This window comes from Ammospiza caudacuta, chromosome 7 (genome assembly GCF_027887145.1).
Source record: "Ammospiza caudacuta isolate bAmmCau1 chromosome 7, bAmmCau1.pri, whole genome shotgun sequence".
Lineage (NCBI taxonomy): Eukaryota > Metazoa > Chordata > Aves > Passeriformes > Passerellidae > Ammospiza > Ammospiza caudacuta.
In genome coordinates this window covers 289645-1247427 of record NC_080599.1, presented here as the reverse complement: position 1 = coordinate 1247427, position 957783 = coordinate 289645, and the positions used below count along the sequence as shown (strand labels likewise).

Here is a 957783-nt window from a genome sequence, read left to right as displayed (position 1 = left end):
GGCCTTTTTGGGGGCTCCTTCAATGGGGGAAACCCTCCTGTAGCAGTTCTGTGCCAGGTAAAAGGAGATGCATAAGACTTTTTCAGTCTTCAGCTTCTTGTTTATTGTTATCAAAAGTTTTGCATGCTGTGCACACCAGGCTCAGCACGCTGGAAATGCGCTCCAAAACGTACAGTTTCAAGGTCTTTAAAGTTGTCCCATCCAATTAACTTTTAAAATGTACGTCATTTCTACTCATCTACCAATAACTCATCCCTTGACTGTCCACATAACCTCTGCACTGTGCTTTCCTTGACCAATCACCCTGTGTCACCAACACTGCAGAAAATGGAGTATGTCAAGAAGACAGGGACAACATCCCAATTCCTCCATCTTGCTTCCTGTCTACACTGTCTACTAAAAATCCCAAAACCTAAATTTCTCACCCAAGTGACATGCCATACTACCCTCTAATCTATTTTGCACTTTGGAAAATTCTAATCTGTCTCAAAGTCCCGGAAGTCCTCTCCAGGGGTAAAGGTTAAAGGCAGTGTTTCTCTGGGGGTCAGGATCCCTCACAGCAGACAGAGAAGTATACCCTGTACCCTGAATATCCATGCATTTAACCTAAAAACCTTTAACTTAAAGATTTTAAATTACCCAAAAATCTTCTAGGTAAATAGGATTAGAAGGAGAAGAAATAGAGAATGACAGAAAGAAGATCCATAGAAAGACACAAACATAAGTACCCACTGCTTGGGTTCCAGCATCACCAAAAGACGGACCCCAGGAGAAAGTAGGATCCAGACACTGGGCTGGCCTCCTGCTCCAGCTTTAAACCCCCTGGGCCTTCATGGGCCCACCCCTAGGTTGGGACTGCCAGTTGTTTGTCCCATCAGAGGCAGGGTAGCACCAGCTTCTAGTGTGTGATTGATTGACAGCTCAGCCAATCAGAGCTGGGTTAGCACTGCCCCTGCTGTGTGATTGACAACTCTGCCAGGGCAGGGCTGGGGGCAGGGCTCTGTCCCACCACAAACTAAGGCCTGACCTGCCCTGGCTCCACACGGGCATTCCGAGCATCCCAAGATGTCTCAGGACATCAATCTCATCCAGCCTCTGAGAGCGACCATGGTGACACAACAAAACCTCATGTAACCAGGGGTCATTTGTGACAATGCAGATCTAAGGAAACTATGGTGAGACTGTGGAATCCAGGAATCATGGAATCAAGGAGACCATTGTGCAAATCATGCACCCTCTGGAAGCAAGGATCAATGATCAAACTGGTGTGATTGTGATTGATTTAAAATAGAAACAAGGAGCCATTGTTTCACAGCGGAGCTGCATGGGGCCAATGGACCCTTGTGACTCTGTTGGGGCTCATGAAACCAAGAAGCCAATGTGACATTGCCAGACCTCATGGAATCAAGGAGACCATTTTGACAGACTTAGGACCCATGAAGTCAATGGAACATGGAACAGGTCTGCCTGGATGGACTTGGGGTCCATCTGGAACAGGTCTGCCTTGGACTCCTGGGGGCTGTCTGACAGGTCCCACTGAATTTGACATTGAGGGCCACTTCCCATCTGACCGTGAAACACTGGGGCTCTGTGCTTTTATTCCTATGGGAAAGAACTGTCTTTCTTCTCTAGGCACCCATGGCTGAAATTAGGATTCCACCTCTAAAATTCCCTATATCCAAGGGTTTCTCCCAAGCAAAATCTGCCAATGCAGACAAGTCTGGCTAGACTTGGCCTCTGGTGACTGCCTCTCATCTACCCCTGCACCACTGGGGCTCACTTGTTTCATTCTTATGGAGACCATTGCAACACTGTGGAGCACTGTGGAACCAATGGGCCATGGTGACACTGCAGGCCCTTGTGGAACCTGCTACACTGTAGGAACTTGTGGAACCAAGGGGAACATTGTGACCCTCCAGGGTACCATGGATCCAAGGGGCCACTGTGGTGCCTTGTGGGACAAAGAACATCTTTCTATTCTCGTGCAACCAAGAACATCTTTGTGGCTCTGTTGGGCCGCATGGTCCTAAGGGGCCAGTGTGAAGCAGCAGGGCTTTGTGGAACCAAGAGACAATTGTAGCATTTCAGGGCCTTGTGGAGTCAAGGGGCCATTGTGATCCTGCAGGGCACCATGGATCCAAGGGACCATTGTGACACTGTGGGGCCTTGTTGAACCCAGGACATCATTGTGGCTCTGTTGGGCCTCATGGTCCCAAGGGGCCAGTGCAAATCAGTGGCGTGGAAGTTAGCCTGGCTGTAACTCAGAGTCAGCCAGACTTTAGGAGAAAGAATTGGGCATGAGTTTCAAGCCCTGGGAATCATTTGTTTAACTTAGGGTGAGCTTGAGAGTTCCCCCATAAACCTTTAGTTTTGTTATGCTAAGTTGTCCAAGTTCTACTCCCCTTTTGGTTTATTGGTTACTTGTTTCTTCTATATGGTTATTTGTGGGATCTCAGCACCTCAGGACGGAGGTGCAGAGTGGCCGAGACCACCCTTGGGGGGCTCGGGAGTCCTGGAATGTTGCCAGAAGTGTCTGGTGGCTGGACTTTGATCCTACACAGGAGACGACACCTGTATGAGGATGGGAGGATTTCACTGGGTGAATGGTGAAGGGATAAGTTAATTAGAGTGTAAGACACAGGGTTTAGGATTTCTGTACAGGGGGGTCTAAAGAAGTAAGATGGAGGAATTGGGGCGTGTCCTGTTCTTCTTCTTCTTCTTCTTGGCCTCCATCTTCTGTGGTGATGTTGGCACTTTGGGATTGGTTATTACTAAAAGTGCACTGGTTAATAAGGGTAAAAGGTATTGGGGAAAAAGTATAAATATTGTATACGTAACTTCGAGTATAAAGATAGGTGACCGCCCCGGGGGCACTCAGTGTGCCCATGGCTGACATGCTGTGCAGACCTCTGTCGGGCCGAGAGAAAATCTTTTAGATAAACAACTAATAAATACTGAAGATAAAGAAAAAACCTGAAGCCTCTTCTCGTCCTTTGAAGCGCGAGCTCTTCAAGGCCATCCCCGAGCCTTTCCAAGGCCATAAATCAGCCGGTAGAAATCCGGCAGTTATTGTTCTAGTTTTCTAGTCCCAAGTGTCTATGTTGTTGCTTTCCCTTTGTCTCAGGTCTTAGGATCCTGCCCTTCGTAGTGTTCTCGACATCTCCATGTTTATTGTTTTTCACCCTGTTATTAAAGTTCTTTTTGGGCAACTCCATTGAGCCCTCTCCTTCTCATTTTTGCCAACTTTACCCTGAAGTCAGGGAACCAGAGAGGTTTGTTGCAGCCACCCTAATTGTGACAATTGGCACCCAAACAGGGACCATGACATTCAGGGCTCCCTGTGTCAGTCATGTCAGCTGGGGTTAGCTAATGGATAGGACAATGCTCCCCGGGATTTTGGATTTTGCTGCGCCTGGTGGATTCATCGTTGCTTTGAGGGACCTTGCCCAGGATCGGCAGGGACAGCGACAGTTTCACCTGCGTAAGATTGCAGGTGGGTTTAGGGAAATGGAAGACATTTATTGCCCATTTTGCCACTGTGTTTTTACAAAATAAACCCACATCCCATAACTGAATTAGGAAGTTCCGGTGGCTCTTCCCTGTGAGGCAGAGAAAGAAAAATGGGCAGCCAGATGTTCAAAGTAGAAAGGAGCATATATGGATGCTTTAATTCTCACTGATCATGACATAACATTTTCAAAGAACGAATTAAAATCAACCATGAGGTGGATCATTAAAAATTTTCCAGACACCTCTGCTGACAAAATCCATACCACTGAATTTTGGGACTCAGTGAGAGTTAAATTGTACAACCTTTTGATCAAATGGACCCCATTGCACCCTGCATGCTCCCCATTTTCTACACCATCCTTGAGATGCTTCACCAGCAAGCAGTGTGTTGAAAATTCAATCCATTGGTCACTCCTAACTCAGGACCTACCCTCAGACCTGCCTTTCTCAGACCTTCCATGATGGTCCAAGATGACAATGGCCATGCTGTCTTGGAGGATCATGCCCTGGAGACCCAAGATGGAAGGAGCTTGAATGTGGCTCAGGAGCCCGACCATCCTCCCTCCATCTTGGCTCCTCCACTTCCTGCTACCACAACCTTCTCTTCCACCCTGAACGAACCTCCAGACTCCACCCCCACAACTGCAGGTCATGCCTCCACTGTCAATCATTCCACCTCTACTCTGGGCCATGCCTCCAGAACTCCACTCCAGAAGTCTGCCCTCCTAAATCAAAACCCTTCCTCCCCAACACCTGACAAAAGGGCACTGCCCTTTGCCTCACCCTCTGGCAACTATATAACCTCCATGGTCAAAGATACTAAGCCCAACTGTAACACGATTTCTAACCCAAATGTTTCTGCTCCAAGTTATTCTTCCTCCCTTGCAGACAGTTTGGACTCCTCACAGCTGCCTCATCCCTCAACTCCAGAAGATCCCTGGGAAAAGAAGACTGGCAAATAGTCTCCAAATTCCTCATCACCCCTGTATGTTATGAAAGAAGGGGTCAGAAACCCAGATAACAGCCACTGGTTTACGGGGAAATTAAGGAGCTGTGTAGGGCAGCTAAAGACCATGGGAAGGACTTACCTTGCATTATTGGCCTAATGAGGGCCATGTTTACAGCACATGTCTTAACCCTGCATGAGTTAAAATATATTATGACCATGTTGTCACCTACAGAATATACCGTGTGGGAAGGGGGATGGAAGTGTTTACTAAACCAATTAATAGCAGACTATGCTAATAATGAGGCAAGGGCAGAACTGACCATCAACCATCTAGCTGGAGAAGGACAACACAGCCTGCCAGATGATTAAGCAGCAGGTATCTCCAGAGAAGTATTGGGTGATATCAAAAGAGATGGCTTTGAAAACTTTAATCCAGGTATTGGATGGTAGCACCCCCAATTTGGACTACCCTGGGTGGCTGCAGCTAAAGCTTTAGGACAATTAGAGCATCTTGGGTGCCTCTTAAGTAAGCAAACCAATGCTACCTCCCTCACACTGAGTGGCCTGCTCTCAGACATAGAGACCATCAGACATGCCACTTGGCAGAACAGCAACAGAGTTTTTACTCTGGGCACATGGACATGGCAGTGTAGACTCTGAGGGATGTGTTGCATGAACCTCTTCATCCACAGCAAGTCAATCCACAACAGCATTCAGGTACTGAAGGAAAGGTTCAAGAAGCTTCAAGTGGAAAACAAAGACTGGTTCAATAAACTCCTCCAATCCAAGGGAATAAAGGGTTGGATGATGTATAATGAAAACAGGACTATTAATTCTCTTAGTGGTTGTTGTTGTATTGTTAATTGTCCCATGTTTGTTTGGATGCTTTTAGAAAGTTTGACAAAAGTCTTTCAGTGGCATCATCGTTGTAAAACATAAAGGAGAAAGATACCATACACAGCACCTCATGGATTCCTTGGAGGAGAGAACTGGAGGCCAGGATGGCACAAAAACCTCTCAGAGACTCAGTGTGGGAAGGAAAATGCTTAAAAGTATCTAAAAGTATTCTAAAATCAATAAAATACCTTAAAAACCATGAGTATCTCAAAACCTTAATGAGCCCCACTGAGTGTCAGTACAAAGCTCTCAAGGGACTTGTTAAGGAAGATAATTGGGGCCATGATTGCAAAAACCTCGCACAGAATCTGTATCAGAAGGGAAACACCAAGTACCTTGAAATAACTGAAGTACCTTGAAGCATTAATGAGCCCCACTGAATGTTGTTTCTGACAAAGCCTCTCCAGGGATTAATTAAAGCAGATAATTGGAGGCCATGATTGCAATAAACCTCTCAGTGACTCCAAGGCAAAAGCCAAACTCAAAGTCCTTTGGAAAACCTGCAGTCCCTGGGAGCATTAAGGAGCCCCCAGGGCCATTCCTCAGCAACGCTCCTAGGGGACTCCTTCCAGCAGATCCTTGAGGCCACTGGGATGTGGGCTAGGGGGGGATGCTGAGGGCAGGACAAGGGGCTGACACTGCTCAGCCTGGCTGGGGCTGTGCCAGGAGGCCCCAGGGCCTCAGGACAAGGTGTCTCCTCACAGCCCTTGGTGGCACAGACCCTGCTGCTGTGCCCCAGGGCACCAAGACTTGGCTTCTCTTTGTCCCCACCTGTCATCACTGCCTGCAGTTCTTGGCTCTGGCTGAGGCCTGGGGATACTTTCTCAGTCGTGAACCTCAGTGGGACTCATTAAAAGTCCAAGAAACTTTGGAGTTGGATTCTTACTTGGAGTTCTGGAGAAGTTTCTCCAGCTCCCTCTCAGGGACTGATGTTCAGGGCCTGAGCACAAAGCCCCAGAGGCTCATTAAAGTCCTTGTGCTGTGTCTCTGCTGCTGAGCTGAGCCTGGCACAGAGGCAGCTCCTGGTAACCAAGAAGAGCTTCAAAAGCACATTTCTCTTGATGAGCAGCTCTTCTGCCTGCCCAGCAGGGCTGAGGCACTGCGTGCAGCCAGCCCGGGCACAACACAGAGGCACAGAGACCTTCAATCAGTCAGGGCTGGGAAGGTGCTGAGAAGTGCCTGGGGCACAATCACTGCCAGCCCTGGGCACAGGAACCTCTGGCTGCAGGACAATGCAGCTGCAGCTCCTGGAGTGATCTCCTGAAGCTGGAACATCCCCATGCCTACAGACACTGTGAGTACATTCTCTGATTGTTCCTTGTGCAGAGCAGCCAGGGGTTCCCAGGGCTGTCCTGCAGAGCAGGTTCCTGCAGCCCAGGGCGGTGTGCTGGGGCAGGGACTCTGCTGCCTGCCAGGGTGTTTGGATCCATCCTAATGAACAGATGACCTGATTGTTCGTAGGAATGATCTCAGAGTGCAAAACCAACATGGTACAAGGGGGTTTGCAGTGATAATCAAATCAAATGCAGTTTTATTGAAATAACCACAGCAAAAACACAAAAGAGGGATTAAGGGAGAGAAAAAGGTAGAGAGAGAGAGAGACAGAGAGAGAGGGGATATAGCTACCAACGCAGAGATGAAGTCCTTTGGTCCAGTCCAGCCGAGGGTCCGCCTGCTATGCTGGGGAGGTCTCAAAGTCTCTAGCTAACTCAGAGATTTTTATTACTGAAAATTGTGAGGGGCGGGGGGCAACAGACACAATAGGGAACAGATGTAACAGGTAATCTATGTTCTCAGCAGTAAATGAGAGCCATTGTTTTCTTGCTCCAGTGGTCACAATCTGCAGGCAAACATCTCGCTTTGGTCAGCTTTCCTCCCCCACACACCTCCCCTGGGCTGGGGGTTTCAGTCCCAGTCCTTGGAAGGAGCAGAGGGGCCTTTCAGGAGTTTCATGTCTCAGTCCTTAGTGGAGAAGCTTCTCACATCTCCGTCTGTCTGTCACAGTGATTGTAAAACAGGTGAGGGTCTTCTGTGGGAGACCACCTGAAACTCAGGAGAAGTCCAGCCAGGATGAGAGGTGGGACAGCTTCCAGAGCTGCTATTGTTGCAAACGGGGCCTGGTGCCCTCTTCTTAGCATACAGCAAACACACTTATGAAAACAATGGCTCGACACTGAGCTTTCAGGTCTCAGGGCCCGTGGCGTGTGACTTTTCTCCTTCAGAGCCAGATATAGACGGGGAGGTTTTCTCTTCAGTGGTCTCCCAAGGATGATCGTGAGGCAGATGAGGGAAAATTAGGACAGACTCTCACACAGGGACAGCTCTCAGCCAGCCCTGGCAGCTGCTCCCAGTGCTGGGGAACAAGATCTGGGTGGGAGGAGACAGCTGGTAAAGCTTGGAAGTGTTCTCCTTGTGTGGAGAGGATTCTGCATTGTTCAGGACTGCTCCCAGCCTAGCACTTAGCTGCAGAACATTTCCAAGTAGATTATACAGGGAGCACAGGAAGGCAGGGGTTGCATAAAAGGGAAAATCCTGCTTTATTAATCTATTGCTCTGGGTTGCCAGGATGGGAAACTGCAGATATATTTTCATTTCTCAGTTGAGGTGGGCAAAAAAAAAGTGGTATCTAAGATCTGGATAAACCAGGCAGTGACATAAATCAGCACAGGGCCCATCACAGGCAGCATCAGTGTCACTTTTCCAGCCTCCTCAGGGTTGCTCTGACATTGCCATCAGAGCCTGCAGAGCCAGAGCTGCCCCTGGGCAGCGCCAGACCTGGGAGGGGTCTGCAGGGCAGAGCTGAGCCCCCAGGGCTGGGCTGGACTCTGGCAGCACTGGCAGGGCCCAGCCCTGGGCACAGGGAAGTAGCTGCTAGCAGGGACAGCTCCAGGCAGCAGAGCCCTGGGCAGGCAGTGGGGGAAAAGTACCCCCAAGCTGTGCTGGGATATTTTAAGTCCTCTCCAAACCCAATTATTCCATGACCCTCTCCCACTCGCCCCTTGGGACCATGCAGCCCAATAGAGCCACAGTGTTGTCCTTGGTTCCACGAGGCCCCACAGTGTCACAATGGTCCCTTGGATCCATGAGGCCCTGAAGTGTCACCATGGTCCCTTGGTTCATGATGTCCTGAAGTGTCAGTTCCACAGAAAGGATAGCACAGAGCCGCATTGTTTCAGGGCCTGATGAACGGCAGTTACCAGAGGCCAAGGCCAGCCAGATCTGTCAGTTCTGGCCGCTTTCATCTGGGAGCAATGGAATAAATATCTTGGATACCGTATCTTGGATATACAGAATTTTGGGGGCATAATCCTGATTTTTAACCATGAGCACCTGGATAAGAAGGCCAGTTCTTTTCCATAGGAAGGAAATCACAGGCCCCAATGTTTCCAGGGCAGATTAGAGGCAACAACCAGAGGCCAAAGTGAGTCAGACCTGTCCGTCCTGGCAGCTTTTGTTGGGAGAAACCCTTGCATATAGGGAATTTTGGAGAAGTAACAATTTTGGCCATGATTGCCTGGGCTGGAGAGATGGCTCTTTTCTATCTGAAGGAAATCTCAGACCCCCACTGTTTCAGGGGCACATGAGAAGCAACCCTCAACATGCCAAGGTCATTTGAGCCAGTCAGGCCAAGCCAACAGGACCTGTTAACTGTTCTCTTGGGTCCATGAGGCCCAGCAGTGTCACAATGGTTGTGTCATGGCCCCTTGTTTCCATGGGTCCCCGTAGTAACACAATGGCCCCTTGCTTCTACGAGGTCTTGCAGTGTCAAAATGGTTTCTTTGTTTCCATGGAACTGCACAATGACACAATGGCCCTCTTGCTTCCATGAGGCTGCAGAGTGTCACAATGGCCCCTTGGTTCTTTTGGGGTCCTCAGGATCCCAGTGGCCCCTTGGCTGCAGGAGGCCCAGCTGTGTCACCCTGACCCCTTGCTTCCATTGGGCCCTGTAGCATCACTAATGTCTCCCTTTTCTTCCATGAGACCTCACTGTGCCACAGTGGTCTCCTTGCTACCGCAGTATCACAATGGACCCTTGGTTAAATGCTGCCCTGCAGTGTCAAAATGGTGTCCTTGGTTCCACAAGGTCCTGCAGAGTCCCTTGGTTCAATGAGGCCTTGAAGTGTCACAATGGTCTCCAGTATTCCATGAGGCCTTGCAATGTCACAATGAACCTTTGGTTCCATGAGTCCTACACTGTTCCATGAATCCTTTGTTCCATGGGGCCCTATAGTATTACAATTTTCTCCTTGGTTCCAGGGTGTCACACAGTGCCACAATTGTTCTTTGGCCCAACAGGGGTGCATAGTGTCACAATGGGCTCCTTGGTTCCATGGGGACGCAAAGTGCCACAATGGCACCTTGGTTTCACAAGGCCTCAAAGTGTGAAAATGGCCTCCATGGTTTCACAAGGCTGTGCTGTTTCACAATGGACCCTCAACTCCAGGATGTCCGGTAGTGTCACTACAGTCTTCTTGGTTCTGCACTTTAAGAAAGACCCCTTGGTCCCTTGGAGCCCCACAGTGTCACTATTGTGCCCTTGGTTCCATGAGGCCCTGCAGTGCCACAATGGTCTTTTGGTTCCACGAGACCCCATGTATCACAATGGCCTCCTTGGTTCCATGATGCCCTGTAGCATAGTAATGGCCTCCTTGGTTCCATGATACCCTGTAGCATAGCAATAGTCTCCTTGGTTCCATGATGTGAGACAGAGTAAAGATCCATTCTGAATTAGGTGAAGTGTCTAAGAAAGGTGAAAAGTCTGTGAGGCCAAAGCTGAAGGAAAAGCCGCATTCCAGAGACAGCAAGGAGACAGAGAGAGAAAAACAGAAAAGACCACAAGGTCGATTTGCCCCCGACTTAGAAATTCCTTTGATAAAGAAGAACTGGTGCTAAATGTCACGCGGAATGAATATGTATGAACTTATTGTGAAACTGTATGCATATGCATTTGGAAGGGGGATAAAAGAAGACCCGAGGTCTTCAGAGGTATGCATGCCTTGTTGGGGGACTTGCGTCTGGCGCGCATCGTAATAAAAGCATACCGGGCTTTACAACTTTTACAAAGTTGTGAGGTTTCTTCTTTTCTCCGCAAAACAGATGTCCTGTAGTATAGTAATGGCCTCCTTGGTTCCACAGTGTCACAATGGCCCCTTTGTTCCATGGAGCCCGATGGTGTCACTGTGGTCCCCTTGATTTCATGAGGCCCTGCAGAGTCACAATGGCCCCTTGGTTACAATGGGTTCCAAAGGCTCATAACGGTCACCGTGATTCCATGAGGCCCTGCAATATCCCAATGGTTCCAAGGGGGCCCACAGTGTCACAAGGCTGCCTTAGTTCAACCAGGGCCTGCAGTGCTGTAGTGGTCCCTTGGTTCCATGAGGCAAAGTAGAATCAGAATGGCCCCTTGGTTCCATGGAGCACCACAGTGTCACCATGGTCCCCTTGGTTCCATGGAGCACCACAGTGTCACCATGGTCCAATTGGTTCCACAGGGCACCACAGTGTAAAAATGGACCTTTGGTTCCATGAAGTTCCACGGCATCACAATAGACTTTGGTTCCATGAAGTTCCACAGTGTCTCAATGGCCCCTTGGCTCCATGTGGCGCCTCTGTGTCACAGTGGCAGGTGGTTCCATGAGGCCCAACAGTGTCAAAATGGTCTCCTTGGTTCTTTGAAACCCTACAGAGCCACAATGGACCCTTGGTTCCATGAGCTTTTGCATTGTCAAGAATGGTCTGAGTTTCACAGTGTCACCATGGATCCTTTGTTCCACAATGGACTTCTGGTTCCAGGAGCTTTCGCACTGTCAACAATTGTCTGAGCACTGCAGTGTCACCATGGATCCTTTGTTTCATGAGATTCCACAGCATGACATGATTATCTTGATTCCAGAAGGTTGTGCAGTGTCCCAATGGACCATTGGTTCCATGCAGCCCCACACTGTCACAATGACCCCATGGTTCCATGAGCTTCCATACTGTCAGCAGTGGTCTCCTGGGTTCCATGAGGCCTTGCTCTGATACAATGGACTTTTGGTTCCATGGGGTTCCACTGCATCACAATGGACCCTTTGCTCCATGAGGTTCCAAGTGTCACAACTGGGTCCTTGGTTCTGTGAGCCTCTGCTGTCACCAAATGTCCAAAATATCAGAATAAGACTCCTTAATATTAATTTGGTGTTTAAGAGATCAGCATTTATTCAGACCTGAGGTCCAGGTGGGTGATAATTCCTTATGTGAACACATGATTCTACCAGTGTATCGCTTATATACAGTCACTCTGTGTATATTACAATTTACGCATTTCCATAAAACCCACCTCAAGTTCCCAGATTCAGTCCTTGCTTTTTCTATTACTGCATTCTTGAGCCAGATGTTGTAGAAGTCCATCCGAAAATCCTTCATTTTTTGCCTCACAATTGCCATGAGAAAAGACTACCGAAGGGTTAAAACTGCTGAGCCGGTTGGGAAAGAAAGTCTCCTGCTTATCTAGTGTGTTCACAAGTGATGTTTGTAGAACACGCCATGCTGTACTCGAAGGGGGCATGCTGCCCTTTTCTGGACAATTGAACTGGACTTTCTTCCAAACTCCTGAACTGGCTGGACTGAGCTCTGGGGTGGCTCCCCCCTGCTCCATGAGAAGACCCCTCTTGCCTGACTTCAACCACCGTGACGGACCAACAGAGATGCGAATCCCCTCATCAAGGAACCAAGAACCCCTCTGGCACCCCTTTGGCACCCCCATGGCACACCCATGGCACCCCCCTGGCAACCTCCTTCCAGAGACTGGCACTGTACTCCCTCCCAACTCAGGGAGGGGGAAAAACCTAACATACCTGTGAGCATTTGGCCATGAAAACAATGGAACTGTCTCACCCCCTCCTCCTGCTCCTATTCTTCTCCCCTCCATGGAAACCTAATTTCAGTCACCCTTCCCCCAACCAAGAACAGCGTATATATTGGGGTTCAGTTCGACTGTCCTTTGAGTACTCCCCAAGACGTGTACCAGCGAGTTTCAGCAGCGGGACCCCGAAGACATCACGTTTTGGTAGCTATACCCCATTCCCTGACCTTCTTTCCTCCCTTTTTTCCTTGTCTTACCCTTCTCTTCCCCGGATCCCTTAACCAAATGCATATTTAGCTGTGGTTATAATCAATAAAATTGCATCTTGTTGATTTGTTACTGCAAAACCCCTGTGCCTTTGTTGGTTATTTTTGCACCCAAAAATCATTCGTCACCCGTTCATTTCGGGTGGACCTTCACAGATGTCTTCTTCTTTTTTTCCAACCATTCCTGCTGGGAAAGCAGCCCCTGCATGCCTTGTTCCTGTGCTAAAAGTTCACAGGCACAGTAAAAATTGAATTAACCCTTTTGGTATCAAGGCCAAGGCTTTGTGTGGGCAGGCAGAAGCAGGCAGGAGGCAGAGCTGTCAGCAAAGGAAGGGCCCAGCCAGGTGGGGCAGCCAGGGGATGCCGACAGCCTGTAGGGACAGAGGCACAGGGCAGGGACACCGTAGGACAGCCTGGGCTGCAAGGGGCACAGGGATGGGCAGCAGCTGCAAGACAGCCCTGCCAGAGCCAACTTGGGCAGCACTTTGGCCATGGCTGCTGGCTCTGGGGCCATGAGGGGACAAGTGACCCTTGCAGGGCTGGGGCCTCATTGCCTCCTTGTCCCTGCTCAGCAGCCTGGCAGGGGCCGCCCCATGCTCCTGCCCTTGCCATTGCACATCCCCACATGCCAGTGCCCATCCCGGGAAGAGCCCTGAGCAAGGAGGGAGGGACGGGATCTGCTGGGGCTCAGGCACTGGCCTTTTGCATTCCTGAAACACATCCAGGTGTGCTCAGCACCAGAGACACCTTTGCCTTGCTTATCCCCAGCTGTGATCACTGCCTCCAGTGTTCTTCTCTAACTGGAACCTGGGGACACTTTCTCAGTTGTGTCTCTGACAGGGATCTTTTCAAATTCCAAGAGACTTCAATGTTCCAATATAACTGAGTTCTTGAGGGTTTTGTGACATAACTGAGGGAGTTGTGACATCACAGAGCAGACTCTGTCATCATAGAGTGTGGCTCTGTGGCATCAGAGAGTGGGTTGTGACATCACCAGGTGGCTGTGTAACATCATAGTGTAGGCTGTGACATCACAGAAAAGACTGTGACCTCACAGGGTCACTTTGTGACATCACAGTCTCTTATGACATCACAGCACTGCTGTATGACATTACAGGGTAACAGAGTTAGCTCTCTGATATCACAGGAGCTCTGTGACATTACAGGTGGTGTATGACAGCACAGGGGCAGTGTGACATCACAGACAATGCTGTGTGGCATCACAAGGGGGCTGTGAGTGGTCACTGAGGAGGTCAATCCTCCCTGCCCCTCCTCACAGTTTACCCCAAGGAAGTCCAACCCTGTTCATGCACAGTGGGGTCCCCTGTGCCCCCAGATCCCACCACCAGTGTCACAATGATCCCTACATTCCATGGAAACACACACCTCTATTCCACATGTGGAATGCCAGCTGTGTGGCTCCAAGGAGTGTAGGGATCATTGTGACACTGAGAGGTCCCATCAAACCAAGGTCCATTGTGACACCGCAGGGCGTCCTGGAATTGTGGAGACCATTGTGACACCTTGGGGTATGATGGAACCAAGGGGCCATTGGGACACTGCGAGACCCCTTGGAGCCAAAGGTCCATTGTGACATTGCAGGGCTCGTGGAATAGAGGAGTCAAGTGACATTGTGGGGCCTGGGGAACCACAGAGAGCATTGTGACACTGCAAGGCCTCATGGAATCATTGGGACCATTGTGACACTGCTGAACCCCATGGAATGGGGTGCCCCTTGGTGCCAAGGTCCTCAAGATCTCAGTTGTCTCTTCTGCTAATGAAACACTGGGGCACCATGCTTTCCTTCCTATAGAAAAAGAACTCTCCTTCACCTCCAAGCATCCATGGCCAGAACTGGGATTTCACCTTCAAATTTCCTCATATCCAGAGATTGCTCCCATAGGAATATTGCCAGGACAAGTCTGGCTGCAAATGATTTCACAAGGGTCACCTCTCATCTGTCCCTAAAACATTGGGAAAGGCTGCATGCTTTCCTTCCTATGGGAAAGAACTGTCCTGCTTCTCCAGGCACTCATGGTCAAGACTGTGCTCTCACCTCCAAAATTCTTTATGTCCAAAGACTGCTCCCAGCCAAAATCTCCCATTCCTGACAAGTCTGGCTGGCCTAAGCCTAGGTAGGCTCTCAAAAAACTGGAGCTCTGCGCTTTCCTTCCTATGGAAAAGAACTGTCCTTCTCAGCCAACTGTCCATGGCCAGAATTGGGATTTCATCTCTAACATTGCCTTACTGTGAGAGACTGGAGGAGATTGTTGACTCAAAACATTTAATGTGTGGGGGATGAAGGGGCAGGTCCGACCCTGCCCTGCACTGGAACCCCAATGCCCCCAAAGCCTCTATCCCACCCCAGCAGTGTCTGCCAGTCCCTGGCACAGCCCAGGCAATGCTCCAAAGCCACCTCTGCAGCCCCCAGCCCAGCTCCTGAGGGACCAAATGAGCCCAAGTCCCACCTGGGGGAAGGGCCCAGGAAGACCAAGGAGTATTTAAGGCTGACCACAAGACAAGCACACATCTTGACCCTATCTCCTCTTGGAATTTCCATCTGAACACTGCTGGAATCCAGGAGTTGGTAGCTCTGTGTGTGCTTCTCTAAAACACATTTTTCTCTCTTTCTGTGTCTTCTTCTTCTATTTCTGTTCCCTTGGAAATTTTAAGTAACTTAAGATTGAAGTGGCTTAGAGTTTGTGAAGCTGAGCGGGCCAAGTCAATGCTTTGAAAAATGGTTTTTTGTTGATCGAATGTCCTACTAAACCTTTTGCCCGTTTTCCTGATTTTCTAAAGTTGCCAGTAAAGGCTGATTTTTTGTTTTGAGCTTCTGACAATCTCTTGTTGGTAATTTCTCCAGCACATCCAACTCAGAGTACACAAACAATTGTAATTCCTTTTAAATATCTAATTGAGATAATTGTTTGGGGTATGGGAGTCAGAGTTTGTGTGTCCTGCTTGGCACAGCCCAGGCAGGGCTTTCCCAGCCACATTCCACACTCCATTTTCCAGCTGGAGCCCTTGGTGCCTCTGAGTTGTGCTGCCCCAGTCCCAGGGAGGCTGTCCTTGTCTGCCCATTCCCCCACGGTCTCTGGGCAGGGATGGCCTCAGTGGGGGCTGCTGACATCCTCAGCAACTTGGAGGCTGCTGCTGAATTTTCCTTCTCCAGAGGCTTGTTCAGCCTTCAGCTCTTCAGTGCAGGAATTCAGTGTCCCAGGGCTCATTAACATTCAGAACATCTTAACAAGCCAAGCCCCTGGGAATAATTTGATTTCAATTTTCAAATCCTTTGTGGTTAAGTAGATCTCAGTAAAGTATTCAAAGTGAATACATGACATTTAAAAAGACAGTGAAAAGAGATTTTTTAGATCCTTTAGTTTCAGTTTAGTTTTGTTTTCCTGATAATTTTTTGAGATCTGCAATCTCCAATTGACACTGAATCCAAGTACCTCCTCATGCAGTTTGAATAGATATGAAAATCAAGACACTTTATGGCTGACAATCAATCACACTCTGCCCCTACCCCCACCCCACCATTTCCCCCATCCAAGCTCTGGCACTCAGAGCAGCCTTGTGCAAATTTCAGCTCCCTCCAGCCCAGGCTGCATCTGCAGCTTGCAGCTCCTTGGCTCCAACTCCCACCTGCTTTCCTTAGAGAAGGAGCTGCCCGAAACACAGAGGGATGTTCATTTCTTGTCAGCCAACAAAGCCAAGGCAAGTCACAGCTCCATCAAATGCAGAAGTCATTCCTCTGCTGGATATTAAATCCACCTTGCACAGCAGACAGAGCAATGGAAAACACCTTCTGTGCCCAGCACAGATCCCAAGGTCCCCCAAACCCTCCCTGCCCCGATTGTGCCCAGATTTGCTCTTTGCACACATGAGTCACAGGCTGAAGTCAGGAGCTCCCTCCATGCCCAGAGGGAGGAAAAGAGAGAAAGTGGATGAAGAGCTCTCCTGCACAGAGCCAAGGTCCGAGTGCAGCCCCTGCAGTGGGAATCACAACTCATCAGGTTTGTGTCCTTTGGGCTCAGGAACTGGTGATACTGAGAGGCACAGAAAGGTTTCTTGCCAACAAAAACAAGAAGAATATTTGAAGAGTTTAACAATGATAACAGATCATCCCTCAGATCTCTGTGATGTCCCTGCAGAAGCTGACATGTCTCCTATCTGCAAGGTATTTCCAAACAGGAACAGTTCTAGACAAAGATATAAGAAAATGCAATTCTGTGATAGACATAAACACAATTAAGATGTTGAATAATGTAGAATTTATTTTAACATCAGAAAGATTGGACAACTTCCTGGAGCTCAAAGCATGAAAGCAGTAACTTGAGAGGAACTTGAATGACCAGAGAGCATCTGGAGGAGGAAATCTGGGACCAATGGAAAGGACATAGATCCAGCTAGTCAAGTGAAGAGATGTCCTTAGATATGGCCATTCAAACAGGAGAGCAGGAAACAGCTAATGGAAAAGGGAGAGGAAATAATAGACTGAATATTGGTGGCGCAAGTAGATGGGAAGATCAGTATTTCTTCTCCTCCCATCACTACACTTTGATAAAATCCCCATTCCTGGTGGGAAAACATTGCCATTTCTGAAAAGTACTCAAATGATACAGATAATTAAGATTTGCTGGTATATTATGAAACTAACAGGTATTAAAACCTGTGGCCTTTTCCAGGCAGACATCAGTTGAGTGCCCATGAACAGGCAGTGCCACTTGGCGCTGAGGTGCCCAGCTGGGATTGGATTTCTCAGAGAGCACCTGAGGGAGAGCAGAGCACCTTGCAAGCCGCAGGTCCCTCACAGCCCCGCAGGGCTCCTGTCCCATCAACGTCTGCTCTGCTCCAGTCTGAAACAGGGCCCAGCCGGGATCATCAGAGAACTGAGGTGTGTGCTGGAATTCAATGCCCTCCCCATTCCACAGCAGCCCTGCATTTCCCCCCTGCAGCCTTGGTCTCCAGCACAGCCATGGAGGCTCTTTGGGCTCTGGACTGTTGCTGCAGCCCCCAAGGGCAGCTGAGCTCTGCCTTTGGCACAGTCAGGCCTGGCCAGCGTAGGCCATGTTCAGCAATTCCTTGTGTCTGCCTGGCCTTGCTGTCAGCCCCAGCAGCAGCTGCATGGCCTCTTTGTGGCCCTGTGCTGGCCCAGCCATGGTGGCCCAGCCCCTGTGCAGGCCCAGCCCAGGCCAGGAGCATTGCAGCTGGGAACGGCCCGTGAGCCGTAGTGCCCACAGCAGCCTTGGTGCTCTGTGCTCCATGGCCTCCCTCCTGGGCAGCCTCTGCCAGCTCCTGCAGAGCCCATGGCACTGTGGGGCTGCACAGACAGCCCTACCCCGGGCTCTGCTGGCCTCTGGGCCAGAAGAGAGACTGGCCAGGGCTGGCCATGGCCGGGAACAGGCCCTGAGCCCCACAGGAGGATGGAGCTGGGCCACAGCCAAACTCAGCCCAGGCCAAAGGTGGGCTCAGCAGCCAGGGCTGTCAATGCATGGGCACAGAGGCTGGCACTGACAAATGTCCTGGACCCCCTTCCTGCCCTGTCCATGCCACAAAGGGCACAGAACAGCCTCCTCTCTGGGGCACTTGCCTGTTTGCAATGCCTTGCATAGGCACTGGCCCTGCCCCACAAGGCCTGGCCTGAGTCCTGCCCCTGCACGCTCAGCCAGGCTGAGATCACAGAATCACAGAATCACAGAAGTTCAAGACTGGAAGAGACCTATAAGATCATCAAGTCCAGTCGATGTTCTAACTGTTCAACTAGATCATGGCAGCAAGTGCCACATCCAGTCTTTTTTTGAATTCTTCAAGGGATGATGACTCCACCACCTCACTGGGTAAATGATTCCAGTATCTGACCACTCTTACTGTGAAATATTTCCTTCTTAATTCTAACTTACATCTCACTTGACGCAACTTGAGACTGTCCTCTTGTTCTATCTGTTATCGCCCAGAGAAAGAGACCGACCCCCAGCTCACCACAGCTACCCTTCAGGAAATTGTAGAGAGCGATGAGGTCGCCCCTTAGTCTCCTTTTCTCCAGGCTGAACAACCCCAGCTCCCTCAGTCGCTCTTCGTATGGCTTGTGTTCTAAGCCCCTTATTAGTCTCGTTGCCCTCCTCTGGACACGCTCAAGTAACTCGATGTCCCTCCTAAAGTGAGGGGCCCAGAACTGGATACAATACTCCAAGTGAGGCCTCACCAGTGCCGAGTACAGGGGAAGAATGACCTCTCTGCTCCTCCTGGCCACTCCATTTCTGATACTGGCCAGGATGGCATTGGCCCTCTTGGCTACCTGGGCACACTGCTGGCTCACTGATGGACACTGATGGTTTCTGGGCCAGGCTCTTGGAGCCCAGCCCAGCTCCCTGCAAGCTCTTCCAGCTGCCCTGAGCTCTGGGCAGCACCAAGGGCCTCTCCCCAGCCCAGCCCAGCCAGCTCTGTCCCCACAGCTCTGCTCAGGCCAGGCTGCTCTGGCCACTGGCCCCACAGCCTCAGCCCCTGGCAAGGGCACAGCAGCAGCAGCAGCTGCCAAAAGACTCAGCCCCAGCCATGGGGGAAGGTGCTTGGCCAAGGCCAAGTGAGGCTCCATGGCTGCCCTGCTCTGCTCTGCCTGAGGTGCTGAGAGCTCTGCAGCCCCTGCTGCCATCCCACCTGCTCAGGGCAGCACAAGAGCCATGGACTTGGGGCCCTCAAGAGCTGCTACTGCTCCAGGCCCTGGGTCAATGCCAAAGCTGGGGCAGCCACAAAGCTGTGCCCATTTCTGTTAATTTCTGCTCTGATGGGGATAGATCCTAAGCCACCTGGAGGCGGATGATGAATTTTACTGCTCCAGAGGCCTCTTCTTTCTTGAGCTTTTCAGTTCAGGAATTCAGTTAGAAAAGTTCATAAATATTTGTTCAGAATACCCAAACAAGACAAGTCTCTGGGAATCATTCAAGTTTTTTATTCATCTGTGGTTAATTAGCCACATTGCAGAAGTGTATTCAAAATGAATATACTATATTGCAAACAATGAAGAGAGAACTGGTTTGTCTTGTTCAGTTGTCTTTTCCAGTTTAGGTTAATATCAGCAATGTCCAATTTATATTGACCCCCAACACCTTCTAATGCATTTTGAACAGATATGAAAATCAAAACTCCTCATCGCTGACAATCAATCACACTTTGTCCCTACCCCCTCCCCAACACTTCCATCATGCAACCCTTCTATCCATTGTCTCCCACCAGGCCCCCCGGTGAAGAGCCTGGCTCTGTGTTCTCCATCACCGCCTCGCTGGCACTGCCAGGCTGGGATGAGGAGCCCCTCAGCCTTCCCTGCTCTGGGCTGGACCAGCCCAGCTCCCTCAGCCTCTGCTCACAGCCCAAGGGCTCCAGCCCCACCTTGGAGGCCCTTCCCAGACCCTGTTCCAGCTGCCAGACATCTTTCCAGCCCTGGGGAACTCAACCTAGGCCACAGTGACCTGGATAATCCCCGTCCTTTATTTCCTGGTCACACAGCCCTGGCCCTTTGTCCCCTGTCAGGCTCTGGGGTGGATCCTGTGGAACATCCTTTGGTGGAGGCTGTGGCTGCAGGTGGGCCAGGGGGATCCCAGGGGACAGGGACCCTGCTGGGCATGAACAGCATTGGACTTGTTGGGAGAAACTGTGAGGGGGAGCTGGGGCAGAGTGACCAACCCAGTGACCTGACACAGCCCTGCTGGGATGTCACACAGCCCCTCTGTGATGTCACTGCCAAATTGTGAGGTCACAACCCATTCTCTAATGTCACACAGCTGATGTCTGATGTCATAGTCTGCTCTGTGATGTCAGATCTCTGCCCTGTGATGTCAGAGGTCTACCTGTGATGTCACAGCTGGCTCTGTGATGCTAACATAGACTGTCTGTGATGTCATCCCTTTTCAATGACCTCACCTAACCCACTCTGTGATGTCATAGCCCACTCTGTGACCTCATGTTACCAGATGATCAATTGTCTACACCAGGTGAGCTGACACCTGGAGCTTGTTCTCCAGAATCCCAGGCCTATGGAAACCACACAGTGCCCACTGTGTGAGAAGGGGAACTGGAAGTTCACCAGCCTCAGTGTCCTGCCAGCTCAACCAGGCCCACTGGAACACTGGGGTCCATGACCACCAGGGATCACCAGAGACCCCCAGGACAGAAGAGAGCATTCAAAAGGGGAGGGGAAAAATATTAATGATTTTGGGGAAATGATTATCATATGTGTGTTTAGTCCAGGACAATCAATGCATATGTGTGCAAAATACAGAATATAAACAGAAACTTTCCTGCACTCAGCATGCACGGCTTTGGGAGGAGCTATCCCCCGTGCATCCAGCTGAATAAAGAATGCTGCTTCTTAATGCTACACTGGGGTTAAGGAGTTTTCTATTTTACTGAGTTTTTGGTAACACTCCCACTGCCAAGTAAAGCTCTGTCTGCTGCTGTTCACAAACAGAGAAGGGCTGGTGGCAGGTGTGGGGCTTGGAGGCTGCCTGGGGCACAGTGACCATGAAATAACCAAGTTTTCCATGTTCTGTGAAAGACGGAGGGGCAGCAACAAAATATCTACATTGGAATTAGGAAGGGCAGACTTTGGCCTGTTTAGGATGCTGATTTGGGGAGCACCAAATCAGGTACTGATTGTTTCAAGGGAAACAGGCCTTAAAAAAAAAGGAGTCCAGGAAGAATGGACACATTTCAAGAAAGTAATCTTAAGGGGGAAGGAGCAGCCTCTCCCAGTGTGGCAAAAGATGAGCTATTGAGGAAAATGACTGGCCTGGCTGCTCATAAATCTTTTGTAGGGACTCAAGGAAAAGAAGAGGATGCATCAACTTTGGACAGAAGGTCAGGCAAGTAAGGAAGTATTTAAGAATGTTGTTAGGTCATGCAAAAGGAAAGTCAAGAGGAGAAAGCTAAAATTGAGCTTAGCCTGACCACTTCTGTGAAAAATAATAGAAAATATTTCTACAAATAAAATTATAGCAAAACATGAGATAAGAATCTCTACTCTTCATTGGATGTGGTGGAGAATATAGAAACTAAAGATAAGGAAAAGGCTGAGCTGCTTAACAAAATCTTTGTCACAATTTTCCATATTAGGACAGGTTGCCCTCAGTACAGGTGTTCTCCCCCAGGGGCTGATGTCATTTGTGCTCCCTCAAGTTCATGTCCCCACAGCAACAGCATGGGGGTGCTCCCCCTGCTCTGTGCAATGCAAACAGCGGCTCCTGAGGCAGTACTGCCGTGTCTGTGCCTGCAAGGATGGGGCACCTGTGTGAGCTGGGGGAGAGGCCAGGGCTGCAGAGGGGGATGTTGTTGGCAGCTCCATCAGGACACTCAGGGACGCTGCCCTGGGCTGTGCAGCGCACTGGGGATGGATCAGCCCCTGCTCTGCTGCTCCTTCCCATCTGCCCCAGGGCCCTTGCAGAGCCCCAGCCATGCTGTTTGCCCCCAGCCTGCTCACAGCCAGCCTGGGGCTGCTCACGGGGGTTTTCTGTGCTGAGCATTGGGCTGGGCGTGTTCTTGAGAGAGCCTGGGCAAGGAGCCTGGAGCCCCCAGGCCCTGGCCTGAGGTGTCAACACTGCCCCAGCAGTGCCCATGGCCTGTCCCTGCTGCAGCCTCGGCACTGCCACTGCCAGGTCTGTGCCCGGCCCCGAGAGCACTCAGACCCTGCAGCAACACCAGGGCCACCAGGGCAGCGGGGCAGGGCCACGGCAGCAGCACTGGCAACACCAAGTGCTGCTGCTGCTGCTGGGCACAGTTGCTGGGTCAACACTAATCTGGCCCCAGCTCTGCACACAGACATTGCTTCTGCAGCTCCAGAGAAGGCAACAAAAGGGCATCTCTGCAGAAAACATTTAAAGTCACCAAGAGCACAGCTCCTCATCAACAAAGTCTGTGGCCACAGTGAAGTTTGAGAGAAACAAAATGAGAAATAGCACAAACATTGACCTTGCTTTGTTGTAAGTAATAAAAAACTAAAACAAAAGAAAGAGAAGAATAAATAAGCTACCAAACCCAAGTAGTATCAAGGATGACTTTTATTACAAGTGACTTGCAGAAACTGGCCAGAAGTTTAATGTTTCCTAAAATTTCCAGTCATCATCCTCCAAACTGCAGCCTTGAGCTCCTGGTTCCTCAGGCTGTAGATGAGGGGGTTCAGGGCTGGAGGCACCACCGAGTACAGAACTGTCACTGCCACATCCAGGGATGGGGAGGAGATGGACGGGGGCATCAGGTAGGCAAACATTACAGTGCTGATGAACAGGGATACCACAGCCAGGTGAGGGAGGCAGGTGGAAAAGGCTTTGAGCCGTCCCTGCTCAGAGGGGATCCTTCGCACAGCCCTGAAGATCTGAATGTAGGAGAAAACAATGAACACAAAACAACCAAATGCAGAACATATGGACAACAAAATAAGTACAAATTCTTTGAGGTTGGAGTGTGAGCAGGAGAGCTTGAGGATCTGTGGTACCTCACAGAAGAACTGTCCCAGGGTATTGCCAAGGCACAGGGGCAGGGAAAATGTATTGGCTGTATGCAGCAGAGAATTGAGGAAGCCACTGGCCCAGGCAGCTGCTGCCATGTGGGCACAAGCTCTGCTGCCCAGGAGGGTCCTGTAGTGCAGAGGTTTGCAGATGGACACGTAGCGGTCATAGCACATGACGGTCAGGAGGAAAAACTCTGCTGAGATGAAGAACAGAAAGAAAAAGAGCTGAGCAGCACATCCTGTGTAGGAGATGTTCGTGGTGTCCCAAAGGGAATTGTGCATGGCTTTGGGGACAGTGGTGCAGATGGAGCCCAGGTCGCTGAGGGCCAGGTTGAGCAGGAAGAAGAACATGGGCGTGTGCAGGTGGTGGCTGCAGGCTACAGCGCTGATGATGAGGCCGTTGCCCAGAAGGGCAGCCAGGGAGATGCCCAGCAAGAGGCAGAAGTGCAGGAGCTGCAGCTGCCGTGTGTCTGCCAATGCCAGCAGGAGGAAGTGGCTGATGGAGCTGCTGTTGGACATTTGCTGTGTATTGGCAAGAGGACCTGTGAAAAAAGTAATCATGGAATAGTTGGGTTTGGAGAGGACTTTAAATATCCCACCACAGCCTAGGGGCACTTTCCCCCCACTCCCTGCCAAGCGTTTTGCTGCCTGGAGCTGTCCCTGCCAGCAGCTGCTTCCCTGTGCCCAGGGCTGGGCCCTACCAGTGCTGCCAGAGCCCAGCCCAGACCTGGGGGCTCAGCTCTGCCCTGCAGACCCCTCCCAGGTCTGGCGCTGCCCAGGGGCAGCTCTGGCTCTGCAGGCTCTGATGGCAATGTCAGAGCAACCCTGCGAAGGTTGGAAAAGCGACACTGATTCTGCCTCTAAGGGGCCCTGTGCTGATTTGTGTCAGTGCCTGGTTTAGTAACATCTCAGAGAATTTTTTTTTATTGTTCTCAGCCTGAAATGAGAGATAAATACCTGTGTGCAGGTTCCATCCTAGCAACACAGGGCAGTAGAATAAAAAAGCAGGTTATCCCCTTTTATGCAGGCCCTGCCCTGCTGTGCTCCCTGTATAATCTACTTTCTGCAGTAAAATGCCATGCTGGGAGCACTCCTGAACAATACAGCATCCTCACCACACAATGAGAACACTTTCTGCAGGGTACCCCTGGCTGATCTGAACATTAGAGAATCAGAGAATATACTCACAGGGTCTGTAGATATTGGCTTGTTCCAGCTTTAGGAGATGGCTCCAGGAGCTGCAGCTGCATTGTCCTGCAGCCAGAGGTTCCTGTGCCCAGGGCTGGCAGTGATTGTGCCCCAGGCACTTCTCAGCACCTTCCCAGCCCTGACTGATTGAAGGTCTCTGTGCCTCTGTGTTGTGCCCGGGCTGGCTGCACGCAGTGCCTCAGCCCTGCTGGGCAGGCAGAAGAGCTGCTCATCAAGAGAAATGTGCTTTTGAAGCTCTTCTTGGTTACCAGGAGCTGCCTCTGTGCCAGGCTCAGCTCAGCAGCAGAGACACAGCACAAGGACTTTAATGAGCCTCTGGGGCTTTGTGCTCAGGCCCTGAACATCAGTCCCTGAGAGGGAGCTGAAGAAACTTCTCCAGAACTCCAAGTAAGAATCCAACTCCAAAGTTTCTTGGACTTTTAATGAGTCCCACTGAGGTTCACGACTGAGAAAGTATCCCCAGGCCTCAGCCAGAGCCAAGAACTGCAGGCAGTGATGACAGGTGGGGACAAAGAGAAGCCAAGTCTTGGTGCCCTGGGGCACAGCAGCAGGGTCTGTGCCACCAAGGGCTGTGAGGAGACACCTTGTCCTGAGGCCCTGGGGCCTCCTGGCACAGCCCCAGCCAGGCTGAGCAGTGTCAGCCCCTTGTCCTGCCCTCAGCATCCCTCCCTAGCCCACATCCCAGTGGCCTCAAGGATCTGCTGGAAGGAGTCCCCTAGGAGCGTTGCTGAGGAATGGCCCTGGGGACTCCTTAATGCTCCCAGGGACTGCAGGTTTTCCAAAGGACTTTGAGTTTGGCTTTTGCCTTGGAGTCACTGAGAGGTTTATTGCAATCATGGCCTCCAATTATCTGCTTTAATTAATCCCTGGAGAGGCTTTGTCAGAAACAACATTCAGTGGGGCTCATTAATGCTTCAAGGTACTTCAGTTATTTCAAGGTACTTGGTGTTTCCCTTCTGATACAGATTCTGTGCGAGGTTTTTGCAATCATGGCCCCAATTATCTTCCTTAACAAGTCCCTTGAGAGCTTTGTACTGACACTCAGTGGGGCTCATTAAGGTTTTGAGATACTCATGGTTTTTAAGGTATTTTATTGATTTTAGAATACTTTTAGATACTTTTAAGCATTTTCCTTCCCACACTGAGTCTCTGAGAGGTTTTTGTGCCATCCTGGCCTCCAGTTCTCTCCTCCAAGGAATCCATGAGGTGCTGTGTATGGTATCTTTCTCCTTTATGTTTTACAACGATGATGCCACTGAAAGACTTTTGTCAAACTTTCTAAAAGCATCCAAACAAACATGGGACAATTAACAATACAACAACAACCACTAAGAGAATTAATAGTCCTGTTTTCATTATACATCATCCAACCCTTTATTCCCTTGGATTGGAGGAGTTTATTGAACCAGTCTTTGTTTTCCACTTGAAGCTTCTTGAACCTTTCCTTCAGTACCTGAATGCTGTTGTGGATTGACTTGCTGTGGATGAAGAGGTTCATGCAACACATCCCTCAGAGTCTACACTGCCATGTCCATGTGCCCAGAGTAAAAACTCTGTTGCTGTTCTGCCAAGTGGCATGTCTGATGGTCTCTATGTCTGAGAGCAGGCCACTCAGTGTGAGGGAGGTAGCATTGGTTTGCTTACTTAAGAGGCACCCAAGATGCTCTAATTGTCCTAAAGCTTTAGCTGCAGCCACCCAGGGTAGTCCAAATTGGGGGTGCTACCATCCAATACCTGGATTAAAGTTTTCAAAGCCATCTCTTTTGATATCACCCAATACTTCTCTGGAGATACCTGCTGCTTAATCATCTGGCAGGCTGTGTTGTCCTTCTCCAGCTAGATGGTTGATGGTCAGTTCTGCCCTTGCCTCATTATTAGCATAGTCTGCTATTAATTGGTTTAGTAAACACTTCCATCCCCCTTCCCACACGGTATATTCTGTAGGTGACAACATGGTCATAATATATTTTAACTCATGCAGGGTTAAGACATGTGCTGTAAACATGGCCCTCATTAGGCCAATAATGCAAGGTAAGTCCTTCCCATGGTCTTTAGCTGCCCTACACAGCTCCTTAATTTCCCCGTAAACCAGTGGCTGTTATCTGGGTTTCTGACCCCTTCTTTCATAACATACAGGGGTGATGAGGAATTTGGAGACTATTTGCCAGTCTTCTTTTCCCAGGGATCTTCTGGAGTTGAGGGATGAGGCAGCTGTGAGGAGTCCAAACTGTCTGCAAGGGAGGAAGAATAACTTGGAGCAGAAACATTTGGGTTAGAAATCGTGTTACAGTTGGGCTTAGTATCTTTGACCATGGAGGTTATATAGTTGCCAGAGGGTGAGGCAAAGGGCAGTGCCCTTTTGTCAGGTGTTGGGGAGGAAGGGTTTTGATTTAGGAGGGCAGACTTCTGGAGTGGAGTTCTGGAGGCATGGCCCAGAGTAGAGGTGGAATGATTGACAGTGGAGGCATGACCTGCAGTTGTGGGGGTGGAGTCTGGAGGTTCGTTCAGGGTGGAAGAGAAGGTTGTGGTAGCAGGAAGTGGAGGAGCCAAGATGGAGGGAGGATGGTCGGGCTCCTGAGCCACATTCAAGCTCCTTCCATCTTGGGTCTCCAGGGCATGATCCTCCAAGACAGCATGGCCATTGTCATCTTGGACCATCATGGAAGGTCTGAGAAAGGCAGGTCTGAGGGTAGGTCCTGAGTTAGGAGTGACCAATGGATTGAATTTTCAACACACTGCTTGCTGGTGAAGCATCTCAAGGATGGTGTAGAAAATGGGGAGCATGCAGGGTGCAATGGGGTCCATTTGATCAAAAGGTTGTACAATTTAACTCTCACTGAGTCCCAAAATTCAGTGGTATGGATTTTGTCAGCAGAGGTGTCTGGAAAATTTTTAATGATCCACCTCATGGTTGATTTTAATTCGTTCTTTGAAAATGTTATGTCATGATCAGTGAGAATTAAAGCATCCATATATGCTCCTTTCTACTTTGAACATCTGGCTGCCCATTTTTCTTTCTCTGCCTCACAGGGAAGAGCCACCGGAACTTCCTAATTCAGTTATGGGATGTGGGTTTATTTTGTAAAAACACAGTGGCAAAATGGGCAATAAATGTCTTCCATTTCCCTAAACCCACCTGCAATCTTACGCAGGTGAAACTGTCGCTGTCCCTGCCGATCCTGGGCAAGGTCCCTCAAAGCAACGATGAATCCACCAGGCGCAGCAAAATCCAAAATCCCGGGGAGCATTGTCCTATCCATTAGCTAACCCCAGCTGACATGACTGACACAGGGAGCCCTGAATGTCATGGTCCCTGTTTGGGTGCCAATTGTCACAATTAGGGTGGCTGCAACAAACCTCTCTGGTTCCCTGACTTCAGGGTAAAGTTGGCAAAAATGAGAAGGAGAGGGCTCAATGGAGTTGCCCAAAAAGAACTTTAATAACAGGGTGAAAAACAATAAACATGGAGATGTCGAGAACACTACGAAGGGCAGGATCCTAAGACCTGAGACAAAGGGAAAGCAACAACATAGACACTTGGGACTAGAAAACTAGAACAATAACTGCCGGATTTCTACCGGCTGATTTATGGCCTTGGAAAGGCTCGGGGATGGCCTTGAAGAGCTCGCGCTTCAAAGGACGAGAAGAGGCTTCAGGTTTTTTCTTTATCTTCAGTATTTATTAGTTGTTTATCTAAAAGATTTTCTCTCGGCCCGACAGAGGTCTGCACAGCATGTCAGCCATGGGCACACTGAGTGCCCCCGGGGCGGTCACCTATCTTTATACTCGAAGTTACGTATACAATATTTATACTTTTTCCCCAATACCTTTTACCCTTATTAACCAGTGCACTTTTAGTAATAACCAATCCCAAAGTGCCAACATCACCACAGAAGATGGAGGCCAAGAAGAAGAAGAAGAAGAACAGGACACGCCCCAATTCCTCCATCTTACTTCTTTAGACCCCCCTGTACAGAAATCCTAAACCCTGTGTCTTACACTCTAATTAACTTATCCCTTCACCATTCACCCAGTGAAATCCTCCCATCCTCATACAGGTGTCGTCTCCTGTGTAGGATCAAAGTCCAGCCACCAGACACTTCTGGCAACATTCCAGGACTCCCGAGCCCCCCAAGGGTGGTCTCGGCCACTCTGCACCTCCGTCCTGAGGTGCTGAGATCCCACAAATAACCATATAGAAGAAACAAGTAACCAATAAACCAAAAGGGGAGTAGAACTTGGACAACTTAGCATAACAAAACTAAAGGTTTATGGGGGAACTCTCAAGCTCACCCTAAGTTAAACAAATGATTCCCAGGGCTTGAAACTCATGCCCAATTCTTTCTCCTAAAGTCTGGCTGACTCTGAGTTACAGCCAGGCTAACTTCCACGCCACTGATTTGCACTGGCCCCTTGGGACCATGAGGCCCAACAGAGCCACAATGATGTCCTGGGTTCAACAAGGCCCCACAGTGTCACAATGGTCCCTTGGATCCATGGTGCCCTGCAGGATCACAATGGCCCCTTGACTCCACAAGGCCCTGAAATGCTACAATTGTCTCTTGGTTCCACAAAGCCCTGCTGCTTCACACTGGCCCCTTAGGACCATGCGGCCCAACAGAGCCACAAAGATGTTCTTGGTTGCACGAGAATAGAAAGATGTTCTTTGTCCCACAAGGCACCACAGTGGCCCCTTGGATCCATGGTACCCTGGAGGGTCACAATGTTCCCCTTGGTTCCACAAGTTCCTACAGTGTAGCAGGTTCCACAAGGGCCTGCAGTGTCACCATGGCCCATTGGTTCCACAGTGCTCCACAGTGTTGCAATGGTCTCCATAAGAATGAAACAAGTGAGCCCCAGTGGTGCAGGGGTAGATGAGAGGCAGTCACCAGAGGCCAAGTCTAGCCAGACTTGTCTGCATTGGCAGATTTTGCTTGGGAGAAACCCTTGGATATAGGGAATTTTAGAGGTGGAATCCTAATTTCAGCCATGGGTGCCTAGAGAAGAAAGACAGTTCTTTCCCATAGGAATAAAAGCACAGAGCCCCAGTGTTTCACGGTCAGATGGGAAGTGGCCCTCAATGTCAAATTCAGTGGGACCTGTCAGACAGCCCCCAGGAGTCCAAGGCAGACCTGTTCCAGATGGACCCCAAGTCCATCCAGGCAGACCTGTTCCATGTTCCATTGACTTCATGGGTCCTAAGTCTGTCAAAATGGTCTCCTTGATTCCATGAGGTCTGGCAATGTCACATTGGCTTCTTGGTTTCATGAGCCCCAACAGAGTCACAAGGGTCCATTGGCCCCATGCAGCTCCGCTGTGAAACAATGGCTCCTTGTTTCTATTTTAAATCAATCACAATCACACCAGTTTGATCATTGATCCTTGCTTCCAGAGGGTGCATGATTTGCACAATGGTCTCCTTGATTCCATGATTCCTGGATTCCACAGTCTCACCATAGTTTCCTTAGATCTGCATTGTCACAAATGACCCCTGGTTACATGAGGTTTTGTTGTGTCACCATGGTCGCTCTCAGAGGCTGGATGAGATTGATGTCCTGAGACATCTTGGGATGCTCGGAATGCCCGTGTGGAGCCAGGGCAGGTCAGGCCTTAGTTTGTGGTGGGACAGAGCCCTGCCCCCAGCCCTGCCCTGGCAGAGTTGTCAATCACACAGCAGGGGCAGTGCTAACCCAGCTCTGATTGGCTGAGCTGTCAATCAATCACACACTAGAAGCTGGTGCTACCCTGCCTCTGATGGGACAAACAACTGGCAGTCCCAACCTAGGGGTGGGCCCATGAAGGCCCAGGGGGTTTAAAGCTGGAGCAGGAGGCCAGCCCAGTGTCTGGATCCTACTTTCTCCTGGGGTCCGTCTTTTGGTGATGCTGGAACCCAAGCAGTGGGTACTTATGTTTGTGTCTTTCTATGGATCTTCTTTCTGTCATTCTCTATTTCTTCTCCTTCTAATCCTATTTACCTAGAAGATTTTTGGGTAATTTAAAATCTTTAAGTTAAAGGTTTTTAGGTTAAATGCATGGATATTCAGGGTACAGGGTATACTTCTCTGTCTGCTGTGAGGGATCCTGACCCCCAGAGAAACACTGCCTTTAACCTTTACCCCTGGAGAGGACTTCCGGGACTTTGAGACAGATTAGAATTTTCCAAAGTGCAAAATAGATTAGAGGGTAGTATGGCATGTCACTTGGGTGAGAAATTTAGGTTTTGGGATTTTTAGTAGACAGTGTAGACAGGAAGCAAGATGGAGGAATTGGGATGTTGTCCCTGTCTTCTTGACATACTCCATTTTCTGCAGTGTTGGTGACACAGGGTGATTGGTCAAGGAAAGCACAGTGCAGAGGTTATGTGGACAGTCAAGGGATGAGTTATTGGTAGATGAGTAGAAATGACGTACATTTTAAAAGTTAATTGGATGGGACAACTTTAAAGACCTTGAAACTGTACGTTTTGGAGCGCATTTCCAGCGTGCTGAGCCTGGTGTGCACAGCATGCAAAACTTTTGATAACAATAAACAAGAAGCTGAAGACTGAAAAAGTCTTATGCATCTCCTTTTACCTGGCACAGAACTGCTACAGGAGGGTTTCCCCCATTGAAGGAGCCCCCAAAAAGGCCCAATGTAAACAAACATCAATAACTGGTGTCCCAACAATGTTTGAAATAAGTTGGCTCTTTTCCATAAAGTTGTTTACTGAAGGGTGTTGTCTTACTTGGCAGATCATGGGAAATGTGTTTATTAAATGACCAATAAGGTCCACCTGTAGCAAACCAAGATATAAAGGAAGAGGTTTAAAAAGCAGGTGGCTTCCAGCCCTTAGACTTCGGATCTGAGTTTGTGTCATCTGTGCCTCAACAGTGACATTTGGGGATCTATGGGGGGTAATGGGGATATTTTCTGCACCATGTGACTCATGAGGAGCTTCTCTAACAAACTTTGCCTGAAGCTCCCACTGTGCCCATGTCAGGAATCCCTGTGAGTGTCTGGGACATGCCGGCTCTTTGGCAGCCTGGGGACTCCTGGAATGTCACCATGGAGTCCCTGTGAGTTCCTCTGACAGACCGGTGTCTTTGCAGCCCAAGGTCCCCTGGGATGTCACCATGGAATGGCTGTGACTGCCTCTGACCACGGAACTCATTACCATTCCCAGAAAGCCCTGGGAGGTATTCATGGAGCCCCAGACTCTGCCTGTGACTCTTGAACAGCCTGGAGACTCTTGGAAAGTCCCCCTGGAAGCCCTCTGAGGGCCTGTGACAAATCTGATCCTTAGCAGGCAACCATGATCAGGCCCCTGTTTTTATGGTCAGTTTCCATGGCAACCATCACCAGTCCCCGGTTGCTATGGTCAGTTTCCATGGCAACCATCACCAGCCCCCTGTTGCTATGCTCATTCCTTTGGCAGCTCCATGGAGACCCCATGCCAGGGGTGGTTGCCATGGACACCAGCTCAGGCCTGCAGCCAGAGCCCATTGCCATGGCAACCATTGGCAGTCCCATCTTCAAGCTCATGGAATCCCAGAACCACAGAATTGGCTGAGCTGGGTTGGACCCATCAGGATCCTTCAGTCCAACTGCTGGCCCTGCAAAGGACACCCCAACAATGCCAGCCTGGGCCTGGCAGCGCTGTCCAAACGCTGCTGGAGCTCAGAGAGCCCTGGAGCTGGGACCCTTCCCTGGGGAGCCTGGGAAGGGCTCCAGCAGCCTCTGGCCAAAAACCTTTTCCTGACATCCAACCTGAGCCTGCCCCGACTCAGCTGCAGCCGTTCCCTCCCCTCCTGTCCCTGGGCACCAGAGGGAAGAGGTTCCCACAGCCCCAGCCAGGGACCCGCTCCCAAGGCTGTTGCCATGGCCACCAGGGCTGGGACCAGCTGGGATGCTCAGTTTCCACGGGCCAGGGTTCAGGAATGGGATTCCCCAATTTCCTGCTCCTGCTAAAACCGCGCTGCACTCCTACCTCACATGGAAAGCACAAAAGGCAAAGATCCTGGGCTGGGATAAGAACAATTTATTGGGAACACCACCGAGATAAGAAATATACAGAACAGAAACAATATTGATTACAGAAGGGATAAATAAAACTGTTTACAGGGAAAACTAAACACAACTCACTGGGTCTCCCTGGCCACAATTTCCCCCTGCCTGGAAAGGACACTTCTCTCCTCAGGGAAAGAGACATAAATAGTCCATTTCATGCCCATGGCAATGACCTGAGGTGGGAGTGAATGTAAAGACACGGCAATGGCCAGACTCTCGTGTTCTTCAATCCCACATCATGTCAAGGGCAGGGGCAGGACGAGGGACTGGTGTCTTCCCAGCATGGATTACAGGGAAAATGGATCACCAGGGCTCTTCCCCATGTGGGCCCTCTAATGGGGGATGAAGCTGAAATGGTGCATGAAGCTGTTCCTCCATTTGTGGCATTTGCCAGGCTTCCCTTACTGGTGGCTCCGTTGGTGTCTGGTCAAGTGAGACCTGCGGGTGGAACTTCTCTCACACTGGGGACACTCGTAGGGCCACTCCCCAGTGTAGATGCGCTGGTGCCTGATGAGGTGGGAGCTGCGGTTGAAGCCCTTACCACAGTCAAGGCAGAGGAAGGGCCTCACGTCCGTGTGAATTTGCTGATGGCAGAGGAGATGGGAGCTGCTCTGAAACCTCTTTTGGCACATGGGACACTTGTAGGGCCTCTCCCTAGTGTGGATGCGTTAGTGGGTAACAAGGGTGGATCTGTAGCTGAAGCCCTTCCCACATTCCCCACACTCATAGGGCCATTCCCCAGTGTGGATCATCTGGTGGCTGATCAGGTGGTTGCTCTGCCTGAAGCTCTTCCCACACTCCAAGCACTTGTAGGGCTTCTCCCCATCGTAAAGCTGCCCATGAGCCACCAGCTCGGAGGTCTGGCTGAAGCTCTGTCCACCTTCCTGGCACAGGGTGGGTCTTTGCTCCTCAGAGCACACTGGGCTGGCTTTGCAGCCCCTCCTCCTGTGGGATCTCTGTGACTTTTCCTCCCCATTGGATTCCTGTGCCCTGGAGTCTCTCAAAACGGCCTCTTCCACGAGGTTCTGCCATGGAGATTTTTACAACCTGGTCTCCGTCCTCAGCTCCTTGTCTGGGGGAGAAAAGACAAGGAGAAGATGGGATTTGCCTCCGTGCCACAGGGAAGGGGAAGGAGATCCCCCCAGTGCATCCCCGGCAGGACGGTGTTGGCACCGGGGTTGTCCAGCAGCCGGGGACCATGCTGGTCTGGGAGATGGAGCAGGAGAGAGGGGGAAAGGGACACTGGCTTCCTCCTCACCTGCCTGGGTGTCCTGGGGCATCTTCCTTTTTCTCACAGCTTCCTCTTTCATCCATTAAACTTTTGGGAATGGAAAATCCTATTCTGGGAGGAAAACAAGGGATAAGTACACTGAGTTTTGCACTGGTTTGAAGGCAAACCTGGGGAAGAGTCTAAGCCAGAATTACAATTTAATAAGAAAATGAAGATCAAGGCAATGATACAGAAACATTGCCTTAAACTGACAGAGTCAGGATATAACCTGACACCCTGTAGGTAAGGGTGGTGGCTTCAGTCCTATTAAATTGTGGCTGCAGTCCTGTTGGAGTGATGAATCTGATTCTGTCAAAGCAGTGATCCTGTAGAAGGTTCTGGTCTTCCCCTGAAGGTCCAGCGGTGGTTATAGAGATCTTGTCCTCTGGGAATCCAGTAGGCAAGCTGCTCCTGGTTTTGCAAGCCTCAGCTTATATCCAGGTAGGAATGCTTGGATCCTCCCCCTGGGTGGAGCATCCCACAATGGGATAATGGAATTTTATCAGTCCTGCAGTGACACTCAATGGCCCATTAGCAGAGAAGATATCTCCCCTGGAGGGCGTTATCAGGGGTGAGTCATGGAAGAGATAAAGAACCCTGCCCCACCTGTTTATAACAGTTGATGAAGATGGGGATTGAAAACATGCATTTGGTTACATCTTGCATGGCAACCTGAAACAGTGGGGTAATCCCTGCTCAGGGGCGTGAACACCACCCCCCTTACCCAAACTGGCTCAGGTGTAAAACCCCCACCCTGGGAAGGGCACACACAGGGGACAACATCACACTTGCCCTGCTCCAGGGGAGATCTCTGTCCCTGTCACTCCCTTGACATGCCCCGCTTTCCTCTTTCTTTAACTCTCTCTACCTCACATTTACTGTTCAATAAAATCCATTTTGGATTTGGTCTCATTAGCACCTTAATTGGGGCAGAAGCATCTCTCTAGTAATTTTCTTAACCAGATTGAGACATTATTTTGGCACAGTGACTTCAGGGCACTGTTCTCTGACCCCAAGTGCCTTTGACAACAGCATGGTTGCCTCCTCTGAGGAGGTTGTGGTTCTTTCTGGAAGAACTCTTGGAACTTGGACGCAGCTTCCTTGTTTTCCTCCCAAAACAGAATTTCCCATCCCCAAACCTTTGCAAGATGGAAAAGGAGGCTGTGAGGAACAGGAAGGATCCCCAGGACACCCGGGCAGTTGAGGAGGAAGTCAGTGCCCCTTTCCCCCTTTCTCCTGCTCCATCTCCCAGACCAGCATGGCCCCCAGCTACAGGACAATCCTGCTGCCAATACCATCCTACCGGGGATGCACTGGGGGGATCTCCTTCCGCTTCCCTCTGGCACGGAGGCAAATCCCATCCTCTCCTTGTCTCTCCTCCCCCAAACAAGAAGCTGAGGATTGGGACCAGGGAGGACAAATCCCCACAGCAGAACCTGGAGGAAGAGGCCGTTATGAGTGACTCCAAAGCACAGGAATCCAACGGGGAGGAAAATCCCCACAGATTCCATAGGAAGAGGGGCTGCAAACCCAGTCTGGGGTGCTCTGAGGAGGAAAGACCCTCCCTGAGCCAGGAAGGTGGACAGAGCTCAAGCCAGAGCTCAGAGCTGGTGGTCCATGAGCAGCTTCATGATGGAGAGAAGCGCTAGAAGTGCTTGGAGTGTGGGAAGGGCTTCAGGCAGAGGAGCACCCTGATCCACCACCAGATAATCCACACCGGGGAATGGCCCTATGAGTGTGGGGTGTGTGGAAAGGGCTTCAGCTACAGGTCAGAACTCATCAGGCACCAACGCATCCATACTGGGGAGAGGCCCTATGAGTGTCCCCAGTGTCAGAAGAGGTTTCGGACCAGCTCCAATCTTCTCCAGCACCAGCACACAGACCAGAGGCCTTTCCGCTGCCCTGAGTGTGGGAAGGGCTTCAAGAAAAACTCCAACCTCATCAGGCACCGGCGCACCCACACTGGGGAGAGGCCCTACATGTGCCCAACCTGTGGGAAGAGGTTTCAGACCAGCTCCAATCTCCTAAGCATCCCCCCTAGCCCACATCCCAGTGGCCTCAAGGATCTGCTGGAAGGAGTCCCTGGGAAGCCTTGCTCAGGAATGGCCCTAGGGCCTCCTTCATGCTCCCTGCAGGGACTGCAGGTTTTTCAAAGGGCTTTGGGTTTGGCTTTTGCCTTGGAGTCTCTGAGAAGTTTCTGCAATCGTGGCCTCCAATTATCTGCTGTAATTAGTCCATTGAGATTCTTTGTCAATTACAACATAGAGTGAGGGTTAATTATTAATACTTCAGGGTACTTCAGTTTTATGAAGGTACTTGGTGTTTCCCTTTTTATACAGACTCTGTGAAAGGTTTGTGCAATCATGGCCCCAATTATCTGCTTCAATGAGTCCCTGGAGAGCTTTGTTCTGACACTCAGTGGGGCTCATAAAGGTTTTGAGATACTCAAGAATTTTTAATGTACTTTATGGATTTAAGAATGTTTTTAGGTACTTTTAAGGTTTTTCCTTTCCACACTGAGTCTCTGAGAGTTTTTTGTGCCATCCTGACCTCTGATTCCCTCCTCCAGGGAGTCCATGAGGATCCTGTGTGGGGTATCTTCCCCCCTTTTTTTTACAACAAAGATGGAACTGAAAGAATTTTTTAAGATATTCTAGAAGGATCAAATTAAACATGGGACAATTAACAGTACAACAACCAGTAGGAGATTTAATAGTCCTGTTTTAGCTAGACATCATCCCACCTTTTAGTCCCTTGGATTGGAAGAGTTTATTGACCCAGTCTTTGTTTTCCACTTGAAGCTTCTTGAACGCTTCCTTCAGTACCTGAATCTCTGTTCTCGGCCTGTTGTCTCTGCCTGGTAAGGCTTAGGATGGCCTTGAAGCAACCCGACGCTCCAAGGGACGAAAGCAGTCTTCAGATTTTTTGGTCTTCAATATTGTTTATTAATTCTTATCTACAAAGTTGTCTCCCGGCCCGACAGAGGTCCGCACAGCAAGACAACCGTGGGCACACTGACCTCCCTCTGGGTGGTCGTCTATTTTTATACTAAAAACTACGTATAAGATATTTACCTTTACCTTCCAATACCTTTTACCCTTATTGACAAGTGCAGATTTAGTGTGAACCAATCCCAAAGTGCCACCATCACCATCAAAGATGGATGACAAGAAGGAGAAGAAGAAGGACAGGACACGCCCTAATTCCTCCATCTTGTCTCCTAAGACCCCCCTGTACCAAGACTCCAAAACCTGTGTTTTCATCCTGTAATTAATCAATCCCTTCTCCACTTATCCCCAAGTGATCCTCTCGTCCTCACACAGGTGTCACATCCCGTGCAGGGTCAAAGTCTAACCACCAAGCACTTCTGGCAACATTCCAGAGTTTCCGAGCCCCCCAAGGGTTGTCTCGGCAACTCTGGACATCAGGAGTAATGTGCTGAGTTCCCACATCTCCCCCTTCTGTTTGCACTAAAAGCACTTCTTTCGCTACCTGACTCATGACACACCTTATACATAAAAAGATGCATGGGATAACAAGCATGAGGACTAAGAGCACTATCAAGACATATAATGCTATCTTTAAAATTCCTCTCCACACGGGAGAAAGATCAAAAATTCCTGCCAGATCATCAATCCAAGATCCTGTGATCTCGCCAAGTTTATTTATGCTATCTTTTATTCTCTGAATACTTTCATGAATTGACCTTGAGTGGTCTGAGAGATTCATGCAGCACATCCCCTCAAATTCTTCACACCCATGTCCATGAGCAAGCAACAGATAATCGATCGCCGCTCTGTTTTGAAGAGTTGCCTGTCTCACACTACTGATGTCTTTCAACATGTCACTCAGAGCGACAGACACGGATTGAGGATGTTTGCTCAACCAGCCACCCATGTGGTCCAGTTGAGTCAAGGCCATCCCCGATGCTGTTTGAGGTGAGAAGATTGCTGTAGCAATTCTCTTTGCCTTGTCCCAAGTATATACTTCGTCGTCCCAATCTGCCCCATAATATTTTAATGATTTTTTTCTTTGTATTTTTTCTCTCTTAGCAATTTCAAATCTGGCGACAACATTGAAATTTTCCTGTCGACGGAAGGAGACCCAGACATCAATTTGATCATCACAGGCCCAATTTTATTGATCAGTACGGCGGGTTAAATACAGTTCATAATGAGCTTCATACATATTGCAAAAGTTGAGCTCAGGATTGGTCAGTTACATATCAGCACCTACGCCTACTTCTGCATTCCTATGGTTCTACTTTTGATACTTTTCACATATTCTCAGGATATATTCAGGACTAATCTCTACTCCTTCTCCTCATGTTGCAGCAAGGTCACTGCTGACCTTTCCTTTTAGCTTGCTGACTGCTGGCTTTTCTCCTTCAGCTTAACCAGCGGCATTATTTCAGCGTGGCCTTTCTCAGCTAACCAATTATTAATAATACTCTCCACATTTCCCCCGTTTTCTTCTTGCGCAAGGAGATTAGTTTGCCATGTTTTTGCTATTGTACGGCTGACCATGTTTTGAATACAGTTAAAGATACAAGGCAAAATAAGCAAAAATAGTAAGATCACACCCAGTAGGCCTATAGCATAGATCACAAGGTTCCTCAGCCACGGTCCAAGTCCTAAGCCTTTAAGCCATTCGTCAATTCCTAAACCGTCTTCTTCCTTAAATTTGTGAAGTCCCTGTTGCAATTCATTTATCTTAGTGTGAATGGACACCGAATGATCAGACAGATTCATGCAACACATTCCCTCGAACTCTTCACATCCATGCCCTTGTGCTAAGAGCAAAAAATCTACAGCAGCTCTTCTGCAAAACAGCATGGTTAACACTTTGCACATCTGCAGTTAACATGTCTAGAATTTGTGATGTCTTGTTCAGCTCATCCCTTGCCCAGCATCCTAATTGTTTTGCTAAATTCATAGCTTTATTGGCAGATCCTCCTGGCAAGATAGTTGAAACCACCACCTGTTTGAATGTGCCCCAAAACCGTGGATCTCCTATCTTGCTGCAGTCCAAGTCATGTATGCTACGTTTTTTCCTGTTTGAATTTTGACTCAGCTGCATTAGCAAGGACACATTAGGGTGAAACAGTGACAATTTTCCCAAAAAACAGGGTCCACCCTGTGGTTTAGCTGGTATACTGTCTCCACGCCCTGTCTCCACAAATCAAAAATATTCCTGTGGGTAATTTCATTGGTGCCGTGATATTTGTGCTGTTACATTGACTGTAATGCTGTGGAGAGAATTCACTCACATTCAGGGATGAATCTAGGGTGGCCCATGTTTCTTTAGGTTGGTTTAAATTCTGAGCACCCGAAAGTCTGAAGCTAAACCATCCACCAGCTGTAGTGTTAGATACGCTGGCATTTGTACTTCCAAAAAGATCCATTTCCTCAGGAGGAGAATGCAAAGAGGTGTTAAGTGATTGGATTAGTAAGCATTGACGATAGCCATCACTCTGACCTGCAGTATACCCTTGTTGCACTGGCAATGTGATGTTTGACATGTTAGACATACATAAAGTTTGGTTGTTTATCAGACTACAAAATTCTCCAGGAGACCACACCGGAAGTCCCACCAGGCATGTTCGAAATAGGTTAGTGACTCCTCCAAGACTAAGACAAAGTGATGATTGGTTAGTTTGATTAGCAAGTGTCACCCATAAATTTTCCCTTGGTTGACTAAAGTGTGTTATTCCTACTGCTTCACTTGCTACAGCATTGAGCAGTATAACAAGAACAAACCTCATTTTTCTTTTTGTTTGCTTTGCTTCTCCCTTTCTTTCCTTCTGCTTGTTTTGTTTTTCCTTTCTTCGCTGTCTTTTCCCTGGTTTGCTAGATTGTCTATTGTAAGCCTGAGTCAATTTTTGAATATACTGATCTAATTCTAAATCAGCATCCTTGCTCACAGGTATAGCATGAGGTAAGTTTGAAGGCAAATCAGCTTTACAGCGAGCTGCTATGATGCGTGAGGCTTTAGTAATTTCAAATATTCTAAGGTTTTCCTGCAACTTCCACCTAAGATATGCTATAATCACTTGTTCTGCACTCTCAAAGAGCTGTAATCCTGTCCGTCCTGGCAGGCCAGTACTTTGTTCAAGAGCTCTAACCCAGAAATAATTTTGAATCCACCTTCCAGAACAAGGGTTACACCATAAATAATCTACTGACCTCTGTGAATACCAATAAACCTGATTACAATCTGCACAATGCAAAGCTACCCATGCATAGCATTTATCATTATCCCTTTTGCAAACATAACAAGGAAGTGAATATAAGTAAGGACCAGTATAAAAGTCTGGTTCTTCAACCCAAAGCAACCAATTCAATGGTGGTGATCGCAAAGCCTCTTCAGCTTTTTTACTATATGAGGCTAACAGCTCAAGGTCTTTCTTTAACACAAGGCGTATCTTATTTCGTAATCGTAGTTCTTGTTCGTTATCCTCCTCAACAACTATATCTTCCCGAGGGTCCCACAACTGTAAAAGTGTTCTAATCATAGAAAATTAATTAGCAATCACTGATACCCTTATTCAAATGAGATTGTTCCCTTTTTGCCTTCTTTTTCTTATCTGTCTTTAATCTTGCTGCTCCTGATTTCACTGGTCCTGCCACTTGCAAACTCAATTTTTGCAACTTGTCAATGCAGCAATCTAATGCTCTATCAGGATCCCCTTTGAAGGGTCCTACAATTGAATGCTGTGTTAAAGGCACTAGTTTCCTACACCTTATAGAAACTATATGTGATTTACTTTGAACCTTAATTCTATTCACAATATGTTGTACTTCCCATCGATAATAAGCAAGAATTTTCTGTTCAGGAGACTCATAAAGATTTAAAGCTATATATGCGTTTTGCCCTGTTTGTCTCCTTAATTCATCTTGCCAGCTTTTGCCCCACATGTGCTCGTGTTCACAAGTATGACACCACAAATCCCACAATAGTGATTGTTCTATCCAAAAAGTTCTTTCACAACCCCCACAACGCAGAGCTATCCAGGCAGCACAATGTGGATTGTGACAGTCAAGGCAATGTAATTTCGCTGGATTTGTTAAGCGAAAAGTTGATAATGAGTCAATAAAACCAATCAACTCCTGGGCCGTCCGATAGTGACATGTCAGTGCTCTGTCCACCGCTTCCGAGTACCCCTTCAATTGTAACAGTAGCGGTCGTAGGACTAGAAGCAGTTTCTTCCCCAGTCGCTCCCTGTCCTCCTCCGTAAGGCGATCCACCAGAGGCTGCATCAAAAACAGGTTTAGTCCACTTAGCAGGCACCCACAAAGGTCCTGTAGGTGAGGAAACACAAAGATACCCCGACCCCAATATAATACTTTTGCAGGTTTTTCCCATAATCCTGTACTTGGGTTCTTATACTTAACCCAGACCTCTGTTTCCTTAGTATTTTCCTGACCTGACCTCGGATGATGTTTCATTGCAGGGGGGGTATCATCTTCCCCAAAAATGCATAAATGGTTAATCACATACAAAACCTTAGCCAAACATGCTTGTGGATCTGCCAAATCTTGATGTTTTTCAATATACTGCTTAAGGGTACCGTTTGCTCTTTCCACTATTGCCTGTCCAGTAAGAGAGTGTGGAATACCTGTCACGTGCTTAACAGACCACTGATTCAAAAATTTCCGAACCCTAGCACTTACATAAGCTGGACCATTATCGGTTTTAATACTCTTTGGAACTCCCATAACAGCGAAACAACTTAACAGGTGTCTGATAACATGTATAGCTTTCTCTCCTGCCTGAGCCATAGCCCATATGTAATGACTATATGTATCTATGGTGACGTGCACATGCTTGACTTTACCAAATCTTGCTATGTGTGTAACATCCATTTGCCATTTCTCATTTATTTCTAAACCTCGAGGATTAACCCCGATGCCTAGACCTATCCCATCATTATGATAACTACATGTTGGACATGCTCTGACAATGGCCTTGGCTTCTGACAAACTCAGCTCAAAGTGTTTTGCTAAACCTCTTGCATTTTGATGATATCTACTATGTGCTTCTCTGGCCAATGCGTGCTTGTCAATAGGACAAGAATTATCAATGGGTAGGGTAACCAATTTATCTGCACGTTCATTCCCTTCTCCTAAACCTTCAGACCATTTATGACTCCTAATATGAATCACAGAATAATGTTATGGTTTGGGCCTGGCAAAGCCAGAGCCCCCATGAGTACACCTTCTCCCCGGTGTCTGCTGTGAGATGTGACCAGGAATAAGCAAAGCAGGTTCCAAACTTAAACATAAAGAAAATTTTATTAACTAAGCTACACACAAACAATTACTAAACTACACACAAAAGAGGAAAGAAAGAGAAAAAAAAAACACGAGGAAAATTAAAACCTCACAAAAAAACACTCTCCCCCTCCTTCCCCCCCTAAATTCCCAATACAATACATCCTCCAAAATCACCAATTCTAGGTCCAACACCACCCTTTAGATTGCTCAAACTTTCAACTCCTCAAGAGGAGAGGGAGTCCTTCCATGTGTCATGGTGGCCTCTTCCGTCCTTGTTCCGGTGCTCTCACCACCGAACAGGGATCAGGGCTGCTTCCAGGGTTGTCTTTTTTTAAGGATGCTTTGTCCAGTTCCAGAAAAACACAGTATCTCACCTTCTCCCCTTTGGGACATCCGTCCCCCCCATATTTTATATACCCCCTGCGGCCGAGGGGTACCCACACTGAATCTTCTCTGGCACTGGGACATTTCTCCCCCTGGACTCAGTCTCTGTATCTCACGGAAACATAGCTCTGTCCATGGCTACACAAAAGAGTCCAGCATAAAATGCCACTCCATCTTCTCCCTTCTTTCAACATCTCTCACTCTCTCTCTCTCTGGTCCAGACCCCCATCACTGGTTCATTTCCTTCGTCCTCCACTCTTATCACACGTCTAGGAAGAGTTAATGTTCTGTAGGGTTTTCATTGTCCAAAAGGGGTTAAAAACTCCTCCAGGCGGCCGGACTCCTGGCTGCACCCCCCCGATCTCCTCAGCTGGGCTGCCTGCTGCCAGCACATATTTACTGAATTTCAAGGTAACGACACAGGCTGCACTCTCTCTCTCTCTCTTTCTGTCTCGGGGGGGGGGGGGGGGGAAGGCTGTCCGATGTCTCTTGGGGCTCTTCCTCCACCCTTCCATCATCCAAGGCCTCCTTACTCCCATCTCTGTCCAGGCCCAGGCCTACCGCATGGCTGCCCCTCCCCCGCCCAGTGGCAGAGGCTGAACGGGGGAGAGCTCCGACCTCCGTCCCTCGAAGTCCCAAGAGAGCCTCCCAGGGCCGAAGCTCTGCTTTTAACCCGTGGGTGTTCTCGGAGGTGTGTCCTAAAACCCACTGGCTACCCCAGGTGCCAATATCAAAATCCAAGCACCCATTGGTTTGACCAGAACATCCCAGAATTCCCCCTTCTTTCTGGTCAAACCACCACAAATATGCTGCATTTCTCTCTCGTAAAGCCTTCCTTAACTGTATCAGTAACTCATACAATCTTTTATTATTCACTTCCTTAATTGCTGCTTCCTCTATTCGTTTGGCTACTCCTGCAACATACATAGAGTCTGTGACCACATTTAAAGGCTCCTGTAAGTTGGACACCGCCCATACTACTGCTAACAATTCCAAGGTTTGTAAGCTATCTGCAGGGTCTGCTGTGAGGAGTTGATGCTTCCATTGTCCCTTTTCTTGCCAGGTAACAGCAGCACGCCTTGATTTCTTTCCTGCATCCGTAAAAGCTGTAATAGCTCCTTCTATGGGGCGTTCTTCTCTCAAAGGTCGAGTGATCCAGTTCCATTCTGTCATCCATTGCAAAACTCTAGGCACTAATTTACTAGTCTCTACTTTAGCAGGTGACATCAATAATGCTTCTTGTAAATTCTTTGAATTAATCAAGTACCAGTCCAAGGTTTCCTTTTCCATAGGCAATCTAATAGTAGCAGGTTCTCTACCATCCACTTCAAGAATTCTGAGACGCCCCTTTTTGATTAATGCAGCCAATTGTTCAATTTTTGAAGATATTGTTTTCTTATGCTGTAGTGGTGGTGATAACCATTCCAACACCCGTATCTTCCCCGTTTTCTTTTGCAACTGAGAGAGAGCACCAAGCAAGTGGCAAGGGCTATTCCAGATAGTAAGGTCAATGGGGTGGTCGAGTTGTCGACGAGACACATACCCTTGCTGTACACAGTTACTAATTTGCTACAAGGCAAGATGATGCTCCTTTGTCAGGTGTACAGGAGTAGTAGGGTCCACACCTTTTAACAAAGGCCGTAGGGCTTCTAGTAAATGATTTGGTATTCCCACAATGGGCTTCAGCCACTGTAAGTCTCCCAGCAACTTCTGTGCATCATGTAGAGTTTTAATGTCCAATTGTAATTCCAATTTTTGTGGTATTACTATTTGATCCATCAGAGTCCATCCCAAATATTTCCAGGGCTTTGTAGTCTGAATTTTCTCTGCAGCAATAACAAGTGAATATGCAGCAAGAGTATTTTTAATGGTTTCAATCTGTAAAGAGGAGAATGGCTGTTGCTGTGCAAACAAAATATTGTCCATGTAATGATATATTACAGTTGCTGGCCATTTGCGACGTAGTGGCTGTAATGCAGCATCAACATAAAGCTGACATAAAGTGGGAGAGTTGCGCATGCCCTGTGGAAGAGACATCCATTCAAATCTTTTATCCGGTTCTCCACGATTTATTGCTAGTAAAGTGAAAGCAAATCTCTTCATGTCATCAGGATGTAGGCCAATAGTGAAAAAACAGTCCTTTAGGTCAATAATTAAAAGTGGCCAGTGTTCTGGGATCATAGCTGGATTTGGAAGACCAGGCTGTAAGGCTCCCATTGGTTCCATTTGGTCATTCACAGCCCTCAAATCATGTATCAAACGATATTTCCCTGATTTCTTTTTGATTACAAAAATAGGTGTATTCCAAGGGCTTCTGGATAGTCGTAGGTGCCCTTTTGTATATTGTTCCTGTACCAATTCATGGCATAAGACTCTCCCCTTTTAATGGCCATTGCTTAACCATCACCGGTGTATCCGTTTTCCAGGTGAGTGGAATGGGGGAAGTCCAAGCAATGGCAATTACCCCAAAGGGTGCTGATTAGTTAACACCACTCCAAATTGCGTTAAAATGTCCCTTCCAATTAAGCAAGAAACTGTAGGAGGCAGTTGAACAATTGAAAACACAGCAGATATTTGTTGATTCTCAATGCACACAGACAAAGACGGCGATCTGCTTGCCAACGTAAATCCTCCCACTCCTGTGAGCATGTTTGATGAAGGAAATAGAGCCCAATGTTGTGGCCACGCTTCTGGAGAAATGATGCTGGTATCTGCTCCTGTATCCAATAATCCATAAAGGGTTATGCTTTGATGCCCATAAGTAATTTCAACCTTTTGCTTTGGTCTATTTTGTAAATCCACAGTTAAAAGTGTAACACCAGTAGAGCCAAAACCTTTTTCATCCCGTGTTTGTCCAGTAAATGATTGTATTCCTGATGTCATTTGTGACAGTGGTACCAATTGTGCAATGCGTTGTCCTTTTGTAATTTTAATCGGAGGATAAAGGGTGTAAGCCATGATTTGTATTTCCCCTGTAAAGTCTGCATCGATAACACCAGGCAAAACAAATAATCCCAACATAGTTGTAGAAGAACGTCCCAGCAATAATGCTCCACATGTTTGTCCATTTAATATAAGAGGGCCCTTTACTCCAGTGGGTATTCTCTCAGGCCGGTTTGTCAATAGTGTGACGTCTACTGCTGCTGATAAGTCCAAGCCGAGGCTCCCTGTTGTTGCGGGTTGCAGACAGGAGGTGGCAGCGATGTCACAGCAGCTGCTGGTGTCTCCGATGTCACGGCGGCAACATGTGTCTGAGTGCGCGGCCCCCGAGATGCGCGCTCCGCGGATGGTTTCCTGACCGGCGCCTACAAGCCGTAGTGTTGTGGGAGCTGGATCGGCAGTGTTGACACCACATGCCAGTCGCTCGGCACGTTCGGCGTGTGTGTCCTTCGTTGCCGCATCGGTAACACTTAAGGAATGGCTTCGAACCTCCTTGCGTGGAGCCGCTTCGGAGAGGAGCAAGAGCAGCTAACACCTGATTTTGAGTGGATTCTTCTTGCTTTTGTAACCCTAATCCTAATTCCTTTAAGGCTTCTACTATAAATGCCTGTGAAGCTGTTGGCATTAATGCCATTCGTTCTAATGCCTCCTCAATAGTCCAATTTGCCCCTAAAGTAGCTAACACTCTCTGGGTTGCTGGATTGCTATTTTGTAAGCACACTGCTTCAATAGCTCCCCCTTCATGTAGTCTGCGACACCAGCCCGATCTATGGCAGTAGCTGCTCTATCAATAAAATTTCCAAATGATTCTTCCCTTCCTTGCTTAATACCCATATAAGCCGGTAACCCTCCTGGCTCTTTAACCATATCTATTGCAGCACGCACTAACCTCATAGCCTCTCTAAGTTTATCTGCTCCCGATATCATCTGTGCCTCTGTACGCAAATATGCCCCTAAGCCCATCAGCTCCTCTACTGTTACTCCATGTAATGGGTCTCCCTGGGCTCGTTGTACAGCAACCGATTCATTCACCAACGCTTGCCAATGGGCGTTAAACAATAACTGCTGATGCTGAGTAAATATCAATTGAACTATTCCTCTTAAATCATTAGGACATAAAACCTGAGTATTAAAAATATAATCTTGCATTTGCCTAACAGGTTCACTTTTTACTCCAAACTGACTAACCGTAGAACGTAACTGAGTTAACAACTTCCAATCTAAGGGAGTATATTCTGCTATATTATGTGTAAGGTTCCCCTGTGCATCATACTGTGGTGTGTATGTGACTGGACATGCAAGACTAGAAGCTATTTCCACCGCTTCACCATCCCCCATTTGCATTACTTCTTTCGCCAAAGCAGCCCAAGCTTCCGTCCTCTGTTTAGCCATCTCCCCCCATGGATCACGGTGTGCCCCTGGGATGGGATCTGACTCTTTAAGGGTGCTATGCTGCTGGCGCTTCGGTGCAGACACCGAGTTTATGCACGGGGAAGGCAGTGAAGCAGAGGCTGGCTCGTGCGGGGGAAGCAGGGGAAGCGGCCCCCCCGCTGGAGTTGACAGTGAAACCGGAGCCGGCTCGAGCGGAGCCGGCCTGCGGGGGGCAATCAGCCCCCACGCTGGAGCCGGCTCGGGCGGGGGAATGGGCCCCCCCCCCCCGCCGAAGCTGTAACCGGAGCCGGCTCGCTGAGGGGAAGCGGTGGAGGCAAAGATGGTGGCAGAGGCGAAGCTGGCTTGCTCCCACCCCCATCATCCGACCCGCCTGAAGCTGGTGGCGGAGGCAAAGCTGGTTTGCTCTTACCCCCACCGTCCGACCCGCCTGAAGCTGGTGGCGGAGGCAAAGCTGGTTTGCTCTTACCCCCACCATCCGACTCGCCCTCCCCCTCTGACAGGAAAGGTGCAGACGGTTCCACTGCGCCTATAGGAAAATCCTCCACACCACTTTGATGGGGACCCTTAGGCATAAGTATCTTAGTTATAGAAGGTGCCAGGGGATCATCCTCACGACCATACCCTATATTCCTCTTATGAGCTTCTGTTGCCCTTTCTGCTGCCTTTCTCTCAGAAACCTGCTGAAGTAACGTGTTATACACCACCCGCCATAACTTCCCGAATTTCTTTGCTGACTTATCATCGTCTAACACTGTATCCCACAATATTTCCCCAAACTTCTTCCACTCTGCTAGCTCATGAACTGTATGAGGATTAGAAAAGATACCCTTAGCATGGCCATAAGCTAATAACCCTGGTAACTCCTTTTTTAAATCTATCCCTTTTATCCCACGCCGCTCTAAATAGGCGGTAAATAAAACATATGCCACTTGCCTATCCATACCTATTAATCAGCGCGCGCTGTTGCAGCTCTCCAGGCTCCTGCGACACGTATTGGCTTGATTCACCGTTGTGAACCTTAAGGGTGCTTCAAATTCTGGCACCGTCCCGGCTGCAAGGACCCAAACCCAACTTCCTCGATCGTGGCGTAATCCCTTTTTCTTTTAATCCGAGAAAAAGGACAGAGATTCGGTTATGCCCGCATTCTCCACCATTTGTCGACGGAAGGAGACCCAGACATTTGTTTGATCATCACAGGCCCAATTTTATTGATCAGTACAGCGGGTTAAATACAGTTAATAATGAGCTTCATACATATTGCAAAAGTTGAGCTCAGGATTGGTCAGTTACATATCAGCACCTACGCCTACTTCTGCATTCCTATGGTTCTACTTTTGATACTTTTCACATATTCTCAGGATATATTCAGGACTAATCTCTCCTCCCTCTCCTCATGTTGCAGCAAAGTCACTGCTGACCTTTCCTTTTAGCTTGCTGACTGCTGGCTTTTCTCCTTCAGCTTAACCAGCGGCATTATTTCAGCGTGGCCTTTCTCAGCTAACCAATTATTAATAATACTCTCCACATTTTCCCAATGCTGCATGGACCTCCCCTGGCATTGGCAGGAATGCCGTGCCAAATTCTGTCCCCACAAATTAAAAACAATCCCCGCAGCAATTGCACTGGAACTTGGATTGATCCTTTGGCAGTTTTCTTTATGTATTTACACCAAGCTGATGCATTTTTATAGAATTCATGATTGGGAGTTACATCAATAGTTTTGTTTGTCATTGTGACATTCGGAGTTTCAAATTGCATGCAAAGTTCCATTGTCATGGACCCAAAAATCTCCAATTCCTGAGGTTCTGTAGAAGCCACAGGAAGAAGATGTGTCCAAGCACATCACTAATTCACAGGATCTTTAATGACCTGGGAGATCTCAACTGCGGAGTGCCCTGGAATTGGCCATTCGTCCACTGGCAATCCAACCATACATGCCAAAAATGGTCTCCCTGGCCTCGAATGTGTCAGACAAATACTATCCAAATTTGCTGCCTGAGCTAACACCTCCCACACATTTTGTTTTGGTTGATCGACCAGTAAACTTACCCCATTGCTTATAGCAATGAATGAAAGAATGATGCACATGAGCATTGTGAAGCTCATGACTTCACTCTTGTGCAAAACCACTGTCATGTTTTCACTCAAGACCCCAAAGGAAAAAAACCCCAAAGTCTTTGGTTCTTTTTATTTCTCTTCTGAGTCATCGTCTGCAGCTTGAGCCTCGACTTCTGTCTGAGTACTCGTCGCTTTGTTTCTCGGATCAGCGTTCTCCTGTTCTCGCGTTCGAAATGGCTTTACGTGTCGCATTGACACCCACTTCAGACCTCGATCTGTGGAAACACAAGCGAAACCCTTGCCCCAAGTGATTAGTTTGAAAGGACCCTCTATTTGTCCTGTCTCTGGGTTTCTGATCAAAACTAAAGGATTTTCCCTCAGCTTTGCCTGTGTGCTGTTTAAAAAATGCCTCACGATTGGCGGATTGAGTTCTGAGGATGAACTATTTAGGAAATTCAACACATACAGTGCCTTATTTAATTTCATGTGAGGTGTCGCCTCTGGCTCACCCCTTCTTTGTCTGTCCAGAAGGGATTTCAGGGTGTGATGTGTTCTTTCAATGATTGCTTGACCTGTGGGTGAATGTGGAATACCAAATGTATGATTGACACCCCACCTTTTCAGGAATTTTTCAAGCACCCTGCCTGTATATGTTGGACCATTATCTGTTTTTATCTCCTGAGGCACACCTAATGATGCGAATGCTTGCAGAAAATGGAAACAAGCATATTCTGCTGTTTCCCCTGCATGTGCTGAAGCAAAGACCACACCTGAGAATGTATCTACAGAAACATGAACATTTTTGAGCCTCCCAAATGATGGGTACTTTGTGACATCAGCTTGCCACAATTGAAGACTTTGCAGTCCCCGTGGATTGACTGCTCCTGTAGAAGAAGATGGCTGCACAAGCTGACAACCTGGACAAGCACTAATGATTTCCCTCACCTGACTCTTTTTGAGGTGAAAGCATTCCATCAGTGCCTGTGCATTCTGAAAGAACACGTGACTCCATCTTGCCTGCTCAAAAATGTCCTGAAGTGTTTGCGAAATGGGCATTGCCAACCTGTCTGCCCGAACATTCCCTTCCGCTAAAAACCCCGGAAGTGTTGTGTGTGCTTTAATGTGCGTGATAAAATATTCTATTTCCCTGCTTTCTAGCAACGTTTTCAAGCTTGCCAGATATGAGTATAAAACCTCATTACTGACTTCTTTCAAGAGCGAACCTTCCAATCATTTGACCACACCCACAACATATGCAGAATCTGTGACCAGATTGAGAGGTTGTTTGAACAACTGAAATGCTCGGACAATGGCTGCCAGCTCCACAATTTGTGGAGAGCCCTGAATCGTCTTTACATCTGAATCTCGATCACCTGTCGTTGAGTTCATCCACGTGATCACCATCTTGTGCGTCTTCCCTGATCCATCAGTGAACACTGTGATCCCGTCCAAAGGTTCTTCACTTATTCTTGGTTTCACTCTGTAGCATATTTGTTGTTGCAGTACCCTGTGCTGTATAAAATTGATCGTGCAAGTTCCTGGAAAAGCTAACAACGCGATTAACAAGTCTTTTGATTGTTGCATCGCCCAATTAAAATAGTCCTTTTTCAGAGGTAATCTGATGATTGAGAATTCCCATCCTGCCATTGTCAGCAACCTTGTTCTCCCCTTTATGATGGTTGGTGCTGCCATCTCTAAATCCATGAGGATTGTTTTTGGAGGCCTGTATGGTAGAAAAACCCACTCTATGATTATTAGGGAGTCTTTTTGCGATTCATCCCATTGGAAGACCAAACCATGGAACTGTGTTTTCTTCCCCAGCACTGCCAACTGAAAAGGCAACATTGGAACAAATCAATGTGCCTGCCTTTTCTGTATAGCATCTGTGACTTTCTCCAATTCTTTCTTCGCTTCTTGCGTGAGTGTCCTGGGAGATCGAATGTCTGTGTCTCCTCTCAAGAGATCAAGCAATGCTGGAATGTTGCTCTTTGTGATTTCCAAAATCGGCCTCATCCAGTTGATCTCTCCCAAAAGCTGTTGTAAATCATGTAAATTGCTGATCTTTTTGCTGACCTCCATCTTCTGAGGTTTTATTGTTTTCTCTGAGATCTTCCACCCTAGATATTTCCAAGGTGTGACCTCTTGAATTTTTGAAATGCTGATTTCCAGACCCGCCTTTTGCACTTCTGCGATCACACAGTCACGAGCTTCTTGCAGCTCCTGTTGTTTTTGTGCAGCAATGAGCAAATCATCCATGTAATGAATGATCTTCACCTTCAGAAATTTCTTCCGCGCGGGTGCCAAAGCTCGTGCCACATACCATTGACAGATTGTCGGAGAATTCTTCATACCTTGAGGCAGAATCACCCAATGGTACCACTGCAGAGGTGTTTCCTTGTTGATACTTTGAACTGAAAAGACAAATCTCGGAGCATCATCTGGATGGAGCGGAATACTGAAGAAACAATCCTTGAGGTCAATGACCACAAGCGGTCAATTTATGGGAATCATTGAGACAGATGGAAGTCCCAGCTGAAGCTGTCCCATGTCTTCCATGACTTCATTGAACCTCCTGAGATCATGCAACAGCCTCCATTTGCCTGATAGCTTCTTCTTGATGATGAACACTGGAGAGTTCCAAGGGCTGTCTGTTGGCTTGATATGTCCCTTCTGCAATTGTTCTTGGACCAGGTTTTTCAATGCACTCAACTTTTTCTGCTCAAGGGGCCACTGATCCACCCAAATTGGATCATCTGTTCTCCATGTCAACTTCAATGTGGTGAGTGCCGCAGTGACCCCTACTAAAAATCCACCACGATCTTCGCACCCCATTGTGCCAAAAGGTCCCATCCTCAGACTGTGATCGGCTTTTGGACAACAAAAGGATGAATGATCGCTGTCTTGTCTCCTGGTCCCGTGACAACGATGGAATTCTCGCTCTGCAGACACAGAGAAAGTCCCCCTATGCCTACGAGAGAACCCAAGGGCGCGACCAAACTCCAATTGAGTGGCCAAAAGATGTACGATATTACTGTGACATCTGCCCCTGTGTCGAGCATGCCTCTGATTGCTATTGTTCTCTCTCCACATGTCAATTGACAAGTGAGTGTGGGTCGATCTCGACCTATGTGCTTCACCCATGTAATATGTATTTCAACTTGCTCCTTCAAAGGAAGACCTTCTTCATCGAAGATTGACATGACTTCTCCAATGGCATGTGGCGGCACGGCGAAAGCTCTCGCAACCAGTGTTCTCCAGCACAGTCAATGGTGGACGAAGCGCTCTTGATAGAACCATCAATTCCATATTCTTGTCTGCAGAAACAACTCTAGGATAAACGATGAGTCCGAGGATGCTGCATTTGTCTTGTCCCACTATCAAGAAATTCTGGTTTTTGTATGAATCTCCGTGGATACCTGTTGGTATCTCTGCATGATTTTCGTCCAGGAAGCATACTAATTTCAAGGCTGCCAATTCGCACCCTTCTCCTAGTGGAAGGAGGTCTGGGTTGCTGTGAAATTGGCTGAGGGCTTTGCTGAGGGCGTCTGCTTGTCGATCACTGATGATTGTCCTGTCTGCTATTGTGTCACTGCCATCACTTGTGTCTGCACGCACTGGCGATTTACGGGTGCACTCCTTCCTCCGTTTCCCGGATACGGTAAAGGATTTCCTTCCACGTCTGTCTGAGAATACCATTCTTTCACAGAGTGTCTTCCTCTTCCACACCGTGCACAAATTGGCTTTTCCGATTTTTGTGCTGGTGTATGTGTCTGTGAGAATCATTGACACAAGGCTCCGAATATCATATGGTGTAAGGTCGTACATGGTGAATGTCCCCCTTAATAGTTGTTGGAAATATTGTGAACTCAGCCCAAAAGTTTGAGCAGCCTTCTCTAAATCTTTGATTGTTTCATGACCCATCGTTTCCCATCTCGGATTTTGTCCCTGGGCATCGTACATCACTGGCATTGTCAAATCTCCTGAACCCGGAAATAAATCCTTGTCCTTTGTTAATGCTTTTCTGATGCACTTCCAGTTCATCATCTTCACTGGCTGTTGAAATTTCTCCTCTGGAAACTCCATCCGTATCTGCATGAACAGTGGAGTCGTGGATGTCATTGGTGATTTTTTGTTCCACATTCTTTGCCTTGAGGTTTTCGGCCTTGCTCTCAAATCCGAAAAAGGAACTTGAGGTTCTTGTTGATATGTCTTTTTGACTGTGTCAAAAGAATGCAAGAAACTTTTTGCTGCTTCTGCTGCCGACAGTATCCACACCGGAACACCTTCCGATGCTGTGATCCATATGATGTCCTCTCCTTGTTGCTGTGCTTCATCTAAAATTTCTTAATTTTTGTGAAATTCCGAAGTCGAAGGATAATCCGTTTGCTGCATTGTCATTGTTTTCTTAGATGCACTTTTCTTTTTATTTGTTGTTGGAAAAAATCGCTGCATTGTTGCACTCTCACCATGAGATGGCGCTGTGGCCCACACAACAGATCCGGCATGTCATGCATTTTGGTCATCCCCCCACGAGGTGGCGCTGCCATCAGACTGGGCCTTGATGACTGCACGAACTCGACTGTTTCTTTTACGGCAGACTGCCGCGTTCGCGATTTTGTTTGAGACCGAGTCTGCATGGCTTTTAATTGAGCTGACAATGGAGCTTGAATACCTGAACGTCTCCCTTGGAGGGAAGAGGCTTGGGCCCCAAGAGTTAGGACTGAAGGCACCAGCACCGGAGAGGGGGTGGAGCCCCGGGATGTGGAACCCCGAGCACACCCCCTCCTCACCCGAGAAGTCACAGGGATCGGACCCGCCTCCGACCCCGCTCTACTTTCCGTGCACGCATGCCTAAGGGAATGCCTCCTGTCTCCCCCAAACTGACGTCACTGTCTCTGTCCCATTCTGCCTCTGAAGTCTCCTCCCTACGATCTGTCCCTGACTCTCTCTCCTCCTCCTCCGATGCAGTATCCATGCCTCCCACCAGTGCGCGCAGCCCACCCCCGCCTGTGCCCCTGCCCGTGCAGTGATTCAGGCGACTCCGCGTCCCGACTTCCGGGTTTGATGTCACAACCATGCGTCCCCTGCGTCTCCCTACAGTAGCCGGCTGGAGCTCTGTAACCACCCCTATCTCACTGCCCGTGTCTGACACTGCCGAGTTGGTCTGAGACCCCTCCCCAGAGGTCCCGAGAGCCTCGCCCTTCATCCGTGTTTTTGGCACTGTGCCGGTTGAGGCAGCTGACACTCCCAGCGCTGCACTTGCAAGACCCGCACCAGAATTTGTGTCTCCATTGCCTCCGTGCCCGTGTCCCCCCTGCCAGCCTGCACTGTCACTGCCGCGACGCCGTGCTCGCCGCAAGAAAGCACTTTCCCCCACCCCTCATTTCCCCCTTGGACCCCTCCTTCCAAATCCACTGCTTTTCCTGTCCCATCTCCCCCTGGCCCCTGCGAGCTGGAAGGGCGTGCCCCCTAAGGAGCGACCCGCTTCCTCGATCTCACTGGGAGAAAACCTCAACTCTTCTGGGATTGGGATGGTGTCGTCTGTGCCTCAGTTGGAGCCTGAAGCCCCTGCACTCTCTGGGGTTTCAGGGCGTTTTAGAGATCTCTTGGGTTTTTGGGGTGGTGGGACTGGAGGCAATGACATTGCTTCCTGCTCCCTTTCCTCGAGTGCTTTTTCCCCTGGGCCAATTGGGATCAGAGCCAATCTCCATTTAGAGCCTTGCTCTCCTCCCTCCACCACTGAGGGACCTGCAACTAGTTGTTGCCTCGCCAATCTTTTTGACTGCACTGAGGTTGCTTCTAACATAATTCTTGCCCGAGACAGCAATTTCAAGGCCGTCTCATCCTTTTTTGTAGCTAAGAGATAAAGATGTCTATTAATTTCTTGCCAAAACCCCACTGCAAACAAAAGATGCATCTCTGAAAACGGGTTATTAAGTCTCACCCACAAAAAAAAGGTCTTTAAGCTTTTTGTTTGGGATCCCTACTGTATGTGTGTCTGCCACACCTTGTAAGGTGGACAAAACCCCTATCTGTTCCTGGGAGAGTGTGCCCCCCCATGTTCTTAATTTTGACCTTCTCACTGAATTTGTGTCATCAGAGCAGTCCAAAGGCTCCCGATCTCCATCCAGCAGGTCACAGGAGATGGATTCAGGGGCGCCTTTCTGATTCCGATCCAGGCTGTTCTGCTACGAACCTTCTTCGGCAGAAGCTGAGTGTGATGGTCTTGTCAGTGGCTGCTGCTTCTTCAGACTCTCCCGGCTGATTTATGGCTGCTTTCCCAAGGAGTTATCAGTGCTCTCCCTGGAACACGTCCAACTCGGGAGCTGCCCGCTCAGCTTTTCAGGGCTTCACTTTTTCCCCCCCTTGGTGGGAGAGCCCACCCAGGGAATGCCAAATCACCGGTCCAGCTTTTTGTCTCTGCATGGTCATGCATAGGATGGCCTTGGGACAGCCCACGCTTCAAAGGATAAGTCTGGACTCTTCCGATTTTCAGTCTTTGGTATTGTTTATAATTTCCTATCTACAAAATTTTCTTACAGCCTGACAGAGGTCTGACCAGCAAGGCAGCCAAGGGGACTCTGACCTCCCACTGGGCAGTCGTCTATTTTTATACTAAAAACTACGTACATCATATTTACCTTTATTTCCCAATACCTTTCACCTATATTAGAAAGTGCACCTTCACCAAGAACCAATCCCAAAGTGCCAACATCACCACAGAAAATGGATGACAAGAAGAAGAAAGAAGAAGGACAAGACATGCTATGATTCCTCCATCTTGTCTCCATAATGTCCCTGTACCATAATCTTAAAATCTACATTTCCACCCTGTGAATACTTAATTCTTACACCATTTATCCCCAAGCGATTCTCTTGTCCTCAGAAAGGTGGCACATCCCGTGCAGGGTCAAAACCCAACCACCAAGTGCTCCTGGCAACATTCCAGGATTTCCAAACCCCCCCCAAGGGTTTTCTAGGTAACTCTGGACATCCAGAGTGATGTGCTGAGTTTCCAGACCCCAGGGCTCATTAACACGCAGAACACCTTAAGAAGACAAGCCTCTGGAGGTAATTTGATTTGTGTTCAAATCTTTCGTGGTTAATTTGAAAGATTTCAGTAGTGTGTTCAAACTGAATGCATTATACTTAAAAAGACAATGAGAAAACAATTTTTAGGGCCTCTTTAGGATTTTTTCCTGTTCATAAATCGATATGTGCAATCTCCAATTTTCACTGAATCCAAGTACCTCCTCATGCAGTTGGAATAGATATGAAAATCAAGACCCTTCATGGCTGACAATCAATCAGACTCTGTCCCTACCCACACCTCACCATTTCCCCCATCCAAGCCCTGGCACTCAGAGCAGCCTTGTGCAAGTTTCAGCTCCCTCCAGCCCAGGCTGCACCTGCAGCTTTCAGCTCCTTGGATCCAACTCCCACCTGCTTTCCTTGGAAAAGGAGCTGCCCGAGACACAGAGGGATGTTCATTTCTTGTCAGCCAACAAAGCCAAGGCAAGGCACAGCTCCATCAAATGCAAAAGTCATTTCTCTGCTGGTATTAAATCCACTTTCCATAGCAGACAGTCTCAGAGCAATGGAAAACACCTTCTGAGCCCAGCACAGATCCCAAGGTCCCCCAAACCCTCCGTGCCCTAATTCTGCCCAGATTTGCTTTTTGCACTCACAAGTCACTCACTGAAGTCAGGAGCTCCCTCCATGCCCAGGGGGAGGAAAAGTCGAAAAGGAGATGAAGAGCTCTCCTGTGCAGGGCCAAGGTCCAAATGCAGCCCCTGCAGTGGGAATCACAACTCATCATGTTTGTGTCCTTTGGGCTCAGGCACTGGTGACACTCAGAGACACAGAAAGGTTTCTTGCCCACAAACACAAGTTGAACATTTAAATAGTTTAATAACCATCACAGGTCTTCTCTCAGCTTTCTGGGATGTCCCAGCAGCATGTGACATGTCCCATATCCCCCAGATATTTCCATACAGGAATAGTTTTAAATAAGGCCAAAAGAAAAAAAAAATTCTGTGATAAATATAATTGAGGTGATTATTTATATATTTATTTGAACTTCTGAAATATTGGTCAACTTCTTGCATCTCAAAGCATTAAACAAGTCAATTGAGAGGTTGTCATGGTTTGACACTGGCACAATGCCAGTGCCCCCATGAAACTACCCTCTCCCTGGTCTCTGCTGTGAGATGTGACCAGGAATAAGCAAAGCAGGCTCCCACTTAGAAATAAAGAAAACTTTATTATCTAAACTACAGCTATAAGTAAAAAGAAACACACAGGGAAAATGAAAGCCTTACAAATACATTTCCTGCTTCCCCCACCAAATTTCCAATAAGTCTATCCTCCAAATCACTGACTCTTGGTCCATCACTGTGGAGAGTTTTGTTAACAGTTGGTTAGCTGAGAAAGGCCATGCTGACATAATGCTGCTGGTTAAGCTTGAAAGGGAAGTCAGCAGTCAGTGACCAATGACAGGCAAGGACATGATGCCCTTGCTGCAACATGAGGATAGGGAAGAGAGATTCTTGCTGAAAATATGCAGAAAGTATCAAAAGAATAACCACAAAGATGCAGAAGTAGGCGTAGTTGCTGATATGTAACTAACCAATCCTGAGCTCAGCTTTTGCAATATGTATGAAGCTTATTATGAACTGTATTTAACCCGCTGTATCGATCAATAAATCGGACCTACGATGAACCAACTGGTGTCTGGGTCTCATTTCATCGAAAAATGGTGACCCCGAACGTTTGCCCTCTTGGATTAAAAGAAAAAGGGGGGAACGTGCGACGGTCGAGGAAGTTGGGTTTGGGTCCTTGCAGCCGGGACGGTGCCGGAATTTGAAGCACCCTCGAGGTTCACAACGGTGAATCGAGCCAATACGTGCTGCCGGAAGCCTGGAGAGCTGCAACAGTGAGCACTGACGAATAGGTATGGAAAGGCAAGCAGCATATGATCTTTTCACCGCGTATTTAGAACGGCGAGGAGTAAAGGGGATAGATTTAAAAAAGCAATTACTAAGGTTACTGGCTTACGGCCATGCTAAAGGCATTTTCTCTAACCCATATACAGTTCATGAGCTAGCAGAGTGGAAGAAGTTTGGGGATATCCTGTGGGATACAGTGTTAGACGATGATAAGTCAGCAAAGAAATTAGGCAAGTTATGGGAGGTGGTGTATAACACGTTGCTTCACCATGTCTCTGAGAGAAAGGCAGCAGAAAGGGCGACAGAAGCTCATAAGAGGAATATAGGGTATGGTTGTGAAGATGATCCCCTGGCACCTTCTGTAACTAAGATACTTATGCCTAAGAGTCCCCAGCAAAGTGGTGTGGAGGATTTTCCTATAGACACAGTTGAACCGTCTGCACCCTTCCTGTTAGGAGGGGAGGGTGAGTTGGATGGTGGAGGTAAGAGCAAGCCAGCTTTGCCTCCGCCACCAGCTTCAGGCGGGTTGGATGGTGGGGGTGGGAGCAAGCCAGCTTCGCCTTCGCCGCCAGCTTTGCTTCCGCTGCTTCCCCCGAGCGAGCCGGCTCCGGCGGGGGGGCCGCTTCCCCCGCGCGAGCCAGCTCCGGTTCCACTGCCCCTCCCGCCGGAAAGTTCGGTGTCTGTACCGAAGTGCCAGCAGCATAGCACCCTTAAAGAGTCAGACCCTATCCCAGGGGCACACAGTGACCTATGGGGGGAGATGGCTAAACAGAGGAGGGAAGCTTGGGCTGCTTTGGCAAAAGAAGTAAAGCAAATGGGGGATGGCGAGGCGCTGGAAGTAGCTTCTAGTCTTGCATTTTCGGTCACATACACACAACAGTATGATGCACAGGGGAACCTTACACATAATATAGCGGAATATACTCCCTTAGATTGGAAGTTGTTAGCTCAGTTACGTTCTACGGTTAGTCAGTTTGGAGTAAAAAGTGAACCTGTTAGGCAAATGCTAGATTACCTTTTTAATACTCAGGTTTTATGCCCAAATACTTTAAGAGGAATAGTGTGTTTAATATTCACTCAGAAGTTATTGTTTAATGCACATTGGCAAGCTATGGTTAATGAGTCGGTTGCTGTACAACGAGCTCAGGGAGACCCATTACATGGAGTAACAGTAGAGGAGCTGATGGGCTTAGGGGCATATTTGCGTACAGAGGCACAGATGATATCGGGAGCAGATAAGCTTAGAGAGTCTATGCGATTAGTGCGTGTTGCAATAGACATGGTTAAAGAGCCAGGAGGGTTACCAGATTTTATGGGTATTAAACAAAGTAGAGAAGAATCATTTGGAAGTTTTATCGATAGGGCAGCTGCTGCCATAGATCAGGCTGGTGTTGCGGACTATATGAAAGAGGCGCTATTAAAGCAGTGTGCTTACAAAATAGCAATCCAGCAACACAAAGAGTGTTAGCTACTTTAGGGGCAAATTGGACTATTGAGGAGGCATTAGAGCGAATGGCATTAATGCCAACAGCTTCACAGGCATTTATTGCAGAAGGTATAAAGGAATTAGGATTAGGGTTACAAAAGCAAGCAGAGTCTACTCAGAATCAGGTGTTAGCTGTTCTTGCTCCTCTCCAAAGCGGCTCACTGGTAGTCACGCAAGGAGGCTCGAGACCATTCATCAGGTGTTACCGATGCGGCAATGAGGACATACGCGCCGAGCATGTCGAGCAACTGGTATATGGTGTCAAAGCTGCCGATCCAGCTCCCACAATTCTACGGCTTGTAAGTGCTGGTTGGGAAACGTTCGGAGGAGCGCGAATGGGGGCTGCACTCAGACACAAGTGGCCGCCGTGACATCGGAGACACCAGCTGCTGCCGTAACATCACTGCCACCTCCTGTCTGCAACCAGCAACAGCAGGGAGCCTCGGTTTGGACTTAGCAGCAGCAGTAGACGTCACACTAATGACGAACCAGCCGGAGAGGATACCAACTGGAGTAAAGGGTCCTCTTAAATTAAATGGACAAAAATGTGGAGCATTGTTACTAGGACGTTCCTCAACAACCATGCTGGGATTATTTGTATTGACTGGTGTTATTGATGCCGACTATACAGGGGAAATACAAATCATGGTTTACACCCTTTATCCCCCGATTAAAATAACAAAAGGACAACGCATCACACAATTGATAAAGCTATCACAAATGACATCGGGTATACCATCATTTACTGGGCAAACACGGAATGAGAAGGATTTTGGCTCTACTGGTGTTACACTTCTGACTGTGGATTTACAAAATAGACCAAAACAAAAAGTTGAGATTACCCATTGGCCCCTATTCCCATCATCAAACATGCTCACAAGAGTAGGAGGATTTACATTAGCCAGCAGATCGTCACCTTTGTCGGTGTGCATTGATAATCAACAAGTATCTGCTGTGTTTTCAATTGTTCAATTGCCTCCTACAGTTTCTTGTTTAATTGGAAGGGAGATTTTAACACAATTGGGAGTGGTGTTAACTAACCATCACCCTTTGGGGTAATTGCCATTGCTTGGACTTCCCCCATTCCACTCACCTGGAAAATGGATACACCGGTGAGGGTTAAGCAATGGCCATTAAAAGGGGAGAGTCTTATGCACGTCCATGAATTGGTAAAGGAACAATACACACAGGGACACCTACGACTATCCACGAGCCCTTGGAATACACCTATTTTTGTAATCAAGAAGAAATCAGGGAAATACCGTTTGTTACATGATTTACGAGCTGTAAATGACCAGATGGAACCAATGGGGGCCTTACAGCCTGGTCTTCCAAATCCAGCTATGATCCCAGAACACTGGCCACTTTTAATTATTGACCTAAAGGACTGTTTTTTCACTATTGGGCTGCATCCTGATGACATGAAGAGATTTGCTTTTACTTTACCGGCAATAAATCTGGGAGAACCAGACAAAAGATTTGAATGCACGACATTACCACAGGGCATGCACAATTCTCCAACGTTGTGTCAGCTTTATGTTGATGCTGCATTACAGCCACTACATTGCAAGTGGCCAGCAACTATAATATATCATTACATGGACGATATTTTGTTTGCACAGCAACAACCATTTTCCTCTTTGCAGATTGACAGCATTAGAGATACTCTTGCTGCATATTCACTTGTTATTGCTACAGAGAAAACTCAGACCACAAAGCCATGGAAATATTTGGGATGGACTTTAATGGATCAAATAGTAATACCTCAAAAATTGGAATTACAATTAGACATTAAGACCCTGCATGATGCACAGAAGTTGCTGGGAGACTTACAGTGGTTAAAGCCCATTGTGGGAATACCAAATCATTTGTAAGACACCCTACGGCCTTTGTTAAAGGGCGTTGACCCCACTACTACTCCTGTATACTTGACAAAGGAGCACCATCTTGCCTTGCAGCAAATTAGTAACTGTGTACAACAAGGGTATGTTTCTCGTTGACAACTCGACTACCCCATTGACCTTACTATCTGGAATAGCCCTTGCCACTTGCTTGGTGCTCTCTCTCAACCACAAAAGAAAATGGGGGAGATACAGGTTTTGGAATGGTTGTCACCACCACTACAGCATAAGAAAACAATATTTTCAAAAATCGAACAATTGGCTGCGTTAATCAAAAAGGGGCGTCTCAGAATTATTGAAGTGGATGGTTGAGAACCCGCTACCATTAGATTGCCTATGGAAAAAGAAACCCTGGACTGGTACTTGATTAATTCAAAGGATTTACAGGAAGCATTATTGACATCGTCTGCTAAAGTAGAGACCAGCAAATTAGTGCCCAGAGTTTGTCAATGGATGACAGAATGGAACTGGATACTCAGGCAGGTGAGGAGGAAGTCAGTTCCTATTTCCCCCTCTCTCCTGCTCCATCTCCCAGCCCAGCACAGCCCCCGGCTGCAGGACAACTCTGCTGCCAGCTCTGTCCTGCCAGAGATGTACTGGAGGGATCTCCTTCCCCTTCCCTCTGGCATGGAGACAAATCCCATCCTCTCCTTGTCCTTCCTTCCCCAGGGAAGGAACTGAGGATGGAGACCAGGGAGGAAAAATCTGCATGGCAGAACCTCGTGAAAGAGGCCGTTTTGAGTGATTCTAGCGCACAGGAATCCAACAGGGAAGAAAAACCTCAGGAATCCCCCATGAGGAGGGGCTCCAAACCCAGCCCAGGGTGCTCTGAGGAAGAAAGAGCCACCCTGAGCCAGGAAGGTGGGCAGAGCTTCAGCCAGAGTTCAGAGCTGGTGGTCCATAAAAAGCTTCATGATGGGGAGAAGCCCCACAAGTGCTTGCAGTGTGGGAAGAACTTTAGGTGGAGCTCCCACCTGATCAGCCGCCAGATGATCCACACTGGGGAATGGCCCTACGAGTGTGGGGAGTGTGGGAAGGGCTTCAGCTACAGATCCAACCTTGTGACCCACCAACGTCTCCACACTGGAGAGAGGCCCTACGAGTGTCCCCAGTGTCAGAAGAGGTTTCAGAGCAGCTCCAATCTCCTCCAGCACCAGCGGATTCACACCGAGGAGAGGCCCTTCCTCTGCCCTGAGTGTGGGAAGGGCTTCAAGCACAACTCCAACCTCATCAAGCACCGGCGCATCCACACTGGGGAGAGGCCCTACGAGTGCGCCACATGTGGGAAGAGGTTTCAGACAAGCTCCCATCTCCTCCTGCATGAGCGGATTCAGACAGATGAGAGGCCCTTCCACTGCCCCGACTGTGGGAAGGGCTTCAAGCACAACTCCACCCTCATCACCCACCGACGCATCCACACAGGGGAGAGGCCCTACGAGTGTCCCCAGTGTGAGAAAAGCTTCACCAGTAGCTCTCACTTGACCAGACACCAATGGAGCCACCAGTAAGGGAAGCCCTGAAAATGCCAAAAATGCAGGAACAGCTCCATGCACCACTCCAGCTTCATCCCCCATTTGTAAGGTTTTCTGTGTTGCTGTTCTGGTGGCCTGGAAAGGCCCAGGGAAGGCCTTGGAGAGCCGACGCTTCAAAGGACGAGGAGAGACTTCTGATCTTGTCTCGGTCTTGGTGTTTATTAGTTGTTTATCTAAAAGATTTTCTTTCAGCCCGACAGAGGTCTGCACAGCAAGTCAGCCATGGGCACACTCCCCAAGCCCCCGGGTGGTCACTTATCTTTATACCCTAAGTTACGTGTACAATATTTATCATTTTTCTCCAATACCTTCTACCCTTATTAACCGGTGCACTTTTAGTAATGACCAATCCCAAAGTGCCACCACCATCACAGAAGATGGAGGCCAAGAAGAAGAAGAAGAAGGACAGGACACGCCCCAATTCCTCCACCTTACTTCTTTAGACCCCCCTGTACCAAAATCCTAAACCCCGTGTTTTACACTTTAACTAACTTATCCCTTCACCATTCACCCAGTGAATTCCTCCCAGTCCTCATACAGGTCTCATCTCCTGTGTAGGATCAAAATCCTGCCACCAGACACTTCTGGCAACATTCCAGGATTCCCGAGCTCCCCAAGGGTGGTCTCGGCCTCTCTGCACCTCCATCCTGAGGTGCTGAGATCCCACACCCATTAGAGGGCCCACATTGGGAAGAACCCTGGTGATCTAGTTTCCCTGTGGTCTATGCTGGAAAGACACCTGTCCCTTTTCCTGCCCTTGCCAAAGACATGATGCGGGACGGAAGAACATGAAGGTCTGGCCGTGGCCGTGTCATTACAGTCACTCGCACCTCAGAACATTGCCAGGGGCAGGAAAGGGACTCTCTCTCTCTCCCTGAGGAGACGGGTGAAATTTCCAGACATGGGAAATTGTGGCCAGGAAGAGCCTGTTGTTGATGTATTAGTTTTCCCAGTAAACTGTTTCATTTATCCCTTCTGTTATCAATATCATTTTTGTTTCTGTTTGTTCCTTATCTCATTATTGTTCCCAATAAATTGTTCTTATCCCAGCCTGGGACCTTTGCCTTTTGTGCTTTCCATGGGAGGCGGGAGGGCAGCGAGGGCAGCGTGGTTTTAGCGGGGGCAGGAAATTGGGGAATCCCATTCCTGAACCCCGGCGCCTGTAAACCGAGAATCCCAGCTGGTGCCAGCCCTGGTGGCCATGGCAGCAGCCTTCAGAGTGGGTCCCTGGCTGGGGCTGTGGGAACCTCTTCCCTCTGGTGCCCAGGGACAGGAGTGGAGGGAATGGCTGCAGCTGAGTCAGGGCAGGCTCAGGTTGGATGTCAGGAAAAGGTTTTTGGCCAGAGGCTGCTGGGGCCCTGCCCAGGCTCCCCAGGGAAGGGTCCCAGCTCCAGGGCTCTCTGAGCTCCAGCAGCGTTTGGACAGCGCTGCCAGGCCAAGGCTGGCATTGTTGGGGTGTCCTGTGCAGGGCCAGCAGTTGGACTGGAGGATCCTGATGGGTCCCTCCCTGCTCAGCCAACTCTGTGGTTCTGGGATCCCATGAGCCTGGGGATGGGGCGGCCAATGGTTGCCATGGCAACAAGCTCTGGCTGCAGGCCTGAGCTGGTGTCCATGGCAACCACCCCTGACATGGGGTCTCCATGGAGCTGCCAAATGACTGACCATAGCAACAGGGGGCTGGTGATGGTTGCCATGGAAATTGACCATAGCAACAGGACCCTGGTAATGGTTGCCTGCTAAGGATCAGATTTGTCACAGGCCCTCAGAGGGGTTCCTTGGGGACTTTCCAAGAGTCTCCAGGCTGTTCCAGAGCTGGAATGTCACAGGCACAGACAGGGGCTCCATGGAGACCTCCCAGGACTTTCTGGGGATGGTAAAGAGCCTTGTGGTCAGAGGCAGTCTCAGCCATTCCATGGTGACATCCCAGGAGACCATGGGCTGCAAAGGCACCAATCTGTCACAGGCACTCATGGGGGCTCCACGGTGACATCCCAGGAGTCCCCAGGCTGCCAAAGACCCAGGATGTCCCAGACACTCACAGGGTTCCTGTCATGGGCAGATATATTTATATAAATATGTATTCTCTATTATGGTAATGATTAGACAAAACTGCCTTAATCAGAAATATTTATGCCAGGATGTAAGAGACGTAAAATATATTATACAGAGCACTAGGAAATTATTTCAAAGCAACTGTATTAAGCAAAACCTGTAATTAAGCAGAGATTGATGTCAGTCCCGCAGACCAATGACCATGGGCAATTCCCTTTGGCTCAGCCTGGAGCAGTGACCTTGAGGGTGTCCCCACTGCTGGGAGGAATCCCCACACCCCTCAAGAAGGGAAATGTCAGGAGATGCTGCCATTAAAATTTGGGACAGGGCTTTTCTCGTCTGAGGTGCTGCCCTGTCAGTCAGGGGTGCCCAGGCTGGGCCAGCTCAGCAGCTCTGCAGAAGCTCTCAGTGGTGTCACTTGGTTGTTCCTCTCTCTGGGGATTTTTCCAGCTCTGCCACAGCTTCAGCTCCCTCTGAGGATGTTGAACTTTGGGATGGAGGAGTCAGGCTGGTTTCAGCATTATTCACCCCCAAAGCAGTGTGAACCCCCCCCCTTCATTTCCCACTGGGGGCTTTGCAAACAGGGCCTTGCTGAAGTTGTTGGAGCCCATTGCAGGCAGACCCTCCTGCTCCAGCAGGAACTGCCTTTCCTGTGCCATCAGCAGGGCAGGGCCCGCTGCAGGAAAAGCCCCAGGCCAGCCCCAGCACAGGCAAGGGCTCGGGCACAAGGGCAGAGTGCCATGCTGGGAGCTGTGCCAGGGAGAGCCTGAGGCACCAAAGGCACCTTGGCAGCAGCAGCTGCTTGCAGGCCATGGCCAGAAGCCTCCCTTGGCAGCCCGGCCTGGTGGCCACCACTGCAGAGCTGCTGCCTCAGGGCTCATTCCTGGCTGGGCTCTGAAAAGCCACTTCTGCTCCAGGAGCCTGACTGGGAAGCCATTGGCCCCAGCACCTTGGGGACAAGATATTAATGACAAAACTCTTCATGCCAGCAGAGCCAAGGCAGGGGCAGAGGAAAGGGCAGAGCCAGGCCCAGGGCACAGGGCTGCCATGGTGATGGCTGTGAGGTCACTGCCCCTGCAGCAGCCTGGCTGCCCTCAGCAGACATTCTGGCCAGAAGCGTTGTGAGGGCACCCAGCACATCAGAGAACCCACACTACAGGAATTCTGTCCTTGGGAATGAATGGGTTTCATTGGGTCAGGCTGCACAAAGCTCCCAATCTTGGGCAATGCCTGGGATGTGGCATCCAATTCTCTGGAAAAAAAGCTGCAATTTTGTAACACTCTCATAAGTGTAAAATGTTTCCTCCTTCTAACAAATGTAAATCCACCCTCCTTCTGTTTAGAGGTATTGACCTTTCTTCTGTCACTGCAAGATTTAGCAAAAAATAACTTTGACCACTATTTTTCTATTTTCACAGACCTTGGAGAGGAACTAAAAATCTCCCAAGATGGGGTTTGGAGGCATCATCACAAAACCAGCAGGGCAAGTCTGATGGATCTGGGCTCTGATGTGGAGATTGAGGACAGAACAGGAGTAGCTTGGGAGGGATTGGAGGGTGGTTTCTGAGGGGCTGGAGCTTTTCTTCATAGAGGATATAACCATGAGAAGGAAATAATGGCACAAGTACAGCTGGGGAGGCCCAGACTGGCACCAGGAGAAAGGAATTTCCCTGCCAGGGCAGGGCTGTGGTGCAGCACGTCCCCAGCAGGAGCCTGGAGCAGCCCAAGGCTTTGTGTGGGCAGGCAGAGGCAGGCAGGAGGCAGAGCTGTCAGCAAAGGAAGGGCCCAGCCAGATGGGGCAGCCGGGGGATGCCGACAGCCTGTAGGGACAGAGGCGCAGGGCAGGGACACCGTGGGACAGCCTGGGCTGCACAGGGCACAGGGATGGGCAGCAGCTGCAAGACAGCCCTGCCAGAGCCAACATGGGCAGCACTTTGGCCATGGCTGCTGGCCCTGGGCCTGAGGCCACGAAGGGACAAGTGACCCTTGCAGGCCTGGGGCCTCATTGCCTCCTCATCCCTGCTCAGCAGCCTGGCAGGGGCCACCCCATGCTCCTGTCCCTGGCATTGCACATGCCCACATGCCAGTGCCCATCCCGGGAAGAGCCCTGAGCAAGGAGGGAGGGACAGGATCTTCCTGGCCAGAGGCTGGGGCTCAGGCCTTGGCCCTTTGCATTCTTGAAAAACATCCAGCTTTGCTCAGCACCAGAGACACCTTTGCCTTTCTTGTCCCCACTGGTCATCACTGCCTCCAGTGTTCTGCTCTACCTGGAACCTGGGGACACTTTCTCAGTTGTGTTGCACAGATGGAGCTATTTAAAGTATGAGAAACTTCAGTGTTTCAATCTCTTTTTGAGTTCTTGAGAAATTTTTGAGCCCTCTCTGAGGGACTGGGCCTGATGCAAAGAGCACCAAAGATCCCGAGGGTCATAAAGTCCTTGTACTGTGTCTGTGCTGCTGAGCTGGGCCAGGCTCCTAGCACAGAGGCAGCTCCTGGCAAGGGCAGCGCTGCAGAGAGACAGCTCTGGCCAGGAGCAACTCCTGTGCACAGAGCTGCCTGTGACATCATACGGTAGGGTGTGTGGCCATTGAGCAGATCCTGCCATCATAGAGGGTGGCTCTGTGACTTCAGAGAGTGGGTTGTGACATCACCAATTGGCTGTGTAAATTCATAGAGCAGGCTGTGATGTCACAGAACAGACAATGACATCACAGGATGGTTTTGTGACATCACATTCAGCTGCATGACATTCCAGGGTTATATCCCAGAGTTAGATCTGTGACATCATAGGAGGCAGTGTGACATCACAGGGACTGTGTGACATTACAGGGGCTGTGTGACATCACAAGGGCAGAATGACATCACAGGGGCTACATGAGGTTACTGGGGAGGTCACTCTGCCCCAGCCCCCCCCACAGCTCCCCCCAGAGCAGTCCAACCCTTCTCATGCACAGCAGGGTCCCCTGTCCCCCCAGGTCCCCCCAGCCCCGCAGCCTCCCCCAGAGGATGTTCCATGAGATCGACCCCAGAGCCTGACACGGGGACGGGGGACAGGGGCCCTGGCGGTGGCACAGGGGGACAGGGACCCCCCGGCAGCGTCCCCGTGTCCCCCAGGGCCAGAGCCTGGGCCAGGGGTCCTTCACTCTGTACAAGTGAGGGCTTGAGAGCACTGAAAAATCCCCTGGCAAGGGATCAGCAAAAACCAGATTTAATATTAAGTGACAGCACCACAGAATTCCTCAGCAAGAACCACTCTGCTCCTGACTGGATACTTCAGGCACACCAAGGAAACAAAGCAACAACAAAACCAAACAAATTCCAGGCAATCAATCCAGAAATCATCAGAGAACTCTCCTTGTCCGTGTGTGACACAAGGACAGTGAGGGCAAGGATGAAAGGAATACGGCCTAAAAGCCTAACAGAGCTCAAATTTCACAGGACTTAACCTACACCTTTACCTTTACTGACACTTTCAACTTCACAATTTAGCAAAAGAACAGAGCTTAACAGTATTTAACCTTACTTAAAACTTTTGATTTAGCAATTTAAAAGAGGAATAACGCAACAATATTTAACTTGGCTAATAAATTAAACTTAACAACTTAGCAAAACAACTCTTAGCATCATTTAACTTAGCTTAGACCTTGTGATTTAACCTCACTTACAGGCCTGACTGATTCAGCTATCCAAGGGGCATTCCAACCCCTCAGAGAGCAGCATTTCTGCCACATTTCCCAAGCACAGGCCTTCCTGTGTCCACACAGACACAAACAGTCAGTGCAAGGCACCTGTGAGAAATTCCCCTGAGGTCAGGAAATGCTCCCTGTGGATGCTTTGGCATCTCCCCAGCAAAGGGCAAAGGATTGAGCCTGGAGGAGTGGGGGGATCGGCCCAGGCTCTGTTGTTTTTGGGTATCCCTGAGTGCAGCAAATGGGAGAGTTCCCGGCTGGGAGAGGCCCGACTGAGAGGGAGTCGCTGGCCCAGGAGAGCTCCAAGGGCTCCTTTTGGAGCGCTGTTTGCAGGGCCCCAAGAGAGGGGCTGCAGTCCCAGCAATGGTTCATCCTGGCCACACTTGACACCGACACCTTTCTTTGGCAGTGTGAGAACAGGGATGTTGTGCCACTGAGGGAACCAAAACAGTTCCCAGAGCTGCTCCTACAGAAACCAGGAGCTGGTTGGGCAGCAGCAGTGCCTGGAGCAGACAGTGTTTGTGATGAGCTGCAGAGGAGCTGAGCCCAGGGGCTGTTGGCCAAGGCCGAGGCCCAAGGAGCATTTCTCAGCTGGCAGGGCAGCCTGAGAAGGGGAGGGGGGAATGCAGCAGCACAGGGCCCATGGAACCAAGGGACCATTGTGACACTGTGGGGCCCTGTGAGACCAAGGGACCATTGTGACACTGTGGGGCATCATGGAATCATGGAGAGCACTGTGACATTGCTGGGCCTCATGGAACCAAGGGGACTGTACTGATGCCGTGTGACCTCATGGAATGTAGGGATTGCTGTGACACTGTGAGGCCCCATGAAACCAAGGGTCCATTGTGACACTGTGGGGCCACATGGAACTGTGGAGACCATTGTGACACTGGGGTATCATGGAACCAAGGGGCCATTGTGACACTGTGAGACCCCATGGAGCCAGATATCCATTGTGACTTTGCAAGGCCTCATGGAATCATGAAGAAACCACTAAGACACTTCACAGCCTCATGGACCCAAGAGGCCATTGTGACACTGAGTGGACTCATGGGATCATGGAGACCTTTGTGACACTATGAGGCCCCATGGAATAAGCAAAGCATTGTGACACTGTGAGGCCTCATGAAACCAGTGGGACCATTGTGACCCTGGAGGTCCCCACAGAACCAAGAGGACCACGGTGATACTGTGGGGCCTGGTGAAACCAAGAGGCCTTTGTGACACTGCAGGCCTGCATGGACCATAGGTCCATTGTGATATTGCAGGGCCTCGTGTCATCACTGTTCCATTGTGACACTGGAGAGCCAAAGGAGACCATTGTGACACTGCAGGGCTGCATGGAACCAAAAGTCCATTGTGATACAGAGGGGCCTCTTGTCATCAATGGTTCATTGTGACACTGTGGAGCCAAAGGAGACCATTGTGACACTGCAAACGCCCAGGATCCAAAGGTCCATTGTGAAATTGCAGGACTCATGGAATAGAGGAGTCACATTACATTGTGGGACCTATGGAACCATGGAGACCATTGTGACACTGCAAGGGCACATGGAATCAGTGGGACTATTGTGACACTGCAAGGCCTTCTGGAACCTAGGGGCCATTGTGACATTGTGGGACTCCAATGAACTAAGGGTCCATTGGATCCAACTGCAGATCTTCCTGTAATCAACAAGTCCTTGTGACACTATGCGACACCATAAAACCAAGGGAACAAAGAACACATCTGTCTGGTTTGGCCTCCCAGGAGCCACATGACTGGTCCAACTGACCTTGACATATTTAGGGTCTCATCTGCTATTGAAACAATGGGGCTCCATGCTTTCCTTCCTATGGAAAAGATCTGTTCTTCTCCTCCAGGCATGCTTGGCCAGAATTGGAGTTTCACCTCCAAATTTCCTTATATCCAGGGATTGTTCCCATAGGAATATTGCCAGGACAAGTCTGGCTGGCAATGGTCTCACAAGGGTCACCTCCCATCTGACCCCAAAACACTTGTCAAGGCTCTGTGCTTTCCTTCCTATGGGAAAGAACTGTCCTGTTTCTCAAGATGCCCATGGCTGAGATTGGGTTTCCACCTCCAAAATTGCCTATATCCAAAGACTGGTCCCAGAAAAAATCTGCCATTACTGACAAATCTGGCTGGCCTTGGCCCAGTGAGTCTCTCACCCACCTTCCAAACACTCGGACTCTGTGCTTTCCTTCCTATCTAGGCCAGGTGCCCATGGCCAGAATGGGATTTCACCTCCAGAATTGCCTGTTGTGACAGACTGGAGAAGATTGTTGGATCAAAACATGTTGTGTGTGGGGTAGGAAGGGGCAGGTCAAGCACTGCCCTGCCCTGTGACCCCAATCCCCCCAGAGCCTCTATCCCAGCCCAGCAGTGTCTGCTAGTCCCTGGCACAGCACAGGTAATGCTCCACAGCCACCTCTGCAGCCCCCAGCCCAGCTCCTGAGGGACCAAATGAACCCAAGTCCCACCTGGGGGAAGGGCCCAGGAAGACCAAGGGGTATTGAAGGCTGACCACAAGGAAAGCACACGTCTTGACCCTACCTCCTCTTAGAATTTCTGTTTATTTTAACACCATTGGAACCCAGGAGTTGGTAGCTCTGTGTATGCTTCTCTGTATCTGTTTTGTCTTTCTCTCTTTCTGTGTCTTCTTCTAATTTCGTTCTCTTGTAAATTTTAATTGACATAAACAAGAACAGGATTACAATTTGTGGAATTGGATGAGCCAAGGTATTGCTTTGAGAAGTGTTTCTGTTGATTCTTTGTCATATTGAACATTTTGCAAAAATTTTCTTGATTTTCCAGATTAACAGTAAAGGCTGGTTTATTGTTTTGAGTTCCTGAGAATCTCTTGTTGGTATTTCTCTAGTGCGTCCAACTCAGAGTACACAAACAACAGTAATTCCTTTTAAATATCTCCTTGAGAGAGTTGTTTGGGGGATGGCAGTCAGGGCTTGTGTGTCCTGCTTGGCACAGCCCAGGCAGGGCTTCCCCAGCCACATTCCACACTCCCATTTCCCAGCTGGAGCCGCTGGTGCCTCTGAGTTGTGCTGCCCCAGCCCCAGGGACGCTCTCCTTGTCTGCCCATTCCCCCACGGTCTCTGGGCAGGGATGGCCTCAGTGGGGGCTGCTGACATCCTCAGCACCTTGGAGGCTGCTGCTGAATTTTCCTGCTGCAGAGGCTTGTTCAGCCTTCAGCTCTTCAGTGCAGGAATTCAGTGTCCCTGGGCTCATTAACATTCAAAACACCTTAACAAGCCAAGCCTCTGGGAATATTTTGATTAAAGTTACAAAATATTTTGTAGTTAAGTAGCTTTTAGTCATGTATTCAAAGTGAATACATAATATTTGAAAAGACAGAGAGAAAATATTTTTTTAGGTCAAGTTTAGTTTAGTTTCCTGTTGATTTATTGATATGTGCAGTCTCCAATTGACACTGAATCCAAGAACCTCCTCATGTAATTTGAATAGATATGAAAATCAAGACCCTTTATCACTGACAATCAATCAGGCTCAGTCCCTGTCCCCAGCCCACCATTTCCCCCATCCAAGCCCTGGCACTCAGAGCAGCCTTGTACAAATCTGAGCTCCCTCCAGCCCGGGCTGCACCTGCAGCTTTCAGCTCCTTGGCTCCAACTGCCACCTGCTTTCCTTGGAGAAGGAGCTGCCCGAGACACAGAGGGATGTTCATTTCTTGTCAGCCAACAAAGCCAAGGGAAGGCACAGCTCCATCAAATGCAAAAGCCATTCCTCTGCTGGATATTAAATCTACTTTCCACAGCAGACAGTCTCAGAGCAAAGGAAAACACCTTCTGTGCCCAGCATAGATGCCAAGGTCCCCCAAAAACTTCCTGCCCCAATTCTTACCCGAATTGCTCTTTGCACACACGAGTCACAGGCTGAAGTCAGGACCTCCCTCCATGCCCAGAGGGAGAAAAGAGAGAAAGGGGATGAAGAGGTCTCCGGTGCAGAGCCAAGGTCCAAGTGCCCCTGCAGTGGGAGCCACAACTCATCATGTTTGTGTCCTTTGGGCTCAGGGCCTGGTGGCACTCAGAGACACAGAAAGGTTTCTTGCCAACAAACTCAAGTTAAACATTTGAACAGTTTAAAATCCATAACAGCTCTTCCCTCAGCTCTCTGGGATGTCCCAGCAGCATCTGACATGTCCCCCGTCTGCACTGCTCCAGTCTGAAACAATGCCCAGCATGGTGCCGGCATCATCAAAGAGCTGAGGTGTGTGCTGGAATTAAATGCCGTCCCTACCCTGCAGCAGCCCTGCATTTCCCTCCTGCAGCCTTGGTCTCCAGCACAGCCATGGAGGCTCTTTGGGCTCGGGACTGTTCCTGCAGCCCCCAAGGACAGCTGAGCTCTGCCTTTGGCACAGTCAGGCCTGGCCAGTGCAGGCCATGCACAGCAATTGCTTCTGTGTGCCTGGCCTTGCTGTCAGCCCCAGCAGTGGCTGCGTGGCTCCTTTGTGGCCCTGTGCTGGCCCAGCCATGGTGGCCCAGCCCCTGTGCAGGCCCAGCCCAGGACAGGAGCATTGCGGCTGGGAACGGCCCCTGTGCTGTGGTGCCCAGAGCAGCCTTGGGGCTCTGTGCCCCATGGCCTCCCTGCTGGGCAGCCTCTGCCAGCTCCTGCAGAGCCCGTGGCACCTGTGGGGCTGCACAGACAGCCCTGCCCCGGGCTCTGCTGGCCTCTGGGCCAGCAGAGAGGCAGCCAGGGCTGGCCTTGGCTGGAAACAGACCCTGAGCCCCGCAGGAGGATGGAGCTGGGCCACAGCCAAATTCAGCCCAGGCCAAAGCTGGGCTCAGCAGCCAGGGCTGCTAAGGCCTGGGCACAGAGGCTGGCACTGACAAATGTCCTGGGCCCCCTCCCTGCTCTGTCCATGCCACCAAGGGCACAGAGCAGCCTCCTCTCTGGAGCACTTGCCTGTTTGCAATGCCTTGCACAGGCGCTGGCACAAGGCCTGTCCTGCCCCACAAGGCCTGTCCTGAGTCCTGCCATTGCACGCTCAGCCAGGCTGAGATGGACACTGGAGGGTTTCTGGGTCATGCTCTCTGAGCCCAGCCCAGCTCCCTGCAAGCTCTGCCAGCTGCCCTGAGCTCTGGGCAGCACCAAGGGTCTCACTCCAGCCCAGCCCAGCCGGCTCTAGCCCCACAGCTCTGCTCAGGCCAGGCTGCTCTGGGCACTGCCCCACAGCCTCAGACCCTGGCAAGGGCACAGCAGCAGCTGCAGCTGCCACAGGACTCAGTCCCAGCCATGGGGGAAGGTGCTTGGCCAAGGCCAAGTGAGGCTCCCTGGCTGCCCTGCTCCCCTCTGGCTGAGGTACTGAGAGTTCTGCAGCCCCTGCTGCCATCCCATCTGCCCAGGGCAGCACAAGAGCCCTGGCCTTGGGGCCCTCAAGAGCTGCTCCTGCTCCAGGCGCAGGGCCCATGCCAGAGCTGGGGCAGCCACAAAGCTGTGCCCATTTCTGTTCATTGCTGCTCGGATGGGGATGGATCCTCAGCCACTTGGAGTTTGGTAATGAATTTTCTTACTCTAGAGGCCTCTTCTCTCTAGAGATGTTCTGTTCAGGAATTCAATAGGAAAAGCTCATAAACATTTGTTCAAATCTCCCAAAAAAGAAAATTCTCTGAAAATAAGGCAAGATATTTATTCTTCTATTAATTAGACAGATTACAAAAGTGTATTCAAAGTGAATATACTATACTGAAAACAATGCAGAGAGAACTGTTTTGTCCTGTTTTCTTTTCCTGTTTATTGGTTGGTATCAGCAATCCACAGTTGATATTGGCCCCCAGTTCCTTCTAATGCAGTCTGACTAGATATGAAAATCAAGACCCTTCATGGCTGCCAATCAATAACACTTTGTCCCTACCCCCTCCCCACCATTCCCCTCATCCAACCCCTGGCGCTCCTATGGATCAGGAATAGTGTTGCCAGCAGGAGCAGGGCAGTGATTCTTCCCCTGTGCTCGGCTGTGGTTTGGTAGCACCTTCAGTCCTGTGTCCAGTTCTGGGCCCTCCAATTTAGGAAGTACATGGAGGGGCTGGAGCGTGTCCAGAGAAGGTCAACAAGACTTTGGAGGGGTCTGGAACACAAGTCCTGTGAGGAGTGGCTGAGGGAGCTGGAGTTATTTATCCTGGAGAAGAGGAGGCTCAAGGGAGACCACGCAGTGCCAGGGAACAGGTTGGACTTGATGATCTCCAAGGTCTTTTCCAACCTTGCTGATTCTGGGATTCTCTGAAGACACCCTTGGAGCAGTTGCAGGATGAACCCTGGGCCTCCTCTACAGAAGCTCCAGCAGCCCAGGTCCCTCAGCTTCTCCTGCCAGCCCCAAAGCCCATCCTGTCAGTCCTGCAGAGCCTCTGCAGCACCTCCTCATAGCCCAGAACAGGGAGCCCCAGAGCCAGACACAGCAGCCCAGATGTGCCCCCCTGGCCTGGGGTGCCTCTTGCAAGGGAGCAGCACCAGGCACTGCAGGAGCCTGCAGACAATTCCTGCAGCACTTGTAGGATGATCCTTCTCCCCAAGGGATGTTCCCATGGTGCCAAGTCAGGAACTGCAATGGGGAGTGGGGCCAGAGAGCAAAGGGCAAAAAGGGATGGGCTGTTTGCAGGGCAGGGAACAGGGATCGGCAAGAGGAAGAAATTTATAGCAGGAAAAAGCATAGAAAGCAAAGATGAAGCCAAGGAAATGCTCAGGGCGGTTTGGGGGTGGCTGCCAGACAGCCCTGGCTCTGAGCAAAAGTGTCTGCAGTGGGACAGGAAACTCCCAGCTGATGGGAACAAACTTTCTGGCTGAGTGCAGAGGCCAGGACAAAGCTGAGTGGTTTCCCTGGTGTCCCCCAGCCCTTGCTGGCCCCAGGGGCTGATGGCATTTATGCTCCCTCAGGTTCATGTCCCCACAGCAACAGCATGGGAGTGCTCCCGCCTGCTGTTTGCAATGCAAACAGGGGCTGCTGAGCCAGTGCTGCTGTGTCTGTGTCTGCAAGGATGGGGCACCTGTGTGAGCTGGGGGAGAGGCCAGGGCTGCAGAGGGGGGATGTTGTTGGCAGCTCCATGAGGACGCTCTGGGATGCTGCCCTGGACTGTCCAGTGCACTGGGGATGGATCAGCCCCTGCTCTGTTGCTCCTTCCCATATGCCCCAGGGCCCTTGCAGAGCCCCAGCCATGCTGTTTGCCCCCAGCCTGCCCATGGCCAGCCTGGGGCTGCTCACGGGGGTTTTCTGTGCTGAGCATTGGCCTGGCCGTGTTCTTGAGAAAGCCTGGGCAAGGAGCCTGGAGCCCCCAGGGCCTGGCCTGAGGCATCAGGGCTGCCCCAGCAGTGCCCATGGCCTGTCCATGCTGCAGCCCCGGCACTGCCACCCCCAGGGCTGTGCCCAGCCCCGAGAGCACTCAGGACCTGCAGCAACACCAGGGCCACCAGGGCAGTGGGGCAGGGCCACGGCAGCAGCACTGGTAACACCAAGTGCTGCTGCTGCTGCTGGGCACAGCTGCTGTGCCAGCACTGCTCTGCCCCCAGCTCTGCACACAGACATTGCTACTGTGGCTCTAGAGAAGGCAACCAAAGGGCATCTCTGCAGAAAACTCTGCTGGGAGATCTATTAGTTTCTTTGAAGCCATGGACAGCACAGCCCCTCACTGACACAGTCTGTGGTCACAGGGTAGGTGGAGGGAAACAAAATGAGGAATGGCACAAACAATGACCTTTCACTGTGGACAATAAGAAGGGCTTCACAGCTAGCTTGCAAGCAAAGCAGTGTAATAGAAGAAGTAACAATTGATTATTTTAGAGTTTATCCATAGCAAGGAAGAAAACAAGGTGGTCAGCATGGGAACAGATTAGTAAAGGTACATGAAAAATTTTTAAAGCTAGAATATGTGCATAATTAAAAGTATATACAGACCTTATAAATTTTCTGTAAAATTTCTGCCCATTATATTGATGCTAATAACTTTGCAATAATTAATGTAATAAGTAATTTTGATATAATTAATGATTTAAGATCACGTTTTTTATAAAGTATGTAAGCTGGGGAACATGCAAAATAAACACTTTTTCTTCTTTGACCCTAATGACGTGTGTAGGTCACATCCAGCCTAACAGTATCAGACAAAATTATTAAAGTAAAAGAAGGAAAAAGAACCTCCAGAATGGAACAAGAAGTATTAAAGATAAATTTTATTACAAGAGTAAGAAGAAGTTGAAGTATATGGTCAGCAGTTTAATGTTTCTGAAACCGTCCAGTCATCAGACTCCACACTGCCGCCTTGAGCTCCTGGTTCCTCAGGCTGTAGATGAGGGGGTTCAGGGCAGGAGGCACCACTGAGTACAGAACTGACAGGATCAGATCCAGGGATGGGGAAGAGATCGAAGCGGGTTTCAGGTAGGCAAACACTGCAGTGCTGAGGAACAGGGAGAGCACAGCCAGGTGAGGGAGGCAGGTGAAAAAGGCTTTGTGCCGTCCCTGCTCAGAGGGGATCCTCAGCACAGCCCTGAAGATCTGCACATAGGAGAAAACAATGAACACAAAACAACCAAAACCGAAACAGGCACTGACAGCAAGGAGCCCAAATTCCCTGAGGTAGGATTTAGCACAGGTGAGCTTGAGGATCTGTGGGATTTCACAGAAAAACTGGCCCAGGGCATTGCCTTTGCAAAGGGGAAGGGAAAGTGTATTAGCTGTGTGCAGAAGTGAATAGAGAAAAGCACTGGCCCAGGCAGCTGCTGCCATGTGGGCACAAGCTCTGCTGCCCAGCAGGGTCTCATAGTGCAGGGGTTTGCAGATGGACACATAGCGGTCATAGCACATGATGGTCAGGAGAAAATACTCTGCTGCGATGAACAAGAAATTCAGAAAGAGCTGAGCAGCACATCCAGTGTAGGAGATGTTCCTGGTGTCCCAGAGGGAATTGTGCATGGCTTTGGGGACAGTGGTGCAGATGGAGCCCAGGTCGCTGAGGGCCAGGTTGAGCAGGAAGAAGAACATGGGCGTGTGTAGGTGGTGGCCGCAGGCTACGGCACTGATGATGAGGCCATTGCCCAGGAGGGCAGCCAGGGAGATGCCCAGCAAGAGGCAGAAGTGCAGGAGCTGCAGCTGCCGCGTGTCTGCCAATGCCAGCAGAAGGAAGTGGCTGATGGAGCTGCTGTTAGACATTTGCTGTGTATTGGCAAGAGGACCTGTGAAAAAAGTAATCATGGAATAGTTGGGTTTGGAGAGGACTTTAAATATCCCACCACAGCCCAGGGGCACTTTCCCCCCACTGCCTGCCCAGGGCTCTGCTGTCTGGAGCTGTCCCTGCCAGCAGTTGCTTCCCTGTGCCCAGGGATGGGCCCTGCAAGTCCTGCCAGAGCCCAGCCCAGCCCTGGGGGCTCAGCTCTGTCCTGCAGATCCCTCCCAGCTCTGGCACTGACCAGGGGCAGCTCTGGCTCTGCAGGCTCTGATGGCGACGTCAGAGCAACCCTGAGGAGCCTGGAAAAGTGACACTGATTTTGCCTGGGAGGGGCCCTGTGCTGAGTTCTGTCACTGCCTGGTCTCCTAAGATTTGAGGAAAAAAAAAATTCTCACCCTGATCTGGGAGATAAATATTGATGTGCAATTTCCCATCCTGGCAACCCAGAGCAGTGGATTGAAAAAGCAGGATTTTCCCTTTTATGCAGTCCCTGCCTTGCTGTGCTTCCTGTATAATCTACTTTGAAATGTTCTGCAGTTAAATGCCGTGCTGGGAGCAGTCCTGAACAATGCAGCATCCTCCCTTCACAAGGAGAACACTTCCAAGCCTTACCAGCTGTCTCCTCCCACTCAGATCTTGTCCCCCAGTGTTGGCAGTAGCTGCCAGGGCTGGCTGAGAGCTGTCCCTGGAAGGCAGCAGAGTCCCTGCCCCAACACAGCGCCCTGGGCTGCAGGACCCTGCTCTGCAGGACAGCCCTGGGCACCCCTGGCTGCTCTGCACAAGAGATAATCAAAGAATGTACTCACAGGGTCTGTAGGCATTGGGATGTTCCAGCTTCAGGAGATCACTCCAGGAGCTGCAGCTGCATTGTCCAGCAGCCAGAGGTTCCTGTGCCAAGGGCTGGCAGTTATTCTGCCCCAGGAACTTCTCAGCACCTTCCCAGCCCTGACTGATTGAAGCTCTCTGTGCCTCTGTGCTGTGCCCGGGGTGGCTGCAGGCAGTGCCCCAGCCCTGCTGGGCTGGCAGAAGAGCTGCTCATCAGGAGAAATGTGCTTTTGAAGCTCTTCTTGGTTACCAGGAGTTGCCTCTGTGCCAGGAGCCCAGCCTAGCTCAGCAGCACAGACACAGCACAAGGACTGTAATGAGCCTCTGGGGCTTTGTGCTCAGGCCCTGAACATCAGTCCCTGAGAGGGAGCTGAAGAAACCTCTCCAGAACTCCAACTCAGAATCCAACTCCAAACTTTCTTGGACTTTTAATGGGTCCCACTGAGGAACACAACTGAGAAAGTGTCCCCAGGCCCCAGGCAGAGCAGAGAACTGGAGGCAGTGATGACAGGTGGGGGCAAAGAGAAGCCAATCTTGGTGCCCTGGGGCACAGCAGCAGGGTCTGTGCCACCAAGGGCTGTGAGGAGACACCTTGTCCTGAGGTACTGAGGCCTCCGAGCACAGCCCCAGCCAAGCTGGGCACTGTCAGCCTCTTGTCCTGCCCTCAGCATCCCCCCCTAGCCCACATCCCGGTGACCTCAAGGATCTGCTGGAAGGAGTCCCTGGGGAGCCTTGGTTGGGAATGGCCCTGGGGGCTCCTTAATGCTCCCTGCAGAGACTACAGGTTTTTCAAAGGACTTTGGGCTTTGCTTTTTCCTTGGAGTTTCTGAGAGGTTTGTGCAATCATGGCCTCCAATTATCTGCTTTAATTAGTCCATTGAGATTCTTCGTCAGTAGCAACATTTAGTGGCTCATTAATGCTTCAAGCTACTTCAGTAATTTTAAGGTATTTGGTGTTTCCCTTTTGATACAGACTCTGTGAGTGGTTTGTGCAATCATGGCCCCAATTATCTGCTTTAATGAGTCCCTTAAGAGCTTTGTACTGACACTCAGTGGGGCTCATTAATGCTTTGAGATACTCTAGTTTTTCAGGGTACTTTGGATTTTTCTTTCCACACTGAGTATTTTTTTCCAACCTGGTTTCAAATTCTCTCCTCCAAGTAGCCCATGAGGAGCCTGTGTTTGGGATGGACCTCAGTGTGACCCATTCATTCCTTGAAACACGTTGCGGCTTTTCTTCTGACTTTGACTCATGGAAAGGTTTGTGCAATCTCCTCTCAGGCCTTGAGGTTCCAAGGCTCAGCTCCAAATGCACACAGTGAGGCTCATTAGGATCAGGCAACTCCTGATAAACCATGGCTCTACCTTCATTTCCCTCTGCTCTACTGCTCTTCTCTAGGAAGCTTTCCATTTACAGTTGTGGAGAAATCTTTCAATAAGCATTGAAGAAATAAGTAATCCTGTTTTAAAGAGTGTACTTTATTACTGTTCTCTTTATAGAAGAGGTGATTGCAGTGTTCTGTGATTGATATTGATGTTGTACCACTCCCAAGGAAGTCTGGCCAGGTCAGAGAAGTTTCACCTTGAGAGCTGACCCAGTGTGGACAACCTTGCCCCACATTCCCCAACCTAATGTGAGAAACAATTTTCTCTTTCAAATATTTAAATGCTTTTTTAAGATCTTATCAAAATACAACAGAAGACTGAATAAAGAAAAGGATATAGTACTGGGAGCAATGGATTCTGTCACTGCGTGCTCATCTACAAAATGGATGTTCTGTCTTTTATACCCCTAGCCCCTCCCAAAGTCTTGTCAATCAACTCCTTCTTCACTGTCCAGTGGTGGAGATCACTGTCTTACAGTTTGATTGGAGGTCAGGGCTGCCAGAGTAACAAGCCAACCCCCCCATAGTCCCTGACTACTGACGCCATCCTGCGATAACAATGCAAGGGAGAGGGGAAGGATAACTATACATCCACAAAACTTCTCTTAACATATATTTGATATTCACACCTTAATTGAGATAGTCAGCCATAGGACTACTCATCTATAACAAGCCCCCCTTTTCTTTTTCTATAAGTCTTTTTTCTCAATTAGGTAAAAAATTTTATCTCACTTTTGAATGACTCATACCAGCATCTGTTGATGTGGGTAAGGACAGTGGGAACAGAACAAAATAATCTGAGTTTTTCCTTAGACACACTCATTTTGAATGCACGAAAGGGCATCACAAAGGTCCAGTAGGGCTTTGACTCCCAGCTACCGTGCCTATGGAGTTGCTACCCCTAGTCAGTGTATCTTAGGAGTGAGTACAGAGGCCAGCTCATTCCTGCCCTCCCGTCCCTGTTTAATTAAAAGACAACTGAGGAATGATAGAGGTCTGGTATGGCCTTTTGTCCCTACCTTACCATGCCTATGGGGTTGCTACCCGCAGCAGCGCTATGGAGCCTTCTTGGTAGCAAACAAAGGGGCCAACCTGGTCTTGCCCTCCTCCTTTGTCTTATTTTCTTAAAGAAGCTGTCCCATTACCTTTTTCATTTCCTTGTGTACTTCTCCTCAACAGATGCTGGTAATTCTCACCCATGAAAACAGGAAGACAGTTCTTGAGCTGGAGGGTGGAAGCTTGACTCTACTTTTTGAGTGTCTTGGTGTTTTTCTGCTTTTCTTTCAGTCTCTGCTTGAGAGTCAGTCTTGTTTCACCCAGCCTGGATATTATAGTCCACTCTTTGGGTTCTTCTACTGGGCCTTTGACTCTGTTGGCATGAGTCCATCCCCACTCTGCAGTTCGCACAGCTGATTCGGTGGTGAGCAGTACCTGAAAGGGACCTTCCCACTTAGGAGTTAGAGGCTGATCTCTCCATGACTTAATCATCATCCAATTCTTGGGAATAATATTATGGATTCTGAAATCCAGGGTGGTAGTTTGAGGAATTGTCCCTTTATATCTTAGCCCTTCTAAGGTTTCTACTATAAACATAACTTATTTCTTGGCATCGGCTTCCCCTTCCTCATAGGTGGCAACCTTCTGGGGTGAGGTCAGGAAGGGTAACCCAAACATCATTTCATAGGGTGACACCCCCAGATCTGACTGGGGTTGGGTTTAATTCTTAATAAGGCCAAAGAGACACATTTTATCCATGACATTTGGATTTCAGTCATTAGCTTAACTAGAGCTGTTTTAAGAGTTTAATTCATTCTCTCAACCTGACTGGAACTCTGTGGATGTCATGGAGTATGTAATTCCCATTTCACTCCCAGGGCCTGAACAACTTTCTGCAATATCTTCGATGTGAAATGAGTTCCCCAGTCTGAATCAATCCTGTTTGCCATCCCATATCAGGGAATGATTGATTCTAGAAGTGTTTTACTCACAACATTGGCATTGGCTTTTACAGTGGGTACCACCTCTACCCAATGAATCACGTGATCTACTATCACTGGCAAAAACTTCCACCATTGTACCTGGGGAAGCTCGGTAAAGCCTACTTGGATGTTTTGGAAGGGCCCTAATGCTAGTTGTCACCCTCCTCTGGGTGTTTTCCTCATGATTTTCTTATTCACTTGTTAACTTATCACACACTGTTCAGTTATTTGCTTAGCTATTCTGAAAATTCCTATGCAACCCAATCCCTCAGAAATTGATCACTTAGCACTTGTGTACCCCAGTGTTTTGTTCTATGTATGCCTTCCAGCATTTTCTTGGCAAGGGGCTTGCCTGAACATTTGCCTCCCATCTGTTAATATCCATTTCCATTTGTTGTCTTTCTTGGCTCCTATTTTAAGGAGTTCTTCCTCTTCTATCCCACTGAACACGGGGACTTTTTGCATTTCGCTCATAGGTGTTAATACCATCATTAGTTTTCTGTCTCTGATTCAATTGCATTTTTACCTTCTAAATTGCTAAATTGTTCCCTTGCACCTCCTGAGTTGCCCCTTTTTTATGTCCTTTAACATATACCACTGCTTCTTACTCTGGTAATTGTAAGGTTTCTAACTCTTCTAAGACAATTTTTTTGTGAATCAGTCCCTTTCCCTTTGAAATTAATAGCACCCTCTCTTCCCTAATTTTTCCAAAAGTATGCTCTATTCCAAAAGCGTATTTTGAGTCCTGTATATATTGTTCCCCTTTTCCATGCTAATCTTTCCAGAGCTCCTTTTAGGGCATACAACTCACACCTTGAGCTGACCAGTTGGAAGGTAACTTTCCCTTTTCTACGGCTACCAACCCTTCATGCACTATAACGTACCCCATACCCTGTGCTCCTTTATTACCCGTGAAGATCCATCAATGTACAATTGTTTTCCACCTTGGAGTCATTGATCTGTTAGGTCTTCTCTCCCTTTAGTTTCATAGTTTATAACCTCTAGGCAATTATATATTAGTTCCTCATCTGGTTCTCCATCCCAAAACTGGGCAGGGTTGAGTTGGTTACTCACAATCAGCCCTAAACCATTATCTCTTAAGATGGCTTCATACTTTAGCATTCAGGAATCAGTGAGCCATTTCTCAGCCTTTTGGCTCCGGATACTCCTTACTGAGTTTGGGATATATATCTTCAGGTTTCCCCCAAAAGGTTAATGTTTTGCTTTCTGCTATGAGTAAGGCAGTCGCTGCCACAGCTTGAATGCAGGTGGACCACCCCCGGCTGACAGGGTCTATCAGTTTTGATAAACAGGCCACTGGTTTCCCGGATCCTCCCCAGTCCTGGGCTAACACTCCATGTGCTACCCCTCTTTCTACATCTACAAACAGATAGAAGGGTTTGACTAAGGCAGGAAGACTCCGTTCCGGTGCATTGACTAATTTTTCCTTTAAATCTTCAAACTTTTGTTCATCGTCTTTTACTCACCTAATCTCTTCCTCAACTAACTTTTCATACAAGAATGGGATGGCTTTCGTGTATCCTTCAATCCATAGCCTACAATATCCCAACAGGCCTAAAAACCTTCTGACTGACCCTCTTAGTTTTTGGTGGTGGGAGTGAGACTATCCCCGTAATTCTCTCAGGGTTCAGCCTCCAGCTCCCTTGACAAATCACATGTCCAAGGAATTTTACTTCCCACTCTACAAATTTGAGTTTCCCTTTTGATACCTGAAGTCCTTGGCCCCCCAGAAAATTTAACAACACTATGGTAGATTCCCAAACTTCTTTTTCTTCCCATCCTGAGAGAAGTAAATAATTTACACATTGGATGAGCTTTGTCTCAGGTTTAATGGAGAAGAGCTGTATTACTTCTCCTCTTAGGGTTTGACCAAAGAGGTTTGGGGGTTCAGAAAACCCTTAGGATAACCCGATCCACCAAAGTTGTTACATCCTCCCAGAATCAGGGTCTTCCCATTCAAAGGTAAATATATCCCTACTTTCCTCTGGCAGTAGGCACACCCAAAAAGCATCTTTTAGGTCTGTCATGCTAAACCACTGGTGTGCTGGGGGGATATTACTCAGTAGTGTAGAGGGGTTAGGCACTACTGGGTATGGATTCACTGTTCTTTTGTTCACTTCTCTTAATCTTGGACAAGCCTGTAAGTCCCATCTGACTTCTTTACTGGTAATATGGGTGTATTGTGGGGGGACATACATGGTTCTAAGGTCCCCTCCTCAAGTAGGTCCTGGATCAGTGGCTGCAGTCCTCATCTCTCCTCCAGGGAGAGTGGATACTGTGGTACCCGAACTGGATTGTTCTCATTAACTACTTTCATTACTATAGGTTTCATGTGTAATTTATCTCACTTTTTTGTTTTTGCCCACATCATCTCATTAATTTTCTCCCCATTTTCTTCCCTTACTTGGAGAAGCTTAACTACCATTTTCCCTTTCTCTGGGAGCACTCCAATGTCAAACTGCACCTGTAAATCCTGTCCTAATAAATTTCACCCTGCTTCTGGAACTAATAGAACGTCTCCAATTCCTATTTTATTTGTTCCTTCAAATGTTATTTACATTATAACTGAGGCTTTGAAATCTTCCCCTTGTCAAGGTTTGAAAAGACAAGTGTCAGCTAATGAAGGCAGGAGCTGCCCCTGAAATGGAAAATATTATACCCCCTCCCTCCGGATTGTTATCATTTTGAAATTAAGGGGCCTCTCAGGCACAGATGTGGGAGCAGGAATAACAGTTCTTTATTGAAGAAAAAAAAATAAATAAACAATGCAGTAATACAAAATAATGCTGACAGAGTTGGAAAACAACCTGAAACCCTAGGGGTTTGGGTGTTGCATGCAGTGCAATGAAAATAGTGGCTGCATTCTTCCTGCAGTCTTCCTGCAGACAGGTTCTGTTGGAGCAGTGTTCCTGTAGAAGGGTGTAGGTTTCCTCTGAATATTCAGGGGTGGTGTAGATAGGCCTGGTCTACCTCTGGGAATCCAGTGGAAAAGGCTGCTGCTCCCCTGGGAATCCAGTGGAAAAGGCAGCTGCTCCTGTAGGAATCCAGTGGAAAAGGCTGCTGCTCCTCTGAGAATCCAGTGGAAGGGGCAGCTGTTCCCCTGGGAATCCCATGGAAAGGCTGTTCTGGCATCCCAAAATCTCAGAAGATATCCAGTTAGGAATGCTTGGTTCCTCCCTCTGGGGCAGAGCATCTCACAGTGGGATGATTATATTAGTCTTGCAATGATATTTAATAGCCCATTAACAGCAGATGTCTCCCCGGAGGGAGGGCTGGTTTGTGGAAGAGATAAAGAAAAACTGCCCAATTAACAGAAGATAACTGCCACACCTCTAACAGAAAGGAATAGAACACACACATTACCTTGCAGTCTAGGACATTATCCATGCCTTATTCTATTTCCATCTGCATCACAATGAAACCTTACACACAGTTCTCACTTAAGACTAGGTTTCCCTGTGGTACACAACGGCTTTCTCCATCTTTCTGCATTACCCACCAAGTATAACCAGGTCCTTGAGCAAAAACAATCCCACGGATGGGTTTGTCTTTGCCTGTGGTGGGAATAATCCAAACAGTCTTTCCTAAAATTCCTTTCATGTGTACCACAGGGACTTTGTCTCCATCCACTGTGTGCAGGGGTTCAGACTGGACAGGACCAGCTTGATTGATTGACCCTTGGGTGTTGACCATCCAGGTGGCTTATGCTAAGTTCACTTCCCAATTTCTAAAAGTTCCCTCGCCAAGTGCCTTCAGGGTAGTCCTAAGTAGTCCATTGCATTGTTCAACTTTCCCAACATCTGGTGCACAGTAGGGGATATGGTACACCCACTCAATGCCATGTTCCCTGGCCCAGGTGTTGATAAGGCTGTTCTTGAAATGGGCCCTGTTGTCTGACTCGATCCTCTCAGGGGTAACATGTCTCCACAGGACTTGCTTTTCCTGGCCCAGGATGGTGTTCTGGGCAGTGGAATGAGGCACAGGGTAGGTCTCCAACCATCCAGTGGTGGCTTCCAGTATGGTCAGCATGTAGCGCTTGCCCTGGTGTGTCTGGGGCAGTGTGATAGTCAATCTGCCAGGCCTCCCCATACTTGTACTTGGACCATTGCCCACCATACCACAGGGGCTTCTCTCGCTTGGCCTGCTTGATGTCAGCACATGTCTCAGAGTCATGGATAACCTGAGAAATACTGTCCACGGTTAGATCCACCCCTCGGTCTCGTGCCCACTTATAGGTGGCATCCCTGCCCTGATGGCCTGAGGCATCATGGGCCCATTGAGCTAGGAATAACTCTCCCTTATGTTCCCAATCTAGATCTATCTTGGACACCCCTATCTTTACAATCTGGTCTACCTGTTCGTTGTTTCAGTGTTCCTCATTAGCCCGACTCTTAGGGACATGATCATCCACATGGCAGACTTTCACAGGTAGCTTCTCCAACTGAATGGCAATGTCTTCCATTCACCAGCAGCCCAGACTGGCTTTCCTCTACACTGCCAGTTGGTCTTTTTCCACATTTCCAGCCAGCCTCACAGAGCATTGGCTACCATCCACAAATCAGTATAAAAGTAGAGCTTTGGCCACTTCTCTCTTTCAGCAATGTCCAGGGTCAGCTGAACAGCTTTGAGTTCAGCAAATTGACTTGATCCACCTTCTCCTTTGGTAGCTTGTGCAACCTGCTGTGTGGGGCTCCATACGGCTGCTTTCCACTTCTGGTTCATCCCTACAATGTGACAGGAACCATCAGTTAAAAAAGCGTAGCATGTTTCTTCTGCTGGTAGATGGTTGTAAGGAGGTGCTTCTTCAGCCTGTGCTCTTGTTCCTCTTCATCAGTGAGACCAAAGTTTTCCCCTTCTGGCCAGTTTGTAATTATCTCTAAAATCCCAAGGTGATTCAGGTTTCCAATACAGGCAAACTGTGTGATCAGAGCAATCCACTTGCTCCATGTAGCATCGATGGTGTGGTGGGTAGTGGGAAGCTTTCCTTTAAAAATCCACCCCAGCACTGCTAAGTCAGTGTGCCAAAAGGAGTTGTGCTTCCATGCCAATCACCTCCGAAGCGGCTTTAACTCCTTCATAGGCAGCCAAAATTTCCTTCTCTGTGGGAGTGTATTTGGCTTCAGATGCTCTGTAGCTTCAACTCCAAAATCCTAGTGGTCAGCCTTGAGTCTCCCCAGGCAGCTTCTGTCAAAGGCTCCAGGACAAGCCATTGTTCCCAGCTGCAGACTAGAGCACATTCTTCACCTCTAGTCCTGTCCTGACAGGGCCAAGGGCAACCGCGTGAGCGATCTCCTGCTTAGTCTTGGTGAAGGCTTGGTGATGCTTAGGGCACCAGTGGAAAGTGTTCTTTTTGTGGGTGACCAGGTGGCTCACAAGATGGCTCACCATCTGGCTGTACTTGGAGATATGCATTCTCCAAAAGCCTATGGCGCCTTGGAAAGCTTGTGTCTCCTTCTTGCTGGATGGTGGAAACATAACTGTGATTTTGTTGATGACCTCAGGGGGAATCTGACACCGTCCATCTTGCCACTTTGCTCCCAGGAACTGGATCTCTTGGGCAGGTCCCTTGACTTTGCCCTTCTTGATGGCACAACCGGCTTCTAGCAGAATCTGAATAATCCTCTCTCCTTTCTCAAACGCTTCCATTGCCATGTTCCCCCACACAATGATGTCATCGATGTACAGCAGGTGTTCTGGAGCCTCATCCTTCTCCAGTGCACTCTGGATCAGTCCATGGCAGATGGGGGGGCTGTGCTTCCACCCCTGGGGCAGTCGGTTCCAGCTGTACTGCACGCTGCTCCAGGTGAAAGCAAACTGAGGCCTGCATTCTGCTGCCAGAAGAATGGAGAAAGATGTGTTAGCAATGTCAACAGTGGTGTACCACTTTGCTACCTTGGACTCCAGCTCGTACTGGAGTTCCAGCATGTCTGGCCCAGTGGCGCTCAGTGGTGGAGTCACTTCATTCAATGCACGATAGTCCACTGTCAATCTCCATTCTCTGTCAGACTTGTGCACAGGCGAGATGGGACTGTTGAAGGGTGAGTGGGTTTTGCTGACCACCCCTTGGCTCTCCAGCTCACGGATCATTTTGTGCATGGGGATCACAGTATCTTGATTCATCCGATACTACCAGCAGTGCACTGTAGAGGTGGCAATCGGCACTTGTTGCTCTTCCATCTTCAGGAGACCTACTGCATATGGGCTTTCTGATAGTCCAGGCAAAGTGTTCAACTGCTTGATGTTTTCTGCCTCCACAGCAGCTAGGTCAAAAACCCATCTGAGTCCCATTGTGTTCTTGTAATAGCCATTCCGGAGGAAATCTATGCCCAGATACACGGGGCCTCTGGCCTGTCACAATAGGATGTTTCTTCCACTCTTTTCCAGTCAGGCTCACCTTGGCTTCCAACAGGGTCAATTACTGTGATCCCCCTGTCACCCTGGCAATGGAAACAGGTTCGGCCCCCACATGTCCTGATGGCATTAGGGTACACTGTGCACCAGTATCAACTAAAGCATTGTACTTTTGTTGTTCTGACGTGCCTGATCAACACCGTCCAGAAAATCCAGTTTTCCCATGCCTCTCCCTGGCTAGAAGCACGGCCCCTCTAACCCTGGGCATACATGGTAAAGGTACCTTCCAGGGCATCTGACAGATCATACTCAGCACCTTGGTCATGGGAGGATGAGGCTACCTTCACTTTACTGGAGTTCCCTTGGTTAGTGTTTCTCTCCTTGAGTTGACGCACCCGTGCTGCCAGGACAGAAGTGGGTTTTCCATCCCACCTTCCCATGTCTTCCCCACGGTCACACAGAACAAAACACAGGTCAGCCCGTGGGGTGTACCCTCTCTGTGCAGCTGGGGAACGTTGGGCTCTGACTCTGGGGCCTGTGACTTGCACTGGTGCAATGAGGGTACTGTTCCTCCTCACCTCCTCCCTCATCTCCCTCATCTCCTCTCTGAGTTCTTGGCCCACGGCACAAAGACATGAGCCTGCATTGGGCCATTGATCACACTCTCATAATTCCTAAGCTTGTTGGCCACAGAACCCAATGTCTCTCGGTTGGTGACGGCATTAATCATTGCAATAAAGGTGGTGTATTGAGATGGCCCCAGATTTGCCAGGCTCCACAACATTTGCCCTGTGCACCTGACTTTTTCAGGGTCATTATCATGCTGTCCATCCCTCCCAAAGAGTCCCTCCAATACTGCCACTTCTCTCAGCTGTTGGATCACTTCCTCAAGAGTCTTCCAGCTCATTCTATGGTGGTGGTTCTCCATTCTTTCCCTGTGAACAAACCTCTCCCTGACACTTGTTAAAAGCCACTCCCAGAGGGAAAGGGACCCTGGCTCCCTTACAAAAATCTGATTGATACCTGAGTCCTTGGTCAAGGGTCCCAGATTCCTTGCCTTACCACCATCCAATTGGACGCCTGTACCCATAAGATCCCAGACCCGGAGTAACCAGGTTGTATAAGCCTCACGTCCCCATTGTACAATGTCTTTGTGAAGATTACAGAGACTTTCGTACATCAGGGACTCAGTGATGATCACAACCTCTGGTTCCTCTGTGGGTTTTGAGGGCCCTCCCCTATCTGCTTTCATCTTAAATCTCCTTGTTTCCACAGGGGCAACTGCTGCTGGCTGTGTCTGCCTTTGCAATTCAGCTGGAACCTGGACAGTTGTAACATCTGTGGGTTGTACCACTGCATTATTAGACTCTCCCTCTTCAAGGCGGAGGGAGGGCTTCTCACCAGCTGGGGAAGTGTATTCCTTCAGCATCTGGCCCATCTCATGTATCTCCTTCACCGAACCCCCCCACCCAATCTGGGTGGTTTGTATCTGAGGTGGGCTGTGGGGCAGGGTCAGGCTCTAGGGCAGCAGCATCCCTAGACTCTGGTGGTGTGTTAGGTTCTGGGATAGGTGTCAGGGTAGTTATCCAGGTTAATCTTCCCTTCTCTCTAAATGCTAAATAGAACAGGCCTATCAGCAACACCGGCCACTGTATGATATCTTTAGTATTTAGAGTGGATCTGAACCCTTCAAAAACTGGTGGGGTGGACCCAAAGAGATGGTTAAAGGGTTGGGAGAAGATTTTTCCTGGTGTCATTTCTTTGCAGCAGGTGCCATTATTAAAGTAACCCTAAAAACATACAGTTAGTTTTGTGCGATAGCTGTGAATCCATGTGCCTGCTTTCCGAGGAAGTTAAAAATCCATGAATCCCTCACCTTATTCACCCATAAAACAAGCCGGATAACAGACACAGTAGCCTTGGTTAGAGGACTCATGTTTAGACAAGGGCTTATATATAGGAGAAATACAGCCACGATCACGTGCCACTCAAACCAGGGCAAGCTGGACCACATGGTGTTGCTTAATGAGGTTTCTATAGCAGCACACACACAAAAAATCAGATTACTCGAGAACTGTTATTCCCTTTTGGTTTCTGTGCCCTCGAGGCCCACATTGGGCGCCAAAATCTGTCTTGGTTTGGAAAGCCAGGAGTCTGCTAAGGAAGGCAGGCGCCTTCCCTGAAATGGAGAATGTAAACCCTCCCCATGTCCCCGAATTGCAACAAATTTTAAATTAAGGGGGCTCTCAGGCAAAAATATGGAAGCAGGAAAAAACAGTTCTTTAAAGGGATAAGAAAAAAAAATAAACTATAGAATAAAAAATGCAGTACATTGGAACAACACTGACAGAGTCAGAACCCAACCTGACACCCTGTGGGGTGTTGGTAGCAGTCCAATTGGAAATGTGGCTGCAGTCCTCCTGAAGTATCAGGTGTGGTTCTCTTGGAGCGAGAGGAATCTGTAGAGAAGGATGTATTCTGCCTCTGAAGATCCAGTAGAAGAAGGGACAGCTGCTGTTCCTCTGGGGAATCCAGTGGAGAAAGCCGTGCTGGTGTCTCAAAATCTTCTGGATTATATCTGGGTGGAAATGCTTGGCTCCTCCCTCTGGGTGGAGCATCTCATAATGGGATGTTATAGTTCTTATTAGTCATGCAGTGACATTCAATAGCTGTTATCAGCAATGTCCCCTCCTGAGGGACGTGTGAATGTGTTCACTCAAAGAGAGAGATAAAGCAAACTGCCCACTTGACCAAAGGTAATCTGCCGTACAGATGGTAATGGAAAACAACTTGCATTGCAATCTTCAACAGCCATGCTGTGCCTCTTAGTGACCAACCTGCCCTCCCCAAGTGCCCCAACCACCAAGGCCATTAGAAAGGGAGAGGAAAGACGACTATGGGAGACAGATGACAATAACATCACTACACATCTTAACATACACATAATATCTATCTCCACATTGTGAGACGAACTGTGACATTACTCATCTGTAACACCGTGCAATAGTGGACCCTTGTTCCTACTAGACCTGGCACCTGTGTCCCATGAGGCCCCACTTGGTCACAGCAGAGCCTTGTCTTAACAACTGACCCTTGTTTCCTTGAGATTCCATTTGTGAAAAAAACATTCACTCTCCTGTGAAAATGTACAAAGTTTAATAAAAGCTTAATTGGAGACCAGGACCATGGAGCAAAGGTTATTACAGCCCGGTGCATCTTGGCACTCAGCCAGGAGCACCCTGTTACCTCCTGGGATCCCCCTGAAATACCTTTCCCCTTACATCAACCTGTTGCATATTCATAGACCCTCATGCATATTCATAAACTACTTTACATATTCCAGGAAAGATTTTACATGGCCCTTCCTTGGGTCTGCCTTTTCAGAGCATGTGTGTTTCTTGGCTGTGGTTTTGGCTCCTTCTCTTTATCACCTCCAGTTTTTGGGCCTTGGTTCACTCTGCCTTCAGACGGTGAGTACTGATAGTTGGCAGATCTGTACAGGTGTCCTCATCTTGTGTGCATTGGATGTTATCCCATCCAAGCAGGCAGTTTAACACAAGCAGCTATTCCACTAAGCTTAATTAACAACAGAAATAAGAACGATATCTTTACAACAAAGCTACTTTAACATCACACATATAAAATTCATTTTAATATTTGCAAAAAGGCAATATTATTATATTTATCTATAACAGGGTGAAGGAGCCCTGGCACAGGCTCTGGCCCTGGGGGACACAGGGACGCTGCCGGGGGGTCCTTGTCCCCCTGTGCCACCCCCAGGGCCCCAGCCCCCCGGCCCCGTGTCAGGCTCTGGGGTCGATCTCGTGGAACATCCTCTGGGGGAGGCTGCGGGGCTGGGGGTGGGGGGACCCGGGGGAACAGGGGACCCCATTGTGCACGAGCAGGGTTGGACTGCTCTGGGGGGAAACTGTGAGGGGGACCGGGGCAGAGCGACCTCCCCAGGGACCTCACACAGCCCCCGTGATGTCGCTCAGCCCTGTGATATCACATAGCCTCTGTGATGTCACACAGCTCCTGTATTGTCACACTGCCCCTGTGATGTCACACTGCCACCTGTGATGTCACACAGCCCCCGTGATGTCACACTGCCCCTGTGATGTCCCACTGCCACCTGTGATGTCACACAGCCCCTGTGATGCAACACTGCCCCTGTGATGTCACACAGCTGCTCTGTGATGTCACACTTCCATCTGCAATGTCACACAGCCCCTGTGATGTCACACAACCACCTGTGATGTCACACAGGCCCTGTGATGTCACACTGCCTCCTGTGATTTCACAAAGTCCCTGTGATGTCACACTGCCCCTGTGATGTCAAAATGCCCCTCTGTTTTCACACAGACCCCTATGGTGTCACACTGCCCCTGTGATGTCACGCAACCACTCTGGTATGTAACGCCGCGTCCATATGATGTCATTCAGCTGCTGTGTGATGTGACAGTCACGCTATGAAGTCACAGCCTTCTCTGTGACATCACACAGCTGCTCTATGATATCATAATCTACGTCACAACCCACACTGTGATATCACAGGGCCACCATCTATGATGTCACAGCTAGCTCTGTGATGTCACACCCCACTCCGGGCTCTTACACAGCCCACTCTGTGCTGTCACACAGCCCCTTGCTGACATCCCACCTGCTCTGTGCCTCTGTGACACAGCCCCAGAGGTGCTGCTGTGACACAGTCCCCTCGGGGACATCCCACAGCCCCTGCCAGTGCTGAGCCCCTGTGAGCTCTGTCTGTGCCCTGCTGGTGTCCCTGAGGGGCCCTGGCAGTGCCCCAGCCCTGCTGGGCTGTGCACAGGAGCTGCTCCTGGCCAGAGCTGTCTCTCTGCAGCACTGCCCTTGCCAAGAGCTGCCTCTGGGCCAGGAGCTCAGCAGCACAGACACAGCACAGGGATTTTAATGACCCTCTGGGGCTTTGGTGCTCTTTGCATCAGACCCAGTCCCTCAGAGAGGGCTCAAGAAACTTCTCGAGAACTCAAAGTGAGATTGAAATACTGAAGTTTATTTAAAGAGATCCCTGTGAGGGACAGAACTGACAAAGTGTTCCCAGGTTCCAGGCAGAGCAGAACACTGGAGATAGTGATGATAGCTGGGGACAAACAAGGCAAAGGTGTCTCTGATGCTGAGCAAAGCTGGATGTGTTGAGGAATGCTGAGGGCCAAGGCCTGAGACCCAGCCCCTGGCCAGGCAGATCCTGTCCCTCCCTCCTTGCTCAGGGCTCTTCCCAGGATGGGCACTGGCATGTGGGGATGTGCAATGCCAAGGGCAGGAGCGTGGGGCGGCCCCTGCCAGGCTGCTGAGCAGGGACAAGGTGGCAATGAGGCCCCAGCCCTGCAAGGGTCACTTGTCCCCTCGTGGCCTCAGGCCCAGGGCCAGCAGCCATGGCCAAAGTTCTGCCCAAGTTGGCTGCCCTGCCAGGGAAATTCCTTTCTCCTGGTGCCCAGGCTGGGCCTCCCCAGCTGCCCTTGGTGCCATTGTTTCCTTCTCATGCTTATATCCTCCAGGAAGAAAAGCTCCAGCCTCTCTGAAACCACCCTTCAGCCCCTGCCAGGCTACGCCTTTTCTATCCTCAGTCTCCACACCACTGAGCCCAGAGCCTGCAGCCTCTCCCTGCTGGTGATGTCATAAGGCCTCCAAACCCCATCTTGGGAGATGTTTGGGTCCTCTCCAAGGTCTGTGAAAATGGGGAAATAGATGTCAAAGGTATTTTCAGGCAAATCTTGCAGGGGCAGAACAAGGGTCAGTATCTCTAATGTGAATGAGGCTGGATTTTCATTTCTTAGAAGGAAGAAATAATTTACAATGATGAGAGTGGAACAAAACTGCAACTGTTTTTCCAGAGAAGTGGATGCCCCATCCAAGGAATTGTCCAGGAGCAGGAGTTTTGTGCAACCTGACATAGGGAAACGCTTTCCCTCCCCAAGGATGGAATTCCTGTTGTGTGGGTTCTCTAATGAGCTGGGTAACCTCACAAGGCTTCTGGCCAGAATGTCATCTGAGGGCAGCCAGGCTGCTGCAGCAATTCAGAGGCATCTCCCTAATAATTTTAATAATCAGATGATAACAACCCACTGAAACTTGAACAGAACTTGTTCATCTTTAAGCAGTTTAAGCAATCATTTTAGGAAAAAAATGTATAGACTAGTACATTTAGAAAATGTCACATTTCTTCAGTGCAAAAAAAAAGCACAATCAGTAGAGCATATATTGTTCATCCACTCAGCTGGGCACACCACTGAACTGCTGCACCGGAAGACGGGCACTATCCTGTCCTGTATTTCCCTTTGGCATTCTCTCTCAGAGTGCAGATGAGACAAAACCAAAAATCTCAACTTTAGTCAATCTTTACCTTCAAAGGGAATTCAAGAATCTTCTGCAGTGGCCAATGCTCTGCACGTTGATGAACTCTTTGCAGAGGCCAATGCTCTGCGGGTGTAGGAATTCTCTGCGCACGCCAATGCTCCGCGAACAATTCCCTTGGCGAATCGCCCACTGAAGCCGCCTGCAGGAGCCCAGGCTGCGCACACCCAGCCAGGGCCGCGTTCTCGGGCAGCTGAGGCCGCGCCGCTGTCACAGACGCCGCCGCTGCGTTCGCGGTTCCCAGGCACCCGCGGCCCCCAGCAGTCGCCGCCGTTTCCCGGATCCTGCCCCTCCCGGACCCGGACGCCCCCAGGATGCTGCCAGGGCTCGGGGGCTTTGTCTGCCTTGGCTGGGGCTCGGCCTCCCCTGCGGGACAAGGTGAGGGGGTGTCCCCGGGGGTCGTGTCCTCCCCGGGGGCGTGTGTGAGTCCCCCATGTCTCCCCCAAGCCGGAGCCACCCCCTTTTCTCTGCTCAGAGCTCCTGAGCCAGCTCCTGCTGCCCCCTGGCAGGGGCTTTGGGGAGCCCCCCCGGGACCCCCTTGAATGCCCATTCCTGGGCACTGGGACCCCCGCATCTCCTTCCCCAGCTGCAGGACCCCCTGCACCCCCTTATCCTGCCCCGACACCCCCTGCAGCCCCTTTCCCGGGTATCCTCCTCGGCCAGCCCCTGGTTCCCCCGTTTCCATGAGCCCGGGGACCCCCACACCCCATTCCCGGCCAGCCCGGAGCACCTCACCCCAGGCCTCCCTTTGCCCGGTGACCGGTGACGTCACTGCAGACTCGGGCCGCCATTGGCGAAAGGCAAAGAGCGGCGCCAATGGCGGGGCCGGAGGCGGCTCAGGGGGCGGGGCCGCAGCAGAGCAGCGCAATGGCTCCAGCGCTGGGGCTGGGGGCGCTCCTGGGGCCCAGGGGACTGCGAGAGCTAAGGGGGACCCCCGGCACTGGGACTCTGTGATCGCCCGTTCCGGAGCACCAAGGGGCCCCCGCACCCCCATTCCCGGGCATGGGTTCCACCCTGCGCCCCCTTATCCGGCACCAACAACCCCCACACCCCCTTCCCGGCCATCCCGCCTCTCCCAGCCCCCAGAGCCCCCTTTTCCTTCACCCAGAGACCCCCTGGACCCCTATTCCTCCCTTTGGGAATGTGGAGCAGCGGGATGGGGGTTCCCCTCCCCGCCTCACCATGCCGTGCTTCCCAGAGCCGGAATCCAGCGGGAATCTCATCCTGGTGCTCCCTGTGTCTGTCAGCGCTGCCATCGGCGTTGTTCTCCTCATCGGATTCGGCATCTGGAGGCTCCAATCCGGTTCCCCCCAAACCCATCCGGGGGGTCGCCCTATTCTTCCCCCCTCCCAAGACTCCTGGGAGTCCCCCATGTCCCACCCAACCCCACCAAACTCCTCCTGGGTCCCCCATAAGCCGCACATGGGGATTCCTGGGAGTTCCCCTGTGTTCCCCCATTCCCAGGACTTTGGGGGATCCCCCCTGACCTGTCCGTGACCCCCCAGATTTCTTCCACTGCCCCACTGTGATGGTGGGGCTGGGGGCTTAGTGCTGGTGCCCCCCAGCCTGCAGCAGATCCAGCGCTGAGGGGAGTTCGGGGCTCCCTCAGCATTGGGTTCCCCTGGGGGTTGGGGTGAACCCCCGGGCGCCCAGGATCCCCCTGAACACGCTGACGCTGCCTGTGCTCAGTGAGGGGGCTCATTCCCAGCACAGGGTCCCAGCTCTGTCACCAGCATTGCCTAGGTACCCCCAAAAACCTCCCGGGAACCCCAAATCCCATGGAACACCCCCAAATCATCCCCGGGCTCTGCAAAAGCTCTCCAAGACCGCAAAACCCCATACAGATCCCCCAAACCCTCCCGGGACATAAAAATTCCTACACGACAGCCCAACACCCCTCCAGATCCCCTGAGAAGGTTCATACCTGGCATGGGATCCCCATCTCTGTTGCCAGCATGTACCCCAAAACATCCTTGGGTTCTCTCTCGCATTGCCTTATCCCTCGCTTTGGGACCCCTGAAAACCCCCCTTGGGAGCCCCCAAAAATCCACCATGACCCCACAAAATTCCCGGTATGCACAAAACCCTCCTGGGAACCCCTCACAATAGTTTATACCCAGCACAGAGTCACCATCACCATCACCCAGGTACCCCCAAACCCTCCCAGGACCCCCAATATCCCCTGGGACCCCCAATATTCCCAGGATCTCCAACTCCCCCTCCCAGGCTCCAGGGTCTGGAATCAACGGGAGTGGTGGTGCCGTTTTAAGGGAACTTACAATGGGACCCAACTATAGTGGGGGCCCTTAAAGTGGCGATGGTAGAGAGAACCCCAAAAATCACCCTGGGAGGCAAAAGATCCCCTACAGGGGCTTGGAGTGGGGGCCCCATAAAAATGTCACTTAAAGCCTTCATGATCCCCCCTTGAAAGGGGCTTGTGTGGCTGCAGGCCCACAAACACCCTAAAATGGGAAGGGAAAGAGACCCTTGGAGTGGTGGGACCCCCCCAAAAAAATCCTCAAAAGAGAAAACTTTCACTTCAAAGGGGCCTGAAGACCCTTAAAGGGCCTCGAGATGGGACAAGATCCCCTCCTTTTCTGGGGCCTCTCCCAGCCAGGAACTCTCCCGTTCCCTGCCCTCGGGGCAGCCCCTGAGTCTGTCCAAACACGGGAACTTCGCCGTGCTGAGCCCAGATCCAGAGTCCTGACTCCTGCACAGGGCACAGCAAATCCCCCGCTTGCTGCTGTGCGTTGTCCCTGCTGAGGCTCAGACACTGCCGGGCCACCTTCCCTGCCTGCAGGATTCATGCCCAACCCAAGCACTGCACTGATGGCTCCAGCATTGATTTCCAACAAAACCAGGGCAAGGCAAACTGGGTGTAGCTCATGGAATATTACAGTGGCTAAAACTCGCTAAGGCATCCATCTGAGAGGTGAGATGCATTTGGAATTCATGGCATGAAGAAGCAGTGCAACATGGAAAAGGGGAGCATAGAAATAGATAGAGGAAAACATCTTGGATTTTTCCTTTCCATTTTCATTTCACTTCTGGAAAGCTGTTTCACTTCCCCAGGAATCTTCTCGCTAGTCCTGTCTGCCCTTTTCAAGAACCTTTCCTGGAGAACAAGGTGCAGCTTTTGCCCCCAGCTTCAGCTTCTCTTGGCTTTCCACACCATGAGTGCAGCACGACTTCTGCAGCAAAGCAGGACAAATGTTTGGATTCCTTGACAACTTGTCCTTTCTTTTCCTTGTGGCCTAGGCAGTTGTGCCATTGCTGAGTTTTTCGTTGTGCCTGTTCTAACCCAAGAAAACAGGAGGATTTGCTGGGGACTTGCTGGGGAATACAAGCCTGACCGAATGCAGAGAAAGAATCTCTGGGACACTCTGGGAGCTCCCTGGGCTGGGCTCAGGTTCCCACTGGGACTCTGCAGAAGGCTGGGCTCCAACTGGGATAAGCAGCAGCTGGAAATACCTCTGGGCATCTCCATTTTCTGCTGCTCTGAGGAAGCAATGAGGGCAGTCAGGTTCTGTATTTTCATTCTCCTGGTAGATTTTTTCATTTGATTGGCCACTCCAGAGGCATTTTCTATAATAGTTTCTGTAGGTTGATTCTATTTCAACAGCACCAGTAGCAGGTCTGTGTTTGAGTGCTGCAAATGTGGTCTGTGAGGCTTTCATTCCCCTTGACTTAGTGCTTAAGGACTTGTGAGCATTTCAACCTCTGCTAACCATGTCTGTGAGAGAAACCCTGAGTTCACCATCACAAAAGCACAGTGGGTAGCAGTGATTGAAAGAGGCAAGTGCAGTTGTACTGATAAAATTGAGGTGGCAAGCAGAAGAGGGCCAAGAGCAGTCGTGATCTCCAATTGCCAAGGCAGAGGCACCAGCAGCCTCCTGCTGTCAGCTCAGGGTGAGTAGAAGAGCGTTGAAAACAGCGCTGAAACCCAACCCTTTCTTCCTCTGAGGGCTGGCTCAGGGCAGCACAGGCGTGCGGGGCACGGAGGTTCAGGGACATCACACCATAACCAATATGATCCAGTGAAGCCAAATTTATTATCCCTAAAAAGACTATATTTATAATAAATCTCTACTGTCCACGCATCTCTAGCTAACACATGGTTGGTTAATCCTAGCTGTTCATGCCTCTAAATTAAAATGCGGATTGGATCATCTAATATTTCATGTGTCTTCCAGTGGTCTTCTGGCTCACCCATGGCTCACTTTTTTCTTACTTTCCCAAGCTTGCTGACAAACTTGCTGAGTCCTGATGACTATTCTTCTTTTATCTCTTTCAAGGATATACCGACCCCATGTCTGAATATGTCCCTTATCCATTGTTTGTGAACATGACCATTGTCCATTATTACAAGCAGACTGGATTGTGCATTGGCTGAATATGTCCATTGTCTAGCAAGAATTCCTCAATCTGCAAAAAACTCTCAACAGTTCCCCGGTTTTGTTTTTGAACAAGCCAGACTGATTTAAAAGCTTGGTCAATTATTTTCTGCACACGTAGTAAGCAAGGCTCTATAAGCAGAATTGGAAAAAGAATACAAAGTATCATAATGCCAAAGCATACAAAGTCCTTGAGCCAGCCTGTTATTCCCCAGGATTTTAGCCACTCATCAAAAGAATTCGAAACAACTGTCAGCTTTTTCATATTCTCCTTAAGCAATGACATTTTCTTGTGAATAGATTCAGAGTGGTCAGAGAGATTCATGCAACACATCCCTTCAAAATCTTCACACCCATCTCCTTGTGCTAGCAACAAAAGATCTATAGCAGCCCTATCCTGTAACACAGCGTGGTGTATGCTACCTACATTAGTGGTGAGCTCATTCAGTATTGCAGATGTAATGTTAATTTGTTTTCCTGTCCAACAAGCCAATTACTTTAATTATGTAAGGGCCTGTGTTGAAGCTACTCCTGGTGTAAAAAGTGATGCCAGGATAACCGAAGGCCTATTCCACAATTCTATGTTATCCTTACAGTCTGAGCCTAATAGGTGCACACTACGTTTTGGATGTTGGAATTTGTGCCTGATGTCAAGCATCTACTGAATGCTAGCGACAAACAGTGTCAATTTCCTAAAATAGCACGGTCCTCCTAATGCTTTCTGAGGAATTGCAGGCCAAGCTCTATCTCCACAAATGAGGAAAACTCCAGGAGGTAACATCCTTGCTGATTTTTGTTTTAGGGATACAGACCATGCCCAATTGGCACAGTATGCCGTGGTATTGTAATACCATGAAGAAACAGGAGATATCCAAGTGCTATCATCTCTGGGTTTTCCTGACTTCTCCCTAATCAGCTCTTTACCCTTGTAGTACTCAAAGAACAAACAATAATTTCCTGGCACTGATTCCAAAATGTCCAATTCCTGTGGTTCCTGACTTGTAGTATTTAAACCTTGAGCGATTGTAAATGCCTACGCTCCTAAAGGATTTCTAGGCATTTTTGTTTCTCACACCAATTTTATGTGATCATCCTATTTTGATTAGAGCACCAATCTGATCAGGCCTTACGTAAGTTGCCATAAATTTGAGCTCTGGTCCAATTTCCAAATTCTTCCATTGAGTCTAAGGGAATTCCGATTAAACTGGTGCAAAATGGATCCGAAGGTGTAGCTAGCGATAAGCAGAAAGACTAGCCCTGTTCTGTTAGACCGTGTAAACCACATGTTAGCTCTCTGCTGTGTATTGTATACTCGCTGCGTTTCTGTAATCACTACAATAAACAACATTGTCAATATTTGCCAGACTGCTGCCATTGTTGCCTTGTCGTCGATCATGCCTGCACTTTGCCCAAATTGCTTTAGCCTGTTCCCATTCAAAATCCCTAAAGTGATGTCTTTGTGGTATTGCTATTCCTAGTCCACATTCAGTAGCTATTTTCTTGCTCTCTAGTACAATTTGGTTCACTAGAGCACTTAAAGCAAGGTTAAACTGCACCCACAGTAACAATCTTTGCTCATATACTTCTATCAAAGATACATCCTGGAGAAAACTCTGATATCCTCCTGAGGTATGCCCTAAAAATTTAGCTAATGCTACTCTTGGGGTAATAGTGTTAAGTATGTGAAAGCAGTTATTGCATATTAGGTTAATAGGCCTAAATTTTTGCTTTTTCCCCTCAAACCACTGCTAAATTATGTTCTTGATGAACTTGTCACCAAGTTTTTAAGTTACACTTTATACAGTGAACCTTAAGCCACAGCTTACATGCATAACCATGCAGATAACAAGCATTTTTATCTGATTTACAACTTGTGTTGAAATTGAAGGGAAAAGAAGTCTGTGTATATCTAACCCATGTGCATTTAGCCTATGGGGAGTTGCTAGTACTCCCTTGGCATACTCCAGAAAACTTGGTAGATACTGTGACCACTATTCAGCTGTCAGGTGTTGAAGAATCAGATTGAGGGCTGTCTGGAATCGGTGCTTTCGCAGATTCTCCGCCTCTAGGCCACAACATGGGTTGGTGACGGTGGTTTCAGATAGGGCTTCACCCACTTGGCTGGAATCCAACGAATGCCTTTTTCTGTAAGTAAGCAGATATAACCTCTTCCTATTAATTTGGCTGTAGCTGGTCCTTGCCACACCCCTGTTTCTGGACTTTTGAACATGACCTGAATACCGTCAGGCAATGCCTCACTTGGATTACGTGTGAGGGCATGATGCACAAGAATAGGCGGATCTTCCCTATCTCCTCTTGTTCTAAGGTAATTAAGCACAAAAATGGCTTTAGCTGTTTTTTCCTCAGGGGATAACTCTGCAGTTCCCCCTTTTTGTTTTTGCAGCATGCCCTTGAACATCTGAAGGGCACACTCAATAATTGCCTGACCAGTAGGATTGTGAAGAATCCCAGTGTCATGATGAATACCCCATAAATTACAGAAACATTGAAATCTTAATGAACAGTAAACAGGACAATTGTCAACCTTAATTGCTAAGGGGATACCTCATATGACAAAGCAATTGTACAAATGTTTCTCAACATGACGTGCTGTCTCACCTGTTAAGGGAGTAGCCCCTATAACACAAGAATAGGTATCAATGCAAACATATACAAACCTTTTCTGACCAAATTCTGCTACATGAGTTACATCCATTTGCCATAATTGCAAGGGTTGAGTACCCCTAGGGTTAACACCAGTGCCTAAACAAATGCCATCTCGTTGACAGGACAGGATCGCACAATACCAGAAGCATCAGTAAGGGGAATACCAAATTGTCTAACTAACATTTTTGGAGATTGATGAAGAAATTCATGAGACGTTTTAGCTTGCTGAAATTTATCAGAGTTTGGCATTGGCAAGACAGTGGCTACCAACCGATCAGCTCGAGCGTTACCTTCAGACAGACCAGGGAGAGCTTGGTGACTATGAACATGAGTGATAAAGTATTCCTGCTGTCGTTGATTTAGGTTTTTAAGCAATCGGCTTAAAAGGGAATACAAATACTAATTACTCACCTCCTTAAGTCCGCTCTTTCAAGGCATTGGACACAGCCAACTGCATAAAGCGAATCAGAACCAATGGTAATGGCCTCATTATTCCAATTTTCAAAAGCCCAAATTACAACTTTCAATTCTAATGTCTGCAACGTATCTTTTACCTCTCTAAAAATGACATGCCTCTTCCACACTTTGTCTTGCTGCCAAGTGCAGGCAGCCTTTTTTGACCTTTTACCTTCATCTGTAAATACTGTCTGCCCAGACACTGGACAGTCAGATCTCCAGGGTCTGTCCTCAAGACACTAATGCTCCAATAAAGATAACACCTGGTGCCATAGATAAGTATTGCGAACTTTGCCATCATATCCAGCCAAAGCTATCTGTAAAGAAACAGAATGCCTAATTCCCCATTCAAGATACCAATCAGCCAATGGTACTACAATTGCATATGGCTCATGTCCCCAGATTTCCAATATTCTCCCTCTGCCCTTCATAATCAAATGAGCAAAATGTTTCAGTCCAGTGGTAATCATTCTTGATTGTTTTACAGGTAAAAATACCCATTCCAAAATAACTGAAGGATTAGCCCAAGTTTTAACCCATTGACAAATCAAGGTGAAAGGATGCTCGGCATAATTGTCACCCTCCTTTCTCTGATTGATGATCATCAATCGAACTGGAACATCCTTGATCAGATGCCATGTAGCAATCTTTGTGGCAATGTGATCCAAGGCCTGCTGTTGTTTTTTATCCAGGGTCCAACGTTCATCTGCCCAACATGAAGTACCTAGTATTAATGGCTCAAGTTCTTTGTTAGTTATCCCACAAATAGTTCTAATCCACTGAATATCCCCCACTGATTTCTGGACATCATGTACAGTTTCAATCTCAGTGGTAATGGTGAGTTTCTGTGGTTTCACTATAGACTGATCAATCTGCCACCCAAAACATTTCCAAGGAGCACAAGATTGCACCTTATCAGGAGCGATTTTTAAACCCCTTTCCTCTAGCAAAACTGTCATGGTTTTTAGAGCAGTTACAGAGTCTACTTGTTTTCCAGCTAGTAATATATCACCCAGTTAGTGACAGATGATATATTCAGGGAATTGCTGCCAAACAGGTTCTAATGCCCAAGTGACAGAAGTTTGGCACATCATAGGGGAGTTTTTTATGCCTTGGGGCAAACAAATCCATTCATACCTTTTGTAGGGTTCTGCCTTATTGATAGATGGAACAGAAAAGGCAAAATGACTCGTGTCATGTGGATGCAAGGGAATGGTGAAAAAACAATCTTTGAGACCAATGATCAATAGATTCCGTGACTCAGATATCATAGTAGGAGATGGAAGACCAGGTTGCAAGGCACCATACTTAGCATAACTGCATTAACAGCACATAAGTCATGTAGCAACCTCCATTTCCCACTCTTTTTCGGGATGGCAAAAATTGGAGTGTTCCAAGGGCTAGTGGATGGCTTTATGTGCCCTTCCTCAAACTGTTCTCGCACTAATTGTTGGATTATGGGCAGCTTTTCCTTTGACAGTGGCCGCTGATCAATCCACACAGGTGTAATCAGTGGTCCTGCTAATTTTGGGGATCGGCTGCCCCCCAGTGGCCGCTGCTAAAAAGGCTGTGTGACAATGGCAGCTTTTAACTGGCTGAACAGATCCCTGCCAAGCAAACCTAGTAAAGTACCAGGAGTTTGCATGCCATGAGCCCTTGTAGATACATTCACTCCATCTGGGAAAGGAAAAGTAATTACTTCCCTGCTCATCTGAGTTTCCTGAGTCTCTCCAATCCCTGCAATGCCTAGAGTAGGATCGACCAATGCCCAATGTTTTGGCCATATAGTGTTTGAAATGATGGTTACATCTGCTCCAGTGTCAATTATGAGTTTCTCAGTAATAGAATCACCATTAGGAAGTGTCCTGGTTACCTGTTCATCTGGTTTACCCCTTGTGATGTCCATGGCCCAATATACTTCTGGTTAACCTGTGGAACCAAAGCTTCCTGTTCCCCGTTCCTTGTAGCCTGTACAGAGGACACAAGACTCCAAAGGAACAAGCTGAGCAATTTGTGATCCATTAGGGATAGATACAGGAGGGAAAAATGTTTGAACCATAATTTTAACTACCCCTTGATGATCTGCATCAATAACCCCAGGAAGTACATCCAATCCCTTTTTACTGGCAGATGATCTCCCTAACAGAAAAGCACTAAACCCATTCTCCAAGGGTCGTTTTACATTGGTATTTATCAGGTGCACAGCAGAGTCTGTAATGGTCACATCTACTGCGGTTTCCACGTCCACTCTGGCGCTTCCAGAAGTTGACGATCTGAGTGAGTAAAGTCGTCCTCCTCCTCCTCTGTGGGAGGCTGAGCTATCCAGGCAGCTCTCCGTACTTGTCTCGTGACGCCTGGAGAGAAGGCGATCCGAGACCCGTTTCCCTGGAACTGACATTCTTTAGTATTGTGGGTATCTTTTTTGCAGATAGAACAAAATTTTTTTCTTCTTTATTTTTCTCATAGTTGCAGAGTGACACTGACTCCTAACATGTCGGATTTTACCACATCCAAAGCACTTAATGTTCTTTCCTTTGGCTCTCTTTTGCAGTTTAGAAAGCAATGGTTTTACTGCATCCTGTACTGCAGCATCTACATAGGCTGCTTTCTCTCTCTCTGTAGTTCTAGCCATAAGTTCCAGCATTTCAGTAACATCAGCTCCCTTCTTTAATGTTCCCAAAATCTGCCGAGTTTTATCACTAGCATTGTCAAAAGCAACCATATTAAACAATTTTACTTTTGTGTCTGAATCCAAATCAGAATGATCATAGATAGTTGCATGCAGTCTGTCTGCAAATTTACCAAAGTCCTCATTCATTCCTTGGTGAATCTGTGTAATAGACTTAGTATGTAACCCATCTGGAAGTGCAAGGATAGCATTATATGCTAGTTGTTGGCTCATCTGCAGGACTTGATTAATGCTCCTATGCTGGGCAGTGGCAGTAGCCCAGGGCCCTTTGCCAAGTATAACTGTTGTGCTGTTAAACTATACAGAGGATCACCCTGCACTCTAGGTCTTGCTGCTTCTTGAGCACACTTTTCCTCCCAGCTTTTATGAAACATCACCTGCTGATGGGGTGGCATTATAAGTCTTATTAAGGTATGCATATCAGCTGGAATTAATGTGTTAGATGTAAAAATATAGTGCAGAAGTGACTGTGCAAGTTGGGATTTCAAACCAAATTGGAAAATTGTAACTCTTAACCTTTCTAAAATCTTCCAATCAAAAGGTTCCCAAACTCTACTTGCAGCATTAGTTACTACAGGAAAAGCCTCTACATCATTTGAGAGAAAAGTCCCTTCTACAGTAGCTTCTGTAATAACTCCCTTCCACTTTCTTTTCTGAGCTGCTTCTATTTCAGGGTCACATTCCAACTCTAATTCCACATTTTTTACAGCATGAGAAGGAGGGTTTCGTTTAACTGGCTCAAATGCTGGCTCAGAGACAAACTGAGAGGGTGGTAACCACTTTCCTGGTTGTCTGTCTGAACCTACTATCATTGGCAAGTCCATTTTCTCAAAAGAATAGTCTCTTTTGGGGACAACTGAATCCTTTTGTTGAGTTACTAATTTTTGCAAATTGTCCACTAAAGATTTTAAATCTTCTTCGATAGTAGTATTATTCATAATAACATCTCCTTCCTTATCATTTTCACATACAGCATATTTAGTTTCTAAGTTACTGTTATCAACAGCTTCTTCACTCCGAGTACAACTCTCCTTTTGTCTGCAGGCTAACCCCCCTGAAGATGCAGCAGCTTCCTCATTCTCACTCTGAGCTGGAGGAGCAGTTGGTGTAACACTCGATTCTGAGCTGAGGGGTTGTGGGCTGCATGAGGGAATATCTAAGGTGGTAGAAAATAGTTGCTGAACTGAAGTTACTGGAAATGCCTGAGGCTGTTCTGATTCAGAGGCAATGGCAGCACAAGCCACAGCAGCAGCTTTCCTCTCTGCCTTTAAGGCTTGCAACACCTCTATGATAATTTTCCACAAGGTAGCATATTTAGATGCCTCTTTTACCTCACTCCCGCCAGATGCAATACTGTCCCACAACATCTGCCCCACAGCTTCCCATGTCGAAATCTCAAAAGCAACCTGTACTCCTGCTATGAGATTATGGTCCCAAGCCCAGTGCAATAGTCCCTTCAAATTGGAAGCATCATACTTTTGTTCTCTCTTAGAGAGGATATGTTGGAGGAGTTTCTGAACACCTTTCCTTTCATGTTCAGACCCCATCTCCTCCCCGGCCGCTCACCTTGATCAGGGTGAGATTCAAGTCCTCTATGATTGGAGCTCCAGCAACCTTTCCCTCTCCCTGGGGCAGTGAGGATACTTTCAACCAGCTTCTCCGCTCCTCGAGGTTGGCTCCAATCCTCTGCAAAGCAGCCAAATTGCCGACCTTGAGTCCCTTCAGTGCTATGACATTAGGCCTGCCCACGTTCTCACCAGAAATGCGAGGTGTGGAGGTTTAGGGACATCACACCATAACCAATATGATCCAGTGAAGCCAAACTTATTATCCCTAAAAAGACTATATTTATAATAAATCTCTAGTGTCCACATGTCTCTAGCTAATACATGATTGGTTAATCCTAGCTGTTCACGCATCTAAATTAGAATGCTAATTGGATCACCTAATTTTTCACACGTCTTGCTGTGGTCATCTGACCCAACCATGGCTCACTTTTTTCTTACTTTCCCAAGCTTGCTGACAAACTTACTGAGTCCTGATGACTCTTCTTTTTGTATCTTTTTCAAGGATATACCGACCCCATTTCTGAATATGTCCATTATTCATTGTTTGTGAACGTGACCATTGTTCATTAGTACAAGCAGGCTGGATTGTGCATTGGCTGAATATGGCCATTGTCTAGCAAGAATTCCTCAATCTGCAAAAACTCTCAACAGTCCCCCATACCCAGTCTTATGCTGCACATGGAGCCACTACCCACAAGTGCCCGGCTGCGTCCATCTGGCCAATGGCTCGTGTCCACAACAGCCCACTCTGCCAAGGCAGGGCTCTGAGGGTGCAGGTCAGGCTGTCAAGTAGGACCATGACACAGTGGGTGCACGGTGGGACTGTGGGGAGGGCCTGGGCACAGCAAGGGCTGCAAATGCTCAAGGCCAGGGGCTTCTCCATGCAGCTTCCAGTGGGCTCAGCTGCTGAAGGGCCGCTGGGTGTGGCCCTTTGTGACACAGGGCCCTTGATGATGCAGGACATGGTGGTGCCCAGAGACCATTGTGACATCAGAGAACCCCACCATGACTTAGGGTGTATATAAGGGGCGCAGAGCCCTGGGGTGCCCAGTCCCGTGACAGCTACTCTCTTAGAAGGAAGCAGCTCCCAGGATCTGTCCGTGCTACAGGAGCTCCGAGATGGAAGAGAGCAAGAGAAAGCTCAACTCCTTCCAGTCACCCAGCCCCCTGCCCAGCTGGGGGCAAGACCAGGCCCTCAGCGGGCACTTGGTGGGGGCAGTGGATGCCTCAGCCTGGCCACGGTCAGACACTGAGGAGGAGGAGGAAGAGAAGAAACTTGACAGAGATAACAAGTGGGGAGATGTTGGGGCCCGAGAGCTTGGCCTGAGGGAAGAGGCCACAAGCTGTGAATTCTCCCAGTCAGTGCCAGCAATAGCAGCCAAGGAAGCGTCCCCACGCAGAGCAAGGAGTGCCCATGAGTTGCAGCAGTGGAAGGCGGCTGTGGGGGTGCTGTGGGGAGATGGGGCACAGCAACAGCCCTACCAGGGGCAGCAAAGGGCAACAGTCCAGGACCTGCCCCCAATGGAAAAGGAGGTGACTGAGCCAAAGCTGAGCCAGCGAGGGGAAGGAAGTGTGAACAGCCGGGAGAAGCAGGCACATTCTCCTGCCCCCAGGGAGGAGGTGCCATCAGCAGGGACACAGAGCCCAGTCCCTGCTCCAGACAGCCCCTGCTGCCTGGACAGCCCCTCACCCAGCCCACTGGGAGCCCAACCTCCCAGGGAGCAGCTGGAAGAGGCAGAGCAGGGCTCAGTGCTGGCAGAGAAGGAGAGTGAGGAGGGCACCTCAACTGGCAATGATGAAGACTAGGAATCCTACACCCAGACTGAGCTTTGCCAAGAGTGCCAAGGTGAGGCAGAGCCAGAGCTGTCCCAAGGAGAGTTCAGCAGCTCCCAAGACCTCTACAGCTGAGAAAACAGCAGTGAACCAGAGCTCAGAGAACTCCGAGAGGATTCCACAGCAGAAGACAACAGCAGCACAGACCTGCCACAGAGACTGCTGTGAAGGTAACAGCACCTTCAGCTTCAGGCCCACTCCCTTGTTGTGGGAGGAGGAAGAGGAGGATGACTGGGCTGAAGTCAACCTCTTGGAGCTGTCTGAAGGAGAAGGTAGGGTCCAAAGGCTGGCAGATCTTGCGGCAGATGGGCTGCCACTGTCTGTCCCCACAGTCACTGCTAAGGCCAGCCCTAAACAGCACGCGTGGGACACGATTGGTGCCAGAGAGCTCAGCAGGGAATCCCAGAGTCATTGAGGTGGGAAGAGACCCTGACGCTCACCCAGTGCCACCGGCACCCTTGCAGCACCATCATCACTGCAAAACCACGTCCCCAATGGCCACCTGGAAGCAAAGGACCATTGGGAAACTGTGGGGCCTCATGGAATCCAGGGAACATGGAACAGCTCTGGCTGGCTTGGCCTCCCAGGGGCCACGTGACAGCTCTGGCTGATCTTGGGAAGTCAAGGGCTGCCTCCATGCTTTCCTTGCCTTGGAAAAGAACTGTCTCACTTTTCAGATGCCCATTGCCAAAACTGGTACTCTCCCTAAAAGATTTCCTCTATGCAAGGGTATCTTGTAAAACAAAACCTGCCAGCCCTGGCTGGCCTTGGCCTCTGGTGGTCACTTCTTATCTGTCCCTGAAACAGAGGGGCTCTGTTCCTTCATTCCTATGGAAAAGAACCAGCCTTCTTGTCCAGGAACCATGGCCAAAATTAGAATTTGGCCTCCCAAATTCCATATATCCAAGGATTGCTCCCACACAAAAGTAACCAGGACAGTCAGTTCAGGCTGGCCCTGTCCTCTGGTGATTTTCTTAGACAATGAGCTAAATGTTTTCATTTGGAAACACCTTGGAGAGGGCCCAGAGATGTCCCAAGGAGGGGTTTGGAGGCCTTGGGCACATGAGCACTGTATAGGGACAAAGGAGCTCTGTGCTCAGTGGGGTGGAGACTGAGGACAGTGGAGCAGAGCCATGAGAGTGTTTAAAGGGAGATTTCATTTAAAGGGAGATTTCAGGGATGGTGGATCCTTTTGACATAGTGGAAAACAGCCAGAGAAAGAAAGAAAGAATTAATGCCAAGGGCAACTGGGGAGGCCCAGACTGGCACCAGGAGAAAGGAATTTCCCTGCCAGGGCAGGGCTGTGGTGCAGCACGTCCCCAGAAAGAGGCTTGAGCAGCCCCAGGCTCTGTGTGGGCAGGCAAGGGCAGGCAGGAGGCAGAGCTGTCAGCAAAGGAAGGGCCCAGCCAGGTGGAGCAGCCGGGGGATGCCGACGGCCTGCAGGGACAGAGGCGCAGGGCAGGGACACCGTGGGACAGCCTGGGCTGCACAGGGCACAGGGATGGGCAGCAGCTGCAAGACAGCCCTGCCAGAGCCAACTTGGGAAGCACTTTGGCCATGGCTGCTGGGCCTGGGCCTGAGGCAGGAGCAGGAGACAAGTGACCCTTGCAGGGCTAGGGCCTCATTGCCTCCTTGTCCCTGCTCAGCAGCCTGGCAGGGGCCACCCCATGCTCCTGCCCTTGGCATTGCACATCCCCACATGCCAGTGCCCATCCCGGGAAGAGCCCTGAGCAAGGAGGGAGGGACAGGATCTTCCTGGCCAGGGGCTGGGGCTCAGGCCTTGGCCCTTTGCATTCCTCAAACACATCCAGCTTTGCTCAGCACCAGAGACACCTTGGCCTTGCTTGTCCCCAGCTGTCAGCACTGCCTCCAGTGTTCTGCTCAGACTGGAACCTGGGGACATTTTCCCAGTCGTGTCTCTCAGTGGGACCCATAAAAACTTCAAGAAAATTTGGAGTCTAAATTTAATTTTGTGTTCTTGAAAAGTTTTTTCAAAACACTCTCAAGGACTGAGTCTGATGTAAACAACAGCAAAGCCCTGAGAGGGTCATTAAAGTTTTCCTAGTCCAGTTATGGAGAAAGATTTCAAAGAGCAGTAATATTAGTAACAAGTAGTAACATTCCTATTTTAAAGGGTGTCTTTTATTAAATTTCTGTTAAGAGCAGAGGTGATTGCAGCATTCTGTGATTGATATTGACCCAGGGTCTCTCCTCAGCAGCTCTGGCCTGCTCACAGAAGCTGTGCCTGGAGCTCTGACCCAGTGTGGACAACCTTGCTCCACATTGCCCAGCCCCATCCTGTCTGTCCTCACTGCCCTGGGCCCTGCTGTGCTTGCAGAGCTGGCTGCACCCAGCCTAAGTGGGGTTTTCCCTTTTTGTACTTTCTGCAGCAATCTCAAACTGCTGAGTTTCCCCAGTGCAAACAGACCCAGTGCTCAGGTGTGTGCCAGCCCCAGGTGCCACCAAAGGCACTGCAGAGCTGCCCTGGGCCAGCTGTGAGGGTGATCATCAGCCCAAGCTGCACTGGGCCCTGCAAGGGGCTGTGGCCATGGGCACTGCACTGACCCCACTGCTGGGTTTGGCTGCCACGGCCACCATGAGAAATGAAACTGTCCTTGGAAACACTGGGGAGGACTGGGACATACTGGGGAACACTGGGAACGCTGTGGGAGACACTGGGACATACTGAGAGTGACACTGGGGCAAACTGGGACATACTGGAGACACTGGGGCCATTGCGGAGAAGACTGGGGACACTGGGGCATCCTGTGGATGACTCTGGAGGGAACTGGGAGGGACTGGGAATAAACTCAGGGTTATTGGGAGGGATGGGGCTGTACTGGGAGGCACTGGAGGAGCACTGGGATTGTACTGGCCTTTACTTGGGATGAACTGAGCTGTACTGACGTTGTATTGGCCTGTACTGGGGTTGTACTGGTCTGTACTCGGGATGAACTGGGCTGTAGTGGGAGGGACTGGAGAGGTTGAATGGTCTGTTCCCGCCTCCACCATATCCCATTTGCCAAGACTCCCACCCGTCATCACTCTAAGCCAATCAGCGCCAGAGATCGGAGACTCGGGGACGGTGCCTACGGTAGCCACAACTCCCGTCATGCCCCGCGGCCCAATTGAGCCCCATTGGAGCCGGGACTACAACGCCCGTCGTGCCCCGCGCTCCACAGAACATCGAGGATCCGCCTCCCCTTTGTCCCTTAAGTACTCCCCAGACCCTCCAGTATCCCTCAGTGCCCCCTCAGCGCCCATTCGGGACTCCCCAAAAGCGTCCCCGGATCCCCTGAGTGCTCCCGACCCCACAGATGCCCGGTACAGCCACTTTTGGGAATTCATCTCCTCTCCTCCCCCGTGGCCCTAGAGCCCCTCAGAACACAGTCCTGCGCCTAAAACTCCTGCCGTGCCCGCACCCTAAAGAGCCTTGTTAGAGGTCCTCGAACTCCCCGCAAGTTCTCTCCAACCGCCTACTTTCCCCCGAGGATCTCAAGTTGCGGCTCGGACGCAGGAGTCTCCCCGAAGAGCCTTCCCGGACTCCCAAACAAAGCGTTGGAGCCACTTCCAGGACTATGGCTTCCATCATGCTCTGCGGCGCATGTCCAGCCCTGTTCCAGCCGGGACTTCATCTCCCGTCATGCCCCGCGCCCCACTGAGAGCCATTGTAGCTGCGTCTCGAACTCCCGTGATGCTCCGCGGCCCCGTTAAACCGTATTAGACCCGCGCCTAAAACTCCCATCAACCCTCGCGCCCCAGAGATCCCAGTCAGAGCCCCCCAAGGGCCCGCCCGGACCTCGAAGGGCCCCAAATTCCCCTCCCTGACCTCCAAGGGCCACCCTGGGCCCCCAAGTGCTGCCCCAGACCCCAAACTGTCCCTCAGAATCCCTGAGTGCCCCTCCAAGTGCCCACCCGGCTCCTGCAAGTGTCCCCCAGACCCTCAAGTTCTCTCTGAATTCCCTCCCAGACCCTGAACTGCCCCAAATGATCCCCAGAAATGTCTCCATGGACCCCAAAGTGGCCTTTTTTACCCTGTCTGTTAAAATGATAAAAAAGATGACAAAAGGATTTAAAATGGGACTAATAAGCATAAAGGAGAAATCAAGAGCCGCACTGGACAGTGAATTAATGAAGGGAATCGTGTTTCTTAGAATTAATGACCAATACACTTTTTGCTTGCTAAAATGGTATGGGTTTTTTAATATAAACATTTAAATTTGGTAATACAAATATAGAATAATAATACTCTAAATAAGAAAAATAATTATAATTTTATTAATGCAGTTAATTTTCTTTTAAGGGGAGATGAATAATTATTTTTATGCTTTGCGATGTCAGTCTGTAAGAGACGGTCCAAAGATCCCTCATCTGCCTTACAGCCGCTGTCAAGGACGGAGATTAAAGCCCTCCCCAAGGACTGAGACTGAGACCCTTCAAATTCTAACCCAGGGGTGCTGGCCTGACTGGAGCTGGATGTCTGCCATGGGAAGCAGGAGGTTTCCCATAGGAACCAGTCCAGAAACAACGGGCCCCGCTCACTGCTGGCACCGCTTTGTGCTGCTCAGAACTGGACTGTCTGTACCTGTTCCCAATGGATTTATTCTCCACTGTTCCCTCCATGTGCCGTCCTGCTCCCCTCCCGGCAGTAGATTATAAAAGAGCCCTGAGTTAACCAAAGGCTTTGAGACTCTCCCCGATGTGACCAGACGGATCTATTGGCCGGAGCACGAGGATTTCATCTCTCTGTTGGCAGCTATTCCCCCCCTCCTTTTCTCTGTCTCTATCCTTTATCCCCATTCTAATCCTTGTGCTGCATCTGCTGTGGGCACTCAATAAAAGGTGCATTTGTTTTGGTTAATACTGAAAGTCCCTTGCTATATGTCTTTGCACCCTGAGATCAGTGAAACAAACCATCGTGACCCCCCTTGCACCAGGGGATGGTGACGCGGCCTGATGGGGTTGCTGCCCACAGCGTGTGAACGTGATCTTCTTGGTGGGGACTGCACTGGTTCATCTGTTCTTGCTTTCTGGTCTCCCTATCGCAGAATTACCTTTGCCATCTGCTTTTCTTATATTGTGGTTCTCTGTAGTTCCTTCAATAGTCAGCCCTTCTTAAGTTCACTCTTGGAATAGGGGATTATCACCTCCCCATCATAGCGAGTGCATTTGAATGCACTTGAATGCATTTTGCCTGCATTCAAAATATGGTCCCTGTTTTTGACTTACTGTGGAATCTCTGTTTGTATTTTCTACCTCTGTAGAGGCTGGGACTGAAGGTACTTGAAATGATATTTGGCATTCAGATTCAGGTGGTTTTTGTTTCTTATCAGTGACACAGCCTTACCACCATAAGTTCTGCAGCCTTTTATCTAAGGCACAAAATGGCTCCCTACCTCTTGTAACAAGGCCTGAATGGTACCAAGGAGACCATGGTGATACTGGGGATCCAAGGAGAGCGTGGTGACACCATGGACACTCATGGAACCATGGGCATTGTGACACAGCAGGGCTTCATGGAACCAAGGAGTCAATTGTGAACCTGAAGACCTTCAGGGAACCAAGAGTCTCTTGTGACACAGGGGGTACTCATGAAACCATGGAGACCATTTAGAAACTTTAAGGCCAGATGGAACCAAAGGGTCATTCATGCACTTCTGAGCCTTGGAACCAAAGGGACCACAGTGACACAGTGGGGCTCTGCGGAACCAAAGGGCCGTGGTGACATTGTGGAGTGTCATTGAACCAACTGCCCATTGGGACAGTACAGGGCCTGATGGAAGCAAGGGGCCATTGTCACACTCTGGGGCCTCTTGGGATCCACGGCACTTGGGATACCATGGAAATTATGGCAGCTGTGGCACCATGAAACCAAGGAGACCATTGTGACCCTACAGGACCCATGGAACTAAGGATTCATGGAACAGTGCAGGACACATGGAACCGAGGGGCCATTGTGAAGCTGTAGAACCAAAAGAGCCCATTGTGACACTGTGGGCCCCCAGGGATCCAAAGGTCCATTTTGACATTGCAGGGCCTCATGGAATCCTGGAGACCACTGTGAAACTTTGGGGCCTTGTTGAATTAAGTGGCCCTGCAGGGCCTGATGGAACCAATGAGACCCCATAGAACCAAGGGTCCATTGTGACCCTGTGGTACCAAGGTGTCGTGGGTTGACCCAGGCCAAATGCCAGGCATCCATGTGGGCTGCTCACTCATTCCCCTCTGCAGCTGGACAAAGAGAATTTAATAAAGGGTTCATGGGTTGAGATAAGGACTGGGTGAGATCACTCATCAAATACTGTCCTGGGAAATACAGGCTTACCTTAGAGATGTGAAATTCATTTATTACTAAGTCATAGTAGGAAAAGGGGAAATAAAATAAGCCCCTCACCTCCCTCCTTCCAGCTCTGCCTCCTACCCCAGCAGTGCAGGGAGACAGGGAATCGGGGTTATGGTCAGTTCATCACCCATGGCTTCTGCCCCTGCTCAGGGAGAGGAGTGGTTCCCCTGCTGCACCGTGGGTCCCTCCCAAGGGAGACAGTTCTGCAGGAGCTTCTCCCATGTGAGTCCATTTCAGGGGCAGCAGGCCTCTGCAAACTGCTGCAGTGTGAGTCCATGCCAGGGACAACAGTCCTTCCCAAACTGCTGCAGCATGGGTCACTCTTCCAGGGGGTGCATTCCTCCAGGGACAGGCTGCTCCAGCCTGGGAGCAGGGCCCCTCTCTCCATGGCTCTGCTGCAGGGTGCCTGGGTCTGCAGTGCCTGGAGCACCTCCTGCCCCTCCTTCTGCACCGACCTTGATGTCTGCAGATTGTTCTTCTCACATGTTCTCCCTCTGCTCTCCTCTGACTGGAGTTAAAACTGCGCCACAATCTCTATTTTGATTTCCTTTTCAATCTGTTATCACAGAGGCATTGCCACCATTTGTAACTGGCCCAGCCTTTGCCAGCAGCAGGTCCATCTTTGAAGCCACCAGGAACTGGCTGTGCCAGACACGGTGGAAGCTTCCAGCAGCTTCTCACAGGAGCCATCCTGTGAAATAGAAAGCTGTGTTTTGTGTCAGGTACATACAGGTAACGTGTGTATTTGTGATTGTAATATGTGTGGAAACCGACCATGGGGCAGTTATAAAGACGAATTCTAATAATTACTGAGGAAAGTAAAGCATGGAAGAAGGTCTTTGAACCTATCCTTTGTTCGTAATTAACCTCTAAAAGTCTTAAGTTGATTTAGGAGCATTTGAATTAAAGCTTTAAGGATGTTGCTTTCTGACAGGAACTTTCTGCTTGTAGCTAAGCCTTAAAGAATTTTGCAATAATAACCTTTTGAAGTATAATTTTAGAATATTGCTTGTAGTAAGGATCTTTGAAACTATACCTTTAGAATAAATAAAAGGAAACACGCTTATCTCACACCTTAACAAAACAGTGAAAAGCAGCCTGAGAAAGGAATATGAACATCAACTCAAGGATTTATAGTTTCGACCAAGCAAAGCTGGACATCACTGTTAGGAGGTTTATAGTCCTTGCAATCAAAAGGTGGACACACATCTGGAGAGCTGGACCTCACCAGATGGGAGACTTCTTCCTTTTTTCGGAAACCAAACCACCACCATCTGGGGATACTCCTTTCTGGGATAGATCCTGAGAAAAACTAAATCAAGTAGTGTATAGAATTATAATGTAAAAATTGGGAATAGAAACTGCTGTTGAGTAAAAATTTGGAATAGAAACTGCTGAGAAAGCTGATGAGTACCCCTATAAATACCCGTAAGCCTCAACTATCGGTTTGCAGTTGGAGGGAAAACCTCCCTCACTGTACCCAGTGCTGTATTGCTCATACTTTACCATTTTAATTAATAAATATATTGCTGCTTGAATATTGGCCCAGTCAAGCTTCTCATTTATAACACAGTGCTCAGTGGATGCTTGAGGGGTCTTTGTACCTCATTCCCTGGGAATGCTTGGGAGGGGCTGGAGGGGTTGTCCCTGTCCCTGTTATCCCAGGCCATTCCCCAGGGGGTGTCCATCATTCTCACCCCAGGGAATGCCTGGGGGTTCTCCCTACCTCTCACCCTTTGCCAGGGGGTGCTGGGGGCAGTCTCTGTTCCTCTCAGCCCAGGGGATGATCGGGGGTCTCTGTCCCCTCACCCTGGGGGATGCTCGGGGGGTCTCCATCCCTCTGGCCTCAGGCAATGCCTGTGCAGGGCTGGGGACCAGGGGCTCTGTGTCCCTCTCACCGCTGAGGGTGCTCGGGGCTGGGGGGGCGCTCCCACCTTCTCACACCTGAGTGAAGGTGCAAATGAGACCATGGGAATGCAACCTGTCGATCTGCTCGAACTTGGATTGTACTGCACAAGAAATGGAAAGGAGTGAGGGAGAGAAAGAAATCAGAAATGTTCTCAGAGAGAAAGAAATAGGAAAAGGCTCCAGATGGACTCTGCAGCTCCCGGGGACACCCGCAGGGCGCAGCTCCTTTCACAATTCCAGCCAATCAGAAGAGACGCTAACCAAATTCCAGCCAATCGGTGCCTTTCTCGCCGATGACTCACCCGTTGCCAGGCGGCCCCGCAGAGCCCGGCGGCCCCGGAGCGGAATTTGGGGCTCGGGCCGGGGGGACGGATCCGCCCCGGGGGTCCCCGAGCCCCTGCCCAGCCCTGGGGCCGATCGGGGGCTCCCCCACCCAGCAGCCGGTGCTGCGGGGCCGCGGGGCAGAGCGGTGGGAAAGGGGGTCCGGGCTGGGAGCGGAGGAAATGCGGGAGGAAGAGGAGGGAGAGGAGGAGCAGGAGCGGGAGAATCGCGGCGCTCGCAGCGCCCGCACGCCGAGCCGGCAGCACCCCCTGCCCCGGGAGCATCGCCCCCAGCCCCGAGCCGCAGGGGAGGGCGGAGGCCGAGCTCGCCCCGGCTCCAGCCAGGGGTCTCCGGGAGGATTTTTTGGTGGGTGTTCGGAGCCGGCAGATCCCGGACTCGAGCCCCGGATATCTCCGGGCTCCCTAAGAGGAGCTTTTTCGGGGGGAGAGGAGCCGCGATCGCCCCTCGGAAGGGTCCCGGGGGTCCACGTGGGGATGGCCCGGTACCGACAGGGCGGGACATTGGTTTTGGGGATCCCCGTGAGAGCCGGGGCTGTGGAACGGGGGACCCCCGGGGCGGAGAGAGGGGAAGGGGCGATACCGGAGCTGGGGGAGCCCCGGCAGCCCGGAGATGAGGCGGGGACGGGACCCCCTGACCCTGACAGGGGTGTCCTGGGGTGACTTCATGATGCTCGTACCCCATGGGTCTGTTTAGCCCAGAAATGAGTTCTGCACCTTTAAGGCCGGTTTTTAGAGAGGAGGGGAGGAGGAAGAAGCTGCAGTTTGTTTTCAGAAACTGCACTCACTCCTCCACATTCCAGCTCCTGGACTGTTGGGATGCCTTAAGGAGCTGGGACAGAGGCCACATGGAGTTAAGAGGAATAAAGTTGATTTTTATTGAAATGCCTTCAAAGGCCACACCCTGGAAGCATTGGAGCCACAGCTGTGGCTCTGCCTGGATGGCTCCAAGATGGGAGCAGAAGAGGGCTTGGTCATGAGATCTCACATTTAAACAAGTTTTAGTCCATTTGTATATAGAAGTTAACTGCTCAATTAATAGTTTCAAATTATGAGGTTACATCTTCCTTGCTTGAATGCCTGCCCTCCTCTTTTCACGTTGTTTATGCTTTGGGCCTGAAGTTTGAAGAGATTGTCCTTGAGTCTCCAGCTAGAACAGGATTGTTTTGTCTTCACCACTCTGTGAAAAGATCCCAGTAACACTTAATATAAAGCTAAAAGCTGCACATCCAAACAGAACAGAAAAATTTAAAACCTAAGGTATCGGTTGTCTGCAGACAGACAGACAGCAGGACAGAGCTCTCCTTTGCTTTTAGTTTTAGCTCGCTGAGGCAGAGAAGTTCCCCCAACTGTGGTTTTTCTTTTTCTTTGGAGCTGTTTAAACCTGCTCTGGACTGAACACCCAGAACACCACCAGCACCTCACACCTGTGGCCCACCTGGCCGGGCCTGGGCCCAGGCAGTTCCAGTGCTGGAGGGGCTGATAACAGACTGATAAGAGACTCAGACTGAGGGAGCTGAGCTACAGCCCACAGAGGGACTTTCTGAGTTTGTCATCAATTTTGGAGCGGCAAGAGGTTTTATTTTTTAATATTGTTAAATTTTTGTGCTGGTGAATGCTTTGACTGTAAAATAAACAGTTTTTCCCCCTTTTCTCCATGGAAATATTTTCTAGACCCGGTTGGGGGAGGGGCCGCTTGAATCTGCTTTCTAGAGGAAAATCTTTTGGAGATTTTCTCCCAAATTTGCCCTAAACCAGGACAGGGTGGTGGGAAGAGGGGAGAGCCCCAAGTGACTGGACTGGGGTGAGGCTGAAGAGGGGACCCCAAAACCCCCCAGCATCCCTAAGCAGGACCCTGGAGAGGGGGAATCCCCAGTGCTCATGGGATCTCCAGCAGCCCTGAGATGGGGGACCACCAGAACCCCAGAGACTGGAAATGGGACATTCCTGGTGGCTTTTTTTTATTCACTCTTGATTTTTGAAGGTTTTTATGGACACCAGATGACTTCTAGTGATGGACTTGGGTGGGGGGAATTCCCAGCCCAAGGCATTCACACCTTGTTTTTCCCCAAACCAGGATTTCCCATTCCCAAACCTTGGCAATATGGAGGAGGAGAAGGCTTGGAGGAAGGGGAAGATACCCCAGGACACCCAGGCAGGTGAGGAGGAAGTCAGTGCCCCTCTCCCGCTCTCTCCTGCTCCATCTCCCAGCCCAGCACAGCCCCTGGCTGCAGGACAACCCTGCTGCCAACACCGTCCTGCCGGGGATGCACTGGGGGGATCTCCTTCCCCTTCCCTCTGGCACGGAGGCAAATCCCATCCTCTCCTTGTCCTTCCTCCCCCAGGGAAGGAGCTGAGGATGGAGACCAGGGAGGAAAAATCCCCACAGCAGAACCTCGTGGAAGAGGCCATTTTGAGTAACTCCACAGTGCAGGAACCCAATGGGGAGGAAAAGCCCTGCAATCCCGCACAAGGATGGGCTGCAAACCCAGCCAAGGGTGCTCTGAGGAGGAAAGACCCACCCTGAGCCAGGAAGGTGAACAGAGCTTCAGCCAGAGCTCAGAGCTGGTGGCCCATGAGCAGCTTCAAGATGGGGAGAAGCCCCAGAAGTGCTTGGAGTGTGGGAAGAGCTTCAGGAAAAGATTCAACCTGATCTGCCACCAGAGGACCCACACTGGGGAATGGGCCTATGAGTGTGAGGAGTGTGGGAATGGCTTCAGCTGCAGCTCCACCCTCGTCACCCACCAACGCATCCACACTGGGAAGAGGCCCTGTGAGTGTCCCCAGTGTCAGAAGAGGTTTCGGATCAGCTCCAATCTCCTCCGCCACCAGCAGATTCACACAGAGCAGAGGCCCTTCCTCTGTCCTGAGTGCAGGAAGGGTTTCAAGTGCAACTCCAACCTTGTTAGGCACCGGTGCATCCACACTGGGGAGAGGCTCTACGAGTGTCCCCAATGTGGGAAGAAGTTTCAGACCAGCTCCAATCTCCTCCTGCACCAGCGCATTCACACACAGGAGAGGCCCTTCTGCTGCCCTGACTGTGGGAAGGGCTTTAAGCACAACTTTACCCTCATCAGCCACCGGCACATCCACACTGGGGAGAGGCCCTACAGTGCATCCAATGTTGGAAGAGCTTCTCAGACCACTCGTTCTTTACCCGACACCAACGGAGGCACAGGCAAGGGCAGCCCTGTGAGTGCCCCAGCTGCAGGAGAAGCTTCATGCTCTGCTCCAGCCTCATCCCCCATGGGAGGACCCACATTGGTCAGAGCCCTGGCCATCTACTTTCCCTGTGATCCATGTTGGGAAGACACTGGGCTGGTTATTCTTTTGTTTTGGCCCTAATTTTCTTTGGATTCATCTTCATCCCTTTAAAACAGAGAAAATTGGGGTAAAAATCAATAAATTCATCAAAGGCATGAATCCTCACTTTTTACTTGTGTTTCAGGGCAATCTGGGATTTCGGGAAATAATTGGGATAATTTGGGGGTTTTGGGGGTATTTGGTTTAGTTTTCTCCCTCTCTTGGCACTCAAAGAGACAAGAGGGTTCGATGTGTCAGCTCAATAGCACTGAAACTACTCACTCCCACCCCAAAATTCCTTGATTCCACAGCCCCTTGGTGTGGAATGGGGTTGGAAGGGGATTGGGCGAAGTGTGATGCAAATCAGGAGGGGTGAGATGGGTACTGGGTGGTGCAGGATGGGTGGGATGGGGTTTGGGAGGTGGGAAATTGGGGAAGTACAGCTTGGGAGGGGGGGTCATGATATCCAGAAGGGGTGGCATGGGTTGGGGTTGGGGCTGGAGAGGTGGGCTGGGGTCAGGAATGAGACAGCCAAAGTTTGGGGATGATGAAGGGAGGAAGAGCCCTTTACTGAGTGAGCTTTTGAATAATCCACATTTCTGAAGAGATTTTGAGGTAGCTCACATTTCTGAGGCAGTTTTGGGGCACTCCCCAGCTCTTAGGGGTTTCCTGAGAGCAGCTCCATGGAGCCCCATTGCCAGGGGTGGTTGCCTTGGGCACGAGCTCACAGCTGTATCCAGAGTCTGTTGCCTTGGTGCTGGAGAGCAGAGAAATGATGAACAGCCCCAGACATCTCCAGTGTGTGTTTGGGGGCAGGGAGAGTTCTGCATAGCTGGGGTGGTCACTGCCCCACCCCAGCCACTGCAGCCTCTGGTGCAGCCCCAAAGTGGCTGCCAAGCCCCTGGCACCCCGAAAACCCCACCTGAGCGAGGGACCAGAGCAGGTCAGGCTGTGACACGGGTGTGACACTGACACGTCCCATGGCCCCAGAGCTCACAGCAGCTGAGACCCAAGACTGACTGTGGATCTCTCTCTCCCTCTCTCTCTTCTCCTGACTTACTCTTCTCAAAATCTGGTTAACTTGCAATTGGACAGGTTAGAGTTTGCTAAGTCAGTGCTTTATGAAGTGATTTACTGTAATTTCATGTTGCTTCAGATTTCCCAAGTACCTCATTCTCTGAAGTTTGCAACTAAAAGTTTGTTCTCCACCCTCCTGAGCAGTTTGTTGTTTTCTCCCCCTGGCCATCTGTCCTGCAGGCTGTGCCCCTGTGCGTGCTGCTCCTCTGCCCTGGCCAGCTGCACTCGCCCATCTTGCTGTGCCCCAGCATTTCTCACCCAGCGTTTCTGTGCCCTCCCTGGGCTCCCTGCATCCAGCGCTGCCGGCTCCTGGCACACAGAGCCAGGGCAGGAGCCCACCCTGCCAAGGGGCTCTGGGGCAGGGCGGGGGCTGCGATGGCTTCTGAGCTCAGCAGCTGCTCCTGGCATGGTTCCATGGGGACCGAGCACAGCAACGCTGCTGAGCATTGTCCCTGCTGAGGATCACACACTGCCAGGGCACATTCCCTGCCTGCAGGATTGCTGAGCATTGTCCCTGCTGAGGGTCACACACTGCCGGGGCACATTCCCTGCCTGCAGGATTGCTGAGCATTGTCCCTGCTGAGGGTCACACACTGCCGGGGCACATTGCCTGCCTGCAGGATTGCTGAGCATTGTCCCTGCTGAGGGTCACACACTGCCGGGGCACATTCCCTGCCTGCAGGATTGCTGAGCATTGTCCCTGCTGAGGGTCACACACTGCGGGGGCACATTTCCTGGCTGCAGGATTCGGGCCCGACCCAAGCACTGCACTGATGGCTCCAGCGTTGCTTTCCAACAAAAACAGAGGAAGGCAAACTGTGTGCAGCTCATGGTATTTTAGAGTGTCTAAAACTCACTAAGTCATTGATCTTAAAGGTGAGATGCATTTGGAATTCATGGCATGGAGAAGAAGTGCAAGATGGAAAAGGGGAGCATAGAAATAAATAGAGGAAAACATTTCAGATTATTTGTTTCTATTTTCATTTCACTTCTGGAAAGCTGGTTCAGTTTTCCAGGAATCTTCTCTGTAATCCTGTCTGCTCTTTTCAAAAACCTTTCCTGGAGAACAAGGTTGAGCTCCTGTCACAAGGTGTGCCACCACCTGCAGCTTCTCATGGCTTTCCACACTGTGTGCAGCAGGACTCTTGCAGCAAAGCAGGACAAATGTTTGGAGAACTTGACAACTTGTCCTTTCTTTTCCTGGTGGACTGGGGAGCTGTGCCATTGGTGAGGTTTTCATTGTGGCTGTTCCAACCTTGAAAAACAGGAGGTGGTACCAGGACTTGTTGGGGAATGCAACCCTGACTGAATTCAGAAAAAGAATCTCCAGAAGCTGCAACCAGAAGTGGAAAGTTGTGTGATAATCATTCACACATCTCCATAGACACCTGGAAAGTGATCTAGAACATGAAAATTGGTTGTCAGAGGCAGTTTGTTTCTGTTTTCAGTTTAGATGATTGTACATCTCTTGTGCCGGTATAAATCAAGAGCACAATTAGTTCACGATAAGCAACAGAACAAGCTGCATCTCCCAGAGTAGTAGACTGAAACGATCTGGGAAGGAGAAATACAGGGAATGACTTGGTGGACTTTGTCTGTAAGAAGGGTAATTTCTTCTAAGAGTTTCTAAATTATTTCCTATGCTTTTCTCCTTCTTAATATGGCCATTTCCCTCCCAGATTCCTGATGAAATGAGAAGCCTGACCTTGTGGAAGAGCATGAAAAATGCCCTCTTCCTCTGCAGGGACAGTCAGGGTGGAACAGGAAGCAGTTTTGAAATAATTGTGTGATAGATGAGTAATGCGATGGTTGAGTCTCACAATTAAAAGGCAGATATTATGGATATCCTAAGACAAGTTTCATAGTTTTATAGTTATGTTTTACGCCCCCCTTGTTTTGTTGTTTCCTGGTAGTTGGGGTATTTGGGAGGGTTGGCTTGTTACTATGGCAACACCTGACCTCCAATCAAGATGTAAGGAAGTGACCTCCACCACTGGACAGCAAAGAAGGAGTTGATTAACAAGATTTTGAGACAGGCTAAAGGGTTAAAAGGCGAAACATCCATTGTGTGGATGAGCACATGGTGGGAAAAAATCCTTTGCTCCCTGTGCCATAATATTTTCCGTGTTCAGTCTTCTGTTGTTCTTTTTGATAAAGTTTTAATAATCCTTTTAAATTTTTGGAAGTGAGCATAATTTCTTACAAATGGAGACTCGTCTGCGAAATAAACCTTGTGTCCTTAGGAGTTTTCAAAAGGGGCGCCCCCTTCCACAGATTGGGCGGAGTCTATTGGACTCTCCCAGTTCCACCAATGGTTGCAGGTTGGAAGCCCAAAGACACCAGAAGACTGGATAAAGAAAAGAGGGGAAGAGGGGTGATCACATCCACATAACTATTTTTGGCCAGATTGTGACTCCATAATTCCAGTATATGAAAGTGAGCTTCACATTAGTAATATACTGGATCCATCCTGGTCTCTTGAAGCGTCAGGATATTGGACGTTAGAAAGGAAAAAGGAACAGTGGGATGCATGGAGGGGGAGGAAAGCGGGGATCCCATAGACAAGGACCCCATGGCTGGTGGGACATGTAGGATTGAAGGGTTTGTGGGGACTTGGGAGCAGGGTTCACCCATCAGGGAAACTGTGTTTGTGCCGGGGACCCACAGCGGGATTCCCATCCACCAAACACCAAGGAAACCGGTGAGCTCCACATGGCACGGCAGCTCGAGCAGTACTCAGAGCGGGGGCAGCCTCTGGTGCGCAGCCAGTGCTGTAATTTCCAGGGCCAGACGAAGCCGGGCTGGAAACCGGGTGACCACTGAGGGGTTTGCTGCAGGGAGTCACCCAGGAGCCAGTGCAGCAGTTTGTGTACTGCCAAGTCAAGGGGTCAGGGTAGTCCGGCCACCAAGCTAAGTCACGTCAGGGCAGAGCTGCCAAACCGAGGGGGTCAGGCTGGGCCGGCTGCTGAGCTGAGCCAGATAGGGGCAGGCAGAGCTGCTGAGGCTGAGCCGAGTCAGGCCAGGGGCAGGACCGCAGCCATTGAGCCGAACTGGGGCGGGTGGAGCCTGCAAGTTGAATTGGAGTGAGCGGAGCTACCGAAGCCAAACCAAGTTAGGTTTGAAGCAGGATGGAAGCCACTGCATCGAATCAATAATGGATAATTATACATGGTGGAGTTGCCGAAGCCGAGCTATGTTGGGCCAGGGGTGGGACTGCAGCTGCTGAGGGGAATTGGGCCAGGGGCAGGCCACAGCTCAGCTGAGCCAGGTGGGACAGGGAGCAGAGTGCGACCATGGGACCACAGCATTGAACCTTGGAGGAGATGAAGGGCAGGGACAAATCCGGTAATACGGAAGCCCTGGATTGTAAGAATTTTTTCTTTTTTTACTTGTCAAAAGAGAAGTACAGTTTTTTGTTTTTTTCTCTCTTCCCTTTCCTTCTCTTTCCTCCTTCCCTTGTTTCTTTTTTTCCCACTCCCCCTTTCCTTTTCCCTTCTGAGAGAGGCAGGCTCTGTCTGGAGGGCCTGTGGTTGGAAAGGTGGGCTCTGTCAGAGGAGGGCCTGTGATCGGCCAGTCAGGATGGGACTGTGGGTAAATAGGGAATCCCTAAGGGGAGAGGTTAGAAATTGAAGAGCTACCAATAGTTATACCCCCAGATGGCCCACTGGGAAGGAAACTACCCTGGTGGAAATATGACCCAAATGCCAGAGAAAAGGATGAACTCAAAATGAGTCACTAGTGCATGGTAGAATGGACCAGAAGGGAAATTAGGAGCAATCATGTATACTGGCCAAGGTATGGGTCAGATGAAGGATGGATGTGTCAGGCATTAAACATCCATGTAAGAACTAAGAAACCATTCAATCAGGAAGAGACTGACTATGCTGCCTGCTGGCGGAGGGAGAGTTCACCCTCAAAGGTGAGCATGTTTAAGCTATCAGAAAATAAAGAATGGGACCCATTAGAACACTTACCCCCTCCACCTCCAATAGCCTCAGATGCACCTCCCCTACCCCCTGATGGGCCTAGCCAGAACATCAGGAGCAGAGTAGAACAAAGACAGGAAAGCAGATCAGGGGATGGGAACCAAGCCAGTGGGATTATATCCCCTGAGGGAAATACCCCTGTGTGGGGTACAGGGAGGAATTAGATTTGTAACCATGCCTCTCAGTTCTTCTGATGTGAGAATGTTCAAGAAATAATTGAAAGGATTACTAGAGGACCTCACTGGATTAGTGGAACAGTTAGACCAGTTTCTGGGGCCCAATATTTATACATGGGAAGAGATGCAATCAATCATGACCATGCTCGTAAAGCTTTTGATGAGCAGCAAAGGAAGGAAGAAACCCCAAAAGAGTGGCTAGAAAGACTGAGAAGGAATATGAGGCAATATTCAGGGGTTGACCCTGATACAGTGGTCACACAGGTCTAACTAAAGATAAATTTTGTCACTCAAGCCTTGCCAGATATATGGAGAAAGTTAGAAAAGTTAGATGGTTGGCAAGAAAGCAGGTTAGAGGATCTGTTAAGGGAAGCACAGAAAGTCTATGTGAAGAGGGACTAAGAGAAGATCAAGACAAAAACCAAGGTAGTGGTAACTGCCATTAGGGAAGGAAACCAGCATTTAAAGAACAACCCAGGTAAGGGAGGAGGATTCCAAGTGCAGGAAGATAGATGGAGGGGAGATTCAGCTCCTTGGGACAGGGCATAAAAAGGAGAGTTTGGGAAACAGGGGAAACTATGACCAGTTTGCCTTTACTGTAAAGAGAGTGGGCATATCAGAAAGAATTGCCCCCAGACGGAAAAGGAGCTGAGGATGTATGAGACTGAGCAAAAAGGAGAAATGGAAGACTAGGGGTGTCAGGGGCTCTACCTCCTGGGTACCATCAGGAGCCCTTGATAACTTTAAAAATAGATCCCCAGGAGGTAGAATTTGAATTCTTAGTAGACACAGGGGCTGAAAGAACTTGTGTTTGTAGAATCCCAAAGGGGTGCAAAAAGGGTCAAGATACTGTGCAAGTAGAAGGTGCTAAAGGAGGGTTCAAAGCCTCAGTTATAATGCAAATAAAGTTTGAAGGAACAAAAAAAATAGGAATTGGGGATGTTCTATTAGTTCCAGAAGCAGGATGTGATCTAATAAGGTGAGATTTACAAGTGCAGCTAAGCATTTTAATACTCCCAGAGGAAGGAAAAATGGTAGTTAAACTTCTCCAATAAGGGAAGAGGATGAGGGCAAAATTCATGAGATCTTGTGGGCAAAACCAAAAAGATGAGGCAAATTGAACGTGAAACCTACAGTAATAAAATTAATTGATGACAGCTATCCAATCTGTGTATGACAATACCCACTCTCCCTGGAAGGGAGATGAAGACTGCAGCCACTGATCCAGGATCTACTTGAGGATGAGACCTTAGAACCATGTATGTCCCCCCATAATACACCCATATTACCAGTAAAGAAGTCAGATGGGACTTACAGGCTTGTTCAAGATTTGAGAGAAGTGAACAACAAAACAGTGAATCGATACCCAGTAGTGCCTAACCCCTCTACACTACTGAGTAATATCCCCCCAGCACACCAGTGGTTTAGTGTCATAGACCTAAAAGATGCTTTTTCGGCAGGTCTACTGGCAAAGAAAAGCAGGGATATATTTGCTTTTGAATGGGAGGACCCTGATTCTGGGAGTAAGAAACAGTTTTGGTGGACTAGGTTACCCCAAGTGTTTTCCAAATCTCCAAACCTCTTCGGTCAAGCCCTAGGAGAAGTAACACAATTCTTCTCCATCAAACCTGAGATAAAGCTCATCCAATATGTAAATTATTTCCTTTTCACAGGACAGGAAGAAAAAGAAGTTTGGGAATTCACCATAGTGTTGTTAAATTTTCTGAAGGACCAAGGACTTTGGATATCAAAAGGGAAACTCAAATTTGTAGAGAGGGAAGTAAAATTCCCTAGGACATGTGATTTGTCAAGGGAGCTGGTGGCTGAACCCTGAGAGAATTACGGGGTTAGTCTCACTCCCACTGCCAAAAACAAAGAGAGAAGTCAGAAGGTTTCTAGGCTTGTTGGGATATTGTAGGCTATGGATTGAAGGATGCACACAGGCCATCCAGTTCTTGTATGAAAAGTTAGTGGAAGAAGAGATTAGGTGGGGAAAAGATGACGAACAAAAGTTTGAAGCTTTAAAGCAAAACATTGTTAGTTCACCAGCACTGAGTCTTCCTGCCTTCTATCTGTTTGTGGATATGGAAAAAGGGGTAGCACATGGAGTATTAGCCCAGGACTGGGGAGGATCCAGGAAACCAGAGGCCTATTTATCAAAATTATAGACCCTGTCAGCCGGAGATGGCCAACCTGCATTCAGGCTGTGGCAGTTACTGCCATACTCGTAGCAGAAAGCAAAAAATTAACCTTTTGGGGGGAAATTGAAGATATATATCGCAAAATCAGTAAGGAGTATCCTGAGCCAAAAGGCTGAGAAATGGCTCACTGATTCCCGAAGGCTAAAGTATGAAGACATCTTAATAGATAATGGTTTAGAGCTAATCATGAGTAACCAACTCAACTCTGCCCAGTTTTTGGATGGAGAAACAGATGAGAAACTAAAACATAATTGCCTAGAGGCTATAAACTATCAAACTAGAGTAAGAGAGGACATAACAGATCAAACACTACAAGGTGGAAAATGATTGTACCTCGATGGATCTTCATGGGTAATAAAGGGGCACAGAGTATTGGGGTACGCTATAGTGCATGAAGGGTTAGAGGCCGTAGAAAAGAGAAAGTCACCTTCCAACTGGTGAGCACAAGTGTGTGAGCTGTGTGCCCTAAAATGAAGTCTGGAAACACTATCATGGAAAAGGGGAACAATATATACAGGACTCAAAATACACTTTTGGAATAGTGCATAAGTTTGGAAAAATTTGGGAAGAGAGGGGGCTATTAAATTCAAAAGGAAAGGGACTGATTCACGAAAATTTTGTCTTAGAAGAGTTAGAAACCTTACAATTGCCAGAAGAAGTAGCAGTGGTCTATGTTCAAGGGCATCAAAAAGAGGCAACTCAGGAGGAACGAGGGAACAATTTAGCTGATTTTGAAGCTAAAAATGCAACTGAATCAGAGACAGATAAACTAATAATGGTATTAACACCCATAAAAGAAATGCAAAAAGTCCCCATATTCAGTGGGACTGAAGAGGAAGAACTCATTGAAATAGGAGTCAAGAAAGAAAACAAAGGGAAGTGGAGATGAGCAGGTGGGAGACAAATATTGAATAAACCCCTTGCCAGGAAAATGTTAGAAGGCATACGTGGAACAACACATTGGGGTACACAAGTACTAGGTGATCAATTTCTAAGGGATTTGGGCTGCATAGGAATTTTCAGAATAGCTAAGCAAGTAACTGAATGGTGTGTGATATGTCAAAAAGTGAATAAGAAAATGGTGAGAAAAACACCCAGGGGAGGGTGAGAACTAGCCTTAAGGCCCTTCCAAAACATCCAAGCTGACTTTACCGAGCTTCCCCAGGTACAATGGTGGAAGTTTTTGCCAGCGATAGTAGATCACGTGACTCGTTGGGCAGAGGTGGTACCCACTGTGAAAGCCAATGCCAGTGTTGTGAGTAAAACACTTCTAGAATCAATCATTCCCCAATATGGGAGGGCAAACAGGATTGATTCAGACCGGGAAACTCATATCACATTGAAGATATTGCAGAAAGTTGTTCAGGCCCTGGGAATAAAATGGGAATTACACACTCCATGGTATCCACAGAGTTCTGGTTGGTAGAGAGAATGAATCAAATTCTTAAAAGAGCTCCAGTTAAGCTAATGATTGAAACCCAAATGTCATGGATAAAATGTCTCCCTTTGGCTTTATTAAGAATTAGAACCCAATCCCAGTCAGATCTGGGGGTGTCACCCTATGAAATGATGTTTGGGTTACCCTTCCTGACCTCACCCCAGAAGGTTGTCACCTATGAGGAAGGGGAAGCCAATGCCAAGAAATAAGTTATGTCCATAGCACAAACCTTAGAAGGGCTAAGGCATAAAGGGGCAATTCCTCAAACTACCACCCTGGATTTCAAAATCCATAATATTGATCCTGGGAATTGGGTGATGAATAAGTCATGGGAGATCAGCCTCTAACTCCTCAGTGGGAAGGTCCCTTTCAGGTACTGCTCACCACCGAATTGGCTGTGTGAACTGCAGAGCGGGGATGGACTCATGCCAACAGAGTCAAAGGCCCAGTACAAGAACCCAAAGAGTGGACTATAACACCCAAGCTGGGTGAAACAAGACTGACTCTCAAGCAGAGACTGAAAGACAAGCAGGAAAACACCAAGACAACCAAAAAGTAGAGTCAAGCTTCCACCAACCAGCTAGAGAACTGTCTTCCTGTTTTAGTGGGTTAGAATTACCAGCATCTGTTGAGGAGAAGTACACAAGGGACTGTAAAAGGGGCAGCATCCTTAAGAAGTAAGACAAGGAATAGAGGGCAAGATTGGGTTGGCCCCTTTGTTCACTACCAAGAAGGCTCCATAGCCCTGCTGTGGGTAGAAACCCTGTTGGCATGGTAAGGTGGGGACAAAAGGTCATACCACACCTTTATCTTTGCTCAGTTGTCTTTTAATTCAACAGGGACTGGAGGGCAGGACTGAATTGGCCTCTATGCTCATCCCTAACACACACTGATTATGGGTAGCGGCCACATAGGCACGGTAGGTGGGAGTCAAAGCCATACTGGACCTCTGTGATGCCCTTTTGTCTGTTCCGAATAAGTGTGTCTAAGGAAAATCTGAGATTTTTTCTGCTGTTGCCACTGTCCTTGCCCACATCAACAGATGCTGGTATGACTCATTCAAGAGACAGAGAAAGTTTTACACTTAATTGTTCGAGCAAAATTACTTATAGAAAAAGAAAAGGGGGGTTTGTTATAGATGAGTAATTCTATGGTTGACTCTCACAGTTAAGGAGTGAATATTAAATATATGTTAAGAGAAGTTTTCTAGATGTATAGTTATCTTTCTCATCCCCCTTGAATTGTTATCACAGGATAGCCTCTGTAGTCGGGGCATTTGAGAGGGTTGGCTTGTTACTATGGCAGCACCTGACCTCCAATCAAGGTGTAAGACAGTGATCTCCACCACTGGACAGTGAAGAAGGAGTTGATTGACAAGACTTTGGGAGGGGCAAGAGGTATAAAAGACAGAACATCCATTTTGTAGATAAGCACATGGTGACAGAATCTTTTGCTCCCGGCACTGTGTTATTTTCTTTATTAAATCTTCTGTTGTATTTTGAAAAGTTCTTAATAATTTAAATTTTTGAAAATGAAAATGGTTTCTCACATGAGGTTGGGAAATGTGAGGCAAGGTTGTCCACACTAGGTGAGCTCCAAGGTACAACTTCACTGACCTGGCCAGACCTCCTTAGGAGCACCCCTACATCAATATAAATCACTTAATGCTCCAATCAGCCCTTCTCCAAAGAGAACAGTAATAAAATACACTCTTTAAAATAGGATTACATATTACTTAAAAGCTCTTTGAAATATTTCTCCACAACTGTAAAAGGAAATCTGCCTGATGAACTGCATAAGAGCAGAGGGAAATCAAGGCAGAACCATGGTTTGTCAGGACTTGCTTGATCCTAATGAGCCCTGTGCTGCATTTGGAGCTGAGCACTTGAACCTCAGGGCCTGAGAGGAGATTGCACAAACCTTTCCAGGAGTCAAAGTCAGAAGAAAACACCAAAGTGTCTCAAAGCATGAATTTCACTGAGGTCCATCGCCAACACAGGCTCCTCATGGATTCCTTGGAGGAGAGAATTGAAGGCCAGAATTGGAATAAACACCTCTCAGATATTCAGAGTGCAACGGAAAATCCAAAGTACCTTAAAAACCTTGAGTATCTGAAAGAATTAATGAGCCCAACTGAGTGTCAGTACAGAGCTCTCAGGGAACTGATTAAAGCAGATAACTGGGGCCATGATTGCACAAATCTCTTGCAGTCTGTATCCAAAAGGCAACAACAAATACCTTAAAATAGCTAAAGTACCTTGAAGAATAAATGGCCCACTGGGTGTCATTACTGATAAAGACCCTCCAGGGACTAATTAAAGGAGATATTGGAGGCAGGGACTGCACAATCTTTTTCATAGAGTCTGTATCAAAAGGGAAACACCAAGTAGCTTAAATAACTGAAGTACCCTGAAGTATTAAGGAGCCCCACTGAGTGTTGTTACTGACAAAGCCTCTCCAGGGACTAATTAAAGCAGATAATTGGAGGCCATCATTGCACAAACGTCTCAGAGACTCCAAGGCAAAAGCCAAACCCAAAGTCCTTTGAAAAACCTGCAGTCCCTGCGAGCATGAAGGAGCCCCCAGGGCCATTCCTGAGCAAAGCTCGCCAGGGACTCCTTCCAGCACATCCTTGAGGCCACTGGGATGTGGGCTAGGGGGGATGCTGAGGGCAGGACAAGGGGCTGACAGCACCCAGCCTGGCTGAGGCTGTGCCAGGACGCTCCAGGGCCTCCAGACAAGGTGTCTCCTCACAGCCCTTGGTGGCACAGACCCTGCTGCTGTGCCCCAGGGCACCAAGACTTGGCTTCTCTTTGTCCCCACCTGTCATCACTGCCTCCTGTTCTCTGCTCTGCCTGGGACCTGGGGACACTTTCTCAGTTATGTCCCTCAGTGGGACCCATTAAAAGTCCAAGAAACTTTGGAGTTGGATTCTAACTTGCAGTTCTGGAGAAGTTTCTTCAGCTCCGTCTCAGGGACTGATGTTCAGGGCCTGAGCACAAAGCCCCAGAGGCTCATTAAAGTCCTTGTGCTGTGTCTGTGCTGCTGAGCTGGGCTGGGCTCCTGGCACAGAGGCAGCTTCTGGTAACCAAGAAGAGCTTCAAAAGCACATTTCTCTTGATGAGCAGCTTTACTCCCAGACCAGCAGGGCTGGGGCACTGCCTGCAGCCACTCTGAGGCACAGCACAGAGGCACAAAGAGCTTCAGTCAGTGAGGATTGGGAAGGGGCTGAGAAGTGCCTGGGGCACAATCACTGCCAGCCCTGGGCACAGGAATCTCTGGCTGCAGGACAATGCAGCTCCAGCTCCTGGAGTGATCTCCTACAGCTGGAACATCCCCATGCCTACAGACCCTGTGAGTACATTCTCTGATTGTCTGTTGTGCAGAGCAGCCAGGGGTGCCCAGGGCTGTCCTGCAGAGCAGGGTCCTGCAGCCCAGGGCGCTGTGCTGGGGAAGGGACTCTGCTGCCTGCCAGGGACAGCTCTCAGTCAACCCTGGCAGCTATTCCCAGCACTGGGGGACAAGATCTGGGTGGGAGGAGACAGCTGGTAAGGCTTGGAAGTGTTCTCCTTCTGAGGGGAGGATGCTGCATTGTTCAGGACGGCTCTCAGCATGGCATTTAACTGCAGAACATTTCCAAGTAGATTATACAGGGAGCACAGCAAGGCAGGGGCTGCAGGAAAGGGGAAGTACTGCTTTTTTAATTTGTTGTTGTGGGTTACCTGAATGGGAAATTGACCGTAGATATTCATTTCAGTTCAGCTTGAGGGAAATAAAAAAAAAATTATTTCTGATCTAAACAAATCAGGCAGTGACAGAAATCAGCACAGCACCCCTCCCAGGCAGAATCATTGTCGCTTTTACAGCCTCCACAGGGTTGCTCTGACTTTGCCATCAGAGCCTGCAGAGCCAGAACTGCCCGTAGGCAATGCCAGAGCTGGGAGGGGTCTGCAGGGCAGAGCTAAACCCCCAGGGCTGGGCTGGTCTCTGGCTGCACTGGCAGGGCCCTGCCCTGGGCACAAAGAAGCAGCTGCTGGCAGGGACAGCTCCAGGCAGCAGAACCCTGGGCAGGCAGAGGGGGGAAAGTGCCCCCAGGCTGTGGTGGGATATTTAAAGTGATCTCAAACAAAAATATTTCATGATTAATTTCTTTACAGATCACCATGTGAAGGCACAGCAAATGTCCAACAGCAGCTCCATCAGCCACTTCCTCCTGCTGGCATTGGCAGACACGTGGCAGCTGCAGCTCCTGCACTTCTGCCTCTTGCTGGGCATCTCCCTGGCTGCCCTCCTGGGCGACGGCCTCATCATCAGCACCGTAGCCTGTGGCCACCACCTGCACACGCCCATGTTCTTCTTCCTGCTCAACCTGGCCCTCAGCGACCTGGGCTCCATCTGCACCACTGTCCCCAAAGCCATGCACAATTCCCTCTGGGACACCAGCACCATCTCCTACACAGGATGTGCTGCACAGCTCTTTTTCTTTGTGTTCTTCATTGGAGCAGAGTTTTCCCTCCTGACCATCATGTGCTACGACCGCTACGTGTCCATCTGCAAACCCCTGCACTACGGGACCCTCCTGGGCAGCAGAGCTTGTGCCCACATGGCAGCAGCTGCCTGGGCCTGTGGCTTTCTCAATGCTCTGCTGCACACAGCCAATACATTTTCCCTGCCCCTGTGCCATGGCAATACCCTGGACCAGTTCTTCTGTGAAGTTCCCCAGATCCTCAAGCTCTCCTGCTCACTATCTTACCTCAGGGAACTTGGGCTAATTGCTGTTAGTGTCAGTTTATCATGTGGCTGCTTTGTGTACATTGTTTTCTCTTATGTGCAGATCTTCAGGGCCGTGCTGAGGATCCCCTCTGAGCAGGGACGGCACAAAGCTTTTTCCACCTGCCTCCCTCACCTGGCTGTGGTCTCCCTGTTTGTCACCACTGCCTTTTTTGCCTACCTGAAGCCTCCCTCCATCTCTTCCCCATCCCTGGATCTGGCCCTGTCAGTTCTGTACTCGGTGGTTCCTCCAGTACTTAACCCCTTTATCTACAGCCTGAGGAACCAGGAGCTCAAGGCTGCAGTGTGGGGACTGATGACTGGATGGTTTCACAAACATTAAACTTCTGGCCAATTTGTGCAACTCACTTGTAATAAAAGCCATCTTTGATACTCCTTGTTGGTTTAATTTTGGAGGTTTTTTACTGTTTTATTTTTTCATATTGTCCGCAGAGAAATGTCACTTTTTGTGCTATTTCTCATTTTCTTTCTCTCCACCTTCCCTGTGGCCACAGACTGTGTCAATGAAGAGCTATTCCCTTGTAGGGTCTAAAGGAAGTATAGGATCTCCCAGCAGAGTTTTCTGCAGAAATGCCTTTTGTTGCCTTCTCTGGAGCTGCAGCAGCAATGTCTGTGTGCAGAGCTGGGGGCAGATCAGTGCTGGCACAGCAGCTGTGCCCAGCAGCAGCAGCACTTGGTGTTGCCAGTGCTGCTGCCATGGCCCTGCCCCGCTGCCCTCCTGGCCCTGGTGTTGCTGTAGGGCCTGAGTGCTCTCGAGGCCGGGCACAGCCCTGGGGGTGGCAGTGCCGGGGCTGCAGCAGGGACAGGCCATGGGCACTGCTGGGGCAGCTCTGAAGCCTCAGGCCAGGGCCTGGGGGCTCCAGGCCCCTTTCCCAGGCTCTCCCAAGAACACAGCCAGGCCAATGCTCAGCACAGAAAAGCCCTGTGAGCAGCCCCAGGCTGGCCGTGGGCAGGCTGGGGGCAAACAGCAGGGCTGGGGCTCTGCAAGGGCCCTGGGACATACGGGAAGGAGCAGCCGAGCAGGGGCTGATCCATCCCCAGTGCGCTGGACAGCCCAGGGCAGCGTCCCAGAGCGTCCTGATGGAGCTGCCAACAACATCCCCCCTCTGTAGCCCTGGCCTCTCCCCCATCTCACACAGGTGCCCCATTCTTGCAGGCACAGACACAGCAGCTGTGGCTCAGGAGCCCCTGTTTGCATTGCACAGAGCAGGCAGGAGCACCCTCATGCTGTTGGTGTGGGGACATGAACCTGAGGGAGCACAAATGCCATCAGCCCCTGGGACCAGCAAGGGCTTAGGGACACCAGGGAAACCACTCAGCTTTGTCCTGGTCTTTGCAGTCAGCCAGAAAGTTAGTTCCCATCAGCTGGGAGTTTCCTGTTCCACTGCAGATGCTGTTGCTCCGATCCAGGGCTACCCTGGCAGCCACTCTTAAACTGCCCTGAGCATTTCCTTTGCTTCAGCTTTGCTTTCTTTACTCTTCCCTTTTACAAATTTCTTCCAGTTTCCCATCCCTCTTCCCTCCCCTGCAAACAGGCCATCCCTGGTTGCCCTTTCCTCTCTGGCCCCACTCCCCATTGCAGTTCCTGACTTGCCCCATGGGAACATCCCTTGGGCAGCAGGATCATCCTACAAGTGCTGCATGAATTGTCTGCAGGCTCCTGCAGTGCCTGGTGCTGCTCCCTTGCCAGAGGCACTCCAGGCCAGGGGAGCACATCTGGGCTGCTGTGTCTGGCTCTGGGGGCTCCCTGTTCTGGGCAATGAGGAGTAGCTGTAGAGGCTCTGCAGGACTGACAGGATGGGCTTTGGGGCTGGCAGGAGAAGCTGAGGGACCTGGGCTGCTGGAGCTTCTGAAGAGGATGCCCAGGGCTCATTGTGCAATTGCTCCAAGGGTGGTTTCAGAGAATCTGAGAATCAACAAGATTGGAAAAGACCTTGGAGGTCATCAAGTCCAACCTGTGCCCTGACACTGCCTTTTCTCCCCTGAGTCTTCTTTTCTCCAGGCTACACAACCTCACGTCTCCTACCTGCTCCAAACAGGACTTGTGCTCCAGACTGCTCACCAGCCTTGTCGCCCATCTCTGGACATTCTCCAGCCCCTCCATGTCCTTCCTAAACTGGGGGACCCAGAACTGGACACAGCATTTAAGGAGCTGCCCAACCAGTGCCCAGCACAGGGGAAGAATCCCTGCCCTGCTCCTGCTGGCCACACCATTCCTGATCCAGGCCAGGAGCCATTGGCCTTCTTGCCCACCTGGGCACACTGCTGGCTCATGCCCAGCCTGCTGTCCATCAGTCCCTGCAGGTCCCTTTCTGCCTGGCTGCTCTCCAGCCACTCTGTCCCCAGCCTGTAGCACTGCAGGGGTTGTTGTGGCCAAAGTGCTGTGCCCGGCACTTGGACTTGTTAAACCTCACCTTGTTGGATTTGGGCCCTGGATCCAGCCTGTCCAGGGACCTGTGCAGAGCCCTCCTACCCTCCAGCAGATCAACACTCCCAGACAACTTGGTGTCACCACATTTCCATGAGGCCCCAGAGTGACCCAATGATCTCCATGATTCCATGAGGCCTCCCAGTGTCACAATGTCCCTTTGGTTCCATGGGACACCTTGGTGTCACAAAGTCCCTTGGATCCTTGGGCCATGCAGTGTCACAATGGCACCATGGTCCCCCAAGACCCTGCAGTGTCACAACGGATCCTTCGTTCCATGAGGTCTGGCAGTGCAGCAATGCTCTCCTTGGTTCCACAGTGTCACAATGGCCTCTTGGTCCCAAGGGTCACCACAGTGTCCAACATTTTTTCTTCATTCCACGAGTCCCTGAGGAGCAGCAATGGCCCCTTGGTTCCATGGGGCCCTGCAGTGTCACAATGGCCCCATCATGACACCAGGTCCTGGTCTGTCACAATGCTCTGCATGGTCCCACAAGGCCCTGCAGGGTCACAGTGGCCTCTTGGTTCCCTGAGGCCTCAGAGTGCCACCATGAATTCCTTGGTGCTGCAGTGTCACAATGGAGCTCTGGTGATACAAGATCCTGCACTGTCACCAGGGACCTTTGGTTCCATGAGGCACCACAGTGTCACAATTACTCCCTCGGTTCCCAGAGTCCTTGCAATGGAGTAATGGCCCCTTGGTTCCATTGTCCTGAGGCTCTTCCTGGAGTCTCCTTGGTTCCACAGTGTCACAATGGCCCCTTGGTTCCACAAGGCCCTGCAGTGTCACAGTGGCCTCTGTGGTTCCACCAGGACCCAGACTGTCACAATGGACTCCTTGCTTCCATTCAGCCCCAGAGTGTCACAATGGCCCCTTGGCTCTGTGCTGCCATGTCGTACACAGTGTCACCATGGTCCTCTTTGTGCCACCAGGCCCCACAGGGTCACATTGGCCCCTTGCTTCCCCAGGGCACTGCAGTGTCACAATCATCAGAGAATCAACCAGGCTGCAAAAGTCCTTGGAGAGCATCAAGTCCAATCTGGGACCCAACACCACCTTGTCACCCAGACCAGACCATGGCACTGAGTGCCACATCCAGTTTTTCCTTAAACACTTCCAGGGATGCTGACTCACACATCTCTCTGGACAGCCCATTCCAGTGCCCAATCACCCCTTGTGAGGAGAATATTTCCTAATGTCCAGCCTAAATGTCCCCTCGTGCAGCTTATGGCTGTGTCTTCTTGTCCTCTCACTGTTCCCTGGGAAAAAAGCCTGACCCCCACCTGGCTGCACCCTCCTTTCAGGGAGTTGTATAGAGCGATGAGGTCTCTCCTGAGCCTCCCCTTCTCCAGGATAAACAACCCCAGCTCCCTCAGCTGCTCCTCACATCACTTGTGCTCAAGACCCCTCACCAGCCTTGTTGCCCTTCTCTGGAAACACTCCAGCCACTCCATGTCCTTCCTAAATTGAGGGCCCAGAACTGGACACAGCACACGAGCTGCTGCCGAACCAGTGCTGAGCACAGGGGAAGAATCACTGTCCTGCTCCTGCTGGCCACACCATTCCTGATCCATAGGAGGGCCAGGGGTTGGATGAGGGAAATGGTGGGGAGGGAGTGGGGACAAAGTATTATTGATTGTCAGCCATAAAGGGTCTTGATCTTCATATCTGTTCAGACTGCATTAGAAAGTACTGGGGGTCAATATCAATTGGACCGTGCTGATAGAAATCTATGAACAGGAAAGAATAATTGTTAAAACAATTTCTTCTGCTTTTTTTATTTTTTTCAGTATAGCAGATTCACTTTGAATACACTTTTGAAATTTGTCTAATTAACCACAGAAGAATTTGAAACTTCAATTATTACCAAGGGCTTTTCTTGTTTGAGTGTTTTGAACTATTGTTTATGAGCGTTTTTCAGTGAATTCCTGAACTGAACAGCTGAAGAAAGAAGAGGCCTCTAGAGGAGTAAAATTCATCAGCAAACTCCAAGTGGCTGAGGATCCATCCCCATCAGAGCAGCAATGAACAGAAATGGGCACAGCTTTGTGGCTACCCCAGCTTTGGGATGGGCCCTGGGCCTGGAGCAGGAGCAGTTCTTGAAGCGCCCCAAGGTAGGGGCTCTTGTACTGCCCTGGGCAGATGGGATGGCAGCAGGGGCTGCAGAGCTCTCAGCACCTCAGTCTGAGGGGAGCAGGGCAGCCAGGGAGCCTCCTTTGGCCTTGGCCAAGCACCTTCCCCCATGGCTGGGGCTGAGTCCTGTGGCAGCTGCAGCTGCTGCTGTGCCCTTGCCAGGGGCTGAGGCCGTGGGGCAGTGGCCAGATCAGCCTGGCCTGAGCAGAGCTGTGGGGCCAGAGCTGGCTGGGCTGGGCCGGGCAGAGGTCCCTGGTGCTGCCCAGAGTTCAGGGCAGCTGGCAGAGCTTGCAGGGAGCTGGGCTGGGCTCCAAGAGCCTGGCCCAGAAACCATCAGTGTCCATCTCAGCCTGGCTGAGCGTGCAGGGGCAGGACTCAGGCCAGGCCTTGTGGGGCAGGGCCAGCGCCTGTGCAAGGCATTGCAAACAGGCAAGTGGCCCAGAGAGGAGGCTGCTCTGTGCCCTTGGTGGTACGGACAGAGCAGGGAGGGGGCCCAGGACATTTGTCACTGTCAGCCTCTGTGCCCAGCCCTTGGCAGCCCTGGCTGCTGAGCCCAGCTTTGGCCTGGGCTGAGTTTGGCTGTGGCCCAGCTCCACCCTCCTGCGGGGCTCAGGGCCTGTTCCCGGCCATTGCCAGCCCTGGCCAGACTCTCTGCTGGCCCAGAGGCCGGCAGAGCCCAGGGCAGGGCTGTCTGTGCAGCCCCAAAGGTGCCACAGGCCCTGCAGGAGCTGGCAGAGGCTGCCCAGCAGGGAGGCCATGGAGCACAGAGCCCCAAGGCTGCTGTGGGCACCATGGCTCAGGAGCCGTTCCCAGCCGCAATGCTCCTGGCCTGGGCTGGGCCTGCACAGGGGCTGGGCCACCATGGCTGGGCCAGCACAGGACCACAAAGGGGCCACGCAGCCGCTGCCGGGGCTGACAGCAAGGCCAGGCACACAGAAGCAATTGCTGAGCATGGCCTGCGCTGGCCAGGCCTGACTGTGCCAAAGGCAGAGTTCAGCTGCCCTTGGGGGCTGCAGCAACAGTCCAGAGCCCAAAGAGCCGCCATGGCTGTGCTGGAGACCAAGGCTGCAGGAGGGAAATGCAAGGCTGCTGAGGGATGGTGAGGGCATTGAATTCCAGCACACACCTCAACTCTCTGATGATCCCAGCACCATGCTGGGCCCAGTTTCAGACTGGAACAGAGCAGATGTTGATGGGACAGCAGCCCTGTGGAGCTGTCAGGGACCTTCAGCTTCCAAGGTACTCTGCTTTTCTTTAGGTGCTCTTGAAGAGATCCAATCCCAGCTGGGCACCTCAGGGCACAAGTGGCACTGTCTGTTCTTGGGCACACAACTTATGTCTGCCTGGAAAGGGGCACAGGTTTTAATACCTGTTTAAATAATATTATACAAGCAAATCTTTATTATCTGGATCATTTGAGTACTTTTAAGAAATGACAAAATTTTCCCATTAGGAACGGGGATTTCCTGGAAGCATCCTAATGGCAGAATAAGAAGAAATATTGATCTTCTCATCTACTTGCGTCACCAATATTCAGTTTATTATTTAATCTCACTCTTCCATCAGGTGTTTCCTGCTCTCCTGTTTTAATGACCATTTCTAAGAACATCTTTTCATTTAGAGCAGCTGGATCTTTGTATTTCCTGCTGCTCCCAGATTTGCTTCTCTAGGTCCTTTCTGCTCATTCAAGTACCTCTGACATGGTTTGAGAGGAAGTAGGTTTTCTGGGATATGCTGTGGTCACACCAATGGGGTTCAGACTTGAATATTGGCACCTGGTGTGGCCACTGGGGACATTGGATACGCCTCTGAGAACACAGGGGTTGAAAAGCAGAGCACTTCACTGGGAAGCTCTCTTGGATTTCCGGTGGGAAAAGAGTGCGAATCTCTCCCCCCGTCCCAGCTACCGGCTGGGCAGGGGGAGGGTAAAGCCATGCAGCCCTAAGGTAGGCTGGGCCTTGGACAGATATGGGAGGTAGGCCTGGCCCAAGGGTGGAAGAGAGAGAAGCACCTGGAGGTATTGGGAAGCCCCCCCTGAGAGAGTCAGTGCCTGGGGCTGTTACCTTGAAATTTGATATCATGTGTTGGCGGCACAGCCTGACCTGCGGGGTGGGGGGGGGGGGGGGGTTGCAGCAAGAGGGTGTCTGGCCACTTGTGGGAGTTTTAACCCCTTTATAGATAATGAAAGCTTTATAGAATATTAACCTTTCCTAGAAGAGAGATAGAGTGGAAGATGAAGAAGGAAATGGGCAAGTGTGATGAAGGTCTGGACCAGTGAGAGATGTTGGAAGAACAGAGAAGAATCTTAGGTTGGAAGAGATGATGGAGTGGCTTGCTGGACTCTTCTTGTATAGCCATGGACAGAACCATGTTCCTTGTGACACAGAGACTGCATCCAGGGGGAGGCAATGGTTCCGAACCAAGAGGGTTCAGTGTTGGTACCCCTCGGCCTGAGGGGGTGAAATTCGGGGGGGACAGGTGTCCCAAAGTTGAGACTGTGCTCTTCTTGGACTGGGACAAAGCATCCTTAAATGACGACCCTAGAAGCATCTCTGGTTCATGTTCAGTGGGGAGAGCACTGGACATGAAAGGAAGAGGTCACTATGGCCCAAGAAGGACTCCTCTCTTCTTGACGAATTGAGAATTGATTATCTACAGGGTGGTGATGGACCAAGAGTTGGTGATTTGGAGGATAGACTTATTGGAAATTTGGTGGGGGGAGGAGGAAATGTATTTCTAAGGTTTTCATTTTCCTGTGTGCTTCTTTTTACTTATAGTTGTAGTTTAGTTAATAAATTTTTCTTTATTTCTAAGTGGGAGCCTGCTTTGCTTATTCCTGGTCACATCTCACAGCAGAAACCAGGGAGAGGGTATTTTCATGGGGGCACTGGCATTGTGCCAGTGTCAAACCATGACAACGTCCCAATTGACTGGTTTAATGCTTTGAGGTGCAAGAAGTTGACCAATGTTTCTGAAGTTCAAATAAATATATAAATAATCACCTCCATTATGTTTATATTTATCACAGAATTGTCTTTTCTTTTGGCCGTATTTAAAACTGTTCCTGTATGGAAATCCCTGGGGGCTATGGGACATGTCGCATGCTGCTGGGACATCCCAGAAAGCTGAGAGAAGAGCTGTGATGGTTATTAAACTGCTCAAATGTTCAACTTGTGTTTGTTGGCAAGAAACCTTTCTGTGCCTCTGAGTGTCACCTGGCCCTGAGCCCAAAGGACACAAACCTGATGAGTTGTGATTCCCACTGAAGGGACTGCACTTGGACCTTGGCTCTGCACAGGAGAGCTCTTCATCCCCTTTCTCTTTTCCTCCCTCTGGGCATGGAGGGAGCTCCTGACTTCACCGTGTGACTCGTGTGTGCAAAGAGCAAATCTGGGCAGAACTGGGGCAGGGAGGGTTTGGGGGGACCTTGGGATCTGTGCTGAGTTCAGAAGGTGTTTTCCTTTGTTCTGAGATGTCTGCTGTGCAAAGTGGGTTAAAAATCTAGCAGAGGAATTACTTTTGCATTTGATGGAGTTGTGACTTGCCTTGGCTATGTTGGCTGACAAGAAATGAAAATCCCTCTGTGTCTCGGGCAGCTCCTTCTCCAAGGAAAGCAGGTGGGAGCTGGAGCCAAGGAGCTGAAAGCTGCAGGTGCAGCCTGGGCTGGAGGGAGCTCAGATTTGCACAAGGCTGCTCTGAGTGCCAGGGCTTGGATGGGGGAAATGGTGGGGTGGGGGTAGGGACAGAGTGTGATGGATTGTCAGCCATGAAGAGTCTTGATTTTTATATCTATTCAAACTGTATGACAAGGTACTTGGATTCACTGTCAGTTGGAGATTGCACATATCAATAATTAACATGATAACAAACCTAAACAGGACCTAAACAATCTTTTCTCACTGTCTTTCTAAATAGAATATATTCACTTTGAATACCCTACTGAGATCTACTTAAAACTAAGAATTTGAAAATTAAAATCAAAATATTCCCAGGGGCTTGGGTTCTTAAGGTGTTCTGAATGTTAATGAGCCCTGGGACACTGAATTCCTGAACTGAAGAGCTGAAGGCTGAACAAGCCTCTGGAGCAGGAAAATTCAGCAGCAGCCTCCAAGTTGCTGAGGATGTCAGCAGCCCCCACTGAGGCCATCCCTGCCCAGAGACCGTGGGGGAATGGGCAGACAAGGAGAGAGTCCCTGGGGCTGGGGCAGCACAACTCAGAGGCAGCAGTGGCTCCAGCTGGGAAATGGAGTGTGGAATGTGGCTGGGAAAGCCCTGCCTGGGCTGTGCCAAGCAGGACAGACAAGCCCTGACTCCCATCCACTAAAAAACAACACTTTCAATGAGATATTTAAAAGAAATTACAATTGTTTGTGTACTCTGAGATGGACTCACTAGAGAAATACCAACAAGAGATTCTCAGGAGCTCAAAACAACAAATCAGCCTTTACTGGCAACTTTAGAAAATCAGACATGCTTTGCCAAAAGATTTATTATAACACTGTAGTGGTTTATGGTTTGTTAATTTAAGATTTTTCTAATCTTGAGATTTCTTAATTAATGTGTTGATGAGTGTGGTGGGTTTTAGTTTCAGTTAATAATTTATGGATTTACTTTTATTACTTTTTAAAACTCTTCAATTTCAAACTATGGCAGATATTTAATCAACAAAAAACACTTCTCAAAAACATTGACTTGGCCCATTCAACTTCACACTCTAAGCCTGGTTAACCTAATGTTAATCAAAATTTGCAGGAGCACAGAAACAGAAGAAGACATAGAAAGAGAAAGACCAAAAAGATACAGAGAAGCACACAGACAGCTACCACCTCCTGGATTCCAGCACTGTTCAGATGGAAATTCCAAGAGGAGGTAGGGTCAAGATGTGTGCTTGCCTTGTGGTCAGCCTTCAATACCCCTTGGTCTTGCTGGACCCTTCCCCCAGGTGGGCCTTGGGCTCATTTGGTCCCTCAGGAGCTGGGCTGGGGGCTGCAGAGGTGGCTGTGGAGACTTGCCTGTGCTGTGCCAGGGACTGGCAGCCACTGCTGGGCTGGGATAGAGGCTCTGGGGGAATTGGGGTTCCAGGGCAGGGCTGGGCTGGGGTTCCAGGGCAGGGCAAGGCTGCACCTGCCCCTTCCTCCCCCACACACTAAAAGTTTCAAGTCAAAGATCTTCTCCAGTCTGCCACAGTAAGGCAATGTTGGACGTGAAATCCCAATTCTGGCCATGGGCACCTGGCCAAGAAGGACAGCTCTTTCCCACAGGAAGGAAAGCACATAATCTTGCCAAGTGTTTTGGGAACAGATGAGAGGTGACCCTCATGAAACCACTGCCAGCCAAACTTGTCCTGGCAATATTCCTATGGGAACAATCCCTGGATATAAGGAAATTTGGAAGTGAAACTCCAATTCTGGCCATACGTGCCTGGAGCAGAATGTCACATCTTTTCCATAGGAAGGAAAGTACGGAGCACCACTGTTTCAGTAGTGGATGAGACCCTCAACATGCCAAGGTCAGCCTGACTAGTCAGGTGGCTCTTGGGAGGTCAAACCAGCCAGACCTGTACTGTATTCCTTTTTTTTTATGGGGCCCTGAAGTGTCACAATGGTGCCTTGGTTCTGTGGGGCTCCACACTGCCACAATGGCTCCTCGATTCCAAGAAGATCTGAAATGTCACAATGGACCCCTTGTTCGATGGGATCCCACAGTGTCACAGTGGCTCTCAGGTTTCACAATGGTCCCACTGATTCCACGAGGCCTTGCAGTGTCACAATGGTCTCCATGGTTCCCCAGGCCCCACAATGTCACAGGACTCCTCTGTTCCATGAGCCCTGCAATGTCACAATGGACCTTTAGACCCTGGAGGTTTGCAGTGTCACAATGGTCTCATTTTGGCTCAACAGTCTCACAATGGTCCATTGATGACAGGAGGCCCTGCAATGTCACAATAGACCTTTGGCTCCATGCAGCCCTGCAGTGTCACAATGGCCTCTTGGTTTCACCAGGCCCCATAGTATCAAAATAGTCCTCTTGGTTCTGTGGTGACCCCCAGGGTCACAATGGTCTCACTGGTTCCATGAGGCCTCACAGTTTTCACAATGCTTTGCTTATTCCATGGATCCTCATAGTGTCACAATGATCTCCATGTTTCCATGAGTCCCCTCAGTGTAACAATGATCTTCTTGGCTCCATGTTGACCCACAGTGTCACAATGGCCCTTTGGTTCCATGAGGCTGTGAAGTGTCACAATGGCCTCTCCATGATTACATAGGGACTTGCAATGTCACAATGGACCTTGGGCTCCATGGGGTCTTGCGGTATCACAATGATCCCTACATTCCATGGAGCCACACAGAGTCAGAACGATCCCCTTGGTTCCATGAGGCCCAGCAATGTCACAGTGTTCTCCATGATTCCATGAGGCCCCACAGTGTCACAATGGTCCCTTGGTCTCACAGGGCCCCACAGTGTCACAATGGTCCCTTGGTTCCATGGGCCCTGTGCTGCTGCATTCCCCCCTCCCCTGCTCAGGCTGCCCTGCCAGCTGAGAAATGCTCCTTGGGCCTCAGCCTTGGCCAACAGCCCCTGGGCTCAGCTCCTCTGCAGCTCATCACAAACACTGTCTGCTCCAGACACTGCTGCTGCCCAACCAGCTCCTGGTTCCTTTAGGAGCAGCCCTGGGAACTGTTTTTGCTCCCTCAGTGGTACAACATCCCTGTTCACACAATGCCAAAGAAAGCTGCCGATGCCAAGTGCGGCCAGGATGAACCATTGCTGGGACTGAAGCCCCTCTCTTGGGGCCCTGTAAACAGCACTCCAAAAGGAGCCCTTGGAGCTCTCCTGGGCCAGCCACTCCCTCTGAGTGGGGCCTCTCCCAGCCGGGAACTCTCCCGTTTGCTGCACTCGGGGATCCCGAACAACAACGGAGCCTGGGCCGATCCCCCCACTCCTCCAGGCTCAACCCTTTGCCCTTTGCTGGGGAGATGCCAATAGATCCACAGTGAGCATTTTCTGCCCTCAGGGGAATTTCTTACAAGTGCCTTGCACTGACTCTTTGTGTCTGTGTGCACACAGCAGTGCCTGTGCTGGGGAAATGTGGCAGAAATGCTGCTCTCTGAGGGCTTGGAGTGCCTTGGATAGCTGAGTCAGTCAGGCCTGTAAGTAAGGTTACATCATGACAAATAAGTTAAATGGTATTAAGAGGGTTTTATTTCAAAGTTTACTATGCTATAAGCTAAGTTGAATATTGTTTATTGTTATTCCACTATTAAATCCTTAAGTCATTGGTTGTAAGTGAGGTTAAATACTGTTAAGTGCTGTTCTTTTCCTAAATTTTGAAGTTGAAGGTATCAGTTAAGGTTAAGGTATCAGTGAAGTCCTGTTAAGTTTGACCTCTGTCAAGCTTTTATTTCTTTATTCATTTTATCCTTGCCCTCGCTGTCCTTGTGTCTCACACACACTGGGAGAGTTCTCAGCTCATTTCTGGTTTGATTGCCTGGATTCTGTTTGGTTTTGTTGCTGCTTTGTTTCTTTGGTGTGCCTGAAGTGTCCACTCAGGAGCAGAGTGACTCTTGCCAAGGAACTTTGTGCTGCTGCACCTTAATATTAAATCTGGTTTTTTCTGCTCCCTTGCTGGGGATATTTTCAGCGCTCTCAAGGCCTCGTTGGTAGCAGGATGAAGGAGCCCTGGCCCAGGCCCTGGCCCTGGGGACACGGGGACGCTGCCGGAGGGTCCCTGTCCCCCTGTGCCACCCCCAGGGCCCCGGCCCCCCGTCCCCGTGTCAGGCTCTGGGGTTGATCTCGTGGAACATCCTCTGGGGGAGGCTGCGGGGCCGGGGGCAGGGGGACCTGGGGGGACAGGGGACCCCGCTGTGCACGAGCAGGGTTGGACTGCTCTGGGGGGAGCTGTGAGGGGGGCTGGGGCAGAGTGACCTCCCCAGGGACCTCACACAGCCCCTGTGATCTCACACAGCTAAATATGAGATGTCATCCTATGATGTGCTACATCTGCTTTGTGATGTCACAGACGTCTCTGTGATGTCACAACCTGCTCTATGATGTTACACAGCCACCCAGTGATGTCACAACCCACTCTCTGATGTCACAGAGCCACCCTTGATGATGGCAGAGTCTGCTCTATTGCCTCACACTATGATGTCACAGACAGCTTTGTGATGTGACAAACCCCTCAGTGATGTCACGAGACCTTTTCTGTGATGTCATACTGGCACTCTTTAATGTCACATCACATACTTTGAACCTCACAGCAAGCTCTATGATGTCATCCAGCCATGCCATGGTGCCACAGCCTGCTCTGTGATGTCACAGAATCCCCTCTATGATGCTGTAGCTGCTCAGTGACTTCCACAACAAACTCTCTAATGTCATAGACCAATCTGTTGACTTCAAAATTGCTTCCTAGAGCACTATATTCTAATAATTGATAAAGATCCTGAACTGTGGAGTAAATAACTCAGGTGAAAATCTTTCTGTCCGATCATGATCAGAATCAATCAGAGCTGTATTTATATAAATATATCTGGTATTCCGTCATTAATCCTGTGGGACAAATTGGGTTAAAGTTCAATTCCACCTGTCCAAACTTTGACACCTAAACCTTTGATAAATTCTTGGGCTGGGATTGGATCCAACTGTTCCCAGTCTCCTCTCTTAGAAGAAATTTTAGTCTAGGAGCCCTGCAGGGGTTTGAGGATCCATGGTGCCTGTTGGGTACACTTTCTCCACCTCAAGTCTCAGCAGGAGTTTCTCCAATAAAGAAATAAAACTTTTGCCTGAAGCTCCCACTCTGCCCATGACAGGAACCCCTGTGAGTGTCTGGGACATCCCGGCTCTTTGGCAGCCTGGGGACTCCTGGGATGTCACCGTGGAGCCCCCGTGAGTGCCTGTGACAGATCGGTGCCTTTGCAGCCCAAGGTCACCTGGGATGTCACCATTGGATGCCTGTGACTGCCTCTGACCACAGGGCTCTTTAACATCTCCAGAAAGCCCTGGGAGGTCTCCATGGAGCCCCTGTCTCTGCCTGTGACATTCCAGCTCTGGAACAGCCTGGAGACTCTTGAAAGTCCCTATGGAACCCCTCTGAGGGCCTGTGACAAATCTGATCCTTAGCAGGCAACCATCAGCAGCCCCCTGTTGCTATGGTCAGTTTCCATGGCAACCATCACCAGCCCCCTGTTGTTATGGTCAGTTTCATGGCAACCATCACCAGTCCCCTGTTGCTATGGTCAGTCCCTTGGCAGCTCCATGGAGACCCCATGATGGGGTGGTTGCCATGGACACCAGCTGAGGCCTGCAGCCAGAGATCGTTACCATGGCAACCATTGGCAGCCCCATCCCCAGGCTCATGGGATCCCAGAACCACAGAATTGGCTGAGCTGGGAGGGACCCATCAGGATCCTCCAGTCCAACTGCTGGCCCTGCACAGGACACCCCAACAATGCCAGCCTGGGCCTGGCAGCGCTGTCCAAACGCTGCTGGAGCTCAGAGAGCCCTGGAGCTGGGACCCTTCCCTGGGGAGCCTGGGCAGGGCCCAGCAGCCTCTGGCCAAAAACCTTTTCCTGACATCCAACCTGAGCCTGCCCCGACTCAGCTGCAGCCGTTCCCTCCACTCCTGTCCCTGGGCACCAGAGGGGAGAGGTTCCCACAGCCCCAGCCAGGGACCCGCTTCCAAGGCTGTTGCCATGGCCACCAGGGCTGGGACCAGCTGGGATGCTGGTTTCCATGGGCCGGAGTTCAGGAATGGGATTCCCCAATTTTCTGCTCTTGCTAAAACTGTGCTGTCCTCGCTGCCCTCCCGCCTCCCCTGGTAAGCGCAAAAGGCAAAGATCCCAGGCTGGGATAAGAAAAATTTATTGGGAACAACAATGAGATAAGGAACGAATGGAACAGAAACAATATTGATAACAGAGTGTATAAATAAAACTGTTTACAGGGAAAACTAAAACACAACTTACTGGGTCTGCCTTGCCACGTATTTCCTCCTGCCTGGAAAGCACACCCTTCTCCTCAGGGACAGAGTGAGAGAGAGAGAGTTTCCCTTTCCTGCACCTGGAAATTCTCTGAGGTGGGAGTGAATGTAATGACACAGCCATGGCAAGACCCTCATGTTTTTCCATGCCACTGGTAGGGGCAGGGAAAGGGACAGGTGTCTTCCTAGCATGGATCAGAAGGAAAAATGGATCACCAGGGCTCTTCCCAACATGGATCCTCCAACTATGGATGAAGTTGGGGCAGTGCACAAAAGTCCTCCTGCATTGGGGCATTGGCAGAGCTTCCCTTACAGGTGCCTCCATTGGTGTCTGGTTAAGACAGAGATCTGGGTGAAGCTTTTCCCACTCTGGGGACACTCATAGGGCCTCTCCCTCTCCCCAGTGTGGATGCGCCAGTGCCTGATGAGGTTGGAGTTGTGCTTGAAGCCCTTCCCGCACTCAGGGCAGTGCAAGGGCCTCTCATCCGTGTGAATCTGCTTATGCCAGACGAGACTGGAGCTGCTCTGAAACCTCTTCTGACACTGGGGACACTCGTAGGGCCTCTCCCCCATGTAGATGCATTGGTGTATGACAAGGGCAGAGCTGGAGCTGAAGCTCTTCACACATTCCCCACACTCATAGGGCCATTCCCCAGCGTGGATCCTCTGGCTGATCAGGGTGCTGCTCTGCCTGAAGCTCTTCCCACACTCCAAGTACTTGTGGGGCTTCTGCCCATCATGAAGCTGCCCATGGACTACCAGCTCCGAGTTCTGGCTGAAGCTCTGTCCACCTTCCTGGCTCAGGGTGGGTCTTTTCTCCTCAGAGAACCCTGGGTTGGGTTTGGAGCCCCTCCTCCTCATGGGGGATCTCCAGGGCTTTTCCTCCCCATTGGATTCTTTTCCCATGGAGCCACTCAAACCGGCCTCTTCCATGAGGTTGTGCTGTGGGGATTTGATGTCCCTGATCTTGATCCTCAGCTCCTTTTCTGGTAGAGGAAGGACAAGCACAGGATGGGATTTCCCTCCGTGCAAGAGGGAAGGGGAAGGAGATGCCCCCAGTGCATCCCCGGCACGATGGCATTGGCAGCGGGGTTGTCCTGCAGCGAGGGGATTTTCTGGGCTGGGAGATGGAGCAGGAGAGAGGGGGAAAGGGGCACTGACTTCCTCCTCACATGCCTGGGTGTCCTGAGGCATTCACATCTTCCTTGAGGTGTCTTCCGTCATCTGGCCAAGTTTTAGGAATGGGATATTCCTAAAACAAGGAAGGAAAACAAGGGTTGAGCACAATGAGCTTTGTACTGATTTAAAAACAAACCTGGGGAAGAGTCTAAGCTAGAATTCCAATTCAGTAACAAAATAAGGATCAAGGAAATGATACAGAAACACTGCCTTAAACTGACAGAGTCAGGATATAACCTGACACCCTGTTGTTCAGGGTGGTGGCAGCAGTCCCAGTAAATGGTGGCTGCAGTCCTGTTGGAGAGATGAACACAATTCTGTCGAAGCAGTGATCCTGTAGAAGGGTCTGGTCTTCCTCTGGATGTCCAGTGGTGGCTAGGGAGTTCTTGTCCTCTGGGAATTCAGTAGGCAAACTGCTCCTGGTGTAGCAAAGTGTCAGCTTATATCCAGGTAGGAATGCTTGGATCCTCCCCCTGGGCGGAGCATCCCACAATGGGAGGATAGAATTTTATCAGTTCTGTGGTGACACTCAATGGCCCATTCACAGGAGATATCTTCCCTGGAGGGCATTATGAGGGCTGAGCCATGGAAGAGATAAAGAACACTGCCCCAGCTGTTTATAGCAGTTGATGAAGATGGGGATTGAAAACATGCATTTGGTTACATCTTGCATGGCAACCTGAAACAGTGGGGTAATCCCTGCTCAGGGGGTGAACACCACCCCCCCTTACCCAAACTGGCTCAGCTGTAAAACCCCCACCCCGAAAAGGCCACACACACAGGGGATAATGTCACACTTGGCCCCCTCCAGGGGAAGTCTGTTTCACAGGCTGGGGGACTTTGCCAAATGTTAGAATAATTTTTCTCTTTGTCCCTGTCACCTTTGTGACAGCTACACATAGCTTCCCCTTTCTTTTCATAATCCTTATTGGGCCTATTTTCCATTTTTCTTTTTTTAGAATGTGCCAGCAGCTGAGCTGGAGCTGTGCAGGATCAAAGGAATTTGGATTTGCCACAAAATAGCTTCGATTGTAAGTTGATAAAATTTTGGGATTTATTTGCTTTTCCATCACAAGTGACTTGTTGGAAGAGTAAATTCAAGGCATTTATCTAGGGTCAATTTTGATTTCTGACAAGGAACAACATTACTTCTTCTGGTGCCCAGAGTATGCTTGTGAAGCCTCTGTTCCTCTTGCCCTGGGAGATGCTTGGGGGGGTTGTCCCTGTCCCTGTCACCCCACACCATTCCCCAGGGGGTCTCCATCATTCTCACCCCAGAGAATGCCTGGAGGGTCTCCCTCCCTCTCATACCCTGTGCCAGGGGGTACTCAGGGCAGTCTCTGTCCCTCTCAGCCCAGGGGATGCTCGGGGGTCTCTGTCCCCTCACCCTGGGGGATGCTCAGGGGGTCTCCATCCCTCTGGCCTCAGGCAATGCCTGTGCAGGGCTGGGGACCAGGGGCTCTGTGTCCCTCTCACCACTGAGGGTGCTCGGGGCTGGGGGGGCTCTCCGACCTTCTCACACCTGAGGGAGGCCGGGGGGGTCTCTGTCCCTCTCAGCCCTGGTGTGACCCCACCCAAAAGTCATTGGGGTCAGAGGGACAGAGACACCCCCAAACCCCCAGAAGGGCTGAACCTGGGATTTGGTTTGGGGCTTAGGGTTTAGGAAGGGGCTGGAATTGGCGCTGGGCTTGGAGTTGGGGCTGAGATTTGGATTAGCGCTGGGATCGGGGTTAAGGCTAGACATGGGATTAACTATTGGGCTGGGGCTGGAATTGGGTCTAGGGCTAGACAAGTCTGGCACTGGGATGAGATTAAATACAGAACTGTGAGTGTGTCTAAACGTGGAGTGAGATTGAGACCAAGATCACTGTCAGGTTTGGGATTGAGCTCACCCAGAGTGGGACAGAGGGGATGTTACGGTGGGAAGGTTTGGGGAAAATCCTGGTTTGGGGAAAAACAAGGTGTGAATGCCTTGGGTTGGGGATTCCTCCAACCCACGTCCATTTCTAGAAGTCACCTGATGTCCCAAAATCAAGAGTAATTAAAAAAAACCCACCAGGAGTTTCCCATTTCCAGTTTCATCCCTCTTGGGTTATTGTTGGTCCCCCATCTCAAGGCTGGTGGGGATCCCATGGGTCCTAGGGATCCCCCCTCTCCAGGGTCCTGCTTTTGGATTCTGGGAGGTTCTGGGGTCCCAAGGTCCCCCTCTCCAGCCTCCCCTCAATCCAGCCACTTGGGGTTCCCCCTTCTTTCTACCACCTTGTCCTGGATTAGCGCAAATTTGGTCAAAACCCTCCAAAAGGAGTTTCGTCTAGAATGCTGATTCAGCAGCCCCACCCTCAGCCAGTTTGGGAAAATATTGCCTTAGAGGAAAGTGGCAAAAAAAGTTACTTTACAGGCAAAGCATTTACCAGCACAAAAATTGAACAATATTAAGCAATAAAACCTCTTGCTGCTCCAAAATAGGTGACAAACTCCGAAAGTTCCTCCTTGGGTTGTAGCTCCCCGCACTCAGCGTCTTATCAGTGTCTTATCAGTGTCTTATCAGTGTCTTATCAGTCTCTCCAGCACTGGAAATGCTGGCCCAGGCTCAGCCAAGTGGGCCACAGGTGCGAGCTGCCGGTGGTGTTCTGGCTGTTCAGTGCAGAGCAGATTTAAACAGCTCCAAAGAAAAAGAAAAACCACAGTCCAGGGAACTTCTCTGCTTCAGCGAGCAAAAACTAACTAAAAGCAAAGGACAGCTCTGTCCTGCTGTCTGTCCATCCAGCAGCTGGAATGTAGAGGAATGTAGTGTATGAAAACAAACTGCTGCTTCTTCCTCCTCCCCTCCTCTCTAAAAACCGGCCTTAAAGGTGCAGAACTCATTTCTGGGCTAAACAGACCGATGGGGGTACGAGCATCATGAAGTCACCCCAGGACACGCCCCTGTCAGGGTCAGGGGTCCCGTCCCCGCCTCATCTCCGGGCTGCCGGGGGTCCCCCAGCTCCGGTATCGCCCCTTCCCCTCTCTCCGCCCCGGGGGTCCCCCGTTCCACAGCCCCGGCTCTCACGGGGATCCCCAAAACCAATGTCCCGCCCCGTCGGTACCGGGCCATCCCCACGTGGACCCCTGGGACCCTTCCGAGGGGCGATCGCGGCTCCTCTGCCCCCGAAAAAGCTCCTCTTAGGGAGCCCGGAGATACCCGGGGCTCGAGTCAGGGATCTGCTGGCTCCGAACACTCTCCAAAAAATCCTCCTGGAGACCCCTGGCTGGAGCCGGGGCGAGCTCGGCCTCCGCCCTCACCTGCAGCTCGGGGCTGGGGGCGATGCTCCCGGGGCAGGGGGTGCTGCAGGCTCGGCGTGCGGGCACTGCGAGCGCCGCGATTCTCCCGTTCCTGCTCCTCCTCTCCCTCCTCTTCCTCCCGCATTTCCTCCGCTGCCAGCCCGGACCCCCCTTTCCTACCGCTCTGCCCCGCGGCCCCGCAGCACCGGCTGCTGGGTGGGGGAGCCCCCGATCGGCCCCAGGGCTGGGCAGGGGCTCGGGGACCCCCCCGGGGCGGATCCGTCCCCCCGGCCCGAGCCCCAAATTCCGCTCCGGGGCCGCCGGGCTCTGCGGGTCCGCCTGGCAACGGGTGAGTCATCGGCGAGAAAAGCTCTGGTTGGCTGGAAATTGTTTACTGCGTCCTCTGATTGGCTGGAATTGTAAAAGGCGCTACGCCCTGCGGGTGTTGCTGGGAGCTGCGGAGTCCGGGCGGGAGCCTTTTCCTGTTTATTTCTGTTCTCTGAGACCTCTTTCCTATTTCTTTCTCTCTTTGAGACCTCTTCCCTCTTTCTTTCTCTCCCTTTCTCCTCCCCATTTCTTGTTCCGTTCAGTCCACGCTCAATAATCGTCGGTTGCTGTCCCACGCTCTCATTCGCTCCTTCAGTGCGGCAGAGGCGTCTCTCCCTCGCGGGGTCTTAATCCATGGACAGGGTCCCTTCCCACCCCAGTCCCTGGAAAATGTCCATCAATGCCACCTTTGCTGTGTGGTCTGGGGGCCCACAGAGCTGCTGGATCTTCTCCCCTTGGGAGAGAAGTTCCTTGGGAGGCACGGCAGGAGCAGCAGGGAGCCTCGGGAATGCCCCTCTGGGATCCACGGCACACACTGCCAGGGTCTGGAATTCCAGTTCTCAGCTATGAAAAGATGTTCCTGCCCTTGAGGGCAAAGCTGTCAAGAAGGAGCCAAAAGCCAAGTGGAACAAGATCTTACAGTGGCATTTCACTGCAAGCCTTCATAACTTCCCCCATGGTTGTTGTAGCTCCTGAATTGGGAATTCAATCCGGGCACGGTCTTTGGTGTGAGCATCCCTGGGTCAAGGGAGACACTGAGAGAGAAACAGAGCAGACAAAGAGAGGCAGGAGAGAAAAGAGGGCACAAACACAGTCAGCTGAGAAGTTGGCACTCTGAAAACAGACCAGAACTGACTGAAAAGGAATATAACAGAAAGGAATAATTTTGCACCTTTTATTTACTATCAAAATACAATTTCTTCCCCTTCTCACAAACATCTTGCCAGTGTCATTCAGCAGGGCTGTCAGAAAGTCCATCATTCTGGGTGGATGTTCCAGGCTGCAGCCACAAGGAAACAGGGAATGGGGATTTTCCTGCTCCTGGGGAGTTTGACATCCTCATCTGAGGAGAGGAGGAGGCACCAAAAGAAAAGGGCAGCTGGGCTTCACCCTTCCACAGGAAAAACGGGGCGGGGGAATCTCTCATCCTGTCTGCTGCTGTTCCCACAGGGATGTGAGGGCTGATCCCAGAGCCCTAAGGGTCACAGTCAGGGCTGCCCTCAGGGAATGCTTGCCTGGTACTGAGGGGCAGCGTGGGAGCACCTGGATCTTGGGGCACCCAGCTGCCCCCCATGTTTGGAGGTGCCTGAGGAGGGCTGGGACAACGCCAGGGACATCCTGCAGTGACATCCCCCCTGTCCTACCCTGGGTGAGCTCAGTCCCAAACCTGACCCAGATCCTGGTCTCATTCTCACTCCATGTTTAGACACACTCACAGTTCTGTATTTTATCTCATCCCAGTACCAGACTTGTCTAGCCCTAGACCCAAATCCAACCCCAGCCCTAAAGCCAATCCCATGTCCAGCCTTAACCCCGATCCCAGCGCTAATCCAAATCTCAGCCCCAACTCCAAGCCCAGCCCCAATTCCAGCCCCTTCCTAAATCCTCAGCCCCAAACCAAATCCCAGGTTCAGCCCTTCTGGGGGTTTGAGGGTGTCTCTGTCCCTCTGACCCCGATGATGTTTGGGTGGGGTCACACCAGGGCTGAGAGGGACAGAGACCCCCCCGACCTCCACAGGTGTGAGAAGGTTGGAGAGCCCCCCCAGCCCCGAGCACCCTCAGTGGTGAGAGGGACACAGAGCCCCTGGTCCCCAGCCCTGCACAGGCATTGCCTGAGGCCAGAGGGATGGAGACCCCCCGAGCATCCCCAGGGTGAGGGGACAGAGACCCCCGAGCATCCCCTGGGCTGAGAGGGACAGAGACTGCCCTGAGTACCCCCTGGCACAGGGGTGAGAGGGAGGGAGACCCTCCAGGCATTCTCTGGGGTGAGAATGATGGAGACCCCCTGGGGAATGGCCTGGGGTGACAGGGACAGGGACAAGCCCCCCAAACCCCTGCCAAGCATCCCCCAGGGCGAGAGGCACAGAGACCCCTCAAGCATCTCCTGGGCACTGGACAAAATAATTTGGCAGAAATCAAACTTGACTCTGCATAAATCACTTTGATGAATATTTGATTTTCCCACAAGTCAGATGTGATGAAAATGCAAACATATCCCAAACATTAATAAACTGACAGTACAAGCAATTTTGTGACAATTCCAAGTTCCACTGGTTCCTGCACAGCTCCAGCTCAGCTGCTGGCACATTCTGATAAAAGTGTAAATTCAGCCCAAGACAGATATCATTAAAAGGAAAGTAAACTCTTTGTAGCTGTCACAAAGGCGACAGGGATGAAGAGAAAAATGATTCTCACATTTTGCAAAGCACTCAAGCCTGGGAATTCAGGAGTTATTTGGGAATTTAGCTACTTGAGCTGAGCTTCTTGTAGGACTTTTAGCAGCCTTGTGTTCCTCACCATGGGGTGAATGAACCTTGTCAGTCTTGCTGGTATCATTTGCTCCCTTTCCTCCTGTGATTTTAAAAAACATTTCAAGGAAGGATGTCACAGACATTTTTTCATAAAATCCTCTCTTTTAGGATTTGTCCTTTCTGGAAAGCTGGGGCCCCAGAAGAAAAATGCAAACAATAATTATCTGCTGATGTGGAATGTAACAGGAGCATGTGTGATTGGTCTTCTGTGAGTGTTTGGATTTGCTGACCACTCATGGGAGAGTTGGTCCTTGCTTTCTGCTGGACTCAGAACTTTGTTATTCATTCTCTTCTTTCTATTCTTAGCTTACCAAGCCTCTGCAACTTTTCTCTTTATTCCTTTTAGTATAGTTATAATGTATTATATATCATATATCAATAAATCCAGCCTCCTGATCATGAACCAAGATTCTCGTCCACTTCTCTCACCCTGAAGACCTTCATCAGGTCGCTGTAATAGAAGGACAACAAAATATTTTCTTTACACTCCAGGCCCACAAAGGCGATTTACCTCATCGGTTCTCCCATAAGTCACTCAGAGGAAGCTGCAGCCCAGTTTCAAAGAGTTCCTCCAGAGAGAACCACAACCTCCTCAGAGGAGGGAACCATGCTGTTGTCAAAGGCACTTGGGGTCAGAGAACAGTGCCTAAACTCACTGTGCCAAAATAATTTCAGTCTGGTGAGTCTGGTTAAGAAAAGTGTTAGAGAGATTCCTCTGCCCCAATTAAGGTGATAATGAGACCAAACCCAAAATGAATTTTATTGAACAGTAAATGGGATAGAAAAGGGGGGACAGGAAAAAGAGCCCTCCCCTGGGGCAGGGTAAGTGTGACATTGTCTCGTGTGTGTGGCCTTCCTAGAGTGGGGGTTTTACAGCTGAGCCAGTTTGGGTAAGGGGGGTGGTGTTCACCCCCTGAGCAGGGATTACCCCACTGTTTCAGGTTGCCATGCAAGATGTAACCAACTGCATGTTTTCAATCCCCATCTTCATCAACTGCTATAAACAGCTGGGGCAGTGTTCTTTATCTCTTCCATGACTCACCCCTGATAATGCCCTCCAGGGGAGATATCTCCTGTGAATGGGCCATTGAGTGTCACTGCAGAACTGATAAAATTCCATCCTCCCATTGTGGGATGCTCCGCCCAGGGGGAGGATCCAAGCATTCCTACCTGGATATAAGCTGACACTTTGCTACACCAGCAGCACCTTGCCTACTGGATTCCCAGAGGACGAGAACTCCCTAGCAACCACTGGACATCCAGAGGAAGACCAGACCTTTCTACAGGATCACTGCTTCTAGAGAATCGTGTTCATCTCTCCAACAGGACTGCACCACCATCTACTGGGACTGCTGCCACCACCCTGACCAACAGGGTGTCAGGTTATATCCTGACTCTGTCAGTTTAAGGCAGTGTTTCTGTATCATTGCCTTGATCTTAGTTTTCTTTTAAATTGTAATTCTGGTTTAGACCCTCCCCAGGTTTGCCTTCAAACCAGTACAAAAGACAATGTGCGCACCCTTTGTTTTCTTCCCAGAACAGGATTTCCCATTCCCAAACCTTGATTGGATGGAGAAGGAGGCTGTGGGGAAGAGGAAGGATCCCCGGGACACCCAGATAGGTGAGGAGGAAGTCAGTTCCTATTTCCCCCTCTCTCCTGCTCTATCTCCCAGCCCAGCACAGCCCCTGGCTGCAGGACAACCCTGCTACCAACGCCATCCTGCCGGGGATGCACTGGGGGAATCTCCTTCCCCTTCCCTCTGGCATGGAGACAAATCCCATCCTGTCCTTGTCCTTCCTTCCCCAGGGAAGGAACTGAGGATGGAGACCAGGGAGGAAAAATCTGCATGGCAGAACCTCGTGAAAGAGGCCATTTTGAGTGATTCTAGCGCACAGGAATCCAACAGGGAAGAAAAACCTCAGACATCCCCCATGAGGAGGGGCTCCAATCCCAGCCCAGGGTGCTCTGAAGAAGAAAGAGCCACCCTGAGCCAGGAAGGTGGGCAGACCTTCAGCCAGAGTTCAGAGCTGGTGGTCCATGAGCAGCTTCATGATGGGGAGAAGCCCCACAAGTGCTTGCAGTGTGGGAAGAGTTTTAGGCGGAGCTGCCACCTGATCAGCCACCAGATGATCCACACCGGGGAATGGCCCTACAAGTGTGGGGAGTGTGGGAAGGGCTTCAGCTACAGGTCCAACCTTGTGACCCACCAACGCATCCACACTGGAGAGAGGCCCTACGAGTGTCCCCAGTGTCAGAAGAGGTTTCAGACCAGCTCCAGTCTGCTCCAGCACCAGCGGATTCACACGGAGGAGAGGCCCTTCCTCTGCCCTGAGTGAGGGAAGGGCTTCAAGCACAACTCCGACCTCATCAAGCACCGGCGCATCCACACAGGGGAGAGGCCCCACCAGTGCACCACATGTGGGAAGAGGTTTCAGACCAGTTCCAGTCTCCTCCAGCACCAGCGGATTCACACAGATGAGAGGCCCTTCCACTGCCCTGAGTGCGGGAAGGGCTTCAAGCACAACTTCACCCTCACCATCCACCGGCGCATCCACACAGGGGAGAGGCCCTACGAGTGTCCCCAGTGTGGGAAGAACTTCACCACCAGCTCTCACTTGACCAGACACCAACGGAGCCACCAGTAAGGGATCCCTACAAATGCCACAAATGCAGGAACAGCTTCATCCACCACTCCAGCTTCATCCCCCATGGGAGAACCCACATTGGGAAGAGCCCTGGTGATCCATGTTCCCCATGATCCATGCTGGGAAGACACCAGTCCCTTTCCCTGCCCTTACCAGTGTCATGATGTGGGATTGAAAAACATGAGGGTCTTACCATGGCTCTGTCATTACATTCACTCCCACCTCAGAGAATTTCCAGGTGCAGGAAAGGGACACTCTCTCTCTCTCTCCTTGAGAAGAAGTGTGTCCTTTCCAAACAGGGGAAATTGTGGCCAGGAATACCCAGTGAGTTGTGTTTTAGTTTTCCCAGTGAACTGTTTCATTTATCCCTTCTGTTATCAATATTGTTTCAGTTCTGTTTGTCCCTTATCTTGTTCCTGTTCCTAATAAATTGTTCTTATCCCAGCCCGGGATCTTTGCCTTTGTGCTTTCCATGGGAGGCAGGAGGGCAGTGAGGGCAGCGCGGTTTTAGCGGGGAAAGAAAATTGGGGAATCCCATTCCTGCACCCCGGCCCAAGGAAACTGAGCATCCCAGCTGGTCCCAGAGTGGAGGAATTTCTTGTCTCAAGACATGCCTGGTGGCCATGGCAACAGCCTTGGAAGCGGGTCCCTGGCTGGGCCTTAGGGAACCTCTTCCCTCTGGTGCCCAGGGACAGGAGTGGAGGGAACGGCTGCAGCTGAGTCGGGGCAGGCTCAGGTTGGATGTCAGGAAAAGGTTTTTGCCCAGAGGCTGCTGGGGCCCTGCCCAGGCTCCCCAGGGAAGGGTCCCAGCTCCAGGGCTCTCTGAGCTCCAGCAGCGTTTGGACAGCGCTGCCAGGCCCAGGCTGGCATTGTTGGGGTGTCCTGTGCAGGGCCAGCAGTTGGACTGGAGGATCCTGATGGGTCCCTCCCAGCTCAGCCAATTCTGTGGTTCTGGGATCCCATGAGCCTGGGGATGGGGCTGCCAATGGTTGCCATGGTAACGATCTCTGGCTGCAGGCCTCAGCTGGTGTCCATGGCAACCACCCCATCATGGGGTCTCCATGGAGCTGCCAAGGGACTGACCATAGCAACAGGGGACTGGTGATGGTTGCCATGAAACTGACCATAACAACAGGGGGCTGGTGATGGTTGCCATGGAAACTGACCATAGCAACAGGGGGCTGCTGATGGTTGCCTGCTAAGGATCAGATTTGTCACAGGCCCTCAGAGGGGTTCCATAGGGACTTTCAAGAGTCTCCAGGCTGTTCCAGAGCTGGAATGTCACAGGCAGAGACAGGGGCTCCATGGAGACCTCCCAGGGCTTTCTGGAGATGTTAAAGAGCCCTGTGGTCAGAGGCAGTCACAGGCATCCAATGGTGACATCCCAGGTGACCTTGGGCTGCAAAGGCACCGATCTGTCACAGGCACTCACGGGGGCTCCACGGTGACATCCCAGGAGTCCCCAGGCTGCCAAAGACCCAGGATGTCCCAGACACTCACAGGGTTCCTGTCATGGGCAGATATATTTATATAAATATGTATTCTCTATTATGGTAATGATTAGACAAAATTGCCTTAATCAGAAATATTTATGCCAGGATGTTAGAGACATAAAATATATTATACAGAGAACTAGGAAATTATTTCAAAGCAACTGTATTAAGCAAAACCCGTAACTAAGCAGAGATTGATGTCACTCCCCCCGACCAATGACCATGGGCAATTCCCTTTGGCTCAGCCTGGAGCAGTGACCTTGAGGGTGTCCCCACCGCTGGGAGGAATCCCCACACCCCTCAAGAAGGGAAATGTCAGGAGATGCTGCCATTAAAATTTGGGACAGGGCTTTTCTCGTCTGAGGTGCTGCTCTGTCAGTCAGATGTGCCCAGGCTGGGCCAGCTCAGCAGCTCTGCAGAAGCTCTCAGTGGTGTCACTTGGTTGTTCCTTTCTCTGGGGATTTTTCCAGCTCTGCCACAGCTTCAGCTCCCTCTGAGGATGTTAAACTTTGGGATGGAGGAGTCAGGCTGGTTTCAGCATTATTCACCCACAAAGCAGTGTGACACCCCTACTTCATTTCCCACTGGGGGCTTTGCAAACAGGGCCTTGTTGGAGTTGTTGGAGCCCATTGCAGGCAGAGCCTCCTGCTGCAGCAGGAACTGCCTTTCCTGTGCCATGAGCACGGCAGGTCCCGCTGCAGGAAAAGCCCCAGGCCAGCCCCAGCACAGGGAAGGGCTTGGGCACAAGGGCAGAGTGCCATGCTGGGAGCTGTGCCAGGGAGAGCCTGAGGCACCAAAGGCACCTTGGCAGCAGCAGCTGCTTGCAGGCCATGGCCAGAAGCCTCCCTTGGCAGCCCAGCCTGGTGGCCACCTCTGCAGAGCTGCTGCCTCAGGGATCATTCCTGGCTGGGCTCTGAAAAGCCACTTCTGCTCCAGGAGCCTGACTGGGAAGCCATTGGCCCCAGCACCTTGGGGACAAGATATTAATGACAAAATTCTTCATGGCAGCAGAGCCAAGGCCGGGGCAGAGGAAAGGGCAGAGCCAGGCCCAGGGGACAGGGGTGCCATGGTGATGGCTGTGAGGTCACTGCCCCTGCAGCAGCCTGGCTGCCCTCAGCAGACATTCTGGCCAGAAGCCTTGTGAGGGCACCCAGCACATCAGAGAACCCACAATGCAGGAATTCTGTCACTGGAGATGAGAGGGTTTCAATGGGCAAGGCTGCACAAAGCTCCTGCTCTTGGACAATTCCTGGGATGGGGAATCCACTTCTCTGGAAAAACGGTTGCCATTTTGTGCCACTCTCATATTTATAAAATATTTCCTCTTTCTAACAAATGTTAATTTGTCCCCATTCAGTTTAAAGATACTGACTTGTTTTCTGTCACTGTAGGATTTACGAGAAAATAACTTAGAATGCTATTTTTCCCTTTTCACAGACCTTGGAGAGGACTCAAAAATCTCCCAAGATGGGATTTGGAGGCCTCATCACAAAACCAGCAGGGAGAGTCTGCGGCCTCTGTGGTCAGTGGTGTAGAGACTGAGGACTGAAAGGGAATAGCCTGGGAGGGATGGATGGGTGGTTTCAGAGAGGCTGGAGCTTTTCTTCATAGTAGGAATAAGCCTGAAGAAGACCTAATAGCACCAAGTGCAGCTTGGGAGGTCCAGACTGAACACCAGCAGAAACGAATTTCCCTGGCAGGGCAGGGCTGGCTGCAGCACGTCCCCAGCAGGAGCCTGGAGCAGCCCAAGGCTCTGTGTGGGCAGGCAGGGGCAGGCAGGAGGCAGAGATGTCAGCAAAGGAAGGGCCCAGCCACGTGGGGCAGCCGGGGGTGCTGAGAGCCTGCAGGGACAGAGGTGCAGGTTTGCTCAGCAGCAGAAACACCTTTCCCTCGCTTGTCCCCAGCTGTCATCACTGCCACCAGTGTTCTGCTCTACCTGGAACCTGGGGACATTTTCTCAGTCCTGTCCCTCAGATGGATCTATTTAAAGTATGAGAAACTTCAGTGTATCACCCTCTTTTTGAGTCCCTGAGAAGGTTTTTTGAGCACACTCCAAGGGACTGAGTCTGATGCAAAGAGCACCAAATCCCCAGAGGCTCATTAAAGTCCCTGTGCTGTGTCTGTGCAGCTGAGCTGGGCCGGGCTCCTGGCCCAGAGGCAGCTCCTGGCAAGGGCAATGCTGCAGAGAGACAGCTCTGGCCAGGAGCAGCTCCTGTGCACAGCCCAGCAGGGCTGGGGCACTGCCAGGGCCCCTGAGGGACACCAGCAGGGCACAGACAGAGCTCACAGGGGCTCAGCACTGGCAGGGGCTGTGTCATGTCCAGAGGGGGCTGTGTCACAGCAGCACCTCTGTGGCTGTGTCACAGAGCCACAGAGCAGCTGGGATGTCAGCAAGGGGCTGTGTGACAGCACAGAGTGGGCTGTGTGAGGTCACAGATTGGGCTGTGACATCACAGAGTTTATTGTGTGAGGTCACTGAGCAGCTACAGCATCATAGAGGGGACTGTGTGACATCACAGAACAGGCTGTGACATCATGGCATGGCTCTATGGCATCATAGAGCAGACTGTGAGGTCAGAGTATGTGCTGTGACCTTACAGAGTGTCAGTATGACATCACAGAGAGGGTTTTGTGACATCACTGAGGGGGTTGTTACATCACAGAGCTGGCTGTGACATCATAGAGTAGGGTGTGAACCATAGAGCAGATCCTGACATCACAGAAGGTGGCCATCAGGGAGTGGGCTGTGACAACACTGGGTAGCTGTGTAACATCATAGAGCAGGCTGTGACATCACAGGAGAGATTGTGAAATCATAGAGTGACTTTCTGACATCACAGAGACTTCTGTGACATCACAGAGCAGCTGTATCACATCATAGCGTGGCGTCTCAGAGTTGGCTCTGGGACACCACAGGGGCAGTGTGACATCACAGGGGCTGTGTGACATCATAGAGGCAGCTGTGTGACATCACAGGGGCTGTGTGAGGGCACTGAGGAGGTCACTCTGCCCCAGCCCCCCTCACAGCTCCCCCCAGAGCAGTCCAACCCTGCTCGTGCACAGCGGGGTCCCCTGTCCCCCCGGGTCCCCCCTCCCCCGGCCCCGCAGCCTCCCCCAGAGGATGTTCCATGAGATCGACCCCAGAGCCTGACACGGGGACAGGGGGCCGGGGCCCTGGGGGTGGCACAGGGGGACAGGGACCCCCCGGCAGCATCCCTGTGTCCCCCAGGGCCAGAGCCTGGGCCAGGGCTCCTTCACCCTGCTGCAAACGAGGCCTTGAGAGCGCTGAAAAAATCCCCAGCAAGGGAGCAGCAAAAACCAGACTGAATATTACGGGACAGCAGCACAAAGTTCCTTGGCAAGAGTCACTCTGCTCCTGACTGGACACTTCAGGCACAACAAGGAAACAAAGCAACAACAAAACCAAACAGAATCCAGGCAATCAAACCAGAAATTAACCGAGAAATATCCCTCTGTGTGTGTGATACAAGTGAGGGTAAGGATAAAAGGAATACGGCCCAAAGGCTTAACAGGCCTCAAACTTAACAGGACTTAAACCTTAAATGTGACCGATACCTTAAACATCAAAGTTTAGCAAAACAACAGCATTTAACACTTTTTAACCGAACTTACAACCTATGACTTAGCAATTTAACAGAGGAATAACACTTAACAATATTTAACTTAACCAATAACTTAAATAAAATGGAACAATTTAGCAAAAGAACAACTCTTAGCAGCATTTAATTTAGCTTAGACCTTGTGACTTAACCTTTCTTGCTGATATCTGGATATCTGACTGACTCAGCTATCCAAGGCACTCAAGCCCCTCAGAGAGCAGCATTTCTGCCACATTTCCCCAGCACAGGCACTCCGGTGTGCACACAGACACAAAGAGTCAGTGCAAGGCACCCGGGAGCAATTCCCCTGAGGGCAGGCAATGCTCACTGCTGATGCTTTGGCATCTCCCCAGCAAAGGACAAAGGGTTGAGTCTGGAGGAGTGGGGGGATCGGCCCAGGCTCCGTCGTTGTTCAGGATCCCTGAGTGCAGCAAACGGGAGAGTTCCCAGCTGGAAGAGGCCCCACTCAGAGGGAGTCGCTGGCCCAGGAGAGCTCCAAGGGCTCCTTTTGGAGCGCTGTTTGCAGGGCCCAAGAGAGGGACTGCAGTCCCAGCAATGGTTCATCCTGGCCACACTTGGCATCAGCAGCTTTCTTTGGCAGTGTGAGAACAGGGATGTTGTGCTACGGAGAGAACAAAACCAGTTCCCAGGGCTGCTGCTAAAGAAACCAAGAGCTGGTTGGGCAGCAGCAGTGCCTGGAGCAGACAGTGTTTGTGATGAGCTGCAGAGGAGCTGAGCCCAGGGGCTGTTGGCCAAGGCTGAGGCCCAGGGAGCATTTCTCAGCTGGCAGGGCTGCCTGAGAAGGGGAGAGGGGAATGCAGCAGCACAGGGCCCATGGAACCAAGGGACAATTGTGACACTGTGGGCCCTGTGAGACCAAGGGACCATTGTGACACTGTGGGGCATTGTGAGGCCAAGGGACCATTGTGACACGGTGGGGCCCTGTGAGACCAAGGGACCATTGTGGCACTGTGGGGCCTCATGGAATCATGGAGAGCACTGTCAAATTGCTGGGCCTCATGGAACCAAGAAGACTGTTCTGATGCTGTGTGACTCCATGGAATGTAGGAGTCATTGTGACACTGAGAGGCCCCATCAAACCAAGGGGCCCTTGTGACATTGCTGGGCCTCATGGAACCCTGGAGACCGTTTTGGCACTTGGGGGTGTCATGGAACCAAGGGGCCATTGTAACACTGTTAGACCCCATGGAGCCAAAGGACCGTTGTGACATTGCAAGGCCTCATGGAACCATGGAGAGACCAATAAGGCACTTCACAACCTCATGGTTCCAAGGGTTCATTGTGACACTGCAGGGCTGCATGGAACCAAAAGATCCAGGGTGACACAGAGGGTCATCAACGGTCCATTGTGACACTGTGGAGCCAAAGGAGACTTTTGTGACACTGCAAACCCCCAGGGTCTAAAGGTCCATTGTGACATTGCAGGGCACATGGAATATAGGAGTCATGTAACATTGTGGGGACTGGGCAACCATGGAGACCATAGTGACATGCAAGGCTCATGGAACCATTGGGACCAAGCTGACACTGCAGGGCCTTCTGGAACATGGGGGCCACTGTGACACTGTGGGACACTGTAGAAACAAGTCACCTTTATGGCACTGTGGGGCATCATGGATCCAAGACACCATTGTGACACTGTGAGGCCCCACAATACCAAGGGAACACGGAGCAGGTCTGCGTGGTTTGGCCTCCCAGGGGCCACGTGACTGATCCAGCTGACCTTGGCATTTTGAGGGCCTCTTCTGCTATTGAAACACTGGGGCTCCGTACTTTCCCTTCTATGGAAAAGAAGTCGTCTTCTCCTCCAGTAACTCATGGCCAGAATTGGGATTTTACCTCCAAACTTCCCTATATCCAGGGATTGTTCCAAAAGGAATATTGCCAGGACATGTCTGGCTGGCAATGGTTTCACAAGGATCACCTCTCTTCTATCCTGAAAAACCCTGGGAAGGCTCCATGCTTTCCTTCCTATAGGAAAGAACTGTCCTGCTTCTCCAGTTGCCCATGGCTGAGATTGGGGTTCCACCTCCAAAATTCCCTATATCCAAAGACTGATCCAAGACAAAATCTGCTATTACTGGCAAGTCTGACTGGCCTGGGCCTAGTGAGGCTCTCACCTGCCTTCCAAATACTGGGGATCTGTGCTTTCCTTCCTGTGGGAAAGTACTGTCCTTCTAGTCCAGGTGCACATGGCCAGAATTGGGATATCCACCTCCAACATTGCCCTACTGTGAGAGACTGGAGGAGATTGTTGTCTTGAATCATTTCATGTTATGGGGAGGAAGGGGCAGGTCCACCCTTGCCCTGCCCTGGAACGCCAGCCCTGCCCTACCCTGGAACCCCAATCCCCCCAGAGCCTCTATCCCAGCCCAGCAGTGTCTGCCAGTCCCTGGCACAGCACAGGCAATGCTCCTCAGCCACCTCTGCAGCCCCATGCCCAGCTCCTGAGGGACAAAATGAGCCCAAGTCCCACCTGGGGGAAGGGCTCAGGGAGACCAAGGGTAATTTGAGGCTGACCACAAGGCAAGCACACATCTTGACCCTACCTGCTCTTGGAATGTCCACCTGAACAGTGCTGGAATCCAGGAGTTGGTAGCTGTGTGTGCTGCTCTGTATCTTTTTTCATTTCTTTCTCTCTTTCTGTGTCATCTTCTCCTTCTTCAAATTACCTCTTCCAGCAAATTTTGATTAACTTAAAATTGGACAGGCTTAGAGTTTGTGAAGTAGAATGGGCCAAGGTAATGCTTTGGGAAGTGTTTTCTGTTCATTGAACATCAATTGAACTTTTGCCACAGTTTCTCTGTATTTCTAAAGTTGCCAGTAAAGGCTGTTTTTTTGTTTTAAGCTCTTGAGAGCTCCTGTTGGTATTTCTCCAGTGCATGCAACTCAGAGTACACAAACAGCTGTAAATCCTTTTAAATGTCTCCTTGAGAGAGTTCTTTGGGAGATGGAAGTCAGAGCTTGTCTGTCCTGCTTGGCACAGCCCAGGCAGGGCTTTCCCAGCCACATTCCACACTCCATTTCCCAGCTGCAGCCGCTGCTGCCTCTGAGTTGTGCTGCCCCAGCCCCAGGGACGCTCTCCTTGTCTGCCCATTCACCCATGGTTGCTGGGAAGGGATGGCCTCAGTGGGGGCTGCTGACATCCTCAGCACCTTGGAGGCTGCTGCTGAATTTTCCTGCTCCAGAGGCTTGTTCAGCCTTCAGTTCTTCAGTGCAGCAATTCAGTGTCCCAGGGCTCATTAACATTGAGAACAACTTGAGAAGCCAAGCCTCTGGGGATAATTTGATTTTAATTTTCAAATCTTTCGTGGTTAGGTAGATCTCAGTAGTGTATTCAAAGTGAATACATGGTATTTAAAAAGACAGCGAGAAGAGATTTTTTTAGATCCTATTTAGTTTTACTTTCCTGTTAATTTATTGATATGTGCAATCTCCAATTGACACTGAATCCAAGTACCTCCTCATGCAGTTGGAATAGATATGAAAATCAAGACCCTTCATGGCTGACAATCAATCAGACTCTGTCCCTACCCCCACCCCACCATTTCCCCCATCCAAGCCCTGGCACTCAGAGCAGCCTTGTGCAAATCTGAGCTCCCTCCAGCCCAGGCTGCACCTGCAGCTTTCAGCTCCTTGGCTCCAACTCCCACCAGCTTCCCTTGGGGAAGGAGCTGCCCAAGACACAGAGGGATGTATATTTATTGTCAGCCAACAAAGGCAAGGGAAGGAACAGCTCCATCAAATGCAAAAGCCATTCCTCTCCATGGCTCTGCCCTGCCCCTGATCCCCACGTCCTATCCAGTTTCCTTCATCCCTGAATTGCCAGGCACTTTCTGGGAAAGGGGAGCTCTGCTCTGAGTATGGAGGGAGGTGCTATGAGTTGTGGTGGGAACCACAACTCATCAGGTTTGTGTCCTTTTGGGGTCAGGAACTGGTGAGACTCGGAGGCAGAGAAAGTTTCTCTTCATGGCCAACAGACCATAGTTGAACAGGACACAATTTAATAACAATTACGCCCTTCCCTGAGCTATGTGCAATGTCCCAGCAGTGTCTGGTGAGTCCACCATTCACAAGTGATTTCCATACTAAAATCACTGTCAGACAAACATGGTTCTGTGATAGATGTAAACACAATTAAGTTCTTGTACCAGGATTCTCATCCTGGAGTGAGGACAGAACAGCTTGAATAATTCCTGACTTGCAAAGCTGTCAGTGGTGGATGGAGAAGGGAGTCAGGCTTCTCTTGGTGGTGAGGAAATGCTGAAACCAACCTGACTCATTTCATCTCCTCCTGTCCTGGCTGATCTCCCCTCTTTCCCCTTCCATCCATTGGTTTTTGTCTCCCCCCAGCCCCCTGTGCAGAGCCTGGCTCTGTGTTTTCCATCAGCTCCTTGCTGGCACTGCCTGGCTGGGATGGGGAGCCCCTCAGCCTTCCCTGCTCTGGGCTGGGCCAGCCCAGCTCCTTCAGCCTCTGCTCACAGCTCTGGACAAAATTGGTACTTCTCCAAAATTCCCTACATGCAAGGGTTTCTCCTGGACAAAAGCTGCAAGGACAGACAGGCTTGGCTCAGTTTGGCCTCTGGTGGTGGCCTCTAATCTGCCCTGGAAACACTGGGGCTCTGTCCTTTCCTTCCTGAGGGAAAGAACTGGCTGCCTCATCCGGATTGTCATGGGCTGAAATTGGCATTCTTCCCCCAAAATCCCGTATATCTGGGATACAGAATATTTATATCTGAGATACAAGATATTTATTCTGTTGCTTCCAGATAAAAGCTGCCAGGACAGACAGATCTGGCTGGCCTTGGCCTCTAGTGGCTGCTGTTTATCAGCTCCTGGAAGACTGGGCCTCCATTCTTTCCTTCCTGTGGAACCATGATGACACTTCAGGGCCTCATGAATCCAAGGAACCATTGTGACACTGTGTGGATTGTGGAACCAAGGACATCTTTGTGGCTCTGTTGGGCTGCATGGTCCCAAGGGGCCAGTGTGAAGCAGCGGGGCTTTTTGGAACCAAGTGGCCATTGCTGCATTTTAGGGCCCTGTGGAGCCAAAGGACCACTGGATCCATGGAGAGCATTGGGGCATTGCAAGGCCCCATGGAACCATGGAGACCATTGTGACACTGTGGGGCCCCACAGAACCAAAGGGCCTCTGGGACCCTGCAGGGCCTCTTGGAAGCACGGGGCCACTGTGACACTGCAGAAGCAGGGAGAACATTATGATACAGCAGAGCACCATGAAACCAAGGGAACATGGAACAGGTCTGGCTAGCTTGGCCACCCAGGGCCCACTTGACAGGCCCAGCTGATCTTGGAATGTTGAAGGCTGCCTCTCATCAGTCCCTAGAGAACTGGAACCCAGTGCTTTCCTTCCTATGGAAAAGAACCATTTGTCCTTCCAGGTGTGCAAAGCCAAAATAGATACTCCCATCGAAAATTCCCTGCATGCAAGGGTTCTCCCAGAAAAAAGCTGCCAGGACAGAGAGCTCTTGCTGGCCTTGGCTTCTGGTGGTCACCTTTCATCTCAAGGAACCCTGAAGAAAGAACTTGAACAGGTTTGACTGCTGGGACATCAATGAGTGTCATGCTCTTAAAAACTCAGATGCTCTTCTGATTATGTGTCTTTTCTTCCTTATTATGTATTATGTGTGAAGTATTATTTTCAGGTAAAAATATTATTCTTATCACTTTACCTGAGTTATCTGAAAAAAAACAGCTCATCTATATATGACTCCAGGGAACCTGTATAAGCAAACACAGTAAAAAATCCAGCAGGAATTATTTGTCCCTGCTCCCATCTATCACATCTCTAGAGCTAGAGGTGCAGCCCCAGCACTTGGCAGGGCTCAGGGGCTCACAAGCTCAACTCCCACACAGAGAACTTGCAGACTCTGGGGTGCTCTTCTTGGCCCCTGCACGCTCAGCCAGGCTGAGATGGACACTGATGGTTTCTGGGCCAGGCTCTCTGAGCCCGGCCCAGCTCCCTGCAAGCTCTGCCAGCTGCCCTGAGCTCTGGGCAGCACCAAGAGCCTCTCCCCAGCCCAGCCCAGCCAGCTCTGGCCCCACAGCTCTGCTCAGGCCAGGCTGCTCTGGGCACTGCCCCACGGCCTCAGCCCCTGGCAAGGGCACAGCAGCAGCTGCAGCTGCCACAGGACTCAGCCCCAGCCATGGGGGAAGGTGCTTGGCCAAGGCCAAAGGAGGCTCCCTGGCTGCCCTGCTCTGCTCTGCCTGAGGTGCTGAGAGCTCTGCAGCCCCTGCTGCCATCCCATCTGCCAAGGGCAGCACAAGAGCCGTGGCCTTGGGGCCCTCAAGTGCTGCTCCTGCTCCAGGCCCAGGGCCCATGCCAAAGCTGTGACAGCCACAAAGCTGAGCCCATTTCTTTTCCTGGCTGCTCTGATGGGGATGGATCCTCAGCCACTTGGAGATTGCTGATGAATTTTACTACTCCGGAGGCCGCTTCTTCCTGGAGCTCCTCAGTTCAGGAATTCAGTGAACAAAGCTCATTTGTTCAAATACCCAAACAGGAAAAACCACTGGGAATAATCTATGTTTTCAATTCTTCTGTGGTTAATTAGACAGATTTCAGAAGAGTATTCAAAGTGAATCTGCTATATTGAAAACAATGCAAGTTTGGTTTTCTTTTCCTGTTTATAGATTGATATCAGAAATATCCAATTGATATTGACCCCCAGACTCTTCTAAAGCAGTCTGAATACACGTGAAAATCAAGACCCTTCATGAGTAACAATCAATAACATTTTGTCCCCACCACCCCCCCACCATTTCCCTCGTACAACCCCTGGCACTCCTATGGATCAGGAATGGTGTGGCCAGCAGGACCAGGGCAGGGATTCTTCCACTGTGCTGGGCACTGCTTGGGCAGCACCTCGAGTGCTGTGTCCAGTTCTGGGCACACCCAATTTAGGAAGGACATGGAGGGGCTGTAGCATGTCCAGAGAAGGGCAACAAGGCTGGGGAGGAGTCTGGAACACAAGTCCTGTGAGGAGTGGCTGAGGGAGCTGGGGTTGTTTATCCTTGAGGAGAGGAGGCTCAGGGGAGACCTCATCGCTCTCTACAGCTCCCTGACAGGAGGGTGCAGCCAGGTGAGACGCAGGCACTTTTCCCAGGGAACAGTGACAGGACAAGAGGACACAGCCTTCAGCTGCACCAGGAGACATTTAGGCTGGACATTAGGAAATATTCTCCACACAATTGACATTGGAATGGGCTGCCCAGGGAGGTGGGTGAGTCACCATCCCTGGAAGTGTTTAAGGAAAGACTGGATGTGGCACACAGTGCCATGGTCTGGGTGACAAGGTGGTATTGGGTCCCAGGTTGGCCTTGATGCTCTCCAAGGTCTTTTGCAGCCTGGCTGATTCTCTGATGATTGTGGCAGTGCAGGGCCCTGGCAAAGCAAGGCGGTGTCAGGGCACAGGTTGGACTTGATGATCTCCATGGCCTGTTCCACCCTTGCTGATTCTGGGATTCTCTGAAACCACCCTTGGAGCAGCTGCATGATGAGCCCTGGGCCTCCTCTTCAGAAGTTCCAGCAGTCCACGTCCCTCAGCTTCTCCTGCCAGCCCCAAAGCCCATCCTGTCAGTCCTGCAGAGCCTCTGCAGCTCTTCCTCACTGCCCAGAACACGGAGCCCCAGAGCCAGACACAGCAGCCCAGATGTGCCCCCCTGCCCTGGGGTGCCTCTGGCAAGGGAGCAGCACCAGGCACTGCAGGAGCCTGCAGACAATTCCTACAGCACTTGCAGGATGATCCTGCTGCCCAAGGGACATTCCCATGGTGCCAAGTCAGGAACTGCAAAGGGGAGTGGGGCCAGAGAGGAAAGGGTAAACAGGGATGGGCTGTTTTCAGGGCAGGGAACAGGGGTGGGCAAGAGGAAGAAGTTTGTATCAGGAAGAGTAAAGAAAGAAAAGGTGAAGCCAAGGAAATGCTCAGGGCAGTTTGGTGCTGGCTGCCAGGCAGCCCTGGCTCTGAGCAACAGCGTCTGCAGTGGGACAGGAAAGTCCCAGCTGATGGGAACAAACTTTCTGGCTGAGTGCAGAGGCCAGGACAAAGCTGAGTGTTTTCCCTGGTGCCTTCCAGCCCTCGCTGGCCCCCAGGGGCTGATGACATTTGTGCTCCCTCAGGTTCATGTCCCCACACCAACAGTATGTGGTGCTCCCCCTGCTCTGTGCAATGCAAACAGGGGCTGCTGAGCCAGTGCTGCCGTGTGTGTGCCTGCAAGGATGGGGCACCTGTGTGAGCTGTGGAGAGGCCAGGGCTGCAGAGGGGGGATGTTGTTGGCAGCTCCATGAGGACGCTCTGGGACCCTGCCCTGGGCTGTGCAGCGCACTGGGGATGGATCAGCCCCTGCTCTGCTGCTCCTTCCCATCTGCCCCAGGGCCCTTGCAGAGCACCAGCTGTGTCTGTCCTCAGCTGCCATGGCAACCCTGGGACAAAGCAGTGCCAGGTCTGTTCCGGGTACAGTTGCAGCGATACTCGTTGGTGCCACCGGGTGCCATGGCAGCAGAAATGGGACCCATTCCTTGGTTTGGTGCCATGGCAACCACTGCCCAGAGCCGTTGTGATGGTTGTGGCCATGGAAATCTGCCCTGGCCCCTTGCTCAGGGCTGGTGTCAGTGCCCAGAGCCAGAGGGGATCCCTTGCTGGGGGCTGTGCCATGGCCACCTGCCCTGTGCCGCGCTGGCCGCTCTGGCACCAGGAACCAGCAGCCACCGGCACTGCCAGGGCCAAAGGCCAGGTCAGCCAGACAGAAAGGGACGGGGCTGGGCACTGTTTCCATGGCAACCGGCAGTGGGGGGACACCTGGGTCACCTGGCCTGGCAGTTGCCATGGAAACCCCCGGCAGGGACTGAGGGCACAGCCCCTGGCACTGAGACACTGGTGGGCCGGGTGCTGAGCACAGGGCTGAGCACGCAGAGATGGTTTTGTTCTTGCTGAGCTGCAGCACAGCCAAGGCCTGTCCTGCCCCTCGTCCAGCCACGCTGGGGAGGGGCTGGGGCTGCGGGGGAGCTGGGCAGGGACACAGCCAGGACAGGGGACCCCAACTGACCCTGGGCATACCCCAGACCAGATGACATCATGCTCAGGGTGTAAAGGGGGAAAACAGGGAGGAAGGGGGGAATTTTGGAGGGAGGGCTTTTGCCTTCTCAGGGAACACTTAGGCAAGAGGGGGCCCTGTTTCACCAGTGGGCAGGGTCACTACCAAAGACACAGACACCAACTTAAGGAATTGTGTCATTTATATCATGCACAGCTGCAAGGATTTACAAAAGGATAAGCTCTGCAAAGCGCATCGCCATTAGCAAAGGATTACAAAAGAAGCTCAGCAGTCCATCATAACCCATCATTACATTTTTATGACCAATCCATTGGTGAAACACTAGAGGTGTTTGTGGCTGACAAACATTCTGGCTGGCTATCAAGGTACACCTTACAGACATCAGCACTGTACATCAGACATCAGTACTTTAGTGACACCATTCTTCATTCTTTTTTCTCAATCTCATTCAAATTAGGAACAAGAATTCTGTTGTCCACGGAGCTGGCACCTTTTTAATTCCAGAATAATGCCCCCAGGCCCTTTGCTGTTCAGCATTACCATGCTGTCTGTGGCTAACAAGGCTTGGGGGGCCCTTTCCCCTCTGGCTGGAAGGGGCTGGGTCCCAGTCCCTGAGGGGCACCCAGGCTCCTGGATGGAATTCCTGTGCCAGTCCCTCAGTGTCAAAGCAGCCTTCACATGGAGCCACGTGGATAAGAGCGTGTTCCAAAGGGGCCCTTGGGCAAACAGGGAGATTTGGTCTGGCAGGATGTGCAAAACAATATCCTGCCAGATCTACTTGTTCTCACACAGAATCCTTGGCTGCAGGGACACATTCCCATTGTTCCTGCCCAGGTTTCAGGACTCAGAGTTGTCTTTCCCAGGAGCTGCTCCTTCAGCTGCCTCGAAAGGGCCTTCTGGCCTCCGGACCCACACTCTGGCTCCATTATTAGGGCTGCTGGATCCAAACCCTTTATCTCCACAAACAGTGGTGACTGGAGGTGGATCTCCTTTTTTCACAATCATTCTTAAAATTGCAAGATCAATAATTGTACTACCCTGTCATGGGGTTGAATAATCCAATCCTGGTCACTATTGTTTAACAGAATTACTGTAATTTCTCCTGGATATTCTGCATCAATTCCTCCTGCCATGACAGGAATACTTTGCAAGGCCAAGCTCCAAGGGAGCAGTTACCAAAGCAAAGTGTCCTGGAGGAATCTGAATTCCTGTTTCAGGATTGATAGCTCTCATTGGCTTTGAATTTCTCCTAATGAATTCCAATGCATGAAGGCCCAGCCCTGCAGCCTCTGGGCTGGCCCTGCCAGGGGCCAGCCCAGCCAGAACAATTTCCCAGGCAGCCCAAGTCTCACTGCCCATGGCTGGATTTGCAAATCGGGGGCAGCTGTGCAGAGCCTGGGGGTTTCTATTTCCCCAGTGGGCCATTGTGAAGGGCATGGAGCATCTGGGAGATGGGTTCTCCATGGACAAAGGTTCCCATCTCCTCATTTTTTCAACTGCTCTTTTAACAACCCCTTCACCCGTTCAACCAATCCTGCAGCTTGTGGATAGTGTGGTACATGAAAAACCCTGCAGGCAAAATCACTGTATTTTTCACAGGAACAGACAAAGCACTCTGCATCACAGTAGCAGCATACCCTGTAAAAATAGCCAATTTCCTCCCTTCCTCCCTTTTTCATTGTATACAACCTCACAAAGTTGACCACTGACATTAGGGTCCTGGCCAATCCTGTTCTGTAGGGTATTTAGTGTTACACCCCTGAGCAGCCAAAGATACCAAAGTAGTACTGTCAGCATTATTTCACATTATAATTATTTTATATGTAGATAGCAATATAGAAATATTTATATATATGTATATATATAAAGGTCTTATTATCCTATAAATATATATATAGTTATTTATTATATTGATATTTCACTTGCACAAGTGCATCTGAGCTCAAGATTAAAACCTTCTTCTGTTGCTCCATGTGGGAGCATTCCAATAATCATTGTTCCTTCTGAAGGTGCTGTTTCCTGTGTACTCTCAACAAATTCATTTTTGTCTGCCCAAAGCCTCAAGGCCTTTTCCTTTTTCATGTGCAATTTTTGGATGCATTTGAAGCCATCCAGGGGTGCAGCTTCTTTTACCCAACTGCCCCACTGCTCCCACAGGGCTCCAACCTCAGCCCACTCAAGATCCAGGGAACTCCAGGGAAGGGCTTCCCAGCTGGGAATTTCTGATGGGACTGATTCCTCACATTTACACTAAACAAGTGACATTTTATTGGGATCTGGCCAGACTGTGACAGTTTTGTTATGCCAGTGGGCAGGGTCAGCACCAAAGACACAGACTCCAACTGAACGAATCAGTGTCATTTCCTGCAGTTGAAAGCAGCAAAGAATCACAAAAGGAGCAGCTCAGCAATGCATCCAACCATCCCCACCAAAGATTGCAGCAGTGATTAAGAAAGATCCAGCAGCATTTACCCTCAGCCTTTACCATCCCCCAGACCCACACAGCAGCTGGGGAAGCTGTCACAGCCAAGGGCTGCAGAGCCACTCCTGGGCACTGGGAATTCCTGCAGGTGCCTCCAGCCCCAGGTGAGGCTCCAACGCCGCTGGGAGAGGGCCCAGCTCTGACAGTGCTGAATGAACAAACTGACAGCACTGCTAGTGTGGCAACATCTGCTTTCATCCTCCTCTTGGGTCCCTCCCAAAGCCTGGCCAGGGCTCAAGGAGGAACCAAGGGAGCTGACTTTGATCCTTCAGCCCCAAACAAGGCCAGATGTCAGATTTCATGGCCTTGTCTGGCTTCTAAATACACAAAGGTCAAGACATGTTTCACTAATGAGTGGCTACATCTATCACAGTGCTAATGGCCATGCACATTTCATCAGGGAGTAGATACAAAGATAACCTTTGCTTGGAAGGTTCATCCAGAGGCCATCTTTGGCTCAGGGCCTGCTGTCCAGGCCTCACTCAGGGCTGGTGTCCAGGCCTTGGCACTTCAGGGACGTGGTTTAGTGCTGGGCTTGGCTCTGCTGGGTGAGTGGCTGCACTGGGTGAGCTCAGAGGGCTTTTCCAACAGAAAGCATTCTGTGATTCCATGATTCTATCTACTGCATTCAGCTGGGGCTATTTTAGCAGCATTCCTTTTCTCCAGAAGTTCCCTCTTGCCCAGCTCCTATGGCCTGAGGCTTCAGCTCCTTCAGCTCCTGGTGCTGAGCTGCTCATGCTGAACGAGACGGCTCGGAGAGAAGAACACAGTCCATGCAATTCCTTCTGGGACACGGAGAGGGGAGGCTGTGCAAACAGGAGCATTGTTTGCTGTGGCCTCCTCTCTGCCCTTCACACCTTTCAGCGCTTTGAACCAGCCAAGAGCTTTCTCCAAGAGTGCAATGGAGCAGCTGTTCCTGCTCCCGGGCCTGGCTCTCTCCAGTCTCTGCCCTTGCCTGCTTCTGTCCCTCTTGCTGTGCCCTCTGTTCCCCCAGGGCTCGCTGGCTGCTGCCCAGGACTGTGGCACTGGCACAGATCCAGTGCTCCAGAGCCTCCTTTCTGTGCCCTTGGAGCTGCCTGGGTACAGCAGCCTTTTCCATCTGGAAGCTCCCCATGGACAGGGAGTGCCCAGCTCCGTTCCTTGCACAGCCTCCAGGAGCCCAGGGCTGCCATCTCCAGTCCCTGCTGGCCCTGGGGGCTCCCAGGTGCCTCAGGCTGCTGTGACACCGCTGCACACAGGAGGGAAGAGGGGCAGGGGCTGTGCTCAAAGTCAGCTCCATCTGCTGCTGCTGCTGCTGTGGGGTCATTTGTGCAGCCCTGGCCCAGAGTCAGGGATCAGATCCTGCCAGTCTCTTCCAGCCCTGGCTGCTCCGAGTTTGGGCCTTGGAGCCTCAGGTGGCCAAAGGCAGCTGCTGCTGGTCCCTCTGTGTGCCCGAGTTCAGCAGTGCTGCTCCATCAGTCTGTGCCCAGCAACGGGGAAAAGCCTCAGCCCTGCAGGGCCAGGAGCTGCCGGGCTCTCCGTGAGCAGCTCAGCCAGCAGGAAGGGAGCTGCTCCACACGGGAACCAGGAGCAAAGGACATTCTTTTTGTAGGACATGTTTTCTATTGAAAGGAAAAAAAAGGAAAAAGTAATCAAAAACTATATAAAATGTGAAAGATAAAAAAAACCCCAAGTGTGCAGTGAAAAATCATCTCTAACTTTGAATTAAGAGGCAACTGATCTTTTGAAAGAGAACTCAGTTATTTATTTTGTAAATGTGCTGATGGCATGCATCCATCTTACTGACCTCAGCAGTCTTTTTAAAAGTTTTTGGGGATTTTTTCCAATATTGTTATTTTAAATTGTGGTCGAGGCAAGAGGAAATTGATTTGTGCCCTTCCAGCTCCAAGCAGGACTGGGAATGGAAACTCTGTCAAAGCCCAAATCCTTTACAAGACGACCTTCCTTCTCAGCCTGGGAATGAGCTGCACATTTCCATTGAAACTTTCAGGGATTTCTTAGAGTCACAAAGTCCCACTGACAGCTTTTTGCTCTGGTGTGGAAGTGCAGAAGGGCAATTCTCCATCCACCAGCTCCAGATTGCACTGCCTCAAGAGCACGGCCCACTCGCCAGCTTTGGCCCACTCATGGCACTTCTAGAGGAGGAAGAAAGTGCAATTGCACAATTCCAGCCAATCAAGAAGGAAGAATGGGACACACAAAACACCCTGTACAGATCCAGGCATTCAGCTGGGACTGTGAAGAGTTTGGGTCCTTGCCAATTGGATGTGTGTCCCCAGCTGCAATCTCTGGGCCTGCAGCAGAGTCTCACTCACCTGCCAAAGCAGAAAGCTCAGCGCTGTGCTCACAACGGGCTCGTCTGATGCAAAGCTGTCAGAGCAATGTGAGGGCAGAGCCAGCCCAGCTGGGCCCAGGGCTGAGCTCCAGCAGAGCCCTGGCAGAGCCCAGAGCAGCCTCAGCACCCGCAGAGCCCGGCTGCAAGGAGAGAAAGCAGAGAGTGCCCGTCAGCTGAGGGCTCCTGTGCCTTTGTGCCAAGGCCTGCGGTGCCCAGGCCATGCTGGCTGTGCCCAGAGCTGTGCCCAGAGCTGCCCATCCCTGCTGCCTTTGGCAGCAGAGCAGGAGGGCAGGACACGTGCCAAGCCTGCAGCCAGCCACGGCACATCCAGCCCTCAGCAGCTGCCCAGAGCCAAAAAGCAGCTGGGCAGCTGACTGAAGAATTCATTCCATCTGCCCCAGCAAAGGGGGAACCTTTGGTGCCCAGCTGTGCCATGCCCAGATCTGGGAGCAACCCCCTGCCTTTAGACTCACCTGCAAACTGGACCTGGAGCCTGGCTTTGAAGTAGGTGCCAGAATCCAAGTCCATCATCTTCAGCTGGCCAGGCCGAGGAAGAGATTATCATCCTTGAGGTTGTCCTTAGTGTCTCCAGCACCAGCCCCATTTGGAACAGCTTCTCCAGGGGCTCCTTGTCCTTCCCTGGGGTCAGATCAGGCTGTCAGGGCTCTGCCTAGGGCCCCAGCCATCCATGAACCATACAAACAAAACCAGGGGGATGGTGGCCACCAGTGCTTGTCACACCGGGTCTCCAGCTCAGCTCCAGCCCAAGAGCTGCATGTTCCCTTCTGCTGACCCCTGCTCAGAGCTACAGGCAGGACAAAACCAGCCTGGTTTGCTTTGCCACTGATTGCCAAGAGATGCGTGGAGCTGGTACCTGCTAGGTCCCTGGATCCAACTGTGCACGTGGATTTCTTCAGTCTTCTAGGGCAGGGAAACACCCTTCACCCAAGGATGACAGAAAAGCTCTTCTAAGGATGGCCTGTCCGAGGGTTGCATGGACAAACACCTCTTAATAACATCTTGGCACTCTGGGGAGAGAAACCAGAAATCACCAGTCAGTTGGAGAAGTTGCCCTCCTGTTCCCATGCCCAGGTCATGCTGGGTGTGACCAGAGCTGGGCCTAAACTTCCCCATGGATGCTCTGTTTGGAGGACAGCAGGAGAGCAGGACATGTGCCTGCTCAGCAGCTGCCAGAGTGGTTTGCCCATGAGCCCGCTGCTGTCTCCCAGCACTGATATTCCCCCCGTGCCCAGAGATGAGGATCCACCTTGAGAGAGCCATCGTGGGAACAAGATCCACCCCCAGATGATCTCCTGGCCCCTCCAGAACGGGTGCTTCCCCATGACCAGGTGGCACAGCAGGAGGCCCAGGGACCAGATCGTGGCTGCCTCGCCGTGGTAGCGTTGGTGCTGGATCCACTCTGGTGGGCTGTAGGACAGGGTTCCTGTGGAACACAGACACAGCTCAGCAGGGGGCTGCTGCTGCTCCCAGAGCCTGGCCCCAGCATCCCTGGGCATGTGGGAGCTGCCCCAGAGGCACACGGGGTGAGCGCTGCCCTCTCGCCAGCACTTGGGACTTGTGCACAAACTTGCAGCTGGAATAGAAGCCACTGGACTGGAAGAGGGCAGCACAATCCCTGGGAAAGCCCAACCATGACACACAAAGGAAAAACCCACCCAGTAGTGGAGAAAACCCACTCTCCTCCCCACCTGCATGGCCCCCCAAAATGTTAATAAGTCAAGGTGAACAAGGAGAGCGGAGCAGTCCAGCCCTTTCTTGCCTGCACACCAAACCATCCGGGGAATGGGGTCAGACCCCCCTCTCTGCTGCCCCCATGGGGGTTTGTGTCAGGCTGGCTGCCCCAGCTCCAGCCCCAGCCGATGGCACAGTGGGTGCTGAAGGCTGTCAGCAGGGCTGGGAGCTGGCCGCCCCCACACCCCACCCAAATCAACTCGGCTCTAGCATCAATCCCATCCCGGCTGCAATAGGGGGAAGCCCCAGTGCTGCACCCAGGCTGGGCCACGACATGCCCAGGAGCACCCCCTGCGAGGCCTCACCTGCAAATTGGGTGTAGGCTGTGTCTTGGAGGAAGGCGCCACAGCCAAAATCGATCAGTTTCAGCTGCCCGCTGGCCAGGTCGAGCAGGACATTCTCGGGCTTGATGTCCCGGTGCAGGACCCCGCAGCTGGTGCAGTGCTGCACGGCCTCCAGCACCTGGCGGAACAGCCCCCGCGACTCCTCCTCCGGCAGGAATCCCCGCTCCGCCAGGAAACCCGAGAGCTCCTGGCACCGCTCCGGACGCTCCAGCACCAGCAGGAAGCTGTCGGGAAGCTCAAGCCACTCCAGGAGCTGAATGACACCGCCACAGCCACCGGACACCTTAGCCAGCAGCACGATCTCCAGGGGTGCGCTGGTGCCGTCGGGCTGCGGGAGGAGCACGACGCCGTCAGTGGGGCCGAGGCCGTGCGGGGCTCTGGGAGCCCTCAGCCAGCCCGGGATGCTCTGCATGCCCCGCTCAACCCACGCCCGCTCTCCCCGCAGGGCTCACGGCGGCTCCCACCGCGCCGGGCCCCGGCTCCTCGTCGCCCGGCACGGCCCGGCTGCTGCCGCTGGCTCCGCTCACTCACCAGCTCGCCCCAGTGCCGGATGCGATCCCTCGGCACGCGTTTGATGGCCACCTGCGAGCGAGGGAGAGCAGTGGGGTGAGCTCGCCGCCCGTCCCGCCGCGCCCCGACCTTCTCCTCCTCCTCCCTCCTCCTCCGCCTGCGTCCGCCGCCGGCCCCGTAGCTCACCGGGGCGCCGTCCGAGAGCCGCGTGGCTGCGAAGACGCTGCCGAAGCCGCCGCGCCCCAGCAGCGATCCCAGCCGGTACCGCTCCTGCAGGGCCTCCTGCGCCTTCCCTGCGGGCGGGACGCGGCTGTCAGCGCTCGGCCCGGGGCCAGCAACGGCCCCCGAGCGCCCCTCACCCGCCCCGGGCCCGGCATCTCCACCCGCCCCGGGCCCCGGCGGCTCGGGGCCGGAGGCCGCACTTCCGAGCGGCGGAGCTCGGGCCGGGGAAGCCGCAGCGGAAGCGGCGGGAGCGGCCGCGCCGCGTGTGTGCTCCGCGGGCCCCGGGAGAAGCTGGGGCCGGGGTCGGGACTGGACCCTGCGTCGGGTCCGGGGCCGGGCTCGGGCCAGGCGGAGCCGAAGGACGGCGATGCCGTCCCCGCACCAGGCACTGATGCCCGCCCAGCAGCGCCACCGCCAGTACGGCCAGAGCCGGGCGGAGGCGAGACCGCGGCGGGACGGCCGGGGCCGGGCTCGGGGCAGCCCCGCCCGGGGCCGGGGGCGGGCCGGGGGCATGGCCCGGCCCGGAAGGGGAGAGGGAGGCGGGGAGAGGAGAGGGACGCCGGGCAAGGGACCCCGAGAGAAGGGTGCCCAACAGCGGGAAAGAGAGAGAAAGAGAAATAAAGAGACAAAGAGAAAGAAAAATAGGGGAAAGCGTGTTTTAAATTATCTGTTTTGCTGCTCTCGCCGCTGCTGCTGCCGCTGCTGCTGCTGCTGCTGCCGCTGCCGCTGCTGCAACTGAAGCACCGGGGCCGTTCGTCCCCGTGTCCGTTCCCCGCTCGCCCCACGAGCCCCACGTTCGAGCCCCGTGCGCCCCGGGGACAGCCCCTCCGTCTGTCCAAACACGGGAACTTTGCAGCCTTGAGCCCAAATGCAGAGCCCTGACTCCTGCACGCTGGCACAGCAATCCCCTCGCTCGCTGCTGTGCATTGTCCTTGCTGAGGGTCAAACACTGTCGGGGCACCTTCCCTTGGGGTAGGATTCCTACCTGACCCAAGCACTGCACTTACATCTCCAGTGTTGCTTTCCTGTAAAAACAGGGGAAGGAAAATGTGTGTGGCTCATGGTATTTTAGAGTGTCTAAAAATCCCTAAGTCAGTGATCCTAGAGGTGAGGTGCATCTGGAATTACTGGGATGCAACATAGAAAAGGGGAACATGGAAATAAATAGAGGAAAACACCTTGGATTGTTTCTTTTATTTCACTTCTGGAAAGCTGTTTCAGTTTTCCAGGAGTCTTCTCCTGTCTGGTCTTCCCAAAAATCTCTCATGGAGAACAATGTTGAGCTTCTGTCACAAGATTTTCCATCAGAAAATTATGCCACTGGTGAAATTTTCATTGTGACTGTTTGTGCTGGCTTAGGGCAAATTTGGGGAGGAAACCTCCAAAAGGGGTCTGTCTAAAAAGCAAGTTCAAGCGGCCCCTCCCCCTACTAGTTCAGGAAAAGACTTCCCTTGAGAAAAGTGAAAAAAATCCCAGTTTTTTTAACGAGTAAAGTATTCACAAGCACGAAAAATGAATAATATTAAATAAAACCTCTGACAGTGGTGAAGAGATGGCAAATTCAGGAAGTCCTTTTTGTGGGTTGTAGTTGACTCACTTCATCTCTTCTAAGTCCCTCTGGTGCTGGAATGCAGCGTCCCAGATGTCGGGGGGCCACAGGTGTGAACTGCTGTTGGTGTTTGTCTGGGTTTTCAGTCCAGAGCAGGTTTAAACAGTTCCAAGAAAAAGGAAAGTCACAGTCCAAAGAAACTTCTCTGCCTAAGCTAGCTAAAACCAAATTGCTAGACCTAGGCTGTGAAGGCACCGGGAAATTTCCAAATCTGGGCACTGGCGGTCCCAGCAAACACCAGAGCTGGATGGTGCTAGAGTCAGAACCTGGAAATTTCCAAAATTTTAGATTTCTGTGCCAGTAAATCACTGGACTTGGGCTGTGCTGGCACCAGGAAATTTCCAAATCTGGGTACTGGGGCAGCAAACACAAGATGTGGGAGGTGCCAGACCCAGTAGCAGGAAGTTGCCAGGTTTTGGATTTCTGTGCCAGCAAATTGCTGTACTTGGGCTGTTCCAGAATAGGGAAATTTTTGGATCAAGGCACTGGCAGTGCCAGCAAACCCCACATTTCAGGAAGGATTGGATCTGGACCCTTCCCTTCCCTTCCCTTCCCTTCCCTTCCCTTCCCTTCCCTTCCCTTCCCTTCCCTTCCCTTCCCTTCCCTTCCCTTCCCTTCCCTTCCCTTCCCTTCCCTTCCCTTCCCTTCCCTTCCCTTCCCTTCCCTTCCCTTCCCTTCCCTTCCCTTCCCTTCCCTTCCCTTCTCTCCCTCAACAAGGTGCCAGAGGGGCTGGACAGCAGTCAGGCAGGAAGGGACCTGCAGGGACTGATGGACAGCAGGCTGGACATGAGCCAGCAGTGTGCCCAGGGGGCCAAGCAGGCCAGTGGCTCCTGGCCTGGATTAGGAATGGTGTGGCCAGCAGGAGCAGGGCAGGGATTGTTCCCCTGTGATCGGCACTGCTTGGGCAGCACCTCAAGTGCTGTTTGCAGTTCTGGTGCCCCCAATTTTGGACATGGAGGAGCTGGAGCGTGTCCAGAGAAGGGCAACAAGGCTGGGGAGGGGTCTGGAGCGCAAGTCCTGTGAGGAGTGGCTGAGGGAGCTGAGGTTGTTTATCCTGGAGAAGAGGAGGCTCAGTGGAGACAAGGCAATGTCAGGGCACAAGTTGGACTTGATGATCTCCATGGCCTGTTCCACCCTTGCTGATTCTGGGATTCTTTGAAAGAACCCTTGGAGCAGTTGCAGGAGGAGCCCTGGGCCTCCTCTTCAGCAGCTCCAGCAGCCCAGGTTCTCCTGGCAGCCCCAAAGCCCATCCTGTCAGTCCTGCAGAGCCTCTGCAGCTCTTCCTCACTGCCCAGAACACGGAGCCCCAGAGCCAGACACAGCAGCCCAGATGTGCCCCCCTGCCCTGGGGTGCCTCTGGCAAGGGAGCAGCACCAGGCACTGCAGGAGCCTGCAGACAATTCCTACAGCACTTGCAGGATGATCCTGCTGCCCAAGGGACATTCCCATGGGGCCAAGTCAGGAACTGCAATGGGGAGTGGGGCCAGAGAGGAAAGGACAAACAGGAATGGGCTGTTTGCAGGGGAGGGAACAGGAGTGGGCAATCAGAAGACATTTGTATCAGGAAGAGTAAAGAAAGCAAAGGTGGAGCCAAGGAAATGCTCAGGACAGTTTGGGGGTGGCTGCCAAGCAGCCCTGGCTCTGACCAACAGCATCTGCAGTGGGACAGGAAACTCCCAGCTGATGGGAACAAACTTTCTGGCTGACTGCAGAGGCCAGGACAAAGCTGAGTGGTTTCCCTGGTGTCCCCCAGCCCTTGCTGGCCCCAGGGGCTGATGGCATTTGTGCTCCCTCAGGTTCATGTCCCCACACCAACAGCATGGGGGTGCTCCCCCTGCTGTGTGCAATGCAAACAGGGGCTGCTGAGCCAGTGCTGCTGTGTCTGTGCCTGCAAGGATGGGGCACCTGTGTGAGCTGGGGGAGAGGCCAGGGCTGCAGAGGGGGGATGTTGTTGGCAGCTCCATCAGGATGCTCTGGGACGCTGCCCTGGGCTGTGCAGCGCACTGGGGATGGATCAGCCCCTGCTCTGCTGCTCCTTCCCATCTCCCCCAGGGCCCTTGCTGTTTGTCCCCAGCCTGCCCACGGCCAGCCTGGGGCTGCTCACGGGGCTTTTCTGTGCTGAGCATTGGCCTGGGTGTGTTCTTGGGAGAGCCTGGGCAAGGAGCCTGGAGCCCCCAGGGCCAGGGCTGAGGCATCAGTGCTGCCCCAGCAGTGCCCATGGCCTGTCCCTGCTGCAGCCCTGGCACTGCCACCCCCAGGGCTGTGCCCAGCCCTGAGAGCACTCAGGCCCTACAGCAACACCAGGGCCACCAGGGCAGCCAAGGGAATCTAGACAGCCCTGACAGCTTTTGTCTGGGAGGTACCATTGGAAAACCGTATAAAGAATTTTGGAGGCGGATTCTCAATTTTGGCCATGGATGGCTGGACTTGAAAGTGTTTTTTTCAATGGGAAGAAAAGAACGGGCCCCCAGTGTTTTGAAGGCACATGAGGGGTGGCCCTCAAGAGGCCAAGGGCAGCCAGAGCTATCTGTCCTGGCAGGTTTCATATGGGAATAATCCTTGGATATATTCAGATTTGAGGAAGGAATCCCAATTTCAGCCTTGAACCCCTGGAGGAGAAGGACAGTTCTTTCCCACAGGAAGGAATGCACAGAACTCCAGGGTTTCAGGGGATGATAAGAAGCAACTCTCAACATGCCAAGGCCAGCAGGACCAGTCAAGCAGCCCCCAGGAGGCCCAGCCACCCAGACCTGTTCCATGTTCCTGGATCCTTGGGGCCCTGCAGCATCAAAATTGCCCCTTGGTTCCATGAGGCCCTGTAGGATCACCACAGATCTTTGTTTCCATGAGGCCCAGTGATATAACAATGGTCTCCTTGGCTCTGCAGTGGCACAATGGCCCCTTGCTTTCCATGAGGCCTTGCAGTGTCCAAATGGTTTCCTTCTTGCCATGGGACTGTACAAGGCCACAATGGCCCCTTGCTTCCATGAGGTCACAGTGTCTCCAAATGGCCCCTTGGTTCTATTGGGTTCCGTGGGATCACAGTGGCCCCTTGGCTCCAGCAGGCCTGGATGTGTTACATTGGCCCCTTGTTTCCATGGGGACCCACAGTGTCCCAATGGCCGCCTGCTCCCATGAGGCCCTGGGATTTCACAATGGTCTCATCGCTTCCACGAGGCCCTGCTGTTCCACAATGGCCCTTGAAGTGTCACAATAGTCCCAGTGGATTCCCCCGCTGGTTCACAATGGCCTCCTTTGTTCTGTAGTGTAACAATGGTATCCTTGGTTCCACCGTCACAATGGCCCTGTGGTCTCATGGAGCCCCCATAGCCCCTTATGGAGCTCCACAGCCCTTTATGGAGCCCCACAGTGTCACTTTAATCCCCTTGAGTCCATGAGGCCCTGCTGTGCTACAAGGACCCCTTGGTTATACAAGGCCCTGCAGTGTCACAATGGCCCCTTGGTTCCAGTGGTCCTGAAGTGTCCTAATGGTCTCCATGGTTCAATGAGGCCCCACAATGTCACAATGGACTTTTGGTTCCATGATCTTTCGTCCTGCCAACAACAGTCTCCTTGGTTCCACAGTGTCACAATGGACCCTTTGCTCCATGAGGTTCATTGGTGTAACATGGACGCCTTGATTCCATGAGGTTGTGTAGTGTCACAATGATCTCCTTGGTTCTGGGGCCCTGCTGTGGCTGCTGTGTAACAATGGACCTGTGGTACCATGAGGTTCCATAGTGTCACCATGGTCCCTTTGGTTCCACAAGGCCTTGCTATGCCACAATGGCCGCTTGGTTCCATGAGGTTCTGTACTGTCAACAATGATCTCCTTGGTTCCGCAGTGTCACAATGGATCCTTGGTTCCATGAGGAGCCTGGCCTCCCACAGCCCCTCACAGCTCCCCATGGCCCCTCATGGCCCCTCACAGCCCCTCATGGCTCCCTCACAGCTCCCCATGGCCCCTCATGGCCCCTCACAGCCCCTCATGGCCCCTCACAGCCCCTCATGGCTCACTCACAGTTCCCCATGGCCCCTCACAGACTCTTACAGAACCTCTCAGCTCCTTGCAGCCCCTCACGGCCCTTCACAGCCCCTCATGACTCCCTCACAGTTCCCCATGGTCCCTCACAGCTCCCCATGGCCCCTCATGGCCCCTCACAGCCTCCCACAGCTCATGGCTCCCTCATAGTTCCCCAAGACCCATTACAGCCCCTCACTGTGGATGCTCTGGAAGAGAGAGAGAGAAACAGCAAGTGTTTCTCACAGCAGCAAGTGAGAATTTTTAGGGTGTTGTAGGGATGTGTTAACTGGTTAAGTATAAACAATCTACAGGTGGTATTCTTCTACTTTGTCTTTCTGTTCTTCTCAAGGACAGTGTAATGTATTTTTGTTAACCAGCCAATCAAATAGAATAAATCATCTCACGCTATAAAATCCACAAGGTTCTCTTGAATAAAACCTTCTTTCACTCTCTCTACAAACTGCCTCCCGCCTGTTCCTGTGTCATTCTCGACTCAAGAGTGACACCTCACAGCCCCTCATGGCCCCTCACAACCCCTCACAGTTCCTCACAGCCCCTCACGGCCCCTCACAACCCCTCACAGTTCCCCATGGCCCCTCATGGTCCCGCACAGCCCCTCACGCCCCCTCACAGCCCCAGACGCGGGGCGCCTCCCAGAGAAGGAGGGGTCGGGCCCTGCTTGTTCTCCCTTCATTTCATTCCCTTCATTACAGCGACAAGTAAAGAAAGGCTGAAATGGAGCCTTTCCCCAGCATTTCCCTCGGGGATAACTGCGGGCTGAAGCTCTGTGCTGGCCCCGGCCCCAGCGCCACCATCCCTGCAGCCGCCAGGCCTTTGCTGTCCCCCCATGTCCATTCCCTGTCCCCGAGTCCCGCCCGGCTCTGGCAGCAGCAGCAGCCACAGCGCAGGGGGCGCCGGCCCGGCCCAGCCAGGGCTCCCGGCCAGGAGCGGCAGCAGCGCCGGCCCCTTCCCGCCTGCTCCTGCCTCGGCTCCCAAGGGCTTTTTCCAGCTCAGTTCTGGAGCACAGCAACTAGCACCCACACACAGCCCTGACTGCTCAGGGCCCGCCTGTGCTGCCCCGAGCCAGCCCTCAGAGGAAGAAAGGATCGGATTCCAGAGCTGTTTACAGCACTGTTTTACTCACCCTGAGGTGGCAGCAGGAGGCTGCTGGTGCCTTTGCCTTGGGAATTGGGGATCATGGCTGCTCTTGGCCCTCTTCTGCTTGCCACCTGAATTTTATCCATGAAACTGCAAGTGCCGCTTTCACTTTACCCACCGTGCTTTCATGACAGTGAAGTCAGTATTTTTGTCGCAGGCATAAAGATCAACAGATACTGGAATGCTCACCAACCCCAAGCTCACAGGAATTAAAGGCTCACAGGCCACATTTGCAGTGGTCAAACACAGCCCTGTTGCTGGCACTGATGAAATAGAATAAGCTGACAGAGGCCATCACAAAAATTGCCTCTGCAGTGTGGAATTAAACTAAAAAATCCACCAGGAGAAACAGAAACCAGAACTTCTTGACTCGCTTCATGGCTCCTTCCCAACAGCAGGAAACAGAGATGCCAAGAGGTGTTTTGCAGTGCTGCTGCCCCCAGTTTACAGCCAGGCTTGTATTCCCTAACAATTCCTGGTACCACCTCCTGTTTTCTTAGCCTGGAACAGTAACAATGAAAACCTCACCAATGGCACAACTCCCCAATCCACCAGCAAAAGAAAGGACAAGTTGTCAAGTTCTCCAAACCTTTGTCCTGCTTTGCTGCAAGAGTCCTGCTGCAGGCACAGTGTGGAAAGCCAAGAGAAGCCGCAGGTGGTGGCACATCTTGTGACAGGAGCTCGACCTCATTCTCCAGGAAATGTTTTTGAAAAGAGCAGACAGGATTACAGAGAAGATTCCTGGGAAACTGAGTCAGCTTTCTAGAAGTGAAATGAAAATGGAAAGAAGTAATGTGAAATGTTTTCCTCAATTTATTTCTGTGCTCCCCTTTTCCATCTTACGCTACTTCTCCATGCCATTAATTCCAAATGCATCTCACCTCTAAGATCAATGACTTAGCAAGTTTTAGACACTCTAAAATACCATGAGCTGCACAGTTTGCATTCCCCTGTTTTTGTTGGAAAGCAACGCTGGAGACACAAGTGCAGTGCTTGGGTCGGGCCCGAATCCTGCAGGCAGGGAATGTGCCCTGACAGTGTGTGACCCTCAGCAGGGACAATGCTCAGCAATCCTGCAGGCAGGGAATGTGCCCCAGCAGTGTGTGACCCTCAGCAGGGACAATGCTCAGCAATGCTGCAGGCAGGGAATGTGCCCCGGCAGTGTGTGACCCTCAGCAGGTACAATGCTCAGCAATCCTGCAGGCAGGGAATGTGCCCCGGCAGTGTGTGACCCTCAGCAGGGACAATGCTCAGCAATCCTGCAGGCAGGGAATGTGCCCCGGCAGTGTGTGACCCTCAGCAGGGACAATGCTCAGCAGCGTTGCTGTGCTCGGTCTCCATGGAACCATGCCAGGAGCAGCTGCTGAGCTCAGAAGCCATCGCAGCCCCCGCCCTGCCCCAGAGCCCCTTGGCAGGGTGGGCTCCTGCCCTGGCTCTGTGTGCCAGGAGCCAGCAGCGCTGGGTGCAGGGAGCCCAGGGAGGGCACAGAAATGCTGGATGAGAAATGCTGGGGCACAGCGAGATGGGCGAGTGCAGCCGGCCAGGGCAGAGGAGCAGCACGCACAGGGGGCACAGCCTGCAGGGCAGATGGCCAGGGGGAGAAAACAACAAACTGCTCAGGAGAGTGGAGAACAAACTTTTAGTTGCAAACTTCAGAGAATGAGGTACTTGGGAAATCTTAAACAGCATTGAATTACAGTAAAGCACTTGACAAAGCACCGACTTCGCAAACTCTAACCCATCCAGCTTCAAGTTATCCAGATTTTGAGAAGAGGAAGTCAGGAGAAGAGAGAGAGGGAGAGAGAGATCGACAGTCAGTCTTGGATCTCAGCTGCTGTGAGCTCCGGGGCCATGGGATGTGTCAGTGTCACACCCGTGTCACAGCCTGACCTGCTCTGGTCCCTCTCTCAGGTGGGGTTTTCAGGGTGCCAGGGGCTTGGCAGCCACTTTGGGGCTGCACCAGAGGCTGCAGTGGCTGGGGTGGGGCAGTGACCACCCCACCTATGCAGAACTCTCCCTGCCCCCAAACACACACTGGAGATGTCTGGGGCTGTTCATCATTTCTCTGCTCTCCAGCACCAAGGCAACGGACTCTGGCTACAGCTCTGAGCTCGAGCCCAAGGCAACCACCCCTGGCAATGGGACTCCATAGAGCCATTCCCAGGAACCCCCAAGAGCTGGGGAGTGCCCCAAAACTGCCTCAGAAACATGAGATACCTCAAAATCTCTTCAGGAATGTGGATTATTCAAAAACTCACTCAGTAATGGGCTCCCCCTCCCTTCATCATCCCCAAACTTTGGCTGTCTCACTCCAGACCCCAGCCCACCTCCCCAATCCCAACCCCAACTCATCCCACCACTCCTGGACATCATGACCCCCCCGGCCCCAAGCTGTACTTCCCCAATTTCCCACCTCCCAAACACCATCCCACCCATTCTGCCCCACCCAATGCCCATGTCACCCCTCCTGATTTGCAACCCACTTCGCCCAATCCCTTTGCAACCCCATTCCACACCAAGCGGCTGTGGAATCAAGGAATTTTGGGTTGGGAGTGAGTAGTTTCAGTGCTATTGAGGTGACAGATAAAACCCTATTGTCTCTTTGAGTGCCAAGAAAGGGAGACAACTAAACCAAACACCTCCAAAACCCCCAAACTCTCCCAATAATTTCCCTGAATCCCAGATTCCTCTGAAGCACATGTAAAAAGTGAGGCTATAGATGCCTTTGATGAATTTATTGATTTTTACCCCAATTTTCTGTGTTTTAAAGGGATGAAGATGAATACAAAGAAAATTAGGGTCAAAACAAAAGAATACCCAGCCATCTTCCCAATGCAGATCACCGGGAATGTGGGTCACCAGGGCTCTGACCAACATGGGTCCTCCCATGGGGGATGAAGCTGGAGCAGAGCATGAAGCTCCTCCTGCAGCTGGGGCACTTGCAGGGCTGCCCTTACGGGTGCCTCCGTTGGTGTCGGGTAAAGAACGAGCGGTCTGAGAAGCTCTTCCCACACTGGGGACACTCGTAGGGCCTCTCCCCGGTGTGGATGCACCGGTGGGTGATGAGGCTGGAGTTGTGCCTGAAGCCCATCCTGCAGTCAGGGCAGCGGAAGGGCCTCTGCTCTTTGTGAATCCGCTCATGTACAAGGAGGTGGGTGCTGGTGTGAAACCTCTTCTGACACTTGGGACACTCGTAGGGCCCCTCCCCAGTGTGGAACCTCTGGTGGACAACCAGGTCAGACCTGTGGCTGAAGCTCATCCCACATTCCAAGCACTCGTAGGGCCGTTCCCCCGTGTGGATCCTCTGGTGGCAGATCAGGTTGAATCTCTTCCTGAAGCTCTTCCCACACTCCAAGCACTCATAGGGCCTCTTGCTGTCATAAAGCTGCTCATGCGCCACCAGCTCTGAGTTCTGGCTGAAGCTCTGTCCACCTTCCTGGCTCAGGGTGGGTCTTTCCTCCTCAGAGCACCATGGGCTGGGTTTGCAGCCCCTCTTCCTGTGGAATCTCTGGGGATTTTCCTCCCTGTTGGATTCCTGCACTGTGAAGCCACCCAAAATGGCCTCTTCCACGAGGTTCTGCTGTGGGGATTTTTCCTCCCTGGTCTCCATCCTGAGCTCCTTCCCTGGGGTAGGAAGGACAAGGAGAGGATGGGATTTGCCTCCGTGCCAGAGGGAAGGGGAAGGAGATCCCCCCAGTGCATCCCCAGCAGGACAGCGTTGGCAGAAGGGCTGTCCTGCAGCCAGGGGCTGTGCTGGGCTGGGAGATGGAGCAGGAGAGAGGGGGAAAGGGGCACTGACTTCCTCCTCACCTGCCTGGCTGTCCTGGGGCATCTTCCTCTTCCTCCAAGCCTTCTCCTCTTCCATCCAGCCAAGGTTTGGGAATGGGAAATCCTGGCATTGGGAAAAACAAGGTGTGAATGCCTTGGGTTGGGGATTCCTCCCGCCCAAGTCTATCTCTAGAAGTCATCTGGTGTCCATAAAAACCTCCAAAAATCAAGAGTGAATAAAAAAAAGCCATCAGGAGTGTCCCATTTCCAGTCTTATCCCTCTGGAGTTCTGGTGGTCCCCTGTCTCAGGGCTGCTGAGGATCCCCCCTCTCCAGGGTCCTGCTTAGGGATGCTGGGGGGTTTTGGGGTTCCCCTCTCCAGCCTCCCTCTGGTCCAGCTACTTGGGGCTCCCCTCTCTTCCCACCACTCTCTCCTGGTTTAGGGCAAATTTGGGAGAAAATCTCCAAAAGATTTTCCTCTAGAAAGCAAATTCAAGTGGCCACTCTCCCAGCCAGATTAGGAAAATATTTTCTCAGAGAAAAGGAGAAAAAACCTGTTTATTTAACAGGCAAAGTATTCACCAGCACAAAAAAAATTACCAATATTAAAATAAAACCTCTTGCCACTCCAAAATAGATGACAAACTCAAAAAGTCCCTCTGTAGGCAGTAGCTCGGCTCCCTCAGTCTGTTATCAGTCTCTTATCAGTCTGTTATCAGCCCCTCCAGCACTGGAAATGCCGCGGCCCAGGCCCGGCCAGGTGGGCCACAGTGGAAGCTGCCAGTGGTGTTCTGGGTGTTCAGTCCAGAGCGGGTTTAAACAGCTCCAAAGAAAAAGAAAAATCACAGTCCAGGGAACTTCTCTGCCTCAGAGAGCTAAAAACGAACTGAAAGCAAAGGAGAGCTCTGTCCTGCTGTCTGTCCATCCACAGACAACTGATACCTTAGGTTTTAAGTTTTTCTGTTCTGTTTTGATGTGCAGCTTTTAGCTTTATATTAAGTGTTACTGGGATCTTTTCTCAGGGTGGTGAAGACAAAACAATCCTGGAGACTCAAGGACAATCTCATCAAACTTCAGGCCCAAAGCATAAACAACATGGAAAGAAGATAGCAGGCAAGCAAGCAAGGAAGATGTAACTTCATAATTTGAAACTATTAATCGAGCAGTTAACTTCTATATACAAATGGACTAAAACTTATAAAAATGTGAGATCTCATGACCAAGCCCTCTTTTGCTCCCATCTTGGAGCCATCCAGGCAGAGCCACAGTTGTGGCTCCTGTGCTGCCAGGGTGTGGCCTTTGAAGGCATTTCAATAAAAATCAACTTTATTCCTCTTAGCTCCATCTAGCCACTGTTCCAGCTCCTTAAGGCACCACAACAGTCCAGGAGCTGGAATGTGCAGGATGAGTGCAGTTTCTGAAAACAAACTGCTGCTTCTCCCTCCTCCCCTTCACTCTCAGAACCAGCCTTAAAGGTGCAGAACTCATTTCTGGGCTAAACAGACCGATGGGGGTACGAGCATCATGAAGTCACCCCAGGACACGCCCCAGTCAGGGTCAGGGGGTCCCGTCCCCGCCTCATCTCCGGGCTGCCGGGGGTCCCCCAGCTCCGGTATCGCCCCTTCCCCTCTCCCCGCCCCGGGGGTCCCCCGTTCCACAGCCCCGGCTCTCACGGGGATCCCCAAAACCAATGTCCCGCCCCGTCGGTACCGGGCCATCCCCACGTGGACCCCCGGGACCCTTCCGAGGGGCGATCGCGGCTCCTCTCCCCCCGAGAAAGCTCCTCTTAGGGAGCCCGGAGATATCCGGGGCTCGAGTCCGGGATCTGCGGGCTCCGAACACTCTCCAGAAAAATTCTCCTGGAGACCCCTGGCTGGAGCCGGGGCGAGCTCGGCCTCCGCCCTCCCCTGCGGCTCGGGGCTGGGGGCGATGCTCCCGGGGAAGGGGGTGCTGCCGGCTCGGCGTGCGGGCGCTGCGAGCGCCGCGATTCTCCCGCTCCTGCTCCTCCTCTCCCTCCTCTTCCTCCCTCATTTCCTCCCCTGCCAGCCCGGACCCCCTTTCCCACCGCTCTGTCCCGCGGCCCCGCAGCCCCGGCTGCTGGGTGGGGGAGCCCCCGATCGGCCCCAGGGCAGGGCAGGGGGCTCGGGGACCCCCCCGGGGCGGATCCGTCCCCCCGGCCCGAGCCCCAAATTCCGCTCCGGGGCCGCCGGGCTCTGCGGGCCCGCCTGGCAACGGGTGAGTCATCGGCGAGAAAGGCTCTGGTTGGCTGAAAATTGTTTAGCGCCTCTTCTGATTGGCTGGAATTATGACAGACGCTGCGCCCTGCGGGTGCCCCTGGGAGCTGCGGAGCCCGGCCCAGAGCCTTTTCCTATTTCTTTCTGTTCTCTGAGACCTCTTTCCTTTTTCTTTCTCCCTCTGAGACCTCTTCCCGATTTCTTTCTCTCCTTCTCTTTTCCCCATTTCCTGTTCAGTTCAATCCAAGTTCGAGCAGATCCGCAGGTTGCGTTCCCATGGTCTCATTCGCTCCTTCCCTGGGACAGAGGCGTCTCTCCCTCGCGAAATCGTAACCCATGGGCAGGGTCCTTTCGCAGCCCAATCCTTCCAGGATTTTGTTGGGGACTCGCTCCCATTTCCTATCTCTCTCTGCTTCCAGCGGGGAAGGTGCTGGAAAATGCCCGGCAAAACCACCTCTGATATGTGCTCTGGGAGCCCACAGAGCTGCTGGACCTTGTCCCCTGGCCCTGCACAGGTCCTTGGGAGGCACGGCAGGAGCAGCACCCTGGGAGCCTCGGGAATGCCCCTCTGGGATCCATGGCACACACTCCCATGTGCTGGAATTCCAGTTCCCAGCCAGGAAAAGATGTTCCTGGCCTGGAAGGCAAAGCTCTCAAGAAGGGACCAAAGGCCAAGTGGAGCAAGATCTTACAGTGACATTTCACTGCCAGCCTTCATAGCTTCACCCATGGCTGCTGTAGCTCGTGGATTGGGAATGAAATCATGTCAGGGTCTTTGGTGGGAGCTGTCCTGGGTCAAGGGAGACACTGAGAGAGAAACAGAGCTGGGAAAGAGAGGCAGGAGAGAAAGGAGGGCACAAACACAATCAGCTGAGAAGGCGGCACTCTGAAAACAAACCAGAACTGATTGAAAATGAATGGGAAAGAAAGTAATAATTTTGCACCTTTTATTTCCTATCAAAATACAATTTCTTCATTTTCTCACAAACCTCCTCCCCATGTCATTCAGCAGGGCTGTCAGAAAGTTCTTTGTTCTCTGTCAATGTTCCAGGCTGCAGGCACAAGCAAACAGGGAATGGGGATTTTCCTGCTCCAGGAGAGTTTGACATCCTCAGCTGAGGAGCGGAGGAGGCACCAGAAGGAAAGGGCAGCTGGGCTTCACCTTCCACAGGAAAGAGAGGGAGGGGAAATCTCCCATCCTGTCTGCAGCTGCTCCCACAGAAATGTGAGGGCTGATCCCAGAGCCCTAAGGGTCACAGTCAGGGCTGCCCTCAGGGAATGCTTGCCTGATATTGAGGGGCAGTGTGGGAGCACCTGGATCTTGGGGCACCCAGCTGCCCCCTGTGTCTGGAGGTGCCTGAGGAGGGCTGGGATGATGCCAGGGACATCCTGCAGTGACATCCCACCTGTCCTGCCCTGGATGAGCTCAGTCCCAAACCTGACCCTGATCCTGGTCTCAATCTCACTCCATGTTTAGACACACTCACAGTTCTGTATTTTATCTCATCCCAGTCCCAGACTCTTTAGACCCAGACCCAATTCCAACCCAAGCCCTAAAGACAATCCCATGTCTAGCCTTAACCCCAATCCCAGCTCTAATCCAAATCTCAGCCCCAACTCCAAGCCCAGCCCCAATTCCAGCCCCTTCCTAAATACTCAGCCCCAAACCAAATCCCAGATTCAACCTTTCTGAGGGTTTGGGGGTGTCTCTGTCCCTCTGACCCCGATCATGTTTGGGTGGGGTCACAGCAGGGCTGAGAGGGACAGAGATGCCCCCGGCCTCTTCAGGTGTGAGAAGGTCGGAGAGCCCCCCCAGCCCCGAGCACCCTCAGCGGTGAGAGGGACACAGAGCCCCTGGTCCCCAGCCCTGCACAGGCATTGCCTGAGGCCAGAGGGGTGGAGACCCCCCCAAGCATCGACCAGGGTGAGGGGACACAGACTGCCCTGAGTACCCCCTGGCACAGGGGTGAGAGGGAGGGAGACCCCCCAGCCATTCCCTGGGGTGAGAATGATGGAGACCCCCTGGGGAATGGCCTGGGGTGACAGGGACAGGGACAACCCTCCCAAGCATCACCCAGGGCGAGAGGCACAGAGACCCCTTGAGCATCCTCTGGGCACTGAACAAAATATACTAATTTCTGGTCAGAAATCAAACTTAACCCTACATAAAATGCCTTGAATTTGCTCTTCTAACAAGAGGCTTTTGATGGAAATGCAAAAAAAACCCAAACTTTAATAAACTGACAAAAAAAGCAATTCTGTGGTAATTCCAAGTTTCATCAGTCCTGCACAGCTCCAGCTCAGCTGCTGGCACATTCTGATAAAAGAAATGTGGAAATTCGGCCAAATTCAGGTTATGAAAAGGAAGGTAAAACTCTGTGTAGGTCTTCACAAAGGAGACAGAGACAAAGAGACAAAGTATTCTTATATTTGGCAAAGCCCCCCAATCTGTGAAAGAGAAAATGTGGCTGGAGAAGTGAGTGACAGGGACAGAGGCCTCCCCTGGGGCAGGGCAAGTGTGACATTGTCCCCTGTGTGTGTGGCCTTCCTAGAGTGGGGGTTTTACACCTGAGCCAGTTTGGGTAAGGGGGGTGGTGTTCACCCCCTGAGCAGGGATTACCCCACTGTTTCAGGTTGCCATGCAAGATGTAACCAAATGCATGTTTTCAATCCCCATCTTCATCAACTGCTATAAAAAGGCAGGGCAGTGTTCTTTATCTCTTGCATGACTCACCCCTGATAACGCCCTCCTGTGAATGGGCCATTGAGTGTCACTGCAGGACTGATAAAATTCCATCATCCCATTCCACAATGGGATGCTCCACCCAGGGGGAGGATCCAAACATTCCTACCTGGATATAAGCTGAGGTTTTCAACACCAGGAGCAGCTTGCCTACTGGATTCCCAGAGGACAAGAGCTCCATAACCACCACTGGACCTTCAGAGGAAGACCAGACCCTTCTACAGGATTACTGCTCTGACAGAATCATGTTCATCACTCCAACAGAACTGCAGTCACCATTTAATGTGACTGCTGCCACCACCCTGACCAACAGGGTGTCAGGTTATATCCTGATTCAGTTTAAGGCAGTGTTTCTGTATCATTGCCTTGATCCTAATTTTCTTCTTAAATTGTAATTCTGGCTTAGACTCTCCCCCAGGATAGTCTTCAAACCAGTAGAAAACTCAATTTGGTCATCCCTTTTTTTCCCCCCAAAACAGAACTTCCCATCCCCAAACTTTCACCAGACGGAGGAGGAGGCTGCGAGGAAGAAGAAGATGCCCCGGGATACTCAGGCAGGTGAGGAGGAAGTCAGTGCCCCTTTCCCCCTCTCTCCTGCTCCATCTCTCAGGCCAGCACGGCCCCAGCTGCAGGACAGCCCTGCTGCCAATCCCATCCTGCCAGGGATGCACTGGAGGGATCTCCTTCCCTTCCCTCTGGCCTGGAGGCAAATCCCATCCTCTCCTTGTCCTTCCTACCCCAGGGAAGGAGCTGAGGATGGAGACCAGGGAGGACAAATCCCCAGGGCAGAACCTCATAGAAGAGGCTGTTTTGAGTGACTCCATGGCACAGGAATCCAACAGGGAGGAAAATTCCAGAGATCCCACAGGAAGAGGGGTTGCAAACCCAGCCCGGGGTGCTCTGAGGAGGAAAGACCCACCCTGTGCCAGGAAGGTGGGCAGAGCTTCTGCCAGAGCTCGGAGCTGGCGGTCCATAAGAAGCTTCATGATGGGGAGAAGCCCTACAAGTGCTTGGAGTGAGGGAAGAGCTTCAGGCAGAGCAGCACCCTGATCCAGCATCGGATGATCCACTCCAGGGAATGGGCCTACGAGTGTTGTGAGTGCCAGAAGAGGTTTCAGACCAGCTCCCATCTCCTCCTGCATGGGCGGATTCACAGAGAGGAGAGGCCCTTCCGCTGCCCTGAGTGTGGGTTGGGCTTCAAGCAAATCTCCCACCTCATCACCCACCAGCGGATCCACAGTGGGGATAGGCCCTTTATGAGTGTCTGGAATGTGGCAAGAGCTTCAGCTGCAGCTCCAGCCTGCTCCACCACCAGGGAATCCACACTGGGGAAAGGCCATACAGATGTGGGGAATGTGGGATGACCTTCATTTGGAGGTCGCAGGTGATCATCCATCAATGCATCCACACTGGGGAGAGGCCCTACAGGTGTCCCGAGTGTCAGAAGAGGCTTCAGACTAGCTCAAATCTCCTCAAGCACCAGTGGATTCACACCGAGGAGAGTCTCTTCCACTCCCCTGACTGCAGGAAGGGCTTCAAGCACCAGTCTCACCTAATTACCCACTGGCGCATCCACACGGGGGAGAGGCCCTACGAGTGTCCGCAGTGTGGGAAGAGCTTCTCCATGAGGTCTCAGCTGACAAAACACCAACGGACGCACGGGTAAGGGAAGCCCTGCGAGTGCCCCAACTGCTGGAAGAGATTCGTGCACCACTCCAGCTCCATCCCCCATGGGAGGATTCACATTGGGCAGAGCCCTGGTGACCCACATTCAGTGATCTGTGCTGGGAGGACACCTGGCTGGTTATCCTTTTGGTTTGGCCCGAATTTCCTCTTCATTTGTCGTTATCACTTAAAAACACCTGTAATAGGACAAAAATGAAGGAAATTGATCAGAGATGTCTAAAGTTCCATCATGTAACAGATACTTGAGCAGGAATTTATGGTTTTGGGACATATTCAGGAAGATTTGTGGGTTCTTGGGAGGTTTCAGGAAGTGTTCTCCATGTCTTTGCAGTCCAAAACTCAATATAGATTGATCTGTCACCTCAAAACCACTCAGTCCCACTGAAAATATCACAATCTTACCCCAAATGGATCAATCCCACCTCAAATATGCTTGTTCCAACATCAAAAAAAATCAGTCCCACATCAAGACTATTTAATTCCAAAGCCTTCAGGGTGAGATGGAGTTGGAAGGAGATTGGCAGAAGAGGCATCCAAATTCTCCAAGTGGAATCAGGATTGTGTGGGGCTGGGTGTTTATTTCATAGTAAATAAACTTTCAGAATTATTGATTTCTGTCCCATGCATTTTCCATCAGTTCTGGTTTGTTTTTCAGAGTGCCACCTTCTCAGCTGATTGTGTTTCTGTCCTCCTTTCTCTCCTGCCTCTCTTTCCCTGCTCTGTTTCTCTCTCAGGGTCTCCCTTGACCCAGGGCAGCACCCACCAAAGACCCTGACATGATTTCATTCCCAATCCACGGGCTACAACAACCATGGGTGAAGTTAGGAAGGCTGGCAGTGAAATGTCACTGTAAGATCTTGCTCCACTTGGCCTTTGGCCCCTTCTTGAGAGCTTTGCCTTCCAGGCCAGGAACATCTTTTCCTGGCTGGGAACTGGAATTCCAGACCCTGGGAGTGTGTACCATGGATCCCAGAGGGGCATTCCCGAGGCTCCCAGGGTGCTGCTCCTGCTATGCCTCCCAAGGACCTGTGCAGGGCCAGGGGACAAGGTCCAGCAGCTCTGTTTTTTCTGCAGTGCCACAAGGGCCCTTGGTTCCATGAGTTTCCCTATTGACAGCAGCAGTTCCTTGGTTCCCATGATGCCCTGCTGTGTCACCATGGATATTTGGTGTCATGAAATTCTTCAGTGTCACAATGGCCTCCCTCCCTCCATGAGCTTCCACAGTATCAAAATGAACTCCTTGGATGGGCAGTGTCACCATGGACCATTGGCTCCATGCAGCCCCGCTGGGTCACCATGGCCCCTTGGTTCCATGGCACCCCAGGGTCACAATTGGCTCCTTGCTTCCAAGTCACCCCCTCAGTGCCAAAATGGTCCCTTCATTCCATGAGGAGCACAAAAGTTTTGTAGAAACATGGAAAAATCCTGCTTAATACACCTGGGAACATCTGCTTGCATTCAAGAGAGATCTTAATGGTGAGGGTGAAACCAGCAGGTTCTATCTGCAATAGAGATCCAGGGAAAGGACAGGGACAGAGAATTCAGCTGCAAGACTCAGAGAATTCTGCTCCCAGAGATCATTTCTGCTCACCCTGTCTCTTGTAGAAAGGTGAGACCATTCAAGGCAGCCTGGATGGAGCAGGTGGTTCCTGAGTGGGGCTTGTTCTTCAGGAAACCCATTCAGGCTTTTCCATTTGTTCTGTTTTGAAAGCAAAACCGGTGAGAGACTCCAAGTCAGAAATAAAATTTATTAGGAAAAGAAAAAAGTAATAAAACAAAATGCATGCAATAAGACAAAAGAGAAACCACTGACAAAGTCAGAATACAACCGGACACCCTGTTGGTCAGGGTGTTGGTAGCAGTCCAATTGGAATGGTGGCTGCAGTCCTCCTAGAGTGGCAGATCTGTTTATGTTGGAATAGTGATCCTGTAGTAGGGTGTAGCCTTCCTCTGAAGATCCAGTGGAAAAGGCAGTTGTTCCTCTGGGAAATCCAGTGAAAAGGCAGCTTGTTCTATCTGAAACCCCAGATAATATCCATGTTGGGATGCTTAGCTCCTCCCCTCTGGGCAGAGCATCTCACAATGGGCTGATATCATTCTATGAGTCATAAGGTGGGTCCATGAAACAGAAATGGCTCCCAAAGGAAGGTCTCTCTGAGTCATGTGGCAAGGCATTGATAGGCCCATTACCAGGAGATAAGGAATAAAACAATGCCCCTCCTGCTTTCAACTGCTCTTGAGGATGGAAATAGAATACATCTTTATATTTTAACCTAGGACATCTATCACCGATGGAAGGGTGGGACGAAATAACTTCATCTTCGGTGTCATTTTCTGCTCTGCTCGGAGTTTCCCGAGGGCTCGTAGTGCTGTTGGCTTCAGGAACAGTTTGGGCAATAGCTGTAGGACTGAGGGCTTGGTGGGAAACGAGAACTGTTGTTATTCTTGTATTTACAGTCTTTTGCTACATGTCCAGTTTTCCTGCAGTTATAACAGTTTCCACTGCCTTTATTACATTCTGTATTGTGGGGAAGCACGTTTACTGCAACCAGCACTTCCATTGTACCCTGGCCTGTGGCCTTGGCTAGGCTGGAGTCACAGTCTGAGACCGCTTGGTGGGCGCAAGCATCAACCATCTGAGCGATGGTCAGCTCAGGGTCAAGGGGGAATGTGTGCAGAACCTTTCTGAAGTCAATACTGGCATTACAGAAAACTAATTTTTTAATAAGATAGTCCCAGACCTTTTGATTGTTTGCCTGTTTTTCCAGTGCTTTCATAAGGTGCTTTAAAAACTTGATATAGCTCCTGTCCAGGCATTGGCAATAGTCAGTCAAGTCAGTGTGGGATGCAGAAGCCTCAGATGTTTGGAGGGAGGTAGACCATGCAGCATCTTTGAGATCTTACAGTATTGACTGGGGGAGGACTTCAGCCTGATATTGCAGTCTAGTACAGTCTCCTTCCCTGGTAATGCGGTCCATCATGAGGTGTTGTTGCCCTTCTTCCTTAACATAGCCTTTTGGTAACTCGTTAAATTTATTTATCCAAACTCCTTTCCACAAAATAAATTTGTCAGGTGACAATATGAATTTCATGCACTGTTTTAAATTTTATAGCACCATTGTGTGGGCAGTAAATGGCACATCCAGCAAATTGTTAAAATAGGGAGAAGCCCTCCCATAATCCTTTGCAGCCTTTACTAAGTCCTTCATTTCTCTGTGGGGAATAGATTCCAATTTAGGTTTTGGCCCCTGCTTATACTGCACAGGTGCCACCTGAATCTTGGATGCCACCTCCCAGTCCCCCTCCTTTGCAGCTTTTCTCCGCATCCTCTGCCAAGAATCCTCCGGCTCATCCTCACTCTCAGATAAGCTATCGCTCTCTTCCTCTGTGGAGGAAGCAGGTCTGCTGGCAGAGGTGCGGGCCTTTCTGCTGATCGGCAATGCCCGGTGTTAAAAGCCTTTGGTAGCCGAAATGGCTTCTTTGCGGTTGGCCCCACATCCAGTTCCGGTGATGTGGGAACTGGAAGAGGCTGGACTGGAGAAGGGGCCTGGAAGTGGAGAGGTGGAGCCCGCACTGGGGAGGAGCTTTCCCATGACAGGGGGGGACCCAACATGGGGGCAAAACTTGACGTCAAGGTGGGACCCATCACAGAGGAAGCACCCAGAGCAAAGGCGGGAAATGGGGATGAGGGCAGGAAAGTATCTAAAATGGCGGTCTCTCTCACAGGAGTATTGCCATCTTGTGATTTATAGGAAGGGCGATTAGGACTAGAGGGTGAAGGAATGTGGGCGAGGGAATATCTCAGGGTAGACTGGCCACTACCACCCTGAGGAGAGGACAGAAAAGGAGGGGAGATGGCAGACAGCAGATGGCTTGTCTGTTCCAAAGGCCAGGCTCCATCTCCCGTCCTGTTCTCAGGGCACGTGGGTTCGGGAACATGGGGGGAGGATTGAATAAACCAGGACAAAGGGTTGGAACCATGAACTTGTAAAATGATCCTATAAATTAAATGAAACAACAGATAAAATTTCCCAACTTTTAAAACCCCTTGTGTTTGTAAAATATAAAGCTTTTTCCCAACAGCATCCACAAATGGTAACTGATAGATAGAAAAAACAGAGATATCAGGAAGCTCCTCAAATAACCATGAACAATGCCTTTTAAACTCCCCTCAAAAAATGAACTCCCCTCTAAATTTAAAACTCTCCAAAACTTAACAAAAACATCCTTTTCAGCTTGGGACTGATTATTTCCCAGAGTTGCCCCCAATGGAAGAGGGAATTCCCACCCACTGGAACAGAAAATCAAAAGCCCAAACCCCTGAGAGCTCTCTGCCACTCAGTCAGTCACTCAGTCTCACAGGCACAATCTTCAGCCAAAGTGGTCCTGTGGGGCTGTCAGTGAAGTTGGTCCCACAGATGTTGAAGGGTGTGGGATCTCAGCACCTCAGGATGGAGGTGCAGAGAGGCCGAGACCACCCTTGGGGGGCTCGGGAATCCTGGAATGTTGCCAGAAGTGTCTGGTGGCAGGGCTTTGATCCTACACAGGAAATGACACCTGTATGAGGACTGGGAGGAATTCACTGGGTGAATGGTGAAGGGATAAGTTAGTTAAAGTGTAAAACACAGGGTTTAGGATTTTGGTACAGGGGGGTCTAAAGAAGTAAGATGGAGGAATTGGGGCGTGTCCTGTTCTTCTTCTTCTTCTTCTTGGCCTCCATCTTCTGTGGTGATGGTGGCACTTTGGGATTGGTTATTACGAGAAGTGCACCGGTTAATAAGGGTAGAAGGTATTGGGGAAAAATTATAAATATTGTACATGTAACTTCCGGTATAAAGATAAGTGACCGCCCCGGGGGCTTGCGGAGTGTGCCCATGGCTGACTTGCTGTGCAGACCTCTGTCGGGCTGAAAGAAAATCTTTTAGATAAACAATTAATAAACACCGAGACCGAGACAAGATCAGGAGTCTCTCCTCGTCCTTTGAAGCGCCGGGCTCTTCAAGGCCATCCCTGGGCCTTTCCAGGCCACCTAGACAGCACAGAAAACTTACAAGTGGCGTCCCTGAGCTATCTCCGGTCATAAAACAGCAAAGAGAAACATGAAATCTACAGAAGGGATTGTGAACTTCTTCTTCAGTGAGATTTGATAAAACTCGAGTCTCATTTCAGTGTTGCGGCTGACCCACAGGGGTACAGCTTCCAGTGGTGTCTGACTGGCAGGATCACCACTGGAGAAACTCACAGGGACCTCAATGAATCAGGTCCCTGTTTGGGTGCCAGGTGTAGTGTTGTGGCACTACTGAGGCTCTTGGAGTGTCCAGCACTCATGAGCCCAAAGCTCACTGCTACCTTAGAAAGCCGAGAGAATAGGCAGGATGGGTCTTCATATGATCTCCTGCAAAGTGGGTTTATTGGTACAGGAACAGGCTACACAGCTGAACAAGGTCCAGGGACGAAGACAGAATGTAGGCTGAGGGAAAAGGGCCTTATATGGGGTAGTGAGGGTGGAGCTGAGGGTCAGGGCACAATGGATATGGGGGAAAATGGTGCAGAGGAGAGGTCAGAGGTCAGGTCAACCAATAGGGAAACAAGGGTGAAGGAACACAGCAAACTAGGGCCAATGGAGGGACAGAGAGAAAAGAGCATTCTAGGGCTAAACAAATGTAGGCAATAGGAGTTGAACTAGGGTAATTAGGCCAATGGGCCAATGGGGTAACATAACGTGACATAGATCATATGTCTGCAAAGATCTATGGGAGAAGAAAGTGTCTCACCCTAACCTGAAAGCCTATTCCTCTTAGCTGGAACCAGTCCTCCATGTCTAGGGGATTGAGACTCTGATGGCAGGGCTCTGGGCCTCCACACATCCTCACAGCTGGCCCAGGGCAGGTCTGGAGTGGTCTTGGTGGCAGCTTGGACTTGGCACACACTTGAGGAGGATGTCTGTTTTCAACAGGGAGCTTAGGAGTTTCAGATTACTACAATAAATAAAGAAAACCCCCTCTTTGCCTGACTGCAGCCAGTTCTCCAAGCTAAGCTGACCCCAGATGAGTGAGGAGAGACGGGATGGGGTTTGGGAATGTGGAGCAAGGCTCTCCATACTGGGTCAGATCTCAAGACACAGCTTCTCAGAGCAGGCCAGACCTCCTTAGGAAAGCCCCTGGGTCTATCAGTCACAGAATGCTGCTATCATTTCTTCTCTAAAGAGAACATACACCCTTAAAACAGGAATGTGGATTTATTAGAAGCTATTTGAAATATTTCTCTGTAACAATAAAAAAGAACTTCCTAGTGAACTGCACTACAGTGGAAGAAATCAAAGCAAAACCATGATTTGTCAGGAGTGCTTGATCATAATGAGCCCCATGGTGCATTAGGAGCTGAGCCCTGGAACCTCAGGGCCTGAGAGGAGATTGCACAAACCTTTCCAGGAGTCAAAGACAGACAAAAACCCCAAAGTTTCTTGAGGCATGAATGGGTCCCTCTGAGGTCCATCCCCAACACAGGCTCCTCATGGACTCCTTGGAGGAGAGAATTGGAGGCCAGGATTGCATGAAATCCTCTAAGAGACTCTGTGCAGAAAGGAAAATCCAAAGTACTTAAAAACCTTGAGTATCTCAAAGTATTAATGAGCACTACTGGGTGTCAGTACAAAGCTCTCAAGGGACTCATTAAAGAAGAAAATTGGGGCCATGATTGCACAAAACTCTCACAGAGTTTGTATCAAAAGGGAAACACCAAGTACCTTAAAAAATCTGAAGTACCCTGAAGTATTAATGAGCCCCACTGAGTTTTGTTACTGACAAAGCCTCTCCAGGGACTAATTACAGCAGATAATTGGAGGCTGTAACTGCACAAACCTCTCAGAGACTCCAAGGCAAAAGCAAAACCCAAAGTCCTTTGAAAAACCTGCACAGAGGCTCCTGGCCCAGAGGCAGCTCCTGGCAAGGGCAGCGCTGCAGAGAGACGGCTCTGCCCAGGGGCAGCTCCTGTGCACAGCCCAGCAGGTCTGGGCACTGCCTGCAGCCACCCCGGGCACAGCACAGGGGCACACAGGGGTTAAACTCAGCCTGGGCTGGGAGCACCGAGCAGAGCTCACCCAGGGCTCACTAGAGCAGAAATCAGCCCAGGTTTGAAACAGTCATTCCCTGGCTGTGGGAAGAGAAGCTGCAGTTCCTGCAGGGATCTCCTGGAGCTGGCATATCCCACGGCTTTTAGGACCTTTCAGGAGGACTCTCAGAGCTGCTCCAGGGCAGGGCTGTGGCCCTAGGGCAGGGCTGGCTTTCCCTGCTGCCCCAGCCCAGGCACAGCCCAAGGCAGCTCCTGTTGCCAGGCTCTGCTGCAGGGCTGAGCAGCCGGGGCTGCAGCCAGGGGTGCCCAGGGCTGTCCTGCAGAGCAGGGTCCTGCAGCCCAGGGCGCTGTGCTGGGGCAGGGACTCTGCTGCCTGCCAGGGACAGCTCTCAGACAGCCCGGGGAGCTGCTCCTGGCACTGGGGAGAAGCTGTGGGGGGAAGGAGCCACCCTGAGCAGGGCAGGGGCTGCTGCTGAGAGGGGCTGGGTGGGGCAGGGCTGCTCCCAGCTCCAGACCAGCCTGGGCACAGCTCCAGAGGACACTTCCCAAAGAAGGTAAGCCTGGGATTGCTGTAAAGATCAGGAGCTTTCCTGAGAGTGTTTCAATTTTCTTCTTGGAGAAGGATGGGAAATTTGGGGTGATGACAAAAAGATTTTTGCTTTTTATACATTTTGAATGTATCCATAGTTCTGTAAATTACTATTATATAGTTATAAAACTATAATCCTTACTCTAGTAAACTCTTAACCAACTCTGTTAAATCACTATTATATACTTATATAACCATAATCCTTAATTACCATTAGTATGTTTCCTAACCTTTCTCTTAGATTTTAGAAAAATAGACATTTTAGACTGTCTAAATATATTCCTGAAATACTGTGTAGTCTTATTATCAGGAAGAGGACCTATAGGAACATTTTTTTGCATGACCAGAATGTGAGCAGTCACAACAAATATTTTTGGCAAAGAAGCCTTTGGACCTAATCCAACAGGTTGTACCAGGGGTGTGTAACTAGGGAAACTGAATCTCCTATTAGATGTTCCTGTTAAATTTTCTTTATTAATCAACCTTAATAAATTGTGTAAATCAGGGCCCGGGTGTGCCCTATCCCCACTGGGACGCCTGGAAGCTTCCAATAAATGTGTGGTTTTTACTTTACTGTTCTAACACTGTTGCAAGTGGGTTTTTTTTCTCTTTGGGTTATGGACAACAGAGTGATGAGAGAAGCAGAACAAGAATTATAATCCCAGATTCACAGAACATTTTGAGTTGAAAGGGACACACTGGATCATCCAAGGAGTGTCTGAACATTTACAGAGACTCCAGAACTGTAACTTTGGGTGGTCAGTCTCTGCTGGGAGCCTCCCAAAGGGCCCTCAGCCACTCCTCAGCCCTGGGCAGCAGCAGCATCACCTCTGCAGGGCCCAGCAGGGCTCTCCTGAGCTGCCCTCGCCCAGCTGCACACAGAGCCTGCCCCAGCCAGGGCCCTGCACACAGGCAGGTTTCTGTAGGGCCCTGGCCAGGGCACACAGGCTGGGATGGGCTCTGTGAGCGCTGGCAGGGACAAGGCTCCTCTCAGGAGGGAATGTCCAGGCCCAGGGAGATGCTCAAGGAAGGAGAGGGGGCTGAAGAGAGCAGTGCTGGGGGCAGGATGAGGGCACTGTTGGTGTGTGGGAGGTGCCGGGCACAGCTGGGCACGGGAACAGTGTCCTGAGTGCCCGGCTGTCTCTGCCCTGCCCTTTCAGGCAGAGCACCACAACATCTTCTCTTGGTTCTGCCCTGCCCTGATATTGTCACTGTTATCTGCTGCTCTCAGGGAGGCTCTGGCATTTGCAGCAGCTGAGTCAGGCACTGCCCTTGGCATTCCTGCCAGGCAGGGGTGTGTCCATGGGAATGGGGTGTCCGAGCTTCCCTGGCACCTGTGGGGCTGAGGGCAAAGCAGTCCTGTGGGATCTCAGCACCTCAGGATGGAGGTGCAGAGAGGCCGAGACCACCCTTGGGGGGCTCGGGAATCCTGGAATGTTGCCAGAAGTGTCTGGTGGCAGGATTTTGATCCTACACAGGAGATGAGACCTGTATGAGGACTGGGAGGAATTCACTGGGTGAATGGTGAAGGGATAAGTTAGTTAAAGTGTAAAACACAGGGTTTAGGATTTCTGTACAGGGGGGTCTAAAGAAGTAAGATGGAGGAATTGGGGCGTGTCCTGTCCTTCTTCTTCTTCTTCTTGGCCTCCATCTTCTGTGGTGGTGGTGGCACTTTGGGATTGGTTATTACTAGAAGTGCACCGGTTAATAAGGGTAGAAGGTATTGGAGTAAAATGATAAATATTGTACACGTAACTTAGGGTATAAAGATAAGTGACCGCCCGGGGGCTTGGGGAGTGTTCCCATGGCTGACTTGCTGTGCAGACCTCTGTCGGGCTGAAAGAAAATCTTTTAGATAAACAACTAATAAACACCAAGACCGAGACAAGATCAGAAGTCTCTCCTCGTCCTTTGAAGCGTCGGCTCTCCAAGGCCATCCCTGGGCCTTTCCAGAACACCTAAAACACCACAGAAAACCTTACACAGTCCATGGGAAAAGGGGAATGAGCTGAGCCCCTCCCTGAGATCCCATCATGGGTACAGCCAGGGATCTCCTTAATGTGCCCTTCCAAGCTCTGAGCTGCCCTCCTGAGTGCAAATCTGTGCCAGAGCCTCTGGGAGTTCCCTGAATGTCCCATGGGGAACTGCAGAGCTGCCAGAGCTGATGAAATGCTGTTGGGTTTGCCAAGGGAGCCGTGAGTGTCCTTGGCACAAAGGGGTGCTGAGACCTTGCCCAGAGACCTTTAGAGATGGTGAGACATTCAGGGATCCCTCTGCTCTGGGCAGGGTCTGGTTTATCCCAGGGTAACCTGGGAGTGTGACTGTGCTTGTATTGCAGCCAAAGGTGCAAAGCCAGAGCAGCTGGGAACCAGCCCATACAGCCCCTCACCTTCCCTCAGCCACAGGGAATCCTTTGCCTCTCCCATCTCTCAGTGGCAAACTCTAAGTGCAGCAGGAATGCTGGGGATTGCTGACCTCAGAGAGCCAGAAATTATGTGTGGGGAGGAAAACAATTCCTAAAAAAATCTGCTATTTGTATCTTATAGGACTGTGAATGCAGATGCTACCAAGCCTGTCTGCTTTAGAAGCGATTCCCCTGTCAAATCTTGAACATCCAGCCTTGTCCCTCTGCCACATGGCCACAAACCCAGGGCAGTGGGGCAGAGATGGCTCTTTGTGAGCCCCCAAGCACAGGCCTGGCTGCTCCTGGAACACTCAGCCAGCACAACTGGAGCTCAGGCAGGGACCTGGGTGAAGGATTTCCCAGAGAAGGAACAAGGGTGGGTGAGTCCCAGTGGGACAGTCTGCGGGGAATGGCCCAGGCTTGGCTCAAAGCAGCCCCTCCTGACTTGTCACTGTCCTTTCTCCATGAACAGGTCCCCAAGTGCAGCCCCAGCTAATGTCCAACAGCAGCTCCATCAGGCACTTCCTCCTGCTGGCATTGGCAGACACACGGCAGCTGCAGCTCCTGCACTTCTGCCTCTTGCTGGGCATCTCCCTGGCTGCCCTCCTGGGCAATGGCCTCATCATCAGCGCCGTAGCCTGCAGCCACCACCTGCACACGCCCATGTTCTTCTTCCTGCTCAACCTGGCCCTCAGCGACCTGGGCTCCATCTGCACCACTGTCCCCAAAGCCATGCACAATTCCCTCTGGGACACCAGGAACATCTCCTACACAGGATGTGCTGCACAGCTCTTTTTCTTTATGTTCTTCATCTCAGCAGAGCTTTTCCTCCTGACCATCATGTCCTATGACCGCTACGTGTCCATCTGCAAACCCCTGCACTACGGGACCCTCCTGGGCAGCAGAGCTTGTGCCCACATGGCAGCAGCTGCCTGGGCCAGTGCCTTGCTCTATTCACTGCTGCACACAGCCAATACATTTTCCCTGCCCCTGTGCCATGGCAATGTCCTGGGCCAGTTCTTCTGTGAAATTCCCCAGATCCTCAAGCTTTCCTGCTACAAATCCTATCTCAGGGAATTTGGGCTCATTGCAGTTAGTGTCTTTTTTGGTTTTGGTTGTTTTGTGTTCATTGTTTTCTCCTATGTGCAGATCTTCAGGGCTGTGCTGAGGATCCCCTTTGAGCAGGGGCGGCACAAAGCCATTTCCACCTGCCTCCCTCACCTGGCTGTGGTCTCTCTGTTCCTCAGCACTGCAGCATTTGCACATCTGAAGCCCCCCTCCATGTCCTCCCCATCCCTGGATCTGGCCCTGTCAGTTCTGTACTCAGTGGTGCCTCCTGCCCTGAACCCCCTCATCTACAGCCTGAGGAACCAGGAGCTCAAGGCTGCAGTGAGGAGACTGATCACTGGATGGTTTCAGGAACATTAAACTGCTGGCGAATTTATGCCAATCACTTGTACTAAAAGACATCTTTCATACTTCTTGTTGCTTTGGTTGTGGTTTGTTCTTTTTTCCTTTGAATTAGTTTTTCATATTGTCCACAAAGAAATGTCACTGTTTGTGCCATTTCTCATTTTGTTTCTCTCCAACTTCCATGTGGCCAGAGACTGTGTTAATGAGGGGCTGCACTCCAGGTGGTTTTAAAGGAGCTAAAGGATCTCCCAGCAAAGTTTTTTCCAGAGATGCCCTTTTGTTGCGTTCCCTGGAGCTGCAGCAGCAATATCTGTGTGCAGAGCAGGGGGCAGATCAGTGCTGGCACAGCAGCTCTGCTCCTGCTGGCCACACCATTCCTGATCCAGGCCAGGAGCCATTGGCCTTCTTTCCCACCTGGGCACACTGCTGGCTCATGTCCAGCCTGCTGTCCATCACTCCCTGCAGGTCCCTTTCTGCCTGGCTGCTCTCCAGCCACTCTGTCCCCAGCCTGTAGTGCTGCAGGGGTTGTTGTGGCCAAAGTGCAGGACTCGACACTTGGACTTTTTAAACCTGACCTTGTTGGATTCATCCCGTGGATCCAGCCTGTCCAGGTCACTGTGCAGAGCCCTCCTATGCTCCCACAGAATCAACACTCAGATCCAGCTTGGTGTCATCTGCAAAGATGTCCTTGGTTTCGTTGGGGCCCCTCAGTGTCACAATGGCCTCCTTGTTACACCAGGCCCTGCACTGTCACACTGGTCTCCTTGGTTCCATGAGACCCTGCTGAGCAACAATGGTCTCCTTGGTTCCATTGGGCCCCAAAATGTGACAGTTGACCCCTCGGTTCTGTGGGGATTCACAGTGTCACCATGTTCTCGTTGGTGCTGCAGTTTCACAGTGGCCCCTTCGTTCCATGGGGCCCCAGAGTGTCACAATGGCCCCATGGTTACATGAGGTCCCACACTGTCACCATGGTCTCTGGGGTTCCACAAGTCACTTCAGCATCACAATGGACTCTTGATTCCATCCCGCAGTGTCAGAACGGCCCCTCGGCTCCTCTGGGCCCTGGAGTCTCCCAATGGTCTCCTTGATTTTGCAGTGCCAAAATGGTGAAACCCCTTGGTTGCATGAGGCCCTGCAGTGTCACAATGGCCTCTGTGGTTCCACGAGGACCCAGAGTGTCACAGTGTACTCCCTGGTTCCATTTGGCCCCACAGCACCACAGTGGACCCCTGGTTCTCTGGGGCTGCATGGTGTCACCATGGTCCTCTTAGTTCCATGAGGCCCTGCAGTGTCACAATGGCCCCAGAGTGTCCCAATCATCACAGAATGACAGAATCAAATAGGCTGGAAAAGACCTTTGGGATCATCAAGTCCAACCAATGCCCTAATACTGCCTTGTCACACAGACCATGCCACTAAGTGCCACTGGAGAGGGACAGTGACTCTGACACCTCCCCCCTGGCCAGCCCATTCCAATGCCCACTCACCCTTTCTGTGAAGAACTTCTTCCTGTTGTCCAGCCTAAACGTCCTCTGGTGCAGCTTAAGGCCATGTCTTCTTGTCCTGCCCTCCAGCAGATTCACACTCACACCCAGCTTGGTGCCATCTGCAATTTGTGAATGGTGGACTTGATCCCCTCAGCCAGATCACCAGTGAAAATATTAAACAGGACTGGGCCCAGCACAGATCCCTGGGGGACACCACCAGTGCCTGGACACCAGCTGGGTGCAGCACCATCCCCACCACTCTCTGGGACCAGCCTCCAGCCAGCTCTTTACCCTGGGAAGGGTGAACATGTCCAAGCCATGGGCTGCAGCTTTTCCAGGGAATTCTGTGGCTCATAGTTTTAAAGGCTTTGAAGTCCAGGCACACAACACCCACAGCCTTTCCTGCATCCACAGGCGGGTCACCTGGTCATAAAAGGAGATCAGGTTGGTCAGGCAGGACCTGCCACCCCTAAATCCGCGCTGGCTGTCTCTGATCCCTCGGCCATCCTGTGGGTGCCCTGGGATGGCACTCAAGGTGATCTGTTCCATAACTTTGCCGGGCACCCAGGTCAGGCTGACAGGCCTGGAGTTCCCCAGCTCCTCCTTCCAGCCCTTCTTGGGGATGGGCTCACATTGGCACCTCCAGTCCTCTGGGCCCTCCCTGCTGAGCCAGCACTGATGGTAAATGATGGATAGCAGCTTGGGGAGCTCATCCACAGCTCCCTCATCCCCCTGGGATGGATCCCATCTGATCCCACACACCTGTGAGCATCTGAGTGTCTCAGCAGGTCAGCAACTGCTTCCTCCTGGATTCCAGGGGCTGTTCTGCTCCCTGTGCCCATCCACCAGCTCAGGAGAACACTACTCCTGAGGGCAACCTGTCCTAATATTGAAATTTGTGGCAAACAAGGTGTTAAGTAGCTCAACCTTGTCTTTATCTTTAGTTACTGTATTTCCTACTGCATCCAATAAATAATAGAGGTTCTGTTTGTCTGGTGTTTTGCTATAATTTTATTTATAGAAACATTTCCTATTATTTTTCACAGAAGTGGCCAGGTTAAGCTCTAGTTGAGCTTTCACCTCCTTCCTTTTCTTTTTGCATAACTTTACAACATTCTTAAACACTTTCTGAGTTGCCTGTTCTTCTCTCCAAAAGTGATGCACCCTCCTTTTACCCCTGAGTTCCCACAAAGGCTCCATGGGCAGCCAGGACAGTAATTTTCCTCACTAGATCATATTTTGCCACACTGGCAGAGGCTCCTCCATCCCCTTAAGATTACTTTCATGAAGTGTGTCCATCCTCCCTGGACCCCCTATTTTTTAAGGGCGGTTTCCCTTTAAAGAATCAGTAACTGAATTGGTACTCCCCAAATCAGCATCCTAAAAAAGCCAAAGTCTGCCCTTCCTAATTCCAGTGTAGAAGTTTTGTTGCTGCCCCTTCTTCTTTCACAGAACATTGAAAACTTGATTATCTCATGGTCACTGTGCCCCAGGCAGCCTCCGAGCCCCACATCTACCATCAGCCCTTCTCTGTTTGTGAACAGCAGGAGTCAGAGCTTTCCTTGGCAGTGGGAATGTTACCAAAATTTTGGTAAAACAAAAAACTCCCTAACCCCAATGTAGCATTAAGAAGCAGCATTTTTTATTCAAGTGGATTTATGGGGGCATGGCTCCTCCCAAAGCTGTGTGTACTGAGAACAGGAAAGTTTCTCTTTATTTTCTTATTTAGCACACATATTCATTGACTATTCTGAACTAAACACAAATATGATAATAATTTTCCAAAAATCATTAACATATTTCCCCCGCTATTTACCCATGAGTTCTTCTGTCCTGGGGTCTCTCTGATGGTCCCTGGTGGTCATGGACCCCAATGTTTCTGTGGGCCTGGCTGAGCTGGCAGGACACTGAGGCTGCTGAACTTCCAGTTCTCCTTCTCACACAATGGGCATTTTGTGGTCTCCATAGGCCTGGAGTTTGGAGAACAAGCTCCAGGTGTGAGCTCACATAGTGGAGACAATTTACCATCTGATAACATGAGGTCACAGAGTGGGTTATGACATCACAGAGTGGGTTATGTGAGGTCATTGAGCATCTATGACATCACAGACTGTCTCTGTGACATCACAGAGCCAGATGTGACATCACAGGGCAGAGATCTGACATCACGGAGAAGATGATGACATCAGAGATTTGGTAGTGACAGTAGAGTCCAGCTCTGTGACATTAGAGAATGGGCTGTGACCTCACAGAGCAGGCTGTGTGACATCCCAACAGGGCTGTGTCAGGTCACTGGGTTGGTGACTCTGCCCCAGCTCCCCCTCACAGTTTCTCCCAGCAAGTCCAATGCTGTTCATGACCAGCAGGGTCCCTGTTCCCCAGGATCCCCCTGGCCCACCTGGAGCCACAGCCTCCACCAAAGGATGTTCCACAGGATCCACCCCAGAGCCTGACAGGGAACAAGGGGCCAGGGCTCTGTGACCAGGACATCAAGGACATGGATTATCCAGGTCACTGTGGCCTGGGTTGGGTTGCCCAGGGCAGGAAAGATGTCTGGCAGCTGGAGCAGGGTCTGGGAAGGGCCTCCAAGGTGGGGCTGGAGCCCCTGGCTGTGAGCAGAGGCTGAGGGAGCTGGGCTGGTCCAGCCTGGAGCAGGGAAGGCTGAGGGGCTCCTCATCCCAGCCTGGCAGTGCCAGCGAGGAGGGGATGGAGAACACAGAGCCAGGCTCTTCACCGGGGGCTGGTGGGAGACAAAAGCCAAAGAGGGGAGATCAGCCAGGACAGGAGGAGATGAAATGAGTCAGGCTGGCTTCAGCATTTCCTCAACACCAAGAGCAGCCTGATACCCTGCTCCATCCACCACTGACAGCTTTGCAAATCAGGATTTGTTGGAGCTGTTCTGTCTTCAGTCCAGGACAAGAATCCTGATACAATACCTTAATTGTGTTTATATCTATCACAGAACCATGTTTGTCAAAAATTAATTTTAGTATTCAAATCAGTTGTGAATATTGGACTCATCAGACACTGCTGGGACATTGCACATGGCTCAGGGAAGATTTAGTAATTGTGTGATTGTTATTTTAATTGCGTAATTTTTATTTAGTTTTATCCTGTTCAACTGTGGTCTGTTGGGTAGGTCCAGTGTGGGCTGGAGGGAGCTCAGATTTGCACAAGGCTGCTCTGAGTGCCAGCCTTGGATGGGGGAAATGGTGGGGTGGGGGTAGGGACAGAGTCTGATTGATTGACAGCCATGAAAGGTTTGATTTTCATGCCCAGTCAAACTGCATGAGGAGGTACTTGGATTCAATGTCAATTGGAGATTGCACGTCAATGAATTACTAGTAAAAAAAAAATAAATATTACAGGACCTAAAAAAAAAATTTCTTGCTGTTTTTTTAAATTCAGGGTATGCACATTGAATTGGCTTCTGAAATCTGACTAATCAACCACAAAAGATTTGAACACTTAAATCAAACTATCCCCAGAGGCTTGGCTTGTTAAGGTGTTCTTAATGTCAATGAGTCCTGGGACACCGAATTCCTGCACTGAAGAGCTGAAGGCTGAACAAGCCTCTGGAGCAGGAAAATTCAGCAGCAGCCTCCAAGGTGCTGAGGATGTCAGCAGCCCCCACTGAGGCCATCCCTGCCCAGAGACCGTGGGGGAATGGGCAGACAAGGAGAGCGTCCCTGGGGCTGGGGCAGCACAACTCAGAGGCACCAGCGGCTCCAGCTGGGAAATGGAGTGTGGAATGTGGCTGGGAAAGCCCTGCCTGGGCTGTACCAGGCAGGACAGACAAGACCTGACCTCCATCCAGTAGAAAACTCTGTCAAGGAGATATTTAAAAGGAGTTACAATTGTTTGTGTATTCTGAGTTGGACTCCCTGGAAAAATACCAACAAGAGATCCTCAGAAGCTCAAAACACAAAATGGCCTTTACTGGTAACTTTAGAAAATCAGAGAAACTTTGGCAAAATATTTAATATGACATTCAATCAACAAAAATCACTTCTCAAAGCATTGACTTGCCCTATTCAACGTCACAAACTCTAAGCTATTTGAATTTTACATTACTCAAATTTGCAAAAGGACCAAAATAGAAGAAAAGGACAGAAAGAGAGAGAGGCAAAAAAGATACAGAGAAGCACACACACAGCTGCCAACTCCTGGATTCCAGCACTGTTCAGATGGAAATTCCAAGAGGAGGCAGGGTCAAGATATGTGCTTGCCTTGGGGTCAGCTTTAACCACCCCTTGGTCTTCCTGGGCCCTTCCCCCAGATGGGACTTGGGGTCACTTGGTCCCTCAGGAGCTGGGCTGGGGGCTGCAGAAGAGGCTGTGGAGCATTGCCTGTGCTGTGCCAGGGACTGGCAGCCACTGCTGGGCTGGGATAGAGGCTCTGGGGGGATTGGGGTTCCAGGGCAGGGCAAGGCTGGACCTGCCCCTTCCTCCCCCGCACACAAAATGTTTTGAGCCAACAATCTCCTTGAGACTGTCACAATAGGGAATGTTGGAGGTGAAACCCCAATTCTGGCCATGGGCACCTGGATGAGGAGGACAGTTCTTTTCCATAGGAAGGAAAGCACAGAGCCCCAGTGTTTGGAGAGCCTCACGGCCTAGGCCAAGGCCTGGCAGACTTTTCAGTAATGGCAGATTTTGTCTGGGACCAGTCTTTGGATATAGAGAATTTTTGAGGTGGAATCCAATTTCAACCATGGGCACCTGGAGAAGCAGGACAGTTCTTTCTCATAGGAAGAAAAACACAGAGCCTAACCCAGGGTTTTGGGGACAGGTGAGCGTGATTCTTGTGAAACCATTGCCAGCCAGACTTGTCCTGGCAATATTCCTATCAGAACAATTTCTGTATATAAGGAAATTTGGAGGCGAAATCCCAGTTCTGGCTATGAGTGCCTGGAGGAGAAGGACAATTCTTTTCCATTGGGAAGGAAAGCACAGAGCCCCAGTGTTTCAGCAGCAGATGAGAAGAAACCCTCAACATGCCAAGGTCATCTGACAAGTCAGGCAGCCAACGAGAGGCCAAACCAGCCAGATCTGTTTCATGTTCCCTTGCTTTTATGAGGCCTTGCAGTATCACCGTGGTCCCCTTGGTTCCATGGGGCCCTGCAGCGTCACAATGGTGCTTTGATTCCATGGAGTCCAGCAGTGTCACAATGGCCCCCAGGTTCAATGGGGTCCCAGAGTGTCACAATGGTCCCAACAATTCCATGAGGCCTTGCAGTGTCACAGTGGTCTCCATTGTTCCACAGGCCCCACAATGTCACGTGACTCCTCTGTTCCATGAGCTCTGCAATATCACAGTGGACCTTTGGACCCTGGGGGTTTGCTGTGTCACAATGGTCTCTTTTGGCTCCACAGCATCACAATGGACCACTGATGACAGGAGGCCCCTTTCTGTCACCCTGGAGCTTTGGTTCCATGCAGCCCAGAAGTGTCACAATGGTCTCCTTTGGCTCCACAGTGTCACAATGGACTACTGATGACACAAGGCCCTGCAATGTCACAATGGTTGGTTCCAACAGCTCTGCAGTGTCACAAAGGCCTCTTGGTTTCACAAGGCCTCACAGCATCACAATGGTCCTCTTGGTTCTGTAGGGACCTCCAGGGTCACAACGGCCTCACTGGTTCCATGGGGCCTCATACTGTCACAATGGTCTCCATGATTCCATGAGGTCCTGCAATGTCACAATGGACCTTTGGCTCCATGGCATCTCACAGTGTCACAAATGGCCCCTTGGTCTCATGACACCCAAAGTTTCACAGTGGTGTCCACGGTTCCATGAAGCTCCGCAGTGTCACAATGGTCCCTTGGTTTGATGGGGCTTCTTAGTGTCACAATGATCCCTACATTCCATGGAGCCACACAGCATCAGTACACTCCCCTTGGTTCCATGAGGCCCAGCAATGTCACAGTGCTCTCCATGATTCCATGAGGCTCCACAGTGTCACAATGGTCCCTTGGTTCCATGGGCCTGTGCTGCTGCATTCGTCCCTCCCTTTTCAGGCCACCCTGCCAGCTGAGAAATGCTCCTTGGGCCTCGGCCTTAGCCAACAGCCCCTGGGCTCAGCTCCTCTGCAGCTCATCACAAACACTGTCTGCTCCAGGCACTGCTGCTGCCCAACCAGCTCCTGGTTCCTGTAGGAGCAGCCCTGGGACCTGTTTGTGTTCCCTCAGTGGCACAACATCCCTGTTCACACAATGCCAAAGAAAGCTGTTGATGCCAAGTGCGGCCAGGATGAACCATTGCTGGGACTGCAGCCCCTCTCTTGGGGCCCTGCACACAGCGCTCCAAAAGGAGCCCTCGGAGCTCTCCTGGGCCAGCGACTGCCTCTGAGTGGGGCCTCTCCCAGGCAGGAACTCTCCCGTTTGCTGCACTCGGGGATCCTGAACAACGACGGAGCCTGGGCCGATCTCCCCACTCCTCCAGGCTCAGCCCTTTGCCCTTTGCTGGGGAGATGCCAAAGCATCCACAGTGAGCATTTCCTGCCCTCAGGGGAATTTCTTACAGGTGCCTTGCACTGACTCTTTGTGTCTGTGTGCACACAGGAGTGCCTGTGCTGGGGAAATGTGGCAGAAATGCTGCTCTCTGAGGGATTTGAGAGCCTTGGATAGCTGAGTCAGTCAGGCCTGTAAGTGAGGTTAAGTCATGAGGCCTAAGCAAAGTTTAATGCTGATAAGAGTTGCTCCTTTGCTAAGCTGTTATGTTTAATAAAAGTTATTGGCTAAGTTAACTACTGTTAAGTGTTATATCACTGTTAAATCATTAAGTCATAGGTTTTAAGTTAGATTAAATACCATTAAGTGCTATTATTTACTGAATTGTGAAGTTGAAGGTATCAGTTAAGGTCAAGGTCTGAGTTCAGTTCTGTTAAGTTTGGGCTCTGTTAAATGTCCTTGTGTCACACACACACACAGGGACAGTTCTTGATTCATTTCTGGTTTGGTTGCCTGGATTTTGTTTGGTTTTGTTGTTGCTTTGTTTCCTTGGTGTGCCTGAAGTGCCCAGTCAGGAGCAGAGTGACTCTTGCCAATGAACTTTGTGCTGCTGTCCCTTAATATTAAATCTGGTTTTGGCTGATCCCTTGCTGGGGATTTTTTCAGTGCTCTGAAGGCCTCGTTGGCAGCAGGGTGAAGGAGCCCTGGCCCAGGCTCTGGCCCTGGGGGACACGGGGACGCTGCCGGGGGGTCCCTGTCCCCCTGTGCCACCCCCAGGGCCCCGTCCCCCCGTCCCCGTGTCAGGCTCTGGGGTCGATCTCGTGGAACATCCTCTGGGGGAGGCTGCGGGGCCGGGGGCGGGGGGACCCAGGGGGACAGGGGACCCCGCTGTGCACGAGCAGGGTTAGACTGCTCTGGGGGGAACTGTGAGGGGGGCCGGGGCAGAGTGACCTACCCAGTGCCCTCACACAGCCCCCGTGATGCCACACAGCTGCCTCTGTGATGTCACACTGCCCATGTGATTTCACACAGATCCCTATGATGTCACACTGCCCATGTGATGTCACAGTGCCCCCGTGATGTCACACAGCCCCTGTGATGTCCCAGAGCCAACTCTGAGACGCCATGCTATGATGTGATACAGCTGCTCTGTGATGTCACAGAAGTCTCTGTGATGTCAGAAAGTCACTCTATGATTTCACAATCTCTACTGTGATGTCACAGCCTGCTCTATGATGTTACACAGACACCCAGTGTTGTCACAGCCCACTCCCTGATGTCACAGAGCCACCTTCTATGATGGCAGGATCTGCTCTATGGCCTCACACCCTACTCTATGATGTCACAGCCAGCTCTGTGATGTAACAACCCCCCTCAGTGATGTCACAAAACCCTCTCTGTGATGGCATACTGACACTCTGTAATGTCACAGCACACACTCTGACCTCACTGCCAGCTCTATGATGTCATGCAGCCACGCCATGATCTCACAGCCTGTTCTGTGATGTCACAAAGTCCCCTCTATGACGCTGTAGCTGCTCAGTGACCTCACAAAACAAATTTTTGTGATGTCACAGCCCAATCTGTGACCTCACACAGCCCACTCTGTGCTGTCACACAGCCCCTGGCTGACATCCCAGCTGCTCTGTGCCTCTGTGACACAGCCACAGAGGAGCTGCTCTGACACAACCCCCCTCTGGGACATGCCACAGCCCCTGGGAGTGCTGAGCCCTTGTGAGCTCTGTCAATGCCCTGCTGGTGTCCCTGAGGGACCCTGGCAGTGCCCCAGCCCTGCTGGGCTGTGCACAGGAGCTGCTCCTGGCCAGAGCTGTCTCTCTGCAGCACTGCCCTTGCCAGGAGCTGCCTCTGGGCCAGGAGCCCGGCCCAGCTCAGCAGCACAGACACAGCACAGGGACTTAATGACCCTCTGGGGCTTTGCTGCTCTTTGCATCAGACCCAGTCCCTCGGAGTGTGCTCAAAAAACCTTCTCAGGGACTCAAAAAGAGGGTGAAACACTGAAGTTTCTCATACTTTAAATAGATCCATCTGAGGGACAGGACTGAGAAAATGTCCCCAGGTTCCAGGTAGAGCAGAACACTGGTGGCAGTGATGACAGGTGGGGACAAGCAAGGGAAAGGTGTCTCTGCTGTTAAGGAAACCTGCACCTCTGTCCCTGCAGGCTGTCGGCATCCCCTGGCTGCCCCACCTGGCTGGGCCCTTCCTTTGCTGACAGCTCTGCCTCCTGCCTGCCTCTGCCTGCCCACACAGAGCCTGGGGCTGCTCCAGGCTCCTGCTGGGGACGTGCTGCACCACAGCCCTGCCCTGGCAGGGAAATTCCCTTCTCCTGGTGTTCAGTCTGGACCTCCCAAGCTGCACTTGGTGCTATTATGTCTTCTTCAGGCTTATTCCTACTATGAAGAAAAGCTCCAGCCTCTCTGAAACCACCCATCCATCCCTCCCAGGCTATTCCCTTTCAGTCCTCAGTCTCTACACCACTGACCACAGAGGCCGCAGACTCTCCCTGCTGGTTTTGTGATGAGGCCTCCAAACCCCATTCTGGGAGATTGTTGAGTCCTCTCCAAGGTCTGTGAAAAGGGAAAAATAGCATTCGAAGTTATTATCTTCTAAATCCTACAGTGACAGAAAACGGGTCAGTATCTTTAAACTGAATGGGGACAAATTAACATTTGTTAGAAGGAGGAAATATTTTACAATTAAGAAAGTGGCAGGAAACTGCAGCTGTTTTTCCAGAGAAGTGGATTCCCCATCTCTGGAATTGTCCAAGAGCAGGAGCTTTGTGCAGCATTGCCCATTGAAACCCTCTCATCTCCAGTGACAGAATTCCTGCATTGTGGGTTCTCTGATGTGCTGGATGCCCTCACAACGCTTCTGGCCAGAATGTCTGCTGAGGGCAGCCAGGCTGCTGCTGGGGCAGTGGCCTCACAGCCATCACCATGGCAGCCCTGTGCCCTGGGCCTGGCTCTGCCCTTTCCTCTGCCCCTGCCTTGGCTCTGCTGCCATGAAGAGTTTTGTCATTAATATCTTGTCCCCAAGGTGCTGGGGCAAATGGCTTCCCAGTCAGGCTCCTGGGGCAGAAGTGGCTTTTCAGAGCCCAGCCAGGAATGAGCCCTGAGGCAGCAGCTCTGCAGTGGTGGCCACCAGGCCGGGCTGCCAAGGGAGGCTTCTGGCCATGGACTGCAAGCAGCTGCTGCTGCCAAGGTGCCTTTGGTGCCTCAGGCTCTCCCTGGCACAGCTCCCAGCACGGCACTCTGCCCTTGTGCCCAAGCCCTTCCCTCTACTGGGGCTGGCCTGGGGCTTTTCCTGCAGCGGGACCTGCCCTGCTGATGGCACAGGAAAGGCAGATCTTGCTGGAGCAGGAGGCTCTGCCTGCAATGGGCTCCAACAACTCTGACAAGGTCCTGTTTGCAAAGCCCCCAGTGGGAAATGAAGGAGGGGTGTCACACTGCTTTGGGGGTGAATAATGCTGAAACCAGCCTGACTCCTCCATCCCAAAGTTCAACATCCTCAGAGGGAGCTGAAGCTGTGGCAGAGCTGGAAAAATCCCCAGTGAAAGGAACAACCAAGTGACACCACTGAGAGCTTCTGCAGCGCTGCTGAGCAGGCCCAGCCTGGGCACATCTGACTGACAGGGCAGCACCTCAGACGAGAAAAGCTCCATCACATATTTTAATGGCAGCATCTCCTGACATTTCCCTTCTTGAGGGGTGTGGGGACACCCTCAAGGTCACTGCTCCAGGCTGAGCCAAAGGGAATTGCCCATGGTCATTGGTCTGGGGGAGTGACATCAATCTCTGCTTAATTACAGGTTTTGCTTAATACAGTTGCTTTGAAATAATTTCCTAGTGCTCTGTATAATATATTTTACATCTCTTACATCCTGGCATAAATATTTCTGATTAAGGCAATTTTGTCTAATCATTACCATAATAGAGAATACATATTTATATAAATATATCTGCCCATGACAGAAACCCCTGTGAGTGTCTGGGACATCCTGGCTCTTTGGCAGCCTGGGGACTCCTGGGATGTCACCGTGGAGCCCCCGTGAGTGCCTGTGACAGATTTGTGCCTTTGCAGCCCAAGGTGCCCTGGGATGTCACCATGGAATGGCTGTGACTGCTTCTGACCACACGGCTCATTACCATCCCCAGAAAGCCCTGGGAGGTCTCCATGGAGCCCCTGTCTCTGCCTGTGACATTCCAGCTCTGGAAGAGCCTAGAGACTCTTGGAAAGTCCCCAAGGAACCCCTCTGAGGGCCTGTGACAAATCTGATCTTAAGCAGGCAACCATCAGAAGCCCCCTGTTGCTATGGTCAGTTTCCATGGCAACCATCACCAGCTCCCTGTTGCTATGGTCAGTTTCATGGCAACCATCACCAGCCCCCTGTTGCTATGCTCAGTCCCTTGGCAGCTCCATGGAGACCCCATGATGGGGTGGTTGCCATGGACACCAGCTGAGGCCTGCAGCCACAGCCCGTTGCCATGGCAACCATTGGCAGCCCCATCCCCAGGCTCATGGGATCCCAGAACCACAGAATTGGCTGAGCTGGGAGGGACCCATCAGGATCCTCCAGTCCAACTGCTGGCCCTGCACAGGACACCCCAACAATGCCAGCCTGAGCCTGGCAGCGCTGTCCAAACGCTGCTGGAGCTCAGAGAGCCCTGGAGCTGGGACCCTTCCCTGGGGAGCCTGGGCAGGGCCCAGCAGCCTCTGGGCAAAAACCTTTTCCTGACATCCAACCGGAGCCTGCGCCAACTCAGCTGCAGCCGTTCCCTCCACTCCTGTCCCTGGGCACCAGAGGGAAGAGGTTCCCAAAGCCCCAGCCAGGGACCCGCTCCAAAGGCTGCTGCCATGGCCACCAGGGCTGGGACCAGCTGGGATGCTCTGTTTCCACGGGCCGGGGTTCAGGAATGGGATTCCCCAATTTCCTGCCCCCGCTAAACCCGTGCTGCCCTCACTGCCCTCCTGCCTCCCCTGGAAAGCACAAAGGCAAAGATCCCGGGCTGGGATAAGAACAATTTATTAGGAACAGGAACAAGATAAGGGACAAACAGAACTGAAAAAATATTGATAACAGAAGGGATAAATGAAACAGTTCACTGGGAAAACTAAAACACAACTCACTGGGTATTCCTGGCCACAATTTCCCCTGTTTGGAAAGGACACACTTCTTCTCAAGGAGAGAGAGAGAGAGTGTCCCTTTCCTGCACCTGGAAATTCTCTGAGGTGGGAGTGAATGTAATGACAGAGCCATGGTAAGACCCTCATGTTTTTCAATCCCACATCATGACACTGGTAAGGGCAGGGAAAGGGACTGGTGTCTTCCCAGCATGGATCATGGGGAACATGGATCACCAGGGCTCTTCCCAATGTGGGTTCTCCCATGGGGGATGAAGCTGGAGTGGTGGATGAAGCTGTTCCTGCATTTGTGGCATTTGCAGGGCTTCCCTTACTGGTGGCTCTGTTGGTGTCTGGTCAAGTGAGAGCTGGTGGTGAAGTTCTTCCCACACTGGGGACACTCGTAGGGCCTCTCCCCTGTGTGGATGCACCGGTGGATGGTGAGGGTGAAGTTGTGCTTGAAGCCCTTCCCGCACTCAGGGCAGTGGAAGGGCCTCTCATCTGTGTGAATCCGCTGGTGCTGGAGGAGACTGGAACTGGTCTGAAACCTCTTCCCACATGTGGCGCACTGGTAGGGCCTCTCCCCTGTGTGGATGCGCCAGTGCTTGATGAGGTCGGAGTTGTGCTTGAAGCCCTTCCCGCACTCAGGGCAGAGGAAGGGCCTCTCCTCAGTGTGAATCCGCTGGTGCTGGAGCAGACTGGAGCTGGTCTGAAACCTCTTCTGACACTGGGGACACTCGTAGGGCCTCTCTCCAGTGTGGATGCGTTGGTGGGTCACAAGGTTGGATCTGTAGCTGAAGCCCTTCCCACACTCCCCACACTTGTAGGGCCATTCCCTGGTGTGGATCATCTGGTGGCTGATCAGGTGGCAGCTCCGCCTAAAACTCTTCCCACACTGCAAGCACTTGTGGGGCTTCTCCCCATCATGAAGCTGCTCATGGACCACCAGCTCTGAACTCTGGCTGAAGGTCTGCCCACCTTCCTGGCTCAGGGTGGCTCTTTCTTCTTCAGAGCACCCTGGGCTGGGATTGGAGCCCCTCCTCATGGGGGATGTCTGAGGTTTTTCTTCCCTGTTGGATTCCTGTGCGCTAGAATCACTCAAAACGGCCTCTTTCACGAGGTTCTGCCATGCAGATTTTTCCTCCCTGGTCTCCATCCTCAGTTCCTTCCCTGGGGAAGGAAGGACAAGGACAGGATGGGATTTGTCTCCATGCCAGAGGGAAGGGGAAGGAGATTCCCCCAGTGCATCCCCGGCAGGATGGCATTGGTAGCAGGGTTGTCCTGCAGCCAGGGGCTGTGCTGGGCTGGGAGATAGAGCAGGAGAGAGGGGGAAATAGGAACTGACTTCCTCCTCACCTATCTGGGTGTCCCGGGGATCCTTCCTCTTCCCCACAGCCTCCTTCTCCATCCAATCAAGGTTTGGGAATGGGAAATCCTGTTCTGGGAAGAAAACAAAGGGTGCGCACATTGTCTTTTGTACTGATTTGAAGGCAAACCTGGGGAGGGTCTAAACCAGAATTACAATTTAAAAGAAAACTAAGATCAAGGCAATGATACAGAAACACTGCCTTAAACTGACAGAGTCAGGATATAACCTGACACCCTGTTGGTCAGGGTGGTGGCAGCAGTCCCAATAGATGGTGGTGCAATCCTGTTGGAGAGATGAACACGATTCTCTAGAAGCAGTGATCCTGTAGAAAGGTCTGGTCTTCCTCTGGATGTCCAGTGGTTGCTAGGGAGTTCTCGTCCTCTGGGAATCCAGTAGGCAAGGTGCTGCTGGTGTAGCAAAGTGTCAGCTTATATCCAGGTAGGAATGCTTGGATCCTCCCCCTGGGTGGAGCATCCCACAATGGGAGCATGGAATTTTATCAGTTCTGCAGTGACACTCAATGGCCCATTCACAGGAGATATCTCCCCTGGAGGGCATTATCAGGGCTGAGTCATGGAAGAGATAAAGAACAGTGCCCCACCTGTTTATAGCAGTTGATGAAGATGGGGATTGAAAACATGCATTTGGTTACATCTTGCATTGCTACCTGAAACAGTGGGGTAATCCCTGCTCAGGGCGTGAACACCACCCCCCTTACCCAAACTGGCTCAGCTGTAAAACCCCCACCCTGGGAAGGGCACACACACGAGACAATGTCACACTTGCCCTGCCCCAGGGGAGGGCTCTTTTTCCTGTCATTCCCTTCCTGTCCTCCTTTTTCTATCCCATTTACTGTTCAATAAAATTCATTTTGGGTTTGGTCTCATTATCACCTTAATTGGGGCAGAGAAATCTAACACGTTTCTTAACCAGACTCACCAGACTGTGAAATTATTTTGGCACAGTGAGTTTAGGCACTGTTCTCTGACCCCAAGTGCCTTTGACAACAGCATGGTTCCCTCCTCTGAGGAGGTTGTGGTTCTCTCTGGACAAACTCTTTGAAACTGGGCTGCAGCTTCCTCTGAGTGACTTATGGGAGAACTGATGAGGTAAATAGCCTTTGTGGGCCTGGAGTGTAAAGAAAATATTTTGTTGTCCTTCTATTACAGCGATCTGATGAAGGTCTTCAGGTTGAGAGAAGTGGACGAGAATCTTGGTTCATGATCAGAAGGCTGGATTTATTGATATATGATATATAATACATTATAACTATACTAAAAGGAATAAAGAGAAAAGTTGCAGATGCTTGCTAAGCTAAGAATAGAAAGAAGAGAATGAATAACAAAGTTCTGTGTCCAGCAGAAAGCAAGGACCAACTCTCACGTGAGTGGTCAGCAAATCCAAACACTCACAGAAGACCAATCACAGATGCTCCTGTTACATTCCACATCAGCAGATAATTATTGTTTGCATTTTTCTTCTGGGGCCTCAGCTTCCCAGAAAGGAAAAATCCTAAAAGAGAGGATTTTATGAAAAAATGTCTGTGACATCCTTCCTTGAAATGTTTTTTAAAATCACAGGAGGAAAGGGAGCAAATGATACCAGCCAGACTGACAAGGTTCATTCACCCCATGGTGAGGAACACAAGGCTGCTAAAAGTCCTACAAGAAGCTCAGCTCAAGTAGCTAAATTCCCAAATAACTCCTGAATTCCCAGGCTCTAGTGCTTTGTGAAATGTGAGAATCATTTTTCTCTTCATCCCTGTCGCCTTTGTGACAGCTACAAAGTTTCCTTTCCTTTTTATGATATCTGTATTGGGCTGAATTTACACTTTTATCAGAATGTGCTAGCAGCTGAGCTGGAGCTGTGCAGGAACCAGTGGAACTTGGAATTGTCACAAAATTGCTTGTACTGTCAGTTTATTAATGTTTGGGATTTGTTTGCATTTTCATCACATCTGACTTGTGGGAAAATCAAATATTCATCAAAGTGATTTATACAGAGTCAAGTTTGATTTCTGCCAAATTATTTTGTCCAGTGCCCAGGGGATGCTCAAGGGGTCTCTGTGCCTCTCACCCTGGGGGATGCTTGGCAGGGGTTTGGGGGGCTTGTCCCTGTCCCTGTCACCCCAGGGCATTCCCCAGGGGGTCTCCATCATTCTCAGCCCAGGAAATGCCTGGAGGGCCTCCCTCCCTTTCACCCCTGTGCCAGGGGATGCTCAGGGCAGTCTCTGTCCCTCTCAGCAAAGGGGATGCTCGGGGGTCTCTGTCCCCTCACCCTGGGGGATGCTCAGGGGTTCTCCATCCCTCTGGCCTCAGGCAATGCCTGTGCAGGGCTGGGGACCAGGGGCTCTGTGTCCCTCTCACTGCTGAGGGTGCTCGGGGCTGGGGGGGCTCTCCCACCTTCTCACACCTGGGGAGGCCGGGGGGTCTCTGTCCCTCTCAGCCCTGGTGTGACCCCACCCAAACATCATCGGGGTCAGAGGGACAGAGACACCCCCAAACCCCCAGAAGGGCTGAACCTGGCATTTGGTTTGGGGCTGAGGATTTAGGAAGGGGCTGGAATTGGGGCTGGGATTGGAGTTGGGGCTGAGATTTGGATTAGAGCTTGGATTGGGGTTAAGGCTGGACATGGGATTGGCTTTATGGCTGGGGTTGGGATTGGGTCTGGGGCTAGACGAGTCTGGCACTGGGATGAGATTAAATACAGAACTGTGAGTGTGTCTAAACATGGAGTGAGATTGAGACCAGGATCAGGGTCAGGTTTGGGACTGAGCTCATCCAGAGCGGGACAGAGGGAATGTCACTGCAGGATGTCCCTGGCATCGTCCCAGCCCTCCGCAGGCACCTCCAAACATGGGGGGCAGCTGAGTGCTCCAAGATCCAGGTGCTCCCACACTGCCCCTCAATACCAGTCAAACATTCCCGAGGACAGCCCTAACTGTGACCCTTGGGGCTCTGGGATCAGCCCTCACATCCCTGTGGGAGCAGCTGCAGACAGGATGGGAGATTTCCGCCCTCCCTAATTCCTGCAGAACAGTGTAGCTCAGCTGCCCTTTTCTTCTGGTGTCGCCTCCTCTCCTCAGCTGAGGATGTCCAACTCACCAGGAGCAGGAAAATCCCCATTCCCTGTTTCCTTGTGGCTGCAGCCTGGAACATCCACTCAGAGTGAAGAACTATCTGACAGCCCTGCTGAAAGACACCAGGAGGAGGTTTGTGACAAAGGGAGGAAAATGTGTTTTGATAGGAAGTCAAGCTACAAAATTATTTCTTTCTGTCCCATTCATCTTCAGTCAGTTCCAGTTCTGTTTTTCTGAGAAGTGCCACCTTCTCAGCTGATTGTGTTTGTGGCCTCCTTTCTCTCCTGCCTTTCTTTGCCTTTTCTGTTTCTCTCTCAGTGTCTCCCTTAACCCAGGGCAGCTATCCCCAAAGACCATATCCTGATTTAATTCCCAATCCAGGAGCTACAACAACCATGGCTGAAGTTATGACGGCTGGCAGTGAAATGTAACGGTGAGAACTTCCTACATTTGTCTCCTTCTTAAGAGCTTTGCCTTCAAGGGCAGGAACATCTTTTCCTGGCTGGGAACTGGAATTCCAGCCCCTGGGAGTGTGTGCCATGGGTCCCAGAGGGGGATTCCCAAGGCTCCCAGGGCGCTGCTCCTGCCGTGCCTCCCAACGAGCTGTTCAGGGCCAGGGGACAAGGTCCAGCCACTCTGGGGGCTCCCAGAGCACACAGCAAAGCTGGCTTTGATTGACATTTTCCAGCACCTTCCCCGCTGGAAGCAGAGAGAGGGAGGAAATGGAAGCGAGTCCCCAACAAAATCCTGGAAGGATTGAGATGGGAAGGGACCGCGCCCATGGGTTACGATTTCGCGAGGGGGAGACGCCTCTGCCACACGGAAGGTGTGAATGAGAGCATGGGAGCGCAACCTGCGGATCTGCTCGAACATGGATTGAACTGAACAAGAAATGGAAAGGAGAAAGAGAGAGAAAGAAATCAGGAAAAGGCTTCGGAGGAGAGAAAGAAACAGGAAAAAGTTCTCAGAGGAAGAGAGACAAATCGGAGAATGGTCTCAGAGAACAGAAAGAAATAGGAAAAGGCTCCCGCCCGGACTCCGCAGCTCCCGGGGACACCCGTAGGGCGCAGCGCCTTTTACAATTCCAGCCAATCAGAGGACGCATTTAACAATTTCCAGCCAACCAGAGCTTTTCTCGCCGATGACTCACCGGTTGCCAGGCGGGCCCGCAGAGCCCGGCGGCCCCGGAGCGGAATTTGGGGCCCGGGCCGGGGGACGGATCCGCCCCGGGGGGGTCCCCGAGCCCCCTGCCCAGCCCTGGGGCCGATCGGGGGCTCCCCCACCCAGCAGCCGGTGCTGCGGGGCCGCGGGGCAGAGCGGTGGGAAAGGGGGGTCCGGGCTGGGAGCGGAGGAAATGCGGGAGGAAGAGGAGGGAGAGGAGGAGCAGGAGCGGGAGAATCGCGGCGCTCGCAGCGCCCGCACGCCGAGCCTGCAGCACCCCCTGCCCCGGGAGCATCGCCCCCAGCCCCGAGCCGCAGGGGAGGGCGGAGGCCGAGCTCGCCCCGGCTCCAGCCAGGGGTCTCCGGGAGGGTTTTTTGGAGAGTGTTCGGAGCCGGCAGATCCCGGACTCGAGCCCCGGATATCTCCGGGCTCCCCAAGAGGAGCTTTCTCGGGGGGAGAGGAGCCGCGATCGCCCCTCGGGAGGGTCCCGGCGGGTCCACGTGGGGATGGCCCGGTACCGACGGGGCGGGACATTGGTTTTGGGGATCCCCGTGAGAGCCGGGGCTGTGGAACGGGGGACCCCCGGGGCGGGGAGAGGGGAAGGGGCGATACCGGAGCTGGGGGACCCCCGGCAGCCCGGAGATGAGGCGGGGACGGGACCCCCTGACCCTGACAGGGGTGTCCTGGGGCGACTTCGTGATGCTCGCACCCCATCCGTTGTTTAGCCCAGAAATGAGTTCTGCACCTTTAAGGCTGGTTATTTTGTTTTGGCTCTAATTTTCTTTGGATTCATCTTCATCCCTTTAAAACAGAGAAAATTGGGGTAAAAATCAATAAATTCATAAAAGGCATCAGAATCCTCACTTTTTACTTGTGTTTCAGGGCAATCTGGGATTCAGGGAAATAATTGGGAGAATTTGGGGGGTTTGGGGGTTTTGGTTTAGTTTTCTCCCTCTCTTGGAACTCAAAGAGACAAGAGGGTTCGATCTGTCAGCTCAATAGCACTGAAACTAATCATTCCCACCCCAAAATTCCTCAATTCCACAGCCCTTTGGTGTGGAATGGGGTTGGAAGGAGATTGGGCAAAGTGGGCTTCAAATCAGGAGGGTTGAAATGGGTATTAGGTGGGGCAGGATGGGTGGAATGGAATTTGGGAGGTGGGAAATGGGGGAAGTACATCTTGGGAGGGGGGTCATGATGTCCAGGAGGGGCGGGATGTGTTGGGGTTGGGACTGAGGAGTGGGCTGGGGTCTGGAATGAGACAGCCAAAGTTTGGGGATGATGAAGGGAGGGCAAGCCCTTTACTGAGTGAGTTTTTGAATAATCCAAATTCCTGAAGAGATTTTTGAGGTATCTCATGTTTCTGAGGCAGTTTTGGGGCACTCCCCAGCTCTTGGGGGTTCCTGGGAATGGCTCCATGGAGCCCCATTGCCAGGGGTGGTTGCCTTGGGCTCGAGCTCAGGGCTGTAGCCAGAGTCTGTTGCCTCGGTGCTGGAGAGCAGAGAAATGATGAACAGCCCCAGACATCTCCAGTGTGTGTTTGGGGCAGGGAGAGTTCTGCATAGGTGGGGTGGTCACTGTCCCATCCCAGCCGCTGCAGCCTCTGGCCCAGCCCCAAATTGGCAGCCAAGCACCCGGCACCCCAAAAACCCCACCTGAGAGAGGGACCTGAGCAGGTCAGGCTGTGACACGGGTGTGACACTGAAACGTCCCACGGCTCCAGAGCTCACAGCAGCTGAGATCCAAGACTGACTGTGGATCTCTGTCTCCCTCTCTCTCTTCTCCTGACTTCCTCTTCTTGAAATCTAGATAACTTGAATTTGGACAGGTTAGAGTTTGCTCAGTGAGTGCTTTTTGAAGTGATTTACTGTGATTCCACGTTGTTTTAGATTTCCCAAGTACCTAATTCTCTTTGCAACTAAGTTTGCAACTAGAAGTTTGTTCTCCACCCTCCTGAGAAGTTTTTTGTTTTCTCCCCTTGGCCATCTGTCCTGCAGGCTGTGCCCCCTGTGCGTGCTGCTCCTCTGCCCTGGCCGGCTGCACTCGCCCATCTCGCTGTGCCCCAGCATTTCTCACCCAGCGTTTCTGTGCCCTCCCCGGGCTCCCTGCACCCAGCGCTGCCGGCTCCTGGCACACGGAGCCAGGGCAGGAGCCCACCCTGCCAAGGGGCTCTGGAGCAGGGCGCGGGCTGCGATGGCTTCTGAGCTCAGCAGCTGCTCCTGGCATGGTTCCATGGAGACCGAGCACAGCAACGCTGCTGAGCATTGTCCCTGCTGAGGGTCTCACACAGCCGGGGCACATTCCCTGCCTGCAGGATTGCTGAGCATTGTCCCTGCTGAGGATCACACACTGCTGGGGCACATTGCCTGCCTGCATGTCACAGACATCTTTTCATTAAAATCCTTTCATTAGGATTTTTCCTGCTGAAGCTGAGAAGTTTCAGCAACAAATGTAAACAATGGTTATCTGCTGCTGTGGAATGCAACAAATGGATCCATGATTGGTCTCCTGTGGATGTTTGGATGTACTGAATACTCACGGCAGAGGTGGCTCTTGCTCTCTGCCGAGACACGGATCTTTGTTATCATTCTTTTCTATTCTTTGCTTAGGAGCTTCTGAGGAAACTTTTCCTTTTCTTTTCTTTTTAGTATAGTTATAATGTAATATATATATATATCATAAAATAATGCATCAAGTCTTCTGATCATGGAGTTAACATTCTCTTCTCTCTCTCATCCTGAAAACCCCTGTGACCACGGTCACGGCTGCAGGATTCGTGCCCGACCCAAGTACTGCACTGATGACTCCAGCATTGCTTTCCAACAAAAACAGGGGAAGGCAAACTGTGTGCAGTTCATGGTATTTTACAGTGTCTAAAACTCGCTAAGTCATTAAACCTTAAAGGTGAGATCCATTTGGAATTAATGAAACGGAGAAGTAGTGCAAGATGGAAAAGGGGAGCATAGAAATAAATTGAGGGAAACATTTCAGATGGTTTCTTTCCATTTTCATTTCATTTCTGGAATGCTGGTTCAGTTTTTCGGTAATCTTCTCCGTAATCCCATCTGTTCTTTTCAAAAATCTTTCCTGGAGAATGAGGTTGAGCTCCCGTTACAAGATGTGCCACCACCTGCAGCTTCTCTTGGCTTTCCGCACTGTGCATGCAGCAGGACTCTTGCAGCAAAGCAGGACAAAGGTTTGGAGAACTTGACATCTTGTCCTTTCTTTTCCTGGTGGACTGGGGAGTTGTGCTGTGGGTAAGGTTTTCATTGTTACTGTTCCAGGCTAAGAAAACAGGAGGTGGTACCAGGAATTGTTAGGGAATACAAACCTGGCTGAATGCAGAGAAAGAATCTCCAGAGCCTGCAGCCACAAGTGGAGAGTTGTGTGATGATCATTCCAACCTGTCAACAGAAATCTTGAAAATTATCTGGAATGGGAAAATGCTCTAACAGAGGGAGTTTGTTTCTGAGTTCAGTGTAGATGATTCCACATCTGGTGCCTTGGTGCATAAATCAAGAGCACAATCAGTTCATGAGAAGCACCAGAACAAGCTGAACCTCCCAGAGCAGCCAACTGAAAGACTCTGAAAAGGAAAACTGCAGAGAATGATTTGGTGAACCTTGCCTGGAAGAAAAGTGATCTTTATCTAATAACTACTAATCCATTCCCTCGTCTTTGTCTTCCTTAACAAGGCCATTTGCATCCCAGATTCTCCATGAAGTGCGAAGCCTGAGCTTGTGGAAGTGCCTGAAAGATGCCCTGTACCTCTGCAGGGACACTCAGGCTGGAACAGGAGCCCAAGCCATGTCTGGGGAAGCCTCCTCCACACTGGAATTTGTGCCGTGCTGGGAGAGGAGGAGGAGGGGGAGAAGGCTGGCGCTGTGTGGCAGGAGCAGGAGGTTTGGGCTGCAGGACATTCCGCCTGTGCCGCTGCCCCGCAATGGGCGGCCGTGCCTGGGGCTCTGGGCCTGGCCCCGCGTGCGCTGAGCTCCCTGGGCTGGGCTCAGGTTCCCGCTGGGACTGGGCAGAGCCTGGGCTCAAACTGGGGGCAGCAGCAGTGCAAAACGCCTCTGGGCATCTGTGTTTCCTGCTGCTGGGAAGGAGCAATGAAGCGAGTCAAGAAGTTCTGGTTTCTGTTTCTCCTGGTGAATTTTTTAATTTAATTCCACACTGTGGAGGCAATTTCTGTGGTGGCCTCTGTCAGTTTTTTCTATTTCAACAGCTTCAGCAACAGGGCTTTGTTTGAACTCTGCAAATGGCCTGTGTGGCTTTAATTCCCCTCGCCTTAGTCCTCAGGGGCTGGTGGGCATTCCAGTATCTGCTGATCTTTATGACTGCCACAATAATACTGACTTCACTGTCATGAAAGCACCATGGATAGCACCAACTGAAAGAGACATTTGCAGTTTTATGGATAAAATTCAAGTGGCAAGCACAAGAGGGCCAAGAGCAACCATGATCCCCAATTCCAAAGGCAAAGGCAGCAGCAGCCTCCTGCTGTAACCTCAGGGTGAGTCAAACAGTGCTGTAAACAGCTCTGGAACCCGATCCTGTCTTCCTCTGAGGGCTGGCTCAGGGCAGCACAGTCAGGCCCTGAGCAGTCAGGGCTGTGTGTGGGTGCTGGTTGCTCTGCTCCAGAACTGAGCTGGAAAAAGCCCTTGGGAGCCGAGGCAGGAGCAGGCGGGAAGGGGCCTGGTCTGCTGCTGCTCCTGGCCGGGAGCCCCGGCTGGGCCGGGCCGGCGCCCCCTGCGCTGCGGCTGCTGCTGCTGCCAGAGCCGGGCGGGACTCGGGGACAGGGAACGGACACGGGGGGACAGCAAAGGCCTGGTGGCTGCAGGGATGGTGGCGCTCGGGCCAGCACCAGTACAGAGCTTCAGCCCGCAGTTAACCCCAAGGGAAACGCTGGGGAAAGGCTCCATTTCAGCTGTTCTGCACTCATGGCTGTGAAATGACTGAAATGAAAGGAGAACAAGCAGGGCCCGACCCCTCCTCCTTTGGGAGGAGCCCCAGGCCTGGGGCTGTGAGGGGCCGTGAGGGGCTGTGAGCGGCTGGGAGGAGATCTGGGATGGGCCATGATGGGCTGTGAGGAGCTGTGGGAGGCTGTCAGGGACTGTGATGGGCCATGATGGAACTGTGAGGTGTCATGAGGGGCCAGGAGGAGTTTTGAGGGGCCATGAAGGGCTGTTGGGGACCTTGAGGGGGAGACGGTCTCTGAGAGGCTGTGGGAGGCCAGGCACGTCATGGAACAAAGGATCCATTATGACACTGTGGAGACAAGGAGAATGTTGTTGGCTGTACAAAAGCTCATGGAACCAAAAGGCCATTGTGACATTCCGGGGCCTCATGGAACCATGGAGACCATTACGACACTTCAGGTCCCAATGGAACCAAGGGGCCGTTGTGATACTGCAGGGCCTCATTTAACTAAGTTGGTCATTGTAACACAGCTGGGCCTCATGGAATCAAGGGGATCGTAGTGGGGCTCTATGAGACCACAGGGACATTCTGACTCTCTGGAACCAAGGAGACCACTGTGACACTGCAAAACTCGGTGGAACCAGGAACTCATGTAACAGTGAGAAGCCCAATGGAATCAAGAGGCCATTCCATACTTCAGGGCTTCATGGAGCCAAGGTGCCCTTGTGACACTCCTGGGCCTCACGGAATCCTGGAGACCATTATGGCACTTTGAGGCCTTCTTGAGTCAAGGTGCTCTGCAGGGCCTTGTGGAACCAAGGAACTCCTTGTGACACTGCAGGGCCTCATAAAAGCAATGAGACTGTTCTGGCACTCTGAGTCCCCATGGCACCAAGGGGCCAGTGTGACACCACAGGGTCTCATAGAACCAAAGCAATTGTGACACTGCAAGATTTCATGGAAGCAAGAGGCCAGTGTGCCACAGCCATGCCTGTTGGAACCAACAGTTCATTGTGATCCTGGGGAGCCCAACAGAACCAAGGGGCCATTGTGGTACTCTGCACAGTGCCCTGGAACCAAGGAAACTATTTTGACACTGCAAGGCCTCATGGAAGCAAGGGGCCATTGTGCCAATGGGGACCCAAAGAGACCATTGTGACATCACTGGACTTGGGGAAACAAAGATCTGTTGTGATACTACGGGGCCTCATGGAACCAAGGGGCAATTGGGATACTGCAGGGCCCCAAGGATCCAAGAACATGGAAAAGTTCTGGTTGGCTTGGCCTGACTGGTCCAGCTGACCTTGGCATGTTGAGGGTTGGTTCTCATCTGACCCTAAAACCCTGAACTTCTGTGCTTTCCTTCCTGTGGGAAAGAACTCTCCCACTCCTCCAGGGGTTCATGGCTGAAATTGGGATTCCACATCCAAATTCAGTTATATCGAAGGATGATTCCTGTATGAAGCCTGCCAGAACAGACAGCTCTGGATGGCTTTGGCATCTTGGCGGCCACCTCTTATCTGCCTTCAAAACACTGGGGGGCTGTGCTTTTTTTTCCATGGAAAAATCATCTTTCAAGTACAGGTGTTCATAGCCAAAATTGGGAATCTGCCTCCAAAATTCCTTATATCCAAGGACAGCTCCCAGACAAAAGCTGCCAGGACTGTCTAGGTTTCCTTGGCTTCCTGAGGGCCAGCTAGCTCTTATCTGCCTTTGAAACTCTGGGGCTCTGTACTTTCCTTCCTATTGAAATGAACTGTCATTCTTCTCCAGGTGCTCATGGACAAAACTGGAATTTGGCCTCCCAAGATCTATCTACCCAAGGACTGCTCCCAGACAAAAGTTGCCAAGACAAACAGGTCTGGCTGGCCTTGGCCTCCTTGGGTCTGCCTCTAATCAGCCTTTGAAACACTGGGGCTCTGCCCTTTCCTTCCTGTGGAGAACTGCCATTCTGTTCCAAGCAATCATGGCTTAAATGGAATTCCACCTCCAAAACTCCACAAATATCCAAGGGTTGTTTTCAGACAAAAGCTGTAAGGAAAGACAGGTCTGGCTGGCCTTGGCCTCTGGTGACTGCCTCTGATCTGCCTTCAAAACCCTGGGGCTCTGTGGGTTCCTTCCTGTAGAAAAGAACAGTGCCTCTTGTCCAGGTGCCCATGGCCTCTAGCACATGAGCACTGTATAGGGCTAAAGGAGCTCTGTGCTCAGTGGGGTGGAAACTGAGGACAGCAGAGGAGAGCCCTGGGAGGGACTGAAGGGTGCTTTCAGAGTTGGTGAATAATTCTGACAAAGTAGAGAACAGCCTGAATAGAAAAAATCAATGCCAAGGGTGGCTGGGGAGGCCCAGATTGGGAACAAGGAGAAAGGAATTTCCCTCCCTGGGCAGGGCTGTGGTGCAGCACATCTGCAGCAGGAGCCTGAAGCAGCCCAATGCTTTGTGTGGAGAGGCAGAGGCAGGCAGGAGGCAGAGCTGGGTGCAAAGAAAGGGCCCAGCCAGGTGGGGCAGCCGGGGGATGCCGCCAGCCTGAAGGGACAGAGGCGCAGGGCAGGGACACCGTGGGACAGCCTGGGCTGCACAGGGCACAGGGATGGGCAGCAGCTGCAAGACAGCCCTGCCAGAGCCAACTTGGGCAACACTTTGGCCATGGCTGCTGGGACTGGGCCTGAGGCCATGAGGGGACAAGTGACCCTTACAGGCCTGGGGCCTCATTGCCTCCTTGTCCCTGCTCAGCAGCCTGGCAGGGGCTGCCCCATGCTCCTGCCCTTGCTATTGCACAGCCCCACATGCCAGTGCCCATCCTGGGACGAGCCCTGAGCAAGGAGGGAGGGACAGGATCTGCCTGGCCAGGGGCTAGGGCTCAGGCCTGGGCCCTTTGCATCCCTAAAACACATCCAGGTGATGTGTGCTCAGCACCAGAGACACCTTTGCCTTGTTTGTCCCCAGCTGTGATCACTGCCTCCAGTGTTCTGCACTAACTGGAACTTGGGGACACTTTCTCAGTCGTGTTCCTCAGTGGGAACCATTAAATCTTCAAGATGTTTAAGAGTTTCAATTTAATTTCGAGTTCTTGAGAAGTTTTTGAGCACTCTCTCAGGGACTGAGTCTGATGTAAACAACACCAAAGTCCCAAGAGGTTCACTAAAGTCCTTGGGCTGTGTCTGTGCTGCTGAGCTTTAAAGGAACAACTCTTCCCAGCACCAGCTCCTCTCCCAGCCCAGCAGGGCTGAGGGCTCTGCCTGCAGGCACTGAGGGGACGGGAGCCAGGCAGAGACAGGCTGAAGGCAATCAGGATTGGGAAGACATTGAGCTGAGACTTCACCTGGGGAAACATTTTCACAGCCCTGTGCATGGTGAGTGTGTGGGTGCAGGGCAATGTCCCCAGTGCTCCTGGAGGGATCTCCTGAAGCCAGCACACCCCACAGCCTGGGGGATGTGTCAGGAGGACTCTCCCAGTTTCTCTGTGGCACAGGAGCAGGAGGAGGAGGATGTGCTGCAGAGCCGGGCTGCCCTGGGCACCATCAGAGGGACAGGGCAGGACGGCTCCTGCTGCCAAGGACGGCTGCAGGGGGTGAAGCTGGGGCTGCAGCCAGGGCTGCCCAGGGCTGTCCTGCAGAGTAGCTCCTGCAGCCCTCAGGGCTCTTGGCCAGCCCAGGGCATGTGCCACCTGCCAGGGGCAGCTCTCAGCCTGCCTGGCAGCTCCCCATGGATGCTGCAGGGAAGAAGTTGGAGGTGGAAGGAGCCACCCCCATCAGGGCAGATTCTTCCTGCTCTGGAGATGGTGCTGTATGGCCCGGGCTGTTCTCAGCTTTCTCCTAAAGGGAAGGGAAAGGGGCTGTCAGCTTTGGCTGTGTCACTGAGACTCCTGCACTGTCACCCTGGGCATCAGCAGATGGGCCTCAGCTCTCCCTCAGAAAGTGCCTCCTCAGCCTCCTCTCCCTATAGACAGCAGCAGCAGCTCCTTGGCTTGCAGCATCCCTGTTTGTCTGGCCTGCCCTTAAGGCCCTGCTGCCAGGGAGATGCCCCTGGGCGGTGCCCTGTGCTGGGAGTGGTCTGCAGGGCAGATCTGAGCCCCCAGAGCTGGGCTGGGCTCTGGCAGCACTGGCAGGGACAAGGCTTGGATAGAGAGAAACAACTCCCAGTAGGCACAAATCGAGGCAGCAGAGAGCCAGACCAACCCTTGGCATCCCTCCCTGTCCAGCTGTGTAGGGAAAGAGAGAAGGGCTTAGATAAATTGACTTTTAAACTGGAGTCTTTAAAAACTCGACTTAATTTTTCAAGCTCAGTTTAAGTTGGATCACCCTGAACTAGAGGGAGGTGGAATCGGCAAAGTGCACCTGTGTGGGGACCAGCAGGTCTGACTGCAATGGGGCAGAGGGAGCCCTGTTTTCCCTGTGGGCTTCCCCAGGGTTCAGGCTGAGAGCAGTGCTTAAGATGAATCAGTAAATCAGGAGCATAAACCCAAGCTCAAGAATAAACATATTGAGTGAAGTTTCCCCACAGGTAGAGAAGTAGTTTTGAGGGAATTCCTAAAATAACCCTATAGGGTTGATTCCAAGAGCTTGGTCTCAGCTTTTCAATGTCTTGTTTCTACAGTCCACAATGCCCAGAGTTAGGAATGTCCAACAGCAGCTCCATCAGGCACTTCCTCCTGCTGGCATTGGCAGACACGCGGCAGCTGCAGCTCCTGCACTTCTGCCTCTTGCTGGGCATCTCCCTGGCTGCCCTCCTGGGCAACAGCCTCATCATCAGCGCTGTAGCCTGCGGCCACCACCTGCACATGCCCATGTTCTTCTTCCTGCTCAACCTGGCCCTCAGTGATCTGGGCATGATCTGCACCACTGTCCCCAAAGCCATGCACAATTCCCTCTGGGACACCAGGAACATCTCCTACACTGGATGTGCTGCTCAGCTCTTTTTCTTTACATTCTTCATTGGAGCAGAGTTTTATCTGCTGACCATCATGTGCTACGACCGCTACGTGTCCATCTGCAAACCCCTGCACTACGGGACCCTCGTGGGCAGCAGAGCTTGTGTCCACATGGCAGCAGCTGCCTGGGCCAGTGCCTTTCTCTATTCTCTGCTGCACACAGCCAATACATTTGCCCTGCCCCTGTGCCGTGGCAATGCCCTGGGCCAGTTCTTCTGTGAAATCCCACAGATCCTGAAGCTTTCCTGCTACAAATCCTACCTCAGGGAACTTGGGCTTCTTGTGCTAAGTGCTCTTCTATTCTTTGCTTGTTTTGTGTTCATTGTTTTCTCCTATGTGCAGACCTTCAGGGCCGTGCTGAGGATCCCCTCTGAGCAGGGACGGCACAAAGCCTTTTCCACCTGCCTCCCCCACCTGGCCGTGGTCTCCTTGTTTCTCAGCACTGGGTTTTTTGCCTACCTGAAGCCCCCCTCCATCTCCTCCCCATCTCTGGATCTAGCCCTGTCACTTCTGTACTCAGTGGTGCCTCCAGCCCTGAACCCACTCATCTACAGCCTGAGGAACCAGGAGCTCAAGGAGGCCCTGAGAAAATTGATTGTACTGTATTTTCAGAAGCATTTCAGAACCATTTTCTGATGCAGAGCCTTCAGAATGTAACTCTTTAGAATCTCATCCTTTTTTCCCCTATGTCTCTGTTTTTATTTTGTAACTTTTTTCTATTGTTGGTATGTTTTTTACAAAATACTGCAGTATTGAACTTAGCATTTCTACATTAATATCTACCTTCTTTTGAAATATGAAGACTTGCAAGAGGCTTTTTCCCTTGAGATTTAAATAAAAACAAGTGCTTGCCCTGACCTGTGTGCCCGTAATTCTTCCTGAGCCCTTCTCTTTCCCTGCAGGGGCAGTGCCTGTGAGCAGGGCTGCAGGGTAGAGACTCCCAGCACAGCAGCACAGCCAGGGATAATGGCTCTGGCTCTTCCCACATCTGCTCTGCCCAACTGCACCCTGTCCTTGCCAGTCCTGCTGTGGCTGTAAGGCCGGAGTGCTCCTGCAGCTTGGTCACTGTCCTGCTGTGTGTCCCTGCTGTGGCCACAGGCTGGGCCAGGCCGTGGGCACTGCTGGGACACAGCTGGGCTCCAGCACAGCAGCCCTAGCAGCAAAGGGCATCTCCTGAGGGCAGGGCAGGGAGGCTTTGCTCCCCTCCAGAGCTGCTGTCAGCAATGTGCCCCAGGAATGCCCTGGCACAGCTGAGCCCAGTGCCTGGGGCAGGGGCGGAGTGTGCAGGGGGGGCTCACAGCAGTGTCCTGGCACAGCCAGAGCTCCTGGTATGGACCTGAGGCAGCAGCAGAGCAGGGCCTGGGCTGTGTCTTTGTTCTGGGGCAGCCTGGGAAGGTGGCCCAGGGAAATTGTCCCACACCAGCCCCTGCAACCACCATTGCCATCACTGGCCTCTCCCCACCTGCAGGAGGTTGTTTGTCCCTGCATGGAGGGACACCAAGTGACCAGGCCAGCAGGCCATGTTTGCTCTGTGCTGAGGAGATCTCAGCAGTGCATCATGTGTGTGTGGGGAGATGAACCCCAGTGAGCACAAACACCATCAGCAGCACCCGGGGCTGGCACAGTTCCAGTGGCACAAACAGGGCCTTGAGGCCACTTCACTCTGAGAGTAACGTCCTCTGGGCAAACACCTGAATCCTTTGCTGGGTTGTGGTTAGGACTGCACAGAGAGAAATATCCCAGGCAGGGAGGCTCCCAGGAAAAAATGCCCAGGGTAGCCATGGAGTGCACAAAGGGACGTTGGATAAAGTGAGGGTCTGAGGGGAGAAATCAGAGCTGCCTCCCTTCTGAACCAGCCCGAGGACCTGACAGGGCTGTGCTGTGTTCTGGGCACTGAGCTGACACTGAGGGAGGTGTAAAAGGCCTTTGGTGTCAGGGCTGTTGAGAAGGCTGGGCAGCGTCACTGTGGGACCTCTCTCAAACCCCTTGGAAAGGCCAGAGCCATCCCAGAGGGTCCTGGGCACTTGGGAAGGGCAGACATGGAACCAGTCTGCAAACAGGGCAGGGAGGGGGACTGGGAGAGTCACAGCCTGGTCAGGCTCAGCAGGGAAGGGGATGTGGCAAATCCTCCTGCAGCCATTCCAGGCACTAGCAGGACAGGGAAGGGACTGCAGAACCCACATGGGAGGGAACAGAAGGGGATGTTGTGTGCCCAGACTTCAGCCAGGCCTGGGACAGGGTCTGCTGTGGCCTCCTCAGAGCCAGACTGGAGAGAGCTGGGCTGAAGGAGTAGAACAGGGGCTGGGTGGGAGTTTGGCTGAACAATGAGGGTCAAATGTCATCCATGGTACAGAGTCCTCTTGGCGGCCATGCCCTGGTGACATCCCTCAGTGACCAGCCCTTGACCACCACTGTGGAATATTTCTGTCATCTCTAAAAGGGCATGAAATGTACTTTCAATTCCTTTGTGGATGCTGCCAAATTGCAGGGAGTCTGTGACTGAACTTGTCTCATTAATGGTGACTGCAAAATGTAATTGGGCAAGCTGACTGAGTTGGGGAAATTTATCTTGCCATCAGGTGCCAAGCAAGCCACAAGGAAGGGCAGAAAATACGTATGCTTCAAAAGAAAGTAATTTCAATAGGGTAAAACCCCAACCCAACGAAAAAATGAAAAACTCAAACCAAATCAAAAAACCCAAAGCAACACCCACCCACAACAACACAAAAACCCCACAAACAAACCAACCACAAAAAGAAAAAGCCACAGAAGAAAAGCAAATCCACAGGAAATCTCCTACTAGCAGAAAATGTTAAACCACCTTGTGGCATGCAAGGATTCTGCATGTGTAGGTGCTGTTTTGAAAGAAAAATGTCTTAAAAAAGAAATTATTCCCTACCTCCCATGTCCCCCCGCTTCTCTCAGTTGATTGCTGATCATGGTGTGACATGGAATGGAACATCACTTGGGTCAGTCCAGCCCAGCTGTCCCATCCCTGTTCCCCAGGAACACTTGCCCACCCCAGGCCCATAGGTTGGGGGGGTTGCAGACACCTCATACTGAGACAAGGACAGGAGAACAGAACAACATTTACTCTTGTCAAGGACAGTAGAACAGAACAGCCTTGGAGGAACTGATTAAGGATGTACCTCTGGCAAACAGAAGTCCCAAGAAATGCAAGCACAATGCAGCTCAGCTCTGCAAGGCTGACAAAACAGAAGTTATGCAAAACAATAATATTGCCCTTACTCAAAAGGGGATCAAGGAACAGCCATCTAAAAACGACTCCAGATGTTGAAGACAAAACTCAAAGAACCATGAAAGGATTTGTGATAAGGGGTGCAACAATGTCAAATAAACACAAAGGAAGTGGGGATAGCTAATGGATACATAATCAGTGTGAGTGATAAAAACTCTGTTCATTTGATGCTTAGTGCACTCGAATGGAGGAAGGATGGCCCAAGTGACCACCATACTGTAATAAAGAATACCTGCTTTCAATTACTCAAAGATGTGTTCAAAAGTTTCTATCCACTGGATTTCAGTATCAGTGGTGTCCTTGATTCCATTATGCCCCACAGTTTCACAATGGCCCCTTGGCTCCATGAGGCCCTGCTGCAGAACAATGGATCCTTGATTCCACTGGGTTCCGTACTGTCGAAATGGCCTCCTTGGTTCTGCACTGCCACAATGCTCTCCTTGGTTCCACCAGGCCTTGCTGTGTCACAGCAGCCCCTTGGTTCCATCAACTACCAGAGTGTCACCCTGGTCTCTTGTCACAATGGACAATCGGTCAGAAGCAGCCCTGCTGTGTCACCATGAATATTTGGTTCCGTTGGGCCCCAGAGTGCCACAAGGGTCCTTTGGTTCCACGAGGTTCCACAGCATCATGATGGTCTCCCTGGATCCGCAGTATCTCCATGGACCATTGGTTCCATGTGACCCTGCTGTGTCACAGTGGTTCCTTGGTTCCATGAAGCCCCACTGCATAACAAGGGAATCTTGCTCGCATGAGGTTCTGTACTGTCACCATGGCCTCCTTGGTCTGGACTGTAACAAGGGACCCTTGGTTCCATGAGGTTCCATAATGTCACAATGGTCTCCTTGGTTCCACAATGTTCCCTGATGTCACAATGGTCTCCTTGGTTCCACAAGGCATTGTTTTGTCACAATAGACCCATTGTTCCATGAGCTTCCACAGTCTCCTCAGATCCACATTGTCACAATGGACAATTGGCTCCATGACCCCTGCTGTGTCACAATAAATCCTCAGTGCCATGAGGTTCTGTGGTGTCACAATGGTCTGCCAGGTTCAACAAGGCCCTGGAATGTCACGATGGCTGCTTAGTTCCAGGACCTTTCACAGCATCAACAATGGTCTCCTTGTTTCTGCAGTGCTATTATGGACCCTGGTTCCATGAGGTCCCTAAATGTCACTGGTCTCCTGGGTTCCATGTGGCCCTGCTGTGTCACCACGGCCCCTTGTTTCCATGAGTTTCTGTACTGTCAGCAATGATTCCTTTGTTCATCGAGGCCCTGCTGTGTCACAATGGACCCTGGGTTCCATGAAGTTCTTCAGTGTCACAATGGCCCCTTGGATCCATGAGATGCCACAGTGTCACCATGATCTCCTTGGATCCACACAGCAATAATGGACCATTGTTTCAGCTGGAATAGCTGCTATTAAAGCCCAGGGTAGGGAAGCAAAAAGGGCATTTGCATGGTATCCACAGATGTTTAATTCAGCTGTGCGGTGAGCTGTTCAGGGTTACAAGGCAGGACTCCTGAGGGGAGTCCAGGTTTCTGTATCTCCAGAGGAAGGGGCTGATCAGTGCCATGGGGGCAGTACAAAGATGGCGCCAATGGGGGAATAGGGAGGGAGTGGCTGAGGGACACAGAACAAGGGGAAGGAGCCAATGGGGTCGAACAGCTTTTGAGGGAAGCTTCTTGTGTCTGCCTAACCCAGGGAATACCTCTCAGGGTCTCCACAGCTGCAGAGTGTCAAAACGGCCCCTTGGTTCTTTTGGCTTCCTCAGGATCCCAGTGGCCCCTTGGCTGCATGAGGCCCAACTGTGTCACACTGGCCCCTTGCTTCCATTGGGCCCCACAGTGTCACAATTGTCCCTCCCCTTAGTTCCGTGAGGCCTTGCAAAGTCACAATGGACCTCTGGTTCCATGAGTCCCACATTGTTCCATGAATTCTTAGTTCCATAGGGACATAACATCCTTAGTTCCTGTAGTGTCACAATGGTCCCTTGGTTCCATGGTGCCACACAGTGCCAAAATTGTCCAACAGGGCCTCATAGTGTCACAATGGACTACCTGGTTCCATCGAGACACAAAGTGCCACAATGGCCCTTTGGTTTCACAAGGCCTCAAGGTGTAGAAATGGCCTCCATGGTTTCCTGCAGCCATGCTGTGTCACAATGGACCTGTTGTTCCATGATGCCTCACAGTGTCACAATGGTCTCCTTGATTCTGCACTTGAAGAATCTCCCCTTGGTCTCATGGAGCCCCACAGTGTCACTATTGTGCCCTTGGTTCAATGAGGCCTTGCTGTTTCACAATGCTCTTTTGGTTCCATGAGGCCCCATGCATCATAATGGTCTCCACGGTTCCATGAGGCATTCCTGTGTCACACTGGCCTCTTGTTTCCATGGGGCTCCCGAGTGTCAAAATGGTCCCTTGCTTCTATGAGGCCTTGAAGAGTCACAGGGGTCTCCTTGGTGCTGCAGTGTCACAATGGATCCTTGGTTCCATGGGGACTCACAATGTCAGAAGGGTCTCCTTGGTTCCATGGGGCCCTGCAGAGCCCCTTGATCCAACAAGGCCTCCAAGTGTCATCAAGGCCTCCAGGATTCCATCGGGTCCCTGAATGTCACAATTGACCTTTGGTTCCATGGGGTCCTGCATTGTTCCATGAATCCTTAGTTCCATGGGGCCCTGGTGTGTCACAATGGACTCCTTGGTTCCATGGTGCCACACAGTGTGACAACTGCCCCTTGGCCTGCCAAGACTCCACAGTGTCACAATGGTTCCTTGCTTCCATGAGGGCTTGTAGTGTCACAATGGTCTCCATGATCCCATAAGGCCTTGCAGTGTGACCACAGACCATTGGTTTCATGGAGCCCCATGGTGTCACTATGGTCCCCTTGGCTCCACAAGGCCCTGAAGTGCCACAATGGCCCTTTGGTTCCACAAGGCCTCCAAGCATAAAAATGGCCTCCATGGTTCCATGAGGCCTTGATGTGTCACAATGGACCTTTGGTTCCATGATGCCCAGAGTGTCACAATGGTATCCTTGGTTCTACAGTGTCAGAATAAACCCTTATTCCCATAGACACCCACAGCATTCACTGCAGTGCCCTTGATTCCATCAGGCCCTGCCATACTCCAATGGCCCCTTGGTTCCAGTGGGTCGAAAGTGTCAGAAGAGTCTCCATTGTTCCATGAGGCCCCACAATGTCACTGTGCTCCCCTTGGTTCCACAGTGTAACAATGGACTCCTGGCTTCATCAGGCTCTTCAGTGCCAATTGTCTCCTTGGATCTGCAGGGTCACAGTGGCCCCTTGGCTCCATGTGGCCACGCTGTGTCACAATGGCTCATGGTTCCATGAGGCCACACAATTTAACAAGGGACCCTTGGTTCCATCAGGCCTTGCTGCATCACAATGGACTTCTGATTCGATGAGCTTTCACACTGCCAGCAGCAGTCTCCTTGGTTCTCTAGTGGTTCTCATGGAACCCTTTGTTCCATGAGGTTCCGCAGTAGAACACACTCACCTTGGTTCCGTGAGGTTCTGCAGTGTCACAATGGACCCATGGTTCCACCAGGCCTTGCTGTGTCACAATGGCCCCTTGGTTCCAAGAGGTTTCTCAGGGTCACAATGGTCTCCTTCAATCCGCAATATCACAATGGTACATTGGGTCAATGTGGCCCCAATGTGCCAAAATAGATTTTGTTTCCTGTCGAAGGAAGGAGACCCAGACATCCGTTGATCATCATAGGCCCAATTTTATTGATCAGTACGGCAGGTTAAGTACAGTTAATAATAAGCTTCATACATATTGCAAAAGTTGAGCTCAGGATTGGTCAGCTTACATATCAGCATCTACGCCTACTTCTGCATTCCTATGGTTCTACTTTTGATACTTTTCACATATTCTCAGGATATATTCAGGAATATCTCTACTCCCTTTCCTCATGTTGCAGCAAGGTCACTGCTGACCTTTCCTTTCAGCTTGCTGACTGCTGGCTTTTCTCTTTCAGCTTAACCAGCGGCATTATTTCAGCGTGGCCTTTCTCAGCTAACCAATTATTAATAAATCTCTCCACATTTCCCCCGTTTTCTTCTTGTGCAAGGAGATTAGTTTGCCATGCTTTTGCTATTGTACGGCTAACCATGTTTTGAATACAGTTAAAGATACAAGGCAAAATAAGCAAAAACAGTAAGATTACACCCAGCAGGCCTATAGCATAGATCACAAGGTTCCTCAGCCACGGTCCAAGTCCTAAGCCTTTAAGCCATTCGTCAATTCCTAAACCGTCTTCTTCCTTAAGTTTGTGAAGTCCCTGTTGCAATTCTTTTATCTTAGTGTGAATGGACACCGAATGATCAGACAGATTCATGCAACACATTCCCTCAAACTCTTCACATCCATGCCCTTGTGCTAAGAGCAAAAAATCTACAGCAGCTCTATTCTGCAAAACAGCATGGTTAACACTTTGCACATCTGCAGTTAACATGTCTAGAATTTGTGATGTCTTGTTCAGCTCATCCCTTGCCCAGCATCCTAATTGTTTTGCTAAATTCATAGCTTTATTGGCAGATCCTCCTGGCAAAATAGTTGAAACCACCACCTGTTTGAATGTGCCCCAAAACCGTGGATCTCCTATCTTGCTGCAGTCTAAATCATGTATGCTACGTTTTTTCCTGTTTGAATTTTGACTCAGCTGCATTAGCAAGGACACATTAGGGTGAAACAGTGACAATTTTCCCAAAAAACAGGGTCCACCCTGTGGTTTAGCTGGTATGCCATTCCACGCCCTGTCTCCACAAATCAAAAATATTCCTGTGGGTAATTTCATTGGTGCTGTGATATTTGTGCTGTTACATTGACTGTAATGCTGTGGAGAGAATTCACTCACATTCAGGGATGAATCTAGGGTGGCCCATGTTTCTTTAGGTTGGTTTAAATTCTGAACACCCAAAAGTCTGAAGCTAAACCATCCACCAGCTGTAGTGTTAGATACGCTGGCATTTGTACTTCCAAAAAGATCTAATTCCTCAGGAGGAGAATGCAAAGAGGTGTTAAGTGATTGGATTAGTAAGCATTGACGATAGCCATCACTCTGACCTGCAGTATACCCTTGTTGTACTGGCAAGGTGATGTTTGACATGTTAGACATACATAAGGTTTGGTTGTTTATCAAACTGCAAAATTCTCCAGGAGACCACACCGGAAGTCCCACCAGGCATGTTCGAAATGGGTTAGTGACTCCTCCAAGACTAAGACAAAGTGATGATTGGTTAGTTTGATTAGCAAGTGTCACCCATAAATTTTCCCTTGGTTGACTAAAGTGTGTTATTCCTACTGCTTCACTTGCTACAGCATTGAGCAGTATAACAAGAATAAACCTCATTTTTCTTTCTGCTTGCTTTGCTTCTCCCTTTCTTCCCTCTGCTTGCGTTGTTTTTCCTTTCTTCGCTGTCTTTTCCCTGGTTTGTTAGATTGTCTATGGTAAGGCTGAGTTAATTTTTGAATATACTGATCTAATTCTAAATCAGCATCCTTGCTCACAAGTATAGCATGAGATAAGTTTGAAGGCAAATCAGCTTTACAGCGAGCTGCTATGATGCGTGAGGCTTTATTAATTTCAAATACTCTAAGGTTTTCCTGCAACTTCCACCTAAGATATGCTATAATCACTTGTTCTGCGCTCTCAAAAAGCTGTAATCCTGTCCGTCCTGGCAGGCCAGTACTTTGTTCAAGAGCTCTAACCCAGAAATAATTTCGAATCCACTTTCCAGAACAAGGTTTACACCATAAATAATCTACTGACCTCTGTGAATACCAATAAACCTGATTACAATCTGCACAATGCAAAGCTACCCATGCATAGCATTTATCATTATCCCTTTTGCAAACGTAACAAGGAAGTGAATATAAGTAAGGACCAGTATGAAATTGTGGTTCTTCAATCCAAAGCAACCAATTCAATGGTGGTGATCGCAAAGCCTCTTCTGCCTTTTTACTGTATGAGGCTAACAGCTCAAGGTCTCTCTTTAACACAAGACGTATCTTATTTCGTAATCGTAGTTCTTGTTCGTTATCCTCCTCAACAACTATATCTTCCCGAGGGTCCCACAACTGTAGAAGTGTTCTAATCATAGAAAATTAATTAGCAATCACTGATACCCTTATTCAAATGAGACCCTTCCCCTTTTGCCTTCTTTTTCTTATCTGTCTTTAATCTTGCTGCTTCTGATCTCACTGGTCCTGCCACTTGCAAACTCAATTTTTGCAACTTGTCAATGCAGCAATCTAATGCTCTATCAGGATCCCCTTGGAAGGGTCCTACAATTGAATGCTGTGTTAAAGGCACTAATTTCCTACACCTTATAGAAACTATACGTGATTTACTTTGAACCTTAATTCTATTCACAATACATTGTAGTTCCCATCGATAATAAGCAAGAATTTTCTGTTCAGGAGACTCATAAAGATTTAAAGCTATATATGCATTTTGCCCTGTTTGTCTCCTTAATTCATCTTGCCAACTTTTACCCCACGTGTGCTCTTGTTCACAAGTATGACACCACAAATCCCACAATAGTGATTGTTCTATCCAAAAAGTTCTTTCACAACCCCCACAACGTAGAGCTATCCAGGCAGCACAATGTGGATTGTAACAGTCAAGGCAATGTAGTTTCGCTGGATTCGTTAAATGAAAAGTTGATAATGAGTCAATAAAACCAATCAGCTCCTGGGCTGTCCGATAGTGACGTGTCAGTGCTCTGTCCAACGCTTCCGAGTACCCCTTCAATTGTAACAGTAGTGGTTGTAGGACTAGAAGCAGTTTCTTCCCTAGTCGCTCCCTGTCCTCCTCCGTAAGGCGATCCACCAGAGGCTGCATCAAAGACAGGTTTAGTCCACTTAGCAGGCACCCACAAAGGCCCTGTAGGTGAGGAAACACAAAGATACCCCCGACCCCAATATAATACTTTTGCAGGTTTTTCCCATAATGCTGTACTTGGGTTCTTATACTTAACCCAGACCTCTGTTTCCTTAGTATTTTCCTGACCTGACCTCAGATGATGTTTCATTGCAGGGGGGGTATCATCTTCCCCAAAAATGCATAAATGGTTAATCACATACAAAACCTTAGCCAAACATGCTTGTGGATCTGCCAAATCTTGATGTTTTTCAATATACTGCTTAAGGGTACCGTTTGCTCTTTCTACTATTGCCTGTCCAGTAGGAGAGTGTGGAATACCTGTCACGTGCTTAACAGACCACTGATTCAAAAATATCCGAACCCTAGCACTTACATAAGCTGGACCATTATCGGTTTTAGTACTCTTTGGAACTCCCATAACAGCGAAACAACTTAACAGGTGTCTGATAACATGTATAGCTTTCTCTCCTGCCTGAGCCGTAGCCCATATGTAATGACTATATGTATCTATGGTGACGTGCACATGCTTGACTTTACCAAATCTGGCTATGTGTGTAACATCCATTTGCCATTTCTCATTTATTTCTAAACCTCGAGGATTAACCCCGATGCCTAGACCTATCCCACCATTATGATAACTACATGTTGGACATGCTCTGACAATGGCCTTGGCTTCTGACAAACTCAGCTCAAAGTGTTTTGCTAAACCTCTTGCATTTTGATGATATCTACTATGTGCTTCTCTGGCCAATGTGTGCTTGTCAATAGGACAAGAATTATCAATGGGTAGGGTAACCAATTTATCTGCACGTTCATTCCCTTCTCCTAAACCTTCAGACCATTTATGACTCCTAATATGAATCACAGAATATGCTGCATTTCTTTCTCGTAAAGCCTTCCTTAACTGTATCAGTAACTCATACAATCGTTTATTATTCACTTCCTTAATTGCTGCTTCCTCTATTCGTTTGGCTACTCCTGCAACATACATAGAGTCTGTGACCACATTTAAAGGCTCCTGTAAGTTGGATATCACCCATACTACTGCTAACAATTCCAAAGTTTGTAAGCTATCTGCAGGGTCTGCTGTGAGGAGTTGATGCTTCCATTGTCCCTTTTCTTGCCAGGTAACAGCAGCACGCCTTGATTTCTTTCCTGCATCTGTAAAAGTTGTAATAGCTCCTTCTATGGGGCGTTCTTCTCTCAAAGGTCGAGTAATCCAGTTCCATTCTGTCATCCATTGCAAAACTCTAGGCACTAATTTACTAGTCTCTACTTTAGCAGGTGACATCAATAATGCTTCTTGTAAATTCTTTGAATTAATCAAGTACCAGTCCAAGGTTTCTTTTTCCATAGGCAATCTAATAGTAGCAGGTTCTCTACCATCCGCTTCAAGAATTCTGAGACGCCCCTTTTTGATTAATGCAGCCAATTGTTCAATTTTTGAAGATATTGTTTTCTTATGCTGTAGTGGTGGTGATAACCATTCCAACACCCGTATCTCCCCCGTTTTCTTCTGCAACTGAGAGAGAGCACCAAGCAAGTGGCAAGGGCTATTCCAGATAGTAAGGTCAATGGGGTGGTCGAGTTGTCGACGAGACACATACCCTTGCTGTACACAGTTACTAATTTGCTGCAAGGCAAGATGATGCTCCTTTGTCAGGTGTACAGGAGTAGTAGGGTCCATGCCTTTTAACAAAGGCCGTAGGGCTTCTAGTAAATGATTTGGTATTCCCACAATAGGCTTCAGCCACTGTAAGTCTCCCAGCAACTTCTGTGCATCATGTAAAGTTTTAATGTCCAATTGTAATTCCAATTTTTGTGGTATTACTATTTGATCCATCAGAGTCCATCCCAAATATTTCCAGGGCTTTGTAGCCTGAATTTTCTCTGTAGCAATAACAAGTGAATATGCAGCAAGAGTATTTTTAATGGTTTCAATCTGTAAAGAGGAGAATGGCTGTTGCTGTGCAAACAAAATATCGTCCATGTAATGATATATTATAGTTGCTGGCCATTTGCGACGTAGTGGCTGTAAAGCAGCATCAACATAAAGCTGACATAAAGTGGGAGAGTTGCGCATGCCCTGCGGAAGAGATGTCCATTCAAATCTTTTATCCAGTTCTCCACGATTTATTGCTGGTAAAGTGAAGGCAAATCTCTTCATGTCATCAGGATGTAGGCCAATAGTGAAAAATCAATCCTTTAGGTCAATAATTAAAAGTGGCCAGTGTTCTGGAATCATAGCTGGATTTGGAAGACCAGGCTGTAAAGCTCCCATTGGTTCCATTTGGTCATTCACAGCCCTCAAATCGTGTATCAAACGATATTTCCCTGATTTCTTTTTGATTACAAAAATAGGTGTATTCCAAGGGCTTGTAGATAGTCGTAGGTGCCCTTTTGTATATTGTTCCTGTACCAATTCATGGGCATGCATAAGACTCTCCCCTTTTAATGGCCATTGCTTAACCACCACCGGTGTATCTGTTTTCCAGGTGAGTGGAATGGGGAAAGTCCAAGCAATGGCAATTACCCCAAAGGGTGTTGATTAGTTAACACCACTCCCAATTGTGTTAAAATGTCCCTTCCAATTAAACAAGAAACTGTAGGAGGCAGTTGAACAATTGAAAACACAGCAGATATTTGTTGATTCTCAATACACACAGACAAAGACGGCGACCTGCTTGCCAGTGTAAATCCTCCCACTCCTGTGAGCATGTTTGATGAGGGAAATAGAGGCCAGTGTTGTGGCCATGCTTCTGGAGAAATGATGCTAGTATCTGCTCCTGTATCCAATAATCCATAAAGGGTAATGCTTTGATGCCCATAAGTAATTTCAACCTTTTGCTTTGGTCTATTTTGTAAATCCACAGTTAAAAGTGTAATACCAGTAGAGCCAAAACCTTTTTCATCCCGTGTTTGTCCAGTAAATGATTGTATTCCTGATGTCATTTGTGACAGTGGTACCAATTGTGCAATGCGTTGTCCTTTTGTAATTTTAATCGGAGGATAAAGGGTGTAAGCCATAATTTGTATTTCCCCAGTAAAGTCTGCATCGATAACACCAGGCAAAACAAATAATCCCAACATAGTTATAGAGGAACGTCCCAGCAATAATGCTCCACATGTTTGTCCATTTAATATAAGAGGGCCCTTTACTCCAGTGGGTATCCTCTCAGGCTGATTCGTCATTAGTGTGACGTCTACTGCTGCTGATAAGTCCAAGCCGAGGCTCCCTGTTGTTGCGGGTTGCAGACAGGAGGTGGCAGCGATGTCACAGCAGCTGCTAGTGTTCCCGATGTCACGGTGGCAACTTGTGTCTGGGCGCGGCCCCCGAGATGCGCGCTCCGCTGATGGTTTCCCGACCGGCGCCTACAAGCCGTAGTGTTGTGGGAGCTGGATCGGCAGCGTTGACACCATACACCAGTCGCTCGGCAGGTTTGGCGTGTGTGTCCCTCATTGCCGCATCGGTAACACTTAAGGAATGGCTTCGAACCTCCTTGCGTGGAGCCATTTCGGAGAGGAGCAAGAGCAGCTAACACCTGATTTTGAGCAGATTCTGCTTGCTTTTGTAACCCTAATCCTAATTCCTTTAAGGCTTCTACTATAAATGCCTGTGAAGCTGTTGGCATTAATGCCATTCGCTCTAATGCTTCCTCAATAGTCCAATTTGCCCCTAAAGTAGCTAACACTCTCTGGGTTGCTGGATTGCTATTTTGCAAGGCACACTACTTCAATAGCGCCCTGCAACACCAGCCCGATCTATAGCAGTAGCTGCTCTATCGATAAAATTTCCAAATGATTCTTCTCTACCTTGTTTAATGCCCATATAAACCGGTAACCCTCCTGGCTCTTTAACCATGTCAATTGCAGCACTCACTAACCACATAGACTCCCTAAGTTTATCTTCTCCCGATATCATCTGTGCCTCTGTACGTAAAAATGCCTCTAAGCCCATCAGCTCCTTTACTGTTACTCCATGTAATGGGTCATGTGCATTAAACAACAACTGCTGATGCTGAGTAAATATCAACCGAACTATTCCTCTTAAATCATTAGGACATAAAACCTGAGTATTAAAAAGATAATCTAGCATTTGCTTAACAGGTTCACTTTTTACTCCAAACTGACTAACCGTAGAACATAGCTGAGTTAACAGCTTCCAATCTAAGGGAGTGTATTCTGCTATATTATGCGTAAGGTTCCCCTGTGCATCATAGTGTGGTGTGTATGTAACTGGGCATGCAAGACTAGAAGCTATTTCCACCGCCTCACCATCCCCCATTTGCATTACTTCTTTCGCCAAAGCAGCCCAAGCTTCCCTCCTCTGTTTAGCCATCTCCCCCCATGGATCACGGTGTGCCCCTGGGATGGGATCTGGCTCTTTAACGGTGCTATGCTGCTGGCGCTTCGGTGCAGGCACCGAGTTTTCGCACGGGGAAGGCAGTGAAGCAGAGGCTGGCTCGCGCGGGGGAAGCAGGGGAAGCAGCCCCCCCGCTGGAGCTGACAGTGAAACCGGAGCCGGCTCAAGCTGAGACGGCCCGCGGGGGGCAATCAGCCCCCCCGCCGGAGCTGTAACCGGAGCCGGCTCAAGCTGAGACGGCCCGCGGGGGGCAATCAGCCCCCCCGCCGAAGCTGTAACCGGAGCCGGCTCATTGAGGGGAAGCGGCGGAGGCAAGGCTGACGGCGGAGGCGAAGCTGGCTTGCTCCCACTCCCACCGTCCGACCCGCCCGAAGCCGGTAGCGGAGGCAAAGCTGGCTTGCTCACACCCCCACCATCTGACCCGCCCGAAGCCGGTAGCGGAGGCAAAGCTGGTTTGCTCTTACCCCCACCATCCGACTCGCCCTCCCCCTCAGACAGGAAAGGTGCAGACGGTTCCACTGCGCCTATAGGAAAATCTTCCACACTACTTTCCTGGGGACCCTTAGGCATAAGTATCTTAGTTACAGAAGGTGCCAGGGGATCATCCTCACGACCATACCCTATATTCCTCCTATGAGCTTCTGTTGCCCTTTCTGCTGCCTTTCTCTCAGAGACCTGCTGCAGTAACGTGTTATACACCACCCACCATAACTTCCCGAATTTCTTTGCTGACTTATCATCGTCCAACACTGTATCCCACAATATTTCCCCAAACTTCTTCCACTCTGCTAGCTCATGAACTGTATGAGGGTTAGAAAAAATACCCTTAGCATGGCCATAGGCTAATAACCCTGGTAACTCCTTTTTTAAATCTATCCCCTTTATCCCACGCCGCTCTAAATAGGCGGTAAATAAATCATATGCCGCTTGCCTATCCATACCTATTAATCAGCGCTGTTGCAGCTCTCCAGGCTCCTGCGGCACGTATTGGCTTAAGTCCACCGTTGTGAACCTTAAGGGTGCTTCAAATTCCGGCACCGTCCCTGCTGCCGGGACCCAAACCCAACTTCCCGACCGTGGCGTAATCCCTTTTTCTTTTAATCCGAGAAAAAGGGTAGAGATTCGGTTATGCCCGCATTCTCCACCATTTGTCGAAGGAAGGAGACCCAGACATCCGTTGATCATCATAGGCCCAATTTTATTGATCAGTACGGCGGGTTAAATACAGTTAATAATAAGCTTCATACATATTGCAAAAGTTGAGCTCAGGATTGGTCAGCTTACATATCAGCATCTACACCTACTTCTACATTCCTATGGTTCTACTTTTGATACTTTTCACATATTCTCAGGATATATTCAGGAATATCTCTACTCCCTTTCCTCATGTTGCAGCAAGGTCACTGCTGACCTTTCCTTTTAGCTTGCTGACTGCTGGCTTTTCTCTTTCAGCTTAACCAGCGGCATTATTTCAGCGTGGCCTTTCTCAGCTAACCAATTATTAATAAATCTCTCCACAGTTTCCATGGGGTTCTGCTGTGCCAGAATGGACCCTTTGTTCTATGAGTTTGAACAGTGTCAAAGCTGACTGCTTGGTTCTGTGAGGAACCACTGTCACCAAATCTCTGAAATATCAGAATAAGGCTCCAAACATTATTTTGGTGTTTAAGAGGGCATCATTTATTCAGGCCTGAGGTCTGGTGAGAGATAATCCTAACCTCACATGGACATGTATTTCTATCAGTGTCTTCCTTAGATACAGTAAGAGTTTACCCATTTCCAAAAAACCCATTCCAAGTTCCCAGATTCACTCCTCGTTTTCTCAGTCCCTGCATCCTTGAGGCAGATGTCTTCTTCTCCTCTTCCAACCAACCTTGCTGGGAAAGCAGCCCCTGCATGCCTTGTTCCTGTGCTGAAAGTTCACAGGCAGGGTAAAAATGGAATGTATAAATAAGTATATTTATGCAGATGTATATATATAAAATATAAAAATGTATAAATAAGTGCATAATGTAAGCAATAAATGGCTTCTGCTAGATCATACTGGTTAGTTGTATGGAAGTCCTGTTTCCCACAATGGGTGCCTAGGAAAGAGGGATGTTTCTTTTTCATAAAAGGAAAGCACTGAGCCAGGAGCAGGAGACAAGTGACCCTTGCAGGGCTGGGGCCTCATTGCCTCCTTGTCCCTGCTCAGCAGCATGGCAGGGGCCGCCCCATGCTCCTGCCCTTGCCATTGCACATCCCCACATGCCAGTGCCCATCCTGGGACGAGCCCTGAGCAAGGAGGGAGGGACAGGATCTGCCTGGCCAGGGGCTGGGGCTCAGGCCTTGGCCCTTTGCATTCCTGAAACACATCCAGGTGTGCTCAGCACCAGAGACACCTTTGCCTTGCTTGTCCCCAGCTGCCATCACTGCCTCCAGTGTTCTGCTCTAACTGGAACCTGGGGACACTTTCCCAGTGGTGTCCCTCAGTGGGACCCATTAAAACTTCAAGAAAATTTGGAGTTTAAATTTAACTTTGTGTTATTGACTCTCAAAAACTGAGTCTGATGTAAACAACAGCAAAGCCCTGAGAGGGTCATTAAAGTTTTCCTAGTCCAGTTATGGAGAAAGATTTCAAAGAGCAGTAATAAAATATACATTCCTGTTTTAAAGTGTGTCTTTGATTAAATTTCTCAGTAGAGCAGAGGTGATTGCAGCATTCTGTGATTGATATTGACCCAGGGTCTCTCCTCAGCAGCTCTGGCCTGCTCACAGAAGCTGTGCCTGGAGCTCTGACCCAGTGTGGACAACCTTGCTCCTCATTGCCCAGCCCCATCCTGTCTGTCCTCACTGCCCTGAGCCCTGCTGTGCTTGCAGAGCTGGCTGCACTCAGCCTAAGAGGGGTTTTCACTTTTTTGGGTTTTTTTGCAGCAATCTGAAACTCCTGAGTTTCCCACTGCAAACAGACACACTGCTCAGGTGTGTGCCAGCCCCAGGTTCCACCAAAGGCACTGCAGAGCTGCCCTGGGCCAGCTGTGAGGGTGGATCATCAGCCCAAGCTGCACTGGGCCCCTGCAAGGGGCTGTGGCCATGGGCACTGCACTGACCCCACTGCTGGGTTTGGCTGCCACGGCCACTGAGAGAAATGAAACTGTGCTTGGAAACACTGGGGAGGACTGGGACATACTGGGGAACACTTGGAATGCTGTGGGAGACACTGGGACCTACTGGGAGTGACACTGGGAGGACTGGGACATACTGAAGACACTGGTGACATTGCGGAGAAAACTGGGGACACTGGGGCATCACGTGGATCACATTGGGAGGAATTTGGAACGACTTGGAATGAACTCAGGTGTATTGGGACCGACAGGGCTGCACTGGGAGGGATTGGAGGGGCACTGGGGTTGAACTGGGTTCTACTTGGAATGAAATGGGCTTTAGTGGGGTTATACTGGTCTGTACTGGGAATGGACTGGACTGTCCCTGGAAGGACTGTAGGAGGATGATTTGGCTGTTCCCGCCTCCACCACATCCCATTTGCCGAGGCTCCCACCCATCACCGTTCGCAGCCAATCATCACTAGGAATCCGGGCCTAGGGGCGGTGCCCAAAAAGGCGCCATATTTTCTCTTTGCATACAACTCCCATCACACCCCGCGGCCCGATTAAGCCCCAGTGGAGCCGGGACTACAGCGCCCGTTATGCCCCGCGCTCCACAGTAGCCCCCACCCCCCAGGATCCGCCCCCATCTGTCCCATCAGTGTTTCCCAGACCCTCCACGATCCCTCATCCTTCAGTGCCCCCTCACCGCCCATTCGGGAGCCCCCGAAAGCGCCCCGGACCCCCTGAGTGCTCCCAACCCCTCAGATGCTCGGTACAGCCACTTGTGGAAATTCATCTCCTCTCATCCCCTGCCGCCCCAGAGCCCCTCAGAACACAGTCCCGCGCCTAAAACTCCTGCCATGACTCGCGCCCTGAAGAGCACGGTTAGAGCTCCCCGAGCTCCCCGCAAGGACTCCCGAATTTTTGAAGTTCCCGTGAGGGTTTCAAGTCGCGGCTCGGACGCAAAAGTGTCCCCCAACAGCCGTCCCGGACCCCCAAGTACCGTGATCGAGCCACTTCCAGGACTTCAGCTCCCATCATGCACCGCGGCGTAACGCTGGTGGTATTCCAGCCGGGACTTCATCTCCCATTATGCCCCGCGCCCTACTGAGAGCCATTGCAGCTGCGCCTAGAACTCCCGTGATGCTCCGCGGCCATATTAAATCGTATGATACCTGCGCATACAACTCCCCTCACCCCCCGCGCCCCAGAGAACCCCGTCAGAGTTCCCCAAGGGCCCGCCCCGACTCCGAAGGGCCCCAAATTCCCCTCCCCTCCCTCCAAGGGCCCCCCTGGACCCCCAAGTGCTGCCCCGCACCCCAAACTGTCCCTCAGAATCCCTGAGTGCCCCTCCAAGTGCCAACCCGGCTCCCCAGAGTGTCCTCCAGACCCTCAAGTACTCTCTTAATTCCCTCTTCAGACCCAAAACTGCCCCAAATGTGCCCCAGAAATGTCTCCAGGGACCCCAAAGTGCCGCCCCTTGACCCTTTTAGAGAAAAAGTTTATAAAAATGGTGCCAAATGGACTACAAATATTATTAGTTACCATAAAGAGGAAGAAATAAATAGCCAATAAAGCTTAATTAATTAATGAACCGTATTGTGTTTACTTTGAACTAATGAGAAATAATTTTTTTTGGTTGCTAAAATAGTATGGATTTTTAAATATAAATATAAAAATTAGGTAGTAAAATATTGAATAATACTATCACAATTAGAATAATATGAATATAATTTTGTTAATTAATTAAATTTTATTTAGAAGGAAAAATGCTTACATTTTTTTCATGTTTTGTGATGTGAGATATGGTGAGGTTTGGGGTGAGGAGCAGCTTGTCCAAACAGGCTCAACCTGCAAGGGGCTCATTCTTCTCCCTGCCCAGACCTCCTAAGGAGACATTCAGCATCAGGATCACCTGAGGTAGTCTTCTGTCCCCTCCTCTCTGAAAGAAAAATAAAAAATATTTCCTTGACTAAAACCAAAAATCCTGATGTGCACTTTGGAATCTCCCTCCTGAAGAGAACTCCAAACCGACTCCAATCCCTGCACAAGCCCTGGAGACCCAAAGACAATGGAAGGGAGACAGAGAGCTCCTGAGGACTTTCTGTATTTTAATCAGCCCCACACTGGATTTGGGCCTGGCTCCAGGAGCCTCAGGCACGCAGAGAAGGATGGAGAAGCTGCTCAAGGAGTCAGCAGCAAAACTCCAAGTGCCTTGGAGCATGGCTGGGCCCAGGGAGGGCAGGGAGTGCCAAAGGCTGCCCAGGGCCTGGTGAGAGCAGATCCTTGAGGGCAGGATTGCCGGGAGCCCAAGGCTCTGGGCAGGGAACTGCAATGCTGAGCAAGGCCTGGCTTGGCTGGGTTTTCTCTCCTTTCAAGAGTCTCTGGGTAGACACTGTTGGTTTCAGGTCCATGGTCCCTTTACCGCTCTTGGCCTGTTCTGGTTAGGGTGACAAAGGCAAAAAGCTCTGGCCATGGTCCTGATGTTGTCTTATGTTTTCTGTGGATAGAGGTGTTATTTTAATTCTTTATTTGCACAGTGTCTTGTTGTTCTAGGGGTTTTTGTTAGGTCATTCTTTTCTGCTAGGTCTTATGGGATTTTCATATTTGGTTATTATGACATAATCCTCTTTATGGTATCGGTGGTTTGCCATCTTAGATGAGAGTGGGAGTGATAGTAAAAGGTTTTAAAATCATAAAATGTGGGGAATTAGAAAGAAGCTAGACTTAGTGGGGCCCTGGAAAAATGTTAAAAATAGACTTTGAAAATGTTAGACTTTGTGTTTACCAGATCATGTGAAATTGCATTTACTTAAGCAATGATATAATTGTTAGATGTGATGATTGTTTAATAATTAAATATAATTATTGTATAATCATAAGAAGAATCATGAGAAACTATGCTAGAAATTTAAGGGGGACCACAAGGAGCCCATGCTTGGCTGAAATCTATGTATACAATAGAACAATATAAGTTTAATAATTAACATGAAAGTTATATAACTATAGAATATAAAAACATGCTCATCCTGAATGCATGTCGGAGACAGATTTGGGTTTGTACCCCTGACACCCAGAGCTCTTCAATAAAAGCACCTGCATTGAATCATTCTTGTGATTATGTGCTTCTGAATACTAACAGGAGCAGTGGGGGTAACACCTGACAGTGAGGGGATTTACATAATTATAAATCCTTTAACTAGCATTGGAACTTGACATAACTATAAAACATTCAACAAACAATCTATGACTAACATTGCAACTTTATATTAACTCCTTTAACAATGAACTTTATATCAACTCCTTTAACAATTGATTCTCTACAATTTCCCCCTCTAATTGTTCAATTGGGCTCAAGCCTGCATCAATTAGCAATTACTTCTTCTTGAAAGTATAATTTTTAATATTGGTTGTAAATTTGCTTGGCATCTTCATGTTCTTGATCATTCACTATCATGATTACTTTTACTTCTTTCTTATTAAGCTCTTTTGGTATCATTGAACTTGCTTGTACAGCAGATGTTACAACTCGGATTATACCGGGGAGCATGCAAGTAGGAGGATTAAACTAGCAATTTTACATAAGGTGAAAAATGCTGGTTTTTTCCACCAGTTTCCTTTTAATGACCAGAAATTGTCCCACCAGCTGGTATCGAATGTAGGGGTCCACTCTTGTGTTCCAAAATAAACTAACTTCCGGATTTCCTTTGAGATATTTCTAATGACTTCACTGCACTCATCTATTTTTAAGCAGCACTCAAGGAGTTAAATTTTCTACATATGCTTCCTTCATGGGCTAGTAAATATTCTACTGCTAGTCTGATTTGATACACTGCAGTTCTAGTCTGGGATAGTTTGTCATTTATGTGGTCTAAAGCTACAGAGGCTCGGTTCGATACCATCTCGAGTACTGCTTGTAATCTTAGAATCTGATTTAACCCGGTATAAAATGGGCTCTGGTGTCTCCAGGACCCATCTTGAGCCCAGGTCGCCAGTCCATAAGTGGAAATTATTTCCTGGGGGGTCCATAGTGTGTTTTTCCGTGTCTGTGTTCCTCCAATTTAAATTAAGTTTTTTTTTCGTCAGCTAGATTTGTTCAAATCATCATATACTGGGACCCCTAGGTTCGATCCAGACTCTTTTGGGAGTAAGGAAAATGATGGTTTAAAAATTTAATAATTAATAGAGCAAGTTCTGCTCCACTCCCTGGGTAATTCAGTGTAAGCCATATTCCCACATACCAAATCAGGTTTTCTGGAGCTTTCTAAGAAGCATCACTGAAATGATGTCATTGGAAATTCCCAGTACTTGGATATTTCTCTCACTCCCCAGAATGGGTTAATTCTTATTATTCCTTTATTTATTCCTTTATTTATTCCTTTTATTCCTTTGTTTATTCCTTTTCCAGTATACTCATGGAATTTCTCTCCTTCTTAGCAGATACACCTGTTTCTTCTTTCCCAATGGATTTTCAGGATTTAATTTATTATTTTAATATAATAGTAATAATAGTAATAATAGTAGTAATAGTAATGATAGTAATAATAATAATAATAATAATCATTATCATTATAATTATCATTATAATTATTATCATTAATATATAATTAATATAATATATATAAATATATTACATAATATTATATTTTATATAATATATTACAATAATATATTATATATAATATATATTATATATTATATATTATATATATCTTATGTTACATATATATAATATATTATATATAATACTATATAGTATTATAGAATATATAATATATAATATATTAATCAATACAATATATAATAGTTGATAATTATTATAATATTAAAATAGTATTTAAATAAATTAGTATTACTAAGTATTTAATAAATAATATTTTATTGAATTAATTATAATATTTATTATTTTATAAATAATGTTTTAATAAATAATAATATTATTATTTCTTATTTAATAAATAATACTTCCAGTATATAAATAATAAATAATACTTCCAGTATTTATTGAGTTCTCTAGGGACCTACCCAACTACTGGATGTTTTATTTTTAAATGTCTCTTACAGGATATTTCTCCTACTGCGGTTTTATAAATTTATACATTTTATACATTTTCCCTTTCCTAGATATTCACTGCTCTTCTCCAATTATTTTAGACTTTACTTCCCACCATTCTTTTCCTCTTTGTCCAATACTTGGTACTTTTTGTCTTGTTTGGGTCCATTTTAAGATTTCCATTGGTTTTAAGCTGATCCCTTCCCAAGGCCAGACTTTGGCCATTTGTGTATTTCCACAGATCCAGCAATTAGTTACATTTAACTCTTTACTGATCTTTTCCACTAAATCTATCAAAAAGTTTTTCCCACAAGATCTTTCTAGGTCTTCTTTCTCAATTTATTGATGTCTTTACTTCTTTCTCTTTTATTAAGTCTGCCGTGCCTTTTTGATTGGAGTTATGTTCAAAGCAAACCAAGCATCTCCTATGGGACACTCCCCAAGCAGTCGTTGCTGGTAAGTGACTATATTTTGTGAAATCCAATAAGTCTTCCCGTGTCCCTTGACAGGTTGCTAACAGAGAGAGGTTGGCACAGTTTAAGTTTAAATTTGTATGTACTTGTATTAAAGATCTGGTTTCTTCCCCTCTGTAAAGGGGGTAGTAACATTTAGCACATGGGCTCTTCTGACTTCCCAGCGTGTTGTTAAACAAGTTAGATCAGTAAGAGCATTCCCAGGAGTCTGGTATGAGGCATTCCCCTAAACTCTACAACTACTGAGCAGCACCCACTGATTGGAGTGGCTGTTTTTAGGGCAGACTGTAGACTCACCCAGCCTTGCCTCCTGGTTATGCTTTTCTCCTACAGAAGAGCTCATTGTTTTTAGTACAGAGTTTTTATTCTCTCAGTGTCAACACATTTTACTTTTCTTTACTAATTTATTTTTGCTCTGATGGATGTTTTATAGGAGATTGCTTTGTACACTAAGATTGGAGTTAACTGGGGTATTTAAACTTTTTCACACAAAACCACGACCTAAAAACTTCGAACTCAATGGTCAGATGACTTTAAGAATTTTCAGTATCCAAAATGAGAGATAAAATACTCACACCACACAAATAACAAGGTATTTACTCTTATGCCTAATCCTACAAAATCATAGTATGATTTTATGCTACTCCTACAAAATCATAATACACCTTATGCCTAATCCTACAAAATCATAATATACACCAAAACAGACAAAGGCTCCAACACAAACTAAAAATTCTTCTTTTTTTAATAAACACTAAGTTATAATACATGCAACAGGAAAGTATCTACTTTTCAAACTCAAAAGCAAAAGATAAATAACATTAACTGCAATTTTTAACAGTTCTTAAGTTTTTGACTATAAACAGTCTCTAATAGTCCTTAGGTCTCCTCTGGAGGGTTACCTTTAGATCGTCTGAGTGATTAGTCATAATCCATTCATTAGAAGACTTAGTAGGGGATGTGGTTGGATTTGACTCTTCAGTGGGAGGTACAGGTCCTTTAATCTGGGTTAGATGTGTCCATCCCTTCTCTTGGGTCGTATGGCTGTCTTGGTGGTGAGTAGGACCTGAAAAGGGCCTTCAAACTTAGAGGTTAAAGGTGCAGAGTTCCATGATTTAACTAACACCCAGTCCCCTGGATTGATGTTATGTCCCTTAGTGTCTAAGGGAGAGGTTTGAAGGACATAGCCCTTTTTCCTAAGATCTTTCAATCTCCTTCTGATGGCCTTTACCTATTTTTGGGTGGCTGTCTCTCCTTCTGGATAAATTCCCATGCTCTACGGGGTTGTCAAGAAGGGGAGTCCAAACATCATTTCATAAGGTGAGACTCTTATACCTGATCAAGGCCTTGTTCTAATTTGTAACAGTGCTAAGGGTAAACATTTAAGCCAATTCATCTGGATTTCTGTAACTAATTTAGTTAACATGTTTTTGTTGGTTTTATTCCTTCTTTCTACTCTTCTGGAGCTCTGGGGATGCCAATGGGCTGCGCAACCTCCATTTCATTCCCAGGGCTTCAACAACTTGTAAGACTTGGGCAGTAAAATGTGGACCTCAGTCAGGATCGACATTATTTATCAACCCATATTGGGGAATGATGTTTTCCAGGATTGCTTTTGTGGCTGCTTGGGCTGTCTCTCTTTTGGTCGGGAACACCTCTACCCAATGGGTAAGGTGATTCACGATCACTAATAAGTGTCTGTATCCCTGAGCAGGGGGCATTTCTGTGAAGTCTACCTGCACACTTTGGAATGGCTGCAAGGCCAACTCTCTTCCCCCAGATCAGATAGTACTCTTCTCATTACTTTCTGATGAATTTGTTGGCAAGGTAAACATCCCTTGGTAACTGCCTTTGCTATGGTACATACTCTCATGCACATATGAGCCCTTGGAAAGTGGTCACATAATCCTTGTATTCCCCAATGGGTCAACTCGTGTAACTCCATCATCACCTTTCGGGCTAGAGCTTAATTTAAAATTTGCCATCCGTCAGGGGTCCACCATTCTCCATTTTCTTTTTGCTGTCCTCTCATCTTTTCTAACTCTCTTAATTCTTTCTTGTCAAAGATCGGTTTTTCCTCTTTTCTTTCCCTACTAGGTATTCCCTCTATCTTAGGAATTTTAACTGGACTTTCCTGTTGCAAGGCTACTTCTTTCACTACTTGATCAGCTAACTGGTTTCCCTTTATTTCAAGGGTGTCCCCTTTTTGATGTCCTTTTATGTGAACTTTGGCTATCTCTATTGGTTTCCTCAGGGACTCTAGCACTAATTTTCTTAGCTCTTAATGTATTGAATTTTTGCCTTTAGAATTTAGGTACCCCCATTCTTCCCATATTTTTCCAAATGTATGGACAATTCTGAATGCGTACCAGGAGTCGGTATAGATTGTTCCTTTATCTTTTTCTAGTAAATCTAGCCCTCTCTTCAGGGCATAGATTTCACAGCACTGGGCAGACCAATTTGAGGGTATCTTTCCTTTTTCCTCAACTTGCATGTTCTGCCCATCTATGATTGCATACCCTGAGACCTGTTTACTGGCTACCATTCATAATGATCCATCTGTAAATAAAATTCTCCCATATGGGAGGGGCCCATCTTCTAAATCTTCTCTCACTTTAGTCTGCATTTCAATAATTTCTAAACAATCATGCTCCAGGTCTGTTAACGGCTTTCCCGTAAGGAAGTGGGCTGGATTTAAACATTTTGAAGGGACTAATTGGAGGCCCTTGGTACTTATTAGGATGACTTCGTACTTCTGTATTTGGGCGTCGGTTAGCCACTGAGGGGCCTTGTGACTTAAAGCATCTTTCACATTGTGTGGGGTATGAACCCGCATCTTCCCCTTTCAGGTTAGTTTCTGTGTGTCTTCTATTAGGTTGGCTGTTGCTGCTATCATTTGCACACAGGCTGGCCACCCTCTGGCTACCGGATCTGGTAACTTGGAGAGATATGCGACCGGCTTCCTGCATCCTCCCCAATCCTGTGTAACGACTCCGCAAGCTCGGAGTCTCGCCTCTTCCATGTTTACAAATGGGTCAAAGACTTTTTAAGGTCTGATAGACTTAGTACAGGGGCAGAGGACATTTTTGTTTTCAGATTCCAAAGCTGTTCCTCATCATTTGAGGTCCAGGTTACAGGCTCTGATTCTGTCAATTTGTCATATGGAAATTTAACACTTTTAGTATAGTGATCAAGCCATAATCTGCAATACCCAAACAAATGTAATACTTTTCTAATATCTCTTTTTGTCTTTGAGGCAGGGATGGACAGAATTCCCAAAATTCTCTTGGGGCTTGACCTTTTATACCCTTGGCCCGTTATATGTCCTAGATATGTTACTTCTTGTTCCACAAATTGCAGTTTCTTTTGTGATACTTTTAGACCTTTTTCCCCTAAGAAATTTAGGAACCGTATGCTAGAACTTCTAACTTTGTCTTGTTCTCCCCCTGACACATGTAAATCATCAACATATTGTAAAATATGTACCTCATTCTCAGGTTTAAACTGTTCTAGGATTTCTTCTAGAGCTTGCCAAAGAGATTGGGGATTCTCTAAACCCCTGGGGAAGATGTGTCCAGCTTAGTTGCTGTTTTCTTTTCTTTTCAATGTCCTCCCATTCAAATGCAAACCAGTTCCGGCACTCTTCAGCCAGGGCACATGCCCAGAAGGTATCCTTTAAATCGATGACAGAGAACCATGCATGCTCCTTAGGTATTTGGCCTAAAAGGATGTATGGGTTTTGTACTACCGGGTGCCTCGCAACCATTCTTTTATTAACTTCTCTTGAATCTTGTGCTAATTGATACCTTCCATCAGCTTTTCTAACCGCTAGTATTAATAACTGGTCAATTACTGGGGCTAGTCCTTTCTTTCCCTCTGAGGAAATTGGATACTGCCTTGCTCGAATGGGGGAGATGTCTTTTTGCATCTCTGCTTTTATTCGTGGCATAGTCAAACAACCAATTTTTCCCTCCCCCACCCACACATTTGGGTTGATTTCATCTATGTGTCCCTTTGTTAAGACCATTATTTGTACTACCATTTTTCCTTCTTTTGGGATTACTCCGGTTCTCAATTTGATTTGTAAATCGTGTCCTAATAAATTACAACCTAACCTGGGTATGTAAATGAACTTACCCCGACACTCTCTTGAATTTCCTCTAATTTCTACATCTTCTATAATCTGGGCCTCAAATGGTTCTCCTTTGGCCCCTTGTACTTTGCAGACCTTTTTACTGACTGTGATTCCTGTTGGTATTTTAGTCACACATGACTTGTCTGCTCCGGTATCAACTAAAACTTCAAATTCATCATTCTGGGGACCAATCTCAATTTACAAAGGGCTCTCCAAATGATTCATTAAATTCCCCAGAGCATACAACTCTTGACAACCCTATTCTGCATACTTCTCATCTCTTCTTAAGATGTTCTCTACAGTTTCCTGCTCCCCGGGTATGGCTTCATCTAACTGAAGTTTCTTACAATTTCCCTTTAGGTGTCCTTTCTCTCCACAGTAATAACAATATTTGTTGCTGGGTAGAGCCCTAGCCCCTTTTGATCCAATAAAACCTTTGTCTCTTCTAAGTGGTTGTACTGGCCCATCCTTGTTGGCTCACACACTTTCTCTAACTATGGCTACCATAATTTTAGCTTTTGTTTTTGTCTTTTTGACTTTTCTTATCAGATATACACTTATGGCTTCTCTAAGCAGTTCATTATATTTTTTTTCCTGCCAGTCCTCTATTCTTTCTACATTTCATGTGGTATCTGGCCAGGATTTAGTTATAAATTTTACCTTGAGAAGGACTTGACCTTCTGGGCTATCTGGGTCAACATTAGAGTAAATCTGGAAGTTTTGCTTTAGCCTATTAAGCCATGTTGCTGGCGTCTCGTCTTTTTCCTGGGTGCCGTCAAACGCTAACCTGGTATTATTCTTTTATCCCTCTGCTCATCAGGGACCTGTAATCTTTCATATTCCTTCTCCCTTCTTCTTGATTAGGGTCTCAGTCAGGCTTCACTAAAGGAATTTTTTGGTCACCTGGGGACTTGGGCTGGTTTTCTCGCTCCCAAATTTTCATTCCTATAATTCTTATTAATTGAGTCTCTTCTGGGGAAAATAGGATGTTGAAGATGGAGTTCAATTCTCCCCATGTATAAATAATAGGGCCTAAAAATGGATCAATTTGATTTACCATACCTACTGGGTCTTCCACTAAATTTCACAATTCTTTCTTAAAGTTTCTAACTTTAGACACAGTCAAGGGAGCATTTACAAATCCAATCTCACTGGCTACCCCACCCATGGGAACTTCTCTGAGGGGGAACAATTTTTCCACTTTAGCCACTTTGGACTGGATGTTGCAATATCATCTGTGGAGGCTGACTGCGTAACTTCACTCTTGGGCATGAGATTCTGAGATGTTGTTTGGCTTCTCATTTGTGGTGGGGGAGGCAGAGCAGGAACTTGCTGGTGAATAAGGGGTGCGTGAGATGGCAGAGGTAAGGGAACACTAGTGAAGGGTAAAGAGAGTAAGGAGAGGGTTGAGGGGAAGGTGGTGGAAGTATAACTGGGTTAGGAGGTGGTAAAGGAATGACAGCTGGGAGAGGAGGAGGAATTGGGTCCACAGCAAGAGGAATTGGAGGATGGATTGAGGTACTGCAAGAGTAGGAGGAGGTAAGTGGTCAAGGGGGCCCCAGTTTTTGTTAGCCTTCCCAGCCTCTTCTTTCTCTTTTGCTTTACTAGCTTGCTTTCCCTCTTTTAATTTATAAACTCTTGTATTTTCCTCCTCTGAGGTGTACTTTAGCCAACAGTTGATGTTCTGTATGTGATGGGCCTTTTGCATGAACTTGGGGCAAAAAAGAAGGTGCATCACCTTTGGACAGAGAGGCAGGTAACTCAGGAAATGTTTAAGGATGTTGTTAGGTCATGCAGAAAGAAAATTAGAAAGGTGAAAGCTTAAGGCTTAACCAGGCCACTTCTGTGAAGGATAACAAAAATGTTTCTATGAATATATTAATGGCAAAAGGAGGTACAAGGACAATCTCCATTCCTTATTGGGGGGATATGTTCAACCAAATATGAGAAAAATGCTGAGGTACTTAACCCCTTCTAAGCCTCAATTTTCAAGAATAAGTGAAGTAGTCCTCAGGACAAGTGTTCTCCTGCACTGGTGGATGGGCACAGGGAGCAGAACAGCCCCCCTGTAATCCAGGAGGAAGCAGCTGGGGACCTGCTGAGCCACTCAGATGCTCACAGGTGTCTCTGGGAGCAGATGGGATCCATCCCAGGGGGATGAGGGAGCTGTGGATGAGTTCCCCAAGCTGCTCTCCATCATTTACCATCAGTGCTGGCTCAGCAGGGAGGTCCCAGAGGACTGGAGGTGCCAATGTGAGCCCATTGCCAAGAAGGGCAGGAAGGAGGAGCTGGGGAACTCCAGGCCTGTCAGCCTGACCAGGGTGCCTGGCAAGGTTATGGAACAGATCACTTTGAGTGCCATCCCAGGGCACCCACAGGATGGCCGAGGGATCAGAGCCAGCCAGCGTAGATTTCAATGTCTGCACTGATGATCTGCATGAGGGGACTGAGTCCAGCATCAAGAAATTTGCAGATGACACCAAGCGGGGTGTGAGTGTGGATCTGCTGGAGGGTAGGAGGGCTCTGCAGAGGGCCCTGGACAGGCTGGATCCAGGGCCCAAATCCAACAGGGTGAGGTTGAACAACACCAAGTGCTGGGTCCTGCATTTTGGCCACAACAACCCCTGCAGCACTACAGGCTGGGGGCAGAGTGGCTGGAGAGCAGCCAGGCAGAAAGGGACCTTCAGGGAGTGATGGACAGCAGGCTGGACATTATCCAGCAGTGTGCCCACGTGGGCAAGAAGGCCAATGGCTCCTGGCCTGGATCAGGAATGGTGTGGCCAGCAGGAGCAGGGCAGGGATTCTTCCCCTGCACTCGGCACTGGTGAGGCCACACCTTGACTGAAGTGTCCCGTTCTGGGCCCCAAATTTAGGAAGGACATGGTATTACTGCACCTGAGTGGGTCGCTGCTGGTGAGAGAGAGACAGGAATCTTGTTTCTAGATCAGAAGGCTGATTTATTGATCTATTATATAGAATACATTATAACTATGCTAAATAGAATATAGAGAGAGGTTTGCAGAGCTGCTAAGCTAGCTAGAAATAGCTAGAAAGAATCTATAACAAAGTTGTGGCCCAAGGACTCAGTCCCTGGCCTTGCACTTTGTGATTGGCCCTTAATTAAAAACAAGAAGCATGAGCCAATCAAGAAACCCCTGTTACATTCCACAGCATCTGATAATAATTGTTTACCTTGTCTTCGGAGGCCTTTGCCCTCCAGAAGACGCAGAAATCCGAAAGAAAGGATTTCTGTGAAGAAATGTCTGCGACAGACATGGAGGGGCTGGAGTGTGTCCAGTGAAGGGCAACAAGGCTGATGAGGGGTCTGGAACACAAGTCCTGTGAGGAGAGGCTGAGGTAGCTGAGGTTGTTTATCCTGGAGAAGAGGAGGCTCAGGGAGACAAGGAGGTGTCAGGGCACAGGTTGGACTTGATGATTTCCAAGGTCTTTTCCAGCCCTGCTGATTCTGTGACTGTCTGGAACCACCCTTGGAGCAGTTGCAGGAGGAGACCTGGGCTTCCTCTTCAGAAGCTCCAGCAGCCCAGGTCCCTCAGCTTCTCCTGCCAGCCCCAAAGCCCATCCTGTCAGTCCTGCAGAGCCTCTGCAGCTCCTCCTCACTGCCCAGAACAGGGAGCCCCAGAGCCAAACACAGCAGCCCAGATGTGCCCCCTCTTGCAATGGAGCAGCACGAGGCACTGCAGGAGCATGCAGACAATTCCTGCAGCACTTGTAGGATGATCCTGCTGCCCAAGGCACGTTCCCATGGTGCCAAGTCAGGAACTGCAATGGGGAGTGGGGCTAGATAGGACAGGGCAAACAGGTGTGGGCTGTTTGCAGGGGATGAGAAAGGGATGGGCAATGGGAAGAAATATGGATCAGGAAAGAGGAAAGAAAGCAAAGGAGGAAGCAAAGGAAATGTTCTGGGCAGTTTGGGAGTGGCTGCCAGGCAGCCCTGTCTCTGAGCAACAGCACCTGCAGTGGGACAGGAAACTCCCAGTTGATGGGAACAAACTTTCTGGCTGACTGCAAAGGCCAGGACAAACCTGAGTGGTTTCCCCACCATCCCCCACGCTTGCTGGACCCAGGGGCTGATGGCATTTGTGCTCCCTCAGGTTCATGTCCCCACACCAACAGCATGGGGGTGCTCCCGCCTGCTGTGTGCAATGCAAACAGGGGCTCCTGAGCCAGTGCTGCCGTGTCTGTGCCTGCAAGGATGGGGCATCTGTGTGAGCTGGGGGAGAGGCCAGGGCTGCAGAGGGGGGATGTTGTTGGCAGCTCCATTAGGACACTCTGGGACGCTGCCCTGGGCTGTCCAGCGCACTGGGAATGGGTCAGCCCCTGCTCTGCTGCTGCTTCCTGTCTGCCCCAGGGCCTTTGCAGAGGCCTAGCCATGCTGTTTGCCCCAGCCTGCCCACGGCCAGCCTGGGGCTGCTCACGGGGCTTTTCTGTGCTGAGCATTGGCCTGGGTGTGTTCTTGAGAGAGCCTGGGCAAAGAGCCTGGAGCCCCAGGCCCTGGCCTGAGGTGTCAGCACTGCCCCAGCAGTGTCCATGGCCTGTCCCTGCTGCAGCCCTGGCACTGCCACACCCAGGGCTGTGCCCGGCCCCGAGAGCACTCAGGCCCTACAGCAACACCAGGGCCACCAGGGCAGCGGGGCAGGGCCACGGCAGCAGCACTGTCAACACCAAGTGCTGCTGCTGCTGGGCACAGCTGCTGGACCAGCCCTGATCTGCCCCAGCTCTGCACACAGACATTGCTGCTGCAGATCCAGAGAAGGAAACAAGAGAGGGTTCTCTGGTGCAAAGTTTTCCTGGAGATGCTTTAGTTTATTTAAAGCCAGTGAGTGCATAGCTCCTCATTGACATAGTCTGAGGCCACAGTAAAGGTGGAGAGAAACACAATTAGAAATGGCAAAAACAATAGCATTTCATTTAGACAATATTAGAAAAAAAAAAATTTAAAATAAAGAAAATAATAAATCAACCACTACACACAACAAGAACAATCAAAGATGACTTTTATTTCAAGTGATTTGCAGAAATTGCCTGGCAATTTAATGTTTCTTAAATTGTCAATCATCCATCTCCACACTGCAGCCTTGTGCTCCTGGTTCCTCAGGCTGTAGATGAGGGGGTTCAGGGCTGGAGGCACCACCGAGTACAGAACTGACACTGCCAGATCCAGGGATGGGAAAGAAGTGGAGAGGGGCTTCAGGTAGGCAAAAAATGAGGTGCTGACAAACAGGGAGACCACAGCCAGGTGAGGGAGGCAGGTGGAAAAGGCTTTGTGCTGTCCCTGCTCTGAGGGGATCCTCAGCACAGCCCTGAAGATTTGCACATAGGAGAAAACAATGAACACAAACAACCAAAAGCTAAAGAGGCAGCAAGCAATGAAATCCGAATATTTCAGAAGGTGGAGTGTGAGCAGGCGAGCTTGAGGATCTGGGGGATATCACAGAGGAACTGGCCCAGGGCATTGCCCTTACACAGGGGCAGGGAAAATGTATTGGCTGTGTGCATGAGAGCATAGAGAAAGCCACTGGCCCAGGCAGCTGCTGCCATGTGGGCACAAGCTCTGCTGCCCAGGAGGGTCCCGTAGTGCAGGGGTTTGCAGATGGACATGTAGCGGTCATAGCACATGATGGTCAGGAGGAAAATTTCTGCTCCCACAAAGAAGAAAACCTGAGCAGCACATCCTGAGAAGGAGATGGTTCTGGTGTCCCAGAGGGAGTTGTGCATGGCTTTGGGGACAGTGGTGCAGGTGGAGCCCAGGTCGCTGAGGGCCAGGTTGAGCAGGAAGAAGAACATGGGCGTGTGCAGGTGGTGGCCGCAGGCTACAGCGCTGATGATGAGGCCGTTGCCCAGGAGGGCAGCCAGGGAGATGCCCAGCAAGAGGCAGAAGTGCAGGAGCTGCAGCTGCCGCGTGTCTGCCAATGCCAGCAGGAGGAAGTGCCTGATGGAGCTGCTGTTGGACATTTTCTGTTTCTGCACATTTCAACGTACAGAAGGAGAAAATAAAGGGACAACTAGGGGGAGATTTCTCACAGAAAAGTCAAAGCCCTTTCTCATAGACCATTTCCTGCCACTGAACACCTCCCCCTTATCTTTCTCTCAGAGATCTTCCTTCACCTTTGCTGCTGGAGCCCTGATTGCTGCTGGCCAATCTTTTGTGAGGAGCTGGACCTTGGCCTGCTGGACATCTGGGAGTCTGCCCTGACCCCCAGTCAGTGCAGGGGAATAGTGAGGGCAGGGACCAGTCCTGGTTTTGGGATGTGGATAGAGATTGTTCCCCTAAGGCAGAGGAGCTGCCTGGATGAAGGGATGGGATTGCACGAGGCAGAACAAGAGATTCTGCTGCACCTGCGGAGAACAGAGTACAGGGAGGCAGGAGGGTTGTCTGAGGCTTAGGGCAGACTGAGGCCAGCTGCTCTATCCCCGTCTCCTGGTCCAGCTGCCCTGGACTGGCACCTTTCTGATATGCACTCCTCTGTTACCCTGGACCGCCAGGAGACGCTGCTGAGAGCAGAGGGATCCCTGGCACACAAAGTGGCTCCTGCCTTCCCCACAGTCAGGAGAGTGGGCTCATTGCCAGCCTCCCAGGCTGCCCTGCCCAGAGCTCCCCGGGTACGGGGAGCTGGGACACCACATTGCTGTTCTCAGCCTGCACAGCAGGAGCCCAAGGGCTGGGCCTGGCCCTGCAGCTGGAGCTGCCATTGCAGAGAGCCTCTCAGCAATGCCAGCAGCACCTGGCAAGGCAAGGAGAGAGAGAGAGCTGGGCCTGAGGAAAAGCCTTTCTCTGGCCAGCCCTGGCCAGCCCCTGCCAGGCAGCAGCAGGGCAGGACAGTGGCCCTCAGGCCCTGGTCAGCAGGGAATGGGCACATGGCCGCAGAGATGCCCTTCATCTCTGGGGCTGCTCTGCCCGCCCAGGAGGGACTGAGCTCCCCGAGCTCCCATACTGAGGGCTGTGCTGGCTGTGAGAGGACACAAGAGCTGTGCTGCTCAAGGCAGTGTCTGCCCTGCAGGGCAGGCCCGGCAGATGCCACATCTGTCCTGCAGCAGGGCTTCCCTCAGCACTGCCTCCCTCCCTCCCTGCCCACGGCTCTGCTGCTGGAACTGTCCCAGCCCCACCTGCTCCTGTGGCCCCAGGCTCCTTCCATGCCAGAGCTGCCAGAGCCCAGCCCAGCCCCTGGGTCAGCCCTACCCTGCAGCTGCTAGGCCCTGCAGGGATTAAAGAACAGCTCCCCCAGCCTGGGCACCATGGAAAGGTGATGCTACATGGATTTGGAGGCTGGGAAGGTGCAGGCACTTGCTGAGGTTCCCAGGAATCCTCACTGTGATGGTTTAGGAGTCTCAGCCCCTGCTGTGCCCTGCACAGCTGAGTTTCTATGGCCACCAAGCTGAGCCAGGGAAAAGTGGGAGCACAAATTCTGGAAAGCAGAGACCCAAGCAGGAAACCCCAGCCCTGAATGAGTTCATGAAAAGTCCCCTCAGAAATGAGCTGGGCATTAGCTGAAGCTCTGAGCAGCCCTGGCTGCAGCCCCAGCTTCACCCCCTGCAGCCATCCCTGGCAGCAGGAGCTGTCCTGCCCTGTCCCTTTGACGGTGCCCAGGGCAGCCCCGCTCTGCAGCACATACTCCCCCAGGTCCCAAACCCCAAATTTAAATCACGTCGGGGTCACCAGATGTGCAGAGCTTTGTGGACAGTTGGTTAGCTGAGAAAGGTCACGTCGACATAATATCAAGTCAATTTCACTGAATTTCCCAAAGTGAGGAGGTTCAAATTTGTGCTTGTGATCATGGACAAATTGACCCATTGGGTGGAAGCTTTCCCCAGTCCATGGGCAATGGCTCAGACAGTGTCCAGGAAATTGCTGGAGGAAATTGTGCCCTGATATGAGGTGGTGAATTACATTGATTAGGACCAAGGAACTCATTTTACGTCAAAAATTACTAAGCAGATGGAAGAAGCACTAGGCATTCGGTGGGAATACCACACTCCGTGGCATCCCCACAGCTCAGGACAAGTGGAAAGGATGGATCAGATCTTGAAAGCGCAGTTGTCTAAATTAATCTTAGAAACTCAGATGTCCTGGCTGAAATGCCTACCTTTAGCCTTGCTTAATATCAGGAAAATGCCTCACTCAGAGATGGGGCTCTCACCCTTCGAGATGCTATATGAAATGCCATATAAGCATGGGATGCCAGTGGGACAACCCAGACTTGAGGACAGCCAGATTCAACCGTATTTGGTTGTGATAAAGAGAAACTTACAGGAACTGAGAAAACAAGGGATAGTATCTCAGAGTGCTCCTCTGGGATTTGCTATCCACAAAATTCAACCGGATGACAGAGTGCTTGTGAAAGTGTGGAAGGAGGTACCCCTCTCTCCTCACTGGGAAGGTCCTTTTCTTGTGCTCCTGACAACAGACACGGCCATTTGGACGGCGGAGAAAAGCTGGACACACGCGTCTAGGGTGAAGAAAGTCGAACACCAGGAGGAAGCGCCCGAGTGGAGAGTCACTTCTTCCCCAGGCGACTTGAAACTTAAACTCCAACATCATTGTAAATGACCGATGGCGAGCGGATAGGTTGTATACTGTCTGACTGTGTATGCTATCCGTTTGTACATTTCAAGCGTGAATATTGTCAGGAGGTGTTTGTAGTACACTGTAGAAGGGGACAGAGGCCGAAGGGGTTGTGCACTCAGTGTCTGAAGAAGGAGCTTGAGCTGACTGACCGAATCCTAACCCTAGCCATAAGTCTAGGAATCATTGAATTAGATTTACAGGAGTGGTTTCAGATTTTTCAGAACAGGGTGCGTGGAAAGCTTAGATCAAAGGCAGAGGTTCTGGATGTGGAGTGCTGGAAATCAATCAAGGTACCGTGCAGCAGAGAATGTGTTCCCCAAAGAATACTCCTGCTGCCATGAAGATGGTCTTCCTCGCCACTGGTGGCACCCCAGGGGGTGGAGGCAAAGGCAGAGGAGTACACCTGGTGGAAATCCTGCTTGGCCTGAGCCTAGCCATGTGCGGGATGCAGAGTCTGCACACTGAGGTCACAATGAGAGGCGGAAACAAGAGCTCCGTATATGAGTGTGGAAGTTGCACTCAGGTGGTCCCAGCTGTAAAGGGAACAAGAAACGCTCAGCATACCAAGCCCTGGAAGATTTTCTCAGGGAACCTGGCAGGTACTGTTGGAAGAATGGCATGAGGGTCAAATTGTGTGAATTGGAAACAGGGATTTGGTGTATTAATCGCGAGGCAGGGCTAAGGAACGGGCAGTTAGATGAGCACAAACACCAGATACAAAAACAAAATGCAGAAATAATGTCCATCTCCATTTGTAACCAATGTAACCGAACGATGTGGGTTGGGAGAAAAATGGAATCGATCTTTGTCCCATATCACCAGGTGAATCCATTATGTTATGACAATGCGAGGCTGGGGATATGCATGATGAACGGGAAAATGTATTGGATGGAAAGAAATGTTAAATTTGATAGGAAATTTACCTTGAACAGAGAACCAATCATATTGGATTTGGCACAAATGAATGATGATAGAATGTGCCTGCAATATGATCAGGTTGTCTGTTTCACGAAAAATGAAGATGGTGAGGATCCTGAGGGAAGAATGAGAGAGATAACTCAGGAATTGAAGCAAAGGGAGTCAGAAATGAGGAGAAAGTGAGTTGAACAGGAGAGATTAAAAACCCTGGGAGAACAGTATGAATTGCTGGAGAAACAATATGCTGATGGGGAACTGCTTTCCCCAGACAGGAACCTGTTCATTGACCTGATGCAAGAAACTGCAATTGAACTGGGATTGTCAAATTGCTGGATTTGTGGGGGGCTGAAGTCAGCAGAAAAATGGCCTTGGAAAGGGGAAGGTTTGGCTCCAGAACAGCTTTTGAAATGAGACAATCCGAGGGTCTCAAAATTGGCACAGAGACCTGAGGGATGGATTTTGGACCAGAGGGTGATTGAAACCATATGCATCAGTCGAGAAGGAAAGGAGTACACCAAAATGGTGGGATGCACCCTGTGTGTGTCTACCCTGATGGTGAACTCAAACACAAAAAGCAAGGTCTGGCAGCCAGAACCCCCTTCGGGGTACTGGAGCCAGAAGAATGAGACAAATTGTGAGTGGAACAAAAGGATAGGACTGTGTTGGGTCAAAAATCCTGGAGTCAACCCTTTTCAATCCTTGGAAAGCCTGAGAAAGTACTGGGGAGACCCAGGGAAAATAAACATTAGATGGAAAGCCCTGGATGGAATTTATTGGATTTGTGGAAAGAAGTCATACAGTGAATTACCCCCTAAGGTGGAAGGGATCATGCACTCTGGGCATGATTCGGCCAGTGTTCTTTACTCTCCCTCAAACAAAAAGTAATCTGCTAGGGGCTCCATTATACGAGACCCTAAGAAGGGAGAGAAGAAACCTGAAAGTGATGATACCAGTGATAAGTGGTAAGCAAGCCTGGGAGAAGGAAGAGTGGCTGGCGGCAAGAATAATTGATTATTATGGACCTGCCACGTGGGCCCAGGATGGAAGCTATGGGTATAGGACTCCAAATTATCTACTGAACTGGCTGATTCGGCTGCAGGCAGTGGTGGAAATTGTTTCGAATCACACCTCTGAGGCCGTGGATTTACTTAGTCAGCAGCACACCCAGGTACGGGCATTTGTGTACCAGAATCAAATAGTTTTAGACTATTTGCTGGCCAAAGAAGGGGGAGTGTGTGGAAAGTTCAACGAATTGGAATGTTGTATTGAAATTGATGATTATGGGGAAACCATAAGAGGTTTGGCGGCTGAGATCAAAAAGGTGGCCCATGTCCCTGTTCAAAAATGGAACTCGATTTTACAATCTTCATGGTGGGACAAATTGTTTGATGGGGCCTGGTGGAACAAAGTGATGTTTTTCGTGCTCTGTTCAGTAGCTGGAATCCTATTCCTGCCTTGTCTAATTCCATGCTTTTTTAGACTGATCCACTCCGTGGTCCAGGGACTGCAGATAGCGATAATTCCTGTGGATCCGGAGGGAGCTTCCGGAGGCAACACATCTAAAATCATGTGATTGGGAGAAAGGAAGTATGCCAGCAATGCTCCTGAAATATTGGCAAAGTTTGACAAACAAGCAAAAGCAAATGAATGTGAATAAAACGGGATAACAGGGTGTTCCACAAGGGGAGTACAGAATAGTGTAAGGGAGCACTCTGTTTGTGAAAGACCCTCAATGGTGGCAGGTAGAAGTAGAAAATGAAAAATTTAGCAATTTGAGAGCATGAATTAAATTGGTGATATAAATGGGGAGGGATTGTAGTATATGATAGAGATAATTCATGCTATTAATGTATAAAATATTGTAAAATCCACACTATGTCTTTTGACCATCCTGGCCAGGAGCAGTGTCTTATTCATATCTAGTTCCTGGACGTTCGCTGAGATAAACATTGGGGTTTTAACGTAAGAATACAAGTTTCCAGGCCAATAATCACCGGCTTCCCTGGGTCACCTGGTCCACCTAAGAGTGATTATAACCTGGACGATTACATCTACCAAGATAATCGACAGCGCCACTCTGATGCATGTGAATGCTGACTTCCCCGGAGTTGACTGACAACATCGAGACACCTGGACTGAGTCTTTGTCTACCTCTGCACATGTAAAGCCATGGTTCTGCATGTGAAGAGACACAAAGAACATTCGGTCATTTCTATACTGTATAAGAACTTGCTGCGCGAAGCATCATTCATGAACAGGGGGAGACTGACATTCGGAGGTCAGATCCGTGTTCACCCAGTGCCGATCTCGGGCTCAACGCCGACCCTTGGCTGAGGTGGTTTCGACGACCAAACTTCGGTCTCACAGACAAATTAATAAATCTTTGCTAAATTTTCTTATAAGTTTGGCTCTCGATTTGATCATTTAAAACAGGATGTAACAGCACAGACTGCTGAAAAGATTCCAACTGGTCTCAGGGCCCAGAGAAAGCCAAAACTGTTTAACTTGGTATTTGGTAGTCCAAGTCTGTATAAAAAATGCTCTAAAATGTCAGCTTTCAAGAAAATGTCCTACATGGAAGTTTCCTGTGCTGGTGAGAGTCTTTTAAACCCAGCCTTCTCCTGACCTCTCTGCTGTTGCAGTTCCATGGACGGAGGCTGTTGTCTCTTACCCCCTGCCATGGGCAGGCTGGTGTTCATCCATCTACAGGACAGCAGGGCCCCATCCCACATCACTGAGACCTGGGAAGGCAAAATCCATTACTCCAAATGTCCCCCCTTGCTCCTTCTTGCCAGACGTTTGACCCTGGCACTGGGGTTTGCTGCTGGTTGCTGCAGGAAAAGGGAAAACCCTGTGGCATTTTGGGGCAGATGGAACCAAGGAAACCCCGGTGACAATGTGGGGCCTGATGGAACCAAGGGTCCTTTGTGACACAGAGGGGCCACATGGAGCCAAATATCCATTGTGACAGTTTGGGATCTCATGGAACCCATTGTTCATTGTGACAATGAGGATCCAAGGAGACCATGGTGTTGCTTGTTGTTTATGCAAAGCTTTTGCATTAATCATGGAATCATGGAGCCCATTGTGACACAGCGAGGACCCATGGAACCAAAGGGCCATGGTGACACTTGGAACTAAGGATACCACTGTTGAGTACAGAACCTCATGGAACCAAAAGGCCATTGTCACAGAGCAAGGCCTCATGGAACCATGGAGTCCAAAGGTCTAGAACATTTTCTGCACAGTTCTGCCTTGGGTAAGGGAAATATTATTGTGGCAGCTTGGTCTTCGCACACACTTGAGGAGTGTGTATGTTTTCAGTGGGGAAACTCAGGAGTTTCAGATTGCTTAAAAAAATAAACAAAGGGAAAACCCCTCTTAGGCTGAGTGCAGCCAGCTCTGCAAGCACAGCAGGGCCCAGGGGAGTGAGGACAGACAGGATGGGGCTGGGCAATGTGGAGCAAGGTTGTCCACACTGGGTCAGAGCTCAAGGCACAGCTTCTGTGAACAGGCCAGAGCTGCTGAGGAGAGACCCTTGTCGCAGACATTTCTCCACAGAAATCCTTTCTTTCACATTTCTGCGTCTTCGGGAGGCCAGAGGCCTCTGAAGACAAGGTAAACAATTATTATCAGCTGCTGTGGAATGCAATAGGATTCACCTTGATTGGCTCATCATCTATGTTTATAATTAAGGGTCAATCACCAGTGCAAGCCAGGGGACTGAGTCCTTGGCCACAACTTTGTTGTGGGTTCTTTTCTATCTATTCTTAGCTTAGCTAGCAGCTCTGCAAACCTCTCTCTATATTCTATTAGTATAACTATAATGTATTATATCATATCTTAATAAATAAGCCTTCTGATCAAGATACAAGATTCACCGTCTCTCTATCACCAGCAGCGCCCACACAGGTCGCTGTAATAGACCCTGGGTCAATATCAATCACAGAATGCTGCAATTGTCTCTGTTCCAAAGAGAGCAGTAATGAAATACACCCTTTAAAATAGGAGTGCATTTTTTTAGAAGTTCTTTGAAATATTTTTCCATAACTGGCGTAGGAAACCTAGAAACCTAGGAGAGCCAAGGACACTGTTGCTGCTTCAGGCCCAAAAAGTGCAAACAGTGAACTGAGGAGAGCATACTGGGAGGATGGGACTTCACAACCTGAAGCTGTAATTGCATAATTAACCGGAATATGGAAATGGACCAAAGCTTATAAAAGTGTGAAAATGTGTGACTCATTGTCCATGTTGGGTGTACCCTCAGCCGGGCTCTTGTACTGCCCCAGGTGTGTCCTTTGAAGGTCTTTTAATAAATCCCTACTTTATTCCTGTAACACTACCCAGCCTCTGCTCTAGGCAGCCTCTCAAGGCACCAAGGCCTGGCTGGCTAGGACACCTGGGGGCCACCTGACAGGTCCAGCTGACCCTGGCATGTCGAGGGCTGCTTCTCATCAGCCCCTGGAGCACTGGGGCTCTGGGCTCTCCTTCCTGTGGACAGAACTGTCCTTCTTCTCCAGGTGTCCATGGCCAAAATCAGGATTTGTCCTCCAGATTTCCATATATGCAAGGATTGTTCCCAGATGAAATCTACCAGAACTGACAGATCTGGCAGGCTTGGCCCCCGGGGGCCACCTCTCATCTGCCTTTGAAACACTGGGACCATGTGCTTTTCTTTCTTATGGGAAAAAGAACCACTTTTCACATCCAGGCACCCATGGCCAAAGTTGGGAATCCACCTCCAGAATTCCCTATATCAGGGATTTCTCCCAGACAGAAACTGCCAGGAGAGTCAGGTCTGGCTGGCCTTGGTTTCTGAAGAGCTGGTTCTCATCTGCCTTTGAAACACTGGAGCTCTGTGCTTTCCATCCTAATGAAAAGAACTCTTCTTCCTGTCCAGGTGCCCACAGCAAAAACTGAGATTCCACCTCCAAAATTCCCGACATCCAAGGATTTCTCCCAGATGAAAGGTGCCAAGAGAGAAAGGTCTGGCTGGCTTGGCCTATGGTGGCCACCTTTCATCTTCTTCCAAAACACTTGGAGTTCATGCTTTTTTTTTCCTATAGAAAAAACCATCCATTTCAAGCAGTGCCCACAGTCGAAACAGGGACTCCACCTCCAAAACTTCGTCCATCCAAGGACTGTTCTCAAGTGAAAGCTGCCAGGACAGACAGGTCTGGCTATCCCTTGGCCTCTTGGGAGCTGCCTCTCACCTGCTTTTGAAACACTGGGGCTTGGTGCTTTCCTTCCAACGGAAAGGAACTGTCATTCTTGTCATGGTGTCCATGGTCAAAACTGAGATTCAGCCCCACAAAATTCTGTATATACAAGGATTCCTCTGTGACAAAAGCTGCCAGGACAAAGAAGTGTGTCTGACCTGTGGCTCAGACAGCCTCTGCTTCTGCCCCTAAAACAATGGTGTTCCATTATTTCCTTCCCATGAAAAAGAATCATCCTTCTTGTCCAGTTGTCCATGTCCAAAGATGGGATCCTACTTCTAAAATTCTGTATATCCAGGGATTTCTCCCAGAAAATGTCTGCCAACACAATCAAGTCTGGCTGGCCTTGGCCTTTGGTGACTGCCTCTCATCTGCCCCTGCAACACTGGGACTCAGTTGCTTGCTTCCTGTGGAGACCATTGTGCCACTGTGGGAATTCATGGAACCAAAGGGCCATTGTGATCCTGTGGGGTACCATGGATCCATGGAGAACATTGTGGAATTGCAAGGCCACATGGAATCATGGAGACCATTGTGAAACTATGGGGCCCCACAGAACCAAAGGGCCACTGCGACCCTGCAGGGCCTCATGGAAGCACGGGGCCATTGTGACACTGCAGAAGCAAGAACATTGTGACACTGCAGGGCCTTGTGGAACCAAGGGAACATGGAACAGGTCTGGCTGGTTTGGCCTCTCAGGGGCCACCTGAAAGGTCCAGCTGATCTTAGAATGTTGAGGGCTGCCTCTTATCAGCTCCTGGATACTGAGGCTCCATGCTTTCCTTCCTATGCAAAGAACTGTCTCTCTTTTCAAACACCTGTGGACAAAATTGGTATTCCCCACTGAAAAATTTCCTGAAGGCAAGGGAAAGGTACCCAGAAAAAAACCTGCCACCTCTGCCTGGCCTTGGCCTCTGGTGTTCACATCTCATCTACCTCAGAAGCAACAGGGCTCTGTGCCTTCCTTCCTATGGAAAAAAAAATGGCCTTGTCCAGGGGCCATGGCAAAAACTGGAATTTGGCTGAAAAAATTCCATCTATCCCAGGATTGCTCCCAGACATAATCCTGCCATTGACAGACACCTCAGCCTGGCCTTGGGCACTTGTGATATATTCTAACACTATGAGCAGAATGTTTTCATCTGAAAGTACCTTGGAGATGGCTCAAAGATCTCCCAGGCTGGGGTTTGCAGGCCTAGAGAAAATAACCGATATATGGAGGCTGATGTGTCTGGTCTGTGTTGTGAAGAGACTGAGAACAGAACAGGAGTGGCCTGGCAGGGCTTAAAAGTGGGAGTCAGAAATGGTGGACCTTTTCTCCATAGTGGGAAAGAGCCAGATAGAGAAATTATACCACAAATGCAGCTGGGGAGGCCCAGACAGAAGACGAAGAGAAAGGAATTTTCCTCCCAGGGCAGGGCTATGGTGCAGAACATCCCCCAGAAGGAGTCTGGGTCATGCCAAAGCTTTGTGTGGGCTGGCAGAGGCAGGCAGGAGGCAGAGCTGTCAGCAAAGGAAGGGCCCAGCCAGGTGGGGCAGCCGGGGGATGCCGACAGCCTGCAGGGACAGAGGCGCAGGGCAGGGACACCGTGGGACACCCTGGGCTGCACAGGGCACAGGGATGGGCAGCAGCTGCAAGACAGCCCTGCCAGAGCCAACTTGGGCAGCACTTTGGCCATGGCTGCTGGCCCTGGGCCTGAGGCAGGAGCAGGAGACAAGTGACCCTTGCAGGCCTGAGGCTTCATTGCCTCCTTGTCCCTGCTCAGCAGCCTGGCAGGGGCCGCCCCATGCTCCTGCCCTTGCCATTGCACATCCCCACATGCCAGTGCCCATCCTGGGAAGAGACCTGAGCAAGGAGGGAGGGACAGGATCTGCCTGGCCAGGGGCTGGGGCTCAGGCCTTGGCCCTTTGCATTCCTGAAACACATCCAGCTTTGCTCAGCACCACAGACACCTTTGCCTTGCTTGTCCCCAGCTGCCATCACTGCCTCCAATGTTCTGCTCTAACTGGAACCTGGGGACACTTTCCCAGTTGTATCCCTCAGTGGAACCCATTAAAATTTCAAGGAACTTTGGAGTCTAAATTTAAGTTTGAGTTCTTGAGAAGTTTTTTGAAGACACTCTCAGGGACTGAGTCTGATGTAAACACCACCAAATCCCCAAGAGGCTCATTAAATTCCTTGTGCTGTGTCTGTGCTGCTGAGATTAAAAGGAACAGCTCTTCCCAGGGCCAGCTCCTCTCCCAGCCCAGCAGGGCTGAGGGCTCTGCCTGCAGGCACTGAGGGGACAGGAGCCAGGCAGAGACAGGTGGAAGGCAATCGGGATTGGGAGGACATTGAGCTGAGACTTCATTTGGGGAAAGATCTTCACAGCCCTGTGCATGGTGAGTGTGTGGGCGCAGGGCCATGTCCCCAGTGCTCCTGGAGGGATCTCCATAAGCCAGCACACCCCACAGCCTGGGGGATGTATCAGGAGGACTCTCCCAGTTTCTCTGTGGCACAGGAGGAGGAGGAGGAGGCTGTGCTGCAGAGCGGGGCTGCCCTGGGCACCATCAGAGGGACAGGGCAGGATGGCTCCTGCTGCCAGGGACAGCTGCAGGGGCTGAGCTGGGGCTGCAGCCAGGGCTGCCCAGGGCTGTCCTGCAGAACAGCTCCTGCAGCCCTCAGGGCTCTTGGCCAGACCAGGGCATGTGCCACCTGCCAGGGGCAGCTCTCAGCCTGCCTGGCAGATCCCCATGGACGCTGCAGGGGAGAAGTCAGAGGTGGAAGGAGCCACCCCCATCAGGGCAGACTCCTCCTGCTCTGGAGATGGTGCTGCATGGTCAGGGCTGCTCTTAGTTTTCTCCTAAAGGGAAGGGAAAGCGGCTGTCAGCTTTGGCTGTGTTACTGAGACTCCTGCACTGTCACCCTGGGCATCAGCAGATGGGCCTCAGCTCTCCCTCAGAAAGTGCCTCCTCAGCCTCCTCTCCCTACAGACAGCAGCAGCAGCACCTTGGCTTGCAGCATCTCTGTTTGTCTGGCCTACCCTTAAGGCCCTGGTGCCAGGGAGATGCCCCTGGGCAGTGCCCTGTGCTGGGAGGGGTCTGCAGGACAGAGCTGAGACACGAGTTCTGGCCTGGGCTTTGCCAGCAAAGGCAGGGACAAGGCTTGGATAGAGAGAAACAGCTCCCAGTAGGCACATCTCGAGGCAGCATAGAGCCACGCCAGCCTTTCGTATCCCATCCTGTCCAGCTGCATTGGGAAAGAGAGAAGGATTTGGAGAAAATTATTTTTAAATTGGAGTGTTCACAAAGTCCAGTTTATTTTTCAAGACATTTTTAAGTGCAGGCACCCTGAAACAGAAAAGTTGTAATATTCAAAGGACTCCTGTATGGGGACTAGCACTCACTGCAGTGGGGCACAGGGAGCCCTTTTTTCCTTGGGTCTCCCAGTTGTTCAGGCTTAGAGCAGTGCTAAAGATGAGGCAGGTACTCAGCAGCAAAAACTCAAAATCAAAACAAATATAGCAAAATTCCCTCACAGGAAGAGAGGTGATTTTGGAGAGATTCCAAATAAAATACATAGGATTGACTCAAATGAATTAGTCACACTTTGTCAATGTCTTCTTTCAACAGTCCACTATGCCTAGAGTCAAGGAATGTCCAACAGCAGCTCCATCAGCCACTTCCTCCTCCTGGCACTGGCAGACACGCGGCAGCTGCAGCTCCTGCACTTCTGCCTCTTGCTGGGCATCTCCCTGGCTGCCCTCCTGGGCAACAGCCTCATCATCTGTGCCGTAGCCTGCGGCCACCACCTGCACACACCCATGTTCTTCTTCCTGCTAAACCTGGCCCTCAGCGACCTGGGCTCCATCTGCACCACTGTCCCCAAAGCCATGCACAATTCCCTCTGGCACACCAGGGACATCTCCTACAAAGGATGTGCTGCCCAGCTCTTTTTCTTTTTGTTCTTCATTTCAGCAGAGTTTTCCCTGCTGACCGTAATGTGCTACGACCGCTATGTGTCCATCTGCAAACCCCTGCACTACGGGACCCTCCTGGGCAGCAGAGCTTGTGCCCACATGGCAGCAGCTGCCTGGGCCAGTGGCTTTCTCTATGCTCTCATGCACACAGCCAATACATTTTCCCTGCCCCTGTGTAAGGGCAATGCCCTGGGCCAGTTCTTCTGTGATATCCCCCAGATCCTCAAGCTTGCCTGCTCACACTCCACCTTCTGAAATATTCGGATTTCATTGCTTGGTGTCTGTTTAAGTTTTGGTTGTTTTGTTTTCATTGTTTTCTCCTATGTACAGATCTTCAGGGCTGTGCTGAGGATCCCCTCAGAGCAGGGACAACACAAAGCCTTTTCCACCTGCCTCCCTCACCTGGCCGTGGTCTCCTTGTTTTTCAGCACTGTCATGTTTGCCTACCTGAAGCCCCCCTCCATCTGCTCCCCATCCCTGGATCTGACCCTGTCAGTTCTGTACTCGGTGGTGCCTCCAGCCCTGAATCCCCTCATCTACAGCCTGAGGAACCAGGAGCTCAAGGCTGCAGTGTGGACACTGATGAGTGGACCATTTAGGAAATATTAAACTGGTTGCCAATTTCTGCATATCTCTTGAAATAAAAGTAATCTTTGATACTTCTTGTTGGATTGGTTATGTTTTTTATTCTGTTTTCATTTTTAAATATTCTCCCTAAAACAAGGCCATTTTTTCTGCATTTTCTTATTTTGTTTCTCCAAACTTCACTGTGGCCTCACACCGTGTCAATGAGGAGCTGGTCTTGTAGTGGCCTTAATGGAATTAAAGGATCTCCCAGCAGAGTTTTCACAGGTGATTCCCTTATGTTGCCTTCTCTGGATCTGCAGCAGCAATGTCTGTGTGCAGAGCTGGGGGCAGATCAGGGCTGACACAGCAGCTGTGCCCAGCAGCAGCAGCAGCACTTGCTGTTGACAGTGCTACTGCCGTGGCCCTGCCCCACTGCCCTGGTGGCCCTGGTGTTGCTGCAGGGCCTGAGTGCTCTTGGGGCTGGGCACAGTCCTGGGTGTGGCAGTGCCGGGGCTGCAGCAGGGACAGGCCATGGGCACTGCTGGGGCAGCACTGACACCTCAGGCCAGGGCCTGGGGGCTCCAGGCTCCTTGCCCAGGCTCTCTCAAGAACTCCCCAGGTCAATGCTCAGCACAGAAAAGCCCCGTGAGCAGCCCCAGGCTGGCTGTGGGCAGGCTGGGGGCAAACAGCATGGCTGGGGCTCTGCAAGGGCCTTGGGACAGACGGGAGGGAGCAGCAGAGCAGGGGCTGATCCATCCCCAGTGCGCTGGACAGCCCAGGGCAGCGTCCCAGAGCGTCCTAATGGAGCTGCCAATAACATCCCCCCTCTGCAGCCCTGGCCTCTCCCCCAGCTCACCCAGGTGCCCCATCCTTGCAGGCACAGACACAGCAGCACTGGCTCAGGAGCCCCTGTTTGCATTGCACAGAGCAGGGGGAGCACCCCCATGCTGTTGGTGTGGGGACATGAACCTGAGGCAGCACAAATGCCATCAGCCCCTGGGCCAGCAAGGGCTGGGGGACACCAGGGAAACCACTCAGCTTTGTCCTGGCTTCTCCAGTCAGTCAGAAAATTTGTTCTTATGAGCCGGGAGTTTCCTGTCCCACTGTAGACGCAATTGCTCAGAGCCAGGGCTGTCTGGCAGCCACCCCCAAACAGCCCCAAGCATTACCTTGGCTTCACCTTTGCTTTTTCTCCTCTTTTCTGATCCAGATTTCTTCCTATTGCCCATCCCTGTTCCCTCCCATGTAAACAGCCCATCCCTGTTTGCCCTTTCCTCACTGGCCCCACTCCCCTTTGCAGTTCCTGACTTGGCACCATGGGAACGTCCCTTGGGGAGCAGGATCATCCTACAAGTGCTGCAGGAATTGTCTGCAGGCTCCTGCAGTGCCTGGTGCTGCTCCCTTGCCAGAGGCACCCCAGGCCAGGGGGGCACATCTGGGCTGCTGTGTCTGGCTCTGGGGCTCCCTGTTCTGGGCAGTGAGGAGGAGCTGCAGAGGCTCTGCAGGACTGAGCGGATGGGCTTTGGGGCTGGCAGGAGAAGCTGAGGGACCTGGGCTGCTGGAGCTCCTGAAGAGGAGGCCCAGGTCTCCTCCTGCAACTGCTCCAAGGGTGGTTCCAGAGAATCCCAGAATCAGCAAGGGTGGAAAATACCTTGGAGACCATCAAGTCCAACCTTTGCCCTGACACTGCCTTGTCTCCCTGAGCCTCCTCTTCTCCAGGATAAACAACCCCAGCTCCCTCAGCCACTCCTCACAGGACTTGTGTTCCAGACCCCTCACCAGCCTTGTTGCCATTCTCTGGACACTCTACAGCCCCTGCATGGCCTTCCTAAATTGAGGGCCGAGAACTGAACACAGCACTTGAGGTGTGGCCTCACCAGTGCCGAGTGCAGGGGAAGAACCACTGCCCTGCTCCTGCAGGCCACAGCATTCCTGATCCAGGCCAGGAGCCATTGGCCTTCTTGCCCACGTGGGCACACTGCTGGCTCATGTCCAGCCTGCTGTCCACCAGTCCCTGCAGGTCCCTTTCTGCCTGGCTGCTGTCCAGCCACTCTGTTCCCAGCCTGTAGCACTGCAGGGGTTGTTGTGGCCAAAGTGCAGGACCCAGCACTTGGTCTTGTTCAACCTCACCTTGTTGGATTTAGGCACTGGATCCAGCCTTTCCAGGTCCCTCTGCAGAGCCCTCCAACCTTTCAGCACATCCACACTAGCCCATAGGTTGATCACCACAGTTCCATGAAGCCCTAGAATATCACGATGTCTTCATGATTGCAGGAGTCCCTAAAGGTTTACAATGGCCTCTTTTGTCAATGGCACTTTTTTGTTGTCACTAGGCCCCTTGGATCCTCTGGTCCCACAGTGACACAATGGAACCCAGATTCCCTGAGGTCTCACAGTGCAGCAGTGCTCTCCTTGGTTCCACAGTGTCACAATGGCCTCTTGGTCCCAAGGGGCACCACGGTGTCAAATATGATTCTTTCATTCCATGAGTCCCTGCAGAGCAACACTGGCCCCTTGGTTCCATGGGGCCCTGCAGTGTCACAATGGCCCCATCATTGCACAAGGTCCTGCAGTGTAGCAATGGCCTCTATGGTCCCACAAGGCCACACAGTGTCATAGTGGTCCCTTTGTTCCATGAGGCCACAGAGTGCCCCAATGGATTCCCTGTAGGTGCAGTCACAATGGACCCCTGCTTACACAAGATCCTGCAGTGCCACGAGGAACCCTTGGTTCCATGGGGCACCAGAGTGTCACAATAGTTCTCTTATAAGCTAGTTTTGCATTAATTGACATTTGGTGAGGAGGGATGAAGCCACCCATAGAAATGATTATTCTGAGAAGAGCTGCTGAGAGCTTCCCCTGTGCCTGAAAGCAGCAATCAGTGACTGGTTTTGAATACTGACACCTTGACACTAGAAAGCTGAACATGCCTCTATGAACCCACATGTTAAAAATGAACAAACTCCAGGAAATGCTCTCTTTTCTTTCCAGCCTGGGAACAGGTAACAAGGCCAGCCTGGTTCCTGTCTCAGCTGGGCCAGGGCAGGTTGGGTCTTTTGCAGGGCTGGGCCCTTTCTCAGGGACCCTGCCCAGCCCTGTCCCAGCGGAGCCAGGCACCAGTAGCTGCCAGGCAGGGGCAGGGGAGGCCATCAGCCCGCAGCATGTTCCAGCTGAGATCTCAGCCATTTCCCCCCAGTGTGGCCCTGCACTAGATCATATGGCTGAGGCCAGAGGCGGCCTTGTAGCCCACACAGAGAGTGGCCCTGTGCCTGGAATTGAACGCAGCAGGGGCCAGAGCCCGGCCATGGGGCTGATCCTGACACAGCCCCCAGGGCAGCCTGAAAAATCCATCACCACGATTGCTTCGGCCGCCACACGGCAGGAATCACATTAGCATCTGCAAGCCCCGGGTGAGATATTGCCTCTTTCAGTGCATAGATAAGGCTTACAGACCTTCAGACCTGCCTCGGGTGAGAGAAAAGGACAGAGAGATGACACGTAGAGAACAAGAGACATGAAGGTCAGTAAGAAAAAGTCAAGTCCCAGATGGGAGGGTTGAGGAGATGCCTCAGTCCTGGGCTGAAATTCTCTTGTAAGGCTATGGAGAAAATATAATTGATATAGCAGACTCTTTTTTCCTTTTAACTCATTAAATGTATGTGGGGATGAAGTGTTCAAATTGTAGATATGAGCAAAGGCATTTCTGCTAAAGCAAGCAGATGTTGAAGTAGCTGCAATCCCATGAGAAGCTTGAAAAGAGAGAGAGAGGAGTGATGAAGACCCTTTGGCCCCAGGAAAAGAAGAAGACCTCCGTTCCCAGAGATGAAGATCAGCTCAGAGACAGATAAAGAAATCTTTTGCTGTTTAACAGGTCATCCTTAAATAATTACCCCATAAGTGAACACAGCCCATAAACACAACTATGGGAAGGCTGTGAAAAGATGAGAGGGACTCACGATTGCAGAGTCCTGGACAGTTTCTGTTCATGGATATTAAAAGCCATGAGAGAACTGTTTTCTTGTGGAGAAGTTTCCATAAAATGACAAGAGGGATACCTCTCCCTAAGTGAACTGAAGAAAGACAATTCTAGACATGATAAATTGACTGAATTGTTTCTGTATGTTGTTAGTGGGAAAGGTTGTAGGGGGGAGGAGAAGTGTTCTAAAACTTTTATTCTGATTCTTACTATTTTTTCTTTTAGTTACTGTTAATAAAGTTTTCTTTATACCCCTTTAAAGTCTTAAGCCTGCTTTGCCTTCCTTCTAATCCTATCTCACAGTGAAAATGAGTAAGTATATTCTAGTGGGGGCACTGGCATTTCACCAGCACTGGACCCCCCACACCATAGTTCCACCAGTCCTTGCAGTGTCACAATGGCCCCTTGGTTCCATGAGGCCCCAGGGTTTCACAAGGCTCTCCTTGGTTCCATAGTGTCACAATGGCCCCTCGGTTCAACAAGGCCCTGCAGTGTCACAGTGGCCTCCAGGGTTCCATGAGCACCCAGAGTGTCACACTGCACTCCTTGCTTCCATTCAGCCCCACAGTGTCACAATGGGGCCTTGGTTCTATGATTCCTTCAGCACATAGTGTCACTGTGATCCTCTTGGTTCCACGAGACCTTGCAGTGTCACAATGTCCCCTTGCTTCCCCTTGCAGTGTCACAATCATCACAGAATCATAGAATTAACCAGGTTGGAAAAGACCTTGGAGATCAGCAACTCCAACCTGTGACCCAACACCACCTTGTCACCCAGACCATGGCACCGAGTGCCGCATCCAGTCATTCCTTAAACACCTCCAGGGACAGTGACTGCACCATCTCCCTGGGCAGTGCATTCCAATGCCCAATCACCCTTTCTGTGAAAAACCTATTCCAAATGTCCAGCCTAAATCTCCCCTGGTGCAGCTTAAGGCTGTGTCCTCTTGTCCTATTACTGTTCCCTGGGAGAAGAGCCCAACCCCCTCTTGGCTGCACCCTCCTGTCAGGGAATTGCAGAGAGTGATGAGGTCTCCCCTGAGCCTCCTCTTCTCCAGGATGAACAATCCCAACTCCCTGAGCCGCTCCTCACAGGACTTGCGTTCCAGACCCGTCACCAGCCTTGTTGCCCTTCTCTGGACACTCTCCAGCCCCTCCATGGCCTTCTTAAATTGGGGGCCCAGAACTGGACACAGCACTTGAGGTGTGGCCTCACCAGTGCCGAGTGCAGGGGAAGAATCCCTGCCCTGCTCCTGCTGGCCACACCATTCCTGATCCAGGCCAGGAGCCATTGGCCTTCTTGCCCACCTGGCTCAGCAGGTCCCCAGCTGCTTCCTTCTGGATTACAGGGGGGCTGTTCTGCTTCCTGTGTCCATCCACCAGCTCAGGAGAACACTTGTCCTGAGGGCAACCTGTCCTAATGTTGAAAACTGGGGCAAAGAAGGTGTTAAGCAGCTCAGCTTTTCCTTATACTTAGTTACTCTACTCATTACTGCATCCAATAAAGAGTAGATGTTCTACTTCTCCATCCTTTTGCTATTCGCTTATTTTTAAATACATTTTTTATTATTTTTTCTCAGAAATGGCCAAGTTAAGATCTAATTGACCTTTCACCACTCTACTTTTTCTTCTGCATGACCTAACAACATCCCTAAACACTTCCTGAGATGCCTGATCTTCTGGCCAATGGTGATGCACCCTCTTTTTTCCCGAGTTCCCACAAAAAGCTCCATGCCCAACCAGGACAATAATTTTCCTCTCTGGTTCAACTTGGGCACAGAGGGACAGGCTGCTCCTTCCCCCTTAAGATTCCTTTCTTGAGATATATCCATCCTTCCTGAACACCTTTGTTTTTAAGTGTGTTTCCCTTAAAAAATCAGTACCTGATTCTGTACTCTCTAAATCTGCATCCTGAATCCAAGGTCTGCCCTGTGTAATTCCAGTGATGTTTTCTTGCTGTCCCTCCTTCTATCACAGAATATCGGAAACTTGATTATTTCATGGCCACTGTGCCCAAGGCAGCCTCCAACCACCACATCTCGCACCAGCCCTTCTCTTTTCGTCAACAGCAGCAGAAAGAGCTTTCCTTGGGAATGGGAGTGATACCAAAAATTTGGCAAAATAATAAAACTCCATAACCCCAATGTAGCATTAAGGAGCAGCATTCTTTATTTGGCTGGATGCACAGGGCGGGATAGCTCCTCCCAAAGTCATGCATGCTGAGTACAGGAAAGTCTCTGTTTATATTCTGTATTTTGCATACATATTCATTGATTGTCCTGGACTAAACACACATATGATAATCATTTCCCCAAAGTCATTAGCATATTTCCCTCCCCTTTACCCATGCAACCTCCTGTCCTGGGGGTCTCTCTGGTGGTCCCTGGTGCTCCTGGACCCCAATGTTCCAGTGGGCCTGGCTGAGCTGGCAGGACACTGAGGCTGGTGAATTTCAGTTCCCTTCTCACACAATGGGCATTGTGTGGTTTCCATAGGCCTGACGTTTTGGAGAACCAGCATTGTGTGTGCTCACCTGGTGTAGACAATTTATCATCTGGTAATATGAGGTCACAGAGTGAGCTATGACATCACAGAGTGAGTTATGTGAGGTCACTGAGCAAATACAGCATCATATACTGTCTCTGTGACATCACAGAGCCAGCTGTGACATCACAGGGCAGAGTTCAGACATCACAGAGCAGACTATGACATCAGAGAGTTGGCTGTGACATTAGAGAAAGGGCTATGACATCACTAAAGGCTTTGTGACATCACTTGTTGTCATTGGGGTTACAACCAATGCCAATAAAGGCTCCAAGCATCAGCCCTTTATTGTTCTTCAGTACAACCTTTTTTATATCCTTCATCTTACACACATTGCACCTGTGTGCCCTCTGTACCCTTTTGTGGCTTGTCAATACACCTCAGCACTCCATGTCTCATTACTTTTAATACTGTTCACCTGTCCTGCACAGTTGTAGCTCCTTAGGAATGAGGCTTAGCCATAGCCCCACTCCCAATTATCAAAAACGGTGTACCCACAGTTCCCCCTTTTTTTTTTCTTTTAAATAAATGCCATGTCTACCATACCTCTACAGGGCCCTTGCAGAAGAAATAGCAAACATGGTACAAGTATCCCTTGTGTAGATTTGTTGTGGTTTGACCGGAAATGGGACATCTGGGATATGTTGTTTTTGCTGTGGTCACCAATGGGTGTTTGGATTTTAAGATGAGCATCTGGTTTGACCAGTGGGGCATTGGATCCGCCTCTTGAGACTACAAACCCAAGGAGTTAAAAGCAGGGCTCTTTTCCTTCAGAGCTCTCTTTGGATTTCCAGCAGGAAGGAGTTGGGTCTCTCCCCCGGCCCAGTTGCTGGCTGGGCTGGGGGAGGGGAAAGCCACGTGGCCCATTTACGGTAGGCCCGGATTCGGTGGAAGGGTGGAGGGGCACCGAGCAACCTGTTTACCCCCCCCCCCCCCCCCTTTTGGAGACGGAGAGAGAATGCAGCCTGTGCTTGAACTGTTACCTTGAAACTTGATATCATGTGCTGGCAGCACGACTGGGAGGAGAAAGGGGGGGCAGCGAGCAGCCCAGCCGCTTGGGAGAGCTTTTAACCCTTGTGGATAATGAGAACTTCACAGAACATTACCTTTCCTAGGAAAGGGATAAGAGTGAAGGATGAAGGAAGAAACAGGCCAGTAAGGGGGTCTGGCAAAGAGAAAGAGAGATGTTGAAGGAATGGAGGAAGATGGAGTGGCAACTTTGCTGGACTCTTTTGTTGTATATCCATCGACTGTTTCCTGGTGATACAGAGGCTGCATTGCAGGGGGAAGCAGGGGCTCGGAGCCAAGAGAGTTCGGTGTTGAGACCCCTCGGCCCCAGGGGGTATAGAAGAAATGGGGGGGACAAAGGTCCCAGAGATGAGAGTGTGCTCTGCTTGGAACGAGACGAGGCATCCTTAGAAAGGTCCACCCTGAAAGCAGGCCTCTGCCTCATCCCATGCCTGGTGGTGAGAGCACCTTGGCATGGAAAGAAGATGTCACAAGATAGCAGAACTCCAGGCGGTGCTAATTGTGGCAAGAAGTCCGTGGCACAAGGAAGGACTCCATCTGCTCTTCATGAGCTGAAGATTTGATTTTCTAAAGGGTGGTGCCAGACTGAGTGTGGATAATTTTGGGAAATGTAAATGTACTGCGGATCTAGTAGGAGGAGGAGGGGGAAGTGTTTCTGTGTAGTTTTCATTTTCCTTGTGGTTTTTTTTTCTCTTTTCCTTTGTAGTTTAGTTTTTGTAGTTTAGTTAATAAAGTTTTTTTTCCTTTTTCCTTAAGCAGGAGCCTGCTTTGCTTATTTCCGGGTACCACCTCACAGCAGATGCTAGGGAGAGGGAATTTTCATGGGGGGGGGGCACTGGCATTGTGCCAGTGTCAAACCATAACAAGTGGTTTGTTTTTCTTAAGTAAGAAGTTGTTTGTTTTGCTTTTTTTTCTTTTGTGTATTTTGTTTGCTGTTAATGAGAAGGTTTTTTCCCTGAAGAAGAAGACGCTGCTGTAGAGAAAGCTTTTAGCTAAACCCAGAAAGTTTAGGAGGAAATCAAATAGTAAAAGTTAATGCAGTATTATCTTTCTTTTATTACTATGCTATTAAGAAGTCCTTTCCAGGTAGTACTGAAGCAACGATCAAAATCACGGAAAGAGAGTGAATTCATGCCAGCAGAATCAAAGGACTTGTGAAGAAACATGAAAAATGGACTATCACATTTAAACTGGGTGATACCAAACTGACTTTCCAATGGGGACTGAGTGGTAATAGTTTGAGAAAACCCAAATGATCCAAGAAATGTACAAAGAATAACACTGAATTTAGAAATAAGATAACGCTTATATCACTGGTTTTGAGCACTGCCTGAATAAAACATCTCCTTAGGGGAGGAATACTTCAGATAGAAAGATCAAGAATGTTTTTGTATTCTGACCTTAGCCTGAGAATTGTACAGGGGAGAAGGGGAATTACCATTTCCATTAGTAAACTTTATTTGATTCATTCCAATACTAGACATGCTAGCTGGGTTATAAGTAAATGCTTATATTGTGATAGTAATTAGTATTGTAGTTCACAAAATTTATGCTCTTATTGCAAAATGTGTTAAAGCAATAACTTTGTTTTGTGGATGGGAATTATTAGTGCCTGTTGAATGAGAGATACCTGAGGAACAGGAAGCGACCACAGTTAAAGGGCATCAAAAACAATTTGCCTAGAAATTAGTTAAGAGAAAGTAACAAGAAAATAGAGGGCAAGACCAAATTGGCCTCTGTATTTCGGCACTGAGAAGATCAAATACACCTGCTGTGGGTTGCAGCCTCACAGGCATGGGAGGTGGGAGTATAAGCCATACTGGCCCTCTGTTATTCCTGTTTCTGGCACTCATTTGTTGTCTTTTCCCTTTCGGGATACCAGCAGGATTGTGTCACAAATGCTACAGAAAGCATCACATAGAAAGAAACCAAAGTTCCTCCTTTATTACACACACCTATGTCAACACCAACTGTTATAACCCATCCAAATTAGGAACCTGTAAGCAAAACAGAGTAAATTATTGGATTACAAGAAATTTAAGAAAAAGTGGTAATAGATTTGGAATTGAATGTCCAAAAGGAGAGAGATGGATTTGTTTTAAATTTAATCTTGAAGATACGGTTCAAGATTTGGTAAAAAAACAAATAATAAAGGAAAAGGTAAAACCAGCACAGCAATCTAACTCTGTATTGACTCCAAATTATCTGTTGAATTGTATTACAAGACTCCAAACAGTTACAGAAATGGTAGCAAATAAGGCTGCCCAAGCATTAGAGCTAATATTAAGCCATATAAGCCAAACAAAAACTGCAGAGTATCAAAATAGGTTGGCTTTGGACTATTTATTGGCCAAAGAAGGGGGTGTTTGTGGAAAGTTCAATATATCAGATTGTTGAAAATTGATGACCACAGAAAAGTCATTCTAGCAAAGGCAAAAGAAATCAAAGAAGAAAAATTTATATGCATATAATAACCCAGGTACCAACCCAAAAATTAGAAAACAATGTTAAATCTAGCTGGTGAGGTAATGTATTAGAAGAAATTAAGATCTTTCATTTTGTGTTACAAATGTTTTTGTATTTCTTCCTTGTGTAATCCCCTGTTTTATTTTGCCAGCATAGGCCAGAAGATACAAATAGATAAGAAATATTGCTCAAGCCAACTGATTTACAAAGAATAAGAGTGGGAGTTGTGAAAAATGCATGTATTTTATGATTGGCTTTTTGCAAATATTAAAATGAATGTTATATGTGTTGTGTTAGAAAGCAATGCTGAATTAATTTTCTTAAGTACTGCGTTAAATATAGTTTTATATTATAAAAATTGTTAAAATAGAAACTATGCTATGTAAGATGCTTTGTTTAAAAGAAAGGACTTGCAGTGAGATAGCAGCTCCAGGACACCTAGATCTTTCAGAGAAAAAGAATTTATTGCTCTCTTATCAGAAGAAATGAACTTCTTCCCGCCTCGAAGGCGCTGTTAGGATTGAAGGAAGAAGCTGACACTGACCAGACAGAATCCTGTGTCTGAATGGAATTTATGCATCATGTATGAGGTGTATGAATATGCAACGGGCTATTGTTTTTAAGGGTTAATCCTTTGTTAACGGGTGTCCTTTTTCGGGCTTGTCCTGCCCAGAAAAAGGTACCTGGATGTCCATAACTCTTTGCTTTCATTATCTCATATTGTCCTAATTCAATTTGTCCAAATTGTTATTACTCTAATTGTGTCACTATTCTTTTTAACCATTTTATTACCATTAAACTTTAAAAAATTTTAAAATCAAGTGATTGGCGTTTTTCACACATGGGCACAACCAGCTACTGCTGAGGCAACCCCAGCTCCCACTGAAGGCTTCCCACCCAAACTGCTGCCTTCAGCTCTGACACACCATCCAGGAATCCAAGAGCAAAGCTGAAATCTGATTAGAGAATCTTGCAAAATCACATCCCAGAACATTTTGTTATAAAATCACAAATGTTAACAGAAGCTGAGAAAGCCAACAACATTAGAAAACAAGCTTCCAACACTGGAACTAGAAGAGCTCAGGCAATGCATTTGATTGGAATGAGCCCTCTCTTTCTGACATGTGAGCAATGCCATGGAATTTCCCAAACCAGGGAAATGGGGAGCCCGGGAAGCAGCAGCTTCACACACAGCAATGACACAGAACAGGGCAGGGCAAGAGGCTGACAGAATTATAACTTCTACTTGCAATGAAGAACTTTTGTTTTGAGTCCTACTATAGCCACTATTTAAAGAGTCAAAAATACTAAAAAATATTATTAGTAATAAAAATAATATCTTAATGTTAATAGCAATAATAGTCACAATAGCAATAAGAAGAATTAATAATGGTAATAAAAACCCTGCCATGCTATACTTGGTTCGCATGGCCAGGTTTTGGTAAGGGGAGCTCTAGGAGCGCCTTCTGTGAGAGGCTGCTGGAAGCAGCTGCTCCTCTGTGTCCCACAGAGTCAATTCCAACCAGCTCGAGGATGGAGCAGCCGCTGGCCAAGGCTGGGCCAGCTGGAAATGGTGGTGACACCTTTGGGGTGAGAGATTTCAGGAAATGGGTGATGGTGTAGGTGTGAGTGTGAGCAGGGAAGAGCAGGGTGAGAACACTGAGAGGAACAACTCTGCACAGCCCAGGGCAGGATGGGCAGCAGGAGGGGCAGGAGCTGCTCCAGGGGCTGGAGCTGATTGCCCTGAGATTCCCTGGGGCAGCCCCTGGGGAGGCAGCTGGGCCCCTGCAGCCCATGGAGGGCCCAGAGAGCAGAGATGCACCTGCAGCACCTGGAGGAGCCCGTGCTGGAGCAGGGGGGGCCTGAGCAGAGGCTGGGAGCCCATGAGAAACCTGTGCTGGAGCAGGGACCAGGCAGGGGCCTGCAAACCCATGGAGAGAGGAGCCCACGCTGGAGCAGGGTCCTTCCATGTGAGCCCATGGGAAAGTGAGCCACGCTGCAGCAGTTTGTGAAGAGCTGAGATGTCCCTGAGATGAGCTCAGGGAGAAGTTCATGGAGAAGTGTCTCCAGCAGGGACCCCATGGTGCAGCAGGGGAACGACTCCTCTCCTTGAGCAGCAGGAGAAACAACAGGAATGAACTGAGCAGAACCCCCATGCCTGTCTGCCTGCACCCACTGGGGGAGGAGGCAGAGCTGGGAAGAAGGGAGGGATGGGCAGAAGGTGTTTGTGAAGCTTTATTTTACTTCTCACTATCCTGCTCTGATTGATAGCAATAAATTCAACTAATGTCTCTAATTTTGAACTAGTTTGCCCATGATGGCATTTGCTGGGTGATCTGTCCCAGTCCTTAACTCAATCCATGAAGACTTCATTCTATTTTCTCTCTCCTCCCCATCTCTCGAGGGGAATGAGAGAGCAGCTTTGGTGGGTGCCTGACATCCATCTCTCCTCCTTGTGGTGTCACAGGCCCATGAGTGTCCCAAGTGTGGGAAGAGCTTCTGCCAGAGCTCAGCCTTGACCCAACACCAATGGAGGCACCACTAAGGGCAGCCCTGTGAGTGCCCTGAGTGCGGGAAGAGCTCCATGCACTGCTCCAGCTCCATCCCCCATGGGACAGTCCACGCTGGATGATCCCCAGTGACCCGAGGTGGGCAGAGCCCCAGTGATCCTTGGTGCTGGTGATCCATTTTGGGAAAACATCTGCCTGGGGGGCTCCAATTCTTCCTGGCTCCCTGTACCCTTGATTGTCTTTTAATTTCTCTTTGGCCTTTCAAAAAGCCCAAAAACTGGGTAAAAATAAAGATGTTGAACTAAGGCAAGGATGGGGACATGGGGGAATCTTGCAGGGGATGTGGGGGATGCTGGGTTTGAGGGAGCTGAGGATTCCTGGGAGGGACTTGAGGGTTGCTCAGGCCTTTGGGCACCCCAGGCCGAGCAGCTCCAGCTGCACTGGGAGACCCCGGTGGAGGTTCTGGGGCAGCTGATCAAGGAGCCCCTGGCCCAGGACTGTCCCCATGTCCCCCCGTCTCAGTTCCCGGTGTCCCCTGTGCAGGATCCCTCTCTCCCTGTTTTCACCCCCCTCTCGCCCACCAGTTCCCATGTCACCCTGCTCTGGGACACATTATGCTCCCATCCCAGTGTGAATTCCACTCCTGGTCTCAATTCCTGTTTCTGTCCCACATTGCCTGTCCTGTTCTTAATGCTGGTCCCAATGCTCCTCTGAGATTTCCATTCCTGTATTCCCTGTCCCGTTCCCATATTCCCATTCCTGGTCCCATTCCAGGTCCCTCTCCCATATTCCTGGTCCTACTCCTGCTCCCTGTCCCCATTCATGTCCTTGTCCCCAGTCCCGTATTTCCTGTCCCTGTATCCATTCCCGATCTCAGTATTGGTCCCAGTCCCGTACTCCCGGTCCCATTCCTGAAGGCCGCCTCTCCCATGTGGCCCTGAGGGCTGCACAGCTCGGGCTGGCTGTGCCACACAAACCGTTCAGCCCTGCTGCTGTCCTTGGCCAGCTGCAGAGAGCGCAAGGCTTTGGGCATTTCTCAGAGGCCCCCAGCTGGCCGGAGCAGCCCCTCCTGCCAGCAGCCGCTGTGCCTCTGAGCCCTCCCTCATGCTGGGGCCATGCAGGGACCATGGGCCTGGAGGAGGCTCCTGTTGTTGAGACAGGAGCCCCTGTCTCTGTGTGTGACGTTCCAGCTCCTGAACAGCCTGGAGACTCTTGGAAAGTCCCCATGGAACCCCTCTGAGGGCCTGTGACAAATCTGATCCTTAGCAGGCAACCATCACCAGGACCAAGTCTCTATGGTCAGTTTCTATGGCAACCATCACCAGGCCCCTGTTGCTATGGTCAGTTTCCATGGCAACATCACCAGGCCCTGTTGCTATGCTCAGTCCCTCGGCAGCTCCATGGAGACCCCATGCCAGGGGTAGTTGCCATGGACACCAGCTCAGGCCTGAAGCCAGAGCCGGTTGCCATGGCAACCATTGGCAGCCCCATCCCCAGGCTCATGGGATCCCAGAACCACAGAATTGGCTGAGCTGGGAGGGACCCATCAGGATCCTCCAGTCCAACTGCTGGCCCTGCACAGGACACCCCAACAATGCCAGCCTGGGCCTGGCAGCGCTGTCCAAACACTGCTGGAGCTCAGAGAGCCCTGGAGCTGGGACCCTTCCCTGGGGAGCCTGGGCAGGGCCCCAGCAGCCTCTGGGCAAAGACCTTTTCCTGACATCCAACCTGAGCCTGCCCCGACTCAGCTGCAGCCGTTCCCTCCACTGCTGTTCCTGGGCACCAGAGGGAAGAGGTTCCCACAGCCCCAGCCAGGGACCTGCTCCCAAGGCTGTTGCCATGGCCACCAGGGCTGGGACCAGTGGGATGTTCAGTTTCCATGGGCCGGGGTTCAGGGATGGGATTCCTCAATTTCCTGCTCTCAATAATACTGTGCTGCCCTCACTGCCCTCCTGCCTCCCATGGAAAGCACAAAAGGCAAAGATCCTGGGCTGGGATAGGAACAATTTATTGGGAACACCAACGAGATAAGGAACAAACGGAACAGAAACAATGTTGATAACAGAAGGGATAAATAAAACTGTTCACAGGGAAAACTATAACACAACTGACTGGATCTGCCTGGCTACGTATTTCCTCCTTCCTGGAAAGGACACCCTTCTCCTCAGGGAGAGAGAGAGAGCCCCTTTCCTGCCCCTGGCAATGTTCTGGCGTGCGAGTGAATGTAATGACAGGGCCATGGCCAGACCCTCATGTTCGTCAATCCCACGTCTTGTCACTGGGAGGGGCAGGACAAGGGACAGGTGTCTTCCCAGCATGGATAACAGGGAAAATGGATCCCCAGGGCTCTTCCCAATATGGGTCTTCCAATGGGGGATAAAGCTGGAACTGGGCATGAAGCCCTTCTGCAGTGAGGGCAGTTGCAGGGCTTCCCTTACTGGTGCTTCCGTTGGTGTGCGGTCAAGTCAGAGCTCTGGGTGAAGCTCTTCCCACACTGGGAACACTGAAACGGCCTCTCCCCAGTGTGGATGTGCCAGTGCCTGATGAGGGTGAAGTTGTGCTTGAAGCCCTTTCCACAGTCAGGACAGCGGAATGTGCCTCTCGCCAGTGTGAATCCGCTCATGCAGGAGGAAATTTGAGCTGGTCTGAAACCTCTTCCCACACAGGGACACTCGTAGGGCCTCTCCCCAGTGTGGATGCGCTTGTGCCTGATGAGGAGGGAGTTGCACTTGAAGCCCTTCCCATACTCAAGGCAGCGGAAGGGCCTCTCCTGTGTGTGAATAGGATGGGGCCTGAGGAGATTGGAGCTGATGTGAAACCTCTTCTGGCACTCGGGACGCTCGTAGGGCCTCTCCCCAGTGTGGATGCGTTGGTGGGTCACAAGGGTGGAGCTGCAGCTGAAGCCCTTCCCACATTCCCCACACTCATAGGCCCATTCCCCCGTGTGGATCATCTGGTGGCTGATCCACGTGCTGCTCTGCCTGAAGCTCTTCCCACACTCCAAGCACTTGTAGCACTTCTCCCCATCATTAAGCTGCTCATGGACCACCAGCTCTGAGCTCTGGCTGAAGCTCTGTCCACCTTCCTGGCTCAGGGAGGGTCTTTCCTCCTCAGAGCATCCTGGGCTGGGTTTGCAGCCCCTGCTCCTGTGGGATCTCTGGGGATTTTCCTCCCCGTTGGATTCCTGTGCCCTGGAGTCACTCATAACGGCCTTTTCTGTGAGGTTCTGCTGTGGGGATTTATCCTCTCTGGTCCAAATCCTCAGCTTCTTGTCTGGGGAAGGAAGGATAAGGAGAGGATAGGATTTGCCTCCGTGCCAGAGAGAAGAAGAAGGAGATCCCCGCAGTGCATCCCCAGAAGGACGGTATTGGCAGCAGGGCTGTCCTGCAGCTGGGGGCCATGCTGGGCTGGGCGATGGAGCAGGAGAGAGGGGGAAAGGAGCACTGACTTCCTCCTCACCATCCTGGGTGTCCAGAGGATCCTTCCTGTTCTCACAGCCTCCTTACCCATCTGGCAAAAGTTTGGGGATGGAAAATCCTGTTTTGGGAGAAGACCAAGGGATGAGCGCATTGAGATTTTACTGGTTTGAAGGCAAACCTGGGGGAGGGTCTAAGCCAGAATTGCAATTCAAAACCAAAATTTAGATCAAGGCAATGGTACAGAAACACTGCCTTAAACTGTCAGAGTCAGGATATAACCTGACACCCTGTCGGTCAGGGTGGTGGCTGCAGTCCCATTAAATGGTGGCTGCAGTCCCGTTGGAGTGATGAACGTGATTCTGTCAAAACAGTGATCCTGCAGAAGGTTCTGGTCTTCCTCTGAAGGTACAGTAGTGGTTATGGGGCTCTTGTCCTCTGGGAATCCAGTAGGCAAGGTGAGCTGCTCCTGCTGTTGAAATCCTCAGCTTATATCCAGGTGGGAATGCTTGATTTCTCCCCCAGGGCGGGGCATCCCACAATGGGATGATGGAATTTTATCAGTCCTGCAGTGACACTCAATGGCCCATTCACAGAAGATATCTCCCCTGGAGGGCGTTATCAGGGGTGAGTCATGGAAGAGATAAAGAACACTGTCCCACCTGTTTATAGCAGCTGATGAAGTTGGGGATTGAAAACATGCATTTGGTTACATCTTACATTGCAGCCTGAAACAGTGGGGTAATCCCTGCTCAGGGGGTGAACACCACCCCCCTTACCCAAACTGGCTCAGCTGTAAAACCCCCACCCTGGGAAGGGCACACACACAGAGGAGGCAATATCACACTTGCCTGCTCCGGGGGAGGTCTCTGTCCCTTGTCACTCCCTTGCTCTCTCATCTTTTCTCTTTCTTTCCATCTCTCTACCTCACATTTACTGTTCAATCAAATCCATTTTGGATTTGCTCTTGTTAGCACCTTAATTGGGGCAGATGCATCTCTCTAACAATTTTCTTCACAATATTGCCATATTATTTTGGCACAGTGAGTTTAGGCACTGTTCTCTGACCCCAAGTGCCTTTGACAACAGCATGGTTCCCTCCACTGAGGAGGTTGTTGTTCTTTCTGGAAGAACTCTTGCAAACTTGGACACAGTCCCTCCTTCCTTCTGGGGAGCTTATGGAGCTTATAAAAGCTTTATTTCTTTATGGGAGAAATGATGAGGAAAATGGCTTTTATGGGTGGCCAGTGCAAAGAAAATAATTTGCTGTCTTTCCTTATAAAATTGTTAAAATCACTGGAGGAAACGGAGCAAATGTTACCAGTGAGACTGACAAGGTTCATTCACCCCATGGTGAGGAACACAAGGCGGCTAAAAGTCCCACAAGAAGCCCAGCTGAAGTAGCTAAATTTCTGAATAAGTCCTGAATTCCCAGGCTTGGGGGCTTTACCAAATGTGACAATCATTTTTCTCCGTGTCTTTGTGACAGCATTACAGAGCTTTCCCTTCCTTTTCATAATCTGTATTGGGCCAAATTTCCACTTTCCTTTTATATGGAACCTGCCAGCAGCTGAGCTGGAGCTGTGCAGGAAGCAATGAATATTGGAATTGCCACATCACTGCTTGGATTGTCAGTTTATTCATGTTTGGGATTTGTTTGCGCTTTCATCACAAGTTACTTGTGGGAAGAGGATATATTCATCAAAGTGATTTATGCAGAGTCAAATTTGATTTCTGCCAAGTTTATTTTGTCCAGTGCCCAGAGGATGCTCAAGGGGTCTCTGTGCCTCTTGTCCTGGGGGATGCTTGGGAGGGGTTTGGGGGTGTTTTTCCTGTCCCTGTCACCCCAGGGCATTCCCCAGGGGGTCTCCATCATTTTCACCCAGGGAATGCTTGGGGGTTCTCCCTCCCTCTCACCCCTCTGCCAGGGGGTGCTCGGGGCAGTCTCTGTCTCTCTCAGCCCAGGGGATGCTCGGGGGTCTCTGTCCCCTCACCCTGGGGGATGCTCGGGGGGTCTCCATCCTTCTGGCCTCAGGCAATGCCTGTGCAGGACTGGGGACCAGGGGCTCTGTGTCCCTCTCACCGCTGAGGGTGCTCGGGGCTGGGGGGGCTCTCCAACCTTCTCACACCTGGGGAGGCCGGGGGGTCTCTGTCCCTCTCAGCCCTGGTGTGACCCCACCCAAAAGTCATTGGGGTCAGAGGGACAGAGACACCCCCAAACCCCCAGAAGGGCTGAACCTGGGATTTGGTTTGGGGCTGAGGATTTAGGAAGGGGCTGGAATTGGGGCTGGGATTGGAGTTGGGGCTGAGATTTGGATTAGCGCTGGGATTGGGGTTAAGCTAGACATGGGATTAGCTTTAGGGCTGGGGTTGGGATTGGGTCTAGGGCTAGACAAGTCTGGCACTGGGATGTGATTAAATACAGAACTGTGAGTGTGTCTAAACATGGAGTGAGATTGAGACCAGGATCAGGGTCAGGTTTGGGACTAAACTCACCCAGAGCGGGACAGAGGGGATGTCACTGCAGGATGTCCCTGCCATCATCCCAGCCCTCCTCAGGCACATCCAAACATGGGGGTCAGCTGGGTGCCCCAAGATCCAGGTGCTCCCATGCTGCCCCTCAATACCAGGTAAGCATTCCCTGAGGGCAGCCCTGACTGTGACCACTGGGGCTCTGGGATCAGCCCTCACATCCCTGTGGAGCAGCAGCAGACAGGATGAGAGATTCCCCCGCCCAGTTTTTCCTGTGGAAGGGTGAAGTCCAGCTGCCCTTTCCTTTTGGTGCCTCCTCCTCTCCTCAGCTGAGGATGTCAAACTCCCCAGGAGCAGGAAAATCCCCATTCCCTCTTTCCTTGTGGCTGCAGCCTGGAACATCCACCCAGAATGAAGGACTTTCTGACAGCCCTGCTGAATGACACTGGCAAGAGGTTTGTGAGAAGGGGAAGAAATTGTATTTTGATAGTAAAAAAAAAGGTGCAAAATTATGCCTTTCTGTTATATTCCTTTTCAGTCAGTTCTGGTCTGTTTGCAGAGTGCCACCTTCTCAGCTGACTGTGTTTGTGCCCTCTTTTCTCTCCTGCCTCTCTTTCCCTGCTCTGATTCTCTCTCAGTGTCTCCCTTGACCCAGGGCAGCTCACACCAAAGACCGTGCCCGGATTTAATTCCCAATTCAGGAGCTACAACAACCATGGGGGAAGTTATGAAGGCTCGCAGTGAAATGCCACTGTAAGATCTTGTTCCACTTGGCTTTTGGCTCCTTCTTGACAGCTTTGCCCTCAAGGGCAGGAACATCTTTTCATAGCTGAGAACTGGAATTCCAGCCCCTGGCAGTGTGTGCCGTGGATCCCAGAGGGGCATTCCCGAGGCTCCCAGGGTGCTGCTCCTGCCGTGCCTCCCAAGGGGAGAAGATCCAGCAGCTCTGTGGGCTCCCAGAGCACACAGCAAAGGTGGCTCTGATGGACATTTTCCAGGGACTGGGGTGGGAAAGGACCCTGTCCATGGATTAAGACCCCGCGAGGGAGAGACGCCTCTGCCGCACTGAAGGAGCGAATGAGAGCGTGGGACAGCAACCGACGATTATTGAGCGTGGACTGAACGGAACAAGAAATAGGGAGGAGAAAGGGAGAGAAAGAAAGCGGGAAGAGGTCTCAAAGAGAGAAAGAAAAAGGAAAGAGGTCTCAGACAACAGAAGGAAATGGGAAAAGGCTCCCGCCCGGACTCCGCAGCTCCCAGGACCACCCGCAGGGCATAGCGCCTTTTACAATTCCAGCCAATCAGAGGACGCGGTAAACAATTTCCAGCCAACCATAGCGTTTCTCTCCGATGACTCACCGGTTGCCAGGCGGCCCCGCAGAGCCCGGCGGCCCCGGAGCGGAATTTGGGGCTCGGGCCGGGGGGACGGATCCGCCCCGGGGGGGTCCCCGAGCCCCTGCCCAGCCCTGGGGCCGATCGGGGGCTCCCCCACCCAGCAGCCGGTGCTGCGGGGCCGCGGGGCAGAGCGGTGGGAAAGGGGGGTCCGGGCTGGCAGCGGAGGAAAAGCGGGAGGAAGTGGAGGGAGAGGAGGAGCGGGAGCGGGAGAATCGCGGCGCTCGCAGCGCCCGCACGCCGAGCCTGCAGCACCCCCTGCCCCGGGAGCATCGCCCCCAGCCCCGAGCCGCAGGGGAGGGCGGAGGCCGAGCTCGCCCCGGCTCCAGCCAGGGGTCTCCAGGAGGATTTTTTGGAGAGCGTTCGGAGCCGGCAGATCCCGGACTCGAGCCCCGGATATCTCCGGGCTCCCTAAGAGGAGCTTTTTCGGGGGGAGAGCAGCCGCGATCGCTCCTCGAGAGGGTCCCGGGGGGTCCACGTGGGGATGGCCCGGTACCGACGGGGCGGGACATTGGTTTTGGGGATCCCCGTGAGAGCCGGGGCTGTGGAACGGGGGACCCCCGGGGCGGGGAGAGGGGAAGGGGCGATACCGGAGCTGGGGGACCCCCGGCAGCCCGGAGATGAGGCGGGGACGGGACCCCCTGACCCTGACAGGGGCGTGTCCTGGGGTGACTTCATGATGCTCGTACCCTCATCGGTCTGTTTAGCTGTTTAGCCCAGAAATGAGTTCTGCACCTTTAAGGCTGGTTCTGAGAGCGAAGAGGACGAGGAAGAAGCAGCAGTTTGTTTTCATACACTGCACTCACTCCTCCACATTCCAGCTGCTGGATGGACAGAGAGCAGGACAGAGCTGTCCTTTGCTTTTAGTTAGTTTTAGCTCACTGAGGCAGAGAAGTTCCCCCAACTGTGGTTTTTCTTTTTCTTTGGAGCTGTTTAAATCTGCTCTGGACTGAACAGTCAGAACACCACCGGCAGCTCCACCTGTGGCCCACCAGGCTGAGCCTGGGCCACAGCATTTCCAGTGCTGGAGGGACTGAAAAGAGACTGATAAGAGACTGATAAGACACTGAGTGCACGGAACTACAACCCAAGGAGGGACTTTGGGAGTTTGTCATCTATTCTGGAGCAGCAGGAGGTTTTATTGCTTAATATTGTTCAATTTTTGTGCTGGTGAATGCTTTGCCTGTAGAATAAAGTTTTTTTCCACTTTTCTCCCCGGAAATGTTTTCCCGGACTGGCTGAGGGTGGGGCTGCTGAATCAGCATTCTAGAGGAAACTCCTTTTGGAGGGTTTCAACCGATTTTGCCCTAAACAAGGACAGGGTGGTGGAAAGAAGGGGGAACCCCAAGTGGCTGGATAGAGGGGAGGCTGGAGAGGGGGACCTTGGGACCCCAGAACCTCCCAGAATCCAAAAGCAGGACCCTGGAGAGGGGAGATCCCCAGGACCGATGGAATCCCCACCAGCCCTGAGATGGGGGACCAACCATAACCCAAGAGGGATGAGACTGGAAATGGGAAACTCCTGGTGGGTTTTATGATTCACTCTTGATTTTTGGACATCAGGTGACTTCTAGAAATGGACATGGGTGGGAGGAATCCCCAACGCAAGGCATTCACAGCTTGTTTTCCCCCAAACAAGGATTTTCCCCAAACCTTCCCACCGTAACATTCTCCCTGTCCCGCTCTGGGTGAGCTCAGTCCCAAACCTGACCCTGATCCTGGTCTCAATCTCACTCCATGTTTAGACACACTCACAGTTCTGTATTTAATCTCATCCCAGTGCCAGTCTCTCTAGCCCCAGACCCAATCCCAACCCCAGCCCTAAAGCCAATCCCATGTCTAGCTTAAGCCCAATCCCAGCGCTAATCCAAATCTCAGCCCCAACTCCAATCCCAGCCCCAATTCCAGCCCCTTCCTAAATCCTCAGCCCCAAACCAAATCCCAGGTTCAGCCCTTCTGGGGGTTTGGGGGTGTCTCTGTCCCTCTGACCCCAATGATGTTTGGGTGGGGTCACACCAGTGCTGAGAGGGACAGAGACCCCCCGGCCTCCCCAGGTGTGAGAAGGTGGGAGAGCCCCCCCAGCCCCGAGCACCCTCAGCGGTGAGAGGGACACAGAACCCCTGGTCCCCAGCCCTGCAGAGGCATTGCCTGAGGCCAGAGGGATGGAGACCCCCCGAGCATCCCCCAGGGTGAGGGGACAGAGACCTCTGAGCATCCCCTGGGCTGAGAGGGACAGAGACTGCCCCGAGCACCCCCTGGCACAGGGTATGAGAGTGAGGGAGACCCTCCAGGCATTCCCTGGATGAAAATGATGGAGACCCCCTGGGGAATGCCCTGGGGTGACAGGGACAGGGACACTCCTGGGGGAATGGTCTGGGGTGACAGGGACAGGGACAAGCCCCCCAAACCCCTGCCAAGCATCCCCCAGGGCGAGAGGCACAGAGACCCCTCGAGCATCCCCTGGGCACAGGAAAAAATAATTTGGCAGAAATCAAACTTGACTCTGCATAAATCACTTTGATGAATATTTGATTTTCCCACAAGTCAGATGTGATGATGTCGTGGGTTGACAGCCTTTATCCCAATATCGTGTGTTGTGTCTGGCAGCTGTGCCTTTTCTCTCTTCCCCCCCCCCCGGCCGTCTTGCTGCGGCGGGGCGGGGAAGAGAGGGGGAAGTGTTTGACCAGGCCTTTTTGCTTTTGGCTTTTGCTGCTTGGCTTGGCTAGCCGCTTTGCTTGCTTGCTTTCTGCTTTTTTGTGCTGTTTTTTTTCCTTTTCTCTTGCTCCCTCTTTCTTACCCTCCCCTGAAGATACTGGACCGGCTCCGGACGTGACCTGAAGACGTCCAGGACACCCGAAGCTTGCAGAGAAGTGCCGCGCCCTCTCAACACACAGTCTGTTTTTTTCTGTTTTCTTTTCTTTTCTTGTGTTGGGGAGTGTTCTTTTGTTACTTGTAAATAAATAGGTTTTGTTTTCCACTTTGCTCCTCCGAGAAATTCCTTCCCGATCCCGGTGTTGGGGGAGGGGTGGTTGGAGGTTTGTTTTGTTTTTGGGGGGCTCCCTTTTGGAGATTTCCCCTAATTTGTCCTAAACCAGGACAATATACTTTTTGGTGCGTTGGCCGGGAAACGAAGGCCAAAAAACAGTGGAAAAAAACCTATAACAATAATATTTTGGTTTTGGCTATTTTGTGGGCATATCGGTGATTCATAATGTCATTTGTAGTGGAAGCTTGCCGGTCGTTCTGGTCCCTAGGGGTTTTTGAAGTTTTAATACTTTTGTGGTCCCTGGGGTTATTTCCTTACCCAAAAATAGCTCTGATGTTGGCCCTAATAAGTAGCTTTTGTAAGCGGGGGGCACTAACCAGAATAGTCATTGTGCTGGTCTTATGTATGATGATGTGTCGGATAAAAATGCTGGACTTTATTTCAGGAATGTATGGACTGTTATTATGGTTGTTTACTCAGTTTGTTTGGGGAGAAGAAGGGGAAGGGGCTTTTCAGCCTTTGTCTTCCTTCTTGTCCTCCAAATTGTTGACATCTCTATTAGAAAATACTGAATTTCCCCTGAGTTTGAAAGAAACCATCTTTCTGGCATTTAATTTATTAAGCCTTTTCTATACTGTCTGGAGTGTGTATAAAATGAAGACTGAGATTTCTAGAGGGGTTAGAGACACTCCTGACTTAGGAGTAAAACAAAGCAGGAAAAATCTTGACTGGAGTGGGAAATGGGAGGACATGGGCCAGACTTTAAAGGAATTTTCTGATCCTATGGACTGGGACTTTCCATCTGATCAAATTCAGAATCCAGTCGAGGTGGCAAAGTATTTGAGGGAGAAGTGCCATGGTAACACTAAGGAAGAAAGGATTACTGCAGTGAGCTGGGCCTTGGCATTTGTTTACCGTACTCTGCTAGATACTGTGGAGCAGCAGATAGCAGAAAGGGAACAGGGTGATAAGTTAGTTACTACCCCAGTGACCCAGGCTGCAGCTAACCTCCCAGGCTCCAGGCTAGCAGCTGCATCAGACAGTAGGCCCCAAACCATGGCTGTTGCAGCTAATACAAGAGGTGGAAAGTGTAAAGGCAAGACCGATCGAAAGGTGGAGGATGATGAGGATGATGATGCAGGAGAAGGACCCTCACCAAAATCAGAGGCCACATCAAGGGGCACAGAATCTGGAGCTAATATTGACTCCTTTTCTCTGAAGAACCTCAGAGGCCTAAGAAAGGATTACAGACGACAACCTGACGAATCTATAATTAGTTGGTTAGTCCGCCTTTGGGATGCTGCAGGGGAGGTTACGATTTTGGATGGTACTGAAGCGAGGCATTTGGGATCCCTGTCACATGATCCTGTCATCGATCAAGGTATGATGAGGGGGGCTAACCCTCACAGCCTCTGGGAACGGGTCCTAAGAAGCGTAGCAGAACGATACCTGTGTACGGATGATCTCTATATGCAGCAGACACGGTGGAAGACCATAGAACAGGGGATCCAACGCCTGAGAGAGATGGCGGTGGCAGAGCTCATTTTCTCAGATGACACAACAACTAGAAATCCGGACCTGGTACCATGCACACCTGTAATGTGGAGGAAACTCGTGCGACTTGGGCCACCTGAATACGCTTCTGCCCTAGCAACAATGAAGCGGGATGATACATATGAGACTGTGCTCGATATGGCAAAGAAGCTTCGAGCGTATGCAGATGCTGTGCATGGCCCAACTCATGCCAGATTTGCAGCAGTGGAAACCCAACTGCAGAAACTAGAGGATAAAATTGAGGAAAATCATAAGAAACTCCGGGAAGAGATTAAGGAGGACCTTATTCAAATCTCAGCTGTACAAATTAGAGGTCCTGGTGTCCAACACTGGCGCTCCTTTGATGGGGAGAGAAGGTACACCCCACGGACTGAGTTATGGGCTTTTCTGCGTGAGTCTGGAGAAGACATGAGGAGATGGGATGGAAAACCCACCGCTGCTTTGGCACAACGGGTGCGTGATTTGAAGAAAAGAGAAAGTATCACCAAAAGGATAGCAGCTCCGGTCGCTCGTAGCCGAGATGTTAAGTATAATGATGACGATGACATGTCCGATCCCCTTGAAGGAACTTCTAAGGCATATGCCCAAGGAAAGAAGGACAATCTGGCTTAGAGGGGCCCTGCCTCCAGCCAGGAAGAGGCACGGGAGAACCGGGTTTTTTGGAAGGTGTGGATCAGATGGCCTGGCACATCAGAGCCACAAGACTATGAAGCGTTGGTTGACACTGGATCACAGTGTACCTTAATGCCATCGGAACACGTGGGGACAGAACCTGTTTCCATTGCTGGAGTGACGGGAGGATCACAACAGTTGACTTTGTTGGAAGCTGAGGTGAGCTTGACTGGGAAGGAATGGCAGGAACACCCGATTGTGACTGGTCCAGAGGCTCCGTGTATTTTGGGCATAGACTTCCTCCGGAATGGCTATTACAAAGATCCTAAGGGATTCAGGTGGGCTTTTGGAATAGCTGCAGTGGAGATAGAGGGTATTAAACAATTGAACGCCTTGTCTGGACTATCAGAGAACCCATCTGCAGTAGGACTCTTGAAGGTAGAGGAGCAGCGAGTGCCAATTGCCACCTCAACAGTGCACCGCAGGCAGTACCGGACGAATCGAGATGCCGTGATCCCCATCCACAAAATGATCCGAGAGCTGGAGAGCCAAGGGGTGGTCAGTAAAACCCACTCACCCTTTAACAGCCCTATCTGGCCTGTGCGAAAATCTGACGGAGAATGGAGACTGACTGTGGACTATCGTGCCTTGAATGAAGTGACTCCACCACTGAGTGCCGCTGTACCGGACATACTGGAACTGCAGTACGAGCTGGAGTCTAAGGCAGCAAAGTGGTATGCGACCATCGATATTGCTAACGCGTTTTTCTCCATCCCTCTGGCAGCAGAATGCAGGCCTCAGTTTGCTTTTACATGGAGGGGAGTGCAGTATACCTGGAACCGACTGCCCCAAGGGTGGAAACACAGTCCTACCATCTGTCATGGACTGATCCAGGCTGCACTAGAAGAGGGTGAGGCTCCAGAACATCTGCAATATATTGATGATATCATTGTTTGGGGGAGCACGGCAATAGAAGTGTTCGAGAAAGGAGAGAAGATAATTCATATTCTCTTGGAAGCTGGATTTGCCATTAAGAAGAGCAAAGTCAAGGGACCTGCCCGAGAAATTCAGTTCTTGGGGGTGAAGTGGCAAGATGGACGGCGTCAGATTCCTGTGGATGTTATTAATAAAATCACTGCCATGTCCCCACCAACTGATAAAAAGGAAACACAAGCTTTCTTAGGCGCTATAGGTTTCTGGAGGATGCACATCCCTGAGTATAGTCAGATTGTGAGACCCCTTTATCTGGTTACCCGCAAGAAGAACGACTTCCATTGGGGCCCTGAGCAGCAGCAAGCTTTTGTCCAAATCAAGCAGGAGATCGCTCATGCTGTAGCCCTTGGTCCAGTCAGGATGGGACCAGATGTGAAGAACGTGCTCTACTCTGCAGCCGGGAGCCATGGTCTGTCCTGGAGCCTTTGGCAGAAGGTACCTGGCGAGACCCGAGGCCGACCATTGGGATTTTGGAGTCGGAGCTACAGGGGGTCTGAAGATAACTATACTCCAACAGAAAAGGAAATCTTGGCCGCCTATGAAGGAGTCCAAGCCGCCTCGGAGGTGATTGGTACAGAGGCACAACTCTTTTTGGCACCCCGACTACCGGTGTTGGGATGGATGTTCAGAGGAAAGGTTCCCTCTACCCACCATGCCACCAGTGCTACTTGGAGTAAGTGGATTGCCCTCATTACGCAGCGCGCTCGAATTGGGAAGTTAAATCGCCCTGGGATCCTGGAAATAATTACAAATTGGCCTGAAGGTGAAAGCTTTAGTGTCGCAGATGAGGAATAAGAGCCAGTGACCCGGGTTGAGGAAGCTCCGCCATACAATCAGTTACCAGTAGAAGAAACACGTTATGCTCTATTCACCGATGGTTCTTGTCGTGTCATAGGGATGAAACGGAGGTGGAAAGCAGCTGTGTGGAGTCCCACTCGACGGGTTGCAGAGGCTACTGAAGGAGAGGGTGAATCCAGTCAATTTGCTGAAATCAAAGCTATTCAACTGGCCCTAGGTATTGCAGAGAGAGAGAGGTGGCCAAGGCTCTATTTGTATACCGATTCCTGGATGGCAGCCAATGCTCTATGGGGATGGCTGAAGAGATGGAAAGAGGCGAACTGGCAGCGAAGAGGAAAACCAATTTGGGCTGCGGAAGAGTGGAAAGATATCGCTACTCGGGTAGAGAAGTTACCAATGAAGATTCGCCATGTAGATGCCCATGTCCCCAGAAGTAGAGCTAATGAAGAGCAGCAAAACAACCAGCAAGTACATCAGGCTGCAAAGATAGGGGAGTTGAAGATAGATCTTGACTGGGAGCATAAGGGAGAGTTATTCCTAGCACGATGGGCCCATGATGCCTCAGGCCACCAGGGTAGAGATGCCACCTATAAGTGTGCACGAGACCGAGGGATGGATCTAACCATGGACAGTATCTCTCAGGTTATTCGTGACTGTGAGATGTGCGCTGCCATCAAGCAGGCCAAGCGGGTGAAGCCCCTCTGGTATGGGGGGCGGTGGTCTAAGTACAAATACGGTGAGGCCTGGCAGATTGATTACATCACACTGCCTCAAACCCGCCAGGGCAAGCGCTATGTACTAACCATGGTAGAAGCCACCACGGGATGGTTGGAAACCTACCCTGTGTCTCATGCCACAGCCCGTAACACTATCTTGGGCCTTGAAAAGCAGGTCCTTTGGAGGCATGGTACTCCCGAGAGAATTGAGTCGGATAATGGAACTAATTTTAAAAACAATCTTATTAATACTTGGGCTAGGGAACATGGCATCGAGTGGATATACCATATCCCCTATCATGCACCAGCTGCAGGGAAAGTGGAAAGGTATAATGGATTGTTAAAAACCACCTTAAAAGCATTGGGTGGGGGGTCTTTAAAAAACTGGGAGCAGCATTTGGCAAAGGCTACCTGGTTAGTTAACACTCGAGGTTCCACCAACCGAGCGGGTCCTGCTCAGTGTGAGCTCCTTAATATAGTAGATGGGCATAAAGCCCCAGTGGCCCACGTCAGAGGTTTGTTGGGAAAGACAGTATGGATCAACCCTGCCTCGAGTACAGACAAACCCATCCGTGGGATTGTCTTTGCTCAAGGACCAGGTTATACATGGTGGATAATGCAGAAAGATGGAACAACACGGTGTGTACCTCAGGGAGACCTGATTGTGGGATGAGATTCATATATGAATGTCATTGTTTGTTGAATGTGAGACAGAAGGAAACTGTAAGTGTCAAAGGTCTGAGCAAGTAAGATGAGAGGAATGCGTAAGTGTCAAAGGTGTGAGTAAGTGAAATGAAAGTTTTTATTGTATATTCACGATATGGGATAAGGGGTGGAGTGTCGTGGGTTGACAGCCTTTATCCCAATATCGTGTGTTGTGTCTGGCAGCTGTGCCTTTTCTCTCTTCCCCCCCCCCCGGCCGTCTTGCTGCGGCGGGGCGGGGAAGAGAGGGGGAAGTGTTTGACCAGGCCTTTTTGCTTTTGGCTTTTGCTGCTTGGCTTGGCTAGCCGCTTTGCTTGCTTGCTTTCTGCTTTTTTGTGCTGTTTTTTTTCCTTTTCTCTTGCTCCCTCTTTCTTACCCTCCCCTGAAGATACTGGACCGGCTCCGGACGTGACCTGAAGACGTCCAGGACACCTGGAGCTTGCAACAGAAGCTTGACGCCCTCAAAACACAGTCTGTTTTCTTTCTTTTCTTGTGTTGGGGAGTGTTCTTTTGTTACTTGTAAATAAATAGGTTTTGTTTTCCACTTTGCTCCTCCGAGAAATTCCTTCCCGAACCCGGTATTGGGGGAGGGGTGGTTGGAGGTTTGTTTTGTTTTGGGGGGCTCCCTTTTGGAGATTTCCCCTAATTTGTCCTAAACCAGGACAACATGGTTCTATGATAGATACAAAAACAATTAGTTATTCTATCAGGATTCTCATCCTAGAGTGGGGGCAAAACAGCTCCAACAATTCCTGATTTGCAAAGCTGTCAATCCTGGATGGACAAAGGAGATCAGGCTGCTTTTGGTGCTGAGGAAATGCTGAAAGCAGCCTGACTCATTTCATCTCCAGCTCTCCTGGCTCATCTCCCCTCTTTTCCTTTCCACCAATTGGCTTTTGTCTCCCCCCAGCCCCCTGTGAAGAGCCTGGCTCTATGTTCTCCATCCCCTCCTCATTGGCACTGCCAGGCTGGGATGAGGAGCCCCTCAGCCTTCCCTGCTCCAGGCTGGACCAGCCCAGCTCCCTCAGCCTCTGCTCACAGCCCAAGGGCTCCAGTCCCATCTTGGAGGCCCTTCCCAGACCCTGCTCCAGCTGCCAGACATCTTTCCTGCCCTGGGCAACCCAACCCAGGCCACAGTGACCTGGATAATCCCTGTCCTTGATGTCCTGGTCACACAGCCCTGGCCCCTTGTCCCCATGTCAGGCTCTGGGGTGGATCCTGTAGAACATCCTTTGGTGGAGGCTGTGGCTCCAGGTGGGCCGGGGGGATCCCCGGGGGACAGGGATCCTGCTGGGCATGAACAGCATTGGAGTTGTTGGGAGAAACTGTTTGCAGTTCTGGGGCCCCAAATTTAGGAAGGACATGGAGGAGCTGGAGCGTGTCCAGAGAAGGGCAACAAGGCTGGGGAGGGGTCTGGAACACAAGTCCTGTGAGGAGCAGCTGAGGGAGCTGGGGTTGTTTATCCTGGAGGAGTCCCGGGGAAGAAGGGGCATTTTCAAGGCACAGGTTAGAATTGATGATCTCCATGGCCTGTTCCACTCTTAGGGATTCTGGGATTCTCTGAAACCACCCTTGGAGCAGTTGCAGGATGAGTCCTGGGCCTCCTCTTCAGCAGCTGCAGCAGCCCAGGTCCCTCAGCTTCTCCTGCCAGCCCTAAAGCCCATCCTGTCAGTCCTGCAGAGCCTCTGCAGCTCCTCCTCACTGCCCAGAACAGGGAGCCCCAGAGGCAGACACAGCAGCCCAGATGTGCCCCCCTGGCCTGGGGTGCCTCTGGCAAGGGAGCAGCACCAGGCACTGCAGGAGCCTGCAGACAATTCCTGCAGCACTTGTAGGATGATCCTGCTGCCCAGGGACGTTCCCATGGTGCCAAGTCAGGAACTGCAATGGGGAGTGGGGCCAGAGGAAAGGGCAAACAGGGATGGGCTGTTTGCAGGGAAAGGAACAGGGGTGGGCAAAAATAAGATATTTGTAGCAGGAAGAGTAAAGGAAACAAAGGTGAAGCCAAGGAAATGCTCAGGGCAGTTTGGGGGTAGCTTCCAGGAAGCCCTGGCTCTGAGCAACAGCGTCTGCATTGGGACAGGAAACTCCCAGCTGATGGGAACAAACTTTCTGGCAGACTGCAGAGGCCAGGACAAAGCTGAGTGGTTTCCCTGGTGTCCCCCGGCCTTTGTGGCCCCAAGGGCTGATGGCATTTGTGCTCCCTCAGGTTCATGTCCCCACACCAACAGCATGGGGGTGCTCCCCCTGCTCTGTGCAATGCAAACAGGGGCTCCTCAGCCAGTGCTCTCCTGTCTGTGCCTGTGAGGATGGGTCACCTGTGTGAGCTGGGGGAGAGGCCAGAGCTGCAGAGGGGGGATGTTGTTGGCAGCTCCATCAGGACACTCTGGGACGCTGCCCTGGGCTGTCCAGCAAATTGGGGATGGATCAGCCCCTGCTCTGCTGCTCCTTCCCATCTCCCCCATGGCCCTTGCACAGCACCAGCCATGCTGTTTTCCCGCAGCCTGCCCACGGCCAGCCTGGGGCTGCTCACGGGGGTTTTCTGTGCTGAGCATTGGCCTGGCCATGTTCTTTAGAGGCCGTGTTCTTTAGAGAGCCTGGGCAAGGAGCCTGGAGCCCCCAGGCCCTGGCCTGAGGCGTCAGCGCTGCCCCAGCAGTGCCCATGGCCTGTCCCTGCTGCATCCCTGGCACTGCCACCCCCAGGGCTGTGCCCAGCCCGGAGAGCAGTCAGGCCCTACAGCAACACCAGGGCCACCCAGGCAGTGGGGCAGGGCCACGGCAGCAGCACTGGGAACACCAAGTGCTGCTGCTGCTGGGCACAGCTGCTGGGCCAGCACTGATCTGCCCCCAGCTCTGCACACAGACATTGCTGCTGCAGCTCCAGAAAAGGCAACAAAAGGGGGATCTCTGCAGAAAACTTTGCTGGGAGATCCTTTAGTTCATTTAAAGCCACCAAGAGTGCAGCCCCTCATTGACACAGTTTGTGTCCACAGGGAAGGTAGAGAGAAACAAAATGAGAAATGGCACAAACAATGACATTTCTTTTTTGGACAATATGAAAAAAGAAAAACAAAGTAAAAGATCCCCAAAATGAAGCCAACAAGAGTATAAAAAATTACTTTTATTGCAAGTGATTTGCAACAGTTAGCCAGCAGTTTAATAGTCCTGAAACCATCCAGTCATCAGTGTCCACACTGCAGCCTTGAGCTCCTGGTTCCTCAGGCTTTAGATGAGAGGCTTCAGGGCTGGAGGCACCACCGAGTACAGAACTGACAGGGCCAGATCCAGGGATGAGGAGGACATGGAAGAGGGCTTCAGGTGAGCAAATGTGAAAGTGCTGATGAGCAGGGAGACCACAGCCAGGTGAGGGAGGCAGGTGGAAAGGCTTTGTGCCGTCCCTGCTAAGAGGGGATCCTCAGAACGGCCCTGAAGATCTGCACATAGGAGAAAATAATGAACACAAAACAAGGAAATACCAAAAAGGCTCTAACTGCAATGAACCCAAGTTCCCTGAGGTTTGAGTGTGAGCAAGAGAACTTAAGGATCTGTGGGATTTCACAGAAGAATTGGCCCAGGGCATTGCCATGGCACAGGGGTAGGGAAAATATATTGGCCGTGTGCAGCAGAGCATGGAGAAAGGCACTGGCCCAGGCAGCTGCTGCCATGTGGGCACAAGCTCTGCTGCCCAGGAGGGTCCCGTAGTGCAGGGGTTTGCAGATGGACACGTAGCGGTCGTAGCACATGATGGTAAGGAGGGAAAGCTCTGCTGAGAGGAAGAACAGAAAGAAAAATAGCTGTGCAGCACATCCTGAGTAGGAGATGGTCCTGGTGTCCCAGAGGGAATTGTGCATGGCTTTGGGGACAGTGGTGCAGATGGAGCCCAGGTCAATGAGGGCCAGGTTGAGCAGGATGAAGAACATGGGCGTGTGTAGGTTGTGGCCGCAGGCTATTGCGCTGATGATGAGGCCGTTGCCCAGGAGGGCAGCCAGGGAGATGCCCAGCAAGAGGCAGAAGTGCAGGAGCTGCAGCTGCCGCGTGTCTGCCAATGCCAGCAGGAGGAAGGGGCTGAGGGAGCTGCTGTTGGACATTTCCTGTGCCTTGGCATGGGGATCTGTAAAAAAGTAATCATGGGATAGTTGGGTTTGGGCAGGACTTTAAATACCCCAGAACAGCTTGGGGGCACTTTCCCCCCACTGCCTGCCCAGGGCTCTGCTGCCTGGAGCTGTCCCTGCCAGCAGCTGCTTCCCTGTGCCCAGGGCTGGGCCCTGCCAGTGCTGCCAGAGCTCAGCCCAGCCCTGGGGGCTCAGATCTGCCCTGCAGACCCCTCCCAGATCAGGCACTGCCCAGGGGCATCTCTGGCTTTGCAGGCTCTGAGGGCAATGACAGAGCAAAGCGACACTGATGCTGCCTGTGAGGGGCCTTATGGTGATATCTGTCACAGCCTGGTTTTTAACATCTGTGACAGATTTTATTTATCTTTCTCAACCTGAACTGAGAGATGAATATCTATGGGGAATTTCCCATCCAGTCAACCCAGAGCAGTAGATTTAAAAAGCAGGATTTTCCCTTTCATGCAGTCCCTGCCTCTCTAAGCACCCTTTATAATCTACGTGGAAATGTTCTGCAGTTAAATGCCATGCTGGGAAGCAGTCCTGAACAATGCAGCATCCTCCCCACACAAGGAGAACACTTCCAAGCCTTACCAGCTGTCTCCTCCCACTCAGATCTTGTCCCCCAGTGCTGGGAGCAGCTGCCAGGGCTGGCTGAGAGCTGTCCCTGGCAGGCAGCAGAGTCCCTGCCCCAGCACAGCGCCCTGGGCTGCAGGACCCTGCACTGCTGGAACGACCGGGGCACCTCTGGTTTCTCTGCTCAAGAGAAAATCAGAGAATGTACTCACAGAGTCTGTAGGCATTGAGATGTTCCAGCTTTAGGAGATGGCTCCAGGAGCTGCAGCTGCATTTTCCTGCAGCCAGAGGTTCCTGTGCCAAGGGCTGGCAGTGATTGTGCCCCAGGCACTTCTCAGCACCTTTCCAGCCCTGACTGATTGAAGCTCTCTGTGCCTCTGTGCTGTGCCCAGGGTGGCTGCAGGCAGTGCCCCAGCCCTGCTGGGCTAGCAGAAGAGCTGCTCATCAATAGAAATATGCTTTTGAAGCTTTGCTTGGTTACCAGGAGATGCCTCTGTGCCAGGCTAAACTCAGCAGAACAGACACAGCACAAGAACTTTCATGAGCCTCTGGGGCTTTGTGCTCAGGCCTTGAACATCAGTCCCTGAGAGGGAGCTGAAGAAACCTCTGCAGAACTCCAAGCCAGAATCCAACTCCAAACTTTCTTGGACCTTTAATGGTCCCACTGAGGGACACGACTGAGAAAGTGTCCCCAGGCCCCAGGCAGAGCAGAGAACTGGAGGCAGTGATGACAGGTGGGGACAAAGAGAAGCCAAGTCTTGGTGCCCTGGGGCACAGCAGCAGGGTCTGTGCCACCAAGGGCTCTGAGGAGACACCTTGTGCTGAGGCTCTGGGGCCTCCTGACAAAGCCCTAGCCAGGCTGGGCACTGTCAGCCCCTTGTCCTGCCCTCAGCACCGACCCCAGCCCACATCCCAGTGGCCTCAAGGATCTGCTGGAATGAGTCCCTGGGAAGCCTTGCTCAGGGGCTTGCTCAGGAAGCCTGGGGGCTCCTGAATGCTCCCTGCAGGGATTGTAGGTTTTTGAAAGCACTTTGGGTTTGGCTTTTGCCTTGGGCTTTCAGAGAGGCTTGTGCAATCCTAGCCTCCAATTATGCACTTTAATTAGTCCCTGGAGAGGCTTTGTCAGTAACAACACTCAGTGGGGCTCATTAATACTTCAGGGTTCTTCAGTTATTTTAAGGTACTTGATTTTTCCCTTTTTATACAGACTCTGTGAGAAGTTTGTACAGTCATGGCCCCGTTATCTGCTTTAATGAGTCCCTTGGGAGCTTTGTACTGACACTCAGTGGGGCTCATTAATGCCTTGAGATACACAAGGTTTTAAAGGTACTCTATGGATTAAAAAATACTTTTAGGTACTTGTATGCATTTTACTTCCCAAACTGAGTCTCTGAGAGGTTTTTGTGCCATTCTGGCCTCCAGTTCTCTCCTTCAAGGAGTCCATGAGGAGCCTGTGTTGGGTATCTTCCCCCTTTCTCTTTTAAAACAAAGATGGAACTGAGAGAGTTTTGTAAGACCTAATAAAAGCAACCAAATAAACATGGGACAATTAACAATACAACAACAACCACTAAGAGATATAATAGTCCTCTTTTAGCTAGACCTCATCCAACCCTTTAGTCCCTTCGATTGGAAGAATTTATTGAACCAGTCTTTGTTTCCCACTTGAAGCTTCTTGAACCCTTCCTTCAGTACCTGAATGCTCTTGTGGATTGACTCACTGTGGCTGGAGAGGTTCATGCAACACATCCCTCAGAGTCTACACAGCCATGCCCATGTGCCCAGAGTAATATTCTATAGCTGTTCTGCACAGTGGCATGTCTGATGGTCTCTATGTCTGAGAGCAGGCCACTCAATGTGAGGGAGGTAGCACTGGTTTGCTTACTTAACAGGCACCCAAGATGGTCTAATTGTCCTAAATCTTTGGCTGCAGCCACCCAAGGTAGTCCAAATTGGGGGTGCTACCATCCGAAACCTGGATTAAAGCTTTCAAAGCCATCTCTTTGATATCATCCAATACTTCTCTGGGGATACCTGCTGCTTGATCATCTGGTAGGCTGTGTTGTTCTTTCTCCAGCTAGATGGTTGATTGTCGATTCTGCCCTTGCCTCATTATTAGCATAGTCTGCTATTAATTGATTTAGTAAACAGTTCCATGCTCCTTCCCATAGGGTATATTCTGCAGGTGACAACAACCTGTTCCTAATATATTTTAAATCATAGGATGTTAAGACATGTGCTGTAAACATGGCACTCATTAGGCCATTAAAACAAGATTAAGTCCTTCCTAGGGTCTTTAGCTGCACTACACAGATCCTTGATTTCCCCTCAAACCAGCGGCTGATACCTGGGATTCTGCCCCTTTATTTCATAACATGCGGGGCAACGAGGAGTTTTGAGACTATTTGCCAGTCTTCTTCCTTAAGTGTTTCTTTCCAAATCCTTTCTTAGGGATCTTCTGTGGTTGAGGGGCAAGGTGGCTCTGGGGAATTGAAACTCTCTTCTGGGCAGGAAGAATAACTTGGAACAGAAACATTTGGATTAGAAATAGTGTGACAGCTGGCCTTAATATACTTGACCATGTGGGTTATATTTTTGCCAGACAGTGAGGCAAAGGGCACTGCATTTTGTCAAGTGTTGGGGAGGAAGGGCCTTGATTTAGGCTTGGTGGACTTTTAGGGTGAAGTTCTGGAGGCATGGCCCAGGGTGAAGATGGAATGATTGACAGTGAGGCATGACTTGCATTTGAGGGATGGAGTCTGGAGGTTTGTTCAGGGTGGAAGAGAAGGTTGTTGGAGCAGGAAGTGGAGGAGCCAAGGTGGAGGAAGGATGGTCGGGCCACATTCAGGTTCCTTCCATCTTGAGTCTCCAGGGTACAATGCTTGAAGAGGACGTGGCAATGGCCATCTCAGAGGATTGTGGAAGGTCCAAAAAAGGCAAGTTTGAGGGGAGGTCCTGAGTTAGGAGTGACCAATGGATTCAGTTTTCGACACACTGCTAGCTACGGAAGGGTCTCAAGGATGGTGTGAAAGATAGGGGGCATGTGGGGTATGATGGGGTCTCTTTGGATCTAAATGTTTTACAATTTAACTCCCACTGGGTCCCAAAATTCGGTAGTATGGATTTCATCACCAGGGGCATCTGGAAAATTTTTAATGATCCACCTCATGATTTTAATTCGTTCTTTGAAAATATTTTGCCATGATCAGCGAGAATAAACTTAAAGCATCCATATAAGCTCCTTTCTACTTTGGACATCTAGTGTCCACCTTAGGGGGAACAGCCACCGAAGACCCCAAATCAATTATGGAACTTGGGTGCATATTGTAAAAACACAGTGGCAAAATGGGCAATAAATGTCTTGCATTTCCCTAAACCCACCTGCAATCCTATGCAGGTGAAACCGTTATCGTTCCCGCCGATCCTGGCCAAGGTCCCTTGAAGCAACGATGAATCTGCTGGGCCTGGCACAATCCAAAATCCCGGGGAGCGCTGGCCTATCCATCAGCTAATCGCAGCTGATGTGATTGACAGGGAGCCCTGAATGTCATGGTCCCTGTTTGGGTGCCAAATGTCACAGTGAGGATTGCTGCGACAAACTTCTTTGGTTGTCCTGACTTCAGGGTGAGGGTGGCGAAAATGAAAGAAGTGGGTTTGATGGTATTGCCCAAAAGGAACTTTAGTAATAGGGAGAGAAACAATAAACATGGAGAAGTCGAGCACAGTACAAGGGGCAGGATCCAAAGACCTGAGAAAAGGGGAAGCAACAACATGTACACCTGGGGGTAGAACACTCTAGAACAATAACCGTATAGGGGAAACAAGTAACCAATAGGGGAGGAGAACTTGGACAAGTTAGCATAGCAACACTAAAGGCTTATGGGGAAACTCTCAAGCTCACCCTAAGTTAAACAAAGGATTCCCAGGGCTTGAAACTCATGCCTAATTCTTTTGGGGTAAAATCTGGCTGACTCTGAGTTACAGCTGGGCTAACTCTCTGATTTGCACTGGCCCCTTGGGTCCATGCGGCCCAACAGAGCCACAATGATGTCCTTGGTTCCACAAGGCTCCACAGTGTCACAATGGTCCTTTGGACCCATGGTGCTCAACAGTGCCACAATGGTTCCTTCATTTCACAAGACTGCCAAGTGTCACATTGGTCTCCATAAGAAATAAAGCATGGAGCCCCCATGTTTCAGCAGCTGACAAACAGCAACAACAAGAGGTCAAGGCAAGCCTGACCTGTCTGTCCTGGCATGTTTGCTTGGAGCAACCCTTGGATATTCAAAATTATGAATGTGGAATCCTAATTTCAGACATATTTGCCTGGAGAAGGATGATTTTTTCCATACAAAGAAAAGCACAGAGCCCTTTCCAGTGTTTGGAAAACAGGTGAGTCCTGGAACTCAGGAAACAAAGACCAGCCAGACCTGTCTGTCCTGGCAGCTTTTGTCTTCCAGCAATCCTTGGATACACAGAAATTTGGAGGTGGAATCCTAATTTTGGCTGTGGATACCTGAAAAAGATGGAAAGTTCTTTTCCATACAAAGGAAAGCCCAGAGCCCCAGTGTTTCAGGGGCAGATGGGAGTGGCCTTCCACATTTCAAGGTCAGCCAGATCTGTCAGGTGACCCCTGGGAGACCAAGGCAGCCACACCTATTTTGTGTTCTCTGTTTCCACAGGGGCCCTGCAGTGTCACAGCAGCTCCTTGCTTCCATGATGCTCCAAGGTGTCATAATGTCCCCTTAGTTACACACGTCCTTAATGGTTACACAAGGATCTTAATGGTCTCCATGGTTCCACAAGTCCCCACAGTGTCCTAATGGTCTTTGGGTTCCATGAAGTCCCTCTGTGTCATCATGGCTCTTGGTTCCATTGGGGCCAGTAGAGCAAAAATGATCCCCTTGGTTCCACAAGTTCCCATAATGTCACAATGGCCCCTTCCATCCATGAGGCCCTGCAGGGTCACAATGGCCCTTTGGTTCCATGGGGCCTCACAGAGTCACAATGGGTCTCCATCATTCCATGGGACCTTGCAATGCCACAATGGTCTCCATGGATCCATGGTGCCCTGCAGGATCACAATGGCCCTTTGGCTCCACGGGGCCCTGAAATGCAGCAATGGCCTCTTGTTTCCACAAAGCCCTGCTGCTTCGTACTGGCCCTTTGGGACCATGGAGCTCAACAGAGCCACAAAGATGTCCTTGGTTCCACGAAGTCCCACAGTGGTCACAGTGGCCCCTTGGATCCATGGTACCCTGCAGGGTACAATTTTCCCCTTGGTTCCACAAGTTCCTACAGTGTAACAGGTTCCACAAGGGCCTGCACTGTCACCATGGCCTACTGGTTCCACAATGCCCTGCAATGTCACAGTGTTTTCCATAGGAAGGAAACAAGTGAGCCCCAGTGGTGCAGGGGCAGATGAAAGGCAGTCACCAGAGGCCAAGCCTAGCCAGATTTGATTGTACGAGGAGATTTTGTCTGGGAGTAACCCTTGGATATAGAGAATTTTAGATGCAGAATCCCAGTTTTAGCCATGGGTGACTAGACAAGAAAAAGAGTTCTTTCCCATAGGAAGGAAAGCACGGAGCCCTAGTGCTTCACAATCAGATGGGAAGTGGCACTTGAAGTATCAAATTCAGCCCCCAGGAGTCCAAACCAGGCATACTTGTTCCATGTTCCACTGATTTCATGGGTCCCCACCCTGACACAGTGTTCTCTGATTCCATGAGGTCTTGCAAGGTCACAATGGCTTCTTGGTTTCATGGGCCCCCACAGAGTCACAAGGGTCCTTTGGCTTCATGTGGACCCTTGTGTCACAATGGCTCCTTTTTTATGTAGGCCCAACTGTTTAAACATTGACCCTTGCTTCTATAGGGCTCCTGAGTTGCACAGTGGTCTCCTTGATTCCATGAGGTTCCATACTCACACCATAGTGTCCTTGGATCTCCATTGTCGCAAGTGACCCATGGCTCCATGAGGTTCCATAGTGTCACCGTGGTCCCTGTCAGAGGCTGGATGAGATCGATGTCCTGAGACACCTTGGGATGCTCAGAATGCCCGTGTGGGGCCATGGCCGGGTCAGGCCTTGGTTTATGGTGGGACAGAGCCCCTGGCCTGGCAGAGCTGTCAATCACACAGCAGGGGGTATCCTGACCCACGTCCGATTGGCCCAGCTCTTAATCAATCACACAGTAGCAGCTGGTGCTACCCTGGCTCTGGTTGGGCAAGCAACTGGCAGTCCCACCCCAGGGACGGCCCGTGAAGGCCCAGGGGATTAAAAGCCAGAGCACGAGGCCAGCCCATGGTCTGGATTCGCCTCCCCCTGGGGTTCTTTTGCTGTTGAGGCTGGAACCAGAGTGGTTGGTACCTATGTGCATGTCTTTCTATAGATCTTCTGTCTTTCTGTTGTTCTTTATTTCTTCTCCTTCTAATGCTACTTACCTGGGACATTTTTTGTGTAACTTAATATCTTAAGGGTTAACAGTTTTCAGGTTAAATGGGCTAAGGCAATGAAATTAATGCTATGATAAGAGGTTTATGTTGAAGTGGGTGTTGTATTAAACCCTTTGCCAAAGTTCCTTGACTGCCTGTATTTTGCCTGTAAAATTTTGTGTCATTTTGACCTCTTAGCCCAGTTGATTGGAGCATGGTGCTGGTATCACTGAGGCTGTGGGTTCAATACCTGTGTGGGCCATTCACTTAAGAGCTGGACTTGATGATCCTTGAGGCTCCCTTCCTACCAAGAATATTGCATCTGCCCATGTTGACAACATCTGCTTGGTGTTTCTCCTGTGCACCAAACACAAGTCAAGGAACCTTTGTTACCCCCAGCATTTCAGTGTTCTGGGGTGTTCCAGCCCTGCAGGCTCACAATGGCCTCTTGTTCCCATGAGGCCCCACAGTGTCACACTGGGTGCCTTGGTTCCATGGGCCCCAACAGTGCCACAATGATCCCCTTGGTTCCACAATCTCCCACAGTGTCCGACTGGTCCCTTGGTTCCATGAGGATCTGGAGTGTCACACAGTTTTATGACATTTTTCCTTGCTGCCCCTCACATGCCCCTGGCCCACAAACAGCCCCGAGCCACCTGTGATGGACAGGCCCTGCTGTCCCAGGCTGGGCTCAGGGCTTGGCCTTTCTGCTTCCCCCAACCAGCCCAGGTCTTGCTCAGCATTGCAGTTCCCTGCTCAGAGTCCTTGGCTCCCTGCAATCCTGGCCTCAAGGATCTGCTCTCCACAGTCCCTGGGGAGCCTTTGTCAGTCCCTGCCCTCAGTAGGGCCCAGTGATGCTCCAAGGGACTTGGAGTTTTGTTGCTGACTCCTTGAGCAGCTTCTTCAGCCTTCTCTCAGTGCTTTAGGGTCCTGGAATAAGGCCCAAACCCACCGTGGGGATCATCAAAATACTGAAACCCTTGGAGGCTCTTTCTCTTCCTTCAATTGTCCTCCAAGTGTCCAGGGCTTGTGCAGCTGGCTGGAGTCAGTTTGGATTTCTTTTAAGGAGGAAGATTTCAAAGTGCACCTCATGACTTTTCTTGTTTACTCCAGGCAATATTTTTTATTTTTCAGTTCAGAGAAGAGCTGATAGAAGCATTCCCCAGGTGATCTTGATGCTGAATGTCTCCTTAGGAGGTCTGGGCATGGAAAAGAATGAGCCCCTTGAGGGCTGACACTGTTTGGACAAGCTGCTCCTCACCCCCAGCCTCATCATGTCTGACATCGCTCACCTGGCACTGACATCCCTGTGCCCTGCAGCAGAACCTTGTCCCCTGAGCTCCGCAGCTCCATGTCCCAGACCATTGCACCATGTCCCACCTGTTCTCCTCAGGGCTCTGCCTGCACACAGGCACAGGGGAAGTTTTCCTGTGTGGAAGGATGGAATGGAAAAGCCTGAGCAGGTTTCCTAAACAAAAAACCCCACGCAGGAACCACCTGCTCAGTCCAGGCTGCCTGGAATGGTGTCACCTTTCTACAAGGGACAGTGTGAGTAGAAATGATCTCTGGGAGCAGAATTCGCTGAGTCTTGCAGCTGAATTCTCTGTCCCTGTCCTTTCCCTGGATCTCTGTTGCAGATGGAAGCTGCTGGTGCCATCCTCACCTTTAACCTCTCTCTTGAATGCAAACAGATGTTCCCAGGTGTGTTCAGCAGGATTTACTCAATGTTTTTACAAAACTTTTGTGTTCCTCATGAACAAAGGGGCCATTTTGGCACTAAGGGGGTGACGTGGAAGCAAGGAGCCAATTGTGACCCTGGGGTGACATGGAACCAAGGGGCCATGGTGATACAGCAGGGCCACGTGGATCCAGTGACACTGTGGATCCAAGGAGTCCATGGAGACACCTCCAGAACCTCATGGAACCAAGGAGTCCATGGTGACCCAGTGAGGCAGCATGGAGGCAATTGTCCATGGTGACACTGCCCATCCAAGGAGTCCATTGTGACACTGGAAGCTCATGGAGCAAGGGAGGCCATTGTGACACTGAAGAACTTCATGGCACCAAATATCCATGGTGACACAGCAGGGCATCATGGAAACCAAGGAACCACTGTTGGCAGTAGGGAAACTCATGGAACCAGGGGCTGTTGTGGCACTGCAGAACCAACAGAGCTACTGGACCTTGTCCCCGGGCCCTGCACAGCTCCTTGGGAGGCATGGCAAGAGCAGCACCCTGGGAGCCTCAGGAATTCCCTTCTGGGATCCATGGCACACACTCCCAGGGGCTGGGATTCCAGTTCCCAGACAGGAAAAGATGTTCCTGTCTCTGAAGGCAAAGCTCCTAAGAAGGAGCCAAAAGCCAAGTGGAGCAAGATCTTAGAGTGACATTTCACTGCCAGCCTTCATAACTTCACCCATGGTTGTTGTAGCTCCTGGATTGGGAATTAAATCAGGGCAAGGTCTTTGGTGGGAGCTTCCCTGGGTCGAGGGAGACACTGAGAGAGAAGCAGATCAAGCAAAGAAAGGCAGGAGAGAAGAAAGGAGGACAAACCAAATCAGCCTAGAAGCTCGCACTCTGAAAAACAGAACTGGAACTGATGGAAAATGAATGGGACAGAAACCAATAGTTCTGAAAGTTTTATTTACTATCAAAATACATCCCACACACGCAGCCCCCCACAATCCCCATCCCACACCATCAAATTTGGATCCCACTTCACCCAGTCTGTATCCAATCCCATCTCACCCTGGAGGCTGTGGAATTGAGTAATTTGAGCATGGGACTGAGTTTTTTTGAGGTCTGAACAAGGCAATTTGTAATGGGATTGAGCCCCTTGAGGGTAAGATTGAGGTGTTTTCAGTGGGACTGAGTCATTTTGAGGTGACAGATCAATCCATCTGTAGTTGGGAGTGCAAAGATATGGAGAACACTTCCTGAAGTCCCCCAAGACTCCACAAATCTTCCAGAATGTGTCCCAAAACCATAAATTCCTGCTCAAGTAACTGTGAACTGATGGAACTTTCAACATCTTTGATAAATTTCTTTGTTTTTAGTCCTTTTTTAGGTGTTTTTAAGTGATAAAGAAAAATCAAGAGGAAATTGGGGCAAAACCAAAAGGATAACCAGCCTTGTGTCCTCCCAGCAGAGATCACTGAATGCAGGTCACCAGGGCTCTGCCCAACATGGATCCTCCTATGGAAGATGGAGCTGGAGCAGGGCACAGAGCTCTTCCTGCAATTGGGGCCTTTGCAGGGCTTCCCTTACTGGTGATTCCATTGGTGTCTGGTCAAGTGAGAGCTCATGGACAAACTCTTTCCACACTGGGGACACTCATAGGACCTCTCCCAAGTGTGGATGTGCCGGTGGGTGGTGAGGTGAGACTTGTGCTTGAAGCCCTTCCTGAAGTCAGGGCAGTGAAAGGGCCTCTCATTGGTGTGAATCTGCTGGTAGAGGAGGAGATTTGAGCTGGTCTGAAACCTCTCCTGACACTTGGGGCACTCATAGGGCCTCTCTCCAGTGTGGATGTGTTGGTGGGTCACAAGGTTGGATCTGTAGCTGAAGCCCTTCCCACACTCCTCACACTTGTAGGGCCATTCACCAGTGTGGATCATCTGGTGGCTGATCAGGTATAAGCTCTTCCTGAAGCTCTTCCCACACTCCAAGCACTTGTAGGGCTTCTCTTCCACAAGGTTCTGCCACGGAGATTTGTCCTCCCTGGTTTCCATCCTCCTTGTCTGGGGGAGGAAGGACAAGGAGAGGATGGGATTTGCCTCCATGCCAGAGGGAAGGGGAAGGAGATCCCCCCAGTGCATCCCCAGAAGGACGGGGTTGGCAGCAGGGTTGTCCTGCAGCCAGGGGCCATGCTGGGCTGGGAAATGGAGCAGGAGAGAGGGGGAAAGGGGCACTGACTTCCTCCTCACCTGCCTGAGTTTCCCAGGGCATTGTGTCAGTTTGAAAAGACAGGCGTCCACTAAGGAAGGCACGAGCCACCCTTGAAATGGAAACTGGAAAAACCTTCTCCTCGGAATTATTATAATTTTGAAATTAAGGTGCTCTCAGGCAAAGATATGAGAATTGGATTAACAGTTCTTAAGTACGAAAATTAAAAATAGAAGTGCAATAGTACAAAAAAACCCACTGGCAGGGTCAAAATATGACCTGACACCCTGTGGGTCAGGGTGTTGGTAGCAGTTCCATTAAAGTGTGGCTTCAGTACTCCTTGATTGACAGATGTGCTTTTGTTTGAGCAGTGATCTTGTAGAAGGGTGTAGTCTTCCTCTGAAGGTCCAGTGGTGGTGTAGATGGGCCTGATCTTCCTCTGGGAATCCAGTGGAGAAGAAAGCTGCTCCTCTAGGAATCCAGTAGGAAAAGAGTCACTGTGGTGTTCGAAATCTCAGATTATATCCAGGAGGAATGCTTGGCTCCTCACTGTGGGTGGAGCTTCTCGCAGTGGGATAATGTAATTTTATCAGTCATGCAATGAGACTCAGTGGCCCATTAACAGAAGATATTGCCCTGGTGGGAGGATTAGTTGTTGAAGATACAATGTAAACTGCCCAATTAACAGATGATAACTGCTCCACAGATAGGAATAGAATACACACACCCAATTCCAACCTAAGGCAGTGGCTCAAGGGTTGGTGTCATGGACAGAATTTTGCATTCTTCGATCACGGGGCAACTTTTATAGCGCCTGGCCTGCTGGAACCAGATGGGCTCCATCTCTCAGTTAAGGATGGAAGCTTTTTAGCTCATGAACTGGCAGAACTTGACAGAACTTTAAACTAGGTTTGAAGGGGGAAGGGGATGCAGCTGGGCTGTCTGGAAGCAGGCACAAGAGTGGTAAGCCTGAGTTAGGAGTGAAATCAGCCCAGCTGGGGTGGATGTATACCAGTGTATGCAGCATGGGTTACAAACAAGAAGAGTTGGGAAGCCATGGTCCAACAGCAGAGCTGTGATGTAATTGCCATCAGGGAAATGTGGTGGGATGACTTACATGGCTGGAGCACTGCACTGGATGGCTACAAGCTCTTCAGGAGAGACAGGAAAGGGAGAAGGGGTGGAAGGGTGGCCCTTTATATTAGAGAGGCTTTGGACACCACAGGTATTGAAACTAACGATGATGAAGCTGAATACCTGTGGGTGACAATTAGAGGGAAGGCCAACAAGGCTGACATCCTACTGGGAGTCTGTTATTGTCCACCCAACCAGGAAGAAGAGCTGGACAACTCATTCTATAAACAGCTAGAGAATGTTTCTGGATCATCAGCCCTTGTTCTTGTAGGCAACTTCAACCTGCTAGACATCTGCTGGGAACTCAATACAGCTGAAAAAAGGCAGTCCAGGAAATTTTTAGAGGGTTTGGAGAACAATTTTTTGTCACAGCTGATGGGTAAGCCCAGCAGGGGAGGGACTGTGTTAGATCTGTTGTTTGCAAGCAGAGATGGTCTGGGGGGAGATGTGGTGGTTGGAGGTCACTTGGGGAACAGTGATAATGAAATTATAGAGCTCCCAAAATTTGTTGAAATCAGGATGAACATCAATAAGACTTTTACATTGGACTTCCCATAGGGCAGACTTTGGTCTATTCAGGACACTTATTCAGAGAGTTCCTTGGGAAGCAGCCCTTAAAAACAAAGGAGTTCAGGAAGGGTGGGCATGCTTCAAAACAGAGATCTTGAGGGCACAGGAACAGACTCTCCCTGTGTGCCAAAAGACGAGTTGATGAGGTAAATGCCCAGCCTGGATGGGTAAGAGGATTTTGGAGGAACTTAAGAATAAAAAGAGGAGGTATCATCTTTGGAAGGAGGGTCAGGTCCCGCAGGTAGTGTTTAAGGGGGCCACTAGAGCATGTAGAAAAAAACAAAATTAAAGAGCTCAGTACTTGAAATTGCTACAGGATGTGTTACTCAGGTATTCTTCTTTCTCTTCTTTATGTCAGCAGAATATTCTCTCCTGACCGTCATGTGCTATGACCGCTACGTGTCCATCTGCAAACCCCTGCACTACGGGACCCTCCTGGGCAGCAGAGCTTTTGCCCACATGGCAGCAGCTGCCTGGGCCAGTGCCTTTCTCAATGCTCTCATGCACACAGCCAATACATTTTCCCTGCCCCTCTGCCATGGCAATGCCCTGGGCCAATTCTTCTGTGAAATTCCCCCGATTCTCAAACTCTCCGGTTTAAATTCCCACCTCAGGGAACTTGGAATTCTTGCTGTCAGTATGTGTTTAGTATTTGGTTGTTTTGTATTCATTGTTTTCTCCAATGTGCAGATCTTCAGGGCTGTGCTGGGGATCCCCTCTGAGCAGGGATGGCACAAAGCCTTTTCCACCTGCCTCCCTCACCCGGCCATACTCTCACTGTTGGTCATTACTGGCATATTTTCCTACTTGAAGCCCCCCTCCATCTCCTCCCCATCTCTGGATCTGGCCCTTTCACTTCTGTACTCAGTGATGCCTCCACCCTGAACCCCCTCATCTACAGCCTGAGGAACCAGGAGCTTAAGGCTGCAGTGAGGACACTGATGACTGGATGGTTTCAGAAACATTAAACTGCTGGCCAATTTCTGCAAATCATTTATAATAAAAGTCATCTTTGATACTTCCTGTTTCTTTGTTTGTGGATTTTTTTTCTTTTGCTTTACTTCTTTCATATTGTCCACAGATAAATGTCATTGTTTGTGCCATTTCTCATTTTGTTTCTCTCCATCTTCCCTGTGGCCACAGACTGTGTCAATGAGGGGCTGTGCTCTCGGTAGCTTTTAAAGGAACTAAAGGATCTCCCAGCAAGGTTTTCTGCAGAGATGCCCTTTTGCTGCCTTCTCTGGAGCTGCAGCTGCAATGTCTGTGTGCAGAGCTGGGGGCAGATCAGGGCTGGCCCAGCAGTTGCCAGTGCTGCTGCCGTGGCCCTGCCCCGCTGCCCTGGTGGCCCTGGTGTTGCTGTAGGGCCTGAGTGCTATTGGGGCCGGGCACAGCCCTGGGGGTGGCAGTGCTGGGGCTGCAGCCGGGACAGGCCAAGAAATATAAATAATTTGTAATATAAGTAATCTGTAATATAAATAATCTTTGATAGCTCTTTTGGATTTGTTCTTTTTTTCCCTGGGTTTTAGTTTTTATTATTGTCCACAAAGTAAAAGCATTGTTTGTGCCATTTCTCATTTTGTTTCTCTACACCTTCCCGTGCCCACAGACTGTGTCAATGAGGGGCTGTGCTCTTGGTGTCTTTAAAGGAGCTAAAGGATCTCCCAGCAAAGTTTTCTGCAGTGATCCTCTTTTGTTTTCTTTTCTGGAGCTGAAGTAGCAATGTCTGTGTGCAGAGCTGGGGGAAGATCAGTGCTGAGTACATCAGCTTTGGTCCTGCTGGCCACACCATTCCTGATCCAGGCCAAGAGCCATTGGTCTTGTTGGCCACCTGGGCAGGCTGGCTGCCTCGTGTCCAGGCTGCTGTCCATCAGTCCCTGCAGGTCCCTTTCTGCCTGGCTGCTGTCCAGCCACTCTGTCCCCAGCCAGAAGCACTGCAGGGGTTGTTGTGGCCAAAGTGCAGGACCCAGCACTTGGACTTGTCAAACCTCACCTCCTTGGATTCATCCCCAGGATTCAGGTTGTCCACGGCCCTGTGCAGAGCCCTCCTACCCTCCAGCAGATCAATACTCATACCCACTGTGGTGTCTTCTGCAAAGATATCCTTGGTTCCAAGGGGGCCCTCAGTGTCACAATGGCCTCTTGGTTACACCAGGCCCTGCACTGTCACACTGGTCTCCTTCATTCCATCGGCCCCAAAATGTGACAATGGACTCCTTGGTTCCAGGGGCTTCACAGTGTCACAATGTTCTCATTGGTGCTGCAGTTTCACAGTGGCCCCTTGGTTCCATGAGGCCCCAGAGTGTCACAATGGCCCCATGGTCAAATGAGGTCCCACACTGTCACAATGGTCCCTGTGTTTCCACAACTCCCCTCAGTGTCACACTGGACTCCTTGTTTCCACAAGGCCACACAGTGTCACAACATTCTTTCAGATTCCTTGAGGCCCCATCGTGTCACAGTGGCCCCTTGGTTCCGTGAGGCCTCACAGTGTCAGAACGGCCCCTTGGATCCACTGGGCCCTGGAGTCTCCCAATGGTCTCCTTGGTTTTGCAGTGGCAAAATGGTGAAACCCCTTGGTTACACAAGGTCTTGCAGTGTCAAATGTCCCCTTGGTTCCATGAGGCCCTGCAGTGTCACAATAGCCCCAGAGTGTCCCAATCATCAGAGAATGACATAATCAAATAGGCTGGAAAAGACCTTTGGGATCATCAAGCCCAACCAATGCCCTCATACTGCCTTGTCACCCAGACCATGCCACTAAGTACCTCTGGAGATGGACAGTGACTCTGCCACCTCCCCCCTGGCCAGCCCATTCCAGTTCCCACTCACCCTTTCTGTGAAGAACTTCCTCCTATTGTCCAGCCTGAACCTCCCCTAGTGCAGCTTAAGGCTGTGTCTTCCTGTGCTGCCCTCCAACAGATCCACACTTACACCCAGCTTGGTGTCATCTGCAATTTGTGAATGGTGGACTCGATCCCCTCACCCAGATCACCAGTGAATATATTAAACAGGACTGGGCCCAACACAGATCCCTGGGGAACAGCACCAGTGCCTGGATACCAGCTGGGTGCAGCACCATCCCCACCACTCTCTGGGCCCAGCCTCCAGCCAGCTCTTAAATCTCCCAGCGAGGAGGGAACCTGCCCAAGCTGTGGGCTGCAGCTTTTCCAGGGAATGCTGTCAGAGACAGAGTCAAAGGCTTTGCTGAATTCCAGGTACACAACATCCACAGCCTTTCCTGCATCCACAGGTGGGTCACCTGGTCATAAAAGGAGACCAGGTTGGTCAGGCAGGACCTGCCATCCCTAAATCCCCTCTGGCTGGCTCTGATCCCTCGGCCATCCTGTGGGCGCCCTGTGATGGCACTCAAGGTGATCTGTTCCATAACCTTGCCGGGCACCCAGGTCAGGCTGACAGGCCTGGAGTTCCCCAGATCCTCCTTCCAGCCCTTCTTGGGGATGGGCGCACACTGGCACCTCCAGTCCTCTGGGACCTCCCTGCTGAGCCAGCACTGATGGTAAATGATGGAGAGCAGCTTGGGGAGCTCATCCACAGCTCTCTCATCCCCCTAGGATGGATCCCATCTGATCCTATACAACTGTGAGTATCTGAGTGGCTCAGCAGGTCAGCAACTGCTTCCTCCTGGATTCCAGGGCCTGTTCTGCTCCCTGTGCCCATCTACAAGCTCAGGAGAACACTTGTCCTGAGGTAAACCTATCCTAATATTGAAAATTGATGCAAACAAGGTGTTAAGTAGCTCAGCCTTTTCCTTATCTTCAGTTACTATATTCTCCACTGCATCCAATAAAGAGTAGAGGTTCTTCTTCTCCATTCTTTTGCTATAATTTTTAAATAAAAACACTTTTTTTTTCTTCACAGAAGCCACTAGATTGAATTCTAATGGAGCTTTAACCTCTCTAATCTTCTTTCTGTATAACCTAACGACATCCTTAAACACTTCCTGAGCTGCTGGTCCTTTTTCTCCCTGAGTTCCCACAAAGGCTCCATGCCCTGCCAGGCCAGTAATTTTCCTCACCTGCTCATCTTTTGCCATACTGGCACAGGCTGCTCTTTCCCTCTTTAGATTACTTTCTTGAAATGTGTCCATCCTTCCTGGACCCCTTTGTTTTTAAGGGATGTTTTCCTTAATAAAAATCAGTGCCTGATTCAGTACTCCCCAAATCTGCATCCTAAATAGGCCAAAGTCTGCCCTTCCTAATTCCTGTGGAGAGATTTATTAATAGTTGGTTAGCTGAAAAAGGCCATACTGACATAATGCCGCTGGTTAAGCTGAAGGAAGAAAGTCAGCAGTCAGCAAGCTGAAAGGAAAGGTCAGCAGTGACCTTGCTGCAACATGAGGAGAGGGAGTAGAGATTATTCCTGAATATATCCTGAGAATATGTGAAAAGTATCAAAAGTAGAACCATAGGAATGCAGAAGTAGGCGTAGGTGCTGATATGTAACTGACCAATCCTGAGCTCAACTTCTGCAATATGTATGAAGCTCATTATTAACTGTATTTAACCCGCCGTACTGATCAATAAAATTGGGCCTGTGATGATCAAATTGATGTCTGGGTCTCCTTCCGTCGACAAATGGTGGAGAATGCGGGCAAAGCTGAATCTCTGCCCTTTTTTCTCGGATTAAAGGAAAAAGGGGATTACGCCATGGTCGAGGAAGTTGGGTTTGGGTCCTTGCAGCCGGGATGGTGCCGGAATTTGAAGCACCCTTGGTGTTCACAATGGTGAATCAAGCCAATACGTGTCCGCCGGAGCCTGGAGAGCTGCAACAGCGCGCGCTGATTAATAGGTATGGATAGGCAAGCAGCATATGATTTGTTCGCCCCGTATTTAGAGAGGCAAGGAATAAAAGGGATAGATTTAAAAAAGGAGTTACCAGGGTTATTAGCCTATGGCCATGCTAAGGGTATCTTTTCTAATCCTCATACAGTTCATGAGCTAGCAGAGTGGAAGAAGTTTGGGGAAATACTGTGGGATACAGTGTTAGACAATGATAAGTCAGCAAAGAAATTAGGAAAGCTATGGCGGGTGGTGTATAACACGTTACTTCAGCAGGTCTCTGAGAGAAAGGCAGCAGAAAGGGCGACAGAAGCTCATAATAGGAATATAGGGTATGGTCGTGAGGATGATCCCCTGGCACCTTCTGTAACTAAAATACTTATGCCTAAGGGTCCTCATCAAAGTGGTGTGGAGGATTTTCCTATAGGTGCAGTGGAACCGTCTGCACCTTTCCTGTCAGAGGGGGAGGGCGAGTCGGATGGTGGGGGTAAGAGCAAACCAGTTTTGCCTCCGCCACCAGCTTCAGGCGGGTTGGATGGTGGGGGTGGGAGCAAGCCAGCTTCGCCTCCGCCGCCTGCTTTGCCTCCGCTGCTTCCCCCCAGTGAGCCGGCTCCGGTTAGAGCTTCAGCGGGGGGGCTGCTTCCCCCACGCGAGCCAGCCTCTGCTTCACTGCCTTCCCCGTGCGAAAACTCGGTGTCTGCACCGAAGCGCCAGCAGCATAGCACCCTTAAAGAGTCAGATCCCATCCCAGGAGCACACCGTGATCCATGGGGGGAGATGGCTAAACAGAGGACGGAAGCTTGGGCTGCTTTGGCGAAAGAAGTAATGCAAATGGGGGATGGTGAGGCGGTGGAAGTAGCTTCTAGTCTTGCATGTCCGGTCACATACACACCACAGTATGATGCACAGGGGAACCTTACGCATAATATAGCAGAATATACTCCCTTAGATTGGAAGCTGTTAACTCAGCTACGTTCTACGGTTAGTCAGTTTGGAGTAAAAAGTGAACCTGTTAGGCAAATGTTAGATTATCTTTTTAATACTCAGGTTTTATGTCCTAATGATTTAAGAGGAATAGTTTGGTTGATATTCACTCAACATCAGCAGTTATTGTTTAACGCATATTGGCAGGCGTTGATAAATGGGTCGGTTGCCTCACAACAAGCCCAGGGAGACCCATGGCATGGAGTGACAGTAGAGGAGCTGATGGGCTTAGGGGCATATTTGCGTAGAGAGGCACAGATGATATCGGGAGCAGATAAACTTAGAGAGGCTATGCGGCTAGTGCGTGCTGCAATAGATATGGTTAAAGAGCCAGGAGGGCTACTGGCTTATATGGGTATTAAACAAGGTAGAGAAGAATCCTTTGGGAATTTTATCGATAGAGCAGCTACTGTTATAGATCGGGCTGGTGTTGCAGGGCACTATTGAAGTAGTGTGCCTTGCAAAATAGCAATCCAGCAACACAAAGAGTGTTAGCTACTTTAGGGGCAAATTGGACTATTGAGGAAGCATTTGAGCGAAAGGCATTAATGCCAAAAGCTTCACAGGCATTTATAGCAGTAGCCTTAAAGGAATTAGGATTAGAGTTACAAAAGCAAGCATTAGGGTTACAAAAGCAAGCAGAGTTTACTCAGAGTCAGGTGTTAGCTGCTCTTGCTCCTCTCCGAAGCGGCTCACTGGCAGTCACGCAAGGAGGCTCGAGACTATTCATCAAGTGTTACCGATGCGGCAATGAGGGACAGACACAAGTTGGCGCCGTGACATCAGAGACACCAGCTGCTGCCATAACATCGCTGCCACGTCCTGTTTGCAACCCGCAACAACAGGGAGCCTCAGCTTGGATTTATCAGCAGCAGTAGACGTCACACTAATGACGAACCGGCCTGAGAAGATACCCACTGGAGTAAGGGGCCCTCTTATATTAAATGGACAAACGTGGAGCATTATTGCTGGGACGTTCCTCTATAACTATGTTGGGATTATTTGTTTTGCCTGGTTTTATCGATGCAGACTTTACAGGGGAAATACAAATTATGGTTTACATCCTTTATCCTCCGATTAAAATTACAAAAGGACAACGCATCGCACAATTGGTACCACTGTCACAAATGACATCGGGAATACAATCATTTACTGGGCAAACACGGGATGAAAAAGGTTTTGGTTCTACTGGTGTTACACTTTTAACTGTGGATTTACAAAATAGACCAAAGCAAAAAGTTGAAATTACTTATGGGCATCAAAGCATTACCCTTTATGGATTATTGGATACAGGAGCAGATACTAGCATCATTTCTCCAGAAGCGTGGCCACAACATTGGCCTCTATTTCCATCATCAAACATGCTGACAGGAGTGGGAGGATTTACATTGGCAAGCAGATCGCCGTCTTTGTCTGTGTGCATTGAGAATCAACAGATATCTGCTGTGTTTTCAATTGTTCAACTGCCTCCTACAGTTTCCTGCTTAATTGGAAGGGACATTTTAACACAATTGGGAGTGGTGTTAACTAATCAGCATCCTTTGGGGTAATTGCCATTGCTTGGACTTTCCCCATTCCACTCACCTGGAAAACGGATACACCGGTGATGGTTAAGCAATGGCCATTAAAAGGGGAGAGTCTTATGCATGCCCATGAATTGGTTCAGGAACAATATACAAAAGGGCATCTACGACTATCCACAAGCCCTTGGAATACACCTATTTTTGTAATTGAAAAGAAATCAGGGAAATATCATCTAATACATGATTTGAGGGCTGTAAATGACCAAATGGAACCAATGGGGGCCTTACAGCCTGGTCTTCCAAATCCAGCTATGATTCCAGAACACTGGCCACTTTTAATTATTGACCTAAAGGATTATTTTTTCACTATTGGCCTGCATCCTGATGATATGAAGAGATTTGCTTTTACTTTACCAGCAATAAATCGTGGAGAACCGGATAAAAGATTTGAATGGACGTCTCTTCCACAGGGCATGCATAACTCCCCCACTTTATGTCAGCTTTATGTTGATGCTGCTTTACAGCCACTACGTCGCAAATGGCCAGCAACTATAATATATCATTACATGGACGAGATTTTGTTTGCACAGCAACAGCCATTCTCCTCTTTACAGATTAACATCATTAAAAATACTCTTGCTGTATATTCACTTGTTATTGCTACAGAGAAAATTCAGACTACAAGGCCCTGGAAATATTTGGGATGGACTCTGACGGATCAAATAGTAATACCACAAAAAATTGGAATTACAATTGGACATTAAAACTCTACACGATGCACAGAAGTTGCTGGGAGACCTACAGTGGCTGAAGCCTATTGTGGGAATACCAAATCATTTATTAGAAACCCTACGGCCTTTGTTAAAAGGCATGGACCATACTACTTCTGTACACCTGACAAAGGAGCATCATCTTGCCTTGCAGCAAATTAGTAACTGTGTACAGCAAGGGTATGTGTCTCGTCGACAAGTCGACCACCCCATTGACCTTACGATCTGGAATAGCCCTTGCCACTTGCTTGGTGCTCTCTCTCAGTTGCAGAAGAAAACGGGGGAGATACGGGTGTTGGAATGGTTATCACCACCACTACAGCATAAGAAAACAATATCTTCAAAAATTGAACAATTGGCTGCATTAATCAAAAAGGGGCATCTCAGAATTCTTGAAGTGGATGGTAGAGAACCTGCTACTATTAGATTGCCTATGGAAAAGGAAACCTTGGACTGGTACTTGATTAATTCGAAGAATTTACAAGAAGCATTATTGATGTCACCTGCTAAAGTAGAGACTAGTAAATTAGTGCCTAGAGTTTTGCAATGGATGACAGAATGGAACTGGATCACTCGACCTTTGAGAGAAGAACGCCCCATAGAAGGAGCTATTACAGCTTTTATGGATGCAGGACAGAAATCAAGGCGTGCTGCTGTTACCTGGCAAGAAAAGGGACAATGGAAGCATCAACTCCTCACAGCAGACCCTACAGATAGCTTACAAACTTTGGAATTGTTAGCAGTAGTATGGGCGGTGTCCAACTTACAGGAGCCTTTAAATGTGGTCACAGACTCTATGTATGTTGCAGGAGTAGCCAAACGAATAGAGGAAGCAGCAATTAAGGAAGTGAATAATAAACGATTGTATGAGTTACTGATACAGTTAAGGAAGGCCTTACGAGAAAGAAATGCAGCATATTCTGTGATTCATATTAGGAGTCATAAGTGGTCTGAAGGTTTAGGAGAAGGGAATGAACGTGCAGATAAATTGGTTACCCTACCCATTAATAATTCTTGTCCTATTGACAAGCTCACATTGGCCAGAGAAGCACATAGTAGATATCATCAAAATGCAAGAGGTTTAGCAAAACACTTTGAGCTGAGTTTGTCAGAAGCCAAGGCCATTGTCAGAGCATGTCCAACATGTAGTTATCATAATGGTGGGATAGGTCTAGGTATCGGGGATAATCCTCGAGGTTTAGAAATAAATGAGAAATGGCAAATGGATGTTACACACATAGCCAGATTTGGTAAAGTCAAGCATGTGCACGTCACCATAGATACATATAGTCATTACATATGGGCTACGGCTCAGGCAGGAGAAAAGGCTATACATGTTATCAGACACCTGTTAAGTTGTTTCGCTGTTATGGGAGTTCCAAAGAGTATCAAAACCGATAATGGTCCAGCTTATGTAAGTGCTAGGGTTTGGAAATTTTTGAATCAGTGGTCTGTTAAGCACGTGACAGGTATTCCACACTCTCCTACTGGACAGGCAATAGTGGAAAGAGCAAACGGTACCCTTAAGCAGTATATTGAAAAACATCAAGATTTGGCAGATCCACAAGCATGTTTGGCTAAGGTTTTGTATGTGATTAACCATTTATGCATTTTTGGGGAAGATGATACCCCTCCTGCAATGAAACATCATCCGAGGTCAGGTCAGGAAAATACTAAGGAAACAGAGGTCTGGGTTAAGTATAAGAACCCAAGTACAGGATTATGGGAAAAACCTGCAAAAGTATTATCTTGGGGTCGGGGGTATCTTTGTGTTTCCTCACCTACAGGGCCTTTGTGGGTGCCTGCTAAGTGGACTAAACCTGTTTTTGATGCAGCCTCCGGTGGATCGCCTTACAGGGGAGGACAGGGAGCGACTGGGGAAGAAACTGCTTCTAGTCCTACAACCACTACTGTTACAATTGAAGGGGTACTCGGAAGCGGTGGACAGAGCACTGACACGTCACTATCGGACGGCCCAGGAGTTGATTGGTTTTATTGACTCATTATCAACTTTTCGCTTAACAAATCCAGCGAAATTACATTGCCTTGACTGTCACAATCCACATTGTGCTGCCTGGATAGCTCTACGTTGTGGGGGTTGTGAAAGAACTTTTTGGATAGAACAATCATTATTATGGGATTTATGGTGTCACACTTGTGAACACGAGCACACGTGGGGTAAAAGCTGGCAAGATGAATTAAGGAGACAAACAGGGCAAAACGCATATATAGCTTTAAATCTTTATGAGTCTCTTGAACAGAAAATTCTTGCTTATTATTGATGGGAGGTACAATGTATTGTGAATAGAATTAAGGTTCAAAGTAAATCACGTATAGTTTCTATAAGGTGTAGGAAATTAGTGCCTTTAGCACAGCATTCAATTGTAGGACCCTTCAAAGGGGATCCTGATAGAGCATTAGATTGCTGCATTGACAAGTTGCAAAAATTGAGTTTGCAAGTGGCAGGACCAGTAAAATCAGGAGCAGTAAGATTGAAGACAGATAAGAAAAAGAAGGCAAAAAGGGAACGGTCTCATTTGAATAAGGGTATCAGTGATTGCTAATTAATTTTCTATGATTAGAACAATTTTACAGTTGTGGGACCCTCGGGAAGATATAGTTGTTGAGGAAGATAACGAACAAGAACTACGGTTACGAAATAAGATACACCTTGTATTAAAGAAAGAGCTTGAACCATTAGCCTCATATAGTAAAAAACCTGAAGAGGCTTTGCGATCACCACCATTGAATTGGTTGCTTTGGATTGAAGAACCAGACTTTTATACTGGTCCTTACTTACATTCACTTCCTTGTTATGTTTGCAAAAGGGATAAAGATAAGTGCTATGCATGGGTAGCTTTGCATTGTGCAGATTGTAATCAGGTTTATTGGTATTCACAGAGGTCATTGGGATATTTATGGTGTGCACCTTGTTTTGGAAGGTGGATTCGAAATTTTATCTGGGTTAGAGCTCTTGAACAAAGTACTGGCCTGCCAGGTTGGACAGGATTACAGCTTTTTGAGAGTGCAGAACAAGTGGTTATAGCATATCTTAGGTGGAAGTTGCAGGAAAACCTTAGAATATTTGAAATTAATAAAGCCTCACGCATCATAGCAGCTCGCTGTAAAGCTGATTTGCCTTCAAACTTATCTCATGCTATACTTGTGAGCAAGGATGCTGATTTAGAATTAGATCAGTATATTCAAAAATTGACTCAGCCTTACAATAGACAATCTAGCAAACCAGGGAAAAGACAGCGAAGAAAGGAAAAACAAAGCAAGCAGAAGGAAAGAAAGGAGAAGCAAAGCAAGCAGAAAGAAAAATGAGGTTTGTTCTTGTTATACTGCCCAATGCTGTAGCAAGTGAAGCAGTAGGAATAACACACTTTAGTCAACCAAGGGAAAATTTATGGGTGACACTTGCTAATCAAACTAACCAATCATGGCTTTGTCTTAGTCTTGGAGGAGTCACTAATCCATTTCGAACATGCCTGGTGGGACTTCCGGTGTGGTCTCCTGGAGAATTTTGCAGTTTGATAAACAACCAAACCTTATGTATGTCTAACATGTCAAACATCACATTGCCAGTGCAACAAGGGTATACTGCAGGTCAGAGTGATGGCTATCGTCAATGCTTACTAATCCAATCACTTAACACCTCTTTGCATTCTCCTCCTGAGGAATTAGATATTTTTGGAAGTTCAAACGCCAGTATATCTAACACTACAGATGGCGGATGGTTTAGCTTCAAATTTTCGGGTGCTCAGAATTTAAACCAACCTAAAGAATCATGGGCCACCCTAGATTCATCCCTGAATGTGAGTGAATTCTCTCCACAGCATTACAGTCAATGTAACAGCACAAATATCACAGCACCAATGAAATTACCCACAGGAATATTTTTGATTTGTGGAGACAGGGCGTGGAATGGTATACCAGCTAAACCTCAGGGTGGACCCAGTTTTTTGGGAAAATTGTCATTGTTTCACCCTAATGTATCCTTGCTAATGCAGCTGAGTCAAAATTCAAACAGGAAAAAACGTAGCATACATGAATTAGACTGCAGCCAGATAGGAGATCCACGGTTTTGGGGCACATTCAAACAGGTGGTGGTTTCAACTATCTTGCCAGGAGGATCTGCCAATAAAGCCATGAATTTAGCAAAACAATTAGGATGCTGGGCAAGGGATGAGCTGAACAAGACATCACAAATTCTAGACATGCTAACTGCAGATGTGCAAAGTGTTAACCATGCTGTTTTGCAAAATAGAGCTGCTATAGATTTTTTGCTCTTAGCACAAGGGCATGGATGTGAAGAGTTCGAGGGAATGTGTTGCATGAATCTGTCTGATCATTCGGTGTCCATTCACACTAAGATAAAAGAATTGCAACAGGGACTTCACAAACTTAAGGAAGAAGACGGTTTAGGAATTGAAGAATGGCTTAGAGGCTTAGGACTTGGACCGTGGCTGAGGAACCTTATGATCTATGCTACAGGACTTCTGGGTGTAATTTTACAGTTTTTGCTTATTTTGCCTTGTATCTTTAACTGTATTCAAAACATGGTAAGCCGTACAATAGCAAAAACATGGCAAACTAATCTCCTTGCTCAAGAAGAAACGGGGGAAATGTGGAGAGATTTATAAATAATTGGTTAGCTGAGAAAGGCCATACTGACATAATGCCGCTGGTCAAGCTGAGAAAGGGAAGTCAGAAGTCAGCAAGCTGAAAGAAAAGGTCAGCAGTGACCTTGCTGCAACATGAGGATAGGGAGTAGCGATTATTCCTGAATATATCCTGAGAATATGTAGAAAGTATCAAAAGTAGAACCACAGGAATGCAGAAGTAGGCGTAGGTGCTGATATGTAACTGACCAATCCTGAGCTCAACTTTTGCAAAATGTATGAAGCTCATTATGAACTGTATTGAACCCGCCGTACTGATCAATAAAATTGGGCCTGTGATGATCAAATTGATGTCTGGGTCTCCTTCCGTCAACAGTTAACTTTGCATTCTAATTGCCCTGCCAAACTCAGCAATGGATGGTGCTCTGGTGCTACTGCCAATGCCTTCCATGAGAAAAATTCATTTCAGGAAGGAGCAACATCATCTGACAGAGACCAAGTGTGCCAGCAGTTGCTCCAGGTGCTCCTGCCATCAGCCCCTGCAGGAAAGAGGCACAGCCCCCAAGGCACGTGGCCTTTGGCTCCTTCTGGCACAGAAGCCCCCCGGGGGCACAGGTCTCTGGGGCAGGAGACAGGCACCAGCGCTGCCAGGGCTCGGGGGGTGGCAGGTCTGCTTGGCCGGGCACTCTGCCACACCTGCTGATGTCAGCGCTCCCCGGGCCCCAGGCCTCAGAGCAGCATTCGTGCCCGGGCCCACACGTTCCTTGTGCGTGTCACACCGGCAGCTTTAGGATGGCCACCAGCCGGGACGACGTCTCCCAAGGAGGCCGTGCCAGCTTCCCTGCAAGGCCCCGTGCCCTTCCCAGAACGGCTGCGTCGGCAGCCCTGGGGGCTCCTTCTGCTGCCCTGAGCCCACAGAGCATGGCAGCGTTTGCTGATGCTCTGAGCCCTTCTTAAAGATCCTGTCGGCCTTGCTTAGACTCCTGGGGCCAGCCATTCCTTCCAAACTGGGCCACTTTGGGTGGGCTGGGCGTGGCCCCAGGGCAGGCGGCAGTGTGTGCAAGGGCCCTTGGTGACACGGTGCCGCACAGTCACTGTGACATGGAACGGGTGTCCAAGGGCCCTCTGTGACACGGGGTGACATAGGAGCTGGAGGTGACAAGAGCACGCCACAGTGCTCAGAGCACGCGACGGGACAGGACGGGACAGAGCGGTGCCGTGAGGAGCCCCCGCACAGCGTGCCCGTTCGCGTCCCACCCGGAGCTTTTCTGAAGCCTTGTTCCTGCAGCTGAGCTCGAGGCCGGACCACAGGACTTGCTGACCCGTGGTCTCCCTGAGGCTTCTCTTCTGCAGGTGCCCTTGAGGCCATATCATAGTCCTTGTCAGGAGTCCCCTGTCCTTGTGGCAGGGGCCCTTGAGACCGAGTGCAGGACTTGCTGTCCTGTAGGCTTCCTGAGGCTTCTTACTTGAAGGTGCCTTCCAGGCACCACTGCAGGACTTGGTGCCTTGGAGCTTTTCCAAGGCAACTCTCCTGCAAATAGCCACAAATCCAGGCAGAGACATGGAGCAGAGACACCCGGCAGTGCCTGAGCTGGCCTGGGTGGAGGAGGAGGAAGAAGGCCCTGGAGCTGCCCCGGCACAGCAGACTGAAGAGGTGGTGCCACTCCAGCCACCGCAGGAGGGTGAGTGGCAGAGCTGGGCCACAGGACTGGTGCCTGCTGCCAGCTTGGACCCCATGCCGTGCCGTGCCGTGCCATGCTATCCCCTGGGGACATGCCCACGGACAGGATGGAAGAAGGGCCGGGCAGACACCCTGCAGTTGCCGTGCTCCATCCCCTGAGGCATCTCGGGGCTCTCTCGGCCTGCGGATCGCAGGGCTGGCCCGTGTTCTCCGGCCTCTCCCGCAGCCCCTCATCTCTGGCTGCGCTCGCTCTTTGCCAGATGCAGCCCTGGAGCGCACACAAGAGCAGGAGTCCAGCCGTGGCCGCTTCCGCAGAACAGCGCAGGTACCTGCAGCCACCCCCACCTGGGCTGGGCCTGCTGTCCATGCTCAGCCCAGCACCGTGTGTGCAGCACTCCATGCAACATCCTCGGCTTCTTGCCCTTCTCCTACAGTTTGTTTGCCACTTCCTCAAGAGAATTGAGGAGGAAGAAACCATCGCCACAGGCATAGGCCTCAGACCATACTCGCCCATCTTCCTAAGCAAGACCAGTGCTGCCCTGCTGTCTATGCTTGTAGAGGAAGATTTTTACACTCCAAAGCAAGTAAGCAGCCTGTGGCCAGGCTTTGATCCTCCCAGCAATTGCTTGGCCTCCCAATCCACGCATGCTGCTTGCTGTGAGTCTTTCAGGCCACATGGCAGTGGGGTGGGAAGGGAAGAACTCCTCTGGGGAAGCTGGGAACATTGCTCCCTCTGGCAGCTTTCCAAGTCTCCCCGTGCCTTCTCCAGGTGCCTGCCATGGTGAGGTTCATCCACCAGTGGCTCGTGGCCAATGATTGTGCTGAGCACAGGCTGGACAAGGCCCTGCTGGATCTCACCGAAGCACAGCCAAATGACGCAGTCATGACGCTCCTGCGTGTGGCCCCGTCCTGTGACAGGTATGGGGCCCACCTGCCCACAGGGCTCAGGCCTCTCCAGCCCATCACCCTGCACAGCCTGCCCCAGGTGTCGGAGCAACAGAGAGTTCCAGGGCCCTCTGGCTGCTCCCTTTCCCAGCCCTGCCATGTCAGCCCCTGAGCCTGCTGCCATGCTCCCTTGCCGCCTCTCAGGGCTCTGTCCCCACAGGGCTGGGCTGCCTGGCTGCTGCTGGCCGGGGGGCAGTGGGCAGAGGCAGAACTGGCAGCCGGCTCAGCTGCCCCGGCAGCTGTGTCTGAGACCCGCCCTGAGACACAGCTCTAACCCCACAGAGCTGCCATGGCCATGTGGAAGACCATCATGGGCTCAGCCAGGACTGCGGAGCTGGCGCAGCTGATCCTCCTGGATGTGCTGGGGAGCTGGCCAGAGTACAGCACCTGCACCTCCGACGGGGACGAAACGGCTGTCTTTGCCCTGGCTGTGAGTTTCTGCAAGTGGCCTTTGCAGGCCCCAAGGCTGCCTCTCCAGCAGCTCTCCATCCTCCTTCCCCCACTGCATCTCCCTGCCTCAGGCGCTGGCCTGAAACCTGGCCCAGGGGCAGCTTCAGGCCCACCAGGCCCCGTGCTCCGCCTGCCAAGGTCTCTCCGGGTCTCTCCCTGCCACGCTCGGGCCCTGCCCCACGCACACCTCGGCACTGAGCGCTGTCTCGGGGGGCTTTGTCCCTTGCAGGCAACTGTGGTGATGTGGAAGATCCTCCAGGTGCCCTGTCTCCCACGGATCTTGAAGGTGTATTTCCCCCGCCTATTTGTGCATCTGCTATTCCAAGTGTTCTTCAGCACTCTGGATATGCCAGAGGAGGTCGACACGTTCTGGAAGCGATGCCAGGAAGAGCACGGCCTTGCCACCAGCCCCAACAGGTGCTCCATCCCACTCCTCCTGTCGCTGCCACGTGGCCTGCCAAGGAGCCAGTGCTGCCAGTGTGACCTGGGCTTTGCTGTGCACACAGGTTTGCTGTGCGCACCCTGAAGTCCCTGCTCTGCCTTCTCCGCTGCGAAGATGTGGTGGTGGCAATGGAGCGCAGGTGTGCCTGGGACACGCTGCTCTCTCTTGACACTCACCACTTTGCCGTGGCTCTGCTTGCCAGGTGAGACCCCCTTCTCCCCACTGCCTCTGACATTGCTGCTCTGTGCCCAGGTGCCCCACAAAGTGTCCATGGTGGCCATGGGTCAGAGGGCCTTGTCACTGAGGGACGGCCAAGCAGACTGGAAAAGGCTGGCACAGGAGGGTGCCCATGAGCAACCAACTCCCAAATGGCCCACGTCCCCTTGCTGGAAGGGTGCTGGGGAAAGATGAGAACTGGGTGAGTCATGCCTGGGAGAGGTTTGCCACACTGCATCAGGGTCTTGTTTCCTTTTTCCGCTCTTCAGAGAAATTCGCCGCTTAGCCATCCACTTTTGTTCCGCAATTGCATTCTACCTGCTCGCCCTGCTCGGCAAAGAGATGCCATACTGGGATTTCCCTGCCCTGGCATTCCTTGTGGAGGTGAGCCTCAAGGCCAGCGCTGCCTGGCTGAGCTGCCTCCCAGCCCTCTGGCCTCTCGCAGCCACAGCTGCCAGGACAGTGCCCGTGCCCTGTGCTGCTGCCTGGGCCCGGCCCTGTGCACTTCTGGGCCCCTGCCGGCTGGCTCCCCTGTCACTGCCCTGTGCCTTTCAGGTCCTCGAGTGCCTGGACTTGAGCGAATGCAGTGACAGCGTTCTGGAGATCCTGGCACAGAACCTGCAGAGCGAGCACATGGCCAGGCGTTACTTGGCACTCCGAGGCCTCGTAGTGCTGGGCAAGAATCCCTTGATGGTGAGAAGGGGGCAGTGGCTGAAGCCGTGCAGGCAGCGTGGGGCTGGGCAACGCAGTCACTTGGCCTTGTCTGGGCTTCGGCCGCTGGGGCAGCTGTTCCCATCTCTCCTGCTTCCCGCTTCAGCTGCCCCAGTGCTTTGGGACAGGCCTTTGGCCTCTGGGCCCTGCGGCAGCAGGGCGGCCTTTCACAAAGTCGTGTTCCGCACAGGCTGAAAAAATGCGGAGCCTGACTGGAAGTCTTGTGGAGCTCCTGGAGGAAAATGACAGCGACATGATCAGGATGAGCATTCTTCTCCTCAGATATTTGCTCCTGGATAATGGTGCTCCAATAGCCACCCCCATCGCCCTGCAGCTGCCTGAGGCGCTCCTGCCACTCTTTGACAGCGTAAGGCTCTGTGCCCACAGCCACAGCCACTGGCTGCTGCACGGACCCTTGCTGCCCCCTGCAGATGCACGCCTGTGCCCTGGGGGGCCTGAAGCAGCTGATGCTCAGGTCTTTTGCCCTTTCCTTTCATCCAGGATGATATCCAGGTGCAGCTGAGCTCCATGGCTCTATTTCAAGAGATGCTGGACTTATTAACAGAAGAGGGAAGAAAGGCCCTCAAGTGCCACGTGCGCCAGAGCCTGCTCCCTCTCTGCTTCCACTGCCATGATGAGAATCAGATTGTTGCTGAGGTGAGCACTTGTGGCCAGCTGCGGTCCCCCTGGCAGGGGCTTGGGCTGCCTCCTGCCCTGGCACCTTGTGGGCTGCAGCCTCCTCCAGCCTGTGCCATTGGGATGCTGCTGTGCCCAGGACTGTGGGGCCATCTGTGCATCTCTGTCCCTCTCCAGGCCTCCCGGGAAACGCTGCATTCCTCAGCCAGATTCCTGAAGAGGAGAGATATAGAACAAATGCTACACATGGATCAGAGCTTTGGGGAGTGCCTGGTAAGAACAGCAGAGACCCTCCAGCCTCAGCATGGCCAAGGTCCCTGAGGGCGGTGCTCAGCGTGCGGGGCTGGCAGCTGTGCCCGCTGCTGCAGCCAGAGGCCGCGCGGGCTCTTCTCCAGGCTCCCGTGGGCCTGAGTCGGGTGCCCATGGAGCCCCGGCCCGGTGGGGCTGCGGGGCGGCACCACGGCTCCCCGGGCAGCAGCCGGCCCTCCGCCCCTCCCCTCGGGAGCCCTTGGCCAGGGGCTGCTGCCCGCGCCTCAGGGCTGTGCGGGCAGGCGAGGCCGGCGATGGGCGCAGGCAGCGCCCGGCCCAGGAGCTGAGCCCGCGCCAACCCTTCTCTCCTGCCGCTCTCTGCAGCTGGCAGAGGACAGGAGCCGAGCGGCCGAGCACCTGCGCCGGGCGCTGCACTACCTGCAGAGCCCACAGGAGTCCCTGCGAGAGGCGGCCGTCAGGTTCATGGGTGAGTCCCGAGCCCGGGCTCCTCCCCGGCCCGGCCCGCCGCAGCTCGGCTGCGGCCCCGCCTGCTGCCCCGGCAGCGCCAGCCGGGCCCGGCGCCGTGGAGCCCCGCCTGGCCTGGGCGTTGCTGCCGCCCTCTGGCAGCCGTGCCCTGGGGCGGCAGCGTGCGGCAAGGGCCCGGGCTGAGCCCTGCCTGGCCAGCAGCCCGTGTGGCCACAGCGCCGGCAGCGCCGCTGGCAGGGAGCTGTGCTGCTGGCGCCGTGACAGGCTCTGTGTTCACAGGCATGGCCGGGCGGCACCTGAGAGGGCAGCAGCAAGAGCTGCAGCTGATCTGCACTGGTGAGTGATTGAGGGCAGCGGACTGACCGTGGGGGCTGGAGGGGGCAGCTGCAAGCCCTGCCCCGGCTGCGGAGGGATCTGCACCCGTGGGCAGAGCACACAGACATACCAGGGCTACGTGTGGCATTCGTGGCCAGCAACTTCAGGCTGTTCCCCTTGCTCCCTGCTCCCTGCGGGCCATGGCAAGAGACGACCGGGATGGCCCTGGCAGGGGGCTCTCCTTGGCTCCCTGCACATGCAGGATCTGACCTTGCCTCTGTTCCTCTCTCTTGCAGCCCTTGAAGAAATGGCATATGACAGCAGTCCTGCAATCAGAAATGCTGCCATTGAATCTTGTTTAGTTGTCCGAGCCATACAGAGAGCTCCCTACTCCCCATGGCGTCAGCTGCGAGATCGCTTCCGCAGTGCATGGAGGAAACGGCCTCGTCTGTGTGGCACTGCCTTGCTGTCCTGCTGGAGCTCTGCAGAGAGATGATCTGGGGCCATTTAAGCCAGCAGGAATTTTCTTTTTCCTCTTTAACTTTTTTGTGTTTGCATTTTCATTGTTGAGTATGTAAATATAAAATACGTTACAATACACAGAGTCCCAGGTTCTTTCTTTTCCTACGCAAGGTCTGTAGGGCAAAAGAGAAGAGGGGGAAAAGGTTGCTTGTACTCAGCCAGCTGCCCAGGCGTGCAGTGTTGCAGGGAAAATGGCCAGAAGCCTTTTGGCCTTTGGTGGTTCTGCTGAAGCGTTTGTGCTGCCCACAGAGCGGCTGGGCAGGGGCTGGAGCTGCGGGGATCCCTGCCAGAGCGGTGCCTGGAGATGGCCACAAGCCCTGTGCTGGACAGGAAGGGCCATCCGTGTCCTCCTGCCCTTCTGCTGCTGGCTGCAGTGCTGAGGGCTCCCAGGTGCCCCTGTATGGGGCTCCTCTGCAGCTGCTCTGGGGCTGCGGCGCTGCTGCCGGGAAGCTTGGCCAGGCTGGTGGAGACCCTGAGGGGCTGAGGCACTGCTAAGCCCTGAGCAATTGGCTGGCAGAGGCCATAGGCAGCCCCCTGGCAGCCGCCTTGATCCCCACAGCCGGCTGCTCTGGCACTTCCAGGTTGGTGGCCGGTTGGAGGGACGCCCTGGAATCAGGTGTGGAACCCTGGTCCTGGCCTTTCAGGGCTGTGAGGCCAGCTGTTGTGGGGCTGGGGGGGTGCCCTCCCTGTGCTCCAGACTGGAGCCCCTCGCCCCTCAGCCTTAGGCATTGAGCTCCACTGCCTGATATCCAAGTCTTGTTCCTCCTGCTGTGGGGGAGGCCGAGCTCTGTGGCTTTAGGCCCCATTGAGCCAGAAGAGCAGCAGCTTTGAGCCCACAGGGGCCACAGAAGGGCCCTCTTGGACCACGGACATTCCTGTCCTGCCCAGGCCAGGGACACATGAGAGTGCAGCGGGCACCTTCAGGGTGCCACGCTGGCTTTGCACTGGGCCACCTCCCTGTGCTGTGCACGGCTGGCTCTTTGCTTTGCTGCTCTCGGCCTTGTGTTGTTGTACTCCTCTGGCTGTCTGCAGCCAGGGACAGCCCTATTAGGAGGGTGAGAGGCCCCATCTCCAACATCTCAAGGGGGAAATGGAGCTCTCCCAGCCCTCAGCCTACGCTGTAAGCAGAGCAGAGCCTTTTCCAAGCCCCGTTGGCTTTCTGCCTGCTTCTGGCCCCTGGCCACCATGACCCACTGCACTCGCTCTGAGTCACCTACAGCATGCCTGGTGCCTCTTGATTTGCTGACCCTGGGATGTGAGGCTCACTGAGGGAAAGGTGGCTGTCCCAATGCTGAGGGCACACGTGGCTCACTGAGCAGACTTGAGGCTTCCCCAGCAGCTTGCAGGTGCCTTATGTGTCATGTTACAGTGCTTGTGCTCCTGCCTCTTCCTGTCCCTCTTCTCACCCTCAGCCAACGTGCACCCTCTGACCTACCTTCAATAAACCCTGTTGCATCAGACACGGTGTCAAGAGCCCTCCTTCGGCTGCCGGTCGAGGGCACGTTACAACCTCCGGGCCTGGGAGCAAGGAGGGCTGGGGGAGCTGGTCTCTCAGACCAGGAGGGAACGGCTCCCGACAGCACCTGCCCATGGACATTCCCCGCACCAAATAAAATCATCTCCAAGTTTAGCTAGTAAGCTAGTAAGGTATAAACCATTAATTGCCTGGAAATCTGGCACTAGTCTCTGAGTTCCGTTAGGTTTCTTTATTGCTGATCTAGCAGTATTAAATTTTGACTGCCATTCTTCCAATAGTCCTGATGTCAGGGATTTAATTGATTGTTGGCTCTATTCCTTTCCTAGCTTCTAATCTTCAAGGGTATTGCTTTCTGACTACTGCCCTAACTCTTGTCTGTAGCTCAATTTTCATAGGGTCTGCTCGTTTTGATTTTCCTGGGCTACCAGTATCCCATACTCTTGGGTACACCTAATTCAATACTTGCTCTAACTAGCTCTTCTTGTTTGTTGGTCTGGTGTCAATTGTCAGTCCTACTGCTAAAACCGCTCACTTGTCTTCAGGTACCTTCCACTGAAGTTTTCTTTTTCTAAACGGAACTGTTGCTTCTAAATTTTCAAGCAAATCCCTGCATAGGACAGATTTGGCTGAGTTTGGTAAAGAAAGAAACTGATGTATTCCCATTTTCTTCTTGATTTTACATCAAAGTGGTTTCAGGAAGAATGCATTTTCTGGCTGCCCTATAGTTGCTCCTATTGCTTGAAGATAGTTTTCATTTTGGGTATCAGTTCTTGATTCAAGAGTGAAAATGTGTCTCCACTATTTCTTAAAATTTCAACTTCTTCATCATTCTTTAGCTGTATTTTAAACAGTGGCCTGCTAGGGTAAGAATTGCCAGTCTCGGTCATTTCTTATCATCTAGAGTGGCTGCAAGAGTTTTGTGTACTTTGTCTGCTTACTCTGGGCACTGGCCCTATTTCCAGTGTCCTGATTTATTACATGATGCACATTAATTTGGCCCCAGCTTGGTCTGTGGCTGCTTTGAACCTCCTCTGCCTCTGCTATTTTCGCCCCTGCCTCTGCTTCAACCACGCCTACATCCGTCCTCTCCCTGGTGCCGATCCAGAGCTGCCACCATGGCTGCAGGGAGCTCTTTTTCTTTTTCCCTCTCTTGACTATCGTACACTTTCTACTTCTGATGTAGTGTCTAAAAGCTTGCGTGACTGCTCAATGTTCTTTGAACACTTCTCAAACTCAGATGGGCTTGGTGCTGTGACCATTTCCCTGGGGTGTTCCAGTTCGTGTTTATTTATCAGTTATCGTAGAATGGTTTGTTTTCATGTACCCCGTATTTTCCCCAAGTTGGTTTACCCCTAGGCTCTGCCCTCCCTCAAAGCTGTCTCCCTCATGCCATTCCCCACTCTTTGTTCCAGCTCCTTCCCTGCCTCCCAAGATAATCCAGCTCTTTATTCCTGAACCTTCCCTGTCACTTTTGCCTTGGACCAACCCCTGACTGCACCACCCCTTTGGAATCCCTCTATTGCTGGAAGCCCCACTGGCGCATGTGACCTACCCTCTCTTCCCATCTGTCCTAATTAGTCCCAAGCAACTGATGGAATCCCCTCGCTCCTCCCCTGCAGATTCCTTATTGCTCAATCGTTTGTATCCACCCCCTGAGTTGTACCCCGATAAAATCCCGTGCACAGAAGTGTTGGCGGCTCTTTGCTGCTGAATCCTTCCCTTGGAATAAGCCTTGGCCTGTGGAACCTCACAATCGAGGAGCCTCCTCCTTCTCTTTGGCCTGCTCTGTGCTGCAGTTAGTGCATCCCGAACCACTGAGCAGTGGCTCACCAGGGTCAGCCGCGGGCAGGACCCAAGCCTTGGCCGTTCCCCGCTCCTGGCGCAGCGCCGCAGTTTTCCCAAGAGCCAGCCCGGGCTCCACTGGGCTGCGTCAATGGGGAACCCGTCCCAGTGCCAGACCGTGCTCTGGGTGAAAAACCTTGATCTGATACGGAAATGAAACTTCTCCTTTGTCCCCGCTCCCTGCCCTTTTCTCCAGTCCTATCACTGGTCCCAACAGTGACGAGAGCTGCAGCTGCCCCTCTGATTCCTCTCAGGAGGATGTTGAAGACCACAATGACGCCCTTTACCCTCCTCCAGGCTGAACAAAGTGGCTTCAGCTGCACCTGGATGGCTTCCCCTCCAGGCCACACTCCATCCTTGCAGTCCTCCTTTGCATTCTGGCTAATGGTTTCATATCTTTTGATATTGTACTGCCCAAAAGTGCGCCCGTCTGCTTCCAGCGCTTCTCTTGGCTGCTGCTTCAGGGTGTGGGCACCATCATCAGAGACACAGAAGAGCTTCTCCTCCCAGAGTTGTCCTTATTCTCCGCACTTCCACGTCTCTGCCTTGATCTTCACTGGGGAACTTGCCACTTTGTGGCCGCTCATTGCTGTGCTCAGCAGGGACACAGTTTTGTTTGGACATGAGCTGCCAGAGCAAGACATGCAGCAACTGAAGCTGAGAATAGCAGAGGCTGGGCAGATGCCGTTTTTTCCAGAATGTGGGAAAGAGGGTGAGAAAAGCACAAGGAAATTTCAGACTGGTAACTTTGCATTCTAATTGCCCTGCCAAACTCAGCAATGGATGGTGCTCTGGTGCTACTGCCAATGCCTTCCATGAGAAAAATTCATTTCAGGAAGGAGCAACATCATCTGACAGAGACCAAGTGTGCCAGCAGTTGCTCCAGGTGCTCCTGCCATCAGCCCCTGCAGGAAAGAGGCACAGCCCCCAAGGCACGTGGCCTTTGGCTCCTTCTGGCACAGAAGCCCCCCGGGGGCACAGGTCTCTGGGGCAGGAGACAGGCACCAGCGCTGCCAGGGCTCGGGGGGTGGCAGGTCTGCTTGGCCGGGCACTCTGCCACACCTGCTGATGTCAGCGCTCCCCGGGCCCCAGGCCTCAGAGCAGCATTCGTGCCCGGGCCCACACGTTCCTTGTGCGTGTCACACCGGCAGCTTTAGGATGGCCACCAGCCGGGACGACGTCTCCCAAGGAGGCCGTGCCAGCTTCCCTGCAAGGCCCCGTGCCCTTCCCAGAACGGCTGCGTCGGCAGCCCTGGGGGCTCCTTCTGCTGCCCTGAGCCCACAGAGCATGGCAGCGTTTGCTGATGCTCTGAGCCCTTCTTAAAGATCCTGTCGGCCTTGCTTAGACTCCTGGGGCCAGCCATTCCTTCCAAACTGGGCCACTTTGGGTGGGCTGGGCGTGGCCCCAGGGCAGGCGGCAGTGTGTGCAAGGGCCCTTGGTGACACGGTGCCGCACAGTCACTGTGACATGGAACGGGTGTCCAAGGGCCCTCTGTGACACGGGGTGACATAGGAGCTGGAGGTGACAAGAGCACGCCACAGTGCTCAGAGCACGCGACGGGACAGGACGGGACAGAGCGGTGCCGTGAGGAGCCCCCGCACAGCGTGCCCGTTCGCGTCCCACCCGGAGCTTTTCTGAAGCCTTGTTCCTGCAGCTGAGCTCGAGGCCGGACCACAGGACTTGCTGACCCGTGGTCTCCCTGAGGCTTCTCTTCTGCAGGTGCCCTTGAGGCCATATCATAGTCCTTGTCAGGAGTCCCCTGTCCTTGTGGCAGGGGCCCTTGAGACCGAGTGCAGGACTTGCTGTCCTGTAGGCTTCCTGAGGCTTCTTACTTGAAGGTGCCTTCCAGGCACCACTGCAGGACTTGGTGCCTTGGAGCTTTTCCAAGGCAACTCTCCTGCAAATAGCCACAAATCCAGGCAGAGACATGGAGCAGAGACACCCGGCAGTGCCTGAGCTGGCCTGGGTGGAGGAGGAGGAAGAAGGCCCTGGAGCTGCCCCGGCACAGCAGACTGAAGAGGTGGTGCCACTCCAGCCACCGCAGGAGGGTGAGTGGCAGAGCTGGGCCACAGGACTGGTGCCTGCTGCCAGCTTGGACCCCATGCCGTGCCGTGCCATGCTATCCCCTGGGGACATGCCCACGGACAGGATGGAAGAAGGGCCGGGCAGACACCCCGCAGTTGCCGTGCTCCATCCCCTGGAGCATCCCGGGGCTCTCTCGGCCTGCGGATCGCAGGGCTGGCCCGTGTTCTCCGGCCTCTCCCGCAGCCCCTCATCTCTGGCTGCGCTCGCTCTTTGCCAGATGCAGCCCTGGAGCGCACACAAGAGCAGGAGTCCAGCCGTGGCCGCTTCCGCAGAACAGCGCAGGTACCTGCAGCCACCCCCACCTGGGCTGGGCCTGCTGTCCATGCTCAGCCCAGCACCGTGTGTGCGGCACTCCATGCAACATCCTCGGCTTCTTGCCCTTCTCCTACAGTTTGTTTGCCACTTCCTCAAGAGAATTGAGGAGGAAGAAACCATCGCCACAGGCGTAGGCCTCAGACCATACTCGCCCATCTTCCTAAGCAAGACCAGTGCTGCCCTGCTGTCTATGCTTGTAGAGGAAGATTTTTACACTCCAAAGCAAGTAAGCAGCCTGTGGCCAGGCTTTGATCCTCCCAGCAATTGCTTGGCCTCCCAATCCACGCATGCTGCTTGCTGTGAGTCTTTCAGGCCACATGGCAGTGGGGTGGGAAGGGAAGAACTCCTCTGGGGAAGCTGGGAACATTGCTCCCTCTGGCAGCTTTCCAAGTCTCCCCGTGCCTTCTCCAGGTGCCTGCCATGGTGAGGTTCATCCACCAGTGGCTCGTGGCCAATGATTCTGCTGAGCACAGGCTGGACAAGACCCTGCTGGATCTCACCGAAGCACAGCCAAATGACGCAGTCATGACGCTCCTGCGTGTGGCCCCGTCCTGTGACAGGTATGGGGCCCACCTGCCCACAGGGCTCAGGCCTCTCCAGCCCATCACCCTGCACAGCCTGCCCCAGGTGTCGGAGCAACAGAGAGTTCCAGGGCCCTCTGGCTGCTCCCTTTCCCAGCCCTGCCATGTCAGCCCCTGAGCCTGCTGCCATGCTCCCTTGCCGCCTCTCAGGGCTCTGTCCCCACAGGGCTGGGCTGCCTGGCTGCTGCTGGCCGGGGGGCAGTGGGCAGAGGCAGAACTGGCAGCCGGCTCAGCTGCCCCCGCTGCTGTGTCTGAGACCACCCCTGAGACACAGCTCTAACCCCACAGAGCTGCCATGGCCATGTGGAAGACCATCATGGGCTCAGCCAGGACTGCGGAGCTGGCGCAGCTGATCCTCCTGGATGTGCTGGGGAGCTGGCCAGAGTACAGCACCTGCACCTCCGACGGGGACGAAACGGCTGTCTTTGCCCTGGCTGTGAGTTTCTGCAAGTGGCCTTTGCAGGCCCCAAGGCTGCCTCTCCAGCAGCTCTCCATCCTCCTTCCCCCACTGCATCTCCCTGCCTCAGGCGCTGGCCTGAAACCTGGCCCAGGGGCAGCTTCAGGCCCACCAGGCCCCGTGCTCCGCCTGCCAAGGTCTCTCCGGGTCTCTCCCTGCCACGCTCGGGCCCTGCCCCACGCACACCTCGGCACTGAGCGCTGTCTCGGGGGGCTTTGTCCCTTGCAGGCAACTGTGGTGATGTGGAAGATCCTCCAGGTGCCCTGTCTCCCACGGATCTTGAAGGTGTATTTCCCCCGCCTATTTGTGCATCTGCTATTCCAAGTGTTCTTCAGCACTCTGGATATGCCAGAGGAGGTCGACACGTTCTGGAAGCGATGCCAGGAAGAGCACGGCCTTGCCACCAGCCCCAACAGGTGCTCCATCCCACTCCTCCTGTCGCTGCCACGTGGCCTGCCAAGGAGCCAGTGCTGCCAGTGTGACCTGGGCTTTGCTGTGCACACAGGTTTGCTGTGCGCACCCTGAAGTCCCTGCTCTGCCTTCTCCGCTGCGAAGATGTGGTGGTGGCAATGGAGCGCAGGTGTGCCTGGGACACGCTGCTCTCTCTTGACACTCACCACTTTGCCGTGGCTCTGCTTGCCAGGTGAGACCCCCTTCTCCCCACTGCCTCTGACATTGCTGCTCTGTGCCCAGGTGCCCCACAAAGTGTCCATGGTGGCCATGGGTCAGAGGGCCTTGTCACTGAGGGACGGCCAAGCAGACTGGAAAAGGCTGGCACAGGAGGGTGCCCATGAGCAACCAACTCCCAAATGGCCCACGTCCCCTTGCTGGAAGGGTGCTGGGGAAAGATGAGAACTGGGTGAGTCATGCCTGGGAGAGGTTTGCCACACTGCATCAGGGTCTTGTTTCCTTTTTCCGCTCTTCAGAGAAATTCGCCGCTTAGCCATCCACTTTTGTTCCGCAATTGCATTCTACCTGCTCGCCCTGCTCGGCAAAGAGATGCCATACTGGGATTTCCCTGCCCTGGCATTCCTTGTGGAGGTGAGCCTCAAGGCCAGCGCTGCCTGGCTGAGCTGCCTCCCAGCCCTCTGGCCTCTCGCAGCCACAGCTGCCAGGACAGTGCCCGTGCCCTGTGCTGCTGCCTGGGCCCGGCCCTGTGCGCTTCTGGGCCCCTGCCGGCTGGCTCCCCTGTCAGTGCCCTGTGCCTTTCAGGTCCTCGAGTGCCTGGACTTGAGCGAATGCAGTGACAGCGTTCTGGAGATCCTGGCACAGAACCTGCAGAGCGAGCACATGGCCAGGCGTTACTTGGCACTCCGAGGCCTCGTAGTGCTGGGCAAGAATCCCTTGATGGTGAGAAGGGGGCAGTGGCTGAAGCCGTGCAGGCAGCGTGGGGCTGGGCAACGCAGTCACTTGGCCTTGTCTGGGCTTCGGCCGCTGGGGCAGCTGTTCCCATCTCTCCTGCTTCCCGCTTCAGCTGCCCCAGTGCTTTGGGACAGGCCTTTGGCCTCTGGGCCCTGCGGCAGCAGGGCGGCCTTTCACAAAGTCGTGTTCCGCACAGGCTGAAAAAATGCGGAGCCTGACTGGAAGTCTTGTGGAGCTCCTGGAGGAAAATGACAGCGACATGATCAGGATGAGCATTCTTCTCCTCAGATATTTGCTCCTGGATAATGGTGCTCCAATAGCCACCCCCATCGCCCTGCAGCTGCCTGAGGCGCTCCTGCCACTCTTTGACAGCGTAAGGCTCTGTGCCCACAGCCACAGCCACTGGCTGCTGCACGGACCCTTGCTGCCCCCTGCAGATGCACGCCTGTGCCCTGGGGGGCCTGAAGCAGCTGATGCTCAGGTCTTTTGCCCTTTCCTTTCATCCAGGATGATATCCAGGTGCAGCTGAGCTCCATGGCTCTATTTCAAGAGATGCTGGACTTATTAACAGAAGAGGGAAGAAAGGCCCTCAAGTGCCACGTGCGCCAGAGCCTGCTCCCTCTCTGCTTCCACTGCCATGATGAGAATCAGATTGTTGCTGAGGTGAGCACTTGTGGCCAGCTGCGGTCCCCCTGGCAGGGGCTTGGGCTGCCTCCTGCCCTGGCACCTTGTGGGCTGCAGCCTCCTCCAGCCTGTGCCATTGGGATGCTGCTGTGCCCAGGACTGTGGGGCCATCTGTGCATCTCTGTCCCTCTCCAGGCCTCCCGGGAAACGCTGCATTCCTCAGCCAGATTCCTGAAGAGGAGAGATATAGAACAAATGCTACACATGGATCAGAGCTTTGGGGAGTGCCTGGTAAGAACAGCAGAGACCCTCCAGCCTCAGCATGGCCAAGGTCCCTGAGGGCGGTGCTCAGCGTGCGGGGCTGGCAGCTGTGCCCGCTGCTGCAGCCAGAGGCCGCGCGGGCTCTTCTCCAGGCTCCCGTGGGCCTGAGTCGGGTGCCCATGGAGCCCCGGCCCGGTGGGGCTGCGGGGCGGCACCACGGCTCCCCGGGCAGCAGCCGGCCCTCCGCCCCTCCCCTCGGGAGCCCTTGGCCAGGGGCTGCTGCCCGCGCCTCAGGGCTGTGCGGGCAGGCGAGGCCGGCGATGGGCGCAGGCAGCGCCCGGCCCAGGAGCTGAGCCCGCGCCAACCCTTCTCTCCTGCCGCTCTCTGCAGCTGGCAGAGGACAGGAGCCGAGCGGCCGAGCACCTGCGCCGGGCGCTGCACTACCTGCAGAGCCCACAGGAGTCCCTGCGAGAGGCGGCCGTCAGGTTCATGGGTGAGTCCCGAGCCCGGGCTCCTCCCCGGCCCGGCCCGCCGCAGCTCGGCTGCGGCCCCGCCTGCTGCCCCGGCAGCGCCAGCCGGGCCCGGCGCCGTGGAGCCCCGCCTGGCCTGGGCGTTGCTGCCGCCCTCTGGCAGCCGTGCCCTGGGGCGGCAGCGTGCGGCAAGGGCCCGGGCTGAGCCCTGCCCGGCCAGCAGCCCGTGTGGCCACAGCGCCGGCAGCGCCGCTGGCAGGGAGCTGTGCTGCTGGCGCCGTGACAGGCTCTGTGTTCACAGGCATGGCCGGGCGGCACCTGAGAGGGCAGCAGCAAGAGCTCCAGCTGATCTGCACTGGTGAGTGATTGAGGGCAGCGGACTGACCGTGGGGGCTGGAGGGGGCAGCTGCAAGCCCTGCCCCGGCTGTGGAGGGATCTGCACCCGTGGGCAGAGCACACAGACATACCAGGGCTACGTGTGGCATTCGTGGCCAGCAACTTCAGGCTGTTCCCCTTGCTCCCTGCTCCCTGCGGGCCATGGCAAGAGACGACCGGGATGGCCCTGGCAGGGGGCTCTCCTTGGCTCCCTGCACATGCAGGATCTGACCTTGCCTCTGTTCCTCTCTCTTGCAGCCCTTGAAGAAATGGCATATGACAGCAGTCCTGCAATCAGAAATGCTGCCATTGAATCTTGTTTAGTTGTCCGAGCCATACAGAGAGCTCCCTACTCCCCATGGCGTCAGCTGCGAGATCGCTTCCGCAGTGCATGGAGGAAACGGCCTCGTCTGTGTGGCACTGCCTTGCTGTCCTGCTGGAGCTCTGCAGAGAGATGATCTGGGGCCATTTAAGCCAGCAGGAATTTTCTTTTTCCTCTTTAACTTTTTTGTGTTTGCATTTTCATTGTTGAGTATGTAAATATAAAATACGTTACAATACACAGAGTCCCAGGTTCTTTCTTTTCCTACGCAAGGTCTGTAGGGCAAAAGAGAAGAGGGGGAAAAGGTTGCTTGTACTCAGCCAGCTGCCCAGGCGTGCAGTGTTGCAGGGAAAATGGCCAGAAGCCTTTTGGCCTTTGGTGGTTCTGCTGAAGCGTTTGTGCTGCCCACAGAGCGGCTGGGCAGGGGCTGGAGCTGCGGGGATCCCTGCCAGAGCGGTGCCTGGAGATGGCCACAAGCCCTGTGCTGGACAGGAAGGGCCATCCGTGTCCTCCTGCCCTTCTGCTGCTGGCTGCAGTGCTGAGGGCTCCCAGGTGCCCCTGTATGGGGCTCCTCTGCAGCTGCTCTGGGGCTGCGGCGCTGCTGCCGGGAAGCTTGGCCAGGCTGGTGGAGACCCTGAGGGGCTGAGGCACTGCTAAGCCCTGAGCAATTGGCTGGCAGAGGCCATAGGCAGCCCCCTGGCAGCCGCCTTGATCCCCACAGCCGGCTGCTCTGGCACTTCCAGGTTGGTGGCCGGTTGGAGGGACGCCCTGGAATCAGGTGTGGAACCCTGGTCCTGGCCTTTCAGGGCTGTGAGGCCAGCTGTTGTGGGGCTGGGGGGGTGCCCTCCCTGTGCTCCAGACTGGAGCCCCTCGCCCCTCAGCCTTAGGCATTGAGCTCCACTGCCTGATATCCAAGTCTTGTTCCTCCTGCTGTGGGGGAGGCCGAGCTCTGTGGCTTTAGGCCCCATTGAGCCAGAAGAGCAGCAGCTTTGAGCCCACAGGGGCCACAGAAGGGCCCTCTTGGACCACGGACATTCCTGTCCTGCCCAGGCCAGGGACACATGAGAGTGCAGCGGGCACCTTCAGGGTGCCACGCTGGCTTTGCACTGGGCCACCTCCCTGTGCTGTGCACGGCTGGCTCTTTGCTTTGCTGCTCTCGGCCTTGTGTTGTTGTACTCCTCTGGCTGTCTGCAGCCAGGGACAGCCCTATTAGGAGGGTGAGAGGCCCCATCTCCAACATCTCAAGGGGGAAATGGAGCTCTCCCAGCCCTCAGCCTACGCTGTAAGCAGAGCAGAGCCTTTTCCAAGCCCCGTTGGCTTTCTGCCTGCTTCTGGCCCCTGGCCACCATGACCCACTGCACTCGCTCTGAGTCACCTACAGCATGCCTGGTGCCTCTTGATTTGCTGACCCTGGGATGTGAGGCTCACTGAGGGAAAGGTGGCTGTCCCAATGCTGAGGGCACACGTGGCTCACTGAGCAGACTTGAGGCTTCCCCAGCAGCTTGCAGGTGCCTTATGTGTCATGTTACAGTGCTTGTGCTCCTGCCTCTTCCTGTCCCTCTTCTCACCCTCAGCCAACGTGCACCCTCTGACCTACCTTCAATAAACCCTGTTGCATCAGACACGGTGTCAAGAGCCCTCCTTCGGCTGCCGGTCGAGGGCACGTTACAACCTCCGGGCCTGGGAGCAAGGAGGGCTGGGGGAGCTGGTCTCTCAGACCAGGAGGGAACGGCTCCCGACAGCACCTGCCCATGGACATTCCCCGCACCAAATAAAATCATCTCCAAGTTTAGCTAGTAAGCTAGTAAGGTATAAACCATTAATTGCCTGGAAATCTGGCACTAGTCTCTGAGTTCCGTTAGGTTTCTTTATTGCTGATCTAGCAGTATTAAATTTTGACTGCCATTCTTCCAATAGTCCTGATGTCAGGGATTTAATTGATTGTTGGCTCTATTCCTTTCCTAGCTTCTAATCTTCAAGGGTATTGCTTTCTGACTACTGCCCTAACTCTTGTCTGTAGCTCAATTTTCATAGGGTCTGCTCGTTTTGATTTTCCTGGGCTACCAGTATCCCATACTCTTGGGTACACCTAATTCAATACTTGCTCTAACTAGCTCTTCTTGTTTGTTGGTCTGGTGTCAATTGTCAGTCCTACTGCTAAAACCGCTCACTTGTCTTCAGGTACCTTCCACTGAAGTTTTCTTTTTCTAAACGGAACTGTTGCTTCTAAATTTTCAAGCAAATCCCTGCATAGGACAGATTTGGCTGAGTTTGGTAAAGAAAGAAACTGATGTATTCCCATTTTCTTCTTGATTTTACATCAAAGTGGTTTCAGGAAGAATGCATTTTCTGGCTGCCCTATAGTTGCTCCTATTGCTTGAAGATAGTTTTCATTTTGGGTATCAGTTCTTGATTCAAGAGTGAAAATGTGTCTCCACTATTTCTTAAAATTTCAACTTCTTCATCATTCTTTAGCTGTATTTTAAACAGTGGCCTGCTAGGGTAAGAATTGCCAGTCTCGGTCATTTCTTATCATCTAGAGTGGCTGCAAGAGTTTTGTGTACTTTGTCTGCTTACTCTGGGCACTGGCCCTATTTCCAGTGTCCTGATTTATTACATGATGCACATTAATTTGGCCCCAGCTTGGTCTGTGGCTGCTTTGAACCTCCTCTGCCTCTGCTATTTTCGCCCCTGCCTCTGCTTCAACCACGCCTACATCCGTCCTCTCCCTGGTGCCGATCCAGAGCTGCCACCATGGCTGCAGGGAGCTCTTTTTCTTTTTCCCTCTCTTGACTATCGTACACTTTCTACTTCTGATGTAGTGTCTAAAAGCTTGCGTGACTGCTCAATGTTCTTTGAACACTTCTCAAACTCAGATGGGCTTGGTGCTGTGACCATTTCCCTGGGGTGTTCCAGTTCGTGTTTATTTATCAGTTATCGTAGAATGGTTTGTTTTCATGTACCCCGTATTTTCCCCAAGTTGGTTTACCCCTAGGCTCTGCCCTCCCTCAAAGCTGTCTCCCTCATGCCATTCCCCACTCTTTGTTCCAGCTCCTTCCCTGCCTCCCAAGATAATCCAGCTCTTTATTCCTGAACCTTCCCTGTCACTTTTGCCTTGGACCAACCCCTGACTGCACCACCCCTTTGGAATCCCTCTATTGCTGGAAGCCCCACTGGCGCATGTGACCTACCCTCTCTTCCCATCTGTCCTAATTAGTCCCAAGCAACTGATGGAATCCCCTCGCTCCTCCCCTGCAGATTCCTTATTGCTCAATCGTTTGTATCCACCCCCTGAGTTGTACCCCGATAAAATCCCGTGCACAGAAGTGTTGGCGGCTCTTTGCTGCTGAATCCTTCCCTTGGAATAAGCCTTGGCCTGTGGAACCTCACAATCGAGGAGCCTCCTCCTTCTCTTTGGCCTGCTCTGTGCTGCAGTTAGTGCATCCCGAACCACTGAGCAGTGGCTCACCAGGGTCAGCCGCGGGCAGGACCCAAGCCTTGGCCGTTCCCCGCTCCTGGCGCAGCGCCGCAGTTTTCCCAAGAGCCAGCCCGGGCTCCACTGGGCTGCGTCAATGGGGAACCCGTCCCAGTGCCAGACCGTGCTCTGGGTGAAAAACCTTGATCTGATACGGAAATGAAACTTCTCCTTTGTCCCCGCTCCCTGCCCTTTTCTCCAGTCCTATCACTGGTCCCAACAGTGACGAGAGCTGCAGCTGCCCCTCTGATTCCTCTCAGGAGGATGTTGAAGACCACAATGACGCCCTTTACCCTCCTCCAGGCTGAACAAAGTGGCTTCAGCTGCACCTGGATGGCTTCCCCTCCAGGCCACACTCCATCCTTGCAGTCCTCCTTTGCATTCTGGCTAATGGTTTCATATCTTTTGATATTGTACTGCCCAAAAGTGCGCCCGTCTGCTTCCAGCGCTTCTCTTGGCTGCTGCTTCAGGGTGTGGGCACCATCATCAGAGACACAGAAGAGCTTCTCCTCCCAGAGTTGTCCTTATTCTCCGCACTTCCACGTCTCTGCCTTGATCTTCACTGGGGAACTTGCCACTTTGTGGCCGCTCATTGCTGTGCTCAGCAGGGACACAGTTTTGTTTGGACATGAGCTGCCAGAGCAAGACATGCAGCAACTGAAGCTGAGAATAGCAGAGGCTGGGCAGATGCCGTTTTTTCCAGAATGTGGGAAAGAGGGTGAGAAAAGCACAAGGAAATTTCAGACTGGTAACTTTGCATTCTAATTGCCCTGCCAAACTCAGCAATGGATGGTGCTCTGGTGCTACTGCCAATGCCTTCCATGAGAAAAATTCATTTCAGGAAGGAGCAACATCATCTGACAGAGACCAAGTGTGCCAGCAGTTGCTCCAGGTGCTCCTGCCATCAGCCCCTGCAGGAAAGAGGCACAGCCCCCAAGGCACGTGGCCTTTGGCTCCTTCTGGCACAGAAGCCCCCCGGGGGCACAGGTCTCTGGGGCAGGAGACAGGCACCAGCGCTGCCAGGGCTCGGGGGGTGGCAGGTCTGCTTGGCCGGGCACTCTGCCACACCTGCTGATGTCAGCGCTCCCCGGGCCCCAGGCCTCAGAGCAGCATTCGTGCCCGGGCCCACACGTTCCTTGTGCGTGTCACACCGGCAGCTTTAGGATGGCCACCAGCCGGGACGACGTCTCCCAAGGAGGCCGTGCCAGCTTCCCTGCAAGGCCCCGTGCCCTTCCCAGAACGGCTGCGTCGGCAACCCTGGGGGCTCCTTCTGCTGCCCTGAGCCCACAGAGCATGGCAGCGTTTGCTGATGCTCTGAGCCCTTCTTAAAGATCCTGTCGGCCTTGCTTAGACTCCTGGGGCCAGCCATTCCTTCCAAACTGGGCCACTTTGGGTGGGCTGGGCGTGGCCCCAGGGCAGGCGGCAGTGTGTGCAAGGGCCCTTGGTGACACGGTGCCGCACAGTCACTGTGACATGGAACGGGTGTCCAAGGGCCCTCTGTGACACGGGGTGACATAGGAGCTGGAGGTGACAAGAGCACGCCACAGTGCTCAGAGCACGCGACGGGACAGGACGGGACAGAGCGGTGCCGTGAGGAGCCCCCGCACAGCGTGCCCGTTCGCGTCCCACCCGGAGCTTTTCTGAAGCCTTGTTCCTGCAGCTGAGCTCGAGGCCGGACCACAGGACTTGCTGACCCGTGGTCTCCCTGAGGCTTCTCTTCTGCAGGTGCCCTTGAGGCCATATCATAGTCCTTGTCAGGAGTCCCCTGTCCTTGTGGCAGGGGCCCTTGAGACCGAGTGCAGGACTTGCTGTCCTGTAGGCTTCCTGAGGCTTCTTACTTGAAGGTGCCTTCCAGGCACCACTGCAGGACTTGGTGCCTTGGAGCTTTTCCAAGGCAACTCTCCTGCAAATAGCCACAAATCCAGGCAGAGACATGGAGCAGAGACACCCGGCAGTGCCTGAGCTGGCCTGGGTGGAGGAGGAGGAAGAAGGCCCTGGAGCTGCCCCGGCACAGCAGACTGAAGAGGTGGTGCCACTCCAGCCACCGCAGGAGGGTGAGTGGCAGAGCTGGGCCACAGGACTGGTGCCTGCTGCCAGCTTGGACCCCATGCCGTGCCGTGCCATGCTATCCCCTGGGGACATGCCCACGGACAGGATGGAAGAAGGGCCGGGCAGACACCCCGCAGTTGCCGTGCTCCATCCCCTGGAGCATCCCGGGGCTCTCTCGGCCTGCGGATCGCAGGGCTGGCCCGTGTTCTCCGGCCTCTCCCGCAGCCCCTCATCTCTGGCTGCGCTCGCTCTTTGCCAGATGCAGCCCTGGAGCGCACACAAGAGCAGGAGTCCAGCCGTGGCCGCTTCCGCAGAACAGCGCAGGTACCTGCAGCCACCCCCACCTGGGCTGGGCCTGCTGTCCATGCTCAGCCCAGCACCGTGTGTGCGGCACTCCATGCAACATCCTCGGCTTCTTGCCCTTCTCCTACAGTTTGTTTGCCACTTCCTCAAGAGAATTGAGGAGGAAGAAACCATCGCCACAGGCGTAGGCCTCAGACCATACTCGCCCATCTTCCTAAGCAAGACCAGTGCTGCCCTGCTGTCTATGCTTGTAGAGGAAGATTTTTACACTCCAAAGCAAGTAAGCAGCCTGTGGCCAGGCTTTGATCCTCCCAGCAATTGCTTGGCCTCCCAATCCACGCATGCTGCTTGCTGTGAGTCTTTCAGGCCACATGGCAGTGGGGTGGGAAGGGAAGAACTCCTCTGGGGAAGCTGGGAACATTGCTCCCTCTGGCAGCTTTCCAAGTCTCCCCGTGCCTTCTCCAGGTGCCTGCCATGGTGAGGTTCATCCACCAGTGGCTCGTGGCCAATGATTCTGCTGAGCACAGGCTGGACAAGACCCTGCTGGATCTCACCGAAGCACAGCCAAATGACGCAGTCATGACGCTCCTGTGTGTGGCCCCGTCCTGTGACAGGTATGGGGCCCACCTGCCCACAGGGCTCAGGCCTCTCCAGCCCATCACCCTGCACAGCCTGCCCCAGGTGTCGGAGCAACAGAGAGTTCCAGGGCCCTCTGGCTGCTCCCTTTCCCAGCCCTGCCATGTCAGCCCCTGAGCCTGCTGCCATGCTCCCTTGCCGCCTCTCAGGGCTCTGTCCCCACAGGGCTGGGCTGCCTGGCTGCTGCTGGCCGGGGGGCAGTGGGCAGAGGCAGAACTGGCAGCCGGCTCAGCTGCCCCCGCTGCTGTGTCTGAGACCACCCCTGAGACACAGCTCTAACCCCACAGAGCTGCCATGGCCATGTGGAAGACCATCATGGGCTCAGCCAGGACTGCGGAGCTGGCGCAGCTGATCCTCCTGGATGTGCTGGGGAGCTGGCCAGAGTACAGCACCTGCACCTCCGACGGGGACGAAACGGCTGTCTTTGCCCTGGCTGTGAGTTTCTGCAAGTGGCCTTTGCAGGCCCCAAGGCTGCCTCTCCAGCAGCTCTCCATCCTCCTTCCCCCACTGCATCTCCCTGCCTCAGGCGCTGGCCTGAAACCTGGCCCAGGGGCAGCTTCAGGCCCACCAGGCCCCGTGCTCCGCCTGCCAAGGTCTCTCCGGGTCTCTCCCTGCCACGCTCGGGCCCTGCCCCACGCACACCTCGGCACTGAGCGCTGTCTCGGGGGGCTTTGTCCCTTGCAGGCAACTGTGGTGATGTGGAAGATCCTCCAGGTGCCCTGTCTCCCACGGATCTTGAAGGTGTATTTCCCCCGCCTATTTGTGCATCTGCTATTCCAAGTGTTCTTCAGCACTCTGGATATGCCAGAGGAGGTCGACACGTTCTGGAAGCGATGCCAGGAAGAGCACGGCCTTGCCACCAGCCCCAACAGGTGCTCCATCCCACTCCTCCTGTCGCTGCCACGTGGCCTGCCAAGGAGCCAGTGCTGCCAGTGTGACCTGGGCTTTGCTGTGCACACAGGTTTGCTGTGCGCACCCTGAAGTCCCTGCTCTGCCTTCTCCGCTGCGAAGATGTGGTGGTGGCAATGGAGCGCAGGTGTGCCTGGGACACGCTGCTCTCTCTTGACACTCACCACTTTGCCGTGGCTCTGCTTGCCAGGTGAGACCCCCTTCTCCCCACTGCCTCTGACATTGCTGCTCTGTGCCCAGGTGCCCCACAAAGTGTCCATGGTGGCCATGGGTCAGAGGGCCTTGTCACTGAGGGACGGCCAAGCAGACTGGAAAAGGCTGGCACAGGAGGGTGCCCATGAGCAACCAACTCCCAAATGGCCCACGTCCCCTTGCTGGAAGGGTGCTGGGGAAAGATGAGAACTGGGTGAGTCATGCCTGGGAGAGGTTTGCCACACTGCATCAGGGTCTTGTTTCCTTTTTCCGCTCTTCAGAGAAATTCGCCGCTTAGCCATCCACTTTTGTTCCGCAATTGCATTCTACCTGCTCGCCCTGCTCGGCAAAGAGATGCCATACTGGGATTTCCCTGCCCTGGCATTCCTTGTGGAGGTGAGCCTCAAGGCCAGCGCTGCCTGGCTGAGCTGCCTCCCAGCCCTCTGGCCTCTCGCAGCCACAGCTGCCAGGACAGTGCCCGTGCCCTGTGCTGCTGCCTGGGCCCGGCCCTGTGCGCTTCTGGGCCCCTGCCGGCTGGCTCCCCTGTCAGTGCCCTGTGCCTTTCAGGTCCTCGAGTGCCTGGACTTGAGCGAATGCAGTGACAGCGTTCTGGAGATCCTGGCACAGAACCTGCAGAGCGAGCACATGGCCAGGCGTTACTTGGCACTCCGAGGCCTCGTAGTGCTGGGCAAGAATCCCTTGATGGTGAGAAGGGGGCAGTGGCTGAAGCCGTGCAGGCAGCGTGGGGCTGGGCAACGCAGTCACTTGGCCTTGTCTGGGCTTCGGCCGCTGGGGCAGCTGTTCCCATCTCTCCTGCTTCCCGCTTCAGCTGCCCCAGTGCTTTGGGACAGGCCTTTGGCCTCTGGGCCCTGCGGCAGCAGGGCGGCCTTTCACAAAGTCGTGTTCCGCACAGGCTGAAAAAATGCGGAGCCTGACTGGAAGTCTTGTGGAGCTCCTGGAGGAAAATGACAGCGACATGATCAGGATGAGCATTCTTCTCCTCAGATATTTGCTCCTGGATAATGGTGCTCCAATAGCCACCCCCATCGCCCTGCAGCTGCCTGAGGCGCTCCTGCCACTCTTTGACAGCGTAAGGCTCTGTGCCCACAGCCACAGCCACTGGCTGCTGCACGGACCCTTGCTGCCCCCTGCAGATGCACGCCTGTGCCCTGGGGGGCCTGAAGCAGCTGATGCTCAGGTCTTTTGCCCTTTCCTTTCATCCAGGATGATATCCAGGTGCAGCTGAGCTCCATGGCTCTATTTCAAGAGATGCTGGACTTATTAACAGAAGAGGGAAGAAAGGCCCTCAAGTGCCACGTGCGCCAGAGCCTGCTCCCTCTCTGCTTCCACTGCCATGATGAGAATCAGATTGTTGCTGAGGTGAGCACTTGTGGCCAGCTGCGGTCCCCCTGGCAGGGGCTTGGGCTGCCTCCTGCCCTGGCACCTTGTGGGCTGCAGCCTCCTCCAGCCTGTGCCATTGGGATGCTGCTGTGCCCAGGACTGTGGGGCCATCTGTGCATCTCTGTCCCTCTCCAGGCCTCCCGGGAAACGCTGCATTCCTCAGCCAGATTCCTGAAGAGGAGAGATATAGAACAAATGCTACACATGGATCAGAGCTTTGGGGAGTGCCTGGTAAGAACAGCAGAGACCCTCCAGCCTCAGCATGGCCAAGGTCCCTGAGGGCGGTGCTCAGCGTGCGGGGCTGGCAGCTGTGCCCGCTGCTGCAGCCAGAGGCCGCGCGGGCTCTTCTCCAGGCTCCCGTGGGCCTGAGTCGGGTGCCCATGGAGCCCCGGCCCGGTGGGGCTGCGGGGCGGCACCACGGCTCCCCGGGCAGCAGCCGGCCCTCCGCCCCTCCCCTCGGGAGCCCTTGGCCAGGGGCTGCTGCCCGCGCCTCAGGGCTGTGCGGGCAGGCGAGGCCGGCGATGGGCGCAGGCAGCGCCCGGCCCAGGAGCTGAGCCCGCGCCAACCCTTCTCTCCTGCCGCTCTCTGCAGCTGGCAGAGGACAGGAGCCGAGCAGCCGAGCACCTGCGCCGGGCGCTGCACTACCTGCAGAGCCCACAGGAGTCCCTGCGAGAGGCGGCCGTCAGGTTCATGGGTGAGTCCCGAGCCCGGGCTCCTCCCCGGCCCGGCCCGCCGCAGCTCGGCTGCGGCCCCGCCTGCTGCCCCGGCAGCGCCAGCCGGGCCCGGCGCCGTGGAGCCCCGCCTGGCCTGGGCGTTGCTGCCGCCCTCTGGCAGCCGTGCCCTGGGGCGGCAGCGTGCGGCAAGGGCCCGGGCTGAGCCCTGCCCGGCCAGCAGCCCGTGTGGCCACAGCGCCGGCAGCGCCGCTGGCAGGGAGCTGTGCTGCTGGCGCCGTGACAGGCTCTGTGTTCACAGGCATGGCCGGGCGGCACCTGAGAGGGCAGCAGCAAGAGCTCCAGCTGATCTGCACTGGTGAGTGATTGAGGGCAGCGGACTGACCGTGGGGGCTGGAGGGGGCAGCTGCAAGCCCTGCCCCGGCTGTGGAGGGATCTGCACCCGTGGGCAGAGCACACAGACATACCAGGGCTACGTGTGGCATTCGTGGCCAGCAACTTCAGGCTGTTCCCCTTGCTCCCTGCTCCCTGCGGGCCATGGCAAGAGACGACCGGGATGGCCCTGGCAGGGGGCTCTCCTTGGCTCCCTGCACATGCAGGATCTGACCTTGCCTCTGTTCCTCTCTCTTGCAGCCCTTGAAGAAATGGCATATGACAGCAGTCCTGCAATCAGAAATGCTGCCATTGAATCTTGTTTAGTTGTCCGAGCCATACAGAGAGCTCCCTACTCCCCATGGCGTCAGCTGCGAGATCGCTTCCGCAGTGCATGGAGGAAACGGCCTCGTCTGTGTGGCACTGCCTTGCTGTCCTGCTGGAGCTCTGCAGAGAGATGATCTGGGGCCATTTAAGCCAGCAGGAATTTTCTTTTTCCTCTTTAACTTTTTTGTGTTTGCATTTTCATTGTTGAGTATGTAAATATAAAATACGTTACAATACACAGAGTCCCAGGTTCTTTCTTTTCCTACGCAAGGTCTGTAGGGCAAAAGAGAAGAGGGGGAAAAGGTTGCTTGTACTCAGCCAGCTGCCCAGGCGTGCAGTGTTGCAGGGAAAATGGCCAGAAGCCTTTTGGCCTTTGGTGGTTCTGCTGAAGCGTTTGTGCTGCCCACAGAGCGGCTGGGCAGGGGCTGGAGCTGCGGGGATCCCTGCCAGAGCGGTGCCTGGAGATGGCCACAAGCCCTGTGCTGGACAGGAAGGGCCATCCGTGTCCTCCTGCCCTTCTGCTGCTGGCTGCAGTGCTGAGGGCTCCCAGGTGCCCCTGTATGGGGCTCCTCTGCAGCTGCTCTGGGGCTGCGGCGCTGCTGCCGGGAAGCTTGGCCAGGCTGGTGGAGACCCTGAGGGGCTGAGGCACTGCTAAGCCCTGAGCAATTGGCTGGCAGAGGCCATAGGCAGCCCCCTGGCAGCCGCCTTGATCCCCACAGCCGGCTGCTCTGGCACTTCCAGGTTGGTGGCCGGTTGGAGGGACGCCCTGGAATCAGACATGGAACCCTGGTCCTGGCCTTTCAGGGCTGTGAGGCCAGCTGTTGTGGGGCTGGGGGGGTGCCCTCCCTGTGCTCCAGACTGGAGCCCCTCGCCCCTCAGCCTTAGGCATTGAGCTCCACTGCCTGATATCCAAGTCTTGTTCCTCCTGCTGTGGGGGAGGCCGAGCTCTGTGGCTTTAGGCCCCATTGAGCCAGAAGAGCAGCAGCTTTGAGCCCACAGGGGCCACAGAAGGGCCCTCTTGGACCACGGACATTCCTGTCCTGCCCAGGCCAGGGACACATGAGAGTGCAGCGGGCACCTTCAGGGTGCCACGCTGGCTTTGCACTGGGCCACCTCCCTGTGCTGTGCACGGCTGGCTCTTTGCTTTGCTGCTCTCGGCCTTGTGTTGTTGTACTCCTCTGGCTGTCTGCAGCCAGGGACAGCCCTATTAGGAGGGTGAGAGGCCCCATCTCCAACATCTCAAGGGGGAAATGGAGCTCTCCCAGCCCTCAGCCTACGCTGTAAGCAGAGCAGAGCCTTTTCCAAGCCCCGTTGGCTTTCTGCCTGCTTCTGGCCCCTGGCCACCATGACCCACTGCACTCGCTCTGAGTCACCTACAGCATGCCTGGTGCCTCTTGATTTGCTGACCCTGGGATGTGAGGCTCACTGAGGGAAAGGTGGCTGTCCCAATGCTGAGGGCACACGTGGCTCACTGAGCAGACTTGAGGCTTCCCCAGCAGCTTGCAGGTGCCTTATGTGTCATGTTACAGTGCTTGTGCTCCTGCCTCTTCCTGTCCCTCTTCTCACCCTCAGCCAACGTGCACCCTCTGACCTACCTTCAATAAACCCTGTTGCATCAGACACGGTGTCAAGAGCCCTCCTTCGGCTGCCGGTCGAGGGCACGTTACAACCTCCGGGCCTGGGAGCAAGGAGGGCTGGGGGAGCTGGTCTCTCAGACCAGGAGGGAACGGCTCCCGACAGCACCTGCCCATGGACATTCCCCGCACCAAATAAAATCATCTCCAAGTTTAGCTAGTAAGCTAGTAAGGTATAAACCATTAATTGCCTGGAAATCTGGCACTAGTCTCTGAGTTCCGTTAGGTTTCTTTATTGCTGATCTAGCAGTATTAAATTTTGACTGCCATTCTTCCAATAGTCCTGATGTCAGGGATTTAATTGATTGTTGGCTCTATTCCTTTCCTAGCTTCTAATCTTCAAGGGTATTGCTTTCTGACTACTGCCCTAACTCTTGTCTGTAGCTCAATTTTCATAGGGTCTGCTCGTTTTGATTTTCCTGGGCTACCAGTATCCCATACTCTTGGGTACACCTAATTCAATACTTGCTCTAACTAGCTCTTCTTGTTTGTTGGTCTGGTGTCAATTGTCAGTCCTACTGCTAAAACCGCTCACTTGTCTTCAGGTACCTTCCACTGAAGTTTTCTTTTTCTAAACGGAACTGTTGCTTCTAAATTTTCAAGCAAATCCCTGCATAGGACAGATTTGGCTGAGTTTGGTAAAGAAAGAAACTGATGTATTCCCATTTTCTTCTTGATTTTACATCAAAGTGGTTTCAGGAAGAATGCATTTTCTGGCTGCCCTATAGTTGCTCCTATTGCTTGAAGATAGTTTTCATTTTGGGTATCAGTTCTTGATTCAAGAGTGAAAATGTGTCTCCACTATTTCTTAAAATTTCAACTTCTTCATCATTCTTTAGCTGTATTTTAAACAGTGGCCTGCTAGGGTAAGAATTGCCAGTCTCGGTCATTTCTTATCATCTAGAGTGGCTGCAAGAGTTTTGTGTACTTTGTCTGCTTACTCTGGGCACTGGCCCTATTTCCAGTGTCCTGATTTATTACATGATGCACATTAATTTGGCCCCAGCTTGGTCTGTGGCTGCTTTGAACCTCCTCTGCCTCTGCTATTTTCGCCCCTGCCTCTGCTTCAACCACGCCTACATCCGTCCTCTCCCTGGTGCCGATCCAGAGCTGCCACCATGGCTGCAGGGAGCTCTTTTTCTTTTTCCCTCTCTTGACTATCGTACACTTTCTACTTCTGATGTAGTGTCTAAAAGCTTGCGTGACTGCTCAATGTTCTTTGAACACTTCTCAAACTCAGATGGGCTTGGTGCTGTGACCATTTCCCTGGGGTGTTCCAGTTCGTGTTTATTTATCAGTTATCGTAGAATGGTTTGTTTTCATGTACCCCGTATTTTCCCCAAGTTGGTTTACCCCTAGGCTCTGCCCTCCCTCAAAGCTGTCTCCCTCATGCCATTCCCCACTCTTTGTTCCAGCTCCTTCCCTGCCTCCCAAGATAATCCAGCTCTTTATTCCTGAACCTTCCCTGTCACTTTTGCCTTGGACCAACCCCTGACTGCACCACCCCTTTGGAATCCCTCTATTGCTGGAAGCCCCACTGGCGCATGTGACCTACCCTCTCTTCCCATCTGTCCTAATTAGTCCCAAGCAACTGATGGAATCCCCTCGCTCCTCCCCTGCAGATTCCTTATTGCTCAATCGTTTGTATCCACCCCCTGAGTTGTACCCCGATAAAATCCCGTGCACAGAAGTGTTGGCGGCTCTTTGCTGCTGAATCCTTCCCTTGGAATAAGCCTTGGCCTGTGGAACCTCACAATCGAGGAGCCTCCTCCTTCTCTTTGGCCTGCTCTGTGCTGCAGTTAGTGCATCCCGAACCACTGAGCAGTGGCTCACCAGGGTCAGCCGCGGGCAGGACCCAAGCCTTGGCCGTTCCCCGCTCCTGGCGCAGCGCCGCAGTTTTCCCAAGAGCCAGCCCGGGCTCCACTGGGCTGCGTCAATGGGGAACCCGTCCCAGTGCCAGACCGTGCTCTGGGTGAAAAACCTTGATCTGATACGGAAATGAAACTTCTCCTTTGTCCCCGCTCCCTGCCCTTTTCTCCAGTCCTATCACTGGTCCCAACAGTGACGAGAGCTGCAGCTGCCCCTCTGATTCCTCTCAGGAGGATGTTGAAGACCACAATGACGCCCTTTACCCTCCTCCAGGCTGAACAAAGTGGCTTCAGCTGCACCTGGATGGCTTCCCCTCCAGGCCACACTCCATCCTTGCAGTCCTCCTTTGCATTCTGGCTAATGGTTTCATATCTTTTGATATTGTACTGCCCAAAAGTGCGCCCGTCTGCTTCCAGCGCTTCTCTTGGCTGCTGCTTCAGGGTGTGGGCACCATCATCAGAGACACAGAAGAGCTTCTCCTCCCAGAGTTGTCCTTATTCTCCGCACTTCCACGTCTCTGCCTTGATCTTCACTGGGGAACTTGCCACTTTGTGGCCGCTCATTGCTGTGCTCAGCAGGGACACAGTTTTGTTTGGACATGAGCTGCCAGAGCAAGACATGCAGCAACTGAAGCTGAGAATAGCAGAGGCTGGGCAGATGCCGTTTTTTCCAGAATGTGGGAAAGAGGGTGAGAAAAGCACAAGGAAATTTCAGACTGGTAACTTTGCATTCTAATTGCCCTGCCAAACTCAGCAATGGATGGTGCTCTGGTGCTACTGCCAATGCCTTCCATGAGAAAAATTCATTTCAGGAAGGAGCAACATCATCTGACAGAGACCAAGTGTGCCAGCAGTTGCTCCAGGTGCTCCTGCCATCAGCCCCTGCAGGAAAGAGGCACAGCCCCCAAGGCACGTGGCCTTTGGCTCCTTCTGGCACAGAAGCCCCCCGGGGGCACAGGTCTCTGGGGCAGGAGACAGGCACCAGCGCTGCCAGGGCTCGGGGGGTGGCAGGTCTGCTTGGCCGGGCACTCTGCCACACCTGCTGATGTCAGCGCTCCCCGGGCCCCAGGCCTCAGAGCAGCATTCGTGCCCGGGCCCACACGTTCCTTGTGCGTGTCACACCGGCAGCTTTAGGATGGCCACCAGCCGGGACGACGTCTCCCAAGGAGGCCGTGCCAGCTTCCCTGCAAGGCCCCGTGCCCTTCCCAGAACGGCTGCGTCGGCAACCCTGGGGGCTCCTTCTGCTGCCCTGAGCCCACAGAGCATGGCAGCGTTTGCTGATGCTCTGAGCCCTTCTTAAAGATCCTGTCGGCCTTGCTTAGACTCCTGGGGCCAGCCATTCCTTCCAAACTGGGCCACTTTGGGTGGGCTGGGCGTGGCCCCAGGGCAGGCGGCAGTGTGTGCAAGGGCCCTTGGTGACACGGTGCCGCACAGTCACTGTGACATGGAACGGGTGTCCAAGGGCCCTCTGTGACACGGGGTGACATAGGAGCTGGAGGTGACAAGAGCACGCCACAGTGCTCAGAGCACGCGACGGGACAGGACGGGACAGAGCGGTGCCGTGAGGAGCCCCCGCACAGCGTGCCCGTTCGCGTCCCACCCGGAGCTTTTCTGAAGCCTTGTTCCTGCAGCTGAGCTCGAGGCCGGACCACAGGACTTGCTGACCCGTGGTCTCCCTGAGGCTTCTCTTCTGCAGGTGCCCTTGAGGCCATATCATAGTCCTTGTCAGGAGTCCCCTGTCCTTGTGGCAGGGGCCCTTGAGACCGAGTGCAGGACTTGCTGTCCTGTAGGCTTCCTGAGGCTTCTTACTTGAAGGTGCCTTCCAGGCACCACTGCAGGACTTGGTGCCTTGGAGCTTTTCCAAGGCAACTCTCCTGCAAATAGCCACAAATCCAGGCAGAGACATGGAGCAGAGACACCCGGCAGTGCCTGAGCTGGCCTGGGTGGAGGAGGAGGAAGAAGGCCCTGGAGCTGCCCCGGCACAGCAGACTGAAGAGGTGGTGCCACTCCAGCCACCGCAGGAGGGTGAGTGGCAGAGCTGGGCCACAGGACTGGTGCCTGCTGCCAGCTTGGACCCCATGCCGTGCCGTGCCATGCTATCCCCTGGGGACATGCCCACGGACAGGATGGAAGAAGGGCCGGGCAGACACCCCGCAGTTGCCGTGCTCCATCCCCTGGAGCATCCCGGGGCTCTCTCGGCCTGCGGATCGCAGGGCTGGCCCGTGTTCTCCGGCCTCTCCCGCAGCCCCTCATCTCTGGCTGCGCTCGCTCTTTGCCAGATGCAGCCCTGGAGCGCACACAAGAGCAGGAGTCCAGCCGTGGCCGCTTCCGCAGAACAGCGCAGGTACCTGCAGCCACCCCCACCTGGGCTGGGCCTGCTGTCCATGCTCAGCCCAGCACCGTGTGTGCGGCACTCCATGCAACATCCTCGGCTTCTTGCCCTTCTCCTACAGTTTGTTTGCCACTTCCTCAAGAGAATTGAGGAGGAAGAAACCATCGCCACAGGCGTAGGCCTCAGACCATACTCGCCCATCTTCCTAAGCAAGACCAGTGCTGCCCTGCTGTCTATGCTTGTAGAGGAAGATTTTTACACTCCAAAGCAAGTAAGCAGCCTGTGGCCAGGCTTTGATCCTCCCAGCAATTGCTTGGCCTCCCAATCCACGCATGCTGCTTGCTGTGAGTCTTTCAGGCCACATGGCAGTGGGGTGGGAAGGGAAGAACTCCTCTGGGGAAGCTGGGAACATTGCTCCCTCTGGCAGCTTTCCAAGTCTCCCCGTGCCTTCTCCAGGTGCCTGCCATGGTGAGGTTCATCCACCAGTGGCTCGTGGCCAATGATTCTGCTGAGCACAGGCTGGACAAGACCCTGCTGGATCTCACCGAAGCACAGCCAAATGACGCAGTCATGACGCTCCTGTGTGTGGCCCCGTCCTGTGACAGGTATGGGGCCCACCTGCCCACAGGGCTCAGGCCTCTCCAGCCCATCACCCTGCACAGCCTGCCCCAGGTGTCGGAGCAACAGAGAGTTCCAGGGCCCTCTGGCTGCTCCCTTTCCCAGCCCTGCCATGTCAGCCCCTGAGCCTGCTGCCATGCTCCCTTGCCGCCTCTCAGGGCTCTGTCCCCACAGGGCTGGGCTGCCTGGCTGCTGCTGGCCGGGGGGCAGTGGGCAGAGGCAGAACTGGCAGCCGGCTCAGCTGCCCCCGCTGCTGTGTCTGAGACCCGCCCTGAGACACAGCTCTAACCCCACAGAGCTGCCATGGCCATGTGGAAGACCATCATGGGCTCAGCCAGGACTGCGGAGCTGGCGCAGCTGATCCTCCTGGATGTGCTGGGGAGCTGGCCAGAGTACAGCACCTGCACCTCCGACGGGGACGAAACGGCTGTCTTTGCCCTGGCTGTGAGTTTCTGCAAGTGGCCTTTGCAGGCCCCAAGGCTGCCTCTCCAGCAGCTCTCCATCCTCCTTCCCCCACTGCATCTCCCTGCCTCAGGCGCTGGCCTGAAACCTGGCCCAGGGGCAGCTTCAGGCCCACCAGGCCCCGTGCTCCGCCTGCCAAGGTCTCTCCGGGTCTCTCCCTGCCACGCTCGGGCCCTGCCCCACGCACACCTCGGCACTGAGCGCTGTCTCGGGGGGCTTTGTCCCTTGCAGGCAACTGTGGTGATGTGGAAGATCCTCCAGGTGCCCTGTCTCCCACGGATCTTGAAGGTGTATTTCCCCCGCCTATTTGTGCATCTGCTATTCCAAGTGTTCTTCAGCACTCTGGATATGCCAGAGGAGGTCGACACGTTCTGGAAGCGATGCCAGGAAGAGCACGGCCTTGCCACCAGCCCCAACAGGTGCTCCATCCCACTCCTCCTGTCGCTGCCACGTGGCCTGCCAAGGAGCCAGTGCTGCCAGTGTGACCTGGGCTTTGCTGTGCACACAGGTTTGCTGTGCGCACCCTGAAGTCCCTGCTCTGCCTTCTCCGCTGCGAAGATGTGGTGGTGGCAATGGAGCGCAGGTGTGCCTGGGACACGCTGCTCTCTCTTGACACTCACCACTTTGCCGTGGCTCTGCTTGCCAGGTGAGACCCCCTTCTCCCCACTGCCTCTGACATTGCTGCTCTGTGCCCAGGTGCCCCACAAAGTGTCCATGGTGGCCATGGGTCAGAGGGCCTTGTCACTGAGGGACGGCCAAGCAGACTGGAAAAGGCTGGCACAGGAGGGTGCCCATGAGCAACCAACTCCCAAATGGCCCACGTCCCCTTGCTGGAAGGGTGCTGGGGAAAGATGAGAACTGGGTGAGTCATGCCTGGGAGAGGTTTGCCACACTGCATCAGGGTCTTGTTTCCTTTTTCCGCTCTTCAGAGAAATTCGCCGCTTAGCCATCCACTTTTGTTCCGCAATTGCATTCTACCTGCTCGCCCTGCTCGGCAAAGAGATGCCATACTGGGATTTCCCTGCCCTGGCATTCCTTGTGGAGGTGAGCCTCAAGGCCAGCGCTGCCTGGCTGAGCTGCCTCCCAGCCCTCTGGCCTCTCGCAGCCACAGCTGCCAGGACAGTGCCCGTGCCCTGTGCTGCTGCCTGGGCCCGGCCCTGTGCGCTTCTGGGCCCCTGCCGGCTGGCTCCCCTGTCAGTGCCCTGTGCCTTTCAGGTCCTCGAGTGCCTGGACTTGAGCGAATGCAGTGACAGCGTTCTGGAGATCCTGGCACAGAACCTGCAGAGCGAGCACATGGCCAGGCGTTACTTGGCACTCCGAGGCCTCGTAGTGCTGGGCAAGAATCCCTTGATGGTGAGAAGGGGGCAGTGGCTGAAGCCGTGCAGGCAGCGTGGGGCTGGGCAACGCAGTCACTTGGCCTTGTCTGGGCTTCGGCCGCTGGGGCAGCTGTTCCCATCTCTCCTGCTTCCCGCTTCAGCTGCCCCAGTGCTTTGGGACAGGCCTTTGGCCTCTGGGCCCTGCGGCAGCAGGGCGGCCTTTCACAAAGTCGTGTTCCGCACAGGCTGAAAAAATGCGGAGCCTGACTGGAAGTCTTGTGGAGCTCCTGGAGGAAAATGACAGCGACATGATCAGGATGAGCATTCTTCTCCTCAGATATTTGCTCCTGGATAATGGTGCTCCAATAGCCACCCCCATCGCCCTGCAGCTGCCTGAGGCGCTCCTGCCACTCTTTGACAGCGTAAGGCTCTGTGCCCACAGCCACAGCCACTGGCTGCTGCACGGACCCTTGCTGCCCCCTGCAGATGCACGCCTGTGCCCTGGGGGGCCTGAAGCAGCTGATGCTCAGGTCTTTTGCCCTTTCCTTTCATCCAGGATGATATCCAGGTGCAGCTGAGCTCCATGGCTCTATTTCAAGAGATGCTGGACTTATTAACAGAAGAGGGAAGAAAGGCCCTCAAGTGCCACGTGCGCCAGAGCCTGCTCCCTCTCTGCTTCCACTGCCATGATGAGAATCAGATTGTTGCTGAGGTGAGCACTTGTGGCCAGCTGCGGTCCCCCTGGCAGGGGCTTGGGCTGCCTCCTGCCCTGGCACCTTGTGGGCTGCAGCCTCCTCCAGCCTGTGCCATTGGGATGCTGCTGTGCCCAGGACTGTGGGGCCATCTGTGCATCTCTGTCCCTCTCCAGGCCTCCCGGGAAACGCTGCATTCCTCAGCCAGATTCCTGAAGAGGAGAGATATAGAACAAATGCTACACATGGATCAGAGCTTTGGGGAGTGCCTGGTAAGAACAGCAGAGACCCTCCAGCCTCAGCATGGCCAAGGTCCCTGAGGGCGGTGCTCAGCGTGCGGGGCTGGCAGCTGTGCCCGCTGCTGCAGCCAGAGGCCGCGCGGGCTCTTCTCCAGGCTCCCGTGGGCCTGAGTCGGGTGCCCATGGAGCCCCGGCCCGGTGGGGCTGCGGGGCGGCACCACGGCTCCCCGGGCAGCAGCCGGCCCTCCGCCCCTCCCCTCGGGAGCCCTTGGCCAGGGGCTGCTGCCCGCGCCTCAGGGCTGTGCGGGCAGGCGAGGCCGGCGATGGGCGCAGGCAGCGCCCGGCCCAGGAGCTGAGCCCGCGCCAACCCTTCTCTCCTGCCGCTCTCTGCAGCTGGCAGAGGACAGGAGCCGAGCAGCCGAGCACCTGCGCCGGGCGCTGCACTACCTGCAGAGCCCACAGGAGTCCCTGCGAGAGGCGGCCGTCAGGTTCATGGGTGAGTCCCGAGCCCGGGCTCCTCCCCGGCCCGGCCCGCCGCAGCTCGGCTGCGGCCCCGCCTGCTGCCCCGGCAGCGCCAGCCGGGCCCGGCGCCGTGGAGCCCCGCCTGGCCTGGGCGTTGCTGCCGCCCTCTGGCAGCCGTGCCCTGGGGCGGCAGCGTGCGGCAAGGGCCCGGGCTGAGCCCTGCCCGGCCAGCAGCCCGTGTGGCCACAGCGCCGGCAGCGCCGCTGGCAGGGAGCTGTGCTGCTGGCGCCGTGACAGGCTCTGTGTTCACAGGCATGGCCGGGCGGCACCTGAGAGGGCAGCAGCAAGAGCTCCAGCTGATCTGCACTGGTGAGTGATTGAGGGCAGCGGACTGACCGTGGGGGCTGGAGGGGGCAGCTGCAAGCCCTGCCCCGGCTGTGGAGGGATCTGCACCCGTGGGCAGAGCACACAGACATACCAGGGCTACGTGTGGCATTCGTGGCCAGCAACTTCAGGCTGTTCCCCTTGCTCCCTGCTCCCTGCGGGCCATGGCAAGAGACGACCGGGATGGCCCTGGCAGGGGGCTCTCCTTGGCTCCCTGCACATGCAGGATCTGACCTTGCCTCTGTTCCTCTCTCTTGCAGCCCTTGAAGAAATGGCATATGACAGCAGTCCTGCAATCAGAAATGCTGCCATTGAATCTTGTTTAGTTGTCCGAGCCATACAGAGAGCTCCCTACTCCCCATGGCGTCAGCTGCGAGATCGCTTCCGCAGTGCATGGAGGAAACGGCCTCGTCTGTGTGGCACTGCCTTGCTGTCCTGCTGGAGCTCTGCAGAGAGATGATCTGGGGCCATTTAAGCCAGCAGGAATTTTCTTTTTCCTCTTTAACTTTTTTGTGTTTGCATTTTCATTGTTGAGTATGTAAATATAAAATACGTTACAATACACAGAGTCCCAGGTTCTTTCTTTTCCTACGCAAGGTCTGTAGGGCAAAAGAGAAGAGGGGGAAAAGGTTGCTTGTACTCAGCCAGCTGCCCAGGCGTGCAGTGTTGCAGGGAAAATGGCCAGAAGCCTTTTGGCCTTTGGTGGTTCTGCTGAAGCGTTTGTGCTGCCCACAGAGCGGCTGGGCAGGGGCTGGAGCTGCGGGGATCCCTGCCAGAGCGGTGCCTGGAGATGGCCACAAGCCCTGTGCTGGACAGGAAGGGCCATCCGTGTCCTCCTGCCCTTCTGCTGCTGGCTGCAGTGCTGAGGGCTCCCAGGTGCCCCTGTATGGGGCTCCTCTGCAGCTGCTCTGGGGCTGCGGCGCTGCTGCCGGGAAGCTTGGCCAGGCTGGTGGAGACCCTGAGGGGCTGAGGCACTGCTAAGCCCTGAGCAATTGGCTGGCAGAGGCCATAGGCAGCCCCCTGGCAGCCGCCTTGATCCCCACAGCCGGCTGCTCTGGCACTTCCAGGTTGGTGGCCGGTTGGAGGGACGCCCTGGAATCAGACATGGAACCCTGGTCCTGGCCTTTCAGGGCTGTGAGGCCAGCTGTTGTGGGGCTGGGGGGGTGCCCTCCCTGTGCTCCAGACTGGAGCCCCTCGCCCCTCAGCCTTAGGCATTGAGCTCCACTGCCTGATATCCAAGTCTTGTTCCTCCTGCTGTGGGGGAGGCCGAGCTCTGTGGCTTTAGGCCCCATTGAGCCAGAAGAGCAGCAGCTTTGAGCCCACAGGGGCCACAGAAGGGCCCTCTTGGACCACGGACATTCCTGTCCTGCCCAGGCCAGGGACACATGAGAGTGCAGCGGGCACCTTCAGGGTGCCACGCTGGCTTTGCACTGGGCCACCTCCCTGTGCTGTGCACGGCTGGCTCTTTGCTTTGCTGCTCTCGGCCTTGTGTTGTTGTACTCCTCTGGCTGTCTGCAGCCAGGGACAGCCCTATTAGGAGGGTGAGAGGCCCCATCTCCAACATCTCAAGGGGGAAATGGAGCTCTCCCAGCCCTCAGCCTACGCTGTAAGCAGAGCAGAGCCTTTTCCAAGCCCCGTTGGCTTTCTGCCTGCTTCTGGCCCCTGGCCACCATGACCCACTGCACTCGCTCTGAGTCACCTACAGCATGCCTGGTGCCTCTTGATTTGCTGACCCTGGGATGTGAGGCTCACTGAGGGAAAGGTGGCTGTCCCAATGCTGAGGGCACACGTGGCTCACTGAGCAGACTTGAGGCTTCCCCAGCAGCTTGCAGGTGCCTTATGTGTCATGTTACAGTGCTTGTGCTCCTGCCTCTTCCTGTCCCTCTTCTCACCCTCAGCCAACGTGCACCCTCTGACCTACCTTCAATAAACCCTGTTGCATCAGACACGGTGTCAAGAGCCCTCCTTCGGCTGCCGGTCGAGGGCACGTTACAACCTCCGGGCCTGGGAGCAAGGAGGGCTGGGGGAGCTGGTCTCTCAGACCAGGAGGGAACGGCTCCCGACAGCACCTGCCCATGGACATTCCCCGCACCAAATAAAATCATCTCCAAGTTTAGCTAGTAAGCTAGTAAGGTATAAACCATTAATTGCCTGGAAATCTGGCACTAGTCTCTGAGTTCCGTTAGGTTTCTTTATTGCTGATCTAGCAGTATTAAATTTTGACTGCCATTCTTCCAATAGTCCTGATGTCAGGGATTTAATTGATTGTTGGCTCTATTCCTTTCCTAGCTTCTAATCTTCAAGGGTATTGCTTTCTGACTACTGCCCTAACTCTTGTCTGTAGCTCAATTTTCATAGGGTCTGCTCGTTTTGATTTTCCTGGGCTACCAGTATCCCATACTCTTGGGTACACCTAATTCAATACTTGCTCTAACTAGCTCTTCTTGTTTGTTGGTCTGGTGTCAATTGTCAGTCCTACTGCTAAAACCGCTCACTTGTCTTCAGGTACCTTCCACTGAAGTTTTCTTTTTCTAAACGGAACTGTTGCTTCTAAATTTTCAAGCAAATCCCTGCATAGGACAGATTTGGCTGAGTTTGGTAAAGAAAGAAACTGATGTATTCCCATTTTCTTCTTGATTTTACATCAAAGTGGTTTCAGGAAGAATGCATTTTCTGGCTGCCCTATAGTTGCTCCTATTGCTTGAAGATAGTTTTCATTTTGGGTATCAGTTCTTGATTCAAGAGTGAAAATGTGTCTCCACTATTTCTTAAAATTTCAACTTCTTCATCATTCTTTAGCTGTATTTTAAACAGTGGCCTGCTAGGGTAAGAATTGCCAGTCTCGGTCATTTCTTATCATCTAGAGTGGCTGCAAGAGTTTTGTGTACTTTGTCTGCTTACTCTGGGCACTGGCCCTATTTCCAGTGTCCTGATTTATTACATGATGCACATTAATTTGGCCCCAGCTTGGTCTGTGGCTGCTTTGAACCTCCTCTGCCTCTGCTATTTTCGCCCCTGCCTCTGCTTCAACCACGCCTACATCCGTCCTCTCCCTGGTGCCGATCCAGAGCTGCCACCATGGCTGCAGGGAGCTCTTTTTCTTTTTCCCTCTCTTGACTATCGTACACTTTCTACTTCTGATGTAGTGTCTAAAAGCTTGCGTGACTGCTCAATGTTCTTTGAACACTTCTCAAACTCAGATGGGCTTGGTGCTGTGACCATTTCCCTGGGGTGTTCCAGTTCGTGTTTATTTATCAGTTATCGTAGAATGGTTTGTTTTCATGTACCCCGTATTTTCCCCAAGTTGGTTTACCCCTAGGCTCTGCCCTCCCTCAAAGCTGTCTCCCTCATGCCATTCCCCACTCTTTGTTCCAGCTCCTTCCCTGCCTCCCAAGATAATCCAGCTCTTTATTCCTGAACCTTCCCTGTCACTTTTGCCTTGGACCAACCCCTGACTGCACCACCCCTTTGGAATCCCTCTATTGCTGGAAGCCCCACTGGCGCATGTGACCTACCCTCTCTTCCCATCTGTCCTAATTAGTCCCAAGCAACTGATGGAATCCCCTCGCTCCTCCCCTGCAGATTCCTTATTGCTCAATCGTTTGTATCCACCCCCTGAGTTGTACCCCGATAAAATCCCGTGCACAGAAGTGTTGGCGGCTCTTTGCTGCTGAATCCTTCCCTTGGAATAAGCCTTGGCCTGTGGAACCTCACAATCGAGGAGCCTCCTCCTTCTCTTTGGCCTGCTCTGTGCTGCAGTTAGTGCATCCCGAACCACTGAGCAGTGGCTCACCAGGGTCAGCCGCGGGCAGGACCCAAGCCTTGGCCGTTCCCCGCTCCTGGCGCAGCGCCGCAGTTTTCCCAAGAGCCAGCCCGGGCTCCACTGGGCTGCGTCAATGGGGAACCCGTCCCAGTGCCAGACCGTGCTCTGGGTGAAAAACCTTGATCTGATACGGAAATGAAACTTCTCCTTTGTCCCCGCTCCCTGCCCTTTTCTCCAGTCCTATCACTGGTCCCAACAGTGACGAGAGCTGCAGCTGCCCCTCTGATTCCTCTCAGGAGGATGTTGAAGACCACAATGACGCCCTTTACCCTCCTCCAGGCTGAACAAAGTGGCTTCAGCTGCACCTGGATGGCTTCCCCTCCAGGCCACACTCCATCCTTGCAGTCCTCCTTTGCATTCTGGCTAATGGTTTCATATCTTTTGATATTGTACTGCCCAAAAGTGCGCCCGTCTGCTTCCAGCGCTTCTCTTGGCTGCTGCTTCAGGGTGTGGGCACCATCATCAGAGACACAGAAGAGCTTCTCCTCCCAGAGTTGTCCTTATTCTCCGCACTTCCACGTCTCTGCCTTGATCTTCACTGGGGAACTTGCCACTTTGTGGCCGCTCATTGCTGTGCTCAGCAGGGACACAGTTTTGTTTGGACATGAGCTGCCAGAGCAAGACATGCAGCAACTGAAGCTGAGAATAGCAGAGGCTGGGCAGATGCCGTTTTTTCCAGAATGTGGGAAAGAGGGTGAGAAAAGCACAAGGAAATTTCAGACTGGTAACTTTGCATTCTAATTGCCCTGCCAAACTCAGCAATGGATGGTGCTCTGGTGCTACTGCCAATGCCTTCCATGAGAAAAATTCATTTCAGGAAGGAGCAACATCATCTGACAGAGACCAAGTGTGCCAGCAGTTGCTCCAGGTGCTCCTGCCATCAGCCCCTGCAGGAAAGAGGCACAGCCCCCAAGGCACGTGGCCTTTGGCTCCTTCTGGCACAGAAGCCCCCCGGGGGCACAGGTCTCTGGGGCAGGAGACAGGCACCAGCGCTGCCAGGGCTCGGGGGGTGGCAGGTCTGCTTGGCCGGGCACTCTGCCACACCTGCTGATGTCAGCGCTCCCCGGGCCCCAGGCCTCAGAGCAGCATTCGTGCCCGGGCCCACACGTTCCTTGTGCGTGTCACACCGGCAGCTTTAGGATGGCCACCAGCCGGGACGACGTCTCCCAAGGAGGCCGTGCCAGCTTCCCTGCAAGGCCCCGTGCCCTTCCCAGAACGGCTGCGTCGGCAGCCCTGGGGGCTCCTTCTGCTGCCCTGAGCCCACAGAGCATGGCAGCGTTTGCTGATGCTCTGAGCCCTTCTTAAAGATCCTGTCGGCCTTGCTTAGACTCCTGGGGCCAGCCATTCCTTCCAAACTGGGCCACTTTGGGTGGGCTGGGCGTGGCCCCAGGGCAGGCGGCAGTGTGTGCAAGGGCCCTTGGTGACACGGTGCCGCACAGTCACTGTGACATGGAACGGGTGTCCAAGGGCCCTCTGTGACACGGGGTGACATAGGAGCTGGAGGTGACAAGAGCACGCCACAGTGCTCAGAGCACGCGACGGGACAGGACGGGACAGAGCGGTGCCGTGAGGAGCCCCCGCACAGCGTGCCCGTTCGCGTCCCACCCGGAGCTTTTCTGAAGCCTTGTTCCTGCAGCTGAGCTCGAGGCCGGACCACAGGACTTGCTGACCCGTGGTCTCCCTGAGGCTTCTCTTCTGCAGGTGCCCTTGAGGCCATATCATAGTCCTTGTCAGGAGTCCCCTGTCCTTGTGGCAGGGGCCCTTGAGACCGAGTGCAGGACTTGCTGTCCTGTAGGCTTCCTGAGGCTTCTTACTTGAAGGTGCCTTCCAGGCACCACTGCAGGACTTGGTGCCTTGGAGCTTTTCCAAGGCAACTCTCCTGCAAATAGCCACAAATCCAGGCAGAGACATGGAGCAGAGACACCCGGCAGTGCCTGAGCTGGCCTGGGTGGAGGAGGAGGAAGAAGGCCCTGGAGCTGCCCCGGCACAGCAGACTGAAGAGGTGGTGCCACTCCAGCCACCGCAGGAGGGTGAGTGGCAGAGCTGGGCCACAGGACTGGTGCCTGCTGCCAGCTTGGACCCCATGCCGTGCCGTGCCATGCTATCCCCTGGGGACATGCCCACGGACAGGATGGAAGAAGGGCCGGGCAGACACCCCGCAGTTGCCGTGCTCCATCCCCTGGAGCATCCCGGGGCTCTCTCGGCCTGCGGATCGCAGGGCTGGCCCGTGTTCTCCGGCCTCTCCCGCAGCCCCTCATCTCTGGCTGCGCTCGCTCTTTGCCAGATGCAGCCCTGGAGCGCACACAAGAGCAGGAGTCCAGCCGTGGCCGCTTCCGCAGAACAGCGCAGGTACCTGCAGCCACCCCCACCTGGGCTGGGCCTGCTGTCCATGCTCAGCCCAGCACCGTGTGTGCGGCACTCCATGCAACATCCTCGGCTTCTTGCCCTTCTCCTACAGTTTGTTTGCCACTTCCTCAAGAGAATTGAGGAGGAAGAAACCATCGCCACAGGCGTAGGCCTCAGACCATACTCGCCCATCTTCCTAAGCAAGACCAGTGCTGCCCTGCTGTCTATGCTTGTAGAGGAAGATTTTTACACTCCAAAGCAAGTAAGCAGCCTGTGGCCAGGCTTTGATCCTCCCAGCAATTGCTTGGCCTCCCAGTCCACGCATGCTGCTTGCTGTGTGTCTTTCAGGCCACATGGCAGTGGGGTGGGAAGGGAAGAACTCCTCTGGGGAAGCTGGGAACATTGCTCCCTCTGGCAGCTTTCCAAGTCTCCCTGTGCCTTCTCCAGGTGCCTGCCATGGTGAGCTACATCCACCAGTGGCTCGTGGCCAATGATTCTGCTGAGCACAGGCTGGACAAGACCCTGCTGGATCTCACCGAAGCACAGCCAAATGACGCAGTCATGACGCTCCTGTGTGTGGCCCCGTCCTGTGACAGGTATGGGGCCCACCTGCCCACAGGGCTCAGGCCTCTCCAGCCCATCACCCTGCACAGCCTGCCCCAGGTGTCGGAGCAACAGAGAGTTCCAGGGCCCTCTGGCTGCTCCCTTTCCCAGCCCTGCCATGTCAGCCCCTGAGCCTGCTGCCATGCTCCCTTGCCGCCTCTCAGGGCTCTGTCCCCACAGGGCTGGGCTGCCTGGCTGCTGCTGGCCGGGGGGCAGTGGGCAGAGGCAGAACTGGCAGCCGGCTCAGCTGCCCCCGCTGCTGTGTCTGAGACCACCCCTGAGACACAGCTCTAACCCCACAGAGCTGCCATGGCCATGTGGAAGACCATCATGGGCTCAGCCAGGACTGCGGAGCTGGCGCAGCTGATCCTCCTGGATGTGCTGGGGAGCTGGCCAGAGTACAGCACCTGCACCTCCGACGGGGACGAAACGGCTGTCTTTGCCCTGGCTGTGAGTTTCTGCAAGTGGCCTTTGCAGGCCCCAAGGCTGCCTCTCCAGAAACTCTCAATCCTCCTTTGCTGCCATTGAATCTTGTTTAGTTCTCCGAGCCATACAGGGAGCTCCCTACTCCCCATGGCGTCAGCTGCGAGATGGATTCCACAGTGCATGGAGGAAACGGCCTCATCTGTGCAGCACTGCTTTGGTTTTCTGCTGGAGCTCCGCAGAGAGATGATGTGAAGACTGTGTCTGCTGGGGCCATTTGGGCAAGCAGGGATTTTCTTTTTGTTCTTGAATATTTTTCTGTTTGTATTTTCGTTTTTGTTTTGTATGGAATATCTTAGAGTAGAATAGAATAGAATATCTTACAATATACGGAGTCCCAGGATCTTTCTTTTCCTGCACAGGGTCTGTAGGGCATAAGAGAAGATGGGGAAAAGGGTGCTTGTTCTCAGCCAGCTGCCCAGGCATGCAGTGTCGCAGGGAAAATGGCCAGAAGCCTTTTGGCCTTTGTTGGTTCTGCTGAAGCCTTTGTGCTGCCCACAGAGCAGCTGGGCAGGGGCTGGAGCTGCAGGGATCCCTGCCAGAGCGGTGCCTGGAGATGGCCACAAGCCCTGTGCCAGCCAGGAAGCGCCATCCGTGTCCTCCTGCCCGTCAGCTGCTGGCTGCAGTGCTGAGGGCTCCCAGGTGCCTCTGGATGGGGCTCCTCTGGAGCTGCTCTGGGGCTGTGGCTCTGCTGCCGGGAAGCTTGGCCAGGCTGTGGCAAAGCCTGAGGGGACAGGGCCATGAAGGGATGAGGGTCTCGGAAGCCCTGACAGGACATGGCAGTGGGAAGGCACAAGGGGGATGTGTGAGGGAGTGGGTGGCTTTAACTTTGGTTTCGGGGAGTGGGTTCGAGACAGAGAGAGTATTCACCCCTATGTTCATGTGGCAAACAGAGAGCGTTCATTCTCAAGCCCTTCCTTCTAAAGGGCCTTTGAAAAACCCTGTCTGGAAACTTTCATTGCTCTGATCTTTATGCCTTGTCAGATTCTGGCCAGTAAGATGCTGCAGCCCTGGGAGAGATGTGACTGGGCGAGGCCCCTGGCAATCAAACCAGGGCTGGTACATTCACACAGCCCGAGCCAGCCTGCACTGTCACACACGGCAACAGAGTGCAAGGCACAGCTCCGGGTGCTCCCCAGGAACCTCAGCTCTGGGAGCACTGTCTGCCCCAAGCTCCAGGGGCTGCAGTGGGAGCCCGGCTGGGCTCTGCCCTGGGGCCATCCTGCAGGGACAGCTGGAAACAGGGAGCATTCCCTTGCCACAAACAGCCAAGCCAGGGCTGCAGGGCAGCTGCTCCAGCCCGGGCTGCACTGTTGTGTGCTGTGCTCTGGGGCTGGGGCTCCCCGCACAGGGAACTGGACTGGTGTGCCAGAGGAGACAGAGAAGCTTCAGCTTCAGCCTAACTGAGGGGGGTGCATGGGCTGGGAAGGGTGGGGAGGCTCAAGGGGATTCACAGAGCTCATCCTGCTGCAAGGATGAGGAAAAGGGAGTGGGAGCTCAGCAGTGAGGAGAGCTGAGGGCTGGAGAGTGGCTCTGAATGACACTAAAATCCCACTGGACCTCTGAGACATTGCTGCTCCTCAGCCAGTGACAGGATGAGTCCCTAAGCCTGGGGCTCAGCCTTCCTTGTGGTGAGGGGCACCAAGGAAGGCAACAGTGTGATGGAGACTGCAATGGACTGGGAACTCACTGAGGGAAAAGAGGGAGCAGTTGGGAAGTAAAAGGAGGGTGGGAGAGAGAACTGTTCAGAGAAGGGCTGAGCTACAGCTTGAGCAAACTGAGAAATGTCATTTGGGGTCATGCCAGATTGATTTCATTTCAGAAGTTACTGAACAAGTTTATTTTTTCAGGGGTGTTATGTTTTCCCTTGGAGGGGCACGCTCTGCAAACTTGAGCTGTGCTGCCAAAATGCTCAAGCAAATGCTGCAGGTCAGACCATTTCTTCTTTGGCTGATTCCAGCCCGGTGCTGAGCTCCAGCAGAGCCCTGGCAGAGCGCAGAGCAGCCTCAGCACCCGCAGAGCCCGGCTGCAAGGAGAGAAAGCAGAAACCGCCTCTCAGCTGAGGGCTCCTGTGCCCTTGTGCCAAGGCCTGCGGTGCCCAGGCCATGCTGGCCGTGCCTAGAGCTCTGCCCAGAGCTGCCCATCCCTGCTGCCTTTGGCAGCAGAGCAGGAGGGCAGCACATGTGCCCAGCCTGCAGCCAGCCAGGGCACATGTGATGGTGGTCAAAGGGGTCTTTGCATGTGGGAAGAGATGAGGATTTGACTCCATATTTCAGAAGGCTTGATTTATTATTTTATTATATATATATTTCATGGTTTGACATTGGCACAAAGCCAGTGCCCCCATGAAAATACACTCTCCCTGGTTTCTGCTGTGAGATGTGACAGGAATAAGCAAAGCAGGCCCCCACTTAGAAATAAAGAAAAGAAAACTTTATTAACGACACTACAAGTAGAAAGAAACACACAGGGAAAATGAAAACCTTCCAGAAACATTTCCTCCTCCCCCCACCAAATTTCCAATACATCCATCCCTCAGATCACCAGCTCTTGGTCCATCACCACCCTTTAGATAATCAATTCTTTGTTCATCAAGAGGACAGGAGTCCTTCCTGTGCCATAGGTTTCCCCAGGAAACACTGTCAAAACCTCATGTTTGGTATGCTGCCAGTTTATATACAGACGCAAACAGGATGGGGCTGCTTTGATCAGCGTCTAGAGCTTTTTATGTTTTCAGCATCAATCTCATTACATGGTTATGACAATGGAAAGATGCGTACAGCTCGCTGACCAGGCAGCAGGCCAAAGAAACTTAATGTTACAACATACCATAAATGCATCTCAGCGAATTACATAGAGCAAAAGCATACCGACAGTAGTTCTATCCAATCATCTTAAACACACGTAGCTTTGGTTAAAACATGAGCAGCCGATTCTCCAACACAATGGCTCGTTTATAAGAGACAACGAATAAAGCTGCATTCATAAGCATAACCTTCTAGATATATACTAAATAAACTTTTTGCAAATTAACAGGCCCATTACACAGCCCTGTTGTCTTCACTACAGCTTATATATCTTTTTTTGCTGCTTTAGCACTTCACAATTCTTGCTGTTTCTGCGGCCTGTCCTTTTTACAACCTTCCTAAAACTCTCTGATTTTTATGGATTCCCACATATGTGTTTCCATGTCACTCGTGGCACCGCCCGGAGAACATCTGCCATCGTGATGGCAGATCCATCTTCCACTCTTCCTTCCATGTCCAGCGCTCTCACCACTGCACATGGACCAGAGCTGCTTCTAGGGTTTTCCTTTTAAGGATGCTTTGTCCCGTTCCAAAAAGAGCACAGTCTCTCACTTTTGGGACACCTGTCCCTCCCAAATTTCACCCCTTGGGCCAAGGTATGTCATCACTTAACCCTCTTGGCTTTGAGCCATTGCCTCCCCCTGGATGCAGTCTCTGTGTCACAGGAAACATGGTTCTGTCCAGGGCTATACAAGAAAAGTCCAGCTAAGCCCACTGCATCATCTCTTCTCACCTAAGATTCTTCCCCGCTCTTCTGACATCTTTCACTTACAGGAACTTTCATCACACTTGCCCATTTCTTCCTCTGTTACATCTGCATCTCTCTTCCAGGAAGGTTACTGTTCTGCAAAGTTTTCATTGTCCAAAATAAGGGTTAAAATCTTGGGCTCAGCCCGCCCAGAACTCCCACAGCGGCTGGACACCTTCTTGCTGCAGCCCTCCTCCCTCCCTTCTCCTTCTCATCCGTGCTGCGGGCACACGTTATCAAGTTTCAAGGTAGCACAGTCACAGACGCAGGCTGGCTCGCTCTCTCTCTCTCTATCTCTCTCTCTCTCCTGGGAGTGGGTGGCTGCCCGATGCCTCTCGGTGCTCTTCCACTCTTCCATCCTTCCATCCTTGGGGCCAGACCTTCCTCACCTGGCTGCATGGCTTCGCTTCCCCCACCCAGATGGCATGGGAGCTCTGACCTTTTTTCCCTGCCAGAACCCAAGAGAGCTTCCCCTGGGAGTTCTCTGCTTTTAACCCCTGTATTCGCAGAGGGGTATCCATGTCCCCAGTGGCCACACCAGGTGCCAATATTCAAATCTGAACACCCATTGGTGTGACCACACCATCCCAAAAAACTCACTTCCTCTCAAACCACGACCACGATGTATGACTTAAAGTTTGTAAAAACTATATTTTAGCATTGATATATGATTCTTCTAATAAGCTGTGTCCACACCCTTGGCTTACAGAAGAGAGAGTTTAGTGGGACCAGAACTTACGTTTCACCTTCTCTTTATCTGTTTACTTTTAGGCCACCCAAGCCTCCAGATAGTACATGAGCTAAAGTCAGAGAATGCTGCCATTTGTTGCTGCTGCAGCAGGAATCTGGATGCTCCTCACTGAGCCGCATGCCTTCACCTGGGTGCTTCCACAGTCAAGCCACAATTTCTTGTCCATGGCCATGGCTGTCAGGCATTTAAAGGCATGTTTTTTTTCAACCTGCTGTCACATAGGGATTCAGTATATCAGAGCATCCAGCTGCTAAAGGATCAAGGAAACGAGATCCAGACGGAAGGCGACAACGACTGGTTCAGTGGACTTTTCAAACACTGGGGGATGAAAGGCTGGCTTTCATCTCTAGTAAAGACTGTTTTGTGGACTTTGTTTATTGTATTCATTGTGTTGGTTATATTATCCTTTTTTTGCTAAATTCCTGCAAACCTCTATGGCAGAAGCCTTCTTTATAGAAAACAAAAAGGAGGGAGTTGTGAAGGCCCAGAAGCCTACCATTGGAACTGTAATACCTCAGGGTAAAGTGATGAAGAGAGGCATGCCTCTGAATGCAATGGTGTCACCCATGGGCATTTGCAGGCTCATGGTGATGCAGCATGTTTTGCTGGTATCACCCAGTTCAATTGCTGTTTTTTCCTTATATGTACTCCCTCTAGAATGTTCTCCTCTCTCTAGTCCCCTATGGGTCCTGGCTTACTGCAATGCTACCCTGCTTTCCCACCCCATCTAAAACCCTGTGTCCCCAGACCCATTTTATCTCCCTCCCTGGACCCTCTTCAGTGAAAACCACAGTGTTTTGAGTTCCACACAAAGATCCCTTTAGAGCCTCATCCACCAGCAGTTTAAGCAAGCGTGCTCCCAGCTCTGGGAGTGCAGGTCACTCACCGAGGTTGGCAGTGGGCAGGCTGCAACACAGGAACTGAGTGCACCAGGGAACCTGGCCTCTAATAAAAGGCATGAATCCCACAGCACACCCAAACCAATGCCTTGCATGTCTCTACTTTTTCCTCCTGCTCTCATCTCTCTTGTCACTTTCCCCATTTTCTCTGAGTGGGTACATGTGGGATCTCAGCACCTCAAGATGGAGGTGCAGAGAGGCCGAGACCACCCTTGGGGGGCTCGGGAGTCCTGGAATGTTGCCAGAAGTGTCTGGTGGCTGGACTTTGATCCTACACAGGAGACGACACCTGTATGAAGATGGGAGGATGTCACTGGGTCAATGGTGAAGGGATAAGTTAATTAGAGTGTAAGACACAGGGTTTAGGATTTCTGTAAAGGGGGGTCTAAAGAAGTAAGATGGAGGAATTGGGGCGTGTCCTGTTCTTCTCCTTCTTCTTCTTGGCCTCCATCTTCTGTGGTGATGTTGGCACTTTGGGATTGGTTATTACTAGAAGTGCACCGGTTAATAAGGGTAAAAGGTATTGGGGAAAAATAATAAATATTGTGTACCTAACTTCGAGTATAAAGATAGGTGACCGCCCCGGGGGCTCGCAGTGTGCCCATGGCTGACATGCTGTGCAGACCTCTGTTGGGCCGAAAGAAAATCTTTTAAATAAACAATTAATAAACACCGAGACCGAGAAAAGATCTGAAGTCTCTTCTCGTCCTTTGAAGGGCGAGCTCTTCAAGGCCATCCCTGGGCCTTTCCAGGCCACCTAAACAGCCGAGAAACTGTCAGGTACATGGCTTGTCTCTCTCCTGTCTGCAGGTTCAGCCACACATGTGACCCTGCAGGAACAGCCTGATCCACAGGGAAGTGGGAAAGGACTCTTGGTCAGGAACTGTTGAGACAGGATAAGGGGGAATGGGATAAAACTGCAAGAGGTGGAAGAGATTTGATGATGGGAAGAAGTTCTTTACTCTCAGGGTGCTTGTCCCTGAAACAGGGACCAGTGCAGCGAGGCTGTGGATGCCCCATCCTCAGCAACATCCAAGGCCAGGTGGGACAGAGGCCACAGCAACCTGGTGTGCTGGGAGGTTGCTCAGCTTGCAACCAGATGAGCTTTAGGGTCCCTTCCAAGCCAAACCATTCAAGGATTTGATCATTCTGCCATCCCAATCTCCCACTGCACAGTTGCCATGAAATTTCAGTTACATCACATCTCCCTGAGGGTTCCAGGTGGAACATCCAGGACCTGGAAAGGAGCAGAGCAGGCACTGCCAAGGGTCAGTTGCCGCTCGCTCTGCGCTCTGCCACTGACTGCTGAGCTGTTGCTGCTGCCTGGGCTTTTCCTGCCGCCTGCTCTGGAGCGCCAATCCCAGCAGGATGTGCACTGCTGTGCCAGTGGAGGTACAGTGCCATGCCTGGCAGGGGGGCACCTGGGATAAGCAGGCTGCAGCCATGTGGGAATGGATGATGTGGGACAGGAAGCCAAAAGGGAGATTGTGCTGCCCCATGCAGACTGACAGAGACACTGTGGAGGAGATAGAAGTGGACATGGAGCTGGAGAGGGAGGAGATGATGGGGGTGGACGAGGAAGATCCTGTTGAGGACATGGAAGTAGAGGAGGAGGACAACATCGAAGGGGGATGGAGGTTGATGAGGAGGATGACATCGAGGAAATGGAAGTGGACGAGAAGGATGAGGAGGAGCCCATGGTCCTTGGATGAAGATGGAGCCCCACAGGTAAGACAGGCAGATGCTTCCCACGCCCTGGCCACACACACTGGGTCCCCTGACGCCAGGCTGGGGCTGGGCTGATGGCCCCACTCAGGGACACGGTGCCCGCAGGGGGCCTGGAGTGTGCTGGCACAAGCACCAGCCCCGGCCTACCCTGCGCTTGCCCGGGGCCACGCCAGCCCTGCCAGCCCCGGCCCAGCCCCTGGGGCCCAGCTGCCAGCCCTGCTGGGCCCAGTGCTGGCAGCTGAATCCAGCTCTGCTGCTTCCTTTCTTCCAGGACTCATGCACATGATGGCACAGATGTGATGACCTTGTAAATACGTTTCAAAGTCTAGAAGTTGCTTGTAAATACGTTCAGTACGTTAGAAGTTTTCTGTAAATACGTTTTGAAGATTGTTATTCCATTGGGTCCCATGTAAATATGTTCTGTACATTATTGTTGTTGTTGTTGTTATAAGGATGGCTTTAATGAAACGTGTTCTGTAAATACTACTTTTTGCCAATCTTTGGCAAATAAATACTGTTTCTTTTTAAAATCTCACTTCTCTTGGCCAGTCTTTTGGGCACAGACAGCATTTGCACACTTGTGGGTTCCTCTTGATCCGGGTTCCCAGGGCTGGAGGTCCCTGGGGGTGCTGGCACAGCCACCCTGGGGCTGGGGGTCCCTGTGCACAGGGGCTCCCACTGACACCACTCCTGGCACCGGGCACTGCTGCTCTTCCTGGCCTGGGGCGCAGCGCTGTCCCCAAGAGCTCAGCTGTCACCAGCACTCACCCAGGGGGCTCTCACAGCACTGGCCCCTGCAGCCATGCCACCAAAGCAGGCAGCAAACCTTCAGCCACCCTTCCTGCTGCAGCCACAGGGAATCCTGGGCCCAGAGCTGGCAGCAGGCCACAGGCATGCAAAATCCACCTGCACGCACAGAAGGCCACCACAGCCTTGGCAACTGGGCCACCTGCACCTGGGCTGTGCAGGGGCTGATCTTTAAGGCTTGTAGCCTCCAAAGGATTCGGCCTCTGCTTCCCAGCCTGCTCTGCACTGCCCTGAGCCCGCTTTGTTCAAGAGACAAAAGCCAAGCCAGGGCATCCTCACCCTGCCCGCATTCCTGCTGCTGGCAGTGGCCACTGGCCCCTGGGCCCCACTCGGGTGACAGCTGCAGGGACAGGGCAGCCTGTGCTGGGCAGGGGCCACGGGGCTTTGGGCCCTGGGGCTGCTGCTGCTGCTGCTGCTGCTGGGGGCCATCGGCCCAACAGGGCCCCGAGCTCAGCCCCTGCCTGGGCAGCTGCCCCCAAAGCCCCACACTCCCTGATCATCCTCATCACACCTGCCAGGGGAAATCCCACAGACTTCAGGAATGAAATTCCCCATTGGAAATAGACCAAGGGTCCAAGGAGAAAGTCAGCACCAGCTGGTGTTTACAGCACACTTACAAAGGTGGCTGCAGGGCAGGTGAGATCTCCAGGGCCTCTGGCAGTGCCTGCTCTGCACGTGAGCCTGTGCAGCTGCTCCCAGTGGGACACAGCACCGGGCTCAGGCCAGCCCTCAGCCCCTCACAGCTGATCCCATGGAGCAGGCTCAGAAAGTAGTTTCAGACCGCTTGCTGCAGATATTTCAAAGGACTAAACATCATTCAAAGAAGCCACCTTGCGCATTTAGTTTTTTGTGTTTTGGCATGAGAAGCCATGAAGGTTCCTCTGAATGAGCACTCAGGGCACTTCCACTGCCATCTCAAAGGGAACACAAAGGACAGGCCTCTGCTTTCACCACTACTGAGCTCCTCACCCAGTAATGAAATCTCAGGAAGTAGTAGTTTTGTGGAGGCCCAGGGGCCTACCACTGGAACTGCAATATCTCAGGGCAAAGATAATGAATTAAAGTGAGACACTCCTCTAAATGCAATGATCTTGCCCAATGGCTTTTGCAGGCTTATGGGGATTCAACAGGGTTTCTTGGTATCATGAACTTCTTTTTTTCCTTATATGTACTCCACCTAGGATGTTCTCACCTCTCTTTTCCCCTGTTGGTCCTGGGTTACTGCATATAAGACCCTTTTATCCCCCATATAAAACCTTGTGTCCCCAGCCCCATTTTGTCTCTGGCCCTGGACCCTCTTCAGCACAATCCACAGTGTTTGGAGTTCCACACAAAGACCCCTCTCTTGCCTCATTCATCAGCAGTTTAAGGAAACCTGCATCCAACTCTGGGAGTGCAGGTCTCTCACAGAGGCTGGATGTGGACATGCCACAACAAGGGGTGCCCAAACAGAGACCTTCTTTCAGAATTCCTTGAAAGCGACTCCAGTGACGATCCAGCTGTGCCACTGTCACCGGAGAGAAGATGCCTCAGGTCAGCCTCCGCCCTGGAATGGGACCTGAGTTTTATCAGGGCTTGCTGAAGGCAGCATTGGCATCCTCCAGCAGCAGGAGGGCCGGCTCAGCTGGTGAAGCCCATGGGACATTTTGAAACACCTGCATCCAGAGCCGCCAGAGCAGTGAGTTGGGGGACAGCCACTTGGAGTGCAGGGTCCTTGGGTGATATTTTAGTCCTGTGGGTGGGCGACCCTTTACATCAGGGGCAGCTATGGGTAACCAATTATCCAAAGCTGAGAGGGGCATATATGTTCAAGTTAGGGAGGTTCTCCATTCAGAGGGGAAGACTTCTACTACGGGAAGTTTGAAGCCTTTTGTTCATTGGCTCTTTAAGGAGTTCCCAGACATTTCTGTTGATTCAGTTTGTCATGGAGCATTTTGGGACTCAGTTAGGGGAAGACTCTGTCTTTTGCAAACTCAGGGGGTGGTAAGATTCACAAAATTTTACCCAGTTTTTCACATGATTTATAGTTTTCTCGAGGGTTCAAAGTTCTAGTAGTACAGGGGTAAGGTTTTGAGATTGCAGCAGATAAATTCCAAAAGACAGCCCCCTGGAAGTACCTCGGCCTAAAAACCACAGAGAGAACCATCACACCCCAAACACTGCAAATCAAGGGCAACTCAAAGACTCTGCAAGAACTCCATCAACGCTGTGGAAGCAGTTTTGGTGTCGTGGCATGGGAAGCCATGAAGATGCCTCTGAATGTGCACTCAGGACACTTCCACTGCCATCCCAAAGGGAACACAAAGGACAGGCCTCTGCTTTCAGCACTGCTGAGCTCCTCACTCAGCAATGGAGTCTCAGGAATAGGCAGGAATTGAGAGCACCCCTAAAGGGCTGCTTTTTCCTCCCAGAAATGCCACCCTGAGCTACCAAAGGTGTCCCCTTGCTGCCAGGCTGGCTCTGATCCACAGTGGAGGTGGAACCCTGAGCCCAGCAGACACTGGTTCCTTCCTCCCTTCTTGCCCAGGTCCTAGCAGAGCACTAAAACTCCACACCAGGAGTGGATTTGGAGGCTACATGGAGAAAGGGGAATTGCTGTTGATCGGGGCAGACAGAATAAAATGCAGCTGCCAAAGGGAAATCAAAACATCGCACAGGGTACAGCCAGGTACCCTGCACATCAAGGCTGTGCTGGTGTGGAAATATTGTATTAAAGGAATTTATGATCACTACTATCTGCCAACAAAAATACACAGAATACATTAAGCTTCAGTTTTAAATGCAGAAAAGATACGAAATTCAGAGTGGTTTTCATCAGTTCACCACAAACACATCTCAATGGCCAGCCCAGCACTGGGGTGAAGGGGAGGCAATATTTTGTTGCAACCTCTTGATGGCATTTCTTCTTCTCCTAATGCAGGAATTCTGCCCAGGACAGTGAGGCTGCAGGTGAGCAGTCACAGAGCTGCTCACAGATGGACGGACAGACCAAAGCTGCTCGCCCTCCCCCCTTATGAGGAGGATTTCTTATTCAGCCTTTCCTTTCTCTCTTACTTTTACCTAAAAAGATACCTGGTTCATGGCACAGCAGGGCAAATGTGCTGCTTTAATAAATAAACCATGAAAAACATCTCTGTTTTCAACAAAAAGATTGACGTTGACACTTAAAAATGTTACGTCTGTTCAAGGAAGGTCTTCTGTTGTATTTAGTTTGGGGTATTTTGAAGTCAAAAGTGTGTTTGAGGGTGGGTTGGCTTGAATAATGTGATTAAAATTGCTGATTTAGAGGAGTAAGCTGGAAATCTTGAATTTTATTCATGTTTCAGTATGTGGCTTCTAGACATTTCCCTTAAAAATAGTTGATTCTCTTTGATTCCTATAATTTTATAGTATTCAACAACTGGGAGCATACACTGGAGCAATACATGTGTAAGCAATTACACAACTTCACATGCTGCTAAAACAGAACCATTCTGTTAATAGCTCTTTCCTGAGAGGAAATAATTTTTTACTTATTGTTTGCATTAAGTTTCATTTAGGAAATGAAACTCAATTAAAAAATACAAAACCAAGTTTTCATTTAAGCCATTTTGTAACATTTTTTCTCCTTGACACCTCAGGCAAATAAAATATGTGTATCCACAGGTAGGCACTGCATAGATGTGTTACTGAATCATCCCTCTTCCCTGAGAGCTGCAAATCCTACAGCTGCAAGACCTCATCCCTTGCTCCTCATAAAGGGAAAGAAGAGTTTCCATTCTAGTTAATTTTCCAGCTCTAAATCAACTACCCAGTGAGTAGAAATAGCTGTGAAATCCCCTCCAAAAACCTGCCAGAAGGGTTCCAGCTGTGGAGGGGGAAGCAGCAAATTCCTGCTTCCACAATTGGTTTGGAACCCTTACCAATTAAAAAATATCCCACTCTTGGGATTTTTTTAACCACAACTAAAATAAACTAAAATCAATTAAAAAAAAGATCACAGAATCACAGAATGACTTGGGTGGAAAGGAACCTTAAAGCTCATCCAGTGCCACCCCCTGCCATGGCAGGGACACCTCCCACTGTCCCAATGTCCAGCCTGGCCTTGGGCACTGCCAGGGATCCAGGGGCAGCCACAGCTGCTCTGGGCACCCTGTGCCACGGCCTGCCCACCCTCACAGGGAAGAATTCCTCCCTAATACCCAATCTGAACCTGCTCTCAGATGGAATAGGTGTTTTTGCATTGCCTTGGGATGATGGATCAGGAGAAAGCCCCAGGGTGTGAGCAGAGCTCCCAGTGCTGCTGCTGGGGACGTGCCACCCACCTGCTCCTCAGTCACTCAGCTGCCTCACAGCCAAAAAGACAGTGTCCAACAGGAAAAGTACTCCCAGAGGATGAAACCCTTGTCACTGCACAAATGACAAGGCCTTCATTGGGAATAAATGTCAAAGCAGAGCGACAGCGTTTATTTTCCAGGCAGGAGACACTGATCCTGCAGCGACACTGCAGGGATGACGTTATTCCTATTCCTGATTTAATCTCTTTATCAGCTGCAGAAGCACCAGGACAGCTCTGACTGACACTGCTGTCCCCACAAGCTGTCCCCACCCCTGGGTGCTGCCTCTGCAGCCCAAAGCACCTGGAGGTCCCTCTGGGCACTGGCACTCCTTCATTTGGATGCACTCTGTCCATAAAGATGCTTAAAGAGACGCCGAGGAAGACTTTAATTTATAGCCCCATTCTTTTAATCTTGGTCAGCCAGATTTTTTCAGACATCTCTTTATATCTCCTTATAATATATTGGCGGGAGCAGCAGTACCAGGCAGCAGCTCCCTCGCAGGGGCTCTGCTGACATTTATAAACCAAAGCGATTTCTCTCGTGTGCTTTATGTTACCAGCTAAACCTGTCCACTTAAATTATTGCCTTGTAACCAAATCACAACTATCTGTTACTCTGCTCTGTGCACGTTTCCCAGGCTCTATACCAATATCAAGCTTTGCAGAGGCTAAAAACAAGATTATAAATTAATAAACAAATGGAAAACAGGACATGCTTCCACCAGGCTCACAACTGAGGGAGGATCAGGCACGTTGTGCACCACATTAGTAAAAGCAGAGGGCTGCTGTGTGGAGTATGCAGCACGCAGTGATAACCAAAGAACCCCATCTCTCTTCTTCTAGAGTAACCAAATGACCAGTTGTGTTCCCTCACTAAAGGAGAAAGGTCTCATCCTGGGCTCCTTTCCAGCACATCATTCCACATTCCACAGGTGGGTTTGTGTTCCAGCACGGGGACAGGGCTGAGCCCCAACTCACTGCACAGCTACAGGCTGGCAAGTTGTACATCACACACTGACCTGCAAACCTCCCACCAAGGTTGTGCAGTAACTCACTGCACTCCTGAGAGTGGCTTCCCATCCCATCCCATCCCATCCCATCCCATTCCATCCCATCCCACCCCATCCCCACCCCTTGGACAAAGCTGACAGCCACTGACTGCCCATCAAGAGGAGCCCAAGAGGGACAGGAGACTCTCCCCCTGCAGCACCACCCTGCCCCCTTGGCACAGGAATGTCCCCTGGGAAGGCTGGAGCAAGCAGAACAAAGGTGATCCAGCTCACTGAGGCAGATTCCTGGCTTGTCCCCAAGTGAGCATCCTTGTTTGCCATTGTAAGAGAATTCAAAAATCTATCAAGGGTTTGAAAACAAGCCCCAGTTATGAGTCAGTAAGTGGCTCTGCAGCTCTCAAAAATTACCTTGGTGTGTGAGCAAGCCTCAGATAACATCTACCTTCCTTTACTCTTTGTTTCTCTCCACGCAGGGAGTGAGGGAAAAGGGACTTTCTTTCTAGTACAGGCAACAAATTGGAATCAATATGTGAATGTTCCAGCAAACCACACCGGCAGTGCCGCAGTACTGAAATAATCACACTGCCAGAGCATCCATAATAAGTTATCTGATGGCACCACACCTTCTCCCTTAATAAAATAATGATTAAAAACCACCAAGAGACAAATCCCAGCAAACAGCAGAGCTCCCCACAGCTGCGTCCCCAGCTCCAGGAGCCACCAGTGCCAGGGCTGGGGACCCGGCTGGGATTGGGGCATCCCGTGCTGGTGGCACATGGGGACACTGTGCCTGACTCCAGCTGTGCCTGGGTGGATGGGATGGCCCACACCAGCGTGCTCAGAGGAAAACAGAGGAGCCAGACTCAGTCTGGGGGCTCAGCTCACACCCTGACCCCAGACTCTGGTTAGAGCTGCTGAGCAACGAAGCAGCAAAGCCTGCCTCCATTTTTCTTTCCTTTCTTTCCTACAAAGGCAAGTCTACCACTCTCCAGATTGTTTGTTACTTCAAAAGAAAACATTTTTACATGCAAAAGGAAGACATGTAAAAGGCACAGGTAAGGATGAGATGGATTACTGATGGGAAGAAGAGGCTCAGAGCCTGAATCTCATTTTATTTCTGTCTGTCCCTTCTTCACTCAGCATTAGTTCACTGTCTGGCATTTACTGCTCCTCCCAAATAAGCGCCACTAGAAAATGTCATTAATATGCTCTGTGTCACCTCCTCCTGAGAGCTAGTGGGGAGGTTTCACAGCACCAGGCCTGGAAGCTCCCCCAGCAGCTGCCCCAGCACTCCCAGCATTCCCCACCTCAGGCAGGGAGGAAGCTCAGACACCTGTGTGCACATCCCAAGTACATACAAACTCCTGTGACAAACTCCTCTTCCTGGGGAAGAAATGCTTTACAAATGCACTCCATGGGCAGCTCCTCCTCCCACGGTACTGCTGGGGAGCCAGAGCTGCCTGCTGAGTGCAGCATCTCCTCAGAGCAGCACCAGCCTGGGCACTGCCTCCCCATTGCTCAGGTAACCAGGGACAGCAGGGGCTCTGCAGGGGATAGGATGCAGGAGGAACCCCTGGGGTGATGCACCATGCCCAGTGCCATGGTGCCACCTCTCCCAGGCACTGCCCAGCTCGGGCTGGAGGAGCTGGGCTGCCTCTGCCTGCAAGCAACCAGTCCTGGTGCTGCCAGCCTGGTTTCATCACTGTTCTGTCTGATCATTGCCCAGAGGGCTGACAAGGACAGAGATGTCCTTCTCTTCCTGGGATTGCAGAGGAAACCCTAAGAGAGGAGTTCTGTTCTTACAGCATGAGCAAACAATTGGCACTGCTGCTTCCTTCTGCCTCCCAGGGCACCCCGATGGAGCAACACAGGGGTTTGGATGGTGGATGCTCCTGCCTATTTCCCAATAAGCATCTCCTTGGAAAAGCTGCTTGGGTAAACATTCAGGGAGAGCAGCCAAGTCCACACACCACACTCACCATGGCCAGTTCAGCCACGAGACGCAGAAGGGCCTTTTGTATGACAAATTCCAGCAAAGGCTTATTCCAGCACGCCAAAGGGGAATCAGAGACAAAAGAGCTGGACATGTGGTGTGCACAGGGTTAATTAGGGGTCAGTGGCCAATGGTCCAAAGGCACTGGGGTGGCACAAATGGCAGGGCAAAGAGCACTGCCCTACAGGGAAGACACAGAGCCAGCCACCAGGGATACCACAACCAATGAGGCAACAGGGAAAGGAGAAACTACCAGAGTTTGGGACCTATGGGGAAAGGAACTGGGGTGGTTCATAGTGTTGTGCAAGGCTCCATGGGGAAATTTTCCCTTTCAGCCTAGGTGGAGACTCTACAGCATATTCTTCCAGGGCAAGGCCCTGGGGATTGCCCTGAGGGATTCAAAGGATTCCACACCCAGACACACAGGGAGCAGGCAGGGCCTGATCCCCCAGCCACAGACCTTGCAGAGGCTCTTCCAGAAAGGCCTGAATGGGATGAATTGTTGAGAGACTAAATGAAGACTTCAAAGCACCTGAATAAAACCAAGGAAGTCTCATGTAAGAACTTCAGTTGGCTAGTTTATCTGACAAACCTTTCTGTGACATTCCAAGCTATGTTAATAAACATCCTGGAAATCAACATGTCAGATGGTGATGTCTAAGTATGACATCTTCTCCAACATCTGATTTTGTTCTGTGCTGCATGGATCAGGGACAGAAGCCATCTGAAATGCTTTCAAGCTTGCCAAGGGTGAATCTGTTCCCTGTTCAACATCCAGCACAGCTGCTGGCAGCAAAGGCATTCCTGAGAAAGCCCCAAAGCCACCCTGTTCTGGTACATCCCAACAGCAGGTGTGCTCCTGCCCAGGCTCCTCACAGGTCCCAAAGCAGCAGCTCTGCTTTCTGCTTGAACCCCACTTGAACAGGGGCAGGGAACGAATTATGGAATGGTTTGGTTGGAAGGGACCTTAAAGATCATCCAGTTCCAGCCCTCCTGCCACAGTGATGCCACCCCAAAAGGGCTGATCCCATTGCAGTTTCTCATTTAGCAAGAGACAAGTGACCCATTGGTGCTTGCTGTGCTGCTGCTCTCCCATGGCTGATGCCACAGAGCTCACTGGTGGACTCAGGGTGTTAAGGGCTGCTCACACCAGGATTACAGGGAGACAACCTCCACAGTAACCCCTGGGAGAACTTTCTTGCACCCAGTGATTTTTAATGCCAACCTTGCTGCAGTAACCACATCTTTAAGCACCATCTATCAGGCCTTCAGCTCAAACACTTGTTTGGCTGAAAAGGGTTTTAGAGCCACTCTTTTGTCACAGTGCTGAGAGGTCTTCTGTGTAATTTGTTCCCCTCAGCAAACAGAATGAAAACATTTTTAAAATGATGCCAGAATCCGATCCCTCCTCCCGTGATTCAATCCACAGCTAGCAGAGAACAAAGCCTCACAAGGAAGGGGCTCTCCACTAAGTAACCCTTGATAAGAGATGTGAAAGCACCATTCCATTTGGACACTGGGCTGGACAGCGCTCACAACTGGCCTTTTTCCCTGAGCCAGGATGTGGAGAGTTTAGTTCAAGCATGGCTTAAAGAAAAAGGCCATGAACGCATACAGTTGAGAGAGCAGTAAAAGGTAGTTGTGAAGCAGTTCCAAAAGCAGTTCCCAGGCTGATTTCTATAAAAAATTAGACTTTCTCAGGCATCACTTTATAAACAATAAGGTTCTCAGACAGTCTTCCCATAATAAGCAAAACACCCTCTCTGGGAAAAGATGGCACCCTGGGAACAGATATGGAAGTTTTGGGAACCTTTCATATCACAGTGGGAACACTGGTTTTGTTTTTAATAAACAATTATAGGCATTGTAAAACAAAAGGAGTGGTTAGAGTTTTCTCTGTTAGCCTATCGTGAACCTGGATTTTGGAATATGCATGAAGTTAATTAGCACTGTTATTTAAAGTGACTGATCGATCAATAAATCGGAGTTTGATGCATTAAAGGATGGTCGTTTCCCCTTCACTTCAATAAATGGTGACACCCGGACGTGATAGCAAACACCACAAGGATTGCGAACACCACGGGGATTGCGAACACCACGGGAAGTGAGGACTGGTTCGGGTTCCAAAGCAGCCGGAACGGCAAATAGGCGCGAAGAAAAAAGCGGAGGAAAACCCGCCGAGACGCGCCGTGCCCTGGGCGACTGTATAGACGGGCCTGGCTGCAAAGTGCGCACTTATATAGGTATGGAAAGGCAAGCCCCATATGAACTTTTTATTACTTTCTTGCAAAAAAGGCAAATTAAGGGAATAGACTTACAGAAAGAATTACCGGGTGTTTTGGCTTATGGTCTGGAAAGGGGAATCTTTGTAGATCCCCACACAGTTCACGAATTGTCGGAATGGCATAAATTTGGTGATATATTATGGCAGGCTACGTTAGACAATGATAAAACTGCTAAAAAGTGGGGTGAATTATGGCGGGTCGTTAATACCGAACTGTTGCAGTTTCAGGCTGAAAAAAGGGCTACCCACCAGGCTACTGCCGCTCATGATCGTAACAAAGAGTACGATGAAGACAGGGAGTTTGATAAGGAGTCGGGAACTCCTCTCGGCCCCGCTACGAGGACGGTTTTATTACCAGCCTCACCACCTCCCTCGGCGAGTCAGGCTGCGAGCCCGACTGCGAGCCAGGTTGCGAGTCAGGCTGTGTGTCAGGCTGCGAGCCAGGCTGCGAGCCAGGCTACAAGCCAGGCTCCACAGAGCGCTGTATTACCTGCTTCGCCGCCTCCCTTAACGAGCCAGCCCCCCTTAACAAGCCAAGCTCTGATGGGTGCTTTATTGCCCGCTTTGCCGCAGGCTACACGGAGCACCTCTGAGTCTCCCGTATCTGCTGTATCGCAGCAGCCGGGGCCACAAACGCATACTCCGTTCCCGAAAAGCAATCAGTCGATCCCTGGGGCGGATGACCTAGCGGCGACGATTGCGAAGGATAGACGAGATGCGTGGGCTGCCCTGGCCAAAGATGCCATGGAAAAGGGAGATCAAGAGCTGATAAGCAAGGCTAGCGAGCTGGCTTGTCCGGTTGTTTTCACTGCTCAGGCCAGGGGGGGCATACAGGCGACAATCACTGCTCTTGACTGGAAAATGTTATCTCAATTGCGAGCTACTGTTAGTCAGTTTGGCTTTAAAAGCGAACCAGCCAAACAAATGCTCGACTATATTTTTGACACCAGCATCCTTCTCGTTAATGATTGTCGTGGCATTGTTAAATTAATCTTTACCCAACATCAACAATTGCTGTTTAATGCTCATTGGCAAGCGCTCATTAGCGAGTGTGTGACAGTACAAAGGCAGCAGGGTGACCCCCTCCATGGCGTCACTGTTAATGAGCTTATGGGTCTGGGACCTTTCTTTCGTACTGAGGCACAAGCCTTAATAGGCCAGGAGAAGTGCCGGGAGGCAATGAGGTTAGTCAGACTCGTGATGGAAAGGGTAAAGGAACCAGAAGGGATACCTGTATATATAGGAATCAAGCAAGGCAGAAAGGAATCATTTGGCTCTTTTATTGATAAGGTTGCTGCAGCAACTGAAAGAGCTGAGGTGCCAAAATATCTTAGGGGGGTATTACTCAAGGAATGTGCTCTCCAAAATTGTAATTCTACTACTAGGAGAGTACTTAACACCCTAGGTACCAATTGGACTATAGAAGAGGCATTAGAGAGGATGGCCCTCTAAGGCCACAGAACAGCAGGCTTTTGTGGTAGATGTGATGAAACAGTCAGGAATAGGCTTGCAAGAGCAGGCAAAATCCTCTCAGAGTCAGGTATTAGCCGCTCTTGCACCTCTCCAAGCATCAGCTGCATTTGCAACACCAAATAATTGGGGCCAAAAATGCCACTCAGACAACCAGACACCAACAGAAGTCATTGCTGCAGCATCGGCACCCTCTCCTGTCTCCAACCCGACACCACAGAGAGCCGCCGCGGGGGGAGTGGGACCGCCGCAGAGGGAATGATCCGCAGCGCGGAGCGGGGGGGGGCCCATCCGCTCCGGCACAAGCGGCGACCAGAGTGCTTTTCCAGCGCCAGAACTTGTTTCTCCGCCCCGCAGCTGGCAAAGACCCTCGGTTTTGGACCTAACAGCCTAATGGATGTGACCCTTTGTCAACAAGGGAGGGGATCCCTGCTGAAATTGAGAAACCAGTGATGGTAAACAAGTGAAGTTAAAGGAACTTTTGTTCTTCCTGGCAGAGACTGTGAAACAGGAATCAGCGTAAATGAATGTGGGAGTCAAATTTCGGCCGATTTGGCTCGGCATTGGTTATGCTGTCAGAATCACCTGCATTGACATAGACTTTAACATCAGAAGCCCGGATGGCTCAGTCGGTGGAACATCAAACTCTAAAATTATATTTTGAAAAATTTAAAAATGTTAAGATGTGTTGGACTGATTGTATGAGTGAGATGTTGTGAGTGTGCTTTTTGATATAGAAATGCTATAGCAAACACGTGAAGAAAGTTATTTTGGCTTAATATTTTGGAATCAGGCCTGTAAGTAAGTTATAGTAAATGCTATATATTATTCCTATGGTAAGTTTATCTGTTGTTAAGTGGTTTAAGTTAAATTATCTATTGAGTGCCGTTAAATGCTAAATACTATTAAGGTTAAGTTTATTAAATTTATTTTCTGTTAAGTTCAAGGTCTGTTAAGTTTAAATTGTATTTGGGTTTAAGTTATGTAGGATTTGAATCCAGTTAAGTTCTGTTGATTTGAAAATAAGTCTGCTAAGTTAAGTATTTTAAGTGCTTCAAGTGCATACTACTTTCTCACCACTCCAAATCAACAAAGGACTGAGAATCACCCAGCTGATGCCATTTGAGCCAAATGACTAAAGGATTACAGACTGTAAAACTGATTTTGAACTTTTCTGGGAAACCCAAGAAAAGGGTGGATGTGAAAATCTCAAGGACCGTCTGGAGAAGAAGCTGCTCCTGATCCTGCGACCACTACTGCTACAACTGAAGGGACACTCGAAAGCAATTGACAGGGCCATAACATGCCGTTGCCAGATGACCAGGGAACTGATTGACATTATTGAATCATTATCATCTTTCCATATAAAAGGACCGGCAAAAGAGAACTGCCTTGAATGTCACAGCCCAAATTGTGCTGCTTGGGTTGCACTGTGTTGTGGGGGTTGTGATAAGACCTTTTGGGTGGATCAGTTGTCACTTTTTCATTTATGGTGTAACACCTGTAATTATAGACATACCTGGGAACATAATTGGGAGTGGGCACTGCAGAATGAAAAAGGGCTAAACACTGCCTCAGCTTTAGATCTTTATGAATCGTATGAGCAGAAAATCTTGGTTTATTATCAGTGGGAGGTACAGTGCATTTTGAAAAGGGTTAAAGCTCAAAGTACATCATATATAGCCTCTGTAAGGTGTAGAAAACTGGTGCCTTTAACACAACATTCTGTTGTAGGGCCTATAAAAGGAGATCCCAATCAGGCATTAGCTAACTGCATTAGAAGGTTGCAAAGGTGTGGTCTTCAAGTACCGGGAACAGTAAGGTTAAAAACTGATAAGAAAAAGAAGGTCAAAGTAAAAACAGAAAAATGAGGTTCATTTTTGTTATATTGCTAGTTGTAGTAGTAGCTGAAGAATTAAGGGTAATACAGTTTAATCAAACTAGAGATAATGTATGGATAACACTTGCTAGACAGATTAACCAATCATCTCTTTGTCTCAGCATTGGAGGAGTTACTAACCCTTTTCGAACATGTTTGGTAGGGCTTCCAGTATGGTCTCCTCAAGAATTCTGCAGTCTTATTAATAATCGTGCCTTATGTATGCGCAATATGGTAAATATTAAGTTGCCTGCACAAAAAGGGTATACTGCCAGTCAGAGTGACGGCTATCACCAATGCCTGTTAATTCAATCACTTAGTACTCCTTTGCATTCCCCACCTGAGGAGTTAGTTCTTTTTGGAAGTGCAAATGCTAGCGTGACCAGCCCTTCCAACGGTGGGTGGTTTAGCTGTGATTACTCTAATTCTCAAAAGATGAATCAACATAAACAGACATGGGCTACTCTGGATTCATCTCTAAGCCCAGACATAGTGTCCAAACAGCTTTATAACCAATGTAAAGGCTCTAGTATCATGACACCTAAGAAATTACCTACAGGGATATTTCTAATTTGCGGAGATAGAGCCTGGAATGGAATACCAGCCCAACCTCAGGGTGGACCTTGTTATTCGGCCAAGTTATCATTATTCCACCCTAATATATCTGTGTTAATGCAACTAAGTCATAAGACAAGCAGGCAAAGGCGCAGCTTACATGATTTAGACTGTAGTCAAATGGTTTCTGCTCTCCTACCATGGGGTGCTGCAAGCAAAGCAATGACTTTAGCAAAGCAAATAGGGTGTTGGACTGTCATGGGTTGACAGCCTTTATCCCAATATCGTGTGTTGTGTCTGGCAGCTGTGCCTTTTCCCTCTTCCCCCCCCCCAGCCGTCTTGCTGCGGCGGGGTGGGGAAGAGAGGAGGGAGTGTTTGACCAGGCCTTTTTTGCTTTTGGCTTTTGGCTGTTTGGCTTGGCTAGCCGCTTGCTTTCTTGCTTTCTGCTTTTTGCACTGTTTCTTTTTTTTCCTTTTCTTTTGTTCCCTCTTTCTTACCCTCCCCTGAAGATACTGGACCGGCTCCGGACCTGACCTGGACGTCCAGGACACCTGGAGCTTGTGAGAGAAGCTCAGCGCCCTTCACAACACAGTCTGTTTTCTTTTCTTCTGTTGGGGAGTGTTCTTTTGCTACTTGTAAATAAATAGGTTTTGTTTTCCACTTTGCTCCTCTGAGAAATTCCTTCCCGAACCCGGTGTTGGGGGAGGGGTGGTTGGAGGTTTGTTTTGTTTTGGGGGGCTCCCTTTTGAAGATTTCCCCTAATTTGTCCTAAACCAGGATATGGTCTAAGGGTGAATTAAATAAGACATCACAGATATTAGATATGTTACCTGCATATGTATAGAATGTTAATCGCGCTGTTTTACAAAATAGAGCTGCCATAGATTTTTTACTACTAGCACAAAGCCATGGGTGTGAAGAGTTTGAAGGGATGTGTTGCATGAATTTATCTGATCATTCTGTATCTATTCATGCTAAGATAAAAGAGCTACAGCTAGGGCTTAACAGCCTTAAGGAAGAAGAAGTATTGGGAATTGATGAGTGGCTTAAAAGTTTAGGATTGGGACCATGGCTAAGAAACCTTGTAATATATGCTATAGGGATATTAGGTGTACTCTTATTGCTTTTATTTATCTTAGCTTGTTTCTGTAGCTGTATTCAAAAAATGGTTAGTAGGATGATAGAGAAAACGTGGCAAACTAACCTCCTTTCTCAAAAAGAAAAAGATGGGGGAAATGTTGGGAGTTTAGTTCAAGCATGGCTTAAAGAAAAAGGCCATGAAGATATACAATTGAGAGAAAAGTAAAAGGTAGTTGCAAAGCAGTTCCCAGCCTGATTTCTATAAACAATTAGACTTTCTCAGGCATCATTTTATAAACAATAAGGTTCTCAGGCAGTCTTCCCATAATAAGCAAAACACCCTGGGAACAGATATGGAAGTTTTGGGAACCTCTCATATCACAGTGGGAACACTGGTTTTGTTTTGTGTAAACAATTATAGGTATTGTAAAACAAAAGGAGTGGTTAGAGTTTTCTCTGTTAGCCTATCGTGAACGTGGATTTTGGAATATGCATGAAGTTCGTTAACACTGTTATTTAAAGTGACTGATCGATCAATAAACCTCAGTTCAATGCATTAAAGGATGGTCGTTCTCCCTTCATCTCAACATGAGACCTAGGGGTGGATCTAACCATGGACAGTATTTCTCAGGTTATCCATGACTGTGAGATGTGTGCTGCCATCAAGCAGGCCAAGCGAGTGAAGCCCCTGTGGTACGGTGGGTGGTGGTGCAAGTAAAAGTATGGGGAGGCCTGGAAGATTGACTGCAAAACACTGCCCCAGACACGCCAGGGCAAGACCTACGTGCTGACCATGGTGGAAGCCACCACTGGATGGTTGGAAACCTACTCTGTGTCTCATGCTACGGCCCAGAACACCATCCTGGGCCTTGAAAAGCAAGTTCTGTGGAGACATGGTACCCCTGAGAGGACTGAATCAGACCACAGGACCCATTTCAAGAACAGCCTTATCAACACCTGGGCTAGGGAACATGGCACTGAGTGGGTGTACCATATCCCCTACCATGCACCAGCTGCAGGAAAAGTGGAGAGGTACAACAGACTGTTGAAAACCACATTGAAAGCATTAGGTGGGGGATCTTTTAAGAACTGGGAGCAGCATCTGGCAAAAGCCACCTGGGTAGTTAACACCCGAGGCTCTACTAACCGAGTGGGCCCTGCCCAATCTGAGCCTTTGCAGAGAGTAGATGGAGACAAAGTCCCAGTGGTACATGTCAGAGGTTTATTAGAGAAGACAGTTTGGATTAATCCTGCCTCAAATACAGACAAACCCATTCGTGGGGTTGCTTTTGCTCAGAGACCAGGTTGCACATGGTGGATAATGCAAAAAGATGGAAGAACACGATGTGTACCTCAGGGATATCTGATTGTTGGATAAAACCTGTGTAAATATTACTGTTTGCTGAATGTTATTACCATTGTCCGTGTATAGCTGTATAATGGATGTATCATGTATGTACTTGTAGAGTTAGAATTTATATTAGTTTTAGTAGTAAGCAGAAGATATGGGGATAAGGGGTGGAATGTCCTGGGTTGACTATATGATGCTTTTATCCCCAATCGTCTCATTCTGTTCATGTTGAATAATAAGTTTTGTACCTTTAAGAGTGTTCCAGAGAGTGAAGGAGGGGAGAGAAGAAGCGCGCAGTTTGTTTTCAGACACTGCACTTCACATCCACATTCCTGCTCCTGGACTGTGTTGTCTGTGGATGGACAGACAGCAGGACAGAGCTCTTCCTTTGCTTTTTAGTTAGTGTTAGCTAGCTGAGGCAAAGAAGTTCCCTGTACTGTTTTTTTTCCTTTTTTTTTGGACCTCTTGAAACTGCTCTGGACTGAACACCCAGGAGAGCACCGGAAGCTGCAGCTGTGGCCCACCGGGCCGGGCCTGGCCTGTGACAATTCCAGCACCGGAGGGACTGATCAGAGACTGAGTGAGATGAGCTACAACCCGGGGTTTTCTCAGTTTGTCATCTCTTTTAGAGTGGCAAGGGGTCTCATTGTTTGATATTGTGTTGGTTTTATTGTTTAATAAACCGTTTTTTCTACCTTTCTCCAAGGAGGTATTTTTTCCCTCCCAGACCAGTTGGGGGGAAGGGCCGATTTGGTCTGCTTTTCCCACCAGAGTCCTTTGGGGTATTTTCCCCCAAATTTGATCTAAACCTGGACACCAGCCCCATTCTCTGCCCTCCTCCTCTTCCTTGTCCGCCCCCTCCTCCTGTGCCCGCCGCCGGCCCCGCTGCTCACCGGGCCGCCGTCCGAGAGCACTGTGGCCAGGAAGATGCTGCTGAAGCCGCTGCGCCCCAGCAGCGAGCCCAGCCTGTCCCGCTCCTTCAGGCCTTGCTGCGCCTTCCCTGACGGCGGGACGCGGCTGTCAGCACTCGGCCCGGGGCCAGCAACGCCCCCGAGCACCCCTCAAGCGCCCCGGGCTGGCCATGCCCAGGCGTTCGCTCCTGGGAACGGGACAGCGGCGGCTTGGGGCCGGCAGCTGCGCTGCCGAGCGGAGGAGCTCGGGCCGGGCAAGCTGCACTGGAGGCGGCGGGAGCGGCTGCGCTGCGTGTGTCCTCAGCGAGCCCCGGCAGGAGCCAGGAACGGGGCTGGCAATGGGGCCGGGGCTGGGCTCGGGCCAGGCGGAGCCAAAGGGAGGCGATGCCACCCCAGCCCCAGGCACTGATGCCCGCCCAGCAGCGCCACCTCTAGCACGGCCAGAGCCAGCCGGAGGCGAGACTGTGGCGGGACGCCCGGGGCCGGGCACGGGGCAGCCCCGCCCGGGGCTGCGGGTGGGCCGGGGCCATGGCCCGGCCGGGCATGGGGAGAGAGAGACTGGGAGAGGAGGAGACACCAGGAAAGGGAGACCGAGACAGGTGCGGGACTGAGGGAGAGGGAGGGCAGAAGCGAGAGGGAGTCACCAAAGTCGCTGCTTTCGCTGCCGCTGGTGCCACTGCAACTGAAGCACCTGGGCCGTTTGTCCCTGTGTCCGTTTGTCCGTTGTCCGCTCGCCCCCGGGCCGAGCCCCGCGCTCCCCGGGGGCAGCCCCTGAGCCTGTCCAAACACGGGAACTTTGCCGTGTTCAGCCAAGACCCAGAATCTGGACTCTGGGCAGTGGCACAGGAATCCCCTTGGTCACTGCATTGTCCCTACTGAGGGTCAAACACTATTGGAGCCCATTTCCTGAATGCAGAATTTGTACCTGACCCATGCACTGCATTTACCTCTCCAGGATTACTTTCCAAGAAAAAAAAAAGAGCAGGGGAAGGCAAACTGTGTATAGCTCATGGAATTTTAGTGTCTAAAACATGCCAAGTCATGGATCTTAGAGGTGAAATCCATTTGGAATTCATGGGATGGAGAAGCAGTGCAAAGGGGAGCATGAAAATAAATAGAGTAAAACATCTCAGATTGTTTCTTTCTGTTTTCATTTCATTTCCTAAAAGCTGTTTCAGTTCTTCCAGAATCTTGTCCACAGTCCTGTTTGCTCTTTCCAACAACATTTCCTGGAGAACGAGGTGCAGCTTCTGTCACAAGATGTGCCACCAACTGCAGCTTCTCATGGCTTTCCACACCATGTGTGCAGCACGACTCTTGCAGCAAAGCAGGACAAATGTTTGAAGAACTTTACAGCTTGTTCTTTCTTTTCCTTGTGGGCTGGGCACTTGTGCCATTGGTAAGGTTTTCATTGTTCCTGTTCTACACTAAGAAAACATGACTGGCTACCAGGAATTGTTAGGGAATGCAAGCCTGACTGAATCCAGAGAAAGAATCTCCAGAGCCTGCAGCCAGAAAAAGACAGCAGTGGGATAATCATTCCAACATCCCCATGGACATTTTGAAAATGATCTAGAAGATGAAAATGGGCTGACAGAGAGAATTTGTTTCAGTGTTCAGTTCAGATGTTGCTACATCTCATGCATTGATATAAATCAAGAATACAATCTGTTCATGAAGGGCACCAGAACAAGCTGGACCTCTCAGGAGATGACTGAAAGAATGTGAAAAGGAGAAATGCAGGGAATGACTTAGTGAGCTTTGCCTGTACAAAGGATCATTTTTCCTAATAATTTCCAATCCATTCCCTCTGCTTTTGTCCTTCTTAACAAGGCCATTTTCATCCCAGATTCTGCATGAAATGGGAAAGCTGAGATTGTGGAAGTTCCTGAAAGGTGCCCTGTTCCTCTGCAGGGACACTGAGGCTGAGGCAGGAGCCTGAGCCCTCTCTGGGGCCACCACCCCCGAGCTGGAATTTGTGCCGTGCTGGGAGAGGAGGAGGAGGGGGAGAGCGCTGGTGCTGTGTGGCAGGAGCAGGAGGTTTGGGCCGCAGGACATTCCGTCTGCGCCGCTGCCCCGCAATGGGCGGCCATGCCCAAGGCTCTGGGCCTGGGCCCGCGTGTGCTGAGCTCCTGACACTGCAGGAGCTCCCTGGGCTGGGCTCAGCTTCCCACTGGGCCTGGGCAGCAGGCTGGGCTCCAGCTGGGATCAGCAGCAGCTGGAAATACCTCTGCATATCTCCATTTGCTGCTGCTGCTGCTCGGGAGAAACAATGGATGGAGTCAAGAGGTTCTGCGTTCTCTTTCTCCTGGTGGATTTTTTCATTTGATTTGACTCTCAAGAGGCAATTTCTGTGATGGCCTCTGTCAGTTGATTCTATTTCAGCAGCAGCAACAGGGCTGTGTTTGAGCACTGCAAATGTCACCTGTGTGGCTGCTTTATTCTCCTTGACTCTGTGCTCAGGGATTTGTGAGAATTTCAAGATCTGCTAAGCATGATGCCTGGGACCAAAAGCTTGAGTTCACCTATTGCCAGCCAGGGGCTATGTACAAATCACCAACAGGATGGGACTGCTGAGGAACGTGTCTGGAGCTGTTTATTTTCCAGCATCAGTCTCATTACATGGGTATGACAATGGGAAGATGCCAGCAGCTCGTGTCCTCGGCAGCAGACAAAGAACTTAATGTTACAACTTACTTTAAAAGTTTTTTGACCAATCACACAATGAAAAAACATATTGACAGTAGTTCTATGCAACCACTATAAGCACAGGTTCCTTTGGTTAAAACAATGCTTGCTTGTTTTGAATACAATACCTGCTTGTGAGCCTTTAATCCCAACGCATAGAGCTCCATTATTAAGCTTAGAACTTCCTAATATCCCTGGGCTTAGGGATTTATTCTAGACAAGCGTTAATACACCAACCGTTGTTCTATTTGTCCTTACTTTCTACTTCTAATATAACTTTTCTGCTGACAAATCTCATGGCTACCGCTTAGCTCTAATCACAGTCCTGCTGGCTCTGAGGCCTGCCTTTTGCAGCTTTCCCAAAACCCTCTAATTTTATGGATTCCCACATTCACCATTACAAAACTGATCAAAAAAGGCAATTGCAGTTCTACAGATAAATTTAAAGTGGCAAGCAGAAGAGTGGCAAAAGCAGCCAGGATCTCCAATTCCCAAGGCAAAGGCAACAGCAGTCTCCTGCTGTCAGCTCAGGGTGAGTGAAACAGTGCTAAAAACAGTGCTGGAACCCAATCCTTTCTTTCTCTGAGAGTTTGCTGAAGGCAGCACAGGCGAGCCCTGAGCAGTCAGGGCTGTGTGTGGGTGATGGCTGCTCTAATCCAGAATTGAACTGGAAAAAGCCCTTGGGAGCCGAGGCAGGAGCAGGCAGGAAGGGGCCGGCGCTGCTGCTGCTCCTGGCCGGGAGCCCCGGCTGGGCCGGGCCGGCGCCCCCTGCGCTGCGGCTGCTGCTGCTGCCAGAGCCGGGCGGGACTCGGGGACAGGGAACGGACATGGGGGGACAGCAAAGGCCTGGCGGCTGCAGGGATGGTCACGCTGGGGCCAGCGCCAGCACAGAGCTTCAGCCTGCAGTTAACCCTGAGGGAAACGCTGGGGAAAGGCTCCATTTCAGCCTTGCTTTACTCGTGGCTGTGAAGGGTCCAAAATAAAAGGAGAACAAGCTGGGCCCGACCCCTTCTCCTTTGGGAGGAGCCCCAGGCCTGGGGCTGTGAGGGGCCATGATGGAACCGTGAGGGGTTGTAAGCGGCTATGAGGAAATTTGACTGGCCATGGGGTTCTCTGAGAAGCCATGAAAGGCTGTTGGGGACCTTGAGGGGGAGAAGGCTCTCTGAGAGGCTGGGGGAGGCCAGGCACCTCATGGAACAAAGGATTCATTATGACACTGTGGAGACAAAGAGACTGTTGTTTGCAGTATGGAAACTTATGGAGTCAAAAGTCCATAGTGACATTCTGGGGCCTCATGGAACCATGGAGACCATTATGACACTTCAGGACCCTCTGGAACCAAGGGGCCATCGTGACACTGCAGGGCCGTGTTTAACCAAGGGGTCATTGTAGCACGGCAGGGCCTCATGGAATCAAGGGGATTACACTGGGGCTCCATGAGACTAAAGGAACTTTCTGACTCTGTGGAACAAAAGAGACCATTGTGATACTACGAGGCTTGGTGGAACCAGGAACTCATGTAACAGTGAGGAGCCCAATGGAATCAAGGGGCCATTCCGTACTTCAGGACTTAGTGGAGCCAAGGTGCCCGTGTGACACTGCAGGACCTCATGGAATCCTGGAGACCATTATGGCACTTTGAGGCCTTGTTGAGTCTATGGGCTCTGCAAGGCCTTGTGGAGCCAAGGAACTCTTTATGACAGTGCAGAGCCTCACAATGAGACCATTCTGGCACTCTGAGTCCCCATGGCACCAAGAGGCCATTGTGCCAAAGCCATGCTCTGAGGAACCACGGGTCCATTGTGATTCTGGAGAGCCAAATAGAACCAAGGAGCCGTTGTGCCATTGTGCTATTCCATGGAACGAAATAAATAATTTTGACTGCAAGGCTTCATGGAAGCAAGGGGTCATTGTGCCACTGCAGAGCCAAGGCGACCATTGTGGTATTGCTGGGCCTTGTGGAAACAAAGATCTGTTGTGATACTGTGGGGCCTCCGAGGGGCAATTGTGATGCTGCAGGGCCCCAGGGATCCAAGAACATGGAAAAGTTCTGGTTGGTTTGGCCTGACTGGTCCAGCTGAGCTTGGAATGTTGAGGGTTGCTTCTCATCTAGCCCTGGAGTTCTGTGCTTTCCTTCCTGTGGGAAAGAACTCTCCTTCTCCAGGGGTTCATGACTGAAATTGGGATTCTACCTCCATATTTGATTATATCCAAAGATTGTCCCACATGAAACCTGCCAGAATAGACAGCTCTGGATGGTCTTGGCATCTTGGGGGCCACCTCTCATCTGCCTTCAAAATGCTGAGCGGCCAAGCTCTTCTTTCCATGCAAAAAAAAATCTTTCAAGTCCAGATGTCCATAGCCAAAATTGGGAATCCGCCTCAAAAATTCTTTATATCCAAGGACAGCTCCCAGACAAAAGCTGCCAGGACTGTCTAGGTTCCCTTGGCTTCCTGAGGGCCAGCTCTCATCTGCCTTTGAAACACTGGGGCTCTGTACTTTCCTTCCAATGGAAAAGAACTGTCCTCCTTTTGCCCAGAAGCCCATTGACAAAACTGGGATTTGGCCTCCCAAACTCTGTCTACCCAAGGATTGCTCCCAGACAAATATTCCCAAGGGAAACAGGTCTGGCTGGCCTTGGCCTCCTTGGGGCTGCCTCTAATCAGCCTTTGAAACACTGGGGCTCTGCCCTTTCATTCGTGTGGAGAAGAACTGGTGCAGGTGGAGATTCTGGTGCAGGCACCCATGGCTGAAATGGAATTCCACCTCCAAAACTCCCCAAATATCCAAAGGCTCATTTCAGACAAAAGCTGCAAGGACCGACAGGTCTGGCTGGCCTTGGCCTCTGGTGACTGCCTCTAATCTGCCTTCAAAACCCTGGGGCTCTGTGGGATCCTTCCTGTAGAAAAGAACCATCCTTCTTGTGCAGGCACCCATGGCCTCAAGCACATGAGCACTGTACAGGGACAGAGGAGCTCTGTGCTCAGTGGGGTGGAGACTGAGGACAGCAGAGGAGAGCCCTGGGAGGGACTGAAGGGTGGTTTCAGAGATGGTGGATCCTTTTGACATAATAGAAAAAAGATAGAAAAAGAAAGAATTAATAAAAATGGCAGCTGGGGAGGTCCAGACTGGACAGCTGGAGAACAAAATTTCCCTCCCAGGGCAGGGCTCTGGTCCAACACCAGAAGGAGTCTGGGTCAGCCCAAGGCTTTGTGTGGGCAGGCAGAGGCAGGCAGGAGGCAGAGCTGTCAGCAAAGGAAGGGGCCAGCCAGGTGGGGTAGCCAGGGGATGAGTTTTACAACATGGCTTATGTGGTCTAAGACCTGTTCCACATTGCCAAAAGATGGCTACATCCTTGGGGATATTTAGTTGACCAACACCCCTGTCAATCACTGTAACATAAGGTGACCAGGAGAGATTGACATCAGACCTCTGTCATTAGTTTGGTTCCACTGACGGACAGAAATTTATTTATTATTGTCTTCATTTTGAAAGTAAGAGCAGTGATACTGGAGTCTTCTGTAGCAGGGGACATGGTATACCATATGGAACATGTGGACCATGGTAAAAGATGTTAAATAAATAAAGAAATAAAATACATTAAATTAAAAAATATATTTATAAATACATAAATACAAACATTCCCAGATGTTCCAGGAGAGCCTCAGCCTCATGATCTGGGAAGAAAACTTATCACCATGAGTCAGCAGAGTGGCTCTCCAGATGGCTTTGCAGAATGGCTGGTATTACTGCCTAGTGTTACAGGGTTAATATTGGGGTGCAAGGAAGCAGCATTTTGAATTTCACTAGGCTTAATGTGGAATGTTAGGGGAAGAGCCAAAGAAGGAAAAGGGAGGGATCAAGGTAGTTTGGAGAGAAATAGACCTAGGAAAATAAAGGAATAATACAGTAAGTGGGGTCAGTCATGCTGACAGATGCTGACAAATGCTGATCAGTGGGCTTGTAAGGCCCTGCCTTGCACCTGGTCCCTGCACTGTTCCACAGTACCCTGTTTCGTCATTGGACTCTATGTGTGTTTTCTGACTGCTCTGCAGAGCCACTGGGATCTGGTGAAGTCAGATGAGAAACCTTTTTGCACTCTTGTCTGTGTGTATGAACATGTCTGTATGAGGTAGCTGAAAAGTTGAGTGTCCAAAAGCCAGATAAGCAGTGATCCATATGGTGTTGATAAAGGCACCCTTTGTTTTGCGGAGAAAAGAAGAAACCTCACAACTTTGTAAAAGTTGTAAAGCCTGCTATGCTTTTATTATGACGCGCGCCGGACGGAAGTCCCTCAAAAAGGCAAGCGTACCTCTGAAGACCTCGGGTCCTCTTTTATCCCCCTTCCAAATGCATATGCATACAGTTTCACAATAAGTTCATACATATTCATTCCGCGTGACATTTAGCACCAGTTCTTCTTTATCAAAGGAATTTCTAAGTCGGGGGCAAATCGACCTTGTGGTCTTTTCTGTTTTTCTTTCTCTGTCTCCTTGCTGTCTCAGCATGCGAGTTTTTCCTTCAGCTTTGGCCTCACAGACTTTTCACCTTTCTTAGACACTTCACCTAATTCAGGATGGATCTTTACTCTGTCTCATTCCCCCCTTTCTTAGGAAATAAGTAAATTCTTTTACTTAATGAAAACCTTCACGACAGTAAGTGTCTTTTAGTGCTTCACCATGTACGTTTGACAAAGATGTTAGTACAGCTATTCGTTGTAGCATTCTCCAGTTCCAAATTAACAATATAACAGAGAATCCTAAGCTTATCCCAACTAATATTAGTAAAACTACAATGGGGTGGCACAACTTATTAAAGATTCCATTTGCAGTTGGTGACCACCCAAAGATCACATCTCACCAGTGATGATCCATATTTTGTTTTATTCTTTGTAGAACTCTGGTTATCTCCTTTGTAACATGTTGGACAGTAATTAAGGTTTTCTTTCCGCTTCCTTGGATTCCTTTCAAGCCTTCCAATAGGTCTTGGTGCTTAATTAATTGTTTTACCAATGTAAGGTTCATCCCACTAGGGGTAGGTGGTAGTCTGTGATACATTGTGTAATTGGCTTAAATCAGCTGGTGGGATGTTACTGGTACCAAATACCAAAAATCACACCCAATAATCTTAACAAAATTACAAATCAGAGATTAGAATGGTTTCTACTAGACAGAATAACATCATTGCTATCAATTTGTACAGCAGCACAAGCAGTTCTCAAGCATACACCCTTTTCCAGTATATACAAGCACAGTTTTCTGGTCAGTGACTGGATGAATTTCAAAGTGACAAATACTCTGTTCAGTGTCCAAACACACATCCTGAACATTAATAGTATTGCTTTCACAAATGAATCCCATCTGTTCTCTAGCAGTGCAGGATTCCAAGTTTACTGTCTGCCACTTTCCATTCATCTTTCGTGCCCACACTCTATGTTCTGAAAGATAGAGTATTGTTTTTTCATGGTTTAATCCTAGAGCAACGATGGGATGGATAACATAAACAGTGGCATTATGTATGATAAGCACAAAGGCAGTTGCCACATTAGAAACAGGATCATAGGTGAAATTCACCATAGTCCGCCAGGATTGAAACTTCCTTTCAATATCAATTGCATTATTCCACACAATCTCTTGAATTTCAGCTGGAAAATTACCTTCACCCCTTTCCCATATGATCAGAGCTGCTGTTGCTTGTATCCATAACTGTGCTTATATACAACTGAAAGCTAAAGACACATTATCTTGAACTATACTAAGTGCTTCTACTATCAACTTGTGGTCTTGGTCCCCGGCCTTTTCATACTTCCTTACTTTGGCAGTACTTTTGAAATCTGTCACTGGCTAGTTCCTAATGCCAATAGAGATTACTATAAAGGCTGCTTCAATTTTGTTAGGCTACCTGCTGCAGTGGCCAGTTTATTCACCAGTATTTCTGAATCAATTCCATTTAAAACTCCTTATCTTGTCCCTAATATGCCAGTTAGATGTTTGTTATGGGGAACAGGAACTGCTTTCTGTCCATGACTATCCCTCCCTGCCAGAGGGATGTGCTGGGCTCACACTGCAAATTCAGACACACTTCACAAGTGTATCTGACAGAGGTTTAGGTCATATTTGAGGCAGATGTTTGTTCTGAAATGTAGAGACCTCAGGGAATCTCCTTCCCCCTCCAAAGCACCTGATTTCCCAGATGTGTGGCAAGCAGGAATGTCTCTCCTGGTCTACAAAACTTCACCCACCTTGCCCCTAGCTTCAGGTCCAAGCCTCAAGTAAATAATGAAGGGGAAGTATGGAGAGATTTATTAATAGTTGGTTAGCTGAGAAAGGCCATACTGACATAATGCCGCTGGTTAAGCTGAAGGAAGAAAGTCAGCAGTCAGCAAGCTGAAAGGAAAGGTCAGCAGTGACCTTGCTGCAACATGAGGAGAGGGAGTAGAGATTAGTCCTGAATATATCCTGAGAATATGTGAAAAGTATCAAAAGTAGAACCATAGGAATGCAGAAGTAGGCGTAGTTGCTGATATGTAACTGACCAATCCTGAGCTCAACTTTTGCAATATGTATGAAGCTCATTATTAACTGTATTTAACCTGCTGTACTGATCAATAAAATTGGGCCTGTGATGATCTAATTGATGTCCTGGTTCCCTTCCGTCGACAAATGGTGGAGAATGCGGGCAACGCCGAATCTCTGCCCTTTTTTCTCAGATTAAAAGAAAAAGGGGATTACGCCACGATCGAGGAAGTTGGGTTTGGGTCCTTGCAGCCGGGACGGTGCCAGAATTTGAAGCACCCTTGATGTTCACAACGGTGAATCAAGCCAATACGTGTCGCAGGAGCCTGGAGAGCTGCAACAGCGCGCGCTGATTAATAGGTGTGGATAGGCAAGTGGCATATGATTTATTCGCCACGTATTTAGAATGGCGAGGAATAAAAGGGATAGATTTAAAAAAGGAATTACCAGGGTTATTAGCCTATGGCCATACTAATGGTATCTTTTCTAACCCACATACAGTTCATGAGCTAGCAGAGTGGAAGAAGTTTGGGGAAATACTGTGGGATACAGTGTTAGATGATGATAAGTCAGCAAAGAAATTAGGGAAGTTATGGCGGGTGGTGTATAACACGTTACTTCAGCAGGTATCTGAGAGAAAGGCAGCAGAAAGGGCGACAGAAGCTCATAAGAGGAATATAGGGTATGGTCGTGAGGATGATCCCCTGGCACCTTCTGTAACTAAGGTACTTATGCCTAAGGGTCCCCAGCAAAGTGGTGTGGAGGATTTTCCTATGGGCACAGTGGAACCGTCTGCATCCTTCCTGTCAGAGGGGGAGGGCGAGTCGGATGGTGGGGGTAAGAGCAAACCAGCTTTGCCTCCGCCACCAACTTCAGGCGGGTCGGACAGTGGGGGTGGGAGCAAGCCAGCTTCGCCTCCGCCGCCAGCTTTGCCTCCGCCGCTTCCCCTGAGCGAGCCGGCTCTGGTTACGGCTGCAGCGGGGGGGCCGATTCCCCCGCGCGAGCTGGCTGCAGCGGGGGGGCCGCTTGCCCTGCGCGAGCCAGCCTCTGCTTCACTGCCTTCCCCATGCGAAAGTTCGGTGTCTGTACCGAAGTGCCAGCAGCATAGCACCCTTAAAGAGTCAGATCCCATCCCAGGGGCACACCATGGGGGGAGATGGCTAAACAGAGGAGGGAAGCTTGGGCTGCTTTGGCGAAAGAAGTAAGGCAAATGGGGGATGGTGAGGTGGTGGAAATAGCTTCTAGTCTTGCATGTCTGGTCACATACACACCACAGTATGATGCACAGGGGAACCTTACGCATAATATAGCAGAATATACTCCCTTAGATTGGAAGCTGTTAACTCAGCTATGTTCTATGGTTAGTCAGTTTGGAGTAAAAAGTGAACCTGTTAGGCAAATGCTAGATTATGTTTTTAATACTCAGGTTTTATGTCCTAATGATTTAAGAGGAATAGTTCGGTTGATATTCACTCAGCATCAGCAGTTATTGTTTAACGCACATTGGCACGCGTTGGTAAATGAGTCGGTTGCTGTACAACGAGCCCAGGGAGACCCATTACATGGAGTAACAGTAGAGGAGCTGATGGGCTTAGGGGCATTTTTGCGTACAGAGGCACAGATGATATCGGGAGCAGATAAACTTAGAGAGTCTATGCGGTTAGTGCGTGCTGCCATAGATATGGTTAAAGAGCCAGGAGGGCTACCGGCTTATATGGGCATTAAACAAGGTAGAGAAGAATCATTTGGAAATTTTATCGATAGAGCAGCTACTGTTATAGATCGGGCTGGTGTTGCAGGGGGCTATTGAAGTAGTGTGCTTTGCAAAATAGCAATCCAGCAACACAAGGAGTGTTAGCTACTTTAGGGGCAAATTGGACTATTGAGGAAGTATTAGAGCGAATGGCATTAATGCCAACAGCTTCACAGGCATTTATAGTAGAAGCCTTAAAGGAATTAGGATTAGGGTTACAAAAGCAAGCAGAGTCCACTCAGAGTCAGGTGTTGGCTGCTCTTGCTCCTCTCCCAAGCGGCTCACTGGCAGTCACGCAAGGAGGTTCGAAACCATTCATCAAGTGTTACCGATGCGGCAATGAGGGACAGACACAAGTTGCCGCCGTAACATCGGAGACACCAGCTGCTGCCGTAACATCGCTGCCACCTCCTGTCTGCAACCAGCAACAACAGGGAGCCTCGGCTTGGACTTATCAGCAGCAGTAGACATCACACTAATGACGAACCAGCCTGAGAGGATACCCACTGGAGTAAAGGGTCCTCTTATATTAAATGGACAAACATGTGGAGCATTATTGCTGGGACGTTCCTCCACAACCATGTTGGGATTATTTGTTCTGACTGGTGTTATTGATGCGGATTATAAAGGGGAAATACAAATCATGGTTTACACCCTTTATCCTCCAATTAAAATTACAAAAGGACAACGCATCGCACAATTGGTACCACTATCACAAATGACATTGGGAATACAATCATTTACTGGTCAAACACGGAATGAAAAAGGTTTTGGCTCTACTGGTGTTACACTTTTGACTGTGGATTTACAAAAGAGACCAAAGCAAAAAGTTGAAATTACTTATGGGCATCAAAGCATAACCCTTTATGGATTATTGGATACAGGAGCAAATACCAGCATCATTTCTCCAGAAGCGTGGCCACAACATTGGCCTCCATTTCCATCATCAAACACAAGCATGTTTGGCTAAGGTTTTGTATGTGATTAATCATTTATGCATTTTTGGGGAAGACGATACCTCTCCTGCAATGAAACATCATCTGAGGTCAGATCAGGAAAATACTAAGGAAACAGAGGTCTGGGTTAAGTATAAGAACCCAAGTACAGGATTATGGGAAAAACCTGCAAAAGTATTATATTGGGGTTGGGGGTATCTTTGTGTTTCCTCACCTACAGGGCCTTTGTGGGTGCCTGCTAAGTGGACTAAACCTGTTTTTGATGCAGCCTCTGGTGGATCGCCTTACGGAGGAGGACAGGGAGTGACTGGGGAAGAAACTGCTTCTAGTCCTACAACCACTACTGTTACAATTGAAGGGGTACTCGGAAGCGTTGGACAGAGCACTGACACGTCACTATCGGACAGCCCAGAAGTTGATTGGTTTTATTGACTCATTATCAACTTTTCGCTTAACAAATCCAGCAAAAGAACATTGTCTTGACTGTCACAATCCACATTGTGCTGCCTGGATAGCTCTACGTTGTGGGGGTTGTGAAAGAACTTTTTGGATAGAACAATCATTATTGTGGGATTTGTGGTGTCACACTTGTGAGCACGAGCACACGTGGGGTAAAAGCTGGCAAGATGAATTAAGGAGACAAACAGGGCAAAATACATATATAGCTTTAAATCTTTATGAGTCTCCTGAACAGAAAATTCTTGCTTATTATCGATGGGAGGTACAATGTATTGTGAATAGAATTAAGGTTCAAAATAAATCATGTTTAGTTTCTATAAGGTGTAGGAAATTAGTGCCTTTAACACAGCATTCAATTGTAGGACCCTTCCAAGGGAATCCTGATAGAGCATTAGATTGCTGCATTGACAAGTTGCAAAAATTGAGTTTGCAAGTGGCAGGACCAGTAAAATCAGGAGCAGCAAGATTGAAGACAGATAAGAAAAAGAAGGTAAAAAGGGAACGGTCTCATTTGAATAAGGGTATCAGTGATTGCTAATTAATTTTCTATGAATAGAACAATTTTACAGTTGTGGGACCCTCGGGAGGATATAGATGTTGAGGAGGATAACGAACAAGAACTACGATTACGAAATAAAATACGCCTTGTATTAAAGAAAGAGCTTGAACTATTAGCCTCATATAGTAAAAAAGCTGAAGAGGCTTTGCAATCACCACCACTGAATTGGTTGCATTGGGTTGAAGAACCAGACTTTTATACTGGTCCTTACTTACATTCACTTCCTTGTTATGTTTGCAAAAAGGATAAAGATAAGTGCTATGCATGGGTAGCTTTGCATTGTGCAGATTGTAATCAGGTTTATTGGTATTCACAGAGGTCATTGGGATATTTATGGTGTGCACCTTGTTCTGGAAGGTGGATTCAAAATTTTTTCTGGGTTAGAGCTCTTGAACCAAGTACTGGCCTGCCAGGACGGACAGGCTTACAGCTTTTTGAGAGTGCAGAACAAGTGGTTATAGCATATCTTAGGTGGAAGTTGCAGGAAAACCTTAGAATATTTGAAATTAATAAAGCCTCACGCATCATAGCAGCTCGCTGTAAAGCTGAATTGCCTTCAAACTTATCTCATGCTATACTTGTGAGCAAGGATGCTGATTTAGATTTAGATCAGTACATTCAAAAATTGACTCAGCCTTACAATAGACAATCTAGCAAACCAGGGAAAAGACAGCGAAGAAAGGAAAAACAAAGCAAGCAGAAGGAAAGAAAGAAGAAGCAAAGAAAGCAGAAAGAAAAATGAGGTTTGTTCTTATACTGCTCAATGCTGTAGCAAGTGAAGCAGTAGGAATAACACACTTTAGTCAACCAAGGGAAAATTTATGGGTGACACTTGCTAATCAAACTAACCAATCATCGCTTTGTCTTAGTCTTGGAGGAGTCACTAACATATTTCGAACATGCCTGGTGGGACTTTCGGTGTGGTCTCCTGGAGAATTTTGCAGTTTGATAAACAATCAAACCTTATGTATGTCTAACATGTCAAACATCACATTGCCAGTGCAACAAGGGTATACTGCAGGTCAGAGTGGTGGCTATCGTCAATGCTTACTAATCCAATCACTTAACACCTCTTTGCATTCTCCTCCTGAGGAATTGGATCTTTTTGGAAGTACAAACGCCAGTATATCTAACACTACAGATGGCGGATGGTTTAGCTTCAAATTTTCGGATGCTCAGAATTTAAACCAACCTAAAGAAACATGGGCCACCTTAGATTCATCCCTGAATGTGAGTGAATTCTCTCCACAGCATTACAGTCAATGTAACGGCACAAATATCACAGCACCAATTAAATTACCCACAGGAATATTTTTGATTTGTGGAGACAGGGCGTGGAATGGTATACCAGCTAAACCACAGGGTGGACCCTGTTTTTTGGGAAAATTGTCACTGTTTCACCCTAATATGTCCTTGCTAATGCAGCTGAGTCAAAATTCAAACAGGAAAAGACGTAGCATACATGACTTAGACTGCAGCCAGATAGGAGATCCACGGTTTTGGGGCACATGCAAACAGGTGGTGGTTTCAACTATCTTGCCAGGAGGATCTGCCAATAAAGTAATGAATTTAGCAAAACAATTAGGATGCTGGGCAAGGGATGAGCTGAACAAGACATCACAAATTCTAGACATGCTAACTGCAGATGTGCAAAGTGTTAACCATGCTGTTTTGCAAAATAGAGCTGCTGTAGATTTTTTGCTCTTAGCACAAGGGCATGGATGTGAAGAGTTCGAGGGAATGTGTTGCATGAATCTGTCTGATCATTCAGTGTCCATTCACACTAAGATAAAAGAATTACAACAGGGACTTCACAAACTTAAGGAAGAAGACGGTTTAGGAATTGACAAATGGCTTAAAGGGTTAGGACTTGGACCGTGGCTGAGGAACCTTGTGATCTATGCTATAGGCCTACTGGGTGTAATTTTACTGTTTTTGCTTATTTTGCCTTGTATCCTTAACTGTATTAAAAACATGGTCAGCCGTGCAATAGCAAAAACATGGCAAACTAATCTCCTTGCTCAAGAAGAAAACGGGGGAAATGTGGAGAGATTTATTAATAATTGGTTAGCTGAGAAAGGCCATACTGACATAATGCCGCTGGTTAAGCTGAAGGAAGAAAGTCAGCAGTCAGCAAGCTGAAAGGAAAGGTCAGCAGTGACCTTGCTGCAACATGAGGAGAGGGAGTAGAGATTAGTCCTGAATATATCCTGAGAATATGTGAAAAGTATCAAAAGTAGAACCATAGGAATGCAGAAGTAGGCGTAGTTGCTGATATGTAACTAACCAATCCTGAGCTCAACTTTTGCAATATGTATGAAGCTCATTATGAACTGTATTTAACCCGCCGTACTGATCAATAAAATTGGGCCTGTGATGATCAAATTGATGTCCTGGTTCCCTTCCATCGACAGGGAAGTCTGAGAGAAGAGCCTAAATTCATTGCAGTGCCTCAGAAGAAACTGGGATCAGGTTTCTGCTACTTGAAACACTCAGCACAAAAGTGATGCTCAAAATCCTACAGCCTGCTGCTGAGCTCTGAGGGGGGGGTCTCTCTCTACCTCTTTTAAGCAGAATCCAACCGCCTCAGACTGGGACAATCACTGATCCAGATCTCAGTAGGAAAAGGGATAGCTATAAGTAAAGAAAATCACCTTCCTTGCTTGGGTTAATTTACCACCTGCAGTTCAGCACCCTTTACCAGCCATTGCCTGAGTGTTCAGCCAACCAGCTTGGAAAATGACCTAAGGAAACTGATTTCTTGGTGTTCCTGGTTTTAGGCACCAGGAGAGCTGGTTCCTTCCTTTCTTGTTCTGCTCCTGAGATATGCCTGTTTTTATAACCATGTTGTCCAGCCCTCAAAGGAAGTTTTAAGGAAGGAGGAGCAGGCTGGTTGGATTTTTGAGATGTTAATTTGCATTATCAACTCCACACATTTGAGAGACCATTCTGGATTGAATAATAGCTGTTGTTCAGTCACATTCTTTACTATGTAAGGTTCAAGTTTGGAGTTTGGGTAGAGTCTGAACTAGTAGGGGGTGTATAAGGCCCTGCTGTGGTAAAAAGTGCAGTGTCCACTTTGAATTCAAATGAAAGTCTGATAGTAATTCGAGCTCAAAGGCAGGTAACTTCTACAGGCTATATCAAGGTGAAATTACACCAACAGTCTGATTCACTTAGGTTATCACAGACTTCTGGTGTTCATATACACCAGGGGAGGTTCAGACACTAATTACATCTGGTCTCTCATAAGCTACCCTATTGATGACCTGGCACCCTACTTTGATTTCTTCTCCTCAGATTCCTTGAAGTGTCCACAGTTCCTGTTCCTGCCATTCTTGCTCCTCACATACCTGATTCTCGTGGATTACTACAGTAGATACGTTTAAATCTTTTATCTCAGAAGGTTTTCTTACGGATCCAGTATACTGATTAAATGCCAGGGACCAAGGCCATTCAGCATTGCTTTGAATAGAGGTACTCTCAAGTTCTAAAACTTCAGTTATGATTACACACAAAACAATTCTACAAACTAAAATATGAGCTACTCCCGACCGAAATGTACTCGTTTTGCCCGAGTAAGTTTTAATCTCAGTTCATTGTTTCCTGGCGTCACTCCTCAAGGGGTTTCTGGGCCTTCTTCGCCTGAGAGTGATGAATCCAGGCGTCCTGCTCCTTGATTTTGATTGCAGTGAAGGTAGTGAGAAGTACTTGCAGTGGTCTCTGCCACTGTGGTTCGGAAGTCTTCTCTGAAAGTGACTTAACATATACATCATCCCCAGGCTATCTAACTCCCTGCTCTGAGTTCCAGCCACATGTACTCTGATCTGTTTGCTTAATGCCACCATGTAGGTGGACATTCTGGACATTCCCTTTGTATTCTATATGGTCTTCTATAAGGCATTCCAAAAGGACTCACCATTCCTTTAGCTCAAATTTTAGTTTGAATTTGCAATAGTGCTAGTGGAAGAGCTTGGGCTAGGGTAGATTAACTTCTTGCCCCAGTCTTATTCATTCTTTCCACCTGGTCGCTTGATCGGGGGTGGTATGGGGTGTGAAGTTCCTAATCTATGCCCAGATGGCTACTAATCTGTTGCACTATTTTGGAAATGAAATGTGATTCTTTATCTGAGGATATCGTGGCTGGAACTCTGAAGCGTGGTATTATTTCTTGTAAAAATAATCTGGTCACCTCTTGAGCTTTGACAGTTCTGGTGGGGAATGTTTCTGGCCACCCTGAAAATGTTTCTATTAATACCAGTAAATACTGATACCCCTCTTTCCTTGGGAGTTCTGAAAAGTTGATTTGCCACTGCTGTACAGGCCCATGGCCTCTCCCAGTCTGACCGAGTTTTGGCCCGGGGGTATTTTGGGGTTAGTCTGGAGGCAAGGATCACATTGTCGGCTCACCTGAGTGATAGTGGCATATAAATTCCTGACAACGATACAACAATTCTTTCAATCAGATGTGTGTTCTAGAAAGCCTGTGGAAATTACTACTTCAAAGTCAACACTTCATTTCAATGCACTCTGTATCACTCGCAGCCTTGGTCATTTTGAGAAAGGAGCCACACTCTATAAAAGGCTTTTAAGTAGTTAGGCCCTAGTGTGTTTTCTAGTGCCCTTCCTTCAGTAGTAACCACGAAAATGGGAAGAGATTGCTAGCTCTCTTTCAATGGTAGCCCACCCCTTGCAGTTGTACGTCTCTTTTGATTAGCATTATTGTATTATGGCTTACCTTCGAGGAAAATCTGTACCTCACCCTTTGCTGCTTTCTTTGCCTCTCCATCCGCCAGCTCATTTCTTTCCTCCATTTTTAAGCTCACTCTCTGGTGTGCCTTAATATGCTTTTTCAGGTAGCTGAACTGCTTCCAGCAGCTGGATTGTCTCTTCCTTCCCTGTGAGGTCAGCAGTCCCCTCTCCTTCCAGATGGCTCCATGTGCATACCTTGAGTCTGTGTAGATGGTTATTCTCCTCCCTTTTGCCCTTTCCAGGGCACGGGTCAGGGCAATTATCTCAGCCTTCTGCGCAGAGGTACCTGTTGGTAAGGGTCCAGACTCTATTACCTCTCTGCAGGTAGTCACTGTGAACTTTGCAATGTCGCTTTCCTGTCAGTGAACTAGGTCTCTGCATCATCCGGAGGAGTGTCCCTTAATTCTGGGCCGCTGGAGTAGGTAGCTTCAATGGTCTCTAGGCAACTATGGTGTACTGCTTCTCCTTGATTCCACTGAGAAAAGAAGCTGGGTTGACAATATTAGTCACCACTATCTCTACATCGTCTTGCTCTACCATGATGGCCTGGCATTTCAGAAACCTCTGTGGTGAAAGCCAGTGGCCACCCTTTACTTCCAGTGCTGCGGACACTGTGTGGGACACTAGCACAGTCATTTTTGTCCCAGGGTAACCTTGCGTGCCTCTTGAATATTCAGCACAACTGCTGCTACAGCTCTGAGGCAACCTGGCCATCCTTTGGCTGTTGCATCTAGTTGCTTAGAGAAGTAAGCAACTGCCCTTCAGTATGGGCCCAAGTCCTGAGCCAATATTCCCTGGGCAATTCCTTGCATGGAAAAATAGAAAGAATGGTTTACTTACATCTGGAAGTTTCAAAGCTGGAGCTGACATGAGGGCACTCTCTAGCTGGCGAAAGGCCCGTGTGGCGTCTTTTGTCCACTGGAGATCTCAGTTTCCATTGGCAATAAGAGCATAGAGGGGTCTGGTGAACAGTCCATAATTATAAACCCACAGCTGGCACTATCCTACCATGCCTAAGAAGGTTCAGAGTTCCTTCGTTGTCTGGGGTTTCAGGGTTTGGCATATGGCTTCCCTGCCTTAAAGTCTGCTGCTCAGCACTCACTTCTTACCCCAGGTAGATTACCTTCTGTTTCACTACGTGTGCCTTTTTCTTTGAGACTCTGCGTCCTTGGAGTCCTAGGAAATTCAAAAGGCTTACCGTCCAGGCTTCTCCTGCTTCCCTTATCCGAGTGGCTACTAGAAGATCGTCCACGTACTGCAACAGCCTCCTTTCCTCTTGTGAGCTTCCCGGGACTCTGGGTCTTTGCAAGCTGTTCTCCAATCAGAGTGGGGAATCTTGAAGCCTTCAGGCACATGGAGTATTTGAGCTGTGTTTGAATGCAAAAATTTTCTGGCTGGCTTCGTGGATAGGGAGGCAAAAGAAGGCATCTCTTAGGCCTAAAACAGTGAACCAGGTTAGCTCAGGTGTTAAACAAGTTAGTAAAGTATATGGATTTGCTACCACAGGGTATAAATTCTGTGTCATCTTATTAACAGCCCTTAATCCAGTTCTATCACTTATTGGGCTGATTCCTTCCTTACCTTCTTTTTGAGGGTACTACTCAGTTCTCACTAGTTGCGTTCTTTCCTTAAGCTTGATGCTCATGGGGGAGCATCTTTCACTCTCCCTGGTACAGCAGAGGCCCATACCCTTGAAAACACTTATTTACTTATTCTAATATCTTCTTACTAATGTCTTTAATTTCGGTGTCTGTTAATGTTAAGCCTAACATCTTTTTATCATTTGCCTCCAGAGTAACCTTTCTCATTTGAGAATGTTTAGAAAATTGAGCAAATTGTACAAAAGCTTTTAGGTACAAATAGTACACATATTACTTTAAAGGTTTGCACAAGTATGCCTTCTCAGACTGGCCAGTTGTTGTTCATTCCCACACTACAACATAAACATTCTCCACAGGTACTAAAGCTTTATTAAAACTGAATATATGACCCTTGTGTCGACAAAAATTCTTCCCTTTTGGGGAGGTCATCTTTACCCTTCCTCCCTTTGGGAGGAGCCTTTAGTAAATCATATGTACTCATTTTGTGAACTGTGATTGCTTTGCATTTCAGCATGATAATCCTTGCCCGATTTCATATGTTGCTGTCTTATGCTGCACGCTGAACAACATGTTTGATTTGCTTTCTCTTTGCCTTGTTTTCCTTTTTCAAGGGCCAAGACCAGAGGGCGGTCTGATCTTACAGTCTCTTTGCCATTCTGGGTGATTTCTTAAAACAAAAAGACATTTCAGCATACAAAAACTCTATCCCATTTATCCTCCTATTTTTAAACAGTACTAACAGCAATGAAGTATTATAAATCTTTTTATTTTCTGAGCTGCTACTACTGGCAGCCTTCTCCCAGTGAGCCCCTCCTAAAAGGGGCTAATTTAGGAACATCTTTGCTCTGGTCAGTTCTCATTATCTCTTTCTCCCTGCCCTATCTCACTTCCACACAAACCTCTTTTCACAGACCTTCACAGTAGTTTCTCAGTTTTCCTCCTACACACACACAGCTCCAGGTGGCAGATATCAGATGTGATTCCCACACACAAGCTCTAAGACCTTAGGTTCTGATCAGAAACCTCTAATTTGCACTCGGGGCTTGTGCCCTGACACTTATTATAACAGCAATACCTGCGTTTCTCACAAACACTGCGCTGCAATAATACTTGCACATCCAGCTTTTGCCCACAGGTCATTCCCGTGTTCCCTGGGGAGACAGGGCAGCCAGAGCTGTCCCTGTGCCCAGGGGACAGCCACCGTCACCTCATGCAGCGTGCCAGCCTCTCGATGCACCAAAGGCTCCCCGAAATTGCCCTCAAAGGCAGGCTATCCTATTTGTTACAGAGAACTTTAAATCCCTACAGATTGTTTCCAGTCCAGACTTACTGCAGTACCAGCTGAAGTCTCATAAATCTCATAAGTCTCATTAACTAATTCATTTCATTCATCTCTTCTATATAAACTCTGTTTTAAAAAATATCAGTCTTTTCTAGTTCTCTTCTTGCACAATCTAATTAAGCACCGTGCCTACTTACACTTGTTTTACTGCTTTGCAAAAAGGCTGTGCTAGTCACAGCCGAAACTCTGATATGCCCACAGATGCACGCACCCCCCCGCCCCTTTATCTCAAATTCACTAGAGCCAAGGCTTGAATTGCTGTGAGGGAGAGAATTCTTGGAATTCCTTTAACTCGCTTTATCGTAGTTAAGCATAAATCACTGTACTATAGTTCTCCTATGTAAAATGCTACTCTTGTTGCAAACAAAATCTTAAAATCTCCACAAACACTACTATACAATCTGAGAATCAAATTACCACAATGCAGCGGAAGAAAATCACCACACAAAATCACTGGGAAAGGGCATATTTCTCAAAGTGCTCACTTTTCTCAACACAACACAGCATACCATAATTCGGCATTTACTCACATCAATTTTCCTGGACACAATCAGAATAACAGCACACAGTCTAGAGAACAAGTCCAAACATCCAAGGCAAAGGAACTCTCTGAGCTCATACTCACGGTAAAAATGTACCAAATCTACACAAATCACTACATTTAAACACAATCACTGTCGTTCCTCCACTCGCTTCTCCACGGGGGCACTTCTCTCCCTGCCCCCACAACCTGCTGCAGCCGGCGCCTCAGGCCTCACTCAGCTGCTTCAAACACGGGTAGTACTGACTCCCCCCCACCCCGCACTGTAGGGCCCTGTAGATCTACTCTCTTTTATATACCATACACTTATACACTTGCACAATTAGAAACACAGTGCACTGACGACACAATGCATTGACCATACAGCGACACAGTGTCCGGACATTACACACACACACAAACAAAACACACACGGGATCAGCAGTTCTGCTCTATCAGAACGATGAACCCCCAACACACACATACACAGGTTCACCCAGCTCACCCCAGAGCTGCTGGCGGTTCCGCTCCATCAGAACGATGAACCCTGTCTCAAATACAGCTGCTCCATCAGCTGAACCCAGACGTCTCTGGGTGGTTTACTCCCCTGCTCTCCTTTCCCTCCCCCAGGGGCCCCTCAGTACATACCGTATCTTCCTCCGCAGGCCAGCAGGTCCTTGTCTGTCCTCGCAGGTGGCAAGTTGAGACGAGTGGAGCCCCACCAGGAAAAAAAATCCTAGGGCGCGCCTTGGAGGTCTGTCTATCCCCCCTGCCCCTGTGGCGACAGAGATCTCCTGGCTTGCTCGCCATAATGTTTGCAGAGACAAGAAGAAACCTCACAACTTTGTAAAAGCTGTAAAGCCCGCTATGCTTTTATTACGACGCGCGCCGGACGCAAGTCCCCCAAAAAGGCATGCGTACCTCTGAAGACCTCGGGTCTTCTTTTATCCCCCTTCCAAATGCATATGCATACAGTTTCACAATAAGTTCATACATATTCATTCCACGTGACATTTAGCACCAGTTCTTCTTTATCAAAGGAATTTCTAAGTCGGGGGCAAATCGACCTTGTGGTCTTTTCTGATTTTTTTTCTCTGTCTCCTTGCTGTCTCAGCATGCGAGTTTTTCCTTCAGCTTTGGCCTCACAGACTTTTCACCTTTCTTAGACACTTCACCTAATTCAGAATGGATCTTTACTCTGTCTTACCTTTATCATGGTATACCATGATAACTTATCCTTTGGGGCTCAGTAATCTAAAGATTTATGGAATGTCTTATGGATACGCCTTAGTTACCCTTAATGATCCCTTTTTTCCTCTAAAAATAAAAATTACATCAGGTTAGTTATAATTTCACGCATGAATTTCTTAAAAAAGAAGCACCATAAGACTGCAGGACAAAGTCACTTCCCAGTTGTCCTCTTCAGTTATGTTTCAAGCTTCCAGAACAGTAGTTGTATTGAAAAACACATGTATTCTAAATTCGCCTTCCTGGAGTGCTATGGTCAAGAATTCCAATGCCTAAAATGATTCCTAATTATTTTTACCTTTGTATTAGATATTACACACAAAGAAGGGCAGTCTTCTATTCAGAAAGGTAAGTTTCATTATAAAGAAAACCACCAAAGCATAGTATACGGACTTATGATCCTATATATTCAGAAAAAAAGGACGAGAATTTATGTTTTGGTGTTCTGTAGCCATCCATATGGACAACATTTCAATCTGCCAAGGTATGTGGCCAAAATGTAGAGGGGCACCTGTTCCCAGAGCCTGCAGGGACAGAGGCGCAGGGCAGGGACACCGTGGGACAGCCTGGGCTGCACAGGGCACAGGCATGTGCAGCAGCTGCAAGACAACCCTGCCAGAGCCAACTTGGGCAGCACTTTGGCCATGGCTGCTGGCCCCGGGAGACAAGTGACCCTTGCAGGCCTGGGGCCTCGTTGCCTCCTTGTCCCTGCTCAGCAGCCTGGCAGGGCCCACCCCATGCTCCTGCCCTTGCCATTGCACAGCCCCACATGCCAGTGCCCATCCCGGGAAGAGCCCTGAGCAAGGAGGGAGGGACAGCATCTGCCTGGCCAGGGGCTGGGGCTCAGGCGTTGGACATTGGCATTCCTCAAACACATCCAGGTTTGCTCAGCACCAGAGATATCTTTGCCTTGTTTTTCCCCAGCTGTCATCACTGCCTCCAGCGTTCTGCTCTAACTGGAACGTGGGGACACTTTCTCAGTCGGGTCTCTCAGTGAGACCCATTAAAACTTCAAGAAACTTCAGAGTTTCAATTTAATTTTGAGTTCTTGAGAAGTTTTATGAACACCCTCTTAGGCACTGAGTCTGAAGTAAACAACACCAAATCCCCTAGAGGCTCATTAAAGTCCTTGTGCTGTGTCTGTGCTGCTGAGCTTTAAAGGAACAGCTCTTCCCAGGGCCAGCTCCTCTCCCAGTCCAGCAGGGCTGAGGGCTCTGTCTGCAGGCACTGAGGGGACAGGAGCCAGACAGAGACAGGCTGAAGGCAATCAGGATTAGGAAGACATTGAGCTGAGACTTCACTTGGGGAAACATCTCCACAATCCTCTACGTGGTGAGTTTTCTGTGGCAGAGGAGGAGGAGGAGGAGGATGTGTTGCAGAGCGGGGCTGCCAGGGGCACCGTCAGAGGGACAGGGCAAGATGGCTCCTGCTGCCAGGGACGGCTGCAGGGGGTGAAGCTGGGGCTGCAGCCAGGGCTGCTCTGAGATGCAGCTCATGCCCAGCTCATTTCTGAGGGGACTTTTCATGAACTCATTTAGGGCAGGAGTTTCCTGCTTGGGTCTCTGCTTTCCAGAATCTGTGCTCCCATTTTTGCCTGGCTCAGTTTGGGGGCAATAGAAACTCAGCTGTGCAGGGCACAGCAGGGGCTGAGACTCCTAAACCATCACAGTGAGGATTCCTGGGAACCTCAGCAAGTGTCTGCACCTGCCCAGCCTCCAGATCCATGCAGCATCACCTTTCCATGGTGCCCAGGCTGGGGGAGCTGTTCTTTAATCCCTGCAGGGCCCAGCAGCTGCAGGGCAGAGCTGGCCCAGGGGCTGGGCTGGGCTCTGGCAGCTCCGGCAGAGAAGGAGCCTGGGGCCACAGGAGCAGCTGGGGCTGGGACAGCTCCAGCAGCAGAGCTGTGGGCAGGGAGGGAGGGCGGCAGTGCTGCGGGAAGCCCTGCTGCAGGGCAGATGTGGCACCTGCTGGGCCTGCCCTGCAGGGCAGACACTGCCCTGAGCAGCACAGCTCTTGTGTCCCCTCGCAGCCAGCACAGCCCTCAGCCCGGGGGCTCAGGGCCCTCAGTCCCTCCTGGGCGGCCAGAGCAGCCCCAGAGATGAAAGGCATCTCTGCGGCCATGTGCCCATTCCCTGCTGACCAGGGCCTGAGGGCCACTGTCCTGCCCTGCTGCTGCCTGGCAGGGGCTGGGCAGGGCTGGCCAGGGAACGGCTTTTCCTCAGGCCCGGCTCTCTCTCTCTCCTTGCCTTGCCCAGGTGCTGCTGGCATTGCTGAGGGGCTCTCTGCAATGGCAGTTCCAGCGGCAGGGCCAGGCCCAGCCCTTGGGCTTCTCCTGTGCAGGCTGAGCACAGCAATGGGGTGTCCCAGCTCCCTGTGCCCGGGCAGCTCTGGGCAGGGCAGCCTGGGAGGCTGGCAATGAGCCCACTCTCCTGACTCTGGGAAAGGCAGGAGCCACTTTGTGTGCCAGGGATCCCTCTGCTCTCAGCTGTGTCTCCTGGCTGTCCAGGGTAACAGAGGAGTGGATCTCAGAAAGGTGCAAGTCCAGGGCAGCTGGAACAGGAGAGAGGGACAGAGCAGCTCCCCTCATTCTGCACTAAGCCTCAGACAATCCTCCTGCCTCTCTGGACTCTGTTCTTCCACAGTGCCGCAGAATCTCGCGTTCTGCCTCTTGCATTCCCCATCCCATCACCCAGGCAGCTCCTCTGCCATAGGAGAATATTCTTTATCCAAGTCCTAACACAGGACTGGCCTCTGCCCTCACTGTTCTCCTGCACTGACTGGGAGTCAGGGCTGATTCCCAGGTGTCCTGCACGTCAAGGTCCAGCTCCTCACACAACATTGGCCAGCAGCAATCGGGGCTCTAGCAACAAAAGTTGAAGGAAGATCTCCTAGACATGGACAGGGGGAGGTGTTTAGTGGCAGGAAAGGGTCTATGAGAAACAACTTTGATTTTCTGTGAGAAATCTCCCCTCAATTACCACTCTAATTCCTTCTTCAAAAGGTTCCAATGTCTGGAGACAGAAAATGTCCAACAGCAGCTCCATCAGCCACTTCCTCCTGCTGGCATTGGCAGACACACGGCAGCTGCAGCTCCTGCACTTCTGCCTCTTGCTGGGCATCTCCCTGGCTGCCCTCCTGGGCAACGGCCTCATCATCAGTGCCATAGCCTGCGGCCACCACCTGCACACGCCCATGTTCTTCTTCCTGCTCAACCTGGCCCTCAGCGACCTGGGCTCCATCTGCACCACTGTCCCCAAAGCCATGCACAATTCCCTCTGGGACACCAGGGACATCTCCTACTCAGGATGTGCTGCTCAGGTGTTTCTGTTTGTCTTTTTCTTTTCAGCAGAGGTTTCCCTCCTGACCGTCATGTGCTACGACCGCTACGTATCCATCTGCAAACCCCTGCACTACGGGACCCTCCTGGGCAGCAGAGCTTGTGCCCACATGGCAGCAGCTGCCTGGGCCAGTGGCTTTCTCATTGCTCTGCTGCACACAGCCAATACATTTTCCCTGCCCCTGTGCCATGGCAATGCCTTGGGCCAGTTCTTCTGTGAAATGCCCCACATCCTCAAGCTCTCCTGCTCCAAGTCTTACCTCAGGAAAATTGGGCTCATTGTGGTTACTGCCAGTTTATCATTGTGTTGTTTTGTGTTCATGGTTTTCTCCTATGTTCAGATCTTCAGAGCTGTGCTGAGGATCCCCTCTGAGCAAGGACGGCACAAAGCCTTTTCTACCTGCCTCCCTCACCTGTCTGTGGTCTCCCTGTTTTTCAGTACTGGCACATTTGCCTACTTGAAGCCGCCCTCCATCTCCTCTCCTTCCCTGGATCTTGCCCTGTCAGTTCTGTACTCGGTGGTGCCTCCAGCCCTGAACCCCCTCATCTACAGCCTGAGGAACCAGGAGCTCAAGGCTGCAGTGTGGACACTGATGACTGGATGGTTTAAGAAACCCTAAACTGCTGGTCATGTTCTGCAATACACTTGCAATTCAAGTTGTCTTGGATAGTAGTTAGGTTTGGTGCTTTATGTGTTGTCTTTTTCTTTTGTTTTAGTTTTTTAAGATTGTCCAGAAATAAATGCCATTGTTTGTGCCATTTCTATATTTGTTTCTTTCCACCTTTGCTGTGGTCATAGACTGTGTCAATGAGGTGCTGCACTCTCGGTGGCTTCAAGTGAACTAAAGTATCTCCCAGCAGTTTTCAAGGGAGATCCCCTTTTTTTCCTTCTCTGGAGCTGCAGCAGCAATGTCTGTGTGCAGAGCTGGGGCCAGATCAGTGCTGGCCCAGCAGCTGTGCCCAGCTGCACTTGGTGTTGCCAGTGCTGCTGCCATGGCCCTGCCCCACTGCCCTGGTGGCCCTGGTGTTGCTGCAGGGCCTGAGTGCTCTCAGGGCCGGGCACAGTCCTGGGGGTGGCAGTGCCGGGGCTGCAGCAGGGACAGGCCATGGGCACTGCTGGGGCAGCACTGACGCCTCAGCCCAGGGCCTGGGGGCTCCAGGCTCCTTGCCCAGGCTCTCTCAAGAACATGGCCAGGCCAATGCTCAGCACAGAAAACCCCCGTGAGCAGCCCCAGGATGGCCATGGGCAGGCTGGGGGCAAACAGCATGGCTGGGGCTCTGCAAGGGCCCTGGGGCATACGGGAAGGAGCAGCAGAGCAGGGGCTGATCCATCCCCAGTGTGCTGGACAGCCCAGGGCAGCGTCCCAGAGCATCCTCATGGAGCTGCCAACAACAGCCCCCCTCTGCAGCTCTGGCCTCTCCCCCAGCTCACACAGGTGCCCCATCCTTGCAGGCACAGACACAGCAGCACTGGCTCAGGAGCCCCTGTTTGCATTGAACAGAGCAGGGGGAGACCCCCATGCTGTTGCTGTGGGGACATGAACCTGAGGGAGCACAAATGCCATCAGCCCCTGGGGCCAGCAAGGGCTGGGGGACACCAGGGAAACTACTCAGCTTTGTCCTGGCCTCTGCAGTCAGCCAGAAAGTTTGTTCCCATCAGCTGGGAGTTTTCTGTCCCACTGCAGATGCTGTTGCTCAGAGCCAGGGCTGCCTGGCAGCCACCCCCAAACTGCCCTGAGCATTTCCTTTCCTTCAGCTGTGCTTTCGTTCTTTTTTCCTGATCCAGATTTCTTCCTCTTGCCCACCCCTGTTCCCTCCCCTGCAAACAGCCCATCCCTGTTTGCCCTTTCCTCTCTCGCCCCACTCCCCATTGCAGTTCCTGACTTGGCACCATGGGAACGTCCCTTGGGCAGCAGGATCATCCTACAAGTGCTGCAGGAATTGTCTGCAGGTTCCTGCAGTGTCTGGTGCTGCTCCCTTGCCAGAGTCACCCCAGGCCAGGGGAGCACATCTGGGCTGCTGTGTCTGGCTCTGGGGCTCCCTGTTCTGGGCAATGAGGAGGAGCTGCAGAGGCTCTGCAGGACTGACAGGATGGGCTTTGGGGCTGGCAGGAGAAGCTGAGGGACCTGGGCTGCTGGAGCTCCTGAAGAGGAGGCCCAGGGCTCATCCTGCAACTGCTCCAAGGGTGGTTTCAGAGAATCGCAGAATCAACAAGGTCTTAAAAGACCTTAGAGATCATCAAGTCCAATCTGTGCCCTGATACCACCTTGTGTCCCCTGAGCCTCCTCTTCTCCAGGATAAACAACCTGAGCTCCCTCAGCCACTCCTCACAGGACTTGTTTTGCAGACCCCTCACCAGCCTTGTTGCCCTTCTCTTGACACACTCCAGCCCCTCCATGTCCTTCCTAAACTGGGGGCCCAGAACTGGACACAGCACTCAAGATGCTTCCCAAGCAGTGCTGAGCACAGGGGAAGAATCCCTGCCCTGCTCCTGCTGGCCACACCATTCCTGATCCATAGGAGTGTCAGGAGTCTGATGAGAGAAATGGTGGGGAGGGAGTGGGGATAAGGTCTAATTGATTGTCAGCCATGAAGGGTCTTGATTTTCATATATGTTCAAACTGCATTAAAAGGTGCAGGGGGTCAAAATCAATTGCTCATTGCTGAAAATCTATCTATAAACAGGAAAAAAAAAACAGGACAAAACAATTTTTTCCGTTTTGTTTTCAATACCATATATTGACTCTCAATATACTTCTGGAATGTGCATAATTAACCATAAGAGAATTGAAAACAAATTATTCCTAGGGACTTCTCATGTTCAGGTGTTTTGAACAAATATTTATGTGCTTTTCTCACTGAATTCCTGAATTTAAGAGCTCAAGAAAGAAGCGGCCACTGGAGTAATTAAATTCATCAGCAACCTCCAAGTGGCTGAGGATCCATCCTCATCAGAGCAGAAATGAACAGAAATGGGCACAGCTTTGTGGCTGCCCCAGCTTTGGCATGGGCCCTGGGCCTGGAGCAGGAGCAGCTCTTGAGGGCCCCAAGGCTGGGGCTCTTGTGCTGCCCTGGGCAGATGGGATGGCAGCAGGGGCTGCAGAGCTCTCAGCACCTCAGCCCGAGGGGAGCAGGGCAGCCAGGGAGCCTCCTTTGGCCTTGGCCAAGCACCTTCCCCCATGGCTGGGGCTGAGTCCTGTGGCAGCTGCAGCTGCTGCTGTGCCCTTGCCAGGGGCTGAGGCCATAGCGCAGTGCCCAGAGCAGCCTGGCCTGAGCAGAGCTGTGGGGCCAGAGCCGGCTGGGCTGGGCTGGGGAGAGGTCAGCCAGAAAAGGAGGGAAGTGAAAGAAAAATGAATGAGTGGGGACCCCGGGAGGGTTTGACCCAAGGGGAAGGAGGGGATCCCTGGTCCAGGAACCTGTAGGAAGGTCTTTGGGCAGGAGGGATTTACTCAGTAGGGAGACTGAGAAAGAGAGTGAATTAATAGGTTCAATTTCCTTGGAGGGGTTGGTAGCAGGCAATTTTGTATGTGATGAGATGGTGAGAGGACGGGGCTAATAGATTGAGAAAGAGGGAGAGATAGGAGTGGAACAAGTAGATTGCAGAGGGAGAGATAGGAGTGGAACAGGTAGATTGAAAAGGCAGTGTGACAGAGTAGTAAGTGAGGAAGTTGAGCCACGAGGTGAGTGTGGGAAACTAAGACTCTCCTGGTACCGGGGATTTTTTAGTTTGTTGCCGCCAGAAATGGTTCAGGGAAAGAGTAAGTTCCTTGACCCAGGGGCTGTGGATTGTGTGAAAAATTCGCAGTTGTTTGAGGGATCTGGGAACCGTGAGGGGGGTTCTCAGGGGGGGAGCATTCCTCAGGACAGCCCACTGGGGATGATAATACAGTTTTGGGATGAATGGGAATCCCGAAGGGAAGAAAATCAAGAAATTCAGAGGGCAGTGCCTAAGGGACATAATATAGGAAAAGCTTTGAGTGAGCATCAGAAAAAATATGAGTCCCCAGCAAAATGGTTAAAAAGATTAAAAAGAGACTTGCAATTATATTCAGGTATAGATACTGATACTGCAGTAGGGCAGGTTCTGTTAAAAATTCAGTTTGTGACCAGGTCTTGCAGTGACATCAGGAAAAATCTGGAAAAATTAGAAGACTGGCAGGACAGGGGACTTCAAGAGTTACTGAGAGAAGCACAAAGGGTGTATGTGAACAGAGATGAGGAAAAGCAGAAAGCAGATGCCAGAATTTTGGTGGCAGCAGTTCACGAAATGCAGGCAGCTTTGAATACAGAAAAACAAACAGCCGATGTCAGGATCTATTTTTAGGAACACAGGACCTGTGCATTTTTCCCGCCACAAGAAAAGACACTTAAAAATTTCTTGACTCACTTTGAATGGTGCGGGACACACCTGTTTTTATTGTCATAAAAAGGGGCAACTGCAAAAAAATTGCAGAAAGAAACAGCAAGATGAGAAAACTTCTCAGGAGAATCAGAGAGGTCAGGAGTTTTGTTTAATGAAGAGGACCTAAATACAACCAAAAGAGCCCTTGATAATAAAGCTAAAAATAGGTCCTCAGAGTGAAGAAGTTATATTTTTAGTCAATACAGGAGTTTCTTGGTTGACAGTGACAAAATTACCCCAGGGAGATATGTCATGAGTGAGTTTCAGTAATTGGAATTATGGGAGAGGCTTTCCCTGTAATAAAAGGAGTGCAAATTGAAACAGATGACAAATTTGGAGTAAATGATTTATTGTTGATACCAGAGGCCGAGAATAATTTGTTAGGCAGAGATTTAATAATAGCCTTGAATTTGCGGATAAAACCCTGTGAAGGAAAACTTAAAATTTATTCTTTAACTGAAGAAGATAATCTAGAAATTAATGACAGGGGTTGGCGTTCAGGTGAAGTGGGAAAAAATTTAGGGTAAAGGAGTCTGGTCCCCTTAGTCCCTCCTGGTCAGCACAAGCCTGTGAATTTTATGCATTACTTTGTGCATTATTAATACTAAAAGGGCAAGAAGGGACTATTTATACAGACTCCAAATATGCTTTTAGTGTAGTACATACTTTTAGAAAAATTTGGAAGGAAAGAAGACTTATAAACACTCAAGGGAAAGGGTTAGTAAACGGGGAATTAATAATTCAGATACTTGAAGCTTTAAAAGGCTCAAAGAAAATAGCAGTAGTTCATGTAAAGGGACACCAGAGAGGGAGGGATATTAGAGTCCGAGAAATAATTTGGCTGATGAAGAAGCAAAAGAAGAACGACCTTAAGAAAGGGAGATACTGAAATCATCACCTAACAAAACATAGAAATTCAGCAAGAGACACTTTCCCTTCCACTAGAAGAACTGGCAGCTATAAGGAAATGAGGAGTAACATTTAAGGAGGGAAAGTGAGTTTTTCCTGATGGCAAGATTATGATGCCAAAACCAGTGGCACATTAGATCTTAGATAACTTGCATAGACAGACACACTGGGGAACAAGAGCCTTTTGTGATCACTTTTTAAAATTTATGGGTGTATAAGGATATTTGAAATTGGAGAGCAAATTACCCAGGGGTGTCTCACCTGTCAAAAGGTAAATAAGAAAGCGTTAAGAAGCCCTCCCTCTGGAGGATGCAAAACAGCCTTCAGGCTATTTGAAAAGATCCAGGTTGATTTTATAGAATTGCCTAAAGTGGGTTGGTGGAAATATTTGTTAGTTATAATAGATCGACTAACTCAGTGGGTTGAAGAATTTCCAGTAGGTCAGGCTACAGTTCAAACAGTAACTAAAATACTGTTAGAACATGTAATTCCAATAATATGATAATATGGTAGTGTTAGCATTCAAAAACACATAATCACGGGGGATTATATGCGGTGCTTTTCATTGAAGAGCTCTGGGAATCAGGGTATATTCAACCCAAATCTGATTCCGACCATACATCCAAAATGATCATGTTTTTATACTCTATCGTTACATAACTTTCATGTTAATTATTAAACTTATATTGTTCTATTGTATCCATAAATTTAACCCCTCTCTGAATTTCCAACATAGTTTCTCATTATTCTTCCCATGGTTATATAATAATTACATTTAATTGCTAAACAATCATCACATCTAACAATTATATAATTTATCATACTGCTTACGCAGGTGCAGTTGATCTGGGAAAGCACAAAGCCTAACATTTTAGATTCTATCTTTAACTTTTTCCAGGGCTCCACTATCAGTAGGATTTAAGTTGCTTTTATTAACTCTGATTTATTAAGAATGAACTAGGCACTCTGGAGTGGCTGTGGACTGCAATTCCCTTGAGCTCAGATGCAGAAGAACACCGGTGGAAAAGAATAAAAAGACTTTCTGAATCGGTGGGAATGGCCTAAAAGGATCAAAGATCTCCTCCACGGTCACCCACCAGCAACATTATTAGAATTGATTACAGAATTGCAATTTCAGAAACTGAGATTGATAACACCTGTTGTTAAAAGAGCTCAGAGCCAAGTAAAATGTTGGGAGTGCGGTAAACATGGTTTAAGGTGTCATCCCTGGATATGTATTGTTTGCACACTTTGCTTTAACTCATGCTGGAAAGTAAGAGGGAAGAGAAGGAGAGACAATTGATTTGCTTGTTTTGCTATGGTTATGTATTTAGCCGGCTAACTACAGAACGCATTGCTAGTGATTTTTTGTGGGATGCCTTTGAGACTGGGAGATGGGACCCTTCCAGCAGTAATTAGATTAATAGAGAACCCTCATCAATTGGTTTTTGCTATATTGGCTATAGCACAAATAAGAGAACGAGCAATTCATAACATTATAACCAGTGTCTCATTATTGATAGTCATTGTAGAGAAGAAGTCTATATACCATAACATAGGTGCATTCCAAGGGCACATTGGGACCGTGAGTGCGCCTATTGGAGGCAGCGACTTAATGAACTCCTTGCCCTGGAAGAAGAAAATAATTAGAAAAATCTTATTGTGGTTGGCACATCCCTGAAATTTTGGAAAATATAGGTTTATGGTATTCCGGCCTAATCTTTTCCCTTTTCTTTTTGTTTTAATTATTTCTTCTTAACCAGTTAGAACTGGGAAATGGCATTTAAAAGGAGACAAACAAACTCTGTGGGGCTATGGGTGCCAAGGAAACTAAAAGCACCAGTGACTAGATCCCAGGATATTACCTTTGCTACCGAGAAGTCTGGTATCTCGGCCCTTGGTTGCAACCCATGGGGCCTTGAGAAAGGTAGAAAGGTAGATTTTCAGAGGATTATTTTTGCTGTGATCATTCTGGTACCCTTGGCGGTTGCCAAAGCCAGAAGGCCACACTGAACAGAGTTTCGGCAATGAAAAAACAATCAGGGCAAAACCCAAGTCCCGGCAGTTTCAACATTTGTGACTGTTGCAATCACTCTGTGTGGATTAAGGACAAGATGGAATCTGTGTTTGTGACACACCCATATGTTAGTTCTGCCTGCTACAATCACAGCAGTGTTGCAGATGTTTGTATTAAGGAAGGAAAGATGTATTGGTAAGGGAAAACTTTGGGATATTATGGACGAGCTCCTTATCCCCATGGTAATCAGATTGGCCCTCAATACAAAAAGTTCTTTTGTTTTGAAAGAAATTATAATGGAGATGATCCAAGTATAGGAATAGGAGGCCTGGCACTAAGAAAAAAATTAAAAGAGAAAAAAAAGGAAGAAAACAAAGGGGAATAGAGAAAAGAACAGGAGAAAAGAGTCAAAAGAATTAGCTGAATTGTATAAACAGCTAAAACAGCACTGCAAAGATTGGGATCTGCCAGCCTTGAATAAGAATCTGTTTGTAGGATTGATGCAAAGGATCGCTACAGAATTGGAATTATCAAAATGTTGGATTTGTGGAGGTCTAAAAATGGCTGAAAGATGGCTGTGGAAAGGTGAGAGCTTAGTTCCAGAGCAATTTCTAAAGTGGAATCACACCCAAATTTCTGAAACATTGAAGAGACCTGAAGGATGGATTTTAAGCCATCAAGTAATTGGAATCATTTGTATAACTCGAGAAGGAAGGAAATTTAATAAAGTAGTAGGGCATAGTCCTTATAAATTCATATTAGTGGTTAATATGGATAATCCTTCAAAATTTTGGTGACCTGAAAACCCAATTAGATATTGGGGACCAATAAAAGGAATAAATTGTGAATAAGATGAACAGATTAATTTATGCTAGTAAAAAACTCCTGGAGCTCACCCCTACCAATCCATTGACAGCCTGAGGTCTTATTGAGAACAACTGGAGAAAACTGATAAGAAGTGGAAAGCCTCAGATAAGATATATTAGATTTGTGGGCAACGAGCATACAGTGAGTTACCTCAAAAACGGAGAGGAACCTGTACTTTGGGAATAATACAACCCTCCTTCTTTGTTCTACTGAGGTCTAGGAGCAATGTGCTAGGAACTCCACTGTATGAAACCCTGCAGTAGAATAAAGGAGATTTGAATTTAAATTTTCCAACAGCAGGAGGGAATCAAAAATGGGGAGAGGACGAATGGCCTGCAGAACAAATTATAGCATATTATGACCCAGCAACATGGGCTCAGGATGGATCACGGGGATACAGGACCCCAATTTACCTATTGAATAGATTAATAAGGCTCCAAGCAGTAGTGGAGATGGTGTCAAATCACACCTCCGGTGCCTTAAAAATGTTGGCCAGGCAGTATACAAAAATGTGGGCATTTGTGTACCAAAACATGATCACCCTAGACTATCTGTTGGCAGAAGAAGGAGGAGTTTGTGCGAGATTTAATGAATTAAGGTGCTGTGTAGAAATTGATGATTATGGGGAAGCTATCACAGAACTTGCAGAAGAAATTAAGAGGGTGGCTCATGTGCTGGTACAAAAGTGGAATTCAATTTTGAAAGCAGATTGGTGGGATAACCTCTTTGGAGGTGTTTGGTGGAAAAAGTTAGGGTTCATGTTGTTGTGTTCAGTTCTGGGACTTCTGTTTCTGCCTTGTATGATTCCAGGTTTTATTAGGTTAATTCATTCAGTGATTCATATTACATGGGGGGGGGTGCATATTACAACTATGTCTCAAGATTCAGAATCCCCAGAAAAAGGAAAACCAAAATATATAATGGTCTTAACAGCTAAATCAACCCAGGTAAAAGAACAAGGACCTAGAGAGATTGAAATGTTAACTTAATTTGAAAAAGAGTGTGAAAAATTACACCCAGAAGCAGAAATGCTGGAAAAGATTGAAGCTGAAAGGAGACAACGAGAGAATCAAAATTTTGAAGAATATGAAGGTTATCAGGGCACAGCCTTTTAAATACAGCACAAATCAATGATCAAAAAGAGAAATGGGGGATTTGTGGTAAATAGGTATGATTCATGCTGATAAAAATTGAAACAGTAATCAATATTGATACAGTAACTAATATCTGGAAAATAATAAAATAAGTTAAAAATAGTAATGCCAAAGAAGAGAGGGAGAGGAGGGCCTCCACCCCCCCTTTCCAGCAGATGTTTTTTTCAAGGACCACAGGAAAGAAGCTGAAGATACAGTTGCTAAAAATGACCAAGAACCCGGTTCGGTCCCAGAAAATGCTAATTATAAGGGATTTACTGCCTTCATATGTAGATGCAGTGATATGTTAGTCTTGGCTTACATTGTACTGGCTTGGTGCGCATGTGTAGCCCAAATGTGAATTAAAGGACAACGAAGAAGACTACAGGGCCTTCATCAGTGACGACCCCCAAAGACTTGTGTGACCACCAAACCAAGTGGTGGCGCATGCGTGGTAAAGGTGGTAATAAAGGCGGAGACAGAAAAGGGACGAACCGAAAATAGGAGAAGATGGACTTGACACATGGCATATAAGGGGTGACTTTTACTTGGCAAGCTTGTACGTGAAGTGGCAAGGGTCATTGAACCCTGCCCTCCGTACCCTGCAGTTGTTTTTGCTTATGCGCTATTATTGGAACCAAATTATCCCTTATTTTAATCGAATTATATCGTATCCAGTTTTATATTTTTCATCTTAATTATTTCATTAAAATTGTTATTACTTTTAATATTGTTTGGGTTTTTTTTAATGATGGGATAATTGGGTAAAGATAACACTGCCATGGTATTTTCTGAAAAATCCCTTTGGCAGGAGTTTTCTCCTGAGAGGCTGAGAAGCCTCAGAGGAAAAGAAAAACAATAATTATCTGCTGCTGTGGAATGCAATAGGTGCATCTTTGATTGGTCCATGATGGTTGTTTCTAATTAATGGCAAATCACAGTCAGCTGGCTCAGACTCTCTGAGAGTCACAAGCTTTTGTTATCATTCTTTTCTATTCCTTGCTGGCCTTCTAATGAAATCCTCTCTTCTATTCTTTGAGTATAGTTTTAATACATCATTTTCTTTTAATATATTATAAAATAATAAATCAGCCTTCTGAAACATGGAGTCAAGATTCTCATCTTTTCCCTCGTCCTGGGGCCCCTGCAAACACCACCACACTTTGGGTCTGAGAGCCAATGGGCAGAGGGAACAAGGGCGGTGCAAAGGCGGCACAAAAGGGCAACAACCAACTGGGATTCAGGGGAGGAGCTGCAGGGAACGGGAACCAATGGGAAAGCGGGAGTGGGGAACATTCTGGAACTGGGGAGGAGAACCAGGATGATGTAACTTGGGTCACCAACATATAATGGACATGATGCCAGCAGGACACACACCAGGGGACAATGTCACCACACCTGTGGGGACACTGCCACCAGGACGCCTCCAGTGACACCAGCATGGCCCTGCATGGCCCCTGTGGGTGAGACTGACCCTTGCCCTGTCCCCAGGGGCAGTTGGGGTCCCCTGAGCGCGGTGGCCCTGGGACACCCTGCTGGCTGTCACTCACTCCTGGGCTACTTGTCACCAGCTGAACAAGCTCCCATCCTGCCCTGCTGGGGGGTGACATTCGGCTGGGACACCACAATGGTAGCAGGGGGGACGTGGTGGCAGGAACTGCATCAGGCAGCGCCATGGCTGAGATGAAGGTGCTGGTGGCACTGTGGTGGCACAGGTGGTGGCACTGATGCTGTCCCAGTTCATGTCCCCATCCATGTTCATGTCTTCCCATGTCACCATCCATGGCTGTGTCCCCCCATGTCCCTGTCCATGGCCATTTCCAACCCAGGTCCCCACCAAAGGCTGTGTCCCCACACGTGTCCATCCAAGCACATTCAATGTCTTGATTTTTACCCCAATTTCAGGGCTTTCAAAGGGATGAACAGAAACCTTTGTGTTTGAAGGCCAAAACAAAAGGATTTCTGTGTCCCTGCCAGAAGAGCATCCACGTGCTTGGGTGGGTGGGAAGAACCTTTTTTGAAGGGGTTTCTACCCAACTGTCTCCAAAATCATGGGTTTTGCCCCAATCCGACCTGATTTGGTTGTGGAAGATGCCTGTGGGGCAGAGAGAATTAAAATGACGGATTTATGTTGGAGAAGACCTCCAAGGCCATCCAGTGGTACTTGATGCCACCAAAAGATGCAAAAAGTGAGATTTTTCTGGGGTCAGAAGTTAACAAATCTGCTCGATGTCTCTATAAGACACAAAACAACAGGAGCGCACATACCACTGTTGTCAAGGTGAAAAAAGGAAAGTTTATTTTCTGACTCCAACATTTATAGTTTTCCAAAAGTGACAGTGGATCAGAGGGGGAAAGTCCCACCTCTCCAATGACTCTGAAAAAACCAACAGTCCATCAAATTTCTCCTCCTCCATCAAAGAATGCAAAACAATAAGTTATTTACAGGAAGTGTGTGAGAAAGTTTGCTACAAGAATGTAAACATCAGAAGGCTTAGAAAATCTTAAAAAATCAGGGCGACAGCTCTCCACAATGGATTTCTGATGCTGGTCTGTGGATGTGTCCAGGTGCGCATGGGGAGCCAGAAGCCAGCCAGGTCTCTTCCTAACACAGGTCACTGGCACCAGAGGTCACCAGGGCTCTGCCCACCGGGGTCACTGGGGATCATCCAGTGCTGATCCTCCAATGAGGGATGGAGCTGTGGAGCTGGAGCAGCACATAAAGCTCTTCCTGCCCTGGGGGCACTCCCACAGCTTCCCTCAGTGCTGGCTGCGTTGGTGCTGGGTCAAGGCTGACCTCTGGGAGAAGCTCTTCCCACACTGGGGACACTCGTAGGGCCTCTCCCCGCTGTGGATGTGCTGGTGGGCAGTCAGGTGCGAGCTCGTCCTGAAGCTCTTCCCACACTCCCCACACCTGTAGGGCTGTTCCCCCATGTGGCTCCGCTGGTGGGCAGTCACTTCATAGCTGGTCTTGAAGCTCTTCCCACACTGGGAACACTCATAGGGCCTCTCTCCAGTGTGGATCAGCCAGTGTCTGATGAGGGTGGAGTTCACCCTGAAGCCCTTCCTACAGTTGGGGCAGCGGAAGGGCCTCTCCTCTGTGTTGAATGCGCTGGTGCTGGAGGAGATTGGAGGTGGTCTTAAACCTCTCCCTGCATTTATCACACTCGTACGGCCTCTCCCCTGTGTGAATCTTCTGGTGGCGGATCAGGCTGGAGTTGTAGGCAAAGCTCTTCCCACATTCCCCACACTCGTAGGGTCGTTCCTTCGTGTGGCTGCTCTGGTGGATAATCAGGCTGGACCTCAAACTGAAGCTCTTCCCACACCTGGGACACTCGTAGGGCCTCTCCCCGGAGTGGATGAGCTGGTGCCTGAGGAGGCTGTGCTTGTGCCTGAATCCCTTCCCACAGTGGGGGCAGTGGAAGGGCCTCTCCTCAGTGTGAGTGCACTGGTGCAGGAGGAGGCTGGAGCTGCTCTGAAAGCTCTTGCTGCATTTGTCACACTCATAGGGCTTTTCCCCTGTGTGGCTCCTCTGGTGGAAAATCAGGCTGGATCTGGCTCTGAAGCTCTTCCCACACTCAGGACATCCGTAAGGCCGCTTCCCTGGGTGGATGTGCTGGTGGCGGATCAGGCTGGAGTTGTGGCTGAAGCTCTTCCCACACTGCCCACACTCGTAGGGCCGTTCCCCAGTGTGGATTCTATAATGGTAGGTCAGGTGGCATCTCTTGCTGAAGCTCTTCCCACATTCTGAGCACTTGTGGGGCTTCTCCCCATCCTGAAGCTGCTCAGGGACCCCCAGCTCCAAGCTCCAGCCGCCTCCCTGGCACAGGGTGGGTCTTTCCTCCTCAGATCCCTGTGATCCATGTTTGCAGCCCCTCCTTGTGTGGGATCTCTGGGACTTTTCCTCCCCATTGGATTCCTGTCCTGTGGAGCCGCTCAAAACAGCCTCTGCCAAGAGGTTCTGCCGTGGGGATTTGTCCACCCTGGTCTCCATCCTCAGCTCCTTCCCTGGGGGAGGAAGGACAAGGAGAGGATGGGATTTGCCTCCGTGCCACAGGGAGGGGAAGGAGATCCCCCCAGTGCATCCCTGGCTGCACAGCATCAGCAGTGGGGCTGTGCTGCAGCCGGGGGCCATGCTGGGCTGGGAGATGGAGCAGGAGAGAGGGGAAAAGGGGCACTGACTTCCTCCTCACCTGCCTGGGGGTCCTGGGGCATCTTCCTCCTCCTCGCAGCCTCCTCCTCCACCTGGCGAAGGTTTGGGAATGGGAAGTCCTGGTTTGGGGAGCAAAACAAGTGCTGAGCGTGTTGGGTTTGATAGTCCCGGTGCCCAAGGGCAGCTGGAGAAGCCAGCGCCCCTTTCAGGCTCGGGGGGCCCGGACCCCGCTCATCCCCAGCCTCCCGCACCCCTCCCGGCTGCCGGGGGTCCCTCTGCACCCGGAGCCCTCTCCGGGGCTCTTCCCGCTCCGGGGCTCCCGCATTCCCCCCGGCTCTCCCGGGGATCCCCAGAGCCGGGATCGCCCCCTCCCTGCCGGTACCGGGCCAGCGCCCCGGGGACCCCCCGAGATCCCTGCAGGGCCATTTCCGGCTCGGCTTTGGGCTCCTGCACGATCCAAACATCCCCGCCCCGCCAAAAAACCCTCCCGGAGACCCCCCCGCCATGGGCTTGGGGCGACTCCCCCCTCCCCGCTCACCTGCGGGCTCCGGAGGGGCGGAACCGGGGCAGCCGCGGCCCGAGCGGGGGAACCGCGTGGGGTTGGTGCTGCGGCTGCTCCTCCGCTGCTCCTCTTCCTCCTGCTCTGGCCCTCCTCTTCCTCTGCTTCCCGCTCCTCTCTTTCCCTTTTCCTTTCCTTTTCCTCTTCCTCTGTCCCTCCTCTCCCTCCCGCTCCTGCTGCTGCTCCGCTCCCAGCCCGGCCTGGGCAGTGCCGGCACCCAAAAGCAGCCGCTCTCTGCCCTGGGGGGTTCCAAAGCGGCCCCGACCCGCGGGGCTGGGAGCGATACTGGGAGCACTGGGAGCGATGGTGAGAGCAGCGGGCAGGAACTGGGAGCGCTCTCCCTGCCAGTCTCGCTCTTACTGGGAGCGCTGGGAGGGAACTGGGAGCAAACAGCGCCCGGAGGCGGCTGCAGCCGGCGGAGGGCGGGGCCGGAGCAAGGGGCGTGGTTATGCTAATCCGGGAGCGATCGCGCGCTGGGATTGGTGGGCAGGAGCAGCGCGGGGTTTGCACGGTCACGTGAGGGCCGGGGGGGGCCGGAGCGGTGGCGGCGGCGTCCGGTGAGAGGGGACAGGGAGCGGGACCGGGACCGGGAATGGGAATGGGGAGTGGGGAGTGGGGAATGGGAATGGGGACAGGGAATGGGGACAGGGAGTGGGGACAGGGAATGGGGAATGGGAATGGGAATGGGGACCGGGAATGGGGAATGGGAAGAGAGAATGGTGATAGGGACAGGGACCTGGAATGAACTGGAAATACGGTACAGGGACCAGGAATACAGTACAAGGAGAGGAATGGGGTCCAGACTGGGATGAGACCAGGACGTGAACGACATAGGGGGGACATGGACACGGGCCGGGTGAGTGGGAGTGACAGCGGGAATGGGGCAGCCACTCCAGGGGACACCAGGCATTGGGATGGGGGCACAGGGGGACAGTTCCAGGGCAGGGGCTCCTTGATCAGCTGCCCCAGAACCTCTGCCAGGGTCTCCCAGCGCAGCCGGAGCTGCTCGGCCTGGGGTGCCCAAAGCCCTGAGCAACTCCCAAGTCTTCCCCGGAGCCCTCAACTCCCTCTGACCCAGCATCCCCCACATCCCCTGGTACAGCCCCCCATGTCTCCATCCTTGTCTTACCTCAATATCTTTGTTTTTACTCTGTTTTTAAGGGGTTTGAAAGGGCAAAGAGAAATGAAAAGAAAATCCAGGCCATGGGGAGCCAGGAGGATGTGGAGCCCCAGCCAGGTGTCTTCCCAACAGGGATCACCGGCACCACGGATCACCAGGGCTCTGCCCCCCGGGGTCACTGGGGGTCATCCAGCGCGGATCCTCCCGTGGGGATGGAGCTGGAGCAGCGCATGGAGCTCTTCCCACACTGGGGGCACTCCCAGGGCTTCCCTCAGTGCTGGCTGAGATGGTGTTGGGTCAGGGCTGAGCCGTATGAGGAGTTCTTCCCACACCTGGGACACTTGTAGGAGCTGTGACATCCCCAGGAGCAGCGCTGGGATGGGCTCTGGTGCCTGGGATGGGCTCTGGTGCCTGGGACATCCCCACCAGCGGGGTCGCTGTGATGCCCTCAAGTGCCTGGGCCATGCCCAGGGGTGCTGCTGGCTGGGTTTGGGTGGTGCCTGTGCAGTGTCCAGGGCAGGGTCACAGCAGGGCAGCTCTCAGTGTCCCCAGCAGGTCACACTGTCCAGGGCAGCCGTGCCAGCGCTCTCTGCACACACGGGGCAGGCTGGGCTGAACAGGGCTCGGGGCACAAACGCCGCCCCGGGGCTGGACTCTGCCCCTGCCTCTGGGGCCCAGCCCCTGCTGGCAGCGCACTGGGCAGGGCACAGGGCTGCTGCTGGCCCAGGGGGGACAGGCCTTGCCCCCTGCCAGCTGCCCAGGCCCCTCGGGTGCCTGTCCCATGTCCCTGTGCCTTCTGTCCCCGCTGCTCCCCGACACCTCCACTGCCTCCAGCAAAGCCCCTCTCAACCTCTGCACTGAGACCTCTGGAATAAACAGAAGGACAGGAAAGAAAAAATGAGGGGAGGGGAGGGGAGGGGAGGTGTAGCTGATTGACCCTGCCGGGATGCCAGACACCCACCAAAGCTGCTCTCTCACTCCCCTCCAGAGATGGACAGAAGAGAGAAAACAATGAAGGCTTCATGGGTTGAGATCAGGATGAGGATAGATCACTCAGCAAATGCCATCATGGGCAAAAATTAAGTTCAAAATTAGAGACATTAGTTGAATTTATTTCTATCCAGATCAGGGCAGGATAGTGAGAAGTAAAACAAAGCTTCTGCCCATCCTTCCCTCCTTCCCAGCTCTGCCTCCTCCCCCAGTGGTGCAGGCAGACAGGCACCGGGGGCTCTGCTCAGTTCATCTCCCATTGTTTCTCCTGCTGCTCTGGGAAAGGAGTCGTTCTCCTGCTGTGCCAGGGGTCCCTCCTGGAGACACTTCTCCATGAACTTCTCCGAGGTGAGTTCATCTCAGGGACAGCAGCTCTTCACAAACTGCTGCAGCTGCCTCTTTCTCCATGGGCTCCCAAGTCCTGCCAGGACCCTGCTCCAGCATGGGCTCCTCTCTGCAGGGTTTGCAGCTCCCTGTCAGGTCCCTGCTCCAGCACAGGTTTCTCATGGGCTCACAGCCCCTGCTCAGGCCCCCCCTGCTCCAGCACGGGCTCCTCCAGGTGCTGCAGGTGCATCTCTGCTCTCCGGGCCCTCCATGGGCTGCAGGGGCCCAGCTGCCTCCCCAGGGGCTGCCCAGGGAATCTCAGGGCAATCAGCTCCAGCCCCTGGAGCAGCTCCTGCCCCTCCTGCTGCCCATCCTGCCCTGGGCTGTGCAGAGTTGTTCCTCTCAGTGTTCTCACCCTGCTCTTCCCTGCTCACACTGACACCTACACCATCACCCATTTCCTGAAATCTCTCACCCCAAAGGTGTCACCACCATTTCCAACTGGCCCAGCCTTGGCCAGCAGCTGCTCCATCCTGGAGCCGGCTGGAATTGACTGTGGGATACAGAGGAGCAGCTGCTTCCAGCAGCCTCTCACAGAAGGCACTCCTGGAGCTCCGCTGTACCAAAACCTGGCCATGCGAACCACGTATAAGCATGGCAGGGTTTTTATTACCATTATTAATTCTTATTATTGCTATTGTCACTATTATCGCTATTATTAAGTTATTATTTTTATTACTACTACTACTATTTTTACTATTTTTGACTCTATAAATACTGCCTATAGTAGAACTTGAAAGAAAAGTTCTTCATTGCAAGTAGAAGTTATAATTTTTTCAGCCTCTTGCCCTGCCCTGTTCGGTGTCATTGCTGTGTGTGAAGCTGCTGCTGCCAGGGCTCCCTATTTCCCTGGTTTGGGAAGTTCCATGGCATTGCTCACATGTCAGAAAGAGAGGGCTCATTCCAATCAAATGCATTGCCTGAACTCTTCTAGTCCCAGTGCTGGAAGCTTGTTTTCTAACGTTGTTGGCTTTCTCAGCTTCTGTTAACATTTGTGATTTTATAACAAAATGTTCTGGGATGTGATTTTGCAAGATTCTCTAATCAGATTTCAGCTTTGCTCTTGGATTCCTGGATGGTGTGTCAGAGCTGAAGGCAGCAGTTTGGGTGGGAAGCCTTCAGCGGGAGCTGGGATTGCCTCAGCAGTAGCTGGCTGTGCCCATGTGAGCAGAGACAGCAGAGATGCCGTGACCGGGATGTCGTGCCCATGTGAGCAGAGATAGCAGAGATGCCATGACCGGAATGTTGTGCCTGGCTGGAACCCTCAGTGCCCGGCTGGAGGGAGCTGCGCTGGAGCCGCAGGTTGTGCCGGGGGTGGGCAGGGGCCGCAGCCCTGGGCAGGGCCCGGCCATGGACACTGACCCTGGGCCGGGCAGACGCTCGGGGCCCGCTCCCAGCGGGGCCGTGCGGGAGCCGGAGCAGCGAGAGAGCCCAGGCCGAGCATCAGCCCCGGGGCGGGCACGGCTGGGAGGGGGCCCGGCCCGGGGGTCCCGCCGAGCCCCCCTTGTCCGGAGCCGCGGCTGCGGCAGCACCGGGGGCAGCACCGGGAGCTTTGGGCCGCGGAGGAGCCGCGGGCGGGCATTCCAAGGGCTCCTTCGGGCAGGATTTTGTCCCAGTGCGGGGCAATGCCCGGGCCTGGGCGGGATGGGGCCGCTGCCGAGCGCCGCTGCTTTTGCCCGGAGCCCCCGGGCAGAGCTCTCTGCTCGGGGCTGGGAGAAACACGGTCACTCTCCTGGGAAAATTCAAAGAGTTTAATAAAGGACAAGAGGAGCATGGAGCAAAGGTTATTACGGCCAGGTGCATCTTGGCACTGAACCAAGACCACCCTGTTATCTTCGGGATATCCCTTAAACACCTCTTCCTTCCATCAGCCTGTTGCATATTCATGGACACTCCTGTATAGTAAACTTTTTTCCCAAACTAGTTTCCATATTCCAAGAACTGTTTAGCATGGCTCCTCCTCGGTTCCACCTTTTTAGAGCACGCACATGCCTTGGTTGTGGTTTTGGTCCTTTTTTATCATCATCTTCAGTTTTGGCCACGGCCCACACTGCCTTCAGACAGTGAGTGCTGATGGCTGGCACATCTGTACCAGGTGTCTTCATCTCATGTTCATTGGCTGTTATCCCATCCAAGCAGGCATTTTAACATAAGCATACTTATATCAGCTATTTCACTATTATGTCTAAGCTTATAATTAGCAACAGAAATAAAAACTGTATCTTTATAACAAATGTTGTAGTACATTTTTATACTTTGTAACACTTGGAAGTAGTTTTGTTTTGTATCCCCATATTTTTCCCAAATGGTTTATTCTAGACTGTACCCCCCTCCCTTTACCTGTCTAACCCCTTTCCCTTGCTGAGATAATCTCCAAATCCCCACCCTGCCTCTCTGTCAATCACTCAGAATCCCATCCCCTCCATCTAGAAGCTTCAGTCCAGGATGTAGAGTGATTAGCCAGAGGCCAGGGGTCAGCACCCCAAAGCCTTGCCCTATACGCTGTCCTAAATGTCTGTCCCCCAGTACCCATCCCTTAAGGTCATTTATTGGTCAGTAAAATGTTATCTACTTTGGGTTTCTACCTCCCTTTAAATGTAACCTTGGCACATCTCCCAGGGCTCTCCCCTGAGGTGTAGGGGCTCCTTTGGGACTCCTAGAATAAAACCTTGGAATAACCCCTGCTAAGAGTCGGCCCTTTATCTCCCACCGATGTCTCTGGTGTCTCTTGTGCTCCAAAGGCGCCCAGCCCATGTGCCCTCAGTACCCTCGGGGCACAGAGAGCGTCTCCCCGCTGTCGGCCGTGTCGGGGCTGCCCCCGGTGTCTGCCGACTCGGGACTGGCCGGGGATCCTGAGGGGCTCCCAGAGAGACACAGACAGTGCTGCTGGTGGCAGCACCAGGAAGCTGCCGGGTTTGGGCTTTCGTTGCCAGCAAATTGCCGCACTTGGGCTGTGGTGGCACGGGGAAATGTCCAGATCTGGGCATGGGCAGTGCTATCAAACACCAGGTCTGAGTGGTGACAATCTTGGCACCAGGAAATTGCTGCCTTTTGTCCTCTTTTTCAAAAAAATTGCTGCACTTGGCTGTGTTGGAACCGAGAAATGTCCAGATTGGGGTACGGGCAGTGGCAGCAAACACCAGACCTTGGCATTGCCGATGCCAGAAGCAGAAATTGTCAGATTTTGTCCTCCTTTACCAGAAAATTGCTGGACTTGGCTCTGCTGGAACAAGGGAATTTCCAGATCTGGGCACTGGTGGTGGCAGCAAGCACCAGATCTTGGCAGTGCCAGACCCAGTAATGTTGGAAATGAATTTGTAGAGAATTTTTAAGGCTTGATAGAAGAATTATATATTATGTATGCAAGTGTCACGAGCCGTCCTTATGAACAGGTTTCGTGATGGTTTGTGGGTTGATCTCAGAGTGCAAAAAACACTGACACGGTACAGGGGGTTGCAGTGATAATCAAAACAAATGTATCATTATTGAATAACCACAACAAAATGCGTTGGGGAGGAACTGGGGAAAAGGGAAAAAGAGGGAGGAAGAGAAAGGAAGGTATAGAGCTACCAAACGTAGAAACGGTGAGGTTCTTCGATGTCCAGCCAATGGAGTTCACCAGGTCACGTCCAGGGAGATCTCAGGGTTGCAGTTCATCTGAACTCTATTATACTCTCTTTTTTTTGATGGGGGAAGGGGTAAAACTTGAAACCAAATCAAAGGTAGTCCATTGTATTTTGGGGAGAAAATATAGTATTTAGAGAAAGGTACACACAGTCCATGTTCTCAGCAGTGGGCGAGAGCCATTGTCTTCTTGGTCCACTGCTCACACCTGCAACATCCATCTCCCTTTGGTCAGCTTGCCTCCCCCACACACCTCCCCCAGGTTAGGGACCCTCAGTCCCAGTCCTTGGAAAGAGTGTGGGGGGGCCTTTTCACATAAGGGTTTCATGTCTCGGTCTTTGATGGAGAGGCTTCTTACATCTCAGTCTGTCTGTCACGGCAGTTGTAAGACAAGTGAGGGGTCTTCTGTGGGGGACCACCCAACACTCAGGAGAAGTCCAGCCAGGCCGAGAGGTGGGACAACTTCCAAGGCTAGTGTTGCAAAAAGACAAGCTGCCCCCTTCTTTCTTTCATTGGGTACAGCGTAGCATACAGCAAACACACCTGTGAACAATAGCTTAGCAATGCCAGGAGCTGTGCTCAGGTCTCGGGGCCCTTGGCATATAACTTTCTCCAGCAGGGCCAGAAACTTCAGACAAGGGTCTTTTTTTCCGTGGTCCCCAATGACAAATGTGAGGCAGATGAGAGAAACTTCAGACAGAGTCTCACACCTGCATTACATGGATGATGTACTAATCTGTGCTTCCATCAACACTTATTAGACACAGCACTTTCCAAGACTGTCACAGCAGTCAGAAGTGTGGGGTTTCAGATAGCCCAGGAAAAAATCCAGCTATCAAGCCCATGGAAGTACCTCGAGTTTTTAATCACAGGAAGGACCATAGTGCCCCATACTCTATCCATCAACAAGCACGCCCACACATTAAGAGACATGCAACAGCTGTGCGGCGTCATCACCTGGATCTGACCTCTCCTGGGCCTCACCACAGAAGAACTGACACCGCTCTTCAACCTTCTACGAGGAGACGGTGACCTGGCTTCCCCACGCTCGTTAATGCCAGAAGCCTGTGAGGCTTTGGAGAGAGTCGTCAACACCATCAAACACCGCCAGGCACATCAGACAGACCGGTCCCTTCCCCTCAGCCTCGGTATTTTTGGTAAGTGCCCACACTTCCATGCATTGCTCTATCAGTGGGATCATACTGCAAAAAACCCACTCATCACCATCAAGTGGCTTTTTCTGCCACACCAACCACATCAAACAGTCACCACCCCACCAGAACTTGTAGCCAAACTTATTATTATAGGCTGACATTGCCTCCGGACCCTCACAGCTTGCAATCTGGCATGCATTTCCCTCTTTTATACTTTGGAACAATTGGATTCTCTATTACAAACAAATGAACATCCGCAAATTTCATTAGACAGCTATCCCAGAAAAGTTTCAATTCATTATCCTAAACACAGGCTTTTTAAAGATTCACTGCATTTGGCCCCAAAATCGTATAAAAGTAAAACTCCACTCAAAAACGCTATCACCAAGTTCACTGACGATTCAGACAAATCTCACAAGTCAGTGTTCACCTTGAGGGACCCTGACACTCAGAAGGAGGAGTCTGATATCCAGGTTGTTGAAGGTTCCTACCAGACTGCAGAACTTGCTGCAGCTGTGAGGGCATTTTGAACATTCCAACAACCCTTCAAATTAGTCACAGATTCTGCATTTGTCACGAGGATAGCAGAGCAGGCAGAGCGTGCCCTGCTCAAGAAAGTCCAAAATAAAAAATTATACAGCTTGCTCTCTAAATTAATTTGGTTCATCTCCCACAGAGAGCAATGTTATCACATCCTGCATGTCCGGTCGCACACAGAGCTGCCAAGATACATCACTGAGGGCAACCAGAGAGCAGACTTGTTAGCAATGGCAGCAAGTGCCACCCACATTTCCCCCACTGCACCACACGTCTTTCAAAAGGCTCGTCTAAGCCATGCAATCTTCCATAAGAAGGCTCCAGCTTTAGTGCATCAATTTAAGATTTCCAGAGACCAAGCCAAGGCAATTGTCTCCACCTGCCCCAATTGCCAATCCCTCGCCCTCCCAACCATAGGGACAAAACGAAGAAAATTACAGTGACAACTAACTTGACCATTCATGTTTCTATCAGTGCTTGAACAGTTGATAACTGACTCATTTGAGGACCCGATGGCCACTCCCAGGACACCCCAAAATACCTTAACAGCTGCTGCCACTGTCATTGTGCTCCTGTGCATCCAAACAGTGGTTGGATGGGTCGTGCCACAACCAACAGAAAACGTATGGGTCACACTGGCGAAATCTCTCAAGCAAGACAACTTTTGCACGGCCATGGGATGTGCAAAAGCCCCACTGTCTACATGTAAGGTCGGAATCCCCCTGTCACCAAATGAATATACCTATGCAGGTAAGAAGTCCACCCCGGTAGACACCTGGGACGAGTGGATGAAGATCTTACCACATGCACCACAGGAGCCCAAAGAACTAGACCTACCAGGCTCCTCAAAGTGACTTATTGTGTAAACTTTTTCTATGAGCAACCCCAACAAAATTGGCATGAGAAATCCAAACCACAGATGATAGTAAGAAAAGATATATCACCAAATGATAAGAGATACAATGTCGTTGACTGGTGCAATTATACTGCCGAAACATTATCTAAGTCCTCTCCGTTTCCCAGAGTGCTTCCCAACTAAGTGTTTCCCATCTGTGGGGTGTCGGCAGGGATCCCCTCAAAGATCAAAGGGGGCCCCTGCAGCCTTGGTCAGCTTACTACCCTCACCCCAAACACTACCCAAATTAAAAACTGGAAACGAGAAACTCAATTGGCATGCCAGAAAAGATCATACTCCCAATTCAATCAAAATTGTGATGACCAAATTTATAATTGGGGCAAGACGAAGAGGGTCGCTGTTTCTATCTTTCTACCATGGGTTGCAGCTGCAAAGGCCCTCAGTGAGCTTTCTCACCTGCAGTGCTGGCTTAGTAAGCAGACCAACGCTACGTCCCCTGCATTATCAGAACTTCTAGCGGACGAGGAAACCACCAGACATGCCACCCTTCAGAACAGAGCAGCCATCGCCTTCCTGCTGCTCTCCCATGGCCATGGTTGTGAAGATTTCAAAGGGCTTTGTTGTTTTACCCTGCCATCGAAAAGCACATTGATCCAGGCCAACATCAAACAAATGCAAGAGCAAATGAAGTCCCTTCTTACTGAAAATAAAGTTGGGGACATGATGGACAAAATGATCAGGCAGTGATGCGTTCTTCTGTGGGTGGCCCCCATTCTTAAAAGGTTATTGTGGGTCCTTCTCATAGTTGTTATCGTTTCAGCAGCACTGATGTGTTCTAAGAAAAGAATTGACAAAACACTGGGAAATGTTTATTTAATAAATAAAAAAGGGGGAGATGTGGGAGACAGCCATGGAGAAGAGGAACCTGGAATGCCATGGGAGGACAGCACTGTTTAAGTTAAGGTGAGAGACTGCCACAATTCCCCATGGTTCTTTGCTTGTTAATGTTAATGTGCTGTTGTCAATCGACTGCTGTTCATCCCCCAGTTCCAGAAAGTTCTGTACTCCCCGTTCCTCCATTGGCTTTCCCTTAGAGACCCCTCCCACTCTGCCCCCCCACTGGTGTATCCTGTGTCACCCCACCTTAACTCCAGCCCTGGCTCCCTTCCCCATTGGATAATTTGTACCCTGACCCCTCCTGTCTTCCTCCAGTTATATACCCTGGCTCCAGCCCTGTTCCTGGCTCTTTGCCTCTGGTTCCCTTCAGCAGAGGTTGTGTTCCTGCTTGCTCCTGTTTCCCTCTTCTCCCTCACTTCACCTGGACCCTGGGATTTTCCCTTAATAAACCCGGCTGGATCTGCTGTGCGAGGAGTCCTCTCGTCCCTCTGGTGAAGCTTTGATTGCACCATCCGGGCTCAGGGTCTGCTGGGCTGGGGGAGTTGTCAAGGCAGCCCCAAGTGGAGACGCTTTCGGTGCTGCAGGCACCTGACAGCACCTGCCTGGGGAAGCTGCTCTGGCCACCCGCAGCAACCAATTCCTTTTCCCAAGCAGCAGCTCCCAGCGTCCTCCTCCGAAGCCCAGAGAGAGAGGGAGCAGCTGCCCTCAGCCCTGTCCTTTAGCGCATCCCAATTCTCATGGAATGTCCCCCCTCGGAAAGAAACTCCCAGAGAAGAGAAGTGTGACCAAATCCCCTCCTCCCCTGAGCTTGATCACTTCTTTTGTTTCTTAAGGATCCAGTCCACCAGAGCAGTGGTATTGCACTGACAGCTGGGACACCAGCAGGGGATCACCCCACACTGCCCAGTGTGCGCCAGGCTCAACAAGGTCTGCTTCCCCCCTGATTCCACCAGGCCTCTTCCCTTGGCTGTGGTTTTGCTGGATAGTGGGTCAGGACAGTGAGAATCTCTTTCATCCATTCATTCACTATTTAGGGTCCTGCAGACACTTTCTCAGTTTCTCTCAAAGGTGAACTTAGCCTCAATTTCTCTCCAAGGTGTCACAGCTCTTGTCCATCTGGTCAAGAATCCCCTAGGAGGACACTCTGATCTCTCCTCCAAGGGCACAAAGCAGCAAAACCCGCAAGGAAAATCTTCCCCCTTGGGCCCTGCGCCTCCTTGGGTGAGTTCCAGAGCAAACAGTCAGGGCAGTGGCCTGAAATGTTTTTCCACCTGAGTCATAACACTTCTCTGATGGATCCACATTGTGCCTGGGGAAAGAGATGTGCAGAATCCTTCACTAATGCCCTGGAATGTCAAACAGGAATCACGGCTTTGGACAGCTCTCAGGAACCACTTCACTGTCGAAGGAAGGAGACCCAGACATCCGTTGATCATCATAGGCCCAATTTTATTGATCAGTACGGCGGGTTAAATACAGTTAATAATAAGCTTCATACATATTGCAAAAGTTGAGCTCAGGATTGGTCAGCTTACATATCAGCATCTACGCCTACTTCTACATTCCTATGGTTCTGCTTTTGATACTTTCTACATATTCTCAGGATATATTCAGGAATATCTCTACTCCCTTTCCTCATGTTGCAGCAAGGTCACTGCTGACCTTTCCTTTTAGCTTGCTGACTGCTGGCTTTTCTCTTTCAGCTTAACCAGCGGCATTATTTCAGCGTGGCCTTTCTCAGCTAACCAATTATTAATAAATCTCTCCACATTTCCCCCGTTTTCTTCTTGCGCAAGGAGATTAGTTTGCCATGTTTTTGCTATTGTACGGCTGACCATGTTTTGAATACAGTTAAAGATACAAGGCAAAATAAGCAAAAACAGTAAGATTACACCCAGCAGGCCTATAGCATAGATCACAAGGTTCCTCAGCCACGGTCCAAGTCCTAAGCCTTTAAGCCATTCGTCAATTCCTAAACCGTCTTCTTCCTTAAGTTTGTGAAGTCCCTGTTGCAATTCTTTTATCTTAGAGTGAATGGACACCGAATGATCAGACAGATTCATGCAACACATTCCCTCAAACTCTTCACATCCATGCCCTTGTGCTAAGAGCAAAAAATCTACAGCAGCTCTATTCTGCAAAACAGCATGGTTAACACTTTGCACATCTGCAGTTAACATGTCTAGAATTTGTGATGTCTTGTTCAACTCATCCCTTGCCCAGCATCCTAATTGTTTTGCTAAATTCATGGCTTTATTGGCAGATCCTCCTGGCAAGATAGTTGAAACCACCACCTGTTTGAATGTGTCCCAAAACCGTGGATCTCCTATCTTGCTGCAGTCTAAGTCATGTATGCTGCGTTTTTTCCTGTTTGAATTTTGACTCAGCTGCATTAGCAAGGACACATTAGGATGAAACAGTGACAATTTTCCCAAAAAACAGGGTCCACCCTGTGGTTTAGCTGGTATACCATTCCATGCCCTGTCTCCACAAATCAAAAATATTCCTGTGGGTAATTTCATTGGTGCTGTGATATTTGTGCCGTTACATTGATTGTAATGCTGTGGAGAGAATTCACTCACATTCAGGGATGAATCTAGGGTGGCCCATGTTTCTTTAGGTTGGTTTAAATTCTGAGCACCCAAAAGTCTGAAGCTAAACCATCCACCAGCTGTAGTGTTAGATACGCTGGCATTTGTACTTCCAAAAAGATCCAGTTCCTCAGGAGGAGAATGCAAAGAGGTGTTAAGTGATTGGATTAGTAAGCATTGACGATAGCCATCACTCTGACCTGCAGTATACCCTTGTTGCACTGGCAATGTGATGTTTGACATGTTAGACATACATAAGGTTTGGTTGTTTATCAAACTGCAAAATTCCCCAGGAGACCACACCGGAAGTCCTACCAGGCATGTTCGAAATGGGTTAGTGACTCCTCCAAGACTAAGACAAAGTGATGATTGGTTAGTTTGATTAGCAAGTGTCACCCATAAATTTTCCCTTGGTTGACTAAAGTGTGTTATTCCTACTGCTTCACTTGCTACAGCATTGAGCAGTATAACAAGAACAAACCTCATTTTTCTTTCTGCTTGCTTTGCTTCTCCCTTTCTTCCTTCTGCTTGCGTTGTTTTTCCTTTCTTCGCTGTCTTTTCCCTGGTTTGTTAGATTGTCTATTGTAAGGCTGAGTTAATTTTTGAATATACTGATCTAATTCTAAATCAGCATCCTTGCTCACAGGTATAGCATGAGATAAGTTTGAAGGCAAATCAGCTTTACAGCGAGCTGCTATGATGCGTGAAGCTTTAGTAATTTCAAATACTCTAAGGTTTTCCTGCAACTTCCACCTAAGATATGCTATAATCACTTGTTCTGCACTCTCAAAAAGCTGTAATCCTGTCCGTCCTGGCAGGCCAGTACTTTGTTCAAGAGCTCTAACCCAGAAATAATTTCGAATCCACTTTCCAGAACAAGGTTTACACCATAAATAATCTACTGACCTCTGTGAATACCAATAAACCTGATTACAATCTGCACAATGCAAAGCTACCCATGCATAGCATTTATCATTATCCCTTTTGCAAACGTAACAAGGAAGTGAATATAAGTAAGGACCAGTATGAAATTGTGGTTCTTCAATCCAAAGCAACCAATTCAATGGTGGTGATCGCAAAGCCTCTTCTGCCTTTTTACTGTATGAGGCTAACAGCTCAAGGTCTCTCTTTAACACAAGGTGTATCTTATTTCATAATCGTAGTTCTTGTTCGTTATCCTCCTCAACAACTATATCTTCCCGAGGGTCCCACAATTGTAGAAGTGTTCTAATCATAGAAAATTAATTAGCAATCACTGATACCCTTATTCAAATGAGACCCTTCCCCTTTTGCCTTCTTTTTCTTATCTGTCTTTAATCTTGCTGCTCCTGATCTCACTGGTCCTGCCACTTGCAAACTCAATTTTTGCAATTTGTCAATGCAGCAATCTAATGCTCTATCAGGATCCCCTTTGAAGGGTCCTACAACTGAATGCTGTGTTAAAGGCACTAATTTCCTACACCTTATAGAAACTATACGTGATTTACTTTGAACCTTAATTCTATTCACAATACATTGTAGTTCCCATCGATAATAAGCAAGAATTTTCTGTTCAGGAGACTCATAAAGATTTAAAGCTATATATGCATTTTGCCCTGTATGTCTCCTTAATTCATCTTGCCAACTTTTACCCCACGTGTGCTCTTGTTCACAAGTATGACACCACAAATCCCACAATAGTGATTGTTCTATCCAAAAAGTTCTTTCACAACCCCCACAACGTAGAGCTATCCAGGCAGCACAATGTGGATTGTAACAGTCAAGGCAATGTAGTTTCGCTGGATTCGTTAAATGAAAAGTTGATAATGAGTCAATAAAACCAATCAGCTCCTGGGCTGTCCGATAGTGACGTGTCAGTGTTCTGTCCAACGCTTCCGAGTACCCCTTCAATTGTAACAGTAGTGGTTGTAGGACTAGAAGCAGTTTCTTCCCCAGTCGCTCCCTGTCCTCCTCCATAAGGCGATCCACCAGAGGCTGCATCAAAGACAGGTTTAGTCCACTTAGCAGGCACCCACAAAGGCCCTGTAGGTGAGGAAACACAAAGATACCCCCGACCCCAATATAATACTTTTGCAGGTTTTTCCCATAATCCTGTACTCGGGTTCTTATACTTAACCCAGACCTCTGTTTCCTTAGTATTTTCCTGACCTGACCTCGGATGATGTTTCATTGCAGGGGGGGTATCATCTTCCCCAAAAATGCATAAATGGTTAATCACATACAAAACCTTAGACAAACATGCCTGTGGATCTGCCAAATCTTGATGTTTTTCAATATACTGCTTAAGGGTACTGTTTGCTCTTTCCACTATTGCCTGTCCAGTAGGAGAGTGTGGAATACCTGTCACATGCTTAACAGACCACTGATTCAAAAATTTCCGAACCCTAGCACTTACATAAGCTGGACCATTATCGGTTTTAATACTCTTTGGAACTCCCATAACAGCGAAACAACTTAACAGGTGTCTGATAACATGTGTAGCTTTCTCTCCTGCCTGAGCCGTAGCCCATATGTAATGACTATATGTATCTATGGTGACGTGCACATGCTTGACTTTACCAAATCTGGCTATGTGTGTAACATCCATTTGCCATTTCTCATTTATTTCTAAACCTCGAGGATTAACCCCGATGCCTAGACCTATCCCACCATTATGATAACTACATGTTGGACATGCTCTGACAATGGCCTTGGCTTCTGACAAACTCAGCTCAAAGTGTTTTGCTAAACCTCTTGCATTTTGATGATATCTACTATGTGCTTCTCTGGCCAATGTGTGCTTGTCAATAGGACAAGAATTATCAATGGGTAGGGTAACCAATTTATCTGCACGTTCATTCCCTTCTCCTAAACCTTCAGACCATTTATGACTCCTAATATGAATCACAGAATATGCTGCATTTCTTTCTCGTAAAGCCTTCCTTAACTGTATCAGTAACTCATACAATCGTTTATTATTCACTTCCTTAATTGTTGCTTCCTCTATTCGTTTGGCTACTCCTGCAACATACATAGAGTCTGTGACCACATTTAAAGGGTCCTGTAAGTTGGATACCGCCCATACTACTGCTAGCAATTCCAAAGTTTGTAAGCTATCTGCAGGGTCTGCTGTGAGGAGTTGATGCTTCCATTGTCCCTTTTCTTGCCAGGTAACAGCAGCACGCCTTGATTTCTTTCCTGCATCTGTAAAAACTGTAATAGCTCCTTCTATGGGGTTTTCTTCTCTCAAAGGTCGAGTGATCCAGTTCCATTCTGTCATCCATTGCAAAACTCTAGGCACTAATTTACTAGTCTCTACTTTAGCAGATGACATCAATAATGCTTCTTGTAAATTCTTTGAATTAATCAAGTACCAGTCCAAGGTTTCTTTTTCCATAGGCAATCTAATAGTAGCAGGTTCTCTACCATCCACTTCAAGAATTCTGAGACGCCCCTTTTTGATTAATGCAGCCAATTGTTCAATTTTTGAAGATATTGTTTTCTTATGCTGTAGTGGTGGTGATAACCATTCCAACACCCGTATCTCCCCCGTTTTCTTTTGCAACTGAGAGAGAGCACCAAGCAAGTGGCAAGGGCTATTCCAGATAGTAAGGTCGATGGGGTGGTCGAGTTGTCGACGAGACACATACCCTTGCTGTACACAGTTACTAATTTGCTGCAAGGCAAGATGATGCTCCTTTGTCAGGTGTACAGGAGTAGTAGGGTCCACGCCTCTCAACAAAGGCCGTAGGGCTTCTAGTAAATGATTTGGTATTCCCACAATAGGCTTCAGCCACTGTAAGTCTCCCAGCAACTTCTGTGCATCATGTAAAGTTTTAATGTCCAATTGTAATTCCAATTTTTGTGGTATTACTATTTGATCCATCAGAGTCCATCCCAAATATTTCCAGGGCTTTGTAGCCTGAATTTTCTCTGTAGCAATAACAAGTGAATATGCAGCAAGAGTATTTTTAATGGTTTCAATCTGTAAAGAGGAGAATGGCTGTTGCTGTGCAAACAAAATATCGTCCATGTAATGATATATTACAGTTGCTGGCCATTTGCGACGTAGTGGCTGTAAAGCAGCATCAACATAAAGCTGACATAAAGTGGGAGAGTTGCGCATGCCCTGCGGAAGAGACGTCCATTCAAATCTTTTATCCGGTTCTCCACGATTTATTGCTGGTAAAGTGAAAGCAAATCTCTTCATGTCATCAGGATGTAGGCCAATAGTGAAAAAACAATCCTTTAGGTCAATAATTAAAAGTGGCCAGTGTTCTGGAATCATAGCTGGATTTGGAAGACCAGGCTGTAAAGCTCCCATTGGTTCCATTTGGTCATTCACAGCCCTCAAATCGTGTATCAAGCGATATTTCCCTGATTTCTTTTTGATTACAAAAATAGGTGTATTCCAAGGGCTTGTAGATAGTCGTAGGTGCCCTTTTGTATATTGTTCCTGTACCAATTCATGGGCATGCATAAGACTCTCCCCTTTTAATGGCCATTGCTTAACCACCACCGGTGTATCTGTTTTCCAGGTGAGTGGAATGGGGAAAGTCCAAGCAATGGCAATTACCCCAAAGGGTGTTGATTAGTTAACACCACTCCCAATTGTGTTAAAATGTCCCTTCCAATTAAACAAGAAACTGTAGGAGGCAGTTGAACAATTGAAAACACAGCAGATATTTGTTGATTCTCAATACACACAGACAAAGGCGGCGACCTGCTTGCCAGTGTAAATCCTCCCACTCCTGTGAGCATGTTTGTTGAGGGAAATAGAGGCCAATGTTGTGGCCATGCTTCTGGAGAAATGATGCTAGTATCTGCTCCTGTATCCAATAATCCATAAAGGGTAATGCTTTGATGCCCATAAGTAATTCCAACCTTTTGCTTTGGTCTATTTTGTAAATCCACAGTTAAAAGTGTAACACCAGTAGAGCCAAAACCTTTTTCATCCCGTGTTTGTCCAGTAAGTGATTGTATTCCTGATGTCATTTGTGACAGTGGTACCAATTGTGCAATGCGTTGTCCTTTTGTAATTTTAATCGGAGGATAAAGGGTGTAAGCCATGATTTGTATTTCCCCAGTAAAGTCTGCATCGATAACACCAGGCAAAACAAATAATCCCAACATAGTTGTAGAGGAACGTCCCAGCAATAATGCTCCACATGTTTGTCCATTTAATATAACAGGGCCCTTTACTCCAGTGGGTATCCTCTCAGGCCGGTTCGTCCTTAGTGTGACGTCTACTGCTGCTGATAAGTCCAAGCTGAGGCTCCCTGTTGTTGTGGGTTGCAGACAGGAGGTAGCAGTGATGTCACGGCAGCAGCTGGTGTCTCCGATGTCAGGCGGCAACTTGTGTCTGTCCCTCATTGCCACATCGGTAACACTTGATGAATGGTCTCGAGCCTCTTTACGTGACTGCCAGTGAGCCTCTTCGGAGAGGAGCAAGAGCAGCTAACACCTGACTCTGAGTAGACTATGCTTTTGCAACCCTAATCCTAATTCCTTTAAGGCTTCTACTATAAATGCCTGTGAAGCTGTTGGCATTAATGCCATTCACTCTAATGCTTCCTCAATAGCCCAATTTGCCCCTAAAGCAGCTAACACTCTTTGGGTTGCTGGATTGCTATTTTGCAAAGCACACTACTTCAATAGGGCCCTGCAACATCAGCCCGATCTATAGCAGTAGCTGTTCTATCAATAAAATTTCCAAATTATTCTTCTCTACCTTGTTTAACGCCCATATAAACCGGTAACCCTCCTGGCTCTTTAACCATGTCAATTGCAGCACGCACTAACCACATAGACTCCCTAAGTTTATCTTCTCCCGTTATCATCTGTGCCTCTGTACGTAAAAATGCCTCTAAGCCCATCAGCTCCTTTACTGTTACTCCATGTAATGGGTCATGTGCATTAAACAACAACTGCTGATGCTGAGTGAATATCAACCGAACTATTCCTCTTAAATCATTAGGACATAAAACCTGAGTATTAAAAAGATAATCTAGCATTTGCTTAACAGGTTCACTTTTTACTCCAAACTGACTAACCGTAGAACGTAGCTGAGTTAACAGCTTCCAATCTAAGGGAGTATATTCTGCTATATTATGCGTAAGGTTCCCCTGTGCATCATAGTGTGGTGTGTATGTAACTGGGCATGCAAGACTAGAAGCTATTTCCACCGCCTCACCATCCCCCATTTGCATTACTTCTTTCGCCAAACCAGCCCAAGCTTCCCTCCTCTGTTTAGCCATCTCCCCCCATGGATCACGGTGTGCCCCTGGGATGGGATCTGGCTCTTTAAGGGTGCTATGCTGCTGGCGCTTCGGTGCAGGCACCGAGTTTTCGCACGGGGAAGGCAGTGAAGCAGAGGCTGGCTCGCGCGGGGGAAGCAGGGGAAGCGGCCCCCCGCTGGAGCTGACAGTGAAACCGGAGCCGGCTCAGGCTGAGACGGCCCGCGGGGGGCAATCAGCCCCCCCGCCGAAGCTGTAATCGGAGCCGGCTCATTGAGGGGAAGCGGCGGAGGCAAGGCTGACGGCGGAGGCGAAGCTGGCTTGCTCCCACTCCCACCGTCCGACCCGCCCGAAGCCGGTAGCGGAGGCAAAGCTGGCTTGCTCACACCCCCACCATCCGACCCGCCCGAAGCCGGTAGCGGAGGCAAAGCTGGTTTGCTCTTACCCCCACCATCCGACTCGCCCTCCCCCTCAGACAGGAAAGGTGCAGACGGTTCCACTGCGCCTATAGGAAAATCTTCCACACTACTTTCCTGGGGACCCTTAGGCATAAGTATCTTAGTTACAGAAGGTGCCAGGGGATCATCCTCACGACCATACCCTATATTCCTCCTATGAGCTTCTGTTGCCCTTTCTGCTGCCTTTCTCTCAGAGACCTGCTGCAGTAACGTGTTATACACCACCCGCCATAACTTCCCGAATTTCTTTGCTGACTTATCATCGTCCAACACTGTATCCCACAATATTTCCCCAAACTTCTTCCACTCTGCTAGCTCATGAACTGTATGAGGGTTAGAAAAAATACCCTTAGCATGGCCATAGGCTAATAACCCTGGTAACTCCTTTTTTAAATCTATCCCCTTTATCCCACGCCGCTCTAAATAGGCGGTAAATAAATCATATGCCGCTTGCCTATCCATACCTATTAATCAGCGCGCGCTGTTGCAGCTCTCCAGGCTCCCGCGGCACGTATTGGCTTAAGTCCACCGTTGTGAACCTTAAGGGTGCTTCAAATTCCGGCACCGTCCCTGCTGCAGGGGGACCCAAACCCAACTTCCCGACCGTGGCGTAATCCCTTTTTCTTTTAATCCGAGAAAAAGGGTAGAGATTCGGTTATGCCCGCATTCTCCACCATTTGTCGAAGGAAGGAGACCCAGACATCCGTTGATCATCATAGGCCCAATTTTATTGATCAGTACGGCGGGTTAAATACAGTTAATAATAAGCTTCATACATATTGCAAAAGTTGAGCTCAGGATTGGTCAGCTTACATATCAGCATCTACGCCTACTTCTACATTCCTATGGTTCTGCTTTTGATACTTTCTACATATTCTCAGGATATATTCAGGAATATCTCTACTCCCTTTCCTCATGTTGCAGCAAGGTCACTGCTGACCTTTCCTTTTAGCTTGCTGACTGCTGGCTTTTCTCTTTCAGCTTAACCAGCGGCATTATTTCAGCGTGGCCTTTCTCAGCTAACCAATTATTAATAAATCTCTCCACACTTCACTGTGGATTTTCCTTCTGGAAAGCCCAAGATGTCAGAACGTCCTCCTGGTGCCTCAGGGCTTGGGTAAACAGGGCTTGTCAGAGATGCTGGCAGGGCACCAACACCCCTCCTCCTCACAGGGCACCTCTGTTACCCCAATTAGTTCCGAGTGGCTGCCTGGGGACAGGTGCCCACTTCCCCATGTCCCTGGGATGGGCACATCCTGGTCAGGGCCAGTGCTGGCCTGGGCCCAGAGCCAGAGCCATGACCCAGGTGCTCTGGGAGGGCTCCGAGGCTGCAGGTGTGAACGGATGAGGGGCAGGGCAGGGCATATTCCCCTCTGGACAGTGCTCTGGGCATGGAACTTGGTCGGGTTTGGCATCTGTGGGGAAAGGGATATCAGGTGGTGTGGATGTGGGAATTGTCACAGCTGAGCCATTCCCCAGCCCTCAGCCTTGTCTGCAGGTGATCAGCATTGCCCAGTGCTCCCCAGTGTCTGCAGTGCCTGAGATACCAATCAGCCACCTGATCACATGTCCCTTGTTCCCCTCGTTCTCCCACATGTTGGGTTTGGGGCCGGGCTCCGCTCTGGGGTGTCCCACAGGGAAAGCTCTGGGAGGGGAGGGGCAGCAGGAGATGGGGGATCTGGCACTGGGGGCTGTTGGAGGATGGATTGTGTTGGACTGGGGGTTGTCCCCACAGGGTCCCCAGGTGCCTTTGGCTCCCTGGCTGCCCCCCTTAGCCCCACAGGTGCCCGGGCCCTTCCAGGGGCAGCTGCCCTGTGCAGGAAGCTGGAGGAATGCCGGGCAAGGGGGCTGGATCCGTGCCACAGGTGGGGTGGGATGGACTCTGTGCCAGGGCTGGGCTTGTGGCCAGGGCTGGGGGCTGTGCCAAGCCGGGCTTTGGCCTGGGGGCTGGCAGGGAGGGTGCAGGGAGGAGTCCCGGCAGGGATAAAGGTGCTCCTCACCTGCTGCAGCCTCAGGCAGCGCTGCCCAGAGCCAGAGGAAGATGAAGGTGGCTGTGATCAGCGTGGCCCTGCTCTTCTCCATCCTGCTGTGCCCCCCGGCACAGGCCAAGGTGAGGCACCGGCCAAATGCTGTCCCCACATCCTGCCCTTTCTGGCCTCCCATCCCACCCTTTTGGTCCCTCCTCTGTGTCCCATTCAGGGTCCCCAGCTGCCCTCCCACTGACCATTCCTGAGGCCTTTCCTTTCATGTCCCCCCTCAATCCTTTGTCTTTCTTCCTGGCCACTGAAGAGGGGTCCCCCTGTACAATTCCCTGACTCACCCCCCACTCCCACACCATCTCCCAGTACTGTTGGTTTTGTCCCCACCTGTCCTCATTCTTCTGTCCCCACCAAGCCCCTCCCTTGCACTCCCATGTCCCTACACCTCAATTCCTTTCTCCTCCCCTGTACCTCACACCCTGCTCCTTCCACACCCCCAGCCCTGTCCCCTGGGCCCTCAATTGACCCCAGATCAGTGTCTCTGGGTCTCCCCCCACCTCAAACAGATCTCCTTGGAAGCCCTGAATTCCCATCCCTCTGCCTGTGCCCTGCTCCCTGCACCTGTGTGTCACTCCAGCCCCACAAGGTCCAGTCCGGACCCAGCTTTTGTTCTCCTTTCCAGGCACTCCTGGAAGGAACCCAAGATGATCTGCGGGAGGTGAGTGGTCTGCTGGCATTGGAGGGCATCCCCTCAGGGAACTGGGGGGCAGTGGGTTCCCCCCATCCCTTGCTGGCACTGGGGACATCCCAGTGACCAGTGAGGTCTCCTGGTCTCTCTGCAGTTGGATTTAGACAATGTCGCGGTCCTGAAGACGCCTCTGGTAGGTACCACAAGTTCTGCCGGTGCCAGACCCTCCCATTGCATGGCCACCACAGCCCAGGCCATCCCAGTCTGTCCCAGCACAGCCCAGTGCACCCTTCCTGACAGCCCAGACAATGCCCTGCCCTAGGGCTCCTCCCCAGTGAAGCCTTTGCCCAGGGCCCTGCTGCATTCCATCCCTGTCACCCGAGGACCCCCTGGATGAGCCAGGACGCAGCCCCTGCCCCAGCTGTGGCTCTTGGCCAGGAGCCCAGTGCTTCTGGGCAGCAGCACAGCAGCTCCTGCACCCCACTGCTGCCACAGCCCCTTCCCCAAGGCCCCCCTGCTCTCCCCTGCCTCCCAGTGCAGCCCAGTGCCCCCAGTGGGTCTCTAACGCTGCCTTTGTCCCCAGCCCCCTGTGGCTGAAGAGCTGCGGGCTCTCCTGCGGCAGAAGCGCCTGGCTGCCTCTCTGGATGCCTAGGTGAGCCGTGCCTGCAGGGACAGGGCTGGAGACAAAGCCCAGCCATGGCCAGTCGGCTCCAGAGGTCACCTTCTGGGGTTTGTCTTTTAGGGTTGGAAGGACCAGTGTACTTTTTCCTCTCCAGTGGCATGAGGAGATGATCATCCCTGGAGGAGCCCCCTGAACTCTTTGAGCCCTGGGCCATTTCCCCTGAAGAATCAATCATCAAGAATCAATAAACCCTTTGAGCAAAGCTTTGCTCAGTGTCCGTGTGTGTGTCTGTGGATCTGGATTTCCTCCTTTCCAGTGGTCCAGGGAAGTCAGGCCAGGTCTGGGCTCTGCTGCCTTTACACAGTCTGTGCCTTCCCCTCGACAAATGGTGTGTTGGGAGTTGTGCAGAATCCAGGGGGAGTGAGTTGACTGGGGGGATGGTTGTCCAGGTGGTGAGAAAGGCTGTGGTTCACTGTGAGTGTGGTAGGAATGGCCTGGGTTTAAAAGAAAAAAAAAAATTAAAAAAATCTTTCTTTTAAAACTTTTTCTCTCTGTGAGAAATGACCGTTCACTTCTCAAAATTTTGAAAGGTTTATTAAAACCTTAACCAAACTTACAACAAAAGGACTAAATAAGGAAAAAGTTACAGTGCTGGGAGCCTCCCCCACTTCGTGGCTGGTAACCATGTGTCTGGCTTATCCACACAATGGCTGCTCTCCCTTTTATATCCTTGCTGTTGCAACAGGCAGCCCTAGCTCCTCCCAAAGGCTGTCTGTTGACTCTTCCTCACTGTCCATTGGTGTAGACTGCTTTTTTGGAACTGGATTGGAGGGCAGGTGTTGCTAAGCCGTGCCTCTTAGGAACAATCTGCCCCTCCCCAAATGCCCGGACGACCAAGATCAGCCCGGGATAACAATGCTGGGTGGGGGGGACACATTGCAGTAACATAACTATACATCTGTACAACTTCTCTTAACATACTTATCATGTTCACCCTTTAATTGGGAGAGCCAACTATCTCATTACTCATCTCTAACACTGTGGCATTCACATTCTCTGAAAAAATCCCTCCGCCCAGGATTTTTCTCCTGGGAAGCTGAGAAGCCTCAGAGAAAAAGTAAAACAATTCTTATCTCATTTGCTTTTCCTGTGTTGTGCTCATGTGCAGAATGTGTTTGGAGATTGTTTACCCACAGGTGATTGTTTGATTGGATTCTGGTGTGAGTTACTTTGACTCATTGGCCAATTATGGCCCAGCTGTGTCGAGACTCTGGAAAGAGTCACGAGTTTTCATTATTATCTTTTGAACATTCACTAAGAATCCTTTCTCTGTTCTTCAGTATAGTATAGTATAGTATACTTTATTATAAGATAGTATTATAAAGTAATAAATTAGCCTTCTGAGAACATGGAGTTAAATGCATCATTCCTGTCTTCGTTGGGCAAATACAATATAACACCCCCAAAATTCTTTATTTACTCAAAAGAATTTAAATGTAAAAAAAAATCTTCCTATGTCAAAAGTATGTTGAAATTATTTATTTGTCTTGGAATTTGGTTCCCTGGCGGGATGGGGCTGCTGGGTCTACCTGTCTGCGGGGCACTGTGGGGCTCTGGGGTTTCCTAGGCGAGGGGCCCTACATGGTCGCCTGTAATGCCTGGCCACAGTGGGGTAGAGCCACCATGGTGTCCTGGGAAAGGGCGAGTGGTTCTACCTGGCTCTGGGGTCGTTCTTGGCTGCTGGGTCCATCGGCTCCAGCAGGACTTGGGTGAATTTTGGGGTGGGCCAGGTGGATCAGTTGTCCCCGGCCATCCTGAGAGCTCACCAGGGCTCAGTCATGTTCACTGACTCCAGTTCCAATACTGAAGGAACCACTGGTCCCGGCATCGCCCTAAGGAAGCCTCACAGCAGAACTGGCACGGGGCATTCCCCTGGCAGGGGGGGCAAGGAAAATGTCTTGGCCATGAGCAGCAGAATGGCAAGAAAGCCCCTGGTGCAGGAGTTGCCCACCCCAGCAGGTTAAAGGCACGTTTGGGTTGCATTCCTGCTGTCCTGGCAGTGAAATTCTGAGCAGAGGGCACAGAGGTGTCTTCTCCTCGGGGCTCACAGGTGTCACCAAGATGCCGTGGGGGACCTGAGCCCTGCCTGAGCGCAGACTCAGCCCAGCTGGAGCCCCTGGCTGACACCGCGATGGAGTACACAGCTGGGGTGCCGCATGCCATGAGTGGGGAGCAGCTTCTCCCTGATACAGGGAGAGCTGAACCTTAGCTCCACCTGCTCCACAGCTGGAATGGTGTCAGCGTCAGGGAGCAGACCAAAGAGGAGAGGGAGGCCTTTGGTGCGAGATTCTGAGGAAGATTTATTCATCAAAGAGAACAGGCACCAAAAAGCCCCAAGCACCAGTGTGCTCAGGATTTTATACAGCACTAAAACTGCGGGTGGGCACGATCGCTGAGCCAATTGGGAATCAGGGAGGGAGGAGTAAAAGGCGGGGAATACATCTCAGGGACCAATGGGATAAGGGGGTGGAGAGGGCAGGTCACATGGGCCAATGGGGCATCATCCATGAGGGGAATTCCCGAGGGGCGGAACCTGCAGGGGAGGGGTTTACAGGAGACTGACAGGGAAGGGTCCAGAACAGGGGCAGAGTTTACAGGGATGGATAGGGAAGGCACTGGAATACAGGGTGGGGATTATAATGATTGAAGGATAAAAGGGGAGGGATATAACCTGGGAATAATCCAGCTTGGGGAAAGACAACATACAGGGGGTGAACTGGAACAGACCATCCAAAAAACTATGAAATAAAAGAGCACTGAAAGGGATGCAGGCCACGTTTTATGGTGCAAAAAGAAAGGATCAATCCTGTGCTATTTTTATACAGTCTTTTTATAGGCCTTTTTGTAGGGTTTTTTAAGAACATCCCCTGTCTATCCCCAGTTGGTCAGCAACAAGTTGTTACCCTGTATTGATTGGTCACTCAAACCCCTGGTGTGTAAGTGCAGGAAAAGTTGTTTGTGAGAGATAGTTTTCATTTTTCTATCTAAGAGGGAAAATACAGTTTATACAGGTGGCTGGTGTTTATCAGTCTTACAGCTCTTTTTCAGGGAAAGTAGGTTGTTTTCCACAGTCCTAGAGCTCTTTCTCAAGAAAAACAAGTTGTTTTTCACTGCTCCACAACTCTGTTCTCACAAAGAGTTGTCAGCTTTCTCATGGCTTCTGCCTCTTGCTGGGATTTATTAAAAGGCCTTCAAAGGATTCACCTTGAGCAGGACAAGAGCCCAGTCGAGGTTACACTCAAAATGGATGACTGGTCAGGAGTTTTCACACTTTTATAAGGTTTGGTCCATTTAAATATTGGGGTTAGTTGTCCAGTTACAGCCTCAGGTTATGCAGTCCCATCCTCCCAGTTTGCTTTCCTCAATTCGCTGTTGTTTGCACTTTTTGTGCCTGAAGCTGCAACAGTATCCAGTTCTGGGGCTGGAAAAGGATTGTTTTATCAGACTACACTGTGAAGAGAACTTGCTAACACTGTGTATGAAGTTCAGAGTTACAGATTAATGCAGTAGAGAATCTGGAAATATGACAGCTAAAACTGAAGGCATCAGCCTGTTCCATGTTCCCTTGGTTCCATGGGGATCCACAGCATCACAATGGCCACTTGTTCCCACGAGGTTCCCTGATGTCACCGTGGTGTCCTTGGACCCACCTGGTCAAAACTGACCCATGGTTCCATGACGTTCCCCAGTGTCACCAATAGTCACTATCAGAGGATGGATGAGATCAATGTCCTGAGACACTGTGGGATGAGCTGTCAATCAGTCACACAGTGAGGACAGTGCTAACCCAGCCCTGATTGCCTGAGCAATCAGAAATCCCACCTGGGGGGAGGCCCACAAAGGCCCAGAGGCTTAAAAACACAGAGCACAAGGTCAGCCCCTGGTATGGACTCTGCCCTCTCCTGGGGTTTGTGTGTCACCCACACTGGAATCCTAGGAGCTGTTAGTCAGATGTGTGTCTTTCTATAGAGCTTCTGTCTTTCTGTCTCTCTCTCTTTCTTCTCCTTCTAATGCTCTTTATATGGAACATTTTTGGGTACCTCAACAGCTTACGTGTTCAATGATTTCTACGTCAAATGAACTAAGTTAATGAAGTTACTGCTATGATAAGTGTTTTCTTTGTAATTGGATGTTGCATGAAATCCTCTTCCAAAGTTTCTTGGTTTTTTTGTACTTTGCCTGTAAAAATTTGTGTAATTCCTGATCTCTTGCAGATATCTGGCTGGTGTTTTTCCTGTGCACCAAACTCAAGTAAAGATGGCAGGTGAATTGGTGAGTTAGCACGCAAACCCCGAACGGAGCTCCGGGTGCGTGGAGGATCGGGGCAGTGTGAGTCGCGCACAATCCCTGCAGTGGGGGGACATGGGTCGCTAGCGGGGTTTAGGGTGCCCCGAGTACAGCAGCAGCACTGAGTAGAGCCAAGAGGGCCCCAGTGCCCCGGCTGGGATGGCGGTGCTGGGGGTTCAGTGTGCCACAGGTCAGGTAGAAACCGTAAACACACTGGAGGCCCCTTGGGGTCACAGGGCAGGGCAAGGCTGGGCTTACAGGGCAGGGCAAGGCTGGACCTGCCCCTTCCTCCTCAACATATGAAATGTTTCTAGCCAACAGTCTCCTCCAGTCTGTCACAACAGGGAATGTTGGAGGTGAAATCCCAATTCTGGCCATGAGCATCTGGCTGAGAAGGACAGTTGTTTTCCATAGGAAGGAAAGCACAGAGCCCCAAGATTTGGAAGGCAGGTGAGAGCCTCAGTAGGCCAAGGCCAGCTAGACTTGTCAATAATAGCAGATTTTGGATTTAGGGAATTTTGGGGGTGGAAACCCAATCTCGGCCATGGGCACCTGGAGAAGCAGGACAGTTCTCTCCCATGGGAAGGAGAGCATGGAGCCTCCCCCAGTGTTTTGGGGACAGATGAGAGGTGACCCTTGTGAAACTACTGCCAGCCAGACTTATCCTGGCAATATTCCTATGGGAACAATCCCTGGATATAAGGAACTTTGGAGGTGAAATCCCAATTCTGGCCATGGGTGCCTGGAGCAGAAGGACAGTTCTTTTCCATTGGGAAGGAAAGCATAGAGCCCCAGCGTTTTAGCAGCAGATGAGAAGTGACCCTCAACATGTAAAGGTCACTTAGATAAGTCAGGCAGTCCATGGGAAGCCAAACCAGCCAGACCTGTTCTGTGTTCCCTTGGTTTTATGGGGCTCCATAGTGTCACAATGGTGCCTTGGATTCATGGGGCCCCGCAGTGTCATAATAGTGACTTGATTCCATGGGTTCCAGCAGTGTCACAATAGCCCCTTGATTACAAGAAGACCTGCCATGTCACTGGTCCCCAGGTTCAATGGGGTCCCAAAATGTCACAGTGGCCCCCAGGTGTCATAAGGCCCCGCAGTGTCACAATGGTCCCAAGGATTCCTTGAGCCCTTGCAGTGTCACAATGGTCCCAAGGATTCCAAGAGCCCTTGCAGTGTCACAATGGTCTCTGTGGTTCCCCAGGCCCCAAAATGTCTCGTGACTCCTCTGTTCCATGAACCCTGCAATGTCTCAATGGACCTTTGGACCCTGGGGCTTTGCTGTGTCACAATGCTCTCCTTTGGCTCCACAGTGTCACAATGGACCATTGATGACAGGAGGCCACTCTGTGTCGCCCTGGAGCTTTGGTTCCATGCAGCCCTGCAGTCTCACAGGGCCCCACAGTGTCACAATGGTCCCTTGGTTCCATGGGCCCTGTGCTGCTGCATTCCCCCCTCCCCTTCTCAGGCCGCCCTGCCAGCTGAGAAATGCTCCCTGGGCCTCGGCCTTGGCCAACAGCCCCTGGGCTCAGCTCCTCTGCAGCTCATCACAAACACTGCCTGCTCCAGGCACTGCTGCTGCCCAACCAGCTCCTGGTTCCTTTAGGAGCAGCCCTGGGAACTCCTTTTGTTCCCTCAGCGGCACAACATCCCTGTTCTCACACTGCCAAAGAAAGCTGTTGGTGCCAAGTGCGGCCAGGATGAGCCATTGCTGGGACTGAAGCCCCTCTCTTGGGGCCCTGCAAACAGCGCTCTAAAAGGAGCCCTTGGAGCTCTCCTGGGCCAGTGACTCCCTCTGAGTGGGGCCTCTCCCAGCCGGGAGCTCTCCCGTTTGCTGCACTCGGGGATCCTGAACAACGACAGAGCCTGGGCCGATCCCCCCACTCCTCCAGGCTCAACCCTTCACCTGCTGGGGAGATGCCAAAGAATCAGCAGTGAGCATTGCCTACCCTCAGGGGAATTTCTCCCATGTGCCTTGCACTGACTCTTGGTGTCTGTGTTCACACAGGAGTGCCTGTGCACTGTCAGCCCCTTGTCCTGCCCTCAGCATCCCTCCCTAGCCCACATCCCAGTGGCCTCAAGGATCTGCTGGAAGGAGTCCCTGGAGAGCCTTGCTCAGCAATGGCCCTAGGGGCTCCTGAATGCTCCCTTCAGGGACTGCAGGTTTTTCAAAGGACTTGGGGTTATGCTTTTGCCTTGGAGTCTCTGAGAGCTTTGTGCAGTCATGGCCTCCAATTATGTGTTGCAATTAGTCCTTAGAGAGGCTTTGTCAGTAACACCACTCAGTGGGGCTCATAAATGCTTCAAGGTACTTCAGTTCTTTTAAGGTACTTGGTGTTTCCCTTGGGATAGACTCTGGGAGATATTTGTCCAATCATGGCCCAAATTATCTGCGTTAATTAGTCCCTGGAGAGCTTTGTACTGACACAAAATAGGGGTCATTAATGCTTTGAGACACTCAAGGTGTTGAAGGTACTTTAGATTTTTCTTTCCACACTCTCTGAGACGTTTTTGTGCCATCCTGGCCACAAATTCTCTCCTCCAAGGAGTCCATGAGGAGCCTGTGTTGGAGAGGGACCTCAGAGGGAGCCATGAATGCCTGGAGACACTTTGGGTGTTTCCTCTGCCTTTGATTCCTGGCGAGGTTTGTGCAATCTCCTCCCAGGCCCTGAGGTTCAAGGGCTCACTCCAAATGCACAGTGAGGCTCATGAGGATCAAGCACGTCCTGACAAACCCTGGCTCTGCCTTGATTTCCCTCTGCTCCAGTGTAGTTCATTAGGAGGTTTTCCTTTGACAGTTATGGAGAAATAGTTCAAAGAGCTTCCAGGAAATATGTAGTCCTATTTTAAAGGGTGTCTTCTTATTGCTGTTCTTATTACACAAGAGGTGATTGCAGCATTCAGTGACTGATATTGATCCAGGGACTCTCCTAAGGAGCCCTGGCCTGCTCAGAGAAGTGGTGCCTTGAGCTCTGAGCCAGTGTGGACAACCTTGCTCCATATTCCCCAAGCCCATCGTCTCTCTCCTCACTCACCTGGAACCTGCTTTGCTTGGAGAAGTGGCTGCACACAGCCAAAGAGGGATTTTCCTTCTTTGATTTTTGAAGCAATCTAAAACTCCTGAGTTTCCCCATTGCAAACAGACATCCTTCTCGAGTGTGTGCCAAGCCCAAGCTGCCACCAGGAACACTCCAGACCTGCCCTGGGCCAGCTGTGAGGGTGGATCATCATCCCAACATGAAGTGGTGCCATTGCAAGGGACTGTTGCCATGGACACTGCAAGGACCCCACTGCTGGGTTTGGGTGCCATGGCAACCCCCATCAGTTCAGGTTTCCTTGGAAACCAGCCCAAGGAGCCATTTTTGCAGCCAGGTTCCATGGCCAATTGCCTGCAGAGCTGTTGCTGCCCTTGGCTGCCATGGCAACCATCAGGACAAAGCAGTGCCAGGGCTGTTCCAGGTACAATTGCAGTGACAGTCGTTGGTGCCACCAGGTGCCATAGCAATGGCCACGGGGACCAGTCCTTGGTTTGGTGCCATGGCAACCAATGCCCAGAGCCGTTGTGATGGCTGGTGGCCATGGAAAGCTGCCCTGGGCCCTTGCTCAGGGCTGGTGTCAGTGCCCAGAGCCAGAGGGGATCCCTTGCTGGGGGCTGTGCCATGGCCACCTGCCCTGTGCCGCGCTGGCCACTCTGGCACCAGGAACCAGCAGCCACTGGCACTGCCAGGGCCAAAGGCCAGGTCAGCCAGACAGAAAGGGGCAGGGCTGGGCACTGTTTCCATGGCAACCGGCACTGGGGGGACACCTGGGTCACCTGGCCTGGCAGTTGCCATGGAAACCCCTGGCAGGGACAGAGGGCACAGCCCCTGGCACTGAGACACTGCTGGGCCGGGTGCTGAGCACAGGGCTGAGCACGCAGAGATGGTTTTGTTCTTGCTGAGCTGCAGCACAGCCAAGGCCTGTCCTGCCCCTTGTCCAGCCACGCTGGGGAGGGGCTGGGGCTGCAGGGGAGCTGGGCAGGGGACACAGCCAGGACAGGGGACCCCAACTGATCCCGGGCATAGCCCAGACCAGAGCACATCATGCTCAGGGTATGAAGGGGGGAGCAGGGAGGAAGGGGGGAATTTTGGAGGGAGGGCTTTTGCCTTCCCAGGGAACACTTGGGCAAGAGGGGGCCCTGTTTCACCAGGGCCCAGGGTCACTACCAAAGACACAGACACCAACGGAAGGAATTGTGTCATTTATATCATGCACAGCTGCAGAGATTTACAAAAGGATAAGCTCAGCAAAGCACATCATCATTAGCAAAGAATTACAAAAGAAGCTCAGCAATCCATCATAAGCCATCATTACATTTTGATGACCAATCCCTTGGTGAAACACCAGAAGTGTGTGTGGCAGACAAAGATTCTGGCTGACTATCAAGGTACACCTTACAGACATCAGTAGTACTTTAGTGACACCGTTCTTCATACTTTTTTCTCAATCTCATTCCAATTAGGAACAAGAATTCTGTTGTTCATGGAGCTGGCACCTTTTTAATTCCAGAATAATGCCCCCAGGCCCTTTGCTGTTCAGCTTTACCATGCTGTCTGTGGCTAACAAGGCTTGGGGGGCCCTTTCCCCTCTGGCTGGAAGGGGCCGGGTCCCAGTCCCTGAGGGGCACCCAGGCTCCTGGATGGAATTCCTGTGCAAGTCCCTCAGTGTCACAGCAGCCTTCACATGGAGCCCCGTGGATCAGAGCATTTCCCAAAGGGGCCCTTGGGGCAAACAGGGAGATCTGGTCTGGCAGGATGTGTAAAACAATCTCCTGGCAGATCGACTTGTTCTCACACAGAATCCCTGGCTGCAGGGACACATTCCCATTGTTCCTGCCCAGGGTTCAGGACTCAGAGTTGTCTTTCCTAGCAGCTGCTCCTTCAGCTGCCTCCGGACCCACACTCTGGCTCCATTATTAGGGCTGCTGCATCCAAATCCTTTATCTCCACAAACGGTGGTGACTGGAGCTGGATCTCCTTTTTTCACAATCGTTCTTAAAATTGCAAGATCAATAATTGTGCTACCCTGTCATGGGGTTGAATAATCCAATCTTGTTCATTATTGTTTACAGAATTACTGTAATTTCTCCTTGATATTCTGCATCAATTCCTCCTGCCATGACAGGAACACTTTGCAAGGCCAAGCTCCAAGGGAGCAGTTACCAAAGCAAAGTGTCCTGGAGGAATCTGAATTCCTGTTTCAGTATTGACAGCTCTCATTTGCTTTGAATTTCTCCTCATTAATTCCAATGCATGAAGGCCCAGCCCTGCAGCCTCTGGGCTGGCCCTGCCAGGGGCCATCACAGCCAGAACAATTTCCCAGGCAGCCCAAGTCTCACTGCCCATGGCTGGATTTGCAAATTGGGGGCAGCTGTGCACAGCCAGGGGGTTTCCAATTCCCCAGTGGGCCATTGTAAGGGCATGGAGCACATCTGGGAGATGGGTTCTCCATGGGCAAAGGTTCCCATCTCCTCATTTTTCCAACTGCTCTTTTAACAACCCCTTCACCCTTTCAACCAATCCTGCAGCTTGTGCATAGTCTGGTACATGAAAAACCCTGCAGGCTTAATCACTGTATTTTTCACAGGAAGAGACAAAGCACTCTGCATCACAGTATCAGCACACCCTGTAAAAATAGCCAATTTCATCTCTTTCTCCTTTTTCCGTTGTATACAATCTCACAAAGTTGACCACTGACATTAGGGTCCTGGCCAATCCTGTTCTGTAGGGTATTTAGTGTTGCATCCCTGAGCAGCCAAAGATACCAAATTAGTATTGTCAGCATTTCACATTATTATTGTCAATATTTTACATTATTCTTATTTTACATGTACATATTGATATAGAAATATAGATACAGATACGCAGATATAGAAATATATCTATAAAAATCTATAAATATAAACATGAAGGTCTTATTATCCTATAAATACATATATACTTATTTATTATATTGATATTTCACTTGCACAAGTGCATCTGAGCTCAAGATTAAAACCTTCTTCTGTTGTTCCATGTGGGAGCATTCCAACAATAATTGCTCCTTCTGAAGGTGCTGTTTCCTATGTAGTCTGAACAAATTCATCTTTGTCTGCCCAAACCCACAAGGTCTTTTCCTATTCCATATGCAATTTTTGGATGCATTTGAAGCCATCCAGGGGTGCAGCTTCTTTTACCCGACTGCCCCACTGCTCCCATGGGGTTCCGACCTCAGTCCACTCCAGAGCCAGGGAACTCCAGTGAAGGGCTTCCCACATGGGAATTTCTGATGGCACTGATTCCTCACATTTACATTGAACAAGTGAAATTTTGTTGCCATCTGGCCAGACAGTGCCAGTTTTGTTTGGCCAGTGGGCAAAGTCAGCACCAAAGACACAGACTGCAACTGAAGGAATCAGTGTCATTTCCTGCAGTTCAGGGAAGCAAAGAATCACAAAAGGAGCAGCTCAGCAATGCACCCAACCATCCCCACCAAAGATTGCAGCAGTGATTAACAAAGATCCAGCAGCATTTACCCTCAGCCTTTACCATCCCCCAGACCCACACAGCAGCTGGGGAAGCTGTCACAGCCAAGGGCTGCAGAGCCACTCCTGGGCACTGGGAATTCCTGCAGGTGCCTCCAGCCCCAGGTGAGGCTCCAACCCCGCTGGGAGAGGGCCCAGCTCTGACAGTGCTGAATGAACAAACTGACAGCACTGCTAGTGGGCAACATCTGCTTTCATCCTCCTCTTGGGTCCCTCCCAAAGCCTGGCCAGGGCTCAAGGAGGAACCAAGGGAGGTGACTTTGACCATACAGCCTCAAATAAGGCCAGATGTCAGATTTCATGGCCTTGTCTGGCTTCTAAATACACAAAGGTCAATACATGTTTCACTAAGGAGTGCCTACATCTATCACAGGGCTAATGACCATGCATATTTCATCAGGGAGCAGATACAAAGATAACCTTTGCTTGGAAGGTTTATCCAGAGGCCACCTTTGGCTCAGGGCCTGCTGTCCAGGCCTCACTCAGGGCTGGTGTCCAGGCCTTGGCACTTCAGGGATGTGCTTTAGTGCTGGGCTTGGCACTGCTGGGTGAGCAGCTGCACTGGGTGAGCTCAGAGGGCTTTTCCAAAAGAAAGGATTTTGTGATTCCATTATTATATCCACTGCATTCAGCTGGGGCTATTTTAGCAGCATTCCTTTGCTCCAAAAGTTCCCTCTTGCCCAGCTCCTGTGGCCTGAGGCTTCAGCTCCTTCAACTCCTGGTGCTGAGCTGCTCATGCTGAACGAGACGGCTCGGAGAGAAGAACACAGTCCATGCAATTCCTTCTGGGACACGGACAGGGGAGGCTGTGCAAACAGGAGCATTGTTTGCTGTGGCCTCCTCTCTGCCCTTCACGCCTTTCAGTGCCTTGAACCAGCCAAGAGCTTTCTCCAAGAGTGCAATGGAGCAGCTGTTCCTGCTCCAGGCCTGGCTCTCTCCAGTCTCTGCCCTTTCCTGGTTCTGTCCCTCTTGCTGTGCCCTCTGTTCCCCCAGGGCTCGCTGGCTGCTGCCCAGGACTGTGGCACTGGCACAGATCCAGTGCTCCAGAGCCTCCTTTCTGTGCCCTTGGAGCTGCCTGGGTACAGCAGCCTTTTCCATCTGGAAGCTCCCCATGGACAGGGAGTGCCCAGCTCCGTTCCTTGCACAGCCTCCAGGAGCCCAGGGCTGCCATCTCCAGTCCCTGCTGGCCCTGGGGGCTCCCAGGTGCCTCAGGCTGCTGTGACACCGCTGCACACAGGAGGGAAGAGGGGCAGGGGCTGTGCTCAAAGTCAGCTCCATCTGCTGCTGCTGCTGCTGTGGGGTCATTTGTGCAGCCCTGGCCCAGAGTCAGGGATCAGATCCTGCCAGTCTCTTCCAGCCCTGGCTGCTCCAAGTTTGGGCCTTGGAGCCTCAGGTGGCCAAAGGCAGCTGCTGCTGGTCCCTCTGTGTGCCCGAGTTCAGCAGTGCTGCTCCATCAGTCTGTGCCCAGCAACGGGGAAAAGCCTCAGCCCTGCAGGGCCAGGAGCTGCCGGGCTCTCCCTGAGCAGCTCAGCCAGCAGGAAGGGAGCTGCTCCACACGGGAACCAGGAGCAAAGGACATTCTTTTTGTAGGACATGTTTTCTATTGAAAGGAAAAAAAAGGAAAAAGTAATCAAAAACTATATAAAATGTGAAAGATAAAAAAAACCCCAAGTGTGCAGTGAAAAATCATCTCTAACTTTGAATTAAGAGGCAACTGATCTTTTGAAAGAGAACTCAGTTATTTATTTTGTAAATGTGCTGATGGCATGCATCCATCTTACTGACCTCAGCAGTCTTTTTAAAAGTTTTTGGGGATTTTTTCCAATATTGTTATTTTAAATTGTGGTCGAGGCAAGAGGAAATTGATTTGTGCCCTTCCAGCTCCAAGCAGGACTGGGAATGGAAACTCTGTCAAAGCCCAAATCCTTTACAAGACGACCTTCCTTCTCAGCCTGGGAATGAGCTGCACATTTCCATTGAAACTTTCAGGGATTTCTTAGAGTCACAAAGTCCCACTGACAGCTTTTTGCTCTGGTGTGGAAGTGCAGAAGGGCAATTCTCCATCCACCAGCTCCAGATTGCACTGCCTCAAGAGCACGGCCCACTCGCCAGCTTTGGCCCACTCATGGCACTTCTAGAGGAGGAAGAAAGTGCAATTGCACAATTCCAGCCAATCAAGAAGGAAGAATGGGACACACAAAACACCCTGTACAGATCCAGGCATTCAGCTGGGACTGTGAAGAGTTTGGGTCCTTGCCAATTGGATGTGTGTCCCCAGCTGCAATCTCTGGGCCTGCAGCAGAGTCTCACTCACCTGCCAAAGCAGAAAGCTCAGCGCTGTGCTCACAACGGGCTCGTCTGATGCAAAGCTGTCAGAGCAATGTGAGGGCAGAGCCAGCCCAGCTGGGCCCAGGGCTGAGCTCCAGCAGAGCCCTGGCAGAGCCCAGAGCAGCCTCAGCACCCGCAGAGCCCGGCTGCAAGGAGAGAAAGCAGAGAGTGCCCGTCAGCTGAGGGCTCCTGTGCCTTTGTGCCAAGGCCTGCGGTGCCCAGGCCATGCTGGCTGTGCCCAGAGCTGTGCCCAGAGCTGCCCATCCCTGCTGCCTTTGGCAGCAGAGCAGGAGGGCAGGACACGTGCCAAGCCTGCAGCCAGCCACGGCACATCCAGCCCTCAGCAGCTGCCCAGAGCCAAAAAGCAGCTGGGCAGCTGACTGAAGAATTCATTCCATCTGCCCCAGCAAAGGGGGAACCTTTGGTGCCCAGCTGTGCCATGCCCAGATCTGGGAGCAACCCCCTGCCTTTAGACTCACCTGCAAACTGGACCTGGAGCCTGGCTTTGAAGTAGGTGCCAGAATCCAAGTCCATCATCTTCAGCTGGCCAGGCCGAGGAAGAGATTATCATCCTTGAGGTTGTCCTTAGTGTCTCCAGCACCAGCCCCATTTGGAACAGCTTCTCCAGGGGCTCCTTGTCCTTCCCTGGGGTCAGATCAGGCTGTCAGGGCTCTGCCTAGGGCCCCAGCCATCCATGAACCATACAAACAAAACCAGGGGGATGGTGGCCACCAGTGCTTGTCACACCGGGTCTCCAGCTCAGCTCCAGCCCAAGAGCTGCATGTTCCCTTCTGCTGACCCCTGCTCAGAGCTACAGGCAGGACAAAACCAGCCTGGTTTGCTTTGCCACTGATTGCCAAGAGATGCGTGGAGCTGGTACCTGCTAGGTCCCTGGATCCAACTGTGCACGTGGATTTCTTCAGTCTTCTAGGGCAGGGAAACACCCTTCACCCAAGGATGACAGAAAAGCTCTTCTAAGGATGGCCTGTCCGAGGGTTGCATGGACAAACACCTCTTAATAACATCTTGGCACTCTGGGGAGAGAAACCAGAAATCACCAGTCAGTTGGAGAAGTTGCCCTCCTGTTCCCATGCCCAGGTCATGCTGGGTGTGACCAGAGCTGGGCCTAAACTTCCCCATGGATGCTCTGTTTGGAGGACAGCAGGAGAGCAGGACATGTGCCTGCTCAGCAGCTGCCAGAGTGGTTTGCCCATGAGCCCGCTGCTGTCTCCCAGCACTGATATTCCCCCCGTGCCCAGAGATGAGGATCCACCTTGAGAGAGCCATCGTGGGAACAAGATCCACCCCCAGATGATCTCCTGGCCCCTCCAGAACGGGTGCTTCCCCATGACCAGGTGGCACAGCAGGAGGCCCAGGGACCAGATCGTGGCTGCCTCGCCGTGGTAGCGTTGGTGCTGGATCCACTCTGGTGGGCTGTAGGACAGGGTTCCTGTGGAACACAGACACAGCTCAGCAGGGGGCTGCTGCTGCTCCCAGAGCCCGGCCCCAGCATCCCTGGGCATGTGGGGGCTGCCCCAGAGGCACACGGGGTGAGCGCTGCCCTCTCGCCAGCACTTGGGACTTGTGCACAAACTTGCAGCTGGAATAGAAGCCACTGGACTGGAAGAGGGCAGCACAATCCCTGGGAAAGCCCAACCATGACACACAAAGGAAAAACCCACCCAGTAGTGGAGAAAACCCACTCTCCTCCCCACCTGCATGGCCCCCCAAAATGTTAATAAGTCAAGGTGAACAAGGAGAGCGGAGCAGTCCAGCCCTTTCTTGCCTGCACACCAAACCATCCGGGGAATGGGGTCAGACCCCCCTCTCTGCTGCCCCCATGGGGGTTTGTGTCAGGCTGGCTGCCCCAGCTCCAGCCCCAGCCCAGGGCACAGTGGGTGCTGAAGGCTGTCAGCAGGGCTGGGAGCTGGCCGCCCCCACACCCCACCCAAATCAACTCGGCTCTAGCATCAATCCCATCCCGGCTGCAATAGGGGGAAGCCCCAGTGCTGCACCCAGGCTGGGCCACGACATGCCCAGGAGCACCCCCTGCGAGGCCTCACCTGCAAATTGGGTGTAGGCTGTGTCTTGGAGGAAGGCGCCACAGCCAAAATCGATCAGTTTCAGCTGCCCGCTGGCCAGGTCGAGCAGGACATTCTCGGGCTTGATGTCCCGGTGCAGGACCCCGCAGCTGGTGCAGTGCTGCACGGCCTCCAGCACCTGGCGGAACAGCCCCCGCGACTCCTCCTCCGGCAGGAATCCCCGCTCCGCCAGGAAACCCGAGAGCTCCTGGCACCGCTCCGGACGCTCCAGCACCAGCAGGAAGCTGTCGGGAAGCTCAAGCCACTCCAGGAGCTGAATGACACCGCCACAGCCACCGGACACCTTAGCCAGCAGCACGATCTCCAGGGGTGCGCTGGTGCCGTCGGGCTGCGGGAGGAGCACGACGCCGTCAGTGGGGCCGAGGCCGTGCGGGGCTCTGGGAGCCCTCAGCCAGCCCGGGATGCTCTGCATGCCCCGCTCAACCCACGCCCGCTCTCCCCGCAGGGCTCACGGCGGCTCCCACCGCGCCGGGCCCCGGCTCCTCGTCGCCCGGCACGGCCCGGCTGCTGCCGCTGGCTCCGCTCACTCACCAGCTCGCCCCAGTGCCGGATGCGATCCCTCGGCACGCGTTTGATGGCCACCTGCGAGCGAGGGAGAGCAGTGGGGTGAGCTCGCCGCCCGTCCCGCCGCGCCCCGACCTTCTCCTCCTCCTCCCTCCTCCTCCGCCTGCGTCCGCCGCCGGCCCCGTAGCTCACCGGGGCGCCGTCCGAGAGCCGCGTGGCTGCGAAGACGCTGCCGAAGCCGCCGCGCCCCAGCAGCGATCCCAGCCGGTACCGCTCCTGCAGGGCCTCCTGCGCCTTCCCTGCGGGCGGGACGCGGCTGTCAGCGCTCGGCCCGGGGCCAGCAACGGCCCCCGAGCGCCCCTCACCCGCCCCGGGCCCGGCATCTCCACCCGCCCCGGGCCCCGGCGGCTCGGGGCCGGAGGCCGCACTTCCGAGCGGCGGAGCTCGGGCCGGGGAAGCCGCAGCGGAAGCGGCGGGAGCGGCCGCGCCGCGTGTGTGCTCCGCGGGCCCCGGGAGAAGCCGGGGCCGGGGTCGGGACTGGACCCTGCGTCGGGTCCGGGGCCGGGCTCGGGCCAGGCGGAGCCGAAGGACGGCGATGCCGTCCCCGCACCAGGCACTGATGCCCGCCCAGCAGCGCCACCGCCAGTACGGCCAGAGCCGGGCGGAGGCGAGACCGCGGCGGGACGGCCGGGGCCGGGCTCGGGGCAGCCCCGCCCGGGGCCGGGGGCGGGCCGGGGGCATGGCCCGGCCCGGAAGGGGAGAGGGAGGCGGGGAGAGGAGAGGGACGCCGGGCAAGGGACCCCGAGAGAAGGGTGCCCAACAGCGGGAAAGAGAGAGAAAGAGAAATAAAGAGACAAAGAGAAAGAAAAATAGGGGAAAGCGTGTTTTAAATTATCTGTTTTGCTGCTCTCGCCGCTGCTGCTGCCGCTGCTGCTGCTGCTGCTGCCGCTGCCGCTGCTGCAACTGAAGCACCGGGGCCGTTCGTCCCCGTGTCCGTTCCCCGCTCGCCCCACGAGCCCCACGTTCGAGCCCCGCGCGCCCCGGGGACAGCCCCTCCGTCTGTCCAAACACGGGAACTTTGCAGCCTTGAGCCCAAATGCAGAGCCCTGACTCCTGCACGCTGGCACAGCAATCCCCTCGCTCGCTGCTGTGCATTGTCCTTGCTGAGGGTCAAACACTGTCGGGGCACCTTCCCTTGGGGTAGGATTCCTACCTGACCCAAGCACTGCACTTACATCTCCAGTGTTGCTTTCCTGTAAAAACAGGGGAAGGAAAATGTGTGTGGCTCATGGTATTTTAGAGTGTCTAAAAATCCCTAAGTCAGTGATCCTAGAGGTGAGGTGCATCTGGAATTACTGGGATGCAACATAGAAAAGGGGAACATGGAAATAAATAGAGGAAAACACCTTGGATTGTTTCTTTTATTTCACTTCTGGAAAGCTGTTTCAGTTTTCCAGGAGTCTTCTCCTGTCTGGTCTTCCCAAAAATCTCTCATGGAGAACAATGTTGAGCTTCTGTCACAAGATTTTCCATCAGAAAATTATGCCACTGGTGAAATTTTCATTGTGACTGTTTGTGCTGGCTTAGGGCAAATTTGGGGAGGAAACCTCCAAAAGGGGTCTGTCTAAAAAGCAAGTTCAAGCGGCCCCTCCCCCTACTAGTTCAGGAAAAGACTTCCCTTGAGAAAAGTGAAAAAAATCCCAGTTTTTTTAACGAGTAAAGTATTCACAAGCACGAAAAATGAATAATATTAAATAAAACCTCTGACAGTGGTGAAGAGATGGCAAATTCAGGAAGTCCTTTTTGTGGGTTGTAGTTGACTCACTTCATCTCTTCTAAGTCCCTCTGGTGCTGGAATGCAGCGTCCCAGAGGTCGGGGGGCCACAGGTGTGAGCTGCTGTCGGTGTTTGCATGGGTTTTCAGTCCAGAGCAGGTTTAAACAGTTCCAAGAAAAAGGAAAGTCACAGTCCAAAGAAACTTCTCTGCCTAAGCTAGCTAAAACCAAATTGCTAGACCTAGGCTGTGAAGGCACCGGGAAATTTCCAAATCTGGGCACTGGTGGTCCCAGCAAACACTAGATCTGGATGGTGCTAGAGTCAGAACCTGGAAATTTCCAAAATTTTAGATTTCTGTGCCAGTAAATCCCTGGACTTGGGCTGTGCCAGCACCAGGAAATTTCCAAATCTGGGTACTGGGGCAGCAAACACAAGATCTGGGAGGTGCCAGACCCAGTAGCAGGAAGTTGCTCACGCCCCCTCACAGCCCCAGACGCGGGGCGCCTCCCAGAGAAGGAGGGGTCGGGCCCTGCTTGTTCTCCCTTCATTTCATTCCCTTCATTACAGCGACAAGTAAAGAAAGGCTGAAATGGAGCCTTTCCCCAGTGTATCCCTCGGGGTTAACTGCGGGCTGAAGCTCTGTGCTGGCCCCGGCCCCAGCGCTACCATCCCTGCAGCCGCCAGGCCTTTGCTGTCCCCCCGTGTCCGTTCCCTGTCCCCGAGTCCTGCCCGGCTCTGGCAGCAGCAGCAGCCGCAGCGCAGGGGGCGCCGGCCCGGCCCAGCCGGGGCTCCCGGCCAGGAGCAGCAGCAGCGCCGGCCCCTTCCCGCCTGCTCCTGCCTCGGCTCCCAAGGGCTTTTTCCAGCTCAGTTCTGGAGCAGAGCAGCCAGCACCCGCACACAGCCCTGACTGCTCAGGGCCCGCCTGTGCTGCCCTGAGCCAGCCCTCAGAGGAAGAAAGGATCGGGTTCCAGAGCTGTTTACAGCACTGTTTTACTCACCCTGAGGTGGCAGCAGGAGGCTGCTGGTGCCTTTGCCTTGTGAATTGGGGATCATGGCTGCTCTTGGCCCTCTTCTGCTTGCCACCTGAATTTTATCCATGAAACTGCAAGTGCCGCTTTCAGTTGGTGCTACCCACGGTGCTTTCATGACAGTGAAGTCAGTATTTTTGTCTCAGGCATAAAGATCAACAGATACTGGAATGCTCACCAACCTCAAGCTCTAAGGTGAGGGGAATTAAAGCCTCACAGGCCACATTTGCACTGCTCATACACAGCCCTGTTGCTGGCACTGATGAAATAGAATAAGCTGACAGAGGCCATCACAAAAATTGCCTCTGCAGTGTGGAATTAAACTAAAAAATCCACCAGGAGAAACAGAAACCAGAACTTCTCGACTCGCTTCATGGCTCCTTCCCAGCAGCAGGAAACAGAGATGCCCAGAGGTGTTTTGCAGTGCTGCTGCCCCCAGTTTACAGCCAGGCTTGTATTCCCTAACAATTCCTGGTACCACCTCCTGTTTTCTTAGCCTGGAACAGTAACAATGAAAACCTCACCAATGGCACAACTCCCCAGTCCACCAGCAAAAGAAAGGACAAGTTGTCAAGTTCTCCAAACCTTTGTCCTGCTTTGCTGCAAGAGTTCTGCTGCAGGCACAGTGTGGAAAGCCAAGAGAAGCTGCAGTTGGTGGCACATCTTGTGACAGGAGCTCGACCTCATTCTCCACAAAATGTTTTTGAAAAGAGCAGACAGGATTACAGAGAAGATTCCTGGGAAACTGAATCAGCTTTCTAGAAGTGAAATGAAAATGGAAAGAAATAATGTGAAATGTTTTCCTCAATTTATTTCTGTGCTCCCCTTTTCCATCTTACACTACTTCTCCATGCCATTAATTCCAAATGCATCTCACCTCTAAGATCAATGACTTAGCGAGTTTTAGACACTCTAAAATACCATGAGCTGCACAGTTTGCATTCCCCTGTATTTGTTGGAAAGCAACGCTGGAGACACAAGTACAGCGCTTGGAAGCCTGCAGGCAAGGAATGTGCCCCGGCAGTGTGTGACCCTCAGCAGGGACAATGCTCAGCAATGCTGCAGGCAGGGAATGTGCCCCGGCAGTGTGTGACCCTCAGCAGGGACAATGCTCAGCAATCCTGCAGGCAGGGAATGTGCCCCAGCAGTGTGTGACCCTCAGCAGGGACAATGCTCAGCAATGCTGCAGGCAGGGAATGTGCCCCGGCAGTGTGTGACCCTCAGCAGGGACAATGCTCAGCAGCGTTGCTGTGCTCGGTCCCCATGGAACCATGCCAGGAGCAGCTGCTGAGCTCAGAAGCCATCGCAGCCCGCGCCCTGCTCCAGAGCCCCTTGGCAGGGTGGGCTCCTGCCCTGGCTCTGTGTGCCAGGAGCCGGCAGCGCTGGGTGCAGGGAGCCCGGGGAGGGCACAGAAACGCTGGGTGAGAAATGCTGGGGCACAGCGAGATGGGCGAGTGCAGCCGGCCAGGGCAGAGGAGCAGCACGCACGGGGCACAGCCTGCAGGACAGATGGCCAAGGGGAGAAAACAAAAAACTTCTCAGGAGGGTGGAGAACAAACTTTTAGTTACAAATTTAAGAGAATGAGGTACTTGGGAAATCTTAAACAGCATTGAATTACAGTAAATCACTTGACAAAGCACTGACATCACAAACTCTAACCTGTCCAACTTCAAGTTATGCAGATTTTGAGAAGAGGAAGTCAGGAGAAGAGAGAGAGGGAGAGAGAGATCCGCAGTCAGTCTTGGATCTCAGCTGCTGTGAGCTCTGGAGCCGTGGGACGTTTCAGTGTCACACCTGTGTCACAGCCTGACCTGCTCTGGTCCCTCTCTCAGGTGGGGTTTTTGGGGTGCCAGGGGCTTGGCAGCCACTTTGGGGCTGCACCAGAGGCTGCAGTGGCTGGGGTGGGGCAGTGACCGCCCCACCTATGCAGAACTCTCCCTGCCCCAAACACACACTGGAGATGTCTGGGGCTGTTCATCATTTCTCTGCTCTCCAGCACCAAGGCAACAGACTCTGGATACAGCTCTGAGATCATGCCCAAGGCAACCACCCCTGTCAATGGGGCTCCATGGAGCTGCTCTCAGGAACGCCCCCAAGAGCTGGGGAGTGCCCCAAAACTGCCTCAGAAATGTGAGATACCTCAAAATCTCTTCAGGAATGTAGATTATTAAAAAATTCACTCAGTAATGGGCTTCCCCTCCCTTCATCATCCCCAAACTTTGGCTGTCTCATTCCAGACCCCAACCCACCTCCCCATTCCCAACCTCAACACATCCCACCCCTCCTGGACATCATGGCCACCTTCCCAAGCCATATTTCCCCCATTTTCCACCTCCCAAACTCCATCCCACCCATCCTGCCCTGCCTAATGCCCATCTCAACCCTCCTGATTTGAAGCTCACTTTGCTCAATCCCCTTCCAACCCCATTCCACACCAAAGAGCTGTGGAATCGAGGAGTTTTGGGGTGGGATTGAGTAGTTTTCAGTGGCATTAAGATGACAGATTGAATCCTCTTCTCTCTTTCAGTGCCAGGAAAGGGAAACAAGTACACCAAATACCCCCAAAACCCCCAAATTCTCCCAGTTATCTCCCTGAATCCCAGATTCCCCTGAAACACAAGTAAAAAGTAAGGTTTTAGATGCCCTTGATGAATTTATTGATTTTTACCCCAATTTTCTCTGTTTTAAAGGGATGAAGATGAATCCAAAAATTAGGGCCAAAACAAAAGAATAACCAGCCCAGTGTCTTTCCAACATGGATCACAGGGAATGTGGATCGCCAGAGCTCTGACCAACATGGGTCCTCCCATGGGGGATGAAGCTGGAGCAGTGCATGAAGCTTCTCCTGCAGCTGGGGCACTCACAGGGCTGCCCTTACCGATGACTCTTTTGGTGTCAGGTAAAGAATGAGCGCTGTGAGAAGCTCTTCCCACACTGGGGACACTCGTAGGACCTCTCCCCGATGTGGATGCGCCGGTGTCTGATGAGGGTAAAGTTGTGCTTGAAGCCCTTCCCGCAGTCAGGACAGCAGAAGGACCTCTCCTCTGTGTGAATGCGCTGGTGCAGGAGGAGATCGGAGCTGGTCTGAAACCTCTTCTGACACTGGGGACACTCATGAGGCCTCTCCCCAGTGTGGATGCGTTGGTGGGTGACGAGGGCAGAGCTGCAGCTGAAGCCCTTCCCACATTCCCCACACTTGTAGGGCCATTCCCCGGTGTGGATCATCTGGTGGCTGATCAGGTCGGAGCTCCATCTGAAGCTCTTCCCACGCTCCAAGCTGTTGCAGAATGGCTCTCAAGTTCAAACTTCCTTTAGGTCCCTGTTCGGGCAGCCATTTGTTGCAGAACGAGGCCTTTGTCGGGGATGAGCCATTTGTCGGTGAGGGGAGACTCGGACACTCAATATGAGTGATAAGCAAGTTCCGTTTATTGAAGAGAGCATCAAACTTATACAGCACATAATGAGCTTATGAATATTCTGTAAGCCAAGTGATCTATTAGTTAAACTATACCATCAACTCTTCCTCATTCCTTTGGGCCTACATTCTCTATTTCCCACGTCTCTCTGTCCACTTGTTATCATACCCAGCTAGGCCTAAGGACACGCTATCTTGCAGGTGCAAAACTCAAACTAGCTGTGTTCGGTACTTTCTCAGCTCCTGGTTAGCTAACAAGCAAATGTCTACGTGACCTCTGTCATGTAGCCATTTCTCCACACTTACCAGTGAGCATTTTCAGTTCTGCCACCCATGTTTAGAGCAAGTTTTCTGTGACTCACTGCACCAGGTCAGTCCAAAGAAGAGCATTAGGAAGTATCCAGCTGTATTTTCTCTTCTTCCTTCTGTACATGCTGCTTTTTTGAGCACTCTGGCTTTCTGAGCTCCCTCACATGTCTTGATCCTTTTCTGGATAACCAGAGGGATATCAGGATTAAATCCTGTCTCAGCTCTGAGGTCTGGCTTTTGAAGAGCCCCAGTCATCCTCTCCTACTCATCTCATCCTGGTCTTGGTGGAAATATTATGCCTTCATGGGATTGTTATTCAGCTTTGGGGCATTCTGGCACTGCTGTTCAGTGAAAGATTTTGAGACTTTGAAAGGTTTCCTGGTGTGGCAATGAAAATCCTCAATCCTAATGCTTGATGTGGTGTGCAGTTGCCTGAGTTGTGAAGCCTCCTGAAAAACATTGTTCTTTTCTCTTTGACTTTTCCTTGACTGTTTTCATCAACAGATTAGGAGGTTTGGGGATATCTTTTCAAAGGGAATTTCAATTAATCTCCTGTCTGGCATTTCAAAGGGGAACAGTGGTTTGGTTTTTTTTAACCAGCACCTGCTTACCATCCAATTAGCTAACTGCCTTTAATTAACCATAATACATTCCAGGAGAGCAAAATAACAAGGGAACTGTCGACGGAAGGAGACCCAGACATCAATTTGATCATCACAGGCCCAATTTTATTGATCAGTACGGCGGGTTAAATACAGTTCATAATGAGCTTCATACATACTGCAAAAGTTGAGCTCAGGATTGGTCAGTTACATATCAGCACCTACGCCTACTTCTGCATTCCTATGGTTCTACTTTTGATACTTTTCACATATTCTCAGGATATATTCAGGAATAATCTCTACTCCCTCTCCTCATGTTGCAGCAAGGTCACTGCTGACCTTTCCTTTCAGCTTGCTGACTGCTGACTTTCTTCCTTCAGCTTAACCAGCGGCATTATGTCGGTATGGCCTTTCTCAGCTAACCAATTATTAATAATACTCTCCACATTTCCCCCGTTTTCTTCTTGCGCAAGATTAGTTTGCCATGTTTTTGCTATTGTACGGCTGACCATGTTTTAAATACAGTTAAAGATACAAGGCAAAATAAGCAAAAACAGTAAGATTACACCCAGCAGGCCTATAGCATAGATCACAAGGTTCCTCAGCCACGGTCCAAGTCCTAAGCCTTTAAGCCATTCGTCAATTCCTAAACCATCTTCTTCCTTAAGTTTGTGAAGTCCCTGTTGCAATTCGTTTATCTTAGTGTGAATGGACACCGAGTGATCAGACAGATTCATGCAACACATTCCCTCAAACTCTTCACCTCCATGCCCTTGTGCTAAGAGCAAAAAATCTACAGCAGCTCTATTCTGCAAAACAGCATGGTTAACACTTTGCACATCTGCAGTTAACATGTCTAGAATTTGTGATGTCTTGTTCAGCTCATCCCTTGCCCAGCATCTTAATTGTTTTGCTAAATTCATGGCTTTATTGGCAGATCCTCCTGGCAAGATAGTTGAAACCACCACCTGTTTGAATGTGCCCCAAAACCGTGGATCACCTATCTTGCTGCAGTCTAAGTCATGTATGCTACGTTTTTTCCTGTTTGAATTTTGACTCAGCTGCATTAGCAACGACACATTAGGGTGAAACAGTGACAATTTTCCCAAAAAACAGTGTCCACCCTGTGGTTTAGCTGGTATACCATTCCACGCCCTGTCTCCACAAATCAAAAATATTCCTGTGGGTAATTTCATTGGTGCTGTGATATTTGTGCTGTTACATCGACTGTAATGATGTGGAGAGAATTCACTCACATTCAGGGATGAATCTAGGGTGGCCCATGTTTCTTTAGGTTGGTTTAAATTCTGAGCACCAGAAAGTCTGAAGCTAAACCATCCACCAGCTGTAGTGTTAGATACGCTGGCATTTGTACTTCCAAAAAGATCCAATTCCTCAGGAGGAGAATGCAAAGAGGTGTTAAGTGATTGGATTAGTAAGCATTGACGATAGCCATCACTCTGACCTGCAGTATACCCTTGTTGCACTGGCAATGTGATGTTTGACATGTTAGACATACATAAGGTTTGATTGTTTATCAAACTGCAAAATTCTCCAGGAGACCACACCGGAAGTCCCACCAGGCATGTTCGAAATGGGTTAGTGACTCCTCCAAAACTAAGACAAAGTGATGATTGGTTAGTTTGATTAGCAAGTGTCACCCATAAATTTTCCCTTGGTTGACTAAAGTGTGTTATTCCTACTGCTTCACTTGCTACAGCATTGAGCAGTATAACAAGAACAAACCTCATTTTTCTTTTTGCTTGCTTTGCTTCTCCTTTCTTTCCTTCTGCTTGTTTTGTTTTTCCTTTCTTCGTTGTCTTTTCCCTGGTTTGCTAGATTGTCTATTGTAAGGCTGAGTCAATTTTTGAATATATTGATCTAATTCTAAATCAGCATCCTTGCTCACAGGTATAGCATGAGGTAAGTTTGAAGGCAAATCATCTTTACAGCGAGCTGCTATGATGCGTGAGGCTTTAGTAATTTCAAATATTCTAAGGTTTTCCTGCAACTTCCACCTAAGATATGCTATAATCACTTGTTCTGCACTCTCAAAGAGCTGTAATCCTATCCGTCCTGGCAGGCCAGTACTTTGTTCAAGAGCTCTAACCCAGAAATAATTTCGAATCCACCTTCCAGAACAAAGGTTACACCATAAATAATCTACTGACCTCTGTGAATACCAATAAACCTGATTACAATCTGCACAATGCAAAGCTACCCATGCATAGCATTTATCATTATCCCTTTTGCAAACATAACAAGGAAGTGAATATAAGTAAGGACCAGTATAAAAGTCTGGTTCTTCAACCCAATACAACCAATTCAATGGTGGTGATCGCAAAGCCTCTTCAGCTTTTTTACTATATGAGGCTAACAGCTCAAGGTCTCTCTTTAACACAAGACGTATCTTATTTCGTAATCGTAGTTCTTGTTCGATATCCTCCTCAACAACTATATCCTCCTGAGGGTCCCACAACTGTAAAATTGTTCTAATCATAGAAAATTAATTAGCAATCACTGATACCCTTATTCAAATGAGACCGTTCCCTTTTTGCCTTCTTTTTCTTATCTGTCTTTAATCTTGCTGCTCCTGATTTCACTGGTCCTGCCACTTGCAAACTCAATTTTTGCAACTTGCCAATGCAGCAATCTAATGCTCTATCAGGATCCCCTTTGAAGGGTCCTACAATTGAATGCTGTGTTAAAGGCACTAATTTCCTACGCCTTATAGAAACTATATGTGATTTACTTTGAACCTTAATTCTATTTACAATATATTGTACCTCCCATCGATAATAAGCAAGAATTTTCTGTTCAGGAGACTCATAAAGATTTAAAGCTATATATGCGTTTTGCCCTGTTTGTCTCCTTAATTCATCTTGCCAGCTTTTGCCCCACGTGTGCTCGTGTTCACAAGTATGACACCACAAATCCCACAATAATGATTGTTCTATCCAAAAAGTTCTCTCAACCCCCACAACGTAGAGCTATCCAGGCAGCACAATGTGGATTGTGACAGTCAAGACAATGTAGTTTCGCTGGATTCGTTAAATGAAAAGTTGATAATGAGTCAATAAAACCAATCAGCTCCTGGGCTGTCTGATAGTGACGTGTCAGTGCTCTGTCCACCACTTCCGAGTACCCCTTCAACTGTAACAGTAGTGGTTGTAGGACTAGAAGCAGTTTCTTCCCCAGTCACTCCCTGCCCTCCTCCGTGAGGCGATCCACCAGAGGCTGCATCAAAAACAGGTTTAGTCCACTTAGCAGGCACCCACAAAGGTCCTGTAGGCAAGGAAACACAAAGATACCCCCGACCCCAATATAATACTTTTGCAGGTTTTTCCCATAGTCCTGTACTCGGGTTCTTATACTTAACCCAGACCTCTGTTTCCTTAGTATTTTCCTGACCTGACCTCGGATGATGTTTCATTGCAGGAGGGGTATCATCTTCCCCAAAAATGCATAAATGGTTAATCACATACAAAACCTTAGCCAAACATGCTTGTGGATCTGCCAAATCTTGATGTTTTTCAATATACTGCTTAAGGGTACCGTTTGCTCTTTCCACTATTGCCTGTCCAGTAGGAGAGTGTGGAATACCTGTCACGTGCTTAACAGACCACTGATTCAAAAATTTCCGAACCCTAGCACTTACATAAGCTGGACCATTATCGGTTTTGATACTCTTTGGAACTCCCATAACAGCGAAACAACTTAACAGGTGTCTGATAACATGTATAGCTTTCTCTCCTGCCTGAGCCGTAGCCCATATGTAATGACTATATGTATCTATGGTGACGTGCACATGCTTGACTTTACCAAATCTGGCTATGTGTGTAACATCCATTTGCCATTTCTCATTTATTTCTAAACCTCGAGGATTAACCCCGATGCCTAGACCTATTCCACCATTATGATAACTACATGTTGGACATGCTCTGACAATGACCTTGGCTTCTGATAAACTCAGCTCAAAGTGTTTTGCTAAACCTCTTGCATTTTGATGATATCTACTATGTGCTTCTCTGGCCAATGTGTGCTTATCAATAGGACAAGAATTATCAATGAGTAGGGTAACCAATCTATCTGCACGTTCATTCCCTTCTCCTAAACCTTCAGACCACTTATGACTCCTAATATGAATCACAGAATATGCTGCATTTCTTTCTCGTAAAGCCTTCCTTAACTGTATCAGTAACTCATACAATTGTTTATTATTCACTTCCTTAATTGCTGCTTCCTCTATTCGTTTGACTACTCCTGCAACATACATAGAGTCTGTGACCACATTAAAAGGCTCCTGTAAGTTGGACACCGCCCATACTACTGCTAGCAATTCCAAAGTTTGTAAGCTGTCTGCAGGGTCTGCTGTGAGGAGTTGATGCTTCCATTGTCCCTTTTCTTGCCAGGTAACAGCAGCACACCTTGATTTCTTTCCTACATCTGTAAAAGCTGTAATAGCTCCTTCTATGGGGCGTTCTTCTCTCAAAGGTCGAGTGATCCAGTTCCATTCTGTCATCCATTGCAAAAATCTAGGCACTAATTTACTAGTCTCTACTTTAGCAGGTGACATCAATAATGCTTCTTGTAAATTCTTTGAATTAATCAAGTACCAGTCCAAGGTTTCTTTTTCCATAGGCAATCTAATGGTAGCAGGTTCTCTACCATCCACTTCAAGAATTCTGAGACGCCCCTTTTTGATTAATGCAGCCAATTGTTCAATTTTTGAAGATATTGTTTTCTTATGCTGCAGTGGTAGTGATAACCATTCCAACACCCGTATCTCCCCCGTTTTCTTTTGCAACTGAGAGAGAGCACCAAGCAAGTGGCAAGGGCTATTCCAGATAGTAAGGTCAATGGGGTGGTCGAGTTGTCGATGAGACACATACCCTTGCTGTACACACTTACTAATTTGCTGCAAAGCAAGATGATGCTCCTTTGTCAGGTGTACAGGAGTAGTAGGGTCCACGCCTTTTAACAAAGGCCGTAGGGTTTCTAATAAATGATTTGGTATTCCCACACTAGGCTTCAGCCACTGTAAGTCTCCCAGCAGCTTCTGTGCATCATGTAGAGTTTTAATGTCCAATTGTCCTGTATCCAATAATCCATAAAGAGTTATGCTTTGATGCCCATAAGTAATTTCAACTTTTTGCTTAGGTCTATTTTGTAAATCCACAGTTAAAAGTGTAACACCAATAGAACCAAAACCTTTTTCATCCCGTGTTTGTCCAGTAAATGATTGTATTCCTGATGTCATTTGTGACAGTGGTACCAATTGTGCAATGCGTTGTCCCTTTGTAATTTTAATTGGAGGATAAAGGTTGTAAGCCATGATTTGTATTTCCCCTGTAAAGTCCGCATCGATAACACCAGGCAAAACAAATAATCCCAACATAGTTGTAGAAGAACGTCCCAGCAATAATGCTCCACATGTTTGTCCATTTAATATAAGAGGGCCCTTTACTCCAGTGGGTATCCTTTCAGGCCGGTTCGTCCTTAGTGTGATGTCTACTGCTGCTGATAAGTCCAAGCCGAGGCTCCCTGTTGTTGCGGGTTGCAGACAGGATGTGGCAGCGATGTTACGGCAGCAGCTGGTGTCTCCGATGACACGGCGGCAACTTGTGTCTGTCCCTCATTGCCGCATCGGTAACACTTGATGAATGGTCTCGAGCCTCCTTACGTGACTGCCAGTGAGCCGCTTCGGAGAGGAGCAAGAGCAGCTAACACCTGATTTTGAGTAGACTATGCTTTTGCAACCCTAATCCTAATTCCTTTAAGGCTTCTGCTATAAATGCCTGTGAAGCTGTTGGCATTAATGCCATTCACTCTAATGCTTCCTCAATAGCCCAATTTGCCCCTAAAGTAGCTAACACTCTTTGTGTTGCTGGATTGCTATTTTGCAAGGCACACTACTTCAATAGCGCCCTGCAACACCAGCGCGCTCTATAGCAGTAGCTGTTCTATCGATAAAATTTCCAAATGATTCTTCCCTACCCTGTTTAATGCCCATATAAGCCGGTAACCCTCCTGGCTTTTTAACCATGTCTATTGCAGCACGCACTAACCACATAGACTCTCTAAGTTTATCTTCTCCCGATATCATCTGTGCCTCTGTACGTAAAAATGCCTCTAAGCCCATCAGCTCCTTTACTGTTACTCCATGTAATGGGTCATGTGCATTAAACAATAACTGCTGATGCTGAGTGAATATCAACCGAACTATTCCTCTTAAATCATTAGGACATAAAACCTGAGTATTAAAAAGATAATCTAGCATTTGCCTAACAGGTTCACTTTATACTCCAAACTGACTAACCGTAGAACATAGCTGAGTTAACAGCTTCCAATCTAAGGGAGTATATTCTGCTATATTATGCGTAAGGTTCCCCTGTGCATCATACTGTGGTGTGTATGTTATCGGACATGCAAGACTAGAAGCTATTTCCACCGCTTCATCATCCCCCATTTGCATTACTTCCTTCACCAAAGCAGCCCAAGCTTCCCTCCTTTGTTTAGCCATCTCCCCCCATGGACCACGGTGCCCCTGGGATGGGATCTGGCTCTTTAAGGGTGCTATGCTGCTGGCGCTTCGGTGCAGACACCGAGGTTTCGCACGGGGAAGGCAGTGAAGCAGAGGCTGGCTCGCGCGGGGGAAGCAGGGGAAGCGGCCCCCCGCTGGAGCTGACAGTGAAACCGGAGCCGGCTCGAGCGGAGCTGGCCTGCGGGGGGCAATCAGCCCCCCCCGCTGGAGCCGGCTCGGGCGGGGGAATGGGCCCCCTCCCCGCCGAAGCTGTAACCGGAGCCGGCTCGCTGAGGGGAAGCGGCGGAGGCAAGGCTGGCGGCAGAGGCGAAGCTGGCTTGCTCCCACCCCCACCATCCGACCTGCCTGAAGCTGGTGGTGGAGGCAAAGCTGGTTTGCTCTTACCCCCACCATCCGACTCGCCCTCCCCCTCTGACAGGAAGGGTGTAGACGGTTCCACTGCGCCTATAGGAAAATCCTCCACACCACTTTGATGGGGACTCTTAGGCATAAGTACCTTAGTTACAGAAGGTGCCAGGGGATCATCCTCACGACCATACCCTATATTCCTCTTATGAGCTTCTGTTGCCCTTTCTGCTGCTCTCAGAGACCTGCTGAAGTAATGTGTTATACACCACCCGCCATAACTTCCCGAATTTCTTTGCTGACTTATCATCGTCTAACACTGTATCCCACAATATTTCCCCAAACTTCTTCCACTCTCCTAGCTCATGAACTGTATGAGGATTAGAAAAGATACCCTTAGCATGGCCATAGGCTAATAACCCTGGTAACTCCTTTTTTAAATCTATCCTTTTTATCCCTCGCCACTCTAAATATGGGGCGAATAAATCATATGTCGCTTGCCTATCCATACCTATTAATCAGCACGCGCTGTTGCAGCTCTCCAGGCTCCTGCGACACGTATTGGCTTAAGTCACCATTGTGAACCTTAAGGGTGCTTCAAATTCCGGCACCGTCCCGGCTGCAAGGACCCAAACCCAACTTCCTCGACCGTGGCGTAATCCCTTTTTCTTTTAATCCGAGAAAAAGGGCAGAGATTCGGTTATGCCCGCATTCTCCACCATTTGTCGACGGAAGGGAACCAGGACATCAATTTGATCATCACAGGCCCAATTTTATTGATCAGTACGGCGGGTTAAATACAGTTCATAATGAGCTTCATACATATTGCAAAAGTTGAGCTCAGGATTGGTCAGTTACATATCAGCACCTACGCCTACTTCTGCATTCCTATGGTTCTACTTTTGATACTTTTCACATATTCTCAGGATATATTCAGGACTAATCTCTACTCCCTCTCCTCATGTTGCAGCAAGGTCACTGCTGACCTTTCCTTTTAGCTTGCTGACTGCTGGCTTTTCTCCTTCAGCTTAACCAGCAGCATTATTTCAGCGTGGCCTTTCTCAGCTAACCAATTATTAATAATACTCTCCACAGGGAACAAAATCAAGTGGTGACGACTCTGTGACTGAACCTGGACTTCCCCTTTCCCAGGTGCAGGATTCTGGGTAACCCTTTGCTGGTCACTTTGACCTCTGCCATGCAGTGCCTTGGGTTTCTGGGGAGGGAAAAGCATCCAGTCCCTCACGTCCAGGTTCACATCTGCAAATCCAGAGGCCAGTGGATATTTCTGTCCATGGGATTTGCACACTGGATGCCCCATAGGATTCTGGTTGTGAGCTTTCCTCAAAAACATGGTGAGATGAGGTGTGCAGGACTCATTTCTTCAGAAGGGCAGGAGAAACCTCTGAAGGCCTCCCCTAAAGGGCCTCCTTACCCAGCAGTCTGACACAGATTTGCTTCTGAAGAGCTTTGTAATTTGTTCTTATTATGTTCTATGTGTGATTTAATGAAAGCTTTTTTCTCTACTGTAATTGAGCTCTTAATCTCATCTGAAAAGCAGAGCACAATCCCTTCAGAGATGGTGTTTGAGTAACAGCCTGTTTGTGTTTCCTCTGCTGTGGTACTGCTCATGGAGCTGCTCACTCCTGATTTAAGAACAGAAAATAAACGGATTTCTCTGAGTCAAAAATACATCAGTGATGGCATATAGAGTAGGTTTGAATAAAAAACTCTTTTTTCTATTGAGCAAGAGATCTTCCAAGCAAGATCTTTCCTGGTTCTCCAAAGAATATGAAGGAGTGAGTTCTCCTTAGTGAGCCCCTGAGGCTTCATGAAGGTGATGCTCAGAAAATGGCACATGGGCATGGCAGCTGTCAGCAAAACAATTGGCTCTGGGCAAGTAAAAGTTGGCAGGAGATAAGAGTGGAAAGTCAAAACAACAGGATGCTGAAAAACTTGTAAGGGGATTAACGACTTCAGTGAAAATGCCTCATCTTAAAGCTTCAAAACACATTTTTACAAAAATCCACAAAGGTGTCCTGATTTTGATCAGTCTGATCTTCCTAAATAGCATTTTACAATCAGAATTAGGAGTTGAGAGACACTAAAGGAGGCTCAGCAGAGGATTTTTCATTGTGACCTTAGTATATCTTTTTTACTGTGCTGTAGTTTGGAAGGAGGCCTCAAGCTCCAGCTGCAGCCTGGGGAGATCCTGTTGACCTAAACACTCCCCAAAGCTGCTGTGGGACCGACCCATAACCAGAATCTGTATGGAACTGGGTAAAATGCTTCCCACTAGAAAACACTTGCAGCTTGATGGTGATCCACAGTTCCCAGTTCAGACCACAGGCAGTGCCAGTAGTCACCAGTTTGCTGCCTGCTCTGTGCAGAGCTGGTGGCTGTGAGTGGCAGAGCTGTGGGGTGACAGGCTGGTGGCTTTTTGGGGCACACAGAACCTTCCATATCTACTGCTTTGTCCCCACTAGAGAGAGGATTTTCCTAGAGAAATACCTGGAGAGTGGGAAGGATGAAGAGCAAATCATTCCCTGCCAGTGGATGCTGTGCTTGTTGCAAACACAAGTTACATCTGGTAGGAGTTCTTGCTGTCAACCCTCAGGGATTCCAGGCTGAGATCAGCTCATCTCTGTCATTTGCCAGGGGAATGAGGATCAGACTCCACCACACCTCCAGAGCTGGGGATGAGTGGGTTGAATCACATCCAGAGCCAGGATGAGGAATGGGTGGTGTTTTGTCTTGCCATGCACAGCAGATATCCTAATTTAAAGCTGTGCTGTCTTCCCAGATTCTGCTTCTTCCTCTGAGAAGACCCATCCATTTTGATCCTGTTCCTTTCCACCCATCCCTCTAAAGATCTCCATTACTGGAGTAATTGGCACTATTGGATCAACTTTTGATGTGATGAGCAGTGGATTTTTATAGTCAACATGCCAATTTAAAGTGCCACAAATAAAAGATCAATTACTTCTTTCCTGGAGAAGAAATTAAGGTAAAATCTTTCAATGTAATGGGCTGAGTGTACAAAGCTAAAGAGGTAGAAGGTTTAAATGAGACTGTCTCCTGAGAGGATGTGTTTTTAATGTAAAAGTAACAAAAACAACCTAAACAGTGAGAGAGCATTGCTTGAGCTGCACCTCTGTCAGTAAGGGATGGATCCCTCCTGCTCTTTCTCCTGCCTGGGGCACCTGTGTGGGGCTGGTTGTCCCTGTCATTTACCTTTTGATTGCACAACCATTTCTTAGAAAACAGTTGGCTCTTCAGACTCTCCTGGGCATTCAAGTGAGTCCAGGAGATGTGGGGGTGAGCTGACAAGTGGGTTTGGATGGTCCTGGCTGTTAGGTGTTGCTATGTTTCCTGATGCTGGTCTCCAAAGCAATCCCTGGCATGCTGCTTTTGTGGAAGGCAGAACAGCTCTGTGCTTGAAATTACCTGTTCTAGGAAATGCAATGAATTTTTTGCTAGGAGCTGCATGTAAGCAGAGATGGAACCTTAATTAGGGATCTGCCCTTGTGGGGATCCCTTACACTGACACAAAGCTCTCTGTGCCTGTCCAGAGGGCTGTCACCCTACAGAAACATGTCACTTCAGGGCAGGGACAGGTATTTGACATCACAAAACATCGAGGGAAAAACATCGAGGCAAATTCTCCTTTTCTGGTCAGGAAAACCAGGGTGTGTGCCTGCTGTGTTCCACGAGCAGCAAATCAGTTGCTGAGGGATTTCTGCTGGGAGATTTGTGCTTTATGAAATTCCTGCCAGTGGCAGAGGGCTGGGGAGATGGAAACGATAGTGCTGTCTTCCTCCCCTCTGCTGCTTTAATTGTTTGTAATGATTTAATAAGCAGCACTATTCTTCCCTGCAGCAAACACAGGTAGCATTTTATTGTCTTTATTAGGGACCCTGTTTGGAATTTCTTTGCTGTATTTCCTTCTTTGCAGGCTTGGTCCAAAACATGGAGAGGTCACTGTAAGAACTGGACTTTGTGCTGTCAATATTCTGAGTGTTGAGCCAGCACCAAATCCATGCAATTTTATGGGAAAGAAATAATAAGGACAAATGACATGATTTAAACTAGGAAATGCTCTTGGCTTTGGCATTTTATGTGCACACCAGGAGAGAAAGAGCAAAGCAGGTACAAGCTCCCAGTACTTGCAGAAGAATAAATGGAAATAACTTCCCGTTTAGGCTGGGAATCAGGAGAAAATTTATACTCATCAGAAGGGTGTTGAAGAGGAGCAGCTGCCTAGTGACAGCAGACAGGTGGAGAAGTGAAACCCCAAATTAAAGGCTTTTAATGTGGAGTTTTGTGGATGTTGGGGTCTTTAGAAGCAGATTTTGTGAGTCCCATGGGCAATGGAGGTGACTTCCCAGGGGAGCACTCTTGTCCCATGCCTGGGATCTGCTGCCCTGGTCCCACAGAGTGATTTGGGTTGTACCTGATGGCTCAGCAGAGCTTGGGGAAGTGCCTCATTGTTGGTTGGATTTAAATGGCATTTTGGGTCAAATCGAGTTTCTCCTCTGAGGGATGGAGTCTTGACCTCTCACAGGTTTCGTTTGAATATTTCTTTAATCTGTCCCCCACCTCAAAACCCCCAGCAGATCCCCTTCTCCTGCCACTCTGTGTCTCCCACAGCTGAGATCCTCAGAGCTTTTCCCTTACACTAAAAGAACTGGAAATTGGCTGGGTTTTGTTACCTCTTGGCAACAAAATTGTCTCCTATTGTGCAGCTCAGGGGGAAAGAAACCTCTTCCTCCTTTCAGTCTGCTTCAACAAAGTGTTTTGTTCCTCTTTGTGAAGAACCAGGAAGAAACACTTCTTTTTAAGATGAGGGAGCCCAATTCAATTCCATTATCATTTTGAGCAAAATAACCCAGTTATTTATGTTGAAAGTCACTCCAAAATTTTGAAGAGAGCTTTTTAGAAAATATTTCTCTTGGTGACTGATTATGAGTGGGTATGGGAAGAAACTCTTTGCATTGAACCACTCAAAGCAGCAATTTCTTCCCAAACAGTAGATGTAATTACATTTTTTGGGTGAAAAAAAAAAAGTAGTAGTGGACCAATGGAGCTTCAAGCTGATCTCTATTTGCTGCCAATGACTGAATTAAATGCACAGGGTTCCTATCAGCTCTGCCAGACAAAATGTTGTATTTGGGTTATTGGGGGTTTTGTCAGAAATCTTTGTAGCATGAATAGTTCATGGACTTATCTCTGCTGGCTTCAGCCATTCCTGCTGTCCATCATATCTTGCTATTATAAGGCGGCTCTTTTCATTATGTTGTCTTTTAATTCAGGTATCTGAGCTTTTTCTACTTCTAGTCCCACTTTTCAGTAGGACAAACATTTTCACATTATCGGTGAATGTATTCAGTGGTGGCCACACAAGTGAAGGCAAGGAGCTGGCAGGTGATAATTTAAGAAACTTTCTATAATGGGAAAAAACTCAGCATTCAATTTCCATCTCCTTAGAAATCTCTATTTCTTTTCTTGTCTCTTGTGCTCTTTGTGGCTGGTCTGAGTTTAGTGCTTGGAAATGCAATTATATGGATTCCAATTCTTTTGAGAGAGAATAATCTTGTACACAAAGCCAAATAAATATAACTTTTCAATATTAGAGCAGTTTGACATCCAGGTTAGGGACCTGGCAGTGGTTAGTGCCTGGCCAGCCTCAGAACACAGAGTTTGTCTGATTTAGGTGAAATTTCATTCATCGGAGAAAAAATTGCCTCTTATTTGCTCAGCACTAAAAATCCATCTGAACCTGATTGCCAAGTGATGGGATTAACTCCTGCAATGGCACCATGAAATGAGAGACGGAGAGAGGAATATTAAAAAATGGCATTTCCAACCATGTGCAGGCCCTGATGTCCTGCGTTTGTCTTGGTGCTGTCAAAGGGGCTGATTTTGATGGTTTTAGAGGCACTAACCTGGGCAGTGAAATGCCCCTCAAGCAGCAATTGCTTCTCTGGTGTCTGCAAGTGCCTTTATCTCCCTTCATGCTCCTCAGAACTGAAATCCTGCACAGACCGAGTGAATCTGAGGCTTTGGGAAGGCCCAGTGGTGATAGATTTTGGTGAGATTTGAGTCAGGAGATGGAAGCAGCAGCTGAAGGGGCTGTAATCTTCATCCTTGGGCTCTCCTGCAGGCTGATGCGGTGTGAAGGAGGCAGGGATTCCATAAAGCAGCTTCTGTAGCTCCTGGGGGAAAAAAAAACAACTGGTAAGTTCTTTAATTTGTTAGAGTTTCAGGCTGTGCTGCACCTCAGGGCCAGGCTCTGCCCCTCTCTGCTCCAGCTGGTGCTTCCCAGCTGTCCTCTGTGGTTTTTATTTGCAAACCACCTCCGTGACCAGCTTCCACTTTGCTTTAAAAAATTCAGCACCACGTTTGTGGCTGAACAGGTCCCAGAGCTGGGGAGAATGGTTTGAGATGCAATTTGCATCACAGAGTTGTTACAGCAGGGAAATTGTCCCATCCCTCCTGTGTCTGGAGCTGCTAATCTTGTTCTCAACATTGAAAACCTCTTCAGCTTCTCTCATTATACCTAAATTTGATTACTGCTTTGATTTCACACCTCTTTCATGCAGGCTTTTCCTCTCTCCTTGGCTGGAATTCTCTGAAAAGATAAATTTTATCAAGCCTTGGGACAGTTCCCGTCATCTATCTCTGCTCCTAATGCTGCTTTTAATTATCTTGGGAACCTGAGCATGAGGGAAACTGGGAGGAGTTTAGTGAGAAGAAAAGGAAGGCACCGAGGCCAAAGTGTAAATGCAGATTCTGGGTCACCAGAGTCTGGAGTGTTGAGGGGGTCTGGGCCGTGCAAACTGATGTTTTTCTCTGTGAATGGCTGATTCCTTCTGTATCTCCTCCTGAAATTCCTGTGCACCAGTGCTGGTGCTGGAACTGCAGCCACACAAACTCCCCATGGAGCTGTGTGGGACACAGTGGGAATCATTTATTTGCTGTTTTTGATGAAAAGTTGTGACATGAACCTCAGTGTCAGGGAGGTGACACGTTAATGCTGCTGCTGTCAGACAGTGCCCACACATTGTGTCTGGAGACAGCTGAGGAGAAGATGAAGAACAACCAGGATTAAATCCCATGTGCCACTGAACTCTATCAGAGATAAACTGCTTGGAGCAAAATCTGTCAAGTGACTGGGGGGAGCTGGATGAAAGGGACAGCTCTGAGAAGTGTGTGGTACGTCAGTGATGTCCTAACACTCATCTTTGCACAGAGATGAAAAAGTATCAGTTTGCATGGCCTGAATGTCTGGGTGTGGAAACTGTGTATTGCACAAGCTGTGTTGAGCTCATCTGGCTCTGAAATATCATCTCTGCACCTTAGCCAGGAACAGCAGCAGAGTTCTGAACAGATTAATAAAAATCAGTCATAACCCAGAAGCAAACCTTGGCAATACACATCTGTGGCAGGTGAGGAGACCAAAAGCTTTCATTGTTGTTCAATAAAAAAATCCTCTGTCTTGGCATTAAAATGCTTTAGTTTCAGCTCTGCCCCAGACTTTCAATGTCAAGTGTTTCTCTGGGTGTTGGGGATAGGTTCTCCCCCATAGCTCTCTGCAGGTTGGTGCTAATTAATGATGTTCTGTCAGGTTCAGATGTTTTGGTGCCTGACCAGGGAGTGCAGAACAGGGATTACAAGTGCTGACATTTACTGTACTAGAAAGTCCAAGGGATAAATTTGTGCCAATTAACACCTTTAACTAGGAGGATCGATTCCTGTTGTGCTTGCACCAGAGTCTGGGCACAGACGGGGTTTCCAAGGGAAATCTTGGTCCATGTAGGGCTGGGGCTCCCTCCAGGCTGGTCCAGCCCCTCAGGGTGCTCAGGAACAGGGGTTCCCCACAGCCCAGCGCACCCTCCTTAGCCCTGGGCTCCCAAGGGCAGAGCCATGGCTGAGGCTCTGCAGGAGCAGGCAGGCTCAGCCCTGCTCCAACATGGGATTCCATGGGACAGGGCACGCTGGGATTTGCCCCTGCAGCTACCAGGTGTGTCCAGAGAAACTGCAGGGAGGGGGTGACCTCTGTCAGTGGGACCCCTCTGTGCACAGGTGCCCCCACTCCTGGGGTGGCTGTGCCAGCTCCCCCGGGGACCTCCAGCCCTGAGAACCTGGAGCAAGTGGAAACCACAACTTTGCAAATGCTGCCTGTGCCCAATGCAAATGGTAAGAGAACGGGGGTGTGAAAAAAAGTTGTTTATTACAGAATTGTTTATCAACAACAATACAGAACAATTTTAGAATGTAAGAACATTTTCAACAACAACAACAATCCATAGAACGTATATACATAAGAACCTATCTAGCTAAACTATATTAAATCTATTTGTAGAAGACAAAAAATTCTTAAAGTCTTAAGTCCTAAATCCTATTCTAAATACAAAAAACTGTAGAACAATGTAGAACTGTAGAACTATGTACAAAAGGGTGCCAGCGCTGTCTGGAATGTTCATCAGGGGTAGAAGAAAAGCAGGTGTCATGGTCACTGCATCAGGCACAGAGGGCTCTTCCATGTGTCCCCAGGTTGGCACATGTGGGCAAAGCAGGACTCTGCTACCAGAGCTGGGCTTGGCTGGGTCTGGAACGGAGCTTGAGTGGCCCAAAGAGAGGACAGGGCAGGCAGCGTGTGGCCACCAGACTCCAGTTTGCGAGGTACCACGTCCCTGAGCAGGGACCAGCCTAGCTCCAGTCTGGCAGCAGGGGACCCACTCTGCCTGCGGGGATCACGTGCCTGTCCTGCTGCTGGCATTGTTCTTCACCCCAAAATCATGTCCTCTTCCTCGTCTTTTACATCAACGTCCATGTCTTCAGTGTGTTCTTCTACTTCCACTTCCATGTCCTCCTCTTCCTCATAAACATCCACCTCCATCTCTTCATCATAAACATCCACCTCCATCTCTTCATCATAAACATCCACCTCCATCTCTTCATCCATATCCGGATCCACCTCCATCTCTTCAGTCTCTTCCTCCATTTCCACATCCTCTACTGTAGGACTCAGGACATCCACCTCCACCTCTTCCTCTCTGTCCATGACAGCCTACAGAGGTGGCAAAACCTCAGAGTGGGGTCCCTGTCCCACACCATCCCCACAGAGCTGCAGCCCACTCGGGCAGCTGGAGGTGTCCACCTCCATGGAAAGGCACCATACCTCCCTCAGCTGACAAATTAGACAAAGGATAAACGTGAGCATCCTGAAGTGAGGGGTGACAAAATGCAGGCACCAGGGAGCTCTCAGGACTGATGGGAGTAGCAGAGGGCAGGTGACAAGAAGGGCGGAAAGAACAGTCACGAGGGTGAGCAGGCGCAGACTGCACGGTAGGCTGACACAAGGGCCAGTGGTTGAGTTGTGCTCTGTGCTGGGTGGTGGCAGTTCCAGTTGGAACGTGGGATGTGACATCACACAGATCCCAAGATTCCAGGGTCAACAGAAGTGGTCACTGGGGATCCCTGAATGGTTGGGCTTGAAACGGACCCTGAAGATCATCTTGTTCCAAGCTGAGCAATCTTCCCCCAGACCTTGGGGGAGCCCTGTTCCCAAGGATGGGGCATGCACAGCCTCTGTGCCCAGCCTGGGCCAGTGCCTCACTGTCCTCAGTGTAAAAGAGCAGCTTCCTTAGATCCAGCTTCAATCAGCCTCCTGCAGTTGAAAGCCATCCCCCTTGCCCTGTCACCACAGGCCCTGTTGAACACTCTGTCCCCTTCTTTCCTGTGGGACCCTCCCAGTCCTGCACAGCCTCAGTGGGGCCTCCCAGTGTCTCCTCTTTTCAGGCTGAGCATCCCCAGTGCCACTTGGACAGCAGTCAGTCAGATCAGGGGATGTCAAGGCTGAAGGGTAGCAAATAGCATCAGGAACTGAGAGATGGAAGCTTTAGACCCAGATTTGCCTCTAAATATACAAAATTAATAACAGTGGAGGGGAAGATGGTGGGACACTTGTTCTGTTCTAACTGGTCAATTTTATTTTTTTCTTCTTTTTTGTCATGCTGATGGTTTTTCTGTTTGAAATGAAGCTTGGCACAATGTCCACTGTCTTCTTCATTTGTGAAACACCAAGCAGAGTCTGGGCAGGTTGATGATGCAGAGCAAAACCTGCAAATATACTGGTGATCCTGAGCTTGGGGGTGCAGCTAAGCCCAGCCAAAAGTAATTTCTGGAAAGTCAAGCCTGGTTTACATTTTCTTGAGTTTGGCCATGCCAACTTTACCAGTCATTTATAAAAAAGCAAATAAAAAGTTCAAACCAAAACAGACAAAAACCCAAATAAACAAACCCACGCAAACCAATCAAACAGATAAAAAACCCCAAATACAACCAAAGGGAATAAGGAGTTAGTGTTAGTTGTGAGGATATCACAGCAGGCAAATGGCTGCTTCCCACAGGATCACCATAAAAAGCCACATAAAACAGCTGCTCCAAAATATACCCAACAGGAGAAAAATAAAAAGTGATAGATGGCAACTTTGGGGGCAGCTCCACATTAAGGTGAAGGATGAGCAGTGGTTCAGATCAGCATTCCCCACCCTCCAGGCTGCTGTTTGCTCCTGATAAAAGACCCTTGCAGGACTGTGGCCCCTCTCAGTGCAGTGTAAATCATCCCCACAGCTCTCAGCTGAGCCGCTGGCATTTCCAGAGCAAGATCCAGGCACAATCCTGAGCATCTGTGGAAGGTCCTGAGCATCTTCATGCCTGGAACCACAAAACAGCTCAGGCTCTCCCTGAACTGGGTTTTCAGGGGAGGTTTCCATATGCCTATGAGATCTGTTCATCCCTCAACACATCTGACTTGATGTACAATGATGCGTTTTTGTTCCTTCCTTGCTCCTGTGTACCAGTGAGGAAGCATCCATGTGAATGGAGGATGTTGTGCACAGGAACATTTATTCCTGGATTGCCATTTTGCTTCACTGTCACTCAGCTGAACACGGTCCTTTTCTAAGAGGGACTTACAAGAAATGTGTGGGAATTTTGGCTCTGAGAGGAGCAGAAAGCACATTTTCTACACCCCGTTCCCAGCAGATGCAGTTTCCCTGGCAGAACAGTGATTGCCATTCATCTTCCTGGGAAGATTGTGAAGACATTCAGAGATCACAGGTTCAGCTGGCCTTTGGCTTTGTGTCCCTCATTTCACATGGCCAGTTTCAAGGGCCATTGAAAGAGGCTCATGTTTGCCTTGCTACCCAGAAGTGCTGTAGTTATTTTCAGGAGAAAACAAAAAATTGATTGTCCTCTGGTGTGGTAGAAATCCCACCACAATTGTGACTCTGAGAGCAAAGACAGCCTGTGCTTTTTGGGGCTGTAACAGCTGAGAGTGTGGCACAGCAGTTTTTATATTATTTTTAGAGTGCTGAAAACATTGTTCCCAAAACAATCTTTCTCTTCTGTCTTCTGTCATAAACTGTGGAACAGAGAAAATGGAAAGGAGCAGAGGTTTGTTTAAATTGGCTGGGGTTTTTAAAGTCTTGAAATAGTGTCAGCTTGATGCATGATACTTTGGAAATTGGATTAGTAGCACCTATTTCATCCCACCAGAGAGGTGGGATTGAAGACTTCCAACAACAGAAACACTAGATGTGCAAGAGCTCAGTTTTCCACCCCTCACACAAGTGTCTTGCTGTACTATTTTAAGCAGCTCAGCCATATATATTAAAATATTGCTCCAAACAACAACAGAATGAAAATGTTCCACCAAATGGGGAAAAATAAGAGAAGTTGGCGGCAGCCCTTTCTGAAGAGCTTGTGTTGATTTTGCAAAGTTGGATGCAAACAAGGTTTGCCGTATTTCTTTCCTAGAAAAATGTAGATATTTAATAGAAATCTGTGTCTGAGGCTGCTAAATTGGGTATGATTTTAGATCTGGGTGGAGCAGAACAGGTTCCAGAGAAGCTGTGCTTGTGTCCCCCTTGGAAGTGTTCAAGGCCAGGTTGGATGGGGCTTGGAGCAACCTGGTCTACGGGAAGTGTCCTGAGTATGGTGAGTCCATGGAAAAAAACTTTTGGTTTTCCTGAGATGCTCCCCTTGCAAGGGGAGCTCACAAACACCCCATAGTTTGAAATGCCCTGAGCAGAACCCAGCTGTGCTTTCTCACAGGTGATGAGGGATTTTCACTTGTATTTTATGGGGGATTTTCAGAGGGCAGTGCAAGACTATCTGAGTGTATTTGACAGGCAGAGAGGGCCAGTGTGGCAGCAGCTTAATGCAATGGAGCTTTTCCTTCTGTGATCCTGTATAACCTGAGGCACTCTGGGGCTCTTGGACCTGGCAGCTGGACAAGTTAATCATTGTAACAAGTGATAAATTAACCTGCTCCACTCTCCTTAGCATGGCTGTGATGAGCATTAAGTAAACCAGCGAGCCCTTGCCAAGGTGGGAGCTTGTTCTTTGCCAGGGAGGAGGGAGTAAATATTACTTGGAGTAAATAAAGCAACTCTGCTTCCCCAGGAAGAGAAAAAGAAGTAATTAAATATGTGAGTGTGGCATGGAATAATTTGCACAAGGATATATCTTGTCTGCTATGCAGGAATGTTCCAAATCAACTATGCTTCTCCTGACCTTTATTTTTCTGTATTTCTACCACATCATATAAGTGCCTCTTGATTTAAAAAAAACCAAAGCACCTTGTGTGGAGGCATTTTTTCCTTTCTTCAGAGTGCCTCTTTCTTTTGGTCCCTCCAGAGCTCTCACTTCATTTCTGCTGTTCCTTGGAGCACAGGCTTACCTCTTTCCTGATCCCCTGGGTTTGTTTTGCCTCTGGGTGTCATGAACACTATTAATGGTGGGGTTTTTCTCTCCATCTTAAATCTGTCTCTTCAAGTGGTTTACCTTTGTTTACCTGTTCGAGTGATGGATTTTTCTCACCTTTTATTACTTAGTGCTTTTTCTTCATTCTCTAAAACCAACTTCTCCCTTGCCCTGTGGCTGTTAGATGCCATTACAGGAGCATTCATTCTTTCTCTGCTGCTTGTCTGAGCTTTCACAGGGAGCTGAGAGCTCTTTGGGGTTCAACTTGACTCACTTCAGTGCCTTCCTTGATGCTGCCTGCGTACTTGGACACTTTAAGGGAATAAAGTCTCAGTGTGGAGACTACAGCTGTGAAATAATGGCTCTTTTGAAGAAGACAAGAATGCTGTTGTCAATCTTTTCAAGGATAAACTGATCACCTTCTTTTTGGGGAGAACCAGGCTCAGCTCAGCACAGAGGTGGCTGATGCAGGTACCCAGGTTTGGAGGGAAGGGTGCAGCTCCTGGGGGTGTGTCTGTGGGAGGCTGTAAGGTTTGTGTGGGGTTCTTGGAGCAGTGGGAACACCCCACTGGGAGATGCACATCAGGAAATGGGTGCACAAAGGCCCTGAAGTGTGACCAGCTTTGGTGAAGGTTTCCATAGGAAAAAATATTTTTACTGGGATTTTGGACATTTTGAAGCTCCTTCTCATATCCTTTGCCTGATGAACATTCCCCCTCTGCAAGAGCATGGGGAATCCTGAGTTCACACTCTGAAAACCCCTGATAATTATATTTTTTTCTATTTTTCAATGTTGTCATCCCAGCAGGAGTCAGAGAAAGAGAATATGTGTGACCTGCCTGTCTTTGACTTCGTGACAGGAACAATGCCGTGGGGAAGCTGGTCAGAGGAGCATCACTGCTCTGTCCTTAATTTTCCTGCACAACTGAGGATGATTTAAGAACCAAGGCACAGCCAAGACCTTTCCTCCTCCCGTGCTCATCAAGCAATCAGTGCCTCATCACACCTCAGCTTCAAACACCTCGTTTGCATCTGGCTGACCTTGACTGCCCTCCCTGGATGGGAAGATGAAGAGGTGGAAGTGTGAAAGATTTGGATTTTAGGGGTGAGTTGTGAAATAGTGTCTGGTGCAGGCTGATTCTGTGGAAACATTGTGTGCTGTGCCATGGAGGATGAGAGTAAATGGATTAAACAGGAGATTAAAAGGGCAAGGTACCTGGTTAGCTGCTGATGAAGAAAATGTTGGGAAAAAAAAATACATGTAAGAAATATGTCAGAGATGGTCATTAACTGCCCTGCAGGGTCAGAGCTCCTTTAGTAATTGGCCATGTAGTGAATACTAGAAATTATTTAAAAAGTTCTTAAGTGACTGAGGGCTTTTAGTGAATGGTTGGGGGAAACAAAGGAATAATGTTTCTGGCAGAACTTTTATTATAAATTAAGCATCATCCTCTTTCTGAGATAACAGCTGCTTTGATTAAACTGAAATATCCCATGGAGGTCTGGGGTAAGTCAGTGGTCAAAGCCACGATGGTGGCCAGGTGGAAGGGGGTCCAACAGAAGAGGAACACAGCCAGGACTATGAAGACCATGATGGTGAATTTCTTCTTGGCTTTGTCCAGGGCACTGGCATTAGAGCTCAGGTGCATGTTCCTCAGCTTGAAGAGCATCATGGTGTACAGGATGCAGATGGTGGATACTGGAATGGCAAAGCCAAGGATGCGGGGAAAAGGAATATTGCGATTTCAATGGGGATCAATAGAGGAATCTTTGGTGCATGTCCCTGCCCTTGATGGCATGCCATGCTTCTTGATGGCTTTGACTTTGGGAAAGATTTTTATCTTGTTTTGGTTGTTTTCTGAAGTGTCCATGCCATGTCCCTCACATCTTGCCCCCTAAGTTTTGTCTTCCTTCTTGACTTTTTCCCCTGCTTTTGCAACTTCTGTGAGCTTAGTTTTGGCATGTTTTGGTCCTTTGCAATGCAGCTGATTTCCTCATAGCCTATTTTTTGAAGACACTAAAATTCCCGATTTTCTGCTTTTTTCAATTGCATTTCATTTGAACCTATCTCCTTTCCAGAGTTTTTGTAAGCCTTTCTTTTGGGATTCGCAAGATTCCTTTTACCTTCCCGAAAGGAAATTTCATTTACTTTCGGGAAGAGAAAAGGAATATTGTGATTTCAATGGGGACCAATAGAGGAATCTTTGGTGCATGTCCCTGCCCTTGATGGCATGCCATGCCTCTTGATGGCTTTGACTTTGAGAAAGATTTTTTCTTTTTTTGGTTGTTTTCTGAAGTGTCCATGCCATGTCCCTCATATCTTGCCCCCTAAATTGTGTCTTCCTTCTTGACTTTTTCCCCTGCTTTTGCAACTTCTGTGAGCTTCGTTTTGGCACGTTTCGGTCCTTTGCAGTGCAGCTGATATAATCCGGGGCCATTTTCTTAAAGTCACTAAATTTCCCAAATTTTCGTTTTTTCTCCTGCAATTGCAATTCCTTTGATGGTGTCTCCATTCCAGCGTGTTTGTAGGACCTTCTTTTCAGTTTTGGCCTTCAGTGGGGATCAATTTTGGCAAGCTTTGCTGCATGTGCCTGCATTGCTGGCGTATGGCCTGCCTGCATTTTGATGGATTTGACTTTGGGAAAGATTTTTTTCTTTTTTTTGGTTGTTTTCTAAAGTGTCCATGCCATGTCCCTCATATCTTGCCCCCTAAGTTGTGTCTCCCTCCATGACTTTTTTTCGCCTGCTTTTGCAACATCTGTGAGCTTAGTTTTGGCATGTTTTGGTCCTTTGCATTGCACCTGATATAATCCCGGGCCATTTTCTTAGAGTCACTAAATTTCCCAAGTTTTCTTTTTTTCTCCTCCAATTGCAATTCCTTTGATGGTGTCTCCATTCCAGCGTGTTTGCAGGTCATTCTTTTCTGTTTTAGCCTTCAGTGGGGATAAATATTATGCTTTAGCAACATCTGTGAGCTTAGTTTTGGCATGTTTTGGTCCTTTGCAATGCAGCTGATTTCCTCACAGCCTATTTTTTGAAGACACTAAATTTCTTGATTTTCTGCTTTTTTCAATTGCATTTCATTTGAACCTATCTCCTTTTCAGAGTGTTTGGAAGCCTTTCTTTTTGGATTCACAAGATTCCTTTTCCTTTCCCGAAAGGAAATTTCATTTCCTTTCGGGAAAGGAAAAGGAATCTTGTGATTTCAATGGGGACCAATAGAGGAATCTTTGGTGCATGTCCCTGCCCTTGATGGCATGCCATGCTTCTTGATGGCTTTGACTTTGGGAAAGATTTTTATCTTGTTTTGGTTGTTTTCTGAAGTGTCCATGCCATGTCCCTCACATCTTGCCCCCTAAGTTTTGTCTTCCTTCTTGACTTTTTCCCCTGCTTTTGCAATATCTGTGAGCTTAGTTTTGGCATGTTTTCTTCCTTTGCAATGCAGCTGATTTCCTCACAGCCTATTTTTTGAAGACACTAAATTTCCTGATTTTCTGCTTTTTTCAATTGCATTTCATTTGAACCTATCTCCTTTCCAGAATTTTTGGAAGCCTTTCTTTTGGGATTCGCAAGACTTCTTTTTCCCTTCCCAAAATTTCCTTTCGGGAAGAGAAAAGGAATCTTGCGATTTCAATGGGGACCAATAGAGGAATCTTTGGTGCGTGTCCCTGCCCTTGATTGCATGCCATGCCTTTTGATGGCTTTGACTTTGGGAAAGATTTCTTTCTTTTTTTGGTTGTTTTCTGAAGTGTCCATGCCATGTCCCTCATATCTTGCTCCCTAAGTTTTGTCTTCCTTCTTGACTTTTTTCCCTGCTTTTGCAACTTCTGTGAGCTTCGTTTTGGCATGTCAGCCCCTGCCAGGCTGCTGATCAGGGACGAGGAGGCAATGAGGCTCCAGGCCTGCAAGGGTCACTTGTCCCCTTGTGGCCTCAGGCCCAGGGCCAGCAGCCATGGCCAAAGTGCTGCCCATGTTGGCTCTGGCAGGGCTGTCTTGCAGCTGCTGCCCGTCCCTGTGCCCTGTGAAGCCCAGGCTGTCCCACGGTGTCCCTGCCCTGCGCCTCTGTCCCTGCAGGCTGTCGGCATCCCCCGGCTTCCCCACCTGGCTGGGCCCTTCCTTTGCTGACAGCTCTGCCTCCTGCCTGCCCCTGCCTGCCCACACAGAGCCTGGGGCTGCTCCAGGCTCCTGCTGGGGACGTTCTGCACCACAGCCGTGCCCTGCCAGAGAAATTCCTTTCTGCTGCTGCCCAGGCTGGGCCTCCCCAGCTGCCCTTGTGCGGGGTGCGGAGGTTCAGGGATATCACACCACAACCAATATGATCCAGTGAAGCCAAATTTATTATCCCTAAAAAGACTATATTTACAATAAATCTCTACTGTCCACGTGTCTCTAGCTAATACATGATTGGTTAATCCTAGCTGTTTACACATCTAAATTAGAATGCTGATTGGATCACCTAATTTTTCACGCGTCTTGCTGTCGTCTTCTGGCCCACTCATGGTTCAATTTTTTCCTTCTTTCCCAAGCTTGCTGTCAAACTTGCTGAGTCCTGATGGCTCTTCTTGTATTTTTCTCAAGGATATACCAACCCCATTTCTGAATATGTCCATTATCCATTGTTTGTGAATGTGTCCATTGTCCATTAGTACAAGCAGGTTGGATTGTGCATCGGCTGAATATGGCCCTTGTCTAGCAAGAACTCCTCAATCTGCAAAAAACTCTCAACAGTTCCCCGGTTTTGTTTTTGCACAAGCCAGACTGATTTCAAAGCACGCTCAATTATTTTCTGCACAGCAAGGCACTACAAGCAGAATTGAAACAAGAAGACAAAGTATCATTATGCCAAAGGGTACTAAATCCTTGAGCCAGCCTGTTATTCCCCAGGATTTTAGCCACTCATCAAAAGAATTCTCAACCACTGCGAGCTTTTTCATATTCTCCTTAAGCAATGACAATTTCTTGTCAATAGATCCAGAGTGGTCAGAGAGATTCATGCAACACATCCCTTCAAAATCTTCACGCTCATCTCCTTGTGCTAGCAACAAAAAATTTATAGCAGTCCTATCCTGTAACACAGCGTGGTGTATGCTACCTACATCAGTGGTAAGCTCATTCTTGATTGCAGATGTAATGTTAATTTGTTTTCCTGTCCAACAAGCCAATCATTTGAATGATGTAAGGGCCTGTGATGAAGCTAATCCTGGTGTAAAAGGTGATGCCAGGATAACCGAAGGCCAATTCCACAATTCTACATTATCCTTGCAGTCTGAGCCTAATAGATGCTCACTACATTTTGGACGTTGGAATTTGTGCCTGATGTCAAGCATCTGTTGAATGCTAGGGGGAAACAGTGTCAATTTCCCAAACTAGCATGGTCCTCCTAATCCTTTCTGAGGAATTGCAGGCCAAGCTTTATCTCCACCAAAGAGAAACAAAAGTAGAAAAAAGTTATTGCAGAAGCTATTGTAGAAGGGACTTTTCTCTCCAATGATGTAGAAGCTTTTCTTGTAGTAACTAATGCTGCAAGTAGAGTTTGAGAACCTTTCGATTGGAAGATTTTAGAAAAGATGAGAGCTGCATTTTCACAATTTGGTTGAAAATGCCAACTTGCACAGTCACTTCTGCAGTATGTTTTTCCATCTAACGCTTTAATTCCAGCTGATGTGCATACCCTAATAAGACTTAGAATGCCACCCTATCAGCAGGTGATGTTTCATAAAAGCTGGGAGGAAAAGTGTGCTCAAGAAGCTGCAAGACCTAGAGTGCAGGGTGATCCTCTGTATGGTTTAACAGCACAACAGTTACTTGGCAAAGGGCCCGGGGCTACTGCCACTGCCCAGGCTAGGAGCATTGATCAAGTCTTACAGATGAGCCAACAACTAGCATGTAAAGCATTTCTTGCACTTCCAGATAAGTTACACACTATGTCTTTTACACAGATTTGTCAAAGAAAGAATGAAGTCTTTGATAAATTTGTAGACAAATTGCATGAAGCTATCTATAATAATTCTGATTTAAATTCAGACACAAAGATACAATTGGATGGACTTTGGGATCATTTCTCCATTCCAAATGGCTTTCCCTTCAGCCACAAGAGCCTTCCATCTCTTCCAAAAATTGCCTGCTGAAACTCTTCTGCTCCCATCCAAATCAGTTCACTACTCCAGCATAACCCTTGAAGCACGGACAGATGACTCTTCAACTAATTATAGTAGAAAAGAAGGATATTTATTGCAGCCGTGGTCACATGTGAACTAGTTTCCAGAGACACGTGCAAGGAGTTGCAGACTCCTGCTCTCTATTTCTACAGAAAAGAATTTACATTATGTTTCTAAGGACCCATAATACATAATTATTACCTGCCTGCTTCGCATTTTTATCAGCTGAATATCTATTACAGCTGCGCAATTGTATTCCCTTAACTGGATCGGTGGGATTTTGAAATGAGGGAGTGGTTGTATGGGAGGAAGAAAGCCATCTTCCTCATGGTGAACTCTCCTCCCATGGCCAGTTGGCAAGACCTTTTGACCTGCTGCTCATGGTCCAAGCCTCTCCTAACTGTTCAATTATTCTTAAGGCAAGGTCTTTCTATGGTCTCAGCTTCTTCACAATTGCTTCCTCTATCCCTGTCACTCCTAGCTTGATGTTCCTAATATATTTGGTACTCTTTAACTAAGGCACATGATTTCTGCTACCTGTATTACTAAATTAGTTTCTTACCTAATTTTTAAAATCTTAACTAAAATATGCAATCTTCTACTATCCCAATTCTATTCCCAGCTGAGCCCTCAACCCATCTGCACTTTTCAGTTATCCTCATTACATTTTCAGCTAACCCCTTGACTCACCTCAGGCAGATCCCCGACTGCCTCTCTCCCAGCAGCTCAGAGCTGCATTGCACAGCGCTTGCTGTGCGCCAGAGAGCACAAAGCAGGCTGGCCTGGTGGGCCTGAATATTTCTGCCAAACACTCTGCATCTCACACCTTTGCTCTGGCTCAGTGCAGAACTGCAGGGTTGCAGGCGCTTCCTCCCAGAGCTGCGTGAGGCGCTGGCTCCTGCAGATGGGCCCTGCCAAGCTGTCCCTGCCTCACGCTGGCCTCGCTTCCCTGGCACAAGTGCCGGGCCTGAATGAGCTGCCCTGTGCTCCAGCCTGCCGAGCAGCCCGGCTCCCTGCCCCGGTGCCCAGAGTGCTGCACACACTGCTGGCATTTGCCAGGAGTTGCAGGGCAGCCGGCATAAGAGGAGCAATCCTCAGCCAGCCCAGCGGCCCGCGGCTGCCCTTGGCCTTTCTCTGCTCCTGGGCACACTCCAGACGGCCATGGCCTCCAGGCTGGGCTGTGCCCAGCACGGCTGCGCTTCCCCTCAGCAGCAGCCAGCTGCCACCTGGGCTCTGAGGGCGGAGGATTCACCCGCTCCCAGGAAGAGGCACCCAGGGCCCGGCTGCTGCCTCTTGCAGTTCCAAGGGCCTCCTTCCAGCCTGCCTCTGCTGGGGCTCAGGCTGCTCCGGCCTCTGCTGGGGCTCTGCTGGGGCTCCAGCCCAGGCAAGGCCGGGCCCGCTCTCACCTCACAGGCGCTGACAGCTCTGCGCCACAGGAGACCTTCCCGAGCACCCTCTCTGATCTTTCTGCTTTCTCACTTGAGCAAGGCTCTCCTCCAGCCAAAGAGATTATTGCATTTAGGGAGCCCCAATGCTCTCCAGTCACAGCTGAAGGCCTGCATCTGTATAAGATGTTTGGGCTGCCCCATTCTTCCTGTGCTTTTGCCTTTAAATGCCATTGCCCTTTCTGCCTAAAATAGAAGTACCAAAGATGGCCAAAAACAGACCCGTGGGCCATATTCCAAAGGCAGTGTGGTCTGGAGAGGATGAATGAAGAACATCCTTCCCCACTTTCACACCATGCCAAAGACACTGTTTCACTTTCCACCTTTAAGAAACAACAGACAATTCAGAAGGAATTCTCGAGTTTATTCGCAGAGTGAGAAGGAAGGGAATCTTCAAGGTGAGTTGTGGTTTCAGAAACTTTACTGATTTTCAATCCTACTCTGCAGTCCTATTAGACAATCCTACTCTAACCCTAACCCTTACCTTAACCCTAATCCTTATCCTTATCCTTATCCTTATCCTTATCCTTATCCTTATCCTTATCCTTATCCTTATCCTTATCTTTATCTTCATCCTTATCCTTAATCTAATCCTAATCCTAATCCTTATCCTTATCCTTATCCTTATCCTTATCCTTATCCTTATCCTTATCCTTATCCTAATCCTAATTCTAATCCTAATCCTAATCCTAATCCTAATCCTAACCTACAATCCTACTCTAAACTGATTGAGGAATAAATGGTCCTGATGTGATTATCACATTCTTGTCTCCTTCCTCTTCTTCACTGAAACAATCAGTGGCACCAGGCTGGACGCAGGCTCAGCAAATCTTACAAATGGATGCTGCCCAAAGGGAAAAAAAACAGATCAACAAAAAACAATGAACCATGACTTTCCAAGCTCAGTGCTTCACAGGATTCCTCCTGCTCCTAGAAGGATGCAGGAAGAGGAACAATGGAACTGTCTACACCTCCATCTTTATGTGCAGACCTTGCCATCACAGGCAAACCTGGCCCAGAATCCCACTCATCCATTTATACAGGTGTCTTCATCTTGCTGAGATTTTAGCCCTGCCAGTGCTCTAGAAATGGTGCTTTCTGTCCTTGGAGTTTCTTCTTTTCAGGAAACTCCAAAGCCTCTCATTGGTCCCTGTCTTTGAAAGACAGGCACTGTGCTGATTGCCACAGGGACAGAAAGCAGTGTCTGCCTTTCCATGTCCTGCCCCTCGTGTGCTGGATGGCACCTTCCTTCCCAGCAGGGCCAGCCCAGTGGCACTGGGCCCTGCAGTTCCCTCTCTGCCACACAACCTGGCAGTAACCCTGGCACAGTTCCCGTCTGCTTGAGCGTGCCAGGCAGCAGATGGGGCTGGGACAAGTCCCTCCCAGCTGTCCCTGTTTGCATGGCAGAAACCTCTGAGGGTGGGCTGGGGGGCACCAACCAGGGCCCCTCAGAGGCTCACAGTGAGCCTGCCACAGCCCCTCCTGCCCACAGCCAAATCTCTGACTGTTCAGCTGGGACTGGCTTCCTTGGGTTCCTCCACCACCATTTCATGTCTCTGTACCCTGCATTGCTCTACTTCAATTCTTTTGCCATTACATAAAACTGAACACCTCACCAAATTACAAAAGAAGGTGACAGAAACAGCCAGAGGACCTCTCTGACTCAGGAAATGCAGAGAGAGGTGGGGTTGCTCAGTTTTGTCAAGAACAGGCCCCAGGGAGACTTTATTGCCACTTTCCAAAACTTCAGAGTGGCTTTGAGGAAAGTGGAGGACATCTTTTTTAACAGGGCCAGTTACAATAGGATGTGGGTGAATATTTTTTAACACAAATAGGATCTAATCAGAACTTGTTTACTCGGAGCATGGTGCCACCCTGGCACAGCTTGCCCCAAGAGCTTGTAGGTGCCCCATCCCTGCAACCATTCCGGCTCCAGTGGGAAAGGGCTCTGAGAAACTGGATGTCTTTAAAGATGTCCTTGCTCATTGCAGGACACTTGCACCAGAGGACATTTGCAGGGCCCTGCCAGCCTAGCCCAGTCTAGGATTCCTCACCATTTTCATTTGAAGAGCACCAAGAGTGGAGGTGAGGAGGAAGGGGGCTCATCTGATGCTTTGGACTTGAGTGGAGGAGGAGCCCATCCCTCAGAGCCTGTTTCACCTGCAGCCCCTTCACATTTTACCTGCAGGAGCTCCTTGGCAGACCAGCGCCGCGCCTCGTCTCTCTGCAGGCAGCAGCTGAGGAAGTCACGCAGGCAAGATGAAAATAGGTTGGGCTGCTGCAGCTTTTGTCTTCCTCCTGTGGCTATCAGGAGTTGGGGCTGGGGAAAAAGGAGACACCAGGCTCCACCTGCTTCTTTCCCATCTGTCACTGCTCTCCCAGATCCCACTGATTAAGCTCCACTCTGCAGTGGCAGTTTCTGCCCTGGCAGAGACCCAGAGATGACTTTCCTTTACCAACCAAAAACCCAAACCCTGATGCAGCCACAGCCTCTCCAACATCTCACAGATCTTGCCTTGGCAGCTGATTACATTGACTGACCTAATTAGTGGGAACTACATCAGCACAAGCACATTTCCTTCCCTGACGATTCATACCAGGTTGAGAAGCCTTTTGGAAGAAGGACTTTGCTATACTAACTCTACTGTATCCAAGGGTTAGTACATGGAAAGTATTTCTGCAGTGCTTCTTGGTCCCTTAAGCACAGCTGCCACAAAACAAAACTAATCAAGCTTTTTGCTTTGTTCTTGAAAAGAATGGGAATTGGAGGGAAAGAAAGGAAATCCACCAGGTATTCCTCAGGTAAGGAAACAAATCTTTGGAATCTCATCTTCAACACAGACACATTATGATCCATGCACAAATGTACTGGGATGAAAACGCCTGCTTGGACACGCAGGAGCCACCTGCAGCTCTGTTTCTCAGCAGTCTGAAAATTTCTGCTTTCCTTACATGGAAAAGAAAAACCTTTCATGGTCAAATCATAAGGAGAGGTTCCATCCTTACGGTCACCCTCTACTCATTTGGCTACTCAAGTCAATGCATGAATGGTAGGCCCATCCCAGAAAGTGCCAGGAAACAAATGGGAGGTTTTGGCAGGCTCTCCACATCACCAGGCTCTGGCTTGGTGACGGGCAGAACGTGGCTTGGGCTGGGAGAGAAACACGGTCACTGAGTGTTTCAGCAGCACTGCACAAGAAGCAGAAGAGACTCTGTGGCCTTTACACCCTCATGCCCAGGTTTCAGGCATGTTTCCCAGTGAGAAGAAACTGCACAGGGGGTTAAGTTCCTGTCTAAAAACCAGTGCCTTAGCAACTTCCATGTGTTTGGGCTTCTTTTCTTCATTTCTGGAAATGTAACACCAGTTCTGAGAGGCTTGCCTTGTGGTTTTAGGGGCATCTTCACAGACAGACAACTGGGAACAACTTGAAAACCAAAGCAAATGTTGCCTGAGAAGAGCTGGGGAGTATTTGCCTGTGGTGAGGCTTGAGCTGTCTGGCAATCCCTTTCCATGATGTGCAGAAACATCCAGCTGCTCCCCAGAACTCAGTCCCTCTGGGCACGCAGGCCTCTGGAAACCCCTGAGGATTCCAGCCTTTCTCCTGCTCGAGAGCATCTAACCTAAGCTGAGCTCCAGTTTCTTCAGCAAGGCCAAGGATGCTCACTTCCATGCAGCTGACAGTGTCCATGGAGCTCAGCAGGTCTTTCTCATACTCCTCAGGCCAAGGAATTACAGTGTAGATTGGCAAGACATCGACTGATCATTATCCAGTGTGGTTCATGTGGAACCAAGCTCTAACACGCTGACAAGTCAGGGGGAGAGAGCTCATTCTGCTTTTGCAAGATGGTATTTAGAAACATAGGACACCAACTTGGAACTATTCAAACCTCAACTTGCAGAATCCATCTCAAATAGACAAAAAGAACAATGGCAAGAGGCCTTGGAGTCTCCATAAAAATGCCCACCACTGTCATGATAACTCTGTGCTCATGGCACTGAAATAGATGGTGACCAAAGAGACTTTGCTATTAGCCTCTTTAAGCCAAAGGAGAATTTCAAAGCCAGAAATGGCAATGCACTCCCCTTGTGTACAAATAATTTATGTGGCTTTCTGTCCTTTTCCCACATCACCAGAGGTGACAAAGAGGGTTTTATCCTGACTCTCAGCTGAGCTCAGCCACTGGCCATGGTGGGGAGCTGGAGCCCTCCCTGTCATGATAACAGTGCAGGCCAGGGATGGCCCTGCTCCTGTGCTAAAGAAACACAGCACCGGTGTCAACTGCCCATGTTGGATCCCAGCCCAGGCACCTGCCTGCAAGCTCATCAACTTGTTAAAGTACCAAGAAACAGCCAAGGGTTTGGCAAACAATTCTAACTGCAGTTGGAGAAAAACACATCCAAAACTTATCCAGGCCACCCACACATGTGACTGAACAATGTACAGATGACTTGAAAGCCTGAAAGTTTCAACAACCACAGGATTTGGAAAAGATGCTACAGAATGGAAGAGAAGAGCTGCATTTAAAAAATGAAAAAGCCAGCAGAACTGCTTGGGCATTGCTTTGGTAGTAGGTTTTTTTCTCTTTTCCTTTTTTGTTTACTTTTCTTTTTCCTTTTTTCCTATGTTTTCTATAAAATTGAAACTGGGAAGGTCTAACCTCTATTTCTCAGGATATTTATCACATGTCTACCCTGTCCACTGAAAAATTCTTGTCCTTCAGAAACAGAGTTTCAACATTGTTCAAAAAACAAGTGGGAAATGTCAGGCGCGGCTGGAGGCCAAAATGGCAGGTTTCTGAACTGGTTAGGTTTCTGAACTGCCACTTCCCTTTCTGATACAACCAAAGCTACAGCAGATGCTGATGTGTTGCAGGGGCATTTTTAGAAGGAGACCTTGGTGGAAGAGGTGCCAGGAGATGGCAATGGGATTTTGTCCAATGGCACACAGAACACAGGACAGGTGAGAAAGACAGTGGGATCAGTGAGTATTTGCACCTTACCAAGACAGGAGTTGCATTCCAGGAAGGAACTTCTCGTTCCACCATTTTGATGCCCACGATTCCCAAAGACCATATGTCCACTTTGGGGCCACATGGTTGACCTGTCACCACTTCAGGCGCCAGCCACCCAGCAGCGCCGGCCACGGAGCTCCGTCTGCCCTGCTCAGGGCTGAGCTGAGCAAAGAGGCCAAAGTCAGCTGTGGAGAAAACAACAAACCGTGAAAGCCAGCTCCAATTAGGAAACCAAGCAAAAGAATTCCCCACTCTCAGGCTAAGAATGTGCTGTTGAATCTCCTGGAGAACTGTCCACACTCGATTTCCTTGGGGCTTTAGCCAAGGGAGTATGGAATTGGCCACTTCCAAAAAAACCCAGGTTTCTTAATGCTGCTCACAGCAGTGGACTTCATTCCCCTGAAGCTTTAGATTGTAGATACCTCTGTCTAGAAGGGACACACACAGAGCAAGGCCACTCTTGACTGCTTGTGGTTCCTTCTACCTCTGTGCATGTTGCAACTGTGCCCTCAGCTCGCAGCAGGGGTCCCTGCACTGCCACCAACACCATTTTTGGGGAGCTGGCAGTTACACCAAGCAGCCCCACACCCACATGCCTGGAACGCTGCACCTGACCAAGAATACACTGACCCAGCTTGACAGAACCGTCAGTTCTGAGAAGGATGTTGCTGCTCTTCATATCTTGGTGGATGACATGGTTTGAATGAAGAAAATCCAGTCCTTGCAGGCACTGAGTGAGAAAACAGAAAGAGGAGGGCAAAAATGAGTGATGTGATTTCATCACACAAGAAAGGAAACAAAGAATCTAAAAGATTCCCTCTCCAGGGGAATGGGGAGTAAGGGCAGAACAGTAATGGCCACTGAGAGGAAGAGCTTGCTGCTCCAACACTTGCAGCGCAGGACCTTTCTGAGGAAAGGCACGTCAGCTTTTGAAAGAGCAACAGCACCTGCTGTTGTAGGCTGTCCCCTGCAAACCAGCCAGGACAACTCCTGCTGCAGTGGACCTGCTTTTTCCATGCAGAGGACAAAGGAGGGGTTTGGAAAGGAAAAGTCCCTCCCTTGGTGTTTAGTGGATCACTTTTGGGTGGGAGGCTGCATGGAAAAGATTTTCTTGCTGGCCTCAGCACAGGCTTGGAAGTATCACACCAGTCACTTTCCAGAAGCAAAGAGCATTTTGGCTGCACTTCTATCCTTTTCAGCTGAGGACTCTGAGAAATGAGTATTTTTTCTTTTCTGGTCATTTCAAATCCTGCCACCAGCATCTTTGCTTTTACAGGCAAGGAATGCAGTGAAGACAGACTCCAGGCAAACATTTAGAGAGGCAAGGTGGAGAACAGCAAATACAAATACAAGAGACAGAGCGAGAATACAACAGCAGGAGATAAGAGTACTGGCACTGAGTACAGGGAGTGCAGGGGCACTGGCAGGCCTTTCCCTTGAGATGATTTACTTGCCCATAGAATAGCAGCAACACAGAAACAAAGCTTGGCACAGGAAATCACTCCAGCTCTGAGGCCCTGTTTCCCAGACAATGCTGCCCAAGCCCTTGGAAACACAGATGGGATTGCTGACCTCCCGACTGATGGCTGCCATCTCATCTTCCGACAGGTAGGTCTGGCTGATGACATTGCTCAGAGTGCCTCCATCCATGTACTCCATAACCAGGGACAGTTCCTCACCCACAAGGTAGCTGAAAGAAGGAAACAAGGGCATGGAGATGAATGTACATGGCTAAGTTGCTGTTTGGAAAAGACAGGTTGGTTCTTCTTTTCAGGTCCCTTTGAGACAAAGACAAAATAAAGGAAGAGACATTCCCTCTTGGCTGTGCATTGTTTGCCATCTGTGCAGTCTCAAGGAGAAAGGCACAGCTGCAAAAAAGAAGATGTCTTAGATGGGCAGCAAGCAAAATGTGCAGTTTAGTAACAGCCCAGATAAAAAAAACCTGTCATGCATGGTGTTTCTGGAAAAAAAGCACCTAGTCTTCCTGGCATGCAAAGCAATGGAAAACAGTGGCAACAATCCAAGGGAAATCCTTGTTAGTTTACCTGGACATAAGAAGACACTTGGAAAAAATCAAGCTCCAAAACAAAGTGGTGGCTGTGAATATAGAGATCATTGATTTAGTAAGACACAACTCATCCGGGTTTTTGAACAATTTTCAAATATCATGTGCCAGCGAAGACTAATGCAGACAAAATGCAATCTCTTCCCATCCACTGGAGATGAAAAGAGCAATAATAATTAGCCAATAATTACAGCTCTATTTTCTGCCAGTGACCAAAGTGGGATTTTACCTTGCATGTTTGCAACATGCAAACAAACATGCATGGGACAAAAGCACAACTCACCTGTCTAAACAGTTGACCAGGTTGGGATTTCTATTCACCTTCATGACCATGAGTTCGTTGACTTTTAGTTCCTTCTTCCTCAGTCCTTGAAGCTGTATTTTCTTGATGGCCACCTAAAACGACATTGAAAATCAGTAACTTGAGAGGTTGGCGGCACGAGACCACAAGGCACACGGAGCGAGTGATTTTGCAATGACACAGCTGAGCTGTGCCAAACTGCCTTGTGATTAGGCACTGCAGTAATCAGGAACTGACATTCCAACAGCCCATTTCTCTGCTCCCTTGGGAGCCAGTTACAGGACACGTGGGGCCACTGACATTTGGCCTTGACCACTTGGTAACAGCAGTGTCTCAGTTATCACCCACAAACCTCTGACCACACTCTCTGCTGCTTTGTTTGGGACTCAGAAGAAGGAATCCATGCCTTAATACTCTGTGGATACATCTTGTGATATGGGCAGGGCTTAGGGCTTTCAGGGACGCCTTGCAGATCTCTCTCTATGTGCAGTTCCCAAGTGCAGCACTGCAGGTGGCTAAGGAACTACCAGTAACTTTCAGATGGATTTGCTGGCAGCCAGAAATGAGAATCCAGGACTCTGAAGCTGTAGCCCCAAAGATCAGTGAGGTGCTCGAAGGTAGTGCCTTTGTTTTAGCAATGGAGAGCGAGTGAGCGCGTCCTTCTCTGAAAGGAACCGCTGCCCTCCGTGCCTTCCTTCCGGCAGCTGAGGAGGACAAAGTCCCAAATGTGTTTTGTGGGCTGGCACCCAGCTGCTCTGTGCTTCTTGTGCCTTTTCAGCACAGCTCTGCCCAAAGCTCCAGCCACAGCTCACACCAGAGGGGAAAGCCCTCAAGTGCAGCAGAGTCTGCAGGGGCTGTTGACATTTACCTCTCCTCCTGTGGCAGTCTCAAGTGCTTTACAAACATCTCCAAAAGTCCTAGAAACAAAAGAGAAGCAGAGAGAGGAGAAGCCATTTAGATCTTGCAGTGAAAGCCAGCCCACACAGGTGATCTGTGCTGTAAATATCGCAGACCTGCAGGACACTGGAAGCATTGAGATGTGTTTGACAATGCCTTCTGAGCACACTTAGAAATTCTGATCAGCACTGAAAATCTAAGCCCAGTGCCTGAACACATTTGCAGCTTGTCTGACTTCACACTTGATACCTATTCCGCCAGCAAAACATCTGATGCATAGTTTTGTAAAATTAACATAGCTTGGACTCACCCACTGCCAATATTTTCCAGTTCAATGTATTTTAGAATAGGATTTTCCATCTTCACCATTCTCCCTGAGGGAAACAAAATGCAAGATGTTCACTTAAAAGCAGACATCTTACCTTCTAGGACATACAAAAGGCAGCCCCACTGTCTGGAGCTCTGAGCCCTCCCTTTGTGGACAGCTGGCTAACAACAACAGGAACAGCCACTGGAACAACAAGAAAAGAACAGCAGGCCCCCAGCACAAGTGGCTGGCACAGAGACTGATTTCCAGCATTCTTTTAAGTGAGAGACCTCTTGACAGCAGGCACACAGGGAAGCACAGGGAGATACATTCAGAGGAGACTGAGACCAGAAGAGAATACCTACCAAGGCAAGTAAGTTTGTCATCTAGAAACATTAAGGAGAGCTGGAACTAATAGTGCCTTTGTTTTCTTGGGAATAATCACTGTGAGATTTAGAAAAGGTTTCCTACTTGCTAAGATTAAGTGCACCAGGACATCTACAATCAATTCCTCTGAACAGATGCCAAGTTCAGAACAGGAGGAATATTGCCAAGTGTTCCCATCTTTTCCACCTTGCAGCAGTTTGCCAGAAGAATGCCTCTGCATTTGTAAACCAGAGCAGCTCATGCTAGAACCAATCCCCACGGGGCTTTCAGCATCAGGACCCTCACCCTTTATGAGCAGGCTGAGCCCAAAGACGCCCTTGCCCATGCCCCGCGTGAAGAACCACGCCGCTTCTCTTCACCCTGACAGCGCGGATCAGTCGCTCCCATTGCACTCGTCCTCTCGGCACTGCACACGTTCCCATCTTCCCAACTCGGCACAGCGGGCACGGGCACAGAGGACAGCAGAGCTCCTCAGGCGTCCCTGTGACACAGAGAGCTGCCCAGAGGAGATGCTGACCCTCTTGTGAGCCCAGGCCGTGCGAGGCAGAAGCCGGCCCAGAGCAGGGGCTGCGGCCTCAGACAGCTCCATGCTGCAGCAGCCGGGCAGCAGCGAACCCTCCCAGCTAAGGAAGGCTCCAGCCTCTGCATTCCCACCAACCCTCAGGGACAGGACAGCGACCACAAGTCTGGCAAAGCCCAAGCACGAGCACTGACAGGCACTAATGGGAAGAAGCCAGAGTGAGCCTGAGCCCCGGACAAGCTGTTGCCCCCATTCAGGACACAACAGGATGGGCTTTGAGATCTGCCGAGGCGCAGATCAGTGCCCTTTTTGTCCCAACAGGTGGTGGTAGACACAGAATCCACTGGGCTCTCTTCTCAACCCCACCAGATCTTATCTGAGAGCACAGCACTGGCAGCTGTTAAGGGCAAGAAGCAGATTCATTGGGTTGTGCTGCAGAATCACAAAGGGCTTGATGTGTTTTCCTAGAGACTGATCTCAGCAGGGCTTCTGCCAGTGGCTAGGACTCAAGCAGTCACAGCCTTCTGCTGATCCAGGAACAATCCCTGCTTCTGCCTTCGGCAGAGAGGGAAGCTCAGGCAAACTCCAGCCAGTCTAACCTGCCCTCAGAGGCAGCAGGAACAGCCAGAGCTCTCTCTTGCTGCCTCGGAGCACTGCCAGCACTTCTGTGACACTAAACTGATCAGAACCCTTTGGTACAGCTATGCTGACATGTGCACACAACACACTGTCCCTCAGATAAGAAAGATACCAGACGTACTCTGTTGCTCCAGAGAGTCACCCGCCATCTCCTGTTGCTGAGCAGCAGCTGGGTCAGCACGGCAGGTGAACCAAGGGCTCAGGCTCCATTTCTTCAGCTGGGCAGCAAAGGCTCCTTGGGATGGCACTGCTGCTTCTGCTGCAGCTTCAGTGTCAGAGTCGCTGTAGATCTGAGACAAGAAATGAGTTGATGTCAGGAAGGTGTGGCAGAGATTGCCCTGAAATGCAAGAGAGATTGCCATTTGAAATGCAAGCCCTTAGGAAGCTGCTGTCAGCCACATGCAGAGCTCTTCAACTGGATTGCTTTGGATGTCCACTTGTGAAACCAAATGGTCAAAAGCAAAGGCTGGTTTGACTCGAGTTCATAGCCAGTTTCTTGTTCTAAAGGATGACTGCAGCAACGACCGCTCCACTTCCTCCCAAAGACTCCTTTCCCCCTCCTAGGTCTGCAGATACATTTGCAGCTCCTCATTCTAATGTTCTACCTCCTGCCATGAAATTCTCTTTTTCTGCACCTTCCTCGGGATGTGCTTATCCTGCAGCATCTCTGGATGGGTCAGTTCCTGGGCCTCATGCCAGCCTCGGGGCTCTTGGTTGCCCGTCATTTGCTGGAACTCTCTGCAGGCTGCCAGGTAGGATGGCAACACTTCCACCTCAAGTCAAACAGAACAAAGCAGTCAGAGACTACACCTGGTCCCCGTCAGCCAGGAGTCATCGACTGGGAAGAAAGTAAAGGACAGGAGCAGATCTGCAAGGGATACAGACAGCTTGTAGCTCGTATTCCAAATCTATGAGTGACCATGTTCACCTGCAAAAACACCTCAAGAAACAAGGCCACCTAGAAGAAGCCAGCAGGAGTTCATTCGGATGACTGCTGGTTAAATGGCCAGAGGAGTAATGCCACTGTCTAGAGCATCAGCTGACATCCAGCAGAGCAGGAAGTGTCCCTGAGAGCAGCTCTGACAGAGGCCTCATCAGGATGGCACTCAGAGGCATCACTCACCCCTGCTGCTCTGCACTGCAAAGGCAAGGAGGGCAGAAACCACCCTTGGGTGACTGCAGTGCTGATTGCTATTTCCCTCACTTGCTTTTCTAGAGCCTTTTGCTCCTGAAGGAGGCGATTAATTTTCTCTTTGATGATTTTAATTTTTTTGTCTAGCCTCTTCTTCCTTGCCTTGGTCCTAGCCTCAGTTTCCTGCAGCTGTGCCTGCATCTGTTTGTCAATTTTCTGTAAACAACAATGGAAAGGACTCTCTTTCATGAGTGGAGTGGCTGCCATTCCTTCATTCACCTGTTTTTGTTGATTACCCCTGTGCATAGGGAGATTCTTCTCCTCTTGGATGTCTTCATTCCTCCTCTTCACTGCCATGATGGCACTCTGAGCTTCAGGCAGGTCTGCTTGTGGCTCTGCCTTGATGTTCTGCACACACAAAAGCAGAGCAAGTGACTGAGAGCTGCCATCAAGCTCAGCTTTTCCCTCTTTTAGCCTCAAAATCACATTTATTTAGCCCCTTCTTTCTGCTTCCCTACCCACCTCTGCTTCCACTGTAACCCTCCTGTGCTGGTGCTGATCTCTGCAGATTGCAAGGCTCTGTCCTTTCAGTGCCTGTGGGACTCCTGGCCTCCTCAGTCCCAAGAGCTCTGGTTTATGCCCCTCTCCCTGCCCTTCCCTCTGTGCCCTGGCCAGTCAGGCTTACCTGGCCATTCTCCTGTGGCTCTTCCACCTGCTGCCTGAGCTGCTCTTCCTGCTCTTGGGCAGGGAACAGCTCTCCCTGAGTCTGGCATGGCAGCTCAGATGAGGCAGTGTGCTCCTGCTCTTTCTCTAGAAGCACCTGCACAGAAAGCAAGAGAAGATGGGTTTCAACTTCCCATACGCCCTTTGTGGGCCAAGACTCACACACTGCTGGGCTCACACGTTCCCAAAGCACTGTGCTGCTGCTCTCCTGGGTCGTTCTCTGCCCGAGGGGAGGCACAGATTCCACAGTGACCCTGGCCCTACAGTCAGGGGCCATCTGGGACTGAAGCTCCAGCAGCCTCTCAGGCAGCTGACAGGGAAGGAGTGGCAGTTCTCAAGGGTCTGGTGAGGGCCTCCCTCTGCTTCTGCCATGTTCTGTTTGTCTCTCCTGAAGGGATGCCTTTAGGTGAGCTTTGCATCTTCCACTGCTTTGGAGCAGAGTCAGGAAGATTTAAATAGATAGATAGATAGACAGACAGATCTCACTTTTATAATCTCTTTTTACTGTACTGTGGTATTTACATTCTTTGAATGGAGAGAGATATAATTCTCTCTCCTAGGTTTTTTTTAAGGGAAGGTAGTGAGAAACTTAGAGAAGAAGAGAAAACAATTCTAATCTCTACTGGCTGTTCTTGTTTTTTAGTACATGAAGAATGTGTTATAGTGATTGTTTTCTGAAAGTGATTTGTTAGTTGGATTTTAGTGATAGTTGTTTAGATTGATTAGGTAATTAGATAAAAGACTGCCTGGAGACAGTCACGAGTTTTTCTTTAGTAGCTTTTTAGTGAAGTATCTCTTTAGTGTAGTTTTAATATAGTACTAGTGTAATATAACATAGCTTAAGAAAGCATTTGTTTAACCTTCTTAATCATAGAGCCAAAGCACATTATTCCCCACATGGGGGTCACCCTGAATCAATCCTGTCCTTTCTGTCACTACACACATCAGCACTCGGCAGCAGTGCCCCAACCAGCAGCCATCCTGAACTTGCTCTCCTGTTGCTTCAGTAACCCACACTCTTGGGGAATCTGGAGCATGTAGGTCCTTATGGAATGCAATCAGACCCAGAGCATTGCACTGGGAACGGCTCTCTTTGTGCATCTGTGCTCGGGCAAGTTCTTTGCTTGGACTCGACCACACTGATGGTGCTAAAGTGGCTGGAATCAGAAATGCAGCCCAGCCCCTCCCAGCTCCTCTAATCTCTGAGCACCAGCTGGAATGCAAGGACATTGATTTCCTACTCAGTTCCCAAACACAACACACACTGATTCCCTGGGCAGCCAAAAGACACGGGAGCCGTTAACTTGAAAAGGATGGGCAAGCCCTACTGGCTGGTCTGGCACCAGAACAGCTCGTTCTGCACCAACATCCCTGCCCCAAACTATGTGTTCTTGTGCAAAAATACTGCATTATCCAGAACTGCCTCCTTGAACATTAAAATTCTATCAGAATTTCTGCCAGTGCTGTAAAAGGGCAGGAAAGATTGAGAAAAATGCTCCCTTGCTCCCTGGAGAAGGAGAAATTGCACAAGGCTTCTCCTTCTAGCAAACAAACAAATCAACAAAATATGAAAGTGTTACCCACACCAGTGTCTAAAGCACTTGGATGCAGTGAAGGGATGTTTGGCAGGGAAACAGCCCTCGTGCTGAGCATTGGCTCTATGGATCCAAGGCAGGGATCAATGGCAGTCTGCCTGAAGGTCCCTCAAGAGCCCCCATTGTCCAGGCTAAAGCTCCCTCAGCCCCTCCTCCCTGGCCTTGTGCTGCACCCCTTGCCCAGCTCCCCTGTCCCTCTGTGCCCACGCTGCAGCCCCTCCATAACTTTCTGCTTCCCAGGGCCCACAGCTGCACACAGCACTCCAGCTGTGGCCGCAGCGCTGCCCAGCACAGGGCCACGCTCCCTGCCCTGCTCCTGCTGCCCCACTGCTGCTGGCACAGCCACCGTGCCCTTGGCCTTCTTGGCCCCCTGGCCCCACGCTGCCTCATCTCCAGCTGCTCACGGCCGCCAGCCCTGCATCCTTTGGGCCCACGCTGCTCCCCAGCCACAAAGGTGCCCATTGCACTTCAGATACTGCAGGCACCATTGCAAGGTGGCCTTCCTGGGTTTAGCATTACAAGACAGCAGTCAAGGACTTGCAGCTTTGCTCCCACTCTAGGCTCCAATGCAGTTCTCAAATGCAGTTTTCAAAGCAGACTACACAATAGAAGGTATCGACAGACACATGCAGTGTCTGGTTTTTGCCTCAGAAGAAGGGTTCAGAACTATTCCCTTTGTTTCTTTTGCCACGTCTGACAAGAATGGCCCCCCACAGCTTCATGGACAACACAGTCATCTCCTTGCAGCTTATCAAAGACCAAGAAACAGGCAGACTCAGAGCACCTATCTTCTCTGCTACTGGCTGCTCTGCCTGAAGGGGCAAAAGAGCAACCTGGCAACAAAGGCACCAAAATCCCTGACTTCAAGCAGCAACTCTACATCCCCAGTGTGTCTCTGAAATACTCCCAAGTAAGCACACCCAAGAAGTTTGTGGGGACAAGGCACCACCAAGAGCTTTTGTGGTGAGATCAACATTTTTTTGTGACTGCAGCAACTTGGCCAGTCTGTGCAGGGGGACAGGTCTCTCCATGCCACAGTGTCCCCTGTGTATCCAACAAGGCTGAGCACAGTGTCTTTGACATGCTCCCTGCTCTGGGAACAGGGAGCCTTCATGCTTCAGGCTGGCTCCTATCAAAATGCCAGGAAGCTGGTGCCTAAACGTGACAGACCAAAGCCCATTGTCCAGCTGTCACAGGCTGGGGGCAATCACCAGGCCCTGGCAGGACTCCAGCACTCAGCACCCCCAGCCAGCAACAGTAAGTGCTGGCTGGTCAGAAATTTGCAGCTCTGGCCTGCACTAAAGACAGCAGCACACACAGCTGGCATTTACTGGCCCAGAATGTTCAGGCTGTGGTGTGAGCACAGCTGGAGGCTGGCGCTCATCCATCTCATTTGCCTCCTCTTCGGCCTCCTCTCCATGAGCAGAGGGAGCCAGAGGAGAGACTGCTGTTGGTTCTGTGATCTGTGGACAGACAGCAGTGTGAGGGACACAAAGTTACCTATAATTGATAACATTATTTCTATTCAGCACTTTAATCTATTCAGCTCTATTTCTACAACCAGCTCTGCTAAGGACAAATCAGAAACTTTGATAACAATGGGATTCTGAGTCACTGCAACAAAATTTAAATGGGCTAATTCAACAGAATTGCTAATAGTTCTGAATTAGACATTTCGCCCTGGCTACTATCAAGAAGCAACATTCTCTCTGCAAAATGAGCTTTTCATTCCTTGAAAGTTCTGAAATGGAAAATTAGGAAATAGCCAGTGATGCCTTTGTTATTGCTGCTGCAGACATGGAAATGGATTTTATTTCAGCCTACCCAGCTGGCCCTCTACACTCTACTGCCGCAGACCAAGCTCACAGCTTGCTCTACAATTCCTAAGCACCAGGAACATGAAATGTTCCTTTCTGACTCACCTCGGGATCAGCACCTCTGAATACACGCTTCAGGTGACCTGGAGTGGGCAACGGAAAATGAACAAGTGCTGTGAGAAAACTACCTGGGCTGCTGAATCCCACAGAAGAGGTCAACCCAAACAGAGAGCATTTTTCTTTATCAACATCCCTCCACATGACATAGTTCTTTCACACAGACAGCAAGAGATCAGGACAATAATCTTGGTTGTGCCTACACTTTGGCCAGTTTAGCCAGTAAATGAATACAAACATGATCAAGAAAATGCAAATTGTTCTTCAACATTCAATGCTTCTGTTCTGTCCAACAGATAAAGCAGCTTTTGTTCTTTTGTCTTTCAGGTACTTCTTTCAAAAAAGAAGTTGCATGCACTAATTCCCATTAAGTTGCTGAAAACAGTCACCCAGAAAAGCTTGCCCCAAATCCCCCTGAGCCGTGGCAGTTCTATTGTGAAACAGCACAGCAGCAGCTCCAGGCTCAGGAGCAGACACTCACTGCTTTGGCACTTGCACTTCACTGCAAAGGGAATCACTCTTTTAGCACTCTGTCAAGGGTCAAAATAGACAGTCAAATCCTTTCATTACAAAATTTAGAATAAAAGCTTTCCCTGAGTTCTGGGGAGAACTACAAAGTCCTTAGAAGGCCTTCTGAGAAGGCCTCCCAGTCTGCATTTTGGAAGTTGTCCTGCCTGTCCCAGCAACCTGAGGAAATTACAGACTCTGCTGCCACAGACTCTCCCGTGGAGGGAACAGAAGCCCAGGAGGTTCCCCTGCAAATGCTGCCCCTGTGGCTACAGACACCCCCTTTTTAGCTGAACCTCTTGACAGGAGCTTTACCAAACCAGTGGCATCCTAACGCTCTTTCTCTTTCAAAATCAACTCAGTCACTAAGAAAGAGCAAGAAGACATGCAAAAGATGGGTTAGGTTACACCCTAGCCTAAATAGAGTTGTAACCTCTACTTACTTGCCAGGCTGGTAATGAAATAGGCGGAATAAACAGTGCCATACATGGTGCAAACTGCAGCAGCGAGTTGCTCAATCATTGTAGCACTGTGCTTCAAGTTTACTCCAACCAAGACTCCTGTCAGTGTGCAGCTACACGCTGACAAATGCCACAATCAGGAGGATGCTCCTGATCTGAGCAACCCCTAGGACTGCTCTGGCACTGAGGCCTTCCGTGCACCAAGGCAACCTTCTGATGTCACCACAACTATGTGGCAACCATGCCCTGATATCACAAAGCAAAGTATGACAAAGCAAAGCATCACAAAGCATATTAGTCTGTGAATTTATGCAAAGCAATAACCAGCCTTTCCTACAGCAAACACAAAATGGCCTCGGAAGTTCTCCTCTGACACAAAGCAGCACAAACTCCCCCCATGGGCCAAACCCTGTTGTTCAGGGATCCAAGAGGAACTCCAAGAGTGCCCCAAGCACCTACAGTCTGTACCCCAGCTGAGCACTCAGATGGGACACAAGAAAAGGAAACCAGACCAAGAAAATGGCCCAAAGCATTGTACAGAACCAGGAGAGAAAGCACTATTGGCATAGCTGCTGAAGTAATTCCTAACAAATCACCCCATATATCTGCATGTTTACAGGATGTTTCCATGGCTGCTGTGTATGTACATCTCTTCCTCTGCTCTTTCTTCCCCTTTGGCAGCAGTCGAACTGGCAGCATCTGCCCGCCAGCAGCAGCTGCTCCCAGCTGGGAACGCCACTGGCGGTGCTGATTTCCAGAGGCTTCTGTGTGCCAGGGGAAGCCAAGGCAGGAGCGGGTTGAGCGGTGCTGGCACTGCTGCTGCTCTGTGCCAGAGAGCCCCGGCTGGGCAGGGCACGGTGCCCACTGCGCTGCGGGCTCCTTCTCCTGCCACAGCTGGGCACACCTGGCAGCAAGGCATGACAACCTGTGGGCAAGCCAAGGGGTTTCTGGGGCTGCACTGCTCTGCACACACCCAGCACACCTGCAGCACACAATTTTAACCCTCAAACAGGTAAACCAGAGGGAAACAGCTGGAAAAGATTTCATTTCAACCATTCTTTATGCTTCAATAGAAATGACCAAAATGAATGTTACCGAGCAGGGCCCGATCCACACTGCCAGCTCAGTGTGAGAAAAGAGGCATTACTTTATTTCAGTGCTGGGTGCGTGGGAATCACTTCCCTGAAACATGCACACCCACGTGTTGGTATCCATGGAAGTAAGACATTACTTTCATTACTGTTATTCATTACTTTGCTCAAACTCACAGGCTAAACATTCTCACAAAGTATTTGACATGTTTAAATCACTTCCCCAAAATTACTGACATTTAGAGTAGGGGTCTCTTGAGGGTCTCTGGTAGTCATGTGGTGAACATCCCATTCCTCAAATTCTCCTCCCACGGTTAGGAGCCTTCTTCTCCTTGAATGCATTGCAGCTACCTCCTCAGTAGGCCCACTGTCTTTATTCTCAAGGCTAAGACATCCACTTGCACACATTAACCACTGGTGTGAGGGAACGTACGACTAAGCACTGCCTGGTAAAACTTAACAAATTCACAATTTGTTGCAGGTCAACACTTCCCCAACATCTCTCATTCCTTCTCTGGGAATCAAACACAAGCATTTTGTGATCACTGAGCCAAAGGCCGCCTCCAGCCCTCCTGTCACCCAGCAGCCCTTCTCTCCTCACAAACAGCAGGCCCAGCAGTGCCTTCCCTCACTGGCTCAGTCACCAGCTGTGTCAGGAGTTCTCTGTCACACACTCCAGGACCATCCTGGACTGTTTGCTCTCCGCTGCACTCTGTTGCCAGCAGACATCCCCACCCTGTTCCATGCCCCTTGCAGAACCCTGCACCTGCTGTCCATGGGCACCTGGAAGGGGAGGCACTCACAGCAGAGATGCACCAGCTGCACTGGGCAGGAACCAAAACCCTCTGGGGCACAGCTGCTGGCCTGGGTCTGGCACAGTTCTGCATGCCCCACTCCTCATGGGCTCTGGGCTGGAAATGCAATTGCACTTTCTGCCACATGGAGAAATACCAGGGTTGCACAAACAACGGCCAGCAGGCCACATCCCAAAGGCACTGCAGCATGGAGCTGAGAAGGAAGAAGACCCTTCCCCAGTTCCTAACCATAGCAAAACCACCATAATTGAGACTTTTAATCTTCTGAATGTAGAGTTGATTCACAGGGTGACAAGGGAATCTTCCAATGGAGTTGAAGTTTGGTAGAGTTTTTATTCTGAGTCCTACTCACACTGTTGATTTGAAAATTTATTTGAAAATATTTTTTAAAAGGCTGTGCAGTCATATGGTTTTGTTCTAATACCAGAATGGCTAGATGAAATGTACTGGCATTTTAATTGCATCCAAACTGATTAGTCTGTAAAAGCTTTCCTGCAGAACAGCCACTAAACAAGAAATTCAAATCTGTGGACTGTTGACTTTGCAAATTTCTACTAAACTTATCAGACAATGAGGCATTCTTAGTTAGACCATAGAGCAAATTAATTCCTATGGATAACTTGATTTGGATAAACCTGTTGATTTCAAATTAAAACTGCCAGCACATACTAAGTGGAAATCTGAATACTCACTTCTATGAGCTCTGAATTATTTGATAGTCATTGTTCGCCATATTAACAAAAATTAACATTCTGGCTAATTTTTTTACTTACAACCAGCTCTTCAACACTCTTTGTAACATCAGAAAGAGAGTTTGTAGCAATGTGAACCATGGGTTGGTGGAGCATTGCAGAAGGCTCCTATGCCAGCACTAAATGTTTACTATGGCATCACTTCTTGCCTTTAATTCCAAGCTACATCTCAGTTCCTGCAGTAGAGATTCACACTTTTAGTCTGTATTTGCAGCTGGTTCTTACTTTCCTGTCCAGAAAAAAATCATGCTTGGATCTCAAATCAAAATAAAACGAGGAGAGAGTCAGGTTCTGGATAGGTATAGCAAGAACTAAGAGATTTTTTTGCAAATACATTGAAAAGTTGTTTGTACCTGCTGCAAAAACGGCAGATTAAAGACTTGCACTCTAACTTGCAAGCTGAGGTTTGCCTGTTCTTTCTGAACTGTTTTCTTCAGGCCAGACACTGGATCTAATCAGTAAGAAAATCAGAACCACAGGAGTACTTTGGAGAATATTGTAAATTATTCTGTCATGATGCTTTTTGCCTGAAAGTTCTGGCCATCATCCGATTGGAGTAATTAGAGGAGATCGAAGCCATCATACTGTGCCTGTGCACACAATTTCTTCCCAGGAGTAATCCATGAAGCAACGCTGACAAACCCACACCAGCAGCTGTTGCCACACAGTCATGAAGCAGAGAATATGTATTTCTGCTACACTTGGACAGCTGAAGATGCCTCTGCTGAGCTAATTTTAGTGACTGCTCACCACAGATGAGACCTTGTGGTCAGTCGCCAGCAAGTCAGGGCAGTTAATATTCTGCCTAAATGAAGTAAGTCTAGCAATACATAGACCATGGAGCAATACATAGACCTCCCAGCAGCTGTGGGAGATTTAATTTGTTTCCCTATCTTTCTTTTTACTAATTTATTGCAGCCAATTAGTTAAAGAATGGAAACTTTTGGCATACCATTGGCTGGAAGGTTGGTCAGTCTTCCATTCATGACTCCTCTGAAAGCATCACCCCAGTGTTTTTATCAGTAGCTCTTCCATCATCATGGCTCACACAGCATTTCCTGCAGCTCTTGATGGAGTCAGGGAAAGGCACCAGGAGAAGGGGGAGAAAGCTGTGTGCAGAGACTGTGTCAGCTACAGAGACATTTGTTTCCTCTGATTTGACTGAATGGCTGCAGGAACCTTGCTGGCACTGCTGGCGGGGTGGCCTTTTGCAGGGCTGGGCAGAGTTTGGGGCCCAGGATCCCTCCTCTCGGTGGGACACCAGGGTGAGCAGCCCCTGTCCCAGCCAGGAGCAGAGGTTCTGTGGCTCTGCCCTGGGCACAGGGACCTGCCACTGCCATGAGCTCCTGCCGCGGCTCCTCTGGGGCAGCTCCTGCTCTGCAGTGATGATGGGCGCAGCTGGGGGTGGCTGCAGTGGAGGGTGGCTTCCAGTGGGCTCTGCTGGTCTGCCACACTGGAGCCAGCAGAGCTTCTGGAAGGAGTCTCCTCTTGTGAGCTGCTGGAGCTGGCACTGGCCACAGAGCCGCTGTGCTCATCCCTGACAGGCCCAGAGCACAGCAGCCTCTGGGCCTCCTTGCTGCATGATGGCAGTGAGGAGGCTGTGGACCAGAGGTTCAGTATCTATGACTCAGCTTCCTGATAAACTGTGCTAAGAAAACCCTGCATCCCTCCTGCCAGATCTAAGACACTCCAAGAAATCTGTTGGCACACTGGGAACTCAGAATTGTATGCATTTTGAACAATTGTCTTATGAGTGCTTTTGATTGTTCTTGTCATTTTGTGTTGATGCAGTTGATCCTTCAGAGAAGCTTTCCTAATAATATAAAACATAGGGAATTGTGGAGACCCTGGTGGGGCATTCCCTGGTCTAGGGAGACACAAGAAGCTTCCCTCAAAAAGCTGTTAGACCCCATTGGCTCCTTCCCCTGTTCCTGTGTCTGTTCCTACGTTCCTGAGCCACACCTTCCCTATTCCCTGATTGGCCCCCTTATCTTTGTACTGCCCCGAGATCAGGGTCAGCCCCCAGGCCCCTGTGGAGACAAAGTGAGACCCTCTGTGTGTGCTGGCACCTGAACATCTCCCTGCACGGCTGAATAAAACATCTGTGGAGATCATGCAAAGGTCCTTTTTGCCTCTTTACCCTGGACTATGCTAGCAGCAATTCAGACTGCTACAGAGGAGAAGCTGCAGCACTGGCACCAAGATTTTGGCAACTTGACCACAGGCACAGAGGGCGTGCAGGATGCTGCTCTATGAATTCCTTAACCAGCCATCTCTGGTGCTGGCATATTCCCTCCAGCTTCTGGTGCAGCCAGGGCCACGTTTGATCCAGTAGATGACATTGTTATTTGAAAAATTCGGCCCACACCTTGGGCAGGAGGCCATCCACAGGCTCTGGTCCTGCAGCCCCTGCTCAGCTGGGGACAGTGTTCCCTGTGGGGAAGATGGAGCAGCCATCACAGGGTCTGGGGGGCTGCTTTCAGCAAGGTGGCCAGGCTCTCTCCCTGCTGGACTCCAGCAATTGTTTGGGGGAGCTGATGGCACATTGTATGTAGTCCTGTTCATCCTACTCAGAAAACCTGACAGCTTCTATCATTCTTCTGCAGAGTGGGCACGCTGGATTTCTCTTTGCCCACTGCAGGATGCAGCCCAGGCAGAATTGGTGGTGACAGGGCAGAGAAAAATTCACATCCTTCTTAGTGACCTGGCAGATGGGGCAGCTCCATTCTGTCCCCATGGCCATGTCTGTCTGTCCCAGCAGCAGGGAAGAGCTGAGGACCATGAGCTGCTCTCATTGGCAATCTTGCTTGGCCAGAGCCCAAGCTCAAGCCAGAGTGGTCCAGGCTCTGTCAATGCCCAAATAGAAGCAGAAAGGGATGTATCACAATCCGTTCCTTGGTGAAGGAGGTCCATAGCAGCCTCAAGAGGCACCTCAGACACTCAACAGTCCAGGCAGTAACATATGGACAGGACACAGATGGCAGTTCATGGCTGGGAGAGTATTTGTAGACATATTCAAGGACAAATTTCCCAGGAACTCTGTTGCCTTCTATATCAAGGCAGGCGACCTGGTTCTGAGGTACAGCTCGACAGCCCACTCTCCAGGGCCGTTCGGGCCAATGACATACGCAGACACCAATGTGGTGGACGGTCAAAAGGTGTTTATTACTTCTTCTCATGGGGTCTTATAGTCTTTGGGGTCTCTACGTCAAAAAAGGGGTTTGTCCTTCTTACCTATGGTTAGTAGGGAATGGAAAAGTACTGGGTAAGGAGTGGAAAGTTACTGGCTTCAGTGGGGCAACATTCCTACTGTTAGTGGGGCCACATTCCTATGTTAATTTCTTATCTATGAGTAACAGAGGGTCTTATCTACGGAGAACAGAGGGTCCTGGCTTTCCATGACATCGCAACAATCTTCCTCAGTGCCTCTTCCCTAGCTACCACAGAACTCTCCACAGCTCTGGGATCTGCCCATCAGCTCTGTCAGAAGCTTCAGCAGAACAACAAAAGTCCTAAAAAGCAGCTCCCAGACACTTTTCCTACCATCCTGCCTGAGTAGCCGGGTTGCTTGCTGCAAAACACTCTTTTTCTCCTCTTCCCCAATGCCTTGTGGACACTTGCAGCCAAAATAAAAAGCTCCTGGCCCTCTGTGTGATGTGATCCTACAGTTTTTATATTTCCATGCTGGGATGAAAGAAAGCTGTGCACTTGGCCTTCCTGCAGGCTGAGGTGGTCCCAGCAGACATCCTCTGCATTTTTGGGGAATGTGTGACGGGGAGTGGAGAGTGTGACGGAGAGGCCGAGATCATAGAGTGGAAACTCAGCTCCAGAGAGCCAGTGCAGACTCTCCCTGCTGAATGCCTGCTGGGGCTGGCAAAGAAGGAAAATGCCCCAATAACAGCCCAGTGCCACTGTGTTTCAGGGACAGGTACAGGGAGGTGACAACAAAGAGCAGCATGGCCCGGTCTCACAGCTCCTAGGAAGCAGTGACAGAGGGGCCTGACCTCATGTGCCAGAGATTTCAGAAAGGCTGTCCTCTTAAATGGCCACTCTGAAACCCCTCTCTTTGCCTCTTGGATTTGTGAATGCTTTTGACAGCCACAGCATCCTGGGGCAACGCGTTCCACGATTACATTAAGCACTCCTTGAAAAGCACCTCCCATTGTTCATCTGAGCTGCCAGCCTGGTCATTTCAGAGGGTGCTGCCTTGGTGGAGAGAAAAATCAATCTTCTGCCTTTCAGGGAGCTGAAGGAGGAGGGACTCTTCACCATCCAACACCTGGCTGGGTCCCATTCAGAGGTCCTGCTTTGTAGACTTGGTGAGGTTTGCTTGGCAGTTACCAGCGAGGTGAGAACATTGTTCTGAATTGTCCCCTATACTTCATACACGGTGTGTAGAGTAGGTATGTGCTTGTTCATCTCTATGTGTGCTCAGGGTCTGCCTTCATTTCTGGTTTTAGACCTGAGATTTCTAATGTCTGTCAGCTGTCTGTAGGATCTGTGGGTACATGCAGCTGTATTTACTGGCAGGTCAGGTATCTGACACTCATCTTTGAGTGTGGTACCTTTATAATGCAATGTGCAAATGCAGAAACTGAGACACTAATGATGTTATTTGCCAGAGTCCCAGTCTCTACCCAAGCTGTAATTCAACACTGCAAATTATTCTGTAGACCTGAGCCTGTGCTTTCTGTTTCCTGGCATAGTGCTGCAGCTGCTGGTGTTGCTTTTTGGAACAGGAGCACCTGACTCTTTTACCTTTATGACTTTTGCCTTCATGATTTGAAAGCAGCTCTTGCTTTAATTTTCTAGTAAAAGGGCCTAAAATCAAAGCTGTGGACATTTTAGAAGGGTTAAGTAGAACACTTAATGAAATTTTTATTTTAGCCCTGCAGTGAGCAGGTCTGAAGCCAGAAATTGGTGCCAGAGTAAGTGCCTTTCTGTGCTTGTGCTCTCCTGCTCTTCCTGTACTTTTATGTTTCTCTGGACACAGTGGGATGTGTTGTCTTTTCCTGGGACTTCTGTTGAAGGCAACTGGTTTTCTTTCCAAGGTGATTCTTATGTTTCCCCTCATGGCTTCCCCAGGTGACCAACGTCCGTTCCAAGGTGTCCTGCTCTGCCATTGTCACACTGGGAGAGCACTCTGTGACCTTGAAGAAGGACATGGACTCTGAGGTGGATGAGGTTGCTCAGGTCCTTCTCCAGATGGTGTCCAGCTCCCCAGAATTTGTTCAGAAAGAAGCCAGTCAGACCCTGGGGATCCTGGTGGAGAATGTGACTCCTGCACGAGCAATGACTGCTCTCATGGACATGGGAGCCAAGTAGGTTCTTCTGCTTTTAGTGATGTTCTTCACCATCGTGTGTGTGGGAGGGAGAAGGGATGAGAGAGAGAATGGGAATGGTTGGAGGGAAGGGTCCTGTATCCTGCATCTTCTATGAACTCAGTGACTTGATTCTCCAACTAACCTCACTTCTGTCCTCTCGTCACCTATTTCTGCCCTCCTGCAGGCCATCAGTTCTCAGAATCACAGAAGTGTAGAATATGGGGAGTTGGAAGGGCCCATCAGGACCATGGAGTCCAGCTCCTGGCCTTGCCCAGAACAGCCCAAGGGTCGCACCAAGTGCCTGAGATTGTTGTCCAAATGCTCCTTCAGCCCTGTCAGGCTTGGTGCTGTGACCACTGCCCTGGGGAGCCTGTTCCAGTGCCCAACCACCCTCTGGGTGAAAAACCCTTTTTCCTGATATCCAAACTAAAGCTCCTCTGACTCAGCTTCCTGCTGCTTCATGGAGTTCTCCCAGTCTGTCAGATTTTCCTAGATGAGGTGATCAGTGGGGAAGGGAAAGTGCCTGCAAAGGCCAAGGATAGAGCCTTGTGCTTTTGTGGGCAGAGGGACAATTGCAATTGCAGCTGTGAGCAGTGTTTGGTATTTCACAGTTCTAACCACAGAGGCCCTGGGAAAACCATGTCTCCTCATGATGCCACTAACTTGCGAAATGAGGAGGGTCCTTGCTGGGGCGTGGAGCACATGGGGGACAATCTGCTGGGTGTGGCACAGCCTGCACAGCAGGTGCAGCTCCTGCCAAAGGAGTCTTGTATGACTGTCATGGCCTTAGAATTCTACTTTCTATTCAAAGTGATGTTTCATGTTAATCTTGAGAAGATGAATCACTTTACAGGCTCCTCCACAGGCTGACAGCCATGGGACAGTTGGAGCAAATGCTGCTTTAAATGTTGGTGCTGGGCCTGATAGTTCCCAAGAGACACTCTCTAGAACAGGACAGCCTGGCTAAACTGCCTGCCCCCCTTTCCTCAGCTTTGCAATGGGGTAAAACATTCAGATGGATCCATTGCCAAGCCCCACAGAAGAAACAGGCTGCATTGCTGGATATTCTGCAACTTCACAGCCCACAATGTGTTTTCCCTGCATTTGTTGTTTTCCAAAGTTCTGCAGATTTGGGGATAAATGGGTGGAAAGAGCCTCAGTCCTGCTGTAGCTCTGTGTGCTGGGTGCCCTCTGATGGGTCAGCATCAATTGTCCCTAATTTCTAAATTATTCATATGTCATCTATTTCTTTAATCTTTCTCCGAGTAAATACTGTGGAAGAAACTGAGTATCAGACAGTGCAGGGAGACTGAATTCCTCCCTCTTCCTTGCAGGCAGGCCTAGTGTGCAATGCTACCTTTGTGTTTAGCTGAGGACAGAGCCTTGTGCAGGTGTCTGAAGGTGCAGGCAGAGCCCGGGCTCCTTCCCCCAGCAAGGGCAGGGAGCAGCTCTGGCCAAGGCCGGCGCTGCCGCTGCTCCTTGTCCCTGTGCCCAGGGTTTGCTCTCTCCTCCCCAGCAGCCGCCCCGCCCCGGTGCGCGAGTGTGCGGCCCAACTCCTCCTGTCCCTGGTGGAGAGAATTGGAGTCACCCAGCTTGCAGGCACCCCCAGGGCTGAGAGGCTGCCACACGTGGCAGGGAAGCTTGCTCAGGACTGTCACAAGGACACAAGTAATGATCTTCATTTCACCTCCCAAAACAGGAAAACCGTTTTGTGTCTGGCTGTAAAGGTGGAACCACACAAGAGTGGAAACTAAAGGGAATATGAAGTTACCTCACGGTGTGAATAAGGGTCACAGAACCATGGAATATGCTAAGTTGGAAGGGCCCATCAGGGTCATCGAGTCCATCTCCTGGCCATGTGCAGTGACCCCAAGAGTCACTCCATGTGCTTGAGAGCATTGTCCAAACTCTTCTTGAGCTCTGTCAGCCTTGGCACTGTGACCACTGCTCTGGGCTGCCTGGGCAAATGGCTGTGCTGGGAAACCTGAGGTTGGCCAGCAAAAAGGAGCATTGCCACCTTTTTCCTGTGGCTTGAAGGATTCTTTACTGACATCAAAAGAGCTCAGATCTGCCAGTCCAACACTTTTGTTTGGCCTTAGGTGCACAACACAATACCAAAGTGTTGGCTAATGTTCATCACTGAAGGATCCCAACATCCATTTTTCATTAACTTCAGAGTTTTCTAGAAATATTTCAGGGGTCTTTAGCCTAAATATTCAGTCTTTCTAAACCTGTTCTGCAATTTTCTACAATGCTGTTATCTGTGGCTCAGTGAGTTCCAAACTTCTTGAAGAAAACCGTGGTTTCCTACTGGCAAAATCAACCCAAATGACCAAAATCCCCTTCCTTTGATGATGAAATTCCCATTAATAGCTGCCAAGAACACCAAAGCAACTAGCTGCCCCTGTGCATACCCATAGTATAGAATAATCAATAGGATGCATGAGGTGTTTTGTCCTGGCTTCCCTGCCAGGTAAAGAAAGGCAAATTATTGTGCAATGGCAGCAAGACACTGCTAATAGGCTCTGACAACAAAGCAGATGTGTTTTGCTTGCTCCCTGGGATGCTTTGATGCCACAGAAGCACACCCCCAGTTTCAGAGTGAAATGGTATTTTTCTGTTGCCCCACATTCTCCTCTTGCCTCTTTTTTTTTGAGCCAACAATCTCCTCCAGTCTCTCACAACAGGGAATGTTGGAGGTGAAATCCCAATTCTGTCCTTGGGTGCCTCGCGGAAAAGAACATTTCTTTTTCATTTCAAAGCACGGAGTACCAGTGTTTCAGAAGCAGATGACAAGAGAGTCTTAATGTTCCAAGGTCAGCTGGACCAGTCAGGTGGCCCCTGGGAGGCCAAATCAGCAAGTCCTGTTCCATCTTCCCTTGGTTTTGTGGGGCCCCATAGTGTCACAATGGTGCCTTGGATCCATGAGGCCCCACAGTGCCACAATGGTGTTACATGGCTTTGCAAGGGTTCCTCAGGGGTGAAGAGATGGACGAGAATCCTGGCTTCATGATCAGAAGGCTGGATTTATTACTTCATGATATATAATACATTATGACTATACTAAAAGGAATAGAGAGAAAAGTTCAGAAGCTGCTAAGCTAAGAAAAGAATAGGAAGAGCAATAAACAAGAGAGCTCTTTGTGTACCTGTCCCGGAGAGCTTGGTCCTGATTGGCCCTTAATTGTAAACATGGACCATGGGCCAATCATAGGTGCACCTGCTACATTCCACATCAGCAGATAACAATTGTTTACATTCTTCTTCTGGGGCCTAAGCTTCCCAGAAGAGGAAAAATCCCAAAGAAAGGATTTTTATGAAAAAATGTCAGTGACATATTGGTTTCTTGTTTCCATGGGGTCCAGCAGTGTCACAATGTCCCATCGGCTCCACAAGGCCCTGAAGTCTCACAATGGTCCCACTGATTCCATGAGGCCTTGCAGTGTCACAATGGTCCCACTGATTCCATGAGGCCTTGCAGTGTCACAATGGTCCCACTGTTTCCATGAGGCCTTGCAGTGTCACAATGGTCTCCATGGTTCCCCAGGCCCCACAATGTCACGTGACTCCTCTGTTCCACGAGGCCTGCAATGTCACAATGGACCTTTGTACCCTGGGCGTTTGCAGTGTCACAATGGTCTCCTTTGGCTCCACAGTGTCACAATGGACCATTGATGACATGAGGGCCTGCAATGTCACACTGGACCTTTGGTTCCAGGCAGCCCTGCAATGTCACAAAGGCCTCTTGTTTTCACGAGGCCCCACAGTATCACAATGGTCCTCTTGGTTCTGTGGCGACCTCCAGGGTCCCAGTGGTCTCACTGGTTCATTAGGCCTCACAGTGACGCAATGCTTTGGTTATTCCATGGGGCCTCAAAGTGTCACAATGGTCTCCTTCATTCCATGAGGCTGTGAAGTGTCCTAATGGTCTCTCCATGGTTCCATGAGGCCCTGCAATGTCACAGTTTGGACCCTTGGCTCTGTGGAGTCTTGCAGTGTCACAATGGTCCCTTGGTTCCATGACACCCCTAAGTGTCATAATGGTCTCCACAGTTTGAAGACTCCCGGCAGTGTCACAATGGACTCTTGGTTTGATGGCACCTCTCAGTGTCACAATGAACCCTACATTTAAGGGAGCCACACAGTGTCAGGACAGTCCCCTTGGTTCCATGAGGCTCAGCAATATCACAGTGGTCTCCATGATTCCATGAGGTCCCACAGTGTCACAATGGTCCCTTGGTCTCACAGGGCCCCACAGTGTCACAATGGTCCCTTGGTCTCACAAGGTCCCACAGTGTCACAATCGTCCCTTGGTCTCACAGGGCCCCACAGTGTCACAATGGTCCCTTGGTTCCATGGCCCTGTGCTGCTGCATTCCCCCCTCCCCTTCTCAGGCCGCCCTGCCAGCTGAGAAATGCTCCTTGGGCCTGGGCCTTGGCCAACAGCCCCTGGGCTCAGCTCCTCTGCAGCTCATCACAAACACTGTCTGCTCCAGGCACTGCTGCTGCCCAAACAGCTCCTGATTTCTGTAGGAGCAACCCTGGGAACTGTTTTTGTTCCCTCAGTGCCACAACATCCCTGTTCTCACACTGCCAAAGAAAGCTGTTGGTGCCAAGTGCGGCCAGGATGAGCCATTGCTGGGACTGCAGCCCCTCTCTTGGGGCCCTGCAAACAGCGCTCCAAAAGGAGCCCTTGGAGCTCTCCTGGGCCAGCCACTCCCTCTGAGTGGGGCCTCTCCCAGCCGGGAACTCTCCCGTTTGCTGCACTCGGGGATCCTGAACAACGACGGAGCCTGGGCCGATCCCCCCACTCCTCCAGGCTCAGCCCTTTGCCTGCTGGGGAGATGCCAAAGGATCCACAGGGAGCATTCCCTGGACTCAGGGGAATTGCTCATAGGTGCCTTGCACTGATTCTTTGTGTCTGTGTGCACACAGGAATGCCTGTGCTGGGGAAATGTGGCAGAAATGCTGCTCTCTGAGGGCTTGGAGTACCTTGGATAGCTGAGCCAGTCAGGCCTGTAAGTGAGGTTAAGTCATGAGGTCTAAGCTAAGTCAAATGCTTCTAAGAATTGTTCTTTTGCTACATTATGTTAAATATAACTTATAAGCTAAGTTGAATATTGTAAAGTTTTATTCCTATGGTAAATTTCTAACATAGGTTTTAAGTTAGGTTAAATGCTGTTAAGTGCTGTTCTTTTGCTAAATTGTGTGGTTGACTGTATCAGTTAAAATTAAGATATAAGTCCTGTTAAGTGTGAGCTCTGCTAAGCTTTTAGGCCATATTCCTTTTATCCTTGCCCTCATTGTCCTTGTGTCTCACACACACAGGGACTGTTCTTGGTTCATTTCTGGTTTGATTGCCTGGATTTGGTTTGGTTTTGTTGTTGCTTTGTTTCCTTGGTGTGCCTGAAATGTCCCCTCAGGAGCAGAGTGACTCTTGCCAAGAAACTTTGTGCTGCTTGAAATAAACAGGGCCAAGAGACTTCTTCTCCTTTTAATGCCTTTACTATAAGTGATCAGCTCAGGATTGGGCAGCTCGGCGGGGCTGCAGTCCCCGTCGTCTCTCCCAGGGCGACTCAGAGGATGAGGACGACATGCGCAGCTTTGTCCACCAGGGGCAGAGCTGGGGGTCCGGTCCTCGTGGGAGCCTTTAGGGCATCAACACCCTCTGATGTTGGATTGGTCTCAGTCTCACTTCCTCCCAGACCCGGCCCAGGGGCTCTCGAACGCAGGGTGAGGAACAACGAAGGTTTTCAGCATCTCTGCAGGCCCAGCACTCCGCTCCTCTCATCCAGACATCACTCCAGTCTCTCAACTCTTAGCTGGCTCCTTGTTTTTGGGGTTTTCTCAGTGCATTCGGATCAGGGGTCCCACACAACATGCTGGTCCTTGGAGTATTTTGCACATCCCTCCCCTCCAAAGTCTCTTCTCCTCGCTGTTCGGGAGGTCCCCACCCTTCACTGTCTCAGAGCGGGGCCATTACCTCGCCCCAGCCAGGGCTTTCACTGATACAAAAACAACCATTAACAACAGCGACCAGGTTCTCCCACCAACTAGAATCAAGTGTTTTGGGTCCAAAAATGAGAAACTTGTAACAAAAAAAAAAAAGGGGGGGGGGGAATTTGGGTCCAAAAAAGGGGAAATTTGGGACTAAAAAGGGAAATTTGGGTTCAAAAATGGAGGATTTGGGGCCAAGAATGGAGAATTTGGGCTGAAAATGGGAGAATTTGGCTCCAAAAAAGGGAAATTTGTACCAAAAAAGGAGAATTTGGGTCTAAAAGGGGAATTTGGGTGCTCAGGTGGGAAGATTGGGCTCCACAAGGGAAATTTGGGCTGAAAAAAGGGAAATTTTGGGCTCAAAAAGGAGAATTTGGGTCTAAAAGGGGAATTTGGGTGCTCAGGTGAGAAGTCTGGATCTAAAAAAGGGGAATTTTAGTCTAAAAAAGGGAAAAAATGGACCAAAGAAGGGGAATTTGAGGCCAAAAAGGGAAATTGGGGACTGAAAATGAGAATTTGTGTCAAGGAAGGGAAAATTTGGGACTAAAAATGGGAATTTGGGTGCTCAGGTGGGAAGTTTGGGGTCAAAAAATGGGAATTTGGGGGATTTGGGTGTCCCAAGGGGGAATTTGGGGGATTTTGGAGAATTTGGGGATTTGGGGTGTCCTGAGGGGGGATTTGGGGGAGTTTGAGGCATTTTGGGGAAGTTTGGGTTTCCTGAGAGGGGAATTCTGGAGGAATTTGGGGGGAATTCTTGGGAATTTGGGTGTCCTGAGGAGGAAATTTGGAGGATTTTGGGGGGGATTTGGGGTGTCCTGAGGGATAATTTGGGGGATTTTGGGGAATTTGAGGGAATTTGGGAGGGTTCTGGAGGATTTTGAGGGGTTTTGGGGTGTCCAGAGGGGGAATTTGAGGGGATTTTGGGGGAATTTGAGGGACTTTGGGTGTCCTGAGGGGGATTTTGGGGGAGTTTGGATGTCTTGAGGGGGGAATTTGGGGAAGAATTTGGGCCATTTTGGGAGAATTTGGGGGATTTGGGGCATCCTGAGGGGGAATTTTGGGAGGAATTTGAGGGAATTTGGGTGTCCTAAGGGGTTTTTTAGTGGGATTCAGGTTGTCCTGAGGAGGGAATTCGGGAAATTTTGGGGAAATTGGGGAATTTTAGGGAAATTTGGTGGAGTTTATGGGAATTTGGGGGATTTTGGGGGGAATTTGGGCATCCTGAGGGGGAAATTTGGGACATTTTGGGGGAGTTTGGGTGTTCTGAGGGAGAATTTGGGCGATTTTGGATGTTCTGAGGGGGAGTTTGGGGGGAATTTGGGGACTTTGGGGATTTTGAGGGATTTTAGGTGTCCTGAGGGGGAGATTTGGGAGAATTTGGGGGTTCTGAGAGGGAATTTTGGGGGATTTGAGAGGAATTTGGGGGATTTTTGTTGTCCTGATGGGGGAATTTGGGTTATTTTGGGGAATTTGGGGGATTTTGGGTTTCCTGAGGGGGAATTTTGGAGGAATTTGGGTGTCCTGAGGGGGGAATTTGGGAGAATTTTGAGGGATTTGGGGGATCTGGGGAGAAATTTCGAGGATTTTGAGGGAATTTGTGGAAGCTTGGGAGGAATTTGGGGGATTTGGGGTGTTCTGAGGGGGAATTTGAGGAATTTGGGAGAATTTGGGTGTTCTGAGAGGGAATTTTGGGGGATTTAGGAGGATTTGGGTGTCCTGAGGGGGAAATTTGGGGAGAATTTGGGGAAATTTGGAGGATTTTGGGTGTCCTGAGGGGGGATTTTGAGGGAATTTGGGGGAAGGAACTTGGAGGAAGTTGAGTGCCCTGAAGGGGTAATTTGGAGAATTTTGGGGCAATTTGAAGGATTTTGGAGGGAATTTGGAGGATTTTTGAGGCATTTTGGGGGTTTTGGGTGTCCAGAGGGGGCAATTTGAGGATTTTGGGGGAAATTGAGACATTTTGGGTGTGCTGAGCGTGGATTTTCAAGGCAATTTGGGGGAAATCTGGGGAATTTTTGGTTTCCTGAGGGGGACTTTGAGGGATTTAGGGGGGAATTTATAGGAATTTGCATGCCCTGAGGGGAAATTTGGGGATTTTGGGGGGAATTTGGGGAATTTTGGGTGTCCTGAGGGGGAATAGGGGGATTTTTGGAGGAATTTGGGGGAGAATCTGGAGAATTTTGGGGGATTTTTGATGTCCTGAGGGGGAATTTGGGGGAATTTAGAGGATTTGGGGGATTTTGAGGGATTTGGGGAAATTTGGAAAATTTGGGGCATCCTGAGGGGGAATTTGGGTTATTTTGGAAAATTTTGGGGGAATTTGGGAGTCCTGAGGGGATAATTGGGGAAATTTGGAGAATTTGGGGGGAAATGTGGAGGATTTGGGGGGAATTTGGGGCATTTTGGGTGTCCGCGTGCGGGATGTGCGGGATGTACGCGTGCGGGATGTACGCGTGCGGGATGTCCCTGTGTGGGATGTGCGGGATGTCCCTGTGCGGGATGTCCCTGTGCGGGATGTCCATGTGTGGGACGTCCCTGTGCGGGACATCCCTGTGTGGGATGTCCATGTGCGGGATGTCCCTGTGCGGGATGTGTGGGTTATCCGTGTGCGGGATGTCCACATGCGGGATGTCCCTGTGCGGGATGTCCATGTGTGGGATGTCCATTTGCAGGATGTCCACATGCGGGATGCCCCTGTGCGGGATGTCCCTGTGCGGGATGTCCGCGTGTGGGATGTCCCTGTGCGGGATGTCCCTGTTGTAGTAGATAGGGGCAGGCGCTCGGAAAATCTCGCGATGTCACAGAAAGCAGCAGGATTCCTCTCCCCCTAACTTCTAGTGATAAGGGATCACCCAAGAATGTAGTCCCCCCTAACATTAGTAACTTTCTACTCCTTACTAACCAATTACAGTAAGGTAAGACCCCCTGACATAGAGAAAAAACTTTCCCAGTATAAAACCCGACGAGACGGGACAATAAAGGTCTTGAACCGTCCACCATACTGGTGTCTGCGTGTGTCCTTGGCCCGAGTGACCCTGGAGAGTTCGAGTCGCCGTGCTGTTTCCTCAGAACCAGGTCGCCTTGCCTTATACCAGAAGGCAACACCTGGTGCCGGAAACCCGGGATCAAACCAGCGCCCGGGGAACGGGGATCTGCCTGGAGAGAGGACGGCGGCTGCACAGCTGGTCTAGTGTAGCAGAGGGGACGCCCTCGAATCATGGAAGCAATCGCAAAGCTAGTCAGTGAAATGCATGCACAATGGGGAATCGAATGTAAGCTTAAAGATATGACTCTCGCATTGCCGAGATTGATTAAGCTGGGGGCTATAGAGAGCCCCGTGGATATTTTACACCCGGAGGTGTGGGATAATTGTACGAAAACCCTGGCCAAGGATACCATATGTTCAGGCTCGGGGAAAGCCCTAAAATCGTGGGGCAGAGTCCTCCGGGCTCTGCAAAAAGCTTGACAAGAGCAAGAAACCTGGAAAGCTGCGAGAAGCTGTTTGATAGCCACTCCGCAGTTGGGGGTGGGAGCTACGACACAGACCACCCCGGAAAGTGATCAGATTGCAGATGGGGATATGCGGGGGCTAGGCGTGTCCCACCTCCCCCCAAGCCCCAGCCCAAAACCCCCGGGAGACCCCCCAACCCCCCCGCGGATCCCGCCAGATCCCAGCCCCCCCTCGGATCCTCTCGACAAAACCGCGGCTCCTCTACCCGTCTCCCCCCCGCCGACTGCCGACCCAGCGCAGGAGGCAGAGCAACGGGCGCATTGTTTTTAGGGGGGGCTGGCAGAGGAGGCGCGGGAAGCGGCGGGACGGTCAGAAACCGTCCAGATTGATACAATCTCTCCGCTGTCGTATGGGCTCGAAGATGGCGGCCGGCCGTGTGGTCAGGGCGGAAGAGAAGAGGGGGAAAAGGGCGGAAGGACAGCCAGCCTGCTAAACATCGCATGCGCGGGAGAGCGGGGAGGGGGGCGGTCCCCGCGGTGGGGGGGGGGGTGAGACCAATCAGAGCGCTCTATTCAAATTAAGCCCGTATAAGGCAAGGACCTCCCTCAGCAGGGGGCGGGGAGACCCCAGGGGGAGGGAACGGTCCGCCCCCCGCAGGAGGGGGTGGGGTCGGAGCCCGAGAAAAAGGCAGAGCAGCCCGGAAGTGCTCGGTCTTTCGGCTTCCAACTCCGACTCAGACTCAAGCCGGGACGAGTCTGAGAGGGAGTCAGGGAGCTCCGATTCCGATACTAGCCTTAACAGAGGGAGAGCAGCAGCATATACGGTCTCTAGTCGCAGCGCATGGGTGAAGGGGTCATCAGAGAAAGACTGGACCCCACTTACAGACTGGCGAAAAATAAAGATAGCCTGCGCCGAGTGCACCCCTTCAACCAAGCTAGTGTTCCCAGTCCGTGTGGGGGGGGCAGGCGAAAACCAAAGAAGGACCTATTCTCCAGTGAATCCAAAAGAGGTACAGGCGATTATTAAAGCAATTGCAGACAAGGGAATTAATTCTGCCATGGTTACCCCACTTATTGACGGCGTTTTTGGGGGGGATGACATGCTTCCCTTTGACATCAAACAGACGTGCAGAATGAATTTTGATGGGGCAGGAATGATTGTTTTTAAACAAGAGTGGGAGGATCAATGTACAAAGGAGCTAGCCCAGGTAACGGGACCTGACCATCCACTACACAGCTCCAGTATACAGAGATTGATGGGTAGAGACCCCACTATGATCACCCCCCAGGCCCAGGCTGAGGGATTAAGGGCCCATGAGGTTATGACAACCACCCGTGCTGCCCGGGAAGCCATCCGTACTACTGCCAAAGTAGTAGCCAAACCCTCACCATGGTCAACTATAAAACAGAGTGAAAGTGAGAGCTTCACTCAGTTTGTGGACAGACTTCAGGCAGTGTTAGATTCCTCCTCATTACCCTCAGAGGCTAAGGGTCCCGTGCTGGCAGACTGCCTATGCCAGCAATGCAACTCAGCCACCAAGGACATCTTAAGATCACTGCCACCTGGGGCTAACATAGCCGACATGATCAGACACGTGGCAAAGGAGGAACACCTTGGTCCCATCCAAGCAGCAGTCCACACTGCAATAACCAGTGTGATGGCATGCCTTAAGTGTGGCCAGGCAGGTCACTTGGCAGTAAACTGCCCCCAACCAAGGCGCCTATCAGCAGCTGCTCCGCCACGCCAAGGGGGATTTAGGGGACCGTGCTGGGCATGTGGGAAAAAGGGACAGTTTTGCAGCCACATCACCCTAGCTGGGCAACAGGCAGAACGTGGACAGTAGTCCTTCAAGGGTCAAAAGAGAGAGTGAATGTGCAAATAATTAGGCTCCAACCGTTGGCACCTCGAGCGGTCGGACCCAACAAAGTGATTAAAAGCGTGCCAAAAGGGAGAAACGCGACCCACCCCAAAGTCTTGCCCACAAGGGTTGCTGATATCCCAACCGGCCATGCGGAAGCCTTTCAGATAGACCGTTTAGCCGAGTCAGATTTAGACCCAATCCTTCGTATGCTAGAAGCTACCTTCCTATCCCTGAACGAATCCAACCCTAACCTAACCGAATCCTGCTGGCTTTGTTACGATGTCGAACCCCCCTTTTACGAAGGAGTCGCTCTAAACACTCCCTTCAGTTACTCCACAGCAGATGCACCCAACCAATGTAGATGGGACACCCCCCGCAAAGGAATCACCCTGAGTCAAGTCACAGGCCAGGGCAGATGCTTTGGCAATGCAACCCTAGCTAGGCAGAAAGGCAACGTCTGCTCCGAAGTTGTCAAACCCAACGGGAAAAACAATAAGTGGGTAGTCCCATCCGCATCTGGGATGTGGATTTGCCAGCGATCTGGAGTGAGTCCCTGTGTGTTCCTTGCCAAATTCGATGACTCTAACGACTTTTGTGTCCAAGTTCTGATTGTTCCTAGGGTCCTGTATCCCGCAGATGAAGAAGTGTGCCACCTTTTTGAGGAACCCAGCTGGCTCCACAAAAGAGAAATAGTAACAGGTATAACTATCGCAATGCTGCTGGGCCTAGGAGCAGCCGGAACAGCCACAGGAGTCTCAGCCTTAGCGACACAGCACCAAGGACTGTCACAGCTGCAGGCAACGATTGACGAGGACCTGCAAAGGATTGAGAAATCCATCTCCTTTCTAGAGAAGTCAGTCTCCTCACTCTCAGAAGTAGTCTTGCAGAACAGGCGAGGACTAGACCTCCTGTTCATGCAGCAAGGGGGCCTGTGTGCCGCCTTGAAAGAGGAGTGCTGCTTCTATGCAGACCACACGGGAGTCGTGAGAGACTCCATGGCAGAACTCCGAAACAGACTGGCTCAGAGACAGAAAGACAGGGAAGCCCAACAGGGTTGGTTCGAGTCCTGGTTCAATCGACCACCATGGCTAACCACCCTAATTTCTACCCTAATAGGTCCATTGGCAATGCTACTTTTAGCTGTCACCTTCGGACCATGCCTGCTGAACAAGCTAGTCTCATTCATTCAGACCCGCCTAGAACGGGCCAACATCCTGTTCATAGGCCGGCAGCAACTGCTGTGAATTCGACCAGGGAACAATGCCAGTCACAAGATTTTCTACCCAGGTTTACCAAACCCCTTTCTTTGTCAACAACCTCATGCCTCATGTCAGTACCTATGTATATGACTACTTCGTTCATTTGTGAAAAAGAGGGGGGAGATGTGGTAGATAGGGGCAGGCGCTCGGAAAATCTCACGATGTCACGGAAAGCAGCAGGATTCCTCTCCCCCTAACACCTAGTGATAAGGGATCACCCAAGAATGTAGACCCCCCTAACATTAGTAACTTTCGACTCCTTACTAACTAATTACAGTAAGGTAAGACCCCCTGACATAGAGAAAAACCTTCCCGAGTATAAAACCCGACGAGACGGGACAATAAAGGCCTTTAGACCATCCACCATATTGGTGTCTGCGGGCGTCTTTGGTCCGAACGACCCTGGGCAGTGGGTCGCCGTGCTGTTTCCTCAGAACCAGGTCGCCTTGCCTTGCATCAGAAGGCAACACTCTCCCTGCTGAATGCCTGCTGGGGCTGGCAAAGAAGGAAAATGCCCCAATAACAGCCAGTGGCACTGTGTCTCAGGGACAGGTACAGGGAGGTGACAACAAATAGCAGCATGGCCCGGTAGCACAGCTTCTAGGAAGCAGTGACAGAGGAGCCGCATGTGCCAGAGGTTTCAGAAAGGCTGTCTTCTCAAATGGCCACTCTGAAACCCCTCTCTTTGCCTCTTGGGTTTGCATGTGCTTTTGACAGCCACAGCATCCTGGGGCAACGCATTCCATGATTTCATTAAGCACTCCTTGAAAAGCAACTCCCATTGTTCAACTGAGCTGCCAGCCTGGTCATTTCAGAGGGTGCTGCCTTGGTGGAGAGAAAAATCAATCTTCTGCCTTTCAGGGAGCTGAAGGAGGAGGGACTCTTCACCATCAAACACCTGGCTGGGTCCCATTCAGAGGTCCTGCTTTGTAGACTTGGTGAGGTTTGCTTGGCAGTTACCAGAGAGGTGAGAACATTGTTCTGAATTGTCCTCCATACTTCATACACAGTGTGTAGAGGAGGTATGTGCTTGTTCATCTCCATGTGTGCTCAGGGTCTGCCTTCATTTCTGGTTTTAGACCTGAGATTTCTAATGTCTGTCAGCTGTCTGTAGGATCTTTGGGTACATGCAGCTGTATTTACTGGCAGGTCGGGTATCTGACACTCATCTTTGAGTGCAAATGCAGAAACTGAGACACTAATGATGTTATTTGCCAGAGTCCCAGTCTCTGCCCAAGCTGTAATTCAATGCTGCAAATTATTCTGTAGACCTGAGCCTGTGTTTTCTGTTTCCTGGCTGAGTGCTTCAGCTGCTGGTGTTGCTTTTTTGAACAGGAGCACCTGACTCTTTTATCTTTATGACTTTTGCCTTCATGATTTGAAAGCAGCTCTTTATTTATTTTCTAGTAAAAGGGCCTAAAATCAAAGCTCTGGACATTTAAGAAGGGTTAAGTAGAACACTGAATGAAATTTTTATTTTAGGCCCGCAGTGAGCAGGTCTGAGGCCAGAAATTGGTGCCAGAGTAAGTGCCTTTCTGTGCTTGTGCTCTCCTGCTCTTCCTGTCCTTGTATGCTCCTCTGGACACAGTGGCATGTGTTGTCATTTCCTGGGACTTCTGTTGAAGGCAACTGGTTTTCTTTCCCAGGTGATTCTTATGTTTCCCCTCATGATTTCCCCAGGTGACCAACCTCTGTTCCAAGGTGTCCTGCTCTGCTATTGTCACTCTGGGAGAGCTCTCTGTGACCTTGAAGAAGGACATGGACTCTGAGGTGGATGAGGTTGCTCAGGTCCTTCTCCAGATGGTGTCCAGCTCCCCAGAATTTGTTCAGAAAGCAGCCAGTCAGACCCTGGGGATCCTGGTGGAGAATGTGACTCCTGCACGAGCAATGACTGCTCTCATGGACATGGGAGCCAAGTAGGTTCTTCTGCTTTTAGTGATGTTCTTCACCATCGTGTGTGTGGGAGGGAGAAGGGATGAGAGAGAGAATGGGAATGGCTGGAGGGAAGGGTCCTGTATCTTGCATCTTCTGTGGACTCAGCGACTTGATTCTCCAACTAACCTCACTTCTTTCCTCTTGTCACCTATTTCTGCCCTCCTGCAGCCCATTACTTCTCGGAATCACAGAACTGTAGAATATGGGAAGTTGGAAGGGGCCCATCAAGACCATCGAGTCCAGCTCCTGGCCTTGCCCAGAACAGCCCAAGGGTCACACCAAGTGCCTGAGATTGCTGCCCAAATGCTCCTTCAACCCTGTCAGGCTTGGTGCTGTGACCACTGCCCTGGGGAGCCTGTTCCAGTGCCCAACCACCCTCTGGGTGAAAAACCCTTTTTCCTGATATCCAAACTAAAGCTCCTCTAACTCAGCTTCCTGCTGCTTCGTGGAGTTCTCCCAGTCTGTCAGATTTTCCTAGATGAGGTGATCAGTGGGGAAGGGAAAGTGCCTGCAAAGGCCAAGGATAGAGCCTTGTGCTTTTGTGGGCAGAGGGGCAATTGCAATTGCAGCTGTGAGCAGTGTTTGGTATTTCACAGTGCTAACCACAGAGGCCCTGGGAAAACCATGTCTCCTCATGATGCCACTAACTTGCGAAATGAGGAGGGTCCTTGCTGGGGCGTGGAGCACATGGGGGACAATCTGCTGGGTGTGGCACAGCCTGCACAGCAGGTGCAGCTCCTGCCAAAGGAGTCTTGTATGACTGTCATGGCCTTAGAATTCTACTTTCTATTCAAAGTGATGTTTCATGTTAACCTTGAGAAGATGAATCACTTTACAGGCTCCTCCACAGGCTGACAGCCATGGGACAGTTGGAGCAAATGCTGCTTTAAATGTTGGTGCTGGGCCTGATAGTTCCCAAGAGACACTCTCTAGAATAGGACAGCCTGGCTAAACTACCTGCCACCCTTTCCTCAGCTTTGCAATGGGGTAAAACATTCAGATGGATCCATTGCCAAGCCCCACAGAAGAAATAGGCTGCACTGCTGGATATTCTGCAACTTCATAGCCCACAGCGTGTTTTCCCTGCATTTGTTGTTTTCCAAAGTTCTGCAGATTTGGGATACATGTGTTAAAGGAGCCTCAGTCCTGCTGCAGGTCTCTGTGGTGTGCATCTGCCCCTGCTCTCTCCATCACATTTCCTACTCATGGCATGGGGGGCCTGAAGCAGCTCCAGATCGAGGACAAGGCGAAGGCAATCATGGCTCAGCCTCACACAGAGGTGAGGGGGGAGCTGGGCCAATCTCTGGTGGGAGGAAGGGTCTGGTGGCAGCCCAGAGAGGCTGTGCACATTGCCAGGGAACAGCTGTGCCCTGCATGTGCCCCTGCAATGAGCTGTGCTGCTGCCAGTGCCCCTGGAGCTGTGGGGCTGCTGAGCTGTGGGGCAGGCAGAGGAGCAGGAGGGTGCATGTGCAGCTAAGCCATTCCTGGAGAGCACAGGGCTCTGGGCTCCCTGCTGTCCCAGGGCAGCCCAGAGGCCAGGCTGGGCCTGTGCCAGCTCTGGGCAAGTGGCTCAGGGTTTGCCCTGGCCTGCCTCAGTGTCTGCCAGCAGGAGCATGTTTCCCTGTGCAGCTGTTTAGAAGTTTGCAGGAAATGTGTCCCAGGAAATATGGAGCTTCAGCTGCTTTAGTTTTGCATTGTGGCCTCTGTTAAACTTTGTGTCTCCATTTGGCAGATCTGACTGGTTACCGTCTTACTGAGAAGTTTTCTCTGAACACTTCTGATGTTCCCTCACCCACAAAGTCCTCGCCTCCCATCCAGAAGATCTCTCAGTTCTCCAAGCTCAGGAAGAAGCTGGCGCCTGTATGAAGAGTGTTTGCAGATTAGGATTGATGTGTTAGGCTTCATAGTTACAGCTGTACATATGTTCTGATCTTTAGATGTAGTTTTGAATTAATGTGTTTTGTTTCTGTCTTTAAGTTTTGATGACATATTTTTAATTGTATATATCTTATTTGGATGATGAAAAAGGTAAATAAATAAATAAAATTTAAATAAACCAAGAGGAGAATGTGAGACCAGGACCTCCTAGCCTAGAGATTATGGGAGTGCAGCTCATTCAGTGTGCCAGTGTCTCACCATATCCTTTCCTCATTGGGCCTCTCCTCTTCCTCTTTGGCCATGTTTCCTTTGTGTCATTTGTGCTGCTGTTTTCAACTTGTCATTGTAACAGGGCCATACATTGACCTGTTTGGGGGACAATGGGTCCTAAAGATCCTGTATAGTCAATAGATTTTTACCTAGGTGTGTTCTGTGCTCACCAAAGGCCTGAGCAAAGAAACCAAGAGAAGTGTGCCCAAATCCCAAAGCTTTGCTCCTTTGCAATCTCCCACAGATCTGGCTCACAGGTGTCTTCAATCACAATTCCATAGGTAAGAAGAGGTCATGTATTTCACTGGGAAATGATGCACTGCTTTGGCAAAGTCACCCGTACGTATATTTACCAGGGACAGCACTCCAGCTGTGTTGTTTGCACCTTGTTTGCAGAAGGATGAGTGCACTGGGAGGCCAATAACAAGTGACAAGGGTTCCTCAAATCTGCACTGCAGCCTGGGCACATTTCAGCCCAGAGCTAGGGGATCATTTGTTCCCAGGGACCAGTGCTTGCCAGTGGAATGAATTCCTGCACAGCTGGAAGAAGCAATTCTGGATTCAGCTCCAGCTGTTGGTGGGCTGCATGATCATTGACAATGCTGCCCTTCCAGAAATTATTCTGCAGTTTCCTTTCATAGTCATTTGAAGCTTTTAAACTTCACATTTCAATTTGCTTTGCCTTAGGGAAAAACACTTCTGGGCCCAGTGCAAACTGTAACCTTTTGGCAGCAAAGTCCTCATGGTTGCCCGCTTCTGATGTTACACAATGTCACCTGGCTGCCTGTGTTTGCTTAGCTCTGGGTCTAGTTCTGGCCCAGTAAAGCCCAGGCAGGGCGGCACATTGCAGGGAAAATTGGTCCATGAGCTTATGGGGTTGCCATCAGCAGCAGAGTGAATGTGCCCTTTGGGGATTTCTCTGGAGACAAAATTACGGGCCCACTCCATGCCACAATATTCTCTTAGATCTTTCTGAAATATCCTAGAAAAGGCTGTAAAACTTCACATCTCCTTGCACACCCACTGTTGGAAGAGGGGTATTTTTGTTCCTCCTCAAAGTCATTGCCCGTGCACATCAGAAACATGGACATCCACCAACAGGAATGATGCATGGTCCTGCTGCTGCTGCTGCAGAGGACTGGGCAGTGCAGACCTGGGTGTTACCAATATGAACACTTAATTAGCATTTCATGCTCCTTCAAGCTATCCAGATCTCAGGGCTTTTTGTTTCAAAGCAGCCACTGCACCATCTCTAGGGAAGAACAGGAAATGGGAAAAAGAGACTGCCAGCCTTGCAGGGGTGTGGGGGAAAACCTGAAGTGTCTGCATCAAAAGATGAATGTGAAGAGTGTAATTGCCAAAGCAAATGCTCTGTTAGGACGGCAGGAGCAGTTCTTTACTGCATGCTTGCATGGAGATAATGTGGGATCTCCTTTTTGTGTCTCATGCAGAAAAGGAGCTCTTAATAATACCATGTTACTTAAACCAGATTGGGATGTAGCTCTGTAGTGGTTCACAATGAAGCAGACGGCCTGCTGTGCCACTGCCAGCCCTGCTGAGCCTGCGAGGGACTGTAGTGTATCCCATGCCTGTTTTGCCTCCAAGCAGAGCTTGGTTTTCCTTATTAGTGTGGAGTAAATATAAGAGTAATAAAATGGACAATTAGACTGGCCACTTTGGAGGATATGCTCATGCTTTCGCATGTCAGTCCTGTACCTCATGCTCCCAAGGCTTGTTACACATCAAGAAATATTTTAACAAAAAACCTCAGCTCTCATGTTACATCAGAATAAAACTGCATCAGATCATCAAGAATTCTGCTGTGAGGAACAAGACAAGAGCCTTCCGACACTCGCAGCTGTCCCGGATTGCTGCAGCCCTTTGTGAAAAGCTGCTGCAGACAGAGTGTTTGGAGTTGGTTTGGGCCTTTATGAAAGATCTGTGGAGCAGTGTGCAGGGCTCTCCTGGCAGGAAACTGTTTGTCCAAGCCCAGGGACACGGTGCCGGCAGGAGCGGAGCGGCCCCGCTCCCAGCCCAAGAGTCTGTGAGCTGAGCCACGCTGGGGAGACAAGGCAGCGAGGGGCTCCAGCCCAGCTGCTTCACTGCCCTGCCCGCCCCATGGAGCTCTGCCGTGGGAGAAAGCCGACACCGGATGAGTCCCCGAGCTTCCATCAGCTGCTGGAACTGCTCCGTGACAGCTCCTGTTCTTCTGAGAGAGACCCCAGCGCCTTCTTGGAACGCGTGTCATGGGGCGATTCTGTTTGATAATAAACTGTTGGGGGTTTGCCACTTCCATCCATTAGTAATAATTTCCTATTGCTGGAAAGGGATTGTTGGAACACTTTAGAGGAGACAACTTCTTGCACAATATCCTGTTTGAAGTTGTCTCAAACTGTGTGAGACAGATGGTTTCACACAGGAGCATCCCCAAGGCTGCTGAGGGGAAGGCACAGAGGAAGACAAACCCAGTATTTCTGAGGGAAACTCCTTGACACAAACCCAACCTGAGTTGTCAAACAGCAGACCTGATGTTTCAAGACATGGGCCAAAGGGGAAACCTTTCGGTGTCTTTGGTCCAGGCTGGGCTATGCTCGAGGCAAAAGTGTGACAGTGTGTTGGATAATACTCTTTTCTTGACCTAGAGATGGGGCAACTGAGAGGTGTTTTAAAAACTTTTATTCCATTTTCAGTCTCATGAGAAGGGTGAGACAATACAGATGTTATCATTCACGCCATCACAATCAGAAGCCAACTACTTCCTAAATATTTTACATTATAAGTGTTTCTTGGTCTTTCAGCCTTTTGCCATGCCATGTTGTAGATGCGTTAAAGCCAATTATTTAAAAATACCCCTTGTGGGTCCCACTACAATGCATCTTTCATAGCTCTGTTTTTCCAAAGTCTTATTTGCAAGGCCATCTTTAGAAATATTTTTCTAGCTCCATTACTCTATCAACAATATCTGTCCTATTCCATGGAAAATTTTAAGTTAGCATTCCTTGTCTCAAGATTTATATATAGATTCATACTTTGTGGGCCTTCTATTAGGCTCTAAAAACTTTCTACATATCCATTTCCCACATCAGTGCACTTGGCTCCTTCTCTCCTCATTGTGCCTGGCAAGCACAGGAGCCCAGAGCTCCTGCAGAACCCATCCCAGCACTCAGTGGGAGCAAACTTGTGTCCAGTCCTCGCCTGGAGCTGTGGTGCCCAGCATTCCACCACACTGGAATGAGGAACTGTTCCTGCTCTTTCAGAAGGAGCTAAGGAGCTTTGGCCTTCAGATCAATTGTCTGCAGGCTCCTGCAGTGCCTGGTGCTGCTCCCTTGCCAGAGGCACCCCAGGCCAGGGGGGCACATCTGGGCTGCTGTGTCTGGCTCTGAGGCTCCCTGTTCTGGGCAGTGAGGAGGAGCTGCAGAGGCTCTGCAGCACTGACAGGATGGGCTTTGGGGCTGGCAGGAGAAGCTGAGGGACCTGGGCTGCTGGAGCTTCTGATGAGGAGGCCCAGGGCTCATCCTGCAACTGCTCCAAGGGTGGTTTCAGAGAATCCCAGAATCAGCAAGGGTGGAACAGGCCATGGAGATCATCAAGTCCAACCTCTGCCCTGACAACGCCTTGTCTCCTCTGGGCCTCCTCTCCTCCAGGATAAACAACATCAGCTCCCTCAACCGCTCCTCAAAGCTCTTGTGTTCCAGATCCCCCCCCACCCCCCCGCCTTGTTGCCCTTCTCTGGACACGCTCCAGCCCCTCCATGTCCTTCCTAAATTGGGGGCCCCAGAACTGCAAACAGCACTCGAGGTGCTGCCCAAGCAGTGCTGAGCACAGGGGAAGAATCACTGCCCTGCTCCTGCTGGCCACACCATTCCTGATCCAGGCCAGGAGCCATTGGCCTCCTTGGCCACCTGGGCACACTGCTGGCTCATGTCCAGCCTGCTGTCCATCAGTCCCTGCAGGTCCCTTTCTGCCTGGCTGCTCTCCAGCCCTTCTGGCGCCTTGTTGAGGGAGGGAGGCAGGGAGGGAACGGATCCAGATCCAATCCTTCCTGAAATGTGTTGTTTGCTGGCACTGCCAGTTCCCAGATTTTGATATTTCCCTATTCTGACAGAGCCCAAGTCCAGCAATTTGCTGGCAAAGAAAGTCAAAACCAAGCAAAGACCTGGTACCTACAGCAACCCGATATTGGGTTTGCTGACACCCCCAGTACCCAGATCGGGAATGTTCCAGAGGCCTGCACAGCCTAATTCCAGCAGTTTGCTGGCACAGAAAATTAGCATCTGGGAATTTCTCAGTGCCAGCAAAACCTAAATGCAGCAATTTTCTGGCAAAGAAAGCCAGAACCCAGCAGCTTCCCAGTGCTGCCACCAGCACCACCCAGGTCTGGTGTTTGCTGTGCAAGTGCCCAGATCTGGAAATTTCCCAGCCCTGGCACAGCCCAAGTCCAGCAATTTGCTGGCACAGAAAGCCAAAATCCGGCCATTTCCTGATGCCAATACAGGCACCCAGACCTGGTGTTTGCTGCCACTGCCAGTGCTCAGATCTGGATATTTCCCTGTTCTGGCAGAGCCAAGTCCAGCAATTTTCTGGTAAAGAAAGCTACAATCTGGCAATTCCCTTCTACCGTCATTGGCAATGCCAAGATCCGGTGTTTGCTGGCACCACCAGTGCCCAGATGCGGGAATTTCCCAGTGCCAGCACAGCCCAAGTCTAGTAATTTTCTGGCAAAGAAAGCCAAAACCTTGCAAATACCTGGTACCTACGGCAACTCAATCTTGTGTTTGCTGACACCACAAGTGCCCAGATCCAGAAGTTTTCAGGTTCCTGCACAGCATAATTCCAGCTATATGCTGGCACTGAAAGTTCACATTTGGCAATTTCCTGGTGCTGGCACATTCCCCACCCAGATCTGGTGTGCGCTGGCACTGCCAGTGCCCACATCTGGCAATTTCCCTGTTCCAGCACCACCCATGTCCAGCAATTTCCTGGCAAAGAAAGCTAAAACCTGGCAATTTCCCCTTGCCAGCACTGCCCAATCTGGAGTTTGCTGGCAGCAGGATCCCAAGAAAAAAGGAAGGAAAGAAGGAAAGAAAAGAGGAAGGCATCCAGATCCAGTCCTTCCTGGAGCCTGGAGCCTGAAATGGGCTGTTTGCTGGCACTGCCAGTGCCCAGATCTGGAAATTTCCCAATTCTGGCACAGCCCAAGTGCAGCAATTGGCTGGCACAGAAATCCAAAACCTGTGGCAGCTTCCTGCTACTGGCTCTGGCACCACCCCCACATCTTGTGTGTCATGTAACCACAACCAAGATTTGGAAATTTCTCAGGGCCAGCAGAGCCCAAATCTGGCAGATTTCTGTCACTGGCAATGACACCATCCAGATCTGGTGTTTGCTGGCAGCGCCAGCGCCCAGATCTGAAAACTTCCTGGTGCTGGCACAGCCCAAGTCCATGGATTAGCTGGCACAGAAGGCCAAAATTTGTAAATCTGCAGGTTCTGGCTCCAGCACCATCCAGCTCTGGTGTTTGCTGGGACCGCCAGTGCCCAGATTTGGAAATTTCCCGATGCCTTCAAAGGCCAGGTCTAGCAATTTGGTTTTAGCTACCTTAGGAAAGAAGTTCCTCGGACTGTGACTTTGCTTTTTCTTGGAACTGTTTACACCTGCTCTGGACTGAAAACCCAGACAAACACTGGCAGCAGCTCACACCTGTGGCCCACCGAGCTCTGGGACTCTGCATTCCAGCTCCAGAGGGACTTAGAAGAGACCGAGGGAGCCAACTGCAACCCACAAAAAGGACTTTCTGAATTTGCCATCTCTTCACTACTGTGAGAAGTTTGATTTAATATTATTCATTTTTCATGCTTATGAATACTTCATTTGTTAAATAAACGGGTTTTTTCACTTTTCTCAAGGGAAGTCTTTTCCTGAACTATTAGGAGTAGGGGCTGCTTGAACTTGCTTTCTAGACGGACCCATTTTGGAGGTTTCCTCCCAAAATTTGCCCCAAACCAGCACAAACAGTCAAAATGAAAATTTCACCAGTGGCATAATTTCCTGGTGGCAAATCTTGTGAAATAAGCTTGACCTTGTTCTCCATGAGAGATTCTTGGGAAGAGCAGACAGGAGAAGATTCCTGGAAAACTGAAACAGCTTTCCAGATGTGAAATGAAAATGAAAGAAACAATCCAAGGTGTTTTCCTCTATTTATTTCTATGCTCCCCTTTTCCATGTTGCACTGCTTCTCCATCCCAGTAATTCCAGATGCACCTCACCTCTAAGATTGGTGACTTAGTGATTTTTAGACACTCTAAAATACCATGAGCCACACACAGTTTTCCTTCCCCTGTTTTTACTGGAAAGCAACACTGGAGGTGTCAGAGCAGTGCTGGGCTCAGGTAGGAATGCTACCCCAAGGGAAGGTGGCCCGACAGTGTTTGCCCCTCAGCAAGGACAGTGCACAGCAGCAAGCGAGGGGATTGCTGTGCCAGTGTGCAGGAGTCAGGGCTCTGCATCCGGGCTCAAGGCCGCAAAGTTCCCGTGTTTGGGCAGATGGAGGGGCTGTCCCCGGGGCGCGCGGGGCTCGAACGTGGGGCGAGTGGGGTGAGTGGGGAACGGACACGGGGACGAACGGCCCCGGTGCTTCAGTTGCAGCGGCAGCAGCGGCAGCAGCAGCAGCAGCAGCAGCGGCGGCAGCACCAAAACAGATACTTCTGAACAGTCTTTCTCCTTTGCTTTCTCTTTCTCTCTGTTTCTCTCCCTTTCCCACTGTCGGGCACCCTTCTCTCGGGGTCCGTTTCCCAGCGTCCCTCTCCTCTCCCCGCCTCCCTCTCCCCTGCCGGGCCGGGCCATGCCCCCGGCCCGCCCCCGGCCCCGGACGGGGCTGCCCCGTGCCCGGCCCCGGCCGTCCCGCCGCGGTCTCACCTCCGCCCGGCTCTGGCCGTACTGGCGGTGGTGCTGCTGGGCGGGCATCAGTGCCTGGTGCGGGGGCGGCATCGCCGCCCTTTGCCTCCACCTGGCCCGAGCCCGGCCCCGAACGCAACGCAGGGTCCGGTCCCGACCCTGGTCCCGGCCCCGGCTCCTCCCGGGGCCCGCGGAGGACACAGGCGGCGCGGCCGCTCCCGCCGCCTCCGCTGCGGCTTCCCCGGCCCGAGCTCCGCCGCTCGGCAGCGCGGCCGCCGGCCCCAAGCCACCGGGGCCTGGGGCGGGTGGGGATGCCGGGCCCGGGGCGGGTGAGGGGCGCTCGGGGGCCGTGGCTGGCCTCGGGCCGAGTGCTGACAGGCGCGTCCCGCCCGCAGGGACAGCGCAGGAGGCCCTACAGGAGCGGTATCGGCTGGGATCGCTGCTGGGGCGCGGCGGCTTTGGCAGCGTCTTTGCGGCCACGCGGCTCTCGGTCGGCGCCCCGGTGAGCGGCGGGGCTGGCGGCGGGCGCAGGCAGAGGGGATGGAGGAGGAGGAGGATGGGTCTGGGCATGGCGGGCGGCGACCTCACCCCGCTGCTCTCCCTCGCTCGCAGGTGGCCATCAAACGCGTGCCGCGGGATCGCATCCGGCACTGGGGCGAGCTGGTGAGTGAGCGGGGCCAGCGGCAGCAGCCGGGCCGTGCCGGGCGGCGAGGAGACGGGGCCCGGCAGGGTGGGAACCGCCAGGAGCCCTGCGGGGAGAGCGGGCATGGGGCCAGCACAGGGCACAGAGCATCCCGGCCTGGCTGAGGGCTTCCCCAGGCCTGGCACGGCCTCGGCCCAACTGATGGCATTGCGCTCCTCCCGCAGCCCGACGGCACCAGCGCACCCCTGGAGATCGTGCTGCTGGCCAAGGTGTCCCATGGCTGTGGCGGTGTCATTCAGCTCCTGGAGTGGCTTGAGCTCCCCGACAGCTTCCTGCTGGTGCTGGAGCGTCCGGAGCAGTGCCAGGAGCTCTCGGGTTTCCTTGCAGAGCGGGGATTCCTGCCGGAGGTGGAGGCGCGGGGGCTGTTCCGCCAGGTGCTGGAGGCCGTGCGGCACTGCACCAGCTGCGGGGTCCTGCACCGGGACATTAAGCCCGAGAATGTCCTGCTCGACCTGGCCAGCGGGCAGCTGAAACTGATCGACTTTGGCTGTGGCGCCTTCCTCCAAGACACAGCCTACACCCAATTTGCAGGTGAGCCCTCGCAGGGGGTGCTCCTGGGCATCTCGTGGCCCAGCCTGGGTGCAGCACTGGGGCTTCCCCCTATTGCAGCCGGGATGGGATTGATGCTGGAACCGAGTTGATTTGGGTGGGGTGTGAGGGCGGCCAGCTCCCAGCCCTGCTGACAGCCTTCAGCACCCACTGTGCCCTGGGCTGGGGCTGGAGCTGGGGCAGCCAGCCTGACACAAACCCCCATGGGGGCAGCAGAGAGGGGGGTCTGACCCCATTCCCCGGATGGTTTGGTGTGCAGGCAAGGAAGGGCTGGACTGCTCCGCTCTCCTTGTTCACCTTGGCTTATTAACATTTTGGGCGGCCATGCAGGTGGGGAGGAGAGTGGGTTTTCTCCACTACTGGGTGGGTTTTTCCTTTGTGTGTCATGGTTGGGCTTTCCCAGGGATTGTGCTGCCCTCTTCCAGTCCAGTGGCTTCTTTTCCAGCCGCAAGTTTGTGCACAAGTCCCAAGTGCTGGCGAGAGGGCAGCACTCACCCCGTGTGCCTCTGGGGCAGCCCCCACATGCCCAGGGATGCTGGGGCCGGGCTCTGGAAGCAGCAGCAGCCCCCTGCTGAGCTGTGTCTGTGTTCCACAGGAACCCTGTCCTACAGCCCACCAGAGTGGATCCAGCACCAACGCTACCACGGCGAGGCAGCCACGATCTGGTCCCTGGGCCTCCTGCTGTGCCACCTGGTCATGGGGAAGCACCCGTTCAGGAGGGGCCAGGAGAACATCTGGGGGTGGATCTTGTTCCCACGATGGCTCTCTCGAGGTGGATCCTCATCCCTGGGCACGGGGGGAATACCAGTGCTGGGAGCCAGCAGCGGGCTCATGGGCAAACCACTCTGGCAGCTGCTGAGCAGGCACATGTCCTGCTCTCCTGCTGTCCTCCAAACAGAGCATCCATGGGGAAGTTTAGGCCCAGCTCTGGTCACACCCAGCATGACCTGGACATGGGAACAGGAGGGCAACTTCTCCAACTGACTGGTGATTTCTGGTTTCTCTCCCAGAGTGCCAAGATGTTATTAAGAGGTGTTTGTCCATGCAACCCTCGGAAAGGCCATCCTTAGAAGAGCTTTTCTGTCATCCTTGGGTGAAGGGTGTTTCCCTGCCCTAGAAGACTGAAGAAATCCACGTGCACAGTTGGATCCAGGGACCTGGCAGGTACCAGCTCCATGCATCTCTTGGCAATCAGTGGCAAAGCAAACCAGGCTGGTGTTGTCCTGCCTGTAGCTCTGAGCAGGGGTCAGCAGAAGGGAACATGCAGCTCTTGGGCTGGAGCTGAGCTGGAGACCCGGTGTGACAAGCACTGGTGGCCACCATCCCCCTGGTTTTGTTTGTCCTGTTCATGGATGGCTGGGGCCCTGGGCAGAGCCCTGACAGCCTGGTCTGACCCCAGGGAAGGAGAAGGAGCCCCTGGAGAAGCTGTTCCAAATGGGGCTGGTGCTGGAGACACTAAGGACAACCTCAAGGATGATAATCTCTTCCTTGGCCTGGCCAGCTGAAGATGATGGACTTGGATTCTGGCACCTTCTTCAAAGCCAGACTCCAGGTCCAGTTTGCAGGTGAGTCTAAAGGCAGGGGGTTGCTCCCAGATCTGGGCATGGCACAGCTGGGCACCAAAGGTTCCCCCTTTGCTGGGGAAGATGGAATGAATTCTTCAGTCAGCTGCCCAGCTGCTTTTTGGCTCTGGGCAGCTGCTGAGGGCTGGATGTGCCCTGGCTGGCTGCAGGCTTGGCACGTGTCCTGCCCTCCTGCTCTGCTGCCAAAGGCAGCATGGCCTGGGCACCGCAGGCCTTGGCACAAGGGCACAGGAGCCCTCAGCTGACAGGAGGTTTCTGCTTTCTCCCCTTGCAGCCGGGCTCTGCGGGTGCTGAGGCTGCTCTGGGCTCTGCCAGGGCTCTGCTGGAGCTCAGCCCTGGGCCCAGCTGGGCTGGCTCTGCCCTCACATTGCTCTGACAGCTCTGCATCAGACGAGCCCATTGTGAGCACAGCGCCTGAGCTTTCTGCTTTGGCTGGTGAGTGAGACCCTGCTGCAGGCCCAGAGATTGCAGCTGGGGACACACATCCAACTGGCAAGGACCCGAACTCTCCACAGTCCCAGCTGAACGCCTGGATCTGTACAGGGTGTTTTGTGTGTCCCATTCTTCCTTCTTGATTGGCTGGAATTGTGCAATTGCACTTTCTTCCTCCTCTAGAAGTGCCATGAGTGGGCCAAAGCTGGCGAGTGGGCCGTGCTCTTGAGGCAGTGCAATCTGGAGCTGGTGGATGGAGAATTGCCCTTCTGCACTTCCACACCAGAGCAAAAAGCTGTCAGTGGGACTTTGTGACTCTGAGAAATCCCTGAAAGTTTCAATGGAAATGTTCCGCTCATTCCCAGGCTGAGAAGGAAGGTCGTCTTGTAAAGGATTTGGGGTTTGACAGAGTTTCCATTCCCAGTCCTGCTTGGAGCTGGAAGGGCACAAATCAATTTCCTCTTGCCTCGACCACAATTTAAAATAACAATATTGGAATAAATCCCCAAAAACTTTAAAAAGACTGCTGAGGTCAGTAAGATGGATCCATGCCATCAGCACATTTACAAAGTAAATAACTGAGTTCTCTTTCAAAAGATCAGTTGCCTCTTAATTCAAAGTTAGAGATGATTTTTCACTGCACACTTGGGTTTTTTTTTTTATCTTTCACATTTTATATAGTTTTTGATTACTTTTTCCTTTTTTTTCCTTTCAATAGAAAACATGTCCTACAAAAAGAATGTCCTTTGCTCCTGGTTCCCGTGTGGAGCAGCTCCCTTCCTGCTGGCTGAGCTGCTCAGGCAGAGCCCGGCAGCTCCTGGCCCTGCAGGGCTGAGGCTTTTCCCCATTGCTGGGCACAGACTGATGGAGCAGCACTGCTGAACACGGGCACACAGAGGGACCAGCAGCAGCTGCCTTTGGCCACCTGAGGCTCCAAGGCCCAAACTCGGAGCAGCCAGGGCTGGAAGAGACTGGCAGGATCTGATCCCTGACTCTGGGCCAGGGCTGCACAAATGACCCCACAGCAGCAGCAGCAGTAGATGGAGCTGACTTTGAGCACAGCCCCTGCCCCTCTTCCCTCCTGTGTGCAGCGGTGTCACAGCAGCCTGAGGCACCTGGGAGCCCCCAGGGCAAGAAGGGACTGGAGATGGCAGCCCTGGGCTCCTGGAGGCTGTGCAAGGAACGGAGCTGGGCACTCCCTGTGCATGGGGAGCTTCCAGATGGAAAAGGCTGCTGTGCCCAGGCAGCCCCAAGGGCACAGAAAGGAGGCTCTGGAGCACTGGATCTGTGCCAGTGCCACAGTCCTGGGCAGCAGCCAGCGAGCCCTGGGGGAACAGAGGGCACAGCAAGAGGGACAGAAGCAGGCAAGGGCAGAGACTGGAGAGAGCCAGGCCTGGAGCAGGAACAGCTGCTCCATTGCACTCTTGGAGAAAGCTCTTGGCTGGTTCAAGGCGCTGAAAGGTGTGAAGGGCAGAGAGGAGGCCACAGCAAACAATGCTCCTGTTTGCACAGCCTCCCCTCTCCGTGTCCCAGAAGGAATAGCATGGACTGTGTTCTTCTCTCCGAGCCGTCTCATTCAGCATGAGCAGCTCAGCACCAGGAGCTGAAGGAGCTGAAGCCTCAGGCCACAGGAGCTGGGCAAGAGGGAACTTTTGGAGCAAAGTAATGCTGCTAAAATAGCCCCAGCTGAATGCAGTGGATATAATAATGGAATCACAGAATCCTTTCTTTTGGAAAAGCCCTCTGAGCTCACCCAGTGCAGCCGGGCACCCAGCAGTGCCAAGCCCAGCAGTAAACCACGTCCCTCAAGTGCCAAGGCCTGGACACCAGCCCTGAGTGAGGCCTGGACAGCAGGCCCTGAGCCAAAGGTGGCCTCTGGATGAACCTTCCAAGCAAAGGTTATCTTTGTATCTGCTCCCTGATGAAATATGCATGGTCATTAGCACTGTGATAGATGTAGCCACTCATCAGTGAAACATGTATTGACCTTTGTGTATTTAGAAGCCAGACAAGGCCATGAAATCTGACATCTGGCCTTATTTGAGGCTGTATGGTCAAAGTCACCTCCCTTGGTTCCTCCTTGAGCCCTGGCCAGGCTTTGGGAGGGACCCAAGAGGAGGATGAAAACAGATGTTGCCACACTAGCAGTGCTGCCAGTTTGTTCATTCAGCACTGTCAGAGCTGGGCCCTCTCCCAGCGGGGTTGGAGCCTCACCTGGGGCTGGAGGCACCTGCAGGAATTCCCAGTGCCCAGGAGTGGCTCTGCAGCCCTTGGCTGTGACAGCTTCCCCAGCTGCTGTGTGGGTCTGGGGGATGGTAAAGGCTGAGGGTAAATGCTGCTGGATCTTTCTTAATCTCTGAAGGCAATCTTTGGTGGGGATGGTTGGGTGCATTGCTGAGCTGCTCCTTTTGTGATTCTTTGCTTCCCTGAACTGCAGGAAATGACACTGATTCCTTCAGTTGGTGTCTGTGTCTTTGGTGCTGACTTTGCCCACTGGCCAAACAAAACTGGCACAGTCTGGCTAGATGGCAATAAAATTTCACTTGTTCAATGTAAATGTGAGGAATCAGTCCCATCAGAAATTCCCAGCTGGGAAGCCCTTCCCTGGAGTTCCCGGGCTCTGGAGTGGGCTGAGGTCAGAACCCCATGGGAGCAGTGGGGCAGTTGGGTAAAAGAAGCTGCACCCCTGGATGGCTTCAAATGCATCCAAAAATTGCATATGGAATAGGAAAAGACCTTGTGGGTTTGGGCAGACAAAGCTGAATTTGCTGAGAGCATATAGGAAACAGCACCTTCAGGAGGAGCAATTATTGTTGGAATGCTCCCACATGGAACAACAGAAGAAGGTTTTAATCTTGAGCTTAGATGCACTTGTGCCAGTGAAATATCATTATAATAAATAAGTATATACGTATTTATAGGATAATAAGACCTTCATGTTTATATTTATAGATTTTTATAGATATATTTCTATATCTGCGTATCTGTATCTATATTTCTATATCAATATGTACATGTAAAATAAGAATAATGTAAAATATTGACAGTAATAATGTGAAATGCTGACAACACTAATTTGGTATCTTTGGCTGCTCAGGGATGCAACACTAAATACCCTACAGAACAGGATTGGCCAGGACCCTAATTTCAGTACTCAACTTTGTGAGATTGTATACAACGGAAAAAGGAGAAAGAGATGAAATTGGCTATTTTTACAGGGTGTGCTGATACTGTGATGCAGAGTGCTTTGTCTCTTCCTGTGAAAAATACAGTGATTAAGCCTGCAGGGTTTTTCATGTACCAGACTATGCACAAGCTGCAGGATTGGTTGCATGGATGAAGGGGTTGTTAAAAGAGCAGTTGGAAAAATGAGGAGATGGGAACCTTTGCCCATGGAGAACCCATCTCCCAGATGTGCTCCATGCCCTTACAATGGCCCACTGGGGAAATGGAAACCCCTGGCTGTGCACAGCTGCCCCCAATTTGCAAATCCAACCATGGGCAGTGAGACTTGGTCTGCCTGGGAAATTGTTCTGGCTGTGATGGCCCCTGGCAGGGCCAGCCCAGAGGCTGCAGGGCTGGGCCTTCATGCATTGGAATTCATTAAGAAAAATTCAAAGCAAATGAGAGCTGTCAATTCTTAAACAGGAATTCAGATTCCTCCAGGACACTTTGCTTTGGTACCTGCTCCCTTGGAGCTTGGCCTTGCAAAGTGTTCCTGTCATGGCAGGAGGAATTGATGCAGAATATCAAGGAGAAATTACAGTAATTCTGTAAACAATAATGAACAAGATTGGATTATTCAACCCCATGACAGGGTAGCACAATTATTGATCTTGCAATTTTAAGAACGATTGTGAAAAAAGGAGATCCAGCTCCAGTCACCACCGTTTGTGGAGATAAAGGGTTTGGATGCAGCAGTCCTAATAATGGAGCCAGAGTGTGGGTCCGGAGGCCAAATGGCCCTCCCGAGGCAGCTGAAGGAGCAGCTCCTGGGAAAGACAACTCTGAGTCCTGAAACCTGGGCAGGAACAATGGGAATGTGTCCCTGCAGCCAAGGATTCTGTGTGAGAAGAAGTAGATCTGACAGGAGATTGTTTTACACATCCTGCCAGACCAGATCTCCCTGTTTGCCCCAAGGGCCCCTGTGGAAAATGCTCTGATCCACAGGGCTCCATGGGAAAGCTGCTGTGACCCAGAGGGACTTGCACAGGAATTCCATCCAGGAGCCTGGGTGCCCCTCAGAGACTGGGACCCGGCCCCTTCCAGCCAGAGTGGAAAGGGCCCCCCCAGGCCTTGTTAGCCACAGACAGCATGGTAAAGCTGAACAGCAAAGGGCCTTGGGGCATTATTCTGGAATTAAAAAGGTGCCAGCTCCATTGGCAACAGAATTCTTGTTCCTAATTGGAATGAGATTGAGAAAAAAGAATGGAGAACGGTGTCACTAAAGTACTACTGATGTCTGTAAGGTGTACCTTGATAGTCAGCCAGAATCTTTGTCTGCCACACACACCTCTGGTGTTTCACCAAGGGATTGGTCATCAAAATGTAATGATGGCTTATGATGGATTGCTGAGCTTCTTTTGTAATTCTTTGCTAATGATGATGTGCTTTGCTGAGCTTATCCTTTTGTAAATCTCTGCAGCCGTGCATGATATAAATGACACAATTCCTTAAGTTGGTGTCTGTGTCTTTGGTAGTGTCCCTGCCCACTGGTGATACAGGGCCCCCTCTTGCCTAAGTGTTCCCTGGGAAGGCAAAAGCCCTCCCTCCAAAATTCCCCCCTTCCTCCCTGTTCCCCCCCTTCACACCCTGAGCATGATGTGCTCTGCTCTGGGCTATGCCCGGGTCAGTTGGGGTCCCCTGTCCTGGCTGTGTCCCTGCCCAGCTCCCCCGCAGCCCCAGCCCCTCCCCAGCGTGGCTGGACGAGGGGCAGGACAGGCCTTGGCTGTGCTGCAGCTCAGCAAGAACAAAACCATCTCTGCGTGCTCAGCCCTGTGCTCAGCACCCGGCCCAGCAGTGTCTCAGTGCCAGGGGCTGTGCCCTCAGTCCCTGCCAGGGGTTTCCATGGCAACTGCCAGGCCAGGTGACCCAGGTGTCCCCCCCACTGCCGGTTGCCATGGAAACAGTGCCCAGCCCTGCCCCTTTCTGTCTGGCTGACCTGGCCTTTGGCCCTGGCAGTGCCGGTGGCTGCTGGTTCCTGGTGCCAGAGCGGCCAGCGCGGCACAGGGCATGTGGCCCTGGCACAGCCCCCAGCAAGGGATCCCCTCTGGCTCTGGGCACTGACACCAGCCCTGAGCAAGGGGCCAGGGCAGCTTCCCATGGCCACCAGCCATCGCAACGGGGCCGGGCATTGGTTGCCATGGCATCAAACCAAGGAATGGGTCCCCGTGGCCATTGCCATGGCACCTGGTGGCACCAACGAGCGTCACTGCAATTGTACCTGGAACAGCCCTGGCACCGCTTTGTCCTGAGGGTTGCCATGGCAGCTGAGGACAGCAGCAGCTGGTGCATCTGGGGGAGATGGGAAGGAGCAGCATAGCAGGGGCTGATCCATCCCCAATGTGCTGGACAGCCCAGGGCAGCATCCCAGAGCGTCCTCATGGAGCTGCCAACAACATCCCCCCTCTGCAGCCCTGGCCTCTCCCCCAGCTCACACAGGTGCCCCATCCTTGCAGGCACAGACACAGCAGCACTGGCTCAGCAGCCCCTGTTTGCCTTGCACACAGCAGGGGAAGCACCCCCATGCTGTTGCTGTGGGGACATGAACCTGAGGGAACAAAAATGCCATCAACCCCTGGGGCCAGCAAGGGCTGGGGGACACCAGGGAAACCACTCAGCTTTGTCCTGGCCTCTGCAGTCAGCCAGAAAGTTTGTTCCCATCAGCTGGGAGTTTCCTGTCCCACTGCAGACGCTGTTGCTCAGAGCCAGGGCTTCCTGGCAGCCACCCCCAAACTGCCCTGAGCATTTCCTTGGCTTCACCTTTGCTTTCTTTACTCTTCCTGATACAAATTTCTTCTAATTCCCCACCCCAGGGGACCCAGAACTAGACAAAGCACTCGAGGTGCTGCCCAAGCAGTGCTGAGCACAGGGGAAGAATCCCTGCCCTGGTCCTGCTGGCCACACCATTCCTGATCCAGGCCAGGAGCCATTGGCCTTCTTGCCCACCTGAGCACACTGCTGGCTCATGTCCAGCCTGCTGTCCATCAGTGCCCCCAGGTCCCTTTCTGCCTGCCTGCTCTCCAGCCACTCTCTCCCCAGCCTGTAGTGCTGCAGGTGTTGTTGCGGCCAAAGTGCAGGACCCGGCACTTGGACTTGTTAAACCTCACCTTGTTGGATCACACATCTTTGTTAAACCACACCTGGATCCAGCCTGTCCAGGGCCCTGTGCAGAGCCCTCCAACCTCCATCCTCTATCAGATCCAAACTCACACCCAGTTTGGTGTCATCTGCAGATTTGCTGATGTTGGACACAATCCCCTCATCCAGACCATTCCATGCAGACATTGAAATCCACGCTGGCTGGCTCTGACCCCTCAGCCATCCTGTGGGCATGCTGTTGATGGCACTCAAGGTGATCTGTTCCATAACCTTGCTGGGCACCCAGGGCAGGCTGACAGGGCTGGAGTTCCCCAGCTCCTCCTTCCAGCCCTTCTTGGGGATGGGCTCACATTGGCACCTCCAGTCCTCTGGGCCCTCCCTGCTGAGCCAGCACTGATGGCAAATGATGGAGAGCAGCTTGGGGAGCTCATCCACAGCTCCCTCATCCCCCTGGGATGGATCCCATGCAATCCCATACACCTGTGAGAATCTGAGTGGCTCATTAGGTCACCAACTGCTTCCTCCTGGATTACAGGGGCTGTTCTGCTCCCTGTGCCCATCTACCAGCTCAGCAGAGCACTTGTCCTGAGGACAGCCTGTCCTAATATTGAAAATTGAGAGAAACAAGATGTTAAGTAGCTCTGCCTTCTCCTTATCTTTAGTTACTATATTCCCCACTGCATCCAATAAAGAGTAGAGGTTCTCCTTATCCCATATTTTGCTATTAATTTAATTGTGGAAACATTATCTATTTTTTTTTCACTGAAGTGGTCAGGTTAAGCTCTAATTGAGCTTTCACCTCTTAACTTCTTTTCTGCACGACTTCACAACATCCTTAAACATTTCCTAAGCTGCTTGACCTTCTGTCCAAACCTGATGCACCTCTTGTTACCCTTGAGTTCCCAGAAAATCTCCATGGCCAGCCAGGCCAGTAATTTTCCTCACTAGCTCATCTTTTGCCACACTGGGACAGGCTGCTCCTTCCCCCATAATATTACTTCCTTGAACTGTGTCCATCCTTCCTGGACCCCTTTGTTTTTAAGGGATGTTTTCCTTAAAAAAAATCAGTGCCTGCTTCAGTACTCCCCAAATCTGCATCCTAAATAAGCCAAAGTCTGCCCTTCCTAATTCCAGTGTAGCAGTTTTGTTGCTGCCCCTCCTTCTTTCCCAGAACATGGAAAACTTGATTACTTCATGGTCACTGTGCTCCAGGCAACCTCTGAGCCCCACATCTGGCACCAGCCCTTCTCTGTTTGTGAACAGCAGGAGACTGAGCCTTCCTTGGGAGTGGGAGTGTTACCAAAAATTTGGTAAAACAAAAAACTCCTTAACCCCAACCTAGCCTTTAGAAGCAGCATTCTTTATTCAGCTGGATGCATGGGGGAGAGCTCCTCCTAAAGCTATGCAGACTGAGTACAGGAAAGTTTCTGTTTATATTCTGTATTTTGCACACATATTCATTGATTGTCCCGGACTAAACATATGATATAATTTCCCTGAAATCATTAACATATTTCCCCTCCCCTTTTGCATGCATTCTTCTGTCCTGGGGGTCTCTCTGGTGGTCCCTGGTGGTCATGGACCCCAATGTTCCAGTGGGCCTGGCTGAGCTGGCAGGACACTCAGGCTGGTGAACTTCCAGTTCCCCTTCTCACACAATGGGCATTGTGTGGCTTCCATAGGCCTGGAATTTTGGAGAACAAGCTCCAGGTGTCAGCTCACCTAGTGTAGACAATTTATCATCTGGTTAGATGAGGTCACAGAGTGGGCTATGACATCACAGAGTGCAGTATGTAAGGTTATTGAGCAGGTATGACATCATAGACATCATCACAGAGCAGACTGTGACACCACAGGGCAGAGGTCTGACATCACAGAGCAGAATATGACATCACAGAGTTGGCTGTGATATCAGAGACCAGTTGTGTGACATTAGAGAATGGGCTGTGACATCCCAGAGCAGGCTGTGACATCCCAGAGGGGCTGTGTGACATCCCAGAGGGGCTGTGTGACATCCCATTAGGGCTATGTCAGGTCACTGGGTTGGTCACTCTGCCCCAGCTCCCCCTCACAGTTTCTCCCAACAAGTCCAATGCTGTTCATGCTCAGCGGGGTCCCTGTCCCCCGGGATCCCTCCAGCCCACCTGGAGCCACAGCCTCCACCAAAGGATGTTCCACAGGATCCACCCCAGAGCCTGACAGGAGACAATGGGCCAGGGCTGTGTGACCAGGACATCAAGGACAGGGATTATCCAGGTCACTGGGGCCTGGGTTGAGTTCCCCAGGGCAGGAAAGATGTCTGGCAGCTGAAGCAGGGTCTGGGAAGGGCCTCCAAGGTGGGGCTGGAGCCCTTGGGCTGTGAGCAGAGGCTGAAGGAGCTGGGCTTGTCCAGCCTGGAGCAGGGAAGGCTGAGGGGCTCCTCATCCCAGCCTGGCAGTGCCAGCGAGGAGGGGATGGAGAACACAGAGCCAGGCTCTTCACCGGGGGGCTGGTGGGAGAGAAAAGCCAATGGGTGGAAGGGGAAAGAGGGGAGATCAGCCAGGACAGGAGGAGATGAAATGAGTCAGGCTGCTTTCAGAATTTCCTCAACACCAAGAACAGCCTGACCCCATTCTCCATCCACCACTGAAAGCTTTGCAAATCAGGAATTTTTCAGGCTGTTTGGCCCCCAATCCAGGATGGGCATCCTGAGACAAGAACTTCACTGTGTTTATATCTATCACAGAACCATATTTTTCTAAAATTAACTTTATTATGGAAATTATTGTGGATGGTGGACATGTCAGACACTGCTGGGACATTGCACATAGCTCAGGGAAGAGCGTGATTGTTATCGAATTGTATCCTGTTCAGCCATGGACCGTTGGCCATGAAGAGAAACTTCCTGTACCTCTGAGTCCCACCAGTTCCAGACTCCCAAGGGACACAAACATGGTGACTTCTAGTTCCCACTCCAGTGGTGGCACCTGTGCCTCCCTCCACAGCCAGAGCAGAGCTCCCTTGTCCCAGAGAGTCCCTGGCAATGCAGGGATGAAGGAACCAGGACAGGCTGTGGGGATCAGGGGCAGGGCACAGCCAGGAATTTGGGGTGGTTGTGAGCCCAGGGCAGGACGTGGCCCTTGGCCTTGGTGAACCTCATCCCATTGTCCTGGGCCCATGGCTCCAGCCTGGCCAGGTCCCTCTGCAGAGCTGAGGCTTTTCATCTCCTAAATGTATCTCATGGCTGTCCTTTTTAATGTCAGCTGTCTTCATGAGTTCCTCTCTCAGCTTCCTACCAATGTGAGCTTCCCTTTGCCCCTCATCTTCACACCACAGGAGGCACAGTGTCCCTAACACTTCTGCCTAATTCCAAGTCCTTGGCAGAAGTGCCAGGGCTGAAGCTCCAGGTGCTGCTCCTGCCTGGTGTGTGGGGCAGTGCCAGGCAGATGGGGCTCACCAAGCACACCCTCCATGCCCTGGTCCTGGTCTGGGTAAGAGGGACAGTGGTGTTTCCCTCCAGCTGTTGGTGAAAGGACAGGATTGGGGCTCAGGAGATGCTGGGACAGTGATCAGACAGGGGTTCCCAGCCCCCTGCTCCAGCAGGAGGATGTGTTTGAAGGATGCCAGCTCTGGGCAGGGAATCACAGCACAAATGTCCTGCCCTGCAGCTTGGTTTCAGCATTTCTGTACAGAATTGGGACCCCCAATTCCATGAATTGGGAGCCAGCTTTTGCTCCCCAAATGCAGGTAAAACTTCTCTTCTGTCATTTCCAGAAGTGGCAGTGTCCTGGCAGCACTGGTGTGGTGAGGAAAAGCCCTACAATGCTTGCTCAGGTTAAGTAGCAGAGCAGGCTTGGGGTGGGTTTTTGGTGTGTCAGGTCAGTCCTGTCTCTTACTGGCCATGATGTTACTGGTTTCAAACTGGCTACAAAAGACTTTTGCAGGGATGCTCCTTCTGCCAAAAACTAACTGTGCTTCTGAGCAGCCAGAATAAAATCTGAGCTTCTGTAACACAGAGCCATGGGCTAGGCTGTGGGCACTGCCAAAACAAGGGTGCAGGGCTGTGTTTTCATGAGCCAAGCCATGACTCCTGCTAGTGGTTTGTGGAGTTCTGAGCCCTGCAGGGTATTCCAGGTGGTCAGGAGTGGCCATAAACCAGGGGATGAGGTGCTGAGAGTCAAGCAGTAGTTTTAGTGCAACAGGAGGAGGTTAAGCTGCAGCATTCAGAATAATTTCAAACTTCACTTTAATGATGTTCAGGCTGCTGGTGGTGTAATAGCAGCAGACATCAGCAGTGGAACCATTCCCATGGTTAAATGTACATTGTTTGGTGGGGGAAAAGTGCTTTGAAGGAAGAGAGACTGTTTCCCAGGGAAGACATCTCTCATTCCTTGCTTTTATCTCCTCCCTGCCAAGCTGGGGATGCTGTGAGCCTGTGAGCTGCTGAGAGGTGCTCAAATGTGTGCTGGGTGATGAGGAATACCTTGCTCTGGTTTTTATGTGCAAGTAGGCTGGATTTTCTGCAATAGCTCCAATAACCTTCGCGTGGCTGTTTAGAAGGATGAACCTCATTAAAGAAGAGGTATTTAATAACAGGCCTATTTTTATCTCTGTCTTTATCTAACAGTCTGCACATTTATTTCAAGCTTGTAACAGTGCTTTGGAAAAAAAAGTTTTCCCTCCTCTGAAATGTTTTGGCAGTGCCTCCAGCCTTGGTTATCTTGAATTTCCAGTCTGGCTAGCATCTCTCCTCTTTCCAAAGCCAGCAAGCCACAGCAGGCCCAAAGCTCCAACATTTTCCTTGGGAAATGGGAAATTCCTGGGGGAATATGGGACTTTCAAAACATGGGACTTGGGTCCCAGGGTTACTGAAACAATTATGAAGGTTTGATCAAACATAATCACAGCGACTCCCTCAGGCTTCAAATGTGTGATCTTGTGTGGGACAGGCACTGCAGGCACTGCAGTGTTTGCTGCAGGATGTGACTGACCACACACTCTGGGAGAGGCTGGCAGCTCTGGGGGTCAGGCATTTCTGCAGAGATTTTTTTTTCCTAAATTTGTCAACTTTATTCTGTAATGTCATAAATTCGGCCCTGACCTATAGATATCTTGCAGACATTGTGTGTTCAGCCCACTCTCCTGTGTTTGCTGTCATTTGCTGGTGGTGAAGGAGGCAGCCCCAGCCCTGAGGGGATGCACCATCTTTCCACCTCCTTCCACATCTGTCCCTTTGGCATTGCTGGCTCTGTACCCAGACCCTGCCCTGACTGAAGGTTTGCTGGAGCACAGGTGCCTGAGCCTGTGGCCAGGATGACCATTTCTGAGCCCTTTTCCCAGGATACATGTGGCCATATGCTCCAGGAGCTGCTGGATTTGGGCCTTGGGATGTGTGTGGCAGTTGTTACAAAAGAACTTGGCTCTAGGGGCTAATCCCTGGTTTTTCCTTGCTGTTCAGTCTGCATCATATACATCCCTTACCCACAGTTTTGCAGCATTATCTTTTTCCATAATTAGGGAGTGTTTTCCATGGTCTTGCTCAGGCCCTTCCTCCCTGCAGTTTCCCCCGTGGGTTAAGGCCTGACTTACTGAAACTTCCACAGAGCTGATTCTGGGCAGGCAGGGACAAGGCCAGAGGGTTTTCAGGCAGTCAGCACAGTCAGATGGCTCCTGTGAGGAATATTTCACTTGCTCCTTCACAGGTCTTGCCTGCAAATTGTCCTCTTGCTCAGATGGGGCTCCAGTTTCTTTTTTTTTTTCTCCTTTTTCTTTCCTGAGTTATTCAGTTTTCCACACATTTATTTATAGGGTCACACAAGCAACAGGTCTGCTTTTTCCACAGATCCTTCCAGAGCCACGTGCTGTGCCTGCTCCATTCTGGTGCAAAAGCACCTTCTCCTCTGAGGAAAACTCAGAATATCCATCCAGCTGTCTTGACTGAGCGAGGCATTTTCTCAGAACCCTGCCCTCTGTTCATTTCAGAATCTGCAGGGAATTTGGGACATAAATTAAAAAGCTATTTGATGCTCCCTGAGGTCTAGAAGCTGGTTTTGCATTTGTTCGTACTTGAACGCACACTGAGACAAATGGCTCTGCTTTACTGAAGCTGCTTCCTTTGGCATCCTGAGGAAGCTTCCCAGTAAAAATATAAATATGGCTCTGTTTTTCCAGCCCTGCTTTACCAGCAAAAGCTGGGGAAGGAAATGTAATCTCCTTGGGTCTGTCCTGATGTTTTGTACAGCTAATTCCCATTTATTGAAAGAACTCTTCCACGCCAGATTAACGTTTAATTTTTTATTATGTGTTTACATTTTGGAAGGAGTAAGGGTGGTGGTGTTGGAAATTCTAATGAGGGACAACATTTCTGATTCAAAAGACTCAGGCTCCTCTCTCCTGATTTTTCTGCCGAATCCTTCAGACTGCAGGAAGTTTTGCTTGGGTCATTCACTTGCAACAGGATGTTATGTGAATACAGAATTAATGTATGCAGCCTGTCACTTGGAATTGCTGCTGTTTCTGCTGCTGGAGAGCTCCCAGGGTTGCAGAGTCCTTGCAAGCAGCAATAACAGGAATGTGCCTGTGATCCTGCAAAGCCAGAGGAGGAGCAGGGAGCTGCAAGTCTCCCCCATCACTGCACGGTGTGAATAAATAGATCTAATCAAAAATTTACATGTTAGCCCTGGACCAGAGTTTATTTTCAGGATGTGTCATTCAGCCCAAGCAAAACCTCTGCATCTCAGGCTGGTGGTGTTTCTAAAAGCACCTCTAAGTGATCACTGAGGCTGGATTTTGAGCTGCATTTACATTTTGATAGAATCTGCTACTTTCCTTATCTGAAACAAAGCCTACCTGATCTTCATTAATTACACTATCATTTCACCTAACCAGGGTGCTACTAATTACAGTTATCTGTCTGTTCTTCACCAGATAATACACAAAAAAATTGTTATCCCTGGCTGTATCTGGATTAGCTGGAGCTGTAAGGGGGGTGCACATGGTGATGGGTTTTACAGGTGGAGTGCAGGTATTTATAGACTGTCTGAGGAAATGCTGGATGAGTGGCTGCTGCCCCACTGGCTGTGCTGCCATCCCAGCAGCAAAACATACAGAAAACACTGCTTAAACACAGAAAAATGGTTACTGCAGGGTGACTGGAGCAGGCCAGCTCCACAAGAGGGGTATTGGAGTCCTGGGACATCCCAGACCCACCTGAGCACAGCCCTAGGGCTGGAGGGGACACTGCTTGAGCAGGGGTTGATTCCAGAGGTGTTTCCAGGCTCAGCTATCAGGGACTCTCTGGCAGTGCCTTTTTTGAGACAGAAAATCTCACAGTGGCTTCACAGAGAGCTGCAAGCCCTGGTGGTGGTGCTGACTGCTGCCCCACTAACATCAGCTGCAGTCTGAGCAGGGCAAGCACAGAAAGGGCTCCTCTGAAAAGAGGCAGCAGGAAATGTCTGAGCTGCTGGGGAGCCGTGGGTCCAGAGGGCTGGAGCCAGGAGCCAGAGGCTGCAGGGAAGGGGGTCCATGAGGGCAGAGCCTTTGCTGGAAGAGAAGCCAAGGGGCTTTCACTTGACTCCTGTTTCATCAGCCTTCCACACACTGATCTCTTCAGATGCTCTCCAAACCTTTGGTTTGCTTTCTGAAGGGGAAAGGACTTGTCCTGGAGGAGGAGCAGAGCCAGGCTGCTGAGGAGAGCTGGTGGCTGTCAGCTGGCAAGAGGGGAGGGACACGGAGGCCAGAGCGGGGGACACACTGGGTGAGGAGATGTTCACACTCAGCTCCATCCACTGCGAGTGCCAAACACACCTGCACTCCTGTTTGTACTGTTTGCTGTACTTGATAAACTGATATATGTGAGTTTGGGCATTTTTGTTACCTTTTTGTATTCTGAAGAGAACTCAAGGTGGTTCACATGATTTTTTTGTGCCTTCTGCAGTGCAGGTGATACAGGCAGGGATGGAACAGCAGCATCTTTATACTTGTCAAGTCTCCATCCACACCCAAGGCTCTGCCTGAAGCTCAAAGTGATTTTCTTGCAGGCTTTGAACACTACACCAGCAGGGAGAACAAGAAACTCAGTGGAGATTATGCTCCAGAAAAACTGTATGTGTGGCCCAAAAGCTAAATATGGAACCATGGAAGTGCACACTGCAGTGGTAGGGGAGGTGGGAATGCTGAATGGGGAGGTTTCCTGCCCTTCTGGCACCAGGAACCAGGGGTCCTCTGGTTCTCCATGCTTCTCCCTGAGGATCTCTGGTTCTCCATGGTCTTCCTTGAGGATCTCTGGGTCTCCATGGTCTTCCATGAGGATCTCTGGCTCTCCATGGTCTTCCATGAGGATCTCTGGTTCTCCATGAGGACCCCTGGTTCCCCATGGTTCCCCCCAGGGCTGTGCTGGTGCCTTGCCCGGAGCTTGCTGTGACAGCAGGCAGCAGTTTCAGGTGGGGCTGCTCTGCTGGCAGGGCCTTGGTGTTCCCAGCAGGGCAGGGCAGGGATGCTCCTGTCCCAGCAGGACCCTGGGCATGCAGCTACCACCCTACAGCAGCTGCTCCTCCTCTGCATCACTTCCAGGGACAGAACTCCCGTTTTGCTGCGTGGCAGGGAGCCCTGCAGAGCCAGCACAGAGGGGACAGGCTGGGCAGCAGCTGGGCAGCACTGGTTTAATCCTTTTTGCCTGTTCCTGCCATGGAAGCTGTGTACTGGGTGAGATGTGTGTGTTTGGGGAGGGCTGGCCCGACCATTAGCCTGTCAGGGTTTGCAACACTGGCAGCTGGGGAGAAAACTGTTATTAAGTGTAGCGTGGTACCTTGGAGATGGAAGCATGGGGAGACAATAAATACAGCCTTCCAAAATGCCATTTTATGGTGTCACTCTTCAGAATTTATTAAGACTTAGTTGCAGCCATGCCTGCAGCCTCCTGTGCTGGAATCCATAAATTGTGTTCATTATCTCCAGCACTTGCTCTGACCTGCTGTGTTTTACAAGGGGGGAGACACTGGAGGCGTGGGGACACCCCAGCTGCTTTCTGCAGCCATTCCCCTGGTGCCAATCCAGCTTTTCTGGGATTGCTGGGACACCCCAGGCAGTGCTTGGCTGTGTGGATGGACCCCAGGTGTGATGTGATGGTTGAAGAGAACACTGAGGGACTGAGGAGCTGCCAAAATCACCACAGCTCCACGGGGAGCAGGGAAGGAGCTGGGCGAGGGGGGAGCCATGGGCACCTTGGAGCACACGGGCACATTGTCACTCCACTGTGGGACCACTCCAGCAGTCTTGGATGTGCTGAGGATGCTGGAGGTGGAAAAGGGTTCACAGGAGCTCCCTGAACTGCACACAGGGAGATGCTACACCCCTGCTTGGTGTCCTCTTGCACCAGTGTTCTCAAATGAAAACACAAATGAAATTGTGCTCCTTTCCCCCACTTTTTGTCATGACATATCCCTGCAGCAGCATGTTGTGTACCTTCATCCTTATCCTCAGCATTTAGGTCCAGGATGGAGGAAAACAAGGTCAAGCCCAACCTCCTGTTAATTTATTATGTTCCTTGTGCTTAAGGGTAAAATTGAAGTTGCCAAAAGCAGATGTTTGCATGCTCTTTTTTTAGCTCTCAAAGTACTTTCTGTGTGCTTGATTGATGGACGTCCCTGTTACATTAATAGCTGGGCTTTGCAGAAAGCTGTTATTACCAGGAGAATCTGGTGTGGGTTTCAGTTTTTCTTCTTGCATTGAAAATCCATTATTAATGTCTTTCTGAGGGAAAATAAATAAAAGGTTTCAACTCAGGCATTTTGCTTTGCTTTCTCAGGCTTCTTCTCAACTGTCTTTACAGTGGTGCTTTTAAAATCAATATAACAATTGTTCTTTATATTTTACTGAGTGGTTGAGGATTTCTGCATCTTGCTATTGATTTCTGATTGTATTGCAGGACATGTAGGTGCACACAGGTTTCTCTGAGATGGATAACTTCATATGTGTCTTCCTAATCATCACTGAGTTGCCTTCTGCATGTTCCCTCTTGCTGGATGCTGCTGCTGAGCGTGGAAGGCACCAGGAGAGCTCTGAGTGCAATCCTGAGACACCAAACTTGTGACGGCTCATTTAATTCAGTTTGGTTTTCAATAATAAACAGGGGGCACATGAGGCTTGTGGGGTCTCCTCTTTTGTGTAGTCTTTGCAGTTCTTCTGCCCTGGCTTTTCAGGAAGCTTCGTGTTGTGTGTTGTAGGAGCAAAACAAGTCATTGTCCTGGCTTTGTGTGGGGTGGTCATGATGCACCTTTAGCTTCCAGCACTGACCTTGGCCCTTGGGGCAGCTCTGCAGGCAGATCTCAGCATTTCAGAGGTGCAGAGTCATTGGATCCCAGAATGGTTTGGGTTGGAAGGGAACCTTGAAGCTCATCCAATTCCAATCCCCTGCCATGGCAGGGACACCTCCCACTGTCCCAGGCTGCTCCAGCCCCAATGTCCAGCCTGGCCCTGGGCACTGCCAGGGATCCAGGGGCTCAGTCGCTCTGGACACCTGTTCCAGGGCCTGCCCACCCTCCCAGGGAACAATTCCTAATTCCCAATATCCCATCCATCCCTGCCCTCTGGCAGTGGAAGCCATTCCCTGTGTCCTGGCACTCCAGGCCCCTGTAAAGGTTCAAGTCTCAATGAAGCAATGCAGAAGCCCAGTGTGCATTGGTAACTGCTGTAAAGCTGGATTTGCAGACTGAGGCTCTTGGAGCACATCAGCACTGATGGCACAATCTGTGTGAGAGCTTGTTGGCACCAGAGGAACCTGTGAGGAGTGACAGGCCTGTGGCCAGCACGGGTGCTCCAAAATGCATCCATGGCTCCAGGTGGGCGTACAGGGAAGAGCTCTGTGTGTGGGCACAGTCCTTGCCAGCTCTGCATGCCCTGGCACAGGCTCCACATCTGCCAGGGGCTGTGGCTGTGCCAACAGGCACTCTGCAGAGGGCTGGCTGTGCACAAACCTCTGCTGGCTGGACTGGGCTGTTTGCTCCTCAGGCTTATCCTGGACAGGCTCCTGCACCTTCAGACATGGAGGCTACACCTGGCTTCTGAGGAACTGGTTGTTGCAGTTTGTCTGTCCTGTGCTGGGGACCAGGACAAACACTGGCACAGGAGCTGGTCCTGTGTCCCCGGGATAGCAGGGCTCGGTGGTGGCAGCGCTGGCAGGGACACGGCAGCCCAGCCCTGCCTGGCCCTGCAGAGCTGGGGAGGGGACAGGGCTGGCACCCATAACAATGGGCAGGCTCTGGCCTTGCCGCTGGAACTCACTTAGCAATTCTGTTGATGTTCTGGAAATGAAAATATAATTCAGGCCACCTTCTCCGCCATGCTGACCCTGAGAATCTGGGAGAAGAGCTACTGAATAATTAGGGGCTATTTTTTCTCCCCCCTTTTTGCTGGAGTTACTGCTAAGTGTTGAACTGTCCTCTACAGTGTCATCAATTCCCTTGAACTTACTGCTCCAAGTGTACTTAGCATTAATATAATTACATAAATTGCAGTCTCATTAATCACTGGGGGCTGCAGCACATCCTTGTTGTGCTGTTTCATGGGTGGCTTGGCTGGTGGGAACCCCCTGGCCAGGGGTGGAGGCTGTGGCTGGAGCACTCCCCCTCTGCTCCTGAGCCTGGTTTAGCTGAGCTTTGTGTGTCTCACCCTGCAGGATCTGGAGTGTTTGCCAGCACTGCCATGATTGTAGCCTTGCTGCCGCAGAGGAGAAAAGGGAAAGGTGGGTTTGTCCCAAGGGAGTTTGGCTGGACCACATCCCTGCTGCTGTCCCTGTGATTTGGGTCTCTGGGGTCCCAAAATGCAGAGCCCAGCCTTATGGCTTGGCAGTGAACACCCAGAGCTGGAGCTCTGTGCAGGGTCTACTGCAGGGCTGTTTGATGATGCTGTGCTTCTGTCTCTGTGGCAGAGCTCTCAGCCTTCCTGGCAATGTAAATTCTCCTGGCTGCATGCTAAAATTACACTGAGTTATTGATTTGTCTTTGAGATGATTTCCTTCCCGAGGGACATTTCTGGCTGCTGTAGTGATTTAGTTCTTCTGCAAGTGCAGAATCTGTGGCAGAGCAGAGCCACCCTCCTGCCCTCGAGCCTGCAGCTCAGGGTCGCGCTCCCTCAGGCTTCCTCTGCAAGCTGATTTCTGTTCCAAGGCTGGGACAAGGTTACATGGCTGTTATTTCAGTGTAACAACTGCAAATAAAAGGGCATTTTCAACTTTCCACTGCAGAAGCTGCAAGTCTGGGACAAGCCTTTGTGCCGTGGCACCAGCATTCTCTTGGGCATGTCTCCAACCCAGCTCCAAGGCTGGCACATGGGACATGTGGAGCCATGCCAGCCTTAATATACTCGGACTCCTGGGAATATTTTAGTTCCCCAAAGTGGGGTATGATGGGAGTAGGAGCATGCTCTCCTAAAGCTGCAGGGTACAACCTCTCTTTTCTTAGCTTTCTGTTGACTCACCATGGACTGTCTCTAAAAACCAGGCAGATGAGTTCTTGCTGGTGGTCCTGAGGAAGCCAAGACAGTTTTCTTCTATCACCAGTTTTCTCCCCTTGACCCTGAAATCCCACCCCGCTAGCTGTGGCTCAGCTGGTGAGCACCATCAGTAGAAGGACCTGACCCTTCAGGACATGGCCCAATGTTTCAGATACTCTGTGGCTGGAAAATACCCAGCTCTGTGTCCTTGGGTGCCCATTTGAAGCATGTCCCTGTGGGTTCCTGTATCTAACCCCACTATCTAGTGGATTTGGCACCAATCTCAGCTGCATACTGATTAAATGGGAGGCTGCTCGTGCATGTCGTGTTATAAAACAGCATCCACCAATTAGGCCCAGGGAGAATGTCAATTTATTTTCCTGTGAACCAAGTGTGGCACATCTCCTTCCTTTCCCAGTGATCTATCTGTGAGATAAAACACATCTTTAGTGTCTATCTTAAATACTGCAGTGTTGACAAGTTCTCTTGACAGAAATTAGGCTAATGTCCCTTACGACTGCATTAGCTGTAGAAACAAGGCTTTAAATTGAAGCTTCGCAAAGCACTATTCCAGCGCCCTCTCCAAGGCATCTCCTTATTCCAGCTTTTATTATCCAAATTTGTTCTCACTCTGCCTTGGCAGCAGGGCTGGCAGGCAGCTCTTCCTATCCATCCTGCTGGTCTGGCAGCCAGGGGTGGGACCAGCACCTCCCGAGCTGGACCAGGCAGTGCTGGCCATGCCCCACGGAGCCCTCGGCCCTGGGGAGGCTCCGGGCTCGGGGGTGTCGAGGTCTGCCCGAGTGAACGGGTGACGGATGATTTTTTGGTGCAAAAATAACCAACAAGGCACAGGGGGTTTGCAGTAACAAATCAACAAAATGCAATTTTATTGATAATAATCACAGCTGAATATGCGTTTGGTTAGGGAATCTAGGGAAGAAAAGGGTAAGACAAGGGAAGAGGGAGGAAAGAAGGGTCAGGTAGGGGCTATAGCTACCAAAACGTGTCGTTGTCCTTCGGGGGTCCAGCCGTCGAAGCTCACTGGTGCATGTCTCGGGGAGATCGCAAAGGATGGTCGGATTGCACCCAAAAATATACAGTTTTTTGTTGGGGGAAGGGTGGCCAAAATGAGGTTTCCATGGAGGGGAAAAGAATAGGAACAGGAGGAGGGGGATGTTATTCCATTGTTTTCATGGCCAAATGCTAGCAGGTACGTTTATTCTGGGCAGTTTTTCCCCCCCTCCCCGAGCTGGGGGGGGGTTCAGTCCCAGTCTCTGGAAGGGGGTGCCAGGGGGGTGCCAGGGGGTTTCTTGTCTTGTCTTGATTCCTTGATGAGGGAATTAGCATCTCTGTTTGTCTGTCACGATAGTTGAAGGCAGGCAAGAGGGGTCTTCTTTTGGAGGGGGAAGCCACCCCAGAGCTCAGACCAGCCAGGTCAGGATGTAGGGAAAAAGTCCAGATCCATTGTTCAGAAAATGGCAGCACGCCCCTTTCGAGTTCAGCATGGCATGTTCTGCAAACACCACCTGTGAACACCCTGAATAAGCATGAGATTTTCTTTCCCAACTGGCTCAACAGCTTTTAACCTTTCGGGGGTCTTTTCTCTTCATGACAATTGTGAGGTAAAAATGAAGGATTTTCAGATAGACTCTCACACGACTGCGTGACTCACGATTGTCTTGAGGGATCTTCATCAGCAGAACTCTGGAGTGCCATTGATAAATCTTTGAGACTTGTTGCAAGTCGCTAGCATAACCCTGGAAAAGTAGGGATGACAGAAAAGAGGGGATAAAAGGAAAGAGAAAGAAAAGGAAAAGAGAGAGAGAGGGAAAAGGGAACCAATAAACATAAACATAATTAATATTGATCATCCTAACAATTTTCACACGTGGTTATTCTTTTGTAACAATTTCAAAAAATGATTAATCATAACAATTTCAAAAATGGTTAATTAATAAAACAATATCATTTGTTTTAAAATTTCAAAAATTATTTAAACAAATCACAAATAATCAAAACAACAAGCAAATCATAGTATAAGCATTGTCTTTTAAAAATTATTTTCTAAAAATCAATGTAACTTTCTGTAAATCATACTTGATAATTAAGAAGTTGTTCTTAAGCACATATGCTTGATTCATAATTGTTTTGTGTCAAGTGTTTCGGGGACATCTATTGTATAAAGTACATCAGCTAAGCAGTGTGCATTGATTACAGTCGTTAATCTCCTAAGCTTTTTCATCATGTTCCAATTCATAACGAATAGGGCTGCTGACAAGATAAAGCCAAGCGTAACTAGGATCAAAAGAACAACAATTGGATGGCACACACTGTTCATGATACCTGTGGCAGTAGGTGACCACCCAAAGAGAGTATCCCACCACCTATGCTCAGCATCCTGCTTTACCCCCTCCATAACCCAGTGCATTTGTCTCACAGTGTGATGAACAGTCACCAGAGTCTTCTGTCTGCTCTCCTTGATTTTCTCGAGGATGTCAACCAGGTCCTGATGCAGCAGCAGTTGTCTCACGAGGGTGAGGTTCATTCCGATAGGAGTGGGCATCAGCTTGTGAATCAGTGTGTAGTTTGATTGCAATAGGTAGTGAGAGGTAACTGGAGCTTCGTAGGAGAAATCACATCCTACTATCTTAGTAAAGTTACAAGCACAGAAGTTTGAGTGATTCTTTGTATCTACCACAACATCTTCTACAAAAACAGAATCACATATAGTTCTAAAGAATGCACAGCCATTGCCTATGTGTATAAGAACTGTCTCAGTAGCCTCATGTGGACGAATCTCAAAATGACAGATGTTTTGCTCTGTGGCTAAACAGATATCCTGAGCTACAATTGCATTGCTTGCACAGATGAACCCTTGCTGTTCTCAGACAATACAAGTTTCCAGATTAACAGTTTGCCATTTGTCATTGACCTGACGGGCCCATCTCCTATATTCAGTAGGATAGAGAACAGCTCCGTCATGGTTTAATCCTAATGCAATAACAGGGAAGACCAAATGTACAGAAGCATTGCGTATGGTTAAAACAAAAGAAGTGGCTGTGTTTGAAATGGGATCATAGGTAAAGTTCACCAGGTTCCACCAGGATTGAAATTCTCTTTCAAATTCAGTGGCACTGTCCCAGATTATTTTCCGAATTTCTGTGGGGAAGGTGCCTTCCTCGCCCTCTCTTATAATTGCAGCAGAGACTGATTGCATCCACAATTGTGCCTGGATACAGCTGAGGGCTAAGGAAACATTGTTCTGTGTAGCACTAAGTGCATCAATTAGCAATTTGTGATCATTCACATTCACTCTTTCCCAATTTGGCAAAATGTTTGACAGCAGCCACTGGTGTGTCCCCAAGGCTGACAGAGATGACCTCAGTGGTTGCTGTAATTTGGTCAGGTCTCTAGTTGTAGCAGCCAATTTGTTCATTAGTACTTCAGAATCAATGCTATTCAGAATTTCCAATCCTGTACCCACAACACCGGTCACATCCCTTGGTGTTCTCTTAAAGGAGCTTTGTTTCCAAAGCCAAGTGATCCAGCCTTCAAAAGAAGTTTGCAGAAATGGAGAGCAGGCTGCTGAATATCTGAAACATTGTTCTGCATTAGCAATTTGACCTGTTTGAGAGACCATGCCGGATTGAACAATATTTGTTGTTGGCCAGTTTTCCTGATTACATAAGGTCCAACCTTGAAAATTCTTGGGATAAGTATGACCAGTGGTGCGGATGAAGTGGTGACAGTGGTAACAGTGGTTTCAGCATTTATTACAAATTTGAAAGAAAGGCCTTGAGTATCCTTGGACCAGAGATAAATTACCTCTGTAGTATGGGTTAATGTGAAGCTGTGCCAGCAATCCCGTACACTTGGATGCGTACAGATTTGCTTCTGTTTGTTTTCCCAATCTGTAGAAGCACTGATAGACATTGCTTTGCTGTAGTCAGACCCATTAACCATTCAACACCTAACACTAATTAGTTCACCCACTACTCCTTGAAACTCCCAGGTTTTGTGTTTCTCCCATTCTTGTCTAGTGTACAACTTATCTTCATGTGTGACTACTGTTAGTAAGTTCAGACCCGTGACATTTCCCATAGATCTGGTGGATTGTAGGAAGGCTTGAGACCAGGGCCACTCAAAGGGGTTCCCTGTTGCCTCTGCCAATTGGGGTGTGACGTTAGAAAAAAGGTTCACACTTTGGGTCTGAGAGAGTGTAATTACAGCACTCGGTGTGGGTTTTGGTACAGTGTTTATCTTGAATGTGTAAACCAAGCCTCTTAGTCCTAATGGACTAGCTGTGTCATCATCCCAGCGGCATGTCACATAAGTGGGTTTGACCAAAGTAAAACTGTACCAGCAATCAAGTGGTTCATCATTACAATCCCTTGTAATTGCAACATTGGTGGTTTTGGTATTGGAAACATAACTACCAACATGTTCCTGGTGACAACACAGAGTAAGGGGACTTTCTATATTGGAACACCCCCATTTCTTCGTGGGACATAATTTTGCTGAGGGGATGTCCAGATGATTCCTTCCACCTGCTTCCATAAAATTTCCAGCAATTATGATGGAGGTGGCTCTTTCATGGAGGGTTCCTTCCACCTTTCTGCATGTTACCACAATTGACTCACCAACCGTTCCCGTCAGGGTTCTGATCAACTCATTCTGGTCCCATCTCCACTCATTTGGGCGGTAAACCTTGGAGTCATGCTGCACTAGGGTTGCAAGGCTCGGGTAACGGCCCTTGGGATAGGTTCCAAGGACACTGGTGTGCTGAACGATGGCTTCGGGTCACAGCTGCTCACCAGGGGGTTGTCCATGAAATTGTGGTAAAATGCAGAAAAGTATTAGCAAGGTTATCATGTTTTCAGATGATTCTCATGTCCCTCGGGGTTCTCCTGTAAAAGCAAGAACAACAAAAAATCCTGCCACTGAGAGGCAGAAAGAGTTTAAAATGAGGGGATTATCCAGCGTGTGTGTATGCAGTGCTCTTTTCCAAGAGCGACAGAGGCTACCCACGCTTATTTATTCAGAGGGGTTTTCAGCGCAAGTGGTACTTCGCCCACCGTGAGCTTTCATTGGCCTCCTAATTGCTGGGCCTTGTCCTGGGGGGCCCTCTGGGGCTGCAGCCAGTGCTGGCTCCCACTGAGGCTGCCTGGCCAAGAGCACCCCCAGGGGCACAGGGCAGAGGCAAAGCTCGGTGGGGAGGAGAAAGAGCAGGGACGAGATTGCCCTTGAAAGGCAGAGGCGCTCTGGGGCCCGCTCCTGGCCAGGGAGCCTGCCCAGAGCCGTGCCCTGCTGGCCGGGGCCTTGAGGGACAGCTGTGCAGCTGGGCCATGCTGTGCCAGCAGCTCCAGCCGTGCTGGGGAGCCTTGCCAGCTCTGGGCCCTGCTGTGCAGGAGGCTCCCTGTGTGCCACTGGCAGCTGGGGCCTCAGCCACCCTCTTTCTTCACAGGAGCGCCTCTGCAGCTTCACAAGACAGCCAAATAACTCAGGCAGGGAGAACTCGACCTGTCATTTCTCATTTCCATGGCAGTGTCCGTTGTCCCTGCCATGGCTGCAATACCAGTTTGTTGCTGGGGTCATGCTGTTGCCACCACCACCCAGAACAGGACCCTCTGTCCCCACTGGGGCTGGCTCTGCTCTACAGCCAGGCCAGGAGATGCAGCCCTCCAGACAGGGAAGGGCCTGAGTACAGCAACGTCTTTGGCCTTCAGCTCATGTGTCCATGAGCTACCACCAGCAAAGGCTGAGCTGTTTGTCTGGGCACAGCCATGGGTGGGCAGGCAGTGGCCAAGCATGGGGCTCCTGAGACACCATATTTTTGCTTAGTTCGTCATTTTATTAATTAGAAACTTTTAGAAATAGTTAGGGATTATTTTTCTCCTAATAAAGAAATCACCAAAATTTGTCCCCCTTTTTCCATAATAGTTAAGGATTTTTATAAGTAGTTTTAGAATTCAGAATAACTTTGAACATTTTTACACTTCTAGAATCAACTGGACTTGTCATCTTGCATCTCCGTGCCAGTGTCCATTGTCCCTTCCCCACAGCTGCATTACCAGCTTGTTGCTGGGGACATGCTGTTGCCTCCACCACCCAGAACAGGACCCTCTGTCCCCAAAGGTGCTGGCCCTGGTGTCCAGCCAGGCCAGGAGTTGCAGCCCTCCTGACAGGGAAGGGCCTGAGTCCACCAACATCTTTGGCCTTCAGCTCAGGTGTCTGTGTGCTACCACCAGCACTGGCAGAGCTGCTTGTCTGGGCACAGCCAGGACTGGGCAGACAGCTACTGGGCACGGGGCTCCTGAGAAAAAGCGACCCCATTTTGTCTTCATTTTACATTTTTACAAAGCAGAAATTGTTCAAAATATTCAGAAACAGTTTTTGTTGAAAAAAATCCCCATATCTTTCTTCCCTTTTCCCACAGGAGTTCAGGATTTTTCAAAGTAGTTGTAGAATTCTGAAAAATCTAGAACACTTTAATACTTGCAGAATAAAAAATAAAACTGCATTTAATTGGTGATCTTTACTCTAAGAAGAACTAAGTCATCACAAGGCACCCAGCGTACTGGAGAGGCTCTTTTCCCACTGGACATCCTTACTGAGCATCAACAACCAACATAAAACCTTTTCCCTGATATTTTCTGGGATTTCTGAGAAGCTCACCTCTCAGTCTTCAGAGGCAAACTTTGAGCACAGTGGGAATCTCCTGCTGGGCAGGAGGGTCTCTGTGTGCCAGCTGCAACTGGGAGCTCAGCAACCTCCTGTCTCAACAGGCGTCCGTCTGCAGCTCAGGAGCGGCCAAACGCCTCAGTCTGGGACACCTGTACGAGACATTCCCCATCGCCATGCCCATGCCCGATGCCCCTGTCACAGTTGCTTTACCAACTTGTTGCTGTGCAGGTGCTGCCACCACCCAAACAAGGTCCTCTCCCCCTGAAGGCACTGGCCCTGATCTCTGGCCCCTACTGAAGGTGGGCAGAGCTTGGCCCAGCATTTCTGTTGCAATAAAGAGATGGAGCTGTCAGCCCAATGTCCGGGTGGCAGCAGCAGCAAAGCCCATCTGGCAGCCACATTGGCTCAGCCCCGTGCCCAGGAGCACCCATGGATGCCCACGGTGTGGGCAGGTAGGAGCCAGGCAGGGGCTGCTGTGACCAGTGGTGGGGTCCCGAGGGCTGGGGGAGCCCATGCTGAGCGTCCCTGTGCTGAGGGCACATTTCCTTCCCTGGCATCATCTGGGCCTGGACCTCCTCCAGTGGCAAGCCCAGGAAAAGAGGGAAGCCATCAAGAGCATCTCCATGGACACAGTCTGACCCACAATGTCAGCAGGTGACAATTAAGGTTTTGCTGAGCAATGGACCTGGGATACACAAAAACAATCAAGGCAGCCCATTTGTACAGATGCGGGCACACTCTGGGGTACAGCTGAGGCCATGAGCTCACAGCAGGCTCAGGGGGCACAGCAGGCTGAGGTCACAGCAGGCTCTGAGGTCACAGAGGTGCCAGACCCGGTGGTTGCACAGCAGCACAAGGAGCGAGCACTCAGTCCTTGAACACAACTGTTGCGGCAGCAGCGGTGGTGGCAGCAGTGGTGCTGACATTGGGACAGCACTGTCAGGACAGCAGTGGCAGCAAGAGCTGCAGGACTGGCAGAGGGCAAAGCACCATGGCCCTTGCTCTGCGCCTCTTCCTCCTGCTCCTCCTGGCCGTGGTCCTACCTGCCATGGCTGCCCAGGCTGCCCCGCTGCCAGCGTGGCGAGCACGTGAGCTGGCAGCCTGGCTCCCCTTTCCCGGGACAGCGCTCCCTGCTCCCCGGGAAGCGCTGGGGATGGTTTTCCCCAGGCCTTTAGGAAGGGTTTCCTCTGGGGCAGGGAGAGAGACCCCATGGCCCTGGGCAGCCCCAGTTTCCTCTCCAGGGATGTGTTACAGGGCCTGCATAGAGGGTGCAGAGTGACCAGGAGCCAGGCCAGAGCTCCCCGGGCCCCTGTGCAGTTTGGCCTTGTCCATTCACATCTAGGTCCCGTAGCTTTAACCAACCCCCTTGCAGTGCCCTGTTCCCAAAGGCAGAAGGGGCTCCCAGCACACAAAGGAAATGTTTCAGGTCTTTGCTCCATTCTAGATTTGGATCACACCTTGGAAGATTTGGAAGTCCAGGTGAATGACACTTTGAATGTCATGGCGAATGCCAGAGGCAAGTTCTTAATTTCCCTTTTTACTGGCAAAATAATCAGTGTCCATGTGGCAAGAGCTCACCCATCGGCCATTTGTGTTAACGTTAAATCAGGGCTGAAGAATTCTGTAAACCTTGCCTGCTTCTTTCTGGAGCACCGAGGGATCACACAGGATCGCTGTCAGTGGGAGGAAGGAGCATTTAGCTGTCCATCTTCCTCCCGTGTGCAATGCCACTGTGTCCTTCCGTGTGCTGTGTGCAGTCACAGAGAAGAGTAGAATGGGCAGGGGTCAGGCCCAGGGCTGTGCCCCAGGGCTGAGCCTTGCCTGCAGCCTGAGGATCTCCTACAGTGCCACAGGTGATGTTCTGTCCTGCCTTTCTTTGCAGCTGAACCTGTTGGTGAAGGTGATCTGGCTTCCCAAACCACATCCACGACTGAGCCTCTGGGAGATGGTGAGGGTAGGTCAAGGCCTTTCCCCTGGGAGAGCTGCCAGCTAAGAGCCCAAAGCTCGGCCAGGGGGGCATCGCTGCAGGTGCCAGGACAGAGCCATGCACGTGTGTGCCCTCGCCCTGCGCGATCCCCTCACCGCTCCTGCGACTCAGTGGTGCCCGTGCAGCTGAGCAGAGATGGCAGAAGCTTCTGTGGCTGATGTGTTACAGATGTGTCTGCAGGGAGGACTTTTCCTGTCCCTGTGATGATTCCTACACAGAAGCCAGTCTCCCGTCGCAGGGGTGAGTAGTGTGTCCCTGCTGACCCCACAGGCTGAGCCCTTCTTTTGTGGCATCCATTCATGGGAAATGGAACCGTGTTGCTCCAAGGTCCTCCGAGGGGAAAGAACAAAGCTACAGGACAGAAGAAACCCCATGAGCCATCTGAACACATGGGGGAAATGCTGAAGGAGATGCAGCAGGCAGGACAAGGTGGGTGCATTCCCTCAGCCTTCACCTGGGGCTCAGCAGCCAAGGGCTCTGGCTGCACATCTGGACATGCCGAGCTCGGCACAGCAGGAAGCGATCCATGGCAGCCTCACTGCCCCGCTGCTGCTTCCATGCCCTGCAGGGCAGTTTCCCAGCCTGGCCTGGCTGCAGCTTCTCCCCAGCCTCTGCAGGAAGGCATTGGTCATCAGCTGACAGGCAGCCAAAACTGCACCACAGGCATGAGATGCCCTGCAATTTCCCATCTCCAGGCAAATCAGAAGGGGCACCTATATGGAGAAGGAGAACCTTGGCCTACCCAAAAAGTTGAAAGGGATTTCTTGAATCTTAACCATGTCTTTGAGAGGCATTGCCTCCTGAAGATGCCACCTCTCCAATGGGGAACAGCCCAATCTGATCCAGCTCTCTCTTTTCTCCAGAAGCAGATGGAGAGGCTGTGCAGAAGGAAGCATTTCCTGGAAGAAGCAGTGGCTCATGGACAGCCTCTTCTGCAGGAAGGGAGGCGATGCCAGGCACAGTCACACGAGGTAATTGCTGTGCCTCTGGGCCTGAGCCCTGCGGAGGCTTGAGCTGCCCTCTCTGCTGCTTGGCACTGCGGGCACAGCCCAGACAAGACAGGCACAGCCCAGAGGAATTGTCCTGAGCAGGCTCAGGGCACTCGGGTACTGAGCTGTCCTGCTGGGCTCTCTCCATGGGAGAGACGTCCCGAAACCTGGGAGCGGCTGCACGGGGTGCCCATGGTGGGGAAAGGGCAGAGGGAGAGAGCAAGGCTCCAGTGTGTCCTGAGAGGGCCTGGCTATGTGCCCGTGTGCTGGGGGATTTGTCCTAGGGGAAAGACGGTTGGAGAGACAGAAGTAGGTGGAAATGGATGGAGAAGGGGCAGGAGGGATGGAGGGGGACAGGGGGATAGCTGTGGCACTTCCTGCTGTAGTTTTCCCCAGGGATTTAGCAAGAGTTGCAGCTGTGGAAGTGAGAGCTCCCAGGGCTCTGGGTTGCTTCAGCCGCCCCACCATGGATGTTGCACAGGGCATGGAAAGAGAGTGCAGAGTGACCAGGAGCCTGCCCAGAACTCCCAAGGCCCCTGTGCAGTTTGCCCTTACCCATTTACATCTGGCTCCCACAGCTGTACCCGACCCCCTTGCAGTGCCCAATTCCCAAAGGCAGAAGGGGATCCCCACACACCCTGAAAAATGTTCTTATCTGTGCTCCGTTCTAGATGAGGTTGCTCAAAAGGCTTCCCCATTAGATTGGTTGAGAAAAGTGTTGAAGCCTTTGGGGCCTCCTTCAGGTATGTTCTCACTGTCCTACACAGTAATACTTGTTGACAACTTCACAGCAACCAGGTTATACAAGCTAGTGTGGCTGTTGTGTTACAGATGTGTCTGCAGGGAGGACTTTTCCTGCCCCTGTGATGATTCCTACACAGACGCCTGGCTCCCATTGCAGGGGTGAGTAGTGTTGTCCCTGCTGACCCCACAGGCTGAGCCCTGCTTCTGTGGCATCCATTCCTAGGAAATGGAACTACTTTCTGTGAAGGTCCTCTGAGAGGGAAGAACAAAGCCCCAGGACACAAGAAACCCCATGAGCCAAACAACATCTTGAAAGAATAGTGACAGAACTGCTCAAAGGGAATGGTGAGAGCATTTCCCTCAGCCTTGTCCTGGGGCTCAGCAGCCGAGGGCTCTGGCTGCACGTCTGGACACGCCGTGCCTGGAACAGCAGGAAGGGATCCATGGCAGCTGGAACCCTGCTGCTGCTTCCATGCCCTGCAGGGCTGTTTCCCAGCCTGGCCTGGCTGCAGCTTCTCCCCAGCCTCTGCAGGAAGGCATTGGGCATCAGCTGACAGTCAGGCAAACTCACTAGGGATCCCCTGCATTTTCCCGGTCCCCAGTCACTTCCTGAGGTGTGGCTGCGTCGAGGAGGGAGGGCCATAGCCAGCCCCAAAGGCCAGGGGGGATCAGGATTTTCCTGATCCTTACCCATGTCTTGGACAAGTATTGCCTCTTGAAGAGGCCACCTCCTGGATGTGCAATGATTCCATCTGATCCAGCTGTGCCTCTTTCTTTACAAGGGATGGACAGAGAGGCTCTATGGAAGGTGGCATTTCCTGCAGGAAGGGAGGCGATGCCAGGCACAGCCACAGGAGGTAATTGCTGTGCCTCTGGGCCTGAGCCCTGCTGAGGCTTGAGCTGCCCTCTCTGCTGCTTGGCACTGCGGGCACAGCCCAGACAAGATGGGCACAGCCCAGAGGAATTGTCCTGAGCAGGCTCAGGGCACTCGGGTACTGAGCTGTCCTGCTGGGCTCCCTCCGTGGGAGACACGTCCCGAAACCTGGGAGCGGCTGCACGGGGTGCCCATGGTGGGGAAAGGGCAGAGGGGGAGAGCAAGGCTCCAGTGTGTCCTGAGAGGGCCTGGCTATGTGCCCGTGGGCTGTGGGAGCTGTTCCATGGGCAGGTGGGCAAGCAGGAGGGAGGGATGGAGGTTGGGAGCGACAGCTGTGGCACTGCAGATTTCCCCAGGCATTTAGTCAGGGTTTCCTGTGTGAGAGGGAGAGAGCCCCAGGGCTCTGGGCTGCTCCAGCTGCCCCTCAAGGCATGTTGCACAGGACCTGCAAAGACCATGGAGAGTGACCAGGAGCCACAGGCTCCCACAGCCTTACCCCACCCCCTTGCAGTGCCCAATTCCCCAAGGCAGAAGGGGATACCAGCACACCATGGCAATGGTTCTGTAGCATCTGTGCTCCCTTCTCAACTGGGATCATGACTTGGATTAGTTGGAAATGCTGGTGAAAGGTACTTTGAAGACCTTGCCAGATGCTGGAGGCATGTTTTGAATGTACCTTTCCTGACAGAATAATCCGTGGCAGTGTGGCAAGAGCTTACTCATGAGCCAGTTCCCTTAAGTTCCTCTGAAGGTTGATCAGTTCTGGAAACCTTACCCTGCGCCCTTCTGGAGCCCTGAGGGATCCCACAGGATTGCTGTCAGTGGGAGGAAGGGGCATTTAGCTGTCCATCCTCCTCCTGTGTGCAATGGCACTGTGTCCTTCTGTGTGCTCTGTGCAGCCACAGAGAAGAGAAGAGAGGGAAGGGGCTGGGCCCAGGGCTGTGCCTGGGGGCTGAGCCTTTCTCAGCTCCTTTGCTGCCCCCAGGGAGCCCGAGCTGCTTCTGCTGCCACTGCCAAGCCCTGGCCCTGCCTGGGGCTGGGTTTGGAGCTGCTGGCAGCTCCAGGGAGTCCTTTCTGCCCCAACAACCCCACAAGGCGCTCCTTCAATCCCAGTGTGGGGCCACTGCAGGCACGAGGTCCCCCTGGCCCTGCTCCTGAGTGGAACGCAGAGACAAAGGAATGCCTTGGAGGGCACCAATCACCCAGGTGCCTTCACTGCCACTTGGGCCTGAAGGAGAATCTTCAGCAGTGCCATTGGAGCTGTTGTGTCCTGCCTTTCTTTGCAGCTGAGCCTGTTGGTAAAGGTGATCTGGCTTCCCAGCCCACGTTCAGGATTGAGCCTCTGGGAGATGCTGAGGGTACGTCAAGGCCTTTCCCCTGAGAGAGCTGCCAGCTCAGAGCCCAGAGCTCAGCCAGGGGGGCATCGCTGCAGGTGCCAGGACAGAGCCATGGCCATGTGTGCCCTCGCCCTGCACGATCCACTCACAACTTCTGCTCAGTACTGGCAGCTGTTTGGAGGAAGGTGGGCCATGGCCCAGCGGAAAAAGCCTAGATGATTTGTTGATTTTTTCAGATTTTGCATAAGCATGACGTCCTGAACATGCCATCAAAGTAATGGAGAACAGTTCCGTCTTTTAAGGTGTACTTTTTGTTTCTCAAGTGATAGGCCAAAAGTCAGGACAGAAGGAGGTGTTTCCCCAACGAAGCAGAGGCCGACTGGGAGCCCCTGCTGCACGAAGGAAGGCCAAGCCAAACACAGGCATGGGTACAGGCTCAGAAGGTAATTTCTGTGCCAGGCTCAGCAGGTCTCAGCCCTTGGCAGGGCTGGGTGGCTGCAGCTCTTCCCCCAGGGCCTGCCCTTGCACAGCCCAACAGCAGCCAAAGCTGGAGGCGTCTTTGGAGCTCGTTCACAGCCCTGGGGTAAGGGGACTCGTGCACCAACGTCCCTCCCGCTGCAGCTGCTCTGGAGCTGGCCCTGAGTGCCCAGAGGCCTAAGGCACAGGAGCAGCCCTGAGCGGGAGCCCTGCCGCAAGCCCAGGGCCAGAGCCAGCCTTGGCGCCTGACTGGGCAGGGGCTGCACTGGGTCCTGACAGGGCCTGACTCTGCACCCTGGGGCGGGGGGAGCTGTCACGGGGCAGGGAGGGCCAGGGCTGGCAGTGGCTGCTCAGGGATGGGTTTGGCCCATGTCCCTCCAAGCAGTGACTGCCCAAGAAGCTGCGCTGCTCCCGGGCTCTCCTCCTGGCCTGCTGGGCTTTGTTGGGTGGCACAGCCTGTGCCAAGGGGCGGCAAGGTGCCTGCAGGCCCCAGCTCTGGGGGAAATGGAAAACGGCCTGCCCGCATACACCATGCTGCCAGCTCAGCAGTGCAGCACAGCACGGGCTGACGTTCCCCATTGCTCCCACAGGTGCAGCTGGAACCACAGCACATGTTCCTGATGCCCAGAAGGGCCTTGGAAGGGGTTTCTGTCAGGGAACAGGCTTCTGGTTAGGGTTACTGGCAGGCCTGCTTCTCTTGGAGCTGATCTTCATCTTATGCTGTGTCCGAATATGGACTTGCTGGAAGAGAAAAGGGTGAGTGTTTAGTTCACCTTTCCCTCAAACAGCTTCTTTTGAAATTGTACTTCAGACAGAAAACATTGCCAGTGAGGCTGCAGTGTAGGTGTGGCCAGTCCATGATTGTCCAAAGAACTCTGCTGAGGGTTCTTCTGCTGCCCAGAGCATTCATTGGCCTCCTAATTGCCGGGCCTTGTCCTGGGGGGCCCTCTGGGGCTGCAGCCAGTGCTGGCTCCCACTGAGGCTGCCTGGCCAAGAGCAGCCCCAGGGGCACAGGGCAGAGGAAAGCACGGTGGGGAGGAGAAAGAGCAGGGACGAGATTGCCCTTGAAAGGCAGAGGCGCTCTGGGGCCCGCTCCTGGCCAGGGAGCCTGCCCAGAGCCGTGCCCTGCTGGCCGGGGCCTTGAGGGACAGCTGTGCAGCTGGGCCAAGCTGTGCCAGCAGCTCCAGCTGTGCTGGGGAGCCTTGCCAGCTCTGGGCCCTGCTGTGCAGGAGGGTCCCTTTGTGCCACTGGTGGCTGGGGCCTCAGCCACCTCCTCTTTCCTCAGCTCCACCTCTGGACAAGAGTTGTAAGACAGTGGCTGCACCTCACACCCAAACAGCAGGAGCAGCTCCTCCAGCAGTTAGAAGGGCCTGCGCAGCCCTGTCAAGAGTTCTGAGAAGAAGACTGCAGAACAGCCATCGACAAGGAAATCTCCTATTCTCCTGGCGATCCCACTGCCACCTCCTCTCCTCATGTATATCCCCAAGCTACTTTCATTTCTTTTTTGATCCTCCTCTGTCCCGTCCCGACTACTTCTATAGACCCCAGGAGCAGCGTAGCACCATCCAGCCCCTCCTGAGCCCAACATGTCCCTTCCTCCCCTGAGACCCCTGGCCCTGCCATTTAAACAACACTGAAGTTAACCCTGCTCTCTGCCAGGCCAGGTGATGGCTCTTTCTTTTGTTGCACTAAAGGGAAGGTGCCATCACCCCAGTGTTTGGGTGGCAGCAGCAGCAAAGCCAGGCCGGCAGCAGCCCTGGCTGAGCTCCATGCCCAGGAGCAGCTGTGGATGCCCATGGTGTTGGCAGGCAGGAGCCAGGCAGGGGCTGCTGTGACCAGCGGCGGGGTCCCGAGGGCTGGGGGAGCCCAGGGGGCAGGCAGCAGCATGGGGCCCCCAAGAAAAAGAAACCCCATTTGCTTCATTTCTCACTTTTAAATATTAGAAATTTGTAGAAATATTTCAAAATCCTTTTTCTGTAGAGACACATCCCCAAATATTTCTTCCCAATTCCTATAGTAGTTAAAGATTTTTCTAAGTAGTTTTAGAATCCAGGAAAAGTGACCTCATTTTGTCTTCACTTTTCATTTTTAGAAATATTTAGAAATATCTCTTGTAGAGAGAAATCCCCAAATGTTTCGTTCCTGTTTCCACAACACATCCGTATTTTTGAAACTACTTTTAGAGTTCTGGAAAATATTTTGCCCTCATACAATAAAAAATAAAATTGCATTTGAGTGGTAATCCTTATTCTGGATAGAAGTAAGACCCCTTCAGCCAGCCACCCTGCTGCAGAGGCTCTTTTCCCACAGAAGCTTTGTACCTAGTCACAACCAACATACATAAAACCTTTTCCCAGATATTTCCTGGGATTTTTGACAAGCTCACGTCTTATCTTCTCAGACAAACTTTGAGCACAGTGGGAATCTCTTCAAGTTACCACCTTTGTTTGCTTCTGGTGGAACTCCCTCACTTCTAGAGCAGGGCCTTCTTTCAGCTTGCTGCAGGCCCCGGGCTCTCCGCCTGGCCTGCTGGGCTTTGTTGGGTGGCACAGCCTGTGCCATGGGGCGGCAAGGTGCCTGCAGGCCCCAGCTCTGGGGAAACGGAGATCCTGCCCGCATCCACCATGCTGCCAGCTCAGCAGTGCAGCACAGCACGGGCTGACGCTCCCCATTGCTCCCACAGGTGCAGCTGGAACCACAGCACATGTTCCTGATGCCCAGAAGGGCCTTGGAAGGGGTTTCTGTCAGGGAACAGGCTGCTGGCTGGGGTTCCCAGCAGGCCTGCTTGTTTTGGAGCTTATCTTCATCTTATTTTCCGTCTGAATTTGGACTTACTTGAAGAGAAGACAGTGAGTGTTTAGTTCACCTTTCCCTCAAACAGCTTCTTTTGAAAGTCTACTGTACATAGAAAACATTGCCAGTGAGGCTGCAGTGTAGGTGTGGCCAGTCCATGATTGTTTAAAGAACTCTGCTGAGGGTTCTTCTGCTGCCCAGAGCATTCATTGGCCTCCTAATTGCCGGGCCTTGTCCTGGGGGGCCCTCTGGGGCTGCAGCCAGTGCTGGCTCCCACTGAGGCTGCCTGGCCAAGAGCAGCCCCAGGGGCACAGAGCAGAGGCAAAGCACAGTGGGGAAGAGAAAGAGCAGGGACGAGATTGCCCTTGAAAGGCAGGGGAAGGGAGAATGTCGCTTATCCGAGAGAGCCCCAAAGAGCGACTGGAAGAGGTGCCAGCTGATCAAGGAGCCCCGAGGAGCGGAGGGAGGGCGTATCGGCTGACGGAGTGTCCCGAGGAGCAGCTGGGGAGAGTGGGGGTGTGCGTTGGTGGGGAGGAGCGGCCGGAGCGCTTGCACGGTCCGGTGGTGGGGAGGCCGGCGGGGCTGTCGGAGTAGGCTCAGCCCGGCCGGTGGGCACGGCCAACGTCATCTGCCCGCAGGACCACGGTGCAGTTCCTGTTGGAGGCGGACCTGCACGGGCTGCTGAAGCTGGACACGCTGATCCCGAACGCGCCGCATGCGCGATGGCAGCGCAAGGCCAAGGAGAGCGGCCCTGGGCCCAGTCCCGTTGGTGTGTCGCCCATGAAGCCGGCCAGTCACTCCCACAGCCCCAGCAAGACGCCGTCCAAGATACCCGGCGAGCGCCGGCCACCGGCGGCAGAGGTTGAGTGTGGGAGCCTCACCCAGGCTGCTTGTCCGTAGCCATGGGGCTCTGGGCTCCCTGCCACGCTGCCCTACCGGCTGCTGCTCAGGCAGGAGGAGGTGGGCTGTGCTCCTGACAGCCACCCACCTCCTTGCCAGCATGAGGGGCAGAGCTCTGAGCACTGGGGCTGGCGAGCTGCTGTTCGCTCAGCTGAGCCTTGCTGGCACAGCTGAATGCTAGGACGAGTGTGGGCAGGACTGTCACCTGACAGCTTTACATCCTGTGATTGTTTTTGTATCTTCCCCTTATCTCTGGGCTCTGGAATTGTTGCACTAGATCCAAGTGCACACAGTCCCTAACCAACTTGGTGGCAGGGAGGAAAATATAAGTTAGTTGTGACTGGGTGGCATGAGACCTCAGAGTCCTACTTGTCTGGTGAGTGTGATGTGGAAGACTGTTGGGTTTGCTCCCGTGAAAGCTCTAATACAGGCTGTTAAATAGCTGTAAGACAATATTTTCATATGTGAATGCAGGTAAATCTGGATCCAAAATTCAAAGCTACCCCACAAAGGCCGGGGGGGATCGCTACATTCCCAAACGCAGCACTATGCAGATGGAGATGGCAAATTTCCTCCTAAGCAAAGAGAATGACCCTGCTGAGGATTCCCCTACCAAGAAGGTGAACATGTTGCTAAGTTACAATTGCTTCAACAACCGCTACGCCTTCCTGCCCCTTTACAGGGCAGTGAACAATAGGTTCTATCAAGTAGGCACACGGGACTGACAAGTCCCAGCCATCACTACTTGCAGCTCTGGGCTTCAGGAGCCTAGGATGAGACTGAAGCTGTAGAGACTGCCATGCACTCTAAGCCTATGCTGCTTCTGGTAGCAAAATTTAACTTTTGACTAATGAGGCTTTAAAATGTAGCAGGCAACAAAAACACAAAGCTGTGAGCCTATGCAAAGTGAAACTGCTGGTGGTAGCTACTCTAGGACAATGTCTGCACAGGGAACACTTCTGGAATGTTTTACACTGTCTTCTGAAATCTGTTTGTGAAGCATTTGGACGCTTTGTGGCTGTGGCTTTTCCCACTGGCAATGACACTGAATTTGCCATTGTGTGAAAATGTGAGCAGGAGGATGTATGAAAGTGTGAGGAAAAACTGCTTTGACCTGCCTCTGTGTGACTGACCCTTGCAGCACAGGCAAACATCTTCAGATTCAAAGAGAAGGGGACTTAGGTGTCTGTTTAAATTGCAGTGTGGGAATTGTTTTAAATGCATTGCACTGAGGGTGATTTGTCTCTGTAGGAGCAACAGAAAGCCTGGGCAGTGAATCTGAATGGTTTTGATGTAGAAGAGGCAAAAATCCTCCACCTCAGAGGAAAACCACAGAATGCTCCAGAAGGTATGATCCAGGCTCTGTGTGAGCTGAATCAGCAGGAGAGATCACGGCAGGGGAACAGCAACACAGAGGCTCTGTGTGTGGTCACAGGAGAAATCAACTGGTTTCTGAGAGCTGTACAGGCTGGAGTCTCCTTTCTTAAGGTTCCTGAGGTCGAGGGAGGGCATAACAGTTACAGTGAATTTATTTAGGAGAGTTGCTATGACTGCCAGTTGGTCACATGTTACAGGGCTTGCAAGGGTCTTCAGGGTGGAGAGAGAGACGAGAATCTTGACCTCATGTTCAGAAGGCTTGATTTATTATTTTATGATATATATTACATTATTACTATACTAAAAGAAATAGAAGGAAAGTTCTCAGAAGCTAGCTAAGCTAAGAATAGAAGAAGAATGAATAAACAAAGGGCTGTGTCTCAGCAGAGAGCGAGACCTAGCTCTGCCTTGAGTGGTCAGTAAATCCAAACATCCACCCGAGACCAATCACACATCCACCTGTTGCATTCCCCAGCAGCAGCAGATAACCATTGTTTACCTTTTGTTGCTGAGGCCACAGCTTCTCAGAAGGGGGAAAATTCCTAAAGAAAGGATTTTTATGAAAAGATGTCAGTGACATTTCACCTATACTGCAGGTTCCAAACCTTCCTGAAGTCTGTAAGAGCATCAAACCCTCTGCTGTGCACTTTCTAGCTTAAACTGCAACTAAATATAATGGGATTCAAAAACCCAAGTGTTTGTCAAATTTGTTTCCATGAATGAGGAAATTGTAGCTGAGCCCTGTTCAGCAGTTCATACTGCCAGTGATTTTAGTGCACTGCAGGCTTGTGAGTGTTTCTCTTAGGACTTTATTTTCACTCCAAGGGATTCCTAGTTGGGTGAGCAGCACTCAGCTGGGAGGAAACTAACTCAGGTTAACAAACCTGTTCCCCTGCACATAGGCTGTCAGAATAACCTGAAAGTGCTCTACAGTCAGAAAATGGCACCTGGATCCAGCAGGAAGAATAGCAGAAATATTCCCTCAAAGCCAGAACAGGTCTTGGATGCACCAGAGATGTTCAACGACTACTGTAAGTAGGCTGCAGGGTTGAGTGCTGGGCATCCAGAACATTCTGCACTGGATTGCTGTTCCTAGGACAGTGTAACTGGGCTATCTGTATTATTTGGTGTACCCAGGCTAGCACAGACCCCTTCTGGAGTGTCCCTGTGTGGCCTTAGCGGGACAGTGGTCTAGGGCAGTGTGTAGATGCCTTGGAGCAGGGTACCTGCCCGCAGCAGCTGGGCATAGTGACACTCAGAAGGCTGCCCCTCACCTGTACGTGTGTGTGTGCACATGTGCACCCACACCTCCTGCAGCAGCACGGGTGAAGGGCAGGGCTCTCTAGCCATCATGGTGTGACCTGCATTGCTCTTTCAAATTGTAGAACTGAATCTCATAGACTGGAGCTCCCAGAACTTCCTGGCAGTGGCTCTGGACAACACTGCTACACAGCGCTCTCATACCAGGACCTCAGTGCTGCCTCACCTGAGGATTTAGAGCTGCCTCCCGGCCTTTCCAGGCTAAGTGCAGGTGCTCAGGACTCTGAGGTTTCCTAGCTTCTTGGGAGAAGGTGTTTGCTTCATCTGGACTTCTTGGGGCTTCATTGGAGGAGCCAGGCACAGGCAAATTTCATCTCCACTGTGAGCTCTTCATTCTGCTTGTTCCCATGAAGCTCAAATGCCAACCTGAGCTCATCGTTCCTCTGGTTCCCGTAGACCATCACAGCCCTTCCATGGCCTCTCCAGAGAGGAGCAGCTGCACATCTTCAGAGCAGCAGTTGCCGGCCCGCATCCCATCAGGGAGGGAAAGAGTTTGTACCCTTGCTTTCCAAGCAGGCTCTGGTTAATGACCCTTTAAAGTTTTTTCCTGCAATGCTCTATCATGGGTAGATCTCAAGTGAGAATCAGGTAGAAAGGGTCAAGTCACCTAGGAAGGGGGACCTTGAAAACAGAAAGATTCTCTGCCTGCTTTTCCTGTCCTTGCTGCAGATTTGGAGGGTGTTCTGGGCATTTTGCAGACAGCCTCTCTGTAGGGGTACAAGGGCAAGGTGGAAGATATTGCCTAACAAGTGGTCAGTGTTAGGTGCACTCTCCTCTTTCTTTGAATGAAGCCAAACTAGGACTCTGATAGGATATTGCAGATGTTTAAGACTGTCTGCCCTGCAAATCAAGCCGTGCCATTTGACGCTGGCAGGGGCTATGTAGAAATCATGAGCGGGCCGGGGCTGCTGAGGAACGCGCCTCGAGCTGTTTGTTTTCCAGCATCAGTCTCATTACATGGTTATGACAATGGGAAGATGCCAGCAGCTCACATCCCAGGCAGCAGACAAAGAACTTCATGTTAAAACTTACTTGAAAAGTTTTTTGACCAATCACACAAAGCAAAAGCATATTGACAGAGTTCTATGCAATCACTATAAGCACAGGTACCTTTGGTTAAAACAGTGCTTGTTTATTTCAAAGACAATACCTACTAGTAAGCCTTAAAACACAGTGCACTGAGCTCCATTATTAAGCTTCAACCTTCCCAATATCTTGCTAGATCAACTTTTCTGTAGCTTGGAGATTTATTCTAGACCAGCGTTAATACACAGACCATTGTTCTATTTGTCCTTGGTTTTCTGCAGTTTAAATAAATTTTCTGCTGATCTATCTCACGGCTGCTGCTTGGCTCTAATCACAGTTCTGCTGTATCTGAGACCTGCCTTTTGCAGCTTTCCCAAAACTCTCTAATTTTGTGGATTCCCTCAGAGGGACTCAGTGTCAGAGCCTCTGGAGAAGCGTGGAGGGCAGGGCTCAGGCAGGCTGTGCCAGCGCAGGATTTGAACTCAAGGCACCAGGAAGCACCAAGGCTGCAGACAGGAACTCAACCCTTCTCATCTCCCTCCCTGCCAGAGGCAGGCTCAGAGCAGCCATCTCACACCTCTCTAAACCAGTGGGGGCTCTGTCCTTACCAGGCTCCTCGGGCTCCTGGGGATTGTTCCCACAGCTCTCGGTGCCAGGCAAAGCTCCCTCTGCTGCAGCTCTGTCCACAGGCTCCCCTCCTGAGGACTCAGGGGCAACATTAATATTCCCCTTGAAAGAGAAACAGAAAGGAAGAAACCCTTCTCACCACTTACACAAAACACCTGGTCCAACAACTCCATGGCTCACACGCTTAATCCCTTGTTCCTAACAAGAACTCTGGGCCCCAACGCCCTTCAACAGTCAGAAAAAATTGACTTCTCAAACACAGTCCAAAAGCTGTCAAAGCTGACAGTGACAGTGTTGAACATGGGGGTGACACTGAACACATGGAATGGCTGCTAAGGAAATCAGTTGCTTCTCTGTTCTGTAAGGTTGCATGTCTGACAGAACTAACATCAGTCCTCATGTCACTAATTGCAATGGAAGTAGCACGGTCTCCTTTCTTCAGCCAACACCCCAATCGGTGTAATGGTTTCAATGCCTCACCCAAGGCAAGTTGATGTAGAAATAAATTCAATGTACCTCATTTTGCAGGGCCCTAGGGTCTGAAATTGCTATTACAGTTTTCTTTATAATGATGGGCAAATCTTTTTTCTTTGTGTTTTCTCTTGATGGCTTTTTTAACGATAGGTGCTATCACAGTGAGTTGTCTGATGCTACATGGGCCACCTCAAATTTTTGAGGGAATGTCCTGCCAGGCTCTATCTCCACAAATGAGCCAATATTCTGTTGCTAATTGATGTGGGGACTCATCTAGGTCATCTACCCATCAGCAGTTTCACCCTTAGGGGGCACTGGGGTAGTACAATTGCACCACAAACTGGAGTATCTGTCCTCAGGATGATGGGGAGTAACATTCAAAAGTGGATCTCCCTGGTACTGAAACTCAGCACAAAATTCCATCACCAATGAACCAAGAATTCCAATTCTTGAGGTTCAGAAGGTGCTTTAAGAAGATCAGGGGCCCAGTGATGTCAGCTGGTTATGGGATTGGTCTCGTTGGCAGCCTCACACCAATATTTGTCACGACTGGGTATTGGCTGCTCCTTGGCTGGCACAGGCACACCGACCAGACGGGTTGCAAAGGATTTGTCTGGGCTGAAATGGGTCAAACACACGGTGTCTGAGCCTGCTGACTTGGCTAAAGCAAGGCAAACATTCATTTTTGGTTGATCTACAGGCACGTATGCATGCAAAAGCAAGCAAGCAAAACCAACAAGTGCCAATATATCATTTGATCAAGCTCCATGTTCCTGTTCAGCTGTTTATTGGCAAAAGCTTCCCCATCTATTTCAGTTCTCAAGCAAATCTTTTAGTGCTTGTTCAGGGACTGGCCAACTACAGGGCACTAAACTGTCCGTCTAACCTTCAATTTTTACAAATTTGGATATCTTAGAATTCTTTGGAACACAATGGACACCACGCTTTTGCTGAAAGAACTCTATGATACAAACCATTTTCCCGGTCCAAAAATCAACATCAAACTCCAGAATTGTAGCTTTCACAGGTTGAACGGGGAACGCCTGGCATGCACCATAGCTTCTCGTGCAGCTCACGTCTGCGTGCTCATTTCCCTGCTGGTGGAATTGTCGATGTGCTCTTGTGTATGAGACGGTTTCATGTCCTTCACGGGGGCCCACTTAGGTCCGACACCTTTGCAAATACAAGTATACCCTTTGCCCCAAGTGATTAGTGGAAATGGTCCTTCAGTTTGTCCTAACTCAAAGTTTCTGATCAAAACTGAAGGATTTTCTTTCAATTTTTCCTGTGTGCTGTTTGAAAAGTGCCTAAAAATTGGAGGATTAGTTCCTGCAAATGAGCTATTAAAAACATAAAGACATATAAAGCTTTGCTCAACCTCATCTGGGGTGTTGCTTGGGCCACTCCCCGTTTTCTGGATGTAGAATGGTTTTAGAGTGTGGTGCGTCCTTTCAACCATTGCCTGACCTGTGTAGGAATAGGGAATTCCAAAATGTGGCGAACACCCCAGTCCATCAAAAATGTGGCCAATTTTTGAGCTGTGTATATGGGACCATTTGTCAGTTTTCATCTTGTGGGGGATCAGTTTGGCGAGCTCTGGGCCCAGTGACACTGACAAGGACAAAAGCAAAAGATGAGAGGCGCTCACTCTTCCCGGGACCAAAGTCCCACAGCTTTAATGGAGAACAGCTCCAGGAGAGAAAGGGAGTGTCCAGGAAAGGAAAGAGGATGTCCAGGGGAGGAAAGAGAGTGTCCTCTTCGTGGCAGGAGACTGTAAATGCTCTGAGAGAGGGGCAGTAGAAAGGAACTACCATAGTTTAACATAATAAATCACCACACTGTACTTTTCTGCATAAATTGCTGCACTTGTTGAAAACAAATCCTGAAATCTCCCCAAACACAACTGTGCAGTCCCAAATGACCACAATGTGGGAGAAAAACCACTCAACCCCCCTGTATACCCAAGCACCAGGTGTCACAGGGAGTACCAATCCCTGCAACTAGAAAGTCCACACACACAGGCTCACCGGGAAGGGAATATCTCTTTATGAGGGGACAGAGAGCTCACGCTTCTCAACACAACACACACCATACACCACATCGGCATCCACCCACATCATCTTCCTCAAACATTCACACACTGAAAACACAGCCACAATTACAACACACAGGAAAAACAGCAGCAATAAAACAGGATTTGCTCAATTCACCCCCAGAATTGCTAGCAGGTCCTTATTGACACAGCAAATCCTTTCTGCCATCAGCCAGACCCAAGCCCAAACTGCACAGGCGTACGTTGTGCACAGGACATCTCTGTGTGACTTGTGAACAGCCCTTCCCCTGCATACGCCTTACGGGTTACTTGATACAGAGTTAAACGTTCCTTTCTCCACAGTCCCAGCAGTCTTGTCTGTCCCCCACGAGGAGCAGCCGAGAGCGGAGGTGCCTCCAGGAAAGGAATGTCCTGGCAGCGCCCAGAGACGTCCAGAGCCCAGAGACGTCCAGAGCCCGGATGTTCTCGCTGGAGCAGGGAAGCGTTCCTGCCGCGGTCACCAAATGAGGTGTGGAATAGAACTCCCCACAGTTAAAGGTAGGAGGTGGTGTGTTTATTACAGCCAGGCACAGGAGGAGTTGTCTCCTAAAGACATGTGTGAAGAATCACTGGCTCTCTCTCTCATCTCTGCTCATCTAAAATATCTTACACATTCATATAAATTCCAAAAAACCTAACACTTATTCATTAGATAACACTGCCTACCCTCCTTTGAATTAAAATGTATTATAATTGAGTCCAAAGTTCCTTCACATTTCTACAGTCTTTCACTTCAAATGGGTTGGTGGGTTTTAAAATGGGGAATGGTCTCCTTCTGATGAAGGCCAAGACGTCTTCCTCAATTTGACCTCTTTCCTTATGATCTGTTGGCAGGCTTTCACACCCCTTGGCTATAGTTGTAGTTTCAGAGCCCAGGTGCAGGCTAAGGTCCTCTTCTTTGTCACAAAGAAATCCGCATCCCATCCCGCTTCTTTAAACATAGTAAAGACAGGCAAGTGATATATTACCCTAGCCTTAACTACCTTATCTGATAAAAATTAATTATCCCTTATTATTTCTACTCTTCTTGCTATACTCTTTCCCCCTAACTAAATCTTGCTAAAATTTTAACTCTTCCAGTTCTTTTAAATCCTGGATTCATGGCCTCCTCTCACACACGAGCCATGTGTGAGCTGATGCTGTAACTGGGAAATTCCACTCCTGAGCAGGAGATCCCAGGCCTGGTTCTGAGCTGGAAGGGTGAGAAGGATGAGATGCACGTGGTTTTGCTCCAGGGGATGTCCTGAAAGTGCACTGCCTAACTGCCCCTGCTGCCGAGCACCACGCTCCACCTCCTTCTCCCGCTCAGCAGATTTTTAGGAATCCAGGGCTTGGTATGTATTATTTGCTACTGCAACAAATAGAATGAATTTGCTTTGCAAGCCCAGTTTTGTCCTGGGTTATTTTCTGCATGGGTCTCCTCCTGAACCTGGGACAATGACAAGTAGGGACCTACAGGACACTCCTATTCTCTTGTCAGTAAATTCGGAGAAGTGATTTAAGTATCAAGAAGTCAATAAGTATCAATCAGTAAATCAAATAATTTGGGGGAATATTTAGCCTGTGAGTTTCAGCAAAGTATTGAATATGTCTTAGATCCATGGATACAAACTAGTAAGTGAGATTGCTGGGTGTGCACGTGTTAGGGAAGTGATTCCCCACACACCCAGTGCTGAGATCAAGGATTGCCTCTCTTCTAACCCTGAGCTGGCAGCAGGAATTGGGCCCTGCTTGGTAACGTTCATTTTGAAGACTTCTGTTGAGCAGGTAAGAATGGTCAAAATGAAATCTTTTCCAGCTGTTTCCCTTTGGTTTACCAGTTTGAGGGTTAAAATTGTGTGCTGCAGGTGTCCTGGGTGTGTGCAGAGCAGTGCAACCCCAGAAACCCCTTGGCTTGCCCACAGGTTGTCATGCCTTGCTGCCAGGTGTGCCCAGCTGTGGCAGGAGAAGGAGCCCGCAGCGCAGTGGGCACCGTGCCCTGCCCAGCCGGGGCTCTCTGGCACAGAGCAGCAGCAGCGCCAGCGCCGTTCAAGCCGCTCCTGCCTTGGCTTCCCCGGGCACACAGAAGCCTCTGGAAATCAGCGCCGCCAGCGGCGTTCCCAGCTGGGAGCAGCTGCTGCTGGCGGGCAGGTGCTGCCAGTTCGACTGCTGCCAAAGGGGAAGAGAGGCAGAGATGTACACGCACCGGAGCCCTGGGCATGTCCAAGAAAGGTGCAAATATGTGGGGAGATTTGTTAGGAAACATTTCAGCTGTGATGCCAACAGTGGCTTCTCTCCTGGTTCTGTGTGTTCTGGACAAGTAATGCAATGGTTGGGTCTGACAATTAAGAAGCAGATGTTATGTGGATGTTCAAATGAGTAGTGATTATATTGTAATATATCCTCCCATAGTCCTCTTTCCCGTCCCCCTTGTAACAGCCTGGGTAGTCAGGGCATTTGGGGAGGGCTGGCTTGTGACCAGCAGGCAGGGTGTAACAACACCTGACCTCCAGTCGGGATGCAGGAAAGTAATCTCCACCAATGGACAGCAGAGAAAGAGTTGACTGACAAAACTTTTGGAGGGGCTGAGGGTATAAAAGGCAGAGCATCCTTTTTGTAGATGAGCACATGGCTGCTAATCACAGAGACTCCCAATGATGCGACTTTTCCTTATTCAGTCCTTTGTTAAGGTTTACTAAACCTTTAAAATTTTAAAAGTGAGAGTCATTTCTCACACGTGCAATGCCGTGGGCCATTTTCTTGGTCTGGTTTCCTTTGCTTGTGTCCCATCTGAGTGCTCAGTTGGGGTACAGGCTGTAGGTGCTTGGGGCACTCCTGGAGTTCCTCTTGGATCCCTGAACAACAGGGTTTGGCCCATGAGGGGAATTTTTGCTGCTTTGTGACAGATGAGAACTTCCCAGGCTCTTTTGTGTTTTCTGTATGGAAGGTTGGTTATTGCTTTGCATAAACTCACAGACCAACACAGAGCTGTCCCTTTGTGATGTCAGGGCATGGTTTCCCCGTCGTCATAGTGGCATCAGAAGGTTGCCTTGGTGCACGGAAGGCCTGAGTGTCAGAGCAGCCCTAGGCCTTGCTCAGATCAGGAGAACCTTCCTGGTCAAAGCATCTGTCAGTAGGCAGCTGCCCACTGACAAGAGGCTTGTTTTTTTAGTGTTTAGAAAATTTGCAGAAATGCCAATAATTAACCATCTGGCCACTGCAGCTTTTGCTGCATATGGCATTACTTATTCCATTTATTATTTCACGAATTTCGCACGTAAGTAGAGGCTTCCCTTCTGCTTAGGTTAGGGTGTATCCTAACCTGGCTTTTGTATGTCTTCCTGCTCTTTCTTGGGGGCTGAGTTTCTGATTTTGAAAGAGAAAGAGCATTAGGATGCCAGTGGTTTGCTAAAGCTCCTGTGAAGAGGTCCAGCTAAAAGGGGGTGTCTGTAGCCACAGGGGCAGCATTAGCAGGGGAACCTGCAGGGCTTCCGTTCCCTGCACGGGAGAGTCTGTGGCAGCAGAGTCTGTCATTTCCTCAGGTTGCTGGGAGAAGCAGGACACCTTTGAAAATGTAGACTGGCAGATCTTCTTTAAGGCCTTCTAAAAACTCTTCAGTTGTTCCCAGAATTCAGAGAAAGCTTCTTTCTTTTTAAATTTTGTCATGAAAGGATTTGACTAATTTGACCTTTTACTGAGTGCTAAAATAGTTGTTCCCTTTGAAAGGAAGTGCTGCTGTGCTTTTCCACAATAGAACTGCGGCACCTCTGTGGGATTTTGGGGAAGCTTTTTGGGGCAGCAGTTTCCTGCAAGTTAATCAGAATTAGTGCATGACACTGAGTGAAAAAAAAAAAGAGTACCTGAAGGAGAAGATTTCAGAAGCTGTCTTATGTGTTTGGTAGAACAGGAGCATTGAGTGTTAAAGAAAAACACTTTGCATTTGCTTGATCATATTTGTATTCATTTATTGGCTAAACAGACCAAAGTGTATGCACAACCAAGAATATTGTCCTGATCTCTTGCTGGCTGTGTGAATGAGATGTGTCTCTTGGAGGGATATTGTGAAATGGGAAATCATCTCTGTTTGGGTTGACTTGTTCTGTGGGATTCAGCAGCCCAGGACGTATTCTGACAGCATCTGGTTCATTTTCCCTTCCCACTACAGGACACCTGAAGCGCGTATTCAGCAGTGCTGAAGATGCTGAGGTGAGTGAGAAAGGAACATTTCATGTTCCTGGTGTTTAAGACTTGTAGAGCAAGCTGAGAGCTTGGCCAGTAGCAGTAGACTGTAGAGAGCCAGCTAGGAAGGCCGAAAGAAAAACCATATTCATGCCTGTAACAAAAATAATAAAGGCAGAGATAGATATTTTTGAATTTGCTTCTCAGAGTTTGAAGAATTAAAAACCTAGTTTTGAAAAGAGAACGATGCTTGCAGACAGCAGATAGGGAAAATTTAATTAAGAGCAATTTCCTGTACAGTTGAATTGGATCATTTTAATTTAAAGAGAGTGACTTAGAATCCTATTCCTATCAAACTTTATGATATCCACTTGGAACATGAGGTGGTAGGACAGGAAGGCCATCTTGCAATGGTGCCTGCTGTATCTGAAGTGCAATGGGCACCTTTGTGGCTGGGGAGCAGCGTGGGCCCAAAGGACGCAGGGCTGGCGGCCGTGAGCAGCTGGAGATGAGGCAGCGTGGGGCCAGGGGGCCAAGAAGGCCAAGGGCACGGTGGCTGTGCCAGCAGCAGTGGGGCAGCAGGAGCAGGGCAGGGAGCGTGGCCCTGTGCTGGGCAGTGCTGCGGCCACGGCTGGAGTGCTGTGTGCAGCTGTGGGCCCTGGGAAGCAGAAAGTCATGGAGGGGCTGCAGCGTGGGCACAGAGGGACAGGGGAGCTGGGCAAGGGGTGCAGCACAAGGCCAGGGAGGAGGTGCTGAGGGAGCTTTAGCCTGGACAATGGGGGCTCATGAGGGACCTTCAGGCAGACTTCCATAGATCCCTGCCTTGGTTCCATAGAGCCAATGCTCAGCACGAGGGCTGTTTCCCTGCCAAACATCCCTTCACTGAATCCAAGTGCTTTAGACACTGGTGTGGGTAACACTTTCACATTTTGTTTGTTTATTTGTTTGTTTGTTTGCTAGAAGGAGAAGCCTTGTGTAATTTCTCCTTCTCCAGGGAGCTTTTTCTCAATCTTTCCTGGCCTTTTTCCAGCCATGGCAGAAACTTTCAGGTTAATGGCTCCTGTGTCTTTTGGCTGCCCAGGGAATCAGTGTGTGTTGTGTTTGGGAACTGAGTAGGAAATCAATGCCCTTGCATTCCAGCTGGTGCTCAGAGATTAGAGGAGCTGGGAGGGGCTGGGCTGCATTTCTGATTCCAGCCACTTTAGCACCATCAGTGTGGGCGAGTCCAAGAGAAGAACTTGCCCGAGCACAGATGCACAAAGAGAGCCGTTCCCAGTGCAATGCTCTGGGTCTGATTGCATTCCATAAGGACCTACATGCTCCAGATTCCCCAAGAGTGTGGGTTACTGAAGCAACAGGAGAGCAAGTTCAGGATGGCTGCTGGTTGGGGCACTGCTGCTGAGTGCTGATGTGTGTAGCGACCGAAAGGACAGTAAAGGGAGATTTCAGTAATAAGATCTGTCTATCTATCTATCTATCTATCTATCTATCTATCTATCTATCTATCTATCTATCTATCTATCTATCTATCTATCCATCTATCTAGCTAACTAAGTAACTAACTAACTAACTAACTAACTAACTAACTAACTAACTAACTAACTAACTAACTAACTAACTAATTTTGTAGCATTTACATAATTTAATCTTCCTGGCTCTGGTCCAAGGCAGTTGGAGGCGCAAAGGTGACCTAAACCATCCCTTTCTGGAGAGGATTACAGACATGTTCCCGTTGACCGATTCTGAGTAGGCAGAGATGTTTCCCCCTCCAGAGATGGTGATTTTTCCCCTCAGTGCTGTTTTCCTCCTCCAGCCTCTTGTGCCCCGAAGTCTTCAGTTAATTCTTTAAACTTCTGCCTCTCCTAGAGAGGTGGAACAATTCCATGTTTAGGTGGTCTTTGGTGACTCTGGTCATACATGCCATGCCATACATGACACATGGTTTCCTTCACTGGCATCCCCAGGGCTGTGTAAGTGCATTCGTTAATGGGGCCTTATGAGAAACTCTGTTACTGCTGGTCAGAATTCTCCACTGACAAAAGAGGGAGAAGAAACACCTTGGTCCTCCTCCATATACTGAGGTGGCCATAGAGGTTCTCTGACTTCCATCAGAGATCTTTGCATGCATCCTTATCTCCTGAATGACCTGGTTTTCTAACAAGAGTGTGTATGTCAGGAAGGAGGAATGCTGGTGCAGGCCTGAAGAGAAGGTGAACTCCAGAAGTGTCTCTCACAAGGAGTGAGCTCACCCAGGAAGCCCCTGCAGAGCCAGGCTGGAGCTGTGGGACAGGGCAGGGTGTCAGTCACTACTGAAAGACAAACAGGACACGGCAGAAGCAGAGGGAGGCCCTCACCAGACCCTTGAGAAATGCCACCCCTTCCCTGTCAGCTGCCTGAGAGGCTGCTGGAGCTTCAGTCCCAGATGGCCCCTGATTGTAGGGCCAGGGTCACTTTGGAATCTCTGCCTCCCCTCGGGCAGAGAACAACCCAGGAGAGCAGCAGCACAGTGCTTTGGGTACGTGTGAGCCCAGCAGTCTGTGAGTCTTGGCCCACAAAAGGCGTATGGGAAGTTGAAACCCATCTTCTCTTGCTTTCTGTGCAGGTGCTTCTAGAGAAAGAGCAGGAGCACACTGCCTCATCTGAGCTGCCATGCCAGACTCAGGGAGAGCTGTTCCCTGCCCGAGGGCAGGAAGAGCAGCTCAGGCAGCAGGTGGAAGAGCCACAGGAGAATGGCCAGGTAAGCCTGACTGGCCAGGGGACAGAGGAAAGGGCAGGAAGAGGGGCATAAACCAGAGCTCTTGGGACTGAGGAGGCCAGGAGTCACACAGGCAATGGAGGCACAGAGCCTTGCAATCTGCAGAGATCAGCCCTGGGACAGGAGGTTTGCAATGGAGGCAGATGTGGGGAGGGAAGCAGAAAGAAGGGGCTGAATAAATGTGATTTGGAGGCTGCAAGAGGAAAAAAGCTGAGCCTGATGGCAGCTCTCAGTCCCTTGCTCTGCTTTTGTGTGTACAGAACATCAAGGCAGAGCCACAAGCAGAGCTGCCTGAAGCTCAGAGTGACATCATGGCAGTGAAGAGAAAGAACAAGGAAGACATGGGAAGAATTCAAGAGGAGAATCTCCATCAGAAGAGGGGCGATCAACAAAACCAGGTGAATGAAAGAGTGGCAGCCACTCCACTCATGAAATGTCCTCTCTTTTGTTTATTAGAGAACATGAAGGAACAGCTGGATGCAGAGCTTCAGAAAGCTCACAGTATGATCAAGGCAAGGCATAAGCGGCTGGAGGAAGAAATGAAACTCATCAGAGAGAAACTTAATCGCTTCCGTCAGTCTCTGCAAAACCAAGTGAGTGAAAGAGGGATGCAGCCACTGCAGTCACCAATCTGGTGGTTTCTGGTGGTGTGCTGAATCTCAACATCTGCCCTGGACAGTGAAACTTGTCCTTTGGCCTTTTGGCCAGCAGTCATCAAAATTGATTCCTGCTGGCCTGTTCCTGCTCTCCTTTTTTCTTGAGGTGTTTTTACAGTGGAACTTGGTGACCCAGATGGAGGATTGAAACAAGCTGTTGTATCTCCTGTCAATCTGTTCTTTGCCTTTCCTCACAGTCGATGACTCCTGGCTGACAGGGACAAGCTGTAGTGTCTGACTGCTTTGTTCTGTTTGACTTGAGGTGCAAGTGTTGACATCTCACCGGGCAGCCTGCAAAGACTTGCAGGGAATGTGTGGCAATGAAGGACCCCAAGTTAGGAGTGAGGCACAGGAGCAGTGCCCACCAGAAATGCTCCAGGTCCAGCACATCATGGGCTCTGAACCTGCTGCCGCAGCAGCATCACCTTGAGGAAGCCCTTCTGTGAAACCTGGGAACTCAGGCTCGGGCACATCCCGGGAACAGGAGATTGAGGAGGAGTACCTGGAGCTGCTGGGTACGTCTGGGGTGTTTCTTATCTGAGGGACAGTGTGTTGTGTGCAGGTGTCAGCAGAGCTGTACCAAATGCTCCTCCTGAGCTCGGTGTCACAGGGCCATTTAGGACTCCCCAGAGGCAGTGCTGTGCTCCGAGGCAGCGAGAGAGCTCTGGGTGTTCCTGCTGCCTCTGAGGGCACCTGGGACTGGCTTGGGTTTGCCTGAGCTTCCCTCTCTGCTAAAGGCTGAAGCAGGGATTGTTCTTGGATCAGCAGAAGGCTGTGACCTTGCAAATGATCCAGGCAAGTCCTGTGTGCTAGTGGCCAAACTGAACAGAATTTTTGGCTTCCTAAATTCTCCTTAGACTCCTGACTTCCAACCAGTCATCACAGCAAAAAAACTTCACAGAAATAGACTGACTTTGGAGTTTTGTCCTTTTGGTTGGGAATTTTTTTTTTGAGGGGTGGGGTGGGATTGCTTTTGTGTTGTTCATTTTTGGTGGGGGTTTTTTTTCGTGTTTTTCTCCATCCTGAAGGACCCCTTCTACCCCACGTTTTACTGATGTCATTTTTATGACTGTTACTGTTACCACTACTACATCTGCAGTTTATTTTCATGAGAATGCTATATTTTTGTCAAGAAGAGAATGCTATCTTTTTGTCAATAAGAACTACTTTGAAAGAACATCAGGTTACAGGACAAATAGAGAGCACAAGGTATTTTCCATGTGCACCCAAAGAAAAAATTGAGACTTTGATAACAAACTTTATTTAATCTTCTAGTTTTATGCTTATCAAGATGTGTCCAGGAGACACATCCAAGTGGTGTGATCAGATAAAACTGTACTGCATGCATTTCTCAGGAGAGAGCCTCCAGCCCAGCCATGGTATATCCCTCAGATCCATGGCACTTTTCCATACCTGATTCCCACTCTTTCCCATGACTGTTAGAATCCTACCCATTGGCCCAGGCCCTGCTCAGATCAGTCTCTAGGAAAACGCATCAAGCCCTTTGTGATTCTGCAGCACAACCCAATGAATCTGCTTCTTGCCCGTAACAGCTGCCAGTGCTGTGCTCTCAGATAAGAGACCTGGTGGGGCTGAGACCAGAGCCCAGTGGATTCTGTGTCTGCCATCACCTGTTGGGACAAAAAGGGCACTGATCTGTGCCTCGGTGTGGCTGATCTCAAAGCCCATCCTGTTGTGTCCTGAATGGGGGCAACTGCTTGTCTGGGGCTCAGGCTCACTCTGGCTTCTTCCCATCAGTGCCTGTCAGTGCTCATGCTTGGGCTTTGCCAGCCTTGTTGTGGTTGCTGCCCTGTCCCTGAGGGCTGGAAGGACTGCAGAGGCTGGAGCCTTCCTTAGCTGGGAGAGGGGCAGCTTTGAGCTCAGCCTGCTCACAAACAGGTCAGGGTCCTGATGCTGAAAGCCCCGTCAGGATCGGTTACAGCTTGAGCTGCTCTGGTTTACAAATGGGAAGGCATTCCTTTGGCAAACTGCTGAAAGGTGGGGAAGATGTCCTCCTCTCCTGGGATTTTATGTGCCTGTGCTTTGTTTCCTGTCAAGAGAACTCTTCAAAGGACTGTACAAATCAGTCTCTGTGCTGGCCACTTGTGCTGCAGGGCTGTCTGCCTGGTTGTGGTTGTTGTTACCCAGCCGACCACAAAGGGCTCAGAGCTCCAGGCGCTGGGGCTGCCATTTGTATCTCCTGGAAGCTGGGATCTCTGCCTTAAAGTCAGCATCTTGCATTTTGTTTCCCTCAGGGAGAATGGTGAACACCACTGAAAATCCCCTGATGAAATACACGCATCTGAATTATATTGGCAGCGGGTGAGTCCAACAGCAGTTACTCCTGCACAACCGTGGGCCAGGGGTTTTTGGGGTGGAATGTCTATCCAGCGTGAAGTCAGGACAGCTGCAAAGATGATCACACACTGGGGATAGATTGTCCCATCTCTCAATGCTGCTCAGAATTTGTGAGTGGGCTCAGAAGGCATTGTCAGAGATGCCTTGCTACCGAGGTCTTGCCTGCATCAAGGAACAGGACCTGGAAGGTCTCCTTGTCTCTCAAGTGTGGGACAGCTCTGTGTTAATTTCTTTAGCATTTTTTGTATGTCTCAAAATCATACTGGCACACTAATGAAAAGAGAAGAAACTTGCTTGCCTGAAAGAGCAACCTACGCCCTATCAAAGCTGTGAGATAACAGTTCCCAGGAACAATTCTTTCCCCTGGTTTGAAGAGGGAAACACTCTGTGGTCAGGATAGGAACCACACTGTTTAGATAGTGAAACCCAAGAGGAAAGACTAAACTCCCTTTAGAAATTGAACCCCAGTGCTTCAGGAACAGGCCCAGTGCCCATGCACTTGAGCGGAAAATGCATCATCTCCCTTCTGGCAGAGCCCTCCTGCATCCTGCAGGTTTTGACACTTCCAGCAGAGATCTCCTGTGCGGGCTGGCTTTCACTGCAAGATCTAAACAGCTTCTCCTTTCTCTGCTTCTGTTTTGTTTCTAGGACTTTTGGAGATGTTTACAGAGCACTCGACAGTGCCACAGGAGGAGAGGTAAATGTCAACAGCCCCTGCAGGCTCTGCTGCACTCGAGGGCTTTCCCCTCTGGTGTGAGCTGTGGCTGGAGCTTTGGGCAGAGCTGTGCTGAAAAGGCACAACAAGCACAGACTGGTGCCAGCCCACAGAACACATTTGGGACTTTGTCCTCCTCAGCTGCCGGAAGGAAGGCACGGAGGGCAGCGGTTCCTTTCAGAGAAGGACGCGCTCACTCGCTCTCCATTGCTAAAACAAAGGTGGTGCCTGCGAGCACCTCACTGCTCTTTGGGGCTGCAGCTTCAGAGTCCTGAATTCTCATTTCTGGCTGCCAGCAAATCCATCTGAAAGTTACTGGTAGTTCCTTAGCCACCTGCAGTGCTGCACTTGGGAACTGCACGTAGGGAGAGATCTGCAAGGCGTCCCTGAAAGCCCTAAGCCCTGCCCATATCACAAGATGTATCCACAGAGTATTAAGACATGGATTCCTTCTTCTGAGTCCCAAACAAAGCAGCAGAGAGTGCGATCAGAGGTTTGTGGGTGATAACTGAGACACCGCTGTTATCAAGTTGTCAAGGCAAAATGTCAGTGGCCCAACGTGCCCTGTAACTGGCTCCCAAGGGAGCAGAGAAATGGGCTGTTGGAATGTCAGTTCCTGATTACTGCAGTGCCTAATCACAAGGCAGTTTGGCACAGCTCAGCTGTGTCATTGCAAAATCACTTGCTCCACGTGCCTTGTGGTCTCGTGCCACCAACCTCTCAAGTTACTGATTTTCAATGTCATTTTAGGTGGCAATAAAAAAAATAAATCTTCAAGGACTGAGGAGGAAGGAGCTAACCTTTAATGAAATAATGATCATGAAGAGGTATAGGAGTCCCAATGTTGTCAATTATTTAGACAGGTGAGAGGTCATGGTCTTATCCCATGGATGTGTGTTTACATAAAGCAAACATGAGAGGTTAAAAACCCACTTTGGTCAGTGGCAGCAAGTAAAGCTGCTAATTTTTATTTATTCATATTTCTCTACTCATCTCCAATGGATGAGAAGAGAGTGCATCTTGTCTGCATGAGTCTTCCCTGGCACACCTAATTTGATAATTACTCACAAAATTATTCAAAACCTGGATCAGCTCTATCTTCCTAACTCAATAGCCTCAAAGTTCACTGCCTCCACATTTACTTGGGATTGATTTTTTAAAGTTTCTTAAATGCAGATGAACCATCCTAAAGTGGATTTCGCTTGGATTGTTGCCCCTTTTTGCCATTGCTATGCATGCCAGGAAGACTAGGTGCTTATTTCCAGAAACACCATGCCTGACATGTTTTTTATCTGGGCTGTTTCTAAACTGCACTTTTCATTTGCTGCCCATCTAAGACATCTCCTTTTTCACAGATGTGTCTTTCTCTATGAGACTGCACAGATTACAAATAATGCACAGCCAAGAGGGAATGTCTATTCCTTTGATTCTGTCCTTGTCACAAAGGCATCTGGAAATAAGAAACCTGGAAGCTAAAAATCAACATAGCCATGCATGTTCATCTCTACCCGCTTGTTTCCTTCTTTCAGCTACCTTCTGGGCGAGGAACTCTTGCTGGTTATAGAGTACATGGATGGAGGTGTCCTGAGTGACATCGTCAGCCAGACCTGCCTGTCTGAAGATGAGATGGCAGCCATCAGTCGGGAGGTCAGCAATCCCAGCTGTGTTTCCAAGGGCTTGGGCAGGATTGTCTGGGAAACAGGGGCTCAGAACAGGAAAAGTTTCCTGTGCCGAGCTTTGTTTCTGTGTTACTGGTATGCTATGGGCAAGTAAAAGCATCTCAAGTGAAAGGCCTGCCAGTGCCCCTGCACTCCCTGTACTCAGTGCCAGTACTCTTATCTCCTGCTGTTATATTCTCGCTCTGTCTCTTGTATTTGTATTTGCTGTTCTCCACCTTGCTTCTCTAAATGTTTGCCTGGAGTCTGTCTTCACTGCATTCCTTGCCTGTAAAAGCAAAGGTGCTGGTGGCAGGATTTGAAACAAACAGCAAAGAAAGAAGAGAGAGACTCGTTTCTCTCAGTGCTCAGCTAAAAAGGATAGGAGTGCAGCCAGAATGCTCTTTGCTTCTGAGCACATGCGCTGCAGCAGGAGTCATCCTGGCTGGTTGGCAGGGGACAGCCTACAAGAGCAGGTGCTGTTGCTCTTTCAAAAGCTGACGTGCCTTTCCTCAGAAAGGTCCTGCTCTGCAAGTGTTGGAGCAGCAAGCTCTTCCTCTCAGTGGCCATTACTGTTCTGCCATTACTCCCCATTCCCCTGGAGAGGGAATCTTTTAGATTCTTTGTTTCCTTTCTTGTGTGATGAAATCACATCACTCATTTTTGCCCTTCTGTTTCTGTTTTCTCGCTCAGTGCCTGCAAGGACTGGATTTTCTTCATTCAAACGATGTGATCCATCGAGACGTGAAGAGTGACAACATCCTTCTCAGAACCGACGGTTCTGTCAAACTGGGTCAGTATATTCTTGGTCAGGTGCAGCGTTCCAGGGATGTGGGTGTGGGGCTGCTTGGTGTGACTGCCAGCTCCCCAAAAATGGTGCTGGTGGCAGTGCAGGGACCCCTGCTGCGAGCTGAGGGCACAGTTGCAACGTGCACAGAGGTAGAAGGAGCCACAAGCAGTCAAGAGTGGCCTTGCTCTGTGTGTGTCCCTTCCAGAGGGAGGGAGTTACAAGTCTAAAGTTTCCAAAGAACAAAAGCCACTGCTAGAGGCAGTGTAAAACATGGGGGGAATTTTAAAGTCGCCAATGCCAGGAGATTCAACAGAGAAATTTCAACCTTCTACTGGGGAATTCTTTTGCTTGCTTTCCTAATTGCACAGAATTCAGATAAAACCAGTATTTTGTTTTCTCCTCAGCTGATTTTGGCCTCGCTACTCAGCTCACCCCTGAGCAGAGCAGACGGTGCTCGGTAACTGGGACTCCTTGGTGGATGGCGCCTGAAGTGGTGACAGGTCAACCATATGGCCCCAAAGTGGACATATGGTCTTTTGGAATTGTGGGAATTGAAATGATAGAACAAGAACCTCCTTACTTGGGCGAAAGTTCTGGCACGGTAAGGAGCAAATACTCACTAATCCCACTGTCTTTCTCACCTGTCCCATGTCCTGTGTGCCACTGGACAAAATCCCATTGCCATCTGCTGGAACTACTTCCACCAAGGTCCCCTCCTACTAATGTCCCTGCAACACATCAGCATCTGCTGTACATTTGGTTGCATCAGTGGGGGAACTCAAGCCTTACCACATGCAAACAAACTCCAAAAAAACTCCATTCTCACTCAACACTTTCCATTGGGTTAGTGGTTCCAGTTCTTTTGTCTGTGTAGATGGCCTTAATAACAGGGAAAAAGCATCTTAAAAGTGTTGTTATCTTTCCAGAAAGGAAGGAAGGAAACCCAAACCCAACAAAGTTTCTAAAACCGTGGTCTTTAGAGAGGAACCTAACCCTGTGTGCAGTTTCTTCTCACTGGAAAACATGGGCATGAGGGTATAATGCACAGGGTCTCTTCTGCTTCTTGTGCAGTGCTGCTGAAACACTCAGTGACCGTGTTTGTCACCTAGCCCAAGCAACATTCTGCACGTCACCAAGCCAGAGCCTGGTGATGTGGAGAGCCTGCCAAAACCTCCTGTTTCTTTCCTGGCACTTTCTGGCATGGGCCTACCATTAATGCATTGACTTGAGCAGCCAAATGACTAGAGGGTGTCCATAGGGATGGAACCTCTCCTTCTTCTGACCTAGACAATTTTTCTTTTGCTGCAAAAATGGGAAGCTGAAATTTTCAGACTGCTGAGAGACAGAGCTGCAAGTGGCTCCTGTGTGCCCAAGCAGGCATTTTCATCCCAATACATTTGTGCAGGCATCTTAATGAGTCTGTGTTGAAGAGGAGATTGTAAATGTTTGTTTCCCTACCTGGGTATTAACTGATGGTTTTCCTTTCTTTTCTTCCAATTCCCATTGTTTTCAAGAACAGCACAAAAAGCTTGATGAGTTTTGTTCTAGGGCACGTGCGCTTAAAGGACCAACAAGCACTGCAGAGATGCCTTTCATGTACTAACCCTTGAAATTAGTTAGTATAGCAAAGTCCCTCTTCCAAAAACCATCTCAAGCTGGCATGAATCCTCAGAGAAGCAAATGTCCTTTTGCTGATGTACTTCCCACTAACTAGATCAGGCAATGAAATCAGCTGCCAAGGCAAGATCTGCAGGCTGGTGGAAAAGCTGTGGCTGCATCGGGGTTTGGGTTTTTGGTTGGTAAAGGAAAGTCATCTCTGGGTCTGTGCCAGGGCAGAAACTGCCACTGAAGAACAGAGGTTAAACAAAGGGATGTGGGAGAGCCTTAGAGATGTGAAAGCAGGAGGTGGAGCCTGGTGTCTCCTTTCTCTCCAGTCTACACACCTGATAGCCACAGTAGGGACTCCACAGCTGCGGCAGCCCAAGCTCCTCTCGGCTTTGCTGCGTGACTTCCTGAGCTGCTGCCTGCAGACAGACGAGGAGCAGCGCTGGTCTGCCAAGGAGCTCCTGCAGGTAAAATGTGAAGGGGCTGCAGGTGAAACAGGCTCTGAGGGATGGGCTCCTCCTCCACTCAAGCCCAAGGCAGCAGATGAGCCCCCTTCCTCCTCACCTCCACTCTTGCTGCTCTTCAAATGAAAATGGTGAGGAATCCTAGACTGGGCTGGGCTGGCAGAGCCCTGTAAATGTCCTCTGGTGCAAGTGTCCTGCAATGAGCAGGGACATCTTTAAAGAGATCAGGTTGCTCAGAGCCCTTTGCCACTGGAGCTGGAATGGTTGCAGGGATGGGGCTCCTACAAGCTCTTTGGGCAAGCTGTGCCAGGGTGGCACCATGCTGCGAGTAAACAAGTTCTTCCTTAGACCTAGTCTGATTAGATGCCCTTAATGTTTAAAAATATTTGTCCATATCCTATTGTAACTGACCCTGTTAAAAAAGATGTCCCGCACTTTCTTCAAAGCCACTCTGAAGTCTTGGAAAGTCTCCCCGGGGCCTGTCCTTCAAAAACTGAATAACTCCAGCTCCCTCTGCATTTCCTGTGAGGAGAGGTGCTCTGTCCTCTGACTGTGTCTGTTGCCCTCTTTTGTGATTTGGTGGAGTGTTCAGTTTTATCTAATGGCAAAAGAATTGAAGTAGAGCAATGCAGGGTACAGAGACATGAAATGGTGGTGGAGGAACCCAAGGAAGCCAGTCCCAGCCTAGGGTCAGAGATTTGGCTGTGGGCAGGAGGGGCTGTGGGGGGCTCACTGTGAGCCTCTGAGGGGCCCTGGTTGGTGCCCCCCAGCCCACCCTCAGAGGTTTCTGCCACGCAAACTGGGACAGCTGGGAGGGACTTGTCCCAGCCCCATCTGCTGCCTGGCACGCTCAAGCAGACGGGAACTGTGCCAGGGTTACTGCCAGGTTGTGTGGCAGAGAGGGAACTGCAGGGCCCAGTGCCACTGGGTTGGCCCTGCTGGGAAGGAAGGTGCCATCCAGCACACGAGGGGCAGGGCATGGAAAGGCAGACACTACTTTCTGTCCCTGTGGGAATCAGCACAGTGCCTGTCTTTCAAAGGCAGGGACCTATGTGAGTCATTGGAGTTTCCTGAAAGGAAGAAAACCCAGGGACAGAAAGCGCCATTTCTAGAGCACTGGCAGGGCAAAAATCCCAGCATGATGAAGACATCACAATAAACAGATGAGTGGGATTCTGGGCCAGGTTTGCCTGTGATGGCAAGGTCTTGCACATTGGGGATGACTGGGGAGCAGATGGTCCCATTGCTCCTCTTTCTGGGTCTTTCCAGGAACTTGATGTATCCTGACTGAGTCCCTGAGGCAATGAGCTTGGAAAGTAATGGTTCACTGTTCTTTGTTGTATTTTTTTTTCCGGTGGACAGCATCCATTTGTAACTTCAGCCAAGCCACCATTCATCCTGGCACAAGTCATCAACTCAGTGAAGAAGACGAATAACCCTAACCCTAAACTCTAAACCTAAAACCTAACCCTAACCTTAAATGTTAACCCAAACCCTAACCCTATCCCTATCTCTATCCCTTACCCTTTCCCTAACCCCAACCCTAAGCCTAAGCCAAAGCCTAAACCTAAACCCAAACCTGAACCTAAATCTAAGCCTAAGCCTAAGCCTAAGCCTAAACCTAAGCCTAAGCCTAACCCTAGGAGATGAGAACATAGCAATCATGTCAAGATGTTATCTCTGTTACCAATTTAGGGTAGGATTGTAGAGTAGGGTTGCTAAAGAGATTTGTAGCATAGAATTATAGATTAGAGTTGTAATTAATAAAGTTTCTGAAACATCAACTCACTTGGAAGATTCTCCTCCTTCTGACCCCTTCAGAAAATTCAACATTTCCTTCTGAATTACCAATTGTTTTTTATTGGTACTAAGTCACACATATGGCTTTTTTTGTATGGTTTCATAAGTGAGGAGGGCTCCTCTTCATTCATCCTCTCCAGACAGCACTGCCTTTGGAACATGACCCACTGGCTGGTTGTGGCACAGCTGTGGTATTTCTAGTTGAGGCAGAAAGGGCAATGGCATTTGAAGGCAAAACCAAAGGAAGAATGAGGCAGCCCAAACACCCTGAGCAGATGCAGGCCTTCAGCTGTGACTAGAGAGCAATGGGGTTCCTGCCACTTGGATTTGTATCCCTAAATGCAATAATCTCTTTGGCTGGAGGAGAGCCTTGCTCAAGTGAGAAAGCAGAAAGATCAGAGAGGGTGCTCGGGAAGGTCTCCCGTGGCGCAGAGCTGTCAGCGCCTGTGAGGTGAGAGCGGGCCCGGCCTTGCCCGGGCTGGAGCCCCAGCAGAGCCCCGGCAGAGGCCGGAGCAGCCTGAGCCCCGGCAGAGGCAGGCTGGAAGGAGGCCCTTGGAGCTGCAAGAGGCAGCAGCCGGGCCCTGGGTGCCTCTTGCTGGGAGCGGGCGAATCCTCCGCTCTCAGAGCCCAGGTGGCAGCTGGCTGCTGCCGAGGGGAAGCGCAGCCGTGCTGGGCACAGCCCGGCCTGGAGGCCATGGCCGTCTGGAGCGTGCCCAGGAGCAGAGAAAGGCCAAGGGCAGCCGCGGGCCACTGGGCTGGCTGAGGATTCCTCCTCTTCTGCCGGCTGCCCTGCAACTCCTGGCAAAGGCCAGCAGTGTGTGCAGCACTCTGGGCACCGGGGCAGGGAGCCGGGCTGCTCGGCAGGCTGGAGCACAGGGCAGCTCCTTCAGGCCCGGCACTTGTGCCAGGGAAGCGAGGCCAGCGTGAGGCAGGGACAGCTTGGCAGGGCCCATCTGCAGGAGCCAGCGCCTCACGCAGCTCTGGGAGGAAGCGCCTGCAATCCTGCAGTTCTGCACTGAGCCAGAGCAAAGGTGTGAGATGCAGAGTGTTTGGCAGAAATATTCAGGCCCACCAGGCCTGCCTGCTTTGTGCTCTGTGGTGCACAGCAAGCGCTGTGCAATGCAGCTCTGAGCTGCTGGGAGAGAGGCAGTCGGGGATGTGCCTGAGATGAGTCAAGGGGTTAGCTGAAAATTTAATGAGGATAATTGAAAAGTGAGGATGAGTCGAGGGGCCAGCTGGGAATAGAATTGGGATAGTAGAAGACTGCATATTTTAGTTAAGATTTTAAAATGAGGTAAGAAGCTAATTTAGTAATACAGGTAGCAGTAATCATGTGCCTTAGTTCAAGAGTACCAAATATATTAGGAACATAAAGCTAGGAGTGACAGGGATAGAGGAAGCAATTGTGAAGAAGCTGAGACCATAGAAAGACCTTGCCTTAAGAATAATTGAACAGTTAGGAGAGGCTTGGACCATGAGTAGCAGGTCAAAAGGTCTTGTCAACTGGCCATGGGAGGAGAGTTCACCATGAGGAAGACTGCTTTCTTCCTCCCATACAAGCACTCCCTCATTTCAAAATCCCACCAATCCAGTTAAGGGAATACAATTGCGCAGCTGTAATAGATATTCAGCTGATAAAAATGTGAAGCAGGCAGGTAATAATTATGTATTGTGGGTCCTTAGAAACCTAATGTAAAACCTTTTCTGTAGAAATAGAGAGCAGGAGTCTGCAACTCCTTGCACGTGTCTTTGGAAACTAGTTCACATGTGACCAGGGCTGCAATAAATACCCTTCTTTTCTACTATAATTAGCTGAAGAGTCACCAGTCCGTGCTTCAAGGGTTATGCTGGAGTAGTGAACTGATTTGGATGGGAGCAGAAGAGTTTCAGCAGGCAATTTTTGGAAGAGATGGAAGGCTCTTGTGACTGAAGGGAAAGCCATTTGGAATGGAGAAATGATCCCAAAGTCCATACAATTGTATCTTTGTGTCTGAATTTAAATCAGAATTATTATAGATAGCTTCATGCAATTTGTCTACAAATTTATCAAAGTCTTCATTCTTTCCTTGACAAATCTGTGTAAAAGACATAGTGTGTAACTTATCTGGAAGTGCAAGAAATGCATTACATGCCAGTTGTTGACTAATCTGTAAGACTTGATCAATGCTCCTAGCCTGGGCAGTGGCAGTAGCCCAGGGCCCTTTGCCAAGTAACTGTTGTGCTGTTAAGAGGATCACCCTGCACTCTAGGTCTTGCAGCTTCTTGAGCACACTTTTCCTCCCAGCTTTTATGAAACATCACCTGCTTTTATGAAACATCACCAGCTTTTATGAAACATCACCTGCTGATAGGGTGGCACTCTAAGTCTTATTAGGGTATGCACATCAGCTGGAATTAATGCGTTAGATGGAAAAATATACTGCAGAAGTGACTGTGCAAGTTGGCATTTTCAACCAAATTGTGAAAATGCAGCTCTCATCTTTTCTAAAATCTTCCAATCGAAAGGTTCTCAAACTCTACTTGCAGCATTAGTTACTACAAGAAAAGCTTCTACATCATTGGAGAGAAAAGTCCCTTCTACAATAGCTTCTGCAATAACTTTTTTCTACTTTTGTTTCTCTTTGGTGGAGATAAAGCTTGGCCTGCAATTCCTCAGAAAGGATTAGGAGGACCATGCTAGTTTGGGAAATTGATACTGTTTGCCCCTAGCATTCAACAGATGCTTGACATCAGGCACAAATTCCAACGTCCAAAATGTAGTGAGCATCTATTAGGCTCAGACTGCAAGGATAATGTAGAATTGTGGAATTGGCCTTCGGTTATCCTGGCATCACTTTTTACACCAGGATTAGCTTCATCACAGGCCCTTACATCATTCAAAGGATTGGCTTGTTGGACAGGAAAACAAATTAACATTACATCTGCAATCCAGAATGAGCTTACCACTGATGTAGGTAGCATACACCACGCTGTGTTACAGGATAGGACTGCTATAAATTTTTTGTTGCTAGCACAAGGAGATGAGCGTGAAGATTTTGAAGGGATGTGTTGCATGAATCTCTCTGACCACTCTGGATCTATTGACAAGAAATTGTCATTGCTTAAGGAGAATATGAAAAAGCTCACAGTGGTTGAGAATTCTTTTGATGAGTGGCTAAAATCCTGGGGAATAACAGGCTGGCTCAAGGATTTAGTACCCTTTGGCATAATGATACTTTGTCTTCTTTTTTCAATTCTACTTGTAGTGCCTTGCTGTGCAGAAAATAATTGAGCGTGCTTTTAAATCAGTCTGGCTTGTGCAAAAACAAAACCGGGGAACTGTTGAGAATTTTTTGCAGATTGAGGAGTTCTTGCTAGACAAGGGCCATATTCAGCCGATGCACAATCCAATCTGCTTGTACTAATGGACAATGGACACATTCACAAACAATGGATTATGGACATATTAAGAAATGGGGTTGGTATATCCTTGAGAAAAATACAAGAAGAGTCATCAGGACTCAGCAAGTTTAACAGCAAGCTTGGGAAAAAAGGAAGAAATTGAACCCTGAGTGGGCCAGAAGACGACAGCAAGACGTGTGAAAAATTAGGTGATCCAATCAGCATTCTAATTTAGATGTGTAAACAGCTAGGATTAACCAATCATGTATTAGCTAGAGACACGTGGACAGTAGAGATTTATTATAAATATAGTCTTTTTAGGGATAATAAATTTGGCTTCACTGGATCATATTGGTTATTGTGTGATATCCCTGAACCTCTGCACCCCGCACAAGGGCAGCTGGGGAGGCCCAGCCTGGGCAGCAGCAGAAAGGAATTTCCCTGGCAGGGCAGGGCTGTGGTGCAGCACGTCCCCAGCAGGAGCCTGGAGCAGCCCAAGGCTCTGTGTGGGCAGGCAGGGGCAGGCAGGAGACAGAGCTGTCAGCAAAGGAAGGGCCCAGCCAGGTGGGGCAGCCGGGGGATGCCGACAGCCTGCAGGGACAGAGGCGCAGGGCAGGGACACCGTGGGACAGCCTGGGCTGCACAGGGCACAGGGATGGCCAGCAGCTGCAAGACAGCCCTGCCAGAGCCAACATGGGCAGCACTTTGGCCATGGCTGCTGGGCCTGGGCCTGAGGCCACGAGGGGACAAGTGACCCTTGCAGGCCTGGGGCCTCATTGCCTCCTCATCCCTGCTCAGCAGCTTGGCAGGGGCTGCCCCATGCTCCTGTCCCTGGCATTGCACATGCCCACATGCCAGTGCCCATCCCGGGAAGAGCCCTGAGCAAGGAGGGCGGGACAGCATCTGCCTGGCCAGGGGCTGGGGCTCAGGCCTTGGCCCTTTGAATTCCTGAAACACATCCAGGTTTGCTCAGCACAGAGATATCTTTGCCTTGCTTGTCCCCAGCTGTCATCACTGCCTCCAGTGTTCTGCTCTCCCTGGAACTTGGGGACACTTTCTCAGTCCTGTCCCTCACAGGAATCTATTTAAAGTATGAGAAACTTCAGTGTTTCAATCTCACTTTGAGTTCTTGAGAAGTTCTTTTAGCCCACTCTGAGGGACTGGGTCTGATGCAAAGAGCACCAAAGCCCCAGAGGGTCATTAAGTCCCTGTGCTGTGTCTGTGCTGCTGAGCTGGGCCGGGCTCCTGGCCCAGAGGCAGCTCCTGGCAAGGGCAGCGCTGCAGAGAGACAGCTCTGGCCAGGAGCAACTCCTGTGCACAGCCCAGCAGGGCTGGGATGCTGTCAGGGCCCCTCAGGGACACCAGCAGGGCACAGACAGAGCTCACAGGGGCTCGGCACTGGCAGGGGCTGTGGGATGGCCCCGAGGGGGCTGTGTCACAGCAGCACCTCTGGGGCTGTGTCACAGACGCACAGAGCAGCTGGGATGTCAGCAAGGGGCTGTGTGATAGAACAGAGTGGGCTGTGTGACAACACTGAGGGGGGAGTGACATCACAGAGCCAGCTGTGACATCCTAGAAGGTGGTTCTTTGACATCACAACGTGAGTTGTGACATAGAGTATGATATCATAGGGCAGCTGTGCGATGCAATAAAGAAGGCTGTGACATCACAGACAAGGCTGTGACATCACAGGAAAACTGTGACATCACAAATCTGCTCTGTGACATCACATATCAGCTGAATGGCATCATATGGAATCTGTGTGACATAACAGAGTGGTTGTGTGACATCATAGGAGGCTGTGTGACATCACTGGTAGCCTGTGACATCACAGGGGCTTTGTGACCTCACAAGGATGCTGTGTGGCCTCACAGGGGCAGTATGACATCACAGGGGCAGTGTGACATCTCAGGGGCTGTGTGACATCACAGGGGCTGTGTGAGGGCACTGGGGAGGTCACTCTGCCCCGGCCCCCCTCACAGTTCCCCCCAGAGCAGTCCAACGCTGCTTATGCACAGCGGGGTCCCCTGTCCCCCCGGGTCCCCCCGCCCCCGGCCCCGCAGCCTCCCCCAGAGGATGTTCCACGAGATCGACCCCAGAGCCTGACACGGGGACGGGGGGACAGGGCCCTGGGGGTGGCACAGGGGGACAGGCACCCCCCGGCAGCGTCCCCATGTCCCCCAGGGCCAGAGCCTGGGCCAGGGCTCCTTCACCCTGTTACAAACGAGGCCTTGAGAGCGCTGAAAAACCCCTGGCAAGGGATCAGCCAAAACCAGATTTACTATTAAGGGACAGAAGCACAAAGTTCCTTGGCAAGAGTCACTCTGTTCCTGACTGGGCACTTCAGGCACACCAAGGAAACAAAACAACTACAAAACCAAACAGAATCCAGGCAATAAAACCAGAAATGAACCATGAACTCTCCGTGTGTGTGTGCGTGCATGTGTGTGTGACTAAAGGACAGTGTGGGCAAGGATAAAAGGAATGAAGCCAAAAAGCTAAGCCGAGCTCAAACTTAACAGACCTTGATTGATACCTTAGACTTCAGCATTTAGCAAAAGAACAGCACTTGACAGTATTTAACCTTACTTATAACCTAGGACTTAATGATTTCACAGTGGAATAACTCTTAACAATATTCAACTTATCTTATAACTTATACTAAACTTCATTACTTAGTAAAAGAACAACCCTTAGGAGCATTTAACATCGTTTACAGCTTGTGACTCACCCTTCCTTGCAGGCCTGACTGACTCAGCTATCCAAGGCACTCAAGCCCCTCAGAGTGCAGCATTTCTGCCACATTTCCTCAGCATAGGCACTCCTGTGTGCACACAGACACAAAGAGTCAATGCAAGACACCTGTAAGAAATTCCCCTGAGGGCAGGAAATGCTCACTATGGATCCTTTGGCATCTCCCCAGCAAAGGGCAAAGGGTTGAGCCTGGAGAAGCGGGGGGATCGGCCCAGGCTCTGTTGTTGTTCGAGATCCCCGAGTGCAGTAAACAGGAGAGTTCCTGGCTGGGAGAGGCTCCACTCAGAGGGAGTCGCTGGCCCAGGAGAGCTCCAAGGGCTCCTTTTGGAGCGCTGTTTGCAGGGCCCCAAGAGAGGGGCTTCAGTCCCAGCAATGGTTCATCCTGGCTGCACTTGGCATCAGCAGCTTTCTTTGGCAGTGTGAGAACAGGGATGTTGTGCCGCTCAGGGAACACAAACAGGTCCCAGGGCTGCTCCTACAGGAACCAGCAGCTGGTTGGGCAGCAGCAGTGCCTGGAGCAGACAGTGTTTGTGATGAGCTGCAGAGGAGCTGAGCCCAAGGGCTGTTGGCCAAGGCCGAGGCCCAGGGAGCATTTCTCAGCTGGCAGGGCGGCCTGAGAAGGGGAGGGGGAATGCAGCAGCACAGGGTCATGGAACCAAGGGACCATTGTGACACTGTGGGGCCCGGTGAGACCAAGGGACCATTGTGACACTGTGCGCCCTGTGAGACCAATGAACCACTGTCACACTGTGCACCCTGTGAGACCAAGGGACCATTGTGACACTGTGGGGCCCTGTCAGACCAAGGGAGCATTGTGAAACTGTGCGCCCTGTGAGACCAAGGGACGATTGTCACACTGTGGGGCCTCATGGAATCATGGAGAGCACTGTGACATTGCTGCGCCTCATGGAACCAGGGGAACTGTACTGATGCTGTGTGACTCCATGGAATGTAGGGGTCCTTGTGACACTGAGAGGCCCCATCAAACCAAGGGGCCCTTGTGACATTGCTGGGCCTCATGGAACCCTGGAGACCATTATGGCACTTGGGGGTGTCATGGAACCCAGGGGCCATTGTGACACTGTGAGATTCCAAGGAACCAAATGTCCAGTGTGCCATTGCAAGGCCTCATGGAACCATGGAAAGACCATTAACTCACTTCACAGCCTCATGGAACCAGGCAGCCATTGTGACACTGAGGGGACTCATGGAATCATGGAGACCATTGTGACACTGTGGGGCCTTGTGAGAGCAAGGGACCATTGTGACACTGTGGGGCACCATGGAACCAAGAGGCCTTTGTGACACTGCAGGGCTGCATGGAACCAAGGGGCGTTTGTGACATTGCGAGGCCTTCTGTCCTCAGTGGTCCATTGTGACACTAAGAAACCAAGCAGGACCATTGTGACACGGCAGGGCTGCATGGAACCAAAGCTCCAGGGTGACACAGAGTGGCCTCCTGTCATCAATGCTCCATTGTGACACTGTGGAGCCAACGGAGACCATTGTGACACCACAAACGCCCATGGTCCAAAGGTCCATTGTGACAGTGAAGGCCTCACTGAACAGAGGAGTGACATGACATTGTGGGGCCTGTGGAACCACAGAGACTATTGTGACACTGCAAGGCCCCGTGGAATCCTTGGGACCATTGAGACACTGCGGGACCTTCAGGAACCTGGGGGCCATTGTGGCACTGTGGGACCCCATGGAACCAAGAAACCCTTGTGACACGTCAGGGCCCCACAAAACCAAGGGAAGACAGAACAGGTCTGGCTGGTTTGGCCTCCCGTGGGCCACCTGACTGGTCCAGCTGACCTTGGCATGTTGAGGGTCTCTTCTCATCTGCTGCTGAAACACTGGGGCTCTGTGCTTTCCTTCCTATGGGAAAGAACTGTCCTTCTCCTCCAGGCGCCCATGGCCAGAACTGGGATTTCACCTCCAAATTTCCTTATATCCAGGGATTGTTCCCAAAGCAATATTGCCAGGACAAATCTGTCTGGCAGTGGTTTCACAAGGGTCACCTCTCATCTGTCCCCAAAACCCTGGGGAAGGCTCTGTGCTTTCCTTCCTGTGGAAAGGAACCTGTCCTTCTCGGCCAGGTGCCCATGGCCAAATGTGGGTTCCATCTCCAACACTGCGTATTGTGACAAACTGGAGGAGATTGTTGGCTTGAATCATTTCATGTGTGGGGAGGAAGGGACAGGTCTAGCCTTGCCCTGCCCTGGAACCCCAGCCCTGCCCTGCCCTGCAACCCCAATCCCCCCCAGAGCCTCTATCCCAGCCCAGCAGTGTCTGCCAGTGCCTGGCACAGCACAGACAATGCTCCACAGCCACCTCTGCAGCCCCCAGCCCAGCTCCTGAAGGACCAAATGACCCCAAGGCCCACCTGGGGCAGGGCCCAGGAAGACCAAGGGGTATTTAAGGCTGACCACAAAGCAAGCACACATTTTGACCCTACCTCCTCTTGGAATTTCCATCTGAACAACACTGGAATCCGGGTGTGTGTGCTTCTCTATATCTTATTTTTATTTCTCTCTTTCTGTGTATACTTCTATTTCTTTCCCCTTGCAAATTTTGATTAACTAAAAATTTAAAAGGCTTGGGTTCCTGAAGTTGAATGGGCCAAGTTAATGCTTTGAGAAGTGTTTGTTGATTGACTGTCATATTAAATCTTTTGCCAAAGTTTCACTGATTTTCTAAATTTCTCAGTAAAGGCTGTTTGGTTGTTTTGAGCTCCTGAGAATGTCTTGTTGGTATTTCTGCAGTACATCCAACTCAGAGGACACAACAGGTAATAAAACCTGTGCTCCTTTCCAGGCAGACATCAGTTGTTCTGATGTTCTGTGTCGCAGACATTTTTTCACAGAAATCCTTTCTTTCAGATTTCTGCGTCTTCTGGAAGGCTGAGGCCTCAGAAGAGAACATAAACAATTATTATCAGCTGCTGGGGAATGCAACAGGGGCACCTATTTTGATTGGTGATTGGTTCATGTTCCCATGTTTATAATTAAGGGCCAATCACAAAGTGTAAGCTAGGGACTGAGTCCTTGGCCACAACTTTGTTATAGATTCTTTTCTATCTATTCTTAGCCTAGCCTAGCAGCTCTGCAAACCTCTCTCTATACTCTATTTAGTATAGTAATAATGTATTATATATGATATCTTAATAAATCAAGCCTTCTGATTCAAGAAACAAGATTCACTGTCTCTCTCTCACCAGCAGCGACCCACTCAGGCGCAGTAATAGTTCTGTTCATCCAGGCAGTTCTACTTGTAGGGCCGATGTGCCCTAGGTGCCAAGATAAGATTGGCCCCTTGCAAGCTGATGAGTTGGCTGGAATTCCATCCTGTCCCATCCCTCAGCATCCCTCCATTTCCCACCTGTAGCCCTGGTGTCCAGCACAGCCATGGAGGCTCTTTGGGCTCTGGACTGTTCCTGCAGCCCCCAAGGACAGCTGAGCTCTGCCTTTGGCACAGTCAGGCCTGGCCAGCGCAGGCCATGCTCAGCAATTGCTTCTGTGTGCCTGGCCTTGCTGTCAGCCCTGGTAGCGGCTGCACGGCCCCTTTGTGGCCCTGTGCTGGCCCAGCCATGGTGGCCCAGCCCCTGTGCAGGCCCAGCCCAGGACAGGAGCATTGCAGCTGGGAACGGCTCCTGTGCCGTGGTGCCCACAGCAGCCTTGGGGCTCTGTGCCCCATGACCTCCCTGCTGGGCAGCCTCTGCCAGCTCCTGCAGAGCCCGTGGCACCTGTGGGGCTGCACAGACAGCCCTGCTCTGGGCTCTGCCGGCCTCTGGGCCAGCAGAGTGGCCAGCCAGGGCTGGCCATGGCCAGGAACAGGCCCTGAGCCCCGCAGGAGGATGGAGCTGGCCCACAGCCAAACTCAGCCCAGGCCAAAGTTGGGCTCAGCAGCCAGGGCTGCCAACACATGGGGACAGTGGCTAGTGCTGACAAATGTCCTGGGCACCCTCCCTGTTCTATCCATGCCACCAAGGGCACAGAGCAGCCTCCTCTCTGGGCCACTTGCCTGTTTGCAATGCCATGCACAGGTGCTGGCCCTGTCCCACAAGGCCTGGCCTGAGTCCTGCCCCTGCACGCTCAGCCAGGCTGAGATGGACACTGATGGTTTCTGGGCCACGCTCTCTGAGCCCAGCCCAGCTCTCTGCAAGCTCTGCCAGCTGCCCTGAGCTCTGGGCAGCACCAAGGGCCTCTCCCCAGCCCAGCCCAGCCGGCTCTGGCCCCACAGCTCTGTTCAGGCCAGGCTGCTCTGGGCACTGGTCCCACAGCCTCAGCCCCTGGCAAGGGCACAGCAGCAGCTGCAGCTGCCACAGGACTCAGCCCCAGCCATGGGGGAAGGTGCTTGGCCAAGGCCAAAGGAGGTTCCCTGGCTGCCCTGCTCCCCTCTGCTTGAGGTGCTGAGAGCTCTGCAGCCCCTGCTGCCATCCCATCTGCCCAGGAAGCACAAGAGCCCCGGCCTTGGGGCCCTCAAGAGCTGCTCCTGCTCCAGGCCCAGGGCCCATCCCAGAGCTGGGGCAGCCACCAAGCTGTGCCCGTTTCTGTTCATTGCTGCTCTGATGGGGATGGATCCTCAGCCACTTGGAGGTTGCTGATGAATTTTACTCCTCCAGAGGCCTCTTCTTTCTTGAGCTCTTCAGTTCAGGAATTCAGTGAGAAAAGCTCATAAACATTTGCTCAAAACACTAGAACAATACAAGCCACAGGGAAAAATCTTATTTTTCAATATTTCTGTTGTTAATTCACAAGCGTATTAAAAGTGAAATTGCAATATTGAAAAAAAAGCAGAGAGAACTGTTTTGTCCTGTTTTCTTTTAATATTTATGGATTGATATCAGCAATGTCCAGTTGATATTAACCCTCAGAATCTTCTAATGCATCCTGAACATTTATGAAAATCAAGACCCTTCATGGCTAACGATCAAACAGACTTTTTCCACACCTCCTCCCCACCATTTCCCTCATCCCACCCCTGGCACTCCTATGGATCAGGAATGGTGTTGCCAGCAGGAGAAGGGCAGTGATTCTTCCCCTGTGCTCAGCACTGGTTGGGCAGCACCTCGAGTGCTGTGTCCAGTTCTGGACCCCCCAATTTAGGAAGGACCTGGAGGGGCTAGAGCGTGTCCAGAGAAGGGCAGCAAGGCTGGGCAGGGGTCTGTGTCACAGACATGTTTTATGAAAAATCCTTTCCTTAGGTTTTTTTTCCTTCTGAGAAGCTGAGAGGCCTCAGGATCAAAATGTAAACAATGATTATCTGCTGCTGTGGAATGCAACAGGTGGATCTGTTATTGGTCTCATGTGGTTGTTTCTAATTAATGGCCAATCACAGGCCAGCTGTCTCAGACTCTCAGTCTGAGACACAAGCTTTTGTTATTCATCCTTCTTGCTTGCTAGCCTTCCGATGAAATTCTTTCTTCAATTGTTTTAGTATAGTTTTAATATATAAGTTACTTTTGGTATAATATATATCATAAAATAATAAATCAAGCCTTCTGAAACATGGAGTCAGATCCTCATCTCCTCCCTCTTCCTGGGACCCCTGTGAACACCACCACAGGTCTGGAGCACAAGTCCTGTGAGGAGCGGCTGAGGGAGATGGGGTTGTTTATCCTGGAGAAGAGGAAGCTCAGGGGTAACCTCATCACTCTCTACAACTCCCTGACAGGAGGGTGCAGCCAGGTGGGGGTCAGGCTCATTTCCCAGGGAACAGTGACAGGATATGAGGACACAACTCTCAGCTGCACTAGGGGACATTTAGGCAGGACATTAGGGAATATTCCTCACACAAAGGGTGATTGAGAATTGGAATGGGCTGCACAGGGAGGTGCGTGAGTCACCATCCCTGGAAGCGTTTAAGGAAAGACTGGATGTGGCACTGAGTGCCATTGTCTGGGTGACAAGGTGGTGTTGAGTCCCAGGTTGGACCTGATGCTCTACAAGGTCTTTTCCAGCCTGGTTGATTCTCTGATGATTGCAACACTGCAAGGCCCTGGGGAAGCAAGGGGCCATTTTGACACTGCGGGGCCTGGTGGCACTAAGAGGACCATGGTGACACTGTGTAGGACATGGCAGCACAGAGCCAAGGGGCCATTGTGACACTGTGGGGCTGAATGGAAGCAAAGAGTTCCATGGTGACAGTCTGGGTCCTAGTGGAACCACAGAGGCCACTGTGACACTGCAGGGCCTTGTGGAACCAAGGAGACCCTTGGGAGAGCCTGGGGACAATGGAATCAAGGGGCCATTTCTGCATTGCAAGGACTCTGGGAACTGAGGGGACAATTGTGACACTGGGGTGCCCCATGGAACCAAGAGTCCCTGATGACACTGCAGGATCTTGTGTCCCTAGGGCTCCATTGTGACACTGCAGCACCAAGGAATTCATTGTGGCACTCTGAGGCCTCACGGAGCCACAGAGGCCACTGTGACCCTGCTGGGCTTTGTGGAACCACACAGAGCATTGTGACAGAGAAGGACCTGGTATCATGATGGAACCATTGTGACACTGCAGCGCCCCATGGAACCAAGGGGCCAGTGCTGCTCCTCAGGGACTCCTGGAATGAAGGAAACATGTTTGAGACCTTGGTGGCCCTTGTGAGCAAGAGGCCATTGTGACCCTGTGGAACTAAGGAGAGCATTGCTGCACTGCCAGACCTCATGGAACCAAGGATGCATTGTGACACTGCAGGGCCTTGGGGGACCAAGGGCCACTGTGACACTGCAGGGACCAAGGATCCCAGGGATTCTGTGACACCCAGGGGTCCCATTGAATAAAAGGGACATTGTGACTCTGGGAGGCCTCATGGGCTCATGGAGAGCATTGGGACAATCTGGAGCCTCATGGAACCGTGGTGACACCGAGTTGGCTGGAAATATGGATCTGCTGGATGGTAGGAGGGCTCTGCACAGGTCCCTGGACAGGCTGGATCCAGGCACCAAATCCAACAAGTGAGGTTGCAAAACTCCAAGTGCCGGGTCCTGCACTTCGGCAACAACAACCCCTGCAGCTCTAAAGGTTGGGCACAGACTGGCTGGACAGCAGTCAGGCAGAAAGGAACCTGCAGGGACTGATGAACAGCAGGCTGGACATGAGCCAGCAGTGTGCCCAGGTGGCCAAGAAGGCCAATGGCTCCTGGCCTGGATCAGGAATGGTGTGGTCGGCAGGGGCAGGGCAGGGATTCTTCCCCAGTGCTCAGCACTGGTTGAGCAGCACCTCAAGTGTTGTGTCCAGTTCTGGGGCCCCAATTTAGGAAGGATATAGAGGGGCTGGATCATGTCCAGAGAAGGGCAACAAGGCTGAGGAAGGGTCTGGAACACAAGTCCTTTAAGGAGCGACTCAGGGAGGTGGGGTTGTTTACCCTGAAAAAGAGGAGGATCAGGGGACACAAGGCAGTGTGAGGGCACAGGTTGGACTTGATGATCTCCAAAGTCTTTTCCAACCTTGCTGATTCTGGGATTCTCTGAAACCACCCTTAGAGCAGTTGCATAATGTGCCCTGGGCCTCCTCTTCAGAAGCTCCAGCAGCCCAGGTCCCTCAGCTTTTCCTGCCAGCCCCAAAGCACATCCTGTCAGTCCTGCAGAGCCTCTGCAGCTCCTCCTCACTGCCCAGAACAGGGAGCCCCAGAGCCAGACACAGCAGCCCAGATGTGCCCCCCTGGCCTGGGGTGCCTCTGGCAAGGGAGCAGCACCAGGCACTGCAGGAGCCTGCAGAAAATTCCTGCAGCACTTGTAGGATGATCCTGCTCCTTAAGGGACGTTCACATGGGGCCAAGTCAGGAACTGCAATGGGGAGTGGGGCCAGACAGGAAAGGGCAAAAAGGGATGGGCTGTTTGCAGGGGAAGAAGCAGGGCTGGTCAAGAGGAAGAAATTTGGACAAGGGAATAGTAAAGAAAGCAAAGGTGAAGCCAAGGAAACATGCAGGGCAGATTGGGGTTGGCTGCCAGGCAGCCCTGGCTCTGAGCAACAGCGTCTGCAGTGGGACAGAAAACTCCCAGCTGATGGGAACAAACTTTCTGTCTGGATGAAAAGGCCAGGCCGAAGCTGAGTGGTTTCCCTGGTGTCCCCCAGCCCTTGCTGGCCCCAGGGGCTGATGGCATTTGTGCTACCTCAGGTTCATGTCCCCACAGCAACAGCATGGGGGTGCTCCCCCTGCTCTGTGCAATGCAAACAGGGGCTCCTGAGCCATTGCTGCCATGTCTGTGCCTGCAAGGATGGGGCACCTGTGTGAGCTGGGGGAGAGGCCAGGGCTGCAGAGGGGGGATGTTGTTGGCAGCTCCATGAGGACGCTCTGGGACGCTGCCCTGGGCTGTCCAGCACAGTGGGGATGGATCAGCCCCTGCTCTGCTGCTCCTTCCCGTCTGCCCCAGGGCCCTTGCAGAGCACCAGCCATGCTCTTTGCCTCCAGCCTGCCCACAGCCAGCCTGGGGCTGCTCACAGGGCTTTTCTGTGCTGAGCATTGGCCTGGCCGTGTTCTTGAGAGAGCCTTTGCAAGGAGCTTGGAGCCCCCAGGCCCTGCCCTGAGGCATCAGCGCTGCCCCAGCAGTGCCCATGGCCTGTCCCTGCTGCAGCCCCAGCACTGCCACCCCCAGGGCTGTGCCCGGCCCTGAGAGCACTCAGGCCCTACAGCAACACCAGGGCCACCAGGGCAGCGGGGCAGGGCCACGGCAGCAGCACTGGCAACACCAAGTGCTGCTGCTGCTGGGCACAGCTGCTGGGCCAGCACTGCTCTGCCCCCAGCTCTGCACACAGACATTGCTGCTGCAGCTCCATAGAAGGCAACAAAAGGGCATCTCTGCAGAAAACTCTGTTGGGAGGTCCTTTAATTCCTTTAAAGCCACCAAGAGCGCAGCGCCTCGTTGACATAGTCCGTGGCCACAGGGAAAATGGAGACAAACACAATGAGAAATGGCTGAAAGAAAGGATTTACATTGTGGAAATTATTAAAAAAGTAAAACAAAGTAAAATAACCTTAAAAATTAAATCAATAAGTAACAAAGATTATTTTATTAGAAGTGATTGTCACAAATTGGCCAGCAGTTTAATGTTCCTGAAACCATGCAGTTATCAGTCTCCACACTGCAGTCTTGAGCTCCTGGTTCCTCAGGCTGTAGATGAAGGGGTTCAGGGCTGGAGGCACCACTGAGTACAGAACTGATAGGGCCAGATCTAGGGATGGGGAGGAGATGGAGGGGGGCTTAAGATAGGAAAATATTCCAGTGCTGAGGAACAGAGAGACCACAGCCAGGTGAGGGAGGCAGGTGGAAAAGGCTTTGTGCCGTCCCTGCTCAGAGGGGATCCTCAGCACAGCCCTGAAGATCTGCACATAGGAGAAAACAATGAACAGAAAAAAAATAAAATTTAAACACGCACTAATAGCAATTAGGCCTAGTTCCCTGAGGTAGGATTTGGAGCAGGAGAGCTTGAGGATTTGTGGGATTTCACAGAAGAACTGGCCCAGGGCATTGCCATGGCACAGGGGAAGGGAAAATGTATTGGCTGTGTGAATCAGTGAAAAGAGAAAGGCACTGGCCCAGGCAGCTGCTGCCATGTGGGCACAAGCTCTCCTGCCCAGGAGGGTCCCGTAGTGCAGGGGTTTGCAGATGGACACGTAGCGGTCGTAGCACATGATGGTCAGGAGAAAATACTCTGCTGAGATGAAGAACAGAGAGAAAAAGAGCTGAGCAGCACATCCATTGTAGGAGATGTTCCTGGTGTCCCAGAGGGAATTGTGCATGGCTTTGGGGACAGTGGTGCAGATGGAGCCCAGGTCAGAGAGGGCCAGGTTGAGCAGGAAGAAGAACATGGGCCTGTGCAGGTGGTGGCCGCAGGCTACGGTGCTGATGATGAGGCCGTTGCCCAGGAGGGCAGCCAGGGAGATGCCCAGCAAGAGGCAGAAGTGCAGGAGCTGCAGCTGCCGCGTGTCTGCCAATGCCAGCAGGAGGAAGTGCCTGATGGAGCTGCTGTTGGACATTTGCTGGGGTTGGCTATGGCGATCTCTAAAAAAAGCAAACATGGAATAGTTGGGTTTGGAGAGGACTTTAAGTATCCCAGCACAGCCTGGGGGCACTTTCTCCCTGCCAGTGCTGCCAGAGCCCAGCCCAGCCCTGGGGACTCAGCTCTGCCCTGCAGAGCCCTCCCAGCTCAGGCACTGCCCTGGGGCAGCTCTGGGTCTGCAGGCTTTGATGGCCTGCAGAGTCAGAGCAACCCTGAGGAGGCTGGAAAAACAACACTGATGCTGCCTCCAAGGGGCACCGTGCTAATTTCTCTAACTGCCTTGTTTCGTAAGATTTCCGAAAAAAAATTCTCACTCTGAACTGAGAGATAAATATTGATGTGCAATTTCCATCCTGGCGACTCAGAGCAGTAGACTAAAAAAGCAGGATTTCCCCTTTTATGCAGCCCCTGCCTTGCTGTGCTCCCTGTATAATCTACCCGGAAATGTTCTGGAGTTAAATGCCATGCTGGGAGCAGTCCTGAACAAAGCAGCATCTTCACCACATAAGGAGAACACTTCCAAGCCTTAACAGCTGTCCCCTCCCACCCAGACCTTGTCCCCCAGTGCTGGGAGCCGCTGCCAGGGCTGGCTGAGAGCTGTCCCTGGCAGGCAGCAGAGTCCCTGCCCCAGCACAGTGCCCTGGGCTGCAAGACCCTGCTCTGCAGGACAGCCCTGGGCTGCCCTGGCTGCTCTGCACAAGAGACAATCAGAGAACTTACTCACAGGGTCTGTAGGCATGGGGATGTTCCAGCTTCAGGAGATCACTCCAGGAGCTGCAGCTGCATTGTCCTGCAGCCAGAGGTTCCTGTGCCAAGGGCTGGCAGTGATTGTGCCCCAGGCACTTCTCAGCACCTTCCCGGTCCTGACTGATTGAAGCTCTCTGTGCCTCTGTGCTGTGCCTGAGGTGGGTGCAGGCAGTGCCCCAGCCCTGCTGGGCTGGCAGAAGAGCTGCTCATCAAGAGAAATGTGCTTTTGAAGCTCTTCTTGGTTACCAGGACCAGCCTCTGTGCCAGGAGCCCAGCCCAGGTCAGCAGCACAGACACAGCACCAGGACTTTAATGAGCCTCTGGGGCTTTGTGCTCAGGCCCTGAATATCAGTCCCTGAGAGGGAGCTGAAGAAACCTCTCCAGAACTCCAAGGCAGAATCCAACTCCAAAGTTTCTTGGACTTTTAATGGGTCCCAGAGAGGGACATGACTGAGAAAGTGTCCCCAGGCCCCAGGCAGAGCAGAGAACTGGAGACAGTGATGACAGGTGGGGGCAAAGAGAAGCCAAGTCTTGCTTCCCTGGAGCACAGCAGCAGGGTCTGTGCCACCAAGGGCTGGGAGGAGACACCTTGTCCTGGGGCCCTGGGGCCTCCTGTCACAGCCCCAGCCAGGCTGGGCACTGTCAGCCCCTTGTCCTGCCCTCAGCATCCCCCCCTAGCCCACATCCCAGTGCCCTCAAGGATCTGCTGGAAGGAGTCCCTGGGGAGCCTTGCTCAGGAATGGCCCTAGGGGTCCTTCATGCTCCCTGCAGGGACTGCAGGGTTTTCAAAGGACTTCGGGTTTGGCTTTTGCCTTGGAGTCTCTGAGAGGTTTGTGCAATGATGGCCTCCAATTATCTGCTGTAATTAGTCCCTGGAGAGGCTTTGTCAGTAACAACACTCAGTGGGGCTCATTAATGCTTCAAGGTACTTCAGTTATTTTAAGGTACTTGGTGTTTCCTTTTTGATACAGACTCTGTGAGAGGTTTGTGCAATCATGGCCCCAATTATCTGCTTCAATGAGTCCCTTGGGATCTTTGTACTGACACTCAGTGGGACTCATTAATGTTTTGAGATACTCAAGGTTTTTAAGATACTTTTTGGATTTAAGAATACTTTAAGGTACTTTTAAGGATTTTCCCTCCTACACTGAGTCTCTGAGAGGTTTTCGTGCCACCCTGGCCTCCAATTCTCTTCTCCAAGTGATAGTTGAACCCTGGAAAAAGTTAAAGATAGAATCTAAAATGTTAGGCTTTGTGCTTTCCCAGATCAACTGCACCTGTGTAAGCAGTATGATAAATTATATAATTGTTAGATGTGATGATTGTTTAGTAATTAAATGTAATTATTATATAACCATAAGAAGAATAGTGAGAAACTATGTTGGAAATTCAGAGACGGGCTAAATTTATGTATACAATAGAACAATATAAGTTTAATAATTAACATGAAAGTTATGTAACGATAGAGTATAAAACGTGATCATTTCGGATATATGGTCGGAGTCAGATTTGGGTTGAATATACCCCAATTCCCAGAGCTCTTAATAAAAAGCACCGCATATAATCGCTCCGTGATTATGTGTTTTTGAACGCTAACATTTTGGTGACCCGAAGATGGGACCCTTGTGAGTGCTGCTGAGCGAGATCGTGACTCGATCACGCTCCAGCCGGCACCGAGGGATTCTCGGGGAGCCCATCGGCCGCGAACGCTTCCGCCGCTCACAAACGTCCCTGGGAGAAAGGTAAGGTGCTTTTTACTTTGGTTTGGATGCCTGCCAATAAGACGCAGCGAAAGCTATGCTTGGTTGGGCTAAAGGAATTCCTGTTGGTGTAAGCCTAGGCGCCGTTCCGTAAGACAATCGCGAAAGTGTTGCAGGTTCGGCATTTGTGGTATTTTTGAAATGGAGAAACTTAAAGGGATTTTGGGCAGTAACACCCCTATCCCGCAAAATTCTCCTTTGGGGTGCTTATTAGCACATTGGAAACAAGGTAACTTTGGGGAAGGATTACGTAAAACTAAGTTGATTGATTATTGTAATTCATGGTGGCCAGAATATGCCTTGGAGAATGGTGAAAAATGGCCAAAATATGGTACTCTGCAATATAACACTATTTCACAGTTAATGTCGTTTTGTAAACAAGAAGGAAAATGGGATGAAGTCCCATATGTTGATCTGTTTTTCTACTTACAGGGAAAGCCAGAATGGCAGAATGAATGTAGATTATTAATGGTTATAACATCTGCAAAGTGGGGGGTTTGTGAGGAATGTTGTTTAGAACACTTGTCGTTAAGAGAAAGCTTGAGTAGGGAAAATTATACAGATATTGATTTACAAGTAGCTCCAATAGGAACAAGAGAACCTAACCCTATCCCACCTGTTTCATCTGTCCCTATCCCACTACCTGCTCCTCACCCACCTACCCCTGAACCTGTCTCATCTAGTACACCTTTCCCTCTTTATCCTCCTCTCCCATCATCACCCGATCCCTCTTCCTCGGAAGATGAGCAAAACCTAAATGTGAGAAAAAGGGGAAAGTGGTATGTGAGTGAAAAAGATAGCGATGGTAATGAATCAGTGACCCCAATAGCTCATAGAACCCGGGGTCGGGCAAAGCTTGCTCCAGTTGTGCATAGAGATGGCATAAGGAAACAAAAACAGACTGTGATTGCCCCCTTGCGACAAGGTGTCTGAGTGGAAGGGCCAGTATTTGTAAAAGTGCCTTTTTCCCCGGCAGACTTAGTCATTTGGAAACAGTCAGCCGGAACTTATAGAGAAAATCCTGATAAAGTGGCATGTGTAGTAAAAATGGTTATGAAAACGCAAAATCCTGACTGGGATGACATACAGGTGATATTAGATACTCTGATGGATTCTACTGAAAAAGAAATGGTACTCAAGGCAGCCAAAGAGAGGGCAAGAGAAGATATTAGAAATGGGCTGGTAACAGGGAACTTAGATCTGAATTTCCCAATTGAGGATCCAAATTGGGACCCTAATTTATTGTGTGATATGAGGAGATTACGGAAATACCAAGAGTGGATCCAAATAGGAATTCAGAATGCTGTACCCAAAACTATAAATTGGTCCAAACTATATGAGGTTTGACAGGAAAAGAAGAAATCTCCCACTGCGTTTTTGGAGAGGCTTAAAGAGGTAGCAAGGAAATATACAGACCTCCAAATGGATACAGAGCAAGAAAAGGTTCAGCTTGCTCTCATATTCTTGGGCCAATCACAGGATGACATTCGTAGAAAATTGCAAAAATTAGAAGGGGAAGAATTAAGGAATTTGGATAAGTTACTCGAGGTCGCTTGGAAGGTATACAACAATCGGGAAAAGGAAGCTAGTAAAAGGCAGCAGCAGAATCTTTTGGCAGTAATGCAGGGGAGAGGGAACCCAAATTTCAGGGGGCATAACAGGAATGGTCGGGGTAGGAAACCAGTTACCCAGGGGTTAAGCCTGAATCAATGTGCATATTGTAAGCAGGAGGGGCATTGGAAGCGAAATTGCCCAAGTTTGAATAACCAGTTTGACCAGGGCAATCAGTTCCAGCAGGCTACCAAGGAGATGGTCCTGGGGGAGTATACCAGCTGACTAGATGTAGAACCAGTAGAACAAGTCAAGGAACCTGCTGAAAATATACAGTTAGGACATAAAGAGGTCAGATTTCTAATAGATACAGGAGCTACTTTTTCTGTATTGAATGATTTGCAAGGACAAATTGGGGACAAGGAAACGACAATAGTCGGCGCTACAGGGAAAGATGAAAAATGGCCTTTCCTGCAACCCCTAGATCTGTGTTTTGGAAACAAGGTCATGACACACGAATTTTTATATGTACCTGAGTGTCCAATTCTGCTTTTAGGGAGAGATTTGCTAGCAAAACTTGATGCGGTAATGACCTTTGAAAATGGAGAGCTTATAATGAAAATACCTGAATCAAAGACGGGACAGATATTAATGATCAAAGAAAAACCTGTCCCCTCTATCCCTAGGGAGGTAGAAGATGAAGTGATTCCCCTGTATGGGAGACAGATACACCAGGGAAATCTAAATTGGCACAACCAGTGCATGTAGAGTTAAAAGAAGGGGCAAGGGCTGTACAAGTCAAACAATATCCCATAAAACCAGAAGCACGGCAAGGAATAGTAAAGATTATTGAGAAATTCTTGAAATACCAGATTTTAGAAGAATGTGAATCAGAATTTAATACACCAATATTTCCAGTAAAGAAGCTAAATGGTGAATATAGATTAGTGCAGGATTTGAAAGCAATAAATAAAATAACAAAGGACATTTATCCAGTGATAAAAAATCCTTATACATTGCTAACATCTGTAAAGGATATATATAAATGGTTTACCATAATTGATTTAAAAGATGCCTTTTTCTGCATCCCCCTTGACAAAGAAAGTAGGAAACTATTTGCCTTTGAGTGGGAAAACCCAGGGAACGGAAGAAAGACCCAGCTCACCTGGACACGATTACCACAGGGCTACAAGAACTCGCCGACCCTATTTGGAAACCAACTGGCAAAGGAACTGGATATTCGGACTGAAAATGGGCAAGTACCAAGAGACCAATACTTATTGTTGCAGTATGTTGATGATATACTAATAGCTACAGAAGAAAGAGCAACCTGTATAAAGGTAACCATTGAGATTTTAAATTCACTGGGAATGGGAGGCTATAAAGTATCCAGAGGAAAGACACAAATTGTATAACAGACTGTGATTTACCTGGGATGTGAAATTTCACAAGGGCAACAAAAACTAGGTATAATCGTATCCAAGCTATTTGTGCTATTCCAGAGCCCCAGAATTTACATGAGCTGCGAGTCTTCCTCGGGATGGCAGGATGGTGTCGCTTGTGGATCATGGACTATGGACTGATTGCGAAACCCCTGTATGAAGCTCAAAAGACACAGCCATTCACCTGGGGCAAACCACAGAAAGAAGCCTTCCTAAAATTAAAGGAAGCACTGACAACTGCTCCAGCATTAGGGTTACCTGATCTGTCTAAAGATTTTCAGCTGTTTGTACATGAAAGGCTGCGCCTAGCACTAGGAGTCCTGACACAACATCTGGGAAGCTGGAAAAGGCCAGTGGGCTACTTTTCCAAACAACTCGACAACATAAGTGCCGGGTGGCCCTCATGTCTGCGGGCAGTCACAGCTACTGTGATTCTGATTCAAGAAGCCAGGAAACTTACTATGGGAAGGCACATAGATGTCTATGGACCACACATGGTAACCACTGTCTGAGAACAAAAGGGGGGCCATTGGTTATCTCCCAGCAGGATGATGAAATTCCAGGTAGTCCTGACTGAGCAGGATGGTGTCACATTAAAAACAACTAACCTTTTGAATCCAGCTTTGTTCCTTGATGATCAACGGATGTCTGGGTCTCCTTCCTTCGACAAATGGTGGAGAATGCGGGCATAACCGAATCTCTACCCTTTTTCTCGGATTAAAAGAAAAAGGGATTACGCCACGGTCGGGAAGTTGGGTTTGGGTCCCCCTGCAGCAGGGACGGTGCCGGAATTTGAAGCACCCTTAAGGTTCACAACGGTGGACTTAAGCCAATACGTGCCGCCGGAGCCTGGAGAGCTGCAACAGCGCTGATTAATAGGTATGGATAGGCAAGCGGCATATGATTTATTTACCGCCTATTTAGAGCGGCGTGGGTTAAAAGGGATAGATTTAAAAAAGGAGTTACCAGGGTTATTAGCCTATGGCCATGCTAAGGGTATTTTTTCTAACCCTCATACAGTTCATGAGCTAGCAGAGTGGAAGAAGTTTGGGGAAATATTGTGGGATACAGTGTTGGACGATGATAAGTCAGCAAAGAAATTCGGGAAGTTATGGCGGGTGGTGTATAACATGTTACTGCAGCAGGTCTCTGAGAGAAAGGCAGCAGAAAGGGCAACAGAAGCTCATAGGAGGAATATAGGGTATGGTCGTGAGGATGATCCCCTGGCACCTTCTGTAACTAAGATACTTATGCCTAAGGGTCCCCAGGAAAGTAGTGTGGAAGATTTTTCTATAGGCGCAGTGGAACCGTCTGCACCTTTCCTGTCTGAGGGGGAGGGCGAGTCGGATGGTGGGGGTAAGAGCAAACCAGCTTTGCCTCCGCTACCGGCTTCGGGCGGGTCGGATGGTGGGGGTGTGAGCAAGCCAGCTTTGCCTCCGCTACCGGCTTCGGGCGGGTCGGACGGTGGGAGTGGGAGCGAGCCAGCTTCGCCTCCGCCGTCAGCCTTGCCTCCGCCGCTTCCCCTCAATGAGCCGGCTCCGATTACAGCTTCGGCGGGGGGGCTGCATACCCCGCGCGAGCCGGCTCCAGCGGGGGGGCTGATTGCCCCCCGCGGGCCGTCTCAGCTTGAGCCGGCTCCGGTTTCACTGTCAGCTCCAGCGGGGGAGCTGCTTCCCCTGCTTCCCCCGCGCGAGCCAGCCTCTGCTTCACTGCCTTCCCCGTGCGAAAACTCGGTGCCTGCACCGAAGCGCCAGCAGCATAGCACCCTTAAAGAGCCAGATCCCATCCCAGGGGCACACCGTGATCCATGGGGGGAGATGGCTAAACAGAGGAGGGAAGCTTGGGCTGCTTTGGCGAAAGAAGTAATGCAAATGGGGGATGGTGAGGCGGTGGAAATAGCTTCTAGTCTTGCATGCCCAGTTACATACACACCACACTATGATGCACAGGGGAACCTTACGCATAATATAGCAGAATATACTCCCTTAGATTGGAAGCTGTTAACTCAGCTACGTTCTACGGTTAGTCAGTTTGGAGTAAAAAGTGAACCTGTTAAGCAAATGCTAGATTATCTTTTTAATACTCAGGTTTTATGTCCTAATGATTTAAGAGGAATAGTTCGGTTGATATTCACTCAGCATCAGCAGTTGTTGTTTAATGCACATGACCCATTACATGGAGTTACAGTAAAGGAGCTGATGGGCTTAGAGGCATTTTTACGTACAGAGGCACAGATGATATCGGGACCAGATAAGCTTAGAGAGGCTATGAGGTTAGTGAGTGCTGCAATTGACATGGTTAAAGAGCCAGGAGGGTTACCGGTTTATATGGGCATTAAACAAGGTAGAGAAGAATCATTTGGAAATTTTATCGATAGAGCAGCTACTGCTATAGATCGGGCTGGTGTTGCAGGGCCCTATTGAAGCAGTGTGCCTTGCAAAATAGCAATCCAGCAACCCAAAGAGTGCTAGCTACTTTAGGGGCAAATTGGGCTATTGAGGAAGCATTAGAGTGAATGGCATTAATGCCAACAGCTTCACAGGCATTTATAGTAGAAGCCTTAAAGGAATTAGGATTAGGGTTGCAAAAGCATAGTCTACTCAAAATCAGGTGTTAGCTGCTCTTGCTCCTCTCCGAAGCGGCTCACTGGTGGTCACGTAAGGAGGCTCGAGACCATTCATCAAGTGTTACCGATGCGGCAATGAGGGACAGACACAAGTTGCCACCGTGTCATCGGAGACACCAGCTGCTGCCGTGACATCACTGCTACCTCCTGCCTGCAACCCGCAACAACAGGGAGCCTCGGCTTGGACTTATCAGCATCAGTAGACGTCACACTAAGGACGAACCGGCCTGAGAGGATACCCACTGGAGTAAAGGGCCCTCTTATATTAAATGGACAAACATGTGGAGCATTATTGCTGGGACGTTCTTCTATAACTATGTTGGGATTATTTGTTTTGCCTGGTGTTATCGATGCAGACTTTACTGGGGAAATACAAATCATGGCTTACACCCTTTATCCTCCGATTAAAATTACAAAAGGACAACGCATTGCACAATTGGTACCACTGTCACAAATGACATCAGGAATACAATCATTTACTGGACAAACACGGGATGAAAAAGGTTTTGGTTCTACTGGTGTTACACTTTTAATTGTGGATTTACAAAATAGACCAAAGCAAAAGGTTGGAATTACTTATGGGCATCAAAGCATAACCCTTTATGGATTATTGGATACAGGACAATTGGACATTAAAACTTTACATGATGCACAGAAGTTGCTGGGAGACTTACAGTGGCTGAAGCCTATTGTGGGAATACCAAATCATTTACTAGAAGCCCTACGGCCTTTGTTGAGAGGCGTGGACCCTACTACTCCTGTACACCTGACAAAGGAGCATCATCTTGCTTTGCAGCAAATTAGTAACTGTGTACAGCAAGGGTATGTGTCTCGTCGACAACTCGACCACCCCATTGACCTTATTATCTGGAATAGCCCTTGCCACTTGCTTGGTGCTCTCTCTCAGTTGCAAAAGAAAACGGGGGAGATACGGGTGTTGGAATGGTTATCACCACCACTACAGCATAAGAAAACAATATCTTCAAAAATTGAACAATTGGCTGCATTAATCAAAAAGGGGCGTCTCAGAATTCTTGAAGTGGATGGTAGAGAACCTGCTACTATTAGATTGCCTATGGAAAAAGAAACCTTGGACTGGTACCTGATTAATTCAAAGAATTTACAAGAAGCATTATTGATGTCACCTGCTAAAGTAGAGACTAGTAAATTAGTGCCTAGAGTTTTGCAATGGATGACAGAATGGAACTGGATTACTCGACCTTTGAGAGAAGAATGCCCCATAGAAGGAGCTATTACAGCTTTTACAGATGCAGGAAAGAAATCAAGGCGTGCTGCTGTTACCTGGCAAGAAAAGGGACAATGGAAGCATCAACTCCTCACAGCAGACCCTGCAGATAGCTTACAAACTTTGGAATTGCTAGCAGTAGTATGGGCAGTATCCAACTTACAGGAGCCTTTAAATGTGGTCACAGACTCTATGTATGTTGCAGGAGTAGCCAAACGAATAGAGGAAGCAGCAATTAAGGAAGTGAATAATAAACGATTGTATGAGTTACTGATACAGTTAAGGAAGGCTTTACGAGAAAGAAATGCAGCATATTCTGTGATTCATATTAGGAGTCATAAATGGTCTGAAGGTTTAGGAGAAGGGAATGAACGTGCAGATAAATTGGTTACCCTACCCATTGATAATTCTTGTCCTATTGACAAGCACACATTGGCCAGAGAAGCACATAGTAGATATCATCAAAATGCAAGAGGTTTAGCAAAACACTTTGAGCTGAGTTTGTCAGAAGCCAAGGCCATTGTCAGAGCATGTCCAACATGTAGTTATCATAATGGTGGGATAGGTCTAGGCATCGGGGTAAATCCTCGAGGTTTAGAAATAAATGAGAAATGGCAAATGGATGTTACACACATAGCCAGATTTGGTAAAGTCAAGCATGTGCACGTCACCATAGATACATATAGTCATTACATATGGGCTACGGCTCAGGCAGGAGAGAAAGCTACACATGTTATCAGACACCTGTTAAGTTGTTTCGCTGTTATGGGAGTTCCAAAGAGTATTAAAACCGATAATGGTCCAGCTTATGTAAGTGCTAGGGTTCAGAAATTTTTGAATCAGTGGTCTGTTAAGCACGTGACAGGTATTCCACACTCTCCTACTGGACAGGCAATAGTGGAAAGAGCAAACGGTACCCTTAAGCAGTATATTGAAAAACATCAAGATTTGGCAGATCCACAGGCATGTTTGTCTAAGGTTTTGTATGTGATTAACCATTTATGCATTTTTGGGGAAGATGATACCCCCCCTGCAATGAAACATCATCCGAGGTCAGGTCAGGAAAATACTAAGGAAACAGAGGTCTGGGTTAAGTATAAGAACCCGAGTACAGGATTATGGGAAAAACCTGCAAAAGTATTATATTGGGGTCGGGGGTATCTTTGTGTTTCCTCACCTACAGAGCCTTTGTAGGTGCCTGCTAAGTGGACTAAACCTGTCTTTGATGCAGCCTCTGGTGGATCGCCTTACGGAGGAAGACAGGGAGCGACTGGGGAAGAAACTGCTTCTAGTCCTACAACCACTACTGTTACAATTGAAGGGGTACTCGGAAGCGTTGGACAGAGCACTGACACGTCACTATCAGACAGCCCAGGAGCTGATTGGTTTTATTGACTCATTATCAACTTTTCATTTAACGAATCCAGCGAAACTACATTGTCTTGACTGTCACAATCCACATTGTGCTGCCTGGATAGCTCTACGTTGTGGGGGTTGTGAAAGAACTTTTTGGATAGAACAATCACTATTGTGGGATTTGTGGTGTCATACTTGTGAACAAGAGCACACGTGGGGTAAAAGTTGGCAAGATGAATTAAGGAGACAAACAGAGCAAAATGCATATATAGCTTTAAATCTTTATGAGTCTCCTGAACAGAAAATTCTTGCTTATTATCGATAGGAACTACAATGTATTGTGAATAGAATTAAGGTTCAAAGTAAATCACGTATAGTTTCTATAAGGTGTAGGAAATTAGTGCCTTTAACACAGCATTCAGTTGTAGGACCCTTCAAAGGGGATCCTGATAGAGCATTAGATTGCTGCATTGACAAGTTGCAAAAATTGAGTTTGCAAGTGGCAGGACCAGTGAGATCAGGAGCAGCAAGATTAAAGACAGATAAGAAAAAGAAGGCAAAAGGGGAAGGGTCTCATTTGAATAAGGGTATCAGTGATTGCTAATTAATTTTCTATGATTAGAACACTTTTACAGTTGTGAGACCCTCGGGAAGATATAGTTGTTGAGGAGGATAACGAACAAGAACTACGATTACGAAATAAGATACGTCTTGTGTTAAAGAGAGACCTTGAGCTGTTAGCCTCATACAGCAAAAAGGCAGAAGAGGCTTTGCGATCACCACCATTGAATTGGTTGTTTTGGATTGAAGAACCACAATTTCATACTGGTCCTTACTTATATTCACTTCCTTGTTACGTTTGCAAAAGGGATAATGATAAATGCTATGCATGGGTAGCTTTGCATTGTGCAGATTGTAATCAGGTTTATTGGTATTCACAGAGGTCAGTAGATTATTTATGGTGTAAACCTTGTTCTGGAAAGTGGATTCGAAATTATTTCTGGGTTAGAGCTCTTGAACAAAGTACTGGCCTGCCAGGACGGACAGGATTACAGCTTTTTGAGAGTGCAGAACAAGTGATTATAGCATATCTTAGGTGGAAGTTGCAGGAAAACCTTAGAGTATTTGAAATTACTAAAGCCTCACGCATCATAGCAGCTCGCTGTAAAGCTGATTTGCCTTCAAACTTATCTCATGCTATACCTGTGAGCAAGGATGCTGATTTAGAATTAGATCAGTATATTCAAAAATTAACTCAGCCTTACAATAGACAATCTAACAAACCAGGGAAAAGACAGCGAAGAAAGGAAAAACAACGCAAGCAGAAGGAAGAAAGGGAGAAGCAAAGCAAGCAGAAAGAAAAATGAGGTTTGTTCTTGTTATACTGCTCAATGCTGTAGCAAGTGAAGCAGTAGGAATAACACACTTTAGTCAACCAAGGGAAAATTTATGGGTGACACTTGCTAATCAAACTAACCAATCATCACTTTGTCTTAGTCTTGGAGGAGTCACTAACCCATTTCGAACATGCCTGGTGGGACTTCCGGTGTGGTCTCCTGGAGAATTTTGCAGTTTGATAAACAACCAAACCTTATGTATGTCTAACATGTCAAACATCACATTGCCAGTGCAACAAGGGTATACTGCAGGTCAGAGTGATGGCTATCGTCAATGCTTACTAATCTAATCACTTAACACCTCTTTGCATTCTCCTCCTGAGGAACTGGATCTTTTTGGAAGTACAAATGCCAGCGTATCTAACACTACAGCTGGTGGATGGTTTAGCTTCAGACTTTTGGGTGCTCAGAATTTAAACCAACCTAAAGAAACATGGGCCACCCTAGATTCATCCCTGAATGTGAGTGAATTCTCTCCACAGCATTACAATCAATGTAACGGCACAAATATCACAGCACCAATGAAATTACCCACAGGAATATTTTTGATTTGTGGAGACAGGGCATGGAATGGCATACCAGCTAAACCACAGGGTGGACCCTGTTATTTGGGAAAATTGTCACTGTTTCACCCTAATGTGTCCTTGCTAATGCAGCTGAGTCAAAATTCAAACAGGAAAAAACGTAGCATACATGACTTAGACTGCAGCAAGATAGGAGATCCACGGTTTTGGGGCACATTCAAACAGGTGGTGGTTTCAACTATCTTGCCAGGAGGATCTGCCAATAAAGCTATGAATTTAGCAAAACAATTAGGATGCTGGGCAAGGGATGAGTTGAACAAGACATCACAAATTTTAGACATGTTAACTGCAGATGTGCAAAGTGTTAACCATGCTGTTTTGCAGAATAGAGCTGCTGTAGATTTTTTGCTCTTAGCACAAGGGCATGGATGTGAAGAGTTTGAGGGAATGTGTTGCATGAATCTGTCTGATCATTCGGTGTCCATTCACTCTAAGATAAAAGAATTGCAACAGGGACTTCACAAACTTAAGGAAGAAGACGGTTTAGGAATTGACGAATGGCTTAAAGGCTTAGGACTTGGACCGTGGCTGAGGAACCTTGTGATCTATGCTATAGGCCTGCTGGGTGTAATCTTACTGTTTTTGCTTATTTTGCCTTGTATCTTTAACTGTATTCAAAACATGGTTAGCCGTACAATAGCAAAAACATGGCAAACTAATCTCCTTGCGCAAGAAGAAAACGGGGGAAATGTGGAGAGATTTATTAATAATTGGTTAGCTGAGAAAGGCCACGCTGAAATAATGCCGCTGGTTAAGCTGAAAGAGAAAAGCCAGCAGTCAGTAAGCTAAAAGGAAAGGTCAGCAGTGACCTTGCTGCAACATGAGGAAAGGGAGTAGAGATATTCCTGAATATATCCTGAGAATATGTAGAAAGTATCAAAAGTAGAACCATAGGAATGTAGAAGTAGGCGTAGATGCTGATATGTAAGCTGACCAATCCTGAGCTCAACTTTTGCAATATGTATGAAGCTCATTATTAACTGTATTTAACCCGCCGTACTGATCAATAAAATTGGGCCTATGATGATCAACGGATGTCTGGGTCTCCTTCCTTCGACAAGGTGTGCCTCTGTATCTCGAGATCTAGAAATTGCTGATGTTATCCTTCTTAAAGTCTGTAATAGCACAGCCTTGGGATACCAGCTGTTTCCATTTCTTAAGTTCCTGTTTCCTCCAGTTACATGCTTGTAGGTACTGAGTTTTTGGAGTAGCTGCTTTCCATTCTGACGTTGTATCATCACCAGCACCATCCAGCAGTTCTATCTAGGTTTAGGCTTCCATATTGACAGGATCTTTTCTTGATCTCCTGCAGCTCTCATCCATAATTTCCTATATACTTGACCTAAGCATTCTTCTTTCAGGATCAATCTTAAGGCATCATCCGAACATTGGACAAGTCCATGTAATTTTCAAGCCTGTGTACTTGGATTGAGTCCCATCAACTTCGTGATACCCAAACCTCCATCCTTGGCTACACTTAACACCATGTTTGTGTGATGCAGTTTGACATTACACATGCATGGTGTTAAGTGTAGCCATTCCTTGACAGTTGATCGAATCTGTAGGTCAGGGAATTCAAGGAGCCCTGATTTTGCATCCATGTGGTCTGCCAAGTACATTAGTCTGGGGATGATGAATGTTTTTTTGGAGTGTCAGTTTTCTGAAGAGGTTTTAACATGATGATATATATTCTCATCCGTATTACTCACCAAGCTAACTACTTGGGAGTCCACTTCCCTTTGCTGCAGACCATGTAGAAAATGTGCTGGTGGCTCACGGTGTCAAAAGCCTTAGCGGTGTCCACAAGTACGACACCCAGCAGTCTGTGTTCTCTTTTGGCAGGTCAAATTATTGTTTGCAGGAGTATCAATTTCTCAGAGCATCCCCCTGCTCTTATAAAGCCTCTTTGGCTTGGATTGAGGGGGCATACCTTAGTCTGCCTTGCTGTCGTTATTCTGGAGAACAGTTGTAACAAGACAGAACCAATCTTGATGGGTCTCCAGTTATTAATGTCCTTTAAATGTTCTGATTTGGTTGACCTTGGCATTAACAGTCCTGCATCCCCTCACCATACCTAGGATTTTACCTGATGTTAACCAAAGGTTGAATATCTCCATGATCCAGGAGAATTCAGGGATCATCCATCTTCTTGATGTCCTTTAGGGTGATCCCATCTGGACCAGGAGCTGAGTTTCGGCTGATTTCTCACACATTCTTCTCAATTTCTTTAGCTGTAATTAAGTCCCTGAAAGTGCAGTTGTTGGCTTTCCCTTTAATTTGGAAATTCCCAAGGCTCTTAGTGTTTTCCATCAGGCTTTAACTTCTGAATAAACTTTGCTGGGTGGAATGCCACTGGACAAACATTCAACATCATCCAGAATAATCCTGGCTAATTTACCCTATTTAGATGGAATAGGTGCTAGAAGCACAGCTAATTAACTCTCTTGATTGCTCTCTTCATGATCCACTTCTGGTGACCTCAAGTTTCTTTCTTGGGTCCCTATTTTGTTCTTATCTGTGGTTGATGTTCTTATCTGGCTTACCATGTGCAGGCATCAGAAGCAGTCCTGCACTGACTCATTGACCAGTGATGTCATCCCCTGGCCATTAAGTAACTGCTTGAATGCCCTCGGGAAGGGGTTGAGTTTTCCAGCTGAAAGCCATTCACCAGGAGTTCTCTGATAATGGGCCTGAGCTACCCCTCCTTTTGCTAGTTGATGTTCCCCAGCTGTTCCTCCTAATTTTCTGGACAATGACTCATGCCAGGTTCTGTTTTCATACCCACCGCTGGTTCTCTGGGGAACAGTCTCCTTTTGTCAGGAATTTGCTTTGCTGTCTTGGATGGAATGTGTTCAGCTATGAGTTTATGGATGTTTTTATTTCTCTGAAACAGAGCTTCTAACCTGATCAGTAGATGTTCTTCCTCCTTGGTCCAACACCTTTTGTGAGCTCCTCAAGCAGGTGGAGGTCTCCTTTGCATGGGAAGCAACAATCCTCTCCCGATTTCTGACAATTGGATGTACCAATCTTTTGTGTTGTTCCAGACTGATTTTTGTTTGTAAGTACCATCCCCATGGCTCGCACATCCACTACCCAGTTGCAGCTATTTCAGCCATTGTCCTGCATTTAGAAGATGACATGCAATACTGTGATAGTTACTGTTTTTCCTCCTGTGCTTAGCAGATCGAAAACAAATCCTCCTTTTGCTGTAGGCTCTTTTCAGGTGTTCAGTTAAGCCCAACACACAGTCCATACAGGTTCCACAGCCTGGACATGGTGGATTTTTGTCAGAAATCATCACTGTTGGAATGCCCTAAGGCATCTGATTAACATGTTCCTGGCATGGGTGGGGATATTGCCAGCATGTTGTTCTCCAGCTGAGGAGGCGATGTTTCCATTGTGCTTTCTCTCTCATGCTCACCACTTTTTTCCTTGTGGTTAAGTACCAACAGCTCATTGGTCCTCTGGAGACAGCTGTCTTTTCCCACACTTCGATGATGTGTAAGATGTTCATGCACCTCTGGCAGCCTGGTCAAATTCTCCCAACTTGTGGACAAGTGAACACATTCATTCATTTCAAACACTCCCTAGTTATAAAATTCCTATGTCACCAGTTTGATTTCATTTTCCACCAAATCTAAGGGGGCAGATGGTAAATTTGCAGACAACAGGTGTACAAGGGGTCTAATTTCAAATTTCTGGATCCCAGGTCTACCCAGTCAGAAAGGCTGGCCTGGGTGCAGGTTGATTCCTGGAATAAGCATACCAACGGCCCCATTTTACAGATCTAGAATTTTAGTTTGTCGCAAATTAAGGAGAGGAAGTATTAGATTGCTAGTGGAGCCCCTGACCACTTAATGATCTTTGCCCAGTACAAACCCATGGGCCAGGTTTTGGGACAGAAGCTATGCAGCTCTTACCTTAAATTTGTTTCACTTTATATCTGGACGTCATTGGCTGGTGATTCCAAAAATATTTTTCACAGACAGAATCACTAGGTTGGAAGAGACTTTTAGGATAATGAAGTCCAACCCGTGCCCTAACACTACCTCAACTAAATCCACGGCACTGAGTGCTACATCCAGTCATTTTTAAACATATCCAGAGATGGTGACTCCACCACCTCCCTGGGCAGACAACTCCAGTACTTTATCACTCTTTCAGGAAAAAACTTTTTGTACCCAACCTAAATTTTGTCCAACCTAAATTTCCCTTGGTGCATCTTGAGACTGTGTCCTCCCATTCTGTGAGTTGTTGCTTGGAGAAAGAGACCAACTCCCACATGACTACAACCACCTTGTCAGGTAGCTGGTGAGAGTGGTAAGGTCACCTCTGAGTCTCCTTTTTCTCCAGGCTAAACAACCCCATCTCCCTCAGTCGTTCCTCACAGGGCTTGTGTTCCAAACCCCTCACCAGCCTTGTTGCCCTCCTCTGGATGTGCTCAAGCGTCTCAATGTTCTTCCTAAACTGAGGGCCCAGAACTGGACACAGCACTCAAGGTGCAGCCTCAGCAGTGCCCAGTACAGGGGCAGAATGAGCTCCCTGCTCCTGCTGGCCACACCATTCCTGATCCAGGCCAGGATGCCATTGGCCTTCTTGGCCACCAGGGCACACTGCTGGCTCATGTTCAACTGGCTGTCATCAGCACCCCCAGGGCCCTTTCTGCCTGAGCACTGTCCAGCCACACCCTCCCCAGCTTGGAACATTGTAGGGGGGTTATTGTGGCCAAAATGCAGGACTTGGCACTTGGACTGGTTAAACATCACTTTCTTGGACTCTGCCCATCCATCCAACCATTCCAGGTCTCTTTGCACGGCCCTCCCACCTTCCAATAGCTTGACACACACTCCCCCCTTAGTGTCATCTTCTAACTGGCTAATGGTAGACTTAACACCCTCATCCATGTCATCAATAAAGATATTGAACAGAACTGGCCCCAGTACGGACCCCTGAGGGACAGCTCTGGTGCCTGGCTGCCAGCTGGATGCAGCACCATTCACCACCACTCTCTGGGCCCATCCAGCCAGCTCTGAGCCCAGCACAGAGTGCTCCTGTCCCAGCCGTGGGCAACAGCTTTTCCAGGAGCGTGCTGTGGGAATGTCTGAGTTTTAAAAGACAGGTGTCTGCTGAGGAAAGCAGGAGCCTCTCTTGAAATGGAAAATGCAAACCCCCCTCTCTCTGAATTACTATATTTTTGAATTTAAAGGGCTCTCAGGCAAAGATATGGCAATAGGAATAACAGCTGTTTATTAGGAAAAATAAAAATGAAAATTCAGTAATACAAAACAACACTGCCAGAGCCAGAATACGACCTGACACCCTCTTGGGTCACAGTATTGGTAGCAGTCCTATTAAATGGTGGCTGCAGTCCTCCTGAAGTGACAGATGCGGTTCTGTTGGAGCAGTGATCCTGTAGAAGGGTGTAGTTTTCCTCTGAAGATCCAGTGGTAGTGTAGATGGGCCTGGTCTTCCTCTGGGAATCCAGTGGAAAAGGCTGCCTGTTATGTTCCAAATTTCAGATTATATCCAGATAGGAATTCTTGGCTCCTCCTCCTGGGCAGAGCATCTCCCAATGGGATGATGTAATTTTTATCAGTCATGCAGTGAGACTCTGTGGCCCATTAACAGAAGATACCTCCCTGGGGGGAGGATTGGGTCGGGAAGAGATAAAGAAAACTGCCTCACCTGATTTTAGCAGGTGGTCCATTAACAGAGAATATCCCTTCCAGAGTTATGAGAGATGGGTCTGGAAGAGAAAAAGAACACTGGCTCACCTGATTTCAACCGATGATGATAGAAAAATACTTCTGGTTACATCTTGCATTTCAGCCTAAGACACTCCGGGACACCAGGGATATCTCCTAAGGGAAATGGGCTGCTCAGGTAATTTTCCTCTTCCTCTGCCTTGGAGCAGAATATTCTCTTCTCCCCATCATGACCTATGTCTGCTCTGTCTCCATCTGCAAAGCCTTGTGGTCACTCTGGTACCCTCCTGGGCAGCAGAGCTTGTGCCCACATAGCAGCAGCTGCCTGGGCCAGTGGGTTTCTCTCTGCTCTGCTGCTCATAGCCAGGACATTTTCCCTGCCCCTCTGCCAGGGCAATGCCCTGCGCCAGTTCTGCTGTGAGGCTTCCCCAGGGCAGTGCCAGCGGCAGCGGCTCCCTCAATGGAGTAACTGGAGGCAGAGAAAACCAGCGAGCCCTTGGTTAGCATCTGTGACAGCCGGTGACAGCCGGTCTCCTCGCTCACTCTCAAACTGGTCCTAGTCCAACCAGAGCTGGGCAGAGCAGTTCTCATTAGGTCTGGGCACCAGAGTGTTGCCACCCTCACATCTCTGGGTATTGCTGCAGCCGCACCTGGCTCAGGGACTGGGCAGACCTTGCAGCCGGCCAGTACCACCCTCCCGAGCTGCACACAGCTGGGCCCCAAGGAACATCCGGATCAAGTAGACCCGGCATCCTTCTTCCACCCCAGACATGGGGAAACCCCAGAGTCCCATTCCACCACAGAACTGGGTAGACCCAGCAGCCCCATCCAACCCAGAAACCAAATTTCAACATCAAAAAATATATTTTTGACAAAAATAAACTGTTTTAGTTTTTTTTAAATAGACGCATTTCTACATTGAAGAAAGAAACTCCTTCGGAAATACATTTTTTTAACTGTTTTTGGATCGGACCCACAACACCACAGTGGTGATCACAGCCAGCATCTGCTCTTGGCTCTGCCTGCACACCCACCCATCCACCCACTCAAATTGCCACCACCAGACCCCACACAACCCACAGCAAACAACCTGGGTGGGGGGATGGTGTAGGGGCAGCAGAGCCTGGCATGAAGTGACCAGAACCTAGGCCGAGCTCCCCTGCACACCGGGAGAGAGCAGGAGAGCGGAAATCCAGACACAAGGACAAACACACGGAGGGAGACATAGAGACATAAATACAGAACACAGCTTTGCTGACAGGGTTTTTTATTATTCAGGGGAAATGGCCCTGGGCTCAGAGGGATCCTCCAGGATCGATCATCTCCTCTTGCCACTGGAGAAGGACAGGACACAGATGTCAGCACCACTTAGAATCCTAAAACACAAAGCCCAAAACGTCACCCTTCTGTTTCCATTGGGATGTGAGAGGGCCCACCCCTGTCCCTACAGGCACAGCTCACCTCCTCATGGGTCAGGCGGGTCCTGCTGCCCCAGAAAACAACACCCCTGCTTCAATACTTAACACAGAGTGGACTGGGAATAAAGACAGCGTTAGAGACACACTCAGGGCATAGGCCTGGACTGGGTGGCAGGGGAGAGCAGGGGGCCTTGGGGAAGGGGCTGTGGCAGCAATGGGGTGCAGGAGCTGCTGTGCTGCTGCCCAGAAGCACTGGGCTCCTGGCCAAGAGCCACAGCTGGGGCAGGGGTGTGCCCTGGCTCATCCAGGGGGTCCTGGGGTGACAGGGATGGAATGCAGCAGGGCCCTGGGCAAAGGCTTCACTGGGGAGGAGCCCTGGGGGAGGGCATTGTCTGGGCTGTCAGGAGGGGTGCACTGGGCTGTGCTGGGACAGACTGGGATGGCCTGGGCTGTGGTGGCCATGCAAGGGGAGGGTCTGGCACCGGCAGAACTTGTGGTACCCACCAGAGGCGTCTCCAGGACCACAACATTGTCTAAATCCAACTGCAGAGAGACCAGGAGACCTTGCTGGTCACTGGGATGTCCCCAGTGCCAGCAAGGGATGGGGGGAACCCACTGCCCCCCAGTTCCCTGAGGGGATGCCCTCCAATGCCAGCAGACCACTCACCTCCCGCAGATCATCTTGGGTTCCTTCCAGGAGTGCCTGGAAAGGAGAAAAAAGGCTGGGTCTGAACTGGACCTCGTGGCACTGTGGGGGGACATGGGTGCAGGGAGCAGGGTGCGGGCAGAGGGATGGGAATTCAGGGCCTCCAAGGAGATCTGTTTGAGGTGGGGGGAGATCCAGAGACACTGATCTGGGGTCACTTGAGGGCTCAGAGGACAGGGCTGGGAGTATGGAAGGAGCAGGGTGTGAGGTACAGGGGAGGAGAAAGGAATTGATATGTAGGGACATGGGAGTGCAAGGGAGGGGCTTGGTGGGGACAGAAGAACGAGGATGGGTGGGGACAAAACCAACAGTACTGGGAGATGGTGTGGGAGTGGAGGGTGAGTCAGGGAATTGTACAGGGGGACCCCTCTGCAGTGGCCAGGAAGAAAGACAAAGGATTGAGGGGGGACATGGAAGGAAAGGCCTCAGGAAGGGTCAGTGGGAGGGCAGCTGGGGACCCTGAATGGGACACAGAGGAGGGACCAAAAGGGTGGGATGGGAGGCCAGAAAGGGCAGGATGTGGCGACAGGGTTTGGCTGGTGCCTCACCTTGGCCTGTGCCGGGGGGCACAGCAGGATGGAGAAGAGCAGGGCCACGCTGAGCGCAGCCACCTTCATCTTCCTCTGGCTCTGGGCAGCGCTGCTTGAGGCTCCAGCAGGTGAGGAGCACCTTTATCCCTGCCGGGACTCCTCCCTGCACCCTCCCTGCCAGCCCCCAGGCCAAAGCCCGGCTTGGCACAGCCCCAGCCCTGGCCACAAGCCCAGCCCTGGCACAGAGTCCATCCCACCCCACCTGTGGCACGGTTCCAGCCCCCTTGCCTGGCATCCCTCCAGCTTCCTGCATGGGGCAGCTGCCGCTGGAAGGGCCCAGGCACCTTGGGGGCCAAGGGGGGCAGCCAGGGAGCCAAAGGCACCTGGGGACCCTGTGGGGACAACCCCCAGTCCAACACAATCCATCCTCCAACAGCCCCAGTGCCAGATCCCCCATCTCCTGCTGCTCCTCCCCTCCCAGAGCTTTCCCTGTGGGACACCCCAGAGCAGAGCCCGGCCCCAAACCCAACATTGTGGGAGAACAAGGGGAACAAGGGACGTGTGATCAGGTGGCTGATTGGCATCTCAGACACCGCAGACACTGGGGAGCACTGGGCAATGCTGATCACCTGCAGACAAGGCTGAGGGCTGGGGAATGGCTCAGCAGTGACAATTCCCACATCCACACAACCCGATATCCCTTTCCCCGCAGATGCCAAACCCGACCAAGCTCCATGCCCAGAGCACTGTCCAGAGGGGAATATGCCCTGCCCTGCCCCTCATCCTGTCACACCTGCAGCCACGGAGCCCTCCCAGAGCACCTGGGTCATGGCCCTGGCTCTGGGCCCAGGCCAGCACTGGCCCTGACCAGGATGTGCCCATCCCAGGGCACATGGGGAAGTGGGCACCTGTCCCCAGGCAGCCACTCGGAGCTAATTGGGGTAACAGAGGTGCCCTGTGAGGAGGAGGGGTGTTGGTGCCCTGCCAGCATCTCTGACGAGCCCTGTTTACCCAAGCCCTGAGGCACCAGGAGGACATTCAGACATCTTGGGCTTCCAGGAAGGAAAATCCACAGTGAGGTGGTTCCTGAGAACTGTCCAAGGCTGTGATTCCTGTTTGACATTCCGGGGCATTAGTGAAGGGTTCTGCACCTCTCTTTTTCCAGGGACATTTTCGATCCAGCAGAGATGTCTTGTGGGCCACCTGGGAAAACATTTCAGGCCACTGCCTTGACTGTTTGCTCTGGAACTTGCCCCAGGAGCTGCAGGGCCCAGGAAGATTTTTCTGTGGAGAGCCCCAGGGCTGAGAGACAGAAGTTACCCTTGGGAGATCCTTGACTGATGGACAAGAGCTGTGATGTCTTTGGGTTGCTGAAGACACCATGGAATGGAATTGAGGACGTGTCCACGGGATTCTAATTGCAGAATAATGGCCAAGGTGAGATCCAGACCTCCTTGGAGATCAGTGCCAGTCAGGGGGGTGGCTCTGGACAGCCACTGACCATGTGCCACCAGCCCAGGCAGAAGGAGCTGGACAAGCTCAGAGAGTCCCAGTGTAGGCAGATTGGCCCTGCAGCTTCAGGGACCCCATGGGAATGTCCCTGCCCCCCTCAGGGCTGTGCATGAGCTGTGCAGAGTCTCTCCCTCCAGCTCTCAGCAGCATTTCAGCAATGAGCTTTTTCCCCTCTTTGACTGACTGGTGCTTTTGCACAAACAATTTACATCGGGGTCCTCGGCACAGGAAAGGCTCAGACTTCATGGAGTAGCTCCAGAGCAGGCTGAGATGCTCCAAAGGGTTGGAGCACCTCTGTGACAGAGACAGGCTGGGGGAGTTGAGGTGGTTCAGTCTAGATCAGAAAAGGCCATGGAAAGACCCAGTTGAGACCTTGCAGGACTTCAAGGAACCTCCCAAGAAATGTGGGGAGAAATGTTTTAGTAGGGCTTGTCTCACTGGGGAAGGGGAAATGGTTTTAAAGCAGAAGAGAATAAGTTCAGACTGGAGATAAGGTAGAAATCTTTGATGCTGTGGTGGTGAAACACTGGCACAGGTTTCCCAGGCACCTGGTGGATGCCTCATCCTTGGAAATATTCCCGGTTGGATGGGCTCTGAGCAGCAGGATGGAGCAAAAGATGTCTCTGCTCCCACCCCACAGGAGGCCCTGTGGTGTCAGCCTCCAGCATGGTCGGTGTCTCTTGTAGGATTCAATTCCCCAGGAGAGCAGAGGGAACACACAGAAGCACAGATGGCAGGAACATCCTCCCATGGAGGTGGGAATATTCTGGATCCACAGGCTCAGGCTGCCCTGTTTTGTGTCTGTAGATGGACACCAGTGTCAGAAGAGACTGAGAACCAGGAGGCCCCACAGTGTCTCTGAGTTCCCTTGGTTCCGGGAGGCCACACAGAGTCCCAAGGTGTGGCAGTAAGTTCCTTTGTTATGAAACTGGGCTGTTATAAAAAAAAGTAGTTTGTTCCAGTTGCCCCCCATGTATGTTGGTTTGTCCCAGAGATCCCATCCCCCTGTCCATCTCCCTCAAGAGCTCCCCCTAATTCCAGATCCTTCCCTGCCACTGAGGGAAACCCTGCCCTCCTCCCTTGTCCATTACAGAAACCCCACCTTTCTCTCTAGAAACTTCTGTGTCCATCTTGTATCCCTCGAATGCCAATTGCTATGCTCAGTCCACTCTCCTCCCCTGTTGTTCCCCACTGGCTGCCATAATGTGTGCCCTGCCCTGTGCTCCTCCCCAGGTTTCTGCCATTGCTTCTGGTTTGCATCCTCCCCATGTTCCCTGTCCCGTACTGAAGCTATTGGAACCCTGGATTTGCTGTCACTTGTCCCTGCACCCTCTCAGAGATTAAATCCTCTTGGGAACCTGCACAAGTGATCTCTCTCTTTCCTTGGCTCTGGGTTTCTCAGCTCAGGACATCAGTGGCTGCACAGAGCAGCTGCTGCTTCTGGGAGAGAGCGGCCCTGCTTGTACCACCAGCCAAACCAGCCCCAAGGGCGGACAGGGAGTGGCCACTCCTGGCACAGGCCAGGAGACAGGGCTGGCTGCAGACATCTCCGAGTGGCCGCCGTGTTACCAGGGCCCCTTTGGCTCCATGAGGCCCCACAGAATCCCAGGGTCCCTTTGGCTCCATGAGGCCCCACAGACTCCCAGGGTCCCTTTGGCTCCATGAGGCCCCACTGAATTCCAGGGCCCCTTTGGCTCCATGAGGCCCCACTGAATTCCAGGGCCCCTTTGGCTCCATGAGGCCCCACAGAATCCCAGGGCCCCTTTGGCTGTACGAGGCCCCACAGAATCCCAGGGCCCCTTTGGCTCCGTGAGGCCCCACAGAATCCCAGGGCCCCTTTGGCTCCATGAGGCCTCACAATGTCACAAGGACCCCTGGACACCACAAGGCCCTGAGGTATCCCAGTGGATCCTTGGTTCCAACTGGCCTTGCTTTGTCACAAGGGCCTCTGGATTCCCTGAGACCCCACAGTGTCACAGTGTCCCCTTGTTTCCACAAGCCACAGGGTCACAATGAACATCTTTAGGCACCAGAGTGTCACAGCATCCCCTTAGTTCCATGAACTCCACAGTGTCACAATGTCCCCTTGGTGCCACTTAGTCCTGCAGTGTCACAATGGTTCCTGGGAACCATGAGGCCCTGAGGGATCACAGTGGATGGTTCCATGAGGCCCCACAGGTTGGCATCTCCTCTTGGTTCCACAAGGGCCCATGGCCACAAAGGGGCTTCTGGATTCTACAAGGGCCCAGAGTGTAACAGAGCCCCTGTGATCCCATGAGTCCCGGCAGTGTCACCATGTCCCCATGAGTCCCTGCACTGTCACAATGTCCCCATGAATCCTAGCAGTGTCACAATGTCCCCAGGAGGCTCTGCAGTGTCACAGAGGAGCAGCACTGGAGTGGGCACAGCCCCAGGGGAGGTTTGGCAGCGTTCCCCTCTCTGTGACACCACAGTGGTGGCAGCCACAATGCTCCCCACTCTGTGACACTACAGGTGTGGCAGTACTATGTCCCGTCTCTGTGACACCACAAGGGTGGCAGCCCCAAAATTCCACTCTTTATGACCCCACAGCAATGGCTGCCCCAACATTCCCTTCTCTGTCACACCAGAGCAGTAGCAGCACCAACATTCCCCTCTCTGTGACACCATAGTGGTGGCAATCCTGACCGTCCCCTCTCTGTGACACTTCAGTTAGGGCAGCCCTAAGTCCCTTATCTGTGACACCACAGCTGTGACACCCCCAGTCCCCCCTCTCTGTGACACCAGAGGTGGCACCCCCAGCATTCCCCTCTGTCTGACACGAACACAGTGGCAAACCAAAGATTCCCCTCTCTATGAGAAAGCAGTGGTGGCAGCCCCAACATTCCAACATCACATCGGTGGCAGCCCCAACGTTCCCCTGTCTATGAAAACACAGAAGTAGCAGCCCCAACATTCCCCTCTCTGTGACACTGCAGCAGTAGCAGCCCCAGTGTTCCCCAGGCTGTGACACTGCAGCGGTGTCAGCCCAAAATTTCTCTCAGTGACACCATTGCTTTGGCAGCCCCAGTGTCCCCCTCTCTGTGGCACCGCAGTGGTGGAAGCCCCCAAGTTCCCCTCTCTATGACACTGCAGGAGTGGCTGTCTAAAGTTCTACTCTCTATGACAGCACCACAGTGGCAGTTCCAACATTCCCCTCTTTGTGATATTTCAACATTTGCAGCCTCAGTGTTCCCCTGTCAGTGACACCACAGTGGTGGCAACCTCAGTGTTCCCCTCTCTGTGACATGACAGCGGTGGCATTACCAATGTCCCCTTGTTTATGACACCAAAGCGATTGCAACCCCTGTGTTCCTCCGTCTGTGACACCACAGAGGTGGCACCCCCAGCGTTCTCCTGTCAATGACAGCATTGCAGGGGCAGGCCCAACCTTCCCCTCTCTATGACACTGCAGGGATGGCAGCCCCAAATGTTCTCCTGTTTGTGACACCACAGCGGTGGCAGCCCCAGTGTTCCCTTCCATGACAGCACAGCAGCAGCTGCCCCAACCTTCCCCTCTCTGTGACCCCACAGCCCTGGCAGCCCCAGTGTTCCCCTCTCTGTGACACCACAGCTGTGGCAGTCCTGTTTTCCCGGTCTCTGTGACACCACAGCTGTGGCAGTCCTGTTTTCCCGGTCTCTGTGACACCACAGCTTTGGCAGTCCCGTTGTCCCAGTCTCTGTGAGACCACAGTGGTTGCTGCCCAAACGTTCCCCTCTCTGTGACAGTGCAGCTGTGGCAGCAGCACTCGAACAGAAGCAGCAGCTGTGGAACAACAGGGGAGCAGGGGAGGAGCAGAGACAGAGCTCTGGAACAGCGGGGGATGAGCAGTGGTAGAGCAGTGTTGGAGCAGTGGTGGAGCAATGGTGGACGAGCAGAGGAAGTGTGCTGGAACATCCCCAGAGCAGCAGTGGAGCAGCTTTTGAGGAGCAATGGAGTGACCATGGAAAAGGTGGAACAGTGGTGGCACAGGAAACACAGCCATGAACAGTGGTGGCACATTGGTGACACAGTGGTAGCACGTACGTGGCACACTGGTGGCATTTTGGTGGCAAATTGGAGACATGTTGGTGGCACACTGGTGGCACATTGGTAGCACATTGGTGGCACACTGGTGGAACTTTGGTGGCATATTTGAGACATGTTGGTGGCACGGTGGCACACTGGTGGCACACTGGTGCACATTAGTAGCACATTGGTGGCACATTGGAGGCATGTTGGTGGCATGTTGGTGGCATGTTGGTGGCACGTTTGTGGCATGTTGGTGGCACAGGCCCCACAGCCATGGAGCAGCGCCGGAGATGCCGAAGCTGCGGGACACGGAGCAGCTCCAAGCGCTGTGTCCTGCAGGAGCCGGCCCCTCACACCAGAGCAATCCCATCAGGCTGACCCAGAGCGGGGGCAGCAGCAGGAATTGCTGCTGGGCTCTGGAAGACATGGATGGAGAACACTTAATGGTGCCCTGGGGGTTTGATCCTGCTCATTGTGGCCTCTTTAGTGATGCTGGGACAGTTCCAGTCCACCTGAAGTCATGAACTCAGGAGATACTCAGGACAAAAGCAATCAACTGCCTTCTTTACTGCAGGGAAACACAGCTTGGGAGAAGTTTAATGATTCCTGATTTAGGAACCAAACTGGGTCAGTTATTGGCCTGTGGTTTGTTCTAGTCCAGGGAGCAATTTCCAAAGTGCTGCGCTTTGGCATTAAAAATGAGCAACATGCCTCATCATCTGGATATTGCACTTGGAGTACAGAGCTATTTGTGGTTGTTATGATCGAGAAAATCACTGGAATTCTTTTCTCGATTTCACTCTTTCTTCTTCTCTCTGGGATGAAGCCTCCAACACTCCCTGCAGGTCTGCTTTCCAGAATCTGCTCCTCTGGAGTTGGGATGGGACAAATGAGCAGTGGGAAGAGGGAGGAAAATGAACCATTCAAACTGCAAACTTTATTTTTGTAACCTCTGGGTTTCAGTGTTTAGAAGCCGGCATTGATAGTTTTCTCTGACCAAATCCCTCATTTCTCACTTTTGCCCTGGCAGAAAACCTTCCTTTGGCCCCATTTAGGAACTGACCCTTGGAAACACCTCACTGAAGATGCTTTTTTGGTTGGTTTTGCTAACAGATGACAAGAAAATCAATGCAAAGGGAGGGATGAGGGAGAGGGCAGAAACAATTCCTTTCTTTTGTCTTCCTGGTGGAAAATCTCCTGTGGAGCTTGTGCTGCAGCCGGAGATGGCCAAGGCCAAGGGCTGAGGGAAGCGATTCAGCTGAGGCAGCTGAGACATCTCTTCCCTGGTTTGCAGCCCTGGGGCTGGCAGGGGACACAGCTGCCCCCCATGCACCCCACACCCCCTGGAATGGGGGATTCTTCCTGCCTCTGCTAGATGCTCCTTCTCTATCCCTGGCCTGGGTGCTCCTGGTCTGAGCTCCCTGCCATGGTCACTGCTGGGGGTGGGGAGCAGGAGGGAGGAGTTCAGCACCAACCTGGGAGGTGCCAGTGGGGTCAGAGATGTGTGGAGGTGACAGTGACAGAGTGACAGGATGTGCAGATGGACACAGGGACAAGAAACACCTCTGGGGGAAACTTGCCTCTTTGAGATTTAGGGAAATTTCCTTTGGGACACACACATGGACACAGACACACAAACACAGAGTGTAGCTTTGCTGAAAGGATTTATTTCTCATTTGAGGAAAAAGGCCCAGGGCTCACAGGGGATCAGGTGATTTCTCCAGAGGTGATCATCTCCTCATGCAACTGGAGGGGGACAGGACATGGTTTTCACCAACAGTTCCTAAGACAGAGAGCCCAAAATGTGATCCCCTGTATCCCCTGGGACAGGTGAGGGGCCGTGTGCCCACCCCTGTTTCTGGAGGGTGAAAAGAATTGACGTCTGGAGAAACCCAGGACAGGATTTGGCCCCTCAGATCTACAGGGTTCCCAGACCCCCTAAGCCCTGGGATGCTCCAAAACTGGCCTAAGAAATGCCCCCAGGGGGACTGTGGGGTTCCCAGAGCTGCCCAAGTGCAAGGAAAGACTTGGGGTCTGCTTGGAGCAGCACCCCCAAGAAACAATCAGTGAAAGCTCCTTTCTGTCCCTCTGCTGGCCCCAAACTCTGCCCACCCAGGACACCCCAGGGTCCCCACAGGATCATGTGGGAGCCAAAGGAGCACCAAGTGATGCTCACCTATCCATGGAGAGCGGCAGCCAGGCGCTTCTGCCGCAGGAGAGCCCGCAGCTCTTTAGCCACAGGGGGCTGGGGACAAAGGCAGCATTAGAGACACACTGGGGGCACCGGGCTGCACTGGGAGGCAGGGGAGAGCAGGGGGGCCTTGGGGAAGGGGCTGTGGCAGCAATGGGGTGCAGGAGCTGCTGTGCTGCCGCCCAGAAGCACTGGGCTCCTGGCCAAGAGCCACAGCTGGGGCAGGGGTGTGCCCTGGCTCATCCAGGGGGTCCTGGGGTGACAGGGATGGAATGCAGCAGGGCCCTGGGCAAAGGCTTCACTGGGGAGGAGCCCTGGGGGAGGGCATTGTCTGGGCTGTCAGGAGGGGTGCACTGGGCTGTGCTGGGACAGACTGGGATGGCCTGGGCTGTGGTGGCCATGCAATGGGAGGGTCTGACACCGGCAGAATTCGTGGTACCCACCAGAGGCGTCTCCAGGACCACAACATTGTCTAAATCCAACTGCAGAGAGACCAGGAGACCTTGCTGGTCACTGGGATGTCCCCAGTGCCAGCAAGGGATGGAGGGGACACCACTTCCTCCCAGTTCGCTGAGGGGATGCCCTCCAATGCCAGCAGCCCACTCACCTCCCGCAGATCATCTTGGGTTCCTTCCAGGAGTGCCTGGAAAGGAGAACAAAGGCTGGGTCTGAACTGGACCTCGTGGGGCTGGAGTGACACACAGGTGCAGGGAGCAGGGCGCAGGCAGAGGGATGGGAATTCAGGGCTTCCAAGGAGATCTGTTTGAGGTGGGGGGAGACCCAGAGACACTGATCTGGGGTCAATTGAGGGCCCAGGGGACAGGGCTGTGGGTGTGGAAGGAGCAGGGTGTGAGGTACAGGGTAGGAGAAAGGAATTGAGGTGTAGGGACATGGGAGTGCAAGGGAGGGGCTTGGTGGGGACAAAAAAACGAGGATGAGTGGGGACAGTGGGAGGGCAGCTGGGGACCCTGAATGGGACACAGAGGAGGGACCAAAAGGGTGGGATGGGAGGCCAGAAAGGGCAGGATGTGGCGACAGCGTTTGGCTGGTGCCTCACCTTGGCCTGTGCTGGTGGGCACAGCAGGATGGAGAAGAGCAGGGCCACGCTGAGCACAGCCACCTTCATCTTCCTCTGGCTCTGGGCAGCGCTGCCTGAGGCTGCAGCAGGTGAGGAGCACCTTTATCCCTGCCGGGACTCCTCCCTGCACCCTCCCTGCCAGCCCCCAGGCCAAAGCCCGGCTTGGCACAGCCCCCAGCCCTGGCCACAAGCCTAGCCCTGGCACAGAGTCCATCCCACCCCACCTGTGGCACGGATCCAGCCCCCTTGCCCGGCATTCCTCCAGCTTCCTGCACAGGGCAGCTGCCCCTGGAAGGGCCCGGGCACCTGTGGGGCTAAGGGGGGCAGCCAGGGAGCCAAAGGCACCTGGGGACCCTGTGAGGACAACCCCCAGTCCAACACAATCCATCCTCCAACAGCCCCCAGTGCCAGATCCCCCATCTCCTGCTGCCCCTCCCCTCCCAGAGCTTTCCCTGTGGGACACCCCAGAGCAGAGCCCGGCCCCAAACCCAACATTGTGGGAGAACAAGGGGAACAAGGGACGTGTGATCAGGTGGCTGATTGGCATCTCAGACACCGCAGACACTGGGGAGCACTGGGCAATGCTGATCACCTGCAGACAAGGCTGAGGGCTGGGGAATGGCTCAGCTGTGACAATTCCCACATCCACACCACCTGATATCCCTTTCCCCGCAGATGCCAAACCCGACCAAGCTCCATGCCCAGAGCACTGTCCAGAGGGGAATATGCCCTGCCCTGCCCCTCATCCTGTCACACCTGCAGCCACGGAGCCCTCCCAGAGCACCTGGGTCATGGCCCTGGCTCTGGGCCCAGGCCAGCACTGGCCCTGACCAGGATGTGCCCATCCCAGGGCACATGGGGAAGTGGGCACCTGTCCCCAGGCAGCCACTCGGAACTAATTGGGGTAACAGAGGTGCCCTGTGAGGAGGAGGGGTGTTGGTGCCCTGCCAGCATCTCTGACAAGCCCTGTTTACCCAAGCCCTGAGGCACCAGGAGGACGTTCTGACATCTTGGGCTTTCCAGAAGGAAAATCCACAGTGAAGTGGTTCCTGAGAACTGTCCAAAGCCGTGATTCCTGTTTGACATTCCAGGGCATTAGTGAAGGATTCTGCACATCTCTTTCCCCAGGCACAATGTGGATCCATCAGAGAAGTGTTATGACTCAGGTGGAAAAACATTTCAGGCCACTGCCCTGACTGTTTGCTCTGGAACTCACCCAAGGAGGCGCAGGGCCCAAGGGGGAAGATTTTCCTTGCGGGTTTTGCTGCTTTGTGCCCTTGGAGGAGAGATCAGAGTGTCCTCCTAGGGGATTCTTGACCAGATGGACAAGAGCTGTGACACCTTGGAGAGAAATTGAGGCTAAGTTCACCTTTGAGAGAAACTGAGGAAGTGTCTGCAGGACCCTAAATAGTGAATGAATGGATGAAAGAGATTCTCACTGTCCTGACCCACTATCCAGCAAAACCACAGCCAAGGGAAGAGGCCTGGTGGAATCAGGGGGGAAGCAGACCTTGTTGAGCCTGGCACACACTGGGCAGTGTGGGGTGATCCCCTGCTGGTGTCCCAGCTGTCAGTGCAATACCACTGCTCTGGTGGACTGGATCCTTAAGAAACAAAAGAAGTGATCAAGCTCAGGGGAGGAGGGGATTTGGTCACACTTCTCTTCTCTGGGAGTTTCTTTCCGAGGGGGGACATTCCATGAGAATTGGGATGCGGTAAAGGACAGGGCTGAGGGCAGCTGCTCCCTCTCTCTCTGGGCTTCGGAGGAGGACGCTGGGAGCTGCTGCTTGGGAAAAGGAATTGGTTGCTGCGGGTGGCCAGAGCAGCTTCCCCAGGCAGGTGCTGTCAGGTGCCTGCAGCACCGAAAGCGTCTCCACTTGGGGCTGCCTTGACAACTCCCCCAGCCCAGCAGACCCTGAGCCCGGATGGTGCAATCAAAGCTTCACCAGAGGGACGAGAGGACTCCTCACATAGCAGATCCAGCCGGGTTTATTAAGGGAATATCTAAGGGTCCAGTGAAGTGAGGGTGAAGAGGGAAACAGGAACAAACAGGAACTCAACATGTGTCAAAGGGAACCAGAGGCGAAGAGCCAGGAGCCGGGCTGGGGCCAGGGTATATTACTGGAGGAAGGCAGGAGGGGTCAGGGTACAAATTATCCAATGGGGAAGGGAGCCAGGGGTGGAGTTAAGGTGGGGTGACACGGGACGCACCAATGGGGGGGGGGCAGAGTGGGAGGGGTCTCTAAGGGATAGCCAATGGAGGAACGGGGAGTACAGAACTTTCTGGAACTGGGGGACGAACAGCAGTCGATTGACAACAGCACATTAACATTAACAAGCAAAGAACCATGGGGAATTGTGGCAGTCTCTCACCTTAACTTAAACAGTGGTGTCCTCCCATGGCATTCCAGGTTCCTCTTCTCCATGGCTGTCTCCAACATCTCCCTCTTTTTTATTTATTAAATAAACATTTCCCAGTGTTTTGTCAATTGTTTTCTTAAAACACATCAGTGCTGCTGAAACGATAACAGCTATAAGAAGGACCCACAATAAACTTTTAAGAATGGGGGCCACCCCCCACAGGAACAATCCTCTGCATGAGCTTTTTGTCCATCATGTCCACAACTTTTTTTCAGTAAGAAGAGTCTTCATTTGCTCTTGCATTGGTTTGATGTTGGCCTGGATCAATGTGCTTTTCGATAGCAGGTTAAAACAACAAAGCCCTTTGAAATCTTCACAACCATGGCCATGGGAGAGCAGCAGGAAGGCGATGGCTGCTCTGTTCTGAAGGGTGGCATGTCTGGTGGTTTCCTCGTCCGCTAGAAGGTCTGATAAGGCAGCGGACGTAGCATTGGTCTGCTTACTAAGCCAGCACTCCAGGTGAAAAAGCTCACCGAGGGCCTTCGCAGCTGCAACCCATGGTAGAAAGATGGAAACAATGATGGTGGCAGCAGCTGTTAAGGTATTTTGGGGTGTCCTGGGAGTGGCCATCTGGTCCTCAAGTGAATCAGTTATCGACTGTTCGAGCACTGATAGAAACATGAATGTTCAAGTTAGTTGTCACTGTAATTTTCTTCATTTTGTCCCTATGGAAGGGAGGGCGAGGGATTGGCAATTGGGGTGGGTGGCGACAGTTGCCTTGGCTTGGTCTCTGGAAATCTTAAATTGACGTACTAAAGCTGGAGCATTCTTATGGAAGAATGCATGGCTTAGACAAGCCTGTTGAAAGACATGAGGTGCAGCAGGGGAAATGTGGGTGGCACTTGTTGCTATTGCTAACAAGTCTGCTCTCCGGTTGCCCTCAGTGATGTATCTTGGCAGCTCTGTGTGCGACCGGACGTGCAGGATGTGATAAGGTTGCTCTCTGTGGGAGATGAACCAAATTAATTCAGAGAGCAAGGTGTATAATTTTTTATTTTGGACTTTCTTGAGCAGGGCACGCTCTGCCTGCTCTGCTATCCCGGTGACAAATGCAGAATCTGTGATTAAATTGAAGGGTTGTTGGAATGTTCAAAATGCTCTCACTGCTGCAGTAAGTTCTGCAGTCTGGGGGGAACCTTCAACAACCCGGATATCAGACTCCTCCTTCTGAGTGTGCGGGTCCCTCCAGTGAACACTGACTTGTGAGAATTGCCTGAACCGTCAATGAACTCTGTGATAGCATTTTTGAGTGGAGTTTTACTTTTATATGATTTTGGGGACAAATGCAGTGAATCTTTACAAAGTCTGTGTTTAGGATAATGAATGGAAATTTTTCTGGGATAGCTGTCTAATGAAATTTGCGGGTGTTCATTTCTTTGTAATAGAGAATCCAATTGTTCCAAAGTATAAAAGAGATTAAATGCACACCAGATCGCAAGCTGTGAGGGTCCAGAGGTGATGTTGGCCTTTAATAATAAGTTTGGCTCTAAGTTCTGGTGGGGTGGTAACTGTTTTATGTGGTTGGTGCGGCAGAAAAAGCCACTCGATGATGATGAGTGGGTTTTTTGCAGTATCATCCGACTGAAAGAGCAATGCATGGGAGTTTGGGCACTTACCAAAAATACCGAGGCTGAGGGGAAGGGACCAGTCTGTCCGATGTGCCTGGTGGTGTTTGATGGCGTTGGTGACTCTCTCCAAAGCCTCACAGGCTTCTGGTCTTAACGAGCGTGGGGAAGCCAGGTTGCCGTCTCCTCGTAGAAGGTTGAAGAGTGGTGTCAGTTCTTCTGTGGTGAGGCCCAGGAGAGGTCAGATGCACGTGATGACGCTGCACAGCTGTTGCATGTCTCTTAATGTGTGGGCGTGCTCGTTGATGGATAGAGTTTGAGGCACCATGGTCCTTCCTGTGAATAAAAACCCGAGGTGCTTCCATGGGCTCAATAGCTGGATTTTTTCCTGAGCTATCTGAAACCCCGCGCTTTCGACAGCTGCGACACTCTTGGAAAGTGCTGCGTCTAAGTGAGACTTGGTGGAAGCACAGATTTGTACATCATCCATATAATGTAGGTGTGAGACTCTGTCCAAAGTTTCTCTCATCTGCCTCATGGTCGTCATTGGGGACCACTGAAGAAAAGACCCGTGTCTGAGGTTTCTGGCCCTGTTGGAGAAAGTTACATGCCAAGGGCCCCGATACCTGAGCACAGCTCCCGGTATTGCTAAGCTATTGTTCACAGGTATGTTTGCTGTATGCTACACTGAACCCAATGAAAGGAAGAAGGGGGCACCTTGCCTTTGTGCAACAATAGCCTTGGAAGTTGTCCCACCTCTCGACCTGGCTGGACTTCTGAGTTTTGGGTGGTCCCCACAGAAAACCCCTCACTTGTCTTACAACTGCCGTGACAGACAGACTGAGATGTAAGAAGCCTCTCCATCAAAGACTGAGACATGAAATCCCTACGTGAAAAGGCCCCCCACACTCTTTCCAAGGACTGGGACTGAGGGCCCCTAACCTGGGGGAGGTGTGTGGGGGAGGCAAGCTGACCAAAGGAAGATGGATGTTTCAGGTGCGAGCAGTGGACCAAGAAGATAATGGCTCTCGCCCACTGCTGAGAACATGGACTGTGTGTACCCTTCTCTAAATACCACTTTTTCCCCCCAAAATACAATAGACTACCTTTGATTCAGTTTCAAGTTTTACCCCTTCCCCCATCAAAAAAAAGAGTATAATAAGAGTTTGGATGAACTGCAACCCTGAGATCTCCCCAGACATGACCTGGTGAACTCCATTGGCTGGACATTGAAGGACTTTGCCGTTCTATGTTTGGTAGCTTTGTACCTTCCTTTCTCTTCCTCCCTCGTTTTCTCTTTTCCCCAATTCCTCCCCAATGCATTTTGTTGTGGTTATTCAATAATGGTACATTTGTTTTGATTATCATTGCAACCCCCTGTACCGTGTCGGTGTTTTTTGCACTCTGAGATCAACCCACGAACCATCACGAAACCCGTTCATAAGGATGGATCGTGACAGTTGCATACATAATATATAAACCTTCTATCAAGCCTTAAAAATTCTCTACAAATTCATTTCCAACATTACTGGGTCTGGCACTGCCATGATCTGGTGCTTGCTGCCACCACCAGTGCCCAGATCTGGAAATTCCCTTGTTCTGGCAGAGCCAAGTCCAGCAATTTTCTGGTAAAGAAAGCCAAAATCTGGCAATTTCCCACTGCCGGCACCAGCAATGCCAAGATCTGGTGTTTGCTGCCACTGCCTGTACCCCAATCTGGACATTTCTCGGTTCCAACACAGCCCAAGTGCACCAATTTTTTGGAAAAAGAAGACAAAAGGCAGCAATTTCCTGGTGCCAAGACTGTCACCACCCAGACCTGGTGTTTGATGGCACCGCCCATGCCCAGATCTGGATATTTCCCTGTGCCACCACAGCCCAAGTGCAGTAATTTGCTGGCAAAGAAAGCCCAAACCAGGCAAATACCTGGTGCCTACACTACTCTGATCTCATGTTTGCTGACACCGCCAGTGCCCACATCCGGAATTTTTCAGATGCCTGCACAGCATAATTCCAGCAGTTTGCTGACACGGAAAGTTCACATTTGACAATTTTCTGGTGCCTGCACATTCCCCACCCAGATCTGGTGTGTGCTGGCACTGCCAGTGCCCAGATCTGGCAATTTCCTCGTGCCAGCAAAACCCAAATGCAGCGGTTTTCTGCAAAGAAAGCCAAAACCAGGCACCACCCAGATCTGCTGTGCTGGGGTTGGTTTAAAAGAAGAGGGAGACCTCAGCTTAAGGCCATGGGAAAACCCTCTTTAGTTGGGGTGAGCAGGAGTTCCCGCCCATGATCTCCTCGTTCAGTTATGCAGATTGTCACTGGCAAGTTCTAAGTTCTCTTTGCTACCATTGGTTACATTTTACTGCAAAAATTGTAATATTCTTAATCCTTCCTTCCTCTTGGATCTTTCCCTCAGATCCCAACTTAACCTCTTGTGAAGGTCCGCCCAAAATGAACGGGTGACGGATGATTTTTTCGTGCAAAAAATAACCAACAAAGGCACAGGGATTTTGCAGTAACAAATCAACAAATTGCAATTTTATTGATGATAACCACAGCTGAATATGCGTTTGGTTAGGGAACCTGGGGAAGAGAAGGGTAGGACAAGGGAAAAAGGGAGGAAAGTTGGTTAGGGAAGGGGTATAGCTACCAAAACGTGATGTCTTCGGGGTCCCGCCGCCGAAACTCGCTGGTGCACACTTTGGGGAGATCTAAACAAACAGTCGAAGTGAACCCCAAATATACTGTTCTTGGTTGGGGGAAGGGTGGCTGAAATTAGGTTTCCATGGAGGGGAAAAGAATAGGAACAGGAGGAGGGGGAGAGGTTATTCCATTGTTTTCATGGCCGAATGCTCGCAGGTACGTTTACTCTGGGCAGGTTTCTCCCCCTCCCCAAGTTGGGAAGGAGTACAGTCCCAGTCTCTGGAAGGAGGTTGCCATGGGGGTGCCAAGGAGGTACCATGGGGGTGCCAGTAGGGTGCCAGGGGGGTTCCTTGTCTTGTCTTGGTTCCTTGATGAGGGGATTCGCATCTCTGTTTGTCTGTCACAGTGGTTGAAGGCAGACAAGAGGGGTCTTCTCTTGGAGGGGGGAGCCACCCCAGAGATCAGTCCAGCCAAGTCAGGAGGTAGAGAGCCATTGTTCAGAAAAGGGCAGCATGCCCCTTTGAGTTCAGCATGGCATGTTCTGCAAACACCACCTGTGAACACACTGAATAAGCATGAGACTTTCTTTCCCAACTGGCTTAACAGTTTTTTATCATGACAATTGTGAGGCAAAAATGAAGGATTTTTGGATGGACTTCCAAACCCCTCCCCATATATAAATGTATAAATATCCCTGCTAGACCCTGGACCCATGCTTTTTTCTGCTTCACTCTCCATACCGTGCACGCCGTCCTGTTTGTTGTGTTTGCCTTCATTAAAGTTCTGTTTCCAGAGCACCAGATGAAAGCAGTCTCTGTCTGTAAAGTGGCCAGAGCCGGTTCTCAGGGAAACCACTGGTCACCAGTCCGGATGAGGACCAGAAGGTTTCACTGGTGTTTGCGGGCACTGCCAGTGCCCAGATCTGGAAACGTCCCTGTTCTGGCACAGCCCAAGTGCAGCAATTTCCTGGCACAGAAATCCAAAACCCGGCAACTTTCTGCTACTGGCTCTGGCACCGCCCACATCTTGTGTTTGCTACGCCAGTGCCCAGATTTGGAAATTTCCTGGTGCCAGCAGAGCCCAAATCCGGCAGATTTCTGTCGCTGGCAATGACACCACCCAGATCTGGTGTTTGCTGGCAGCCAGTGCCCAGATCTGAAAACTTCCTGGTGCTGGCACAGCCCAAGTCCAGTGATTTGCTGGCACAGAAAAGTCCAGGCATAGCCATGGAGCAGAGAGCCCCGAGAGTGCCCAAGCTGCTCTGGCTGGAGGAGGAGGAGGAGGAAGAAGGCCCTGGAGCTGCCCCAGCACAGGAGACTGAGGAGGTGGTGCCGTTGAATCCACCGCAGGAGGGTGAGTGGCAGGGTGAGTGGCAGGCTGGAGCCTGCAGCCAACTTGGCCCCACACCATGCCATGCCATGCCATGCCATGCCATGCCATGCCATGCCATGCCATGCCATGCCATGCCATGCCATGCCATGCCATGCCATTCCCTGGGGAAATGCCCATGGACAGGACAGAAAAGAGGCTGGGCAGATACCCCACAATGGCCGTGCTCCATCCCCTGGGGCATCGCGGGGCTCTCCCTTCCTGGGAGCACAGGGTTGGCCTGTGTTCTCCAGCCTCTCCCACAGCCCCTCAGCTCTGGCTGCACTCGCTCTTTGCCAGATGCAGCCAAGGACCGGACTCAAGAGCAGGAATCCAGCCGTGGCCTCTTCCGCAGAGCAGCGCAGGTACCTGCAGCCATCCCCACCTGGGCCGGGCCTGCTGGCACTGCTCGGCCAGACCGGTGCTTGGAGCAGGCCATGGAACGTCTCTCTCTTCCAGCCCTTCCTTCTGCTGCAGACACTGCGGAGGCTCCTGCGCCTTGGCCGCACAAAGACCGGCGGCACTGGCACCAAGGGCACAGCCCAGCCCGACTCCAGGCCCGGCCACCTGCGGGCAGAGCCTGCTGCCAGCTCAGCATCCTCGGAGCTCGCAGCAGCCTCTGAGCAGGACAGGGCCCAGTGCAGGGCGAAGGCTGGCATGGCCCTGACTGAGGGCATGGCCACCATCCACACCCCGGCTCAGGGCAGGCTAGACACTCAGGCCATGCCCACACTGACCGGGACTCCTGTACCCACTCTGGAGGTTTTCCAGAAGGGTGCTGCTTCTCCACAGCAGGTAAGCAGCCTGGGGCCAGGGCTGAAGGCCTCCCAGGATCATGTGGCCCCTAAAGCTACATCTGCTGGACCCCCTCAGCCTTTGAGGTCATCACAGTGGCTGGGAAGGCAAGCAATTCTTGGGGGAAGCTGGGCAAGTTGCTCCCTTGGACAGCACTCCAAGTCTTCCCCACACTGCCTCCTCCAGGTGTAAGCCACGGTCAGGGACATTCTCCAGAGACTGGTGTCCTGTGTCACCATGGACGCCGGGCTGCAAATGGAGATTCTGAGCCTGACAGAGGAACACCCTGCTCAAGTGGTGATGAGCCTCCTATGCTGTGCCCCAACGTTTGACAGGTATGGAGCATAAGTGCCTCAAGAGCTCACTGGCTCCTAGGGCCCCATGCCCTGTCCAGCAGGCTCTGCCAGACAGGCAGAGAGCTGCGGGAGCCTCGGGCCCCTCTGTTTCCTGAGGCTCTGCCATGCTCCCTCTCTGCCCCTCAGGGCACCGGGGCTCTGTCCCCCGGCCCCATGCAGCTGCACGGGGCACAGTGCTGACTCACAGCTCTGGTCCCACAGAGCCACCACGCTGATGTGGAGAGGCATGGACATGTCCGGAGTGTCCGCCCAGGAGGTGCTTCCAGCGCTGCTCTCTGCCATGGAGGAGCAGCCACCCTACGGCAGCTTCTCCTGTGGGGACAACGAGGCCGTCCTTGCCCTGGCTGTGAGTTTCTGGAGCTTTCCTTTGCTCGCCCTCTCGGTCACCTCTCCAGCAGCTCTCCCTGCTCTCCCCAGCCTGGGCTGAGAGCTGGCCTAGGGGCAGGCTCAAGGGCAGCAGACTGCATACTCCCACTGCGTCTCCACTCGGGCCCTGCCTCGTGGACACCTCGGCACTGATCACTGCCTTGGGGTAGGCAAGTGCTGCTTGTCTTGCCAAAGGGCTGCTTTGTCTCTTGCAGGCAACTTTGGTGCTGTGGAGGATTGCCCCCATGTGCGAGTGGCACTGCGCCATTCTGCTTCATTCTCCCCAACTGTTTGTGGCTCTGTTCTTGCAAATTGTCACCACCACAGAACAGATGCCAGGGGACGTTGAAACCTGGAGATTCTGGAGAGCGTGCCGGGAGGAGCACGGCCTTCCCTGCCACCCCCACAGGTGCCAGTCGCCCTGTCCTTCCCACGCCCTCGCGGCCAGGGCCAGCGCTCCCAGAGTGACCTGGCCTTTGCTCGGCACGCAGGTTTGCAGTGCAGACCATGAGGACTCTGCTCTCCCAACTGGGCTTTGGAAATAATCTGCTGGCTCTGGAGCACAAGCAGCTCTGGGGCACCCTGCTCTGTGCTGACACCCAGCACTATGCAGCAGGTCTGCTGGCCAGGGGGGATCCCCTACTCCTGCCACCACCGCCAGCATTTGTGCCCCCTGCCCAGAGTGCCCCACACAGTCCCCGGGGCTGTAAGCGAGAGGGCCTTGTCAGCGAGGGAGGGCCGAGCAGACTGGGAAAGGCTGGGAGAGGAGGATGCCCAGCAGCAGCCGCCTCCCAAGGGGCCCATGTGCCCTTGCAGAGTGCTGGGGAAAGATCAGACCTCTGTGAGACCCTGCCTGGGAGAGGTCTGCCCGCCCGGCTCAGGGCCTTGGTGCCTTTTCCCCTGGCAGGGAGATGCGCTGTGGCTTGAGCCCCTTGTGTGCCCACATGGCCTCACACCTGCTCAGCCTGCTCGTCGGGAAGCAGCCCCGCTGGCATCTGCCTGCCCTGGCCTTCTTTGTGGCGGTGAGCCTGATGGCCAGCGCTGCCTGGCTGAGCTGCCTCCCAGCTCTCTGGCCTCTCGTAGCTGCAGCTGCCTGGGACGGTGCCCGCGCCCTGTGCTGCTGCCTGTGCCCAACCCTGTGTGGCTCCGGGCTCCTGCCAGCTGACTCCTCTGGCACTGCCCTCCTGTGCCTGACACTCACCTCCTGGAGTGTCTGGACCTGAGCAAACATGGTCCCAGTGCCCTGCTGGTGGTATCCTGGCACCTGCCCAGCCAGTGCAGGGACAGGCTGTGCCTGGCAATCAGAGGCCTCGTGGTGCTCAGCCAGGAGCCCTTGCTGGTGAGAAGGGGACAGGGGCTGAAGGCACGCTGGCAGTGTGGGGCTGGGCAACGCAGACCTCTGGGCTTGGCAGGGCTTTGGCAGCAGAGGCAGCTGCTCCCAGCTCTCCTGCCTCCTGCTTCAGCTGTCCCAGTGCCCCAAGCAGCTGTTGGTGCTGCGGCCGTTCACAGCTTCACAGCACAGCCTGGTCTTACACACAGGGAGGAGGAATACGCAGCCTGTATCAACACCTGGTGCAGCAGCTGGCTGATCCAGATGCAGAGGTGGTCCAGATGAGCCTCTGTGTGCTCACACGTATGCTCCAGGACAAAGACCTCCTGCTACCCAGCGTCACCGCCCTGAAGCTGGCTGAGTCCCTCCTGCCACACTTTGAGAACTGTGCTCTGTAAGGCTCTGTGCCCCCAGCCAAGGGCACTGGACATTGCCTGGAAACTTTGTGCTCTGTGCAGTTCTGAGCCTTTGGCCCAGTGGGCCCAGAGTAGTTGGTGCTTAGGACTTTTCCTTTCCTTCCAGGACAACAGCCATGTGCAGCTGCTCTCCATTCAGCTCTTCTGCAAGGTGATGGAGCTGGTAGTGGAAGACGGGGAAGAGCTTCTCACAACAACCGTGAACCAGAGCCTGCTCCCTCTATTCTTGCGCTGACACGATGAGAACCTGCACGTGGCCGAGGTGAGGTTTTGTGCGATGCTGCCGCATCCCTGGCAGGGGGCTCAGCCGCCTCCTGCCCTGGCATCTGGCAGGCTCCAGCCTCCCCTGGCCGTGGCGCAGGGACACAGGTCCTGTGCCCTGGGCTCTGGTACCACCTGCAGCTCTCTGCCGCTCTCCAAGCCTCTTTCCAAGCCCTGCTTTGTGTGGCACGCTTCCTGAGGAGGAGGGACCTTGAAGAGCTGTTGACGAAGGCGCAGCGGATTAAGTTCGCTGAGAGCCTGGTAAGGACAGCCCGGGAGCCCAAGCCCTGCCCCCGGAGCTCGGTGTGGGGGCCTGGCAGCTGTGGCCCTGCCCAGCGCCGCAGCCGGGCCCGCCAGCCTGCTCCCCCCACGCTACTCCCTGCCCTGGGCCGTGCGGGCCGGCCCGGCCGGTGCTGGGCGCAGGGAGTGCCCGACCGAGGGGCAGAGCCCGCGCCGAGCCTTCTGTGTCAGTGCTCCCCGCAGCTGCTGCAGGACGAGAGCCGAGTGGCCGAGCACCTGCGCTGGGCCCTGCCGCACCTGCAGAGCCCACAGAGGCCCCTGCGAGAGGCGACCGTCAGGTTCATGGGTGAGCCAGCAGCCCGGCGCCCCTCCCTGCCCCCGGCCCGGCTGCTGCCCCAGCTACAGTGAGAGCCGCGTCCGGGCCACTGCAGCCGGCTGGGATGGCCCTGGCAGGAGGCTTTCCTTGCATTCCCTCAATCTGGCCTCTGACCTTGGCTCTGTTCCTCTCTCTTCCAGCTCTTCAAGCCCTGAAAGAAGAGGAGAGTCCATCGTGCACGAGCAAACTTCTTCAGATGACCTTTGAAAGAAGATCTTCAGTACTTTGTCTGATGGATCAGATGTACCAGTGTCCATCGGCGATTTCCAGTGCCCATTGAGGATGGGACTGCCTGCAGAGCAGGATGGACCAGCTGGAGCTCCAGGCACAGCTCTGGCTGCTCACAGCTGAGCCTGTGCGAAGCTCCAGGAGCTCCTGCCATCTCTCTCCCTGTTGGCAGCTCTCTCCCTGCAGCCCTCAGGCCCTGCCCATCCCCTTTTCTGCCTCCTAGCTCACCCCTTTGCTTCGTTTTCCCTTAATAAACTGTTTGGGTTTTTCACTTTACACACGTCTCTGTGGAGCTGAAGCAACACAAAACCTGAGCCCGGGGATGCGCAGGGCCCTGCTGCCATTCTCCTCCGCACTGTGTTCCGTGCACGGACAGAGAGGAACAAGGGCAGCTCAGGCTGCAAAGGTGCCTGTCCTGCTGCTCCAGCTGCACAGCACCATGGAGTTAAAGGTCGTGCTGAGCACGCTGAAGGGAGCAAGGACCCTGGGTTTTAGAAGAGCCAGCTCAAGTATGCTGTGAACCCAGCTGTGCGGGATTCCATGGCAAGCATCCACTGAGGGCAAAGGAGCTTGCAATGCCGGAGGGTTTCACAAAGAGATTCCTGAAAGAACAGCAGTGCTCCATCCCTACACAGGGACAGGAAGAGGGCAGAAGCAGAGACCGTCATGGCCTAACAGTGAGCTCTGGGTGTGCCTAAAAGCAAATGGAGCAGCAGCAGCAGCAGCAGCAGCAGCAGCAGCAGGGAGTGGCTGAGACTGGGAGGCGTGACCGTCCCAGTGGCTGCAGCGCTGTCAGTCAGTGCCTGCAGGCTCGGTGTGGTTCTGGCATCTCTGGTCTCCCCACAATGAGGAATGGCAGCCCCTGCCTCAGGCCCAGTCAGAAACGCAACCAAGTGAGACCAGAGGGAGGAGACCCTTCCCACCTCTGTTGGGCAGGGCTGCAAAACAGCCGCTGCGTCTTCCTGCCCCTCTGTTTGGGCTGTGCTTAGCCCAGAGCCGGCCAGCTTGTGCTCTGCTGTCCCAGGAGCATTCTGGGCGGGCAGGAGAAGGGCTGCGAGCACGGCACAACGTCCTGCAAGGGGCTCACCAGAGCCTCCTGCGGGAACAGGCTGTGGGGTGCGGAGGTTCTGGTACCTCATACCATAACCAATATGATCTAGTGAAGCCAAATTTACTATCCTTTAAAAGAGTATATTTAAAATAAATCTCTGCTGTCCACGCATCTCTACCTAATACATGATTGGTTAATCCTAGGTGTTCACGCATCTAAAATAGAATGCTGATTGGATCATCTAATTTTTTACGCATCTTGCTGGGGTTGTCTGGCCTACCCATGGCTCACTTTCCCAAGCTTGCTGACAAACGTGCTGAGTCCCGATGACTCTTCTTCTTGTGTCTTTTTTGAGGACATACCAAGCCCGATTCTGAATATGTCCATAATTCATTCTTTGTGAACGGTTCATTGTCCATTATTACAAGCAGGCTGGATTGTGCATCGTCTGAATATGGCCACTCTCTTGCAAAAACTCCTCCATTCTGTCTCTGAGCCAGCATTTGAGCCGGTTAAACAAAATCCTCCCTCTCACGCTGTAAAGAATGTGGAATTAGAGTTGGAATGTGACCCTGAAATAGAAGCAGCTAAGCAACTAAAGTAGAAAAAAGTTAGTCCAGAAGCTATTGTAGAAGGGACTTTTCTCTCCAATGATGTAGAAGCTTTTCCTGTAGTAACTAATGCTGCAAGCAGAGTTTGAAAACCTTTCGATTGGAAGATTTTAGAAAAGATGAGAGCTGCAATTTCACAATTTGGTTGAAAATGCCAACTTGCACAGTCACTTCTGCAGTATATTTTTCCATCTAACACATTAATTCCAGCTGATGTGCATACCCTAATAAGACTTAGAATGCCACCCCATCAGCAGGTGATGTTTCATAAAAGCTCGGAGGAAAAGTGTGCTCAAGAAGCAGTTAAGACCTAGAGTACAGGGTGATCCTCTGTATGGTTTAACAGCACAACAGTTACTTGGCAAGGGGCCCTGGGCTACTGCCACTGCCCAGGCTAGGAGCATTGATCAAGTCTTACAGATGAGCCAACAACTAACATGTAAAGCATTTCTTGCACTTCCAGATAAGTTACACACTATGTCTTTTACACAGATTTGTCAAAGAAAGAATAAAGACTTTGATAAATTTGTAGACAAATTGCATGAAGCTATCTATAATCATTCTGATTTAGATTCAGACACAAAGATACAATTGGATGGACTTTGGGGTCATTCCTCCATTCCAAATGGCTTTCCCTTCAGTCACAAGAGGCTTCCATCTCTTCCAAAAATTGCCTGCTGAAACTCTTCTGCTCCCTTGCAAATCAGTTCACTAATCCAGCATAACCCTTGAAGCATGGACAGATGACTCTTCAACTAATTATAGTTGAAAAGATGGGTATTTATTTCAGCCCTGGTCACATGTGAACTAGTTTCCAAAGACACGTGCAAGGAGTTGCAGACTCCTGCTCTATATTTCTACAGAAAAGGTTTTACATTAGGTTTCTAAGGACCCATAATACATAATTATTACCTGCCTGCTTCACATTTTTATCAGCTGAATATCTATTACAGCTGCGCAATTGTATTCCCTTAACTGGGTTGGTGGGATTTTGAAATGAGGGAGTGGTTGTATGGGAGGAAGAAAGCAGTCTTCCTCATGGTGAACTCTTCTCTCATGGCCAGTTGACAAGACCTTTGGCCCCGCTGCTCATGGTCCAAGTCTCTCCTAACTGTTCAATTATTCTTAAGGCAAGGTCTTTCTATGGTCTCAGCTTCTTCAAATTTGCTTCCTCTATCCCTGTCACTCCTAGTTTTATGTTCCTAATATATTTGGTACTCTTTAACTAAGGCACATGATTTCTGCTAGCTGTATTACTAACTTAGCTTCTTACCTCATTTTAAAATCTTAACTAAAATATGCAATCTTCTACTATCCCAATTCTATTCCCAGCTGGACCCTCGACTCATCCTCAATTTTCAATTATCCTCATTACACTTTCAGCTAACCCCTTGACTCACCTCAGGCACATCCCCGACTGCCTCTCTCCCAGCAGCTCAGAGCTGCATTGCACAGCGCTTGCTGTGCACCACAGAGCACAAAGCAGACTGCCTAGTGGACCTGAATATTTCTGCCAAACACTCTGCATCTCACACCTTTGCTCTGGCTCAGTGCAGAACTGCAGGGTTGCAGGCGCTTCCTCCCAGAGCTGCGTGAGGCGCTGGCTCCTGCAGATGGGCCCTGCCAAGCTGTCCCTGCCTCACGCTGACCTCGCTTCCCTGGCACAAGTGCCGGGCCTGAAGGAGCTGCCCTGTGCTCCAGCCTGCCAAGCAGCCCGGCTCCCTGCCCCGGTGCCCAGAATGCTGCACACGCTGCTGGCCTTTGCCAGGAGTTGCAGGGCAGCCGGCAGAAGAGGAGGAATCCTCAGCCAGCCCAGTGGCCCGTGGCTGCCCTTGGCCTTTCTCTGCTTCTGGGCACACTCCAGATGGCCATGGCCTCCAGGCCGGGCTGTGCCCAGCACGGCTGCACTTCCCCTCGGCAGCAGCCGGCTGCCACCTGGGCTCTGAGTGCGGAGGATTCGCCCACTCCCAGCAAGAGGCACCCAGGGCCCGGCTGCTGCCTCTTGCAGCTCCAAGGGCCTCCTTCCAGCCTGCCTCTGCCGGGGCTCAGCCTGCTCCGGCCTCTGCCAGGGCTCTGCTGGGGCTCCAGCCCGGGCAAGGCCGGGCCCGCTCTCACCTCACAGGCGCTGACAGCTCTGCGCCACAGGAGACCTTCCTGAGCACCCTCTCTGATCTTTCTGCTTTCTCACTTGAGCAAGGCTCTCCTCCAGCCAAAGAGATTATTGCATTTAGGGATACAAATCCAAGTGGCAGGAACCCCATTGCTCTCCAGTCACAGCTGAAGGCCTGCATCTGCACAGGGTGTTTGGGCTGCCTCATTCTTCCTTTGGTTTTGCCTTCAAATGCCATTGCCCTTTCTGCCTAAACTAGAAATACCACAGCTGCGCCATAACCAGCCAGTGGGTCATGTTCCAAAGGCAGTGCTGTCTGGAGAAGTTGAATGAAGAAGAGCCCTCCTCACTTATGAAACCATACAAAAGAAGTCATATGTGTGACTTAACACCAATAAAAAACAATTGGTAATTCAGAAGGAAATGTTGAATTTTCTGAAGGGGTCAGAAGGAGGAGAATCTTCCAAGTGAGTTGATGTTTCAGAAACTTTATTAATTACAACTCTAATCTATAATTCTATGCTTCAAATCTCTTTAGCAACCCTACTCTACAATCCTACTCTAAATTGGTAACAGAGATAACATCTTGACATGATTGCTATGTTCTCGTCTCCCAGGGTTAGGGTTAGGCTTAGGCTTAGGTTTAGGTTTAGGCTTAGGCTTAGGCTTAGATTTAGGTTCAGGTTTGGGTTTAGGTTTAGGCTTTGGCTTAGGCTTAGGGTTGGGGTTAGGGAAAGGGTAAGGGAAAGGGTAAGGGATAGAGATAGGGATAGGGTTAGGGTTTGGGTTAGCATTTAAGGTTAGGGTTAGATTTTAGGTTTAGAGTTTAGGGTTAGGGTTATTCGTCTTCTTCACTGAGTTGATGAGCTGTGCCAGGATGAATCGTGGCTTGGCTGAAGTTACAAATGGATGCTGTCCACCGGAAAAAAAAAATACAACAAAGAACAGTGAACCATTACTTTCCAAGCTCATTGCTTCAGGGACTCAATCAGGATACATCAAGTTCCTGGAAAGACCCAGAAAGAGGAGCAATGGGACCATCTGCTCCCCAGTCATCCCCAATGTGCAAGACCTTGCCATCACAGGCAAACCTGGCCCAGAATCCCACTCATCTGTTTATTGTGATGTCTTCATCATGCTGGGATTTTTGCCCTGCCAGTGCTCTAGAAATGGCGCTTTCTGTCCCTGGGTTTTCTTCCTTTCAGGAAACTCCAATGACTCACATAGGTCCCTGCCTTTGAAAGACAGGCACTGTGCTGATTCCCACAGGGACAGAAAGCAGTGTCTGCCTTTCCATGCCCTGCCCCTCGTGTGCTGGATGGCACCTTCCTTTCCAGCAGGGCCAGCCCAGTGGCACTGGGCCCTGCAGTTCCCTCTCTGCCACACAACCTGGCAGTAACCCTGGCACAGTTCCCGTCTGCTTGAGCGTGCCAGGCAGCAGATGGGGCTGGGACAAGTCCCTCCCAGCTGTCCCTGTTTGCGTGGCAGAAACCTCTGAGGGTGGGCTGGGGGGCACAAACCAGGGCCCCTCAGAGACTCACAGTGAGCCCCCCACAGCCCCTCCTGCCCACAGCCAAATCTCTGACCCCTAGGCTGGGACTGGCTTCCTTGGGTTCCTCCACCACCATTTCATGTCTCTGTACCCTGCATTGCTCTACTTCAATTCTTTTGCCATTAGATAAAACTGAACACTCCACCAAATCACAAAAGAGGGCAACAGAAACAGTCAGAGGACAGAGCACCTCTCCTCACAGGAAATGCAGAGGGAGCTGGAGTTATTCAGTTTTGTGAAGGACAGGCCCCGGGGAGACTTTATTGCCACTTTCCAAGACTTCAGAGTGGCTTTGAAGAAAGTGGGGGACATCTTTTTTAACAGGGCCAGTTACAATAGGATATGGACAAATATTTTTAAACACAAAGGGCATCTAATCTTACTAGGTCTAAGGAAGAACTTGTTTACTCGGAGCATGGTGCCAACCTGGCAGAGCTTACCCCAAGAGCTTGTAGGTGCCCCATCCCTGCAACCATTCCGGCTCTGGTGGCAAAGGGCTCTGAGCAACCTGATCTCTTTAAAGATGTCCCTGCTCATTGCAGGACACTTGCACCAGAGGACATTTACAGGGCCCTGCCAGCCCAGCCCAGTCTAGGATTCCTCACCATTTTCATTTGAAGAGCAGCAAGAGTGGAGGTGAGGAGGAAGGGGGCTCATCTGCTGCCTTGGGCTTGAGTGGAGGAGGAGCCCATCCCTCAGAGCCTGTTTCACCTGCAGCCCCTTCACATTTTACCTGCAGGAGCTCCTTGGCAGACCAGTGCTGCTCCTCATCTGTCTGCAGGCAGCAGCTCAGGAAGTCACGCAGCAAAGCCGAGAGGAGCTTGGGCTGCCGCAGCTGTGGAGTCCCTACTGTGGCTATCAGGTGTGTAGCCTGGAGAGAAAGGAGACACCAGGCTCCACCTCCTGCTTTCACATCTCTAAGGCTCTCCCAACTCCCTTTGTTTAACCTCTGTTCTTCAGTGGCAGTTTCTGCCCTGGCACAGACCCAGAGATGACTTTCCTTTACCAACCAAAAACCCAAACCCCGATGCAGCCACAGCTTTTCCACCATCCTGCAGATCTTGCCTTGGCAGCTGATTTCATTGCCTGACCTATTTAGTGGGAACTACATCAGCAAAAGGACATTTGCTTCTCTGAGGATTCATGCCAGCTTGAGATGGTTTTTGGAAGAGGGACTTTGCTATACTAACTGGTTTCAAGGGTTAGTACATGAAAGGCATCTCTGCAGTGCTTGTTGGTCCTTTAAACGCACGTGCCCTAGAACAAAACTCATCAAGCTTTTTGTGCTGTTCTTGAAAACAATGGGAATTGGAAGAAAAGAAAGGAAATCCATCAGTTAATAGCCAGGTAGGGAAACAAACATTTACAATCTCCTCTTCAACACAGACACATTAAGATGCCTGCACAAATGTATTGGGATGAAAATGCCTGCTTGGGCACACAGGAGCCACCTGCAGCTCTGTCTCTCAGCAGTCTGAAAATTTCAGCTTCCCATTTTTGCAGCAAAAGAAAAATTGTCTAGGTCAGAAGAAGGAGAGGTTCCATCCCTATGGACACCCTCTAGTCATTTGGCTGCTCAAGTCAATGCATTAATGGTAGGCCCATGCCAGAAAGTGCCAGGAAACAAACAGGAGGTTTTGGCAGGCTCTCCACATCACCAGGCTCTGGCTTGGTGATGTGCAGAATGTTGCTTGGGCTAGGAGAGAAACACGGTCACTGAGTGTTCCAGCAGCACTGCACCAGAAGCTGAAGAGACTCTGTGCATTACACCCTCATGCCCATGTTTTCCAGTGAGAAGAAACTGCACACAGGATTAGGTTCCTCTCTAAAGACCACGGTTTTAGAAACTTTGTTGGGTTTGGGTTTCCTTCCTTCATTTCTGGAAAGATAACAACACTTTTAAGATGCTTTTTTCCTGTTATTAAGGCCATCTACACAGACAAAAGAACTGGAACCACTAACCCAAAGGAAAGCGTTGAGTGAGAATGGAGTTTGTTTGGAGTTTGTTTGCATGTGGTAAGGCTTGAGTTCCCCCACTGATGCAACCAAAAGTCCAGCAGATGCTGATGTGTTGCAGGGACATTTGTAGGAGGGGACCTTGGTGGAAGTAGTTGCAGCAGATGGCAATGGGATTTTGTCCAGTGGCACACAGGACGTGGGAGAGGTGAGAAAGACAGTGGGATCAGTTAGTATTTGCTCCTTACCGTGCCAGAACTTTCGCCCAAGTAAGGAGGTTCTTGTTCTATCATTTCAATTCCCACAATTCCAAAAGACCATATGTCCACTTTGGGGCCATATGGTTGACCTGTCACCACTTCAGGCGCCATCCAGCAAGGAGTCCCGGTTAGCGAGCACCGTTTGCTCTGCTCAGGGGTGAGCTGAGTAGTGAGGCCAAAATCAGCTGAGGAGAAAACAAAATACTGGTTTTATCTGAATTCTGTGCAATTAGGAAAGCAAGCAAAAGAATTCCCCAGTAGAAGTTTGAAATTGCTTTGTTGAATCTCCTGGCGACTTTAAAAATCCCCCCATGTTTTACACTGCCTCTAGCAGTGGCTTTTGTTGTTTGGAAACTTTAGATTTGTAACTCCCTCCCTCTGGAAGGGACCCACACAGAGCAAGGCCACTCTTGACTGCTTGTGGCTCCTTCTACCTCTGTGCACGTTGCAACTGTGCCCTCAGCTCGCAGCAGGGGTCCCTGCACTGCCACCAGCACCATTTTTGGGGAGCTGGCAGTCACGCCAAGCAGCCCCACACCCACATCCCTGGAACGCTGCACCTGACCAAGAATATACTGGCCCAGTTTGACAGAACCGTCGGTTCTGAGAAGGATGTTGTCACTCTTCACGTCTCGATGGATCACATCGTTTGAATGAAGAAAATCCAGTCCTTGCAGGCACTGAGTGAGAAAACAGAAACAGAAGGGCAAAAATGAGTGATGTGATTTCATCACACAAGAAAGGAAACAAAGAATCTAAAAGATTCCCTCTCCAGGGGAACGGGGAGTAATGGCAGAACAGTAATGGCCACTGAGAGGAAGAGCTTGCTGCTCCAACACTTGCAGAGCAGGACCTTTCTGAGGAAAGGCACGTCAGCTTTTGAAAGAGCAACAGCACCTGCTGTTGTAGGCTGTCCCCTGCCAACCAGCCAGGATGACTCCTGCTGCAGCGCATGTGCTCAGAAGCAAAGAGCATTCTGGCTGCACTCCTATCCTTTTTAGCTGAGCACTGAGAGAAACGAGTCTCTCTCTTCTTTCTTTGCTGTTTGTTTCAAATCCTGCCACCAGCACCTTTGCTTTTACAGGCAAGGAATGCAGTGAAGACAGACTCCAGGCAAACATTTAGAAAGGCAAGGTGGAGAACAGCAAATACAAATACAAGAGACAGAGCGAGAATACAACAGCAGGAGATAGATAAGAGTACTGGCACTGAGTACAGGGAGTGCAGGGGCACTGGCAGGCCTTTCACTTGAGATGCTTTTACTTGCCCATAGCATACCAGCAACACAGAACCAAAGCTCGGCACAGGAAACCTCTCCTGTTCTGAGCCCCTGTTTCCCAGACAATCCTGCCCAAGCCCTTGGAAACACAGCTGGGATTGCTGACCTCCCGACTGATGGCTGCCATCTCATCTTCAGACAGGCAGGTCTGGCTGACGATGTCGCTCAGGACACCTCCATCCATGTACTCTATAACCAGCAAGAGTTCCTCGCCCAGAAGGTAGCAGAAAGAAGGAAACAAGGGGGTAGAGATGAACATGCATGGCTATGTTGACTTTTAGCTTCCAGGTTTCTTATTTTCAGATGCCTTTGTGACAAGGACAGAATCAAAGGAATAGACATTCCCTCTTGGCTGTGCAATATTTGCAATCTGTGCAGTCTCATAGAGAAAGACACATCTGTGAAAAAGGAGATGTCTTAGATGGGCAGCAAATGAAAAGTGCAGTTTAGAAACAGCCCAGATAAAAAACATGTCAGGCATGGTGTTTCTGGAAATAAGCACCTAGTCTTCCTGGCATGCATAGCAATGGCAAAGAGGGGCAACAATCCAAGGGAAATCCACTTTAGGATGGTTCATCTGCACTTAAGAAACTTTAAAAAATCAATCCCAAATAAATGTGGAGGCAGTGAACTTTGAGGCTATTGAGTTAGGAAGATACAGCTGATCCAGGTTTTGAATAATTTTGTGAGTAATTATCAAATTAGGAGTGCCAGGGAAGACTCATGCAGACAAGATGCACTCTCTTCTCATCCATTGGAGATGAGTAGAGAAATATGAATAAATAAAAATTAACAGCTTTACTTGCTGCCACTGACCAAAGTGGGTTTTGAACCTCTCATGTTTGCGATATGTAAACACACATCCATGGGATAAGACCATGACCTCTCACCTGTCTAAATAATTCACAACATTGGGACTCCTATACCTCTTCATGATCATTATTTCATTAAAGGTTAGCTCCTTCCTCCTCACTCCTCGAAGATTTATTATTTTTATTGCCACCTAAAATGACATTGAAAATCAGTAACTTGAGAGGTTGGTGGCACGAGACCACAAGGCAGGTGGAGCGGGTGATTTTGCAATGACACAGCTGAGCTGTGCCAAACTGCCTTGTGATTAGGCACTGCAGTAATCAGGAACTGACATTCCAACAGCCCATTTCTCTGCTCCCTTGGGAGCCAGTTACAGGGCACGTGGGGCCACTGACATTTTGCCTTGACCACTTGGTAACAGTGGTGTCTCAGTTATCACCCACAAACCTCTGACCGCACTCTCTTCTGCTTTGTTTGGGACTCAGAAGAAGGAATCCATGCCTTAATACTCTGTGGATACATCTTGTGATATGGGCAGGGCTTAGGGCTTTCAGGGATGCCTTGCAGATCTCTCCCTACATGCAGTTCCCAAGTGCAGCACTGCAGGTGGCTAAGGAACTACCAGTAACTTTCAGATGGATTTGCTGGCAGCCAGAAATGAGAATTCAGGACTCTGAAGCTGTAGCCCCAAAGAGCAGTGAGGTGCTCAAAGGCACCACCTTTGTTTTAGCAATGGAGAGCGAGTGAGCGCGTCCTTCTCTGAAAGGAACCGCTGCCCTCCGTGCCTTCCTTCTGGCAGCTGAGGAGGACAAAGTCCCAAATGTGTTGTGTGGGCTGGCACCAGTCTGTGCTTCTTGTGCCTTTTCAGCACAGCTCTGCCCAAAGCTCCAGCCACAGCTCACACCAGAGGGGAAAGCCCTCGAGTGCAGCAGAGCCTGCAGGGGCTGTTGACATTTACCTCTCCTCCTGTGGCACTGTCGAGTGCTCTGTAAACATCTCCAAAAGTCCTAGAAACAAAACAGAAGCAGAGAAAGGAGAAGCTGTTTAGATCTTGCAGTGAAAGCCAGCCCACACAGGAGATCTCTGCTGGAAGTGTCAAAACCTGCAGGATGCAGGAGGGCTCTGCCAGAAGGGAGATGATGCATTTTCCTCTCAAGTGCATGGGCACTGGGCCTGTTCCTGAAGCACTGGGGTTCAATTTCTAAAGGGAGTTTAGTCTTTCCTCTTGGGTTTCACTGTCTAAACAGTGTGGTTCCTATCCTGACCACAGAGTGTTTCCCTCTTCAAACCAGGAGAAAGAATTGTTTCTAGGAACTGTTATCTCACAGCTTTGATAGGGCATATGTTGCTCTTTCAGGCAAGCAAGTTTCTTCTCTTTTCATTAGTGTGCCAGTATGATTTTGAGACATACACAAAATGCTAAAGAAATTAACACAGAGCTGTCCCACACTTGAGAGACAAGGAGACCTTCCAGGTCCTGTTCCTTGATGCAGGCAAGACCTCGGTAGCAAGGCATCTCTGACAATGCCTTCTGAGCCCACTCACAAATTCTGAGCAGCATTGAGAGATGGGACAATCTATCCCCAGTGTGTGATCATCTTTGCAGCTGGCCTGACTTCACGCTGGACAGGCATTCCACCCCAAAATCACCTGGCCCACGGTTGTGCAGGAGTAACTGCTGTTGGACTCACCCGCTGCCAATAAAATTCAGATGCGTGTATTTCATCAGGGGATTTTCAGTGGTGTTCACCATTCTCCCTGAGGGAAACAAAATGCAAGATGCTGACTTTAAGGCAGAGATCCCAGCTTCCAGGAGATACAAAAGGCAGCCCCAGCGCCTGGAGCTCTGAGCCCTTTGTGGTCGGCTGGGTAACAACAACCACAACCAGGCAGAAAGCCCTGCAGCACAGGTGGTCCGCACAGAGACTGATTTGTACAGTCTTTTGAAGAGTTCTCTTGACAGGAAACAAAGCACAGGGACATACACTCCCAGGAGAGGAGGACATCTTCCCCACCTTTCAGCAGTTTACGAAAGGAATGCCTTCCCATTTGTAAACCAGGGCAGCTCCAGCTGTAACCGATCCTGACGGGGCTTTCAGCATCAGGACCCTGACCTGTTTGTGAGCAGGCTGAGCTCAAAGCTGCCCCTCTCCCAGCTAAGGAAGGCTCCAGCCTCTGCAGTCCCTCCAGCCCTCAGGGACAGGGCAGCGACCACAACAAGGCTGGCAAAGCCCAAGAATGAGCACTGACAGGCACTGATGGGAAGAAGCCAGAGTGAGCCTGAGCCCCAGACAAGCTGTGTCCCCCATTCAGGACACAACAGGATGGGCTTTGAGATCAGCCACACCGAGGCACAGATCAGTGCCCTTTTTGTCCCAACAGGTGATGGCAGACACAGAATCCACTGGGCTCTGGTCTCAGCCCCACCAGGTCTCTTATCTGAGAGCACAGCACTGGCAGCTGTTACGGGCAAGAAGCAGATTGATTGGGTTGTGCTGCAGAATCACAAAGGGCTCGATGTGTTTTCCTGGAGATTGATCTGAGCAGGGCCTGGGCCAATGGGTAGGATTCTAAGAGTCATGGGAAAGAGTGGGAATCAGGTATGGAAAAGTACCATGGATCTGAGGGATATACCATGGCTGGGCTGGAGGCTCTCTCCTGAGAAATGCCTGCAGTACAGTTTTATCTGATCACGCCACTTGGATGTGTCTCCTGGACACATCTTGATAAGCATAAAACTAGAAGATTAAATAAAGTTTGTTATCAAAGTCTCTGTTTTTTCTTTGGGGGCACGTGGAAAACACCTTGTGCTCTCTATTTGTCCTGTAACCTGATGTTCTTTCAAAGTAGTTCTTATTGACAAAAAAATAGCATTCTCTTATTGACAAAAAGATAGCATTCTCATGAAAATAAACTGCAGATGTAGTAGTGGTAACAGTAACAGTCATAAAAATGACATCAGTAAAACGTGGGGTAAGAAGGGCTCCTTCAGGATGGAGAAAAACACAACAAAAAACCCCCACCAAAAATGAACAACAGAAAAGCAATCCCACCCCACCCCCCCCCCCCCAAAAAAAAAAAATCCCCAACTAAAAAGACAAAACTGCAATACCAGTCCATTTCTGTGAGGGTTTTTTGCTGTGATGACTGGTTGGAAGTCAGGAGTCGAAGGAGAATTTAGGAAGCTAAAAATTCTGTTCAGTTTGGCCACTAGCACACAGGACTTGCCTAGAGCATTTGCTAGGTCACAGCCTTCTGCTGATCCAAGAACAATCCCTGCTTTAGCCTTTAGCAGAGAGGGAAGCTCAGGCAAACCCAAGCCAGTCCCAGGTGCCCTCAGAGGCAGCAGGAACACCCAGAGCTCTCTCGCTGCCTTGGAGCACAGCACTGCCTCTGGGGAGTCCTAAATGGCCCTGTGACACCGAGCTCAGGAGGAGCATTTGGTACAGCTCTGCTGACACCTGCACACAACACACTGTCCCTCAGATAAGAAACACCCCAGACGTACCCAGCAGCTCCAGGTACTCCTCCTCAATCTCCTGTTCCCGGGATGTGCCCGAGCCTGAGTTCCCAGGTTTCACAGAAAGGCTTCCTCGAGGTGATGCTGCTGCGGCAGCAGGTTCAGAGCCCATGATGTGCTGGACCTGGAGCATTTCTGGTGGGCACTGTTCCTGTGCCTCACTCCTAACTTGGGGTCCTTCATTGCCACACATTCCCTGCAAGTCTTTGCAGGCTGCCCGGTGAGATGTCAACACTTGCACCTCAAGTCAAACAGAACAAAGCAGTCAGACACTACAGCTTGTCCCTGTCAGCCAGGAGTCATCGACTGTGAGGAAAGGCAAAGAACAGATTGACAGGGGATACAACAGCTTGTTTCAATCCTCCATCCTGGGTCACCAAGTTCCACTGTAAAAACACCTCAAGAAAAAAGGAGAGCAGGAACAGGCCAGCAGGAATCAATTTGGATGACTGCTGGCCAAAAGGCCAAAGGACAAGTTTCACTGTCCAGGGAAGATGTTGAGATTCAGCACACCAGGAAATGTCCTTCAGAGTGACTGTGATACACACACTAGAGCAGCATGGCACTCAGAGGCATGGCCCCACTCCCTGCTGCTCTGCACTGGAAAGGCAAGAAGGGCAGAAACCACCAGATTGGTGACTGCAGTGGCTGCATCCCTCTTTCACTCACTTGGTTTTGCAGAGACTGACGGAAGCGATTAAGTTTCTCTCTGATGATTTTCATTTCTTCCTCCAGCCGCTTATGCCTTGCCTTGATCATACTGTGAGCTGTCTGAAGCTCTGCATCCAGCTGTTCCTTCATGTTCTCTAATAAACAAAAGAGAGGACATTTCATGAGTGGAGAGGCTGACACTCTTTCATTCACCTGGTTTTGTTGATCGCCCCTCTGCTGGTGGAGATTCTCCTCTTGAATTTTTCCCATGTCTTCCTTGTTCTTTCTCTTCACTGCCATGATGTCACTCTGAGCTTTGGGCAGCTCTGCTTGTGGCTCTGCCTTGATGTTCTGTACACACAAAAGCAGAGCAAGGGACTGAGAGCTGCCATCAGGCTCAGCTTTTTTCCTCTTGCAGCCTCCAAATCACATTTATTCAGCCCCTTCTTTCTGCTTCCCTCCCCACATCTGCCTCCATTGCAAACCTCCTGTCCCAGGGCTGATCTCTGCAGATTGCAAGGCTCTGTGCTTCCATTGCCTGTGTGACTCCTGGCCTCCTCAGTGCCAAGAGCTCTGGTTTATGCCCCTCTTCCTGCCCTTCCATCTGTGCCCTGGCCAGTCAGGCTTACCTGGCCATTCTCCTGTGGCTCTTCCACCTGCTGCCTGAGCTGCTCTTCCTGCCCTCGGGCTGGGAACAGCTCTCCCTGAGTCTGGCATGGCAGGTCAGATGAGGCAGTGTGCTCCTGCTCTTTCTCTAGAAGCACCTGCACAGAAAGCAAGAGAAGATGGGTTTCAACTTCCCATACGCCCTTTGTGGGCCAAGACTCACAGACTGCTGGGCTCACACGTTCCCAAAGCACTGTGCTGCTGCTCTCCTGGGTCGTTCTCTGCCCGAGGGGAGGCACAGATTCCAAAGTGACCCTGGCCCTACAATCAGGGGCCATCTGGGACTGAAGCTCCAGCAGCCTCTCAGGCAGCTGACAGGAAAGGGGTGGCATTTCTCAAGGGTCTGCTGAGGGCCTCCCTCTGCTTCTGCCATGTCCTGTTTGTCTTTCAGTAGTGACTGACTCCCCGCCCTGTCCCACAGCTCCATCCTGGCTCTTCAGGGGCTTCCTGAGTGAGCTCACTCCTTGTGAGAGACACTTCTGGAGTTCACCTTCTCTTCAGGCCTGCACCAGCATTCCTCCTTCCTGACATCCACACTCTTGTTAGAAAACCGGGTCATTCAGGAGATAAGGATGCATGCAAAGATCTCTGATGGAAGTCAGAGAACCTCTATGGCCACCTCAGTATATGGAGGAGGACCAAGGTGTTTCTTCTCCCTCTTTTGTCAACGGAGAATTCTGACCAGCAGTAACAGAGTTTCTCATAAGGCCCCATTAACGAATGCACTTACACAGCCCTGGGGATGCCAGTGAAGGAAACCATGTGTCATGTATGGCATGGCATGTATGACCAGAGTCACCAAACACCACCTAAACATGGAATTGTTCCACCTCTCTAGGAGAGGCAGAAGTTTAAAGAATTAACTGGAGACTTCAGGGCACAAGAGGCTGGAGGAGGAAAACAGCACTGAAGGAAAAAATCACCATCTCTGGAGGGGGAAACATCTCTGCCTACTCAGAATCGGTCAAGGGAACATGTCTGTAATCCTCTGCAGAAAGGGATGGTTTAGGTCACCTTTGCGCCTCCAACTGCCTTGGACCAGAGCCAGGAAGATTCAATTATGTAAATGCTACATAATTAGTTAGTTAGTTAGTTAGTTAGTTAGTTAGTTAGTTAGATGGATAGATAGATAGATAGATAGATAGATAGATAGATAAATAGATAGATATAGATAGACAGATCTTATTACTGAAATCTCCCTTTACTGTCCTTTCTGTCGCTACACACATCAGCACTCGGCAGCAGTGCCCCAACCAGCAGCCATCCTTAACTTGCTCTCCTGTTGCTTCAGTAACCCACACTCTTGGGGAATCTGGAGCATGTAGGTCCTTATGGAATGCATTCAGACCCAGAGCATTGCACTGGGAACAGCTCTCTTTGTGCATCTGTGCTCGGGCAAGTTTTTCGCTTGGACTCGCCCACACTGATGGTGCTAAAGTGGCTGGAATCAGAAATGCAGCCCAGCCCCTCCCAGCTCCTCTAATCTCTGAGCACCAGCTGGAATGCAAGGGCATTGATTTCCTACTCAGTTCCCAAACACAACACACACTGATTCCCTGGGCAGCCAAAAGACACAGGAGCCGTTAACTTGAAAGTTTCTGCTATGGCTGGAAAAACGCCAGGAAAGATTGAGAAAAAGCTCCCCGGAGAAGGAGAAATTACACAAGGCTTCTCCTTCTAGCAAACAAACAAATAAACAAACAAAATGTGAAAGTGTTACCCACACCAGTGTCTAAAGCACTTGGATGCAGTGAAGGGATGTTTGGCAGGGAAACAGCCCTCGTGCTGAGCATTGGCTCTATGGATCCAAGGCAGGGATCTATGGAAGTCTGCCTGAAGGTCCCTCAAGAGCCCCCATTGTCCAGGCTAAAGCTCCCTCAGCCCCTCCTCCCTGGCCTTGTGCTGCACCCCTTGCCCAGCTCCCCTGTCCCTCTGTGCCCACGCTGCAGCCCCTCCATGACTTTCTGCTTCCCAGGGCCCACAGCTGCACACAGCACTCCAGCTGTGGCCGCAGCGCTGCCCAGCACAGGGCCACGCTCCCTGCCCTGCTCCTGCTGCCCCCCTGCTGCTGGCACAGCCACCGTGCCCTTGGCCTTCTTGGCCCCCTGGCCCCACGCTGCCTCATCTCCAGCTGCTCACGGCCGCCAGCCCTGCGTCCTTTGGGCCCACGCAGCTCCCCAGCCACAAAGGTGCCCACTGCACTTCAGATACTGCATGCACAATTTCAAGATGGCCTTCCTGTTCTACCACCTCATGTTCCAAGTGGATATCATAAAGTTTGATGGGAATAGGATTCTAAGTCCCTCTCTTTAAATTAAAATGATCTAATTCAACTGTACAGGAAATTGCTCTTAATTAAATTTTCCCTATCTGCTGTCTGCAAGCATCATTCTCTTTTTAAAACTAGGTTTTTAGTTCTTCAACTCTGAGAAGGAAATTTAAAAATATCTATCTCTCCCTTTGTTACTTTTGTTTCAGGCATGAATATGGTTTTTCTTTCGGCCTTCCTAGCTGGCCCTCTTCAGTCTACTGCTACTGGCCAAGCTCACATCTTCCTCTACAATTCTTAAACACCAGGAACATGAAATGTTCCTTTCTCACTCACCTCAGGATCTTCAGCGCTGCTGAATACACGCTTCAGGTGACCTGTAGTGGGAAGGGGAAATGAACCAGATGCTGTCAGAAAACTGCCTGGGCTGCTGAATCCCACAGAACAAGTCAACCCAAACAGAGATGATTTCCCATTTCACAACATCCCTCCAGGAGACACATCTCATTCACACAGCCAGCAAGAGATCAGGACAATATTCATGGTTGTGCCAACACTTTGGCCTGTTTAGCTAGTAAATGAATACAAATATGATCAACAAAATGCAAATTGTTCTTCAACACTCAATGCTCCTGTTCTACCAAACACATAAAACAGCTTCTGAAATTCTCTCCTTCAGGTACTCTTTTTTTTTCCCCAATCAGTTACATGCACTAATTCTGATTAACTTGCAGGAAATAGTTGCCCAGAAAAGCTTCCCAAAATTCCCCTCAGCTGTGACAGTTCTATTGTGGAAGAGCACAGCAGCACCTCTAGGGTTCAGGAGCAGACACTCACTGCTTTAGAGTTTGCATTTTCTTTCAAAGGTAATAACTATTTTAGCACACAGTAAAAGGTTATTAAGTTAGACAGTCAAATCCTTTCATGACAAAATTTAAAAAGAAAATAAGCTTTCTCTGAATCCTGGGAACAACTGAAGAGTTTTTAGAAGGCCTTCCAAGAAGCTCTGCCAGTCTACATTTTCAAAGGTGTCTTGCTTCTCCCAGCAACCTGAGGAAATGACAGACTCTGCTGGCACAGACTCTCCCGTGCAGGGAACAGAAGCCCTGCAGGTTCCCCTGCAAATGCTGCCCCTGTGGCTACAGACACCCCCTTTTAGCTGGACCTCTTGACAGGAGCTTTAGCAAACCACTGGCATCCTAATGCTCTTTCTCTTTCAAAATCAGAAACTCAGCCACCAAGAAAGAGCAGGAAGACATACAAAAGCCAGGTTAGGATACACCCTAACCTAAGTTGAATGGAAACCTCTACTTACGTGCAAAATGTGTAATGTAATACACAGAAAAAGAAATGCCATAGGCAGCATATGCTGCCTTAGCCAGATGATGAAACATTGTAACAGTATGAGTTGTATGAGTTTTTCCTAAACTAGGAAAAACAAGGCTCTTGTCAGTGGGCAGCTACCCACTGACAAAGGCGCCAGCCAGGAAAGTTCTCCTGATGTGAGCAAGGCCTAGGGCTGCTCTGACACTCAGGCCTTCCGTGCACCAAGGCAACCTTCTGATGCCACTAGGACAACGTGGCAACCATGCCCTGACATCACAAAGCAAACGCTCCGTGTTGGTCTGTGAATTTATGCAAAGCAATAATCAACCTTCCCTACAGCAAACACAAAAGAGCCTGGGAAGTTCTTCTCTGTCACAAAGCAGCACAAATTGCCTTCATGGGCCAAACCCTGTTTTTCAGGGATCCAAGAGGAACTCCAAGGGTGCCCCAAGCACCTACAGCCTGTACCCCAGCTGAGCACTCAGATGGGACACAAGCAAAGGAAACCAGGCCAAGAAAATGGCCCACAGCATTGCACATGTGAGAAATGACTCTCACTTTTAAAATTGTAAATGTTTAGTAAACCTTAACAAAGGACTGAATAAGGAAAAATTGCAGCATTGGGAGTCTCTGTGACTAGCAGCCACATTCTCATCTACAAAAAGGATGCTCTGCCTTTTATACCCTCAGCCCCTCCAAAAGTTTTGTCAGGCAACTCTTTCTCTGCTGTCCATTGGTGGAGATTACTTTCCTGCATCCCGACTGGAGGTCAGGTGTTGTTACACCCTGCCTGCTGGTCACAAGCCAGCCCTCCCCAAATGCCCTGACTACCCAGGCTGTTACAAGGGGGACTGGAAAGAGGACTATGGGAGGATATATTACAATACCATCACTACACATTTGAACATCCACATAACATCTGCTCCTTAATTGTCAGACCCAACCATTGCATTACTTGTCCAGAACACACAGAACCAGGAGAGAAGCCACTGTTGGCATCACAGCTGAAATGTTTCCTAACAAATCTCCCCACATATTTGCACCTTTATTAGACATGCCCAGGGCTCCGGTGCGTGTACATCTCTGCCTCTCTTCCCCTTTGGCAGCAGTTGAAATGGCAGCATCTGCCCGCCAGCAGCAGCTGCTCCCAGCTGGGAACGCCACTGGCGGTGCTGATTTCCAGAGGCTTCTGTGTGCCAGGGGAAGCCAAGGCAGGAGCGGGTTGAACGGCGCTGGCGCTGCTGCTGCTCTGTGCCAGAGAGCCCCGGCTGGGCAGGGCACGGTGCCCACTGTGCTGCGGGCTCCTTCTGCTGCCACAGCTGGGCACACCTGGTAGCAAGGCATGACAACCTGTGGGCAAGCCTGTGGAGAAATGGCTACATGACAGAGGTCACGTAGACATTCGCTTGTTAGCCGACCAGGAGCTGGGAAAGTACCGAACACAGCTAGTTTGAGTTTTTGCACCTGCAAGATAGCGTGTCCTTGGGCCTAGCTGGGTATGATAACAAGTAGACAGAGAGACGTGGGAAATAGAGAATGTAGGCCCAAAGGAATGAGGAAGAGTTGACGGTATAGTTTAACCAATAGATCCCTTGGCTAACAGAATATTCATAAGCTTATTACTTGCTGTATAAGTGTCTGATGATCTCTTCAATAAACGGAACTTGCTGTTGACTCATATTGAGCCCTGAGTTTTCCCAGCACCCGACAAATGGCTCATGCCCGACAAAGGCCTCATTCTGCAACACAAGCCAAGGGGTGTCTGGGGCTGCACTGCTCTGCACACACTCAGCACACCTGCAGCACAGAATTTTAACCCTCAAACAGGTAAACCAAAGGGAAACAGCTGGAAAAGATTTCATTTCAACCATTCTTTATGCTTCAATAGAAATGACCAAAATGAAAGTTACCAAGCAGGGCCCGATCCACCCTGCCAGCTCAGTGTGAGAAAAGAGGCATTACTTTATTTCAGTGCTGGGTGCCTGAGAATCACTCCTCTGAAACCTGCACACCCACATGTTAAGTATCCATGGAACTAAGACATTACTTTCATTACTTTTATTCATTACTTTGCTCAAACTCACAGGCTAAACATTCTCCCAAAGTATTTGACATCTTTAAATCATTTCCCCAAAATTACTGAAATTTAGAGTAGGGGTCTCTTGAGGGTCTCTGGTGGTCATGTGCTGAACATCCCATTCCTCAAATTCTCCTTCCATGGTTAAGAGCCTTCTTCTCCTTGAATGCATTGTAGCTACCTCCTCAGTAGGCCCACTGTCTTTATTCTCAAGGCTAAGACATCCACTTGCACACATTAACCACTGCTGTGAGGGAAGGTACGACTAAGCACTGCCTGTTAAAGCTTAACAAATTCACAATTTAATGCAGGTCAACACTTCCCCAACACCTCTCGTTCCTTCTCTGGGAATCAAACACAAGCATTTTGTGATCCCTGAGCCCAAGGCCGCCTCCAGCCCTCCTGTCACCCAGCAGCCCTTCTCTCCTCACAAACAGCAGGCCCAGCAGTGCCTTCCCTCACTGGCTCAGTCCCCAGCTGTGTCAGGAGTTCTCTGTCACACACTCCAGGACCATCCTGGGCTGTTTGCTCTCCGCTGCACTCTGTTGCCAGCAGACACCCCCCCCCTGTTCCGTGCCCCTTGCAGAACCCTGCACCTGCTGTCCATGGGCACCTGGAAGGGGAGGCACTCATGGCAGAGATGCACCAGCTGCACTGGGCAGGAACCAAAACCCTCTGGCGGCACAGCTGCTGGCCTGGGTCTGGCACAGCTCTGCACGCCCCACTCCTCATGGGCTCTGGGCTGGAAATGCAATTGCACTTTCTGCCCCATGGAGAAATACCAGGGCTGCACAAACAACGGCCAGCAGGCCACATCCCAAAGGCACTGCAGCATGGAGCTGAGAAGGAAGAACACCCTTCCACAATTCCTAACCATACCAAAACCAACATATTGGGGACTTCTAATCTTCTGAATGGAGAGATGATTCACAGGGTGACAAAGGAATCTTCCAATGGAGTTGAAGTTTGGTAGAGTTTTTATTCTGAGTCCTACTCAGACTGTTGATATGAAAATTTATTTGAAAATATTTTTTAAAAGGCTGTGCAGTCATATGGTTTTGTTCTAATACCAGAATGGCTACATGAAATGTACTGGCATTTTAATTACATCCAAACTGATTAGTCTGTAAAAGCTTTCCTGCAGAATAGCCACTAAACAAGAAATGAAAATCAGTGGACTGTTGACTTCACAAATTTCTAATAAACTTATCAGACAATGAGGCATTTTTAGTTAGATCATAGAGCAAATTAATTCCTATGGATAACTTGATTTGGATAAACCTGTTGATTTCAAATTTAAACTGCCAGCACGTACTAAGTGGAAATCTGAATACTTGCTTCTATGAGTTCTGAATTATTAGATAGTCAGTGTTTGCCATATTAACAAAAATTAACATTCTGGCTAATTTTTTACTTACAGTCAGCTCTTCAACACTCTTTGTAACACCAGAATGAGAGTTTGTAGCAATGTGAACCATGGGCTGGTGGAGCATTGCAGAAGGCTCCTATGCCAGCACTAAATGTTCACATTTACCATAGCATCACTTCTTGCCTTTAATTCCAAGCTACAGCTCAGTTCCTGCAGTATAGATTCACACTTGTAGTCTGTATTTGCAGCTGGTTCTTACTTCCCTGTCCAGAAAAAATCATGCTTGGATCTCAAATCAAAATAAAACAAGGAGAAAGTCAGGTTCTGGATAGGTATAGCAAGAACTAAGATATTTATTTGCAAATATGTTGTAAAGTTGTTTGTACATGCTGCAAAAACAGCAGATTAAAGACTTGCACTCCAACTTGCAAGATGAGGTTTGCCTGTTCTTTCTGGACTGATTTCTTGAGGCCAGACACTGAACCTCGTCAGTAAGAAAATCAAAACCACAGGAGTAGTTTGGAGAATACTGTAAATTATTCCATCATGATGCTTTTGGCCTAAAAGTGCTGGCCATCATCTGATTGGAATAATTAGAGGAGATTGAAGCCATCACACTGTGCCTGTGCACACAATTCATTCCCAGGAGTAATCCATGAAGCAACGCTGACACATCCACACCAGCAGCTGCTGCCACACAGTCATGAAGCAGAGAATATGTATTTCTGCTACACTTGCACAGCTGAAGATGCCTCTGCTGAGCTAATTTTAGTGTCTGCCCACCACAGATGATACCTTGTGGTCAGTCTCCAGCAAGTCAGGCGAGTTAATATTCTGCCTAAATGAAGTAAGTCTAGCAATACACAGACCATGGAGCCTGAGGAAAGCCAGAAGCTGTGGGAGATTTAATTTGTTTCCGTATCTTTCCTTTTACTAATTAATTGCAGTCAATTATTTAAAAAATGGAAACTTTTGGCATACCGTTGGCTGGAAGGTTGGTCAGTCTTCCATTCACGACTCCTCTGAAAGCATCACCCCAGTGTTTTTATCACGCACCAGGAGAAGGGGGAGAAAGCTGTGTGCAGAGACTGTGTCAGCTGAAGAGACATTTGTTTCCTCTGATTTGGCTGAATGGCTGCAGGAGCCTTGCTAGCACTGCTGGCGGGGTGGCCTTTTGCAGGGCTGGGCAGAGTTTGGGGCCCAGGATCCCTCCTCTCGGTGGGACACCAGGGTGAGCAGCCCCTGTCCCAGGCAGGAGCAGAGGTTCTGTGGCTCTGCCCTGGGCACAGGGACCTGCCACTGCCACGAGCTCCTGCCGCGGCTCCTCTGGGGCAGCTCCTGCTCTGCAGCGATGATGGGCGCAGCTGGGGGTGGCTGCAATGGAGGGGGGCTTCCAGTGGGCTCTGCTGGTCTGCCACACTGGAGCCAGCCGAGCTTCTGGAAGGAGTCTCCTCTTGTGAGCTGCTGGAGCTGGAGCTGGCCACAGAGCCGCTGTGCTCATCCCTGACAGGACCAGAGCACAGCAGCCTCTGGGCCTCTTTGCTGCACGATGGCAGTGAGGAGGCCACGGACCAGAGGTTCAGTATGTGTGACTCAGTTTCCTGATAAACTGTGCTAAGAAAACCCTGCATCCCTCCTGCCAGATCTAAGACACCCAAGAAATCTGTGGGCACATTGGGAACTCAGAATTGTTTGCATTTTGAACAATTGTCTTATGAGTGCTTTTGATTGTTTTTGTCATTTTGTGTTGATTCAGTTGATCCTTCAGAGAAGCTTTCCTAATAATATAATACATGGGGAATTGCGGAGACCCTGGGGGGGCATTCCCTGGTCTAGGGAGACACCAGAAGCTTCCCTCAAAAAGCTGTTAGACCCCATTGGCTCCTTCCCCTGTTCCTATGTCTGTTCCTGTGTTCCTGAGCCACACCTTCCCTATTCCCTGATCGACCCCCTTATCTTTGTACTGCCCCGAGATCAGGGTCAGCCCCCAGGCCCCTGTGGAGACAAAGTGAGACCCTCTGTGTGTGGGTGCTGGGACCTGAACATCTCCCTGCACAGCTGAATAAAACATCTGTGGAGATCATGCAAAGGTCCTTTTTGCTTCTTTACCCTGGACTATGCTAGCAGCAATTCAGACTGCTCCAGAGGAGAAGCTGCAGTACTGGCACCAAGATTTTGGCAACTTGACCATAGGCACAGAGGGCATGCAGGATGCTGCTGTATGAATTCCTTAACCAGCCATCTCTGGTGCTGGCATATTCCCTCCAGCTTCTGGTGCAGCCAGGGCCACCTTTGGTCCAGCAGATGACATTGTTATCTGAAAAATTCGGCCCACACCTTGGGCAGGAGGCCATCCACAGGCTCTGGTCCTGCAGCCCCTGCTCAGCTGGGGACAGTGTTCCCTGTGGGGAAGATGGAGCAGCCATCACAGGGTCTGGGGGGCTGCTTTCAGCAAGGTGGCCCGGCTCTCTCCCTGCTGGACTCCAGCAATTGTTTGGGGGAGCTGATGGCACATTATATGTAGTCCTGTTCATCCTACTCAGAAAACCTGACAGCTTCTATCATTCTTCTGCAGAGTGGGCATGCTGGATTTCTCTTGGCACACTGCAGGATGCAGCCCAGGCAGAACTGGTGGTGACAGGGCAGAGAAAAATTCACATCCTTCTTAGTGCCCTGGCAGATGGGGCAGCTCCATTCTGTCCCCATGGCCATGTCTGTCTGTCCCAGCAGCAGGGAAGAGCTGAGGACCATGAGCTGCTCTCATCAGCAATCTTGCTTGGCCAGAGCCCAAGCTCCAGCCAGAGTGGTCCAGGCTCTGTCAGTGCCCAAACATAAGCAGAAAGGGATGTTGTATCACAATCCATTCCTTGGTGAAGGAGGTCCATAGCAGCCTCAGGAGGCACCTCAGACACTCAGCAGTCAAGGCAGTAACACATGGACAGGACACAGATGGCAGTTCATGGCTGGGAGAGCATTCATAGACATATCCAAGGACAAATTTCCCAGGAACATTCCACAGCTCTTGGATCTGCCCATCAGCTCTGTCAGAGGCTGCAGGAGAGCAACCAGAGTCCTAAAAAGCAGCTTCCAGACACTTTTCCTACCATCCTGCCTGAGTAGCCGGGTTGCTTGCTGCAAAACACTCTTTTTCTCCTCTTCCCCAATGCCCTGTGGACACTTGCGGCCAAAATAAAAAGCTCCTGGCCCTCTGTGTGATGTGATAATATAGTTATTATATTTCCATGCTGGGATGAAAGAAAGCTGTGCTGTGGGTCAGGAGAGGCCAGAACCCACTTGTCCTTCCTGCAGGCTGAGGGGGTCCCAGCAGACATCCTGCTGCTTTTTTTGCGGAATGTGTGAGGGGGAGTGGAGGGGGTGACAGAGAGGCCGAGATCACAGAGTGGAAATTCAGCTCCAGAGTGGCAGCGCAGACTCTCCCTGCTGAATGCCTGCTGGGGCTGGCAAAGAAGGAAAATGCCCCAATAACAGACAGTGGCACTGCGTCTCAGGGACAGGTGCAGGGAGGTGACAAGAAACAGCAGCATGGCCCGGTCTCACAGTGTCGGGAGTTTAGTTCAAGCATGGCTTAAAGAAAAAGGCCATGAAGCCATGCAATTGAGAGAAAAGTCTGTGCTACTCCGAACTCGGCACGGGCGCTCCGCCATGGGGAGCAGCCGCGGTGAGCGACCGCCTAAAATGCTGCGCTATAGCGGCGGGAGCGGAGGCAGCGGCGGGGAGAGCGGAGCCGCCGCCGCGGAAGCTGAGCCGCGCCGCCCCGGGAGAGAGCGAAGCCGCCGCGGGGGGAGAGCGAAGCCGCCGCGGGGGGAGCCACGGGTGCAGCGGTGCCTGCAGCGGAGTCAGCCTGCCGGCGAGTAAACAAAGAGCCCAGTGCAGGGGGGGGTTTCGCCCGCTCCGACACACGCGCCGCGGGACTGGAGCGCTTTTTGCAGCAGGAGCGTTTCTCCCTCCCCCTACAGCCGGCAAAAGCTTCAGTTTAAGACCTAACAGCCTAATGGATGTAACTTTTGTCAACAAAAGGAAAAGATCCCTGTTGAAAGTGAGAAACCAGTGATGGTAAATAAGCGAAGTTAAAGGTACTTTAGTTCTTCCTGGCAGAGACTGAAACAGGAATCAGCGTACTGTATGCATGGGTCAAATTTCGGCCGGTTTGGCTCGGCATTGGTTGTGCTGTCTTGAAATCACCTGTATTGGCAGACTTTAACATCAGAAGCCCAGATGGCTCAGTCAGTGGAACATCAGAGTCTAGAATTATATTTTGAAAAGTTTAAAAATGTTAAGATATGCTAGACTGATTGTATGAGTGAGATGTTGTGAGTGTGCTTTTTGATATAGAAATGCTATAGCAAACACATGAACAAAGTTATTTTGGCTTAATATTTTAGAATCAGGCCTGTAAGTAAGTTATAGTAAATGCTATATTTTATGTCTATAGTAAGTTTTATCTGTTATTAAGTAGTTTAAGTTAAATTAAATGCTAAATACTATTAAGGTTATGTTTGTTAAGTTTACTTTCTGTTAAGTTCGAGGTCTGTTAAGGTTAAATCATATTAGGTTTAAGGTAAGTTAGATTCTGTTAAGTTTGATCTAACATTATTTACAAATGAGTCTAAAATCAGTTAAATTTTGTTATAGTTAAGTTTTGTTAGAATTAAGAGATTTTACATGTAAGTTCTGTTGATTTAAAATTCTATTAAGTTTAAGTAAAGATAAGTTTAAGTAATGTTAAGTTCTATTAAGTTTAAATATTTTAAGTATTTTAAGTATAAGTGCTATTAAGTTTAAGTGATGTTAGATAGATTTATGCTTTTACGATAGGTGTTTATTTTGTGACTTGTGTTCAAAGCGTTGTTGTGAACACCAGAGAAACCTTGCTAGCTGAAAATACTATTTAGTTATTAGAATTGCCTATTCTTATGTTGCAAAGAGTGTAGCACAGTTAGCCCATAGAATTTTGAAACCAGTTAAGTTCTATTAATTTGAAAATAAGTCTGCTAAGTTAAGTATTTTAAGTGCTTCAAGTGCATACTACTTTCTCACCACTCCAAATCAACAAAGGACTGAGAATCGCCCAGCTGATGCCATTTCAGCCAAATGACTAAAGGATTACAGACTGTAAAACTGATTTTGAACTTTTCTGAGAAACCCAAGGAAAAGGTGGATGTAAAAATCTCAAGGACAGAAAGGATCGTTTTCAGACTTGCCATTCACCTTCTCTCCAGGTTCACATGAATGAAAACAGCTAACAGCTTTCTTTTCTTAGTCCAATTACCACCTACCATGCAACGCCTGATAAGGCTGGACATTGTGGCTCAGCTGAGGGTGGTTTTAACCCTTTGGGATAAAACGCCGTTGCCGGACGACCAGGGAACTGATTGACATTATTGAATCATTATCATCTTTCCATATAAAAGGACCGGCAAAAGAGAACTGCCTTGAATGTCACAGCCCAAATTGTGCTGCTTGGGTGGCACTGTGTTGTGGGGGTTGTGACAGCACCTTTTGGGTGGATCAGTTGTCACTTTTCCATTTATGGTGTAACACCTGGAATTATAGACATACCTGGGAACATAATTGGGAGTGGGCACTGCGGAATGAAAAAGGGCTAAACACTGCCTCAGCTTTAGATCTTTATGAATCACATGAGCAGAAAATCTTGGCTTATTATCGGTGGGAGGTACAGTGTATTTTGAAAAGGGTTAAAGTTCAAAGTGCATCATATATAACCTCTGTAAGGTATAGAAAACTGGTACCTTTAACACAACATTCTGTTGTAGGGCCTATAAAAGGAGATCCCAATCAGGCATTAGATAACTGCATTAGAAGGTTACAAAGGTGTGGTCTTCAGGTATCGGGAACAGTAAGGTTAAAAACTGATAAGAAAAAGAAGGTCAAAGTAAAAACAGAAAAATGAGGTTTACTTTTGTTATATTGCTAGGTGTAGTGGTAGCTGAAGAATTAAAGGTAACACATTTTAATCAACCTAGAGATAATGTATGAATAACACTTGCTAGACAGATTAATCAGTCGTCGCTTTGTCTCAGTATTGCCAGTATGGTCTCCTCAAGAATTCTGCAGTATTATTAATAATCGTGCCTTATGTATGCACAATATGGTAAATATTAAATTGCCTGCACAGAAAGGGTATACTGCCAGTCAGAGTGACGGCTACCGCCAATGTCTGCTAATTCTATCACTTAATACTCCTTTGCATTCTCCACCTGAGGAGTTGGAGCTTTTTGGAAGTGCAAATGCTAGCATGACCAGCACTTCCAACGGTGGATGGTTCAGCTTTGATTACTCTAATTCTCAAAAGATGAATCAGCATAAACAAACACTGGATTCATCTCTAAGCCCAGACATAGTGTCCAAACAGCTTTATAATCAATGTAAAGGCTCTAATATCATGACACCTAAGAAATTACCTACAGGAATATTTCTAATTTGTGGTGATAGAGCCTGGAATGGAATACCTGCCCAGCCTCAGGGTGGACCTTGTTATTTAGGCAAGTTATTACTATTCCACCCTAATATATTTGTGTTAATGCAATTAAGTCATAAGATAAACAGGCAAAAGCGTAGCTTACATAACTTAGACTGTAGTCAAATAGGAGATCTGTTGTTCTGGAGTAGATTTAAACAAGTGATGGTTTCAGCTCTCCTACCATGGGGTGCTGCAAGCAAAGCAATGACTCTAGCAAAACAAATAGGGTGTTGGGCTAAGGGTGAATTAAATAAAACTTCACAGATATCAGATATGTTATCTTCAGATGTACAAAGTGTTAATCACGCTGTGTTACAAAATAGAGCTGCCATAGATTTATTATTATTAGCTCAAGGCCATGGATGTGAGGAGTTTGAAGGGATGTGTTGCATGAACCTGTCTGATCGTTCTGTGTCTATTCATGCTAAGTTAAAAGAGCTACGATTAGGGCTTAACAGCCTTAAAGAAGAAGAAGGATTGGGTATTGATGAGTGGCTTAAAAGTTTAGGATTGGGACCATGGCTAAGAAACCTTGTAAAATATGCTATAGGGATATTAGGTGTACTCTTATTGCTTTTACTTATCTTACCTTGTTTCTGTGGCTGTATCCAAAAGATGGTTAGTAGGATGATAGAGAAAATGTGGCAAACTAACCTCCTTTCTTTTAAAGAAAAAGACGGGGGAAATGTCGGGAGTTTAGTTCAAGCATGGCTTAAAGAAAAAGGCCACGAAGCCATGCAATTGAGAGAAAAGTAACAGGTAGCTGTGAAGCAGTTCCAAAGCAGTTCCCAGCCTGACTTCTATAAACAATTAGACTCTCTCAGGCATCCTTGTATAAACAATAAGGTTCTCAGGCAGTCTTCCCATAACAAGTGAAACACCCTCTCTGGGAAAAGATGGCACCCTGGGAACAGATATGGAAGTTTTGGGAACCGTTCATATCACAGTGAGAACACTGGTTTTATTTTGTGTAAACAATCAACGGTATTGTAAAACAAAAGGAGTGATTAGAGTTTTCTCTGTTAGCCTATCGTAAACCTGGATTTTGGAATATGCATGAAGTCAATTAACACTGTTATTTAAAGTGACTGATCGATCAATAAATTGGAGTTCGATGCATTATAGGAAGGTCGTTCTCCCCCTCACTTCAACATCGCAACTCGTAGGAAGCAGTGACAGAGGGGCCTCATGTGCCAGAGATTTCAGAAAGGCTGTCCTCTTAAATGGCCACTCTGAAACCCCTCTCTTTGCCTCTTGGGTTTGTGAATGCTTTTGACAGCCACAGCATCCTGGGGCAACGTGTTCCACGATTTCATTAAGCACTCCTTGAAAAGCACCTCCCATTGTTCACTAGGCTGCCAGCCTGGTCATTTCAGAGGGTTCTGCCTTGGTGGAGAGAAAAATCAATCTTCTGCCTTTCAGGGAGCTGAACGAGAAGGGACTCTTCACCATCAGACACCTGGCTGGGTCCCATTCAGAGGTCCTGCTTTGTAGACTTGGTGAGGTTTGCTTGGCAGTTACCAGCGAGGTGAGAACATTGTTCTGAACTGTCCCCCATACTTCATACACAGTGTGTAGAGTAGGTATGAGCTTGTTCATCTCCATGTGTGCTCAGGGTCTGCCTTCATTTCTGGTTTAAGACCTGAGATTTCTAATGTCTGTCAGCTCTCTGTAGGATCTGTGGGCACATGCAGCTGTATTCACTGGCAGGTCAGGTATCTGACACTCATCTTTGAGTGTGCTGCCTTTATAATGCAATGTGCAAATGAAGAAACTGAGACGCTGATGATGTTATTTGCCAGAGTCCCAATCTCTGCCCAAGCTGTGATTCAACACTGCAAATTATTCTGTAGACCTGAGCCTTTGTTTTCTGTTTCCTGGCTGAGTGCTTCAGCTGCTGGTGTTGCTTTTTTGTACAGGAGCACCTGACTCTTTTACCTTTATGATTTTTGCCTTCATGATTTGATAGCAGCTCTTGCTTTAATTTTCTATTAAAAGGGCCTAAAATCAAAGCTGTGGACATTTTAGAAGGGTTAAGTAGAACACTTAATGAAATTTTTATTTTAGGCCTGCAGTAAGCAGGTCTGAGGCCAGAAAGTGGTGCCAGAGTAAGTGCCTTTCTGTGCTTGTGCTCTCCTGCTCTTCCTGTACTTGTATGTTCCTCTGGACACAGTGGGATGTGTTGTCATTTCCTGGGACTTCTGTTGAAGGCAACTGGTTTTATTTTCAAGGTGATTCTTATGTTTCCCCTCTTGACTTCCCCAGGTGACCAAGCTCCGTTCCAAGGTGTCCTGCTCTGCCATTGTCACTCTGGGAGAGCTCTCTGCAACCTTGAAGAAGGACATGGACTCTGAGGTGGATGAGGTTGCTCGGGTCCTTCTCCAGATGGTGTCCAGCTCCCCAGAATTTGTTCAGAAAGCAGCCAGTGAGACCCTGGGGATCCTGGTGGAGAATGTGACTCCTGCACGAGCAATGACTGCTCTCATGGACATGGGAGTCAAGTAGGTTCTTCTTCTTTTAGTGATATTCTTCACCTTTGTGTGTGTGGGAGGGAGAAGGGATGAGACAGAGAATGGGAATGGTGGGAGGGAAGGGTCCTGTATCCTGCATCTTCTGGGAACTCAGTGACTTGATTCTCCAACCAACCTCACTTCTCCTCTCTTGTCTCCTCTGACTCAGCTTCCTGCTGCTTCCTGGAGTTCTCCCAGTCTGTCAGATTTTCCTAGATGTGGTGACTGATGGGGAAGTGAAAGTGCCTGCAAAGGCCGAGGATAGAGCCTTGTGCTTTTGTGGGCAGAGGGGCAATTGCAATTGCAGCTGTGAGCAGTGTTTGGTATTTCACAGTTCTAACCACAGAGGCCCTGGGAAAACCATGTCTCCTCATGATGCCATTAACTTGGGAAATGAGGAGTGTCCTTGCTGGGGCGTGGAGCACATGGGAGACAATCTGCTGGGTGTGGCACAGCCTGCACAGCAGGTGCAGCTCCTGCCAGAGGAGTCTGGTATGACTGTCCTGGACTTGGAGCTCTACTTTCTATTCAAAGTGATGTTTCATGTTAGCCTTGAGAAGATGAATCACTTTACAGGCACCTTCACAGGCTGACTGCCATGGGACAGTTGAAGCAAATGCTGCCTTAAATGTTGGTGTTGGGTGTGATAGTTCCCAAGAAACACTCTCTAGAACAGGACAGCCTGGCTAAACTGCCTGCCACCCTTTCCTCAGCTTTGCAATAGGGTGAAACATTCAGATGGATCCATTGCCAAGCCCCACAGAAGAAACAGGCTGCATTGCTGGATATTCTGCAACTTCACAGCCTACAACGTGTTTTCCCTGCATTTTTTGTTTTCCAAAGTTCTGCAGATTTGGGGATAAATGGGTGGAAAGAGCCTCAATCCTGCTGCAGCTCTGTGTACTGGGTGCCCTCTGATGGATCAGCATCTATTATCCTTAATTTCTAAATTATTCATATGTCATCTATTTCTGTAATCTTTCTCCAAGTAAATACTGTGAAAGAAATTGAGTATCAGACAGTGCAGGGAGACTGAATTCCTCCCTCTTCCGTGCAGGCAGGCCTAGTGTGCAATGCTACCTTTGTGTTTAGCTGAGGACAGAGCCTTGTGCAGGTGTCTGAAGGTGCAGGGAGAGCCCAGGCTCCTTCCCCCAGCAAGGGCAGGGAGCAGCTCTGGCCAAGGCCGGCGCTGCCGCTGCTCCTTGTCCCTGTGCCCAGGGTTTGCTCTCTCCTCCCCAGCAGCCGCCCCGCCCCGGTGCGCGAGTGTGCGGCCCAACTCCTCCTGTCCCTGGTGGAGAGAATTGGAGTCACCCAGCTCGCAGGCACCCCCAGGGCTGAGAGGCTGCCACACGTGGCAGGGAAGCTTGCTCAGGACTGCCACAAGGACACAAGTAATGATCTTCATTTCACCTCCCAAAACAGGAAAGCCCTTTTGTGTCTGGCTGTAAAGGTGAAACCACACAAGAGTGGAAACTAAAGGGAATATGAAGTTACCTCATGGTGTGAGTAAGGGCCATAGAATCATGGAATATGCTGAGTTGGAAGGGCCCATCAGCATCATCAAGTCCATCCCCTGGCCATGTGCAGTGACCCCAAGAGTCACTCCATGTGCTTGAGAGCATTGTCCAAACTCTTCTTGAGCTCTGTCAGCCTTGGCACTGTGACCACTGCTCTGGGCTGCCTGGGCAAATGGCTGTGCTGGGAAACCTGAGGTTGGCCAGCAAAAAGGAGCATTGCTAACTTTTTCCTGTGGCTTGAAGGATTCTTTACTGAGATCAAAAGAGCTCAGATCAGCCAGTCCAACACTTTTGTTTGGCCTTAGGTGCACAAGAAAAAGACAAAGTGTTGGCTGATGTTCATCACTGAAGGATCCCAAACATCCATTTCTCATTAACTTCAGACTTGCCTAGAAATATATCAGGGGTCTTTAGCCAACATATTCAGTCTTTCTAAACCTGTTCTGCAGATTTCTAAAATGCTGTTATCTGTGGCTCAGTGAGCTCCACATTTCTTCTTGAAGAAAACTGTGGTTTCCTAGTAGCAAAATCAACCCAAACCACAAAAATCCCCTTCCTTTGGTGATGAAATTCCAATTAATAGCTGCCAAGAGCAACTAGGAGAGCAACTAGCTGTCCCTGTGCATACCCATAGTATAGAATAATCAATAGGATGCATGAGGTGTTTTGTCCTGGCTTCCCTGCCAGTTAAAGAAAGGCAAATTACTGTGCAATGGCAGCAAGACACTGCTAATAAGCTTTGACAACAAAGCAGATGTGTTTTGCTTGTTCCCTGGGATCCTTTGATGCCACAGAAGCACATCCCCAGTTTCAGAGTGAAATGGTATTTTTCTGTTGCCCCATATTCTCCTTTTGCCTCTTGTGTTCAGCTGACAGCACTGTGCAGTGTCAAGTGAGGTAAATCTCCCTCTTTGCTGAGTAGGTAATGCCTTCTCGTGTAAGGATTGCACCTGATGAGTTTAAGGTATCAGCCTCTTCTGTTAACACTCTTCCTGTGTTTGTTCACTTTTCTTTTGTTTTTTTCCTTCCTTCATTTCTTCCTTCCTTAGGCATTATGGACAGGAGATGCTGAAGATGTTGCTCAATCATCAACAATTTAAAATGCTTTTGGAACAATCTCTTTCCCCCCTGTGACCTGGAAGATATCCTGACAAGAATTAAGAAAAAGTAAGTGCTTGGCAGGAGAAATGTCTCCTTTGTGCAAGTATTACCACTGCTAATATGAGATCAAACATACCCAATATATCTTTAGCTCATTCCTCTTCTGCTGAATCATTTTGCTCCTGGAATGAGCTGTTAATCCTCAGCCTGTTCATCTGCAGACCACAAAGGAACTGATATTATTAGGGAAAAGTGGGGTTTTGAATATTTTCAATATCGGTCACAAAGAGGAAAGGGAAAGAGGAGAAAATGGGTTTACATTTAAGCGTAAGCCCCCACCATGCTCTCCCTACTCTGCCCCCTGTAAAGCAGTTAAGTGAGTATTGTGCTTCTGAAGGTAACAGAGTCTTTGCAAAGGACACTGGAAGTAGTAGTGCCAAGAAAATTTCCAAATTTACAAAAGATGTCCAGGTCAATCCTAGTTACTACAATTACTGTGTGTCTTTTGGGAATACTGCCCTGCTGTCCAGCCCTGTGGAGCTGGAAGAAGCTTGGTGAATTCAGCAGCATCCAGTGGAAAATCCTTTGTTTGTTTGATGGGTTTTTATATTTTTTATTGACGATACAGAAGGGAGCCTGCCTTTGTGCAGGCACAGGGAGAGTGAGTGTTGAACCAAATCAACTTCCAACACAATGGGCCGACCCCCAAAGAGTCCAATTTGTTCTGCTGCTTCCTTCACAAACACTCGTTGCCTGCCAGTTTGCATTATTCCCATTTATGCTCAAGACTAACGGAATTTGGGATTTTAAACTGCTGCTCAGTGTGGCAGCACCCATAACCTGCCTTGGGCTATTGAAAACAAAGAGTTGGCATCACTGAATCTCTGGTCTGTTTCCATTTGTAAGTTAGGAAATGTTTCCCTAGGCCTTGGTAGCAGTGATCCTGGTTCTAACTTTTGTTTTCAACGGGGAATTTCCTGTTTTATATTCTAAAGATTGATGGGGTTTCTCTGTGTCTTTGTAGGGGATGGAAAACCAGAAGGCTGAAGGCCCATCTGTCAAGGAGCCGGTGAAGGAGAGGAACGATGGCTCAGAGGAGCCCCAGGCCACATTGTCTGCTGGCAAACGGTACTGAGCACTTTTGTCAGATGTGGCAAAGCACATGGCAAGCTTTACATGCCTCTTCCTCAGGAAAAACTTTCTGGCAGAGATGACCAATGCCACAGATTGCTTCCTTTCCCTACAAATGCTCTAGGATAAAAAATGTCTATTTGTGCATTGTGCTGAACACAACTTCTCTGGAGGGGTTTCCACAAAAATGGAGAGACAAACAGGCACCCATTGGTGGCAGCTCAGACGATCCAGTGCAGTGGCAAGGGCAGTGTTGTGGAGGCTGGGAGAGAGCCAAGTTTCTGCTGCCTGACTTGGGACAAGTAAATTCAAACAGGGCTTTTTTTTTCACCTGAGTGGAGTCGTTTTCAGATGGGTGTTTTGATGAGAAATCTCAGTCTGGAAGCAAGATGCCGTTCCACAGAGATGCAGTTCTCATCCGTGTGGTTTTGCCTGGAGGAATCATGGTTTCCTTACCCTCAAACAGTGCCAAGTTTGAGTAGTAAGGAGCAAGGCAATTCCTGAACAACTTCAGTCAACAGGTGTCTGAATGTGCACTTTTTGTCTTGATATTCCTGTCCTTCATGTAATTTGCTTGATGGACAGCATGTTTGGTTTATTTCCCCCTGTGCTGCAATCAGCATTTAAGACAGGAATTTGCTCCTTTCTGTCCCTTCATGGCAGCTGCAGAGCTGCTTGTACCTGTTCTCCTCTGATAGCAGAGGGGATTTATTTAGCTCTGTCCTGCTCAGCAGTGGCAGGAAAGTGACCACATGCCTCAGTAGCACAGCTGGCATCCTCCTGTGCTCATGGAAGAGACAGGTTGATCAGGAGAATTGTTCCCAGTGGGGTTGTTAAGCTGTGCATCAAGTCTCCAGGGAAGCAAATGAAATGTGAGTGTAGTTCTGGGATGTCTGGCTTCTGTTTTTATCTCTGTCACTGATTTTCTGAATCCTTCAAATATGGCCCTGTTCATCTGTTCAGATGCATCTGAGCTGCTTTTCCAGATTGTCATGCCTGGTTGTAGAGACACTTCTCCAGAGTGATGAGTTTCCTTATTCTAAGACACACATGTCCCATATGAGGAGGCATTTAAACTTGGAAGTAGTGTCTCTCTTTCTCCACAAAGCAAGGTGACCTGTGTGCCCTGGCAGCCATCTGAAGATAGATCAGATGCATCTCATCCTTGGTTTTCCTGAGCACTGGCAAGAATGTTTCTTGCAGATTGTCTCCTGTAATGATTGTCATGAGGTGCACATTGTTCTTCAGACCCTCATGACCTTCCAGCTAGAAATCACATAATTAGGAAAGCTGCTCAAGATGTTTTGCTGACAATTATTTGAAGGTATTGTCTGTGGCTACAGCTCTCTCCATAGAGAGCAGCAGGCACAACTTTGCCAGGCATTGTCCTGGGGAAGGCTGTGAGAAGATCAGAGAAAAGAATGAGAAACAATTCTTATCCTCACTTGCTGCACCTGTTGTTGTGAAAATGTGGAATGTGTTATGGAGATTTGTTTACCAAAGGGCGATTTCTTAACTGGCCACTGGTGATGGTGTTTTGGATTCAATTGACCAATTCGGGTTTGTCCGTATCAGACTGTCTGTAAGGGCGATGAGTTTCAGTATAGTATAGTATAGTATAGTATAGTATAGTATAGTATAGTATAGTATAGTATAATAGAGTGATTGATCAGCCTTCTGGAATCATGGAGTCAATGCTAATTATTTCCACTATGGGGATGCCATGCTATGATAATTATCACCACCACGTCCTCATTTTGTTTTATTTTCCAGGGTGAAATCTCCCTCTGATGGACACCTCCTACCCCGTGCACAAGCCCAGGTCACGTCACCTCCAGCTGTGGAAGAAACGGAGCTGCTCCAGAAGCTTCACCATCTCCTGGAAGCCAAGGGGTTTCAGACAAGGATGGAAGGAGTGGAACTCCTCCAAGCCCTGTGCAAAACCAGCCCCCAGCTCATCTCCACTAACATTGCCCAAGTATGTAGGGTATCTTCGCTGCTCCTTTCCTTTAGCTCCTTTCCTCAGCCTGTAGCAGCAAAGTTAATTCAGTGTGTCTTGGCACTCTGTCCTGGCTGTTTGGGACACGCTGGTCCCTCTCACCCAGACAAATGTAATTCAGGTCCAGGCTTCAGGACAAGTTATTTCAGTCCAGCTGTATTTGTCTGGCAGGTGCCTATTGATGCTGTTCATCAGATGATGGCAGAATTTTCTGCTGGTGTAACTGCTGCTCTCTCCTACTCCCAGCTGTGTTAAGGGAAGGGAATCCAGCCCCTGAAAGCATGGCAATTGTTCTGTAGACCAAAAATGGGTTTGCATAGGGAAGAGAAGTATCAGGCTGGGTTGGTTTAAATTCAGTTGGTTTTTTTCAAGAATACTTCTATACACTCCATCTTGTCACAGCTCTGGCTACTCATTTCCATCCTTGTTCCTATTCCTCTTGGTAAAGACAGTGCTCACCCTTCTTGGGGGTCTGTTTTTCTCTTTGGAAAAGGAGGAAAACAGCTAAGGACTCATCTCTGCCTTCTCCTCCCAGTAGCTGCTTTTTCCCCTTTTCCAGGAAAAGGGGCCTGATAATGAGGCTGTCAAGGGACTGAACCTGCTCTAATGAGAGCTGTACAGCACATTACATTTCAGAAGTCTACCTATTACTTAGAGAAATGGTCTGGATCCTAGAAGAGTTGATCCAAGCCCTGCACTTCTCTAGACACTGGTTCTGAGACAAACAAAATAAAACTTAGATCTCTTCCAGCCATAGTTTTGGCAAAATCATAATTGCCCTCAGTACTTGAGGCAACTGTATAGAAAACCAGGCATTGTAAACATCTGCTTCCATTCAAAGCAAAGGTACTCTTTAGCATTAATAAATGGAATTGATTTAATGATTTATAGATGGAGAGAAATACCGTAGGAACTATTCTGTCCCCAGCCAAACCTCTTAAAATCAGAAGAAAATCTTTCAACCAGCATGAGGTTGTGCCACCATTCCAGTGAGTGGCCCACATGAAAACAGTGAAATTGTGCAAGCGAGTGCTGACCTGACAGAAAGGATCACTTTCATCTTTGACATTGCTGACTGCTACAGACACTCTTCAAACAGGGGCATTTGAATCCAGCTTTCACATTGCTTGTTCTCTTCACAGATTTTTGATTATTTTGTCCTGAGAATATCTGACAGCCACAAGAAAGTGAAGCAGAGGGTGCTGGACGTGCTGGCTGAAATCACAGGAGCCCTGAAAGATGCCTTGAACCCGATGATCATTGGTTTGGTGGAAGGAATAACAAAGAACCTGAACTCAAAGGATCCCAGGGTTCGTGGGGCAGCTGTGAAAGCACTGGAAGAATCCATTGCTCATTTGGGTAAGGCTGAGCCCTGGCAGGGACTCTCCTCAGCTTTGTCTCTGTCTCTCCTGCACAAGAGAGCGCTGAGTGCCTTGACAGCTGCTCTTGTCTGGGGAACACTGCAGCTGACACCCACCAGAGGCTGTGCAGGTGCAGTCCTTATGCACCATCCCCAACAGGCTGGAATGGGATCAGCATTTCCCAACAGTCCCAGGAGCCCTTGGCTCTGTGCTGCTTGTCTGAAGAGCAAGTCCTGGGCTACAGCTCTGCTACAGTTCAGGGGCAAAGGGGGTTTGGAGTTTGCTTGGGCCCCGTCTGACTTCCCAAATGAACAGCTTTGCTGTTGGCATGAAGGGACACCGACCATCAGAGCTTCTGCAGAGCAGCCACCGGCAAGGCTCAACATTAGAGGCATTAGCTGCCTATTTTCCACTTTTCTTCTTTGTCTTCTATGTTCAAAGGGGAACTATTCTATATATTTCATTTTGATGATGAAAAAAAGTAAATAAATAAACAAAATTGAAAAAACCAAGAGGAGAATGTGAGACCAGGACCTGCTAGCCTAGAGATTATGGGAGTGCAGCTCACTCAATGTGCCAGTGTCTCACCACTTCCTTTCCTCATTGGGCCTCTCCTCTTCCACTTTGGCCATGTTTTCATTGTGTCATTTGTGCTGCCGTTTTAAACTTGTCATTGTAACAGGGCCACACATTGACATGTTTGGGGGACAATGGATCCAAAAGATCCTGTCTAGTCAAAGGTTTCCTACCTAGGTGTGTTCTGTGCTCACCAAAGGCCTGAGCAAAGAAACCAAGAGAAGTGTGCCCAAATCCCAAAGCTTTGCTCCTTTGCAATCTCCCACAGATCTGGCTCACAGGTGTCTTCAATCACAATTCCATAGGTAAGAAGAGGTCATGGATTTCACTGGGAAATGATGCACTGCTTTGGCAAAGTCACCTGTATGTATATTTACCCGGGACAGCACTCCAGCTGTGTTGTTTGCACCTTGTTTGCAGAAGGATGAGTGCACTGGGAGGCCAATAACAAGTGACAAGGGTTCCTCCAATCTACACTACAGCCTGGCTGCCATTCAGCCCAGAGCTAGGGGATCATTTGTTCCCATGGACCAGTGCTTGCCAGTGGAATGAATTCCTGCACAGCTGGAAGAAGCAATTCTGGATTCAGCTCCAGCTCTTGGTGGGCTGCATGATCATTGACAATGCTGCCCTTCCAGAAATTATTCTGCAGTTTCCTTTCATAGTCGTTTGAAGCTTTTAAACTTCACATTTCAATTTGCTTTGCCTTAGGGAAAAACACTTCTGGGCCCAGTGCAAACTGTAACCTTTTGGCAGCAAAGTCCTCATGGTTGCCAGCTTCTGATGTTACACAATGTCACCTGGCTGCATGTGTTTGCTTAGCTCTGGGTCTAGTCTCGGCCTAGCAAAGCCCAGGAAGGGTGGCACGTTGCAGGGAAAACTGGTCCATGAGCTTATGGGGTTGCCATCAGCAGCAGAGTGAATGTGCCCTTTGGGGACTTCTCTGGAGACAAAATTAGGGACCTACTCCATGCCACAATATTCTCTTAGATCTTTCTAAAATATCCTGGAAAAGGCTGTGAAACTTCACATCTCCTTGCACAGCCAGTGTTTGAAGAGGGGCATTTTTGTCCCTCCTCAAAGTCATTGCTCTTGCACACCAGAAACATGAACATCCACCAACAGGAATGATGCATGGTCCTGCTGCTGCTGCTGCAGAGGACTGGGCAGTGAAGGCCTGGGTATTACCAATATGAGCACTTAATTAGCGTTTCATGCTCCTTCAAGCTGTCCATATCTCAGGGCTTTTTGTTTCAAAGCAGCCACTGCACCATCTCTAGGGAAGAACAGGAACTGGGAAACAGCGACTGCCAGCCTTGCAGGGGTGTGAGGGAAAAACCTGAAGTGTCTGCATCAAAAGATGAATGTGAAGAGTGTAATTGCCAGAGCAAACGCTTTGTTAGGATAGCAGGAGCAGTTCTTTACTGCATGCTTGCATGAAGATCATTTGGAATCTCTTTTTTATGTCTCATGCAGAAAAGGGACTCTTAATAATACCATGCTACTTAAACCAGATTGGGATGTAGGTCTGTAGTGGTTCACAATGAAGCAGACTGCCTGCTGTGTCACTGCCAGCCCTGCTGAGCCTGCGAGGGACTGTAGTGTATCCCATGCCTGTTTTGCCTCCAAGCAAAGCTTGGTTTTCCTTATTAGTGTGGAGTAAATACAAGAGTAATAAAATGGGCAATTAAACTGGCCACTTAGGAGGATATGCTCATGCTTTGGCATGTCAGTCCTGTACCTCATGCTCCCACGGCTTGTTACTCATCATGAAATATTTTAACAAAAAACATCAGCTCTCATGTTACATCTGAATAAAACTGCATCAGATCATCAAGAATTCTGCTGTCAGGAACAAGACAGGAGCCTTGCGACACTCACTTGCAGCTGTCCTGGATTGCTGCAGCCCTTTGTGAAAAGCTGCTGCAGACAGAGTGTTTGGAGTTGGTTTGGGCCTTTATGAAAGATCTGTGGAGCAGTGTGCAGGGCTCTCCTGGCAGGAAACTGTTTGTCCAAGCCCAGGGACACGGTGCCGGCAGGAGCGGAGCGGCCCCGCTCCCAGCCCGAGAGTCTGTGAGCTGAGCCACGCCGGGGAGACAAGGCAGTGAGGGGCTCCAGCCCAGCTGCTTCACTGCCCTGCCCGCTCCATGGAGCTCTGCCGTGGGAGAAAGCCGACACCGGATGAGTCCCCGAGCTTCCATCAGCTGCTGGAACTGCTCCGTGACAGCTCCTGTTCTTCCGAGAGAGACCCCGGCGCCTTCTTGGAACGCGTGTCATGGGGGGATTCTGTTTGTTAATAAACTGTTGGGGGTTTGCCACTTCCATCCATTAGTAATAATTTCCTATTGCTGGAAAGGGGTTGTTGGAACACTTTAGAGGAAACAATTTATTGCACAATATCCTGTTTGAAGTTGTCTGAAACTGTGTGAGACAGATGGCTTCACATAGGAGCATCCCCAAGGCTGCTGAGGTGGAAGGCACAGAGGAAGAAAAACCCAGTATTTCTGAGGGAAACTCCTTGACACCAACCCAACATGAGTTGTCAAACAGCAGACCTGATGTTTCGAGACATGGGCCAAAGGGGAAACCTTTCAGTGTGTTTGGTCCAGGCTGGGTTATGCTCGAGGCAAAGGTGTGTCAGCGTGTTGGATAATACTCTTCTTGACCTAGAGATGGGTTAAAAACTTTTATTCAATCTTCAGTCTTATGAGAAGGGTGAGACAATACAGATGTTATAATTCACGCCATCACAATCAGAAGCCAACTACTTCCTAATTATAATACACTATAAGCATTTCTTGGTCAATCAGCCTTTTGCCATGCCATGTTGTAGATGCCTTAAAGCCAATGATTTAAAAACACTCTTTGTGGGTCCCACTACAATGCATCTTTCATAGCTCTGTTTTTCCAAAATCTTATTTGCAAGGCCATCTTTTGAAACTTTTTTCCAGCTGCATTCCTCTCTCAACAATATCTGTCCTATTCCATGGAAATGTTTAAGTTACCATTTCTTGTCTCAAGATTTATATACTGATTCATACTTTCTGGGCCTTCTATTAGGCCCTAAAAACTTTCTACAAACCCATTTCCCACATCAGTGCACTTGGCTCCTTCTCTCCTCATTGTGCCTGGCAAGCACAGGAGCCCAGAGCTGCTGCAGAACCCATCCCAGCACTCAGTGGGAGCAAACTTGTGTCCAGTCCTCACCCGGAGCTGCGGTGCCCAGCATTCCACCACTCTGGAATGAGGAACTGTTCCTGCTCTTTCACAAGGAGCTAAGGAGCTTTGGCCTTCAGATCAATTGTCTGCAGGCTCCTGCAGTGCTTGGTGCTGCTCCCTTGCCAGAGGCACCCCAGGCCAGGGGGGCACATCTGGGCTGCTGTGTCTGGCTCTGGGGCTCCCTGTTCTGGGCAGTGAGGAGGAGCTGCAGAGGCTCTGCAGGACTGACAGGATGGGCTTTGGGGCTGCCAGGAGAAGCTGAGGGACCTGGGCTGCTGGAGCTTCTGAACAGGAGGCCCAGGGCTCATCCTGCAACTGCTCCAAGGGTGCTTTCAGAGAACTCCAGAATCAGCAAGGGTGGAACAGACCATGGAGATCATCAAGTCCAACCTATGCCCTGACACTGTCCTTTCTCCCCTGGGCCTCCTCTCCTCCAGGATAAACAACCCCAGCAGCTCCCTCAGCCACTCCTCAAAGCTCTTGTGCTCCAGACTCCTCCCCAGCCTTGTTGCCTTTCTCTGGACACGCTCCAGCCCCTCCATGTCCTTCCTAAATTGGGGGGCCCAGAAGTGGACACAGCACTCGAGGTGCTGCCCAAGCAGTGCTGAGCACAGGGGAACAATCCCTGCCCTGCTCCTGCTGGCCACACCATTCCTGAGCCAGGCCAGGAGCCATTGGCCTCCTTGGCCACCTGGGCACACTGCTGCCTCATGTCCAGCCTGCTCTCCATCAGTCCCTGCAGGTTCCCTTTCTGCCTGGTTGCTCTCCAGCCACTCTGGCATGTTGTTGGGGGAGGGAGGCAGGGAGGGAACGGGTCCAGATCCAGTCCTTCCTGAAATGTGGTGTTTGCTGGCACTGCCAGTTCCCAGATCTTGATATTTCCCTATTCTGGTACAGCCCAAGTGCAGCAACTTGCTGGCAAAGAAAGCCAAAACCAAGCAAATACCTGGTACCTACAGCAACCCGATCTCGGGTTTGCTGACACCGCCAGTACCCAGATCGGGAATGTTTCAGATGCCTGCACAGCACAATTCCAGCAGTTTGCTGGCACAGAAAATAAGCGTCTGGAAATTTCTCAGTGCCAGCACAACCCAAATGCAGCAATTTTCTGGCAAAGAAAGCCAGAACCCAGCAGCTTCCCAGTGCTGCCACCAGCACCGCCCAGATGCAGAATTGTTCAGGTTCCTGCGCAGCATCATTCCAGCAATTTGCTGGCACTAGAAGTTCACATCTGGCAATTTCCTGGTGCTGGTACGTTCCCCACCCAGACCTGGTGTGCGCTGGCACTGCCAGTGCCCACATCTGGCAATTTCCCTCTTCTGGCACCGCCCAGGTCCAGCAATTTGCTGGCAAAGAAAGCTAAAACCTGGCAATTTCCCCTTGCCAGCACTGCCCAATCTGGAGTTTGCTGGCAGCAGGACCCCAAGAAAGAAGGAAGGAAGGAAAGAAGGAAAGAAAAGAGGAAGGCATCCAGATCCAGTCCTTCCTGGAGCCTGGAGCCTGAAATGGGCTGTTTGCTGGCACTGCCAGTGCCCAGATCTGGAAATTTCCCTATTCTGGCACAGCCCAAGTGCAGCAATTTGCTGGCACAGAAATCCAAAACCTGTGGCAGCTTCCTGCTACTGGCTCTGGCACCACCCCCACATCTTGTGTTTCATGTAACCAGAACCCAGATTTGGAAATTTCTCAGTGCCAGCAGAGCCCAAATCTGGCAGATTTCTGTCGCTGGCAATGACACCACCCAGATCTGGTGTTGGCTGGCAGCGCCAGCGCCCAGATCTGAAAACATCCTGGTGCTGGCACGGCCCAAGTCCAGCGATTTGCTGGCACAGACAGCCAAAATTTGGAAATCTGCAGGTTCTGGCACCAGCACCATCCAGCTCTGGTGTTTGCTGGACCACCAGTGGTCCAGCACCCAGATGTGGAAATTTCCCGGTGCCTTCGCAGCCCAGCTCTAGCAACTTGGTTTTAGCTAGCTTAGGAAGAGAAGTTCCTCTTTCTGTGGAGGAACTGTGACTTTCCTTTTTCTTGGAACTGTTTACACCTGCTCTGGACTGAAAACCCAGACAAACACCGGCAGCTCACACCTGTGGCCCCCCGAGCTCTGGGACACTGCATTCCAGCACCAGAGGGACTTAGAAGAGACCGAGGGAGCCAACTACAACCCACAAAAAGGACTTCCTGAATTTGCCATCTCTTCAGCACTGTCTGAGACTTTATTTAAAATTATTAATTTTTCATGCTTGTGAATACTTTACTTGATAACAAACTGGAGGTTTTTTCACTTTTCTCAAGGGAAGTCTTTTCCTGAACTAGTAGGAGGAGGGGCTGCTTGAACTTGCTTTCTAGGCGGACCCCTTTTGGAGATTTCCTCCCAAAATTAGCCCTAAGCAAGCACAAACAGTAACCATGAAAACTTCACCAGTGGCATCATTTCCTGGTGGCAAATCTTGCGACAGAAGCTTGACCTTGTTCTCCATGAGAGATTCTTGGGAAGAGCAGACAGGAGAAGATTCCTGGAAAACAGAAAGAGCTTTCCAGAAGTGAAATGAAAACGAAAGAAACAATCCAAGATGTTTTCCTCTATTTATTTCTGCGCTCCCCTTTTCCATGTTGGGGCAGGCGCAGGGGCCGTCCCGGGGGCGCGTGGGGCTCGGACGTGGGGCTTGTGGGGCCAGCGGGGAACGGGCGCAGGGACCGACGGCCGAAATATCGGGAACTTGGGGGTAAAGATTGGGAAAAGCAACTCGGGACCCCCACAATGGCCCAATTCCCCCCCAAGATTCACCTGCCAGCCCCCAAATCCCCCACATTCACCCCAAAAATCCCTCCCATCTCCCCAAATCCCATCCAGGACCCCCACGACCCCTCACGGACCCCCCCAAAACCTCACCCGGGAGCCCCAAAACCCCCCCAGTTCCCCCCAAAATCCCCCAAAAAGCCTCAACTACCCCCAAAATCGCCTCAGGACCCCTCCAGCCTCGGCTACCATCCCCAAATCCCCCCCAGTTCCCCCCAAATCCCCCCCCGGACGCCTCGACCCTGGCCCGGCTGCTCCCGCTGCTGCGCCCCCCTCCCCCTCCCCCGCCGCCTCTGCCGCGCTTGGCTCGGCGCCGCTTATGAGAACCCAGAAACCACCCAAATCCCCCCCAAAACCGGCCTCGGAGCCCCAAAATCCCCCCCAGTTGCCCCAGAGTCCCCGCAAATCCCCGCAAAATCCCCCCCGGACACCTCCGCCCCGCCCCGGCCGCTCCCGCCGCCGCTGCCCCCCCGCCCCCTTCCCGCCGCCGCCTATGCCGCGCTCGGTTCGGCCGCGCTCGATGCGAGTCCAGAAACGGCCCCGATTCACCCCAAAACCGGCCTGGCAGCCCCCCGATCCCCCCAGCAGCCCCAAAATCCCCCCGATTCCCCCCAACCCCCCCCGCGGACACCCCCAACCTGAGCCGGGCCGATCCCGCCGCCACCATTGCCGCGCCCGCAAGCCCTGAGCATTTTGGCGGGAAACATCCGGGGCATTTTGGCGGGAAATTCCCGGAACTCCGGCCCGAAAAGTCGGGGCTTTTGGGCTTCAATCCCCCCCGTTCTGGGCATGCATTTGGGTGGGGAATTTGGGGGTGAAAACCCGGGAATGTTGGCCTTCAAAACGCGACTCTAGGGGTTCCAGACCGGGACCTTTGGGTCCTGGAAGGGGAAAAAAATCGGGGAAGATTTGGGGTTCAAAATCGGATTGTTTGGGGTTCAAGCCCGGCATTTCTGGGCTTCAAAACCCGAATCTTTTAGGGATGGATCTCCGGATTTTTGGGGTAAAATCCTGCATTTGTAGGGCCTGAGAAAGGGGGGGAAATGGGAATTTTGGGTCCTTGCAGGGAGAAAATCTTGGAGTGTTTAGGGCTCCAACCGGCATTTTTGGGGTTAAAAATTGGGAATTTCTTTCTGCCTGGCTTTCAGGCTTTCTGTTTTAGCTTTTCTTTCCTTGCTGAGCTGCGATGGCCACAAGTTCAGCTCAGCATCCCTCCGGGACTGTCCAAATGCCTCCAAGTGCCCCGAAAACCCACTCGGGAGCCCCAAAATGCCCCCAGGTCATCCCAGCATTCATCTCGGAGCCCCCAAAATGCCCTCGTTTCCCCCAAAACCAGCTCAGCTGCCCCCAAATCCCCTGCAGACTCCTCCGACCGGGCCCGGCTCCTCTGTCGACGGGAGCCCCGAACCGGCCCCAGCTGACCCCAAAGCCCACCCGGGAGGGAGCCCCAGGTGCCACCCGCACGCCCCAAATCCCAGCTGTGCACCCCAAACCCCACCGAGGCCCCGCACGGTTGGATTGGGTTTTGTTCCATTTTATTGGATTTTCTCTCTCCCGCACCCGCCCGGGGCCGGCAAGGGAGAGCCCCAGGGCCGGCCCAGTCACGGGGACGGGCAAGGGCCGTGAACGGCCGGGCGAGATCAGGGAAAAGAACCGGGCACGGCCGGGTGGGATCGGGGTAAAGAAGGTTAGGGTTATGTTAGGGTTAGGGTTAGGGTTGGGGTTAGGGTTAGGTTTAGGGGTTAGGGTTAGGGTTAGCGGTTAGGGGTTAGGGTTAGAGTTTGTTTTGAATTAATGTGTTTTGATTCTGTCTTTAAGTTTTGATGACATTTTTTTTAATTCTATATATTTTATTTTGATGATGAAAAAAAGTAAATAAAAAAACACAATTGAAAAAACCAAAAGGAGAATGTGAGACCAGGACCTGCTAGCCAAGAGATTATGGGAGTGCAGCTCACTCGATGTGCCAGTGTCTCACCACATCCTTTCCTCATTGGGCCTCTCCTCTTCCTCTTTGGCCATGTTTTCTTTGTGTCATCTGTGCTGCTCTTTGTTACTTGCCATTACAACAGGGCCACACATTGACATGTTTGGGGGATAATGGATCCAAAAGATCCTGTCTAGTCAACGGTTTTCTACCTAGGTGTGTTCTGTGCTCACCAAAGGCCTGAGCAAAGAAACCAAGAGAAGTGTGCCCAAATCCCAAAGCTTTGCTCCTTTGCAATCTCCCACTGATCTGGCTCACAGGTGTCTTCAACCACAATTCCATAGGTAAGAAGAAGTCATGGATTTCACTGGGAAATGATGCACTGCTTTGGCAAAGGTCACCTGTATGTATATTTACCCGGGACAGCAGTGCAGCTGTGTTGTTTGCAGAAGATCATTTGGGATCTCCTTTTTTGTCTCATGCAGAAAAGGAGCTCTTAATAATACCACGCTACTTAAACCACATTGGGACGCAGCTCTGTAGTGGTTCACAATGAAGCAGACTGCCTGCTCTGTCACTGCCAGCCCTGCTGAGCCTGCGAGGGACTGTAGTGTATCCCATGCCTGTTTTGCCTCCAAGCAGAGCTTGGTTTTCCTTAGTAGTGTGGAGTAAATACAAGAGTAATAAAATGGACAATTAAACTGGCCACTTTGGAGGATATGCTCATGCATGTCAGTCCTGTACCTCATGCTCCCAAGGCTTGTTACTCATCATAAAGTATTTTAACAAAAAAACCTCAGCTCTCATGTTACATCTGAAGAAAATTGCACAAGATCATCAAGAATTCTGCTGGCAGGAACAAGACAAGAGCCTTCCGACACTCACTTGCAGCTGTCCCGGATTGCTGCAGCCCTTTGTGCAAAGCTGCTGCAGACAGAGTGTTTGGAGTTGGTTTGGGCCTTTATGAAAGATCTGTGGAGCAGTGTGCAGGGCTCTCCTGGCAGGAAACTGTTTGTCCAAGCCCAGGGACACGGTGCTGGCAGGAGCAGAGCGGCCCCGCTCCCAGCCCGAGAGTCTGTGAGCTGAGCCATGCCAGGGAGAAAAGGCAGTGAGGGGCTCCAGCCCAGCTGCTTCACTGCCCTGCCCGCTCCATGGAGCTCTGCCGTGGGAGAAAGCCGACACCGGATGAGTCCCCGAGCTTCCATCAGCTGCTGGAACTGCTCCGTGACAGCTCCTGTTCTTCCGAGAGAGACCCCGGCGCCTTCTTGGAACGCGTGTCATGGGGGATTCTGTTTGATAATAAACTGTTGGGGGTTTTCCACTTTCATCTATTAGTAATAATTTCCTATTGCTGGAAAGGGGTTGTTGGAACACTTTAGAGGAGACGACTTCTTGCACAATATCCTGTTTGAAGTTGTCTGAAACTGTGTGAGACAGATGGCTTCACACAGGAGCATCCCCAAGGCTGCTGAGGGGAAGGCACAGAGGAGGACAAACCCAGTATTTCTGAGGGAACTCCTTGACACCAAACCAACCTGAGCTGTCAAACAGCAGACCTGATGTTTCGAGACATGGGCCACAGGGGAAACCTTTCAGTGTGTTTGGTCCAGGCTGGGTTACGCTCGAGGCAAAGGTGTGTCAGTGTGTTGGATAATACTCTTTTCTTGACCTAGAGATAGGGACACTGAGAAGTGTTTTAAAAACTTTTATTCCATTTTCAGTCTCATGAGAAGGGTGAGACAATACAGATGTTATAATTCACGCCATCACAATCAGAAGCCAACTACTTCCTAATTATAATACACTATAAGCGTTTCTTGGTCTATCAGCCTTTTTGCCATGCCATGTTGTAGATGCCTTAAAGCCAATTCTTTGAAACTACTCCTAGTGGGTCCCACTACAATGCATCTTTCATAGCTCTGTTTATCCAAAGTCTTATTTGCAAGGCCATCTTTAGAAACTTTTATCTAGCTCCATTTCTCTCTCAACAATATCTGTCCTATTCCATGGAAATTTTTAAGTTAGCATTTCTTGTCTCAAGATTTATATACATATTCATACTTTGTGGGCCTTCTATTAGGCTCTAAAAACTTTCTACAAATCCATTTCCCACATCAGTGCACTTGGCTCCTTCTCTCCTCATTGTGCCTGGCAAGCACAGGAGCCCAGAGCTCCTGCAGAACCCATCACAGCACTCAGTGGGAGCAAACTTGTGTCCAGTCCTCTCCTGGAGCTGTGGTGCCCAGCCTTCCACCACACTGCAATGAGGAACTGTTCCTGCTCTTTCAGAAGGAGCTAAGGAGCTTTGGCCTTCAGATCAATTGTCTGCAGGCTCCTGCAGTGCCTGGTGCTGCTCCCTTGCCAGAGGCACCCCAGGCCAGGGGGGCACATCTGGGCTGCTGTGTCTGGCTCTGGGGCTCCCTGTTCTGGGCAGTGAGGAGGAGCTGCAGAGGCTCCGCTGGACTGACAGGATGGGCTTTGGGCTGGCAGGAGAAGCTGAGGGACCTGGGCTGCTGGAGCTTCTGAAGAGGAGGCCCAGGCCTCCTCCTGCAACTGCTCCAAGGGTTCTTTCAGAGAATCCCAGAATCAGCAAGGGTGGAACAGGCCATGGAGATCATCAAGTCCAACCTGTGCCCTGGCACCACCTTGTCTCCCCTGAGCCTCCTCTCCTCCAGGATAAACAACCCCAGCTCTCTCAGGCACTCCCCACAGCTCTTGTGCTCCAGACCCCTCCCCAGCCTTGTTGCCCTTCTCTGGACACGCTCCAGCCCTTCCATGTCCTTGCTAAATTGGGGGCCCAGAACTGGACACAGCACTCGAGGTGCTGCCCAAGCAGTGCTGAGCACAGGGGAAGAATCCCTGCCCTGCTCCTGCTGGCCACACCATTCCTGATCCAGGCCAGGAGCCATTGGCCTTCTTGGCCACCTGGGTACTCTGCTGGCTCATGTCCAGCCTGCTGTCCATCAGTCCCTGCAGGTCCTTTTCTGCCTGGCTGCTCTCCAGCCCCTCTGGCACTTTGTTGAGGGAGGGATGCAGGGAGGGAACGGGTCCAGATCCAATCCTTCCTGAAATGTGGTGTTTGCAGTTCCCAGATCTTGATATTTCCCTATTCTGGCACAGCCCAAGTGCAGCAATTTGCTGGCAAAGAAAGCCAAAACCAAGCAAAGACCTGGTACCTACAGCAACCCGATCTCGGGTTTGCTGACACCCCCAGTACCCAGATCGGGAATTTTTCAGATGCCTGCACAGCCTAATTCCAGCAGTTTGCTGGCACAGAAAATAGGCATCTGGCAATTTCTCAGTGCCAGCACATTCCCCACCCAGATCTGGTGTGCGCTGGCACTGCCAGTGCCCACATCTGGCAATTTCCCTCTTCTGGCACCACCCATATCCAGAATTTGCAGGCAAAGAAAGCTAAAACCCGGCAATTTCCTCTTGCCAACACCGCCCTATCTGGAGTTTGTTGGCAGCAGGATCCCAAGAAAGATGGAAGGAAAGAAGGAAAGAAAAGAGGAAGGCATCCAGATTCAGTCCTTCCTGGAGCCTGGAGCCTGAAATGGGCTGTTTGCTGGCACTGCCAGTGCCCAGATCTGGAAATTTCCCTATTCTGACACAGCCCAAGTGCAGCAATTTGCTGGCACAGAAATCCAAAACCTGTGGCAGCTTCCTGCTGCGGGGTCTGGCACCACCCACATCTTGTGTTTCCTGCACCAGAACCCAGATTTGGAAATTTCTCAGTGCCAGCAGAGCCCAAATCTGGCAGATTTCTGTCGTTGGCAATGACACCACCCAGATCTGGTGTTGGCTGGCAGTGCCAGTGCCCAGATCTGGAAACTTCCTGGTGCTGGCACAGCCCAAGTCTGGGGATTTGCTGGCACAGAAAGCCAAAATTTGGAAATCTGCAGGTTCTGGCACCAGCACCATCCAGATCTGGTGTTTGCTGGGACCCCCAGTGCCCAGATTTGGAAATTTCCCGATGCCTTCACAGCCCAGGTCTAGCAATTTGGTTTTAGCTAGCTTAGGAAAAAAAGTTCCTTGGACTGTGGCTTTCCTTTTTTTTGGAACTGTTTACACCTGCTCTGGACTGAAAACCCAGAAAAACACCGGCAGCAGCTCACACCTGTGGCCCACCAAGCTCTGGGACGCTGCATTCCAGCACCAGAGGGACTTAGAAGAGACCGAGTGAGCCAACTACAACCCACAAAAAGGACTTTCTGAATTTGCCATCTCTTCACCACTGTCAGAGGTTTGATTTAATATTATTCATTTTTCATGCTTGTGAATACTTTACTTGTTAAATAAACTGGGGTTTTTTCACTTTTCTCAAGTGAAGTCTTTTCCTGAACTAGTAGGGGGAGGGGCCGCTTCAATTCGCTTTCTAGGCGGACCCCTTTTGGAGGCTTCCTCCCAAAATTAGCCCTAAGCAAGCACAAACAGTTACAATGAAAATTTCACCAGTGGCATCATTTCCTGGTGGCAAATCTTGTGACAGAAAATTGACCTTGTTCTCCATGAGAGATTATTGGAAAGAGCAGACAGGAGAAGATTCCTGGAAAATTGAAACAGCTTTCCAGAAGTGAAATGAAAATGAAAGAAACAATCCAAGATGTTTTCCTCTATTTATTTCTATGCTCCCCTTTTCCATGTTGCACTACTTCTTCATCCCAGTAATTCCAGATGCACCTCATCTCTAAGATCGGTGACTTAGTGATTTTTAGACACTCTAAAATACCATGAGCCACACACAGTTTTCCTTCCCCTGTTTTTACTGGAAAGCAACACTGGAGATGTAAGTGCAGTGCTGGGCTCTGGTAGGAATCCTACCCAAGGGAAGGTGCCCCGACAGTGTTTGACCCTCAGCAAGGACAATGCACAGCAGCAAGCGAGGGGATCGCTGTGCCAGTGTGCAGGAGTCAGGGCTCTGCATCCGGGCTCAAGGCTGCAAAGTTCCCGTGTTTGGGCAGACGGAGGGGCTGTCCCCGGGGCGCGCGGGGCTCGAACGTGGGGCTCGTGGGGCGAGCGGGGAACGGACACGGGGACGAACGGCCCCGGTGCTTCAGTTGCAGCGGCGGTAGCGGCGGCAGCAGCAGCGGCGACAGCAGCAAAAGCAGATAGACTAGAAAAATCGTTCTTTCTCTTTCTCTCTTTCTTTCTCTCTCTCTCCCTTTCCCGCAGTCGGGCACCCTTCTCTCGGGGTCCCTTGCCCGGCGTCCCTTTCCTCTCCCCGCCTCCCTCTCCCCTGCCTGGCTGGGCCATGCCCCCGGCCCGCCCCCGGCCCCGGGCGGGGCTGCCCCGTGCCCGGCCCCGGCCGTCCCGCCGCGGTCTCGCCTCCGCCCGGCTCTGGCCGTACTGGCGGTGGCGCTGCTGGGCGGGCATCAGTGCCTGGGGCGGGGGCGGCATCGCCGCCCTTTGCCTCCGCCTGGCCCGAGCCCGGCCCCAGACCCGACGCAGGGTCCAGTCCCGAGCCCGGCCCCGGCCCCGGCCCCGGCCCCGGCCCCGGCCCCGGCCCCGGCCCCGGCCCCGGCCCCGGCCCCGGCCCCGCCCCCGACCCCGGCCCCGGCCCTGGCCCCGGCTCCTCCCGGGCCCCGCGGAGCACACACGTGGCGGGGCCGCTCCCGCCGCCTCCGGTGCGGCTTCCCCGGCCCGAGCTGCGCCGCTCGGCAGCGCGGCCGCCGGCCCCGAGCCTCCCGTGCCGCGTTCCCGGGAGCGAACGCCTGGGCATGGCCGGCCCGGGGCGGGTGAGGGGCGCTCGGGGGCCGTTGCTGGCCCCGGGCCGAGCGCTGACAGCCGCGTCCCGCCCGCAGGGACGGCGCAGGAGGCCCTGCAGGAGCGGTACCGGCTGGGATCGCTGCTGGGGCGCGGCGGCTTCGGAAGAGTCTTCGCGGCCACGCGGCTCTCAGACGGCGCCCCGGTGAGCGGCAGGGCCGGCGGCGGGCGCAGGAGGAGGGGATGGAGGAGGAGGAGGCGGAGGGCGGAGGATGGGGCTCACAGTGCGGGCGGCGAGCTCACCCCGCTGCTGCCCTTGGCTTGCAGGTGGGCATCCAAAGGGTGCCACGGAACCGCGTCCGGCACTGGGGCGAGCTGGTGAGTGAGAGGGGCCAGCAGCCGGGGCTGCCGGCCGGGGATGAGCCGAGGCCCGGCAGGGTGGAAGCCGCCAGGACGCCCCGAGGGAGAGCGAGCGTGGGGCCAGCGCAGGGTGCAGAGCATCCCTGGTTGGGTGAGGGCTTCCCCAGGCCTGGCACGGCATCGTGCTCCTCCCGCAGCCCGACGGCACCAGCGCACCCCTGGAGGTTGTGCTGCTGGCCAAGGTGTCCACTGGCTTCCCCGGTGTGGTCCAGCTGCTGGAGTGGCTCGAGCTCCCCAACTGCATCGTGATGGTGCTGGAGCGGCCAGAACAGTGTCAGGACCTGCAGCGTTTCATTCGGGCACGGCAGTTCCTGCCCGAGGAGGTAGCGCGGGAGCTGTTCCGCCAGGTGCTGGAGGCCGTGCGGCACTGCACCAGCTGCGGGGTCCTGCACCGTGACATCAAGCCAGAGAACATCCTGGTTGACCTGGACACCGGGCAGGCCAAACTGATTGACTTTGGCTGTGGCACCTACCTGCAGGACACAGTCTACACTCACTTTGCAGGTGAGCCTACCCAGGGCTGTGCTCCCACTGCTGACATCTCATGGCCCAACATCTCCCAGCCCAAGCTGGCTGTGGCAGCGGGGATTCTCCCTTTTGCTGCCAGTCAGGGCACTGAGTCTTCAGCTGAGTTGCTTTAGAGCAGGGCTGGGTGGGAAGCCATCTTCCAGCCCGGCTGGCAGCCTCTGCCAGCCACTCTGCCAAGGACTGGGGCTGGGCTGGGGCAGCCAGCCCGACCAAAACCCCCATGGGTGGGGGTAGCAGAGAGGGAGGGCGGAACCTGTGCCCCAGCCACTTTGGTGTGCAGACGAGAGGAAGGGCTTGGGCTGCTCCACTCACCCTGTTTGCCTTGGCTTCATAATATTTTTGGGGCAATGCAGGCAGGGAGGATAAGGGCAGGTTTTTTCCCCAGCATGGAGTGGGTTTTTCCTTTGCATGTCATGGTCGGGCCTAGCCAGGGCTGCCCTCTTCCAACACCAGAGGCTTCTTTTCCAACCCTAACGTTGTGCACAAGTCCCAGGTGCTGGCGAGAGGGCAGTGGTCACCCTGTGTGCCCCTGATGCAGCCCCCGCCGGCGCAGGGATGCTGGGGCCAGGCTCGGGGAGCAGCAGCATCCCCCTGATGAACTCCATCTGTATTCCATAGGAACACTGTCCTACAGCCCCCCGGAATGGAACGACTTTGGCTGGTACCATGGCGAGGCAGCAACGGTCTGGTCCCTGGGCATCCTGCTGCACCAGATGGTCTGTGGGGAGCACCCTTTCAGGAGGGGCCAGAACCTCAGCTGGGGCCAGCTCCCGCTGCCACAACGGCTCTCTCAAGGTGGATCCTCTTCTCTGGGCACGGGGGGAATGCCAGTGCTGGGAGCCAGCAGCGGGCTCGTGGGCATCCCGCTCTGGCAGCTGCTGAGGAGGTGGCACATGTCCTGCTCTCCTCCAAAACAGGGAGTTGATGGGAAAGTTTAGGCCCAGCTCTGAGCACATCCAGCATGGCCTGGGCACGGGAATAGTGGGGTAAAGCAGACAGGAGCCTTCTCTGGCTGACCGTCAGTTTCTGCTTTCTCTCCCCAGAGTGCAAAGACCTGATCAGGTGGTGTTTATCCGTGAACTCCTTGGACAGACCCGCATTGGAAGACCTGTTCTGTGATCCTTGGATGTGGGATATTCCTCTGCCATAGAAGAAGGGAGAGAGCCACAGGCACACTTTGATCCAGAGCCCTGGTAAGTTCCTGCTCCACACATGCTGTGGCAATGAGAAGCAAAGGAACCCAGAGCTTTTTGTGCTGCCAGTGTCACTGCACTGGGGTCAAGGGATGGGAACACGCAGCCCTTGTGCTGGGGCTGAGCTGCTCTACCCAGTACTGGTGGCCGCCATCCCAGCTGGTTTTGCTTGTCCTGGTTCCCTGACAGCTGGGGCCCTGGGCAGAGCCCTGAGAGCCTGGTCTGCCCCCAGGGAAGGAGAAGGAGCCCCTGGAGAAGCTGTACCGGGTGGGGATGCTGCTGCTGCTGCTGCTGCTGCTGGAGACAGTGAGGGTGACATCAGGGATGACAAGCTCTTCCTCAGCCTGGCCACGGGAGGCTGAAGGTGATGCACTTTGATTCTGGCACCTTCTTCAAAGCCAAACTCCACAGGGAATTTGCAGGTGAGTCCCCACCTGGGGAAATTCTGCCAGATTTGGGCATGGCCCAGCCTGGCTGGGAACCAAAGGCTCCCCCTTTGCTGGGGCAGATGCAACTCATTCTTCAGTGGCTGCCCAGCTGCTTTTGGCAGGGCTGGGAGGATGGGCTGGGGTGGGTACGAAATGGGAGTGGGCTCCTGGCCCTGCCAACAGCCCCCCAGCACCCACTGTGCCCAGGGCTGGGGCTGGGGCTGGGGCAGCCAGCCCGACACAAACCAACCCCCATGGTGGGAGCAGAGGTGGGACTCCAGAACCTGTGCACAGCTGCTTTGCTGTGCAGGCAAGGAAGGGCTGGGCTGCTCCACTGCCCTTGTTTGCTTTGGGGTCACCATGATTTTGGGGAGCAGTGCAGGGGGGAAGAAAGTGTGGGCTTCCCTCGCCAGTGGGTGGGTTTTTCCTTGGCATGCAGGGGTTGGGCTTTCCTCAAGGCTCTGACAGACATAGGAGTTTTTAGCGTTTTTCTTGTTTTCCCTTTTTGAATCTAATCTCTTTTCAAGAATGTGTTGTTTCTTTTCCAGAGGAAGCGTTGCAGGTGGTCCAGTGTGGATGGGGAAGTGCTTGGGAGCAGCTGTGGCGTGGATGGGCCGTGCCCTTGGAGAAGGCTGAGGCCATGGTTTGGGAGCAGCTTTTCTTCCAGCCATGGCTGGCGTGAGGTGGGTCCCTGTGTGCTTGGCAGGGTAGGATCAGAGCTTTTGGGAGATGACAGCGAGCACAGGAGCATCCTGCTCTGGGCAGCTGCTGAGGGCTGGATGTGCCGTGGCTGGCTGCAGGCTGGGCACATGTCCTGCCCTCCTGCTCTGTGCCAAAGGCAGCAGGGATGGGCAGCTCTGGGCACAGCTCTGGGCACGGCCAGCATGGCCTGGGTACCGCAGGCCTTGGCACAAGGGCACAGGAGCCCTCAGCTGACGGGCGGTTTCTGCTTTCTCTCCTTGCAGCCGGGCTCTGCAGGTGCTGAGGCTGCTCTGGGCTCTGTCAGGGCTCTGCTGGGCTCAGCTCTGGGCCCAGCTGGGCTGGCTCTGCCCTCACATTGCTCTCACAGCTTTGCATCAGACGAGCCCGTTGTGAGCACAGCACCTGAGCTTTCTGCTTTGGCAGGTGAGTGAGACCCTGCTGCAGGCCCAGAGATTGCAGCTGGGGACACACATCCAATTGGCAAGGACCCAAACTCTCCACAGTCCCGGTTGAACACCTGGATCTGCACAGGGTGTTTTGTCTGTCCCATTATTCCTTCTTTATTGTCTGGAATTGTGCAATTGCACTTTGTTCATCCTCTAGCAGTGCCACGAGTGGGCCAAAGCTGGCGAGTGGGCCGTGCTCCTGAGGCAGTGCAGTCTGGAGCTGGTGGATGGAGAATTGCCCTTCTGCACTTCCAAACCAGAGCAAAAAGCTGTCAGTGGGACTTTGTATCTCTAAGAAATCCCTGACAGTTTCAAAGGGAATGTGCAGCTCATTCCCAGGCTGAGAAGGAAGGTAATCTTCTAAAGGATTTGGGCTTTGACAGAGTTTCCATTCCCAGTCCTGCTTGGAGCTGGAAGGGCACAAAGCAATTTCCTCTTGCTTCGACCACAATTTCAAATACCAATGTTGGAAACAAAGCTCAAAATCTTTTAAAAGGCTACTGAGGTCAGTAAGATGGATCCATGCCATCAGCACATTTACAATGTAAATGACTTTTTAAAAAGATCATTTACCTCTTAATGCAAATAATGTAACTTTGCATTTATGTTTTGGTTTTTTCACTGGCATGTTATGTTTTTTCACTAACACTTGGATTTTATTCTTATCTTTTACAATTTACCTAGTTTTTTTTTTTTTCTTTTTCTTTTTTTTCCCTTTCAGTAGAAAACATGTCCTACAGAAGAAATGTCCTTTGCTCCTGGTTCCCGTGTGGAGCAGCTCCCTTCCTGCTGGCTGAGCTGCTCAGGCAGAGCCCGGCAGCTCCTGGCCCTACAGGGCTGAGGCTTTTCCCCGTTGCTGGGCACAGACTGATGGAGCAGCGCTGCTGAACACGGGCACACAGAGGGAGCAGCAGCAGCTGCCTTTGGCCACCTGAGGCTCCAAGGCCCAAATTCTGAGCAGCCAGGGCTGGAAGAGACTGGCAGGATCTGATCCCTGACTCTGGGCGGACAGGGCTGCACCAATGACCCCACAGCAGCAGCAGCAGCAGCAGCACATTGAGCTGACTTTGAGCACAGCCCATGCTCCTCTTCCCTCCCGTGTGCAGTGGTGTCACAGCAGCCTGAGGCACCTGGGAGCCCCCAGGGCCAGCAGGGACTGGAGATGGCAGCCCTGGGCTCCTGGAGGCTGTGCAGGGAACGGAGCTGGGCACTCCCTGTGCATGGGGAGCTTCCAGATGGAAAAGGCTGCTGTGCCCAGGCAGCTCCAAGGGCACAGAAAGGAGGCTCTGGAGCACTGGATCTGTGCCAGTGCCACAGTCCTGGGCAGCAGCCAGCGAGCCCTGGGGGAACACAGGGCACAGCAAGAGGGACAGAAGCAGGCAAGGGCAGAGACTGGAGAGAGCCAGGCCCGGGAGCAGGAGCAGCTGCTCCATTGCACTCTTGGAGAAAGCTCTTGGCTGGTTCAAAGCGCTGAAAGGCGTGAAGGGCAGAGAGGAGGCCACAGCAAACAATGCTCCTGTCTGCACAGCCTCCCCTCTCCGTGTCCCAGAAGGAATTGCATGGACTGTGTTCTTCTCTCTGAGCCATCTCGTTCAGCATGAGCAGCTCAGCACCGGGAGCTGAAGGAGCTGAAGCCTCAGGCCACAGGAGCTGGGCAAGAGGGAACTTTTGGAGCAAAGGAATGCTGCTAAAATAGACCCAGCTGAATGCTGTGGATAGAATCATGGAATCACAGAATCCTTTCTGTTGGAAAAGCCCTCTGAGCTCACCCAGTGCAGCCACTCACCCATCAGTGCCAAGCCCAGCAGTAAACCACGTCCCTGAAGTGCCAAGGCCTGGACACCAGCCCTGAGTGAGGCCTGGACAGCAGGCCCTGAGCCAAAGGTGGCCTCTGGATGAACCTTCCAAGCAAAGGTTATCTTTGTATCTGCTCCCTGATGAAAGATGCATGGTCATTAGCAGTGTGATAGATGTAGCCACTCATTAGTGAAACATGTATTGACCTTTGTGTATTTGGAAGCCAGACAAGGCCATGAAATCTGACATCTGGCCTTGTTTGGGGCTGTATGGTCAAAGTCAGCTCCCTTGGTTCCTCCTTGTGCTGAGGCTGAGGGTAAATGCTGCTGGATCTTTCTTAATCACTGCAGGCAATCTTTGGTGGGGATGGTTGGGTGCATTGCTGAGCTGCTCCTTTTGTGATTCTTTGCTGCTCTGAACTGCAGGAAATGACACTGATTCCTTAAGTTGGAGTCTGTGTCTTTGGTGCTGACCCTGCCCACTGGTAAAACAAAACTGGCTCAGTCTGGCCAGATCCCAACAAAATGTCACTTGTTCAGTGTCAGTGTGAGGAATCAGTCCCATCAGAAATTCCCAGCTGGGAAGCCCTTCCCTAGAGTTCCCTGGCTCTGGAGTGGGCTGAGTTTGGATCCCTGTGTGGGCAGTGGGACAGTCGGGTAAAAGAGGCTGCACCCCTGGATGTCTTCAAATGCATCCAAAAATTGCACATGGAAAAGGAAAAGACCTTGTGGGTTTGGGCAGACAAAGATGAATTTGTTGTGAGTACATAGGAAACAGCACCTTCAAAAGAAACAATTATGGTTGGAATGCTCCCACATGGAGCAAGAGAAGAAGGTTTTAATCTTGAGCTCAGATGCATTTGTGCAAGTGAAATATCTATATACGTAATAATATATATGTATTTATAGTATAATAATACCTCAATATATCTATTTTTATATATTTATTTATGTCTGTATCTATCTATATTTCTATATCACTATCTATGTATAAAATTATATAATAATGTGAAATAGTGCTGACAATACTAATATGGTATCTTTGGCTGCTCAGGGATGAAACACTAAATACCCTACAAAACAGGATTGGCCAGGACCCTAATGTCAGCGGTCAACCTTTTGAGATTGTATACAATGAAAAAGGGAGAAAGGGAGGAAATTGGCTGTTTTTACAGGGTTTGCTGATACTGTAATGCAGAGTGCTTTGTCTGTTCCTGTGAAAAATACAGTGATTTTGCCTGCAGGGTTTTTCATGTACCAGATTACGCACAAGCTGCAGGATTGGTTAAAAGGGTGAAGGGGTTGTTAAAAGAGCAGTTGAAAAAATGAGGAGATGGGAACCTTTGCCCATGGAGAACCCATCTCCCAGATGTGCTCCATGCCCTTCACAATGGCCCACTGGGGAAATGGAAACCCCCTGGCTGTGCACAGCTGCCCCCAATTTGCAAATCCAGCCATGGGCAGTGAGACTTGGGCTGCCTGGGAAATTGTTCTGGCTGTGATGGCCCCTGGCAGGGCCAGTCCAGAGGCTGCAGGGCTGGGCCTTCATGCATTGGAATTCATTAGGAAAAAATTAAAGCAAATGAGAGCTGTCAATTCTGAAACAGGAATTCAGATTCCTCCAGGACACTTTGCTTTGGTAACTGCTCCCTTGGAGCTTGGCCTTGCAAAGTGTTCCTGTCATGGCAGGAGGAATTGAGGCAGAATATCAAGGAGAAATTACATTAATTCTGTAAACAATACCAAACAAGATTGGATTATTCAACCCCATGACAGGGTAGCACAATTATTGATCTTGCAATTTTAAGAACGATTGTGAAAAAAAGGAGATCCAGCTCCAGTCACCACCGTTTGTGGAGATAAAGGGTTTGGATCCAGCAGCCCTAATAATGGAGCCAGAGTGTGGGTCCTGAGGCCAAATGGCCCTCCCAAGGCAGCTGAAGGAGCAGCTCCTAGGAAAGACAACTCTGAGTCCTGAAACCTGGGCAGGAACAAAGGGAATGTGTCCCTGCAGCCAGGGATTCTGTGTGAGAACAAGTAGATCTGCCAGGAGATTGTTTTACACATCCTGCCAGACCAGATCTCCCTGTTTGCCCCAAGGGCCCCTGTGGAAAATGCTCTGATCCACGGGGCTCCATGTGAAGGCTGCTGTGACACTGAGGGACTTGCACAGGAATTCCATCCAGGAGCCTGGGTGCCCCTCAGGGACTGGGACCCGGCCCCTTCCAGCCAAAGGGGAAAGGGCCCCCCCAGGCCTTGTTAGCCACAGACAGCATGGGAAAGCTGAACAGCAAAGGGCCTGGGGGCACTATTCTGGAATTAAAAAGGTGCCAGCTCCATGGACAACAGAATTCTTGTTCCTAACTCGAATGAGATTGAAAAAAAAAGAATGAAGAATGGTGTCACTAAAGTACTCCTGATGTCTGTAAGGTGTACATTGATAGTCAGCCAGAATCTTTGTCTGCCACAAACACCTCTGGTGTTTCACCAAGGGATTGGTCATCAAAATGTAATGATGGGTTATGATGGATTGCTGAGCTTCTTTTGTAATTCTTTGCTAATGATGATGTGCTTTGCTGAGCTTATCCTTTTGTAAATCTCTGCAGCTGTGCATGATATAAATGACACAATTCCTTCAGTTGGTGTCTGTGTCTTTGGTAGTGCCCCTGCCCACTGGAGAAACAGGGCCCCCTCTTGCCTAAGTGTTCCCTGGGAAGGCAAAAGCCCTCACTCCAAAATTTGTCCCTTCCTCCCTGTTCCCCCCTTCACACCCTGAGCATGATGTGCTCTGCTCTGGGCTATGCCCGGGCTCAGTTGGGGTCCCCTGTCCTGGCTGTGTCCCCTGCCCAGCTCCCCCGCAGCCCCAGCCCCTCCCCAGCGTGGCTGGACGAGGGGCAGGACAGGCCTTGGCTGTGCTGCAGCTCAGCAAGAACAAAACCATCTCTGCGTGCTCAGCGCTGTGCTCAGCACCCGGCCCAGCAGTGTCTCAGTGCCAGGGGCTGTGCCCTCAGTCCCTGCCAGGGGTTTCCATGGCAACTGCCAGGCCAGGTGACCCAGGTGTCCCCCCAGTGCCGGTTGCCATGGAAACAGTGCCCAGCCCTGCCCCTTTCTGTCTGGCTGAGCTGGCCTTTGGCCCTGGCAGTGCCGGTGGCTGCTGGTTCCTGGTGCCTGAGCGGCCAGCACGGCACAGGGCAGGTGGCCATGGCACAGCCCCCAGCAAGGGATCCCCTCTGGCTCAGGGCACTGACACCAGCCCTGAGCAAGGGGCCAGGGCAGCTTTCCATGGCCACCAGCCATCGCAACGGGGCCGGGCATTGGTTGCCATGGCATCAAACCAAGGAATGGGTCCCCGTGGCCATTGCTATGGCACCTGGTGGCACCAACGAGTGTCACTGCAATTGTACCTGGAACAGCCCTGGCACCGCTTTGTCCTGAGGGTTGCCATGGCAGCTGAGGACAGCAGCAGCTGGTGCATCTGGGGGAGATGGGAAGGAGCAGCATAGCAGGGGCTGATCCATCCCCAATGTGCTGCACAGCCCAGGGCAGCGTCCCAGAGCGTCCTCATGGAGCTGCCAACAACATCCCCCCTCTGCTGCCCTGGCCTCTCCTCCAGCTCACACAGGTGCCCCATCCTTGCAGGCACAGACACGGCAGCACTGGCTCAGCACCCCCTGTTTGCCTTGCACACAGCAGGGGAAGCACCCCCATGCTGTTGGTGTGGGGACATGAACCTGAGGGAGCAAAAATGCCATCAACCCCTGGGGCCAGCAAGGGCTGGGGGACACCAGGCAAACCACTCAGCTTTGTCCTGGCCTCTGCAGTCAGCCAGAAAGTTTGTTCCCATCAGCTGGGAGTTTCCTGTCCCACTGCAGACGCTGTTGCTCAGAGCCAGGGCTTCCTGGCAGCCACTCCCAAAATGCCCTGAGCATTTCCCTTGCTTCACCTTGGCTTTCTTTACTCTTCCTGATACAAATTTCTTCTAATTCCCCACCCCAGGGGACCCAGAACTAGACACAGCACTCGAGGTGCTGCCCAAGCAGTGCTGAGCACAGGGGAAGAATCCCTGCCCTGCTCCTGCTGGCCACACCATTCCTGATCCAGGCCAGGAGCCATTGGCCTTCTTGCCCACCTGGGCACACTGCTGGCTCCTGTCCAGCCTGCTGTCCATCAGTCCCTGCAGGTCCCTTTCTGCCTGGCTGCTCTCCAGCCACTCTGTCCCCAGCCTGTAGTGCTGCAGGTGTTGTTGTGGCCAAAGTGCAGGACCCGGCACTTGGACTTGTTAAACCTCACCTTGTTGGATCACACATCCTTGTTAAACCACACCTGGATCCAGCCTGTCCAGGGCCCTGTGCAGAGCCCTCCGACCTCCATCCTCTATCAGATCCAAACTCACACCCAGTTTGGTGTGATCTGCAGATTTGCTGATGTTGGACACAATCCCCTCATCCAGACCATTCCATGCAGACATTGAAATCCACGCTGGCTGGCTCTGACCCCTCAGCCATCCTGTGGGCATGCTGTTGATGGCACTCAAGGTGATCTGTTCCATAACCTTGCTGGGCACCCAGGTCAGGCTGACAGGGCTGGAGTTCCCCAGCTCCTCCTTCCAGCCCTTCTTGGGGATGGGCTCACGTTGGCACCTCCAGTCCTCTGGGCCCTCCCTGCTGAGCCAGCACTGATGGGAAATGATGGAGAGCAGCTTGGGGAGCTCATCCACAGCTCCCTCAACCCCCTGGGATGGATCCCATGCAATCCCATACACCTGTGAGAATCTGAGTGGCTCATTAGGTCACCAGCTGCTTCCTCCTGGATTACAGGGGCTGTTCTGCTCCCTGTGCCCATCTACCAGCTCAGCAGAGCACTTGTCCTGAGGACAGCCTGTCCTAATATTGAAAATTGAGAGAAACAAGATGTTAAGTAGCTCTGCCTTCTCCTTATCTTTAGTTACTATATTCCCCACTGCATCCAATAAAGAGTAGAGGTTCTCCTTATCCCATGTTTTGCTATTAATTTAATTGTGGAAACATTATATATTTTTTTTTCACGGAAGTGGTCAGGTTAAACTCTAATTGAGCTTTCACCTCTTAACTTTTTTTTCTGCACGACTTCACAACATCCTTAAACATTTCCTAAGCTGCTTGACCTTCTGTCCAAACCTGATGCACCTCTTGTTACCCTTGAGTTCCCACAAAATCTCCATGGCCAGCCAGGCCAGTAATTTTCCTCACTAGCTCATCTTTTGCCGCACTGGGACAGGCTGCTCCTTCCCCCATAATATTACTTCCTTGAACTGTGTCCATCCTTCCTGGACCCCTTTGTTTTTAAGGGATGTTTTCCTTAAAAAAAATCAGTGCCTGCTTCAGTACTCCCCAAATCTGCATCCTAAAAAAGCCAAAGTCTGCCCTTCCTAATTCCAGTGTAGCAGTTTTGTTGCTGCCCCTCCTTCTTTCCCAGAACATGGAAAACTTGATTATTTCATGGTCACTGTGCTCCAGGCAACCTCTGAGCCCCACATCTGGCACCAGCCCTTCTCTGTTTGTGAACAGCAGCAGACAGAGCTTTCCTTGGCAGTGGGAGTGTTACCAAAAATTCAGTAAAATAGAAAACTCCTTAACCCTAATGTAGCATTAAGAAGCAGCATTCTTTATTCAGCTGGATGCATGGGGGAGAGCTCCTCCTAAAGCTATGCAGACTGAGTACAGGAAAGTTTCTGTTTATATTCTGTATTTTGCACACATATTCATTGATTGTCCCGGACTAAACATATGATATAATTTCCCTGAAATCATTAACATATTTCCCCTCCCCTTTTGCATGCATTCTTCTGTCCTGGGGGTCTCTCTGGTGGTCCCTGGTGGTCATGGACCCCAATGTTCCAGTGGGCCTGGCTGAGCTGGCAGGACACTGAGGCTGCTGAACTTCCAGTTCCCCTTCTCACACTATGGGCATTGTGTGGCTTCCATAGGCCTGGAATTTTGGAGAACAAGCTCCAGGTGTCAGCTCACCTAGTGTAGACAATTTATCATCTGGTTAGATGAGGTCACAGAGTGGGCTATGACATCACAGAGTGCAGTATGTAAGGTTATTGAGCAGGTATGACATCATAGACATCATCACAGAGCAGACTGTGACACCACAGAGCAGAATAGGACATCACAGAGTTGGCTGTGACATCAGAGACCAGTTGTGTGACATTAGAGAATGGGCTGTGACATCCCAGAGCAGGCTGTGACATCCCAGAGGGGCTGTGTGACATTCCAGCAGGGCTGTGTCAGGTCACTGGGTTGGTCACTCTGCCCCAGCTCCCCCTCACAGTTTCTCCCAACAAGTCCAATACTGTTCATGCTCAGCGGGGTCCCTGTCCCCTGGGATCCCTCCGGCCCACCTGGAGCCACAGACTCCACCAAAGGATGTTCCACAGGATCCACCCCAGAGCCTGACAGGGGACAATGGGCCAGGGCTGTGTGACCAGGACATCAAGGACGGGGATTATCCAGGTCACTGGGGCCCGGGTTGAGTTCCCCAGGGCAGGAAAGATGTCTGGCAGCTGGAGCAGGGTCTGGGAAGGGCCTCCAAGGTTGGGCTGGAGCCCTTGGGCTGTGAGCAGAGGCTGAAGGAGCTGGGCTTGTCCAGCCTGGAGCAGGGAAGGCTGAGGGGCTCCTCATGCCAGCCTGGCAGTGCCAGCCAGGAGGGGATGGAGAACACAGAGCCAGGCTCTTCACAGGGGGGCTGGTGGGAGAGAAAAGCCAATGGGTGGAAGGGGAAAGAGGGGAGATCAGCCAGGACAGGAGGAGATGAAATGAGTCGGGCTGCTTTCAGAATTTCCTCAACACCAAGAACAGCCTGACCCCATTCTCCATCCACCACTGACAGCTTTGCAAATCAGGAATTTTTCAGGCTGTTTGGCCCCCAATCCAGGATGGGCATCCTGAGACAAAAACTTCACTGTGTTTATATCTATCACAGAACCATATTTTTCTAAAATTAACTTTATTATGGAAATTATTGTGGATGGTGGACATGTCAGACACTGCTGGGACATTGCACATAGCTCAGGGAAGAGCGTGATTGTTATCGAATTGTATCCTGTTCAGCCATGGACCGTTGGCCATGAAGAGAAACTTCCTGTACCTCTGAGTCCCAACAGTTCCGGACTCCCAAGGGACACAAACATGGTGAGTTCTGGTTCCCACTCCAGTGGTGGCACCTGTGCCTCCCTCCATAGCCAGAGCAGAGCTCCCTTGTCTCACAAAGTCCCTGGCAATGCAGGGATGAAGGAACCAGGACAGGCTGTGGGGATCAGGGGCAGGGCACAGCCAGGAATTTGGGGTGGTTGTGAGCCCAGGGCAGGACGTGGCCCTTGGCCTTGGTGAACCTCATCCCATTGTCCTGGGCCCATGGCTCCAGCCTGGCCAGGTCCCTCTGCAGAGCTGAGGCTTTTCATCTCCTAAATGTATCTCATGGCTGTCCTTTTTAATGTCAGCTGTCTTCATGAGTTCCTCTCTCAGCTTCCTACCAATGTGAGCTTCCCTTTGCCCCTCATCCTCACACCACAGGAGGCACAGTGTCCCTAACACTTGTGCCTAATTCCAAGTCCTTGGCAGAAGTGCCAGGGCTGAAGCTCCAGGTGCTGCTCCTGCCTGGCGTGTGGGGCAGTGCCAGGCAGATGGGGCTCACCAAGCACACCCTACATGCCCTGGTCCTGGTCTGGGTAAGAGGGACAGTGGTGTTTCCCTCCAGCTGTTGGTGAAAGGACAGGATTGGGGCTCAGGAGATGCTGGGACAGTGATCAGACAGGGGTTCCCAGCCCCCTGCTCCAGCAGGAGGATGTGTTTGAAGGATGCCAGCTCTGGGCAGGGAATCACAGCACAAATGTCCTGCCCTGCAGCTTGGTTTCAGCATTTCTGTACAGAATTGGGACCCCCAATTCCATTAATTGGGAGCCAGCTTTTGCTCCCCAAATGCAGGTAAAACTTCTCTTCTGTCATTTCCAGAAGTGGCAGTGTCCTGGCAGCACTGGTGTGGTGAGGAAAAGCCCTACAATGCTTGCTCAGGTTAAGTAGCAGAGTGGGCTTGGGGTGGGTTTTTGGTGTGTCAGGTCAGTCCTGTCTCTTACTGGCCATGATGTTACTGGTTTCAAACTGGCTACAAAAGACTTTTGCAGGGATGCTCCTTCTGCCAAAAACTAACTGTGCTTCTGAGCAGCCAGAATAAAATCTGAGCTTCTGTAACACAGAGCCATGGGCTAGGCTGTGGGCACTGCCAAAACAAGGGTGCAGGGCTGTGTTTTCATGAGCCAAGCCATGACTCCTGCTAGTGGTTTGTGGAGTTCTGAGCCCAGCACGGTATTCCAGGTGGTCAGGAGTGGCCATAAACCAGGGGATGACGTGCTGAGAGTCAAGCAGTGGTTTTAGTGCAACAGGAGGAGGTTAAGCTGCAGCATTCAGAATAATTTCAAACTTCACTTTAATGATGTTCAGGCTGCTGGTGGTGTAATAGCAGCAGACATCAGCAGTGGGAGCCATTCCCGCGGTTAAATGTACATTGTTTGGTGGGGGAAAAGTGCTTTGAAGGAAGAGAGACTGTTTCCCAGGGAAGACATCTCTCATTCCTTGCTTTTATCTCCTCCCTGCCAAGCTGGGGATGCTGTGAGCCTGTGAGCTGCTGAGAGGTGCTCAAATGTGTGCTGGGTGATGAGGAATACCTTGCTCTGGTTTTTATGTGCAAGTAGGCTGGATTTTCTGCAATAGCTCCAATAACCTTCGTGTGGCTGTTTAGAAGGATGAACCTCATTAAAGAAGAGGTATTTAATAACAGGCCTATTTTTATCTCTGTCTTTATCTAACAGTCTGCACATTTATTTCAAGCTTGTAACAGTGCTTTGGAAAAAAAGTTTTCCCTCCTCTGAAATGTTTTGGCAGTGCCTCCAGCCTTGGTTATCTTGAATTTCCAGTCTGGCTAGAATCTCTCCTCTTTCCAAAGCCAGCAAGCCACAGCAGGCCCAAAGCTCCAACATTTTCCTTGGGAAATGGGAAATTCCTGGGGGAATATGGGACTTTCAAAACATGGGACTTGGGTCCCAGGGTTACTGAAACAATTATGAAGGTTTGATCAAACATAATCACAGCGACTCCCTCAGGCTTCAAATGTGTGATCTTGTGTGGGACAGGCACTGCAGGCACTGCAGTGTTTGCTGCAGGATGTGACTGACCACACACTCTGGGAGAGGCTGGCAGCTCTGGGGGTCAGGCATTTCTGCAGAGATTTTTTTTTCCTAAATTTGTCAACTTTATTCTGTAATGTCATAAATTCGGCCCTGACCTATAGATATCTTGCAGACATTGTGTGTTCAGCCCACTCTCCTTTGTTTGCTGTCATTTGCTGGTGGTGAAGGAGGCAGCCCCAGCCCTGAGGGGATGCACCATCTTTCCACCTCCTTCCACATCTGTCCCTTTGGCATTGCTGGCTCTGTACCCAGACCCTGCCCTGACTCAAGGTTTGCTGGAGCACAGGTGTCTGAGCCTGTGGCCAGGATGACCATTTCTGAGCCCTTTTCCCAGGATACATGTGGCCATATGCTCCAGGAGCTGCTGGATTTGGGCCTTGGGATGTGTGTGGCAGTTGTTACAAAAGAACTTGGCTCTAGGGGCTAATCCCTGGTTTTTCCTTGCTGTTCAGTCTGCATCATATACATCCCTTACCCACAGTTTTGCAGCATTATCTTTTTCCATAATTAGGGAGTGTTTTCCATGGTCTTGCTCAAGCCCTTCCTCCCTGCAGTTTCCCCCGTGGGTTAAGGCCTGACTTACTGAAACTTCCACAGAGCTGATTCTGGGCGGGCAGGGACACGGCCAGAGGGTTTTCAGGCAGTCAGCACAGTCAGATGGCTCCTGTGAGGAATATTTCACTTGCTCCTTCACAGCTCTTGCCTGCAAATTGTCCTCTTGCTCAGATGGGGCTCCAGTTTCTTTTTTTTTTTCTCCTTTTTCTTTCCTGAGTTATTCAGTTTTCCACACATTTATTTATAGGGTCACACAAGCAACAGGTCTGCTTTTTCCACAGATCCTTCCAGAGCCACGTGCTGTGCCTGCTCCATTCTGGTGCAAAAGCACCTTCTCCTCTGAGGAAAACTCAGAATATCCATCCAGCTGTCTTGACTGAGCGAGGCATTTTCTCTGAACCCTGCCCTCTGTTAATTTCAGAATCTGCAGGGAATTTGGGACATAAATTAAAAAGCTATTTGATGCTCCTTGAGGTCTAGAAGCTGGTTTTGCATTTGTTTTTATTTGAACGCACACTGAGATAAATGGCTCTGCTTTACTGAAGCTGCTTCCTTTGGCATCCTGAGGAAGCTTCCCAGTAAAAAAATAAATATGGCTCTGCTTTTCCAGCCCTGCTTTACCAGCAAAAGCTGGGGAAGGAAATGTAATCTCCTTGGGTCTGTCCTGATGTTTTGTACAGCTAATTCCCATTTATTGAAAGAACTCTTCCACGCCAGATTAACGTTTAATTTTTTATTATGTGTTTACATTTTGGAAGGAGTAAGGGTGGTGGTGTTGGAAATTCTAATGAGGGACAACATTTCTGATTCAAAAGACTCAGGCTCCTCTCTCCTGATTTTTCTGCCTGATCCTTCAGACTGCAGGAAGTTTTGCTTGGGTCATTCACTTGCAACAGGATGTTATGTGAATACAGAATTAATGTATGCAGCCTGTCACTTGGAATTGCTGCTGTTTCTGCTGCTGGAGAGCTCCCAGGGTTGCAGAGTTCTTGCAAGCAGCAATAACAGGAATGTGCCTGTGATCCTGCAAAGCCAGAGGAGGAGCAGGGAGCTGCAATCTCCCCCATCACTGCACGGTGTGAATAAATAGATCTAATCAAAAATTTACATGTTAGCCCTGGACCAGGGTTTATTTTCAGGATGTGTCAGTCAGCCCAAGCAAAACCTCTGCATCTCAGGCTGGTGGTGTTTCTAAAAGCACCTCTAAGTGATCACTGAGGCTGGATTTTGAGCTGCATTTACATTTTGATAGAATCTGCTACTTTCCTTATCTGAAACAAAGCCTACCTGATCTTCATTAATTACACTATCATTTCACCTAACCAGGGTGCTACTAATTACAGTTATCTGTCTGTTCTTCACCAGATAATACACAAAAAAATTGTTATCCCTGGCTGTATCTGGATTAGCTGGAGCTGTAAGGGGGGTGCACATGGTGATGGGTTTTACAGGTGGAGTGCAGGTATTTATAGACTGTCTGAGGAAATGCTGGATGAGTGGCTGCTGCCCCACTGGCTGTGCTGCCATCCCAGCAGCAAAACATACAGAAAACACTGCTTAAACACAGAAAAATGGTTACTGCAGGGTGGCTGGAGCAGGCCATCTCCACAAGAGAGGTGATGGAGTCCTGGGACATCCCAGACCCACCTGAGCACAGCCCTAGGGCTGGAGGGGACACTGCTGGAGCAGGGGTTGATTCCAGAGGTGTTTCCAGGCTCAGCTATCAGGGACTCTCTGGCAGTGCCTTTTTTGAGACAGAAAATCTCACAGTGGCTTCACAGAGAGCTGCAAGCCCTGGTGGTGGTGCTGACTGCTGCCCCACTAACATCAGCTGCAGTCTGAGCAGGGCAAGCACAGAAAGGGCTCCTCTGAAAAGAGGCAGCAGGAAATGTCTGAGATGCTGAGGAGCTGTGGGTCCAGAGGGCTGGAGCCAGGAGCCAGAGGCTGCAGGGAAGGGGGTCCATGAGGGCAGAGCCTTTGCTGGAAGAGAAGCCAAGGGGCTTTCACTTGACTCCTGTTTCATCATCCTTCCACACACTGATCTCTTCAGATGCTCTCCAAACCTTTGGTTTGCTTTCTGAAGGGGAAAGGACTTGTCCTGGAGGAGGAGCAGAGCCAGGCTGCTGAGGAGAGCTGGTCACTGTCAGCTGGCAAGAGGGGAGGGACACGGAGGCCAGAGCGGGAGACACTGGGTGAGGAGATGTTCACACTCAGCTCCATCCACTGCGAGTGCCAAACACACCTGCACTCCTGTTTGTACTGTTTGCTGTACTTGATAAACTGATATATGTGAGTTTGGGCATTTTTGTTACCTTTTTGTATTCTGAAGAGAACTAAAGATGGTTCGCATGATTTTTTTTGTGCCTTCTGCAGTGCAGGTGATACAGGCAGGGATGGAACAGCAGCATCTTTATACTTGTCAAGTCTCCATCCACACCCAAGGCTCTGCCTGAAGCTCAAAGTGATTTTCTTGCAGGCTTAGAACACTACACCAGCAGGGAGAACAAGAAACTCAGTGGAGATTATGCTCCAGAAAAACTGTATGTGTGGCCCAAAAGCTAAATATGGAACCATGGAAGTGCACACTGCAGTGGTAGGGGAGGTGGGAATGCTGAATGGGGAGGTTTCCTGCCCTTCTGGCACCAGGAACCAGGGGTCCTCTGGTTCTCCATGCTTCTCCTTGAGGATCTCTGGTTCTCCATGGTTCTCCCTGAGGATCTCTGGTTCTCCATGGTCTTCCTTGAGGATCTCTGGTTCTCCATGGTCTTCCATGAGGATCTCTGGCTCTCCATGGTCTTCCATGAGGATCTCTGGTTCTCCATGAGGACCCCTGGTTCCCCATGGTTCCCCCCAGGGCTGTGCTGGTGCCTTGCCCGGAGCTTGCTGTGACAGCAGGCAGCAGTTTCAGGTGGGGCTGCTCTGCTGGCAGGGCCTTGGTGTTCCCAGCAGGGCAGGGCAGGGATGCTCCTGTCCCAGCAGGACACTGGGCATGCAGCTACCACCCTACAGCAGCTGCTCCTCCTCTGCATCACTTCCAGGGACAGAACTCCTGTCCTGCTGCGTGGCAGGGAGCCCTGCAGAGCCAGCACAGAGGGGACAGGCTGGGCAGCAGCTGGGCAGCACTGGTTTAATCCTTTTTGCCTGTTCCTGCCATGGAAGCTGTGTACTGGGTGAGATGTGTGTGTTTGGTGAGGGCTGGCCCGACCATTAGCCTGTCAGGGTTTGCAACACTGGCAGCTGGGGAGAAAACTGTTATTAAGTGTAGCGTGGTACCTTGGAGATGGAAGCATGGGGAGACAATAAATACAGCCTTCCAAAATGCCATTTTATGGTGTCACTCTTCAGAATTTATTAAGACTTAGTTGCAGCCATGCCTGCAGCCTCCTGTGCTGGAATCCATAAATTGTGTTCATTATCTCCAGCACTTGCTCTGACCTGCTGTGTTTTACAAGGGGGGAGACACTGGAGGTGTGGGGACACCCCAGCTGCTTTCTGCAGCCGTTCCCCTGGTGCCAATCCAGCTTTTCTGGGATTGCTGGGACACCCCAGGCAGTGCTTGGCTGTGTGGATGGACCCCAAGTGTGATGTGATGGTTGAAGAGAACACTGAGGGACTGAGGAGCTGCCAAAATCACCACAGCTCCACGGGGAGCAGGGTAGGAGCTGAGCAAGGAGGGAGCGATGGGAACCTTGGAGCACACTGGCACATTGTCACTCCACTGTGGGACCACTCCAGCAGTCTTGGATGTGCTGAGGATGCTGGAGGTGGAAAAGGGTTCACAGGAGCTCCCTGAACTGCACACAGGGAGATGCTACACCCCTGCTTGGTGTCCTCTTGCACCAGTGTTCTCAAATGAAAACACAAATGAAATTGTGCTCCTTTTGCCCGCTTTTTGTCATGACATATCCCTGCAGCAGCATGTTGTGTACCTTCATCTTTATCCTCAGCATTTAGGCGCAGGATGGAGGAAAACAAGGTCAAGCCCAACCTCCTGTTAATTTATTATGTTCCTTGTGCTTAAGGGTAAAATTTAAGTTGCCAAAAGCAGATGTTTGCATGCTCTTTTTTTAGCTCTCAAAGTACTTTCTGTGTGCTTGATTGATGGACGTCCCTGTTACATTAATAGCTGGGCTTTGCAGAAAGCTGTTATTACCAGGAGAATCTGGTGTGGGTTTCAGTTTTTCTTCTTGCATTGAAAATCCATTATTAATGTCTTTCTGAGGGAAAATAAATAAAAGGTTTCAACTCAGGCATTTTGCTTTGCTTTCTCAGGCTTCTTCTCAACTGTCTTTACAGTGGTGCTTTTAAAATCAATATTACAATTGTTCTTTATATTTTACTGAGTGGTTGAGGATTTCTGCATCTTGCTATTGATTTCTGATTGTATTGCAGGACATGTAGGTGCACACAGGTTGCTCTGTGATGGATAACTTCATATGTGTCTTCCTAATCATCACTGAGTTGCCTTCTGCATGTTCCCTCTTGCTGGATGCGGCTGCTGAGCGTGGAAGGCACCAGGAGAGCTCTGAGTGCAATCCTGAGACACCAAACTTGTGACGGCTCATTTAATTCAGTTTGGTTTTCAATCAGACACAGGGGGCACATGAGGCTTGTGGGGTCTTCTCTTTTGTGTAGTCTTTGCAGTTCTTCTGCCCTGGCTTTTCAGGAAGCTTCGTGTTGTGTGTTGTAGGAGCAAAACAAGTCATTGTCCTGGCTTTGTGTGGGGTGGTCATGATGCACCTTTAGCTTCCAGCACTGACCTTGGCCCTTGGGGCAGCTCTGCAGGCAGATCTCAGCATTTCAGAGGTGCAGAGTCATTGGATCCCAGAATGGTTTGGGTTGGAAGGGAACCTTGAAGCTCATCCAATTCCAATCCCCTGCCATGGCAGGGACACCTTCCACCATCCCAGGCTGCTCCAAGCCCCAGTGTCCAGCCTGGCCCTGGGCACTGCCAGGGATCCAGGGGCAGCCCCAGTTGCTCTGGGCACCTGTGCCAGGGCCTGCCCACCCTCCCAGGGAACAATTCCTGATTCCCAATATCCCATCCATCCCTGCCCTCTGGCAGTGGAAGCCATTCCCTGTATCCTGGCACTCCAAGCCCCTGTAAAGGTTCAAGTCTCAATGAAGCAATGCAGAAGCCCAGTGTGCATTGGTAACTGCTGTAAAGCTGGATTTGCAGACTGAGGCTCTTGGAGCACATCAGCACTGATGGCACAATCTGTGTGAGAGCTTGTTGGCACCAAAGGAACCTGTGAGGAGTGACAGGACTGTGGCCAGCACGGGTGCTCCAAAATGCTTCCGTGGCTCCAGGTGGGCGTACAGGAGAAGAGCTCTGTGTGTGGGCACAGTCCTTGCCAGCTCTGCATGCCCTGGCACAGGCTCCACATCTGCCAGGGGCTGTGGCTGTGCCAACAGGCACTCTGCAGAGGGCTGGCTGTGCACAAACCTCTGCTGGCTGGACCGAGCTGTTTGCTCCTCAGGCTTATCCTGGACAGGCTCCTGCACCTTCACACATGGAAGCTACACCTGGCTTCTGAGGAGCTGGTTGTTGCAGTTTGTCTGTCCGTGCTGGGGACCAGGACAAACACTGGCACAGGAGCTGGTCCTGTGTCCCCAGGATAGCAGGGCTCAGTGGTGGCAGCGCTGGCAGGGACACGGCAGCCCAGCCCTGCCTGGCCCTGCAGAGCTGGGGAGGGGACAGGGCTGGCACCCATAACAATGGGCAGGCTCTGACACTGCCACTGGAACTCACTTAGCAATTCTGTTGATGTTCTGGAAACGAAAATATAATTCAGGCGACCTTCTCCGCCAAACTGACCCTGAGAATCTGGGAAAAGAGCTACTGAATAATTAGGGGCTTTTTTTTCTCCCCCCTTTTTGCTGGAGTTACTGCTAAGTGTTGAACTGTCCTCTACAGTGTCATCAATTCCCTTGAACTTACTGCTCCGAGTGTACTTAGCATTAATATAATTACATAAATTGCAGTCTCATTAATCACTGGGGGCTGCAGCACATCCTTGTTGTGCTGTTTCATGGGTGGCTTGGCTGGTGGGAACCCCCTGGCCAGGGATGGGGGCTGTGGCTGGAGCACTCCCCCTCTGCTCCTGAGCCTGGTTTAGCTGAGCTTTGTGTGTCTCACCCTGGAGTGGAGGATCTGGAGTGTTTGCCAGCACTGCCATGATTGCAGCCTTGCTGCCGCAGAGGAGAAAAGGGAAGGGTGGGTTTGTCCCAAGGGAGTTTGGCTGGACCACATCCCTGCTGCTGTCCCTGTGATTTGGGTCTCTGGGGTCCCAAAATGCAGAGCCCAGCCTCGTGGCTTGGCAGTGAACGCCCAGAGCCCGAGCTCTGTGCAGGGTCTGCTGCAGGGCTGTTTGATGATGCTGTGCCTCTGTCTCTGTGGCAGAGCTCTCAGCCTTCGTGGCAATGTAAATTCTCCTGGCTGCATGCTAAAATTACACTGAGTTATTGATTTGTCTTTGAGAGGATTTCCTTCCCGAGGGACATTTCTGGCTGCTGTAGTGATTTAGTTCTTCTGCAAGTGCAGAATCCATGGCAGAGCAGAGCCACCCTCCTGCCCTCGAGCCTGCAGCTCAGGGTCGCGCTCCCTCAGGCTTCCTCTGCAAACTGATTTCTGTTCCAAGGCTGGGACAAGGTTACATGGCTGTTATTTCCGTGTAACAACTGCAAATAAAAGGGCATTTTCAACTTTCCACTGCAGAAGCTGCAAGTCTGGGACAAGCCTTTGTGCCGTGGCACCAGCATTCTCTTGGGCATGTCTCCAACCCAGCTCCAAGGCTGGCACGTGGGACATGTGGAGCCATGCCAGCCTTAATATACTCGGACTCCTGGGAATATTTTAGTTCTCCAAAGTGGGGTATGATGGGAGCAGGAGCATGCTCTCCTAAAGCTGCAGGGTACAACCTCTCTTTTCTTAGCTTTCTGTTGACTCACCATGGACTGTCTCTAAAAACCAGGCAGATGAGTTCTTGCTGGTGGTCCTGAGGAAGCCAAGACAGTTTTCTTCTATCACCAGTTTTCTCCCCTTGACCCTGAAATCCCACCCCGCTAGCTGTGGCTCAGCTGGTGAGCACCATCAGTAGAAGGACCTGACCCTTCAGGACATGGCCCAATGTTTCAGATACTCTGTGGCTGGAAAATACCCAGCTCTGTGTCCTTGGGTGCCCATTTGAAGCATGTCCCTGTGGGTTCCTGTATCTAACCCCACTATCTAGTGGATTTGGCACCAATCTCAGCTGCATACTGATTAAATGGGAGGCTGCTCGTGCATGTCGTGTTATAAAACAGCATCCACCAATTAGGCCCAGGGAGAATGTCAATTTATTTTCCTGTGAACCAAGTGTGGCACATCTCCTTCCTTTCCTAGTGATCTATCTGTGAGATAAAACACATCTTTAGTGTCTATCTTAAATACTGCAGTGTTGACAAGTTCTCTTGACAGAAATTAGGCTAATGTCCCTTACGACTGCATTAGCTGTAGAAACAAGGCTTTAAATTGAAGCTTCGCAAAGCACTATTCCAGCGCCCTCTCCAAGGCATCTCCTTATTCCAGCTTTTATTATCCAAATTTGTTCTCACTCTGCCTTGGCAGCAGGGCTGGCAGGCAGCTCTTCCTATCCATCCTGCTGGTCTGGCAGCCAGGGGTGGGAGCAGCACCTCCCGAGCTGGACCAGGCAGTGCTGGCCAAGCCCCGCGGAGCCCTCGGCCCTGGGGAGGCTCCGGGCTCGGGGGTGTCAAGTCTGCCCGAATGAATGGGTGACGGATGATTTTTTTGGTGCAAAAATAACCAACAAGGCACAGGGGCTTTGCAGTAACAAATCAACAAAATGCAATTTTATTGATAATAATCACAGCTGAATATGCGTTTGGTTAGGGAATCTAGGGAAGAAAAGGGTAAGACAAGGGAAGAGGGAGGAAAGAAGGGTCAGGTAGGGGCTATAGCTACCAAAACATGTCGTTGTCCTTCGGGGGTCCAGCCGTCGAAGCTCACTGGTGCATGTCTCGGGGAGATCGCAAAGGATGGTCGGATTGCACCCAAAAATATACCGTTTTTTGTTGGGGGAAGGGTGGCCAAAATGAGGTTTCCATGGAGGGGAAAAGAATAGGAACAGGAGGAGGGGGATGTTTATTCCATTGTTTTCATGGCCGAATGCTGGCAGGTACGTTTATTCTGGGCAGTTTTTCCCCCCCTCCCCGAGCTGGGGGGGGGTTCAGTCCCAGTCTCTGGAAGGGGGTGCCAGGGGGGTGCCAGGGGGTGCCAAGGGGGTTTCTTGTCTTGTCTTGGTTCCTTCATGAGGGGATTAGCATCTCTGTTTGTCTGTCACGATAGTTGAAGGCAGGCAAGAGGGGTCTTCTTTTGGAGGGGGAAGCCACCCCAGAGCTCAGACCAGCCACGTCAGGATGTAGGGAAAAAGTCCAGATCCATTGTTCAGAAAATGGCAGCACGCCCCTTTCGAGTTCAGCATGGCATGTTCTGCAAACACCATCTGTGAACACACTGAATAAGCATGAGACTTTCTTTCCCAACTGGCTCAACAATTTTTAACCTTTCGGGGGTCTTTTCTCTTCATGACAATTGTGAGGTAAAAATGAAGGATTTTCGGATAGACTCTCACACGACTGCGTGATTCACGATTGTCTTGAGGGATCTTCATCAGCAGAACTCTGGAGTGCCATTGATAAATCTTTGAGACTTGTTGCAAGTCGGTAGCATAACCCTGGAAAAGTAGGGATGACAGAAAAGAGGGGATAAAAGGAAAGAGAAAGAAAAGAAAAGGAAAAGAGAGAGAGAGGGAAAAGGGAACCAATAAACATAAACATAATTAATATTGATCATCCTAACAATTTTCACACGTGGTTATTCTTTTGTAACAATTTCAAAAAATGATTAATCATAACAATTTCAAAAATGGTTAATTAATAAAACAATATCATTTGTTTAAAAATTTCAATAATTATTTAAACAAATCACAAATAATCAAAACAACAAGCAAATCATAGTATAAGCATTGTCTTTTAAAAATTATTTTCTAAAAATCAATGTAACTTTCTGTAAATCATACTTGATAATTAAGAAATTGTTCTTAAGCACATATGCTTGATTCATAATTGTTTTGTGTCAAGTGTTTTGGGGACATCTATTGTATAGAGTACATCAGCTAAGCAGTGTGCATTGACTACAGTTGACAGTCTCTTAAGCTTTTTCATCATTCTCCAATTCAAAATGAATAGGGCTGCTGACAAGATAAAGCCAAGCGTAACTAGGATCAAAAGAACAACAATTGGATGGCACACACTGTTCAGAACACCTGTGGCAGTAGGTGACCACCCAAAGAGAGTATCCCACCACCTATGCTCAGCATCCTGCTTTACCCCCTCCATAACCCGGTGTATTTGTCTCACAGTGTGATGAACAGTCACCAGAGTCTTCTGTCCGCTGTCCTTGATTTTCTCGAGGATGTCAACCAGGTCCTGATGCAGCAGCAGTTGTCTCACGAGGGTGAGGTTCATTCCGATAGGAGTGGGCATCAGCTTGTGAATCAGTGTGTAGTTTGATTGCAATAGGTAGTGAGAGGTAACTGGAGCTTCGTAGGAGAAATCACATCCTACTATCTTAGTAAAGTTACAAGCACAGAAGTTTGAGTGATTCTTTGTATCTACCACAACATCTTCTACAAAAACAGAATCACATATAGTTCTAAAGAATGCACAGCCATTGCCTATGTGTATAAGAACTGTCTGGGTATCCTCATGTGGACGAATCTCAAAATGACAGATGTTTTGCTCTGTGGCTAAACAGATATCCTGAGCTACAATTGCATTGCTTGCACAGATGAACCCTTGCTGTTCTCAGACAATACAAGTTTCCAGATTAACAGTTTGCCATTTGTCATTGACCTGACGGGCCCATCTCCTTAATTCAGTAGGATAGAGAACAGCTCCGTCATGGTTTAATCCTAATGCAATAACAGGGAAGACCAAATGTACAGAAGCATTGCGTATGGTTAAAACAAAAGAAGTGGCTGTGTTTGAAATGGGATCATAGGTAAAGTTCACCAGGTTCCACCAGGATTGAAATTCTCTTTCAAATTCAGTGGCACTGTCCCAGATTATTTTCCGAATTTCTGTGGGGAAGGTGCCTTCCTCGCCCTCTCTTATAATTGCAGCAGAGACTGATTGCATCCACAATTGTGCCTGGATCCAGCTGAGGGCTAAGGAAACATTGTTCTGTGTAGCACTAAGTGCATCAATTAGCAATTTGTGATCATTCACATTCACTCTTTCCCAATTTGGCAAAATGTTTGACAGCAGCCACTGGTGTGTCCCCAAGGCTGACAGAGATGACCTCAGTGGTTGCTGTAATTTGGTCAGGTCTCTAGTTGTAGCAGCCAATTTGCTCATTAGTACTTCAGAATCAATGCTATTCAGAATTTCCAATCCTGTACCCACAACACCGGTCACATCCCTTGGTGTTCTCTTAAAGGAGCTTCGTTTCCAAAGCCAAGTGATCCAGCCTTCAAAAGAAGTTTGCAGAAATGGAGAACAGGCTGGCTGAATATCTGAAACATTGTTCTGCATTAGCAATTTGACCTGTTTGAGAGACCATGCCGGATTGAACAATATTTGTTGTTGGCCAGTTTTCCTGATTACATAAGGTCCAACCTTGAAAATTCTTGGGATAAGTATGACCGGTGGTGCGGATGAAGTGGTGACAGTGGTAACAGTGGTTTCAGCATTTATTACAAATTTGAAAGAAAGGCCTTGAGTATCCTTGGACCAGAGATAAATTACCTCTGTAGTATGGGTTAATGTGAAGCTGTGCCAGCAATCCCGTACACTTGGATGCGTACAGATTTGCTTCTGTTTGTTTTCCCAATCTGTAGAAGCACTGAGAGACATTGCTTTGCTGTAGTCAGACCCATTAACCATTCAACACCTAACACTAATTAGTTCACCCACTACTCCTTGAAACTCCCAGGTTTTGTGTTTCTCCCATTCTTGTCCAGTGTACAACTTATCTTCATGTGTGACTACTGTTAGTAAGTTCAGACCCGTGACATTTCCCATAGATCTGGTGGATTGTAGGAAGGCTTGAGACCAGGGCCACTCGAAGGGGTTCCCTGTTGCCTCTGCCAATTGGGGTGTGATGTTAGAAAAAAGGTTCACACTTTGGGTCTGAGAGAGTGTAATTACAGCACTCGGTGTGGGTTTTGGTACAGTGTTTATCTTGAATGTGTAAACCAAGCCTCTTAGTCCTAATGGACTAGCTGTGTCATCATCCCAGCGGCATGTCACATAAGTGGGTTTGACCAAAGTAAAACTGTACCAGCAATCAAGTGATTCATCATTACAATCCCTTGTAATTGCAACATTGGTGGTTTTGGTATTGGAAACATAACTACAAACATGTTCCTGGTGACAACACAGAGTAAGGGGACTTTCTATATTGGAACACCCCCATTTCTTCGTGGGACATAATTTTGCTGAGGGGATGTCCAGATGATTCCTTCCACCTGCTTCCATAAAATTTCCAGCAATTATGATGGAGGTGGCTCTTTCATGGAGGGTTCCTTCCACCTTTCTGCATGTTACCACAATTGACTCACCAACCGTTCCCGTCAGGGTTCTGATCAACTCATTCTGGTCCCATCTCCACTCATTTGGGCGGTAAACCTTGGAGTCATGCTGCACTAGGGTTGCAAGGCTCGGGTAACGGCCCTTGGGATAGGTTCCAAGGACACTGGTGTGCTGAACGATGGCTTCGGGTCACAGCTGCTCACCAGGGGGTTGTCCATGAAATTGTGGTAAAATGCAGAAAAGTATTAGCAAGGTTATCATGTTTTCAGATGATTCTCATGTCCCTCGGGGTTCTCCTGTAAAAGCAAGAACAACAAAAAATCCTGCCACTGAGAGGCAGAAAGAGTTTAAAATGAGGGGATTATCCAGCGTGTGTGTATGCAGTGCTCTTTTCCAAGAGCGACAGAGGCTACCCACGCTTATTTATTCAGAGGGGTTTTCAGCGCAAGTGGTACTTCGCCCACCGTGAGCTTTCATTGGCCTCCTAATTGCTGGGCCTTGTCCTGGGGGGCCCTCTGGGGCTGCAGCCAGTGCTGGCTCCCACTGAGGCTGCCTGGCCAAGAGCACCCCCAGGGGCACAGGGCAGAGGCAAAGCACGGTGGGGAGGAGAAAGAGCAGGGACGAGATTGCCCTTGAAAGGCAGAGGCGCTCTGGGGCCCGCTCCTGGCCAGGGAGCCTGCCCAGAGCCATGCCCTGCTGGCCGGGGCCTTGAGGGACAGCTGTGCAGCTGGGCCAAGCTGTGCCAGCAGCTCCAGCCATGCTGGGGAGCCTTGCCAGCTCTGGGCCCTGCTGTGCAGGAGGCTCCCTGTGTGCCACTGGCAGCTGGGGCCTCAGCCACCCTCTTTCTTCACAGGAGCGCCTCTGCAGCTTCACAAGACAGCCAAATAACTCAGGCAGGGAGAACTCGACCTGTCATTTCTCATTTCCGTGGCAGTGTCCGTTGTCCCTGCCATGGCTGCAATACCAGTTTGTTGCTGGGGTCATGCTGTTGCCACCACCACCCAGAACAGGACCCTCTGTCCCCACTGGGGCTGGCTCTGCTCTACAGCCAGGCCAGGAGATGCAGCCCTCCAGACAGGGAAGGGCCTGAGTACAGCAATGTCTTTGGCCTTCAGCTCATGTGTCCATGAGCTACCACCAGCAAAGGCTGAGCTGTTTGTCTGGGCACAGCCATGGGTGGGCAGGCAGTGGCCAAGCATGGGGCTCCTGAGACACCATATTTTTGCTTAGTTCGTCATTTTATTAATTAGAAACTTTTAGAAATAGTTAGGGATTATTTTTTTCCTAATAAAGAAATCACCAAAATTTGTCCCCCTTTTTCCATAATAGTTAAGGATTTTTATAAGTAGTTTTAGAATTCAGAATAACTTTGAACATTTTTACACTTCTAGAATCAACTGGACTTGTCATCTTGCATCTCCGTGCCAGTGTCCATTGTCCCTTCCCCACAGCTGCATTACCAGCTTGTTGCTGGGGACATGCTGTTGCCTCCACCACCCAGAACAGGACCCTCTGTCCCCAAAGGTGCTGGCCCTGGTGTCCAGCCAGGCCAGGAGTTGCAGCCCTCCTGACAGGGAAGGGCCTGAGTCCACCAACATCTTTGGCCTTCAGCTCAGGTGTCTGTGTGCTACCACCAGCGCTGGCAGAGCTGCTTGTCTGGGCACAGCCAGGACTGGGCAGACAGCTACTGGGCACGGGGCTCCTGAGAAAAAGCGACCCCATTTTGTCTTCATTTTACATTTTTACAAAGCAGAAATTGTTCAAAATATTCAGAAACAGTTTTTGTTGAAAAAAAATCCCCATATCTTTCTTCCCTTTTCCCACAGGAGTTCAGGATTTTTCAAAGTAGTTGTAGAATTCTGAAAAATCTAGAACACTTTAATACTTGCAGAATAAAAAATAAAACTGCATTTAATTGGTGATCTTTACTCTAAGAAGAACTAAGTCATCACAAGGCACCCAGCGTACTGGAGAGGCTCTTTTCCCACTGGACATCCTTACTGAGCATCAACAACCAACGTAAAACCTTTTCCCTGATATTTTCTGGGATTTCTGAGAAGCTCACCTCTCAGTCTTCAGAGGCAAACTTTGAGCACAGTGGGAATCTCCTGCTGGGCAGGAGGGTCTCTGTGTGCCAGCTGCAACTGGGAGCTCAGCAACCTCCTGTCTCAACAGACGTCCATCTGCAGCTTCACAGGAGCAGCCAAACGCCTCAGTCTGGGACACCTGTACCAGACATTCCCCATCGCCATGCCCATGCCCGATGCCCCTGTCACAGTTGCTTTACCAACTTGTTGCTGTGCAGGTGCTGCCACCACCCAAACAAGGTCCTCTCCCCCTGAAGGCACTGGCCCTGATCTCTGGCCCCTACTGAAGGTGGGCAGAGCTTGGCCCAGCATTTCTGTTGCAATAAAGAGATGGAGCTGTCAGCCCAATGTCCGGGTGGCAGCAGCAGCAAAGCCCATCTGGCAGCCACATTGGCTCAGCCCCATGCCCAGGAGCAGCCATGGATGCCCACGGTGTGGGCAGGCAGGAGCCAGGCAGGGGCTGCTGTGACCAGCGGCAGGGTCCCGAGGGCTGGGGGAGCCCATGCTGAGCGTCCCTGTGCTGAGGGCACATTTCCTTCCCTGGCATCATCTGGGCCTGGACCTCCTCCAGTGGCAAGCCCAGGAAAAGAGGGAAGCCATCAACAGCATCTCCATGGACACAGTCTGACCCACAATGTCAGCAGGTGACAATTAAGGTTTTGCTGAGCAATGGACCTGGGATACACAAAAACAATCAAGGCAGCCCATTTGTACAGATGCGGGCACACTCTGGGGTACAGCTGAGGCCATGAGCTCACAGTAGGCTCAGAGCTCACAGAAGGCTGAGGTCACAGTTGGCTCTAAGGTCACAGAGATGCCAGACCCGGTGGTTGCACAGCAGCACAAGGAGCGAGCACTCAGTCCTTGAGCACAACTGTTGCGGCAGCAGCGGCGGTGGCAGCAGTGGTGCTGACATTGGGACAGCACTGTCAGGACAGTGGTGGCAGCAAGAGCTGCGGGACTGGCAGAGGGCAAGGCACCATGGCCCTTGCTCTGCGCCTCTTCCTCCTGCTCCTCCTGGCCGTGGCCCTGCCTGCCAGGGCTGCCCAGGCTGCTCCGCTGCAAGCGTGGCGAGCACGTGAGCTGGCAGCCTGGCTCCCCTTTCCAGGGACAGCGCTCCCTGCTCCCCGGGAAGTGCTGGGGATGGTTTTCCCCAGGCCTTTAGGAAGGGTTTCCTCTGGGGCAGGGAGAGAGCCCCCATGGCCCTGGGCAGCCCCAGTTTCCTCTCCAGGGATGTGTCACAGGGCCTGCATAGAGGGTGCAGAGTGACCAGGAGCCAGGCCAGAGCTCCCCGGGCCCCTGTGCAGTTTGGCCTTGTCCATTCACATCTAGGTCCCGTAGCTTTAACCAACCCCCTTGCAGTGCCCTGTTCCCAAAGGCAGAAGGGGCTCCCAGCACACAAATGAAATGGTTCAGGTCTTTGCTCCATTCTAGATTTGGATCACACCTTGGAAGATTTGGAAGTCCAGGTGAATGACACTTTGAATGTCTTGGCGAATGCCAGAGGCAAGTTCTGAATTTCCCTTTTTACTGGCAAAATAATCAGTGTCCATGTGGCAAGAGCTCACCCATCGGCCATTTGTGTTAACGTTAAATCAGGGCTGAAGAATTCTGTAAACCTTGCCCCGCTCCTTTCTGGAGCACCAAGGGATCACACAGGATCGCTGTCAGTGGGAGGAAGGAGCATTTAGCTGTCCATCTTCCTCCCGTGTGCAATGCCACTGTGTCCTTCCGTGTGCTGTGTGCAGTCACAGAGAAGAGCAGAATGGGCAGGGGTCAGGCCCAGGGCTGTGCCCAGGGCTGAGCCTTGCCTGCAGCCTGAGGATCTCCTACAGTGCCACAGGTGATGTTCTGTCCTGCCTTTCTTTGCAGCTGAACCTGTTGGTGAAGGTGATCTGGCTTCCCAAACCACATCCACGACTGAGCCCCCGGGAGATGGTGAGGGTAGGTCAAGGCCTTTCCCCTGAGAGAGCTGCCAGCTCAGAGCCCAAAGCTCAGCCAGTGGGGCATCGCTGCAGGTGCCAGGACAGAGCCATGCACATGTGTGCCCTCGCCTTGCGCGATCCCCTCACCGCTCCTGCGGCTCAGTGGTGCCCGTGCAGCTGAGCAGAGATGGCAGAAGCTTCTGTGGCTGATGTGTTACAGATGTGTCTGCAGGGAGGACTTTTCCTGTCCCTGTGATGATTCCTACACAGAAGCCAGTCTCCCGTCGCAGGGGTGAGTAGTGTGTCCCTGCTGACCCCACAGGCTGAGCCCTTCTTTTGTGGCATCCATTCATGGGAAATGGAACCGTGTTGCTCCAAGGTCCTCCAAGGGGAAAGAACAAAGCTACAGGACAGAAGAAACCCCATGAGCCATCTGAATACATGGGGGAAATGCTGAAGGAGATGCAGCAGGCAGGACAAGGTGGGTGCATTCCCTCAGCCTTCACCTGGGGCTCAGCAGCCAAGGGCTCTGGCTGCACATCTGCACATGCCGAGCCCGGCACAGCAGGAAGGGATCCATGGCAGCCTCACTGCCCCGCTGCTGCTTCCATGCCCTGCAGGGCAGTTTCCCAGCCTGGCCTGGCTGCAGCTTCTCCCCAGCCTCTGCAGGAAGGCATTGGTCATCAGCTGACAGGCAGCCAAAACTGCACCACAGGCATGAGATGCCCTGCAATTTCCCATCTCCAGGCAAATCAGAAGGGGCACCTATATGGAGAAGGGAGAACCTTGGCCTACCCAAAAAGTTGAAAGGGATTTCTTGAATCTTAACCATGTCTTTGAGAGGCATTGCCTCCTGAAGATGCCACCTCTCCAATGGGGAACAGCCCAATCTGATCCAGCTCTCTCTTTTCTCCAGAAGCAGATGGAGAGGCTGTGCAGAAGGAAGCATTTCCTGGAAGAAGCAGTGGCTCATGGACAGCCTCTTCTGCAGGAAGGGAGGCGATGCCAGGCACAGCCACAGGAGGTAATTACTCTGCCTCTGGGCCTGAGCCCTGCGGAGGCTTGAGCTGCCCTCTCTGCTGCTTGGCACTGCGGGTACAGCCCGGACAAGATGGGCACAGCCCAGAGGAATTATCCCGAGCAGGCTCAGGGCACTTGGGTACTGAGCTGTCCTGCTGGGCTCCCTCCGTGGGTGACACGTCCTGAAACCTGTGAGGGGCTGCATGGGGTGCCCATGGTGGGAAAAGGGCAGAGGGAGAGAGCAAGGCTCCAGTGTGTCCTGAGAGGGCCTGGCCATGTGCCTGTGTGCTGGGGAATTTGTCCCAGGGGAAAGATGGTTGGAGAGACTGAAGTAGGTAGAAAGGGAGGGAGAAAGTGCAGAAGGGGGATGGAGGGGGATAGCTGTGGCACTGCCTGCTGCAGTTTTCCCCAGGGATTTAGCAAGAGTTGCAGCTGTGGAAGTGAGAGCTCCCAGGGCTCTGGGTTGCTTCAGCCGCCCCACCATGGATGTTGCACAGGGCATGGAAAGAGGGCACAGAGTGACCAGGAGCCTGCCCAGAACTCCCGAGGCCCTTGTGCATTTTGACCTTACCCATTCACACCTGGCTCCCACGGCCTTACCTGACTCCCTTGCAGTGCCCAATTCCCAAAGCAGAAGGGGATCCCAGCACACAAATGAAATGGTTCAGGTCTTTGCTCCATTCTAGATTTGGATCATGCCTTGGAAGATTTGGAAGTCCAGGTGAATGACACTTTGAATGTCATGGCGAATGCCGGAGGCAAGTTCTTAATTTCCCTTTTTACTGGCAAAATAATCAGTGTCCATGTGGCAAGAGCTCACCCATCGGCCATTTGTGTTAACGTTAAATCAGGGCTGAAGAATTCTGTAAACCTTGCCTGCTTCTTTCTGGAGCACCGAGGGATCACACAGGATCGCTGTCAGTGGGAGGAAGGAGCATTTAGCTGTCCATCCTCCTCCCGTGTGCAATGCCACTGTGTCCTTCCGTGTGCTGTGTGCAGTCACAGAGAAGAGCAGAATGGGCAGGGGTCAGGCCCAGGGCTGTGCCCCAGGGCTGAGCCTTGCCTGCAGCCTGAGGATCTCCTACAGTGCCACAGGTGATGTTCTGTCCTGCCTTTCTTTGCAGCTGAACCTGTTGGTGAAGGCGATCTGGCTTCCCAAACGACATCCACAACTGAGCCCCCGGGAGATGGTGAGGGTAGGTCAAGGCCTTTCCCCTGGGAGAGCTGCCAGCTAAGAGCCCAAAGCTCGGCCAGGGGGGCATCGCTGCAGGTGCCAGGACAGGGCCATGCACATGTGTGCCCTCGCCCTGCGCGATCCCCTCACCGCTCCTGCGGCTCAGTGGTGCCCGTGCAGCTGAGCAGAGATGGCAGAAGCTTCTGTGGCTGATGTGTTACAGATGTGTCTGCAGGGAGGACTTTTCCTGTCCCTGTGATGATTCCTACACAGAAGCCAGTCTCCCGTCGCAGGGGTGAGTAGTGTGTCCCTGCTGACCCCACAGGCTGAGCCCTTCTTTTGTGGCATCCATTCATGGGAAATGGAACCGTGTTGCTCCAAGGTCCTCCAAGGGGAAAGAACAAAGCTACAGGACAGAAGAAACCCCATGAGCCATCTGAATACATGGGGGAAATGCTGAAGGAGATGCAGCAGGCAGGACAAGGTGGGTGCATTCCCTCAGCCTTCACCTGGAGCTCAGCAGCCGAGGCTTTGGCGGCATATCTGCACATGCCGAGCCCGGCACAGCAGGAAGGGATCCATGGCAGCCTCACTGCCCTGCTGCTGCTTCCATGCCCTGCAGGGCAGTTTCCCAGCCTGGCCTGGCTGCAGCTTCTCCCCAGCCTCTGCAGGAAGGCATTGGTCATCAGCTGACAGGCAGCCAAAACTGCACCACAGGCATGAGATGCCCTGCAATTTCCCATCTCCAGGCAAATCAGAAGGGGCACCTATATGGAGAAGGGAGAACCTTGGCCTACCCAAAAAGTTGAAAGGGATTTCTTGAATCTTAACCATGTCTTTGAGAGGCATTGCCTCCTGAAGATGCCACCTCTCCAATGGGGAACAGCCCAATCTGATCCAGCTCTCTCTTTTCTCCAGAAGCAGATGGAGAGGCTGTGCAGAAGGAAGCATTTCCTGGAGGAAGCAGTGTCTCATGGACAGCCTCTTCTGCAGGAAGGGAGGCGATGCCAGGCACAGCCACAGGAGGTAATTGCTGTGCCTCTGGGCCTGAGCCCTGCGGAGGCTTGAGCTGCCCTCTCTGCTGCTTGGCACTGCGGGTACAGCCCGGACAAGACGGGCACAGCCCAGAGGAATTGTCTTGAGCAGGCTCAGGGCACTCGGGTACTGAGCTGTCCTGCTGGGCTCCCTCCGTGGGAGACACGTCCTGAAACCTGGGAGCGGCTGCACGGGGTGCCCATGGTGGGGAAAGGGCAGAGGGAGAGAGCAAGGCTCCAGTGTGTCCTGAGAGGACCTGGATATGTGCCCGTGTGCTGGGGGATTTGTCCTAGGGGAAAGACGGTTGGAGAGACAGAAGTAGGTGGAAATGGATGGAGAAGGGGCAGGAGGGATGGAGGGGGACAGGGGGATAGCTGTGGCACTTCCTGCTGCAGTTTTCCCCAAGGATTTAGCAAGAGTTGCAGCTGTGGAAGTGAGAGCTCCCAGGGCTCTGGGTTGCTTCAGCCGCCCCACCATGGATGTTGCACAGGGCATGGAAAGAGAGTGCAGAGTGACCAGGAGCCTGCCCAGAGCTCCCAAGGCCCCTGTGCATTTTGACCTTACCCATTTACATCTGGCTCCCACAGCTGTACCCGACCCCCTTGCAGTGCCCAATTCCCAAAGGCAGAAGGGGATCCCAACACACCCTGAAAAATGTTCTTATCTGTGCTCCGTTCTAGATGAGGTTGCTCAAAAGGCTTCCCCATTAGACTGGTTGAGAAAAGTGTTGAAGCCTTTGGGGCCTCCTTCAGGTATGTTCTCACTGTCCTACACAGTAATACTTGTTGACAACTTCACAGCAACCAGGTTATACAAGCTAGTGTGGCTGTTGTGTTACAGATGTGTCTGCAGGGAGGACTTTTCCTGCCCCTGTGATGATTCCTACACAGAGGCCTGGCTCCCATCGCAGGGGTGAGTAGTGTTGTCCCTGCTGACCCCACAGGCTGAGCCCTGCTTCTGTGGCATCCATTCCTAGGAAATGGAACTACTTTCTGTTAAGGTCCTCTGAGAGGGAAGAACAAAGCCCCAGGACACAAGAAACCCCATGAGCCAAACAACATCTTGAAACGAATAGTGACAGAACTGCTCAAAGGGAATGGTGAGAGCATTTCCCTCAGCCTTGTCCTGGGGCTCAGCAGCCAAGGGCTCTGGCTGCACGTCTGGACACGCCGTGCCTGGAACAGCAGGAAGGGATCCATGGCAGCTGGAACCCTGCTGCTGCTTCCATGCCCTGCAGGGCTGTTTCCCAGCCTGGCCTGGCTGCAGCTTCTCCCCAGCCTCTGCAGGAAGGCATTGGGCATCAGCTGACAGGCAGCCAAAACTCACTAGGGATCCCCTGCATTTTCCCGGTCCCCAGTCACATCCTGAGGTGTGGCTGCGTCGAGGAGGGAGGGCCATAGCCAGCCCCAAAGGCCAGGGGGGATCAGGATTTTCCTGATCCTTACCCATGTCTTGGACAAGTATTGCCTCCTGAAGAGGCCACCTCCTGGATGTTCAATGATTCCATCTGATCCAGCTGTGCCTCTTTCTTTACAAGGGATGGACAGAGAGGCTCTATGGAAGGTGGCATTTCCTGCAGGAAGGAAGGCGATGCCAGGCACAGCCACAGGAGGTAATTGCTGTGCCTCTGGGCCTGAGCCTTGCGGAGGCTTGAGCTGCCCTCTCTGCTGCTTGGCACTGCGGGCACAGCCCAGACAAGATGGGCACAGCCCAGAGGAATTATCCCGAGCAGGCTCAGTGCACTCGGGTACTGAGCTGTCCTGCTGGGCTCCCTCCGTGGGAGACACGTCCCGAAACCTGGGAGCGGCTGCACGGGGTGCCCATGGTGGGGAAAGGGCAGAGGGAGAGAGCAAGGCTCCAGTGTGTCCTGAGAGGGCCTGGCTATGTGCCCGTGGGCTGTGGGAGCTGTTCCATGGGCAGGTGGGCAAGCAGGAGGGAGGGACGGAGGTTGGGAGTGACAGCTGTGGCACTGCAGATTTCCCCAGGCATTTAGTCAGGGTTTCCTGTGTGAGAGGGAGAGAGCCCCAGGGCTCTGGGCTGCTCCAGCTGCCCCTCCAGGCATGTTGCACAGGACCTGCAAAGAGCATGGAGAGTGACCAGGGGCCACAGGCTCCCACAGCCTTACCCCACCTCCTTGCAGTGCCCAATTCCCCAAGGGAGAAGGGGATCCCAGCACACCATGGCAATGGTTCTGTAGCATCTGTGCTCCCTTCTCGACTGGGATCATGACTTGGATTAGCTGGAAATGCTGGTGAAAGGTACTTTGAAGACCTTGCCAGATGTTGGAGGCATGTTTTGAATGTACCTTTCCTGACAGAATAATCCGTGGCAGTGTGGCAAGAGCTTACTCATGAGCCAGTTCCCTTAAGTTCCTCTGAAGGTTGATCAGTTCTGGAAACCTTACCCTGCTCCCTTCTGGAGCCCTGAGGGATCCCACAGGATTGCTGTCAGTGGGAGGAAGGGGCATTTAGCTGTCCATCCTCCTCCTGTGTGCAATGGCACTGTGTCCTTCTGTGTGCTCTGTGCAGCCACAGAGAAGAGAAGAGAGGGAAGGGGCTGGGCCCAGGGCTGTGCCTGGGGGCTGAGCCTTTCTCAGCTCCTTTGCTGCCCCCAGGGAGCCCGAGCTGCTTCTGCTGCCACTGCCAAGCCCCGGCCCTGCCTGGGGCTGGGTTTGGAGGTGCTGGCAGCTCCAGGGAGTCCTTTCTGCCCCAACAACCCCGCAAGGCGCTCCTTCAATCCCAGTGTGGGGCCACTGCAGGCACGAGGTCCCCCTGGCCCTGGTCCTGAGTGGAAGGCAGAGACAAGGGAATGCCTTGGAGGGCACCAATCACCCAGGTGCCTTCACTGCCACTTGGGCCTGAAGGAGAATCTTCAGCAGTGCCATTGGAGCTGTTGTGTCCTGCCTTTCTTTGCAGCTGAGCCTGTTGGTAAAGGTGATCTGGCTTCCCAGCCCACGTTCAGGATTGAGCCTCTGGGAGATGCTGAGGGTACGTCAAGGCCTTTCCCCTGAGAGAGCTGCCAGCTCAGAGCCCAGAGCTCAGCCAGGGGGGCATCGCTGCAGGTGCCAGGACAGAGCCATGGCCATGTGTGCCCTCGCCCTGCACGATCCACTCACAACTTCTGCTCAGTACTGGCAGCTGTTTGGAGGAAGGTGGGCCATGGCCCAGCGGAAAAAGCCTAGATGATTTGTTGATTTTTTCAGATTTTGCATAAGCATGACGTCCTGAACATGCCATCAAAGTAATGGAGAACAGTTCCGTCTTTTAAGGTGTACTTTTTGTTTCTCAAGTGATAGGCCAAAAGTCAGGACAGAAGGAGGTGTTTCCCCAACGAAGCAGAGGCCGACTGGGAGCCCCTGCTGCAAGAAGGAAGGCCAAGCCAAACACAGGCACGGGTACAGGCTCAGAAGGTAATTTCTGTGCCGGGCTCAGCAGGTCTCAGCCCTTGGCAGGGCTGGGTGGCTGCAGCTCTTCCCCCAGGGCCTGCCCTTGCACAGCCCAACAGCAGCCAGAGCTGGAGGCGCCTTTGGAGCTCGTTCACAGCCCTGGGGTAAGGGGACTCGTGCACCAACGTCCCTCCCGCTGCAGCTGCTCCAGAGCTGGCCCTGAGTGCCCAGAGGCCCAAGGCACAGGAGCAGCCCCAAGCGGGAGCCCTGCTGCAAGCCCAGGGCCAGAGCCAGCCTTGGCTCCCGACTGGGCAGGGCCTGCACTGGGTCCTGACAGGGCCTGACTCTGCACCCTGGGGCGGGGGGAGCTGTCACAGGGCAGGGAGGGCCAGGGCTGGCAGTGGCTGCTCAGGGATGGGTTTGGCCCGTGTCCCTCCAAGCAGTGACAGCCCAAGAAGGTGCGCTGCTCCTGGGGTCTCCTCCTGGCCTGCTGGGCTTTGTTGGGTGGCACAGCCTGTGCCAAGGGGCGGCAAGGTGCCTGCAGGCCCCAGCTCTGGGGGAAATGGAAAACGTCCTGCCCGCATACACCATGCTGCCAGCTCAGCAGTGCAGCACAGCATGGGCTGACGCTCCCCATTGCTCCCACAGGTGCAGCTGGAACCACAGCACATGTTCCTGATGCCCAGAAGGGCCTTGGAAGGGGTTTCTATCAGGGAACAGGCTTCTGGTTAGGGTTACTGGCAGGCCTGCTTCTCTTGGAGCTGATATTCATCTTATGCTGTGTCCGAATATGGACTTGCTGGAAGAGAAAAGGGTGAGTGTTTAGATCACCTTTCCCTCAAACAGCTTCTTTTGAAATTGTACTACAGACAGAAAACATTGCCAGTGAGGCTGCAGTGTAGGTGTGGCCAGTCCATGATTGTCCAAAGAACTCTGCTGAGGGTTCTGCTGCTGCCCAGAGCTTTCATTGGCCTGCTAATTGCTGGGCCTTGTCCTGGGGGGCCCTCTGGGACTGCAGCCAGTGCTGGCTCCCACTGAGGCTGCCTGGCCAAGAGCACCCCCAGGGGCACAGGGCAGAGGCAAAGCTCGGTGGGGAGGAGAAAGAGCAGGGACGAGATTGCCCTTGAAAGGCAGAGGCGCTCTGGGGCCCGCTCCTGGCCAGGGAGCCTGCCCAGAGCCGTGCCCTGCTGGCCGGGGCCTTGAGGGACAGCTGTGCAGCTGGGCCAAGCTGTGCCAGCAGCTCCAGCTGTGCTGGGGAGCCTTGCCAGCTCTGGGCCCTGCTGTGCAGGAGGCTCCCTGTGTGCCACTGGCAGCTGGGGCCTCAGCCACCTCCTCTTTCCACAGTTCCACCTCTGGACAAGAGTTGTAAGACAGTGGCTGCACGTCACACCCAAACAGCAGGAGCAGCTCCTCCAGCAGTTAGAAGGGCCTGCGCAGCCCTGTCAAGAGTTCTGAGAAGAAGACTGCAGAACAGCTATCGACAAGGAAATCTCCTATTCTCCTGGCGATCCCACTGCCACCTCCTCTCCTCATGTATATCCCCAAGCTACTTTCATTTCTTTTTTGATCCTCCTCTGTCCCGTCCCGACTACTTCTATAGACCCCAGGAGCAGCGTAGCGCCATCCAGCCCCTCCTGAGCCCAACATGTCCCTTCCTCCCATGAGACCCCTGGCCCTGCCATTTAAACAACACTGAAGTTAACCCTGCTCTCTGCCAGGCCAGGTGATGGCCCTTTCTTTTGTTGCACTAAAGGGAAGGTGCCATCACCCCAGTGTTTGGGTGGCAGCAGCAGCAAAGCCAGGCCGGCAGCAGCACTGGCTGAGCTCCATGCCCAGGAGCAGCTGTGGATGCCCATGGTGTTGGCAGGCAGGAGCCAGGCAGGGGCTGCTGTGACCAGCGGCGGGGTCCCGAGGGCTGGGGGAGCCAAGGGGGCAGGCAGCAGCATGGGGCCCCCAAGAAAAAGAAACCCCATTTGCTTCATTTCTCACTTTTAAATATTAGAAATTTGTAGAAATATTTCAAAATCCTTTTTCTGTAGAGACACATCCCCAAATATTTCTTCCCAATTCCTATAGTAGTTGAAGATTTTTCTAAGTAGTTTTAGAATCCAGGAAAAGTGACCTCATTTTGTCTTCACTTTTCATTTTTAGAAATATTTAGAAATATCTCTTGTAGAGAGAAATTCCCAAATGTTTCGTTCCTGTTTCCACAACACATCCGTATTTTTGAAACTACTTTTAGAGTTCTGGAAAATATTTTGCCCTCATACAATAAAAAATAATATTGCATTTGAGTGGTAATCCTTATTCTAGAAAGAAGTAAGACCCCTTCAGCCAGCCACCCTGCTGCAGAGGCTCTTTTCCCACAGAAGCTTTGTACCTAGTCACAACCAACATACCTAAAACCTTTTCCCAGATATTTCCTGGGATTTTTGACAAGCTCACGTCTTAGTCTTCTCAGACAAACTTTGAGCACAGTGGGAATCTCTTCAAGTTACCACCTTTGTTTGCTTCTGGTGGAACTCCCTCAGTTCTAGAGCAGGGCCTTCTCTCAGCTTCCTGCTGACCCCGGGCTCTCCTCCCGGCCTGCTGGGCTTTGTTGGGTGGCACAGCCTGTGCCAAGGGGCGGCAAGGTGCCTGCAGGCCCCAGCTCTGGGGAAACGGAGAACGTCCTGCCCGCATACACCGTGCTGCCAGCTCAGCAGTGCAGCACAGCACGGGCTGACGCTCCCCATTGCTCCCACAGGTGCAGCTGGAACCACAGCACATGTTCCTGATGCCCAGAAGGGCCTTGGAAGGGGTTTCTGTCAGGGAACAGGCTGCTGGCTGGGGTTCCCAGCAGGCCTGTTTGTTTTGGAGCTTATCTTCATCTTATTTTCCGTCTGAATTTGGACTTACTTGAAGAGAAGACAGTGAGTGTTTAGTTCACCTTTCCCTCAAACAGCTTCTTTTGAAAGTCTACTGTACATAGAAAACATTGCCAGTGAGGCTGCAGTGTAGGTGTGGCCAGTCCATGATTGTCCAAAGAACTCTGCTGAGGGTTCTTCTGCTGCCCAGAGCATTCATTGGCCTCCTAATTGCCGGGTCTTGTCCTGGGGGGCCCTCTGGGGCTGCAGCCAGTGCTGGCTCCCACTGAGGCTGCCTGGCCAAGAGCAGCCCCAGGGGCACAGGGCAGAGGCAAAGCACGGTGGGGAAGAGAAAGAGCAGGGACGAGATTGCCCTTGAAAGGCAGGGGAAGGGAGAATGTCGCTTATCCGAGAGAGTCCCAAAGAGCGGCTGGAAGGGGTGCCAGCTGATCAAGGACCCCCGAGGAGCTGAGGGAGGGCATATCAGCTGACGGAGTGTCCCGAGGAGCGGCTGTGGAGAGTGGGGGTGTGCGTTGGCGGGGAGGAGCGGCCGGAGCACTTGCACGGTCCGGTGGTGGGGAGGCCGGCGGGGCCTGTCGGAGTAGGCTCAGCCCGGCCGGTGGGCACGGCCAACGTCGTCCGCCCGCAGGACCATGGCGCAGTTCCTGTTGGAGGCAGACCTGCACGGGCTGCTGAAGCTGGACACGCTGATCCCAAATGTGCCGCCTGCACGATGGCAGCGCAAGGCCAAGGAGAGATGCCCCGGGCCCAGCCCCGTCGGCGTGTCGCCCATGAAGCCAGCCAGTCGCTCCCACAGCTCCAGCAAGACGCCGTCCACGACAGCCGGTGAGCGCCGGCCACCGGCGGCAGAGGTTGAGTGCGGGAGCCTGGCCCAGGCTGCTTGTCCGTAGCCTCGGGGCTCTGGGCTCCCTGCCACGCTGCCCTACCGGCTGCTGCTCAGGCAGGAGGAGGTGGGCTGTGCTCCTGACAGCCACCCACCTCCTTGCCAGCATGAGGGGCAGAGCTCTGAGCACTGGGGCTGGCCAGCTGCTGTTCGCCCAGCTGAGCCTTGCTGGCACAGCTGTATGCTAGGATGAGTGTGGGCAGGACTGTCAGCTGACAGCTTTATATCCTGTGAGCGTTTTTGTATCTTCCCCTTATCTCTGGACTCTGGAATTGTTGCACTAAACCCAAGTGCACACACTCCCTAACCAACTTGGTGGCAGGGAGGAAAATATAAGTTAGTTGTGACTGGGTGGCATGAGACCTCAGAGTCCTACTTGTCTGGTGAGTGTGATGTGGAAGAGTGTTGGGTTTGCTCCCGTGAAAGCTCTAATACAGGCTGTTAAATAGCTGTAAGACAATATTTTCATATGTGAATGCAGGTAAATCTGGATCCAAAATTCAAAGCACCCCCAAAAAGGCTGGGGGGGATTGCTACATTCCCAACTGCAGCACTATGCAGATGGAGATGGCAAATTTCCTCCTAAGCAAAGAGAATGACCCTGCTGAGGATTCCCCTACCAAGAAGGTGAGCATGTTGCTAAGTTACAATTGCTTCAACAACCGCTACTCCTTCCTGCCCCTTTACAGAGCAGTGAACAATAGGTTCTATCAAGTGGGCACACGGGACTGACAAGTCCCAGCCATCACTACTTGCAGCTCTGGGCTTCAGGAGCCTAGCATGAGACTGAAGCTGTAGAGACTGCCATGCACTCTAAGCCTATGCTGCTTCTGGAAGCAAAATTTAGCTTTTGACTAATGAGGCGTTAAAATGTAGCAGGCAACAAAAACACAAAGCTGTAAGCCTATGCAAAGTGAAACTACTGGTGGTACTATTCTAGGACAATGTCTCCACCGGGAACACTTCTGGAATGTTTTACACTGTCTTCTGAAATCTGTTTGTGAAGCATTTGGTCGCTTTGTGGCTGTGGCTTTTCCCACTGGCAATGACACTTTATTTGCCATTGTGTGAAAATGTGAGCAGGACAATATATGAAAGTCTGAGGAAAAACTGCTTTGACCTGCCTCTGTGTGACTGACCCTTGCAGCACAGGCAAACATCTTCAGATTCTAAGAGAAGGGGACTTAGGTGTCTGTTTAAATTGCAGTGTGGGAATTGTTTTAAATGCATTGCACTGAGGGTGATTTGTCTCTGTAGGAGCAACAGAAAGCCTGGGCAGTGAATCTGAATGGTTTTGATGTAGAAGAGGCAAAGATCCTCCACCTCAGAGGAAAACCACAGAATGCTCCAGAAGGTATGATAAAGAGTCTGTGTGAGCTGAATCAGCAGGAGAGATCAGGTCAGGGGAACAGCAACACAGAGGCTCTGTGTGTGGTCACAGGAGAAATCAACTGGTTTCTGAGAGCTGTACAGGCTGGAGTCTCCTTTCTTAAGGGTCCTGAGGTCGAGGGAGGGCATAAAAGTTACAGTGAATTTATTTAGGAGAGTTGCTATGACTGCCAGCTGGTCACCTGTTACAGGGCTTGCAAGGGTCTTCAGGGTGGAGAGAGAGACGAGAATCTTGACCTCATGTTCAGAAGGCTTGATTTAATATTTTATGATATATATTACATTATTACTATACTAAAAGAAATAGAAGGAAAGTTCTCAGAAGCTAGCTAAGCTAAGAATAGAAAAAGAATGAATAAACAAAGGGCTGTGTCTCAGCAGAGAGCGAGACCCAGCTCTGCCTTGAGTGGTCAGTAAATCCAAACATCCACCCGAGACCAATCACACATCCACCTGTTGCATTCCCCAGCAGCAGATAACCATTGTTTACCTTTTGTTGCTGAGGCCACAGCTTCTCAGAAGGGGGGAAAATCCTAAAAAAAGGATTTTTATGAAAAGATATCAGTGACATTTCACCTATACTGCAGGTTCCAAACCTTCCTCAAGTCTGTAAGAGCATCAAACCCTCTGCTGTGCACTTTCTAGCTTAAACTGCAACTAAATATAATGGGATTCAAAAACCCAAGTGTTTGTCAAATTTGTTTCCATGAATGAGGAAATTGTAGCTCACCCCTGTTCAGCAGTTCATACTGCCAGTGATTTTAGTGCACTGCAGGCTTGTGAGTGTTTCTCTTAGGACTTTATTTTCACTCCAAGGGATTCCTAGTTGGGTGAGCAGCACTCAGCTGGGAGGAAACTAACTCGGGTTAACAAACCTGTTCCCCTGCACACAGGCTGTCAGAATAACCTGAAAGTGCTCTACAGTCAGAAAATGGCACCTGGATCCAGCAGGAAGAATAGCAGAAATATTCCCTCAAAGCCAGAACGGGTCTTGGATGCACCAGAGATGTTCAACGACTACTGTAAGTAGGCTGCAGGGTTGAGTGCTGGGCATCCAGAACATTCTGCACTGGATTGCTGTTCCTAGGACAGTGTAACTGGGCTATCTGTATTATTTGGTGTACCCAGGCTAGCACAGACCACTGCTGGAGTGTCCCTGTGTGGCCTTAGCGGGACAGTGGTCTAGGGCAGTGTGTAGATGCCTTGGAGCAGGGTACCTGGCCCCAGCAGCTGGGCATAGTGACACTCAGAAGGCTGCCCCTCACCTGTACGTGTGTGTGTGCACATGTGCACCCACACCTGCTGCAGCAGCACGGGTGAAGGGCATGCTCCCTAGCAAAGCATGGTGTGACCTGCATTGCTCTTTCAAATTGTAGATCTGAATCTCATAGACCGGAGCTCCCAGAACTTCCTGGCAGTGGCTCTGGACAACGCTGTTTATCTGTGGAATCATGCTACTAGGGAGATTATCCTCCTGCTGCAGATGGAGCATCAAGATGTTTACATTTCCTCTGCGTCATGGATTAAAGAAGGAGACTACGTTGCTGTTGGCACAAGTAGTGCTGAGATTCAGGTGAATGCAGGAGTAAAACTAGAGGGGTTTTCTAGGGATTGACAGAACTGTGGGGTCTGGGGACAAAACCTTGGTTGGCAGAGGAAGGATGCCATGCACCTGACTTGTCTTCCCTGGTGTGGGGTGGAACTGCCCAGTGTGCAAGGCAGGGTTTGGTTTGGGGGTTTTCTGATAAGTAGTGTAACCTTCTGTGCTATAGTCATGAGATCCACATTTTCTCTGTTCCCTTACTGAGAAATCTGAATGCCAGAGCCTGTGCAGTGAGGTTCCTAGGGCATAGAAACAGGATTGGGTTTCTTCTGAAGAACTTTATGATTTGCCTCTCCAGCTATGGGACGTTGAGCAGCAGAAATGTCTCCGAACCATGACCAGCCACTGTGCCCCTGTGGGAACCCTCAGCTGGAACAGCTGCATCCTCTCCAGGTAAAGCAGTGCGTCAAGGGCAGTTTCCAGTTTTTGCAAACTCCTATCCCTCAATCTATGTGTGGCATGGGTTAGGGATGGCAGAGAGAAGTTTGTCCTGGCTTGGGATTCTTACTCAGCCTTATCTGTTGGGGCTGTGAGGAGAAGGCCTCTTTCCTGTATTGCAATTTGTGCTGAAGTTGTAAAGAGCTTGTGTGGGTGTTTCACTCACACCAACAGACCTGTGTTGCTGGTAACACTGGTTGAAACCCAGTGGCAGGTATAGCAGTCTTGCAACAACAAAAATGGATTTGGGTGAAAATGTGCAGCTTGACCCTGCAAACCTTCTCTTCTCTCTGCAGTGGTGCACGGACTGGGCACATCCATCACCACGATGTCCGAGTGGCTGAGCATCACGTGGCCACCCTTGCTGGCCACACACAGGAGGTGTGCGGACTCAGATGGTCTCTGGATGGCCACTACCTGGCCAGTGGTGGCAATGACAGTCTGGCGAATGTCTGGCCATGCACCCAAGGTGGGGATGGAGACTTTGCTCCTGTACAGACCTTCACTCAGCACCAGGGTGCTGTCAAGGTGAGCACAGAGCTGCCACGGGCGGATATGTGAGTGCAAGGCAGGCATGCAGCACTGGCTGGGTGCAGGTTGCCTCTTGTATGTTTTAAAATGAACTCTCCTCTCTCAGGCTGTGGCGTGGTGCCCATGGCAGATAAATGTTCTAGCCACTGGAGGTGGTACTAGTGACAGACATATCCGCATCTGGAACATGTGTTCTGGCACCTGCCTCAGTGCTGTTGATACCTGTTCCCAGGTGAGAGATGAACATCAGCTTGGGGACAAACACCTTCTGGCAGCACACCTACACAGAGCTGCTGGCTCCTCAGGCCCAGAGGCACGGGGAAGGAGGGGGACCATGCTCGCCTCCGAGTGGTGAGCATCAGCACAAGGACCCTGTCTCACCTGTGTTACTGCCTCTTTGCAGGTGACTTCTATCCTATGGTCCACAAACTACAAGGAGCTCATTTCAGGCCATGGCTTTGCACAGAATCAGCTGGTTATATGGAAGTATCCAAGAATGAACAAGGTTGCAGAGCTGCAAGGTAGGTGGACATGGACTGGGTGTGTGGGGGGGTGTTAGAGGTTGAAGACAGCTGCACTCCTTGGTTGGAGCCTGCAGCATCACTGATACAGGCCAGTATCTGGGGCCATGCTGCTAGGAGTGAAGCATGCCCACGGGGCTGTGGAAGAGATACCATTGATCCAAGTGTATGCTTGGGGTCTGAAATCATGCTGCCACAGCCAGTGGGGGGACAGCTATGCAAGCTGGCAGGGCTCATGGGAGCATACAGGAGTAAATGTGCATGTGCTGATCAGCTCAGCCCTGATTGCACATTCCTTCTCCTCCTCAGGTCATACTGATAGAATCTTGAACCTGACCATGAGCCCTGATGGTACATCAGTGGCCTAAGCAGCTGCTGATAAAACAGTGCAGGTCTGGCTCTGTTTTGAGATGGATCCCATAAAGAAGAAGGAGAAAGAGAAGGCAAACAGTGCCAAAAGCAGTATTCTTCACCAGAGCATCCGCTGAGAGCACGGGATTGTTGTGGGGAGGGGGATATTTGGTTTTACACACTGTACAGTATTTTAAATTTTAATGAACTGCTTAACTTGACTTTTTCTAAATGGAGTCTGATGGAAGAAAAAGCCATGGCTCCTTCTCCCTGAGTCCTTCTCCCTGAGGCTGGGGATCTGGGCAAGGAGTGGAGACCTAGCTCTTAAGGGCCAGTTTACAGGCCCCTGAGCTTAGCACAGCCTAGCAGAAGGATGCTGTGCAAGGGCTGTACTTCTGTTTCTGTCCCAGCTAAGATAGATATGTCACCTGCCCCATCTAGATGCTGACTACAAGCACAGCAGCTCCACCACAGGCTCAACTGAAAGCATAGCGTGGCTGTGGCCTCAGTTTGTGTTGTCCTGGCCTGTCTCACAAACCCAGGGACACCTTCCTATGGCTCTGCAGGCAGATCTCAGTTTGTCTTGTTAGCTACAGGCAGCCATCACTGCCTGCCTATGGTGCTGGAGTAGAATACCTGTTGAAAAAAAAAAAAGGGAGAGAAATATAGAGCAACAGCTGTAATCACCCCAAAGGCTGGAAAAGGGCTGGCTCTGGCATAAAGCCTGCTGCAAAACAAAAGGTTGGCTTACACTGCCACAGCCAGCCTGGATGTCATGCGAAAGCCACACAAAGCACCACCAACGCTGTGCTCAGCCTTCAGTCACGTATTCTTCCAACATCTCTGATCTCCCTTCCCCTCCTGCTGACAGGAGGCCCTGGTGCCTCACTGAGGCTTCATGCAGGGGAGCAAGCACCAGGGCTCAGCTGACATTTATTGGAGCTTGACTCCCCTACACTTGTAAAAATGTCTTTTTTCCAGGCTGAACTGTGCTGGAGCAAGTTGCAGGAAATAAATTGAGTCCTCACCTGACCAACAACCAGCTCAGCCATGCTGCTTTGCACGGTGGAGCCGCAGTGTCTGAGGTTGGGGGGCTGCACCAGACCCATCAAGCCTGTCCTTCAGCTGCACCAGCATTGCCAGGGGCTGCTGGGGACACTGCACAGATGATAAGCACCTTGGCCTGTACAAAGCAGCTCCACCAAGCCTGTGCCTCCCATCAGCCCTCAGTGATTAGCTGAGGGTGGATTATTAACTGTTTTCACCTTTCCCTCAGCACAGTACCACACTGTGCCTAGCACCAGCTCTGCCTCCTGAGCCTTACAGCAGCTGGAACCTTCAAAGGTTCCGACTTGTGCTCTGCCAAGGCCAGTGAGTGTGTAACCACACCCACCAGAGCACCCCCCCAAACACACATAAAGCTGATATGGGGGGCACAGTCTCAAAAAACAGCCACTGAGCCAGCACCTTCCCAGCAGTGCTGCTGGTGCATCCCCATTTGGCCACTTGGGAAAGATCAGAAGGTCCAAGGGTGGAGTTCTCCCTCAGACAAAAATCCTAGGGCCACAGCTGTCTCTAAAGGGGAAGCAGGCAGGAACCCAAATGCAAGGCTGGGCTCTTCCACAGAGCTGTGCTGTTGTTGTAGGAGCCCTGCCCCACAGCCCTGCACCTGGTGCTAGGAGTTAGCACAGACTTGCCCTGTAGGGCCACAGCTGATTAGGCCTTCCCTGGTCCCTGACCTGGAAGGAACGCTTTATATGCCAAAAAGTTCCTGTCATTTTTTCAGTCCCATGTAAGAGCAGCTCAGCTTTCTCACAGACTCTTTCTTTCTCCTTAGCACATGCCCCACACCCAGATGCTGTGCATTACATAGCCCTTAGAGGACCTCTGAGCATTACCAGAGGGTAATGATACTGCAGGGTCTTTGAACCCATGCTGGTCTCTTACAGTCCTGGAGTGAGGAGGAGCAGAGGAAGGAAGTGGGCACTGATCCAGCAGGCCCAGTAAACACAGCCCTGTAAGGTGTGAATTCAGTTCACAGCATGACAGCATATTAATTACCAAGTGCCATGGCCAGCCCATAGAAAAGCACAACTAACAGTGTTATGAATAAGAAGCTTGACTAGGCCAATATTCAAGCAGCAATCAATTTATTATTTAATATGGTAAATATGAGCAATACAGCGCTGGGTACAGTGGGGGAAGTTTTCCCTCCAACTGCACACTGATAATTGAGGGTTACAGGTATTTATAGGAGTACCCATCAGTTTTTTTCAGCAGTTTCTATTTCCAGTCTTTTACTCATCAGCAATTCTTATTCGAAATTATTACATAACAATTCTATACACTATTGTGATTTTAATTTCTCAGGATGTTATCTCAAAGGAGTATCCCCAGATGGTGATGGTCCAGTTTCCAAAAGAAGAAAGATGACTCCCATCTGGTGGGGTCCAGCTCCCCAGATGTGTGTCCACCTTTTAATTGCAGAGACTCTAAATCTCATAACAGTGATGTCCAGCTTCCCTTTGGTCGAAACCATAAACCCTTGAGGTGATGTTCATCTTCCTTTCTCAAGCTGTTTTTCTCTGCTTCAATAATGCGTGAGATAAGCATATTTCCTTTATATATATTCCAAAGCTACAGTTTCAAGGATACAAGTAATATTCTAAAATTATGCTTCAAAAGGTAATTATTGCAGAGCTCATTATGGATTAAATGCAAGCAAAATGCAACATCTTTAACACCTTATTTCCAATACTCCTAAATCAACCAGGGTTAATTGCAAACAAAAGATAGGTTCAAAGGCCTTTTTCCATGCTTTATTCTCCTCAGTTATTATTAGAATTCACAGCTCTCCCATTGTCGGGGTCCACACGTTTTGCATTCACAAATACACACGTCACCTGTTTGTACCTGACACAAAACACAGCTTTGCATCTCACAGCCAAGAAAATGCACTCCTGGCTCTTCTGACACAGCTCTCTCTGTTCATGATGTGGGACAGTGAGTGCTGATGATGTGCAGGAGCTGATGCAAGGGACAGGGACGAGGATGCAGCAGGCACAGTGCCAAGCTGACAGAGGGATGATTTCTGGCAGCGGCACTGAAGGAGAAGAGTTTGCAGGCAGCACAGAAAATGTCTCTTTGTTTCACCTCTTCTTTCAGTGCTGCTAAGAATGTAGCCTGGAGCAAGCTGGGAACACCAGAGCCTGGAGCCCTTTCCAGGCAGGGCTGCATCAGACACAAACCAGCAGGGGACTGAGGAGCCCCTGGGGTGGCAGTGAGCAACCTCGGGCTCTGCTCACTGCTGGTGGCATTTTCTCTTGAATCATCTCCAAGGACTTCTCTTGTGCTCTGCATTTCTAAGGGTTTTCCCCCTTGTTTGTTTTTGGTTGTCTCCCGCACCTTTTCTCCTCCAAATTTTCCTACCCTGTCAGCAGCAGCCCCTGTCCAGAACTGGCTCTAAAATATCAGCAAAGTGGCTAGGAACAACAAGGGTGGAATCCTGCGGCTCAGGAATTCGTATGCCAGAGCCCTGTCTGTGCCTTATGCTTTGTCAGGACCTCCTTCTCTGAGCAAAAACTAGGGATTAGTGGAGTTTTTTGTGAAAGAGCTCCTGAGAAGCAAATGTTGTGCTAGGTTTCTCAGGAGTGTATCTGTTAAGTTCATTGGTGGCAAAGAGAAAGTAAGGCCAGGGTAGCAGAGCAGCTGGGAGCTGGTCACTCCCTGCAAAGGGCTGGTGTAGGATGTGGGAACACCACGTTCCAGGAGGGGCGAGCAGGGTCAATGTGCTCACAGTGCTGCAAATGAGGTTTGGGTTCACTTAGACAGTAGTCAGGGCTGGTGAGCACTGCAAGATCCAGCTGCAGTCCCCATCCATGTCCCTTTCAGTGATGGCTTTAGGGTGTCTGCAGCCTGGATCCAGAGCGCCCTGGGGGGCTTCTGAGGCTGCCTTTGCACTCGGGGTGAGGATGCCCAGGAGCCCCTGAGGCTGCAGTGGGGACCAGGGCTGGGGCTTGTGGCCTGGCAGGTGTGGCTCTGGGGGCTGTGACATCCAGGGCATGGGTCACTGTCACTGCCCTCCGCAGCCGTGCCTAGCTCTGTGATGCTCCAGGGACAATGGCAAGAGTGGGGAACTGGCTAGGTTAGGGTTTTGCCTGAGCCAGTAGAGACCCCTGGAAGGCTGAGTGAAGGAAGCAGAGGAGGCTCTTCTGCGGTGTAAAGGGCAGCAAATTCATCAGGAGAGGTGGGGGGAAGGCTCGCAGATGAGAATTCCCACAGACAACGGATGTTGAAAAAAGCCCCAGCCCCCCTGTGCACGGGTTTTTAAAATCTTTCAAAACAGGGGGTGGACACCACATAGTAACCAATAAATGACGCTTGGGGTGTGGTTTTGAGGGCTACAACAAATCAGAACAAGGGGAGGAGAGAGCATTGGGATAGGGATTGGATCTTGGGGTGAGGGACAGGGAACTTTCTGGAACAAAGGGTAGGGTTTGGGCTGATGGATGGGGCAAAGGGGCTGGGTTGTCTTGACAGACAGGGAAAAATCTGGTGAGGAGGGAGGGGATTCCTTGAGGGACACTTGGGTAGGAGGGCATAACACAGGGGAGAGACTAACTGTAGTATCTGGGGGAACACTTTAACATACCACTATATAACAGAACATTTGACTCAATAAACTAACGCACTGCAACACAGAAATTCAGGCTTTCGGCAGCTGAGAGGTGGCACTATTAGAACCCGCAGCAGCTGGTGAAAGCCATCTCTGTCCTTCAGGTTCTTGCTGTGTGGGAAGATGCTGTGAGTTGTGGTGGCTGCACTGCCCCTGTGCTGGGAGGATGATCTGTACCAGGGCAGAGCAGAAAGCTGCCATGGTGAGCAGAACATGCTCGGAGCATTGCAGTTCATAGAATGGCACTGCCCCTGAAGGGCAAAAAGCTCGAAAGCATAGAATTCTGTGCAGAACCCTTGCACAAATTTTCTGTTCTAGAACATGCCCATTTTTGTATACTGTAGCTGAATACTCTGGGTTTAATAGAATACATGGTTTTTTTCTTAAGGGTTTTTGGGAGAACTCTCAAGTTTATTTCTGTTTGTATTTTACATCCAGCATGCATACAATTTTTTTCATTATTATTATTTTTCTTTAGTAAATACTTAGGGAAAAAATATCTAAGCATTTTTTAATCCTTTGGGATATTGTGATTAATATTCTTAGAAAGAAAACCTTGTTGAACAAGTGTGAAAACATAGAGAGAGGGAAAATAGCATAAAAGTCTTTTAGAACAGGACATGTAATAAGCACTGCAGAACTGAGTAATTCCTCCAAGGGCAGAATTAGCAAGATATATTACCAAAAGTAACTGCCAAGATACGTCCTTAAATCAAGGGAAATGTGACCTGCAGCCATAGAAAGTACAGCCAAAGCAAATGAAAACCTTTGGAAAAGAGGGAATTTTGCCAGTGACATCAGTCTGTCTGGATAACTGAGGGATGACCATCAATATTGCACTATATTCCTCAATATTTGCAATGTCTTTTCTCCCAATTTCTATGAAATGAATAAGCTGCAGTTGTTTACCATTAACTTAAGCTCTTAGGGGAATTACCAAGCACCGTGTGTGTTTCTCTGTATCTGAGCAGGACTTGAGTTTCCCAAATCTTCTACAAAGCAGAAGGGAATCACACAGTTACTTGTGCTAATGTTATTGAAGGGTTTCATGAAAGCAGGTGAACGAGAGCATTGCATTGTAAAACTTCCACATGCAAGAAAACAGGAGTCCACTTAGAATAAAACATATAAGGCTAGCATAACATCAGAACAGGATAAAATGAAATTGCTAGACAGGAACTGATGCATCAGAAATTAGGTGTATCATTTCTGATACATCTGCATGCATTTGCAAGCTAAAACAGAAAAAGAAGGACAGAGATAATAAAGAACAAAGATTTTAAAATTGCACTGTGCAGAAGAGGCACACGAACCACCAGTGTGAACACAGCCGGGAGATTCAGCTTGGAGATGGATTAGAGTGGAATCCATTCACTGAAGGTCTCTGGTGCACATAAGTGCAATGACTGAGGAAAAAAGAAAAAAAATTTAATTTCTGAAAGCTGTTTAGATTCCTGGAAGCATTGTCTAGAGATCTAAAAATCTAAAGCCTCAGAGAATCTGAACCTACAACATCCCCAAATGGATTGATAAGGTATGATGTGCACATTTCTGCTGTTTTCAGAGTCGGTGAAATTGACAATGAGTGGCTGGAAATTAGGAATGCCCAACCAGATTTTATCTCCCTTACTCTAAGAACACCTTAATAAGGCACTTCAGGAACTGAACACTGACATTCTCACCCTGCTCTATTTATTTTACATTTGAATGCAGGCTGGTAGAAGCAGAAATTGGGCTTAAATTTCTCCCCAAATTACCTGTTGCACTTTTAGGTTAGGAGTAGCTGTAAAATTCAGCTAATCACTCTCTCTATCCATGGATATTCCACTAGTGAACTGACCTACAGAGCATCCTTTTTCTCTTTTGCACCTTCCTAAATGGTGCCCAATGAACAGGACACTCGCATAAATCTCACAGAAAATCACCAAAATTTCTGAAATTAACACACAATTCCATGATAAAAGCTTCTGAGAAAAGGCTTGACAGGATCACTGAACAATCTGAAACTTGGAAGAGAAACACACATTTCAGCACTGATAAAGGGGAAAGGAAAAGAAATGCTGTAACAATTCCAAGTTGAAGGTAAGGAGAAACACAGGAAGCACAGAAAGAACAAGGCCCTGTCAGATGATCTGTGCAAGGTAACTTTGTGCCCCAGCACTGTTAGAGGACATTCCCTGTCATTGGTGCAAGCAGCTGGAGACATAAATGCTGATTGATTTGGGGGCCACAGTCTTGATAAGTGCAGAGGTGGTTCAATAACCTGACATGAGGGAGTTCCCTCAGAGCAACTGGGATGCCAGAAAGAAGCGAACAGCTCACCACAGCCTGGCCCGCTCGGCTGCTTTTCCTTCTGACCCTCCTGGGGAGGCTCTGACATTTCCTCTTCCCTGATGGAAGTGCAGCTGCTGCCGAGGGAAACGTCCCCACACTCACTCAGTGTTCCCTGTGCTTTCCAGATGTCCCATCTGCTGTCCCTGTCCAGGAGAGCTGCTCTGCTCGGGAGGAGGAGACCGAGCGAGAGCCTGGGAACATCGGCGGCTGCAATCCCTCCTGATCTGGTGCTGTTTATGAATGTGTAGTTGGATTTGGATAGTTACAAGTATAGGGATATTTACATACACTGACTGATATTTGTATGGGGATATTATGTGTGTGTATTGTTATACTGATGCATGTATATTCATCTGTTTACATACTTGTACAGCTCTGTAGCTGTGCATTTCTATTGCTGGGGTTGTATGGATTTTTGTTTTGGTCCATTGATATTTGTGTATTTATAGACAGGTTTGTTATGTTTGTACTATATTGTCATGTTATATGTCATGAAATATGCAATGCATGTTTACATCTCTATATTGTTATGCCTATATATGTATTTACTTCTATTTATTATGTATGGAGTTGTATAGTTCTAAAATTCTATTTATTTAGTTCTGGATCTGAGATTCTTTAGAGAGGGATATTGATGTTTCTGTATTTGTATATGGGCTGTACAGTTGTAGTAATATGTAATAAATTAAATTGTTAAACTTCAATTCAGTAACTTCAATATTTGTGTACAGTGAGTTGTTGCAGAGGGTTGCAATAAAGTAATTTTTTTTCACTGAAGTTGATATCTGTATATATTTACATAGCACAATTCTCAGAATAAATTAGATTTTAATCATAAATTGATATTTCTGTGTTTCTATATTGGTAGCACAGGTGTTGCAATTTAAAATAAATTTCATTTGTAAACAAGTTAATGTTTGTGTATTTGTACATTAGTACAAATTAGTACACCCACATTAGTAGTGTGGGTGTAACTATCTGCAATAAATGCAGTGTTTCAAGTGAAGTAAGTGTAGATTTGTGCTACCCAAAGCCATGAGCAGGTGTAAATGCTGGAGGATTCTGGCCATGCAAATCTCCGGCCATGCCCAGCACATGCCCCACCTGCACTCGGGCTGGGCAGGGGAAGCGCAGATTTGGGCTGGCAGCAGAGCCCCACGGTGGCTCAGAACTCGCTGCAGAGGCTGCTGAGAAAACTCCGGGGCTCCATGAGCACAGAATCCAAGCAGGAGCCACCCGGGGAGGACAAATCCCTCATCCCACGGGCAGCTCTTTAGGAAAGTGCTCCAAGTGTGCCCCTGAAGCTCATGCCAGAGAGCAGAAGCCAGCAGGGATCCTGAGCCAGCTCTGCTGCCTTTGGCAGCACTTTGGCAAATGAGCTGCAGCAAGGGGGAGGCAGCAGCGACTGTGACTGCTGCAGGCTGGGGATGAAGGAAGGGCCATGGACACAAGTGCTGAGATGCTCCAAAATCCAGAGGGAGGCTGGAGAGCTGGGAATCAACTTGGCATTTCAGTGCCAAGCTCTCACAGGCACTGAAATGATGGAATCCCTTTGTGTGAAGTGACCTGGAAGAACTGACAGGGAGTTGCTGCTAGGATCAGCAGTAGCAGAAACTAAAATGTACAAACACTAGGAGATCATCTAATATCCCCCACAAGCAATGGCTTCAAAAATGATCTCATGTATATATTATATTACATTACATTATAATATATTATACTATATTATGTTATGTTAATCAAAATATATAATACATAATATGCATGAAATTTAATGCACATGTATTTTTGGACAATTTTATTTTTTATATATATTTTCATTTAAGATATCTATTTGAAATAGTCTTTCAGCTTGGGAGAGTGTAGTTTTTGGGAGAGTGCAAAACCATCTGCCCACAGAGCAGTCAGCCCCCGGGTGTGTGCATGCACACCCACCCACTGTGCCTGCTCTTCTCAGCATCTCGGGGCTGCTGTTTGCACACAATTGGGATGAATTTAACTCGACAGAGCCACGAGTGGTGTGTCCAGCTTGTCATGAACACTCATGTGGCAATGAACAACAGAGAGCTGTCAAATCCCATTATCACAGGTCATTTCATTCCTGCTGGGCACTGAGGAACTCTTAAAAGACACAGAAAAGGGGTGGAAAACATTGGCATCATGCTACTGCTGGTGTCCTCCTGGAAGAAAATCTCTTGGGTTTCTTAAGGTGATAGCTTTCCAAAACCTAGGAAAACTGCTCAGCAGTTGCAGACCACTTGTGAATGGTTTTCTTGACTTGGCAAAGCTGGGGTGTAAACAGTGGACTCTGTCCTTGGTTCAAATCACCTGCCATTACCTGCAGACAAAAGCACCACCACCAGCAGCAGCTACATCAGTCAAATTTCTCAAAAAGCTGTGTTAAATTTGGGAGAGGAAAGGAAAACACATCAAACACTGTGGATTATTGACAAGACTCTGAGGAACAGTTCCAAAGCCAAGGGCAGCAGCTTCTCTCTGGGCCACTCCTTGTGCTCCAAGGCAGCCGGGCTGCCCTGGCTGCCCAGGACCTTGCGCCCCGCGGGCTCTGCAGAGCTGCACAGCGGGGAGGCAGCTTCGGGCACCTCAGCCCCTGGGCAGGAGGGGCTGCTTGCTCTGCAGGGCTGCCTGTGGGCAAAAGCAGGGTGCTGACCTTCTGCTCTTGGCCCCAGCCTGGCCTTGCAGGGCTAATGCTGTTCCCTGTCTCAAATGTGCTAAAGACAGACTTGTTTTTTTGCAGCTCTACACAGGTGTGATTTGCACCACAAAATACTGAAGGACTAAGGCCTGAACAACAGACCCTGACTGAAGCCTCAACAACAGGACCTGAGCCAAAGCTGCCCTCTAGATCACCTTCCCAACCCAATGTTCTATTTATCTGCTACTTAACCAAGTGTTATTATCAAAAGGAATGTTGCACCCATTCACTGGTTAAACACGTCTTCACCTTTCTGCATGAGGAAAATGGACAAAGTCACACCTGGCCTTGGCTCCTCCTTGAGCCCTGGGCAGGCTCGGGGAGAAAACCAAGAGGAGAATGACACCAGCTGTGCCCCCAGGAGAAGCTCTGGCACATTGCTCGTCCAGCACGATCAGAGCCGGGCTACTCTCACAGCACACTCAGGAGCCTCGTCGCCGCCAAAGGTGGAGGCACCGCAGGATTTCCCGGTTCCTGGCCGTGGCTCTGCAGGGCTGGGCTGGGACAGCTTCCCCCAGCTGATGTGCAGCTCTGGATGAAGGGGAAACCATTGGGGTACCTGGTGATGGATCTTCCTTAATCACCAGAGTTTATGCTGAGGTGCATTGCTTAGCCAATCCTTTCCTGACTCTTTTTTGCACTTTTCCATTACAGGAAATCACACTGTTCCTTCAGCTGGTGTCTGTGTCTGCATCTCTGACCCTCCCCACCATCAAAACAAACACACAGCCAGTTTAGCACGAGACCTGCCTCTCTGCCAGCCCATCTCTTGGCAAACACCCCTGATGGCCATCTCCACAAATGAAATTCCCACTTTGCAACTTGCTTTTCTGCAGGCAGGTGAGAAAAGGAGCCACTCCCAGTTCTGGACACCTCCAGAAACCAGCTGCTTTCAGCAGTCACAACCCTGAAATATCAACCTCCTTCCTTAACCTTCCACAGAGAGCTCCCACCAAGAGGCCTTTTGTCCGAGGATACCCACAGAAGAGCTGGAGAAGGGAGCAGTTTGAAACACAACTGCTGCAGAGTTTAAACCTGCCTTTACCAAAGGAGCACACACCAACCTGTCCCAGAGCGAAAAGCAGGCAGGAAAGAGAAGCTCCTCTCCCACATCAGCAAACTCTGTGCTTCCTTCTGTTCCAGCTGGAGAGTAGAGGCTGTTATAAATGGAACTCCGCAACGAGTTAAGTTGCCCATTTAGAATTTATTAATTAAAGCAAGCATAGGTAATAAGCAAAGCAGCGCTGGGCGACAGGGGAGTCTCCGCTCCACCAACTGCCGCGCCCAGTGTCTCACAAGTCCCCTTTTTATATTAGTCCACTTCCGTAGGCATGGCCTTCCCTTGGCGCATGCTCCAGTTGTTGCTAGGGGGTTGTCTTCTACCCTCTGGTCGTCGCTGGATGAAGGCTTGAAGTCTTCCTCAGGCCTGTACTCTTGACCTCGGAGCTCTTGCCTTCCTTATATGGGGTGGTGTTTGGTTGGTTTCTGTTTCTCGGCTAGCTCTTCTTAGTTCCCAAAACCTTAGCCTTTCGCATGGTTAGTATTTGCGCAATACATGGTTGAATTTAGCAAACAATAGCAACTTGATATATATTATTTTTAGGTTATGTGGTTATGTATTTCTTAATCATATAGTTGACTATGTATCTCTTAATCACAATCATACGTCTGACCAGTCTGACCATGTATTTCTTAAACGCAATCATAGGGTTTTCTATATCGGGGTTTAGGGAACAGGGCTATCCGTTACAGAGGCCATGGGCTGCACCTCACTTTGGGAAGGAGCCCTGGAAATTGGGCTGCTCTGGGAGGGCAGCAAAAGGAATTCCCCAAAAAGTAGGAAAAGATTGTCTGGAAGGAATAGATGATGACAATATTACTGCAGAAATGCAAAAAAAGAATAATTGTGACGAACAAACATTCCCAGACCTGAGATGGAGATCTTCGGGGCATCTTCAATTCCCCCACTGCCGGTGTGCCTTGGTGATTTTGGGGAAAAGAAGCGTTTGGCCCATTCAGCCTTTGTACTGGCAGTAGGGTGCAGGCCTGTGGCAAGGCCGAGCCTGCCTCGTGGGTTGGGCCTGGGCTGTTGGGCTCGGGTCCCTGAGCCAGGGCCATCTCCTGGCCTCCTGATGGGGTTGGGGGTTTTGCTTCCCCCTTCTGGTCCTGGGCCACTGCTTTGTGGGCCAGATCTGGGGTTCCTTGTCCGTCCACTTGGGCCAGGGTCCCCCAAGGCCTCTCTGGCTGCTCTTTCAGACAAAGACAAAAAGACAAAAAAAAAAAAAAAAAGAAAAAAAAAAAAAGAAAAGGGTTGAAAGAGCTGGCAGCAGCTCAAAAGCATTTTGTTTGATGACTGTCAATGGACTTTTGATAACTATTGATGGATTTTTCTGTAGCAAGCCTGTTTCAGGACCAAAAGGGACTTTCAGAGATGGCAAAGAGGAATATCTTCAGTCCATGGACTTTTCCTGAAACTCAGCTCCTTGAACTTGAATTTTCTTTGCATTGTTTTTGCTTTATCTTATATTGTAAAATTGTTTCAGTGATATGATAGAATTTTATGTTCTACAGGTGAAGAAATTCCCTGTTCATTCCACAGGAGCACTTGAGTGATGTTTGATTGGCAACAGATAACTAGTCAAGTGTTGGTCCTTTTCTCTGCATGAGCCCAGCAGAGAAAATTACAAGCATTTTTCCTTTTTAATTTAACTAAATAAAAAAAGGTGACATGTTGCAGACATCTTCTATGAAAAATCCTTTCTTAGGATTTTTCCTTCTGAGAAGCTGCAGTTTCAGCAACAAAATGTAAACAATTATTATCTGCTGCTGTGGAATGCAACAGGTCCACCTGTGACTGGCCCATCTTGGATCTTTATAATGAGTGGTCAATCAAGGACCAAGCTATCTTGGACAAAGCCCAAGAGAGCTGCCTTTTGTTATCATTCTTTTCTATTCTTAGCTTAGCTTATGAGAGGAAACCTTACCTTCTTTTCCATTTTAGTATAGTTATAATGTAATATATATATCATAAAATAATAAATCAAGCCTTCTGAACATGGAGTCACCATTCTCATCTCTCCCTTCACCTGAAAACCCCTGTGACCACGGTCACAGGAGGGTCTCTCTTGCCTTGGTGAGCCCTCAGCCTTCTGTGATATACCTCACCTCAATGCACACTTCAGGTGCTTTGTTGTTTTCTTTTTCTTCCTCCAAAACACCAAGAGATCAAAATTCTTGGTAAAAACAGGACTTCTACTTTCAGTAAAAGTCAAAAAGAAGCTCTGCAAGGCTTCTTCCTAGATACAGATAAAATACTCTGGTGATCTTATCACATCCTGTTCTCAAACTTTTGGCTCCAGCTTCTACTCTGGAACACCATGACTTCTTTGTAATCTGAAAGAGGGAACAAATCAAACCTCAAGAACAGGTCCTACCTTTAAAACCAGTGTCCCTCCCACCAGAAACTTCTTTTCCTGTTGTGATAGATGAGTCATGTGATGATTGACTCTCACAATTATTAGACAAATATAATGTATGTGAAAAGAGCACATTATATGGCTCTATGCAGATATTTACCATATGTGTTTTGATGTATTGATTAGTAGTGCTGTATTAACATTTTAATAATATGATAAATGTAGTCTTGTAATTGAAAGGTAGCTTTTGTAATTAAAATCAGAACTATGTCAGTGGGATTTTTTTAAGAAAGGAATGAGGCACTTGCACCCGATAGCAGCAACAGGAAACCTAAATCTTTCAGAGAAAATAATTTATTGCCCTTTTATCAGAAGAAACAAACTTCTTCCTGCCTCGAAAGCACTGTTAGGATTAGAAGGAAGAAGTTGATGATGACCAGACAGAATCCTGTATTTGAATGGAATTTATGCATCATGTATGAAGTGTATGAATATGCAACGGGCCATTCCTTTTAAGGGTTAATCCTTTGTTAATGTGTATCCTTTTTCGGGCTCCTGCTGCCCAGAAAAAGGTACCCGGACATCCATAACTCTTTGTCTCTATTGTCTCATATTGTCCTAATTCAGCTTGTCCAAATTATTCTAATTGCATTACTATTTTTATAACAATTTTATTACTAATGAACTTTACAAATTTTACAAACAAGTGATGGGCATTTTTCACAATGTATACAGGTTAAGAAAAGTTTATAGATTTATAGTTGTGCTGTACCCCTGACATGGTTATCAAGGGACAGCTGGGGTTGGGACATCTGGGAGGGCTGGCGTGTCGCTATGGCCACACCTGACCCCCAGTCAGGATTTGAGGAAGAGATCTCCACCAGTGGACAGCGAAGAAGGGGTTGATGGACAGAACTTCAGGAGGGGTTAAAGGGTTAAAAAGGGAAAACCTCCATTGTGAGGGGCCTGAGAACATGGTGGGGAAAATCTTTTGCTCCCGGTGCTGTAACCTTTTTTCTTCATTCAATCTTCTGTTGTATTTTTGATAAGGTTTAATAAACCTTCCTAAACTATGAAAAGTGAGTAGCTATTTCTCACACTGTGGTCTGCAACTCTCACTCTTTATTACAATAGAATGCTTCTTTTTATTAGGTTTACATCAGTTCCATATGCTTTTATGAGCTTTTATGCCTTTTTATCTATATATGTTTATTACCACTATCTGCTTATTGCAACATTCCAGGAATCGCTTTTGACTCTTCTCTCCATATTCCTGCAGAAGGTCAGGTCACTGTGGATTTTACACCAATAAAAATTCAGGTTGTTCAGATCCTAGGTGTGATGATCAGGCACAATTTCCCTGCTGACACAGGGACTGAAGACAAACCCCTCTGTTGTCACTGAAAACAAAAGAAAGGAGAAAGTTTCTGCCCATTGGAAAGTCCCTGTTTGCCCTGAAGGACTCTGCCTCTTCTTTCTCAGCAGCAGCTCAGCAGCCGGATGCCAAGGACAAGAGAGGGAGGGGTGGTTGATTTGTGTGACAATTTAACAGCCCTTGCAAACAAGAGCTGAGTCTGTCAGTAACATCTCTGCAGAGGCAAGTCCTTGCCGAGGATGCAGAGCTGAGTCACTTGTGTTTAGTTTGCATCGAGTTAATGGCATGGTGGGTTTTCATGCTGCAGGTGTGGCCCCTGTGACAGCAGCCTGTTCATCCTTCAGGGGGTTTGCACCCACAGGGACAGTGCTGCTCCTGCCAACACACCACAGTTTGTCCTCATGCCAAAAAGTCCAGGCAGAACTTCTTAAAGGAGCATTTTCCTTTTGCTCTCAAACCAAAGATTTAGATGTAATGGTATAATAGAAACAAATCTTTTCCCCTGTTGTCTGTTGGGAAAGAAGGAAAATCCTATCACATCCAGATAGCAAGGCACTGATTTCACTTCCACTCTGGAAATGATTTGCAGGAGCAAGTAAATAAAATTCTCTGCTAGAACAGTGAAGTCCTGCCACTCTAAATCAGTGTGGTACCTGAAGGGTTTTGTAGCAGGGTTGCACCTAAGTTGATGCTCAAGAAGTTTATGAGGTCCAACATAGACCTAAGGTTTGCGCAGCAGACTTTAGGCTGACACCTAAGGGAGCATAAATTAAATGGTCTTTCCAACCCAGAAGGCTGATGAGAATTGTTGGTATTTGTGCTCTCCTTCCTTTTTTAAAGGATAGCAACATATTTGATGAGATTTTGGCATTGCAGCTAAAAGTCATGGTCAGATAAAGTCACCTAAGTGGTTGTTGTGCATTTCAACTTGTGGAGATCAATATCAATGTAGCTGCTTCTGGAAATACAAAAAGCTCTTTCAAGACACTTCTTAAGAGAAATGTCTTTTTCCTTTTCACTCTTAACTGCAAAGCCCCTCCAGGATGAACAGCAAACAGGTTATCTAAATTTGTCCTTTCACAATAACAGGAAACTTCCCCTTTAATCAGCCTGAATTGCATGATTCTCATCTGTATGAAGGAATTTCATTTAGTCTCTTCTGTAAAGAAGTGACTTCTATGCAACAGGGTTGATAAAGGGAGGACCCAAATTAACAAGAGTGGTATTTGTTAACGCTGCCATTACTCATCACACACTTTAAACAACCCACACCACCCAGCCCAAAACTAATATGGCTCTGTGTTAAACATTTCTGAGGGATTATACATCCTTGTGTGAAGATGGAATTAGGATTTAAAGCCAGTATTTTTGCATATACAAGCATTGTGCAAGAGCATTTCATCTTCAAATGGAAACCAAATATCACCTGTACAGGGTAAATGCTGCAATAACATGAATACACTTCTTCCATCAGGCTCACAGGCAGCTTAACCAATTCTGTGCTTGCAGATAATCTGTTCTGGCATCTTTTGGGGCCCTGAACCAGGAAAGTCACACTGAAATACTTTGGGACCATGAAAATTTCTTCAGATCCAAACCAGTCTCCAGGTGACACAAGTGACTGCAGACAATTCCAACAACCCAGTGGAGGCCAGGTTTGCTGTGTTCTCTTTGTCATTGTGGGTTTGTAATTCAGACTCACAGAAGGGCTTGAGTTGGAAGGGGCCTTAAAGACCCTCTAGATCCAATCCCCTGCCATGGGCAGGGACACCTTCCACTACACCAGGTGGCTCAGAGCCCCTGCAAGCTTTGGCAAATACCCAAAGACACCTTTTCCTCTGTTTTGCAAGGTCAGATTTCCATGCTCACTTTCACAGATGGCTCCAGTCTGACACAGGGCATTGCTGATTGGTCACTCTTATCTCCACAGCCCAGCAGAGATCCTGTTTTGGATGGCTCTCACTGCTCCCAAGGCCCCAGGGACCAGCCACTGCCTCTCCTCCTTCTGCTTTCCCTTCCATGATCAGAGATTTCCTGCTGTTTCCTCCACATCTGAGACAACTGGAGGAGATGAGGGGCTGAGGATGTGGCTTCTGACAGAGAGTTGATAACGCTCAGCTAAGTATTTTATTCTCCTGCCACTAAGCTGTCAGGCTGCTGCTGAAATTCCTCCTGCTTGGAAAGGGCTGGTGTGAGCAGCAGGAATTGTTGCTGGCTGGAATTTTCCAAGAACTGGACAAAAGAAGCATTTTGTGGAAGGGCACCAGCACAAGGTGTGAGGTCCCCTTTGAAGGCCATCCCTGCACAAGGACAGCCTGGCCTTCTCCAGTGCCCAGAGCACCTTCCAGGCTTTCGGGCTGGCCTCGTCCCTCACCCTGGAGAAGCAGGTTGCTGTTGGAACTCTCATATCCACAGTTTCTGGCTGGATTGCCGTGTAGTACCACAGACAGCCCTGGAGACACCAGCACAGGCTCCATCTGCAATAAAAGGGGACTTTGTTCCAGCTTTTCCCTTGGACCAGCGTGCAGCAAGCCCACCTGGGCCTCATTCAGGTCTTTGTGGGCTGGTAGTCAGCTTCTGCTGGGAATTTAAAGCTTTTGCCCTACTTTCCCCAGCAAATAGTGGAGCAAACCCAGCTGCACCACCCCCCGAATTTCACTCTAAAAACCACAATTTTCATTTTCCTCTATTCAAGCCTTGAAGTAAACAAACTTTTCTTGAGTGAGCTGGAGGCACAGTGTCCTCCAAGATCATTCTTAAGTATGACAACATTGCAGGGGAAGACTGGCAAACCCAGAGTTTACTGGGGCTTAGGAAGCTTTGCAAAACCTTCCCACGTGCAGTGCTCTTGCACCCTCCTGAGCTCCTGGAGCCCTCACTCAGCTCAGGCACAGTTTGGACAGAAGGGGATGGTTCCGTCTGTCACATGTGGGGACAGGAGGAGGGAAGACTTTGCAAACACTGCCACAAGGGCAGGGCTGTTTTCATTGATGGTGCCAAGTGGTAGGTACATCATCTGTGATTAAATGAGAGGTGCTGAAGGGCAAAAATTCTCAGTGATAAGGAGAGAGTGTCTCCACTCACACAGCAAGGTAAGTGAAGGGGAAAGAGCAATCTGTATTTCATGGGAGGTGTTCAGTTTTTCACAAAACCTTTTTGCAGAAGACGTGCCTAGGCAGGGGTGATTCAGAGCAATTTATCAGCCTCACAGAGTATCTCCACATCTGCTTTCCCACATTTTCTCTCTTTTTTTCATTGTGAATGATTTCTCCTGCCAGGGTTGCTCCTGCTTGGAGTTCTACTCTCAGTGGAGCCCCGGAGTTTTCTCAGCTGCCTCTGCAGCGAGTTCTGAGCCAACGTGGGGCTCTGCTGCCAGCCCAAATCTGCCCTTCCCCTGCCCAGCCTGAGTGCAGGTGGGGCATGTGCTGGGCATGGCCAGAGATTGGCACGGCCAGAATCCTCCAGTATTTACATCTGCCAATGGCTTTGGGTAGCACAGATCACAGAACACCCATCACAGCTGACAAACGGCATTTCTTGCAGATTGCTACACCAGCACTGCTGATCCACAAATACACAAGAATCAATTTCAGTTGAAAAATGTCATTTATTACAAATTGCTGCACTCACACTGACAATATACAACTATACAAATCTCAATTTAAGTTAAAACCAGGAATTTATTAGATTATTACAACCAGTCTGTGTAAAAATATACAAATACTAATTCAGTTAACAAAACTAAATTTATTGCCAACCTCTACAACAACTCACTATACACAAAGATCAATTAGGCATTTAACAACTTAATTTATTACATATAACTACAAATGAATAAATAGCAACACAACTGTATATATAGGAAACAGAACTAAACACAGATACAATAACATCCATGTATACTTAGATAGAAATATATATAGATGTAATTACAAACAAATATGTATATATACACGTACATATATACAGAGGGTACATCCCTAAACACCACACATACAAAAGTAGTCCTATACAAATAGCAACTCACAAATGTGAATATCCAAATGATATCTTTAGACATTTCTACATAACAGATATGTCTAGAGATGGACAGACATGTCTATCCAAATGGACAATGCAATTCTAGACATGTCTACACAGAACTCAAAGCAGAGGGATCCCAGCTGCCCCATCTTCAAAGCCTCTTGCTCGGTCTCCTCCTCCCGTGCAGAGCAGCTCTCCTGGACAGTGACAGCAGATGGGACATCTGGGAAGCAAAGGGAACACTGAGTGAGTGTGGGGACATTTCCCTTGGCAGCAGCTGCGCTTCCATCAGGGAAGAGGAAATGTCAGAGCCTCCCCGGGGGGTCAGAAAGAGAAAGCAGCAGGGCGGGCCGGGCTGTGGTGAGCGCAGCCGCGGCGGGACTGTCCCGCAGCCCCGGCAGCCCGGCAGAGCCGGCACAGCTCCCGGGCCCTGCGGCACAGCTGCCTTGCCCAAGGACAGCCCCTGTGCCAGCCGGGGCAGCTGCACTGAGCAGCCCCAGCACGGGCAGGGCCCGCTCCTGCCCCGCCGGGCAGTGCCCACGGCCACAGCCCACGGCAGCCTCAGCCCCACCTGCCTCCCCGGGCCTGTGGCCTCGGCCGGGCTCTCTCCAGGCTGGCAGCAGCAGGGCCCCGTTCACTGCTCTTGCTGCTGGCCTTCAGCTCTTCCCTGCTGGCTCCTGTCAGTCTCCGACTGTCCTCAAGGTCTTCATGGCAGCTGTGGAAAAAGTGGAGGCTCTGGAATTGCTTCCAAGGCCTGGCAGAGCTGCAGTCCTGGAGCCCTCTGCGCTCCCTGCTGGCCCCCTCCATCCCCTCAGCCCCGCCATGCTCTCAGTGAAGCCCCAGCCGCCTTCAGTTTCTTCAGCCCCTCACAGTCCTCTCACGCCCCTCAGTCCCTTCTGAGCCATCCTGTCCCCTGAGACCCACCACCCTGCCAGCCTGTGCCACTTCCCTGTCACCTCAGTGCCACCATGGTGCTCGGCTGCCCCACAGCCCTCAGCCCCAGCAGCAGCTCAGGGTCACTGTCCCTTCAGCGCCACGGCCCCCTCAGCCCCCTCAGTCTCACCGTCCTTCAGCAGCTCCTCAGGGACAGTGCCTGGGGCCAGCGGCAGCTCCCACCGCTCCAGGGACAGCCGGGGCTGGAAGTGCTGCTCCGCCTGGCGTGGCTGCCAGCTCGGACCCAGCACAGGGACAGGGGACACAGGGGGCACCGGGGGAAAAGCAAGAGGTGAAAAAGGCAGCTGAGGGGGGAAAGAGCTACAAATGCAGCCTAGGCTTGCACAAACAGCAATCCTTCCATCAATCTCTCCATCTAAACATTCCTCTTACTATATAACTATACACATTCATAAATGTAACTTCATATATATATATATAAAAATATTTTACTCTACACATAAAAAAATCTAACTCTGAAAACCTACAAATGTAAATATATTATAAAATTAATTATATTATAAAAAATAATTATATCATATCTATACCTATATACATATCCACATTTAACTATACAGATCTATCAATATATGTCTATATAAATAGAACACTATCATCTATAAATGGAACTATAACCACTAATAAATAACCATAGAAATCGATAAACATATCTACAAGCACAGGAGTTCTACCTGCATGATGATCACAGGCTCTCCCCTGTCTCTTCCAGCCCTCCTGGAGATGTTGGTCAGATGGCATCTGGGAAGCAAAGGGAACGCTCAGTCAATATTGGCCCTTCTGCACCTTTCCCTTGGGCAGCAATTGTCCTTCTACCAGGGGCTCTCAAAGATGGCCTGACAGACAGACTCTCACTTGGCAATTTGGAGCAATGTGCCCTTAAAAGAACAGGGACCATTCCAAGGGTTCAAAAGTGTGCTTCAAAGCATTGAATTATCTCGATAAAGTCCCAGCCCCCGCAGTGCAAAGGGCACCCAGGAGAGCTTGAAACACAGACAGTCCCAGCTGCCACAAGGAAGCCCAGCCTTGTTCTTTCTCTGAGCTGACAGAGACACCTCAGTCCTCACTGAAATGGCTGAAGCTGAAGGTGCTGGGAGCTGAGTCCTGAACCAGTTCCATTACCTGCCATCTACAAACTCTGCAGTGAGCAGCAGCTGCTCCAACTTGATCATCAGCTCTGGCAGGAAGGGCTAGGAGGGACAGAGCTCCCTACGAGGCCTGCAGGCTGCACCAGCTGGGCTAAGGGATGGATGCAAAGTGCTCCTTCTCACCTCTTAGGCCTCCCTAATCAGGGGTCATTCAAGCTTTTCCTTCTGATACTGGAGTTACCGTGATTTTTCAATTGGTTGGCCTCTGATGTTGTGCTCCTTGTTTTTCTTGTGGGTCAGGACCAATACCAGCAGACTGGTACTACATTTAGTCAGTGATTTGGACTTCTACCCTGAATTTTTGCTCTGTTTTTCCCCTGCTCCTTCAAGTGTCGCTCAGCCTGGCCTCCCCTGGCACCTTGCAGTAAATTTATCCACCAACTTCAGCACAAAATTGGGACACCCGGCTTGGTGACACAACTCCCACAAGGTCAGGTTTATTCCATGCTCTCTGCCCCAGCAGAGGACTCTGTGTCAGAGCCTCTGAGAAGTGTGGAGGGCAGGGCTCAGGGAGGTTGTGCCCATGCAGGATTTGAACTCAAGGCACCAGGAAGCACCAACCCTGCTCAGAGCAGCCATCTCACAGCTCTCTAAACCAGTGGGGGCTCTGTCCTTACCAGGCTCCTCGGGCTCCTGGGAACTGTTCCTGCAGCTCTCGGTGCCAGATGAAGCTTCCTCTGCTGCAGCTCTGTTCACAGGCTCCCCTCCTGAAGAATCAGGGGCAACATCAACATTGCCCTGAACAGAAAAACAGAAAGAAAGGAACCCAAAGATCACTCACTGTTTTGCTGGAATCATATCAGGGATACAATAACTGTCCTTCTCCACTCCCAAAGGACATGGAGCACAGAGGAGGGAACACTGCCCACAGGGTTCACATGACAAGCCTTTTAAACTCAGGATTCAGGGGGCCAAGGTGATGCCTGGAGGACACACATGGGGCAGTAGTAGAAGGCTCCAGGAAGCAGCAGCTGCAGCCCAGCCCTTGCTTTGCCTTGGCCTTCCCACCCAAAAGAGGCACAGCCCACATCTGCTGCAGCTGCAACAGAGGCACCTCTGGCATGCCCCTCCCTGCACAGGACACTTGGCCTTCAGTGCCACTTCTCCAAACACTCTTCTCCTCTTTCCCAGCAAGTAAAACCTCTTCTTCATTTCTTTTTCATCCCCTCTTTTAGAAATCCAAGAAGAATCCAATACCAAGAATAATTCAATAACTAAATAATAATGAAGTAAGCTCAATTAAAGAAGCCTTTGCTTCTCAACTGTGTAACAACATTCAAAAGCTCTCAGTCCAGCCCTTTTATCCCCATCCAATGGAATTACCTGCACAGAGGGAGATCTTTCAGACAGGGACCTCCTGATCTCCTGAATCATTTTCTCTACGGCAGGCCCAGATCTGCTGGTGGCCATTCCTCCTCCCCAGGTGCGTTCTGTGCTGAGCTGGAGGCCGTCCATGCTGCACAAGCTGCACTGCCGGGTGGAGCGCTGGGCCCTGAAGTGCCCGGGGTGGCTGCAAGAATCCAAACACATTGGTCAGGCTCCACAACGTGGCTGTGGGACACAGAGCTCTAGTGCTGCTGTGGATCAAACATCACGGGAAGCACACAGCAAAACCAGGCAGAGAATCTTTTGGCCTCCTAGGTGCCCCTTCCTAGTAGGCTTGACAACTTCTGGCCGAGAATGGCAGAGCCTTGCAGCAAAATACTTCAAACGGACACTTTTCACGACCTTTTGGAAAAACAAGGCCACAACACTTTTCCTACCTCGTGTGTCGCAGGCTGGGGGCTGCTGCTCTGTGTGGAGCTCCTGCGAGCGGCTGCGGGGCCCCTCCCGCCCGAGCGGCTGCGGCTCCCCGTGGAGCCCGAGCAAGTGGCAGGGCGGGATGCCGAGCACCTCCCGCTCGGCGGGCGGCGGCCGCTCCCCGTAGAGCTCCTGGAAGCGGCTCGGCCCCTCCCGCCGGGCCGGCAGCGGCCGCTCCCTGTGCAGCAGGTGGAAGCCGCAGGGCGGGCGCCGGGCGAGCAGCGGCCGCTCCCCGGGGCGCTGCTGGAGGCGGCCGGGCCGGGGGCTGCGCAGCTCCCGCCCGTCCGGCAGCGCCCGCTCCCTGTGCAGCAGGAGGAAGCCGCTGGGCGGGCGCCCGGCCGGCAGCGGCGGCCGCTCCCTGGGCAGCGGCGTGAAGCGACCGCGCCCGTGCCGCCCGTCCGGCAGCGGCCGCGCCCCGGGGAGCTGCTGGGAGCAGCGGGGCGGGCGCCTGCGGCCATCCTGGCCCGCCGCCGGCCGCTGCCTGTTGGCCGCGCTCCGGCGCTTGATGCGGAGCAGGAGGTCGGGGCGGTCGCGGCGAAAGCAGGGGTTGCTGTAGTGGAGCCAGGCCCCGGCATCGCCCGGCGCGGCCGAGCCGAGCCAGCCCGGCACCTTGCGGAAGCCGTAGCGGTAGAGCTGCCGCACGAAGCTGCGGAACTGCGTGGCCCTGAAGGTGTGCGGCACCAGGGCCGGCCCATGGCCACGGCCCCTGTGGGCGCGGCCCGAGCTGAGCAGCTCCCGCTCCAAGAGGGAGCGGTCGATGAGCAGCCCCTGGGCGCGGCTGTCCCAGCGCACGGAGCGGACGCGGGGGCTGCTCACCAGGCGCCAGAGCTTGGCGGGGAAGGTGCGGGCGCTGAGCCCGGTGGGCAGCGGCAGCTCCGCCATGGTGTCCATCGCCGACTGCGGCCACAACGCCCGCAGCGCAACGGCCGCGGCTGCACCGGCGGCGCGCGGCCTGAGGGGGGCGGTGCGCTCGAGCCCGCGGGGACGCGCGCGGCAGAGCCGGGGCTGCGGGCACAGCGCGGGCGGGGCGGCTCCGGGGCTGGCCGGGCTCGGCTCGGCTCGGCTCGGCACAGCACAGCAGGTTATCCCTACGCTGCATGCCGTGCCTGGGTCACCATCAGTGACAGAGAGGAAGGACATTGCTCTGTTTTGGCTGGGAAAAGGATGAAAAGGGGTGATTAGAAAACATTCATTTGGTCTCCTTTTCCATAGACTAGCTGGTTTTATCTCACTATATCTGCCTGTCTTTGGCAGGGTTGGCACATTTCTCGTGATTCGGAGTCAGCTACAGCAGCAGGAATGGGAAGCAATTTTGTTAGCATTGATATCAAAGCCAAAGTGCTTCCCCATGGATGGATGTTGCTTTCTTCAAGGGATTTTTGGCCTAGAGCTGTAGCATACTTACATTGGTCTCTTCCCAAGCAGCGTTGCCTTTGTATTTCCACAGGAATCACCTCTTCTTTTTTTTCCCCCCATTTGGGGAGAGCTCCAATGCAAATGCTTCCTGCAGCCAACTCTTGTCACTGTGGACTGACAAAGGAGATCTTGCAATGGAGAGACTCCCTAGAGCTGCTGTCGAGAGCTGAGGGGGGAAGCTTTGTCCCTTAGTCCTGAAGTCTTGTTGGGGAGCTGCTCGTGCTCTGGGGGACGGACACCAGTGGTGTTTATCCAAGCCTTGCAGGTTCATTCCTGTAAAGAAAGAAAGTATACGGACGCCAGATAGAGAAACAAGGTGTATGGGAGAGAGACGGGGAAAAGTGTCGACGGAAGGACACCCAGACATCAATTTTATCATCACAGGCCCAATTTTATTGATCAGTACGGCGGTTTAAATACAGTTCATAATGAGCTTCATACATATTGCAAAAGTTGAGCTCAGGATTGGTCAGTTACATATCAGCACCTACGCCTACTTCTGCATTCCTATGGTTCTACTTTTGATACTTTTCACATATTCTCAGGATATATTCAGGACTAATCTCTACTCCCTTTCCTCATGTTGCAGCAAGGTCACTGCTGACTTTTCCTTTTAGCTTGCTGACTGCTGGCTTTTCTCCTTCAGCTTAACCAGCGGCATTATTTCAGCGTGGCCTTTCTCAGCTAACCAATTATTAATAATACTCTCCACAGTTTGGATCTAACTTCTCTATGTTAGGTGCAAACTCAAATCTTCCCCGACTTCTTGGCAACTCCCTTTGTCTGTGATTAGCTCCTCCCCAACTTCGACTCTTAATGGGTCTTCCTCCTGCCCCTGCCTGTTGCATTACAGCTAGAATACTAGCTTGTTGTCTTTTTGCAGTTTCTTTTTCCCTGTTGTTGTATACCTTCTACGCTACCTCCAGCATTTTATCTAAACTTCTAGTATCTTCTCCTTCTAGCTTTTGTAACTTTTTCTTAATATCTTCTTGTGATTGCCCCATAAACAACAATGCCAATTGAAGTTTTCTTGATTGATCCTCTACATCTAAATTAGTAAACTTTCGAGCCATGTCTTTTAATCGTTCTAAAAAGGCAGACGGAGACTCATTCTTGTCTTGCTTGACCGAATACAACTTAGACTAGTTCATAGTCTTAGGTATTCCTGTCTTAATTCTTTCCACCAACAATTCTTGATATCGTTTTACAGCCCTTATTCCTCTCGTAGAGTTCGGGTCTCACTTAGGTTCTTCACTTGGTACCAATTCATCAACTGTCTCATTTAGTTGTCTCAACCGAATTTCTTCACGAGCCTTTTCTCTAGTGGCTCTAATAACCATTTCCTTTTCCGTGGAATCTATTATAGTATCTAATAATACTTGTAAATCATTCCAGTCCGGATTCTGAGTCTTTATTACCATTTTAACCACTGCTGCTACCTTTTCAGGATCTTCTCGATAACTCTCTGCTGATTGCTTCTATATTACTAGATCTCCGGGGGAGAAAGGCACCTTTATGAGTATCCTTTCTCTCTGTGGTCTTACAGCTTCTCTCAATGGCGCAATTAACTGTGGCCCTTTCTGCTTCTTCTTTCTCTTGTGAGTCCGCCCTGCTAACGGAGTTCTTTTAACACTCTCATTCTTTTCACTATCACTACTATCACTATTACTCTCACTAGATCTTGTTTTTATAGCTATATCTGCAGGGGGAGCAGGGGGCACATTAGGAGCAACCGGAACCTTTGGAGGTGCTATACAATAAGACAAATCTTCTTCGACTGAAGGATACAAATTACGCTCCTTTCTTTCTTTACATTCTACACACTCTCTTTCATCATTCACTTCTAAAACAAAAATACCGCATTCTTTTTGCCATTTTTTTTTCCGATATAAAACGAAAAACAAATCTAAATATGGTATTTCATCCCATTTCTCATTTCTCTTTAAAAATTGCATCAAAGATTCTATTATCTTCAATTCCAGTGTACTATTCACCGGCCATCCCGCTTCCCCAATCTCATATTCAGGCCACCAATGATTACAATAATCTATCATTTTGCTTTTATCTAATTCTTGATAATACCCCTCACTTTTCTACTGTTTTAATATACAACCTAATGGTGTATTTCCAGGTATTTTACTATTGGCTTGCACTAAGGTTTTAAAAGTTTTAAAAGACATCATATTACAACCTTTAATTCTACTATTAATCTCAATAAACTAATATACCTTAAACCAATATACCTTCTCGCCGTCCTTCCCTAAAACAAACAGGAGGCGAGTTCCGGTCCTGCGTCCTTAGACGTCTTATGGCCGGAGCCTAGGCTTTTTTACTAACCACCAAATCCAAATCTAATTATCACCTTTTTCCAATATAAAGCACTTTCGGGCTTACCTTGGCAGTTGTCCAACAGGCGCGGGGGGTGTCGGTCACGACCAATGACTCCCCGAGAAGTGCTCGGTGCCGGCTTGGAGTGGATCGGGACGCGAACCGCCCCAGCAGCCCTTGGTGTCCTGCCGCGGTCGCCAGAAAACTGTTGCTCGATTGATAAATGACACAAAACTCAGATAAGTTTTGTGGGTGCTTTATTAAGGGCCCGGGGAACTGGGGGACTCACGTCCCAAAGTCCCAGCCCCCGAATTCGCGTATGGGTGCTTCCCTCTTATACATGCGATTCACAACAAAGTCTCTAAGGAACAGTTTCCCCGTTCCCCTTGCCTGGTCACAGACCCCTTGTGATACATTCCTTGGTTCACAAATAGGATCATTAATCCTCTGCTTATCTTATTCTAAGAGCATTGTATGCTGCCTCTAGACAGTTTAGCATTCTTACCTTCTTGCACTAGTTTAATTATTTATTAAATCTCTAAGACTACTTGCTAGGTAACACACAAAACCCAACACACTTTCAACGGCTACAAAACTACTTTTTAACAAACCAGTTCACACACAACTCACTATAATTAAATATTTTGCTAAATTTCATTTCTTTTCTAACACAAGGATCTGCTGGAAGGAGTCCCTGGGGAGCTTTAGTCAGAAAAGGCCCTGGGGGCTCCTTCATGCTCCCTGCAGGGACTGCAGGTTTTTCAAAGGACTTTGGGTTTGGCTTTTGCCTTGGAGTCTCTGAGAGCTTTGTGCAATCATGGCCTCCAATTATCTGCTGTAATTAGTCCCTGGAGAGGCTTTATCACTAATGACACTCAGTGGGGCCCATTAATGCTTCAAGGTACTTTAGTTATTTTAAGGTACTTGGTGTTTCCCTTTTGATACAGACTCTGTGAGAGGTTTGTGCAATCATGGCCCAAATTCTCTGGTTTAACGAGTCCTTTGAGAGCTTTGCACTGACACTCAGTAGGACTCATTAGCACTTTGAGATACTCAAGGTTTTTAAGGTACTTTATGGATTTAAGGATACTTTTAGATACTTTTATGGATTTTTCTTCCGACACTGAGTCTCTGAGAGGTTTTTGTGCCATCCTGGCCTCCAATTCTCTCGTCCAAGGAGTCCATGAGGATCCTGTGTTGGGTATCTTCCCCCTTTTCTCTTGTACAACAAAAATGGAACTGAAAGAATTTTGTAAGACTTTCTAAAAGCATCCAAACAAACATGGGACAATTAACAATGCAGCAACAATCACTAAGAGAATTAATAGTCCTGTTTTAGATAAACATCTTCCAACCCTTTAGTCCCTTGGATTGGAAGAGTTTATTTAACCAGTCGTTGTTTTCCACTTGAAGCTTCTTGAACCCTTCCTTCAGTACTTGAATGCTCTTGTGGATTGACTCGCTGTGGATGGAGAGGTTCATGCAACACATGCCCTCAGAGTCTACACAGCCATGCCCCTGTGCCCAGAGTAAAAACTCTATCACTGTTCTGCAAGATGGCATGTCTGATGGTCTCTATGTCTGAGAGCAGGCCACTCATTGTGAGGTAGGTAGCATTGGTTTGCTTACTTAACAGGCACCCAGGATGGTCTGATTTTCCTAGAGCTTTAGCTGCAGCCACCCAAAGTATTTCAAATTGGGGGTGCTACCATCTGATACCTGGATTAAAGCTTTCAAAGCTATCTCTTTGATATCATTCAATACTTCTCTGGCGATACCTACTGCTTGATCATCTGGTAGGCTGTGTTGTCATTCTCCAGCTAGATAGTTGATTTTCAATTCCGCCCTTGCTTCATTATTAGCATAGTCATTGCTATTAGCATAATAAACACTTCCACCCCACTTCCCACCGGGTGTATTCTGTAGGTGACAACAACATAATATATTTTAAATCATAGGTGGTTGAGACATGTGCTGTAAACATGGCCCTCATTAGGTCATTAAAGCAAGGTAAGTCCTTCCTATGGTCTTTAGATACAAAAATCCTTGATTTCCCTGCAAACCAGTAGCTGATACCTGGGATTCTGCCCCCTTTTTTCATAACATAACAGGGCAATGAGGAATTTCGAGGCTATGTGCCAGTCTCCTTCCTTAACTGGAGGCATGATCCAGGGTGGAGAGGGAATGATTGACAGTGAGGGCAGGACCCGTAGTTGTGTGGTTGGAGTCTGGAGCTTTTTTCAGGGCAGAGGCGAAAGTTGTGGTAGCAGGAAGTGGAGGAGCCAAGATGGAGGGAGGGTGGTCAGGCTCCTGAGCCATATTTTGGCTCGTTCTGTCTTGAGTCTCCAGGGCATGATGCTCCAAGACAGCATGGCCATTGCCATCTTGGACCATCATTAAAGGTTTGAGAAAGGCAGGTTTGAGGGGAGTTCCCGAGTTAGGAGTTACCAACGGATTGAGTTTTCAACACACTGCTAGCTGGTCAAGTGTTGTGTGGAAGATGGGGAGCACGCAGGGTGCAATGGGGTCCCTTTTGATCAAAAATTATACAGATCAACTCCCACTGAGTCGCAAAACTCAGTGGTATGGATTTCATCAGCAGAGGCATCTGGAAAATTGTTAATGATCCACCTCATGATTGATTTTAATTTGTTCTTTGAATGACTCCTAGGACTTGAAACTTGCGCCCAGTTCTTCCGGAGTGAAATCTGGCTGACTCTGAGTTACAGCTGGGATAATTCTCACATTGCTGATTTGCAATGGTCCCTTGGGACCATGCAGCCCAACAGAGCCACAATGATGTCCTTGGTTCCACGAGGCTCCACAGTGTCAAAATGTCCCTTGGATCCATGGTGCTCTGCAGTGTAACAATGGCCCCTTCATTTCACAAGGCTCCCAAATGTCGCATTTGTCTCCATAGGAAGAAAGCCACGGAGCCCCCATGATTCAGAAGCTGATGCATGGCAACCACCAGAGGCCAAGGCAAGCCTGACCTGTCTGTCCTGGCGTGTTTGCTTGGACCAACCCTTGGATATTTGAAATTATGGATGTGGAATCCTAATTTCAGACATTTGTGCCTGGAGAAGACAGATGTTTTTCTTCCATAAAAAGAAAAGCACAGAGCCCTTTCCAGTGTTTGCAAAACAGGTCAGTTCTGGCACTCAGGAATCAAAGACCAGCCAGACCTCTCTGTCCTGGCAACTTTTGTCTGGCAGTATTCCTTGGATACAGAGAAATTTGGAGGTGGAATCCAAGTTTTGGCCATGGATACCTGGAAAAGATGGAGAGTTCTTTTCTATACAAAGGAAAGCCCAGAGCCCCAGTGTTTCAGGGGCAGATGGGAGTGGCCTTCCACATTCCAAGGTCGGCCAGACCTGTCAGGTGAACCCTGGGAGTCCAAGGCAGGCACACCTATTTCATGTTCCCTTGGTTCCACAGGGCCCTGCAGTGTCAGAATGGTTCTCTTGCTTCCATGATGCCCTCTGGTGTCATAATGGCCCCTTGGTTACACAAGTCTTTAGGGATCTAAATGGTCTCCATGGTTCCAAAAGCCCAGGCTATCATAATTATCTATTGGTTCCATGAAGCTCCTCTGTGTCACCATGGCCCCTTGGTTCCATGGGCTCCAGTGGTACCACAATGATCCCCTTGGCTCCACAAGTTCCCATAGTGTCACAATGGCCCCCTCCCTCCATGAGGCCCTGCAGTGTCAGAATGGTCTCCATGATTCCATGGGGCCTTGCAATGCCACAATTTTCTCCACGGATCCATGGTGCCCTGCAGGATCACAATGACCCTTTGGCTCCATGAGGGTCTGAAATGCTACAATTGTCTCTTGGTTCCACAAAGCCCGGTGGCTTCACATTGGCCCCTTGGGACCATGCAGCCCAACAGAACCACAGTGATGTCCTTGGTTCCATGAGGCTCCACAGTGTCTCAATGGTCCCTTGGATCCGTAGTACTCTGCAGTGTCACAATGTTCCCTGCATTTCGGAAGACCCCAAAGTGTCACAATGGCCCCCATAGTTCCTCAAGACTCCACAGTGTCATAATGGCCCCTTGGATTCATGGTACTCATAGTGTCACAATGATTCCCTTGGTTCCACAAGTTCCTACAGTGTAACAATGCCCTTTGGCTCCACAAGCCCCCACATTGTCACAATGGTCTCCATATGTAGGAAACAACCGAGCACCGGGGCAGATGAGAGGCAGTCACCAGAGGCCGAGTCTCGCCACACTTGACTGTATTGGCAGATTTTGTTTTGGAGAAACCCTTGCATAAAGGGAATTTTAGAGGTGGATTCCTAATTTCAGGCATAGAAGCCTAGACAAGAAAGAGAGCTCTTTTCCATAGGAAGGAAAGCACAGAGCCCCAGTGTTTCACAGTCAGATGAGAAGTGGTCCTTGACATGTCAAATTCAGTGGGACCTGTCAAACAGCCCCCAGGAGGTCAAAGCAGGCAGACCTGTTCCATGGTTCCTTGATTTCATGGGTCCCCACACTGTCACAGTATTCTCCTTGATTCCATGAAGTCTTGCAGGGTCACAATGGCTTCTTGGTTTCATGACCCTCAACAGAGTCACAAGGGTCCATTGGCTCCATGCGGCCCTGCTGTGTCACAATGGTTCCTTGCTTCTATGGGCCCCAGTGTTTGATTTTTGACCCTTGCATCCATACTGCCCCTGAGTTGCACAGTGGTCTGCTTGATTCCATGAGGCACCATGAGATCACAACTGACCCTTGATTCCATGAGATTCTGTACTGTCATTGTGGTTGCTGTCAGAGGCTGGATGAGATTGATGTCCCGAGACACCTTGGGATGCTCAGAATGCCCATGTGGGGCCAGGGCCGGGTCAGGCCTTGGTTTGTGGTGGGACAGAGGCCCGCCCCCAGCCCTGGCCTGGCAGAGCTGTCAGTCACACAGTACGGGCAGTGCTAACATAGTTCTGATTGGCTGAGCTGTCAATCAATCACACACCAGCTGCTGGTGCCTACCATGGCTCTGATTGGACACACAACTGGCAGTCTCACCCCAGGGGCGGGCCCATGAAGGAGCAGGGGGTTAAAAGCTGGGGCTTGAGGGCAGTCCAGGGTCTGGATCCTGCCTTCTCCTGTGGTTCCTCTCTTCGCGATGCTGGAACCCCAGCAGTTGGTACCTATGTGCATGTTTTTCTATGGATCTTCTGTCTTTCTGTTGTTCTCTCTTTCTCCTCCTTCTAATCCTACTTACCTGGAACATTTTTGGGCAACTTCACATATTAAGGGTTAAAGGATTTTAGGTTAAATGTGTGGGAATCCAAGGCACAGGGAATATTTCTCTGCTCTGAGGGGTCCTGATGCCCAGAGAAACACTGCCTTTCAATCCCCATGGAGAGGATTTCCAAGACATTGAGATAGATTAGAATTTACCAAAGTGTGAAATAGGTAATAGGGAGTACTATAGTATGTTCCTTGGGTGAGAAATTTAGGTGTTTGGGGTTGTTAGTATGGTGTAGATAGGAAGCAAGATGGAGGAATTGGGGTGTAGTCCCTGTCTTCTTCATCTGCTCTATTTTCTGCAGTGTTGGTAGCACAGGGTGATTGGTCATGGAAAGCACAGTGCAGAGGTTATATGGACAGTCAAGGGATGAGTTATTGGTAGATAAGTAGAAATAATGCACCTTTCAAGTGTTTATTGGATGAGACAATGTTAAAAGAGCTTGAAACTGTATGTTTTGGGGCCATTTTGCAGTGCTTTTCCAGTGCACTGAGCCTGGTGTGGACAGCAATGCAAAACTTTAGATGAGATAACAATAAACAAGAAGCTGAAGACTGAAAAAGTCCCATGCATCTCTTTTTACCTGGCATAGAACTGCTACAGGAGGGATTCTCCCATCCAGGGAACCCCAAGAAAGGCCCAACATAAAATGAACATCAATAAATGGTGTTATCTGAGTGGATTTTTGCGGAAACACTTGACTGACAATGTTTGGAATAAGTTGGCTTTTTTCCATAAAATTGTTTACTGAAGGGTGTTGTCTTAATTGGCCAATCATGTGAAATGTGTTGATTAAATGACCAGTGAGGTCCACCTGTAGCAAACCAAGGTATAAAAGAAGAGGATTGAAAAAACAGGTGGCTTTTAGCCCTTAGCCTTCTGATCTGAATCTGTGTCATCTCTGATTCAATGGTGACGTTTGGGCATCTATGGGGGCTATTGGGAATCCTTTCTGCACGTTGTGACCCAACAGGAGTTTCCCTAATAAATTTTGCCTGAAGGTCTCACTGTGCCCATGACAGGAACGCCTGTGAGTGTCTGGGACACTCCAGCTCTTTGGCAGCCTGGGCACTCCTGGGATGTCACTGTAGAGCCCCCGTGAGTGCCTGTGACAGACCGGTGCCTTTGCAGCCCAAGGTCCCCTGGGATATCACCATGGAATGGCTGTGACTACCTCTGACCACAGGGCTCTTTACCATCCCCAGAAAGCCCTGAGAGGTGTCCATGGAGCCCCTGTCTCTGCCTGTGACATTCCAGCTCTGGAACAGCCTGGAGACTCTTGGAAAGTCCCCAGGGAACCCCTCTGAGGGCCTGTGACAAATCTGATCCTTAGCCAGCAACCACTACCAGCCCCCTGTTGCTATGGTCAGTTTCCATGGCAACCATCACCAGCCCTCTGTTGCTATGGTCAGTTTCCATGGCAACCATCACCAGCCCCCTGTTGCTATGGTCAGTCCCTTGGCAGCTCCATGGAGACCCCATGCCAGGGGTGGTTGCCATGGAAACCAGCTCAGGCCTCCAGCCAGAGCCCGTTGCCATGGCAACCATTGGCAGCCCCATCCCCAGGATCATGGGATCCCAGAACCACAGAATTGGCTGAGCTGGGAGGGACCCATCAGGATCCTCCAGTCCAACTGCTGGCCCTGCACAGGACACCCCAACAATGCCAGCCTGGGCCTGGCAGCGCTGTCCAAATGCTGCTGGAGCTCAGAGAGCCCTGGAGCTGGGACCCTTCCCTGGGGAGCCTGGGCAGGGCCCCAGCAGCCTCTGGGCAAAAACCTTTTCCTGACATCCAACCTGAGCCTGCCCCGACTCAGCTGGAGCCGTTCCCTCCACTCCTGTCCCTGGGCACCAGAGGGAAGAGGTTCCCACAGCCCCAGCCAGGGCCCCGCTCCTAAGGCTGTTGCCATGGCCACCAGGGCTGGGACCAGCTGGGATGCTCGGTTTGCATGGGCTGGGGTTCAGAAATGGGATTCCCCAATTTCCTGCCCACGCTAAAACCACGCTGCCCTCACTGCCCTCCCACCTCCCATGGAAAGCACAAAGGCAAAGATCCCGGGCTGGGATAAGAACAATTTATTAGGAACAGGAACAAGATAAGGGACAAACAGACCTGAAAAATTATTGATAACAGAAGGGATAAATGAAACAGTTCACTGGGAAAACTAAAACACAACTCACTGGGTATTCCTGGCCACAATTTCCCCTGTTTGGAAAGGACACCCTTCTTCTCAAGGAGAGAGAGAGAGAGTGTCCCTTTTCTGCACCTGGAAATTCTCTGAGGTGGGAGTGAATGTAATGACACAGCCATGGTAAGACCCTCATGTTTTTCAATGCCACATCATGACACTGGTAGGGGCAGGGAAAGGGACTGGTGTCTTCCCAGCATGGATCATGGGGAACATGGATCACCAGGGCTCTTCCCAATGTGGGTTCTCCCATGGGGGATGAAGCTGGAGTGGTGGATGAAGCTGTTCCTGCATTTGTGGCATTTCCAGGGATCCCTTACTGGTGGCTCCGTTGGTGTCTGGTCAAGTGAGACCTGGTGGTGAAGTTCTTCCCACACTGGGGACACTCGTAGGGCCTCTCCCCTGTGTGGATGCGTCGGTGGATGATGAGGGTGAAGTTGTGCTTGAAGCCCTTCCCGCGCTCAGGGCAGTGGAAGGGCCTCTCATCTGTGTGAATCCGCTGGTGCTGGAGGAGACTGGAACTGGTCTGAAACCTCTTCCCACATGTGGCGCACTGGTAGGGCCTCTCCCCAGTGTGGATGCGCCGGTGCTTGATGAGGTCGGAGTTGTGCTTGAAGCCCTTCCCGCACTCAGGGCAGAGGAAGGGCCTCTCCTCGGTGTGAATCCGCTGGTGCTGGAGGAGATTGGAGCTGCTCTGAAACCTCTTCTGAAACTGGGGACACTCGTAGGGCCTCTCTCCAGTGTGGATGCGTTGGTGGGTCACAAGGTTGGATCTGTAGCTGAAGCCCTTCCCACACTCCCCACACTTGTAGGGCCATTCCCCAGTGTGGATCATCTGGTGGCTGATCAGGTGGCACCTCCGCCTAAAACTCTTCCCACACTGCAAGCACTTGTGGGGCTTCTCCCCATCATGAAGCTGCTCATGGACCACCAGCTCTGAACTCTGGCTGAAGCTCTGCCCACCTTCCTGGCTCAGGGTGGCTCTTTCTTCTTCAGAGCACCTGGGCTGGGTTTGGAGCCCCTCCTCATGGGGGATGTCTGAGGTTTTTCTTCCCTGTTGTATTCCTGTGCATTAGAATCACTCAAAGCGGCCTCTTTCACGAGGTTCTGCCATGCAGATTTTTCCTCCCTGGTCTCCATCCTCAGTTCCTTCCCTGGGGAAGGAAGGACAAGGAGAGTATGGGATTTGCCTCCATGCCAGAGGGAAGAGGAAGGAGATTCCCCCAGTGCATCCCCGGCAGGACGGTGTTGGCACCGGGGTTGTCCTGCAGCCAAGGGCTGTGCTGGGCTGGGAGATGGAGCAGGAGAGAGGCGGAAATAGGAACTGACTTCCTCCTCACCTATGTGGGTGTCCCGGGGCTCCTTCCTCTTCCTCACAGCCTCCTTCTCCATCCAATCAAGGTTTGGGAATGGGAAATCCTGTTCTGGGAAGAAAACAAAGGGTGTGCACATTGTCTTTTGTACTGGTTTGAAGGCAAACCTGGGGAGGGTCTAAACCAGAAGTACAATTTAAAAGAAAATTAAGATCAAGGCAATGATACAGAAACACTGCCTTAAACTGACAGAGTCAGGATATAACCTGACACCCTGTTGGTCAGGATGGTGGCAGCCGTCCCATGAAATGGTGACTGCAGTCCTGTTGGAGAGATGAACACGATTCTGTCAAAGCAGTGATCCTGTAGAAGGGTCTGGTCTTCCTCTGGATGTCCAGTGGTGGCTAGGGAGTTCTTGTCCTCTGGGAATTCAGTAGGCAAACTGCTCCTGGTGTAGCAAAGTGTCAGCTTATATCCAGGTAGGAATGCTTGGATCCTCCCCCTGGGCGGAGCATCCCACAATGGGAGGATGGAATTTTATCAGTTCTGCAGTGACATTTAATGGCCCATTCACAGTAGATATCTCCCCTGGAGGGCATTATCAGGGCTGAGTCATGGAAGAGATAAAGAACACTGCCCCACCTGTTTATAGCAGTTGCTGAAGGTGGGGATTGAAAACATGCATTTGGTTACATCTTGCATGGCAACCTGAATCAGTGGGGTAATCCCTGCTCAGGGGGTGAACACTACCCCCCTTTCCCAAACTGGCTCAGCTGTAAAACCCCCACCCCGGGAAGGCCACGCATACAGGGGACAATGTCACACTTGCCCTGCCCCAGGGGAGGGCTCTTTTTCCTGTCATTCCCTTCCTGTCCCCCCTTTTCTATCCCATTTACTGTTCAATAAAATTCATTTTGGGTTTGGTCTCATTATCACCTTAATTGGGGCAGAGGAATCTCTCTAACACTTTTCTTAACCAGACTCACCAGACTGTGAAATTATTTTGGCACAGTGAGTTTAGGCACTGTTCTCTGACCCCAAGTGCCTTTGACAACAGCATGGTTCCCTCCTCTGAGGAGGTTGTGGTTCTCTCTGGAGGAACTCTTTGAAACTGGGCTGCAGCTTCCTCTGAGTGACTTATGGGAGAACCGATGAGGTAAATCGCCTTTGTGGGCCCGGAGTGTAAAGAAAATATTTTGTTGTCCTTCTATTACAGCGACCTGATGAAGGTCTTCAGGGTGAGAGAAGTGGACGAGAATCTTGGTTCATGACTCAGCCCTGATAATGCCCTCCAGGGGAGATATCTACTGTGAATGGGCCATTAAATGTCACTGCAGAACTGATAAAATTCCATCCTCCCATTGTGGGATGCTCCGCCCAGGGGGAGGATCCAAGCATTCCTACCTGGATATAAGCTGACACTTTGCTACACCAGGAGCAGTTTGCTTACTGAATTCCCAGAGGACGAGAACTCCCTAGCCACCACTGGACATCCAGAGGAAGACCAGACCCTTCTACAGGATCACTGCTTCGACAGAGTTGTGTTCATCTCTCCAACAGGACTGCAGCCACCATTTACTGGAACTGCTGCCACCACCCTGACCAACAGGGTGTCAGGTTATATCCTGACTCTGTCAGTTTAAGGCAGTGTTTCTGTATCATTGCCTTGATCTTAGTTTTCTTTTAAATTGTAATTCTGGTTAAGACCATCCCCAGGTTTGCCTTCAAACCAGTACAAAAGACAATGTGCACACCCTTTGTTTTCTTCCCAGAACAGGATTTCCCATTTCCAAACCTTGATTGGATGGAGAAGGAGGCTGTGAGGAAGAGGAAGGATCCCCAGGACACCCAGATAGGTGAGGAGGAAGTCATTTCCTATTTCCCCCTCTCTCCTGCTCCATCTCCCAGCCCAGCACAGCCCCTGGCTGCAGGACAACCCTGCTGCCAACCCCATCCTGCTGGGGATGTACTGGGGGAATCTCCTTCCCCTTCCCTCTGGCATGGAGGCAAATCCAATCCTGTCCTTGTCCTTCCTTCCCCAGGGAAGGAACTGAGGATGGAGACCAGGGAGGAAAAATCTGCATGGCAGAACCTCGTGAAAGAGGCCGTTTTGAGTGACTCTAGCGCACAGGAATCCAACAGGGAAGAAAAACCTCAGACATCCCCCATGAGGAGGGGCTCCAAACCCAGCTCAGGGTGCTCTGAAGAAGAAAGAGCCACCTTGAGCCAGGAAGGTGGGCAGAGCTACAGCCAGAGTTCAGAGCTGGTGGTCCATGAGCAGCTTCATGATGGGGAGAAGCCCCACAAGTGCTTCGAGTGTGGGAGGAGTTTTAGGCGGAGCTGCCACCTGATCAGCCACCAGATGATCCACACTGGGGAATGGCCCTACAAGTGTGGGGAGTGTGGGAAGGGCTTCAGCTACAGATCCAACCTTGTGACCCACCAACGCATCCACACTGGGGAGAAGCCCTACGAGTGTTCCCAGTGTCAGAAGAGGTTTCAGACCAGCTCCAATCTCCTCCAGCACCAGCGGATTCACACTGAGGAGAGGCCCTTCCTCTGCCCTGAGTGTGGGAAGGGCTTTAAGCACAACTCCGACCTCATCAAGCACCGGCGCATCCACACAGGGGAGAGGCCCTACCAGTGCGCCACATGTGGGAAGAGGTTTCAGACCAGTTCCAGTCTCCTCCAGCACCAGCGGATTCACACAGATGAGAGGCCTTTCCACTGCCCTGAGCGCGGGAAGGGCTTCAAGCACAACTTCACCCTCATCATCCACCAGCGCATCCACACAGGGGAGAGGCCCTACGAGTGTCCCCAGTGTGGGAAGAGCTTCACCAGTAGCTCTCACTTGACCAGACACCAACGGAGCCACCAGTAAGGGATCCCTGAAAATGCCACAAATGCAGGAACAGCTTCATCCACCACTCCAGCTTCATCCCCCATGGGAGAACCCACACTGGGAATAGCCCTGGTGATCCATGTTCCCCATGATCCATGCTGGGAAGACACCAGTCCCTTTCCCTGCCCCTACCAGTGTCATGATGTGGCATTGAAAAACATGAAGGTCTTATCATGGCTGTGTCATTACATTCACTCCCACCTCAGAGAATTTCCAGGTGCAGAAAAGGGACACACTCTCTGTCTCTCCCTGAGAAGAAGGGTGTCCTTTCCAAACAGGGGAAATTGTGGCCAGGAATACCCAGTGAGTTGTGTTTTAGTTTTCCCAGTGAACTGTTTCATTTATCCCTTCTGTTATCAATATTGTTTCAGTTCTGTTTGTCCCTTATCTTGTTCCTGTTCCTAATAAATTGTTCTTCTCCTGTCAGTTTCTCAGCTGTTTAGGTGACCTGGAAAGGCCCGGGGTGGTCTTGGACAACCCGCGCTTCAAAGGACGAGAAGAGGCTCCAGATCTTCTCTCGGTCTCGGTGTTTATTAATTGTTTATCTAAAAGATTTTCTCTTGGCCTGACAGAGGTCTGCACAGCAGCCAGCCATGAGCACACTGAGCGCCCCCGGGGCGGTCACCTATCTTTATACTCAAAGTTACGTATACAATATTTATCATTTTTTCCCCAATACCTTTTACCCTTATTAACCAATGCACTTTTAGTAATAACCAATCCCAAAGTGCCAGCATCACCACAGAAGATGGAGGCCAAGAAGAAGAAGAAGAACAGGACACGCCCCAATTCCTCCATCTTACTTCTTTAGACCCCCCTGTACAGAAATCCTAAACCGTGTGTCTTACACTCTAATTAAATTATCCCTTCACCATTTACCCCAGTGAAATCCTCCTATCCTCATACAGGTGTCGTCTCCTGTGAAGGATCAAAGTCCAGCCACCAGACACTTCTGGCAACATTCCAGGACTCCCGAGAGCCCCAAGGGTGGTCTCGGTCACTCTGCACCTCAGTCCTGAGGTGCTGAGATCCCACATTATCCCAGCCCGGGATCTTTGCCTTTGTGCTTTCCATGGGAGGTGGGACGGCAGTGAGGGCAGCGTGGTTTTAGCGGGGTCAGGAAATTGGGGAATCCCATTTCTGAACCCCGGCCCATTGAAACCGAGCATCCCAGCTGGTCCCAGCCCTGGTGGCCATGGCAACAGCCTTGGAAGCGGGTCCCTGGCTGGGGCTGTGGGAACCTCTTCCCTCTGGTGCCCAGGGACAGGAGTGAAGGGAACGGCTGCAGCTGAGTCAGGGCAGGCTCCGGTTGGATGTCAGGAAAAGGTTTTTGCCCAGAGGCTGCTGGGGCCCTGCCCAGGCTCCCCAGGGAAGGGTCCCAGCTCCAGGGCTCTCTGAGCTGCAGCAGCATTTGGACAGCGCTGCCAGGCCCAGGCTGGCATTGTTGGGGTGTCCTGTGCAGGGCCAGCAGTTGGACTGGAGGATCCTGATGGGTCCCTCCCAGCTCAGCCAATTCTGTGGTTCTGGGATCCCATGAGCCTGGGGATGGGGCTGCCAATGGTTGCCATGGCAACGGGCTGTGGCCTGAGCTGGTGTGCATGGCAACCATCCCTGGCATGGGGTATCCATGGAGCTGCCAAGGGACTGAGCATAGCAACAGGGGGCTGGTGATGGTTGCCATGGAAACTGACCATAGCAACAGGGGGCTGGTGATGGTTGCCATGGAAACTGACCATAGCAAAAGGGGGCTGCTGATGGTTGCCTGCTTAAGATCAGATTTGTCACAGGCCCTCAGAGGGGTTCCTTGGGGACTTTCCAAGAGTCTCCAAGCTGTTCCAGAGCTGGAATCTCACAGGCACAGACAGGGGCTCCATGGAGACCTCCCAGGGCTTTCTGAGGATGGTAAAGAGCCCTGTGGTCAGAGGCAGTCTCAGCCATTCCATGGTGACATCCCAGGGCACCTTGGGCTGCAAAGGCACCGGTCTGTCACAGGCACTCACGGGGGCTCCATGGTGACATCCCAGGAGTCCCCAGGCTGCCAAAGACCCAGGATGTCTCAGACACTCACAGGGTTCCTGTCATGGGCAGATATATTTATATAAATATGTATCCTCTATTATGGTAATGATTAGACAAAATTGCCTTAATCAGACATATTTATGCCAGGATGTAAGAGACGTAAAATATATTATTCAGAGCACTAGGAAATTATTTCAAAGCAACTGTATTAAGCAAAACCTGTAATTAAGCAGAGATTGATGTCACTCCCCTAGACCAATGACCATGGGCAATTCCCTTTGGCTCAGCCTGGAGCAGTGACCTTGAGGGTGTCCCCACCGCTGGGAGGAATCCCCACACCCCTCAAGAAGGGAAATGTCAGGAGATGCTGCCATTAAAATATGGGATGGGGCTTTTCTCGTCTGAGGTGCTGCCCTGTCAGTCAGATGTGCCCAGGCTGGGCCAGCTCAGCAGCTCTGCAGAAGCTCTCAGTGGTGTCACTTGGTTGTTCCTTTCTCTGGGGATTTTTCCAGCTCTGCCACAGCTTCTGCTCCCTCTGAGGATGTTAAACTTTGGGATGGAGGAGTCAGGCTGGTTTCAGCATTATTCACCCACAAAGCAGTGTGACACCCCTACTTCATTTCCCACTGGGGGCTTTGCAAACAGGGCCTTGTTGGAGTTGTTGGAGCCCATTGCAGGCAGAGCCTCCTGCTCCAGCAGGAACTGCCTTTCCTGTGCCATGAGCACGGCAGGTCCCGCTGCAGGAAAAGCCCCAGGCCAGCCCCAGCACAGGGAAGGGCTCGGGCACAAGGGTAGAGTGCTGTGCTGGGAGCTGTGCCAGGGAGAGCCTGAGGCACCAAAGGCACCTTGGCAGCAGCAGCTGCTTGCAGGCCATGGCCAGAAGCCTCCCTTGGCAGCCCAGCCTGGTGGCCACCTCTGCAGAGCTGCTGCCTCAGGGATCATTCCTGGCTGGGCTCTGAAAAGCCACTTCTGCTCCAGGAGCCTGACTGGGAAGCCCATTGGCCCCAGCACCTTGGGGACAAGATATTAATGACAAAACTCTTCATGGCAGCAGAGCCAAGGCAGGGGCAGAGGAAAGGGCAGAGCCAGGCCCAGGGCACAGGGCTGCCATGGTGATGGCTGTGAGGTCACTGCCCCTGCAGCAGCCTGGCTGCCCTCAGCAGACATTCTGGCCAGAAGCCTTGTGAGGGCACCCAGCACATCAGAGAACCCACAATGCAGGAATTCTGTCACTGGAGATGAGAGGGTTTCAATGGGCAAGGCTGCACAAAGCTCCTGCTCTTGGACAATTCCTGGGATGGGGAATCCACTTCTCTGGAAAAACGGTTGCCATTTTGTGCCACTCTCATATTTATAAAATATTTCCTCTTTCTAACAAATGTTAATTTGTCCCCATTCAGTTTAAAGATACTGACTTGTTTTCTGTCACTGTAGGATTTACGAGAAAATAACTTAGAATGCTATTTTTCCCTTTTCACAGACCTTGGAGAGGACTCAAAAATCTCCCAAGATGGGATTTGGAGGCCTCATCACAAAACCAGCAGGGAGAGTCTGCGGCCTCTGTGGTCAGTGGTGTAGAGACTGAGGACTGAAAGGGAATAGCCTGGGAGGGATGGATGGGTGGTTTCAGAGAGGCTGGAGCTTTTCTTCATAGTAGGAATAAGCCTGAAGAAGACCTAATAGCACCAAGTGCAGCTTGGGAGGTCCAGACTGAACACCAGCAGAAACGAATTTCCCTGGCAGGGCAGGGCTGGCTGCAGCACGTCCCCAGCAGGAGCCTGGAGCAGCCCAAGGCTCTGTGTGGGCAGGCAGGGGCAGGCAGGAGGCAGAGCTGTCAGCAAAGGAAGGGCCCAGCCACGTGGGGCAGCCGGGGGTGCTGAGAGCCTGCAGGGACAGAGGTGCAGGTTTGCTCAGCAGCAGAAACACCTTTCCCTCGCTTGTCCCCAGCTGTCATCACTGCCACCAGTGTTCTGCTCTACCTGGAACCTGGGGACATTTTCTCAGTCCTGTCCCTCAGATGGATCTATTTAAAGTATGAGAAACTTCAGTGTATCACCCTCTTTTTGAGTCCCTGAGAAGGTTTTTTGAGCACACTCCAAGGGACTGAGTCTGATGCAAAGAGCACCAAATCCCCAGAGGCTCATTAAAGTCCCTGTGCTGTGTCTGTGCAGCTGAGCTGGGCCGGGCTCCTGGCCCAGAGGCAGCTCCTGGCAAGGGCAATGCTGCAGAGAGACAGCTCTGGCCAGGAGCAGCTCCTGTGCACAGCCCAGCAGGGCTGGGGCACTGCCAGGGCCCCTCAGGGACACCAGCAGGGCACAGACAGAGCTCACAGGGGCTCAGCACTGGCAGGGGCTGTGTCATGTCCAGAGGGGGCTGTGTCACAGCAGCACCTCTGTGGCTGTGTCACAGAGCCACAGAGCAGCTGGGATGTCAGCAAGGGGCTGTGTGACAGCACAGAGCGGGCTGTGTGAGGTCACAGATTGGGCTGTGACATCACAGAGTTTATTGTGTGAGGTCACTGAGCAGCTACAGCATCATAGAGGGGACTGTGTGACATCACAGAACAGGCTGTGACATCATGGCATGGCTCTATGGCATCATAGAGCAGACTGTGAGGTCAGAGTATGTGCTGTGACCTTACAGAGTGTCAGTATGACATCACAGAGAGGGTTTTGTGACATCACTGAGGGGGTTGTTACATCACAGAGCTGGCTGTGACATCATAGAGTAGGGTGTGAACCATAGAGCAGATCCTGACATCACAGAAGGTGGCCATCAGGGAGTGGGCTGTGACAACACTGGGTAGCTGTGTAACATCATAGAGCAGGCTGTGACATCACAGGAGAGATTGTGAAATCATAGAGTGACTTTCTGACATCACAGAGACTTCTGTGACATCACAGAGCAGCTGTATCACATCATAGCGTGGCGTCTCAGAGTTGGCTCTGGGACACCACAGGGGCAGTGTGATATCACAGGGGCTGTGTGACATCATAGAGGCAGCTGTGTGACATCACAGGGGCTGTGTGAGGGCACTGAGGAGGTCACTCTGCCCCAGCCCCCCTCACAGCTCCCCCCAGAGCAGTCCAACCCTGCTCGTGCACAGCGGGGTCCCCTGTCCCCCCGGGTCCCCCCTCCCCCGGCTCCGCAGCCTCCCCCAGAGGATGTTCCATGAGATCGACCCCAGAGCCTGACACGGGGACAGGGGGCCGGGGCCCTGGGGGTGGCACAGGGGGACAGGGACCCCCCGGCAGCATCCCTGTGTCCCCCAGGGCCAGAGCCTGGGCCAGGGCTCCTTCACCCTGCTGCAAACGAGGCCTTGAGAGCGCTGAAAAAATCCCCAGCAAGGGAGCAGCAAAAACCAGACTGAATATTACGGGACAGCAGCACAAAGTTCCTTGGCAAGAGTCACTCTGCTCCTGACTGGACACTTCAGGCACAACAAGGAAACAAAGCAACAACAAAACCAAACAGAATCCAGGCAATCAAACCAGAAATTAACCGAGAAATATCCCTCTGTGTGTGTGATACAAGTGAGGGTAAGGATAAAAGGAATACGGCCCAAAGGCTTAACAGGCCTCAAACTTAACAGGACTTAAACCTTAAATGTGACCGATACCTTAAACATCAAAGTTTAGCAAAACAACAGCATTTAACACTTTTTAACCGAACTTATAACCTATGACTTAGCAATTTAACAGAGGAATAACACTTAACAATATTTAACTTAACCAATAACTTAAATAAAATGGAACAATTTAGCAAAAGAACAACTCTTAGCAGCATTTAATTTAGCTTAGACCTTGTGACTTAACCTTTCTTGCTGATATCTGGATATCTGACTGACTCAGCTATCCAAGGCACTCAAGCCCCTCAGAGAGCAGCATTTCTGCCACATTTCCCCAGCACAGGCACTCCGGTGTGCACACAGACACAAAGAGTCAGTGCAAGGCACCCGGGAGCAATTCCCCTGAGGGCAGGCAATGCTCACTGCTGATGCTTTGGCATCTCCCCAGCAAAGGACAAAGGGTTGAGTCTGGAGGAGTGGGGGGATCGGCCCAGGCTCCGTCGTTGTTCAGGATCCCTGAGTGCAGCAAACGGGAGAGTTCCCAGCTGGAAGAGGCCCCACTCAGAGGGAGTCGCTGGCCCAGGAGAGCTCCAAGGGCTCCTTTTGGAGCGCTGTTTGCAGGGCCCAAGAGAGGGACTGCAGTCCCAGCAATGGTTCATCCTGGCCACACTTGGCATCAGCAGCTTTCTTTGGCAGTGTGAGAACAGGGATGTTGTGCTACGGAGAGAACAAAACCAGTTCCCAGGGCTGCTGCTAAAGAAACCAGGAGCTGGTTGGGCAGCAGCAGTGCCTGGAGCAGACAGTGTTTGTGATGAGCTGCAGAGGAGCTGAGCCCAGGGGCTGTTGGCCAAGGCTGAGGCCCAGGGAGCATTTCTCAGCTGGCAGGGCTGCCTGAGAAGGGGAGAGGGGAATGCAGCAGCACAGGGCCCATGGAACCAAGGGACAATTGTGACACTGTGGGCCCTGTGAGACCAAGGGACCATTGTGACACTGTGGGGCATTGTGAGGCCAAGGGACCATTGTGACACGGTGGGGCCCTGTGAGACCAAGGGACCATTGTGGCACTGTGGGGCCTCATGGAATCATGGAGAGCACTGTCAAATTGCTGGGCCTCATGGAACCAAGAAGACTGTTCTGATGCTGTGTGACTCCATGGAATGTAGGAGTCATTGTGACACTGAGAGGCCCCATCAAACCAAGGGGCCCTTGTGACATTGCTGGGCCTCATGGAACCCTGGAGACCGTTTTGGCACTTGGGGGTGTCATGGAACCAAGGGGCCATTGTAACACTGTTAGACCCCATGGAGCCAAAGGACCGTTGTGACATTGCAAGGCCTCATGGAACCATGGAGAGACCAATAAGGCACTTCACAACCTCATGGTTCCAAGGGTTCATTGTGACACTGCAGGGCTGCATGGAACCAAAAGATCCAGGGTGACACAGAGGGTCATCAACGGTCCATTGTGACACTGTGGAGCCAAAGGAGACTTTTGTGACACTGCAAACCCCCAGGGTCTAAAGGTCCATTGTGACATTGCAGGGCACATGGAATATAGGAGTCATGTAACATTGTGGGGACTGGGCAACCATGGAGACCATAGTGACATGCAAGGCTCATGGAACCATTGGGACCAAGCTGACACTGCAGGGCCTTCTGGAACATGGGGGCCACTGTGACACTGTGGGACACTGTAGAAACAAGTCACCCTTATGGCATTGTGGGGCATCATGGATCCAAGACACCATTGTGACACTGTGAGGCCCCACAATACCAAGGGAACACGGAGCAGGTCTGCGTGGTTTGGCCTCCCAGGGGCCACGTGACTGATCCAGCTGACCTTGGCATTTTGAGGGCCTCTTCTGCTATTGAAACACTGGGGCTCCGTACTTTCCCTTCTATGGAAAAGAAGTCGTCTTCTCCTCCAGTAACTCATGGCCAGAATTGGGATTTTACCTCCAAACTTCCCTATATCCAGGGATTGTTCCAAAAGGAATATTGCCAGGACATGTCTGGCTGGCAATGGTTTCACAAGGATCACCTCTCTTCTATCCTGAAAAACCCTGGGAAGGCTCCATGCTTTCCTTCCTATAGGAAAGAACTGTCCTGCTTCTCCAGTTGCCCATGGCTGAGATTGGGGTTCCACCTCCAAAATTCCCTATATCCAAAGACTGATCCAAGACAAAATCTGCTATTACTGGCAAGTCTGACTGGCCTGGGCCTAGTGAGGCTCTCACCTGCCTTCCAAATACTGGGGATCTGTGCTTTCCTTCCTGTGGGAAAGTACTGTCCTTCTAGTCCAGGTGCACATGGCCAGAATTGGGATATCCACCTCCAACATTGCCCTACTGTGAGAGACTGGAGGAGATTGTTGTCTTGAATCATTTCATGTTATGGGGAGGAAGGGGCAGGTCCACCCTTGCCCTGCCCTGGAACGCCAGCCCTGCCCTACCCTGGAACCCCAATCCCCCCAGAGCCTCTATCCCAGCCCAGCAGTGGCTGCCAGTCCCTGGCACAGCACAGGCAATGCTCCTCAGCCGCCTCTGCAGCCCCATGCCCAGCTCCTGAGGGACAAAATGAGCCCAAGTCCCACCTGGGGGAAGGGCTCAGGGAGACCAAGGGTAATTTGAGGCTGACCACAAGGCAAGCACACATCTTGACCCTACCTGCTCTTGGAATGTCCACCTGAACAGTGCTGGAATCCAGGAGTTGGTAGCTGTGTGTGCTGCTCTGTATCTTTTTTCATTTCTTTCTCTCTTTCTGTGTCATCTTCTCCTTCTTCAAATTACCTCTTCCAGCAAATTTTGATTAACTTAAAATTGGACAGGCTTAGAGTTTGTGAAGTAGAATGGGCCAAGGTAATGCTTTGGGAAGTGTTTTCTGTTCATTGAACATCAATTGAACTTTTGCCACAGTTTCTCTGTATTTCTAAAGTTGCCAGTAAAGGCTGTTTTTTTGTTTTAAGCTCTTGAGAGCTCCTGTTGGTATTTCTCCAGTGCATGCAACTCAGACTACACAAACAGCTGTAAATCCTTTTAAATGTCTCCTTGAGAGAGTTCTTTGGGAGATGGAAGTCAGAGCTTGTCTGTCCTGCTTGGCACAGCCCAGGCAGGGCTTTCCCAGCCACATTCCACACTCCATTTCCCAGCTGGAGCCGCTGGTGCCTCTGAGTTGTGCTGCCCCAGCCCCAGGGACGCTCTCCTTGTCTGCCCATTCACCCATGGTTGCTGGGAAGGGATGGCCTCAGTGGGGGCTGCTGACATCCTCAGCACCTTGGAGGCTGCTGCTGAATTTTCCTGCTCCAGAGGCTTGTTCAGCCTTCAGTTCTTCAGTGCAGCAATTCAGTGTCCCAGGGCTCATTAACATTGAGAACAACTTGAGAAGCCAAGCCTCTGGGGATAATTTGATTTTAATTTTCAAATCTTTCGTGGTTAGGTAGATCTCAGTAGTGTATTCAAAGTGAATACATGGTATTTAAAAAGACAGCGAGAAGAGATTTTTTTAGATCCTATTTAGTTTTACTTTCCTGTTAATTTATTGATATGTGCAATCTCCAATTGACACTGAATCCAAGTACCTCCTCATGCAGTTGGAATAGATATGAAAATCAAGACCCTTCATGGCTGACAATCAATCAGACTCTGTCCCTACCCCCACCCCACCATTTCCCCCATCCAAGCCCTGGCACTCAGAGCAGCCTTGTGCAAATCTGAGCTCCCTCCAGCCCAGGATGCACCTGCAGCTTTCAGCTCCTTGGCTCCAACTCCCACCAGCTTCCCTTGGGGAAGGAGCTGCCCAAGACACAGAGGGATGTATATTTATTGTCAGCCAACAAAGGCAAGGGAAGGAACAGCTCCATCAAATGCAAAAGCCATTCCTCTCCATGGCTCTGCCCTGCCCCTGATCCCCACGTCCTATCCAGTTTCCTTCATCCCTGAATTGCCAGGCACTTTCTGGGAAAGGGGAGCTCTGCTCTGAGTATGGAGGGAGGTGCTATGAGTTGTGGTGGGAACCACAACTCATCAGGTTTGTGTCCTTTTGGGGTCAGGAACTGGTGAGACTCGGAGGCAGAGAAAGTTTCTCTTCATGGCCAACAGACCATAGTTGAACAGGACACAATTTAATAACAATTACGCCCTTCCCTGAGCTATGTGCAATGTCCCAGCAGTGTCTGGTGAGTCCACCATTCACAAGTGATTTCCATACTAAAATCACTGTCAGACAAACATGGTTCTGTGATAGATGTAAACACAATTAAGTTCTTGTACCAGGATTCTCATCCTGGAGTGAGGACAGAACAGCTTGAATAATTCCTGACTTGCAAAGCTGTCAGTGGTGGATGGAGAAGGGAGTCAGGCTTCTCTTGGTGGTGAGGAAATGCTGAAACCAACCTGACTCATTTCATCTCCTCCTGTCCTGGCTGATCTCCCCTCTTTCCCCTTCCATCCATTGGTTTTTGTCTCCCCCCAGCCCCCTGTGCAGAGCCTGGCTCTGTGTTTTCCATCAGCTCCTTGCTGGCACTGCCTGGCTGGGATGGGGAGCCCCTCAGCCTTCCCTGCTCTGGGCTGGGCCAGCCCAGCTCCTTCAGCCTCTGCTCACAGCTCTGGACAAAATTGGTACTTCTCCAAAATTCCCTACATGCAAGGGTTTCTCCTGGACAAAAGCTGCAAGGACAGACAGGCTTGGCTCAGTTTGGCCTCTGGTGGTGGCCTCTAATCTGCCCTGGAAACACTGGGGCTCTGTCCTTTCCTTCCTGAGGGAAAGAACTGGCTGCCTCATCCGGATTGTCATGGGCTGAAATTGGCATTCTTCCCCCAAAATCCCGTATATCTGGGATACAGAATATTTATATCTGAGATACAAGATATTTATTCTGTTGCTTCCAGATAAAAGCTGCCAGGACAGACAGATCTGGCTGGCCTTGGCCTCTAGTGGCTGCTGTTTATCAGCTCCTGGAAGACTGGGCCTCCATTCTTTCCTTCCTGTGGAACCATGATGACACTTCAGGGCCTCATGAATCCAAGGAACCATTGTGACACTGTGTGGATTGTGGAACCAAGGACATCTTTGTGGCTCTGTTGGGCTGCATGGTCCCAAGGGGCCAGTGTGAAGCAGCAGGGCTTTTTGGAACCAAGTGGCCATTGCTGCATTTTAGGGCCCTGTGGAGCCAAAGGACCACTGGATCCATGGAGAGCATTGGGGCATTGCAAGGCCCCATGGAACCATGGAGACCATTGTGACACTGTGGGGCCCCACAGAACCAAAGGGCCTCTGGGACCCTGCAGGGCCTCTTGGAAGCACGGGGCCACTGTGACACTGCAGAAGCAGGGAGAACATTATGATACAGCAGAGCACCATGAAACCAAGGGAACATGGAACAGGTCTGGCTAGCTTGGCCACCCAGGGCCCACTTGACAGGCCCAGCTGATCTTGGAATGTTGAAGGCTGCCTCTCATCAGTCCCTAGAGAACTGGAACCCAGTGCTTTCCTTCCTATGGAAAAGAACCATTTGTCCTTCCAGGTGTGCAAAGCCAAAATAGATACTCCCATCGAAAATTCCCTGCATGCAAGGGTTCTCCCAGAAAAAAGCTGCCAGGACAGAGAGCTCTTGCTGGCCTTGGCTTCTGGTGGTCACCTCTCATCTCAAGGAACCCTGAAGAAAGAACTTGAACAGGTTTGACTGCTGGGACATCAATGAGTGTCACGCTCTTAAAAACTCAGATGCTCTTCTGATTATGTGTCTTTTCTTCCTTATTATGTATTATGTGTGAAGTATTATTTTCAGGTAAAAATATTATTCTTATCACTTTACCTGAGTTATCTGAAAAAAAACAGCTCATCTATATATGACTCCAGGGAACCTGTATAAGCAAACACAGTAAAAAATCCAGCAGGAATTATTTGTCCCTGCTCCCATCTATCACATCTCTAGAGCTAGAGGTGCAGCCCCAGCACTTGGCAGGGCTCAGGGGCTCACAAGCTCAACTCCCACACAGAGAACTTGCAGACTCTGGGGTGCTCTTCTTGGCCCCTGCACGCTCAGCCAGGCTGAGATGGACACTGATGGTTTCTGGGCCAGGCTCTCTGAGCCCAGCTCCCTGCAAGCTCTGCCAGCTGTCCTGAGCTCTGGGCAGCACCAAGAGCCTCTCCCCAGCCCAGCCCAGCCAGCTCTGGCCCCACAGCTCTGCTGAGGCCAGGCTGCTCTGGGCACTGCCCCATGGCCTCAGCCCCTGGCAAGGGCACAGCAGCAGCTGCAGCTGCCACAGGACTCAGCCCCAGCCATGGGGGAAGGTGCTTGGCCAAGGCCAAAGGAGGCTCCCTGGCTGCCCTGCTCTGCTCTGCCTGAGGTGCTGAGAGCTCTGCAGCCCCTGCTGCCATCCCATCTGCCAAGGGCAGCACAAGAGCCCCGGCCCTGGGGCCCTCAAGTGCTGCTCCTGCTCCAGGCCCAGGGCCCATGCCAAAGCTGTGACAGCCACAAAGCTGAGCCCATTTCTGTTCCTGGCTGCTCTGATGGGGATGGATCCTCAGCCACTTGGAGATTGCTGATGAATTTTACTACTCCGGAGGCCGCTTCTTCCTGGAGCTCCTCAGTTCAGGAATTCAGTGAACAAAGCTCATTTGTTCAAATACCCAAACAGGAAAAACCACTGGGAATAATCTATGTTTTCAATTCTTCTGTGGTTAATTAGACAGATTTCAGAAGAGTATTCAAAGTGAATCTGCTATATTGAAAACAATGCAAGTTTGGTTTTCTTTTCCTGTTTATAGATTGATATCAGAAATATCCAATTGATATTGACCCCCAGACTCTTCTAAAGCAGTCTGAATACACGTGAAAATCAAGACCCTTCATGAGTAACAATCAATAACATTTTGTCCCCACCACCCCCCCACCATTTCCCTCGTACAACCCCTGGCACTCCTATGGATCAGGAATGGTGTGGCCAGCAGGACCAGGGCAGGGATTCTTCCACTGTGCTGGGCACTGCTTGGGCAGCACCTCGAGTGCTGTGTCCAGTTCTGGGCACACCCAATTTAGGAAGGACATGGAGGGGCTGTAGCATGTCCAGAGAAGGGCAACAAGGCTGGGGAGGAGTCTGGAACACAAGTCCTGTGAGGAGTGGCTGAGGGGGCTGGGGTTGTTTATCCTTGAGGAGAGGAGGCTCAGGGGAGACCTCATCGCTCTCTACAGCTCCCTGACAGGAGGGTGCAGCCAGGTGAGACGCAGGCACTTTTCCCAGGGAACAGTGACAGGACAAGAGGACACAGCCTTCAGCTGCACCAGGAGACATTTAGGCTGGACATTAGGAAATATTCTCCACACAATTGACATTGGAATGGGCTGCCCAGGGAGGTGGGTGAGTCACCATCCCTGGAAGTGTTTAAGGAAAGACTGGATGTGGCACACAGTGCCATGGTCTGGGTGACAAGGTGGTGTTGGGTCCCAGGTTGGCCTTGATGCTCTCCAAGGTCTTTTGCAGCCTGGCTGATTCTCTGATGATTGTGGCAGTGCAGGGCCCTGGCAAAGCAAGGCGGTGTCAGGGCACAGGTTGTACTTGATGATCTCCATGGCCTGTTCCACCCTTGCTGATTCTGGGATTCTCTGAAACCACCCTTGGAGCAGCTGCATGATGAGCCCTGGGCCTCCTCTTCAGAAGTTCCAGCAGTCCACGTCCCTCAGCTTCTCCTGCAAGCCCCAAAGCCCATCCTGTCAGTCCTGCAGAGCCTCTGCAGCTCCTCCTCACTACCCAGAACAGGGAGCCCCAGAGGCAGACACAGCAGCCCAGATGTGCCCCCCTGGCCTGGGGTGCCTCTGGCAAGGGAGCAGCACCAGGCACTGCAGGAGCCTGCAGACAATTCCTGCAGCACTTGTAGGATGATCCTGCTGCCCAAGGGACATTCCCATGGTGCCAAGTCAGGAACTGCAAAGGGGAGTGGGGCCAGAGAGGAAAGGGTAAACAGGGATGGGCTGTTTGCAGGAGAGGGAACAGGGATCGGCAAGAGGAAGAAGTTTGTATCAGGAAGAGTAAAGAAAGAAAAGGTGAAGCCAAGGAAATGCTCAGGGCAGTTTGGTGCTGGCTGCCAGGCAGCCCTGGCTCTGAGCAACAGCGTCTGCAGTGGGACAGGAAAGTCCCAGCTGATGGGAACAAACTTTCTGGCTGACTGCAGAGGCCAGGACAAAGCTGAGTGTTTTCCCTGGTGCCTTCCAGCCCTCGCTGGCCCCCAGGGGCTGATGACATTTGTGCTCCCTCAGGTTCATGTCCCCACACCAACAGTATGTGGTGCTCCCCCTGCTCTGTGCAATGCAAACAGGGGCTGCTGAGCCAGTGCTGCCGTGTGTGTGCCTGCAAGGATGGGGCACCTGTGTGAGCTGTGGAGAGGCCAGGGCTGCAGAGGGGGGATGTTGTTGGCAGCTCCATGAGGACGCTCTGGGACCCTGCCCTGGGCTGTGCAGCGCACTGGGGATGGATCAGCCCCTGCTCTGCTGCTCCTTCCCGTCTCCCCCAGGGCCCTTGCAGAGCACCAGCTGTGTCTGTCCTCAGCTGCCATGGCAACCCTGGGACAAAGCAGTGCCAGGTCTGTTCCGGGTACAGTTGCAGCGATACTCGTTGGTGACACCGGGTGCCATGGCAGCAGAAATGGGACCCATTCCTTGGTTTGGTGCCATGGCAACCACTGCCCGGAGCCGTTGTGATGGTTGTGGCCATGGAAAGCTGCCCTGGCCCCGTGCTCAGGGCTGGTGTCAGTGCCCAGAGCCAGAGGGGATCCCTTGCTGGGGGCTGTGCCATGGCCACCTGCCCTGTGCCGCGCTGGCCGCTCTGGCACCAGGAACCAGCAGCCACCGGCACTGCCAGGGCCAAAGGCCAGGTCAGCCAGACAGAAAGGGACGGGGCTGGGCACTGTTTCCATGGCAACCGGCACTGGGGGGACACCTGGGTCACCTGGCCTGGCAGTTGCCATGGAAACCCCTGGCAGGGACTGAGGGCACAGCCCCTGGCACTGAGACACTGCTGGGCCGGGTGCTGAGCACAGGGCTGAGCACGCAGAGATGGTTTTGTTCTTGCTGAGCTGCAGCACAGCCAAGGCCTGTCCTGCCCCTCGTCAGCCACGCTGGGGAGGGGCTGGGGCTGCGGGGCAGCTGGGCAGGGACACAGCCAGGACAGGGGACCCCAACTGATCCTGGGCATAGCCCAGACCAGAGCACATCATGCTCAGGGTGTGAATGGGGGGAACAGGGAGGAAGGGGGGAATTTTGGAGGGAGGGCTTTTGCCTTCTCAGGGAACACTTAGGCAAGAGGGGGCCCTGTTTCTCCAGTGGGCAGGGTCACTACCAAGGACACAGACACCAGCTTAAGGAATTGTGTCATTTATATCATGCACAGCTGCAGAGATTTACAAAAGGATAAGCTCAGCAAAGCACATCATCATTAGCAAAGAATTACAAAGGAAGCTCAGCAATCCATCATAACCCATCATTACATTTTGATGACCAATCCCTTGGTGAAACACTAGAGGTGTTTGTGGCAGACAAAGATTCTGGCTGACTATCAAGGTACACCTTACAGACATCAGTAGTACTTTAGCGACACCGTTCTTCATTCTTTTTTCTCAATCTCATTCCAATTAGGAACAAGAACTCTGTTATCCCTGGAGCTGGCACCTTTTTAATTCCAGAATAATGCCCCCAGGCCCTTTGCTGTTCAGCTTTCCCATGCTGTCTGTGGCTAACAAGGCTTGGGGGGCCCTTTCCCCTCTGGCTGGAAGGGGTCGGGTCCCAGTCCCTGAGGGGCACCCAGGCTCCTGGATGGAATTCCTGTGCAAGTCCCTCAGTGTCACAGCAGCCTTCACATGGAGCCCCATGGATCAGAGCATTTTCCACAGGGGCCCTTGGGGCAAACAGGGAGATTTGGTCTGGCAGGATGTGTAAAACAATATCCTGTCAGATCTACTTGTTCTCACACAGAATCCTTGGCTGCAGGGACACATTCCCATTGTTCCTGCCCAGGTTTCAGGACTCAGAGCTGTCTTTCCCAGGAGCTGCTCCTTCAGCTGCCTTGGGAGGGCCTTTTGGCCTCCAGACCCACACTCTGGCTCCATTATTAGGGCTGCTGGATCCAAACCCTTTATCTCCACAAATGGTGGTGACTGGAGGTGGATCTCCTGTTTTCACAATTGTTCTTAAAATTGCAAGATCAATAATTGTGCTACCCTGTCATGGGGTTGAATAATCCAATCTTATTTGTTATTGTTTACAGAATTACTGTAATTTCTCCTGGATATTCTGCATCAGTTCCTCCTGCCATGACAGGAACACTTTGCAAGGCCAAGCTCCAAGGGAGCAGTTACCAAAGCAAAGTGTCCTGGAAGAATCTGAATTCCTGTTTCAGAATTGACAGCTCTCATTGGCTTTGAATTTGTCCTAATGAATTCCAATGCATGAAGGCCCAGCCCTGCAGCCTCTGGGCTGGCCCTGCCAGGGGCCATCACAGCCAGAACAATTTCCCAGGCAGCCCAAGTCTCACTGCCCATGGCTGGATTTGCAAACTGGGGGCAGCCGTGCACAGCCAGGGGGTTCCATTTCCCCAGTGGGCCATTGTGAAGGGCATGGAGCACATCTGGGAGATGGGTTCTCCATGGACAAAGGTTCCCATCTCCTCATTTTTCCACCTGCTCTTTTAACAACCCCTTCCCCCTTTCAACCAATCCTGCAGCTTGTGGATAGTCTGGTACATGAAAAACCCTGCAGGCAAAGTCACTGTATTTTTCACAGGAACAAAGTCATCTGCATCACAGTATCAGCACACCCTGTAAAAATAGCCAATTCCCTCCCTTCCTCCCTTTTTCATTGTATTTAATCTCCCAAAGTTGACCACTGACATGAGGGTCCTGGCTGATCCTGTCCTGTAGGGTATTTAGTGTTACATCCCTGAGCAGCCAAAGATACCAAATTAGTATTGTCAGCACTATTTCACATTATTCTCATTTTATATGTACATATTTATATAGAAATATAGATATAGATATGTAGATATGTAGATGTAGACATATATATATATAAATCTATAAATATAAACATGAAAGTCTTATTATCCTATAAATATGTATATGGTTATTTATTATATTGGTATTTCACTTGCACAAGTGCATCTGAGCTCAAGATTAAAAGCTTCTTCTGTTGCTCCATGTGGGAGCATTCCAACAAGCACTGTTCCTTCTGAAGGTGCTGTTTCCTATGTACTCTCAACAAATTCACCCTTGTCTGCCCAAACCCACAAGGTCTTTTCCTTTTCCATGTGCAATTTTTGGATGCATTTGAAGCCATCCAGGGGTGCAGCTTCTTTTACCCAACTGCCCCACTGCTCCCACACGGGGCTCTGACCTCAGCCCACTCCAGAGCCAGGGAACTCCAGGGAAGGGCTTCCCAGCTGGCAATTTCTGATGGGACTGATTCCTCACATTGACACTGAACAAGTGACATTTTGTCGGGATCTGGCCAGACTGTGCCAGTTTTGTTTTACCAGTGGGCAGGGTCAGCAGCAGAGACACAGACTCCAGCTGAAGGAATCAGTGTCATTTCCTGCAGTTCAGAGCAGCAAAGAATCACAAACGGAGCAGCTCAGCAATGCACCAAAGCATCCCCACCAAAGATTGCAGCAGTGATTAAGAAAGATCCAGCAGCATTTACCCTCAGCCTTTACCATCCCCCAGACCCACACAGCAGCTGGGGAAGCTGTCACAGCCAAGGGCTGCAGAGCCACTCCTGGGCACTGGGAATTCCTGCAGGTGCCTCCAGCCCCAGGAGAGGCTCCAACCCCGCTGGGAGAGGGCCCAGCTCTGACAGTGCTGAATGAACAAACTGACAGCACTGCTAGTGGGGCAACATCTGCTTTCATCCTCCTCTTGGGTCCCTCCCAAAGCCTGGCCAGGGCTCAAGGAGGAACCAAGGGAGCTGACTTTGACCATACAGCCTCAAATATAGCCAGATGTCAGATTTCATGGCCTTGTCTGGCTTCTAAATACACAAAGGTCAATACATGTTTCACTAAGGAGTGGCTACATCTATCTCAGTGCTAATGACCATGCATATTTCGTCAGGGAGCAGATACAAAGATAACCTTTGCTCGGAAGGTTCATCCAGAGGCCACCTTTGGCTCAGGGCCTGCTGTCCAGGCCTCACTCAGGGCTGGTGTCCAGGCCTTGGCACTTCAGGGACGTGGTTTAGTGCTGGGCTTGGCACTGCTGGATGAGCGGCTGTACTGGGTGAGCTCAGAGGGCTTTTCCAACAGAAAGGATTCTGTGATTCCATGATTCTATCCCCTGCATTCAGCTGGGGCTATTTTAGCAGCATTACTTTGCTCCAAAAGTTCCCTCTTGCCCAGCTCCTGTGGCCTGAGCCTTCAGCTCCTTCAGCTCCTGGTGCTGAGCTGCTCATGCTGAACGAGACGGCTCAGAGAGAAGAACACAGTCCATGCAATTCCTTCTGGGACACGGAGAGGGGAGGCTGTGCAAACAGGAGCTTGTTTGCTGTGGCCTGCTCTCTGCCCTTCACGCCTTTCACTGCTTTGTACCGGCCAAGAGCTTTCTCCAAGTGTGCAATGGAGCAGCTGCTCCTGCTCCCGGGCCTGGCTCTCTCCAGTCTCTGCCCTTGCCTGCTTCTGTCCCTCTTGCTGTGCCCTCTGTTCCCCCAGGGCTCGCTGGCTGCTGCCCAGGACTGTGGCACTGGCACAGATCCAGTGCTCCAGAGCCTCCTTTCTGTGCCCTTGCAGCTGCCTGGGCACAGCAGCCTTTTCCATCTGGAAGCTCCCCATGGACAGGGAGTGCCCAGCTCCGTTCCTTGCACAGCCTCCAGGAGCCCAGGGCTGCCATCTCCAGTCCCTGCTGGCACTGGGGGCTCCCAGGTGCCTCAGGCTGCTGTGACACCGCTGCACACGGGAGGGAAGAGGGGCAGGGGCTGTGCTCAAAGTCAGCTCCATGTGCTGCTGCTGCTGCTGTTGCTGCTGCGGGGTCATTTGTGCAGCCCTGGCCCAGAGTCAGGGATCAGATCCTGCCAGTCTCTTCCAGCCCTGGCTGCTCAGAGTTTGGGCCTTGGAGCCTCAGGTGGCCAAAGGCAGCTGCTGCTGGTGCCTCTGTGTGCCCGTGTTCAGCAGTGCTGCTCCATCAGTCTGTGCCCAGCAACGGGGAAAAGCCTCAGCCCTGCAGGGCCAGGAGCTGCCAGGCTCTCCCTGAGCAGCTCAGCCAGCAGGAAGGGAGCTGCTCCACACGGGAACCAGGAGCAAAAGACATTCCTTTTGTAGGACATGTTTTCTATTGAAAGGAAAAAAAAGGAAAAAGTAATCAAAAACTATATAAAATGTGAAAGATAAGAAAAAACCCCAAGTGTGCAGTGAAAAATCATCTCTAACTTTGAATTAAGAGGCAACTGATCTTTTGAAAGAGAACTCAGTTATTTACTTTGTAAATGTGCTGATGGCATGGATCCATCTTACTGACCTCAGCAGTCTTTTTAAAAAGTTTTTGGGGATTGTTTCCAATATTGTTATTCTAAATTGTGGTTGAAGCAAGAGGAAATTGCTTTGTGCCCTTCCAGCTCCAAGCAGGACTGGGAATGGAAACTCTGTCAAAGCCCAAATCCTTTAGAAGATTACCTTCCTTCTCAGCCTGGGAATGAGCTGCACATTCCCTTTGAAACTGTCAGGGATTTCTTAGAGACACAAAGTCCCACTGACAGGTTTTTGCTCTGGTTTGGAAGTGCAGAAGGGCAATTCTCCATCCACCAGCTCCAGATTGCACTGCCTCAGGAGCACGGCCCACTCGCCAGCTTTGGCCCACTCGTGGCACTTCTAGAGGAGGAAGAAAGTGCAATTGCACAATTCCAGCCAATCAAGAAGGAAGAATGGGACAGACAGAACACCCTGTGCAGATCCAGGCATTCAGCCGGGACTGTGGAGAGTTTGGGTCCTTGCCAGTTGGATGTGTGTCCCCAGCTGCAATCTCTGGGCCTGCAGCAGTGTCTCACTCACCTGCCAAAGCAGAAATCTCAGGCGCTGTGCTCGCAACGGGCTCGTCTGATGCAGAGCTGTCAGAGCAATGTGAGGGCAGAGCCAGCCCAGCTGGGCCCAGGGCTGAGCCCAGCAGAGCCCTGGCAGAGCCCAGAGCAGCCTCAGCACCCGCAGAGCCCGGCTGCAAGGAGAGAAAGCAGAAAGTGCCTGTCAGCTGAGGGCTCCCGTGCCCTTGTGCCAAGGCCTGCAGTGCCCAGGCCATGCTGGCTGTGCCCAGAGCTGCCCATCCCTGCTGCCTTTGGGAGCAGAGGAGGAGGGCAGGACATGTGCCCAGCCTGCAGCCAGCCAGGGCACATCCAGCCCTCAGTAGCTGCCCAGAGCAGGATGCTCCTGTGCTCGCTGCCATCTCCCAAAAGCTCTGATCCCACCCTGCCAAGCACACAGGGACCCACCTCATGCCAGCCATGGCTGCAAGAAAAGCTGCTCCCAAACCATGGCCTCAGCCTTCTCCAAGGGCACGGCCCATCCACGCCACAGCTGCTCCCCAGCACTTCCCCATCCACACTGGATCACCTGGAACATTTCCTCTGCTAAAACAAACAACACATTATTGAAAAGAGATTAGATGCAAAAAGGGAAAACAAGTAAAACGGTAAAAACTCTTGTCTCTGTAAGGGCCTTGAGGAAGGCCCAACCCCTGCATGCCAGGGAAAAACCCAGCCATGGCTGTGGGAAGCCCACACTTTCTCTCTTCCCCCCTGCACTGTCCCCCAAAATCACAGTGACCCCAAAGCAAACAAGGGCAGTGGAGCAGCCCAAGCCCTTCCTTGCCTGCACAGCAAAGCAGCCCCAGCACGGGTTCTGGAGCCCCACCTCTGCTCCCACCATGGGGGTTTGTTTGTGTCGGGCTGGCTGCCCCAGCCCCAGCCCCAGCCCAGGGCACGGTGGGTGCTGGGGGCTGCTGGCAGGGCCAGGAGCCCACTCCCATTTCGTACCCACCCCAGCCCATGCCCCAGCCCTGCCAAAAGCAGCTGGGCAGCCACTGAAGAATGAGTTGCATCTGCCCCAGCAAAGGGGGAGCCTTTGGTTCCCAGCCAGGCTGGGCCATGCCCAAATCTGGCAGAATTTCCCTGGCTGGGGACTCATCTGCAAATTCCCTGTGGACTTTGGCTTTGAAGAAGGTGCCAGAATCAAAGTGCATCACCTTCAGCCTCCCGTGGCCAGGCTGAGGAAGAGCTTGTCATCCTTGATGTCATCCTCGCTGTCTCCAGCAGCAGCAGCAGCAGCAGCAGCAGCATCCCCACCCGGTACAGCTTCTCCAGGGGCTTCTTCTCCTTCCCTGGGGGAAGACCAGGCTCTCAGGGCTCTGCCCAGGGCCCCAGCTGTCAGGGAACCACGACAAGCAAAACCAGATGGGATGGATACTCCAGGGACCTGGAGAACCATTCCCAGCAACTGGGAAAATCCTAGGAGCTCCATCCACCCATAGATGCGGTCTCCAAATTTGCCCCAAAATTGTGTCCAGCTTTTAGAGGCAATAAAAGAGCAAGTCCAAGTGACTTGATGACATTTTTAGCCCAGAAAGCCCTGCTGCTGATGGCACACTTGACAATCAGCAGGGGACACAGCTAGGCCAAAGCCCAGACCCCAGCTGGGAGGCTTTCTCCTCAAATACCCTTCAAACAAACCTCCATGCAAGTCACTTGGGAAAGTTTCTTCCAATGATCCATTTCTGGCACATATCTACACAGGCTTATGTGAAAGATTCTACAACTGCTCTGGAGTCAAAGAGGCAGCACTAAGGGTCCTTGTCATCTCTTTGTAGCTAAATCCCACTCTGCAGGAGTTGAAGGAGTTTGGAACGAGCTAGAGAGCACACCTCTCAGTTTTTTACATGATGCCATTGCATTTTCTTCACTTCTACACAGACAGGAAGGGTGAGTTTGGCTCACATCTCCACCGCATGGCTCACAGGGCCGCAAGACTTGTAGTTACAAGAGCTTTGAAGGATTTCTTGGCCAAGAAGACACGGCCAACAAAGATATTTGTGGTTTGGAGCCAACCCTTCAATATTTCGTCTTAGGGACTCATGCTACAGTGTAAGCTTCCTTAGCCAATCATGCTATGACACACAAACCTACAGCACTGCATCCTAAGGTTCTTGTTTTCCATTGTAACTACTTTTATTTTTTCTAGATCTTGGACTCTAAAACTCTGAACTTTCCTCCACTTCAACATTCCTCCCCGTGTCTCTGCTAGAAACTAGAAATCTGCATTCTCGCTTCTAGCACCTAAGTTTGGAAGCCCTTTCCAAGGTCTCAGATCAAATCCTGTGCTTAATTCTAAGCTTTGCTGACAAGACCAAAGGTCTGAGATTTCCCTGCATTTGGGTTTCCCACAACACCGATGATGTTAGTTCCACAGTGCCCGGGATCCCTCTTGCAAGTCAACTCTGTCAGGACCAAGGCGGCTGCCAGGGGGCTGCTTGTGGCCTCTGACAGCCCATTGCCCAGGGCTTGCCAGCGCCCCAGCCCCTCAGGGGCTGCCCCAGACGGCCAAGCTGCCCGGCAGCAGCGCTGCAGCCCCACAGCCGCTCCAGAGCAGCCCCATCCAGAGGCACCTGGGAGCCCTCAGCAAGGCAGCCAGCAGCACACGGGCAGGAGGAAACGGATGGCGCTTCCTGCCTGGCACAGGGCTTGTGGCCATCTCCAGGCACCGCTCTCACAGGGATCCCCGCAGCCCCGGCCCCTGCCCAGCCGCTCGGTGGGCAGCACAAAGGCTTCAGCAGAACCACCACAGGACAAGGGGCTTCTGGCCATTTCCCCTGGGCCGCTGCACGCCTGGGCAGCTGGCTGAGCACAAGCACCCTTTTCCCCCTTTCAGGGCCTCAGGACCCCTCAGCCTGCTGTGCTGCTGAGCACAAGCACCCTTTCCACCCTTTCCTGCCTCTTGCCCTGCAGACCCTGGGCAGCAAAGAAAAGCTCCTGGCAGTCTGTGTATCATAATACATTCTATAATTATTTACAGTAATCTATAATCTATAATAATATATATAATTATATATACCCTATAATTTATTTATTTTCAATATAGATAAAACAATGAAAAGAAGAACAGAAAAATATTAAAGAAAAGGAAAATTACCCCTGGCTCAGGTTGCCCCAGCAAAGACAGCCTCCAGGATCAGCTCTTCTCCTAAGTCTTCCGGCAGCACAGCCAGCCGAGCCCCGACAGACGAGGCCGGGCCCTCCATGCCCTGTGCAGCTGATCTTGCAGCCTCTGGATGGTGGAATATCGCCCACGCTGTATTTCCCCCAGGACATGCAGTGTTTCAAGTGCCAGCTGCGACACGGCACTGCTCCTGTCCTCCGTCAGGCGTTCCAGGGCTGCAAGAGAGAGGAACAGAGGCACGGTCAGAGCCAGATCTGCGGGGAGCCCAGGAGAGCCCCCTGCAAGGGCCATCCCAGCCGGCTCTTGCCATGGCCAGGAGGGAGCAGGGAGCAAGGGGATCAGCCCGAAGCTGCTGGCCACCAATGGCCCACGGGGCCCTGAAAGCTCCGTGTGCTCTGCCCATGGGAGCAGAGCCCTCCGCAGCCGGGGCAGGGCTTGCAGCTGCCCCCTCCAGCCCCCACGGTCAGTCCGCTGCCCTCAATCACTCACCAGTGCAGATCAGCTGGAACTCTTGCTGCTGCCCCCTCAGGCGCCGCCCGGCCATGCCTGTGAACACAGAGCCTGTCACGGCCCCAGCGGCACAGCTCCCTGCCAGCGGCACTGCCGGCGCTGTGGCCACGCGGGCTGCTGGCCCGGCAGGGCTCAGCCCGGCCCTTGCTGCACGCTGCCGGCCCAGGGCACGGCTGCCAGAGGGCGGCAGCAGCAATGCCCAGGCCAGGCGGGGCTCCACGGCGCCCCAGGGCACGGCTGGCGCTGCCGGGGCAGCAGGCGGGGCTGGGGCCGAGCTGCGGCGGGCCGGGGAGGGGAGGGGCAGCCCGGGCTCGGGACTCACCCATGAACCTGATGGCCGCCTCTCGCAGGGGCTCCTGTGGGCTCTCAACGTAGCGCAGGGCCCGGCGCAGGTGCTCGGCCGCTCGGCTCCTGTCCTCTGCCAGCTGCAGAGAGCGGCAGGAGGGAAGGGTTGGTGCGGGCTCAGCCCCTGGGCCGGGTGCTGCCTGCGCCCAGCCCCGGCTTCCCCTGCCCGCACAGCCCTGAGGCTCGGCCAGGGCTCCCGAGGGGCGGGGCAGAGGGCCGCCTGCTGCCCGGGGAGCCGCGGTGCCGGCCCGCCCCGCAGCCCCGCCGGGCCAGGGCTCCATGGGCACCCGGCTCGGGCGCACGGGAGCCTGGAGAAGAGCCCGCGGGGCCTCTGGCTGCAGCAGCAGGCAGGGGCACAGCTGACAGCCCTGCACACTGAGCACCGCCCTCAGGGCCTTCTCCAGGGTGAGGCTGGGGCATGCCGGCCCTCCTTACCAGGAGCTCAGTGAACTTGGAGAGTTTCTCTTTCTTCACAGTTTTTTCAAGAGCTTTCCTTTTCAGGAACTTGACTGCACAAAGCAGCGTTTCCCGAGAAGTCTGGAGAGCAGCAGAGATGCGGACATGGCCCCAGAGCCCAGGGCACAGGAGCCGCAGCCTGGAGGAGGCTGCGGTCCAGCAGGTGCAGGGCAGGAAGCAGCCGAGCCCCCTGCCAGGGGGACAGCAGCAGCCCATGAGTCCTCACCTGTGCCACACGCAGATTCTCATCATGGCAGTGGAAGAGCAGTGGGAGCAGGCTCTGCCACACTTGTGTCATCAGGGGCTTTTTTCCTTCTTCTTCTAATGCAGAAATCAAGGTGTGAAAGACAATCATGGAGAACTGCTGCACCTGGCTATCACCCTGTAGAACAGGAAGGCAGCAAGAGCTCAGCATCAGCTGGTTCTGGCCCACATTGGCACAGGCCTGCATCTGCACGGGGCACCAAGTGTCCAGGCAGCAGCCAGTGGCCGTGGCTGGGGGCACAGAGCCTTACGTGGTCAAAGAGTGGCAGGAACACCTTAGCCAAATGCAGGGCAATGGGACTGGGTATGCGGGCACCGTTATCCAGGAACAGATAGCCCAGTAGCATGGTGGTCATCCTGAGCCGCAGGAGCTCCACGAGCCTTTTGGTCAGGCTCCACATTCTTTCGGCCTGTGTGGAACACGACTTTGTGAAAGGCCACCCTGCTGCCGCAGGGCCCAGAGGCCAAAGGCCTGTCCTGAAGCACTGGGGCAGCTGAAGCGGGAGGCAGGAGAGCTGGGAGCAACTGCCACAGCGCCCGAAGGCCAGGCAAGGCCAAGCGACTGCGTTGCCCAGCCCCACGCTGCCTGCACGGCTTCAGCCACTGCCCCCTTCTCACCAGCGGGGAATGGTCCCTGAGCGGGAGAAGGGCCCTGAGCAGCTGGCTGCCAATGTCTGCGCGGTCTCTCTGCAGGTGCCATGACAAGACAAGATCCATGATGCTGTCCCTGCATTCCCTCAAGTCCAGGCACTCGAGGACCTGCAAGACACAGGGCAGTGACGGGGGAGCCGGCCGGCAGGAGCCCGGAGCCGCACGGGGCTGAGCCCAGGCAGCAGCACAGAGCACGGGCACCGTCCCAGGTGGCTGCGGCAACAAGAGGGCAGAGAGCTGGGAGGCAGCTCAGCCAGGTCATGCTGGCCTTGAGGCTCACCTCCACAAGGAATGCCAGGGCAGGGAAATCCCAGTATGGCATCTCTTTGCTGAGCATCTCAAGGAGGCAGCATAAGATCCTTTTACACAAGGGCCTGGATGCATGGCGCATCTCCCTGGAAGGTGGAAAGTGTCACTAAGACCTTGAGCCGGGGCGGGGGGGGGGGAAGCCTCTCCCAGCACTGACTCACATGGTTCTTGTCCTTCCCCACCACCCACTGCCAGGGGACCTGGGCCCTTTGAGGTGTGGCCGCTCCTGGGCACCCCCTTTCCCAGCCTTTTCCAGTCTGCTTTGCTGTCGCTCATCCCTTTGGCCCACAGCCACGGGGACTGTGTGGGACAGCCCGGGCACAGGGCACAAATGCCAGGAGCAATGAGGAGAAGGGGGTGTCTCACCCGGCCAGCAGAGCCACGGCAGAGTGATGGGTATCAACACAGAGCAGCGTGTCCCAGCCACGCTTGCCTTCCATTGACACCACCACCTGCTCACACTGGAGAAGGCAGAGCAGGGACTTCAGGGTCTGCACTGCAAACCTGTGTGCACAGCAAAGCCCAAGTCACACTGGGAGCACTGGCTCCTTCGCAGGCCATGTGGCAGGGACAGGAGGAGTGGCATGGAGCACCTGTTGGGGCTGGTGGCAAGGCCGTGCTCTTCCTGGCATTGCTTCCAGAAGGTATCAACCTCCTCTGGCATCTCTTCTGTGCTGAAGAACACTTGGAAGAGCAGATGCACAAACAGGTGGGGGAAATGCGGAGCCACTATTCTTGGGACAGGGGCCTCCTGAAGGATCTTCCACATCACCACGGTTGCCTGCAAGGGACAAAGCCCCCCGAGACAGCACTCAGTGCCGAGGTGTCCGTGTGGTGGGGCCCAAGCTTAGCAGGGAGAGGCCCCGAGAGACCTTGGCAGGCGGAGCACAGGGCCTGGTGGGCCTGAAGCTGCCCCTGGGCCAGGTTTCAGGCCAGCGCCTGAGGCAGGGAGATGCAGTGGGGGAAGGAGGAAGGAGAGCTGCTGGAGAGGGAGCCTTGGGGCCAGCAAAGGCCAGTGTCAGAAACTCACAGCCAGGCCAAAGACACCCGTTTTGTCCCTATCAGAGGTGCACATGCTGTGCTCTGGCCAGCTCCCCAGCACATCCAGGAGTATCAGCTGCACTGGCTCTGCAGTCCTGAGCGAGCCCATGATGGTCTTCCACATGGTCAAAGCAGCTCTGTAGGGTTAGAGCTCTGTCTCAGGGGCGGTCTCAGACACAGCACCGTGGCCTGGGCATCCCCAGGGGCCCAGCTGACCACAGGCTCTGCCTCTGCCCACTGCCCTGTGGGGACAGGGCCCTTAGGGGCAGCAAGGCAGCATGGCAGCAGGCTCGGGGGCTGACGTGCCAGGGCTGGGAAAGACAGCAGCCAGAGGGCCCTGGAACTCAGACACCTGGGACAGGTGGTACAGGCTGATGGGCTGGGAAGGCCTGAGCCTTCTGGGCAGGTGGGCCCCATACCTGTCACAGGACGGGGCCACACGCAGGAGCGTCACGACTGCGTCACCCGGGTGTGCTGCGGTGAGATCCAGCAGGGCCTTGTCCAGCCTGTGCTCGGCAGAATCATTGGCCATGAGCCAGCGGTGAATGTACCTCACCATGGCGGGCACCTGGAGAAGGCACGGGGAGACTTGGAAAGCTGCTAGAGGGAACAATGTCCCCAGGGTCCCCAGAGAAGTCCTTCCCTTCCCAGCGCACTGCCATGGCCTCAAAGGCTCCCAGGGACCACCAGGCGTTGCTGGGGAATGCACAGGACTCATGGGGGAATTGAAGCCTGGCCCCAGCTGCTTACTTGTTCTGGCCTGGCAACACCCTTCTCCAGGAGCAAATCCAGCAGGGCGGCACTGGTCTCATGATTGAGGAGCTCTGAGCGAGCTCTGAGCCCAGTGCCCATGGTGCTGGTCTCTTCCTGCCAAATGCTCCTGATGAAATCGCAAACGAGCTGTAGGAGAAGGGCAAGAAGCCGGGGATGTTGCATGGAGTGCTGCACACACGGTGCTGGGCTGAGCATGGACAGCAGGCCCAGCCCAGGTGGGGGTGGCTGCAGGTACCTGCGCTGTGCTGCAGAAGCGGCCACGTCTGCGCTCCTGCTCCTGTGTGCGCTCCAGGGCTGCATCTGGCAAAGAGCGAGCGCAGCCAGAGCTGAGGGGCTGCGGGAGAGGCCAGAGAACACAGCCCAGACCTGCACTCCCCAGGCAGGGAGAGCCCCGGGACGCCCCAGGGGATGGAGCATGGCCCCTGCGGGGTGTCTGCCCAGCCCCTCTTCCATCCTGTCCATGGGCATTTTCCCAGGGGATGGGATGGGATGGGATGGCATGGCATGGGGCCAAGGTGGCTGCAGGCTCCAGTCCTGCAGCCCAGCTCTGCCACTCACCCTCCTGCGGTGGATGGAACGGCACCGCCTCTTCATTCTCCTGTGCTGGAGCAGCTCCAGGGCCTTCTTCCTCCTCCTCCTCCTCCTCCTCCACAGTGGCCAGCTTGGGCACTCTCGAGGCTCTCTGGCGCCCCAGCACCGAACGCAGCCGGTGCCGCTCCTGCAGGGCCTCCTGCGCCGTCCCTGCGGGCGGGACGCGGCGGTCAGCGCTCGGCCCGGGGCCAGCGACGGCCCCCGAGCGCCCCTCACCCGCCCCGGGCCGGCCATGCCCGGGTGTTCGATCCCGGGAACGCGGCACGGGAGGCTCGGGGCCGGCGGCCGCGCTGCCGAGCGACGGAGCTCGAGCCGGGGAAGCCGCAGCGGAGGCGGCGGGAGCGGCCGCGCCGCATGTGTCCTCCGCGAGCCCCGGGAAGAGCCGGGGCCGGGGCCGGGACTGGACCCTGCCTCGGGCCCGGGGCCGGGCTCGGGCCAGGCGGAGCCGAAGGGCGGCGATGCCGCCCCCGCACCAGGCACTGATGCCCGCCCAGCAGCGCCACCGCCAGTACGGCCAGAGCTGGGCGGAGGCGAGACCGCGGCGGGACGGCCGGGGCCGGGCACGGGGCAGCCCCGCCCGGGGCCGGGGGCGGGCCGGGGGCATGGCCCGGCCCTGCAGGGGAGAGGGAGGCGGGGAGAGGAGAGGGACGCCGGACTCGGGACCCCGGGAGAAGGGTTCCCGACAGCGGGAAAGGGAGAGAGAGAGAAAGAAAGGGACAAAGAGAAAGAGGAAGAAAAATAGGAGAAAGCGTGTTTTAAACTGTCTGCTTAGCTGCTCTCGCCGCTACTGCTGCCGCCGCTGCTGCTGCTGCCGCTGCCGCCGCTGCAACTGAAGCACCGGGGCCGTTCGTCCCCGTGTCTGTTCCCCGCTCGCCCCACGAGCCCCACGTTCGAGCCCCGCGCGCCCCGGGGACAGCCCCTCCGTCTGCCCAAACACGGGAACTTTGCAGCCTTGAGCCCGGATGCAGAGCCCTGACTCCTGCGCACTGGCACAGCGATCCCCTCGCTTGCTGCTGTGCATTGTCCTTGCTGAGGGTCAAACACTGTCGGGCCACCTTCCCTTGGGGTAGGATTCCTACCTGAGCCCAGCACTGCACTTACATCTCCAGTGTTGCTTTCCAGTAAAAACAGGGGAAGGAAAACTGTGTGTGGCTCATGGGATTTTAGACCATCTAAAAATCACTAAGTCAATGATCTCAGAGGTGAGGTGCACCTGGAATTACTGGGATGCAACATGGAAAAGGGGAGCATAGAAATAGAGGGAAACATCTTGGATTGTTTCTTTCATTTTCATTTCCCTTCTGGAAAGCTGTTTCAGTTTTCCAGGAATCTTCTGTCTGCTCTTCCCAAGAATCTCTCATGGAGAGCAAGGTCAAGCTTCTGTCACAAGACTTTCCACCAGGAAATTCCGCCACTGATGAAATTTTCATTGTGACTGTGCTGGTTTAGGGCAAATTTTGGGAGGAAACCTCCAAAAGGGGTCCATCTAGAAAGCAAGTTCAAGCGGCCCCTCCCCCTACTAGTTCAGGAAAAGACCTCCCTTGAGAAAAGTGAAAAATCCCCACTTTATTTCACAAGTAAAGTAATCACAAGCATGAAAAATGAATAATATTAAATAAAACCTCTGACAGTGCTGAAGAGATGGCAAATTCAGAAAGTCCTGTTTGTGGGTTGTAGTTGGCTCACTTGGTCTCTTCTAAGTCCCTCTGGTTCTGGAATGCAGCGTCCCAGAGCTCAGTGGGCCAGAAGTGTGAGCTGCTGCCGGTGTTTTTCTGGGTTTTCATTCCAGAGCAGGTTTAAACAATTCCAAGAAAAAAGGAAAGCCACAGTCTGAGGAACTTCTCTGCCTAAGCTAGCTAAAACCAAATTGCTGGACCTGGGCTGTGAAGGCATCGGGAAATTTCCAAATCTGGGCACTGGCGGTCCCAGCAAACACCAGAGCTGGATGGTGCTGGAGCCAGAACCTGCAAATATCAAAATTATGGCTTTCTGTGCCAGCAAGTCACTGGACTTGGGCTGTGCTGGCACCAGGTATTTTCCAAATCTGGGTACTGGGGCAGCAAACACAAGATGTGGTCGGTGCCAGACCCAGTAGCAGCAAGTTGCCGAGTTCTGGCTTTCTTTGCCAGAAAATTGCTGCATTTGGGTTTTGCTGGCACTGAGAAATTGCCAAATATTAACTTTCTGTGCCAGGAAATTGCTGGAATTATGCTGTGCAGGCATCTGAAAAATTCCGGATCTGGGCACTGATGGTGTCAGCAAACACAAGATCGGAGTAGTGTAGGCACCAGGTATTTGCCTGGTTTTGCTTTCTTTGCCAGCAAATTGCTGCACTTGGGCTGTGCTGGCACAGGGAAATATCCAGATCTGGGCATGGGCAGTGCCATCAAACACCAGGTCTGGGTGGTGACAGTCTTGGCACCAGGAAATTGCTGCCTTCTGTCTTCTTTTTCCAAAAAATTGCTGCACTTGGCTGTGTTGGAATAAGAAATGTCCAGACTGGGGTACGGGCAGTGGCAGCAAACACCAGATCTTGGCATTGCTGGTGCCAGCACTGGGAAATTGCCAGATTTTGACTTTCTTTACCAGAAAATTGCTGGACTTGGCTCTGCCAGAACAAGGGAATTTCCAGATCTGGGCACTGGTGGTGGCAGCAAACACCAGATCTGGGCGGTGCCAGGCCCAGTAATGTTGGAAATGAATTTGTAGAGAATTTTTAAGGTTTGATAGAAGGTTTCTATAGTATGTATACAAGTGTCACGATCTGTCCTTACAAACGGGTTTTGTGGTAGTTTGTGGGTTGATCTCAGAGTGCAAAAAACACCGACACGGTACAGGGAGTTGCTGCTATAACCAAAACAAATGTACCTTTATTGAATAACCACAGCAAAATGCATTGAGGAGGAACTGGGGGGAAAGGGAAAAATAAGGAAAAAGAGGGAGGAAGAGAAAGGAAGGTATAGAGCTACCAACTGTTTTACTAGGCCAGGACTAGACCCAGAGCTAAGCAAACTCATTCAGCCAGGTGACATTGTGTAACATCAGAAGCTGGCAACCTTGAGGACTTGGCTGCCAAAAGGTTACAGTTTGCACTGGGCCCAGAAGTCTTTTTCCCTAAGGCAAAGCAAATTGAAATGTGAAGTTTAAAAGCTTCAAATGACTATGAAAGGAAACTGCAGAATAATTTCTGGAAGGGCATCATTGTCAATGATCATGCAGACCACCAACAGCTGGAGCTGAATCCAGAATTGCTTCTTCCAGCTGGGCAGGAATTCATTCCACTGGCAAGCACTGGTCCATGGCAACAAATGATCTCCTAGCTCTGGGCTGAATGGCACCCAGGCTGCAGTGTAGATTTGAGGAGCCCTTGTCACTTGTTATTGGCCTCCCAGGGCACTCATCCTTCTGCAAACAAGGTGCAAACACAGCTGGAGTGCTGTCCCAGGTAAATATACATACAGGTGACTTTGCCAAAGCAGTGCATCATTTCCCAGTGAAATCCATGACTTCTTCTTACCTATGGAATTGTGATTGAAGACACCTGTGAGCCAGATCTGTGGGAGATGGCAAAGGAGCAAAGCTTTGGGATTTGGGCACACTTCTCTTGATTTCTTTGCTCAGGCCTTTGGTGAGCACAGAACACACCTAGGTAGAAAACCTTTGACTATACAGGATCTTTTGGATCCACTGTCCCCCAAACATGTCAAGGTGTGGCCCTGTTACAATGAGAAGTTGAAAACAGCAGCACAAATGACACAAAGAAAACATGGCCAAAGAGGAATAGGAGAGGCCCAATGAGGAAAGAATGTGGTGAGACACTGGCACACTGAATGAGCTGCACTCCCATAATCTCTAGGCTAGCAGGTCATGGTCTCACATTCTCCTCCTGGTTTATTTAAATGTTATTTATTTATTTTTGTTTTTCATCATCAAAATAAAATATATACAATTAAAAATATGTCATCAAAACTTAAAGACAAAATCAAAAGACATTAATTCAAAACTACATCTAAAGATCAGAACGTATGTACAGCTGTAACTATCAAGCCTAATGCATCAATCCTATTCTTCAAACACTCTTCACACAGGCGGCAGCTTCTTCCTGAGCTGGGAGGAAAGAGAGCTCTTCTGGACGGGAGGCAAGGACTTTGTGGGTGAGGGAACATCGGAAGTGTCCGGAGAAAACTTCTCGGTAGGACTGTAACCAGCCAGATCTGCAAAATGGAGACAAAAAGTTTAACAGAGAGGCAAACTTTAACAGAGGCCACCATGTAAACCTAAAGCATCTGAAGCTACATAATTCCTGGGACACATTTCCTGGAAATGTCTAAACAGCTGCACAGGGAAACATGCTCCTGCTGGCAGACACTGAGGCAGGCCAGGGCAAACCCTGAGCCACTTGCCCAGAGCTGGCACAGGCCCAGCCTGGCCTCTGGGCTGCCCTGGGACAGCAGGGAGTCCAGAGCCCTGTGCTCCCCAGGAATGACTCAGCTGCACATGCACCCTCTTGCTCCTCTGCCTGCCCCACAGCTCAGCAGCCCCACAGCTCCAGGGGCACTGGCAGCAGCACAGCTCCTTGCAGGGGCACGTGCAGGGCACAGCTGTTCCCTGGCAATGTGCACGGCCTCTCTGGGCTGCCACAAGACCCTTCCTGCCAGCAGAGACTGGCCCAGCTCCCCCCTCACCTCTGTGTGAGGCTGAGCCATGATTGCCCTTCATCTTGTCTTCAATCTGGAGCTGCTTCAGGCCCCGCATGCCATGACTAGGAAATGTGATGGAGAGAGTGGGGGCAGATGCACACCCTTCCTTAGGATTTTGTCATTTTTGGCGCAGCTCAAAAGGCAAATCCAGAGGTTTCCAACTCAGTGCTTCCTCAGCTTTCTGGAGAACATCTCGCCTTCACCAGCCCAGCATTTTGGGGAGGTTTTCCCGCACATGTGGAGGCTTGCTGGCAGCACATTCCTTCAGCTGGGTGCCCATCACCTTGCAGAGGGCAGAGGCCAGCTTGGTGGCCACGGTGCAGACGTTGGCGCTCCGCACAGGCAGCGCCTTGTTCTCCAGGCAGGGCCAGAGCACGGGCAGGGCGTCGCGCTGGGCGACTTCAGGGCTCCTGGCATGAACCCCCTGCACAAGCACTGCCGGGACAGAGACACAGCTCCTTACCCACCAGCCTCACTGCAACAAGGATCTACCTCTGCTTCTGCTTCTTGCCAGCCTCTCTGGCCAAGAGCAGCAAAACAGCACCCAGAGCCCCTTGGTCCAGAAACGGGCAAAGCAGCTGAGCATCCTGGAAACAGAACCACCAACCCCTCAGCACTAATTGCTCCAACCAGAGCCTTGTCCCTGCGGCAGACTTCCTACCTTTACTAAATTATTTCACAATCTCTGCATGAACAATGAATGAAATGTCCAATTGCTTTTGATTTCCATTAAGAAGTTGTCTAAACCCGCACTGAAGATTTGGAAATGCATCATAGAGAGGAAATGGAGAGATTTCTAATAAAAGGGATGATTCCATTTTTGTAACTTTGATGTCAAGTGCCAAATGTCTAATCTGGCTCTTCCCTGTGCTCAGTGGCACACAGCAAAGGGCAGGATTAGAACACACCTCAAAACTCCAGCCCACCAGAGATGGCTGCTGCCTGACAGCTGGATGAGAAACATCAGTGGCCAGCTGGTTTCTTTGGCAGAACGCTTTTGGGGCTTCCTACAAAGAGCTGCTTCAAACCTCAGGGTGTCTTAGACAATTACCCAGACCCCATTCCTGTGGTATTTGAGCATCTCCACATTTTAATGCCATTTCCCCTCTCAGTCTTAATGGCATTTTTTCTTATAATGTCCACTCAAATAGGGGCATAGAGAAAGAGAAATGCTACACAGGGGACTGAAAGGTAACCAAAACACGAGTGTTTTCTCCCATTGTCTCTGAAATCTCTCTGCCCATTTTCTTAACTGAACTGTATCAAACATAGACAAAAGCTTACTACCAATAGGCTCCTTGCAACAGGCAGATTTGGCTAAGAGATGAAAACCTGAAATGCTCTGGAGACCATTCTTATTTTCTGATCAGACAAAATGTTATCTAGCAGCCATTTAATATTCTGTGGTGGAAGAGACTTCATTTTCTCTATGCTGTTAATCCACCAGCAGACATCAACATTGAAAGAGCTCCTGCAAGTACCCAAAACCAATTCTGCTAAGCGGGAAAGGGTTATGGTACCCATTTTAAAATGGGAATTCATTTCAGTTTAAATGCAATTAAAGACATCGGTGACTACTGAATGTGAGGAACAGCTGTCTGTTCCTACTAAATCTCAGAGAGAATATCGGCTTTTTCTAAAGTAGTCCTAATTTATGGCTAATTCCTTTATTTGAAAAAGAGATCAAAAGAACTGCTAAACTAAATTCCCTGTTGCTGGAGATCTACTTTATTCAAATGCTCTTTAAAGGGCCTTTGACATTCCCAATCTCAGAACATGCGCTTTTGAGATGCCTAATGAAGACACAAAGTTATTAAACCTTGCATTCAAAGATGTTGGCATATTTAGCAGTGGATTTAGCCCAGTTAAAGCAAGGCTATCAATCATCTTCTCTATTATACATTGAGATTATCCTTTTTCCATTCCTTGGCTCTTGCTGACATAGCAAGCTCCACTGAGGAATCAATTATCAGCTGCATTTGTAGCATTTTGGGCAGCGCTGACACAGGCAGACACTGTTTGCACACCCTGAAAGGCTCAGTCCAAGGCCCCTCTGACAGCACAGGCAGGGAGCCTCAGCACTCTGCTTCTGTCCCTGTGCCCCAGAGGCTGCCTTGCACTAAACCCGTGCCTCTGGTACCTCTGTTGAGTTCTGGCCTAAGCTGTGACCCCCAGGCTCTGCACGGTTCAGCCTCAAAACTTTCCAAGAGAAAAACAAGAATTCTGTGAGGACAAAACAAAGGGATGCCCTTAAACAGCATTGGCCACCATTTCCCCTCAAAGATCACAGATGTCCCTGAGCTCCCCAGAGAGGAGCCAGCTGGGGCATTTTTAGCCCTCCCTTTGCTGGAGGTGGTTCTGAGATGCCCCAGTGAGAGCTCAGCCCCAGGCCGAGCGCTGCCCCCATCTCAGGTGCTGCCCAGCTCTGCAGCAGCCAGGGAAAACCTGCCAAACCCACCTGCCTTGGCTATGGGGCAGCAGGGACACGCTCAGCACCTCCTGGTTTGGAGGAGCTGCTCTGCTGTCTGCTCACAGGCATTCCCTGTAAATGCTCCCTGGGAAGAGCTCTGGGCTCAGAAGGGGAGGCCAAACCTGTGATACGCTCGGTGACATCCAGCAGGGCTTGGCCACTCAGGTGATTCCATTGGTAGCTGAACTCTTTCAGCAGGGACACTTTATCTACAAGGGAAACACACGTTTCTGCTCACTTTGCTCAGGTCATAGGAGAAAGGGCAGGGCCAACCCCATTTTATAAAATAAAGTACATTTCTGCTGTGTTTTGAATCCTTTTCTTCTTTCCTTCCAGCCTACTTGGCAGGGTTTTAAATTCCAAAAGAAAAGCTCTCCTCTCACAGTTGTAAATCCAAAGTTGTCTGCTGTAGCAGGAGCTGTGTTAAAACATTTCACATCAGGGACCTCAAGAGTTCAGTCACATGGAAGCAGTGAAAAGGTTTTGCATCCCAGAGCACAAAGGAAGAGCCCCATACTTGGGTCACAGAAAGGCACTGAGTCAGGCAGTTCCTGACTTCACAGAGCAGCTGGGGAGGAGAAAGTGGAAGCTCCCCTTGAAGACCTGCCTCTTCAACACTCCTTTTTTCAGCCCTATTTTCCCAGTGCAGCATTCTCAGAGCTGACATAAATCTGTGTGGCAAAGGAATTTACAGCAGCCCTTGCCTATGTAGTTAATTGCTGTGGCCATCTTGCCCCATGCAAAACAACATTTTGAACAAGGCATCATTGACAGCTGGTTTTATACCTGTTTGTTCTAAAGAAATGGACTTGGTGAATCATCAGTTCCCCTCTGAAAACAGAAGACAAAGAAGAAAAGTGGAAAATAGGCAGCTAATGCCTCTGATGTAGAGCCTCCCAGGTGGCTGCTCTGCAGAAGCTCTGATGGGTCAGTGTCCCTTCATGCCAACAGCAAAGCTGTTCATTTGGGAAGTCAGATGGGGCCCAAGCAAACTCCAAACCCCCTTTGCCCCTGAACTGTAGCAGAGCTGTAGTCCAGGACTTGCTCTTCAGACAAGCAGCACAGAGCCAAGGGCTCCTGGCACTGTTGGGAAATGCTGATCCCATTCCAGCCTGTTGGGGATGGTGCATAAGGACTGCACCTGCACAGCCTCTGGTGGGTGTCAGCTGCAGTGTTCCACAGACAAGAGCAGCTGCCAAGGCACTCAGCGCTCTCTTGTGCAGGAGAGACAGAGACGAAGCTGAGGAGAGTCCCTGCCAGGGCTCAGCCTTACCCAAATGAGCAATGGATTCTCCCAGTGCTTTCACAGCTGCCCCACGAACCCTGGGATCCTTTGAGTTCAGGTTCTTTGTTATTCCTTCCACCAAACCAATGATCACCGGGTTCAAGGCATCATTCAGGGCCCCTGTGATTTCAGCCAGCACGTCCAGCACCCTCTGCTTCACTTTCTTATGGCTGTCAGATATTCTCAGGACAAAATATTCAAAAATCTGTGAAGAGAACAAGCAACGTGAAAGCTGGATTCAAATGCCCCTGTTTGAAGAGCGGCTGTAGCAGTCAGCAATGTCAAAGATGAAAGTGATCCTTTCTGTCAGGTCAGCACTCGCTTGGACAATTTCACTGTTTTCCTGTGGGCCACTCACTGGAATGGTGGCACAGCCTCATGCTGTGAAAGATTTTCTTCTGTTTTTAAGAGGTTTGGCTGGGGACTGAATAGTTCCTATGGTATTTTTCTCCATCTATAAATCACTAAATCAATTCCATTTGTTAATGCTAAAGACTACCTTTGCTTTGAATGGAAAGAGATGTTTACAATGCCTGGTTTTCTATACAGTTGCCTCAAGTACTGAGGGCAATTATGATTTTGCCAAAACTATGGCTGGAGGAGATCTAAGTTTTCTTTTGTTTGTCTCAGAGCCAGGGTCTGGAGAAGAGCAGGGCCCTGATCAACTCTTCCAGGATCCAGACAATTTCTCTAAGTAACAGGTGGACTTCTGAAATGTAATGTGCTGTACAGCTCTCATTAGAGCAGGTTCAGTCCCTTGACAGCCTCATTATCAGGCACCTTTCCCTGGAAAAAGGGAAAAAGCAGCTACTGGGAGGAGAAGGCAGAGATGAGTCCTTAGCTGTTTTCCTCCTTTTCCAAAGAGAAAAACAGACCCCCAAGAAGGGTGAGCACTGTCTTTACCAAGAGGAATAGGAACAAGGATGGAAATGAGTAGCCAGAGCTGTGCCTGTGTAAGACAAGATGGAGTATATAGAAGTATTCCTAAATAAAACAGCTGGGTTTAAACCAACCCACCCTGATACTTCTCTTCCCTCTGCAAACCCATTTTTGTTCTAGAGAACAATTGCCATGCTTTCAGGGGCTGGATTCCCTTCACTTAACCCAGCTGGGAGTAGGAGAGAGCAGCAGTTACACCAGCAGAAAATTCTGCCATCATCTGATGAACAGCATCAATAGGCACCTGCCAGACAAATACAGCTGGACTGAAATAACTTGTCCTGAAGCCTGGACCTGAATTACATTTGTCTGGGTGAGAGGGACCAGCATGTCCCAAACAGCCAGGACAGAGTGCCAAGACACACTGAATTAACTTTGCTGCTACAGGTTTAGGAAAGGAGCTAAAGGAAAGGAGCAGTGAAGATACCCTACATACTTGGGCAATGTTAGTGGAGATGAGCTGGGGGCTGGTTTTGCACAGGTCTTGGAGGAGTTCCACTCCTTCCATCCTTGTCTGAAACCCCTTGGCTTCCAGGAGATGGTGAAGCTTCTGGAGCAGCTCCGTTTCTTCCACAGCTGGAGGTGACGTGACCTGGGCTTTTGCACGGGGTAGGAGGTGTCCATCAGAGGGAGATTTCACCCTGGAAAATAAAACCAAATGAGGACCTGGTGGTGATAATTATCATAGCATGGCATCCCCATCGAGGAAATAATAAGCATTGACTCCATGATTCCAGAAGGCTGATCAATCACTCTATTTTACTATACTATACTATACTATACTATACTATACTATACTATACTATACTATACTATACAGAAACTCATCGCCCTTACAGACAGTCTGATACAGACAGACCAGATTGGTCAATCGAATTCAAAACACCATCACCAGTGTCCAATTAAGAAATCACCCTTTGGTAAACAAATCTCCATAACACATTCCATGTGTTCACAACAACAGGCGCAGCAAGTGAAGATAAGAATTGTTTCTCATTCTTTTCTCTGATCTTCTCACAGCCTTTCTCAGGACAATGCCTGGCAAAATTGTGCCTGCTGCTCTCTGTGGAGAGAGCTGCAGCCACAGACAATACCTTCAAATAATTGTGAGCAAAACATCTTGAGCAGCTTTCCCAATTTTGTGATTTCAAGCTGGAAAATCATGAGGCTCTGAAGAACAGTGTGGACCTCATGACAATCATTATGGGAGACAATCTGCCAGTGACATTCTCACCACTGCTCACTCAGGAAAACCAAGGATGAGATGCATCTGATCTATCTTCAGATGGCTGCCAGGGCACACAGGTCACATTGCTTTGTGGAGAAAGAGAGACACTACTGCCAAGTTTAAATGCCTCCTCATAAGGGATGTGTGTGTCTTAGAATAAGGAAACTCATCACTCTGGAGAAATGTCTCTATAACCAGGCATGACAATCTGGAAAAGTAGCTCAGATGCATCTGAACAGATAAACAGGGTCATATTTGAAGGATTCAGAAAATCAGTAAGGGAGATAAAAACAGAAGCCAGACATCCCAGAACTACACTCACATTTCATTTGCTTCCCTAGAGACCAGATTCACAGCTTAACAACCCCACTGGGAACAATTCTCCTGATCAACCTGTCTCTTCCATGAGCACAGGAAGATGCCAGCTGTGCTACTGAGGCATGTGGTCACTTTCCTGCCACTGCTGAGCAGGACAGAGCTAAATAAATCCCCTCTGCTATCAGAGGAGAACAGGTTCAAGCAGCTCTGCAGCTGCCATGAAGAGACAGCAAGGAGCAATTCCTGTCTTAAATGCTGATTGCAGCACAGGGGGAAATAAACCAAACATGCTTTCCATCAAGCAAATTACATGAAGGACAGGAATATCAAGACAAAAAGTTCACATTCAGACACCTGTTGACTGAAGTTGTTCAGTAATTGCCTTGCTCCTTACTACTCAAACTTGGTGCTGTTTGAAGGTAAGAAAACCATGATTCAGCCAGGCCAAACCACACGGATGAGAACTGCATCTTTGTGGAAGGGCATCTTGCTTCCAGACTGAGATTTCTCTTCAAAACACCCATCTGAAAAAGACTCCACTCAGGTGAAAAAAAAGCCCTGTTTGAATTTACTTGTCCCAAGTCAGGCAGCAGAAACTTGGCCCTCTCACAGCCTCCACAACACTGCCCTTGCCACTGCACTGGATCGTCTGAGCTGCCACCAATGGGTGTCTGTTTGTCTCTCCATTTTTGTGGAAACCCCTCCAGAGAAGTTGTGTTCAGCACAATGCACAAGTAGACATTTTTTATCCTAGAGCATTTGTCGGGAAAGAAAACAATCTGTGGCATTGGTCATCTCTGCCAGACAGTTTTTCCTGAGGAAGAGGCATGTAAAGCTTGTCATGTGCTTTGTCACATCTGACAAAAGTGCTCAGTACCGTTTGCTAGCAGACAATGTGGCCTGGGGCTCCTCTGAGCCATCGTTCCTCTCCTTCACCGGCTCCTTGACAGATGGGCTTTCAGCCCTCTGGTTTTCCATCCCCTACAAAGACACAGAGAAACCCCATCAATCTTTAGAGTATAAAACAGGAAATTCCCTGTTGAAAACACAAGTTAGAACCAGAACCAGGATCACTGATACCGAGGCTTAGGGAAACATTTCCTAACTTACAGATGGAAACACACCAGAGATTCAGTGATGCCAACTCTTTGTTTTCAATAGCCCAAGGCAGGTTATGGGTGCTCCCAGACTGATAGCAGTCTAAAATCCCAAACTCCTTAGTCTTGAGTAGAAATGGAAATAATGCAAACTGGCAGGCAACGAGTGTTCGTGAAGGAAGCAGCAGAACAAACTGGACTCTTTGGGGGTTGGCCCAGTGTGTTGGAAGTCGATTTGGTTCAACACTCTCTCTCCCTGTGCCTGATAAAGGCAGGCTCCTGTGAAGAAATGGCTACATGACAGAGGTCACGTAGACATTCGCTTGTTAGCCTGCAAGTTAGCGTGTCCTTGGGCCTAGATGGGTATGATAATAAGTAGACAGAAAGACATGAAAAATAGGGAATGTAGGCCCAAAGGAATGAGAAAGAGTTGATGGTACAGTTTAACCAATAGATCGCTTGGCTTACAGAATATTCATAAGCTTATTACTTGCTGTATAAGTATCTGATGCTCTCTTCAATAAACGGAACTTGCTTATCACTCATATTGAGTGTCCAAGTCTCCCCTAACCAACAAATGGCTCATCCCCGACAAAGGCCTCATTCTGCAACAGGTAAGCAACATAAAAAATTAAAAGCATATAGGAGTGAGTGTAGTCACAAGGACCTGGAGAAGAAAGAGCCCCAAAAGGCCAGACATGATGTAATATCATCCATAATAAGGGTAAAATATATGTTGCTATTCATCATGTATCCAAAGAATTATGGAATGGTTTGGGTTGGAAGGGACCTTTAAAGGTCATCTGGAATGACAGAGTACTGAAAGCAAGAGAAAAGTATTCTAAGTGCCAGGGAAAACTGTGTTGAAAGCAACCTAAGATTAGAGCCAAAACAGCAACACCTTATCTTTGAACTAAAGATTTATCAATCACTAATGCTGTCTGCCACTAAACCAGGGGCACACTAAACCAGAATCCTCCACTCCAGCTTTGCCATGCTGTGCTATCAGAGCTCTCCATGCTCCCCAGCTCCTGCAGAAACTGGACTTTGTGATGTGACCCCAGCATGACAGCAGCCCAGTTGAAGCACCACCACTCCTACAAAATAAAGCAGTTTTTACCTGACTATCAAGCAACACTAAACTTCTCTGGGAAGCACTGGGTGCAGGAAAATCAGGGACAGAAAAGGGATGTGTCTGTGGAGCAGAGGGCTGGTAAAAATTCTCATTAGGTTGTTAACATCTGGTTTCATTAGTCTGCCTACAGACAATTATAATTACTTAGTGGCTACTGCAGGGTGAAAAGCCATTTCAGTTTATTAATGTTCTCAGAGCTGCAAACCTGGCAGTGAAATTATTTTTAAAGTGGTTTGTAAAGTTTGTCTCTTCTCAAAGAACGTGTCAGGCTGATAGACCAGGCTGTGAAATTTATGCCCCAATAAAAGGGCGTTTGAATGCAGTTTAATGACACCTGAAATGTTCTGCTCTGAGAAACTGTCCCCAACGTCCAGGTGGACCTTTCTCCATTGGAATTCTTAGAAATTTGTAGAAGCTATAACTTTGGCATTAATTTTACAGGAGCATTTATAGCCCAAGGGTCAAGAGCAAAGCCATAAAATGCTGCTCAAGCCCTGAGCTTTCTCAAACCAGAGGTAAACTCATATCCAAAGGTCTGTCTGGAGCCCAAATTTGCTGTAGTAGAATTCTGTTATAAAGCTTAGCCTGCAACAAAGGTATACTTTTATCTCAGCTTAGTTAAATATTCCCCTTAAACCACCATAAATTATCATTTCCCCACTATAATTCATGTTTTGTCCACTCCTAATTACTCTTTCTTCTTGCCCTAAGCACAATCCTTACTCATACAATATGTTTGATGACTCTCATTAAATTTATTATTCTACAGACATATGTTGGATTAAAGTTTACCTGAATGAGAGCTTTATCCAGTTCCTGCCGGAGCTAATGGAGAAGATATTTCAGTTTATTCAAAGCAGCTGTTATCTCGGAAAGAGGATGATGCTTAAATTATAATAAAAGTTCTTTGTTTCCCCCAACCATTCACTAAAAGCCCTCAGTCACTTAGGAACTTTTTAAATAATTTCTAGTATTCACTACACGGCCAATGACTAAAGGAGCTCTGACCCTGCAGTGCAGTTAATGACCATCTCTGACATATTTCTTACATGTATTTTTTTCCAACATTTTCTTCAACAGCAGCTAACCAGGTGCCTTGCCCTTTTTATCTCCTGTTTATTCCATTTACTCTCATCCTCCATGGCACAGCACACAATGTTTCCACAGAACCAGCCTGCACCAGACACTATTTCACAACTCACCCCTAAAATCCAAATCTTTCACACTTCCACCTTATTATCTTCCCATCCAGGGAGGGCAGTCAAGGTCAGCCAGATGCAAACGAGGTGTTTGAAGCTGAGGTGTGATGAGGCACTGATCGCTTGATGAGCACAGGAGGAGGAAAGGTCTTGGCTGTGCCTTGGTTCTTAAATCATCCTCAGCTGTGCAGGAAAATTAAGGACAGAGCAGTGATGCTCCTCTGACCAGCTTCCCCACGGCATTGTTCCTGTCACAAAGTCAAAGACAGGCAGGGCACATATATTCTCTTTCTCTAACTCCTGCTGGGATGACAACATTGAAAAATAGAAAAAATATAATTATCAGGGGTTTTCAGAGTGTGAACTCAGGATTCCCCATGCTCTTGCAGAGGGGGAATGTTCATCAGGCAAAGGATATGAGAAGGAGCTTCAAAATGTCCAAAATCTCAGTAAAAATATTTTTTTCTATGGAAACCTTCACCAAAGCTGGTCACACTTCAGGGCCTTTGTGCCCCCATTTCCTGATGTGCATCTCCCAGTGGGGTGTTCCCACTGCTCCAAGAACCCCACACAAACCTTACAGCCTCCCACATACACACCCCCAGGACCTGCACCATTCCCTCCAAACCTGGGTACCTGCATCAGCCACCTCTGTGCTGAGCTGAGCCTGGTTCTCCCCAAAAAGAAGGTGCTCAGTTTATCCTTGAAAAGATTGACAGCAGCATTCTTGTCTTCTTCAAAAGAGCCATTATTTCACAGCTGTAATCTCTACACTGAGACTTTATTCCCTTAAAGTGTCCAAGTGTTGTGGTTTGACTGGAAATGGGACATCTGGGATATGTTGTTTTTGCTGTGGTCACCAATGGGTGTTCGGATTTTAAGATGAGCACCTGGTTTGACCAGTGGGGCTTTGGATCTGCCTCTTGAGACCACAAACCCAAGGAGTTAAAAGCAGGGCTCTTTTCCTTCAGAGCTCTCTTTGGATTTCCAGCGGGAAGGAGTTGGGTCTCTCCCCCGGCCCAGTTGCTGGCTGGGCGGGGGGAGGGGAAAAGCCATGCGGCCCGGCCCGGGAGAGGTAGGCCTGGCCCCCCCAAGGGTGGAAGGAAGAAGTAAAGAAATGCCGGGAAGCAATGTGCAGCCTGTTCCCCCCCCCCCCCCCCCCCCCTTGGAGACAGACAGAGAGAGGGTGCAGCCTGTTTTTGTGGCCGTTACCTTGAAATTCAGTAAACATGTGCTGGCAGCAGGCAGCCCGGCTGAGGAGATGGGGGGGGGGGTGTGCAGCCAGGAGTCCAGCCGCTTGGAGGAGTTTTTACCCTTCTTGGACAATGAAAACTTCACAGAACATTAACCCTTCCTAGATGAGTGATGAAGGTCTGGATCAGAGAGAGAGAGAGTGAGAGATGTTGGGAAAATGGAGAAGATGGAGTGGCATTTTATGCTGGACTCTTTTGTGTAGCTATGGGCAGAGCCATGTTTCCGTCTGATACAGAGACTGAGTCCAGGGGGAGAAATGTCCCAGAGCCAAAGAAGATTCAGTGTGGGTACCCCTCGGCCCCAGGAGGTATATAAAATATGGGGGGGACAGATGTCCCAAAGGTGAAAGACTGTGCTTTTCTGGAACTGGACAAAGCATCCTTAAAAAGACAACCCTGGAAGCAGCCCTGGTTCTTGTTCGGTGGTGAGAGCACCGGAACAAGGACGGAAAAGGCCACCACAACACACGGAAGGACTCCCTCTCCTCTTGAGGAACTGGAAGTTGAGCATTCTAAAGGGTGGTGCTGGACCCAGAATTGGTGATTTTGGAAGACGTATTGTATTGGGAATTTAGGGGGGAGGAGGAGGAGAGTGTTTTTGTGAGGTTTTCATTTTCCTTGTCTTTTTTCTTTTTTTCTTTTGTGTGTAGTTTAGTTTTTTGTAGTTTAGTTAATAAAGTTTTTTTTTCCTTTTTCCTTAAGCAGGAGCCTGCTTTGCTTGTTTCCAGGTACCACCTCACAGCAGATGCCAGGGAGAGGGAATTTTCATGGGGGCACTGGCATTGTGCCAGTGTCAAACCATGACACCAAGTACACAGGCAGCATCAAGGAAGGCACTGAAGTGAGTCAAGTTTAACCCCAAAGAGCTCTCAGCTCCCTGTGAAAGCTCAGACAAGCAGCAGAGAAAGAATGAATGCTCCTGTAATGGCATCTAACAGCCACAGGGCAAGGGAGAAGTTGGTTTTAGAGAATGAAGAAAAAGCACTAAGTAATAAAAGGTGAGAAAAATCCATCACTCGAACAGGTAAACAAAGGTAAACCACTTGAAGAGACAGATTTAAGATGGAGAGAAAAACCCCACAATTTATAGTGTTCATGACACCCAGAGGCAAAACAAACCCAGGGAATCAGGAAAGAGGTAAGCCTGTGCTCCAAGGAACAGCAGAAATGAAGTGAGAGCTCTGGAGGGACCAAAAGAAAGAGGCACTCTGAAGAAAGGAAAAAATGCCTCCACACAAGGTGCTTTGGTTTTTTTAAATCAAGAGTCTCTTATATGATGTGGTAGAAATACAGAAAAATAAAGGTCAGGAGAAGCATAGTTGATTTGGAACATTCCTGCATAGCAGACAAGATATATTCTTGTGCAAATTATTCCATGCAGCACTCACATATTTAATTACTTCTTTTCCTCTTCCTGGGGAAGCAGAGTTGCTTTATTTACTCCAAGCAATATTTTCTCCCTCCTCCCTGGCTAAGAACAAGCTCCTACCTTGGCAAGGGCTCGCTGGTTTACTTAATGCTCATCACAGCCATGCTAAGGAGAGTGGAGCAGGTTAATTTATCACTTGTTACAATGATTAACTTGTCCAGCTGCCGGGTCCAAGAGCCCCGGAGTGCCTCAGGTTATACAGGATCACAGAAGGAAAAGCTCCATTGCATTAAGCTGCTGCCACACTGGCCCTCTCTGCCTGTCAAATACACTCAGATAGTCTTCCACTGCCCTCTGAAAATCCCCCATAAAATACAAGTGAAAATCCCTCATCACCTGTGAGAAAGCACAGCTGGGTTCTGCTCAGAGCATTTCAAACTATGGGGTGTTTGTGAGCTCCCCTTGCAAGGGCAGCATCTCAGGAAAACCAGAAGTTTCTTTCCATGGACTCACCATACTCAGGACTCTTCCCCTAGACCAGATTGCTCCAAGCCCCATCCAACCTGGCCTTGAACACTTCCAAGGGGGACACAAGCACAGCTTCTCTGGAACCTGTTCTGCTCCACCCAGATCTAAAATCATACCCAAGTTAGCAGCCTCAGACACAGATTTCTATTAAATATCTACATTTTTCTAGGAAAGAAATATGGCAAACCTCGTTTGCATCCAACTTTGCAAAATCAACACAAGCTCTTCAGAAAGGGCTGCCACCCACTTTCCTTATTTTTCCCCATTTGGTGGAACATTTTCATTCTGTTGTTATTTGGAGCAATATTTTAATATATCTGACTGAGCTGCTTAAAATAGTACAGCAAGACACTTGTGTGAGGGGTGGAAAACTGAGCTCTTGCACATCTAGTGTTTCTGTTGTTGGGAGTCTTCAATCCCACCTCTCTGTTGGGATGAAATAGGTGCTACTAATCCAATATCTAAAGTATCATGCATCAAGCTGACACTATTTTAAGACTTTAAAAACCCCAGCCAATTTAAACAAACCTCTGCTCCTTTCCATTTTCTCTGTTCCACAGTTTATCATAGAAGACAGGAGAGAAAGATTGTTTTGGGAACAATGTTTTCAGCACTCTAAAAATAATATAAAAACTGCTCTGCCACACTCTCAGCTGTTCCAGCCCCAAAAAGCACAGGCTGTCTTTGCTCTCAGAGTCACAATTGTGGTGGGATTTCTACCACACCAGAGGACAATCAACTTTTTGTTTTCTCCTGGAAATAACTACAGCACTTCTGGGTAGCGAGGCAAACATGAGCCTCTTTCAATGGCCCTTGAAACTGGCCATGTGAAATGAGGGACACAAAGCCAAAGGCCAGCTGAACCTGTGATCTCTGAATGTCTTCACAATCTTCCCAGGAAGATGAATGGCAATCACTGTTCTGCCAGGGAAACTGCATCTGCTGGGAATGGGGTGTAGAAAATGTGCTTTCTGCTCCTCTCAGAGCCAAAATTCCTACACATTTCTTGTAAGTCCCTCTTAGAAAAGGACCATGTTCAGCTGAGTGACAGTGAAGCAAAATGGCAATCCAGGGATAAATGTTCCTGTGCACAACATCCTCCATTCACATGGATGCTTCCTCACTGGCACACAGGAGCAAGGAAGGAACAAAAACGCATCATTGTGCATCAAGTCAGATGTGTTGAGGGATGAACAGATCTTACAGGCATATGGAAACCTCCCCTGAAAACCCAGTCCAGGGAGAGCCTGAGCTGTTTTGTGGTTCTAGGCATGAAGATGCTCAGGATCTTCCACAGATGCTCAGGATTGTGCCTGGATCTTGCTCTGGAAATGCCAGTGGCTCAGCTGAGAGCTGTGGGGATGATTTACACTGCACTGAGAGGGGCCACAGGCCTGCAAGGGTCTTTTATCAGGAGCAAACAGCAGACTGGAGGGTGGGGAATGCTGATCTGAACCACTGCTCATCCTTCACCTTAATGTGGAGCTGCCCCCAAAGTTGCCATCTATCACTTTTTATTTTTCTCCTGTTGGGTATATTTTGGAGCAGCTGTTTTATGTGGCCTTTTATGGTGATCCTGTGGGAAGCAGCCATTTGCCTGCTGTGATATCCTCACAACTAACACTAACTCCTCATTCCCTTTGGTTTTATTTGGGATTTTTATTTGTTTGGTTGGTTTGCATGGGTTTGTTTATTTGGGTTTTTGTCTGTTTTGGTCTGAGCTTTTTATTTGCTTTTTTATAAATGACTGGTTAATTTGGCATAGTCAAACTCAAGAAAATGTAAACCAGGCTTGACTTTCCAGAAATTACTTTTGTCTGGGTTTAGCTGCATCCCTAGACTCAGGATCACCAGTATATTTGCAGGTTTTGCTCTGCATCATCAGCCTGCCCAGACTCTGCTTGGTGTTTCACAAATGGAGAAGACAGTGGACATTGTGCCAAGCTTGGTGTTTCACAAATGGAGAAGACAGTGGACATTGTGCCAAGCTTCCTTTCAAACAGAAAAACCGTCAGCATGACAGAAAAGAAGAAAAAAATAAAATTCACCAGTTAGAACAAGTGTTCCACCATCTTTCCCTCCACTGTTATTAATTTTGTACATTTAGAGGCAAATCTGTGTCTAAAACTTCCATCTCTCAGTTCCTGATGCTATTTGCTACCCTTCAGCGTTGACATCCCCTGATCTGACTGACTGCTGTCCAAGTGGCACTGGGGATGCTCAGCCTGAAAAGAGGAGACACTGGGAGGCCCCACTGTGGCTGTGCAGGACTGGGAGGGTCCCACAGGAAAGAAGGGGACAGAGTGTTCAACAGGGCCTGTGGTGACAGGACAAGGGGGATGGCTTTCAACTGCCGATTGATTGAAGCTGGATCTAAGGAAGCTGCTGTTTTACAATGAGGACAGTGAGGCACTGGCCCAGGCTGGGCACAGAGGCTGTGCATGCCCCATCCTTGGGAACAGGGCTCTCCCAAGGTCTGGGGGAAGATTGCTCAGCTTGGAACAAGATGATCTTCAGGGTCTGTTTCAAGCCCAACCATTCAGGGATCCCCAGCGACCACTTCTGTTGACCCTGGAATCTTGGGATCTGTGTGATGTCACATCCCACGTTCCAACTGGAACTGCCACCACCCAGCACAGAGCACAACTCAACCACTGGCCCTTGTGTCAGCCTACCGTTTGGTGCGCTCCTGCTCACCCTCATCACCGTTCTTGCCGCCCTTCTTGTCACCTGCCCTCTGCTACTCCCATCAGTGCTGAGAGCTCCCTAGTGCCTGGATTTTGTCACCCCTCACTTCAGGATGCTCACGTTTATCCTTTGTCTCATTTGTCAACTGAGGGAGGTATGGTGCCATTCCATGGAGGTGGACACCTCCAGCTGCCTGAGTGGGCTGCAGCTCTGTGGGGATGGTGTGGGACAGGGACCCCACTCTGAGGTTTTGCCACCTCTGCAGGCTGTCATGGACAGAGAGGAAGAGATGGAGGTGGATGTCCAGACTCCTACAGTGGAGGACATGGAAATGGAGGAAGAAGAGACTGAAGAGGAAGAGATGGAGGTGGATATGGATACGGAAGAAGAGATGGAGGTAGATGTGGAAGAGGAAATGGAAGTGGATGTTTATGAGGAAGAGGAGGAGATGGAAGTGGAAATGGAAGAATACATTGAGGACATGGACATTGATATAAAAGACAAGGAAGAGGAGATGATTTTGGGATGAAGACCAATGCCAGCAGCAGGACAGGCACGTGATCCCCACAGGCAGAGTGGGTCCCCTGCTGCCAGACTGGAGCTAGGCTGGTCCCTGTGCAGAGACATGGCACCTCATGAACTGGAGTCTGGTGGCCACACACCGCCTGTCCTGTGCTCACTTTGGGCCACTCAAGCTCCATCCCACAGCCAGCCAGGCTCAGCTCTGGTAGCAGAGTCCTGCTTTGCCCACATGTGCCAACCTGGGGACCCATGGAAGAGCCCTCTGTGCCTGACTGCAGTGACCATGGCACCTGCTTTTCTTCCAGCACTGATGAACATTCCGGACAGAGATGCCACACTTTTGTACATATGTTCTACATTTTTTTGTCTTTAGGAATAGGATTTAGGACTTAAGACTTTTAGAATTTTTTATCTTCTACAAATGCATTTCATATATTTTAGCTAGATAGGTTCTTATGTATATACGTTCTACGGATTGTTGTTGTTACAAATGTTCTTACATTGTTAAAGTGTTTTGTATTGTTGTTGATGTTCTTCTGTAATAAATAAATTTTTTTTTCACACCCCTGTTCTCTTACCATTTGCATTGGGCACAGGCAGCATTTGCAAAGTTGTGGTTTCCGCTTGCTCCAGGTTCTCAGGGCTGGAGGTCCCTGGGGGAGCTGGCACAGCCACCCCAGGAGTGGGGGCACCTGTGCACAGAGGGGTCCCACTGACAGAGGTCACCCCCTCCCTGCAGTTTCTCTGGACACACCTGGTAGCTGCAGGGGCAAATCCCAGCGTGCCCTGTCCCATGGGATCCCATGTTGCAGCAGGGCTGAGCCCGCCTGCTCCTGCAGAGCCTCAGCCATGGCTCTGCCCTTGGGAGCCCAGGGCTAAGGAGGGTGCGCTGGGCTGTGGGGAACCCCTGTTCCTGAGCACCCTGAGGGGCTGGACCAGCCTGGAGGGAGCCCCAGCCCTACATGGACCAAGATTTCCCTTGGAAACCCCGTCTGTGCCCAGACTCTGGTACAAGCACAACAGGAATCGATCCTCCTAGTTAAAGGTGTTAATTGGCACAAATTTATCCCTTGGACTTTCTAGTACAGTAAATGTCAGCACTTGTAATCCCTGTTCTGCACTCCCTGGTCAGGCACCAAAACATCTGAACCTGACAGAACATCTTTAACTAGCACCAACCTGCAGAGAGCTATGGGGGAGAACCTATCCCCAACACCCAGAGAAACACTTGACATTGATAGTCTAGGGTAGAGCTGAAACTAAAGCATTTTAATGCCAAGAGAGAGGATTTTTTTATTGAACAATAATGAAAGCTTTTGGTCTCCTCACCTGCCACAAATGTGTATTGCCAAGGTTTGCTTCTGGGTTATGACTGATTTTTATTAATCTGTTCAGAACTCTGCTGCTGTTCCTGGCTAAGGTGCAGAGATGATATTTCAGAGCCAGATGAGCTCAGCACAGCTTGTGCAATACACAGTTTCCACACCCAGACATTCAGGCCATGCAAACTGATACTTTTTCATCTCTGCGCAAAGATGAGTGTTAGGACATAACTGACGTACCACACACTTCTCAGAGCTGTCCCTTTCATCCAGGTCTCCCCAGTCACTTCACAGACTTCACTCCAAGCAGTTTATCTCTGATAGAGTTCAGTGGCACATGGGATTTAATCCTGGTTTTAATTCATCTTCTCCTCAGCTGTCTCCAGACACAATGTGTGGGCACTGTCTGACAGCCGCAGCATTAACGTGTCACCTCCCTGACACTGAGGTTCATGTCACAACTTTTCATCAAAAACAGCAAATAAATGATTCCCACTGTGTCCCACACAGCTCCATGGGGAGTTTGTGTGGCTGCAGTTCCAGCACCAGCCCTGGTGCACAGGAATTTCAGGAGGAGATACAGAAGGAATCAGCCATTCACAGAGAAAAACATCAGTTTGCATGGCCCAGACCCCCTCAACACTCCAGACTCTGGTGACGCAGACTCTGCATTTACACTTTGGCCTCTGTGCCTTCCTTTTCTACTCACTAAACTCTTCCCAGTTTCCCTCATGCTCAGGTTCCCAAGATAATTACAAGCAGCATTAGGAGCAGAGATAGATGAGGGGAACTGTCCCAAGGCTTGATAAAATTTATCTTTTCAGAGAATTCCAGCCAAGGAGAGAGGAAAAGCCTGCGTGAAAGAGGTGTGAAATCAAAGTAGTAATCAAATTTAAGTATAATGAGAGAAGCTGAAGAGGTTTTCAATGTTCAGAACAAGATTAGCAGCTCCAGGCACAGGACGGATGGGACAATTTCCCTGCTGTAACAACTCTGTGATGCAAATTGCATCTCAAACCATTCTCCCCAGCTCTGGGACCTGTTCAGCCACAAACGTGGTGCTGAATTTTTTAAAGCAAAGTGGAAGTTGGTCAGGGAGGTGGTTTGCAAATAAAAACCACAGAGGACAGATGGGAAGCACCAGCTGGAGCAGAGAGGGGCAGAGTCTGGCCCTGAGGTGCAGCACAGCCTGAAACTCTAACAAATTAAAGAACTTACCACTTGTTTCTTTTTCCCCCAGGAGCTACAGAAGCTGCTTTGTGGAATCCCTGCCTCCTTCACACCGCATCAGCCTGCAGGAGAGCCCAAGGATGAAGATTACAGCCCCTTCAGCTGCTGCTTCCATCTCCTGACTCAAATTTCACCAAAATCTGTCCCCACTGGGCCTTCCCAAAGCCTCAGATTCACTTGGTCTGTGCAGGACTTCAGTTCTGAGGAGCATGAAGGGAGATAAAGGCACTTGCAGACACCAGAGAAGCAATTGCTGCCTGAGGTGCATTTCACTGCCCAGGTTAGTGCCTCTAAAACCATCAAAATCAGCCCCTTTGACAGCACCAAGCCAACAGCAGGACATTGGGGCCTGCACATGGTTGGAAATGCCTTTTTTTAATATTCCTCTCCCCGTCTCTCATTTCATGGTGCCATTGCAGGAGTTAATCCCATCATTCAGCAGCAAGTCTTGGCAATCAGCTTCAGATGGATTTTTAGTGCTGAGCAAATAAGAGGCAATTTTACTTTGTCTCCAATGAATGAAATTTCACCTAAATCAAACTCTGTGTTCTGAGGCTGGCCAGGCACTAACCACTGCCAGGTCCCCAACCTGGATGTCTGTGGTGGTTTGACCAGGAAGAAGTGGGAATTCTGGGATGCTGTGGTCAAACCAATGGGTGGTTGGATTTTGATATTGGTACCTGGTGTAGCCGGTGGGTTTTGGACACACCTCTGAGAACACACAGGGATTAAAAGCAGAGCTTTGGCCCTGGGGGGCTCTCTTGGGACTTCGAGGGACGGAGGTTGGATCTCCCTTCCCCGTGTCCAGCCGCCGCTGCTGCGTGGGAGAGGGGCAGCCATGTGGTAGGCCTGGGCCTGGACAGAGATGGAAGGTGAGGAGGCCCTGGAGGATGGAGGGGTGGAGGAGCCCCAAGAGACATCAGGGAGCCCTTCCCCCCCCAGGAGAGAGAGAGAGGAGAGCCGGCAAAGACGAATATGATAGCAGCCGGCCCAGGAGGAGAAAGGGGGGGGAATGCAGCAAGGGAGGAGGTGCCCGCCCGGAGCAGCAGCAAGTGTGGGAGTGCCGGAGTTCTGGGACAGACTGAAATTTTTAACCCCTTTCTTTCATGATTGGGAGCTTGCAAAAAGGCTGATCCTCCTCGGAGCTGAATAAGACGGGAGATAAGAGATGAGATGAGACAAGGACCTGGCCCAAAGGACGTGGAGAAGGCTTGCTGAGTGCAGAGAGAGAGGATTGGAGTGGCCTTTTGGCTGGACTTTTCTTGTGTAGCCATAGACTGAACCAGTTTTATTCCTGTGACACAGAGACTGCATTTAGGGGGAGGCCGTGCCTCAGAACCAGGAGGGTTCAGTGTGGGGACCCCTCAGCCCCAGGGGGTTGGATAAAAATGGGGGGGAACAGATGTCCCAAAGCAGAGGCTGTGCCTTTTTGGAGTGAGACAAGGCATCCTTAAAAGACAAGCCTAAAAGCAGCTCTGGTCCATGCCAGTGGTGAGAGCACTGAGCATGGAAGGAAGATGTCACAAGCGGCAAAAGGACTTTCCGGGCGGTGCTGAGTGACAGGGAAGCACATGAGTTTCAGCGTGTTTCCAGGGGAAGCCTAAGGTGCAAGAAAGACTCCTCTCCTCTTCATGGACTGAAGTTTGAATATCCAAAAGGGTGGTGCCAGACTGGGCAATTGGTGAATTTGGGGGGAATGTATCGGATTGGGAAATTTTGGTGGTGGGGAGGAGGAAAGTGTTTTTTGTAAGGTTTTCAATTTTTTTCTCTTATAGTTTTTTTCCTTCTTTCTTTTCTTGTACTTTAGGTAATAAAGTTTTCTTTATGTTTAAGCTGGAGCCTGCTTTGCTTATTCCTGGTCACATCTCACAGCAGACAACAGGGAGAAGGTATACTCATCGGGCCTCTGGCTCTGCCAGGCCCAAACCATGACAATGTCAAACTGCTCTAATATTGAAAAGTTAAATTTATTTTACTTTGTATACAAGATTATTCTCTCTCAAAATAATTTGAATCCATATAATTGCATTTCCAAGCACTAAACTCAGACCAGCCACAACGAGCACAAGAGAAAAGAAAAGAAATAGAGATTTCTAAGGAGATGGAAATTGAATGCTGAGTTTTTTCCCATTATAGAAAGTTTCATAAATTATCACCTGCCAGCTCCTTGCCTTCACTTGTGTGGCCACCACTGAATACACTCACAGATAAGAAAATGTTTGTCCTACTGAAAAGTGAGACTAGAAGTAGAAAAAGGCTCAGATATCTGAATTAAAAGACAGCATAATGAAAAGAGCTGCCTTATAATAGCAAGATATGATGGACAGCAGGAATGGCTGAAGCCAGCAGAGATAAGTCCATGAACTATTCATGCTACAAAGATTTCTGACAAAACCCCCAATAACCCAAATACAACGTTTTGTCTGGCAGAGCTGATAGGAACCCTGTGCATTTAATTCAGTCATTGGCAGCAAATAGAGATCAGCTTGAAGCTTCTTTGGTCCACTACTACTTTTTTTTTTTCACCCAAAAAATGGAATTACATCTACTCTTTGGGAAGAAATTACTGCTTTGAGTGGTTCAATGCAAAGAGTTTCTTCCCATACCCACTCATAATCAGTCACCAAGAGAAATATTTTCTAAAAAGATATCTTCAAAATTTTGGAGTGACTTTCAACATAAATAACTGGGTTATTTTGCTCAGAATGATAAGGGAATTGAATTGGGCTCCCTCATCTTAAAAAGAAGTGTTTCTTCCTGGTTCTTCACAAAGAGGAACAAAACACTTTGTTGCAGCAGACTGAAGGGAGGAAGAGGTTTCTTTCCCCCTGAGCTGCATAATAGGACACAATTTTGTTGCCAAGAGGCAACAAAACCCAGCCGATTTCCAGTTCTTTTAGTGTAAGGGAAAAGCTCTGAGGATCACAGCTGTGGGAGACACAGAGTGGCAGGAGAAGGGGATCTGCTGGGGGGTTTTGGGGTGGGGGACAGATTAAAGAAATACTCAGACGAAACCTGTGAGAGGTCAAGACTCCATCCCTCAGAGGAGAAACTCGATTTGACCCAAATGCCATTCAAATCCAACCAACACTGAGGCATTTCCCCAAGCTCCGCTGAGCCATCAGGTACAACCCAAATCACTCTGTGGGACCAGGGCAGCAGATCCCAGGCATGGGACAGGGATGCTCCCCTGGGAAGTCACCTCCATTGCCCATGGGACTCACAAAATCTGCTTCTAAAGATCCCAACATCCAAAAAACTCCACATTAAAAGCCTTTAATTTGGGGTTTCACTTCTCCACCTGTCTGCTGTCACTAGGCAGCTGCTCCTCTTCAACACCCTTCTGATGAGTATTAAGTTTTCTCCTGATTCCCAGCCTAAACGGGAAGTTATTTCCATTTATTCTTCTGCAAGTACTGGGAGTTTGTACCTGCTTTGCTCTTTCTCTCCTGGTGTGCACATAAAATGCCAAAGCCAAGAGCATTTCCTTGTTTAAATCATGTCATTTGTCCTTATTATTTCTTTCCCATAAAATTGCATGGATTTGGTGCTGGCTCAACACTCAGAATATTGACAGCACAAAGTCCAGTTCTTACACTGACCTCTCCAAGTTTTGGGCCAAGCCTGCAAAGAAGGAAATACAGCAAAGAAATTCCAAACATGGGCCCTAATAAAGGTAATAAAATGCCACCTGTGTTTGCTGTTTGTGTAAGTGCTGCTTATTAAATCATTACAAACAATTAAAGCAGCAGAGGGGAGGAAGACAACGCTATCATTTCCGTCTCCCCAGCCCTCTGCCACTGGCAGGAATTTCATAAAGCACAAATCTCCCAGCAGAAATCCCTCAGCAATTGGTTTGCTGCTCGTGAACACAGCAGGCACACACCCTGGTTTTCCTGACCAGAAAAGGAGAATTTGTCTCAATGTTTTTCCCTCGATGTTTTGTGATGTCAAATCCCCCTCCCTGCCTTGAAGTGACATGTTTCTGTAGGGTGACAGACCTCTGGAGAGGCACAGAGAGCTTTGTGTCAGTGTAAGGGATCCCCACAAGGGCAGATCCCTAATTCAGGTTCCATCTCTGCTTACATGCAGCTCCTAGCAGAAAATTCATTGCATTTCCCAGAACAGGTAATTTCAAGCACAGAGCTGTTCTGCCTTCCACAAAAGCAGCGTGCCAGGGATTGCTTTGGAGACCAGCATCAGGAAACATAGCAACACCTAACAGCCAGGACCATCCAAACCCACTTGTCAGCTTACCCCCACATCTCCTGGACTCACCTGAATGCCCAGGAGGGTCTGAAGAGCCAACTGTTTTCTAAGAAATGGTTGTGCAATCAAAAGGTAAATGACAGGGACAACCAGCCCCACACAGGTGCCCCAGGCAGGAGAAAGAGCAGGAGGGATCCATCCCTTACTGACAGAGGTGCAGCTCAAGTGATGCTCTCTCACTGTTTGGGTTGTTTTTGTGACTTTTACATTAAAAACACATCCTCTCAGGAGACAGTCTCATCTAAATCTTCTACCTCTTTAGCTTTGTACACTCAGCCCATTACATTGAAAGATTTTACCTTAATTTCTTCTCCAGGAAAGAAGTAATTGATCTTTTATTTGTGGCACTTTAAATTGGCATGTTGACTACAAAAATCCACTGCTCATCACATCAAAAGTTGATCCAATAGTGCCAATTACTCCAGTAATGGAGATCTTTAGAGGGCTGGGTGGAAAGGAACAGGATCAAAATGGATGGCTCTTCTCAGAGGAAGAAGCAGAATCAGGGAAGACAGCACAGCTTTAAATTAGGATATCTGCTGTGCATGGCAAGACAAAACACAGCCCATTCCTCATCCTGGCTCTGGATGTGATTCAACCCACTCATCCCCAGCTCTGGAGGTGTGGTGGAGTCTGATCCTCATTCCCCTGGCAAATGACAGAGATGAGCTGATCTCAGCCTGGAATCCCTGAGGGTTGACAGCAAGGACTCCTACCAGATGTAACTCGTGTTTGCAACAAGCACAGCATCCACTGGCAGGGAATGATTTGCTCTTCATCCTTCCCACTCTCCAGGTATTTCTCTAGGAAAATCCTCTCTCTAGTGGGGACAAAGCAGTAGATATGGAAGGTTCTGTGTGCCCCAAAAAGCCACCAGCCTGTCACCCCACAGCTCTGCCACTCACAGCCACCAGCTCTGCACAGAGCAGGCAGCAAACTGGTGACTACTGGCACTGCCTGTGGTCTGAACTGGGAACTGTGGATCACCATCAAGTTGCAAGTGTTTTCTAGTGGGAAGTATTTTACCCAGTTCCATACAGATTCTGGTTCTGGGTCAGTCCCACAGCAGCTTTGGGGAGTGTTTAGGTCAACAGGATCTCCCCAGGCTGCAGCTGGAGCTTGAGGCCTCCTTCCAAACTACAGCACAGTAAACAAGATATACTAAGGTCACAATGAAAAATCCTCTGCTGAGCCTCCTTTAGTGTCTCTCAACTCCTAATTCTGATTGTAAAATGCTATTTAGGAAGATCAGACTGATCAAAATCAGGACACCTTTGTGGATTTTTGTAAAAATGTGTTTTGAAGCTTTAAGATGAGACATTTTCACTGAAGTCGTTAATCGTCTTACAAGTTTTTCAGCATCCTGTTGTTTTGACTTTCCACTCTTATCTCCTGCCAACTTTTACCTGCCCAGAGCCAATTGTTTTGCTGACAGCTGCCATGCCCATGTGCCATTTTCTGAGCATCACCTGCATGAAGCCTCAGGGACTCACTTAGGAAAACTCACTCCTTCATATTCTTTGCAGAACCAGGAAAGATCTTGCTTGGAAGATCTCTTGCCCAAGAGAAGAAAGAGTTTTTTATTCAAGCCTACTCTATGTGCCATCACTGATGTATTTTTGACTCAGAGAAATCCGTTTATTTTCTGTTCTTAAATCAGGAGTGAGCAGCTCCATGAGCAGTACCACAGCAGAGGAAACACAAACAGGCTGTTACTCAAACACCATCTCTGAAGGGATTGTGCTCTGCTTTTCAGATGAGATTAAGAGCTCAATTACAGTAGAGAAAAAGGCTTTCATTAAATCACACATAGAACATAATAAGGACAAATTACAAAGCTCTTCAGAAGCAAATCTGTGTCAGACTGCTGGGTAAGGAGGCCCTTTAGGGGAGGCCTTCAGAGGTTTCTCCTGCCCTTCTGAAGAAATGAGTCCTGCACACCTCATCTCACCATGTTTTTGAGGAAAGCTCACAACCAGAATCCTATGGGGCATCCAGTGTGCAAATCCCATGGACAGAAATATCCACTGGCCTCTGGATTTTCAGATGTGAACCTGGAGGTGAGGGACTGGATGCTTTTCCCTCCCCAGAAACCCAAGGCACTGCATGGCAGAGCTCAAAGTGGCCAGCAAAGGGTTACCCAGAATCCTGCACCTGGGAAAGGGGAAGTCCAGGTTCAGTCACAGAGTCGTCACCACTTGATTTTGTTCCCTTGTTATTTTGCTCTCCTGGAATCTATTATGGTTAATTAAAGGCAGTTAGCTAATTGGATGGTAAGCAGGTGCTGGTTAAAAAAAACCAAACCACCGTTCCCCTTTGAAATGCCACACAGGAGATTAATTGAAATTCCCTTTGAAAAGATATCCCCAAACCTCCTAATCTGTTGATGAAAACAGTCAAGGAAAAGTCAAAGAGAAAAGAACAAACAATGTTTTTCAGGAGGCTTCACAACTCAGGCAACTGCACACCCCATCAAGCATTAGAATTGAGGAGTTTCATTGCCACACCAGGAAACCTTTCAAAGTCTCAAAATCTTTCACTGAACAGCAGTGCCAGAATGCCCCAAAGCTGAATAACAATCCCATGAAGGCATAATATTTCCACCAAGACCAGGATGAGATGAGTAGGAGAGGATGACTGGGGCTCTTCAAAAGCCAGACCTCAGAGCTGAGACAGGATTTAATCCTGATATCCCTCTGGTTATCCAGAAAAGGATCAAGACATGTGAGGGAGCTCAGAAAGCCAGAGTGCTCAGAAAAGCAGCATGTACAGAAGGAAGAAGAGAAAATACAGCTGGATACTTCCTAGTGCTCTTCTTTGGACTGACCTGGTGCAGTGAGTCACAGAAAACTTGCTCTAAACATGGGTGGCAGAACTGAAAATGCTCACTGGCAAGTGTGGAGAAATGGCTACATGACAGAGGTCACACAGACATTTGCTTGTTAGCTGACCAGGAGCTGAGAAAGTACCGAACACAGCTAGTTTGAGTTTTGCACCTGCAAGATAGCATGTTCTTGGGCCTAGCTGGGTATGATAACAAGTAGACAGAGAGACGTGAAAAACAGGGAATGTAGGCCCAAAAGAATGAGGAAGAGTTGATGGTATAGTTTAACCAATAGATCGCTTGGCTTACAGAATATTCATAAGCTTATTATTTGCTCTATAAGTGTCTGATGCTCTCTTCAATAAACGGAACTTGCTTATCACTCATATTGAGTGTCTGAGTCTCCCCTCACCAACAAATGGCTCATCCCCAACAAAGGCCTCGTTCTGCAACAAATGGCTGCCCGAACAGGGACCTAAAGGAAGTTTGAACTTGAGAGCCATTCTGCAACAGCTTGGAGCGTGGGAAGAGCTTCAGACAGAGCTCCGACCTGATCAGCCACCAGATGATCCACACCAGGGAATGGCCCTACAAGTGTGGGGAATGTGGGAAGGGCTTCAGCTGCAGCTCTGCCCTCGTCACCCACCAACGCATCCACACTGGGGAGAGGCCTTATGAGTGTCCCCAGTGTCAGAAGAGGTTTCAGACCAGCTCCAATCTCCTCCTGCACCAGCGCATTCACACAGAGCAGAGGCCTTTCTGCTGTCCTGACTGTGGGAAGGGCTTCAAGCACAACTTGACCCTCATCAGGCACCGGCGCATCCACATCGGGGAGAGGTCCTACGAGTGTCCCCAGTGTGGGAAGAGCTTCTCACAGCGCTCGTTCTTTACCTGACACCAAAAGAGTCATCGGTAAGGGCAGCCCTGTGAGTGCCCCAACTGCAGGAGAAGCTTCATGCACTGCTCCAGCTCCATCCCCCATGGGAGGACCCATGTTGGTCAGAGCTCTGGCGATCCACATTCCCTGTGATCCATGTTGGGAAGACACTGGGCTGGTTATTCTTTTGTTTTGGCCCTAATTTTTGGATTCATCTTCATCCCTTTAAAACAGAGAAAATTGGGGTAAAAATCAATAAATTCATCAAGGGCATCTAAAACCTCACTTTTTACTTGTGTTTCAAGGGAATCTGGGATTCAGGGAGATAACTGGGAGAATTTGGGGGTTTTGGGGTTATTTGGTGTACTTGTTTCCCTTTCCTGGCACTGAAAGAGAGAAGAGGATTCAATCTGTCATCTTAATGCCAACTACTCAATCCCACCCCAAAATTCCTCGATTCCACAGCTCTTTGGTGTGTAATGGGGTTGGAAGGGGATTGAGCAAAGTGAGCTTCAAATCAGGAGGGTTGAGATGGGTATTAGGTGGGGCAGGATGGGTGGGATGTAGTTTGGGAGGTGGAAAATGGGGGAAATATGGCTTGGGAAGGTGGCCATGATGTCCAGGAGGGGTGGGATGTGTTGAGGTTGGGAATGGGGAGGTGGGTTGGGGTCTGGAATGAGACAGCCAAAGTTTGGGGATGATGAAGGGAGGGGGAGCCCATTACTGAGTGAATTTTTTAATAATCTACATTCCTGAAGAGATTTTGAGGTATCTCATGTTTCTGAGGCAGTTTTGGGGCACTCCCCAGCTCTTGGGGGCATTCCTGAGAGCAGCTCCATGGAGCCCCATTGCCAGGGGTGGTTGCCTTGGGCATGATCTCAGAGCCGTATCCAGAGTCCGTTGCCTTGGTGCTGGAGAGCAGAGAAATGATGAACAGCCCCAGACATCTCCAGTGTGTGTTTGGGGGCAGGGAGAGTTCTGCATAGGTGGGGTGGTCACTGCCCCACCCCAGCCACTGCAGCCTCTGGTGCAGCCCCAAAGTGGCTGCCAAGCCCCTGGCACCCCGAAAACCCCACCCGAGAGAGGGACCAGAGCAGGTCAGGCTGTGACACAGGTGTGACACTGAAACGTCCCACGGCTCCAGAGCTCACAGCAGCTGAGATCCAAGACTGACTGTGGATCTCTCTCTCCCTCTCTCTCTTCTCCTGACTTCCTCTTCTCAAAATCTGCATAACTTGAAGTTGGACAGGTTAGAGTTTGTGATGTCAGTGCTTTGTCAGGTGATTTACTGTAATTCAATGCTGTTTAAGATTTCCCAAGTACCTCATTCTCTTAAATTTGTAACTAAAAGTTTGTTCTCCACCCTCCTGAGAAGTTTTTTGTTTTCTCCCCTTGGCCATCTGTCCTGCAGGCTGTGCCCCGTGCGTGCTGCTCCTCTGCCCTGGCCAGCTGCACTCACCCATCTCGCTGTGCCCCAGCATTTCTCACCCAGCGTTTCTGTGCCCTCCCCGGGCTCCCTGCACCCAGCGCTGCCGGCTCCTGGCACACGGAGCCAGGGCAGGAGCCCACCCTGCCAAGGGGCTCTGGAGCAGGGCGGGGGCTGCGATGGCTTCTGAGCTCAGCAGCTGCTCCTGGCATGGTTCCATGGGGACCAAGCACCGCAACGCTGCTGAGCATTGTCCCTGCTGAGGGTCACACACTGCCGGGGCACATTCCCTGCCTGCAGGATTGCTGAGCATTGTCCCTGCTGAGGGTCACACACTGCTGGGCCACATTCCCTGCCTGCAGGATTGCTGAGCATTGTCCCTGCTGAGGGTCACACACTGCCGGGGCACATTCCTTGCCTGCAGGCTTCCAAGCGCTGCACTTGTGTCTCCAGCGTTGCTTTCCAACAAATACAGGGGAATGCAAACTGTGCAGCTCATGGTATTTTAGAGTGTCTAAAACTCGCTAAGTCATTGATCTTAGAGGTGAGATGCATTTGGAATTAATGGCATGGAGAAGTAGTGTAAGATGGAAAAGGGGAGCACAGAAATAAATTGAGGAAAACATTTCACATTATTTCTTTCCATTTTCATTTCACTTATAGAAAGCATATTCAGTTTCCCAGGAATCTTCTCTGTAATCCTGTCTGCTCTTTTCAAAAACATTTTGTGGAGAATGAGGTCGAGCTCCTGTCACAAGATGTGCCACCAACTGCAGCTTCTCTTGGCTTTCCACACTGTGCCTGCAGCAGAACTCTTGCAGCAAAGCAGGACAAAGGTTTGGAGAACTTGACAACTTGTCCTTTCTTTTGCTGGTGGACTGGGGAGTTGTGCCATTGGTGAGGTTTTCATTGTTACTGTTCCAGGCTAAGAAAACAGGAGGTGGTACCAGGAATTGTTAGGGAATACAAGCCTGGCTGTAAACTGGGGGCAGCAGCACTGCAAAACACCTCTGGGCATCTCTGTTTCCTGCTGCTGGGAAGGAGCCATGAAGCGAGTCGAGAAGTTCTGGTTTCTGTTTCTCCTGGTGGATTTTTTAGTTTAATTCCACACTGCAGAGGCAATTTTTGTGATGGCCTCTGTCAGCTTATTCTATTTCATCAGTGCCAGCAACAGGGCTGTGTATGAGCAGTGCAAATGTGGCCTGTGAGGCTTTAATTCCCCTCACCTTAGAGCTTGAGGTTGGTGAGCATTCCAGTATCTGTTGATCTTTATGCCTGAGACAAAAATACTGACTTCACTGTCATGAAAGCACCGTGGGTAGCACCAACTGAAAGCGGCACTTGCAGTTTCATGGATAAAATTCAGGTGGCAAGCAGAAGAGGGCCAAGAGCAGCCATGATCCCCAATTCCCAAGGCAAAGGCACCAGCAGCCTCCTGCTGCCACCTCAGGGTGAGTAAAACAGTGCTGTAAACAGCTCTGGAACCCGATCCTTTCTTCCTCTGAGGGCTGGCTCAGGGCAGCACAGGCGGGCCCTGAGCAGTCAGGGCTGTGTGCGGGTGCTGGCTGCTCTGCTCCAGAACTGAGCTGGAAAAAGCCCTTGGGAGCCGAGGCAGGAGCAGGCGGGAAGGGGCCGGCGCTGCTGCTGCTCCTGGCCGGGAGCCCCGGCTGGGCCGGGCCGGCGCCCCCTGCGCTGCGGCTGCTGCTGCTGCCAGAGCCGGGCGGGACTCGGGGACAGGGAATGGACACGGGGGGACAACAAAGGCCTGGCGGCTGCAGGGATGGTAGCGCTGGGGCCGGGGCCAGCACAGAGCTTCAGCCTGCAGTTAACCCCGAGGGAAACGCTGGGGAAAGGCTCCATTTCAGCCTTTCTTTACTTGTCGCTGTAATGAAGGGAATGAAATGAAGGGAGAACAAGCAGGGCCCGACCCCTCCTTCTCTGGGAGGCGCCCCGCGTCTGGGGCTGTGAGGGGGCGTGAGCAACTTCCTGCTACTGGGTCTGGCACCTCCCAGATCTTGTGTTTGCTGCCCCAGTACCCAGATTTGGAAATTTCCTGGTGCTGGCACAGCCCAAGTCCAGGGATTTACTGGCACAGAAATCTAAAATTTTGGAAATTTCCAGGTTCTGACTCTAGCACCATCCAGATCTAGTGTTTGCTGGGACCACCAGTGCCCAGATTTGGAAATTTCCCGGTGCCTTCACAGCCTAGGTCTAGCAATTTGGTTTTAGCTAGCTTAGGCAGAGAAGTTTCTTTGGACTGTGACTTTCCTTTTTCTTGGAACTGTTTAAACCTGCTCTGGACTGAAAACCCATGCAAACACCGACAGCAGCTCACACCTGTGGCCCCCCGACCTCTGGGACGCTGCATTCCAGCACCAGAGGGACTTAGAAGAGACCGAGTGAGCCAACTACAACCCACAAAAAGGACTTTCTGAATTTGCCATCTCTTCAGCACTGTCAGAGGTTTTATTTAATATTATTCATTTTTCATGCTTGTGAATACTTTACTCGTTAAAAAAACTGGGATTTTTTTCACTTTTCTCAAGGGAAGTCTTCTCCTGAACTAGTAGGGGGAGGGGCCGCTTGAACTTGCTTTCTAGGCGGACCCCTTTTGGAGGTTTCCTCCCAAAATTAGCCCTAAGCCAGCACAAACAGTCACAATGAAAATTTCACCAGTGGCATAATTTCCTGATGGAAAATCTTGTGACAGAAGCTTAACCTTGTTCTCCATGAGAGATTTTTGGGAAGACCAGACAGGAGAAGACTCCTGGAAAACTGAAACAGCTTTCCAGATGTGAAATAAAATAAACAATCCAAGGTGGTTTTCTCTATTTATTTCTATGCTCCCCTTTTCTATGTTGCATCCCAGTAATTCCAGATGCACCTCACCTCTAGGATCGATGACTTAGGGATTTTTAGACACTCTAAAATACCATGAGCCACACATATTTTCCTTCCCCTGTTTTTACAGGAAAGCAACTGGAGATGTAAGTGCAGTGCTTGGGTCAGGTAGGAATCTTACCCCAAGGGAAGGTGCCCCGACAGTGTTTGCCCCTCAGCAAGGACAATGCCCAGCAGCGAGCGAGGGGGTCGCTGTGCCAGTGTGCAGGAGTCAGGGCTCTGCATCCGGGCTCAAGGCTGCAAAGTTCCCGTGTTTGGGCAGACGGAGGGGCTGTCCCCGGGGCGCGCGGGGCTCGAACGTGGGGCTCGTGGGGCGAACGGGGAACGGACACGGGGACGAACGGCCCCGGTGCTTCAGTTGCAGCGGCGGCGGCGGCAGCGGCGAGAGCAGCAAAACAGATAATTTAAAACACGCTTTCCCCTATTTTTCTTTCTCTTTCTCTTTGTCTCTTTATTTCTCTTTCTCTCCCTTTCCCGCTGTCGGGCACCCTTCTCCCACGGTCCCTTGCCCGGCCTCCCTCTCCTCTCCCCGCCTCCCTCTCCCCTGCCGGGCCGGGCCATGCCCCCGGCCCCGGGCGGGGCTGCCCCGTGCCCGGCCCCGGCCGTCCCGCCGCGGTCTCGCCTCCGCCCAGCTCTGGCCGTACTGGCAGTGACGCTGCTGGGCGGGCATCAGTGCCTGGTGCGGGGACGGCATCGCCGCCCTTCGGCTCCGCCTGGCCCGAGCCCGGCCCCGGGCCCGAGGCAGGGTCCAGTCTCGACCCCGGCCCCGGCTTCTCCCGGGGCCCGTGGAGTACACACGCGGTGCGGCCGCTCCCGCCGCTTCCGCTGCGGCTTCCCCGGCTCGAGCTCCGCCACTCGGAAGCGCGGCCTCCGGCCCCGAGCCTCCGGGGCCCGGGGCGGGTGGGGATGCCGGGCCCGGGGCGGGTGAGGGGCACTCGGGGGCCGTTGCTGGACCCGGGCCGAGCGCTGACAGCCGCGTCCCGCCCGCAGGGAAGGCGCAGGAGGCCCTGCAGGAGCGGTACCGGCTGGGATCGCTGCTGGGACGCGGCGGCTTTGGCAGCGTCTTGGCAGCCACGCGGCTCTCGGGCGGCGCCCCGGTGAGCGGCGGGGCCGGCGGCGGACTCAGGCGGAGGGGGCGGAGGAGGAGGGAGGAGGAGGAGAAGGTCGGGGCGCGGCGGGACGGGCGGCGAGCTCACCCCACTGCTCTCCCTCGCTCTCAGGTGGCCATCAAACGCGTGCCGAGGGATCGCATCCGGCACTGGGGCGAGCTGGTGAGTGAGCAGAGCCAGCGGCAGCAGCCGGGCCGTGCCGGGCGGCGAGGAGACGGGGCCCGGCGCGGTGGGAGCCGCCGTGAGCCCTGCGGGGAGAGCGGGCGTGGGTTGAGCGGGGCATGCAGAGCATCCCGGGCTGGCTGAGGGCTCCCAGAGCCCCGGCACAGCCTCGGCCCCACTGACGGCGTCGGGCTCCTCCCGCAGCCCGACGGCACCAGCTCACCCCTGGAGATCGTGCTGCTGGCCAAGTGTCCTGTGGCTGTGGCGGTGTCATTCAGCTCCTGGAGTGGCTTGAGCTTCCCGACAGCTTCCTGCTGGTGCTGGAGCGTCCGGAGTGGTGCCAGGAGCTCTCGGGTTTCCTGGCAGAGCGGGGGTTCCTGCCGGAGGAGGAGGCGCGGGGGCTGTTCCGCCAGGTGCTGGAGGCCGTGCGGTACTGCACCAGCTGCGGGGTCCTGCACCGGGACATTAAGCTCGAGAATGTCCTGCTCGACCTGGCCAGCGGGCAGCTGAAACTGATCGACTTTGGCTGTGGCGCCTTCCTCCAAGACACAGCCTACACCCAATTTGCAGGTGAGGCCTCGCAGGGGGTGCTCCTGGGCATGTCGTGGCCCAGCCTGGGTGCAGCACTGGGGCTTCCCCCTATTGCAGCCGGGATGGGATTGATGCTAGAGCCGAGTTGATTTGGGTGGGGTGTGGGGGCGGCCAGCTCCCAGCCCTGCTGACAGCCTTCAGCACCCACTGTGCCCTGGGCTGGGGCTGGAGCTGGGGCAGCCAGCCTGACACAAACCCCCATGGGGGCAGCAGAGAGGGGGGTCTGACCCCATTCCCCAGATGGTTTGGTGTGCAGGCAAGGAAGGGCTGGACTGCTCCACTCTCCTTGTTCACCTTGGCTTATTAACATTTTTGGGGGCCATGCAGGTGAGGAGGAGAGTGGGTTTTCTCCACTACTGGGTGGGTTTTTCCTTTGTGTGTCATGGTTGGGCTTTCCCAGGGATTGTGCTGCCCTCTTTTAGTCCAGTGGCTTCTTTTCCAGCCGCGAGTTTGTGCACAAGTCCCAAGTGCTGGTGAGAGGGCAGCGCTCACCCCGTGTGCCTCTGGGGCAGCCCCCACATGCCCAGGGATGCTGGGGCCGGGCTCTGGGAGCAGCAGCAGCCCCCTGCTGAGCTGTGTCTGTGTTCCACAGGAACCCTGTCCTACAGCCCACCAGAGTGGATCCAGCACCAACGCTACCACGGCGAGGCAGCCACGATCTGGTCCCTGGGCCTCCTGCTGTGCCACCTGGTCATGGGGAAGCACCCGTTCAGGAGGGGCCAGGAGATCATCCGGGGGCGAATCTTGTTCCCACGATGGCTCTCTCGAGGTGGATCCTCATCTCTGGGCATGAGGGGAATACCAGTGCTGGGAGACAGCAGCGGGCTCATGGGCATCCCACTCTGGCAGCTGCTGAGGAGGTGGCACATGTCCTGCTCTCCTGCTCTCCTCCAAACAGAGCATCCATGGGGAAGTTTAGGCCCAGCTCTGGTCACACCCAGCATGACCTGGGCATGGGAACAGGAGGGCAACTTCTCCAACTGACTGGTGATTTCTGGTTTCTCTCCCCAGAGTGCCAAGATGTTATTAAGAGGTGTTTGTCCATGCAACCCTCGGACAGGCCATCCTTAGAAGAGCTTTTCTGTCATCCTTGGGTGAAGGGTGTTTCCCTGCCCTAGAAGACTGAAGAAATCCACGTGCACAGTTGGATCCAGGGACCTGGCAGGTACCAGCTCCATGCATCTCTTGGCAATCAGTGGCAAAGCAAACCAGGCTGGTTTTGTCCTGCCTGTAGCTCTGAACAGGGGTCAGCAGAAGGGAACATGCAGCTCTTGGGCTGGAGCTGAGCTGGAGACCTGGTGTGACAAGCACTGGTGGCCACCATCCCCCTGGTTTTGTTTGTATGGTTCATGGATGGCTGGGGCCCTGGGCAGAGCCCTGACAGCCTGGTCTGACCCCAGGGAAGGAGAAGGAGCCCCTGGAGAAGCTGTTCCAAATGGGGCTGGTGCTGGAGACACCAAGGACAACCTCAAGGATGACAATCTCTTCCTTGGCCTGGCCAGCTGAAGATGATGGACTTGGATTCTGGCACCTTCTTCAAAGCCAGGCTCCAGGCCAAATTTGCAGGTGAGTCCACAGGCAGGGGGATGGTCCCATATCTGGGCATGGCACGACCTGGCCGGGCACCAAAGGTTCCCCCTTTGCTGCGGCAGATGCAATGAATTCTTGAGTTGGCTGCCCAGCTGCTTTTTGGCTCTGGGCAGCTGCTGAGGGCTGGATGTGCCGTGGCTGGCTGCAGGCTGGGCACATGTGCTGCCCTCCTGCTCTGTGCCAAAGGCAGCAGGGATGGGCAGCTCTGGGCACAGCTCTGGGCACAGCCAGCATGGCCTGGGCACCGCAGGCCTTGGCACAAGGGCACAGGAGCCCTCAGCTGACGGGCGGTTTCTGCTTTCTCTCCTCGCAGCCGGGCTCTGCGGGTGCTGAGGCTGCTCTGGGCTCTGCCAGGCCTCTGCTGGGCTCAGCCCTGGGCCCAGCTGGGCTGGCTCTGCCCTCACATTGCTCTGACAGCTTTGCATCAGACGAGCCCGTTGCAAGCACAGCGCCTGAGCTTTCTGCTTTGGCAGGTGAGTGAGACTCTGCTGCAGGCCCAGAGATTGCAGCTGGGGACACACATCCATTTGGCAAGGACCCGAACTCTCCACAGTCCCGGCTGAACACCTGGATCTGCACAGGGTGTTTTGTCTGTCCCATTCTTGCTTCTTTATTGGCTGGAATTGTGCAATTGCACTTTCTTCCTCCTCTAGCAGTGCCACAAGTGGGCCAAAGCTGGCGAGTGGGCCGTGCTCCTGAGGCAGTGCAGTCTGGACCTGGTGTATGGAGAATTGCCCTTCTGCACTTCCAAACCAGAGCAAAAAGCTATCAGTGGGACTTTGGTGTCTCTAAGAAATCCCTGACAGTTTCAAAGGGAATGTGCAGCTCATTTGCAGGGTGAGAAGGAAGGTCATCTTCTAAAGGATTTGGGGTTTGACAGAAACTTCCATTCCCAGTCCTGCTTGGAGCTGGCAGAGCAAAAAGCAATTTCTTCTTCCTTCACACCAATTTCACCACAATTCAAAATTACAGTATTGGAAACAAACCCCAAAATCTTTTTTAAAAAGGTTATTGAGTCTGGTAAGATGGATCCATGCCATTGCCACATTTACAAACTAATATCTGAGTTCTCTTTTTAAGAAAGCTCAGTTATCTCTTTATCCAAAATTATGCACTATTTTTCTTTACACACATGGGTTTTGTTTCTATCTATCACATTGTTTATGTGTTTTTATAATGTCTTTTCCTTTCTTTTTATTTAACAGAAAACCTGTCCTATCTGTGATAAATAGGTATGATTCATGCTGATAGAAATTGAAACAGTAATCAGTATTGATACAGTAATTAATATTTGAGAATAATAAAACAGTTAATAGTTAAAAGTTGTAATGCCAAAGAAGAGAGGGAAAGGAGGGGCTCCACCTACCCCCCCCCTTCCCCAGCAGATGTTCTCAAGGACCACAGGAAAGAAGCTGAAGATACAGTTGCTAAAAATGACCTGGTTGGGTCCAAGAAAATGTTAATTTTAAGGGACTTATAGCTTTGATATGTAGATGCACTGATACATTAGTCTTGGCTTACATTGTACTGGCTTGGTGCGCATGTGTAACCCAAAGGTGAATTAAAGGACAACGAAGAAGACTACAGAGCCTTCATCAGTGACGATCCCCCAAAGACTTGTGCGACCACCAAACCAAGTGGTGGCGCATGCGTGGTAAAGGTGGTAATGAAGGAGGAGACAAAAAAAGTGACGAACCAAAAATAGGAGGAGATGGCATTGACAAATGGCATATAAGGGGTGACTTTTACTTGGCAAGCTTGTACGTGAAGTGGCAGGGGTCCCAGAACCCTGCCCTTCATACCCAGCGGTTGTTTTTGCTTATGCGCTATTATTCGAACCAAATTATCCCTTGTTTATATATTTTCTTAACTATTTAATAAAAATTGTCACTGCTTTTAATACTGTTTGGTTTTGTTAATGATGGGATAATTGGACAAACATAACATATCAAAGGAATGTCCTTTGCTCCTGGTTCCCGTGGGGAGCAGCTCCCTACCTGCTGGCTGAGCTGCTCAGGCAGAGCCCGGCAGCTCCTGGCACTGCAGGGCTGCTGAGGCTTTTCCCAGTTGCTGGGCACAGACTGATGGAGCAGCACTGCTGAACACGGGCACGCAGAGGCACCAGCAGCAGCTGCCTTTGGCCACCTGAGGCTCCCAGGCCCAAACTCTGAGCAGCCAGGGCTGGAAGAGACTGGCAGGATCTGATCCCTGACTCAGGGCTGCACAAATGACCCCACAGCAGCAGCAGCAGCAGCACATGGAGCTGACATTGAGCACAGCCCCTGCCCCTCTTCCTTTCCGTGTGCAGCAGTGTCACAGCAGCCTGAGGCACCTGGGAGCCCCCAGTGCCAGCAAGGACTGGAGATGGCAGCCCTGGGCTCCTGGAGGCTGTGCAGGGAATGGAGCTGGGCACTCCCTGTCCATGGGGAGCTTCCAGATGGAAAAGGCTACTGTGCCCAGGCAGCTGCAAGGGCACAGAAAGGAGGCTCTGGAGCCCTGGATCTGTGCCAGTGCCACAGTCCTGGGCAGCAGCCAGCGAGCCCTGGGGGAACACAGGGCACAGCAAGAGGGACAGAACCAGGCAAGGGCAGAGACTGGAGAGAGCCAGGCCCGGGAGCAGGAACAGCTGCTCCATTGCACTCTTGGAGAAAGCTCTTGGCTGGTTCAAAGCACTGAATAGCGAGAAGGGCAGAGAGGAGGCCACAGCAAACAATGCTCCTGTTTGCACAGCCTCCCCTCTCCGTGTCCCAGAAGGAATTGCATGGACTGTGTTCTTCTCTCCGAGCCGTCTCGTTCAGCATGAGCAGCTCAGCACCAGGAGCTGAAGGAGCTGAAGCCTCAGGCCATAGGAGCTGGGCAAGAGGGAACTTTTGGAGAAAAGGAATGCTGCTAAAATAGCCCCAGCTGAATGCAGCGGATAGAATCATGGAATCATAGAATCCTTTCTGTTGGAAAAGCCCTCTGAGCTCACCCAGTGCAGCCACTCACCCAGCAGAGCCAAGCCCAGCACTAAACCACGTCCCTGAAGTGCCAAGGCCTGGAAAACAGCCCTGAGGGAGGCCTGAACAGCAGGCCCTGAGCCAAAGATGGCCTCTGGATGAACCTTCCAAGCAAAGGTTATCTTTGTATCTGCTCCCTGATGAAATGTGCATGGCCATTAGCACTGTGATAGATGTAGCCACTCATTAGTGAAACATGTATTGACCTTTGTGTATTTAGAAGCCAGACAAGGCCATGAAATCTGACATCTGGCCTTGTTTGGGGCTGAAGGATCAAAGTCAGCTCCCTTGGTTCCTCCTTGAGCCCTGGCCAGGCTTTGGGAGGGACCCAAGAGGAGGATGAAAGCAGATGTTGCCAAACTAGCAGTGCTGTCAGTTTGTTCATTCAGCACTGTCAGAGCTGGGCCCTCTCCCAGCGGGGTTGGAGCCTCACCTGGGGCTGGAGGCACCTGCAGGAATTCCCAGTGCCCAGGAGTGGCTCTGCAGCCCTTGGCTGTGACAGCTTCCCCAGCTGCTGTGTGGATCTGGGGGATGGTAAAGGCTGAGGGTAAATGTTGCTGGATCTTTCTTAATCACTGCTGCAATCTTTGGTGGGGATGGTTGGATGCATTGCTGAGCTGCTCCTTTTGTGATTCTTTGCTGCTTTCAACTGCAGGAAATGACACTGATTCGTTCAGTTGGAGTCTGTGTCTTTGGTGCTGACCCTGCCCACTGGCAGAACAAAACTGTCACAGTCTGGCCAGATCCCAATAAAATGTCACTTGTTTAGTGTAAATGTGAGGAATCGGTCCCATCAGAAATTCCCAGCTGGGAAGCCCTTCCCTGGAGTTCCCTAGATCTTGAGTGGGCTGAGGTTGGAGCCCTGTGGGAGCAGTGGGGCAGTTGGGTAAAAGAGGCTGAACCCCTGGATGGCTTCAAATGCATCCAAAAATTGCATATGGAAAAGGAAAAGGCCTTGAGGCTTTGGGCAGACAAAAATGAATTTGTTGAGAGTACACAGGAAACAGCACCTTCAGAAGCAACAATGATTATTGGAATGCTCCCACATGGAGCAACAGAGAAGGTTTTAATCTTGAGCTCAGATGCACTTGTGCAAGTGAAATATCAATATAATAAATAACTATATATATATTTATAGGATAATAAGACCTTTATATATATACATATATATAAATATTTCTATATTGCTATCTACATATAAAATAATTATAATGTGAAATAATGCTGACAGTACTACTTTGGTATCTTTGGCTGCTCAGGGGTGTAACACTAAATACCCTACAGAACAGGATTGGCCAGGACCCTAATGTCAGTGGTCAACTTTGTGAGGTTGTATACAATGAAAAAGGGAGGAAGGGAGGGAATTGGCTATTTTTACAGGGTGTGCTGATACTGTGATGCAGATGACTTTGTTCCTGTGAAAAATACAGTGACTTTGCCTGCAGGGTTTTTCATGTACCAGACTATCCACAAGCTGCAGGATTGGTTGAACGGGTGAAGGGGTTGTTAAAAGAGCAGTTGAAAAAATGAGGAGATGGGAACCTTTGTCCATGGAGAACCCATCTCCCAGATGCTCCATGCCCTTAACAATGGCCCACTGGGGAAATAGAAACCCCCAGGCTCTGCACAGCTGCCCCCGATTTGCAAATCCAGCCATGGGCAGTGAGACTTGGGCTGCCTGGGAAATTGTTCTGGCTGGGCTGGCCCCTGGCAGGGCCAGCCCAGAGGCTGCAGGGCTGGGCCTTCATGCATTGGAATTCATTAGGATAAACTCAAAGCCAATGAGAGCTATCAATCCTGAAACAGGAATTCAGATTCCTCCAGGACACTTTGCTTTGGTAACTGCTCCCTTGGAGCTTGGCCTTGCAAAGTATTCCTGTCATGGCAGGAGGAATTGATGCAGAATATCCAGGAGAAATTACAGTAATTCTGTTAAACAATAGTGACCAGGATTGGATTATTCAACCCCATGACAGGGTAGTACAATTATTGATCTTGCAATTTTAAGAATGATTGTGAAAAAAGGAGATCCACCTCCAGTCACCACTGTTTGTGGAGATAAAGGGTTTGGATCCAGCAGCCCTAATAATGGAGCCAGAGTGTGGGTCCGGAGGCCAAAAGGCCCTTTCGAGGCAGCTGAAGGAGCAGCTCCTGGGAAAGACAACTCTGAGTCCTGAAACCTGGGCAGGAACAATGGGAATGTGTCCCTGCAGCCAAGGATTCTGTGTGAGAACAAGTAGATCTGACAGGATATTGTTTTGCACATCCTGCCAGACCAGATCTCCCTGTTTGCCCAAGGGCCCCTTTGGAACACGCTCTTATCCACGTGGCTCCATGTGAAGGCTGCTGTGACACTAAGGGACTTGCACAGGAATTCCATCCAGGAGTCTGGGTGCCCCTCAGGGACTGGGACCCAGCCCCTTCCAGCCAGAGGGGAAAGGGGCCCCCAAGCCTTGTTAGCCACAGACAGCATGGTAATGCTGAACAGCAAAGGGCCTGGGGGCATTATTCTGGAATTAACCTGGTGCCAGCTCCGTGGACAACAGAATTCTTGTTCCTAATTTGAATGAGATTGAGAAAAAAGAATGAAGAATGGTGTCACTAAAGTACTGATGTCTGATGTACAGTGCTGATGTCTGTAAGGTGTACCTTGATAGCCAGCCAGAATGTTTGTCAGCCACAAACACCTCTAGTGTTTCACCAAGGGATTGGTCATAAAAATGTAATGATGGGTTATGATGGACTGCTGAGCTTCTTTTGTAATCCTTTGCTAATGGCGATGCGCTTTGCAGAGCTTATCCTTTTGTAAATCCTTGCAGCTGTGCATGATATAAATGATGCAATTCCTTAAGTTGGTGTCTGTGTCTTTGGTAGTGACCCTGCCCACTGGTGAAACAGGGCCCCCTCTTGCCTAAGTGTTCCCTGAGAAGGCAAAAGCCCTCCCTCCAAAATTCCCCCCTTCCTCCCTGTTTTCCCCCTTTACACCCTGAGCATGATGTCATCTGGTCTGGGGTATGCCCAGGGTCAGGTGGGGTCCCCTGTCCTGGCTGTGTCCCCTGCCCAGCTCCCCCGCAGCCCCAGCCCCTCCCCAGCGTGGCTGGACGAGGGGCAGGACAGGCCTTGGCTGTGCTGCAGCTCAGCAAGAACAAAACCATCTCTGCGTGCTCAGCCCTGTGCTCAGCACCCGGCCCAGCAGCGTCTCAGTGCCAGGGGCTGTGCCCTCAGTCCCTGCCGGGGGTTTCCATGGCAACTGCCAGGCCAGGTGACCCAGGTGTCCCCCCAGTGCCGGTTGCCATGGAAACAGTGCCCAGCCCCGTCCCTTTCTGTCTGGCTGACCTGGCCTTTGGCCCTGGCAGTGCCGGTGGCTGCTGGTTCCTGGTGCCAGAGCGGCCAGCGCAGCACAGGGCAGGTGGCCATGGCACAGCCCCCAGCAAGGGATCCCCTCTGGCTCTGGGCACTGACACCAGCCCTGAGCAAGGGGCCAGGGCAGCTTTCCATGGCCACAACCATCACAACGGCTCCGGGCAGTGGTTGCCATGGCACCAAACCAAGGAATGGGTCCCATTTCTGCTGCCATGGCACCTGGTGGCACCAACGAGTATCGCTGCAACTGTACCCGGAACAGACCTGGCACTGCTTTGTCCCAGGGTTGCCATGGCAGCTGAGGACAGACACAGCTGGTGCTCTGCAAGGGCCCTGGGGCAGATGGGAAGGAGCAGCAGAGCAGGGGCTGACCCATCCCCAGTGCGCTGCACAGCCCAGGGCAGGGTCCCAGAGCGTCCTCATGGAGCTGCCAACAACATCCCCCCTCTGCAGCCCTGGCCTCTCCACAGCTCACACAGGTGCCCCATCCTTGCAGGCACAGACACGGCAGCACTGGCTCAGCAGCCCCTGTTTGCATTGCACAGAGCAGGGGGAGCACCACATACTGTTGGTGTGGGGACATGAACCTGAGGGAGCACAAATGTCATCAGCCCCTGGGGGCCAGCGAGGGCTGGAAGGCACCAGGGAAAACACTCAGCTTTGTCCTGGCCTCTGCACTCAGCCAGAAAGTTTGTTCCCATCAGCTGGGAGTTTCCTGTCCCACTGCAGACGCTGTTGCTCAGAGCCAGGGCTGCCTGGCAGCCAGCACCAAACTGCCCTGAGCATTTCCTTGGCTTCACCTTTTCTTTCTTTACTCTTCCTGATACAAACTTCTTCCTCTTGCCCACCCCTGTTCCCTGCCCTGAAAACAGCCCATCCCTGTTTACCCTTTCCTCTCTGGCCCCACTCCCCTTTGCAGTTCCTGACTTGGCACCATGGGAATGTCCCTTGGGCAGCAGGATCATCCTACAAGTGCTGCAGGAATTGTCTGCAGGCTCCTGCAGTGCCTGGTGCTGCTCCCTTGCCAGAGGCACCCCAGGCCAGGGGGGCACATCTGGGCTGCTGTGTCTGGCTCTGGGGCTCCCTGTTCTGGGCAGTGAGGAGGAGCTGCAGAGGCTCTGCAGGACTGACAGGATGGGCTTTGGGGCTGGCAGGAGAAGCTGAGGGACGTGGACTGCTGGAACTTCTGAAGAGGAGGCCCAGGGCTCATCATGCAGCTGCTCCAAGGGTGGTTTCAGAGAATCCCAGAATCAGCAAGGGTGGAACAGGCCATGGAGATCATCAAGTCCAACCTGTGCCCTGATACCGCCTTGCTTTGCCAGGGCCCTGCACTGCCACAATCATCAGAGAATCAGCCAGGCTGCAAAAGACCTTGGAGAGCATCAAGGCCAACCTGGGACCCAACACCACCTTGTCACCCAGACCATGGCACTGTGTGCCACATCCAGTCTTTCCTTAAACACTTCCAGGGATGGTGACTCACCCACCTCCCTGGGCAGCCCATTCCAATGTCAATTGTGTGGAGAATATTTCCTAATGTCCAGCCTAAATGTCTCCTGGTGCAGCTGAAGGCTGTGTCCTCTTGTCCTGTCACTGTTCCCTGGGAAAAGTGCCTGCGTCTCACCTGGCTGCACCCTCCTGTCAGGGAGCTGTAGAGAGCGATGAGGTCTCCCCTGAGCCTCCTCTCCTCAAGGATAAACAACCCCAGCCCCCTCAGCCACTCCTCACAGGACTTGTGTTCCAGACTCCTCCCCAGCCTTGTTGCCCTTCTCTGGACATGCTACAGCCCCTCCATGTCCTTCCTAAATTGGGTGTGCCCAGAACTGGACACAGCACTCGAGGTGCTGCCCAAGCAGTGCCCAGCACAGTGGAAGAATCCCTGCCCTGGTCCTGCTGGCCACACCATTCCTGATCCATAGGAGTGCCAGGGGTTGTACGAGGGAAATGGTGGGGGGGTGGTGGGGACAAAATGTTATTGATTGTTACTCATGAAGGGTCTTGATTTTCATGTGTATTCAGACTGCTTTAGAAGAGTCTGGGGGTCAATATCAATTGGATATTTCTGATATCAATCTATAAACAGGAAAAGAAAACCAAACTTGCATTGTTTTCAATATAGCAGATTCACTTTGAATACTCTTCTGAAATCTGTCTAATTAACCACAGAAGAATTGAAAACATAGATTATTCCCAGTGGTTTTTCCTGTTTGGGTATTTGAACAAATGAGCTTTGTTCACTGAATTCCTGAACTGAGGAGCTCCAGGAAGAAGCGGCCTCCGGAGTAGTAAAATTCATCAGCAATCTCCAAGTGGCTGAGGATCCATCCCCATCAGAGCAGCCAGGAACAGAAATGGGCTCAGCTTTGTGGCTGTCACAGCTTTGGCATGGGCCCTGGGCCTGGAGCAGGAGCAGCACTTGAGGGCCCCAAGGCCACGGCTCTTGTGCTGCCCTTGGCAGATGGGATGGCAGCAGGGGCTGCAGAGCTTTCAGCACCTCAGGCAGAGCAGAGCAGGGCAGCCAGGGAGCCTCCTTTGGCCTTGGCCAAGCACCTTCCCCCATGCTGGGGCTGAGTCCTGTGGCAGCTGCAGCTGCTGCTGTGCCCTTGCCAGGGGCTGAGGCCGTGGGGCAGTGCCCAGAGCAGCCTGGCCTGAGCAGAGCTGTGGGGCCAGAGCTGGCTGGGCTGGGCTGGGGAGAGGCCCTTGGTGCTGCCCAGAGCTCAGGGCAGCTGGCAGAGCTTGCAGGGAGCTGGGCCGGGCTCAGAGAGCCTGGCCCAGAAACCATCAGTGTCCATCTCAGCCTGGCTGAGCGTGCAGGGGCCAAGAAGAGCACCCCAGAGTCTGCAAGTTCTCTGTGTGGGAGTTGAGCTTGTGAGCCCCTGAGCCCTGCCAAGTGCTGGGGCTGCACCTCTAGCTCTAGAGATGTGATAGATGGGAGCAGGGACAAATAATTCCTGCTGGATTTTTTACTGTGTTTGCTTATACAGGTTCCCTGGAGTCATATATAGATGAGCTGTTTTTTTTCAGATAACTCAGGTAAAGTGATAAGAATAATATTTTTACCTGAAAATAATACTTCACACATAATACATAATAAGGAAGAAAAGACACATAATCAGAAGAGCATCTGAGTTTTTAAGAGCGTGACACTCATTGATGTCCCAGCAGTCAAACCTGTTCAAGTTCTTTCTTCAGGGTTCCTTGAGATGAGAGGTGACCACCAGAAGCCAAGGCCAGCAAGAGCTCTCTGTCCTGGCAGCTTTTTTCTGGGAGAACCCTTGCATGCAGGGAATTTTCGATGGGAGTATCTATTTTGGCTTTGCACACCTGGAAGGACAAATGGTTCTTTTCCATAGGAAGGAAAGCACTGGGTTCCAGTTCTCTAGGGACTGATGAGAGGCAGCCTTCAACATTCCAAGATCAGCTGGGCCTGTCAAGTGGGCCCTGGGTGGCCAAGCTAGCCAGACCTGTTCCATGTTCCCTTGGTTTCATGGTGCTCTGCTGTATCATAATGTTCTCCCTGCTTCTGCAGTGTCACAGTGGCCCCGTGCTTCCAAGAGGCCCTGCAGGGTCCCAGAGGCCCTTTGGTTCTGTGGGGCCCCACAGTGTCACAATGGTCTCCATGGTTCCATGGGGCCTTGCAATGCCACAATGCTCTCCATGGATCCACGGTGCCTTGCAGGATCACAGTGGTCCTTTGGCTCCACAGGGCCCTAAAATGCAGCAATGGCCACTTGGTTCCACAAAGCCCTGCTGCTTCACACTGGCCCCTTGGGACCATGCAGCCCAACAGAGCCACAAAGATGTCCTTGGTTCCACAATCCACACAGTGTCACAATGGTTCCTTGGATTCATGAGGCCCTGAAGTGTCATCATGGTTCCACAGGAAGGAAAGCATGGAGGCCCAGTCTTCCAGGAGCTGATAAACAGCAGCCACTAGAGGCCAAGGCCAGCCAGATCTGTCTGTCCTGGCAGCTTTTATCTGGAAGCAACAGAATAAATATCTTGTATCTCAGATATAAATATTCTGTATCCCAGATATACGGGATTTTGGGGGAAGAATCCCAATTTCAGCCCATGACAACCCGGATGAGGCAGCCAGTTCTTTCCCACAGGAAGGAAAGGACAGAGCCCCAGTGTTTCCAGGGCAGATTAGAGGCCACCACCAGAGGCCAAACTGAGCCAAGCCTGTCTGTCCTTGCAGCTTTTGTCCAGGAGAAACCCTTGCATGTAGGGAATTTTGGAGAAGTACCAATTTTGTCCAGAGCTGTGAGCAGAGGCTGAAGGAGCTGGGCTGGCCCAGCCCAGAGCAGGGAAGGCTGAGGGGCTCCCCATCCCAGCCAGGCAGTGCCAGCAAGGAGCTGATGGAAAACACAGAGCCAGGCTCTGCACAGGGGGCTGGGGGGAGACAAAAACCAATGGATGAAAGGGGAAAGAGGGGAGATCAGCCAGGACAGGAGGAGATGAAATGAGTCAGGTTGGTTTCAGCATTTCCTCACCACCAAGAGAAGCCTGACTCCCTTCTCCATCCACCACTGACAGCTTTGCAAGTCAGGAATTATTCAAGCTGTTCTGTCCTCACTCCAGGATGAGAATCCTGGTACAAGAACTTAATTGTGTTTACATCTATCACAGAACCATGTTTGTCTGACAGTGATTTTAGTATGGAAATCACTTGTGAATGGTGGACTCACCAGACACTGCTGGGACATTGCACATAGCTCAGGGAAGGGCGTAATTGTTATTAAATTGTGTCCTGTTCAACTATGGTCTGTTGGCCATGAAGAGAAACTTTCTCTGCCTCCGAGTCTCACCAGTTCCTGACCCCAAAAGGACACAAACCTGATGAGTTGTGGTTCCCACCACAACTCATAGCACCTCCCTCCATACTCAGAGCAGAGCTCCCCTTTCCCAGAAAGTGCCTGGCAATTCAGGGATGAAGGAAACTGGATAGGACGTGGGGATCAGGGGCAGGGCAGAGCCATGGAGAGGAATGGCTTTTGCATTTGATGGAGCTGTGCCTTCCCTTGCCTTTGTTGGCTGACAATAAATATACATCCCTCTGTGTCTTGGGCAGCTCCTTCCCCAAGGGAAGCTGGTGGGAGTTGGAGCCAAGGAGCTGAAAGCTGCAGGTGCATCCTGGGCTGGAGGGAGCTCAGATTTGCACAAGGCTGCTCTGAGTGCCAGGGCTTGGATGGGGGAAATGGTGGGGTGGGGGTAGGGACAGAGTCTGATTGATTGTCAGCCATGAAGGGTCTTGATTTTCATATCTATTCCAACTGCATGAGGAGGTACTTGGATTCAGTGTCAATTGGAGATTGCACATATCAATAAATTAACAGGAAAGTAAAACTAAATAGGATCTAAAAAAATCTCTTCTCGCTGTCTTTTTAAATACCATGTATTCACTTTGAATACACTACTGAGATCTACCTAACCACGAAAGATTTGAAAATTAAAATCAAATTATCCCCAGAGGCTTGGCTTCTCAAGTTGTTCTCAATGTTAATGAGCCCTGGGACACTGAATTGCTGCACTGAAGAACTGAAGGCTGAACAAGCCTCTGGAGCAGGAAAATTCAGCAGCAGCCTCCAAGGTGCTGAGGATGTCAGCAGCACCCACTGAGGCCATCCCTTCCCAGCAACCATGGGTGAATGGGCAGACAAGGAGAGCGTCCCTGGGGCTGGGGCAGCACAACTCAGAGGCAGCAGCGGCTGCAGCTGGGAAATGGAGTGTGGAATGTGGCTGGGAAAGCCCTGCCTGGGCTGTGCCAAGCAGGACAGACAAGCTCTGACTTCCATCTCCCAAAGAACTCTCTCAAGGAGACATTTAAAAGGATTTACAGCTGTTTGTGTACTCTGAGTTGCATGCACTGGAGAAATACCAACAGGAGCTCTCAAGAGCTTAAAACAAAAAAAACAGCCTTTACTGGCAACTTTAGAAATACAGAGAAACTGTGGCAAAAGTTCAATTGATGTTCAATGAACAGAAAACACTTCCCAAAGCATTACCTTGGCCCATTCTACTTCACAAACTCTAAGCCTGTCCAATTTTAAGTTAATCAAAATTTGCTGGAAGAGGTAATTTGAAGAAGGAGAAGAAGACACAGAAAGAGAGAAAGAAATGAAAAAAGATACAGAGCAGCACACACAGCTACCAACTCCTGGATTCCAGCACTGTTCAGGTGGACATTCCAAGAGCAGGTAGGGTCAAGATGTGTGCTTGCCTTGTGGTCAGCCTCAAATTACCCTTGGTCTCCCTGAGCCCTTCCCCCAGGTGGGACTTGGGCTCATTTTGTCCCTCAGGAGCTGGGCATGGGGCTGCAGAGGTGGCTGAGGAGCATTGCCTGTGCTGTGCCAGGGACTGGCAGCCACTGCTGGGCTGGGATAGAGGCTCTGGGGGGATTGGGGTTCCAGGGTAGGGCAGGGCTGGCGTTCCAGGGCAGGGCAAGGGTGGACCTGCCCCTTCCTCCCCATAACATGAAATGATTCAAGACAACAATCTCCTCCAGTCTCTCACAGTAGGGCAATGTTGGAGGTGGATATCCCAATTCTGGCCATGTGCACCTGGACTAGAAGGACAGTACTTTCCCACAGGAAGGAAAGCACAGATCCCCAGTATTTGGAAGGCAGGTGAGAGCCTCACTAGGCCCAGGCCAGTCAGACTTGCCAGTAATAGCAGATTTTGTCTTGGATCAGTCTTTGGATATAGGGAATTTTGGAGGTGGAACCCCAATCTCAGCCATGGGCAACTGGAGAAGCAGGACAGTTCTTTCCTATAGGAAGGAAAGCATGGAGCCTTCCCAGGGTTTTTCAGGATAGAAGAGAGGTGATCCTTGTGAAACCATTGCCAGCCAGACATGTCCTGGCAATATTCCTTTTGGAACAATCCCTGGATATAGGGAAGTTTGGAGGTAAAATCCCAATTCTGGCCATGAGTTACTGGAGGAGAAGACGACTTCTTTTCCATAGAAGGGAAAGTACGGAGCCCCAGTGTTTCAATAGCAGAAGAGGCCCTCAAAATGCCAAGGTCAGCTGGATCAGTCACGTGGCCCCTGGGAGGCCAAACCACGCAGACCTGCTCCGTGTTCCCTTGGTATTGTGGGGCCTCACAGTGTCACAATGGTGTCTTGGATCCATGATGCCCCACAGTGTCATAAAGGTGACTTGTTTCTACAGTGTCCCACAGTGTCACAGTGGCCCCCATGTTCCAGAAGGCCCTGCAGTGTCAGCTTGGTCCCAATGGTTCCATGAGCCTTGCATGTCACTATAGTCTCCATGGTTGCCCAGTCCCCACAATGTTACATGACTCCTATATTCCATGTGCCCTGCAATGTCACAATGGACCTTTAGACCCTGGGGGTTTGCAGTGTCACAAAAGTCTCCTTTGGCTCCACAGTGTCACAATGGACCGTTGATGACAGGAGTCCCCTCTGTGTCACCCTGGATCTTTTGGTTCCATGCAGCCCTGCAGTGTCACAATGAACCCTTGGAACCATGAGGTTGTGAAGTGCCTTATTGGTCTCTCCATGGTTCCATGAGGCCTTGCAATGTCACAACGGTCCTTTGGCTCCATGGGGTCTAACAGTGTTACAATGGCCCCTTGGTTCCATGACACCCCCAAGTGCCAAAACGGTCTCCAGGGTTCCATGAGGCCCAGCAATGTCACAAGGGCCCCTTGGTTTGATGGGGCCTCTCAGTGTCACAATGACTCCTACATTCCATGGAGTCACACAGCATCAGAACAGTCTTCTTGGTTCCATGAGGCCCAGCAATTTGACAGTGCTCTCCATGATTCCATGAGGCCCCACAGTGCCACAATGGTCCCTTGGTCTCACAGGGCCCCACCGTGTCACAATGGTCCCTTGGCCTCACAATGCCCCACAGTGTCACAATGGTCCCTTGGTCTCACAGGGCCCACAGTGTCACAATTGTCCCTTGGTTCCATGGGCCCTGTGCTGCTGCATTCCCCTCTCCCCTTCTCAGGCAGCCCTGCCAGCTGAGAAATGCTCCTTGGGGCTCAGCCTTGGCCAACAGCCCCTGGGCTCAGCTCCTCTGCAGCTCATCACAAACACTGTCTGCTCCAGGCACTGCTGCTGCCCAACCAGCTCCTGCTTTCTGTAGGAGCAGCCTTGGGAACTGTTTTTGTTCCCTCAGTGGCACAACATCCCTGTTCTCACACTGCCAAAGAAAGCTGTTGGTGCCAAGTGCGGCCAGGATGAGTCATTGCTGTGACTGAAGCCCCTCTCTCGGGGCCCTGCAAACAGCGCTCCAAAAGGAGCCCTTGGAGCTCTCCTGGGCCAAAAACTCCCTCTGAGTGGGGCCTCTCCCAGCTGGGAACTCTCCCGTTTGCTGCACACGGGGATCCTGAACAGCCACAGAGCCTGGGCCGATCCGCCCACTCCTCCAGGCTCAACCCTTCACCTGCTGGGGAGATGGCAAAGGATGCACAGGGAGCATTGCCTGCCCTCAGGGGAATTTCTCCCAGGTGCCTTGCACTGACTCTTTGTGTCTGTGGGCACATAAAGAGTGCCTGTGCTAAGGAAATGTGGCAGAAATGCTGCTCTCTGAGGGATTGGAGAGTCTTGGATAGCTGAGTCAGTCAGATATCCAGATATAAGTAAGTAATGTTAAGTCACGAGGTCTAAGCGAAGTTAAATACTGCTAGAGTATTTCTTTTGCTAAGATGTTATGTTTAAGTTATTAGCTAAGTTAAATATTAAGTGTTACTCTATTAAATTGCAAAGTCATACATTATATGTTAGGTAAAATACTGTTAAGTGCTGCTCTTTTGCTAAATTGTGAAGTTGAAGGCATCAGTATGGGTTAACATGGAAGTTAAGTCCTGTTAAGTTTGATCTCTTTTAAGCTTTAGGCCATATTCCTTTTATCCTTGCCCTCACTGTCCTTGTGTCATACACACACACACAGGGACAGTTCTCGGTTACTTTCTGATTTGACTACCTGGATTTTCTTTGCTTTTGTTGTTGCTTTGTTTCCTTGGTGTGCCTGAAGTGTCCAGTTAGGAGCAGAGCGACTCTTGCCAAGGAACTTCGCGCTGCTGTCCCTTAATATTCAATCTGGTTTTTGCTTCTCCCTTGCTGGGAATTTTTTCAGCGCTCTCAGCCCTCGTTCGTAACAGGGTGAAGGAGCCCTAGCCCAGGCTCTGGCCCTGGGGGACATGGGGAGGCTGCCGGGGGCTCCCTGTCCCCCTGTGCCACCCTCAGGGCCCTGGCCCCCCGTCCCCGTGTCAGGCTCTGGGGTCGATCTCGTGAAACATCCTCTGGGAGAGGCTGCAGGGCCCAGGGCTGGGGGACCCGGGGGGACAGGGGACCCCGCTGTGCACAAGCAGGGTTGGACTGCTCTGGGGGGAACTGTGAGGGGGGCCAGGGCAGAGTGACCTCCCCAGTGACCTCACACAGCCCCTGTGATGTCACATAGCCCCTGTGATGTCACAGTGTCCCTGTGATGTCACACTGCCCCTCTGATATCACACAGCCTCCTGTGATGTCGCAGCCCACTCTGGGATATCACATCACACCCTTGTGATGTCTCAGAGCCAGCTCTGCGGTATCACTCTGTGATGTCATACAGCTGTGCTGTGATGTCACAGAAGACTCTGTGATGTCAAAAAGTCATCAAGTGATGTCATTGTCTGTTCTGTGGTGTCACAGCCAGATCTCTGTTGTCACAATATCCTGTCTGTAATGTCATACTAGCATTCTGTAATGTCACAGCACACACTTTGACCTTACAGGCTTCTCTAGGATGTCATCCAGCCATGCCATGATGTCAAAGCCTTCTCTGTGGTGTCACAGAATCCCCTCTATGATGCTGTAGCTGCTCAATGACCTCACACAAAGAAGTCTGTGATGTCATAGCCCAATCTGTGACCTCACACAGCCCACTCAGTGCTGTCACACAGCCCCTGGCTGACATCCCAGATGCTCTGTGCCTCTACGACACAGCCACAGAGATGCTGCTGTGACACAGCCCCCTCAGGGACATGCCACAGCCCCTGCCAGTGCCGAGCCCCTGTGAGCTCTGTCAATGCCCTGCTGGTGTCCCTGAGGGGCCCTGGCAGCGTCCCAGCCCTGCTGGGCTGTGCACAGGAGCTGCTCCTGGCCAGAGCTGTCTCTCTGCAGCGCTGCCCTTGCTAGGAGCTGCCTCAGGGCCAGGAGCCCGGCCCAGCTCAGCAGCACAGACACAGCACAGGGACTTTAATGACCCTCTGGGGCTGTGGTGCTCTTTGCATCAGACTCAGTCCCTCAGAGTGTGCTCAAAAATTTCTGAGGAATTCCAAAAGTGATTGAAACACTGAAATTTCTCATAATATAAATAGATTCATCTGAGGGACAGGACTGAAAAAGTGTCCCCAGGTTCCAGGTAGAGGAGAACACAGGTGGCAGTGATGACAGATGGGGACAAGCAAGGGAAAGGTGTCTCTGATGCTGAGCAAACCTGCACCTCTGTCCCTGCAGGCTGTCAGCATCCCCCGGCTGCCCCACCTGGCTGGGCCCTTCCTTTGCTGACACCTCTGCCTCCTGCCTGCCTCTGCCTGCCCACACAAAGCCTTGGGCTGCTCCAGGCTCCTGCTGGGGACCTGCTGCACCACAGCCCTGCCCGGGCAGTGGAATTCCTTTCTCCTGGTGTCCAGTCTGGGCCTCCCCAGCTGTCCTTGGTGCTATTATGGCTTCTTCAGGATCATTCCCACTATGAAAAAAAAGCTCCTGCCTCTCTGAAACCACCCTTCCATCCCTCTCAGGCTGCTCCTATTCTACCCTCAGTCTGCACACCACTGAGCCCAGAGCCCTCAGCCTCTTCCAGCTGGTTTTGTCATGAGGCCTCCAAACCCCATCCTGGGAGATTTTTGTGTCTTCTCCAAGGTCTGTGAAAATGGAAAAATAGTGATCAAAGTTATTTTTTCCACAATCTTGCAATGACAGAACAAGGGCCAATATCTTTAAACTGAATCAGGGTGGATTTATATATCTTAGAAGTAGGAAATATTTTACAAGTATGAGGGTGGGTCGAAACTGCAGCTGATTTCCCAGAGAAGTGGATTCCCCATCCCAGGAATTGTCCAAGAGCAGGAACTTTGTGCAACCTGACCCAGTGAAACCCTCTCATCCCCAAGGACAGAATTCCTGTAGTGTGGGTTCTCTGATGTGCTGGGTGCCCTCGCAGCGCTTCTGGCCAGAATGTCTGCTGAGGGCAGCCATGCTGCTGCAGGGGCAGTGACCTCACAGCCATCGCCATGGCAGCCCTGTCCCCTGGGCCTGGCTCTGCCCTTTCCTCTGCCCCTGCCTTGGTTCTGCTGCCATGAAGAGTTTTGTCATTAATATCTCTTCCCCAAGGTGCTGGGGCCAATGGCTTCCCAGTCAGGCTCCTGGAGCAGAAGCGGCTTTTCAGAGCCCAGCCAGGAATGAGCCCTGAGGCTGCAGCTCTGCAGTGGTGGCCACCAGGCCGGGCTGCTAAGGGAGGCTTCTGACCATGGCCTGCAAGCAGCTGCTGCTGCCAAGGTGCCTTTGGTGCCTCAGGCTCTCCCTGGCACAGCTCCCAGCACAACACTCTGCCCTTGTGCCGAGCCCTTCCCTGTGCTGGGGCTGGCCTGGTGCTTTTCCTGCAGCGGGACCTGCCCTGCTGATGGCACAGGAAAGGCAGTTCCTGCTGGAGCAGGAGGCTCTGCTTGCAATGGGCTCCAACAACTCCAGCAGGGCCCTGTTGACTTCAAAACTGCTTCCTAGAGCACTTTATTCTAATATTAGTTATAGCTCCTGAACTGTGGAGTAAATGAATGTGGTTAAGTTCTTTCTTCTAATCATGATTAGAATCAATTAGAGGAATATTTATATGAATCTATCGGGTATCCCATCATTAATTCTGTGGGACAAATTGGGTTAAAGGTTCAATTCCACCTCTCAAGTCCTTTACACCTTTGACAAAGTCTGGGGCTGGGATTGGATCCAGTCACTTACAGTCTCCTCTCATTGAAGGAATTGTAGAAGTCTTGGGGCCCTGCAGGGGTTTGAGGATCCATGGTGGCTGTTCAGTGTCATTTCTCCACGTCATGATTTAGCAGGAGTTTTTCCAATAAAGAAATAAAGCTTTTGCCTGAAGCTCCCACTGTGCCCATGACAGGAACCCCTGTGAGTGTCTGGGACATCCCAGCTCTTTGGCAGCCTGGGGATTCCTGGGATGTCACTGTGGAGCCCCCGTGAGTGCCTGTGACAGATTGGTGCCTTTGCAGCACAAGGTGCCCTGGGATGTCACCATGGAATGGCTGTGACTGCCTCTGACCACAGGGCTCTTTACTCTCCCAGAAAGCCCTGGGAGGTCTCCATGGAGCCCCTGTCTGTGCCTGTGACATTCCAGCTCTGGAACAGCCTGGAGACTCTTGGAAAGTCCCCATGGAATCCCTCTGAGGGTCTGTGACAAATCTGATCTGTGGAAGGCAACCATCAGCAGCCCCCTGTTGCTATGGTCAGTTTCCAGGGAAACCATCACCAGCCCCCTGTTGCTAAGGTCAGTTTCCATGGCAACCATCACCAGCCCCCTGTTGCTATGGTCAGTCCCTTGGCAGCTCCATGGAGACCCCATGCCAGGGGTGGTTGCCATGGACACCAGTTAAGGTCTGCAGCCAGAGCCCGTTGCCATGGCAACCATTGGCAGCCCCATCCCCAGGCTCATGGGATCCGAGAACCACAGAATTGGCTGAGCTGGGAGGGACCCATCAGGATCCTCCAATCCAACTGCTGGCGGCCCTGCACAGGACACCCCAACAATGCCAGCCTGGGCCTGGCAGCACTGTCCAAACACTGCTGGAGCTCAGAGAGCCCTGGAGCTGGGACCCTTCCCTGGGGAGCCTGGGCAGGGCCCCAGCAGCCTCTGGGCAAAGACCTTTTCCTGACATCCAACCTGAGCCTGCCCCGACTCAGCTGCAGCCGTTCCCTCCACTCCTGTCCCTGGGCACCAGAGGGAAGAGGTTCCCACAGCCCCAGCCAGGGACCCGCTCCCAAGGCTGTTGGCATGGCCGCCAGGGCTGGGACCAGCTGGGATGCTCGGTTTCCACGGGCCGGGGTTCAGGAATGGGATTCCCCAATTTCCTGCTCCCGCTAAAACCACACTGCCCTCGCTGCCCTCCCACCTCTTGTGGAAAGAACAAAAGGCAAAGATCCCAGGCTGGGATAAGAACAATTTATTGGGAACAGCAGCAAGATAAGGAACAAACAAGAACAGAAATAATACTGGCAACAGAAGGGATAAAATAAAGGGAGAACTACAACATAACTGACTGTCTCTTCCCGGCCACAATTTTCCACTGCCTGGAAAGGACACCCTTCTTCTCAGGAGAGAGAGAGAGAGAGAGTCCCATTCCTGCCCCAGGCAATTTCCTGAGGTGGGAGAGAATATAATGACATGGTCATGCCACGACCCTCATGTGTTTTTTCAGAGCCACATCATGTCCATTGGCAGGGGCAGGAAAAGGTACAAGTGTTTTCCCAGACTGGATCATGGGGAATATGGATCACCAGGGCTCTGCTTAACATGGGTCCTCCATGGGGGTTGAAGCTGGAGCAGTGCACGAAGCTCATCCTGCACTTGGGGTATTGGCAGAGCTTATTTTACCAGTGCCTCCTTTGGTGACTGGTCAAGTGAGAGCTCCGGGCGAAGCTCTTCCCACACTTGGGACACTCATAGGGCCTCTTCCCAGTGTGGATGCGCCGGTGCCTGATGAGGTTGGACTTTTGCTTGAAGCCCTTCCCACAGTCAGGGCAGAGGAAAGGCCTCTCCTTGGTGTGAATCCGCTGGTGCTGGAGGAGATGGTAGCTAGTCCGAAACCTTTTCCCACACTCGGGACACTTGTAGGGCCTCTCCCCAGTGTGGATGCGTTGGTGGGTCACAAGGTTGGATCTGTAGCTGAAGCCCTTCCCACATTCTCCACACTCGTAGGGCCATTCCCCGGTGTGGATCATCTGGTGGCAGATCAGGGTGCTGCTCTGCCTGAAGCTCTTCCCACACTCCAAGCACTTGTGCGGCTTCTCCCCATCATGAAGCTGCTCCTGGGCCATCAGCTCCAAGAACTTGCTGAAGCTCTGTCCACCTTCATGGCTCTGGGTAAGTCTTTCCTCCTCAGAGTAACCTGGGCAGGGTTTGGAGCCCCTCTTCCTGCAGGATCTCTGGGGATTTTCCTCCCCATTAGTATTCTGCACTGTGGACTCCATCAAAACAGCCTCTTCCATGAGGTTCTGCCAAGGAGATTTTTCCTCCCTGGTCTCCATCATCAGCTTTTTGTCTAGGGAAGGAAGGGCAAGAAGATGGGATTTGCCTCCATTCCAGAAGGAAGGGGAAGGATATCCCCCCAGTGCATCCCCGGCAGGACGGTCTTGGCACCAAGGTTGTCCTGCAGCCGGGGGCTGTGCTGGGCTGGGAGATGGAGCAGGAGAGAGGGGGAAAGGGGCACTGATTTCCTCCTCACCTGCCTGGGTATCCCAGGGCTCCTTCCTCTTCCTCTCAGCCTCCTCCTCCATCCAATCAAGGTTTGGGAATGGGAAATCCTGTTCTGGGAAAAAAACAAAGGGCGCGCAAATTGTCTTTTGTTCCGGGATCTGTGCTGGGCTGGGAGATGGAGCAGGAGAGAGGGGGAAAGGGGCACTGACTTCCTCCTCACCTGCCTGGGTATCCCAAGGCTCCTTCCTCTTCCTCTCAGCCTCCTCCTCCATCCAATCAAGGTTTGGGAATGGGAAATCCTGTTCTGGGAAAAAAACAAAGGGTGCGCACATTGTCTTTTGTTCCGGGATCTGTGCTGGGCTGGGAGATGGAGCAGGAGAGAGGGGGAAAGGGGCACTGACTTCCTCCTCACCTGCCTGGGTATCCCAGGGCTCCTTCCTTTTCCTCAAAGCCTCCTCCTCCATCCAATCAAGGTTTGGGAATGGGAAATCCTGTTCTGGGAAGAAAACAAAGGGTGCGCACATTGTCTTTTGTTCCGGGATCTGTGCTGGGCTGGGAGATGGAGCAGGAGAGAGGGGGAAAGGGGCACTGACTTCCTCCTCACCTGCCTGGGTATCCCAAGGCTCCTTCCTCTTCCTCTCAGCCTCCTCCTCCATCCAATCAAGGTTTGGGAATGGGAAATCCTGTTCTGGGAAGAAAACAAAGGGTGTGCACATTGTCTTTTGTTCCGGGATCTGTGCTGGGCTGGGAGATGGAGCAGGAGAGAGGGGGAAAGGGGCACTGACTTCCTCCTCACCTGCCTGGGTATCCCAGGGCTCCTTCCTTTTCCTCAAAGCCTCCTCCTCTATCCAATCAAGATTTGGGAATGGGAAATCCTGTTCTGGGAAGAAAACAAAGGGTGCGCACATTGTCTTTTGTTCTGGTTTGAAGCCAAACTTGGGGGAGAGTCTAAGTCGGAGTTACAATTTAAGAAGAAAATTTAGATCAGGGCAATGCTACAGAAACACTGCCTCAAACTGACAGAGTCAGGATATAACCTGACACCCTGTTGGTCAGGTTGGTGGCAGCAGTCACATTAAATAGTGGCTTCAGTCCTGTTGGAGTGATCAACGTGATTCTGTCAGAGCAGTGATCCTGTAAAAGGGTCTGGTCTTCCTCTGAAGGTCCAGAGGTGGTTATGGAGATCTTTTCCTCTGGGAATCCAGTAGGCAAGCTGCTCCTGGTGTTGCGAGGCTCACCTTATATCCAGGTAGGAATGTTTGGTTCCTCCCCCTGGGCAGAGCATCCCACAATGGGATGATGGAATTTTATCAGTCCTGCAGTGACACTCAATGGCCCATTCACAGAAGATATCTCCCCTGGAGGGCGTTATCAGGGGTGAGTCATGCAAGAGATAAAGAACACTGCCCTGCCTTTTTATAGCAGTTGATGAAGATGGGGATTGAAAACATGCATTTGGTTACATCTTGCATGGCAACCTGAAACAGTGGGGTAATCCCTGCTCAGGGCGTGAATAACCCTCCCCTTACCCAAACTGGCTCAGCTGTAAAACCCCCACCCTGGGAAGGGCACACACACAGGGGACAACGTCACACTTGCCCTGCTCCAGGGGAGGTCTCTGTTCCTGTCACTCCCATGCTCTCTCCCCCTTCTCTCTTTCTTTCCATCTGTCTCTCTACCTCACATTTACTGTTCAATAAAATCCATTTTGGATTTGGTCTCGTTAGCACCTTAATTGGGGCAGAGGAATCTCTGTAACAATTTTCTTAACCATATTGCAATATTATTTGGGCACAGTGAGATCAAGGCGCTGTTCTCTGACTCCAAGTGCCTTTGACAACAGCATGGTTCCCTTCTCTGAGGAGGTTCTGGTTCTTTCTGGAAGAATTCTTGGAAACTTGGAAGGACTTGGAAACTGTCCCTCCTTCCTCCTGGGGAACTTATGGGGAGAAATTATGAAGAAAATGGCTGTTCTGACTGACCAGTGAAAAAGAAAATATTTTGTTGTCCTTCCTTGAAAAGGGTGCTCAGGGCAGTCTCTGTCTCTCTCTCAGGGAATGCTTGGGGCTCTCTGTCCCCTCGCCCTGAGGATGCTCGGGGGTTCTCCATCGCTCTGGCCTCAGGCAATGCCTGTGCAGGGCTGGGGACCAGGGGCTCTGTGTCCCTCTCACTGCTGAGGGTGCTCGGGGCTGGGGGGGCTCTCCCACCTTCTCACACCTGGGGATGCCGGTGAGGTCTCTGTCCCTCTCAGCCCTGGTGTGACCTCACCCAAACATCATCGGGGTCAGAGGGACAGAGACACCCCCAAAGCCCCAGAAGGGCTGAACCTGGGATTTGGTTTGGGGCTGAGGATTTAGGAAGGGGCGGGAATTGGGGCTGGGCTTGGAGTTGGGGCTGACATTTGGATTAGAGCTGGGATTGGGGTTAAGGCTACACATGGGATTGGCTTTAGGGCTGGGGTTGGGATTGGGTCTGGGGCTAGACAAGTCTGGCACTGGGATGAGATTAAATACAGAACTGTGAGTGTGTCTCCACATGGAATTAGACTGAGACAAGGGTCAGGGTCAGGTTTGGGACTGAGCTCACCCAGAACAGGACAGGGGGGATGTCACTGCAGAATGTCCCTGGCATCATCCCAGCCCTCCTCAGGCACTTCCAAACATGAGGGGCAGCTGGGTGCTCCAAGATCCAGGTACTCCCACACTGCCCCTCAATACGAGGTGAGCATTCCCTGAGGGCAGCCCTGACTGTAACCCCTGCAGCTCTGGGATCAGCCCTCACATCCCTGTGGGAGCAGCTGCAGACAGGATGGGAGATTCCTCTGGGCACTGGACAAAATAAACTTGGCAGAAATCAAACCTGACTCTGCATAAATCGCTTTGATGAATACTTGTTTTTCCCACAAATCATATGTGATGAAAACACAAATAAATTGCAAACATGAATAGACCAAAAATAGAAGCAATTTTGTGGGAATTCCAAGTTTGATCAGTTCCTGAACAGCTCCAGCTCAGCTGCTGGTAGGTTCCAATAAGAGCAAAGTAGAAATTCAGCCCAATACAGATTATGAAAAGGAAGGGAAAGCTCTGTGTAGCTGTCACAAAGCTGACAGGGATGAAGAGAAAAATTATTCTCACATTTGGCAAACCCCCAAGCCTGTGAATTCAGAAGTTATCCTGGAATTTAGCTACTTGAGTGGGGGTTCTTGTGGGACTTTCCGCAGCCTTGTGTTCCTCATTGTGGGGTGAATGAACCTTGTCAGTCTGGCTGGTAGCATTTGCTCCCTTTCCTCCAGCGATTTTAACAAACTTTTCGAGGAAGGACAACAAAATATTTTCTTTACACTGGCCACCTACAACACCTATTTTCTTCATCAGTTCTCCCATAAGTTTCTCAGAGGAAGCTCATCCACGTTTCCAAGGATTCTTCCAGAAAGAACCAGAACCTCCTCAGAGAAGGGAACCATGCTGTTGTCAAAGGCACTTGGAGTCAGAGAACAGCGCCTTGATCTCACTGTGCCCAAATAATATTGCAATATGGTTAAGAAAATTGTTACAGAGATTCCTCTGCCCCAATTAAGGTGCTAACGAGACCAAATCCAAAATGAATTTTATTGAACAGTAAATGTGAGGTAGAGAGACAGATGGAAAGAAAGAGAGAAGGGGGAGAGAGCATGGGAGTGACAGGAACAGAGACCTCCCCTGGAGCAGGGCAAGTGTGACGTTGTCCCCTGTGTGTGTGCCCTTCCCAGGGTGGGGGTTTTACAGCTGAGCCAGTTTGGGTAAGGGGAGGGTTATTCACGCCCTGAGCAGAGATTACCCCACTGTTTCAGGTTGCCATGCAAGATGTAACCAAATGCATGTTTTCAATCCCCATCTTCATCAACTGCTATAAAAAGGCAGGGCAGTGTTCTTTATCTCTTGCATGACTCACCCCTGATAACGCCCTCCAGGGGAGATATCTTCTGTGAATGGGCCATTGAGTGTCACTGCAGGACTGATAAAATTCCATCATCCCATTGTGGGATGCTCTGCCCAGGGGGAGGAACCAAACATTCCTACCTGGATATAAGGTGAGCCTCGCAACACCAGGAGCAGCTTGCCTACTGGATTCCCAGAGGAAAAGATCTCCATAACCACCACTGGACCTTCAGAGGAAGACCAGACCCTTTTACAGGATCACTGCTCTGACAGAATCACGTTGATCACTCCAACAGGACTGAAGCCACTATTTAATGTGACTGCTGCCACCAACCTGACCAACAGGGTGTCAGGTTATATCCTGACTCTGTCAGTTTGAGGCAGTGTTTCTGTAGCATTGCCCTGATCTAAATTTTCTTCTTAAATTGTAACTCCGACTTAGACTCTCCCCCAAGTTTGGCTTCAAACCAGAACAAAAGACAATGTGCGCACCCTTTGTTTTCTTCCCAGAACAGGATTTCCCATTCCCAAATCTTGATTGGATAGAGGAGGAGGCTTTGAGGAAAAGGAAGGAGCCCTGGGATACCCAGGCAGGTGAGGAGGAAGTCAGTGCCCCTTTCCCCCTCTCTCCTGCTCCATCTCCCAGCCCAGCACAGATCCCGGAACAAAAGACAATGTGCACACCCTTTGTTTTCTTCCCAGAACAGGATTTCCCATTCCCAAACCTTGATTGGATGGAGGAGGAGGCTGAGAGGAAGAGGAAGGAGCCTTGGGATACCCAGGCAGGTGAGGAGGAAGTCAGTGCCCCTTTCCCCCTCTCTCCTGCTCCATCTCCCAGCCCAGCACAGATCCCGGAACAAAAGACAATGTGCGCACCCTTTGTTTTCTTCCCAGAACAGGATTTCCCATTCCCAAACCTTGATTGGATGGAGGAGGAGGCTTTGAGGAAAAGGAAGGAGCCCTGGGATACCCAGGCAGGTGAGGAGGAAGTCAGTGCCCCTTTCCCCCTCTCTCCTGCTCCATCTCCCAGCCCAGCACAGATCCCGGAACAAAAGACAATGTGCGCACCCTTTGTTTTTTTCCCAGAACAGGATTTCCCATTCCCAAACCTTGATTGGATGGAGGAGGAGGCTGAGAGGAAGAGGAAGGAGCCTTGGGATACCCAGGCAGGTGAGGAGGAAGTCAGTGCCCCTTTCCCCCTCTCTCCTGCTCCATCTCCCAGCCCAGCACAGATCCCGGAACAAAAGACAATTTGCGCGCCCTTTGTTTTTTTCCCAGAACAGGATTTCCCATTCCCAAACCTTGATTGGATGGAGGAGGAGGCTGAGAGGAAGAGGAAGGAGCCCTGGGATACCCAGGCAGGTGAGGAGGAAATCAGTGCCCCTTTCCCCCTCTCTCCTGCTCCATCTCCCAGCCCAGCACAGCCCCCGGCTGCAGGACAACCTTGGTGCCAAGACCGTCCTGCCGGGGATGCACTGGGGGGATATCCTTCCCCTTCCTTCTGGAATGGAGGCAAATCCCATCTTCTTGCCCTTCCTTCCCTAGACAAAAAGCTGATGATGGAGACCAGGGAGGAAAAATCTCCTTGGCAGAACCTCATGGAAGAGGCTGTTTTGATGGAGTCCACAGTGCAGAATACTAATGGGGAGGAAAATCCCCAGAGATCCTGCAGGAAAATCCCCAGAGATCCTGCAGGAAAATCCCCAGAGAACCCTGCCCAGGTTACTCTGAGGAGGAAAGACTTACCCAGAGCCATGAAGGTGGACAGAGCTTCAGCAAGTTCTTGGAGCTGATGGCCCAGGAGCAGCTTCATGATGGGGAGAAGCCGCACAAGTGCTTGGAGTGTGGGAAGAGCTTCAGGCAGAGCAGCACCCTGATCTGCCACCAGATGATCCACACCGGGGAATGGCCCTACGAGTGTGGAGAATGTGGGAAGGGCTTCAGCTACAGATCCAACCTTGTGACCCACCAACGCATCCACACTGGGGAGAGGCCCTACAAGTGTCCCGAGTGTGGGAAAAGGTTTCGGACTAGCTACCATCTCCTCCAGCACCAGCGGATTCACACCAAGGAGAGGCCTTTCCTCTGCCCTGACTGTGGGAAGGGCTTCAAGCAAAAGTCCAACCTCATCAGGCACCGGCGCATCCACACTGGGAAGAGGCCCTATGAGTGTCCCAAGTGTGGGAAGAGCTTCGCCCGGAGCTCTCACTTGACCAGTCACCAAAGGAGGCACTGGTAAAATAAGCTCTGCCAATACCCCAAGTGCAGGATGAGCTTCGTGCACTGCTCCAGCTTCAACCCCCATGGAGGACCCATGTTAAGCAGAGCCCTGGTGATCCATATTCCCCATGATCCAGTCTGGGAAAACACTTGTACCTTTTCCTGCCCCTGCCAATGGACATGATGTGGCTCTGAAAAAACACATGAGGGTCGTGGCATGACCATGTCATTATATTCTCTCCCACCTCAGGAAATTGCCTGGGGCAGGAATGGGACTCTCTCTCTCTCTCTCTCCTGAGAAGAAGGGTGTCCTTTCCAGGCAGTGGAAAATTGTGGCCGGGAAGAGACAGTCAGTTATGTTGTAGTTCTCCCTTTATTTTATCCCTTCTGTTGCCAGTATTATTTCTGTTCTTGTTTGTTCCTTATCTTGCTGCTGTTCCCAATAAATTGTTCTTATCCCAGCCTGGGATCTTTGCCTTTTGTTCTTTCCACAAGAGGTGGGAGGGCAGCGAGGGCAGTGTGGTTTTAGCGGGAGCAGGAAATTGGGGAATCCCATTCCTGAACCCCGGCCCGTGGAAACCGAGCATCCCAGCTGGTCCCAGCCCTGGCGGCCATGCCAACAGCCTTGGGAGCGGGTCCCTGGCTGGGGCTGTGGGAACCTCTTCCCTCTGGTGCCCAGGGACAGGAGTGGAGGGAACGGCTGCAGCTGAGTCGGGGCAGGCTCAGGTTGGATGTCAGGAAAAGGTCTTTGCCCAGAGGCTGCTGGGGCCCTGCCCAGGCTCCCCAGGGAAGGGTCCCAGCTCCAGGGCTCTCTGAGCTGCAGCAGCATTTGGACAGCGCTGCCAGGCCCAGGCTGGCATTGTTGGGGTGTCCTGTGCAGGGCCGCCAGCAGTTGGATTGGAGGATCCTGATGGGTCCCTCCCAGCTCAGCCAATTCTGTGGTTCTCGGATCCCATGAGCCTGGGGATGGGGCTGCCAATGGTTGCCATGGCAACGGGCTCTGGCTGCAGACCTTAACTGGTGTCCATGGCAACCACCCCTGGCATGGGGTCTCCATGGAGCTGCCAAGGGACTGACCATAGCAACAGGGGGCTGGTGATGGTTGCCATGGAAACTGACCTTAGCAACAGGGGGCTGGTGATGGTTTCCCTGGAAACAGACCATAGCAACAGGGTCCTGGTGATGGTTGCCTTCCACAGATCAGATTTGTCACAGACCCTCAGAGGGATTCCATGGGGACTTTCCAAGAGTCTCCAGGCTGTTCCAGAGCTGGAATGTCACAGGCACAGACAGGGGCTCCATGGAGACCTCCCAGGGCTTTCTGGGAGAGTAAAGAGCCCTGTGGTCAGAGGCAGTCACAGCCATTGCATGGTGAGATCCCAGGGCACCTTGTGCTGCAAAGGCACCAATCTGTCACAGGCACTCACGGGGGCTCCACAGTGACATCCCAGGAATCCCCAGGCTGCCAAAGAGCTGGGATGTCCCAGACACTCACAGGGGTTCCTGTCATGGGCACAGTGGGAGCTTCAGGCAAAAGCTTTATTTCTTTATTGGAAAAACTCCTGCTAAATCATGACGTGGAGAAATGACACTGAACAGCCACCATGGATCCTCAAACCCCTGCAGGGCCCCCAGACTTCTACAATTCCTTCAATGAGAGGAGACTGTAAGTGACTGGATCCAATCCCAGCCCCAGACTTTGTCAAAGGTGTAAAGGACTTGAGAGGTGGAATTGAACCTTTAACCCAATTTGTCCCACAGAATTAATGATGGGATACCCGATAGATTCATATAAATATTCCTCTAATTGATTCTAATCATGATTAGAAGAAAGAACTTAACCACATTCATTTACTCCACAGTTCAGGAGCTATAACTAATATTAGAATAAAGTGCTCTAGGAAGCAGTTTTGAAGTCAACAGGGCCCTGCTGGAGTTGTTGGAGCCCATTGCAAGCAGAGCCTCCTGCTCCAGCAGGAACTGCCTTTCCTGTGCCATCAGCAGGGCAGGTCCCGCTGCAGGAAAAGCACCAGGCCAGCCCCAGCACAGGGAAGGGCTCGGGCACAAGGGCAGAGTGCCGTGCTGGGAGCTGTGCCAGGGAGAGCCTGAGGCACCAAAGGCACCTTGGCAGCAGCAGCTGCTTGCAGGCCATGGCCAGAAGCCTCCCTTAGCAGCCCGGCCTGGTGGCCACCACTGCAGAGCTGCAGCCTCAGGGCTCATTCCTGGCTGGGCTCTGAAAAGCCGCTTCTGCTCCAGGAGCCTGACTGGGAAGCCATTGGCCCCAGCACCTTGGGGAAGAGATATTAATGACAAAACTCTTCATGGCAGCAGAACCAAGGCAGGGGCAGAGGAAAGGGCAGAGCCAGGCCCAGGGGACAGGGCTGCCATGGTGATGGCTGTGAGGTCACTGCCCCTGCAGCAGCATGGCTGCCCTCAGCAGACATTCTGGCCAGAAGCGCTGCGAGGGCACCCAGCACATCAGAGAACCCACACTACAGGAATTCTGTCCTTGGGGATGAGAGGGTTTCACTGGGTCAGGTTGCACAAAGTTCCTGCTCTTGGACAATTCCTGGGATGGGGAATCCACTTCTCTGGGAAATCAGCTGCAGTTTCGACCCACCCTCATACTTGTAAAATATTTCCTACTTCTAAGATATATAAATCCACCCTGATTCAGTTTAAAGATATTGGCCCTTGTTCTGTCATTGCAAGATTGTGGAAAAAATAACTTTGATCACTATTTTTCCATTTTCACAGACCTTGGAGAAGACACAAAAATCTCCCAGGATGGGGTTTGGAGGCCTCATGACAAAACCAGCTGGAAGAGGCTGAGGGCTCTGGGCTCAGTGGTGTGCAGACTGAGGGTAGAATAGGAGCAGCCTGAGAGGGATGGAAGGGTGGTTTCAGAGAGGCAGGAGCTTTTTTTTCATAGTGGGAATGATCCTGAAGAAGCCATAATAGCACCAAGGACAGCTGGGGAGGCCCAGACTGGACACCAGGAGAAAGGAATTCCACTGCCCGGGCAGGGCTGTGGTGCAGCACTTCCCCAGCAGGAGCCTGGAGCAGCCCAAGGCTTTGTGTGGGCAGGCAGAGGCAGGCAGGAGGCAGAGGTGTCAGCAAAGGAAGGGCCCAGCCAGGTGGGGCAGCCGGGGGATGCCGACAGCCTGCAGGGACAGAGGCCCAGGGCAGGGACACCGTGGGACAGCCTGGGCTGCACAGGGCACAGGGATGGGCAGCAGCTGCAAGACAGCCCTACCAGAGCCAACTTGGGCAGCATTTTGGCCATGGCTGCTGGGCCTGGGCTTGAGGCCACGAGGGGACAAGTGACCCTTGCAGGGCTGGGGCCTCATTGCCTCCTTGTCTCTGCTCAGCAGCCTGACAGGGGCCGCCCCATGCTCCTGCCCTTGCCATTGCACATTCCCACATGCTAGTGCCCATCCCGGCAAGAGCCCTGAGCAAGGAGGGAGGGACAGGATCTTTTTGAGTTGTGTTCCTCAGTGGGACCCCATAACAACTTAAAGAAACTTCAGAGTTTCCATTTAACTTTGAGTTCTTGAGAAATTTTCTGAAGACACTCTGTCAGGGACTGAGTCTGATGTAAACAACATCAAAGCCCTGTGAGAATCATTAAAGTTTTCCTAGTCCAGTTATGGAGAAAGATTTCAAAAAACTTGTAAGAAATACACGTTCCTATTTTAAAGGATGTATTTTATTTTATTTCTCTTTAGAGCAGAGGTGATTGCAGCATTCTGTGATTGATATTGACCCAGGGTCTCTCCTCAGCAGTCCTGGCCTGCTCACGGAAGCTGTGCCTTGAGCTCTGACCCAGTGTGGACAACCTTGCTCCACATTGCCCAGCCCCATCCTATCTGTCCTCACTGCCCTGGGCCCTGCTGTGCTTGCAGAGCTGGCTGCACTCAGTCTAAGAGGGGTTTTCGCTTTTTGGGGTTTTTTGAAGCAATCTGAAATTGCTGAGTTTCCCCAGTGCAAACAGACACACTGCTCAGGTGTGTGCCAGCCCCGGGTGCCACCAAAAGCACTGCAGAGCTGCCCTGGGCCAGCTGTGAGGGTGGATCATCAGCCCAAGCAGCACTGGGCCACCGCAAGGGGCTGTGGGCATGGGCACTGCACTGACCCCACTGCTGGGTTTGGCTGCCACGGCCACCGTGAGAAATGAAACTGTCCTTGGAAACACTGGGGAGGACTGGGACATACTGGGGATCACTGGGAACAGTGTGGGAGACACTGGGACGTACTGGGAGTGACACTGGGTTCTACTGGGACTCACTGGTGACACTGGGGACATTGCAGAGAAAACTGGTGACACTGGGTCATCCTGTGGATGACACTGGAACTGGGAATGACTGGGAATGAACTTGGGTGTATTGGGACGGACTGGGCTGTACTGGGAGGGACCGGAGGGGCACTGGAGTTGTACTGGGCTGTGCTGAGGATGAACCGGTCTGTACTGGGATGGACTGGAGGAGGGTGAATTGGTCGTTCTCGCCTCCACTGCTTCCCATTTGCTGATGCTACCGCCCATCAGCAGCTGCAGCAATCAGCGCAAGGGTTCTGGGACTAGGGGCGGTGCCTACATTGGCGCCATATTTTATTTTTGCTTACAACTCCTGTCATGCCCCGCGGCTGGATATAGCTGTCGACAGAAGGAGACCCGGACATGAATTAGATCATCACAGGTCTAATTTTATTGATCGGTACAGCAGGTTAAATACAGTTCATAATGAACTTCATACATATTGCAAAAGTTGAGCTCAGGATTGGTTAGTTACATATCAGCAACTACGCCTACTTCTGCATTCTTATGGTTATACTTTTGATACTTTCTACATATTCTCAGGAAGAATCTCTCTTCCCTATTCTCATGTTGCGGCAAGGGCATTCTGTCCTTGCCTGTCATTCGTCACTGACTGCTGACTTCTCTTTTCAGCTTAACCAGTGGCATTATGTCAGTATGGCCTTTCTCAGCTAACCAACTATTAATAAATCTCTCCACATTTCCCCCATTTTCTTCTTGAGCAAGGAGATTAGTCTGCCAGGTTTTTGCTATTGTATGGCTGACCATGTTTTGAATACATTTAAAAATACAAGGCAAAATAAGCAAAAACAGTAAAATTACACCCAGTATTCCTATAGCATAGATCACAAGGTTTCTCAGCCATGGCCCAAGTCCTAAGCCTTTAAGCCATTCGTCAATTCCTAAACCTTCTTCTTCCTTGAGACTGTGAAGTCCCTGTTGCAGTTCTTTTATCTTAGTGTGAATGGACACCGAATGATCAGACAGATTCATACAACACATTCCCTCAAACTCTTCACATCCATGCCCTTGTGCTAAGAGCAAAAAATCTACAGCAGCTCTATTTTGCAAAACAGCATGGTTGACACTTTGCACATCTGCGGTTAACATGTCTAGAATTTGTGATATCTTGTTTAGCTCATCCTTTTCCCAGCATTGTCACCCTGGTTTTCTAGGATTTTCTAAGCCTTCTGATGTTGACATTCTTGTAGTGAACTTTCCCACACACTTTTTCTGTAAACAACTCATTGTTTTTCATTCCTTTTGGAGCAAGAGAGATTTGATGGACTGTTGGTTTGACCTGTGGCATTGCAGAGGTGGTACTGTCACCTTCCAATCCACTGTCACCCTTGTAAAACTATAAATAGTGGAGTCAGAGAATAAAACTTTCCTTTTTTCCTTTCACCTGAAAGTGGTGTGTGCCTGTGTCCCTTCGTGTCGATCTGCGACATCTGGTGACCGCCGAAGTGTATTGCAGCCTAGGCTGAGATACGAACAGTGCGTTGCGGTGAGAATTCCCCCCCCTCCTTTTGGTGCTTTGCCTGTTGTTCTTGGTGCAATGGAAACCTCTGTGGTTTTCCAGGATGATTCCCTCATTTTGGATCTCTGGAGGGAGGTCCTGCAGTTGAAACAGGTGTCTGTTTCCTGGGATGGTTTTGAGAGATTGATTCTGTGGGCCCGAGAGCGAGGTTTTTTTTCGGATCCTGTAAAAGCTTTTAATAGGCAGGAGTGGTCTCTCCTGGAAATCCACCTCATGGAGGCCCTCTTTGATGATTGTACGGTAGATGTGGGATCGCTGCTGCTGCAGTGGAAGAAATGTGAGGAGCTTTGGCGAGGGTCTGGTTCTTGTACCCCTCGGAGTTCCCAGGGAAGTCCTCCTGCCTCAGATGTGGATAGGGAGGAGATTGAGCTCCTGTGTGATGTGGAGTCCCCTTCCCCGCCCCACAGCGGTGTGCTGGGGAGTGGCCATTGTCCGCCCGGGATGGATTGGGCTCACAGCCAGCTGGTCCCGGGTCCGGGGGACTCTCTGGATTCGGCGGGCTGTCCTCGCCCCGCCTCGCCCTGTGCGGGTGGCGGGGTGGGGGATGGGTTGCCCTCTCTGTGTGCCTTCCCGGCCTTTAAGGGTCAGCCTCCGCCCCGACTTGAGGCTGCTGCAGTGACTACCTGTTGTCCGAAATGCAGTGTTTCCACCACATTCCCCCTGAGCGAGGTGGGGGTGGGTTCCCCCGCCCCCGAGTCGGGTTCCTCAGCGGGGGGGGCGATTTCGCCTTCCTCCGGGTCTGAGCAGCCTGCTGGGCATGCGCAGTCGGTGGAGACAGTCGGGGGCGGGACGTTGCCCGCCTCTGGGTCTGCGCAGCCTGCTGGGCATGCGCAGCCGGTGAAGGCAGCCGGGGGTGGGGTGTCGGTCGGTGCTCCGCCCGGCCCCACTCCGGTGGGCGGGCAGCCTGTCCCTCTCCGCTCGGTGGGGGCGGTGCCCGCTGCGGGACCTTGCGGCTTGGGGCGGGCTCTCATAGGGGGCTTGCCCGGCTCCTTTGTGCCGCCCCGCAGTGACGCGGCTCCGCGGGCCGCGCCTCCCTCGGCATTCCACCCAGCCCCCGTATCGGGGGATGGGGGCCCCGCGCCGGTCTCATCCCGCGCTGTGCCAGATGTGCGGGCCGTGCCGGCAGCTGCGGCCGCCGAGGCGGCCCCTGCCGGAGCTGCAGCGCAGCAGAGGACTGGGGTGTTTACCTTTAGTGCAGCTGCTGACACAGCCGGCGGGACGCCGGTGGGTGCCCGGGGCCATGGTGCTCTCTCGTCAGGTCTTTGGACGCTTCCTGCGTGCCAGGTGACCGTACATCCGAGGTACCCTGAACGTTTCTGGCCAGAGGCAAAAACCAAGACTGATGAGACGAATGAACTTGTCTCCTCCCGGCATCTGCAGGGTTGGCGGGCGGATTCCTTTGGCTCTGCCGGTGCTGCAGAGGGCTCAGGGATGAGTGGTGTTGCCCCGGCTTCCGGTCAATCACTCTCTCTTGTCTCTGGGGGGCCCAAGGATGGGGACGCAGCAGGTGCGGTGGCTTTGCCAGGGGTTCCCCAGGCTTTCCCTGTGCTCAGGGGCGTCACTCATAACACTTATGAACCCCTTGCATGTAAGCTGGAGAAGGAACTCTGTGAAGCGGTTGCTCAGCATGGTTTGGGGTCTGCTGAGGTTATGCACATTCTTCGGAGACTTGCTAAGGACACGCTGACACCTCACGATGTCCGTTGTGTGGCACACTCTCTTTTTGACCCTGTGCAATTTGGTGTTTTTGAGACCAAGTGGGCTCGTCTGGCGGCCCAAGCGATGAGGCGGAATGCTGCGCTGCCACCGGAGGACCCCAGGCGTGGAGTTGTTGTTGACATGCTAATGGGGACAGAGCGTTATGAGAGTGTTCACGGGCAGGTAGGATACGAGCCCCTTGTGCTTCAGCAATGTAAAACGCTGGGCATGGGAGCGATTGTGCAGACCCTGGAAATGCCTGCTCCGAAGCAGCCATTTTCAACCGTTGTCCAGGGGGATGATGAGCCTTTTATGGTATTTGCGGCAAGGTTGATTGCGTCCGTGGAGAGGCAGGTGCCTGATCCTGTGGCAAGGGACGTCACAATTACAAACCTTGTCAAGTGCAATTGTAATGAAGCTTGTAATAAGGTTATAGCCGCTATGCCTGGTGATCCTAGTATCTGGGAGATGGCAGAAGCCTGTGTGAACATCATCCCCTCACGTCGGAAGTTGGCCGCTGTGGCTGCAGCTGTGCAGCCTGTCTGGGTAGCACCGCAGGGCGGGTGGCTGCAGCAGGGGAATGTGCAGACTAGCAGGAAGCGGGGGAAGAAGGTGCAGAAGGTTAAATTCCCCATGTTCTTGTGCGGTCAGTGTGGTAGGCCGAATCACATGTCCAACGTTTGTAAGGCAACCGTTCATGCTAATGGCCAGGCGTTACCGGGTTCGGGAAACGTGAGGCGGAGCGCACAGGAGGGGTGCGCTCAGACACAAGCTTCTCTCCAGACCCAGGTGCCGATGGAGGTCTCCTTTGCCGGCTTGCAGCCAGCACCCGCGGATCAGCAGGCGTGGATGTCTGCACTGCAGCAACAATTGTCTTAGACTCGTCTGAGATACGTAAGGTTCCCCTGGATGCCTTTGGTCCCTTGGGTGGGGGCATGAGTGCTCTCCTTATGGGGAGATCCAGTGTCACCCTTCAGGGCATCATTGTGCACTTGGGGCTCATTGATGCAGATTTTACAGGACAGATTTGTGCCATGGTTTCCACACCCACTCCCCCTGTCACAATTCCAAAACGGACATGGCTTGCTCAACTTGTGCCTTTTAAGTCCTCTGTTCGCAGGACAGCTGACTGGTCACGTGGAGCTGGTGGTTTTGGATCCACTGGGCCGCCTCAGGTTCACTAGACTGCTGTCCTCACCAAGGACCGTCCCGAGATGCTGTGTACCCTGTCCGTTCCTGGTGCAACACCATCGGAAATCCACCTCCGTGGGCTTCTTGACAGCGGTGCTGACATCACTGTTCTCTCCCTTGCCGCCTGGCCCTCGGAGTGGCCCCTGGATCCAGTGGGGAAGTCTGTCGCGGGCCTGGGAGGGACGGCGCAATGTTACGTGGCCCAGCAGCTTGTGCTGATCACGAACCCAGAGGGACAGATGGCCTGGGTTAGGCCTCATGTTACTTCTACTCCTGCCAACCTCTGGGGGAGGGATGTTCTGTCTGCCTGGGGGGTGCGTATTGGGACGGATTTTTGATGGGGGCAACTGCAGTGAAGGGCGCAGAGCGTCCTACGCCTCCTATACGGTAGCTGGTGGACAAACCCGTTTGGGAGAAGCAGTGGCCCCTCCCTGATGATAAATTAGTCACCCTTCGGAATTTGGTGCAGGAGCAGTTGGACCAGGGTCATCTGGAGCCTTCCAACAGTCCTTGGAATACTCCTGTCTTCTGTATAAAAAAGAAATGTGGGAAATGGAGGTTGTTGCAAGACCTTCGAAAGGTCAATGCTGTGATGGAAAGCATGGGACCATTGCAGGCGGGCATGCCATCGCCTACCATGCTTCCTGCAGGCTGGCCGGTCCTCATTGTGGATCTGAAGGATTGTTTTTTTTCGATTCCTTTGCATCCCAATGACAGACCGAAATTTGCCTTCTCAGTGCCAGCGATTAACAAGGCTGAGCCCGCACAGAGATATCAATGGAGGACATTGCCTCAAGGCATGCGTAATTCTCCTGCCATATGCCAGTGGTATGTGGCCCGTGCCTTGTCTGGAGTTCGCAAGCAGTTCCCTGATGCGCGTCTGTATCATTATATGGACGACATTTTGGTGGCCGCGTCCACCCAGGATGAGCTGCTGAGGATTCAGCCTCGGTTGCTCGATGCTTTGCATGCTCATGGACTGCAGGTGGCTCCAGAAAAGGTTCAACAAAAACCACCTTGGAAGTACTTAGGGGTAAAAATTCTGGAACGGACAATCCGTCACCAGGAGGTGCAATTTGTGCATTCTGTGAAGACACTGAACGATGCTCAGAAATTGATAGGTGTCATCACCTGGTTACGTCCGTATCTGGGATTAACCAACGCACAGCTGTCTCCTCTGTATGATTTGTTGAAAGGAGACTCTGATCTAAAGTTGCCTCGCGCACTGACCCCTGAGGCGCGTAAGGCATTGGAGGTGGTTCAGCAAGCCGTTTCGGCTTGTCAGGTCTATCGCATTGATCCCTCCGTTGATGTCACTGTGTTCACCACCACTCCAGATTCGCATCCCACAGGTATTATTGGTCAATGGAGTGACAAATGGTCTGATTCCTTGCACGTTCTGGAATGGGTCTTCCTGCCCCATCAGCCGCAGAAGACGGCAACTACATTGTTTGAGCTAATTGCTCGCTTGATAATCAAATGCCGACAACGGTGTTTGGAATTGATGGGTGCGGATCCTGCAAAGATCATACTCCCGGTGCAACGGGAGGATTTTGACTGGACCTTTGCAAACAGTCTGTCCCTGCAGAGTGCTCTGGAAAATTTTTCAGAGCAGATCACTTATCATCTGCCCAGCCATAGGCTGTTGCATATGGCAAAATCCACACAAATTTCTTTGCGGCCCAAGAATAGTCAGGAACCCGTGCAAGGACCCACCGTCTTCACTGACGGTTCAGGGAGAACAGGAAAGGCCATTGTTACCTGGAGGGATGGATCTGAATGGCAGGTTCTGGAAGGCCATGAGAATGGGTCAGCCCAATTGGTTGAACTGCGGGCTGCTGTCATGGCATTTGAAAAATTTTCCCAGGAACCTTTCAACTTGGTCACGGATTCCGCCTATGTGGCTGATATCGCACAGCGGTTGGGTCATTCGGTTTTGAAGGAGGTCAATAATCCTGCTTTGTTTCATTTATTGAAGACTTTGTGGTGTGCCATTCAGGCCCGAGTGCATCCATTCTATGTTCTGCATGTGAGGAGTCACACCGATTTGCCAGGTTTTATAGTGGAAGGTAACGCGAGGGCTGACAAGTTGGCTAACCCAGCGTGGGTAGCGCCTCAGCCTGATACACGCGCACAGGCCAAGGCATCGCATGGGTTTTTCCACCAAAACGCACATACCTTGCAGAAGCAGTTTCAGCTGACGCCAGCTGAGTCTCGTGACATTGTCGAGTCATGTGATGACTGCCATGCACTTGCTCCGCCTCTACCAGCAGGGGTAAATCCCAGAGGCCTTAGGGCCTTGGAGCTTTGGCAGACTGATGTCACCCAGGTTGCCGAGTTTGGCCGGCTCAAATATGTGCATGTCACTGTGGACACGTTCTCCTCTGCGATGTGGGCTTCTGCTCACACGGGGGAGAAGGCCCGTGATGTCCTTGCTCACTGGAGGCAGGCTTTTGCCATTCTGGGCATACCTTCTGCTGTGAAAACCGACAATGGTCCTGCTTATGCATCGCAAAAGGTGCGGCAGTTCCTGCAGTTGTGGGGTGTCTTGCACAAGTTTGGTATCCCTCATTCTCCAACTGGTCAAGCTATTGTAGAACGTGCTCAGGGTACTCTGAAGCAGGTTCTCCAAAAACAAAAACAGGGAATGCAGGGTGAAACCCCACACAGTCGGTTGGCAAAAGCTTTGTGTACAATCAATCATCTCACTGTGCCACAGAACTCAAGTAACCCTGTCATTTTGAATCACCATCTCTCATTGCAGGCGGCAGATGAGGCACATCAGCCTCGAGCGAAGGTTCAGGTGCGGAATTTAGTCACCAAACAGTGGGAAGGCCCCTATGACCTTATTGCTTCAGGGCGCGGGTATGCTTGCGTGTCCACAGATACAGGGGTACGCTGGGTTCCTTCCAAATGTGTTCGCCCTGATCTGCGACCGCAGAGACAGAATCCAGCTGATGAGCAAGATGGAAACCGTGACCAACCTGAAAGGCATCAAGCGGGGGACTCATTGAGTGATAATTCGGATGTAGACGCTGAGAGTGATCGCTCTGATGATTCCTCCGCAAGTGGACACTGAACGTTGTTCATATTTTTCCTTTCTACATTGTTCATTTTTTTCCTTTTTTCTTTTTTAAACGGAAAAGGGTGAGATGTCACCCTGGTTTTCTAGGATTTTCTAAGCCTTCTGATGTTGACATTCTTGTAGTGAACTTTCCCACACACTTTTTCTGTAAACAACTCATTGTTTTTCATTCCTTTTGGAGCAAGAGAGATTTGATGGACTGTTGGTTTGACCTGTGGCATTGCAGAGGTGGTACTGTCACCTTCCAATCCACTGTCACCCTTGTAAAACTATAAATAGTGGAGTCAGAGAATAAAACTTTCCTTTTTTCCTTTCACCTGAGAGCAGTGTGTGCCTGTGTCCCTTCGTGTCGATCTGCGACACAACATCCTAATTGTTTTGCTAAATTCATAGCTTTGTTGGCAGATCCTCCTAGCAGGATAGTGGAAACTACCACTTCTTTGAATGTACCCCAAAAATGTGGATCTCCTATCTGGCTGCAGTCTAAGTCATGTATACTACATCTTTTCCTGTTTGGATTTTGACTCAGCTGCATTAGCAAGGACACGTTAGGGTGAAACAATGACAATTTTCCCAAATAACAGGGTCCACCCTGTGGTTTAGCTGGTATACCATTCCACGCCCTGTCTCCACAAATCAAAAATATTCCTGTGGGTAATTTCATTGGTGCTGTGATATTTGTGCTATTACATTTACTGTAATGCTGCAGAGAGATTCCACTCACATTCAGGAATGAATCTAGGGTGGCCCATGTTTCTTTAGGTCGGTTTAAATTCTGAGCACCCGAAAATTCGAAGCTAAACCATCCGCCAGCTGTAGTGTTAGACATACTGGCGTTTGTACTGCCAAAAAGATCCAATTCCTCAGGAGGAGAATGCAAAGAGGTGTTAAGTGATTGGATTAGTAAACATTGGCGATAGCCATCACTCTGTCTTGCACTATACCCTTGTTGTACTGGCAATGTGATGTTTGACATGTTAGACATACATAAGGTTCAATTATTTATCAAACTGCAAAATTCTCCAGGAGACCACACCGGAAGACCCACCAGGCATGTTCAAAATGGGTTAGTGACTCCTCCAAGACTAAGACAAAGCGATGATTGGTTAATTTGAATAGCAAGTGTCATCCATAAATTTTCTCTTGGCTGACTAAAATGTGTTATTTCTACTGCTTCACTTGTTACAGCATTGAGCAGTATAATAAAAACAAACCTCATTTTTCTTTCTGCTTTCTCTGTTTTTCCTTTCGTCGTTGTCTTTTCCCTGGTTTGCTAGAATGTCTATTGTAAGGCTGAGTCAATTTTTGAATACACTGATCTAATTCCAAATCAGCATCCCTGCTTACAGGTATAGCGTCAGGTAAGTTTGAAGGCAAATCAGCTTTACAGCGAGCTGCTATGATGCGTGAGGCTCTAGTAATTTCAACTATTCTAAGTATTTCCTGCAACTTCCACCTAAGATATGCTATAACCACTTGTTCTGCACTCTCAAAGAGCTGTAATCCTGTCCGTCCTGGCAGGCCTGTACTTTGCTCAAGAGCTGTAACCCAGAGAAAATTTCGAATCCACTTTCCAAAACAAGGTCCACACCATAAATATCCTATTGACCTCTGTGAGTACCAATAAACCTGATTACAATCTGCACAATGCAAAGCTATCCATGCATAGCACTTATCAACATCCCTTTTACAAACATAACAAGGAAGTGAATGTAAGTAAGAACCAGTATAAAAGTCTGGTTCTTCAACGCAATACAACCAATTCAATGGTGATGATTGCAAAGCCTCTTCAGCTTTTTTACTATATGAGGCTAATAGTTCAAGCTCTTTCTTTAACACAAAGCGTATCTTATTTCGTAATCATAGTTCTTGTTCGTTATCTTCTTCAACAACTATATCCTCCCAAGGGTCCCACTACTGTAAAATTGTCCTAATCATAGAAAATTAATTAGCAATCACTGATATCCTTACTCAGATGAGGTCGATTCCCTTTTTTGCCTGCTTTTTCGTATCTATTTTCAAACTTGCTGCTCCCAATTTTACTGGTCCTGTCACTTGCAAACTCAATTTTTGAAACTTTTCAATGCAGCAGTCTAGTGCTCTTTCAGGATTTCCCCTGAAGGGCCCTACAATCGAGCGCTGTGTTAATTTTCTACACCTTACAGAGACTATACGTGATTTACTCTGAACCTTAATTCTATTCACAACACATTGTACCTCCCATCAATAATAAGCAAGAATTTTCTGTTCAGGAGACTCATAAAGATTTAAAGCTATATATGCGTTTTGCCCTGTTTGTCTCCTTAATTCATCTTGCCAGCTTTTACTCCACCTGTGCTCGTGCTCATAAGTGTGACACCACAAATCCCATAATAATGATTGTTCTATCCAAAAAGTTCTTTTACAACCCCTACAACATAGGGCTATCCAGGCAGCACAATGTGGATCATGACAGTCAAGGAAAAGTTCTTTTGCTGGATTTGTTAAGCGAAAAGTTGATAATGAGTCAATGAAACTAATCAGCTCCTGGGCTCTCCAACAGTGATGTGTCAGTGCTCTGTCCACCGCTTTTGAGTACCCCTTCAATTGTAACAGTAGTGGTTGTAGGACTAGAAGCAGTTTCTTCCCCAGTCGCTCCCTGTCCTCCTCCGTGAGGCGATCCACCAGAGGCTGCATCAAAAACAGGTTTAGTCCACTTAGCAGGCACCCACAAAGGTCCTGTAGGCGAGGAAACACAAAGATACCCCCGACCCCAATATAATACTTTTGCAGGTTTTTCCCATAGTCCTGTACTCAGGTTCTTATACTTAACCCAGACCTCTGTTTCCTTAGTATTTTCCTGACCTGACCTCGGATGATGTTTCATTGCAGGAGGGGTATCATCTTCCCCAAAAATGCATAAATGGTTAATCACATACAAAACCTTAGCCAAACATGCTTGTGGATCTGCCAAATCTTGATGTTTTTCAATATACTGCTTAAGGGTACCGTTTGCTCTTTCCACTATTGCCTGTCCAGTAGGGGTGTGTGGAATACCTGTCACAAGCTTAACAGACCACTGATTCAAAAATTTCTGGACCCTAGCACTTACATAAGCCGGACCATTATCCGTTTTGATACTCGTTGGGACTCCCATAACAGCGAAGCAACTTAACAGGTGTCTGATAACATGTATAGCTTTTTCTCCTGCCTGAGCCGTTGCCCATACGTAATGACTATATGTATCTATAGTGACGTGCACATACTTGACTCTACCAAATCTAGCTATGTGTGTAACATCCATTTGCCATTTCTCATTTATTTCTAAACCTCGAGGATTAACCCCGATGCCTAGATCTATTCCACCATTATGATAACTACATGTTGGACATGCTCTGACAATGGCCTTAGCCTCTGACAAACTCAGCTCAAAGTGCCTTGCTAATCCTTTTGCATTTTGATGATATCTACTATGTGCTTCTCTGGCCAATGTATGCTTATCAATGGGACAAGAGTTATCAATGGGCAGGGTAACCAATTTGTCTGCACATTCATTCCCTTCTCCTAAACCTCCTGACCATTTATGGCTCCTAATATGAATCACAGAATACGCTGCATTTCTCTCCCGTAAAGCTTTCCTTAATTGTACCAGTAACTCATACAATCATTTATTATTCACCTCCTTAATTGCTGCTTCCTCTATTCGTCAAACTACTCCTGCAACATACATAGAGTCTGTGACCACATTTAAAGGTTCCTGTAAGTTGGACACCGCCCATACTACTGCTAACAATTCCAAAGTTTGTAAGCTATCTGCAGGGTCTGCTTTGAGGAGTTGATGCTTCCATTGTCCTTTTTCTTGCCAGGTAACAGCAGCACGCCTTGATTTCTTTCCTGCATCTGTAAAAGCTGTAATAGCTCCTTCTATGGGGCGTTCTTCTCTCAAAGGTCGAGTGATCCAGTTCCATTCTGTCATCCATTGCAAAACTCTAGGCACTAATTTGCTGGTCTCTACTTTAGCAGACAATGTCAATAATGCTTCCTGTAAATCCTTCAAATTAATCAAGTACCAGTCCAAGGTTTCTTTTTCCATAGGCAATCTAATGGTAGCAGGTTCTCTACCATCCACTTCAAGAATTCTGAGATGCCCCTTTTTGATTAATGCAGCCAATTGTTCGATTTTTGAAAAAATTGTTTTCTTATGCTGTAGTGGTGGTGATAACCATTCCAAAACCCGTATCTCCATTTTCTTCTGTTCTTGAGAGAGAGTACCAAGCAAGTGGCAAGGGCTATTCCAGATAGTAAGGTCAATGGGGTGGTCAAGTTGTTGACGAGACACATACCCTTGCTGTACACAGTTACTAATTTGCTGCAAGGCAAGATGATGCTCCTTTGTCAGGTATACAGGAGTAGTAGGGTGGACACCCTTTAACAAAGGCCGTAGGGTTTCTAATAAATGATTTGTTATTCCCACAATGGGCTTCAGCCACTGTAAGTCTCCCAGCAACTTCTGTGCATCATGTAGAGTCTTAATGTCTAATTGTAATTCCAATTTTTGAGGTATTACTATTTGATCCATCAAAGTCCATCCCAAATATTTCCAGGGCTTTGTGATCTGAATTTTCTCTGTAGCAATAACAAGCGAATATTCTGCAAGAGTATTTTTAATGCTCTCAATCTGCAAAGAGGAAAATGGTTGTTGCTGTGCAAACAAAATATCATCCATGTAATGATATATTATAGTTGCTGGCCACTTGCGACGTAGTGGCTGTAATGCAGCATCAACATAAAGCTGACATAAAGTCGGAGAATTGTGCATGCCTTGCGGAAGAGACGTCCATTCAAATCTTTTATCTGGTTCTCCACGATATATTGCCGGTAAAGTAAAAGCAAATCTCTTCATATATCAGGATGCAGCCCAATAGTGAAAAAACAATCCTTTAGGTCAATAATTAAAAGTGGCCAGTGTTCTGGGATCATAGCTGGATTTGGAAGACCAGGCTGTAATGCCCCCATTGGTTCCATCTTGTCATTTACAGCTCGTAAATCATGTATCAAACGATATTTCCCTGATTTCTTTTTAATTACAAAAATAGGTGTATTCCAAGGGCTCGTGGAAAGTCGTAGATGTCCCTTTGTATATTGTTCCTTTACCAATTCATGAGCATGCATAAGGCTTTCCCCTTTTAATGGCCATTGCTTAACCATCACCGTTGTGTCTGTCTTCCAGGTGAGTGGGATGGGGAAAGTCCAAGCAATGGCAATTACCCCAAAGAGTGATTATTAGTTAACACCACTCCCAATTGTGTTAAAATGTCCCTTCCAATTAAGCAAGAAACTGTAGGAGTCAGCTGAACAATTGAAAACACAGCAGATACTTGTTGATTATCAATGCACACAGACAAAGGCGGTGATCTGCTTGCCAATGTAAATCCTCCTACTCCTGTGAGCATGTTTGATGATGGAAATAGAGGCCAATGTTGTGGCCACACTTCTGGAGAAATGATGCTGGTATCTGCTACTGTATCCAATCATCCATAAAGGGTTATGCTTTGATGCCCATGGGTAATTTCAACTTTTTGTTTGTGTCTATTTTGTAAATCCACAGTCAAAAGTGTAACACCAGTAGAGCCAAAACCCTTCTCATTCCATGTTTGCCCAGTAAATGATTGTATTCTTGATGTCATTTGTGATAGCGGTACCAATTGTGCGATGCGTTGTCCTTTTGTTATTTTAATCAGAGGATAAAGGGTGTAAACCATGATTTGTATTTTCCCTGTAAAGTCTGCATCAATAACACCAGTCAAAACAAATAATCCCAACATGGTTGTTGAGGAACGTCCTAGTAACAATGCTCCACATCTTTGTCCATTTAATATAAGAGGACCCTTTACTCCAGTTGGTATCCTCTCAGGCCGATTCGTCATTAGCATGACGTCTACTGCTGCTGCTAAGTCCTAACCGAGGCTCCCTGCTGTTGTGGGTTGCAGACAGGATGTGGCAGCAATGTTACGGCAGCAGCTGGTGTCTCTGATGTCACGGCGGCAACTTGCGTCTGGGCGCGGCCCCCATGATTTGCGCTCCACCGATCGTTTCCCGACCGGCGCCTACAATCCGTAGAATTGTGGGAACTAGATCGGCAGTGTTGACACCATATGCCAGTCGCTCGGCATGTTTGGCGTGTGTGTCCTTCATTGCCGCATCGGTAACACTTGATGAATGGTTTTGCACCTCCTTGCGTGACTGGCAGTGAGCCGCTTCGGAGAGGAGCAAGAGCAGGTAACACCTGATTTTGAGTAGACTCTGCTTGCTTTTGTAACCCTAATCCTAATTCCTCTAAAGCCTCTGCTATAAATGCCTGTGAAGCTGTTGGCATTAATGCCATTCGCTCTATACCTCCTCAATGGTCCAATTTGCTCCTGAAGTAGCTAACACTCTTTGTGTTTCTGGATTGCTATTTTGCAAAGCACACTGCTTCAATAGCGCTCCCTTCATATATTCTGCAACACCAGCCCAATCTATGGCAGTAGCTGCTCTATCGATAAAATTTCCAAATGATTCTTCTCTACGCTGTTTAATACCCTTATAAGCCAGTAACCCTCCTGGCTCTTTAACCATATCTATTGCAGCACGCACTAACTGCATAGACTCTCTAAGTTTATCTGCTCCCGATATCATCTGTGCCTCTTTACGCAAATATGCCCCTAAGCCCATAAGCTCCTCTACTGTTACTCCATGTAAGGGTCTCCCTGGGCTCGTTGTACAGCAACCGACTCATTCACCAACACCTGCCAATGTGCATTAAACAATAACTGCTGATGCTGAATGAATATCAACCTAACTATTCCTCTTAAATCATTAGGACATAAAACCTGAGTATTAAAAAGGTAATCTAGCATTTACCTAACATATTCACTTTTTACTCTAAACCGACTAACTGTAGAACGTCGCGGGGCTAACAACTTCCAATCTAGGGGAGTATATGCCGCTATATTATGCGTAAGGTTCCCCTGTGCATCATACTGTGGTGTGTATGTGACCGGACATGCAAGACTAGAAGCTACTTCCACCGCCTCGCCATCCCCCATTTGCATTACTTCTTTCGCCAAAGCAGCCCAAGCTTCCCTCCTCTGTTTAGCCATCTCCCCCATAGATCAAGGTGTGCCCCTGGGATGGGATCTGACACTTTAAGGGTGCTATGCTGCTGGGGCTTCGGTGCAGACACCGAGTTTTCGCACGGGGGAGGCGGTGGAGCAGAAGCTGACTCGCGCGAGGGAAGCGGCCCCCCCGCTGGAGCTGACAGTGAAACCGGAGCTGGCTCGCGCGGGGGAAGCGACCCCCCCGCCGGAGCCGGCTCGCTTGGGGGAAGCGGCGGAGGCAAAGCTGGCAGCGGAGGCGAAGCTGGCTTGCTCCCACCCCCACCATCCGACCCGCCTAGCAGCGGAGGCAAAGCTGGCTTGCTCTTACCTCCACCATCCAACTCGCCCTCCCTCCCTAACAGGAAGGGTGCAGACGGTTCCACTGTGTCTATAGGGAAATCCTCCACACAACTTTGCTGGGGACTCTTAGGCATAAGTATATTAGTTACAGAAGGCGCCAGGGGATCATCCTCATGACCGTACCCTATATTCCTCTTATGAGCTTCTGTTGCCCTTTCTGCTGCCTTTCCCTCAGAGACATGCTGAAGCAATGTGTTATACACCACCTGCCATAACTTCCCGAATTTCTTTGCTGACTTATCATCGTCTAACACTGTATCCCACAGTATTTCTCCAAACTTCTTCCACTCTGCTAGCTCATGAACTGTATGCGGGTTAGCGAAAATGCCTTTAGCATGGCCATAAGCCAGTAACCCTTTTTTAAATCTATCCCCTTTACTCCTCGCCGTTCTAAATACGCGGCGAAAAGATCATATGCTGCTTGCCTATCCATGCCTATTCGTCAGCGTGCGCTGTTGCAGCTCTCCAGGCTTCCAGCAGCACGTATTGGCTCGATTCACCGTTGTGAACCTCGAGGGTGCTTCAAATTCCGGCACCTTCCCAACTGCAAGGACCCAAACCCAACTTCCTCGACCATGGCGTGTTCCCCCCTTTTTCTTTTAATCCGAGACAAGAGGGCAGACATTCGGGGTCACCATTTGTCGATGGAAGGAGCCCCAGACACCAATTGGTTCATCGCAGGTCCAATTTATTGATCAATACAGCGGGTTAAATACAGTTCATAATAAGCTTCATACATATTGCAAAAGCTGAGCTCAGGATTGGTTAGTTACATAGCAGCAACTACACCTACTTCTGCATTTCTGTGGTTATTCTTTTGATACTTTCTGCATATTTTCAGCAAGAATCTCTCTTCCCTATCCTCATGTTGCAGCAAGGGCATCATGTCCTTGCCTGTCACTGGTCACTGACTGCTGACTTCCCTTTCAAGCTTAACCAGCGGCATTATGTCAACATGGCCTTTCTCAGCTAACCAACTGTTAACAAAACTCTCCACAGACCACTGTGACACTGTGGTGCATCATGGAAACAAATGTCCATCTTGGCCCAGGAGGGCCTCATTGGAACAAAGGAACCATTGCTGACAGTACAGAAACTCGTGGAACCAAGGGGCTGTGGTGACACAGCAGGGCCACATGGAACTCAGGGGACCAGTGACATTTAGGGACCTCATGGAACCAGGGTCCATTGTGACACTGCAGAAACAAGGAGACCACTGTTGTTGCTGTGGAAGGTCTTGGAACTAAGCAGCCCTCGTGACACTCCAGGGACTCGTTGAACCAGGCAGACCATTGTGACACCATAGAACCTCATGGCACTGAGGGTTTATTGTGACACAGCAGGGACCCATGAAGCCAATTGTCCATTGTGACAATGAGGATCTGAGGAGACCATGGTGACACCATGGAGGCTTATGGAACCATGGGTCCATTGTGACACAGCAAGGCCTTGTGGAACCAGGGAGACCATTGTGACATTATGGAAACTCGTGGAACCAAGGAGATCATTGTGACATCATGGAATCTCGTGGAACCAAGGTCCATTGCTACAGTCCAGAACCAAGAAACCATGGTGACAGTACAGAACCTCGTGGAACTGAAGGGCCATTGTCTTACAGCGAGGCCTTGTGGAACCAAGGGACTGTTGTGACACTGTGGGACCCCATGGATCCAAATATTCATGATGACACAGCCGGGCTGCTTGTGAACAATTGTCCATTGTGACACTGCAGATCCAAGAGACCAGGGTAACACTCTGGCAGTTGATGGAACCAAGGGTCTGTTGTGACACACCAAGGCCTTGTGGAACCAAGGAGAGCATTGTGGCAGTGCAGAACCAAGGAGGCCATTTTGACAGTACGGAACCCAAGGGAACCAAGGGTCTATTCTTCTACAGCAGGGCCTCAAGGAACCAAGGGGCCATTGTGAAACTTGGGGCATAATGGAGTCACGGACACCACTGATACTGAAATCCACTGGATAGAAACTTCTGAACAGAGTTTGGCGTATTTGAAAGCAGGTATTTAGTATTGCAGCATGGGGGTCACTTGGGCCATCCTTCCTCCATTTGAGTGCACTGAGCATCAAATTAAATTTATTTTTTATCACACAAACTGATTATGCATCCATTAACTATCCCCACTACTTTTGAGTTTATTTGACATTGTTGCACCCCTCATTTAGAGTCCTTATGTGGTTCTTTGGGTTTTGTCTTCAACATCCAGTATCCTTTTTAGGAGGCTGTTCCTTGACCTCCCTGTTTTGAGTAAGGGCAATATTATTGTCCTGCATAGCTTCTGCTTTGTCAGCCTTGCAGAGCTGAGCTGGCATCCTGCTTGCATTTTGTGTGACTTCTGTTTGCTAGAGGTGCATCTTCAATCAGTTTCTCCAAGGCTGTGCTGTTCTGTTCTACTGTTCTTGACAAGAGTAAATGTTGTTCTGTTCTCCTGTCCTTGTCTCAGTGCTCACCCCGCATGAGGCATCTGCAACCCCCCCAACCTATGGGCCTGGGGTGGGCAAGTGTTCCTGGGGAACAGGGATGGGACAGCTGGGCTGGACTGACCCAAGGAATGTTCCATTCCATGTCACACCATGATCTGCAATTAACTGAGACAAGTGAAGGACAAGGAGGGTAGGAGATTAATTTCTGTTTTCAAATATTTTTCTTTCAAAACAGCATCTACACATACAGAATCCTCTCCTGCCACATGGTGGTCAAACATTTTCTGCTGATAGGACATTTCCTGTGGATTTGCTTTTCTTCTGTTTGTGACCTTTTTGTTATTGGTTTGTTTGTGGGGGTTTTGTGTTGCTGTGGGTGGATCTTGCTATGGTTTTTTTGACTGGGTTTGGGGATTTGTTTTCTTGGTTGGGTTTGGGTTTTACCCTATTGAATTGACTTTTTTCTGATGCACAAGTTCTTTCTGCCCTTTCTTGGGGCTTGTTTGGCATCTGACAGCAAGACAAATTTATCCAACTCAGTCACTTGCCCAATTACATTTTGCAGTCACCATTAACTAGATGAGTTCAGTCACATACTCCCTGAAATTTGGCAGCATCCATAAAGGAATTGAAGGTACATTTCATGCCCTTTTGGAGACAATAGAAATGTTCCACAGTGGTGGGCAAGGGCTGGTCACTGAGGGATGTCACCAGGGTGTGGCTGCCAAGAGGACTCTGTACCATGGATGACATCTGACCCTCATTGTTCAACAAAATTCCCACCCAGCCCATGTTCCACGCTTTCAGCCCAGCTCTCTCCATTCTGGCTCTGAGGAAACCACAGCAGACCCTGTCCCAGCCCTGGCTGAAGTCTGGGCACAAAACATCCCCTTCTTTTCCCTCCCACGTGGGTTCTGTAGTCCCTGCCCTGTCCTGCTAGTGCCTGGAATGGCTGCAGGAGGATTTGCCACATCCCCTTCCCTGCTAAGCCTGACCAGGCTGTGACTCTCCCAGTCCCCCTCCCTGCCCTGTTTGCAGACTGGTTCCATGTCTGCCCTTCCCAAGTGCCCAGAATGCTCTGGGATGGCTCTGGCCTTTCCAAGACGTTTGAGAGAGGTCCCACAGTGACACTGCCCAGCCTTCTCAACAGCCCTGACACCAAAGGCCTTTTCCACATCCCTCAGTTCCAGGTCAGTGCCCATAACACAGCACAGCCCTGTCCAGGTCCTCGGGCTGGTTCAGAAGGGAGGCAGCTCTGATTTCTCCCCACAGACCCTTACTCTATCCAATGTCTCTCTGTGCAGTCCATAAGAGCCCTGAGCATTTTATCCTGGAGCTTCCCTGCCTGGGATATTTCTCTCTATGCTGTCCTAACCACAACCCAGCAAAGAATTCAGGTGTTTTCCCAGAGGACGTTACTCTCAGAGTGAAGTGGCCTCAAGGCTCTGTTTGTGCCACTGGAATTGTGCCACCCCTGGGTGCTGCTGATGGTGTTTGTGCTCACTGGGATTCATCTCCCCACACACACACGATGCACTGCTGAGATCTCCTCAGTACAGAGCAAACATGGCCTGCTGGCCTGGTCACTTGGTGTCCCTCTGTGCAGGGACAAACAATCTCCTGCAGGTGGGGAGAGGTCAGTGCTGGCAGTGGTGGTTGCATGGGCTGGTGTGGGACAATTGCCCTGGGGCACCTTCCTAGGCTGCCCCAGAACAAAGACACAGCCCAGGCCCTGCTCTGCTGCTGCCTCAGGTCCATGCTGGGAGCTCTGGCTGTGCCAGGACACTGCTGTGAGCCCCCCTGCACACTCCACCCCTGCCCCAGGCACTGGGCTTTGCTATGCCAGGGCATTCCTGGAGCACATCGCTGACAGCAGCTCTGGAGGAGAGCAAAGCCTCCCTGCCCTGCCCTCAGGAGTAGCCCTTTACCGATGGAGCTGCTGTGCTGGAGCCCAGCTGTGTCCCAGCAGTGCCCATGCCGTGGCCCTGCCTGTGGCCACAGCAGGGACACGCAGAAGGACAGTGACCAAGCTGCCAGAGCACTGTGGCCTTACAGCCACAGCAGGGCTGGCAAGGACAGGCTGGAGTTGGGGAGAGCAGATGTGGGAAGAGCCAGGGCCATTCTCCCTGGCTGTGCTGCTGTCCTAGGAGTCTCTTCCCTCCACCTCTGCTCACAGGCACTGCCCCTGCAAGGACAGAGAAGGGCTGAGGAAGAATCCTGGATAGACAGGTTCGGGCAGGCAATTGATTTTATTTACATGCCAAGGGAACAAGCCTCTTGCAAGTCTTTGTGTTTAAAAAAAAAAAAAAAAAAAAAAAAAAAGAGATATTATTGTAGGAAAGCAAAGAGTAATACTACGTTTTGTGAGAAATATTATTTCTCACATTTGTATTTTGTGAGAAATATTACAACAATAGAAAAAGTTACCACAGTAAAAAAAGGCAGCGGAAAAAAAGACTGAGATTGTAAAGAGTTATATTCTAAAGGCTCTGTAGCAGAAAAGAGAATTTATTGCTTCTGAAGTTGAAGTCACCAGTATTCCCAAGGCATCCTTGAGCTCCTGGTTCCTCAGGCTGTAGATGAGGGGGTTCAGGGCTGGAGTCACCACTGAGTACAGAACTGACAGGGCCAGATCCAGAGATGGGGAGGACATGGAGGAGGGCTTCAGGTAGGCAAATATGCCAGTGCTGACAAACAGGGAGACCACGGCCAGGTGAGGGAGGCAGGTGGAAAAAGCTTTGTGCCGTCCCTGCTCAGATGGGATCCTCAGCACGGCCCTGAAGATCTGCACATAGGAGAAAAGAATGAACACAAAACAACCAAAAGCTAAACAGACACCAAGCAATGAAATCCAAATTTTTCTGAAGGTGGAGTGTGAGCAGGAGAGCTTGAGGATCTGTGGGATTTCACAGAAGAACTGGCCCAGGGCATTGCCCTTGCACAGAGGCAGGGAAAATGTATTGCGTGTGTTCAACAGAGCATTGAGAAAGCCACTGGCCCAGGCAGCTGCTGCCATGTGGGCACAAGCTCTGCTGCCCAGGAGGGTCCCGTAGTGCAGGGGTTTGCAGATGGACACGTAGCGGTCATAGCACATGACGATCAGGAGAGAAAACTCTGCTGACATAAGAAAAGAAAAGAAAAAAACCTGTGCAGCACATCCTGAGTAGGAGATGGTCCTGGTGTTCCAGAGGGAATTGTGCATGGCTTTGGGGACAGTGGTGCAGATGGAGCCCAGGTCGCTGAGGGCCAGGTTGAGCAGGAAGAAGAACATGGGCGTGTGCAGGTGGTGGCCGCAGGCTATGGCGCTGATGATGAGGCCGTTGCCCAGGAGGGCAGCCAGGGAGATGCCCAGCAAGAGGCAGAAGTGCAGGATCTGCAGCTGCCACGTGTCTGCCAATGCCAGCAGGAGGAAGTGGCTGATGGAGCTGCTGTTGGACATTGCTTCAGTCTTGGCATGATGGACTGTTGGAAGAAGACATTGACAAAGTTCAATCAAGTTTTTTGAGTCAATTTTATGATTTTTTTTTTTTTTTGGAATCTCTGCAAAATCAGTTCTCTTCCTGTGAGGCAATTTGGCTTAACTTTTTTTGATTTTGAGTTTGTGGTGCTGAGTACCTGTCTCATCTTTATCACTAGTCTCAGGCCAAACACGGTGAAGACAGAGGGAAAACAGGGTTCCCTGTGCCCCAGTGCAGTCAGTGCTAGTGCCACACATGAGTCCTTTGTTCATTACACCTCGTCTGTTTGAGGGTTCCTGCACTTAAAAATGTCTTGAAAAATAAAGTGGACTTTTTGAACACTCCAGTTTAAAACTAATTTTCTCCAAATCCTACTGTCTATCCCTGTGAAACTGGACAGGAATGGATACCAAGGGTTGGCCTGGCTCTCTGCTGCCTCGAGTTGTGCCTACTGGGAGCTATTTCTCTCTATCCAAGCCTTGTCCCTGCTAGTGCTGCCAGAGCCCAGCCCAGCCCTGGGGGCTCAGCTCTGCCCTGCAGATCCCTCCCAGCACTGGGCACTGCCCAGGGCATCTCCCTGGAAGCAGGGCCTTAAGTGCAGGCCAGACAAACAGAGATGCTGCAAGCCAAGGTGCTGCTGCTGCTGTCTGTAGGGACAGGAGGCTGAGGAGGCACTTTCTGAGGGAGAGCTGAGGCACATCTGCTGATGCCCAGGGTGACAGTGCAGGAGTCTCAGTGACACAGCCAAAGCTGGCAGCCCCTTTCCCTTCCCTTTAGGAGAAAGCTGAGAGCAGCCCTGGCAATGCAGCACTATCTCCACAGCAGGAGGAATCTGCCCTGATGGAGGTGGCTCCTTCCACCTCAGACTTCTCCCCTGCAGCGTCCATGGGGAGCTGCCAGGCAGGCTGAGAGCTGCCCCTGGCAGGTGGCACATGCCCTGGGCTGGCCAAGAGCCCTGAGGGCTGCAGGAGCTGCTCTGCAGGACAGCCCTGGGCAGCCCTGGCTGCAGCCCCAGCTTCAGCCCCTGCAGCTGTCCCTGACAGCAGGAGCCATCCTGCCCTGTCCCTCTGACGGTGCCCAGGGCAGCCCTGCTCTGCAGCATTTCCTCTTCCTCCTGTGCCACAGAGAAATTGGGAGAGTCCTCCTGACACATCCCTCAGGCTGTGGGGTGTTCTGGCTTCAGGAGATCCCTCCAGGAGCAAAGGGGACATTTCCCTGCACCCACAGACTCACCATGCACAGGGCTGTGAAGATATTTACCCAAGTGAAGTCTCAGCTCAATGTCTTCCCCGTCCTGATTGGCTTCAGCCTGTCTCTGCCTGGCTCCTGTCCCCTCAGTGCCTGCAGGCAGAGCCCTCAGCCCTGCTGGGCTGGGAGAGGAGCTGGTCCTGCGAAGAGTTGTTCCTTTAAAGCTCAGCAGCACAGACACAGCAAAAGGATTTTAATGAGCCTCTTGGGGATTTGGTGTTGTTTACATCAAACTCAGTCCCTGAGAGAGTGTTCAAAAACTACTCAAGAAGTCAAAACTAAATTGAAACTGTGAAGTTTCTTGAAGTTTTAATGGGTCCCACTGAGGGACACGACTGAGAAAGCGTCCCCAGGTTCCAGTTAGAGCAGAACACTGGAGGCAGTGAGGACAGCTGGGGACAAACAAGGCAAAGGTGTCTCTGGTGCTGAGCAAAGCTGGATGTGTTTGAGGAATGCCAAGGGCCAAGGCCTGAGCCCCAGCCCCTGGCCAGGCAGATCCTGTCCCTCCCTCTTTGCTCAGCGCTCTTCCCAGGATGGGCACTGGCATGTGGTGATGGGCAATGGCAAGGGCAGGAGCATGGGGCGGCCCCTGCCAGGCTGCTGAGCAGGGACAAGGAGGCAATGAGGTTCCAGGCCTGCAAGGGTCACTTGTCTCCTGCTCCTGCCTCATGCCCAGGCCCAGCAGCCATGGCAAAAGTGCTGGCGAGGTTGGCTCTGGCAGGGCTGTCTTGCAGCTGCTGCCCATCCCTGTGCCCTGTGCAGCCCAGGGCGTCCCACGGTGTCCCTGTCCTGCACCTCTGTCCCTGCAGGCTGTCGGCATCCCCCGGCTGCCCCACCTGGCTGGGCCCTTCCTTTGCTGACAGCTCTGCCTCCTGCCTGCCTCTGCCTGCCCACACAAAGCCTTGGGCTGATACCAAAAGGGTTCATTCCATTTTTCCCCTGCCTGTGAACTTTTAGCACAGGAACAAGGCATGCAGGGGCTGCTTTCCCAGAAAGGATGGTTAGAAGAGGAGAAGAAGACATCTGGCTTGTAGTATATGGTGGAGATAATTCATGCTGTTAATGTATAAAATCGTGTAAGATCTAAAGTATGTATTTTGAGCATCCTGGCTTGGTGCATTGTCCTATTCATATACATCTAGTTCCCGGACTTCATTGAGATGACATTGGGTTTTGTTAATGTAAGAATAGAGGCTTCCAAGGCAATAATTTCCGGCTTCCCCTGGTAACTGGGACCACTCAAGAGTGATTATCACCTTCATGATTACATCTACCAGATGATTGAAGGCACCACCCTGATGCACGTGAATGCTGACTTCCCTGAAATCTTCTGACAACATCCAGACACCTAGACTGAGTCTTTGTCTACCTCTGAACATGTAAAGCCACGATTCTGCATGTGAAGAGACACAAAGAACATTCAGTCATCAATGCCCCCGGCAGAATAAACTGTATAAAAATTTGCTGCACGAAGGCAGCATTCATGAACAGGGGGAGACTCTGACATTCGGAGGTCAGGTCCAGGCTCAACGCTGACCTTTGGCTGAGGTGGCTGTTCACCCAGGCTCGACGCTGACCCTTGTCTGAGGTGGTTTTGACGACCAAACTTTGGTCTCACAGACAAATTAATAAATCTTTGCTATATTTTCTTATAAGTTTGGCTATCGATTTGACCATTTATAACAGGATGGAACAGCACAAACAGCTGAAAATATCCCAGCTGGTCTCAGGGCCCAGAGAAAGCCAAAACTGTTTAACTTGGTATTTGGTGGTCCATGTCTGTATAAAAGAATGCTCTAAAATGTCAGCTTTCAAGAAAATGTCCTAGGTTGATGTTTCCTGTGCTGGTGAGAGTCTTTTAAACCCAGCCTTCTCCAGACCTCTCGGCTGTGGCAGTTCCATGGACAGAGGCTGTTTTCTTTTACCCCCTGCCATGGTCAGGCTGGTGTTCATCCATCTCCAGGACCGCAGGGACACATCCCACATCACTGAGATGTGGGAAGGCAAAATCCATTACTCCAAATGTCCCTCCTTGCTCCTTCTTGCCAGACATTTGACCCTGGCACTGGGATGGGCTGCTGGTTGCTGCAGGAAAAGGGAAAATCCTGTGAAATTTTGGGGCAGATGGAATCAAAGAAACCCCTGTGACAGTGTGGGGCTTGATGGAACCAAGGGCCGTTTGTGACACAGAGGTGCCACATGGAGCCAAATATCCATTGTGACAGTTTGGGATCTCATGGAACACATTGTTCGTTGTGACAATGCGGATCCAAGGAGACCATGGTGTTGCTCGTTGTTTATGCAAAACTTTTGCATTAATCATGGAATCATGGAGCCCATTGTGACACAGCAGGGCCCCGTGGAACCAAAGAGCCATGGTGACACTTGGAACTAAGGATACCACTGTTGAGTACAGAACCTCATGGAACCAAAGTCCATTGTCACAGAGCAAGGCCTTGTGGAACCATGGAGTGCAAAGGTCTAGAACATTTCCTGCACAGTTCTTCCTTGGGTGAGGGGAAAGTTATTGGTGGCAGCTTGGTCTTGGCACACACTTGAGGAGTGTGTATGTTTGCAGTGGGGAAACTCAGGAATTTCAGATTGCTTCAAAAAAACCCAAAAAGCGAAAACCCTCTTAGGCTGAGTGCAGCCAGCTCTGAAAGCACAGCAGGTCCCAGGGGAGTGAGGACAGACAGGATGGGGCTGGGCAATGTGGAGCAAGGTTGTCCACACTGGGTCAGAGCTCAAGGCACAGCTTCTGTGAGCAGGCCAGAGCTCCTGAGGAGAGACCCTGGGTCAATATCAATCACAGAATGCTGCAATCAACTCTTCTCCAGAGACAGCAGTAATAAAATACATCCTTTAAAACAGGAGTGCATATTTTTTAGAAGCTCTTTGAAATATTTCTCCATAACTGGAATAGGAAACCTAGGAGAGCCAAGGACACTGTGGCAGCTTCAGGCCCAAAAAGTGCCAACAGTGATTTGAGGAGAGCAGACTGGGAAGATGGAACTTCATAAACTGAAGCTGTAATTGGATAATTAACCTCAATATAGAAACGGTTCAAAACTTATGAAAGTGTGACAATGTGTGACCCATTGTCCATCTTGGGTGTACCCTTAGCCGGGCTCTTGTACTGCCCCAGGTGTATCCTTTGAAGGCCTTTTAATAAATCCCTACTTTATTCCTGTAACACTGTCCAGCCTCTGTTCTAGGCAGCCTCTAAAGGCATCAAGGCCTGCCTGGCTGGGACACCTGGGGGCCACCTGACAGCTCCAGCTGACCCTGGCATGTCGAGGGCTGCTGCTCATCAGCCCCTGGAGCACTGGGACTCTGGGCTCTCCTCCCTGTGGACAGAACTGTCCTCCTTCAGGTGCCCATGGCCAAAATTAGGATTCCTCCTCCAAATTTCCATATATGCAAAGATTGTTCCCAGATGAAATCTGCCAGGACAGACAGATCTGGCTGGCTTGGTCACCTGGGAGCCACCTCTCATCTGCCTTTGAAACACTGGAACCATGTGCTTTTATGGGAAAAAAGCACCTTTCACATCGAGGCACCCATGGCCAAAGTTGGGAAACCACCTCCAGAATTCCCTATATCCAGGGATTTCTCCCAGACAAAAACTGCCAGGAGGGACAAGTCTGGCTGGCCTTGGTTTCTGAAGAGCTGTCTCTCATCTCCCTTTGAAACACTGGGCTCTGTGCTTTCCGTCCTAAGGAAAAGAACTCTCCTTCCTGTCCTGGTGCCCACAGCCATTATTGAGATTCCACGTCCAAAATTCCCTACATTGAAGGATTTCCCCCAGATGAAAGGTGTCAGGAGGGACAGACTGGGCTCTCTTGGCCCATGGGTGGTCACCTCTCGTCTTCTTCCAAGAAACTTGGACTTCACACTTTTCTTTCTTATGGAAAAACCATCCATGTCTATCAGGTGCCCATGGTGGAAACTGAGATTCCACCTCCTAAATTCCATATGTCCATGGATTCCTCCATGATGAAAGCTGCCAGGACAAACAGGTCTGGCTGTTTTGGCCTCTCAGGAGTCTTCTTTCTCTACTTCTGTCCCTGAAACACTTGGGGCTCCGTGCCTTCCTTCCAATGGAAAAGAACTGTTCTTCTTATCAATGCAGAAATGGCCGAAATTTTGATTCCACTAGCAAAATTCCCAATATCCAAGGGTTGCTTTCAGACAGAAATACTGGGCTCTGTGCCAGGACAGAGAGGTCTGGCTGGCCTTGGCCAAGTATGGCAGCCTTTTACCTGGCCCTGAAACACCATTGTTCCGTGCATTCCTTCCTAGGGAAAAAAAAAACGTCCTTCTCATTCAGATGTTCATGTCTGAAACTGGTATTCTGCGTCTACAATTTCCTATGTGCAAGGCTGGCTCCCAGACAAAATCTGCCAGCTCTGTCTAATCTGGCTGCCCTTGGACTCTGGTGGCTGCCCCTCATCTGCCCCTGGAACACTGGGGCTTGGTTGTTTCCTTCCTATGGAGACCACTCTGACACTGTGAGGGCCTGGTAGAACCATGGAGACCATTGTGACACTTTGAGATACCATGGTGACACCAGGGCCTCATGGAACCAAGAGACCACCACGGCTCAGAGGGGCCTCGTGGAACCATGGAGACCATTAGGACCCTTCAGGGCCTCGTGTAACCATGGGGCCGTTGTGACACCTCAGGGCCTCATGGAAGCAAGGGAACCACTGGGACATTGTGGGGCCCCATGGAATGAGAGGAACATGGAAAAGCTCTGGCTGATGTGGCCTTTCAGGGGGGACCTGACAGGTCTGGCAGATCTTGGAATGTCAAGGGCTGCCTCTCATCTGCCCATGAAACACTGGGGCTCCATGCTTTCCTTCCTATAGAAAGAACTGTCTCTCTTTTCAGACACCCATGGACAAAATTGGTACTCTCCCCTAAAAATTTCCTGTATGCAAGGGAAAGATACCCAGAAAAAAACCGGCCAGCTCTACCTGGCCTTGTCCTCTGGTGGCCACATCTCATCTGCCTCAGAAGTAGCAGGGCTGTGTGCCTTCCCTCCTGTGGAAAAAAAATGGCCTTCTTTTCCAGGGGCCATGGCAAAAATTGGAATTAGGCAGCTAAAATTCCATCTATCCCAGGAGTGCTGCAAGACAAAAGCTGCCAGAACAGACACGTTAGCCTGGCCTTGGCCTCTAATGATATTCTTAGATTATGAACAGAATATTTTCATCTGAAAACACCTTTGAGAGGGCCCAAAGATCTCCCAAGCTGGCGTTTGCAGGCCTCAAGAACATAACCCATGTAGACTGATGTCCCAGGGCTCAGTTGTGAAGTGACTGAGGACAAAACAGGAGTGACCTGGAAGGGGTGGAAGGGTGGATTCAGAAATGGCGAAGCTTTTTCTCCCTAGTGGGAAAGAGCCAGATAGAGAAATTATACCACAAATACAGAAGGGAAGGCCAAGACTGGACATGAGGAGATAGGAATTTCTGTCTCGGGGCAGGACTGTGGTGCCCCACATCCCCCAGAAGAAGTCTGGGTCAGCCACAGGCTTTCTTTGGGCAGGCAGAGGCAGGCAGGAGGCAGAGCTGTCAGCAAAGGAAGGAGTCAGCCAGGTGGGGCAGCCAGGGGATGCCGACAGCCTGCAGCGACAGAGGCGCAGGGCAGGGACACCATAGCACAGCCTGGGCTTCACAGGGCACAGGGATGGGCAGCAGCTGCAAGACAGCCCTGCCAGAGCCAACTTGGGCAGCACTTTGGCCATGGCTGCTGGGCCTGGGCCTGAGGCAGGAGCAGGAGACAAGTGACCCTTGCAGGCCTGGAACCTCATTGCCTCCTTGTCCCAGGTATCCTGCATGCTGCACAGCATTGCCCTAAACATACACTTTCTAAATTTAAAGTGTTGGAGAGTCTTTGTCCATCATTGTTGGATATCGGTACAAGATCAATATCCATGTATTTTTAATAAATCACATCACTGCCTCCAGTGTTCTGCTCTAACTGGAACCTGGGGACGCTTTCTCAGTCGTGTCCCTCAGTGGGACCCATTAAAACTTGATAAACTTTGCAGTGTAAATTTAACTTCAAGTTCTTGAAAAGTTTTTGAACACTCTCTCAGGGACTGAGTTTGATGTAAACAACACCAAATCCCCAAGAGGCTCATTAAAATCCTTTTGCTGTGTCTGTGCTGCTGAGCTTTAAAGGAACAACTCTTCGCAGGACCAGCTCCTCTCCCAGCCCAGCAGGGCTGAGGGCTCTGCCTGCAGGCACTGAGGGGACAGGAGCCAGGCAGAGACAGGCTGAAGCCAATCAGGACGGGGAAGACATTGAGCTGAGACTTCACTTGGGTAAATATCTTCACAGCCCTGTGCATGGTGAGTCTGTGGGTGCAGGGAAATGTCCCCTTTGCTCCTGGAGGGATCTCCTGAAGCCAGAACACCCCACAGCCTGAGGGATGTGTCAGGAGGACTCTCCCAATTTCTCTGTGGCACAGGAGGAAGAGGAAATGCTGCAGAGCAGGGCTGCCCTGGGCACCGTCAGAGGGACAGGGCAGGATGGCTCCTGCTGTCAGGGACAGCTGCAGGGGCTGAAGCTGGGGCTGCAGCCAGGGCTGCCCAGGGCTGTCCTGCAGAGCAGCTCCTGCAGCCCTCAGGGCTCTTGGCCAGCCCAGGGCATGTGCCACCTGCCAGGGGCAGCTCTCAGCCTGCCTGGCAGCTCCCCATGGACGCTGCAGGGGAGAAGTCTGAGGTGGAAGGAGCCACCTCCATCAGGGCAGATTCCTCCTGCTGTGGAGATAGTGCTGCATTGCCAGGGCTGCTCTCAGCTTTCTCCTAAAGGGAAGGGAAAGGGGCTGCCAGCTTTGGCTGTGTCACTGAGACTCCTGCACTGTCACCCTGGGCATCAGCAGATGTGCCTCAGCTCTCCCTCAGAAAGTGCCTCCTCAGCCTCCTGTCCCTACAGACAGCAGCAGCAGCACCTTGGCTTGCAGCATCTCTGTTTGTCTGGCCTGCACTTAAGGCCCTGCTTCCAGGGAGATGCCCTGGGCAGTGCCCAGTGCTGGGAGGGATCTGCAGGGCAGAGCTGAGCCCCCAGGGCTGGGCTGGGCTCTGGCAGCACTAGCAGGGACAAGGCTTGGATAGAGAGAAATAGCTCCCAGTAGGCACAACTCGAGGCAGCAGAGAGCCAGGCCAACCCTTGGTATCCATTCCTGTCCAGTTTCACAGGGATAGACAGTAGGATTTGGAGAAAATTAGTTTTAAACTGGAGTGTTCAAAAAGTCCACTTTATTTTTCAAGACATTTTTAAGTGCAGGAACCCTCAAACAGACGAGGTGTAATGAACAAAGGACTCATGTGTGGCACTAGCACTGACTGCACTGGGGCACAGGGAACCCTGTTTTCCCTCTGTCTTCACCGTGTTTGGCCTGAGACTAGTGATAAAGATGAGACAGGTACTCAGCACCACAAACTCAAAATCAAAAAAAGTTAAGCCAAATTGCCTCACAGGAAGAGAACTGATTTTGCAGAGATTCCAAAAAAAAAAAAAAATCATAAAATTGACTCAAAAAACTTGATTGAACTTTGTCAATGTCTTCTTCCAACAGTCCATCATGCCAAGACTGAAGCAATGTCCAACAGCAGCTCCATCAGCCACTTCCTCCTGCTGGCATTGGCAGACACGTGGCAGCTGCAGATCCTGCACTTCTGCCTCTTGCTGGGCATCTCCCTGGCTGCCCTCCTGGGCAACGGCCTCATCATCAGCGCCATAGCCTGCGGCCACCACCTGCACACGCCCATGTTCTTCTTCCTGCTCAACCTGGCCCTCAGCGACCTGGGCTCCATCTGCACCACTGTCCCCAAAGCCATGCACAATTCCCTCTGGAACACCAGGACCATCTCCTACTCAGGATGTGCTGCACAGGTTTTTTTCTTTTCTTTTCTTATGTCAGCAGAGTTTTCTCTCCTGATCGTCATGTGCTATGACCGCTACGTGTCCATCTGCAAACCCCTGCACTACGGGACCCTCCTGGGCAGCAGAGCTTGTGCCCACATGGCAGCAGCTGCCTGGGCCAGTGGCTTTCTCAATGCTCTGTTGAACACACGCAATACATTTTCCCTGCCTCTGTGCAAGGGCAATGCCCTGGGCCAGTTCTTCTGTGAAATCCCACAGATCCTCAAGCTCTCCTGCTCACACTCCACCTTCAGAAAAATTTGGATTTCATTGCTTGGTGTCTGTTTAGCTTTTGGTTGTTTTGTGTTCATTCTTTTCTCCTATGTGCAGATCTTCAGGGCCGTGCTGAGGATCCCATCTGAGCAGGGACGGCACAAAGCTTTTTCCACCTGCCTCCCTCACCTGGCCGTGGTCTCCCTGTTTGTCAGCACTGGCATATTTGCCTACCTGAAGCCCTCCTCCATGTCCTCCCCATCTCTGGATCTGACCCTGTCAGTTCTGTACTCAGTGGTGACTCCAGCCCTGAACCCCCTCATCTACAGCCTGAGGAACCAGGAGCTCAAGGCTGCAGTGTGGAGACTGGTGACTGGAGGATATCAGAAAAATTAAACTTCTGGCCAATTTCTGCAAATCACTTGTAATCAAAGTCATCTTTGATTGTTTTTGTTGCGTATGGTGGTTGTTGATGTTTTTCATTATTTTAATTTTTTTTTTTAAGATTGTCCAAAAGAAATGCTATTGGTTTTGCCTTTTCTTATTTTGTTTCTCTCCACCTTCCCTGTAGCCACAGAGTGTGTCAATGAGGTGCTGTGTTCTCAGTGGCTTTAAAAAAACTAAAGGATCTCCAAATAAAGTTTTCTGCAGAGATGCCCCTTTTGTTGCCTTCTCTGGAGCTGCAGCAGCAATGTCTGTGTGCAGAGCTGGGGGCGGATCAGTGCTGACCCAGCAGCTGTGCCCAGCAGCAGCAGCAGCACTTGGTGTTGCCAGTGCTGCTGCCGTGGCCCTGGTGTTGCTGTAGGGCCTAAGTGCTCTCGCGGCTGGGCACAGCCCTGGGGGTGGCAGTGCCAAGGCTGCAGCAGGGACAGGCCATGGGCACTGTTGGGGCAGCACTGACGCCTCAGCCCAGGGCCTGGGGGCTCCAGGCTCCTTGCCCAGGCTCTCTCAAGAACATGCCCAGGCCAATGCTCAGCACAGAAAAGCCCCGTGAGCAGCCCCAGGCTGGTCATGGGCAGGCTGGGGGCAAACAGCATGGATGGGACTCTGCAAGCGCCCTGGGGGAGATGGGAAGGAGCAGCAGAGCAGGGGCTGATCCATCCCCAGTGCACTGGACAGCCCAGGGCAGCGTCCCAGACCATCCTCATGGAGCTGCCGACAACATCCCCCTCTGCAGCCCTGGCCTCTTCCCCAGCTCACACAGGTGGCCCATCCTTGCAGGCACAGACACGGCAGCACTGGCTCAGCAGCCCCTGTTTGCATTGCACAGAGCAGGGGGTGCACACCCATGCTGTTGCTGTGGGGACATGAACCTGAGGGAGCACAAATGCCATCAGCCCATGGGGCCAGCAAGAGCTGGGGGACACCAGAGAAACTACTCAGGTTTATTGGGACAAACCTTTGAGATCATCAAGTCCAACCACCTTGTCTGCCCTGAGCCTTCTCCAGATTATTTAACCTCAGCTCCCTCATATCCTTTTAACCACACTTCTCTTCCAAACCCCTCACCAGCCTTGTTGACCTTCTCTGGACACTCTCCAGCCCCTCCATGGCTTCCCTTAATTGTGAGCCCAGAACTGGACACAGAACTCGAGGTTTGGCCTCACCACTGCTGAGTGCAGGGGAAGAATCCCTGCTCTGCTCCTGCTGGCCACACCATTCCTGATCCAGGCCAGGAGCCACTGGCCTTCTTGGCCACCTGGGCACACTGCTGGCTCATGTCCGGCCCGCTGTCCATCAGTGCCTGCAGGTCCCTTTCTTCCTGGCTGCCATCCAGCCATTCTGTCCCCTGCCTGTAGAGCTGCAGGGGTTGTTATGGCCAAAGTGCAGGACCCAGCACTTGGACTTGTTAAACCTCACCTGGTTGGGATTGGGCCTTGGGTCCAGCCTGTCCAGGGCCCTCTGCAGAGCCCTCCTACCCTCCAGCAGATCCACACTCACACCCAGCTTGGTGTCATCTGCAAATTTGCTGATGCTGGACTCAATCCCCTCATGCAGATCATGAGTGCAGAACATGAAATCCACGCTGGCTGGCTCTGATCCCTCGGTCATTTTGTGGGTGCCCTGGGATGGCACTCAGGGTGATCTGTTCCATAACCTTGCCAGGCACCCAGGTCAGGCTGACAGGCCTGGAGTTCCCCAGATCCTCCTTCCAGCCCTTCTTGGGGATGGGCTCACACTGGCATCTCCAGTCCACTGGGACCTCCCTGCTGAGCCAGCACTGATGGTAAATGATGGAGAGCAGCTTGGGGGGCTCATCCACAGCTCCCTCATCCCCCTGGGATGGATCTCATCTGCTCCTA

The 957783-nt window shown here is 50.7% G+C and overlaps 5 protein-coding genes, 3 long non-coding RNA genes and 3 pseudogenes across 8 annotated transcripts; 4 read left to right on the top strand and 7 right to left on the bottom strand.

Moving 5' to 3' along the window:
- Positions 1-22550: 22550 nt before the first annotated feature.
- LOC131560144 (olfactory receptor 14J1-like) lies at positions 22551-23369 on the bottom strand (the record flags this gene model as incomplete). Its single annotated transcript, XM_058808809.1, has 1 exon — positions 22551-23369. A coding segment is annotated over one exon (819 nt), but the record flags the coding sequence as incomplete, so codon positions are not given.
- Positions 23370-32620: 9251 nt separating this feature from the next.
- Positions 32621-33499, bottom strand: LOC131560143 (zinc finger protein 3-like; annotated as a pseudogene).
- A 1138-nt stretch (positions 33500-34637) lies between these two features.
- Positions 34638-920894, top strand: LOC131560141 (zinc finger protein 850-like; annotated as a pseudogene).
- LOC131559794 (zinc finger protein 883-like) lies at positions 326126-449219 on the bottom strand. Its single transcript, XM_058808272.1, has 4 exons — positions 448366-449219; positions 447987-448286; positions 428438-428445; positions 326126-326544 (listed from the first exon to the last, which is right to left on the bottom strand). The coding sequence occupies exons 1-4, from the start codon at positions 449211-449213 to the stop codon at positions 326126-326128; spliced, it is 1575 nt and encodes a 524-aa protein (XP_058664255.1). The 5' UTR covers positions 449214-449219.
- Positions 435579-436511, top strand: LOC131560128 (olfactory receptor 14A16-like). The gene has a single exon (XM_058808798.1). It carries the CDS (start codon positions 435579-435581, stop codon positions 436509-436511), a length of 933 nt encoding a protein of 310 aa, XP_058664781.1.
- Positions 668824-670325, bottom strand: LOC131559728 (uncharacterized). The gene is made up of 5 exons (XR_009274916.1): positions 670236-670325; positions 669649-669684; positions 669486-669524; positions 669025-669097; positions 668824-668939 (listed from the first exon to the last, which is right to left on the bottom strand). It is a non-coding gene; the product is annotated as an uncharacterized LOC131559728 (long non-coding RNA).
- LOC131559724 (uncharacterized) lies at positions 677407-679104 on the bottom strand. The gene is made up of 5 exons (XR_009274912.1): positions 679008-679104; positions 678558-678593; positions 678394-678432; positions 677936-678004; positions 677407-677542 (listed from the first exon to the last, which is right to left on the bottom strand). It is a non-coding gene; the product is annotated as an uncharacterized LOC131559724 (long non-coding RNA).
- Positions 784258-789490, top strand: LOC131559715 (cell division cycle protein 20 homolog; annotated as a pseudogene).
- LOC131559729 (uncharacterized) lies at positions 853200-854026 on the bottom strand. The gene is made up of 3 exons (XR_009274917.1): positions 853949-854026; positions 853519-853666; positions 853200-853269 (listed from the first exon to the last, which is right to left on the bottom strand). It is a non-coding gene; the product is annotated as an uncharacterized LOC131559729 (long non-coding RNA).
- Positions 920895-944793: 23899 nt separating the features above from the next.
- LOC131560140 (olfactory receptor 14A16-like) lies at positions 944794-946062 on the bottom strand. The gene is made up of 2 exons (XM_058808808.1): positions 945157-946062; positions 944794-944808 (listed from the first exon to the last, which is right to left on the bottom strand). Exons 1-2 carry the CDS (start codon positions 946060-946062, stop codon positions 944794-944796), a joined length of 921 nt encoding a protein of 306 aa, XP_058664791.1.
- Positions 946063-954943: 8881 nt separating this feature from the next.
- LOC131560139 (olfactory receptor 14I1-like) lies at positions 954944-955876 on the top strand. The gene has a single exon (XM_058808807.1). The coding sequence runs from the start codon at positions 954944-954946 to the stop codon at positions 955874-955876; it is 933 nt and encodes a 310-aa protein (XP_058664790.1).
- Positions 955877-957783: the final 1907 nt, after the last annotated feature.

What these genes read in the sequence shown, in the direction of transcription:
- LOC131560139 (XM_058808807.1), top strand. Translation starts at nt 954,944, where the DNA reads ATGTCCAACAGCAGCTCCATCAGCCACTTCCTCCTGCTGGCATTGGCA.
- LOC131559794 (XM_058808272.1), bottom strand. Translation starts at nt 449,213, where the DNA reads ATGGAGACCAGGGTGGACAAATCCCCACGGCAGAACCTCTTGGCAGAG. An exon ending in TGTGATAAATGCAGGGAGAG is followed by an intron (nt 448,287 to 448,365) that starts GTTTAAGACCAC and finishes CCCCAACTGTAG; the next exon opens with GAAGGGCTTCAGGGTGAACT.
- LOC131560128 (XM_058808798.1), top strand. Translation starts at nt 435,579, where the DNA reads ATGTCCAACAGCAGCTCCATCAGCCACTTCCTCCTGCTGGCATTGGCA.
- LOC131560140 (XM_058808808.1), bottom strand. Translation starts at nt 946,062, where the DNA reads ATGTCCAACAGCAGCTCCATCAGCCACTTCCTCCTGCTGGCATTGGCA.